The 1,153,433-nt window shown below is 33.2% G+C and overlaps 38 protein-coding genes, 8 long non-coding RNA genes and 6 other non-coding genes across 103 annotated transcripts; 24 read left to right on the top strand and 28 right to left on the bottom strand.

Moving 5' to 3' along the window:
• Positions 1 to 2,563: 2,563 nt before the first annotated feature.
• On the bottom strand, positions 2,564 to 3,671 carry LOC135120339 (dTTP/UTP pyrophosphatase). The gene is made up of 4 exons (XM_064044643.1): positions 3,383 to 3,671; positions 3,085 to 3,323; positions 2,881 to 3,033; positions 2,564 to 2,750 (listed from the first exon to the last, which is right to left on the bottom strand). Exons 1-4 carry the CDS (start codon positions 3,470 to 3,472, stop codon positions 2,612 to 2,614), a joined length of 621 nt encoding a protein of 206 aa, XP_063900713.1. The 5' UTR covers positions 3,473 to 3,671; the 3' UTR covers positions 2,564 to 2,611.
• Positions 3,672 to 7,682: 4,011 nt separating this feature from the next.
• Positions 7,683 to 9,782, bottom strand: LOC135122904 (uncharacterized). 2 transcript variants are annotated; one of them, XR_010279482.1, is made up of 5 exons: positions 9,314 to 9,782; positions 9,083 to 9,264; positions 8,683 to 9,033; positions 8,336 to 8,630; positions 7,683 to 8,283 (listed from the first exon to the last, which is right to left on the bottom strand). It is a non-coding gene; the product is annotated as an uncharacterized LOC135122904 (long non-coding RNA). The 2 variants fall into 2 exon arrangements; XR_010279481.1 differs by having other exon boundaries at positions 8,336 to 9,033.
• Positions 9,783 to 10,749: 967 nt separating this feature from the next.
• Axud1 (AXIN1 up-regulated 1) lies at positions 10,750 to 110,937 on the bottom strand. Of its 8 annotated transcripts, XM_064047419.1 has the most exons (6): positions 110,845 to 110,914; positions 44,822 to 45,049; positions 41,196 to 41,247; positions 36,213 to 36,343; positions 19,089 to 19,166; positions 10,750 to 13,262 (listed from the first exon to the last, which is right to left on the bottom strand). In XM_064047419.1, exons 5-6 carry the CDS (start codon positions 19,137 to 19,139, stop codon positions 10,902 to 10,904), a joined length of 2,412 nt encoding a protein of 803 aa, XP_063903489.1. In that variant the 5' UTR covers positions 19,140 to 19,166; positions 36,213 to 36,343; positions 41,196 to 41,247; positions 44,822 to 45,049; positions 110,845 to 110,914; the 3' UTR covers positions 10,750 to 10,901. The 8 variants fall into 8 exon arrangements, with proteins under 8 accessions (XP_063903489.1, XP_063903491.1, XP_063903490.1 ...); XM_064047421.1 differs by lacking the exons at positions 41,196 to 41,247; positions 44,822 to 45,049 and having other exon boundaries at positions 110,845 to 110,937; XM_064047420.1 differs by lacking the exons at positions 41,196 to 41,247; positions 44,822 to 45,049; positions 110,845 to 110,914 and having other exon boundaries at positions 36,213 to 36,830.
• On the top strand, positions 103,753 to 104,202 carry LOC135120329 (uncharacterized). Its single transcript, XR_010278576.1, has 2 exons — positions 103,753 to 103,903; positions 103,959 to 104,202. It is a non-coding gene; the product is annotated as an uncharacterized LOC135120329 (long non-coding RNA).
• Positions 110,534 to 111,974, top strand: LOC135122915 (uncharacterized). Its single transcript, XR_010279486.1, has 3 exons — positions 110,534 to 110,726; positions 110,791 to 111,634; positions 111,691 to 111,974. It is a non-coding gene; the product is annotated as an uncharacterized LOC135122915 (long non-coding RNA).
• Positions 111,975 to 123,750: 11,776 nt separating this feature from the next.
• On the bottom strand, positions 123,751 to 127,369 carry LOC135120319 (class E basic helix-loop-helix protein 22). Its single transcript, XM_064044632.1, has 3 exons — positions 126,793 to 127,369; positions 125,618 to 125,856; positions 123,751 to 125,473 (listed from the first exon to the last, which is right to left on the bottom strand). The coding sequence occupies exons 1-3, from the start codon at positions 126,922 to 126,924 to the stop codon at positions 125,032 to 125,034; spliced, it is 813 nt and encodes a 270-aa protein (XP_063900702.1). The 5' UTR covers positions 126,925 to 127,369; the 3' UTR covers positions 123,751 to 125,031.
• Positions 127,370 to 128,858: 1,489 nt separating this feature from the next.
• Positions 128,859 to 128,974, bottom strand: Trnal-caa (transfer RNA leucine (anticodon CAA)). The gene is made up of 2 exons: positions 128,937 to 128,974; positions 128,859 to 128,903 (listed from the first exon to the last, which is right to left on the bottom strand). It is a non-coding gene; the product is annotated as a tRNA-Leu (tRNA).
• A 1,024-nt stretch (positions 128,975 to 129,998) lies between these two features.
• On the top strand, positions 129,999 to 130,070 carry Trnae-uuc (transfer RNA glutamic acid (anticodon UUC)). The gene has a single exon. It is a non-coding gene; the product is annotated as a tRNA-Glu (tRNA).
• A 49,537-nt stretch (positions 130,071 to 179,607) lies between these two features.
• Positions 179,608 to 179,679, top strand: Trnae-uuc (transfer RNA glutamic acid (anticodon UUC)). Its single transcript has one exon. It is a non-coding gene; the product is annotated as a tRNA-Glu (tRNA).
• Positions 179,680 to 181,183: 1,504 nt separating this feature from the next.
• Positions 181,184 to 181,255, top strand: Trnae-cuc (transfer RNA glutamic acid (anticodon CUC)). Its single transcript has one exon. It is a non-coding gene; the product is annotated as a tRNA-Glu (tRNA).
• Positions 181,256 to 182,037: 782 nt separating this feature from the next.
• On the top strand, positions 182,038 to 182,109 carry Trnae-cuc (transfer RNA glutamic acid (anticodon CUC)). Its single transcript has one exon. It is a non-coding gene; the product is annotated as a tRNA-Glu (tRNA).
• Positions 182,110 to 270,039: 87,930 nt separating this feature from the next.
• Positions 270,040 to 313,564, bottom strand: LOC135122895 (dynein axonemal heavy chain 7). Its single transcript, XM_064047382.1, has 45 exons — positions 313,424 to 313,564; positions 312,580 to 312,825; positions 312,298 to 312,530; positions 311,952 to 312,253; positions 311,595 to 311,898; positions 311,356 to 311,541; positions 311,175 to 311,303; positions 310,883 to 311,124; positions 310,405 to 310,833; positions 310,058 to 310,352; positions 309,599 to 310,011; positions 309,395 to 309,548; positions 309,117 to 309,343; positions 308,797 to 309,070; positions 308,587 to 308,749; positions 308,282 to 308,539; positions 307,555 to 308,234; positions 307,258 to 307,506; positions 307,045 to 307,205; positions 306,644 to 306,998; positions 306,235 to 306,588; positions 305,987 to 306,184; positions 305,631 to 305,930; positions 305,428 to 305,579; positions 300,424 to 300,571; positions 300,161 to 300,373; positions 299,937 to 300,109; positions 294,304 to 294,859; positions 293,795 to 294,024; positions 293,340 to 293,748; positions 292,490 to 293,286; positions 292,151 to 292,438; positions 291,906 to 292,097; positions 291,627 to 291,853; positions 291,393 to 291,571; positions 291,152 to 291,342; positions 290,912 to 291,096; positions 290,446 to 290,744; positions 285,698 to 286,069; positions 278,333 to 278,489; positions 278,113 to 278,279; positions 271,261 to 271,647; positions 271,068 to 271,205; positions 270,874 to 271,017; positions 270,040 to 270,361 (listed from the first exon to the last, which is right to left on the bottom strand). The coding sequence occupies exons 2-45, from the start codon at positions 312,815 to 312,817 to the stop codon at positions 270,155 to 270,157; spliced, it is 11,955 nt and encodes a 3,984-aa protein (XP_063903452.1). The 5' UTR covers positions 312,818 to 312,825; positions 313,424 to 313,564; the 3' UTR covers positions 270,040 to 270,154.
• Positions 313,315 to 314,686, top strand: LOC135122901 (elongation factor Ts, mitochondrial). The gene is made up of 4 exons (XM_064047394.1): positions 313,315 to 313,408; positions 313,603 to 313,755; positions 313,805 to 314,056; positions 314,102 to 314,686. The coding sequence occupies exons 1-4, from the start codon at positions 313,406 to 313,408 to the stop codon at positions 314,615 to 314,617; spliced, it is 924 nt and encodes a 307-aa protein (XP_063903464.1). The 5' UTR covers positions 313,315 to 313,405; the 3' UTR covers positions 314,618 to 314,686.
• LOC135122902 (uncharacterized) lies at positions 314,118 to 315,430 on the bottom strand. The gene is made up of 2 exons (XR_010279480.1): positions 314,998 to 315,430; positions 314,118 to 314,947 (listed from the first exon to the last, which is right to left on the bottom strand). It is a non-coding gene; the product is annotated as an uncharacterized LOC135122902 (long non-coding RNA).
• Positions 315,431 to 318,258: 2,828 nt separating this feature from the next.
• Positions 318,259 to 413,440, bottom strand: LOC135122897 (nuclear factor of activated T-cells 5-like). 5 transcript variants are annotated; one of them, XM_064047388.1, is made up of 11 exons: positions 413,272 to 413,440; positions 387,836 to 387,883; positions 336,715 to 336,904; positions 331,275 to 331,445; positions 331,024 to 331,190; positions 330,817 to 330,971; positions 325,066 to 325,405; positions 324,824 to 325,014; positions 324,252 to 324,396; positions 319,183 to 321,279; positions 318,259 to 318,866 (listed from the first exon to the last, which is right to left on the bottom strand). In XM_064047388.1, the coding sequence occupies exons 1-11, from the start codon at positions 413,351 to 413,353 to the stop codon at positions 318,862 to 318,864; spliced, it is 3,591 nt and encodes a 1,196-aa protein (XP_063903458.1). In that variant the 5' UTR covers positions 413,354 to 413,440; the 3' UTR covers positions 318,259 to 318,861. The 5 variants fall into 5 exon arrangements, with proteins under 5 accessions (XP_063903458.1, XP_063903456.1, XP_063903457.1 ...); XM_064047386.1 differs by lacking the exon at positions 318,259 to 318,866 and adding an exon at positions 319,038 to 319,125; XM_064047387.1 differs by lacking the exon at positions 318,259 to 318,866 and adding an exon at positions 319,038 to 319,122.
• A 203-nt stretch (positions 413,441 to 413,643) lies between these two features.
• LOC135122894 (BTB/POZ domain-containing protein 1-like) lies at positions 413,644 to 422,724 on the bottom strand. Of its 3 annotated transcripts, none has more exons than XM_064047379.1 (8): positions 422,557 to 422,724; positions 422,196 to 422,484; positions 421,945 to 422,149; positions 421,699 to 421,894; positions 421,292 to 421,548; positions 414,290 to 414,493; positions 414,052 to 414,237; positions 413,644 to 413,999 (listed from the first exon to the last, which is right to left on the bottom strand). In XM_064047379.1, exons 2-8 carry the CDS (start codon positions 422,459 to 422,461, stop codon positions 413,757 to 413,759), a joined length of 1,557 nt encoding a protein of 518 aa, XP_063903449.1. In that variant the 5' UTR covers positions 422,462 to 422,484; positions 422,557 to 422,724; the 3' UTR covers positions 413,644 to 413,756. The 3 variants fall into 3 exon arrangements, with proteins under 3 accessions (XP_063903449.1, XP_063903450.1, XP_063903451.1); XM_064047380.1 differs by having other exon boundaries at positions 414,290 to 414,490; XM_064047381.1 differs by having other exon boundaries at positions 421,729 to 421,894.
• A 6,385-nt stretch (positions 422,725 to 429,109) lies between these two features.
• Positions 429,110 to 438,664, bottom strand: LOC135122893 (tetraspanin-7-like). The gene is made up of 5 exons (XM_064047376.1): positions 438,415 to 438,664; positions 437,985 to 438,173; positions 437,358 to 437,531; positions 430,160 to 430,285; positions 429,110 to 430,112 (listed from the first exon to the last, which is right to left on the bottom strand). Exons 1-5 carry the CDS (start codon positions 438,490 to 438,492, stop codon positions 429,957 to 429,959), a joined length of 723 nt encoding a protein of 240 aa, XP_063903446.1. The 5' UTR covers positions 438,493 to 438,664; the 3' UTR covers positions 429,110 to 429,956.
• An 8,477-nt stretch (positions 438,665 to 447,141) lies between these two features.
• LOC135122899 (advillin) lies at positions 447,142 to 463,399 on the top strand. 2 transcript variants are annotated; one of them, XM_064047392.1, is made up of 13 exons: positions 447,142 to 447,245; positions 459,551 to 459,649; positions 459,701 to 459,814; positions 459,862 to 460,061; positions 460,111 to 460,315; positions 460,459 to 460,734; positions 460,782 to 461,255; positions 461,330 to 461,510; positions 461,558 to 461,926; positions 461,977 to 462,132; positions 462,184 to 462,290; positions 462,342 to 462,533; positions 463,175 to 463,399. In XM_064047392.1, exons 1-13 carry the CDS (start codon positions 447,219 to 447,221, stop codon positions 463,286 to 463,288), a joined length of 2,514 nt encoding a protein of 837 aa, XP_063903462.1. In that variant the 5' UTR covers positions 447,142 to 447,218; the 3' UTR covers positions 463,289 to 463,399. The 2 variants fall into 2 exon arrangements, with proteins under 2 accessions (XP_063903462.1, XP_063903461.1); XM_064047391.1 differs by lacking the exon at positions 447,142 to 447,245 and adding an exon at positions 453,687 to 453,888.
• Trnal-caa (transfer RNA leucine (anticodon CAA)) lies at positions 463,035 to 463,152 on the top strand. Its single transcript has 2 exons — positions 463,035 to 463,072; positions 463,108 to 463,152. It is a non-coding gene; the product is annotated as a tRNA-Leu (tRNA).
• A 25-nt stretch (positions 463,400 to 463,424) lies between the features above and the next one.
• LOC135122896 (rho-associated protein kinase 2) lies at positions 463,425 to 477,354 on the bottom strand. Of its 3 annotated transcripts, none has more exons than XM_064047383.1 (8): positions 477,209 to 477,354; positions 476,715 to 476,979; positions 471,841 to 473,772; positions 465,783 to 466,837; positions 465,413 to 465,732; positions 465,068 to 465,363; positions 464,777 to 464,999; positions 463,425 to 464,235 (listed from the first exon to the last, which is right to left on the bottom strand). In XM_064047383.1, the coding sequence occupies exons 2-8, from the start codon at positions 476,893 to 476,895 to the stop codon at positions 464,106 to 464,108; spliced, it is 4,137 nt and encodes a 1,378-aa protein (XP_063903453.1). In that variant the 5' UTR covers positions 476,896 to 476,979; positions 477,209 to 477,354; the 3' UTR covers positions 463,425 to 464,105. The 3 variants fall into 3 exon arrangements, with proteins under 3 accessions (XP_063903453.1, XP_063903455.1, XP_063903454.1); XM_064047385.1 differs by having other exon boundaries at positions 463,425 to 464,196; XM_064047384.1 differs by having other exon boundaries at positions 476,715 to 476,942.
• Positions 477,355 to 477,414: 60 nt separating this feature from the next.
• LOC135122900 (ATP-dependent RNA helicase DHX33) lies at positions 477,415 to 480,442 on the top strand. Its single transcript, XM_064047393.1, has 6 exons — positions 477,415 to 478,307; positions 478,361 to 478,606; positions 478,654 to 478,838; positions 478,887 to 479,156; positions 479,212 to 480,004; positions 480,060 to 480,442. The coding sequence occupies exons 1-6, from the start codon at positions 477,879 to 477,881 to the stop codon at positions 480,258 to 480,260; spliced, it is 2,124 nt and encodes a 707-aa protein (XP_063903463.1). The 5' UTR covers positions 477,415 to 477,878; the 3' UTR covers positions 480,261 to 480,442.
• A 108-nt stretch (positions 480,443 to 480,550) lies between these two features.
• On the top strand, positions 480,551 to 488,522 carry LOC135122892 (growth hormone-inducible transmembrane protein-like). Of its 2 annotated transcripts, none has more exons than XM_064047374.1 (6): positions 480,551 to 480,625; positions 480,736 to 481,069; positions 481,120 to 481,231; positions 487,492 to 487,633; positions 487,686 to 488,167; positions 488,217 to 488,522. In XM_064047374.1, exons 2-6 carry the CDS (start codon positions 480,877 to 480,879, stop codon positions 488,302 to 488,304), a joined length of 1,017 nt encoding a protein of 338 aa, XP_063903444.1. In that variant the 5' UTR covers positions 480,551 to 480,625; positions 480,736 to 480,876; the 3' UTR covers positions 488,305 to 488,522. The 2 variants fall into 2 exon arrangements, with proteins under 2 accessions (XP_063903444.1, XP_063903445.1); XM_064047375.1 differs by having other exon boundaries at positions 480,598 to 480,678.
• On the bottom strand, positions 488,441 to 766,269 carry LOC135122889 (uncharacterized protein PF3D7_1120600). Its single transcript, XM_064047371.1, has 9 exons — positions 766,192 to 766,269; positions 678,903 to 678,970; positions 619,810 to 619,857; positions 538,776 to 539,193; positions 526,974 to 527,310; positions 525,879 to 526,867; positions 520,478 to 520,575; positions 494,829 to 495,532; positions 488,441 to 489,646 (listed from the first exon to the last, which is right to left on the bottom strand). Exons 3-9 carry the CDS (start codon positions 619,819 to 619,821, stop codon positions 489,490 to 489,492), a joined length of 2,715 nt encoding a protein of 904 aa, XP_063903441.1. The 5' UTR covers positions 619,822 to 619,857; positions 678,903 to 678,970; positions 766,192 to 766,269; the 3' UTR covers positions 488,441 to 489,489.
• Positions 589,304 to 590,178, top strand: LOC135120313 (uncharacterized). The gene is made up of 4 exons (XM_064044618.1): positions 589,304 to 589,425; positions 589,499 to 589,626; positions 589,687 to 589,991; positions 590,041 to 590,178. The coding sequence occupies exons 1-4, from the start codon at positions 589,423 to 589,425 to the stop codon at positions 590,106 to 590,108; spliced, it is 504 nt and encodes a 167-aa protein (XP_063900688.1). The 5' UTR covers positions 589,304 to 589,422; the 3' UTR covers positions 590,109 to 590,178.
• LOC135120297 (uncharacterized) lies at positions 764,733 to 765,289 on the top strand. Its single transcript, XR_010278562.1, has 2 exons — positions 764,733 to 765,011; positions 765,064 to 765,289. It is a non-coding gene; the product is annotated as an uncharacterized LOC135120297 (long non-coding RNA).
• LOC135120305 (uncharacterized) lies at positions 764,841 to 765,659 on the bottom strand. Its single transcript, XR_010278565.1, has 2 exons — positions 765,615 to 765,659; positions 764,841 to 765,562 (listed from the first exon to the last, which is right to left on the bottom strand). It is a non-coding gene; the product is annotated as an uncharacterized LOC135120305 (long non-coding RNA).
• A 139,384-nt stretch (positions 766,270 to 905,653) lies between the features above and the next one.
• Positions 905,654 to 942,106, top strand: LOC135122890 (neprilysin-2-like). Of its 2 annotated transcripts, none has more exons than XM_064047373.1 (11): positions 905,654 to 905,931; positions 928,024 to 928,130; positions 928,182 to 928,368; positions 928,423 to 928,744; positions 934,416 to 934,592; positions 934,641 to 934,858; positions 934,917 to 935,072; positions 935,132 to 935,372; positions 935,421 to 935,589; positions 941,055 to 941,305; positions 941,355 to 942,106. In XM_064047373.1, exons 1-11 carry the CDS (start codon positions 905,912 to 905,914, stop codon positions 941,691 to 941,693), a joined length of 2,187 nt encoding a protein of 728 aa, XP_063903443.1. In that variant the 5' UTR covers positions 905,654 to 905,911; the 3' UTR covers positions 941,694 to 942,106. The 2 variants fall into 2 exon arrangements, with proteins under 2 accessions (XP_063903443.1, XP_063903442.1); XM_064047372.1 differs by lacking the exon at positions 905,654 to 905,931 and adding an exon at positions 913,857 to 913,988.
• A 6,183-nt stretch (positions 942,107 to 948,289) lies between these two features.
• On the top strand, positions 948,290 to 956,234 carry LOC135120288 (neprilysin-2-like). The gene is made up of 11 exons (XM_064044595.1): positions 948,290 to 948,555; positions 948,605 to 948,729; positions 949,203 to 949,392; positions 949,444 to 949,765; positions 949,820 to 949,993; positions 950,041 to 950,258; positions 950,309 to 950,464; positions 954,963 to 955,203; positions 955,279 to 955,447; positions 955,504 to 955,754; positions 955,803 to 956,234. The coding sequence occupies exons 1-11, from the start codon at positions 948,518 to 948,520 to the stop codon at positions 956,139 to 956,141; spliced, it is 2,223 nt and encodes a 740-aa protein (XP_063900665.1). The 5' UTR covers positions 948,290 to 948,517; the 3' UTR covers positions 956,142 to 956,234.
• A 1,053-nt stretch (positions 956,235 to 957,287) lies between these two features.
• Positions 957,288 to 967,840, bottom strand: LOC135122888 (neprilysin-2-like). Of its 5 annotated transcripts, none has more exons than XM_064047370.1 (11): positions 967,823 to 967,840; positions 961,049 to 961,164; positions 960,820 to 960,938; positions 960,163 to 960,465; positions 959,883 to 960,091; positions 959,662 to 959,838; positions 959,233 to 959,609; positions 958,944 to 959,184; positions 958,722 to 958,890; positions 958,420 to 958,670; positions 957,288 to 958,371 (listed from the first exon to the last, which is right to left on the bottom strand). In XM_064047370.1, exons 2-11 carry the CDS (start codon positions 961,057 to 961,059, stop codon positions 958,033 to 958,035), a joined length of 2,196 nt encoding a protein of 731 aa, XP_063903440.1. In that variant the 5' UTR covers positions 961,060 to 961,164; positions 967,823 to 967,840; the 3' UTR covers positions 957,288 to 958,032. The 5 variants fall into 5 exon arrangements, with proteins under 5 accessions (XP_063903440.1, XP_063903438.1, XP_063903436.1 ...); XM_064047368.1 differs by lacking the exon at positions 967,823 to 967,840 and adding an exon at positions 963,134 to 963,286; XM_064047366.1 differs by lacking the exon at positions 967,823 to 967,840 and adding an exon at positions 963,139 to 963,286 and having other exon boundaries at positions 961,049 to 961,662.
• Positions 967,841 to 969,010: 1,170 nt separating this feature from the next.
• Positions 969,011 to 971,788, bottom strand: LOC135120280 (neprilysin-2-like). The gene is made up of 9 exons (XM_064044584.1): positions 971,706 to 971,788; positions 971,533 to 971,651; positions 971,309 to 971,480; positions 970,944 to 971,262; positions 970,504 to 970,892; positions 970,300 to 970,455; positions 970,012 to 970,252; positions 969,793 to 969,964; positions 969,011 to 969,746 (listed from the first exon to the last, which is right to left on the bottom strand). The coding sequence occupies exons 1-9, from the start codon at positions 971,732 to 971,734 to the stop codon at positions 969,157 to 969,159; spliced, it is 2,187 nt and encodes a 728-aa protein (XP_063900654.1). The 5' UTR covers positions 971,735 to 971,788; the 3' UTR covers positions 969,011 to 969,156.
• Positions 971,789 to 972,254: 466 nt separating this feature from the next.
• On the bottom strand, positions 972,255 to 975,130 carry LOC135122886 (neprilysin-2-like). Its single transcript, XM_064047365.1, has 9 exons — positions 974,972 to 975,130; positions 974,778 to 974,899; positions 974,542 to 974,728; positions 974,176 to 974,494; positions 973,737 to 974,125; positions 973,532 to 973,687; positions 973,245 to 973,485; positions 973,020 to 973,191; positions 972,255 to 972,932 (listed from the first exon to the last, which is right to left on the bottom strand). Exons 1-9 carry the CDS (start codon positions 974,995 to 974,997, stop codon positions 972,343 to 972,345), a joined length of 2,202 nt encoding a protein of 733 aa, XP_063903435.1. The 5' UTR covers positions 974,998 to 975,130; the 3' UTR covers positions 972,255 to 972,342.
• Positions 975,131 to 979,269: 4,139 nt separating this feature from the next.
• Positions 979,270 to 980,444, bottom strand: LOC135145971 (neprilysin-1-like). Its single transcript, XM_064078104.1, has 5 exons — positions 980,429 to 980,444; positions 980,194 to 980,380; positions 979,829 to 980,144; positions 979,408 to 979,778; positions 979,270 to 979,357 (listed from the first exon to the last, which is right to left on the bottom strand). Exons 1-5 carry the CDS (start codon positions 980,442 to 980,444, stop codon positions 979,270 to 979,272), a joined length of 978 nt encoding a protein of 325 aa, XP_063934174.1.
• A 285-nt stretch (positions 980,445 to 980,729) lies between these two features.
• LOC135122885 (uncharacterized) lies at positions 980,730 to 1,016,275 on the top strand. Its single transcript, XR_010279477.1, has 5 exons — positions 980,730 to 980,788; positions 980,840 to 980,951; positions 1,012,734 to 1,012,831; positions 1,015,953 to 1,016,028; positions 1,016,081 to 1,016,275. It is a non-coding gene; the product is annotated as an uncharacterized LOC135122885 (long non-coding RNA).
• On the bottom strand, positions 984,346 to 987,230 carry LOC135122883 (neprilysin-2-like). 2 transcript variants are annotated; one of them, XM_064047362.1, is made up of 9 exons: positions 987,159 to 987,230; positions 986,965 to 987,086; positions 986,729 to 986,915; positions 986,363 to 986,681; positions 985,924 to 986,312; positions 985,719 to 985,874; positions 985,430 to 985,670; positions 985,205 to 985,376; positions 984,346 to 985,130 (listed from the first exon to the last, which is right to left on the bottom strand). In XM_064047362.1, exons 1-9 carry the CDS (start codon positions 987,182 to 987,184, stop codon positions 984,541 to 984,543), a joined length of 2,202 nt encoding a protein of 733 aa, XP_063903432.1. In that variant the 5' UTR covers positions 987,185 to 987,230; the 3' UTR covers positions 984,346 to 984,540. The 2 variants fall into 2 exon arrangements, with proteins under 2 accessions (XP_063903432.1, XP_063903433.1); XM_064047363.1 differs by having other exon boundaries at positions 986,965 to 987,009; positions 987,159 to 987,195.
• LOC135120273 (uncharacterized) lies at positions 988,546 to 989,116 on the bottom strand. Its single transcript, XR_010278558.1, has 3 exons — positions 988,949 to 989,116; positions 988,736 to 988,892; positions 988,546 to 988,660 (listed from the first exon to the last, which is right to left on the bottom strand). It is a non-coding gene; the product is annotated as an uncharacterized LOC135120273 (long non-coding RNA).
• Positions 991,205 to 994,643, bottom strand: LOC135120251 (neprilysin-2-like). Of its 2 annotated transcripts, XM_064044567.1 has the most exons (10): positions 994,532 to 994,643; positions 994,110 to 994,150; positions 993,927 to 994,048; positions 993,691 to 993,877; positions 993,325 to 993,643; positions 992,886 to 993,274; positions 992,681 to 992,836; positions 992,394 to 992,634; positions 992,169 to 992,340; positions 991,205 to 992,092 (listed from the first exon to the last, which is right to left on the bottom strand). In XM_064044567.1, the coding sequence occupies exons 2-10, from the start codon at positions 994,133 to 994,135 to the stop codon at positions 991,503 to 991,505; spliced, it is 2,202 nt and encodes a 733-aa protein (XP_063900637.1). In that variant the 5' UTR covers positions 994,136 to 994,150; positions 994,532 to 994,643; the 3' UTR covers positions 991,205 to 991,502. The 2 variants fall into 2 exon arrangements, with proteins under 2 accessions (XP_063900637.1, XP_063900633.1); XM_064044563.1 differs by lacking the exon at positions 994,532 to 994,643 and having other exon boundaries at positions 994,110 to 994,284.
• Positions 1,002,591 to 1,006,724, bottom strand: LOC135122881 (neprilysin-2-like). Of its 2 annotated transcripts, XM_064047355.1 has the most exons (10): positions 1,006,496 to 1,006,724; positions 1,005,501 to 1,006,420; positions 1,005,307 to 1,005,428; positions 1,005,071 to 1,005,257; positions 1,004,539 to 1,004,857; positions 1,004,100 to 1,004,488; positions 1,003,895 to 1,004,050; positions 1,003,608 to 1,003,848; positions 1,003,383 to 1,003,554; positions 1,002,591 to 1,003,307 (listed from the first exon to the last, which is right to left on the bottom strand). In XM_064047355.1, the coding sequence occupies exons 2-10, from the start codon at positions 1,005,524 to 1,005,526 to the stop codon at positions 1,002,718 to 1,002,720; spliced, it is 2,202 nt and encodes a 733-aa protein (XP_063903425.1). In that variant the 5' UTR covers positions 1,005,527 to 1,006,420; positions 1,006,496 to 1,006,724; the 3' UTR covers positions 1,002,591 to 1,002,717. The 2 variants fall into 2 exon arrangements, with proteins under 2 accessions (XP_063903425.1, XP_063903426.1); XM_064047356.1 differs by lacking the exons at positions 1,005,307 to 1,005,428; positions 1,005,501 to 1,006,420; positions 1,006,496 to 1,006,724 and having other exon boundaries at positions 1,004,539 to 1,005,079; positions 1,005,138 to 1,005,227.
• On the bottom strand, positions 1,007,643 to 1,011,645 carry LOC135122882 (neprilysin-11-like). Of its 8 annotated transcripts, none has more exons than XM_064047361.1 (9): positions 1,011,400 to 1,011,645; positions 1,011,236 to 1,011,348; positions 1,011,001 to 1,011,187; positions 1,010,633 to 1,010,951; positions 1,010,034 to 1,010,580; positions 1,009,948 to 1,009,981; positions 1,009,741 to 1,009,898; positions 1,009,510 to 1,009,684; positions 1,007,643 to 1,009,436 (listed from the first exon to the last, which is right to left on the bottom strand). In XM_064047361.1, the coding sequence occupies exons 5-9, from the start codon at positions 1,010,061 to 1,010,063 to the stop codon at positions 1,009,384 to 1,009,386; spliced, it is 450 nt and encodes a 149-aa protein (XP_063903431.1). In that variant the 5' UTR covers positions 1,010,064 to 1,010,580; positions 1,010,633 to 1,010,951; positions 1,011,001 to 1,011,187; positions 1,011,236 to 1,011,348; positions 1,011,400 to 1,011,645; the 3' UTR covers positions 1,007,643 to 1,009,383. The 8 variants fall into 6 exon arrangements, 4 of the variants coding, with proteins under 4 accessions (XP_063903431.1, XP_063903427.1, XP_063903430.1 ...); XR_010279473.1 differs by having other exon boundaries at positions 1,007,643 to 1,007,756; positions 1,007,806 to 1,009,436; positions 1,009,741 to 1,009,981; XR_010279474.1 differs by having other exon boundaries at positions 1,007,643 to 1,007,932; positions 1,007,986 to 1,009,436; positions 1,009,741 to 1,009,981.
• On the bottom strand, positions 1,016,256 to 1,019,258 carry LOC135122884 (neprilysin-2-like). The gene is made up of 9 exons (XM_064047364.1): positions 1,018,957 to 1,019,258; positions 1,018,771 to 1,018,892; positions 1,018,536 to 1,018,722; positions 1,018,165 to 1,018,483; positions 1,017,728 to 1,018,110; positions 1,017,522 to 1,017,677; positions 1,017,231 to 1,017,471; positions 1,017,003 to 1,017,174; positions 1,016,256 to 1,016,928 (listed from the first exon to the last, which is right to left on the bottom strand). The coding sequence occupies exons 1-9, from the start codon at positions 1,018,980 to 1,018,982 to the stop codon at positions 1,016,339 to 1,016,341; spliced, it is 2,196 nt and encodes a 731-aa protein (XP_063903434.1). The 5' UTR covers positions 1,018,983 to 1,019,258; the 3' UTR covers positions 1,016,256 to 1,016,338.
• A 3,705-nt stretch (positions 1,019,259 to 1,022,963) lies between these two features.
• On the bottom strand, positions 1,022,964 to 1,023,879 carry LOC135122875 (5-demethoxyubiquinone hydroxylase, mitochondrial). 3 transcript variants are annotated; one of them, XM_064047349.1, is made up of 2 exons: positions 1,023,791 to 1,023,879; positions 1,022,964 to 1,023,597 (listed from the first exon to the last, which is right to left on the bottom strand). In XM_064047349.1, exons 1-2 carry the CDS (start codon positions 1,023,793 to 1,023,795, stop codon positions 1,023,021 to 1,023,023), a joined length of 582 nt encoding a protein of 193 aa, XP_063903419.1. In that variant the 5' UTR covers positions 1,023,796 to 1,023,879; the 3' UTR covers positions 1,022,964 to 1,023,020. The 3 variants fall into 3 exon arrangements, with proteins under 3 accessions (XP_063903419.1, XP_063903420.1, XP_063903421.1); XM_064047350.1 differs by having other exon boundaries at positions 1,022,964 to 1,023,600; positions 1,023,726 to 1,023,845; XM_064047351.1 differs by having other exon boundaries at positions 1,023,726 to 1,023,801.
• On the top strand, positions 1,023,594 to 1,025,476 carry LOC135122873 (bifunctional peptidase and (3S)-lysyl hydroxylase Jmjd7-like). The gene is made up of 5 exons (XM_064047346.1): positions 1,023,594 to 1,023,712; positions 1,023,841 to 1,024,012; positions 1,024,065 to 1,024,229; positions 1,024,782 to 1,024,948; positions 1,025,005 to 1,025,476. Exons 1-5 carry the CDS (start codon positions 1,023,658 to 1,023,660, stop codon positions 1,025,412 to 1,025,414), a joined length of 969 nt encoding a protein of 322 aa, XP_063903416.1. The 5' UTR covers positions 1,023,594 to 1,023,657; the 3' UTR covers positions 1,025,415 to 1,025,476.
• Positions 1,025,420 to 1,061,941, bottom strand: LOC135122863 (multiple epidermal growth factor-like domains protein 8). 3 transcript variants are annotated; one of them, XM_064047333.1, is made up of 17 exons: positions 1,059,367 to 1,061,941; positions 1,053,833 to 1,054,183; positions 1,048,663 to 1,049,296; positions 1,046,554 to 1,047,006; positions 1,046,187 to 1,046,506; positions 1,037,893 to 1,038,317; positions 1,031,237 to 1,032,002; positions 1,031,028 to 1,031,172; positions 1,030,687 to 1,030,977; positions 1,030,364 to 1,030,618; positions 1,029,942 to 1,030,312; positions 1,027,398 to 1,027,611; positions 1,027,148 to 1,027,305; positions 1,026,837 to 1,027,095; positions 1,026,504 to 1,026,785; positions 1,025,728 to 1,026,447; positions 1,025,420 to 1,025,679 (listed from the first exon to the last, which is right to left on the bottom strand). In XM_064047333.1, the coding sequence occupies exons 1-17, from the start codon at positions 1,061,746 to 1,061,748 to the stop codon at positions 1,025,510 to 1,025,512; spliced, it is 8,196 nt and encodes a 2,731-aa protein (XP_063903403.1). In that variant the 5' UTR covers positions 1,061,749 to 1,061,941; the 3' UTR covers positions 1,025,420 to 1,025,509. The 3 variants fall into 3 exon arrangements, with proteins under 3 accessions (XP_063903403.1, XP_063903404.1, XP_063903405.1); XM_064047334.1 differs by having other exon boundaries at positions 1,030,687 to 1,030,974; XM_064047335.1 differs by lacking the exons at positions 1,025,420 to 1,025,679; positions 1,025,728 to 1,026,447; positions 1,026,504 to 1,026,785; positions 1,027,148 to 1,027,305 and having other exon boundaries at positions 1,026,881 to 1,027,095.
• Positions 1,035,615 to 1,037,885, top strand: LOC135120554 (sperm-associated antigen 1-like; the record flags this gene model as incomplete). The annotated part of the gene is made up of 3 exons (XM_064044880.1): positions 1,035,615 to 1,037,336; positions 1,037,394 to 1,037,583; positions 1,037,632 to 1,037,885. Coding segments are annotated over exons 1-3 (1,956 nt in total), but the record flags the coding sequence as incomplete, so codon positions are not given.
• A 184-nt stretch (positions 1,061,942 to 1,062,125) lies between the features above and the next one.
• On the bottom strand, positions 1,062,126 to 1,064,926 carry Bor (belphegor). Its single transcript, XM_064047340.1, has 9 exons — positions 1,064,624 to 1,064,926; positions 1,064,253 to 1,064,520; positions 1,063,997 to 1,064,203; positions 1,063,787 to 1,063,944; positions 1,063,484 to 1,063,734; positions 1,063,310 to 1,063,433; positions 1,062,966 to 1,063,257; positions 1,062,716 to 1,062,914; positions 1,062,126 to 1,062,665 (listed from the first exon to the last, which is right to left on the bottom strand). Exons 1-9 carry the CDS (start codon positions 1,064,838 to 1,064,840, stop codon positions 1,062,528 to 1,062,530), a joined length of 1,854 nt encoding a protein of 617 aa, XP_063903410.1. The 5' UTR covers positions 1,064,841 to 1,064,926; the 3' UTR covers positions 1,062,126 to 1,062,527.
• A 263-nt stretch (positions 1,064,927 to 1,065,189) lies between these two features.
• On the top strand, positions 1,065,190 to 1,066,653 carry LOC135122872 (queuosine 5'-phosphate N-glycosylase/hydrolase). Its single transcript, XM_064047345.1, has 3 exons — positions 1,065,190 to 1,065,432; positions 1,065,484 to 1,065,699; positions 1,065,748 to 1,066,653. The coding sequence occupies exons 1-3, from the start codon at positions 1,065,337 to 1,065,339 to the stop codon at positions 1,066,426 to 1,066,428; spliced, it is 993 nt and encodes a 330-aa protein (XP_063903415.1). The 5' UTR covers positions 1,065,190 to 1,065,336; the 3' UTR covers positions 1,066,429 to 1,066,653.
• A 104-nt stretch (positions 1,066,654 to 1,066,757) lies between these two features.
• LOC135122871 (hsp90 co-chaperone Cdc37) lies at positions 1,066,758 to 1,068,290 on the top strand. Its single transcript, XM_064047344.1, has 4 exons — positions 1,066,758 to 1,066,923; positions 1,066,980 to 1,067,270; positions 1,067,317 to 1,067,595; positions 1,067,646 to 1,068,290. Exons 1-4 carry the CDS (start codon positions 1,066,891 to 1,066,893, stop codon positions 1,068,177 to 1,068,179), a joined length of 1,137 nt encoding a protein of 378 aa, XP_063903414.1. The 5' UTR covers positions 1,066,758 to 1,066,890; the 3' UTR covers positions 1,068,180 to 1,068,290.
• A 69-nt stretch (positions 1,068,291 to 1,068,359) lies between these two features.
• On the top strand, positions 1,068,360 to 1,069,393 carry LOC135120240 (signal peptidase complex subunit 2). The gene is made up of 5 exons (XM_064044558.1): positions 1,068,360 to 1,068,495; positions 1,068,600 to 1,068,665; positions 1,068,714 to 1,068,847; positions 1,068,899 to 1,069,057; positions 1,069,110 to 1,069,393. The coding sequence occupies exons 1-5, from the start codon at positions 1,068,460 to 1,068,462 to the stop codon at positions 1,069,294 to 1,069,296; spliced, it is 582 nt and encodes a 193-aa protein (XP_063900628.1). The 5' UTR covers positions 1,068,360 to 1,068,459; the 3' UTR covers positions 1,069,297 to 1,069,393.
• Positions 1,069,394 to 1,110,629: 41,236 nt separating this feature from the next.
• LOC135122861 (uncharacterized) lies at positions 1,110,630 to 1,131,743 on the top strand. 15 transcript variants are annotated; one of them, XM_064047329.1, is made up of 5 exons: positions 1,110,630 to 1,110,811; positions 1,110,868 to 1,110,991; positions 1,111,044 to 1,111,196; positions 1,116,870 to 1,117,161; positions 1,131,063 to 1,131,743. In XM_064047329.1, the coding sequence occupies exons 2-4, from the start codon at positions 1,110,876 to 1,110,878 to the stop codon at positions 1,116,880 to 1,116,882; spliced, it is 282 nt and encodes a 93-aa protein (XP_063903399.1). In that variant the 5' UTR covers positions 1,110,630 to 1,110,811; positions 1,110,868 to 1,110,875; the 3' UTR covers positions 1,116,883 to 1,117,161; positions 1,131,063 to 1,131,743. The 15 variants fall into 15 exon arrangements, 14 of the variants coding, with proteins under 14 accessions (XP_063903399.1, XP_063903398.1, XP_063903397.1 ...); XM_064047328.1 differs by lacking the exon at positions 1,131,063 to 1,131,743 and adding an exon at positions 1,122,827 to 1,123,333; XM_064047327.1 differs by lacking the exon at positions 1,131,063 to 1,131,743 and adding an exon at positions 1,122,808 to 1,123,333.
• A 1,083-nt stretch (positions 1,131,744 to 1,132,826) lies between these two features.
• Positions 1,132,827 to 1,134,286, top strand: LOC135122859 (transcription termination factor 3, mitochondrial). Its single transcript, XM_064047316.1, has 3 exons — positions 1,132,827 to 1,133,531; positions 1,133,584 to 1,133,798; positions 1,133,848 to 1,134,286. Exons 1-3 carry the CDS (start codon positions 1,132,966 to 1,132,968, stop codon positions 1,134,123 to 1,134,125), a joined length of 1,059 nt encoding a protein of 352 aa, XP_063903386.1. The 5' UTR covers positions 1,132,827 to 1,132,965; the 3' UTR covers positions 1,134,126 to 1,134,286.
• Positions 1,134,140 to 1,136,514, bottom strand: LOC135122858 (endoplasmic reticulum-Golgi intermediate compartment protein 3). Its single transcript, XM_064047315.1, has 6 exons — positions 1,136,220 to 1,136,514; positions 1,136,009 to 1,136,167; positions 1,135,812 to 1,135,960; positions 1,135,697 to 1,135,758; positions 1,135,286 to 1,135,644; positions 1,134,140 to 1,134,611 (listed from the first exon to the last, which is right to left on the bottom strand). The coding sequence occupies exons 1-6, from the start codon at positions 1,136,308 to 1,136,310 to the stop codon at positions 1,134,274 to 1,134,276; spliced, it is 1,158 nt and encodes a 385-aa protein (XP_063903385.1). The 5' UTR covers positions 1,136,311 to 1,136,514; the 3' UTR covers positions 1,134,140 to 1,134,273.
• LOC135122860 (reactive oxygen species modulator 1) lies at positions 1,134,678 to 1,135,275 on the top strand. Its single transcript, XM_064047317.1, has 3 exons — positions 1,134,678 to 1,134,816; positions 1,134,863 to 1,134,998; positions 1,135,051 to 1,135,275. Exons 2-3 carry the CDS (start codon positions 1,134,868 to 1,134,870, stop codon positions 1,135,157 to 1,135,159), a joined length of 240 nt encoding a protein of 79 aa, XP_063903387.1. The 5' UTR covers positions 1,134,678 to 1,134,816; positions 1,134,863 to 1,134,867; the 3' UTR covers positions 1,135,160 to 1,135,275.
• A 12,271-nt stretch (positions 1,136,515 to 1,148,785) lies between the features above and the next one.
• On the bottom strand, positions 1,148,786 to 1,150,680 carry LOC135122857 (ninjurin-A-like). The gene is made up of 2 exons (XM_064047314.1): positions 1,149,485 to 1,150,680; positions 1,148,786 to 1,149,200 (listed from the first exon to the last, which is right to left on the bottom strand). Exons 1-2 carry the CDS (start codon positions 1,150,154 to 1,150,156, stop codon positions 1,149,027 to 1,149,029), a joined length of 846 nt encoding a protein of 281 aa, XP_063903384.1. The 5' UTR covers positions 1,150,157 to 1,150,680; the 3' UTR covers positions 1,148,786 to 1,149,026.
• Positions 1,150,681 to 1,153,433: the final 2,753 nt, after the last annotated feature.

Genomic DNA, 1,153,433 nt, shown 5'->3' with positions numbered 1-1,153,433 from the left:
ATTCATTCTGGTTACCTCCGCATTTTTTTAAGCTCGTTTTTCTTATTAAAAACTGGTATGGTGTTCTGTATGTCGTTGTAGTTCTGTTTATTCTGTTCATCACTTCCTCTCAGAATCATCCTTTTGCCTCTTTTATTATTGTATTTCTATTCTATCCTATGTTTTAATTATCTTCTTTTCTTTGCAAATCTTATAAAATCATCCGCCTAATGTAATTCACTCATATCTACCGGTTTTAGTTTTCCGTATCGTGGGTGGGTCCTCTTCCTTTCTTTTATTTCCTGTGCTATGTTGTCCATTATCACCATAAATAAATGATAAAAAAAAATAATTGATTATTAAATTTCTCATTGTTTTCCCCTTTATACTTACTATATTGTTTGTTGTTTCGTATAGGGTACTTATTATTTTTATTAGTTTCCCATTTATGCCCTTGTTCCGTAGACCTCCCAAATTTTACTTCCTGATAATGTTCTCTAAATCAATCGTACTTCCTAGAAATAAGTTATAAAATTCTAAAAGTGCTTCAGGACATAGAGTGAATGCTAAGATGTCAGCCGCCAAAAAATATTTAGCTGCATAGATAAAACAATAAAAAAAATGTATGCAAAACAATAAATAGTGCAATTTGCAAATGGATTAGTTTTTGTGCTTAAAACGGGATATATTACCTTTAAAACGAACAAACATCCACATTTTCAGAAAATAATTTTATTAGAAAGGGAAATCATCAAAATATCTGTGCGGTAGTAACTTATGTCATCATAATTATGGAAATATGTGCGACCTAAGGGTAGAAATTTTAGAAAATCCGTTCACAGATTGTTTCCACGTATAGCTTAGATCACAATTATAATGGGATTCGCTTGAGTGTATAAATGGTTGCCTACACGTATTTATTTAGTAAAATCATTGTTTATACGGGGAGAGCAAGGTATTTAGAGGTATGTGTTTATTTTGGAATCTAGCAATAACTGATAGATGTATGTTGTGTTGCATTGAAAATTGGTCTGGGTCCCGTTATTATAATACTCACCCTGTATATATTTAAAGTTTAAACAATGGTAATTTTTAAAATTACTTGCTGAAACACATCACCATTCAAAGGTAGTCCCTTAAAAAATATTTACAAAAGTATAAGCAAATTCATACAACATTCATTGTAATTTTAGTTACAAATGAAATGCGGTAATAGACATGAATTAAAAAAAGTCATTTCATTGTCTAATATTAGAGAAGCTATAACTTCACATTCTAATTTTTTAATAAATAACAATAATATATTTGTACTTTTCGCTCTTAAAACACTCGCAGGAGTGGTATAGTCAATAAACAGAATTCCAGATCTTTCTATTTTATCTTTAATAAACGAATTAGACATTAAAAAATAGATTCATTTTATGAACATTTTTGCTTAATTTGAAATTACATGCAAGTATTAGATAAGTATGGTGAAATAATCATGAACAAGAAGCAAAAGAGAACTACTTGATTATTTCCTAATTCAACACGGAGTTGGTGCGCTTATTTTTAGTCACTTTGTTGGACAACATTCAGTGGTGGGTGTTAACGGGTAGCAATGGTCAATTTATAATTCGTGTTTACAAAGTCGTACATTCACACTGTATGTCGGGAACCGTTAGAGACACAAAGGACGCAAAATAGTACAAGAGACATGTTTAGATTGGTTTGGACAACAGTAGGAATGAACAAACTTTTGTTGGTGTTAATATGACATATTTTAAAGGTTTTGTTTTTGTTTTTGTTTTAGTCATACGTGAAACAAAAATGCTTGTCCAAATTTATTAGACTAGGACTGGGTTTACAGAAGCGCCATTAAATATTTGATTGCGACTAAATTTTTAACACGGCGTGAAAGTATCACGTGACGGGCTCTAGCCAATCAGACGTATCTAAACGCCTCGTTAAATGCGTGATTAACTTAATTTCAGTTAAAAAATTGTATAAACGGGTCCGACATCTTCTGAATGTTTCATCTCTTTCTCAGGTCCAACTTATCAATTATTGATATTTTCCTAGGTTTCATGGCTTTTGCCTTATGATTTCGCGTTACCCGCAGCAATCGATAATGCTGACCCTAATTACACAGTATCACAGGATAGTTGAATAAAATTACATACTTAATTTTCCACTTCATTAAAATGTGAAAACTTTTAAATAAGACAACGTAAAACCCAACATTTTTTTCGGCTAATTTAGATACTGAACCTGTCGATAACATTGAAGTTCAAAGAAATTTTGAATATATTTTCATTATTATCATTAAACTGTAATATTTCTGACAATTTTTTTTAACTGAATAAAACCAGCATCACTTGTATTTCTACGTGGTAGGTAACAGTTTATCCACAATCAATACCGGCTTTACTCTTAAATCATTTGGCCCCCGGTCGGTGTAAATAAATATTCAAACAGTTGTCTGTCATCAACAATGATTGATGAGCTTTTGTGAAATTAAATTTAAACAGCGACTATGCCCACGTAGGAGGGGAAGCTGAAACAGTTTTAACGTCCGCAGGAAATTTGAAATTCTAGCACGAGATTCCTCGGGTTGTAACACTTTATTCATAAATATCGCGAACACAGAAAATTATTTATTTAAAAGCATTTCTTTGAGCAGCCGAAATAATCGACACAAAGGCAATCCGATAACATTATTGCCATCGCCTTCGATCCTCTCCACGAAAGTGCCTGCGATGCCCTGAATGCCATACCCACCTGCTTTACCCCTGAAAATCAATACGTTATGTACCACACAATACATTCTCGTACGCTTGGGCGTATAAATATTTAACAGCGACAAGGAATGCCGTTAAATTTGCAAGAGATGTGATCAAATCTAAGTTTAATCGGGCTTACATTGGTTCTCCTGTTTCCACGTATGCCAACACGTCTTCGGGTGTGAGTTTTGACATGTAAACGGTGGTGACTTCGGTAAATTTGCGAATATCGTCGTGGTATCTGACCACCACTCCACTATATACTGCATTTGGTATGCCACTTTGGGTTAAGCTGTAACGCTACGTATAATTACTATATCACACTAAAGTCTAAATTAATTACTCTGTAATTGTTTTAATAGCTTGTTCTTTGGTTTTAGGTTTTCCGTACATTCTTCCATTGAAAGCTACCATTGTGTCAGTTCCAATAACAATATCAGGCTTAACAGGATCATTTTTCAACCTTTCCCATACATCATTGACTTTTCCTAAAGCAGTTTTTTCTACAAAATCCGAAAACGTGTGTTCTTTCGGATCTAAATTTTCCTCAAAGTTTGAAGGAACGATTTCAAATTTCATTTTCTGTAAAAGAAAGAGTCGCAATTTTTCACCGTTACAGTGCAACAAGCGCCATCTCTCACCGTACTCCTTAACAAAATAGCACGTTGTTCAGAACCACTGGCTAAAATAACCCGTAAATCGTTAAGCTTGCTAAATAACGGTTCCAGCATTTTTAGCAATTGTTGGCGATTGTTTCGAATACTTTTATACCGGTTTCACTACGGCAACGTCCACTGTATTGACTTCACTGTGAGTTTTTAGTAACGATTTTCTGAGATCTTGCGTCACTTTAGTTTAGATTTTGTAAGTTATGTTCATTGATGGCTGAATGGTAACGAAGTGTTCTACACAGGACTCAGGGTCAATACAGATAACTGTCTAGGTCACAATTTTTTTTCTCTGTCGTTTCTATTACGTTGTTTCATACTTTTGTTGATGTTTATCCTAACTCATTTTCAATGTACCAAACTACCAAAGCTAGAGGCTTTGAAAGGAGCACAATGTGTGAATTGAATTCAAATTCAAATTTTTGAAGGTTTATTATAAAGGAAAAGATATGTTTTTTTACATTTATAACAATTAGTTAATTGTCGTAGGATAAATATATTTCGTTTCGCAGATTTTAATACACCACACAAAATTCCCGCAAATTTAAAAGATAAATTAAGAATGCAATAAAACAAAAAGTACCACGTAAAATTGAGAATAAAATTTGAGAAAGTCACGCAGACGTGTCTACCTACACTTTCGTCTCGTAAAAATTATAATTTCGTATATATAGTAATTGAACATAATTTAATTAACCTTATTCTCTAGTGTCAAAATTTCTTGTTTTGTTTGCAGGTTGTAAGTAATTGGAGAAGTATATTTTGGAATGTAGTTGAAATTTTTTTCTTGACGTTGGCAAAGTCGTAAATTTCGAATTATTTGTGTGTTTTAAAAACGTACAAATTACGACATATTTTCACATTTCTTTTGCAATTACGTAAGCTGATGGCGTCATCATTTCGAAACAAGGCATGCAAAAGGTTTCAAATTATTTCCTGAACCACAACCTCTGTGAAAATCTGTTTAAATGTCAATTTTTGCCGCATATTTTATTTTTTGCCTTTGGTTCTGTTTGTGTGATGGATTTTAGTAATACAATGTCCTTTTTTATCCTCTTTTTAAAACAAATAGCAAAAATTAAGGTTACAACTAAGAAAATATATTATGGCGTCGTAAGTTTTATGGTGGCAATAAAAAATGTTTAAATTTATTCGATCACAATTAACTTTATGAAGGCAATCATCATAATTTTAAAATTAGGTTGCACTTTAAGAAAAATGACAGTTATCTCATAATTTATTACTATGTTATGTAGCTTCGTTCACGAAGATAGAATTTTTAAATTGAGAAATCCTGAATTTTTGTTTCAGAATCTTCCATTTTCTATTTTTTGCTAGTCTATTCAAACCTTACTCACAAGATGATGAACTCATGAAAATTATTTAATAATTTTTTGAAATTACATCATGACTTTTTAGTACGGATAAATATGTAATTTTGGAATGTATAGTGTAAAACAAAATATTATTTTGTTGTATAACTAAACATAAAGTTGGGGGGGGGGGGGTTATTAAACCACAATGTTTTAAGTTGACATTATCAATTTTTTGGAGGATATCCATTATTTATCTTCGTAATATATTAGACACTTAAGAGGATTCTGTTCCAATACAATTTTCTACAGTCATTTGACTTGTTTGAACTTATTTTATTGCTATTTACTCCATTTATTTTCGCTACAGTCTATATAAAAAATTTGTGAGGGTACTAGTTTCAAAGTGACAACTATGTTAACTATAGTTTGTGGAATGTTTTATCACTAAATTAAAAAAAAAATGGTTTAGACATTGCAAAACCAGTAGCGTATCGGAAATTTAGGCCAATGGTCCCTAATTTATTACTTACTATTTATATCTATCATTTTGATGAGTATATACATTTTTATTAATATAAAATGAAAAAAGGTCCCTAATGGTTGAGCTCTCGTCGAACAAATGATGTTTTTGTTGCTCCTTTGCCTTTCATTTTGTAAATTCTATACAAATTTCAAATGTTGAGAGTGAGACACTGATTTCGCTGCGGGTGATCATGATTGAAAGTTTTATTTAGAATTTAGTAAGCTATTATAAGTATATCACGAATTTATAAATGCTTTGTTGTAAACAGAACAGGACTCATTAGACAAAGGAAACTAGTGTAGTTAAAAAACTAGTTTATTATTGTGCTTAGGTTAATAAATCTTAAATCTTTATAATACAATGGTCTTATTAAAATGTATTTTGCAACAAACTGTTGCTTTAGGATATCATTTATGTTTTTCTACGGTTACGTGTCTGTAGTGCAATACTACTAAAAACTGCAGCAAATTAAATTAGAAAATAATTATAATCTTATGAACCCGTTATTATTATTTAATATTTAACAAATGCACTATTTTTAATAATCTGGCTATGTTAGTATCTAATCAACGTTACGTCAGTCACGATAAATAGTAAACATTTCGTAGGAAATATTATAATTAATCGTTGGTGTGATTGCTAGAACTCTTCACTCATAACAATATAGTTGGAATTATAGCAAAATTTAATAATGCATCACTCAATACACTTAACGACTATAATTATAAAATTAATTAACAATAAAAATCATTTTTGTTCAATTTCTCTGCCAGATTTAAAAATTGTGGATCGTGACGTAGTACCCACGCGAAGCGATAAACTTATTTTACGACACGGGCATACAAATTTTTTGCACAGCCAATCTTACATAAACCTTGCCTGTTGGCTATTTTAAATCTTTTAGTCGTCATTAAAAGCAAATGGGTTGCTAAATTTAATACTTCAATACTACATACTTAGAGGTTTACGTTATGAAATGTTGTACACACAAAAACACCTTAATATCGACGTAATTCGCATCTGCATTTGACGTTTCGAATAACAAAAATAGTGAAGAATGTTAAATTATTTTAGTGTCAAAGTAACACTGCACCGATTTTGAAACGCGACGTACGTTCAGCGATCTACAGCAAACTCTTAACGTGGACGCAAAGAGAAAAATCGTTACTGGAATCTCTACATTTTTCTTAAACTTGAAAGTGGAGTTTTTTTCATTCATACAACCTTTGAACATGTGTACGACGTCGAGTATAATACACTGACGTAATTAATTGTACCTATGCATGGCAAAACTTTTGCTGTGTCAGAGCAATAATAATTGCTTCAATAACTTGAACCGACGTTGTTTTGACGTCATATCAACGTTGTTTCGGGCAACTCGCTACGTACACTGAACAAACAGCTCCATTATGTATTACTTTTAGTTATCGATTGTAATACGATTATCGCAAGGATGACTGAAAATCATAGAGGCACTGTAATATCAAACTGAATAGGTAATGTAAATTCGAGAATAATCATTGGGCAGACTATAGTCAGGATCACGAAGCAATGCGTACACGTCACGGACTCTGTATGACGTCATGCGTCTACTACGTTTATCATACAAATGAATCGGTTTGAAAACTGTCAACAAACATGTCGGCTTGTTATTGTTTTGGTTTGTTCTATTTATGATTATAGCATGAGAAGACCGTTAGTGTGAAGCAACAGTTTAGAAATAAGCTACACTTGCAGTGTTTCAGCATACAAGGGCATGCTGCAGGCTGCATAGACGCTATGAATTACAAACTCAGGCACAGGAAAGATCACGACTGTAACCCCTTTCACGTGTTCCTAGTCACTGAAGCCTGCCACTCACGTTCCAACGCCGCGGTACAATTGTGTAGGATATGACAAAATTGAAGTGTTTTCGAACATCTGTGTATGCGATCAAGCAAATCGGTTGGATGTGGACGGTTGGTGAACAAGTCTGTCTGGAGCAGTACAATCGTGTTGTATTGGTTGGAAACTTAATCGTGTGGGGACAGTGTATGTTATACAAACCGTGAAAGCAGGTATAAAAGTCCATTTTCTTCGGACATGTTGCCACCACGATCGCAAATTTTTAACTGCAAGGTCGTAACGTGTGTGTACTGCTGCTTTTCAGCAGAATTGTACAGCAGTTGTATCCAATACAATCGTACCCCGGTGTTGGAACGTGAATGACTGGCTTTAAGAACGTTCATTTTTGCATTGACTGCTGGTAAAAACTGCTGACAATTGGGTGTTAAACACATACTTGGAGGGTGGTACAAGGCTTCATACTGTACTTAAAGCTACCAACGAGAATGTTAACATACGTCTCAAACAGACAGCATTGAACAGTTATGACAGGCTTCAAGTTAGAGAAATATGCTTACCGTCTTCAATGCCACAATAGGCACGTCACATCTACAGAATAAGTTACTTTATTGACATGGAATAGATACAAAAGTAAAGTATAAACAATAATAAGTATGCATGTTGCACAACGTCGTCGTCTGACCAGTGATTTGTATATTTGGCCAGTGAAGTGATAGTGTGATTATAAAAGACATCAGCAGAACATGCCGCTAGTACAATCAATTAGGATGGTAATGGAAAATAACCTACATGTTACAGTGGCTGAATGCCCTCTGCAGTATTAGAATCTTCACTGTCATAATCACTAAAACTATAATGTGAATCTTCGTTAATGTCGATTATAAACGGCGCAATCTCTTCACGGTCAAATACTAATTCCCGTTCCCACCACTCCCGTATTATTTTATTCATATGGTCAACAGTATTTTTCCACATTGTGGGCGTGACATGTGCTAACGCTTCTTTCCACATTTCCACGGAATTTTTTGACCATAACCATCACGCCCAATGTGTTTGGAATAAAAATTTGTAGTAATTCCCCAAATATTTTCTATAGGGTTAAACACACAATGATATGGCGGCAATCGCAATACTCTATGGCCATTCTGTTGGCCCAATTCACGGCAACATACGTTTTTGGAGGTTTATTTCTGAAAAACATGATATTTTAAATGAAACGATAGAGAATAGTATATGCATTACTGTGCAACCAAATGAAGAAGTTCCGTTTTTAACAGCTGTGAATCTGAACTTATGTCATGTTGTTAAAGCCATTCACGAATTTCTGCTTTTTTCCATGAACCACTGGGACATTTGTTTGCAAAGGTACTGTGGTAGCTTGCATTGTCTATAATAATCTGTGATGGTTCTTCAAGGTTCATGAGCAATTGAAACCACTTGAGAAAATTCTGTTGATTCATTTCGCCATGATAGTCTGGATTTTTGGTATTAGAAGAAAATACTAGCGCTGCTTCATCAATAAATCCATTGCTTGTACCTGCATGTAATACAATATACCTAAAATATAGTGAGAAGAATAAATAACCAACGTGAAACTGACACATTACTAAATTTTCCCTTCTATTTTGAACATCCTGATACTTATGACACTATCGTCTTGCAATGACCTAACTACCGAACCATTTTCAAATATCCATGTTTCATCAAGACATACACATGGCAAAGAATTTGGGTTCTGCTGATTGTGCATGTATTCACGTAAGAATTTGGTTCTTGCATGAACAACATGTTGTAATTCCATAAGACGCTTCCGTACACTGGTTGGCGAATAACGAAACCCAATTGAGAATGTAAAATTTTTCTTAACGAGCTCACAGAACCCTCAAATATATGTTTCTCCTTCAAGCAATCAATTAATGGCGATCGTGTAACATGTATTTCTGTAAAATAGTCGTTAGTATCTATAAGGCGTGCGCATCAAATTCATACTTTCTTCGACCATTCCATATAAGCATTCTCGAATAGCACACTGCTCCGAAGTGCTAATATCACACACTTGCTTTGTTCGGGGGTCTCTATTTCTTGGGAGAATGTACACCTTCTCCGGTTTTTATTTGTTGTACCACGGAGTTCACTGTTCGCACACATACACCCAGAGCAGCAGCAACCCTCTGTACAATGTGACTGCATTAGTAATTGTAATAAAATACACCTACTTACGTCTTGAACAGCTGTTAGTGGTAAAAGAGGTTCCCCGCTATCGCGTTCTTTAGCAAAATAGTCCACTAAATTATCGTCCATTTGCTTTACATCTTTGTGCAAGGGCTTCGGCATGGTGGAATGTTTACGTTCAAGCAAGCGACACGTACCACGGTACAGGACAGTTAACTTGGAGTTCTATAAAGAACTGTTATAGTTCTGAAAAGAACTGATACGATTACACGAGCAGAAAAGTAGAAAAACGCGAAAAATCAAACAATAACACAACATAACCAAAGTTGACACCAATGACACTTGTGAAATCGATAAAACTTTAGCATATGTTTCGCTATCAGTCGTACCAATATAATTTCCCCCAAATTGATCGATTTTGATCCGTATTGCCACGTATTGCGGCGCGTATTTTTGATTTAGTGTTGGTAACGGATCTACGTCATCCATGACGTGTACGCATTGCTTCGTGATCCTGAGTATATCTTTTTTTTTAAATTTGTGGATGGTAGGAAAATTATAAACACATGTATTACTAATTCAGTTTGAAGTGAATCGAGTATATCTATCTGGTCTGCTGTGCTGCATGTTATGGACAAATAATAGACTACGTCTTATTAAAAACGTTTGAACGGGGAGTTCAGTACAAGTTTATGAATATTTAATGTTTAGAATCGAGTAGTTACTTATTTTGTTGCACAGACCTTACGCTGGCAATAATTTCTTCTTCAATGCAAAAACTGCATCCTTAGACATCGAGGTAAACCTTTTACGTCAAATTTTAGTATGTTTACTTACCTTACTATACTCCACCTATTACCATTTACGAACAATTTTTGTCTTGTTCTTGACCTTTTTCATGTGTCGCAGAAAAAAAAAGAAAATTGCTGTTCGTTTCCACCTCAAACATCAAATTCATCCAGTTGTAATGAAAAAGCAATGTGTGCGTAATTAATATTTAAGTGAGAAGCTTTGTATTGTAATGTACTGAATTCTTCACCATTAATTATTGAGTGACCTAGTGACCATTCGGTGATAAAAACTGCAGCTCGTTGCAACTACGCTGCTTGTAAATCTGAAGAGAAAAATGATTTCACTTGAAAAATGTTTGTGTTAGTCACCATTCCATATTTCATAAATAACTATGAAGAGGTGTGTTTGTATGACTTTAATGATGACAAATGTATGATAGTTTAGTTGGAAAATGAAAAAGCAAAAGGGAATTTCTTTTATCTATTTGGGTGAAGGTAATATGGGCAACATTGTTGATTGACATTTTGGAAACCCGGCTTCTTAATCGAACGTCCTTGAGCTGGATAGGTAGCTACGTACTTTGATTTTTAAAAGAGAAAACAACCTGGATGCGAGGCTTATAAATTCTTAAAAATGTCACCGAACTAAAAATAAAACAAAGTAAGAAGTACCTATCGGATTTAATAAAATGATTTTCTTCACAACATTTATTAAAACACTTTTTTTCTCTAATATTCTTTCTACACTTTATATATAAATCTCATTTACATTTTATAATAATATAATAATAACAAATTAATAAATTGGAACGTAATAATCTGAATTATTTATGTTATTGATTAAGTTAAGCAGATGTCGTTTCTACCATCGACTTTTTAATAATCTCTCCGAAATTGTCGTCACAGTCCTCCGTATTGGTATTGGCATTGGCGTTCGCTTCGCACTTTTGGCCCCTCTCGGGATTACCGTTGGCGGGAACATCCGACGGATTCAAACTGTTGAAATTATTCGCGTCTTCGTACCCCGGATAATTGTAGCGACCGTTAAGTAAGTCGGAAAAAGATTCGATCTTGTTGTTGGCCCCGACAGGATTCAAGCTCGTGTATTGGTTCTCCTTGGCGTCGACGTTGGAGGAAAAATTGTCGTTAGCGAAGTGCTCGTAACCGTTCGCATTTTGCTGGAAATTTCCTTCCAGGGGCTTCGTTCCGAACTCCGGGCCGTAAATTCCCCCTCCGTACGGACCGAAGACGGGGGTGAAGTCGGCGAAGTTGGACTGGTACGGCTGCGTGTATTGATTGGGTGGCGGCGGGTAGGGGGCGGCACCGGCCGGGAAACCGACGTCGGAAAACCGAGGGTCGGGGAAGTGGAACCCCTGCGAGGAAGGCGGCTGGAAGGGCTGGTGGGGGTGCTGCTGCTTTCTTTCCGCCACGGGACCGTCCCGCGTCGCGTCGTCGCCGTACCAGTCCTCCCTGAAGGTGTACAGGTCCAGGGAGTCCTCCCGGGCCGGCAAATCCGCGAAGCCGGCGGGATTGTGCGGGGGCACCTGCCCCGGGCCCTCCCCGGGGGCTCCGTAGTGCAGGTTCGTGAAGCTGCCGTCGTGGACGCAGTTCTCCACGTCCCTGCCGTCCCTCAACAAGTTGCCGTTGCTGTACTTGCCCTTTCCGTCCGCCTGGGCGTCAGGCTTGTAGCCCGCGTTCAGCCTCTCGTTTTCCATCCAATTTGCGTTCTCCTTGTTCTTCTCCGCTTTCATCTCTTCTTCCTTCTCTTGCTTCTTCTCCAGCTCGAGGCGCATTAGGGTGTGGATAAAGTGTGTGCGGACCCTGACCGGATTGAACTCGATTCTGCCGCTAGAATTGCCACAGTTGTCTCTGGAACAGCCACACGGGAAGTTTAAACGGTCAACTTGGCACTTGATGCCAGCCTGACTGCACGAACAAGTGTCCGGATCACAGTACCCTTTACAGCCACAACCACAGAATTCTCGCGAAGTCCGTATATCGCGACACTCATCTTTCTCTAGAGAGTCTATTTTCCTAACACCGGACGCCCTCAGGAGCGCCCTCCTCTGCCTGATCGACACAGGCTGCAAAAAATAATAATTGTCCAAGTCCATTTCAGATTCAGAAGCGTCACTAGGTTCCTCCTCGCTATCACTCTCGTCACTAGAGGACCCAGCCCCGCTGCCCCCGGTCGAGTGTCTCTCGGACCTCAGCTGCTGCAATAGCTGTCGATGTATTCTACGTTGTTCGTTTGCGTGTTCCACTATAGAAAACTTCCTCACGTACGAATGTTGAGCGCCCATCCCCAGAGTCGACCCCCCTTGCGAAGGGATGCAGGTGAATCCCTGCGCCCTAGGAAAATAGAATACTGTAACGCTGTCGAACGAAATGCCGCGTTTTTTCTTGCATTTGGGCGGCCCGTCTTCTTCTTCTGGAAGTTTTCGCTTCAGACTACTTTTAAGGACCGCTTTCTTCGACTGGGCGTCGTCGAGGATGTTGCGGATCTCCTCGATGGTATTCGTGTTCTGCTTGGAGTCGTCCTCCTTCGCGGGGGTCTCCAGGCTGGTCGATGGCAGCGCGAAATCGTCCTGTTGCTCTTTCTGGCCATTAAACTCTTCGAAATTGGCGTCGGAGCTCTGCGTTCCGTTAATCCGGTCCAAGAACGAGGTCTCACTGTCGCTTTCGCCTAAATTGGCGGCCGTTGCCATAGCTTCGGGCCTCTCTTCGCTCAGTTCCGAACCTAGGCCAGAGTCTGATCCGTCGGATCGATCGTGGGGTTCTTCAACGGACTCCTCGGTCGGGGGCAGGCTCTCCGTGGCCGAATCCTCGCCATCGTTAACGTTCTCGTTAGCGGTGAGCAAATTCGGCGATTCGGTGTCTATTCGTTCGTCCAGTTCGCTACAGTCCTTACTATCTATTGCTTCGTTTGATTGTGGCTCCGTGAATACTACTTTAGAATCAACACGCTCACTGCTACGTTCGTTCAAGTCTTTGCTATTTGTACTTGAAGGCGATTCAACAAAAATTTTAACAGGTTCAACAATATTCGAATGCTCTTCGCTCAACAAATTAACTGGAGTAGTGTTCACTCCTTCTTCGTCACGTTTGGATAGGTTAGACCCCATTCTCTCCAAGTCTTCTTCGGCGGGCGCTTCAACGGTATCGGCTTCTTTCGGATCCGTTGCTTCCACAGCAGACATGGTTAACTGTAAACAATAAACAAGACATTACCGTCGGCTTCGACCAAATTTGATGGCAGTCACATACCGAGCATGGCGACCGCAACACTGACCTTAAACTTAACGAATTTATTGTTCTACGCGAGCAACGAAGGTAACAATTTTTTTAGGAATGACTTTTTGCAGAATTTGAGCGACTTGGCTGTTTACGTTTTACAAAATAGCAGTATTGTGCACTGATCGTGAAACGATTTACATTGTAATAGCGTTGATCCCGAACAAGGTCAAACTGTACTAATCGCGGAATGGGAATAATTGGGAAGTCGAGTGACATCAGGCGCTTTCTGCTAGAAACAAGACGCACAGTCTACGTTTCCTACTAAAAAAAGAACAGAATCCCACAAACAGGTTCCGGCTGCGAAAAATTTGACGCAAAAATTTGTTGCTGGTGGTATTCAAGGTTATAGAAAATACTGCGGTGGGTTAGAATTATGTCAGACGTTTACATCGACGGGTTGCTAGAATGCTACCTTTTCACAGTACCTGTTTTTATCGATAACACAACGTATCTGTTTATGTAAGTTTTATAAAAATAGAAACCTTTCACCGAATGAATGCATCAGAATTGGCTGGTAAATACAAAACCAAATAAGACTTTTTCTTTGACAAAAATTTGGCGTTTGCACATCAACTGACTTGGACACTGTCACATCGGGCTGACATTGGTTCTATTCAGTGGTGAGTAAAGTGAGTAATCACCATCCCAGATATAACACTGATCAACGTTCGTTTTAGAATGTTGCGTTACTCATCGGCGACAATTTACATATAATCAGGTTAATTCTACGTTGCGTTGAGAAAATTCTTAAAAATAGTCGTTGCATAGACGTCGTCTCATAACCTAATATTTCAAGTGAGTTATCGAGAACGAAGATAATTACTATTACATCAAGAAACGTTCAAGTACAGTTTTCCCTTCACCGCAAAGTCGCAGCTCCAGTTGAAAACTGCTCGTGCAAAAATCAAACTGACAAACTCGTTAGTTCGGAATACATACACAATCAAGGAAAACAACAATACTATTGTTGCTAGAATTGATAATAACGATTATGCAACGAACTGGTTGGTATGCAACACAACATACAAACGCCCGGTGATAGTCTACATGGGATCGTGTAGTTGGCATAAATATTGAAGAGAATCCTCCCGATCGAGTCGCAATAAAAAATTTAGGCATTTTGAGGTAGACCGGCGGAGTTATCACGTCCGAGAGAATCTGTGTCTGAAAATGAATGCCGTGACCTTGTTTGACAGACATTTTAGAAATTAATCTGTATCGCGCCTTCGTCTATTGTTTTTAAACACTGCGGCGAACTAAAAATAGCTTATTTTGCTGATTTGCCTTGTCGTTTTGATAACGCGCACTTCTTTTCGCGAAGATTTGCGAAAGTCCAAATGGTATTCGGCCGTCCGCATAAGATCACCTTGACTTCTTTTTGCACAGATTGTCTAAAATTGCGGCAACGCTGCAGTACCTCTCTATGTGGGTACAGTTATTAATCTATTTTGTAATAACCTGTGAGACAGTATAATTTCATGCATTGCTTGAGGAAGAAGGTCGCTAAACTCTTGTTGCTCTAGATGTATTTATCAGGAGCGAGAATAGAGAGAAAATGTTTACTCCAAATGACATGATGAATTGTTTGAAACGAGGTGTATTTCTCATTCCGACATGCCATCATCGTACGCAGGTGATGGGTTACGTTGGGGTAAGTCGTAGCCGGTTTTAATAAGGCGTTTTGTCGAGATGTTCTTGCTCGTTGTACCAAGCTTACCCACGCTGTCTTGCGCATAAACTTTATAAAATACTAATGGCTGCACCAGTCCCAATATGGCACAGGATGAAACGGAACAACCGAGAATTGGAAACGCCGTGTTTTCACCATAAAGGGCCGATTGTTACTGACTCCGAATTCGTAATTTCCACTCGCAATTATACACAAAGAAAAATTATCAGATCCCAACCGTTAATCAAATTTCCGTTATCACCTGGTTTAGATAAGATAATGGAATTTTATTGCTTGAGCAAACTGAAATAACCCGATACCCAGATTTAGGGCCAATATCGTCGGGGGAGAGGTGAACAAAGTGTCAAAGGGTCCTGTTAACACCAATTAAATTTTGCACGAGAAGATGTAAATCTGTAAGTTTAGATGGCGTTTATGCGCTGTTTACGAATAAATGGCCATTCTGTTTAACGCCATCAGATTAAAACGATCATGTTTGCCCAATACCTAGGGCAATTTTATGCAAATTTAGAGGTTTAAAGATCAATAATGCGTTAAAGGCACAATGCTGCGATAAAATGAACCGCAACAGTTCCCCCTCTTCCATTATTTTGGCAATGTGTCATTTTGGGGAATGGGGAAAACAGGCTCCAAGGACTCCCCTAAAATGTTTTCACAATAGCTCTTTAAATTTTAAACCAGAATTGTGCCAGGTATTTTGTTTTTTATCAAAATGTATTCTCGGACTGCCGCTGCTGCTCCACTTAACGTTTTCGAAGTGCAAAAAGCTGCCTTTAAAAATTCAACTTGTTTATGAGGTAATGACGAGGTGGAAAACTCGGCGTCGATTTTTCTCTCAGACTTCGAATCGATACTTTCAAACTATGCCGTGCTCATTGATTTTATATCAAAGTGTGATTTTGGCATCCGCGTTCAACCATTTCTATTTATAACATTTAGCGTTGATCGGAGCCATCACTGCAATGGGTCTATATTAAAACTAATAAATTACGGGAGCGGAAACCCGCAGAAACGCGGGCATTTTAAAATTCACTATTACTCCTCGCTGAACGTTCAATTTTAGAGAAAGTACGTTTAATCTGTAATTATTATTGAAACAGGGTACCTGCCCACTCTAGTTGTATTATACATGTAACAGACTTCCCACTGCACGGTATAACGCTTATAAATTCAATTCCGGAAGCGACTTGTTATTGATCCTCCTAATTTTTAATGATGACATCATTGTTTCCTCTAATATGATAAAACGCGCCTAAAATAATACAATGTTTTTGATTTTATCATTTATATACGCATCATTAAAACCAATTCTGTAATTTGTTATCTATTCAAATCCAATTATGCAACTGCAGCCCTCCGATTTTGCTTTTGCATTAACACGAAACACCACATTATCAGCTATAGATCGATAACGGAACTTAAGAAGCTCTCCAATAAACCTCAAGAACTCTTCAACACGGTGCTGCCGGAGTCTAATTAACATTGAATGCGATTTACGCTAAATCTTGAAATTCCATTACTCCGGGAATTTAAATGAGAGTACGTAGAAAAATTACTGTTTTACGCTCACTATCAGTGTAGTTATTTAATGTTTGTAGAGAGTCATTCATTAGCGGGTTCAAAAGGTTCACAAGTACACTGATTGGGCTATTATTGGGCTATCGATAAGTTAAGTTTATTTCGAACTGTCAGGTGTTCATTACTGCAAATAATTACCCGTTCGGTCATCTGAACAAGTGGAGCAAAACACACACCTGCAATTAAAAATTTTTATGTCGACGACGAATTGTTAAAAAAATGGGTGTATAAATGGTAAAGCTGAACCGTGAAAGTCCGGTATAAATTTAGAACGAAATTAGTGCAACAGTTCAGATAGGTGAAACATAAATTTCATTAAAAATATGACAATGTAATTAATAACGGTGCCTGCACAGGTGTTTATAAATTGTCTTGACAAAGTATTCCGGTAGTTTTTTACACCGATATGTTTTATTTTTTATTTGCTAACCAATTAGTTGAAAATGTTCAACTGCGAAGCTCCTATGCATTGTGCTTTTCCTCGTCACGAGATGCTTCCACGTCGGATTCAAATCGATTAATAAAAGAGACAAAAATAAATGGTTTGCTCCTAACTGTACCAGGTGTTTAGACTCGATTTAACACACAAAAGATCTGCTATTAGTTGAAATGTGCATACAGTCAAATTAAATTTAAAGTTGGATAGTGTGCGAAAATGAAGTGGGAAGTGACAGTCGTTGCCGCCCCCAAGCCGCCGCCTTTTAGTTTTAATCACAAATGGAAGCACTGGTGTTATTTTGAAGTATTGTATCATACACTTTTTTTTTCAAAATTGCAGTAAACAGTGCTAAATTTCTGCATTGTAATGTTACATATAAGAGTTAATGTATGTCACATGAGCACAGCATAACGGAATTAATGTTACATTTGAATATAACGTGGAGCTGCGACCAGTTCCTCATGGTTTAAAAAAACCTAAGAGTATGTAATACGGAACAATGATTGGGAAAACCTGAACACAAAGAATAGACTAGTTTTTATAAACTTGTATCAAGTCTATAACGTAATAACAACTGATTTTCATGTATTATTTTATTTATACAACAAAACTAGGTGTACAAAAATGAAAAAATGTCAAAGATGTTAAGATATACACTTCACTGACATTAAATAAGGTAATTTCAAATAAAGTTGATTTTCAGATGAGAAACCAGATAATGGTACCGTTTTCATAGCAAAAAGAGTCAACAGTGAAAGGCGCTGCATAAAATTAATTTTTATCAAACTGTGCATCTCTTCGTAATATTTTTTGTGAGTTCTTGAAACGAAAAATATTACTTAAATAAATTCGACAAGGCTACAAACATCGCCGCTAATTTTTTAAAGCAAAGGCGCCAAATGTTTTGAAAGACACACAGTCTGCGTCGGGTAGATGTAATAATGATTAAGACTAATTTGTATTAAAAAAAAAAAGAAAAACAAACATAAATCTGAGTTATAGTTACGGCGAATTGTTCTGGCATCATGGCCAATTGCGAGGGAGTTTCAATTTGAACACCTGTTAGATGTAGTATTATTAATTGAATTGGTCTTTTTGACGACTGAAAACTTTAATTTGAAGTGAAATAAGATAAAATTGTATAACAAAATAATGATTATTATTATTGCTACTAAATTTAGGATTTAAATAATAATTGGAATTTAAATTTCGATTTATCCTTTCACAAGGTGCTGTCACAATGGTGACTTTTATTAAATGTATGAAGGTAGTTATAAATTAAAACGATATACTTTTAACATTATACGATTACAGTCGCTACAACAACACTAAAATATATACATAAATTATAATTGTAAATGTGAAGTAAGTTGTTTTTACTGTAAACCGAATTTAAATATAACCAACAAAACTTTACAACTTTGAAAAGTTAAATACTTGTAACTTCACAGTGTGCATTTTTTGACAGTCCGAAAACGATTTGTGCTATTGTATAGTTCCGGTTTTGGAATAGTGAACAATTCAATGACCTTTGATCACTTGAGTTAATTGGTACACCATTTAAGTAAAAATTTTTTTGCAATGGCTAAATATTTAGATAAATTTTATAGATATTTACGCAAAGTGTATTTTCGTATTGACCTTCAGGTATTTTTGAATTTTAAAAACTTGTTTTTTTCTCAAATGAATCGGGAAAAAACGACTACTAGTCGGATTCAGTTTATTCTTAATACAATTGTAGAGTTTGTGTGTTGATTATTATTAGTGAAAAGTCACGTTATGAAAATAAACCAAGTGTAATAATCTGACGACACGGGCAACAATGTAAAGTTTAGTTGTGTGCACCTTGTAGCTCTGTGTACGAAATGTAATATCGCAATACCCACGTAAGGAAATGAAAAATGGGTCACATTTCAATAGCCAATTTAGAATGTTTTAATGCTTCTATTATATTATTTGCATTTTTAGTGCTGTGAGAAGATCCTTTTACGACTTTATGCATAACTGAAAAATATTGGTGATACTTACTTCGGATGGTGAACTCTCGGTACATTGGTTCACTTGACTTTTCTCATCCATAAAAGACAATAGAGTTGGCAGCAGTATCTGCAATAAACAAATAATGACTGTCATTTAGAAGTGCTATAAAAAGTTGTGAACTAAACCACTAGACGTATTATTATTACTCAATTAAATATGATAGCTCTAATGGCATTACTAGTTAGCTTAAAGTGGTTAAAATTTTCGTGTTTAATAAGCCCTTAAATTTATGTATGTGTGTAGTATGTGCTTCCAATAAATTTATGAGTTTATTTAAAGCTGAATTTACACGGACGCAAGTAGGTAGCGGTTGCAACGTTCCTTAACGATAGAACAATAATTACTGAAAAGTGAAAACAACAATAAAATGTAGTTAACCAATACTACTCCGTCATTATTTAACGATGTAAATATTTATTTGTAGAAAATAAAACAAACAGATTTTCAGGCGGCTTCAACTTCAAACCAGGTTAAACTATTTTTAAATTTGTAATGCAAATCCATGTCAAGTTTTTTTCTAAACAATTAAACGATCTACATATTATGTAATATTTTTAGTACCGCTGATATCGATCACAAACCAATTCAACTTAACAAATTCCTGGAACTACCTCTTCGATAAAGCGCTACTTTATTTGCCATTCAGATGTTTAGTTTACAAAGGCGTTATCTCGGAATCGGTGCAGTCACGTGATTTGTGAAATCCGTCCACTTAAAAGCCAAGTTTTTCCTATTCCGTTTTTCCCAGCTGCTGCAAACAAGACAAGTAAACAGCATTTAAATTAGAAAAACTTCACAAACCACGCGAACACTTACTTTGCGGTTGAACGTTTTTCACGGAGTTTATGTTTTTGAAATCGGCGGCCATTTTTATGACTTACTTAAAAATAGAACCAATCAGAGGCTCTGGTAATGCAAAATTTCGTACCGCCCAGGGGCCGAGGTGTAACTTTCATCCTTTACGACGAATGTTACACTGTTTACAGTCGATTTGTCGTCGGTAATGTCGCGGCTGACCGGCAGAAAATCGTCTGAAATGGTCATAAATTAGGTGGTGGGGGTAAAATTTGAAAGCGACTTTTATGACTGTGTAGGGTCAATGCGTCTTGACGGTTTATTACGGCACCTCATTATGATTTTCAATAGTTCTTGGAAACAAATTAGACCAGAATTGGCGTGAAACGTGGTTTGGTGGAAAAATGACTTCGAGATTATTATTAAATCGTTTATCGTGACGATAAGAGATTGGAGCGACTACAATGATTCTGTTTCCCGTTTGCATGTAATTATTTCGTACGGCAAAATTTTGGTAAATTAATGTTAATGATGCGGCCGAGCTTTCGATAATGCGAACCTGTAAAAAGCGTGTACGGCGAGAGAAGGGGACATCCTGACATGGAAAAAGCATTGGAGCGTGTTAAAGTTAATTAAAAAAGTTTTCTCATAAATAAAGCGAAAATAACTGTTATCGTAGACACGTGAATATTTCGATTACAATTACTCTGCAGCTCCTCCACTTGCGATTCATTACTTAAATTGTCGAAAATTACGAAGCTCGTGGAATATTAGCATAATTAAAATGATAAAAACAAAAAGTGCGATACTGGCGTTGTTTGTAATCGAGCGTAGTCTCTAACTCCCGCGACATAGGGGTCATATTCGTCGTTCGAGAGAATGGTGCACTACCTACTTTCAACTTGAACTAAAAAAATAAAAGAGAGTTGCTAAACTTAATGCAATGTAATAATAAACGTTGCACCATCATTAACAAAATGTTTTTCTTACACCTGCCCTTAAAAAAAAGGGGGGAAAAGTCACCTGCACTGGCTGAAACGGTTTTCGTCCGTAGAACCTCTTGTTGCATCCCACAAGGAACGCTAATCGTGTAACAAGTGGGAATAGTTTGAATATCACAAGCACATGTGTCACTAATTTTGCACAGTTTAAATTGTTTTTAACAACTTTATTACCCCGGCTTGGAAACTTCTTTTTTTAGCATGGCCACCCACGACACTTTTTTTTTTCGAGTGACCAGAATTTTCTCAGTCTCGTTCCCTCAAAATTTGAATTAAAATTTAGTTTTATCAAATAATTGACGGTTCATTGTACCGCGTTTTCTACAACTGCAAGCGGCAATATATGCTTGTAAACTAACAGCCAGTGTACATTGAAGGAACGTACACTCGAGCGCATGCGCTCGGGTTAAACTTGAGCATATGACGTATCGTATACTATGGGTCGACAAGGAATTTCGTCGGTAAAGATGTGTCTGTGGCAAAAATAAATAGATACGCTTCCGATGTCAATCGTTCGACAGCCTACGATTAACCGACTCTGTCCGAACTTGAGGATCATGAGCGGCTCGCCGGAAAAATCTAACACCAATCACATGAAATTTGCACGGGCTTCGGCGGAATTTTACGGGGACAAACACGATAATTGCATTACAGAGTACGCTCGAAAACAGTAAACAATTTCATTTCCTTTGGTTTTAAGCGGTCGCTATAAATACACCGCTAACGTAACGTTCACGCGCACATCTCTAAACCCACTAGCATCTCCCCTTCACAACAATCTTTAGCAACAGGAAAAAGCCTGCGTTTTACAAAACTCTTTCAAAAGTTGGACTTGTTTGAAAAATATGGAATTCTCGATCGAGAGTCTTCGCGATAATTTTTTGTTGCAGAGGAAGGAGGCACAAGTGGCAGAATGTCCGGTGACGTGTCGGCAGTGCCGCCGGAACTCAAGCCGGAGACGCTCAAGAGCAGCTGCTAGAAAGAAATTATATTTTTTCGTACGGTGGATGTGCTCGACATACGAATCTACGAAATTTAATGAAAACCTTGACATCCATTTTACCCTAAATGACCCAACTTTTCTACAAAATGTGAAAATTTCGCTAATTTATTCTAACTCGTCCGTCCACAAAAAAAAAACATTAAAATCGTTTTCTGTTGCGACACCAACGCGAAAATGAGTTTTGACGTTTCAATTATAATAATTATCGAAACGTATCTGCTGATATTGTGGTGCTTGATATGGCGGTTTTTCGTCGAATCCAATAGTAATAGTTGATTATCAAAGTTGGCACTACGTTAATTAAAAAAATAACTATTAAGAAATTAAAAACGACCTATTTAGTACAACGTACGGGAACTCTGAAAGCATCTGTAATTATAGCACATCGCACATGTTATAATTAATGCAAAGTGTCCATAGTCCGGTTCATGTTCGGTTGGTAGCGGTTAAAGTTAAAACAGTCCAGTTATACGAGGAATTCTGTGGTGAAGCGTTACAAGCTCGTTTGAAATAGTCCAAATTATATTATGTATAATACGCAATTCTTTTGTTGTGAAATTTCTCCAAAACAGCATTATTTTTATTGTTAACAAATTTAAACACCAATGAAGTACCATATCATCTCATTTAATTTTTCAAGAATTACAAAATTAATTATTTATATAACCCCATTTCTAACTTTGACAACGAATGTCAAATCAAAAATTGTCAAAATTAAACAAAAATCAATATTTACCAATTAATAATTAATGGATAAAATTTTATATTAAATTCCTGTGTTATGGCTTTAAATCACTTGAGAAATTAGTCACTCGCTTCTTCGTCGCTCGTGACTAAACTTTTTCTCGCGTGATTTATAAGCCACGTAACACACTAATACCGTATGATTTTTTAAATTTCTGATCTAGTTGGCCATGACGCGTACACCAGCAGTACAACTGAAACTGTTACGTAACCGTCATGGCCAACTAGAGCAGAAATTTAAAAAAATATCCGATATAACAAACAACTATAAATAATTTTCGATATATGATGCGAAGAATAATACAAAAATGTAACTTTAAAACACAAGAAAAAAAATAATAAAGGGTGGTTTAATATAATATATTACTTCGTATTCGAGAGATAATATTTATATTATTATGGATGAGATTACTTGGACGAATCAGGAACAAGGCATAAATTATAAAATAATTTTTTTCAGTTAAAAAAAAATCCAATAAATTCATATTCAGGGCGATTCTGGAAAAATGGTAATTAATGAGTTATCGAAGAAATCAGGCTGAAAGTAATTTCCGGTAGTCAAAATCTACAAGGGGGTCGAAAAATTACATAAAAAAAAAATTCGAAAAATTGTCATAGGCCTATTCCGGAGAAATGGTAGGCATTATGGAAGAAATGAGGCCGAAGGTAACTTCTGGAGGTCAAAATGTACCAGAAAATGTCCTTAGTTAAGTTTAAAAGGCGGTAAAAAAAAATCCGATATTTTCATGACGGGGGCGGTTATTGAAAAATGTTGGTTTTGAAAACATTGCCTAACAATCCACAAAAATTATGGGGTATAAATTGCGACGTGTAGATTCCAGAAATATACCGTGTTTATGATAGTCCCAGGGCAAGATTTTAGAGATATTCGGTTTGAAATTAATTGTTTTTTTTTAATCCAAAAACTGTTATATTTCAATAGACCATTTTGGAAAATCAAAGAAACGAGGCCAAAAGTAACTTCTGGAGATCGAAATTTACAAGAAAATGTATTTAGTTAAATTTCAAGGGTGGTCAAAAAATTCTGAAATTTTCGAAGTATGTATTGAAATATTTTGGTTTTGAAAAATCCACAAAAAAATTTGGGATATAAATTTCAACGTGCTTATTCCCAAAATATAGCGTAATTATGGTCCCAAGGTAAGATTTAAGAAATATTCGATCTGAAATTCCATTAAAGAAATCAAAAAATTTAAAAATTCGAAAAATCGAAAAATTGAGAAACCGAAATAGGCCAAAATCGAAAAAACGAAAAGTTAAAAGTTAAAAAATTGGAAAATCGAAAAATCTAAAAGCAGAAACATAAAAAAACGAAACAACGGAAAAAAAGAAAAAATCGAAAAGTTATAAATTGAAGAACTAATAAATTGAGAAACTGAACAATCAAAATATCGAAACCTTCAAATCTCGATAAATCGGAAAATCACAATATTAAAAAATCGAACAATTTAAAAACTTAAAAATCAAAAAATTGAAAATTTGAAAAAACGAAAAATTGAAAAAGAGCAAATCTAAAACCGGTAAGCCGTAAATCGAAAGATTAAGAAATCGAAACATTTGAAAAATTCGAAAAATTGAAAAATTGAAAAATCCACGAATTGAAATGAAAAATTGAGAAATCGAAAAATCTATATTATTAAAAATCGAAAAACTAAAAATCAACCTAGTAAAAAGATTGATACATCGAAAAATCCAGAAGTCAACAATCGAAAAGTCGAAGAATCGAAATATTGAAAAATCTCAAAACTGAAATATCGAAAAATATCGAAAAATCAAAGAACAACTGAAGAACGGAAAAACTGAAAATCCCAAAACTGAAATATCCAAAAGCGGAGAATCTAGAAAACTGAAAAATTGAGAAATCTAAAAATAAAAAAAGTGAAGTCGAAAAATCAAAACCTTAAAAAAAAATCGAAAAATTGTAAAATCAAAAATGTGGAAAATATAAAAATTGAAGAAATCGAAACAGTCGAAAGTTAACAAATGGGAAAATCCAAACATCGATTAATTGAAAAATCGAAAAATTGAGATTTAGAAAAGTTGAAAATTGAAAAATCGAAAAATCCAAATATGTAAAAATCGTAAAATCGAAGAGGAGAAAAACAAAAAACGTAAAATTGAAATATCGGAAAATTATTGAGAATCGAGAAATTAAAAAATTTAGAAAAAAACTGGAATTTCGAAAAATTGGAAAATGAAAGAAAAACGAAGAATGGAAAAACTGAAAAATCTCAAAACTGAAATATCCAAAAACTGAGAAATCAAAAAACTGAAAATTTGAAAAATCAAAATGTCAAAAAAATGAAGTCGAAAAATTAAAACAATAAATAATTGAAAAATCAAACACCAAAAAAATTGAAAAACTGAAGAAATGAAAAATCGAAAAACAGAGGGTTTATAAAAGTCAAATTTGAAAAATTAAAAAATCGAAATATATAAAAACCGTAAAATTGAAAGGAGAATAACTGTAAAACGTAAAATTTAAACATTGAAAAATTGAAAAATCGAAAAATTGAAGTACCCAAAAATTGAGAAATTAAAAAATTGAAAAATTGAGAAATCGAAAAATCAAAAAAGTGAAGTCAAAAAATCGAGACCTTAAAAAAAATCAAAAAATTGTAAAATCAAAAATCTGGAAAATATAAAAATTGAAGAATTGAAGAACTGGAAAATCGAAACAGTCGATAGTCAAGGAATGAGATTGATTCGATTAATTGAAAAATCGAAAAATTGAGATTTGAGAAATTGAAAACTTGAGAAATTGTAAAAAAACTGGAATTTCGAAAAATTGAAAAATGAAAGAAAAACGAAGAATGGAACAACTGAACAATCTCAAAACTGAAATATCCAAAAACTAAGCAATTAAAAAACTGAAAAATTGAAAAATCAAAATGTCAAAAAAGTGAAGTCGAAAAATTGACTGAAGAAAAGAAAAATCGAAAAACAGAGAGCTTTTAAAAGTCAAATTTGAAAAAACGAAAAATCGAAAACCTGAAAAATCGAAAAATTGAAGAATTGAAAAACTGAAAAATCGATTAATTGAAAATCGAAAAATTGAGAGTTTATGAAAGTCAAAAATATAGCGTGTTTATAATTTCGGGGCAAAATTTTAAAAGAAATATTCGGTTTGAAATTCAATTAAAAAAACTGCACATTTTAATGGACCATTCTACAAAAGTGATAAGAGTGATAGAAGAAACGGGACTGAAAGTAATTGGTAGAGGTTGAAATTTTTGTTTTGAGGGTGTTCAAAAATTCTGAAATTTTTAGAAATATTGAAAAATTTTGGTTTGAAAAAAGTTGTCTAAAAATACTCGAAAAATTCTGGAATTAGTTTTCGACGTGCTGATTTTCATCATTATCAAAATCTAAAGACAAAACAATGGGCTTGTGGTAACTAAAATGCTACATAATTACTTTGGATTGAAATCTGTCCAAATATTTAAAAAACTCGGTATATTTTCCTTATTTTATTGTACTTTCTTTGTTTAATTGAACTGTGTACCCTGCTGTTGTATAAATAACCAAATTTGCATGGATAAATTCAATGTTTTTATTCACACTTTGATTAGATGAAATGTAAATGGCAACTATTATGATTATTTATTATTAGAGAATTCGGCCAGAGACAAATAAGAGGAGTTATGAGTAGTTTTCTGCTCCAGGTGATTCGACAAATTTAAATTCAATGTTGTTTCTAAAAACACAATTGAAGAGTTTGATTTTGTTTTTAAGGACCTGTTAAGGCCTGATTTCTCGAATAGATGTTAATAAAACCTTATGATTGAGAAATGGGCAACGGCTACAGACAGACGGAAACGGGAGATCTATTTTTTCGTATTATAGGGGTCATGAAACGTCGAGAAAACATGAAGGGAGCCATTCAGCGGATGGATCAGTTACAATACTTTCTTAACGCTGGGGAAGTAAGATATGTTTTGGTAATGTTAATAACCTAGGTTCCTATACTTATAATGAGACAAGTTGTAGAAAAACACAACTAAATTTAAAAATGAGCTAACAAAAATTTAGGACATATCATTACAGATCTTACTAACCAATTTTTTAAAAATTTAAAAAAAAATGATAAAATGTATAAAACAAATTTTCATATTTATATGAACTCATTAAATGTGAACTGAAGATTATAAGAAATTTTTCCGTCAAATACTGTAGGTACAGGTATTTACAGTTATTTACCGCCATGCCGAAAACATGAGAGACTGTCAAACGGTGTTAAATATAACTTATGATTAATAATAAATTTCGCTGTAAAGATAAGCGATAAACTTCCAACTGTGGTTTGATGAACATTACAGATAAGTTATATTATGTAAGAGAAAATATCCAGGATGAAAATACCCCAACTGTTGTTTATCTGTTCAACAGTAACTTCTTGACACTGATCACCAAGTGCTTTGATGATTGTCAACCACGAAAGACAAATTAAGTCATTATGATAATGACAAAAAATGATAAAAATGAATATTAACAGTCGTGTACAAAAGTTGTCAAAAATGAACTACCGTAAGCCCTTGGTGGATTATAAGTTCCTGTCAATGAGAACTATGCATTAAAACTGGTGTTTTTAAGACTATTAATTTGTGTCAGAATCTTCCGAATATCAATGCATATTTGCCCATTTGTTCGCACATTTTGCATAACACCGTTCTTTCCATGTTATGTAAAATAATCCAGACGTTGGGATTCACAAATCTGCGGAATAATAATCTATATGCTTTTAATACCCCTAATCTTAGTTTTTAATTTATATGTTGTGATTAAATTGTCAAAACGAAAACAAAAAAGTACCAACTCATGTTTACTTTAGAGTTTTTGATAACAAAATGTATACACTTTATTGTAATTGATAATAAGTTACTTCACAACTATCTCTACAAAACAAAGTTTTTGCATCAAATTTACCTCGTCCATGTCAAGAGATATCTTTGTAGGAAGATTTATTTCTAATTTTTCGATTGGGAGGGATATTTTTTTGTGATCCTTTTGACGTCATTAAAGCCAATCATTCTGAAGAAAATTTTGTGTGATTTTTGACATAAATCGTAAAATTATATATTGTACCAGCATTACTTTTTTGAGTTTAGTTGTATATAAAGTAAAAAGTGCAGATGAATTGTCACTGCAGGTGTTTAAAGAACCATGTCACGTTGTACATTTCTAGTGAGATTTATTCAATAATGTTTTAACATGACATCACCAGATTTTCAAGAATGAATGACTAAATTTTAATTAATACATTTCCTAGAAATTACTGTGTAATCGCTAATATTTATAACACAATTGGTGGTCAAAACTTCATTTTTCATACATTTTCTTCAAGGAAGAAAATGCTTCTAAAACCTTACAGTACACAATTCGGTAGCTTCAAAGCTTCTTCTATCTCTCGTAAAACATCAAACATTGTAAGTTATTGTGGCAACACCATCCTATACCCCAGATAAGCACTTAAAATATGAGATGGAATTTTACACCTCGTCTTCCCACAACAACAAACCGTAATTCCAAACTGACACTACGTGAACTCGCACACCCTTTTTCCACATGAAAAACGTAATTACGCAGGGATTTAATACCGCAGTGTCGACACAGTCGACAGTCAAGGCCGAAAACGCAGGAGGAAGTCCTGTGAGCTTATCCCCATTCGTCCCAATTGCCGAATCTTGAGCGGAAGTCTTTAATCTTCCCCTTATTACTACCTCACAATATTCCACCAGGTGCGCCTCATTCGGATAACTTCGTTTCTGATGTTGGAAACTTCATAAAGGGTTATACTCGGAATCAAATTCCTATTTAGGTTATTGCCAAAAGTTAATCCTTCAAAGGAGTGGGTACAATGGAAATGCTTATTAAGGCATGTTTCCATTCTGTGGAAATTTGCCGACCTCTCCTTGAGCACTCGACGCTGAAAGATTCATTCCTCGAAAGTCGAGGAATATGTGGTGCTTTGGTGGGTCAAGCTGGACTCTAATAACGTTAATACCTAAGTTGTAACGGTGATTAATAAAAACACGCATACTGGTATTGCTCTAGATTTATTTTAGCCTACTTTAGTTTAATTGCGATGTCTGGTGTACACAATACTCTGTACATTATTAATTTCTACGTAGGTTATTTTTTGGGAAAATTTGTGCATGAATTAGAATACTTCCTGGTAATTATCTCAACAGAAATGAAATATGTATAACATTGATATATGTATGTATTTGGTATTAATAATGTACATTTCATTTAACCGAAAATATTCTACTTATTAGTGGAGAATTAAAGACAACGTAAAGGCCAGATTTAATGACGTTAATCTATTTTGCTTTGTAAAAATAATTAATAATTATTCTGGGTTTTTACTCGAACTAAAAGTACCTGCTATTACGTCACTGTTGTCGACACAACCCAAAACTAGAAATTTGCATGCAAAACTACCGAGAGAGCAAACATTTTTTTTGTTTCAAATTGACGTTAATCTGACAAATAATTCTGTCATGGACAAAATATTTTGAATGGCGTTTTTTATTGCTCTCTGGGTATATACAGGTCTCCCGTTGCCGTCTGTCTGTCTGTCGTCTGTGTCGATTTTTATAAGACCCGAAAGTACTGGACTGATTTTTGTATTTTTTTTTATTTTATATGTATTTTAGGAATATCGTGTAGATGATAAAACGATTTGCTGACGTCATGTCAAATCACTGGCAAATATTTAAACAAGATGACTTATTAATTTTTAATTATTATTAATCATGAAAAAAATGTAAATGATCGTTTGTATTAGAAGATACAAAAGCAATTATTATTTTTCACGTTTGATATTTAACGGATGAAAGCAAGTGTTTTTTTTTTAAATGTGAAAAAGTAATAGTCAATTTTGGCATAAGCCGGAGAGACGAGAGTTAATTTGTGTAGTCATTTTCTGATTGTAATAAACGGAGAACGGAAAATTACTTTCTCCCGGTTTAGCAAGTCTTTGATTTAAAATGGCAGTCTAATCATGTAACATTTTTCTTGCACAAGCTGCTAGCGAGTGTAGAAAATCATCCACCACTGAGGTGAATTTTGACAACGAATTTGTTGCATTCATGGTTTAGTGTGAATAACGGTGTATATAAATCGCATTATCTAGATAGAAACATACTTAAAATAAATGTATTAAATATTTAATGGAATTACAAAAAATGTTTACGATTATCGATAAATTGCGCAAAGTGAATAATAGCATTGTCGAGATCCCGTAATTTGAGTTCAGAAACTATTTTAACAAGTTAAGATTGTTGCGAAGTTATAAGCTGGGATTTATTCTCTTGCACACTCTAATCTCGTTCTGTATATATTCTATTAGAGTATTTTAGTCACGGGAACGAAGAAATTTCAAATTTGCATAAAAAATTGTATTAAAGTGGGGAAACAAATTTCGACGTCATACTGTGCGACTAAAAACACTGCATTTTTTGGAAATGCAAAAATGAAATTAAAATTTTCTAAGATTCTGGTTAAAGTCTTTCCTCTTAGGAATCTGCAACGATTTAGATGCACGTGAATCTATCTGGGAAATCTAGATTGCCTCAGAACTCTGTTACGAACTTAACTCGCACTGTCAAACTTATTACATAAGTCATTTAAAATTAGTGTCGAAGTGGAAGTTTGGGTATGGGGGATTTTGTACCTGGAGGCTAATTATTTTATCTTATTAATACAGATAGTTTTCGATATAGTTTTGGTACGAATTTTTGATTTTCAACAGTCTCTGGCTTACTACTGAAGGTACTAACATGTCGTAAAAATACATCAGTTGAATCATCAAAGGGTTTGTGACATACTTATAAATAACAAAATTGAAAATAGAATATAGGCAAGATAGTGTAAAACGTAAAACTATCTTTATATTTAAAAATACCATAACTCGTAAATGCATCTCGTATAATTGGTTATTTGATTATGCCATGTTTGTGTTACACAACGCAAACAAAGTTGCCGTAGGTTAGTAATTTACGAATGTATAATTTGCATGTATGTACGACTGTTTTCTTTTTTAAGTTTAATCGTAGTGGAGCATTATTACACAATCAGCAGGATATTACACAACATGAACACCAAATATTTTTTGTTTTATTTTAGCACCTGCCGGCTACCTGTGATATTTAAATTCGTTTTGGCAGACATGACTTTTAGTAAATATTGTGGTTGGGTATTGCAAGGTACAATTAATAGTGAATTGCTCACCACATCGGTTTGAGGTGCTTGCCAAGGGTAGCAGAATAATGTCGGAATTATTATTATCACTTTTGCAGTAATTAAATTATCTATGTTATTATATAGATAGTTTACAATTTATCGTTTATACCTTCTTAATTCCAAGTTTAACTTAAAATACGATTTTTCGAGCTGAAGCCAGAGAAGTGATAATCAACATTTCAAGCAAAAATTTAATTAAATTCCAAGAACATAGGTAAAAAAACGTAATTTCCCACTTTTGTCTTTCTTGAATTGGTGAATGTTGACTATTTGGAACTTTTAGTGCATTTCTACATTATCATAAATATGATAAAATGCTAATAAAAATTTAATGAACCTCTCTAAAAATTAATTACGTTATTTCAAGGTATTTTTGAGGAATTTTAGTTTACATATGTGTTGTCTAGCTAAAATATTACTTTCCTGCGTATCGATAATCCTTTCTTATTTTTGCTGTTATCTATAAAAAGTAAATTTTACAGTTTAGGTTAGTGGTCCACAATCTCTAACATTATATTCCACTTTAACTCCAATAATGAGCGGATTATTGCTTAGTCGTCCCCAGAAAAGTGACGTTTTTTCCATCGTAAATTACATGCAATACTTTTACCTATTCTAAAACCCAGGAACGGCTCACAAAATGTTCAGTCCTCATCGCACTAATCACTCATTAAATTAATAGAATATTTTTAAAACTAATTTCTACGTGACATTCTTTCGATGTATAAACATAAATCAACACTTGAGCTTTAGATTGTTATTACTTACAGCTGAAGGACAAGGGGAGTTATTTATGCCTCTGGTTTTTACTTTGCATCACAAAACGAAAATCATAAAATCAAATTTTATAATTTTTTTATAGAGCTGCATTTGTGGAATTACACTTATAGTCTTCGACCAATTTTTTATTGATCAAATTAAGAACCTTATTTTTTAGATTTGCTTATACAGCCAGAATTTTTTCGTAATTGCAATAATAAAAAGCCCCACATATCTTTCACTACGTTGTTTTACATATGTACACGTATATTAATAAAAGGATACATGCAAAAATTAAATAAATTACTGAAATATTAATCGAAATCACTAGCTGCGGTATCAAAATCGTCTTCAAAAAAGTCGCTGGTCTATCACCATTGGCATTAATAATAAATTCTTGACAATCTGATGATACATAAGAATTTTAAACTTCAATTACGTGTCGAATGCACTTCCTCCATAAGTGTTGCCCAATTTTGGACACTTTTTGCATGATCATTCTTTTACCTCTAGGAAGCACAATCAACAAATGAAAATATTTTTTTAAATATTGTTACGATGAATGGGTATTTAAAATCGGCGTGGATAAAACTTGACAATTTATTTTACAGTAACTCAAATTTACACCACCAATTTCACAGCGATTATGTACAAAATAAATCCGGCGCAACTTGACTGTACTCTTATGGACTGAACTGGCTGAATCCTCCTCGTTCCCGAAAGTGGGCTCTATTTAAAGCCATGCTTCCCTTCTAGAAGTTCCGCAGCCGAGGTCTTTCTGGATTGCCCATCGCGACTTCCGCTTCCAGGCTTTTCTTTGGCGAACGCCGCCCGGCCGCCGTCATTATCGCCGTACATGCTAGATCCCATAGGCGTCGTACCGGGGCGGCCTATGAGTTTATTTCGTAACAATATGTATTATATGTACAATGGAATAGAAAACCAATAAAAATGTTTTGATGTTTAAAATTTTTGTTGTCAAATCCAACGTAAATAATAAAAGTTTGACAGATTAATGGGGTGTCTAAATAAAAATCTAGTCAAGAACGTTATGTCGTCATTAGCTTTCGGTTTCCCTTGGTCATTCGTCCTTACAGGATAGTCCGACTTTAAAAAATGATAAAATTTGATTTTGCGATTTTTGTTTTGTAGTAATAAAGTAAAAATATAGATCTTCTTAATTTCTCAGCATATACTTAATGTTCATACTGCCAAAGAATTTGACTGATTTTGTCTTCCTAACGCAGAAGAGAGGATTGATTAATCAATTAACCACACTCAGTTTTTTCCCAAAAATACTCCTAACAACGAGGCGAAGCTTTACTGCAAAATAATTATTTCTTTACACGAAATTCAAAAAACATGTTCAAGGAATAGTACGTATATTAACAAGAAAATGACAAAATATAAACCCCGCCCACCCGCCCCATCTCAATTGTGATGATTTTTTTATTCTTAGAAACTTAACACGTAAATTTTTGTAGGTAAATATGGATCTTGAAATCAGGCCCCACCCCTCGATCTGACAACGAGTGAAAAATTCAGCACAATTGAGAATTGAGATCGGGGCGGGTATGGGTGGAACCAAATCTTTGGCTTTGTTTTTCTCTCATATACATAGTTTTCTTTGAACAACACGATTGGTAATTTCTTGTAGAAAAATAAGGGTTTTGCAATTAATCTCCGCCCCTCGGCTTACGATGAATAAAAAAAATCATCACAATTGAGCTAAGGCGGGTGGGCGGGGCTTACATGGTGCATTTTTTCTTAATACATTCAGTTGTGTTTGAATAACACGATTACTTAAGAACAGGTTTCACATGGTAATTTCTCGTAGAAAACTAAGGATTTTGCAACTAAGCTCCACCCCCTGGCTTACGACGAATAACAAAATTTCATCACAATTGAGACAGGGTGGGCGGGGTTTATTTTTGTCCTTTCACAAGAAAAAACTTAAAACATGATTAAAATGGTACATTTTTGCAAAGAAATATGGATCTTGCAATTATTGCAAAATCGATATTTTCTTATACAAATTTATTTTAATTCTGTGAGAAGAAATCTACACATACTAGAACAAAGAGGAAAATGTGAGCCCGCCCACCCGCTCTATCTCAATTGTGATGTTTTTTTTTTTATTCGTCATGAACTAAGGAGGCGGAGCTTAACGGCATGCAATGGAATTAAAAACATGTTTTTGAATATCTTGTTCAAGGAATACTATTATGTATATTAGAAGAAAATGGCAAAATTGTAAGATAACGGACAAATTTTGATTAACGATTTACCATGCTTCCAGTAACCTTAACATATTTGCAAGATTTCATAGCAATGAGATTTTGCAGTGTCAAAGTTAAACTGTAATGTAGTATTGTTATAATTGCAGAATTGTAAGATGACGTCATCATTCTTTATGGAGGCTATAAACGAATAAATTTTGATTAACGATTTCTTCTTATAACCTTCAAGATTTCAGAACATTCGGTTTTGCAGTTGCAAAGTTAAATTTTAAAATACAATTTTGAACTTTTTCCCAAAAACTTCTATGTCTAAAGTAAAAACTCAATAATGATTCTAAATCACACTCCAGGAGTATATAATTCTATAGAATTTAAGCAACATTTATTCAGCAAAACTGTGAAATGTCATCATTTCTTAGGAGGCATAAACAAAAACATTTTGATTAGCGGTTTACCGTGCTGATAATACCATTAAAACGCTTGCAAATTTTTAGAGCATTCGGTTATGAAGTTTCAAAATTAAATTGCAAAATGTTGTTATACAATTTAGATATTTTAAAAAAAATCTGGATGTCTAGGATAAAATTCAACACGGATTCGTAAACCACATATACCTCGTCCAGTATTTCGGAGATTATTTGTCTAATAACAATCTGGGCAGACGGCAGACAGACACACAAACAGACGGATACGTGAGAGCAATAACCAGGTGAAAAACGAACTTTAAAGTCGTCACTGTTTCGAAAGAAGGGCAAACGATTTTTTAAAATATTTTCAGATGCCTAAGGATAATTTTTTTGCAGACATGATGCGCTAATTTACGAACACCTGTATATTTTCATGTGCAGCTTTGGTTTTCAAAAGCAACAAAAATGGGAAAACGATTTCCTTAATTACCAACAAAAGTATAAATATCAAGAATGTGTTTATTCCAATGTACTAATGGCACGCTGATTTAGATTATTTAATATTTGGAATTCTGGGAACATTCCAAGTTTATTAAATACGCTAGATGACACTAGGTAATAAATACACAAGAATCACGAACGTTACTGATGCTGAAAATTACTACACTGAAAAATAGCGTACACTAGAGATTTGTCGTCATCTGAGAATACTTGAAATTTTACAGGAGTTATATAGCCACTCGTCCATCAGCTGCACAAGAACGTCGTTTTTTTCTGGGGATATCATAGTGAAAAATGTGTCAAAGAGGCTGTGGAGAAAAGCAACTTTATAAAATCGATGGCTTTTCTCAGACTCGAGGAACTTAATCACATACAGGGTATGTGGAAACACGTAAAAATAACAACACTAATAGTTCAAAAGCTAAAATGTCAAAATTAATAAAACTATTTACTTATTAATAGCCATTTCCATATTTATTAGATGGTGAAAAGCTAAACACTGTTAAGCCCGACCGGAAATCACATATCGAACTTTCAATATCATCAGAATTTATAAACGCATAATTATGGTAAATGTTCAGTTTCATGGGGATAAAATATTTAAACCTCCGGGGTAAAACTGCCCCAAGGGAAAATGTGACGTTTGAGCAACGAACGAGAAGTAAAAATGTCAGCAGTTCACGTAGATTAAAAATAATTTTGCATAAGTGTCTTCCCTTTTTAAAGTAAGCGCAGATTTAATGCCCCTATTTGATAGGTTTTCTCCCCAAAATACGTTAGTAATATAATTACATTAACATGCCTTGGATATAAATAAACTTCTAACATTGCCACTAGCAACTGTTTTTATCCAGGGTCGGACCAAAACATTTCTCTAATACAATAAGTCCATTACTTTCGTAGAAGAACAGAGATAATGTTTGCATATACCTAAATTAAACTCTGCTTGTCTAATGCAGGCACGTGTTAATTTTTTAAAGAAATGAGTAAAAAATAGTAGTTTACGTACAAACGCAGCTATCTTCAACGTTGTCACCGCTAAACGTAAACTGTTTATGGAAAGTTTCACATTACCTGAATAATAATAGGACTATGATAACAAAAGTTGTTGTAAAAACAGGTTTTGATATGAATGTTACGCATGGGTGTATCTTGTGTTTCTTTACTTAAACAGGACCACCAAATGGTAAAAGATGTTCATGGTTTCACTTATTTCACTAATTCTGACGTACTTGCTAATAGCATTCCAAAACGAATTATGACACAGCTATAAGTTAAACGTCGACGAATAATGTGCGTCACGTTGATAAATGACGACGACGATAACAGAGTAAATAATAATAATAATACCTCCGTGATACTAAATTCAAAAGTTCAATAAAAACGTAACTTACCTTGCGAAAATAACCAACGAGTCGGGCGACGAAGACGATCTTCGCTCACTCAAGACAGGGTAAAATCGACTTGCAAAACCATATTTCCGAGTGAAAAAGGACAGAGCAGCGGCCGGTTATTCGAAGAAAATCTGCCACAAAACAGAAATGAGAAATTAATAATTTATCAACAATAAAGCGCGTGTTCAGTTCGTTTGTTTACTGTCTCGTAAGTAACAGTGTATGTTCGGAGTACCAGGAGATCAGAAACATTCAACAGTTATCCAAGTGTCCTTCATTTTTCCCTGCAACGATACCGTTTTCAGCAATCGAGAAAAAAACACGTAACGGTTCTTGTAACGATGCTGAAATTTGCCGCTTTGTGCCTATTTCGATAAAACTAGCCCCGGAAAAGTCCGAGCAGCGTTACACTTAATTCGGTTTAGGCACCAGCGATGATAAGATTGGGGAAGTTTCCACGAATAAGATAACTAAGAAATAATTGTTTCCTCGTCTCATTCTAACCGGAAATTACGTCACACTATTTATTTGGTTTATTTTTTCAGCGCGTTTTTCATAAAAATAGTTACTTCTTTGTCGAATCAAGCGTGATCAGGGCCGGCATCAACGATTTTGGCTCATTCTCTTTGTTTATTTTTACATATCGTTGTAAACAGTGGCTGCGAAAATAAACCACTTAATAAATATCGTTGAAAAGCCGACTGGGTTTACGAAATTGGGAATCTACAACGGTGATTGAAAGTCGCAAAGTGGGGCGACGAGATTCTAATAATTTTAAGCTGGGCATGTTGCGGTATCAGGGAATGGCAGATATAAAGTGGTGCGAACTGTGGCAACACTATAAATCAAAAATCGTTGAAATGTTGATTTATAGCGCAAATTGTTTCAGCGTCATTGGCCGTGTTGAGGATCCTCAAAATTTATGTGCTAGTAATGAGGCTCGTTCTAGTGTTATCCTGGATCCTTGGATTATATGCAGCGTAATACGAGGACTGTTAGTTTGTCTATAAAAAATAAAACCTTCACTGGTGTCTAGGGTGCGTATAGTGTGTTGTGTTTGATTTATACAAAATATCGTACAATTTACAACTGTTTTTGAGTACTTTACAACGAAATCCTTTTATTTAGCGGAAAAAATACATATCTGAGACATTTTTGATATTTGCTTCGCCAAAGATAACCAGAATCTGTTATGCAACATTTCATTTCGTTGCAATTTCATTTATTGAATCATTTGTGCACTTATAACCTGATAATTTGATAAGAATCTAGTTAATGATTTATGTGGTGAAATTAAAACGTAGCTCCTTAAATAAATTAAAAAAAATATATTCAGTTGAGTAAAAACGATAATACTGATGACATTAACAAAAAATTGACTGTCATCGTTTAATTAAAAATGAATTTCTAAGTGTGTTATGTTCGCATATCATTATTTTGATATTAATTAATTTCGTATGCTCTCAGACTTCCTAGATTTTGGTGTGCGAGTATTCTGAAAGCTCCAGTCCAAGTAGGAATAGTTCGTAATCACGACGTTTCGTGTAAGAAATTAATAAATTATAATACAATTTGCAGTTGAGAATCCTTGAACGGGAAATAATATGTCTGTATAAATTCAGGAAATAATTATCAAGTGTCAATTTAAACTGGCGTTATGAATTGAGTGTATGCTGACTGTAGATTCATTTCTAAAGCTTGTGTCAATAATGTACGTGATAATGAGGATTCTACGACAGTTGGTCGCAAGCTCGCAAACAACTGATTGTAAACGACTTGTCGCATGAGACAAGCAAGCGCAACATAAGGTAAAATTCGTCAAAGAAGAACTTTTTTGGCCGATTTGAAGTTTAACAAATTAAATGAGGCCGAAAAATTTCTTTTTGGCAGAGGAATACACAACATTTTAACATTTTTTAGGCGACCATACATAATTGGTTTTTAATGGGTTTTGAGGTATAAGAAAAACTTTTTTCGTTATAGGACGAAAAGTCTTGCAGATTTGATGAAAATCAAGTAACGGCGCTTTTGGCTTTTTTATTTTAAAAAATGTTGGTCAAAAACACAAGGCCAAGGATGCAAAAGTAACTTTTCGACATCTGAGTACAAAAAAGTGACAAGTGAGTCTAGAAAATTAGTTTGACACTTCAGTAATGATTAGATTTGTAATGATCGCTTAAAAATATATTTTTTTTTGTATTCTGATTCTTAAATTACAATCAGTTATAAAAATGGGTACAAACATCGATTTAAAAAAAAATTGTCTTTGACCGGTATGTATTTCACATGTATCTCTGTACAAAAGGATTTAGATACAGGAAATTCCATCGACTTGACCTGACCTGACCTGACCTCTCTAGAATACATTTATGCAGGGTTTAGAAATGTCAGAACCCCAATGAAGCACATTTTGAAAATTTATATTGATGCGCATAGTTACTGTACTTTTTTTTATTAAATAAATATTTGTTTGGACCATTACCGTCGTTATTAATTTTGTAAGAATCTTCACACATTTTTAGAAAATGTTGATAATTTAGTGCTTCATTTTAGTTTCCTTATTAGTGAAAATTACTCATGTTTACAAGTGTATTTTTCATCTGCGATCGCTTGTTCTATGCGACAAATTGTATTGCAATGAAATGGTTTAAAATTGATTGATTAAAACACCTGGTGATTTTTTTAATTTCTGCTCTAGTTACTCATGACGCTTACGTCAGCAGTGACACGTGTTGGGTAACGTAAATTTGAAGGGTGTATTTTGGGTTGCCTAACGGATGGCGTCGTGGTCATAATCAACGTAAATATGACCTAACTTCTTCTTTGCCGTTTTGGTTGTATGAAGTATGAAGGTATGCGTCGTTTATGTCATCCGTTGACGTTGCCGTTGACGTTGGGTTTTCAACCAATCAAATTGCGGTCGTGTGCAGTGCTGTCAACTTGAAAATTCCCTGAAGTAGGGGGGGACATTTTTCTGGTTGATAGCACTAATTCCACGAAAATAAAATTTTGATAGAGATAATGAGGTCCACTAATACTAAGCCATTTAATCACCTGTTCACTGAAAGCCTCATATTTTACATAGCTGCCAGCATTTTCTACTCTGTAGTTTTCTGTCAGTACTTATGCATTGTTAAAGATAGTTCTCGACGTTTAAATCAACAAGATTTATTGCCTTATTCTTCTTTTCATAACAAGAACGGTAAAACATGTTTAAAATGGTAACTTTTTATAGGAAAGTATCGATTTTGCAATTAGGCTCCGCCTCTCGGTCTGAGAACGAATGAAAAATTCATCACGGTTGAGATTGAGACGGATGGGTGGGACTATTACTTAAGAACATATTTCACATGGTAATTTCTCGTAGAAAAATAAGGATTTTACAATTAAGCTCCGCCCCTCGGCTTACGACGAATACAAAAAATCACCAGAATTGAGATAGGGCGGGTGGGCGGGGCTTACATTTTGTGTTCTTTTGTTAATGTACATAGCCATATTTTCATAACAAGAAACTTAAAACATGACTAAAATGGTTTTTCCAAGGAAATATTGATTTTGCAATCATGGGACAGAGTCTAATTGCAAAATCGATATTTCCTTATACAAATTTTCCATTTTAAACATGTTTTAAGTTTGATTTTGTGAAAACAAAGCTACACATATTAAAGCAAAAAAGTAAAATGTAAGCCCGCCCACCCGCCCTATCTCAAATGTGATGATTTTTTTTATTCGTCGTGAACCAAGGGGACGGAGCTTAACTGCAAAATACTTATTTGTTTACAAGAAATTAAAAACATGTTTTTGAGTGTCGTGTTGTTCAAAGAATACTATGTATATTAAGGAAAAAAAAGACAAAATATACACGACAATAACAACGATTTTGCAATTAAACTCCGCTCCTTTGGCACTCGACGATTAAAAAAAATCGTTACAATTGAGACAGGGTGGGTGGGCGGGGCTTATATTTTCCTTTTTCCTTAATATACGTACTCGTCTTTTCAGAACAAGAAACTTAAAACATTTTTAAAATGGTAAATTCTTGTAGACAAATATGGATCTTGCAATTAAGCCCCGCCCCTCGATTTAACGACGAATGGAAAATTCATCACAATTGAGAATTGAGGTCGGGGCGGGTATTGGCGGGGCCTAATCTTTGGCTTTATTTCTTTTTAATTATACATACTATTCTTTGAGCAACACAATACTCAAAACATGTTTTTAATTTCTCGTAGAGAATTGAATTAAGGATTTTGCAGTTAAGCTCCACCCCCTTGGCTCACAACGAATAAAAAAATCATCACAACTGAGATAGGGCGGGTGGGCGGGGCTACATTTTGCCTTTTTTTTCTTAGTATGTGTAGATATTTCGACAACAAGAAACTTAAAACAAAATTATTAATTATTATTAAACATTAAATATGGCAAAAGTTGAACATCAAAGTTATTATCAACGGCAGCTTGGCAATGGAGTTTATAAATGACAATTTTCAGCTCTAAAAGCAACGTCAGCGGGGACTACAACGTTCATCAAAAAAGGTGTTCATGGAGTAGTTCCAAATCTGACAAAACTCTACAATGAATTTTGAAACGAAGAGTCAATTGGTTAACATTTACATTGTAAAGTAAGCGTGTTATTCATGACTTAAATTGTTATAAATGAAAGATGTTGTATGATTTTTAGAACATTTGAAATCTTGATGGCATCAACTTTATTTAAGTAATGAAACTTTTTGAAATGACGCAACCCAAAATACACCCTTCAAGTTCAAGTTCCGCAATTCATTTCACTGCTGACGTAAGCGTCAAGAGTAACTAGAGCAGAAATTTAAAAAATCATCCGGTATTTGGAACATATATACGTTTAAATAAACATGTACTCGTATTTACCATTTTTTTGCGAATACGTAATCCACTTTCTGGAAATAACAAAGCCAATGTTTATTAACTTTATCTCTATGTTATTTGTGTAGGTATGTTGTTTACCTTTTAGATATATTGTTAAAATTCGATGAATCAAACTTATTTTTAGGACAACCTAAAACAAAACATTAAAAAAAGGGATAATGTTATGCCATATATTAAAAATGAGATTTTCTTTACAATTTTTGAGACACGCATTGTTCACAGTACACCTAAAATATTTATACAATGGAGGTGGTTTAACAGTTTTGAAGATTATTTGTGGAATAAAACTGAGCTGTGGATTGTGTGAATTGACAAGAAAATGTGAAATTTGTCTAACCAACCCTCAACTGTAGCTCAAGACGCATGGAAACACAAATTTTAGAGTCTGCTTGAACGGTATGTGCACGATTTTCGTTTTATTAATTATTTTCAAAAATTTTACAGATAGCAGCTTCGTTTTGACTTTTATAACTTTATCACCTGAATATGAGAAACATGATTCTTCAAACTGCTCTAAACGTTTGATCCTTCGAACCGGATGAATATTTGGTCCTTCGAGCCGGTTGAACACGTGGTTTTGAACAATTTCTGTATTAGGTGAACAATCTTGAAACCACAGTTTTAAACAAAAAAAAAAAAAAAAATTTCACACGTCCTTACAATCGATTTACAAAGAATTACTTGACCCTTTTAAAATAGTAGAATGTCAGCTACCTATAACGCGAGACTGAAATTAGTGACGTTTGAAATATGCTCTAAAAAACCATATCTTGAATTAGTATTTAGAACCAGTATTTATATATTTAATTATATGTCTAGATATTCCTCATTTAATCAATTTTTCGACATGATCAATAAACCTGTACAAGTGCGTTATTTGAAAGAAACACAGAATGTTGGCTTAACTTGTAAACAGTCGAAGAAACAATTAGTTGTGCTGATTATGACGAATTATTTTGTAGGCAGAACATTCTGTACTTGTTAAGCGTTTATCCTCGATGAAAACACGATTGCTTAGACAACAAGAAGACAAATAATGGCTGTTCTGTAATCGATAGAAGCCGAGATCCTCAGGATGGTGGTATCTTTGAAGGAGTTTGTTTATTTGAGCCCAATTTTAGGATAATTGGGATTTTCAGACATTATTGACATATGTTGCCATAACACACGAGATGTAATTAAGAATGGACCAATAAATATCAAATGTGTGTGAATTTATTTTGCAATAACTTTCACGTATTAACTTGTTTATATTTGGTCAGGTGCGGAGTGCGCGGAAATCGGGTGAACGGTCAAACATTAACTCCAAAAGTATCAATGTGTTAAGAAACCGGTGTACCTATTCTAGTGAGTTTTCCTATGTAAAATGTAATACAACCGAGTTTCTTATTATTTCTTTTTAACAAACTAAGTTGTTTCTGACAAAAATGAAATATTTTGCGGTAATTCATGCTCATGAATCATATCGATGTTGCGTCAGTTACATTTTTCTTGTCGGTATGATAAGAGTAAGAGTAAACAAATTATAAATATTTAAAAAACAACAAAATATAAATAAATATTAAAATATTAATTAAACGTAATTACCATAACCCTAAACAATGAAAAGCAGTCCAGCACAATCTGTTAAAATATTATATGCTATGGACTACGTTAGACGTTTTCTTTAATTACGTGATACCGAAAATGCAGTAAAACAAATTCCGAAACCAAATGTCGCGAAAAAAGTGGACGGTATAATCACGAACAAAGAATATTTGGAAATTTCCTCATTGAAAACTCTGTGTTTAAAATTTGTTAGACTCAGTCGTAACATATTGAAGCATTATGTTGATGTTAATTGGTTGCCTTGTGATTTATGATTGATTGTATTTACTTTACGACACTTCATGTCGTTCTCCCATAAATCACATTTTTAAGATTCGGAAAATGTAAAGCGACACTGATTTAAACGCTACATTACTATAACAATAGGTGCATAACGTATCTGCATTATGTAAGAAACATGAATATTCAAAGTAAAAGGTAAATATAGTGTTAATGTTAAGTAATTTGTAGCATTAAACAAAATTTAATATTACTTTCTATTTGAAAACAGTTTTAATTTTAGTAGTTTGGTAGAAAAAAAGTGTAAACATAGTATTAGCAGATGACACTTAAAGCAGTTGTGTGTGCACATTAATCTTTTGTTTGAGTGTAGTGGCAAGGATTTTTATGCAAATAAGCCGTGAATTAAACTAAGACATTTAAACGCGTTGGAAAATTTACGAGATATGAGAAATTAAATAATATTAAAACTTAGTTTTGCGCTTCATTCGTGTAATCGCTTCAATCTAAACTTTAAAAAGTAGGTATAAAATGCAGCTGTTTAATTTTACTGGCGCACTTTATGAGATGAATCATTTATTAACATGCATATAATGAGGGGCCTCCACACAAATGAGTTCAACAGCAATCTCGACACAATTTCTTCCTCCTTTTTCTTATATCGCTAAACCTATAACCACATAATCTAAATTTAAAGCCTCAAGCGAACCTGCTGCATAAGTCATAAGCTGAGTGACTTTGATTGGGTATTTGTTTGTGATGTCGGCAGGATGAGCAGTAAAGGGTTGAATAATATACACCGGAACAAACTCCAGAAAGAGTTAGTCCAACAAAGTTTGCTTTGTGAACTTCATAGTTAATTTCACTTTTAAATTTTTAACCAACTTACAAAATCTTCGTCCAACTATCTGTCGAGCAATTGCGAAATAAATTTATTAAAAACATTCGGCCTTTAATATTCGCACAAGGAGTGTTCTTCTGCGCTGTTCCGCAATCATTTATTAATGTGATGAGAGACGCAAAAAGTAAGATTATTTCGCTTTGATGGAACTGGTCTGAAAGCAGAATCGATAAATAGCGGTGCAGCCATCTCTCGGTTAAAAATGAAAGAACCGGGTTTCCTGCTAAATTATTTCCAGCAGGTAGTTTACTGCAAAGAACACTACTTTTAATGAGTGCATCGCTGTGTTTTTTTGTTTTGGCATTTATTTGTCTGCCTTAGCGAGTTCAAGACACGCTTATAGGGTTTAAAAGAATTTTATGCTCTTGCAATTAATTGGAGTAGCATTAAATAGGTTTCTATCCCATTTAGATGTCAGTTTGTATTTGCTTTTTTAATTGTTGCCAGAGGCGTAGCAAGGCTGGAAATTGCGGGAGCTGGGGCAGTAACAGCTTCTCATGTGTGTTTATGGCTTTAATTGTAAATATGGTGCTTTTAAATGTTGGGTTAATAACACATGCACTTTTTTATTTGTGACTTGAGCTGGTTCAGAAATTTTATCGAATTAAGTTTTAGATATTCCGTTTGCTTAATATCATGCAGCCCATCATAGCGTGATCATCATGGAAAGAAACAAGTTTATTTTTAGGCATATGAATGAAAAAATGCACCGAAATAACGTTGAAACATTGATGTGTGTGTGCGTAGGTGTGTCCAATATAAAGTAAAACCCACAATTTCAAAACTGTTCATTCTTCCATTATATAAATATTCGGTTTTCAGAACTTTGGTTTTGTTTACGAAATTATTGTCATAACTACTCTGTGTTAACATTACATGGGCGTGTATACAATGCTAATTGAACTGACCAGTGCAACAGAAAAGCAAATGCAATTTTTTTAAATGCACAGCGCATCAAGAACATTTTGATTTTTACCTTAGACGCATTTTTGTTAACCACTAAAGTTTGACTGGTCACTAAATGTCACTGTCATAACGTAATTAAATGAGCCAACTTTGAGTCAAAATGTTTTTGAACGAACGATGCTTTACAATGAGATAAAGTTATATATAATTTTAGTAGAAAATCTCATTGTACGTCAGCTCACAAAATCTTGCAATTTTCTATAGTAGGTCTTCGGTCACAGAGTTTTAGTTTTTCTTCCTATGGACAAAGAAACAGGTTTTAAGTCATCGTCATAGTTGGTCTGAAAAATAAATACAAGAAACAACCGAATCCTGTCACATTTTGATGGTTTGTTTAATTGTTGAAATGTGTAATGCGAAAATTTCTTTGGATAGCGCTTAATAACCTACAAAGGAGTGATGTTATTGGGTATAGATCGTATATTTTTCAACAGAACCAGAGGTGTGAGATTGTAAGGAAATACTACAGGAAGGTCTTAAGAGTGGATGACTGATAGCGTCTCTGCAACTTAAAAAGCGAATGGATCAAGAATGAAGGAACTCAAGGAGCTTGATAGAAAGATTCAAATGAGGAAATGAAGTGATTTTTTTATAACATATGATAAAAAATAGGCGCCGACTGGTTTTGCAGCAAACGACTTAACTTTCGACGTTTTAGAAGTTATGTAAGATTCTGAACTCATAATTACATACAATATATACATACATCTCACGATGTATGAATATGTTTTCCAGTGTTTCTGTCTGTCTGTCACCTGTGTCAATTTTTATTATACAGATAATCCCCGAAACCACCGAAACGATTGTTGTTTCGCTTAGTAGATGCTATATAAATTTTATAAAATATCGTAGTCCTGTATTTGTGTTTATGAATTTGCCTTGATTAAGATTATGCATTATAATATTTCTCGTAGTAATACTTAGTCTTTAAATTAATAATACATTTTTCGAAAAAGCTACGTCGGACTGTATTTTTTTTGTATCAAGAAAATCTCCGCTTCTTGTTCTGAGTTTATGGTTTCTTGGAAAAATGCGTTTGTATCAGTGCAATCTAGTTCTAGCAGTTAACAATCCACTGTTTTCTTTAATATTTTGATGCGTATGTGTACCTTTCCTTTTTTAAGTAAAGTGGAAAAAACTGAATACGTTGGATTATACTTACTTCAAGGGCGAGGGAAGTTCAGTTGAAATAACCTTCCACCAGTATTTGATTTCTGTCTCTATACATTGATGAAATACATTAAATGCCTACATTTAATCAATGCTCTATACTAGTCGAAATCTCACCCTCATCCAGTGGGTTTTGGGGTGTGGTGCATACCTCGAGCCAGGTCCGTACTTGCCCTGCCGTGAAATTAATTAGGGCCGTCTGAACAAATATATTAAGATGTTTTTAAAATTATTCATGTGTGTTATAGGAGTATTTTCTTATTTATTCTAGGTGACTTAAGTAGTAACAATTTTAACACTAACAAAACTTTCGAACGAAATGGGACAACAGCGACCAAAGCTATTTGGCCTCTTAAAAAAAAATGTTGGTAAACTTTTCACGTTTTATTATTTAAATTCAAATAACTTGAAGACGGAATTTCAAATCAAATTTTATGTAAAAACTTGTGGAATCGATTGATTTGTTCATGAAAATTCCGTCAGATATTTACAGATCGTCTTCATGCTTAGAATGAATGCTTTTTTGTTGAAAGTAACCCTACTGTGAATATATTATGTAGCACCAAACTTCCCTTACCTCAATATAGATTTTTTTGAGACAACATCGTCAATGGAGTTAAAAATATTGATTTTGATAATATGTAGAATACAATTCATATGCAAATGTGTTTATGGAATTTTTGGGAAATTAGAAACGTTGTTTCTGGAATATCGATAAAATCAGTAGGTTCATGTATTGCGTTTATGACTAATTTTTGTGACGTCGTGAAATTTATGAAGGAGACAAATGGGTAAATTTGAGATCATGTTCAATGAAAAAGCAGCAGACAAAGTTCGTACGTCATAATAAGAGATGAACGACTGTAAAAAATAGTTTTAAACAAGAAAATCTAGAAATAAATGTTCTTCAAAGTAGTGCTAAGACAAAAAAAAAAAACAAAAATTTAATGTTTTATAAAAAGGACCAAGTTTGATATAAAAGCATTGTAAATTTATTTTAATTTGTTTTAAGACAAAACAAAAATTAATTGACTAACTTTTAATTTGTGATAACGAAGACGCAGTTAGTAGGTGGAACGAATACTTCGAAGATAATTTGAAAGAAAAGGAACCTATACAGAAAATACCGAAATTATATTAGCAATAAACGAAGAAGAAATAGCGCCAACAAGGAAAGAAAGAATAACACTAGTTCATAATTTAAAAAATTGGTCTCAATTTTTTTAAATAGAATTTCTTTCGCCCTTCAGGTGAACAAATACTGTTTCTTCGAAATATTATAAAATTAAATTTGCGAATTTTATTTTATTTTTTTATGATAATTTCTAGTTAAAAGTTAAGTTAAAATAAATATATGTATGCACTGGTAAAGTACAAGTAAAGAGCATGCTATGTGTAAGTTTCCTGTAACAAAATTTTGTGATGACGTCATCAACATTTTAGAGATGATTCATGTATAAATTGCAATAGATACAGAGCAATTCGCTAATAATAACATAGTCAAATTTTCGGACAAATGAGATGAGTGGTTTTTGATTTGATAAATAAAATAAATCTCTTCATTCACTAATTTTTTGAGTCATCCTGCATAAGTAATTCTAAAAAATATGGGTTCATTGGTGAAGTATAAGTATAAAATATGTTGCATATTTTGTATAGGATTTGTTAGGCAAAATTTTGAGATGACGTCATTAACTTTTTGGGAAGGATAAACGGATAAATTTTGATTAACGATTTACTATGCTTATGATAACCTTAAAACGTTTGAAAGAGTTCAGAGCTATCAGTGTTTCAGTTTCAAATTTAAATTGCAAAATGTTATTATAAAATTTTGTTTTTTTTTCCAAAAATCTGGGTGTTTAACAATACAAGAAGTAAATTTGAAGATAAATGAAAACATGTTTACTATGTGATAACGGGTTAAACGGGTGTACATCATGAAAGAGGAGAGAACGCAAAAGAATTAGAAATAGAATGGGGAGAAGGGAAAGAAACGAAATTTAGAAAGATAGACAGTATTATTTATGTTATTACGGAAAATGGAAAAGAATATAACGAAACAGATTTAAGTCTGCTAAATGGAAATAGGATAGGAGTTTCGAAAAACCTGAGGTCAAAATTAGTGTCGAGAAAAGCTAAATTGTGTTTGTATTAAACCTAGAATTTTATACGGAAGTGAGGTAGGGATGTAATTCAAACAAAAGAACAAGAACTAAAGATGCGGGGGAGGAAAATATTAAGAGGAATTCACGGAGGAAAAAAAGGAGGTAGATTTGTGGGTTAGAAGACCGCATCAAGAATTCACGATGCTGTTCGGGGAGGCGAATATTACACACGAGGGAAAAATAAGATGCTTGGGACACTTGGAGAGGATGGATCAAAGAATACCGGAGCAGATAATGAATACAGTACCCGGAAAATTGAGACCCAAGAAAAAATTGTGCGGTCAAATCCTAAAGGACCTTGCGGAAAAGGGTACCCAGATTTGGAAGGAAAAGGCAGGAAACCGCAAAAATCGAAAATTACTTCACTAAATTATTCCTCTATACAGTGAATAAAAAAAGTGAAACCTTACGAAAATCATATATTAAGGCAAAAGGGAGAGAAGGAAACCCTATAAAACTGATAACAGACTGGGCATCTCTGGATAAAAGTGCCCAGAACAAAATTATGATGGATGAAATAATTGGCAGAGAATTTAAGGCCAGTCACTACGTTTTCGGAGTGGAATTTTCGGTCTATTTTCAGAATGTAATATCTCTGTTATGAACAGACTTCTGGTTTTGAAATTTTAAATATATGTTGTCCATAATTTTCTTTACATAACGCAAGGGCAATTGTGTTAAAAACAGTTTGTGATCACACTTTGCTTTTAATTTTAGTGAAATTTTTGCATAACGTATTCTTACGTTAATCGGATGATTAAAATTGGCGTGGGTAAAACTCAACAATTTGACTCGACTTGCTGATTGGACTGGCTCAATTGACTGAATAATCATCGTTCCCGACGGCGGTCTCGATTTAAACGTACGCGTTTCTCTCGATGTATCGAGAACACCGCTTCGAGGGTTTTCTCGGCCCGTCGCGGCATCCGCTTCCAGGCTTCCCTTTAGCGAACGTCGCGTTGCCCAGCCGATGAGTCATACTACGTACTAGAAGAAACACATGCATACTAGAAGACCCATAGGCGTCGTATGGGTTTATTTCGTAACAGTATTTTTAAAAATCAATATCTCAATTATTATTAAAGGAAATTTCACGGTTTTCAACACTGTTTTCACCATACAGATTTTTTTTGGTTAGAAACGATACACAGTGAAAAAAGATTGTGTCGTTGCTAACTTTTATTTTTACTATATCTCAGTCCCAACAAATAAAGTCAAAAATAGACCTACTACGATTTTTAAGTTTTGTAAACCGAAAACAGTGGTGACAACCCCGTTCCAAAATTTCCATAAATAACTGAAACATTGATTTTTTAAAATATGTGATGCAAACATTTCAACAAAATTTTAAAAATATATGATAATAAATTGTTAAAAAAAAAATTGCAGTGTTGTAGCGAAAGTTGTGGACAAGTTACATTTACAATTTCATAACAATAAGTCTGTTAATAATGGAGATATTACCTTCTGAAAATATATTGAGAACACCATAAAAGCCAAACCTAGCGATTCCTCTTAAGCGAAATGAAGACACAAGGGATGGAAAAGAAACATATTAATATTAATAAAATCTGGTACCTAAAATTCACCTGAGTGATTAATTGTTTACTTTTCGGTCTACAATAAATTGTCCGAAATTCATTTAATTTTCTTATGTTTTCTAGCGTTTTCGGTACCCTACGGACCCGAAAATATTAAGGAAGGCATCAAATTTTACCTAGAAATCATATTTTTGTCGAATTGTATGAGTTCTGAAGTATATTTGATGATTCTGGTCGTCATGACGTATTTGCGATATGGACAATCGAATTATTTGCGGAAAGGAGACGATCGGGTATATTTTTTTCAATCCGGCGTTGGTAGTGTCAAAAAATTCGTTAAAAGACATCAGAAATTACACTTTTCAACCTTTTTTTGTGTTTTCTGGAATTTCCAGCACCATATGGACGCGAAATTACCCAACAAACCATCAAATTTTAGTCAAAAATCTTATTTTTGTCGAATTTTATGAGTTCTGAAGTATATTTCGACTTGTTTTGACGATTGTGATCTTATTTTGGGAAAAGGAGACGACTGGGTACATTTTCCACATTCTGGAGTTTGTAGATTCAAAAACTTCGAGTTACACATTTTGTAAATTTCGGGTAATTTTTTTGCGTATTTTTAGCATGTTAAATGAATGTCTAAAAACGAAAGTAAAGACTAGTGGGATTTTGCTCGCTGTTTCACAAATTTACATCTAATTTTCCTGCGTAGGTGGATATCTTGATTAGACTATGTAATTTCTAAATGAGGGAAGACCGTTATGTAACCTTGGAGGTAAATATAGGTAAAGTAAAAAGCAGTGTGGATATGTGTTAAAGGTAAATAAGATTTCAAGCGAGATATATTTGACCACATCTTGACATCTCATCTTGTGGGATGAAATTTCATATCATTAAGGTGGAAACTCGTTTTTTTGTATTCTGTAAGCTGCGAATTATCGCTTATTGAATAAATATACTGTTTTTCTGTATACCACGTTGAATAATAAATTAATATCAATTTCATCCCTTCGAGTCGTTAAATCAAATAAATTGAATATTTTTCCTGTTGGCTTCAAATTGTGGGTAAAATTGGCGATCGTACAACCCACAACAAGCCCCCGGCATACCATTCCCCGTAATTTTGGCCGAATAATCGATGCGTTTGTAAAACTGATATCACATCGTCCCCTGGTTGGTCGAATTTTGAATTTGATAAAAGCGGAACTTTCCCGTAAAGTGTAGACACAATATCGACATCCTTTCCAGCTGTGCCAGAAAATGAAAGAGTGGAAAAGCAAGGCGTTAGGAAAATTGCTGTCTCCAGTTCGATCCGCGCCTCGTTTGAACCCGCTTGATGAAATTTCAACAAAGGAATCCCGAAAAACTGCGCCAAACGCGAACCGAATTTCCTCCAAACATCTCCATTTTCCGACCGACCGAGCATTTCCAGCTAAACTGCGCATTTAATTAGTTTAATGTAAACTTGCCGACCCGCAATTAATTATTAAATACCTCCACGCCCCTTTACATCCGCGTACTCTTCCAGAAGGACCCGGAACTGCATCTGACAGAAATAATCCGGCACCGAATCCTCCGTAAAGAATTTCCAGCGGCGACTAAAAATAGAGCAACAAAAGCACGTGGGCGGCGATTCGGGCGATAGCCGGTGGCGGCGCTGCCGCCGCTCGGCGGCGTTCGGCCGGCGCCGCGACGCCGTTGGCGGAGCCGGCGTGACGTAACGCGTCGCCGTGGCAACGGCTGACTATTGGCGACCGGCGCCAGCTCACTGATTGTGTTTTGAACTGGCAGTTTTTTTGCTTATAATTTAGTTCTGGCACTTCTACAGAGCTTAATTATTCATGTGCCCTGTGTAATTGCAGCTTCGGTTGTCCTTGTTGGCTTTGGGGAGTTTGGGGATTTGCTTTTGGCAGCGCTGGTTCTTGCTTGTTTTGCGCTACACGAAAAAAGTTCGAGGCGAAATATACTTCAGAGTTAATGTGACAACAGGACATGTTATTCTTCAACATGTGACAAAAATGCTGCCACGAGACGCATAATGAAGCGATCCGTCTAGAAAGTACTTGGTTTTTGCGGTTTTGTTAGCGTTTTTTTGTACTGATATATCCACTTGTTATATGCCAAAATGGCTTGTTGATTCATCTTTTTATTTAACGAATATATTCAAGTGTTTTGTCGACTTTCTATTTTTATAGAATCAGATGGCCACTTTAGAATTCAAATTTCATATGCATATGCTTTTTTACTATAGAGCAACGAAATAAGTATTTTTTATAGAACTTTGTTGGCATCTTTTGATAAATGCGAATTTTGGCTGAACTTTGGATGATAAAGTTCAAGGGTCGAACCCGGTCGGACAAAATACTGAGGCAATAATATACACTGGTATTAAAGGAATCTATTTTAATAATGTTTTATTCAGTGAGCATATTTCGCATTTCGTAAAAATACTCCAAATACTTGATTATTGACACCTGCGAAATTAAATTAGTGAACGATTTATTAAACAGACAATTAGGTACTTTAAGATAGAAAAGAAGAGACGATAAGAGAAGGGTAGAACAAACTTACGCCCGTTTTTTTAAGAAAACAGGACAAATAAAATCGCTTTTTGACGAAAAAAGATTGATTATCCAACTTTTGAGAAACTTTTCTTAAAGTTGCATGCAAAACCGGTAATAATCAATGCAGATTTATAAACAAGAGTGATAAATCGTCTAGCACTAAACCTTCCGGAAGTAATCGAATGATGTTAAGAATAAAATCCATCGAAAGTGTTTTCCAGCATTTTTCTTCCCAAAATATCGAAAGCTCAACCCAATATGCCGAGACGTTTCAGTGCAAATAAGGTTGTGACCTGAAACTTTAGACTTTTGATCAATTCAGAACACAAACGCCTGAAGATTCTCTTTTGCATCGACCAGATAAAATATTTTTTCATGAAGGAGTCGACGATTTCGGGAATGTAGCCGACTAATTGCACTGTGGCTTTTTATTTTTGTTAGAATAAGAGAGTTGTACTTCAGATATTTTTAATATACTTCTGAATATGTTTCACATCTTTTGGTTGGAATCTTTCACTAATTTATTTATTTTATCTACAGTTTTAAAGCTATTTTTACTAAATGATGTTACGTTTGTAATATACAATTATTATGTGTGTGAGACGATTGTTTACGTTAATTTTACATTTTATTTTAATAAACAAATTTTAAAAATTTTGTTTAACATAAATTGGTAATGATGGGTTTCAAAATAACTGCGTGCTTTTTAAAGGATTGAAACAGAAAATCTTTGATTTTAAGAATCGGGTGATATGAATTCTGTTATACAGTGATTCTAGGGACGGCAATGAGGTGCTGTTTTATTATGTTAATAAAATATTACGATCACATTATGGACCATCCAACAGATTTTTTTTCTCGAAATGTACTATTACCACGATAATTTTATGTGCTTCTTACAAACATTTTTCCCAAGTTGACTTTATAGTTGTATTTTAATTATCCGTTTTTATTATTTAGTTGAAAGTCGTGCTTGAACAAAGAGATCTCTTATCAGTTCACAGGTGTCCCAAACTTTATTTAAGACAAGAGATTTTCAGTTATATTAACTGTATTATTTTTATTTTTATAGTCTAGGTTTTTGTTTTAAACTTGAAAGTTTAATTATGTTCTTAGTTTAACGACTTCCCTGAAATATTACCTACGTAACCTGTTGAATAAATGTGATGTAAATTGGTAAGTTGAAGTAAAAGACACAATTTAGCAAAAAAATTGCAGAAATTAATATTTGCAGAAGAGTTATTACAAGGTTTAGCAAAAAAATGTTTAAATAAATTGAAAAAATGGATGGAATTACGCGTAGAGTGGAAATACTTTGAGAAGAACGCGTTGAGTTACCATCAGTGACGTTCTGCAATAAGGGGATTAGATTTAGTTTTTTGCTTGATTATGAATGTTTATGTTCATTTCATACATCGAAAGAATTCAACTATCAAGCAATATTTTGTGTTAGTAGCTCATCGATAAAAAATTGGTCGAAGGTTATGAGTATAATACGACAAATCCAACTCCTTAAGGCTCTACCACACCTCAAGAAAATTTCTATTTTAAAAGATATGCAACTTGTAAAACATCCATGCTACCTCGTTATGACAGCTGCCACTCATCTCTAAGGGTTAAAATCGTTTACTTCGTTTACAATAAGTAACTAGTTTTATTACTGCTATTGTCAGCGGGGGAAGTGTATCCCAACTTGCAGGTAGAGCAGAGTAAGGAACTAAAATATTTATCCACTATGAAAGAAGATTATAAAATTTGATGTTACGATTTTCGTTTTGTGATAACCGCTGTAAAATAAAAACTAGAGGCATAAATAACATCCCTTGTCCTTCGGCACCAGGGAACAGCAATCTGAAGCTCAAGTGTTTATTTATCTTTATACATCGAAAGAATGTCATGTAGAAATTAGTTTAATTTGAGTGAGTTTGTCTTCTCAAAACTAAAATTTTTAATCAAACCACAATCGAACAAAAAGTTCTGAATTTTATAATTCTTATTTTATCATTATTATATAACAACGTGTGTATTGTTCACATTTTCGAGAAAATGGGGTGACGCGTTCTTAATTTGACCAATAAAAAATTTGTGATGACGTCATCAACATGGATAATTCTAGTCACAGTACAAAAGAAAAGTAGTCACAGCGTTATACTAATGCAAGAAAAAAAAAGGAAAGAGCCAAGTTCGGCATCGAACCCACAATCGCAGTACCGCAAGTTGCCGTTCCATCCGACACACCCAGTGGGCCACAGAGATGTATAAACCTTGTTGGGAATAAAACGTTATTATCCCTTGCAAATGTGTTTGCGAAAATTTGAAAGCGGATTCGTACACTACAAGTATATGAGTATATTTTTGTGTAACATTCAAATTATTCATTGAAATGACGTCATCAAATTGTTGGTGGGGGTAATTAGCCAAACTTTGGTTAGCATTTAAGCATCTACATGATATTTCTAATATACATACAAAATTTGACAACAATCGGTCCAGCAGTTTCGGGGATTACGCGCCTAATAAAAATAGATACAGACACCAGACAGACAGACAGACAAAGAGAGAGAGAGACGGAAACAGGTGATTGCTTTTTTCGTACTATAGGGTTCATGAAACGTCGAGAAAACATGAAAGTGGCCATTTGTTCCAATGAATCGATTACAATACTTCCTTCGCTTACGCTTGGACAGTAAAAAGGAACTGTAAATATAATAGCTGTTGAAAAACACATGAAATTTAAAGAAGTACCATCTCAAAACAAAGAAATAAAAAATTATAACAAAATCTAGAGAAAACTTATCAAAAGAAATTTAATTAAAAGAGAAATAGTAGAAATTATAATTGGTTATGGATAGAAGCACCGACTTTGATAACAAATTTCCATTAATTTCTACTTTTTGAAGAAATAAATCAGACATAAAAATCTTATGATAGATTAAGAATTGTCATTACAGGTAATCGAGTCCATCGGGTGACTGGCCACTTTCATGTTTTCTCGACGTTGCATGACCCCTAGAGTACGAAAAAAGTGTTCTCACGTTTCCGTCTGTCTGTCGTCTGTCTGTTCGTCTATCTGTCTGTGTCGCTTTGTATTAGAAAGGCAATCTCTGAATCTACCTGACTGATTGTTGTCAAATTTTGCATGTGTATTAGGACTATCATGTAGGTATTGTAGGTGGTAAAACGCTATTCAAAATTTGGACAATGGGATGACATCATCTCTAATATTTATAGTGGTAAATTCATTTTTAATGTTGTATAACAACATTTTGCAATTTTACTTTGAAACTATAAAGTTATCGTAATCATGGTAAATCGTTAATCAAAATTTATTCGTTTATTTCCTTGCAAACGGGATCATTCGCGTTATTTATCTGGCAGACTGTACGTTATCTTATCAATTATCTCTTTAGTTTTTCCGCTATAAAAATATAAATACCACAGGCGTGCTTTATGTAGTTCACTTATTTAGTTATAATACTTGTACCTAAGTCTACTGCAAGTAAGCTTTAATGCAAATTTTCAGTGCAGTAATCGTCAACGTAAATTCCCGGCCTTGATGTTTGCAACCCGCACGCTTATCGATTATTCCGCGGTATTCTTGTGACCAGATTGGAATCGTAATGTTCGGTATCCGCATAATAAATATTTCAGATTCTACGACGATTCGAATGAATCTATCAAATCAATTGAGTTTCAAGTAGGTCAGTTGTATTTAAATCTGAATTTCAAATACATCGTATCGTATTTTTAAAAAAAGAAAAACGTTAAATACGTTTGAATAAATGAGCAAATAAATTCAAAGATTGTATTAAAATTGCCTTTTTAGTTCGAACACTAATATTAATTTAACAAATGTGATTCCAATGTATTTAGTACCTGAATTATAGATTAATAAATATTTACTTGATTGTTAATTAAACGCAAATTTAATTTTATCATATTGAAACATTATGTAACGTGTCTGAATGCTTGCTTGTGCATACTGTTACGAAATACACCCTTACGCCGCCCCAGTACGACGCCTAGGGCGGTCGAGAGCCTTCTGGACGTACGCACGGCGCTGATGGGTGAATCATCGCTGTTGACGGCCGAGAGGCGGGCGCATAAAGACAGGTCTGGAGCGTCTCGAAGCGGCGTCCAGGGGAGTCTCGAAGCGGAGTCGCGATGGATGTTCGTGAAGGATCTCGATCAGAGACTATGGGTTTAAATAGAGGCGACCGTAGGTAATGGATTCATTCAGTCAGTGAAGACAGTCAAGAGCGCCGGATTAATTTCTGTACATATTCGTTGCAATAGATAGTGTTGTAATTCGAGCTAAAGAAATAAATATTTGAGTTTCTCCAACGCCCGATTTATTATACGCCCGTCAATCGTAACACTGGTGTCAGAGTGGGATTAATTGTGAAATAAATCGGGATTCGAATTTGTGTTGGTGCTACTAGGGGAGACCGGAACAAAGTGAACTTTCGAGAAAATTCTCTCGCGCGACGTCCGTCAAGACTCTAGAAGTTTCTAGAAGAAAATTTTATGCCGACTACCACAAGAGCGCAAACAGCCAACATGGAGGAACAACTGACCAAAATGATGAAAATGTTGAGCGAAAATCAAAGAATAATGGAAGAAAATAGAAAAGAAGATCGAAGAAGAATGGAAGAAAATCAAAGAATAATGGAAGAAAATAGAAAAGAAGATCGCAGAATAATGGAAGAAAATCAAAGAATAATGGAAGAAAGTAGAAAAGAAGATCGCAGAATAATGGAAGACAATCGAAGAATAATGGAAGAAAATCAAAGAATAATGGAAGAAAGTAGAAAAGAAGATCGAAGAATAATGGAAGAAAATCTAAAAGCTATGCAAACTACACTTTTGAACAGCCGAAGTGAAATCCTCCAAGTCATGCGAAATGAAGTGGACGAGGTGAGAAATGAAATGGAAAACAAGATCAAGGAGCTCGAAGAAAGGTTGCAAACATCACGACCTACAATTACGACCCCTGCAGAATTCAGTCCGGTGAGAGTTCAACCCCCTATTTTCGATGGGCAGACGTCGTGGACTACTTATAAGAAGCAATTTGAAGCTGCGGCCTTGTCGAATAGCTGGAATGACCAACAGAAAGCGACCGCTTTGGTAGTAGCACTACGAGGTGCGGCCCTGGAGATTCTACAGACATTATCAGAAGAGAACCAGAAGGACTATACCGCCTTGACGACCGCCCTTGAACTCAGATTTGGAGATGAACACCTCCGGCAAGTTTTCGTAGCGCAGCTTAAATCTAGGATTCAGAAGAGTAGTGAATCTCTTCAGGAGTTTGCGGCTGATGTTAAACGCTTGGTACACCTCGCCTATCCTGAAGCTCCGCAAGACTTCCAAGACAGACTGGCAGCAGAAACCTTCGTAAACGGCGTAAGAGATAGTGAGGTAAGAAGAGTCCTGCAAATCTCTGGGTTCAAGAAACCATCCGAGGCGCTGATTCGAGCGTTAGAAGTGGACGCCGCATACAACAGCTCACCTCGTTCCAACGTTAAGATACGAGGCATTGGGGTTGAGGGCGAAGTAAACCCTATTCAAGAGAGTCTCGACAAAATGAGCGAGAACTTTGAGAAACTCGCCCGCGAAATAATTGCCGAAATCAAGACGGGCAGTTCTAGACAACATGGAGGGCGCCTAGAATGTTACAGGTGTGGGCGTCAAGGGCATGTTAGGAGGGATTGCCGTGTTAGATCGCCAGCGCCGATGAGGAGATCGCAGCCGCGACCTCCTCTACATCACGAGCAGGAAAACTAAAGGCAGTCGGTACCTCGGGGCGCGTACTGGCTGCTAAAAGAGAAGCCCCAACTACTATAATGGTTAGAAGTATCGCGGGGAGCGTCGACAGTCCGACAATCAGCGGAAAAATCAATGGACGGGAATCAAAGATCATCATCGACACAGGAGCCGAAGTGTCCCTTGCACGCAGATCCAGGTTACAAAATTGTCAGATTAAATCAGTATGTACCGCCACGAATGTGAAGACGGTCACGGGAGAAACAACACCGGTTCTGGGTACAGCGGTGGTGAATGTAGAACTCGGTCGACTCCGAATAAGGCATGAAGTTCTGGTGGCGGAAATCGCTGACGATTTCATTCTGGGAATGGACCTAATCAGCCGGTATGGTTTAATGATCGATCCAGAACAGAAAATTCTGCGTTTTGGAGCCGAAGAATTTGTGCTGGGACGTCCGAATGCGGAAGCTGCAACGGTCAGACTAGTGGTCTGTCAGACAACGAAGGTAGATGGTAATGCAGAAGTCATCGTTCCCGCCAGAGTAGAGACAAACCCCGGATACAGTTTGGGGATGGTGCAGCCGGCAAGTGACTCGACCCACAAGCTCCTGATCGCGAGCACCCTAATCAAAACCGATCGTGACATACCCTTACGTGTGGCAAACGTGTTTCCCAATGCAGTCAATATTAGAAAAGGGGAGATTATCGGAATGTGTGAGCCAGTCGCCCGAGTATTGAACTGCGAGGAAGAAGACGTTGAGAATGAGTCTAAGGAAGGGGATACCAAAGGCTTGGAGGTCAACTGGGACCAGCTGTCTGCTCGTGAGAGAAAACTGGCCAAAGGACTCATTCGTAGGCACCGTAATGTCTTCGCCTCAGAGGAGGAACCATTCGGGAAGACCAACATCGTAGAACACCGAATAAACACTGGTGACACGCAACCGATCCGTCAGGCTCCTCGAAGACTACCCCTAGCCAAACAAGAAGAAGCTACAAGACTCGTGGACAACATGTTGAGAGATGGGGTAATTGAAGAATCCAACAGCGCGTGGTCATCTCCAGTAGTCTTGGTCACCAAAAAGGACGGGACTACCCGATTTTGCGTCGATTACAGGAAACTGAACGACGTGACGAAGAAAGACAGTTACCCCCTTCCTCGAATAGACGATACCTTGACGACCCTATCCGGCTCGGCGTGGTTTTCGACTTTGGACTTGAAGAGTGGCTACTGGCAAGTAGGCTTGCACCCGGACGACAAAGAAAAGACTGCGTTCTCCACCGGAAGTGGCCTCTATCACTTCACCGTTATGCCCTTCGGGTTATGTAATGCGCCAGCAACATTCGAGCGGCTGATGGAGATGGTGCTAAAAGGACTGACATGGAAGACCTGTCTGGTATACCTCGACGACGTCATGATTATGGGCAAAACGTTTGACGACCATCTGAAGAATCTCGAGGAGGTGCTAGAACGAATGGAAAAGGCTCGTTTGAAACTAAATCCCAAGAAATGCTCGCTCTTCCAGAAAAGAGTCGAATTCCTGGGCCATATCGTGTCGGAGAAAGGAATAGAAACCAACCCGACGAAAGTTCTTGCTATCCGGGATTGGCCCATACCAAGAGACAAGCATGAACTACGAAGCTTCTTGGGACTCTGCACATATTACCGACGATTTGTAGAAGGGTATGCCGACATCGCAGCACCGTTACACCAACTGACGGAGCAGAAGGCGACTTTCAAGTGGAGCAGTACATGTGAGATGGCCTTTAAGAGACTGAAGACGGCTTTGTGCACCAGCCCCATTTTGGCTTACCCCAGGGACAAAGGAATGTTCGTCCTCGATACCGATGCGAGTAACTCGGGAGTTGGGGCCGTATTGTCGCAGATACAAGATGGGGAGGAAAGGGTTATCGAATATTTTAGCAAATTACATTCCAAACCAGAGAGAAATTACTGTGCCACAAGGAAGGAACTGCTAGCCATTGTCAAAGCCGTCAACCACTTCCACAAGTATCTATACGGACAGGAGTTTCTGATCAGGACCGACCACGCTGCCCTCTCGTGGCTACTGCGGATAAAGAATCCCGAGGGCCAAGTAGCGCGTTGGCTGGAACGACTACAGCAGTACCACTTTAGGATCAAACACCGAGCGGGTCGACTTCACAACAACGCTGACGCTTTGTCAAGACGTCCGTGTGGAGAGTGCAAGCACTGCGACAGGATCGACGCGGAAGAAGGGAACCTGCCCGTTCGTCGGACGATTTTTGAGCAAGATGAAGAATGGACAACGGCGCGGTTAAAGCGTGAGCAAGAAGCAGACGACATAATCGGACCAATACTAAAGTGGAAGGAGGAAGGAGTCGAACGACCCGGCTGGGCAGAATTGTCCGACCAATCCCCCAGTTTGAAGGCGTTATGGGCCCAATGGGATTCCTTGGTCATGGAAAATGGGCTTTTGAAGCGAAAGTGGGAGAGTCCTGATGGGCGTACCTCTAAGACGATGCTGGTACTCCCCAAGGTAAAGGTTTCCAAGGTCTTAGAGGAAGTTCATGCCGGAACATCTGGGGCCCATTTCGGAGTGAATAAGACTTTGTTGAAAATCCGGGAGAGGTTTTATTGGGTAGGCTATCGTGACGACGTCGAAAGTTGGTGTCGCAAGTGTACGACGTGTGCGGCCAGCCAAGGTCCTCATACCAGGGCGAGGGGAAAAATGAAGAAATATAATGTTGGGGCACCTTTCGAAAGAATCGCCATTGATGTGGCCGGTCCGTTCCCTGTAACAAACGACGGCAACAAGTTTATCCTGGTGGCTAGCGACTACTTCAGCAAGTGGCCAGATGCCTATGCCATTCCAAATCAGGAAGCCGTCACGGTCGCGAAAGTACTGGTTGACAATTGGATCAGTAGGTTTGGCGTCCCCTTGGAACTTCACTCAGACCAGGGACGCAATTTCGAATCCAACGTCTTCCAAAGAGTGATGCAGCTACTGGGAATACGTAAGACAAGGACAACGCCACTACACCCACAGTCCGACGGCATGGTGGAAAGGTTCAATCGGACTATGGAGCAACACCTTTCGAAAGTGGTAGAAGAGCACCAAAGGGATTGGGACCAGCACCTTCCACTATTCCTGCTGGCCTACCGCGCAGCTATCCACGACACCACGGGCCAAACACCTGCTCACGTTGTATTTGGGAAGGAACTGCGGCTGCCCTGTGACCTAGTCTTTGGATTGGCATCCGAAGAACCAATGGAAGTACGTGACTACGTGGACGAACTGAAAGAGAAGTTGGTCAACGTGCATGAACTAGTGAGGGGCCGGATCAAGATTGCCAGTGACCGAATGAAGACCCGTTATGATGTGAAGGCCAACTGTGGCGGATTCCAGGAAGATGACTTAGTGTGGCTGTATAACCCCCGACGGAAGAAGGGACGTTGCCCAAAACTGGCTCCTGACTGGGAAGGTCCATACACTATCGTCACTAGAATAAATGACGTAGTTTATCGGATCCAACGTGGACCAAAGACGAAGATGAAGATCGTTCATCTCGATCGGCTAAAACGGTACGAAGGAAACAACGAAGACGCTTCCGATCGGGACGATCGGATTTGAAGAGGGGGGCAGTGTTACGAAATACACCCTTACGCCGCCCCAGTACGACGCCTAGGGCGGTCGAGAGCCTTCTGGACGTACGCACGGCGCTGATGGGTGAATCATCGCTGTTGACGGCCGAGAGGCGGGCGCATAAAGACAGGTCTGGAGCGTCTCGAAGCGGCGTCCAGGGGAGTCTCGAAGCGGAGTCGCGATGGATGTTCGTGAAGGATCTCGATCAGAGACTATGGGTTTAAATAGAGGCGACCGTAGGTAATGGATTCATTCAGTCAGTGAAGACAGTCAAGAGCGCCGGATTAATTTCTGTACATATTCGTTGCAATAGATAGTGTTGTAATTCGAGCTAAAGAAATAAATATTTGAGTTTCTCCAACGCCCGATTTATTATACGCCCGTCAATCGTAACAATACGATGTTAAAAATTACCCATATGTGTCAATGCAAAAAAGACAATAATATTTTAACATTGTAAAAAACACCGTAGCGATGAATTATTTATAAACAAAAACTGGTTTATTTTGTAACAAGGTTACTTATTTTTAACTCATTTTATAATAATAATTACATTCTTAAAAACAGGAGGAACCTCATAAAAAATAGAATATATTAGTACACCGAGTAACGAAAATATATTTGAAGTTTATTTTGTGTGATAGCATTAAAATTCCACGGTCGCCGTTTGTAAACACAGAAGAAAAATAAAATAAATTGAAAAAAAAGTTCAACAAAACCTAAGAAGCAAAACAATTAGATTACATTACCGTTTTCTCTGTTTCCTCAGTTTCCTAATTGGCTAATGGTTAAGTCTGTTTTACAAAGCACAAATTTGGAATTCGCAATTACTTGAAGTAAATGCAATTTAAGCCGAAACATTGCAGGAAATAGCTAACAATTAAATAAGGTAAGTCGAAATCGTCAGGTGATTTAAGTTAAATTAAAAAAAAAAAGTGTTAGCAAAGTCTTGTAGGATGGAGAAATTTACAGTCTCAAAATTATGTTACAAATCCGAAATAACATCAATATCTTAAAAGGTTTTCCAGCACTTAAACTGCAAGGAAATTGTTTGTTTCAGGAAAGTGTATGTGTTATGTTCATGACAATAATATCTACATTACAAAGTGCAGTAGGTAATATCGTATAACCTCAAAACACTTATGCTCACATTCTTTTCGCTATGAAGATGGAGACGTATGATACAGTGTTGTGTATTAATAGCTACGTGATCTAGATATACTTACTACAAGTTCGATAAATTTAAATTAATAATTGTCGTCAACAGATAACAGAACTGGTTCGAATGATTCCTTTCAAAGTTCTATTATCCTTGTTGGCTTTGGGGTCTTCGGGGATTACCTTTTGGCAGTCCACTTCCCCGCTTGTTTCACATTGGCGACTTTTCATTTTTTCCGTGAATCACGCAATCATAACCCTTCATTTATTCACCATTAGGGTTGTAAGGGATCAATTAGACACGGAAAGGTGGGAGGAAACAGGTGTTCCTAGCTTCAACTGGTATTTCAGAGGAAAGGTTTAATTAGCTTCTTGCTTCCGAACTGTGCTATTCAATTTAATGATCGGTTTTAATTTTGGTTGTTTTCGTGGCGTTTGAAAAATGAATGGGAGGAGAGACGAATTAATAAGAGTTGAAAAAGTTATTAAGGAGTGTTTTTTGATTACATTCCCGACTAACTTTGACAGAGAAATTTGAATATTTACCAAGGTCAGTTCGGGGTTTGTGGGTATTAAAGCAAACTCGCGAACAAATAAGGTCGGAGGAGCGTTCCAATTTTTATTAGAGACGGTGGAAAAGGGTGTTTCCAGGAGATAATGTTTGACGATGGCTTCATGAATACAGATAAAATCTAGGGAGATGATGTAAAATGTTCTTCCCTTTTTATTTTCGAGCGTCACTCTAGACTTTGGTAATATCGAGTACACTTCTAGAAGAAACGCTGGCCGATTTCAAGGAATGACAAAAGTGAGTGCAGCGCTCGTTAGAATTTGATTTCTGTCGCGCTGGCGGGGAATAAAAGGCTTTCGAGTTGAAACGATTTAGTTTCACGGCTTCAAATGCACTCATTGTTAAATGTTTTCAAAAAAAGATAGTTAGAACTGAGTTTTTTGGTTTTTCTTTCTTTCCGGATTGGTTTAGAAAAACTCGTTTTTTAACAAAATATAAACGTTAATATCATCGAAATGTGTGCTTAGAACGCGCGAATGACTACCAAAGAAGAATCAGATCGCCCTTAGGTGGCGATAATTGAAAAAGTTCTGCCAAAATTTCTAAATTTATAGATGTTTTTGCTGGCAGTACTGCTAAGAAACGCATAAATAAGGAATGAAAAAAGATAATGTTCTTTTTCACCTTCCACTTACCCAGTTTAACAGAAAGATCGACCTTTAGAATATTAAGTTGTGTATAATACGTCTATGTTAAAAATATCTAAGAAGTTAATAGAGACGTGGTTGTAATAAAGAAAGCTCCTAAACTAGCCAACCGATTACTTTAAAATTTTAAAGACCGCTAAATAAGTATGTCATTATTGTGGACATTCTTTTTCGTAAAAAAACGATCTGCCCGTTTACATAATAAAAACCCTTTCCTCGAAAACAATTTCCCGCTGAAAACAAAATAAAAGTGAGTTGTGGATTATCCATATTTAACATGTGGGATGACAGCGATAAAATTAAACACATAGCCTTTAGGCACTCCATTTTTCTTTCGAAATTTTCCATATATTTACATAACATAAATTTAAATATACTACGAGATAAAAGAAAAAGTTGCAGCGTCAAGAAATAAATTTAAATCGAGGGTTGAAACCCTTGTTTGAATGTATTAATGCCAGCAAGGCGCTAACGTAACCATGATAAGTACAGCATAATAGACGTGTGTGATAATATCGCATTAAAACCTTGCTTGCAGACTGATTTTTGCTAGAAAATAATTGGTATTTATGTTTTCGTAAAAATTGTTACTTCCGTACGTTGTATTTTTGTTCATAATTGGTAAATTTCTTCAAACAGAAAGCGCTTTCGCCGGTTTATTAATCTCCGAGATTTCATTTTTGCAGATTTAATCAGTAACGATTTAACAACTTGAGCTGGAATGGTGCCCCGAAGGCTCTACGGTTCAAGAGGCGCAAGATTCCGCGTTTATAGCATATAATTTTTATTTTTTATAGCGATTATTGTGGCATTTAATGAGCCATTAGTGTGTACATTGACCAGCGGCGTACTACGTCGATCTTCCACAATCGTTGATCTCTTTTAAATAGCCAAAACCGAACTGTGTGAGTAAATTTAGAAGCACTTAACCAGGTTAAACCTCAACTGAACCCTTTACGGGGAAATAATAATTAATATCGAGCGTTTTAGAGGGCAGTAAAAGGCAGTGAATTATGCAGCAACTATAAATAAGAAATAAATATATCGCACGCTACTGTGGTAAAGAGAATTACGGGAGATGTTCAATATTTGAACACCCGGTTCGAAGCTCTAAATCTAGACGCTTCGATGTATCCAGATATGGATCAAGGGTGAAGATAAACTCTTTCCTTCGGTCGGATCTCCTCTGAATTATTTATTAATGTTCATCCCCCGTCATAACAGAATTATTTGATAAAAAATCGGATTCAATCGGATCTCCTAATCCTTTTCTTTGTTTTTAGTACAGCCCTTTGCTCCTTGTTAAATTCATTTAACGCATTCCGGTCCATTCCGCTATAAAGCTCCTTTACTCAAATATTTGCTTCGAAATTTAATTTATAATTACCCGAATTGATAAAGAATGTGGATTATGCGCAGACATTTATACCCCCTTTTTCTTATCAAAGACTTTTTCACTATCTTGTACGAACCCTCGCACAAAAAATTCACCAAAATTTACGCACGTACTTGTTGAATCATTTCTAACAAAGCAAGGGTTGTAAGGGGTTCGTGATAATGTGTTTACATTTTGTTGCATCCCACTATTCCATTCATGAATAATCAGATTGTCAACCGTGACGACTGTTATTGTATTAGGGTTCACAGGTTCTAATTTAATTTCACAACCATCTAACGATTATTCTTCGCACTTTATTGATTTCGGTTTTGTCAAAAACGATTATTGTGATGTGAAAATACCGCTCTTTGTGCTACTTTTGGCTGCAAACGTGTCAAGGTTGTCTAAATAATCGGCGATGTTCTTTATTTCGCTCATAAAGATTTTGTTTCCCAGATTCGCAACTGAATGAAGTTCTTGTTCTTGAACTTCGATAACAGTAAACAGTGATTATTGCACAACTTCTGCATTTTGACAGAGGGAGAAAATGGGTCATGTAATGATTGACCTTCGCGTTAATAGTGTTTACAAAAACCTTAACCTAGACAAACCGATTCCTCTTGCTGTAGATTATAAATGACCTTAATAATATTGATCAGACACATTTATTAGTTGTATTTATAGTGTGACCACACTCTTTAAGCATAAAGGGGAAATGCGATGTGTTCTACTCCATTAGTCTTTCTGTTCCACGCATCCACTTGTAGCCTTCGTGCATTTCCTCAAAATTCCATTTTTCAGGAGTCGTTCTCGTGTCGTTGACTTCTACAGCATTCAAAAATAAAACTCTTCACAATGGTATCACGATGGTCTAACGCTGCGATTATTTATTGCCCTTATCTTTGATCAGTTGTTTACGTTTTGCTTTTATAGTGATGACGATAGCGTGAGTAGGGAACATTTATAATTTCTTTCCCTAAATCAAGCATCACCAGCAAATGGATCTTTAAACTTGCAAAGGGCTTGCATCAAGATATGTTCTTCAACGCTACACCTTGTGTGACAATATAATAGAGACATATTGATTTAATTCTTTCCACTGGATAGTGTAGGTTCAAATTTAGGTGGGTTTAAACCCACACGATTTACCCGCAGTTTCGTAACTAATAGTTTTATCGTCCTAATGTCGTGGGGATAGCAATTTAATTTAGCTTAACTCTCACTTTGATGAAAATGTTAGATTTGGGTTTGCATGACTTTTGAAAAAAGCGCGGATCATTGTGACAGTGCAGGTTTGCCGATTATAACGTCCAAATTAATTGAAATAATAGAGAGCGAATTATTTTGATAGTGTTATAATTTGATTAGTGTTGATCGGTTAATAAAAGATTCCGTTCAGATTAGACGTGGATCATAATTTTATGAATATGAGATTAGTCTATCTCCACGAACGATCTCGCTTTTATTAATTGATGCTTTGATGGTTACAGCGAAGTTTTAAATTCAAACACTACGTGTAAAATAAGCGGTATTTTTCTCGCTTCTCGTTTAACATAACAATGGTGGATGTTCTTTACGAGTTCGGAAATAGAATAAAGTGTTTCCAAACATTGGGCGGACTTAAACAAGTTTTTTGTTTTGTTCAACAGGTTGAATAGAAATAACAGTTTTCATTTTCGTTAAGGACAGAGAGAATGTTTTTATAGTTTAGTCGGGTTGGCGCACTTCATAATATCCAATTTTACTTTTTAGGAGGATACTATTTCACTTTGAGATTCTAAGAAACTCTAGTTTCACATGCGAAATGCTCAATTTAAATGTAAATTTAAGGTGTTCTATTTAACGCAGTTCCTCAAATGCAAACGCTCTACACAAAATAGATAAACTTCTAAATTGCAGGAAAGCGTTTCCTCGTAAACTCATCAAGTGCGAAAAATGATTATGTTAGTAGAATCGGATATCTTACTTGATCCACTTGTGCATACAATCATTATGTATTTCCATTAATTTCACTGGATTATTTTATTTTTCTTATTTTTTTTGTCTCAAATTTCGCATTACTAATTTCTAATAATTCAACATTTTAATCTACGACAAAAATTGAATTTGATGATAACGGGGGTTCAACTGAACAAGGCATCAAGTTGGTGTTGCTTTTTTTGATGAAGGAAAACGTAGCTGAAAACATATGTGTTTTATTAATCCATACTCTTGTGTATAATTGATTAAATTAAATTAGATTAAATTTTAGGTTAGTTGTAGACATACTTCACAATGTTTCTAAAACATCAAGGCCAACTTGATGACTTTTTTAGTTGAACATCTGATATATTGCCTAAACTTTATTTACTTATTGATCCATTTTTGTAGACAATTTAATTCCTAATTTAATATACTTACTTCAAGTGGAGAATTATTTAATTATGCCGAACAAAATTGATTTAACATGTTTTAAGATCATCAATTTTTTGGAGATGCAGAAAATTTCTGGAAGAATATACAGGGTGATTTTTAAAGTTTCTGCTCTAGTTAGCTGTGATGATGTAGTGTAATTGTATATAAAAGATTACCCGATGTATAGTGGTCTAACTTTATTTTTTGGTGGATAACGAGTTCACAAAGTTTTTTAGTGGAAACAGGTAGGCTGATTTTAATATTGCAATGTAATAACAATTTTGTTTAATGCTGTTTTCAAATGACGTAAGCAACTTTCTGGGGGATGGAAAAAAATGAGTGTTACCATCGTTTAATCAATGCCAGTCTTAATAAAACTTTAGTAAAGTGCATTATGTGGGTTCTAAGACAAATTGTAAAATTCGATTGAATAATTTTATTTTTTCTAGGGTAAGATTAAAAATGTGACTGCATTATTACGCAAAATCAAAATATAAAAGTATTTTATTTTTGAAATTCAAATAACATTTACTACACAAAATTTTGAGATGCTTCATCAAATTTTTGATGGGGAATACCGAGAAAACATGGAAGTAGCCATTCATCTAGACCCTTGTTTGTTGCTCGGGAAGTAAAAAGCTGTTGCTACAGAGAATCAGTTTCAATAAATTGAATTACCATTTTCTTGATACCCCGGGATCAAAAAAATTACTCATTTACATTAAAAAAAAACAAAACGGGGAACTGTGTTAATAATTTTGGAAATTTGCTTAGATCTATCCAATTTTTGTGATATTTTTTGACTTCACAAACATTTTATTAGATAGATCATCTCGGAATATCTTGTTCATGGTAAAACGCTAACCAACATTTGTCTGAACTGTTTTTTTCCACCAATAATTTGATCACTTAGTTTCAACATTGTGGATTGTTAAATTTACTAATGTTAATTTAAATTTCATAAAATAACATACTCCTATACTTGTGATTTATGAATCCACCTTAATTTTTTGTATCCCATATACCGGTGTCTGGAAAATGGCAGATTAACTCTTCTGTAAGTTATATACGGGGGTTTCGGGAGTCTCAAAAAGTAGATAAAAAAAAGTAATTTTATAAAAGTAAAATTGGCAACACTGCACGCACCGAATAACTAAGAAAATAAATTAACTATAAGCCTCTGGTCGTATTTTGCTAAATTGTTACCACATGACTTGATTATTTTTAGTCCATTGCCCTATAATATTGAAAACTAGCGAACCGACTTCTTTGAAATTTTAGGTAACTTGAATTGAAAAAAAAAATGGTCGAAAGTTATTCGCAAAAACAATATAGAAAGTACCGACTAGTCACAGTGTAAGAGAAAAAAAAGAAAGTTTCACCTTCTTAAAAAAAAACAGTTGAGGCCCTGAGACGGTTTCACATTCGTTAAAAAAAAAATTTGGGGTCCCCGGGAGGTTTTATATTCGTAAAAAACACGGTTGGACGCCTCGAGAAGGTTTCACTTTAACAAAAAAAGACAGTTGAGGTCCCCGAGAAGGTTTCATATTGTTTAAAAAAAGATTGGACACCTTTAAATTTCACAAATTTTTACAAGATTATAATAGGTGAAAATCAGTTTTATCTTAATAAATACTTGAAATTAACAAGAAAGGTAAAACATGTTTAAAATGGTAAATTTTGTAGGAAAGTATCGATTTTGCAATTGGGCTCCGCCCTTCGCGGTCTGACGAATGAAAAATTCATCACAATTGAGCTTGGGATGGAAATGGGTGGAGCTTCATTTGGGCCTTTTTTTTCTAAATATACGTAGTATTCTTGGAACAAGACGATACTCGAAAACGTAATTTTTATTTCTTGTAGAGAAATAAGGATTTTGCAAGGCTTCTGTTTTGGTTTTCTTTTTTAATTAATACATTTAGTTTTCTTTGCATAACACGATTACTTAAAAACAAATTTCATATGATAATTTCTCGTAGAAAAATAAGGATTTTAGAAATAAGCTCCGCCCCTCCGCTCACGACGAATAAAAAAATCATCAGAACTGAGAAAGGGTGGGTGGGCGGGGCTTATATTTTGCGTTTTTTCTTTTAATATACATAGCCATCTTTTCACAACAAGAGACTTAAAATATGGCTAAAATAGTACATATTTGCAAGGAAATATGGGGCGGAGCCTAATTGCAAAATCGATATTGTCTCATACAAATTTACCATTTTTAACATATTTTAAGTATTTGCTAAGATAAGACTGATTTTGGCAAATCACATATCCTTTGAAAAAATAGGGGCGGGTGGGCGGGGCTAGCACTTGCTCAGATAAGACTGATTTTGGCAGACATCATACCTTCTGAATAAATAGAGGGCGGGTGGGCGGGGCTAGTTCTTGCTAAGATAAAACTGATTTTGGCAAATTCCATACTATCTGAGAAAATAGATGGCGGGTGGGCGGGGCTAGTACTTGCAAAGGTAAAACTTATTTTGGTAAGTGACTACACGAATCCGGTTAGAGAATTAAGTTAAGAAGCTTCCTGGTTTTTTTTTTCATTTTTGATTTTACGATGTCTAAAGAGAAATGTCATCATCTCATCTGTCTGTCTGTCAGACTAGGACAACTAACTGATTCGGCTCCAAAACCAGTTACTGCAACTAAAAAATCTAAGAAATGTAATGGTACACACGAGAACTTTTTAAATAGTGAACCAGTAAACTCGAAAAATATTTTTTGAGATGCGGACTGAAACCCGATTTTGATCGAAATGGAATTAACATTCAACAATTTGGTTGAAATCACTTTATATCACAAAATTAGTGTAGAATTGAATTTCAGACTAATACCTGAGGTCATGGCAAAATTTTGCCAGGAAAAAATTCCCTTGAAACATATATATATACCATGCATATTTTGACAGTCTTATTTAAAGTTATACGGATTATGATAAAAATAATAAAATTTGTAAATTCAAGTTTTATAATTTTTCTAAGGATTTATCGCACTATACTTATTTCAGGGGTGAGGAAAGTAGTTAAATAAAGTTCCACCAATTGCACCAGTGTTCTGCTGTTTTTATTTTTTAAGTAGTTCTTTCAACTGCTGCTTTTCCTCAATAATTTTAACATTTGTACAAGTCTCAAAAATTAAAAGTTAGTTCATGGTTCACTTCTTTGTCTTGTATTTACTTAGCTATTGTTGTTATCAAACACTTTCCATAATTGTACATTTATACCGAGAAAGCAATAAAAAATCCTTCAATTTTTGAATATTTGTGTTTAGTCAAGTTAAAACTTTCAAATTGACGGTAATCTGACAAGATGAAAATTTGATCAAAGACACTCTTTCAAAACTCCAAGGCTTTCTTTGATCGTGTTTTTATTGCTTCCTCGGTACTCTTCTAAATCATCTTAGGTAATCTGATAATTTAAAGTTATCAGTTTTGAACTTTTGGAGATTATCTGTTTAATAAAATCGCCAACAGAAACACCGAAGACGACCCAAACGGAAAATCGATATTTGTGTATTCTGCGAGCTGTGAAATATCAAAATGACCCTATTAAGCTTCTTCTCTTTGCACACTTTTTCCTTTGATTATTGCTTATTCGGAAAAAATATTTGCTTTTAAAACTTTATCCCGCAATTTTAGTAGATACAAGTGAACCATGAATTAGTGTTTTTTTAGTGTTCCTAGAATATATTTCTACTATTTTATAGTGGTACTTGTTTGTTATACATTTTGTATTCGTAGATAATTTTAAGTGTTTTAATTTGAACGCATTATCACTGAAGTATTTCCAACACATTTAATTACAATTATCTCGTCCACGGGAGAATTTGTCCACAATTATTTTTAAAATAAAAGTCGAGGTGTCTTTTGTTTCGCCTTTTATAATTAAAGTTACGTTAAATGTGATTAAAATCGATAATTCCAACCAAAGGTTACCTTTATCACAATAGCTCTTTTGATAATTATTTGTGAAGTAATCATTAAAAAGGTTCGACTCTATTTTCTTGTGTCGGAGACTAGTATTTCAAACCTTTTATGGATCATTGCGCTGGAAGAATTTTTCTGGTACGAACTCCACGTTTTTAGTAATAAGACTGCTGAGAGCATTCTCATTTCTTAATCAGAGTGTAAAGTTTGTAATCGTGGAAATACCCCGAATTTTGTACTGCGAGTTCTCACTTTAAAAAGCATCAAGAAATAAATCACAGCAAAATATATGGTGTAGTGACCGAGGCGATAGTGTTACAATAAAGATTAAACGTCTGTTAAATAATATTTATTACTCAGAAGTTTTCCCTATAGGTTATATTTTTATTACATTTTAGCTTGATAAATACACTACTATACGCAATATTGTAGGTCGTTAACTGCATTTAAGGATTACAACTATGCAAAAGCATTATTACTTCACGCTTCATAGAACTGTACCTTATGGTCAATTAAAGGTGAGCATGCAGGCGGGTGCGGAACAAATGAACTGCATTATCTTTGCGGATTATTCAGTTGGTAATGAAACTGATTCATTGATCAGGATCATTATCCAGTTCTGTTATCTAACGTTTCTTGTGATAACAAGTGCTACAACGTTTTAAATCCAATAAAAATGATTCATAATTTCGAGAATTAGTGTATGACATAGTTTAGTAGTTATCAGGAACCCCCGGACAGTTCAAATTGAGCACAATGAACTAACGGTGTCTAAATTATTATCTAAATACGAACCACTATTTGTATCAAAATGAAAAAAGTTGAAAATGTGTATTATAATTGCGTTCTTTGATCAAAATTCAGAAAGGGCATAATAATGGTGCGGCTCCATTATTTAAATTTATAGAGGAAATATCCAGGGTAAACGGATTTGGCCAGCAGTTTAAGGGTCATTTGCACGCAGTTGGAACTGTTTCGGTTTTACTGACCTACACATAAGTCCACAGGTGGTTATTAAGTTCCCATAACCTCCACTAGGACGTCTTGACTTCTAACACGGTCGGATTATCAAACTGGTTTTTCCCAGCTGGAGCCAGATCCGATAAACTGGCGATTTATTGCTGCAGGATCGTGAAAAAAACAGGAAAATATATCAGAAAAGAACAGGAACGCTCCTTGGGCCCGGATCAATTTCGAATAATTCCCGCCAAGTCGTTGATTGGTCAATCGGCAATAATTCGTCCGGACGTTTCCGAGCTGTCCAATCGGATTCTTCCCGGAATTCGGCAGAAGCCCGGAATGTAATTCCGTTGAGTAAACATCCCTGTTTGGATCGGGCGCCCATTACGGTGGAAGGGAAGCCGCTAAGTTTATAGATATTAGTAAAGCACCCCCACCCCATGACATATTGTTGAATCTATTGACGCCAGCGTTCGGCAACCTCCGGCCGAAGCCGGTTGTTTCCGCCTCAGGAATTATTGATCTCAGTATATAATATTATCCCTAAAAACCCTTTTGAAATGGAGATTTCGGGGTGAGAGCTGGCGCTCCATGGTCGGGAAGGTGGGGGAAATAATCGAGTGTAGACAGAAACAAAACAAAATGAGAAAATATACGGTATACAAAGTGCGCTCAACGAAAAGAACTTTGATTACACACAACTTTCTCATTCGGATCGCGCCTTAAGACGGGAATTTGGACGTGGCTTAAGATCGATCTTAAGATTTCGCTCGTTATGACGGTCGCGATTGGGGCGATCGGAAGCGAGAGGAAGGAAACCAAACCGCAATCTGGTAGGCTCCAGAAACGCTCTCGCCTCTCTCTCTCCTGCTTAAATCCTGCGACAAAGTCAAGGAAATCGCGCTTGTTTCGCTCCAGAATTCGTGCGAGCTTAACTTGATCAATTTTGGATCAAGCCAGTTTTGCATTTGCTCAACAAGTGGATGTTGCGATGCTGAGAAAATATACAATAAACGCACCACAATAAAACATACACTTAGCTATCAACTGGTGGTTGTTTTAAAAACTGCTGTGGTTGAATTATCGTGTTTCCGCACGGAATGTGTTATAAAAATTTTATGCATTGGGTCGTGGATAATAAAAAGGAGTTACTGCGGAGTAGTAGCTTCCAAATTTATTTAAACTTTAAATTGTGTTAAACATTTATTGCTTGGAAATTTTTAATACGTTTTTGTTTTGACTTCGTAATTTTTTTTTATTTTTTACATATACAGAGCATTTCAATGAAAAGGAACAACCCTACATTACTCAATTGATGTTTTATTTTGCGAAAAATCCAAAAACAAATCTAAAATCTACTCGTAATAAACATATTCTTTTTTTTAATTACTCTACTGCATATATTAAATTATCTCAGAAAGTTCTCGTTTCGAATTCAGGACTTTCAAGTCAGGAAATTTAAGTCCTTATACACCTAAGTGTTTTTGGGTTTATGGAAACGCGCAAAGACGAGGCACAGAAGCCTAATACCTTTCGCTGCTGACTACCGACAATACTTTTGATTGATATAGTACATACAGTAGCAGAAACGGTATGTTTCTGTTTCTCTCTTCGTCCGACACAAGTACACAGGTATAAAGTAGCCCAAAAGCTATAAGGTTATATGACCATCATAAAAGTTGACCGCAAATAAATACAATCCTTGTGTGGTTCGCACTAAACTTACCGGTTGGCAAGTCTTCTAAACATTTCTTGCTTAGATATAGATATTTAGTGAAAGCGGCCCCTGAACGAAACGACAATGGTCGAACTGCAGTGAACACGTTATTTACGACCCTAAAACCTTTTCTATTGTAAACAGCTTAACTTCGACACAATGGGATAATTTTAAGATGGTCATATAACCTTATAGCTTTTGGTTTACTATATATAAAAGTGCACCTGCGTACAGTGTATCAGACGAAGACAGAAACAAATAGGACGTTCCTTCCAATTTCAATAACGAAAATGTTAAACAAAAGAATTTGTAGTCATAACTGTTGCACGACTAATAAAACTTTTTGTAATTGTCTAAATGAATATAAAGCTAATTTGTGGTTAAAAAATTTGACTCATTAGAGAAAAATTTTAGGATTATTCAGTATAAAAATGAGATATTAATGTCATCAAATGGAAAAAAATCCATATTTTTTGTTTTCTGTTAATTTTTAATAAACATAAATTAAACAGTCACTTCAAACTAGAATTTTGAAAAAGATTAAGAAAAAATTGGTAGAAAGTCACTTCGAAAGAACTTCCCTCGGTCTTGAAGTACAGTCCAGTATACATCGAAAGAATGTCACGTAGAAATTTGTTTGATGTGAATGAGTTTGTCTTCTCAACACTAAACCTCTGTGAAGTAAAAATCATAGGCATAAATAACATCCCATGACGTCACCAAATTGTTGGTGGGGATCATTAACCAAATTTTTGCTAGCATTTAACCATCTACATGATATTTCTAACATACAAAATTTGATAACAACACTTTCGGAGACTATTTGTTTAATAAAAATGGATACAGACCAACAGATAGGCACACAGAGAGACAGACAGACAGACAGATATACGGAAACGGGAGATTACTTTTTCGTACTGTAGGGGTCATGAAACGTCGAAAAAACAAAAATGGCAACCACTCACGCTCGGGGAGTAAAAAGTGTAAAATATAGTAGAAAATCTGAATTCCAAATTCATTTCCTGTTAATTTATAGAAATTATTTTAATAACAATTTCAACTTATCAACGATCACTTAAATTACCTCGGATTTACAGATAACTGACATTTTATACAGTTTCGTTTGTGATTTCCAAATTCTAATAAAGCATATACCTACCTTAATCACGAGAACTTAAAAAAATACTAGTTCATATTCACTTGATTTCTTTATTTTTTAGTAAACTTAAAATGCAGTTTTGTGCTGTTGTTTACCGTTGGAATATTTAATTAATTTATGATCACCCATCTTAAGAGGAGTCGCTACGTTTGGCTCTTAAGGTGTTGTCAATATATTTTCAGAATGTAATATCTCCATTATTAACACACCTTTGGTTATGAAATTTTAAATATAACTTTTTTTAAACAATTTATTATCATATATTTTTTTAAATTTTATTGAAATTTTGGCGTCATGTATTTTAAAAAATCAATATTTCAGTTATTTATGGAAATTTTGGAACGGGATTGCCACCACTGTTTTCAGCTTGCAAAAGTTTAGGAATCGTACTAGGTTTATTTTATAAGTATGTATGTATCTGGTACGATTTCCGGAGTTTTGTAAGCTGAAAATAGTGTTGAAAACCGTGTTCTGAAATTTCCTTTAATAACTGAGATATTGATTTTTAAAACTACGTTATGCAAAAATTTCACTAAAATTGAAAAAGAAAGATGATCACAAATTGTTTAAAAAAATTGTCCTTGCGTTATATAAAGAAAGTTATGGACAACACATATTTACAATTTCAAAACCATAGATCTGGTAATAACGGAGATATTACATTCTGAAAATAGACCGTAAATTCCACTCAGAAAACGTAGCGACTGGTCTTAATATTTCGCATGGATTATTGTCACTAAGCGGCCGCTCCTCCATATTTGATTTTATTTCTAGCTTTTGTTTTGGTATTAAAAAAAAATAAATAAAGACTATAGACTTGTATAGTTTTTAAATAGCATTCAAAAACTTATTTCCGTGGAGCACAAAATAGAGATTTTTTTAAGGAAAAACTCATTTGAAACATAGGCGCAGCATGCTTATTTACATTTACTTTAACATTAAATATACAACTTTATTTTAAGAGCTTCCACAAAAGATAAAATTCGCATAATGAAATTTTATAATTTTTCGAAAAAGCTGCATTTATTCTTCTTCTGGCTGTAGCTGAGAATTAATTTTTATTAATTAAGTATTGTAAAAGCGTCCATCCAGCGAACGGTTACTTTCGTGTTTCCTCGACATTACCCCTAGAATATAGAAAAATAGGTCTACCGTTTTCTTTTGTCTGTCGGTCTTCTGGCTGTCTGTCGGTCTGTGTGTCTGCCTGTCTGCCGTATGCTCGGATTTTATTAGACAGATAATCTCAGAAACTACTGCACTGAATGATGTGAAATTTTATTTTTATTTTTGTAAAGTAATGTATCCTCCTGTACGTGCGGTTTATGAATCTATCTTGATTTTTAAAATTATTAGCTTATAAGAAATTACCATGTGAAGCATGTTTTAAGTGCCGTGTTGTCGAAAGACAACTAGATATTATATATGAATAAAAAGAAATCAATGATTAAGCCCCACCCACCCCCCGATCTTATGCAAAATCCATATTTGTCTACAAAAATTTACCATTTTAAATATGTTTGAAGTATTTTGGTGTGAAAAAAAGTCTAGGTATATTAAGAAAAAAAGGCTTAAATATAAGCCCCGCCCACCCGCCCTTCTCAATTACGATTAATTCTTTTACAAAGTTCATATTTCTCTACAAGAAATTACCATGTGAAACATGATTTAAGGATCGTGTTGATGCAAGGAAACTGTATATACTAAGAAAAAGAAGCCAAAGATTATTATTATTATATTAATTTTTATTGTGATCACAGAAAGGGAATGAAAAACATAAGAAAATTAGAAAAGAAATCAAAATCACAGAACTTAATAATAATAATAATAATAATAATATATTTCGTGATAATCATTACAAAAAATGTTTCACATGTCCGTAAACTTATATTTAATAAACTCAGATGTAGAATAGAAAACGTTATTAATTAATAATTCTTTGACAACTTTACAAAATACATTCTCAGGTAACTCTTTTAATGACACTGGAAGTACATTAAATAGTGTAATACAATAATACCGTAGAGCTGTTCTTGTTCTCGTTAATCTTTGAAAATCTGTTTGTAGCCATTCTTTATATCTTGTTTGATGCTCATGGTCCAGGGATCTAAACTGATTTGGATTAGCTTTCACATATCTAAGACAAGCATAAATATAAACTGATGGTAGTGTCATAATACATAAATTTTTAAATGATACCCTACAGTCATCTCTATAATTTAACCCGGCTATAATGCGAATACATTTTCTTTGTATAGCAAATAATTTTAACAAATGATGAGAATGACCCCATACTAAAATTGCATATGATAAACAGTTATGAATATATCCAAAATAAGCTGCTCTTAATGTTTCAGACACAACTAGTCGTAGCCTGCGAAGTGTGTAGATTCTTTTTGATACTGATTTGCTTAACTTAACAATATGTTGTTCAAAAGTCATTTTTTTATCCAATATTATCCCTAGCATATTAATTGTTTCCTCAACAGTATCCAGCTCTCGTAAAGAAAAATATAGTCTTTGAGTCTTACTCTCATTCCTACACAATTTATTGGACAAGAACCAAGTATTGATTTCATTCTCTGCTTGAGTAATTTCGTTTATTAATTTCTTTACATCCTGATTACTACCCGCTAGTGTCGTGTCGTCTGCAAACAAAATAAAGTTCGTCATGAAAGAACTGCTTGGTAAATCATTGATGAATATTAGGAATAGGATGGGACCCAAGACAGAACCTTGAGGAACACCATATCTTATTAATTGTCGTGTTGAGTTTACGTTTTTATAATTTACATACTGGTACCGATTTGTCAAATATGATTTTAACAATAATAGACTTGAACTATCGAATCCATAAAGTTCCAGTTTTTTTAACAGTAAATCATGTGCGACACATTCGAATGCTTTAGTTAGATCAAGGCATATTGCATAGGCATGTTCTTTCTTACTAAATGCGTTGAACACAATTTCCGCTACTTTATTTACTGCCATTGTAGTTGAGTGGTTCTTCCTAAATCCATACTGATTATGACAGTATAACATGTTTTGTTCAAAGTAATTATTTATTTGATTTTTGAGAATTATTTCAAATATTTTACTAATTGTTGGAATTATGGATATTGGACGATAATTTTTTAGATTATCCGTACCTTTTTTGAAAACAGGAATTATTTTTCCGAGTTTTAAAACATCCGGATATATACATTCTCGTAAGCATAGATTTATAAGCTTTGTTAGTGGAATTATGATTACATTAGTTAAAACTTTTATCATTTTTCCATTTATATCATAGGCGTCTTTACTATTACTATTTTTTATTAAAGAAATAATTTGTCTGAGATCATTAAATGTTATTTCCTTGAACTTAAACTGAGAAGTATTAACAACTGACATATAATTACAGGGATCAAAATTTGATTGAGGCAAGTCTTTTACAATGTTTCCCGGAGCATTAGTAAAATAATCTATAAAATCATTGGATGTCAAATCATTTGTGGGTGGTAATTGTACTGACTGGGGTTTAATGATATCCCATGCTGCTTTATGTTTGTTGTCAGCTTTTAATATAAAATTATCATGCGCTGTTTTTTTTGCTTTAGCCAACTCAGAACGGTATTTATTTCTGTAACTATTGAATTCTTGTTTTGATATTAGGTTTAAATTATAAAGTTCTTTTAAAAAATGTAACTTCTCTCGCATATTTTTAAGATTATTGTTAAACCATTGTATTTTCGGTCTGTTTAAATTGTTATAAGGTAATGTTTTTATGGGAAAGGAATTCTGAACCGTCATAACTAAGATATTATGGAACTTACTAAATTTCTCATTACAGTTCAAAGATATATCATCAATGAAAGACCAATCAGCCCTTTCAATTGAGTTGTATAAATTATACATGCCAGCCTTTGTGACTGGTCTGCATGATACTTTGCCTTTTATCAAGTTTGCAGTTTCTTGTAAAGAAAATGTAACACATATACCGCTATGGTCAGAGATAACTGGATCAAACACTACTGTCTCGTAACAATTTTTATGCATATTTGTGAACATATTGTATAAAAATTGTTACGAGACAGTAGTGTTTGATCCAGTTATCTCTGACCATAGCGGTATATGTGTTACATTTTCTTTACAAGAAACTGCAAACTTGATAAAAGGCAAAGTTTGCAGTTTCTTACAACTTACGAGAACCCTTAAACGTGTGTTTAAAGTTTTGTATTATCTTAACTATAAAGACTTTTTTGCAAAAAAAGTGGTTATTTTAGCGCATTTGAAACGTTATGTATAACTTAGGGAAAACGTGTTATTTTCATCCAGCGCCTCGTTCTCGCTCGTTAAATAATAGTCAACAAAAACCGCAATTTCCACTTTTATGTTTATATCACGACACGAATGTGACATCTTCATGAAGTTTATAAAAATATGAGATAGCACAAGTACTCACTTACTCCTAGACTAATAATTTATACTTTATTGTGGTTACTTTATTAAAAATACTGTTTTATTTTAAGTTTGAAACGTGTTCGTGAACATCTATTAAGCTCAGAATGAATCTAAAGCACGACTTCTAATTATTCCATAAACGCCGAGACAGTTGAATTTCCTCACACGTATTCAGTTCTAATGCAGTCAGAACTGCAAATAGAAACGATCGGAAGCGCAGCGCTGATAAAGTTTCATCTGTAACGGATGCGTCATTGCGTCAGCGAGATGAGCCAATCAAAGGGAGGATGCGTATAAGGACGTCGTTCCGCTTAATTTTTCCGGCTACGTTTATGGTCCCGATTGTGTAAAATCGCCCTTAACTCACTCTAAATCAATTCATATTGCCCACAGTTACACAACTGTGTAATTTATCCACTCCGCTAAGTTATATTTTTATTTTCAGTTCGCGGAACTGCGGAACCGTTTCTTAATTTTTTCGGTGGAGTTATTCGCTTTGAAATATTTCGCCGCTTTGAGAGTAATAATTAATCTCAACAACATTTATATGAATTTGTTCGTTTTGATCTCGCTAATAAATCCGAAATTAAATTATGCTCATATTTTTGATGTGCGGGTCATTTCGAGTGTAAATAATGCCTACACCCACAATCGGTAAAATAATTGGACTGTGTTGAAAACAACTCAAGGCACTGAAGCTGTTTTCATATAGTAATTGGTTATATTATTGAGGTTGAGAGGTGTTTTAGAAATTTTGCTGCTGGATGGTAAGTTTAGTGAAGCCTGGTATTTTGCTTCGACAAGCTGTATTTGCATTTACAGTTGAAAAAAAGACTATAATGGAGCTCGAGATATTAAAATAACGGTGGGTGACTCTCCGTTCAAAGAAACGCAGATGGAATTTATCAAAGAGACTTCCGGTGTGGCGGCATGATTTTGCATAGTTTATTAATAAATCCTTGCAAGGAGCATTTAATCACATTAAGTTATCACAGGCTATAATTAAATGCTCTGTTAGAGCTATTTTAGTCCAACGTAAAAATGGATATTTAAATATCGATTCTATTGTCTAAAGAGCGGTATCTTTGTCAAATAAATAAGTTCATTAAATTTCGATGGTTATTATTTTTAAAAATTTTTACGTGGTGTGGTGGCTTCAGTTTAATTTGTTTTTCACAGCAATATTGTTTATAAGGCGTTTTATATTTTATGTTGCTCATTAAATTATTTTAACATACAATTATGTTGCCTTGAGATTATCAAGCCAAGTAATCATTTAAATTCTATTATATTTTTTACAAGTACAAGTAAACTGTTTTTACAAAATTCCCTTATAATTTAACAAAAAGTATGATAATGCCGTAGCTCCACAGAATAGTGCAAGGCTATACCATTCTCGGTAGTTAAACTATGACTAATATTCAATTAAACACACACTAGGTCGAATGAGATCATAAGCGCAATTCGAGGTATACTCCAACTTCAATTAGATGCAACAAATGTCTTATTGTACCCGAAAAACTAATTGTCGGCACGCCTTTACAGCACACAATTTGGAGTTTATGAACCAAACTATGAAAATAAATTTCAGTGGAGCGTGATCGATGGAAGAAACCTTTTATTCCGAGCATTTGACTACATAATAATCATAAAGTTTTTCAGGTAGGTTAGTACGTGTTTGATAATAAAAATACTTCAAGTTCCAAAGGACTCCACAACTCCTATTCACCCTATTCAGCGAATTTCAGAAAGAATTGCCTCGGCCGTCCGGACCGTGGTCTGGAACAAAGTTTATTTTCCTATTACCCGAACGCGTTCTTTTTTTGTATGAAGAAGATTGTTAATTTTTTCGATTTAGTGCAACATTGCGACACTTTTTTAGCAGACGTATGACCCTATTAGCGAAAATGACAACATCAGCAGTAAAATTCGTCGGTGGCAATTTGTAGCCCGATGAATTCGAATTTTTAGCGTTATTTACGATGCGGAGGTCGATAAAAAATTTTATGTGCCTACGCTCCCTTTGAAGGGGTTAATTGCGAGGCGTGTGTTATAAAGATTTGTGGCAGTGAATTGAACATTGAATTAGGGGTAAGTAGTGCAGATTTTACGTTTTATGACGCTACTTGAGGATTTGCTCAAATTAGACGGCCAGTATTCAATTAAACAAAGTGTCTATAAATGACTGCTGGGTTTAAGTTTGCCGCCTTGCTGAAATGGGGATTATAATCGAATTGTCACAGGAGCATTACACGCCGATTTATGGTATGTAGTAAATGTTACTGGAAACAATAAAGCAAAAAATTCGATAAGTTGCATTGGCAGACATTTCTCAGCACTTTGAACAGTAAAAAAGGTGTGTTAAAATTAATGAAAATAGGTATTACAGGTAATAAATATCTAGGGGAAGACCCGACAAGGTAAATTACCACCATAGTACACAATTTTGATAGCACCGTAGTTAGAATAAATATGGGAGCAAATGGGAGGTCATGTCAGTTATCAAAAATCTATCGATTTCTGAAAAATTTGATACCTGAATCGTACACAAATTTTCATAAAATTGTTGTCATTCTTGTTAAAATTAGTTTTTTGTGTATTTAAATTTCATAGTAATCGAATTATTTCTTGTTTTTTTAGAATTTTAAAATTGTTTTTTTGGTTATTTATAACGTCATATTTCAAAAATTATTAAAAATTTTTACTTGCTTTTTTAATCCAACACTATTGATTCCGACAATGCAGCGTTTACTGTACTAGCTTTTTTAAATTTCTATCAAAAAATCTTTCTTTGTTATTTGTACAAAAGGTGTATTGATTTTTTTTTGTAAGTCGTCTTTTCCAGAATTTTCATATTTCAAAATGTTCATTTTTCTGCTATCCATATTTTAGAATTTACTTCAAGTTTTGCGTCAGATTTTTAACGGTAATAGCAATACTGATTCTAAACTAAGACAAAATTTTGAATAGTTTTTGAAATGCGACGTGATAAAAAAACAAAAAAACGCAGTTTTAAAATTATGAAAATTCAAGAAATAATTCGATTTACAGTGAAATTTTAATATGAAAAAATCTAATTTTAGCACGACTAGAAGGAGAATGACAAAAACTTTATGATAATTTGTGTAAAATTAATGTATCAACTTCTTCAAAAATCGGTAAATTTTGATAACTGACAGACCGCCGCGAATTCTCCCATATAAAATGCATTGCTTATGGTTTTGTACGTTGCCAACAAAACGGAACGACCAATAGATAATTATCAAAATAGAATAAAAAAGTACAGCAGAAAAAACTTGGAAAATAAATGGAAACAAGGATTTTTTCTGAAAAAAACCGTCAATATACAAAATTTAATGCCAAAAATGTACGTCAACAAATTGATATTTATTATTTGTAATTATTGCACACTAACGATTTTACAAAAGCTTTAGTTCATTTTTTAAGGACGTGGAATTTTTTTTTTATAGTTATTCTTAGATGCTTTTATTTACAAACATAATATAATATCTCACATGTTTCACTCGATTTTGACATGTAACTATTTTTTTTTTGTTTAACTAAGAATTAATTCTTTAATTCTGTTTGATACTAACAAAACGCCCTAAATTAGCAATACTAGTGTGCAATACATTTTTTTCGGGAAAGTGCAGTTAGTTTTATGTTTTTGAAGCATTGTTCTATTTTGTACTAATTTTTATATAATTTTAGTCAGAACTTTGGTAGTTATTTATTTTCCAAACAAGGTGTGATATTAACAATGGAAAAACGACTGCTCAAAAAGATTTCAGTGATCCAAAAATCAAAAAATTGAAAAATGGAATTATCGAAGAATAAAAAATTTGAAAAATCGGGAAATCTAAAAATCGAAAAGTCGAAAAATTTAAAAATCGAAAAACCAAGATGGTAAAATTAAATAATCGAAAGATAAAAAAAAATTGAAAAACTGAAAAATCGCGAAATCGAAAAATCTAAAATTTGACACATTGAAAAGTTCGAGTATCGAAAACTTGTAAAATCGGGAAATCCAAACATGAAAAAAATCAAAAAAATAAAAATTGGAAAATCTGAAATTTGAAAATTGAGAAATTGAACAATCGGATAATTGAAAAATCGAACCATCGAAAAATTGGAAAATCGAAAAATTAAAAAGAAAACGGAAAATCTAAAATTTAAAAATTCCGAAAACTGAAAAGTTGAAATATCTGAAAACTCAAGAAATAGAAAAATCTATATAATTTTAAAAATTCAAAAGTTAAAATTTCGAAAAGTTGAAAAATTGAGAAATGAAGTATAAAACAGTCAATTGAAATCTATAGTTTAAAAAACGAAAAATTGAAAATCCAAAAAGTAAAAAGTCGAGAAATCAAAAAATCCAGAACTTTTCGAAAAGACGAAATCCTATTACACTAAAAAATCCTAAAACTGAAATATCAAAAAATTGAAAAATAAAAGAAAAAATGAAGAATCGAAAAACTGAAAAACAATAAAGTTGAAGGAAATATCCAAAAATTGGAAAATTAAAAAATGGAAAAATTGAGGAATCGAAAAGTCAAAAAAGCAAAGTCGAAAAATCGCAAACTTTAAAAATCGAAAAACTGATGAACTGAAGAATTGAAGAATCGAAACTGTCGGAAGTCGAGAAATGGGAAAATAAAAAAACAGATTAATTAATTGATAAATCGGAAAACCGAAAATTCAGAAACGTCAAAATTTGAAAAATTAAAAAATACTGAAGAACTGAAAAATCGAAAAATCGAAAAATCTAAAATTCAAAACATTGAAAAATTAAATTATCGTAAAATTGAAAAATGGAGAAATCCAAACATCAAAAGATCAAAAAAACAAAAATTTGAACTTCGGAAAATTGAAAAATTAAAATATAGAACAACTATATAACTATATAATTTTATAAATTGAAATATCGAAAAGTTGAAAAATTGAGAAGTTAAAAAATTGGAAAATTGAGAAATCGAAAAACCGAAAATGCAAAGTCGAAAAAACGAAAATTCGAAGAATTAAAAAACAGAAACCGAAACTTTGAGAAGTCGAGAAACGGGAAAATCAAAAATACATGAATTGAGAAATTGGAAAACAGACAATTTAGCAATGTCAAAATTTGAAAAATTGAAAAATGGAAGTACTGAAGAACTGAAAAACCAAAAAATCGAGAAATCGAAAAATCTAAAATTTTAAACATTGAACAATTAAAATATCGCAAAATTGAAAAATCGAGAAATCCAAACTTCAAAAAATGAAAATTCGAAAATTAAAAAAAGTCGAAGCTTCAGACAATAAAAAAAAATTGAAGAATTGAAAAATCCGTTAACTGAAAAATCTAAACATCGAAAAATTAGATAATCTAAAAATTGAGAAGCCCAAAAGCAAAAATCGAAAAACCGAGAATTCCAAAAATCGAAACATTGAAAAATTCTTAAACTGAGACATCGAAATCGAGGAGTGGAAAGCCGGGAAGAAAAGTTAAAAATTGAAAAATTAATAAATCGTATATTTAAAAATTCAAAAAATTGAAAGAAGAACTCAAGGAATCGAAAAACATAGAATTTTAAAAATTGAAAAATGAAAACATCGAAAAGTTGAAAAATTGAGAGATCGAAGTGTAAAATAGTCAAAAAATTGAATAATCCAAAGTTTAGAAAATCCAAAAAGCAAACAATCGAGGAATCAAAAAAAATTGAGGAGTCCATAAATCGCAAAGTCGAAAAATCGTAATATTGAAAAATTCCCAAACTGAAAGATATATCTACTAAATTGAGAAATTAAAAAATTGGAAAATTGAGAAATCGAACAACTAAAAAAGCAAAGTCGAAAATCGTAAGCTCAAAAAATCGAAGAATTGAAGAAGTGGAAAATCGGAACTTTGGGAAGTCGAGAAATTGGAAAATAAAAAAAGATTACTCTAGATATCATAAAACTGAAAATTTCAAAACATCAAAATTTGAAAAACTTTAAAGTCGAAATATTTAAAAATCGTAAAATTGAAATTTAGAAATCATATCATTGAAACATCTGAAACTTGAGAAATCGAAAAATTAAAAAAATCGAGAAATCGAAAATTTAAAGAATGGAAAAATTGAAAAAGCCCATAATTGAAATTTTGAAAAACTGAGATATCCAAAGTTGAAACATCGAGAAATCGAAACGCTCATAAATCTCACTAGCGTATTTATAAACCACAAGTTCAGGACTATGCTACTTTTTGACTAAGACGACATCATCAGCTCTTGATAACGATTTAACATGCTTCCAGTAACTATAAATTGGACAATGTTGTTGATTTTTTTTCCCCCAAAAATCTTGCGTCTAATGTAAAAACTCAACGCGAATTCATAAACCATAAACGGAGGATACAAAATTTAAATTACATCTACTATTGTAAAATTCAATAAAAAAATAAATGAAACAAATTAATTTGAAGATTACGTCATTTCATTGTTGGTGACAAATTTTGGTGAGCGTTTTACCATTTGACAATAAGTACAATTTGAAATATAAATTTTCTCATTCGGGAACATTATGCATTAAATCGTTAAGATATTCAAGAACTTTGTTCACTTATTCGTTGTAAAGTCTTCCCAGATGTGGATATGTATCAGATCAGCTCTAAAGAAAGTCGGCTTATAGATAAATCGCTTAGAGTCGATATTGGCCTTAGTGCGCTCTGGTCTGTAGATCAAACGAGTTCTCAGGCGACGATGTATGTTTTGCAAAAAAAAAAACGTCCAAAACGTTGTTTTCTTAAAATGTCACATATTAACACAAATTAATTTATTTTAACATGTACATAATCTTGGATTACACATTTTATTTATTATGTTGCATAATTTTTTCCACGCCCTTAAAAAATGAACAACAGTCTATTGTTAAAATATGAATGATTTTAAATAAATAATCATTACTTTATTTAGGTCGAAAATGTTAAAAATATCGTCGACGTAGTCAAGTCCTACTTGCAATTTTTTCTGGCAATATTTTTAAAAATGTAATTCATTTCGCTTACATTTGAAAGTATTACATCGCAATGTTTTTATAATTTGGCTTTTATATGATCAAAATTTTACGTCAGGCTTGCGATCTTGAGAGACAAAAATATCTCTGATTATATCAAATGAATTATAGACTGGAAGCAAGAACAGTTTGAATAAAAGAGAAAGTTAGTCATTCCGCGATTCAATGAACACTTGCCTCATTTCAGAATCGGCAGGTTTGAATTGTTGTTAGATTTTTGAGAATGATCATAGAATCAATAAAAACTTTAAATGAAACTTTAACTCTACATATTTTGCAAATTCTGGAAATATTTAGGAAACGGGATAGAATGTTCAATGCAGGTGTTGGTTCTAGACTCACTCTTCCCTCTTTGTTTTTTAGGGTAAGTTAAATAGAATATTTGGCGGTTAGATAATAATGTCGCAATATTTCTAAATTTTGATAGAAATCCAGAAACTACTGGATCGATTGTTGTAAAATTTTATATGTATGCTAGGAATATCACGTAGATAACCAAAATTTTTCTAATCATCCCCACCAACACTTTGATGACGTCACCTCAAAATGGTGCATAGCAATTATTATTGAAATTTTTGTACTTGTGGTTTATGAATCCGCCTTGACTTTTCCCCGAGGTATCCAAATTTTCGCAAGAAAATCCAAATGAGTAATACTTTCATACTCATGTAAGTGGATTGATTGGTTGTTCCCGGCGGCGTATCGGTTAGCGTGTCCTACTCGCAAGGTCGTGGGCTCGACTATCTTATGCGTTTGTCTTTTTTTTTTACACTGTGATTGGTATTATCTATAGTTTTACTTGTCAAGTAACCTTTGACTAATTTTTTTAATAGGTGGTTAATTTTCCATACATGGCTAACAACTGATCAATAATTGAATATTTATGTAAGCAACAAGTATACATTACGAGCTTAACTTTTAATTCGCGTGGATAACGTACCTATCACAACAACGTCATGAACTTTTTTAACTAATTTGAAGTCACAATAGTTTATTTTTAAACTAAATTTATTCGTAGAAAACGCAATTCTACAATATCTACTATGTCACTGGTAAATAAAAAAAATAGATGGTGCATACAGGCTTTAAATTTTTCCTCTGATTGACTCAACCATGCCTATTTTTACCCCACCGCTAAGTGCTCAAAAACCGCGTTGGCAGCGAATTCATTATCGAACTCCCAAACGGGCAGATAATTTATTAATTGAATTTTCCCGAGATGTATTATTTTCGGACACTGATACGGGGCGCTATCAATGTTTCAGACACATTCGGAATTTTTGGAGCGCATTGACAGAAGTTGGAAATTACTCCGTCGAAACTGTTTAGTTGCAGGATATGGAAAGTTTCTCGTGGAAAAAATCAATGGATGCCAAAACAATGTGGAGATGTCTCACCCCCTGGTCCCCATTTGAAGGGTGAAATAAGCGGATAGGAGATAGGGATCTATGTCGTTACCTAAATGACGTCGATCTCTGTCTGGTGTCTCGCTCATCCATCACAGTTTTGTTCTTTTACTCTTTTACACTTCCAGCGACAGATTTTTGTGAACTGCTGGCATAATAGAGATTCTTGGCACGTTGATAAATGACGGGATTTGACAGTACTTTTCAATTTTCGCTTCAGAAATATTTTAATCTAATCATTGGCTGGAGAGGAAATTACTTACATCCGTCAACGGTAATTACAGTGTGGACTTCAAAACAAAAATGGTTTTTACAGATATGTGGTGGACGCACTTTGTATATAATTTTTACACGATAGTTTCACTATAGTGTCACTATTTCATAAATACAGAATATGACGGATGTCGTGTTGGTAGCAGTTTAAGCTACGTAATAACTGTTCGAGCTTTAATGGCAACTAGAACTACTGTGGACAAATTATAGTTGCATTATGCACGTATGTGATATGCCTACATTATATATTATTAAGAGCTTTCAATGTTGACACAACAGGTGTTATTAATATTAAACTATGATTACGAGAATGATGATTTCTAGTATTTAAATTTATAATGTTTATCCATGTAACCAGTTACCAATGAAAATATTACATTTGCGGCCAACATTCAATGAAAATGGAAACTAGTAACTGCGCACATTTTTGTCGAACGCTGAAAAAATGTTGTATGTATCTAATGGCATTTTTGATAACCAGGTAAGTACCTGTTTATGTATTTCTCAAAGGAAAGATTAAGTAAATGGCTGCATTAAGCAAACAAAAGTAACCATCAACTGAATAATAGGCGACAAAATGAGTAGAATTTGCAAAACTCGAGAGAAAGTAGGTCGCTCTGAACCATCTACTGTTCATACAAGTCTACAAATTGTGTACACATATCGTAACACATTTTTTAAACTCCATTTTATAAGTTAAATAATGAACATGGACAGCTGCTTGACAAAAAAAACATAATTCTACTTGTTAGCAAACGTCGATTTTGCACTTCGAGCTTATCGTCCAAAATCTAATTGAATTATCCTTCTGATTGCTTTCGTCCAAACGGCCGTACAATCACATACTTGTTGCAGTTTTATTGCTCGGGAAAATGGGGTAACAAAGTAAGAGCTTCCACTGATTTGAGCTAGTATTATTTTTATGAATAACTGTTTTCAGGAGAAAATTGACATTTAGACGCAAAAGTACAAAATTTGGTTATTAAGTTACTTTACCGAACTGCCACAGATGGTACCGTTTATAGAGATAAATTTTTATTGATAACTTGAAACATTATACTTATATGAAATAATAATAAATATGACGTGTGTTTCTAGTCTCTCAGTTTCAACACGTATTTGTGATGATACCTGTATCTGAAAGTTTGTATTATCGCACTGCCAAAATTATGGTTATCAATTTTATCATTGATTGTTATCTAACCTTTGTTGCTCGTTGTTGCTTCATACACGATGTCTAGGATGTTTCAACTGTGCTTTAAACGGTAGCAATTCGATAGCGAAAAGTCCAAAGATAGTAAAGTTTTCGAAAAAAGTAACAGTAAAGTGAATGAGAAAATGCAATGATTAGTATTATTTTTTACCTTGGTTATTTCAAAAAGTTTAAAAAAATCGATACTTTGAACCATCAGTTAACACATAAGAATGTACAAAAAATGTAATATGTATAAGCATTACATGGTTTTTGGTTTTCCAGGAAATGACACCAACTTTTTCCTTTCAATTAACGTGCGATGCTTTAAATTTATAATCTAGGTTGGCTTTGGAATAAAAAGGTCATGTCGTTGCGAGAGCATATACGTATCGTCAAACTTTGACTTCCTTTTTGTAGGTTAGATATTATTGTTTTGAATATAATTTGACAATGACAGATTGTTCCTTGCATGTAAATGCGTTTCTAAAGCACAGCTTGCCTAGATTATAAATTTAGAAAATCAAGCATTAGAACAGACTATTTTTTAAAGGCGTTAAGTAGAATATTCTTATTTAATAGTTCTACTCTGAAATATATCAAATGTTTGAAATGGTACATAAAGGTTTAAAAATTGCAACGATTTTTTTCGAAGTTTTCAAAACCCTACGTTTAAAATGTTCGTAGTTAATTTTAAGTCCCCCGGTATTTTATTTTCGGATAAATTTAAAGGAATCTGGTGTTTTGTTGCAGGATGAACATGAAAAAATCTTTTGAGTTTTTTATTTTTTATGAATTTGAAAAAGTCTTGAGTGCCGCATTGTTTTTGGTTAATTCGGGAGACACTTGGGTACCCATGGTGTATTATTTTGGGAGCTTAAGGAAGATTTTTTTGTAAATTATTTAAAACAATTCTGGAGGACTTTGGTGTTTTATTTTTGGAAAATTCTGACCTGATTAGTTTTTGAGTTAATTTTGAAAAACTTAAAACAATCTTGAGGTTCTAGGTATTCCAGTTTGGAAAGAATTTGAAAGTGTTTCGGAGTCTTTAGTGTCTTTTCTTATAATAATTTAATTAAATTTCTTAGAGGATACGTCATTTGCTAAACTTAGTTTTATCTTAGTAGGTACTACCCCCAGCCACCCGTCTTCTATTTTCATAGAGGATATGTCATTTACCAAAATCAATTATTGTCTTAGTAGGTACTAGCCCCACCTACCCGACCTCTCTTTTCTTAGAGAGTATCTCATTTGCCAAAATCACTCTTATCTAAACAGGAACTAGCCCCGCCCACCCACCCTCTCTTTTCTTAGAGGGTATGACATCTGCCAGAATTGGTCTTATTATAGAAAGTAGTAGCCCCGCCCCGCCCGCCCGCCCTCTATTTTCTTAGCGGATGTCATTTGCCAAAATCGATCTTATTTTACTAGTACTAACCCCACCCTCTCTTTTCTTAGAAGGTGCCTCATTAGCCTAAATCAGTCTTATCTGAGCAGCTACTGCTTTTGAATAATTTTTTGGGTCTTCCGTAATCCCTGTACATGACGTACTGAAGAGTTAATCCGTCATTTTCCAGATACCCGTTATATCTGCTTGCTTCTATGCAAATTATATAACCTATCTTGTTCCAAATGAAATATGGTATATGTTTAACAGAACTGTTGCATTTTTTATCTATTTAACTTCTTTGTGATATAGGCTTTATTTGCTTAATTAATTAAAATACTTTTTATTATAAAAAAATTACATAATTTTTTAACATTTATTTTAGTTTTTTTTTATCGTGAAGTCATATATTTCTTTTGCTTCTTTTTTATTTTTACGTACTGAGCGTAAGCGAAGAAGTATTGTAATCGAGTCTATTGGGCGAATTGCCACTTTCATATTTTCTCGACGTTTCATGACCCCTAAAGTACGAAACAGTGGTCTCCAGTCTCCGTCTGTCTGTGGTCTGCCTATCGTCTGTCGTCTGTGTCAATTTTTAGTCCACAGATAATCCCCAAAACCACTGAACCGATTGTTGTAAAATTTTATATGTATATTAGGAATATCTTGTAGATTGTAGGTGGTAAAACGCTAACAAAAATTTGCCTAATCATCCCCACGGATAGTTTGATAACATCCGCTCATTAAATTGTGTATTTGACATTATCTACATTTTATGAAATTATATCTTCCTGTACTGCTGGTTTACGAATCTACCTTGATTTTATTTATTGTTTAATCCATCTTATTCTTTAGACACTTAGTATAACAGCTAGTGTGGCTCATTGGTAGCACACTAGTCACAGATCACCCCAATCAAGAACAGTTCACCCCATTGTATCGAAAAGGTAAGAATAAAATAATGTCGCGCCCACCTATATTTAACAATAATAAAATTATAATTATCATAATAACAGCTAGCCCAAAATTTTATTCGAGGTGTCATTTGTTGCACTGTACTTCAAGGGCGAAAATTATGTCCAGTTTCTCTGATTAAAAATCTTTGGCTTTCTATTACTTTAAACATTTTATTGTAAAAAGTAAGTACATAAGAAATTAACGTTGTTCACCATCACTTTCGAACCTCATAAATTTTTTAAAACATTTTAAAGTCCAGCGTTACATCTCCGAAAAAAGAAAAAATTGGTTTAAAGATTTTAGACAAGGCTTTCCTAGTCCCTGAAGTATATTCCAGCAAATATAACTACATTAACAAATAATTCCTTATGCATTCTTTATGTTTATACATCAAAAGAATGCGACGATTAAGCCTGACTAGAATGATCCTGTTTCCCTAAAACAGAGGAGGCCATTAAAATTATTAATTAAGCTAAAATGGAGCAAATCGTTTTGAATACTATTCCAGATGAGTAGCTATTACTGTGATAATTCTTACTTTATTATTAGTAAATATAGATAGGCGTAACATTACTGTATTCCCAAATTTTCGAGAAAATGGGATAAATCGTTCGGGATTTGATAAATAAAAAAAATGTTACCCATGAATTAATAGACCTAAAATGTAATGATCCAACTTGGATTTTATTTTGCGAAAATCTGGGCAAAAAATCAAGGTGGATTCATAAACTACAAATGTAATGAAACGGCGTTAACTAAACAAACGGAAACGGCACACTTATTTTTTTGTACTCTAGGGGTTATCACACGTCGAGAAAACATGTTAGATATTACAATGCTTCCCTAGTTTACGATCGGGAAGTAAAAAATACTGCTTGAAAAATACACAAAACATACCACGTCCTATTTGAAGAATGAAGTTAATGTCATTTTTGTAAAAATCAATACCAAAATTATACAAATTTTGTTGGTTTTGTGTTAATTTAGTACTCTAAATTTCAGATTTCCATTTCTTCATATATTCGTAAATGAGATATTACACTGGAAACGGTAGTTAGGACACCCGGTATAGTCACTAATTTTGTTAAAAAGTTATTTAAAATCCAGTTAGATATCGCGTTTTCCAGTATTGATGTTTTTAAACTCACCACACCTTCGGCAAAAATTTGTCTAAAATACACAAAGGGGTAGATTAGAAAAAATCGAGTTCAAAGGTGAAACACTAAATTCCAGATAATGTTTTGTTAACTCTATCTCTATACAAATATCCCGAAAATGTGTTATCATTGAAAAGGTATGGATTTAAAAATTCCGAAATTTATTTAAATACTAAATATATGCGACCTGTTAAACAGACAGTTAAACTAACAACAAAACATAAAATAAAACAAATAAAAACAAATAAAATGTTTTTTATTATAACAATAAACATTTATAAACAGGTGGATACAATAATTTTACTACATGGTTAAACTAATGCAGTGAACTCGTCAGAATGATTAAGCATTTTAAGGAAAACAACTATTTCAAACTAAACCTTTACACGCCGTTTTACAATTTATTGATAAAATTATCTCCAGGACAAAGTTTATTGTGTTCTGGGTCCAAGTTTGTTGTGAAATCCCAAGATTGAATTCATAATAACTCTCCGAGCCATTAGTGGGACTTCTCTCTCTTCCTGTGTGTCCTGAAGGCATCCTCTTAAGAAAAGTAGGAATAAATTCCAGAAAACATTGCCATTGGAGAAAATATATTCTCCACGTTAATTTTTTATCCATAGGTAATTGGGAATAATTTTTTTAACATTTCAAAAGAGTAACGGACATCGTTTTGTTGACTTCATTATCCAGCACGAATTATTTATTTAGTGTAAATAAATTACTTTGTCCGTAAAGAAGCAAAATAGCAGAGGGAGGATGTCGCTTTTACTTTTCCAGTAAAGAAGAGTTGAGAAGTTTGTAGAATGAAGTAGAAGTTATTGGTATTTTATTTCCACACATCTCGATTTGCGGTCCTTGATTTTTAACGATTTCTCTTGCTTTCTCACTCTTTAAAGGTGCGTGGGGTTTCTTTTCCAATGATAATAATAATAACACTGTTGATTAATTCTGTTTCAACCAAATTTGGCGATACTCAAGTGGAGGCAGTCCTTCAAGTACATCAAATTCGAGTCAACAACGGTATGATTCACCAATAATAGTTTGTTTTATTCACTATAATTAATTTTATTATTATTATTATTACAACGAGCACGCTTGCTTTTGACCCACGCTGAGGATACACGTTCCTAACAAGGTCAATATAAATAAATCCGCTTTAAAACCTTAAGGCCAACGGTAAAACCAAACCCTTTTTCCATTCTTGTTGTCGTAGATTTACCTTACTTCGTGTATTGTGTGTATAAAGTAGCAAAATTTGTGTTTAAATTTTTGAAAAGTTATGTCAAATTTGTCAATTCTGAAATATCCTAGTTGAGAACATAATCAATAAAAGTTCAGATTTAATAAGTCGTTTTAACAAATTAAACACAACCTATACATTCGAAATCAATTCTCCTCGCTCTATTAATATTAGATCAAAAGCGTTATCGAGATCATCTTCAGTTACTGTTCTACATTCCAAAAACCGCTCTTGGTCATCCGATTTCACCCACCAAAATGCCCCCGTTAGATCATTCCCCGTCAGAATGAAACTTTGTAATTTCATTTTAATTTTTTCGTGCCCCCCGAGGCTTATCAAAACCAAAATGTTAACTCAAAAACATCAAATAAAACCACATCCTTTGTACAGTCCATTCGGGCGTGCAACGGACATCAGAGCCCAGAAATCACCAGCTGGAAAATCCACAAAGAAAATCGTCACCATTTTTACCTTTGTTTTCCCATCATTAGCAACATTAACGGCATTTCCCGCGAACAAACCGCCAATAACACGATATTTCGGTACAAATACCAGCATGAAAGTAAATTAATGCAAAGCCGGTGAAATAGCTCACGGCGAAATGAAATTGTATAATAATCAGGTCATGGCAAAACAAAATGCGAAAAAGTTCGCGTTTTGCCGAAGAAAGCCGCGTTGGCTCGAACTTAGCCGACGTCACTTCGGTTAGTTATGGCGTCGTTGTGTGACGACGCTAGCGTCTGTGCAACGACGTCGTTGCCATGACAACGGCGCGTTGTCGTGGCAACCAACAGAACACATTGATTTCACGTATAGACGGAATATATTGCAGCCATATTCCGCGCGAACTCCAGGGTGGGGGGATGGTAATATTGTTAAGTGTCCCATATATTATGGAATCATTGTTGCGCCCCACATTTAAATTTCGGATTTCAGCAGGGTTGATCACCTAACTCGCTCGTGTGCAGGGGTGGTTGAAAAGTTCGCATTTGAAGTTGGACGTGAATTTTGTTGTAGAGCCTACTGTGAACCAACTTGTTTCTGGACATCGTTGCATTTTTCAGGGTTCTGCGTTTTGTGGCAGCGCGGCATCCGGGGGTTCACCCGGACGAATACGTAAAAACTTGGGGATTTATTGCCTCCTTTCTCGGATTTATCGCTTGTCGTTTTGTCTTTGGTTTATTCCTTAAGTGGTGGGAAAGAATAATGATAAACGGTACGTGCGGTAAATTGATGGTGTGAAAGGGGCTTTAAATTGATTATTAACAAACGAGCGCCGCTTCATCAAGCAACTTTTACTGGTAGTTTTACTATGTCATGAATAGCTACATTTATCTTCGTATTGTTATGGCCACGGATAGAAGTCGATAAAGGCGATTATCCTTTTTAAAATGTGATATTAACTTCCATAAATGCTGCTGAAATTAGGTTGCTTCTTGTGGTAGAATGACAGGTGCTCAGATAACACTGTGGAATCTTAGGTATTGGCAACTTGTTTTAATAGATCAAAGCAAAATGGCAAATATGGGTCATGTCCACATATTTTCTTCGGTTACTATGGTTGCCGCCGTATAAGGTTACATAGGTCGTTTTTTGTAACATCAAAAGAGACGTCTCGACGTCAAGTAGGAGCAAGCGCGATAGAAAATCTGTTTCCATAGTAATTTGTGTGATTTACCTGGTAATGCAGCAAAAAATAGAACTTCAGAAGGTTTTAGCTGACAGCTACAAGCGGAGATTTTAATTTCGTGCTTTAAGCTTTTAAGGGACGGTGCAGTCAGTAATAATTAGTTTTAGGCGTATTTTCTGAGCATTATGTATGTGTCTACATGCACATTTGGATAATGTTTATTGACCTAAATGAACTGAATGGCTGTAATTATAATTTTCTTTAATGGAAATTTAATTTTATGTTTTGTTGTACGTGTTTAAAATAGAGATCAAGTGTGATTGCCACTACCATAACCGTCGAAAGTGAAACTGTATTTATTAATTAAAATTAATAATCAGATACATTATTATAATCTAGGAGAATTTAAACAACAACAACCTGAGCTGCATAACTAAATATGGTACGTTATTTCAGCACTCGTTATTTTTGAATTTCTTCAATTTTATACATCTTAAAGAAGTGCTGAAAGATTTTTTATTTTTGTTTATTTTTCTTCATTCTAAACGTGGGTATGTTTTCAATCCATTGTGATACTTATCGTTTAGTAAACACTATATGAATTATTTTTTTTAAATGTATATCATTAATTACCTGGTTTTCTATTTTTTTTTATTTTAGAAGAAAAACTGCTCAAATTTGGCTTACCACTATTTTAACTAATGAAGAATATTATGGTGTTATCAAAGTCATCGTATGATAAAAGAACTACAAGGTTACTACCAATAAAAGATTGTACATCAAGTTGCCTTTGAAATGTTGTGTTTTCATAACTGTCATCGCCGCCTTTTTAGTGTTTGCTTTTTGATGGATAGGCAACCAATAATTCAGATCGAGTGATAAATTGCTACCTATGTCAAGGATTCAGAAAATTCTTATTAAACATGCTATGGCAGATTTTCCAAAATCAACTTGATGTAAGACATTTTATAATCACTCTGTATAACACGTCTCGTATTTTGTTAGTAAATTGTTGTTTACTAGTTAACTTGATTTACAAACAAAATATTTTAATGGGAAATGTTCTGGGTTCTTTGAATGCGTTAAAAAAGAGCCATAAAATATGTATGACCGTAAAAACCAGCGAGAGAAATTATTAGATTAGATTTTTTGATTTTTCCATTTTTCAATTTCTCAATTCTACGATTTTTAATATTTCGAATTTTTGATTTCGATCTTTAATTTTTTGATTTTCAGTTTTTCGATATTTTGATTTTTCAAATTTCCGAATTTTCAATTTCTAGATTCCTCGATTTCTGTGTCTATATACTTCTGTGTCCGTCTATATATTTCTATATCCGTCTATATGCCTCTATGTCGTATTGTCCGTCTATATCTTTTTTCGACCATCTATATCCTTCTATATTTGTCTACGTCTTATATTCATTTTCTCGATTTTTTTAATTTTTGCGATTTTTCAATTTTTCGGTTCAACTTTTTAATTTTTCGATTCCTCGATTTTTTGATTTTCTGAATTTTCGATTTCTTGTTTTTTCTATTTCTGTATCTGTCTATTGATATATTTCTACATTCGTCTATATCCGTTTCTGTCCTATATACGTTTATATCTTTCTTCGCCCATTTATATCCTTCTGTATCCGTGTATATGCACTTATATCTTTTTATACTCTTCTATATCCTTCAATATCCTTCTAAAGTAACCTCATTTGACATACACCTTGTAAAACTGTTATGACTTAAGCGGCTCAAGTCAATACCCTTATAAGTCAAACTGGCTATTGTAAGCTTTATGGACCCGAACAGCAATGATTATTATTTCTGTCCATTGTTGCCATAATTGAGCTGTGAACTTAGTTAAGTTATCCAATAGCCAGTTTGACTTATAAGGGTGCTTCGGCTTAAGCCGCTTAAGTCATAAAAGTTTTAAAAGGTGTATGTCAAATGAGGTTACTTTATATCCGTCTATATCTTTTTATATACGTTTCTTCGGTTTTTCGGATTTAAAAATTTTCGATTTTTCGATTTCTTTCTCTACATTCTTCTATTTTCTTCTACATATACCCCTCTAGACTCGTCCATATCGTTTTGTATCCGTCTATATTGTATACTCCTATAAATTTCCTTGCTTGATTGAACAGTTTTAATTTTTTTTTAAGTTGAACTGACTATTAATTTATATTTATTTAAACAGAATTTTTCTTTTTTTGTCTTTGAAGAACAACCACTGCATATCGTAGGTATTTATTTCTTAACTACGTAAGAATTTTTCGAAATTTATTTCGAGAACTTCCCTCACCTTTGGAGTACAGTCCAACGAAAAATTATAAAATTTAACTTTGCGATTACTATTTTGTGATAACCTCTATGAGACAAAAACAAGTGGCGTAAATAACAAATGAGGGTTCAAATTGCAAGAGGGTAGTCCGCACATGCGGACAATATAGAATACATTGAAAACAGATAACCAACGGGAAAAATGTATTCTCATTAACGTGCTTAACTTCGAGTGTTTATGTTTATACTTCGAAAGAATTCGACTATTAGCACGTTCATATAACAAACATCAGCATGAACATGCATTTGTGTTAAAAGAAAATCAAATTTGATTGATTTAGTCTCCTTAAAACAGAGGAGAGGACTGATTAATTAAGCTACAATGGAGCAAATGGTCCAAATATTGTTTTGGATGAGGAGCTGTTATTTTGATAATTATTATGTAATCATATTTTATTATTATTAAATATAGGATAGCGCGACCTTAATATATTTTTCAATTTTCGAGAAAATGCGGTAAACCTTGATTAAAAAATCTGATTTCAGTGATTTCAGCTTTAATTTTTTCTGGATCAACAGCAAGCATGAAATCAGAAAACTCGTTCCAAATTCCCCCTTAAAATTAGCATTTTTCTTTAAACGATCTTAAAAAATAATGTTAAGTTCCCCCACAAAGTTAATTAATTACGTAACTCCGTTGTAAATTTTTTTATAGACACAGTCTGATTAGTTCTGATTGTCGAACGCAATTCGTTGATCTTCCGTAGAATCCTATAGCTTGTTGTGCGGCTATATTTGACTCTGTCTGTTTTAAGGGTTTATTTCATTCGCACTCAAAGCAAATCTCTCTTTAATACTCTGAGTGGTGTCTATAAAATTTTTAATTACCCCAATGAACCGTAAATGAGAACGGTTTTCTTGTTGTTGAATTTTTTGTTGATGTCACGGTATATATACGCTACAATATAGTAAAATAACACTTATTTTATTATTGTTAAATATAGGCGGGCGCAACGTTACAGTATTTTCAAAAAAATAGTGTAAAGGAGACACTAATATAAAAGGTAATCATACAATTTGTTTGTTTTTGCGAAAATCTGGATGTCTATGTTACTGTATAACATTTAAATTATTTGAATACAGAATGTTTTGAGATGATGTCATCAAATTCTTGGTGGGGATGATTAGCCAAATTTTGGTTAGCGTTTTATCATATACATGATATTCCCAATATACAGGCAAAATTTGACAACAATCGGTCTAGTAGTTTCGGAGATTATATGTTTAATTAAAATTGACACAGACAATAGACAGTTAGACGTCTGCCTATACGTAAACAGGAGATCACTTTTTTCGTACTCTAGGAGTCATGAAACGTCGAGAAAACGTTAAAGTAGCAAATCGCCCGATGGACTCGATTGCAGTAAAATGTGTTACATTAAAATGGAATCTCATGTATCACTAACATTTGTTTAGCCCTCCCCACCAAAAACTTAATCATTTTGCATAGTAAAAGTTACCTAAATTTTAGAATATAATATACTCTTTTACTCATGGTTTATGAATCCACCTTAATTTTTATCGGTCAACTTTTTGTACAATATTTTCCACGTGTTTCATACAGTCGATATCTCGTATTATCTATATTTTTTGCTTGTAGGGGTGATAATAAGTATAAATAAAATTTTGCAAAGTCAAATTTTATAATTTTTTGAAAAAACTAGATTTGTTCGAAGGCATTTTTTAAGGGACGAAGGAAGTTCTGTCTAAAAATAAAAGTTTATGTTTATGCTTATAACACACCCTATTATTAGAATCTATTAAATAAAAGCATTGTAATTTACTTCACAAATTTTAGTCTATAGATGTCTTAAAAGTACTTGTGTAACATATGACATACTTATCTATATTATCTTAATATTAAACTGTAGATCTAAATATGAAAATTAGAACGTAAAGTAAGTTTTGCATTAAACATTCTATATCGAACAGAAATCACGTTAATGACTTTAAACAACCTTGAATGCAACTATTTCCTAAAAAAAATTAAGAACTTATTTTCTTTATAATAATTCATTTATATAGTTATTATGTGTGTATTTATATACCTACATACAAAATTCGTTTAGTTCAACCTGAAAGTGTTTTCCCTTGTATAAGCTGTATATTTTATCCACTGGAATATGAGTGTTAAATTAACCTCGATGGTTAGTTAGTTTAAATTGTTATTGACTGGGAGATGATTGGTTTTTAATGCAAAGGAAAATGTAAACGCGGCCTATTTGATTTATTATTTATCAAGTTAGGCTTGCAAAAATTGCGAACGTGTAATCGTGCCTTTAGGTAATAACATCCCGGTGCTGGAACAACAAGTCCTGCTTTTCAAGCTAGAATGTAAATCAACTGTGAGGGATACGTTTCCTATTTTGCTCGAGGCATATGCAGGTGTGTTACCACCGATTCAAAGATCCATATTTGGTGTTTGTTTACAATTCTCGAATCAAATTTTGTGTATTTTCAGCAGTATTCATTTTTACTTCCGCCAAGTTATGAACGGTCTCTATGAATACAAAAAGGAGTCCTAAAACAAGAAAAACTTTATTAAATGTTTCTACACCTTACGCACCTTTTAACATATTCAAGTGCCGCATTCAGCTAAAGCTACAGGTGCTATTTATCCCGCACCTCATTTTTAAGTAGTTATGTTGTTTTCTCACCAGTTATGTGAAAAGATCTCGCCATAAATAATGTAAGTACTTAGAAGTTTCTTGTAAGAGTCTCGCAAATATACAACACTTGAAAGTTGGAACGGCAAAAGCGTCGATTTTAAGTTCACGCCGGTCAACATATTTTCGCTATTTTAGGAAAGTTATTACGGCTTTGATAAACATTTCGCATTTGTCGGCGGCAGCAATCGAACAGCGTGGGAATTGGCGGCGTAAAACACGAATAAAAATTACCGCTTAATGCTACACTGTTAAAATTCAAGTGTCCATTTGACGTGTTTATGGTTAATAAGCTGCACACTCCTAACCGTAACAGTGAATTGATACGATACATAAATTCCCACTGTCGACGTTTCTTACAACCTACGAAAAGCTAGGTGCATACATAAGGAAAATTTGTATTCAACAAGCATAAAATCAAATCAAATTTGATGGGCTACAACACGATACGATACTTTCCGTAAAGGTTGGAAGAACTATAAATATGATATCGATTGTTATGGGCTGCCACGGCGTTTGATTTACACTCACATGGGATAAAATGTTATTTTCAGCCAGTACTTGACCGTAACATTGAAAATGGTTTTATGGGGCGCTACTGTGTTTTAGAAAATCGGACTGCTCTTTAAATACTTCTCTAGCGATTGCATTTTAAACGGTTCATCCTTCTCTTGGTTTTATCGGAAATGAAATTAAGTGCCATTAAACGGCATAAAGAGCCAATACTTTTGTTTTTTTTTAATCTTAAACTTGAATAAGCGCGTGGAATGGGACACTTGTTGAATGTTTTCGATGTTAAATTTAATCATGCGAGTGTTGTTAGTTTTAATATAGAGCTGAAATATCAATTATTTGCTATTATATTAATGAAAACAAATCCGGCAATTAAACTCACACACATAAACCGAATTTCTGCATTATTTATTACTCTGTGTTCAGAGAAAATTTCAAATTGTGCGCTCGTTAATCAGATGCTTCAGTCATCTATTTTGTTTATTCAATGAAAGATTTTTCTGCTGCAATCTTAAGACTATTATGGTATAACCGCCTTGGTTCACATTTGACATTATTAATAAAATCAAATTTAAATGGAAACTTTGGTCTAGGTATAAACGAAGTAAAAGTTTAGAGGATCTTTTGAATTTCAAATCTGTACGTTCCGAAATAAAACGTGATGTCAAAATTGCCTATCGTGATTACATCTGCGATTTGGAAAATAACATAAAAGCCAATCCTAATAAATTCTGGACACATATAAGCAGATTTAAAAAACAAGGGGGTATACCGTCCCAAATGAGTTATAATAACAAGGTACTCTGTAATCCTGCAGATATAGTAAATGCATTTGCAACCCATTTTAGTTCAGGTTACACTGACTGTAAAGCCACAAATTTGAATGAATTCGTATGTGAGTCTTACAATGATCTTATACAATTCAACACGATAAGTGAAGCAGATGTGTTTAAAGCGCTAAAAAAAATTAAGTGTAACTTAACGAGTGGTCACGATAATATTCCGGGTTTTTTATTATCTGATTGTGCTTCGGTGCTTTCTCATCCCTTATCAGTCATCTTTAATTTAATAATAAATTCTGCCATCTTTCCCGATATCTGGAAACATTCTATTATTTCTCCAATTTTTAAGAAAGGGAGTAGAAATACAATTGAGAATTACAGGCCCATTTCGCTAATTTGTAACTTTGTCAAAGTTTTTGAATTTGTTTTACATAAATTTTTGTTATTTAATGTTCGTAGTAAAATATCTGATTGTCAACATGGATTTGTAAGTAACCGTTCCACCATATCTAACCTCTCTGTATTCACACAGTTTGTTTCAGAAAGCTTTGATGCTATGCTTCAGGTTGACGTGGCCTATACTGATTTTTCCAAGGCCTTCGACAAACTTAATCATGATGTTTTGCTGGTTAAATTAAGTAATTTTGGGTTTTCTGCTTCATTACTTTCATTATTTAAGTCGTATTTATCCAATAGGACTCAGTGCGTTAAATATAATGGTCATGTGTCAGATAGTATTTCTGTCTTGTCTGGAGTGCCTCAGGGTTCGTTTCTTGGACCTCTTTTGTTCGTGATTTACATAAATGACATCGCAAAGAGTATTAGTTCAAACATTCTTATGTACGCGGATGATTTAAAAATTTTTAGAACTGTTTCGAGTATTAATGACTGCCGGATGTTACAAGATGATCTGCAGAAATTTCTATGTTGGAGCAATTGTAACCTTCTCCCGGTAAATTTTGACAAATGCTTTATTATGTCATTTACTAACAAAAATATCCAAACCTTGTATCCCTATGATCTCAATAACACCATTTTGACTAGAGTTGATTCTTTCTGTGATTTGGGAGTCACTTTTGATTCCAAACTCTCTTTTGTAAATCACATAAATAATATATGTGCCAATGCTCTCAAATCACTCGGTTTTATACTAAGATGTGGCAGTAGTTTTAGTGACTTTGTTTGAAAATTTTATATTTTGCTTATGTGCGATCCAAGCTTGAATATGCAAGTGCTGTTTGGTCTCCATTTTCTCGGATTCATATAGACACATTGGAGAAGATTCAACGACGTTTTTTGAAGTACTTAGCTTTTAGGGCGGATGGTGTTTATCCACCAAGGGGTTCGTCCCATATTACTCTTTTAAATAAGTTTGGGTTTAGAGATTTACATTGCAGACGGACTATTGCATCGTTGAATTTTCTAAAAAAGTTGGTTCATTTTCATATTGATTGTCCGGATCTTTTGAGTCGATTATATTTGCTTGTCCCCAGATTGTCATCTCGTTCTCATGATTGCTTCTATTTGCCTACTCCTCGCTTAAACGTTGTAAAACACTCACCTATATACGAGATGTGTACTTTATACAATTCGGAACAGAATGCATTTGATATATTTAAATAAATAGGTTTTTTCTTTGTATATGTAGCTACATTCAGTCTGTTTAACTTTGCCTTCGTGGGTTCAGCTGTTGGTCATATATTTTGCTAAGGTGGTCAGTAATTGGGCTATTGCCTGTTGACCATCACTGACATAATAATAGTATTAATAATAATAATAATAATCACAAAAATAAACACCAAATATAAATAATAAAATGCTATACTATATTCTCCCCTAGAGAAGAAAACAAAGACAAAAGAAGTTGTTTGTAAATAATTTGATCTCTTTTTACAATATGGGATAATTTCAACACCTTAAAAATATAAATTTTCCTCGAGGGAAACATACCATGAAACTTCTACGATCTCAACCTTGTAGTTCTGAAAAGTGGTAGTTATAAAAAGTTTATAAAAATAAAAAAGGTACCCATTTCTAGGGGTAACTACTTGTGGATTGAAACGACGGTTCCAAATAAATTAAAGCTAGTGGAAGTTTTAATCAAAATATACACGATACGCTACTTACCATATATAATATAAATCAAATTTCAGGAAGGTAATTATTTTAATGGGTCGATTTCAAAAATGCTACTGTGCGTGACACGTTAAAATTACTTTTATAAATATAGCCGGGTAAAATATTTATATCTAGGTTCAGAAATCAGAAAGCAAACAGTCAAACAATCAAACAATGGCGATTACCACCATAATAAATTGAAGATGATTTCAGAGTTGCTATAAATACGTTGGTAAATAAGCAAACAGGTGAACGAAGAAGACAATCGACGAGTGAACATAGAGAAACTGAAAACTATCAAACGTTTGAACCATTCTTCGAATTTATTTAAAGCTTTGACGCCACTTGCACAAAAACATTAATTATTCCCATGAATAACAGCGGTGACACTCTGCGGTTTACTTTGTTTAACGTGAGTCCGTCAAATGAGTTTACTTTGAGCAGAACAGAATTACCCTTTATTTTATCTTGCAGTTTTTCAAAATCTAATAAAAGATGAATTTTAAAAGCCCTCTAAAAGCTGGTCGAATTAGCTTATAAATGCATGGAGTTCACAACAGTTGGTACTCTACGTAAAATCCGTTTATGGCATCAGTGCGTCATTTAAAATAAAAGTTTGTGTGAGCAACTAAGTTTCTGGGAAATTTTATTTAAATTGGGCCTGCATGGTCGGCGTAACGGAATTTCGTCGTAATGTTTTTATATCCGTTTTTGTACTAAGCTCTGTTAAAAACTACGACCAGCATTATTTATTTTAATTAAAATAATTTCATTAAGGGAGCGTGTAGTGTGATGGTGTTGTTTGCGTGTTGTTAAATGCTATAAGTATGCACAAACATGTTTTTTGGTGTTGCTTAACAGCTGATAATAAGGTGGATGTTAATTATTTGCATAAGCGATCAAACTTGTGTCGGTTGGAAAATTGCAACCACGAATGTTTACTATAAGTTTAAATCAAAACAATTCTAGGAAAAGAAGTATTAAAACGTGCGCAGAAATTAAATGGTGTGTGTTGATAGTAAGCGATTGATGGTAAAAACCAGATTTCATGGAAAATGAAAAAATGGAAGTCTTCTATGAATGAGCAAATGTCGTTTAGAGATGCGGATCCGTCAGGATGTCGTCAGAGGAAATTTGAATAACCGTTAACAATTTCTCCTCAAAAGAGTGAAAAAAATGGATTGTTACTTTTAAAAAATCTCTAAGGACACTAAAGCTTTCAAATTTTCTTCAAGACTTAATCTGGGATTGAGCAAATGCTTCGGTAATGATCATTTAAACCACGTTTATATAAAATAGTCTATACTACACAGTTGAGCATTGGTAGTGATATTTTACTTGAAGTTTATAGCAATTCGTTACTTTGTTGGATGCATATTTTGATTTCGATTACAATTTTGAACTTGATAAAATTTGTATATGTTGTAATACTACTGAATGTATACACAGTATCTCAAATAAAGCTCTGAAAATGGAGAGCGATATTGAAATTTTGTAAGCCTCGTCGCTTTTAGCTTGAAAAGAGAAGCTTAATTTCGTACATTGCAAAAAAATTAAAGCTGGTCGAAATAAAGCAGTTCCACTTTATTTTAGAGACAACTAGAAAGATATGTTTCGAAAACAGTTATTTAAACACAATTATTTTTTTTAGCTTCTAAATCCTGCAATAGTCGCAAATATGCCAAATTTGTATGTATTACCACAAAAATAAATCTAAGGGAGTTAAATCTGGACTGTTAGCTGGTCACCGAGTATCGTTTCTATTGCCGAGCTAATTTACATCATAAATATTTTTCACAATAAAAAAATTAAATTAATTAAATTTTGGCAGGCAGTCACGTAATCCAAAATTTCTGAGAGTCTATGACTAGATGTATCCCTTCAAGCTAAAAATAATAGCGTTTACAAAATTTCGATATTTTTATTCGTTTTCAAGATATAAGGCCGCGGAGTTTTGTCACTCTGTATAATTAATAAACAGCTATTAAAACATTTAATACCAAATTCATATAATTTGTGTGATTTTTTGAACAATTGTTGTAAATAGAGACATACATAAACATATCCAAGAAGTTGTAAAAATTTTATTGGGGCACCAGCTTTTTGCGAACATCAACGTTTGTAGCTTTAAGAATGACATCTAATTTCCATATGTAGTGTATGCAACACGTCTTTAGCGTTGGCGTCACGACGGGAGCACACAATTTCAGACGCTTTATATTTATTTTATTTTTATATTGTTAAGAAATACACATTACCTACCTACAAAAATCTGGCGACCCTGAATTACGTGTAGAGTAGAAACACTATGAGAAGAACACGTTCAGTCGTAGTCTTTCACTTAGACTTTGACTAGTAATCATTTGAATTCAGAAGTAGGAGCATCAACTTAATTAGACTTGAAGACACTCCTTTGAGATTCAAATATAGATTTTATGAACGCCATTGTTTTCGACATAAAGAGGGAAGTCCATACAGAGTGAGTCACAAAAAGTGCTCTCCTTTATATCTCTTAGTTTTTAAAATGAAATGTCGTATATATTTTTACATATTTTGAATGACCTCTTCTTACGCTTTATAATTAGTTTATTTTTGAAATTCCGATGCGACGTTGCTACGATTTTCAATTTTTTTTTTAGCAATTTAGTAATGGGAAGGTTCACAATAAAATCATAATAGCGCTATTTTTAAAATTTGTATTATAAATTATAATATTTTGTGGGGAAATAAAAAGGCACCCCCCCCCCCCCCCCCCGTTAAGGTATAAATAAAATTGACCCTTAATATACAGGGTGTATGTAAAAAATATTACCATTTTCAGTAAAAGATATTTCATGTTTTCAAAAAAACATCGTGTATTTTATTATTGCATTTTATGCTGTTTTTTCTTAGTATCTAATTATCTATATTTAAAGTTGATGGCTATTTCAGTGTTTTACTTTTTTGAGAGAAACATTGACATATTGAAAAAAGCAGAACAAAACTAGAGTAAGATGAAGTAATAAAGTACAGGGTATCCTATTTGAAAAAAAATGAATTATCAATATTTGAAAATTATAACGTTTTCGATTTTTGATAAACACTCTGTATATTAAAATTTGATTTATTTGATATCACAATAAAGTTCATAGCTGTGTTTATCTCTGCATAAAATATTGCAATACAGAACTTAAAAATAACATTACTACGATTTTTTTGTTAAACCCTTGCATTGCTAAAAAATCAAGAAAACTGAGTGACATGGCAACGTGGCATTGGCATTTCAAAAATAAAGTATGGTGGTTATAAAGCCTAGGAAGAGGCTAATGAGTATGTGTGAAAATATGTAGAATGTTATTAAAAAAAAAACACCAAGTTGCTATGCCTCAAAAACAAAACACTCTATATACTCGCAAATAATTTTACTGGTACTCAAACAACATTAGTCTTAGACTTCTTTTTCTAGCTCTAATTACTAATGAAATGGTAATTTAGAGCCGCGCGCTTTGTGACTCACCCTCTATGGCACAACTTGATTAATACTTTTTAAGAACACCTACATCGGTAATGTATTTGTTTATATAACAAAATACTTTGTATATTCATTTTATAGATTTCAGGGAGATAACTCGACGAATTCCTTGCCCCAAATAATAAAATAAAAGTACAATATGCTGTACAATAGAAACTAGAAGTTAAAGCTCCTAGTTACAAAAAGCTTAAGTTGGCACTGATAAAAAAGTTGCGATCCAGTGCCAAAGTGCTGTGTACTACTACTACTATTTTTCTTTTAAACTAAGAACAACAGCGTTTACATAATTCTAATATTCCGTTCTCAGAAAATTGAAGAAATTTGTATGATACGTTGTGCTCTATTTAAAACGCAAATAAGGAAAAGAGCAAATAAAGAAACACAGTTTCGGAATGTATACTAATCGATTCTAGAAGTGATCTAATTGTAAAAAAAAAAAATGTGTGTACGCTATTGTGAATCGTCTGTGTATCAGAATACCATTTGGCGTACTGCTTACAGAAGAATTTTCTTTTTATAAATTCAATAACCATAAGAACGCTCTAGATCTAATCTGAGTCACATTTAATTATTAAACGAATTTTTTTCAGTAATAATAAATCTTATCACTTTAAGATCAAGGGATTAAAATTTTTATAATGGCATTCAGACAGTTAAAACAACAGCCAGATTACAAAAGAAATTATAATAAAATTTTAAATTACATTATGTGAAAACAAATGACTGATTTTAACATAACAGACCACTTATTATATTTCGTAAATTCTAAACATTTGACGTCCTATGTACATCCTCCATTCGCTGTAATATAGTCGACGTCATCAGTTTTTTGTCAAGAAAGTATATACAAATTGTAGTGCCGTTTTAGCACATTTGTAAAACTACATGTTCGTACTCAACGGGTTGTGAAACGCCAAGAAAATATCCTAATGAGTTCCTTCTATTAGCTGTAGGTCGGGAAGTACAAAACCGAAAATCTATTATCCTTAATACACCCACACTAAGTAAATGTGTACATAATTATGAAAAAGCTAGCGGCTTGATTTTTTCCTCACAAAGTTTGTAGTAAGCAGAAATCAACACCCACAATAAATTGATTCAAGCTCCAAGCTAGGGAAGACACAGGCGTGAAAGGGTCACAGGTCAAAGGTGGGAGCCAGAGGGAATTAATAGTCCGCGGAGCTGGCGATAGGATGCCTTCCGCATCTTTTTTACCACGCCAAGCTTTCCTATGTCACCATTAAACAGCCCCTCAGCTTTGTACAAATTTCCATCGATCTCACCACCGCGCTAACACGTATATAATCCAAGAAAGCTCCGACCACACCACACCAAATAAATATTGCATACTCAATCGTCAAACAACATGAAACTTGCAACACTTGTTTTATGTCAAATAAATAGAGCTTTTCCGCAGAAAGGTCAACGGATCTATTGCATATTTGATCGCAATCCCTTACCACCTCGGGACTTCACCTCGTGCCCGGCCGCTATTTTCCACAGAATATGCATTTGATTGAATCGATCATGGTGAAAATTCGGAGCTTTGTGGGAAGATTATTTAACTGTTAACAATTTGGGGACGTCATGCGAGAAATTAATTTGCATTTTTACGTGTTTGTTGAGACCATTTGTGAGTTACTGGCGGGAGCTTTGATCCCACGGCGAATTAAATTTTTCCACGAGCTTTGGGGAAAAAGCTCCTTTTGTGGGGTATAAAGAGGTTTAATTAGTGTATAAATAGTGAATGAAAAATAAATATTATGCGGGTAGGTGGCAAAAGTCAAAATGGAGTCTCGGCGCGAGTTAACACTCGGTCTGGGAACTTCCCCAAAGCGTCATAATTAAAATTTAATTAACGATGTATGATAATCATCTAAGAATTAAGAGATTTATATTTATATCTCTAAAATTTAGTATATAGATCTGACACGTCTGTATCTTGTGACACAAAATATAATTATGTCTCTACTGTAAAAATGAGTTTGCGACGCACCAAATTTGGTGCCAGAGACATCATGCGGAAACTACATGAACCTGTTCAAGTGAGTTTAAAAGGTGAAGATTAGTTGAAATTTCGATATCGAAATTTTTTTCTCATTGCAATAACCTCCCTCTCGGGAAGTCAAAACGCTCTGCGTCACTTTTTCGTGCGCAACGGATATTTCGGGAAGAGTGTGTAACAATAAATTTTAACTTCTACGAACTTAACATGGGTAATTTTAGAGTATTAATAGACGTTTTGTAAAAATAAACTTAAGCTAAATATGACTAAAGAAACAGGAAGATTATTATTTTTAGTACGAACACTCAGTCTTTTTCGTGGCATTACATGCCGCACGTCGATTAAAATTCCAAACAAACAGCAACAAAAAAATTTTCTCTTATAGGCACCGATTTTGATCTGATAGTGTGAACGTGGCTGTTATCACACTCGTCAAAACTCTGAGCGCAAGCTGTGATAAGACGCTCTGATAAAAATTCGGAGGAGCTTTTGACAGGACTCGATTGCCAATTTCCTAAGACGCTATCTCGTGTAAATATTAGTGGATTGTGTAAAAGCTTGTAAAAGCTCTGAGAATTGCTTTTTCTCTTTTCAGACTGAGCTTTCGCCGGCTTCCTGCTTCCATCATCAAGAAAAATTTTCCACCAACCTGTGTGCTGTGCCGGCTGTCACGTTGTAGACGTAGCGCTGATCGGGGGCGGCTGTCGACGTCGGAGGCGGCAAGACGACTGAAGTAAAGCCATCGGCGACATGGTACATATCTGATAGCGATTACCGATCCTGCAGAGGTTCGCGCATAAGCACTGGACACCTGCTTTCTAGTCGCTACACTTCGCCAGGACTTCGTCCTGAAACCCTCGAACCAAGGATAATTTTCCTCCAACACAAAGGAATCCGCCGACGCGCGATATGTCTTTTATTTTTTCAGTCTGCGCAAACTGGTCGATGTGTTTATGAAGCTGTCAACTGGGCTGCTTTCCGTTAATATGGGATGTGTGCGAGCGAAAAGCTCATCATGAGATTTATCGATTCGATTTAAAATTTGGCACAAATCCCTACAGGTATTGGTTTAAGTTTCAAGTTTTTGTGGAGGATGAGGAGCTTTTGACGGCATCGACGGAACAAAGCCGATTTTGGCGCCATGCCGGAGGTTACTGGTGTTGTTTTTTTTTATGGTGTTGTGGATGAAAAATTGGGAGTTATTTCCAGAGCTGCTGGCAGGGAAGTTGTGTTTTAGCATCTTGTTGCTTCTCGCTGGGCATATTTGCATTTATGTTATTGGATGTGGTCAATAATTAGCGAGAATGATTTATGTTTACTCGTTATGAAGGTGTTAATATTTTTATGGCTCTATTATCTCGCGTCTAATCAGTACAGGTTAAACAAAAGCAAATAGAAGCATATTTGCATACTGAGTCGAGGTGAATAAAATATGTAAGGTGGGTAAGAGTGGAAATTCTTGGCGTTGTTGTTTTAACAGAGTTCGATTTTTTAGACACAGACATGAATATGGAATGAAGAATTAAAGACTGCAGTGAGATTCTCGACAGAAAATGAAATTTTGTTGACCCTAAGAATTATATTAAGCAGTGGTAACTAATCACTTTAGAATTCGAGATTAATGTTCGAAAGCAGATTCCAGCCAAGTCAAAATAATCAGAACAGTAAGACTCTATAAGGTAACTTTTCAATTTAACATGTTTAAATACAATTAAAATGTAAAAAGATACAAAAATACAATACTATTCCATGTATTAATTGTTGTTCAATAAAAGTACTTTTCACCTTATGTATAAATTCTACTCACTCTTTTTAAAATAAATCCTTCTATTTGGGTAAAAATTTTTGTTGTATATTCATGCTAGAGATCATTCAGAGTATCAATATAGGCGAAACTGATGTCTAATTAGAATTTAATTTTAATTCAAGTAACGTAAAACCTCTTGTGGGCAATATGGATCTGGAAGTTTCCCGATTTTTCCCTTTATTTGTTCTTCTTCTCCTCCACTATCTTGTTGTACCCTTGAAAGGTGTCGGAGGACATATTTTTAACTCTTAATACATTTCTTCCACTCTTTGCAGTCCCGTGATAGATTTTTTTTCATCGTTTTTTCTCGCTTTTCTCCAATTTTTCGTATTTGCTAGTTTCAAGTCTTCGTCTGTCTCCCTTTTCTCCTCTTTGCGGTTCTTCTTATTTCATAGATATTCTTTATTGACTCTTCCCATAGTATTTCATCTCTGTCGACACGTTTTGACACCACTATTCTATTATCTTCTTGGCTTAAATAGTTTGGTCTATGAAAAAATCAGTGACACTTTGAGTAAAAGGCTAATAAAAATGCACAATGAAATTATGTGGACAAAGAGAATTTTTGCAGTCCATAGAATATTTGCATATATTAAATAACTATCATTCAGATCACAATAGGAGAAAGAATCTTTGGAGTGATCTTGAATTTAATCTTTTCTGTAGATATAAAGAGTGTTCAACATATTTAGTCGGTTCTATACTCTTGAAAGACTGTGTATCTCTTTGATTTATCATGATAAACAGTGAGAAAGCCAGTGAAGAGTAAATTTATGATAATCGTCGTGTAGATATATATTAGACACATAATCTCCGATACCACTGGACTGATTGTTGTCAAATATATAAAGTATTTTAAGGATATCGTGTGAATGGAAAAATGCTAACCAAAATTTGTCTGGTCATCCCCAACAATATTGTGATGATGTCACTGCAATACTTTGCATGGTAAAAGCTACTTAAATTTTATAGTTTTATAATTTTATTAAAATGTAACATATTCTGGTATGTTTGGTTTATGAATCCACCTTGATTTTTTGTCCCAGGCATCCAGACTTTTGTAAATATTTTAAGATTATCGTAAACCTTGCTGAATCAAAATACATATATCTTTTTATACCCATATTAAAACCTGATGACGTCATTTAAAATTTTGTTGAATTAACTCTCTCTAAAAGACTAAAACTCTATGAACCTATAATTGTGGTTTACCGATGCATTCATATTCAATGAATAAAACAGTTTATTAGTCTGTACCTACTTCAGGGGCGAGGAAAGTTCTCTCTCTCATGATTCTTAGAGTATGCCAAAGTAGATCTTCCGTTTCCTTCTGTGTGATTTTTATTAGCCAGATCTCCGAAAGCCGAAAGTGCTGGAGCGATTGTTGTCAAATTTTAAATTTGGAACGTGGAGTTTATTTCTTGTTCCTGATTTAATCAACAAAATTAACTCATTCATTAATTTTTTTGAGCCACGTGTTTAAGCAAATCTAAAAAATATAAATGCAAGTAAAACTCATCATATTTTACACATTCTGGGTAGAATTTATTCGGCAAAATTTTGAGATGACGTCATCAATTTTTTGGGAGGAATAAACAGATTTTGATTAACAATTTACCATGCTTACAATAACTTTAAAACGTCTGCGAGATTCCAGATTATTCAATTTTGCAATTCTTGAGTTATTCGATAAAATAAATTGACTGATTCATTAATTTTTTTGAGTGAGCCTGTATAAGCAAATCTAAAAAATGAGGTTCTTAATTTGAACAATAAAAAATTGGTCGAAAGCTATAAGTATAATCGGACAAATCCAGCTCTTTAAAAAATTATAAAATTTGATTCGAGGGACTATGGGGTATTACGCCACTGGATGCATGTTTTTTTACGTGTACTTTAACAGTCCAGAGATATCTTTATTTCAACCTATAGGGGTTATCATAAAGAAGATAAAATTTCCAAAATTAAGTTTTATCATTTTTCCATTCTTTATTTGTCTGACTGTACTTTACGAAGGCAAGGAAAGTTCTGTCTAAATAACCTTAAACCAATTTTTTATTAGGAAGGTGAAAATAACTGAAAATGAATCAATATTGGAATTTTATCCAAAGTACTTTTAATAAATAAATTCTGTATAAATATTTACATCATGTAGATTTTTTTTTACTTTTACGTATAAAATAACATTTATCTATTTTTTGGCCTCGACAACTGTAAAACTGACATTTACGTATCGTAGATAGCCATGGTATTTTGATTTTTACACATTGAACTGTCATTTACCAAATTAAGTGCGGTAATAAACACAGAAATTTTCAGAGTTTTAAAACCCTTAAAAAAATTGACATCTCATCATTAACAAAGCTTGTGTTCACCAAAATAAGATACCGCATAAATGTATCTATTAAATGTTTTAAAATAATAGCAATTGATTTTTTTATTGAGTTTGGAAAGCGCCATCTGGTGGCATAAGCAGCAGTCATATCGAACTATCTGTCACGATTTTAATTTTATCTGACGTTTGACGCAGGGAAAGCCTACTTACAAATTCCACACAATTTAAAAAAATGTAAAAATTGACGAAAACAAGCACCACTAAGTCATCGGCCAAAAAGTTGCATACATTATTCATGCGGTAGGTATTTTACAACGCTCAGATTTATTAAAACACTCGGCTTTGCCTCGTGTTTCAATATTAAATCTTCGCGTTGTAAAATGTAACCTACCGCATTTATAATGTAAATAACTATTCTGTTATCCTCCATCTACCATGCTACAAAAATTAGTTCTATCCGAGATAATTTTTATGCTTTAATTTTTTGTGTTTTTACGATTGTGTCTTGAAAATATTGTTACGAAATATACTATGTACGGCGATGATGGATCACTCATCATTGGTGACGGCAGCCAGGCGGTGTTCTTCTAAGGAAAAGTCTGGAAGCGGAACTCGCGATGGGTACTCCAGAAAAGCCTCGATCACGCATTATCTAGAAAGGAACGTATGAGTTTAAATACGCGCCACTTTCGGGAGCAGTTAATTTAATAGAATCTAGGAGTCGGTTACTGAGTACGAATTAAGTTGCGTCAAAATTTATTCGCTGTGTTTTACTGAAGAGTAAATGTGTAAGTTTTACAAACCACGTCGATTTTAGTTACAGATCTTCATAATAGTATGTTAACACAGAGATTCTTCTCTCCTGTTTGATCACTCGGTGTAAGACAACATGATACACAAACCGTATTCTATTTTTTTTTCTTCCTGTGAACTATAATTTCGAAAAATAGAAAATATACACACTAGTTTTTTGTGTTTGAATTTATAAAAATTGTTATCTATAATATCTGTCTGAAAACATTTACATTTGGCTATATTTTTAATGATGATGACTTTCTCAGAATGACTTCCCTCAACTTTAGACAATGAGGAGTCTACCGAAAAAAAAATTAAATTTATATTCAGAACAGTGATTGGGTCGTTTCAGATTTGTCAAATTTGCCATCCAAGTGTTGTATTCGACTAAACTGGTGGAAAGTGCTTAAGTTGATTAAAGTGGAGAAAAATTGTATATTTGAGGCATCTTTGGACCTAGAAATCTTTATAAATAAGGACAGAATATATAGGATTCATGATATCGTTACGAAATAAACCCATACGCCGGCGCCGCCCCGGTACGACGCCTATGGGCCGTCGACAGCTTTTGGTCATCGCCAATGACGTCACTCGGGCAGCGTTCGCTAAAGGAAGAAAGAAAGGTCTAGAAGCGGAAGTCGCGATGAATTTCAGAAAGACCTCGATTGGGAAACATCGAGAAGCGAATATGGGTTTAAATGGAGGTGACTTTCGGGAACGAGATCATTCAGTTACTTGAGTCAAGAGAAGTTGTGCCAGGATTACTTTATAATCGCTACAATAGTTAGTTGTGTAAATTCGAGTTATTAAGAAATAATTGTTGGGTTTAACCCACGCCGATTTCAATCACCCGTCCAACGTAACAATATTATTGAAATTTAATAGTCAAAATCTTTATAACTCTTTAAAAAATAGTCTTCAAAATGGGGAGAAATGTTAAAAAAACTGACAACTGGTAGAATTAGTAGAAATTTTTGTATTTATTTTTTCTAGAGATCTAGATAAGCAGGAGAAACTGGATATTATTTAAAAAAATTGGTCGGACGCTGTTTCGGCACAACTTCCCTCGGAGCTAAAGTGCAGTGAAACATATCCAGCATTTTTGAATTGAGTTTTTCCCTACCCACCCGCCCCCTACTTTCTCCGAGGATATGTCATTTGCCAAAATAAGACTTATGTTAGCAAGTATTGACACCGCCTACCCACCCTTTACTTTCTTCGAGGGTATGTCATTTGCCAAAATTAGTCTTATCTTACTAAGTACTAATCCCACCCACTCGCCTCCTACTTTCTCAGAGGATATGTCATCTGCCAAAATAAGTCTTATCTTAGCAAATATAAATAAAAAGGATATATCATTTGACAAACAAGACTTATGTTAGCAAGTACTAACCCCGCCCACCCACCTTTTACTTTGTTAAAGGGTATGTCATTTGCCAAAATCAGTGTTATCTTACCAAGTACTAACCCCACCCACCCGCCTCCTACTTTCTCAAAGGATATGTCATCTGACAAAATAAGTATTAACTTAGAAAGTACTATATTTTCTTTCTAAGAGTGGAAATGGGAAGCAATAGAATGTAGGCTGTTAAAAACGAGAAAAAGCACTAATCGCAATGTTTTTCTTATACTATTTGCTATAAAATTTATTTCTTATTTCAGAAGAAAAAAAATGAGAAAATGGGTGGGTGGACCGGGCTAAGTTTTACTTTTTGCTACAAAATCATTTATAAAAAAAATAGTAATACCCCGCCCACCCACCCTTTATTTAATATCTTAGAGTGCATGTTGTTTGCCATGGTCAGTCTCATTTTAACAAGAACTAGCCCCGCCCAACCACCCCCTATTTTCCTAGGGGACATGTCATCTACCAAAAACAATTCTATCCTGGCCAGTACTACCCCCGCCCACCCTCTCTGTTTTTATTCTAACGATTTTATTTCTGTTCATTATGAGATCCAACTTTAATTCAAACTAGATAAAATGAATCGGCGAAATGAAAGCGGGTGGGTGGGCGCGGTTAACTGTAACTTTTTGCTACAAAATCTTTTATAAAATAGTAATAGACCCGCCTACCCACCCTTTATTTTCGCAGAGGGTATGTTATTTGCCACAGTCAGTCTCATTTTAACAAGAACTACTCCCGCCCACCCATCCTTTATTTTCTTACAGGATATGTCATTTGCCAAAATTAGTCATATCTTAGCAAATACTAGGCCCGCCCACCCGCCCCCTATTTTTCTAGAGGCTATGCGATTTGCCAAAATCAGTCTTATCTTAGAAAGTACTAACAAAAAATGAAAAACTGAAATTTGTAAATGGATGAAATGAAAATCTGAAAAATTAAAAACTGAGAACTCGTGAAATTGCTGATCGAAAAATTGCAAAAATCTAAAACTTTTTAAACAATTTGTAATTGTAAAAAAATCATTTAACGGTTTTTGATTTTTCTTTTGCGAAATCCACATTATTTATTCTTTGTCAACCTTTTTTTTGTCTGCAGAAATTTCTGCCAGATGATGATTTTTAAAGTCATCGGCTTTGAGTCCGAGTTTCCTGGAATGAGCGTTTCGAGCCGAAGCCTGATGGATCTGACCTACAATTTTTTATGTCAAAATTGTTTGCAAAGTACGTTTTAGAAAGTTTTCCCTTCAAAAAAGTGTCGTTGAACTTTTCAAGATTGCAATTTTCACATACCCATGAAAATATCGGAAAGTTAAGTTATTCTTTGACTTGTGTCATAATTTTTTCTCGTGTTTGTTCTCCAAAGTAATACAAAGACTTTTTTAACTGTAGCTGGTACAAAGTAGCACAAAAGCTATGCCAATCTCTTGAGATAAGAGAAAGTAACTTTATTCACAAAAGCCGTCATTCGCTTATCTTATTATCTCTAATATTTCAGATAAAGTTTTGTTTTGATGGTTTTATCTGTAACATACAACTTTTTCAAGGTAACAGGTAGCGTCTGAAATTTCTGGCTGAATTTACATCGCAGCTTTTCTGAAAAATTTACATTTGTCAGTGAATCCAGTGACACAATTTTGTCAGAAAATAAAGTGATTTGTAAATTGTTCAAAAAATGCGATGTTCCTGTATTATGAAAAGGTGCCGCACGACTAACTAATGTTTGCACTATGAACGTAAATGTTTTGCCGCTTCTTGGTTTTAATGCTCGCAGTTATCCCTTACACTATGAAAATCAACCATTAATCCGTTTTAAAAATGTCAACATCTTTGTCTCATCAAGAATGGTCACTATATTGTCAACTAAGTAGTTGATAATCGAGATGTAAAACATTGACTGAAACAAACGTAACACAAAAATCCACCCTCTTTTATTGACTTTCACATTGGCTTTGATTTATATCATGGCTGTTTTTCTTTACTGTTTACAAATCACTCAATCAAATTGCAAAGTATTTTTTGCGTTGATTTATGTGGAATTTTCGACAATTTACAAAATTTTTAATTCATCGGTTTGGAACGAGTGGGGTGCATCACATTGGAAATTAATTAATTATCGGTGTGCCTACAATGTTATGTCGCAATAAAACGTCAGTAAATTTTATCTATAAATCCAACTTTAGCATTACTACCGCTTATATGGACCATAAAGTCACGACCTGTGACAATCGGAATCGCACTAACTACTCAGATACCTGTTTGCCATTAGAGAGAATTTTTGAAGAACGTAGCAATTTAAGTAGTGACAACGTTCCCACGGTAAAATTTTATGTAATTCAGAATCGTCAGTGTTTTCCTTGACAAGAGTAAGCGATGTAAAACAAGACTAATCGTGTTAAAGGATAACATTGTATAATCCTAGAAAATCATTCCTGCTGTACACTTGGAAAAAAATTAATAAAATTTGCATACTTGCACCGCACTCGTAAAAATAAACTTGCATGAAACACACAACTGGTTGTTTGATTAAGACAGTTCACACTTACGTGATTCCACAATGCATTTAAAAACATTACAGAAACATTAATTTCCTGTTGGCTAGACGGTTTTACAAATCGAAAACTTTTTAGATCGCTTTGAAACAATTTCCAATAGTGCCTTCCGCCGAAAGTCGATTTAAATATTTAGCAGTCCTGCAAACGCATATCCGCAAAAAATAAAAAGAGAATACATTTCGTTTGGTTTGAAAATTTACCTGCTCACTGGTGATTGATCGCGGATGAAAGCCCACTTAGAAGTTGCCTCAGCGTTTGTATGTAGGTGCGTTCATTGTGTATTTTACGGAGGATTTGTTAAGTTGGAGAGTGATCTCTTCTATTGACTCAGAAGAGGAATGATTTTCCCGAAGAATTATTGCTGTTGGAAAAAAAACTTTGATCGAGTTTCTCAGATCTCGTCAAAATAGGTCACGAGCGTACAAATCCGACAGATTCTCGGAGTCGGTTTTTACTAGGGGAGGTAAAAGAGTGAAGTTTTTTATGTTGAAAGAATAAATTGCTGTCGATATGCCATAACAAGCTTATTGTTGAGCCCATAATAAATATTTTTCCGGTTTTTTTGGAAAATATGGCTAGGGGCGGTCTATATTCTCCTCTGTTTTTGTAATAAATCACGATATGGTGTTAAGACGAATTTTGTCTTTGATTATTTTTAATCTTTCTACTTTTTATATTATAACAGAAACATTTCTACTCACGTATTTTAAACCTTGTTTAGCGAACCACGGCGCTAATCATAGTTCATAATCCGGGCTCATTAGACACGTCTTGAGTGCGTTCAACAGTTTTCGTGTTCTTTAAATACGGATTGGCCAAAAACAGTTTGACGTCGAACTAGTTTTGAATAGTGATATTCATTCTTGTCACGTTTATAATAAACTTCTTTAGACACTCGCTTTTTTAAACACTCGCTTCACTTCGTTCCGGTTTAATTAAATAAACTTTATAAAACTTATTATTATTTATTATACTTGTAAAACGGATTGAATATTTTGGCAAATTTAGGAAATTTCAACACCTTTTCACCAACAGCTCTCTGTATAAAATGATAATTATTTTTATTGTAAAAATTTTCGTTACTGTAACGTTTATTTCTTTGATTAAACCTTGCGTGTCAAAATTGAAATTTGTCAAATTAAATTTCGAATAATGCTTGTTTTCTGACTCATGAATAAAGGGTCGAAAACTGAGAACGACGATTCCATGACGGCAAAAAACTCATTTTAAATTCGCTGTTTCAACATTCATTTATTGGAATCGCGGCTTTCCATACTGATTTTGTTTCGATATTCATTGGTTTTAAAGTTTAAGCTTTACCGGTTTAATCACAGAAACGAAAAATATTTCCATAGCCTACTCTAATCTGAAAACTTTTTCATCACCCGTTGTTTGAGGCAAATATGTGTTATAAAATCTGGCATTCTAAACTGATCTAATGTTTCGTAAAATATTACATTTTTACAGCCATGTGGTGTCCCGTTTTGAAAAATTAAATTTCGTGCTGAGAAAAAAAATCCACTAACGTAGGCAGTCACATTTTAGTGCGTTTGAGTTTAAGTTGATAGTTTTGGGAAGTTTTGTAGGTCAGTAGAAATCCAAAAGGTTCGTTCCTTTTTTTTCACTTATAGCACTGAAAGCACACGTTAAAATTGGTACCTAATTTTTTGTTTGTAATTTCATAAGCGGGCAATTGTTTAAACAAAATGAAATCGCATTCGCCCTCATGGTCTCCCTTCAACCAGTATAATTAGTGTAAAATCAGTTTATTAAGGATTTTCTACTCTGAAATTTTGTGAAACTTTGCCGAATTCGTTAACGGGTTATTCACAGTTCATGTTATGATTACTAAGAATTTTTAAATGTTCATGGCTCTAATCAAATTTAACTATAATATGTAAGCGGTATATATGTAAATATCGATCTATTTTTGACCATTTTCGATACTTAACTAAATGCAGTATCTTGCGGATTTCGGGTTCCAGAAATCACTTCTGGACTCGTTTTTCCCAATACTCTTAACAGGTTTTCCAGAGTGCATAATTGAAATGTCGCAGTTTTTAGACTTTAAAAAACTTTTTAAAAAATTTTATTTTCAAACAGAATATTTCGAAAATATTGCTGTTTGACCATAAACGCGGTATATTTTTGGAATCAATATGTTAAGATTTCTGTTCTAGAATTTTTTGAGGATTTTTAGACAACTTTTAAAACAGCGAAATTTTCCAATATGCAAATTTCGACCAATTTTTGACCATTTTTGATACTTAACTAAATCCATTTTCTTGTAGATTTCGGGCTTGAGAAGTCACTTCTGGACTCGTTTCTCCTATTACTACAACCGGTTTTCCAGAATGCCGTGGTGAAATTTCGCAATTTTTAGATTTTTTTTAGAATTTTTAAAAAATTGTATTTTCAAACAGAATATTTCTGCTTGAGCATAAACGTGCCATATTTTTGGAATCAGAGATCTCTGTTCTAGAATTTTTTGAGGATTTTCAGACAACTTTTACAAAAGCGAAATTTTACAATATGCAAACTTCGATCAATTTTCTTGTAGATTTCGGGCTCCAGAAGTCACTTCTGGACTCGCTTTTCCCATTACTCGGGATTCCAGAATGCATCATTGAAATATCGCAATTTTTAGATTTTTAATTTTTTTTTAAATGTTCTTAAATTTTGTGAGCATTTTTAGACAAAAAAGCGAAATTTTCCAATATTTATCTAAAGTTCTAGATGTTTTCACTTAAATCAATACATTATCCACACTGTATAACTTCTTACACGAAATTTATAATAAATCATTAATGGCATTTAATCTAATCTTAAACATCGATCCATTTGGAGAGAAAGGACCTTGAAAATTATTTTCAGTTAAATTAATATCATCGTGGACTTAAAAACAAGGGGTTTTAATTTTTTCTTACAGCTTGAATTTGAACATTTATTCTCGAATTTTTATCTTAATTTTGACCGCATTTAATGTGGCTGTTGTGTTTATTTCATGTGTGGTTTCTTATTTGAAATTCCTGATAGATTGTTGCAAAATTAAATTTTGGAACCGTCAAAATTTAATGGATTTTAATTTTATAAACGCACGAGATTGCGTTGCAGAAGCAGAGTGACGGGTCTGCACTCAAATGTAGAGCATTTTTCTCATTGTTATTGTTCATGTGAAAATTTATCTGCAACACATGATTTTCGCCGTCAGTGAATCAGGTGGTCTAGTTGGCTCTCCTTTGCGGGGATGGAAGTAAGTCGCAGGAATGCGACGTTAATCCAACCAAAAACACACACACAATGTAGGGTTCCATTTTGTTGACGATCAAATTTTGAATTTTTCGCGGTTTTTATAATTGAGTGCATACGATTTGCAACATGTTGTGGTTATCACAACCTCTAAAAAAATAGATTTGTAACATGTGAACTGAACCATTTTAAAAGAACTATTATTTAATCAAGTGACCATGCAAATTCGTTTTTTTTTTCTGTTAGGTACTATATAAATCACAAACTTTGTTGAAAGCATTTTAAAACCGGGTAAAGTGATACTTCCATTTGTTAAAATGACAGTTAAAATGCTTTTGCCGATGTAGTTACCAGAAGTTATATTATAACGATAAAGTATCCATGATGTGCTGTAATATTGGCGATAAAATACCATCATTATATTTTACAGTAATAAAACTGTACGGTGGTGTTTTATCACTGCAAAAAATTCAGTTGATGGCACTGTAAATTAATGTTTGCGGTTTTTGCTTTTAAAATAACGTGACCTGCGAAATATTCTCTACAGATAAGTCTCGACCTGAAACGTTTAAATGATAAATCTCCTAAAACATTACATTTTGGTACGGGAGTTTTGTTCCTACAAGTTAAAACGTCCAGACGTGGAAAATTGCTACTTAAAACAGTTTTGCGAAAAATTTTCAAACGTTGATCGGTGATTAAAAATTAGCGTGGGTGAAACTCATCAATTCATTTCTTAGTAACTCGATTTTACACGACTAATTACACAGCGATTGTATACAGAATCATTCCGACTGGAATGGATTTGACTTCACTGACTCTCGAAGCTCGCTCTCACTGCTTCTAGGCTTGTTCTGGAACACCCATCGCGACTTCCACTTCCGTTCGGCCGCCGTCACCGACGATGAGTCATCCATCATCGCCACACATACCAGAAAACCCATAGGCGTTGTACCGGGGCGGCGTATGGGTTTTTTTCGTAACAATACTAATGATATCTACCTAATGAAAGAATCTTGAAAAAAATAACCCATGAGAAAACCTACAAAAAAGTCTATGATGGTAATTTCTTCTGATAAGAATGTGTTATAGTCCGAGTTTCCATGGTCTACTGCTATGTCTAGAAACCGGTTCTATTTTTTGACGACGAAGAAAATGAAGTCATTAGAGAGAAGAAATAAAGAAAGAACCTCTTTTGAACTTCTGAAAATGTTTACATTCTTCAGTATGTATTCAGTGAAATGAAGGTTTGTCAAAAATAATGGAACATACGTTCACAGAAAATGTATACACAGTAATTTGGAAATTATTATAAGATAAGAAATTATTGTAAGATGAATAATAGGCTATTTATAACTATAATAGTAAATAGTATGAGTAGTCTACAATATACAGAATTAAATGAGCGACTATTTTTGACATAGACTTTATTTTCCTATTGCTTTTACAAATGTAGCTAACTAATTCATTTCAGTATAATACATCACACGTTACTAATTTTACAATTGACTAGACTGTTACAAGTTTGGACATTTAGCAATGAATGCTGTAACAACAATTTGATTGTTAAAATATCTTATTATATAATAGTATATCATCGGTATTATTGCTGAAGTCAATTTATACTTATTTTAATATTGCTTTATTTCCATTATCTACAGCCTAAATTGTTTAAACTGATTGTGACTAGAAATTATCACACACTATTTATAAATACTAAAACTAGTTATAATCTTCTACCATATATTCTGTTTTCAGTTAATTTAACTTTTTCAGTATTTAGAAAAAATCTGCGTACCTTCTTCATCAGTAAAGTTATAAAAACCCACAGCAAAAATTTATAAAACACGAGAGCTTAAAGCTTTGTAGCAAATTTAGAAAAAGTGTGACCCAACTGATGTATTCATGTTAAATTAAAGAATACGGGCAAAGTTTATCAATTAGGCCTTCAAAACAACGTAAAAAATTATGGAATATTGTGCTTGTGGCATTTTCGAACCATATTTAAAAAAATTGAAGGAACTCACACAGCGAAAATAACAAATATAGTGAGTAGAGTATTATTATTGTTATTAAACACCACAAGAACTAAACAGAGTGACTTTAAGAATGTTCACTATAAAAGTTGTGATTTTCAGAAAGCAATAATGTTATATAATACTTGTTATTTTTTCTGTGTTTACATTGATTATTTCATTACTAATAACTTTGGTTTTCGAAATGGCAGGTTTCTGAGCATGTTCAACTTTTAAGACTTAAAAGAAATATAAATGAACTTATTGTTATCGTACATAGATGCAGTTTTGATCTTTTTTTGTATTTGTGCAGGAATGTGCTTTTCTACATAATGTTTCTTTTTCTACTTGGTGTCACAACATATTAAATACCAAATGAAATATACCGCTTCCAAAAAATCGTGCCGTGTTACTTTTTTTGAATGCAACATGATACGAATTTTCGACGTATTCTATCTACTCCAAATTCACAGAACAATTCTAACCTCTTCCATCTTCTGTAAATAATGTGATTTAACCTTCTATATTATATTTGTTACATAATTTGAATATAATTTAACAATTACTGCAGTCACAATCCACAATTTTAAAACACCAAACTCGTTATCGTCAAAAAATGAAGTCATAAAAGCAAAAATACCGCCATAACCTACAAACAGTAACTCTTGAGCAACCTTCACATTGTTGAACCCGAATTTCCATTGTTCCCCCCTTCACTGTTCCTCGCATTTTCGGCCTGCAAAGCTTGCTGCTGCTGCAAGAACTTGGCAGCTGCTGGAAACCCTTGAAGATCAAATCCTGGTGGAGCGACGATGGCAGCGCCCCCACCAGTCCCCTGTAGATACGCTATCAGCCTCTTCATCTCCTCCAGCGCGTTCGCTTGCATAAGAATGTAGTTTTTGGCAAGCAGCAAAGTAGCAATTTTGGACAACTTCCTAACTGATGGCGAGTGAGCGTAAGGAATCACAGCCCTTAGTTCATCCAAAGCGTCGTTCAAGTCGTGCATCCTTCTCCTTTCCCTGGCGTTGATGTTAAGTCGGACGGATTTTCCCTGCCTGTTCTTGCCTTTGGAGGGATTGGCGTTTTGGGAATTCTGCGAAGCTCGGGAATGCTGCGGTCTGAAAGGATTTTTAATAATTGATAGATGGTGTTGTCTGGTTTATTCAAAAGTTTGGGAGATTCATTGTGGGAGTGAGTCAAAATGTGCAGATATGCCTGCATCCGATTTAGAGCGAATTTGAGTGTCTTTGTTGTTTGGTTACCTGTTGGTCTGATTGTTGTCGGTGGGATCCGGATTGTTCTCGTCGGACGGAGGCCCATGGCTAGCAATGTTGGGTTGACAGCCTTGGAAGTAGAAACCACCTAATCCCACAGCACCCAAAGGGGTTCGCCTGCCGGGAATTTGACCCTCCTCTGTCGAGCTTGAGGTAAAGGGAGCGAAATTCGTTTGATCTAAGGCGCCAGACGAGGAACTTGGACCACCAGTTGTTGACGAGCCACACTGAATTCAATTAAGTGTTTAAACATGTGAGAGTTATTACAACAGTTAATTGGTTTATGGCTTGGATGGTGTGGATGAAATAAGACGTGACGGCTTGCTCGGTCGTAATACATCAAGAAGGTGGCTTAAGATGCCAATAAAAAGATGAAAAATTTGTTTGCAGAAAATTTTCTTCTGTTGGCATCACTGACACGAATGCAAATTTGTCAATATATAGAAAGCGTGTTGGAATTTTACAACAATAGATTAAATAGTATCTTAGGAAGTTTTTAGATAGTTGCACTTCAACCAAGTGAGAAAATAAATTAAGTGTTGTTATCAAATCGGTAGATAGTAAAAGATTATATATGGAAAAATAAAGTAACAATAAATAAGAAAGTGCTATAGTCACGTGACACGATAGTAGGTCGTGTTGTAAACAAATAAATAACAAAAACACATAATTGTTTTGTAGTGATACAATGATTTAACGATGTAATTAATTTTAAGTAAGTATATGTATGTACATATATAATAAAGTGTGTAATGATGAGTTCATATTGTTTTTTTTTTTTTTGATGTTGGAAAGCAAATCTTTTCAAGACCGTCACATCTATGTAATTGTGTAAACTAATTAATTTACAATGAAAAAATATAATCCTTTAAAAAACTTCATGTGCTGCAGAACCTTGTTATGTAAGCTCATGGAATTTTCTCATAATTACTTTGTTCAACCCCTATTTTTTTAGAAGACTGAGATTAGCAAAGGGGTAGTTTTTTTAGAAACAACGCTGAATTCGATCATCGATTGTATTTACTTATTATTCGCTGACTTTTTGATCAGAAAATTCAAAATTTAGTTTGTAGATTGCAAAAAGATCAATTTAATATGAACAAAGCGGCGTAAGAGTTTCAAAACTTTCTTTCCAAACATTGTCGGTCCTGTGTTATACCTACATTGGCTTGCCACCCCCAGCCGGGGACAGAATTCCCTCGCAGCCACTGCGGCGGCTGAGCTATTGTCCGTGAGATGGGGTGGATGGTAGGTTCATCGCCTTCAGAAGATGATTCGCATTCGAACGACTTCATTTTTTCTCAAATTTACAGTTTTCACTCGTGTCAACCCTCTTTCATTTTTACTTTTAGGGCATGAGGTTTGGATTCTACCGATTTAAGAGATGCTATTTTAGATATACATCGGTGCGAAATTTGGCTTTTTAAAGGCAGTACAGTCTTTCAACAATAAAATAATTTACCAACAATAATTAATCTTTGTTTATGCACTGCCTTTAAATGTCGTTATCGCATCACGACGGAATTATACATATTCACGCATATCTTTTTTGCACTATCAGCGGTAACCGGCTAATGTTTATGATTTTTATTGTTTTATGGTTTATAAACACGCGCACGAAATTTTATCACTTTTGTTTTGTTATATTTTTGATTTTACGTTTCGGTAATTGTCACTGTAAACTAAACCACTACAACACTAGAGGTTGAACTAGACGCGAAAAATTGACAGATGCGACCCCATTGAGAAAACGCTTAGGGTGAAAGCCAGTGGCGTATCTAGAGATGAGCCATGGTGTAAGAAAATAATATATAATTAATAAGAATTTAATAATCATCAGGAATTTAGAAATTTTTAATCACTAGTCGAACTAAAACAAAAGGATCACGGAACATCAGCGAGCCAGTTAGAAAATACACAATAATTGCCTTAAAATCGTCCAACCATAACTCATGCTATGAATATTAACTGATGATTAACCTTTATAACAGCAGTTTTTATTGTTTTATATTCACAGTTCTAAAATAATAAAATTTTGTAAACGCATATTCCTATAAAAATATGAAGCCTCTAAATATCCAGATCGAAACTAATAATAATGCCTTCAAAAACCACACCAATTTCGTAACTATTTAAATTAAAATCTTTTTTTAGCGTCCGTCTCAAGTGAACGACTAAACTACTTTTAAATTACTACCTGCATAGACAATAATTGAAGAAATACAAGATGGATTTCTTATTTAGTTATTACTTATGTATATTATACACCTGATTATTGTTAACGAGACTAAAAGCGATTTCTTTTATTAAATGGCGCCAGTCGACACTCTTTTTTATTTTTTCAGTGTAGATCATAAATAAATAAGGTCTGTTTGATGTGGAAATAATTGCAGTTACAAATATATAATCTGAGTGATTATTTTTTCATTAAATAATAATCAGTGTCTGAGGCAATATGGTTGAAAATGTGTAATAATATATATTTTATTCCCAATAACTGCAAAAATCACCAGGTATAGTTTTTTTTTTAAGTTTTCTTATCATGTTTTTTACGATTAGATGAATTTTGTGTGAATTTCAAGATACATAAAAATTAAAAAATGGATTAATTATATTATTATTAATCAGAGTTTATATATATTTCTTCGATATTTCAGAGTAAAAATAAAATAACTTTAAAAAGTAGGTTCCTCCAAGTGAAAGTTTTGGAAGAAAGTAGTATTCTTTTAATGCAATATTATTACTACGTCAATAAAGATTATCGGACGTAGCTCATTATCGTTTACTCTAGTTGTTTCACAAATAAATTAATAATTGTATCATAGAAAATCACAACAACTTTCACTAATTCATTACACGTCCCTTCTAAACAACTAGAAAAATAGTCATCATCTAACATTGTCCCTCTTTCTTTTAAATTTTAAATATTTGCTAATCCTAATCTTCCACCCTAGTTGCGCCACTGTTTATGCGACCGTTTTGTTCCAACCCTCCAACCGACAACAGCTAAAGAGAACAAAAGAGGAAGCTGTCTCCATGGCAACAGGGGGAGGAGTTTGCAGTTACAACAGTGCTGCCATACGACGAGGTGGTTGCCGAGTTGTTAAACCACACATTTTAAATATATGTTTCCCAAAGCATTATTTTAATTGGAGAGCGTCGTAAGGGTTAATTTTAGCGTAGTTCGAAGTAACCAAACTAATAAACAAAAAAATTTTCGAAAAAAAGTTGTCAGGAGTGGGATTCGAACCCACGCCCTCAGAGAGGACCAGAACGCTCATCAGACCTGCATTGCAGGCAAGGTAACCTTGAGTCTGGCGCCTTAGACCGCTCGGCCATCCTGACAGTTGTGTCAACGGTTCGTTTTTCATGAATATAAGCAAGAGGGGCGTATTTCGATAAATTTTTAGTTTTCGGGGTTAAAGGAGAATGAGGATCGTGTTATTTAGTAATTTAAATAGCAGATTTTAATGTGTGCGATCTTTGCGTATTTTTTGCTCTGAGTAATAAAATTTACGCTTGTCCTGCCATCTATCGGTTGCTCTATTAACGTCATACTTACGCCATTCTCCACTAGGTGACACTACCTATTTTAAAACAAGTATTGGTCCACTAATCAAAATAGAAACAACGACAATAAAATAAAAATAAATTAATTCTGACATATAACATTAATTTATTTTAAGTATTTTAAAAACAGAAAATCTATACTCCTAAACTAAGAAAATGGTCTCATTTAGGAATTCAGAAGCATAAAAAAATTAATTTTATGCCCCACATGATATCATTTAACGATTTTGGCACTTAATAAACTCCGACAATGTTTTAAATTCAATAAATCAACCGAAACTATCCTGGATTTAATCTTTTTCGTAATTCAAGCAGATAACCAACACAAATTCAGATTTCACGCTGACTTTTCCACCTTAACTCACCTCAACAGTCATTTACTCGTATTCAGTTGATATTGAACGCATTTGTCGCCTTCGTGAACTGTAATGAAAGTCGTTTAAAACATCTGGCGGACACTACCCGCTGTATGATATTACCCGAAGTTCCCCTAGATGTATTTTTCTGCTCTATGCAACGAGTTTTAAATACTTTAGATCGCGATGTTTGCTGAATTGTGTCATTCGACTTAGTTTGTAATTTTTTTTCCTAGAAGTGTGTTTTTTATTTGCATTTCTGTGGTGTTCATATTGTAAAAAAAATCAGCTATCTAATTTGTATACGTTTCGCATTTTGAAATATTTTTTAGTTTTGTTCATTCTAATACATAATATTAATTAAAATTAACTCATAAGAGAATATTATTTTTAAAAATCACAATATGAGAGTTTATTACCGGATTAAGACCCCAGTATTTCAATCCGGTATGGTCTAGTGGCTAGGATACCTGGCTTTCACCCAGGAGGCTCGGGTTCGATTCCCGGTACCGGAATCTTTTTTTTCAAATTTTGTATATTGATGTTATTAATTTTTTATAAATAAAATCTACAATTTTGTGCTACGACATAGTTTTTCTACTGTTTTTTACAATGATGAAATCATGGCTACTTTGAGAAGAAGAAGGGAACCGCTAGATTCCAATTTTATACTCCTAATTTATTTAAAAAACTGTAATTGTTTGATTGAGAGAGAGAAGTTCGATTTAAATAATTTCAGATCAATTTTTCTTCTTGTGAGGTTCCAGTATCTCACAGACTCGGACAGATTCATGCACCGCATCACCTGTTTGTCATTGTGATTGGTCTAAACAAGCAAATCGATATAAACGAAAGTACACAATTTAATTATGCATTGTTTCGCCGCTGCAGCAGTTTCAGCAAACTTTAATTCAATTCACGTATGGGTGGTAATACTGTTAATTTTACAAAAGTGTGCTTCATTGTGTATCCTTATCCTGCCAGGTACAATTACAGAGATCCCAATCCATTGTTCCGTGTATCTACCTGTCCGTTTGTTCTTTTTATGTTTGTACATTACAAAGCTCATCTACACATGTATGTATGTGCAAATAATACTCAACGAGAGCACCTGGCAGGCACAGCTACTGGTTGATGCTGTGTAGGTTTCCTAGCAACATAAGATCAATATAACAATCAAACGCGCAGCGAAACGACTACGCCCTGGTTCTTAAATACTCCCGATGCTGCGACCCAGAATAGACCGAAATAAATTTGTGGACCTTAAATTTGTTTCACGTCTCCCTTGTTATTAACAAAAATAAAAAGATGGGAAGATACTGCGAGGCCATAAACAGGGCTGTGTCGACGGGGAGGGCCGAGTGCCGGGAGGGGGTGGCACCACCCCTCTTCGAGAAAATAATAATTTTGCAAGAGGATTCGTCTGGAAGGAATTATGGGGAGCTACAAGTTATACAACAATTTTATAATCACGGTTGTTTTTTATTTATCTTCAGGCATTTTTAAAACAATTGCTTTATGGTAGATTTTATGCAAAATTTATAAGCGCTCTCCTAGTTTCGTTCGAATGAAAAGGAATCACCCTAAATAATTCTACTGTTGTTTTGTTTTGAGAAAAACAATAAAAAAACAAGCCAGTTTTCATTTACCTTTATTGGCACGACGCTTTAACTAACGAAGGCAGTCCACCTAGATCCCTGCGATAAAAAAATCAAAGGAGGCTCATAAACCGCAAGTACAGGAGTATTCATTTTATAAAATTTAAATAGCATTTACCATCCAAAATGCTTAGATTATTTGAGGACACACAAACTTTGTATTTATTTTTCACAAATTCGAAAATGTTTAAAATATCATACTTGTGGGGGGATGCCGGGTGAAGGAGGCAAACATGAAAAGATGGATCTGACAGTGAAATTATCCTCTTCTTGGATTTTTTTCAAAATACAGAAGATCAGTTCTTCGGGGTGTATACAAGTGAGTCACTAAGCGCCCGCTCCTCGATATCTAATTAATTATTAGAAATAAAAAAACTCAAAGATCAAAGGCTCTTTTAAGATCACAAACTAAAATTATTTTCAATAATACCGGGTGTCTGGAAAATGGTGGATTAACTCTTCAGTGCGTTATGTACGGGGGTTTAGGGAGTCCAAAAAAAATAAATAAATAATAAAAAAACAATGTTTATGATGTAGATTACGAAAAAAACGTAATTTTATAAAAGTAAAAATCAGTACTTGCTACGATAAAACTGTTTTTGTCAATTACATACCCTCTAAGAAAAGAAAGGGTGGGTGGGCGGGGCTAGTACCTGCCAAGACAAAACTGATTTTGGTAAATGAAATACCCTCGTAGAAAAGACAGGGTGGGTGGGGCTAGTATAGTTTCCCCAGTTCTAATTCGGTTTTATGATAGTACCACATTGTGTAAAAGTTAACTGCCGGAACAATAGATCACTACTGTCGGTAATGGGACAGTCATAAACAAGGATTTAACCATGCCGTTACCATTATACAGCATTGGTCTTTATTTATGACTGTCCCATCACCGGCAATAATAATCTATTATTAAGGAAGTTAACTTTTACACATCATAAAACCGAATTACAACTGGGGAAACTATACCTGTTAAGACTGATTTTAGCCAGTGACATATTCTCTAAGAAATTTAATTAAATTATTATTAGAAAAGACACTATAGAAGCTTCAAAGCGTTTTCAAATTTTTTCCAAATAGGAATACCTAGAACCCCAAAATTGTTTTAAATTCTTCACAAAAAAGGGGTCCCAAAGTTAAATCAATAACAGTTTAGGTCAGAATTTTCCAAAAATAGAACACGAAAGTCCCCCAAAATTGTTTTAAATAATTTACAAAAGAATCTCCATGGGCTCCTAAAATAATACACACGGGTACCCAAGACTTTTTCAAATTTATAAAAAGTAAAATATTAAAACCTCAAATGATTTTTTAGAGTTTATCCAGCAACAAAATACCGGACTGTACTAAATTTATACGAAAATAAAACACAGGGTACCTAAAATTAACTGCGGACATTTTAAACCTAGGATTTTGAAAACTGAAAACTTTTGATACGTCAAACATTTTTTACTGCTTACTCGATTTTTACTGATTTTGTGCGTTTTATTGTTAAACGTAGCAAAAGAACCCATTTTAAAATCATTATAACTCGACCAAAACGTGAGAAGGATCTTTTTACTATTTTTTCCTGACTTACCAGTTGATTGTTAAGAGCGTAGCGAAGAGTTAATCCGCCATTTTCCAGACACCCGGTATAGTGCTGTCTTTTTACGACGTAACATACAAAGTTTTTTCATATTCAGGTTGATCTCTTAGGCTCTATAAAAACAGATTATTTTTAAAATTCCAGTAGTATAATAGGATTATACTAAAATCTGTGTTACAATATTTGTTGAGAAATAAATAAAGACACGCGATTTGTTTTAGCATCAATAAAATTGATTCTTATTTGTGTAAACAGAGCGATTTGTTATAATTTTCAAATATCGATATTTCACTGTTTTTAAATAGAACAACCTGTATTTTATTGCTGCATCTTGTTCTGTTTTTTATTTTCTTTCTGATAGTTATTGCATTTTTCTAGCTTTTTAAAAGACACACCAACATTTTGAAAGAAACTTAATAAAAAATTGGTCGGAGGATATTTCGATGGAACTTTCCTCGCCTATAAAGAAAACTATGGATCCATATATTTTTCAAATTTTCCATAAGATTTTTTCATCAAAATTTTGAAGTGGCATCAACTTTTTTACGAGATGATGAATGGATAAATTTTGGTTACGGATCACCATGCTTAAGACAACCGTAATATGTTCGCAAGATTTCAGAGCATTCGGTTATTTGATGTTCTTCTGTTGAGTGGAAATGTAAACTAATTAAGTATAGAATCTAAGATGTGAAAAAGTAAAAAAAAAGCGCTAATTGTAACTTCTTTTGTTAAAATCAGTCTTATCTTAGCAAGTACTAGCCCCGCCTAACAGCCCTCAATTTTCTTGGAAAATATGTCATTTGCCAAAATCATTATTATCTTAGCGAGTACTAGCCCCGCCCACCCACCCTCTATTTTCTTGGAAGGTAAGTCATTTGCTAAAATTAGTCTTACCTTAGCAAGTATTAACCCCGCCCACCCACCCTCTTCTCATTCCGACTACTAATTTTGTTTCTGTGCAGTCATTCATCACTGAAAAGGAAACACGGAAACAGGGTGGGTGGGCGTGGCTAATTGTCTTCTTCTGTCAAATGGGAGTGGAAACTAATAATGGAGTACCTAATGGAACAAAAATTAATAATAATTTTCTTTTTTATCTACAAAATTTTTATAGAGAGCTATTTTGACGAAACTCTAAAAATTTCTGTATTTCAATTAGCGATTTTCGAAAAACGGTAGAAATTTCCGAAGAAACGAAGGCGAAAATGTCTTTTATTAACTAATTTTCGGATATAGTTGAAAAACGGCCGAAAATGTCAAAAATGCCAAAAGTCTTATCTTATGAAATACAAATATTAATAAAATTATTTCTTAAAATTAGAAAGACGTGGCGATGTTTTGCATGGTAATTTCTTGTAGCGAAATAAGGGTTTTGCAATCAAGCTCCGCCCTCTTGGCTCACGACGAATAAAAAAATCATAACAATTGAGACAGGGCGGGTGGGTGGGGCTTATATTTTGACTTTTTTTAGTTTTGTACTTGCTAAGATAAGAGTGATTTTGGTATTTGATATTGAAGGAATTGATATTAACATTAATATTTATCTGAATATCTTGACTTGAAAGGAATCTCGCGATCTTTGGTATTTTTTTAAGAATACATATAAAAGAATTTCGGGGGTTCTGAGTGTTTCAATTTTTGAAAGAATCGTGCAGTTACCGGTATTTTATAAAAGAAAACCGAAAGGTTCTTAGGGGTCCTTTTGGTTTAATTTTTGAAAAAAATTTAATTAATCCGGGGGCCTCCTGGTATTTTATTTTTAGAAAAATTTGAAAGACTGGAATAGGGGGGGTGTCCAATTTTTAAAAGAATTTGAAAGAGTCTCGGGGTTCCTTGGTGTTGTAATTTTTGAAGATTTTTGAAAGAATGTCGGAGTCTTTGACAATAATTTTGTTTTACGATTTTGAAAGAAGCTCCGGGATCCTTCATGTTTTAATTTTTTATTATTTTTTTTTAATCTCGGGGTTCTCTAGTACTTTAATTTTTGTCAGAATCCTGGCAGTTCTTGGTGTTTATTTTTTTTTTAATTCGAAAGAACTCGGGGGTTGTACTATAATTTTAAAAGAATTTTAAAGAATATCTAGGATTCTTGGCGTTTTATTTTTAAAAAAATTGAAAAGATCTCGGGTACTCTTTTGAAAGAATCTCGGGCGTCCTGGTGTTCGATTTTTCAAAGAACTTGAAAGATTCTCGAGTCTTGGTGGTCCTTGGTGTTTTATTTTTTGAAGACTTAATGAAAAATCTTGGGGTTTTATGTTTGGAAGAATTGGAAAGAGTCTCGGGGCCTCCTGTTTTAATTTGAAGGGAGTTTTTAAAGAATCTCGGAGCCTCTTTGTGTTTTATTGTCTAAGAAAGTTGAAAAAAATGAGGAAGGGGTCGTGTTTTATTAAAAAAAAATTCTGCACCGCACGGATTTACCTATAAACCACAAGTGCAGGAGTTTTTTTTCATATTTTATAAAATTTAAATAACATTTACTACTGCACATTATGGAGATAACGTCATTTTTGGTGGGGATGATTAGACAATTTTTAGTTAGCGTTGCTACCATACATAAATTTGATCCAGGAGTTTCGGAGATTATCTCACTAATAAAAATTGACACAGACGACACTGACGACAGACAGACATGCAGACGACAGACGGTTGAAAACGAGGATCTACTTTTTCTTACTTTAGGGTCATAAAACGTCGAGAAAACCTGAAAGCCGCAATTCGTCGGATGGATTCAAAGCCAATACTTCCTTAATTTGATGTCGATATTTTTGTGAATAGTGTGAGCAGTGCTAAAAAGATTCAAGAAAACTAGAATAACGTGGTTAACCTATGATCCGAATTTCAAAAACAAATTATGGTTAACCTAGGAAGAGGCTAATGAAAACATGGAAAAATATATAGGGTGTTTTATTAAAAAAAAACTGACTCAAAATGCCAGAAAAACAAAACGTATCTTATATGCTACTTAAAAGGTTATAAAAGTGCTACACTTATTTGTATTTGACTTTTTCTTGTCTAATGCTTGAAGAATTCTCATTTGGAAATGTTGTGATTAGGAAAAACTAAATAAAAAAAAATCAAATTTACCAGGTTAGGAACACGAAAAATTCTCTTCAGTTAAATTTGATATTTTTATCGTCGATCGAAACAAAGCTGAAGGTTGATAAGTTGATAATTAGGGAGCGCACTAGAGAGTTTTCATCCATTTGAAGATTAGAAAATTTGACTAGCGACGTGTATTTCAAATAAAATTTCTCAGAATAAAATCTTCATAAATATTCCATACGTCCAAAGTTAAAAAAATCAGGTTGACACCTTAATTTATATTAACAAGAATATAAAAGTATTAATTTTTTTTAATCATTTTTGTCTATTTTTTTAATTACACGATTCAAGAACAAGAAGGGGTTTCAAATAATCAACAGAAACAAAAACGAGCTTTTACAAAAGTAATGAACAAAAACAAATTTTGGAAGAATTTCACATGGGATGAGAAAGTTTGAAACGATCTCGATGTGGCAGTTATTCATAAAAATCTTTCATTTTTAAAGTGACATAGAAACATTTTTTCGGTGTGTGCCAAGTGGGTCATAATTAAACGACTAAACAAAAAAAAAAAACTGACAGAGGAATTATATTCTAAATGATGGTAAAATGTCCGACAGATGAAGAACATTGATATTTTAGACAGGAAATGTGTCTTTATAGATGAAGTTACGCTGGAAATAATGGTTTGTGAGGTACGGTGGGTGGAAGTGAAGCAAGATGAATAACAGTAACAACGACAAAAAAATCTAAAATGTTTTAAATATGACGGCCAGGGTTGGCAGCCGCCACAACTTGGTGATTTATAGTGGTCGCTCCAGTGAATTTTTAGAACAAACAGGTGGAAATCCATGGTTGCAATTTACGCACAGCAGGTAAAAGTGGATTGAAATAATAGCGGAAATTAAAGTAGGAAACAACATTTATCAAACGCGTTAGACATACAATCAACAATTATCCGAGTCGGTTCAAAGTGCATTTTTTTATTTGATAGGTTTGTGTTAAACTCAAGACTTGCAGGATCCAGGCTCCTTGTTACGATTAAAACTAAGAATATAGCAAAACCAAAAGGCTAACTTTTATTTAATTTTTCTATCAGCGCACAGGTTTCACATCTTCCAAATTGTACTGTTTTAATTTTTTTTTAATATTAAATTTAATCCCTCCTGCTATTAAAAAAAAAGTTGGCCTTGTATCCTCAAAATAAATGTTGATGGAAATTTCAACATTTTATAGGATAAAGTTTAAATACTTTAAACTGAAAAAACGAATGACTAGACTGACTGCACTAGTTCCAAGCAGATATTTTTCCCTGTGTTCTTAATAGTGATCTACATAAGGATGCCAAAATAAATTATTAGCAACATTTATTCCTAAAAAAATAGTGTGTTGGTCACCTGTGCGCAGCGGTCAGTTTACCCCTTGTGGTTAGTCTAACTCCCAAAAAGGTCACAGGACACTTACGCGCAAATAGGGGATTATTAGGATTATTTTCACCCAGAGGTACTTAGCTGAAAAGAAGAAATCGTTTCAGGCCTGTTACCCTCCTGGATTGATAATTCCATTAATTTCGCTGTAAATTGGGCAGCATAGGGACGAAAAAATTCTAAAACTATCAGAGTCTTCTAACATTATTATTATCGCAGGTTCGTATTGTAACAAAGTCAAAAATAAAGTCCGTACGGGTGGATCTTTAGGCTTGGGTATTGTACAGGTTCGGACTCTATAAATATTTTTATAAATATTTTCTTCCTATATTGAGTGACAATTGCGATGAGGACTGAATACTTCGTGAGCCATCCCTGGGTTTAATAATAATCGGTAGGAACACTCGATGTAGTTTACGATAGGAAAAACGTCAGTTTTCTCAACAGGAGCTGTTAAGTAATAACCCGAACATTATTGGAGTTAAAGTGCAATACAGTATCAGAGTTACAGTACAATTATGTGTAAATCTTTCTGACCGCAGCACAAAACTGACCTTTGCCCTTCAGGTAATATGCGCGCAACTGCTTTCTGGTATTAGAACCATTTGAAGATTTTTTTGACTGCGGTGCACAAGTGACCGATGCCAAAAAATGTACAGACTGTGGATTCTGCTCATTTAGGGACTTACTACTAAGAAAATGATGTATTTCTTTTGACTTGTTTGATGTTATAATAACTATGTGTAGCAAACAGTTCAGAAATATCGTATTTTGTGTAATTTATTGTATTTATAAGATCAGTTGAGTTAGTATCATATTTAAAAAATGTGGTGTCGTCAGCGTAGAGTACAATTTCGGCGTTACTGGTAGCATTTTCAATATTGTCGACACAGTAGAAAAATAGTGGAGGAATGTGAAACAATAAATACAGTATCACGAAAAGAGATAGATGAGAAAGCTGACATAAGAAGATAATTGTTGATCTCTTTAATATCACTGCTTTTAAAAAAGGGCGAAACTTTCAATTTTGTTAAAGCCTCTGCATAATAATCCATTTTAAAACCTCCGTTGTATAAGGTAGGCAGTAGATCTAGTAAGTTTAATATACATTTTACGATTTTTAAAGTAAGGCCGTAAACATCTTCTGTTGAAGAGTTTTTAGTTTGCAGAGGATATTACGTACTTCGTTGAAAGTTAATGCCTTAAATGTGAATTTCTGAGTTGATACACATAAAAGAAAAGTTTACTTCATTAGTACTAAATGAGAATGTAATAAATTTATACTAATTATTCGTATAATTTTCTTTTTGTAGGAAGAGTGCAGAAGCAAGAAATGTGATCTAATATTTTATAATTTAAAATATGACCCAAAATGCATTCGCTAACTACTTAAATGAAAGAAATTTTATTATTGAGAAGTGTTACAATAAATATCAAATAGGGCCTTCAGTTAAATTTTTAGTTTAATATCTAGGTCTATAAAGAGGTCACATAGTCAAATGTATTAAATTCTGCTGGTAGCAGTCAACTTAAAAATATTGTCTCTTTCTAGCAAACGCAGAAATACCGTTACGAAATAAACCCATACGCCGCCCCGGTACGACGCCTATGAGTCTTCCAGTATATACCTATGTGTTTCTTCTAGTATGCAGTATTACTCATCGGCCGGACGGCGCGGCGTTCTGTAAAGGAAAGCCTGGAAGCAAATGTCGCGACGGACCTAGAAAACCCTCGAAGCGGCGTTCTCGAACCCTCGAGAGGAACGAATAGTTTTAAATAGAAGCCACCGTCGGGAACGATGATTATTCAGTCGAACGAGTCCAGCAAATGTTAAGAAGAGTCAGCCAAGTTGTGCCGGAATTAGCAAGAAATAAGTTGTTGAGTTTAACCCACACCGATTTTATTCACCGAACAACGTAACAATACATATATATTTTATTGCAATTATTTGACCGTAAATATCAAATTTATTAACACGAACAAGAAACGTGTTTACGTTGTCATCATAATATAGCATAAATATTATTTAATATATATTTTTTTCGAATCTTCTACTTATTTTAAAATTGCGCCACTTTGATCTGCGACTTAAAATCAAATGCTGAAATACTTATACAATAAAATAACACAATCTTACGTAAGTAATCAATGAGATACCAATGTTTTCTGAAAATGGATTGTAAAGTATGACAAAACAATGTCTCACTATAGTTGTGTAACAGAAATATATATAACTTTTCTCTGTAATGTTACAAAAATAATTATTATGTAATATTTATTGAACTAATGTTATGTTGGTCTTTTTCCTACGTTCGCTTCGATTTCGACACCAGTTCTGATGGTTGATAAAAATAAAGAATTTTTACTAATGGATTCTGCTTTTCACTCTAGGGTACAGAGGCTTATTTTAAAACTTCTCACTCAACTTTCGAAAACGAAATAATATTTTCTATTAATTCTTCGAAGTTCAACTTTTCTTTGAATTTTGGACTTCACCATTCTAATTTTTATGTTAAATGAGCTTTCTATATTTGCATATAGTTTTGCATTGAAATGAAATAACCACTATAGTTCATCAAACTTCACTGATATTATTAATTTAACTTTGTCTGCTGCAACTGTCACGTCCGTTTAAGTTATTCCTAGTTCCTTCTCCCTGGAGGCCCCGTACATAAACATTTAGGACAGCCTGAAATTGTTCTGCTGTTTTCAATCTATCAACAAGATTGGGTTGCGACATAATAAATCCTGACACCCACATACGCAGCCACTGAGCTTTCAATTACGCCACGCAATATTGCAGAATTATTGCATAAAATAAATCAAGCTTTACCGGTTAACTGTGTTAAGGTAAATGTAATGTCGAAAGCCATTGGCCATGATTACGATATATAAATGAGCAGCGAGGTGGAGAATGAGAAATCAGGCTGGGTGTTATATTATTCAAGGAAAGCACACAAAATGAGCCTCAGCGCCGAAGGTGGTCTTTGATTCGGTTTATGGCTTATAAATTTAAGTACGGAGGGAATTAAGTACGTAGTGGATGCGTCGGTAGTCCCAAGGGACGATTATTTAAATAACAAAAGTTCTAAGGTTTATTTGTTTTACGGGTAGGGTGGCGAATTGTGATGATTAACATGAATATATTGAAAGCTTCAATGATTGTAACAATGTACAGTATTAACTGGCGGAAAACTGAAGCAATATTTATTTTTGTTTATGGTTTCTATAAAAATAGAAGAAAAGGTTCCATGTAAAAAAATGTAATGAATATATGTGTTGTTTCTATTTACTTACTTATCACAAGTGATTTTACGTTACTGTGCAAATATCAGCTTACGAAGAAGAATACAATAGTTGATTCAATCCAATGTCTTGTTTAAATATTGGTGTTTGACGGACGTCTACTTGTTAACGCTCTAGAGATTTCTCCTTGTAGGGACTTTGTGGAGTAATGAAACCTCCACAAATTAGATAGGAGAACTAAGGTACCATAATAGTTTCCACATTTGTGTTGTGAGTAGAATTTAAGAGAATGTATATACTAGCTAATTCTCTCTATATAATTAAAAATATAACATGAAGATGACACTGAAAAGAAATATATGGATAGTAAACCAAAGTTTAGCACTTTGTATAAAAATACAAACATATCTTTGAACAACAGTTGAAACCATAGATTTTTTAGGTTTTTATGGTTTTCGAAATAGAACAGTCAAGTTTGAAAGATCCATGGATGACGTCATAGGAATATTTGACCAATTCGAGATGTTAGACATTCTGATCCAACCAGCTTTGTGGTGACGGTTTGTAAATTGTCCAACTAAGAATTATTGCAACTATTGTTCATAAATAATTGAGTCTTTAAATTCTCATATTTGTTAAATCAGAAGTTTTTTTACTCTGATATTTTGAACTTTGTGTCTTGGATGATGATTTTCAAGAGCGCAGGAAGTTTTCGAAATTTGTTAAAAATACACTGAAAGAGAAAACAAATTTTCTAATACAGAGTCTTATTTTGTTACAAAATGTTGTTTTAATGTTTGCTATTTTAGATATTGTAGAATCCGAAGCTACCGTAACACGAAATCCAAGTGACAATATTTTGATTTTGTTGAAGTGCTTTGGATTACTGCATAAATTACGTTTTATTTTTCTGATGATGAAATCCTAATTTTTCCATTATTTCACTAATTTTACGTCTTTTTTGATTTTATAAGTATTATTCTTTGACATCTTTGCATTTAACCCAATTACAGACCGGGATACCAAGGAGACATGATTATCACAAGATAATAAAACAATAAACCAGATAGACCAGGTATATTGTTACGAAAGAAATCCAGATGCCACCCCAGTACGACGCCTATGGGTTCTAGTATGTACGACGATAATGGGTCACTTATTGTCGGGCGGCGTTCGCTAAAGAAAAGCGTGGAAGCGGAAGTCGCGATGGGTATTCCAGAAAGACCTCGATTGCGAAACATCTAGAAGGGAATATGGGTTTAAATAGAGACCACCTTCGGGAACGAGATTATTCAATCATCGAGTCGAGTCCAGCGAATCGCTGTGTAATTAGTCGTGTAAATTTGAGTTACTAAGAAATAAATTGTTGAGTTTCATCCACCCCGATTTTAATCACCTATTCAATCTATGATCTTTTCTTCCTTATTTATCCCTTTTTTTAACCTCCATTATTTTTGTCAGAAACTTGCTGTCAGATTCCATGTTTCTGCTCCATGTAATAGGATTGGGATAAATGCTGTTCTTTACATCTTCACTTTCGTCTTCCTAGACATTTCCTTCCTATTTATGAAAGACCTACCAAAAAAAATAGTATACTACTCAACCATCATTCCATCAATATCTAACTGGATTTCATGTATTTCCTTTCCAATGATCCGTTTTCTTTAAGTTTATTCCCATTCTATATTTTTCCAGTTCGAGATATTATCTTCTAGGTTTCTTCTACTTGGTGCACATGATATTAGATCGTCTGTCGAATATTAACTCCTCTAATGTTACAGGGTTCACTTTTCTGTAACCCAGTACCACTCCCGTTGTCTTTGTCTTAGCGTGTTTTGCTATTTCGTCTATCACTAATATAAATAAGAGAGAGCTTAGAATACTTCCCTGCCTTACCCCTTTTTCTGTTAAAAATTTCCTTGAGTTGTTTTTCTGAATTTACTTGTTTTCTTGGGTTTCATTCATTCACTTTACTTCTACACTTCGTTAGCCTCCATATTGTCCCCCGTATAGGGATATAAGGAAATTTAAGGAAAATAAATTGAAAGAATTAGAAAAGAAATTCCAAAGAAGAAATTAAGATCATTCTATCATTAAGAAGGTAAAAAAATTAGAAAAAGAGTATCAAAAGACGGACGAGGCGATTAAGTAGTGGAAAAAGAAAAATAATGGATAGGTGGAAGAGTTATTTAAAAGAATTATTAAACCTAGAAGGAGACGAGCAACAGGGTTTAAAGCTGGAAAAAGAAAGAAATGAACAAGAAGTGGAACTACCCTACAAGAGAAGAAATTGAAGACACAATCAGAAATTTGCAGAATAATAAAAGTCGGGGAGCAACCGGAATAACAGCGGGTAAACCGATTTCAACACGGTTTTTTGTTGTCACTAATTCACAGGACTACAAATATCTTGAAAACTGATCAACTTCACAGAAATGACGTTAGAGAAAACCAAGAATGAAGTAATGTCGAAAGAATAGAAATCAGCCGCATCTAAGATAGAATAAGGTCCAAAGGAAGGAGAATGTTGTTTAATCTGGTGCTGGAGGTAATAATTAGAAGAAGTAAAGTAAAAACGAAGCTAACAATATTAAAAAATGAGCATCAATGTTTAGCATTTGCTAACCACGTAGAGGTTATAGTAAAAAGAAAAACGAACTGAAAAGTATAATAAGAAAACTAGCGAACGAGGTGGGAAAACTTGAGTTAGGAATAAACGAACAAAAACAACATAATGTGACAATGGGAGATATGGAAAATGGAACGGATTTAGAACTAGTAGTACCAATACAGGAGAGATAGGAATACAACTTCGAAAGGACAAATGAATCTACATGTTTAGGGGACAAATTTGAAGACAACGGAAAACAAGACCAAGAACTAAAGTCACGAATATCAAAATAGAGTAGAAAGTGCGGATCAGTTATCAGATCTAAGTTTGTTTCAAGAAAAATTAAAGAAAGAAACGAGCTACAGTAACACACAGAAATAACGCGGAGGAAGATAGAAAAGAAATTTAAAGTACGTACAGTGAGCCTAAAATAACAGCATACATAAGAGTATAGAAAATTAGACAGTTAAGCCTTGTGGAGAGGTTAGAGAAGGATAGAATGATAAAAATCGTGGCAAGCAAAAAACCTACAGGATAGAAAAGAAAAGGAGAATCTTGGAGTGGATGGTTATAAAGTGCGTATAAATATTGATTTTGTACCAAATTTTTAAAAATTTATTTATTTATTTTTTTGAGATGATTACACCACCGTTTAGAAGGGACGACGAGATAATGTGCAACTAGTGTTCTGTTATGTCCTAAATCAATGTTGAAAGTCTACTACAATTTTTTCGGAGATAAAAGATACACATCATCTTTATTGTAATTTTAAAGCATATATATAATTTCAGTGTCAGTTCAATAGTTTCGACGAGTATTTGACTACTATAATAGCCAGCCGACGGTAAATGACAGAAATGACAGACAGGTGGAATGTTGCATACTCGTATTCTAGGAGCTGTGAAAAAACATGACATACATTCGTCAAAATAAGTTCATTTTAATATTCTCCCTAGTTTGTACTTGGAAAATAGCAAATCTGTCCAATTAACATTTGCTTGTCTTGTCGGTTTTAAAAATATTTAAAAGATTTGCTGATATGATGTAATTATGCACAGATTTTGTTCCAAATTGTAAAGAGAGTACGATTTTTCACTATTATTATCAGATATTGTTGTTTTCTTTTTCTAATTAAAAATATATTTTTTCTATTATTCATTTAAAGGCTTTGGGTAACGAAAATATGCGTGCCCTTTTTACTTATATTTTTTTACTTCCCGAGCGTAAGCAAAGGAAGTATTGTAATCGAGTCCGTCGGCCGACTCTCTACTTTTACGTTTTCTCGATCTTTCATGACCCCTAGAAGACGAAGAAATAGGTCTCCCATTTCCGTCTGTCTGTCCGTCTGTCCGTCTGTCCGTCTGTCCGTCCGTCTGTCCGTCCGTCTGTCTGTCCGTCTGCCGTCCCGGATTTTTATTAGACAGATAATCTCCGAAAGTACTCGACCGATTGTTGTGAAATTTTGTACTTATATTAAGAATATCATGTAGATGGTAAAACGCTAACCAAAATTTGTCTAATCATCCCCACCACTAATGCGATGACGTCACTTCAAAATTGTACATAGTAAATGGGTTTTCAATTGTATAAAATAACATAGTCCTACACATGTAGTTTACAACTCTGAATCGACTTTTCACCCGAAACGTCCAGATTTTTGGAAAAAAAATCAAAATTATAAAACAACATTTTGAAATTTAATTTTTAATCTGCTAACCAGAATGCTTTGAAATGTTGCAGATGTTTTAAGGCTATAAAGAGCATCATAAATCTTTAGTCAAAAAATATTTGCTTATCCCCTCCAAAAACTTGATGACGTCAGCTCAAAAGTTTGTGGAATAAATCATATCTAAAATGTACAAAATATGATGAGTCTGTACTTGTGATCTATCACTCCATTCATATTTTTTGGATTTGCATATACAGGGTGACTCAAAAAAATTAATGAATGCGTAAATATATTTTATTGATTTAATCAGGAACTACAAAACCGAATGCTCTGAAATCTTGCAGATGTTTTAAGGTCATAAAGAGCATAATAAATGTTTAGTCAAAATATATTTGCTTATCCCCTCCAAAAACTTGATGACGTCAGCTCGAAAGTTTGCCGAATAAATTATATCTAAAATGTACAAAATATGATGAGCCTGTACTTGTCATTTATCACTCCATTCATATTTTTTGGATTTGCATATACATAGTGCCTCAAAAAAATTAATGAATGCGTAAATATATTTTATTGATTTAATCAGGAACTACAAAACGGAATGCTCTGACATCTTGCACATGTTTTAAGGTTATAAAGAGCATAATAAATGTTTAGTCAAAATATATTTGCTTATCCCCTCCAAAAACTTGATAACGTCAGCTCGAAAATTTGCCGAATAAATCATATCTAAAATGTACAAAATATGATCAGTCTGTACTTGTGATCTATCACTTCATTCATATTTTCTGGATTTGCATATACAGGGTGATTCAAGAAAATAAATGAAAGCGTAAATTTATTTTACTGATTTACTCAGGAACTACAAAACCGAATGCTTCGAAATCTTGAAGATATTTTAAAATTATCATAAGCATGGTAAATTTTTGATCAAAATGTATTTAGTCGTCCCCCCTAAAAAATTTATGACGTCACCACAAAATTTTGCTGAATAAATCCTATCTAAAATGTACAAAATATGGTGAGTCTCTTCTTGTGATTTATCATTCCATTCAAATTTTTTCGATTTGCATATACAGGGTGACTCAAAAAAATTTATGAATGCATAAATTTATTTTATTGATTTAATCAGGAACTACAAAACCGAATGCTTTGAAATCTTGCAGATGTTTTAAGGTTATAAAGAGCATAATAAATTTTTAGTCAAAATATATTTGGTTATCTTCTACAAAAAACTGATGACGTCAGCTCAAAAGTTTGCCGAATAAATCGTATCTAAAATGTACAAAATATGATGAGTCTGTACTTGTGATTTATCATTCCATTCATATTTTGGGATTTGCATATGGAGGGTGACTCAAAAAAATTAATGAAGGCGTGAATTTATTTTATCGATTTAATCAGGAATTACAAAACCGAATGCTTTGAAATCTTGGGAATATTTTAAAGTTATTATAAGCATGGTAAACTTTTGTTCAAAATGTATTTGTTCATCCCTCCTAAAAAAATTGATGACGTCACCCTTAAATTTTGCTGAATAAATCCTATCTAAAATGCAAAAAATATGATGAGTTTGTACTTGTGATATATCATTCCATTCATATTTTTTAGATTTTCTTAAGAGGTGGTTCAAAAAAATTAATGAAGTCAATTTATTTTATTGATTAAATTAAAGGCAACACTTATTATTAGTATTACACCCCAACCAACCCAATTTGGTAGACACAAAATTTGTTAAAGGAAAAACTCGGTTGAAACATAAGGGTAGCACGCTTATTTACATCGACTTTAACATTACAGACCTGCATTTGTTTTATGCGCTCACTTGGTTCCGCGAATGTGGAATAGACATGTTTATAATCAACCAATTGTGAATTTCACCGTCAAGAATTAAAATAAAACCCAATGTTTTATATAATAAGCGGAAGTCGAAGCAATAAAACCGATGGTCGTTTTGTTTACAGTTTCTCTGTTTAACTCTCACGTACGCTGTTAAGCTTGTCATCTTAAATTAAGAATGTTTATACATAAACGATTTTCAGTTGCCTTTCATATTACCAGACAGCGGATTTTTGTCGGGCTACGTCACGTTTAATCGGTACTAATTCCATAAATATAATTAACGATTTATTAATCAAACGACTAAGTAAATGAGAACGGGAATTAACAGCAGAGTGCAACGAAACAGCGTTATTCTAATCTCAAATAAACGAAGTGCAGTCCGCAACCGCAATGAATTCGCATCCCGCACGAGCCGTACCGAGTTTGGCCTTGCCTAGCCCGACAGAAATCCGCTCTCTAGATATTACACACCGGCGCCGTATACCTGAGTAAATTGTTTCGTTATTTTATTGATTATAAGAAATCAATATTCAAAACGACCCAATTCATTTTCCCGAAAATTTGGGAATACAATAATTTTATTCTTAATATTACACTACATCTATCCCAACTGATATACGTATCCTTGAAAAAATGTTGATGACGTCATCACCATTTTTTTTTAAATTCCCACTACAAAAATGTAATGAGAAAAAAAAAACACAATAGGCATGCAGTCGTCAAGTTTCCGACAGCGAGGGAAGTACTGTCTAAACTCTTTAGACCAATTTTTTATTGTTATAAAATGTCGGCGTAACCTTTGAGAAAATTTTTAATTTGATTAATTATTGTGTTTAATGTCAGGCTTTCGAATCACAATAAAACAAACGAATCATTATCATCCCACATAGAACCCAATTATTATTTTTTTAATTTCCTCATGTTGGTTTTAGAAGGCGTACTCTGTTTCTTTATGTTTATGCAAATATCTTCATTTTTGGACGCAGAATTGTTTCGCACTGTAAATTAACAAACCTCATTACGAAATAATGCTACCATAATTTTTATACTCCAGTCCATAAAAATTTTAGCTTAAATTCATATAATTATGTTAAAAATATCAATGTACTTAGAAGACATCCATCTTTTTAGAAGCTATTAAGGCGAGAATGTGATCCCTCAGCAAAATAATACAGTCTGTTTCAGTAACACAGTACATTTTAATCAATATATAAAGTTACACAACTTGATTAGGGGTTTCTAATGATGATTGTTCTGACCTGGTTTCTATATTCTTTGTTTTTTTTCATAGGTTATTGGTTTTAGCGATCTTAGTTATCCTGTGGGTTTTTTGAAATTTTTATTTTTTGGATTACATAATTATATCAATCGCAGACCGGATAAACTACAAAAAATATTTATTTTGAGTAAGTAATCAAGTAAGAAGATTAAAATGACATAAAATCAAAATTGTTCGAAAATAATTATTGTTAGTGCCACTGTTGCAATATGTCTAATGATCGGTGCATTATCTGTGACATGACGAGATTAATGTGAATATTGGGATTCAAATAAATGATGACCTAACATTTTTGGTGTAATTAACAGCAAACACAGATGTGTTCACGCTGCGTGACAGTGTATAGCTGACTACAATAATAACTATAATAAATAATTATTGTAATCGTAACCTGCTTCTTTATTAAAAATGTGTTATATTCATTATTGGCTTTTAACAATAATAAAATCGTTGCCAATAATTTGACTCCAGTGAAGAAAAACGCCTCATTTATAATGTTCTTGCGGTGCTTTTCATCAAAACTTATGGAAATTACACAGATACCAAGACCAACATGCAAAGGTCATGTGTAACAAACACTTCATTAGAATGCGACATCGTAACTCGAGATTTTAAACCGAAAGCTTTTACACATCCTGAGTAAGCAAAAAGCCTCCATTCGGAATTACGAAATAAAATGCTAACGTTAATTCCCCGACTTTTGTCATGTCCATCATAAAATAATGTGCTCGCAGAATGGGAGGGTGTAACCCCTATTGATTTAAAGAGCCGACTGAGGGTGAAAGCTGCAATCAGTGGTGGACAGTAATATTGTAACGACGAATATGGAGTCGGGAAGATCTTGAAAACAAGATGCGATTTTCTCGACGGCATTATGTAAAAATTTTAATTGGGTTGATATTATTCTAGAAGCTTGAAGCGACGACACTAATTAAAAATAAATGTTCCACCACTGACTTGCCTTGAGGGACCCACTCCCCTCGTTCTACATAACCCCTTAGAATGCTAATCGCTCTAGTTATAAATGCAGACCATTGTTTACGCCGGGAAATTTTGATGTAGATTAGCTGTACGATCAGAGAGAGAGGGATAATTTAACAAAATAAAGTGCATCGAAACCGAATTAACGCAAATCGACAAGGGATGCTAAGAATGTTATTAATGGGGGCTGGAATGGGATGCTGCACTGTGATGCGGTCACAGATTTATGTAAATAAAAATCGTTACGAATAGTAGAATAGGAAATTAGAATGGAGATGAACAAATTAGGAAAAACCAAAGAGCAATTATTTAATTTTTTAATTTGGAAACTGAAACGTTGGACCAATAATTTTTTTGGATTTTTTTATTTTTTGATTGAGATTTCCCCGCCCACCCACCCTCTATTTTCTTGGAAGGTATGTTATTTGCCAAAGTAAGTCTTATCTTACCAAGTACTAGCCCCACCCACCCTCTTCTCATTATAACGAATAATTTTATTTCTGTTTCCTATAAGGTCATGCACTTCAGGGCAATTTAAAAAATAAGCATTAATACAAATTGTGTTATGTACAATAATGAAGAAATCTGGAACAAATTTTCCAACAGTTATCCCTTATATCCTTGTTTAAAATTCTTGTTTTATCATTAATTCCGTATCTTACCACCGAAGGAACTCAAGTCTGATTTAATAATTTAAACAAGGGGACAGATTTCTAGGGACTATAAGACTACAGGGTCGCTAAAAAGTATGGAAGCAGTTGAATATCTCTGGAACGGTTACTTAGTTGGATCTTGCTGAAATTTGGGCTCTACTTAAAAATACTCAAACTCTATTTTCTGTATTTTTTTTAAACTTTACATTTCATTCATTTTCAAAATGTAAGGCTAACTTAATTTTTTTTAATAGCACCACTAGTCAAACCGTCAATTTTTGTTCTGTTTTTCTGAATTCAGAACAGGAACACATGAGTGCTCTTTTTTTAACCAAAACGGCAAATAAAATGATAAATTATTTATTATCAATAAATTCAAAAATAGAAAATTGTATTTAGCTTTGAAAATAGTGTCAACGATTTGTCTCTGTGCACTAAAACTCATCCCAATCGAGAAAAAGTCTCGTGGTTGACGGTTTCAAAAACATTGCCCAGGTTTTGACGAAACTTTTAATATTAGAAATCATGTTAGATATAACTCAAAAATTCAAAAACTTCAGTGCAGCAATTAGTATTAAACTACAAAATGAGTTGAGACTCAGCTTAAAAAATACTCAAACGGAAAAAATATCATTCATACAAAATTCATTTACTACAAGAATTGAGTGAGAATGAATTTGACCCCAAAATCCAATTTTGCGAAAAAATGGTAGACAGACTAGAATAGGAGAAACCAATTATTATTTCCTGATGAGACTACTTTTTGTTTGATGGATATGTTAATCGCTATAACTGTAGATACTGGTCCAACACAAATCCATACTGGATGGAGGAGGTTCACACACAGTACCTCCAAAAAATTAATGTTTGGTGCGGCATTATTGGTCGCCACATTGTAGGCGGAAATTTAACGTCTGACAAATACCTCCCAATTTTGCAAAAAAGTATTATTCCTCGACTTAGACAAATATATTTCTCAACCGTGACAACCCAAATTTACCTGCAGAGCCCATCTGGTTCCAACAAGATGGAGCACCATCTCACTTCGAAAGTCATGTATAACATTACTTGAATGAAACTTTTCCTGGAAGGTGGATAAGACGAAAGGGAGCAGTTGAGTGGCCAGCTAGGTCACCCAATTTAACCCCACTTGACTTTTTTCTGTGGGATTATGTAAAAATGGTGTTTATGTTAATAGACCACAAAGCACCGAAGGACTTCAAGAAAAAATATTAAATGTTTGTGCAACGTATTTACTATTCCAGGAATTAAATGGAGAACATTTGTTGTAAAATTATTGTTTTTTAAATGTTAATTTGATTGTTTTTCAAAAATGTAATTTTTTACTTAAATAAAAAAAAACTTTCATAACAATGTGTAAATTGTGTAAATTATTTGGAAACAGCATTTAAATCCTTTAACCATTTTCACAATGATTGGGCATTAGTGTATATTTAGAATAAAGTGTCCTACGTCAGGACTATGATAGGTGATAGTATTCTCAATATCATTGACTATTTATTTTACCATGTTGGGAAAAACTAAAATAATGCATGCGTTACATTTCTGAATTTAGAAAAAACTCCACTATTTAAAAACGGAACATTTGAGTACTAGTGCTATTTAAAAAAAGTCAAGTTAGCTTTGCATCTTAAAAACAAATGAAGTAACTATAAAATTCAAAAAAATTGTGGAAAATAGAACTTGAGTATTCCTGGGGACAGCTGAAATTTCAGAAAGATTGAACAAATCGTTCTGGCGATATTCAACTTCATCATTCTTTTAAAAATTGATGTATAGTTATTTATAGAGAACTTCCCTCATCCTTAAATCACAATCAATCAGATTCCTTATTCTAGATAAGTTATACAATCTGATTTTTTTAAAGAAAAAAATATGAGTGGATTGTTAAACTTCAGGTAAAGGAGCATGCGATGATAGAAGTATATTGAATGTGGAAAGAGATTATGATACTCGGTATGAAACCCCGGAAGGTCAGATCACCATATATATATTTTTTTAATAAAATTTGTTAATGATATCATCGACTCTTTAGTGCGGAAATCACTTTGATTGGTTTATTGTACAAATATTGTTGTCATGGAAGCAAACATGGATTTTTTGTATTTAGTCCTGATAAAAAGTACAACTGTTAGCTATATGGCTAAAGTTTATTTTCCTCCAAGCTCTGATAATTTCCATTCTAATGCACTGTAGTTTTCAATAGGGCCTACATTTTTCATCTTAAGAGTTTCAATTAATTTTGATTTCACTTTCTTCTTGAGGTTTTCATTGTTACTAAATATGAAAGTATCGACTACATAAACTCTAATGCTTATATTTCGAGCAGAACATTTCGTAATTTCTTGTTCCATTATTTCCCACTTTGCTTCAACCCATACATAGCTTTTCTGGGTTTTAAAACGCTATCTTCTCCACTGATACATTTTTTTCAATATTCGATATATGTATGAGGGGCGTCAATATATTGTTGGCACTATTAAGGAAATCGGACAGAAATTTAAACAAAAATTTATTTTTCAATATAGTCTCCTAGAGACCGTAGATAATGCCAAAAGTGCCAAAAATAGTTTTATCTTATCAAATTTTAAGCCCCGCCCACCCACCCTCTATTTTCTTGGAAGGTATGTTATTTGCCAAAGTAAGTCTTATCTTACCAAGTACTAGCCCCACCCACCCTCTTCTCATTCTAACGAATAATTTTATTTCTGTTTCCTGTAAGATCATGCATTTCATTCAGATCGCATAAAATCAATCATTGAAACGGAGACTAGGTGGGTGGGCGGGGCTAATTATGTTCATCTGTCGAGTGATAGAAGCCAAAAATGATTTCTGGATATCGATCTACAAGAAAATATCTTCAATAATTTTCGGAAATGGTTGGAAAATGGTCAAAAATGTCAAAAGTGCCAAAAATAGTCTTATCTTATCAAATTTTAAGCCCCGCCCAGCCACCCTCTATTTTCTTGGAAGGTATGTTATTTGCCAAAGTAAGTCTTATCTTACCAAGTACTGTTCCCGCCCACCCACCATCTTCTCATTCTAACGAATAATTTTATTTCTGTTTAATATAAGGTCATTTATTTCATGCCGATCGGATAAAATCAATCACTGAAAAGGAGACAGGGTGGGTAATATAACGTAATGGACCAAGAACGGATCCCTGCGGCACGCCACTTAAGACTTCTACATAGTTACTTAACGCATCATCGACCTTCACTCTGAACGTCCGTTTTGATCAAAAAAGCGTAGGTCCACTGGTAAAAATTTCCTGGGATACTTAAATGTTGGAGTTTTAACAACAAATTATGACCTTTGGACACAGGATCAAACGCCCTAGAGAAATCCAAATATATGATATCAACCGATTTACTCTCTAACTCTCTTGTCCAGTTAGAAAAGGTACAAAGACGACTGGATATGATGAATTTTCCCGGAAGAAAACCATGCTCTCTTGGTATATGCTGATGGTTGCAAGAATTTTTTTTATGGAGTCATAAATTATTGATGATCTTGTCAACCAGTGGACAAGGGCGGTAATTATTTGAAATAGATTTGTCCTCTTCTCTTTTTTAAAAATAGGGCGAAAAAGACTGCATCATCAGAAAGCTTAGAATTTGGGAAAGGGAGCTGGCACAGTTTAAAAATACCGAGGTTTTAATTTGGTCTGAACTAGGAAACTTGGTACATTAAAATTTTTTCAGCTTCACACAAACAACGGTTTCTATGAACTCAACAGTGTCATGGTGGAGATTATGACTGTGAATTTAAAGATCTCAAAGAAATAATCGTTTCTCTCAAGACAGAATTTGAGATTTCTCTTTTGACTTTAACACGATAATCGATGCACTCGAAAATTGTTTGTACTGATGAAGTTACTCTAAAATAGTTATCTATTTAAACCCGTCTAAACCACGTTCCAGAATTATTAAAGTGGCTCTCAACACCGAAAGTTATGTACAGAATAATTCCGACTCGACTGGAATGGATTTGAATAGATGCAAATTCTCTTATTTACTGGACTCCACTCCCTTGCTCCCGAAAGTGGCTTCTAATTTGATGATTTGCGAACGCCGCTTCGAGGTTTTTCTGGAGCCCGCTGTCACCGATGATGAGTTACCCATCATCGCCATACATACCAGAAAGTCCTAGAGAAATATATAGATATATTTCGTTACAATACTATGGAGTAAAACAATATACCAACCACCGAATCAGCATGGATTTATGGAAAAATGTTCTACCACCACAAATCTAGCTTCTTTGACGCAATATATTTCAGAAGTAATAATCAACAATAGGCAAGTTGATGTTATCTATTTATACTTCTGCAAAGCATTTGATTAAATTGATTATTTTATCTTGCTTCGTAATTTACACCGGATCATACCTATTAAACAGAGAACAATATGTGAAATATCAAATTTTCATTTCAGACGTCATAAGACCAACATAAGGGGTGCTACAAGGGTCCTATTTGGAAACCTTATTATTCTTCCTCTTTATAAATAATGTTGTGGGTTTTGTTCCTACACAAAAACTGTTGTTTACCTCCGACTTTAAACTATACCAAGAAAAAAATTCTGCTGAAGATAACGTAAAACTTCAAGATAGATTTTCTGCCAACTGGTGTGTTACTAAGCGGTTTTTTCTTAAAACCTTTAAACGTTATATTGTTACGTATTTAAAAACAATCTCTACTTATTTATCCACATACCAGCAGCAAGTTCCCTGTAAAACGCGCAGACACAGGATTCAGGCATATTATTCGATTTAAAACTTACAGTTGTGGACCACAATAGCGATATTGCAAAAGTCTTCAGGATTTATGGTCCGATTTATAAAAACTATAGAAACGTCTCTGATGTTCAATCTTTATGCCTACTGTATTTCTCCCTCGTCCGGTCAAACTTGAAGTTCATACTCTAATATGGTTTCCGATTTATTAAGTACATTCAACGATCTAGAATCTATTCAAAGAATATTTCTAAGATTTTTTTGTTATCGGATATGTGGTGTTTATCCTCCACAAAGAACCGATTAGTCTTTGGTATTATCTAGATTTAGTTTTATATCAGTAGAAACTAGGCGTGTCCTCATTTCAATATAATTTTAATTTAGTTTATTACATTATAACATCGATTTCGACAACTTGATATGTTTATTCTAAAGCTAGCAAAAAATTTATAAATCTTTGAGACACCCTGTAAAAGCAATAAAAAGTATAAATGCCTTTATAAATCGCAAGTATAGACTCGTCATATTTTGTACATTTTAGATAGGATTTATCCAACAATATTTTGAGATGACCTCATCAACTTTTTGGAAGAGATAAGTAGATAAATTTTAATTAACGATGTACCATACTTACGATAACTCTATAAAATATTTGCAATAATTCAGAGTGTTCGGTTATGCAGTTTCTAAGTCAAATTGTAAAATGTGCATCTCTAAGTTAAAAACAAAAACGGATTAATGAAACACAAATACTTATGTCATTTTATAATATTAAAAATTTTGAAATGAGGTCATCAAATTGTTGATGGGGACAATCAGACAAATTTTAGTTAGCCCTTTAACATCTATATGAGATTTCTAAGCACGTCTAAAATTTCGTAACAATCAGTCCAGTAATTTCTATAAGACAGACAGACGACAGACAGACAGAAATAAGAAATCTATTAGGTGTAAACGAATAATACTGAAATACATGAGTTCTTTTTTCTTAATTTAACTGTGTTTCCAAAATTGCACAAAAAATAAATACATTTTCTAAAATAGTTATTAATATGTTATTTTCAACAAAATTTTTTTGGATGACGTCATTAACTTTTTGAGCAGCATGAAATTCTATCTGTTATGTAATTTTTGAAATAGACTTATAATTTTGAATTCAAATTCGAAATCACTTCCGAATACAAAGGTTTTTCGTTTTTTAAGGGCGTGAACATATTCACTCAACCCAAAATACACATTTCATAGTTAACCCGACAATTTTCATGTGTTAAACAATTTTGCAAAAAAAAATTAATAAATAAATAAACGTCAACATTGATATTTTGCTCAAATTAACTTAAAATTTTAACACGGAATATTAAGTTACGCTTACACATTTTATTATTCTGTGTATATTATTGTATTATATTATGTTGCATAAAAAAATGAACTATAATTTTGAAAATTAGCTGCCTGTTAAAAAAATCGTTGACAGTGGATAGACAGGCAGAGAGAAGACAGTAATCTGCATTTTCGAGCAACTTAAACTTATTAAGCGCTTTTATTTGTTTGAAATTGTAAAAAAAATTAGGGAAACAATTTATAAGCAATAATCGTTAAATTTGTATTAGGAAAAATTATTTATACATTTCTTAGATCTCAAGAGTCTTAAAAAATTGTATGAATGTATTATACTTTCCAAACCTTCTAATATTTATGTGCAAGAATTTTCTTGCCATATTTATGGGCTATATTTAAATTCTGAATGTGTTTCAACATATCGTCTAATACCTTTTACCAGAATTAGCAATAAATAAAAACAAAAGTTTAAAATCACATGATATACACATACCATCCAGAAAATGTGTAATCAAATCATTTTTGAACTTGAAGTTATTGGTTTCTAATAAATTCAGACGATATCGTCAAGTGAAATAATAACAAATAATTAAATCATAAACGTCTTTAAAATATTTTTGCGATTAAAATAATTGTTATTGAAACAATAACCAAAATACAACATAAATGTTATCGATCTGGAAAGTACGTAGTCAAAATAATAATTAACCTGGCGCTTACCATCTAGCTTGAGTACAGGCAAGGTTTCACGTCTAGACGTTGGAAACACGGTTTTAAATTTTCTCGATCTGACTGTGTAAATGTAAAATTCAGCTGAAGAAAGTAATAAAAAAGGAGTGAGCGTATGGCCCAAATTGGGTTAAAAACCTCTCGGCCTGCGAAACAAAAAAAGAAAAGTGGCAGCTAAATAAATAAGTGCCAACATGTGTCCGAGTGCCGCAAGTAGACGTAATCAAGTTAATTAAAAATTTAATATTCTCATCTATTTATAATAACGACAAGAGCCTGGTCGGAAATAAATTATAGATTGAAGAAAAGTAAGAGAGATAACGCTCATGATCCCTTGATGAACTCGAAGGAGACGGAATGCTGAAATAAATTACAGGAAAAAGAGAGGGATAGTAGGAAGGAACAAGATGGATTGCTGCATCCCTAGATGGTTTCCATAGTGACGCTCCAGGATTGTGACGTCAGCGTATGTATCCTGCCGACTGAAGGTGCGATTTGCGTTAAATATAGTAGTAAAACATAAAAATGGCTTATAGGTGGTTAAAGATTTCAAGTGACGCTCACATAAAGCTATCAAATTTCCGGCGACCTCGTTAATCCCATCCGAAGTCCTCCTTAAGCTAAATTATTCCGACAAGTTCAGTGTGTTATCGATTTTACTAAGCAGCGCCCCATCTAATATTGATAGTAATTCATAAAAACGCCAGCAAAAACCCATCCTCATTAAATTATTTCGTAAACTGAGAAGAGCAATCTCCTTACTCTCAAAGACCTTGTTTTTAGCGTGTAACGAAAATGCTTTGCGGGAATCAACATATTTAATTTAAAACGAATGGAATTTCGAATTTAAAGGGGTTGGCTGGGGCGTTGCCAGGGGCCACATGGGGATGCTATCGCTAATTGGCAAACTGGTCCGACAGAAAGCTGTATGCATGAGTAAACAAATTCGATGATTGAACATGAAGCAAAAAAGATTATTATCGTGATTCATGCTAAAAATTAACAAAATTTACAACTGTTGGAAAAAGGATGGCGTATTTTTTAATTAAAATTTGTTAATTTGATTTTTTTTTCGAGCTTTTGGGGTTTCAAGTCGTATGTCATCCACTATGTGTGATTTATAGTCGATCAAAATTTATACATTGTGTCTACTGGAAGTGTTATTTATAAAACTTCTGCTGGGATTTTATGCCTTTTTACGGAAATGGTTGTACTTTTGGCTGCTCTGTCTACTTGTAATAAATCAAGTAATAAACAGATGTCTGGCTTTCTATTGTACTGCATCTCACTATTTATTCTTTCGTGTAATTTATTGAAATCAGCTGCTTTTGCTTTACAGACAAATGACAATTTTATGCCGTTAAATGAAACGTAACAAATGTGGTAAACATTTTCTAGAAATTTAAAACGTAACTTTAACTTCTACAATTTATTTAACAAAGGCTTTTTCTTCTCATGAAATTGGTAATCATTTGCAAGTGCCAAACACATTCAGTTTGATCTCAGACTGTAAATTGCAAACGCTTTTCAGTTCTCAGTTAACTTGTAAATTGCAAATCGCAATGTTGCTGAATCGTTAACGAACTTTGGCAATTAAATTACATGAAAACTATAACTTGTAGAAACACACATATTTTCTAAAGACATTGGATCGAAATAGTTTGACAGTGAAACTTAAAAAAAATTGGTCGAAAATTGTTTCCACAGAACTTCCGTCGCCCCTGAATAATGAGCATTTTCCAAAATTATAAAATTTGATTTTGTGAATTTTATCTTTTTTAATGAAAAACTCTATAAGTTGAAATAAATGTATGTATATATGTAATAATAAAGTGAATGCAAAGTAGCGTGCTACGCGTATGTTTCAAATGAGCTTTTACTTTACAAATTTTTTTGATTACGTGCAAGGACACATATAATAACAACTTCGATTGGTGTAGCGTAATACTAATAATAACAGTACTATATTCCCAAATTTTCGCGAAAAGGGAGTGAGCCGTTCTTGATTTGAATAGTAAAATAAATTTTGATAAAAAATTTGCCATGTCTACAATAAGTTCAAAATGTCAGCAAAATTTCAAAGCATTCGGTTTTGCTGTTCCTGAATTAATCAATAAAATAAATTGAGTCAAAGATATAAATTCAATGATAAATCATAAGTATAGACTCATCATATTTTGCACATTTTAGATAGGATTTATTATTTATTATATTAAGTTTGGTTAGTGTTTTAGCATCTATATGATATTCGTAATACACAGTATAAATAGTATATACAGTATAAAATTTGACAAAAATCGGTCCGATAGTTTTGGAGATTAACTGTTAACAGCGGACAGACAGATGGACAGGCAGACGGAAACTGAAGACCCATTTTTCCGTACTCTAGGGGTCATACCCCCTCGAGGAATTATGAGCCAGTCGCCCGATGGACTCGATTACAATACTTCCTTAGTTTACGCTCGGGTAGTAAAAATATAGAACGAGCATCTAACAAAAGTCGATCTCAAGTTTATGCTGGATGATCAAGCTGTCTTGTGATATTTCTTTTAACTGAATTAATTTAGATCTACCATTGCTTTTCTTTGAATTTTTTTAGACAAATTTAATTGATCCAAATAAAATATAACTAGTACGTAAATTTCTAAACTGACCAAAGCAGAAAATTTTTGGTCAAAAGTTAAATTTCACAGAACTTATGAACTTTCATCCGAAATTGATAAAATCTAGAAATACATATCTCCAGTTTTTTTGGATTATAATATAGCTCGTTATTAAATTTTCTATTTATGACATCATTCAAAGCCAGTTGTGGAGTTTTCAACAATTTTTTCACACCGATTATACCAAAACAAATACAGAACTTTCAAAACAGTATCTAGAAAGTCTGATCTATCCAGATCAGTGGTCATAATGATCCGGAATATATGATCAACCATTATATAAAAGATTTAAATATAAATAGAAGAAAATTGTTCATTCGACTAAAATATAGCCTAAAATTATATGTTGAGCAAATCTTTCGTGACAAGAATTAAAAAATGAAAAAAATTGCCCACTCAGAAGAGCAGAAGAAAATAACTTAGATTTTTAATTTCAACTCTCATTCCACCTTAGAAAATTTAATTAATAGACTGAAACCAAAACGACTGCATGGATATTTTGCAAAAATTTGGGTGAAATTGGTTAAAGAAAAAAAAAAGATTTAGCTGATGAAATAGAATTTATGTAGTCACAGAATGTTTTTTGTTTATTCTTTAAAATGAAAAAGATAACACGAACATTTTGTTTTTAAATTTTTCGAACAGTCTGGACATGATAAGGATATCTTAGGTCCAATAAAAGCACTGCAGTTTTAATTAGTAATACTTAGGCGGTATTCACAGAAAGTTTGCAAGAGAACGGATGCCTTAGAAAACAATAACTTTTTACTTCCCGAGCGTAAGTTGTACTTCACGTTTTCACGACCTTTCATGACCCCTAGAGTACGAAGAAATAGGTCTCCCGTTTCCGTCTGTCTCTCTGTATGTCTGTCTGTCCTTCTGTCTGTCCGTCTGCCCGTCTGTCTGACCGTCTATCTGGCTGTCCATCTGTCTGCCGTCCCGATTTTTATTAGACAGATTATCTCCGAAAGTACTGGGCCGATTCTTGTCAAATTTTGTATTTATATTAGCAATATCATGTAATAATATGATGATGTCACTTCAAAATTGTGTGTTGAATTTTTACCCGAAACGTCCAGATTTTTGGAAAAAACAATCAAAGTTATAAAACAACATTTGGTAATTTAATTTTGAATCTGCTAAATCGAATGATTTGAAATCTTGCATATGTTTCAAAGTAATGATAAGCATAATACATTTTTAATCAAAATATATTTGCTTATTCGCTCCAAAAAATTGATGACGTCAGCTCAAAATTTTGCCTAATAAATTCTATCTAAAATGTCTAAAATATGATGACTCTATACTTGTGATTTATCATTCCATTCATACTTTTTCGAATTGCTTATACAGAGTGACTCAAAAAAATTAATGACTGCGTGAATTTATTTTATTGGTTAAATCAGGAACTCCATTTTCCCATAAAATTTTGGGAATGTCATACTGTTATTTTTAGTAAGTATTATTCTGCACCAATCTATCATTAGATGTCCTTACAAAAATGTTGATGACGAAGTTCTGCCGAAACAACTTTCGACCAATTTTTTCAATAGATTTTCATTTTTTGATCAATATGCACATCATTGTTTCTTATCCTCCCAAAATTTTTGCCTGAATGTCCATCATTTTCGGGTTCGTTGAGGAATATAAAATATAAACAACTACAACAGCGGGAGACTAAAAGACCTGTTGGCAAAATGTAAAATTATAAGGATAATGAGAGAGAAATCAAGAAAATTTTAATACCAAGAGTTGAAGCATTACTTGGACTAGTAGATAAGAAGGGATAAATACTGAAAGATTTTATTTCGGGTTTAACATCTTAGATATATTATATGTTTCAGATGTCAAGTATAGGTCATCCATGAAAACAGTGGTCTTATGATTTTGGCCTTTCCAAGCCTGTCCTGTTTAAGAGAAGAAGAACAAAGAACCGCTACCTAGTGGAGTAGTGTTATAAATTTGCATCGAATAAGGTGCATTATTCGTTGATAAGGGTGGCGAAGTAGTCAAAGTCGTAAAATCACCATTTTCGTGGATAGGCTAGACTAATAATTGACACAAGACTAATGTTTTTTTAGTTTTTTAACGTAATATTAGTTAATATAATACCTAATTAATTTTTACTCTTTCGTCTTGCACTTTCCTATACCCGGAATTTTTCAAAATCTGAATTGTTCTTATTTTGAGTTATTGATCCCTTGCATTATTATACTTGTATATCTTGCACAAAAAAAAAACTCGTTCATACAAATTATAAAATACATTGTCAATTCAAAACCAAATTCAATGGAATCTTTATGACAAACTGTCTGATGACATTATTTTTTTACAAACATTTTTACCCCAAAATTTTCTTTTACTTCATCTTTCTGTTACAGTATTAATTTCAATTCATCAAAGTTTTAGCCAAAAATAATTTAAGGAAAAGCAGCATTCCAAAAAATAGCTGAAATAGACCAAGTTAAATTACAAAAGACTACAGTTTGGCTTAGAAAACAATAATTGACAAATGAGTTGTTGCAGTTCTAGAATTTCAAGATTTTTCATTTTTTGATCAATATGTATCTTGGTTTTTTTTGCTCTAAAAACTTTTGTCTGAATGTCCATAATTTTCGAATTCCTTGGATTTGAAATAGTAACAACAGTGAAGACAACGACAACCACAACAACAACAACCACAACAACAACAACAACAACAACAACAGTAATAATAATAATCATCCTTTTCGCGGACACTTCTTTGATGTAGGACAGTAAAAGCAATACATGAAATAATGGTAATAATATTAATAACAACTATTTATTATCGAACCGGAAGACTGTAATAATAGGACCGTCTAATACAATAAAATTAAATAAATATTCAACCATAAAATTAATAAAAAAATTGGTCTAAAGAGTTTAGACAGTACTTCCCTCGCTGTCGGAAACGTGACGACTGCATGTCTATTGTGTTTTTTTTCGCAGTAGATTTCAAAGCATTCGGTTTTGTAGTTCTTGAGTAAACCAATAAAATAAATTTACGCATTCATTATTTTTTGAGTCACCCGGTATATGCAAATTCAAAAAATATGAATGGAATGATAAATTACAAGTACAGACTCATCATATTTTGTATATTCTAGATAGGATTTATTCGGGAAACTTTTGAGCTGACGTCATCAGTTTTTTGTAGAAGATAACCAAATATGTTTTGACTAAAAATTTATTATGCTCTTTATAACCTTAAAACATTTGCAAGGATTCAAAACATTCGGTTCTGGAGTTCCTGATTAAATCAATAAAATACATTTACCCATTCATTAATTTTTTTGGGTCACCCTGTATATGCAAATCCAAAAACTATGAATGGAATGATAAATCACAAGAAGAGACTCATCATATTTTGTACATTTTAGATAGGATTTATTTAGCAAAATTTTGTGGTGACTTCATAATATTTTGAGAGAAGCAACTTTCTAGTTTGAAAATCACAAACGGGCAAACGAAAAAGGGAAATCTGCATTACTGTATTCTACTAGATGTAGGACGTCAAGAAAACATGCAACTAGGCATTTCTTCTCTTAGTTCGAAAATAATAAGTCACTGATAAGAGATGTAACAGCAGTGAAATATATAATTATTAGACTGATACTACAAGCTAATCGACATAATTTGGCAGAATTAATAATTATATTTAGTAATTGCTATATTTTTATCTAATAGATAAAACAAATTTAGTACATATTAAAATAATTACCAGAAAATAAAATCTGATGTACTTTTTCTAAATGGTATCAGGTCATTAAAATTTTCCCTACAGCGACGCGTCGTAAAGTTTGTACAATTTGAAGCGCGATTTGTTACACAGCAAACAATAGTCTCTATATAGATAGTATTTTATTACTTTTCACCTAATTTGCTCGTTCAGTTAAAGTGCAATCCCCTGTATGCACATCAGGTTTATTACCACGGTATATTATAATTCAAGCGATTTATCTCTATGGGGTTGTTATTCTATTACACAAACGTGCCATGCTAGAATAGAACTCTTGCCATCATAAAGAATTCTTTCACGTTTAGCGCTTTTATTTCTAGTAAAAAATTTGATGCAAGCAATAAAAGTCAAAGCACTCAATCGCAACCAACACATGAGAAAAAATCTTAGCAATTCGTAATATAATAAATCGAAATTTTTATAATATTCGACATATGAAAATATATGGAGGGAGAAACACGATTTCAATTTTTGATGGATGTGAATATTATATTGCATTCTGACGTGATGAAAAAGTGGGACGAAATCCCAGTTTAAGGTGGGGGACTTCTGGCTTTCTACACAAAACAGACGAATTTTATAGATAAGTTGTTTAATTATTGTTAAATAGTGATGAATAAGACTTAATAGGTACATTTTCTAGAGAGCTTAAATTTATCAAAAGCACATTCCAACATTTAATTACTTACTCACGTTGTTGTTGTTTTTGTTCAGTTCAGATCTGATGAAATGTTGTATTTAGTTATTGTAGTAGTTAAATTACGAACTAATTAATACGTTAAAAAAAAAAAACAACAGGACGAACATGAAAAGCTTCCAAAGTTTTTTAAGCTCCACGTTCTATCTGTATTTAATATAAATGTATTCCATTAATTTGAAAATGCAATTTCCCTTCCTAAGCTTATTACAAGACCACAAAAAAATGCTTCTTTTATGCTTTAAAGACTACTAAAAAGAAACGTTTTATCTACACCAGCTGCACATTAAAAACCTGACGAACTACTTGAGCCTAAAATAAGAAATTAGCGCTTGCCGTTTCCTCGCTTCAAGTAAATCCACCTGAGTCCCTGAAGGCTTGTAAGCTCTTAATAAAGCGCGAATGAATAGTGAACCAATTTGCGCTTGAAAATTAGGCATAAGCAAATGAACGCCTTCCACGTCAAGGGACTATTTGTGCCACTTTCCGAAGTATATAAAACAGAAGTAGTAAATCTACAAAATAAAAGTCCAACTTTCAGTTCTATAAAAGCTAATAAGAAATTCCAGCATCTCAAGTGTCCGTCTAAGGCAGGAAATCTCGAAACATCACATCCGTTTATCTCTTTTCGTTGCACACAGTGTTGCACCGGCGCTGCCCCGGACGTACAGTGCATCCCGCTCGAGCAGGATATTGAATCCCGCTCGGTGCAATCCTGGAAACTGAGGCCATAAACATCAGTCGATCTGGTCGATACATTTCGGGAGCGTAGAGATGGGGCGGACCATAAAACTTTATACGAGCGAATAATTTCCATTTTTGCGACGGTTTAAGAGGGGCTAGTACACTAAAAAAGGTGATCCAAACTTTCAAAAACAGGATACGGTAGTTTTGGGGAAGTAATTAAAAGTATTCCGGGTTCAAAGATACAGGGTGTGTTCATGAATAAGAAATACATTTGTGGTCTCCAAAATAATAGAGAAGATAATTAGGCATAAACTTTCGATTATATAATAACAATGTGATTTTTTGCCTAAAGATTTCACAGTTGAAGGCCGCTGAAATTGTTTGGTGATTATTTTATATTTTTATTATACTCGTATATTGTATAAGGAATAGCAAAATAGCTACAGAAACGTAAAATGGTGAAGCAAATTATTTGCTTTACATATTCATCAAAAATGTTTTAATTATTTATTATCAGACAAAAAAATCCAAAATTGGTGAAATTTGATAAAACACTACCCAATCTTTATCATACCACTTGAATTTTGTTAATTTTTGTTTAATGTTAAGGTAATCGTAACTTCATTTTTCGAAGAAAGTGGATTTGTAGGACTGTAATTCGGAGTTGAGGAAAATTCTGTCTAAACAACCTTACAGCAAGTTTTATATGAATCTTAGAAAATACTTAAAATCCGTACACTTTTCGACATATCTTTTTCTTGTAAATCATTTTATATTTTATTTGAAGTATTGCTCGGTTATACCGAGTGTCTGGAAAATGGCGGATTAACTCTCTACTACATCAACTGGTGAGTCTGGGAAAAATAGTAAAAAAAATCCTTCTCACATTTTGGTGGAGTTATAATGATTATAAAATTAGTTTTTTGCTACGTTTAACAAGTAAACAACACATTCATTATCACAATAACTAGTAACAAAACTTTTAGTTAATATTTCTCTCGCCCATGACCACGTTTAATTACCATTTTAGTTAGAATGTACAAAAATATTTAGTGTTTTATTTTTTACGAATTTGGAAAAGTCTTCAATGCCGCAGTGTTTTTTTTTAATTCAGGAGACTTTTGGGTATCCCTGGTGTATTATTTTGGAACCCCATGGTATTTTTTTTTGTAAATTATTTAAAACAATTTTAGGAGACTTTGGTGTTCTATTTTTGGAAAATTCTGACCTGACCTCTTTCTTGAGTTAATTTTGAAAAATTTAAAACAATCTTGATATTCTAGGTATTCCTCTTTGGAAAGAATTTTAAAGTGCTTTGGAGCCCCGAGTGTTTTTTCTTATAATAATAAATAATTTAATTAAATTTCTTAGGGAATACGTCAAAATCACTCTTATCTTAGCAGGTACGATCTTATTTTACCAGGTACTAAGCCCGCCCACAAGTCAGCCTATTTTCTTAGAGTGATCTCATTTGCCAAAATCAGTCTTATCCTAGAAAGTACTAGCCCCGCCCACCCACCCTCTCTTTTGTTAGGAGGTATCTCATTAGCCAAAATCAGTTTTATCTTGGCAGGTACTAGGCCCACCCACCAACACTGAAAAGTTGCATACTATGGCGACATTTTTCCTTCCCGAATGGCTACTTTCAAGTTTTCTCTACGTTTCATGACCCCTAGAATACGTCTCTTATCTGTCTTTTGTGGGTGTCATATTTGATATGTTATTTAAGAATGTCATGCAGGTGGTAAAATGCTAACCAAAATGTGTGCATTCAATTTGTGCACTCCAATTGTGCTTAGTAAAGGTTATCCAAGTATTCCTATACTTGTGGGTTATGGACCCGCTTTGTTTTTTATTACTATTATTTTACTTTTATGCAATATTTTCCACGTCGTTGATAGGAGTTCAGTCAAATCACTGCTGGATTCTTTCGCCCTTTGTGGATTCGAATCCCATCCTTACCGGCTATACTTTTTTATACATTGTGGCTTGTATTATCTACATTTTCGTTGCTTACAGGGGTTATTAGAAAATAAACAAATATTGCAAAATCAAATTCTATAATAATTTTTCGAAAAAACTGGATTTGTTGGATTGTATTTAATAGGTTTTTAAGGGGCGAGAGACGTTCTCTGGTCAACTAATCTTTGTAAATTTTTTTAAAGGCTATATATTTTTACAGATTTATATTCCTAGATTATTTGTTAACAGTTTTAAAACATTTTGTTTTTTATGTAAAAACAATGGTTAAATTTATAAATTTATTTCAAAGCAATTGTCAATTTTCAAGCAAGTTCAAATTGGAACAGACTATATTTCATAAGAATTTCGAATTTATCTTTAGGGAAGGTTTCTTTTGATTTCAAAATTATTTAGGGTTATTCTAACAGCTTTTGAGTTATTGTTAGATTGGATCCTCACAAAAAAATTAAAAGCGAATCACCATATATAAATAACGTAAACCAATTTTTTTATACCTGATGAATAACAGATTTTGTGAATATTCTGAAGCTTCATTTTTAAAATAGTAAATAGGAACTGCTGTTTTTTGTAAAAATACAAATATGTTTAAAAATTATTGACCAAAAAACCGTCGTTTCATCTTTTCACAAAAAGTTCAAATTTGCACTTTGATCTATTCCAAGTAAAGAATTCTTTCAATAGTCTCAGATAAATGTGCGATTTCATACCAGTAGATCGCTTATTAAAGGATTATTGCTATTAAAAAATAAATTATAGTAGTATAAAATTGTTTAAACCGAACTTCCTTCACCCCTGAAGTGCAGTGTAACATCCAGTTTTTTCGAAAAAATATAAAATTTGATTTTGCGAATTTTATTTTTTCATAATAACCCCTTTAAGTTAAAATAAAAATACATATGGACTGTACAAAATGAGTACAGGTAAAGAAGCATGCTATGCGTATGTTTTAAGTGAGTTTTTCCATTACAAAATTTTGTGATGACGTTATCATTTTAGCAGAACACGTGCCCGTTTATTTGGATGTCAGTGTAAAACTAATAGTAACAGTACTGTATTCCCAAGTTTTCTGGAAAGGGAAAATCGTTTTTGGTTAGATCAATTAAAAAAATTACTTCTTACAATAATAAGACTCAAAATATTTTGAGATGACGTCATAATTTTTTTTGGTGTGATAAATGGATAATCTCTGCAAAATTTTAGACGTCAATACATATATATAAAATTTGACAACAGACAGAAAGGGAGACATATTTTTTCACTTTAGGGGTTGTGAAATGTCGAAAAAACATGGAAATGGGGACCCTATGACCAATATTTTCTAAGCTGACACTCGAGAAATAGAAATTATAGGAAATAATGCAAAGTGTCGCAGAATTGTCAAACAGCATTGTTAATCGAGTACAAATTGTTATTATTATTATTATTGTGCCCAAGGGCAAATTTTAAAAGCTAAAAATTTGATATTGAAAAGATGAAAGGAATCTTTCAAAATTGTGTAGGATACCAGAACCAGCTACCCCAAGAACGACAGAAGGAGAGCAAGATAACAAAGAACACACAGAATCTGAAATAAATATAGTGTTAATTTCAAGAGAAGGCGTTAAAAAAATAAAACTACTAAAAATTGAGCTAGCAAGAGGGACAGATAGTAACAATTTACCAGGAGAATTATTAAAGATGGACTTAAACCAGACCCATCAAATAAGATAGATAATAGATAATAGATAACAGACAATAGACAATAGACAATAGACAATAGACAATAGACAATAGATAATAGATAATAGATAATAGATAATAAATAATAAAAGATAATAGATAATATGAAATTTTAAAGGATAATAGGATATCTTATACTGTTGTCGAGATGCATTGGATTTGTCAAAGTTTCTAAAATGATTCCATGATTTGCAAACTACTGTCGAATTTACATGATAAAAGATAAAAAGACAAGAAAATGAAGAATTGATGGTCCTTCGTTGACACTGCTCCATTTTTGGTTGCGTGTTAAGAAGTCCAGATTCGACGAAAATTTCAAAGCAAAGTTCATAATAAGACGTATATCCAAACGTTTGTGGTCTATTATTTCTAAAACTATCAATCCCATGTGTACTTACCGGAGATTATTTTCTTTAAATTTTGAGTCGTCTTTATATTGTGGCCTAAAGATCAATTTATGACTAACAAAAATATTTTGATTAATATATGAAGACCGTATTAGCAAGAATGACTCAGAATTAGAAGTGTAGTACCCTTACATAAAAGAAAAACAAAATTTGTCTAAGTTGACTTAGTCGCAAAACTTATAAATAATATAAAAAATTAGAAAAAATATTTAAAGATTTTCAATTTTCATGCATGATAAATGGTACCTTAAAAATGCGCAATGGTCTCAAATGCTATAATCTCGGTTTATACATTCGTAATTTAACTAACAAAATTTCCGAGCAGTGTGTTGCCTGTACTTTGGCATGGTTCAAAGTGATAGTAATTCCAGTTTACCGCGAGAACTGGATTTGATTTGTTTAATTATTCGTAAGCAGATCTACGAGGTTTTAAATTGCTGAGTTACTATTACATGAGCGGATAAGTTGGAGTGGAAGCTCAGAGAACAGAATTGTATACCGCATTCGCTGTAATACCCTGGTCACTTTCATTGCCGTAAAACGGCAGTCTAATTAATACATTACGAGAGTGTGGAACTCTCTCATGTTTAATTCCCTCTCTATCTAATATGTATTTCAAAGATAAAAAATTACTCATTAATTATACTGCGATTTCGTCACCACCTTCCTTGTATATTTCGTATGTTAAGTTCCGTACTATTATAGAGCTTTTTCATAAGCGTGACGTTGTGGCCCAGGACGACAGGACCCTGGCAATATAAACGCCTAAATCGGGCTAGCTGTTGGCGTTATTAGAGCTTGTTTAGCCCTGATTACGTTCGCCCTGGAATCATTTCAGCAGCAGTTCAGTAGCGTTTCCGTTTTTTCAGGCGTGATCATCATCAAGACAAAAGCCTCTCTGATTCGACACTCATCAATTGTGTCGGTTAATGATTTACAGAAACCGCCTCTTTGTTACTGGAATGATCGAATTCTCTCCCATCTTTATAGCGGGAGATCGCGTGTGGGGAACAGGGATGGGTTGCTTGGCAACGCGAGCCGACTCCGTGTGCCCGGAGCAGCGATCAAGGTTACCGACACAGTCTGAGCTTACACTAAGTCCGGTTTCGTGCCTCCGGTGACCAATAAAAACTACCACGCGTAAATACTGCACATGTAAATACATCCATTTTGAGGTTTTCGAGATTAGGTCGACGGATATTTGCCGCAGTAAAAGCACGAACGGCTGCCAATTTTCTGATTAGGCGGAGGTGAAAGAAAGGGAGGATCGTCTGTAATAATTAAAAAATAATAAAGACGTAAAGCTATTGGATTTAATGGCGGTTTTATTTTGAAACTGATGAAAAATGAAGGGTGAGGGTTGGGCGTTTTCCAAGCTAGTTGCCACTGATGTGCAAATCCGAGATTTTTAAACGTAACATTAAATTATTTTTATCGTTACGCTTAATTTACTAATTAATTTACCTCATGTACAAAAAGTTAAAACAAAGGTCATAAGTAATTTATAATAACTTATTATAACTCCACCAAAACGTAAGAAGGATTTTTTTTTACTGTTTTTCCCGGACTCAGCAATTGACACCCGGTATATGTCCTTTACATTTATTTTAAACTACATGGCTTCCCATTAAAAAATAATAATAAAATTCGCAAAATCAAAGTTTTTAATTTTTAGAAAAAGTTGAATAAGTTAAAAATTTAGGACTATGGCAGATGAATAGGAAAAATGGTTGCTTTACCAACAATGGAACAAAAAAAAAACTGAGAATGGTATTATTTTTTTTTAGAATATCTAAAGTATTTATCAGCTTCGTTAAAGTCTACAGCAGTTATTTGTGAGTAAAAAAATAAACTTTAGGAGTGTATAAAACTCACTTGTATTATTGGAGCCGTGTTTGTTAAAACTTCCGAGGATTTTATGTTGTCTGGATTCTATTATCCCTTCAAGAGATTTGTTTACTGAAAACAGTTTAGCCAAGTCGTCATTATAATAGATAATACTCCTTAAAGTCGCTCCAGATCCAGAGCTTTGTTAAAGCTGGATATTTTTCCGAATGTCACTATTCTTGTAAAAATATATAAATAAATATCGGAAAAGAAGTAAAAAAAAAATCACGCAGTAAAGATTCAATAATGAGTTAAATTGAAAAAAAATTGTGAGTCATTACTAAATTAGAAATGGAATACTACAAGTCGCTGGGTGCTTGTACAACTAAATTAACTGCCGTCGACAGCTGCAACAAACGGGTGAATATTCTTCCTTTGCAATCAGGACGTTATTAAATAATGCAGACGCAATACTGCAATAAATGGAAGTCAATCTATCTCCCTGTTATTCTTTGATGTACACTTCCAATCACAAAAATTATTTGCTGTTCATGTTTTCAGATGTATTTTTTGCATTTCTATTACTGTGTACATACATGTTAAGTTCAACTGAAAATGGTTGAGTATTTTGAAAACTTCTGTCGATTGATTCATAATCATGGAACTCAAATTTAATATTTATATGTATTATATATGTGATTACTTTTTCATAGTCAGTTGCTATTACTTTTTTTGTTTCAAAAAATCCAGTGTAACTGTACAATTCTAAAAAATGGAACCGTTTAACAGAAACGAAAATTCGAAAAATTCGAAGAGAAATAACCTGAAAACTGATTTAAATAATGCATTGGAATTTATTGCATACATAAATGTATTTCCTGGATAATGCAATACGATATTTTTATTTGATTTAGATATTAAAATAAAAACAAAAATGCGTTGGAAATCATCCTGTCTGCTCTAACATTCGTGAAATAACCGGCTGCAAATCCAACTAACGACTTCCTGAAATATTTTTGTAAATTCCCTGTATTTCAGGACTAATCCCAGCATCCGTCCAAATAAACAAATACACGAATCCAGCATTTTTTGCCATTCGTGCGCTAACGCGTTTGCGGTTTTCGAATACATAATTTCCATTCCGTCCGTGGTAAATTTGAGCGTTGATCGATTGAAAACATAATTCGAGCTCCTCGCCGGTGCAGGTGCAACGGCAGGATTACGCCGACATCGTCCTGATCCTTTTTCGACTTCGAAAAGGCGTCCAATTTCGCGAACTGTTTACTTTTATTTTGAATTCCCGCTGCCAAAGGGAGCGCATGTGCCGTAAACCAATCGATGGACGCATATGCTGGGGGCAAATACAAACCCACCCCTGCCAAAAGCAAAACCACCACAGTTTCCCATCGGCCCAACAAAGGGCAGCTCTAATTGAGCCGGTGGTCCACCGAAATTATTAATTAGCGCTTTCGCTACTTAGCGGGTCCGGGTCCGGAGGGCGCGAAGACCCGGAGTGCGGAAGACGTCTTCGGCGACCTGGAACTGGGACAAACGTGGCGAAAATTGGCACGCAAAGCCCGGCTAAAAAGTCATTCGCATAATAAAAATCGCCAGTTGCCAAATTTCTCGCAAAACAAAATACACGCGTCCAATGGCGAATAGCCGGCTGGGGCGCGATTTCAGTGGGGATGGGAGAGGGGTGGAAAGGGGTGAAAAGCTTGCGCATGGGGAGGAGAACGACATGACGCCCGCCGCGACGGCACAGATAGTGAGTAGACTGACTGGCGTCTACAGGTCTAGCGTGTCTGACAGATTTTTGGTACTTGGTAAGTCATTATTATAACCTTATCTGTGGTAGTTGCAGGATGTAGTTAAGTGTTTGTACTTGTAAGGGTGCTTAGTGACGACACACCCCCTTTACTAAGCGAATTTTCCAACCCTCGCCGGCCACCACTTTCCACAAGCGGTTTTCACACATTACACATCAGGAAACACCAAGCCTCGGGAAATTTTCTACAAACTCTACCAAAACTGATCAACTATTTCATACTCAACTCGGTCGATGCACAACCGTCGGGTTCGATTTTCCAAATTTCCACAAGAACACAAACCGTTTTCCGAATTTTTCCAAAAACCGGTCTTGTATTTTACTGGTGTCTGTGGAAAACGCGCAGTCTAAATTTTCATTTTTCTCCAATTTCCACAGTTAATCATACGCGTATGAATGAGATAAGATAAGCCTCCCCATCCGACAATTAATGATAGTTTGATAATGCAATCAAAGCGGTGTAAAACATATCGTTATTTACTAAACAAATTTGTGATAGTGCTTTTAACAACAACACATAATCAAGTGGGCCCAGCAGCTGTCACCGTTACACTGATAATGTAGTAGGGTTGTTTTCGTTTTTTTCAGTGTATAGTATACGTTGTCGCGATATTCGGCAGCACGAGCAACCCCCAACAATTAGCATTGATTTTTATATTTATACACCCTGATTGAGGTCAGAATGTGCATTTGCTCAATTTATAATGTAGGGAAACTAAGGTTAGGTTATGCATCACGTGGTATCATGACTGTCAAGAAAGTCGGGTTTATCGATTACCGCATGCGGTTACGGCTAAGAAGAGTTTACTTTTATTAAATCGATTCTAATGTGATAGGTACGGAATCACTTTTATGCCATCTGCATTAACCTCAAAATTAATACGTTACGCTTTTTTCCGCTTCTGGTGATGGCTTAATGCCGGTGAAACCCTTTTTATAAGTGTTGTTTATTTTCACGTAAGGATTGGATTGATGGATTAGCAACTTCCTCGCGACAACTGCGTTTCTTTTCTATGGTTTCTGTGTAAACTTCGTCGATATACACTCGGTGACGTAATTTGGGGTGGCAATTAGTAACACGTATTGCTTGTCTTAGTCTGTCGATAAATTTTTGAAAGAAAAGTGGATGATGTAACAGACGTGTCAGAACCAGTCCTTACAGTATAGGTAGGTCAAAAAATCGCAGATTGGCCAGTAGTCGCAGGCGCATGCGCCGCTGTTTTTAAGTGTGTTTTAATAATTGAAATGACGGAAGTGAGGAGAAAAGGTGGAAAAATCCCTAGTCCCTTCCGTACCTCCGCCACTGTTTAATGTGCTGAAGTGCCACTTGCTTGCTATCACTTAGTCACTTGGGTGTTGCTAGCACTTGTAGGTATGTATGCACTGACTAGTGTTAAGGTTTTCTGTTTACTTGAAATGTATACCACTGCTGTAGAACCACCCTATTGAATTTGTTCGTAGAATTGCTAAATTTAAACTACTTTAGAATGTATAGAAATTTTCAAATAGTTAATTATTTAGTTATAGTTGTGTCGAAAATTTGTGCTCGCTATAATACCGGGGTCATTCATAATACAGTAATCAATGACGCGTCCTTTCGATAAATTATTAAGAGTATTGAGGCGAAAAAGCGGGTCAGTTTTAGGAACACTAATGGACTCGGTATAGACTGACAGTGTTTAAACACCATAAAATAATTTAGCTTGTTCCGAATGGTTGTTGACTTAACTATTGCTAACTATTTTCATTCTGTATTTTGTAATATACGAAAAAACAATATCGTCTAAAATTGGAACCCTATTATATATGTAACAATTTTTGTAGCCATGTAGTAATTTTTTATGTTATAAACATATTTTAAACGTTTTAGACGTTTCAAAATTGTTATTCTCGTTAAGTAAATATTAAAAACAAAAAGTCTATAAATGGCTGTCACATCAAAGTGGGCGTTGACTTTGCCGCCTTGCAAAAATAGAGATCCTAATCAAGTCGTCAAACTAGTAGTTCATGTCGGTTTAAAACATAGTGAGCGGCACATTTGGGCAGTTTGCAGTATCTAAGTGTTAGTAGTTTAATTTCACAGCAGTTAAAAAATACTCTACATTTTTTAGAGGTTATCTAAATAATGTTAAACTGTCAATATAATTTTTTACACTTTTTGAAAAAAATGTCAGTTTTTTAATTTATCACTTTTGCTTTAGCGTATACATAGTGTTACCCAAAAGGGACAGAGTAGAGTACTAGCTCTCATAAAATGACAAGGAGAAATATTTTTTATTAAAAAAAAAAAATTAAAATATATGAGTTTCCAAATTTTTGCCAAAATGTGATAAATTCGGGTTTAGCTAGTTTTATGGTGGTTGTACATTGACCCTTCTTAGTTTTCCATATCACTGATGATATTCTTATTCACTAGGAGGTAAAAAAAATTAAAAACTTATGAAAGTAGATTTTTGAAAATTTGCCTTTCTTTAAAGAAATTAACCGTCTGCAGCAACACAAGTCACAAATATTTAATACAGAAATGCTTACCACATTCTCTAATTACATGCTGATTAATTTCCAATAAATTAAGAGGTTATAGCGATAGCACCGTCCCAATCGATATTTTATTTATAAAAATACGATAAATCATGTGTTCGCATGCCACGTGTCACGTTAACTGACTGATTTATAAATAATAAGGAAAATATGCCTTAAACAGATGCTCATTTTCATTATAAAATAATAGCCAATTTAATTCAAAATCAATCGTGGCCACAACCCATTCAGCCCACGACCACCTAAACCTAAGAAAATACCCCGCCCGATCTAATTTTATTTAACTATAAAGCAACAGGATCGATCGTGAATTAATTATCAACGTGTCGTAATTCATGTAGGGTGCATAAATATTTGTTAAATTGGGGTTAAAAGTCGAGTATTTTAACCGAATTTTTGAATACAGGCCGAAATCTCTACAGTCTAATAATTCTTGTTCTATTTGAATGAAATTCGGGCTGTCCGGCGTGACGTAAAAATTTGGCACGTGTCGTCGACATGGGGGATGATAATGCACGCCAAGGGTGGAATATTGAATGGAACAGGAGGGTGGCGATCATCGCTCCCCATTTCAATTCAAGCTCATTATGCCTTACTCGTGTGCTAGTAGTATGAGCGTATGTCTGGCTACATTGATTTTGTCTAGGACCATACTTTATACAAGCTTGATTTATAAATGCTGCCATCTATAATTTCTTCTTTTTGTGGGGATAATAATAGGTTTCGTAGATTATTTCCTGGTTTATGGACAATCGTGCTGTTTTAATTACCGACTTCATTGGAGTTAGTGCGAATTATTATTAGACTTTGCTGCGTTGCCACGTTTCACTGCCTAACTTGTCAGTCACGTGAGCATGGAAATCGTGCGTAGTTTTTACTGTTTTTGATAAAATTTCGTTGATTACTCTAATAGGTTTTTTCATAATTTGTATTATTATTCTAATTCTAGAGAAGGATTTTTTGATATTTATTTAACAATTTTTAACATGACGTCATCAACTTTCCAGAGTGGGTGAATGTTCTGTATGTCTGAATCAATATTAATGACTTAACAAAATTTCTGAGAAGTCCCATATGTAATTCCTCCGGTGATTAATGATCATCCTTAGAACAACTTTATATGTAAACTTAAAATAGAAAAGGACTACTTATTAAATATATCTCATCAGATGTTGGAAAGAATGAATGGATAAGTTATGGTTTTTAATTTTATCATCTTCATTATAATTTTGTTGTATATTTAGAAATTCATGTAATCGGTTCGATAGTTCGGAGATTATTTCCAAACAAAGTGGCAATAGACACAGAAATAAAGAGGGCACGAAACGTTAAGGGAACGAAATTAGCCATTCATTTTTTTTTTTTAATACTTGATGGAGACATGATTTAGAACATAAGAACAATCGGAAACAATAAAAAGAAACGTCAAGGAAAACCAATAAAGGCCGTTTTCTTGCGAGATAAAAATTGGAATTTCTAGGTTTAATGTAATCATAATTCTGTAATAAAAAATATTTCTGATTTTAAAATTTTTGCAATTGTATATGAAAATTTATTGTAATAATCTGGATCTAAATTTCCAGATTGAACTCAATATTATTTAATATATATTTAACCACTGATTTTCTTAAAAACTTTTACTTACTTTGAAGGAAATTCTAGTAATTATTCGTCAGTTGAATCAGTTCAGCACTGTGTAGTAATGTTAATATAGGAACCAAATGAGCAGGATCAGTTAGGTCACTCATCCCTCAATAAAAATAATCCTAGTTTATATTAACTATTTTAAAACAAATTATGAAGTCGTAAATTAAATTTTGTATGTTAGATATCGGTTAATGTATGGTTTTCACATTTATGGCTAATAATAATAATAATAATATAAAATAAAATGTAAAATTTTCGAAATAAAAATTTGAATTTCTACTGGAGTTGACGTTGTACTTTAATTAAATTAGAACAATATGCTGGATTAATAATATTAATAATATAATTTATTGTCCAATAGGCCTACAACTCCAATTAGAGAACAATTATTATCAAAAGAAAACATTTTTTTTTAATAGTAAATATAATTTTACATATCTACGAAAAAACTTTACATTCCTTATAAAACCTCCCTCATTTCTGAAGCACGCCAGATGTCGTTCGTAGTTCAAGTAATTAAAAAAAAGGTGTTTTTTGAAACGAACAAATAAGATTTAATTTCAAAATTTCGAAAAAGTAAGTAATCAAAAGAGCATACAGTGTTGAGAGATTAATTTAATAATATTTTGAACAGACGGTACTTTTTTGTAGAGACTGTATATTTTCGTTAAAAATTGCCTTTGAAATACCAGATGTATGTATAATGTTGTATGCAATAGTTATGGCCAATATCTAATTTTTTTTTGGTCAAAAATTTTTTTATAATTTCGGTGAACATAACTTTTTACTTCCTGAGCATAAGCTGGATCGCAAGAATGGTACTTTCATGTTTTCACGACGTTTTATGAACCCTAGAATGTGAAAAAATAGGACTTTCGTTTCCGTCCATCTGCCGTCTGTGTCGATTTTTACTTGACGGATTATTGTTAGAATGTAGTTCTGTGCTTGTGGTTTATGAATCCACTTTGATTTTGTTTATTATTGTTATAATTTTTTTTGTTTAATTCTTTCTTTACTTTAGATGCATAATACCGAAACCGAGGTTTGAACTCAATCTTTGGGCATTTCGATTTTTTTTATTTATCAAATCAAGAACAGTTGACTCCATTTTCTTAAAAACATAAGAATACAGTAAAATCACGTCCGCCTATTTTATAATAATAATAAAACAATAGTTACTTAATTAGTTCTGAGGAGACAAAATCAGTCAAAATTAAGTTTCTTTTAACACATTTATGCATACTTTGATATGTCGCTGTATGTGCTTAATAGTCGAATTCTTTCGAATTACAAACATAAACAGACGACTTTAAGCATGTGCTCAGAATACATTTTTATATTTCATATTGTCGGTACTTGTGCGGATTGGAATTTACGCCTCCAGAAAGCAGGGGTTGCAGGAGTGTTATTTCCGCCATCGGATTCCATACTTCTTTACTTGTGCTTTAAAAGCCTAGAAATATTTTTATTTTAACTTATAGGGGTTATTTGATGTTATAATTTTTCGAAGAAGTTGTAATACCTTAGGGGCGAGGGAAATTCTGTCTAAATAACTTTAGATCATTTTTTTCTTTATATGTAGAATGTGTTAATCAGTAAAATTGTCATAAAACTTTATTTCTGTTTGTTTTCGGTAAAAGTTTATTACTGATTAAATACATTAAACAAATTACTTCTAATACAACGACGAGTTTGATGATTTGTTTCGACTTATAGTTCGTATAACTGAATTATTGATCAAAAATCGATCTGAGACATTAATAACATATATTTTTAATTATCTAGAAACAATCAAATTTATATGGTCTTTGATATTCGTAGAGAATTTTAATATAATACATATAAATTTATTTTTTACGTGGACGAAATTAAAAATATAACAAAGAACGACATTATTTTCAAATTTTGAGTTTGTTACGGCAACTTTGATCACATTTTTTTTTAATAATATAGAATTCAAAACCACTGATTTGACGCCGTTAATTTTTTTATGTTTTTGTTAAAAGAAATTGACATTTACGAATTAGCGCAGTTGATAAATACAAATTTCTGGTCTAGTTGGCCATGATGCTTACATTAGCCGTTTCAGTTTCACAGCGTTAGGGCCAACTAGAGCAGAAATAAAAAAAAATCACCCGGTATTTAAACAGTTTGGTATTACTTAGTATTTGAAAACAAGGTTTTGGTTATTTAATTTTGTGCAGTATAACCCTTAAAAATATTGCAAAATCGGTAAAATAGACACAAAATATATCCATTTTTGAGCATTTAAATGATAATGTTTAAACATCACTGTTTAAGATGATAAAATAGGACTATAATAGTGAAAAGATTTCTTAATATAGATTTCAGATAAACAATTCTATAAAGCAGTTATAACAATTAATTTATTTGTAAATTTTAGCATGTTTTCAGTTAAAACCTAATTATTTTTAAAATTAGTATTTTTTCAAATCTCGTTCTAATGACGCGAATACAAAACCTAAAAATAGCCCAGCCACTCTTCGACGTCTAATAAACTAAGTGGTCTTGTTTTATTATTGATTGAACAAGGAAGTGAAGATATTCTCACAGAAACCATTAAGAGATATATTGCAGTAGTTTACGGAGTGTTAACGATAAGGCAAACGCCGTGCGAATAAAGTAGGCCCTTATATAGATAGGAGATTCAAATTAAGCCCATTTATTTAGTCCCTACAGAAACGTTAGTACCGATTTTTGGGTGTTCTGACTCTCTTGAACGTAATTGATTAAACAGAGAATACACTAAAAGTTGTGTTTGAGCAACATCGTGGCTATCGACCACGCTAACACGTCGACTGGGGCCGTCGCGGCGCTGATGACGTCACGGTATGCACGCTATAGTCACGTGTTGTAACAGCTGATAAGTGATAATGAACCGTGTTATGCGTCTAGGTCGAGTGGATGTTGACCGTCGGGGTGCAGGGAAATAATGGGTTACGATTTGAGAAACTAAAGTACTTAAAGACTTAAAGAGTGGCCATTTTGTGACTGCGACTTTAACAATTAAGTAAAGTTTCATGTCGCACTACGAGGCAATTAACATGAAATATTATAATGAGTTAATTTATAACTTCAACTTTTGACAGTTATGCTATCTACGCACTAATTTTTAGTCCCGAGTCAAAATCGTAAAGTAGTCCAAAATTCTTGTCTGTACTTGGTTTACTTTGATTATCGAGAAATCTAGGTTAATCATTATGTAGAATCTAGGTTTAATTTAGTCAACAGGAAAATTTGGAAAAATGTTTTGTATTTAATTTAAAGTACGTAGAAAAATACAAGTAAGTTTTTGATTAGCCATCAGTCACGAATATTGGATGTAGATAGGAAATTTCTTGAACGTAAAAAATAATTGCGTACAGTTATCTAAAATTAAATTGCATGACGAATCTTGGTTAAAAATAACTTTACTACTGCGGGTAGAGAAAACCTAACACTGCGACCGCCACAATCCGATATGGTCTAGTGGCTAGGATACCTGGCTTTCACCCAGGAGGCTCGGGTTCGATTCCCGGTATCGGAATGTTTTTTTTATTTATTATTATTGGAAAAACTGATCAACTTTATTTCACGTCGTACAGAATTTGTATATAATTATTATAATTGGAATATTGTTATCTAAACCTTTTAATATAAATAATAATCAAATCAATACAATATTATTTTGTTGTTTATTAGTGCTGAATAGTGGGTCGTATCATGTGTATGACTGGTACGTTGATATTTCGCTTTTCACCTTTATGGAATTTTTCTTAGTCATTATGTACTATTGATGTTTGTCGTGAAGAATAGGTGTGTTGACCGCACCAGTATTACTAATTAATTTGAAATTTACCCACGCTGAATCAATGGGTGCTAGAGGAGGGTATAATACATCTTAGGTCAGACACTAAAAATACGCATGCAATAAAGTTAAATATTCTTTGTTTATTTTTCCCTTTGTTCTGAGTTATTGCAGGTCTCACGAATCTACTTTAAATATATGGTGTCTCTGTAAATGATTGTCACAAATAGTTTCCCCTTCGTACAAACTTGGGTCAAATGAATTCTTCGAAAAATGCATTGTACCAATTCTACTCTATGCTCATTAAGTCATTACTGTCATAGTTTTGTTTTTGAGTTATTGTGGTTTTTCTGGTTTCCTGACTTCATATTTTGGCTTCCGTAGGACTCAATTTTATGTAGGAGCCGTTTAGCACACCTGATTCAGTAAATTGATGAAGGTGAATTCTTGTTTTCTTCAAAGTAAAACACAAGAAAGTTAAAAATTCTAAACAAAGACAAATCATCAGTTATACAAAAGAATTTTTCAAGAATTCTAGAAACTTCCGTTTAATAAGGCTAAATTTAGTTGGGATTTTTTTTAAGATGAATTATTCAGATACTACAATTCGACTGGATTACGTTGTGTCGGAGAAGCAGCAAATACACATAAGTGTATTGTGGGTTATCTAACCAATTTAACGTTTTTCAAACAATTGATTTTTTATTTTGAAAAGAGGGCAAAGGCAAGAAGGTTTTAAATTGGCAATAAGTTACGAAATGACTCATTTTTAGACACTCTGCAAGATATAGGTACATTTAATGATTTATTACTGCATTAGAATTACTTCATTCACAATGTTCTGGACATTATTTATCTAGACTGGAAATCCTATATGACAACAGTCAGTGATCCTGTAACTGATTTCAAATGGTACCTCTAAATCTAGTTGATATGTATAAAGTAGTCTGTAGTTGAATTATTTTTGTGCTTTTAACTATTTTATGAATGTGAATTGCAAATTTTTGTGTTGGCGGTTCTGAATTATTGGCAGCAGTGTTAGCAAGTCAATTTTAAAATGAATACAGTAGCTAAATTTCAATTTTTCAGACAGGTATGTTATTATAAAATTTGAAAATTGTGGCAAATTTGAAAAAAAGATTACAAACATTAATAATAATAATAATAATAATAATCACTCGATATTTGTTTGTGGTTATTGGACCTAGCACTGTTGGAGCAATGTACGAAGAGCTGAACAACGTCCGATATGGTCTAGTGGCTAGGATACCTGGCTCTCACCCAGGAGGCTCGGGTTCGATTCCCGGTATCGGAAATACTTTTTTTTTAACAACATTGGAAATAATGAAGTTGTTCTATGTTTTTATTATTATTTTTGGAACTAATTGGAAAAATAAAATTAACAAATCTTTACAGTTAACAAGTTTTAGGTTTAAATATTCTAAATACACTTTTTTGTAAGTATTTGACCTTCAGAGCTTTCGATCACTTTTCGTTTGCTTTTATGTGCAAAAAACTTAACATCGTGAATTTATCTTGGCAAGGATCAGTCAGTAGTTTTCAATTTTTCGTGCGTTTTTTTGTGAGTAACCGGGTTTTATAGCAAAATTATCAGCACGTATGCTATACGTTATTATTTGTTCTCTAGTATATTTCACATAATTAAATAAATAATAGGTGTCAAGTCCCTCAAAAAAAGGAATAATATTTTGTAATAAAAGTATCCTCATGAAAAAATACCACATGATGGAAAAAAGTTCTCTAGGAAGCTATGGAATAATTTTTTTTAATTGTGTTGGCTAAGTCTGCGCTGTCGCATAATTCTTCTATGCATTACAAAAAATTGTATATTTTGTTTCAAGCATTTTTTTATTATTCTGACAATACAAATGTCAAATTGACAGGTAACTTAAATGGAAAATATCAGTACTTCCACTACTGAATATGTGAATGTCTTATTAGTTTTCTGTTAAGTCAATAGTCATTAATTAAGAATGACGGATTCAGATGCACTGTGTTTGTGACGTCATTGACAAGTGTGATAAAAATAATTTTACCACTGCTGGCAGAGAAAACTCAGCGCAGAAGCTTCCACGATCCGATATGGTCTAGTGGCTAGGATACCTGGCTCTCACCCAGGAGGCTCGGGTTCGATTCCCGGTATCGGAATACTTTTTTTTATTTACACTTTTAACAAACTAAGTACATGAATTTAAATTGCATAAATAGCTATTTTTTCGACGTTTAGTAATTTTAACTTTACAGGATTTGTTTCAGAGTAATTGTCGTAAGCAGTGCAACGTCAGCGTCACTGTCAATTAGAGCAGAATTTAAAAAATCACCCGATATAATTACTTTAAAACATTTCGGATCTAAACACTGATTTAGAAATACGAATCGGTCAGACACAGCAACATATTTTTTGAGTTTCATTTAAGCTTCGTTTATTTTCAAACTCTGTCACCTGGCAAGGGTTGAAAACTTTTCCGGTTGAATTAGGTAGATTAATTTCGTACTTTAAATAACCTGGAAGCTTCTGAAGCTGAAAAAATAACAAACACGTGTGGAGTTTTCAAATAACATGTTTACATGTTTATGTTTCATTACATGTTGTTCGTGTTTCACTAGTCTTAACAGCAAAGTTAACATAAAATGTAGACTGGAACTAGTCGTCGTTGTTAAATTCAGCTTTCAAACTGTGTCAGTAATGAGAGACTTGTTACAACACGATCGTACAAAAAGTGATATAAAGAGAGCTTGTTATCAGATCTCGGATATCTGACACCCACTAATGTGTCGGTCAATGCCAACAACAACGTTAGGATAAAAGTACTCCGGCGCTTTCATTGGCTGCTACTGAAGGAGATGTGACATATTGAGGCTTGTCGGAGAAAAATAGAACATTTTAACTTCCCTTTTGTGTCAATCTGGAACATGCATGATTAATAAATGATTAAATTTGATTAAAAAATGAAAACATGAAAGTGAAAACAGTAAGTGAATGAGGTATTAATACAAATTTTGTTCAAAATTATGAAAGGACTAACATTAAGTTTGTTTTGGAAAATTTGTCACCGTATTTTTAATAATTTGTCATTTCGTTGAGGTAAATCTATTATTTGAAATGAATTCTTGGTTGCCTGCTTATTAGGCGCAAATATACTCAAAACTGCTTCAAAAAGTTGTCATTCGTCACAGCAAGGCAAAATTCACACAATTGTTGTACAATCAATAATAATCATTTATAATTATCTTGTAAAATTTTGATTTCTTTTCTATGAAAGCTCCATGTCCAAGTTTAAAAATAATGCTGACGTGACGTTTGCTTTATTTATTACATTTTAAGATTTATTTGCTGTGGTCTACCTTCAAATTGTTGAAGTCAGATTTAAAACTTATTAATGAGGTTACAATTGTATCTCATTTTTGTTTTTCTGCAAATCTTCTTTTTTCAGTTTTATAGCATAATTATCTTTATTAAATTTTATAAAAGAGCAAGTTTCTATAGCTGTGGTTTATTAATCTGTTTTCATCTTCTACCTTAGGCCTATAGATTAAAAAAAGCCAAAATTATACAACAAAATTTGAAAATTTATCTTAGAAAATACAAATCCGGCAGGCTTGAAATCTTGCAAACGCTTTAGAGTTCCAGAAACTTGTGTAAAAATCCCCAGTCTAATTTTGATGACGTCACTTCAAAGATCTGCTAAGTAAATCCTATTTCAAATGTGTAAAATAAATAAAATTTGCATAATCAATTTTAATAACTTATTTAAGAAGCTGAATCTTCCTAGATAACTAGTTTATTAACCCATACTTAAAATACGAACATATTTTTTTGGAAATTATTTCATCTGATAATGGTCAGACACATGGGTAATTTAACATAATGTCGTTTTTAGATATGGTGTTACAATACATACATACCTAACACCTATGGTATTAAAAAAAATCAGACTGGTTAACCGTGAGCAATTTAAAAATATTAATAACACAAGCGTGTCTACACTAAATCGTAGGTAAAGCTATACTTTCATATTGATTCAGTTAAAAAACATGACATGAATACAGCTCTTGTTTGCATTATTGCTGTAACACGGTACGACATACATCGGCATTAAAGAGACACTGTATACCATAAACTGAACCCCTTATTTCCTGAAGTTTTCCACACCATTCGCAAACTAACTAATAAATTAACCTATTCTATTATCGTCACTTTCACCTAGTTGTGCCTGTGTTAGTTTAAGCAAATAAAGTAAACAGAAAAAATTCACCCAGAAAAATCTAATCGCAAAAAACCGTCGTTCCTTCATCAAACAATATTTTAAATATCCCCTAATAAAACACCGCTAATGTTAATTCTTGTGTATTGCATCTGACACTAACCATCGCGTGACATCGTTGAATAAATTCCGGTGAAACTCCAGGTTTCCCATCATCGTAAACACTCTCCCGCCTAGTAAACACAAAACCCAATACAAACAATGACCAATCCAAAAATTTTCGACGACCCCGCTAATCCTTCGGCTCGTGTCCAACGCAAATTTGGGATCTGTCGTTCTCCTAGTGTTCACTGTTGGCCTGTATGTTTTTTGATTCATAAGGCACGCGGTGAATGCCAAGAGCAGACTTTTTTCAACGGAGTCGTTGCGTTTTCGCTTTCCTCGAACAAAACGGGCGACCGTTATTAAAACTGAATGGAAGGACAACTCGTGTTCACGTACCACTCTAGGACACTCCAAATGAAATAGAGCTTACGTCGTGATAGTACGAGTTATGACAGGAATGTGCGTAAAATATCGGTGTCCCCAAATGCGCATTGTGCAAATTTGGAGGGTGCTTGTGCCGGGGGAATTCAATGGGGTGCATGTTTTATACAGCGCTCACCCTTGCGTTTGTTATGGGGTGTTTGATTAAGGATAGACGGCACTTGCATAAACCGGGAGTGCTTTATTTCTGTTGGCGAAGGAGATGTGCGGGAAAAGAGACACGCGGGGTGGAATCTGGGAGATTTATTTCGCGGGTTTAGCAGATTTGGTTTATTGGTATGCCGGGAATTTCTTTTGTAGGGAATCAATAAATATGGTGCTTGTTGTTGTAGATTTGATGTGTGATAAATGCCATATTTAATACCATTTTCAACAGTAATTATAATGACATCGAGTTATTACGTCATTAAGCGACTACAATTATTTATTTTTTAAGTGGAACGCCATTTATTGTCACACTTATTTTTTTGAAAGTATCAATTTACGTTACACTGAGAACTTTGTAATATTTATATGAAATAATAAAAGAATAATGTCTAAAAATAGAACTCAATGTGAAAAATAGTACAAATTTTAAAATTTAAAATACACGATTTTTTTAAAGATTTTTCTTAACTCAACATAAGAAACGAATTGTTACTAACTATGACATTTAAAAACTTAAAAAACATTTGGGCATGTCAAGCGATAACACTTGTCCTAGGAGTACTTTAAGGTAAAGTATGCAGCCACAGCCAAATGTTACTTATTGTCTGTATCGTTGCAAGCGACACACATATATGTATATGTATAATTTTTTAAACAAACAGAAATTGTGTGTTTTCTCATCATTAAAACACTATAAAATTCAAATTTAATCTTAAATAATATATAATTAGTAATAAGATATAATATTTTCATCGAAAGTATTATGGCACTAAGTGCAAACAATTTTTTTTTTCAGTATAATTAACTGTAGCGTGATATAGCTGGTTTTAAGAAGTTTTCAGATTATGGTAAGCTATGGAAATTTTCATTTCTTTGATTAAACCAGTAAACCTTACAAATGTAAAGCATTAAAAAATCGAAATCAAAATGGAAAGCGAAAGAATTTAAAATTAACTTTTTAACGCCATAGAATCGTCCTTCGTAATTTTCGCCCCTTTATTATAGCCAACCCAACATTTATGGGTCGGAAAATGGTCGGAAAACAAGCGTAAAGTTAGTTGAAATTTAATTCGACAAATTTGAATATTGACGCGTAAGGTTTAGTGAAAGAACTGAAAAATAATTTCATTGCCTACCCTAATCTGAAAATTTTTTGATTACTGGTTATATTTTTAAATTTAGTGTCGTTAGATTATTATTTAGGACAAAACAACAAAGTTTAAGCAGTATTTTCAACAGATTTTGCAACATTAAAAGTAGAATAATATAATTGGCATAACATCAGGCGAATGGCTACTTTCATATTTCTCGACCTTTATAAGGCCTAGAATACGAAAATATACGTCTTCCATTTCCTTCCGTTGTCTGTGTCGATTTTTATTAGAAAAATCTTCGGAACTACCGAACTTATTGTTGTCAAATTTTATAAGTATTTTAAGAACGTCGTGTGGATGGTAAAACCGTAACCAAAATTTTTATAAATATTCCCGTCATCAATTGGATGAAGTCCCTTAAAATTTTCTACATTAAACATTGTTTAAATTTCATAAAACAACATACTCCTACACTTGTCGTTTATGACTCCTCCTTGACTTTCCTTTTTTTCTTACACTGTTATTGCTGTTATCTATATATTTTTTGTGAATAGAGGTTATCATAAATAATACGTCACAAAATCAAATTTTATAATGTGTCCAAGAAGCGGGCTTCGACCAATTTTTTTTATGTATGAAACTATAGTGTTATTTTTTAAATTTCTGTTCTAGTTGGCCATGATGTGTGTGTAGCTGAAACGGCTGACGTTAGGTCCATGGCCAACTAGACCAGACATTTAAAAAAACACCCGATATAAATATGAATATCTGCAAAGCATGTTTTTTTTTAATGTAATACATGGGACTTCAGAAAATGGAGTGACAGGAGAAACCGCCATATTTGTTGTTTCGGCATATTAACGAACTTATCATTAAAAGCAGCATTTACCTCGTGCTAAAATTTTAACCAGTGATGTAACCAGTGACAGCTATTGCTTGAAAATAATTTAAGGGTTTCTGTTTATAATATTGAAATATTGTGCGTAGAAAAATTGACCAAAAATCAGGGGCGGCACGTGCCCTCTCAAAATTGCAAGGTCTATAAATAGCAAAATAATAATTTTCAATATTTAAAAAAATATCCAGAAGTTTGTGTCATAGTTATCAAAACTAATTTTTTTATCTCGCTTCATTCGTATCAAATGTATTAAAACTTACATCTAAAGATATTGTACAGTTGGTAAGGTCTCGATAAAAACGGAGACCCAATCATGACTCAGTCAGCCTTTTTGTTTGCACCGCTGCCATGGAAACCGCGCCTCTAGTCGCTGTATTTGGCTAGAATCGGGTCACATTTGAAACAGTGACAGTTAGCAGTAATTCAGGAATTCATTTTCATTTTGCGTGAATGAAATTGTTTGATTTTAACTGAAAATAATGAATTCAGTTGAATATTTAATAAAAAATCGTCCTCTGTCTTCCGACGATTAAATTGTAATGGAAAAGTTAGGGAGAGCGTCCTTCGATTTATTAATAAAAAAAGTGTTCATTGTAAAACTAGGCACTTTCATAAATATTTTAATAAACATAACACGTACGATAAATTTCCGTGGATGTGCGGTGTTGAAAAAAATATATTTTTTTTACTTTTATTGAATGTATTTTTGTATTTATTTCCGTTACACAATTTCATCTATTAATTGGAAATAACAACCTGCTTTATATCTTCACACTTAACTCATTAATCTAATTGTGTCTCCCATCTCAAAAGGTCACGAGGCGCCACTGCCAAAAATACCATAATACAAACTCTAAATACGAAAGAATACAGTAACGGTCATTTCTACGGAACCACTCGATAAAAAGTCAAGTTGGTAACCCTGTCATCTAGTACTTTACGCCGAACGCGGTTGGTAGCGGTAGTTGATATGGCAATCGAAACTAGCACAACACGAATGTTTCGGTTGCCCTCAGTTATGCCGCACTGTATCCCGTGCAGACTGTATGTTCTGTTAATCTATTTATTAAAATAAAATATCTACATTGACAATGGGGCCATCTAGCCTGTCAAATTTTTGACACATATGTTTTCCCCCAGAAACCCGTCAAGGTCACTTACACCAAACAAATTTTGAAAATTTACACTAGGGAGTGGTTCTATAGAAAAGATCGCGACTTTACATATTGACATATTGGAAACCATATAAAAATTGTTGTTATACTTATTAGGGTTTTACAAAAAAAGTTCTGCTTTATTTTTTATTAAAGTGGGAAATTAATGGCTTTGGGTACGCCATTTTTGAAATTGTGAAAAAGTTTTGTCTTTCACATGAACAGAAACTTAAACATAATCTAGTGGTTTGAAATTAAAAAGAAATTGAATTCCCAGTCAAAATTTTTGTATTTTCACAAAATTAGTCTGTAATAATAATTATTTTCGTTTAAAAATGTTATTGAAATATTTTAATAAGTTATACGTATATTTGAAACATACCGGGTGTTCAACTGAAAAAGTAATCACGTTGGCATTGTTTTTTTAAACTAAAGAATTGAAATTTGACAAAGTTGTTGAAAAGCGTTGATTTTATTAAACGAAAAGTGAGGTTAGGTTGTACCATCCCGCGTTGTCAGTTGTCATCGATAAAATTTTGGATGTATTGTGGACATACTTTACAATGTTTCCAAACAATCAAAGCCAACTTGATAACTTTTTCGAATGAGCACAGGATCTTTCTTAATTAAAAAGTTAAAGACTAATGGCTGATCCAACTGACAAAATTTAAAATTAAGTGGTACTTAGAGCTTTTCCGCATTTTGAAAGCTTTTCTAGTAGTTAAATTTAAGTGTGATTAAATCGTTATCTAAAATTAAAAAAGGTACTGATTCACATTTATATTTACTATTTACCCAACAGCAACGCTTACTGCCGTAATGCTGTCACGAAACTAAAAAAAATTGAATTAAACAGCACAATTTATCTAAAATTTATGTCTCCTAGTTTACGTCTTCACTATCTTTAGCACCATTTAGATAACACAGATGTGAACTTTCTAACTAATGATACAAATCTAAATCATCAGAGTTCCACAGAGACCAAACATAAGGTTATTAATTTTCAGAACATTTGCTAATGATTCAACAGTATTTGAAACTAAAAATGTATGTAATTTTTACGAGTATGTAAATTGTTGCACATCAGTATGTATTAGAAAAAAACATTTATTCTATAATAAGTGAATTTTGAGTTTAAGTGGTTTTGTTAGAACCGAGGTTCCTTCAGCTGCCATTACCACAGCTTATGAATATTCTCAGAGCTAAAACTGGAAGTTGTCGATACGAAGTTTAATTACTCAAATTATCCGAGCGCCTTTTTGATTCGTTGTCGTTTTCCTCCTTTCACAACTCAGAAAAAAATCTGAGAAGCGTTCTAATAATTTGGCTGCTCTTTTATGACTCTCCCACTCCACATCGATTTTTCTTTGTATTGCGTAAAGATTTTAACTGAATGAAAAACACAAAATTCAAATTATCATAAATTTGCCTGTGGGATGGAACAGCGGAATGAATTTCTTTTCAGGCCACTAAGAATATTAAATGAACAAGATTGAAAAGTTTCTTTTGAAACACTTTGTGTGATTTGATGAAGCCTACATCATCTAAAGTTTTGCAGATTGAAATGACAGTAAATTGCGTTATTCTACGGTTTAATGTGTTTCATAATCCAATCAAAACTTTTAAGTGAGAACTAATTGATGGATTATATAAGCAAACTTTCCCTGACGTTTTCATCCCTAAGCACTATCGTTCCTGATTTATCATATGCGTGTATTAGGGGTGTAATTAATTCTCAAGTAATTGATAATTTGTTGATTTCTCTTGTGACTTTGTGAGGGTATTTATATAGCAAGAGGTAATAAATATAGAGCAACATATGTTGAATATGTTTTACAAAAACTTAAATTAAGTCAACAAACTGTTAATAACACGTAACTATTCGGTGCATCATTAATCAGTCGCTCATAATTTATGCACTCCTGGTATTCTCAAATATGATACGTTGAGACATGCGACACCATTTATTTACAATCTTTGATCAGAAATTACAGAAATCGTCATAAAACTCGCCTTTCTCAATGAATTTTTAATCCATTCAAATACCGTATTTACTGATCCTTGTTCGATGCACACTCGCTGCACAAGTCACGCGACATTTTTTCCTGCAGTATCTACGTAAAACTGTCGGGAAAACAGTTCAAGTCAAATCCAGGCAATTAACGCCAGCTCCACTTCAGTTGGCGGAAAGCTTGCATCGATTTTCTAAAAATGTACAACTGAAATTATAAATTCAGAGTGAAGCAATTGTGTGATGTTTGATCCATTTCGCAAGCCGCCGCTGCGTTTGAGCACTCCATAACGAGAGCGATCTTTGCAGGACCGGGTCGAGGTATTTTGCCGACTTGGGGGAGAATGATAATGGAGCTTTTACGCAATTTTCGCTTAAGTGTTAGTGAGGATTTACGATAATTGTAATTAATATTTTCACCATAGCATTGTTTCAGGTTTTATGGTACTACTTGATAATGCTACGAAATTCGACTTTTAGAAGGTAACTGATCTGAACTTGCTTTAATGAAACTGTCGAATATTTGAAAGTAAAAGGTAATATTCTAGAACAAAGGAGGTAAACATGTTTATATTTCACTTGGGAATGAAAGTGGAAATTAAAAAAAAGCTGACTGAGAAAATGGCTCGAAAGTGAACTCTATTATGAAACGAATTGTTCTGGGAAATGTCGACACGGTAGAACAATAAAGAAGAAAAGAAGAAAACGAGTCAAAAAAATTTCGGCAAAATTTAAGAATATTGAATGAGGAGAATATTTCCATTTAAACTCAAAAACAGACAGTTGATTGTTATCTTTACACTTTAGAATACTTAGTTCCACTATCTATATTTGAGAAGGTAAACAAATTTTCGACGAACTTGTTCATCATCATTGTAGACTTTACGAAAAGAAAGATAGGGAAGTAAGTACCTGTTTCAAATTGGAAGCTACAGAGAGCCACAGATTTTTCGGCTATAACTCAAGAAAATAAAAAGAAATTTTGTTTACGAAAATGAAGTGGAATTTTTTCTGATGGAGAGTGCAGATCTGTGATGGTCTTAAACAGCAACGGAAATATTCACAGGACTACCAAAGATAAATAAATTAAAATCATCAAACGACGCAAAGATAAAAATAAAAACGCTGGAAAATGCAATGATAAATTAATGAAAATGATATTGATTTGTCAATGAAAACAGACAATGAAGAAAATGCCAAAAAATACGGACAGGAACACTTTGGTATGAAATATGGAAACTTTATTTATCAAAATGTGAATTTAGCTTTGATGAAGATGCGCAAGGAGAAGTTCAAGAAGTTAAAGCAGAACCTGAAACTAGTTTATGTACTGATTAAGATTATACTAAATCTATTTAAATCGCTTAGCTTGGTTCAAATTTTAGCAAGAGAAATTCTATACAGAAAAAGAGAAAAATATTTAATAAACTCCGGCATAGAAATTACTGAAGAAGAAATCTAAGCCCTTTTCAGACTTTATATTATATTCCTCACATTAAAACCACTCCTTCCTTCTTCTAGAAAAAAGAAAGTAGAACTTTTTTTTTAGTTTTTGTGTTCTCATACCACGAAAAAATGGAATAAAACTAATTGTAATTTAGTTTAAAAGTCGCTAAAAAATTGTTCATTATCAGTTACCCAACGTTGTCACTTTACCTTCAGTAGCTGCATTAAAATTTTGTCTGTGCTTTGTACTTATATTTTATGAATTTTTGTTATATTTTTCCGGTCACTGTTTTAGACGTTTACGAGTCATATCGTTTTAAAACACTAATAAGCTAGTAGAGTCAGTCTAAAACAGTAACTTATGCAATAAGAAGTTCTAAAGAACTAAAATTATATAATAACCTAACCTAAAGAAGTATTGTAGTAGGATCCTTCCGAGGAATGACCAGTTTCATGTTTTCTTGATGTGTCATGGTCCCTAAAGTACGATACAATAAGTCTTCCCTTTCCGTCTGTCTGTTTACCGTCTACCCTCTGTCATCTGTTCAGATTTTTGTTAACCAAATAATATCCGATTGTTGTAAAATTTTAGATGTATGTTATGCATATCGTGTGGGAACCAAAATTCGTTGAATCACTCCCACCAATAATTTGGTGACGTCATCTCAAAAATGTATTAATAGTATTTAAATGTCATCGACATCTTGACTAGCAACTATCGGTACTGACACTTACTGTTTTAAAAACGTCTAATACAAACAACAATATATTTCTTCACTTGTAGTTCATGAATTCGCCTTGAATTTTTCCTCTTGGCGTCTAAGTTTTCGCAAAAAATTCACAATATATTTTTTTGCAAGCAACACCCAGCATGGACATTTTTTTTACTCTATGATCAGTATAATCTGTGTTGTTTTTACTTTGTAGAGGTTACAACAATGAAAGTAAAATTCCACAAAATCAAATTTTAGAATATTTGAAAGAAGCACCATTTGTAAAGTACTTCAGGGACGAGGGAAGTTTAGTCGACATAATTTTAGATCTTTTTTTCTTAATGAATCGGGGTAAAAGTTACTATCTTTGTAAAACAAAAGTTGGAACCATATGTGTCTTCCCAAATTTTACGCTTAGTTGTTAATTTCGATGTTAAAAAATTTACTTCGTTTTAACCACTATGTATATGGACTCTGTAGTAATTTTTAGAAATGTATCAATGTACTGAGTATTCAAACTTATTTGGTTTATAGTCGGCGTTTTTAAAACGTTTTGGTGTTTGAAACATAAGATGAGTTTTGTAAATCTACTTATATTGACATTCATTTTCCCAGAGTATTTGATTTCAGCACTGGATAAATATAGCGCAGTATCGGATATAAATATATGCAAACAGTTTTTCGTGAAAATAAATCATAAATATTTTTCAGCTTTTAGCTTTTAGTGGTATTCGTAATCGCTTTTTCTATTTCACCAAGGATCAAACAAATTCACATTTTCCGCACCAATGACATATTTTTAAATAAACTTGCTTTGACGCGAACTGAAAATAAGGGGTTTAGTTACCACAATTTACTTGGAAAAAATATTTTAGTTTTCGTCAAGTTTGTGTACTCCTAAATAGCAATGGAATGCAAAAAGTAGGGTCTACTTTTCGACACCAAAGTGCCTCTGGTGCTTCGTGTAATTGTTGCTCGCTTAGTTTGGTTATAAACGTCACACGATTAAAAGAGTATAATTTTCTATAATTTTTTTTAATATTTCACTAAAATCTTATCGTCATCACACAGAGGACGACTTTTTGTTATATATTTAACCGAATTCGTTCATTTCTATTTAAAATCAAACAATTTCACTCACGCAGAATGCAAATTAAAACCTGCAATTGAGTTACTGCTGATGGGCAGTGTCGGAACAGGATTCAATTCCAGCCGAATACCGCGACTAGACGCACGGTTTCCATGGCAACGGTCTCCGTCTCTGCTTATATCAGCGCTTTATCAGCAATAAGATATCATATATCCAAGATACGACATGTTTAGGTGTAAGTTTTGATACATTTTATACAAGTGGAGCAAGATAAAAAATTAGTTATGATAATTACGAATGACACGAATTTCCGGATAATTTTTTAAATATCGAAAATTACTAGTTTGCTATGTCCAGTGTGTTTGTAGACGTTGTAATTTTGGGACGGCACGTGCCCTTGTGACCCCTGATATTTTTAAAGGTAGCAATTAAAAACGCCAAAAATGCTGTTAAAATGAACACCGAACATACTGAAATTGATAAAATAAATTATGACAATACAGCAGAAAACACGATTATAATTTTGTCACTTATGGGTGACCAAAGTTATAAGATTCGACATTTGTGTCGAGAGATTTGTTGAATTTATTTAAACCTTTGCGACGAAATCCGGAGGTCGGTTGTTCGAGTGCCAGCTCCTTTTCTATCTGAGGTACTCCAGCTGGACAAAATTAGTGATAAGTTTACGTCCTGTCACCACATACAATTTTAAATTCGGAAAAAACGAACTCCTTATCACCAGATTGCTTCGACCCTGGGGAGGCGGCGACTCTGAAAGGGGCACAGAACGCCGAAAGGAGGTGGAGCTCTCATTACTGTATGGCTAATCTATGGCGTGTTTTAACGGTACCGTTTCTAGATACTTCGGGGACGGCGAGTGGTACTCTTCTATGGGTCTGCTTCTACTTTTCTTTCTCTTCTCTCTCTCTTCACTTTCTTCTCTTTTTTCTTGTCTCTCAGATGACTATCACATTCAAGTGTCTAGACTGAATGCCGTTCTCGAGGTCTTGGCGCGACGCGGTTGTCACGAAATAACACCTGCTCCCGACATCTATCCTTATCGCGGCTTCTGGTCGCCAAAAATTTGCTTCATTACATCTTTACCAATGCTTAGAAGTTATCTACAAGACTAAATTTTCTCCTAATCTCTGAAAATTTCTTCGAATTTAGTAACAATGTCAAGAAGAAACTGACGACAAAAAAAGTCAAGTAAGTTTTAATTTTACCAAGACTACACTTATTCTATCTTAAAGTAAATATATACTTAATAATAATTTGTGTCACAAGGCCGAAAAATGCCGTTTTGAAAGAGCGAGTTCCGAGGACGAGCTCTGTCAAAAAAATTTCACACAACATTTTTTGGGGTGACTTGTCATTTCTTTCGTAAATGAAATAATAATTAGCATTTTGTCATGACGAATAATTAGGAAAATTTAGATGCTTCCATTGGGAGTGGTAGCAGTGTTACATTTTTGACGCTCATTTCGATTCAGTTCTTTTGGAATATGGAGAGTTGTTATATTTTTAATAAATAAAATAATAACAGGTTTTTGTTCATGTTTCTAATTACTAAATATTGGTGGCTTGACATAAGATAGTTCACAATCGACAGTCCGATCCGTTGCCACCCGCTGACATAAAAATATTTAGTTTCAATGTCTAGGACGGAAAATCGAAAGCATGAAAAACGGAGGGAGTCTTAAAAATATTTTGAGATAACATCATCATTTTTTAAGTTATATGACAACGAGAAAAATTTTAAAATTAGGTATTCATTAAAACAATCTTATTACTTTTTTCTCAACTATTGCTTAAAACTTCTCGTTTATTACTTAAATATCCAACACCAGTTTGCCTTCGTTTATCGCTTGGCTTTTTGTTTTGTAAGTTATTATATTTCAGTTTCTTAAAAGAAGATATTGTTATGAAATAAATCCATACGTCGCCCCGGTATGACGCCTATGTGTTCTAGTACGTACAGCGATGATGGGTGACTCATCGTCGGTGACGGCGGCCCGGCGGCGTTTGGTAAATAAAAGCCTGGAAGCGGAAGTCGCGATGGATATTCCAGAAAAACCTCGACGGCGGAACTTCTAGAAGGGAAGTACGGGTTTAAATAAAGACCACCTTCGGGAACGAGATTATTCAGTTAACGAGTCGAGTTCAGTCAAGTCATGTAAATTTGAGTTATTAAGAAATACATTGTTGAGTTTTACCCACACCGCTTGTCGTAACATATGGTTGTTAATTAATTTATTATTCTTGATTTTTAACGTGTGTAAATGTTTGATGTGTGTTAATACAAACATATTATTGTAGATCCTGAAATGGCCGGAATTCAGGCAAGACTATCAGTACCGGTGCTAAGACCATGTCTATGATATGGTATTGATGAGATTACTGTGAAAATGAAACGACTTTTGAGGTCTTAGGTACAGATTGATCTACTATTATTTTCTAATCTCATCCCACCCCCATCAACCTCGTCGCCATCTAAAAAGTGATCTATATGACCCTGATCTAATTGTGCTAAGCTAACCTACCTTGATCAACATGATCGGACTGTTCGAGGAATTATGTTCCTAACCGAACAGTTTTCTGAAAATTGACAACTATTAATTTGTCTAAACGTACAAGAATTAAATTTCTCAGCTAAACTACTCGATACTTCACCTACATTGGAAATAACTAAAGAAGAACTGAACTTTTCCAATAAATTAGCATTACATTGATTTCAATAATTACTGCAGGTTTTGATATGTATTTTGTGTCAAATTGCTTATGTGAAAACGACAGGGAGTTACTATTATTATCATTATTATTATTATTATTAAATTTTGTATGTATTCCGAATTTGTATATGGTCTAAACGGGTATAACAAAATTATCATAGAAGTGCTGGGAAAATATGTACTTTCTATAAAATTGTTAAGTTTGTAAAAATCGCTTTTTGGTAATACGTACAAGATGCTTATTCTCCCTTTAGTGTTAATAATGAAATTTTGAGAAAATATGAAAACTAACATTAGAAAAGTCATCCTGAAGGTGTGATTTGATTGACATGGTCGAAATGCTGAAATTTTCTACTTCCATTCCATTAAGGAATGATAACTTCAAAACGGTTTCAGAGTTCGCCTTGCGGTTTGCACTAGTGGATTATTTGAAGCTTTTTGGTCCTACCAGTTAATTCTCAGGCCGGATACTCAAGTCGTTTAGTATCACGAGATGGATATATCGGACGATATCATTTTCCTTAAGAGTTGACCGCTCAAAAATTAAGAAAAATTCAAGAGCCTGGATAGACATGTTCTGAGCCTTGATCTTGTTGAAGAGATGCGAATTAGTGGACAAACCCATTTTCAGAAAAATCTTCGCCGAAGTGAATCGAAATTCAAACGTTCCCGCCAAAAGGTACGTCAAAACTCGAGCCTGCGCACAAATTCAAATTTTCCCGCAAAAATGTGAACCATATAACTCCTTGTTCGAAATGTTGACATTTTCTATTTAATTAAGAAGTAGGTACCAAGGAATATAAATCTAGGATAAACTACTACATATTTAAGTATACTTTAAAAAAAGCCGGGAACTTCAGTGCTACCATTTGAATAAGCCCATATAATAATATTTGTATGCACTGTGTAGTTTTGGAGAAAATTCTCTTGAAGTGGGTAGAAAAACTACTTAAAATTTTTACACCGTTTCTGAATACTAGTTTCAATATATGCATAAAATAACAAGAACAAAATCACTCAATTTTAATAACTACTACTGTAAAGAGTTGTAGGAAGTCAGACAAATTTGAATATTTCCTGTTTCCCGACTATTTCATCCGCCAAAAAAAACTTGACCAAACGTCATGCACTAAAACGGATACCCCGATTGTCTCGGTGGTGGAGCCGTCCCTGGCGCTTTAAACGAACTCAGACGGAGCGTGACGTAGCTACAACCCCCTGCAGGGGAGAAAGTCTCACTTGAAGGGTCCTCAGCAGCCTTCAGCAGACAGACGCGCGGCCTTGATGCCGTCACCACCAGCATGACAAACCCTTCACCTATTCACAAGAGGCATTCACCCTCTTTCAGCAATACAAATAAGGCATATATTAGATTTGGTGCCTAATTTAATGGGGGCCTCCGCGATTTCGTGCTAAAACTAAAGATACAAAGCCGACTCTACAGAGCCTTTATGGAGGTATTGTTGAACTTTGCATCGGAAATGGGATCATTAAATCCCTTTGAGTTATCTTTCTTGTAATAGGTTTTAGCGAGAGGGAGATGGAAAAATAGAAACTGTAGCACCCCCGTCCCTCAGGGCGTTCGGTGATTCATCTTGCGATTTTAATTTGGATCGTAAACTAGGATCTGTGTTTACTGTTATTAAAATTTTTGGAATGGTGAAGCTTTCACATGTGGATTTAATAAGTATGTAAGAATAAAATGAATAAAACATCTTCCAGAGGTTATAAAACGAGTTTTTATGGCAAATTTAAAACCTACAAAGTTTTTTTATAAAAAATAAATAGACGCTGGTGAAGCAATAATAACCTAGTTATGTGAAGTCGTAAAAAAGTTTCGGTTTCCCTCTCTTTATTGCAGTACTTATGAGGCTAGCAGCACCCTTGGGTAAATAAAAATGGACACTGAATTTATTTTATTTATATTCTAATAAATTGTCTAGAATGGTTCTTATTGATTGTTACAAAATATGCATGCTATACAAGTCGAAGGAACAATTCCCACAGGACCAATTTTAAAAAGACTAAAGTTGTATATGTATGTTTTACAGAAAGAATACAATCAGACAAAAAGCAAAATGTTACAAAATTTTAATGGAACTTAAAAGTTAAATATTTTTCACGAGTTATGTTAAAGTTGGTATTTTTATTACTTTCCATGTTAGTGAGTAAAAAGATATAAATAATCTTTTATTTTCAAAAATAAAAAAGACGGGAAATGAGAGCTGCATTGGAAATTTAATGTGTTAAAGAAGTGCCTTTTTCGACTTTTTATAGTTGTTCGCACTTTGGAAGTCGCCAAAGCTTTAAAATAAATTATTCGCTAACCTAGAAACTGTCTCCCATGGCTCACACATCTTACATGAATACTATTTGCATCAAAATTCAGTTAAACAAATATTTTAAACCTGGAATACATTTTTCCTTGCTTAATGGCACATTTTTAAAACGACTACAAATTATTTTTTCTGCGTTAGTTATATTTTTCTTTCATTTCATTTTAATTAAATTAGTTATAGTTAAACCACCTATAACCTATTGTCAATATTTTCTTTCGGTTCTCTTAGCTGCATCAGTATTTTACTACATTGTCCCAAAGATACAAGAAGAACCTGACAAGATCGACATTGGTCTAAAATTTTGAAGATGATTGCTTTTACGGAAAATATTTTCTTTGCCTATTTTTTACGTAATACATCAATGTACTTATATAAACTAAGTCAAATTAATTCTGTGACACATTTGGCACGGACTGTCAATACTGATAACGTAAATACACCAACTATCACTTAAATTTATATTATTAATAATACATGAAATGTCAGTTTCAGATAACCAAATAATTTTCCCGACGAACTACAAAATTATGTGAATTATTTTCTGTTTAATTCTACGAGGAGATACGTTTTATAAATGTTTGTAACAATATTTAAAAAACACCCACTGAAATTATCCGCTGGAAAATTAGTTTGTGAGCCACTTTGTTTGTTTAGACTTAATCTAGAACGAATAAATTAAATTTTCAACATGCTTTTCACAATAGCTTTTTTTCGTTAACAAATGTAAATGTATATGGATCTATTAGCTTTCCTTAATTGAATTTAATGTTTCTAGACTCTAGAGTATTCTTTTTTTTACCAAGCTAAATTTCATTTACTACGTTTGCTCTAAATAAAATATTAAAAGCTAATTTGGCTTATTCTACTGAATATAAAAAAGTTAGTCGATTTATTAGCTTAAAATAAAGATTGTATATACTATTATAGCTTACATAAATCGACATCGTTTTCTTTTATGTATATTATTATATACTAACGGATCCATATTTGTAGACTTTGCCTTATGGGCTATTTTAAAATATGAAATTTGTACAATTTTTCTTAGGATTTACTTGACTGAATCCTCTAACAACTCAGTAAGTAGTTACTAAGACTTCATTAAAAAAATCATTCATTAAACATATGAATGGTTATCTTCAAGTTTTTTCGACCCCTAGAGTATGAAAAAATAGATCGCATGTTCTGTTTCTCTGTCTGTCGTCTGCCGCCTCTGTCGATATTTAATAATGAAATAATCTCGGAAACTACTGGACTGATGGTTGCTAAATTTATGGCCATTTTATGTTATCGTGTATATGGTAAAATGCTAAAGAAAATTTGTTTGATCATTCACACCAACAATCTGAGGACGTCACCTCAAAATTACTCCTGTCGGTGTTTGTGGTTTATGAATTTACCTTGATTTTTCCCTTAGGCATTTCATACTTGCGCTTAAGAGCCCTAGTGGTTTTAACCTCATGCGGGTTTGTTCCCCTAATGGACCTTTTTTTTTCTCTTACACTGTGACTGGTAATGTGAGTATTTTTTTTTTAAACTGGACGAGGGATACTTACCTACGATGGCAAAACATCGTACTATCTATTCTAAAAATTTTTCCAGTTTTCCAAATTATAAGCAAAATTCCAACATTGACTTAGTGATTAAAACATACCTACCAAATTTTATTTAATCAAAAATATGGGAAATCTGGCTCGGAAAGTAAAAATTCTTTTTATTTTGATTAGAGCAAGACCGAAATATAGAGGATGGAACAAAAATATGAAATATATAAAAAATTAGAAAAACATTATTTTCTTCAAATTCTAATAGTTTATGATTTATAAAAAGTGTGTCTTGATTATCAACTATTCTGTATAAGCGATTTGATTGATGTTGCTATGTGGATATTCTAGTTTTTACCATGGCATTTTAACCCATCTGCTGGGTAGATCACTTTTTTCCTTATGCTATAAGCTATTCTTACACTTTATTTTGCAATTGATTATTTTCATTACTGTCTTGTCGTTTTCAATTTCATCCCTGTCCAATGTCTCACAATATCCTCTTTTTGTAAAAACTCTTCAATTCCTTGATTTGTTTTTACTTTTTGTTCTCATTCCCTTGTTAAATTTGAGCCAAGCATACTTCTCATTACTTTTCTTTCTCATGTTCTTTAACTTTCCTGATCTTTTTTGCTTAGCGTCATTGTTTCCATTGCGCAGGTTACTGTTAATCTTTTATGTATTTTTAGTTTCGTCCCTGTAGCAATTTTTTAATCCATAAGCAATTTTCTATTTGATATCTTTTCTGTAGTCTCTCTTTTAGATGATCTTTCTATAATTTCCCTACCATTAGTCCAAGATAGTTAACCGTTGAGGTTCTAAAAATGCATTTCATCTCCTATTTTGGTTAGCGCCATGTATTTTGTTTTTTCTTCTTGTAACTCTAGCTTTTTTCTCCCGATTTTTTCAGCCTCTATTAAATATTTTTTGTTTGCTAATATTACTAGTTGTCCGTATGTACGTTATTTTGTGTTTCACTTATAATAAAGTTCCCCTTATTTAATTCTGTCCTTTTTAAGATTCCATCCGAGACTTGGTTGAAAAGGGTTGAGGAAATTTGATCTCCCTGTTTTACGCCGGTATTAATTCCAAACTTGTCCGTGATTATTCCTTGACATTTGACTTTTGCTGTTGTATTTTCCAGGCACATTTTAATAGTTTCCTTAATTTTATCAGAATTCGGAAGGTCTCCAGTTCTTTAGTGGTTTTTGTCCTGTATAATGCATCGAATGCTGTCCTGAAATCAATAAAAATGATATAAAATTTCTCTGTCATATTTTCGTTGCATTCAATTCAATATATGTAACTAAAAACACGTAATCATTACTAGAAAAAATTGGATCAAGTTTTTTTGGACAGAACTTCCCTTGCGCCTGCAGTATAAGTCATACAAATTCAGCTTTTTGAAAAATTATTAAATTAGATTTTCCGATGTTTGTTTTGTGATAACCTCTACAAAGTAAAAACCAGCGGTATAAATAACATCCCCGCAGGTTTGCGCGCAAATTCCCTTTTTTACTTCCCGAGCGTAAGCTAAGGAAGAATTGTAATCGAGTCGATCGGGCGAGTGGTTGCTTTCATATTTTCTCAATTGCTCATGACCCCTAGAGTACGAAAAATGGGTCTCTCGTAGCCGTTTGTTCGTCTCCGAAACCAGTGGACCGATTGTTGTCAAATGTTTATGTGTATTATGAAAATTATATAGAATTGTAGATGGTAAAACGGTAACCAAACTTTGTCTACTCATCCCCACCAGTAATGTGATGACCTCAAAATTGTACATAGTAAATAGGTTTTAAATTGTAAAAAATAACAGTCCTATACGTATATTGAGTCCAGATTTTTGGAAAAATCTTCAAAAGCAAAATTGTCTCAAAATTTTCCAATTTAATTTTGAATTTGCAGAACTGAATGCTTTGAAATCTTGCAAATATTTTAAAGTTATCATAGGCATAGTAATTTTTTTATCAAAACATATTTGCGTAGCTCCCCCAAAAAAATGATGACGTCACCTGAAAAATTTGCCGAATAAATCCTACCTAAAATGTGCAAAATGTGATAAGTCTATGCTTGTGATTTATCATTCTACTTATATTCTTTAGATTTGCTCATACAGGCTGACTCAAAAAAATTAATTAATGAGTCAATTTATTTTATTGAATAAATCAGTAACTGCAAAACCGAATGCTTTGAAATCATGCAGACGCTTTAAAGTTATTGTAAACATGGAAATGTTAATCAAAATTTATCTGTTTATTCCTCCTAAAAGATTGACGACATCATCACAAAATTTTGTAAAGTAAAAACTCATTTGAAACATACGAGTAGCACGCTTCTTTACAATTACTTTAACATTACATAGGTACATATGCAGTGTTTGGCAGTATCTAGATAAAATCGAATTTAAGCACAAAATATCTGTATCTAGATACAAAATTAATGGCGCAGATACAGATACATTCTTTTATTTCACTTTTTTTTCAGTTGTTATTAGTTGAGTTATACTAGTAGTAATTTTTGATACTTCATGTTGGTGATTTTGGTCACATAAACAAAAATAGAGGTAAGAGGTCCACTAATAGTGTTCTGTCACGGAAATTTTCATATTTTAAATACCATCATTTCCTACATTGTAGCCTTCAGTACTTATACATCTTTAAATATAATCCTGAGGGGTAATAAATCTAAGCCATCTAAGATGGTATTTTAAAAACCATAAACCACAATTCACTATTCACTGCGTTTTACGCTTATCGGGGCAATGCATTTTATCTGTGTACCTGAGCAATCCGGGTCCGCTAGGACCCCTGGTTGTATTTGTGTTATTAAATAAAAGTCATTTTAATAGTAAAAATATTTGTTTAAGGTATGTTATTATTTTTAGAAAATAATAATTGCGTGTTACATAATGATTCATTTTTTCAATTAGCACAAATTAGTTCTGTAATCGATTAATCGAATGTTCAACACATACATTTCGTGTTGCCACATGTGTCATTTCTTGCCCTAGAATGTGCCTATTATGTTTAAGTGTAAATCTTGGGCAATAAAATTAATATTTTTACAACCCTCGGTAGAATAATTTATCGTGATATATTCTCAGAAATTGTGAAACGAGATTAAAATAAAATGAATTTCAACAAAAATCTGAAAATTTAAAGTTGTACTCTGGTGATTCCGGCCTGTCAGGCAGCCTTTGATCCTATACCTTTCTAAGAAATTGTACCTATTTTGCCTTAAACGGAACCAGCAATTCTTCCTAAAATGTATATACCTGCCGCACCGGGATTGAAGAATAATAATTTATGACAGGTTGCCGACAACAGAGCTTCAGCACAGAATAATCATTTCCTGTATTCTGTTGAAATATTAATTTTAATGCTGGAGATAATTATTAGATATACTCAAACACAATTTGGACACTTTAGTATGGGAATAAAAACAAAAAAAAATATTCTTTTTAAGCGTACGTAATAAATATTGCACAATTTGCGACACATCAAACAGCGAAGCGATGGCCTATTTGCAGGAAAAAAGAAAAGATTTTTGAGTCTTGAATAACTACGCTAGAGTAAAATGTTTATTTTTTAAATTTAATACCACAATTCACCTGTGGAACGGGTGTTTAGTAGCGGAAACCAAATTCCGACCCCAAGACGAAATAATTTAGGTGTCAATACGTTCGAGATGTTGTTAATTTTAAAAAATTCATTAAATAATACATAAAAAATACATAAACATATTTTCAGTTATTTTATTCGCCAAACCTTCAAAAAGTATCTGTTTTCTTGTGTCTGTATCTAGATACATTTCGAAAAAATCGAAAACAGTCTGTATCTAGATACTTTTATCTTCCATATATCTATATCTGTATCTAGGTACTTTTAAAAGTATCTGTCCCCAACACTGTACATATGTATATTTCAACTTATAGCGGTTCTCACAAAAAAAAAATAAAATTTGCAACATCAAATTCTATAGTTTTTCGAAAATCCTGGATATATTTCATTGTATTTCAGATGCGAGGGAAGTTCTGTCGACTCAGTCTTCGATTAATTCTTTCCTATTATGAAAAGAATTAGGTTAGAAAATGTAATTTACATACTTTCAATTCTTTAATATTTATGTAGAAAAAAAAGCAGAAAAGAGAAAGCTGAGGTCTAAAAACTTGTAACTTTCCAACATTTTGTCAACTACTGTTCAATGTTCATGTTGAACTTAAGTTTCCTTTTTTAGTTTTCACTGAGAATTATTAGCGTTCAGACATATTACATAATTTAATACCGAATGAATAAGTTGTACTGTTAATTTTGAACAAAACCAAGACAATTATCTGAATACCGTAAGCTCTGTATGTAGGCTGCAAGTCATAAATTATTGGAACGACCAGAAGTGACCACTTTTTTATTTTGCTCAATCTCGAGATCATGTGTACCTATCAAGAAACGCTCAGAAGAAGACGAAATTGTATTTTTGTAAAAACCAATTTAGAAACAAATAAATTTTATTTGTGTTAACATTTAATCCAGAAGGGGCCCCTTACCTTCGGGGAACTGATGTTCTAGCATCACAAGCATCCGCACAAGTACGGACAATGTAAAATATATTTACGGCAGATAACCAATGAGAAAATGGACTCTCATCACATGCATAACTTGAATGTTTATGTTTACACATCGGTAGAATGTCACGTAGAAATTTGTTTGATTTTGATGAGTTTATCGCCTTGAAACAAAGGACTAAAATTATGAATAAGCCTTAATGGAATAAAATGTTCTGAATTGTATTAGTATTATTCTAATTTTATCATAATTTTATTACTATAAGGACGTGAGTATTCTCACATTTTTGAGAAAATGTACAAGATCGGTAAATTTTGGTTAGAGTTTTCCCATCTACATCATATTCCTAATATACATACAAATTTTGACAATAATGGGCCCACTAGTTTCGGAAACTATCTGTGTAATAATAATCCAGACAGACGGCAGACAGAAAGACAGACAGACGTAAACGAGAGATCTATTCTTCGTACTGTATTCTAGGGGTGAAGCATCGGGGCTGCTGGACTCGATTACAATACTTCCTTAGCTTACGCTTGGGAAGTAAAAAGAACAGTTTTAAGTTCAGGTTTGAGGGAAAACATGCATAGGGTAATGGTGACATTTTAGTGTCCCGTCTTTGCACTCTATTGAGTGTTATCTAGAACGATATTAACTTTCCGTGCCGTTACTGCACCCAACACCCACACTTATTAGAAAAATCTCCCAAACCGTCAGCAATCGTCGCGCCTGACCAGCTGTCCCCGCATTTCCACCCGAACAAAGACAATTTTCCATCAAGCATCCTCCATTGTCGGCGTTAACGAGTCGCCTTTATTTCGTCTCGATGTTTCGTCGTAAAAAAGGCGAAAAATCGCCATCTGCAAGGAAATGAATGAAACATTTGGCGGGAGCGCCCCGCCGGAAGAGGTCCTGCGACCGAAAATAGGTCCAGCCCAGCCCAACACGAGGCGAACGAAAGCTCTGGGAAACGGGCACACGTTCCCTGGGAAATGATGAAAGGCTCAGCAGCAGGACCGCTTATCGATCCCGTTGCCATGGCGACGGACCTCTCTCTCGCAGATTTCATCTAGCAGCGACGGCCGGCTGATGGACCCAACTCGCTCTTGCGAATAATGGATACTTTGGCTATATGTGTGTGTATTATTTAACTCTGATACGCGCGTGCATTGCAGACTAAAAGCCTCTGCATTGAAATGTGAAAGGAAATTGGATTTATTTGACGCTTTCGATGCGGCCGCTGCAATTTTTGCCGGGATGCAGTCGGCCGGGGGCTAATTTCAGGGGAAAAAACGCAGGAATCGCACGATTTGCCTGTAAAACAAGAGCTGGTGGTTCGAGGGTTGAGAACCGGAAGATTCATAGAGTCACAACAACATGAGATGAAGTTATTAGGAAGATCGATTTGTTATCTGGATTCCTATTATTTACTCAGGCGTTGTTGTAACTCCTCTACTATTCCAGACAGATATAGTACAGGTAGTCGATTGTTAAATTGGTTAAGTAGTTTCGAATTTTAGAACTAGATGTATAGAAGTGACGTCAAGGTTAACCCCGTTTACAAGTGTTCGTTGATCCAGTGGCTGCTTTCAAGACATCTGATACCGACTGTGAGTCTGTGAAATGCATTTCCAGTTCAATGTCTAGAGTGTGCATCTAACGAAAATAAACAGAAAAGGTTTGCTCTAACATATTATCTGGCTGATCAATTCTCTAGCTTTATTTTTTATAACCTCGTCCACAAGCAAAATGTGTGTCAAAAATTTTGAAAAAATCATCATCGTAAGACGATAAGGGTTAAGAATAATGCACAGTTTAGAGTAGTTCAATAACTCTGGTGAAAATATAAGATTATCGTTATTTTTAACAGCGACAATATCCTGGGCTTGAAAAGAAGTCCTTATTTGTGTTGTAATTTCGGAAAAAGGAATCTCCAAGGCCGTTATTAGAGAGTCTTGAGGTTCGTTTATCAGTCTTGAAGTCTATCAGCGTCAGTTCACTGATTTAATGAACACCATTCTGATGGTAATTTTAGTCCCATCTGGCAAGTTTCCATTTACGCCATGACCACCCGAAACTGGCAGAGGGACAAGACGTGAAAGTCCGAAAAATCTCCAAAACCCTCTCAACCGATGATTTTGATTTACATCATGTATAATGGTTCACAAAATAACCCAGCAGTTAAAGCGGAGTTACTAAGTCAGTAAAAAAATTGGTAGAAGATTATTTCTACAGAACTTCTCTCGCCCAGCTTTGTCGAAAAATTAAAAGATTTGTTTTTGTGAATTTTATTGTTTTTTATGGCAACCATTATAAGCTAAAATAAAAATATATATCTAATGTTTGAGTAAAGGTAAAGAAACGTGCTAACCGTTTGTTACAAGTGAGTTTTTTTATTACAAAAATTTGTGTTGGTGTCAACCACATTTTTGCAAGAACGCATATGCATATATCAGTTTAGATAGATGCATTATACTTAATAAAATAATAATAATAAAAGTATTGTATTATTGTTATTCTTGAATAGAGAGTTATAATCAATAAAATAACAAAACAATTTAATCACGTCTGCCGTATTTAAAATTCAATCAATCATTTATGGTACTTGTAATTTAAGACAAATAGTGATAACACTTATGAAACTGTAGACGTGACAGTAAAACAGAAACTAAACTAAAAGATGTTTTCTACGAATTGCAATAACCGAATCACTAGAGAGCGGATTTTATGAAATTTGCATATCCGTTATTTTTTGCATATAAGTCTTGATATTTAATATGTGAACGAATCATGCTAATTAAAAATGAACACAGCTATAAAAAAATTGCAGATTTGCATATATTTGCCTTCTGCTGCATATTTCACGTAACTGGTGCATATTTTGCATTTTTATCAATTTTTGTGCCAATTTGAAAAAAAAAAATTGTCATTTTATCGGCATTTATCTAGAAAGCCGAAATTTCATGAATCATATTGCAAATATTGTCCTGAGCTTCAAATAACTAGTAAAGGTTTGGGTTTTATGGTAGTTTAGAGGAACCACTGGGTGTTCTGTTAAGCCATTCTTCCAGCTAAATTCGGGTCCTAATTACTTTTGGAAATACCGTTCATTCCCATATTTTTGTTCGTTACTTAAGTATATATATTATGGCGGTCGAACGGACTTTATCCTATTATTTGTGATCGTGAGTTTGCATTGAAAGCATTTAAAGCGATACAGGTGTGTCAATATGTCGAAGGTAACTCAAATTAATTTATGGATTAAACCTTTTCCTGAACTTATTTTTCAAAACGGAACTCTGTTTTGTCACCCCTGCTTTAAACCGGTAAGGATTTTTACATCTGTGGACGTAGTACGCCGTTTTTCTAATACATACATATATATAATACATTAGAAATAAATTTTTACCAAAATAGTAATTAAATAGTCGATTACTACAATTTTTCTATTTGTTCTGTGTATATTGTTTAGTATAAGAATATTATTTTAAAAAATGTTATTTATGTATTTTTTGTAATAAAAGTTAAGCTCGGGAAACCTGTTTTTGTAATTTATAAATAAATTTAGTTCGGCTTTTTTTTTATTTTTGGAGCATATGCAACTGCATATCTCTGCATATATTAAGAATTTTACTGCATATTTGCATAAATTTGATGCATATCATATGATCATATTTCCCAAAATTTTGCTGAATATTTACTGCTCTCTACCGGAATCACAATGCCGACGGTCCAGACATTTTATTGCTCTGACTTCTGCTTATTGAATAAAACACTACATTTGATTTTGATTTTCGATGTAGGAATTCACATTTGGTTAATTATAACTTGTCTTTAGCCTCCCCCTAACTACTCGTCTAGGGGTCATGAAATATAGAGAAAATATGAAAGTACCAAATTGTCCGACGGTGTCCATTACTGTACGTCCTTAGGTTATCCTCGATAAGAAAAACAAATTGAAAGTGTTTATGTTTATACATGGGAAAAATGGCACGTATAAGTTAGTTTGAGACAGACAGAGGATCAAAAATATTAAGTAGTAAACTACAATCGACAAAATGTTCTGAATATCATTATTATAATTCTTATTAAATAAAGACGTTTGCATTTTCATATTTCCTTGAAAATGGGGTGACTCGTTGTTAATTTGATCAATAAAAAATCGGGACGGCAGATAGACGAATCGATAGACAGGCAGTGTTGCTAATATAAATATACAATTTGACAACAATCGGCCCAGTACGTTCGGAGATTATCTGTCTAATAGAAATCCAGGGAGGCCGACAGATGGACAGCCGGACAGACGGACAGACGGACAGACGAACAGACAGACAGACAGACAGACACGGGAGACATATTTCTTCGTACTGTATGGGTCATAACGCCATAGGCATAAATAACACCCCTTGTCCTTCAGCACTAGGTAATAACAATCTGAAGCTCAAGTGTTTATATGCTTATACATTGGAAGAAAACTAAATTATTTATTAAACCACAATAGAACAAAATGTTATGAACATTATATTTCTTATTTTATCATTATTATATAAAGCCGTGCGTATTCTCACATACTTGAGAAATTGGGGTAACTCACTCGTTTTTAATTTGTGATGACGCCATCAACTCAGCACAAAAGAAAAGTTGTTACAGCGCATCACCAGTGCAAATTTTTTGGCTAGAATTTAACCATCCACATGATATTTCTAACATACATACAAAATGTGACAACAATAGGTCCAGCAGTTTCGGAGATTACGTGTCTAATAAAAATGGATACAGACAGACAGACAGACTGAAATGGGAGACTATTTTTTTTTGTCCTGTAGGGGTCATGAAACGTCAAGAAAACATAAAAGTGGCAATTCGTCCGATGGACTCGATTCCTGTACTTCCTTATCTTACTCTCGGGAAGTAAAAAGATCTTGGGGGTATCTAAAATATAAACACTAGAGTCAAGAGTCAGGAAAAATTGACAAAGATGGAACTTTTACTATATGTATATATTAATACAAACATAATTGAATGTAGAATAATTTACTTACTAAAAGTACATAAGGTATATAAAGAGATTTCTGAATCTAAACATATCACCGTGTAGTCTTGATCCAGACAAATCAAAACCTTGGTTGATGGCTTTTTCGATAGAACTTCTGTCGCCTTGAATTTTGATTTTGCGATTTTTATTTTGTGATAACCTCAATAAAGTAAAAACTAAACTAGTGACGTGAGTAAGAACGGCGCATGTATTTAAGCAGAGAACTAACTGGAAAAAAGGTATTTCCAATTTTTTACTACATACTTTGCTCAACTTCGACTGTTTATATATATTCTGACAATTGGCATGTTCAGATAACAAGCATCAGCGGAAGCATTTGTATTAAAAGAAAATGAAATTTCATTGAATTTCTCTCCCCAACACTGAGGAGAGGAGTAATTAATTAATTAATTAATTAATTAATTAAGCACAACCGGTTTTTCCCAAACTGGATGTCTAGCTTAAGTACTTCTAAATTTGAAGAACATTAAGAAATTTATTCGACAAAATTGTAACATCAACATTTTTCAGTAACGATTTCCCATGCTTCCTATAATCTTCAAACATTTGCAAAATTTCAGAGCATTCGGTTTGGCAATTTACAAAATTAAATCGTAAAATATTGTTATACAATTTAGATTTTTTCTTATATCTGGTTATCTGGGGTAAAAGCTCAACACGGATTTACTACAAGCGAGGCACTATCTTATTTTATAAAATTTAAACAACATCTACTATTCTATTGTAAATATTGGAGATGACGTCATTCTGTCTTCCTAACATTCATATAAAATTTGACAACAATCGGTCTAATAGTTTTGGAGAATATCTGTCTAATAAAAATTGACACCCACACATGGACAGTTAGTTGATAGCTGACACACAGACGGAAACGTGAGACCTACTTTTTCGTACTCTTGGGATCGTGAAACGTCAGGAAAGTAAGAAATCAGTCAGTCAGCGGATGGACCCCATTACTTACTATTTCAATATTTCTTCTAAATCTAAAAATTTTTTTTAGGAAATAGGAGTATAAATAAAATTTCTATTCTGAATCTTTACTCTAAAACTCTTATAAGTTAACAAAGGGTAAAAAAATTAAGATGAGAATCCCTATGGCCATTTTTAAAAAAGATGCATTCACTCTATGTGTATTCGAAAGATAATCGTCGAAACTTTCTGATCGATTATTATAGTCAAATTTTATTTGTATGTTTGGAATATCGTGTAAACGGTAAAAGGCTAACAAAAATTTGTGAGATCATCTCACCAATAATTTTATAACAGTACCTACGTAAAAATTTCGCATGGTAAATGCTATTTCAGATTTACAAAATAGCATACTTCTGTAGTTGTAGTTCATGAATCCGCTAGATGTCCAAATTTTCGAAAAAAAATTCAAATTGTATAATCACATTTGATAACAGTGTAAGAACACAGAGTATGGCCGATGGACTGAGTTGGTGAAGCGTCCTGCTAATTCGCGAAATTTGCAGGTTCGATACCCTCATGTGCCATCTTTTTTTTTTCTTACACTGCGATTGCTATTTTCTATATTTTTTTAAATTATAGGAATTTTAAAATAATTACAATTTCGCAAAATCAAATTTTCTAATTTTTTCGAGGCAGTTGGATTTGTTGGACTGTACTAAATAATCTTGGATCAATTTTCTAAGACATTTTTAAAGTTCATTTAAAATTCTGGGCAGGAAATAAAAAAAATTGTTTTAAGTCATTTAAACAAAACTTCTAGGCTACTAATTTTCAGACCATAAAAGGATTTTCAAAATTTTTAAATTCATTGTTCTGTTTTTAGAACTTGGACCCAAAATTTACGTTTCCAGAAATAAGTCAGTTGAGTATGAAACTCGAAACAAAATGTATACAAAATATTCTTTGGGTTTTTTTTAAAGAAAAGTAGTTTGTTCTAAAATCAAGTTGACTTTGTTAAAAAGTTAAGAGCAATTTTCCTTAGAATAGCAAGACTTTCAAAAAAATAAACTAAAAAGATAATTTAGGGTTAATGATTGAAATATAGAGCCAGTCTTAAAATAAATAAGGAGAAATAAAGTTTAAATTTTTGAGAAAAGTATTTTTTCTTTGTAACCGTTAAAGGTAACTGTGATAAAGATAAAACCAAGGATTCATTAATGTCAAAGCAGATAAATTAGTTTCTGAATTTAAAAAGATTTTTCTTGTTTCACGACACAATTTCCATAATTTTATTTAATTTGAGTAATACCGTTGACTAATAACAAACTCCTTTTTAATATTAAATTATTATGCTGGTTTTACCAAGAAACAATTTTTCCAGATGGTTCTAACTTATTAGTTCAGATTATTTTATCATATTTGATAAAAAAATGATGTGAGACATTTATAACCACAAATATGAATGCAGATAAATTTATATTTATCAAAATAAATGTACAAACTTGTTGGTGCATTATTGAACGAGTTTTAAAAACGACCGTCAGTTAACATTTAACCAACTGAGAAAACCGTTGAAGGTGCAATAGGCCGCAGCAAAATCCTCGGCAAAAAATAAATAGCAAGTTTTTTTGGATAATGCCCGAATTGAATTTTAAAAAATCATGCCCTTCCATTTGTCGATGATATCGGGACATGTAAATATTTTACTTTAATCATGACGCAGAGTGACGTATTGCTGCGCTTTCTCACATTTTCCAGTCAAAAGGAACGGAAAATAAGCGGATGAACATGAATGATTAAAAGTTACATTTTTGGAAGCTGGAATACGGCTAGATTATGATGATCATTATATTTAAATTTAATGGACGGTATTGTTTTAATTTAGTTGTAAGAATTTTATTGTTCATAAATCGTCTGTGGTGAAGAAGTTATTATTACCTACGTACTGGTTTAAAATAAATAGAAGGTGACATGTATTTTTAATCCGGCTCTATGTAGGTCGAAGCTGTGTAAATAGCAAGAGTTTGGTTTATTGATGTTGATAATTAGAGGATTCTGAGCATAATTCCATGACAACTAAGTCTGATCCTCGGTATTGGATATGTTTTTCTGCGTGAGGTTTATACAGAAAAATTCGCTGTGGCGTTATCATTAATTACTAAACGAATTACAAGCTTTTGATATATGTTATAACTTTATGGATGTAAGCAACTTCAAACAACATTAATCTTTTGGTATAATTTGCAACGTGCTCTTGGCGTTTGATTGGAAACTTTAGGAACGTGGTCTCTGAGTTAATTTAGGACTATGAGTAGGTTGCTGCATAGTAAGAGGACATCGTGATATGAATGCAGTAATTGCAATATCCCAGTTTGACTTAATGCCTCCTTTTAGATGTCTTAGTTGTCGTTTTCAAGAGTCAGCAGTAGTTGGTGAAAAATTTTAACCAATTTTTCAGTTTTTGTTCATCCCCTGAAATGAAAATGTTTTGCATTCAAGGATCCTCCGCCTGTGACAGACAACGTGCAAACGTTGGTTGCTGGAATCGGAAATGAAGGAGCTGACAAGTGACACCAAACGGCACACTCACTCTCCATCACATTTCCACATTGAAGATGACGGATGATATTTGAATAAATTACCCTAATGTTGCCATAGGATCTGACAGATTTTAAAATTGTTTCACAAATAACACCGCCTTTGAGCCGTAAATTCGAGAGGGCTCATATTCGTCCTACTTTCTAAAATCTCGCCAAAGCAGAACCCCACACATCCTTTACGAAAACAAATTTTGTATCAAATGTAGGAAAAGCACGAAATCTGCAAAAAGCGTCCTTGAACTCGCTGACCCCGGAAATCCTATGTTTTTATGAAACCCTATCGCACTTTATTGTCAAGTCTACGCTGTTGTGCTAGAGCTTTTGCTTATCATCGCACACAACGAGGGTTGAATCGTTGCCTATTTCTATTCGGTTAACAGCGTCTATAAGCCGATTTGATTTTCTTCTGGTGTCGACCTTCATCAACGGTTCACAATCAACGAAAATGACAGTTTAAGAGGACATCACCACGCTTTAACGATAGGAAATTTCAGGACCACGCAGCTTCGTCGAGATCGTCACTTCATGTCACCACTAAAATAAGAGCTCTCATGTTCGGAAAAACAAGACTCGCGAAATTTAAAATTCCGAAGTGATCCGGAAAATTAAAACAAAGGCAACAAAAGGCTGCTTTCATCACGTAGTTTTCTGTTTGAGAAAAATTTAATAGACTTTCTGATGTGGGCGAAATTTCGCGGTAGATTACAAATAAAAGAATATTAAAAAAGTTTTTATAAAGTTTCATACTGTGTCTCTTCTCAAGGGACTTGCGAACGTGCAAGATACTGCTGCTGTGTATATAGAGAAAACCAGGATGAAATCGATAAAGTAACAAATGCATGTACTTTCGCCATAACACAATTTTACATAACTAAGGCAAGAAACTCGACATGGAACTTCTTAATCAAGAAAATTTCCTTTCATAAAATAACTTAAAAGATCTGTACAAAATTTTGCATTCATTAAAAACATTAGCGCTCGCTTTCTAAGAACGTCACCTTTGAAGGCATACATCAAAGGACGAATGAATAATAATTATCATGTAAAGATCTCTGCAATGTTTTCTCTGAGTGTTTTGCGCTTGTAAAATTACGTATTTAATTATTTTAATGTTGTTCTTTACTCGTCCTTTTACATTAAGCCTGCCGTTTTTGCCTTTTAATATTACTGAAATTCGAGATATAAATCAGTTTCATTTTATCAGAAATGTAAATATGTGTCTTACTTTGGTATACATTTTCTCTACATCTAATGAATCACATAATAAGAGTAAATTTATTCTAAGTTGTATTTTGTATTTAAGAATTAAAATTTTTTTAGGGCCAGTAGACAAGATATTAAAAAATATATATAAAATTCTTGTGTGAATTACTGTGTGACACGCATTAATGTAGAGATTTAGTGATAAACTAACATTTTTAACTTGTATAAGTACCAGAGAAAGAAATGTCGTTTCAAATGTTAACTGATTTAAATATTGATCCATGGGTTTACGTTCAAAACAAAATTCTATGCTCAATTATTTATTCTTGAACGGATTATTTGTTTATTGTGCTTTGTTTCCTATATCGAAAGTTTTAAAATAAAGAGAAAATGAGGTGTCACTGTAATAAGACGTGTCGTCTCGCATTTAATGCCCATTTATGTGTGGACGAGAAACCACAAGATCCTGTAACAGCGACTATTTTTAGACGCAATAATTAATACGAGGAGTTCTTCTCTTGTTACTGTTGTTTTTTGTAAGGTCATTTGGGTATTTGTACGTGTTATTACACAATTTATTTCTCGGATGTCAGCTAAAGGAAGTGTTACGTATGCCTGTTTTGACGAACGCCTAATTTTATTCGTTTTTGTGGTTTTACAATTAATGTATTTACTACTAAAATGCAAGTTTCTTGGACTCATCTATTTGCCATTCGTTTGTTGGAAATTTATTGAATGGAAAATTTTCAAAACAATTCGGTCAACTACAATAAATATTAACGTAGGTATCCTTAAAACACAAAAAATCTATTTATCCTCCTCAAAAATTGATGTCTTCGTCTCAAAGCCTGAAATGATCCGTTGTCTGTCACGATTTTTATTTTTAAGCATAGAATTTGTCCCTAAGCAAATAAAGATATTTAGGCAGAACAGAAGAAGTTGTTTCTCAGATTTATTTCTACGAATTTTCATTTTTGTTATGAAAATTTCTTTCAAAATCTTTTAAAAATAAAACACAAGGAACAATTAAGATTTTTTCAGGTTCTTAAGAAGAAAACACCTCTAAGCCTGTTCTTTCATATTTTTTAAAAAAAGACATCACGAGCCCGCAGGTTTATTTCACATTCTTAGATATAAGACAATTTCAAACTTTTTCAAAAACAACACACACCACCAACCTACAAAATCTTCTCTGATTGTTTAAAAGAAAGACAAGGGGCGTTTCGTAATTTGTTTCTTCTTAATATACATAGTGTTTTTTTCGCAACAAGAAACTGAAAACATGTTTAAAATGGTAAATTTTATTCCCCACATTTCTCTGCAGATTTACCCTTTTAAACATTTTTCAGTTTCTAATCGTGGAAAGAAAACTACGTACATATTTTTACATGAAGAAAAAAAGTCGAAATATACACCCCGCCCACCCACCCTCGTCTCAGTTGTGATAACGTTTTTGTTTGTTGTGAGCCAAAGGGGAGTTCAGTTTTCCGATTTGCAATTTTTCAAGTTTTAAAATTAAAATTTTTCAGTTTTTCAGTTTTCCATATTTGGAATTTTTCAATTTTTAGATTTTGCAATTTTTCAATTTGAGTTTCCCGAGTTTTATGTTGTTAGTTTTTCAATTTTTCGTTACGATTTTTTATTTTCCTCATATTTTGATTAGTCGATTTTTCAGTATTTCCATCCTATAATTTTTTGTTTTTCCTATTTTTATTTATTCGATTTTTTGTTTCTTCAATTTTTCGATCCATAAATTTTTTATTCCTCCAAATTTTTGGATTTGAAATTTTCCGTTTCGGTTTTTTATTTTCTTTATTTTGTCGATTTTCTAGCGTTCCAGTGTTCCGATTTTATACTTTTTTGTTTTTTAATTTCAATTATTCCAATTTTTCGGCTAATTTTTCAATTTTCATTTTTTTTTGTTTGATAATCTTCCGCCAATTACAAATCTGAAATCACCGTTACGATATCTGTTTCAATAAACACAAAAAGTGAGTTCAAAATTTTTAAAAATTTTCCAAAAAGTGGTTAAATTTGGTTTAATCGACCAAAAATTCGTGGCAAATTGTAGGTAATCTTCTCCCAATTACAAATCCGAGATCGCCTTCACGACATCTATTGAAGTAAAATTAAAATAGGATTCCAAAATTTTCCAAAATTAAAAAAAAATGGATAAAATTGGCTCAATCGACTGAAAATTCTTGTCAAATTCTTGACAAGTTACAAATCTGAAATCGCCGCCACGATATTTGTTCCAATAAACAGGAAAAGTGAATTCAAAATTTTTAAAAAATTTCTAAAAAAAAATGGTTAAAATGGGTTCAATCGACTGAGAATTAGTGGAGAATTTTTTTTCAATTCCAAAAATATGGTTAAATCACACATCTTAAAAAAAAAGCAACAGGAGGGGCCGCTTTCAACTTTTTCAAACGGTCTTTTCAATCTTCTCAATTTGTGTCAAAACAAAACCCAAACAAGATTCTTCCAAACTCTTTCAAATGTAAGACCTATTCAAATCGTTTAAAAAAAACACAAGAAACTTTCAAGATGTGTAAAAAGTGGCAGTAGGTAGAGTCTTTCAAACTCTTCCGAAGAGCTCCGAAGCTGTTTCGGATTCTTTAAAAAAAAACAACAAAGATTATATCATATTCTTGATAAAAGACACTAGGAGCTTCTAAGACCATTTCATACTATTATAAAAACCAAATATGAGAAGTTTCTGAGATCTTTTCAAACTGTTTAACAAAAAATTATATTAACTTCCAAGATTCGTACACATGTGTAAAAAATGAAAGTAGGGCCTCTGACACTTGTTTGGAATCTTTCAAAAACAACATACCAAGAGTCCCCAAATCTTTTCAACTTGTTTACATATCAAAATACAAAGAGCCCCCAATATTCTAATACTTTTGTTGCTAAAAGATTATTTCACATCCTTTGAAAAAATAGGAGTGAATAAGTATATTTCAGATTCTTTCAAAAACAAAACACAACAAGCCCCCGAGATCTTTTCAAATTGTTTCAAAACCAAGCACAAAGAATTTCGAAGATGTACCTTGACATTCTATAAAAAAGATACCACGGGCCCAAAATATTATTTGCTATTCACCAAGTACTTCCAATTCTTTTAGAATTGTTTGAAAAAATTGATAAAGAGCGCTCATCTTTCACATCAGAAAAAACATCAGGAACCTCCAATATGTTTTCAAATGGTATCAAATACAAAACAAGAAATCTTCCAAGATTTTTCAACATTTTTTTGAAAAACAACACCATGAATCTGCAAGATTATTTCACATGTTTGAAAAGGGGATCCTAAGACTATTTTGTACTTTTTTCAAAAACAATACACAAGGAGTTCCCAATATTCTTTCACATTTTTAATGAAACAGAGCATGGACTCCAAGCATATTTCAAAAAGAGACACTGAAAACTCCTGAGTACCTTTCAATCTCATTCAAAAACAAAATATAAGGAGTTTCAAAGATCCTTTCAATTTGTTTCAAAACCAAACATAAAAGGATTTACAAGGTATACCTTCACATTCTTTAAAAAAAGATATTAAGAATCCAAAAGGTTATCTTATATTTTTAAAAAAGATACTAAGGATCGTTAAAATTGCTTTAAACTCTTTCAAAAACAAAATACCAAGAGCCTTCAAATCTTTTCAACTTGTTTCAGAAGCAAAATACAAAAGGCCCCCAATATTCTAATATCTTCGTTGCTAAAAATTATTTCACATCCCTTGAAAAAAATTGAAATTACTAAGTATATTTCAAACTCTTTCAAAAACAGAACACAAAGAACCTCCAAGATCTTTTCAACTTGTTTCAAAACCAAACACAAAGGATTTCGAAAGTATACCTTCACATTCTATAAAAAAGATACCAAGGTCTCAAAATATTATTTTATATTCTTAAAAAAGACACTGGTGATCGTTAAGCTTGCTTTAAAGTCTTTCAAAAACAAAACACCAGGCACCTCCAATTCTTTTAGAATTGTTTGAAAAAATACACAAAGGGCGCTCATCTTTCACATTAGAAAAAACACCAGGAACCTCGAATATGTTTTCAAATGGTTTCAAATACAAAACACAAGGAACCTTCTAAGATTATTCTAAATTTTTTTCAAAAAAGACTCCAAGACTATTTCATACTTTTTTCAAAAACAATACACAAGGAATTCCCAATATCCTTTCACAATTTTTGATAAAGCACACAAAAGACCCCAAGATTATTTCAAAATGAGATACTGGGAGGTCCTGAGTACCTTTCAACCTCCTTCAAAAACGAAACACAAGGAGTTCCGAATATCCTTCCAACTTAATTCAAAACCATACACAAAAGGATTTCCGAGGTGTTCCTTTACATTCCTTAAAAAAAGACACCAGGAATCCAAAATATTGCAGACACCCGGAGTACCCAATTCTTTTAAAATAACATCAGGAGCCTCCAAAACTCTTTCAAATTGTTTCAAACGTAAAACGCAAGGGATTCTCAATATTCTTCCACATTCTTTAAAATTTTTAAATATACTAGGAGGTTCTAGGTACTTTTTCCAAAACATAACAAGTTCTAGATCTTTCAAACATGTTTCAAAATCATACACAAAATATCACATTAAAAAAACACTTGGAATCCTTAAGATTGCTTTAAACTCTTTCGATTTGTTAAAGAAAAACAAAGGTTTTAAAGATTTTAAAGATTAAAGAGTTTCCAAGATTCTTTCATATTCTTTAACAAAAAGATACCAAGGACTCCCAAGATTCGTTTAAATACTTTCAAAATAAAACTGCAGCAGCTTTCAGGATCTTTTCAAATTGTTTCTAAGATTCTTTCACATTATTTAAAAAAAGACAATAGAGGATATTAAGACTCTTTCAAGCCATTTTCAAAACAAAATATTAGGAGAACTCAGATCTTTTTAATTTGTTTTAAAAACAAAACGCAAGGAGTCCGAACATTCTTTTATATTAAAAAAAGATACACGGGGCTCCCAAGATTCAGTCACATTCTTTGATAAAATACACGGAAGGCCCGGAAGATCAATTATTTCCCCCAAAATCTTTTCAACTTGTTTCAAAACGAAGCACAAAAAATCGCCAAGATTCATTTGCGTTCTTTAAAAAAGTTATATAAGTATATTTATATTCTTAAAAAAGACATTAGAGATTATTTTATACTAAGTATTTCAAAAACAAAACAAAAGAGGCTGGTATTTTTTTGAACCGTTTAAAAAATTCACAAGGAGCTCTGAAGATTTTTTCACATTCAACAAAAAAACACCAAGAAATTTCAAAAATTATTATATTTATGAGAAGACACTTGGGGCCTTTAGGTTCTTTCAAACTCTTTCAAAAGTAAAACAGCAGCTTCTTCAAAGATCTTGCCAAATTGTTTAAAAATACCGAAGAAATCAGAAAGTTTCTTTCACATTCTTCAATAAAAGACCTTAGTAGGAGGAGTTCTTAAGTATATTTTAAACTCTTACCAAATAACACAACACGAGCCCCTAAAATCTTTTCAACTTGTTTCAGATCGCAATACAAAGAACGCAAGATTCCTTCGCATTCCTTAAAATGAACATCAGGGACCCAAAAAATTATTTTAAACTTTTTCAAAGCAAAACACTTTTTGAGCTGTTTAAAAAATATATAAGCGGACCTGAATAGTTTCATATTCAGCAAAAAACACTAAGAAATCTTAAAATTATTTTATACCTATATACGAAAGACACTAGGGGACGTTAAAATTCTTTCAAGCTCTTTCAAAAATAGAACACTAGAAGACAGAGATACACAATAAGCTCCCAAGATTATGTCATACTCTTTAATAAAAACCGTAGAGGTTACAATAATTTCAAATTGTTTTAAAAACAAAATACCCGGAGCACTCTAATCTTTTCAACTTATTTCAAAAACAAAGTACCTACTAGAAGTCTCCAAAATCTTTTCAAACTGTGTAAAAGGGGTCTCCAAAATTCTGTCATATTCTTTAAAAAAGACAGCAGTCACATTCTTATAAATTATCAAAAACAAAATAGCAGGAGCTGTCAAATTTTGCCAACTCGTTTCAAAAACAAAACTCGAAAAGTTCCCAAGAACTCGTCACACTCTTTAAAAAATGACATCAGCGACCCAAAATATTATTTTATACATAAAAAAGACTCTCAAATTTTTTTATAGAAAAATACAAGGAGCTTCCACATCTATTTAAACATGTTTAAAAAACAGAACACAAAAGGATTCCTCTCTTTTTTTCACCTTCTATAAAAGAAAAAAGTACCAAGGATGCTCAAGATATTTTATATTCTTAAAAAAAGACACTAGGGGTACTTAAGATTTTTTGATACTCTTTCAACAGCCTTCAGGATCTTTTCAGATTGTTCCACAAACAAAACATAGGGACCCCCCAGATTCTTTCACATTTTTTCAATTGGTTCAATTAGTTCAATTTTTTGAACAGAATATCGCCTCTGAAGCACAATCAAAGAAATCAGCACGTTATACGTATGTAGTGAGTCCTTTTTTTTTATTTTGTAATGACTTCATCAACTTTTTGTTAGTGACAAATATAACTTTGGGATAATAGATAATACTATAGTAATAACAACAAATTTGATTTAATTAATGAAATAAATTAGTTTTTTTCTAAATAATATTTTACACAATAAATTTCATATAGGGTGTAAATTATGATGTGACATTAGCATACAGCTATAATTAAAAAAATAATTAGAAATCTTATTGTAAAACTAACGGATACAGTATGGTCAAGATTTCAATACGACCTCAGTATGTTTCACCTAAAATGGGTCTTGTGTGCCATCAACTAAATTTGAACTGAAGTATTGTGTACAGGGTTTTAATTGGTTGTTTCTTTTTTTTCTAGAGTAATAATAAATATTTAAAGCAGTCAGTCGTGCAATTTTTTTGTAGTTTTATTTTCACAAAATTTACATCGTTTGAGTGGCAAAAAGACCTAAAATTATACCAAAGACTCAAAAAAAGTTTTACTTTCATAGTATTAATTAAGAAAAATACTGTTTCTGTTCGTTTATTTTTGTTTGTCTCAGACTATATTTCTTATACACATAACTGAAAAGTGGAAAGATTTTTAGAAATAAAACAACCTCTTCGTGCAACGTTCCTGGTGAAAGGAAAAATAAAGCTAAGTGTACTTCAAACAGTAAACGGTGTAGCGAATATTCCCAAAGAAAGCATAACACTCTTAATTACGTCCGTAATTAAAGAGAAAAATTAATGGCACAGAAAGTTACGTTATTCCTGCAAAGTGGACGTTTGTCGGTTTGCGAAGTTCGGAATGAAACGAGCTCGAGATATTTACCCTGGATCCATTTTCGCATAGAATATTCATGGTATCTGCAGCACCACATCAAGTATACAACATAACCCAGAAATTCGTAGCATTCATCCCCTACTCTACGTTTATGGTAGTAGCTTTATAACCCCGCCACGCATTGCACAAATTAAAATGTTGATCTTCCCAACAACTCGCAACAAAACCACTTCGAAACGAAGAAAAATCGAAACACATCGCGCCGAAAATGAACATTCCCGAAGTAGAAAATGCGAACAAAGAAAGTTTATGAGTGAAGATGAAAAGCTAAATTGAATCCAAACAGCGAAAGATCGCTCGACTGAGCAAAGTGAAACAATGCAAAAGATAAAATTTTGTTCCGAAAATAGCAAAAACGTCAAAATGTACAATACAGCCCCGATTGTTTTGTTTCCGGAATAAGCGTCTTCCGGTTTTAATCACAATTTTTTGCCCGGCACGCAAATTGCACGAGATAAATGCGCCAGAACTTGAATAAGAGCTCTTTTTTTATCACAACAATTAAAAGTGGGAATGCGACGGGGACGAATATGAAATTTGAGGTTTAAAGCAAGAATAATGAGTGTTTTTATTCTTACGTCTGCAACTCATTCGTCTCAGTTAGCTGCGGCATTTGTTACATGGAAATTTATATAAGACCGTCATATTTTCTTGAATTATATGTGTAGCTCAGTTAGAATGTGAAGAGCAATAAATTTCGCTATTTCAACTCGGAGAAATGTTTGTTTTTATGGAAAGAATAGAGTTGACGAAAGAATATCGAGCAAAACGGACAAAGAGGAAGTTTGGGGAATAGACTGGTAACCTGAATAAAATATTTTTTCTCGAAGGGTGGAAATGTAAATGACACAAAACCATTTTTATGCTGTGCAACGGGGCGTGCATAATTTGGCTAAAAGCGCTGGTTTTTCAGTGTCAAAATTGTGTTGATTCTTCAGAAACATTTTTAAAACATTAAATCAGGGTGTATTTCGCTTCCGTCAACTTTGTTTTTCTGGTTAGATAAACAGGAAAATAAGTAAGTGGATGCTTTACGTGTACAAGGAACCGCAGAATTTTTTACCATGAAAAATGACGGGAAAAATCAGCAGGTCTGGCATAGACTTTTGAGTCACAGACATTAATAAAAATATTTCTGTGGTAATGTAACAGTCCTTTAGTTAGCATTTCTTCGATTCTTAACCGAAATAATACATGGCTGTTAATAATTAAAAAGTCATTATTATTATCACGTGTCAGCTCTCAGGTAGAGGATATAACTAATCTACCGAGAGAGGAATAAAAAACACAGTCAAAGAGAACCACGGATTTTTCAAGATTGAACGATCAAAGAATTAAGATATTTGTTTAGAAATCTTGCGCTCATTTAAATTTTGCCATTTTTTTTAAACATAAATTTTGAAATGTCAAAATTTGTTCTTGAATTTTTTCGGATAAATTCTATATTTTGTTATACTCACAGAGTCCTTAACAGTTAAGATATATCTAAATGTTTTTAAGAAAAAGAGGCATAGATTTGTCGATATAAGGATCACATTATCCTGCATAAATAATAGGCATAAATCCACAAAATATTTATTTTCACTTCTTTAACAGACAATTTTTAATCCTTTCAAGTTTACATGTTCTAACTGACTTCTTCTAAGGCTTTATAAATACTTACAATTGGCACGTTATTGCAATTTTCTTAAAAATATTTGCAATTTGTGTTACAATATTTTTTACAGAGATAAATAAAGATGTGCCCTCGGGTGGCGGTTAAATAAAATTAAGCCTTATTTTTATTTCAGTTTTATTTTTAATAGAACATCTAAGGTTGATAGTTTCTGTAATCGTTCACCTTTTTAGGAAACAACTGACAATATCGATAGAAAGAGAACAAAAAATAGAATAAGGTGCAGAGTGTTCTATTAGAAAAAAATGAAAACATCATTCTTTGAAAACTGTATCGTTTTAAATTTTTTGTAGACGCTCTGTTTATTAAAATTTTATTTCATGGACGCTATAGTAAAGGGCCTATATACCTGTTAATTTTTCGATAAAATATTGGCAAGACAGGCTTGAAAAATAACTTTACTGGTATGCCCAACCATAGATTGCATTGGTAAAAAAAAACAAGAAAACTGGAATAATGTGGCAACGTCGCATCGGAATTAAAAAAATTAATTTTGGTTATAAAGCTAATGAAAATATGTAAAAATATACCTTCATGGAAAAAATAGGGAATATTTTGGAGTTTTCATAAAAGTTTTATATCAACTTGCACACGGATTTATCACTGGATAAATTTTTCCATCATACACTAATTTCAGCAATTCTCGATTATTACTGTCAAGTAATGTCAGGTGTACTGTGTATTTAAAAAAAAAATAAATAAATTAGGTGCTATGTGTCAAAAACAAAACTCTCTGTATGGTTGAAAATACTTGTATTGGATTGAACTTAGGGACTCATCCTATACACTGTAATATTGTACACTTAGGTATATGTAGATCAGATTATTAAAAGAATTTTTTATAAAATAATCTATGTGAATCATTTTAAAACACAAAAACATACTTATTACTGAACCAATAGCAAAGCCTGTGTATACAGAATGAGGCACTAAGAGCGCGCTTTTGGATATCTCAGTAATTATTAGAAACAGAAAAAAGTCTAACACTAACATTGTGCAGTTCTTTGGGGACTATACATATACCAAAATTATTCTCAACAGTACAGAGGGTTCTGTTTTTAAACCGTAACACACAAGTTAGTTTTTTCAAATATAATACTATATACCTATATTTTTATATATTCTGGTTGATTTCTTCTTAGGCTTTATAACCATATCAAAATTGTTTATGGATCAGGTTTCTCTAAGTAAGGGTTAAAAATTAATGTAAATAAGGTTTGAGGTCAGACTCCACATTTATGAATTTTGTGTTTTATTCATATTATTAAAAATATAATATTGACAAAAAATTTATAAATGTCGAGTTCAACCGCAAAGTTTGTTTGCATTAATTTATAACTATAGTTTATTTTAGAAATCCCAATACGATGCTGCCAAGCTATTCCAAGTTCATATTAATTCCTTGAATTTTTTTAGCACTATTTTTCAACTCTGGAATGCAATATTTTTACAAGATAAATAAAGCTACGTGTTTTAGTGTGTTATAAATAAAATTAGGTTTTAAAATACAAAGTGTTCATAATTATATATAGAATAATTATAACAATTTTCAAATATCTTCTTCTGTTTTTGTTCTATTTCGTTTTTGTTAAGTATTTTTTATATTTAAACAAAAAGTAGAGTAAAATGCAGTAATAAAATATAAGATGCTCTATCTGAAAAACCCGAAATATCGATATTTGAAAATTGTGAGCATTAATTTTTTATAAACACTCCGTATATTAAAACTTTATTTAATTGGTACCTTTATTTATGTCTTCGGAAAATATTGCATCAAAGATCTTAAAAATAATGTTATTGTATTTCTCTTGTGAAGCCTTCCATTGCTCAAAATATTCAAAAAAATTGGAATAATGTGGCAACGTTGCATCCGAATTTCAAAAATAAACTATGGTTACATTTAATGTTCAAGAAGATGTTAGTAAGAATATGTAACCATACATAAAGTATTCTAGTGTAAAAAACTAAGTTGTATGCGATGCTTCGAAAACAAAACATAATTTTAGTGTATGGTATCCAAATTTGGTCCCTAACTTTTTTTCCTATCTCTAATAATTAATGAGACATCAAAGACCGCGAGCTTAGTGACTCACCCTGTAGGTATATATATTTTTCTGAACTGACGTTATTCATTTTCTGCATATAATGAATAAATTTTTTTTTGGCAACAAAGTAAATTTCATGTATACTACACATTTAAGGTAAAATAAGTATACCTAACACTAATCAGGTTACACTTTAATATAAGTAAATTTCGCCCTCATCTAATAAATGATTATTTAATAAAATATAAAAAGTACAAAACTTATATATATTATTAAGCCAAATTAAACCGTATCGATACACATATTTATGTAAGATTTACTTAACAGGTAGTACTGTCAGAGCAATAAAAACATGATCAAATGCAGCCATGGATTTTTGAAAATTTGTCTTTGAATGTTGCATTTTCAATTCAAGGTTACAATATAACTCAGACGATAATCTGCCAAGTCGAAAATTCTATCAAAGACAAATATTCAAAAATCTATGTCTGCTTTTGATCGTGTTTTTTATTGCTCTTCGACAGACAGACAGAACTTCTCTGAAATTTTACTAAACAAATCCAGTTCCTTCGATAAATAACAAAATTTTAGTTTGTCGATATTTTGTTAATATAAGCTGAGGGATAAATTAAAATAAACATGGGTAGATTGGTAAAGAAATATACAATGCCTATGTTTCAAGTAGTTTTTTTTTTTTGGTAATAAAACTAGCAAGAACACATACATCAGTTTGGATAGGTACAATGTAGCACTAAAAACAACATTATTGTTTTTCCGAAATTTCAGGAAATCGACGTAAGCCGTTCCTGGTTTAATCATAAAATAAACTGCTTTCATTTTAAATTTTTTTGAGTCCTCCCGCTTAACAAATTCTAAATAATTTTAATTCATTCATAAACCACACTGTAGATCCATAATATTTTGCATATTTTAGACAACATTTATCCAGCAAGAGTTTGAGATGATATCATCAAGTTTTTGGAGGGGATGAATAGATAAATTTTCATTAAAGACTCACCATGTTTACTTCAGAGCATTCGGTGTTGCAGTTTGTAAGTAAAATTGTAAGATATTTTTATGAAACTTTTTTGCACTTTTAGAAAAATTTGGAAGTTTAAGACTAAAATAAAGGTGAACCCATAAACCAAACATGTAGAAGTAGGTATGTTATTTTATAAAATATAAGTAGGTTTTACTTTGTACAATTTTTAGATTACTTCATCAAATTTTTGGCGGGGACGACCATATAAACTTTGGTTAGAGCTCATATTTTGCCTCTATTTTTCTTAATATGGATAGCCATCTTTTCACAACAAGAAACTTAAAACATGGTTTAAATGGTACATTTTTGCAAAGAAATTTGGATTTTGCAATTATGAAGCGGAATTATGATTTAAGTTTTATGTTGTGAAAAGAAGTCTACACATATTAAAACAAAAACGCAAAATGTAAAAGAAATTAAAAACATCTTTTTGAGTATCGTGCTGTTCAAAGAATACTATGTATATAAAGAAAAAAAGGCAATATATTAACCCCGCCCACCCGCCCCATCGCAATTGTGATGATTTTTTTAATCTTAGAAACTCAAAACGCGTTTAAAATGGTAAATTTTTGTAGGGAAATATGAATTTTGCAATTAAACACGATACTCAAAAACATGTTTTTAATTTCTCGTAGAGAAGTAAGGATTTTGCAGTTAAAATCATCAGAACTGAGATAGGGTGGGTGGGCGGGGCTACATTTAGCCTTTTTCTTTCTTAATATATATAGACTTATTTCGACAACAAGAAACTTAGAACATGTCTAAACTGGTAAATTTTTGGACTAATCAACTTAAATCCGCCACTTTTCCATTACAACCCCTTTCAATAGGGCAAAAGTTGAACATCAAAGTTATTGTCAGCGGCAACTTGTCAACGGAGTTTATAAATGACAACTTTCAGCTCTAAAAGCAACGTCAGTGGAAACAGCAACTGCAACGGGAACTTAACGTCAACAGCAAGTTCATAAATCTCACGTAACTAAGAATTACGTATACAAGGTGACTCAAAAAAAAAAAGAATGAATAAGGCAGTTATTTTATCGATCGCCAACAGACTACAAACAGACAACAGACAGAAGGAAATGAGCGACCTATTTTTTCATACTATAGAGGTTATGAAACATCGAGAGAATATTAAATTAGCCGTTTGTCTGATAAAATCTATTGCAATACCTCCGTAAATTACGCTCGGGAATAAAAAATTCGGTAATCAAGTTTTTGAAAGAATTTGAAAGACTTTTGGGATTTTCATGTTTAATCTTTGAAAGATCTTGAAAGAATCTCATGGACCAGTTTATATTATTATCTTTAAAAATAAATTATTGCAGTTTGGTTGGGTTGTTGAAGAAACCTTGACGACTTCTGGGCGAGTGTCTACTTTCAGATGTTCTTGATGTTTCATGACTCCTCCAGTAGGGAAGTGTGGTCTTCCGTTTCCGTCTGTTTGTCTGTCTGGCGTCTGTCTGGACCTTTATGTTGACACATAATCTCCGAAACTACTGGATCGATTGTTGTCCAATTTTGAATACCTATCTACATATTAGGAATGTCATGTAATTCATATAGATAGTAAAAGGCTAAACAAAATTTGTCTAATCATCCCCACCAACAACGTGATGCCATAGCCTCAAAAATGTTTAACAATAAGCATTTTTTAAATTTTATAAAATAATATAGGTACTCGGCATTGAGTTTTAATTATAATTAGGTACTTACCAAAAATATTTCTGCAATATCCGCTGCGTGCTGTACATAACTGATATTTCATGTAAACCAACTGCATTGTGGTTGCGTATGTTACGACGCCAGGAGTTTCAGATTTCGAATAACGTCTGCATGAGTTCGAATCCCATCCTCGTTACATTTTTTTTTTAACAAATCAAAAACTGTTCACTCAATTTTCTCAAAAATTACAGTAATGTCACACCGCAAATAATTATTATTACATAATAGCTCCCCTCCCAAAATAATATTTGAACAATTTTGCTGCAAGCTTAATTAATCAGTTCATAAACACTCAAAGTTACGCATATAATTGCTAAGAGTACATTTTTTCCGTTGGTTATATGGTTTAAATATCTTGTTTTCAAAGCACCTCCTTGTAATTTACACCCCCGTGGCATAGAGACTACGGGAGACGTTATTTATACCCATGGTGTTTACTTTATAGGGGTTATCATAATACAAAAATCGCAAAATCAAATTTTGTAATTTTTCAAAAAAGCAGGATTTGTTGAATTGTAGTTCAGAGGCAAGGGAAGCTTTGTCGAAATAAGCTACGACCACTTTTTTAAATCTTGACCGTTGGTGTTTTAGTTTCGAATGGATCTAGAAAGATCTTAGGGGTTTCTGGTGTTTTCTTTTGAAAAAGTTTACAACAAACTTGGGGGCTCCAATTGGATTTTTTTAAAGGATGCGAATAACGTATAAGTGGGTTAACATTTAAATAGATAAGCGTCCTATGAAGATTTGGTTGTTTTACCACAAAGAGCAAACATTTTTAAGTTTTAAATTACTATTATGATGCGGCATATTCAGAAATGAATATGTTTTCTAGTGATCTAACTTTTTTTTAAACAATATATTTTTCAACCTTGCAGCATATTTACCAATACAGTGCATATTTATACATATTTTTCTAAAATTTTCAAATTGTACCTTTATTTAGCATATACCAAGACATTTCGGTAGAATCTTTACCTGGAAAAAACTTTCCGTTTGTTGGTATAGTGAATAGGCCGCACATCCGGTTTAAGATTATCTTAATTCTCCCTTATTTAACTTTTCAGGTATAGTTTCCCCAGTTCTAATTCGGTTTCATGATATATAGAAGTTAACTTCCTTAACAACAGATGCCGTTACCATTATACAGTATAATGGTTAAATCCTTATTTATGACTGTCCCATCAGTTTTACACAATGGGGTACTACCATAAAAACGAATTAGAACTGGGGAAACTATACCATCTCGATTGTTATTTACGCGTTTCATTCTTAATTTTGTCAGTTCTTATTTTGACAAGTGAACTTCGAGTCCAAAATGCCAAAAGTGTCTGCAAGTGTCCATGGATGGATAAAAAAGTATCCCGAACTAGTGTTAGATGAAAATTTTCAATCTGTTTTTTTGCAGTGTTGTGAAAAAGGTAAATAAGGTATTAAAATTTTTATCATTCCTATATTTTTACTTCCCGAGCGTAAGCAAAGGAAGTATTGTAATCGAGTCCATCGGCCGACTCTCTACTTTTACGTTTTCTCGATCTTTTATGACTGTCCGTCTGTCTGTCTGTCCGTCTGTCCGTCTGTCCGTCTGTCTGCCGTTCCGGATTTTTATTAGACAGATAATCTCCGAAAATACTGGACCGATTGTTGTCAAATTTTGTATTTATATTAGGTATATGATGTAGATGGTAAAACACTAACCAAAATTTGTCTAATCGTCCCCACCACTAATGCGATGACGTCACTTCAAAATTGTACATAGTAAATGGGTTTTAGATTGTATAAAATAACATAGTCCTACACATGTAGTTTACGACTCCGAATTGAGTTTTTACCCGAAACGTCCAGATTTTTGGAAAAAAATCAAAATTCTAAAACAACATTTTGCAATTTAATTTTGAATCTGCTAACCCGAATGCTTTGAAATCTTGAAGATGTTTTAAAATTATCATAAGCATAGTAAATTTTTAATCAAAATGTATTTGGTCGTCCCCCCTAAAAAATGTATGACGTCACCACAAAATTTTGCTGAATAAATCCTGTCTAAAATGTATAAAATATGGTGAGTCTCTTCTTGTGGTTTATCATTCCATTCAAATTTTTTCGATTTGCATATACAAGGTGACTCAAAAAAATTAATGAATGCGTGAATTTATTTTATTGAGTTACTCAGGAACTACAAAACCGAATGCTTTGAAATCTACTGCGAAAAAAAACATAATAGGCATGCAGTCGTCACGTTTCCGACAGCGAGGGAAGTACTGTCTAAACTCTTTAGACCAATTTTTTAATTTGTCACATTTATTTTTATTAGTTCCAATTCAAACAATTGCTTTAATTTATTAGTGTCGTATTGCTTTCAATTAAAGACGAGAAGTAAAGCATGCATGCACAATATGAATTAATTTTATCATTATTATTTATTTACAAAAGTATCGCTAAAGAATTCCACTAATGTGAAGTCACAGTCTGCTCACAGAATCTTTCTCCAACGCCTAGAAGATGACAGATCAACAAGAATATTGTTTCGAATTGTGTGAAGCATTCCACAGAGCCGATATCCCTTTATCAAAACTAAATAATCCCAAGCTATGATTATTTGTTAAAAAGCTGACCATGAAGTTAGTTGCCGATGAGAGTACCTACCTTAAGAAAAAACTACGTGGACAAAGTGTTTCAAAAACAAAGCAGGCTATTGGTCAAATTATAGGCGATAATCTAAGTTATTTTCATATCGATGGAACTACCGATTCATGTGGACGTTATGTGGCAAATTTGTTGATTGGAACTTTGAGCAGTGAAAAATGTGCCACTTCGTTTTTGATTAGCACAAAAGCTTTGGAAAAGACAAATAATAATACCATTACAAGGTTTATTCATGAAGGTTTAAGGGACTTTTGTCTTCCGGAACCAGTTCTAGTTGAAAAAATCAAATTAATGTCATCAGATGCTGCTACATACATGTGCAAAGCTTCTTCCAACCTAAACATAATTTTTCCTCGCTTAACCCACATTACATGCTTAATTCATGGTATAAATAGAGTGGCTGAGGAAATTAGAAATTTATTTCTAATAGTAAATTATTTAGTCAATAATGTTACAAAAAAATTTTGTTGAATCACTCCATATCCAGTCATTACCTCCATAACCTATTGTGACTAGGTGGGGAACATGATTAAATGTAGTTGTAGGTACTTTATACAAAAAACTACGATGCAATTAAGAATTTTGTTAATGATCTGTCAGATGATGCTACCTCTATTAAATATTTATTCTAAAATAATTTTTGCTAAAAGAAAATTCCTTCTCAATTGGCATTTATTTAAGCTACTTTTTCCATAGTTGCTGATACAATTTTAAAACTTCAGTGTAACAATTTAGCACTGGTAGATTTTATTCAGCTAGTAACAAATTGTTTTCAAAGACTATCAAATGGTCAAGGTAAAATAGGTGAAAAAGTTTTTCAGAAGTTTCAGTCTGTTTTAGAAGAAAATGTAGGTTTTAATACCTTGTCGCTGGTGAGTAAAATTTTGGGAGGAGAATTTGTAAAAGTGGATACCTATAAATTCAGATATAAATCGAGAATTTAAAATTTGCTCCATTCTCCAATAACCTCTGCCGATGTTGACAAATTGTATTGAAAAGTATTTGCACATGTATGCTTTATTTTTATTTTTTATTTTATATTTTAATGCATACGATCTGAGCCTTAGTAAATAAAATAAACTAAAAATTAGTTAATAGTTATCCAGTCATCTGACTTATTTACCAGAAATTTCATATAAGTAATTACTAGAAATGATGAAACGAGTATAATTTTGTTTACATGTTTGTCTAGAAGCTATTTTATTTCTTTGTGGCCTCCTACTGTAGGTATGTTACAAAACATTGATTTTTGTGAATACTAAATCTTTAAAGAGGTTAATATAAGTTGATGAATGACAGCTCGGTTAGCTGAAAGTGGTTAGTTGGTTTTGTATGGTTATTTTTCTTTGTGAATAGGCATAAAAAATTTGCTAGATCTGGGGTATTATTTTACCACTATTCTGTATACCACACAGCTGTAAAAAATGCTTTTGCTCGCATTCCGTCTTCAACGTATAATTATCCGGCTTTCCCTCGAACACATCTAAAGCCGCAGCAAATTCTGAAACTAAGACAATGGCAAACTACACGCTAAATAATTCATTACGTTCGGGCCCGGCATTAGCATAATGTTAACAATCCCATTCCGCGGCCCAGAAAAGGAAGAAAGTGTCGACGGCGAGGACGGCAATTATGCAAAAAACGACAGAAAAACATCAAAGAAAATGGGGGTAACGAGAAAAGAATAACATCGCTCCTCAAATTATATGTGTAAAGGAAGGCTAAACCCGCGGTTGATGCAATTTTTGGGCCGAGAACAGCAAGGGGGGATTCCCTGGCAGATCAATATCTGGCCGGGTGGCCGGGGCCGTAACCATGGCGACCAGCTGCTGCGAGACAGTGTGACGCCCACGCCCGGGACGGCCACGCCCTCTAGCGGGACTCTGCCACAATCTCTCCGCGCGTTTTCAGCCCGCTCCCCGCGGGTAATCGCTTTCCGAGTTGTCGTTCAGAAATTAATTACTACCACTAACGAAATTTGCGGCTACCTGCAAAGGAACGGACATTTTGGGCCACGATGAGCCGACGGCGCTGACTTGATTCCATTGTACGGGAGAAAAATGCGACGCCACTGGAGACTTCGATGCCGGCGCAGGTTCATCGCTTTGTTTCATTAGGGGCGAAAATTCGGAGAATTGTGCCACAAATTACGGTTTTATTGAAATTAAACTTGCCGAAGGAGTTGGGTAAGGGTTCTTTAATTTGTCTAAGTCCGACCTAAGAGTTGCAAATTTTCTTAAGACGAGTTTAATAAAGCACGGGCGGAACAAGCTGTAAGTTGAAAAAAAATTACACTTGCGAATGAATAAAGAACTTATCACAGCTTACATCCTTGTTTTGCGCGTAATTTATTACTGAAAAAAATGTGATCCCGGTAATTTTATTAAATAGACTCCCATTAAATCAAGTTAAATAATAAATATATAGGAGATATTAAATAAAAACAAAGTCATTATTTTCAGTCCAGTTCAGGTAGATATTTAACTAACTGCTACAGTTTGCCAATTTTGTGATGCAATTCAATCGTTTTAAGTAGGTACTATACTTATATGTACAACATAAAAATAATAACATTTTGAATGTACAATTTCCGATTTGTAGTGCAGAATATACTGAAATTTTAAATGTAATTTTATATTATTATAGCGGTCATAAACTTCTAGGTAACGGAAATTTACTTGTCTATTAAAAAATTTATGATAGCACGTGATTCTTTTAAAGCAAATCTCGCTAGAAATATCTAAAGCTCCCTAGAATATTAAAAAATAGCTCTCCAGAATCCGTCTGTATGTCGTCTATGGTCTGTTGGCGATGTTACATTAGACAAATAATACACGAAATTACTGGACTGATTGTTGTGAAATTTTACATGTATTTTAAGAATATCATATACATGGTAAAGCACCAATCTAAATTTGTCTAATTACCTTCACGAACAATTTGATGGCGTCATCTATAAATTTTGCATAGAAAGTGCTCCTTAAATTTGATAACATACTCCTGTACCTACTTGTACTTTGAGCATTTAGGTTTTTGAAAAAAAAATTATAACATCATTTTTAATTTAATTTAAAATCTGCACAAGCGAATATTTTGAAATCCTGCAGATGTTTTAAGATTGTTCTTATCATGGTAAATCCTTAATCAAAATTTATCTGTTTAACAGTCCAAAAATTTGATGATGTCATCTCAAAATTTTGGTAGACAAATGCTATACAAAAGGTGCAAAATATTACGGCTCTGTATTTGTGGTTTATCAGTGTGTTAATATTTTTCTGAGTTGCTTATATAAAGTGGCTGAAAAAATAATGAATGACGCGATTTAGTTTATTGATTAGATCAAAAACTTCATTTTTCAGAGAATTTGGGAATACAATACTGTTATTATTTATTAGTATTCCATTGTACCTATGCAAATATATATATATATATAGTATGTCCTTGCTAAAATTATTTTAACTTACAGAGATTTTCATCAAAATTGAAATTAGCAAAATTCAATTTTAAGATACTTCTAACAAATTGGATTTGTTATATTGTATTTTAGGGGCGAGAAAATTTCTGTCTAGATAAACCAGATAAATGTCAGTTTTTATACAATAAATTTCTACATTTTCTAGAAATTCTGAATTGTTGAAGACTCATGATGAACGTCTCGTTTCCGTCTGCCTGTCTGTCGTCTGCCGTCTCTGTGTCGAATGGTATTAGACAGGTAAAACCTAAACTACTGGGCCGATTGTTGTCAAATTTTGAAGATATATTAGGAACATTGCGTGGATGGTGTATGACGTCATCTTCAACTTTCACAATAATAAATGTTTGTTAAATTTTATAAAATAACATACTCCTCCAATTGTTGTTTATGAATCCGTGTTGACTTATTTGAAACGACACGCAGATTTTTGAAGAAAAATCAAAATTATATAACAACATTTTACAATCTAACTTTGAAATTGCATACGGAATGGGTTATCGTAAGCATAATAAATGGTGAATCAAAATTTATCCGTTGATCCCATCCCAAAAAAATGATGATGTGATCTCAAAATTTTAATGAATAAATCTAAAATGCACACAAAATTAAGAATCTATAGTTGTGATTTATGAATGCATGGCTATTTTTTAGAATTACTTATACAGGCTTACACTGCACCTATTCAAATCGATTGCTTCTTTACCTGCACTTTAGCAACATTAATTAATTTACATTAATTCTGGCTCTTAGGGATCATCATAAAAAATTCTCAAAGTAAAATTTTTCAATTTTTCTAAAATATGTTTGTTCGACTGTATTTTAGAGGCGAGGGAAGTTCTGTCGAAAAACTTCGACTAATTTTTATTACACGTTGAAGCGTATTATTTTTAAAATTTTTTGTATTAATTTTTCGTAAAGATAAACATTTTAATTTTAATAAGTATAATACAGGGATGCCAAAAAGTATTTCCAGAACTGTTCATCGTAATTCATTTAAATTTAGTATACAGGTAAAAGTATTTAAACTGTATTTTTTGAAATGTTATTGAAATCTCCATCAATATTTGTTTTGGAGACGCAAGGCCAACTTGATTTTTACTTCCTGAGCGTAAGCGAAGGAAGTATTGTAATCGAGTCCGTCGGACGACTCTCTACTTTTACGTTTTCTCGATCTTTCGTGAACCCTAGAGTACGAAGAATATATGATGCCTCGCCCACCAACCCTTTTTTTAAGGTGGCATAAATGATTGTCAAATTGAAATTTATGGTTTCAAGTCAGTAGATGCCATATTCTAATCACGTTTATTCCTTAATTGACCCTAAAATGACAATCATCTCTATTTTTTTAAGTTGGTACAGTGCTATTTTTATAAAAATATATGATGCTCCGCCCACCCACCTCTTTTTAAGGTGGCATACATGATTGTCAGATTGAAATTTACGGTTTCAAGTCAGTAGATGCCATCTTCTAATGACGTTTATTCCATATTTTTAAGTTGGTATAGTGCTATTTTTCAAAATATATCTATTCATTTCACACAAAAAATTGATGACGTTATCTCAAAATTTTGCCGAATAAATTCTATCCAAAATGTGCAAAATATGATGAGTTTTTACTTGTGATTTATCATTGCGTTCATATTTTTTAGATTCGCTTATACAGGTGTCTCAAAAAAAATGAATGAGTCAGTTTATTTTATTGATTAAATCAGGAACGGTTCACTCCATTTTCCCAGAAAATTTTTGGGAATACAATATTGTTATTTTTACTATTAGGTACACTGTACAAATCCAACTTGATATACGAGTCCTTGCAAAAATGTTAATGAAGTCATCACAAAATTGTGTAAAGAAAAAACTCGACTCGAAAATGCTGGATATTTTTCATTGTACTTTAGGAGTTCTATCGAAACAACTTTCGACCAATTTTTTTTTTAATGGCCCGAGAGGTCAAGTTTAACATTTTTGAAAAAAGCATTTTTTTTTTTTTCTAATAAAATTGTTAACAAGGAGACGACAAACGATGCGGACGGGAAACCGACACTTTCGTTTTCTACAAGCTGTAAAAACAAACTCAGGCTTTTGTCAAAATAACCTTATTATATTATTCCCTTGCCTTACATTCGACAAGTAAAAATGCTAAGTAATTTTTTTATTGCGTACTTTCCAAATCGATGCGATGTTATAGAAATTTTCAAATTCATATTCAGAAACAGCTCCTCTAATTTTCCTGAAATTTAAGGATCAAATTTAGTTTGCATTTTTTTACAATTGTATTGTTTAAAGCTTATTAAATACCTACGTTGTTCTTAGAAAATATGTGTTTGTTTTTATTGTTTCATGGCTTATTATCGTATTTTTTTTTATCATATGATGCTTAACACACAAAGAGTTTTGTTGTAACGAATGTCTAATTTATGTGTTCTTAACTTCTTGTGGAACCTAAAATAGGAAAATGTAAATTTTTCGTTCGTTTATCTACGTGCTAGTTATTTGTGATTTCCTTATCAAACTAATTTCTACGTGACATTCTTTCGATGTATAAACATAAAGAAACACTTGAGAGCAGATTGCTATTACCAAGTGTTGAAGGAGAACACTGAGAGATGAATTATTTTAAAGTCCAACATGGTGAATCATCAGGATCTGACAGCGGACCGTCAGTCAGTAGCGTAACATGCACCCTTCAGAAAGGGGTGGTTTTTAAATTATTTTTTTTAATCGCAAACAATAGCAGACGGAAATATAAACCTAAGTGAACTGGTCACTATTAGGCACTAATCTAAACAGGGACTGGTACCCATTCCAGGTAGAAAATGCTGAATATGTTTCATTGTACTTCAGGAGCGAGGGAACTTCTGTTGAAACAACTTTCGACCAATTTTTTTATTCTTAGAAACTTGATACACGTTTAAAATGGTAAATTTTTGCAAGGAATTATGGATTTTGCCATTAGGCTCCGCCGCTAGGTCTGTCAACTAATGAAAACCTCAATACTATTTAAATCAGGGGAGGTATGGGTGGGGCTTAAATTTTTTCTTAATATACTTAGTATTCATTGAATAACACGATACTTAAAAACATCTTGTTGAGAAATAATAAGGATTTTACAATTAAATTCCGTTCCTCTGGCGCTCGACGATTAAAAAAAATCATCAGAATTGAGATAGAGTGGGTGGGCGGGGCCTTTTTTTCTTAATATACATAGCCGTTTTTTCACAACAAGAAGCTTAAAACATATTTAAAATGGTAAATTCTTGTAGACAAATATAGATCTTGCAATTAACCCCGCCCCTTGATCTGACAACGAATGAAAAATGTATCACAATTGAGAACTGAGATCGGGGCGGGTATGGGTGAGGCCTAATCTTTGGTCTTATTTTTCTTAATATACATAGTATTCTTTGAAGAACACGATATTCAAAAACATGTTTTTAATTTCTCCACCTTCTTAGCTCACAACGAATAAAGAAAAAAATCATCAGAATTGAGATGGGGTGGGTGGGTGGGGCTTATATTTTGTCTTTTATTTTAATGTACATAACCATCTTCTTAGAACAAGAAACCTAGAACATGGTTAAAATGGTACATTTTTGCAAGGAAATATGGATTTTCCAATTATGGGGCGAAGGCTAATTGCAAAATCCATAGTTCCTTATACAAATTTTCCATTTTAAATATATTTTAAGTTTTAGGTTCTGAAAAGAAGTGTACACTCATATTAAAACCAAAAGGTAAAATGTAGGCCCGCCCACCCGCCCTATCTCAATTGTGATAATTTTTTTTGAGTCGCCGTGAAGCAAGGAGCGGAGCTTAACTGCAAAATACTTATTTCTTTACAAGACATTAAAAACATGTTTTTGAGTATGGTGTTGTTCAAAGAATACTATGTATCTTAAGAAAAAAGCAGAATATAACACATTCAGTAATAATTTTGAATTCCTACCTACTTATCTTAAATAGTTTTAAATAAGTTTTGCATCGAACTGAAGTGTGAGATGTTTGTTTTTTAAGATTTAATAATCCATTATTGTTTTTAAATTTTACTACGTGCATTGTTCTGAAAATATACAATTTATACCCTTATCTAAATTTTACATTTTTTCTCAAATATTATAATAATACAACTAACGGAATGTGATATTTAGAATCAGAAATTTTAATTTAGAAGTCAAACATTAACTAAAATTGATTTATTTAATAGATAATTATAATTTATTAATGCATATAAACATACAAGTTTTTTGCATAGGTCGGATGTACATATTATACACAATAATTTGATGTAAGACTTTTGGTTTTGTTCCTTACAAATTATTTTATTAATGGCTGATTCCTTTATCTGATATGATGATATACATATGTTTGTATATTTACTGTAGGTATATCAATTTATGCAAATACCGCGAGATCGAAAAAGAAAATAGTCAAAGTTGGCCATCCACGACACGCCGTTTGTCGTAATTTAAATTTTTTTATTAAATGTCAAATTGACAGTTTAAAATTAGAATTATGACATCTCTACTTTTAAAACACATAAAAATGAATCAAACTCACCGTTTTCCAATTTTGTCCCATTTCTGAAGTAAGATTCTAACAAAAAAGCCTTAATTTCGTTTGATACCATTGCAAATTACTTTTGTCAACTTGACGTTTAATAACAAATTATTTTAATCTAAGACAATCGGCTTTTCGTGCATGGCCAACTTTGACTAATTTCTTTTTCGATCTCTCTGTATAATGTTTAATTGAAAAAACATCAAGTTGGCCTTGATATTTTGTAAACATTATATGATTACCTACAATAAACGTAAAATCTAATCGATGACAAAATATAACGCGGAAATGTCAGTTATACACAACAGAGTGGATTAATAAAACACATGCGTTTTTCGATATGTTATCTTCCATCAAAGAGAAAACGCCAACTTGATGACTTTTTCAATTGAACACCCTTTATATTTGACCACTTGCAAAACCCTGAATTAAATTTTAACGCCTTAAATTTGACATAGACGCGACTTTTAGAAACAAAAATATCAATAAAATCAATGAAAATCTTAATTTTTATATTCTGAATAAAATTTGTTCTGAATCACAGCTTTTCAACTTGATTTTTTATCTTGTTCATAATACCGTTACAAATTGGTTTCGTTGGTTGAACGGTATAAAAAGTTACCTAAAAAGTTTATAAAAATTTGAATTTTAAAATACTTATACAATAAATATTGTGTCGGATTTGTTGCATACGTGACAGGTCTTCAAAAACTAGATTGATTTATCGCTTCGTATTTTTCATTCACTGCTGTCGATTTCAGTTAAATTTAACGAGTGAAACTTGTAAAAATTATCTGTTACTTTCATTTTATTTGTTTATTTTGTCCTGTATATTTTTTCAGCACATAGAGTTTGAATATTGGCAATAAAAGTCAAACCAAAGTACTGTTTTACAGCAATATAACAGTTAGTGGAATTTAATCCATCACATTTCATTTGTAATTGATTTGTAGGCTTGGATTCAAATTGTCTATACTTAAAGTTCAATGTCAAGTTAAATTTTCGATGCACTATCTTTCTTAATTGATTATAAATTTCCAATGTACTCAATAAATATAGCATGATCAATATTTGTAATGAATAGTCCAGTGATTGAACTTTCAAAATGATATAAATACTTAGCGTTGTAACTAAGCAAGAATGAGTTATTTTTAATACTTTGATGCGATATGCAATACGCAATTTTAATCTACTCAGCAGTGAACTTGTCTCTGTGCATTACTTTTCCCAAGTTCGACAAAACTTTTAAGTCCATTGCTTCTAAATCCTGTTCTCTTGACTTAAAACTGTTTTATGCAATTTAGCAACGAGTATTTTTAATCAAAGTTTTGAAATAATTTCCACTGAAAGACATTATTGTTACTGCATCCAAACAAGGCAGGCAAAAAGACCGCGTATGATTGTTATTATAGCCATAAGAACCAATTTACCGAAAGTTATGGATACGATCCAATTTACAGAAAATTGCTAGCTAAGCAAATAGCGTACCTTCGAAGCGACGGAAACTTAGATAACATAGTCGTATAACCTACAAAAGAGAAAATCTTGTGAGCGATAATCTGGAACTAACAAATATCAATGCGAATCTAAAAGAAACGCAAATGGTGTTTTTGTTATTCAAAAGCGGCAGAATTATGGGCTGTGCTCAAATAAATCAGCAACATTGGTGTTCAGTGAAGATGCTATGAACGGTGTAAGTAGGTTTCGTATTTTTTTTCAGTGTTTATTTAAAAATTAAATATTTATATTAGCAAATATTTAGATATTAAATGTCTATTCTCTTCGAAAAGGTGATGACGTCATTTAAAATTTTTATTTAGTAAATGGCACTTGAAATATGTATATATGTGAGTTATTTTTGTAAATCTACTACGAGTTCTGAAATAAAAAAAATGAGTAGACTATGTTTGAAACAAAATTGAAAAAAATACAGCAAATGATAGGTATTTATGGCTTCCAGTGCAGTAAAGTGGCTACATATAATTTAATTAATAATTTAATTACGCATGAAAATTAACCCAAAGAATTTAAATTAATCTAGAAAGAACACCGACGACGCGGTCAACATTGTCTCAGCGCAAGTAATTTACAGCAAGCTATCCTAAACCTTATACACAAGAAATTAAGGATCGTAAGCGGCGATAAATTCCGGGTAACTACATAAATTTCCGTGACAATGAACCGTAACGCGACCTTAATGACGTCCTGCCGATGCTTGTGTTGTCTCGGTTGATGGTTCCTGCCACCGGCAGCAGGAGCAGCAATGTTCTCGAGTGGCCCTTCAGGGTTTCCTTATTCTGTCGCTCGGGTTGCATCTAGCAGTTTTACGACATTTCTAGTTTTATGTGCCGCACTACTTACATCCATTATAGTGACTCACTTTATAATGTTGGCCCCGGGAAGTCATTTGCATACGGGTAATTGTTTTGCATGTGAGACCATTTTTTTAATTTTAGTAACAAAAATAGTGTTCATGTAAAATAATTTGATTCGAACGTCCCTTGCTCGATAACCACAACCAGCACATATATATTGTTTGAAGATTTTTTTTAGTTTTCTGCACATGTTTGTACAGGACACATGAACAGTATGTATTCGTACAAGTATATATTTTCATAAATTTTTAAATATATTTTTAGGAACACACCATATATAGAGATACTTCAAGTAATTCCCTGTTCTTGAAAATCCAGTTTTATTGTAACTCGAAAATTTCTTAATTTTAAATTGAATTAACTTATTAAATTAACGGCCGTAACAAGAACAAATTGTAAATTTTGGCATTATTCAAAAACTGTATAAACTGAGAGAGCAACAATAAAATATTTGTACATTTGCACTTGTTTTATTAAATTTCCTTGGAGTTTTGTGCATTTCTTTTCACCTGAAATTATAGTTTTGTTTTTGTGAGATTTATTTTCATATTTATAAATTACTTTACAGATCTTTTGCTGTTTTTACAATTATAGCCATGTCAAAAATTATTTCACTCAGGAAGAAAGGCTGTATTTGCCAGAATTCCATTTCTAATTTTTTCGTTGTTTTCCTTGACTTCCTTTATTGCTTCGTCCAATATTTTTGTGTATAGAACTGGACCCAGTACACAACCCTGTGTTACTCCCATCGTTGTTTTAAATTCTTTTGATTCTTTGTTGTTAAGTTCCGACAATGTTTGTATTTTCCTTGTACATTTCCTTTATCATTATCGCTCTACATAGCTATTCTTTTACTAATATTTTTATAAATATGTTTATAAATTTTTTGCTGTTTTGCCTGGTTACACCTATTAGGTCTTGTGTGCTTCTAAACCTACATTGAGTGTCTTCTATATAGATTTTAGTTTTTTCCCTTTTTCTTCTTTCCATTATTCTTGCCAAGATTTTACCGAGGATAGTTGATAATGTGATACTTCTATAATTAGTATTGCATTCTCTATTCTCTTTCTTTATATATCGATAGTTTTATCCTTGACTTCCATTTCTTTGGTATCTTTATTTTTTGTATTATCTCATTTATTATCTTCTTTAATTGTTCTCTTTCTTGTTGTCTTATATATTTTATCATTTCAGGTGCAATTTTGTCTTTCCCGGTTAATTTTCCTAATTTTGTCCTTCTTATGGTTTCTGATAATTCTTCTTGCTGTATTGTTTCTATTCCCTGTGGTTCTCATGTTTTTCGGCTTAATCTCTATGATCCTCCGTCAATTTTTGGAAACGTTGTTGCCATCTGTCCAGTGTCGGATTGTGACGCCCGGGCATCGGGAAATAGTCTACTCCTTTTTTTTATACAACACATGTTTTGCATATACAGGATCTTACAATTACAAATGCAATAAATATTCCTAAAAATATAACAGACGTATAAAAACTATATATATATCTAAATAGGAATATTAAATAAGAGCATCTTTTTGCTTTCAGAGCGTAACATCTTGCAATTTAACTTTGAAATTACAAAACCGAGTGCCCTGAAATGTTGTAAGCGTTTTAAGATTGCATGGTAAATTTTTAATAATTTTTTTTTCGTTTGTGATCTTCTAAAACAATAATGACATCATTTTACAATTTTATTGAATCAATATTTTTTAATTTATATTTGCAAATATAAATTTAAGTTATTTTTACTTCCCGAGCTTAAGCAAAGGAAGTATTGTAATCGAGCCCGTGGGCCGACTCTCTACTTTTACGTTTTCTCGGCCTTTCATGACCCCTAGAGGACGAAGAAATAGGTCTCCCGTTTCCGTCTGTCTGTCCGTCTGTCCGTCTGTCTGCCGTCCCGGATTTTTATTAGACAGATAATCTCCGAAAGTACTGGACCGATTGTTGCGAAATTTTGTATTTATATTAGGAATATGGTGTAGATAGTAAAACGTCATTCAAAATTGTACATGGTAAATGGGTTTTAAATTGTATCAAATAACATAGTCCTACACATGTAGTTTATGACTCCGAAATTACGAAACAATATTTTGCAATTTAATTTTAAATCTGCAAAACCGAATGCTTTGAAATCTTGCAGATGGTTTACAGTTATGACAAGCACGATACATTTTTTATTTACTTATCCCCTCCACAAAATTGATGACGTCAGCTCAAAAGTTTGCCAAATAAATTTATTTTACTAATTTACTCAGGAACTACAAAACCGAATGCTTTGAAATCTTGAAGATGTTTTAAAATTATCATAAGCATGGTAAATTTTTAATCAAAATGTATTATTTGGTCGTCCCCCTAACAAATTTATGACGTCACCACAAAGTTTTGCTGAATAAATCCTATCTTAAATGTGCAAAATATGATGAGGCTGTAGTTGTGATTTATTATTCCATTCATATTTTTGGATTTGCATATACAGGGTAACTCAAAAAAATTAATGAATGCGTGAATTTATTTTATTGATTTAATCAGGAACTACAAAACCGAATGCTTTAAAATCTTGTACATGTTTTAAAGTTGTCATAGGCATGATAAATTTATAGTCAAAATGTATTTGTTCATCCCCCTAAAAAATTGATGACGTCAGCTCAAAATTTTTGCTGAATAAATCCTATCTTAAATGTGCAAAATATGATGAGGCTGTAGTTGTGATTTATTATTCCATTCATATTTTTGGATTTGCATATACAGGGTAACTCAAAAAAATTAATGAATGCGTGAATTTATTTAATTGATTTAATCAGGGACTACAAAACCGAATGCTTCGAAATCTTGGACATGTTTTAAATTTATCATAAGCATGGTAAAATTTTGATCGAAATGTATTTGCTTATCCCCCCTAAAAATTTGATGACGCTTCCGTAAAATTTTGCTGAAAAAATGCTTAGATGTATAAAGAATGATGAGTCTATACTTGTGATTTATCACTGCATTAATATATTTTAGATTTGCTTATACAGTGTGTCTGAAAAAAATTAATGACTGAGTCAATTAATTTTATTGATTAAATAAAGAATTACAAAAATGTAGTACAAAAAATACATAATAGGCTTGCAGTCGTCACGTTCCCGACAGCGAGGGAAGTACTGTCTAAACTCTTTAGATCAATTTTTTTACCTGTGTTTTCATCTATTTCAAGGTACTGTATCATTTATTTAAACAAACAGATCAATTTTGACGTCGAAGATTTTTTTTGATTTTTTGTAAAATAAAAAATCAATTTTTGTAGTGGAGTTTTTTTTAAAAATATGTAGTCTTTTAACATTTCACCCCATTTTTAAGATTTTTTTTTAAATTATGGATTTCTAAAGATTTTGACCATGATTCCAACGGATTCATATAAATTTTTACAAAAAAATATAAAAAAACTTCAACCTCAAAATTCTTAAAAAAAATATAAAGCAACTTACAACAAATTAAAAAACAAAATGTGGGGTGAAACGTACCATTTTACTTACTACAAACTTGCCCCTTTTTTATCACGCTTTTATTAGCTTGGGTTGTATCTATGTATGTATGTAACGGAATCTTTGAGCTTAATTTTCATCGGTTTCTAAAAGTCTGATCATCTTGAAACTTTGCACACGTCTCAAGGATCGATGACAATGCAATAATTTGATAACAGTTTCCCATTATCCTTATTAGGACCGCCAGGATCCTCGATCCTACGGAGACCACTGAGTGGTTCTTTCTAGAAAAATCTAAATAAGTAATTAATTCCCCAATTTATGAATTTGTCGCAGACTAAAAAATGAAAAATAAATAATAGTTTAAAAAACTAAAAAAACACGCTTTTATTGCTAATCGAACTAAAAACTAGAAAATAATTTTTAATGACAGAGTTTAATATTACAGTAGTAGAAGATCAAACAATCAATCATAATAAATCACCTCAAATTAAAATTATAATAAAATTTAAGTTATTAACAGAATAATTCAATTCAGAGTAAAAAGCGTGGGGTGCATTTTACTGCGGTTCATAACTATCCTCTCATAGATAGTTGCCAATAGAATGATTGTAATATTTAAAATATCAAGCACCCCACGCTTTTTACTCTGAATTGAATTATTCTGTTAATAACTTAAATTTTATTATAATTTTAATTTGAGGTGATTTATTATGATTGATTGTTTGATCTTCTACTACTGTAATATTAAACTCTGTCATTAAAAATTATTTTCTAGTTTTTAGTTCGATTAGCAATAAAAGCGTGTTTTTTTAGTTTTTTAAACTATTATTTTTTGGTATTACATATATATGTACATAATTTAATTTTATAGAATTTCATAGTCTTGCATATGTGATTTATGAATATTTTTGGGGAAAAAATCAAAATTGTATATTGCAAACGTTTTAAGGTTAAAGCGTTAAACGTTAAAGATGATCAAAATTTGTTCATTTACCGCCTTCCCAAAAAATAATGACGTCATCTTAGAATTCTGTCGAACAAATGTTTTTTCAATTTTATCAAATAACATATATATCTGCATGTGTGATTTATGAATCCGTGTTGAGTTTTTACCCTTAAGATCCAAATTTTTGGAAAAAAAAATCAACATTGTATAACAATATTTTACAATTTAACTTTCAAATTACAAAACCGAATGCTGTGAAATCATGGAAATATTTTAAGATTATTTGAAACATGTTAATCGTTAATCAAAATTTATCCGTCACCTTACATTTTTGCCGAATTTCTTCAAATTTGAGTGTTTTTGAAAAAAAAACCAAATATGAATTAATCAGTTAGTCCTCTGCTCATTTTGTTTTAACAACTAATGTTTGTAATCTGAACGTGCTAATAGTTGAATTCGGTTGAAGTTAGTTATCTGCTATAAATATATTTAAATTTTCTTGGCAGTGTCAACAAAATTCCAAAAACGTAATTTTTAATATTAATAATAGTAATAATAATACCCAAACAACATCTGTGTACAATACCACAGGGTCCCACTTTGTAAATTTCCCGGTGGACCCCAATGTCCTCACTCCGACACTGCATCTCTCCATTATTTTTCTATTCATCTACGATTATGTTTCCATCCTTGTCATTTATGTTAGTCAATTTTATTCTTTCTTTTGTTTTAGCTGCTTATGTGTTTCGAAAAATTGTGGTTGTTTCACTTGTTTTGGATCATCTTCTCTCCAAATTTTAATCATAATTCTTGTTTTTCATTTTTTATGGTCTTCCTCACATTTTTGGGTTTTTCTTTGTATGTTTCATAAACTTCTGGTCTCTTTGTATGGAAACATTTTCTTCATTTATCTTTTTTTCTTTGATTGTTTGTTTTCCAAATACCATTCTGTTCCTTTTATCTTTTAATTTGTTAATTTTTGATTCCACAGCATACACCAGGCTATTTTTCCTATTTATCTTCTATTCCAAGTCTTTCTGGTTGTTTTATTATTGCATATAATATGTGATATTTTTTCGATATTTTGTTTCTATATACTTATAAGTTTATAATTATCTGTTTTGTGTTTCATTCTGTCTTCATTTTTCTATTTTTTCTTTCTTTATTTTTGTCATATCCATTTTTGTCTAATAGTCTCAGTTTGTATTCCGTTTTTCTTGTGGCGTTTACATTTTTTCCGTGTTCCATTTTCTTTTTGTGATCAGAAAATAATTTGAGTATTATTAATTTTTCATTTTTACTTGTTACTTCTGTAGTTACTACTGTATACTAAACTAAAAGTATAATAGTTATTAGTCAAATATGAAATATAGGTAATAGTTCAACGTTTGTCAAATTTTTTGCATTATGAAAAGAACGAAACAAATACAATGTACATAGAAGTGTCCTAGATAAAATTCTTATATCTTGAGAACGAATAGAGAATCAGATGTTGAAATTCTGTAAACACCATTGTTTTTAGCTTAAAGAAGAAAATAGATTAATTTGGTTAATGTGACGTACATATGGCGCCACTGGACATTATTTTAAATTGCAACGTATATTTTAATTTTGATTTTTGATTTTGATAGACTATTAAATTGCGATTATAAAGAAAGCTGTAAAAGACAACTTATATATTTGTTTAATTTTCAGTTGATAAAAAATAAAATTTCTAAATTTAAAAAAATGAAAATTTACTGAAATGATAAAATCTGTTTCAAAAGCAGTTATTTAGAATATATTGAGATTATTGTAAAATAACGGTTGTCCTTTATTTCACTCAACTATATTTTTTTGATACGGAAAATTTTATTATTTTTTTATCAATTGAAAATGAAATGCATATCTAATTATTTATATTATTTTAATAGCAGGGGTGTATTAAAAACCGTTAAAAAATAAGTTGCAATTTAAAAAATATAAGTCTGCTTTACTTAAGCTTTCTTTTAAGTTAGAAGCAATAGCTTTTACGGAATTCTGATATCTGTATCCGTTCTCAAGATAGAAAGAGTTTTGACTAGAAGACCCTGTACACAGTATTATAAAAGGTCAAGCTACACTTATGCATTTATTGTGAGTTTTATTTTTATTCAAGCTTAAATAACTCATTAAACTGTCTCTTTTTATAAAAAATATTAAATAAAGCAGTTGTCCAAATACTATCATAAACTTACCTTAGCTGTAATTACATAAATATGAGTGCATAAAAGAAATATGTTTTAAATTTTAATATATACGAACATTAAAACTTTAATTAAAAAATTGGCGGATGCGCCGGGTATAAATTTTCTAATATTTTTTTGAACTGAATAAAAATAATTGAAAGAAATTGATTGAAGCAAACGACAGTACTCAAACATTACTAAGATTTTAAAAAACTAACTCAAAATTATTGTTACTTTCATCGCTTGTTGTTAAGCATGGTCTAAATATAGTTTTCATTATGTTACATGATGTCCTCGATCGATCCACTAAATTATTTCAAAACTAGTACAAAACACTATTCAAGATTAAAAGATAAGAAGAGATCCACAGATATGGAATAATCACCAACGAAAATTTTAGTTATACGCAGAAAATTAAAGTAATTTGTGCAGTATTGACCTGAATTAAGTTCTGTTTTCTATTTCACAAGACCGAGGAAAATGTGGCTAATAATCGCATTAGCAATAAATACACAGGATGTGTCAATAACTCTAGAAGCGGAACAAAGAAAATGATCAAATTTATACGGGTATTCAAGCTAAATAACCAAAAGATTATTATTTTCAGCTACTTGTATAGTGTTCTGTTTTAGAGGTGCAACATACAACATATCGTTTTTTTTTTTAATACAATACCCTATAGATAGTCTACACAGGGTGATAAAAAATGGCGCACTAGCTCAACACATTAATATTATTAAGTCTAATAGGTGCGAGAAAAATCATCAATTTTTATTTTTGTTATATATCAATTTGACATTTACTTACAAAAACAAAACATCAATTGAACTTGGAAATCTGTCAATAGAACCAACTTACAAACAAAATGCATGGCCTACCAATATCAAATGCTAATGAAAGCTATGTCATTTGGTGGTAATCTGAAAATGTGCCAAGAATAAATGATGCTGAATTTTATGTATTGGCATACAATATTCCAGGTGTTGAGATAAAAAAAATACCTACAAATGATTATCAATTTAAATCAATTTTAAGTTGAACTTTACAGACAATTTTGTGTAATTGACCGATTTATTTTTTGTATTAGGTACGAATAAATCAACGCTGTAATTTCTAAATTAGAATAAAAAAAAATGTAATTTTGCATCGTAAGCACGAAAAAGATAATAACTGCAACTTCAAGTGTAATAAAACTCCCTAGAAATCTCTCGGGGAGTGACAATAAAATCTCATTACGGCATAGCTCAAGTAATTGTACAAAGTGTGTATGGTGCTTGTAAGATTCATTCCGGTGTGGAATTCTATCTCCCCGTCAAGGAAAATCGCGTTGTAGGCTTGTCACCGACACGTAGCGACCCAACTCAGCAGAGTTCTAAAGGTATAAACTTACATTAGATGCCATTCAACGGATAGAAAACGACCAGCCAGTCGACTTACTTTTTCCAACTTTTTCCAACTTGATTCATAAAAATGCTCATTACGTCTTAAAAGGATTCCCTCTGGAAGTTTCCGCCACAACGGTAAATTTTGCTTAGTGAGACTACTTTTGTTTAATAATGCCGGCTAATTCCGATGAAAGTTTTGGCAAAGTTCGTGTGACTGAAATTGGAGAAAAATATAAAAACTTCGGAAATAGATAGTAAATATTTTAAACTTTTGGCAAAAGTTTCTGGAAGAGGTTTTTGTATACCAGCAGTGCTTGGAATATTGATCAAAATCATATAAAAACAAAGTCCATGATGTCAACGTCGTCCCGAAACTTTTGTCGTTTGTGTGTTGTTGGAGAAGTGAAATATGTGTGGTCGACGCTGGCTTTAAATTACTAAGCCCTATTCCAAAAATTCAAGTCATATATAAGCAAAAAGTTGCGACAAATTTTTAATTACCATTTCCATGAAAGTTGGATTAAATTCAAACGTTTCGCTAAATAATAGCCAATTTCCAAAAAATATTTGCAGATTTTTTTCCTATTTTTTTTGCCATATGTTTCGTTAAACAATTTATCAAGGTCATGTTGATTTTTAAATTAATTTTGTTATATATATTATAACACTGCGTCCCCAGAAACTCAGCGTGTTTCAAATTGACCAACTTTCTAACTAGTAAATTTTAGTCCTTATCCACTTTGTTCTATATCCTTAGGTGTTTATAGGTTTATGGAAACCCGCAAAGAGGAGGCGGAGAAGCAGGGTATACTTAATACTGTTTCTACAGTATTGTAGAAACAGTATGTAAGTATGTAAATTAAATGACTAGAGTTACCGATATTTTCAGTAGTTCACCACTAGGGGACAGCGCCTCTCAGACCTTTAGAATGAATGATTTTTACTGTTTATTTGAACTTGTTTAATATATAATTAATTTTTTAGTCTAGTCATAGGTTGGCTTTACCAATTTATAGTTAAAATGAAAGTTAAATTGCTTTGTAGGATTATTTTTGTACAAACAACTGTATATTTTGTGGGTTTATTAGATATTCAGTACAATTTAATTTAGTTTTAATAAAATTAACAGCCTGGAAATTGTACCCGCTTGCTGAGGAAAACAGCAACCGAAACCGAGCTACGTGCTACAAAAAATAATATAATTGTGCAGAGAAAGCGTGTTATTAACAAGTTCAAGCCATAAAACCCTTTCACAAACACAAAAAATGTTTAGAAATGTATAAAAATTACTATGGACAGCGTAGCACTGATAATAATATTGTGTTTCAGAAAAATTAGAAAAGACGCTTAAAACCTAATCTTTATGTTTATTTATTAAAAATATTGATTTAATAATTTCTATCAATATTCTGTAAAAACTAAATTACACATTTGCCCTTGCCGATATATCAAAAAGTCTGTTATGTAATTTATAAGAGAAAAATTTGTGAACTCAGCAAAATTATATTTAGTGTCACATTGTACCTTCGTTAAATATATATTTACTGTCACCAAAAAATTGATCTACCCGAAAAATCATTAAATACATCTTCATTGGAAATTAGTTCCTGAAACGTGACGTTCTTTGAATTTCAGTTTTCATTTTCCAAGGCATCTCATAAGACTAATGTAAGACGAACCAATTTATTGTCTGATTTATCATACGACCCAACGGAACGACATTTATTAAGTCTTCCGATTAGAGCGTTCCAGAATTGTAAACAACTGAATGTGCTACGAGTTAATAAGTTTTTCAAAGCCACGAACTTATTGCGTGGGTGTAGGCAATATTTTCCCGACAGTCTGTATATTAAAGTGCCGCCTTCACTGCACTCTTAATTTAAAAAACAAACAATTGTCCAATTTTTCAAATAGACGTCTTCATGTAATATTTTGTGTCCCAGAAGTGGCAAATAAAAAGTAGGCACATTAATAACGCGCAAGGTATATTCTTTCTCTTTACCAAATTTAATATAGCAAAAACTTTACAAAAGATAACATAAATTTAAGAGCATTACTTTAGCAAAAGAAACGATGCAATATTTTACACTTAGCGGAATGTTCGAGGGGGTTAAAAAACTAGCAAGTACTCTCCCGCTTCTATTTATTTAGAACACATATCCGGTTTCATAGCACACATCGTTGATCAAGCACCTAGAGGGTTCCCAGGAGAAATTTCTCGGAATTTTGAATGATTCGCAGAAATAGGAAAATTTATGACATACATTATTAATGGAAACGAAGTTATCTATCCTTGTTATATGCAGATCTCTTCAAAATCTAAAACTAATGGGGCATTTTATCTTTCTAGTGTAGCGCACAGCCGAAGCTATAAAGAATCCTAATTAATGACTAACCATTAATTAAGCGTCTCTAGTAGTCCAGACGATAATATACACCCTCATTAGGTTGCACGCCGGAAAAAATCGCCTTCTATATTTTTCGCAAGACGTTCCTGAGATTAAACTGCTCGTGTTCAAGAATAAGAAATTCCGATCAAGGAGACGCCCTCTTGAAATTAATTACGTTCAACGCTTAAAACAGATGTAAAGAGGATTGGTTTTGAATGTTTGTTTTAATAAAATAAGTTAATATTGTCTTCCTCGGAGACGTTATTAATACCGGAAATAAGCACTGAGGATTGTGCTGATGCTTCACGTAGGCTATCTCGCAAATACACTTACCGAGCTATTTTAAATGTGCTTTAGAATAAATTTTATAGCCATTTTAATGTTTTCTAGATTATGTTCCTCGAGAAGACCTTCCACTGCATTCTGTTGCAAAACATAATTATTAATTTTTTATTTAACAAGAACATAAGTTTTAAAAATATTGCGAAACTAGACAAAATTGTGTTTATCTTGATTCTTAATAGCATAAGTAGAACGTAAATAGGGGTGACGTCAATACCACATGATTCTGAGGGCATGCGCAGAACGAAAGCGCGATGTAGTTGCCCATTTCGGCTACTAGATGTTGCTGTCTCGGAGCGCGGGAAATTTAAATGTTCCTACTAAAACACAAGAAATTAATCTCACTTCTTTGAACTTTTTAATTTTCCATCAATACGTTTTAAAGTATTAAAACGAAATTTGGAAAGCGATATAAATACTTATTTATCGATCCAAAGATTCTTCTAATTTAATCTAACTACTAAGCAATAATTATGCGTATTTTATTATATAGTTTTACTAACGCACCTACTTCTTATCTTCGGATATAGTACAGCGTTAAACCGGTGAAAAAATCATGTCTAGGAGAACAATTTAGGGCTAAAATGAATGTTAAAATAATTTAAACTTTTTCCATTATGGTTCCCTGGTGATTCGGTTTAAATTGTGTTTGCTTATATGGAGAATCGAGAATGTTTTAAAGTTGGTTAAGAAAAAAAATTACTCCCCTTTTTAATGCTGGGCCTTCCTTGTTGAAACAAGTTTTATCCTGTGATATTTGAAGCATATAATGTATACTGCAAAAAGTTTGTTTTTTCATGAATTATAAATAGACAAAATTGCCACGTTAAGTTTATCACTTAGGTAACAAATTTTCAAAGACTGGTAGTATTAATTGTTATCTAAATAAAAGTTCACAGAGATGGTTTACTTACGGTGAAAAATTGAGGTTCTTTCGAAATTCCTGGGAAGAATTAATAAATTAAATTAAATAAGTGGAGAGCAACTTAGATAGCGATGTAGAATAAAGAATGGCATCATGTGGTCAGCACAATGTGCAATCGATCCATCCCTAGAGACAAAATCATGTTTCTGTTTTATATACGATTTTGATTAGACAATACAAGCTTAAAGAAAAAGGTAAAAACAATAAAGTCGGATATAACTTGTACGATGAATCTCAGCAATATATAAAATAACAGAACTGTGGACGGTAAATTAATACAAGTAAAGGTTTTTAGTGAGTTTTTCATAACAAAATTTTGCTACATCATCAACATTTGGGTTTGCATTTTACTACCTACACGAGACTCCTAAAATACACAGAAAAGTTACCTATAATCAGTCTAGTAGTTTTGGAGACTATATAGGTAATAAAAATTGGCGACAGACGACAGACAGACGCAAAGGGAATGCCTATTTTTGCGTATTCTAGGAGTCATGAAACATTGAGAAACATTAAAGTAGCCAGTCGCCCGATAAACTCGATTACAAAAACATTTCCATCAAGAAATGCGAAATGGCAAAGTAAAACAATAAATCGAAGTCAACTTTGTACGACAAAAAATTTAAAGAATCAAAATTATATATTTTTCTGCAAACTGAAATTTTCAGGGATCAAACAAACAAGAAGGAAATAAGATAAAATATCAGATAAAAGAAACTTTTATTCAGTATTTCTGCTAGAGAGTTAGAGACCGATGAAATACTGTTTCCTAACATTTAAGATGACGTCAGGTCATTTTGCTTAATAAACACAATTTAAATTTTGTGGTTGATAAATCCGCTTTGATTTTTGATCACAATTACTTCACAAAAATTTGTGTAATATTTGTCACGTATCTCAAGTAACCGATATCTCGCACGCAATAGACTGAGCAACTTGAGATCCGTGCGCGTGAGTTCGAATCCCATCCTCGCCGACATTTAATTTTTTTAAGACGTTGAATTTGTTTGAATCTTTGAGTTCAGGTGCGAAGAAAGTTTTGTTTAAATTACTTTAGACCAATTTTTTTGTTAATGTATCGAGAAAAAATATTTTTTGTTCAGTAAAATACGATTCTATTAAACAATGGTTTTCTTCTAAAAATAAATTCCCGCAAATATCTCCATAATGGTACTGGTTTTTAAAATAATGCGTTGCTACTATTTTGAAAACCAAATTTCCTTACGGAACCTATGTCCATTCTCAAAAGTCTTGACAATGTTTTGAATCATTTTAAAGAAAATATTCTTTTGAACTCCACCACAACATATTTTCTCTACTTTTTAGTTCCCGAACGTAAGCTAAGGATGTATTACAATAGGGTCCTTCCGGTAAATGTTTACTTTCATGTTTTCTAGACATTCCATCACTCCTATGGTATCAAAAAATAGGTACCGCGTTTCCCTTTGTCTGTCTGCCGTCTGTCATCTCTCCATCATCTGTCGTCTTTTGTGTCGATTTTTATTAAACAGATTTGATAATCTCTCAAACTACTGAACCGATTGTTGTCAAATTTTATCCTTATCAGCAATGTGACAACGTCATTTCAAAATTTTTCATGGTAAATGCTACTTAAATTTTATAAAATAACATACTCCTACAGTTGTGGTTGATCGATCCGTTTTGATGTTTTACTCTAGATATCCAAATTTATGTAAAAAATTCAAAATTGTACAGGGTCATTATAAAATACTGTAGTCAACTCACCTATGAAAAACAATTGAAATTTTTCTCGTGCCGCTAATCACCAAAATGATTTCAACTCTTTTGAAATGTCACGAACGTCGAAACAAATCTATCAAATGTGTCAAAAATTGATATGCCAGGTTTGCGATTTAATTTCATTTTAAATAGACACGAAAAGACGCCAGGCCAGAGCATTAAGGGTTGCAGTGTTATCGAGCATTTGTGAACGCCACTGCAATACATTTCAGTTTCAAAAATTGTAAATTGTCAGAAAAACGTTTAAGGGCTTTGTACTGAATTACACCTTGGAAAGTCGATTGGAGTTGAACAGAATAAATCATCTGGTCTGTTTTGCAAAGAAGCAATAATTTTTCAAATAATGAAATCCAAAAAGTGAGGTTAAGTTTGTCGAAACCAATGAACACGGTAATTATTTAAAAAATTATATTTTTATAGGTACCCTGAAGGTAAAAATTGTGAAAAATCACGTAATGGACAATGGCAGAGCAAGTCTTATCACAGTTAACGAACACTATGAGTACCTAATGAGTTTTTGCAGTAAATAATTTTGCCAAAGTTGTGATCCCGCGAAAGTTCTGTTTGTAAATTGTAAGGAATCGTCAAAATATTGGTGCAGACATGGTTTGTGACCGGTGCTTTTCTCTTGAAAAAACACAACTGAAAGCCTTGATCTTCATCCCTACAATAGGTGAAAACTGCTATGTCCAAACATTACCTTCAGCTTTGCAGTTTCTAGATATCTGAAACATGCCAGATCTGCATAACAGGAATGTCAAAGAGGTTCTACCCAAAACACGCCCACATGGCCATCCTAATATCAAGATTTTTCAAAATTTCTATAACAAAAAAGATGAAAAAACCAATAAAATTTCAGGAGCATAGTGTTAAGAGTTCTGTAGATGATTATGAGATCTCTTGAAACAACAGAATGTTTAATAAAGATTTTTAACTTTCCTAATAGTAAAATTACAATTATTACTAAACAGCAAGTTGAAGTAAGTTTTAAATTAAGAGAATGCAACTAACACCGAAAGAAAAATGAAAGTTACTGAAAATAGAAAACTTTATTGCAGTACCTACATACACTTTCTACATCTAATTTTGTTTATTGATCACATTCATTTACTTGAAAAAGTATCAGGCCTATGAATCGTCGTCTGGAAACAGCTAACCACACACCAACCTTCATTGCGTGTGATGGTGTTTCTTCAAAAGCGTGAGTATTTTCTATACACCAAATTCTGAAGTTCTGTCAGTTGACATAATAGCCTAACAGATGAAACCAGGCTTCATCAGAAAAGAACGACAAATCGAGAATCCCGTTATCGTCCATATCAGCTGGTTGCAGCTCCTGAACCAACAAAATCTTGTATGGATGCATATGTAACTTCTCTTTTACGATTTTCTGACATGGGCTGTATGGTACTCCAGACAGTAAAGATTTTTGACAAAGCTTTATTCGGACTTTGTTCCATTCTCATCCTTAAATCTTCAACAACGTCTTCACTAACTTGAGGTCTCCCCGTCGGTTTTCACTTAGAAATGCTACCAGTGTCGTTAAATCTGGCCATAATTCGCCGTATAGCGTCTTCAAAGATTCTTCATCAATGACAACAGAACATTTCACTAGATACTCGTTTTTAGACGCCTCCACAGAGTACACTCCATCCCCATCCTCATTTAACACCCCATTACGGTAATAGGCATAATGATTGCGCCAAAGAACTAAAAAAATCATTTGTAACACTGACCATAGTTATTCCTCTCTGTTCATTACCTGAGATTATTCCACAATGATCTGTAGTTTTGATAAAAACTGTTTTTTGAGACACTTATTAAAGTTCTAACAAAGGGGAAGACAGCAAAAATGAAAACAAGACAAGTCAATTAACGCACAAAGTGAGGGAAAACGTACCAGTACAAACGAAAAAATTATTGACATCTGACAGAATTTGATGAAGCGTTGAAACAGTGCAGCCGCTAATGTCAACTAATGTGGCGTTAAAAATAAAAATTCCAATATTAGTGTAATCCTTTCCACAAAACTGAAAAAGGCGGCACAAAATGTCACCAAAATCATGGCCTTCTTCGACTACAATATTTTATAATGACCCTGTATAACACCTTAGCAGTATTTTACAATTTCACTATGAAACTGTAAAACCGAGTGGTTTGAAATCTTGCAAAGTTAGGTATTGTCAACATGATAAGATGTTACTTAAAATTTTGACAAATAAATCCTGCCCAAAATGTACAAAATATAATGAGTCTACTGTATTTTATGAATGCGTTCATATTTTTTAGAGGTGCTTACACACGGTGATTCACAAATAATAATGAATGAAAGAATTTATTTTATTGACCAAATCATGAAAAACTCACCTCATTTTTCAGAAAATTTGGGGCCACAGGACTGTTATTATTATTATTACAATTCGCCTATCCAGATTGATATATAGTCAAGGGCAGAAAATCTTTGACGTCAATATAATCCCAACGTCACAAACTACAAAAGACCTTTAAGTATTGTAACCTATTTTGTAGTTTTGACACTGGATGAAACTTCATCAATTTTTGAAACTTCAAACTGAAAGTGACATTAAAGCAAAAATTACAACAAAATTTTCAAAAGTGGCATAAAAATTACATCTAATTTTAACTTTCCACACATTTCTTTATTTTAATTCACAGGGTGGTTATCATAAAAAAATTGTCAAAAGTTATTTCAACCGAACTTCCTCGCACTTGAAATACAGTTCAATCAATTCCGCTTGTTTGAAAAATTATAAAATTTGATTTTGCGAAAGCAAACTCCAAGGAAGCGCGATCCGCACAAGTGCGGACAATATGAAATATATTTAACGCAGATAACCAACGGGAAAAATGTGTGCAGTCTGTCTAAATAAATAAATAGGTTTCTTTCTGTTCGCCCTTGATATCGTAGAAAAAGGATCAGTATACTTGTTGTAGATATTTCGTATTAAAATTTCTCTTGACTGACTGATTTGAATGATTTTGTCTCCAGAGGAAGCCATAAAAATTATGAATTAAGTTACAATAAAGCAAAATGTTGTGAATATTATTTTGGATAATTCTAATTTTTTTATTATTTAGTATAGGCACGTGCTACATTACTGCATTCTCAAATTTTCGAGAAACTGCAGTAAATTTTCCTGCAATCCATCAGTGAATCAAACCAGCGACTTTATTATACTACTACTGGTATAAAATGTAATGAGAAGTAATCTGGGTTTTTTTGCGAAAATCTCGGTGCCTACGGTAAAAAATCGAGGCATGTTTATAAACCACAAGTATAGGAGTATGTTATTTTATAACATTGAAATGACGTTTACTAAAAATAAAGTTGAAGGTACTTCATCAAATTGTTGATGGACATGATTAGCCAAATTTTGGTTAGCGTTTTACCATCTACATGAATTCGTGGTATACTCCTACATACAAAATTTGACAACAATCGGTCCATAGTCGTTTACTGATTTGGCAATAAAAATCACCACGACGGAAAAGGTAGACCTATTTTTTCGTACTCTGGAGGTCATGAAACTTCGAGAAAACCTGGAAGGAGCCAGGCGCCCAATGAAATATATTATAATAATTCCTCAGCTTAACCGCTCGAGGTGTATTAAAATTTGAAAATCATATTTTGTAATTTTTTGAGTATGTAGTTAAATAGCTTTCGACATTTTTGTTTCTTTTGTTAATTCTATTGTAGAAATTCAATATTAGTGTACTTGATATAAAAGATTTCGTATTAAAATTTCTCCTGACTAGACGATGAAGACGTTTTTTCTTTATTATATGTAATATGTATAAGTGCTACAGATTAATTTAAATGTATTGAAATATTTACTTGATAATTTCAAAGTTCAGATATCAACCAACTTTTTGTATACAGTGCATCTTTTTTAAAAGTGGCCATAGGGATTTCCATGTTAAATTTTAGATCCCATGTTAACTTTTGTTAGGGTGAAAACCCAGAAATGATTTTTGCGGAGAAAACCTTAGGGTTCTAATTTAATTTTCACTAGCACTTTTTACAGTAGTTTGCTAATTTGTGATTTAAAAAATAAAAATTATTTTGATTAAAAAAGTTTGGTACATCATAGCCGGTTTTGACTTATCATTTCAACTTGTTATTTTTGACAGCATAATTTTGATTTATCATTAAAAACCTCAATTTCAGTTTTTAGAAAAGAAACAGAAAGATGGAATTCAAACATAAATGAAGATAATAAACGATAATTATACTGAAAGTGCGTTTTTAATGTCCACGATCGAAAAAACCTGTGTTTATAAATCAGCCATAAAATTTTCAAAATGTATGGAACGATGTGGGAATGCTGCAGTAAAATTTTGCGCAGTTTCTCTGTTGTCAATAAGGCTTTAATGTATCCATCAGTGACCATTTCTACTTTTTCTATAATTGTGTACTGTGGTGACTAAAAACCAGTAATTGAACGAGTAATCAAAGTTTAGGAATGTCAGGTAAATGTCTGTTTTTACATGGCTGCCTACAATATTAGCGACAAAAATAAGCAAATATTTTAATTTTTTTAAAGAAATATCCTTAACTTAAAACATGATTTTTAATAAAATCGACAAAATAGAACCCAAGTTACATCCAGTAAAAATTTCAGCTCTGAATCTTTATTCAAACATAAGTTAACATGGGGTATAAAATTTAACGTGGGAGTCCCTATGGCCACTTTTAAAAAAGATGCACTGTATACACAACTTCAAAAAAGTTAGCTAAATGAAGAGATTTTGAAGTAGGAGTCGTCGAAAAACTGAAGTCAAGTATTAGCACCTGAAGTCTCAGATACACTTTTTTTTAAACCGTTAATTTTAGTAGTAAAAAAGTAAATAACCATAACTTTTTTTGGCTTTATTTATTTTTGTCAAGTTTTTCTGAAACCTTTTATTGTGGAGAACTGACAAAAATAGTTGGTGATATTAAAGAGAAATTTTTTGATGACACGAATTTCTAATCCAAGATAGAAAATCCAAACGTATTAGAATTGCTAATAAAGGATCATTTATAGGAAAACATTTGGCTCTAACCTCTAACATCATACTATCATCTCCATCATACAAACGATCAATGGTCGAAACAATCAATGTGTTTGTGTAGTTTAGGGTCAAATACCTTCATAGAATACACAGGCTACTGTTTATGACGCAGTTTTGCAACGTTGTTGTCCAAAATATTACTTTTAGTATTTATGTTTTATACTGATATAGTTTTTAAATGAGGGTTGTTAACCATTAGAAATTCTGTTTCAGAGTTGTAATTTAAATTAAACAGGGTAAAACCCCTGTTGAAGTCCATCTCTAATTAAATTTTGTTAAGAACTATTAGAATTATCATCTGCCAATATAAAAAACATACAAATGTATTTAATAGATGCTAAATATAACCGTAAATTATTAGATCTGAAATAGCTATTGAACGTTTGAAAGCGTCACCGTTTGTCAAAAGCTCGAGTTCGATATTTTCACTTTCTACACGCAAACCAGCCTGAATATTTCCCAGTCCTCCAACACGAGATTAACATCACAACACAAAAGAGCGGGGACTTTGCCCTCCAGCCCCCTTCGCCCCGCCCCCGCTCAAGATGAAGTTTTTAATTTAGATGGCTCGGATTTGGGTCTCTTTTTAATTTCCCGGGCCAGTGTTAGCACGCGTCGTGTGCAAACATCGTTAAGTCCGCGAAAATTCTTAAGAATTTCCCTGATCCCATTAAAGGCATAAGAAGTACCGGAAGTCGGCATTATGTAACTAACGTCTTAAGCTAATACCTCCATGCGGTTGCCAGGGTTACGGCCCGAGATCGATGTTTCACCCCTGCGCCCCCTGGGAGGGATGCTGCGTGGTGGGGGCGGCATGGGGCGGCTCGGCGCCCACGAGCGCCCTTCAGCCGACCGAACTCGCATAACCAGGTGAATATTTTTGAATAAACACCGACTATTGACAATCAGACACAATAGCCGCCGCCGCTGCACCACCACCGGCTGTACCGGAAATCAAATCTATCGGAAATTGTGGGGAAAATTGTTTTGCTTTTTTGCAAAGCGGGGCGAAATGGAAATAAATCATGAGAAGTTTGATTCAGTGCCCTGTCGTTCTTCTTTCAGCTGGATCGCCGCTTTTTGCTGCACTTTTTCTTATATAACTTAGTGCGTCTTTGTTCTATTCATCTTCCTAGGCCCTTTTATATTGGCAATTTATGTGCCGAAACCTGAACGGAATCAAAGTGTGCTTAATATACAGGGTAAACGGCGCAAAATAAAATGCGTTCTGTCGAAAAAATCACGCGGAATGGCAGATTTTATGCAGCGGTTGGTTGGCAGTCGAGTGTAAACTTTGTTTGAGTTTCATCTGCACGTAATCAATACGTTCGCATTCTCGTTCTTTCAGATTACGCAGATTAAAAATAAATGTGTTCAAATGATTCTATTCAATCTCGTCAACCGATAAAAATGCTCTATACATTTTTCACACTATGTATCAAATTTTTTATATAGGCTTAAAAATGATTTATTTTTAGCTGTAAAAACTGGGCAAGCAGAAGTTTTATTTGCTTTCAAGTGAAATTAAAGTACGGTTTTTGAAAGATTCAAATCGGGTAAATTCTCAGGTGGCAAAGTGAACTCCAACGTCGTTCGTTATAAAACAACTCTGTATTCGTTCGGAGTCGGGGATTCTGAGGACGGCACACTATTTCAAGAAAAAGAATTTGGAATTTTTATTGCAATATTCTTTTTGCTGGCAAGCTAATCCTCGACGTAGCCTTCGGAGACGCTGCTGAACTTTTCCCACCATTTCATAAATCTACGACACTAAGCTTCATAAAAAACGGTTGACTTGGGTGGTTTTAATCTGTCAATGACAATAAAATAGAATAAACACCCACATGCAACCTTTCAAAATAATTCTACTGCGTATATTCCAGCTAGACAAGGATTTTAAAAAATCTGGTCAAAGTTATTTAGACCGTACTTCCCTCCATCTGCAGCACGTGTAATAAAGCGTAAAATCCTATTTTATAGATATGTACTCGTAGACCGTAAAATTTCATTCTGCAAATTTAATTTTTTGTTATGACTATTTCTTCAAGTTATAGTAAAAACAAAACTAACAGCCCCCAACATTTTTTCAGATTCTGCCGTAAACAAAATACCAGGGGTCCTCGAATTTTTTTCAAATTCTTTCAAAATACTTTAGAAACCCTCACATTCATTTTGCACTCTTAAAAAACCACTAGCAGGACCTAAGACTCTTTCAAGCTCCTTCAAAAACGAAACGTGAAGAGCTCCAAAGTTCTTTTGAATTTGGTAAAAATAAAATAAAATAAAATACGAGGACCCTCAAAAATTCTAACACATTCTTAAAATAACGATACTAGATGCTCCTAAGACGTTTTTGAACTCTTTAAAAAACAAGGGACCCCAAGATTCTATTACATTCCTAAAAAGACACCAAAGGCTCCAAATTCAAAAAAGAAAAAACATAAAAACATCAGGGACCCTCAACAATATTTCAAATTCTTGAAAAAATACACCAAGAACTCCTAAGACTAGTTAATACTCTTTCAAAAAAGAAACACCAGGAGCTTCCAAGACATTTTCAACATGTTTAGAAAAAAATAAGAAAGGTGCCTGGAAGATTCTTTCAATTTGTTCTAAAAGCAAAATACGAGATGCCCCATATATTCTTTCATATTCTTAAGGTAACGATATTAGGGGCCCCAAAGAATCTTTTAAACACTTTAAAAATATACCAAGATCCTAAGCAATCTTTTCAAATTGTTTGAAATACAAGATGAAAGGAATTTCAAAATTCTTTAACATCCTTAAAAAATACAATATAGGCTTCTTTCATATGCTAAAGGCAGTAGGGGCCTCTTAGACACTTTCAAATTGTTTCAAAAGAACCTCCCTAGTCCCTGAAGCATAGTCAATAAAATCCAGTTTGTTAGATAAATTATGAAATTTAATTCTATTAACTTTACTTTATGATAGATAACCCCTAGAAGTTGAGATAAAAATAGATATAAATTATTAAACTACAGGTAAAGAAACGTGGGGTAGGATATTCCAAGTGAGTTTTTAAATCAAATTTTGTGATGACGTCATCGACTTTTTTATAGCTGGTTTCGGCTAGTGACTAGCCATCTTCAGGCCTTTATAATAACCAGAATTGTTACTAAATAAAGTCACATTTAAACATTAAGGTAAGAAATTAATTTTTTCCCCTCCTGACATGTAAACAAAACATTCACACACGTTTGACATGCGGCGTAACAGTGACTTTACGCACCAAATATCAATTTACCGTCGCTTTACCGCCTTTGGGTGCCAAAGTAACTCAATATGCATTAGCCTGTAGAAGCTCTAATAAAAAAAGTTCTATATAAATAATAAAAGAACACCTACTAGAACACTACTTTACATCATGTTTTGTTCAATCAAAACTTTTGAATTAGAAAAAATGAATTATTTAAAAAAAATTCACATGGCGCCATCTCGTTGCTATCGGTATTACAGATTCCTTCAGTAAACGTCAAGTCCCGAAACTGTCACTTCATTTCTTGCCATTTCGGAAAATATTTTTAAAATGAAATATTTTTTAAAATGAACTCAATGTCGGGGAAAAAATTGAATACAATTTTCGTGCGTTAGGCATTTTGCAGGTTTCGGTCCCATGCCACCCTCCGCTTCGCGTCGGGTGGCAAATTAGAACCTCAACCTGCAAAATGTTACCTACCGCACTCATAATGTAAATAACTATTATGAAATTGTTGAAAAAACTTCCTTTTGATTTCCCGAGCTAACAAAATGTTGTAAGAGGACTCATATGGTGAATGGTTTCATGATTCCTAGATCACTATAAAAATAAGTTTCCTGTTTCCGTCTGTCTGTCTGTCGGCCATATCTAATCTTAATAAAAATTTTGCATTATAAATTCTATTTAAATTTTAGAAAATAAGATGCTCTCGTACTTGTGGATTATAAATCCGCCTTGAGTTTTTAGTCAGACTATCCAGATTTTAAAAAAGTCAACGTTTTACACTATAAGTATAAGATAAATATAAGTGTGGCAGGTATTATCTATATTATTTTTCTAAAAAACTGGAAAACTGGATTTTTTTTTCCAAAAATTTAATAACAATAATTTGTTGCTTTATTTAAATTAATAAAATATCCTGAATGGACGATGGTCATTATTAATAACAAATATATCAATCTGGATACAGGATAATCTTGTAAATGAGATAAGCCGTGTTTGATTTAATCAATAAAATAAATAGCTGTATTTATTAATTTTTTTGAAACACTATGTATACGCAATTTTAAAAACTGTGAACGCTGTGACAAGCCACAAATGAAGATCATAATATTTTGAATATTTTAGGTGGAATTTGTATCTCAAAATTTTAAGAATTTTTGCTAATAAAATGGGAAACAAACCCGGCGCATCCACCAAAATTTTCAAAAAGAAATTGGAATTAAATATATATACAATAGGTTATGTATTTTCTTTTAGGTATAAACCTTGACTAAAAAGTATTCTTTTCTATGAGTTATCCTTAATAACTAGTTTCATGTCACAATTTAAGTCTAATTAATAAAACCACAAATTCGTAAATATTTTGTACATATTTAATCGAAAAATATTTAGGGTGAGTCCTGGCCGGTACTGGATGTATTGTTAATTACTAGAGAACTAAAAAAAAATAAAGACTGTATCGCTCTTTGAGCATATGTACACTAAATTATTTTTAACTATTCAGAGTATTCTGTTTTTGAGCGGTAACGTGCAGATAGTTTTCATTTAATAGAACACCCCATATATTTTTACTTACTCTGACTGACCTCGACGTGGGCTAGTTTATTTTTTAAATTCCGTACGACGTTAAGAGGGTTTTCCAACTTTTTAAATTTTTTGCAATTCGAATCCCACCCCTGAGTGTTTCTTACGTCACACAAAAAACAATAGCATTATTTTATAACCTGTATTGTATTATTTTATAGAGAGATAAATAAAGATATGCATTTTGTTGTAGTTTAAACCACATTTTTTTATTGTACGGAGTGTTTATAAAAACATTCTACTGTGGCAACGTCTCACTGGAATGTCAAAAATACACTACGATTTTAAAGCCTAGGAAAATGGTCTGTGGGAAGATGTAAAAAGAGTAAGATGTTTCATTAAAAAGAAACTAGTTATATGTTACGTCTCAAATACAGAACACTCTGTATATTTAAGAACAATTTTAACTTCTTTTTTTCAATAATTAATGGGATCTCGAAGAATGCGCTCTCAGTGACTCACTGTGTATATATACCGCAACATTCTCATTTTCATCTAAATTAAAAAAAAAAAACTGAGTATCATCTTGAATACTGCATGGAACGTAAAAAATAACTCACTCTCTCACCATAAAAGCGAACTGTCAACACACTAAAAAGACAGTGACTAAGTTATAAAATAACAATTGCTAAAATAAAAAAAGTCATGGATGGAAGGTCGCAGAAAATGTGTGCACTTATTTATACTGAACTTCCCGCTCCTTCGAAGCTCAACAACACAAAATTTTAAGTGACATTTTTTACATAAAATTTAGGCTCGTGCCTTATTACTATCACAATTTGAGGTACACAAATTTCGGATAACCGGTATGAAAAAAGTGGCCATATTTGTGGAAGAAGTGGAACGAAGGCCTGCAAAGTTCAATGTGTGCTCTTCTTCCTTTAGCTAAGACTGTCGCCTTTCTGTCCCCTTCTTACATAACTTAGAGTTTCTTTGCTCTTTTCACCTTCTTCTGCCCCTTTATAGTGGTAATTTATGTACCGAAACCTGAACAGAATTATAATATAATATAAAATAATCTTAATATACATAGCAAACGGTGCAAAATGAAATGCGTTCTGCCGGCAAAAATCATGGAAGGACAAATTTTATGCAGCGGTTCGCGGCCAGCAGAGTGTAAACTTTATTTGAGTTTCATCTGCACGTAATCAATACATTTGTATCCCCGTTCTTTTAGATTATGCAGATTAAAAATAAATGTGTACTCAGGAGATTATATTCAATATTTCCCCGGATAAAATCTCTCCGGTACTGTCTTTGATACATTTTCGGATATTTACGTTTTAGAGCAAGCAGAATTACTGCAATAAAGTGCAAAACAGTTTTAGACGATAGTAGAAAAACTATAAAACGACAGTAGGTACATTAAAATGTTTTAGGATTAAGAGGTAGGGAATTTCAATTTTCGAAAAACTATTAAAACTAAATTAGGAAACAGACCTTTTTTAATAGTCTCTTAAAGCGCTGGTTTGTGGGTTGGTATTCCTGACTTCGTACTGTAAGTAAGATTTTTTACCTATTTTCTCAGATAAAGTTAAACTTGTGGCAACTTCAAATTTTTTTTTTTTGTAATTTGGTTATTTGAAATTTCTATTGAGAGCATTTGTTACATATGGTCAATATGGCACCCATTCTTTCGCCGCAAGCGGTTCGTTTCACAAACTTGAACTCGTGTGATAATAATGGACCTTATAAAACGTGTTCTTTAATATACTATCATGTAACTAGTAATTTTAAAAGTGCATTTCGCTTTAAAATAATGTTGTAAATTTTGTTAGAATTGCGCAACAATAGTAAAATTAAAAATTAAATTTTTCGAGATGAATTTTACATATTTTTTGAATTGTCCTGAAAGCTACAGCTACATTTAACTTTAAACATTTAACTTGAGTGTTGTTCTAAAACTGAGCTGAATTAATAATAAATCTAGCGCTCGGGAAAGCTTTTAAAGCAAATACAACTACAAGTACGGCGTACTTTGTTACTACGTTATGTTGTTATTTCTTGAAGACTTTAAATTTGAATCCCTTGTGGACCAGAACATTTCGTGTTCCAAAAATAGAGTAATGTAAACCGGCGCATCCACCAATATTTTAGACTTTTAAAATTGGGTTTATAGTTTAAAGAAAAAAGTTCCTTTTTTTATGTAAAACTTGTTTTCTAGAAGTTGTACAATGTGAAAACTACTTTTTGAATAAATTCAGTAATCGGAAGACTAATAGTATTTGTCGAAAACGCTGAAACAAGTCAGTTTTTATTTCTAAGTACGCTCTTTTTAGTTTTCTTCATTTGTTTATATCGTCACACTCAATGTTTTTAATGAAATGCTAGATTTTTGTTTTAGTTTTGGATAATTTTGGATTCGTCGAATTTTAGTTTTATCAAGAAAATAATCAGCAACTTTTGTGGTGTTTCTAAATATTTTTTTTTCTGAAATTCGTCAGTATATCATTAATTATTAGAAATAAAAAAAAGTTGTATTTTACTTCAAGAACTACACCCTAGAATTATTTTTAACTATACAGAGTGTTTTGTTTTTAAGAGGTAACACAACTTTGTTTTTTTTTAATGAAACACCCAGAATTTTTCGATTAACCTCTTCTGAGGCTTTACAACCACAATATATTTTTTAAATTACGATGCGACGTTGCCATGTTATTCTAAGTTTCTTAACATTTTCTAGCGCAGGAAGAGTTCAAAAGATACGCACTTTGTTATGGTAAATATGAAATTAAATTATTGTATACAGAGTGTTTATAAAAAATGTTTTAATTATTACCATTTTCAAATAGTGATATTTCAGTTTTTACAAACAGAACTTAATAAAATTTTGTTACTGCATTTTATCCAATTTTTTTGTTCGGTTTTTTTGGTGAGTTTTTCTATGGTTAAAATTGATAGTTACTGCGATTTTTTACCTTTTTAAGAAACACGGAGACATATTATTAGAAGAATTAAGACAAAAAATAGAGTATGATAGAATAATAAAATACAATTACAAAAAGTTGTGCTTGGAAAAGCTGAAATATAGTTCGGTCAAAATAGACATTTCAAATAACAAAAACTCCGACAGAGCTGAATTTTGGTAGAAACCTTGGGTACACCAGTAGAATGTAACTCCTTCAACTTTTAGAACGGCGATATCTTAGGAATGGTGATGCTTATGAAAAAAAGCGTAAGGACCATTTTTGTAGATAATTTTATGCCCTATAATTTTTGTTTGAACTATATTTTTGATAAAACTTACTGTTTTCGAGAAAAATCCAAAAAACCAAAAATTTTTACCTTTAACCTTGAATAACTTTTTTAGCACACATGGGATCTATGGGGACTTTTGGCACTTTATTTATACTGGTGTACCTAAGGTCTCTACCAAAATTCAGCTCTGTCGGAGTTTTTGTTATTTGATCACTATTTTTATGTCTATTTTAACCGGATTAATACCGATATTTGAAAATTGCAAAGTTTTATTTTTTTATAAACACTCTGTATATTAAAATTTCATTTAGTTGATACCAGAACAAAGTGCGTATTTTTTTATTTTTACCCCTATTGCTAATTTTTGTAAACCCCTTAACTGCCAAAAAATGTCAAGAAAATTGGAATAATGTGGCATCGTCGCATCGCAATTTCGACAGTAAACTGTGATTGTAAAACTTAAGAAGAAGTCAATCAGACTATATAAAAATATATATAGGGTGTTTCATTTAAAAAACTAAGTTGTGCTACGCTTTTAAAACAGAACACTCTATATGTCACATTCATTTTCACAATAACTAGTAATAAAACTTTTAGTTAATATTTCTCTCGTACATAACCATGTTTAATTACCATTTCAGTTAGAAAGTACAGAGACATGGTTGTGTTCTTTTTGTAGATCCGCCCCCCGTCCTCTCTTTTCTTAGAAGGTATCTCATTTGCCAAAATTAATTTTTATCTTAGCCGGTAGTAGCTCCGCCCACTCACCCTCCCTTTTCTTAGAGGGTATGTCATTTGGCAAAATCACTCCTATTGTGGCAGATACTAGCCCCGCCCACCCACCCTCTCTTTTCTTAGAGGGTATGTCATTTACTAAAATCGGTCTTATTTAGCATGTTCTAGCCCCACCCACCCGTCCTCTCTTTTCTTAGAGGGTATGTTATTTCCCAAAATCGGTCTTATTTTAGCAGCTACTAGCCCCGTCCACCCACTCTCTCTTTTTTTAGAGGGTATCTCATTCGCCAAAATCAATTTTTATCTTAACAGGTACTAGCCCTGCCCACCCACCCTCTCTTTTCTTAGAGGGTATGTCATTTGCTAAAATCGGTCTTAATTGGCAGGTTCTAGCCCCACCCACCCGCCCTCTCTTTTCTTAGAGGTCGATCTTATTTTAGCCGATACTAGCCCCGCCCAGCCATTCTCTTTTTACTTAGAGGGTGTCTCATTTGCTAAAAGGAGTCTTATCTTAGCAGGTAACTAGACCCGCCCATCTGCTCTCTATTTTCTTGGCGGGTATGTCATTTGCCAAAATTAATCTTATTCTAGTAGGTGCCAGCCCCGCCCACCTACCCTCTCTTTTCCTAGAGGGTATTTCGCTAGCCAAAATCAATCTTATCTTAGTAGCTACTAGCCCCGCCCACCCACCCTTTATTTTCTTAGAGAATATGTTATTTGCCAAAATCAGTTTTATCTTAGCAAATACTGATGATTCATTTTTACAAAAAATGATCAAAATTTGGAAACATTACGAGCTTACTTATATTGTATATTCTGTTCTATTTAAAAAAAAAATGCAAGTGACGTCATAGCTGGAAAGGAGATGACGTGACAAATAGATAGATACTCTATATCACTTTTAAATGAAACACAGTAATTTATTAATTTTTATCCGCATGGGCTGTGTTTTGCAAGATCAATGAAAAAGGAAAACGTAAATATTTTTATTATTATAGTAAAAAATTTAAAAAAAATTATAAGTAAAATAAATGTGTTAATAAAATAGCAAGGGAACAAAAAATGATTTCCCTTGCCCCTGAAGTGCTATCAAATAAATCCAGTTTTTTAGACAACAAAAACTAGATAATGTATTAGTATAAAGTGGATGCCTAGGGTAAAATATCAAGGCGAATTCATAAACCATGAGTAGGTACAGGAGAATGTTACCTCAAAAAATTTAAATATTTACTATACAAAATTTTGAGATGAAGGGATCAATAAAATACAAAGAAATTTGACAACAATCGGTCCGGTAGTTTTGGACACTATCAAGAACAGACGGAAACCCGAGTCATATCGTTTTTCAACGCATGCATTCGCTGCAAAAATTGTACCAAATTCACTCTCGTTTAAAATTAAACACAAATTTAATTTACAAAACACGAAAAACACATTTACTCAAACCCATTTCGCTATTATTTTAACAATATCAATCAAATCAACTTACTAAATACATAGCATTGTTAATGCAATTCTCTGGGGTAACTGCATTTTTGTGTCGCCCTTTTTAAATTACTTATCAACACAATTCAACAGTTTACGGTTCTCTTTGTTTATTTCAGTGAAATGTCAAAATGCTCTAAAATACCCAACCACAAAATATTTTTTTAAATAAAATAGCCATCCATTTGCATAAAATATAACTTTATTTCCGCACAAACAGTGAAATGGTGCATACACACAACATAAATAAATATAAAAGTGCATGTCCGCATAAATAAAAAACATCGTAACAAAGTACTAAAAACGAACAATTAATCGCTCTCCTCCATTACTGCGACAGCTGACACAACATGGCCACACCTCGCATTATCCAATGATTTGAAGACTTTTTAGTTGGTAGTGTCATTGCAATAACGAAATTGGTGGAATGACCTGTTGTCGATAACACGCCTCGTCTTTCAGAAGTTTTGTACACCGGACATAAGTAAGTGTGTCTTTCTTTGATGTCTTCTCGTTTCATCGGTTTAAGCCAAATCTGAAACAATATTTGATTTTTATATCTATCAATAGTATTGTCATTTAAAAACTTGTTTATAAAATTAAAATAAAAAAAAAATCATAAGCAAATAATTAAAGCTCGTGTAGCGAACGAGACGTTGTGTAGAAAAGCTCGCGAAACGAGCGACACGAAACGCGACCTACTTTTTTCATATTCTAGGGTTCATGTAACGTCGAGAGAACTTCTAAATCTAAATCTATGATCTAAAAATAGTAATATATATTCTCTTTGTCTTCCTTCAGTAGAAATTTGGGACCTCCTGTATACATATAACGTAGGACAATTGTATTAAGGATGCATTCAATTCGTGTTACTTTGTTCTGCCCTCTTTGTTACAAATCGAACGGACTGCAGTGGTGTTTTCAAACCCGACCACTTCCACCACAGCCTGACCACAAATGTACGAGATCGAACGATTCTGACCAAAATAATTAAGGGTCGAATGCATTACTCAGAACCAATTACTACTACGTTTGTTTGTAACTCACATAAGGCACATTGTCGTACAGTACTTTCGGCAGCGCTTCATCCACAACCATCGTCGTCATGTCCCATCGCGCCCCATCCAAGAAAAGCCCATAAACAATAACTCCATCGTCTGGTCCTTCAGTAAAATGCGTTTCTTTCAACACCTAAAATCGATCTTCCTCAAGTTCGAATTAAAATGCGTAAACAAACCAACCTCGTAATCAAATGCCAGCAAGTCGATCGGTATTCTGTACTTCCTTGCGTAATTTTGTTGAGCCCCTGTCAAGAAAGCCTGCGTAAAGAAAAATCCCGAGATCCAATACGACGGTGGAGCGCCTTCCTCATACCATTTCTAGACAAGTTTCGTATAGCCAAAACTCGATATAAAATTCTGAATTGAATTATACCTGCAAGAAAGCCAGACGTGCCAAGAAATCATTAACGTAGCTTCCTAGTGGTTTCAAGGACGGGTACGACTTTTTCATCCATAAACTGGGAATTTTTCCGGTCAGCATGCTCATGGTGACCTCCTCTAAAGTAGGAGACATAACGATTAGGCCCTTTATTGCTTTGCCCACGTTTATTAAACTCGATCTGATTTCGGAGAGGAGGTTGTTGAATCGGTTCATTTCTTGGACGAGGACTGTGTTCATACTCTGAGCGTATAAAGTCGGATATTTTTCCATTACGGCATCTCGGTCGTAATTACGGGGTAATTTTGCTAAAATGTCAGCTGCGACTTCGAGGATGACTTCATCGGGAGATTTTTGACTACCACCTGATGCTGTCGCGTCCTAGAAAATCGAAATTAAGAATAACGTCGTCAAAAAAACCTGCACTAGGAATTTGTTCTTTTTTCCTAAAGAAATAAAAAAAAGTTTTAATTAATTACTCAAAGTAATAGGAGTAATTAAGCAAAATTTTGTGATGACGTCACGGATATAAATGTGAATAGACGCACTATAATACTAATAATAACAGTACTATTTCACCTAAAAATCCAGAAAAAAAATCTGGAATATATTTCGTTTGGCGATCAATTTTCGAAGATGAAGTCTACAAAAAAATTCTTTAAGTGATTTTCGAAGGTGGTCGAAAAAGGCTCGAAAATTTCAAAGAGGAAGGTATTGAAAAGTGAATTTGGAAAAGTTACCAAAAAAATCCACAAAAAATCTAACATATAGGTCTTTACAAGCTGATTCTCAAAATAGCTTATTGATGGTCCCCAACACAAGTTTTCGAAACATTCGGTTTCAAACTCAAATTTTTAGAAATTCTAAAAGTTGTTATATTTCATTTGCTGATTTTGGAGAATTGCTAGGAATTTTCGAAGAAATGAAGCGAAAAGTAAGTTTCAGAGGTCGAAATCTACAAAAAAATCTCTTTGGGTAATTTTCAAAAGTCGAAAAAGCGTCGCAAATTTCGTAAGAGGTGAGTATTTAAAAACGGATATTTTGGAAACGTTGACTAACAATACACAAAAATTCTAAGATCGACAAGCTTATTCTCAAAATATAGGTTAATGGTCCTGGATCCAGATAGATTTTTGAAATATTCAGGATCAAACTCAATTTTTTTACAAATTCTAAAAATTGCCATATTTCATTTGGCGATTTTAGAAAAATTCTAGGAATTTTCAAAAAAATTATACCGTAAGTAAATTTTGGAGGTCGAAATGTATAGAAAATATCTTTAGTTAATTTTCCAAGGTCGGAAAAATCATAAGTAGAATTATTGAAAGTTGCCTTAAAAATTCACAAAAAATTTTAGGACCCGATTTACACGAGCTGATTCGGAAAATATAGTCCCGGATCAAGATTTTCGAAACATTCTCTTTCAAACTCAATTTTTTTAAATTCTAAAAATTGCCATTTTCTTTTGGCGATTTTGGAAAAGTGCTAGGAATTTTCAAAAACTGAAGCCGAAGGTAAATTTTGGAGGCGCAAATGTACGAAAAATCCCTTTAAGTAATTTTGGAAAGTGGTCCATAAAGGGTCGAAAATTTCATAAAAGGGGAGTATTGAAAAATGGAGGTATTGAAAAAGTTGTCTAAAGTTCCATAAAAAATTCTAAGATATAGATTTCGACATGTTGATTCTGAGAATATAAGTTAATGGTCCTGGATGCAGATTTTCGAAATTATCAGTCTCAGACACAATTTTTTAGAAATTGTAAAAAATGGCCATATTTTATTTGGAGATTTTGGAAAATTATACGTATTTTCGAGATCAAAATTGACAAAAAATTCTCTTTAGGTAATTTTTGAAGGTGGTCGATAAAGGGTCGAAAATTTGAGAAGAGGAGAGTATTGAAAAATAATTCTGGAAAAGTTACCAAAAAATCCACAAAAAAATCTAAGACAGGTGGAGGTCGTGACATGCTGATTTTCAAAATATAGCTTATTGGTGGTTCCCAACACAAGTTTTCGAAATATTCGGTTTCTAATCAAAATTTTTAGAAACTGTAATATTTGTCATAGTTCATTTGATGATTTTGAGGAAACGCTAGGAATTTTCGAAGAAATGAAGCGATAAGTAAGTTCTAGAGGTTGAAATCTACAAAAAAATCTCTTTAGGTAATTTTCGATGGTGGTCGAAAAAAGGTCGGAAAATTGATAAGTAAAATTAAAAGTTGAGGGTTTGGAAAAGTTGCCTTAAGAATTCAGACGAGCTGAATTGGAAAATATAGCGTGTTTGCAGTCCCGGATCAAGATTTTCGAAACATTCTGTTTCAAACTCAATTTTTTTAAATGCTAAAAATTGCCATATTCATTTGGCGATTTTGGAAAAGTGCTAGAAATTTTCAAAAAATGAAGCCGAAAGTAAATTTTGAAGGCCGAAATGTACAAGAAAATCTCTTTAGGTAATTTTTTAAGGTGGTCCATAGGGAGTCGAAAATTTCATAAAACGGGAGTGTTGAAATATGGAGGATTAGAAAAGTTGTCTAAAGATCCACAAAAAACTCTAAGCTATAGATCTTAAGATATTGTTTCCGAGAATATAACTTATTAATAGTCACGGATGCAGATTTTCGAAATATTCAGCCTCAAACTCAAATTTATTAGAAATTCTAAAAAAATGGCCATATTTCGTTGGAGATATTGGAAAATTATACGTATTTCGAAATCTAAATTGCCAAAAAGTTCTCTTTAAGTAATTTTCCAAAGTGGCAAATACAGGGTCGAAAATTTCATAAGAGGCATTGAAAAAAGATTTTGGAAATGTTACCAAAAAATCCAGAAAAATTCTAACATATAGGTCTTAACATGCTGGTTCTCAAAATATAGCTTATTGAGGGTCCTCAACACAAGTTTTCGTAATATTCTGTTTCAAACTAAAATTTTTAGAAATTCTAAAACTTGTCATTTCAATTGCTGATTGTTGAGAAACGCTAGGAATTTTCGAAGAAATGAAGCGAAAGGTTAGTTTTAGAGGTCGAAATCTACAAAAAAATCTCTAGGTAATTTTCGAAAGTGGTCGAAAAAGGGTCGAAAATTTCGTAACCGAGGTTTTGGAAACGTTGACTAAAAATCCACAAAAATTCTAAGATCTAAGATCTCGACATAGTGATTCTCAAAATATAGGGTAATGGTCCGGGATGCAGATAGATTTTTGAAATATTCGGGATCAAACACAATTTTTTCACAAACTCTAAAAATTGTCATATTATTCAATATGCTAGAAATTTTCAGCAAGTTATGCCCTAAGTAAATTTTGGAGGTCGAAATATACAGAAAATCTCTTTAGTTAATTTTCGTAGGTGATCGAAAAAAGTCGGACAATTGATTAGTAGAATTGAAGGTAGAGGTTTTGGAAAAGTTGCTTTAAAAATTAACAAGAAATTTTAGGATGTAGATTTACACGAGCTGAATCGGAAAATATCGCGTATTTATAGTCCCGGACCAAGATTTTCGAAACATTCATACTCAATTATTTTTTAATTCTAAGAATTGTCATATTAATTTGGCGATTTTAGAAAAGTACTAGGAATTTTCAAAAAATGAAGCTGAAAGTGAATTTTGGAGGCCGAAATCTACAAAAAAATTTTTTAGGTAATTTCATAAAATAGCAATATTGAAAATTGAGGTATTGGAAAAGTTGTCGAAGATCCACAAAAAATTCTAAGATACAGATCTCGATATGTTAATCGTGAGAATATAACTTGTTAACGGTCGCGGATGCAGATTTTCGAAATATTCAATCTCATACTCAAATTTATTAGAGATTATAAAATAACAAAAAAAATCGTTTGGAGATTTTGGAAAATTATACGTATTTTCGAGATCGAAATTGACAAAAAATTCTCTTTAGCTAATTTTCGAAGATATAAAGAATCGAAAATTTCGTAATAGGGGAGAGTATTGAAAAATTGAGGTTTTTGAAAAGTTGCCAAAACTTTGAGATATGTGTCAAAAAGAGTCCAAAATTTCAAAAGAGGTCGTATTGACAAATTGAGATTTCGGAAAAGTTGCCTAAAAATCGACAAAAAATTCAAGGATACAAATCTCCACGAGCTAATTTGAAAAATATAGCGTGTTTATTGTCCCGGATCAAGATTTTCGAAATTTTAGAATTCCCAAATTTTAGAGAAAATGGAATAAGTCCTTCTAGAATTTTGATTTAATCAATAAAATGACAAAACAATTTAATAAAAGCATTTATAAGTACTCGTAATTTAAGACAAATAGCGATAACGCTTGTCGAAACTTTACACGTGAGAGTGAAACACTGAAACTAAACTAAAGGACATTTTTTGTAATTCACATTTGGTTAATTATAACTTGTGTAGGACTAGGGGAGCCAAAAATTCCTATAGGGGAGGTTCAGCCTCGCCTGGCCTTCCCCTAGATACGGCCCCCTCAAGAGGGTCATGAAACATCAAGAAAATATGAAAGTAGCAAGTCGCCTGATGGACTCGATTACTATACTTCCTTAGCTGATGTTCAATGAGTAAAAATAACCTCTCAGCAATAACTTGAAATCTTGATGTTTATACATCGGAAGAATGTCACGGATGTCAGAGGATTAAAATTATTAAATAAGCCATAATCGAACAAAATGTTCTGAAGATTATTATTATACATAATTCTAATTTAATCATTCTGGGGAAAATTAGAGAGAGGTTAATTTTGTTAAATTTATTTTATCTAATGAAAAAAATTGTGTAGGGTGGTTAGACATATATTTATTTAGATTCCAAATTAAATTGTAGAATGTTAAAATATAACTTTGTTTTTTTTTCCAAAAATCTGGACTGGGTAAAAGTCCAGTATACAATTTTGAGGTGACGTCATCACATTATTTATGGGGATGATTAGACAAAGTTTGGTTAGCGGTTGAGCATCTACATGATATTCATAATACACATAAAATTTTACATAAATCGGTCCAGTAGTTTCGGAGATTTTCCGTCCGAAAAAAAATCGTCACGGACGACGGACAGGCAGACAGACAAATAGATAGACAAACAGGCGGAAACGGCAGACCCACATGATATCAATCAGCCGCATGATGGACTCGGTTACAATATTTCCTTAGCTTACGCTCGAGAAGTAAAAAACAACAATTTACAGCGTTTTTATTAATTTAATCAGCGTCAACTAAATGGTATGTGCCTCAGGACGTTAACATCGTGTTTAAAATCCAGTGTTGAAATGAAAAAACAAAATTTTTTTTTCGTTTGGTATGTCACGGTTTTCTGGTTAATTAATAAAAATTATCGTATTTTTTGATCTGTTTATTCTAAACTTATTACATACATTTTAGTGAATATCTTGAGTGTATGTACAGACGCGACCATAGAAAACTGGACCGCAATATTTGATACAACACTTTCAAATTTTAAAAAATTTCAGCGTTTAATTAATGTTTTTTTTGACAGATCAAATAATTTTGACAAAATCACTGTCCTGTTTTTCAAATCAGAGGTGTACAATATTCAAATTGCTATTATGATATTAAAAAAAAGCAACTAAAACTTTGTTATGTCAAAGTTGTCCAGTTTTCTATGGTCTCCACTCTCCACTGTACATTTAATGTAGTTTCTTAGTAATTGCAGTCAACGACGTCATTACAAAATGTATTTTATTAGAAGTTATGTTTCATAACACATAAAATAATAACGATAAAATTTAAATTGCATTTAATATTGCTGTTAATTTAGGTAAAATAACTTCTAAAATAACGTGAACATCACAAACTAACAAATTGCTCAAAACACAATCCGAGGTATTTTAAGAGTTATCCAATATTCAACAGTTTACCAAGTAGTTGCCTCGAGTTTGCAATTAAACGAGAACATGTTCAAATTCGGTAAAAAAATAATTTACTGGTGCAGCTCTGTGAGTAAAAAGCGATTTTACACATTACAAGCCGCAATAAATTCTCAAGTGACTTTGGGGCTTACTCAGCAATAAATTAAAGCAAAGCCCAAAATTGTGTACATTTTGTACTTAATTATATTTCCGCTATCCCTGAAATTAGTTAACTTAAAATTTGGTTCACGTTTATAAATCACAGAAGATACTAGGTAATAAAATCGTTAGACGTATTGCATACCTCACCTAGACAAATCATCCAGTGTCACACACAACCCCTAATAAAATTCTTATCTAATGTGAGTCTACTAGCTACAGAAAACACAACCTTTCAGAAAACTACACTCACCCGTTCTTTGATCAGCTCCTTTCGTTAGCATAAAAATGAAACAGAAATATTTAATGTTTAAATTCAACAGTTTTTTATGGCTGCATTGGATGTTATAAGCCGGGAAATTTACAACTGAGATGAAACAAATTTAGAAGGCAATTTTTCTGGAAAGAGTAATAAAAAAATTCATTAACATACCTCCAGCTTCCACAAATCCTGATTTGCAATTTAAAAAAACATTGTCAAAAAAATTACACATTTATATAGCCAGCGTGTCTGGCGCTATACTTACGGTCCGGTCCTACACAGCAGCAGGAAAAGAAATAAATCTTCGTTTAGTGTTTAGCGTACCTTCATAGACGTTAAAATTTATTTCTTTCAATAAAATCGGTTCTGCTCGGCCCGAGAAATTTTTAATTAAAAAAATAAATATAAGATGCGTGATTTAAATTTGCCCTAAAACCCGGCCGATTCTCCTCCGCATGGAAAAGAATACTTTTTAATTAGGAAAAAACAATTATTCGTATCGCGGCAGCAAAGAGAATCTAATTAAAAATACCCCCAACTCAATTAAAAACATCCGAACTGAAAAAACATATTATTGTTCATTACCTGCGTGAGCAGAATACTGGTAAACATCAAATTCGTTTCCTGTTGATCTTTCATGATATCCGCGTTTTCGTTCATACCGAACACTTCTGGGTGGGTGATCAAAGGTAACGACTTGGTATACTCCATGAATTCTTCATAATCATCTTTGTTAGGGCAGTAATACTTTTCTGGCAACGGAAGTTTTATTCGCACGAAGAAACAATAATAAGGCACAACTCACTTGTGGGATCAAAAGGGTATTTTGGAGTTTCGACGAGCTCCTTGCAATAAAACTTTCGTAGTATCGTCGAGAGAGTCCTCCGGTCCCAGTCGTCCGTCACTCGGCCTCCGTAGTTGCATTCTCCGGTCAGGTACAACAGGGCATCGTATTGAACGTCCTTAAATTCGATTACGAAAGAGAAAAATTACCTACAGTAAAATACAATGTGTTCTAGTTTCGGAATTGCAAAAATAAACGACTTTCGAAATTTTATGGCCTAGACTGGAAAAAGTGGGGAATGGAAACACATGCAACACGAAATGTAAAGTCTCTTTTATCTAAGACTTGACATATCCTTGTAATGCTTTAAATATTTACACAGGAAAATTGTTTAGTTGATATTTTTGTCCCCTATGGTAAAATTATGAATGTCTTATTTTTATAAAAAATGGATAAAATACCATCTGGCAACAAGGTTTGCCTAAAGATATAGGCGTTGCCAATTTATTTTATAAAAATATGATTTTCTTGTAATCTATGTACATCCACAACATTATTCTTGGATAAAGTAACCTTAAGAGTGTTCGCGATGTTTCAGACAGTGTGTTTAATTTTTTTAAAGCGATATACCTCGTATTTGGACTAAAATCCCATGTATTTAAGATAGGACGCGACCAGACGCACCACTTAATCATACACTGGACATAGGCTGAGACGTTTTTCGGTAGGTCTGCAAGACCTGCTGTTACCACCACAGCGAAATACCGTAGTGGGTAAAAATTGTTCATCATAGCATAAAGTTATATCCAAAATTCTATTTCTAACAAGATTGCAACAGAAGTAATAGAACAATCGGTAATATAATCCTATGAAACATAAAATTCTTATTGCTGTCCCGAAAAATTTCAAAGCAAAAAGAAAACGTGAAAAAAAAAGTCAATGCCTACACTCTGTTACAACATTTCTAAATTTAATTAAAGGTACTACAATTTTTTTAGATGGTGCTGAAAATGTGTTATATTAAATATTTTGTTTTAAATTAAGTTCGTCCATTTCTTGTATTTCACATAATTTTATAGTTGTAAAATTAAGAATGTTCTCATTTTCATCACGCAGCTTTTTAAATTTAGAAATCAGTTGATAACGGTGAAACATGATGATGCAATCTTTCACAAACAATATACCCTGTTTAATCAGTGGAAAATATCACCATATTTAATCGGCAATGGCAATGAAAAACGTAAAATAAGGGCAATTTTTTCCTGAAAAAAAAAAACTAAATATTTCAGTATGTGTTTCGGTATCATAATTAAAAGAAATTGTAGGAAGAAAATCGTTTTCAACGTTTTTTATTTGTGGGAACGAGATTTTCTCTACCTAAATAGTTAACCAGAGTACAAAGAATTTGTTGCTCAATATGTGCAACTGTAAAAAATGGCCTAATCAGTTATATTCAAAATTAAAAAAAATCTTTGTTTTTAGAAGACAATTATCAAAAATCGCTTATTTTCAAATGTGCAAGGTGTTTCATTTAAAGATTACACACCAATACTGTATTTTAATGGAACAGCCTATATATTTTTACAGATTTATTAAATGCTTCAAAAGGTTATTTAGACAGAGCTTCCGTCGGCTCTGAAGTACAATTCAACAAATATAATTTCTCTGAAAAACTATAAAATTTGATTTTGCCAAATTTTATTTATTTTACGATAAGCTCTATGTGTTAAAAAATATAGATAAAATTAGTCACCTTATAAAAAAAAGTGGGCCATGAGGGAATTGAACCAGCTGCCTTCACATAATAGTACGATATTTCTCCACTTCGACTGGTATAAAATATGTTATTATACAATTTGGAGTTTTATAAAATTTAAATCACATTTACTATACAAAATTTTAAGGTGACGTCATCAAATTCTTGGTGGGGATGATCAGACAAATTTTCTGTTACCATCTGTCGCATAAAGAGGTAGATACAGTCGACGGACTGAGGAAAATAGGAGACTTATTGTTTCATACTCTAGGGGTCATAAAACGTCGAAAATATATGAAGATTGCCATTCGTCGGATGGGTCGTATTACAATACTTCGTTATAAGTTACGTTAAGTAAAAAAGAAAAAAAAATCATTTTTTTAACCAGAATGTATTTTCAATATTTTCGAAATTCTAAATCACCTTTTTTCAGAGATTAGAGATTTTTGTTGGGATTTATCTTAACAACAGTACTAAAAATCTATCCGGATAAATCTGAACAAAATCGGTAATTAAAAAGTTGTCTGGAAAATTTCAGATCTCCATCTTTAAAATGGCAGAATTGGAAATTTTTAAACATGAGCGTTTGTTTTACATAAAAATTGATCTAAATTTGTTTTTTTTAGGAACATAAAATAAGCCGATTTTGATTTAATCGGTCTTTAGTCATTAATTTTACTGGGTCACCCTGTGATTACACTGTAAACCACAGTTGTAAACTCATAATATTTTGGAAATTTTAAATAGGATTCATCCACCATAATTTTGAGGTGGAGTCATAGGTTTTGAAGAAGATAAATAGGTAAATTGTCATTGGTGATTTATGATAATCTTAAAATTTTCCAAAATTTCAGAGCATTGAATTTTGCAGTTTCTAAGTTAAATTAAATTGTAAAATGTTATTTTTTCCAAAAATATAGTTGTCTAAAGTAAAATGTCGGATTCATAACCCACAGGAATATAAAAATATGAAATTTTTACAAAATTAAATAGTATCTAATGGGCATGATTTTGAGGTGATATCATAAAATTACTTGGTTAGCGTTTCACCATTTTTTATACACAATATCCATAAAATATATATATAATTTCATAACAAACTGTCTAGTAGTTTCAGAGACAGTCTGTCTAATAAAATCGTCAACAGACTACAGAAGATGACAAAACACAGACAAAATATTGCTTTTGAAAATGTTTTCAAAAAATTCCCAAAAAATCAGTGATATTGATTTCAATGTGCTCATTGCCAGAATATTACCTATTTGTGGTCCTAGGGCAAGATTTTAGACATCGTCCGATTGAAAATCTTTTTTTAAATCCAAAAAATTGCAATATTCGAATCGGTGATTCCGGAAAAATGGTAGAAATTATCCAAGAAATGAGACCGAAACTACTTTCTGTAAATCAAAATCTATAAGAAAATATTTTTAGTTATGTTTTGAAAATGGCTGAAAATTCGCCGAAATTTTGAAATTTTTATTTTGGAAAAGTTTCCAAAATAATTCCAAAAAAAATCAGAGATATAAATTCCGACATGGTGATTGCAAAATTATAGCATATTTATGGTCTCAGGGCAAAATTTTACATTATTCGGCGTGAAAAACTTTTTTTTTTAACCAAAAAGTTGTAATATTCCAATGAGTGATTTTGGAAAAATGGTAGGAGTTATCGAAGAAATGAGACCGTAATTTAATTCCGTAGGTCGAAATCTATAAGAAAGTTATAAAAAAATCGGTTTGGAAACCAATTTTTTTTCCAAAAAATAATATTCCAATGATCGATTCTGGAAAAATGGTAGGAGTTATTGACGAAATGAGACTGCAACTAAATTCTCTAGGTTGAAATCTATAAGAAGATGTCTTTAGTTATGTTTCGAAAGTAGTCGAAAATTTGTTAAAATTTTTAAATTTTGAAAAAAAAATTGTCAAAGAATTCCAAAAAAAATGGGGAGTTCGACGTATTGACTCAAAAATATAGCGTGTTTATGGGGCCAGGGCCAGAAATATTTATTTTGAAAATCAATGTTTTTAAAAATCCAAAAAGCTGCAATATTTAATGAGCGTTTTTGGAAAAATCGAAAAAAATGAGGCCAAAACTAACTTTTGTACAATCGTTTCCAAAAAATTCGGGCAAGATAAGTAAATAAGGTTCTCAGAGATCAACGAAAAGCAATGGGAATATGATTTTCATATCAGTGTCATTTGCCCGATTTTTTTTGGAAACGACTGTAGGTTGAAATCTATAACAAAATGTCATTGGTAAAGTTTCTAAAATGGTCGAAAATTGGCCGCAGTTTTCATACGAGGGAGGTTATTGAAAAATTTGTCAAAAAATCGGCTTTAAGATAACTTTTTTTAAAATCGAAAAAGTTGCAATATTCAAATGGAATAACGATAAGAGTTATCGAAGAAATGAGCCCGAAACTAAACACTTAGGTCGAAATCTATTTTAGTTATCTTTCGAAAATGATCGAAAATTGGCGAAATTTTCGTGGTGGTATTAAAAAATTTTGGTCTTGAAACAGTTGTCAAATAATTCGGTTTGAAAACCGTTTTTTATCTAAAAAATTGTAATATTCCAATAAGCAATTTTCGAAAAATGGTAGGACGTAGGAGATACCGAAGAAATGAGATTGAAACTAAATTCTGTAAGTCGAAATCAGCAAGAAAATGTCTTTAGTTATGTTTCGAAAATGGTTGAAAATTGGCCGAAATTTTGCTTTTGAAAAAGTTGTCAAAAAAATTCAGGGATATCTATATTTGGAATTAATACGTCCTAATCTATTTGGACGTGCCAATTACAAAAATATAGCGTGCTTATGGTTCAAGGACAAGACTTTAGAAGTATTCCATTTAAAAATCTTTTTGAAATGTTTTTAAAAATCCAAAAATTGTAATATTCCAATGAGCGATTCTTGAGAAATGGTAGGAGTTTTCGAAGAAATCAGATCAAAATTATAACTTCTATAGGTAGTATACGCATATGAAACATGTTTTTAAGTACTGTCTTGTTAAAAAAACTATATATATTAAGAGAAAAATATATATTTTAAGTTTCTTGTGAAGAGAAAACTACGTATATTAAGAAAAAAAAAGGGGCAAAATATAAACTCCGCCCACCCGCCCTATCTCAATTCTGATGATTTTTTTTATTCGTCGTTGGTGGAGTTTAATGGCAAAATCCTTATTTTTTTCTATAGTAAACCTCATATACCCGCCTCGATCTCAATGTTATCAATTTTTCATCATCATCGTATTTTCCAGTAAAAATTTACCATTACTAGTTATTGTGATAATGAATGTATTATTTAGTTATTAAATAGGAAAATAATCAATTTTTTTACTATTTTTCCCAGACTCACCAGCTGATTGGTATAGTAGTTCAAAGTAACAATTTCCACTCTACTTAGATGGCACTGCTAATTTTTGAAAGTGGGTAATTTTAATTATTTTAATTTATTTCAATCATCTATTTCGTCGCTGAAAAAAATACAACAACAATCGACATCTGATAAAATTTAATACAGAAACACACCGTCAACCATAATAACAACACACCAATACATTAGTAGATCAATTAGAAAATGGTCATAATTTGCTGGAATTTTCATTTGCATTTGAAAATGTCAAAAAAAAAACACAACAATCAATCCAGTAGTTTCAGACAAAGTCCTGAAGCCTGATAAATAAAATCGCCAACAGACTACAGAAGATGACAAAAGACAGAAACATTTTTTTTTTGAAAATGTTTTCAAAAAAGTCTCAAAAATTCAGGGATATTGATTTCAACATGCTCATTTCCAGAATATTGCATGTTCATGGTCTCGAGACAAGATTTTTAGAAATATTCGGTTTGAAAATATATTTTAATTTTTATAATCCAAAAAATTGAATATTCCAATGGGCGATTCGGAAAAATAGTAAGAGAAGTTATCGCAGAAATAAAATCGAACTAAATTCTGTAGGTCAAAATCTATAAGAACATGTGTTTAGTTATGATTCAAAAAACGAAAACTGTGCCAAATTCTAAGTCTTAAATTTGAAAAAGTTGAAAAAAAATTTCAAAAGATTAGGGATATAAATTTCGATATACTGATTACAAAAAATATTGCATGTTTATGGTCTCATATTCGGTTTGAAAAACTTTTTTTTAAATCCAATCGATTTTGGAATAACGATAGGAGTTATCGAAGAAATGAGAACGAAACTAAATTCTATAGGTTTAAATCTATAAGAAAATTTCTTTAGTTATCTTTAGAAAGTGGTCAAAAATTGGTCGAAATTGTAAAATTTTGCTTTAGAAAAAGTTGTCAAAAAATTAAAAAAAAATCAGGGATGTAGTTTGGAAGTGCTAATTCCAAAAATATAGCGTGTTTATGGTCCCAGGACAAGATTCGATTTGAAAATTAAAGTTTTTAAAAATCTAAAAATTGTAATATTCAAATGAGTGATTCTGGAAAAATGGTAGAAGTTATTTAAGAAATCACGTCGAAATTAACTTCTGTAGGTTGAAATTTATAACAATATGTCATTATTTTTAAGCTCCGAAAATGGTCAGAAATTGGCTGACATTTTCATTTGGCGTTGAAAATGTTATCAAAAAATTCCCACCAATCAATTTTTTCACACAGTACGGGTCATGAAACGTCGAGAAAACAAAATTAACGGTGTCCCGAATGGATCCTACAATAGTCCTTTCCGACCATACGCATGGGAAGTAAAAATGCAAAAATCCATAATCTGATTAAATTTTTACCTTTTTTTTTTTTTTCTAATAAGAATTATAAATTTATCAAAATATATAGGATGTCACGTTTAATAAAATCAACTAAGTATGTTTACTTTCAAACGATGTAAATGGGTTTTAACAGACAGAGTCTGAGGACTTTTTTCACCATCTTGCAATAACACTAAATCGTTGATAAAATTTGTATATTAACGAAGTAGATTAGTTCATTTTTTCTAGGTAGCATGCTGCATCTTAGATAATGAAAATAAAACGATTGTAATCTTTTGGTGTATCACACCGTTTTGTCAAGTGATTTTTGAAAAATATTGTCAATTTACAATAAATCTTGGTGTATTTTTGCTGGTCCAAATTATTGATTAAAAAATATATATTGTAAGACTCGATATTATCGAACATAAAATAGCAATCTTGTAAATTAGTTAGAAAATGTAGAGTAATTGCTTCCAATGTTGCGGATATATGTACTTATAAGATACGTTGCAGGCGTAACAAAAGAAGCAAATGTCAAGCAACAAGGCATTCCAATTTCGAACACACTGCTGTCTTGCGCTTGTTGCCTTTCTCGTTTCAGCGACATCACTGACAAGCAATTGCATATACTCAAACATGTAACCACATTCAAATGCCGCCTCTCCTAACTCAAAAATTGCCGTCCTTTGATATATTCTAACCCACTCTGCGAAAACGCGGACGCCCGTCTGTCACATCCGCCACGACTTTGTCACCATAAATTGCGATCGCAACCAGCAATCCCCGCAATTGCACTTTTCCGCCATCGCTGCGCTCGCCCTTTTTTCAATTTGTACCTTTCAAAACCGTATTCTCGCACCTCTCGCTCGTTTAGAAGCGTGCGAGCCGCTGACCCCCCGCGCCCAGCTCACCTCGTACTCATTGAGAAACATGTGGAGCTGTATCACGCTGATCCTCAGATCAGTTTCGTTGAATTCGTAGGGGATGTTCCAGCCCAGGGGCCCGAATTTCCTCCGTTCTTGCACCGAAGCGTGGAAGAAGCACAAGCCGTACAACAGCCTCTTGAATGGGACGCTCTGCGTGCAGCTCTCGAACCATTCGGGATCCGATATCGGATCGCTCAAATACGATCTTGTTATGTTGGCTCTTAACCCCTTCGGCGGCTCGTTCGTCATCTTAACGCCGTTTTGTAAAACGAGCACGGGAAAGTGATCGGCGGGGTAAGAAGTCAGCCACAAGCGGAAGTCGGGGTGGGTGGAGTCGACGGTTAAGTTCTCGCAGATCTGTGAAATTAATGTTAGATCCCTTTGTTTAATAACTTGCCACACAGGGCTGGCTTCAGACTGGGGGCTGATCTGGAGATGAGATTGTTGGGGTTTATTTCGAGACAAGGCTTTCCCGAACTACGCAATCTTACTGAAGGCTTTGGTCGAGTTAATAATTGTTGTTTACTTCTGCCGAAATTAGAGATATATGGTGTCTGTATTAGTTTATTACTTTTACTAAAATCTGTAATAATGAGACGGAAATAATTTGTTGAATGCAGTGGTTTTAGATCATTTGAATTTGAGGTGAAGAGTGGTGTTGCACAGGGTTCCACACCTGGACGGTTATTATTCACTACATTTTTTAATGATGCTTCGAGATACATTGAGTATCAAACTTTGATTTTAAAATTTCGTGCCGAATTTTCAAGGAAACATACACCGAGTGTCCCAGTTTACCGATTCCTGACTACTGTCTCAGTGAATTTGAAAAAAAATTAAGTTTGACATTTAGAACATGCAACTAATATAAAGAACTTTATAACATGACTATACTGTTTTTAGTTTTTGTGGAAATGCCATCAACTTGCATGTTCATATAGAACGGAATATGTTTTTTAAATGCCTTAAATATATTTTTTATCTTCTCAGTTAACTAGATATATAACTCACTCGGTTTAATACTTTAAAAAAATTTTTAATGACATAAATAAAAAATCGGTCTAAAGATATTTAGACAGAACTTTCCTCGTCCCTAAAGTACACTACAACGAATTTAACTTTTTCTAAAAATTATAAGATTTAATTTTGCGAATTTTATTTTTTGACTCATTCATTAATTTTTTTGGGTCACCCTGTATAAGTAATTCTAAAAAATATGAATGCAAGTGTAGGTTTATCATATTTTGCGCATTTTAGATAGGATTCATTCGACAAAAGTTTGAAATGACGTCATCAATTTTTTGGAGGGGATAAACAGACAATTGTGGTTAAAAATTTACCATACTTACGATAAGTTTAAAACGTCTGCAAGATTTCAGAGCATTTGGTTTTACAGTTTCAAAATTACAAACTGTTGTTATACAATTTTGTTTTGAATGTTTAGGGTAAAAACTGAACGGATTCATAAACTACACGTGTAGGAGTATGTTATTTTATGAAATTTAAGATCCATTTACTACATACAGTTTTGAAGTCATCACATTGTTTTTGGGGGTGATTAGACAAAGTTTTACCATCTGCACGATATTCATAACGCACAAGTAAAATTTGACAACAATTAGTCCGGTAGTTTCGGAGATTATCTGTCTAAGATAAATCGACACAGAAGGCGGACAGACAGACAGACAGAAACGGGAGATCTCTTTTCGTACTCTAGGGGTCATGGCCCCTCGAAAATACATGAAAGCAATCAGGCGCTGGATGGACTCTATTACAATACTTCCTTAAACTACGCTCGGGAGGTAAAAAGGTAAAACTTTGAAATTTGAAAAGGAAAATTAACCCAAAAAAACATTTAAAACAAGTAGGAGTATATTTTTAAAGTTAAATCTTGTTAGGTTTTTCGGAAAAGACTTAATTTTTTTTTAAACAGTGCCGTTAAATTGTTTTTTTTTGTTTTTCAGTGATACAATGCTTGATACGGATTTTCATTTGTTCCATTGTAATATTTCAATAATTAAAAACAAATGGCTCCAGTATAAAAAATCAAAACTGATTCATAAACCACACCTGTAGAAGTATGTTGTTTTATAAAATTTAAGTAACATTTACTACGATAAATTTTGAGTTGACGTCATCACATCGTTAGTGGTGATGACTAGACAAATTTTGGCTGGCATTTCAGCATCTCCACGATATTCTTAAAATACGTGTAAAATTTGACAACAACCGGTACTGTAGTTTCGGAAAGACATACGGCGAACAGACAGACCGTTAGACAGACAGACGCAAACGGGTCATCTATTTTTTCGTTCAAGTCATGACTCCTCGAGAATACATGGAATTGGCCGATCGCTAGATGGACTCGATTACAATACTTCCTTAGACTACTCTCGGAAAGTAAAAATGTAAAAGTTTGAAATTTAGAAAAGAAAATTTACTCAAAAAACATTTAAAACGAGTATATTTTTAAAATTAAATCTTGTTAGGTTTTCCGGAAAAGACTTTTTTTTTTAACAGTGTCGTTAAATAGATTTTTTTTATTTTTCAATGATACAATACTTGATGCGGATTTTCATTTGTTCCACTGTCATATTTCTATAATTAATAATAAATGGCTTAAGGTTATTTAGACACAAATTTCTTTGCTCCTGCAGTACATTACAAGTTATCCAGGTTTTTCGAGAAATTATAAAATTTAATTTTGTCCATTATATTTTCTTTATGATAACCTTCATAAAGTAAAATATGCCAGGATAAAAAATCAAAACTCATTCATAAACCACACGTGTACGTTATTTTATAAAATTTAAATAACATTTACTATAACAAATTTTGAAGTGACGTCATCACATCGCTAGTGGGGACGATTAAACAAATTATGGCTGGCATTTCGACATATATAGGACATTCTTAAAATCCATGTAAAATTTAACAACCATCGATCCGGTAGTTTCGAAGATTATCTGTCTAACATAAATCAACATAAACGGCGAACCGATAGACAGACAGACGGAAACGGAAGACGTAGTTTTTCGTACTCTAAGGGTCATGACACCTCGAGAACGCATGCAAGTAGCCAATCGCCCGATGGACTCGATTACAATACTTCTTTAGTATACGCTGTGGAAGTAAAAAAGCAAAAGTTTGAAATTTGGAAAGGCAAATTAATCCAAAAAACCATTTAAAGCGAATATCTTTTCAAAGTTAAGTCTTGTGAGGTTTTCCGGAAAAGACTTTTTTTCAAACAGAATGCGGGTAGGTTTTTTTTTATTTTTCAATCATACATATTTGATACGGATTGTCATTGGTTACACTGTAATATTTCGATTATTAAAAAGAATGGTTTAAATTTAGACAAAACTTTCATGCTCCAGAAGTACAGTGATCTATTTTTTCGAACTCTAGGGGTCATGAAACGTCGAGAAACTTGAAAGTAGCCAATCTCCGGATGTTGTGAAAATTAAAACCAACAAAAAAACCCGAACGGAGTGTTAAAAAAATATTGCTATTTGAAAAGAAAATGGTGATGTCATTTCCGAGAAACCAAAGGCGACATAGTGCTATAATTTATTTCATAAAGAGGCGAAAATTTTGCAACTCATAACACTCAATTCTATGTTAACTAGTCCACTCTTGTAAAAAATATGCTATAACAATATATATATTTTGTGATGTACGTCTACAATAAACCTAAAATTTAAGTAACAACTGATATGTGGAACGCTACATACTTAACTTCACTTTTTCGTATAATAAAATGAACGCTATTGAACTTCAACTTGATGACTTTTTCAATTGAACACCCGTTATATATAGATTTATTTGTGTTAATTGACTTCTAAATTTCTGTTTTTCTAATAACTGAAATATTAATAGTGGGACGCGTAAATCAGAATATCCGGCATATATAAATGTTTTGATGTGGACAATGGATAATATTCGAACTACACATTATGTTCCTACAATTTCCGAACAATTAATGAAGCAATTTTTTAATCAAAAAAGAAATTGCCAGTTATTATTTTCTTCCTAATTTCCAAAAATTTAAAATAGATTGTTAAAACAAGAATCATATTTGATCTTCGAAATTATTTTAACTTAGTTATTAAATTTTGAAGATGATGTAAATTCCAAGCAAAATTTACTTAGAAAAATTCTGAGCTGACGTCCTTAAATTTTTAGTGGGGATTAACGCATACATTTTGGTTAAGATTATGCAGTCCATATGATATCTTAAAATATATCTAAAATTTCACTCTGGCCAGTACAAGGATTATTTGTTTAATAAAACCGTCTATAAAAACACCAAGAAATAGACGGACGACAAACATTTTCGTATTCTACAAGCTGTTAAAACGTTATAAAAATGAAATCAGACATTTGTCAAGAGAACCCCGTTGCAACTCTTCCACAGAAAGTAAAAATTATACAGGATGTTTCATTTTAATCGATCGACCGAAACACTTATTTTAATTGTCACCTGTTTTGTAGTGTACTTTTTATTTTCATTTTGTCAGATTTTTCATATCAAACTGTTAACAAAATTCAAGCGTCAGTCTTTTTGCTGAGGACCGCATTTGAACACTATTTTATTTTACTACAATTTTCAGTATTTTATTTAAATTATGCAGGGTGCTGTATAAACCCTAGCGTCTATAGGGGATCGCAATTTACCAGTTTTCCTCAGAGCGCATGTCAGTCTGACGCCGGCCCTGTCTCCACGCACTCACCCTCTCGAGCGTCGGCATGAAACTTTGCGCCAAGTGACAGTTCTGGAGGACCACCCAAGTTCCATTCCTGATCCCTTCGTCGATCAATTTCACGGCGATGGGCCCTTGGCCTTGCCCCAGCGATAACGCGAATAATCGAGCCGCTCCGAACCCTTGATCATCCGCGAATTTGAGTAGGAGTGTCATAGGATCAGCCCCGGGGGTCAAAACGAAAATCAGAGGGATGCAACAGTGGGAATCCGTAAACGACGAATACAGGTCGAAGGGAGGCGGCTCGATGAAGCTCTTGCCTAAGTTCTCTGCGAAAATATCGATTCGGTAAAACGGCATTATCTCACGAAGGAATTTTTTCAAACACAAATGATATATCATGGTTTGCTGTTTCTGGCACCTCGATCGATAAAGTCGAGATATGTTATTTAAATTCTAAATTGTTGATACGATTAAACTTAAATAAAACACCTACCGTGGACAAATGATTGGATGGCTGGGATTACTTTGTCGAACCTCATACATCGCAGAACTAAAATTCTTTGAAAAGAGGAAAGTTTGGTGTGCCAGGAATCTGGCAACGGAAAGTTCTGAGGTTCGCCGGAGTCGAACAGTTCCTTCCATTTGTCTAAATTGTTAATAAAACTGTCTTTTATACCCCTGTAAGCAATGATTGGAAGCCCTGAGACGATTATGAGTATTAATCACGTCTCACCTAAAGGCTGGGTACTCGTCGAGTCTGCACAGTTCATCCCAGGATTTAGTTACCAACCAGTTGGAGGGATTTACATTGGGATTATCTAACCCGACACCTCCCGTTAAGAGAAACATCCATTCTGGCAGATCGATCTTGTCCTGACTTTTTAGTAGATTGATGTTTAACAAAAGTGAAAATAAAAGTTTATCCTGAAAGTGACAGTAGTGTAAAAATGGAAAGCACACAATAAAGTCTTTACTTTCTCAAATAAACTGCGGCATATATTCACGTACAGAGAATACGTGAAAAATTTTTCTAAATCGGCTAGTCGTTCTGTTACGTCGTCAACTTTTTCTGTATTGTCGATGGCTGCTTTAAACAAGTTCATAAACCACACGAGTGAGTATTGATACATAGGATCAATATTTGCCAACTCAACTGGAAACGCCAAAGTCGAGAAAGAAAAGAGAAAATAATGAGCACGATTTGTTACCAATAGTAAAAAATAATATCGTGGAATGTGCAGCTATTGGCTTGTACTCCATTCTTGCTTTATCAATCTGCTGCTCGGTGACTTCTGCAACGGACTGTTTAGCAGCGATCTCATTCGACAAAGTTTTCGAAGAACTTAGAATTTGTACGGCAGTCTCATCCTCCAAGATATTGCCTTCCGATGTGCTTAAAACTTCCAAGATTTTATCTTCAATCTCCTTTAAGGCGCTGGAGACTAACGTTAATGACGTAAACAGTTAGTTAAGGAAAATGCAAATACCGCTTATTTTCAGCTCCTTGGATAATGAGGGAGTTTTTTTCTGCCTCTAAGTCAGGTCTCTCCTTCGCCACCGTAATACCCAGAAGTTGATCTTCAAGACCAACCGAAGTAATCATGAAATTGACTAAAGTCACTTTCACTGCTACTTCTGGAAGGTAATGTGGGTTTCTCAGTTTTGTCGTTATATATAATCTGAAAGAAATCAATCTTCGTCACAAGTGTAAAGTAATAGGTTAGGATTGTACTTGAAATCGGGATTATATTCCACAACTGAGTCCCCTAATTTGAGACAAAGCGCACCGCTTTGTTTGAATACCTGCTGCGCCAATACAGGCTCAAGAATCGGGTCTAATTCTTCCCCTATGTTCTCCAAAAGCACCGGTTGTCCAAACTGAATCGCGTTCTCAAGAATTCTGACATAATCCGGTTGATTTAATCGTATTATCGCCAGATTCTGCGATTTCTCCATGTTTTTCACCCATTTGTTCGCTTGGCCTTGCGGATCAATCATCAGAGCGTACCTTCGAGCATTTCTGTCAACAAAGCAGCATTAAAACTGCATTAAGGCGACATAAATGAATTACTTTATGATAATTCCGTTGTCGATACTAAAGCTGTCGGATGGTAAACCGAAAATGTTCCACTGTCGAATTTCCACAGGTTCTCCAAGTGTAGTCGTCAGAGAAAAGTCCGGCGAGCAAACTATATTAAATCCCTGTAAAGCTGCAATCCACTCACCAATTTGTTTCAGTCGAAACTGGTACGTAAATGGTCCCAAATATGCCACAACCCCGGCAGCAATTAAAATATCGCCGGTTAACATATAGTATTTCTCCCCTAGCATTTTGGCCGTGGCCATCCACCTAGTTTTCTCGCCACCCAAGCCTCCAATCAGTTCTTCGGCGCGATGGAGCTTCAGTTGACACAGATTCACTTCGTCAGTCAAACTCTGGAACTTTTTATTTTCGGCATCTAGCAAGGCTTCGAGCTTGGCAACTTTTTCCCGGGCTTCTCGTAGTTGTTGTCTTTTAACTTCTAGTTTGGTCATAGCAGTGTTGAATTCGTCTTCAGCCGCAGCTAAGGCTATTTTCTTAGGGGCCACTACTTTTGCCACTTTGTCGTACTTGGAGATGGCTATCACCCACTTGGACAGACCTTCAGCAGCGGTTGACGCCACCTTAATTTTTTCGGGGTCGAAGCTTTCGTCGTTTAGAATCTTGTCGCTTAGTTTTGCCATGACTTTCACCGGGATGTTGTCTTTGTCGAAGTTTATTAAACTGTCGAGGAATTTCATGTCGCCGAGAACTTTCAAGGAAGGTCCCCAGTAGTCTTCGTAGGTGCCTATACCACTTGGTAGGGGTAGTTTTTGAGGTTTGATGTCCTAAAATAATAAACATGGGAATACTTCCTAGGAACTTTCTTAAAAATCTTTACCTTCAATATACACACAGCTTCCATAACTAGTCGCACTCCTTTGGGAGGACTCTTCATGGTCTTCACAACCGCAATATCAGCAGTCGTGAGGGTGTTCAGAGCCGCTAAAGCGGCATTCAAAATAGGCATAGCTTCGGCTAGATTGGCGTCACATTCGTCTTTAATAGCTTGGGCTTTTTGAGCTTGTTCATTAGCCACGGCTTCATCCGCCATTACTACTTTTTCAACTTCGGCTGCTTCAGCCGATTCGGCTTCCACTTTCTTCATGGTTTCTGCAACTTTGGCTGCGGCTTCTACCAGAGCCGGTTGAAGAGTTTCCAACGCCTTTTGCATGATGGCTATTTGGGAACCGGCGTGATCCAGCTTTTCCAAACCTACCTCGTAGCGCTTTTTTCCAACCAGCACCTCCCTAGAACAACGCTCGTAAAAGAAAATTGATGGTTTTCGCTACTTACTGTCTCTTCTTGTTGAGAAAAGTTTTAAACGTGCTTATTAGCTCCAAATACGACGTCGGCGTGACGTAGTTATAGCGCTGCAGTCGTACGTGATACTCGACGGAAAGTTCTTGCGTTGTCGTATGGAACATTTGACACATGTCGATGCAGACCTCGCGCTCTCTGGTCTCCATTTCAATTTCTCCGAGGAAACGCGTCGCGACGGCTAAAAGAGCGTCCTCGGGCCACGTCTAAAACGACATTCATGATTAGCGAAACGTCTGAAAACTGATTTGCTACATAAACCAGATATTGCTCGAGCGATTTTCGCCTTTATTGTTCAGTGGTGATTTCGCGCACCAGCATAGTTTAGACAGGAAAATCAATACTACTACTAGGTAACACCCTTTTTAATATAGAGAAGGATTTATTGTCAAATTGTCGCGTTGTTTAATAATAAAGTCGAAAACCTCTCGTGCCTGGTTTATGCGGCAAACCAGTTCCCATTCGTCGCGTCTTAAACGATTTACTTGGAACCAGTCGATCGTGCAACAATTGACAATAGCGGGGAATTTTCTGATCCTCGTCCTGAAGCTGTCCCCAATCGGGCTCATCGCCAAGACGACGTGTAATTGTTCCTTAACTATTTGTATGAAGAAGTTGTACAAAGCTGGAGGACTCCCGTCCGTCTGTAAGGATTTATCCCTTTGCCTATCCAACTGTCGCATCTTCTCGCACAGTTCGACGCGCTCCTCTCCTGTAAATATATTTGGAACTTCGCCTGAATTCATCAAATTGCTGATGTCCTCCAGAAATCCCTCTTCTTTTATCTGGGAGTCGGTGAATAGGAAAACCCCGTGTTGATCCGAGGCGCTCGCTTTGCGTAATATCACTTTAACGTCCTCCCTCCACTCGATGGTCGTGTAAGACCTGGTGATCTCCACTTGGAACAATTCGTATTCGGAAATGTGGGCCGCAAGACGAGTGAGCGATTGCCTCCCGGAGCCCCCCACGCCGACGCAAAGGCCGTGACTCCGAGGCTGCTTCAATATCCGACATAACTTTGATAAATGTTCGATCGCAAATCTGGAATGACATTGCGAAGACTGATAGAACCTCAGCATTGGTGAAAGACGACGGAGAGAAGCTACAATGTAGCGAGGGTCGTTCATTATGGCGTCTTTAAGATGTCTTTCAGTGCTATGCAATGAATTATCAGTCATTCAGAACAGAGCACTGAAAGAGATATTCGGAAGATAAAATAAGATGGAAGGTCCTGTATTTGCATGTATTAGTGGAAGGTAACGTGATTTATGCTACAGATTTTATTCAGGTTACCTTTTTTGAAATCGGTATCACACGAAACAGCAACAGCGTATTCATTGTACCGTAGAATAAATTATATTTTACTTAGTAAACAGTAATATAAAACCTGTATTCTATGACAATTAATTAACGCGTACTCAGATCTAGCCTGTTTGGTGCTATTCTATACACACTGTTCGAGAAACTTATGAACAAAATGACATAAAAATCAAAATAAGAAACTATTATCTTTTGGAACTCAAAACTTAAAAGAAAAAAGGGAAATATATTTCAGAGAAGGAATAAACAGATTTATTGTCTAAGCACACGAAGATTTTATATTTATGAAGGTAAAATCAATATGACATTTAATATTTAGTTATTTTTCACAACCCATTTTCATTTTGACAGATAAACTTGATTATCGGGAAAGGGATCATTTGACGTTGTAAAGAATTAAACAACATAACTATTGACGATTTTGAGGACAAATGCGATGTTTTATTAATCAAAATTCTAAATTCGAAAACCCACATCGCAAAAACATTTACTATTACAGATTATGATCAATACAGAGCGGATTATATGCAATTTGTATATCCCGTATTTTTGGTATGATAAATAAATACTTTAGTATATGTCGGAATTATCATCTTTTAAATTGATTGACATAGATTAATTATTGCATTTTTTTGCATATTTCAACAATCCATGGCATGTTTTGTCGGTTTGAGCATATGTATGCAGATTATTATATGTTTTACTTTGTCATTTGACAAAAATCCAAATTAGCTCTTTCCCTAAAATACTCAAAAAATTCAAAGTTAGGTTTACTATTATTATAGCCAGGCTTTCTAGAAGGTCGCCCTAAATGGTTTATTAGGAGACTACAAAATTTATTTATGATTTTCATTTGGCGAAAGTCTAAGAGCATCTGAACATCTATTTGGGTTTTTCTAGTATTTTTCAAAATAGATGTACTTGAAAATGTGTTTGTTCCTGTTTGATTTGTAAGTAAGCGAAGAAAAATGTTGCTGCCCCGGTGAGAATCGAATCACACGTTTCCCGCTTGCCGGGCGGGTGCCCTGACCACTAGACTACAGACCCGCTTATCTTTCTTCGCTTATTACTACTTATTATTGTGTCGTCGCAGATTTATAAAGTTAATTTGTCTTAAGTCATTAAGGTTAACGAGGTAGATGTCGACTGAGCATACAGTATTTCACACCTAATATTGGAAAGTAAAGAGAGGGAAAATAATTTGAACAAATATTTCTAGTTCATTCATAACCTGACATTAAAGAAGGCCGGTGGTAGTAAATTTTATGAAAAATGCCCAAAGTGAAAACAACTTTAATAAAAAATGTAATGTAAGTAAACGGTAAGTTTTAATTATCACAGCATGTTTCAACGCGACTTCATATAAAGGAGTGTCAAAATCTCCACGAAACAAAACTAAAGAATCTACTGCCAGCTCATCAAAGAAAAGTGAATAGCAAGTATTTAATTCAGATTTATGTAAAGGGATACTTAGTGCCGATAGTCCACCTAAAAAGTTGTGCAAGACCCTTGTTTCAAAGCGTTTTTAGAAAAATATTGTAAAAATGTTATACGGGACCAAAATACGATAAAAAAAAATTATGTATCAAATATTTACAGTGAGGTATTAAAGAAATTGTAAAAAACAAATTTATATATTTTTTGTACATAGTAGAATGTTTGTGGGCATTATATTGCCAATCACTGGTAGGTTGTTTAAGTGATAAGGTACTTGCCAAGATAAGACTGATTTTGGCGGATGACAAATCCTCTAAGAAAATAGAGGGTGGGTGGGCGGGGCTAGTATTTGTTAAGATAAGACTGATCTTAGCAAATCATATATCCTCTAAGAAAATAGAGGGTGGCTGGAATCACTAGATACTAATGTAGAATTAGATCTGGACATTATTAATGCGTTAAAATACACACCACTACACACAAATTACATATGTTAACGCAAAAAGAAGTTTTTCTTCATATAAAATATTATTGACAGATAGAAGACAGAATTTTACATTGGAAAATTTGGAAAAACATCTGATATATGCATAAAACTGTATATTTACCAAACATTGTGTATATTTTGAAGAAATTTTGTGCATATAAATCCGTTCTTTATTGAACAAGAATTAAAATATATTAAAGGGAACTGTACAACTCAAGTCGAAGGTAAAAATATTAAGACACGAATACACAAAGAGTTTACAGAATGTGGAAGTTATGCGATCCTAAAGCATACACTGGGCACATGCTCAACAGGACCTCAACTGCGTTGGTAGTATAGTGGTGGAAATACCACAGGTAAAACTTTTCCTCTTTTGTCTTCTGCACTTTGTGTGATACAAAAAATTATCAAATTTTGAGTATGTCGTAGAAATTTGATGTCAAATTTTATAATTTGCCATCAGAATTATTTGTTAAGCAGAATCTTTGATTTATTTAACATTTTACTACTCTACTTAATTCTGAACGATGAAACGATTTAGTGATCAAACAAAACAAGTTATATTAAATGTGTATAAATATCTAGAAAGAAACCATGTTGTGCAGTTTAGGAAAAAAAACAGAACTGGCGGTCCAAATGTCAAAAATTCCTGAAAAATCTTTATATAATTTACAAAAAAATACAGGTTCAAGTGATACGGGGTACAAAGAGAATACATTGTTAGAAATATAAAAACTCAAGTAAATCCTGTAGATTTAATGTTAGTCAGGGAAATTAAGGTATGCATAAAATGGTTGCAGCTACCGAACACGAACACGTGACTTACTATTTATTCGCTTCATGCTAAAGTATTGAAGAGATACCGGACTTCAAAACTGTACCCAGGACACTAAACACATGGATTAGAAAAGTTGATTTTAAATTTTATAAACATAATAATCGATTGTTTCTAATGGCGAGAACATCCATTAAGCAAAGAATAACAAAATTTTTGCGTGAATATCAGCGCCACAAAAAAAAAACAATATTATACAAACCCCTTTGTCTGGATGAAACATGGATATTTTGTAAATGGAGTATATGTAAAAAATTGGTCGAAGATTATATCGACAGAACTTCCCACCCCCATAAAGTACAGCTTGTCAAATCCAGCTCTTTCAAAAAATTAAAAGATTTGATTTTGCGAATTTTATTGTTGTTTTTTTTTGATAACCATTATAAGCTAAAATAAAAATATGTATCTAATGTTCGGGTAAAGGTAAAGAAACGTGGTAACCGTTTGTTACAAGTGAGTTTTTCCATTACAAAAGTTTGTGTGTCATCCATATTTTTGCAAGGATGCATATATCAGTTTGGATAGATGCATTGTTATACTAATAATAAGTAATATTGTTATTCTTGAACAGTGATCTATAATCAATAAAATAACGAAACAATTTAATCACGTCTGACGTATGTAATAACAGAGGTGCGATTAAAGACTGAACTGAAAATCATTTATGGTACTTGTAATTTAAGACAAATAGCGATAACACTTATCAACCTGTAGACGTGAGAGTGAAACAGAAACTAAACTATTTAAAACATATTTTCTACGAACTGCAATAACCAGATCACAATGCCGACGGTCCAGACTTTTTTATTGCTCTGACTTCCGCTTAGTGAATACATTTTATTTTAATTGTCGATGTTATAATTCACAATGGTTAATTATAACTTGTCTAGATCTAGGGAAGGCTCAGCATCCCCTAGCCTCCCCGTAGTTACGACCTTGCCTAGGGGTTATAAAAAATCGAGAAAATATGAAAGTACCAAATCACCCGATAGACTCCATTACTGTACGTCCTTGGGTTATCCTCAATAACAAAAACAACTTAAAAGCATTTATGTTTGTACATCGGAAAAATGTCACTTAGAAATTAGTTTGATTTGAATGAGTTCGTCCCCTCAAAACAGAGGATCAAAACTATTAAGCAGTAAGCTACAACCGACAAAATGTTCTGAATATCATTATTATAATTCTTATGAAATAAAAACGTTTGTATTTTCACATTTTGGGGAAAATGGGGTGACTCGTTTTTAATTTGATCAATTGTTCAATTAATTTTGAACTTCTGCAATTTGGATTGATATGTTACCATTGTAACATTCAAAAAAGCACATACTTTTGGTCACTAAAAAAGTCACAGTTTAAGTGTTTTGAACAGGGATATTTCCACGGCTCTAGATGCGATTGTTTTTTTAGCTTGAAGAGTTAAAATGACTCGACAGTTGGTCGATTGTTATTTAATTTGACATGTTTGAATTTTGGCACGTCAGGTTTAATCAAAGAAATGAAAAAGATTCCCATAGCCTATCCTAATCTGAAAACTTTTTGTTCATTTGCTTCACATAGAGTTCCACTTGCTTAATGATTTTATTCCGTGACTCCTTCGTAGTTTTTTCTACACTATAAGCACACTACTTTAGCATATCAATAATTTTTTTAAGTCTGAATTAAAGACATTAATCCATAAAACCATAAGTTACAGACACACAGTGGAAGCTTGGAGGTCGTCAGACTCCGAACAGACGGTATTTACTCGACTCTGTAATGATAGTGAATTTACCAGAGGTGTTTGTCAAACAAAATAACATTTTTTTTTTGTTTGTATGGTGATATATACCTAGTTGACCTTAAAAATGATGTTATTTTACATCAGCATTTAATCTAGAGCAAGCATTTTCCTTTTGACGAGGATCTTTACCAGGGACGTTGTTCGAGCATTGTTTATTGGTACACAAAAGTAGTGCACCGAGATTACCGGATCGTAATCGCGTTTCAGTTCCCTGATTATCCCTCTCGCCCTCTATACTGTTAATCTTCGCCATTACCTGAAAAGCACCAGATTCATCGGCTTCTTAGTCATGTTATTGAATTCCGCCAAATAACCCTCGACTATCTCTTTCAATTGGTCCAGATCGAGCACTTCGATGTAATGCCGCTGATCCGCTTTGGGATTCGCAAAATCGCAATAAAGCAAATTCCGCAACTCGGTCTCCCCTATCTAAGAAACAACTAGCTGAGAGGAGAACAACGCGACAACTATCTAAATTACCGTAGTGGATTCCGGCGTGGCCAGCCTCTGGAACATGGTGTCGAACTCCTCCTCCAGCTGACGGGTGGTTATCTCCCGCAGAGCTTGGACTATCCAGGTCCTGTCGGCGTCGTCGACCAGACGGTCGTAGTACACCCTCAGCACCTCGTGGACCCAGAGGCGCTTCATCGCCACCAAGTCCTCCATGGCTTCGGGGACGGACAGCAAGACGCCCTAGAATGAGGGCGGTGAGCGACGGCAAAGCCGAACAAACAAAGGTTTACTTGAATGACTCTGGAGAAATCACGCAAGTTGAACAGGTAATGCGACTTGGCCGGAGTTGGGAGCAAATTGGCCCTTGCCATTTTGTACATGTCGAGAGTCGCCAAGACTATCTGTTGAATGCACGGGTCGAACTCCTTGGAAAATCCCCTGCGATGAGGTGTTGATTAAAACTTTGGAGCTTGATATATGTGGGATTTGCACGTGCGGGAGCGTCATTAGACAATGTACAATAAAGACAGTTCGCATTTAGAACTTGAAGCTACTAATTTATGCTCGTGTGAGGGGCTTTTAGTGCGTCCAAGAGCGCGGATTTCCACGGTGTAGTAACGAAAATTTAATACAGAATTTTCTACTCATGCAACTATAAATTTCAACAGTAATCATTTTTTCTGTGGGGTCGGCAAGGTGTAATAAATTTTTATTCTTACGTAGTTCATTTTAAGGAGAAATATAGACCAGTCTGTGGTGTCTGGAGGAAGAGATGCTTTCATACCTCTAGACGAGCTCTTACATTAAAATGATTTGAAGAGTGCGATTCATTCAGTACAGGGTCTTCGTTTATACAAGGTGTTTAATGTTTATCCTTCACACTAATATGATTTCAGAATATCTAAACGATACGAAGCTACGTTTTGATTAATAATAGTTCTTAAAGAAATTCTAAACCTACTAAATTTTAAGTTATAAAGGTCAAGTCAAGTCAGGTCAGGTCAGATCAGGTCAAGTCATCTCAGGTCAGGTCCAATTACAACAAAGCGGAGACAAACATCGGAGCAAAAATTATGTCAGAAAACCTGAAGGGAAAAACGCTACAGAACTTGGCAAACTAAAATGACACGCACTATAATGAAGAAAAAAATGAAGACGGAAAAAAGTTCAGGTCAGGTCCAGGTCAAGTCAGGTCGAGTCCGGTCAGGGTAGGTCAGGTCAAATCAGGTCAAGTTAGGTCGGGTCAGGTCAGGTAATTTTTATTTGGTTAAACGAAGAAAAAAGGACAAATTATTTGGTGTAAAACACAATGAAATATATTTTTTAAAATTGATAAGATTTTCAAATTTGTCAGCACTATGTTATCAATTCACTAAATATAAATAACATAAAAACAATAAACATCAAAAATAATCACAAAACTCTAGTTTCGGGCTTTGTAATACAAATAATCATTATGATTCGCTAATAATTAGTTTTCCCCGTAGGTACCGAATACATTGACGTTTACATTTTGTAAGCTAGTAGGTGTGGAATGTTTTGTGACAAAGTACTTACGAACATCCAATAATACCATTTTATTAAATTTAAAGACCTCGTATCTTTGACAATTTCCGGTGTCACATAGTGATACAATACATAAAAATATGATATATACAGCGTGTTTCACTTATTTGATACGACCCCTGTAACTTTTGTATTCTTAAAAATAAACGTGTAGTTCTTTGAGCAAATTTGTACCATTTTAAAAGATCTGTGTGATGGCAACCTCACATTATTATTATCACTTTCGGTAAACCCGGAAATGACATCAATTTTAATTTTTTTAGAAATGGAAAAATAGATTTTTTTTTAATTAAAAGCAACCAATATTCTAGAATCAATACTTAAACAGTTATTCAATAAAACAAACGAAAAATTCATATTTATTGAATCTAGTAGCTTGAAAAATTGGGACTCATTTATTCACGTAAGTGATCTTTTAAAATGATACATTGATACAGATTTGCTCAAAGAACTATATGTATATCTTTAAAAATAAAAAATATACAGGAGTTGTATCCAATAAAAGAAACACATGGTATACACAATTTCGGTCAGAAAATTTTGGGCAGTATTTTTCATTCATTTAAAAGAACACGATGTAGTCTATGCTTTATTGTCATAATGACTGACACTTTTAAAAAAATAAATGTTAACATACGTCATATAAATTTTCGCATACGTCTTCATCCACATTCCAGTCTACGTCAAGATGACAAACATTTAAATTTGAAGTTATAAGTACGTAAAGCCTGTTTTAGAGCTTATGTCACTGGAATGACGAAACTGTCCAAGATTTTGTGGCCGAAACTGTATGACGAAATTCTGATAAAAATTCAGAAATACAATCAACAGAATAAATTGCTTCATTATTTTTTTTTAACATCCTATTTAAGCAGTTATAAAAATTTGCTCTAAAGTTATTTCAACAGAAGTTTCTTCGTCCCTGAAGTACTCCCACGGCCAAAAAAATGAAAACATCTAACCGGCTCATGTCATCGATTTTATTAAATTTTTCTATTGTAAGTGCAATTTCTCTGTCATGTTGATGTTAAAAGACGGCAGAAAATCAGAGGCGTTCATTCTAAAGCAGACACAAAATAAATTTAACAAATACAATTGAAAAATGAAATAAAAATCGATGACATGGGCAGGTTAGGTGTATCCATTTTTTTGGCCGTGATAGTACAAGAGAACAAATACAGATTTTGCACAACTATATAAAGTTTTGCGAATTTAATTTTTGTATAATAACCTCTATGTGTGGATTGTTAAAGTGCAAGCACAGAAGCATGCTATAGTATATTTCAAGTGAGTTTTCCCACAACAAAATTTTGTGATAACGTCATTAATATTTTAGCAAGGACATATTTCAATCAGTTACAATAACCTTACAGCAAGGTGCAGTTTAATACTAATAATAACAATATTATATATTCAAATTTTTTATTAAACCGTTCTTAATTTTTAATTTCATTAATAAAATACATTGCCTCATTTACGAATTTTTTTGAGTCACCCTGTATAACTAATTCTATAAAATATGAATGCATTGATAAACCACAAGTACAAATTCAGGATATTTTGCATATTTTAGAATTATTTTGCAGAATTTTGAGACGACGTCATCGATTTTTTGGTAGGGGTTAAACAAATAAATTTTAATTAACGATTTACCATCCTTGTGATAAATAATCTTAAAACGTTTGCAAGATTTCAGAGCAATTTTTTTTCCAAAAATTTGGATGTCTAGGGTAAAAACTTAACACGGATTCATAAACCACCAGTACAGGAGTATCTTATTTTATAAAATTTAAATAATATTTACTATTTTTTAGTTGTTGCTGGGGATGATCAGACAAATTTTGTTTGGCGTTTTAACATCGACACGATATTTTTAACATATATCTAAAATTTGAAAACAATCAGTTCAGAGATTATATATATATATCTAAGAAAAATCGACACAGACATACAGAGAGACAAGCAACAGACAGACGGAGACAAGAGTATATACTCGGAATCATAAAACATCGACAAAACATGAAATTAGCCATTTTCTAAATGAACCCTAACTTAAACGCTGAAAGTAGAAAGTTTTTACTACCCGGACGTAAGCGAAGTAAGTATTTTAATAAAATCCATAGGTCGAACGACTAATTTATTGTTTGCTCGACGTTTCATGACTCTAGAGAATGAAACAGTAGGTCTCCCGTTTCCGCCTGTCGGTCGTCTGCTGTCTGTTTGTTGTCTGCCTTATGTGTCGATATTTATTCAACGATATTTTCCAATGTTGCCAATTTTTATGTATTTTAAGAATATCGTGCAGACGGTAAAACGCTAACCAAAATTTGGCTAAACCACCAATGGGATAACGTTATTAAGAAAATTTACAATAATATTTTTTTTAACAAAGTAAGTAGTGTTGTTCGTGAATAGACATCCGGAAAATATCATGTCAATGTTTAATCATGTCATTGGCCAAAATTATTCTTATCTTAGCAAGTACTACAACCACCCACCCTCCCTTTATTTTCTTAGAGGGTATGTTATTCTCTAAAATCAGTCTTATCTAGCAAGTACTAAGAAAAAAAAAATGAAAAACTAGAAAAAATAGCAAAATTTAAAAATTGAATATTGCAGTATTTATTATTTATTAATATAAAATCAAATTTCCGTTCTTCAGAAGCAATAAGAATGAATAATCAAAACGAAATAGGGGTGAGTGGGAGTGGCCATTTTTTACTTTGTTTTAAATCTTAGATTCTACTCCTTGTCAAAACAGAATTCAATTTCCATTTTACAGTAAATAAAATAAGTGAGTTTAGCTTTTTTCTGAAGAGCAAGCCCCGCCCACCCACCCCCTCTTCATTTCAGTGACTACTTTTAATATTGTTCACTCTTATCTCAGCAAGTATTAGCCCCTCCCATCCGCCCCCTATTTTTTTAGAAAGTATATCATTTCCAAAAATTAGTCATATCTTAGCATATACACCAACAATTTGAAGTCACCTCAAAATTTTACACATGACATGCCATTTAAATCTTATAAAATAACATATTTCTGTTTTCAGTCCTGGTGTATGAATCTACTTTGACATCCTATTATTATTATAATTTTTATTGTTTAATTTTTCTACATGTTAAAATGTTGAAAAAAAAATCATTTGCACTTAATTTTAATTTACAGACTTTTTTTCTTGAAAAAAAAAACAAGTTAAGAGCAGTAGTTTTTGTGCTATATATCGTACTTAGATATTTTTAAAACCGATCGTGGATTTTTTAATTTTAATTGTGAAAAAGTACAACAGATCGCGTCAAAATCTCATGAATTTCCCTTGTCAACTTCGTATGTACCCGAAAGACAAGCAATATTTGTACGATTATGATCAATATTTTATTAAGTAAATATATGTTAATTGTTCTTACCATAATATAATGTACTATGGACATAATAAATGTCTTAAAGCATGGATAACTTCATCTGCATAAGCCTGATGATCATGCTTTAAATTAAAAGTTTCAGATTTAATTGCAGTCCTTTATTTCAGATAAGTTTTAAAGATAATAGAACCGAGAGCTAGTGGAAATATTTTCTGCGTTACTAACAAATTATAATGAAATATATATACATCAATTGTACTATTTTTCATGTAAGTATTTAGTTGATTTTTCATTTAAAATCAAAAATCAGTTTTTTAAATTCTTATATCTACAACTGAAACTCAGTCATAAAGTGGCAATGTGATTACCTTGTATCCAAATGCCACAACATTATTTTACTGAAAATGTGAATCAGTACACTCTCTTGAAATTCGTCAATACACAAGTGATTGAAATGTCTCGAAAACCTGGGGGTAATCGTGTTGCCACCTCCTGTAGGTGGGCACATCGCGCACATAAACTATAAAAACAACCATAAAATTTTAAGACATTTTATGAAACGTTAGTTCACCTGAATATCAATAAGCTTGATGGGAACAACTTCTTTCCTATCGTACCACATCTCATGATCAAACCACTGTCTCAATAATTCAATAGGCGGCTGAGCTCCATAAACTTCTTTCAACGGCATGTTCACGTCATCGACAAAGACGACACATTTCTTAGTAACCGGGGGACCGAAAACTCCCTTCTTTCTTTTATCCAACTTGGCCATAATTATATCCTGAGTCTGATTGGCAGTAGTTTGCGCCGAAAAGCTAATAAAAACCGGTTTATAAGTATTCGTGTCGTTCTTTTTCAGCAGAAATTCCTAAAATTTGCAGCGTCGAGTGTTTTTTAAAGCAAGTAAGTTAAAGGGAAACGCACGGTGATGTAACTGGATTTTCCGGTTCCCGTCGGACCTATGATCATCATGGCCTTTTGGTGTTGCACCAGTAATTGCATTATTGTGATATTTCTGATGGTCTCCACTGTGGGGACGATTATTTGATTTACGGGAATGTCTCTGGGAATTGGAGGAGCTGATGCCAAATCGTCAGACCAAAGTTTCCACTTTCCTTTGCCCTTTTGAGACGAGAAAATTTAACTTGTGTTATGTAACTCGGTTTTCTTACCTCTTTAATGTATCGATAATCGAACACAGTTTCTCCACTCGGTATCGTAAAAATATAAGGTTTTTCGGGTTTGGCTATTTCAAAGTGAATGCCTAACTGTTCGCGGATCTTCTCCGGAAATTCTCTCTCCAGTAATGCTCTAAATAGCATATTGAACTTGGGTCTGCTGTTTGCGTCCAAAGTTCCCCCCATGGACCATATGCAGGCAAAAAAGAACGAACCCTCTATTTGTGCCCTAATATCCAAATCACTCACTTGCTCGCGATATTTTTCATCGAGAAAATCTCCCATGAAACAGTCAAACAAATTCATCGTAGCTTTTACCATATTAGTGTCTGAAGTTTTTGCGATCTCCTGAAATTTTAACATTTCATAATTCGGCCTAAAACCGTAGCATTAAATGTTTTACTTTTACGCCTCCTTTGTTTAATAACCACAACAAAGGATTACAAAATCGGATAAACAAGGTCTTAATCATCGTTTTATAAAAGTCGGTATTTATAACCGGGGGAAGAATATTAAGCCAAGAGATCAAAAGAGGCTCCCACCCCAATGACGCAGGCTCCATGTAAATCATTCCACATCTGGAAACAGTAGCAGGAGAAGCTACTTCCAAATCCATAGGCTCAAAAATCAAATTCGTTGTATTTGCCAACTGAATTATTTCGCCAGACATTAAACAAAGTTTTTTGTTGTCGTCTAACACGGTATTCATGTTTTCTATCCAGACGGCATCAACAGGACCGTCAAATATTAACCACTTCCTACAAAAAAAAAAATAGATTTTGTAATTCAACTAAAAATTCTTACCTATCATCCGTTGTGGACATCGCAAACTGACGAAAACTCACAGCTAACACACCATCCGACCATTCATGAGAAACCGGATCAAATTGTCCATATAACTGACCCAAAGTGATCGACTTTGGATTCATGATGGTATAAATGGCTTTATGTTCATCCATACCACCCTAAAATAAAAACAAACTGCTTTTTACCGTTTCCAAAACTAAACTGTCTTACTCTTTCTTCTATGAGACCTAAAGCCTCTGCTAGAATTCGATAAGATGTTGTCTTCCCTCCAAATGGGTACCCAACGATCATCAATCCATGCCTCACTACTATCATTTCATACAACTGCTGTACTTTTTCCAAAAAGAATGGTGTGTTTTGGATATTATTTTTTTTACACGTGTCATCTACCGCTTGGTTCATGATGACATAATCAGGTTCTGGTAATATAACGCCAGGGAACAAATCAGAAGTAATCCCCTGAAAAAAAAATCCTTCCCGTCACGTTTCACAAAATTATCAACTTACTTGAAACAAAGGGACGTCCTGATTGAGAAATTTAGCAAGATTTACATCTTTTATAGATCTTAGTACTAAAATATCCTCTTGTTCGTCCGGGTACCGAAGTTTCAACGCTCCTGCAGCTCTTAGTACTGACTTGACGGCCCTCATACCGTAGTCATAATGACACTGAGAAGACAACTGCTCTGAGCACAAACGGTAGGTCGCAACGATTTTAACTGACAGAGGTTTAGCAGTAAGAAAACCACTAGCATAGAGTTCTATTTCAGAAATTAGAGCATAATCGGGTACCATCATAGCCACCGATCTAAACAACGCTTTCAAATTGTCAGGTAACTCAGTACGTCCGGCATAACCAGGATTCATTGTGATAAAAACAGCACAAGTGGGATCCAGAATCAGTTGAGTACCTTCGAACAATAGTTTTTCAACACCAGCGTTAATACCTCTTTGGATTGTCAGAATTTGTTGCGCCACTACCGACAATACTTCTAAGTCGATTCTGTTGAATTCGTCAAAGCAAGACCAAGCTCCACAAGATGCCAAACCTTTGAAGAATTTTCCGAGGGCTATGTAATCAAGACCGTCTGAACAGTTAAAGACAACGCATTGTTTAGCGACTGCTTTGGCTAAATCTTTTGTGGTTTCGGTTTTGCCGGTACCAGCTGGACCTTCCGGGGCGCCACCTAAAGTAAAATGGTCAGTGGAGTGATTACTATAAACATAATAGTACCCAAATGTAAATGTAACGCTCCAAACAAAGTTCGGTAGCACCTATCCGTCAGAGGTGTCACTACCAATCTTGTTGTGTTACCTAAGTACTCGTAACCGTATTTCAACGAAGAATTGATCATTGACACTTTTAAGTTATTTTCTTCCCAGTAGTACCGTAAATGGCACAACCACTTAAAGTCAGTCACGGTTCTTACATTCAGGTGTATAATTTCAGCTAACACGTCTCTTGCATGAACATCTAGTACAACAAGCGCTCCTAAAAGACAAACAATATACAGAATGACACTCTAATTCGACAATTACCAAGAGTAATTCGGTTCTGGGTACTCAGCTTCCCTCTAACAAGATCAACAATTTTACCAATCTGTAAGTTACATTTCTCCAAGTACTCTTTCATAGCTTCTCTACTAATTGTTATTGCTTGCGTCACTTCTAACGTCCAATAAGCCATGGCGATGGATTGCACCTAAAATATATATTAAAAAAATGTCTAACAATAAATTAAGTACTTACGGTTTGTCCAGGCCACACTAACACCCAGTGTTCTCTGTTTTGCTTAACGTAATCTGTAAAAGATTCAAACACCATTTTGTGGACTGATTTCTTCATGTCAGTTTCCAGTTCAACCAACCACTTTTCAACTTGACCACGAGCAAGAGCCGTTTGAATAACGTCTACTAACGGTACGATTTCACCTTCGCTCGACTTCATTTCAGTTACATCCAAATCCTCCGTGAATGTTAATTTAGCAATACCTTCAAAGCATTTCTTGAGGTGAGGCTGAACTCTAAAAAAAAATGTCAAAATATATGTATATGAGTGAGTAGGACAACCTTGTCGGATCTTTCGTTTCTGACAAAATTTCGAGCAGTTCGTCGTTCGACAAGAAGAAGAACCTTGGGAAATACAAACGTTTCTTCTCCAAGTAGTCATTCAAACCTCTTTGGATCAGTTCCAAAAGACTGTTGCATTTCTTCAGTCGTTCCAACATCTTGTCAATTTCGACCACTGATAACACTTTATTATCACCATTTACAGTTTTCATGATGTCTCTCCATATCTTGAATTAAGTTTCATATTAAGGTGATCTCAAGTGGTGATTAAGAAGTACCTTATCGACGGCACTAAATCGTCGCCCTTCTTCTGGCATTTGTTGCTGAATATCCGGCGAGCTGAAAATTGGCTCCAGGTACATCCAAGTCGACTGAACTTTCAACCACTCATCCAGAATCTCTTGACACAGTTGTAGTGTGGCTTCCCAAGCACTAAAATCGCATTGTTAACTCTCTCAGAATGTGCTACTAAATCAACTGACTATATCTCCTTCTCGAACGGTTTAATATAAGGAGAATTTTTCATAGTCTGAGTTTTAACAATGTGGTCGTCGAGCAAAACTTGAATATCGTCAACCGCTGAAAGTATGTACGTCCCCGTATCTTTGTAGCTTAAAACGGTAAATTCCATGTCTTGCCACTCCGTTTTCATTTTGTTTAGGTTCTTCTCCAAGTTATTCTCTTTAGTGGCCGCTTCCGATATAGCTTCGAACTTCTCTATGTACTCATCCAATCCATAATCGATAATTTTCTCCAAAGTGAGCTCTTCGTCAACTTTAATAGGGAAACCAACAATTTCCGAAACTTTTTCCCAATGTCGAGGCTTCATTCCAGGATTTCCCAAGGTTTGAATAATCGGCATATGTTCTTTAAACTCTTCAATTTGAACTCGCACCTAAAAAAGTACAATAGAACAGTTTATCGTATGAATGGAGTCATACAGTGGTAGCCAGTTCGTGAGTGGCTGGTCGATCCGAAAAGACTTTCTCTAACTTGTAAACATTCCGGTAACACTGACCCACGTCTTGTTCAATCTCTTCAGGATCGTATGTACCAACTTGCGACTTCATCCAAAGTTCGTACTTTGTCAAAAACTCCATCGCGTTGTCATACAATTTTTTGTAAGGTGTTAGTTTGTCATGAGTTTGTTTACGAAGCGGGTACTGAGATAATTCAAACCCGAAGGAAGCTTCCTCTTCATTGAACTGATCAATCTTCTCCATTGCTTGGACCAATCTTAAAATAAAATTAAGTGTAAGAAATTATTTTTGTTTGAATGATGGACAACCTGTTGTCAAGTTGAGTCGCTTTCTTGTGGTACCGCGGCAATTCATCTACGTCTCCGTTGTATTGCAACTCATCCACCATCTTGGCATACAATTCTATATCGTCCACAAACTTCTGTATTCTTACAGATAACGCAGCTTGGAATTCTTCCATTTTAACGTCAACCAATTGCCTGTGTTCTTCTAGTACTTTAGGCATACGAAGGTACCACAAGAAAGTGACGTTGTTTTGTTTCATTTCAATGGCACTGAAGAGTGCATGGTCTGCTAGGAAAAGTATGTATTGCATGACGATACTTAGTCTATCTTCCATTTCCGGAAGAATGGTAGTTTCAACTTCATCGACATAGCGTATCAAATCCATCAATTCGGATGTTTTGGTGGGTGGTTTGAGAGCCTTGTCGGCTATTGTTTGATATTCTTCTCCCAATCTAAAAGTTACTTCTATTTTTTGTGTTGTGTATGTTTAATATAACCTACGTTTTGCACAAAGTTTGGTAATCTGAAGTACACCGTCCAATAAGAATATCTCTGAAGCCTTCAGCAGCAGCAACCAAAGATTTAATCATCTCAAATCGCTCCATGTCATACATTTCCATTGTAATGACATGTTCTTTTACTAGAGGAATTTCATCTATGATATGCTTGTAACGCAAAATTTCCGCGACGTAGTCGTTAAACGTATGTTCTGACGCAAGGAATTCATTAATTCTTTCTTCATCCTAGAACATAATGTAAGCACCATGAAAACGGTAAATGTGTAGTCATTAACTTCTCCATTTATCAGAGGCATATATTCATCAAAGTCTTGGACTCGTAATTCTGGACCAATTCGTTGATTTTCTAACAACGTTTTAATTTGGTCTTTGTAATCTTCTACAATTATTTCAGGAATTGTTGGCTGCAAATAAATCATCAGTTCATGCAGTTCTAACGGAGTATTTTATAATCACCTTTAAGAAAACGTCTTCACCCATGTCTAAATACAGACGACACTCAAGACGTGGTATAGTCATTACAGCCTCTATAATAAAGTCAATCACATCTAAGAGCGCCTCAGTAAAATGCTTAAATGGTGGCTCAAACACCAAGACGTTGATTTTCTGATGTAGATGAATAATAAAACCTTTATTCGAGTACTAAAAGCAAAAATATACCTAAGTACTATACACTGAGAAATGTTGCTTCAAACCTTAATATCTGTTATATAGTGTATGTAGTCATACAACGACTTTAGACACAGAGTTTGCAAGTTATATGTCATAATAGTGGCAACTGAATTGTAAAAAGACTTCATTTTCTTTGTTTTAGCCGGATTTGGAAGTAAGTTCTTTTTGTTGCCTTGCAAAAACACATCGGTTACTGCGGCATAGTAATCGTGCATTAGTGTGTCTTTGCAAGCATCTATATGTCTAGTGATTGTCCATTTAAACTCTTCAAGACTAAACGCACCCTCGTGCTGCTTCAGTTCGTGAACGTTCACTAGTCGAAGTTTCCTACGAAAAAATTCTGGTTAATACAATGACGTGTTACTTTTGTTACGACACACCTGAATCTACTGTACCATATGTCCAAAATGGCCGCCAAGCAAGGATTAATCACGTGGAGATCTCGTTCTAACTTTGTTTTAGCTGCACGGAATGCGGGCTTCACTATGAATACTAGTTCTTTCAACTCTTTCTTAAACGGAGATTCTTTTTCAGCAAGAGTTCTTACGAAAGAAGGATCTTGGAGCACGAAATCCACTATGGCTTTTTTCACCGCTATCATAAAGTCTGTTTTCATGTCTTCTATGGATTGGTTTAAAGTTTCCTGCCATTTTGTTAGTTTTTTAGGAATTAATGCTAAAACCTAACGAAGACATTAAGTTGCCAGGTAGAAAATAGTTGTATTACCCTGTTCAAAACTTTTGTGTCTAATGGAGCTACATGTATGGTGTCTACGCCATATTTGATGTAGTAGTAGTAACGCAAAACTTCTCGTTCGTCAGCTGATGGAATCACGTTTGGATCTACCTCTGCATCATCATCATCTTTATTTACTATCAAATCTACTAATCTCGTCCTAAATTCTTCTCGTTGCTTCCTCAGTTCGGTATATGATTTTAGTTTAGTTTTGAGTTCCTCGTCTTAAAACCAGTTTTAGTACATAGTAACTTGAATTAACTTCGTTCTCACCTTTTTTCCTCTGTTCCGAAACCCTTCTGCGGTATTTTGGGTAAGATGAAGCTATGACAGGCTTCAGAATTTCGGGAGGTAAGCTGAAGACATTACGATCTTCAATGTTAAAATCCGATGGAAGGGTTAATCTTGGAACTTTAATGTTTAGATCTCCCCTTGCTTCCAGACGTGCTCTTTTCTCAGCGATTTTTTTGAGCAACCGCTCTCGTTCGATATCTCTTCCTCTTGAACCCATTTCTGTAACTGATGTAACTTGTACAAATAAGAATAATCCAAGATAAGGACAATCTTCATAATTTTATGAGCATCTAAAATGCATGTCTCTCCCGTTTTGAATGATTTTCGACTGACAGTGTGGAAAAAAATTTGGAATGATCTGTAAGTGAAACATTTGCATTGTTTATTCGCATATGCTGGTGTTGGGGGTGTAGTTTTATCAGCTGCACTGGCACTTGACAACAGTCGGAAGTCAGTTACACAGTTGTGATGTACATTTTTATTGTTCTTCCAACAGATAATTTTTTCTCTTTCTCTTTTGAAAAAAATCGATATTGATATGGTATATTAATAGGTACATGGGAGATGGCAGGAACTTAACAGTTAATTGTTATGTTTAAACATATATTTATTAAGTTCTGATAAAATGGAGTAACTCAATCTCAATAAAAAGGTCCGCCAACTTTTGACGATCACTGAAATTTTGACACATGCAACCGTTTTACAGTCACTCATCGTTCTTATGTCATTTTCTCCAGGAAAATTATCCTCCAAATTTTAGGTTATAACGCGTTTTTGAGCGTTTTAAGCTCTAAAACTTAAAAAAATGGTAAGAAATACGCACCGATTTTTCTCAGTCAGAGTAGAGTAACATCATTTCTGCATAAATATTCCGTTTTCCGGCAAACGATTTGTCACACACAGAATTAGTCACTCTTTAAAGTATTTATTTACTTGTCATAGTAACAAGAAGCACAAGAATTCAGAAAGTACTACGAATTTGTGATCGATAATGTTTTGCAGATGTCCCTAAAGGTGTTGACGCGTTTCTTCCACAATCAAACACCATGTTTGGCAGCCGAGAAGTCCCTCTTGGCTACGTTACGAAAGAAGACTGGGTATACGTTTACTAACTGTAAGAAGGCACTTGAAATGCACAATAATGACTTAAAACAAGTAAGATACTATGTTGGGTGGTATAGCTTTGTTATATATGGTATTTCAGGCTGAGGAGTGGCTTAAACAACAAGCTCAGTCACTAGGTTGGGCCAAAGCAACTAAACTGGAAGGCAGACAAACTTCTCAAGGTTTAATAGCCCTCACAGTCGATAAACAAAATGCCGCACTAGTTGAGGTCAACTGTGAAACAGATTTTGTTGCAAGGAATAAAGAGTTTCACAAGATGGTACATGAGGCTGCTGTGAGTTGTTTAAATTTCACCCAGCAACAGCCAGAAAGTAATATTTCAGTGACCAGGGTATGTTTATTTTTCCAGGCTTTGTTGTTACTAATTTTGCTATAGTTTTTCATGAATGACACTCAATTAAAAACCCTCCCTACACAAGATGGTAAAAGCCTAGCAGACCACTTAGCATTGATGATTGGAACAGTTGGTGAAAATGCATCTTTAAGAAGAGCCCTAGGGGTCAAAGCTCATAAAGATGTTCACTTATCAGGATATGTGCACCCTTCAGGTAGTGGTAGTTCGGTTTCATTAGGAAAAATTGGAGCAATAGTAGCCCTAAAACAATTAGCTTCCAAAGAAATAGATTTAGACAAAGTTGGTAAAGAATTGTGTCAGCATATTGTAGGAATGAATCCTAAAAAGATTGGGACGTTGTCTGATAAGCCTGCAAAAGATAAAGAAGAAGAAACTTGTTTAATTCATCAAGAATTTTTATTAGATGATAATGTAACAGTGAAAGAAATATTAGATGAACATGAAATAGACATAGTTGATTTTAAAAGATTTGAGTGTGGTGAAAACACCAGTGAAGTTGCTGATCAACCTCTAGAATATGTAGAAACGTGTCAGTAAATGTTATTTTGTTATAAAAGTTAAAATTATATTTCATTAAAAAAGTTGAATAAAAAATGGGAAATTCTAGGCTGCTGATTTTCTCATTTCTGCTACTGAGCGATTCTTCTTAAAATCCACATTGTTCTTCCACATCCACATTCTGCAGTCTTTCTTCCAGGTCCAAGCAATGTCATTCGCTGTATATGATTTACCTTTCTGGACCAAAAACTCTTCATTTATGTAGTAAATTTCATCAGTGACAGCATCCTTCGTAGCTATAGCGTTCTTATCCGTTCTTTGTAAATCGTAATCTTTGCAAAATAACTCTAAAGAGTTTTCTTTCGTATTCTACAATTAATTTTTGGTTAGTTTTTGAAAAAAATGTCAAAACTCGTAACCTGATATCGCTGATTTGGAGTCGAATCGTAAAGTTTGGTGTCCACCATTGCTCCAGCGTAAGACTTGGCTTCACGTAAATTTAAGTTTGTTGAGTTAAGAAGTCCTAATTCGTTTGTGGATGCACATTTCTTCAAAACTAAATTTTTGTCTTTGGGATTCATAATGACAAGAAACGGGACGGAGACATTTTTTCCGTTTATAAGTAACAGCACACTTTGCATTGTGAATAAAAGCAATTACAACAAGCGAACCTGAAACTTTCAAAGCAACATTTGCTTGTAACTCCACTTTGCAAAACTCAGTCGACCGAATTCATTGACCAATTACAATTTTGCAAGAAAAACAGAATGAAACATAGTCATTGGCTATTTTGAAATACTATGACATGGTTGGTCGGATTCGGACCAACGAGGGAATTTATAGCCAATCAGATCAAGGGAATGTACATGTACGAAGTCGAATGTCAAAACGGCAGAACTTCCTTAGTAAAAAATGGTGTCCATCCGGATTTTAAAAGTTTGTTGCGCGTGTTTAAAGGTGTAACGTGGTTATGATAAAGAACTCATATTAACACTTGAAAAGTCAGGTTAAGTTGTGGAAAGAAATAGCCGGAGTTGTATTACACGAGACATCATTATAACGTAAGTTTTTCATTTATACACAATATATATATATTTTGTAAATATTTTGTCAATATTTTGTCACTATTATTAATGTTAATTGAAATATTATTTCATATTATTCCCTTAGCGCATGTCATGCTTATGTTATGCAACCAATATCACATAAAGTCACCTTTTTCCGTTTCACAGAAAAAAAGTACCGTGAATTTTTGTGTATGACGTCGTCAGTTCTTTGTAAATAAATATACGGGTTTTCATAAATGTTTCTGACATCCAGCGATTTGTGAAATTTAAAAATGTTGCAGATTTGCCACTTCTTAGTAATGGTAGACATGGGTGGACAATTTAAAGTTTTTATTAAAATAGATATGTCATCACCTGTCAGAATAATTAGAACTTTGAACCACTTTGAATTTTCGTTGTGATTAATTTTTTATTCGTCAAGAGACTGAGGGCGGAGCTTAAATGCAGAGTTCATATTTCTCTACAAGAAATTACCACATGAAATGTTTTAAGTACCGTGTTATTGAAAGAAAACTACACATACTAAGAAAAAAATAATAATAAGCCCCACCCACCCACCCGATCTCAATTGTGACGAATTTTTCATTGGTTACGAGATCGAGGGGCAGGGCTTAAATGCGAAGTCCATATGTTTGAGTCATTGTCGTATTGCAAAAAATACTATTTTTAGAAAAAGAAAACGGAGATCGAAAGAAAAAGGTAAAAATGCGAAGTCAACACAATATAAATAAATGCGGTGAAAGCAATTAAAAATTAATTAGTTGACAAAAATTTAATTATAAACATTGAAAAATCCAAAAACTGTAAAATCGTGATAATTTCAGTTTTAATAAGTTTGTTTTTTTTTAATTAAATTAAAAATTAGACTGGAAAAATGAAACATTAAAAAAGTAATAACTTGAAAAAAATTAAAAACCAAACTGAAATCTCGATTAATTGAAATAAGGAAAAATGAAAATATGTACAAATTGAAAATTGAGGAAATGCAAAATTGAAATATCGAAAAATTGCAAATCAAAAATCTGCGAGACCGAACAACAAATGAAAATTTCATCAGAATTGAAACAGGGCGGGTGGGTGGGGCTTAATCATTGACATCTTTTTCTGAATATGTATAGTTCTTTTTCAACAACACGATACTTAAAACATAATAATTATAATCTCAAATTTACCCTTTGATATTTTAAGTATTTTACTGTTTACAGAAGACTTGTATAATACGAAAAAAATTAAAGGATAAGCCCCACCCACCCGCCCTACTCAATTGTGATTAATTTTTTATTCGTCAAGAGACTGAGGGCGGAGCTTAAATGCAGAGTTCATATTTCTCTACAAGCAAATACCATGTGAACTGTTTTAAGTACCATGTTATTGAAAGTTGTGAATAATTTTTTATTGGTTATGAGGTCGAGGGGCAGAGCTTAAATGCAAAGTCCATATGTTTGGGTCATTGTCGTATTGCAAAAAATACTATTTTTAGAAAAACAAAACGGAGATCGAGAGAAAAAGAACTATAGTTATATACACACTTTGAAAGAGGCGGAACAATTCAGTGCCCACGTGATGTTCGAATTATTCATGACAGCCTGTATTAATTGTGATATAAATAATTATATCAATAGTAGGCGCTGTTTCTAAAACTGCGGCAAAATGTATTTTTAAAAAAGTAAAATAAGGTTGCAGTTGGGACAGATTTTTCATTAATTGTTTGTATAATTTGAAATGACGTTAAAAGCTGAAGTGTGAGGTTAAAAAAATCTAACCGACATGCATCCACGGACAGACAGACGGAAACTAAGAACCTGTTGCCATATTTCTGTCCTATTGTTTGGGAGTAAAAACGTAAAATCAATTTTTTTACATTTGTATATACTCATTTAAAATCCATTAATTCACTTTTATATTAAGAAAAATACTTTCTGAGTTTAAAATATTCACGTGTGTTGTATCACACAATAAAAAGTTTGTCTTAATAAAAGTAAAATTTATTTGCAGGATTTACTTGTCTGCGCTCACTGGTATGTATTGCGAATTTTACTTTCAAAGTTTAGAATAATTTTTGTCACGAATTTCACTACTGTAGGCCATACGCGCTCTATAGTTTAATTAGTTCTTTAAGGTGGTGGTACTGTAGTTGTTTTACCACAGTTCTACCATTCGTTAGTTCTTTAAATGGTGCATAAGTACATATCCATACAAAGTTTTTCGCTTAAGTTAAAGAAAAACTTCTTATCATGTTTCATACAACATCAAACTTTACTACAGCATTGTCAGTTTTTTTGGGCCTTACACTTCAGTAGTTTTAAATGGTTCCGTTGAAAAGAAACAAGAAAGTTTCAGTTCGTGGTAATCAAGTAAGGGTGAATGGAGGAAATAGGTGATGGTGCGAAGGGGGAAAATAAAACAATAATTATATTCAATATATATTTTTTCTGAAATATACACCTTGTAACAATCAACACTTGAATAGGTTTCATATAGCCATACAAGATTTATACATATATTATACAATAATAAATATTATTTATACTTGTTTTGTTTTTAACATAACAATAAAAAGATATAGCACTTTAATATTGAAGTCGTATTTAAATTAATGACACTTTTAACACTATAAAATAAATTATCGTACAAGTATAAATAATGCACAGTTTGTTTTCATAGAAAACACTGTGTTGAAATTTTATTTCATCTTAAAATCTATTTGCATTGACATTTTTAAAATAAAATTAAAATTTCACAGAATTCCAAGATGGAACATAAAGTAGAAACTAATCATTACGAAAGTGATAATTTTGCACAAGCAGATCAAATGAAAAGTTAAGTCTCTTTTTATGTTTTTGTTTTGTATAAATAGAGAAAGCATATTACTTAATTGAGCAAACTTAAAATAGCACATATAGATGCGGAAATCCTACATTAATTTGTCAAGTGTTTAAAAAATGGCATATATCTGAACAAACTGCGGATGAGCAATCGCAATAATACTCGATTACGACATGGTAATCTTACAACAAATATGTAAACATTACATATGAACAACGTAAAAAAATGTAACTAACGTCTTGTACTTAATTACAACTTGCATGTATAAAGTGCCTCATCATTGAATTAAAAAGCACATCGTAATCATAATAAGCTGAGCTTTTAAATGCAAACAATAACACCTTACACAGCAATGAGTACGGAACATGAATGACGCCTCCACCAATGAATTTATACTGAAAAAAATAAATGGATTAGGATAATAAAATGATGCAACTAGGAAAAGAAGCCATGCAATGATAGATGGGTTAACACGTTAAAACTAATAAAGTTAGTGTTACATACAGTTACAAAACACTATCATAAAATATAAATATTGTTTCTCTGTTACAACTAATTTTGAGATGTTTTCTTTCGTCCATCAATACATTTATATACACAGACCACTAGTGCTACAGTTCAATTCTCATGACTTTTTAGTATCTACTGGTGCTACTTAAGGAAAAAAAGAACACTTATTAACAGAAGCTTAATGAAAGTTGCTGTTATTACCTTGGTCAAAACAACTCGGATTTATGAAGTTGATCAGTTCGTTCTCGGTTAGGGACGTGAACGACTGGGGAATCATTCGATCCTCGGTCTTCTTATCAACTTGCGATATTCCGGTTATCTCTTTCACAGGCACTGGTATAACAAAATCAGACTTATTGTCCTGAGCTATCGTTTTGTTTAACAATGCCATTTCAGGTGGCGATACGGTGTTTAAAAGCGGCGGTTGTACAAAATTGTTCCCTTGTAATTGACTTAGTCTCGTCGTTGGCATCACCTCAGTCGCACCAGAAGATGCCATAGTCATTATATCTTCCATCATTCTGTTCATCATGGGTTCCTTAGTATCTATATTCTTCGACCTGCTGTCCAATTCCGATATCCTCTTCTGCGTCTCGAACAAATCCACAGCAGCTTTTATAAGCACAGCTTTCTCGGGTTCGGCAGCTAGGGTTAAAGGATTGGCAACAGCTATCGGGGAATGTAACGGGGAGCTGTGATTCGGGTTGGTCGTCAACAGAGTCGGAATCACGGAAGGCTGCAGACTCGACTCTACAGTGACCGGTGGTTGACACATGGCGTTAGGAAGAAGAGTATCTTGCGTGTTCCTACACATCAAACTCGGTGATATCTGGGAGTTTAATATCACTGCTGGGGATAGGTTAGGAGACGTGTGGGCGTGGCTGAGATCATGATTTAATATCGGGGACGATAAGGTCGTGTTGATCATAGGAGCCACCATCAAATTCGACCGGGAATTCAACATGACGTCGCGGATGACGTCCGATGACGCTTCTGGATTCGGGGACGTCATTGCCATCTTACTCGGTTGCTCAGATCTCGTGGGGCTTCCTATGTGAGACTCGACCGTCGAATTAACCAACTGATCTAACTTCTCCGTGTTGATAGGAACGCTGATGGAACTTTCGATTGTGCTCAATGTAGTAATGGACGAAGTGATAGCATTCGTCTGCGATATAGTTTGTTCGGCGATGGCGGCAGCTTCGCTTTTCGCGACCAGCATGCCTTCATTTTCGGTGGTCCCAGTTATAAACTGCCTCTCTCTCAAATAAACCGCTTCACTAGTGGAAGTCAAATTCGTAGTACAATTAGGCAGCAAATTCCCGCACGTCGGCGCGGGAACCACAGGCGAAGACGTCAAAATCTTCGGCGAACAGAACCCTCTCGATTCCGTGTTAATAATCTCGTTGATCTTCTCCGAAACGTCACTCTTCAACTGCAACTGACTCTGAATACTCTTGGTTTCGATATTCGTGAGAAAATTCTCGACGCTTTGTGCGCTCTGCGCCGGAAGCGGCACGTCCGACGCCTCGGTCACCCCGAAACTCTGCAAGGTGGCCATAGAGGGCGCACTGCTGTTGACTAAATCGGCAACAGTGGCCATGGGCATCTTCATCCTCAAGTCGATGACTTTGAGCTCTTCCGCGGTGGCGGCGCCGACCTCGTTCTGGGAGGCGGACGCCAGCATGTTTTGTTGCATCAGGAGCGGCTGGGACAGCACTAGGCGGTCTGTCACGACCGAGTTGCTGCAGTGCTGCATCACGTTACTGCACGACGTGTCTTCGTTCATGGTAGACATCTGCGAGTTGCTCAGATTGACATCCATGGAGCTTTCGCACACTGGTCTACTGACTGACCCTCTTCTCCTCACCATGATTTCTACGCTACCCTCGTTGCTCACGCTCAAATTGGAGTTCTCGTTGTGGTTCAACATGTTGTTGTGGTTGAGCATATCGATGGAGTTGTCATTGATCATCGACATGTTGGAATCGCCCGGATGCACGTCGAGGGAGCTCTCGGAGATGTGTCTGAAGCGCTCCGGGTGATCCATGGAGTCAATGACGGAACTTTGGCTGTTCTCGTCGATGTACTCTTGCTTGAGGGTGCGCAAGGGAGGAGAGAGGTTCTCGCTGGTCGATGGTAAGCTGATGGAAGGGCGACGGGGTGCCATAGGCACCAAGCTGGATTCTGGTGGGGGCATCATGCCCAAATCTTGCTCTCTTTTGCTAATGTTCGACGACCAAGGCATCTTGTTAAAAAACGGTGCTTGCGGTGTAGCAGGCGGAGGATCGACGTGAACTGTAAGATACGAAAACTGTATAAGAACGAGCAAGCGTACACTGGCATGTTATAACTAATAGCTGCCGTCAAAGCCACTGTAAAAAAAGGGGGGGCGTTGCCACTCAAGCCACGCACCAATACTGACTTGCCATTTGGCGTATGTGTGTGTATGAATAACAAAGGCAATGGCTTGATAGACATAACCCACAATGTTAACGCCCCATACGTTCACCGACTCAGAGCGACCTGTTACAGACCACTTTCATTCCACTTGTCCTTGTGTCATACTCAACTAATCCTACAGTAAAGGATTCAAGGATCATGACAAGTATAATATGATATTCAAATACTTCAGGCTAAGATTTTCGGACAAAATCGTAGAATAAGAAACCTCTCTACCCCCAGCGAAAATGATGCGTTTAAAAGTAGCCGCCGTTCATTCCACCACCAATTTTATGGGAAAACTAACTCTCAACATAGCCTGAAATAATTTTAGTTTAGGTCAGGTCGTGATTAGAAAAATAAATCGTGGGTGAGGCCGGGTGTTAATGTGTAACCCAATTAAAACTAACGTCTAACATAAAATTAAAACTAAGTCAGTAATGGGTGTGGTGTCAGTGTATGCACGAATCAAAAATTTACACTTAGTGAAGACGTGATGGGGGATGAAATCTGTGTCAATCACGAAACAATATTATGCGAAACGGTCAAGATCTCATCCCGCATACGAATGAGGTGGTGATTTTCCAGCAAAACTGCCTTTCCATCATTAAATCTACGAAATGAATCAAACCGCGGAGACTTTCAGTGAGATATTTATAAAGCACTGCAAGCTCCAAATTCGTCAAAACATGCTACCGCTTTCCACACGTGCCTTCGACTTACACAAGTTAGCCCCTCACAAAAAGTTTCCATAAATTTGACTTATTTCACCAACTTAACAACGCAAACGGCACTTTTGTTGTGAAAACCGTAACGTCCTTCGGAATATGAAGCATGATAATGATCTTAAGATTACCATTCACCAAAATCCCACATAAAATCGATTGTAGAGAGAATTCTTTAAGGAAATAAATGGAATTTGGCGATAATAGGATTAATAGTTTCCTAAAAACACATCCATAAACCTGTCATCTCATCTACGCCGTGCGTTAACATTACGGGTCGAAAACAGGGTCGTGTCTGAAGTCGGTATCCCTGTAAAAGAAAAAAACCTATCCTCTGCAGTGGCGTACCTAAATTATTATTTTAACGACATATCCGGGACTGACTGGCTGTTACTATCTCTTTTTTGGCATAACTTAAAATTACATTTATAACAGAAAATCTACATGTAAGAGCTTAACTGTAAAGATGAACTTAAAATAATGATGTTTAAAAATTTATAGTGTAAATTAAAATTAAGGGTAGGTATAGTGTAATGATAACAAGTACAACGCTTGTTTTAGTTGTGTTGTGTGAAATGTATCTTGTGTACGTATTCTTTTCGGAACAAATATTCGCGCAATCGCACTGTTCCAGTTCTCGAGTGAATGAGAATTTATTGCGTTAAAACTTGATCCAGTGTGAGCGGCTGATAGGAAAAGCAGAGGCGATGATCGAACTGTAAATAAAATTCACTTACCGACCGCAAAACACATGATAATGATTGAACTGAAACAGTAATATTGTTCCTGAAAAAGAAAATATGTGGTGTATGTGTGTGTACGTGTGTAGGTGTGTGGTGATGTATCGTGTGTTTTTTTAAGTACCCGTGAAACTAGAACCTGAATGACGCGTCATCGGCGTAGGTTAGGCCCCGCAGGCTGAGAGAAGACGATGGCAGGCGGCCCCTCTGCGTATACAGAGTCTGTATGCTGTATGAGACAAAGTGAAAGCAAACGCAATTGAAATTTGTTTATAACAACTTTGCATCTCATACAGAAAAATGGTCGAAAAATCGACACAAGCAATTGTAAAATTTTTTGACCCAACTCTCGGTGGCTGGAATCGCTGCTGGAAGGGCGGAGCTCGAGTCAAAAGATTTTACAGTACAACATGAAATAAATAAAACTGGCTTTGGCATTACATATTGCAAATACGTAATGTTTTTAAATAGGTACAGAGTGTCTTTAAAATAATTACATTTCAAAGAAATCAAAGTACAATAAATTTGTAATAAAATACATCTCAAAGGAATGCATACATGTCATTTTATATATATATTACACAATACATAAGGAAATATATAGTATTGTACTTTTACTTGTAAAATATGATGCAATCTGCGGAATTCTACCTAAATAAAACACAAAAAATACAAGATATGAAACATGTTCTGCTTCCAAAGCCACTGAAAATTTAGGGTTATGTTACAGTCTCTCAAACATTTTAACTTCAAACGAGAAACAACTCTATGTGAATGACTATCTGCAAAATAACCCTTATCTGAAATAGTTGGGGCAAATACACATTACAACATTCACACTGGTCATTTGTACTCGACAGACGCGCAACATTCGTTCTTCAACAACCATAAACCTCAGTCTTGCAACCAGTCATTCGCATTCAGTCTATAATGTAAATTTGCCTCCTCAGGATATATGTGACAATACTAACTAGAACACTGTTCTTATAAAACACCAACTTGAAAAAAAAAAAAAAAGTTACAACAACAAAACATTGTGTGAACAGTTTTCCAGTTTCATTCACACTTGAAAAAGTACTACAAATCCAAAACTTCCATTCTTAAAAATTCCAAAAATTAAAATAGTTTAGTCTGCAAACTAAATCTGTGCTCTTGTAATACTTTCCAAGCTTTCACATCCAATTAATTTCGTGCAGCGCATGCTAAAGCTCAGATTGACTCAATTTTTCGTCGTTGTTTTGATCGAGACACGCTCACTGTTTACTTTCTGACTCATCTACACTTGACAGGTGTCCACCAAAATCAACAGTATTAAATCAATCGCTTGTTAAACTGCCAAGAAATAGAATTATTGCTATCTTACCGCTCGGTATGGCCCCATTAACAGGGGTATATACAAACTGGTGTGGTTCGCTTGTTTTGCCGCTAGATACGACACACAACCTAACTGTAACTGGTTCATTTATGTCAGGTCTACGATATGGTGGTATTACGCACACGAAATGAGTCTGAAACAAAAATCCCAGTTAGTTCAGTGAATCCGGTGTTAACTGTGAATTTTGGATACGCAACGATTTTTTTTATTATGAAAGTACAAAGTTACTACGCTTCCTTAGCTTATGCGCAATAAGTAAAAATGACCTCTCAGCAATAACTTGAAATGTTTATGTTTATACATAGAAGACTGTCACCTAGAAATTAGTTTGATTTAAATGAATTCTTATTTAATCATTATTAAATAAAGACGTGCGTATTCGCACATTTTCAAGAAAATGGGGTGACTCTAATTTGATAACAAAAATTAGAGTGAATAATTTTATTAAATTTATTTTAAAACGTTTTGGGTAAAAACTCAACCCGGATGCATAAACTACGCGTATAGGACTGTTATTTAATACAAATATACAATATATATGTACAAAAAAATTGTCATACCTGCTGCAGGTACTCCTTATCGGGAACAACGGCTTGTTCCCACCTCACATGCCTCTCGTCGTCGAATTGTTGAAAGTAGACTTTAGTATCCTTGAGGAAATTTTTACCCAAAACGAAGAGCTCCAACCCTCCGCTCGCCGGACACGAAGTGAGCGACTTTTTGCAGATTTCGGGGATCCCTGGGGGCTGAGCTGAAACAAGCACCGTGAACACACCCCTCGGACATCCTCACTCGGACTTACTGCAAACGATAGGCTGCGAGCAAACTTGCAGCGTCTCCAGCGATCCATCATCGTGCGTTAACGTGGTGCGAAAAATCATTCGACATCTCGTCGACTTCTTTTTACTTCTGTTGCCCAACTGCTCCGGGAACCTGTGCTCCACGTCGACGTTCCGCTCCTTTAATATGCCAACGCAATCGCAGGTAGCACTCATGTCTTTCGATGGGTCCAATTGCAATTCGATCACGCACGTGCCGTCGATTTTTTTCTCAATGCAAGGTGTCGAGTTTTTGCCGCTGACCTTACACGCTTGGTAGAACATGTGCGGAGCTACCTTGCCCACGTCGGTTCCGATAAATACCTAACGAAATTTTAAATAAGCTTTGGCTAAAAACGGAAGCTCAAATGCCACAACCCACGGAGACTCCGCAGGGATGTATTATCAATGGTGGAAAGTGTATTTTGGGGTGGAAATGGCAGCCCACGACTAGTTACGTTTTAGGAGAATTTAGATTTGGTGGGGGAGTGAAGATGCGGCTCGGATTATTATTATCATCAAGGATTTAGGTTTTGGTTGAGGGCAGCCAAAAACTGCCACATCCGGTATACTTTTTCTGCTTCCATCGAAAGTTGATTTTCAATTGCGAATAACTGTTAAATTGCAATTTTCCTTGGTTTTCGGGAATGTTCGTTTTTTGATTTTAATTTAATCGAATTCGAAGCATGCTAAACATAACGCAGTTTTTCGAATGAACGTGAAGCTGATACCTGTTTTTCTAATAGTGCTAAGCTTTCTTTACTACTTGGCCAAAAACTGTTTTTGTTATTAAATTATTAACAACAAGAACTTATCGACACAAATAATAATTTAAATTCAAGTTACAAATTTGAAGAAATTCCAAGCAGCCTGGAGTAACAACAGTAAAAGAAAAGCGAAATGTTATGATAAAGTTGTAATACTTCGAAGACATGCTAGTTTTGTTTGCAGAGAAAGTTCGCTCTTTGGAAGCAGACCAAGTGTTGCTTTATAAAGAATGAATCTCTGCAGTTATTAAATGAAATGCAACGTTGTAAAGTGAAACTGTGTGTTGAAGAACTGCATGGGAAGAAGTTCGATTTAAAATAGTTTCTGGGGTATTCATCCTGAAGAAAGAACAAATCTTGAAGATGTAGAACACGAGAGCAAAATGTGAAAATTATTGTCTAATTTGTAGACTTATAATTCCAAACGAAAACTATAAATTATTCTTTTAAAGATTACGCATCAAAGTTGTTTTTGTTTTATGAAATGCTCTATACAGACTGTTCCATAAATGACGCATAAGCTCGAGGGTACGTTGATAAGAAGGTTCTTGAAGAAGTCGAAAAAAACGGTTTAAAAATTCCTGAACAAAATCTTTTAAAATATTAAACGTCAAAGTTGAAGAATCAACTTCGTACTTTTGATTTGTTTAATTTAATGAATTTCATGTCTAATAGACAGTTGAATTTGCTAGAATACGATCCACAATGTCAATTTTTACTGCTGACAAATGTCATTTTTGACAATTTTTATTGGAATTTTAAATTGTCAATTAAATTCACATTAAAATATATGAGAATTACGAAGTTAATTTTTCAATTCTGAAGTTTAATGGTTTCAAAAATTGAGTCCAAAGATTTTTTTTAACAATTTTTTTTTTTAATTCTTATGTGCCACTTTTGGAACAACCTGTATATTTTTGCATATTTAGACCCATAATGAAAAAAAAAGTTAAAAAGTGTATTAGGTGGGTCAATAGTCATAAGTAATTAAAAATCTATAACTTCCCCATTTTAAAAAATGGGAGTTCAAATTGTGCATCAATAGTCACTCTTCTTTAACAAACAAATCTAATAAGATCTATATTTATTTATTTACACAGGGTGATTCAATATCAAATTGTTGGTTTTCTTTTGTTTTTGGAACACGCTAAATTTTGAATCAGTTTTCGATTTTTTTTTTCGAAATAAATTTGAAAGTGTTTTAAAATAAGGTGTCTCATTTAAATAATAGGAGAAATTTAATAATTTTATTCGAGATTTATATGTATGTGGAGGCAACACGATTAAAAAATGTTTATGCAAGATTTCAAAGCTCCATTTTTAGAAATTAATCAATTGCTAGAATACGATCTACAATGCGATTGACAAATGTCATTTTTGACTACTTTCATCGGAATTTTAGATTGTCAATTAAATTTACATTAAAATATATGAGAATTACGAAGTTAGTTCTTCAATTTTTAAGTGTAATATGGAGTTTCAAACATTAAGTCCAAAGATTTTGTTAACCAGTTTTTTTTTAATTCTTCAGAGCCTTCTTAAAATCATACCATCCAGCTTATGTGTCACTTTTGGAACAGCCTGTATATTTTTGCATATTTAGAGCCATTATGAAAAAAGAAGTTAAAAATTGTATTAAACGTAAGAGTCAATAGTCATAATCCATGACTTCGCCATTTTTAAAAATGGAAGTGTAAAATTTGCATCAATATTTTTAGTCATTCTGCTTTGACAGACATACCTAATAAGATCTATATTTATTTATTCAGAGTGATTCAATTTCAAATTGTCAATTTTCTTTTGTTTTTGGAACACGCTAAATTTTGAACCAGTTTTCGATTTTTTTTTTAAATACATTTGAAAGTGTTTTAAAATACAGGTGTTCCATTTAAATAATAGGGGAAATTAAATCATTTTATTCAATTCCTATATTTTATATATAGGCAAGGCGATTAAAAATTTTTGTGCAAAATTCCAAAGCTTTTTAGAAATTAATTAGAGTTGAGAATTTTTAAAAAGGATTTTTTTCTTCTATAAAATTGCAAATATCTTTGAGAACCATTGCTCAAAAAACATTCAATTTTCTTGTTGTTTCATAATAAATCCAAATCTATTTTCATTCATCCCCTCTGAAAAGTTAACGACGTCATCTCGAATGTTATTACGTCAATCATTATTGAAAAATAATGATCCCTTACTAACATTTTTAATTTTTTAGAAAATTGCTTATTATATAGGATGTTCCATAAAAATTAAATCCCATTTTCAGAATGTAATATCTCATTTTTAAATATAAGTTGTACACAGTGTTTTTAAAAAACAGTTTACATCATCATTCTTCTTAAAGTTTTGGCGAAATTTTTCATCACGTATTTTTAAAATTCAATATCTCACATATTTATGGAAATTTCACAACCCAGTTTTAACCACTGTTTTCAGCTTACAAAAGCCTATAAATTACGTAGAAAACATCAATTTCTTGTGTTGAAAATGAAATACAGTAAAAGCAGCTTCTTCGACACAAACTTCTTTTATATGGATCTCAACAAAAAAGCGGCAATGTTTCCTGGATAATGTAAAGAGTACCTAAGCTGAAAACAGTCGTGAAAACTGTGTTACGAAATTTCCATAAATAATAGAGATATTGATGTTTTTAAAGACAAGTGATGAAAAATAATACGACACAGGTCTGTTAATAACGCAGAAATTACGTTCTGAAAATATATTGAAAATCCCATAAACCAAAAGTAACTAAAAAAAAAAAACTACATTTATCGATTATCTCAAATACAAATTTAATAATTTTCTTAAAATTTTAGAACCACATTTATATAATGTATGTTGGTGTGAATTATCGTCGCCTTGCTAAAATGCGTAAAAAAAAAGCTTAATTAAACCTCATTAAGTATTATTAAAAGGAAGTTCCCTCGCCCCTCCACCAGTTAAACAAACTCACTTTCTGGGAAAAATTATAAAACGTTATTCTGAAAATTTTATTTTTACGACGACACCTCCGTATACATTAAAATAAAAGATTGTACGGTGCTCCCAGCACTTTAGAAACATTAGAAATTTTTTTTATTTAACAATAAAATTAAATGAGTCGTATATAAATAATTGTAAAAGATAAAAACATAAACATTTACTTAAGATTTTTCCCGAGGACGTCATTAACTTTTAAGAGCGGTTGAATAAATAAATTTTAATCGTAGTTCTGTAATTATGAAATCCATATTAATAAACTATAAAAAAAAATCGCCAAAATTTCAAAAAATGTTAGTTTCGTAGATCGTAAGACAAACTGTGAAAAATGTTTTTTTGATTTTTTAAGGAAAATTTGCATGCTTACAACGAAAATATGCATACATTATTATGGTACTTTTTTCTTGTCCGGAATTTGGATTTTGATTTTGGGTAATGTTGGAAAAAGGTTTTTTGGCATGACGGACAATTAAAATGAGATCACACCCTCTTTTTATGCTACAGTTTCGTCATGTCAAAAAAAAAACCTAGACGAAACTGTCGCACAAAAAGAGGGTCTTATCTCATTTTAATTGTCCATCAGGCCAAAAAACCTAAAAACTGTAAAGTGTAAAATATTGTAAAATCTTGTTTCTACAGACAACAACAAAATTTTGACACGACGTTGGCGGGTGGAGATGATCAGACAAAACAATCGGTAGTAGTTTCAAAAATTTAGGGAAGACCTACTTTTTCACATTCTAGAAAAAAAATCCATTCCGTTAGATCCACCCCCTTACAACACTTTCGTAGCTTTGGAAATTCCAGGACTAGGAAATAAAACAACAGATACTTGTTGGCGTTGTTAGATTATTTTGCCACATGGCCAGAGGCTATTCCTTCACCAAACCAAGTATTAACGAATAAATAATATGTAGACTACAATACCGATGTAATTCCATTCTAATTACGGTCGTACGCAAGCCTTAATATGAAGTTTCTACAAGTTCGGGCGTGTCATAAAACCAACTACAAGATAGGAATGAAGTCTGAGAGACTATATGAATGTTGAAACGCTAGTTTACAAGTCGAGATACACCGGTAATAACATGAATGGGAAAGAAAATATTGCGCAACCAACAACAAGAAAAAACTGTAGAATTAAATGTCACAGAACTTCAGGAAATGACGAAAAAGAACCTTGACGAGATGAAGAATTACTACTACTTTATACCTCGAGATCCAACTTCGTGTTTTTTAACGTAAAAAGAAAAACATCTCCAAACTTATCTAGACCGACTCAGAGTTGTAAAATGTCTATCTCAACGACGTGTGTAGGATTCAAAACCAAAATACACGAAATCTTAGGTAGTGCACACAAATCGCTTAAACAAATACACAGACAACCCAACGAAGACGTCAATTGTTAGTAAAACAGAGGTAAAGTAAGCAATTTCGTTCGCCCGATTATTTTAAAGAAATTAACCGACTATTAAAATTACACTTTAGGTAGAGCTTTCCAATTTGACTTTACCACAAAGCTTTGGAACTAATTTCATTGAGGAGTTGTTACGCAAACATCGTAAATACACTTATCTGTTAAATTAATGTCCACTGCTTGTCAAAAAAAACTAAAGTATCAGCCAAAAAACCTTGGGCGGGGCCGGGTGTAAAACCATGCGACTCATTGCCGGGACGTTCAAAAATAAAACACTGAGATTGTGTTTACGTAACGGATCCCGTTCAAAGCACAACACAAAATGCAAATGTTGATTCGATTGTTTCGCACCTCCAACGCGATTTTCCAAAAAGAGAATTTTTACAGTATACGTTTTAAAAGTACAAAGTGTATTATCACAAGTCAACTTTTTTTGGAGGAATTTCAAACAATATCAGCGTATCTAAGACAATAAGGAGAGAGGGAGGACGCGGGCCAAGTCTATGTGGAACGGTACGGGTCTTTGAAGGTCTCGAGTTTTGAATTTCCTGTTTAATAGTTAAGCCTACCTGTAGAGTTGTAGGTTTGTAGTAGCCAATTAGTTGCACTATAGGAAATCCGTTGCCTTCCCTGTCTTTTACAGCGCCCCTGCTGCCTTCAGTCTGATACCTCGCTCTGTGCTGCTGCTCTGGTTGTTTAACTATCGTCAAGCTCACGTCTGAAACTAATACGAACAATGAGTGGTGTATTTCTTGATAGTCATCAATCCGACTTACCATATTTGGAAGAAGTACTTAATTGTGTAGTGAGAGGAACTGGTGAGGAGCTCGGTTGTCTGTTCGAGAGAGGTATACATCTAGGAACTGCCCTACCCGAGGAACTTGTCGGATTGTTATTCATACTTAACGAGGGTATCGAGCCAGCGGGGGCAGTACGAATCAGTCTAAAATCCCCCAAAAAATCAATCATTTATTAACGCACATATATTAAAATTAGAAAAATCAATCAACGGAGTGCGACAACTTACGATGTGCTTTCTTTGCAGTTCCTCACTGTGTCAGGAAAGCAATATCTATCATTCACCTCCTCATTCTCCAACTTTATGTCCATTTTGAGCCTTTTGGCTTCCGCGCGTTCGCCATTCCACGTAAGTCTATCCGACATGTTAAGATGGTGCGGATCTGCATGATGTTCGAAACTAAAAATAAACGATAAAAATAAAGTTAGTGTTTTTTCATAAAAGTTAATGGTGCAAATAGCAAAGCGAGGTGATTTCGCACTTTGCTTTATGAGTAGTGGCTAGTTTGTGATTCATCCGCCAAAAATTCATGCTAATAAATGTTTTATTGGCCGTCTTGGTTAGTTACAACGGATGCGACATACTTCCCCAAGCAGGCGACTTTCAAGAAACTTGGAAGACTGAGTGCGAAATGTGGGTATTTTATTTAAAACTTGGATCAACTTCAACGCATTCTTGCGTCGACAATAAATTTTGAAGAAAAGTGCATTTATGCATGGGATCAGGCGAAAAGGACGGCGAGATTTGCGTTATAAGTAATGCAATCCATTGGGAATCATAATCCGAAATTTGTATTTACGGTTACATTAAGCACAACAAAAATATAGTCTCTGTTTGCTGCGCGTTTTGACTCGAATAGGGGACACCGGGGCATAATAATGCTTGCAACGAAGTCATTTTTATAATAGCTCTTTTGTGTCAAACTCTTACATCTTACAACACCATCCATCAGGAAATGCAGTAACTAAAAGTTCACTTTATGGGTTTTATGTTTTAGTATATTTAAATATATGGCCAGGCCAGGAGCAACAGCTAAATTTCTTTTCTTTGTTTGGCAGATTTTTCGATCAAAATACAAATGAAAAAACCAAAATAAAAAACAAAGAGAAAACAGTTCAGGATCCTTGTTAAAAATATCTTATAGTCAGTTACGGTATACTATTCATTCTTGTTTTTTTTTTATCACCTTGTGGCGGGCATTTGAATTCCAATGTAAATGATAATTAATTAATGAAACATTTATTCCGTCAATGATATTTTTTTATTTACAACTCTTTTACAACAGAACTTTCTATTAGAAAAAAATCGGTAGCACTTTCATGTGCGCAATTATTATTTTTTTACTAGCTTTCTTTAATTCGACCTTTCATTGATAAATAAAGAAGTAAAATCGACTGACGTTAAAGATGTTAATAATTAACACAAACAAAAAAAGATCGGAAGGTTATTTTGACAGAACTTTCTCGCACCTGAAGTGTAAGCCAAGAAGTCCTGGTTCTTCGAAAAATTGTCAAAACTTTTTGCAATTTTTGTTTTCTGATAATCTCTATAAAAAAGAATTCAATTCTTCAATTTTGTATTTTTTTTTGTTTCTGCAGTTTTTCGATTTGTAATTTTTCGAGTTTTCAAATTTAAATTTGTGAGTTTTTCAATTTTCCAACTTTTGAATTTTTCAAGTTTTCGATTTTCCTTTCGGTATTTTATTTTCTTTATTTTTCCAATTATTCTGGCTTTCAATGTTTCAATTTTATAATTTTTGTTGCTTCAATTTTTCGATTTTTTGTTTCTTCACTTTTACAATATACAACTCAATATTAGATTTTGCGATTTTTGGATTTGCAATTGCCCGAGTTTTTAGTTTTTAATTTTTCTATTCACAATTTTTCGTTTCGGTTTTTTATTTTATTTATTTTTTCAATTTTTCGGCTTCTCAATGTTCAAATTTTAATATTCTATACATACATTTTCAATGTATACATATGTAATAATAATAATTTTTAAAATTTTTCGCTTTTTCATTTTACGATTTTGGAATTTCTCGATTTTTTTTCAATTCTTCAAATTTTAATTTTTTTGTTTCTGCAATCATTTCGATTTTTCAATTTTAAATTTTTCAGTTTTTCAATTTTCCAACTTTTGAATTTTTCAATTTTTCGATTTGCAATTTTTCCTTTCTGTATTTTATTTTTTTATTTTTCAATTACATATTCGATTTTTCAATGTGTCGATTTTATAATTTTCGCTTCTTCAATTTTTCGAATTGCAATTTTTCGAATTGCAATTTTTCCATTTTTTGTTTCTTTACTTTTACAATACACAATTCTTCAAGTTTTCATTTTTAAATTTTTCAGTTTTTTGATTTTCGAATTTTTGGATGTTTCAATTTTAGATTTTGCGATGTTTGGATTTCCAGTTACACGAGTTTTCAGTTTTTAATTATTTTTCAATGCTCTAATTTTATCATTTTTCTTTTTTTCAATGTGATTTTTTTTTAATTTTTCGTTCTTCCAATTTTTGATTTTTCCATTTTTCACTTTTTTGTTTCTTCAATTTTTGATTTACAATTTTATAGTTTTCATTTCAAATGTATACATATGTAACAATGATAATTTTTAAAAATTTTCGCTTTTTCATTTTACGATTTTAGAATTTTTCCATATTTTTTCAGTTTTTCAATTTTCCAACTTTTTGAACTTTTTAATTTTTCGATTTGCAATTTTTCCTTTCCGTACTTTTTTTCTTCATTTTTCCAATTATTCGATTTTTCATTTTCTTTATTTGTACAGTTTTTCGATTTTGAAATGTTTCGATTGTGTAATTCTTGTTTCTTTAATTTTTCATTTTCTTTATTTTTACAATTTTTCGATTTTTCAATGTTCCGATCTTACGATTTATTTTTTCAATTTTTCGTTTCAATTTTTCGATTTTTTGTTACTTCACTTTTACAATATGCAACTCTTCGAGTTTTCGTTTTTAAATTTTTCACTTTTTTGATTTACCACTTTTTGGATGTTTCAATTTTACATTTTGCGATTTTTGGATTTGCAGTTTCATGTGTTTTCAGGTTTTAATTTTTCAATTTTTCGATTCGCAATTTTTCGTTTCGGTTTTTTATTTTATTTATTTTTTCAATTTTTCGCGTTCTCAATGTTCTAATTTGACATTTTTTTTTTCAATGTGAAAATTCTCAAATTTTGGATTTTTCAGTTTTTCAACTTCTAAATTTTTCAATTTTTCCATTTTTCACTTTCTCGTTTTTTCAATTTTTGATTTGCAATTTTATAGTTTTCATTTTAAATGTATATATATGTAATACTAATAATAATTTTGAAAAAAAATTTTTCGCTTTTTCATTTTACAATTTTAGAATTGCTCCATATTTTTTCTTAATTCTTCAATTTTCCTTTTTTTCGTTTCTGTAGTTTTTCGATTTGTAATTTTTCGAGTTTTCAGTTTTTCAATTTTCCAACTTTTGAATTTTTCAATGATTTTATAATTGTTTTTTCAATGTTTCCTTTTCTTCTGTTTATTCAGTTTTTCGATTCATTAATTTTTTCGTTCTTTAATTTTTCATTTTCCTTATTTTTACAATTTTTTGATTTTCAATGTTCCGATTTTATGATTTCTTATTTTTTCAATTTCAACTTTTTCAATTTCAACTTTTTCAATTTTACGAACTGCAATTTTTCGATTTTCTGTCTCTTCACTTTTACAATATGCAACTCTTCGATTTTTCATTTTTAAATTTTTCAATTTTTTGATTTCCCAATTTTTGAATGTTTCAATTTTTGATTTTTCGGTTTTTCCATTTTCATTTTTTCATTTCTTCAATTTTTGATCTGCAATTTTATAGTTTTCATTTTAAATGTATAGATAATTATGTAATGACAATAATTTAAAAATTTTTTCGGTTTTTCATTTTACGATTTTAGAATTTCTCCATATTTCGAGTACTGGATTTTAAAACTTTTTCGAAAAATGAAATAAATAATTTTTCAATTTTTCGATTTTTAATTTCTCAATTATTCGGATCATTCAGTGTTCCAGTTTTTCAACTTTACAATTTTTTCGATTCTATAATTTTTGAGTCGTTATTTCTTTTTTCCAATTTTCCGATTCATTAATTTTTTTCGATTTTGAAGTTTCTTGATGTTTAGTTTTTTAATATTTCAATCTTTTTAGATTTTTTAGTTTTTCTATTTTTCAATTTTTGGATTTATTAACTTTTCGAAAAAAAAAAAGGAAAACTGCACAATTATGTAATTGAAAATCAAAAATGAAAACTTTGAAAAATCTAAAAATTTGAAAACTTGAAACGAAAGGAAGGAAAAATAGAAAAATCCGAAGATTAAATATTGGGACTTAAAAATCAAAAAAGTGTAAACTCGAAAAAACGAAATATTGTAAAATCGAAGTATTGAAAATTAAAGGAATCGGATAATGAAAAATCGAAAAATTGCAAAATTGAATAAACGAAAAATTGTGATATAAAATCAAGAAAATGAAAATTAAAAATCATGAACTTGGAAAATTGAAGAAACGAAAAATCTAAATATTAAAAATTGTGTAACTGAAAAATCGAAAAATGATTATCATGATTACGATAAACTTAAGATTTCGTAAGATTTCAGAGCATTCGGTTTTGCAGTTTCAAAGTTAAATTGCAAAATTTTGTTATACAATTTTGATTTTTTTCCCAAAATTTTGGATGTCTAGGGTGAAAACTCAGCACAGACGTATCTCATGTCATAAAATTTGAAACAAATTTACTATTGTAAATTTTGGAGACGATGTCATCAAACTCTTGGTGGGAATGATGAGTTAAATTTTGGTTAGGGTTAGAAACGGGAGACCTATTTCTTCGTAGTCTAGGGGTCATGAAAGGTCGAGAAAATATAAAATCGGTCGATGGAGTCGATTACAATTAGCTTACGCTCGGGAAGTAAAAAATTAATATAACTTTGTTTTAGTAGTGAGGTGGTCGATTTCTTCAATTTTTACCGTTTATTTTCTGGTCTTGTGTTTGTTGATTTTATACAATATATAAAGCACTGTTCGCAAGATGTCGCCTCATCCGAGTGCAGTTTTGTGACACAAAAAGGCGGCCGTCAATCTCAATCCACCGAAAAATACTTTTCGCTACAAAATAAATTTTACTGTAAATAAAGTGTGTAATGAAAATTTTCAATATACAGGCAATAAATTTACTTCCTGATTACTTTATTTATATCTTTAATATTATGTTTACATGACAAATAAGGGATTTATTAAAACTGTTCGTTTAATGCCCAGAAATGAATATATAAAATATAAATAAAAAAAATCAATCAAAATTTTGAAAATGTTATAAACATTTCTAACAACTTAAATTAGAAAAATAACACGGAGATTGTTGCCAAAAAAAACTAGCAGTTTTTAATACTCATAGCTCCGTCTCCCCTACATTGTGTATTCCCTGCCGAAGAAAATAATCCCTGTCGAAGTGTCACTTTCGGCAGATAAAAATTTACAGCACCCTTCTTAATTATCCATATCTCAACAACGTGCCGATATTTTGCAATAAAATGTTTATCACCTATAATGATATATAACTTAATTACATCCCTCTTAAAATATTTCGATAAATTTTTTACAGATCATAAAACCCATGGCACTAATAAATACTCACCCTAAACCGCTATCGTTGGAATTATCACATGGATCCAGACTGCGTCTGAAGGCCGATCGGACTTTGGCTGGCATATCTCTGACCATGGCAAGACGTTTCCCGCTCGGAGGCCTCCCTGGACGCCGCTCCCTCACCTGGGGCGGCCTGACGCCGACCGTCGGAATCGTGCATAGAGTCATTTTTGAATCGCCTGAAAGACAATACTGAGGTCGTACAAGTCGAGTTATTTTTTTAATTCGAGCAAACAGAGCGGATAAACAGACGTCTGATAACAGCTAAATTATAATTTTGTTTACCGAGAGATTAAAAAGTGGGTGACGTTTATCCAGTTTAACCCAAAACGCATCGTAAACACCTTTGTCGCGACCAAAACAATCGATTCTAATGGGAATCACTGTTTGAAGATTTTCATTGGAAGTGCGTGTTAGTACCTTGTTAGCACCTGTGCGGTAATTTCACTACTACGATGGTAATTGATTAAACCAATGGCTTGGAATGGCTACGGTGATGCGAAAATAAAGGACAATTAGCGGCAGACTCCTAACAAAGCAACTAGGCGCTTAAATATGCAACTTCGCAAAAAAAATGAAACAATATTCTTCCTTGTTGGGTGTCTAGAACGATTATTGAATCAAGGACGGCGATTTATTTATCAGTTACTGTTGAAAAATCTTCTAACAGTCTTAGCGTTAATCCGGGCGATAATCAGTGAGCATATAAACACATTTTACTGGTTCCAGGAAGCTTTGTTTAATTAATTAGATTTCAAGTGTAATTATGTAAAGACCGCTTGCTACCTACATTGGAATGAAAACTAATCGATTCATATGAAACATGGGGAAAATATACTGGTATGTGCAGACAGACACAACATTGCTGTAATTTGCCACCTAATAAAATTAATAGTATGATTATTACGGGTATGCCACGTCATATAAACAACCTTGCTCATGTGATGCGTTTCTGTTGAAAAGTTTTGACGCATATAGTAATGTAATGTGTATTCCGAACACACATGTTTGCAATTTCCTTAATTAATCAATCCTGCAACGAAAGAAAATCATTACAGTATTGATTCTTATTATTCGTAAGTATTTAACAACGTCAACAATATGTGTTAATCTAATGAATTTTGTGTGCATATAATCACAACAACAACCACATGCAAAGCAGTAATTAAAACCCAATAAAAAAAAACACTGTTATGATAATGGACATGCGGCACTTAAATCATCAATTTACATCAATTCCGCGACGTTTTTACGACCACTCATTTTCGGTCATTTTCATTTTTTGTGTTATGTTTACAGTATCTTTCTTATGCGGCGTTTTGCGCTTCATTGTGATCATGGGCTCGATTACATCCAATCAAATGTCAAAAATACGCCGAAACTTGCGCAAATTGTTTACAATCTCGAATTTCTTATTTGAAAGTTCAAAGGTGATTGTGAATTTGCACAAATATTCCTAACTGTTTTGCACACCGTCAATAAATGACTGATGCATCCCAACTGCGCCGACGAGACCCAACTGCGCCGCCAGTTTTGTGGCTTACAAACTGTGTCGCATCCCGCTGATTAATTAAGAAATGATTGGCAGATTTGCCGCCTTGTCGCAATTATAATCATTATCAAATTGAGTACAGAGTAAATGAGTGTACTGTGAAAATAAGCCGCCAATTTGGACATCTTTGAACTTTGAATTGTAAGTTAGATTTTCGTAAAAATACGAAATTTTACAATGACTACACGCAATATTACGCACAAATAAAAAAAAAAAATTGAAACTCTGGAATATATTTGAAAATATATTATCGTGAAATATTTTGATTATTTAATGTTCTATTTTACTCTGTTTTATCAAATTCGTCGAATACTTTACGAGTGCATTGTGTATGCACTTTAATAGTTAACATGTCGATGAATCTGCTTTTAATCGCATGGTATTTGTAGAAAATTATAAAACATTGTGTATTATTATATCAGTATATAAATTGATGGCTTGCAACCAGATCTTGTCTAGGCTAAAATTATCTCCCTTGGGAAGAACGTGTGTATACTACGTTTCACTTTGGAGGTAAATTTTGAAAATGACGGCTATTTCAAATGATCCGTTTTAAAGTTAATCTATTTTTTAGGAAAAAAATACATAATTTTCAGTTTTTGGTTTTACAATTTTATGCGTTTTCAATATTTAATTTTTCAATTTTTTGGTTTTTCAATGTTCTGATTTTATAGTTTTTCTTTTTTCAAGTGAAATTTTTCAATTTTTGGATTTTTCAATTTGTGGATTTTCCAATTTTTAGATTTTTTAATTTTTTGTTTTTTCAATTTTAGATTTTTCAGTTCCTCGATTTATAAATTATTCGTTTCTTCAATTTTTGATTTGCAATTTTTCAAATTTCCGTTTTAAATATGAATGTAATAATAATTATAATTTTCAAAATTTTTCACTTTTTCGACTTCACAATTTTTACGATTATATAATTTTTCGATTTGCTTTTTCTTTTTTCCAACTTTTCGTTTCTTCACTTCTTCAAATTGCAATCGTCCGATTTTGCAATTTTTTGTTTTTCTCAATTTTGATTTTTAATTTCTCGATTTACTAACTTTTCGAATCAAAAAAATGGAAAAAACGAAAACGCATAAAATAAAAACGTGAAAACGTAAAAATCGAAAAAACGAAATATGTATTGTAAAATCGGATAATCAGAAATCGACAAATTGCAAAATTGAAAAATGGGGGAATTGAAAAATAAAAATCAAGAACTTGAAACTTTGCGAAAACGAAAAATGAAAAATTGCAATATTAAAAAATCGCAAAATTGAAGAATTGAAAATCGAAAATTTGGAAAATTTGAAAGTCTAGAAATAGAAAAATTTTAAAAATTAACGTTGAAAAAACAAAAAAATATGAAACCGAAACGTTGAAAAATGGAATTAAATTAAATTAATTCTGATAACATGGTGATCGTTATAAAAATTTGTAATTTACGTGAATGTATTCAAGAAAAAAAACTAATTTATTTTGGGATAGCCCGCTTCACCTGGAGTAATTTCGACATATAATTTTAACATACATATCAACATTGATGTAGGAATCAGCCTAACCTCAAAAACAAACACATCAATTAGTGTATTAAAAAAAATACGTAGTGACAGAATACATGTTGTGTAATCTTAGTCTTTCAAATAATAATTAAAAATAAATTATATTGCTGTACATAATTTTTCAATTTTCGGTTTTACAATTTTACGAGTTTTCAATTTTTCGGTTTTTCGATGTTCTGATTTTATAATTTTTCTTTTTTTAATTTTTCGATTTTCAACTTTCTTGTTTTTTCAATTTTAGGTTTTTCAGTTTCTCAATTTTTCAATTTTTCGTTGTTTCAATTTTTCATTTGTAATTTTTCTAGTTTTCATTTTAAACATGTATCTAATAATAATTATAAAATTTTCAAAATTTTTCACTTTTTAAATTTCACGATTTTCCATTTTTCAATGATTGGATTTTCAAACTCATTTGTTCGATTGTTCATTTTTCAGTTTTTAATTTTGCAATTTACAGATATTTAATTTTGCAATTTTTCGATCTTTAAATGTTACAGTGTTTTGACTTTCTAATTTTTACGATTCTATAACTTTTCGATTTGTTTTTTCTTTTTTCAATTTTTCGATTTATTAACTTTTTAAATTAAAAAATGGAAAAATTGCTAGATTATACAATTGAAACATCAAAAATGATAAAAAGAAAACGCATAAAATGAAAACTTAAATCGAAATATTGAAAATTAAAGAAATCAGGAAATCGGACAATGAGAAATCGAAAAATTGCAAAATTGAAAAAATTCAAAATTGGAAAATCGGGGAATTGGAAAATAAAACTCAATAACTTGAAAAATTACGATAACGAAAATTTGAATTTGAATCGAAACATGTATTTAAATTGAGTAACTGAAACATCGAAAAATGAAAAATTGTAATATTAAAAAATCGGAAAATTGAAGAATTGCAAATCGAAAAATTGAAATAAATAACGTTGAAAAATGGAATTAAATTAAATTTATTCGGATAACATGACGATCGTTGTACAAATTTATAATTTAAGTGAATGTGGTCAAGAAAAAAAACTAATTTTTGACTATCCCGTTTCACCTGAAGTGACTTCGACATATAATTGTACACTGTATCAAAAAAAAATATATGTAGTGACAGGATACATGTTGCGTAGTTTTAATAATTAAGTCCTCCAAATAATTAAAAATAAATTATATTGTTGTACATAATTTTTCAAATTTTGGTTTTGCAATTTTACGAGTTTTTAATTTTCCAAATCTTCGGTTTTTCGATGTTCTGATTTTATCATTTTTCTTTTTTCATTTTTAGATTTTTCAGTTTCTCGATTTTTCAATTTTTCAATTTAATAACAATTATATTTTCAAAATTTTTACTTTTTAAATTTCACGATTTTCCATTTTTCAATTATTGGATTTTAAAACTTTTTCATTTGCTCGATTGTTCAATTTTCAATTTTTCGATCTGTCAATGTTACATGTTTCGACTTTACAATTTTTACGATTCTATAATTTTTCAGTTTGTTTTTTCTTCTTTCCAATTTTTCGATTCATTATGTTTTCGATTTTTAGTTTTTCAGTGTTTCAATTTTTCGTTTCTTCAGTGCTTTAAATTACAATTTTTCGATTTTGTAATTTTTTGTTTACTTGATTTTGATTTTTAATTTTCCGATTTTTCAATTTTTCGGCTTACTAACCTCTCAAATAAAAAAAAATGGAAAACCTGCGAAATTATACAACTGAAAAATCAAAAATGAATAAACTAAAACGCATAAAATGAAAACTTGAAAAATTGCGAAAAGGAAAAACTGAAAAATTGAAAAATTGAAAAAATTAAATTTATTTTGATAACATGGTAATCGTTATAAAAATTTGTTTTTAATTTTTGGATAGCCCGCTTCACCTAAAGTGACTGCGACATATAATTTTTACATACAATGTATAAAAAAAATGCGTAATGACATGTGAGTGTAGTCTTAAGTCCTTCAAATAATTAAAAATAAATTATATTGCTAAAAATAAACTGTTTATGTGATACTTAGTCAATAGCGACGCGGAAGTGCCACCTGTAACTGTTGCGTAAATCTGCTGCAGTAATTTGAAGATTTGCTTTTATTGGCGCCCAATTTAAGCGGGTTAAATCGGGTAATCGGCGCAGTTTAGTTTCGCCCGTCACATCGAACCTCAATTGAAATTTCAATCTCTCTTAATCTGCGTCAGTTTAACAATTTGGTTACGCCAAATTCATGAAGTATAATATATTAAATTAGTATAAAACATCGAACAAATTAACCTCAGAATCAACTAATTCTACGAACCACGTGTTAAAGAAATGACTCGATAATCGCTGTCTGGATCTTGATCTTAAAATATTTACAAACCGGACTTTCGCCGGTCTTCGTTGTAGGTATTTGTTTGTTCAATTATACCATCGGATCAAGTGACGACGCCTCTGATTTATCGCCATGTGGAAGCATGTGAACGAAGAGACGGAGGAAAATGAATTTTGAAATTTTAATCTACTAGGGTTAATTTATTCTTGAGAAGCTTTCACAGACCAAAGCCACTGTAAATTCGGGTTTATTCTCGGGCTAACAGATGGAACATGGATTAGAAGATAAGTTTCAATTTTCAGAATTGACGCACGAAAAATTGCCCAAAATGATTAGATCCAAAATCTACGATTTCTTGTCATTTATCTAATAAATATTTCACGGTTGTAACGTTGTTGTTAAATTATCTTAACGTATTGTCATTGAATTAAAGCAATTAAATAGATAGGTTAAACTACGATACGTGATATAGGTTAATATCTTTTACACAATTGATATAGTACGTTAAATCTTCTAACAAAAGATCTAAACAAATTATTTGATAAGTAATTAAGTCGACTAAAATCGGAGGATTAATTTCGGGTTTATATAAACATAAAATAAGAAATGAAAACGTGGTGAAAGCTGCCTTCACACTTTCAAACTATACATAAAAATACAATGGTATTCGTTGGTTATAAAAAAATGATTCAAAATCTGCAAACAGTGACTCCTTGAATTTAGTAAAACAAGGATTCAAGGTGAATTTTGTGACCAACAATGCATACAATTTTTGTTAATAAAATATGCTAACAATTTTAAATTTTATGCGAACACCTAGACACAACAAGCGTCATTAGTACCAACCCAAAAATCGCCCTTTTTGTTTTACACCAAATATATCGAAAATATTTCACTTTCACAATCCACTAAAACATAACAAACAGTAAAGAGTTGTGCTAATTGGAACACTCTATCTGACTAAAACCAGTATAAAGATAAAATTGTGTTGACATTTTTCAAGATATCGTTACAATTACATATATAAAAATGTGTTCAACATTAGCGTCGTGCTAGTTCTAGTAATCAAATCACGAGTCGAACAAACAACAAATAGACACCAATTGATTATACATGTTAAAAAATTTGTTTTCAATTATAGTACGCAGTCCTTGTTCTACATTTACGGCTTCAAAAAATTTAAATATTCTTCAAAGCTACATACCGTACAGCGTCCGAAAACGTACAACCGCACCGGAGCCAAATCAAAACACATATGCTCGCACATATTCCAAAAAACGTAACCACTTTAAGATAACGGTGTAGAGCATTATCATCAATCACGCGTTATCTGGATTTTTCGATAAAACTAAAGGTAAAAATCTCTATACGAAGACACATTTTAAAAATGTAGTGCACACATAATTTGGCAAATTTGTGAATAATCGAGTAGTCTGTCAAAGAAAAAAAAAACTTGATTTTAAAAAATTTCGAAACAACGGTATTATCACGTGTGAAACTGTTCTTCCAAAATTTTGACCTTATCTTTGCCATGATGGTAGTACATGAAAGTGTCGATAAAATCTGAATTATTACGTCTTCAAACGTATTAGTAGTGAAGTGGTATTGAACATCAATTAATACTCAAATGATTTGATTCCTTCGGTTAATAAATAAAGCGCATCGATTAGTCCAGTTTATTTGTGTACATTGTGTAAATGTTGTTTGTTAAACTTGTCTACAGTGCTTGAATAAACAAACACACATAATGATTTTTTAAAAGTTATGGCTGAGGTCTCCTTACTACTTGTGTGCACTACACAATACTCAAGGTCTCGAACAATCATTTAATAATATTGTCATTTGTTAACATTTATGCTTATGTGTGGGTAAGTGGAATATAATATCGCTAGTCATCAGGCTAAATGAGTGACAATATTTGGCTCAGCCACCACATTAAAACTAAATTTTGGAGATATTTTGTCGTGGGTAAAGTTTGTTCACCTCTTTTAATATTTGGTTTTAAATTAAATTGGAGTCGGTTTGATATGACGCGTTTACTGTAGATTATGAGTATTGGCATTTTTGTAAACAGTTTTATTTATAACGCACTAGTTGGTGTATAACATGTAGAAGAAGCCAAGATGTTATCTAAAAGGCTAATGAAGTACACAATGTTTCAGATAATGGGTTTTAAATTAACACAATAATAAAAATGGACAAATGTTAAGTGCACGTGAAACATGTAACCTTAACAACACGAGAAATAAATGTTTTAATTAATACGTTCCGACGTAAACTTGATCACCTTTAAAAAGTCCTTGTGACTAATTTTGAAAAATTTGAGTAAACATAAAAATTGTTCTTTAAGAAGCAAGACGATCTAAATTTATTTCTTTTGGCTCACAATCAAGCAAATATTTTAATAATAGGGTTATAAAAGAATCTCTCTGCAAATAAACAAAATATATGTATTTAATTCTAAAAGTCATAGCGAATAGTTAGTGCGATATTCGAAACGAGTTAACTACGAAAGAAACACAAACAAGAATAAAACGCAATATTCCTCAGCAGTTTCTCACCTTATATCACAGTTATTTTTACAAACAAAATAAAATAAAAATATCACAGTCAAAATACTACAGAGATCACAGTAGACTAGATTTAAAATGAAACTCACGTTAAGTTAATCAACGCAAAAATAAATAAACAATCACTTAACAACACTGAACTGCCGTCTTCAACTTTTCGAGAAGCATAGTTTATAAAAAAATATATTCTCTCGGACGCCGATGAACAACAAGTTGCACCAAGTCACTTAGCAGATTCTCGTGGACTGAATGAGTTTTGAAAGGACTCCGCTGAAATCAAGTGCAAATCTTGCGCTTGCGTACACGCAAACCAATACAAACTCCTTTCCCGCTCAAAATTTTAACATTATTTTTAATTTTCGAATCACAGCCGAAATTTCTATGCTTTATTCGAAAAGGAAGTGGGAATTTTATAACAGCCAATAGGACAAATCTACATTTGAACTCCCACCTACGTTAATAACCGCGTTTTTATTATACTCGCAATGAACAAATTAAGACGTCGTCATTCATCAGACGGACTTCAAACACTCTAAATAGAATTTTGACGTGTTTCTCGACGTCGCAACAGGCTTGGAACGGATTTCTAAAAGCTTAAAAAAATTTAAGGGCTTTCATCTCGATTTTCCTTCCAATTGGATTTCGTTTTCGTTTTTATAAGGTTAAAATGATGTTACGTCACAAATTTGTGACTATAACGACACGACGTTTATTATCATTTATGAATATTAACCAACGAAGGTCGAAATAGGTTACCCAATAAATATTTAATTACCGATCTTGACATTCCCTTAATGCGCTACGAGATTATGCCACGAAATAAGTTTCTCAAGAAAAATCGCTCAAGATAAATCGATATTCGCTTACGTTTAAAAATTAAATTATTGTTGCTTAAAAACAAAATTAAACTGCGGTTTCAATAACTTTCATGTAGTTAGTTAAATGGATTTATAATATCAAATCGATAGCCGGTTTTGAGTCAAAGTCTGGCACACAATCAACCACTTGTTGACGCCTCTACAAGGGGAATCTAAAGATTATTTTACTTTACACTTTAACAAATGATATTGTTTATATTACACATACTTATGTTAATTATTTCACTGATAATTCTATGTAAAAAAATAATTACTTATACGATACTTACAAACAAATAACCGACGATAATTTTGTTCACGAACCGAACGTCTAAAATTTTTAAGACCGAATTCTAAATTTTTACAAATCGATATTGTTATATACACCTCTCCTAGAGCCATTAAAGCAAACGCAACTTGATTTAATAAATTTTCCCATGACGTCATTACCTTTTTGGTTAATATAAATCTGATGTTTTATATGTTCCACGTAATAGTAACCGTGACGTTCGTGGTCCCCAAATTTCACTAGAATTAATTATTTAGTAAAGTGACGTCATCAAGGGTTTGAACGGGATAAACTTGGGTTCTTGTAAAATGTGTTCTCGGGAACAGATGAGCCCTTTCTGAGAAAATCGTAAAAATATTCGTTTATACATTTTTTTTAGATTTCCTGTGTAAACATCGTAAAAAATAAAAGCACAATTTTTTAATGAACACTTGTATGTATATTTTTTCAAGCTGAAGTTAGCAGCTTAGTTGGGACGAATCATCAAATTTTCGTTGATGTTTTGTAATCAGTAAAATCATATTTTTTCCTTAATAATGTTTAAAATGCAGACGCATTCCGGTTCGAAGATAAATAAGCTACAGAATCTAAAAAAGCTCAATCTCAAGCAAAAACTGCATTCAATTTTTTCTTAAGACGAGAACCATTTTTTAAATACTTATAAACACAGAAAATCATATAATAAGGAAAACGTATTAAATGCATAACAACACATGTTCACATTTGCACCACTGATTGCTGCGAATATCGCGTTCTGTAGCAAATTTAATGAGAATAAAGTATCCGAACAGCCTACAAAGTTAAATTTATTCGTTTTTATGTCATGTTTTAGCACATGGGAGGTTTATGCTTCCAGAAATTCAATCAACTCACTATTTTTTTTCTTACAAAAATAAAAAAAAATCATGGACTGTTTCTAGAAAAATTTAGGAGGTCGCGATTTAAAGCACACATTTAACAATCATTTAACAAAATTTTTAAAGACGTCATCAAATTTTTGAATGTGATGAATCCATAAAATTTTATCTTGGCGAACTTTATTTTCGGGATAACCTCTAAATTTCTTCAGTGAGGTCAAATGTATTAATTTTGATACCTAGAGTGCAACACGAGTAGTGCGTTACGTAACTTTTTAAGACAAATAGTAAAATTTTATTTTTTTTTTACGATAACCCACATGAGTAAGGTTAAAAAATATGGGTACATTATAAAACCACGTGTAAAGGAGCTTGACGTCATGTTACAAATCTTGCACATTATTACAAAAATATTCGTACGATTACACTTTCTGACAATTACACAAACGTTTATGAAAATCTTTCTTCACATCCTGCGTTCCTGAGTTTTCCTAAAAAAATTACATGATCGATTGGAATAATAAAACATTATTTCCGTAGATGAATTATGAAGTGTGATGGTTCAGTAATTAAAATAAACATCCTTGTTTACATCTACTCGTACTATTATTGACGTACACCTTCAACTGGAAATTGTAAGCTTCTCGTGATCTTTAAACGCAAAATTGCTCCGAATGACTTATTCATGGAGTACATTTATACATAATGTATCATGTATCATGAATTGTAAAATCGAACTGTACGAAGTACCACACATTTAAAATCTTCATCCAAAACCGAGTAGATTTTATGAAACTGTGTTGCTGCTAATATTATAATTATTTTAGCAGTAAAAGATAATACAACACACGTGTGCCCTTGAATGGTCATTGTCTTAACTATTTACGGCTTAACAAATGACAGCATAATAGAGATGTGATCAAAAAATGATAATTATATCGACCGTGTTAAAAACTTGTTAGCTCACATACTTAAATCTAAATTTCGCGCATTTTCTGCTCAAGGAAAAAATAGCTTTTGGTTAACAAAAATGTGTGCCAATAACTGTGTCAACGCACGTCACTTTTATCAAAATTTTATCAATATCGGTTTTTAAACAAATTAGTTCTGCAAAAAACTTACTATAATTATGTTTGAACGAAGAAAAGTGACGACTATAGTATAGATAAAAATAACTCTTGGAGGTTAACGAGTTTACTCTTGCCTTTAAAATAATACAGTGAATTTTCATCCGATAAGTCTTATTTAATATTTTTAATATACTTATCAGCAATAAAATTAAGTACAGCTCCATTAGAGAGATACCCTCTGCTCGCTCGTTATCACAAAAATCAACCTGATAAAACTATCTACCGCTTGCGTAATTAGATAAGAACACACAGGGTGTTATAATTTGCCTAACTACAAGAAACTGAACACTAGGAAAAAAACGAAATAAATATTTTGAAATTAGCAGACTTATTATTTGTCAGATATCGCCTAATAAAGACCCTGACAATTGACACCATAAAACCGACTAAACATAAACTCGCAAAGGTTAATTAAACACATATGGTGTTAATATAAAATTTTGGACAAATTAAAAAAAATGTTTATTATATTCAAATTCCTTAATTGAATTTGAATTTCTTGGTGCAAAGTCCACAGTTCAGGTTTTTGTTTAATTAGTTGTGGTTTGCAAAAAGTGCTCTTTTTTGGGTACACGTGTATAGGAAATAATATCTAAATCGTTCGAACTAGTGAAATATTTCACGGTATCATGACAACGAATAAATACCACCTTAGTCACATCCAAACAAAAATTTTGCCCTCAAGCAAAGAGAATCGGGCTAATTCAATGAAAATAAATTAAAATTTATCGCAGATATTTACATAACCTCGGAACTTGCAATTAATGTAACAACTCAAATTGAAGCGATGTTTCCTACGTGATTGGTTCTTGAAAGAGGTGATGCTAAACAAGTGTTTACACTTGTCGTTCATTGCCTTCGATAACAACACTATTTGCATTGTCTGGCTTCTTGATTAAATTTATAATTATAGCAACTATGTCTTTGTTCGTAGTTGTAACTTTCTGTAATTGAGATAACAGGACAATCGAACATGTTAATGTGACATCAAACCGGCTTTTTGCAGCTCAAGAATTGTATATGAAACGAAGAAACTATTTTGTTTGTGTTTACCGCATAAAAGCTCGGAAAAATACCGCCTATTTTATTAAAGAATTTTGCACATCTTTATTAGGGCAAAGCTCGGCGTATTGACGTAAATTTCAATGCATGTTTACGATTTCCAGGCTGAAAGTGGAGGTCGACCGCGATTTTGTTTTTTTTTTCCTGAAACAAAATGTTACGTCTCCACTGTTGATTAATTTGTTTTTGTTCAAAACGACTAATTGCACCTAAATAATTGATGTTGGTTTTTCCTGACTGGAGGTGATTTCATAAAATATATCTTAATTGTCTCAATTCTTGTCTCTTTCTTACAAAATAATGCATTATTAATTACTACCAGCACACAGAAATCAGTAAATCTTTTTCCATAAGGTACTGTAAAATGTGTTACCATTATGGATAATAACGCATCCCATTATATATTTCCAACATTTATTATGTGAAATTGCTTATTCAATTTGTGAGTCATGACATGTCGTGGAAAATTTAATGCATCAAAGGACTGCGAAGTTTTCATTCGCCAAAAATAATCCTCTCAAATGACTTCTTAAATGATTCGAAAAATGCTTTCAAATAAAATTCACAAAAACCATTTACAATGTTCATTCCAAGCCATCGCCAACAACACACAATTTAAAAGAAAAATTAAACTTTTGGTTCTTTCACCATTACAAGGTAGGTCAGTGCCTTTTTGCGATTTCATTGTTTTTATTTAATTGTCGACAAATACAAGCAGGAAATGCTAACTAAAGGTTTTTTTTTTTCGAAACCGCAAGACGATTATGGAGAATTATAGATAACCGCACTTTTTTAAAGTTAAGTTTAAGGCCGACAGTTATTTATTTTTACGCATGAATAAACAATTTATATAAGAGTGTTTACAGTCTTATTTTGCAACATAAACCTGTTAACTTTCAAACAGACAAAAAAAATCATAATCATAAAGAGTGTCACAGCAATAAATTGGTTAATCGTAAAGGTGTGATTCTACATTGTTCCACAAGCCAAAAGATGCATAATTTATGGCTTTATCAATAATAATAAAAAAAGTGTAGCTGTATTGGCGAATCGTACCCAATGTCACCTTTATTCACTTTTATTTGCGCACTAGAGCTGATAAATTAACAACAGTATGCTCATCTCATTTATGATGCATGATTTTTGACCACGAAGTTTATCTAAATTTAAATATTTAATTTTTCTAATATATCTAATTATACAAACGTGGGTTATTAAAAAATTTTAAATAGTGGCCTTTTACATTGCGGAGAGTAAATTCCAAGGAAACCATTTGTTGTGAACACATCCCAACCCAAAGTGCGAGTAACCACAAACCTTGTTTAAAAAGTCGAAAACACTTTCTTAAAACTACTCACGCATTTCAACATAAAAACTGAGGAATTAGTATCACCAATAACCACAAAATCAACCACAAACCCCTAATTCCATTATCTCAATTATTTTTAGGTCAGATTTGTACCAGGTATTCGCAAAAACAATAACAAATTCATTTAAATCAATTCAAACACAACCGGTTTTGTCCAGAATAAAATTTCATAGTGCAAATATTTTTTACGGGTGCAAGACAAACAATAAACAAGGACGGTGTGCTTCTATTCAAATGAGCGGAGGATTGTTTCAGAAGCAATTCATCGGGAAATAATAACACTATTAAAGAATTTCTTGACGTCAACCATTACAATTGTAAACGCTAAAAATCGTAAACATATACCTGACATCTGAACTTCGCCGATTAATTTTGTTGGAGGAAAAACGAAACCTTAAAAATATCAGAATCACAAGCCTTTCAATTTAAAATTGCTGAAGAAAAATGATACTCAACCTAATTATCGAGCTTTTCAAATTTTTCATTAAACGAAATTTACTTTCACATTTCACTCAGACGAAATGGGATCGAACGGGAAATTCTAGAAGCATACGCAGCAATTTAAAATTATTGCACTTTATTTCAATTGTTATCCGGTGAATAATTTATTTAAATAACAATAATTGACACCAATAAAGACGGCAATTTGTTAATTCACCATTACAACCATGTCTATTGAGTTACAACACAAAGATATAAAAAATCAATGGCTGTGGGTTTAGCACGTTGGCTACATTGGCAATTAAACACAATGTAACACACAGTAAAAACGCTATTAAATTCATATATCTGTGTCTCAAATTAATATCTAACTGAGCAACAGGCTGGAACAGAACTCAGACAATCTGGGGGAAAAAAGTGACGAATTAACTGTAATTTCGTGGGTGGCGTGCCACTTAATTAAATTACAAAATATATACATATATAATCTATGGACTTGTCAAATGAATGCTATTAATGTTAGGTTAGGAAAGATGGCACCACATCAGTAGCAGTTTAACAGTAATCAGCACATCATATATTTATAATCGATCACTTTCCGAATTAATTCCGGATGCTGTTTAATTATTTTATGGCCACATTAAGAGATTAATTTTGGTTAAACATGTCGTTAATTAAATTCGTTATATTCTTAAGACATTTTAATACACCTTTAACATAGAGATATCCACGACAGTCAGATTTGGGGATTAACCTAGTTTCAATTTATAACGACAGATAACTGCCTCATAACTCATCCTATTGATTTTGCAAAACAGTTATATCCAAATGCGACTGCCGTAAAAATAAATTATCTCTTAAATATATACATTTCATTCCGCATAATTGACGTCATTGTCTTCAAAACACATTTTCTTGTCTTAATAAAACATGAAAAAAAAAATCAGTTGGTTTCAAAAAAACAACAAATACGGTAATTTTGACGATTTTATGTAAAACTTTTATCATTTATTAATCACCTTTCTTATTAGAAAGAGATTGAAAGGTAAATTTGTCTAATTTGACGTTTATTCTCGTATTAGGTACAATAAAACAGTTAGTGATGTACAAATAACCATTTGTTGAGTTAAAATTGATTTCAACTTCGGATTCCACTTCATTTTAAAACGAATAAACATTTCTGTATGTGACTTCATTTTTTATTGGTCTTTAGCAAATACATACATGAAAACTAACAACGACTGTATGACCTGACTTTTGTCGTAGCTTCCGTAGAAAAACTTTTATTGACGAAGTGATGAGTAAAAAATTGCCTTAATATTATTTAAAAATTAATAGTTCAGGGATCACTTTTTATTCCCAGGCACAGAAGTACAGATATTTGTTTCTACCATCAAACCGGCATATCCGGTAATCGGCTTAACTTAAAACGCAACGAAAGAGAGGAACTAACTAGGTTTGTCAGATGCTGGGGAAATAAATACAGTTTATTTGAAACGATATTTTAAAAGAGGTAATTCCAGTTTAATCGCATTCGTTTGGTTCACAACCGATAAGTTTTTATCTATAAACGCATAACTATGCAGATTAAAACCACAGAATACTAGTGGATTATCGAGAAAAATTCATAAGATGCCACTTTTTTTTTGCTTTTTTACTACAAAAGTATTCATCCTACGAACGACTAGTTTTCATATTTTCTGGACGTATCGTGACCTCAAGAATACGAAACAATAGGTCTCCCGATTTTGTCTGTCTGCCGTTTGTTCAGATTGTTAATAGACAGAGAATCTTTGAAACTACTGGACCGATTGTTGTTAAATTTTAGATATATGTTATAGTTGGTAAAACGCGAATCAAAATTTGTATAATCACCTACACTAAAAATTTTATGATGCCATTAGGAAGGTGTGTATATTAATACATATTATTTAAACGTTATATACCGGTCGTCTGGAAAATGGCGCTACGCTCTTAACAATCAACTTTGGTGGAGTTAAATGGTTTTAAAACACACGCATTCATTATCACAATAAATAGTAATAAAACTTTTACTTAACATTTCTCTCGCCCATGACCATGTTTAATTACCATTTCAGTTAGAATGTACAAAGATTTGGTTGTGTTGTTTTTGTAATAATTTGATTTGACAACAATGTTTGCCTGATATAAAGCGAAGGTACAAACCAGCAAAATTCGAGTAAGCAGTTAAAAATGTATAAAAAATTGTCAAAATTTCCAAAATCCTACGTTTAAAATGTTCGCAGTTAATTTTAGGAGCTGGTTTTGTTGCTGGATAAACCTGAAAAAATTTGTTTTGCTCTTATAGTGTTTTATTTTTTACGAATTTGAAAAAGTCTTGAGTACCGTAGTGTTTGGGTGCATTATTTTGGGAGCCCATGGAGATTTCTTTTTTTGTAAATGATTTAAAACAATTTTGGGGGACTTTAATGTTTTATTTTTGGAAAATTCTGACCTGACCTGTTTTTGAGTTAATTTTGGGACCCCGTTGTTTCTTTTTTTTTGAAAAATTTATAACAACCTCTAGGTATTCTTGTTTGAAAAGGATTTGAAGGTGCTTTGAAGCCTCTTATGTCTCTATTTTCTTAGAGAATATGTCATTTGCCAAAATCAATCTTAAGCCCCGCCCGCCCACCATCCCTTTTCTTAGAGGCTATGTTATTTACCAAAATCGGTCTTATTTTATCAGCTACTAGCCCCGCCCACCCACCCTCTCTTTTCTTAGAGGATATGACATCTGCCAAAATTAGTCTTATCTTAGCAGCTACTAGCCCCGCCCACCCACCCTCTCTTTTCTTATAGGGTATGACATTTGCCAAAATCAGTTTTATTTTAGCAAGTACTTTTACAAAAAAAAATATCAAAATTTGGAAACATTACGAGCTTACTTATATGCACAAGGCAAGAATTTTGAACATTTCTAGTGTTTAGTTGGTTATGCTTTAATGGATTTTTCTTTTGTTGGTTTATTTACTAATGAAAAATAACAGCTTGTTTTATTAATAATAATAATGCACAACGATTAATGACTACTGGTTGTTATGGTTACTGTTCTAAAAAAAAATGTGGATTTCGGTCACCATCATTACTAAGAATTTTACTTTTATAAAATTACGTTTTTTGGGTAATCTACATCATAAAGATTTTTTTATTATTTTTTTGGGACTCCCGAAACCCCCGTACATAACGTACTGAAGAGTTAATCCACCATTTTCAACACACCAGGTACAATATACTCCTTAATTTGTGGTTTATGAATCCGTCTTAATTTTTTCTCCTAGACATCCAAATTTCGCCAATAAATTCACACCATTTACAAGCAAGGCCAAGCACGGAGATAAGGGCGCACCATGGGTCCTTATTTTTTCTTGTACTGTCTTAATTGTACTTACTTTATACGCATTATCACAAAAAAGTAAAATTTCGCAAAATTTAATTTTACAATTTTTCAAAGAATCGAGATTTGATCGAAAATACATTATGGTATATTCGGGATTGTAATTTATTTTCCATAACAATAATAATAAAATTATCGTTACTACCCAATTAGGGCATGAAATCACAAATATTTTAACCAAAACAAAAAAAAAAACTACGTGAGTAGTGGTGTATAGTTGGTCATTTTATGTCAGTATTTTTTTTATTAGACAGCAAAAATGATACTAAAAATTTGATCCAAGATTATTTAGATAGAACTTTCCTCACACCTGAAGTACAGTCCAAGAAATCCAAGTTCTTCGCAAAATTACACAATTTGACATTACAAAACGTTATTTATTTTATGATAAGTCCTATACGTTAAAACTATAAATAATATCGGTCATACTGTAAAAAAACAAAACTGGCCCATTTATGGATCAAACCAACGACCGTCGCGTTATTTCGACACTTGACTACTCTTATACTGGTATACAATATTATTATGCAATTTGGATTTTTTTGCGACAATCTGGATGCCTAGGGTAAAAAATCAAGTGAGATTCATAGACCACAAGTACAGGAGTATGTTATTTTATAAAATTTAAATAATATTTGTGTGTAAAATTTTGTCATAAAATCGTTTTGGTGGGCGTTTTACTATCTATACCATATTCCTAACATATAACTAACATTTGACAGACAGACCATTGAAAACGGGAGATCTATTCCAAAAAAAAAAACTGTTGTGTAACATAAAAATTTCATTCTTAAATGAATATTATTATTTAGTTGGAATTTATTTCTCTAAACTGATTAAGTGGTTTTTTTGTTAATTTTATTTACATTTACATAACATTTATAGGTTTTACAAAATGATTTCACTAATTAGAAGTAAATTATGAATTACTTTTTGTAGTGCCAAGAAAGCGTGAAATTAAATACGCGCCCAAATGACCTCATTCAAATACTTCCCTTAAATATTTTTCAATACTACACATCCGAAATTATCAATTACCCCGAATTCGAAATTCAGCCCAATAAAAAGTACTGCGTAGCTCAATAAAATCACATCTTTATTGAAAGTTGCATAAGTTATTATAACGAAAGAAAAAACTAGAACAAGTTCGACTTAAACAACTTATTAATTCATATGTTTACAAGTTCTATTAAACATTCTGTTTTACTTGTTATTATATGTAAATAAAACCCAACAGTTTCTCCTTCACTTTTTATGGAACTTCGACGGGATCCAAAAATGATCTATAGTTTCCAAACTAACAAAAAATGCGCGAAATAGTTGCACTTTTTTGGTATAATCAAACAAATAAACCTGCTTTGAACGCCAAAAATTAATTCAAGAATAATAATGACTATGCTCGGTTATTTTTATCGCCGTTATTAAATTTTTATGTAAGCGTCACATTCCGATAGAGTTTGTTTTTGTTATTACTCTAAAACGGTCGAAGGATACTTTTATTCATACTTTTAATTGTGAGATAGCTAGTGGTGCGTAGTTGACCACACGTTTGTGACAAAAATTTTATTTTTTCCCTTTTACGCGGCTTGCATATTTGGAAATGTCCTTGCTTCCTCGTTGTATTCCATAATTTTACGATTATCTCAATATGGTGGAACGGCCACTAACAAGAGCGTTTGTGCGAAACTGAATAACACAAAATTTTTCTTTCATTAAAATCTTTTCGTTCCACAAATAGGAACTGATTCTGACGCAGGTGTGAAATGAATAAGGCTAATGAAATATTATGAACCCGGTAAAATGGCAGCCCGCAATTAAACCCATCGCACACGATTATTAGTATTCACTTTCTCTCTTGTTATCTTCACGTGTGTTTGATGGTTGCACTTTCATCGTGGTACGAAATTTACAGGATTCATGTCATTAAAGATATGCCGTATAATTATATGTGCATGTTTATATTCCCATAATCATTAAGCCAATAAAAAATATACGACTTGTCGAGGGTGTTAAATCTCCCCACCAAATGTGACGCTTTGTGACGCTTTTCTGAAGGACAACGATGATCTAATAACCACTAATTGACAGTGCCTCATAAATCTGAGGAAGTCATTACAATTTACGAAACACAACGACGCAGGTGGGAAAACCTGGAGGATGCCGCGGGAATGCTGCACATGCCGATCCGAAAAAAATCTGTGTATTTCAGCGCGACGAAGGTCGAGAACAATCTAGAGTTTAATCAATTGAAACTGATTTTGCTGTCCTTCTGCTGAAAAGTAGATCCTTCTAATTCCGCACTATTGTTTACGGCACCCAAGACCTCAAATATGATAAGCATCAAGAATGAGGACGCATCACTTGTGTCTCATCTAATCCCATTTCGTAACAGCCGTTCCCATCCTAATAATAGGACATTAAATGTGGCCACCGCAATAGTAACAAAATGTCATGAGATGAGAGGTACACAACCAGCTAAACCATTTCAGATAATCCATAGGTTCAACAGACCGAAAATGAACTTTGAATTCAGTCGGCCCTTGTATGTCAGCGTGATAAAGTTCCAGACATGTTGTAAACAACATCCATGAAAACAACAATGAGTATCGACGCTTCCGTCTAAAAGCATCGAAGGTGCTAATCAAACACCGAAGGGTAGATTTCACCGCGGAAGAGCGATGGGTTGTTTTGTGCCGCCGTTGCGCAACGCTGATTGCTCTTGTTGTTTTGATCATTAAAATAATTAAATCAGAAATGCGAAAATACTGGTCTATTCTTCACCTGGTGAAAGTACTGCGACTTTTAAAATTGGCGATATTCGATCGCCTCTCATAAAATATTAAACTCCAAAAAGAAACAAAAAAGTCGTATATGTGAAAGGTGAAACTTGTTGTTTAGAAAATCTGGACGGCGATTTGCTAGTTTGTTGTTGTTTAAACATGCATTCAACTGAAATTTGGACCATTGTTTTGAGAACGAACCTTTTGGGTATAATGTTTCCTTGTTGATGTGGGCGGCAACTGAATTAACTCCGTTACACAGAAAATCTTATATCTGGATTTGAAAATTAAACAAAAATTAATTATTTATTTATTCAGACTAATCTAAGCCGGAACTGGCAGAATTATCGTATATAAAGCACAGTGGCAACTCGTCAGGTCTGGCTGATGCAAAAGGATTCTTCCAAGTTTTAATTTTGATATTGGGTGATTATTTTAATTTCTGCTCTAGTTGGCCATATCGCTTGCGTCAGTGGTTTTATAATAACTGCACTGTTGATGTACGCGTCATCCTCAACTCAAACAGAAATTTAAAAAATCACATGGTACAATATTTGGGGAAAGTCTTTGATAATTTTATATATTACCAAATTCTAATATTTTATTGCAAAAATGTGCCATTATTCGTTGAACATCTTGATTAAGTTAAATAAAAAGTTCATTAAAAATCCATTATCAAGATTCTTTTTACTTCCAGAGAATGGCTACTTTAATATTTTCACGATGTCACTGTCACTGATGTCACTGTCACTGATGTCACTGTCACTGATGTGACTATTGTTAAATTTTATATATATGTTTGTTGATAACCCCTCAAAAGTTTGTACATTAAGCATTATTTAAATTTTACATTAAGCATTATTTAAATTTTACAAAATAATATACTCCTACACTTGTGGTTTGAGTTTCCCCTAGGTATCCAAATTTTCGCAAAATTAAGTTTTACAATTTTTCAAAAAAGCGAGATTTGTTGTTGGACTGTACTTCCGGGGCGACGCAAGTTCTCTCGAAATAATCTTGGACCAATTTTTTTATTTACCCAAGTAGTTACAATAATAAAAGTTGTTAAAACACTAACAAAATACAGCGGAAATCCATAACATTTTACGTTATTAATAATTCTCGTTTCAAACTCTTTCTTAGACTATTATCATCAAAACTGTTAAATACCAAAATTTTTTACATTTACCCGCAGATAGCTTTCGCATTAAGGCGAAACTAATTGGATAAATAAAAATATGTAATTGCATAAACAATTCTAAAATATTAAGATTATATTACTAATGCGTGAAAATTGCACACTGCCATCTAAAAAATTGGTGAAGTGCAACATATCCAGTTTTTTTGAAAAATTATGAAATTTGATTTTGCGATTTTTGTTTTATGATTACCTCTAAAAAATAAAAACCAATGGTGTGAACGGGAAAAATGCATTCTCACTATATGCTTAACTTCGATTGTTTATGTTTATACATCCAAAGGATGCGATGATTAAGCACGTAGCAAGCTGCCGAATTTAAAAGATTTGTACGATAACCTCTATGAATTAAAATCTGTGTTATGTTAAAGTAAAGATAAAAAAACATGATATGCGATGTTTCAAGTGACTTTTTCCGCTGCAAAATTTTCTAATGACGTTATCAATATTTAGTAAGGACAGTTCGGATAGGCGGAGTGTAATATGTACAGTAGAACCTCGATAATTCGATTTAATTGGGGAAAAGGTGTGTTCGAATTAGCGATTTGTTCGGATCAAGGAACAAACCTCAGGAAATAAACCTTATTTTTTTTTAAACAGAAATAAAGTATTCTTAAGCAACAATGTATAATAAATACATTCGAAAAAAATATTATTCCGTGACCATAAACACGCTTTTTGGAATCAACACGTCGGGATCTATATCCCTGAATTTTTTCAGAATTTTTTGATGACTTTTTCAAGAATGAAATTCTCCATTTCGACCCATTCTCGACGATTTTCGAAATTTAACTTAATCAATTTTATTGCAAATTTTGGGCCGCAAAAGTTACTCTTGGCTTCATTTCTTCGTTAACTTAAAATATTGCAAATTTTAAAAATTTCGAAAAATTCGAATTTCACACCGAATTTACCGAAGATATTGCTCCGTTACTATCAACACGCTATATTCTATGAATCAGTATGTTGAGATATACATTCCTGAGTTTTTTTCACAATTTTTAGACAACTTTTTTAAAAGTGAAATTTTTTCAATGGTCCCACCTTTTTGAAATTTCGGCCAATTTTTGACATTTTCGAAACTTAAATAAATACATTTTCTTGTAGATTTCGAGCTATAAAACTCACTTCCGGCCTCGTTTCTTTGATAACTGCAACCGTTTTTCCGGAATCGACCGTTGAAATATCGAAATTTTTGAGAAATTTTCAAAAATTACCTTTCCATAGCGATTCTTTCGAAAATGTTTATCTGTTACCATCAACACACTATATTTTTGGAATCAGCATGTCGAGATCTACGTCCTTGCTTTTTTCGCAATTTTTAGACAACTTTTTTAAAAGTGAAATTTTTTCAATGGTCCTCCCTTCTTCAAATTTGGGCCAAATTTTGATATTTTCGAAACTTAACCAAATACATTTTCTTGTAGATTTCAAGCTCTAGAACTCACTCCCAGCATCGTTTCTTTGAAAAGTGGAACCGTTTTTCCAGAATCGAACGTTGAATTATCGAAATTTTCAAAAATTCGCATTTCACAACGATTGTTTCGAAAATGTTACTCCGTGACCATCAACGGGCTATATTTTTGGAATCAGCATGTAGAGATCTACGTCCCTGAATTTTTTCACAATTTTTAGACAACTTTTTTTAAAGTGAAATTTTTCATTTAATTCATTCAAATTTCGGCCAAATTTTGACACTTTCGAAACTTAACTAAATACATTTTCTTGTAGATTTCGAGCTCTAGAACTCACTTCTGGGTTCGTTTCTTTGATAAGTGTAACCTTTTTTCCAGAATCGAACCTTGAAATATCGAAATTTTCAAAAATTCGCATTTCGTACGGATTCTTTCGAAAATGTTGCTCCGTGACCATCAATATGCTATATTTTTGGAATCAGCAGGTCGATATTCACGTCCCTGAATTTTTTCGCAATGTTCAGACAACTTTTTTAAAAGTGAAATTTTTTCAATGGTCCCCCCTTCTTCAAATTTCGGCCAAATTTTGACATTTCCGAAACTTAACTAAATACATTTTCTTGTAGACTTCGAGCTCTAGAACTCACTTCCGGCATCGTTTCTTTGATAACTGCAACCGTTTTTCCAGAATAGTCTGTCGAAATATCGAAATCTTTGGAGATTTTCAAAAATCCGCATTTCACAACGATTCTTTCGAAAATGTTACTCCGTGACCATCAACAGGTTATATTTTTGGAATCAGCATGTCGAGATCTACGTCCCTGAATTTTTTCACAATTTTAAGACAACTTTTTTAAAAGTGAAATTTTCCACTATGTACCCCCTTATTTTTGACGATTTTTGAAATTTAACTATATACTTTTTCTTGTAGATTTGGGGCCGCAAAAGTCACTTCCGACCTCAGATGTTCAATAACTTCAACCTGTTTTCCAGAATTAGTTAATTAATTCAGTGTATTAAAATATCGCAATTTTTAAAAATTTGAGAAAATTCAATACAACACGTACGCCATTTTTGCAAGTAAGTGCATGTTTTTAAGTTCATTTCGGATGGCAGAGTTTTGTTCGGATTAAAGAGATATCGACTTCACTAGCCTCTGTTCGGATTACTGGATGTTCAGATAATCGTGGGTTCGGATTATAGAGGTTATAATAACAATTCTGTATTCCCAAAATTTCGGAAAAATAGGTGACTCGCAACAACAATACGCATCGAAATATCAAACACAACAGTAGGTTGTTATGAAGAGGTTCGAGGCCCTATTTTGCATTGATATAAATACATTATTCTAAAAAACCATAAACTCAGAACAACAGAAAGTGGAGACGGCGGACGGTCACAATTTACGATTGTTGCTACTTGTTTGATAACTTGCCGAATTCTTTGAATGCAAAATATATTTCTTATAGTTGATTTTTTAAGGGCGTGGACAAAATTATCCAACATAACAACACAAACTAAGCGTGACGTTGAGTATATTGTCAATTCTAATGAAATGTGTAATCCAAGGTTACATGTTAAAACAAATGAAACAAAAAATTTTAAGTTAACAATAAACCGTTTTGAGCAAAACGTCAACGTTGACGTTTATTTTAATATATTTTTTGCAACACACACTAATTCAAAATTGTTTAACACATGTGAATGTAAATATTTTGGGTTGAGTAAATATTTTCACGTCCTTAAAAAATTATAATAAATGATAAAAATGTATTTTAAAAACGAGATTTTCTTAATACAAAAAAAACGGGTCCAAAGTTTTTTTGGAAGGAACTTCCCTCGTCTCTTGTTAAATACAATCTAACAAATCCTGTTTTTTTGAAAAGTATAAAATTTCCTTTTACAAAATTTTTTTTATGACAACCCCTCCAAGAAAAAAATATAAAGCCACAGTGGAAAAAAACTTTATAAGGATAGGATTTGAACCTCACGAACACAGCACAAGTTCAAGAATCAATCCCACTCGATTATGAAGCATTTGATGCAGAGGGTTACGTGGAAAAACAAAAGTGATTGTGATAAAAATCAAGGCGGATTCATAAACTATAGGAGTATATTATTTAAAATTTAGAAATACGTAACTACGCAAAATGATTAGGGGACGACATGAAAGTGGCTATTCATTCGATGGACCCTATTGCAATGCTTCCTTCACTTACGCTCTGGAAATTTTTCTTTTTTGATTTCTAGCGTTTCCTCCACCCAAAAGGCTCGTAAACACCGAGAAAACCCTCAAATTTGGCTACACAGCTTAGCAAAATTTGCGGTGACGTCATCATAATTTGGTGGGTAGTGAGTTGTCAGACTGAAAATAACGTCAAAGATGTGCTAAATTTCAGAGTAACTGGGATAACAAGTTTCTAAAATAAATCGCAAAATTTAGTTGTATCATTTTGATTTTTTTTTAGAAAAATCTGCATGTCGAGGGTTAAAAATATAAGTTAATTGATAAAGTACGCTTAATAGTTGACAGATTTTTAGGTAACATTATTATTTAAGTTTTCGAAGGAGTAAATTTTAAAATTTTCTATTTTAATTTTTTTACAAAAAATCTAGATATCGAAAAATATGAGCTTCGATTCGAGGAGAAGTAAATAATATATCAATAAGTAAATTATACACTAATAAAATCTCCTATTAAGTACCTATATATCAACTGTCTACGTCTATAGATTTGTATGCAAACTAAGTTTTTTTTGCACTTGCGTAATGGGTTTATCCGTTTATAAATAAATAAGTAAATGTTGAATCAAAATCATTGACCAACCCAGATTAATAATGTGCGAGGCGCCAGTGGTTAAAACTATTACAACTTTCCGAATTTGTTCTCTAAAAGAATTCTACACATTCGGAAAGCTGTACTCAACGCACAATTAGTAAAACCATGTCGAATTTTCAACTTTACTGACAGTCATCATACAATAACAAGAAATTATTGGCATCATTACTAGAAATGAATCTATTAGAAAAGCTATATTCATTAATGAAATATAAACGTTAAAGGTATTTATTTTCTTCTTAAATATCCATAGGAAATTTATTAATGTGAACATTTACTGAATTTTTTATTTTCAACCGTCAAAACTGGGGTCATCTAAAATTACTGAATACTCCCACATCCATTGAAATACTTTTCAATCTTAGTGTCGATGACTAATCATTCACCAACAAAATGCTAATTTATGTAGCCTTAACTCAACTAAATTTCTAACTTTTTTATCAGAAAATTCGTACAATTGTTTTTTGATGACGGGAAGGTGAGCGACGAATTTTGATAGGTAGAATTTTAGACAAATAACAACTTTACTGTCTTATCTTAATTTTACAAAAATGTCTCTAATGCAATCAAAATATAACTCCATACTTTATTTGCTGTAAGCATACATATAATCTAAAAGCATGTTATTACGGTTTAATAAAAATTTAGTGAATAATGTTTCACCGCTTGTATTCAAAAAATAATCACTATTTCAAGACTATAATATCCTTAAAACTTAATAAACAATGTTCGAAATTAACAAAAAAGTTGAGCTTTCGGAATCATAAAATCATATAAAATGAATAAGATCATGACAATGTTATTAACATAATATTTTTCTTGGGAGCAAGCTTCAGACGCAGATGAAACCTGGAATTTCAAACGTTGCTTTAGAATAATTCCCACTAACCATAAGACAATTCTTTGAAGACTCAAATATTGGCACAAAAAATTCATTTTGCTTTCCACTTTTGCATGCCATTTAACCTTTAAGTCCCACGCAATTCGATTTATTTTGCATCTAAAATTCCTCAAAGTTGCAAGAGTAAAGTCAGTTGTCCAGTTTCGCATAATAAATTGACTCTGTCAGACTCCTGCGAAAGCATGAAGCATAAAAGCGACTGTCAACACAACTGCGCTCGTGTTCATTCGTCCTTGTTACCGTCACTTTGAGGGCAATTAAGTAAGGGTAGTCATGACGAAAATATTGGAACAATATACACATTTGTTATTTTTAAGAAGCTGTTCATCATATTGACATGTGTCAGCAATTAGATCATATTTGCAAACAAATTGGTTATTTGTTTGACCCTGGAATGTGTTAATTTTAAGAAATTAACAAATTGCCACCGCGCTACTGTGCAATTTGAGAGAAGGCAATAAAGCTTGAATGACGAGATATTTTTTCAGCGCTGATGACAAGCAAAAACTTACTTATTAATCTACTGGTAGCAAGAGTTGCGTAGGGATTTTTACCACATTACTGTAAATTACCCACAGAATATTAATTAATATAGGTTTTACCAACACAAAAGTATGTCAGGAAGAAAAATTTCAGGAAGTGCGGTTAATTAGAAAATGGAATGGAATAATTAGTGTGCGTGAATGGGATTATTCATGGTTATCGATTTAATTTTTCTAATAATAATTTTCCAGGTATGGCTTCGGATGAGCATCTTCTATTCATGCCAAGTGCGTACGTAAGAATAAAAACGCTATTGTTCTTTTTTTCTGACGCTTAATGAATGCAATGTAAACTTATTTTGAGTTTTCAGACGTCACAATCATGTCAATTTAAGTAATCACTGAAGTAGTCAGTAATGACAGGAGCTAAAAAACATTTTGATTTACCGTCAATTAACAACAATTACATTATGTAAATGAAATCGACTTGTTATTAAAACGCATTAATATAATAGGACAAGCGTTAAATATGATGTTAATTCCTTGCGAGCTCCTACTAAAGGACGATTATTTGCTAAATTGCGTGACAAAATATTAATGTAAAAGAGTTAATTACTATACTAATACTACACATGGACCTTTAATAACCGTGAAAACTAATTATTGGGCGCTAGAATTCCAAAAAGTACGCAACTGCTCTCCAACGAGAAAAACACTGTCATTACTTAGACACAAAATCCAGATTTAACCAGATAGAAAGCGTAGATAATAATAAACCGGTTAAACAGTAACAAAATAATAACTGCCAACAATTTATTTCGCGGATCGGACGGTGCTTTCTATCAGGTAAGTATTTTCGTATCAAATTGGTGCAACAAAAATCTACATTTGCATTAACTTTTCACTATGAAAGTTCGCTCGCACTCAATCAATTTATTTATAGATAGCAAGTGCTCGAGGGCGTAACTTTTCCAAATTATTGCAGCGACTAGACACCTCAGAATTCCAAACCTGTTCCAAAGATTAAAATATCAAAACAATGTGCCGACCTTCCAATATTCCAATGACGTTGATTGCAATTCAGATTAACTAAAAATTTGTGCCTTAATTGCGAACTACCTCAAGAAAAAACAGGATGAATCAAGCTGGATTGAGAAAAACACACGTGTCGTGTTGTTAGCTCTTTCTAAATGTTAATCGACGGCAGACGTTTGATGTTAATGTACGTTCTAAGAACGATTAAAATTCTAAGACGGATTCAATTTTTAATGTCTGATAATAACATTTGGATCCACCGGACCATAAACATGTTTATGATTTTTAATAATAGTAAATTAATAATAGTTGTCTAATCTGCTTCTACAAAATTATTTTTTAATTCGTTCCAAACCGTGTTGTCGAAAAAATCCGTCTATTCTAAACATTTTAACATGCAACACATTTTCTTGTTTTTCTAATTTTACGGTTCAGCAACTAACTTCTTTCTATTTTAATGCGTGCAATTTTTCTGACTCGCCAAATTCACGTCATAATATCGTAACCTTGACTTGCTTTTATAAAAACATTTGTAGACGGAAGTAAACAAAATTATATAACACGAAATCACTATACACATACCTTTAATTTTATTATAAGATAATTTCCAAAGTTAATTTTAATTTTGTTTTCTTATCGGCATGTCTTAAAATTTTCGGATACGCTCGATGCTGAAATAAAATCACGCTCCAGTTTTACTTGCCCCTGCCAAGCTGATAAAGCTATTTTAAAATTTTGGCTGGTATTTGTAATTTCACCTAAAGGCCAATTGTATGATCGGCATAATAAATTTAAACACATAAATTCATTTACTCTAGTCATCGTTGTTATCTAAACATTTTGCAATAAAATCGAGTCAAAGGAGATGCAAATTTACAAACATGAAGCAGGTAATGATATTTTTCTAAAGAAATTAATAAATTCGTAAATTGTTTTAATTTACAGAGTGATTATCCACAGCGCTAAAAAAATTTCTATATCATGCTAAATTACAAATATTTCATTCATTCCAAAAACGCCAAGGTCGTTTGTCTGCATTGAGTGACTAAGTTCAAACATTGAGCAATAAATTTCACAAAAACACACAAAAAACGACTGCTAATTACCTTTTAAGGGTACTTATAAATCATTTTTTAGTCTAAACATGAAAATGTAAATTTAGCGGGACATAAAACACGATTTCGGTTAAAACGAAGCATTGTAAAAACGAAATAAAAGTTATGAAAGAGTATAAAAATCAAGAAAACATAAACAACCGTATCGAATCGTTAGCACAATAAGTAATTTCACCAAAGTGGCACTTCCTGTTAATGGTGCAGAACTTCAACTAAAAACCGTTAGTCATAGCTATCTTAAAATTAAATCACAAGCTGTGATAATTACTTATCACGAACAAGAGAAAATTTTTAATTTCGGCTAAAATTGCCAAATAAAAATTAGATCGAAATTCTGGTTTACTTGAATCGAAATTTTGAACTGCAAAGTCAGTAAGCCAAGTTTATACCGTAGGAGAACTTAATAACATAATTAACATCACGCGAAGTTATTATGTCGAAATTTCTATTTAATTTGCTTAATAGCGTCAAAATTTCGATATAATAACGATATTTTGGGCCAACAGTAGTCGAAATCTCGAGATAATTAATGTAGCTATTGTAGACGAAGTGTACAGAAGGGACACCCATTTAGTAAACATTCCCACAATCGTGATTCATATATTTTCGGTTTTATGATAAATGTTTCCGTTAAAGGTATTTTCGAATAAAACGGAAAACACATAAAACTAGACGGTAATTCACCCCTACTTTTGGAAACCAAGCTAAAAAACATTCAAAATTTTTCTTCTATTTGGTTGTAAAATCGAGTTGAAAAGTGGCCTATTTTTAATTTGGATAAAAAGTACTTGTGGTTTATTAATCCGCTCTTGTCCTTTACGTTGGACGTCTAGATTTTTGGGATAAAAAATCAAAATTTTAGGTGAAAATACGAAACCAACTGCTATGAAATTCTGAACCTTTCAAGGTTCATCGCAAAACGATAATCAAAATGTGTCTGTTTATGAAATCCAAAAACTTGATTACATCACATCAAAATGTAAACAATATTATGAGTCTACACTTGTAGCCCAACAATGCACACATGTATTTTATAGACCTGTTCTCTAAAAAACTGCCAAAAGAAGCGATTTATTTTATTTATTAAATAAAAAATTTAAAATTTTATTAAGAAAAATGCGTATCAAATATGTATAACTTTCTTTAACTGTAATTTTATAAAGAATACACACCCACTTTTATAGGGGTTATTATTATCACCATAGAAATAAAATCCGCAGTCTAATTCGATTTGTTCGTGCTTCGGGGGCGAGCGAAGTTGTGTTTACCTGTCTACAATATAATTATCAAAATTCATTCATTAGTATATAATTAAAAAATTGGTCTCATATTATTGAACTACATTAATTTTTATTAATAGCATTACTAATACTAGACCAAAAAGTCAAGGCAGATACATAAAACACAAATACAGGATAATGTTATTTTATAAAACTTAAATAGTTTTATTAAAATTTTAAGGTGGTATCATAGAATAGTTGGTGGGGCCCAATCAGACCAATTTGGGTTATCGTTTTACGATATTCTCAAAATATAAAGAAAACTTAATAACAGTACAATAGTTACGAAGATTTATCTGTCTAACAAAATCGACTTAGACGAGTCACGATAGACAAACAGACGGAAACGGGAGATCAATGTTCTGGAAATCATAAAACGTCGAGAAACTAAAAGCTTACGTTCTGGAAGTAAAAAAAAATTAAAATGCGTTTTAATTTGTTCGTGTTCATTTTGCCTTTAAAAAGGACATACTATGAATGATATTTTCGTAATTTGAAAAGAAACTAAAAAAACGGGAATGATCTAAATCGGGCAAACTCTGACTTCTATACTTGTGGTTTATTAAATCTGCTCTTACATTTTACCCTGGACGTCTAGACTTTGGAAAAAAATCCAAAAGTTAAGTGAAAATTTATGCAAATACAAAACCAACTGCTCTAAAATTTTGAACTTTCAAAATTATCGTAAACATGGTAATCAAAATATATCTGTTTATCCCTTCCAAAAGCTTAATGACGTCATAGCAAAATTTAAAAAATATTCTGGGTCTACCCGCATGTTTTAGAATTGCTATCTAATTAATTAACAAAAAAACAATTTCTTTTATTATGTGAAAAATTGCTTTTCCTGAAATTTTGGAAATACATAACTAATGTTAATAGTATCACTAAATTTTATTACGAAAAATTCATATTAAATACATATATTTCTTCATATACAAAATTTATAGAGGTTATCACAACAGAAATAAAATTTCCAGAAGCAAATTTTATGGTTTATCTAAGAAATTCGATTTGTTTGATTATGATTCAGGGTGAGCGAAGTTCTGCCTAGTTCATTAATATAAAACAAAAAATGGTCTCATATTATTAGACCATCGCTCCTGAAGTACAGTCCAATAAATCCCTTTTTTTCGGAAAAAAAAACATCTCAGACGTCAAAGTGTAAGAAAAAAAGTGGCCCATGCAGGAAATGAACGGGCGACCTTCGTTCACTGTAACATATTGTTATAAAAAACTCGATGGGTAGGGAAAACCTCAAGGCCGATTCATAAACCACAATTACAATAGCATGTTATTTTATAAAATTCAAATATTTACCAAGCAAAATTCTGAGGTGACGCCATCAAATTGTTGGCTGGGATGATGGGACAAATTTTGATTAGCGTTTCACCACCTATTTGCTTAAAGTTTGACAACAATCGGACCGATAGTTTCGGAGATAATCGATTTAATTAAAATCGATACAGAAATAGATTGAGTCAAAACGTTGAGAAAACATCCGTTCACCGAATGGATCCTATTACAAAAATTCCTTAGCACTTATGCTTCGTAAGTAACACTCATTTTTTCTGCGAATAAAAATTAATCTATTTTTTTTGATGACCAAAATTAGAGACATTTTATATTTTTTCAGCAGATCGCCTGAAACCAAAAAATATAAGTAGCATCAATACCATTTTTCAGCGAAATGGGTGCCATCGCTCTGACGTCTTCCACATTCTGCAAAAAAAATTGTTTTCGAGTCTCGCCAGTGTTCGCATTCTAAGAATCAATTTCAGGAATACGTCTTTTTCAGAAAAAAATCTTACGAATTTAAAGGCGTGAAAATCACATGCGGGGAAGTCCATGCTACATTATGAATGACGAAGAGAAAATGATTCATTCGAACTTTGAACCGGAGCCACTATATGATGACTAATAAACATGTGAGTACCTTCCCGAAAAAAAAAAAATAAAAGAAAAGATACAATTTCAAAGCATCACCCAGTATATGCTCGAAATTATTTCTCATATAATTTGAACATTCCTCGTATATTAACCATCAAATAGCTGAAATAATCGTAGTTAGACCCGAAAAACCTACAGAACATTTTAAGAGTTTTTTATTACTATCCTCGCCCACGAGCAACAAATTCCTCTATATTAAAAAAAAGCTTCATTTCGACTAAACGGTAACGATTTCATGTGAACTTACATTAGTACCGCTGATCGATACAACAACACGTGTCTCTTCAACTTGGTCAATGGATATCCAAGCCAAATACATTGCTTAATTTGATAGAAAGTTGTAGTATACGATGTTCCACTATTTTTAGATCGAGCCCGACATAAAATAAAATTATACAAGATAATGTATACTTTTAGATCTGCTTTCTCCGCAATAGCTCACGTTTAAAGTAGCGCTGAAGATCGACCTTACCGCTGACTGAAAAAAAAAATCGTTGAAAGATTTGATCGAAGAAGAATAATGAGATTTTACGTTTGTGCATAAATTAAGACAGACAAAAAAATTTGATCTAAGCCAAAAGGAATGCAACGGCTATTAATACAGAGCTGCTATTTAAAAATATTATTTATGAAGTAACGACAGAAATCTTAAAGTGTTTTGATTTTCAAGCGGTTTATGAAAGTAATAAAAATTTGCAAAAAACAGCCTCTTTGTTTACGCGTAAGATACACAAAACTTGTGTAAACATAATAAAGTTTTAACAAATATATGAGTACATTTATTATAAAAATTAGTTTACCTACTTTCTGCGCCGCCGTTGCCTCGTACTTAATTACCCTCAAAATCGCTAGTTATCACACAATAGTTAAAAAAACCTGAATTAACATGACTTATTCAGAAAGTGCGACCTTGTTCACGCTTAAATAGTCTAGACCGAGACTCATAGCCCAATGTAGACTTATAGACCTAACCACAGGTCATCGATTTTAGCATAATTTTTCGTAAACAAGTTTTCATGTAAATTAAGAGGTAAAAAAATAATAAAAACCCGGAACTAAATTCAAAGTTTTATTATGTGCGCACAATCATATTTATTTGTGTTCGGGATGTGCAGGTCTTGTGCCCTTCATTCTGACGACATTCGAATTTTGATCACAAAGTGTGCCAATGAATTGGGCAATTATTTTAAATAACATGAAAGAATTTCAGGATTATGTAGCAATAATTTTCGATTTTTTGTCAGTGAAGTTTGTTTATGCTCCGTACAAGTTCAGCTAACGGTCAAACACCCGAAGTCTCGTGGACAGGTAAAGCTGTTCTTGAATTTGCTTCACCTATGATAGAAGGACACGCGGCAGTCACGATTTCAGTATGTGATCACTGGAACTACTTGTTTACGCCGCTATCAAATCCTACACGAGCTTCAAACTCGAATAATAACAACAGCAATTTGGACACGACTGACGACACATGAAGATGATTGATTTTTGATTGACCTATTATATTCTAGAACGAGGTATGGTCAAATTAACCTGGGTGTTTAATTGTCTCTATGGACTTAATTAACTTTAAATGGACTCCTCGGTGGCCCCCGACATTAATTCGGACTCCGAGGCGTTCAGACGAGAATAATTACGTATTTGTCAATCTTGTCGGTTTATACAGACGTAAAAACCAGGCATATTTCCTGTCACCGCTATTAGTCGGCCAAATTCTTAGAAAACTGACCGTGTTTTTAGGAATAGTTACTGACCTAACCACCGTTTCTCGCTGCCTTTCGAGATATCGAGATAATTTTGAATAAACTTTCCGGTTTTGTGACGGTGTTTCGATAATTAGTTATAAATTACAACAATTAAGATAATCTTGAGGGGGGGTATGTTTTTTTTTTTTAATTTTTTACTGTTAGTATTTTGCTTACGGGAAAATATTATTCATAAATTAAGAATTTTCTTGAGCCGAAAAATTTATGCTAATTTGAAAGTTGATTACGACGGACAGGATACTAATAAGCTCTATGCAGATCTGTGTTAGGAAGATAAAATATATCCCTAATAAAACAAAATTATTTTTTTTCTTTTGACAAATTTTCATCTTCGGCATACTACTAAAATATTACCAGAGCATTTTCCAAAATAAATCACGGTGTTGGTGGATCAAACCATATTTTGCGAATGTGGTGAAAGGTAGTAAAATTAAACCAAGATCAAGTTAATCAAGTCCAGTTAACATTTTTACACAACTTAAAATTTAAACGATTAAAATAACCTTTGTATTTACACTCCCAAAAAATATTCTTGTTTTCTGAAAATTTTGGCTTTATAAAGTTACATATCTTGCATTATATAAAATTTTCACAAACAATTAATTTTCTCTTTCTCACTCTTGAATTTACTTTAACTTTATTCTGAAAATGATAAAACGCTAACTAAGATTTTTTCATCCATTCCCTCGGCAGTTTAATTTATACCCAAAAGTTTAACTTTCGAGTACGAGTTATCTCTAAAAGAAGTAAAATTTCTAGACTGAAATTTTACATTTGGTTTTAAAATCAACACACTGATCTTTTTGATACTTTAGGAAGACACAAACCATATTTTTCCCTTATTTTCATATTTCCCCCACGGTTCATAGGTCCTAGAATACGAAAAAGTAGGTCTTCCATTTCTATTTGTTTGTCGTTTAGAGTCTGCTTGTGATTTTATTAGACAAGTAATCTCATAAACTGTTCGATCGATTGTTGTGAAATTTCACGGTTATTTTAAGAATATCATGCATATTAAAAAGCTCATCAAAATTGGTCTGTTCATTTTCACCAAAAAACTTATGACGTCATTTTTAAAATTTACAAATTAGTATAATATCTGTGGGTTTGTTAATCAATCAAAATCATTTTTTTAACTTTGTTCTTAACTTTAAGAATATTGTGAACATGCGTTCTAAAACTTGATGAAGTCATCACAAAATTTTGCAATTGAATCTCTTGATACGCTTCTAATTTTACTTTTTTTTACTTCCCAAGCGTAAGTAAAGTGAGATTTATAAAATTGCAAAGGCAAAATGTAGTACCGCCCACCCGCCCTATCTCAATTGTGATGATATTTTTATTCGTCGTGAACCAAAGGAGCGGATCTTAACTCCAAAATCCTTATTTCTCTACGAGAAATTAAAAACATGTTTTTGAGTATCGTGTTGTTCAAAGAGTAGTAAGTATATTTAGAAAAAAATTAAGCCAAAGACTAGGCCCCACCCATACTCGCCCCGATCTCAATCCTCTCAATCCTCAATTGTGACGAATTTTTCATTCGTTGTCAGATCGAGGGGCGGGGCCTAAATGCAAGATCCATATTTGTCTACAAGAATTTACCATTTTAGACAAGTTTTAAGTTTCTTGTTCTGAAAAGACAACTACGTGTATTAAGAAAAGAAGCAAAATATAAGATTCGTTGGCAGAACTAGGGGCGGAGTCTAATGGCAAAATCCGTATTTCCTTACAATAATTTACCATTCTAAACGTGTTTCAAGTTTCTAGGAATAAAAAAAATGAGTTGGAGTGGGTGGGCGATGTTTATATTTTGCCTTTTTTTCTTAATATACATAGTATTCTTTGAAGAATACGATACTCAAAAACATGTTTTTAATTTCTTGTAAAGAAATAAGTATTTTGCAGTTAAGATTCACCCCCTTGGTTCACGGCGAAAAAAAATCATTACAATTGAGATAGGGCGGGTGGGCGGGTTTACCTTTTGCCTGTTTGTTTTATTATGTGTAGACTTCTTTTCAGAACATGAAAATTAAAATTTGTTTAAAATGGAAAATTTGTATCAGGAAATATCGATTTTGCAATTAGACTCCACCCCATAATTGTAAAATCCATATTTCCTTGCAAAAATTACAATTGTAACTAACCATGTTGTAAGTTTCCTGTTGTGAAAATACGGCTATGCATATTAAGAAAAAAAAGGCAAAATATAAGCCCCGCCCACCCGCCCTATCTCGTTTTTGATGATCTTTTTATTCGTCGTGAGCCAAGAACCGGAGCTTTATTGTAAAATCCTTATTTTTCTACGAGAAATTATCATGTGAAATATGTTTTTAAGTAATCGTATTCTACAAAGAAAAGTAAATGTATTAATTAAAAAAGAAAACCAAAAGAGAAGCCCCTCCCATCCGCCTCGATCTCAGTCGTAATGAAGTTTTCATTCGTTGTCAGACCGATGGGCGGAGTCTAATTACAAAATCGATACTTTCCTACAAAAATTTATCATTTTAAACATGTTTTGCCTTTCGTGTTGTGAAAAGTAAACTACACATACATATTAGGAAAAAAGGACAAAATGTAAGCCCTTATAGTTATACCTAATCTGTTTTGAGACGAATAGCAATAAATCCTGTTGATTTAAAAGTCGAGAACCATCTTTGCATAAGTACCTACTGACAGATAGATAGCTACAGTGTAGAAAATGATGAGGGTTTCGGTGAACAGCTGATTAATAGACCTTAAAGGAACTACGGCGACAGAGTCCGTGCGACAAATGGCTACCTTCAAATTTTCTCGACGCTTCATGACCCCTAGAGTACGAAACAGTAGGTCTCTTTCGTCTGTCTCTGTCGATTTTTATTATACAGATAATCTTTGAACTACCAAACCAATTGTTGTCAAATTTTACACTTAAATCATTCTTCTTTTTTATTTTCTTTTCAAATTATAATGGTTATAATGCATATAATGCCTTTTTAAATGCAGCTTAAATCAAAATAAATTGAACACTGACTAGAATAAACTATTTTCAACAAAATGAAATGGTAATTTTCTTTTCAATTTTTTTCTTTCCCGAATGAGGTAAGCTTTTCTTGGCATTTCGTGACTACCAGGGTATGAAAAAATGGATCTCCCATTTCCGTCTGTCCCAAATTTACTTAATTTATGGGGGTTATCACAAAAAGATAAAATTCGCAAAATCAAATTTTATCATTTTTCGAAGAAGCTTGTCGGACTGTATTTGAGTAAACTTTGTTAACATAAATAATACTGTTACTATTTATAGTGGCGCAAATGAACATAAATTCTCTTTATGACACACGATTCAAACATTATAAGGCGTTGCATAGAGGTGTTAAAATACGTAAATAACCAACTACTCCTATGTAACTTTTGATTTCTCTTGCTATTATAATTTCAAATAATTGAAAAATGAAACAAAAAAATCGTTGATTTTTGTATTTTTTATCGTGTTTTTGCCAACCTTGGTTATGAATATCCTGTAGATGGTAAAACGCTAAACCAATGTCTGATCATCCCCCCAACAATTTGATGACCCCCCCCCCCCCCCCCCCCCAATTTTTATTTTAGTAAACCCTACAAATTTTATAAAATAACATATGTACTCTTGTATTTGTGGTTTATGAATCCGCCTTCGATTTTTTCCCTACGCATCCAAATTTTCGCATCATAATCATATGACGATATCTATACTAGTTTTTTAGAACTAGTATACAAGATGTCTCCAAATATTTAATACATCCAGCAATATACTTGAACAAAATCAAAATCGACATCGAGTTGTTCAAAACGAAAAAACACTTTAATTTAACAATTAAATTCAACAAGAACTTCTTTAAAACTTTGAAAGGACGAAAATTAAACGCATTAGTTAAAACTGGTGTATTCATCCCTTCCAGAACGCTAATAACGTCATCTTGAAAAGGTAATTAAAAACTTGCTTCAAAAAATACGTTCTGAGTCACAAATTTTTGACACTCAATTCTCACAAAAAATTCCTAAATGATTTAAGAGAAAGTTATACAACACCTTAGTAAAATCGTCTCTATCGCATTGCATATTACGGTGATACATAATTTGTTTTTAATGAGGAATTTGAAACTGGTAAATGTCAGTTTATCAAAATCAAATCAACGTAAGTCAGTAGTTATTACTTCAAAAATTTTCCATAGTTCAGTCATTAAATGGTCTTTCCTTTCCGCATACAGAAATAACCGGAACTTAACTTTGTATTTAGTTTGTTAAACACATTATTTACACAATTTGAAAACGGTTGTGTAAACTGTCAAAAAATGCCACTTCAACTTGAGTTTTTGCAAATATCGGGCGTTCAATTGAAAAAGTCATCAAGTTGGCCTTGATTATTTGTAAATATTAAATAAAATTAACACTTTTCGACAACTCTGTATTTTTAGAACCTACATGGAATAGTCAGAATCTGGATACGAGCAATGGGATTGACCTGAGCTGCGACGTTTCGAATCTTGTTGAAATATCTTCTTTAGAACGATTATTTCAGCTACAAGATGACGCTTTTTGTAGTAAACTTAGTAACAACACTGGTGGCGAAAACTGACTTATTTTTATCCAGACGGATCCGTGTAAGCGCAACTTTATTAAAATGGCATTATATCATAATTCCACTGCATTTTTTCCTTAGTCAAACACAATAGATCGTCATAAACCGCATCAACTTCCAGATGTTCACCTACAGTTTCCTTCCCACACTCCATGTACATGTCTGGACAGAAGACAAATCTGCGACAACTAGCATAAACTGAATGAAATCATCCATAAATTAGACACGATTACATAACAAAGCAAAGGTGAGCATTGATGTTTGAATCAGCTTACTGGCAAGTCTGGTACTCCTACGTCGTGCAAAATTTTAATTCATTAGATACAACCGAAAACTATAAACTTGAAATTTTATGAGGTCTTTTTTAACTTGGTCAAAGTACAAACTGTACACACTTTTGGCACAAAAAACTGTTATTACAGTCCATCAGTTTGAAAATGGCATTTCTATTTATAATTTTTGAGATTCTGTTACCTGATTATTTTTTTTATTACACAAAGCATTTCGTGTTTTCGATGTTGCGGTTGACATCAGCGATATTTTTGATGTATGTACATTTTAATTTGACGGTTGACGTTGTACATACGTGGAGCTAATAAACTGACAAACTTTCGTTTTCAATACTAGCGAGGTCAACGGAAAGTGTGAAAATACGTGCAATTAGAATGTCGGCATTCCAGTTTGTTACATATATTGGCAGTTATTGGTGGTATGAATTTTCATTCAACTGGGAACAATAAACTTACACGTGCTGTTTTACGTCATGCGTAAGCGTAGAAACTTTTTTTAATTCTCACCGAATTCAAGACATAAAACGCATTACAAAAATAACTTCAGTGTAAGCTTTGCTGAACCACTCGCCTCCAATATTAAGAAGTTCATGAATTTTTTCAGCTCCGATTTTTTTTTAAACTCTTGAAAGAAACGTAGTGTATCGGTTAAATGGGCATACATTGAATGCTAAATCTGTCGCTTCCCAATACCCACACCTCCCACATTCAATTTTGTGGATCCACGTTTTCAAACATGCAAACCTGAGAAAAAAATTCACCCGAAATAACTAAAATAATCATTGAGATTCCTATTATAAAAATCGCCCACCTGAATAATAATTCGTAAAAGAAAAATTCGCTTTTTAGCCACGCGAGTATTTTATTTGAAATCTCAGTAGTTAAAAAAAATGTCATCCCCATATCGGTTCCTTCGAAACTAGCGTGGGTTTCCTCAAAAATTCATAGAGAAAAATGAGCCAATTCTAAATAACTCATGGAGATATTTATAGACAGATGGGTGTAGAAACGTTAGCAAGTCACGACATTTACTTACTTTTACCAAAATTGACAAAAGTTTACTTGACCAAAACGAATCTAAAGTATTCCAAAAATTTAATTTAACATTAACTACGACTTCGAAGAATGTACAAAAGTGGTAGTCAGACGAGAGTTCTGGAGGTGATGGTCTTCAACAAAATGAAATTAGTGAAAGGAAGGATCGAACGCTAATAACATGGCGTGTTGGTTAATGATTCAAACGAATCCTACCCCTGTCATTTTGGGTCGAAACTGTGAATAAGGCAAATTTCGTTAGAAATTACTGCAAAACAAGTAGTTTCAGTGGAATGTCTTCACACGAAAAATAGTTTTGGAACATTCTAATTGTCAATTGCTTTCAAGAATTTGGATGTACATATCTGCAAAGAATGTACTTTCGTGGACCTACGAATGTACGAAATTTCTTATGAAACACGATAATATACGGGGCACGTTTTTAGACGTTTCTCGGCTGTATATATCAAAAAGCGTTAATTGTGTGTTAATTATTTCCTAAATTATTTAAAAATAATAATAAACCCAATCCCTAGCACAACCAATTTAACATTAATCTGGCATTTTGACACCACACCATTTTTCGTATGATAAGTCCAATCCAAAGAAACGTGTTTTCTGCAAACATGCTTTTTTCAGGGTCTCGATTATTTCACACGCCTGCTTTAAAAATCCAGTTGACTATATTTCATTGGAAATCCCGTAAACAAGTTTTAAAAACAGATCTGCATCGTTCGAAAGAATTATGTAGTGGATTTAAGCAAATAATTATTTTTTTGTCAATTTACTTGACAGGTCATTAACGAATTATAAATTGGCTATTTTACTTTCACAATTGATTCAAAACATTATCAATTCCGTTTTGTCTGAGAGCGAGTGTAAACACGAAAAAACACTAATTTGTTACAAAGAGCCACTAAAAGGTGCAGAACCGGTTAAAGAGATATTCGTACATGTTCATCAACTTAGACTACTTAAGATTTTTGAGTGAGCGAAATACTTTTCGCAGTCAAAAGTTGCAGAATGCCCTGTGTTATAAACTAGTAGGTCTTAGAAGTTTATTTTTATTTTCTAATATTTCAGTAAAAGGTGACAAAATTTTATATAATTTTGTAAAACATATCAAATTTAACATCTTTGGTATGCATTTTTTATTAAAAAAAACGAAAAAATCTTCACGATGTCAACCAATCAAAATAAAAATTTTATTTGACTATAAAAACAACTTATGCTCTGTATCACCGAAAACAGTTAACAATAAAACACTCGAAGAACGATTTTATTTTTCCATTTACTTCTTGTTAATAACCAGCAGTCAGTTCATTATTTTTTATGTCCAGATAAGGAAACGTTTTCAAGTGGCTGATTATCAACAATTTAAAAAGTTTTCTGTAGTTTTGAAGATTAGTCGAATGTTATGGAGAGAAGTTGCGTCGCTCCTATAAGTACAACCAAACACACCAAAAAAAGGTAGAATTTATAAAACTTTGTTTTAATAATTTAGTTAAATAATTGTAAAATGTCGTTACACAATTTCGATTTTTTTGCGAAAAAATGTACTCTCACTAACATGCTTAACTTCGAGTGTTTATGCTTATACTTCGACACAATTCGACTATTAGCACGTTCAGATAACTAGTATGAGCAGCCGCATGTATATGTGTTAAAAGAAAATGAAACCAATCAAACGTATCAATATGTATAAATTCAACCAATCAGCATAGAACTAGGTGATAATTGCAATTATCACTAGCCTTATTTACGCCACGTCGCTCTAGCATCGCACAGTAAACTACTTCGTAAATCATTTTTAAATTATTTTTAACATGTTTGTTCGTGCAGTAGTCTGTTGAATATATTGCGTGCATCACAATGCAATCGATAATTTTGAACAATAATAACCTCTCATGCTTGTTGCCTAAGACATTTGAATGCAGCAAGCTTTCGAGTTATTGTTGTCCAAAATTATCGATAACATTGTGATACACTTAATAAATCATAACTGATAATTATTATTTTAATATTATTACATATAGACAGGGTTGGGCACTATTTGAACTACTTGTAATTGAAATACAAATACAATTGTATTTTGTAATTTGTATTTCAAATACATGACATAAATGTATTTTGTATTTTGTATTTCAAATACATTTTAACTTGTATTTTTGTATTTTCAATACTTGAAATACATTTTATCAAACTACGGCGCGCTCATTACAACAGTTTTGCGATCGTGTTAATTCGTGTATGTTCGTGTACTTCTAGAAGTAACAGGATATTCTATGGTTGTAACAGAGAACATAGAGAAGCGCCATAGTTTAAATTAAATGACGGTTGAGGACTTCGCAATTTATGTTGGCAGCAGTGTTTGGTTCTAACTAGGAATAAAATTAACTAGAAGAAATGTCACAATATTTTTAACGACGTATTTTACTTTCGACAAATTGACACTAGATGGACATGGAATGTAACATACAGGGCCAACTTATAAAGATAGTGAAAGAATTCGGACAGTTAACTTTAAAATTTTTAGGAACGAGCTTCTATCAAAATTTTATTTTTGCCACTGTCCTGAACAAAATATATTTTGTATTTTTAGAAGTATTTGAAATACTATTTTGTATTTTGTATTTCAACTACAAGACATAAATGTATTTTGTAATTTGTATTTCAAATACATTAAATTGAAGTATTTTGTATTTTGTATTTCAATTACAGTAGAAAGTGTATTTTGCCCAATCCTGCATATAGACGGGTGCGACATTGCTCTCAAAAACAATATTTTTACATTTTCGCGTAAATAGGGTAAACCGTTCTTGATTTAATTAAAAAAAAATGAAACGCTTTGGACTATAGGTAGGTTTGTGTGGTAAAGTACCATGTAACTAAAGAAAAAGAAGGTTCAAAAAATAACAATATTATTTATCTTTCTTTTATAAAATTTTGAAGGGATGATTGGTTGTTGTGCGTGGGGATGATTAGATAAATTTTTGTGAGTGTTTTACTATCTACATCATATTCCTAATTACATACAAAATTTGGCAACAATCAGACAGACAGATGGAAACAGGAGATCTATTTTTTGTACTCTAGGGATTATGGAACGTCGAGAAAAAATGAAAGTAGCCAGTCGTCTGATGAACTCCAATACAATACTTCTTTAACTTGCACTCGGGATGTAAAAACAACATATGAATTTATACAAATTTACAGTGGAGTTGAAAAACACGAAAGAGCTAAATTTGGAGTATCCATTTTAATACATAAACGATTAACATAAACATAAAAAATTGGGAACCATAGATGAAAGACATTTAAAAGTGACCATTCAAATACGGGGAAGAACTGTATGTCTTCTGGTATAAATAACGATGTAGAGAAGGATAAGGATTTAATGACGCAGAAAATTTTAGATGATATAAGAAATTATTCTCGGGGGTGACTTTAATGCCAACATTGAGAAAATGACAAAGAATAAAATAATCGGAAAATTTACAGACGATAGAATACAGCGGAAAGAGAATAAACTGGCAACTCAGTATGAGCTCAAGATAATTAACACATTTTACCAGTATAAAAAGATCCACGTCTACACTTTTTACAGAAAAAACGGTTACTAATATTAATTATAGACTATCAAAAAAGACCAAAACATCACCGAGAAAGAAAAAGAAGAAAAATATAATCTAACGAGTTTACATGAAAGTACAGCTTTTCTTTACCAGGAAGATTAGATGCAGAAATTAAGAGAACTGAATGAACAACCGCAGACGATCTAATCATATAAAAACATGCAACTTGATTGTTCCTTGGTAAAATTTTCTAGTTTTCGACATAACACTACTTTCCTTCTATGAATATACCTTTTAGTATGAACTCCAGGACTTCTCTGTGTTATGGCTTGGTGAATCTTTGAAATATATTCACCTTCGGAATTCCATGAATAACCAGCCGCAAAACACCTCCTCTTCTTGTAAAATCTACTCTTTTTCCTCCTACAAACTTCGCCGGTACAGAATTATAATTTTCCGAATTCGTCACTTTTTTCAAAAGACACAATTATGGACCATCATTGTATAAACCACATTGTTCCAACTCCGGAATAATTTTTTTTTCATTAGCTTTAGAACCATTGCAGAAATATGTATCACATTTTTCGTGATTGCCGAAAACATGATGAATACTGTTCAGAATACCTTTTTTTTAAATGCATTTAAAATGCTCCTCTGGATATTTTTTTTTACCGTTTCTTCTATGTATATTTAATGGCGCAACAGATAGCCAATCTCAGATTTCGATGTTATTTTTACATATTTTCATCAATTGTTTCAATGTTTCTTTCGGTTTCTTTTTTTCGTTTAATCAGTCCTTCAAATTTTCGATCCTCGATTTTCCGGTTTTTAAGTGATTCAGTTTTGCAATTTTTGGAATTCTCAATTATTCGATTTTTTTCACCTGTTCGAATTTTAAGTTTCTCAATTTTTAATCTTTCGATTTTTCGTTTCCTCCATTTTTCTTCATTTCCAGATTTTGGATTTTTCAAAGTTTTGATTTTATACTTTTTCGCTTTTTGATTTTTGATTTTTTATTTTACAATTTTGCAGTTCTTCCATTTTTTATTCGAAAATTTGAAAATCCGAAAACCTAAAAATTGGAAAAAGCGCATCGAATCGAAAAATTGGAAAACCAAAAAATTTTAAAATTGAACAATGGTAATAATAAAATTGTAAATCCGAAAAACTGCAATACTGAAATATCGAAAAACTGAAAAATTAAATATAGAGAAAATAAATTTAAAATCGAAAAATTGAAAATTCCATAATACAAAACTCACTTGACATACACCTTGTAAAACTTTTATGACTAAAGCGGCTAAGTCAAAGCACCCTTATAAGTCAAACTGGTTATTGTACAACTTAACTCAGTTCACATATACCTAGTAAAACTTTACAGTTCCATTATGGCAACAATGGACAGTAATAATCCTTACGGACCGGGTTCATAAAGCTTACAATTGTCAATTTGACTTATGGGTGGTTTGGCTTAAGCCACTTATGTCATAAAAGTGTTACAAGGTGTATGTCAAGTGAGTTTTGTATAATTGAAAAAGTTTTAAATTTGAATAATTGAAAGACGGAACAATTCAAAAGTCGTGAAAAAAGTGAAATTTTATTTAAATTATAACTATTATTAGATGCATATTTAAAATGAAAACTACCAAAATTACAAATCAAAAATTGAAGAAATGAAAAATTGAAAAATCAAGAATCTGGAAAATCTAAAATTGAAAAAACGAAAAATTGCAAATCGAAAAATATAAAAATCCTAAAACTGAAAACCGAGAAATAGAAAAAAATACGAAAACAAAGAACCGAAACCAAAACTTACAAATCCAAAAATTGGAGAAATGAAAAATGGCAAAATCGAAAAAGCGGAAAATCGAAAAAATGCAAATTGAAGGATTGAAGAAACCAAAAATCAAAATACTGAAAATCTAAAAATTGAGAAACTTAAAAATTTAAAAAGAATAAATAAATATAATAGGTTATTAGAACAAAATGTTAACAAAGTATCCTACAATGTTTCTAATAGTTTTAAAGAGTTGCCTAATGCTATTGAATTTGTTGCCATGAATTTTTAAATTGCAGTTACGAGTATATTTTGTTGCTTTTATTTTAAATGAATAAGTACACACTTACAAATAGATATGAACTAATAAAATGCTGCTGTTCCATTAATATTACTACTGATTGTGCAGGTAAGTAAAGGCTTTCATTCAGGTTAACACAATCATTTTCATAATTCACATTATCAAAATGTAAAGGATAAGTAGAGTTGCCTAATGCTATTGAATTTGTTGCCATGAATTTTTAAATTGCAGTTACGAGTATATTTTGTTGCTTTTATTTTAAATGAATAAGTACACACTTACAAATAGATATGAACTAATAAAATGCTGCTGTTCCATTAATATTACTACTGATTGTGCAGGTAAGTAAAGGCTTTCATTCAGGTTAACACAATCATTTTCATAATTCACATTATCAAAATGTAAAGGATAATATCATGGTTTATATTGGTGAAATTATTTATTGCATACGGATTTATTAAAAAAAAAATGACACAAGAAAATCTAAACAGGCAATTATAAAACGCGTAATTTGAAGAATCATTTAGGGGTGCGACAAAGATCGTACTATGTATAGCTTCCCGGGTTCTAACTCAGTTTTATGATAGTACTCCATTGTGTAAAAGTTAACTTCCTTAAGAGATTACTCCTATTGGTGATGGGACAGATAAAAATAAGGATTTAACCTTGTCGGTACCATTATACCGTATAATGGTTAAATCGTTATTTATGACTGTCCCATCACATTCTAGGAAAGTTAACTTTTAAACATCATAAAACCGAATTAGAACTGGGGAAACTATACCGGTTGAAAGCTTCGAGCAATTTTTAAGTGTGCAGCGTTTGCTTTGTGCTAGCTTTGTATCAGTTGTGCAATATTTATTGAAAAACAGTTTTATCCAATTTGTTAAGAAAGGTCCACTGTATATCCCTGATTTGATAATTTTGTTCATAACAATGTGAATGTTGTAAGCGCAATGTTAATGTGGTCAATTTTTGCATGTTTCCATTTTTTCCACAAAAAATAGCCTTTTAAGTCAAATTTTAATAAAACAAGGAGAAAATATGTCTAGCAAGGATTCTTAAGAAAAAAAACTCAAAGCAAAATTTTCCTTGTTTTTAAGCTAGAACAAAATTGGGAAGAAAATTGTCCCAAACCAACCTGAGTCATACCGCCTTATCCAAGAATTAATAACTATACCACACAGACAGTAATTTTTTAATTGAGAAATTACATAAAATCCTCACCAAACTTTCCCAAAGATTGGGAGAAAACACCTAAGGAGTGGAAGACCTCTCTGATCATACCTGTTCATAAAAAAGGATAAAATTTTGATAGACTATACAGCAAAATTTTAAGAAACCGCATTGACAAAAGTAAGTACTTAATAGACAAATTATAGAAAAAAGGCTTAGACGAGACAGAGAGGTACATTATGCCGTTATAGACTTAGAGACGGCATACGATAACGTATCAATAAACAATCTTTGGACTACTATGACACACCTCGAATTATATCCTAAACTGATTCAAGCGACGATGGATCTATGTAAATAAAATACGCCAAGAATAAATAAAAAACGGAAGCATGATTTCAGAAGAATTCGTGGTTAATAAAAAGGACTTCTGCAAGGGTGTTGCCTATTGCCCACGCTTTTTAAGACATTTATTTGAAAAAAAAAAAATTAAAAACGTAAAAATCAATGTCAAAATATGAGAAAAACAATCGCTGACGATAAATTATATACATATATATAAAAACCTAAATATTTGGCAATAATTTTGACAAGACAAGAAACCAGTCGCACTGAAATTAAAGAACAAATAAATAACATAGCAAGAACCTTGAACTGAAATATTAAATAAGAATCAAAAACTAAAGATTAAAAGTTCAGAACCTCCAATAACAAAAAAGTCGCCTACAACTCCTATTAGAGTAATTTCTCTGACGGAGACGCCGGATTTGTACGATCTCCTTTTTACGCACAGCAACAGGTCCGCACCCCCATAGTAACAAACCGCCGTAAAAAGATAAGTCGCCTAATTCAAACACTAATTCCCTCGATACCGATATGATAATCGGAGACAAAGTATGACTCATGTCATTCACCTATGGCACGCATAGTTTTATTGTGCGAATCGACGATTAATTTTAATGGGCACTTCTCATCAAGTGTAAGCTAAAATACTATCTTAAATTAACGGATTTAAGATTCAACGAAGCGTGTGCATGACATTTGCAACTATACCTAAAATTTTTAAAGTCTAGTGTAAATTTTTTAATGGTGAGTAAACCGTTACTCGAGTGCTCGTATCAAAGGATGACTAGTTGCAACAAGCAGTATAATAGTATTTACTATCAACATCTTCAAAAATACTTTAGATTTTAGAGGCGTATAAAACTGAAAACGTTTTATTACAGATAGTCAAACTTTTTTGATGTTTTCCCAGTTTATAGCAAAATATTGGCACAAGGTGTCAATATTTTGAAACATGCATAAACAAGTTAAAAATATATATATTTACAACACAGCATTCGTTTGTGTGATAACAAGGACACTGTTAAGTTTTACTATAATAAAAAAATGACGAGGAAAACTATTACCTTCTGCGGTAAAATTTAAAAAATGCCTGTTACTCAGCGCATGTACACTATATTCTAAGAATATTCAACTAAAATCGTAGTTGTAAATAACGAACAATTACTACATTTTTCTACGCTTCGGTACGTTTTACGGTACAAGCACTAGTTTTAGTGTGTGGTTTTAATTACTAAAAATAATCGTTACTTAAATACTTTCAAACATTTTAATCGTGTGATAATAAAATTATACAAATAAAAAAGTGTAAACACCAAAATTGATTGAGATAAGCTCATTGCAGGCACGTGTAGGACAATAAAATTCTATACATTCCTCTGTTGTAACAGAAACAGCATCTAAAATTTGGAGCCTACTCCTATCGATGTGATGCAATTACATTAAACACTAGTTACATCAATAACTTATTGTTGACACAATAACATAAAAGAAGAAAAAAGATTCCCAAGTGATAAGTTGATGTGTACGGTCCTAAAGTGGTTCTTTTTATCCAACTACCATCATTCATAACATTTCAACGTTGCCACGTTATCAATTACTTGGTGCTAGGCTTATTTTTAAGCTCAATTGTATTTCTGTACTAAACACTACTAACCTTGTCTATAATATACCATAAAAATGTTGGGTCACACCTCATTAACTTTTACAAGAAGCATGTTGCAATCAAGTTGACAGAACATTTGAACCCAACTGATTAATTAAAGACAAGTAATTGCGTTATCTGTCTAATGTGTAGCTTTATTATTCATCGAACGTTTGCACTTGCTTTCTATATCTCCAAAAATACAAGTGGATGTAGGAATGACCGATAAAGCACACATTTATCTAACCCCAGACAAACAACGAAACTAGACAACCACAAAACGACATTACATAACTCATGGTCCCACCGGTCAACTTATCAGTATTATTTAATTTGGTCGCAAACTGTTACGCACCAAAGATAATAGAATGACATGGTCACAAAAATGAACGAAATAATGATGCAGAGAAAATGAAGAAGAGATTTATATATTGTTAGAGTACAATTTTTATAAATGTGTTATAATGTTACAAGTGTTACTGTTCTAGATCTCCGTTGAATAAAGCATTGTCTACGATAATGTAACCGTGTCCAATTATATGATATCTTCTCTAGTTGTTCTTATATAATGAAATATCTGACGAGGTTGGTATTTTTGAAACAATTAATAAAAATTACGTGAAAAGCGGTGGTGAAAGTCGTTTTTAATAACCACAGTCGGTATTTATTTATACCTGTATATTTTGAATGTCTGATGTAAAAGCTTCCAGTTTGTTTGTTTTCGTTTGCACAGTCTATATCCAAAAGCAACAAAATTACGCATATTATAAAATTGTGTCAACTGAAACGACAATAAATTTAGATAAAAATAATAAACGATAATTATACGGGGTTTTATTTATAAATTAGCAGTACGTTTCTGGGTCTGCTGTGTTATTTGTCCAGTTATATGACGCAGATGACCATGTGAAAATCACAGGATAGCTCGACCTTTGATAAGGGGGCTCCATGTATTTGTTTAATATTATTAAGAAAATGTTTACGTTTGACAACACTTATCTGCGGTCAAAGGTACACAAATATCCTTAAGTTATTTCTGTTTTTAACAAACTGGATCACACCAAATCTGTGCATCTTTGAAGACAATTTATGTAGAAAGTACAAATTAGATTAACGATGGTTCGGTCTGACGTTGTTTGGTGATCGCCCACATTCACCAAAGTAAAAAAAGCCCTAAAAAACTCCAGCACCTGTTGATATTGTTGAGAAAGAACTATCATCTAATTAATGTAAAAATAACTCTGGCTGCCCGTTAGAACCACATATCTCAATATATCTTGTGTCTGCGGAAAAGTAGAACGCACTACTTACACCAAAAGACGAACAAGATGCACCAAATTGATGACTGACCTCTCGAATATATTTTGTGTTGTCCGCTAAAAAATCGTCTCCTTTCTAAAATTCTCTCTATCGAATCAACAAGTTTATATAATACGTAATTATATGCGTACCTCAATATAAATAACTTCCCTTTGCCACCTTTAAGCAATTCCTTGAACTACTGGAGCACACCAACAAGCCGAGCTTCGTTGAACTTACATAAGATAATGAATGCCTCAGCAAGAAATGTAAATTTCAACACGAATACATTTTTTATACAGGCAAATAGCCTCCATTACAAAAATTCAGCTGGTGTTTCAAGCGGATTAAAGAAAATGATTTGAATTGAAACGTTACTTCAATTCCGCCGAGTGCTTCTGCGAAGTGTAAATATCTTAAATATGTTCATGCACCATAAAATTATTTTTATTCTTATAAACACCATAAAAAGCAGATGATAAAATTTTCAAAGAGATATATGAGCCGGAGGCATACAAGGACGCTCTAAATTTTCGTAACGTCTATTGCTTTTCTGATTTATTATTATATAATGAGGCAGTCTTGACAATAAGCCGACGTTGCGGCAAGTGGCACTCTGAACAAAGAAGCGATTATGCATTTTATTTGTACTAAAGTTTTATGAAACTTAAAACAACTCACGTTTCGCGTTTAAATGTACATCTTTACACCTTATGATTCACGGTTCGTCACTGTTTTAGCATAATAATTTATTGTATATTAACATAGTTGAAATTAGGACAGCCGGAGTGATGCTCACTTATTTCGCAGCAACATCAATTTAGACTTTATTATAGTTACTTAACCGTTGCTTGTAGACAGGGTTGTGACAAAACACCGGTGTCAATCATATTAGACCTAAAATCTACGTTAGTACGAACATACCTGACTTGGAAGCGTTGCTCTTCTCGGTCTTGGTTTTCTTTTGTGCTTCTGAAAAACGAATTTCACATTAACAAAGTACGAAGTTAATGGGCCAATTAATAATAAATTTACTTTAGAGTGTACTAATTTCAAACGAAACTCCGAAATGAGTCCAAGTTTGGCAATAAAATAGAAGCGGATCAAACTAACGCCATAAAAGAGTAATAAAACGACTTTTTTGCATCAAAGTAATTATAAGATAAATCGAAGACATAGTGACAACTTTTTCTTTATTCCGCCCACCGTAATTTTATGGTGGCAATATTTTTATTAACTTGACTAATAAAGTATATTCTCGAAAATAATAAAAAAAAGCTGATGTAACCAACATCCAAAAAATATTTGGTTTTTGCTTTACACTTTTACGACAGTTATTAAATTAAAAGTGGGGTTAGAACCATCAGATATTTAACGTTTTGCAAATGATTCATCTTCACATTTTTAACACGTGAATGAAAAGAGAAGGCCTGGGGGTAAAGTAGAGTCCGCCGAATAGTGATCCCTGACTTTCTGTTTCCAAAAACCCCAATAAATTCTGCGGATTGTAATGATTACAACGCTTGTCTGATTTTGATCGTTATAACCTAAAATGTTGCAATGCGCATGTTCACTATTTGATGGACTCTACTTTATACACTCTTCTACTTTGTTATCATAAGTACACCAAGCCTCTGATCACTTACACACATTGATACTCCATCAATCACAAAAGAATTGATAAAAAACTTCAACTATACGAAATATATCTCAAATTAGGTTCCTTCGGTGAAATCGCGTCCGGTACACTAAGCAAATGCTTCGAACTATTTGCATCAAAAAGCGCATAGTTTCATCAACTTGCAAAACATGTTTTTGTTTCGTTTTAGAAACGTCTGTTCCCAAAACCCATCTCCACTAAATTTCTACACCTGTGCTATTAATGTTAGCATTACATGCAAAATCACACATCATAAAATATATTACGCTTCAACCTACATCAAAGAAATGTAAAAGTCTACACGATAAATTATCTCAAAACCGCTTTCCTGTCCGAATTGGTGTATTTATTCAGAAGAGGTTGTTTTTGAAATAATAAGTGACCTTCAGGTCCCGGTAGCTGTATTGAAATAATTTTAAACATCGATAAGCCATTTATCAGGTCTTATTTGTACTTTTCCATAGTGCATTTGTTTATATATTCAATCTCGTTTTTAACGGAATACGAGATTGACCGGAGTTATTAGTCAGGTCTTTAACCCCTGCCAAAGCTTCCCTTCCAATACGCAAATCCCCTGGTATGATAATAATCAGGATCTAACGAACTCACCACGAGAAAGCACTAGCACATACCAACATTTAATCGAAAAGTATCTTGTAGTTGTAAATCCAGTTTAATGCCAGCGCAAAGAGAGATTTTTTTTATAACTTCTACTATATAATCGTAAATGGGTCACTATGAGTTTCAAATCTTGTGTGAAGTCAAAAGATTAACTATCATTATAACAATTCATGCTCACAAGGTCGGTCATATTTTAAATATTTTAACTTGACTAGATTCCGGTAAACTCTCCACTGTAACGTTTTAAACGCATAGTTGAAATTTTTTGAATTCTACATGACTGCGCATTAAAATTACGCTCATTTGAGTTACACAACAAGTGAAATAAGATATCAATTGATTCCAAAGTTCCAAAAAAAAAATTAATAAATAAATAAATAAAAATGTAAATGCAAACATACAACACAACTGATAAAAAATGAAACAAACACAAACAAATACGCTAAAAAAACAAAAACTGTTTCATCGACGTCTATTATTTTTATTGAATATTTCGTAACTTAACTCGTATTATACAACAATAAATTGATGTTCAAACTACCGCAAAAAAAAGTCTGGATGCGAGGAACAAACAAGTGATGGTAAAAAGGAAAAAGTCAGAAGGAACAGATTAGGTAATCGCGTTTAGCCACTTCAATTAAAAAATTAATCATTTCGAAAATAAAGGTTCGTTTAAATCACCTAATTACACGTTTATGCTCATTAAATAAATTTAGCAAATCGAAATGAGATAAAATTAAATTGACTCGAGTACTTCCTGCAAACCATTTGTCGAATGAATTCCTGTGCCTCGTCAATTGTTAATCACAACAACTTTCAAACATTTTTAGTTGTTCATTAATTTTAATTAGATTAAATTATTTTTGTTCGGTGTCTAAGAATAATTAAATTAATTCACTTTTTCGTCATCCCGTAATCACGATTGCTAAAATTAAATTCTCGTCATAAACAATTTTCATTTATTTTTACATAATTTCTGTTTAAAAAAAAATCAACGCACATAGTTTTTGTGTCTAATTGATAAAATTATCGATTTTTTTTTATTTTGTAAACACAACGACATAAAAAATTGAACGTGAACACGTGATGTAAATTTTAAATCTCTGTTAATAACTATATATATATTTAACCTTGAATAGGTTTAAAGTTCAGAATCGTAACATTTGATACAGTTACACGTCGAGGTAACGAAAATGAAATATTGGAATATTAAAGGTTAAAAATAAACTAAATCACCAGAAAAACACAAAACACATCTATAATAATAAAAATGTAAATTTAACGCCAACATAATCTTATCTTTTCAAAAAATAATTATCGTCACAGTTTGATAGTGTCAATTTACAATAAGAAAATTTTGTAAAAATTATTTACCTCTGACTTTCGGTTATTTGGTAATAACCGAATATGTAAAATGTAAAGATTTGATCATGATAAACATGTAAATATACGTTCAAGGCTACTACAAACACGTGCCGCGACTGTGAATAAAAAACTCTAATTTTATCATTTATCATTAAATTGATATTCAAAATGTGACAAACAAAACCCATTTATTCTAACTATATACTAAAACAGAATATTAAGAAAGCATTCAATGTCTGCGTAGCTGAATAACAAATTTTGTAAACAGTTACACACTATAATTATGGTAATAAGGTGAGTGAATTACTTAACTAAAAGCAACTCGCCAATTAGCTTCTGCATTTATTTTGCGCTTTGGATGTTTTTCTTTTTTGCATTTGATAAATAAATCATTACATACATTGCGTTTGTTTACAAATTGACTTAATTCATTCAGTAATGATTTCGCACTTCGGGCTTGAATTGAGTTAGTTTGCGAAGTGTTAACTGGTGTCAAACGTCAAAAAATAAAAATTAGCATAGCAATGACGTCATGGAAGTGCACAATACCCTTTTGATGCAAAAAAACATTCATTGTCTTTTTTGATTCGCGAAATACAACGGATTGGAAACAGGTTGCTGAAATTAACGATATTTTTTATAGCGTACCAAATGAAGGAAAAAACAACACGATAAACAACTCGGTTGGAAATTATAGGTAAACCTGTACTGTGTGGTATTTCGGGATATAATGTTATTTTTAAATAAAAGTGTTGAGTAATTTTAGAAACAAATTCAATTAAATTGAGTCGATTTGGTTTGTTGCGTAATTAGCTTTGTGGCAAAATAGCAGCGATAAATCTTCATTTATAAAATCTTGATCCCCAAAGAAATTAGCTTCAGATAATTCTCTTCACTCACACGATAGAGGACAAGCACGACTTTAAGTAATCTATAGGGAGGACTTATTTCCACATTTATTACAACAGTATTTTCTAATTTACCGTAACAAAAAGTTCAAACGTTTTGTAAACTTGAACACGAAAAAACCTCAATTGAGGTAAAAGTTGTCATTAGTGCCACCGAGGAAAAATACAATAACCATAAGTCGGTATGGTAAATAAAATTACGAATATGTAGTCCATACTTTTACGGTGTGTAAACATGTGAATAATAAATAACTAACCGCAATAATAGTTTGATTTTGAGTTTTCCTGCCATGCTAAAATCTATTTTTTATTATTTATGCCGGCAAACGCTTTCATTCCATTGGTTATATAGAAATAGCAACGAAGGTCGAACCAACTGGTTCGTGTCAATCCTATCAAATTAAAAAAATTAAACCATCCATTACTATTAAAGAAAAACCCCGTTCCTTTATTTATGAGAATTCCACAATCGAGTCAATAGACAATCAAAGACAGATTGAAGGTCAGCTCGAGGGATAAGGATAAGGTTTTCACGTCTGCTCCTTTCATACAAACACACATTTTCTTTTTCTATTAGGTGCTTTCAGAAAAAACATGTACAAAGCACCGTAATATAAGGATTCGAACTTTTTCCAATGAAAAGTTTGTGGTGCAAATTTAGCTTCTGCCATGGCAACCTACATGACACTCAATGACGTCAAACGGTCTCCAAACAAACATCAAGTCGATGTACCCTTATAATATCGCCTCTACTTAAAAAAAATGCTATAAAAGCCGGTGTTTTCGATGATTCGATTTTCAATATTCACGTGCCGCCGAGCTTTTCGAATGTTAAAAAATCCACCAATGCCTAATAATTTACGTCAGCGTTCAATCAATATTAAATAAAAAACTATATCTAGACCTAAATATTTATGTGAGTAGGAAATAACACGAAATACCAAAAATACTTTCAGGGTACCAAGTCCAAAAGTATTGTGTGGGCGCAAAGTTAGTACAGGGCGATTAAGATTTGTATCCCAAGTGACTCATTCGTTGTAATTAAAACAGACGAAAAGCAGCACAATAGCTCGAAATTGTAAACATAAAATACGCTTACAATATTTGCTTCTTTTTCTAAAACTGACGCTTTTAACCTGCGAAACGCCGAACCAACATGTTCTAGGATTCTGGTCACCTACGTCAAAGCTGCAACCGTTAGGAGGTGGAAGCTAACCCAAATCGTCTACTTTTCGGAATCTGAGACGACTTAAACACGTAAGCGTGTCTGGGGGACCCCGGATGCTATGAACTCGGAGTGCGCGGCCACGAAGGTCAGTTTCCAAAACGGAACAGAAAAAAAGTTAGTTCTGGCCCAAATTTCAGAGTTTTGTCGGACGTACCAGGAAATACTAACAGTTTTGAAGTTTTAGACACAAGAATGTCTAGATTTAGAATTCTCAAAACTCTAACCCAAATGGTCCCCTTTTTGGTATAGAAGATAAATATAGAGATGGACTGTTTTCGGCGACTCAAAGTCTCCGGGTCTACAAAAGCGCAGCTACTTAAAGTTAAGGAGAAAGTTCTACAACTACATGCTGTAGTGGCTGCGAATTAGTAAATATATTGCGTGGAATGTTTCTTCGTAGGTCAATAACTTTTAGCTGATCAAATGCCACGATCCAGAAACAATGTTCTGTAATATAAATTATAACTTTACGTATGACTTCACATTACGTTATTAAATGCCGTTTCGTTTAGAATAATGTGTCAGACATTTTTTTCGTGTTTATAATATTTACTGGATTAATTACGAAATGAAAGAAAAAATTGTTTATGCATTTTTCTTTCAATCTATTGTAGTCGGCTAGAAGGCTGTTGTTTTTCTTTTGCATAACAATTTGCTCGTTTATTATTATTTACGTTACGAACCTCAAAGTTATCTATGGAATGTTCACCAACCATGAGTTAAACAAGTAAAATATCGGACAAAAATAAAACTACATTTGTGGACACCAGGAGAAGAACATTGAGGATTATTGACTAAAAAAAATACTTAGATAGAGTGGATAGGGTATACATTTTGTATTGAATAAATAAAAATATAGGTATATCTTCAAATAAAGGGAAGTTTACAAAAACTACTGGCATTTACGTGATCTTTAAAATTTAATTAGCTTCCAGAAGTAAAATTCTGCTTTTTGTCATTTTTTCCAAACTGATATTTCCTAAACCCTTTTTATTGAATCAGTAGAAATATAAAAAAGGCAAAGACAAAAACTGCTTTTAAGGCGTAACATACAACTTTTTTTAACGGAAGACCATCAGTATGTTTACATAATCTAATTGACCTCTTTTGGGACTTGATTTTTTTAGCAACGAAAGGGTTAAAAAAACGGAATAGGGTTACTTTTAAAATCTGTGTTCAATATTTTGTGGCGAAAAAATAACAGTAGGCACTTTGTTGTGGTATAAATAAAATTGAGGGGCAACATACAGGGTGTGACGCATAACCTCGATGGTACGTTGTTAAGGAGGCTCTGAAGAACTCGAAAAAAATGGTAAAAAAAATCCCCGAGTAAAATTTTTGGAAATACTGTCTTAAATTCCAACAAAAAATTGCCAAAAATGACATGTGTCAACAGTACAAAATAAGCTTGTTAATCGCATTTTAGCAAATTATTAACTAATTATTTAACTGTTTATTATTAACATTCAGTTCATTAAAGCAAATCAGAATTACGAAGATAATTCTTCAACTTTGAAGTTTAATATTTCAATAAGTTATTGCAGAGATTTTTTAACGATTTTTTTCGCGTTCTTCAAAGGTTTCTTAACAACGTACCATCCAGTTTATCCGTCATTTTTTTGTCACCCTGTATATTAAGATTCAACTTTATTTATACCACAACAAAGTGCGTACCGTTACCGTGTTTATATAAAAAAATATAATTATTACTATTTTCACATATCACTATTTCAGTTCTTTCAAATAGAATACCTGTATCAAGTCAGATTTCTTCGATATATTACAAAAGTTGATTCTGCAAATTGTTTTTTTACTTCCCGAGCGTAAGCAAAAGGAAGTATTGTAATCGAGTCCGTCGGCCGACTCTCTATTTTTACGTTTTCTCGGCCTTTCATGAACCCTAGAGTACGAAGAAATAGGTCTCCCGTTTCCGTCTATCTGTCCGTCTGTCTGCCGTCCCGGATTTTTATTAGATTATTGCGAAATTTTGTACTTACATTAGGAATATCATCTAGATGGTAAAACGCTAACCAAAATTTGTCTAATCATCCCCACCACTAATGCAATGACGTCAGTTCAAAATTGTACATAGTAAATGGGTTTTAAATTGTATGAAGTAACATAGTCCTACACATGTAGTGTATGACTCCGAATTGACTTTTTACCTGAAACGTCCAGATTTTTGAAAAAAAAAAACAAAATTATGAAACATTTTGCAATTTAATTTTGAATCTGCAAAACCGAATGCTTTGAAATTTTGCAGATGGTTTATAGTTATGACAAGCATGATAAATTTTTAATCAAAATATATTTACTTATCCCCTCCAAAAAATTGATGGACGTCAGCTCAAAAGTTTGCCGAATAAATCCTATCTAAAATGTACAAAATAGGATGAGTCTGTACTTGTGATTTATCACTCCATTAATATTTTTTAGATTTGCATATACAGGTGACTCAAAAAAATTAATGAATGCGTGAATCTATTTTATTGATTTAATAAGGAACTACAAAACCGAATGCTTTGAAATCTTGGACATGTTTTAAATTTATCATAGCCATGGTAAATTTATAGTCAAAATGTATTTGCTCATCCCCCCCTAAAAAATTGATGACGCCACCGCAAAATTTTGCTGAAAAAATGCTTAAATGTGTAAAGAATGATGAGTGATGCTGATGAGTCTATATTTGTGATTTATCACTGCATTAATATTTTTTAGATTTGCTTATACAGGGTGTCTGAAATAAATTAATGACTGAGTCAATTAATTTTATTGATTAAATCAAGAATTAGAAAAATGTAATACGAAAAAAGATATAATAGGTTTGCAGTCGTCACGTTCCCGATAGCGAGGGAAGTACTGTCTGATTTGTAAGGTTGGTGATAACCTCAAAGCGAAGGCTAGATTTCAGACCAATTGGCTTGGTCGTTTTTCAAATAAATTATAAAAATTGTTGATGATATAATTTTTTTTTTGCAAAAATCTGCAGTTTTAAAGAATAGGTTCATTATTTTATAAACCACAATTTGAAATAATGTTTTATCAGGAAATAAATATACATTTTTTCACGATTTAGAAGCACGACGTAGTCTTGCAACATTTCAGATCAATCGGTTCTGTATTTGCTATATTTTAAAATTTTGTGTACAATTTCTACTTTCTTTTACAAAAACTAAGTATCTAAGGTCAAAAATACGGACAAATTACGAAATTGCAACTATTTACAGAAGCATGTTATTTTATACAATTGAAATAGGATTTATCTACCAAAATTTGGATATGACGTCATCAACTCTTGACGGGGATGAACAAACTAATTTTGGTTAGCAATTAGACATGTACACTCTAGTCTTAAACAACACCCAAAATTCCACAGTAAATCGTCCAATAATTTTGGAGATCCCCTGTCTAATAAAGTTGCGAACAGACACATAGCAGACAATCAAACGGAAACGACAAACCGTCATTTTGCTACTGTACAAGTTATTGAAACAGGGTCCATCGAACGAATAGTTACTTTCATGTTTTCTGTACGTTTCATGGCCCCCAGAGTACGAAAAAATCAGTGTCCAATTTCCGTCTGTCTGTCGTCTGTCTACTCGATCGATTGTTGTCAAATTTTATATGTATGTATTTTAGAAATAGCGTGTGTATGATAAAATTCTTAAGGAAAATTTGTCTAATCATGCCCACTAACACTTTTACGACGTCACCTCAAAACTGTGTTTGGTAAATGTTATCCAAATTTTATACAATAACATACTCCTGTACTTGTGGTTTATGAATCTGTCTTGTAGTTGCTCGCAACGCAAAGGTCGGGGGTTCGATTACTTCTGTAGTTTTTTTAAATTTTGTGACTAGTATCATCTACATATTTTTTTCCAGCTTATTAGGTTTATCACAAAAAAATTAAATTTCCTGAAATCACATTTTATAATTTTTCAAAGGAGCGAATTGTTTACAGAAATTTGTTATCATATTCGACTTGTTGTTCCTTGCTCGCCAGTTCTAAAGTAACGTTATTATTTATACTTATTACTAATTATTACAATTTTTGTAATCATGAAAAAAATCTATATCGTGGACTTAGCTCTTAAAAATAAAAGGCAATGACCCAAAACGGTTTTTTTTTTTTTTTTTTAATATAAAAAAATTCGAATATCTAAGAACAACAGCGCAATTTTCTGGTGTTTGTTATCAAGTTAGAACAGCTTGAAGTGGTACAAGGTCTGCGGGTGACATCATGACGTTATCCTACCTATTTGGGACATGAGACTTAAACCTCGATTAAAAAATTAGAAGATGTAAAGTTGTGATTTTAAAGTCGTTCCTGACTTGAAATCACGTGCTTCTATTATATTTTCAGACAAAGAAGAAAACCCTGTTGTACGGGGTTTAGTAACAACGTGTTTGTTTTTTCTTATCGAGTTTCTTTCATTCAAACTATTGCAATTTGAAAATTAAAAACCACAAGAAACTCCAGTTTTCATAGGTGTCAGATCTATTCCATCGCGTTTTTTTTTTTATATAATTCAAATAAACCACTTTGGATAGGTTAGTCGGTCTTAAGTTGATTAATAAAATATCAATTCCAAAAAATATAAATGGATTGTTAAGTGTAGACTCATAATATTTTGCACATTTTGGATACGATTTATTCCGTAAATATTTGATAAACAAATAACTTTTGATTAAGGATTTACCATGGTTACGATAAGCTTAAAACAGTTTTTAAGCTAAATTGTGAAATATTGTTAAACAATTTTGATTTTGTTCCCAAGAATCTCGAGTGTATACATAATACGGATTCATAAACTACAAGTATAGAAAAATTTCACACCAATCAGTTCAGTTCATATTCGAAAAGTTATGAAAGGTCGAAAAAACATTAAATTAGCCATTCCCCAGATGGACCCTACTCAATACAATTACATGGGCATCCTGTTTGTTATTTTTGCAGAAAAAAATCGAAGAAATTAAACCATGATACATAAGCTCTTCAAATATCGTTTTAACGACTTTGAGATGTATTTTTTTTTTAGAATTGCTTTTTGTATTTCTCTGAATAATATGACTGGGATTTGGTTTATATTCGTGGTACTCGGTTATTAGTTAAACTAAAGTCTATAAACATCACTTTAGGCTTCTGATGTTTTGTGAAAATGTTTGAAAAGATTTTGAGGGCTTCTGATAATTTTGAAAGGGTTTGAAATAATCTTGGGTTCCTCCAGTGGTTTATTAATGTAAAACAATCTTGTATCTTGGCAAGTACTAGCCCCGCCCACCAGCCCTCTATTTTTTTGGAAGGTATATCATTTGCCAAAATCAGTCTTATCTTAGCAAGTTCTAGCCCCGCCCACCCGCCCTCTATTTTCTTGAACGGTATATCATTTACCAAAATCTTTTCTTCCTAAGATTAGACTGATTTTGGCAAATAATATATCTTCTAAAAAAAAGAGGGCGGGTGGGCGGGGCTAGTACTTGTTAAGATAAGACTGATTTTGGCAAATCATATACCTTCCAAGAAAATAGAGGGTGGGTGGGCGGGGCTAATATTTGATAAGATAAGACTGATTTTGACACTTTTTCATATCCTTTTTCAGTGATTGATTTTATCCGATCTGAACTACTGAACACAATAAAATTAGTCGTTAGAATGAAAAGAAGGGGAAGGGTGGGCGGCGCTAGTATTTGATAAGATATAACTGATTTTGGCAGTTTTAACATTTTCGAAAATTTTTCAACTATTTTCGAAAATTAGTTGAAGACATTTTCTTGTAGATTCACAGAAATGTTTAAAGTTTGTTTATTTGAGACAATAGAGAAGCTAGAACAAGTCAGGTCACGTTAGGTCAAGTCAGGTCAGGTGCATAAAATAAGAAATAAATTTTATAGCAAATAGTCTTTCTTTTTTTCACATCCTTTTTCCACTCCCACTCAACAGAAGAACATAATTAGCCCCGCCCACCCACCCGGCCTCCATTTCGGTTTGGTTTTATCCGCTCTGAATCGATGTAATGATCTTATATTGAACAGAAATAAAATTAGTCGTTAGAATGAGAAGAGGGGGTGGGTGGGTGCGGCTAATATTTGCTAAGATAAGACAGATTTTGGCAAGTGACATATCCTACAAGAAAATAGACGATGGGTGGGCGGGGCTTGTATTTGCTAAGATAAGATTGATTTTAGCATTTTGATATATTCGACCAAAAAAGTTACAATTAGCGCTTTTTTTACTTTTTTCACATCCTAGATTCTATTAATTTCCACTCCCACTCAACAGAAGAATATAATTAGCCCCGCCCACCCACCCGGCCTCCATTTCGGTGAACGGTTTTATCCGCTCTGAATGGATGGAATGGTCTTATACTGAACAGAAATTCAATTAGTCGTTAGAATGAGAAGAGGGGGTGGGTGGGTGGGGCTAATATTTGCTAAGATAAGACTAATTTTGGCAAATCATATACCCCCCAAGAAAATAGAGGGTGGGTGGGGGGGGCTTGTATTTGCTAAGATAAGACTGATTTTGGCAAATCATATACTCTTTAAGAAAATACAGGGCGGGTGAGCGGGGCTAGTACTTACTAAAGTACAAATGATTTTGCCAAATGATATACTTACTATTTAAAATAATAAGAGGTACAACTTCGTTTTAGTAAAGAATATTTTGCAAAGTTCGCTAGCAACAAATAAAACTGCCAGAACATCAACATTTCTTCCAAATAATTAAGTGTTGTAGTTTTAATATGGTAAATGACACATATTTGACAAATACGTAACACGCAAACACAATGTGTGTCCAACGTTCCTGAACTCTTGTAATTCTTGTGATGAACACACAACACTATGCGTGTTGAATAATTTTTAGCCCTGAACTCCGGCGAATGCCATGACCGATTTGCATTCTGCACAAACTGGAAAAGTTGCCACATTTAAGCAACAAAAAATTGTTTTCTGCTTCTGTGTAGTCCACAAATATTTATAGATAGGTAGTCCTCAAGAATACGTTGTCAAGTATGTAAGTATTGAGATTTTGAAAGAATTTAGCTAAATGAGCAATTACAGCATACGTTGAACGACATCTCGTCCCCACTTGACGTCGTTTTTTATTGATCCGACGTTCGACGGTGATTCTGATTACGATTGGTGTCCAAAGTGACTCATTCTGCGTAATTAGAGGACGAAAAGTAACATAAACGTAATTGACCAGCACTACATTTTAACAAATACAATAAACCGATTCGTCGTTAGTCGATCTTAATACTCGGCGCCGCAAACATAGCCACAATACGATTATGCTTGTTTATTTATACCTACGATAATTATAATGAGCAATACTTTTTATTGACTCCATAGCGATATCGGTCAGTTTGTTGGCCATTTCTTCGAAGAGTAAAGGTTATCGGCGATCCGGTAGAATAGCCACAAGGGGAGAAAGCAGTCGGTCAGTCAACTAAATATTCAATCTCACCAAAATATTGACTTCCGCCAAATATGCAACTCCTCGGGTGTGACTAATTACATACGAGGTGTATGCTGATGCATAACAAGAAAATATCTCCGAATTACTGTAGCTTAAAAATTGTACCAAACTTGTGATAAGCGTTGAATTTTGAACCTGTATTATTTCCTTAATTGTGTTGCTTTTGTAAAGAGTCAACAAAATTAGATAAATACGCCACGAACACAATAAAAGCAATGCAAAGGAACGTTCAATCAATTACACAAACAAGTTATGAAGAGCGATAATGAAGGTTAACGAACTTAATGCAGTTCAAAACCTTCGATACATCGTTTAATTTTGATAGAACATCGACTTCCTTGTTTGAGTTAACAGAGAATTTAAAATAATCCACGATATACAACTTTCTAAATATTTACTCAGTGCTAGTAGCGAACAACATGTAAGGTGGTCGTAATTAATTGAAGATAAAAACTTTCAATATACTTATACCATCACGCTTTGTTACTTACATAATTATTGTAATTATTTTTAGACGCTGCGACCCTGCGAGCTATTTTTAGATTATTTAAAAAAATAACCTTAACACTAAGCATTAATTTAAACAATGGACGGTCGCACACATTTTTTTCACAAACATTAACACTGAAGTAAATATCATCAATATACATACAAGATATTTATTTCAGGACAATGAGTATTAGTCATTGCGGGTTTGTCAATTTCACGTATACAATACATAATGTTTAAATTCACAGTTTTAACTATTTATGTAGGAAATGACATTTAAAAATCAATCCGAAGGGTTCCGTTGCTTATCCCAAGATGTAATTAATGACACAACAAGGAAGAGTATGCTGTTGCAGATGTATACCTTGAGCTTTTACGGAATCTCAAGTAGAAGAGCCAAATTAGTCTTTGGTTTCGAGGTTACCGTTACAGAAAATTAATAGTTATTACGGAACGGCTAATGGCCATTATGCATTGATTCCCGAGAAGAGGGAATTTATTTTGAAAGTCATGTTCATATGTAAATTTAAATTACATGTAGCTGAATGGAGAAATTAAAAAAAAAGTCCGATAAATACTTCTACGAGTATAATTATGTTTTTGTAATTCTAATTATTACTTCCAGATGAATTGATAAATTATGTAAAGCGGAGTTATAATTACGATAACAACAAAGCAGCAGAAATGTGAACCAATCAGATCAGAATATTTTTGACGCACCGTTCGTTCACACATTGATTGTTTGGAAATCCTACCTCGTGACTTCTAAAAATTACATTCGTGTCTCTGATTTTAGTAATTACAACTGTTTTTCTGTGTCACCGCCGTTAGTTTAAAGCTTTTGGTGTCAAAATCAGCACGTAAGAGATTATACAAGTTTTTTTTTGTTTTGCCCGAATTTCTTTAGGTTCCGAAAGCTAAGAGAAGTATCGTAATAATTCCTGTCTGAAGAATGCCAGTTTCACGTTTCCCCAACGTTTCACTGTCTATTCAGTTTAAAATTTTGTGAAGTAAACTCCTTGTGATTGGTTCAATAGTCAATCCTTATTTTTTATTTTAACACACGGGGATTATACCAAAAAAAATAAAAACTGCAAAATTAATTTTTAAATTGCAGAACATTAACAAATTTTATTTATCCATCCCCTCCATCTAGCTGATGACGTGGTGTAAGAAATTATCAAATAACAGACATTCTTTCAAATGCGCTCTTCTTTGTTTTCAGGAATAACTTCAGCTTTTACACATCCCTTATGAAGAAGGTCTTTAAAAATTGGTTACTTAGACAGAACTTCCTTACCGCTGAAATAGAGGATGATCACCGATTCGAGATCCAATAGAAAACACATTAATTAAAAACATTGTAACAAAAAAATTATCTGAATTTTTATTGTACTATACAATTGAGAAAAAAAATACTCTGTTCAATATTTTATTGGCATTTGCAAAATAATATTTTCTTAAAGCATTTTTTGCGCTATGGTCACTAAACATGCTTGTACGTAATTTATAACAACACACCAACGACCATGAGACTGAGATAATTTAGCGAAAAATAATGAGGGCATATTTATTTTTGAGAGTGATTAAATTATTTCATTTATGTATTATGCTTTTCTGAATAACATAGTCTAACATTTTCCCAAATTTTACCTAGAATCGCACTAGCGAACAGCAATTTTTTTAAGGATAATCGAAATAATTTATTAATACAGCGATTTTTACAAAATCTAAAAAATAAAAAAATGAAAGGTATTTTTTGAATTTATTTTTTACGCGCATTTTTTTATTTAAAAGCTCAGTGAATTTACTTATACACGTGGGTTACAATTTTTTGAGGAGAAATAAGTAAAAATCCGCCCTTTTATAAGGTACAATTAATTCTTAATATAGTGTTTATAATTTTTTTTTATAACCACAACAACAATTTTCCAATATCATTATTTCAACTGTTTCAAACAGAACATCCTGTATTTATTACTGCATCTTATTCTGTTTTTTATTCTTTTCCTTTTTTGTAAAGTATTTTCGATATTTAAAAAGTGTTGTATTTAAAAAATTATAAAATCGATATTTGAAAATACATAGTAACGTTTCATAAACTGTGGTTATATATACAGGACGATTAAAAAATGGTCCACCAACTTACTTGTTCTTTGCTGTTTATTGAGAGAAAAGAAAAACTATTTTGTTAAATCCTTGAAACCTCGAAATGAAATAAGTATATAAAATTGATCTTCTATTTATCTTGTATCTATTTCAATTTTGGGACTTTTAAATACTTCGACTTTTGAATTTTTCGATTTTTCGACTTTTTAAGTCTTACATTTTTCGATTTTTCAATGTTTTGATTTTTCACTTTCTTGTTGTTTCGATTTCTCAATCTTTCGATTTTTCGCTCTCTCGTTTTTGGATTTTGTGGTTTTTCAATTATTCGGAATTTTTCAGTTTTTCGATTTTTTACTTTTTGGTTTATGGGTTTTTAAGTTAAAATTTTTCAATTTTGAATTTTCTCATTTTTCGATTTTCAGCTACCATTTCTCAAATTTTCGATAATTCATCTTTTCGATTTTCCAATTTTTCAACGTTTCGGTTTTGGGATTTATGTATTTCAATTATTCTATTTTTCAATTTCTAAATTTTTGGATTTTTGATTTCTCAATTTCTTGATTAATGAATTTTTTAATTATTCGTCTTTCCAATTTCTCGAATTCGCAATTTTTCGATTTTCAAATTTTCAACGTTTAAGTTTTGGAATTTTTCACTTTTAGAATTTTTCAATATGTACTTCTATTTTAAAATTCTTAGATTTTTCTTTCTGTTTTTTTGATCTAAAAAAAAATTTTGCGATTTTTTAAATCTTGGTTTTCGATTTTTCAATTTTTCGATTTTTCGATTCGTTGATGTTTTGATTTCTCGATTTTGTAAATGTTCAATTTTTCGAATTTTTAAATTTTAGATTTTTCACTTTTTTGTTGTTTCGATTTCTGTCTTCCGATTTTTTGCCTTCACATTTTTCGATTTTCAATTTTTCGGAATTAATTTTTGAATTTTTCGATATTTCGATTTTTCAATTTTTCGATTTATCGGGTTTTCTAAGTTTTTTCAATTTTTCCCATTTTTCGGTCTTTAGCTATTTCGATATCTTAATTTTTCGACTTTTCCACTTATCGATTTTTTGATGTTTCAATTTCGGGTTTTTTCGATTTCGATTTCTCGATTCCTGTTTTTCATTTATTCGAGTTTCCAATTTTTCGACGTTTCAGTTTTGGAATGTATGTATGTATTTAAATTTTTCGATTTTTCAATTCTTGGCGTTTCTAAATTTTTGAAGTTTTCGAGTTCTCAATTTCTCGATTAATTGATTTTTTAATTTTCCGATTTTTCGATTTCTCTGTTGAAGTTTTGAGATTTTTCAAGATTTAGATTTTAAAATTTTTAGATTTTTCGACTTTGTTTTTTTGATTTTTTACTTACTCGACTTTTCAAAATTTTTAAATCTTACATTTTTCAACATTTTTTTCTATTTGATATTTTAATTTTTGGATTTTTTGAATTTTTAGATTTTTAAAATTTTTCAATTTTGACAATTTTTTGATTTCTCCTTAAACACGAAACATCACATATTTAAAGGAAAGACGCTAGGAGCCCCTAAGATTCTGTAAAATTCTTTCCAAATAAAGAATTCCACGAATCCTCGAGATTTTTTAAAATTATTTTAAAAACAAACACAAGAGGCCTGGAAATTTTTTTTATATTAAAAAAAACACTAGGCGCCTGCAAGACTTTCTCTTTTGAACGCCATAAACTGGTCGAAAGCTATTTAGACAGATCTTCCCTCGCCTCTGAAGTAAAAATATATTACATATCAGTACATGCTTAACTTCAATTGTTTATGTTTATACATCGAAAGAAGGTGACAATTAAGCACGCAGTAATTGTCTCCTCAAAACAGAGAAAGCGATTAAAATTATTATTAGGCTACAATGCAGCAAATGTTCTGAATATTATTTCGGTTAAGTCGATGTTATTATGACAATTTTTATTTTATCATTATTAAATATAGGCGGGTGCAACATTACTGTATTCAAAAATTTTCGAGCCCCAGCGTCCTCCATAAACCAGTGCTCGTATATTGGTATAAAATATGATCTAAAAACGAGAAGGTGTAAAATTGAAATATCGAAAAACTGAAAAATTAATTCCGAAAAATTGAAAAATCGAAAAATCTAAAAACGAAAGGGCAAAAAATCAAAAGATTGAGAAGTTGAAACAATGAACAAGTGAAAAATCTAAAATATTTTGGAAGTCTTTATCCATAATTTTCTTCATTTTATACTATGTATTACAAAAAACTTAAAAATTGTTCACAATGAATCAGCAGTGGCCAATCTTTCACCGTTTTTCATTTTTCTACCTAAATCGATATATTGTTTTTATAAGTAAACGTCAAATTGACGTAAGGAAGTTTTTTATGATTTTTCTCGCACTTCGATTTGTGAACTTAATAATGTGGTATTGAGTTAGTGTGCTATTTTTGAATAACCCTGTATAGATATTCAATGTAAAAACAAGTTCTGCGCTATTCCTTAAAAGAAAAACACACTGTATTGTTAAACATAATTTTAATATATGCTACTCAAAGAACTACTACAACTTTGATCTGAGACTTTTTCTATCTCTAAGAAATAATAACAACTGCGGCCTTTGTGCCTCACCCTGTATAATTTGGATTTTTTTTGTAAAATCTGGATCCCTACTGTAAAAATACGAAGCGGCTTCATAAACCACAAATACAGGAGATGTTATTTTATAAAGTTTAAATAGCCTTTACCACCAAAATTTTGAGGTAATATCGTCAAATTGTCACTGGGGATGATTAGACAAATTAGACCTACATGATCTTCCTAACACAAATGAGATTTAATTCAAAACTTTATAAATGAGCTGTTTGGATAAACTTAAAAGTACACTACTGCAATTACTTACAGTGTGAACTTACGAATATTTTCCTTTGAGTAACAAATTTCTTCAGAATCTAAAAAACGTCGGGCATTAGTTCTAAATTTTTCAGTAGCGCCTAAACGTCATTATATCCAACTTTTTTTGAAGAATTTCAAAACTTGATCAAACTACAGCAACACTTTCTTCGTAAATTTGAACAAGAATTTTTCTACGTATTTTGTCTTTACAAAATAATTTTTCAAGTGTCACTTTACGCCGAATTTTTTGATTCCGCAACATTAAGTGATGATAAGTAACAAAGCACTCATACATTGCTTGTAATTTTTTTCCAAGAAGTGGGACCTACCTTTGAGTAATTGATAAATCACTTTTTATAATTAAAGATCATTGTACCGCCGATAACATTTTAATATCTCGTATGTGATAATTTCTGAAATTACTAAATCTAACTCGCCTCGCCTCTCTAACACATTTAATACCCCATGACTGCAGAAAGTACTTTTCAATACAATGTATGTAATAATGCAATACTTGTCATCACCTTTTTGGTAAGAGTAAGTTATCATGAGTACAATGTAACACTACAGGCTTGTCAAAATTTAACAAAAAGTAAGTGAAAAGTTCCTGAGATTACCCAATTTTTTTAAAATGAGATTTATGTACTTGGCAAAATTATAACTTGACGTCAATTTCTGAAGTAGATGAATGCACGAATCTTTAAGATAACTTTAAAACATAGGTACAAGTTCAAGGTCACCAATCGGGGTTTCACACATTTATATCTAATGAATTTCCAATTTCAAATACAAACTAAAACCCAAAGTCTGCATTTTCGTGTTCTAGGACCTGTCAAAACGCGAAATTATAAATTCATCAAAACAATCCAATCAACACTTTTTGTAAACAGACACGATAAATAACGTTTTTATCACGAGTGAATTTTTCTGCACTTAATGATGCAACGAGGCAGATTTATCGTTGTGCGGTTTGAATTAAAATTGATTAACCAATGTCAGCAAATAAATCTGTATTAACTTCAAATAAAAATTCAAGATTACTAGGTTGATATCAATAAATGGCGTAAGTAGGCCACGTCCTATTTCATAAAGTAAAAAGTGAAGTAATAAAAAATATATTAAATACAACTGTAATTCTAATCTCATCAAAAGCAGTATTTTTAATTAATACTTCAAAATACTTGAACTTTTATCTGTTTTGTAGGTAATTGTTCTACTTGACATATTTTTCAACCAGACAGTTGTTTATGACTGACGACCAACGAATCGATATAAATTACTCATTTCTACAATAAAATTATTTCAAATACGATTTCTACGACAAGTGTTCATAGTAACTTGAGATAAAACACAGAGTGATACTCTAGTACAAATCTGTTCCATTAGTTTCCAGAAAAATGTAGTAAGTTAATTCACAATCGGAGAGTAAGCAGAAAATTTAAACAACGAACATACGGATTGGCAGCCGCAATATATTCACTATTTTTGCATTTCCACAATAAACAATTGGTTATTTGTTTATTAAGTATTTCAGCTGCACTGTTAAAAATATTTACTGGAAGCTATATTTAGTACAAAAATAAAATTCCGAGTGAAAAAAAAATCTCGCCTCTCCTTTAAAACCGTTTTTCTTTTCTATACTAATTTACATGAATATATAAATTATAACAAATATTTACGAATGTGCCTTAATTATTTTTAAATTTTGCAATCATAAATCCTGGCACCCAGGAACTTTCTAAATTAAAAAACACATTACTCATAAAATCACCCGTGTGAAAATCTTCAGTAATCTAACGGTATTGGCATTTATATATTTCATATATAAAAGCACGTATTATATTACACGGAAGAGCTAACAGAACTATGATGCTCTAATAATGATGTTAACAAACACGCTTTGAAAACGAACGCTCCACATATGAACAACAAACAAAAACCATTAGGGACTAAATTTCACAATAATTATTTTTTAAATTATTAGGAACATTAATCTTTCAAGTGCGAATTCGGCCGGGTCCACATAAACACGAATTTACTAATTTTTATCGATAAGCCATAAAAGGGATTCTCTCATTTTGATAGGTTACTTAATTTCGAACACTTTCGTCATAGATTAAAGAACAATCTCAAATTCTAATACCACTTATCACCGTAGAAACAAAGGCTTTTTTAGATATTGTCAAGGGCTACTAGTTGATGATAGAATATCTTATCCCAGAAGTACCATTCTTGTCACCTTGGCCCCAAGAATGAAGACATCTTGCACCTCATTAAGCAATTACAATAAAAATATTACTCTATCTAACTAAGTTCATTGAAGCAACAAATACACTTGTCATAATTATATTCAGTTTTTTTTCGCGAATACGAATATCGTATTAGGATGTTTATGTGAAGGTCACTATTTTCAATGAAAAAAGAACAATTCAAAATGTATTCATTTACGTAGCTTCTAGTGACGTACGAATATCATTGTATTATCAGATTGTTGAACCAAGAACAATCAAAATTTTAATGAGCCGACTCAAACAAGGTAAATCTTTTATAAATAGACTGACCCTATAAATAATGATTATAATCACTCTAGTAAAAAACAATTATTGTGTATAAAGTTGCGGATTTAAAACCGTGTTTATGTACATCACAAGCATTGTAGATTTTTTCTGTAATTTGCAATTTTTACACGACATTGACGTCAACACTTAATAATAAAGCAGTCTTTTAACCTTCCTTCTCTCGACACAGCTCTTCAATAATAGAATCAATTGTCACAAGTTAATAATTTAATAACTTTTTTACGCACCTCATAGTACGTCACATTTACTACAGTACCATGTGTAATAATGTTTCCAAAAATAAAACATCATATTTCAGAAACATTAACTTCTAATATTAACATCGTCTAGATAATCCTTCACCTTAACATTTGGCACGAATTTCGTGCTCACTCACTTAGCTACTCTATTTGGCTAGGATTCGACTGTGTAAAACTAACCTAGATTAATGTTGTGCAAGTCTGAAAAAGAGTGCCAAATAACCATGAATGGAAAACGAGACGGAACAACACGGAAGCAAAAGTCACCTGAAACAGATTTCAATAAACCACAAACCTTACAAGGGATTGGATTCCCTTCAACCGGATAATTAATCCGAAAGACGAATTTGCCGAAGATACCTGCAAACCACTAGAAAGGAAACCGTTCATTATCCGGTAATTTGTATATGGGTATGTGAAAGTGCACCGCTACAGGCGAGATATTTCTAAAAAGTAGGTGGAGCAGTCTGCTCGATCGTTATCAATTTCATGCTATCAAAACAAAACAGTTAACTTCTTCATTTCAAATGAGTTCAGATATTTTTAGGCATGTTATGCCACCTTCTTAATTTTTATTAGTTCCTCATTTCACAGGTCTACGACCTCAGTTGCAAAAAAGGTATAAACATGGACCACGCTGCGACCGAACCGAACGGAGTGAAAAGCTAGATTTCTTGTTGACAACACTTTGATAGCTGGAAACGACAATTAAGCTCATATAAATTAATTTTCGGCTCAAATATCGCCCAAAAACTGCTTCGTCACACCGCCTTTATTGTTGTTGGTGAAAAAATAATTTAGTTTAATGTTCTTTTTCGAGAGGTAAATTTGGCGGTGTCATTTTGATCTTTCCATTTCAGAGATAACAATTTAGTGTGGTTTAATGAACCAGTGGTTCTGCTTTATGTGGACATATTTTTAGCGCTCTGTGATCTAAATAAGACACAAAGACACAAAGGACCTTTGATAAAAAGAGCCGTGAATAACATTCAAAGATTTCAATTGCGAAAGTCATCAAGTACACGTACCGAACGTGTGACTGTTTTGACCAAAAATCCAAAAATTAGATATGTTAAAGCTTAAACTGGTTTTTACCGCATCTGTTACATGTTATTACAACATCCAAAGCTGTTAATTAAACACATAAGCGCAGCATTCAGCTTTATATATTACATGTTTTTCGTAAAGTAAAAAATTAGCACGGTATGTCAAACTCATGTTCCAAGAACTTCAATCTCGTACCTCTGCGAGTAAGAAAGAAACAACTAGTCTTAACCTTGCGAAGAATCCGAGGACTTCCTAATGAACTAATCTGACCCTGATTCTAAACTAAATACATAATATGAATACGGCGGCGCTGGAAATTCCAGTTGAAAATTCTTTTAGGTCAGCTTAAGAAGTAAACAACTTTAATTTTTTGCAAAAGACAGAAGAAGACGAATTAATAGATGCCACATTATTTTTGTACTAATAAAAAATGTGCACTCCATTCTCCTATTTGCATAATTAAATTGCGAAGTGTCAAGTTAACACCTTCGATGTGTCTACTCGGAGTTAAAATATTTTCTAATAATTAGAACCTACGTCATTCTAGACATATTTTTACTGTTAGGGTTTCAGTCCTGAAAAAATACACCGACGTCCTTTTCTACAATGTCGTTCCTATTAAGTCTAAATAAATACAAATTACGAAAAAATTGTTGTCATAAATAAACCGAATTTATTTATTATGAGAAAGTGGATCATACTTCAAGCACTCATTCGTAAATAATGAATAAATAATAACACAGGTATAACTAACCAAAAAATCAACAAATTCTTTTTACGCATTAATATAACGGTTTCGAAAAGAAAACAAACAAAAATCGTAAGAAAAAATAACCTCACTAATTAACTAATTAAATATTAATGTCCAGATATAGATACAAATTAAGATAGATAAAGAATGTCCGTTAATTAAATTTTATCATTTGCTGCAGTATAGATTCAAAAATGTACTAATTAATTTAATCAAATTAGAGAAATAATTAAACTTAATTTGTGATTTGTAATTTCTGCAACTATTGCCCAATGTGGCCCATGTGAGAATTTCAACTGTTACATGACAGAATGAGTAGCTACCGCTCGTCGGTAATATGTTGCTAAGTAACATAAAATTTTTGAGTATCGAAATTAATTAATGTTGGTTGAAAAATATTTAGAAACTTTTGCGGCACCAACAAGTGCAAGATTTGTAGCTTGGATTCTGAATCAATTAACTATGAAGAATGAGATAATTTTGCAGGGTTTAAAACAGCGATGCATGAACTGTGTAGAACGTTGGAATTTTTTATTATTGGGAAAAATGAGTAAATAAACCCCAAGCACTTATAAATTATCTATAATTTTATGGTAACTTACTAAAGTACATTTCTTTTGGTGACACCCTTTCACGTACCATGTGTAAGGGTGTTTCTAAGCAACATGTTTTCAAAACTTCGACGGCAATTACGTAACTACCCAGACATTGCGTTATTAATACAAAATTTAAAAAAAAGTATTAGAAAAAACCTAATAAACACATGCATAAAATATAGACTAGAAAATCTAAAAAAGTATTTAAAACAATATTTATATGAATAATCTTGCTCACAACTTTTATTTAATAATGTCAATTATCCCATTTCCATTTTATTAATGTAAAATATTGCTTCTTGTACATAACATGACTTTTTTTTGTTTATAATATTTCGCGGCAAATACCGGGTGGCTATTAATCAAAACTGTAGCAGGATAAAACAGACAAAAGATTATAAACTAACACACGTCACGTCGAGCCCTATTCTGACGTCACAATCTCCCTTTCCCCTGTAAGAAATGGTATCCCGGTCTCCTATTATGCACAGACCTTATTACTAGGGACCTTGGTCAGTTTACAGTTGTCAATTTTGACATCAGCGCACCTAACCCACGTGTTGAAATAGCAGCTATAATATATACATATAATATACCAACTTGATGTCATAAAAATGTTAATGAAATATGCCAACATATACCAAACAAAATAAATGACAAACATTCAAAGTCACTTGATATTGATCATTTAATATTTTACTCCACCTATAATTTCCATATTTGTATATCCCTTCTTCACAGACCTAAAATTTCACAAAATGCTTCAGCTAAACTTAATAAAATATATATGATTTAATGATGAATAGTAGTATTGACATACAAATTTTTAAATAAATGTCAGTGTCATTGACACACATTGAGGTTAAACTAATTAAACTACGCCCTACGTCTGTCATATATTTTATTTCCTTACGGTATTAAACAGATGGCATGGGAAAAAAAATTCTTCCTCTTAGAAAAGCGGTAACAAAATTATTAGCATATTATTTAAGTCGGTTTTACACGGTTTTATACACCCAAACTGAAGTTGTCTACGTTGAACCGGGCCGGCTGCGAAACCTCAAAGTTCTACAGTTTTTAGTCCCACAGGACTCTTTTCGAAATATTTTTTTCCTAACTGCTAAATTAAAACTAAACACATTTTGATTGTTTGAAGTTCAAAATTTCGTTCGTTATTTATAAAATTGTAAAAGCACATGTAAAATAGCGGATGAAATTTTAATTAAATTAAATTAGACTGAAGTTTTCTCCATCAGTTACACAAAAATAAAAATATGTATTAACTTCCAACTATTGCTCCCAATTAACTAAGAAAACATCCAAAGTTCACATATTTTTATAGCTTATATTACAAAATTTGCTGGGTAATCATAAAACATATATTGTTTATGGAAATGTATTCAAATTGATTAGAGAGTAATAGACGATAAAAATTTGGCGCCATAAGTAATTAGTTACGATACTTAATCCCGCGCATGCGCGTTTGAGGTCAGTTAAGCAACTAAAATATATGATGTATGAATTTAAACGAAGGGTTTGAAGCAATGTTTCGAATTTTACATGGTAATGAGTCCACATCACTTTAAGCGAAAAATAAGGTCAGGAGTTGGCCAAGGAGGTAGAGGTACAAAGAAGGAAACTATAATAAATTCATGTTCCTGATTAACATATAAAATCACCAAATCCGACCAGTTGTCATTATTTTGATATGGGGTTGAATTTTCTCAAATATTTAGTCCTTTTTTAAGCCACATAAAATTTTTCTTTCGGTATTCATGCCTGTCTTTTTCTAATACAAGCAAAAGCATCCCACTGAAATGAATCCAACAATTTGATTTATAAAAGAAAATAGTATATTGAATTTTCGTAACATGTTAAACTTAATGAATAAAAATATGACAACTAAATTTAAATATTCTATGATGTTCCTTTCTAAACAAAACATTTCTCACAATGTTAATTTATTTTTAGTCATAGCGTATTAATGCAAAATGTAATTTATTTACGTCGTCTGACTATGTCAAAGCAAGTTGTCTCACCTTTGTGCCGATTCCTTGTCCTAACCTCAAAAAACCTCACGACGCATTTCAATACTTTCGAGTTATTTTTCATTACGCAATAAATTACCATTATAGCAACGACAAAATTACAATTCAGATAAAAACGCCATAAATATTGAGTAATTATAGGTAATGCTTCATCAAATAAACAAAGCCATTCGGGAATGTGATAGCCAAGTGCAGTCGACCATAATACAACAATGAAGTATTTAATAGTTGTGCGACAAAATCCTAATTTGGACGAAGTAATGACTCGTGATGAGGCAAACAAAGCAAACACAAACTTGAATGAAGGTCACAGTATTAAAAGATAAGAACGACAAGCATATTGATATAAATAATTAGTCCTCACCGGTACTCTTTTTCGCATCTTTGGAGTTCTTGGATTGCTTTTTGTCCGACTGGTGGGATTTCTGTGTCCTTTTGTTAGCCATTTTCGGTATTTTTCACTCGTATAACAACATTTAAACGTAAAAAATATATAATACACTATTTATCACTACACTAGGCCGCCATGTTTGTTTTCAATGCAGCTGATTATGATGCAATCGGATTGGTGGAACCAGTCCTGACGTAAGAAGCACGTGGTCAACGACCTATCCCGGCCAACGCTCAAACATTACTTTGTCAATAAAACAAAAGGAAATAAAATAATTTTAGAAAAAAAACTTGGCTGGAAGTCAAACTCGTGTCTGGCACGGGGTAACAAATCAGACGATATAAATTACAACAAACTTATTCACCATTTATTTTACAATTCAAAGGTTGAACAATTTTACAGCTAAAACCTATTACACAAAATAAATACAAGGTGCAGCTGTCATGTAATGGGAGTATTCATATGATGTTGGTCATTTTGTTGTGGTCGCCGGGTATACCGGATATGCCGGGGTTATTAATACTGTTGTGATTCGGGGGCGGTATCGAGAATATTATGGAACGCACGAGTCCGTCTCTAACTGAGTCTCCACTTTGTCCTTGGCTAAAAGTAAAAACGACTCCATTACAAGTGGATTGACTTGGATATGTGCCAATAGGATAACGCCCAATTTTATTCAAAACCACTCCAACTTTGTACACCTGAAACAACAGATCTTCATTATGCAATAAACTCAACGTTTTCATGACTGACCTTATTGCGTTGGATGTAAATTGGGCGATTGAAAGATATTTCAATGAGAGATCTATACACCACTCTACTTGTAAAATGTGTGTATGTCAGACGACTGCCATCAGCGTCTAACAAGTGTGCATATAATAGTTCTGGATACGAAAACGAAGGCTGTCTTTCATCGTCACCAGGTATTTGGGTTGGGACCTTATTACAAAGACAAATTAATACGCATTTAAGTTGGTGAATAATTGTTTACCTGAATCCCATACACACAAACATTTCTATCACAAGTGAAGTTGAGTGCGCAGTCCAATACGCTCGAATTCATACACTCTGTTATTCTCAACAATTGGCGGCAACAATAGAGTTTTTTTGGGGCTTCGCTGCCGCATTCGTTGGTTGATAAACTGAATTTAATCATCGACGTTCGAGATGTGTCCATGGATGACGGTCCTCCCTGCTTAAAAAATCGGAATTACAAAAATTTCCGTTTCGAAAACAACAAAAATCATCTCAGTCCCGAAGATTACAAAAAAATATGGTGTCCGAAAAATACGATCCAAAAACAAAATGAGTTAGAGTTGGCTGTGAGACCAATGGTTTAGGTGGTACCACTGCACAACTAACACAAATCATTTCTTCACTTGACAGATCTGTCACCTGTCAATCTCAAAAATTATTAGTTAAATTTTTTCCGCTCCCAGAAAAATTTACTTTTTATAGATGACTACATACAACTTCATTTTGACTAGGGCCGTATATAAAAAACAGCATAAAAATTATGTCATTCAAGCAGGCAGATTTAAAACCCATAAATCATCCCATTATTTGTGTTGAAATAAATTTGAAAGAGGTTGTTTTAAAAACTCCCTGTTATTATTACTCGCTGATAAGAACAGCATGATCCATTATAATGCACTCAACAGACAAAACTTTTGAAACCTCTGCATAAACTTGTTTTTAGCTGCTTTTAATTTTTATGTAAACAGATACACTCTATCGCAATTACTATAAATCAGAAGTCAATAACAAGGAAACCAAAAAACGTATTGTGATCCTACTTGTAAACAACAAAAATATCGTTATCTCGCTTAATAACGAGACATTGTCTTCTAAATATGTGCTATTAAATTTGCGCAAGGTTGCCGAAAAATAAAAAAGTTAATATAATAACAACAAATAAACCACTTAAAAAATTGTCTGACTTTTGCTTGAAATATTTTACGTGTCCTTGGTTTTTTCTACGAAATAGTGATTAATTTTTAGCGTCACATGCTTTCAGAGGTGGATTTTTTCGAGAACTGTTATTGATACTGAAGCAAATACCTAAAATGTTTAGGGTTTTTCTATGGAAAAAAGTATTCGTCTGAGGCTAATGATGACGTAAATTATAATTTGATGGTCGTAATTTACGTTATGGATAAAATAGCTCTCTTTTATTATTTCTACTTCCAGTCTTATTTAGTAATATGTATTGTAAAAACTGTTCACCCACGCTTGTAATCTCTGACGACAAACATGCGTCTGGTGTGAAACTATGACCTTTGGAGCTAACCACAATCAGGTAAATTAGACGATCAGTTAACGGTGACTCAATCCATTATCATTATCACGCAAATCTGAAGAAAAAAATGTCTTAAAATCGTTTGCAAAATTTATCGTGCATTATGTGTTGCATAACTCGGATTGAATTAATCCTTGTTATTCTCGGAATTACGAAACAAATTGTTGTTCAATCCAAACAACTACGTACGTAAACCCATCATTCCCCTAGGAACGTAAATAAACCACAACTGAACGTCAATGGTTTTCCCTATACCCCGAAATCGACAACTAATTTTTTCCACGAAAAAAAACCAAATCTGCGTAAGTAAACCTGTTTTATCTTTGGAAAGTTAAGTTTGCAATAAGAAGATAAACTGTTTTTTACGGTTTCATGGTAAACACTCTTTAACGGATCCTGGTTGCCTTTTTAATTATATTTAATTATAAAGTAACAATACATGTTAAGATTTCAACTATCACATTGGAAAAAAATATTAAATTTTAATTACATGGCCAACTTCATTCACAGCAAATCTACAGAATGATTTCAGTTTTAAATTATAGGCGCACCAAAAAATTTGTGTAACTGGTTCACGAAAATTCTTTGGCACTCTAGAATGATTTTTTAACTCCATTACGTCTCGACAAAAAAAAATATTTTGGTGTGCCAGTTGCCCATTTTGTACCAAGTTATAGACACGAAATGGTGATAATGATAACGTATTCGTGCTCCCACCCGAAGTAAGTCCAGCTTACTAACGGCAAAATTTATCATTTTTAAAATGGAATATAAATTATAAGGAATACGAATACACAGCTAATTGACAATACACATCATTTTATCAGATGATAGTTCTGTCATCGATTAGAGTCAAAAATTAAACACGTGCTGCTGAACAAATTGATACCTGTATCAAGAATGTCAAGTCAAAAGAAGATTTTTACGCAGGTACCGAAAATTTAAAATTTAAACGCGCCTCGCATACTAAATTGAATCTGTTAATTTCAATAGTACCTTATATGGAAATGCAAGCTCTAGTTACTTTCTTGACATTTCATATAACATTAAATTGTTTGACACATTACGACACACCTTGGTATTGCTATTTCGTTAAAAAAGTAAAAGTATTACAACTAAAATTAAATGGTGACTCTCTATTAATCAAAAGTTCCGTATAAATCTAGTTCATAGTTTGCTCCTTGTAAGATAATGAGGTCGTATTGAAGTGTGAACAGTAATAATGATAGAAGCAGACGCAGTTACCACAATATATGGTGCAGTTTTAAACATGAAGAACCTCACAAGTATTAAAATTTATTATAGTATAAAAAAAAATAAATTAGCAATCTTGGGTCTTAAATAAAATACAAATTGTTAAAAACGGATTCGTTATGACACAAAAAATACAAAAACTGCAGAGTTTTGAAGTTTAAAATAGACAAAACTGTACAGTTGTACCAATTTTACACAAACATTTCTTGTTCAAACTTAAACTTACACCAACGGCAGCTAAGAAATTTAATTTTATGTGGATGGTAGTGTGTACAGTAGTCGCAAAAATTTTTATCCTCGTAAGTAGGATATGTCATTTGCAAAAATCAGTCTCATACTTGCCAAGATAAGACCGATTTTGGCAGATGACCTATTATTTCTTAGAATAGTAGGTCATTGGCCAAAATGAGTCTTATTTTAGCCCGGCCCACGCGCATTTTATTTTCTTAGCGGATAGGTTATTTGGCAAGTACTAGCCCCACCCACCCACCCTTTGTTTTCTTAGAGAGTAGATCACTTGCCAATCGGTCTTATCGTAGCGAGTATAATACTATTGTCTTTGCCATTGCTATTGAAACACCACCTGTTGATTTTGCTTAAAATTTAGCATTTGATAACAGCTCTCGGTTGATTGAAAATTGTCTGAATATGAACGTTGCCAAATTTACGATTAACAAGTGGTGTTTCAATAGAAATGGCAAAGACTATACTAGATTTTTCAGTGTTTCGATTATTCAATTTTCGAATTTTTCAATTTCTCGCTTTTTAAATTTTCAATTTTTTTATCGGTTTTTCGATTTTTGATTTCTCTGGGCAACTAAAAAAAACTTTCGACTTTTTAATTTTACAATTTTGGCAGTTTTCCGATTTCTCAATGATTTGATTTTTTGTCACCGAGTTTTTAGAAGGGAGTAAAAAGTAATTTTTATCAGCGATTACCACGTTTATCGTAACTTTAAAATATCTGAATTTTTTTTTTCTAATTTTCAATTTGTGGATTTTTCGATTTTTCAAAATTTCGGTTCGAATAAATTTCTTTTAGTTAAAAAATCGAAAAATGACAAATCGTGAAAAGGAAAAGTTTTAACTTGAGAACTTGAAAAAATAAAAAAAAAATAAAAACATCCAAAATTCTAAAGTTAAAACTTGAAAAATCAAACGATTGGAATTAAAAACTGCAAAATTGTCAAACAAACTATCAAATGAAATATTCAAAGATTGAAAAATCTCAAAACTAAAAAAAAAATGAAAACTGGAGTTTCTAATTCGATTTTATAAGATTTCTTTTTTTTTAATTTTTCGATATTTCAGTTTTTGATTTTCCGATTAAACAGTTGTACAATTTTCCGATTTCTCATTTATCCGATTTTTCAATTTGTCATTTTTTGATTTTAAAGTTTTTTTTATTTTTAGCAAGTACTAGCCCCGCCCACCCACCCAGCCTTTATCTTCTTAGCAGAATAAGTCATCTGCCAAAATCAGTCTAATCTTGACAAGTACTAGTCCCGCCCACCCACCCTTATTTTCTTAGAGGATATGTCATTTACAACAATCAGTCTCATACTTGCCAAGATAAGATTGATTTTGGCAGATGACCTACTCTTCTAAGAAAATAAACGGTGGGTGGGCGGGGCTAGTACCTTGTCTTAGAAGAATAGGTCATTTGTCAAAATGAGTCTTATTTTGGCAAAAACTAGCCTGGCCCACCCGTCTTTTATTTGCTTAGAGGGTAGGTTATTTGGCAAGTACTACCATAGTGTAAAATTTCATTTTTGAAAAAGAAGTCTAAAAATTCAGAGATATATATTTATCCCGACGTGCTGATTCCAAATTATAGCATGTTTATGGTAACGGAGCAATATTTTGGGAAAATTCGGTGTGAAATTCGAATTTTTTGAAATTTTTGAAAATTGCGATATTTCAATGGACGATTCTGGAAAAATGGTTTAAGTTATCGAAGAAATGAAGCCAGAAGTGACTTCTGCGGCCCAAAATCTACATGGAAGTATTTAGTTAAATTTCGAAAATCGTCGAGAATGGGTCGAAATTTGCATAAGGGAGGTGATACGAATACATAATGAGAAATTTGATTTTTGAAAAAGTCATCTAAAAATTCTGATTAAATTCAGGGATATAGATTCCGACGTGTTGATTCCAAAAATATAGCGTGGTTATGGTCACAAAGTAATATTTTTTTCGAATCTATTATTATCCATTGTTGGTTAAGAATACTTTATTTCTGTTTAATAAAATTAAAGTTTATTTCTTGAAATTTGTTTTCAGCAGTGTATGAAGTTGTTATTCAATTCCCTTTCAGCTTTTTGGGAAATTCGCTGATTCGAACAAATCGCTAATCCGAACACACCTTTCCCCAATTAATTCGGATTATCGAGGTTACACTGTATAGTAGTATAGTAATATTGCAGTATACTTTGACCAGAACTCCTGTGCGGAGTCTGCCTCAGGCGTCTATTGACTTCCACTAATTTTTATGAGAGCTTGAGAACCCACCGTTGTAAACTTGTCTACTTATCCGACCTATTTTGAGTTATACAGACGGCAGTCAAATTTTCATTACGGTCCATCTCGACTATGGCAAGTTTACAAGGGTCTTTAGTCTTGCCCTCATAAAAATTAGTGGAAGTCAATAGACGCCTGAGGCAGACTCCGCACAGGAGTTTTGGTCAAAGTATACTTAAACGGTGACGTCTCTCACACTTGAGGTGAAATATTCATCGAAACATAAACGGACAAATTGGATTTGTATACAAATAAGCAATATAGTTGAAGCCGAATTGGCGCTGGTTGACAAAATACTGGGACAAATCCTTGATTTATGACAGTAGCTCGTGCCGGTGGCTAGCCACACAGAAGGGATTTTATTTCCCATTATTAGATTAGATGGAGCCATATAACCTTGGAGGATTTGGAAGTGTATACATTAGTTCGGTTGAAATACCCTCATTATTGGATCCTTTTCGACTCAGGCTTAAGCATGGAAATATTAATCTCATTAAGAATTAAGGAACGAATTTATTAAAATTATTGTAAGTTCAGCTTTAGGAGTCACATTTGTAGTTATTAATACAACATTTTCCTGAACACAACCCTGGAATTTAAAATCGATAAAAACACAGTTTAAAAACGGTTATGTTGTTTAAATTGTAGCAATTAACTTCCAAAATTTCGCAAGTTTTTAAACTAAAATTTCATTTATAATTCTATACCTCTATAAACAGCAAACTTTTAACAACATTGCTTTCAGATCAGTCAGTAGACTTTTCATTCAATTGACGGATCGCATAGTGTAAACGTACCTTTAGCAAACGACACTGTCCTTTAAAACGGCAAAATTTATAAATGTGTTTATCACCGCTCAAGCAAAGTGTCCGAATGTTGTAAGTTCACGGTTTTTGTTTATTTTTTCGTTTAATTTATTGTTTATTATTACGTACATTTCTGCACTTAACGGTTAAAACAAATCGACTTATTTTCAACACACATTTAATTTATTTCAAAACTTAAGGAACATACAACAAACAACTAAAGTGAATCTTCGCATCATTACTTTAAATTTCTCGTTTTGTAACTTGTAAAAATTAGAACCACACCACTGTGACAGTTCGGCGTAACTTCTTCCTCTGGAAGGTGTAAAAATAACCGTTTAAGACAGACCTTATTATTTTTGTAATATTTAATAATAAAAAAAGGTATAGTACTGGTTTATATAGGGCTTTCATTGTTGTTTGATATCTAGTAGGCCATGGACTTTTAAAACCGGTTGGCACTTCCTGTGTCAAATGTCAAAAAGAAAAGTGGCCAAACATATCAAAAACAGCGAGAAATAACAAAATTCGAATAAAATTGCAACAAATGTTGAAAATGCTGTCCACAGCAACCAAACACAGGTTTATTGATGGAATTATTGTAACTAACGTCAAATTTCAAATTGAATTTGACAATCTGTCAGTAGTACCAACTTATGAACAAAATGCATGACCTACTAGATATCAAACATAAATGAAAGCCCTGCATTATCTATTCAATTCACATTTCAAAGAACTCGCGATTGTTATTTTATTTAGTAACATTATAAATAGTACAGTCTGTGCAACAAACCCGTGTATCTTGTTCATTCAATTTTATGAAAAATTAAAATTCTTCACTGGCCAGTTAATTTTCAAGGTAAATTGTGGCATTGGTGGATCTTTAATATGTCAACAGAACAGATAATAGGTATACATACGTCCGCGTCAAGTTTTGAAAGATTCAGAAGCAAATGTTTGAATCAAAATAACAGCAGTTTCACAAAGTCAGCTTTCAGACTCAATACCTTTTTATATTCTATTTGATTTCATCCATTTTAATATAAGTACAGCAACGTAGAAGAACGAAGTGAACTCTATTCTTTAATATCAAACATAAACTGAGAATTATTACCATGAAAATTGATTCATTTCTGCATTGCTTCCTTCGCCTTGGAATTCTGGATGTTGAAAACCCTGCTGGCATGGGTGTAGATGAACTTGATGAACATATATTCATCAAAATCGCGAACTTCTCTGATTCCGTTAGAAGATTGCAATTTGCTGGAACTTCAGCAAATTGTTGTGGTGTTAATGTTAAGAATCTGATTTTCATGATTGCGTCCCGAACGGTGGGATGATTTGCACTGCCTGCTTCAGTCGAGGGATTGGCTATAGAGTTGAAAATGCATTTAAAAAATGAAACTATAACCCCAAAGCAAAACAAAATAAAAAAGCACTGTACATGCAAACACTAAGTGAAACAGTGTGAGCAAAAGTGGAGCAAATAATAAATCTAGTTAATAAATTAAGCACAATTACCTATACCATCTAGTCTAGGTACTTTCGCACCTGAACTTTGGTTGTGTCTGGCAGCATATCGAGATATGGCAGAGAAAAGCTCCAACTCGGAACTTATATTTAATTCGTCTTGATCAAACACCGTTAAAATCGTGCTCAACTCGACATCGTCAAAACTACTCTCTGAAAGAACTTCTTGAGTTTGATTGCAAATTATCTACAAAAGCAAAGTGAATTTTTCAGAAGTGATACATTTCCACAACTCACGAGCATACACTTTTCCATTAGAATTGGTTCTTCAAACAATTTAGCGAACTCGTAAGCTCTACAAGCGTTCTTGGGGTACAGATCTGACCATAAGTACTTTGTACATTCCTCCACTAAATGTGGCAGCATGTATTTTTTCGCTCCGTAGCACAGTTCACAGGCTTGATCGAACGAGGTGAGATTAATTTTATCAGTATAAATGTACCTGAAAGTCTGTGTCACATTTTTTCCATTACTTAAAAATAACTCACTCTAATAGCGCCTTAAATGCATCTGGTTGAACGTCAAGAATTGCAATGGGGTCTTTTTCTGCCATTCCCCCAAAAAACATAGCCTCAAAAACTGGGCTTGACATAGCCAAAAAAAGCTTGTGACCTTCCAAGACTTGTTGATTGGGTTCTGTTCCCACGATGAATCTACAGTCACTCCACATTCCGGTCTCCAGAAGGTATTGGCCCCTTTCTTTTACCAATTTTCGAGTGATTTGCCAATCACAAGGGGGAGGTGGTGCACTCATTTCTTTGTTTTGTGAACTTAGAACTGAAACGTTACAAAGATGAATAAAACGCACCAACGAGGAAATTCACGACTAAAAAATGTGCGTTTACTTACACCTTAAATTATTAGGTTTCTAAATACAAAATCTGTGATGTAACTTCCTTTGTTATTTACCAGTATGTTGAGGAATTAAACACCAGAAAAATAATTATAACACTGTTATTGTTTTTCTTTTGACCTTTCTTTCTGTGATATGAACGTCATTACGTCAGTGAAATGGACGATGGGTAGCGTAGTTGGAAAGTTAGATTTCTGTGTTAATACAAGATAAAATGGTGTGCGTCTTCGCTACGCCAACTTGTCATATTAATAGGTGATCTTGAAAAAATCGCAGGAGTTATAGTAGGCCGAAAATAACTTCTGGAGGTCAAATTCTAAAGAAAATAGTGTTTGGCTAAGTTTAGAAGCGGTAGAAAAATTGTCGAAATTTTTATGCGATTGAAAAATTTTGCTTTTGGAAAAAGTTGTCTTTAAATCCACAAAAAATCTGGCTCCTGGGAATGATAAAAAAAATATTCGGTTTGAAATTTAATCAAAAAATTCTAAAGGTTATAGTAATTCGATGGGCGAGTTTGAAAATCTAATAGAAGTTATTGAAAAAATGAAGTCGAAAATAAATTCTGGAAGTTCAAATCCGCAAGAAGACGTCTTTGGGTCAGTGTTGAGGGTGATCGAAAAATGGTCGAAATTTTCAAAACGTGGGGGACCTGCTAAAAAATTCTACTTTTAAAAAAGTTGTCTAAAAATCCCAAAAAATCTGAGATAGAGGTAACGACGGTCTATTCGAAAAATATAAGTAGGGTATTCATGGTTCCGGCAATGATTTAGAAATTTTGTGATTTTTCAGTTTTTCGAGTCTTCAATTTTTCTTCTATTTTTCAATTTTGCCCTTTTTTCTTAATATACATAGTATTCTTTGAACAACACGATACTCAAAAACATGTTTTTAATTTCTTGTAAAGAAATAAGTATTTTGCAGTTAAGCTTGGTTCACGGCGAATAAAAAAATCATCACAATTGAGACAGGGCGGGTGGGCGGGCTTACATTTTGCCTTTTTGTTTTAATATGTGTAGACTTCTTTTCATAACAAGAAACTTAAAACATGTTTAAAATGAAAAATTTATAGAAGGAAATATCGATTTTGCAATTAGGCTCCGCCCCATAATTGCAAAATCCCTATTTCGTTCAAAAATGTACCATTTTAACCATGTTCTAAGTTTCTTGTTGTGAAATGATGGCTATGTATGTTAAGAAAAAAAGGTAAAATGTAAGTCCGGCCCACCCACCCTGTCTCAATTGTAATGATTTTTTTTATTCGTCGTAAGTCGAGGGGCGGAGCTTAATTGTAAAATCCTTATTTTTCTGTCTATTTCCCTAGTCTTATTTGAGATTCTAGTTGGCCCCATTGTAACTTTTTCACCTTTTTATTGTTCTGTTTTTGGTAAAGTTTTTCTATCCATCAATACATTAGGACCACACTTTTCCCATTTTTTTTAATGATTTCATTAAACTGAAGACGAAACAAAGGACAAAGGAATAAGACAATCAATGAAGTTTTCACGTCTAACCGGAAGACATGTAGTCTTCAAAATTTTCACGTGTAAATTAAAAACAGTAATGCTACAGCCAACTATAAGTCAAAATGTTTTCCAACGCATGCATTTCGTCGATTGAGAACTTGTTTGATCCACAGACCGGAATGCGCTCAGGCTAATGTCGACTCTAAGCGCTGAGAATTAGTCGAATTAAATTTTACATGTTTTTAGTCACAATTTTGGTGGTTTTTTATTTTCCATACTTTCTCAATGTCTCGATTTTTCGACTCCTCGATTTTTCGATCTTTGGTTTTTCGATTTCTCCATGTCTTTGAATTGTTTAATGTTTCGATTTTTCGATTTGTCGGTTTTTCGATTTTTTTATTTTTCGGCAGATTTTTCCATGCTTCGATTTTTTAGTGATTCGATTTTTCAATTTTCCAATTTTTTTTATTTTCGAGTTTCGATTTCTAGATTTTTTTATTTTTTCGATTTTTTGATATTTGAAAATCTCCATTTTTCAATTTTACGATATTTTAAATTTTCGATTTTTCTTGATTTTTTTTTAATTTTTCAGTGTTTTAAATTTTACATTTTTCGATTTGTCGGTTTTTCGATTTTTTTATTTTTCGGTAGATTTTTCCATGCTTCGATTTTTGAGTGATCCGATTTTTCAATTTTCCAATTTTTTTAATTTTCGAGTTTCGATTTCTCGATTTTTTTAGTTTTTCGATTTTTTGATATTTGAAAATCTCCATTTTTCAATTTTACGATATTTTAAATTTTCGATTTTTCAATTTTCCTTGAATTTTTTTTTATTTTTCAATGTTTTAAATTTTGCATTTTTCGATTTTGTTCAGTTCTTTAATAATTTTAAATTTTTCAAATTTTGACGTTTTTGAATCTTCAGTTTTCCGATTTCTCCATTAATCAGTTTTTTTATTTTTCCATTTCTCGACTTCCCAGTTTCCATTTTTCAGTTCTTCAATTTTACGATTTTTCAGGTTTTTGATTTCTCAATTTTTCAATTTTTTAATTTCCCAATTTTTGGATATTTCGTTCAATTTTGTGATTTGTCAGTTTTTCGCGTCTTCAATTTTTCTTCTATTTTTCAATTTTTCGATATTTCAGTTTTCGGATTTTTTAGTATTTCGACTTTTGGATTTTTCGATTTCTCGACTTTTTACTTTTTGGATTTTGAATTTTTCGTTTTTAAAACTTGAATATTTTAACTTTTCAATTTTTTAATTTTCGATTTTCCATTTTATCTTTTAATTTTTCGGTTTTCCTTTTTAATTTTTCGATTTTCCAATTTTTCGATGTTTCGAAATATAAATAGGCCAAAATCGAAAAGTTAAAAATGGAAAAATTGATAAATCGAGAAATGAAACAATCAAAACATCGAAACATCCGAATCTCGATAAATCGAGATGACAAAAAATTGAAAAATAGAAAATTTAAACATTCGGAAAATTGAAAAATTGAGAAATTGAAACATAAAACAGTCGAAAAACTGAAAAATCTAAAATTTAAAAAACAAAAAGATGCAAATCCAAAAAATAAAAAATCGAAAAATCCAGAAGTCGAAAGATCGAAAAGTCGAAGAGTCGAAGAATCGAAATACTGAAAAATTCCAAAACTGAAAGGAATATCCAAAAACTGAGAAATTAAAAAATTGGAAAATTGATAAATCGAAAAACCAAAAAGGCAAAACTGAAAAATCGAAGAATTGAAGAACTGAAAAATCGAAGAATTGAAGAACTGAAAAATTGACATGAATTTAAAAAATTGAAAAATCGGATAACTAACAAATCGAAACATCGAAAAATTGGAAAATCGAAACATCGAAAAATTGGAAAATCGAAACATCGGAAAATTCAAAAAGTCGAAAAATCTAAATACTGAAAAATCCCAAAACTGAAAGAAATATCCAAAAATTTGAGAAATTAAGAAATTGGAAAACTGAGACATCGAAAAACCAAAGAAGCAAAGTCGAAAAATCGTAACCTTATTAAATCGAAAAATTGAAAAATCAAGAACCTGAAAAATCGAAAAACTGTGGGTAGGTAGGCCAAGCTAGTAGCTGCCAAGATAAGACTGACTTTGCCAACTGGAATACCCTGTAAGAAAATCTCAACGTGCTAATTAGAAAAATATAAAGGTTTATTGTTCCAGAGCAGGATTTTTTAAATATTCGGTTTGCAAAAAAAAGTAATAAGCCTAAAAATTACCATATTTCAATTGGCGATTCTGCAAAAGTGGTACAAATTTTCGAAGAAATAAAGCCTAAAATAACTTGTAGAGATTAATTTTACAAAAAAATGTACTTACTAATTTTCGAAGGTGGTCGAAAAATTATGAAAAATTTCACAAGATAGACATAAAAAAATGAAAATGTACGCTTTTGAAAAAATAGTCTAAAAATCCACAAAAAGTGCTGATTTAAAAATAATACCGTTTTTATGGTCCCCCACCAAAATTTTTGAGATATTCGGTTGAGACGTCAAATTAAAAAAAAAAAAATACTAAAATTTCCAACATTTCAATTAGCGATTCTGGAAAAGAAAATAAATGTTTTTAGCTAATTTTCGAAAGTGGTCGAAAAATGAAATGACTTCACCAAATTTTTGATAGTAACGGTCAGATAAATTATAGTTAGGGTTTTACCAACTACATAATATCGTTAAAACATATCTAACATTTCACAAGTGTTAAATCAGTGGTTTTAGAGCAATAAAAGCGTCAGTGGACGAAACGGGAGAACAACTTTTTCGTATTCTAAGATTTATGGAACGTCAAGAAAACAAAATTGCAATACATACTATACTATGCTCGTGAAGAAAAAAGAAATTTTAAACAAAAATACAAGTGAATATGCGCCACAACAAGTAGCAAGGTATATAAGAGAAGCGAGGGTGGGTGGGTGGTTGGGCGGAGCTAGTATCTGCCAAGATAAGACTGATTTTTGCAAATGACATACCTTCTAAGAAAAGAGAGGGTGGGTGGGCGGGGCTAGTACCTGCTAAGATAAGACTGATATTGGCAAATAACATACCCTCTAAGAAAATGAAGAGTAGAGAGTATATCATTTGGCAAAATCAGTTTTGTCTCAGCAAGTACTAGCCCCGCCCACCCGCTCTTTATTTTCTTATAGAGTAGGCCATTTGCCAAAATCAGTCTTATTTTGGCAAGTACAAATGTTGTCGTTTTGAAACAAACGTTTTTATTTAGTGATTTCAATATAAAATGCACAAAGAAATGACAAAACAGATAGCGATGACAGTAAGATAGCGAAATTTCTAGGTTAGGACATTTCACAAGGTTATTTGAATTGACAGATATTACACGTCCTTTCCAAAATAAGTTTAGCACATGCACAGTTTCAATGAAGCGGCAAAATTTGACCAGAATCCAAAGACCACTTGATCTAGACCATCATTTATGTACACCCAGTATAAGTTTCAAAGGTGGTAGGAAAATGGTCGAAATTTTCAAGGGTTAATGAAAACTTTTGGCTCTGAAAAATTGTCTAAAAATCCACAAAAAATTGTGGGAAATAAATACGGACGTACTGACTCGAAAAATATAGCGTGTTCGTAGTTCTGGGCCCTGATTTTTGAAATATTTGGCTTGAAATTCAATTTTTTTGACAATCGTAAAAATTGTTGTGTTTCAAATGGGCAATTCACAAAAAATTGCAAAAGTTATCGCAAAAATACGATCGAAACTTCTGCAGGTCGAAATCTCAAATCAGTCCAGAGAGGCGTCTGTCTATATTTTATCGGAAATTTTGTCAGGATCACGAATCTTTGCGTATTTTTGCTATAGCCCCACCAGCATCCACCTCTTTTTTTTTGGGAAGCCTTACCGAAAATTGTCTCAGAATCATGAATTTATGCTTATTTTTGTTGTTCGTCAAAAAATAACTGAAAAATATACGGATTTATTCTGGCGCATCCACGATTTCTTATAAAATTTTGAAACTACAGGAATCGACATTAAAAAATGCTCAAATCGGCCTGGAAAGGCGACTATTATTTTAGATATTTCCTCAGATTCACAAATCTGAGCTTCTGATGTACAGTGGGGTCATAAAAACTGGACCACTTGGTTTTGACACTTCAAAATTTTAAAATGCTTGACTGTAATTAATGTTTTGTTTGACAAATCAGATAACTTTAACCTTGACCAACTCAATATAGCTCCGTTGGACTAAAAAGTTGATGGTTGATGATGTCATCACAAAATTTTGTGATAAAAAAACTATGGAAACATATGCATAGCTTTACCTGTAATTTCGTCAACTCTGGATGTGACGTCATATGGTTAGAAAACGTGACGGGTTTCACTACAATCGAATAAATGATGAAATAAATGCCATTAAAGAAATAAATGTGTCTAAGAGATAAATACTTCGTTTACTATATTGTGATACATTGCAGTATTAGAAAAAGGAATAAACCACAAACGCAAAAATACTAGAAAACGTATTTTTACACAATGCATTTTTTCCACTGGATTCTATTCCAAAACATGCTTCAATTATTGCTTTTAATATTTTAGTATCAAAGAATTTGAATGAAAGTTCAAACGATTTTTTTTATGAAATAACAAATGTTTTGTAACACTATAATTTAATTAAAGATCGGAGGACCCGGGTCGTGGGTTCAATTCCCGCTCTGCCTCTGGGTGTTTGTGTACGTTCCATTTCCTAGAGTAATTGGGCCTCGATCTGTTGGAAACCAAATTTAATAAAATAAACTAAAATAAAATAAAAAAAAAATGGGGCAAGCCAAAAATATTCTGCCGGACTTTCCAAACCTGGTAAAGTAAAATTACGTACCGCAATTTTATTCCCAGAAAATTCTTATCTCCCAACTGGAGAATTCTAGTTACTGTTATTAATATAATACTAATTTAAATGATGAGAATACAACAAAGATAAGGAATAGGTACATAATAATTTCCATATTATTATTACAACGTATATTTATGCATTTGCTCAGCGAGAGGAGTATAATTTTCTAGAATTGAGTATGAGAAATAGTGCTTCAAAGAAAATCAACATGAATAATAATATTATCGTTCTTATAATTTATTTAATACGTTTCAAAAATACATTAATAATACTTGGACATTCACTTTAAATAGGTATAATTTACGTTATATGTATAATAATTATATATAATAAATATAATATGTGCAACAAATAGTGTCTGTTCCACCTACACTGTTATTGACATTCGAAATTATGACATAAGCTCTTAGTCTCTAATTTAAGGAGCGATATAATTATATTGACTCGAAAGATAACTTAATAGAGGCGAGTAATTAAATTACAAAAGCTGTGGTACAAGTTAGTATAAAGTCAAGTGTTTTTTTTTTTCTATTTAAACGCCGATATAATTACTTAATTGACAACAATAATTGTGAAGAGTCCAAGCCTCCAAATTTCTTCTCGTTTTTTCGATCCTCACTATCCAGTTATTTGTTACTCAAAATTCGTTTTTGTCAAACCGATTTCATCCTTAATGTTTCTCTCTTAAGTAAATTTAGCAATGCCAAAATTAGTAAGAGATTAGTCAGTTTTCGTGACGGAATTTTGAGCCTCACACACTAATTTACGTTAATAACGAGCCTTATAGCTGGAACCGACAATATCAGCACTACTAATAGTCTTCATTCTCAACAGACTCATAGAGAGAACATTCCAAATACTTTCCAATATTTAACACAGATATAAAATAGATAGTTTAACAATATAAGTTAACAAACACGGAGTGCTGTAATTGATTCTTAGTTACACGTAAAGTACAGAGCATCGAAGCTTAAATGCAACATTAGATGAGATTTGTAAAGAGAAAGAACACTGAAGTTAAGTAAGTCACAAAGCTTTCTTCGTTGAATAATATACTCTCTTAAGCCATCTGCTCGTACTTAGCTTTGTTAATAACGCTCGCCAGGCAGCAAGATAACACCACCCCCACTAGAGGAAAGAATGCTATTCCTACCGCCGCACCAGCAACAATTCCGATATTAGAATTAAGGAATTCCACGACTTTGGTGTAACAGCCCTGAAAATTTTTGTTTAGTTGTTTGTTCAGTGGGAGAAGGTAATTACCTCGGTGTAAATCTGCTCGGCGTCTTCAGTGTTGCAGTGTTCCTTAATGCAGCAGGATTCCGGGATTGGGGTAGATTGAGATAAGTTCAACCAGTCCATGGACCCGTGTTTTCCACAACAGTGGAGCTGACAGATAAGAAATCAGGTATAATGTTGTAATTTATTAATAAATCAAGTTTTTGTTCAAATTCATGTGAAACTGGCGTAATTATATTATATAATTTATGAGCTGGTGTAATCGTTTCGTAGTTCGTCTACTGTGGGTTCCATTTGAGTTGACGGCGTACAAATTTCTAGAGTTTTCGTTGATTTTAATTGAAATAAGTCGCGACAGTGTTAAAACCGTATCCATTTTCTAAGAAAGTTGGTAAAACTTCTTTGTTATTCAGCACCTATTCCTGCTAAAATCGTTTTTTAAAGTTTGTCCCAAATCGTCTTTTTGTTGAATTTTCGTATTACGTTTCCCTGTTTTCATCATATTTTAGATTTTATCCAAATTTTATGCTTTTTCAACAATAATAATCTCTTGATAAAAATCTTTCAGTGTCTCCACAAAATGTGTACGAATTTTTATTATTAAAGTTTTTAAAGTCAACCCAGCAAAGTTTTACCGAGGGAATCATAAAAAACACGATCACAGACAGCTATCGATTGTTGAACATTTGTCTTTGATAGAATTTTCGTTTTTCTAGATTACCATCAATTTGAAAGTTTGAGCTGAAAGTGCGACAATCAAAAAAAAATTTCAATGCAGGTCACAGAGAAATAAAAAACCAATTAAAGACATTAACAGAATAAAAATTAACGTTAAAATCAGTACTCTTTAATTATATTACCAATTTAAAACTGAGGTAATGCTTCAAATAGATTGTTATTTATGACGTGAGAAACTCAGATGGTAATATATAGATCCGAAACGACAAAGATAACTGTCTAATAAGATTCATGTACCTACTTAAAAAAAAATCGATTTCGTTACCGTAACACACAGTATTAATAATAATGATAATCATAGTAACGCTATATTGGTATTAAATACATCTACTTATATTTACGTACGTCATAAATCCCTTCTCTTTTTCTCTCCGGGCCCCCTCTCTCTCTCTCTCGGTCTCCGTGATTCTTTACCCTCTTAAAAAAACACAAGGGGTCTCTGAGATTTTTTCTCAAAAAAGACACCAGGAGATCCCATGATCCTTTGGCATTCTTAAAAAAAACACTAGGAGCCCGCCAGATCCCTGGGCATTCTCAAAAAAACACTAGCGACCTCTACGATTCTTTGGCATTCTTAAAAAAGGTATAAGGGCCCCTTGACATTCTTGGGCATTTTCAGAAAAGACGCTAGGAGTACCCGTGATTCTTTACATTCCTTAAAAAAAGACACCAAAAATTCCCGAGATTGTTGGGCATTCTCAAAAAAAGACACCAAAAGTTCCCATGATTCTTTATTGGCATCCTTAAAAAGATACATGCAGACCTTGCGTTTCTTGAGCATTCTCAAAGAGACACTAGTCCCCCCCCCCCCCTCCCAAACTCTTAAACATTCTTAAAAAAGGCAACAGGGGCGCCGGAGATTCTTGGGCATTCTCAAAATAATGGACCCTAGAGACTCCCATCACTCTTAGGCATTCTCAAAAAAGGGCCTAGGGATCCAAAAGATATTTTGCATTCTTAAAAAAGACACAAGGGGTCCGCGAGATTCTTGGACATTCTCAAAAAAGACACCAGGAGATCCCGTGATTCTTTGGTATTTTTTAAAAAGACACAAAGAATCCCCGAGATTCCTGACCAATCTTAAAGAAACACTAGCCACCTCCACGATTCTTTGACATTCTTAAAAAAGTTATAAGGGACCCTGAGATTCTTGGGCATTCTCAAAATAATGGACACTAGAGGCTCCCATGATTTTTGGGCATTCTCAAAAAAGGATCTAGGAATCCCCAAGATTTTTTGCAATCTTAAAAAAATACAAGGGGTCCTCTAGATTCTTGGGCATTCTCAAAAAAGACACAAGTAGCCCCCGAAATTCCTGGGCATTCTCAAAGAAGCACTGGGGACCTCCGCGATCCTTTGGCATTCTTAAAAACGGTACAAGGGGCCATGAGATTCTTGCGTATTCTTAGAAAAGACGCTAGGAGTCCCCATGATTCTCTGAGGTCCTTAAAAAAGGCACAAGGGCTCCCTGAGATTCTTGGGAATCTTCAAAGGAACACTAGCCGCCGGTGCCTCAGATTCTTAGGCATTCTCAAAGAAAGCCACTTGGGACCCTCGTGATTTTTTACATTCCTAAAAAAGAGACATCAAGGATCCCCGAGATTGTTGGGCATACTCCAAAAAGACATCAAAAGTTTCCGTGATTCTTTGACATCTTTAAAAAGATACAAAAAGGGGCATTCTCAAAGAAACATTAGCCCCTTCCCCAAAATCTTCGACATTCTTAAAAAGGCACAAGGGGCTGCCGAGATGCTTAGACATTCTAAAAAAGAAGACAGGGGCCCCGGAGCTTCTTGGGCATTCTCAAAGTAATGGACACTAGAGGCTCCCATGATTCTTGGGCATTCTCAAAAAAGGCTCTAGGAATCCCCAAGATTTTTTGCAATCTTAAAAAAATACAAGGAGTCCCCGAGATTCTTGGGCATTCTCAAAAAAGACACAAGTAGCCCCCGAGATTCCTGGGCATTCTCAGAAAAGACGCTAGGAGTCCTCGTGATTCTTTGAGGTCCTTAAAAAAGACACAAGGATTCCCTGAGATTCTTGGGAATTCTCAAAGGAACACTAGCCCCCGATCCCCCAGATTCTTAGGCATTCTCAAAGAAAGCCACTTGGGGCCCTCGTGATTTTTTACATTCCAAAGATCCCCGAGATTGTTGGGCATACTCCAAAAAGACACCAAAAATTTCCATGATTCTTTGACATCCTTAAAAAGATACAAGAAGGGGCATTCTCAAAGAAACACTAGCCCCTTCCCCAAAATCTTTGACATTCTTAAAAAGGCACAAACGGCACCCGAGATTCTTGGGCATTCTAAAAAAGAGACCGCGGCCCCGGAGATTCTTGGGCATTCTCAAAATAATGGACACTAAAGGCTCCCATGATTCCTGGGCATTCTCAAAAAAGACCCTCGGAATCCCCAAGATTTTTAGCATTTTTTAAAAAGACACCAGGAGATTCCCTGATTCTTTGGCACTCTTAAAAAAGACACAAGGAGCCCTCGAGATTCCTGGGCATTCTCAAAGAAACACTAGCGACCTCCGTGATTCTTTGGCATTTTTAAGAAAGGTGTAAGGGGCCCTGAGATTCTTAGGCATTCTCAGAAAAGACGTTAGGAGCCCCGTGATTAAAGAAACACGGGGACTCCTAGCGATCTCAAAGGAAATCCTTAAAAAAGACAAGGGTTACCTGAGATTTTTGGGAATTCTCAAAGGAACACTATCCCCCGCTCTCCCAGATTCTTAGGCATTCTCAAAGAAAGACACTTGAGGCCCTCGTGATTCTTTACATTTCTTAAACGGAGACACCAAGGATCCCCGAGATTGTTGGGCATTCTCAAAAAAAACACCAAAAGTTCCCGTGATTCTTTGCGTTTCTAAAAAAACATACAAGGAGGGGCATTCTCAAAGGAACACTAGCATCTTCTCCAAATTTTTTGAATTTCTTAAAAAGAGGCCGCCGAGATTCTTGGGCATTCTAAAAAAAGAAGACGGGGGCCCCGGAGATTCTTGGGCATTCTCAAAATAATGGAGACTAGAGGCTCCCATAATTCTTGAGCATTCTCAAAAAAGACCCTAGGAATCCTCAAGATTTTTTGCATTCTTAAAAAAGGCCCAAGAGGCACCCGAGATTCTTGGGCATTCTAAAAAAAAGACAGGGGCCCCGGAGATTCTTGGGCATTCTGAAAATAATGGACACTAGAAGCTCCCATGATTCTTGAGTATTCTCAAAAAAGGCCCTAGAGATCCCCAAGATTTTTTGCATTCTTAAAAAAACGCAAGGGTTCCCTGAGATTTTTAGACATTCTGAAAAAAGACACAAGGAGCCCTCGAGATTCCTGAGCATTCTCAATGAAACACTAGCGATCTCCGCGATTCTTTGGCAATCTTAAAAAAGGTATAAGGGGCCCTGAGATTCGTGGGCGTTGTCAGAAAAGACGCTAGGAGCCCCCGTGATTCTTTGAGATCCTTAAAAAAAACACAAGGGGCCCCTGAGATTCTTGAGCATTCTCAGAGGAATACTGGCCTCTTTTCCCCCACATTCTTAAGCATTCACAAAGAAAGGCACTTGAGCCCCCGTGATGTTTTACATTCCTTTCAAAAAGACACAAAAAGTTCTCGTGATTCTTTGGCATCCTTAAAAAGATACAAGGAGACCCTGAGTTTTTGGACATTTTTAAAGGAACACTACCCCCCCCCCCCTCCAATTATTTGACATTCTTAAAAAAGGTACAAGGCCCCCCCGAGATTCTTGAGCATTCTAAAACAAAGACACAGGGGCCCTGGAGAATTTTGGGCATTCTCAAAGTAATGGACACTAGGTGCTCCTATCACTCTTAGGCATTCTCAAAAAAGAATCTAGGGATCCCTAAGATTTTTTGCATTCTTAAAAAAGACACAAGAAGCCCGCGAGATTCCTGCGCATTCTCAAAGAAACACTAGCCACCTCCGCGATTCTTTGGCATTCTTAAAAAAGGTATAAAGGGGCCCCGAGATTCTTGGGCATTCTCAGAAAAGACGCTAGGAGTTCGCATGATTCTTTGAGATCCTTAAAAAAGATGCACAAGGGGTCCCTGAGATTCTTGGGCATTCTCAAAAGAACACTAGTCGCCGCACTTTGGGCCCCCGTGATTCTTTACATTCCTTAAAAAAAGACACCAATGGTCCCCGAGATTGTTGGGCATTCTCAAAAAAAGACACCAAAAGTTCCCATGATTTTTTGGTATCCTTAAAAAGATACAAAGACCCCTGAATTTCTTGGACATTCTCAAAGAAACACTGGCCCCCGCCCCCAGATTCTTTAGCATTCTTAAGAAACGCACAAATGGCCCTCGAGGTTCTGCGGCATTCGCAAAATAATAGACACTAGAGGCTCCCATAGTTTTTAGGCATTCTCAAAAAAGACACAAGGGTCTCCTTAGATTCTCTGGCATGCTTAAGGGAAACACGAGGGGTGCCCGAGATTCTTTGGCATCCTTTAAAAGGTCACAAGAGGCACCCGCGATTCTTGGGCATTCTCAAAAAAGGACACTAGGAGTCCCCTGGATTTTTTGGCATTCTTCGAAAGGTGCTGTAGGTGCTCTTATCAGTTTGGACCGGAGTTAAGGCGACGGATCAAGGGATTCTAGGTACCAGTGTAATGAGATATGGCTTTGGACCGGAGTTGGTCGCCCTAAAGAACGATGTCTTTTAAATCAAAATGTAAAATTCATGATGAATTTATGTAATACCAAAATTTTTAAAAATATTTGTAAGTGAGTTTTCTCATGAAATACATAGTCATCTCCTTTTTGCATTTTATAGTAATTAATAATTTTCTTCAAAATAAAATGTCTTCTCCTTTTCTATGTATAAGAGAAAAATTTACTTGAATTCGACATGTAGTGAAAAAATTCGACATACTGATAACAAAATTCGATATTTTGAGTTTAAAACTCTCGTTTCCGTCTGTCTGTCGTCTATCTGGGGTCTCAATATAATCTACAAATATCTTCGTAAAGAATATAAACTTATTTTTTTTCTTTGAGAGGGTTAACTTCTACTTCTTCTAATTTTAATCTTTGTAGGTTCATTTTCCGTATAAATCTGCATGATTCGTTTTTTTGAAAATTTTTCTATTAATACCTTTTTGAATTTCTTTTCACTTACTCTTGTTACATTTTTCTATGATAAGATGTAAGCTTGCAATGTACTTAGAAATTTATTTTATATGTATTGTATCTATTGCTTACAAAGAAGTTTTCAGGGCAACAATATTTTGTCCTTACAACAGTCGGCAAACACTGTATGATAGAAAACAAAACGAATAAGAGCTGATTGTGAGACTGGTTGTATAGGTGGTAACACTGACACATCACTTTGTCTAGTCCGGTGAAAATTCTGTCACCTGTCAATATTAACAATTCAGCACGTGCAGTATTCATATTATGTATGTGTAGGGTATATACGACGAACCCCAAGAAGAAGAAAAAAATATGTTTGAAACGTTGGGAAATAAATTGAAATGGAATGATGGTGTTTTTCTCAAGAAATTCTACGCAACTAGTATAAACCTAAACACCCAGAAATCTACATACATTTTAATTAGTTACGAGCTTGTTAACATTGATTTACTTGATTTACGTCAAATTGAGGGCAGTAGTACTAATCAAAGTTTGACAGGCAACGTCAACTCTAATTCGTTTTATTTTTCATAACACGGTATTTTACTTACGAATTATAAAAAAAATGCTGTTTATGTAAAGAAGTTAAATTGCATTGTTTTTAACGATAAATGCTGCTTATTTGAAATGGCTTAAAAAACTACGTACCTCTGGAACAAATTGTTTCGACCTTCCTTATAGTATCTAATTATTTATAATCACAGCCATTTTTTTCTAATTTTCAGGTCTAAAAAAATGTTGATACTTGTTATGCAGTTCTCTATGACAATAAGTCAAATTAATGAATAATTATAATCTGATTATGCATCTGCATAAAAAGTGGATTATGCAAAAGAGAACCGACCTAGATAAAACCGGCGACAACACTTCCCGTTTGAACGTAATTGAAAAGATTTTTGTTAGAGATAAATCAAATGAAAAAGTGAATTTAATATTTGTACTAAAAGAAATCCTAGTAAATATTTATTGGAAAATATATAATAAAACCGATAAACGGTGGAAAATAAAGAGTTTCCAGCAGCCCACAAAAACGTCTTCAAGTTAGCGTTGGACGAACAAACCATCTTGATCATTCAACGCCAACTTGAAAAGATTTTTTTCGACCATAAATTATTATCGGTGAAGCTCACACAAGCTTACACATAATACACAGTTCTTCGCCTTTATTGTCAGCCATAAAGTATTAATTAACTCTATTGAACATACCATCAATTACCCGCCTTTCCCTGACATAAAACTCTCGATTGTTTACATAATTATGATTAATTCATAAGCTTAAGTTGAATGACCTTAAGGGCATTGTATATGAGTCAAGTTTATACTCACCGTTTGTTGTATGAGATCAAAATCGTTAGCAAGATCTTTGCTGTTGTTCCGGTAGTCGATCATGCTCTGAGTGAGACCTTTATCAAAGCCTTCAGTAAGCTTTGTGCGATATGCGAAAATTGATATGCCAGCACCCAGTTCCAAGACGAAGACAATCGCCAAAAAGGCACCATACTGGAAAGTGAGTAGAAAGTTTACCCAAGTGCACCCAATTCTTTAAACGAGTCCAACAAGTCTCTCACGTACAATATTAAAATAAGTAAAACGTTGGTCAGTAGGTTGTTCAACCAAGACAAAACAGCTTATTAAAACGCTATTACAATGTTCAACGATTTAACGAGAAATAGTACTTGCGGAAATGCCCAATTTGTAGGTAAAGTGAAGCAAACAAGAATAGCCGGTTTAATTGTTTATAGTTATTTTTATTATTATTTTCAAGCTGCCAGTTGGAAAGAATTGCACGGATGAGGTGACAAAAGAAGGCAAAATTATGCAAATATTTTCGTTCCGTTATAACAGATTCGAGCTCGAGTAATCTTCGCGCAGTGAGTGCGCAATAAACGTTTTTAGTTCTTTTGCCTTTCAGTACTGACCAGATGCCGCGGTAATTTGGAGAAATTTACTTACTACGTATAGGAGGACAGGTTGACCCTTTACGGTACAACAGCAGGCCAAAGAACCAATCAGAATTATTAACGATCCTGTACCAATCAGAACGTACGGAGCAGTACCCGAAAATTCGGTACTCATCTCCATGTACTTGTAAAGCTCCACCTCCATCCATATTCCGATTGCCAAAATTGCGATACCAGATATCTGAAAAGCACATTCATGTAATGACGTGGCGCCTCCACCATTATGCAAAAATCAGTCCCATTTTAATGTTTAAGATCAAGGTCTTCGACTAGCTACTTTTTATCTACAAGCACCAATTACTGTCTTGAAGAAGCTAACATATGGTTTTGCATCAGCAACATAAAGGTGTATCCAGACACAATTAAACGACAAAGTGATGTAACAATTTTATCTAAAACCCCATCTACCGTATGGTACTTACCCAAAAGACGAAATTGAAGATCATCAACAAGCTCTTCATGCAAGCCATTGCAGCAACAGTCTGTAAATGTTTACTCATTCTAAAATGTTTTGTTATCAAAACTGGGGCGACCTATGCTACTTTAATAAGTAATGGACTGTAGATATGTATTAAAATTACAACGAATCAGTTCTTATCAACGTGTAAAACCGCGTAGAACACCAGCACTTTGTGATATTGTTCACCACCAGGAGCAAATTCTGATACGTTTACAAGGCGCTGTTAAACGCTTCACTGAAAAAAGAAATTTTATACAAAGACGTGGATATTGTTGTACTAACAATGGAAAAATGCGAATAATAGAATCATCTTCAGCCAAAACTTTCACTCTTTTATGGAATTTTGTGTTAAATAAAGCACTAAATTTTATTGTTGGACGCCGTTTATCGTTTCAGAGGTGGCGTGTAATTTTGGTAAATTAGAGACGGATCGATGCCGACGCTAGGCGTCTACGCTACAGGTTGCTATATGCGTCATCACAGTGTAATTTTATTTAACATATTTGCAAAATAGAAAGTAGTAAATAAAATGTATTTTATTTTTACGTTGTAGAATTACTGTTCTTGTCACACCGGAATTGGATATCATGATTCTGCGAAAACTTAAATTATTTCGGTTTTTTGCTTAAGTAAACATAACTTCTTATTAGTCCTGTCACGAGACATGATCTTGAGACGTCAACACAGACTGTAATTTATTTTTGCAAGTAAGCCACAAATATTTATTCTTGGGACAAAAACGAATAAGTACAGGACAGTAATTTATTTTTAACTGCGAGTATGATTTGTAGGTTGTGGTAGTGAGGTCGAATGCCACAAGATAAATAAAATTCGTAATATTAATGTGGCCACGAAGTATAAAATTGTTATAAACTTTTAAATAATTAAGAAAAAGGGCACTAAAGTGATGAAATTGAATGTAATTCCGATTGTGTAATTTTTTACATCTTCTGGTGATTCCTGTCGCTATATTGAGTTCACAACACTAATATAAACTCATAATGGCAAATTGCCAGCGGTATCATTTGTCATCATAATAAATCGGAAAATTGCAATCGTTTATATGTATTGCGATAATACTTATTAGGTAAATTCAACATCCGACAACAAATTAAACTTGATTCACGTTATTTCTCTTTTCTTGCCTCGTCTGGAGAATTTTAAATTACCTCATTTTGTCGTAAAATTTCTACGTTTTACGTTGATACTGTTATCCTTAATAATATTTGTACAAGTGTTCAATCCTTTTAAACATCCTTTTTCCATTAATAAGATCTATGCATTATACTTCAAAGCAATTACAAGCGCTTTAGTAAGTATTGTTCATTGTTATGTAAACGTGTAAATATCGGAAACACTGCTGTTATTAAAGGTAAAAGTTAAGTGTGGTTTAAGAGAAAACGATAATGTCACTTACAAACAATCACAGTTATGAGAATTATTCTCTCGAGCAATAAGATAAATATTGCAATAAATCGTTTTCACAAATGTTAACTTGATATTTTCTTAGGTCTTGCAGCTAGTAGAACACAAAAATACGGGTTTTCTAGTTTATTTGTCTGTCTTCGTATGTATATTGCACGGATTTGTACCAATTGTTATCTAATTAAAGCAGATTCTGATTTTTGTAGCATTGTTTAAGTAAAAATTATGCTCATATTGTTAAACTAACGTTGTTTGTAATTAATTAACAATAGTCAATGTCAATGTCAATGTCAATCATTTAGACACTGTAAAAACCAAAGTAATGAAAAGCCAAGATTTGGATTTGGATTTGAAAAACTATTTTTTGAATAGTCTGCACCATAACTGCAAATTTGAAAATTATTGATCGACACTCTCTAACTTATTAACGAATTTTTTCTCAATAGGATCCCTTATATCTTAACAATAATTTTAAAAGAATGATTAAGACGAAGAAATATGTATAACAGACTGAATTCTCTCGTCCCGGAAGTACAATTAAATTCATCCAGATAATATTAATCGTAGTTTTTCTGAATTCATTAATGTAGCACCGATATTCCGCCACTGCCTTTGATTCGAAGGCATGTTATGAAAACATATTCTGTTGACTTGTTTATATTTGGTCTGGCGCGGAATGTTCTTTCGCACTTCTCCACCGATGATAGGAAATGGAGACTCGATCAACAACTGCTCCAAAAATATGACCGATTGCAACATGTTCCGATCAATATTTCAGCAAGGGTACGTATGTTAATTCAAACACATGCAGTGTAATATTAATATTGAAAAGAATTCGCCTCTCCATAGGTCTGAGTTAGGCGTACGTGGTCACGTATTTGTGAGTTAAGAAGAAAAAACAACAACAATTATATAATAATCTCGTGTTTTGTTGCTGGATGAACTTGAAAAAATTTTTTGAGTTTGTAGTGTAATATTTTTTAGGAATTTGAAAAAGTCTTGAGTGCTGCAGTGTTGGTTTTTTAGTTCTGGAGACTCTTGAGTACCCATGGTGTATTATTTTGGGAGCCTGTTTTTGAGTTAATTTTGGGACCCCGTTTTTTTTTTTGTTGAAAATTTTAAAACAATTTCGAGGTTCTAGGGATTCCTGTTTGGAAAGAATTTGAAACTGCTTTGGAACCTTTAGTGTCTTTTCTTATAATAATTTAACTAAATTTCTTAAAGGATACGTCATTTGCTAAAATCAGTGTTATCTTAGCAGGTACTCTGTCCCCCCTCCCCAACCTCTATTTTCTTAGAGGATATGTCATTTGCCAAAATCAGTCTTAAGAAGTACTAGCCCCACCCACCCGCCCTCTCTTTTCTTAGAGGGTATCTCATTTGCCAAAATCACTCTTATCTTATCAGGTATTAGCCCCGCCCACCCACCCTTTCTTTTTTTGGAAGGTATGTCGTCTGCCAAAATCAGTCTTATTTTAGTAGATATGTTAGCCCCGACCACCCGTCCTCTATTTTATTAGCTGGTATGTCATTTGCCAAAATCATCCTTATCTTAGCAGGTACTAGAACCGCCCACCCACTCTCTCTTTTCATAGGGGGTATGTCATTTGCCAAAATTAGCTTTATCTTAGCAAGTACTGATGATTAACTGTTACAAAAAATGATCAAAATTTGCAAACATTACGAGCTTACTTATATGCACAAGGCAGGAATTTTGAAGATCTTCTCTAGTGTTTAGTTGGTTATGGTTTGATGGATTTTTCATCTGTTGGTTTTGTTTTTGTTTATAATTTATAAATGTCTTATTAAATGTTTTTTTTTTCTGATTTATTTATTAATGAAAAATAAGAGCTTGTTTTTTAATAATAATGCTCAACGACTAAGAACTATTGGTTGCTACGGTTATTGTCCTAAAAAAAAAATAAAAGGTGGATTTCAGTCACCATCGTTACTAATAAATCAGAAAATAAGCCGGAGATATTCATGCATTAGGTGCGTGCTGTGTTGCCAGTTTTACTTTTATAAAAAATTACGTTTTTTCGTAATCTACATCGTAAAGAATTTTTTTATAATTTTTTGGGGTCCCCGAAAGGCCCGTACATAACATATTGGAGGGTTAATTCGACATTTTCCGGACACCCGGTATAGATCATGTAACGTTGAGAAAACATGAAAGTAGCTATTCGTTAGATGAACCCTATTACAATACTTCCTTAGCTTTCGCTCGACGAATCAAAATGAATTACATATAATAGATGCTGAACTGTTTATTATGAAATGGAGTTACGTTCAATTCACTGCAGATGGCAACATTTAAATCCCGTAATCAATACTTTTTAGATGGAATAATTAATGTCGTGTTGCCAAATCATGAAAAACATCCAAAATTGCTGAAGAAGTTAGTACATGAGAAAAGATATCTTATTTCGGAATCTCTATGAATGAGTATCTTAATTTTTTTAGTTCTTTAACGAATTATGACTTCTCTATTCCTCAATAGTAATTTTTGCACTCATGACCTTTTTTGATAGCTTTCGCGCATTCACCAGAGTACGGGAGGTCGAACTTCCCGCACACGTGCATTTAACTTCCCGTTGCCAAGGAAACCTTAAAATACTCGGGTAGTGTCAACATTGTGACGTGTTGACGGCGCTGTCAATGGCGTTGTTTATAAATAACTCACAGTTAATCTCTTCAGTTTAAAGGTTTATTCGTCGCAAAAAATATTGTACACAACACGTTCGTGAGCCTGCTTCCCGCATTCACGCAAATGCGGCACTCCCTTCGGTCGTGCCTCAAACAAGCGTTCATGCGGGAAGCAGGCTATCCCGAACTAGTTGCGTAAATTACTATTACACAACTAGTTCGGGATAGCCTGCTTCCCGCATGAATGCTTGTTTGCGGCACGACCGAAGGGAGTGCCGCATTTGCGTGAATGCGGGAAGCAGGCTCACGAACGTGTTGTGTACAATATTTTTTGCAACGGTTTATTAAACTGAAGAAATTAACTGTGAGATATTTATAAACAATGGCGCCGTCAACACATCACAATGTTGACACTACGCGAGTATTTTAAGGTTACCATGGCAACGGGAAGTTAAAATGCACGTGTGCGGGAAGTTCGAACTCCCGCACTCTGGTGAATGCACGAAAGCCATCAAAAAAGATCATGAGTGCAAAAACAATTTTACATATGATTCAAAAATTTTTATCTCAAAAATTGAGACGATGTAGTATTTATGCGATGTCTTTTCTATTCGTCAAACAATTTTACATACGATTTAAGAATTCTTATCTCAAAAATTGAGACGATGTAGTATTTATGCGATGTTATTTATTAGCTGACACACACGCAAAAACTGAAATGAAAATTCTCAAAAAGGGAAAAGTTCTAGCTTGCTGAAAATTTCGACATCTTTATCCAAAGTTTATCAAAGTATTATTTTTACACAAACTAAAGAAAAACAAAATTAAATTATTAAATTAGATATTAATTACTTAGACTGCGAAATAAACTCATCCGCCGCCCCGGTACGACGCAACGACGGCTATGAATTTTCTCGAGGGATTTCTAGTATGCACGACGAGGGCAGCGGAAGTCACGATGTGTACTCTAGAAAAACCTCGATCGCGGAACATCTAGAAAGGAAGTATGGGTTGAATAGATAGGTTTCGGGAACGATTATTATTCAACGAGTCGATTCCAGTAACTGTCGAGAGAATCGAGTCAAGTTACGCAAGAATTATTCTGTACATAATCGCTGTGTACTTAGTTGTGTAAATTTGAGTTACTAAGGAATAATTTGTTGAGTTTTACCCACGCCGATTTTAATCATCGATCACCGTAACAATATTTTAACATATAAAAATTGTAGTTCATAACCAAAATTTAGTGAAGGAAGAGCTCATTTTAACAACACAAATGTTAGACGACGGACGACGGACAACAGACGACTGACAAACAGACAGACAGACAGACAGACTGACAGATAGATTGAACGGGAGACCTATTTTTTAATACTCTAGGGCTCAGGAACGTCGAGAGAACATGAAATTAGCCATTTGCCCCATGGATTCACATTACAATATTTCCTTAGCTTACGCTCGGGAAATAAAAATTACATAAAGTTTGTTAAAAATCATAGGAATGTTAAAAAAACTAGCTTCTCATAAAGTTTAAGTTTTAAAAACAAATCTATAAGAACTTGAAAGAAAGTAACCATCAACACATTTTTCAGAAGTTAGGGTTACTAAAGTACGAAAGGGAAATATTGTAATGAAGGCATTTTAATTGCTATTCTTAGCATCCCAAAATTCGGAGAAAAAAGTGAATTTCCGGTTTTGGCCTGTTTATTTCCTATTTGACAGTCTGATTACACAAATTCGAAATTCTTCTTCCATAGGACTAGTATGAAGAAGATAAAGTACCAACCGATGTGTTATTCGACTCCGCCAAACAATCTGTGACGTCATTTTTTAAGTAAATGTCACATAATCGAAACTAATAATAATATTAATTTTATTAAACTATCCATAATTCCATTAGTATGATATCTAACTAATTCAAATTTTGTATTATTATTTATTTTAGTATCTAATGTTACAGTAATTATATGATACTCTAATACTATTATTATACCGAATAATTTAGTTGATAACGTCAAATTTTTACATTTAAACAAATCGGCAGTTGTCAAAATTCAAAGAAAGTATAGTTTTCGTAAATAACTCAAAGAGTCTGATCATGTTAATGGGAGAGCAATCCGTATGGTAGAATTCTAAGATCTCGAACGTCGTTTAATTTTGTCAAAAACCTCATCAATAAGTAGCATTATTTAGCTTTAGTTCCGAATTTCTTCAAATAAATTTTTATTACTATTTGTCATTTACGTTTTGGTTTCCCCAATCTTGAAAAATATTATTTATCTATTTATTTTTGTAGATTACATTATGAATGATAAATAAATGAAAAATTCTTAAATCAATCCATGCAGAAATCACAAAATAGAATAACAGTTTAAAGTTATTTAGAAGGAACTTCCCTCGCCCTTGAAGTACAGTCCAACAAATCCAGTTTCTTTGAAAAATTATAAAATTTGATTTTGCATATTTTTTTTGTGATAACCACTATAAATTAAAAAAAAATGTCGACGAGAATGAGATTTGAACTCACGTGAACATACGTATAAAATTTGATAACAATCGGCCTAGCAGTTTCTGAGATTATATGTCCAGTAAAAATCGACACAGATGACAGACAGACAGGCAGACGGAAACGGGAGACCTATTGATTCCTACTTTAGAGGACCTTCATCACAATATTTCCTTAGCTTAGCTGTTTTCGATTTTAGATATTTCAATGCAATAAAAGCAGAAGCGAATACCGTTCGAAATTTTTAAATTACGTCCTACAACAGCTTCTCAAAACACTGCCATTTTACATATGTTTAAAAAAATATTTTTTATGAAGAGAAAAACAAACCTAAACCCTGTTGATGCGGCACCTAACAATATTCTAGATCTAGATTGTGAGGAAGTTATCGTGAGAAGCATTCACCTCCGATTACGCTGGATATAAATATTATACAATCGAAAAAAGAAACTGGATTTGCTTGTGATTTAAACTGCATACCACTGCACTGGTAATTCATTTGACACAAATTTCATCACTTATATTATATAATATAAAGATATATATTTCATTTACTTATTTGCTTTTATTATAATGTTTATAGAAACTGTTGTTATAATAGAGTTGCTAAATGATTCAGTGAACACAAGAAGCGCAATTGTTTATATTGATATCATTACATAATCTATACATAATAAATGTGTTTGTTCTGACTGACTAACTGATTCATCAACGCAGAGCCAAATTTCATGTTTCTACGGAAAGTAGAAATTTGTATTGTAAGACCTAAGTAGTGAGAAGCTCCTATTAAAAATTCGATACTCAATATTTATGTGGAATAATCTGAAGAAAGTGTCTGTTTGGCACGAATTTAGAATCGGACAGTTTAATGTAGAACGTTTGATACCTCCTGTAGTGACTAACTCAGCTCGTAATTTTACCCCGTTTTGGTCAATTAGCAACTACCACTAAAAATTTAGAAACTTCCTTTCAAAACATTAAAAAACAAGCTGTGAGATTTTTGTTTGTAATCTTATTTTGACAATGAATTTGTTACAGATTTCTTCAGATGGGGTATTTCGCGGGCACTATCAATTATTTCATTTTCTTAACTCAGCTTTCACAAACCTTTTATATTGTTAATTCTGAATAAGAATAAGAACAAAAACTAATGAAATCTTTGTCAGTTAAAAAGTTAGCACTCTGACTTACAAAGTGCCGTCCAACAATAGGAACAAGGTGTAACAGGTGTTTAGTTTCCACACTTTACAGTCCATAAAATGCCATTGTAATGATTTATATTTTATTTATTGCCCCATAAAGGTAAACCACATCCTCACCTATTCATATTTAACACCGGAAGAAATTGTCTTTACACCACCATGGGTTTCTCCCTGAACTAAAAGTTCTATTTACGTGTTTTTAATTTAAATCGTAATTATAATTTTTTCGAGCTCAAGTCAGTTCACGGTCTATGCCTGTGAATAAACTTTGAACTTAAGAACATAATGGGCCCCTCTAAATGACCATCGAAACAACAACATATGTGCGATGTACAAAGCACGACGCTCACGCTATAATCCGCTCCTTTAAAAACGAAACTTCGATTCAACTTGTCATGTAATAATTCAGCAGAAAATAATATTCTGTGGCATAACTGTATAACGGTTTGTCGGTTTCTTGACTGAACATGCGGCAAAGGTAATACAAAACGATAAAATTAATAAATTTACTGGTTCTAACTGAATCAACTTTTTCTATCAATATTAATTAAACGTAACTGCGCTAATGAATCCTTTCAACGTCCTACAAGGAAGCACTCAGCGCAGTCAACAGATTGACAAAACCTCCATTGTGCAAAGGAAATTTTGTTGACTAAGGTTTCGTTGACTCTATCTAACGTGGAGCACTGAAATGTAAAATCATCACAATGCATCATCCTATTGCCAAACAATCGTAAGCAGCAATGCGTATTTCCGTTCTTTAAAAGCTCGGAAATTAACTTTAGTTATTTCCGAAAACAATTTACAAACAAACCCATCGTGGAAAAATTCCAAAACTCACTTCCAGAACCCATATTGGCATATGCAAGGGCATATTTTCATTCAAGCTGCCACCATCACGCATTCTCATTATTGCGTCTCACCACGACTTGCTGTTAGTGTTAATTAGTGAACTGCTTGGAAACTCGCTGTGTGTCGCAGGCAATTATGAAGGAATCACGGAAGATGACTTCCGTAAGTTATTAAAAGCTTATCCAACCTTAAAAAGCTGTGTACTATTAACTGTAATAACTCCATTCTGCATGTAAGGTCGTAATTAGTAAGACAGGTAGCATAAGAAAAGTGAGAAATTGCCATCAACATCACACATGGAGATCTTGTGGCTTGTTTCTTAGCACCAAATAAAAAAGCAATCAAGACCGTGAAGAACAACAATTTTTGTATCTGAGTTTATTTAATTAGTTTTTGATGGGAGTACCGCTATGGTTATAAGGCTCAAAAATTGGAAAAAGTTGATTACTGGTACTGCTACGGCTGATTACGGTGTTCTGAATTAATAATAAACGAAACGTCGTATTTAGTTTAATTGGCACGAAAATGATTTGTGCGGTGTTGGTACACCAAATTACGGTAGTTAGTGATACGAAACGTCAACTATAGTCTAATAATATATAGAAAACACAACCATTAATCAATCAACTGTTAAAAAAGGCCAAGGTTCTATTTATCCACATGAGCTGGTACTTTGTTTAACAAATTAGGTGTTAACGGTAGCAGGGGAGACCGGCACTAGTTGCAACAGATGTCGGTTGTAAAGTCATTAAATAGCACCTTGGTTTTAACACGATTTTTGGATAACTTTGACCAACAATACATGTACAAAGAAAAATTAATTAAATGTTTTATAATACTTGATAAACATTAAAAATAACCTTAAAATTTCTAATTTGGCGATTTTTTTAATGTAGTTTAAGCATAATTTAAAAATTTTACAGTTTGCAGTCAAATGAGTCTATATGCCCTTTTTTCAGAGTTGATTTTCGAACTTAAATCTACAATGAAAATCACGTTGCCAAAATTTGTTAATTTAACCCTTTTAAAAAATCGATGACGTCATGCTCACAATTTTGTACAGTGGGAATTGTATCGGTCATTTTGGGGAGAGTTCGTTCCCATTTTCAAAATTTGGCTTTACTAATTTTGACTAATTTGTCGCAAAAGTATCGTATACTCAGTTTCATCGACGTATTTTTTTTTCAGAAAATCTGCTGTAAAACTTAATAAATGATCTAAAGTTAGTATTATAAATTATAAAAGTTGATTCTGCATCTTTTGTGATCTCTTATAATTAATATTTTCAAAAATGGTGGTTCCAGAATTTTGAGAATATTAAATAAACCAAATTTACTTGATTGAGACATTCATTTACCAAGTTCTTGCGAAGATGTCATATACGTCATAATAGGAATGAAGAAATGATAAAAGTCAAAGTTGGTATTTAGTCAAAATTGCAAAAAAATCGTTTCGTAGATTCTACGACAACGTGCAAAATTTGGTTTAAAAAGTATTTTTTTTTTGCAAAATCTACTTGACGCTATTTGGAAATGACGTCATAAAATCTTTGGAAATGACTAACAAAGAATTAGTGATTTATCATATTTAGGATAACCTTTTTTCGTAGTGTCTAAGTTAAATTAAAAATTTTGTTCTACAATTTTGGTACAGTTTATTTTTGAAATTATGATACGATGTTGCCAGGTTATTTCAAGCTTCTTGAAATTTTTTGGCAATGGGAGGGTTCGTAAAAAAAATCACAGTAGGCTTATTACATTTTGTGGAAAGATGAAGAAAGGTACACACTTTGTTCTGGTATAATTGAGATTCAATTTTTGTATACAGAGTGTTTATAAAAATGTTTTATTTAATACAGTTTTCAAAAATCGATATTTCAATTTTTTCAAATAAAACACCCCATGTTTTATAATTGTATCTTAATCTGTTTTTTATTCTCTTTACTTTTTGTTGAGTATTTTCTATGTTTAAAGTTGCTAGGTACTGCAATTTTTTACTTTTTTAAGAAAGACAAATTAGAAAAACGAGGACAAAAAATAGAGTAATAAAATATGGGATGTTCCATTTGACAAAACTGAAATATCGAAATTTGAAAATTGTAAAGTTTTATATTTTTTATAAACACTCTGTATATTAAAATTTGTAAGACAAACTTTAATAAAAAATAAGCTTTTGCGATGTTTTTGCCTCTTCCATTGCCAACAAATTTCAAGAAAATTGGAATATCATGGCAACGTCGCATCGGAATTTCAAAAGTAAAGGTAGTAAAAACCTAAAATGAAGTCAATCAAAATATGTAAAAATATATAGGGTATTTCATTTAAAAAAAGTAAGTTGTGTGTTACTCCATAAAAACAGTACACTCTGATGTGGGGATGATTTGACAAATCTTACATTACATTATAATATTTGACAACAAGAGTTCAGGAGGTATGGAAATCATCATTACATATACATTTTTATTTTAACTTATAAGCGTTATCATAAAAAATAAAATTCGTAAAATCAAATCTTATAATTTTTCAAAAAATCTGGATTTATCTTTGACCAATTTTTCGTTTTTACAACTTTAAGATCCGGTTTGTGGAAAGCGAATTAAGTTAATCGCCATTAATTTTAATTGAGGTCCGTTGCTATGCAACGTGCATGTTTTAACCAATCACGATCTCATATACCACATTTTAATCCTAATAAATCGAGGACTCAATATTTCATTCAATTTCCATAAACCGACCCTATTTTTTTCAATTTTTCAATTTCACGCCTGCAGATTTTTCAGTTCATCGTTTCTAGAAATTTTTCAATTTTGCAATTTTTCGATGTTCTAATTTTTCATTCTTCGCGTCTTCAGTTTCTCAATTTTTAATTTTTCCATTTTTCAAGTTTTTGTTTCCTCAATTTTGGAATTCCTTATTTTTATTTTTCATTTTCCCGATTTTTTTAATTTGCATTTTCTAGATTTCATTCACATTTTTTCGGTTCACTTCCTTTATTTTTTCAATGTTTCTTCCGATGGTACAATTTTTCGTTCCTTTATTTCATTCTTCAAATTTTTCATTTTTTAATTCCTCGATTTCCCAATTTTCAAAATTTTCAATTTTGCAATTTTTGGATTTCTCAATTATCCGAGTAATCTTTGTTTTTCTTAATATATAGAGCTTTTTTTTCAACAGGATAGTTAACATGTTTTCAATTTCTTGTTGAAAAAAAAAAACTTCGTAAATTAAGAAAAAATGGTCAAAGTATAGGCCCCGCCCACCCACCCCTTCTCAATTGTGATGAATTTTGTATTCATCGTGGGCTGAAGGGTGGAGCTTTATTGCAAAATCCTCATTTCTCTGCAAGAAATTTCCATATGAAATATGTTTTTAAAAGGGTAGAATTTTCTAGAGAATTTTGAAGTTACAATTAAACTCCGCCCCTCGGTCTGATTAAGAATGAAAAACGCATCACAATTGAGAATTAATCTTTTTTTTTTCTTTATGTACATAGTTCTCTTTCAACAATTTTTTCGCACATAGAACAAGAGATATAACAAAAACATAGTGTCAATATATTATTCAATAGTTTTGGACTGTACTGTAAAATCTAAGTATTGAAACGTTCTAAAGTTGGAAAATCGAAAAACTGGAAAATTTAAAAATGAAAATATTAAAAAAACAAAAAATTATAAAATCGGTACATTGAAAAATTGAAAAATTGTAAAAATAAAGAAAATAAAAAACTGTAACGAAAAATTGCAAATGAAAAAATGAAAAATTGAAAACTCGAGAAACTCAATTGGAAAAATTGCAAAATCTATAAATTGAAAAATTCAAAAGTTGAAACCTCGAAAAATTTGAAATCGAAAAAATGAAGAAACAAAAAATGAAAGACTGGAGAACTGAAAAATTCAACTCAAAAAAGCTGTGGTACGCCACCGTATTTTACTTTATAGAGGTCATCAGAAAACAAAATTTGCAAAAAAAATAAGTAGAATTTTTCGAAAAAGTGGCTACCCTTCAGAGGCGAGGGAAATTCTGTTAAAATAACCTTCGACCAATTTTTAAGATTTGTGTTGAAATATTTTATGGAGAAATAAACAAAACTAATAAGCATTCACGTTCGGTAGAAGTAACTGACAGAAACTTTTCTGTGGTTAAGTTGCAATCTTAAGATCACTAGAAATTTAAGATTGGCATCAACTGTCTAATTTTCTAATTCAAATGTCAAATCTGAATTGTGTGGAAAAAAAACGAAGTTTTTCTAATTTCAACACGCTTCGTTTCAAGAAAATCCTTAAATACAGCATGGAAACAATTTACATAAAAGTAATCACGAGAAAGCTCATTTTAAAGGAAAAGAAACAAGAAATATTTCGTGGTTTTCAAAAAATTGGGTAAAACGGAAACAGTTAAACTGGTGGCAGAAATATTCTCCGTAAAGTTCGCTAGTGTTGTCGAGTGTTTTCCGAATTTTAAAATAATACAGATACAGCGGCGCTTGTGCCGTTAATATTATAATCAGAATCAGAAAGACTGCTTTGTTGGTTCCTTTCTACAATTGGTTTTTAAATTTTATATAATCGTTATTGTTTTGTAAGAGGTAAAACACTCGGCTTTGAAAATAATTGTACGTAATACACGTATAAATTTAGGTTTCCGAAGGCGAAGTTTTTCACATTTTAAACACGTTATAGCTGCCAGAATCAAATTTCTAAGGCGGTACCTATCTCCAATTGCGTGATTGTGGTGAAGATTTACTTTTCATTTTCTTGGATGAGACATGGATATACCAGAACGGATCCATGGTGAAATTGTGGATCCATGATGATGACATCAAAGCTTGTCCTCCTAAAAAAACTAGTGAAGGGAAAAGATTCAAAATTTTACATGCGGGTCGCTCTTTGGGCTTTTAGAGGGATGCGATTTTCTCCTTCGTTCAAAAATAGATTCACCAGATTACCACAAAACCATCACATTTTCGATATTTGACCTTTACTTACTTACATGTCACATTTTTGATACCTACTTTCTGACATTCCAGTAATACATTATACACTAGAACAATTATGTCCGATGTTACACAGCTTAAAAAAAAAAGTTACCAAATCTAGTTACATCTACCGAACGTGAATTCCTTATACGCGCTTTGTTGTGGTATCAATTAAATTTATACAAGCATTTATTATACAGAGTGTTTATAAAAAATCCTAAAACGTTACACTTTTCAAATATCGATATTTCAGTTATTTCAAACAGCATGTATTTTATTACTGCGTCTTACTGTATTTTTTTGTTCTCCTTCTTTCAATATATCGGGTGTCTCAAAAAAACTGGATTGCGATTTTTTGTGAACCCTTCCATTGCTAAATTTGAAGAAAATTGGAATAATGTGGCAACGTGGCATCATAATTTCAAAAATGATCTTGATTTATGATTATAAAGTCTTAGACGAGGTCAATCAGAATATGTAACAATATATAGCATATTCCATTTGAAAAAACTAAGCTGTGAGTTACGCCTTATTAAAAATAGAACACTCTGTGTAGTTGACAATAATTTTAGTGTAGGGTCTTCAAAGAACCGTACAACTTTAGTCTTATTATTATATTTTTTTAATGTTGAATGAGATATCGAGAAGCACGCGATATACATAATGTGGTACTGATTGTGTTTTAGCATTCTAACCAATCAGCGTTTCTTCTGAGATTATTTAGAATTATTTACACCTGATGTAAAAGATAATAATGTATAAAGCAATAAATTTTATTAGTTTCCCAAAAAATTTTGGCTTCAGTCAGGTTATGACTGGTGTTACATTGTTAATAGCGTGGTTTCAAAATTATTGAATAAATTTCGAGATCCACACGACTGGCATGCTTCGGAAATAAAATAAATTAGTTGGATATAATTGTGTGTTTATTTTATTATTGTTGTTTAATCAAACGACCTTTACCTGGTTGTCTCATCGTCCTCAAACATGCACAAACACGTTCTCATTTTACACAATGACAAAGTAAAAACCGCCTAAATTTGGCAAATTGTTGATGTGTTACCGTTATCTTTGGCCATCGCCACAATTTTATTGTTAAAGATTTTTTTGTGTTCCGTTTCATGCTATCCATAATTTACACACAAGACAATTAAACACAAAAAAATGGTATACATGTCCTCGGTTTCCCCTATTACTAATTCAGAGCAATATACATACGCATTTAACTGTTAGGTACGCACTAGCTACAGTTTTTTCATTTTTCTAATTACAGTATAGTAATTACACTATTACCAGTTACCACCCAAGAAACAGAATTATTTTCAAGGACCAAAGCACCCAATGATTGCTTGAACGAACTTTCTTCCTTTTGCTCTGCTGATTAATATCTACGCACGTCCAGCTTTCAGGATAACTGTACTAACTCTTGCATAACAAATTTTTTCCGATAACGAACCACTTGAAAGTGCTAATGAAATTGGTCATGGCAATTATTCCGGGTAGAATTATCGATTCTAGAACAAAATTTGATCGTCGTTAACGAAATGTGACTACTAGACCGTTTTGTAAAAGTCATGTCTGGCACGGAAGAAAGGAGGGGGTCACTCACTTCAAAGATCTTGAAGAAACTTGCGATTTGCCGGTTGTTGTCCGCATTCTATGTCAAGACGTGAAGGAAAATTATAACCGCAACTAACGATATCTTGTAAAATTTACTACGAAGAGATCATGCAAGGAGCGTGGTAGTGAGTGCTTAAACTGAACTGTGAAGTGGTTTTGTGAATGAACTATCAGCAAAATGCAGATTTTGGAGCTGCAGCAAACCGACTATGTAGGTCTTTAATTTTTTTTTTTTTATTTTTGTATTTTTGGTATTTACAAAATTTTTATGGGTAATTTATTAAAAACTTACCTAGATGAAGATTAATTTTTCAGACACACTAAACACTTTTTAAGCTTGAATATACACTAAATTCTAGACATTAGACCGTTCGTTACATTTTTAAAGGTTTTCCAAAATTATGTCAAAATTAATGACATTTAGTTATTTGATTGTTCTAAACAAATTTGATGTGTATTTTTGAAGTTACACTAAAAACCGTGCTAAACAAAATTAAGTACCCCCCTATGATTTTTATGCGAATCATGCGTTATTTTTTTTATGCGTTGATAGTGTTATCAAGTTATCATATTTCCAAATCATTGGTTTTATAGTCAACATCATCGACCATGCAGTTGTTAAAAGTGAAAATACAGAAACCAGGAAAAAATTATGGTAAATAAAAAAATTATACGTGTTTTAAGTTTTCGTTTAATGGTAAATTATAACAAATAATTTAAAAACTCATTTCCAATCAGTACAGCTGATTGTCAAACTCTGTTATGAATACAGAGTTTAGATAGTTGTTGCTGTCGAATTTTGATTTTTTTCCAAAAATTTACAGATTTAGGGTTACAAAAATGAATGTACTGATAAACCACAAGTACACACGCATAATATATTGTCCATTTTAGATACAATTTATCATCCAAAATTTTGAGATGACGTTATAACTTTTTGGGCCGGATAAACAGATACACTTTGATTAGCGACTTACTGTGTGACATTAATCTTACAGTCTTTGCCAGATTTCAGAGCAGCCGATTTTACATATTTTAAAATAATTTTTTTAAATTTCCTTGAACAACTTAAAATTTTTCGATTTTTCTCCAAAATCTAGATATCGAAGGTTAGAAAACAATAAATTACAAGCATATTTTTTTATGTAGCAAAATTTTGAGATGACGTCATTAAATTTTGACTAGGATGAGCAAACAAATTTCTATATAGGTTATTTGATGATTTCAAGATATATTTTTAATATAAATTTCTAGGGATAAATACATAAAGAAATAGATTTTCAACTGTGCAATATACTATCGGGTGAGCAACGTAAGTCGTGATCGCAGGAGGTTCCGGAAACAAACTTTTGAATCTATACTTGATCGCTACGATTGTGTAAAAAGTCATTGAGTTGACACAGTTATTATGCTTATATTCAAATTTTTAACATCTAAAGAGAAATAGGCTATGAGTCTAAAAACTACCGACATACGTTTTATGAAACTCAGCCAACTGCGACCATGAATTACGTTACTCATGCTATATGTGTACCTAAAAGCATACTAATTGTAGGACTTATGCAGTGCCACATCTTAGGAAATATTCTTCAACAAATTACAACTATCATTTGTCATTTTTTCGAAACGTTATTGATTTTCTGGAGAATATAAATAAATAAAATTTAGTTAATATTCTCTAAATTAAAAAAAAAAAAAACCCTTACGTAGTTTTTGACAAATTGTAATTTTAATTAACATTTTATTTTGTTCTTAATATGTTATAGTTACTTTTAATGTCAACTGATATCATGAGAATAACAATTTCGATATTTGGGAAAATTTCGAAGGTTTTAATTGACCGCTGTAATTGATATTTTATTCATTGAATTTTATTTTGACAAGCGGTAGAATTTAAGATTTAAAACAAAGCCAAAATTGGCCCCGCCCACCCACTCTTATTCCATTTTAATTACTCAGTATTTTTTTATAATTATAGCTTAATAATTTCTGAATATTTTGTTTAACAATTTATCTATTTTTTTACCAATGGTTTAACGAATTTGCCTAAGATTGTAGTAAAAGAATAATGTTGTTATTAATTAACAGCAGAGTAGTCACCATAATGAAGAAAGGGTGGATGGGCGGGGCTACTACTTGCTTACGTAGGACAAAGTTAAACTTAGCCCCGCCCACCCACCCGTCCCCATTTTTTCGCTTTTGAAATAAAAAATAAATTTCATAGTAATTAGTGTAACAAAAAAAATATGATTCGTGCTCTTTTTTGTTTCCTGTTAGAGGCTAGGTTCTATTAGTTCCTAGTCCCCCTCTACAGAAGAACATATAATTAAACTAAACAGGAATAAAATTGTCAGAATGAGAACAGCGCGGGTGGGCGGGGCTAATACATGCCAAGATAAGACTAATTTTGGCAAATGGCATATCTTCTAAGAAAATAGAGGGCGGGTGGGCGGGACTAATACTTGTTAAAATAAGACTGATTTTGGCAAATCACTTACTTTATAAGTGATGGGTGGGCGGGGTTTAGTTTCCGCTAAGATAAGATTGATTTTGGCAAATGCTATAGCCTCTAAGAAAATAATGAGATTCTTTTGCTATACTGTTTCTAACAACAAAACATCAGTTTTTCTCTTTTCGTTATTTGTGGTGACGTGAAAATTTTGTTCTGGTATTTTAAACATTTTCAATATTTTGGCATTTGAATAATATTTGAAAAAATAGTCACGTTTTTGGCATTCTTAATTTTTTAGTTTTTCATATTATGTATTACTACTATTTTTTACAAGTTTGTTGTCTTATTAATATTTTTGACAACCTTGAATTTTACATTTTCCTTTTTTCATTACCTACATAACTTCTATTTTTCACAGTTGCACGATATTTTTGATATTTTCAAAATTTTGACATTTGTGTACTATTAAAAAAATGTGTCATTCTTGTGACATAGTTTACGTTTCTTGTTTTTCACATTATTATTATTTTTGGCATGTTTAACGAGCTGAAATATTAAATATTTAATAATAATTTCAGTAAATGAAGATACAGGGTGAGTCACAAAGCGCGCGGTCCTCAATATCTCATTAATTAATAATAATAATTATTATTATAGAGATAGAAAAAAAGACACAGACTAAAATTGTATGATTCTTTCAGTAGCATACACCAAAATTATTTTAGACTATACAGAGTGTTTTGTTTTCGAGGCATAGCACACAACTTAGTTTTCTGAAATGGGATGCCCTATATATATTATTAAAATTTTATTGTACAGCCTGTCAGGGGAAAGCCGATATTTACTGCACCCAAATTCGCCCCGCGCCGGGCAGTCTGGCAGGCAGGTATAGTTTGGGAAATTTCTTTCTACCCTATAAAATTTTATTGGCAATAACGAGACGGACAGTAGTACAATAGCAAGAGATGTCTACAACTTGAAGTTGTCGCGTGCCAGTAATTCCCAGATGTTAGAAAGCAGAATAATCCAGGTCCGGACAGGGACCATCGTTACTCACGAACGAAAATGACGATAATTTTATGAGTACAACTACCTGCTAATTGTTCTCCGACAAATTCGGATGCACTGGTCTGAGCCATAAATATTTTTTACCATTGTACCACTGTCCGTCTCGCTATTGTCAATAAAATTTTATGGGGTAGAATGAAATTTCCCAAACTATACAAATTTCTTGGAAAAGCAGCGGTTCGAAAACCACAGAGCTGTAAAACGAATTAACTCTGGGAGTCCATAAAATTCTTATAATTCTAGACAAACTTTACTTATTCTTCTTAGCCTCGTCCTAGGCTTTATAACCATAGTTTATTTTTTAAATTTCGATGCAACGTTGCCACGCTATTTCCAAGATCTGCGTCGTTTATGGAGAGATAAACAGAGGCAGACGCTTTGTTATGGTATCAATTAAATACAATTTTAATACATTCTTAGGGTGTTCATAAAAAAATAAAGTTTACAAATTTCAACTACCGATATTTCAGTTTTTCAAATAGAACAGCCTGCATTTTATTACTGCAACTTAATTTAGTTTTTGTTTTCTTTCTTTCAATATGTCGATGAAAAAGAAAACAAAAAACAGAATAAGAATGCAGTATTAAAATATAGGTGTTCTATTGGAAAAAACTGGAATATCGATATTTAAAAATTGGCATCATTTATTTTTAGAAACACTCTATGTATTAAACCCAATCTTATTTATACCACAATAAAGCGTGTAGCTGTATTTACCTCTCCACAAAATATTGCATTTTTTTGTGAATCCTTTCATTTCTTAAACATTTAAAAAAAATTGGAATAACTTGGCACCGTCGCATCAGAATTTCGAAAATAAACTGTTATAAAGCATAAGAAAACATTTGAAAACACTAAAAATTGTGTGTTACGTCTCAAAAACAGAACACTCTGTATAGTTGAAAATAACTTTTGGTATATGGTCATTAAAGAACTGTACAACTTTAGATTTTTTTCTACTTTTAATAATAGTAATTAATGAGATATCGAGGAGCGCACACTTAGTGACGCATCCGTATATTTATATACAGGATGTTCAAAATATGGCTCAATGAACATTATTAAATTCACAGTTCGACAAAAATCATTAAAAAATTCTATACGTCAATTTGACTTTCACTTACAAAAACAAAATATCGATTTAGATTGCACACTGTTGTCATATTTATCCTAAACAATTTTTGAGCTTATTGTAATATTATAAAATGAATAATACGATGGATATAGACAAGAACCCTTCAAAATTATTTTGAATAATGAAGGTCTGATCGATTTCAGGTACCCAACACAAAATAGTGAATATACAGTATGTCCTTGGATTGAGTTCATAAGAGGAAAGAATTAACTGAAAGAATTACGGGTTAGAATTGAATTATGTGCTGAAAAGGGTGGTGGGTTAATCGAATAGTAGAAATTGCTATGAATGTAGGACATTTTTTTTGTAAAATTAAAAATAAAAAAGTCTTTCCTTACTTTTGGTTTTTCGATTTTAAGGACACAGCGTGATAATATTAAATTTTAATTGTAAATTTATTTATTTTGAATTAAGCAAAAAATATTATTCCTTTGTCATTTATTTTGTTACATATACAGAAAACAAAGTTTTTTTCCTTTTCTGAACTCAATTCGGAGACATACTATATATATAAAAGTATGGTGAAATTTCGAAGGGAAAAATTAAACTTTGAATGGTTATATCTTCTCCATTTGTACAAAATTTGTAATTTTTTTTTGCTCCATAAACGCTCCCGAACAACGTTGTGGTCTTTAGACCTTTTTGACATTCTGAGGGTTTTTTCATATTTTAAATATTTTGATGCTTACGACATTTTTGGATTTGGGATTTTAAGTTCCTCCAGCTCAAGTGAAAAAAAAAAGATTTTCTTAACGTTTTTATCCTTTATTATCGCTCATTTTTTATAGAATGTAACACCGATTGCATGCTGTAGGCCTTTAGACATGATACCTATATGTTGTACAGTTTCAATATCGTTTTTATTGTTAGAAGAAAAATATGCAATTCATAGTATATACATAAAACTGGATATCTGTATGTGCTTTTTACTTCCAGAGCGAGAAAAGGACTTCATTAATTAAGACATTTCTTATAATTTTTCAAATAAGTTTTTACTTTATATTCAGGTTTTATAATTCTTTTCATTAAGATTTAATTATCCATTTTTCTTACTAAATAAAAAAGATCATATACCGTTCATTATTAAGAGAAAATAGAGCAAGCTGTACTAAAATTTTCTGATCCTTGGAAATTTTAAAATTATAACTATTTATTTCTTACGAAAAGTATTTTTTTTTTATACTCAATTATACTTATTTTCTGTTTTGTACTTCCCAGGATGACAGCTATTCCAACGGGACAATTAACAACTCCGTGGACATAGCTTTCCGCAAAATCAACAAAAGCTCAATAGCTTTCCTAATATGGCGCATTGAAGTAAGTTAATCCCTAAATTAACTAAATAACTAAAAAATCATCAAATTGTAGAATATGAGCGTAGTTGCTATACCCCGGGAACAATACGGCACATTTTACGACACCGACTCTTATGTCATTTTCGCTGCTTCGCTTTATGGACAACCCGTTGGTGTCGACTCAGTAGTAAGTAAAACCCTCCCCGAAATTTCTCGTTTGACAAACCATTCCAGGCTCGAGAAGTCCGAGGCGCTCCTCTCGAATACCACGTCCACTTTTGGCTGGGCTCCTCTACAACCCCGGACAAATCCGGCGTTGCGGCTTACAAAACCGTAGAGTTGGACAATTTCCTGACCGGAACAGCAACACAACACCGAGAAACACAAGGAAATGAAAGCCCAAGGTTTAAGAGTTACTTCAAGAGCGGACTAAAGTAATTTGCTTCATAAAAATTGCAAAACACTAGTGTCCTAATTTTGTAGAGTCTTAACGTCGGAATTTTCTTTATTGAGTTTGCCAAAACTGTATAAAGTTAAGGGAAAATGTGCCCCCATTCTCATTCAAATGGACAACGTCTCCTGGGACAAGTTTAATAGTGCTGATATTTTTCTCCTACACACGTCCAACGTTTTATTTGTTTGGATCGGAAGAGCTTCCGACGCCGGTGAAAAACTCAACGCGGCAAAAGTAAGTTCTCATGGTAACAATAGATGTACGATAATGCGTTTTAAAGTAGACACCTGAGGAAAGTACTGTTAGCGAGTCGACTTTAACGATCGGTTTGCTGTGAAATTGTATAACACAATGAACGTTTTTATACAATTTTTTAGCTCGCGACGGAAATGAAAGAACTGTACAACATTCCCAATATTTCTTTCGTTGACGATGGTTACGAGAAGACGCTCCAAGACGACGAGAAGAAAGAATGGAACAAATATCTCCCATTAGACAAAAGACACGTTTTGCCGGAAAACGAATCGCAATCGCACAATTCTTGCCAAAGATCTAACAATATACGTCTTTACAAGTGCTCAGAGAACAATGGAAAGTATAGAGTGGCGGAAATAAAAAGTGGACCTTTGTCGCAAAGCGATTTGGAACCAGATGTAAGAACAACGCTGCAGAAAAACCTTGTCTAATACAAAAATTCCAGGAAGTGTTTATAATCGATCAAGAAACCAACGGAATCTGGGTGTGGGTAGGAAAAAGGGCGAACGAAAAAGAACGCGGTGAAGCCTTACGCAACGCTCGTGGATTCGTCAAAAAAAAGAAGTACCCTAACAACACCAAAGTTACTAGAATTGTCGACGGACATGAACCAGTCGAATTCAAAACGCTGTTCGCCTTCTGGAAAGACGAAAACAAAGCCCCTGGACGAGGTGTTAAACCCACCGTTTTGGTGTCGAAATTCGACGCCGTCACTATGGAGGAGCGTCCGAGTTTGGCCGCAGAAACCCAGCTTGTTGATGATGGTTCAGGAAGTGTGACCCTATGGAGAATAAAACAACACAACATAGTCGAGGTTCCTAAAGACCGTCACGGTTTCTTTTTCAATGGAGATTGTTACATTGTTTTATACAACTATCAAACATCAGCGGAAGAAAAACATTTACTTTATTACTGGTTGGTGAGTTGAATTCTTAAAGTGTCGTGTACTCGAGCGTGAAAATCGCTGTATTTCCTAAACCACTTCCTATGTAGGGTTCCCATGCCACACAAGAAGAAATTACTTTTGCCAATGCGAAAGTTATGGAGATTGATGAAGAGCTTGGAGGTTTGGGGTTCCTAGCTCGGGTGATACAAGGGCGCGAACCGTCACACTTTTTACAACTATTCAAAGGAAAGTTGATCGTTTTTAAAGGAAAAGGAACCGACTTTGATGGTACTTTTGTAACGAAAACAAGAACGAAATTATTGTTTGTGTTGTAGAGTCAGGACGGAACCTTAAACATCCCTTGCAATATTTTCTCCACGTTTTTGGGTCGACTTTAGCTAGTAGCAAAGCGGTCCAAATACACCCAAAGTCGTCCCATCTCAATTCGAATTACTGCTACGTTCTTAAACGAGGTAAACATGCCCATATTTGGTGTGGGCACTATTCCACTGGGGATCAAAGAGAAATGGCGAAGTTGTTTGCTGGAAAAGACTTCGAGTTGGTTCTTGAGGGCAAAGAAAAGTCCGAATTCTTCGATTTAATAGGGGGGAAAGTACCGTACAGTACTCAGTTGATGAGGAACGATGGAGATGTAAAATCCCCGAAACTGTTCCACTGTACGAAAATGAATGGCATGCTTAGAGGTGCAGAAAAAATATTCTTGTTATTTCATTTAATTTCGCGCTTGTTTTAGCCGAAGAAATATTGTTTTTCACTCAGAACGACTTGCTTCCGGAGAACGTGATGCTTCTAGATTTTTTCACTGTTATTTATTTGTGGACTGGTAATTTAAGCTCGAAAGAAGACCAAAGACAGAGTTTGCCCATGGCTCTGGAATATTTACAAACTGGTAAAATACATAATGAGTAGCTATGTAAATCGTTATGGGTTGGGTTTTTAGATCCTTGTGGTAGAGATATAAATATTCCCATAATTCATATAAATCAAGGGTGTGAACCACCCTCATTTATCGGGTTCTTTCCAAGCTGGAATAAAAAGCTTTGGAAGGTTTGTAAACTTTTGCACTGTTTTAAAATCTTACTTATCTTTGAATTTTAGGGATACAAATCGTTTGGTAAAAGGAGGCAGGATATCGAAATGAAAAATTCCAAAAGCAATGGGAAGGAAATAAATGGTTATCAAAAGTCGTCGGGACACAGTGATTTTGACCAGTATGATAAATATCCTATTAACATCCTCAAAGAACCGAACGAAAAGCTGCCGGCACGTGTAGACCCCTTAAATAAAGAGGTAAATTAAGAACTAACTTCGAATTTATAAATATTAGTAAAATTAAAACAACACTGACGCAGAAAATCGATAAACGATTACAATTTGCAAAATCAGTATAAACTGTTTGACTTGTGTTGGCAACAAACATTTACACGACTTTATCAATGTGCGTTAATCTCCCCCTGACTTCATAAAAAGTGTGCTATTTTCAACGAATGTATAAAAATAAATCCTTTATGAGGATATAAAAAAGGCACAAAATTTGTACGGTTTTAGATCTTTTAATTAAATATTAGTAGTGGTGCGATCAATAATTATGAATTAGCTTTTTGTTTCATTATTATTAAATAGAAGTTTTATTTTTTAAAACAATTTATTTGGTAAAATTTTAATAAAATATGGAAGAAGCGTGAAAATAGTCTCCTTTTTTGCAAATATTACGTCATTTAGAATTAAAAATTACGTTATATTGCGACATACACGTTCTTTATAACGCACGAAATCCGACTTCATTACCAAGTCAGGATGGCCGAGCGGTCTAAGGCGCCAGACTCAAGGTATACCTTGCCTGCTTGCGCAGGTCAAATGAGCGTTCTGGTCCTCTCTGAGGGCGTGGGTTCGAATCCCACTTCTGACAGCTTTTTTTTATTTTTTTTCAGCTGCATTTAACTCACGACGATTTTGTTTCTGTACTGAAAATGACTTACGTGGAATTTGAGAAGCTGCCACGTTGGAAACAGCAAGAACTGAAGAAACGTGCCGGATTATTTTAGCGGGATCTACTAGAGAATTCATATTTATGTTTTTATATATTTTATATACGCCACTTGTAAGATTAGTATGATTATCTATTCAGTATTGTTTAATAAAAGTGATTTATTTAGTGTGCAGTTTGAATGAAACTCGTACTCAGTAATAAGAACAATTTATTCAGAATTGTCCATTTTGGTTTACATTTTATATAATACATAAGGCAAAAATGTACTCTACTATTTAAATTGCCAAAATCATATTAAAAAACTTGGTGTTGCGGCTAGTACAATAGTAGTAACCACAAATGAATGTTTAAGGCACAATTTCATAATAGAAAAAATAGAAATAAGGTAGATTAATAAATACATAATTATACATAAATCAGAATTCGCATTAAAATAATTTGTACAATCTAAAAAAAAAAAAAAACACAACAAGTAATATACAACTAAAATAAAAAAAGTTTATTACTGTACTCAAAGGGAATGTCATGTCAAAAAAACCTCAAGCACTGATTAGAAAAAATCCACATAAAAAATTTACAAAATAAATCTGAATTAGCACCTTTACAAAATTAGTACAGCGTCACAGTTAAAGAGTTAGCATTATTAGCAACCAACTTTGAGACATTTTAGATGTTGAAACTATGTTCTTAAACGTTTATAATTATTGTTAAACATCTTAAGATTTAGTGCCACAAAATAGACTATCAAAGATTTGAAAACGATGCGCTTGATACAGTGATGTGGTAAGAGGGTAACAAGTACTGAAACTGTATCAGAATTTTAGTGATGAAACTGGAAGCATGAACAGTTAACTTAATTTAAAACTCAAACGTCATTTGCCGCTCATTGAAGAATTAGCAGGCAGAGTTGCAGATCGTTGCTGGATATTCAGGTATGGCTTCAAACTAGAACGAGTTGACTCCCTGTTAAGGTAGAAGGAACACTTAGTAGAAGCACTTGAGCTAGATGAACAAGTAACACGCATTATCCTTAACCTTGTGAAAAAATAAAAACAGACCCACAAGCAAGTGAAAAAGCAGCAACCGCAATGCACGTGTGTAATAGAATAAAAACAAAATCGGTTTTCATAAAATTTATTCATAACATTACTTTCATAATAAAAAAATACAGTCATTCATATAATGTATAGGAGAAAATTAGTATCAAGCCAAGCATGCAAATAGCACTGAGGAGCTTCACTCTTATTTACTTCTAACAAACTAAAAAAGTCACAGTGTGTATTAAAAGCTATGATAGATCTAAGATTTGAAGTAAATAAAACTGAGTATTCAACGTCTCACATGTCGATAAAAAAAATACATGTTCTTAAAGAACTACATACCAAAATGGAATAGCAGAATACACCAATCGTGTATCAAGTAAAATGTTATTATAAAAATAATAAAACTGGAATATGCAATATAAGCGTAGGTATACATACTGTAAATACCCGACAGCTTAGCGTACCAGCTACGTGTGCATGCCCAATACTACACAACTCACCTAGGCGATATCTTAGCAGAATCTATGGCATTGGAATTGTTGGCTTTAAACCCACATTTCTGTATTTTTCGGCTTAATCTATACACCCACTGCTTCTGTTCGTCTGTTGAAGGAGCAAGCAGGAGTAGTTCTTTGGCATATGAAGGGTCATAATGTAATTTACAAGGAGGAACGGCGTCTTCCTTCTTCTCCAAGTGATCCTTGTGTATTTTTATCCTACACCCTACAACACAAACAATTATTCCACCACATAAAATCCCCCAACAACACAAAACACTCATCGACACTCACTTCTGCATTCTAATGCAGGCGGAGGTCTAAACATATTCCACATGGGTTTAGGACAAACTTCACAAGTTGTGGGCATGTGGTAGGAAATACCTAGGAACTCGTGACCCTTATGTATCGTAGTACGAGGATTATCTTCAAGACTCCTTATCGTACTAGAGTCAAAAGAATTGCTTTGCTCGTCGGCTTTCCTAGCCTCGCCCTCCCCAGCGTACAACAACTGAAATATCCTAGGGATATCTTTGGAATCCGCCCTAATAACGTCACCTTGCGTCACCGAACGCACATGAAACACTTTGCTAAAAAATCAAAATCACACAAAATCGTTTCAAACCTCCCCGATTTTACCAGAGATCAAGAACAATCACAGGATCGGTATTTTGCTTGTCATTTTCCGAATTGTAAAAAATTATTTTTCGGCTCGAAACAACGACGTATTGTTTCTTCCAGCCGTGCCTCTTTATGTTTTGTTTAAACGGAATCGACAGCCACCCTTCGAACATCGAGTCGGAGTTTATTTCGTCACCCTCGTTGTCGGCGGAGCTCAAAGACGCAGTCTCGCTATTCAAAGCCGCCAACTTCAACTGAAGCTGTTCGATTTCCGAGTCTTTGCTGTCTAACTCCATCTGTAGCCTCTGCTTGGAAGCAATTTCGTCACTACATTGCACCTAGAACAAGCAATTAAATATACGATTTTTAGTAAAAATACAATTAATACCATAAGTTCTTGTATGCGCAATTGATAACTACTAATCGTCTGGTTGAACTTTTCCTTTTCTTGGGTCAACTCTTGTTGCAACTTCTTCAGATCTTTCTCCTTCCTCCTCAAATCGGCGTTCGAAATCTTGCTCTTGCCCTTGATCTCCTTCAAATCTTTCCTGTTCAAGATCTCGTGAAGTTTATTCACGGCTTGTTGTTTCAGTAAAGATTCGGTCTGCAACTTGCTCTTCAGTTTCTCGATCTCTTCATTGTTTCCAGATTTCTTGTTAAACTCTTCCTGCAACTGTTTGAGTTGCCTGTTGATCTCTTCCTTGTCTTTAGACATATGTTCGTTTGTTCTTTTGAGTTCAACTTCTCTATCTTTCAACGTATTAACAGCAACTTCTTTAGAATTAAGTTCGCTTCTGTGTTTCGCCAACAAGTCCTTCAGTTCAAGCTCTTTCATAGTTTTTTCTTTCTCTAAATCTGCAACGGTTTCTTCGGCTATCGATCTCGCTAAAGCCTCAGAGTCCGCTCTTGCGATTGCTATTTGACACTGGTGCTTCAAAGAAGCACACTCTTCTTCAAACTCTTTATTTGTCTTGGTTTTCTCTTCTAGCTCCTCCCGCAATTCGTTGGTTTGCGTTTTGTACAAAGTGGAGAAGTACTGTTCGGCTTCTAAAGAGTCCTGCAGTTCTTTCATTTGAAGCTGTTCCATTTGCCAGTCTCTCTTCAACTTAAACAAATCGTCCTCCAGCTTCTTTTTAGCCTCTTGTAGATTACTTATGTCGATGGCAAGTTGAGATTCTCTGGCTTTAAGTTTAGCAACTTCGGAAATGTATTGACCCACTTCTGACTGCAGGATGGTTTTCTGCTGTTGCTCTTGTTCGATTTGACTCTGAAGGGCTTTCACTTTTTCCACTTCTTGCCTATGCTCGCCTTCTAATTTTTGGAGACGTTGTTGGATTTGCCGGTAGTCTACCGACAGCATCGAAATTTGTCGCTCTTTTTCTTGAGAATTGAGATCGGCCTTTTGCCGCGCGCTTTTTTCTTCGTTTAATTTTGTCTGGAGGGCTAAAAGCAATTTGTTCTTAAGTTTTCTGCCGTAGGTTTTGGATGTTAAGTTAATTAAGCAATTGGTCTGACTTTGTTTAATGATATGTGTAACAAATTTCGTCTAAATAGTGTTTGTTTCCAATGTATGATTAGAAAGTTATAATGGGTGGTTATGGAACAAAAGCGTGTCGTACATCATACTGATACCAAATTCGTTGTCAACGAATTTCGGTACCACAGTTCCAGGTTATCGCACAAAATCTACATTCACAATGTTATTTTTGTATCCACTTGAATTTCATTACGTAATTATGAGAAGCTGAACGGCACTATTGTGACTATTGCTGTTACAAATCGTTGAAAATATAGGGGTTGCAACTGACACTACACATAGATATACAGGGTGGATGGCAAAAAGCGCCCCGGCTTGTAGCGCACAACAATGTATCATGTCTCAAACTTAATGGGCATATGAATACTACATTTTGGACTGAAACTTTTTTTTGCTATTTTGGAAGAGTTTTTTTTTCTGAATCCCATGATCTATGGTACAGCATAATTGCAAACTCTTCCAAAATAACGAAAAAATGGGAATGTGCCCATTTAAAATAAAAAAGTTGAATGTCGTTACCATAATCAAGAAGGGTACAATTATTTTTTTCAGTCCAAAACGCTTTTTGCCATCCACTCTGTATATCGGATGTAGTAGTTTATTTGTTCCACTTTATTATCTCACTTATTTGAAAAAGAAAAAAAGAAATTTAGAATGGTTAATTAAACCTATGAAATCAATACCGCCACTGATTTTTTCGGAAAAAACAACGTTTTTTTTTCGAATATAATGTGTGGTTTTTAAGCGCGTTAAATAAGATTTTTTATTTTTTCATTGTAGTAATATAATAAATCATAATAATGGCATCTTTGTTCACTTGTTCCACTCTCACAACACCTCAGATACTTTCAAATCTGGAACAATTAATAATTATGCTGCTTTTTTTCTCTCTAAATTTTTTATTTCAAATGGAACATTGTATGTTTTTAAGAGTTTTCCATATTTTTTATTAGTGTATGAACACATACGAAATGTTATATCACTCAAAAGAGAATAAATACACTGTTTAAAACATACAAAATATACTTTATTCCATTGGTAAAAAAATGTCATATTCTTAAATTTCGGTATATATATTTCTGTAGTACACCCGCTTTATACAGTTTATGACGTCAATTGACGGCACATAGGGTTCAAAATTTTATTTGTTCAAACATTTGAAATTTTACAGTGAAACAAACTGCAATTAATATTATGAACACTGCCAGACAAAAAAAACTCACACACTTCAATTTTTTGTGTTTACCTGCAACTGATCAAATTTTTGTAAAAAATATTCCAAAAAGCAAATCAAAATGCATTCATTAATAGAAAACATACATTATTATAAACATTTGCATAAATTTACAAATATTCAAGTGTCCGTTTTTTTTTGTCGGGCAGTGTACATTTATTCTGAAAAAAAAAAAAGAATTTTAAATTTCTATAAAAAAGGTGTCATTTCCTGCAAAACTAAAGGTAATGTGACCCTGAACTGTACTGATTTTAGATCGTTTTTTTGTGCCAATTTACATTTCAGACTGTTACTTCTTAAATAATACAGATATCCGAGTGGAATAGGTAAACTGAGGAACGGACAAAATATTTTTTTTAAAGCAGTAAAATTTAAAAAGTTACACGTCAAGTACTGCGTCACCGAAGAACTAAAAAAGTTATTTCGACAGAACTTCCCTCGCACCTGAAATGCAGCCGAACAAACTCCGCTTTTTTGAAAAATTATAAAATTTGTTTTTTTTATATACAGGGTGTTATTGAAAGGTACGTACAACAAAATGGACAATTCTTCGCGAAGTCTAAGAAGTCGGAAAAACTTATTTTGTCTTATCAAAATTTTAAGGGGAAAATTAACCCTTATCCAATCTTTTTAGACGCTACTGAAGGATAAATAGGTAAAATTAATTAATTTTAGTAAATCCTAGCAACTGTAACAATAAAACTTTTGTCAAGAATAAATGTTGCTATAGAAACGAAAGATGATCTTTTTATCAGAGGCGTACAACGAATTTGGACATAAATTTTAACAATTTTTATCTCTAAAGGGAGAACACTTTTACCTAAACTTTTTTTAACTTTTAGCACCCATACTTCGAGACCAATTGCCGATTTTATTTTGTACGTACCTTTCAATAACAGGCTGTATACACCTTGTAAAACGTTTACGACTCAAGCGGCTTAAGCCAAACCACCCTTATAAGTCAAACTGGCTGTTGTATAACTTAACTTAGTTGACATATACGTAGTAAAACTTTGCAACTCCATTATGTCCAACAATGGACACTAATAATCCTTGCGGTTCGGGTCCACAAAGCTTACAATAGCCAATTTGACTTCTAAGGGTGGTTTGCTTAATAAAGCCGCTTAAGCCATCAAAGTTTTACAAGGTGTATGACAAGTGAGTTTAGTATAAATGTTGCTATACAATTTTGATTTTTTTGTTCAAAAAATCTGGACGTCTAGGCTAAAACTGAATACGGATTCATAAAGTCCTAGTGCAGGGGTATGTTATTTTATAAAATTTGATAATGTCTCAATTGGGGCGTGGAGGGAGGGATAAACGGATTAATTTTCATTAACTTCCGTTAACTTTATAACGTTAGCATGATTTCAAAGCATTCGGTTTTCCAATTTAAAAGTTAAATTGTAATACACACTGTTATATAAATTTGATTTTTTCCAAAGATCTAGATACTCAAGGTTAAAACTTAATTTTATGATGACGTCATTAATTGATTGGGAGGGATAAGCCGATCATTTTTGATTAACGTTTTACCATGCTTAAAACGTTTTCAAGAATTCATCAGAGCACTCAGTGTTAATGTTAATTTGCAAAACGTTGTTATACATTTCCAAAAATCTTAATGTTTATAAAACTCAACCTGGACAACCACAAGTGCAAGGCATACTATTTTATAAAATTTAAATAACAGTTATATTGTAAATTTTGAAGATGACGTCATCCCATCGTTGGTGGGGGTGATGAGACAAATTTTGCTTAGCGTTTTATTATCTACACGGTATTCATAACATACATATAAAATTTAACATTAATCGGTTCAGAAGTTTCGAAAATTATCTCTAACAAAAATCTGGACAGACAAACAGGCAGACAGAGGTAAGAAAATATGAAACTAGCCAGGGACTCTACTATGTATAATCCTTCCTTACCTTAAGTAAAAATACTGTATATAACGCACTTACAATAGTTATTTGTGAATCAAGACCTTAAAGAACAACTTTTGCGGCCGATAAAGTTTGAGGTCGAAACATAGTCGAGACCTATAAATCAGATGAGGCTGAAAGAGTTTTCTTTGGCCGAGGTACACACGTTTTTTAGACGACAATACACAAAAATGATTGTTTCTTATTGGAGGAAAAATCTTGCAAAGTTGATAAAAACCAAATGCTACTTTGCTCCCCTACTAAGAAAAAAATCCGGAACGGCAGGCAGAGAGACAGACAAACACTCTAGGGGTCATGAAAGGTCGAGAAAACGTAAAAGTAGAGAGTCGGCCGACGGACTCGATTACAATATTTCCTTCACTTACGCTCGGGAAGTAAAAATCGGTAGTCATGTTTCATAACCATATTCAATAAAAAAAAAGTTGCTCAAAAAGAACAAGGACGCAAAATAAGTTTTTGACATCTAACGACAAAAAATGATTGGGGACAAAATCACTAGATAGACTAAAAAACATACATATTCTCTTCTACTTGAAACCAAAAATTTGATATAATTTCCGGAAGAACCAAAAGACACATAACACCTCTTCCACAGTAATTTTATAGATTCCTTTCTATTAATCTCTTCTAAATTTCAAATTACTATTTTTCCATGTAACTAAGATATTACAGTGGAACAGATAAACTGGAACATTACCATTAACATGGAAATTAACAATAAAATTTTCAAAGTACGGTCCTGGCAGGAGATTTTACCTGCCACCGGTGCAGTGTTGTTTAGGGTTTGTTGCGCAATTATTGCCATCTTCAACTTCACAGGGTAATGAAATTTCAGTAGATTAAAAAATAACGTTCTAGGAATACTTAAAATATTTTTTCTATTGGCATCTTGAAACGATGTGTTTACCGTACAGTTTTATGGCTTATGGAAATGAGGTTACGTTAAAAAAACAAAAGCCTTGGAGCTGTTTACTTTTGATAATAATTTTTTAGTGCTTTATTTCTGATCAACTTAAAAGTTGTAAGTTTTCGCTGTATTTTCAATTTCTCCAGGAAAATAATTCAATCAAAAGTTATACGATAATTTGAACGCGGATGGATTTTGTTTCACCGCCTTACTCAATTTTTTTCAATCTTAAATTGCAAAGAAATTATTTATTTACTATATGTAAAAAAATATACATTCTTTGTTTTTTATAGCTTTCGTCAATACTCGACATATGTCTATAGTGAAATATATGTTAACACAAAAATTATGTGAGAGAAAAACTGTAAAAATAACACATATGTATTTTTTCGTTTCAATAGTGTTTTATTTGTGTTGTACATGTAGCTCCCTTTTCCCCCATTTTCCATTTTTTTTTTAATTTGTACTATGAATGACGAATACAGCGTATTATCATCAGTAGGTATGAATCAATAGATACCTACTGAGTCATATCAAACGGTTTAACGTGTACGGCTATATTTAAAGTTAAAAAAGCCAATCTATTCTTAAAAGTGTTTCACACCAAAGGAACTGTTTATTAAAATAATAACAGTCACAAATCAAACGCTGCCTACGATAATTCGAAATGAAATGAATTAAAAAAGAAAATCATCTAAACTACTCCAAAATTACCCTTAATAATTCGTTCCATTAGTTCTGCATGTAAAGAACAACTACCATCAAATTTATCATCACCAGCTAAAAAACCACTACACAATACATTGCCAAAAATATACATACCCTTAACAACTTCTAAGTTCGCTTCTTCTTTATTTAGCATCCTGCTCCTTTCCGTCTCCTCATGCGCTTTCACTTCCTGCTGGTACCTATTCTGAGCTGCCTTCAATTCAAGACACAATCCCGCATTTTCCTTCTCCAAAGTGGACACCTTTTCAGTCAACTGGGTGTTATCCGCAACGATTTTCCTCTCTCGCTGCCTGCTGCTCTCCAATTCAACGTTGACATGTTGGTACCTATTCTTCAAAACCAGACACTCCTCAGAAGCTTGCGTCCTCGCTGCGACCTCTTGCGTCAACTGCTCCTGCAAGTTGGTAACTTCCGCTTGCAAATTGTCCCTCTGCGACTGCAAATTCTGCAGTATCGCTTGATACTCGGCAGCCTTTTGTTCGTAAGCCGACTTCGCCATCGTCAATTCGGTCGTCTGCTTCCGCAACCTCTGACAATTCTCGGTCTCGCCTTTCAGCTTTTCCTGCATTTCGGCGACTTGCTTCTCCAGGATGTTGATTTTGTCGTTGTGTTGTTGGTTGTTGTTCATTTCGCGGGTGCGCTTGTTCTGTTCTTCTTCCAGCGTTTTCTTGAGATCTGCAAAATATTTTTCCGTTTTCTTGCGCGATTCGCTCTCATTGTCGGCCCGGCGCTGCACTTCTTTGAAGTTGTGCTTTAGAATCGTCAACTCTTTCTCATACTTGGACGCTTCTTCGCGTATTTCGGATTCGCGTTGAGCTAAGTTACTAATTTGAGCAATTAATATTCGTTGTTTGCTTTCTAGTTCTTCTACTGTGTTTTTTTCTTGGTCTAAGAGTTGCTGTAATTTATTTACTTGAGCATTTGCGTCTTTGTCGTTGAGATGATTTGTTTTGCCACTATCTACAATATCACTTCTTCTATCAGACAAGAGTTGATAGTCTGAATTATAAGTAAAGCCTATGAACGGTAAATGGTTTCCTATGAAGCTATTTGGCACTGGAAACACTTCCTCCGACGTTTCTTCCTTCTCGTAGTCGTCGAAATTTTTGGTGTCGTCATCTCCCGTCAACTCAGGTACTACAGGTGGAGCCGAGTTTCTTAAGTTTTCAAACGTCCACTGGTCGTTGATAAAAAACGGATGGTTCTTTATTTCGTCGACGTTGTTCCTCCCTAAACGTTTAGTTCTATCACATAATAAACCCTGTATTAAAGATATAGCCTCTTTAGATATTTCCACTTCATCAGGGAAAGTAAGATTATTTTCATGATACATGATCTTGTTGTAAGTACCGAGTAAACTGTCCGCGTAAAACGGCGTCTCCCCTACCAACATCTCATACAGAAAAATCCCCACCGACCACCAATCACACTCGCGCCCGTAAATCCCCTTCCCGTGACTCTGGAGCACTTCAGGAGATATATAATCAGGAGTACCGACCACGTTATTCGACCTGACGAGCCCATCTTCGTCCATACGCATGCAAGTACCAAAATCGGCCAACTTTAAGTGACCGTACTTATCTAAAAGCATATTATCTGGCTTAACGTCTCTATGTACAAAACCCATCGAATGGATCACATCTAAGGCAAGAACCACTTCCATGGTATAGAATTTTGCCCACTTTTCAGGAATATCGTAATTCGACATCAAGTTGACGATGTCCCCGCCGGGCATATAATCCATGACCATGTATAAGTGTTTGGCATCTTGAAAGGCAAAGTGTAACTGGACTATCCACTCGGACTGAGCGTGTGCCATGATATGTCGCTCCTCCCAGAAGAATGCCGAATCTGATCGCTTGATCAGGTCTGCTTTACTCAGTCGTTTCATGGCATAAACTTGCCGGGTGTATTTATGCCTCACCAGCTGCACCTTTCCGAAAGCTCCGCGTCCTATTACTTTGATATGCTCGAAATCATCGGTTTTCATACGGAGATTGACGACCTCGTTCGCAAAGTCACCATCTAAGAAAAAAATAACAATCAGTGGTACAAACATTATAATTAACAATCACAAAGTTCCTTTATAATAAGCCATGAATGTAGTTATGATAATGCATTTCTAATCAACCAGTTGTCCCTAGTTGCTTTTATCAAAAATACGGCTGACTTTTGAACTCTAATTAGTGGTTATAATGTGATTTGCGCTCGGTAGAACTTGTATTAATCCGACGGCCACCATGTGGAATTCCTGGAGGCACTGGACACCTATGCTATATACAGAAATAAGTTACACCGACTTCGTTTAAAGACGATATAAAGATTACTTTACAAAAAAGGTTTATTTAGGAATACGATATTAAAACTGATCGCAACACCTCAGTTTTTACAGGAAATTAAGACATTCACACAAAACTTACGTAACATTTTTTTTAAATAATATGGTGCGAAGATTGTATATTAACAATATTTCTACCTATTACACCACATACGCTATTATTGATGCTTAAATTTTTGCTCCCAAGTGATCATTTCAATCAAAATACAAAAATTTTGAAAATTGTAATTCAAAAACCGAGCGCTCAGCTGTAATTTATATATTATATATACAAATGAAGTGAGGACTTGATGACAGGTTTTCAATATGCAAGCGATATGTGATAAAAATTGGTGTCATGCAATATATTATTATAAATAAATAGACCTCGACCAGCGATAAAATATACCCTACTTTTGCATTTTCCCTTAAGTTGAAGTTCCACAGTTTTCTGGTATTTCGGATGTAAATTGCGGTGTTCGTTGATCTTTCGTGTGAACAGATAAACAAAATTATTTCAAATAAGATTTATATTTAAAAGATGGCAATCACCCAAATTCCACCTTAGCTAATAATTTATGTGTACCGAACGCAAGGAAAAAATAACTCTTTTAGAGCCGTTGCTAAAAAACGTACCATGATGTCATTTTAGAATCATGTGAAGTGTTCGATGGGTAAAAAAAGTTCACTGTGTGACAGACAAATGCAGCTGATTTTAAATGGTATTTGGAACATCTAATAAAAACCAAGAAATAACTGTTTATTGACAGAAATCTTACTATACAGTCTTTCATCTAAAAATGTTACCATAATTTTTTTAAATATAATTCCATCATACTGCATTTAATGTTTTCAAACTGATTTTAGATCAAGCTATCTATTATTGAAAATTAGATTTTTTTTTAAATTTCTAGATTCTGATTCTGACTATTCAACACATCTTTAAACTTGGCTTTTACCAAATTTTCTATTAAAACCCGTGTTTGTGATGATTCTCGATACAGCAACAACTAAAAACCGAAGTTTATAATTTCGTTCCCACTTTATTTCGAGCGAGTGAAACTATGACTCACTCGAATTTTACACCGAAGATCAAATGTATATTACTTCCTAGTGTAAATACTAAATAGTGCAGGATTTCGTCTTTAAATACGAATGAGTAGGTCTAAACACATTAAATATGGGTGACCGTGCCACGGATCTGTGTTACTCCACATAAAAATTTTAATTGTTGATATTAATTGTTTTTAAATAAATTAGAATCACCTCCCAACAATATTCCTCTTATCGGAGTGAGTAGGCAACAAATAACAATTTTACCGTAATGATTGTTATTATTAAAGAAACCACAAACAAAACATAACGAACCGGATACCCCGGTACTTTAATTCTACTCACACCATTTGTTATTGCGCTTAGACGATAATTTCGTAACATCGTTGAATCGTGTCTAAACAAAAAGGAAACTATTTATTTTGCCGGAATTTTTAGTGACTTTTCTGTTTGTTTGGATTAGGGTTCGGCTTAATCAGTTTCTTAATTTTTCAATCAACCTACACACGTCTAAATATATTCCCGAAACGAAACGTTTAGTAATTAGTTTAATAACAAATCTTCACATTGAGGAAAACCGATAGCAAATGTTGGGTTTGGATAAATTTAAGTTCAGCTGATCACAGTAGAATTGATTTAAGTATAGAGCGTCTATTTTAATTAAAGAAAAATACAAAATCCGAGTCGACAAAAGATTGCATTAAAAAACAATTTTACTTAGAGAATGTTCTTTGTCACTAATATAACTCAACATAATGGTGGATTTTTTTAATTAGACTTGTGGGTTCGACAATAACTGCTGTTGGATGTGATAAATTACATTATCGACGTCTAATGTTCTAATTTATTTTTTATTGATCAATCAACTGGAATAGTGCGGATAATTCCAAATATGGATTTATCCATAAATCAATTTTCATTGCTGAAATTTTGCTTCCGTCCTAATAATGCTCTTGTATGACATTCTTCAGCTGCAAATTTACGATTTGTTAATATTAACAATTTATTTTTACAAAAATAAAGTTACTTCCTGCAGCTTTTCCACCACAGACTTATTTACAGGAAAACCTGTGTCATACCCACGCAAAATTATTTACTGTTGATCTCATAACAGTGACACAATTGTTTTCATTAATACAATAAAGACACCAAAAACATTTGCAATAAATGCCCCTTATTAGTCATCTGATTGCACTTTTCTTTCTACTTAGTGAGAGTTGGCATCAATAAAAAATCCTTTGTCAGGAATTCAACTGATTAATAATTACACCGTGGGCGTTTAAAATTTTTTAGGACACTTTTCAATTTGTACCGAATGGATTTATGACGGCACACTTATTTAAATTGCAGCATACATGCATTAATGAAATAAATATAGCTCAGGTGACCAAAATTAGCTACTTCATTGATGTAACTTATAACCACAGCTTCAATGACATTTTTATGCTACCATCTACAACAACAACACGTTTATACCAACGTCCATGGCTTATTTCGATAATTATAGAATTGTAGGTGTCTGCATCTGCTTTAAATCGCAAATTATGATCTTGGAGCGGTAACAGAATTTTTTTATGACCTAGTCGCTATTACTTACATCTATTTAAATACATTTCGATGTTTTTAATTTTCCTCATGGCGGGATAATCGCAGTCTGTATGTAGGGCTTGCACAGTATCCAAGAGGGAATCGATGTTGGCAATTCCTCTCGGATCCTGAATCTTTTCCTGGAGGAGGCAGAGCCTCCTCCGCCGATCGTCATCTTGAATCAACTCCATAGTGAAGGCTATGGTAACGAACTTTTCGATATTGATGTGACCATTCACTAGGAAGTAAGTAAATGGTGGTGTAGTTTCTTATACCTGTGACAAATAAATGACAGTCAACTAACATAAGAAAGCACTGCGAATTGTTCGAACGGATTCGTTAATGGTGAATGTGAGAACCAACGATTTGAATGCAACATTACGTTCAATTGTATTGTTATTATCTTAGCCGAAATTTCTGCCGACTTCTGGCTGTCAAAACGTTATTCATTTGAACTGGCTTTTGGTACTTTCTTTGTATGGTGAAAGTAAAGACTCGACTTACCTGAGCATTAGAGATACACGGAAGACTTCCCTGATATTCTTCGAAATCATAAGAAGCACTAAGAACCACCACACACTTAAAAATATTAACCAAACCACCGTAAAAAAATCATATTTACTCCCAAAAGGTCAAGCAGCCATTTTCAATTAATCATCATTGGGAGCGCTACTTTTGAAGTGGTGACATCTAGCCAGCTTTGCACCTTGCGATTGGTGGATTTTGACAGAACTCTACCACAAAATGGAAGTTGGGAGCGCGCTGGATGTGGATGTGGATCAGGAAACACAGCTTTCAAAAAATCGAGAAATAAAAAAAAAACAACAGGAGTAATAAAACTTTTAAGAAATAAACCTAGCTAAATTAAGAAACTATCAACCGTGTTGTATTTTTCATTATTCAAAGTGTTTAGTGTGAAAATTGAAAAACATGGAGCCGCTTCACCAACAGTGTAACCTTAATCACAAACAAGTAATGATTTTCTGAAAAATGTAGGTTATGTTTTGTTTTTCTGCTAGAAAAATAATGTCTCAGTTAGTGCGTATACGATGTAACAATAAATGCAAGTGCAGAGCGCGATTTATTTATTAGTTTGAACAGTTCACGGTAACTTTTATGATTTCTCTTGTTTGGACAGAAAAGTTTTCACACGTGTATAACCTAAAATTTGAAAATGGACTCCAAGTACAATTTAATAGGAAACAACAAATTAAACATTACAAAATTCAAGATTAAACCGAAACCCACACCAGTGTTGTTCAGTAAAAAAAATGGACCGCCTTCTCCCAAGAAAATTAAGTTGAATGAGAACGAATCAAACAAATCAAGTTACATGAACGGGAACAACAAATTTAAAATAAGTATACAAGAACAGAGGACGAAGCTACCTGTGTATGATAAAAAGAATAAGTTGTTGGATCTGATTAGGAGGAATAATACTTTAATCATAATGGGTGAAACTGGAAGTGGGAAAACTACTCAAATACCTCAATATATCAATGCGGCTAAATTACAAAACGAGGGGCGCATTGGTATTACGCAGCCCAGAAGGGTGGCTGCTGTCAGTATTGCAATGAGAGTAGCGCAGGAATATGGAAATGGGGTAAGTCTAAGAAAGCAAATATTTTATTTCTTAATTCATATTTTAACTTGCAGCAACAAGTGGGAGACACTGTCGGTTACACAGTTAGATTTGAAGATGTCACATCAAAGAGGACCAAAATTAAATACTTGACTGATGGAATGTTGCTGAGGGAAGCAATGTTTGATAGTTTATTAATGGAATATACAGTTATTATTTTGGATGAAGCTCATGAAAGAACAATTCATACAGATGTATTGTTTGGAATTGTAAAAACGGCTCAGAAAGTTAGGGAGGCTAAGAATTTTGCTCCATTGAAAGTAATTTGTGTAAACTTTACAAACTTTTTTGTAATTAATAGTTTCAGATACTTATTATGTCGGCGACTATGGATGTGGACCATTTTTCGAAATATTTTAATGATTGCCAAGCTGTTTATCTCGAAGGAAGGACCTACCCTGTTAATATATTTCACACAGTTAGGCCCCATGATGACTATCAAACAGCATGTGTGGCAACGTTTTTTAAAATTCATAGAGAAGCGCCTGCTAAGTACATATTTAGCAACGTAAAAAATAGTTATTTATTTTGTAATTTTAGCCAAGATGTTTTAATTTTTCTCACTGGCCAGGAAGAAATTGAAGCTGTAGCTCACCAAATTCGTTTACTTGGTAAAGATCCAGAAGTGGAAGGACCCCCAATTAGAGTGTGTACATTATATGCAGCACAACCTTCCACTCAACAAATGAGTGTTTTTAATCCTTCACCAGAAAACATGAGAAAGGTTATTGTCAGTACAAATATTGCAGAAACTAGTGTTACAATTACTGGAATTAAATATATAATTGATTGTGGAATGGTAAAGGCAAGGTATTTTTTTTAATAATCCAGTTATTATTAAACATTTATTACCCAAAATTTTTAGAACTTACCATCCAGCCACTGGTTTAGAGTTGCTAAAAGTCCAACGGATTTCCCAAGAACAGGCCTGGCAAAGAACGGGTCGAGCAGGCCGAGAATCCGAAGGGACTTGCTACAGACTCTACACCCGCTCTCAATTTGAAATGATGCAAAAATCCACAATTCCAGAGATTCAACGTGCCAATTTAACCTCTGTCGCCTTACAACTTCTAGCGTTGGACATCCACGCGTTATTTTTTGATTTCATGGACAAGCCTCCAGAGGATGCCATTACGGCAGCGTTTGAACAACTAAAATTATTAGGTGCCATAGATTCAGTTGAATCAACAGCTTTAACCCCTTTGGGTGAACAGATGGTTAAATTTCCTCTTGACCCCAGATTTAGTAAGATCTTGCTTTCTGCTCACAACTTCGGGTGTTTAGAGGAGGTCTTAACTGTGGTTTCACTGTTAAGTGTGGAAAGTATACTTTTAAGTCCGCCAAATAAAAAAGAACAGGCCAATAGTGTGCGGCAGAAGTTCTTTTCGGCGTTTGGTGATCATGTTACGCTTTTGAATATATACAGAGAGTTTAGTAATGTAGGGCAGAATATGAGAGGTTGGTGTCATGAACATTATATAAATATGAGGAATATTTTACAAGCTAGGGAGGTGAGATGTCAGTTGGAGGATATATGTAGGAAAAGTGGAATGACAATTTCGTCGTGTGGTAGTCAGATGGATCAAGTTAGGAAGTGTCTTTTAACTGGACTTTTCATGAATGTTGCTGAATTACATAGGGATAGACAATATATTACAGTAAGAATATTTTTTTCAATTGATCACTATAAATTAATTGGGATTTTTATTTTAGTTGGACAAAAGACAAGTGGTTTCTATTCATCCAAGTTCCGTTCTGCATGGCCAACAACCTCATTTTATTTTATTTACTGAAGTTGTACAAACAACAAAATGTTATTTAAGATTACTGTCAACTGTAGACAGTGATTGGTTATATGAAATAGCCCCAGACTATATGAGAACACACAGTATAAAGTGTACAAAAGACAGTTGATTGTATGTGTAATAATATGACATGTTTTCATATTCCAATGATATTCTATGTAAGTTCTTCAAATTTGCATTTTGGACTGTGTTGTGTTCACTTCTGTCATTACTATTATACTAGGATATTTATTGTGTTAACAATCATTTTTATATCTGTTACAAGTTATTACATCTATTTTTATGATCAAATGTGGAGTTTTTTTACCACCTGGCTTTTTATCAGTATCGTTAAAATTCGCGTCGGATACCGTCGGTCTATACGTGTAAATACACCTTTAGGTTGCCATATCCGGTTACCGTTTATGGAAATGCAGCTTTAGCTTAACAAATGACAGTTGTCAGCTGTCAAAATCGAGAAAAACAGCCGAAAAGGTAAAATCCAACTTCAATTTTTAAAATTTTTCAAAATTGTCAAGTGCCATGCTGCAAGTTAAAACAAGACTTGCCCCCAACTAGTTTCGCTTACATCGGTTTTGTTTTAGTTGCTGAAATATTGCATCACGTTGTAACCTCAAACTGTTCTGGAACTTTCCAACTGCAGTTGTTTGTTTTGCCGGAACCCAGACCTTGATCAATTTTCCTAACACCTTTGTAGTTCTTTCGGCACTTTCTTCGCGGTAGAGATGGCTTCGTTGTTGGCAGCCAGATTAGTTTGTCGGGCTCCAATTGTACAAAGTGCAGTTTTACGACAGCTGCCAAAGTTTCCAAAACAGTCTTTGGTGCGTTATTATGCAAGCGAAAGCCGCGATGCAGCAGCGAGGGCTGCGAGAAGACAAACGATCAAGGAGAAGATGATGGCCCCAGCTGGAGAAACAGGTAAAATTTGAAGATATTTTTTGTAAGTGGGTGCTAATGTTTGTTTGTAGCGTTTAATATTGGCCAGGGGGCTGTGGCTGGAGGCGCATTGCTAGGTCTGGGAGCTTTGTGCTACTATGGTCTTGGAATGTCGAAAGATGTAGGGTTAATGGAACAATCTGTGTAAGTCACAACTTTAATTGTTATTTACATTTAAATATGTTGATTATATAGATCATATTTGGTCATGATGATAATGCACTTATCAAAATTTGTTGTGAATCATTTGGTGATTTATTTTTTTATTACATTGAAAACATGGCGTCAAATTATTACCTGAAGTCATTTTGAAGGACATAATGTTTGTTGATCAACAAAGGAGCAAATAAGAGTTTGTTAGGTGCAAGACCTGATATAAGCACACTTTTCAGCACAAAATGCAATTTTTGTCTTCCACTTCAGTGACTACTTTTGATTTTTTTTATTTGATTATCCATCTTTCAAAAATTCACTGTTGTTAACTGACACTATACTTCAAATATGTACTGTTGTCCATCAGTTTTGTCTTTCAGCAAAATTGACACAAAAAGCCAGCATGTTTCGTTAACCAAATTAACATAAATTAACATAATCGGGACCTAGAGACTAATCGTTATAAGACCAGCTACAATAATAATAGCAAGATTTTTGAAATATCCTGTTTCCAAAAAAAGTCAGTCTTATCTTAGCAAGTCCTATCCCCGCCCACCCACCCATTATTTTCTTGTATGTCATTTAACAAAATTAATATTATCTTAGCAAGTATTAGCCCCGCCTATCCGCCCTTTATTGGTGATGTTGCTAAATGAGATACTGTCTAAGAAAATAAAGGGCGGGTGGGGCTAGTACTTGCTACGATAAAACTGATTTTGGCGAATGACATACCTTCTAAGAAACTAAAGGGCGGGTGGGCGGGGCTAGTACTTGTTAGAGTAAGTTTCATCACGAAAGGGTTCAGCTGGTGGGAGTGCTCAGAACATTGTTTTCGTTTGGTCTTAGAAATATTGTAAAAGCAGTGGCAGCGGCGATGCAAATTTAAAAAAAAAGCTGGGTGTAATCCGAGGGGTATTCAAACAATTTCTACTTTGAAATATTAAAATATTATTGGTGATAATAAAAATATCAATTTTCTATTTCTAATGAAATGCGTTGACATTATAGAAAACTAATTTAAAGATTTGTTAATTCTGTATTATGATTGTATAGTAATTGTTAAGGTAAGACTGATTTTGGCAGATGACCTATTCTCCTAAGAAAATAAAGGCTGGGTGGGGCTAGTACTTGCTAAAATTAAAAAAAAAGAAAAATCAAAAAATGATAAATTGAAAAATCGGATAAATGAGAAATCGGAAAATTCTACAACTGTATAATCGGAAAATCAAAAACTGAAATACCGAAAAATTGAAAAAAAAACCAAATCTTATAAAAACGAATTCGAAATTCCAGTTTTCATTTTTTTTTAGTTTTTAGATTTTTCAACTTTTAAACATTTCATTTCATAATTTGTTTGATAATAATTTTTGCAGTTTTTAATTCCAATCTTTTGATTTTTCAAGTTTTAACTTTACAATTTTGGAATTTTTCGATTTTTAATTTTTCAAGTTCTTTTCAAGACTGATTTTGGCAGATGACTTATTCTTCTAAGAAAATAAAGGCTGGGTGGGTGGGGCCAGTACTTGCTAAAAATAAAAAAACTAAAAAATCAAAAAATGACAAATTGAAAAATCGGATAAATGAGAAATCGGAAAATTGTACAACTATTTACTAGGAAAATCAAAAACAGAAATATCGAAAAATTGAAAAAAAATCTTATAAAATCGAATTCGAGATTCCAATTTTCATTTTTTTTAGTTTTTAGATTTTTCAACTTTTGAATATTTCATTTGATAATTTGTTTGACAATTTTGCATTTTTAATTCCAATCTTTTGATTTTTCAAGTTTTAACTTTACAATTTTGGATTTTTTTATTTTTTCAAGCTCTCAAGTTAAAATTTTTCCTTTTTACGATTTGTCATTTATTGATTTTTTAACTACAAGAACAAATTTATTCGAACTGAAATTTTGAAAAATCGAAAAATCCACAAATTGAAAATTAGAAACAAAATTATCAGATGTTTTAAAGTTACGGTAAAAATGGCAATCGCTGATCAAAATTACTTTTTACTCCCTTCCAAAAACTCGGTGACAAAAAATCAATAATCGAAAATTTCAAAAAATAAACATCTATTTTCTCGATATTTTTAAAAATCAAATAATTGAGAAATTGGAAAACTGTCAAAATTGTAACATTAAAAATTCGAAAGTTTTTTTCAGTTGCCCAGAGAAATCAAAAATCGAAAAACAGATCAAAAAATTGAAGATTTAAAAAGCGAGAAATTGAAAAATTCGAAAATTGAATAATCGAAAAACTGAAAAATTTAGTAGACTCGCTACGATAAGACCGATTTTGGCAAATGATTTACTCTCTAAGAAAACAAAGGGCGGGTGGGTAGGGCTAGTACTTGCCAAATAACCTACCGTCTAAGAAAATAAAAGGCGGGTGGGCCGGGCTAGTATTTGCCAAAATAAGACTCATTTTGACAAATGACCTACTCTTCTAAGACAAGGTACTAGCCCCACCCATCCACCCTTTATTTTCTTAGAAGAGTAGGTTATCTGCCAAAATCAATCTTATCTTGGCAAGTATGAGACTGATTGTAGCAAATGACATATCTTATAAGAAAATAAGGGTGGGTGGGCGGGGCTAGTACTTGTCAAGATAAGACTCATTTTGGCAGATGACCCACTCTTCTAAGAAAATAAAGGGTGGGTGGGCGGGGCTAGTACTGGTCAAGATGGGACTGATTTTGGCAGATGACTTACTTATTCTGCTAAGATTTGTCTTCTATCTTCTGGGTGGGTGGGGCTAGTACTTGCTAAAAATAAAAAAAACTTAAAAATCAAAAAATGACAAATTGAAAAATCGGATAAATGAGAAATCGGAAAATTGTTCAACTGTTTAATGGGAAAATCAAAAATTGAAATATCGAAAAATTGCAAAAAAGAAATCTTATAAAATCGAATTCGAAACTCCAGTTTTCATTTTTTATTTTAGTTTTTAGATTTTTCAACCTTTGAATATTTTATTTGATGGTTTCTTTGACAATTTTGCAGTTTTTAAGTCCAATCTTTTTGATTTTTCAAGTTTTAACTTTACAATTTTGAATTTTTTTATTTTTTTTTTTATTTTTCAAGTTCTCAAGTTGAAACTTTTCCTTTTCATGATGTGTCATTTGTCGATTTTTTAACCAAAAGAACAAATTTTGAAAAACCGAAAAATCCAAAATTGAAAATTAGAAACAAAATTTTCAGATGTTTTAAAGTTACGGTAAACATGGCATATTGCTGATCAAAATTACTTTTTACTCCCTTCCAAAAACCCGCTGACAAAAAATCAAAGATCGAAAATTTAAAAAGATAAACCTCTATTTTCTGGATATTTTTAAAAATCAAATAATTGAGTATTAGGAAAACTGCCAAAATTGTAAAATTAAATAATCGAAAGGTTTTTTCAGTTGCCCAGAGAAATAAAAAATCGAAAGATAGATAAAAAAATTGAAAATTTAAAAAGCGAGGAATAGAAAAATTCGAAAGTTGAAAAATCGAAAACTGATCTAGTGGTACTCGCTACGATAAGACTGATTTTGGTAAATGATCTACTCTCTAAGAAAACAAAGGGCGGGTGGGTGGGGCTAGCACTTGCCAAATAACCTACCCCCTAAGAAAATAAAAGGCGGGTGGGTCGGGCTAGTATTTGCCAAAATGAGACTCATTTTGGCCAATGACCTACTCTTCTAAGAAAATAAAGAATAGGTCATCTGCCAAAATCAGTCTTATCTTGGCAAGTATGAGACTGATTTTTGCAAATGACATATCCTCTAAAAAAATAAGGGTGGGTGGGCGGGACTAGTACCTTTTCTTAGAAGAGTAGGTCGTATGGGTTGAATAAAATTGTTGTTTAAAACAGAAAATACCAACTAACGTCAAAATCACGTAATTACAGTCGTAATTCAATGAAAAAGCGTACAGCGTGCTCTATAAACGACAATTATGCTAAAATATGAATTGTGATTATTACCGATTATTATTATTACTTCGGTGTTAAAGACAGAAAACGTTAAGCCTTATTATAATCCGGCTTTACGGTGTTAACAAATTGTGGCAGAAAATTAAAAACCATATAATTATAGGCATGGGTTGCTAATTCTCAGACTTTTATCTAAAGATTTAACTGTTGATTAAATACCAAATTTTTTGTGATATATTAAAATAATTTATTGTTACGTAAGTCTATTTTCTCTCCATTCTTTTGTAGAAATTGCTCTTTTTTAATTGTTTTGGAAAGAATTCTCAATACATGGATGTTACGCCACTGCTAGTCTCACTACAAGTCGCGCAACTTAAGCCCCGCCCCTGTCACCTTTCGTGGTGAAATTAGTTCTAGATAAGACTGATTTTGGCAAATGACACAGCCTCTAAGAAAATAGAAGGCGGGTGGACGAGGCTAGTACTTGCTAAAATAAAACTGATTTTGGCAAATGATATACTCTCTAAGAAAAGAGAGGGTGGGTGGGCGGGGCTAGTAGGTGCTAAGACTGATTTCCACCTGTATTTCAGTGATCCATTTTATCTGCTCCGAATGAAAGATGGATCTTATACTGGACAAAAATAAAATCGTTAGAATGAGAAGAGCGTGGGCGCGTGGGTCTAGTACTTGCTAAGATAAGACTGATTTTGTTAAATGACAGACCCTCTAAGAAAATAAACGGCGGGTGGGCGGGGCTAGTAGATAGCTGGATAGTAATACACAAGTCATTACGATGATGTGGCAGCAAATTTAAATTCCTCAATAATTTTACACTGCAGACAGGTGTAACACATCCTATTTCTGTGCCAAAAAACCTGCCGCATATTACATCTCTACCCCGTCTTCGCAAAACATCCAGCTATTCCCAAAATGCACATTTACGCGGACGCGGGTCTCCTGATGAAGTTTACAATAATTAAAAACCCATTAGGGCAAATGACAAAAACCACAAACTTGAACTAAAAACCCGCTTACGCCAGTGATCTTGTGCTTTTATTTGAATTAAAATTCAAATCTTAGGTTTCTCGAAATTATAACGAGAACTGAATGAATATTAGAGTTACAAGAAATAGACTCAGCATTTTTTTTTCAAGTAGACCAGAAAACAAAAAATTTACATAATGTTAAATTATGCATTAATTCAAATTACACATCAGACATCACTTTATGTAAATATCTCAGCAATAAAATCTCCAAATTCAGCTTGTCGAACGGTAACATACAAATTAATAAATAAACAAAAAAAAACAAGTACAAATTTAATCCCACACCCTCCAGTCTAGGGTGTTTGCCCTTTTATGAAATTACAAACTAATTTTACCTACTCTTACCTTTAATACGTGTTTACACTAGCACTGTTACACAAAAAGTGTCAGGCGATCCTCAAATTTTTACCTGGTCCTCTGCAATCCAAACCCCCTATTGACTTTTTTTTGTCTACTTCCCGATACGCTGATTGCCTATAATACTTTGATGTTTCTTATTTTAAAATTTTTCAAATGCGCTTTCGCGGCGGTTTTTTTTCTCTCAGCGCGAAATTTAAATTTCAAATCTAGGATACGCATGTATGAACATCATCTTGGGCTCCCGGGGCATTAATTCTACGCGATATGGCAAAAAATGAAGTGAAATGATGAAAACTTGAAATAAAATTAATTTCGTTTGTTAATGTGTTTATAATAAATTTATAACAAAAGACGAAAATAGCCGTCATCGCTTCTAAACATTTCTTAAGCATAAGCAACCGAACGAAACACGGAAATCCAAACAACAGATGTTACAGTGTCAATGTAACAATGAATCTGCGCATTGTGGTGGTTCTCTAGATAGGACCTGCGTTTCCGAAAAAAAGACGAGGGTTTTTATCACTCACTATAAACCATTTTCATACCGAATTCTTTAAACAATTTTCTTAACTTTTTGAAGGGGCAAATAGGGTTTTGTCCAACTATCTTATATTTTAAAGTAGAAAATTGAGAGACGTTATTTATGTAACTGCACCTTTAATGATATTGAACTCCTTTGCCGACCTGCTGCTGACACTGAAGATATGACGTGGTGTGCTGACCTATTTTTTAAATACTTACTTCGAATTCAATATTATAATTTTTTTTATTACAGCTATGCATTTAAAAACTTTGTTCTCGTTCAAAACGTTCAAAATAATGTATTTAGTCCAAATGTTTCTTATTCGGCTAGTAGTTTTCAAGTACTTTTGAAAAAAACTAGAGTCATTTAAGTTGTTCTAAATACAAAACATGTGCGCATCTCTTACAGTATCTGGCCCCAGTACGTCCGAGACCGCATAAAAACCACATACATGTACTTTGGAAGCTCGATTGCAATAACAGCTGCTAGCGCCATGGCAGCTTTTCGCAGTCCCGCCATCATGAACCTGGTCACAAAGAACGGCTGGATGGTACAAAATCCCATTTTTGTTTCCACTTAGTTTTAACATAATTTCGCTTCAGGGTATCATGATAACCCTAGGAGCTATGATGGGCACCGGCATGCTCTGCCAGGGCATCGAATACCAGGAGGGCGTCGGACCAAAACAGCTCGCTTGGCTCGTCCATGCTGGTACCATGGGTGCCGTGCTGGCCCCATTGTGTTTCTTGGGAGGCCCATTGTTGATGAGAGCTGCGTGGCTAACCGCCGGAGTGGTGGGCGGTTTGAGCACGGTAGCCGTGTGTGCGCCCAGCGAGAAATTCTTGAACATGGGAGCCCCTTTGGCGATGGGATTTGGGGTAGTTTTTGCAGCGTCTATTGGTAGCGCTTTCCTTCCACCAACTACGGCTCTGGGCGCTGGTTTATATTCCATGTCGATTTACGGAGGCTTGCTTTTGTTCTCTGCTTTCTTGTTGTATGACACGCAGAGGATTATAAAGCAAGCTGAAAATTATCCTGCGAGTCCAAAATTGTATGGAGTGAGGAACTACGACCCCATTAATGCGTAAGTTGAGGGTGAATCGGGGATATTAATGTTTGACGGGGTGTTTTAGGGCGATTTCCATTTATTTGGACACGCTGAATATTTTCATCAGGATTGCGACCATCTTGGCTAGTGGTGGGGGCGGCCAAAGGCGATAAGCGACATTGTGATACAAATTATCAATTATATTTCTTTTTATATTATAAAATAAATTAATTTCATCTAGTGTTAAGGTGTACATTAAAATTTCTAATTTAAGGGACTGTATATAGAGTGGTGTAAAAAAATGACGTGTGTTTATGAGTAGTTTATTTAAGCTTTTTGTATTCACAATGATTGAGTTTTTAGTATTACAATAAATAACATTCGATAATCATTTCTTCTTTCTCAAGAAACAATTTACATTAGATTAAGTTGTCTTTGGATACAAGTGCAGTCTTTAAAGGAAATGAAATATGTGCTGTGCAAACGTAAGGTTGTTATGGCACATTGACATATACTCGCATAGAAAATTATCAAGAATAATTTAAATTATTAAATTAAATATACATTGGTGAAGCTATTTGGAATCATTTCTATAATATCTACACATGGCAAGTATTCTACCTCTTCAAATAGTTGAAAATATTCTCAAATTTAACTGTAACACCAAATTGTTTAAGCTGTTTGTATATTTAAAGAGATAGGTACGTAAGTCTACATTAATTTCATATGTACAGAGAAAGCTTCAGTCAATTCATAATATATTACAGTTGGTGTCTAAGAGAAGGTATGACTGATTATATTACGTTGATAAACTGGACCACAAGTTTTCAAGTACAAATACGAGAAAACTAATAAGTACTACCAATACAACTTGAGATTCAGTTGACTTACTTAAAGTCAGTTCATGCAAAATTGATATTGTCTCTAGTCTCATTCAATTGAATTAGCTTGTAACACTATGTTTCTGAAACTTTGAGGAACACAACCATATTATACAGTTATAAGCTCAACATCTACATAAAATTATGTAGTTAAGTATTTACATTAATAACGTGACGATATGAGAAAATTTTTAAATAAACTACCTTGATATGTCAAAAGTATAAAAATAATCAACTACGAAATTATTACAAAAATAACACCGGCAACGAGTAAAACGTCACCTTTACACACCGTTAAAACGCTAATTATGTAAATTTCAAATCTTACGTATCAAGTTGAACTCACTTTTTTCCAACTAAAGAATTTTGCTTTAAATTAATTCTCTAGATCTACCTGTTGAAGCCTATTAGCCAGAACACAAACAACTACGAAAACTATTTACAGTACAAATTGTAGTGGAGTACTAAATGATTATGTTATTTCTTAACGAGACTTGCTATCCTATGAAGATGGGGTTTCATGCTACTATTCAAAGCAGCTAGTGGCGAAGAGGGGGCTGGCGAAGGAGGAGGTATGTTGTTGTTTTGGGATGGAGCCAACGTTTGCTCTTTGAAAACTTGCTCCTTGGCACCCCTGCAACAAAAAATACGCATTACAATCGTAAGTTTTCAAGGAGTAAAAGTAAAAGTCAGTTTCTATTTTGACGCTACATTGTACTTTCCAACTACGAAATATTCGGTCTGTGCATTACCGTATTAAGCATTTACTAACCACTATAATCTGGTGCTAATGACGTTTAAAGACCTACCCTAACTCATCAATTAATTAGCGGAATATGATACTTAAGTCGACAATGTAGCAATTACTAGTGCAAAGAATTTTATGCAACACTCATCGTTAAAATTGTGTTAAAACTTGGAAGTAATATTAAATCATAAATTCAATAAATCGTATAAAGAAACACATGGAAACTATGGAAGTACAATTTTCCAGTTTCCATTTACGCACAAACAGCAGCATCATTAATTAATGGTTGAAGATCGGGATTTGCTTATTTGCAATTAGCAGAGAGTATCTATTGATGATTAATTAATATTCAACCTGTTTACACATGTCCAATTGCAGAACTATCCGTGAGAGGTTACACTACGACGTGCCTGAATATAATTAACGCACTGTTAATTATGCAATATAAATATTTTAAAGTGTGTAATCAAAAGTTGAAAGTTCATTTCCACAATTATAGAACTCAAAACTAAATTATTATTAGTTGGTCGTACTAAAATATATTAGAAAGTCATGTAGCATTGGTTTTAGCGAGCACAGCGAGCCGCTATACATTCCATCTATTCCAAAACATATAATTAACATTAATTTAAGGAAAATGGGACACTGGAGTACTTTTTGTTACCCTGTCTAAAATGAAAAAGCGCAAAATTGTAGACATTTTTAGACGCGTTGACATTAAATGAAATGAATTGTAAATTTTAGAAAAAGTTGCAGTTTAAAATATACTGTAAAATTTGGTGTTCAAACTGCCCAACCAAAATTTGTGTAATCATCTCCACGAACACTGAATGTCGTCACTTTAAAATTTTCCAGTGTCAACACTATTTAAATTTTGTTTTATTGTACTTTAGCACATTTACATTCCATTTTTTTATTTAATCAAATCAAGAATCAATCTGACAATACAGAACTGAATTGATATACGTGTCCTTGTCGAAATGTTGCTCGGAGCATTTTATACGTGCTTAATTGTCGAAGTCTTTCAATGTATAAACATAAACAGTTGAAGTTAAGTGCTTTAACAGTCTACACATATCCTTATTTGAAGTCTAGAGGTTGTAATCAAGAATAAAATTTGCAAAGTATTTTTTTAATAATTTTTTTGAAGAAGCTGTATTTGTTCGACTGTACTTCAGGAGCGAATTTTTACGTCCTGAGCGTAAGCTAAGGAGTATAGTAATCGATGTCATCGGACAACTTGCCACTTACATGTTTTCTTGACGCTTCATGACCCATACAATACGAAAAAAGTGGTCGCCCGATCCCGTCTGTTTGCGTGTCTGTCGTCTTTGTCAAGTTTTATTAGACAGATAACTACCAGATCAGTTGTTATCAAATTTTACAAGTACATTAAGAACATCGTGTAGACGGCAAAACGCTAACCAAAGGTTGGCTATCATCCCCACCACCAATTTACAATAATAATTTTTGTTTTAATTTTATAAAATAAGGTACTCCTGCACGTGTGTTGTATGAATCCATGTTGCGTTTTCACCCTAGATATCTAAATCTTAGCAAAAAAAAATCAAAATTGTATAACCATATTTAGCAATTTAACTTTGAAACTGCAAAACCGAATGCTATGAAATCTTCCAAACGTTTTAAGGTTATCGTAATCACAGTAAAATCGTTAATCAAAATTTATTCGTTTATCCCCTCACAAAAAATTGATGACGCCACCTCAACATTTTGCCGAATAAATTCTCTATGAATATGCAAAATGTGATATTCTATACTTGTGGTTTTATCAATGCACTAATCGTTTTTACAAATACTTAAACAAGATGATTAAAAAAAAAATTGAGGCAATTTACTGGGTTGATTAAATTAAGAACGACTCACTCCATCTTCCCGAAAATTTGGAAATACGGTACTGTATATAGATACCGATATACGTGTCTTTGCAAAAAATGATGACGTTATCACAAAATTTTGTAATGGAAAAATCCGCTTCTTTACCTTTAGTTTAACATTACATACGTAAAAGTGTGAAAAGTTGGCTATGGATATTAAGAAAAAAGGCAAAATATAAGCCCCACCCACCCGCCTTATCTCAATTCTGATGATTTTTTTTATTGTCGTGAGCCAATAAAGCGGAGCTTAACTGCAAAATCCTTATTTTTCTGCGAGAACTTAACAACGTGTTTTTGAGTATCGTGTTGTAAAGAAATAAGTATTTTGCAGTAAAGCTCCGCCCCTCTTAGTACACGGCGAATAAAAAAATCATCACAATTGAGATAGGGCGGGTGGGCGGGTTTACATTTTGCCTTTTTGTTTTATTATGTGTAGACTTCTTTTCACAACATGAAACTTAAAACATGTTTAAAGTGGAAAATGTATATAAGGAAATATCGATTTTGCAATTAGACTCCGCCCCGTAATTGCAAAATCCATATTTCTTTGCAAAAATGTACCATTTTGACTATGTTCTAAGTTTAAAAAGTTGGCTATGTATATTAAGAAAAAAGGCAAAATATAAGTCATAAAAAATAAAATTCGCAAACTCAAATTTTACAATTTTCGGAAAAGCCGGAGTTATACTGGGGCGAGGGAAATTCTGTCGAAATAACCTTGGACATTTTTTTTTAATTGTTCGACTTATTTGTGTTATAGGCGTGTTTGTACTATCTTGAAATGACAATTAAAATTTAAATATAGATATATTACAAGTGCAATTTCCCCCATAACTTTATCAAACATGTAAAAACTGATAAAGAGCACCAACTTGCTATATTTAAAAAAACGGCAGAAAATTTCAATACAGTATATATAAAAAAATTGGTTTGAATTCTAACAAATACCGCTTCTTCGGAAAATGCTAAATTTTGATTCAGCGAAATCTTATTTTTATAATCCTTGTAAGGTTAAAAAGTTATTTCGACAGAATCTCCCTTTGCACTTCAAACCGAATATTTCTAAAATCTAACCCCGGGGCCATAAAAACGCTATATTTTTGAAATCAGCACTTCGAAATTTATATCCCAGAATTTTTGGAGGATTTTTAGTCAACTCTTTAAAACCAAAAATTTTTCAAATTTTTCCTTTGATTTCAATATCCAGAAATTCCTTTCGGCCTCAAACTCCTACCATTTTTTCAGAATCGCTCATTGAAATTTGATAGTTTTTTGAATAAAAAAAAAAGTACTTCAAACTAACAAATTAAAAAAAATATTGCATAAACATTCCTGTCAAGTTTTGTGGTTAATAATCAAAGCGAATCCATAAGCCACAAGTGTAGGAGTATTTTATTTTATAAAATGTAAACAATGTTGACTACACAAAATTTTGAGGTGACGTTATCAAAGTGTTGGTGGATTTGACAACAATCCGTCCAGGAGTTTCGGAGATTATTTGTCTAATAAAAATCGACACAGCGACGGCAGATAGGCGGAAATAGGAGCCCTATTTTTTCATTCTCTAGGAGTCACGAAACGTTCTTCGCTTACGCTCGGGAAGTAAAAAATTGTTCGATTACTTAATAAAACCTCCCTCGCACAATCAAACAACAACGGTATAGTTTTCCAGGAATTTCAGGAAAATGAGGCAATCTATTTTTGATTAAATCAATAAAATAAACTGATTCATTCATGAATTTTTTGAGACATTCTACATACGGTGTTCTCAAAAATATGGGTGCACTGACGCGTACATATGCATACAATTTTGCACAAATTTGACAGGATGTATTTAGCAAAATTTTCATCAAGTTATAAAAGAGGATACATTTTGATTAGAATTTAGGATGACTACAAAATCCTTGAAATATTTTTGACGTGATAGTAGATTTTAATTTTTTTTTTCGAAAAGTCTAGATGTCTGCGACAAAAAATTTGGCCGGATTAATAAACCACTAATACAAAACATGTTTGTTTATGAAATTTTAATAGGATTTACCTAGCAAGATTTTGGAATGACGTCATTAAATCGTTGGTGGAAATATTAAAACATACACATCACTGTTTTGGTAAAAATGTTCTTCAATATAATAAGACAGAATTTTATATTAGGTTACATATGAAAAATTGGGAATTAATTGGACTGCAAATATATTCACTTGTAATCACTTTATGTGGCAACATAACTGTACTGTTTGAAAATTTGTCAGATTTCATGTCATTACACCCAGACAACAAAACACTAAAAAACAATAACAAATATATCAACTAGCGTTATAATAAATTTAAATAATGCACGATAACGAGCACTTGACACGGAATCACTTAATGCTGTCCACTCGAAAAACAATTTTTTGCTGTAATTGTTCGTAATTTCAGAAGAATGTGTGGAATCCAATACTGATAACACAAACACACATTAACGAAGTTTATCATGTAAATGTACAACTTCTATCAATCAGACTGATTAGTGTTTATTTTTTATAAATTGGGCCACTACTTTACAAATAATATTCATAAAATGATTCATTATTCAAACCATACAAAGCTGTTAACTAAAGTATGTTACTGCGACAAACAAATGAAGCTATTTAGATTTTCTGATAACAGTAATTTGCATGTTAGAATTTTTCATTTCATTTAAATAATGACTTCATTATTTCGTGTATTGTATCTGTAAACCACAATAATTTTCCGTTTGCAGTCCGGTAATCAAGATATTGATACCACAACAATCAACGTCATGGAGATGAAAACAACACCATTTCAGAGTAATATATTTTTAATGCCACACAATGAACTGTAGTGTGTATTAGTTTACCGGATTTTTAAAACGTAGTAAAGTTGAAAAATAACAAGATTGAAAATCAATACAAATGTCATGGAATATTCACGTTAGCGTATTCATACTTGGAATTTAAATTATCTCAAAACAGCAAGTTGGGCACAGTTATACATTATTTACAACGCACGATAAGGTTTCAAAAACAATTTTAAATTACAATATTTTAGAGCAGTTTATGTGTAAGGCAAATTGCGGTGTTGATGAAATTTTAACTAAGAAAATAATTAGTTGTTTAAAAAATTTACTGTAGTTTTTGGAGATAAAATATAATACTAAACACACTTACAAATATCTGGTGAGATCCTCAATATCCACAAGCATGGAATCCTGCTCCATATGCAGATCATCCCTATCCATCAAGAACTTCACCAGACTTTCATTAAGACTCTCTATCTGAGTATGCAAATCATTCACAATAACCTGGAGTTGAGCCACATTCATCTCAGTCAAAATCTGTCTCGACAGCCTCCTCTTCTCCTCTGGAAACGGGATTCCCACCTTCTCCAGACTGTTGCGCACCATCTCAGTTATAGGACTCTTCTTCTGTCTCTGTCTCTCAATCTCCATCTGCATCCTGGCCATTTCTTTGGCTTGAGCCAGTGCCATCCTGGCCTCAGTCTGTAGTCGTGCTTGTCTTGCAAAGAAATCAGTCTCAGTCATGGGTTGGGTTACGGGCTGTAACAACGGCTGACCAATGGACAAAGTCGCCGGTCTTGTGGGGGGTATAACCACCTTTTCTTGGTACGGAGAGTGAGTATTAAGGATCTTTGGAGAAGTCTTTGGTTGTTTAGGGTTCGTCATGGGGCACTCCGTGTCCGAATTGGGGCTCTCATTGTCAGAAACAGTCTCATTCATGAAACAAATTTGGAGATTCATGCCGCTTTGGAGTCTAGCTTGCAGGCTGGGTTTCCTGCCTGGTCTGTCAGTGTAGTAGTCGTCTTCGGAACCCATGGCCAGTCTGCGGCGAATCTCCTCTCTGTCAGTCCGTCTCTGAAAAAATAACGAAAGTTAGACTGAGTTTCAAGCAGTGTGGGGGCTTACATCTAGGATGTCGTCATTGACTGTGATGACTTTAATGAACCGATCAACGATGTTGTGCTCGTCGTACGAAGGGGGCACGTACGGAAACCACTCCATGTTTTCGTTCACCGAGTTATAGTCTATGCTGAACGTGGTCATCGAATAGGCTCGAGGTGACAGATAGTCGTTATCGAAATAGTCGTTGTCTTCGCGGGGTGCAACTGTATAATACGTAGTTTTCCTTTTTCCGGCGTATCTCAACGCATTGATATTCGAAACGAATTTTCTCGATTTTTCTTTCATTAAATCACCGATGCTATTTGTGTGGTTTTTGAGTGTGCCCAACCAATTATCGAACATTATTTCCACGTGACTGAGCACAAACACCCAGTAATTGTCGATTTAAAGTTGGAAAATTGTTGTTTTAAACGAATTAAACTGAACTTAAACGGTTTTCCGTTGTTCTTTGAGAAACTCAACAGTTGCACATGTTCACATTATAAAATCAAACCATCCGGTGTTTTTGTTTGGACTCGACGATAGAGACGACGGTATCGGGAATGCGTTTGTTGAAAGGAGAGGGAAGGACGTTGCCATAGCACCTGTCAGTTTTTGCCTCAAGGTTAAGAAACAAAAGGTGCGCCCGATGTTGCGTCACTGTCTTGCGCGCGGAATATTTGAATGGGACGCTGGATAATTAAAATTAAATTAATTGAGGTAATCAGTGCTCATTTATTATTTGTAGTGGACAAACTTAATTCAAGTCAATTTATACTTGGTGTATAAATACTTGGAGCAATAGTAAGTTATTCGTATCGATTTTATGGATTGAATTTCATTGATTAGGTTATTAGTTTTCATAGGGGAGACGTCTTAAATTTGGATTGGGTTGACTTCCACGAAAATGAACAATATAATTATTTCCAGATTTCGTGACACGTGAAAGTAGAGTATATTTGCTTACTGGTTAATGAAGAACACGGCATACAGAATGTCTCACATAAAAATCCACGAGATTAATTAATATAGGTACTGAAATTCTGTAAATAAACACCACTGATTTTAGCTTAAAGAGCAAATTCTACACAACGCGTACCACATAATTTGCTGTCGGCTTTTGTATATACTAACATCTATTTTGTAAATGGTATCATATAATTTATGAGGTTTTTGTAGGAACATTCTATTGGTATGGAGGCATTAAAAAAATTCCATCATGACGATGACGTACTAAATACCGAGTTAAACTTATTTTCCAGTACTGTGGTTTCTTTTATAATAAAGATAAAGTAATTTGAAAGTAACAGTGCTTCGGTTAGTTGGAATATTGGCTGCGGTATTGAATGAATTTACAGCCGGTCGTAATCTAAAAACTATCTGAACTAATGATATCGTAGAATTTATTACTTTAAAAAATAATAAAAGTATTTTAAATTATAAAGTGAGCAGCCATGTTTCAGCTAAACTCATCTATTAGCAAAACGGTCCTGGGGATGATTGTTTTGTAATAGCCACATAAATGTAATTAAAACACAATGCATTATTCATTGTTGATGAAAAACAGCGAATTGAAACACTGCAGGCTTGTGGAATTATGTAGGTCCTACACTCATTTTGTAGAGATGTTATAAATGTTGCAATAAATTTTAAATGTCCCCGGGACTCCAATATTTTCATATTTTAGTAAAGCAATGGGCAATTCAGTTTTTACAATATCATAAAGTCAGACATTACTGTCTTTTCGCTGAGATAAAAAAACCTACATTATGGGAAAGGTAAATGATGCCTTGACGCATACGCAACTAATAAGTTAGGGTGGCAATTTTAAGACCGGCTCTTCGTAATGACGACAAAAGCTTTCATCCTAATACGCTTGTTATTATCGTTTTTTTCCGTGCTTTGGTGAGGTATTAAGTTGGCAAGCGATTTAAGAAATTCGTCACAATATTGTCCTATTGAAAACCATGGTTACAGAATATTTGGTCACACTATACTTGAAATACAGTTTAAAAATATCTAACGCTTTATTAAATATGCACATAATATCTATTAGACTAACTTTATCTTAGATTTTAATCTAAGATATCACTATTAAGAGGTGAATGTTTCGGTAAACTGCCTTAAAATAATTACCGTTTTATTTATTAAATTCCTATTTATTTTGATAAAATATTTTTAAAAGTACAATCTCAACGTACATATTTGCTAGAATACGAAACAACATACCACATCGTCTGAATTTATGATGACTTGATGACACAATTTACATATTCAGTACTGTTTAATATTTCACTTTAAGGGGGTGTTATACGAAAATTATTCAAATTTGTTGATATTCACCTACTTGTTGTAGGTAATAATAATTAATAAAACAGACTGCTGAATCTGGCTGCTTTTCCACTGTGTGAAACTTTGGGCTTGCTTTAATTCAACTTGAATGTTTTGAAAAATTGTCACAGTAAAATAAAAAAAAATTCATTCTTGTTTCTATGCTTAATTGAAAAATATATAATTTGTTTACGAACATTTTCTGTCTAAGTAAATAACTTTAGTGTAACTTTAGACCATTATGGAGGTAGAATAACATTTATTCAATGAAGTTATGTTTCCGGTTTTGAAAAATTTAACTTTTAGATTTTTATTGAGAAATGAAGTTGGAAAATTTTTAAGTCGCCATAGTTCTGTTAATAGGAAGGTGATATTATCAATTGTGCTTATGGTTGGCGGCAATAATGGCTGTGGTTTCGACAGAAATTATGATAAAATTATGTAAGTATGAATAGTTAATTAGATATTTCTGATTGCGATTAAAAAAGAAAGACAAAATAAAATCATGTAGGTCTAGTCTAACGAAAAAAACTTGAAAATTTCAAACTATATAAGAAAATAATGTTTATTTTTTCATTGGCCACTAGTAATGGAACAGCCTGTACAATAAATGGACAAAATGATCACAGCGCTATAGTTGAGGTGCCAAATTTAAGATATCGCATCGACTTGAGATTATTTTTCCTGATAGAACGATGTTTCCTGCGTAACTAATATTTTTTTTTATAATTTTTGCTGCCTTATTTTTTCCGGAACCGCGCTAAATACGTTCTTAATCTTGGACCGGGACCATTAACATGCCTTTTTTTGGATTCACCTCGACGAAATCTATCTCCCAGAATTTTTCGGTAATTTCTTGAAAAACTCAATTTTTCAATAGAAATTTTGACATTTCCTTGAATATCTTTGTTAAGTTTAACAAACGAGATTTTATTTGTTGATTTAGATCCCATAAACAGGATTTTTTAAATCATTTTTGGTGACCCACCTCGATTCAGCTCGTCGAAATCTATCTCCTAGCAGGTTTTGTGGATTTTCTGGTAACTTCGTGAAAAGCTGGATTTTTCAGCTTCCATTTGAAATTTTTGACCTTTCCTCGAGCACCATCGATGTTTGACAAAACAGATATTTTGATGATTTCGACCTCATGAATTTCTTTAAGGCTTCTACGAAAATTCGTACCATTTTTCCAAATTTATGAAAATGAAATATGACAATTTTTGACATATTTAAAAAAATTATTTAAATCGAATATTTCGAAAACTAGTCGGTATATCGAATTGGGATTATTCTCCCTGATAGATCCATCATTTCTTCGTAAGCAGGATTTTTTTTCTAATTTTTAACCACAACAAAAGTGTCACTATTGATCCGAAATTTTCGATGTTAGCCCCCAAGGACTAAGACCTTCAATTTTCGATTCAGGTCGAAATCTATTTCACACAATGTTTTGTGTCTTATTAGATAATTTAATAAATTTTTGACCTTTCCTCGAGCATTTCCGAAATTTATCAAACGAGATTTTTTCTGTTGATTTCGACCCCATGAAATTTTTAAGGTTTCAATTCTTCGAAAATTCCTATTTTTCCAAAATCGTCAAAATGAAATACGAATTTTTTTGGATATGTATTAAAAAAATTCGAGCTTGAATGGAATATTTCGAAAACTAGTCGTTATATCGGTTTGGAATTATTTTCCCTGATAGATCCATCATTCCTTCGTAAACAGAATTATTTTGATAATTTTTGGCGACCCAGTTTTCCGAAATAACGCTAAATACGTTCTTAATAAAAATTGATCTGAAATTTTCGATGTTAGCCTTCAATCTGGGGCTGGAATATTTTTAGATTCAGTTGGCCGAAATCTCCCAGAATGTTTTGTGGATTTTTAAGCACCTTCGCGAAAAATTTAATTTTTCAATACATTCTTTTTTTGAACTTTTAAGTCGCCATAATTCTGTTAACATTAAGATCATTATTATCAGTTGTGGTTGGCGGCAACAATGGGTGTGGTTTCGACAGAAATTATGATAAAATTAAATATATAATTATGAATAGTTAATTAGATATTTCTGACTGCGGTTAAAGAAAAACAAAATAAAATCATCTAGGTGTAGTCTAATGAAAAAAACTCTTGAAAATTTCAAATTAAGTAAGAAAATAATGGTTATTTTTTTATTGGCCACTAGTAATGGAACAATAAATCGACAAAATGATTACAAGGTAACAAATTTGCGATATCTCCAAAATTTAAATTTGAACCTGTATATTTCGCAGATCAGTCGTCGCATCGACTTGAGATTATTTTCTGCGCTAAACACGTTCTTAACAAAAACTGATCTGAAATTCGATGTTAGCCTTCAACTTTGGGCTGGAACCTTCAAGGCGCCATATTTTTAGATTCAGCTCGATTAAATTTATCTCCCAGAATTTTTTGTGAATTTTTCGGTAACTCAATTTTTCAATTGAAATTTTCATATTTATTTCAGTACCTTCGAAATTTAGCAAACGAGGTTTTTTTGTTGATTTAGATCCCATGAAATTTTCAGTTCTTCGAAACTTCCCACCATTTTTCCAAAATCGTCAAAGGGAAATATGACAATTTTTAAGATATTTAAAAAATTCGATGTTGAAATCGAATGTTTCGAAAACTAGGATGATTCTCTTTGACAGAGCCATTATTCCTTCATAAACAGGATTTTTTTACTAATTTCTGGCGACTCAGTTTTTCCGAAATAGCGCTAAATAAGTCCTTAACAAAAATGCCACGATTGCTTCCAAACTTTAGATGTTAGCTTTCAATTTTTGTCTGGAACCTTCAAGGCGCCATATTTTACGATTCAGCTCGTCGGAATCTATCTCCCAGGATGTCTTCCGGATTTTAAGTTTACTTCGCGAAAATCTCGATTTTTCAACCTCCTTTTGAAATTTTTTACCTATGCGACAAAACAGATTTTTTTGTTGATTTCGATCTCATGATTTTCTTCAAGATTTCAGTTCTTCGAAAATTCCTACCAATTTTCCAAAATCATCAAAATGAAATACGACAATTTTTAACATAAATATTTAAAAAAATCCAGTTTGAAATCGAATATTTGGAAAACCAGTCGTTATATCGATTTGGGAATATTCTCCCTGATAGACCCATAATTTCTTCGTAAACAGGATTTTTTTCGTAATTTTTGGCGACCGAGTTTTTCCGAAATAGCGATAAATAGGTCTTCAATAAAAGTGTCACTATTGATTTGAAATGTTTGATATTAGTCTTCAAGGACTAAGACCTTTATTTTTCGATTCAGATCGAAATTATCTCACACAATGTTTTGTGGCTTCTTAGACAATTTCACGAAAAGCTCGATTTTTCAATACTCCTCCCTCTAAAATTTTTGACCTTTCCTCGAGCATCTCCGAAATATAGCAAAGGAAATTTTTTTGTCGATTTCGACTTCATGTAATTTTTAAGATTTCTGTTCTTCGAGAATTCCTATTTTTCCAAAATCGTCAAAATGAAATATGATTTTTTTGAGATATACTTAAATATTGTTACGTTACACGACTAACTGCACAACGATTATGTACAAAATAATTCCGGCGCAACTTGACTGGACTCTCTGTCTTGACTGAACCGGCTGAATAATAATCGTTCTCGAAGGTGGCCTCTATTTAAACTCATACTCTCCTTCTAGAGGTTTCGTGATCGAGGTCTTTCTGGAATCCCCATCGCGACTTCCAGGCTTTTCTTTAGCGAATGCCGTCACCGACGATGAGTCACCCATCATCGACGCACATACTAGAAAACCCATAGGCGTCGTAACGTATTTCGTAACAATATACCTATTTAAAAAATTTGAGTTAGAATCGAATATTTCTAAAACCGGTCGTTATATCGGTTTGGCATTATTCTGTCGTAAACAGATTTCTTTTCATAATTTTTGGCGACCCAGTTTTCCCGAAATAACGCTAAACACCATTCCAAGGCATTTTTTTTTTTTTAATTTTTGACCTTCCGTCGAGCACTTTCGAAATTTCATAAAGGAGATTTTTTTTTATTTCGATCGAATTCTGGAGGAATTCATCCAATATCCCCAAAAAATGTGTCTTCAGCAGCAGTTCATTTAGACTTTTACATTTATAGTAGTAATCTAAACTAATTAGACGTTTGAACGTTTGTTGTGGTGTAGAAAGTTGTTAATTTAATTAGCAGTTTTATGACACTGGTCACCGTAAAAACGGACAATGTCACTTTCAATTTTTGATTCACAGTTATAAGATTTTCCAAACTGTCGACATATAATAACTATCAAAACTAATTTTTTTATCTCGTTCCATTTTGTATCAAATGTATCAAAACTTCATCTAAAGGTAAGGTCTCGATAAAAGCGAAGACCAAATCAAGACTCATTCAGAATTTTTGTTTACACCGTTGCCATAGAAATCGCGCCTCTAGTCGCTGTATTTGGCTGGAATTGGGACACATTTGAAATAGTGACCACCAGCAGTAATTCAACTAAAGTTCATTTTCATTCTGCGACAATAAATTCTTTGATTTTAAATAAAAAATAATGAACTCTATTGAATATTTGATAATGCCTCACCATAATTATTTAAAAATTTAGGTTTTCCACACTGTTAATCAAAAAACATTGTTAGCTGTTTTGAAAATTTAGTAAATTTTTTATCACTAAATTAAAATTTTTAATATCAGAATAAATACGCAGGGTGTAAACAGTCAAAAATTAAGCTCGTATTTTTTGTAAAAGTTTGACTTTTACTATCATTTTGCATGCAAATTTGACTTAAAATATACAGGTGTCCCAGATAAAAATCGGCGGCTTTATATCTTGAGAACGGATAAAAATTTTGAAATTTTATAAGCGCCACTGCTTTTAGCTTAAAGGTAGACCCTTAATTTATATTTGCTTTAACGGATTTTGATAGATCATTAAATTACATTACAATGACATAAAACACTTAGGTATTCATTTCATTTTCAGTTCATAAAAACACAATTTCTAAATATCAAAAAGTTAACTATTTTATGAACAACTAGTAAGATCTTTTTCAAAAAGAGGTCATTTAGGTATTTATTGCAACTGTCGTCCTTCATATTGCACCCAAAATTTAATTTACAATTTATCGCCGTTACGAAGGTACAAAAAATTCCTAATTCAATTCCTACTTTTATAGAAAATTAAAATAACAAAAACAATCTTAATCCTTCGTCAATCTTAAAAATCAAAAGTTACACCTTTTTACCATCTTCAGTCTGAAAAATCAAAGAGTGTAATATGAAGAATATTTTTTTATTAAAATGAGACACAGTGTTATTTTAGTTTTCATCCAATTATTATTAACGCCACATAAAAGACATTAAAATAAAAACTTATCAAAAACAATCGTTAAAAAATTACAGCAATATTTTTGGCACTAAGGGACTAAAATTTTTAGTCACGTTTGCTAATAGAATGAATAAAAAATGGCTGACTCAAAAATAATGACATTTCCCGCTAACTTCAACTAGAAAAATATTGTTATTTATTTAAATTTAAATGTTGTTGATTCTTTACACTTCGTAGAGTATTCTTAAATATTTAGAAATTAAAAATATAACTATGTTTAAAAAATATAATGTGAATTACAATGGGAAAGTATGTAGTGGTGACAATATAAGGAACTAACATTTCATGCAAGGACGATTTATAAAAAAAAATCAATATAATGTACAATATTTGTTGTTATGAATGTTATGATCGTAGACTGGTTTTTGTGTGTTTATTATTATCATTAGGAATTATTCAATACACTTGATAGTTATCTAAATTGCACATGACCACATGAACTTATCCGAATTTTATAGATTCACCGGTATCGACACTGTAAATACCTATGGCAAAAAATATATAGATACCGATTCTGAAGTGGCAGTGTATCTATTGTTTAAATAATTGTTCGCAGGAAAATGAACGCTAAATCTGTTTCATAACACGAAAGTTGCTTATCGCATCAACAAACACTACTTTTGAACATCCGTCAACAGACAACCGTAAAAGGGACACAATTTGACAAAAATAAAAACTATTATACTCACAGTTAAGTCCAAACTTTCCAAAGTTTCGTTTTCGTCAAACGTTAGCGTGTACAGATCTAACAAATACGTTGTATCCTTCTTGTAGTGTCTCTTACGCTTCAATGAAGTCATTTTCATAAAAAATAAAGATAACAATCCCACGAAACGTCACTCTAATAATAATAAATGACTATATGATAAGTCGACGATGCACTCTGTTATCGCGTCCGGTCAAAAACCGACAGCTAAATTTGATAAATAAACATTCATTTTCTTCTGCAACAATTCTGCTGTTGTTTTGCTTCCGTGCGTTTCACTGACAGCGGATTCACTAACTGTGGAGGAAACTGCGGTTTCTATTGTAAATTTTGCTGGATGCGGACTTGTATGCGCTAGTTAAAAATTATTTTACTTGGTAATTTTGTTAATTTAAATAATTGGGCGGAAAGGCTCAGCTACTAATTATAATTCGCCAGATTAATATTCCATCTCCGGGAAGTTTGTATGCGATAATTAAGTATACCGTGTGATCAAGAAAATCCACAATTGAGTCGTCCTTGAATCAAAATCCTGTTCCTTAATAAATTTAGTGATATTTTTTAAGTTCCAAAATTTATCTCTGTTAGATGATAAATAATTATGAAAAATTACTTTAGTGCCACAAAAGCAAATGTCCAAAGAGCCGAGGCATAAATGTAAAATGCAAAAACAAACTAAAATATTCCCTTGGATGTCTGAATTATGGAAGATACTTTTACGAGCGAAAACAAAAGTTGCATAAAAATCCGAGCTCAACGTTATACTACACTATTGTTGTTTTATATGAATAAATACGTATAAATTTTAACAGATTTCCCTTTGGTGCTATAAAGCTACATATTTTATTAACAGTCTGACGTATCTACAGTTATCTCAGACATTTGCACACCTGTGAATTTTACACTTTTATACAATTTGAGAGTCGAAGGAGCAACTTTCGTTGTTTCCTCTCCGATTTTAAGTCGGGTTGTTTACTGACCGTAAAAAGGAAGACAAAGAATGTTATAATCAATAACAGACATGCAACTGTTACATTTTTTCCGCACCTGTAAATAGAGTCGTTAATACGGAAAATAACACGTTACGTCGAAATTTCTCTTCCACTCGTTTTGTTAAAAGAGAGGTTCAAATAAACAATGTGACAGAGGATGTCCGCAAGATTAGTGAAGGTGAAGGCGGTAATTAATTGTTATCTCGCCAGTCATCACACTTTTATGCTGTTTATAAGAATTTAAATTTTCAGAGTCTTTTTATTTGTTATTCAAATGTGGCGTGTTGAACTTTGGGTTAGAGAAAGACACGAAGAGCTCGGGAGGGAATTAAATTATTGACGCAGGCGTAATGTAATAAATTAGAGTGCTTAATCAAAAAATGTACAGTGAAAAGCCGTACTGACAAAAACATACGAATATTTTTGTGATCTATGGTCTATTCGCATATTGTGAGTGAAATCCTCGTTTCAGTTTGATGATAAATGATGAGCTGACGTTTGAAAAACAACTATCAAATGTCGCCTGCAACAGAAATTTTTATAGTTTTTATTGATTGGGTGTTTTATTGCGATCATTTGGGCACATATTTTAATAGGGGTGGCATTTACATGGTAAATTTCTTGCTCCATGGATATAAATCAGCGTTATCTCCCTTAAATGGCAACACATTTTCTTATCTGTTTGTAAAGGAGCCTAAATTTCTTGACAAAAATCGGCTTAGGAGGAAAAGGCTCGTGTAATGGGGAAGGGATGTCGTATATAACGAAATAAATGTTTCAAAGGAACAATATTCCCGATATTTGCTGAATTTTATGGCGATTGAATGAACCAACAGCAGGCTGAAATTAACCGAAGAATGTTTTTGATCGCATTTTCTTACTATACATTGACACTACCCGAAAATTATATACTGGAAGGTTTCCAGAGACTGTTACTAAGGGTTTGATGGCAGATCGAGTCAGAATATTATCGCAACATTAAAACTTTGATGTACTCCTATCAATTAGCGATGATATGCCGTACATTTATGATGACATTGAAAGTAGCTATAAAGTTCGGGAAAAAATTAAACGTCGGTAGTTACGGCTGCTTTAATGACGATCTCAAACAGTTTAGATAATAATATTTAAGTATCTGAGAAAAACTCGATGTCTTGCTTATCATCGTACAAAATTCTGAAACGTTGAATGGTTTAATGACAAAATTTCGACTCCACATTGTTCATTGTTTAATGTTGTGTAAAGTGGAAACACTAAAAAACGTTTATGGCTTTTTTGTTATAATTACTGACTTATAAAGTCATGCCCTGGAATGCTATTAAGAGTTAATTTGCATCCATGAAATTAAACGATGTGATGTAAAATGTAGGGCGAAAGTTTGAAAACTGATTTTTAAATAATTAGATTAGCGGTAAATACGCATGCATTATTCACATAATTTGAGGTTAAGGTTTTTATTCAACTACATTTTGGGTATATTCAATGCATACTAAATTAATTTGTAGGTTTTACAGATCAATAAATGTTGAAGGGTAATTATCTTTAATTTAACCTATTTTTAAGGTACCGGTCGAGTAGTTCATAAATTATTATTTATTGTTTCATTAAAAACCAATTTTACAGTCTATAGTTTGGTTCATCATTAGTTGACAACTGGTGAATAAGTTTATTGTATAAGGAGAATTTATTTTCTCTGTTGCTTGTTGCAAATCTTAGGAATTTTATTTTTTAAGCTTTGTAAGAGAAAAAATCTACATACATAAAGCTGACAATAATTTTGCACTTTCTAAAATTAAGAAATACATTTTATGTTTTAATTATGACCCCGATTTTTTTTACGAATTTTTATACTGCAAGAGTGACTAAAGTTATAGCATTAAATAAGTATGAGTTTTATGCTGTTAGTTAGTTCTTAGATCGTACTTTCAAACTTACGTACTCGGTAATAACAACATTTAAAAAAATTAGTAATCAATTTAAATCATTAAAAAGTGAATTATTTAAATTAAAAAATTAAATATCAGTTTAACAGAACGCCACTTTCATGTTTACTCTCTTGAAGTGAAAAAACTTTATCTTTTATCGTGCACTTCGATAGAAATCTTATAGTCCTGTAGTTCGAGTGGAAAACGTCTAGATTATATTTAAATATTCCATAATGCCTACATAGTTTAAAAGCGTGAATAACACACATAAAATTGTTCTCTTTTAATAAACTTGCGCAACATTTTTTAAATTTACATCTATTTCAACTTACGAAAGCATAACTATTGTTGTAATATGTTTGGATTGCTTGAGTTTATTAAAATACATAACTAAAATCCAGGCACGTAACCAAGGGGGGGCCTGGGGGGGCACAGGCCACCCCAACAAAACCCTGTGCCACCCCTGGTGCCCCCTTAAATTAATTTTAAATTTTAAAAGTAAGCAAATTCGAAATTTCAGATCAACAGTAAATTTTAGCTATGAATAATCTTATGTTCTTATCTTGTAATATAACTCTCTGAGTAAAGCGATACTGCTGTGAACAGTTTTGGTTTTGTCGATAACTTTTTTAAGCAATTAGCCGATACAGCAGATATGCCTTTTACACACTATGCAGATTGGCACGCAGGCTTTTGATATTTTGTGGTGTTAGTCGTTAGTTTTCCGGAGTCTTTTGTCCCGTGTCGTTCAACTGCGTCTGTTAAAAATGTCAGAAAAAAAACGAACGCTTTCAGATTATTTCACCGCATTTAAAAAACTGAAACCTGGTGAACAGACTGCTAGTGATAGTGCAGAAACTATTAGTGAAACTGCAAGTAGTGATCCAGGACCTAGTAAAATAGACGAAACTTTAGAAGAAAGTGATGAGAGTTTTGAAAATCTGCAGTCAACGGATAGTGAATCACTTTCAGAAGCTGATTCTGAAACGGAAGATTGCGAAGCAAAATTTGAGAGCTGGATAAAATCTCGACAAAATCCGGAATTAAAACTCTCGAGTAGATCACATGTGCCAGGGCCTTTAGATTTGTCGCAGACGAAAGTGGATGAACCAAAACAACCTGTTTTACAGTTCTACCAAAAACAAAATTTTTAAATAAGTTTCGTCAGTTCAATAAAGCCTGGTACAATACCTTTCCGTGGGTAGAATATAGTGTCAGTGCCGATAGTGTATATTGTTTTGCGTGCAGACATTTCTCACCTCATGCATCAAATCAAAATTCAAATGTGGCATTTATCAGTGTAGGTTTTAAAAACTGGAAAAAAGCAATGGACCAAACAAGTGGGTTGAAACTGCATAATTCAAGTTCTGACCACAAAAGCTGCATGATCAAGTGGAGTTCTTTTAAACAAATTAAAGCATCTGGAGAAGGATCAGTTGCGGGACAGTTAAGTGAAGCTCATTTGAATTTAGTGAAAGAGAACAGACTGTATGTAAGTATCGTTGTGGATGTTATACTTTATACAGCAATGCAATGTATTGCCCAAAGAGGATCCAAAGAAAATTCAGCGAGTAGTAACCGAGGAAATTTTCTGGAACTGTTATCATTGTTTGCAAAGTATAATGATGTCGTAAAAAATAAGTTGAATGAAGAGGGTCACAAAAATTCAAAATATACTAGCCCGAAAATCCAGAACGAAATTTTATTTATTATTTCACGAATGACGTTGGAAAAAATTTCCACGGAAATTAACAAAGCGTCATGTTTTGCCGTAATATGTGACGAAACAAAGGATATTAGCAAAACCGAGCAGGTGTCGGTTGTACTTCGATATTATTTGGATGGTACCGTTTAGGAAAGATTTATTGGATTCCACGCGGCCCAAGACTTGAATGCAAATTCCTTATTTTCTTATATTAAAAATTTGTTGCAACGGTGTTCTGTAGACATCAAGAGGTGTGTTGCCCAAACCTATGATGGTGCCAACGTAATGAGTGGTCGTGTGGGTGGTGTGCAAAAATTATTTACTGATGAGGTCGAACAAGCCATCTACGTGCACTGCTACAGTCATAGATTAAATCTGGTAGTAGTTGATATCTGTCGCAATTTGACTACGGCAAATTTGTTTTTTGGTTTGATAGAAAATTTGTATGTATTTGTGTCTGGTTCTGCAATACATGCACAATTTATTAATATACAGAAAGAACTTCGTCCAAATAAAAAACCGATTGAACTCAAAAAAATATGTTACACAAGGTGGACGGCTCAAGTTTTCGCTTGCTTATCTTTAAAAAAGGTGTTTTCTGAACTGTTGATTTTGTTAAATAAATTAAGTGTCAGTAAAAGTGCTCGGTCAGCAGAAGCTCTTGGACTTCTACATCAGCTGGACTATACTTTCATATTTAATTTATGCATGTATAGTCAATTGTTGTCTATTTTCAAAAATGCCAGCGATTATCTACAAAACGTCACATCAAATCTTTCAGAAGCAAACATTTTAATAACTTCTATTTACGACACAATAATGAAGATGAGAACTGATGACAAAAATGAAACCTTTATGGAAATATTTTCTGAAACAGAGAAAATATGTGCTGACAACAACATACCAATAGAAGCAACAGCAAGAAGAAGAAAAATGCCAAAGAAATATATGTCATACTTGGTCACTGAAGAACCAAATAGTTTGGAACGCAGTGAAATATTTAATAGAGAAGACTATTTACACAAAATATTTTATCCCGTTCTGGACTTAATTACAAATGAATTACAGAATCGTTTCGAAAAGAATTCACCAATTGTCAACGCATGCGACGCCTTACATCCCGAGAATCCCTCATTTTTAAACTACGACAAATTATTACCCATGGCACAACATTACCACAGTGAACTCGAAATTTTACAAGCGGAACTTAAAATAATTCCAAATACAATTAAACAATATCAAATAAAAACAAAAGTGAATATTAAAAATATTATGGATTTTATAGACATGCTACAAAAGTACGATCTTGTGTTTCCCGAGCTATTAAAATTAGGTGTCATTGGTGTAACAATTCCAGTTTCTAGTGCAGCATGTGAAAGGACTTTTTCGTGTTTGCGGCGTCTTAAAACTTATTTGCGAAATAAAATGTCGGATGAAAGACTCGTTCACCTGGCAATTATCAACATTGAACGAGAAACAGCTAAATCGTTGGACACCTCAAAAATTGTCGATGAATTTGATGCAGCTCATAAAAACCGTCGCATAATTCTACATTAACAACCCATCTCATTCCTGGTAAGATTTTATTAATTTTATCTTGACTACTAGCGCAGTTTTTTTTTAACTACATACTTTCTGAATTGTTGGCATATCATAATGAATACTATATGTATTTCTAGTACATATACATACCTATATACAAAAAGCAAACATATCCATACAGTAAAGTCACTAACGCATTAACGTGAAAATCTTGATTATTCTAACTCTCAATATTAAAAGTAAATACCTGTCAATTTCAACTATTTGCACCCCATTAAATTTATATACTGGTTGTGATCCAAGTAAAATGTTGATTTATACTAATGAAGACTTTTTTTAAAGGCCCCCTTATTTGAAATTTGTGCCCGGGCTGGGCCCCTCCAAAATAAAAGGCTGGTTACGTGCCTGCTAAAATCATAAATGAAATTTACCGGATAAAATCCTCTTGAGTGCAGTGTTAAGCAAAAATCTAGGCAAACAGAAATTTACATTTTGAAAGCTTTCATGGACTGAACTAAAGCCCTGAAAGCGTAAACATTTTCTATTTCTTTAGAAGTTGAAGTTGTTTTATTTTAATTCTTTACTTCCCGAGGAACTATTGTAACAGGCTCCATAGGGCTGCTAGCTACTTTCATGTTTGTGTTTACCGTCTGTTCGCCGTTGTGTAGGTTGCAAAATCAAAATATTAATAAAATTTATGTAAGCATTTCCACCAACAACTTGATGACGTCTTTTCAGAACTTGACACAGTAAACCCTTTTAAAATTTTATAAAATAACATACGCCTGTATTTGTGATTTATGAATCCGCCTTGATTTTTTTTATAATTGCTTTACACAAATTTTATTCATTATTACAGAGAAAAATCAGAAATTACAAAGTCATATTTTTTGGCAGCAGTAAACTGGGTTGAGATATAGTAATTTAATTAAGTGAAAAATATTCTCTTTACAAATATTTGTTAGAACATTTTAGAGATTAAGTAACGGTACTTAAGACACCTGAGGAAATTGAACTGCTGCGTTTTTATTCACATTTTAAAAGAAAACAACATTTGTTGGAGGTAAAAGTTCTTTTTATACAATGATTGGACATAAATTTATAATAAAATTAAGTGGATTTTTTCATTAACTTACTAACCACGTACATAGTTGTGATTAATTTATTATCTATTTATGCCATTACAACAGTTGAAAGAAGAAAAACAATAGGTCTAACTTTATTTAGTTTAGTTATTTTGTTTTTTTTTATTTTGACAATTTTATTCTTTCGTGAGTTTCAAGTGAATTTCTTTATTGCAAAATTTTGTGATTACGTCTTAAACATTTTCCAAGGGAACGTAAATCAGTTTGGATACATGCAGTTTAATACTAATAATAACAGTACCATTGTTTAAGTATATACTTAAACAATGACAGTACTGTATTCCCAAATTTTCGAGAAAATAGGGTGAACCGTTCTTGATTTGATCTTTAAAATAAATTGCCTCAATCATATTTTTTTTCGGTCACCTTGTACAAGTAATTTTGAAAAATATGAATATAGATTCATAATATTTTTCATATTTTAGATAGGCTTTATTAGGTAAAATTTTGAGATGACGTCATAAAATTTTAGGGAATGATAAACACATAAATTTTGATTAACGATTTACCATGTTTACGATAACCTTTCAAAGTTAAATTTTTTCGAAAAATTTAGGTGCCTACGGTCAAAAGTCAAGACGTATTCATAAATCACAAGTATAAGAGTATGTTATTTTATAAAATTATTGTGGTTAGCATTTTAGCATTTATTTGATGAAATTAGTTTATCTGTCTAAAAAAAATCGAGACCGACAGAGCGATTAAAGATGACAGACAATGAAACGGGAGACCAATTGTTTCGTAATCTAGAGGTCATGAAACGTCGAGAAAATATTAAAGTAGCTATTTATCGGATGGATCCTATTACAATTATTCTTCTTTAGTTTGTTGCACACTTTTTAACACACATTTATTTCATAGTGACGTCATTAAATTTCTGGGAGAGATAAATAAATAAATTATTAATGGGCATTGCAACGTGAGAGAATAAAAAAAAAACGTTTTGTAGAATGTAAGACAATCTGGAAACTTTCCTTTTATAAAATATACAATATCTATTTTTTTATCATTTGAAAACAGGAATTTTATGAGGTTTCCTAGCAAAATTTTGACATACCTCACCAAGTTTGAAGCTGGATGAGCAAACGAATTTTGAAGTGATAAAAATAAAATTGTGAAATTTTATTTACGAAGTGTTCTATGCAGTTTTAAGGTGTAACTTATTTTTTTTTTTAAAGGAAACACGTATATATTTTTACATTGATTATTATTGATGTATATTTCGGCTTTCATATCACAGTTTATTTTTGAAATTCCGATGGAATGTTGTCAGCTTATTTTAATTTTGTTGACATTAGGGGTTATTTTTAAAATATGTGTTACAATATTTTGTTATGGTATAAATAAAATGAACCTTCATATATATACAGTGTGTTTATAAAAAAATTAAATATACATATATTACAATTTTCAAATATTGATATTTCAGTGTTTGCAAACAGAACACCCTGTATTTTATTACTGTCTCTTATTCTATTTTTTGTTCCTTTTCTTTTTTGTTAAGTATTTTCTACATTTAATGTTGATAGTTACTGCGATTTTGAAGAGACACATCGACATATTGAAGAATGTGGACAATAATAAAATACAGGGTGTTCTATTTGACAAAGATGAAATATCGATATTTGAAAATTGTAAAGTTTTTGATTTATAAAAAATTTGTTTAATAAAATTTTATTTAATTGGTACTACAACAAAGCGCACACCTCTGTACATCTTTCCACAATATGCAGATACAGATTTTAAAAATAACCCTATTGTGTTTTTTTGTGAACCCTTCCATTGAAAAAAAAAATGAAGAAAAGTGGAATAACATCGCATCAGAATTTCAAAAATAAGCTGTGTTAAAGCCTTGGAACAACAGGCGAATGAGAATGTGTAAAAATGTATAGGGTGTTTTATAAAAAAAACAAGTTGCGTGCTATGCTTCAAAAACAAAACACTGTTCTTAATAATTTTATTGTATGCTACTCAAAGAACTATGTAACTTTAGTTTGCAACTTTTTGTTCTATACCTAATATTCTAATAATAAAATTAATGAGACATTGACGACCGCACACTTAGTGACTCATACATTATTATGAAAATTTTTTAAAACCGATTTATCAAAATGACGACAAACGTTAAAAAATATGAAAATTGCCATCTGCCAGAAGGAATGGATCCTGTTATAATACTTCCCTAAGTTATGTAAGGACAATCTTGAGTAACGTTCATCGTAAGGCTTTATTATCATATAAAGGAAGAAGTCACATAATTTTGTATTATTCATATATTTAAACAAGCATATAGGTATAGTGAATGCTCAACCAACTAATTTTAAAATTTACTTAAAATATCGCTATTCGTGACATAATATAATAGACATTTGCGAAAAATATAATTTTATACAGTGTCGGATTGAGGACATGGGGGTCCACCGGGAAATTTACAAAGTGGGGCCCTGTGGTATTGTATACAGATGTTGTTTGGGTATTATTATTACTATATTAAGAAAAACCAAGCTACTAAAAAAATTGTGGAAGGTTATTTTGACAGAACTCCCCTTCTTAGATTCTGTGATTTTCGTTTTGTGATAACTATTAACCTCCATAAAGTGGCGTAATTAACATCCCCGTAACCCCTGCGTCTTTAAATATGAGATATATTTAAATCAGATCACTAACGGGAAAAAATGTAGACATTCTCAATTTCTCAGCATATGCTTAACTTCGACTGTTTATGTTTATACTTGGACCGAATTCGACTATTAGCACATTCAGATTACAAGTATCAGGGGTTAAAAGAAAGTGAAATTTGGTTGAGTTTGTGTTCTCAACGCAGAGGAAAGGATTGATTGATTTCATAGTCAGTTTTTTTCTCATAGCACTCAAAATTTGAAGAAATTCGGCAAAATGTAAGATGACGGATAAATTTTGATTAACGATTTACCATGTTTCAAATAACCTTAAACTATGTGCATGATTTCACAGTATTTGGTTTTTGCAATTTCAAAGTCAAATTGTAAAATATTGTTATATAATGTAGATTTTTTTTCCAAAAATCTGGAAGCCTAGGATAAAAACTCAACACCGATTCATAAGTCGCACATATTTTATAAAATTTGACGTCATAATTTTTTGGAGAGGCCTTAAACAAACAAAGTTTGATTAACGATTTATAGTCCTTCCTACAACCTTAAACGTTTGCAATATTTTCCTACATTTGTTTTTGCATTTTTAAAGTTAAATTGTAAAATACAATTTTGATTTTTTTCCAAAAAATCTCGATATCTAGGGTAAAAATTTAATACGGAGTAAGTTTTCAGAGCATTCGGTTTTACAGTTTCAAAGTTAAATTGTAAAGTGTTACACAATTTTGATTTTTTCCCCAAATCACACATGCAGGAGTATGCAGTCCTATAAAATTAAATATATATAATACCAAAAAATTGGTCTAAAGAGTTTAGACAGTACTTCCCTCGCTGTCGGAAACTTGACGACTGCATGCCTATTGTGTTTTTTTTCTCATTACATTTTTGTAGTGGGAATTTAAAAAAAAATTGCGATGACGTCATCAACATTTTTGCAAGGACACGTATATCAGTTGGGATAGATGTAGTGTAATACTAAGAATAAAATTATTATATTCTCAAATTTTCGGGAAAATGAATTGGGTCGTTTGAATATTGATTTGTAATAATCAATAAAATAACGAAACAATTTACTCACGTATACCTACGTATCAGAGGCAACTAAAAATCGTGTATGTATAAAGATTGTTAATTTAAGATGACAGGCGTAACAGCATACGTGAGAGCCAAACACAGAAACTGTAAACAAAACGACCGTCGGTTTTATTGCTTCGACTTCCGCTTATTATATAAAACATTGGGTTTTATTTTAATTCTTGACGGTGAAATTCACAATTGGTTGATTATAAACATGTCTATTTCGCATTCGCGGAACCAAGTGACCGCATAAAACAAATGCAGATCTGTAACGTTAAAGTCGATGTAAATAAGCGTGCTACCCTTATGTTTCAACCGAGTTTTTCCTTTAACAAATTTTGTGTCTACTAAATTGGGTTGGTTGGGGTGTAATACTAATAATAAGTGTTGCCTTTAATTTAATCAATAAAATAAATTGACTTCATTAATTTTTTTGAACCACCTCTTAAGAAAATCTAAAAAATATGAATGGAATGATAAATCACAAGTACAAACTCATCATATTTTTTGCATTTTAGATAGGATTTATTCAGCAAAATTTAAGGGTGACGTCATCAATTTTTTTAGGAGGGATGAACAAATACATTTTGAACAAAAGTTTACCATGCTTATAATAACTTTAAAATATTCCCAAGATTTCAAAGCATTCGGTTTTGTAATTCCTGATTAAATCGATAAAATAAATTCACGCCTTCATTAATTTTTTTCAGTCACCCTGCATATGCAAATCCAAAAATATGAATGGAATGATAAATCACAAGTACAGACTCATCATATTTTGTACATTTTAGATGCGATTTATTCGGAAAACTTTTGAGCTGACGTCATCAGTTTTTTGTAGAAGATAACCAAATATATTTTGACTAAAAATTTATTATGCTCTTTATAACCTTAAAACATCTGCAAGATTTCAAAGCATTCGGTTTTGTAGTTCCTGATTAAATCAATAAAATAAATTAATAAATTTACGCATTCATTAATTTTTTTGAGTCACTCTGTATATGCAAATCCAAAAAATATGAATTGAGTGATAAATGACAAGTACAGGCTCATCATATTTTGTACATTTTAGATATGATTTATTCGGCAAACTTTCGAGCTGACGTCATCAAGTTTTTGGAGGGGATAAGCAAATATATTTTGACTAAACATTTATTATGCTCTTTATGACCTTAAAACATCTGCAAGATTTCAGAGCATTCGGTTTTGTAGTTTTTGATTAAATCAATAAAATATATTTACGCATTCATTAATTTTTTTGAGTCACCCTGTATATGCAAATCCAAAAAATATTAATGGAGTGATAGTTCACAAGTACAGACTCATCATATTTTGTACATTTTAGATATGATTTATTCCACAAACTTTTGAGCTGACGTCATCAAGTTTTTGGAGGGGATAAGCAAATATTTTTTGACTAAAGATTTATGATGCTCTTTATAGCCTTAAAACATCTGCAACATTTCAAAGCATTCTGGTTAGCAGATTAAAAATTAAATTTCAAAATGTTGTTTTATAATTTTGATTTTTTTTCCAAAAATCTGGACGTTTCAGAGTTGTAAACTACATGTGTAGGACTATGTTATTTTATACAATTAAAAACCCATTTACTATGTACAATTTTGAAGTGACGTCATCGCTTTAGTGGTGGGGATGATTCGACAAATTTTGGTTAGCGTTTTACCATCTACATGATATTCTTAATATAAGTACAAAATTTCACAACAATCGGTCGAGTACTTTCGGAGATTATCTGTCTAATAAAAATCCGTGACAACAGACGGACAGACGGACAGACGGACAGACGGACAGACGGACAGACGGACAGACGGACAGACGGACAGACGGACAGACAGACGGAAATGGGAGACCTATTTCTTCGTCTTCTAGGGGTCATGAAAGATCGAGAAAACGTAAAAGTAGAGAGTCGGCCGACGGACTCGATTACAATACTTCCTTTGCTTACGCTCGGGAAGTAAAAAAGGGAGGGAAATTAGTGGTAAGTAAAATAGCACGTTTCACCCCACATTTTGTTTTTTAATTAATAATAATAAGGTGGTTTATTATTATTTTTTTTAACGCAGGCCAATTTTGATGTTGAAGTGTTTTTGTTTTTTTTTTATAAAAATTTCAAAGTCGCCGGTTTCTATATGGATCCACTGGAATCATGGTAAAAATTTTAAGAAAAATGGATTAAAAAAACTTTACGACAAAAATTGACTTTTTTCATTTTATAAAAAAGCAATAAAAACCGTCAAAATTGCAATCGTTGCTTAAAAAAAATTATACAGTATCTTAAAATTGATCAAAAAACAGATAAAAGAGCTTAAATAAATAAATAAATAAAAAAAATGTGGGGTTAAACGTACCGTTTGATAATCCAATCCATAAACCCGAGTCATTCAGGTCAGAATTCTATTTGAAATAACAAACAATGCTTTTGGAATCACCAAAATTTGTATTTGGTAAATATAAATTAAAGAACATTATTCGGAAAAATTGTAAAATGATGCCATTGTTGTTTTAGAAGGGCATAAACGAAGCAAAATTTCAGGATATTCGGTTTTCCAGTTTCAAAGTTAAATTGCAAGATGTTGCGATTTTGATTTTTTTGCCCCTAAAATATGGATGTCTAGGATAAAAATTCAACAGGGGTTGATAAACCGCATGTGCAGGAGTATTTTATTTTATATAATTTAAATAATATTTACTACTTTAAATTTTGGAGATGACGTCAACAAATTGTTGGTAAGGATGACTAGCCAAATTTTGATTAGCGTTTTATCATCTACACTAATTTCGTAATACACATGTAAAATTTGACAATTGGTTCAATATTTTCGAAAATTATCTGTCTAATGAAAATCGGGACAAACGGCAGATAGACAGACAAGCAGACAGACGGAAGCAGACGATCTATGTTTCGTACTGAGTTGACGCTCTGAAAGTAAAAAGATGCTCTTATACCGTTTTTTATGCATCTGTTATATTTTTAGGAATATTTATTGCATTTGTAATTGTAACATCCTGTATATGTGAAAAATGTAAATAATTATGTAAAAAAAAAGAAGTAGACTGCTTCGGGTCCACCGGGAAATTTTCCGGTGTCCCCGCGGCACAATTCTACACTGATTTTATATTTAAGAACTCAATAGTGGAACGGAACTGTAATAAGATGGCAACATTTTGAAGTCACTACGGTGCCAAACTTCCATATTAACAATGTCCGCAAACATGTTGTCATGTAAGTCGAGTATATTTGGACAAAAAAAATATGTTTTAAGTTTGTGCTTTGGTAGTGATAATTTTTTCCGTTAATGTTAATTTTGTCGAATTGTGTGTCAACAAAATCTCACACTTTTCTCTATTTTAAAAACTGTAATAAAAATGACTGGGTAACAACTCTTTGTGGAGCGAGGGAAGTGAACGACTTACAGATGGTGTACACAAAGCAGCATATGTTAAATCAGGCGACCTGTCAAATGCTCGCATATTAATAAGCACGGCTCGTGTAGTGAGCGAAATGTACATGAAAAGGCGTAAAGCTCGCGGATTGAATTATCAGTTACGTACATCAACATCTTCAACGTTTTGGCATTTTAAAAAGAAATGAATGTGATGAAGGTTGATATAAATTGTAGGTCTCCAAGCTGACATATAGTTTGTAAAAACGGTAATAACACACTATTATCGGACTATTAAAAACACTATTCCAAGAATTTAAAAAATGTTGCTGACAGTTTAATTGCTTAAATTGTGTAAATCTCGTAATTTACATGAAGTAAGTACTCATTATGACTTCTACAAGGCCGACGGTGCGTGTTTATCTTTTTGTTAGCAACTTTTGGAAAACACACATTTGTGAATGAACGTGGTTAAACTTACATCAGTCACACTGGTCGTTACGTAAGTCGTGAAGAAGATCCACAATTGTGTCTCGTCAACTGACACAATTGTGGATCTTGTGGAAACCGATAATTGACAACTGTCAATTATCGGTTTTAATCTATGATATGTACTAAGGTATTTATGATACACACAAGTGTATAGAAACACTGCGTTTTATTTCTAGACACGAAAAGTAACTAACTACAAACCCCGTTGCGAATTAAATATTAATGAAATTGAAACGCCACAACCTATTTACATAATTACCTTTAACAAAATGTCGTGTGCCATAGGTGCCACCGCCAAATGTACATACAATGGATCTTTTCTTTCAATAACATATTCATCCATCATGTTTGAACCGAATTATTAAACCACACGCGCCCCAAAATTGTAACAGTTGGAAGAAGGAAATTACTGCCACCATGAACGATTTAGAAAATATGGCAAAGTATCACAACATTAACATTAAAAGCGGACAAATTTACGATATAACGTGCTGCAGATTACGAAATTTGTGTATTTAGCACCTGTTATCGAACGATAAGCTAATAACAGCGAGTGTTTATTTACGATTTAGGAATCATAAGTTTTGACAGGGTGAAAATGTGGAGCGAAATGTGAAATGTAGCAAATCGATTAATTGTTAAAATAACAGAGCTCGAATATTTCAGCCTTACCCTGCTCCTGTAGGGCCTCGGGAACTCCATCACGAAACACAAACAGGGAATTCACAATACATCGATTGGTTGCGAAAAATTCCAACTACGAGATATTTCAATTTTAATTTAGTGACATCAGTTCGCAAAATAAATTAGACTAAACGAATACGCGTGAACCAATTTCGGCTGTATGTATCCTGCCCATTAGGCTCATGCAGTCACGGGTACATTAGACGGTTTATTGGTGTAGGAGATGTGAATCAACACATGTGCGTTCCTGCTTATGGCAGCATGTTCTCTGAACAGATCATTAGATGGTGTTTCTGACACATATCTGCATCAGGGTCGGCTTTGAACTTCTTCGCTCTTGTGGTTAAACACTTACTGTCAAAATCAGATTTTTTATATTCGAAAAAATCCAAGTTTATTTCATTCTGATTTCCTGATTACGGAAATCCTTACATAAAATTCTGTTAACACCTTTGATTTTAGCCTAAATGAGGCACTAGTTTAATACATAATAGGACGTTTGTAAAATTTCAATATGTAAAAACCCTGAGCTGTTAGTTAAAAAAAATCTCAACTTTAACTGCATCATCTAGATTAACTTTCGATTTGATTGAGGAATAAATAAATACGGAAAAAAGGTTGGGTTTTCCACAATATATGACTGTTTCTAAAAATATAGCTGTATCGTAATAATTATTTGTATTATTTTTTAATAAAATTTAGTACCTAGTAATTCAGTAAACGTATTATTTTTGTTACCGTCTCCTCAAAAAACTGCACGATTTTTTTTCTGATTGAAGCCGGTCCTGAGTATGTACATACATGCAGGATGAATATTGGGGACAGTTGGACATTGATAACATCGCTTAAATATTTAGGAGTTTTTACAGTTTAGACAAACTCACCCTTCTTTCCTCTTCCCTAGCGGCGCGGAGATGGGATTCGATGGCTTCTAAGTCGATTTTTGGCATTGCTGTTTCGATGTTGTATACGTCGAAACTACCTGGAATGGAAATGTGCGAAATCTGGATTTAGTGGGGGAACAAAATGAATAAAAGTATGATTAAGTGGTTGAGAAACATGATATGATAAGCATGATTCAGGTTTGTTTTAGTGTAATTTGTAATTCGTAGCAAGAAAGTAAAATTTATTGTTGTCATTTTCGGAGTAACTACCACCACCTGTCGGAGATTTTATTTAACGAGAGTGTCGCTTACTGGTAGCGGTATAGTCATATGGTAAACGCCAGATTTAATGATACGTTGAATTCTTTATAACCACGATGTTCAAAGTGTAATGAATAAGATGAATATCACATAACTATCACAGTTTTATATTTTGGCACAGAATTAAATAAAAGCATGCAATTTTTTAATGATAGTGTAATATTCGCGTCATAGAACTGTATTGTATAAAACTTTTATTGGTAACCATTATTTTGAAATGGGTAATATTATATGGCGATAATAACCCAATGCAAGTAATGTTCAAATTATATTCAACTTTTAGTTCGTGATAAAATCAGATCTTATTGAAAAAAGTCGCAAAAAATTCTAGCTTTCTGCCTTAAATTTATTATAATCTTAGCTGGACATTGCGTAACTATTTTAAAACATATATTTTTAAATTTTGTTACGAAGATTTGCTCAAAAAAGATGTGATGCCTAATCCAGAGAGACGCCAAGAGAGGGTTAGGAGTGTTAGAGTCGAGAAAGTTCCAAAGGCTGTCGGTTTTCATGTTCTTAAAAAAAAGACACCTCCAGATGCCTAAAAAACATTCGTGTCCCAAGATTGTTAAATTCCTTCAAAAACAGAAAATGTCAAAGGTTTTAAAGAGTTTTCATATTAAAAAAACAAAAACACTAGAGGCTCCCAAAACTGTTTCAAACAAAGTGTTTGAATGATTCATAGAAAATGCTAAAAAATTTCTTCTACATCGATCTCGACGCTACTTCCAAAAACATAACGTGCGGTTCATTCAGTGAATTAAGATTTTCGAAAAATTCGCTTTGTAAACGAATTTTTCAAATACGTACTCAAAATCTTAAAAAAGTTAAAAAAATTCATACCGAGAGGTAGGTACTGAAAATTGTGCTTTTTGAAACCTTGCCTTAAAATCCTTAAAAAATCTCCATGAGGGGATTTGAAAAACAAAGTGTCAATGATCCTGGTTCAAGATTTTCGAAAAATTCTGTTTAAAAGTGAATTTTTGTAATCATCTCCAAAGCTCGAAAAGCGATAAAAAAATTCATACTATTTAAAAATGGAAATTTTTGAAAAGTTCCCTCAAAAGGTCATAAAATTCGTACCGGGAATTATTAGAAAATTGGAATTTTTTAAAAGTTGCCTGAAAGCCTTAAAACATTCGACACGGTGATTCTAAAAACATAAATTGTTAATGATCACCGAACAAAAATTTGATACAATGAAATTGTTGAAAAGTTGCGTAAAAATTCTCAAAACATTTTTTGAGATGGATCTCAAAGAGCTGATTGAAAAATGTGTCAATGGTCTCCGAATAAGATTTTCGAAAAATTCACTTTGAAACTGAACTTTTTAAATACTCGAAACACGGTAAAAAAAATTCATACTGGGGTTATTGGAAAATTGGAATTTTTGGTAAGTAGCCTAAAAATCCTTAAAAAATTTGGGGATCTCAACGAAGTGATTCGAAAAACATAGTGTCAATCATCTCGGTCCAAGATCTTTGAAAATTTCAATTTGAAAATGGCGTTCTTAAATATTTCGAAATTTCGAGAAGTGGTAAAAAATTTATTCGGAGGAGAGGATATGAAAAATTGGGACTTTTGAAAAGTTTTCTAAAAATCGTTAAAAATTTCTAGGATATACATTTCAGTTGTTAATGGCCCTGAGCAAGATTTTCGAAAAATTCAGTTTACTAGTGAAATTTTTAATTATCTCCAAAGCCGAAAAAGATAAAAAAATTCATACCACTTATTTAAAAATGGAGATTTTGAAAATTTGCCTCAAAATGGTAAAAAATTTTGCTGTATCGACCTCGACGAGCTGATTCGAAAAACATATTAGTGTGATCCCTGATCAAGGTATTGAAAAAAGTTAAAAAAAAAAACATACTGGGGGTGCCGAAAAAATGGGGTTTTTGAAAATTTGTCGAAAAATCCTCAAAAAAATTGAGGATAGAGATCTGAACGAGCTAATGCGAAAAACATAAAGTATTATTGGTCCAAGCAAGATTTTCGAAAACTTCGATTTGAAAATTAAATTTGTTAAATATATCGAAATCTCGAAAAAAGTAAAAAAATTCGTCCCGGCGGTTATTAGAAAATTGGAATTTTTTTAAAAGCTGCCTGAAAATCCTTAAAACATTCGACAGGCTGATTCGAAAAACATAAATTTTTAATGGTCCCCAAACAAAAATTTTGATAACTTGTGTATAAAAACTATTTTTTATATATATATTTCGAAATTTCGAGAAATAGTAAAAAAATTCATAAAGAGAGTAGGTTATTGGCGAATTGGAATTGTTAGAAAGTTGCCTAAAAATCAGCAAAACATTGTTTGAGATAGACCTCGAAGAGCTGATTTGGCAAATAATATAAAGTCTATTAACAAGATTTCCGAAAAATACGGCTTGAAAATGAATTTTTTAAAAGCTCGAAAAAAAGCTCGAAAAAAAGGTAAAAAATTTGTAGCGGGGCTTGTTGGAAAATTGGAATTTTTGGAAAGTTCACTAAAAATCCTTAAAACAAATTGTTAATAGTCCCTGAACAAAAAATTCGAAAATGTCGATTTGAAAATTATTATTTTTTAATATTTTCAAATTTCGGGAAACGGTATAAAAATTCATACGGAGGGGAGGTTACTGAAAAGTTGAAATTGTTAAAAAGTCGGTTGAAAATCCTCAAAGAGCTGATTCGGTTTGAAAATGGATTTTTGAAATATCTCAAAAGCTCAAAAGTGTCAAAAAACCTATCGGACCTATTGAAAAACTTGAATTTTTGAAAAGTTGCTTAAAAATTCCTAAAACCGAGGATATAAAACTCGACACGCTGATTTGAAAAACATAAATTGTTAATGATCTCCGAACAAAAATTTCGGAAACTTCGACATAAAAATTATTGTTTTTTAATATCTGGAAATTTCGGAAAATGGTCAAAAGATTCATGCAGGGGAAGTTATTGGCGAACTGAAATTGTTGAAAAGTTGCCTAAAAATTCTCAAAACATTCTTTGAGATAGATCTCGAGGAGCTGATTTGACAAAAAATATAAAGTGTTAAAGGTCTATAAACAAGATTTTCGAAAAATTTCGTCTGAGAATGAATTTTTTAAAATTCTTGAAAGCTCGAAAATAGAGTCAAAAAATTCGTACCGAGGGTTATTGGAAAATTAGAATTTTTGGAAAGTTGCCTAAATAACTAACCTTAAAACATTTGCGGATATAAAAATTGACACGCTGATTCGAAAAACATAAATTGTTAAAGGTTGAAAACTTCGAATTGAAAATATTTTTTTTTATTATTTTGAAATTTCGGGAAACGGTTTCAAAAAAATCATACGGGGCGGAAGTTATTGAAAAATTGAAATCTCTTATTCGTGGACTATTAACACTTAAAAGTCCTCAAAACTTTCTTTGAGATGAATCTCAAAGAGCTAATTTGAAAATTTTTAAGTATTAATAGACTGCGAATAAGACAATACCAAAAACAAATGGTTAATGGTCTCCCCCAACAAAAATTTTGGAAATTTCGATTTGGTAATTAAATTTTTTAAATATTTCGAAATTTTGACAAACGACCAAAAACTTCATGCAGAGGAGAGGGTATTGAAAAAGTGAGGTTTTTGAAAAGTTGCCTAAAAATCTTCAAAAAAACCTTTGAAATAGTTCTCGACGAGCTGATTCGAAAAATAAAATTGTGGGTAGTCTCCAAAAAAAGTTTTTCGAAAAATTCAGTTTGAAACGGAAATTTAGATACATCGAAAGTTGAAAAAAGGTCAAAACATAACTCATTTGTAAACCTGTATTTAAACACAACATATGTATAAACGAAAACCAAGTGAGGATGGTGAAAATTATACACAAGGAAGAACACTAAATGTACAGAGAAACTGAAAATTGTCCTAAACGCATCTAAAATAATTTAGTGTGGATTTTAACACAAGAAATTGTCGAATGGCAATAAAAAAGCGACGAATGAAACCTCAACCTAACAAAGTGTTTTAATTATTAAAAGTCGGGATGAAAAAATTTAGGACGATAGTCAGATTGGAGAAGAAGAAATAGTATGAGCAGCATATGACGTATTAAAGGCGCCAAAGAAGGAGAAGAACAGCCGCCCTAAAATGTTGGAAGTTTGACAATGTAGTGGTTTAAGGACAAAGTAAAGGATGCCTCCAAAGCACATCATGGTGGCATTCCACGGGATCATTCCCCTTGAACAAATATATGCACATATGCATGACGACAAGATTAAGACCTGTTAATCTGAAAGCAGAGTAGAGTTTCTGGACCAAATCAATAATATTTGATGATAATTTTCCATTAAAAGTTGGTCATATTACGTGGTACCTACGACAACGTTATTTCCACTAGAGCCAGAGAGAAACCAAGCGAGATTTTATTATTTACATCACATCACATCACGAAAATCCACACAAAAGGAGATTCTATGTTTTTTTGAAAACAAAATTACCTCCAGGAAAAATTTGTAAATCATAACAAACAAGAAAACAACAAGGATGTCTAACTGAAAGCACGTGCCGTGGTTTTCAATGAGATTTAAAAATATTTTATGCGGTGTTTAATATACATCACATTTTAATAGAAATTAATAAACTTATATGCGTTAGCAGCGTGTTTTACTGGTTGCATAACAAACTTATTTTTTAACACCAACATATTTATTTTCAAGTAGAGATAGAAGTGTTCAGTTGGAGTGTTGGATAGTTTACTTTTATTTGTTTACTTGTGTGTATTTTGTTGAACTAGCGCGCCGAAATGCGGTCGATGGCTAAAATAACGAAAAACCTCCAGAATAAACAGAAATTTCCAGCAAATAAATTCTCCTTACAACTAAACCAGCATGAAGTTTATTGTCGGAGCATTTTCCCAACCAGTAATTTAACATGTGGGTTGCAACATTACACGGCAACATTCGCAGCATGCAACAGGGGTAGATTAGAACTTATTAATGAAGAACGTGACCACTGTGACACATTACAACATATTATCCCACTCCACTGAGACAAACCTTAACCACGCAGTCATCACGCTAACATTATTTTCACGCCGTTAATTCGTGCATATCATCATAATTAACCCTTACCTAAAACTTCCGGCGATGTCCTTTTTTTCTCCCTCGCCATCGGAACCGATCGCCTATTCAGGGCGTCCCGACTCCTGCCACCGAACTCACGTCGAGGGAACGTTATCAAACTACCAAACTGTTGATTATAGTCTTTTCTTTTTTTCACGTAATAATCGATTTTTTCCTTTTTCCGCGGCACGGCACTGTCTTCGTCCTTCTCCTTGTAGTCCTTGGTGATGGCTTCCTTGTTGTACTTCTCCACATCCTCGATCCGAATTTGGCATTTAGAGGCAGATTTTAGCTTCTTGATCTGGCACTCTATCTCCTCCAGCTCTCGGTTGGAGTCTTTCCGCTCGAGCTTCTGGAGCTTACTGTGCTTGAAGTCGCAGTCGAACATGTTTTCCTTAACGACCGGAATTAACTCCTGAGCGCCCGACAAGAACGCGTCCGAGACTTTGCTCTTCATGATGACGGGGCTCTTGCTCTCGAGATTCTCCAGTAAAGGCATAGTCGGAGTTTTCACGGTTGCCGTGTCGTCAAGAATTACCGGTTGCGGCTCTAATTTCGACGAAGACAGTTGATTTAGATGTTCCTCCACGTTCGGTTTGATGTTGTATTTGACAGGAGATTGCGCACTGATCGATTCGTTTAGCTTCTCGATGGTGTCCTCCAGCACTTGTACAACAGCTTTTTCCAGATTAGGCAGTTCGAACACGTTTTCCGGTTTAAGGTTGCATTGGTTTTCCAACGAGATCCTTCCGAATTCCTGTTCGACTTCCTTCTCGAAATCGCCGATGATGTTCTCTCTCTGCGTTTCGATGTTTTTCACCGCTTCTTCCTCAGCTTTGATATTGAGTTCTACTGTCCTTACCACGCTGATTTCCGTGTCTTCGTCGCTCGTCTGATTCGAGTTTCCGCTGGTGTCCGAGTCGCTTTTGCATTCTTCGTGGATGTTGAACACGGGCTTGTCGTAGAAGACCTTCTGGATGTTCTCGACGCTATCTAACCTGGAAAATATAAGAATTGGAATGTTTAATCGTGACAACTTGCTAGAGACAAGGTTCTGATTAACATTCTATTCACCGACTAAGTCTCATTTCTCCTTCAGCTAACCTGTTAACGCTGTCAATGTGGTCGATTTGATAATCCGTGTCCTCCACATTGTTGTTGTTGATGTTATTCACGTCGGTTTTGGCGGTGTTTAATGATTCGCATTCGAAGTCGTCGTCTGTGAAATCGGTATCCGACGAGGCTTTAATGCTGTAATCGAGTGTGTGGGCGAGGTGCTGGAAGCCGGGGTAGTTCGGGTTCACGATGCCCCTGCGCTGGAGGGTGGCGGTGCCGCGGTTGCTCAAGTTGCTTTCTTCTGAAGAGTCGGAATCGGAAATATCGAAACCGCGATCCTCATCCTGGGGAGATGTGTCGGCTGATGAGACGTTCTGATGGACGTCTGAAATGAAATTTTAGTTTAGAGAGGGCTGGAATGCCAGCGATCTGACGTGCAACAGATAATTAATCTCGGATATTTCAAGAGCGCGACGAGTTGAAGTTGATTTGTCTTCCGGCAGCTAACAGCTCGTCGTTGTCATGTTTTACAAGTGGGAGGGAAATTAAGTGCGCGAAATGCGAAAAATACGTAAAATATGTAAACCGGGGGTTTAGCTGGCTCGTTGTGGAGAAAAAAACCTGTTTGCATTTTGGGTCAGGTAATTTGAATAAATGAAGTTGATGCCCAATTTCGGTGTGTAGAAACCTAAAATGAGACTTTTTTTTGAATGAACACACTGCTTTCATAGGATATAAATAGATAAGGGGAGCGATTTTTTCTGTTCTAAAAACTAAACCGACACACAAAATAAATTGGTCGCTTTTTGAATTCTATGTAAGCAATAAACTTGCTTAAATCTTTTTTGAGAGATTCTTAAAGATTATTAATGTACAAGATCTTTTGTTACATGAAACGCCCACTAATTTCTCAACAAAACGACAAATTCTTCTGTAAAATAAAAATTATGTATATAATATTTTGTAGATTTTAAAGAAAATTTACTCAGCAAAAATTTGAGAAGACGTCATCAAAATTTTTGTGGAGATAAATAGAGACAAATTTTGGTGAACGTTTTACTATTTGTTGTATTTATATTCTTAAACAAATCTGAAATTTCACAACAATTTGTCTAGCAGTTTATCTAATAAAATCATCAACAGATGATAGATGGCAGACAGATTGAAACGGGGACCTACTTTTTCACATTCAAGGAGCTTCAAAGCGTCGAGGAAATAGAAATCAGCAATTCGTCAACTACATCTCACAATAATACTTTTGATGATTAGTAATGGTTCTGATTCGTGATAAAAGTTACAATTAATGACATGCAAAATGGTGCAATATATATTTTTTTAAAGTATGTAAAAGATAACTCCAGAATTTTATGATTTATCTCAGTGATTACACAATGGATGTCTTGGAAATGTTCCAAGAGCATTAACAAATGGAATTACAAAACATTTACTGAAATTCGTTTATTCATCCTTTCCGGACAGTTGATGACGTCATCCTAAAAGATTATTAAAATTTATTTTCAGGATTATTGTTGTTATGTTATTATGTTTGTCCTTGCGGTAATGGGACTTATTACAGAATCTAAAGGCTCATAGAATAAATTTATCTTGTATTAATGTCTGAAACAAAAACTTTAATATTTTTGTACACTTCTGAGTTTTTTCCAAAACCTAAATGCGGAGAGTTAAAAACAGTGGTGGATAAAAAATTATAAGCATTTTGGGCATTTTTTAATTTTCATTTTAAAAATTATATAATTTTTGGAAGACCATCAAATTTCTAAAATGGGCGATGAGACAAATTCTAGTTAGCGTTTTATCACCAATTGAAGTTATTAAAATAATTTATAATTTCACCATAGCTTCAAAGGTTATCTCAACAATTTCAACAGCTGACAGACAGACGGAAACGTGAGATGGTATTATACAACAAGGGTCAAGTTGAAGTTAGTCATTCGCATCATAAAAAGAAACAGAGTAAAGCAAGTATATCACGTTCATTAAAAGTAAAAGCAATTTTTATAGAAAAATCATGTACAATTAGGGTCAACAGTTAAACTCAAATAAATATATACTGACCGGCAAAAAAATCGACCACTTTGAAATATGTACTCTTAATAAAACTATTGTTATTTTATTAAATAACTCTTCGCTGTTGACATAGCATGCACAAATTGGCTAAAAAAGAGTCAAATAAACACATAATTAATTTTAATTTAAGAAAGTGACAGGAGTGAAATATTTCAGTGGCCATTTTTTTGAGGTTTAGTGTATTTACAGGTGTGTGGGATCTCACGGAAAGAATATCTCTTTTATTTATACATAAATAAGTAAATAGCCGTAATATAAATATTATGTGCATTTTTTTTTTATTAGATTTATATTTTTCTGTATTTATGTTTCCATTATATGGCATTTATGATACAGTAAAAATTTATGAAAGATTTTTAATAAATGCTGCTGCTACTGTGTTTTAATTTTTGAAAATAGCATTTGTGCCTATAAACAACAAGCCAATACCATGATGCTGACGTCAGAGTAACATCGCAACCACATTGAAGAAGAGTCATTAGTTCAAAATGACTTGAATTGACCAACCAGGGCCAAGTTTTCTATAAATGTTAGATGTCCGCTTTACGTTTATGGGCGTTTTTACGTTTTCATGCATTTTGTGTTTTATAATTGAACATTTGAATTTGTTTGAAGCTAATAATGGATATTGTAACTATGTATATTAAAAAATATATCGTTTAAATTTCTACTTTACAACCCACAAATTTTCTCTATGAAAGATTACACAACAAATTTGCTTCTGTGTTGAAAAAATGACTCATTAGACGTGTAGCGATTTTATAAAAAAAAAACAGAACCAAAGTTATTTTTTATGATAACTCCTACAGCTGAAAATAAAGACATCACCGGATGTTAAAATTTAAAGTACAGGTAAAAAAACATGCTATCCAGCGGCGTAAATAACACCCAAGCAGCCTCTCTGGTGCGGGGGAAGGAAGCAAATTCCAAAGGACCGCAGTCCGCACAAGTGCGGACAATATGAATTACTTCCAAATTAGTAAAGCAGAAGATAAGCAACGAAAAATATGTATTTTCAGTACACGCCTAACTCGACTTTTTATGTTTATAATTCGAAAGAATTCGACTATTAAGCACGAAGAGATAACCAGCATCAGCAGCGGCAGATCAAAGAATGCATTTGTGTGAAAACAAAATGAAATTTGAAAGTTTTTGTTACTTCAAAAGAAAGAAGAGGACTAATTAATTAATTAAACTATAATGGAACAAAACGGTCCGAATATTATATATGTTGGGTGAGCTGCTGTTATTATGATCATTATTACTACTTTATTATCAGTAAATATAGGCGGGCGTGATATTACTATATTGTTATATTTTCGAGAAAATCGAGTGAACTGCTCTTGATTTAATCAATATAAAAAAAGAATTGGAAATGCTTGGAAATCGACTTCGAACCTGGGCCTTTCATTTGCAAAGTATTATGTACATACTTACATACCTAAAGTACAGGAAAAATTAAACAATAGCAATTATAATAATAATTAACAAAATCAAGGTAGACTCATGAACCACAAGTACACGAATACATTATTTTATAAAATTTAAACATCTTGTATTGCGCAAAATGTTGAGCTGACTACATAAAATTGTTGGTGGGGATGATCATGAATTTTGGTTAGCTTTTACCATCGACATGATAACAGAAATTATCTGTATAATAAAAATCAATACAGACAAATAGACATACAGACAGAAACGAAAGTACTTTTCAAACTCTCAGGTCCAAAAAATATAAAAGTAGCCAGTGACCTGATGGACGATCCTATTACACTACTTCCCAGGTGGTTATGGCATCACAGTAATTGGAACAATAAGCGGAGGTCCTAGGTTCGAATCCTACATGAACTTTTTAATTTTTGAACTAAGAATCTTTGTTTTTTCGTTTTTTTGAAGATTCATTCTACTCTCTACTCTACTTTTACGTTTTCTCGGCCTTTAATGAACCCTAGATACGAAGAAATAGGTCTCCCGTTTCCGTCTGTCTGTCTGTTTGTCTGTTTGTTTGTTTGTCTGTCTGTCCGCCTGTCTGTTCGTTTGTTTATCCGTCTGTCTGTCTGTCTGTCTGCTGTGCGTGATTTTTATTAGTTAAATTTTGTATTTATATTAGGAATATCATGTAGATGATAAAACGCTAATCAAAATTTGTCTAATCATCCCCACCAAGAATGTGATGACGTCACTTCAAAATTGTTGATCGGAAATGGGTTTGAAGTTATTGTAAGCATGGTAACTTTTTAATCAAAATGTATCTGTTTATCAGCCCCAAAAAATTGATTACGTCATCTTAAAATTTTGCCGAATAAATCCTACCTAAAATGTGTAAAATATGATCATTTCAGTCTACACTTGTAATGTATCACTGCATTCATATGTTTTAGGTTTGCTTATATACAGGATTTCTCGAAAATGTGAAAATACGCTCGTCTTTATAACAATAAAATAATGATAAGGTAAGAATGATAACAATAGCATTTAGAATATTTTGTTCAATTGAGGTTTATTAAGAATTTTAGACACTATGCATATTGTTCAGATACCACTATTCCCGTTGGTGAATATATTTTACGATGTCCGAACTTGTGCAAAGACGGTTTATACGATTTCGTTTTCGACAAACCGTTTGTTCACACATATTATCTCGAGATTGTGCAAAATGGTAAATTAGCCACTTCCGGGCGTCTCAATAATTTATGACTTGCAGCCAGGCAGCCACCTGCACAAAGAGCTGCCGCCTGAGTTTTGTTTGTAGTAACGTTTTTCATTCTTATTTTGCTTATCTTATCAATAAAGTGTACCGCATACTTTTGAAATTACTGCATTTGCATTACATTTTTTCGATTTACTTATACGGGGTAATGCAAAAAAAAATTAATGACTCAATTTATTTTACTGATTAAGTCAAGAAATCCAAAAAAATTATAATTTTTCGAAGATGGAAAATGTTACGTCAAGGAAAATAATAATTGTAACTTTTTTTCTTATACGTATTTGCTATAAAATTTGTAGTGCAAAAATCAGTCTTATCTTATCAAATACTAGCCCCGCCCACCCACCCTTTATTTTCTCAGAGAGTATATCATTTGCCAAAGACAGTCTTATCATAGCAAATACTTGCCCCGCCCACAAGCCATCTGTTTTTTAGGGGGCATGTCATTTGCCAAAATCAGTCTGATTGTCTTCGTTATGAACTAGGTAGTTTGCATACAAACTACAACTAGTACTGTTACATTTTTCTTCTTTGCACATGTGATTCTATTACCTTAACATAACAGTACACAGAACCGGTTTTATCAAGAATTGGTAATGTGACCCCACGTTGACTTTATTTCGAGCTCCAAACATTTTCAAATTGGGTTCATTTAACTCAACAAGGAATTTAGAGAATTTTTGAAAAAATATAAACACACGTTGTGTGACATCTAATTATTTGAAATGTATGGTACCTACTCTTTAGAAATAAAACTCACTGAAAGGGCTTATATGTATGTATGACATATTAATCGCTCTTTGTGACTACGTTGATGTATTTATGGGTTTGTGTACATTAATCTGGTGCTTAAGAATAATACACGTGTTTTCTGTTCCCATTGTGTTGTCACGGGGTGAAACTGTGCAGACTATCAAAGCATATAATTAGCTTCATTTGTAATCAAACCATTTTTGAAAATCGTGTGTCTGTTGTATATTTGGTATAACTGAGAAGTTAAAAACAAGTACCTTAGCTTAGGTAGGTTTCATATACAAGAATAATACAGCAATAAAAAAAGAACTGAAAGGAAAGCCTAATGCGTTACGCCGGGAAAGAAGAACCAAAATAACCAAATTTACATGTAAAAACAAAAACAGTTTCACTTTTGCGTCCAAAGATAGACTATGGATAGACACATATAAGCGAAAATTCTAAATTTAAAATAAATATCCATACAGGAAATTCTTAAAATATTCACCAGCATGCGTCGACATAAAACAGCTCCCAAAATATGTAACATTTTTTCTTGTTGCCACTATTTTATTTTTTTATATATTCAAGAAAAGAAGTTTTGGATATTTAAGCATATGTATTCATTTCTACAAGTAATTTAATTGACAACATAACTACATTCCTGCAGCAATGCTGGCTGGATAAATTATTCGTAATTAACTCAACAGGAGAGTTATTTTAGATAATGTTCTCCAATTCCAAAATTAATGCTCCTAGTTATCTTATAAAAACGACATTACGAGAAATCTGATATTTTCCCCCCAAAAAAAGAAGAACTATTTCTCCGATGTTGCAAATGTGCGTTCTCACCACCAAACTTCCGAACTATCATAAGACTTCGCAAAAACTTTAATAACGTTCCGTTAAACTTCCAAACTCGAATCGATTCGTTTAATTTAGTTATGATTTATATGTTCAAATCCGTTTATTTGATTGCAACACGCCCACATTTGAACTGCGGTGATTAACTACATTATATTTTTTAATCAAAAAATCTGTGCTAAATCTGACAGCGCGCTTATTGAAAAATTAAATTTATGTTGGTTGACATTCATATGAAAATGATTGGAAAATGTGGAGACGCAAGGAGAAACTGCCAAGTTTTGATTTATGTTATAACGACAGGGCGTATAATACACGAGAAGTTGGTGTATGGGGTGCTGTAGAAATTTAAGTTATGGGGAACACGACTACAATATTGCATTTGATCGCAGTTGTCACAGAGGCATGTTGAAGAGAATTATACCAGCAGAATTCAAATGCAATAAACAGCAATTTCATTGTGTAGACTTTGGACTATGATAAACTACTTGTTGTTACTTGCGGATGTTTATTTCGCACTCAGCCCTAACGCACTAAACTAACTTAATAAATTATTATTATTGTTATTATCAAGAAACTAATTTGATTTGCGTACCCTATATGAGATTATACGATGAAATTTATTTAAAATTGTATAAAAACTAGAACTAGTTGGTGCAACATAAATATTTCGTTTTTACACCACATTTTTCCTCAGATCTTGCCCTCATCACAGCAGAAACTAAACAAACAAAATTATTTTCGCAATTGAGGTCAACGATTCCTTTAAAATCCGCAATTTAACGATTAGTTTAGATTGGAACAATTATTTTTAGAACAATCGCACACAGTTCCCTCTTTTCGCTGAAATTTTGGGTAATACGGTCTCGGTGTGAGTATTCTGCGGCGCTGAATCCGGAGAATAAATTTTTGCTTCCGAACTCCCTCCTTAATACATTATTCAAAATTCTTTTCCTGCTTGAGGCTGAATCTCAATTTCCAATTAATTTACGAACGATCAACATTGAAATTACAGACGCGAACATTCATAATCGTTTCCCTGAATTCGTAAAATTAAAAGCAGGAATTTGCTCGCTGCCGGTTTTAGATGTATTATTTGAAATTACTTCAGAAAATTAATTTCACCAAGTTTAATTAAAACTATTCGATTCAAATTCTATAAGGCTTTTTCGGTGCGCAGATCCGCGGAAATTCCAAATTCCTTTATATTTACGTTTAAACTTCGAGCAAATCGAAACTCGGGGAAATGAACAGTTTTTTACATTACTGTAGCGGTTGGGATTTTCGTTTTCGGTTCTTTAAAGCATACAGATTTGATTTATCATATTTTTAAAATGAAATTTTTGGATTTTTGACTGGTTAAAATTTATTTTACCAGCAGTTTTTGCACAGTGACTTCATCAACGATTTTTTTTAAAGGCAATCCCAACCTCTTTTTTCGGATTCTAACAGATCTTTTTATTGGTTACATGGTCGTAGAAAAAGAGTTGGTACTTTACATCAGAATTTTTTGGGTAAAATCTTTATAAAAAAGTACAGTTCAACGAATCCAGCTTCTTCGGTGTAAAGTTTCAAAAAGTTGTAGGTAACTGTCAAGAAATTTAACCATCACTTTTTATTGCACAGGATATTAGACAAATGTTTGATTATTAATTTTTTCATAAGTTTATTGTTGCTAGTTGTGCCGCTACATATTAATTTGTATTTTTGCTTTAAATTTCTTTTTATTGCAGTATTAGGTAGTATGTATTGTACTTTCATGTTTTCTCGACGTTCCGTAAATCTTAGAATATGAAAAAGTAGTTCTCCCGCTCCGTCTGACTGTTCACTGTGCTGCACTGACGTTTTTATTACTCAGAAATTACTAATTTAACAGTTGTGAAATTTTTGATATGTTTTAACAATATTATGTAGATGGTAAAACCTTAACTATAATTTTTCTGACCTTTATATTATCACCAAAAATTTGATGACGTCATCTCATTTTTCGACCATCTTGAAAATTAGCCAAAGTCATTTATTGTTTGTAGATCTCGATCCCCAGAAGTTATTTTCGGTTTCATTTCGTCTTCACCACTTTTCAAGAGTACTTTTGAAATGTTGGAAATTATAGGATTTTTTTTAAAATACGAAGTGCCGGCCGAATATTTCAAATATTTTGGTTCGGAATCATAAAAAACCCAAATTTTTCAAATCAGGAACTTTTTGTGGATTTTTAGACCATTTTTGCAAAAGCTTAATTTTTCAATACGTGTGTTAAGAAATTTTGGACCATTTTTTGAGCATCACCTTCGAAATTCACATTTCACATTCTCATTTCTGCAGAGTCGCCCATTGAAATGTGGGAATTTTTAGGATTATTTTTTTTTAAATTCGAGTATTTCAAAAATCTTGACGTTTTTTTTTGGCAACGTTTCCGAAAACTCAATGTTTCAATACTCCTCCCATGAAATTTTTGATGATCAAGAGGGTATGTCATTGGAAAAATTAGCCTTATCTTAGCAAGTTCTATCCCCGCCCACCCACCCTTTATTTTCTTAGAGCGTATGCCATTTGGCAAAATCACTCTTGTCTTGTCTTGGAAAATACTAGCCCCGCCCACCCGCCCTTTATTTTCTTAGAGGATATGCCATTTGGAAAAATTAGTTATCTTGGCAAGTACTAACCCCGCCCACCCACCCTTTATTTTCTTAGAGGGTATGTCATTTGCCAAAATCAGTCTTATCTTGGCAATCTCTCAGATTTTTTTGTAAATTTTTTGGCAAATTTTCCAAAAACTCAATTGTTCAGTTCCTACTCGCCCTATGAAATTTTTGATAATTTTTCAACTACCCTCAAAAATTAGATAAAGATATTTATTGTAGATTGTATTATTTGTAGACTTTAACCCCCAGACGTTATTTTTGGCTCCATTTTATTGAAAATCACTAACACTTTTCCAAAATTGTCAACTGAAATATGGCAATTTGTATGATTAAAAAAAAAATATATTTTCAATTCGACTATATTTTATTTTGCATTTTTTTTGTGATAACCTCGATAATGTAAAAAATAATGCCTTGATAAATCACAACCGGAGAAAATTTTACGTTGGCGTCATCAATTTGAGGGAAAAGAGGATTATTTACTTATTCTTACTACAATAATAGTAATAGTAGCGGCCAAGAAAACACTGATTTTGGCAAATGAGATACCCTGTAAGAAAAGAGAGGGTGGGTGGGTGGGCTTAGTACCTGCTATGAAAAGACTGATCTAATGAGATACCCTCTAAAAAAATAGAGGGTGGGTGGGTGGGGCTAGTACCTGTTAAGATAAAACTGATTTTGACAAATGACATACCTTCTAAGAAAAGAGAGGGCGGATGGGCGGGGCTAGTACCTGCTAAAATGAGACGAAGTCTAGGATAAACTTAACACGGATTCGTAAACTGCAAGTGTAATAGTATGTCATTTTGTCAAATTTAAATATCATTTATTTGGCAAAATTTTGTGATAACGTTATTAATTTTTGATAAGGGATAAATGGAAAAATTCTTATTAACAATTACCATACTTCCCATAGCCTTAAAACGTTTACAAGATTTCAAGATTTTCCGGTTTTGCAGTCTCAATATTAAATTGCAGAATGTTCTTATGGAAGTAAAAACTCAACACGGATTCATAAACCACAATGTTTTAATAAAATTTTATGTTATATTTACTACTGTAAATTTTGGAGATGACGTCATTCCATCATAGGGGTGAGTGGCCAATCGGTCCAGCAGTTTCGCAGATTTTCAGCCTAGTAAAAATCCGGACAGACGGCAGGCAGACAGACGGACGGAAACGCTCGTTATAAATAAGTTAAGATTTGAAATCTACCGAGAGAGCAATAAAAACATGATCAAAGGCAGCCACGGATTTTGCATTTTCAACTCAAATTTTGAAATCCACCGTAATCTGACAAAACAAAAATTCTACCAAAGAAAAATCTTTAAAAATCCCTAGCTGTCTTTGATCGGGTTTTTTATTGCTTTCTATTTTTCCATTTAAAGGTTACGCAGCAAACTTAATTTTTTCTAGATAAATAGCCTACATACATATTTTTACAAATTTCATTCTTTGTGGAAAAATAAAAAAAGAACTAACATAACAGGTGTTTTCAAAATATTTGCATTTTTATTAAAAACAATTGACATTTGGAACTTTACAAAAATTCTTTTGATCTTCTAACCATTCCAAAGAATATGTAGTGTGTTACATTTCAATTTCAAATAAATTATGTGTAAAATTTTAACGCTAAATAAGTTTTATTAGGCACCGTCAAACACTTTTCCCATAATTTACGGGAATATATTAATAATGATTTATTAAAAAAAAAAAAAACAGGGTGTTTTATTAAAAAAAAACTTAAATATTAACATTGGAAAGTTATATTTTAGATCTTATGAGATATCAAGAAGCGTACGCGCTATATAGAATGATTCAGAAACTCTATGGCATGTTGTTAAGGATTGTTTATAGAGCAAAGAAAAAATAATTTAAAGAATCATTGGGCCTAAATATGAAAGACGTAGGCTTTCAAAGTTTAATTTTTCATTTAATATTTGACCATATTTTAATTAATGAAACTTGTATATATACAGGATGAGTCACTATCTCATTAGTCATTAATAATTAGAAATGTAAAAAAAATCTAGAACTAAGCTTATACAGGTCTTTATGGACCATTTGCTAAAATTACTCTCAACTGTAGGTACAGAGTGTTCTATTTTTAAGGCGTAACACCTAACTTAGTTTTTGCAAATAAAAACCCTGTATAATTTTATACATTCTGATTAAGTTCTTTTTAGGCTTTATAACCAGTTTATTTTTGGAAATTTCAATGCCATGTTGCCCAGTTATTCCAATTTTCTCGAAATATGTTAGCAATGTAAGGGTTTACAAAAATGGCAATAGAGTTATTTTGAAAATCTGTGTCGTAATATTTTGGAGAGATAAATAAAGACACGTGCTTTAATGTGGTATAAATAAAACTGGGTTTTAATATACAGTGCTGGATTCTTATTCTGGATTCTTAATTTATGGGGGCTGACCGTAGCCAGTGCTAAAAAAATATATATGTATATAACAATTTTCAAATATTGGTATCTGTTGTACTTGAAATGAAATCAAGAAGATATAATACAGCAAATTATTTAGTTCTGTTTAAAAGAAACTTTGATGACGTCATTTCGTCGTCATAGCAACGAATATACGCAGTTTGATCAACAGAAAAAGCAATTTCTGGGATGTATCGCCGAAATTTAATTAACAAAGATTTTGATTTTTTAATTTTTGACAGAAATCAATACGAGGAAGTGAATTTAGCATCTGCTGGTAGAAACCGACCCCAATTTCTTTAACAATGAATGGTATTCAGGATAATTTTCCGGGAACAAAGGGCGGCGAACTGTTCGTAATAAGAGAAAACAATACCTTCGAAGTCTAGCAGACTATCATCTGGCGACGACTCTGAGTAGATGGAGGAGGCGGTACCGTGCCTCGTGGTCCTTAAGGAAGCAGCCAGTGTGTTGTTGATATTGAGCAACTGGTTTCTGTTGTTGGCGTTGTTGGTTAGCTCCCGCTTCTTCGTCCTTTGAGAAGGGTTGCACCATTGCACTTTTTCTTGGCTGCTATTGATGTTATTCAGTGTCTCATCGGTCCGACCAGTGAACTCGTTGATGTCATCGTATTCTGTGACGTGCTCAGTTGTGGCGGTGAGGTTGGAAGTGAAGTTCGTAACGTTGCTATTCTGTATGGTATTAATCCGCTTAGGGGAATTTAATATGTCGTTGCTGTTGCCATTATGAATGGACAGTGGTCCGTCCATGGACTTCAGACGCATAGTTCCTTCCTGAAATGCGGAAACGGAATTAGAAAATGTTCTCGAAGTGGAGGATCGAGTTAAACTCGCATTTAAGAGCGCTTCAAATTAAATCTGAAGTCGTAACACTGTTACAAGTGTCTAATTTCATAACTTGTGACCCTATACTTTACGGACCACTTCTGGCCCAACCTAAATAAACAGTAGCTTGTTGCTAAGATTTAGATATGGAAGCTCCGTTCCTCTCAATATTCTTTTCAGTCAAGAATGCGCTTCGCCGAGTAAATATTTAACATTTGCCCTGGTTTCACGGTTCTAATGTTTATTTTATACGCGACTTGCCGGCTATTAATTTTTTATAAGGGAATTCTTTAAATTAAATTGGCTCGTCAGCCTTTAGTAGTATTGCGATGCAATTTTAATTCAGACATACCTGCCACTCTTATTATTTTATAAGCAAATTTCAGACTCCCGCTTTTTAATTTTCTCGGGTAATTTTAAAACTTTTCACCTCTACAGCGAAAATTTATGGATCGCACTTTTGATCGTAAAAACTTGCTCTATGTTCTACACTGCGGCTTCAATAAATTCTTATCATGCGTTAAGAAGTTTGCATATTTTCTAAAAACTTACCACCGTATTATACTTCTCAAGAAGCGTAAAGTCATTATTGAAAAATATGATGAGCCTGCACATCAATCTTCGTTTTTGAAAGAGTGATGTATTCCAGCACAGCGCCGTGCGTGAATCGGGATTTTGGAGTGTGGCGAAACGTTTGTATGAATATCCATTAAATAATAACGCATGATTTTCATTTTATACAGACACTGTATACCGAAGTTTGAGATATGGTATCAAAAGGTTTCATATTATAGTGTTTAATTCAATTTTAATCCTTAATTTTCAATCAAATTTAACTTAGAAAGCTGGCTAACTGAGAAATTTTCTTGAAAACTGAGGTTAAAATGATGACCTTAATAATTTTTAACTAAGAATAGCCTAATTAACTACTAATTTAGGCAATTATGACGTCTATCCATCCTTATAACACATTCATTTAAACAATAAAAAATTTAAATGATGTTCGCTGTTCTTTATCTGACACGATTTTACACTGGGATGTTGCTGTTAGCATGTTAATTTTTAACTGGGATGTTGCTGTTAATTTTTAACTGACCATACTCTGAAAATCTGTGTATCAGCAGTTTCGCACATAACTATTTAATTCAATAATGTAGTCAAGCAACAAAATAAAAAAGTCAGTATTTTTTTCTAACACATTTTTCTTTTCGAAGCTTCTTTCTTGAACTAAAACTTTCCAAATGAGTAAAGTAACTGGGAAGAATTTTTGTATCACACTTTTGAAAAATAATTAAACAAACTGTGGTCGATGTGTGAATCAAAGCTGAAAATTTTTTATGAAATCGTCAAAATTTTGCAGTAAATATTATTATTGCTAATACAGTAAATACGGTAAAATGGTAAAAGTACCATCTGATATCTAATCCTGACCTGATATTTTGTCATTATTTTTAAAAGAATGCGTAAGTAAGAATAAAAAAATCAAAGAACTTATTAAAAATACTGTTTGCGGAGAACAAAAGAGGCAACGAACTTTTAATTTGTAATTTATTCGTCGCTTGAGATTAAAAAAAATCTAAACTTATTTAGGCAAAACTTCCCTCTCCCCGAAGGAAATAATTATATCAACCAAGTCCAAGTTTGCAGTAAAAGTTCAAAATGTAGTCTTTGTTAAAAAAATTTTTCAATAGGAATAAATACTCAGTGTTGCTATGAATAGTGTGACACACATGACAGCAGAACCCTGTATTCAACATTTTTAATAAAATTCCTTCATTTACTATTGTTTGTGACGTCCTGTATGAACAATTCTAAAAAATATAGAGACAGTATTGAATGAGAAATAAACGAGTACATGTCGTCCTATAAATTTCAACAGTGATATTCCTATGAAAATTCTGAGTTGACGTCATCAAGTATTTGGAAGGAATGAATAGAATAATTTTGATTTGCGATCTACCATATTCGTGGTAACTTGGAATCGAATTTGTAATAATTACAAATAGTTTTAAATTAAATGGTGTAAAATTTTTGTCGTACAGTTTTAATTTTTACTTCCCGAGCATAAAGTAAAGAACTATTTTAATGGGGTCCATCCGACAAATGGCTACTTTCAGGTTTTCGCGAAGTTTCATGACTCCTAGAGCACGAAAAAGTAGGTTTTGTGTTTCTGTTTGTCTGTCGTCTGCCTATATGTCTGTCGTCATTGTCAATTTTTATTAGAGAGGTAATTTCCGAAACTACTGGACCCATTGTTGTCAACCTATGTTAAAAATATCGTCACCACCAGTGGTATGACGCCATTCCCAAAATTTACAATACAAAAATGTTACTCTATTTAAATTTTATAATATAACAAACTCCTGAACTTGTGGTTTATGAATATGTGTTGAGTTTATTCTGGACATCCAGATTCTTGAAAAAAAATTTGTCGAAGACTTTTTCGACAGAACTTCCCTCGCTCTTGAAGTATAATCCCACAAATCCAATAAAATTTGCGCCGTACGGACAATGTAAAATATATTTAAAGCACATATCTAACAGGATAAAATGTCCTTCAGCACTAGGTAATAACAATTTGAAACTCAAGTGTTTATTTATGTTTATACATCGGAAGAATGTCCCGTAGAAATTAGGTTGATTTGAATGAGTTTGCCTTCTCAAAACAGAAGACTAAAATTATTTTTAATTAAACCACAATAGAACAAAATGTTTAGAATATTATAATTCTTAGTTTAACATTATTATGTAAACATGTTCGCATTCTCACATTTTTGAGAAAATGGGGTGAGTCGTTCTTAATTTGACCAATAAAAAATTTGTTATGACGTCATAAACATAGATAATACACAATACGAGAGAAAAAAAGAAAAAAAAAGGAAAAAAGGAAAGACCAAGTTTGGCAACGAACCCGGGACCTCCGGTCAGAATTCCGCACTCTTATCCGCTAGACTACGATCGGGATGTCTTACGCTAACCGTAAACTGGTATTATACCGTGCATTATGTTTTTGCGAAAATCTGGAGGATTAGGGAAAAAAGTCGAAGAGGATTCATACACCACACATATAGGAGTATATTGTTGCATAAGAGTTAAATCAAATAGACATACATTTTTTTAAAATGACGTCATCAAAATGTTGGTGGGGATGATTAGTAAAATTTTGGTTAGCATTTAACCATCTACATGACATTTCTAATATACATACAAAATTTGACAACAGTAGGCAGACAGACAGACAGACAGAGACGGGAGACTACTTTTTTCGTATTGTAGGGATCATGAAACGTCGAGAAAATATAAAACTGGCCATTCGTCCGATGGACCCGATTACTATACTTCTTTAGCTTACGCTCGGGAAGTAAAAATCAAAACTGTATAACATTTTGCAATTTAACTTTTAAACTGCAAAACGGAATGTGTTGAGATCTTGCAAACGTTTTAAGGTCGACGTAGATATTGTAAATCATTAATAAAAATTAATCCGTTTATCCTTCCAAAAAAATTGATTACGTATTCACAAAATTTTCCAATGGAAAAACTCACTTGAAACACACGCATAATGTGCTTCTATATTTGTATTTTAACAATCCATACCTATGTCTTTTTAGCTATCTTGTTTTTAGCTTATAGGGGTCACCATAAATAAAATAAAATCCTCAAAATTAAATTTTATAATTTTTTGAAAAATCTATATTTGTTCACCTACATTTCAGGCGCGAAAGAAGTTCTGTCTAAATAACTTTGAACATTTTTTTTTCCAAATATTTACGAGCATAAGGGAAAAAAGTGAATCAATAATAACACTAGTTTACAAATTTAAACTTTTTTTCGTATCCAAAAATAAAAAAAATATTTTCTACTTCTAAATTACTTACTGATAACAAATCCAAAAACGGATAATCCCTATCACGTCAGGTTTTTTTATAAATCCAAAATAATGAACTTTGCTTTTACCTTCTTGTTAGTGTTAAACTGATTCATGTTAATGCACCATGTCGCATAAAAAATGTCTTCGAGATTGTGCAAAGTAAGTGGAAATCAGTTTTCTTACGTTTGTGGTAAAATTATAGTACCTAAAGCTGGAAGACCTGTTCAAATATGCTTAAAAAGAAGGTATCAAGGTTTTTGGGATGAAAATGTGTTACTGTTGGTCTATTATAAGGGAAACTGACAGTACTGCCAATAAAAGAAAGTGTTAATCATTTTTAATTTTCAGTCATAATGTTTATAATATATACTGGGTGTTGCTTTTATTTGATACAACCCCTGTAACTTCTTTATTCTTAAAGATAAACCTATACTTCTTTGAGCAAATTTGTATCATTTTAAAAGATCTTTGTGAGGCCAATCTCACATTTTTATTATCACTTCCCATAGAAAAATCAAAAGCAACCAATTATTCTAAAATCAATACTTGAAAAATTTTAAATAAAAGATTGATGACAATCTAGCTTGAAAAATTGACTCATGTTATTTATTTACGTAAATGATCTTTTAAAATGATACAAATTTGCTCAAAGAACTATATGTTCATATATATTTAAAAATAAAAAAATTACAAGAGTTGTCTAAAAGAAAAGAAATACGGGGTATGTTTATATAAATATCTCAAAAACCTGACGTGATGGATTTTTTCTGCTTTCAGATTTGAATTTCCCGAACCCAAATCCTTTAGATTCAACTATTTTTGTTTTTGGATATAAAACCTTGTAAACTAGTGTAATCAGCACCTGATGAGGTAGACGGAAAAGGGGGACCTAATCTTTCATATTCTAGGACCTATAAAACGTCGAGAAATCATGAAATTAGTCAACTAGATCGTATTGCAATACTTTTCTTGTGTCTAGGAAAAGCCGATAATTCCAATTTACCTTTCATATGATATAATTAAATATCATGTTAATATTAATCCAAGTTTTGTGTATTAATTAGGTTTCAATTTGTTTAAGCCAATTTTTTTTCTTCGGAAATTCAGTTTAGATGCCAATTCTACGTAGGTCACAAAAATGTTATTTTCCTTATACAACAACGCATTTCCAGAGATATTAAGAATAACTGAATCAAGTTAGAATAAAATTATTTATGCATAGGAGTGTAATCATGAAACAGTAGAAGAAAGTGAGACAAGATACAAAACTTAAGATTGAACGAGAAAAAAAAGATCAATAAAGTTAAATAATCTTTACATTATGTAATTTCACTTTTAAAATTTAGAATAAATTTTGCCAGAAAAAAAAATTACAAAAATCTAATGTGTCGCATTTTTTTTCTAAAAATGGAATAAAATGATCTAGATTAAGTTAAGTTTCCGGTAATTCGACCATTTCCTTTGTCAATTTTTACTTTTCTTTCGAAACGATTTGGGAGCGAACATTTTTTTAAGTTTTACAAAAAGCTTTTTATAATCATTTTCGAAAATGTTGTTTTTAGGTTTTTGTAAATGATTTTTTATTATTTTAATAAAGAACTAAATAAATAAATAAAATTTACTTCCGTTAAATGTGTGAAGAAAATCAGTAATCGGGTCTCCGTTTTCTACTATCGCCATCAGTGGAGAAGTGTGAACTGACTGTCCGCGCCAGACCAATTATAAATTAATCGGTACCCTCACAAAATAACCGCCAACAACAAGCGCCCGACGAAATAGCTTCCAACAAAATAGCTCCGTCGAAACAGTCTAAAAATCTCCACAAGTGAGCAAAAATATGACGCTGAAAAAATATCTACATGCACTCTTCAATGGAAATTTTAGTTTGTTAATCCTTTTACAACATGAAAGTCCGATGCTATATTCTATTAATTGATTATGAATTTTTATCGAAAAACTAGTCAAGTGACTATGAAAATGTATAAAATCCTCACCACACCTCACCTCACCTCACTAGACCTGTTCTGAACTGACCTGAACTGACCTGACCTGTTCTGACCTGTTCTGACCTGTCCTGACCTGACCTGACCTGACCTGTCTTGACCTGACCAGACTTGTCCTGACCTGACCTGACCTGTCTTGAACTGATCTGACCCGTCCTGTCCTGTCTTGTCCTGTCCTGAGCTCTCTATTATCTCCAATAATTTTTTTTTAACATTTCTGTAAATTTTGAAGAGGCCGTTTTGTCCGGAGCTATTTTATCGCCGAACAAAGTGTGTTTTCGTAGTGTGGCGGCACAATAATACGTAGTAGTAAGCGAAGAAAGATAAGCACTTCTGTAGTCTAGTGGTAAGGGCACCCGCCCGGCAAGCGGTAAACGTGCGGTTCGATTCCCACCGGAGCAGCAACATTTTTCTTCGCTTACCTACAGTAGCATAACACATTCGAATCAAAGACAGTTGCGGAGTATGGGAGATTAAAGTATGATACATTAATGGATTCAGAAAAACAAGCTTTACGAGAATCTCTAAAAAAATTACAGAAAGAAAAAACCATGATACATATCGATTCACAGTTCTGAGAGCGAGGGCTATACTGTTTAAACTCTTTAGACCAATTTTTTACTAGTATTTGATATTATTTAAAAAAAATCCACTCTGGGGGGCTACATTTGGCGGTGTATTCCTTCCACAAAAAATCAAACGCAATAGTACAGTCGTCCACCAATAAACCATATTTTATCCGATGAACAGCTTTCGGGATAATACCTCTTGGCCAATGGCTTCTTAACGACCATTCACCAATGAATTTTTGATCAGTTTCCGAACTTGGAAACCCCAATCCGGCTTTGATTTCTTTATCTCCATTCCGCCTCACTAAATACGAACCGGCCTCTCCTCCTCGAATCAATTTACCGCTGACCCAATTCTCTTATTCGAACCCCTTAATTAATGCAAACATTAAAAACAATGTTTAATTATCGAGCACCGAAGACGGCCGCCCTTGGCACATTATATTTCATTTTCGTGCACAAGTAAACAAATGCGTAGGTAATTGCCTTAATTCCGACTTGAACAAGATTAAGCTGCTTAAGTTTCTTTTACAAGCAATTTCAGGTTGGGCTAATTTATTGGGATAAATAAATTGTGGATGGCGAGTAAAGCATGGATATAAGAAGAGGGAGTGTTGTAGTGGCGACAGCGGCGCCACAGGCAAGCTGATAAATCCCTAAAAGCATTACTCTAATTAATAACGCCGCTTCCACCAGCTTCTCTAAACATATCATCCGGTTGTTGACTCCTTTATTGCTTTATGAGTGACAGGGTGTTTTTATATTTGTGGATTTGGGCGGGTAAATGGGAAGGTTTATATCTCATCTAGGGCCGTGTTAATAATAAATGAACTTATAAAACGAATGTAATTTAATGGGTGGAAGTTTTCTCTTTTCTTCGTGACGGTAGTTACGAGAGGATTTAATATTCACAAGACTGGCGTACATGACGCGTAATGAGGAATAGTAATTAAACATCATAAGACGTAATTAAGAGTGTGAGATGTAGGGAAAACCGAGCACGCAAGAGCATACAATTCAGCAGTTTATGTGGAAGTACCTATCTTGATTTATAATAATCATCAAAAATGAAACATTAAATTTGGGATTGCCGAGATAATATATAGCTTTAATTTTTTGTACAGTGAGTAACAGAATCGTAACGAATTTTTTTTTGCATTTTTAAAAAGAGAATTTAATCACGTTGAGTTACGTTTATTGAGAACTTTTTGGAAGGTTTCTTAAGTTTCCTTGTGTTTTTATTGTTCCTTACTTTGACACTCTTCAAACATCAAGGGAGGCAACAGCTTGCCGCTGAAGATTCGATTACAACTCAGTGTGTAGTACATTTAAAGTTAAATCGAAAAGAATTAGAGGAATAGAAAGTTCAGCATTTTAAAAATTGACTTTAAATGAACTTCGGCAGATAACCATTTTGCCATTTATTTGATGTTTCCGTACGCTAACCTGTTTCCGATAAAAATGTAACTGGTAAATCCATTTGGCAAAAAGACATTTTCAGACCCTGCTTTTGCGTTAAAATTCATGAAGTTGGTATGTCCGATGTTACTAAAATAATACGATATTTATTAGATGACTTCGAAGAAACATATGGATTAAAACATTATGAACAAAAAAACTGATCCAAAGTTATTTCGTTCAAAAGTTTGTTTTTTTTTCTATCGGCTACCACTTTCTCTCAAATTTATTATTACGAAATAGTTGTGCCGCATATTTACTTCTATTTATTGTTTTAAATTTCTTTTTACTTCATGAGCATAAGGTAGTATGTATTGTAATTTTGTTTTCTTGATGTTCCGTAAACATCAAGAAAATAAGAAAAACAATATTCTAAGAATATGAAAAAGTAGTTCTTCCATTATTACTCCTCTAAAACTATTGATTCAACAGTTGTGAAATGTTAGATATGTTTTAACGATATTATGTAGATGATAAAACCCTAACTATAATTTATCTGACCCTTACTATTAAAAATTTGGTGACATTTTCTCATTTTTCGACCACTTTCGAAAATTAGTTAAAAACATTTATTTTCTTCTAGATTTTGATCCCCAGAACTTATTTTCGGGTTCATTTCATCGAAAAATCCTACCATTTTTCCAGAATGGCTAATTGAAATGTTGGATATTTTAGGTTTTTTTTTAATTTGACGTCTCAACCGAATATTTACAAAATTTTGGTGGGCGACCATAAAAACGCTATTATTTTTAAATCAGCACGTTGAGATCCATATCCCAGCACTTTTTGTGGATTTTTAGACCATTTTTCCAAAAGCGTAATTTTTCAGTAAGTACTTATCTTGTGAAATTTTTCATAATTTTTTGGCGACCTTCGAAAATTAGCTAGAGATTTTTTTTGTAAAACTAATCTCTAGAAGTTATTTCAGACTTTATTTCTTCGAAAATCAGAATCGCCAACTGAAATATGGCAATTTTTGGGTTATTAATTTTTTCTTTCAAACCGAATAGTTCAAAAATCCTGATCTGGAACAATAAAACCTTCATACTTTTCGAATTAGCATGTTGAGATTTTCTTACAGGGTATTCCAATTGGCAAAATCTGTCTTATGTTAATGATAATTTTTCAACCACCCTTGAAAATTACATAAATATTTACTGTAGATTGTATTTTTTGTAGATTTCAACCCCCACAAGTTATTTTCGCTCCATTTTTTCTAAAATATTACCACTTTGCCAGAATCTTCATTTTAAATATGGTAATTTGTATTACATATTTAAAAAAAAAATGACTTTCAAACCAGTTATAAGATTTAATTTTGAGTTTTTTTTTGTGATGACCTCTATAACGTAAAAAAATGAATGCCTTGAAAAACTATAACAAGTGACTCAAAATAGTTTGCATATTGTAGATGGGATATATAGGAAAAAAATTGGTGATGACGTCATCAATTTTTAAGAAGGTAGGAGATAAAGTTTCATTACAATTTGCCATGCTTTCGATAACCTTAAAACGTTTACAAGATTTCAAAGCATTCGGTTTTGTAATTTCAATGTTAAATTGTAAAATTTTAATAACATGGGTTTTTAATAAATTTATTTAGCAAAATTTTGTGATGTCATTAATTTTTTGGCAGGGGATAAACGGAAAAAATGTTATTAACAATTTACGATGCTTCCGATAACCTTAAAACGTCTACAAGATTTCAGAGCATTCGGCTTTGCAGTATCAATGTTAAATTGAAAAATGTTACACAATTTCGATTTTTTTTTTTAATTTTGCTGTTTAGGGTAAAAACTTAAAACGTATTCATAAACTACAAGTGCAGGGTTATGTTATTTTGTAAAATTTAAATTACATTTACTATTTTAAATTTTGGAGATGACGTCATTCCCTCATTGGTGGGGGTGAATAGTCAAATTTTGGTTAGTGCTTTACCAACTACACGAAATTCACAACATGAATATAAAATTTGACAACGGCAGACAGACAGATAGACAGACAGACGGAAACGGAATATCTATTTTTTTTTGTATTCTAGGGGCTACAAAACGTTGGGATAACGATTCCTTGGGAAATTATTATCCATTTGCTATAAAATCATCAAGGGAGAAAACGCTACGGTTATTAGACAGAATTTTTGTAGATAGAAAAAACAATATAGGTAATGCTAATTGTAGTTTAACAGAAAAAACAGTGGCCCCTGAGGGGATCGAACTCACGACTTTCACGTTAGTAGCCAATTAAGCTGTGAACAGTTGGGGAACGTATGGTTCTGATATTTGTATAAAACATTAGTGTTGCAAAAACTCAAAGCGGATTCATAAACCACAAGCTCGGAACTACATTATTTTATAAAATGGGTTTTTTTACTTTATTTTCATTACGTGCATGAAGTTATATGGTTGCAAATGTTGTTTTAGAAAATTATCAACAATACCGCGCATACCTAACAAGTCAGCTAAAAATTGGAAATCTAAAATTTAAAATCATTTAAATAATGAAATGGGTTTATTAATTGATGTTGCAAAACAAAGCTATGAATAAATTACGGTGATACAGTTAGTTTTTTTGTACATCTAGATATCGCTGCCCCAATATGAGCTTTAGAGATAGAAAGCGAGATTATGCTGAACTCTGTAATTGGTTTTACCAAGCTCTGTGCATAAAAGCTGGTTTCGCTGAAAAGACATCATTACGCATGCATTTGTGTCTGTTTGAAAATTATCCGAGGATGTATGAGAATCTACAATAAAGAATTTAAGAGCTTTCGGAAATGACATACTTGAAATTTTCGTTGAACAGCCACAAAAGCAGATGTTTAAAGCAAGTTCGACAAAAATGCTGAAGACGTTTTATTTCGAACGTAGTGTCGAATGTTTTCATTTGTTTATTTATTTTTATTGGTAGTTTTGTTGATATTTTTACCGAGTAATGTTGGGTCTATGATCTACAAATATATTTTACTTGGTAAAATATGCGGTCTTAAAATAATGTGTGAAATAGCAATGGCTGCTGAATCACCATCTTTCGTTCCACTGTGAGGCAGTTTGAACGTCATGATGTTAATTTTAGTGTGTCATATCTCATGTAAATTATGATGTTTTACAATGTGTGCTATTATTATATATGACAGTCTTTTATCGATATAGACAGACAACAACTTTTGCATATCACTCTGGTGAAGTTATAATAGTATGAATTATGATTATGAATTTATGAGAATAAGAAACACATTTTATGAATTTAGATTGCACTTTCTCAGTTCTATTCAGATGCTCGTTAAAAAATGTATCCCAGATAATACTAACATAGTCCAAAATAGAACCAATAAATGTTGTAAATAAGCAACCTCATATTTGAGTTCCATCATACTTTTAGGCACTAACTAAGCAAAGAATTAACTGTATTCTGGAACAAAATAATATCACTTGGTTAGTTAACAAACCACTTACATATTTTAAGATCTTTTGCAAAATGATAGGTAAAAACTTGTAAGTGAAATCAATCACAACTGAGATCATTGATAAATATAGTTGACATAAAACGAACCTAGCACAAACCTTGAGGAAAGACCATACACAGCTACTGACTTAGAATTATTACTAAGGTAGTTTGCAGTTAAAACTTTGCGACTTTTATTTTTTATGTTAACCCCTAGAATAAGTTAAAATAAAACTATACGTGGACTGTTAAACTACAGGTAAAGAAACATGTTATGCATATGTTTCAAGTGAGTTTTCATTAACAACATTTTTTACGACGTCATCAACGTTTTAGTAAGAAGACTTATGTTAATTTGAATAGGTGTAGTGTAATACTAACAATAACAGTGCGGTAATTTTATTCAATATTTCTGGACAATCAATTATGTTATTTAACAGTCTATGCATATATGAGACCATAGTTATAGTGAATGTATAAAAACTATAAAACTAATAATAATTTTTATCTATAAAATTTTTATAGGGAGCTATTTTGACGAAACTGTGCAAATTGCAATATGTCAGTTAGCGATTTTGAAAACGGTACGAATTTCCGAAGAAACCAAGCCGAAAATGACTTCTGAATATCAAAATCTACTAGAAAATGTCGTCAACTAAATTTCTGAAATATTTGAAAATGGTCGAAAATGTCAAAAATGCCAAAATCGGTCCTATTTTTTCAAATACTAGCCCCGCCCTCTCACCTTCTTTTTTCTTAGAGGGTATCTCATTTGCCAAAATCAGTCTTATCTTATACTATCTTCTCATTCTAACGACTAATTTTATTTCTGTTCAGTATAAGATCAGTCATTTCATTGAGATCGGATAAAATCAATCACTAAAAAGGAGACAGGGTGGGTGGGCGGGGCTAATTTTGTTCTTCTGCCGGGTGGGTGTGGAAACTAATTATAGAATCTAGGAGGTGAAATAAGGAAAAAAAGCGCCAATCTTTAAAAATAGCTGTATTTCAATTAACGATTTTGGAAAAACGGTAGGAATATCCGAAGAAACGAAGCCGAAAATGGCTTCTGGATATTGAAATCTACGCAACTAATTTTCGGAAATAAGGTAAAAAATCGTCGAAAATGTCAAAAGTGTCAAAATCAGTACTATCTTATCAAATACTAGCCCCGCCCACCCGCCCGCTGTTTTCTTATAGGTAATGTCATTTGCCGAAATCAGTCTTATTTTAGCTTGTACTATATATATCTCCTGATTTCTATACGGAATCGAAAGTTCTTCCAATAAATGATTCGTGAAATATTTTTTTAAAATGATAATAAATAACCAAAACACCTGTAAAATGCAAATCTCGCAAATCTTCCTTGCAAATGGAAATACAAAATAAGACGGATTAAGCAATTAAAAATTTAATAATAAACGAAGACAAGGTAGATTCATAAACCACAAATATTTATAGGAGTATGCTATTTTATGAAATTTCTAAAAAAAATTTTGCAGGGACGTCATCAAATTGTTGGTGGCGATGATTAAATAAATTTGGTTTACGCTTTACCATTTACATACATATATTTTAAAATACATAAAATTTGACGACAATCGGTTCAGTAGTTTCTGAGACTACCTATGTAATAAAAATCGACAGATAGGCAGCAAACAGTAGGAAACGGCAGATCTATTTTTCTATCCTCTAAGGGTCATAAAACGTCGAGAAAACATGAAAGTAGTCAGCCGGCCAATGAACTCGATTACAATACCTTGAAATGCAGCAGTTCGACTACTATTGTTGTACTTAAAATGATATATATCTTCTAAAGATGATCATTCATATAAACTAAATTATGAACCGATTTATTTTAAAGATTACTGTCAAGTTTTACGTACAGAATCCACATGTTAGTTGTTACCAAAAATTAATACCAAGTTATCAGAAGATTACTGGAAAATTAAGAGAAATTGAGATTATCTCTCCCTGCATGAATTTTTGACCGTTTTCTGAAATTTCTAGATATCTCAAAAATTCCATTTTTAAATCGAATTTTTCGAAATTCTTGGTCCGGGACCACTAACACTATGATTTTAAATGAGCTTGTCAATATCTCATACATCCATATATATACCCAGAATTTTTTGAGGATTTTTAGACTTTTCAAAAATTTTAAACCGAATTTTTCGAAAATCTTAGTTTGGAGCCACTAATACTTTATGTTTTTGGAACCAGCTTTTCGAGATTTATATTTCATAATTTTCTGAAAATTTTTAGGCGACTTTTCAAATACTTATCTCAATTTTTCAATCCACGTATGAATTTTTCGACAGTTTTCCAAGAATTCAAGATAATAAAAAAATATTTTTATACAGAATTTTTCGAAATTCTTTGTTCGGTTTAATACCCTTCTCTATTTAACATTTTTTCAAGTACTTTTCGAAAATTAACCAAAGATTTTTTGTAGATTTTGACTTGAAGAAGTTATTTTCGACTTCATTTCTTCGAAAATTCTAACAATTTTTCGAAAATAGATAAAATGAAAAATGAAAATTTTCGGGGAAATTAAAAAAATTAATTTTCAAATCGAATATTTCGAAATTCTTGGTCCTGTACCATCAACACCTTATGTTTTTCGAGTTAGCTCTCAAATTAATATATTTCCCAAGATTTTTTGAGGATTTTTAGGCAATTTTGAAAAATACTCATTTTTTTATGATAGTAATCGTTTTAGGAATTTTTTTGACCTTTTTTCGAGTACCTTCCGAAATTTAACTAAAGACATTTTTTTATAGATTTCGACTTGTAGAAGTTACAAAGACCATTCTTCCAGAATAGATAAAAAGAAAAATGACAATTTTCAAGAAATTTTTAAAAATTATTAACACATTAGGTATGTTTTTCGAATCAGCTCCTCGAGATATATTTCCCATAATTTTTTGAGGATTTTCAAACAATTTTACAAACATCTCATTTTATGTTTTTAAAATTAGCTCGTCAAAATCTACATTCCAGAGTTTTTTGAGGATTGTTACGTAAATTTTAATTATCTCAATTTTTTATTATCTCCTACGTATGATTTTCCCACTGTTTTTCCAGAATTCGAGACGATTAAAATTTCCCGTTTTAAACAGAATTTTTCGAAATTCCTGGCCTGAGACTACTGGAAACTAGGGGAAAAATTCATACAAGTTCAAGAGTATGTTATTTTATAAAATTTAAATGGTATTTATTATGAAAACTTTTAGTGTTGCTGGGGATGATAACACAAGTTTTGGTTAGCGTCTTACCACCTACACGATATTCCTACGTACACACACATTCGGTCCACAGTCGATCCAGTAGTTTCGGATTATATAAAAAAAATTACATAAACAGGGGACAGACACACACAAACGGGGAGCCATTCTTTCGTACTCTACCTATCATTAAACGTCGAGAAAACATGAAAGTAGCCATTCGTTAATTGAACGCTTTCTGAAGAGTTTGGCTAAGACAATCGACTTAAATTCGTTCGTGGGATCATTATTTTGTAATATACCATTTAATTTGTCATTAAACTTAGTTTTGACTGATGGCTTATCTATGTATTAAAATAACTATCGATTGTTGAATTTAGATCTTTATCAGTTTTTTAATGTCACATATACGGTATTAAACGTACTAATCGATTAAAGGTCATCGGTAATTATTCAATAATTTCCTATGTTGTAAGTACCATCCAAGTTTACATTATTATGATTTCCTCTGATTTTCTATGATATCTGAATTATAGTAATATTGTCATAATACATAGTCATAATCAAAATCAATCACACTTGTCCTTTTACATTAAATAAAGCCCACGGTCACATTTAACGAGTTCTTACGGATTTCCACTAAAAAAGTGCTGCATAAACACCAAATAATTTAAAAGTGTTGCAACTCTTTTTTATGTATTGCATTTAAATCTGTTAATTAGGATATTTGATTTGACAGAATAAGTAACACCAATACTGCAAATCTAAGTAACTACAACACTGAAATATGACTGATGCCACACCCCCGATTGTGCTTATTAAGCTTGTTACCATTTGCAAATCCTTTGACACTCGTGACATAAATAAACTTTATTTATTAGTAGTAAATAATGTTTATGACTTTATTAGTCAGCGGTGCCAATTTAAGGACTCTTTAAATGGCCTTCAATAATTTACTTGTATTGACCTAAGTTTTGCGATATTCCCTAATCTTGTAAACACTTGGAAGTTTGTAATATATAATTATGAAGAGATGCTTGGTTTAATATTCAATATCAACAATAACTTGGGTGTAGTCTAAAGGGGAATATAAGTAATATAACCCCTAATACTCAATTTAATTATATTACGTCTTTAATAAATTACATGGTTACATATATCGATTTAGCTCTTGTTTGACAAAGAAAGGAATTAATACGTGCTTGTTTATGATCAGTCAAAATTTTCTTCCTATTGTTACTTGTTACAAAAGTCTTCTACTGCAATTTATTGTTGCCTGAAAATGAATGTTAACTTTGTGTATAGTCTTTATATAAAGCCGTTATTTATTTTCTTCATAAACAATAGCTAAACTTCTTTTCATCAGGATTCATCCCACGTTGGAGGGCACCTCAAAGCTATTTTAAGCGTATCTGCTACAGGTAACGATATTTCCGATGATGCACACAGCCGCCAATTTAACAAAATTGTTGTGGAGGAAATAAAATGTGGGTCCAAATGGAACAAAGAAAATTTAGATTTGGTATCTACAAAGAACTGCGGCGCTACAAATTTGTCCATCGGGTAGGTCTCGGCAAATATTTCTATTATTTCCTCGAGGAATTTCCTGCATCAGTTTTATTTCGGTGGGCGATCAATTTTATTTTTAGACAATAATAAAAGTGTAGGCAGAAACACAAAGCACGGGGGTGTCAAGACGTGCCCTACGCTTTGTTGTGACGTTCGCTGTCAGTTGATTAAATATTCATTCACAAGAAGCTATTTAACATGAAATGTAATAGTAATTATTCAGCAATAAAACGACTTTACGAGGGCCTTAATTCACGGGACGGTTATTACGGATCAATCGCGTTAATGGCCTGTTCCGGTTAAATAATTAATTTTGCCTAATGCCGAAAGTTGTAGATTTCGTAATTTTACAGCAAATTAATTAAGCGAACACGCGTCGTAGGTATCCCGCCGAGTAACACTTCAAATGGAATTTATGATGTCGTAAATTCTCCTGTCAACCGGCTAATAGTTAATAGTATTAGAAACCACGAATTCCATTTGATTTTTAAAAATTCAGGGGCTTCGCAGACGTGGCGAAACAGAATGGATGAACGGAGTGAAATATTTAAGAGGAACATAAATTCGCCATTGAAAATAAAAATTGACCGGTGAACTCCGCCCTTATTGAGATTGTGAAGCTGACATGCCAGAATGGACATTATAGAAAGACCGTTGACCTTTCAAACTACGGTCAATTAGAAAAAAGGACGTATTTGCACGCGTGAGGCCATCCAGGGACGGGGAAGCTCAGAGCATTCCACTTCGAAATCATTCGCCGAGGCTTCTTTTCCAAAATTTCTCGTCGTACATTGTCCGTTCAACTCCATGTGAAATTCTAACATCGTCAGATCAATCGTTGTTGTAAAAGTTTACAATTCAGTAATCAGTTACATAAAGACGATACACAAATTGGATATATTTAGCTTCACTGTTTCAAGGAAATGGAAACAATCTCCACATTTTTTGTTACACGCGTAGGCTTAAATTCTGTCTGTTGTGTGTAGTGTGTATACACAGAAATACTAATTTTATTATTTAATTAACTTTGTTTGATTTTTGTCATACTTTCAGTTCAGAAATGAAATAAGATACTCCCGGACTTGTAGTTTATGAGTCCGCTTTGATTTAAAAAAATCAAAAATAATATACCTATTCTCATTTTTGATTTATATTAGCATTAAGGGTATGTGAAATGAGTCGATTACAGTTGACCTTTCATCTATTTTTTGCTTTTCATTGCAAGCTAAACCTATTTCAGGAATAATAATATTAGCGTTTTGTTGTTGAGTATGTGATTAGAAAAATGTCGATACAACCATTTAGAACATTTTGTTGATAAAAAATCTCGTTCAATGGAACTATTGACAAAGAAAACAAATGTTCTAAAATTAGTTTTATATTATATATAAATCAATAGTGTTTCAAGCCTATTGTCGTTTATCTATAGACACACTGCTGAGGTTTGAATAGTTTCAATACCTTTCAGAGGGTGTTTTTCAGTTGACCCTCTGGTCGTCTGCCATTTGTTATACAATTCAATAGCGACATCTCAAGTAATTGAAGTTGTGTTCTTGTGGTTTCGGTCAATTTCAATTTATTAAAGAGCAAATCTGGTGAAACAGTTTCTTGCTCATTGACAGCTCTTAGTAGGTGCACAAGCGATTAAAATTATAAGGCTCCTTATTATAAATATACGGACGAAATTTTACGAGGTATACCTAATTAAGTCGTGGGAGACGTTTAATGGTCTAAAATTATACACTGAATATATACAAGTATAGTCTACTTAATCAGTATAAAACCAAAGGAAACATTAATGTTACTGAAGAGTTGCTTAAATTTACTGCAAACTTTACCTTGAACAATTTATGTTTTAAGGAAATCATAAATCCATCTACACCGGTTATAGTTTTGTAAACTCTATTGATAAAGTTAACTTGGTGACTAATTTTTCGAAACTTGCAATAAGATTTAGTTGTTGTCACGTCAGGTAGAAAGGAGTCAGTAACGAATTGATTGCCTTCGCAAAGGCATTGTACTATTTATTAAGATATTATCAGTTGAAATTGAGGATGACGAAATTTGGAATCTAATGCTTTAATTTGGCAATTGCACTTTTCTGAGTCATCTATAACTATATTAAACTACATCGAGGGTGAGTCATTAAGCACTTGGTCCTAGATTATTATTAGAAATCGAAAAAAAGTCAAAAACTCTAAAAATGATTTTTAACCAGTTCACCAGTGTTCTGATTTTTGTTCTGATTTTATGGTATAATACCCAACTTAGTTTTTTTTAATGAAACACCATATATTTTATATATTTACACATTCTCATTGGTCCCTTCCTAGGCTTGATAATAATTGTTTATTATTTCATGTTTTCTCGACGTTCCGTAAATTTTAGAACACGAAAAACAGTTTTCCCGTTTCGGTCTGACTGTACTCTGTGGACGATTGATGCTTTTATTACTCTACAACTACTAATTTAACAGTTGCGAAATTTTAGATATGTTTTAAGGATGTAGATTGTAAAACTCTAATCATGATTTGTCTGTCTGTTACCACCAAGAAGTTGATCACGTCATCTCATTTCGAAAATTAGCTAGACATTTATTTTCTTGTAAATCTCGATCCTCAGAAGTTATTTTCGGCTTCATTTCGTGGAAAAGTCCTATCACTTTTTCAGAATTGCCAATTAAAATGTTGGAAATTTTAGGCTTAAAAAAAAGACATTGCAGATGAATATTTCAAAAATTTTGGTTCGGGATTACAAAAAACTATATTTTTCAAATCAGCACGTTGAGATCCATAGGTCAAAATTTTTGTGGATTTTTAGGCCATTTTTCGAAAAGCTCAATTTTTGAATACCCATGTTATGATTTTTTTTATCATTTTTTCACCATCTTCGAAAATTTGCTAAAGATATTTTTTTTGTAAAATCAACCTCTAGAAGTTATTTTAGGCTCTATTTGTTCGAAAAGTAGTACCTTTGTTGCAAAATTGCCAACGGGAACATGGCAATTTTTAGAATTATCAATTTTTTTTCAAACCGAATATTTCAAAAATCTTGCTCTGGGACAATAAAATTTTTATATTTTTCGCATTGGCACGTTGAGATTTTCTTAGAGGGTATATCATTTGCCAAAATCAGTCTTATTTTGGCAAGTACTAGTCCAGCCCACCCGCCCTTTATTTTCTTAGAGGGCATGTCATTTGGTAAAATCAGTCTTATCTTGGCAAGTATTAGCCACCCTACCCGCTCTTCATTTTTTTAGAGAGTACATCATTTGCCAAAATTACTTATCTTAGCATTCTCTCAGAATTTTTTGTGGATTTTTTGTCAAATTTTCCTAAAACTCAATTTTTCAGTATGAAGTTACTAAATAACTAAAGATATTTATTGTAGATTGTATTCTTACTAGATTTCAACCCCCATAAGTTATTTTCGGATCCAACAAGTTCTTTTCGGCTCCATTTCTTCTAAAATGACCAGTTTTCAGTTTTCCAGAATCACTATTTTAAATATGTTAATTTGTATTATGTTTTTTTTTTAATTTTGTTTAATTTTTTTTCATAGAATATTACTTTTTCTCAAATTTATGGTTGTTAGTTGTGCCGCCACATATTCTCTTGTATTTTTGTTTTAAATTTCTTTTCACTTCACGAGTAAAATTATTATGTATTGTAATTTCATGTTTTTCGACGTTTCGTAAATCTTAGAATATGAAAAAGTAGTTCACCCATTTCGTCTGACTGTTTACTGTGGTCGATTAATGCATTTATTACTCTGAAACTACTGATTTAACAGTTGCGAAATTTTAGATATGTTTTAACGATATTATGTAGATTGTAAAACCCTAATTTATAATTTGTCTGACCGTTACCACCAAAAAGTTTATCATGTCATCTCATTTTTTGACCACCTTCGAAAATTACATTTTTTTTTTTGTAAATCTCGATCCCCAGAAGTTATTTCCGGCCTCATTTCGTCGAAAAGTCCTACCACTTTTCCAGAATTGTCAATTAAAATGTAGGAAATTTTAGGATTTTTTTTTAAATTAACGTTGCAGCCGAATATTTCAAAAATTTTGGTCCGGGACTACAAAAATCTATATTTTTCATATCAGCACCTTGAGATCACAGAACCCTTTGCGGATTTTTAGGCCATTTTTCGAAAAGCTCAATTTTTCAATAATAAAGATATTTTAGGCTTTATTTCTTCGAACATTTGTATCATTTTTGCAGAATCGCCAATTGAAATATGCTTGTTCTGGGACAATAAAACCTTTATATTTTTCGAATTGGTACGTTGAGATTTTCTTAGAGAATATGTTATTTGGCAAAATCAGTTTTATATAGACAAGTACTAGTCCCGCCCACCCGCCTTTTATTTTCTTACAGGGTTTGTCATTTAGCAAAATCAGTCTTATATTAGCAAGTACTAGCCCCGCCCATCCATCCTTTATCTTCTTGGAGGGTATGTTACTTAGCAAATAAAGGGCGCGTGGGCGGGGCTAGTACTTGCCAACATAAAACTGGTTTCGCCAAATGGCATACCCTCTAGGAAAATAAAGGGCGGGTGGGCGTGGCTAGTACTTGCTAAGATACGATTGATTTTGCCAAACGACATACCGTCTAAGAAAATAAAGGGCTCAACACTTCCCCTACGAAATTTTTGATAATTTTTCAACCACCCTTGAAAATTAACTAAAGATACTTATTGTAGATCGTATTATTTGTAGAATTCAACCCCCACAATTTATTTTTTGCTGTAACAAGTTATTTTCAGCTCCATTTCTTGATGACTACCACTTTTCCAGAATTATTTTAAATATGGTAATTTGTATTACATTTTTCAAATTTTTTTTTGAAATTTTTTATAGAATATCACTTTTTCTCAAATTTATAGGTTGTTAGTTGTGCCGCCACCATTTCACTTGTGTTTTTGTTATAAATTTCTTTTTACTTCACGAGCATAAGGCATTATGTATTGTAATTTTATGTTTTCTCGAAGTTTGCTAAATCTTAGAATATGAAAAAGTAGTTCTCCTGTTTTGTCTGACTATTTTCTGTGGTCGATTGATGCTTTTATTACTCTGAAACTACTGCGAAATTTTAGATATATTTTAACGATATTATGCAGACTGTAAAACACTAACCATGATTTCTCTGACCTTATCACCAAAAATTTGATGACGTCATCTCATTTTTTGACTAACCTCGAAAATTAGCTATTTCTTGTAGATTTTAATCCGCAGAAGTTATTTTCGGTTTCATTTCGTCGAAAAATCCTATCACTTTTTCATAACTGCCAATTGAAATGTAGGAAATTTTACGGTTTTTTTTTAAATATAACGTTCCAGCTGAATATTTCAAAAATTTTGGTCCGGGACCATAACTACCCATATTTTTCAAATCAACATGTTCAGAGAACATTTTAGACCATTTGTATTTTTTGGCAACTTTTTCAAAAATGCAATTTTTTAATATCTGTTATGAAATTTTTGATCATTTTTCGGCCACCTTTGAATATTAGATAAAGATATTGTTTTGTAAAATTCAACCCCTAGAAGTTATTTTGGGTTTCATTTCTTGGAAAATTCGTACCATTTTTGCAGAATCGCCAACTTAAATATGGTAGTTTTTATTTCAAACCGAATATTTAAAAAATCTTGCTCTGGAATAATAAAACCTTTATATGCACGTTGAAATATATATCTCAGAATTTTTCGGTTCTTTGGTAATTTTTCAAAAAATTCAATTTTTCAATACTCCCCCCATATGAAATTTTTAATCATTTTTCAACCATCCTTGAAAATTACTTAAAGATTTTTATTGTAGATTGTAAATATTTTTTGTAGATTTTAACAATCAGAAGTTATTTTCATCCCCATTTCTTCGCAAGTTCTTATCATTTTTCCAGAATTGTGAGTTGAAATATAGCAGTTTGTATGATTTTCAAAAAATTTGGCTCGCGAACCGGTGCCAAAATTTAATTTTGCGATCTCTTCCATAACATACAAAAATAATGCCTTGAACCATAGCAACCCACTCAAAATATTTTGGACATTTTAGATGAGATGTATCAGAAGAAATTTGGCGATGACATCATCAATTTGGGGCAAGGGACGAGATACAGTTTCATTACTATTTACCATACTTTCGATAACCTTAAAACGTCTGTAAGATTTTAAAGCATTCGGCTTTGCAACTTAAAAAAATAAATTGTAAAATATTATTATATAATTACATAAACCTGGACGTCTAAGGTAAAAATTTAACCCAGATTCATAAATCACAAGTGCAGGATTATGTTATTTTATTAAATTTAAATTACATTTACTAATTTAAATTCTGAATTCATCATTCATTCATTTCAAAATTTTGGTTACTGTGTTACCATCTACAGGAAATTCATACCGTAAGTATAAAATTTGACAACACGTCGTGACAACATTAAAGTATCTATTCTATTTTTTCGTACTCTAGGGGCCATGAAACTTCGATAAAATATTAAAGTATTCAGTCGCCCGATGGACTCGATTACAATACTACAGTATACATTCGGGAAGTAAAAATTTTCACAAAATATTTTACAGAAATCGGATTTGACTGAAACGGTAAAATTTTCCATATTTTTGATAACCACGAGACGTAATTTCAGTTAAACCTTGACGCAGAAATACCAAAAACGTAATATAATTTGCTAAAATAACACAAGTCGACTTGTAATTAAGCATTGTGTTTTTGTTAGCTTGACCTTCATTTAACACGCCCTATATCATATTAAAGCTATTTCTAATGTTTCATTATACGTCAGAAGCGATGCTGTTTTATTTTAATAATTTACAGTTCTCTTTATATCCCCAGAACTGAATTAAGGTCAACCTGTGACCCATGTCTAGCGCAAGGATGGCTTTAATAATAAAATATATCTTCTACTAAAAATTTTAACGAGGAAGAAAGTATTAAAATACATTCCAAAAAACAATTTGATAATGACTCTACAATAAATTGTTTAGAGTTGGCGTACCAATTTGTACAGAAAATCAATCCTTTGAACGAATCGGACAACCTCGTTCCGAAATTTACTGTGCGAAATGTCAAGTTTATGGGATGGGATGCGGAAACTGCCTACAAATTAGCAAAATTAGTACAACATTCAAACTTCAGTATCCACAATGCTACAATAACTTATTTTGATCAGTCTACAACTGTAAGTTGAAATATATAGTATTTCTGCTTCTAAAATTACGTGATCTTGGGATTGTACGTTTATTTTTAAAACAACAGAAATCAATACTCGAGAAAGTTTAAAATCAAGAAGTTCTTCTACTATTCAATATGTAGTTTTGGACTTCCAGCACGTGCTTATTTAATTCATAGGTTATTCCAGGATTTAGTAATTTTATATTATCATAAATATTTCTGAATGATAATAAAAATAAATTAATATTTGCGTTGTTTATTCAGGAGAACTGAAATATAGATACATTTATATTAAACATAGGGTTTTAGATAACACTGGCAGTCAGATATCATCGCGATAAAAACGCAAAATAAATTCGCTCTACTTTCCAATCAATACCTATAGTTTTCATGTAAAGGAGGAACAATAATATTCAGATTTCAATTATGGAGGCGACTTGTTGGCGGCATAATAATCAATGGCCTGCCAGCAAGCATTCGTTACTTCCAGAACACCGCACCAAAATTCAGTGTTTTTAATCGATCGAACTATTTTATACAAAACTAACTAAAAAAACAACACCAAATTAACCTCAGTCTGGACGATAGTTTCCTTTGATAATGGACTTTTAAAAGCTTCATAAATAAATAAAAATCCATCGCTGTTGGTCGGTGTAACCTTTGACCAATACACCGAAGTGCATATTGTCGGCTAATGTGATTTTAATTAATAATGTCATGAGTACATTGGGTTTAAGAGGCTAAATGCATTTGCAATTACCGTGCTTAATATCAATCGAGTGGGATACAACATACCATTTTCGCCATCCGTCCATCCAGGAGTGCAATTTCGATGCATTTTAGAGATGCTATACCACACAGTTGTATTAATACACCTCGTACGAAGGGAGTTTAGATGCAAACACCCCGTGCTAGTGTTAGTTTATACAAAATTGATGGAACACAAAGATACGTTCAATTTTATGGATGAATGAACCGTCTAGCGAGCTTGTTGAACTAAAACTGACGAGATCGCGTGTGACGCACTATACGAAACCCGAGTGTCGTAATAGAGCTTACGGTGTTGGAAGCTCAGGACTTTATTTAATGCCTTAATTGCGAACGCAAGTGGGTAACTACTCGTACGTGAACGTATGCCGCGCTATACAAAAAGGTGCTGCTGATGGGAATCTTCCTTTTTCATGGTGCGGTGTTTGACACATCACTTTTCAACTATTTTTAAGCCGAGGCGTAAAGCGTAATCGATACTGTTACATGATCTTTACACGTGTACGTGGGCTGCAAATTAGTGGCTAGTTTTTTAGAGAATGCTGTTTAATTTAACTGTAATTTAAGTGTTGTTGCGAGAAACTGTTTTAAAGGGTTGGGGAGTTTTGTTTTATTTTTATGGCCGAGCGTTAGCTGGGGAAGGATTGTAATAGGGTCCATTTGACGAATGGCTAATTTCGTGTTTTCTTGACGTTTCATAGCCCCTGGAATATGAAAAATAGGTCTGTGTTCTCGACTGTCTGGCGTCTGTTCTCTGTCGTCTGTTGGCGATTTTATTAGTCTGTGGAACTACTGGAGCGATTGTTGGGAAAGGGGTTATTGGGGCTAGACACTTAGATTGAAATATTTTATTGTTTTGTTCATTTTTTTCTCATTCCTTTTTTGTGGAAATGAAACTCACACCTTTAGTTTCTCTTTAAGCAATAACTTTATTCATTGCAAAACCACCTAACTCTAATATTTTTCAATAATAAAATTGTACCTTTTTGTAGATATTAAAACATATAGTTATCAAACTTTTAAAATATTCAATAATTAAATGATTAATTTTTAGTTGCGATCAACATATTTTATTTTCTTCTTTTCTTACGAATATTTGGTCAAATTTTCATATATTTATACAATATACACGGTGAGAAATTAAACACTCGTTTGTCGAATTCTAATTAATTATTGAAAAAAAGCCAGAGAGTTAGTTGTACAATTCTTTGAATAACATACAATTTGTTTTTTTTTCTTTTTTAATAGAACACGCTTTTTGTTGTGGTGTAAATTAAATTTAGTTTTAAAATAATGTTTTGAATGTCCATATTTCAATTTCAAATAGAGCACTATATTTTATTACTGCATTTTACCCCGTTTTTTATACTCGTTCTTTTTTGTTAACTATTTTCTATATTTATTGTTGATAGTTTCTGCAATTTTCAGTTTTCTGAAAGAAAGAGAACAAAAAATGGAGTAAGGTGCAGATAATTAAATAAAAAAGATTTTTTTTAAAAACACTCTCGATAATATATTGTAACACAAACTATAAAAATAATCCTATTGTGACTTTTTTTTGTGAACCTTCGAATTTCTGATAAAATTCAAGGAAATTGGAAAACCGAGGCAACGTCGTAACAAAATTTCAAAATTAAACAATGGCTTTAAAGTTAACAACGAGGCAATCGGGGTACGTAAAAATATTATGAATACGGTGTTTCATGTATAAAACAAATAGTAGTATCTATGACAAAACACTCTGTATAGTTGAAAATAATTTTAGGGTATGCTTTCTTTTAACTACTTCTACCTTTTACTATTTCAAATTATTTTTATAATTCTGTGTAGATCATCTGATACATAGTTTGATCTCAATGCGGTTTAATAATGAAAAAAAATTTTTTTTAAATATTTTGAATCCTATTTTGGTATTTTTATTATTGCTTCTTATTATATCCAAAACAATCCATACCATTTTAGTTTTTCATTCGCCACCCTGTATTGTATTGCGTGCATTCAGTATTTTATTTTATTTTATTTTTTTGGTATGAATATACAGGGTGATTCAGAGCACTACCGCATAATTTTAATGATGGATTATATGGTAAAAAATTAGTTAATAAATTAAATGAGAACTTCGTCAATTCTTTAAAATATGGCTATCACAGGATCTTAAAATTTCATGAATGTGATCTTCATATTCACTGTGACCACGGAGAAATAATTACTTTCATCTTTCATGTACTATTGTGTCTTTTGATACTATATATAGTGCGTCAGAATGTACATTTCCACTAAAAAACTGGTTGTCTTATTAGGATAACAGTAGAGGTTATGATGATATTAATAAGAATAGATACAATTTAAAAAAATAGTTTATTGAAAAAGAGATGATGTTTCCTGTTTGATGTTTTTAAAGTTGAACTTTAAAAGTTCATTCTGAGTTAAAAATAGGATTCTATAACTTATATACTTTGTTCACTATTTATCAGACTTCAGTCAGTTCTTCCTTATCAAATTCTATTTGCATTTTAATGATCCACCACCTGTTGATTTACGTTCGTAATGCAATAAAATAAATATCCCCACTGACTGACAGGTTAAATATCATGATTTGTTGCATGCGCATCAAAAAGAAGATCAAATTTTATATCAAATTGATGAAATAATAAAACCTGCTCTCTCCTACATGTAAGTTTTCTGTACTCTGGACTGAGTACAGCATAACTCTTTAATTTCAGGTAGCAGGTGCTTGACAGAAAAACTGAATCTGAAAATTCCACAGCTTTACTGCATGTGATTAACAAGTTGGTGCATCTTTAAATTTGAAAAAAAAAAAAAAAAAATTCAGAATGGCATTTTTAACAGTTCTTTTAACATGAATTGTAATGCTCTTTTTACTTCCTGAGAGGGCGACTGGTTACTTGTATGTTTTCTCGACGTTTCATGACCCCTAGAGTACGAAAAAGTAGATCTCTCGATTCCGTCTGTTTGTGTCCATTTTTATTAAACAGATAATGTCCATAATACCAGACCAATTGTTCTCAAATTTTAGATGCACGTTAGGAATATCTTGTAGATGGTAAAACGGTAACCAAATTTCCCTTCAACAACGGGATGACGTCATCTCCAAAATTTAGAATAGTATCTTATTTAAATTTTATACGATAAGATTCTCCCGCACTTGTTGTTTATGAATCCAGATTTGTGGAAAAAACTTTTGAAAACGTTTTAACGTTTTCCAAAAATTTAATAACGTTGTCTCGAAATGTTGCCGAACAAATCCTATGTTTTTAATGTATTGCACTGCATCTTTTCAAATTGATACATGTGTCCTTGCTAAGATGTTTTAACTTACAGGGATTATCACAAAAAATAAAATTCGCAAAATTTAATTTTATAATTTTTCGAAAATTAGTATTTACTTGCCTGTACTTCATGGGCAGCGGTTTATAAAATTTTAGAAATTCTGAAGATCCTAAAATCTTAGAAATTTTAAAATATATGTAGACTTTATAAATTTAAGAACTTTTGGAAGTGTTGAAAATTTTAAAGAATAAACCTTTTGGGGCGCTGTTGAAGTATAGAAATGTAGAAGTTTAAAAGACGTTACACTTTGAAAATTTCGAAGATTGCAAAGATCCTAAAGATTTTGGAAAACAGGAAATTCTACAATTCTGAAGAGTTTAAAGATTTTGGAGGTTTTTAAAGATTTTCTAGGTTCTAGAACCCCTACTAATTACAAGCATTTAAAAATGTTTCATATTTTGAAGATTCTGGATGTTCTGGAGCTCTTGGAATGTTTAAAGACTTAGAATATTCAGGAAAATTTATAGATTTTCACCGTTCTAGAAATATTGGAGCTTTTACAAATTTCAAAAATTTCGGTTCTCAAACTTTAGATATTTTAGTGATTTTAGAACCTACAAAGATTTTCAAAATTACGAAATTTCAAGAACGTAGAATACGCTGCAAATTTTTATGACTGGAGGCTTTAGAATTTAGACAATCTAAAATTTACGGAGATTCTAGAACTTCTAGATTTTTCCAGATCTTAGATGGTCTAGAATAATTTTCGGCGTAATTCTTTTAAATATTTTTGTTCTGGTATGTTATATTGCTGCTAATCCACAGATTTTTGCAGATTCTAGACGTTTCAAAAAAGATTTTAGATAATAATTAAAGCATTTAGAAACTTAATAAATTTATTTGTTTAGATTAGAGAAAATTATGACGTCTAAGAATTTTGGAGATACTGCAGAAACAGAATTTGGAAATTATAAAGATTATAAAACTTTGAAGATTGACAAACTTCATCATTGTGCACATTCTGCAGATTCTAGTAGTTTAAAGTTCACAAAAATTTAGAAGATTATAGAATTTTCATAATTTACAAACTGAATAATTTGAAGTTTGATAGTTCTGACAATGTACGTCAAAAGATTCTAGAACTATAGAATTTCGAGAGATACTAAAAATTTTAGAACTTTGTCGATTATAGAGGATTAGAATTTTTAAAGATTTATACATTCTCTAGATAGGAAATGTAAATAACTTTAGACTAATTTTCATCTGCATGTATTAGTTCAGGAAAAAACCTACATACATACATTTATTTTGTGGTTTCCGAGCGTAAGCTAAGGAAGTATTAATAGGGTCCATCCGGAGAATAGCTATTTTCATGTTTTCTCGGCGTTTGATGACCCTAGAGTACGAAAAAATATTTCTCCCGCTTCCTCGATTTGCCTATCGTCTGCGTTAATTTTTATTACACAGATCTCTGAAACTCTCCGTCAAATTGTATATATGTATATAATTATGTATATTAGGAATGTTGTGTAGATGGTAAAACGTTAACTAAAATTTGTCTGTTGATTCTCATCGACAATTTGATGACGCCACCTCAAAATTTTGTATGATAAATGCTATTTAAATTTTATAAAATAATACCCTGTACTTGTAGTTTATAAATCCGCTTTTACTGTGTACTTTAGTCATCCAAATTTTTGAAAAAAAAACGTCGTTAACGCAACGCCATAGGGTACTTTTTTTACTATAAAATAAATACAATTTGGTAAAATCATGTTATATAATTTTTCGAAAAAGCCAGATAGAAAAAGATATATTGTACTGTATTTCAGAGACTAGGGAAGTTCTGCCCAAATAACTGGTATAATAAATAATAGACCAATTTTTTTAATTGTAGTTCATTATGTATAGTAGTTAACAAAATATGGGAAAAAATTAGTAGACTTGCAGAAGTGGACAATTAATATCTGGTATATTAGTTGCCAGTTTTTATAAAAATAATCACAGAAAACTAAATACAAGATACAGGATGATGAGTTTAGAAAACACGTTTTCCCTAATTCTTTACAGAGATACAAAAATGTCTAATATTAAGTATAGACAAACTGACTAATATAATGTCAACAAAATTTGCATGATATAAAGCTGCAACGACCAAACAAACCATTCCGTTAGAAAACAAATTCATATTGGTGGGCATAGTTACATTTATTTTGACGTATACAATGTGATTCTAAATATAGTCCTACTTTATTCCAAAATTTTAGGAAAATTTGACCAGTTCCTTGGTTCTGCCATAACACGTTAAATTATTCGTGTCAGGTCTTATTTGGCAGTAACGTTATAACGTCAAATTTTGAGAAGGGGAAATGAGAATAATAAAGATTTTAATTTAGAAGTATAAATACATAAATTTCAACTCTACATTATCGATATTTGCATTTGTTCTTTTTGAGAATCCAGATATTATTTTGCAGAAACGTCATTACACACACAAAATATTCGAGTTTGAGGTGCCATTTTTCAAAGACGACTATTTGGGTTTGTTTTCTTCGAGAAGTCAGTTACAGCTGTGAGATATCAGAACATGCTGTGAGGATTTATCGACCAGCTTGATCCTGAAGAATTGCAGAATGGATATTTTCAGCACGATGGCGCAATAGCTCATATAACTCAAACAAGTTTGAACTTTCTAAGGGAAATTTACGATGACCGTTTAATTAGCTCCCACACAGACCATATCTATTCACCTCAATCACCTGATTTGACACCTTTAGATTATTTCTAGTTATGTATCGAAGGTGAGGGCTAACACTTCGAGCAGTTGTTACTTATCATAAATAAATCATTTTAAATGTAATGAGGGTTTAATTCTTGCTGACATGACATAACTTAGCATTCTAAGTACCTACAGGAAGTACATTTTTCGCAAGCATCTTTTTCGCGAATATCCGCAATGGAGTACTTCCTTTTTGTTTCACATGCGACATACGATATTTGGTGTAATATCGTTAAAGTGCAATTATTATGAATCATTGTTAGAGTACAAGCTTTGGAGCACGTAGTCATTAATACATTCTTGCGACGCCTGAAGCCATACTGAAACATTAGCGCAGTGCAGTGGTTTGTTCATGAGATTATAAATGCTACAGTGGTAGCACCCCAATGGATTTCCGCCACATGTGGTTCTGAGTGTAATGTGGTTATCAGTTCCTATCAAATCATAAAGTTTTTATTGGACAAACAAAATATTCGTCAATAAGTTCTTCGTTCACACTTCATTTTTATTGAGCTTTAAACTTGTCAGAAGTAAGAGAAGCTCCAGATCGAGCTTTATATCACTAGTTTTTATATTTTTGAGGTACAAATGACATTAATGACTGTGTTAAAAAATGTTTCATGTTTCTACACGAGAATTGTTAGTGGCGACAGCTTTCACAATAATCACACCCATTTTAAGCAACATTGTAGCAGAGCATGTTGAAGGGAAAATTGTATTGTGTGTAAAGTCAAAATTATGGCACGAATGTGGTCACGGAATCAAAGTTTATGTTGGCACTCCTCAACTATTCTACAACTTCACAATAGTTTTTTAAAATTTCTACGAATGAGTAATTTTTAAAACCAGATTATTTCGTTGCTTAAGTCTGAAGTAACTTGAGTGTTATTATTATTGTTTATACTTAATCAATTTTTGTTTGGTAATAAATAAGTCCCATCAATCAGCGCTTGACAAAGTTATCTGCAATAAAAAGTTCGTGGGCCATAAATCAAAATTCGATACTCTTCATGATAAGGCGAATAATGGGGCTTTTAAAAGCTTTTCCGCTTTGTACTTGCAGTCAAATGAAAATCGGAAATAAAGTAAAGTTGATGAATAATATACAAGCGATTATTCGAAAATGTTTTTGACATGGATTGCAGCAGGTTTCACGGTATACATATGAGAATAAACGACAATAGAAAACAAATAAAACGCTGTGTAATAACCTTCGTTTTGATGTTCATTCTAGCCCTAAAAGCTTTTTAATTGCTTGTCATTAGTTGTTTACAACAAATAGTTTGTTCTGACACCGACAGAAGTTGTAATTCAATGTATATATGTGTACGAATTTTCAAGTTAAAAAATAATGGAGTCCTAATGCATATTTTTTGTCAGATAGTCAATCATTGTAGAATTATTTTAGGTAATTTTTTTGCGATATAGCTTTAATAAGCGGAGTTTGTTTCTAAAATCAATTAGTGGTTGGATGCAGTTAAATTAATATCATGTGAATTTATTTATAGCTATGTTTTTGTACTTTAATATAATAATGGCTTTCATTAATATTGTGACATTTCGACGAAACAATGTGATTCCAGTAATATTGAACTGAACTGTTTGTTATGTTATTTAGTTAGAATATATCGCATATAGCTCTTGAGTATAAAGTTAATTAACTATGTATTTTTTGTGAACTATTTAATTTAAAAATGCGTAATTTCATGTCAAATAGATTGATTTATCTAATCGTTAGTTGTAATTTCGGGGAATAGATAGTTTATGTTTTGACTTCCAGTTCCAGGTATAATTAATCACACTAGAAAGATTTCACTGTCACTGTCTATTAGTAAAAGCAGAAACGTAGATGTTGTTTAATAAAAATTAAATAGCCCTTGCCATGCAAAATTTTGAGATAACGTCATAGAATTATTGGTGGGGATGATTAGACATATTTTGAGTGTGTTAAGCATAAATATAACTTACTAGCTTACACTGCAGCCACAGAAATATTAGTAAACTTCTCCTTATTAACCAAGATTCACAAATTTGGCGAAATATGCGTCCTCCAGCACTCCACCTTAGATGATGTGTAAACTTTACAACCCTTCTAAAACCCCAACATATTTATAAAATATTTAAGCCGTTGCTGCTGGCATCCGCGTCTTTAATGTAAACATTCCATTTCGACGGCGTCGTCCTGCCAACACCTACTCGGCGCGCTTCAAGTCGTCTTCATTTCAAATTACCGAATTATCCTTTTGTCACCTCGCAAAGTCCCGCCATCGTTATGTTTGGGCGTCGCCATAACGTCCCACATATCATTCCCGATAGTCGCGAACTCATTTGTCCTGGAAAAGCCTGGCTCGGCAACGGCTATAACCGTTAGAGGCGCCGCGATGCCGAGCGTCTGGAACCAGACACATGCAATGTTCTGTGCTTCTGTTCTCCAACGAAATACGTGCGGCGCTTCAGAAATGCGCTTTTTTCACGACACTCATAACGCAAAAACGGCCGAATTTATAACAATTTTTTTATGAAAACGCTTTTCGGCTTAATGGGCCGTGGTATCTTTTTTATAAAATAGGCATATGCGCGTCACAGATTGCACATCAATTAAGGTACGAACGGGATTTTGATGGTTAGTTATCTTTGTCAAAGCTTGGTTCTTCTTGTCACAACTTAGTCTTACATTTTCCAAAAATACAGTAATCAACTGATTCGCTTTTGGCGTAATTACCCCAACCCATTATTATTTAAGCAGTGATTCATGTGAATATAAAGACTCGCCTACGCTATTTCGTGTCGACTTCCCCGAAGCGAAACTTCCTGGTAAGCCATATCTTCATAGCTCTATTAATCTATAACATGCATATAGACATTTCCGCTTTCAGAAAAAATTAGACACTCTTATAAAAACGGAATTCTACGAAGTTGCCCACTTTAACCTTTCCTCTGAACAACATTTTTGTAAACCCCTCACGTACTAGGGACTTTTTATCAGTGCTGTTTTTATACATAAACAGAAGTAAGATCCGCTTTAGCTTCTTTTACTACTTTCGTTGATGGCACTGGTCCTTTGTGAAAGTTCAAGCTCAGTCTAGACGGTTCATTGTTGTGTTGTTGAAATCTATTTAAATACAGCTGGTTTATACAACGACGACTTTGTGTCAGTTTCAAACTGCTTACTAATTGTTGCCACAGTGTTTCTGGATCTAAGGTTGTTTGTTAGTTCGCTATTGTTAATGAAAGTTAATTAACTGAATCAGATTCAGCTAAATTAAAATGGGTTTGTCATCGCTGTGGTTGTACTAAGTATTTCAGTTTTGTTTCACAGGGAATGGCTCTTTGATTAAATGAGGTATGCGGTCTGTGGTAAAAACGAACTTTGATGACAATGGACACCTTTTCGCTCCATTACTGGGGATAGCACACTTATTTTATGCTCCTCTACAACCTCTCTTTCTGAATTCCTTTTCTCCTCCCAGTGCCTTATTCCTTTTTAGTTTCTTAGTGTTCATCCCTTTAGACCATTAGTTTTTATATGTATAGTATTACTATTATACTGTGTTCTTTTTTCTGTAAAAACAATTTTTCTAACTTTTTTCAGCGCTTTGTGTTGTTAAAATTTCACAGTTTTTGTCCAGCCATTGTGTTATTTCTCTTTCTTCATATATTCTCTTCGGAGCCATATTTTCCACGTTTTTCTTCACGTGTGTTGTGTATTGCAATATGCAATAATTTATTATTGTTGTCTTGTCCGTCTTTCTGACGTCTGTTTGATATTGAAATTTTATAAAATAACATACTCCTTCTTGCAATTGTGGTTTATGAATCCACCTTCATTGTTTACCGCAAGCAAACAAAATTAAAAATACATGATCGTTTTCCGCGTTGGAACCGTGTTAATTGAGTTTTTGGGCTCAACGTTCCGCACACTTTCGTAAGTGCTCTTTTGCCTTATTCTTAACCCTGCTCCTGAAGATGTCACTTAGGAAAGTGTGCGAAACGTTGAGCCCAAAAACTCAATTAACACGGTTCCAACCAAGAAAACGATCATGTAGTGATTCCGACCATGCAAGCCTGCGAAATAATTTTCAAAATTAAAAATGTATAACAATATTTTTTAACAGTACAAGAGGAACGGGTGTAATCGCTGAATAGCTAAGTTGCTGAAACGTCTTGCTGATAATGCTAAGATCGCGGGTTCGATCCCCTTTGGCGCCACTTGTTTTTTTTATGAGAGATATAATGAAATAAATAAAATTTCGCATTTTATAATTTTTGGAAGATGCTACTTTTATGTTTTCGTGACGTTGCAAAACCCTTCGAATACGGAAAAATAGGATTCCCGTTTCCGGTCGCTTGTCTGTCGGTTGTCTGTGTTGATTTTTGTTAGATAGATAATTTTCGAAACTACCGAACCGATTGTTGTCATAGTTCATATGTATCGTGTAGCTGGTATACCCCTAATCCTCCTGTACTTGTGATTTATTAATCCACCTTATTTTTGTTTCCTATTTTATTATTCTTATATATTTTTTTAACTTTATTCGTCTTTAGTTACATAATAGGTAAATCTGGCCCAGACCTGTGGAGGGGCGATCTGTTTTGTCCAGCCCATTTTTTTTTATTGTTACTATTACATTGCACGTGTCGGAATTGATATGCGTGTCCTTGCTGAAAGTTAATCCGAACATTTTCCAATGCAAAAATTCACTAGAAACATACACATAGCCTTGCGCTTTATAAATGCATTAATAGCTTTCTAGCGATTTGTTGACTCTTCGTCCAGTTCTTCCGAAATGATATTAGTATTATCTCTACTGAAGAAATTTATTGAGGGTCACTGTATTGCCTCGACACATTCGACACTATTATTATGTTAGTCCTATACTGTATCCATTGCAATTAAAACAAAAGTTTGCAATTGTGAGTGTAGAGTAATCTATATTTTGGAATTTTGCAATGGCGACTCGTGGCCTCTTGAAATGGGAGAACACAATTTGATTGATGAGTTAATTATGAAGATAAAAAACAGGTTGTTATTATCAATTAATAGACGAAATTGTGTGACGGAAATAAATACAAAAATACATTCAATAAAAGTAAAAAAGGATTTCTCTAAATACCCTATGATTTTTTGCGTCCGGTTAAGATTTTAAGTTCATGGCATCTAAAAGTTTTGGCAGATGACATATTTTCTGAGAAAATAAGGGGCGGGTGGGCGGGGCTAGTCGTTGCTAAGATAAGACTTATTTTGGCAGATGACATATCCTCTGATAGGGGGTGGGTGGGTGGGGCTAGTACTTGCTAAGATAAGAGTTATTTTGGCAGATGACATTCTCTGAGAAAATAGGGGGGTGGGGTGGGCGGGGCTAGTCCTTGCTAAGATAAGACTTATTTTGGCAGATGACATATCCTCTGAGAAAATAGAGGGTGGGTGTGTGGGGCTAGTACTTGCTAAGATAAGAGTTATTTTGGCAGATGAGATACCTCTAAGAAAATAGAGGGCGGGTGGGTGGGGCTAGTACTTGCAACGATAAGACTGATTTTTGCAGGTGACATACCTCTAAGAAAATAGAGGGTGGGTGGGTGGGGCTAGTACTTGCAGCGATAAGACTGAACAATATTAACAGTAGTAACTGGAATGAAATGGGCGGGGCTATTGCTTGCCCATAAAAGACTCTTTTGGTAAAACTTAAACTTTGAATAGTTTTAGGCGTTTCTTTAAAAACCGTTGCTTTCAAATGATTTGATAAAGCAGAGTCCAATTCAGCCGTAAAATCAATCAGACCTCGAAATATACTTGAATTTTGTGATTCCCTACTTTCGTCATGTCCACGTAAAGCAAGTTCAAACACTCCACAAAATCTTATGCACATTATCAATCAGTGTAATATATGGCGATTTTTGTCGATCCTTGCGTTATGTGTCCGAATATTATTAATATAGGCGGTGTGTAGTTGTTTCCGGATGTCTGTATTACCGAGAAGATTATCCAACAATATTTATCATACGTGTTCGCACAGAATGAAAATTAAAACCCGCGATAGATTATCCTGCCGGGCACGGTCGGAACGGGACTGCAGTCCAGTTGTATCAGGCGGCTAGAACGTGTGGCTTCTATGGCAACGGTGTAAACAAAACATCTAAATCAGTTATGATTCGGTCTCTGTGCCCGGCTTTTATCAGCAATAGCATATCATACATCCAAGACAGATCTTTAGATTTCCGGATAATTTTTAAATATTGAAAATTACTATTTTACCATGTTCAGTGTGTTTGTGGACGATGTAATTTTGGGGGGGCACGTGCCCCTGTGCCTTCCGGCACCAGCCGTCCCTGGAATTTTGATGCCGTTTCTAGGACAGTTTGATCTCATTGGATATGTCTCAGAACCGGCATCATTTTCTGTTGACCATTTTGTTTTAGGACCCCTATGATTTTTTGTCGGCGAATTTGATCTGTATCAGGACCCCCTCATTACTTTTGTCGAACAATTTGGCTTGCCTTGGACCCCCATCGCTTTTTCCAGATCAATTTGACCTATCTTAGGGCACCCACCGTTTTTTGTCGACCAGTTTGAGGTATCTTAGGATCCCCATAATTTTTTTGTCGATCAATTTGAAAATCAAAACGGTTGACAATAAAATAATGGCGTTTCTAAGACAGGCTAAATTGGTCGACAAAAAATGATGGGGGTCCTAAGACGGGTCCAAATGGTCGACAGAAAATGATGCCGGATCTAAAAAAAGTTAAATTAGTTGGCAGACAATGATGTCGGTTCTACGACAGGTCAATGATCAGTTGATAGAAAAAACAGGTTAAGTGAGGTCAAACTGTCCTAAAAACGGCATCATATAAGTACCTGGGTAACATTTTGTAAATGCGTATGTAATCAAGTGTGCGTCTCCTATCAGTGGTGGAGAAGTGTGAACTGACACTCTGGGCAAGTCAAATTTAAACAAGTTAACGTAGTGTGTTTTCCTAACATAATGCGTTCGAATCAAAGGCAGTGGCGGAGTATGGGTGATCAAAATTGACACATTTATGATTTCAGAAAAACAAGCCTGCAACAATCTCTAAAAAAATAGAAAAAATCATATTTTTACTTCATGAGCGTAAGCTATTTTATTAAAATATATCGTCACAAAAATAAATTTGAACATTTTTTCTGTATTGTTATCGCATTTAGTTTATTTCTATTCCACTTCCTTTCCCTCATGTATGTGTTTTTTGTAGCTTCATTTCCAATTTTGTGTATCCTACATGACATGGTTTTTTGATTAAGTTTCTTTAACCACTGTCGGATCTTTATTTTTCTTTGTTACAAATTAGCATTTGGTTCTTCTATTTTAAGTGATTTTTTTCCTTATGTTTCTTTCTCTTTTTTGTTGTTTTGCAAATTTTTGTCTCAACTTGGTTTTCTTATCTGGCATTTTTTCCATTTTTGTGAAGTTTCCGATTTCTATGACGCACATTTTTTTGTTCTTTTATACGTATTCTGGAATTCCCATGCAATAAATTGTAGATAGTATTTGATACATTGTTTCTATTAGTACAGAAGTACAGGTCACCATACATTTTCAGTAAACAATTACTTTTAAATGTTGGTTTAAGGTTATTTAGAGAGAAAATCCTTCGCCCCTGAAGAACAATCAAACAAATCCAGTTTTTTGAAAAATTATAAAATTTGGTTTTGCAAAATTGATAAGGATGAGCCAATTATTATCAATCAATAGGCTACGAAGCATTTGATGCACAATCTAGATATTGGCCACGTGGAAAAAGTTGCATACATATTTGTTTTTGTAAAGTAATTATGATAAAAATTTCACAACAATCGGTAGTTTTAAAGATTATTTGTCTAATAAAAATGAACACAGACGACGGACAGACAGATAGACAACAGACCGATGGAAACACAAAACTTTTTCGTACTCTAGGGGTTATGAGACGTCTAGAAAACATGAAAGTCCGCTCGATGGATAGCGTAAACCAAAATATCACTGTAAACACTGTTTAGTATTACTAAATCTTGTTCGGTAGTTCCAGAAAAATGAGATGACGTCATTATTGTGTTGAAGGAGATGAAGTGAAAAATTTTAGTTAGAGTTTTATCGTCTGATCGATAATATGAAGGTATCGTATATGTTTGAACTCTATGTGTTATGAAATATCAACAAAATATAAAGTTAGCCAGAAAATAATAGCTTTCAGCGAGTTAAACGAAGCAAATTTACGAACAAAATACTGCAAAAAGTTTTGTAATTTTACTCGTTTTTGTAACACAAATTGTAAATTGTATATGACTGATTATCGATTTGACTCAGACACATTATACCGATAGATATTTTAGACATCACGTAGGACATATCCTGATACTCTAACACAGTTTAAATAAAATATACGGAAGTAAATGTATCGATAACCCGTAAAATTTTATTGTCCCGGTTGGCAAATAAAGAAAAATGCACAGAGTAAGTGACTTTATAGATGAAACAAACTGTAATTGCACTTTCGCACGTTCTGCCACGCTATGTGACATAGGAAAATGTCCTGGGAAACACGTGTCGACTAAAGATTACGTCGGATTAAGGAACAAGTACACGTAATGTAATTGTTTAAACTTCGCACTAGCATTTATTAAATTTTGTTATTTGAGAAACTTGGAACTATCTGCACCACTTTCTGCGTGGAAAGTTTGCGTCTGGGTGATAACGAGCGACTGCAATTCTGACTGCAAGTTTTATGCGATGCAATAAATTTCCGTGAAAGTTGAAAGAATGTTCCTTGCTTTTTTTGATCGAGTTGAAATTTTTCCTCGACGTCTAGCATTAAATTGCTTTCTTGTGCAAATATTTTCAACACGTTATTAACAAACTTTAATATTTTATTTCTTGGTTTCTTAGCGTCGCCTCCAAGAGCACAAACCTCACTAATTGTACACAATTACGTCCTTTTTCTTTGTAGTTTACTCATTCAACAGTGGAAGAAATCACAATTTTCGCTGAAACGACTATAAATTGCTTCTATTTTTCAAGAATATCAAGTGGCGCCAGCTAATTAAGCAATTTTAATTAGTAATTTCTCTTTTTAATGCCTTTTCTTTATCTGCGCAGCTTTGTTTAGTGTTTTATTTAAATTCAAATCACATCCGGGCGAGATTTCTGAAGTTCGCAAGAGCCTTTTAAGGGTACGAGCGGGTTTACTTTGTTTTAGGGATGTTCAAGGGAAAAGGGCCACAAAGTTCGAACCAGTAACGGTAATGTGATTACTTCACTACGGTTAGGCGGATAACTTTTGATGCCTCGAAGTTATTATGATTTAAGTCAACGACAGCGCGGATGCTCTTTTATAAGCGCGTCTTCGCCCCAGAAAAGTCCGCAAAAAGAGTGTGTCCGAATTTTTTCATAGAATTGACAAATAAATGTCGGGAGAGTACGTTTCTAATAATTTTATCGGTATAGTTGGGGTCGTACAAGTATACTTCTTTCTCCTCCTTAGTTTCGTTTACGTATAAAACCGGGACCGGCTTAATAACCCAGTAATGGTTTTCTGTAGTATTTTGAGTTGAGTTAGTTGACTGAAATAGCCCTGAAGATATTGTGGCATTTTTCATGGGCTAGTTTCATCTTTTTAAATCGTTTTCATATAACAAAGTCGTTTTGTTTAGTTCACGATTTAGTAGTTGGCACCAGTATTTGGTATAAATTCTATATGCAATTTATTTCATGCCAGACAATTTGGAGCCGTGTTCCGAGCCAGGTCAAAGCACAGAATTCCCAAAGAAATCGATACACTAGTCGTGGACGATTTAGTATGTAATTTATAAAACGCCATTTCATTGTTCCTAGATTATGAAAAAGTAGTCCGTCCGTTTTCATACCAGACTAACTGGCATTAAATTTTACATAAATGGGTACCATCTGCACATATAATAATAATATAATATTTATTGAGACATGAAAAAAAAGTATACATGTTCAAATGGTACAGATACAGATATAGTTAACTGATTTAAAATCTGACCGTAAAGAAGAAAAAATAAGTATAATATAAACTATGAACTTCAAATAAGTTTAAAACTACAAGTAAATTATTATTATTTAGGAGTAATTTCGTAGTTTCGCGTTTTGGCGAATTTTCAAGAAAAAGTAACTTATAGGGTATTAAGATATTGTTTATAGTGGAAGCAGAAATACAAGTTATGAGAAAAGGCAGATTTGAAACAGGAAAGCTTATGTAAAAGAATATTAACGAGTACCTAGTTTGTTTTTCATATTTCTGTTATGTACAACCGATATAAAGATTATTTTATTGTACAAGGTTTTTATAAATTATTATAGGCTCGAAGTAGGTCATGGAAGCGTGCCGCCTCTCACTCACAACAAATATCAAACGCATCTGTATGACTGGTTGCTTAAACGCTTCATATCTTATTAAAAATAAAATTAATTCATTACAATAAAAAGAAACAAGTCTATTGTGACTAAAAATCACAATAAGTGTTGAAAATATTCACCATTTTGTTTGAGGCACGTGTTCATTCGCTTTTTAAATTCAAAAATGTTCTGTAACACACTTGAAAAACGTTAGAGCAATAAAAACGATGACTTTAAATGACAGGTTACAAATGACATTAACGACAAGTGAGAACTGTCATAATGAGGCATAATTTCAGCGGAGTTACATGTGCAAATCGCAGTATGTTTATAACAAATCTTATGCAGCCGTTATTCTGAGCTTCGAACAGACAAGGTCAGAAAACCATGCCAGCTTAGTTTAGATGCGATAGTACTAGAGTCACAAAGCACTTTTTTTATGACCATCAAGGAAATGCTTGTAAGGTGTATCTTGCATCATGCAGTAGTATGTCAATTGTGTATATAGAAAATAAAACTGGACCCAAGACGGAACCTTGAGGAACACCAGAGAGGAGATGTAGAGGCACCGGTTAGACATAATAATTAAGTTCAGTGAGAGCTAATTCGATGTTTAAACTATCAAGTGAAGGATATCATTAATGCAAGAAAACATAAGAGTGGTAGAACTAAAGCTTTTACGAAATCCTGATTGTGTGGATAGTAGAATGCTACAGTAATTTAAGTAATCCTTAAACTGTTCAGCAAATGGCATTTCAGTAATTTTTGAGGTGTTGGGGACTAAACTAATCGGTTTTAGATCACTAAGATATTGTGGACTTTTTACCTTGGAAATAGGTGATAATATCATTTAAGGATATACAGGATGTTACAATTGGAAATGCAATAAATTTCCCTAAAAATTTAACACGCATAAATAAAAGTATCTTTTTTACTAGCCTTGTTTTTCGTGGTAGGGTCGTCAAAAGTTCCAAAAACAACATCACTTTTACTTCCCGAGCGTAAGTTTAGGAAGTGCAGTAATCGAGTCAATCGAGCAATTGGACCAATTTCATGTTTTCTCACGTTTTATGGCCCCTAGGTACGAAAAAAGTGGTCCCCCGTTACCGTCTGGCTGTCTGTGTCGATTTTAATTAGACAGACAGTCCCCGAAACTTCTGGACAGATTGTTGTCAAATTTTGTATGAATACTAAGAATATCATCACCAATATGATGACGTCATCTCAAAGAATACTAAAATAAAATGATTCAATCTTATATATATGTACCTCTATATTTGTGGTGTACGAATCCACTTCAAGTATTTTTCTCTAAACCGCCAAATTTTCTCAGAAAATTATAACATACTGTAATAACATTTTTCCACTAACACAAGATGCAAATCTCAGTGGCTTCTATATCGGCAAGCGGACCTGCGGGTCGCTTTGAGTCAAATTTGGCCGTATCTTTTTTTTGTTGCGCTGTGACCAGTATGTTGTAATTTTTGTTATGGAAAAACTCACTTAAAACATAGGCGTAGCATGCTCTTCTTTCGTCCCATTTTGCTCCATTGTAGGTTAATTAATGAAATTTGTCCTCTTCTCTCTTTTGAAGAGACAAAAACAATCTAATTTCAGTTACTGTTAACGTAGATACTTGTCATTGAAACGCACCAACAGTGAATTCTTTCGAAGTCTAAACATAAATACTCGAAATTATGTTATTTGTTTGAAACGTATTACATTTTGTCTTGACTTATGCGCACTGCGCCCCGTTGTAATTTATTTAGAATTCCTTATATAGCCATTGATTACAGGTAATTCAAAAAAATTAATGAATGAGTCAGTTTGTTCCACTTATTAAATCAGGAACGGCTCACTCCAATTTCCCGAAAATTTGGAAATACTACACTGTTATTATCAGTAATATATTGCACCTACCCAAAGTAATATACATGTCCTTCCAAAATGTTGATGACGTCATCACAAAATTTTGTTAAGGAAAAACTCATTTGAAACAAATGCGTAGCACACTGCTTCACATTTACTGTTCACATTGTATACATATCTTATTTTACTTAATAGGGATTCTCATTAAAAATAATTAATTTTCGCAAAATCAAATTTTGTAATTTTTTGAAAAAGCTGGATATGATTTATTGTACTTCAGGGGCGAGAGAAGTTCTGTTGAATAATCTTCCACCAATTTGTTTCAAGACGCCAATGTCGCTGGCAAAACTCAAAATAATAGTAATAATAATAATATCTGAACATATACAGTATACAATACCACAGGGCACCACTTTGTAAATTTTCCGGTGGATCCCCAGGTCCTCAATTTGACACTGAGTGTGTCTGCTGAGTTAGATTTTAATTTAAAACTAATTTAGAAATTATTTAATTCAGTAGTAACAGGCCAATAATGGAATTTATTTTTAGAAAAAGACTTGGAAGTAAAACCTAAGACATATTGGCTATTGTTAGCGTTAATTGTTTCTAGATCACATGATTCACTAAATGAAGATTTGTTATCAGCAGGGTTAGGCATAGCCGAAGTGATGGGGAATATCAATCAGACAAATATTAACATCGACGGCGCAATGTCAGGCGATAAATTTAGCTGACCGACTGTGCAGTCTCAAGCTCAGTGGCGTTTGATGCAATTCAGGGTTTATCTGATCAAGATCATCACGAAAATTGTGATGTTGAATAGTCATTTTTAATTTTTAAAGCATTTTAACATCTAGGAGAACTCGTATAACTGAAAAAAACCTAGAAAAAGTAGTAATTGTTATTAAGAATTCCCGAAGTTGTAGGCCGCGACTGCAATAGCGCTGGCGATGGGACGGCAATGAGCATCACTTCAGCGATGCCGAAGACTTGTTATCAGATGTTGCATAAACAACTAGGGTTTTTAATTTCTGCTAGCTAATTTGTTGGTTTCGTTCACAAGAAATATTATATTGAAGTAATTGAAGAATTTCATTAAAAATTGAGTACGATCAGCAGCTTGCATGAGGAGATTTATAAAAAAACACCAAATAACTATATAAGAAGCATCATTAATTTTCAAGAAAATAATTCAATATACAAGACCGGAAGAACTATTTTCAGGAATATTCATAATTTGATATTTTAGATCAGAAGAGACCTTAAAATTGATCCTTTGATCCAGTTTCTTCAAAACTGTTAGAACATCTTCTATGATCTGGTTAGGACCGTACCATTGGTACTTTTTTTTTTGCTTTTGTACCAGTTGGAGTTTCATTATTTTTCGAAATGAATTTAGATTTTTTAGTATAACCAGATTTGAAGCTGTTACTTTTAGAATTTCCTAAAGATATGATAGCAGGATCAACAGGAGACAATACTGGTTTACCCATATTTTCAGAAGATGTAATTTCGGTGCATATGTTGAAGTTTGGAATATTTATTTTTTCGTTTTCTCGAATATTACGGATTTGTGTAAATGTGTTAATTTGATGATTTCCAGAAATATCCGAATCTACGGACTCAAAAGACATTTTCTTGATTAGGGTGTTGAGTTCGCTGTTAGTGTTAGCTAATTTTTTGAGAGATCATTATATCTGCAGTTAGATGAGGAGGGAGTTTTTCAGTGGACGTACTTCTGATCCCGATCCTTGGAATTGTAACAGCATCGCTTTTTTATTATCTGAATTAATCTGAAAATCCTTTATCCCGTTATATTTCCCAACTATGAAAACCCAAATTTACCTGCAGAGTTCATCTGGTTCCAACAAGATGAAGCACCACTTCACTTCGGACGTCAAGTACGACATTACTTGAATGAAACTTTTATTGAAAGGTGGATAGGACGAAGGGGAGCAGTTGAGTGGCCAACTAGGTCACCCGATTTAACTCCACTTGACTTTTTTCTTGGGGTTATGTGAAAAATCGAGTTTATGTTAATAGACGACGAAGCATCGAAGAACTCCAAGAAGAATATTAAATGTGATTGCGGATATTTCTCTATTTCTATATATTTGGGTTAGAAAACAGATTCATTTGAAAACTTTGTGCAACGTATTTACTATTGCCAGAAAGTAAATGGAAACCATTTTGAACATTTGTTGTCAAATTATTATTTTTTAAATGTTAATTTGATCTTTTTTCAATAATGTAATTTTTTATTTAAGTTTTTCAAAAAGCTTTCACAACAATGTATTCATTATTTACAATCCCTAAGTCGGAGTACTGTTAATTCTAGAATATTTTGTAAATTATTTGGAAACAGCATTTAAATCAATTTCTTACGCCGGCACCCTTATTCAGTTTATGTACCCATGTACCCTCAGTTCTATTATTTTTACAATGATTATACTAGTATAATTTTTGAATAAACTGTTAGTTATCCCTGTATCTCAAAAACAAATGAAGTATAAAATTTGAAAAAGAATGCAGAAATAGAACTTGGGTATTCCTAGGGATAGCCCAAATTGCAAAATTTCATACTTTTTCGCGACCCTGCATAAATCCGACGACCACTGACAACAGGTGTTGAATAAATAGTTAAATTAACAATTGTTGTGGTTCACAGTTAGGCAATGCAAAAGTTGCTACATTTTTCAAACAGGTCACTTTTAGCTTAGCTGTCGTTTTTAATATGGAGTAAATAATTTACAGTTTATAGATCGTGGAGTTGATTAAATAAAGTTTGATTCAGAGGAGGTAATCACAGTGCCTATAGGGTTATATTTTAGACACTCAGTTCATTGGCTTTTATGGTGAGGGCGGCTTTAGGGCTCCGCTGTCACGGCCACATGTTGAGGGAGTAAGGGCTGCCACTCTTTAATTGTGCGGGGTTTTATTAATTTTTATAGGCAACCTGGTTCGTGTGAGAGGTGATTGGTGTGTAATAAAGTTAGCGGCAAAGATCGTCTGTATCCACGGCAACCACTTAATGCCATCAATCTTCGCAGCCCACTGATTTTATATGAAGTCGATTACAGGGTTATAGTGGTACTTTAGTGGGCTATCGCTCCAAAGAGACCAGATTAAACAAATCTTTTCTTTATGATTGGAGTCGAGTGTTAGGTTTGGCCATTTAGTCTTATCGCCGTTTTTACGGCCCTTTACTGAAACTGTTAACAATATGTGGCAAAGGGCCGATCTTGCGGTGAATTAAATAAAATTGCGTGCCGGCCAGGCAATAATTGGGTTTAAGCAAAGATTCTCGGTAAATAAAAACGTGATCATATTTTGGGTTAATCAGGGATCTCCCAGCACGAACACCTTTCATTCTTAGCTCTGTGTTTCGTGTAAACAATGCGATTGATTGTGTGTGTCTTATCGCCATTATCTCCGAGTGTTCAAAGTAGTTCCGTTTCCTCGACTTTATCAAATTTCAGCGGTATATCGATGGGACAGACCGGAGAGTGAATGTCTACAAGGGCATGCAATTAGTTACATTAACCCACATAGTACAACGAATACAGTCACTCTAATGTATCTTCTTCCGGGCTTCCGCTACTTACTCCTGCTGTAATGCTTTTGCAGCGTTCGGAGTTGCAAAGCTGAGTTATGCACATAGGTAGCGTGGAAATGGGGAGAGTGGCAATTAATTTTACTTAAAATGTATTTGTGGGCCAAACTGTAGTAATTTTCATGCACCCTTATTAGAGTTAGGCTCTTTGGAAGTTAAAGTTGTTAACTTGGATGAAGATTTACCCTAAATATGACAGCGTGGTGACCTAATAAACTATATTAAATGCTCGACAGTTTTTAGCAATTTCTAGTGAACTGCGGACGAGGAGGGTTACACGCAATAATAGATAGGTCATTGTAACGGCTTATTGATTTTTGATAAACCTTTGTGTGTAGGTCGTGCGGAGCAAAAACCAGAAAACAATCAAGGAACTCACGTAAAAAATTATCGCCTTAATCTAGTGACCTAATTATATAGTGCTATAAAACTGTAATTAATTAAATATCTCGAGACTATGAAATATTCAAGAATTAAATCACACCATCTACAAACTAAATCACAACAACTCACTAGTTCACACGTACTCATATAAATCCAGTTTATTATCGAAATAAAACTTCAGATTGTATAAATCATTGTTACTTTAACTGCATAAAAATAGAAAAATTTCAGTCCAGATTTGCAATATTAGGTCATGAATAATATTATTTTGCACTACATATATTATACTTTTGGGTTCTTACTCCCATAAAAGCAAACAACACAGAGTCGTATGTTTTCCTTGTAGTTGAAGCCAAACTGCGAAAAGTGGAATTTACTGCTTTCTAAAATTTATCATGAATTCAGAGGTTTAAATTTTACAAATAAATCATCAAAATTGGAAAGTTATGTTCCAAACTAATGAGAAAACACGAAAATCCGAATTTTTCGATTTCTAAATAACATTTTTTGAGTTTGGAGGCTCATAGCTCTGGAAGTGAAAGACACGTGTTTCGAGATTTCAGTTTTTCAGTTACTTTGGTTAATTTTCAGATTGGATTTTGAATTCTTTTCAGCTTGAGAGGCAAATATATGTTGTAGCTAAGGTGGTACCGGTGAATCCATTTATGTTATCAGTTACGCGTCTTTCCGTAAATTTGATCCGAAATTGCTGATTTTCCGAATCGAAAAAATTGTTTTTTAAATTGAAGGACTCAGCGCATTTGGAACTTTATCCCAATCCATTCTTTGGAATTTTTCAGTTGCATTGGTTAATTTTCATAGCGAATTCTGAAGTCGTTTAAGTTCGAGAGACGGAAATGGTGTAATTTTCCGAAGGATAGTCCACAAAAATTCGAAAAATTCAGAAGACTCCGGAGATATTTCCTGTGTATGAATGCTTGAGGTCGGCCTGAAATTCTGATTTTTATCTAATTTGACACCGTTGAATCATTTATGTTATCAATTGTTTGCCTTTCTTTTAATTTGAGCAGGAATCGCGGATTTTTCGGATACGAAAAATTTTTTTTGAGTTGAATGTCTCATAGCTCCGGAATAGAAGTGTTCCAATCGATTTTTTGGATTTTTTCAGTTGCATTGATTAATTTTCAGAGGAAATTATAAATTCGTTTAAGTACGAGAAACGAATCTGTTGGACAGTGTCATTTTCCCGAAGAGTAGATTGTGCAAAATTTCAAAAAATTCAGGAGATTATTCCTGTGTAAGGATTCTTCAAATCGATCTGAAATTCTGGTTTCTAGCTAATCTTCGAATCCACTGTTGTTATCAGTTTCTCGTCTTTCCTTCAATTTGGCCCGGAATCCGTAAAATAGTCTTTTGAGTTGACGGACTCATAGCTCCGGAAAGGAAAGCCTTACCGTGTCAAGCTTTACTCCAATCGGTTCTTTGAAATTTTTCAGTGGTATTGGTTAATTTTCAGAGCTACTCCTGATACGTTGAATAGTGACATTTTCCGGAAAGGTAAACACACAAAAATTAAAAAATCCAGGAGATTTCGAAAATATTTCTTGTATATGGATTTTTGAGATCAGCAGGAAGTTCTGGTTTCCAGCTAATTGGTCACCGTTGAATCCACTTACGGTATCAGTTGCTCGCCTTTTCTTCAATTTGACCCGGAATCATGAATTTTCGAAATCTGAAAAAAATGTTTTTTGATTCCGAATGGAAAGACGTACTGTTTCGAATTTTGACCTAATCCATTCTTTGGAATTTTCAGTTGCACTGGTTAATTTTCAGAGCCAGTTCTCAATTCGTTTAAGCTACACAGATGGATATGATAGAGAGTGTCATTTTCTGCGTATGAATTCTTCAGGTCGACCTGAAATTGTGGTGTCCAGCTAATTTGGCACCACTAAATCCATTCATGTTATCAGTTGCTCGCCTTTTCTTCAGTCTTGACCCGGAATCGCGGATTTTCCAAATCCGAAAAATATTTTTTGAGTCCGGAATGGAAAAATATACCGTTTCGAATTTTGCCCTAATCCGTGCTCTGGATTTTTTAGTTACATTGGTTAATTTTCAGAGCCAATTCTGAATTCGTTTACGCTTGAGAGATGGATATGTTGGACAGCACCATTTTCCGGAAGTGTAGATCACACAAAATTAAAAAAATTCAGGAGACTCCGGAATTCTTTCCTGCATACGATTGACCTAAAATTCCGGTTTCTAGATAAGTTAGCACTGCTGAATCCACTTATGTTATGAGTTGCTGGCCTTTTCTTCTTCTTTTTTGAGTTGGAGGTTTCATAGATCCTGAATGGTCAGGTGTACCGGTTCGGGTTTTATTCCAATCGGTTCTTTGGAATTTTTGAGTTGTCTCGGTTAATTTTCAGAGCAACTTCTGAACTAGTTTAGGTTAGAGAAACGGAAATGTTGGACAACGCCATTTTCTGGAAGACTACATGAAATAAAAATTTAAAAAGTTCGAGAGACTCCGGAGATCTTTCCTGCGTATGCATTCTTCATATCGGCCTAAAATTATGGTTTCTAGCTAATTTGATACTACTGAATCCATTTTTGGTACCAGTTGTTCGAAATTCCTTCCAGTTCACCCAGAATCGCGGATTTTCCGGATCCGAAAAAATGTTTGTTGAGGTCAAAGACTCTAGAGTGGAAAGTCAAAGTTTTGATCTTTGTTGTAATCGGTTATTTGGAATTTTTCAGTCGCAATAGTTAATTTTCAGGGCGCAAATTCCAAAGATCTTTTTTGCCTTTTTTGTGGATTCTGGCTAATATAGCACTGCTGAATCCACCTCTGTTATCAATTGCACACGATTCCTTCAACATCACCCAGAATCTTGGATTTTCCGGATCTGAAAAAATGTTCTTTCAGTTGCGAGACTCATAACTCCATAATGCGACGTTGTACTGTTTGGAGCTTTATCTCAATCGGTTCCTTGGAATTTTTCAGCCGCAATAATTAGTTTCAGAGCCTACTTTGAAGGCTTTCAGGCTCAGAAACCGATATATTGTATGGTCAACCACATAAAAACTCAAATGAATCTTGAGATCTTTGCTATTGTTGTTTCGACTTGAAGTTCTGGTTTTTAAATCCATTTCTGGTTCACTTGCTGGCTATTCCTTTAAGTTCATGCGGAATCACGGATTTTCCGAATACAAAAAAATGTTTTTTTTGAGTCGAGACACTCATATTTCCGGAATGAAAAGAGCTTTGCCTCACTCGTTTCTGTGGGATTTTTCAGAGACAGTGGTTTATTTTGAGAGCGGATTCTGAATTCATTTAACTTCAAAAGCTAGATACATCGGACGGTGTCATTTTCCGGAAGGATAAATTATTCCAAAATTAAAAAAAAAAATAGAAGACTGCGGAGACCTGTTCTGGGTGCGAATTCCCGTTCTGGAGATTTATATTAGTAAATGGACAATTCTATTCGGTACAAGAGTTATAATAAAAGATGTTTTCAAAGCCTCTTGATTTTTTTTTTATTTTTTGCGAGTTTTTGGCCTTACAACTTCGAAGAATAGGCAGTCCACTGAATCATTCAAATTCATGTAAGAAAGGTGAAAACATTCAAATAAATGTTCTTCCCGTCTTTATCCGTTGCTTCGTGACTGGTATTGTCAAAATGACACAAGTCTGATGTTTTTGACAAATTTCTAGCGTCTTATTTCATTTCTTGTTTGTCCATTTGTACAGTTTGTAGTCTGTATGTGACTGTGTGTATTCTTCCTGTGACTAGAGTCGTCAAAAAATGGTAAGAATCTGTTCCAAAACATTCAGACAGTCATAAATCTTAGAAATACAGTATCTTCCTTATTACGTTCTAGTATTCCAGAACAAGACAATTCCTAGAGGAAAGGAGGTTCCAGTTAATTTGGTTCATAAGAGAAGTACGTCCTCAGGAGTTCCTCCAGAATAGGGGCCTCACCAAAGCTCTGACTCGGGAATTTGCTAAGTAAGTTACATATTTAATTTCATTATCAATTTCATATTAAACTACAACAGAACATTTTAGGCGATGCTTGAGAAGAACTTTGTCTAACGAACAACTAGATTCTATTCGGTTGTATTCGAGGAACCACTTCCAAATGCTAGCACCCCTTATCACAGACCAGTCACAGACTTTTCAACTTCCACCCTCACCCCCGACTGAGGACGCTGTCGGTGATGCTGTTTCAACTCCGTTAGATTTCCGAGCAGAAGCTGAGGCTGATGTTTCAATTTCAGCCCCATTGGCACCCTCATTCCAGTCCCCATCATCCACAACCTCCCAACCTAAGAAGCGCCGAGTCCGTCGCCGTCAGATTGATCTCCTAAAGGGTACGCATAGCGTGATATTACAAAATTGATATTCAACACTTTCTTGTAGAGCAAGCCGATGGATTTATGGATCCTTATAAAAGACCCAAGATCGAAAATTGCCGCAAAATTGGTTGATATGTTTTAAAATAACCTAGTAAGATCGAAATTTTGCATATTTTTATCTGGCAAAATTTGCAAATATGTCGTCCACACTTATAATAAACTGTCTTGCTATTTCTGCTTTATCTTATAACTAAAATATTCTTTTCTTCATTCATTTATTCTTCTTCGCTTTCTTAACCTTAGATTTTTAAGCCTTTGTAGCAATTCAACATGGATTTATAGGAGAAACAATAGAAAGTTTATAAAAAATCATGATAAAAAAATCAACATTTTATTTTAATAATTAATAGAAACCTGAGATTATAACATTCAATATTTTCTAAGTTAAATTATGAAGCGAGAATTAATTTAAGTGGAAAAGCTGAATCATAATAACCATAAAGGGAAATTACATAGAAGATTTTAAGCAAAATAGCAGAGTTAACATTTTATGGTAAATTTAAATTAGGTGCGGGTCTGTTGGACCCAACATATGCATCCAACAGTTAAACAAAAGGTAGATGTAATTTGGCCAGAATTAGCAGTTAATTCTGAAACCTAAATTGGTTACTTTGTGTTTGGTGGTATTGACAATTTTCTTACAAAAGGAAGAATAGCGTTGGTAGTTCATAAAAATAAATAATGTGTATTTGAAGGACATTTCGAAGAATAGAAACCTCCCGAAAGTTAGATATTTATTACTCATCTGATAACAGTTCTGCAGTTACAAAATATTTTAGAATCTACATTCAAAGAACTGCCACGCTGCTGCTGCACAAGCGATTCCATAGTAGGTACACCTTCGGGTACTTCGGAATCTGTTATACGTTGATAAAATGAGTTTCTTTCCTTTTTTCACTCCTCATTCCAGTCTGAAAAGTCTTGTATACTATGAAATTTTATTTTAAATTTTATCGAAAATGTTAGTGTCAACAGTATATCAAATGATTATCAAAAGTTACTATTCATCCATTATTTTGTTGTAGAAATCTGAGCCGTCATTGTCATCATTTTTTAATTTTTAGTCTGAATCAAATTCCTCGAATGAAATAATAAATGGATGGTTGTTTTTTCGAAAAATTTTGATCACATTCAATACTGTCGTCACCTAGACATTTTGTGCAGTTGCACCAATGGTGTGGTGCATTGTGCATGACCACCACACAAAATATATAGAAGAATACAGAAGTTTCGTGTTGGGCATGGGCATTGCGGTTACTAATCTTTCTGGTTTTTTACTAAGATTTATTTCCTTTAAAGTTAATGATGGATATTATAACTAAAAATACACACTTTCTGGTCCAAATCTTCAGGTAGACGACATGCAAGTTTGAATTGGGCGTTTTTTGTTGCTGAGATGAGTAACATAGAATATTAGGCTTTATTAACAAAAAAATAAATAGATATCTGGCGGCACAATAGTAGGTTGGTAAGCGAAGACAGATAAGCCGCTTTGTAGTCTAGTGGTCAGGGCACTCGCCCGGCAAGCGGGAAACGTGTGATTCGATTCTCACCGGGGCAGCAACATTTTTGTTCGCTTACCTACAGACATTTAATCTTTTTCTTTTGTTATAATGTGTAGTCCCAACTGCAGATTATTATTTTTTTTAAAGATACCCATCCGTTCGTAAGTAAACATGCCTTCTATAAGGAATTCACGTTCGGTAGAAAAAAAAACAAACTAGATTTGGTAACTTTTTTTTTTTAAGCTGTGTAACTGCGGACATAATTGTTCTAGTGTATAATGTATAATTGGAATGTCAGAAAGTAGTTATCAAAAATGTGACATGTAAGTAAGTAAATATCAAATATCGAAAATGTGATGGTTTTGTGGTGATCCGCTGAATCTATTTTTGAATCCAGGAGAAAATTGTATCCCTCTAAAAGCCCAAAGAGCAACCCGCATGTAAAATTGTGAATCTTTTCCCGTCACTAGTTATTTTACTAGGACAAGCTTTGATGTCATCATCATGGATCCACAATTTTACCATGGATTCGTTTTGGTATATCCATGTCTCATCCAAGAAAATGAAAAGTAAATCTTCACCACAATCACGCAATTGGAGATAGGTACCGCCTTAGAAATTTGATTCTGGCAGCTATAACGTGTTTAAAATGTGAAAAACTTCGCCTTCGGAAACCTAAATTTATACGTGTATTACGTACAATTATTTTCAAAGCCGAGTGTTTTACCTCTTACAAAACAATAACGATTATATAAAACTTAATAACCAATTGTAGAACGGAACCAACAAAGCATGTAGGTATATAAATCTGCGCAGTCGTCTTTCTGATCCTGATTATAATATTAACGGCACAAGCGCCGCTGTATCTGTATTATTTTAAAATTCGAAAAACACTCGACAACACTAGCGAACTTTACGGGAATATTTCTGCCACCAGTTTAACTGTTTCCGTTTTACCCAATTTTTTGAAAACCACGAAATATTTCTTGTTTCTTTTCCTTTAAAATGAGCTTTCTCGTGACCACTTTTGTGGAAATTGTTTCCACGCTGTATTTAAGGATTTTCTTCAAACGAAGCGTGTTGAAATTAGAAAAACTTCGTTTTTTTTCCAGACAATTCAGATTTGACATTTGAATTACAAAATTAGACAGTTGATACCAATCTTTAATTTCTAGTGATCTTAAGATTGCAACTTAACCACAGAAAACTTTCTGTTAGCTACTTCTACCGAACGTGAATGCTTATTATAAATATATTTTTATAGTTTTTAGAATTTTTTATTGTTCTTTTTTATATCTACGCAACTTGTTAGAACATTCACTAATAAATTATTTACTAAAGAAAGATCGATAAAGAAATTGTCGAAAGTTACTATCCCACGTAAAAGTAGTGTCCGTACCCACTACGACGGGTATTAAACTGCTCCGCTGCCTCACTGCTTAGATTAAAATGGGCAAAGATCAAAATTTCCTGATTTGGTTACAGATAATCTTCAATTCGAAACGAGAACTTTTTGAGATAATATTTTACACCAAAGAGTAGAGTGATTTTTTAATAATAATGAATCTTTATTTAATAAATTTATTACGGATAGATTTTACATGGAAAGTAGTATTTTTTATAACAGATCAACTTGATCCAGTAAGCAATCGAAAAAACTGAGGAATATTGATAATTTGAAAACAACACAGGACGAAACTTTGGAATAAAATGTATAAAAATTAACATAAAGTTTATGTCTGTTCAAATACTGAAACATGTTCTTGGTTATGTCATTGTTTTTTTATGCTGTTTTTTAATGTTCATGTTTTTATTCATTGACTTCATATTAATAATTTATTACATAACTTCGAGTCATACGCGATCCAAATCGAGGTACCAAAAAAGACAATTTTCCAAGTAAAATATAGATATCGATTACACCGTCGACAAGCTTATGAAGAAAACGTAATGAAAACCTTAGCCTTCGAGATTCTAAGCTTTGTATGGAGAAAATTTTCAAAAAGATCATTTGAGGGAAAACCTCTTTTCGGATAAAAGCCTTCAAGTATAGAAATTTCAAAAATCTTCTTTGAACTTTCTCTAGTTGCAGGAGAGTTTCTTATCAAATATAATTCCCAAGTCTTTCACGAAAGAGAGGCGGTTCAGACTGGTGTCGCCAATTTTATAATCAGACAAGTTGTTACAGAGCTTCAATGAAAATGTCACGGCATTACATTTCGAAATGTTCAAGTACAGTCTATTTTGGATACACCTTGTCTCAATTCTGGCTAAACCTCATATGTTAATATTTTTCTAAAAATTTTTAAATCGTGAACATATAAAAGACATTCTGAATTCAGGTCCTTACCTATGTCATTAACAAACATAATGAAAAAGAAAGGCCCAAGAATGGATCCCTGTGATACTCCAGAAGTGACTTGAATTTCAAAAGATTGAAAAACGCTTAAAGATACTTATAATTACATTCTCATGCAAAAGTAAACAAAAAGACGACAGTAGCTCAAAGAACAATTCCATATCTGCTGCAGTGACTTTTGGGGCCGTAGGAATATATACCATAATGAAATTAGTAGTCGTTGAACCCACAAAAACTCTAACAACTAAAATATCAATTAATGGTAAAGCATTAAATTTGAAATTATCAAGATTATATCGGCATGAGATCAAATTTGAATTAACTGCGAGTAACACACCACCTCCACCTTGACTTTCTACCAAACACAGCTTACTATCATTTCTCTAGATAATGTACCTTTCATTAGAAATTTCAGAATTCGAAACAGAATAATTTAGGAATGTCTCAGAGAATTCTACAACGTCATAAGCGCAGCTGGATAGCGAATTGTAAGTTCAAGTAACTTTGTGTTGATACCTCTAACATTTTGATAGTACAGAAGAGGACGATGGAAGTATTTTTTGGAATTAATACCATTATTACTAGGAAAAAAGTGGTAAAGCAAATTGATATGCAGCTTGCAGTAGAAAGAGAACTGTCTGAGGTGTAATTATTTAATTGCCAAGTCCAATTTTTTTCAATAACTCTACTAAGGACTGTATCACTAATTTTCTGCAAATACTCGTAGTCCTGATGAAACATTCGACGTATTTTGAACTAATAAAAGGTATACATATTTCCATTTTAATAAAGACATCATTATTTAAATAAATTGTACACTATCAAATATTTACTACGACAAGGGCCCTTAAAATGCGTTACTTTTGTCCGTATGAGAATTTTTAAGCGATTCTTTCATGTTTAACAAAAAAAAAAAGAGGAAAAACCAGAAAGCAATGGGACTCTTTTACGATATTTCTCTGCTACATTTTTTTGGTTGGTTGAACTGTTCTCAGGGCCTTAGATTTTTACATAATACATATAAATTAATATCAGTTTATGATAGAAAAAAGAAAAAATTGTTATACCCCCACTAGCGAGTCCTCTTATCGAAAAATTAGATAGAAATGGACTGAAAGAGACTTTCTATACCCGAGTTAATCGAGTATTCGTTAATGAAATGTCTCATTCTTGAAAAATTCATTTGAAAATGTGTTAGCACCGTCTATTATTGATGGTTCTTCCTGTTTGTTTTGAGCAATTCAAATTACTTTACACCATCCTTATTAAAAGAGCCGCTATTTTGTTTCGAGATTTCCCTCAACAGAGAGTCTCTTCCTATTAAACTCAGGGCTGTTTATTCACTGCTGACAACCGAGTGTATTTTATACAAGACATTTGATTTGTTTGCCATCGTCGTAAAACGTAGAAAGCTATTTGTTTAAGATTATGTAAAAATAAATGGAGTTTATGTAAAGCACGTGCTAAAGCGGTTATAAATAATTTATACGACGTGAAATAAAATCTGCGCTTCTAGCTCGATAGCATCAACATTTGACCAACTAATGATGAAAAGTGTGTAATATTCCCTTAATATGGCCCATCAGGGCCCACTACATTTCAATACCTATACGAGACTATCACGCTTGATTTCCCTAGCGGCAAAATTGAGACACCTTAAAACTTCTCTAAGAACTTCGAATACAGAACTTGCGCAAGGCCGAAGTTTGCAACATTATAAAGCCATTTATCGCCACAGGTTAGAATTAAAGCGTTCCACACATTCATCCCGGGCCGGCTTTACTCATTTACTTAAGTAACGTAACGTGTAGTTATGTAAATGCCTGATAATTCAGTCGTTTTTCTCGCAAAGCCCTGCTGACCTATATATACCAAAAAGCATCCCATTATTTCGCGAGCCCTTTATTCGTGTAATACCCCGTAATAACACAGTAGGCTAGGCTTTGGCAGTCCATACAAAAGCTACGCCGAACGTTATTCGCTGTATAAACGAAAAAGCTCCAAGCCATACAGCTTTCTTTATGCCCCATCCACCTCGTTTATACATACTTTGAGAGGAATAAAATTAATTGAGTGTGGAAATGCCGCAAAAACGCGGGTATTGTTTTTTAATTGTACGATTTTGGGTTAATGGTGAAGAATGTTGGGTTTTATTGTGCGCTGCACAGTTTTTGTGGTTTTTGTTTCCGAACTTGCGACGAACGTAAAAACGAGAAATTTTGTTACAAGAGAGGCTTTTTAAGTGCGGGTCGTTGAGTAATTTCTTACAATAATTGCACAAAAAAGACACAAAAAATGTTTTATTGTTGGAGAGACTTTCTTTTTACAATTTTTTCTTCCCGAGCGTAAGCTAAGGAAGTATTGTAATCGAATTCCCTACTCTTGTGATTTCTCGACCGTCCATGACCCATACGTACGAAGAAATAGGTCTCCCGTTTTGCGTCTGTCTGTCTGTTTGCCGTCTGCCTGGATTTTTATTAGACATATAATGTTTGAAACTACTGGACTGATTGTTGTTAAATTTTATGTGTATATGAAGACTACCATGTAGATGATAAAACGACAACCAACAATTGGCTGATCATCCGTACCAACAACTTGATGACGTCATGTCCAAAATTTACAGTAGTAAATTTGTTTCTATTTTTATAAATTAAGATACTCCTGCACTTGTGTATGAATGCTTGTTGAGTTTTCACTATAAACGTCCAGATTTTTGGAAAACTCGATAAATGTATAATTTTGCAATTTTACTTTGAAACCGACAGTAAATCGTTAATCAAAATTGATTCGTTTATTCCCTCCCAAAAAATTGATGACATCATCTCAAAATTTTGCCGAATAAATCCTTTTTGAAATATGCAAAATATTACGACTCTAAACTTGGTGGTTGCACTCATAGTTTTTAGAATGACGTATACAGGGTGACTCCAAAAAATTAATGAATAAGGCAGTTCAAAACAAGAACGATCTATTCGATTTCAAATTGCAAAAATGTTGATAATGTCATCACAAAATTTTGTAATGGAAAATCATAAAAAAATAAAATCCGCAAATCTGGAATTATTTATCTTCGACCAATTTTCTGATATCATAATTTTTGGTTTTCCGTTTTTGTTCGAATTTACAATATCACAAAGCTCTTTTCGTGTAATAAGTAAAAGTATTAAATCTTTAATATATTAATAGTAGGTTAGTGTTGACATAGAGAATTTTCAAATACTTTATCATTCTTAGAAACACACGCAACTACAATACTTAAAATTTTCAATCCTTCGATTTTTCATTTCTTTTGTTTCTTCAGTTTTTCGATTGCAATTTTAAAACTTTTAGAATTTACAATTTTTCAATTTGAGTTTCTCGAGTTTTCAACTTCTAATTTTCAAATTTTCGATTTCCAATCTTTCGCTTCGGCTTTTTATTTTCTCTGTATTTCCACTTATTCCATTTTTCAGTGATTCGATTTTATTATATTTTGTTTTTCCAGTTTTAAATTTTGTTTATCTTTTCGTTTCTTCAATTTTTCGATTCTTTGGTTTTTATTTACTTTATTTTTTTAATTTTCCGATTTTATCAGGTTTTGTTTCTTCAAATTTAATTTTTTCAATTTTTCAATTTCCCGACTTCCAGATTTTACAATTTTTCGTTTCTTCAGTTATTCGATTTGAAATTTTTCAATTTTGCAATTTTCTGATATTATAACTTTGCATTTTTCGCTTCTCCAGTTTTTCAATTCTTCATTTTTTAATTTTTCAATTCCTTGTTTTCTCAATTTTTGGAGTTCTTGGTTTTTATTTTTCATTTTCCCGTTTTTTTGAATTTCTTTTCTAAATTTTATCTTACAGTTTTTCGTTTTTCCATTTATTTTATTTTTTCAATGTTTGTTTCATTTTTAAATTTTTCGTTTATTCAGTTCTCCAAATTTTCAGTTTTTGATTTTTCAATACCTATTTTCCAATTTTTTAATTTTTCAATATTGCAATTTTTGAATTTTTTAATGATGCGATGCTTCAATCTGGTTAATTTTCAATATATCGATCCCACAATATTTCGTTTTTCCGACTTTGCACTTTTTCGATTTTTAATCTTTCGATTTTTTAATTTTTAGTTTCTTCAAGGTTTCAAGTTCTTGATTTCCAAAGTTTAGATTTTTCGGAGTTTTTTTTTAATACTTTTTGGTTTTTGATTTTTCAATTTTACATTTTTGCAATTTTTCCATTTTTTTGATTCGAAAAGTTAAAAAATTGAAAAAGTGAAAACCAAACAACTAAAAAAAATTTTAATCGAGACAGTGAAAAAATGAAAAATCGAAACAATAAACATCGAAAAATTTAAGAATTGAAAAAAAAAATTATGAATCGAAAAATTGGTAAGAAGAAAAATCGAATCGAATCGAAAAATTGAAAAACCCAAAAATTGGAAAATCGGAAAATTATGGAATTGTGAAAATTGTAAAGTCAACAAACCGTAACATTAAATCATTGAAAAACTGAATCATTAAAAGTCGAAAAATTGAACAATTATTGTATAGATGAAAAAATTTTAAAATCAAATGACTGAAAAATAGAAAAATAACTAATATTACATATTTAAAATGAAAACTAGAAAAATTGCAAATTGAAAATTAAAAAAAAAAAAATTGAGAAAACGAAAAATTGCAAATCAAAAAATTGAAAAATCCAAAAATTGAAAAATTTCGCATTGGAATTTATCTCAGTTTTTCGTTTGTTCAGATCTTTTATTTTTTTCAACGTTTCTTTCGTTTGTATATTTTTACGTTTATTCAGCTCTTCAAATTTTCAATCTTTGATTTGTTAATTCCCCGATTTTCCAATTTTTAAATTTTTCAATATTGCAATTTTTGGATTTCTCAATGATCCGATTTTCCGACATCTTTAATTTTCAAATTATCGATTCCACAATGTTTCGTGTTTTCGATTTTGCACTTTCTCGATTTTTAAGTTTCTCAATTTTTCAATTTTTCGTTCATCAATGTATTAAAGTTCTTCATTTCCAGTTTTTAGATTTTTCAAAGTTTTATTTTATACTTTTTCCTTTTTCGATTTTTGTTTTTGCAACGTTACAATTTTGCAATTTTTCCATTTTTTTGATTTGAAAAGTTAAAAAATCGAAAATGTGTAAAATCGAAAAACTAAAAAATAAAAAAATGAAAACTCGAGACACAGAAAAAAAATCGAGAAACTTAAAAATTGAAAAGAAATTAATGTACCTATCGAAAAATTGAAAATAGAAAAAACGAATCTAATCGAAAAATTGGAAAACCTAAAAGTCGGAAAATAAAAGAATTATAAAACTTTCAAAATGTAAAGTCGTAAACCTATAACATTAAAATATTGAAAAACAGAATATGTAATTAAAAATCGAAAACTTTAACTATCGTATAGACGAAAAAGTTTTAAAATCCAATATAATTGAAAAACAGAAAAATTACAAAATCGTAAAATTGAAAAATATTGAAAGTTATCATTATTATTAGTTATTACATATTTAAAATGAAAATTAGAAAAATTTCAAATCGAATATTAAAAAAAAAACAAAATCGAGACACTGAAAAATTTTAAACTGAAAAATTGAAAAATTGAAAACCGAAAATATGCAAATAGAAAAATTGAAAAAATCACATTGAAAACCGAAAAACTGAAAACATGAGGAAAAGAAAAAACGAAAATTTTAAAATGTAAACTAGAAGAGTTGCACGTCGTAGGTTTGACGACACAAAAAATAATGAAAAATTGAAAAATTGCAAATCTAAAAATTGAAGAAATGAAAAACTAAAAAAATTGAAATTGGAAAAATAAAAAATTATAAAATCGGAACAATGAAAAATTAAAAAATTATGAAAATAGAGAAAACAAAAAGCAAACGAAAAATTGCAAATCGAAAATTTGAACAATTGAAAAACTGGAGAATTGAAAAAAAAAATCCATAAATTGAAAAGTCGAATAAATGAAAAAGTTTTAAAATCCAATAACTGAAACATGAAAAAATTCTAAAATAAGTGAAAAATTTTAAAAATTATTATTATGTACGTATTTAAAATGAAAATTAGAAAAACTGGAAATCAAAAGTTGAAAACTCAAAAAATTGAAAAATTAAAAATTGAAAAATTTCACATTGAAAAAGGAAAAATTATAATAAAAACGAAAAATTGAAATAATAAAGAAAATAAAAAACCCAGGCGAAAAATTGCAAATCGAAAAATTAAGACATGAAACACCGAAAAATTGAAAAATTAAAAATGGGAAACTCTTGAAACTGCGAAAAATTGCAAAATCTAAAAATTGAAACATCAAAAGTTGGAAAATCAAAAAACTGAAAACATTGAAAATGAAAACTCGAAGTGTTGCATCTCATAAAATTGAAGAAACAAAAAAATTAAAAATGAGAAATTTTAAATCAATAAATTGGTAACACAAAAAATTGATAAAATTTAAATTGAGAAAACAACATATTATACAATCGAAACATTGAAAAATCGAATAAGTGAAAACCTACAAAACAGAAAAATTAAAAACTAAAAATTGAAAACTCGAGAAACTCAATTTGAAAAATTGCAAATCAAAAAATTGAAGGAACAAAAAAAAAGAAAAATTGATGAATTAAAAAATTTAAGTCATTGTGTTTTTACTTTATAAAAGTTATCAGAAAACAAAAATCGCAAAAATGTCGATAATTTTCAAAGAAGCGGGATTTATTGGAAATATTATTATATTTCAGGGTCGAGGAAAGTTCTGTCGAAATAATAATCGATCAATTTTTTTTCTAATATATGTAGTTAATTGCGTTTCTAGAAATGATAAAACATTTCAAAATTCTAAATATCAAGACTAACCTACAATTAGTATAAAAAGATTTAATACTTTTATTTACTATAGGAAAAGAGCTTTTAACTGTCATTTAAATATCCAAAGTTCGAGAACATCAAAACCAGATATTGAAAAGTACCACTCCGTCTGTTGCTTTGTAACACACGTTCTACTCTACCGCACAGAAACTTATTTCAGAAATACGTCCCCTTTGATACACCGCTCGTCTGAAAAAACGCGAAAAACCCCTTGGAATCAATAAGACCAATATAACTGTATGAAAACAGTAAATGTGTATTTTTAACTTAATGGTACGCTCCGTTTTTGGCCATTTTTAGGTTTCCCTTCCGGCTCGGATATAGGCTCAAAAGTAAACTTGAAATAAATGTGCCGGTTGATATTGCTTTCAGAGCAAACAATAATATGCGCTGTTTCCATCAGCCGGGAAATCCTTCGCGTTTTCAGCTGTAGCGGAATAAAAATACGTTCTGTCTGTGCATTTGTATGTTTACGAGTTTACTCCATACCCTACCGTACAGGTTAAATTTAATACCTCCTGTGACAAGGGACGCTTTTTTCATTAACTATTCCGCATCGGCCGAAATTTTTTCGCATTTGCACGGAACGGTGGAGTTTTATGGACGGAAGACTGCACACTGCACACTAATCCGCGACAGTCTTCATCAGCATAAATTTAATATTACACACACAATATCGTGCAAGTTATGGAGTTTATGTAATAATATTATCCAACTCGATTAATCCTGTTTTTATCGTTCGTTAATTTTTAATGGCCTGTCTGTGTGTCAAACCGTGCTCAACATTTAATATTTAATTAAATCATCTGATGTATAAGTGCTTGTTTATCACAAATCCGCAATCAATAGTGTGGGCACTGAATGTTGTGGCCGTCCTTTGTTCTGCAACGCTTGAATTTTTTATTTTTTACGCATCCGCCGGAGCGATCACGTTTTATGGCTGAAAGAATGCAAACTGCAGTGTAATTTGCGGCAATCTTCATCAGTTAAAGTTGGTTAACTCGGTAAATCTTGTTTGGAGACGGAATTCGGACCCGCTCCCGACGCTGTATCAAATTAAACGCACCTCATATCTGGGGCAAAGAATTAACCGAGGCCTCATCCAATTTATTCCTTTTCGGTAAACTTAATCTAAACAATTTTAAAGTGTAGTAGGTCGAGTAAAAATTCCATTTCAAGTAAAACTATAAAACAAGGAAGGGTACATATACTTTCTTGTCCGTTACCATGGCTACGCTGAAATAAGAAAGAGGTTCTCCGGAACTCGGTAGATATCAAATTAAATATAGAAATGAATTTCGAGTTCGGGTCCCAAAGAGACTCGAGCTACACTTCTGGAAAAATACTTAAAATAAAATTATTGCCTTAAGGGTTATCGAGTTTATTCAAGATTGATCATCGCGCTGCAAAATTCATGGGTTAATTACGGCGTGTGTGGGGAGGATATATCGAAAAAGTAGAGAAGGAATTGTACTTGCTTTATTTATGCAACGAACAATTTTTTGATTAAATGTGTGCTGTGAGATTTATTTTCTCGGCTGAAGTCGAGCCGTTTGATTAGTTGGTCTGGTAACACTGATATTTGTCCAAAATTTAGTTTAGCTACAATACGAAATTGTCGATAAAAAATTTGTCAAATCCAGCTCTTTCGAAAATTAAAGGATTTGATTTTGCGAATTTTTTTGTTTTTTATGGCAACCATTATAAGCTAAAATAAAAATATGTATCTAGTATTTGAGTAAAGGTAAAGAGTGGGTTTTTCTATTACAAAAATTTGTGTTGATGTCATCCACAATTTTGCAAGGACGCATATATCAGTTTGGATAGATGCATTGTAATACTAATAATAGTAATAATAAAAGTATTGTATTATTGTTATTTTTAAATAATGATTTATAATCAATAAAATAATGAAACAATTTAATCACGTCTGCCGTATGTAATAACAAAGGTGCGACTGTAGCTGTGATAGTGAAACAGAAACTAAACTAAAAGATGTTTTCTACGAATTGCGATAACCAGATCACAATGTCGACGGTCCAGACTTTTTTATTGCACTTACTTCCGTTTATTGAATAAAACACATTTTATTTTGATTTTCGATGTTGTAAATCTCACATTTGGTTAATTATAACTTGTCTAGATCCAGGGGAGGCTCAGCATCCCTTAGTCTCCCCCTAACTACGGACTTGTCTAGGGATTATGAAATATCGAGAAAATATGAAAGCACCAAATTCCCCGATGGACTCCATTACTGTACGTCCTTAGGTTATCCTCGATAAGAAAAGCAACTTGAAAGTCTTTATGTTTATACATCGGAAGAATGTCACGTAGAAATCAGTTTGATTTCAATGAGTTCGTCCCCTCAAAACAGTGGATCAAAACTATTAAGTAGTAAGCTACAATCGACAAAATAATCTGAATATCAATATTATAATTCTTCTTAAATAAAGATGTAATGATGATTCACAAGTAAAAACTCATCATATTTTGCACAGTCTGGGTAGAATTTATTCGGCAAAATTTTAAGATAACGTCATCATTTTATAAGATAAGAGATTTTGAAACATTTGACATTTTCGACCATTTTTCAACGAGAAGTCATTTTCGGCTTCGTTTTTGGATAATTCCTACCGTTTTTCGAAAATCGCCAATTGAAATACAGCTATCTTTAAAGTTTCGTCAAAATCACTCGGTATAAAATTTTTGTATGACATATCCTCTAAGAAAATAGAGGGTGGGTGGGGGGGGGCAGTATTTGATAAGATAAGACTGAGTTTGGTACTTTTGACATTTTCGAACATTTTTCAACTATTTTCGAAAATTAGTTGAAGACATTGTCTTGTAGACTTCGATATCCCCAAGTCATTTTCGGCTTCGTTTCTTCGGAAATTATTGCCGTTTTTCCAAAATCCTGTAATTTTTATATAAGTATTTACAGAAATGTTGAAAATTTGCTTATTTGGGACAATAGAGAAGTCAGGACAGGACAGGTCACGTTAGGTCAAGTCAGGTCAGGTGCATGAATTAAGAAGTAAATTTTATAGCAAATACCTATTTTAACAAAAAAGTTACGATTAGCGTTTTTTTGTACTTTTTTCACATCCTAGTAATAATAATTAGTTTCCATTCCAGTCCCATTCAACAGAAGAACATAATTAGCCCCGCCCACCCACCCTGTCACTGTCTCGGTGATTGATTTTATCCTATCTGAATGAATTGAATGATCTTATACTGAGTAGAAATATAATTATTCGATAGAATGAGAAGAGGGGGGAGGGGTGGGCGGCTCTAGTACTTAACAAATAAGACTAATTTTGGCAGTTGTCATACCCTCTCAGAAAATAGAGGGCAGGTGGGTGGGGCTACTAATTGTTAAGATAAGACTGATTTTGGCAAATGATATATCCTCTAGGAAAATAGACGATGGATGGGCGGGTCTAGTATTTGATAAGATAAGACTGATTTGGCACTTTTGACGTTTTGGACCATTTTTCAACTATTTCCGAAAATTAGTTGAAAACATTTTCTTGTAGATTTCGATATCCAGACGTCGTTTTCAGCTTCGTTTCTTCGGAAATTCCTACTGTTTTTACAAAATCGCTAATTGAAATATGGCAGTTTTTATAGTTTAGCCCAAATAACTCGGAATAAAAATTTTTAGTGTACGAATATAACAATGGAAATTAATATTGATTTTTGTTTCACAAAATACAATTATTTTAAAAATGTACTTTGTGGTTTTTATACAGTCAGAGAAATTTTAAATATTTGTTATGTAAGTCAATAGAGTAGTCAGGACAGGTCAGGTGCATGAAATAAGAAATAAATTTTCTAGCAAATACCTATTTTAACATAAAAATTACGATTAGCCCGTTTTTTTTTGCTTTTTTTCACATCCTAGATTCTATTATTAATTTCCACTCCCACTCGAGAGAAGAACATAATTAGCCCCGCCCACCCACCCTGTCTCCTTTTCAGTGATTCATTTTATCCTACCTGAATGAAATGAATGATTTTATACTGAGAAGAAATAAAATTATTCGATAGAATGAGAAGAGGGGGGGTGGGGGGCCTAGTACTTGCTAAGATAAAACTAATTTTGGCAAGTGACATATCCTGCAAGAAAATAGAGGGCGGGTGGGCGGGGCTAGTACTTGGTAATATAAGACTGATTTTGATAAATGATATACCCTCTAAGACAATAGACGGTGGATGGGTGGGGCTAGTATTTGATAAGATAAGACTGATTTTGGCACTTTGTATATTTTAGACCATTTTTCAACCCTTTCCGAAAATTTATTCAAGACAGTTTCTTGTAGATTTCTATATCCAGAAGTCATTTTCGTTCCGATTTTCGAAAATCCTTAATGGAAATATAGCAATTTTTAGAGTTTCGTCAAAATGGCTAACTATAAAAATTTTGTAGATAAAAAAGCAAATTATTATTAATTTTTGTGCCACAAAATATAATTTACAGAAATGTTTAAAATTTGTTTAATTGGGACAATAATGAAGTCAGGACAGGTCAAGTCACGGTAGGTCAAGTCAGGTCAGGTCCATGAAATAACAAATAAATTTTATAGCAAATAGCTACTATAACAAAAAAAATTACGATTAGCGCGTTTTTTTACTTTTTTCACATCCTAGATTCTGAACAAAAATAATTAGTGGTTACAATAAGAAGAGGGGGTGGGAGCTCCTAGTACATGCTAAGATAAGACTAATTTTGGCAAATGACATAACCTCCAAGAAAATAGAGGGTGGGTGGGCGGGGCTAGTACTTGCTAAGATAAGACTGATTTTGGCAAATGATATACCCTCTAAGAACATAGACGGTGGATGGACGCGGCTAGCATTTGATGAGATAAGACTGATTTTGGCACTTTTGACGTTTTTGACAATTTTTCAACTTATTTCGAAATTTAGTTGAAAACATTTTCTTGTAGATTTCGATATCCAGAAGTTATTTATGGCAATTTTTACAGTTTCGTCAAAATAGCTGGCTATAAAGATTGTGTAGATAAAAAAGGAAATTACATATTACTCCTAATAATTTTTGTTTCACGAAATACAGTTGATTCAAGAATGTACTTTGTAATTTTTAGATATTTACAGATACTGAACAGAAATAAAATTAGTCGTTAGAGTAAAAAGAAAGGGGGTTGGAGCTCCTAGTACTTGCTAAGATAAGACTAATTTTGGCAAATGACATAACCGCCAAGAAAATAGAGGGCGGGTGGGCGGGGCTAGTATATAACAAAAAAAGATTAGTGCTTCTTTTGTTTACTTTTTTAAATTCTAGATTCTATTATTAGTTTCCAGTCCCATTCGACAGAAGAACATGATTAGCATTGTTGCACAATTAGGGCAAATTTGCAATTTTGCGCTGTGGTAAGATAAGTAAGCCTTACCGGATTGTTCATTGCCTCCAGAACCTGTTTTGACAAGATGGGGTTCATGGATTGAAGCGACAAAAATATTATTACAATCATTTTGACGATATAAAAAAGTTTCGTTTATTGCTGTTGATAATTTTGTTGTGGAGTTCTATATTAGTTTTAGGTTATTACGGAATTTGACTCTACACTCTCGAAACGCATCGCCGATGTTCAATATTATTTCCAACAAAAGTGTCTCAAACATAATTTGGCTTATATAAAAACCCAATTTACTATGTTAAAAACAAGTATTACTAGATGAGAGACTATTGGGCTGACCTTAAATCAATCTGTGTATATGTATAGTAGAGCAATTGTATTTTACTTTACAAAAAAATACCAAGAGCTTAAATTTGTCAGCAAAGAATTACAAGGCGAAAATGTAGAAAAAGATTTAAAATTTCCAATTTTAAATATTCTCGTCGTGTGATGTTGTGAGATCCTTCCCTAAGCAAAAAAATGTCCTAACAGACAAAAGGAAAAAAATTTCGACCAAAAATTTAGGAAAATATCTAATTTGTTATGCGAATTCTAACAAAGATTAGGATTGCTGATTGTGGAAAATAATAAAATAAATGTAGATCTCAAAGAAAAGCAGACGTTGCGTAAAATTTAGTTTTTCGCTCTTTTTTTAGCCTAAAATCCGCTCTTTAACTTATGTACATTAACTGTTTTAAAAATTAGTATCTTAAATGATTCGTCAGCTTTCTCAACTTGTTTTCGTGTTTATCCTGTTCAAAATATACACTGTTCTGCTTTAAATGTAAATTAAATCTGGTTTCAAAAGTCGCTCTTAAATGTTTGTTTATCTTACAATAATTTCTAGACGGTTGCTTTCTTCTGAGCTTTGCTAACTCTCCTAATGTTGTACATACCTGAAACAAAAAAAAGGTGATTTTAGTTCTTTGTTCCTAGCAGAAATAATTTTAGACAACAAGCGCAAAACTGGGTTATGATGATGCGCGAAATGTAAACAGTATACACTGAGACGGAACTCGAGGCGTAAACTTTCTGGTAAGTAGTTAAAATAGTGCGGGTTCTGGAAAATTAATTGCACAGGTGACTGTCTTTTTGTGTAAGTGGTAGCATTTTTCTTTAGAGGCGAGTTTCACATTAGAACCAGAAAACTCACAGTTAAAACGCTATCCTGGTACTAATCGTTGCCTATTAGAACAACTAAAATATGTCAGATGTCCGTTAATATATCGTGTTACAATTAATTTAATGGCGTAACCTACTGGTTAATTAATATTTGAGTTAATTTTTAAAAATTTTTTAAATGGTAAGTGAGAGTCGTTTGATATGAACCTGCACGAAAAACAGAATTGTTATTCGTGTGCGTTGGAAATGATCGTAAAAAATTTAAAATGGCTTTATGTTTGTTAATTAAAACTCTGAATTACCTTTTGTTTTTTGGATACAATTTTTTTAAAGAACATTTGTAATAATTGGGTTGCAATTTTTTGCGTACGTGGCACCATGTACTCGGAAAAATAGAATAAGATAAACAAATAAAATTACACTCTTTTATAAATATCATGCAAATTTTACAAGACAATTTGATTTCATTGAAAAAGTGTATGTGGATTTTCCACTTTTTCATTATTCATTCTCCTGCAAGCACGCAATCAATTCTCCATTTTAAAATTCTGATCATAGCGTCATGCTCTTGTGTATGTAGCCAGCACGATACTGTTCAAAGGAATCTATTTTACTTTTAGTTTTGCAACATTTAATTCAAATACTTCCGTAGATTCTGGATTTTTATTTTGGCAATTCTGCATTATTGGCAGGAATGCTAGTATGTCAGTGCACCGTTGTCCAATCCGGTATGTCATCATAAAATTTTAAATATGTTGCCAACCTGACAAAAAAATTGTTCGTGATTTTTGTTTAGTGATAACTTCTGTAAAGTAAAAACCAGTGGTGTATTTATGTGCGGACAATATTAATTATCGCAAAACTCTAGCGTATACATTCAAAAATTTTAAGACCATTTATTCTAGTATCTTATTTACATTACAGAAGAAAAAACGAATTTATTACATAAGAATTTGAAATTATTTCAAACGGAGGCGTTAACCCAGTTGTGCTACCAACAGCATAGTGTGATAATAATGTGTTAACTGACGTGTGACCTACAAGATTTTATCTGCAGTTCTCAACTTGTTTCAAACTGATTTAAAAAGTGGAAAGTGTTTTATTTTTGTTAAAAAATGCGGTCATTCAACATTGCCGTGAACGAACAAAAAAGTTAACCACATGTTGAACTATAGTTAGACAAAGTTTAACATAACAAAACGATAATTAAATTTTATTTTGACGGCATTTTAATAACACACATTGTTTCAGCAGGTTTATCTGTGACTTATTTACGTCCGTCATTTTATTTCCCCCTTATTTATAAATTTTTCAAGCTGGAAACAAGCAAAATCACTTTTGCCTCGAAGAGGTTTAAGAATTTTCAGCGAGCCGCCAAATTATTTGGATTGACCCCAATAACAAGACATTTCAGACATTCCAAACATTGTGGCTTTATCCGAAACAGGCTGGGAGTAATAAAAACTTAGGTAAACTGGAAATTTTCGGACAAGAAGCAGGCAATTTTTCTTTTATAACCAAATCTTCAGCAGAGAGCTTCTCGGTTCCTTTTTTGATTTTAAATGAATAATAATTCTCAGTAATTGTATAGCAGAATGAAAAAGAACACGCAAACATTTTAAATTATGTATGATTCTAGAAATAGTAATGTGTCAATCAAGAATTAAAAAATGTTCAAGATTACGTATCTTTCGGATCATCTTGTTTGCATTATTTATAACACAAGTCATCATTAAGACATTTATTTATTTGATATTGATTTTTCTTTGGTGACTAGTACGAGTTAATTATTTTTCTCCAACATAAAATTCATATAATGACTTATTTATTTATTTATTGACAAGGTAATGAATATTTTTATATAATGACATTACGGAAAGTGAAGGTAGTGGAGACAGGCAATATTTATTCTGACAGCATATTTAACAAATGCGCCAGTTAAAAGGCGGTTGATTAATGGTAAACTATCGTTACATAAAGGGTTTGGGGAGTTAAGCCTGTCCTCAGTTAAGCTATAATCAACCATCAATACTAAAATCAAACTTTATTGTAAGATTTTGTGTTGATATATACTTAGACATATTAAATTGTGAAATTTTTTGGGACTTTGACAGTTTTTTTTTTAATCATGCAAAACTGTTCTCCAGAAACTCACTGCAGCTTGATTACACCGTTTGCACTTGCACACATTTCACTTTTTCGCTCGAAACGTAATCACCGACCTCTGCAATACGATTTTCCCTTCGGATTATTATTTAGATTAAACCCATTAATCTGCGATAAAACGCATTACAACCGCGTTTTTTCCGCATTCCAACAAAGCCTCTTGATAACATTATATTCATAAAAGCGGAGCAGCTTGAGCTTTCTGCATAGCAGCTGCATTCTGCAGCTCCGTTTTATCCTAGACCGATTTATCATCCTGCCATGTGCAGTGTTATTGTGGGCGGAATTTCCTCGCCGACACTTGAATTCTGCAGCGAATCCAATATAAGACCTCCGTGATGAATAATATTATTATCCCCCACGTATTGTCTTGAGGACGTGTGATTTAAGGAAACGAAGGAAATAATTATCAGGAAATGCGCGCCGACGAGAAATTTCTCCATCAACGAGTGGCCAAATTAAATTTTTGTTTTCCGCTGGAATAAATTGCCAATTCGCTGGCATAAATGTGAGTCTTATCAAAATTCTCAGCGTGCCTCTGTTAAAAGCTTTCCTATGGTGTTTATACATAGCTGGGGTAATTCGTTGCAATTAAAAGGGTGATAAAAAGAAAAGCCTGAAATTTTCGGCGTTTGCAGACACCTGTAATTTAGTAATGCGCTGCTTGAACGAAGTCTTTTAATTGTTGGATATCATGACCAAGATACATTTGAACTGAAGAGGCTGAAAATATTTTTAATTACAATCTACATCGTTTTTCAGAACTTTAATTTCATATCTCTTTTGACTGAAATAAAGATTTCTTAAGCGAAGAAATTATTGCTTAACAAAATCCATTTTTTAAACCACTCACTTTTTATTTACATCATGTTTTCCTAAATTTGATGTTTTACCACATGTATTTTAATGACGCAATAAATTTATATTTTTGATGAATCGCCAATTCGCTGGCATAAATTTAGGCCTTATCAGAATTCTCAGCATGCTTTTGTTAAAAGCTTTCCTATGGTGTTTATACGTGGCTTTTGGGATAATTCATGGCAATTAATTTTAGTTTAATGTTCGCACATATTTCATTTTAATGAATATGGCGATTTGCCACGCTAAATTTTGACAGCGCGTTATTTGTCTTTTTGTTGCTATTAAGGCAGTTACAATTTGTAGAATGTTCGATGTTAATGCCAAAGTTTCATGTGTGGAATGCTTATCTAATGGAAGCAGATGGTGCATGCAAGAAAAGTAATAAATTATACCGTGCATTTCCATTTTTCGAAAAGGAGTCTAATAAATAATGTATAAATTTCGATGAGTGATTATGAGACTTTGAGCTCAAAACAAAAATTCGTGATCAATTCCACGATTAGATTGTTTACAGACAAATAAATGTTTTATTACAAGAAATAAAGGAAATGACTCGGAAACTTTATTTATTGTCGGGGGTAAATACAAGGCAGTGTTCATTAAAGCTTATTGTTTATATAGATTTATGTTCATGAGGTAGTTCTCTAAATAAAGTTATCGCAAGTCCTTCCAGATAAGAAATATGACGTTCTTAATATAAGTAATTTATGTTGGTTAAATACCATAGAATTGGATATTTTTTCCCTTATTGGTAAGCATCAATCGCTATTATAATTAAAAATAGCACTTATACTTCGTTTAATAATTTGATTATTACAGTAATAACCGTATAATTAGATAAATAGCGAACCTGTTTACATCCTTTATGACCCCTGTTGTGACTAATTACAGTATTTGCTTATTCGTGCAGTGATAAAAACGCCGCATTGTTCTCGAAAATGCTATTACAATTTGCCCTTGGGGGTTACAATCGAAACAAATGTAACTTCAGTGACGCAACCAGCCATAAAAACATTCCGCCCCTGAAACGAAGTCTATTAATTGTTCGGTTGCTTTATTATCCGCTTTTACATCGCTTTTATGACCGATGGAAGAAATCAATTAATGTAGAATCAAACACGCCATGTAAGAAAAACCATCGTAATTGTTCACTCTTTTACACCAAATTCCGGTGGTAGCCATTTCAATGTTGTTTTCTCGCTAATGGAAAATCAATACGTCAAGTCACCTCTGACTTTTTATGGTCGGCTGGTTGTTATCCACCTTCAATAAAGCAGATCGTAAGTAAGGAGTAAATAAACAAGAAGCCATTCAATACCGCGAAATAAGCTTCTTACAAATTCTGTAGAGTACAATTTAAACTGCTATAATGAAAATTTTATGGCTGATGTTATCGACGCGAGGTGTACGAACAATGTTGTGGGTATCAAAGTAGGGCAGAAGTTTGGTATTCTTACCCCAATATCGGCTTCAGATAAACAATAATATTATTCTTGTTGCTGGAAATTTGTAATTTAACTTTTAGTTACAAATGGTGGATGCGCCGGGTTATTTTTTCCAAGAGGAAAATTGTAAGTAATTTTCACGGGCGTTAAGATGTTCTAACTTCGCCAAAAGTTGCTAAAAATATTTTTAGTTTTTGAAATGGGTTTAGAGGGTCGTTTCATTTACATAGAAAAATCATAACCTGTCTAATACCAAACAAAGTTGAGAAAAAAAATTAAAGTACACTATAAATGCAACAGTTAAAAGTAGCAACTTTTAATTGTGCCATAGTTAGCAGCATAATCAGTTATAAAAGCACGATATTATTTGCAGGGTCGTAACATTTTGGAATGAACAGAGCGAGTTTTGCAAATTACGCGGGTCAAACAATATTGACTTTTCGCACCACAATATGTACACAATTTTTTCTGATTATGTTCTGAATATTTTTGCGCTCTCGTACAGTTTAAATAATTGTTACATAATTGACCGTGCAATGTTTTACGTCAAACATCAATTATTGGTGTTCTAAAAGTGAATAAATAATTTGAAAGCTTAGTACAACAAACAAACGAAAATGATGGCTTTCACAAAATAAATAAATCCACTGGATTGATGTCAAACAAATTACTAATTTCGGTGTGTGTAGTTTATGTTTCGAAAAGTTAAAAAAAGGCTATGAAGTTTTCAGCACGAAGTTCAACTGTGTCTCAAAAAGTAAATTAATATTAAAAACAGTGGAAAAAGCAAGTTAAGAATGGCTGAAGTAAAAAGGAGATCAGCATAAAGACTATAAACTTAATACGATTTTGGAAGGCTTAGCAGACAAAATAATCGTTTAACGGTTTTTTCATATTTTTTTCGACGTTTTATGACCTTTAGATTATGAAAAAAAGAGATATTCCATTTCTGTCCGTCTGTCTATCTCTCGCTCATCTGTCTGTGTCGATTTTTATTAAAGAAATAATTTCTGAAACTACTGGACCGATTGTTGTGTATGTTAGGAATATAGTGTAGATAGCTAAACGCTAACCAAAATTTAAAATTTCTAATCATACACACTAACAATTTGAATACGTCAACCCAAATTATTTCACAGTAAATTTAATTCAAATTTAATAAAATAACGTACTGTTGGTTTATGAATCGGCCTTGATAATTTTTTTTTCTTTAGCCTAGGCATTCAGATTTTCGCAAAATTCCCGATTGTATAGCAACCTTCTATACTATAACTTATCGTGCTTCAAATGTTGTCCTACTAATACGAAAGCCGCGGGTTCGATTCCTTCATGAGTCATGAGTAATTTTTTTCTTACACTGTGACAGGTATCACCTAAATTTTCAAAGCTTATCATTAGAGGTTATGATAAATAAAATCGAAAAATCAAAATTTCGGTTTCGAAGAAGCCGAACTGTATTTCAGGGGTGCGGAGAGTTTCATATAAATAAAATAACCTTAGACTATTTTTTTTATATACCGGGTGTCTCTTAACAATCAACTGGTGAGTCTGGGAAAAATAATAAAAAAATCCTTCTCACATTTTTGTGGAGTTATAATGATTTTAAAACTGGTTCTTTTGCTACGTTTAACAATTAAACAAATTCATTATTGCAATAACTAGTAATAAAATATTTAGTTAATATTTCTCTTGCCCATGACCATGACCATGTTTAATTACCATTTCAGCTACATTGTACAAAGATATAGTTGTGTTGTTTTTGTAAAAATTTGATAAAATTCCATTTGACAACAATGTTTTGTTGCTGGATGAACTTGAAAACATTTTTTGAGCTTTTAGTGTTTTATTTTTTACGAATTTGAAAAAGTCTTAAGTTTCTGTATCCATTTTTATTAGACAAGTAATCTCCGAAACTACCGGACCGATTGTTGTCACATTAATTTTGTATGTACCGAAAGATCGAAAAAGAAATTAGTCAAAGTTGGCCATGCACGAAAAGCCGTTTGTCTCAGTTTAAAATAGTTTTTTATTAAACGTCACATTGACAAAAGTAATTTGCAATGTTATCAAACGAAATTAATGCTTTTTCGTTAGAATCTTACTTCAGAAATGGGACAAAATTGGAAAACGGTGAAAGGCAATATTTGTATATGGCGTGTTTTCAAGAATTTGTGGAAAATTTTCCAATAGAAGCAGCCAATCATACATTCTAATTTTAAACTGTCAATTTAACATTTAATAAAAAAAATAAATTAGGACAAACGGCTTGTGGTGCATGGCCAACTTTGACTAATTTCTTTTTCGATCTCTCTGTACATTAGGAATATCACGTGGATGGTTAAACGGTAACTAAAATTTGGATAATCATCCCAGTTACCAATGGAATGTCGTCATTTCCAAAATTTATAATAAAAGGTTTTTTGATGGAAATAAACATTTTTTTTTTCAATTTATTATATTTATAATGATAAATTAAAAATGTTTTATTCTAGGAACCTTCATTCACATTCACACTTCAAAATACTTTTTTTTTAGAAATCATTTATGACATCCAATTTTTACAATTGTGTCATGGCCTCTAGAGTACGAAAAAAGTGGTCTTCCGTTTTTCTCTGTCTGTCTGTCCGTATTTTTATTAGACAAGTAATCTCCGAAACTGTTGAAGCGATTGTTGTCAAATTTTGTAAGTACATATATTAAGCTCCAACATTTATAATAAAAAGTTTTTTTTTTTCATAAAATAAGATACTCCTGCACTTGTGGTGTGTAAATCCGTGTCGAATCTTTACCCTAGACATCTAGAATTTTTGGAAAAAATTAAAAACTGAATAACAATATTTTTTGCAATATAACTTTGAAAGTGTAAAACCGATTGCTCTAAGATCTTGTAAATATTTTAAGGTTATCGTAATCATGGTAAATCGTTAAGCAAAAACTTATTCGTTTATCCCCTCCCAAAAAGTTTTCAAAATTTCGCCGAATAAATTCTATTCAAAATGTGCAAAATATGATGAATCTATTATTTTAGTTTAGCAGGTACTAGTCCCGCCCACCTGCCCTCTCTTTTCTTAGAGGGTATCTCATTTTCCAAAATGAGTTTTATCTCAGCAGGTCGTAGCCCCGCCCACCCGCCCTCTCTTTTCTTAGAAGGTATCTCATTTGCCGAAATCGCTCTGATCTTAGCCCGGTCCACCCACTCTCTCTTTTCTTAGAGGGTGTCATTTGCCAAAATCAGCCTTATCTTAGCAGCTATTAGCCCCGCTCACCCACCTTCTCTTTTCTTGGAGAGTGTCTCATTTGCCAAAATCCGTCTTATCTTAGCAGGTACTTGCCCCGCCCACCCGCCCTCTGTTTTCTTAGCGGGTATTTCATTTGCTAAGATCTCTCTTATCTTAGCAGGTACTAGCCCCGCCCACCCACCCTCTCTTTTCTTAGAGGGTATGTCATTTGCCAAATCGGTCTTATTTTAGCAGCCACTAACGCCGTCCACCCACCCTACTTTTCTTAGTCATTTGCCAAAGTTAGTTTTATCTTAGCAGGTACTAGCCCCGCCCATCCGCCCTCCCTTTCCTTAGAGGGTATGTCATTGCCAAAATCAGTTTTATCTTAGCGATTACTGATGACTAATTTTTACAAAAAATTTGGAAACATGCTTTAATGGATTTTTCTTTTGTTGGTTTTGTTTTTGTTTATAATTTATAAATGACTTATTAAATGTTTATTATTTGTTTTTTTCGTAATCAATATCATAAAGAACTTTTTTATTATTTTTTTGGGACTCCTGAAACGCGTGTACATAACATACTGAAGAGCTAATCCCCCATTTTCCGGACCAGTCGCTGCGTTCAGGTGTTCTCGACGTTTTATGACCTGTACAATACGAAAAAGTAGGTTTCCCATTTCCGTTTGTCGTCTGTGTCAATTTTTTTTATACAGATAACCTCCGAAACTAGTACAACGATTTTTGTCAAATTTTATACGTTTGTGTGTTAAGTAAAACGCTAACCAAAAATTCTCTAATCTCCACCAACCATGAGATGACGTCGTCTCTAAAATTTACAATAATAAATATTATTTAAATTTTATAAAATAAGATACTCCTGCACTTGTGGTTTATGAATCCGCCAAGTATAAGGCAGCCACAGCCGCACAGGTATTGATGACATTAAATATATTTAAAGCAGAGATCAACGCGAAAAATACTAAATATTATCAGTACATGTTTAACTTCGACTTCTTATGTTCATACATCGAAAGAATTCTAGTATTAAGCACGTACAGATAGATGCTGGTTGGATTTGTGTTAAGAAAAAATGAAATTTGATTAATTATGTCTTCTGAAAATAGAGGAGAAAACTAATATCAATTAAGTGCAAAATGTTCTATTATTATGATAATTTTTATTTTTTTATTATTAATAAATATGAGGGAAGGGGACGCAACTTTAAATTAAGTTTGTAGGAGGGCGTGAATATTTTTAGTTAGTGGTCCACACATACTTTTATTTTAACTTATATCTTTTTTATTATCATTAAAAAATAAAATTTGCAAAATTAAATTTTATAATTTTTCGAAGAACCCGTTTATTTTTGACTACTTTAAAGGCCAGTTCTGAAATCATGCCAAAATATTAGCAATGATTACAAATCAACTATTAGAATTTCTTTTTTATGCATTCTCCTTAGCAAGTAGAGACATCATATCAAAAAATTATTACATATTTTTTAAAAAATACGCTTTGCGACGCAACGTTGTTTGGGTTTTGGTAATATATATTTTTTTAATGGATGAATATTAAATGTTATATTTTTAACTCTTGCTATTTTTGTAAGGGACAAGTTTTTTAATGAACCTTGTTCCATATTTAGTTCAAATTTTTTGTCATAATAGTTGCTATAAATATTAAATTCAGCAATATTAAAAATAAATTCCAATCACTTATTTTTACTAGTATTCTTGCAATGGTAAATCTGTTCGTGATAATATTTTTTGTGTGCAGTAAAAAATTATTATTAGATAACATTTCCATAAAAACACATATTTCTGGAACGAATTTCATTAACTGATTTTGTTTGAAGATATATCAAATTGTGGCTTTAAATTACTAAACATTTGCGCTTCTTTGTAAATTACTGGAACAAAGAGCGTGATGTACAATCCTGTGGGAATAATGTATTCCCTCAGGTTGCACATGCCCCAACAAATTGCCCACCGTGTTAGGGTTAGTGCACTCTAATAAATACACCAGTCATTGTTTCAGAAAAAGTTCGGTTCCTCCTTGCAAAGCTCGGGTGAATTAAAAAAAAAAAAGCAGTTGAATGGCAGCTTGGTAGAAAAATATGATTTCAAAATAAATATATAGGTTATACTTTTTGATACTTAACAACCAGTCGAATTCTAAATTATTAAAAATTCTTGATTCTGTTATAAGGGTGGTGACCTAGTTTTGTTCCAAACTGATTTTCACTTTAAATATTAAATTCAAATTATAATTTCTGCGTTTCCACCTAATTAAACATGTCTTCCCAAAATTCCCTCCGCCTTTTCCACTTTCCCTCATACACATACACGTGTACGTTCGTGTGTTCACTTTCCGCAATAATGAATATTTCGAACACACCTAAGTTATCTCACACAATTTCCGTAATTTTTTCGTGAATTATGTTGAACTGGCCCTTCGCGTGCCCGCTCCAATTAAAACGCCCGAGTCCCCGACAAGCTTCCGAATTAAAATCCCTTATTTTCGCCAGTACTTACATCGTTCCGAACAAATTCGAGCTTTTCCCCGTCCGTATAAAAATTGTACCCTTGATTAGAGCTTTTCGAGGTTGCATAAATTTTACGCCCGTTTCGTTTCCCGCCGCTCCTGCTTCAACTCGAAATACTTTATCAGCGCTTTCGTGACGCAAAGTTATAAAAATTTCCTACGCCACAAATTGTTGACCCTCGTGAGCCTGTAAACATATCCATCTTAGTTTTGATTTTGCTCATAATTTATGATGCGTCAACGTCCCATGGGGCTTCATACGGTGCATGTTTTCCGCTATTCGCCCATCATTGAACAAATTTTTATTTATCCTGCGTGATTAATGACGCGAGCTTTGTTCGATGTCTATTTGTGGGTTTGGCGCCCTTCCAGTTCTTCGCTTGGCGATACTTTTCCTGAAACTGAGCTTTCGCCGAGCTTATCATGAGCCCGAGCCAATATTGCTAAAATCAACACGCCTGAAATATAAATCACGCCTTGTGGTCTAATTTTGCGGTATAATCTAAACGTACAACACCTTACGGCCGTCATAATCAATAAGTGAAGTGTGTCGTAAAATCCTGAAACGTAATACACGTTAAAGCTTTGAACTGACAGGGGAGAATGCCGATAGAATTTGAATTTTCGCCTGAAATATGTCTTTATTGTGTTATGTTTAACAAAATACTACATCGCGCTGGTTAGAAGCACAACTATGTTAAATTGACGTACACGGAAACACAATAATAATAAATTTACCTTTATTAATAACGTCATAAATATTAAAATATCAATTTGCTAATATCTATTTTATACATTACCGCACTATTTTTTAGCATTTAACAGGTTAACGTTTTTCGTTTATTTAATGAGAGATTGTGGAACGGGGAAAATTCTGTAGCTTTAAAAAATCGATTTCGTTCCGGTTTGTAACACTGAACCGATTAACTCATTTCGGCTCAATGATATCCTTTGAAATATTGGCCGAATAAAAGTTGAAATGGATTTGAATAAAACAATTTTCTGATTTTCAGGCACGTGGATTCGCTGCTTCGAATTCAATTTAAGCTCCGGTGGGATTTTTTAACTTTTTACACGTTCTGTATATGTGGAGATACATATTTATGTTTATCAAATCTGTCAATACAGCACACGCCCATCAATATTCATTTCAGTCAAGCCGATCACCGTTATTATGATCGATTTGGTTTCAGGGGTTTGGTCGAGCTTTTAATGTAAAAATTGAAGTTTACCATAAATATAATAGCGCTGGAAGTAATCAATAAATGAAAGTTTTCTTGAACCGGAGAAAATAGGTGGCACGACACAAAGCTTTTAGTTGTTATTAAAAATAAAAACAAAGACTCGCTGAAGTGGCTTAAAGCTCTATATTGGATCCGAGTGTTTCGATACATTTTCTAATCCAGCGTGTTTCGGTGACTGTGAAGAAAGTGTAGTAAATTCTCCTTTTAATCTAAAGGAACGAAGTGGTAATTTCTGGAAAAAGCGCCACGCAAAATAAAAACACACGGTGGGTTTGTTGATTTATGCGTAAAGTTAAATTTTTAGGAAATCTTTGGGTTTTATAAAATTATGTACGCGAGAATGGCGAAATTTACACTGTTGTTTATGGAGTTGTAAGCCGTTGTAGCTTTATCAGCATTTATTAGATAACTGGGAATGTGGCTTCTGCGGAAATCAAAATTAGTTTAATATAGTTTCGATGGTAATTAACTCTGGTTTCTAGATCGTGATTATTAGGAATATCACGTTAGTTGTACATGCTTTCCAATATTAATTATTGTCGGTATCATTTACTAATTCTCGATATTAGTTACAACGTGTTTACTTAACATTTTCTGTGTTTTTCAAGAAGGATAAATATTTGAGGCAAAATATTTGGCATAAATCTCGTGTTTTTGTTTGTTTTAAGGTCGGGCTTGTCGGATCAGTAAAGAGCTTTTGTAACAAATGGTGTCTACACGGTAAAATTTCGAATAAAGTGAAATTGCACTGTACTTAGAAACTACACAGTGCAGTTTTAGAACGACCAAATGGAGTCCTCGCGAGGTTAAGTAGATCTCGTTTCGCTTTATTATCGTAATCATTGAAAATTGCCTCATAAGTACGCAACAAGATTAATTTTATGTTCATTGAAAACCTGCAGACAAAATTTCGTCTTCATGAAACATGATAACTATGATGCCAAAATATGGCTGTTTAAAGGCGTCACTAAAAACTTGGCGGGGATGATTTAACTAAATTACTACTTTTTAAAGCTTACCAAAAGATTCATAGAGACTCTGCCAATTTTGTGAAGGTACTTCTTGCGCTAGAATACGAAAGAGTGTTAAGATTATCCGGTGATCATTCGGATATTTGTTGTTTTATTGCACAGAAATTTTGTGATTTTTGTTTCGGATAAATGACAGCGTCACAAAATGAAATAAGCCACAAGTAGCACGAGAAAATCCTTCAAACGCTTTCGTCTTGATAAATTGAAAACAACAAACACCGGAGATTGCTTCATGTAAGCAAATAAACGTGTAAGAAACGCCACAGTTTCCAACAGAACGTTTCCGCAAGACACGCAGTTTTATTTGTCTTGGCAAAGGTTCAGGACTGACCACCTCAGAGACTAAAGCTATTTAACAGTGGGTTAGAATTACACTTCGGACGTGGTCTTTTGTGATTGTCTTAAGAGTGAAGTTAAGTTTAGCCCTTAATATGCACAATGGGCCAGACCCTAGTCCCTAAAGTGCTGTACGTCCCTGAACCATTATCTTTATCCTTTTAAAATAGGTCGTTTTTAAATTGGCTGTTAAATCTCTGATTTACACGAGATACTTGAAAAGCCATCTATATCACCTGTAAGAGAAATTCAAGTAGATAACCCGAAATATATGGGGCTTTATCTTTGTGGTCAAATCGTCGTTGTAATTTCTATCAATGGAAATAATTTGTCATTAACTTCACAAAATTTATTAACAATTATTTTCTTGAAATATGCTTTATAATAGTTTTATTTTATTTAAACGTATGTGTATTATTCGACAAATTGTTGTCAGAATTAAAATTTACAATTATGTAATGGACTATTTTAAATTTTTTAAGACTGGTTTAGTAATTCACAGTGTTAACAAAATTTTAGTTATGCATGTTCTTCATGCAAAAAATGACGTAGTCTCATTTATATTAGTTAAAACTCAGTTGAAATGGCATGGTTTTTAGGTGATATTAACTAAGTCATCATTTTTGTAAAAAAAATTCAAAACCGTAAAATAATTAATTAATCTAGATAATATCTAGGATTGACAATCAAGGCGGCTTCACGAACAATAAATACGTTGAATAGCCTTTACCATGCAAAATTTTGAGGTGACGTCATTAAATTATTGGTAGGGACTATTAGATAAATTTTAGTTAGCTTTATCAACGCGTTATTCTTAAATTACATATAAAATTTGAAAATGAGTAGTTTTGGAAATTATCTGCCTAATAAATATCGCCGACGCAATCTGCAGACAGACGGAAATGGGAAGCTTAATTCTTCATACTGCAGGGATCATAAAACGTCGAGAAAACATTAAAGTTTCCATTTTCCGAATGGACCATATTACAATACTTCCTTAGCTTAATATGAATAAAATCGTGAAATAATAGCTACATTTAATGGTGTATAAAAATGAAAAAAAGAATATTTAGACAAAACTTCTCTCGCCTCTGAAGGACACTCATACAGCTCTAGTTTCTTCGAAAAACTGTAAAATTTGATTTTGCGAAATTTTATTTATTTCATGATACAATAAATAAAGGTAATAAACTTGAATTCAAAATTTTCCAAATTATTTGGCGTTGAGTGAAAATCACCGTTTTGAGGAAATTTCAGCATTTTGTGAGATAAAGTTAAATTGAAAAATAAATTCTTCAGTCAAAATTTCAATACTCAAATTTTTAGTTTCTTTTTCAAAAATCTAAAATTTCGTTTAAAATGTAAAGTACTCTAAGAGCTATAAGGTTATATGACCCTCATAAAAGTAGTTGACCGCAAATAAATACCCCCTTTGTGTGGTTCGCACTAAGCTTACCGGTTGGCAATATCGTCTTCTACACATTTCTTGCTTAGATTTATATATTTAGTAAAAGCCGCCCCTGAACGAAACGACAACAGCCAGTCGAGCTGCAGTGGACACGTTATTTACGACCCTAAAACCTTTTCTATTGTAAACAACTTAACTTCGACACAATGGGATAATTTTAAGATGACCTTATAGCTTTTGGCCTACTATACTAGTCAAGATGTTTTGAAAAACATTTTAAAACCTTTTTCAGCTATTTTACATATATAAAATTTAAAATCTGTGTTTTGAGAAAATTCCACAGTTTTGAAGAAATTGAAGAAAATTTTCAGAGAATAAGACAATAAATTTTTATTTTGAACTATTAATTAAATTTGATTTATTTTTCACTTATTAGTATTTTGAGAGAAAATGAATTAAAACATTCTTCTGGTAAAATCACAATATATATTTTAGAGATTAAGTAAAAATATCCAAAACTTTGCATATACAGGGTGAGTCATTAAGCGGGCGTTCCTCGATATCTCATTAATTATTACAAATAAAAAAAAAACCAAAGACTAAAATTGTATGGTTCCTTGAGGAGTATTATATTCTAAAATTATTTTTAAATATATACAGAGTATTGCTTTTAAGGCGTAATATACAACTTAGTTGTTTTAAATGAAACACCCTATATATCTTTACATACTTTGATTGACATTTTCTTAGGATTTACAACCATAGTTTATTTTTGAAATTACGATGCGACGTTGCCACGTTATTCCAATTTTCTTAAAATTTTTTAGCAATGCAAGTGTCCACAAAAAATCACAATAATGTTATTTTTAAAATCTATGTTACAATATTTTGTGGAGAGATAAAGCAAGGTACGCCCTTTGTTATGAAATAAATGAGATTACATGTTCATATACAGAGTGGTTATAAAAGTGTTTTAATTATTACAGTTTTCAAATATTGCTATTTCAGTTTTTTCAAATAGAACACCCGATGTTTTATTCCTGCATCGTATGCTATTTTTTTGTTCTCTTTCTTTTTTGCTCAGTATTTTCTCTATTTAAAGTTGATAGTTACTGCGATGTTTTACGAGATACAGCATATTAGAATAATTAAAACTGTGAAGTTTGAGATTTGTTTATAAACAATTCATTTATTCTTCCATAAAATATTGTAAGAGAGACTTTAAAAATAACCCTATTGCGATTTTTTTGTGAACCCTTCCACTGCCAAGAAGCTTCAAGAAAATTGGAAAAACGTAAAAAAAAATAATACCAGTCACAGTGTACACAAAAGTGGCCCATGAGACGATCGAATCTGTGACCTTGGTGTTATTAGCACGACGTTTCAACAGTAAATGTTACTACAAATTTTGGATTTTTGTCCGAGAATTTTGATGCCTGTAGGATAAACAATCAAGGCGGATTCATAAACCACAACTACAGTACCTACAATTTAAATAACATTTACTAGGCTTTATGGTGGGTATGATTAGCCAAATTTTAGTCAGCTTTTTACCATCTAAATATATACAAAATTTCGCAATAATCAGTCCAGTAGTTTCGGAGATTATCCCGTCTAATTAAAGTCAACGTAGATAGATGGCAGACAGCGCCAGGCGACGTATGTTTTCCATACTGTGGAGGGCCAAGAAATGAGGAGAAAACCTTAAAGTAGCTAGTCGCGTATTACAATACTTCCTTAACATTACATTAAATAAGTCCAATCAGACGATGAAAGAAACAAACAGAACGAGTGTAGTGGCAAAAAAGTGAGAGAAAAAGTCAGAAAAAAAGAAATTGAGAATGAACAAATGAAACTTTTAAATAAAAACAACCATGAAACGGAATGAATTAAGACAGAACTTCCCTCGTACATTCAAACAGCTCCAGCTTTCTCTAAAATTATAAAATTGCATTTTGAGAAATTTTATTTATTTTATGATAAATACAGTGTGTAAGACAAAAAGTTAAGTATGTGAGCTTAATAAAATTTGGACTTTTTTTGTGAAAATCTGGTTATGTAGGGTAAAAAAAATCAAGGTGGATTCATAAAGCGTAAGTGAAGGAGTATGCTATTTTATAAAATTTACATACTATGCACAATTTTGAGGTGAGGTCATCAAATTGTTCGTGGGAATGATTAGACAAATTTTGTCTGGGGTTTTATATCTACACGATATTCGACTACAATCGGTCAAGTAGTTTCTGAGATTATCTCACAGTGACGACAGACCTATTTTTCGTAGTCAAAGGGTCTTTCCATATATATATTTGGCAATTCAGGAATTATAAAAAATTATGAAATTTACGTAAAGAAAACTCGAAAAATTTGGAAAAACAAACGAAAAGACAGTAACTGCACAAAAAAAAAATACAATAGAGTCACGAAAGAATTAACTGTATTTATTTTTTTTATTTTTGTTCTATTTTGGCTTATATATGTTATATTTAAAGTGTATTCTACCATTTTTACTTCCGGAGCGTAAACGAAGAAAGCATTGTAATCGAGTACCTCGGCCGACTCTCTACTTTTACGTAACCCCTAGGGTACGAAGAAATAGGTCTCCCGTTTCTGTTTGTCTGTCTGTGTGTCTGTCCGTCTGTCTGCCGTCCCGATTTTTATCAGACAGATAATCTCCGAAAGTACTGGGCCAATTGTTGTCAAATTTTGTATATATATATGTATTTCGAATATCATGTAGATGGTAAAAAGCTAACCAAAATTTGCCTAATCATCCCTACCAATAATGTGATGTAAATGGGTTTTAAATTGTATAAAATAACACATGTAATTTATGACTCCCTGTTGAGTTTTTACCCGAAACGTCCAGATTTTTGAAAAAAGTCAAAATTATAAACAACATTTTACAATTTAATTTTTAATAGGCAAAACCGAATGCTTTTAAATCTTGTACATGTTTTAAAGTTATGATAAGTATAACAAATTTTTAATCAAAATATATTTGCTTATCCCCTCCAAAAAATTGATGACGTCAGCTCAAAGGTTTGCTGAATAAATCTAAATCTAAAAATCTAAAATGTCCAAAATATGATGAGTCTATACTTGTGGTTTATCATTCCATTTATATATTTTTTTTTTTTTTGCTTATACAGGTTGACTAAAATAAAACATGAATCAGTCAATTTATTGTATTGAATAGATCAAAAATTGCAAAACTGAAAACTTTGAAAAATATATCTGTTTATTCCCCCCAAAAAATAGATGACGTTATCCTAAAATTTTGCCGAATAAATTGTACCCAAAATGTGCAAAATATGATAAGTTATCATTGCATTCACATTTTTTAGATTTGTTTAAACAGGTGGCTCAAAAAAATGAATGAATGATTCAATTTATTTTATTAATTAAATCAGGAACGGCTCACTCCATTTTCCCAGAAAATTTTGGGAATACAATACTGTTATTTTTCAATTTCCATTTTACACTAAATAAAATAAGTCAGGGAAATAAAGAAATGGAGTGGGGGGGGGGGCTAAATTTAGCTTTTTTATAGTTTTATGAGCACCCCCCCTTTATTTTCTTAGAGGATATGTCATTTACTAAAATCAATATTATCTTACCAAGTACTAGCCCCGCCCACCCGCCTTCTATTTTCTTAGAGGGTATGTTGTTTGCCACAATCAGTCTTATCTTAGTAAGTACTATAGTATGTCATTCACAATCTTATCTTATAAGACACTAGCTATTCTCATTCTAACGATTTAATCTCTCTTCCATTGAGATCCACCATTCATTCAGACTAGACAAAATGAATCAGTGAAATGGAGGCGAGGTAGGTGGGTGGGGTGAATTATATGTTCTTTTGTAAAGTGAGAATGGGCACTAATAGAACGTAGGCCGGAAAAAAAAGCGTTAATCGTAATTTTTTTGTTATACCTACTACTTATTTGCTATATTTATTTTTTATTTCTGAAGAAAAAAAATAAGAGAATAGGTGGGTGGGCGGGGCTAAGTTTAACTTTTTCCATAGAATCTTTTACCAAGTACTACACAAAATTGTGTAAAATAAAAACTCAACTCGAAAATGCTGGACAGGTTTCACTGTACTTTCGGTGCGAGGGAACTTTCAAACGATTTTTTGTTCTGCTGGAGTAATTACATTTCCCTAAATGAAATGTCACATTTAGACTACCGAAATGAGGTTACATAATTTTACTTACTTCTTGTCGCTTTCTAGACGTTATTGGCAAAAGTGAGGGTTTTACAAGTTCACCGACTTTGACGTAAGATTGAAATATTAGGAGAAAATTTAACGGAAAATTATCTTGTCTGTATTAACTGTAACGTGTTGACTCACGATCAATTTTCTATTCTTCGGAAAATTCCTTGCAACTGAACCATGGGTACCAAATCCTTACTTGCAGTAGGTAAATGCAATTTTTACCTTTGGGTATTCTCTAATAAAGGTAGTCGGTTCACTTTGTGCCAATAATGTCAAAGCTGTCGATTTGGGTATTCTCTAGTTGTCTAGTTATTTATTAGGTATGTTAAAAAAACATAAAGTGAGTAATAATAAGTAACTACATACTTCGAATACCATTTAATGTTTTGTTGTTATTGCAATTAAATTTATTCTCTATTCGTTAAAAAGTTCATTTGAAGAAGTGTAGAAGATGTTGAGTTGCGTCAATAAAAGCTACAACATGCAAAAATGTGTCTTTGTAGCTTGTTTAGCTTTAAGCTTTAATCCATATCGTCGAGACATTGTAGTCGCTATTGGAGCTTCTATAGCTCATATGGTATCTCCTTACCGAGCGCCTTTATTAAGTGCATCTTGTAACAAAAACTCCCTCCCAGCGGTTAATTTGATCGCGCGCAGAATAAATTTGCAAGTAATGGAAGTTCGGTGCACTTGTGCGCATAAATAATGGCACAAATTAGCACCGATTCCGGCATGGAAATGTAACGAGCCATCACGTGGGAGGTGAAAGCAATAATTCTCGAGCTAATTTCGTGCTAAAGTGGCTGCGTAACGCCGATAGGGTCCAATTCAGAAATTAAAAAACCAAACCAATAATCGTTTGCGAAACAAATTACAATAAAACCGGTACGTTGCTGAATTCTTCGTTTAAATTAGAACCATTAGAGCTCTCCAGCAGTAGCGGCGCAATGTTTCGCCAAAAATTAAGCTCCGTAATTGCATAATCCAAACACTGGAAGCATTTTAAACAAGTCTTATTTAGTGAGGACAACGACACATTCATTTTTATTGGATCGGTCGACACGCCAAATTGAAATTTTTATCGAAGAAGCTGAAAATCGCACAACTTTTATTTCTTTTGAGGACTGTGGGAGTGAAGTCGTTCCGAAGACAACCGATTAGAGGTGGAACGGCTGATAATTTTCTCTGTTGTTTCTGACAGGGTTTAACACTTCTAAAACACTTGAGGGGGCGAAAAAAGGGCATTCGTTTAAGAAGTTAAGAATATAATCAAGGAAATAATGCGGATATTACGAACAGCTACCACTGGAAACGACAGCAACTTAAACATTAGTCTAGTGTTATTATGGTGCATTGCATGTTTTAAAAATACACCACTGTTCTCGTGTTCATTGTGAATTGAATGAATCTATTGTGTTGTCTGTAATAAGAGAATATGAAAATTTATTATTGCAACTGACATCGCTGTAGATGAACACAGAGGATTTTATAAAAATATTACGAGATTTTTAATCCTAGGTTGCAAATTAAAATTCCTTTGTTTTTCGATTCATTGTTATAGAATAATAATAATTTCGCTTTATTATTTATTAACAAAGGGGTGTTGTTTAAGGCAATATTTTAATCAACGTAAAATTTTTAGATTTACCGAAAAGAAATAACTTTAAGATAATTAGCCCCAATTTTAGGTGCAAAATATTCATCGTGTACAAATTTATGATCACGGAAAGGATTAACCAGGGCTGTATTTGCATTCACTTTAAATTTTTATTTTGCATTTTTTAAACTGTATTCACTTTCAATATGTGGAACGAGGTCGCTTAATTTTGCTAATGTTTCGGATGTTATCTGAAATTTATTTCTTAATTTAGATTTTTATTTATAATTTGGGTCTCCAATGTTTTCAGTAAATCAAAAAAGACACTGGCGTTTCGCAATAATAATAGTAATAATAACAACAAAAGTAATTGGTCGTAGGTTATTTAGTCAGAACTTTCGTCGCACTTGAAATCAAACATCAAACAAATTCAACATCTTTGAAAAAAAAAAAAAAAATGTGGACGAAAATTGGATTCGACCTCAGGCGAGTAGAGCTCAAGTTGCTCAGACTCAACGCACTAAAACCACCTGACCACGACCTAATTCTCATGCGTGCACGACATGTCGGTTGTATGAAACAAATCAAGGTTAATTCATAAACCACGACTATAGGAGTGTTGGTTTATAAAATTTAAATAGTATTTACAAAGTAAAATGTTGAGGTGACGTCATCCAATTGTTGGTGGGAATGAGTAGACGAATTTTCGTTGGCATTTTATCTATACGATATTCCTAAAATATTTATAAAATTTGACAACAATCTGTTTGGTAGTTTCGGAATTGTCTAATAAAAATCGACACAGACGGCGGACAGACGGCAGACGGACACACGAAAACGCATGCATGGTAAACTTTTGTTCAAAATGTATTTGTTCATCCCTCCTAAAAAAATTGATGACGTCACCCTTAAATTTTGCCGAATAAATCCTATCTAAAATGCAAAAAATATGATGAGTTTGTACTTGTGATTTATCATTCCATTCATATTTTTTAGATTTTCTTAAGAGGTGGTTCAAAAAAATTAATGAAGTCAATTTATTTTATTGATTAAATTAAAGGCAACACTTATTATTAGTATTACACCCCAACCAACCCAATTTGGTAGACACAAAATTTGTTAAAGGAAAAACTCGGTTGAAACATAAGGGTAGCACGCTTATTTACATCGACTTTAACATTACAGACCTGCATTTGTTTTATTCGTTCACTTGGTTCCGCGAATGTGAAATAGACATGTTTATAATCAACCAATTGTGAATTTCACCGTCAAGAATTAAAATAAAACCCAATGTTTTATATAATAAGCGGAAGTCGAAGCAATAAAACCGATGGTCGTTTTGTTTACAGTTTCTCTGTTTGACTCTCACGTATGCTGTTACGCTTGTCATCTTAAATTAAGAATGTTTATACATAAACGATTTTCAGTTGCCGTATACGTGAGTAAATTGTTTCGTTATTTTATTGATTATAAAAAATCAATATTCAAAACGACCCAATTCATTTTCCCGAAAATTTGGGAATACAATAATTTTATTCTTAGTATTACACTACATCTATCCCAACTGATATACGTGTCCTTGCAAAAATGTTGATGACGTCATCGCAATTTTTTTTAAATTCCCACTACAAAAATGTAATGAGAAAAAAACACAATAGGCATGCAGTCGTCAAGTTTCCGACAGCGAGGGAAGTACTGTCTAAACTCTTTAGACCAATTTTTTTTCAATTATTTTAGGTCGTTTTGACGAGTACCTAATTTTACATTTCCTGGAATTTTACAACTCATAGAATACGAAAATACAAGTGTTCCCTTTTCGTTTAAATCTTCTGTTGTGCGATCGAAATTTTTTAAATTTAGTTTACAAAATTTGAGGCAAAAATTGTGTTTGGGAGATTAATGACAATTTAATTTCGTAAATCTGTGTAAAAAAACTTGGTTGACTGTTATTTCGACGGAACTTCCCTCGCCCCTGAAGTACAATAAAATATATCTGGCTTTTTCGAAGAATTATGAAATTTGATTTTGTGAATTTTATTTTTTATTTGAGAATTCCTGAAAGTAAAATAAAAATATGTATGTAATATTAAAGTAAATGAAAAAAGCATGGTAGACGTGTGTTTGAAATGAGTTTTTCCTTTACAAAATTTTTCAAGGACACTTATATCAATTTGGGTAGGTGCAGTGTAATAGATACTAATAGTAACAGTATTGCATTCCCAACTTTTTGAGAAACTGCAGTAAGCCGTTTCTGATTTAATCAATACAATAGATAAATAATTAATGAATAAATAATTATTTTCGGTTACCCCGTATAAGCAATTCTAAAAAATATGAATGGAATGATAAATCAAGTATAGACTCATCATATTTTGTATATTTTTGATAGGATTTTTTCGGCAAAATTTTAAGATGATTTCATCGATTTCTGGAGAAGATAAACAGACATATTTTGCAGTTTCTGATTTGATCGATAAAATTTGTCTCATGCCTTGATTCTTTTGGGCCACCCTATATAGGCAATTCTAAAAAGTATGAATGGAATGATAAATCACAAATATAGACTCATAAAATTTGCTCATTTTAGGTCGGATTTATTTGGCAAAATTTTAAAATGACGTCATAAGATTTTTGAGGGTCGTAAACGGGTAAATTTTGATTCACGATTTACCGCGTTTCCGATAACTTTCAAACGGTTGCAAGGCTCCAGAGGTTGCAATTTTAAAAGTTAGACTGTAAAATGCTGTTAAAAATTTTGATTTTTTTACAAAAATCTGGATGCCTAGAGAAAAAATTCAACACGGATTCATAAACTACAATTGGAAGAATATGTTATTGTACAAGATTTAAGTAAAATTTACTATTGTAAAAGTTGGAAATGACGTCTATCATCGTTGATGGGAATGATCAGTTATCTGATCATATTTCAATTTATATTTTGGTTAGCATTTTATGATCTACACGATATTCTTAATGTACATACAAAATTTGATAACATTTTAGTAGACAGACAGACAGACGGAAACGATAGACCTATGTTTGAGGGGTCATGAAACGTCAAGAAAACATAAATGGACACGATTACAAAAATTTCTTAGACACGCTTGAGAAGTAAAAATGTCAAAAGATATTTCAAACGAAATAAATTATGGACTCATTTATTTTAACGATTAATGACATATATTGTATATATCAGAATCCATGTTACTTAACACATTTTAACTGAAAAAATCAATCCAAACATATAGGGTCTTGGTTGTGATTTGAAGATGTGGGACGTTCTGGTCTAAATTACTGTAACCAGTTGTTTTGGAATTGAAGTAATAGTTTGCTTAAAACTGAATTCTTTAATGAATACTAGAACTATTTTTATCACAAATTTGCGTTATAGGCAAAATGTATGCCGCAGACATTAAATTGGTTAGAAAATTTGCTAAAAGTTGTGCTCTCAGAATTGATCTCTATAGCACATCACAATTTTCTTAATATTTGAATTTTTCAATTTCTCTGGAAAATATTGAGCAAGACATCTGGAACCGATTGAGCAATGAACTGGTTTATTGTATATTTTGAAAAAAAAAAAAAATGGAATTATTTAAGAAAATTATTAAATACACCTTGATTGAAAAATTCACCTCGACATATATGTGGCATGGAAAATCATTTTACCTGATGCTACCGAAAAAGTCGTCAAATACTAAAGGTCCGCTTATACATCTATACTTTCCACAAGTCACTAATAAATGATAGATTACATCAACTGATTTAAGACATCTTATAATTTAGTTATTCACAAGGATTGCAAACGTTAATAACAGAACCAAATAATATTTTTTTTTTGTAAGTTACGTTTACTAATGCTTGTAGATTGGGTAGTGTGTAAATCCGCTTAATTTAACCCTCAAGTATGAAACTTTTTAATGAAATTTATCAGGTGGTGTGTAGCATGTTTTTGATCATTCGAACGACATCGCTCACTAATATCGGACATCACCAGCACATGTATACACGAATTCAGGTATTTGTGGATCCAGTATTGGCGAAGGGAACGCTGTTAACCCTCGGTACAGCGTTTGATGTTCCTCAAAGTGACATACGACCTCAATTACAGCAATATAAAGCTGAACGTAATTGTACCGCAGTAACAATTCAAGTGATCGCGTAAGGTGTCGGCTACGTACCCAATTAGAAAGCGCCTTATATATCACCCCGAAAACTTACGGGTTAACGTTACTGGGCGCATAATTAAAACTAATTGCTCTGTTGAGATCATAGTAAAGAACGTGGATGCGATAATGGGAATTTCAAGGTTCGCTTGGATTAGATTTCGGGGTAATGGCAGAAAATTGGGATTTTCTTCAGCTTTGTTTTAAAGCTCGAGATAACGGCCCAGAATCTACTTTTCTTTCAATTATTTTTTCGCACCTTACATTCATAACTACGAATGGATTTTTGCACGAAAATGTGACGTAATTTAATGGAAAAACTGTATCCAACAGGATAATAATATAAAACGTAGGTTGCTAATCTAAACAGCGAAAAGCACGCGAACGTTCTATTGCGGTTTCAGGACATTCTTTTAATCTGTTATAATAAAGTAAAAGAACAGGTGGAATAAGTCACGATGATTTACTAGTTCCCTGTTTGGTGGTAACTAAAATCAAAAGTTTATGGATTTAATTCTGGTTTATTATTGACGTTATCATCTAACAATTTTTCAGACTTGAATTCTTATCAAAAACTTTTCCTTTCGGGGGTATTTTTGTTCTTATTAATATTTAATTTTATGCAGCAACGCCACGAATTCCATTAATATTAATCTAACAAGAATTGTACAACGGAATAAACAGTGATAATTCCTAAAATATGTTGCCACACGATCACACATTTATCAAGAAATATGTATGCTTCGAATTATTTTTTTATTTATGACAGTAGAAGTTTTTACAGAAGTTTTACACCCACCAGACAGATTAAGTCGACAAAAAAGCTAATAGGGTTGCATTTAGTTAATAAGATTGGCTTAGTAGGGTAATTTTATTAACACTAAGAATAATTTTCTTAATATTAAATTAGTCTGTTCTTAAAAGATTATCTTTTTTTTTAATATAATTATATTAAAATCACAATTAAAATAATTAAAGCTAATTTGTTTCGTTTTAGAACGTTAGACTTTCTGAATAATTTTCAGTTTTGTTTATTGGGAATAGGTGAATCTGAGAAGATTTTTGTTGAAAAATTTACCCTATGACTCAATTTTTTTCAGGCTTTTATAAGAATTTTACTTAATATTAATTGAATAAATATATTTATTTGTCCATTTTAGTGATGGTACATATAACACTATTTTGATCGTGACACATAGAAGGGAAATCTACAATACTTAATGTGGAACGCCCACATGGAATTAAACGCTTTAGTTAAATAAACGTACAGATGAATTATTAATTCTTGGACTTTACGAAGCTCGCTTTAGCAACAGTTGGCAATGCAGTTAAAACCTTTTAGTAAGCACTGAAGGGTCTAACAATAATTTACTAGTTAAATATAAATTCTATGATAAGTAGTAGAATTTTTTACACTTTCGAAAACTTCTCGTCGCAAAAATTTTGTAATTTTATTGAAAGTAAGTAATTCAGGTAATAAAATACGGATTAAAACAAAATTTAAATAATAGGTGAGGAATATAATTGATGATTGCAGATATTGAGTTTGTTGTCAAAATTTTTGACAGCCAGAGAGAACTAGGTTAGGAGTTTAAAAAGTATCGACGTCAGTTTTCTGAACCACAGCCAACTGCGATCACGAATTATGTTGCTCACCCGCTTACTATGGGTTCCGAAAATATTGCCACCTTTTATTTCGCCGCTGTGTGACGTTTTTTGTTGACATTTCATTTCTTCTAGAGTTGGAAAAATAGGTCTCTCGTTTCCGTCTGTAAGTCATCTGTCTGTCGTTTGTCTGCCTGTCGTCTGTCCTCTGTCTGTGTCGATTAAACCGATAATATTCAAAATCACCGGACTGATTGTTGTCAAATGTTATGCTTATGTTAGGAATATCGTGTAAATGGTAAAACGTGGTGAAGGCTTGTTAAATGCTTACACACGAAAAATCTGAAATCGTATAAAGAAATAAGGAAACAGCTGGTGGGTTCAACAAATTCTTATAAATTTTAACCAATAATTTTTGCACAATATTTCCTTATTTTTCATTTTTCATTTCACTTAATTTGCGAAAGTTTTATAAAAATCAACTTAGTTTATGTTATCTTCAGAGTATTCGAGCTAAAATTTTAGTAATTATTTTTATTTCGTAAAAGACAGCTTACAGAAGGCATTGTTAAGTGTGTCATTTTTCATCGTAGCTTGTAGAATACGAAAATGTCAGTTTCCTTATTTTATCTAGTACTAGGGTTGGCAAGGAACAAAAAAAGTTTCTCATCGAATTTATAATTATTAATACTTAGAATTAAATTTCCACCTCTTCCAAAAAAACACTGACTTTAATGTGGCAGTGATCGTGCATGAATACTATGCTCTCATATTTCAGAAAAGCTCAATCGCTAGTAACATCATTAAAATTTGTTTAAATAATTTACTCTTGTATTTGTAGTTTATGAATCTGCCTTGAGTTTTTACCTTAGATATCCAAATTTGTATATTAACCGTTTATACTAGTATAAGCGGCATGGTAATCATTATCTAAATGGCATAACAAATCAAATAAGGCGAAGGTCGCGCGTCCGAACTGCTTGTGGGACGTTTTATTTTCACACAAGCATGTTTTATGAAAATGGCCACAGAGTCTCCAAAAAATTAATTTATTATACCCTCACCAACAGTAAATTTCTCTGAAACTTTGGCAAAATAACATGAAACACTGTTTTACTGTAAGTATTTAAGTTTATTAAAAAAGTACATTTTTGAAACTTGATGTCTTTATAAAATAATACTGAAGCCAGAACTTCCGAATGATAGGTACAGGGTGTCCCAGTTAAATCTCCGCGGCCTTAAATCTTGAGAACGAATAAAAATATTGAAATTTTGTTAACGACATTAGCTTGAAGGGGAAACTTAATTTAGTACATTGTACAATATTTTTTTATATTCAACACTTAGATATATATTTACTTAATTTTCAGTTCATACAAAAAATAAAATTTCTTAACATAAAATAATAATAATTGGGTGAAATAAAGCACTCACACTTTATTTCATAAATTCATAATTAATGAGATCTATTTCAAAAGCTGTAGTGGTTTCAAGTTCTTTGTTTCACTCCAATTTCATTATTTTATATCTTTCCAAATTAAATTTTTTAATCGAGTCAATCGGATGATTGGTTACTTTTATGTTTTCTCGACGTTTCATGACCCATAGAAAAAATAGATCTCCCGTTTCCGCCTATCTGTCTGTCTGTCTGCCGTCTGTCCGAATTGTTCTCAAATTTTATATGTGTATTAAAAATATCGTCTAGATGATAAAACTAAACCAAAATTTGGATAATCATCCCCATCAACAATAAGATGACGTCATCTCCAAAATTTACATGAGTAAATATTATTTAAATTTTATAAAATATGATACTCCTACACATGCGGTATATGAACGTGTTAAGTTTTTACCCTACACATGGATTTTTGGAAAATCTTACAATTTAACTTTGAAACTGCAAAACCGAATGCTCCGAAATTTTCCAAACACTTTAAGACTATCGTAAACGTGGTAAATCGTTAATTAAAATTTATTCGTTTATGGTATGCCCAAAAATCATGACGTCATCTTAAATTTCTGCCGAATAAATTTTATAAAATAACATGTTCCTATATGTGTGATTTGTGAATCTGTGTTGAGTTTTTACCCTTGGCATCCAAATTTTTTAGGGAAAACAAAAATTGTATAACAATATTTTGCAAATTTACTTTGAAATTGTAAAAACTAAATGATGTGAAATCTTGAAAATAGTTTAAGGTTAAGGGAAAATTGTAAATCGTCAATCAAAATTTGCTCGTCATCTTATAATTTTTCCGAATAAATGTTCTTCAAACTTGTTAGTGTTTTTAGGAATAAAACTGAGTGTAATTATAATCAGTCTTGTCCTCTGCGTTGAAGAGACTAAATCAATAAAATTTCATTTTCTTTTAACTGCTAATCTGAACGTGGTAATACTCGAATTCTTTCGACGTATAAACATAAACAGTCGAAGTTGAGCATGTATTGAAAAATTGAGAATATTTACATTTTTCCTGTTGGTTATCTGCTTCAAGTATGTGACATATTATTCACACAATTTGCGTTTTTACTTTACAGAGTTTATCACAAAACTAAATTCACAAAATAAAATTGTATAATTTTTTAAAGAAGGGGGGTTTATCGGACTATACTTCGAGGGCGAAATAACCTTCGAGCATTTTCTCTATCAAAGGAAAATTAAATACATATCTAAGTGTTGTATATCATTTTAATAGCAATTAAGTAAATGATTCATCTCGACGTCGACGACATATGAAGCTTTCGCCTCCAAGCTAGAAACACTGGCGCTTACAGAATTTCAATATCTCCATCCGTTCTGAGGATATAAGGCGGTGCAATTTCAACTGGGACATCTGTATAGTTCTAAAATTCAAACTTCAAAGTTTGAATTGAGATATTGGAGTAGAACAGGTAAACTGGGACACCTGGTGAAATTCCTTATCAAAATAATGAGTAATTTCAAAAAACTACTTTGCTTAAACCTTCTTTCAAATGTAGATGTAACTATTAAATGCCTTCTTAGTTGTGATTTCTTCAATATTTTGTCGTCTTAAAATTATAATCTGGAAATCCTTGAGTCATAGCGTTCTCTTAAGAAATAATGAACGTCAGTTTATTTATATTTATTCCTTCGAAAAGTTTCCGACGAAACTATAAAACATTAAACGGATTCATTTGAAGCCTACCTGTGCCGAACTGGTGTAGCTTTCTTCCTTCGTGGAATCATTATTAAGGTGTTTTCTTTGGTGTTGGGTTTTAAAAATAACAGAAAAGTCGTAAAAGTAAGCTGAGTTAAGCAAGACTTTATAAAGAAGCTTGGTTACGTTAAAATAAGAATGTTCCCATGATTTTTCCTAGTATAAGAAATTAGATATAAAGCATGAAGCAAAAGAATTGTGACATTAGTTGCATATATAATCTTGTGTATAATGACGTTTTTTGTTTGTGTAATCGAGAAAATTTACAATCGATACTTAGTGTGTTTATACTTTTGTTCTTTATTTTTTAATTTTTGATTTATACAGTTTTTCACTTGGGGTGTAAAAAATTCAGAGCTACGGACCTGCGTTGATGGTATTTATTTATTTGATAATACCTGCCGCCAAACTCAATAAATTCGATTTCCTTCGATGAACGCAGCTAACCCAAATAAAACTAAATTATTTACAACGGCAACGTCATGAAACGGAATCCAACCCGCAACTCTGTATAGCTTTCATTATGCAAATGTTAATATTTTATTTATTTTGTTTATTTTAGCAAAAAACCGTGCGTTTCCCTTATCCAGGTCGAACCATCGGCCCTCGAAACGAACGCATCGAATAAAATATGCGAAATATTCGAACCTAACCTAAGTCGTGACCTGTTGGAGCAGCGCAATTCGGTCCGAATGACAACCTCTGAAAATGAATGTCCACATGTCGTGACACAAGAAAACACGCCACCGAACTGGCGAACTAATTAAACCCAACAATAAAACATCCATAAATAAATGTGTGGACTCACCAGCGGCCGTGTCGAAATCCATGTTGCCGGCGCTTCCGCTCAAATTCGAATCGGAATATGCCACTCTTATATAACACTAATCTGCCCGCAACCGGTACGTGTGTTGTCCTGCAGTGAGTGTCCACCTGTTCAGGTGAAGGATATGCGGTGTGGCGACGCCCTGAGTCGAAACTCCACGTTTGACAGGCCGCCGCCGCCGCGGCGCCGGCATGCGCACCCTAACCCTAAACCACTCGTACTCAGGGCCCGAGCATATTTGTTATGGGTTTGAAGCGTGTGTATTACCTTCAATGAAGACATTAGCCACTCAAAGGCTACGTTTGCAGGTCTGCTTTGCCTAATAGGGTGCATGAAGTATTTAGCGTTTTGGCAAGTCGGGATATTACACACCTCCCGGGGCGCGTATGAGGGGTTGAGGTTTTTAATTAGGTAAATTGGTGGCGTGAAATATTCACGTTTTTCGGTTGCATTATTTCGCCGGTTAAGCTCTTTCCTAGCTTTGTTTTCTTTACTCTGCGGTGGGATCATAAAACTGCTTTTTTATGTGTTAATCGTGGTCAGCTTTTTGCTTTCCACTTGTTGTTGGTTTATACGTACGAGGCGGATTCGGAGAAGACCGAAGCTGTTTCCACCAAGACCCTGTGCAGATGAGCTGCAAAACTGTCACAATCTGAGATCGTTTTCTTGGCAAGATTTCGCCACCGGAGATCGCGTTCTTCTTTATTCTTTGGTTCTGGTAGTGAGCCAAAGTGTTGTCTGAAGTTTTTGCGCTTTAATTTCGTTTTGAAAGTGCTGCATTTTAAACTTGTTTTTGGTTTTGGGCGAAAGGTAAAGTTTTACGACGCGTCGGTAATACAGATGTACCCAAGTTAATTCCTTCATTGGATTAAAACCGTGTTCCAATATTTGCAGCACATGAAGACTCAGTGTTCTGAGTTTTGCATTTGCATTTTTAAGTGGTAATTCGTAGAACATGTATGGGAATGGAGTGTTTGCGTTAAATTTATTTGAGCTTAACACTTTACCTTGAAGGTAGACAAGTAGAACGCGCAAACCGTTTGCGTTATCTATTGTATTTTTAAAGGAATTAGGATCTTCAATCAAATTAGTTTCAACACGACTATTCCATCTACTGCGTCGGAGAAAAGATTCCACAAGGCAACAGATTTTTAACTTTTTATTTTCGCCGACACCTATCAAAGGTACAAAGAGATAGACTTATTATCTACGAAATTCATATAGGGTGGTTTACGAGAATTGGGAACGCAAGATCGAATACATTTTCAAACGATTCATATAGTTATTAATAAGGCTCGGAATGTAGGTATGCATCAAAATGTCGAAGAAATATGCGCATAATATGCACACATTTTTGGTCAGAATATGCACCACTTTATTAAAAAATATGCAGTCAAATTTTCCATTAGAAATGATTCCCGCTTGTCACACAACACATGTTTTAGCAGTGAAAAAGATAACAAAAATCATCACAATTGAGACAGGGCGGGCGGATGGAGTTTATATTTTACTTTTTTTTTTCTTAACTTACGTTTCCTTCTTTTCACAACAAGAAACTTAAAACATGTTCAAAATAGTATATTTTTGTAGGGAAATATGTGTTTTGCAATTATGCTCCACCCCAGGGTCTAACAACGAATAAAGAATTCATCACAACTAAAATCAGACTGGGTGTAGCTGTGATTTAATCTTTCTTTTTTATTTAATACATAGTACTTAAAAACATGTATCATATACGTAAATTAAAAAAAAGTAAAATATAAGCCCCACCCTATCTCAATTGTGATGATTTTTTTATTCGTCGTGAGCCGGAGAGCGGAGCTTAATTGCAAAATTCTCATTTCTGTGCAAGTGAAACATGTTTTAAGTATCGTGTTGTAAAAAAAAAAACTATATATATTAAGAAAAACAATCCAAACAAGCCAACCCGAGCGGTCTCAATTATGATGAATTTTTCATTTGTTTTCAGATCGAGAAGTGGAGTGTAATTGCAAAATCCATATTCCGTCTAAAAGTGTATCGTTTTGAACTTGTTTGCAGTTTCTTGTTGTGAAAAGATGAAAACATGTATTAAGAAAAAAAGCAAAATTTAAGCCCCGCCCATCCACCCATCTCAATTGTGATGATTTTTTGCATTCGTCATGAACCAGAGGGTGGAGCTTAATTGCAAAATTCTTATTTATCGGCAAGTGAAACATGTTTTAAATATCCTGTTGTAAAATATATATAATAAGAAAAGAAATCCAAAAATTAAGCCCGGCATATTTACATCCAATAGTGTATCATTTTAAACATGTTACAGTTTCTTGTTATGAAAAGGAGAATACATATATTAAAAAAAAATCTGCTCCCAAAATTTTGCTCACAAGCTACACGGTATTAAAACCTACATTTTTTTCTGAAGCAGACTTAAATTTCTGAAATTTTGTTTCACTTATTTTACAATTTGTTACTACCTGAATAGAATCTACCAGTGCCAAATTGTTACACTCAAGTTTTAAAATTGTATCAGCAACTATGGAAAAATTATTTGAAAAAAATGACAACTGAGATGGCAGTTGTGTTTTAGTAAAAATTATTTTAGATTCTTTAATAGAGGTAGCATCATCTTATTAACAGAATTCTCTGCTTTGTTTTTTGAAACACTTGGTCCACATAGTTTTTTCTTAAGGTACTCTCATCGGGAACTGACTTCATGGTACGCTTTTTAAGAAATTATGGTATCTTGGGGTTATTCAACTTTGATAAGAGAAATTCGGCACTGAGAATGGTTCACATAATTCAAAACAATATTCTTGTTGAGCGTGATCTTCTGGGTGTTGGAGAAATATTCTACGAGCAAACTTTGTAACTTCACATTAGTAGAGTTTGGATAAGGATGTCTAAATTACTAGTTTTTCCAGATAAAGATTTTAGCGAAATATCTTGGTATTTGCTGAATACGATTTGAAAATTTTACAAAAATATGCAGGAAAATTTAAAATATGCAAAATATGCGTTTTTAAGCCAATTGTTTGAAAAAAGAAGTTCTGAGTCCACTGAATATCTTTTTTTCTGAATACACCGCATTTTAAGGAATATGCATTTTACTATAATCCGAGCCTTCTATATTATTTATTAAAAACATTAAACATAGTAAAGTTGGATTTTAGTATAATTTTCAAATTAACATTTTCCAGCAGTAATGGTAAATTTGTTTCAATAAAATTTAAAAAGAATTTTCAAATTGTCTCTAAAAACTAGATACAAATAAAATTTGGTTTCCGAAAATCCCTCACCAAACCGTCGGAAAATATTCTTCTCTCTAATCCACAGTTGTTGTCTTGGCGGTAATAATGACCGTTATGTTCGTTAACTCCTCCATTATGCAAAAATTTCATCCGAAAAACAACCAAATTGTAAATGTAGTGTAAGAATAATTCTGATACCACTTAACCTTGGCGTCTCGATAAGGGTCGAGAGTACGCAGAGGGCGCAGAGACGCGCATTACGGAAGATGATGACGCACGATACAGGGCACTTATGTAGAGTTCTTGACGTACCTACGTCGTACTTGTAACGCAGTCACCCTTTAATTAAATAAAATATTTAAAAGAAGGTTTTATTCTTTTACAATCAGAAGTGGGATAACAAAACCCGACGTGCGTATTTCTACGATGTGTTGTTGTGTTGTTATTATGTGAAAATTACGGCCATCCAATGTCACGCAAAAACTACGGAAATGTGAACACCCTTGTGGACGAAGCTCAGTCAAACTGTAGGAAAATCTGACGACGATGGTATCGACAATGTTCAGTTTTACGTTATTGTCGAATTTAATATGAAAAACGAACAACTAGTTAACGAAATTCCGAGAATGTGGCCATATAAGCAATCTCATCAGGGGCGCGAGAAGATGCCTTGCTTGCAATTTATTGGGAGGTTGATTTCTTGCCAGCTGACTACGAGTAAACGGATGCTTGACTGGTGACAATTCATAAGTATTTGTAATTATTGCAACAAACCTTTGTAACTCTTCTTATGGTAATAATTTTCCACGTAATGGATGTAAGTATTACGCTAAAATGTAAGTACGTTTAATTGTTTACAGTTTGAGTAGTTCTATTTTACTAGACGTTCAGTAATAATGTTACGTAATTGAGAGGATCACAAGTGTTAGGTACATTTGTAAACGATATGTTGTTCATAGTCGTACATACGTAAATAACGTTGCATCTAGTTGGATTTGAAGAGATACGTTAACAATTTAATAAAATACGATTATTTTTGAAGAAATACGTTTACGATCTTAATCTATTGATGGATTATTTGTAAATAGACACGTTCACGATCTTAAAGAAACGGCATTATTTGTAAATGGTGCTCCGAATTGAATTAACGACCAAAATTAATAATTCTTGTGCTATTGTTGAGTTTGTGGTTCTCAAAAATTTGTATTTTACGTTTGAAGTCTGTACGTACAAGTAGTTGTCTCAAAGTAATTTGTGTCAACTCTGGTAAGAAATCATGTTACGAATGATGATTTTAATGAAATACCTGCTTTTACGGTGTCACAAAGGACACTATGCTTTCTTCTGTTGTTATAACGTTGTTTTAAGTTTTCCTGACAGCAGAGAAAATCACCTTATTGCGAGTGGGACGTTTCGATTCCTCTTAAGTTAATTTATCAACAAAACGAAATGACAGGAAAGTACCTGCCTTTTTGAGTGAAAACCTAGCGCAGAAAATTTATTTTGAAGGAGTACTTGATCGAAGGTTCTAACATTAAGTATGTACTGTGTACTTACTGTAAGAATATTGTTAGTCTTGAATGTCCTTCCACGTTTCTCTGTATTTTCAACCAAACATATTATAAAATTAAGGGAAAAGTGATAACTTAATCTTTAGAACTCCTAAAATTAAAGATATTTAGCTGCGATAACAGACCAAGCCTTATCGTTAGCACTGCATGGTGGTGAGTGATGAAATAGCTAGGAATTCTTCGGGCTCGATAAGATGAAGTGTCACTGGATTTACGAATGCAATGCTTCAGTACAAGTAGACTTGAGTCGATCAGCGTGTCACATATTATCACCATTTTATTTAGGTATTTGATAGTTATGTAATCATTTTAAACTGCAATCATAAGAGATAGAGACAGAAGAAAATGGTCTTGTAGTTGATTTATTTTTGAATTTAATTCATTAGTTGATGAATTGCAGAAGTTTGTTATACTAGCATTTCTGTGCTTTGTTTGGATTGTTGTCATTCGTTTTATGTTAGCCGAATTCGTTATGATCTTTACTCAATTGGATTCAATATATTATATTATAGCTTAAATGAAACGACACTGATTTTAACTCCAGTTTATCTAAAGTACGGAGCCATGAGTCGACTTTTGTTTTACGATGCCTTTTCGTTAGTTCTCAAAACAAGGTCTTGAAATTCAGAAATAAGGAATAATATGGTTTAACTCGATTTCTGTAATTTTCAAATATTTCCACTTCAACGTGAATATTCATTATAGGCAATACCATTTAAATGAGACAAGCTTTTATTAATAAATGTACTATTGTCACATTTTAAAATATCAATTCGTAAAGTTTAAACACCAATATTGTTTAAATTTGAAATCAAACAAAAGCAACGTAATATTAATACGCAGAAATCAAACAAAAGAAACGTAATATTGCTACGGAGGAAGTTTCATAAATACAATTTGTCTTAAATTACGTAATGCCTAACATGTTAGTACGTTCATGTGATGGTTTCTCTAACATAAGAAGGTAACGTTTTCGCAGAAACCAGCATGATGATTTAAGATATGATAGTAAGTTCATCATTACGAGATTGACGATGTTTTGTTGTCACACTGGTAACATTCATAAGTACCTTCTAACACGAAGTAGTGGTCCCTTACGTACGCCCATTTTGGTGATTTATTTCTAACGTTGATATTTTTAAGGTTACTACGAAAGCTTTCTTTCGGCAAAGACATGACGAGTAGATGGAAGTAGTCAACGGACTAGCTACCACTGCTGAAGTGACGTTACGAACAGACGGAAGCAATCGCAGGCCAGCAACTGATACCTTACCTTATACCAGGCCAGAGGATCTGCTTCACGAATTTTTAAGACCAACGGGTCTACTTTACGAGGCGCTTAGGCCAACGGGTCTATGTTACGATGCGCTAAGACCAACGGGTCTACCTTACCAAGCGCTTAGGCCAACGGGTCTATGTTACGATGCGCTAAGACCAACGGGTCTACCTTACCAAGCGCTTAGGCCAACGGGTCTATGTTACGATGCGCTAAGACCAACGGGTCTACCTTACGAAGCGTTTGGACCAACGGGTCTACTTTATAAAACGCTAGGACCAACGGGTCTACTTTACGAAGCGTTTGGACCAACGGGTCTGTTTTATAAAACGCTAAGACCAACGGGTCTATTGTATGCGACGCTTTAACTATTTCAATCAAACCAGTTCAAAAATAAATAGAACCAGACTTAAGCCATCATTCAATAAAAATAAAACAATAAATTAAAAAAAAGTAAATTAGAACTTTAGTAGCTTTAACATTTATTATTACAAAAATAAAACAAACTATTGCGGGGCTTATTTCAAAATACAATAAAAACATTCGTAGATCTACTATTACACAAATACAATAAAACTAGCGCTAGATTTATAAAAAAAAGACCACTCAATAGGTCTACCACAAAGGTAAATGACGAGACGAGTAAACTTAGGTTTACTTTAACAATTACGACGAGACCACTCAATAGGTCTACCACAAAGTAAGATGACGAGACGAGTAAACTTAGGTTTACTTTAACAAATAAGACGAGACCACTCAATAGGTCTACTTCCAAGTTACGCCACGAGTAGACTTAGGTTTACTTTAAAAATTAAGACGAGACCAACGGGTCTATTTTACGAAATAATAAGACCAACGGGTCTTTTCTTTAACCATTTTAGGAAATCCATCTTAACTATTTTAGGGAATTTACGCGTAGTGATATAAATTTTGATATTCTCTAAGAGTTGCAAAATTCTAATCTTTTAGGATGTGAGTTTCAATTTTTGGACTAATGTTAAATGAAAATGGTTTCCTTTCAGTATTCTTTTATTATTTTATTATCTGTTCTTTTTCTTCCATTTTAAGCACTGGTTAAGTGTCCCTCGAACAAGCCCTTTTATCTGGATAACGTTCTGCATAAATCTCAGCACCCAAAAAGCGCTTTGACTGGATTCGCCACAAATTAAAATTATAGGTATTAGTTTTTTCATCATTTGAATATATTTTAGTCTACGAGAGTCAACTAGATTTACAAATTCATAGAGGCCAAAACTTAGATGAGTATCTGACATTTCTAATAAAATGAAAAATAAATTTAACAAACCTCTGAAAATGTATTTTGGGTTGCATCTTCGGCCTGGTTAGGCTTATTATTACCATTGTTTAATAAGCCTAACCAATAATACTTAAACAATGTTATTACTCATGATCATACTGTGCATACAGTTTACTTTTGTTGTCCAGTTATAATTACGTTTTAAAATTTAAAATTCGACTAAAATATGATTTCTTTGGTATTTTCTGGCCCACTAGGGTATCTGATAGGCTTGAAATCACAAGAAAACGCTTGAAAAGTAACGTTTCTGAAGTTTTTAACGAATTTTTTATGTCTACAAACACCAGAATGTGAAAAATTAACCCAATCGTCTCCTTTTGGCAAATTAAGTCGATTCTGCATACCGTAAGTACGTCGTGTCGTTCAAAATCGTCAAAAACAAGTCAAAATATACTTAAGAACTGATAAAATTTGATGGTTTTCTTGGTATTTTCGGGGCCGTTGGATGTCTGATAGGCTTGAAATCACAAAAAAACGCTTGAAAAGTAACGTTAATACTAGTCACAATGAAATTAAAAAAATGTCACATAGGGTAATCGAACCTACGAAAAACTGGATGTTTAGGGCAAAAACTCAAGGCGGATTCATAAACCAGTAATACAGGAGTACGTGCTTTTATAAAATTTACGTAACATTTATTATGTACAATCTTCAGGTGAGCTCATTACATTGTGGGTGAGGATTATTAGACAAATTTGGTCAATGTTTTAACATATCTGCATGACTTTCCAAAAATACATATAATTTTTGACAATAATCGGTTCAGACGACAGACAAACACACAGATGTAAATGGGAGACCTATTTGTTCGTAGTTTGCGGCCATAAAAAGTCGAGAGAACATTAAAGTAATCATTCGCCGGATGGAGCTTATTACAACACTTCCTTGGCTTACGCTCGGGAAGTACTACTATTAATTTATTATTTGCCATACAGGCTTAATAAGATTCCCAGTAGGGGTACAAATTAACTTTTTTACAAAACTTTTTCAAATATTGGCCAATGCTAGAAGTAATTTATTAATTTTCACATTAATCTTGTCTTTCCTTTTCGTCTAAATATCGTCAATTATTTTGTTACAATGTCTAAGAAACATACATCTTTCAGTCATAAGTAATATTGTTATTTTTTCCAAATTTCTTAATCCTGACTTTGTTCAACCATAAATCATTTAATAGCATTTTTTCTTGTGTTCATCTTTCAAATTTCAAAGAAATTTTCTAAAATTTTGCTCGTAGTACCTTCCTTTGAGCCCTGCAATTGTGATATTAGTTGTAACTGCTTTTTAGTTATTTATTTAATGTGGTTCTTCTTAACATATTTTTTTGCAGTCTAAATAGTGTAATTTTTAATTTTATTTCTTCCATACTATTGTTTTCTCTAGTTCTAGCTCTAGTTCTTTTAACAATCTGGAAAGAAAAAAACCGTTAGGCTCAAGAAAAATTTTGCTGAGCGCCTTTGTTCAGAATTTTTTTGTTCTTATATTAATTTTTTTTATCTCAGTAGTAAAATTTGTCTTTATCGGTCGTATCCCATAATTTGTCCATCTGGTTTTTGAATCTTTATCAAATAACTTAATATTTATTTTTCACAATCCAGTTACAGTTGTGGTATAAGATTCTTTTCTTTTACTACATTTTTGTTTTTCCAGTATTTTTTATGTATTGGTTTTATTATCCTTATTTACCATTCTCCTAGAATCTCTGCACCTCTCTCTTCAGTATACCTAATTTGTATCATTTTTTGTTCCGTTTGAGCTTGTTGTTTCATTCTTTTGTTTCTTTAAAGTGTTTACAACATATTTTAACGACTTTTAACATTCATAGAACTCTGTAAGTTTCTTATTGTTATGTATTGCGAATTTTGACATTTCTTTCTTTAAATATAATAATATAATATAATTGCGGAATTCTTATTTCTGTAGATGTTGTAACTGTTCACAACAACGTTTTTGTCTTTTTCACATATTTCGACTATTAGTACGTTCCGATAACAACAATCTGCGTTAAAAGAAACTGAAATTTGATTGATTTTTTCTCCTTAAATCCGAAGTGAGGACTAATTCAATTGATTAAGCTACATTGGAGCAAAACGGATCGAATATAATTTTGGGCGAGCTGTTATTATGATAATTATTATTTTATTATTATTAAATATAGGCGGCGCGACGTTGTTCTATTCTTACATTTTCGAAACAATAGAGTGAACAGTTCTGGATTTGAGCCAAAAAAGCTGCGACCCCCGGACTTCTCATCTGTAAAGTTAACGTGCTACCACTAGACCAAAGCTGATGTTCGTATAATCTGTCTAAAGAACAAGACGGACATAAGAATAATAAACAGAGCCAAGGTAAATTCATAAACTACAAGTATAGGAGTATATTATTTTATAAAATTTAGATAATCTTAATTATGCAGTATGATGAGCGGACGTCATCAAATTGTTCGTAGGGTAAATTAGCCGAATTTTGGTTACATAAAAAATTTGACAAGAATCGGTCCATTAGTTTCGAAGATTATCTGTCTAATAAAAATCGACATAAATGACAGACAGACAAACAGACAGAGTGATGACTCATGAAACGTTCGCTTACGCTCGGGAAGCAAGAAATAACAGTAATTTGATTAGATAATGATGTGTAAATCATAAATTACCCTTGGTAATAATATAACAACAAACTTGATAGAAAATGTTGATGCGTTTCGCTAATAAACAAGCATCATCAGGACATTGAGACATTTCTTTCGTACTTTATCGACCCAAGCTGTAGGGTTTAGTTGCTCACAACGACCAAGCTTTGAATGTAACGTGTCATGTTATAAATAACGAGGTTTATTTTGTTTGATTAAAATAAATTAGTTTTAGCAAAAGTTAATTTCTAAAGTCGTTTGTTTCAGTAGCAAAACATTGCTTAAACTTATTTATCAAAAAGATCGATTCAGTTACACTTGAAAAAATAACTAATCCTTTTGTTTTTGCATCAACGATGCGTTAAGTTTTTTCAAAACCCAGGAAATAACACTGTTAAATAATAAAACCATCCGATGAATGCATTATCAAGTATTAAAACTTTTCAACAAATGGTAATTTCCTTGTTTCTATTACAAACGCTTGCAGCACATGTCGAAATAAAGTAGTTGGATTCTAAGTTTCTCATGCATAAACAAGCACCAACTCTACTTTACATAAAATTTGAAAGCTTCCATAAATAAATAAGCGGGTTAAACAGATAAACAACGGCGCTTTTGTAAGGCATCAAAACTCTGCAATGCGATCTAAAATGATTTGAAATATTATTTCCAAATTTCCTTGCGGGCTTTTCGTTAAAATATAATCATAACAAAATTACAGAATTTCATTAAAATTATAATTAAAGCATGCCTCAACCCTTTTCAGGAGCGAACCGAGTTACTTAAATGTCCTAATTTAATTTTTATGATATTAATTAAGTTCCATTAGCACACATTACGTAACAGCGAATTTTTTTACCACACTCGAAGAATGCAAAAAGATTAAATTACCATGGCATTAACCTAACAAGCTTGAAAGTGTATGCTATTCAAAGATAAGTGCTAATGTCTGCTTTTAATGCACTCTGTCTTACTACTGTTATAATAAATTATATTTGCTCAGAATCAACAACACAGATACTGAAGTAACAACGTAATTTAAGTGGAAATTATTTATCCTTATCTTTTTAGCAGAAAATGATACTCTAGTTTGAATGCGGAGAGATTTTATTGATTTGGAAATCCTTGTTTTTATTCTTAGCTCATCGCAAGATTTAATCTTTTACTTGTTCTCACATTTAAAGCCTTTGTTTGCGCTTCTGACATTATCAAAGTAATCTATCTTACCGAGTCCAAATTAACGTCTTTATTACTTCAGAAGCCTTCTCAACGAAACTGTTTATTTAAACTGAGAGAAATACTGTAACTTACATTGTTAGTAGTTACTATTTATATATTTACTACATTTAAGCTAATCCAAGTTCGGGTTTATTCAATTTAGCCACCTCAACGCAGGTTTTATTTAATAAATAAACAAAGCGGCTATAAATTATACAGAAACAAGATATGAATATGGTGTTTGATTTGATCTAACAAAATAACAAAAAATCGCACACGACATTTAATATTTTCGTGATTTTAGTAGCTAACAAAACGGAATGATCGATTACCACCAGAATTTCCGCAACAAAAATAATGAAAGTTTGTGCTCCTTTTCGTTGAATGAACAAGTTTAATTCAAATTTTTCTTTACTTTACAAATTTCCTTCGTTGTATAAATAACTGAAATGAAAATTTCGTGCGTATTGTCTATCGATTTCGGTTCAAGAACCGTATTAATAATTTATTAATGTCGCTGTGTACAGTGACTTACGACATTCTTACCAGTGATATAAATTATTTACTTTGAGTGTATTTGTTGTAAACTTATCCAATTAAGTTCCAAACATTTCTATACTTCAGGGGCAATGTGTTTATATTGTCGGAATTAAGCTTGTAGTTTCACTCCGACAAGTTTAACAAAGTCTTCGCGTTATTTAACCTACGGGTACATCTGACAACTGCAACTTTCGTGCAATCACACGTACGGAAACTCAAGAGTTTTTTAAATGTAGTTGCTAGAAAAACTCAACTCTTGGAGAGAAATAAAATCAACTGTGCACAAGATATTTGTTTAGGAAAGTTTGTTACGATGGATCTATAAACGAGGCAGTATTTAATTACTTATTTACAATTTAATAACGATCCAGTGGGTATACAGTGTACAGGTTATGCGCAACCTGTTTCGAAATGGGAGCAACCTAAACAACATGAATTTTAGTTGTTATTAGTGCTGCATAAAATCTATAATGAATAGAGCAATGTGACGTTAAATTTGAAGAAAATTAAGCGTGCAGCTGGGACCACACAATTAAATGCTATGTCATGAACTAGAAATAGTAAACCAAGAAACTATGGAGCAACTCAACTAAAAAAAAAATATTTTGTTTTTTTTTATCGATTTCAAAGAAAAATGTAGGTATACGTAAACACGTTGGGATTAGATGTTTCCTTTGCACATTTGCAGCATGTTTCACTTGCCTTGGGTAAATTCGCGTGAGTAGCGTTATGTACGTTGCATTTCCTATTTGCAAGCGGGTAATTCGATATCTAATCAAAATCGCATGAAGATGAGAAACGCGCCGTTCCAGTACGCCAGGCGGTTGCATAATGACAAATAAAATCAAAATGTATCAAGGAATAGTATTCAACATGTCATATCCAGCACTTGTGCTCATCCGTTTATAACCAACAATAAATCCAAACCGATAGATTTATATATCCGACGTATTTTGAAGTGATATTGCGGTCTGGAACCATAATGCATTTGCGTTTAAAATATACCGTGGCGTTTCTGATTGAAAACATGGCCAGGGACATTGAGAAATGTCGAAAGACGAACGCAGATGTTTCACAATTTTTTGAAATAATTATTAATAACTCGCTTAGGCTAAAGTGTTTGCATAACATTCGTTAAAATAAAAAAGCTGTTCCTCGATTTCGGTTAAAATTAAACTGCAATTAGTGTTATCGCAGACTTCTAAATGAGGGTCTAACTTCATGTTGTAGAATGGAAAAATCCAAGCTTTTTATCTGTGTTTACCATGTTAAAAATTTTGGATTTTGGGTTACATTCAAAATCAAAATGCTATTTTTTGAGCAAAATGTCTCCTACAAGAACTAACAGAATCTCATGAAAGTAAAGACAGTTTTCGATTTAAAGATTATACAATGTTTGTACTTTTTTAAATAATTGAAAACATGGATTACAAAATTATCGTATTCCTGTAGATTTATTTTCATTAATATTTTTTTTATTATTCCAAATACTAACTTGGTGGATCGCTTGGTTTATGTTATTAAAAATTAAGTTAAATTATTTAAAATAAGAGATGGTTATTTAATAACTTGCTGGCGCCCTTGCAACATAAATGATACGCTATGATGACGAAGCAATAAGATGAGAAGTTGGTGTGTCTTTTACGAAAGTGAAAAACAAATATTATATAAAAAGTCAAAAAATAGTCTTAAATGTCATTATTATTGTTCTACAATTTTTTAACTAAATTGTTGGGACACTTTTTAGTAGATTCCAAAAATACTGCGTACAAAAAAAATAACAACAAATCGTTTAGATCTCATGAAAATATTTATAAAATTTGGAAATTATTTTTCAGATAATACCTTAAAATATGCACAGCAATAAAAACTAGTACAATGAATGCATGGATGCATGTTTTCGGTAATAATAATGTAGTTATATATAAATAATTTTGCAAATAAATGACGTGAAATTTGGAAATTATAATCATCAAAATAAGTTTGACTTACAAAAATGTTTTCGAGAATTGTAGCTGTTAAGATAAGACTAATTTTGGCAAATGAGATACCCTCTAAGAAAAGAGAGGGTGGGTGGGCGGGGCTAGTATCTGCTAAAATAAGACCAATTTTGACAAATGACACATCCTCTAAGAAAAGAGAGGGTGGGTGGGCGGGGGCTATACCCACTAAGATAAGACCTATTTTGGCAAATGAGAGTAAAAATTAATTTCAGAGTTGGTTTTTTAGTAACATTTTGGAAGTGAAAGTGTATTTCAACACTTATTTATAAACTTTCGTTAAAATCCAAAAAAGTAACTTAAGTTAAAGTTAAGTCAATTTTTTAAGTGTCATCCCTGATGGATCTAGAACCTAAATGTTGTCAGGTTGATTTTTATTAGTACTTTCATGTTTTCTAGACATGATCCCTAGAGAATAAAAAAATCGGTTGTCAATTGTTTTCAGATAGATAATCTGCGAAACGCTAACCAAAATTTGTTTAATCATCCCCGCGAAGAATTTGACGTCACCTCGAAATTTTGCGTAGTAAATGCTATTTAAATGTTATAAAATAATATATTTCCGTACTTGTGTTTTATGAATCGGCTTTGATTTTTTACCCTAGGTATATAGATTTTCCGAAAAAAAATCAAATTGTATAGCAATCTTTTATATTAATGTAAAAAGAATGCAACGGTCGTACTAACCCCGCTGGTTAGAGCGTTGGGCTAATAACACGAAGGCTCTCAGTTACATAATTTTTATATCTTCTTGCTAAAACACTGAATTTGTTTGGGTGTACGTAGGGGCGAAGGAAGTTCTATGTAATAACATAAGACCTGTTTTTTAAACATTTTACATAAATATGTATATTTTAGAAAAAGAAGCTATTTCAGAAACACATTTTGACATTCGGTGTGCTTAAATAACATCAATTAATAATTAACTAATGATAAATGTTCTAGATTTCAAGACTTATTATATTTTTTATAGCTAAATTTTTCGATAACCTATCTATCCTATTGTTACGAAATAAACCCATACGCCGCCCCGACGCCTATGAGTTTACTAGTATGTGCGGCGATGATGACTGATTCATCGTCGATGACGGAAGCGAAAATAGCGAGGGGTGCTCCAGAACAAGCCTAGAAGCGGTGACGGCGATCTTTCGAGAAGGACTGTCTGCTGTTTATTTAAATGGAAATCACCGTCGGGAGCAGTCAGTGAAGTCCGGACAATGGGAGAAATAGAGTCTAGTGAAATCCAGTCCACTTGAGTCGGAGTTATTCTGTACATACTCGCTGTATAAGTTAGTCGTGTAGTTTCGTATTAATGCGAAATAAATTTTTGAGTTTTACCCACGTCGATTTTAAATACCCGTCCAACGTAACGCTATTAAGTGATTGTGAATTATTGTCAAAATTAAAAATATAAAAATAAATTGACTTTATGTTTTTTATTATAATATCTCTTGTTATTTATGCCAAAAAAATATAAAAAGAAAGCTACATATGTTAGAAAAAAGACTCAAAGATTAACCCCACCCACCCGCCCCAATTGTGTTGTGATGAATTTTTCATTTGCAGTCAGACTGAGGGGTGGACAATCGCAAATTTTTCATATGTTGTGGGAGCAAAAGGAGTAACTGCAAAATCCCTATTTCCCTACAAAATTTACGATTCTGAACATGTTTTAAGTTTCTCGCTCTAAAAGGAAAATTCTACGTGTTTTAAAAAAATTGGACATTATATGAATATATCATTCTTATTCATAAACAAAAGTACTAGGAAACAGTAGACACCCTGTACATTATTATCACCATTCTGTTGACTACTTGTATCAGGTTTTCCCTTTTCAAAATTATTTTTGACATTTTTGAAAGAGGAGGAAAATACGAAGTGTCAAATGCTTAAAATTAGCAACCTAAATGTGACGTAAAGGGTGTTCCAAGTGTTTGATGGTGAAAGATTACTCATTTTTTGGGGGCTGGTGAAAAAATATTTCGTTACAGTATGATAAATGTTCGTTAGATTTAGAAATTAAATTATATATCAGGCGTTCCAAAAGGGACGGAAAAGCTCGTTGGCCGTTGCTAAAAAATCTCTCAAGAATTCGAAAGGGTTAAAAAAATTAGGCACCAAACTTTTGAAAAAATTAAACCTCAAGTTGAAGAACTAACTTAATTAGAAATAACATAACTAATTAACGTAATTCTGATTTGTTTCAATGAACTGCATTTCTAATAGAAATGATATGAAGTTATTAATGATTTAATAATAACTTGCTAGAACCCAATCCACAATGTCATTTTTTACTGTTGTCAAATGTTATCTTTTGACAATTCTTCTCGGAATCTTAAGCTGTCAATTAAATTCACATTAAAATATGCTAAAATTATGAACTTAATTCTTCAATCTTGAAGTTTAATATTTAAAACAAGAAATTGGTTCAGAGATTTTATTAATCATTTTTTTCGGGTTTTACAGAGCTGTCTTAACGACATTTTACGTAAATATATTTTAAAAGAAAAACCTATTTCAGAAACACATTTTTACATTCGGTGTTAATTAATATTAATTAATAATTAACTAGTGTAAGACCCGATTTATAGAAAGCGAAGTTAAAGTTAATTCGCGATTAACTTTTAACTGAGGTCCGTTGCGAGGCAACGCGCATATTTCAACCATTCACGGGCTCATATTCCACATTTTAATTCTCTGTTAAACTAATCGAGGATTAAATATTTAACTCGCTGTTCTGTAAACCGGCCCTAAGTGTTCTAGATTTCAATACATATTTATTATATTTTTTTATATCTAAATTTTTTAATAAGCTATCTATCCTATTAACGGATTGTGAATTATTGTCAAAAATAAAAATATGTATAATAATTAGTTGACTTTATGTTCTCTATTATAACATCTCTTGTTATTTGTGCCAAAATATTTTTAAAAGAAAGCTATATACATATATTTGAAGAAAGAGTCAAAAATTGAGTCCCACCTGCCCACCCCAATTCAATTGTGACGAATTTTTCATTCGCAGTCAGATCGAGGGGCGGAGCTTAATTACAAATTTCATATTTCTGCATAAAAATTTACCATTTTAAACATGTTTCCAGTTTCTTGTTCTAAAAAGAAGACTACGTAAATTAAGAAAAAAAAGAGGCAAAACATAAGCTCCGCCCACTCGGCCCATTTCTATTGTGATGATCTTTTTATTTGTCGTTAGCTTGGGGGCGGAGCTTAATTGCAAAATCCTCATTTCTCTACAAGAATTTACCATGTGAAACATGTTCCTAAATAATCGTATTCAAAGAAAACTATACATATTAAGTAAAAAGGAAAGCTAAAGATTAAACACCACTTATTTTTAAATTTTTCATTCGTTGTGAAACCAAGGGGAGGAGCGTAACTGCAAAATCCCCATTTCCCTACAAAATTTATGATTTTGAATACGTTTTAAGTCTCTCGTTGTACAAAGAATATACATACTTACTAAGATACTTATTCATAAATAAAAATACTAGCAGACACCCTGTACATTATTATCACTATTTTGTTGATTACTTGTATCAGGTTTTCCGTTTTCAAAGTTATTTTTAACATTTTTAAAGAGGACTGCCAAATGCTTAAAATTAGCAACCTGAATGTGATGTACAGGATGTTCCAAGTCTTTGATGGTGAGAGATTGCTCATTTTTTGTGGGTGAAAAAACATTTCGTTACAGTGATAATGTGAGATTCGTACAATTTTAAGAAACTGCGTGTTCAATATTTTTCAAAATTGGTTCAGGGATTTTTTTAACCATTTTTTTCGAGTTCTTCCGAGCTTGGTTAATAACGACCATCCAGCTTTTCCGTCATTTTTTGAACACTCTGTATATAATATTTTTAACAAATAAAAATCGTTATTATTAAAAAAGTTGTTAAAAACTTTTTACTTGGCTTAGCTTGACAGGCAGATAAAAATTCATTAATTAATAACAACACTTGATTTATACAGGGTACTGGAAATTTGCCACTCGATATCTCATTGTTTTGAGCGAAAACTTCATTTTATTTATATTTTATAATTACATGATTTTATCTATAAATAGTCCTTCAATTCCAACTTGTAAGATGTTTGACTTTATAACGAAACATATATTTGAAAAAAAAATTATTTGTATTCCTAAACGAGCTCTATCAGCCCTGTAGGCTTTAATTTCACATAAAAATAAGATATCAGATTGCAAAGATCGTTATTAGTAACATTATTATTATTAGTAGTAGTAATTAGTAGTAATTAAGCAAATTCAACTCGCTAAATCCATTAATTCAAAGTGGAGGCATATTTTTTCACGTTATGATAAATGTTGATTACGAAACAAACAACCTAAAACGATATACAGTGTGAATCACTAAGCGTGAATTCTGCAATACCTCATCAATGACTGAAAATAAAAAAGTCTGAGAATAAAGTTGTACAATTCTTTTAAATTATTTCCAACTATGTATATAGGGTGTTCGTCTTTTGAGACTTAACACACAACTTAGTTTTTTAATAGAACAACCCATATATTTTAACATGTTCTCATTGATCTTTTCCTAGTCTATTTTTGAAATTCTGATGCAATGTTGCCACGTTATTCCAATTTTCTTCATTGTTTTTTTATGAATGCAAAGGTTCGCAAAAAAAAGTGGGTTGTTTTAAAATTTGTTATATAAATGCAATTAAATGGAGTCTTAAAACAGAGAGTATTGATAACAAAAAATCTAAAATATTACTATATTCAAATGTCGATATTTCAGTTTTTCTGTGTCTTCATTTTTTCACTTTTTTAAGAGACGTACCAACATATTCAAGGAAGAAGAACAGAAAACAGTGAAACACAGTATTAAAGTACAGTAAATTACTAATTGAAAAAAACCGAAATGTAGATATTTGAAAATTCAAAGGTTGTAGAATTGGTGGACCAATCAGATTATGTAAAAATATATAGGATCTCTTATTAAAAAAACTAATAATCTGTATAGTCAAAAATAATTGCCTAGAGTGACTCAACATAGAAAATGGGTAATTTTCCACTATCAGACTCTACATTAAATTTCTCTAAAGAGTTTCATCAAAAAATAATGGAATTTTATTCTACTTTTAGTAGTATTTTCATCGATACATTTCCCTATCAGATGTGAATTAATAAAGTGACAGTAAAGACCAATATGGTCGTTGAAGATATCCTTAAATTGCAAAACAAGCACCCGACATAGATGATCCCGGAGATTGAAACCGATCCTTCCGATAGAGCGAATTAATGAAATTTTAACAGCGAATGGTTGGTCGATCGGCAATCGGCCATCGTTAAATTTAATACGGAAATCGCAAATTCTCATCAACTTTAACTTTTTAATAGTTATTGGGTTATTAAACGAGAGTGAAAGAGCTGTAAAAAGCGTATAAAGTTGAAGTTGTTGTCGATACAGCGCCAGCGGATTGACTGGTCGGATAATTAACTCGACTTTTCTGACGTCCGTTCAGATAAAATCGCATCGGTGATAAATGGCACGTAGATATCGGCATTTGATGGAGGTGAATTTGCTTCAATGACTCTCCTTTGCCGCTCATACGAAAATGAGAAATACGAAGGTAGAAGATCTTTTATGTTCTGTAAGCCGCATATTGCAGAAAAGTCAGATCGTTGAAGAAAATTTATAAGACGAGTTGGTATGCAAAGCAGATACGGTCGGGATGTATTAGCGAACTTCATCTTGAATAACGACTGCTGTTTACTATACAGTGCGATTACATTAGGGAATGTGTTACAAAAGAGTGAGCACTGAGTGGAGGGACTTTTACAAATTCAACGGCACGAACGCACAACAAACGCGAGTGATAAGATCGCCAAATAACGATCATTATGTAATTAAAGAGTGTTTGTACGAGGCGATGGAGTTTATATCATCATTAATATTAAAAGCTCGAGTAGACTAACATTAATTCGCACTTTATTATACGTAATGGAGAAACTTGCGGTAAACTTTTCCACATAACGATAAAAGGGCTGTTATTTAAAAATTACAACAACAGTTTTATTGAAGATGTGTGTTTTAGATAAAGGACATTTTTGGTGGATGCGCCGGGTTATCCGATTTTATTTTATACATTATTTTCTAATGAAAGTACCTTAACCATGATTCTTTTATCAAACTAACAAAATGGAATGTTCATTAAATGAAACACTTTAAAATAAATGTCTTTGAAATAAGTATCCTACAACAGATTAAAAAAAATCAGACTCAAAATTCAAATCTAAACATTCGTTGTTACTTGAAATTAGCACTTCATTTCATTTTCTGGGATATGATATTGCTATTCCGGCAATTAAAGATTTTTTTGATATATTCTTGAATCAAGGGTCAGAATATTGTGTATAATTTATTACATGGAAAGATTAAAGACCACTAGATGGTCAGCGTCCAATTTAAAGTGCTAATAGCTATTATTTTTTGGTTATCATCTTCGATACACAAGAATGCTGTGCCCTTTATGTGAATGGAATAGTAGAGACAAGAATTGAGTGAATGAGGAAGTTTTTCTACATTGGTATAAAAATTAACAGAAAATAGCCTTTTGTAAATTTCAAACACATTTCCTGCAACTTTATATTAACATTAAATTTGCAATAAGGAAATAAAATTTTTTAGGCTTAAATAAATGCTGCAACCTACAGGATTTAAGTCAGCATTGATTTTGCTTATTGCTCGTCCAAAATCACTCCTAATCAGCTTGAAAATATCACACAAAATTTTCTAGACCAAATAAGAACTTCATTTATAGAATTATCATAAATTACTTAGAAATTTTTCTTGGAACACCTGTTGCTTGGATTGTTAATTTTTTATTTAGTGGCTAACATTTCAATTAAGTATGGAAAAATCTCATCGGAATCCACATGAAGAAAGCTTAACACAAAATAAAGAATATGTTGAGAAAGAAGACTACTAACGATACTTTGAATGAACAAAAGAAAATCCAAAAAATAAATGAAAATAACACAAACGGCGTTTTCTGGATTTTTACTTGACAATTTTGGAAACAGTTTTGACGTTTTTACGATTGTCATAAGGAATATTTTCGGTAATTTGGACATAACAAAAACCAAAATTTGCGGGAGAAAAGAATTATCTTGAACGTAAATTTCCTCCAGCATCTTAGATTTCTGAAGAAGACCCTTACGTAAATGGGTGAAATGTCTTTCTAAAATTAACATTGTTCAAGCAGGAAAAATCGAGTCCGTCTTTAATAAAAGTAGTCAAATTCGATATTAGGATGTTTAAGGCTAATGAAATCTATTGACCAAAAGTCTCAAAAATTGTTGCGACATTAATTTTATTATCTTAGAATCAAAAAAGGAAAGTAAAATGATTTTTTTCCCAAGATCGGGTTTGGTAACCTGAAGGGGGAACACTGGCTAGCTCTGGAGCATCTGCATCACTTCACTGGTAAAGCTTCTCAAACCAACCTAAACACCCGTGAACTGCCACGCTGTTTATGAGATCCTTCTTCATGGGTTTTGAAGAAACGGGGTAGGTTTTGAAAGCTCTGGGTGCGTACTCGGGGGACGCTGGTGACTCGATGGGGAGCTACGCTGGTATGAAATTTACCACGCAAGACAAGGATCAGGAAGGGGCCAATAATAACTGTGCGTTTGACGAATGAATAATGGTAAGACCTCGAAGAACCCAAAAAGTGTAGCTTTCAAATAAAGTTTTTGTTCGAAAAATATTTTTTAATACTTATATTGTCCAAGGATGGTACGTAAGGGGTGGATGAATCGAAATTTTACTTCATGTAAACGTATAGGAAATTTTAGATGCAATTTTATTCCATCTGCAGGCATTAAGAAACTAATATTTAAAACGGTTGCAATATCGTTGACAAAAAGACTGAATAACAAAAGACTCACAACAGAACCCTAGAATACTTCCGATCCGACATAATACTCTTTGGAATTCTATCGAATTAAAAAATTTTGATAAAGGTGTTGATAAGAGATATAGGCTTTCAGTCCAAGTACGTTCGTTGTGTTTAAAAATGGGTACAAATTTTTATTTCTTCGAGATGTTTCCATTGAAAGAATCTCAAGGACTATTTGGGTTTTTGAAAGAGTTTGAAAAAGTCTTGTTTTTAAAGTAATTTGAAAGAATCTCGGGAACTGCTGTGGAAGCTAGACAAAAAAGATAAAACTAACTCCACCCACCCCGTTGTTGGATTGGGTGCGAGATGAAAATTGAATTATATTTTGTCAAGTAGTAGAACCTACGATTAAAAAAAATTCAAAGTGGCCCCGCCCACCCGCCCGGTTTTGTTTTTGATCACTCATTTTATTGAACGAAAAGTGGACTTTATACCCATCTTCACTGTTGCCCACTGTTGATTTTCGTTGGCTTATTGTATTTACTGTGAGATGAAAATTGAGTTTTATTTTGTTAAGTGTAAATCTATGATTAAAAAAAAACTTCAAATCTTGGCCAAAGAAAAAGATAAAACTAAAATTAATATTCTGGTCGACATATACGAGTACTTAATAGTTATGTAGTATCGGTTCTCGCTCATTCTATCGGGAAATTAAAACGGTAAATCGTAAAATTGTAAAATTTTTTTAGAGCATTTTGGGGTGAGTTTTGTGGCTTTTTTACGCAGGTGCCGACCGTTTTTCTCTTTAGGGTGAATTTTTGGGCTCACCTAGGTTATTTCTGGAGCATCAAAATGTTTTAGGGGTGTATTTTATCGGCTTACTTTACGCAGATGACTGCTTTTTCGACTTTTTGTTTGTAAACATGATCGCATTTTTCTCTAGGGGTGACTTTTCAAAGTGATTTTCCTGGTTTACTGTAGCCACTGTCGGTCCGTTAGAATTTTTTAGGGGTGAGATTTTCAGGGTACTTCGGACATGAATGGTCCATCAAAACGTTTTAGGTGTGAATTTACTAGCTTTTTGTGTATGTTTCCGCTTTTTTCCACTGTTTGTCTGCAAGCAACTGCTTTTTTGGTTGCTTTTTACTTCTCACTGTCATGTTATTCGACGTTTCATGACTCCGAGAGTACGAAACAATTGGTTTTCCGTTTCCATTTGTCTGTCGTCTGTTGTTCAATTTCAAATTTCCTTTTCTTTTAACGCAGATGCTTGTTATCGGAACGTGCTAATAGTCGAATCCATGAAATATATACATAAACAGTCGAAGTTAAGCATGCGCCGAGAAAGTAAAAAAAAAAGTTTTTCCGTTGGTCATTTGTTTCTATGGAGATGTCATTTATGCCATCATTGTTTTTATTTTATAAAGGTGATAACAAATCAAAAATTGCAAAATTAAATGTTATAATTCTTCAAAGAAGCGGGATTTGTTGAACTGTACTTCAAGGGAGAGGGAAGTTGTGTTGAAATAAACCGTCGACCAATTTTTTGTGACCATTTTTTCGGCAGGTTTGTACATGTGTAGCTTTATTCTATTACTTTTCTCCAAGTGACTTACTGAATTTTTGAAAGTCGTATGTAATAAAAAAATATATTGTCTGTTGAAGATTTGTTAGGTTATTAATCTCCAAAACTACCGAACCGTTTGCTTTAAAATTTTATTAGGAGAGCCCTATAGAATGCTTTTAAATGCTAAGTGTTTTTATTTCATCCCCCAGCCCAAGTAGTGAGTAAATTTAACTTTAAATATGCGCCGTATATGGTTTTCTATTTCCATGTTTATATGCAACTTTCCATATATACAGCTTGTCATAAAAAGATGAAATTCGTATCCTAAAATTATATAATTTATTGCACAGATTACGCAATGTATTACGTTCGAATTTTATTTAGAGTCTAACGTTATACATCTAGAGATTGGAAAATACTGACGAATGTTTATTTATTTAGTAGCTCCAAAAACTTGATTTAATTTAATTTGGTTTTAAAGTAATGATTATTGGAATGAAGAACATAATTTCTATTTTCAAAATTAAGAAGATATTTAATGGTAAATATGAAGAAATGAAGGGAACTGTATATTGTTTATACTGATTTAATTCCAAAAAATTCGTCCAGGTTTATTTAAAAATTATAAAATGTGGTTGGCTGTCTAGGTCAAGGTGGATTCATAAACCACAACTACAGGAGTATGTTATTCTATAAAATTCAATCAAATTTTTGGTGGCGGTGATTAGACAAATTTTGTTTAGTGTTAGTATTTGCGCGATATTCTTAACATACATATCAAATTTGACGACAATCAGTCAAGTAGTTCCTGAACTTATCTGTCTAATAAAAATCGAGAGACGTCAGGGAAACAAGCAACTAGACAAAAGCAGGAAACCTATTTTTTCACACTCTAGAGGTCACGAAGCGTCGAGAATACATGAAAGTAGCCATTCGCCGAATTACAATATTTCCTTAGCTTACGCCCGTGAAGTAAAAAATCTTATGCGAACCTCTGTTTTGTTTGACAAATTATCTCGAAGACGAATTTTGTTAGTTAATTAATATATTTATACTCAAGCTGATCACGTCAACTTAATTTCAAAAAGTTGTTCAGCAAACTTTATTTCAAGTGTACATTTTTAAATGCCAGTTTAGTTTTGTATCTTTCCTTCTGACGCCGCTTTCGACTCACGTTTAAAAAAATCAATATTATTATGTATATGCATTGTTGTCAACTATTTATATATTTAATTTTAACTACGAATTTAATTCTTCAACTTTGAAATTTAATATTTTAAAAAATTTGCTTCAGGAATTTTTTTCAATTTTTTCGAGTTCTTCTGAGCCTTCTTAACAACCATAGAACTTTTTCATCATTTTTGGAAACACCCTGTATAAAGGCGATTTTTAAGTAACTACTTTTATTATGTCGTTTTCAAGGTATAATATAAAAAAGGCTATAGAAATTTTATCACTATTCTAGCGTACCTCCTGAAACTGCAGCTATAAACTCAACTATTTTTGCTGAAAAGCTCTTCAGCAATATGTGAAAAAATATTAAAAGCCATTGGTTAAAATACAAGTCAGCAAACCGAAAATCCGTAGTCATATAACTTCCAATAATTTTTTTAAAGCTGGTTTTCATAATGCTTTTCTAGTTTTCCTTCAAAAAATCATAAATTATTTAAGTTATAGCAAGTCGGCATTCGAGTTTAAAATCTTCGTCGTATTTTACCTCACCGCGGTGTTTTGAGCTAGCAAGAGTCACTACTGTGAGAGCAAGTTCACGTCTAAGAAAATAAAAACTGTCGTGATTTTATCTAAGCTCCCGACCAGCATTAGGGAAAATGCGTGGCCAAATGTCAGGGTAATTCTTAAATTGGAACTTACTGCCTGCGGCTTACCTTGCTACATCGTTTCATTTTAACCTCAACCTCGAAGGGGTGAGTGGAACTTTTATTAGACAACCATTTCTTGTTCAACAGTCAAATAAAAATTCCAATTACTTTTATTGATTTCCTATCTGTTTCCCGACACCAGTCTTAATAGAATATGGAATGGTTCTAGGAAATGGAAATAAATATTTGGAGTGCGTAAAAATTCCACGGTTCTTTCCATTCAGAAGGACAGAAAGAATCAAATAAAGTTTGAAATGTTGTTGTTGTCTGAACCAAACTGCGTTGAGAGGCTGGCAACATGTGTTGCAATATAAGATACAGATATGAGCACATGGGTGACAGCCGCAGGGCCGGACTTAGGCATTCATCATACGTCATCGACGCGGCTTCAAAATTTAAACTCAAGTGTCTCCCTCAAGGCGAAAATCGCGCTCCTTTAATAATTCAAGCGGAATTTGAGCGCTGAAAGCTTCTTTTGCTTCATATTTTCAGACCTACTTAGCTCCAGCCGGCTCCGCCCCATGAATTATTTTTTAGTTTCATTACAATCGGCAAATTTATAATGCACCGCTACATGTTTTCTATCAAACTTTAAACGAACCCACTCCAGCGGAAGGGAGGTTTTCGAGCAACACCTGTTGTTATAAAGCGCAAAGATTACTTTTTTTGTTAAAAAATAACATGTGCTGCGGCGCTATTGGTTTAAAAAACGTCCCAAATGACTCTCTGTGCAGTGACGTCATTCATCGATCTGGCCTATGCTGGTGGAGGTAACCGGGTCACTACGATCCCCACCCGCATCCCTTCCTTCTTTATTTCATCCCTTCAGGATAACCCTAGCCTACCCAACAATAACTTGTGTAAGAGGTTATCTTGATGACATCTTATTTTTCTCACGGATTTCTGAATAGTAATTGTTTTTATTTTTATTATGGGGTTTTTATTAAGAGCGTGGATGAAATCTATAGCTGGAAATCTGTTACCGTCTATATGAAAAGAATACGTCACTGAAATATGCAAAATAGTTGTGGTTTTGTTGGATTAATGGAGAAATCAATTTTATCTACAAAAATTGTCGCGTGTTGTAGCTATTTTACGACCAAGTTTACAGCACAGAATTATCTTTTATCATTTTGGAGAAAGGAGAGACGCTTGAATTGAATGAATCATGCTGTATATCATTAGAAGTTTTTACCTTTAATAAAAAAGGAATTAGCGTAGACTACTAGGAAAATGTGGTTTTGAAAACCGATCTGATATAAACATAACTAATAGTTATGTATGACGTGGAACAAAATTTAAAATCCGACGAAGGTATAGTTTGATATTGATAAAGCAGAAACACCAAATGGACTATAATTACGCAAATTGTTTTTTTATAGTTGGAAAATAATCAAGCATGCAAAATTTTTTCCTTACGTGAAAAGAGAGAAAAACAACACACGCCTTTTTTAGGATCAATACTCTGTCATTTTAAATAGTTGTATCCTAAAGGATAAAGCTTTTATTCTGTCTAACACAATGCTTGTGGCATTAAAATTCTAACAAAAGAGTAACATGATAGAAATTTTACTTTGAGTATATTAAGATTGATAATTATATTCACCAAATATTACGCTATGAGATCTAGTGATACCAGGTTTTTGGTCATTTTCATGTTTTTTTGACGTTTCGTGCTTCTATAGTTTGAAAAACAGGTATTCCGTTTTCGTTTGTCTGTTTGCCGCTTGTCTGTGACGATTTTGTCTAATCATCCGCATCAAAAATTTTGTATGGTAAATGCTATTTAAATTTTATAAAGTAACACCCACTCTTGTACTTATGGTTTATGAGTCCGTCTTGAATTTTTACCCTAAGCGTTCAGAGTTTCGCATAAAAAATCAAAACTGTATAACAACAATACAATCCTTAGTACAACTAGTTTGAGGGAAGGTCACTGGTTCGATGTCTTCATGGGCTACATTTTTTTTCTTACATTGTGGTTGGTATTATCTATTTATTTTTTTTAACTGGATTTGTTTGATTGTACTGTATTTAATTATTTATACTAGTTCTGATTCCAAACCATAAAATGTATGTAGCATAGTAAGCTAAATTCACTTAATTAAACTCTTCAGTTTACATCTAAAAACATTCCATAAGCTGGTTATGACTTGTGATAACTAATAAGTAGGAAAGAAAGACTAAATTGCAGAATTTTGTTTCAAAATTTTTATACTCCGTCGTCAAGAACACGACATTTTTAGACATTAGTGCGTTGTAGATGTTAGTTAATAAAAAAAGTAAATATTACGGCGTTCCGAATTTTGTTACACAGCTTATAAGACATGATTCTGCATTAACTAAAGTCAAAAAAATATGCTAAGATGTCAGATGGAAATGATTTTAATCTAATGACATTTTATTGAACCGAGATTCGACGTTACAAAACACGTAAAAATATGTAAATAAAAAAAATATTTAATGGTATGTCCTACGAATCCTACGATTTTTTCAAAAATAGAATCAACTATTTCCTTATTTTATCTTTTAAAATACAAATAAAGAACCACGTTACACTATTTTAGACAAGAATTACTTACTTAATTTTGAGATGACGTCATCAAGTTTTTGGAAGGGGTGAACAAATGAATACCAAGTTGATGATAATCTGGAATCCTCTACAAATGGTCAAAACAATCAGTTTTATAGTTTCTAAATTGTTCTGTAAACAAATTTTGAACTTTTTTCGAAAAATCTATATACCTACTATATGGTTTAAAATTGTGATTATTAGAAAGTCACAACTATATTATTTTGCATAATTTAAGTAGGACCTTTTAGATTTTATGATATCATGACAATATCATGATGATATCAAATTTTTGGTGAGGACTAGTAGACAAGTTTTATTACGAGAATAGTCAATCTAGTAGTTTCAAAGATTATCACTGCCTAATAAAATTGACAATAGACGACGGACGATTGACAAAAACGGAGGATCTAATTTTCCATATTGTACAAGTTAAGAAACGTCGAGGAAACATGAAATTCGCCAAATGGGTACATTTTGCAATGCTTCAACACAACTTCCTTCGCCCCTAAAGTGCAGCCAAATAAATCCCACTTCGCTGAAACACAATCCTTTTTTTTTGTTTTCTGATAACCTCTATAAAGTAAAAACCAGTAGCGTAAATAACGCTCCCGTAGCTTATTTGGCTTGAATTTTTTCTTCAATTTTTCTTTTTTTTGTTCTTCCATTTTTTCGAGTTTTAGAGTTTAAATTTTTAAATTTTTCAACTTTTCCATTCAATTTATAGATTTTGCAATTTTTCGATTTGAGTTTCTCGAGTTTTAATTTTTTTATTTGCAATTTTTCGTTTAAATTTTTTAATTTTTTTATTTTTACAATCTTTCAATGTTCCGATTTTATAATTGTTTTTCAATTTCACTTTTTTTCAATTTTCCGTTTCAACAGTTTTTCAATTTGCAATCTTTCAATTTTTCGTGTTTTTTTTTTCTGAAATTTTACGATATCTCTTAAAGTTTTCATTTTTAAATTTTCCAGTTTTTGATTTCACAACTTTTGAACGTTTAAATTTTTAGATTTTGCAGTTTTTCGATTTGCAATTTCCCGAGTTTTCAATTTTTAGATTTTTCAGTTTTTCATTTCTTCAATTTTTCGAGAAACACGAGAAAGCACAAGTTATTCTACGTGATTTACATTAGGAGTACAGTCCAAAATAATTGAATAATCAATTGAAGTTATGTTTTTTATTATAATATCTCTTGTTCTTTGTCCCAAAAAATTTTTGAAAGAAAACTACGTAGGTACATAAAGAAAAAAAAAATAAGCCCCATCCACCCTCCCCAAACTCAATTGTGATGCGTTTCATATGTTAATTTCTTGTAGAGAAATGAGGATTTTGCAAATAAACTCCGCCCTTCAGCTCACAATGAATAAAACATTCATCACAATTGAGAAGGGGTGGGTGGGCGGGGCACATATTTCGCCCATTTTTTCTTAATATACGAAGCCTTCTTTTCCCAACAAGAAACTGAAAACATGTTTAACTATCTTGTTGCTGAAAGAAAACTCTGTATATTAAAAAAAAACAAAGATTAAACCCCACCCACCCACCGCGATCTCAATTGTGATGAATTTTTCATTATATGAGTATATTTTTGTGTAACATTCAACACATTTTAAAATGCGGTTCATGGGATGACGTCATCAAATTGTTGGTGGGGATGATTAGCCAAATTTTGCCTAGCTTTTAACCACTTACATGATATTTCTAACATACCTTCAAAATTTAACAACAATCGGTACAGCAGTTTCCGAGATTACGTGTCTAATAAAAATGGATACAGACAGACAGACAGACAGACAGACAGACAGACAGACAGACAGACGGAAACGGGAGACTACTTTTTTCGTACTGTAGGTGGACTCGATTACTATACTTCGTTATCTTACGCTCGGGAAGCAAAAATATTAAATGTACTTTTAATTACGATTGAGTCTCTAATTTTTGTACAATTAATCAATTTTTAACGCAAATCACTTAATTTGTTTTTTGTAAAATAATACTCCTAATAAATTGTAATTTTCAAAAATCTGAAGTTTGAAAATTATCTGAATTAATTAATTTTTGGCGCATTTTATTGATTTCAGCATTTTCACTTATCTTAATACACTACGTAGTTTAAAGTTGCTCTACCAACGACTTGCTGCCTCCTCCACACATATTTGTGAGATACCGGTTAGTTTAAACACCTGAAAATATTGTACACAAATTTTTGTAAAGTCATTGCAATTAATGATAGGATAATCAAGGCGAATTCATAAACCACAAGTACGGAAGTATGTTATTTTGTAGAATTTAAATAATATTTGCTAAGCAAAATGTTGATGTGACGTCATCAAATTGTTGGTGGGGAGATTAAACAAATTTATTTAGCGTTTTACCATCCATACGATATTCCTAACAGATTCAAAATTTGACAACAACTGTTTCGGTGGTTTCGGAGATTAGATGTTGAACTAAAATCGATACAGACAGACGATAGACAGAAGGAAACGGGCGACCTATTGTTTCGTACCAGAGTACGAATGAAACATCCCGAAAACATGAAAGTAGTCATTTATCGGATAGTGCCCATTACAATATTGTCATAAATGATTTCTAAAAAAATATTTTGAACTGTGTATGTGAACAAAGGTTTCTAGAACAAAGACATTTTTTATTTATCATTATATAATTGTAATGAAATGTTTATTTCCAAATTTAACTTCACCGTTATTTTGGAAAATTTTTGAAAAAACTACAAGGTATAAAATTCTACCCGCTTTTGCTATTTTTTAGAAAGAGAAAAATATCTTTTTGTTGGTTGTTTTTTATATAAAATGAATATTTGGGCCAAATTTTGAGCACTACTGTTTTTTTTGAAAATATTTTAAAATACCAATAGAGCAATAAAAAATTTGAGCAAAGACAGTAATAGATTTTTGAAAATTGGCTTTGATAGAATTTTCGTCTTGTCATCTGACGATAATCTTACCGTCAGTTTGAACTTTTGACTTGAAAATGCAACGATCAAAGTCAAACTTCCAAAAATCCATAACTGTTTTTGACAGTGTTTTCTATTTGCTCCCTCGGTACTAAAAATTTTTAATTATAAATGTTCGTGTGCAACAAGCTTTGTATTTTGTTTAGTCCTGACATATGAATCAATTTTAGATGACATGGAAAGATTAGACCTTTTTGCATTTCAACAAGAATTTTATAATTAAAAGAATTAATTTTACAGCTAAAGTGGGGCTTTCGGCTTGGCTTTATCACGAAAACTTAGACGCAATTTCGTTATTTAATTTAGTAAAATCTTAATTACATATTTGTTAAATTAGTATTTATTATCCAGGAAAAGTGAAGGTATAAATAACAACCATGTGTCAAGTGGGACAAAATGTTTGAACAAAAAAAAGATTTGTGTTTACTTTTCGACAGTTATAAAATAGGTAAATTTTGGAAAACTGTCAAACGTCATCTGTCAAGTTGTCACTTAAACGTCAAGATGTTCAAACTGTAAACGTTGATAATGATATTTCTTGGAGTCATACATAAATATTTTAATGAATTTTCCAATAAATAAACTTTTTTAACACCCTTAAAATTTTTTCAAGAATGCCTACACGTTTTTTTGCATGCACTAGTTTTGTATCCTATTAACTGAGTCTATGTCAATTTAGTTCAAACAGAAAAAAAGAAGAACTAAAAAAGTACAATCAATTTTATGATATCCCCGAAAAACTACTTTTTTGTAGATTCTCAGTAGTATAATTCGATTTCACATATACGGGAAGGGAATTTAAAATGAAACAGCCTGTATATGTAGTTACAGACCTTGATAAAAAATGAGGTCATAGCCTTGGGAGATGTAATCAATATTTTTGTACACTGGGTAATCAATTAAAAAACATATTTTTACAAACATTATTTTGAGTGTCGTTATCACAAAATGAGATTGTAAAAAAAATTGCAACTTTATTTGGAAATACAGATATATAGTTTGTCCCACAAATCTGCAACACAGGTCAGATTTCTAAGATTTTAACAAGAAGTATATCCAATTTTATCGAACAGACCTTACAATGTACTTGGAAAAATCTCAGGTGCCTCTATTGTTTTATTTTTGTAGGAATTTGAAAGAACCTCGGACGTATTTGGAGTTTTAATTTTTAACGAATTTCAATTAATCTCAGGGACCCCTGGTGTCATTGTTAAAAAAAGTTGAAAGAATCTCTGGTGTTTTATTTTGAAAATATGTTAAAGTTACGTGGGAGCTGCTGCTATTTTGTCTTTTGGAAAAATTTGAAAGAATCTTGGAGCTCCCGGGTGTATTATTTGTGAGAGCATTTTAAAGAGGCCTTCGATATTTTGTTTATTGGAAGAACTGGAAAAAATCTTGTGTTTCTCGCTGTTTAATTTTGCAATAGTCTGAAAGTCTCTCGGGTGTCTTGATGTTTTATTCTTGAAAGAATTTGAAAGAATCTCAGACATTCCTATATTTTTGTTTTTCAAGGAATTTGAAAGTATCTCGGTGCTCCTAGTGTTTAATTTTTTGAAGAATTTGCAATAACCTTGAAGACCTTTGGTGTTGTTCTTCAAGAATTTGAAAGAAAGTCAGGTGCCTCTTATATTATAATTTTGAAAGAATTTTGAAGAATCACGGGGCTCCCTGTGTTTTTTAGGTACATATTTAAAAGAAACTGGTATTTTATGTTTTAAAGAATTTGAAAGAATCTTGGGCCTCCGATGTTTTGTCATGAAAAATTTTAAAGTAATTGGGGATTTAAAAGATTTAAGATAATCTTTTTATTACACTTTAACTTTGATTGTATGATGGATATTATTGTTATAAACAAATAACCTCACAATTTGACAGAAATAATGTAGTATTAAATATCTAATATTGTATCATTTAATAATGAAATTATTTATAACCTATGTACATGCGTCTTTTTTGTAAAATTTTAAACACTCCTCTGTAAACCATTAGAGAATCACTTTCTAATTTACGAATGTATAAAAAGTAATCAATTTTAAATGTTTCAGTCCATGCTGTGAGATGTCGCTACCAAGCGCAAGCTTGTATCCTCTTCAAAGTTTCCTGTCCTGCGAACACACTTTCTTTCATCGTTGTACTTTTTGCTTCTCACCACACGGTGGCGCCGCTTGAGAGAAATTTCCCGAAAGCTCTGCGAAAGTTTCAAACTTAAACTAGCACTTAAAGTTTATGCATAGCATAATAAATATTTTATTATTCTTATATTAATAAAGAAGCTGCATAAACCTTATTTATATCTGACTTAAAGCTGCCGTAAACTAAGCTTTGAGGATTTATGACGTATATGATGCAAAATAAATAAAGCTACGGAAGAAACAAGGCTTTTACTACACCGAAGCATGTTTCATAAATAAATTCCCTGATAATATTATCACGGTAAGCTCAAAGCTTTGCGCTATCGTATATTTCGCTGCAGCTAATGGATTAAATCGCTGAAACGTGGAGCTTTCGCACTCCGAGATAATTTAATGGCGTTTATTTAATTTATTCTTTTGGCGTTCTCGTAATGACGGAATCAAAGTACACGAGGATTGGATCTGAAAGGAACATAATTGTTGCGTAATTAAGAACTTTTGCAAATTTACGAAATAAGATTGTGGTCCTCGTTCCGAAAGTAAACAAAGGGAGGTGAGAAGAGTTACAAAAAGTTTTTTCTTTGTTCGCGTAATAAACCGAATAAGACTAATTTACATAAATGACTGTAGCTTTCCTGTTATAAAAATTATTCCAGGGCTTTGTTGAAGATTTTCCCGGACAGTGGAGAAGGATAAATATCATGATAAGTGCGATTTTTCATATGAATAAGTAAAAAGTTTCGCTTGCTATCTATCAAAGGGCCCACCATAAAGAATCTTATAGGCTATTTCTATCAAACGTTTTTGATAAAATATGCTTTTATAAGATCTACATTTTTTCCATTGGGGTGAAGTTAGGGTTGGAGCCGGAATCAATCAAATAAGAGAATCCATCTCGGGAGAAAATATTGCCCGAAAGGAGGTCGAAATATTACTAATGAACTTAATCTTTTCAGGCAAATATTGTTTCAGCGAAAGGTGTTCGAAAAAAAGGAAAATGGAGATTTTCCGATTTTCCTTATTTCTCGTTGTAATTTTATTACTGTCATTGTAATCAAGCGAATTTGATAAAAGTGTACTTAACGGAGGCTGCTTGGAGAGGGGCTGGATGTTTTATTAATCGAATTCCGGCTATTCAATCTCTGAACTCATAATCATTTTAGTAGGTTGCAAAGTTGGTTTAGTCTAGAGTAGAATATTTAATCAAAGAGGAGTGAAGCGGTAATAACTAAAAAAGTTTTTGAGGTGTAAATGGATTAATTTTCATTAAACAACTAATCTGTAATAAAATTTAATTAAAGTCAAGAGTTAAATATGCTTCTACCGGAAAATTGGGCAACTTGGCGCGATATTGCAAAAGGTGAAGAATTTGCAATAAAATTATTACAAAGATTTATGTATAATTTCAAAAATTAATTCTGAGTTAAAAACCGTTACGGGCGAGTTAATATTAACGCATTGGGTACTCAACCAAGAGAAAATTGCTCACTCTAGCATTTTATTCTTTTATTAGACTTATGATACAAATAAACACATTGTTATTTGTGGATTATTTGTTACAAACAAATTTACAAGATATAAGGATATCACGACAAAGTGTAGGTTATATTCACGACTAAATAAATCAAACATTGGACAAATCGTGTTACTCGGAATCAATTTCGAATCATATTTCCAAAATTACGTAAATTTACCGGAAAAGACGGCTTTGACGCTTCCGGGAATCGTAAATTTTATTATTTTGGCGTGAATGTGATATAATTTGACGTGTAGAATATTTGTTTTCATTTTTTGCAAAATTGCGATTTTTTTATTGCCCTGTAATACGATATTCGTATCTGTAAAGTGTAAAAGTAACTGTATACGGAGATTTCTTAGAGAAGGTATTTAAAACAAAAGTCTTAACCGTCTCGTTTATAAGTACAAAGAAGCCTGGGGAGAAACGTAAACCTTGAATCCCGTGCAGTACAGATTAACTGAGATTAGTTTATTAGGGTGCATAAAGTAGAAACGCTATGCCTTGCCCTTGACCTCGTTTGTGCTAAGGTATTATTCGTACTTAGCGATTTCATGATAATTTCACTCATATCATACATACATGAAACAATTAGTTTCCCTTTTAATGTCCGAGTTTTATTTGTTGCTTACAAATTTTTCAAGTTACTTTGTATGCTGGTGTCGTATGTGTTGTGCTCGTTAACAGCCCTTTGATAAATATTTATAGTGCATTTTTTTTATTCATGATATTACTGTGGCGGCACAATAACACACTGGATAGTTTAGTGGCTAGAATACCCGCCCTTTTTCTCAGTTTTCAAAAGTGATTTTTACGAAAAATTGGAGTTTTCAGTGAGTATTACTCATACAAGTCAGTGGCGTAACTAGAAATAAAGAGAAAAAGGGGGTTAAAAATAAGCTCTTATTAAAAAAGCTTGTTCCCAACTTTGCTCTGGAATAGCTAACTCTCTTTCTCATTGACCAAGGACGATTTTTCTGGATCGTACATTACCTAAACACGTTGTAACTTTATTATAATTAATATTTCACATAAGGAGAGTTCATAAAACTGGCTACTAAAGCTTATAAAAAATATAATTTTATATTAAACCATCAAAATAAATTTTTGTTATTTCGACAACCTTAGTCTGAAAGTCAAATTCTCGTTTTTCCTACCTTGTTCAGGGTGTTTTGAACAGATGAGCAGGTTTTCATATTAAATCAAGTTTGAGACGAAATGAAAGTTTATGTTACAGATTTGGTCATTAAAAGGCACTTAGAAATAACATGAAAATCGTTTCACAGTGACAAATGTCAGTTATCTGTCAAATTTAAATTATGCCACAATATTATGAAGTTAGGTATACCAACCCACAAAACGATGTTTTAGGAGAATTTATGAAAGCTTTGTTTTCACCTCAAAACGGTGCTTTAATTTGACTCGAAAAACACCGAATTAGCAAAAATTAGTACAGACACAAATATTGTTGAATTTAGCAATGTCAAACTTCATATAATAAATAATCTAATAAATTTACACGCGAACTGCTTCCTGAAAACTTTTACCTGAAATTAATGTATGATTTAAATTCCGCTTTGGTTACTAACGGCATTTTTACTGCTTATGTAGACCTTAAAAAATTAGTACACGAGGTGTTCAAAAGGTCAAAAAAGGATAGACGGAATCCGCAGTCATAATTTAGCAAAGCGTTGATTAAGATGCTATAACATCTTCAAAATTTTTAAGTGGTGCTAAATTTCACCGAATTGACTATTTCCTAAAACATTTGCTGTTCGTCAGGGTTTCAGCTTTTGGTTTTCTATGTACTTTTTATTTATCAGTGACATAATTGAAGTAATTGTAATGAAAAACTACGTGTGTTGAAGATTCTGAAGTGTGTATATTGATTTAGTTCCACATTAGGTTGCGAAAAATTTCAAACAGATCTGTGGAAAATGTTGCCAATCTGTGAATGTTACGGTGTAGAATAGAGATTTGGTTTAATGTCTTTAAGGAAATATTTCTTGAGATCGATTATTAATTTAGTAAGCAAATTGTCAGTGTTTTGGAATCCTTATTTTCCGACAATGAAAATCCCGCATTTTTAGTCAATTTTTCACCATTTGATTACTCCGAACCAACATGCCAAAATTTTCGTTGAGATTTTTTCTATTTAGTTCTGTTTTTGACTAATTATTTCTGATTTTCTTTTAGGTTTGGTTAAATTGAAAAGATACTGAAAACTGAATACCTGGCTGTCATTTCATTAATAGAAATTGATTTTTACCTCTCGGGCGTAAGCTAACGAAGTAGGATTGATCGAACGAATAGCTAATTTCATGTTTTCTCGACATTTCCTGACCCCTAAAATAAGGAAACATCTCGTTTCCATCAGTTTCTCGTCTGTCAGATGTCTGTGTCCCAAACTACCAAACCGATTGTCTAATCATTCCCACAACAACGTGATGACGTCACTTTAAAATAGTATATATTATATAGATTTTCAGAAAAAAAGTTATAATTGTACAACAACACTGTACAATTAATTCTGAAAGTGTCAAATCGAATTCTTGCAAACGTTTTAAGGTTATAGTCATCATGTTGAAGTGATTTCAACATTTTGCTAAATAAATCGTATAGAAATTGTACAGAATATTACAGAAAATGACACAAAAGATTAATGAAAAAGTCATTTTATTTTATCGACAAGAACGATTCCTTCCATTTTTTCGAAAATTTGGTAATAAATTTTGTTATTATTGGTTCTAAACTGCACCTATCAAAATTGATATTACGTTTGACTACAAAATGTTTTTGACGTCATCACAAAATTTTGCAAGGAAACACTGAATTGAAATGGACAGATAACATGCTTCCATACCTTTACTTTAACATTACACATATATTTTTATTTTAACTATCGTAAAAAAAATAAAATTGGCATAAGCAATTCTATTAAATAGTTTATAAATAAAATTGGATACACAGTGTTTATCAAAAATTAAAAAATATGAAAGATATTTCCGTTGTTTTCAAGTAGAACACCCTGTATTTTATTGCGTTTTCTTGTTTTTTATTTTCTTTTTTTTGTGAAGTATGTTCTATGTCTAAAAATTAAAATTGTTTTGTTACTTTTTACTTTTTTTAAGAGACAAGCCCACATATCGAAACAAAAAATTAAGTAAGGTGCAGCAATGAAATATAGGGTGTCAGTTCTATTTGAAATAACTGATATATCCATTTTAGAAATTGTAATGTTTTAATTGATACAGACAAAGTACCTTTGCTTATCTCTCCATAAAATATACATTATAAAATTCAAAGACGAAAAATTAAAAAAAAAAAATTGGAAAAACGTGGCAATATCACATCAAAATTCCAAAAACAAACCACGATTATAAAGCCTACGACGAGACGAATCACAGAATATTAAGATATATAGCGTATTCAATTTAAAAAAATGGCCGAAGGTCATTTCAACAGAATTTCTCTCGCCGTTGAAGTATAATCCGACATATTCCGCTTCTTTAAAAAATTATAAAATTTGATTTTGCGATTTTCGTTTTTCTATAGAGTAAAAACCAGCGCCAGATAAATAACGGGATAAAATGTCTTCTCACCACTAATAACAAGCTTACTTTAAGTGTTTATGTTTATACATTGAAATAATGTCGCGTAGAAATTAGTTTGATTTGAATGAGTTTGTCTCTCAAAACACAGGACTAATTAAAATTATTAATTAAACCACAATAGAACAATATGTCATTTTGATCAATATTATAATTCTTGTTTTATCATTAATAAATACACCAGTGGGCGTATTTTCTATTTTCAAGAAAATAGGGTGACTCGTTCTTAATTTGATCAATAAACAATTGTGTGATGACGTGATTAACATAGATTACATAGATAGTACTAGTAGTCATGGTTCATTACTCACGCAAGATAAAAACAAGAGAGAAAAAAAAGAAACTTCCAAGTTTGGCATCGAACTTGTGACCGCAGGTCGATGTTCTCTACGATAACAGGTCTACTACGGCTTATATCCCGTATTGGTACTAAAATGTTAGTATGATTTGCAAATGTTTTAGCGAAAATTTGGACTTTTATGGAAAAAAGGCAAAAAAGTTGTATAATATTTAAATTATTTTACAAAAGAATTCTTTGTGATGATGTCATCAAATTGTCGGTCCAGTAGTCTCGGAGATTACGTGTATAATAAAAATCGACACAGACGCCAGATAGACAGACAGACGCAAATGGGAAATCACTTTTTCCGTTCTATAGTAAGTGGTCATGAAACGTCCAGAAAACATGATACTGGCAAGTCGCCCGTGGACTCGATTACTATACTTCCTTAGCTTAAGCTCGGGAGGTAAAAAAGTAAATAGTGTGTTAACTATCCAAAACAAAACATTTTGGACAGTTGAGAATATTTTTAGATTATGGAACTCAAGAAACCATACGACTCTTCTTTTCTATCTCTAACAATTAATGAGATATCAAGGGCCGCGCGCTTAGTGACTCACGCTATATGTTGTAATCGAATCCGTCGATCAACTCTCTACTTTTACGTTTTCTAGACCTTTCATGACCCCTACAGTACGAAGAAATAAGTCTCCCGCTTCGGTCTGTCTGTCTGTCCGGATTTTTATTAGACAGATAATCTTCGAAATTACTGGACCGATTGTTGTCAAACCACATGAATATCATGTGAATGGTAAAACGCTAACCAAACTTTATCTAATCATCCCCACCAATAATGTGAAGACGTCACTTCAAAATTGTACACAGTAAATGGATTTTAAATTATATAAAATAACATAGTCCAGAGTTCTACACATGTTGTTTATGGCTTTGTGTTTTTACCCGAAATGTCCAGATTTTTGAAAAAAAAAAAATCAAAACTATAAAACAACATTTTGGAATTTAATTTTGAATCTGCAAAACTGAGTATTTTGAAATGTTGCAAATATTTTAAAATTATGATGAGCATAATAAATTTTTATTCAAAATATATATATTTGCTTATCCCCTCCAAAAAATTGATGACGTCAGTTCAAAATTTTGCTCAATAAATCCTAAGATAAGATAAGATCAGATAGGATTTTTGTTCCTGCTAAAATACTTATAAAAAATATTTACACAAGTCATTTCATGTGTCAAGACAGATACACAACTTAACATAACAAAATAAAAAAATACATGGTTACAAAGGTAATACGTAACTTGAGAAATAGACAACTATCTCATTTAAAACTTATAGTTTTTAAATATTCATCTACATTATAAAAGGCATTTTCAATTCGATGTGTTTTAATACTTTTTAAAAACAACTTAGGGCTAAGATTCCTGATATATTGTTTGGTATTACATTGTAAAATTTAATGCAGCAGTAATTAAAGCCCAGTCTAGATTTGGTAAGTCTAATAAGACCACGTAGATAAATGTTATTTCCTCTTGTAGAGTAATTGTGATAGGAATTTAATGTTCTAAATTTCTTACGGGTTTTTACAAAATACTCTAAGCATTTGTATGTATATGAACAAACAGGGTATAATCAGGAGATTCATGATTTAAAATGTTCTTTACGGTCGTCACGATATCTCAGGTTTGACATAATTTTAATTGCCCTTCGCTGGAGTCTGAATACACGCTCTGATAGTCCTGTATGTCTCCCAAGGATTATCGAATATTCCACACGTGCTTGGAAGGTCGCGAAATACGCAATTTTTATGACGTCTATGGATAGACAGAGCGTTAGATCACGTAGCAAATAGATGTTTTTACATAATTTCTTGCATAGATCACCAATTTGGTGTCTTTGTCTTTATTGAGATGCAGTTTATTTGCCTCCATCCATTCCTCAATTCTTTTGTATGACGAGCAGATCAGTTCTTGTAGTTTATTTAGATCTGAGTTAGCCTGCCTCACTGTGGTGTCGTCTGCATATAAAGTTTGTTCATTGTAAGAGTTCTATATGGAAGGTCATTTATTTACAGCAAAAATAACAACGGATCTAGAATGGATCCTTGCGGGACCCCATGTCGAACTGTTAATGATTGGGAAAGAATGCCATTTAGGTTGACCCTTTGTGTGCGATCATGTGATAAGAGTTTATCAGCGTAATAGTATTGAAATCATTATCAGAAAGACTATCAGTAATGATGGTTATAAAGTCTAAAAAGTTCTCATCTACATGTGTGTTTGAGTCAAAATCCTAGGAAATATTTTCCATTAGATTATAAAAGACAATTTTATCATAATTAGTTATAGGCCTAACAATTCTACTAGTACATAATTTATTTTTTACTATACATGGTTGACTTGACTTGACCTGACCTAACCTGACCTGACCTGACCTGACTTGACCGTTCTTTACTTTCATACAACCTTTAGTACACCCCTTTCATTTTTCGTGAATGGTCTCTAGTTAGTGGAGTATTGATAGATTTTGACTCTGGTGCGTGGTGAAATTTCAGCATTTTATCTTCGTAAATAAGAAAGTTAAAGGAGAGATATTTTTCAAGAGAAATACCCTGCAGTTAATGTACATTTTTTAAAGAGTTGTGGAAAAAAGCACAATCTTTATCAAAGTTCAGATACAGAAGCTGTGAAAGACAATAGAAGATTTTGACTGCTAGTTTTGTCTGTGATGGTTAATCTTCACAGAACTCATTGTTAGAAATATTTGTCACAAATGAGTACTGCGTCATTCTGCTGATATAATAATATTTTAAGAAAAATGTAAATTTCCACATGAGCCGTCTGGCTCCTTTACAATTCTCGCTAATTACGACCCAGCCGAACAATAACATAAATCTTGTATGAGACGCGACAGCCACTAGTGCAAACAATAAAGTCAGTTTTCCTCTTTCCATGTAATTAGGCCTTAGATGCGACAAACGCGAGCGAACCAAAAAGGCGTCTTCAGCCGTGCGAAAGGAAATGAATAATTCTAGGTGCGCCAGTTAGCGTTCCTGATTTGATTTTTACGAGCGACGCAGGTGCTGTTACTTTGTTTCCATCGTAAAGTTTTGCATTTTGTGATACATAGGGCTACGTACACTGCATGAACCCCGTATCGATACATTTGATTTATAGTTTTACGAGTTCACTTTACATTTTTCAGCCGGAGCGTATACCTATTTCAAGAAATAACAGTAATAGCGACCTGGCGGAAGGCGACCGCTCCACTCGGGACGGACATATTTTTTACGCAACTCCCGAATGTTCGATGATTACGTTTTATGTGCCGGTACTATTATTGGGGGTCCAAAATTTGCTATTCTACGGTTTTACGACGGCTACCATTAATATTCCGGAAGGGCGCTCGTCTAACAAAACAGTCCATGCAAAGTAAGGTCTGAGTAAAAATTAAATTAGGCTCAGCATAGTGCTGCAAACGGATAATGTTATAAAGATAATTTCAAAGGTGGAATGCTTGCTTACCTTACACCCTTGCGATGAGCTTAATCCCGGTGAAGGCCAGCACTCTTCTCTTTGGCGACTTTGATATCCTGTAAACAAAACTTCAGCTATAATACTGATAATCAGGGCGGGCTTCAGACGTTTTTTATTTTTTACTTCCGGATCGTAGCTAATTACATGTTCTTGACATATCATAACTATTAGAATATGAAAAAGTAGATCCCCTTTTAGTATATCTATGATCTGTCTGTTGTTTGCTGACAATCTTTTTTTTCTTACATTGTCACTGGTATAATTTATATCTACTATTTTTCTAAAAAATTGAACGGCTTAATTTTTCTTGTAAACTTCTCTCGATTTTGAAATTAATTTAAAAAAAATCGAAAATGTTTTGTTTTCTGATAATGTCTTTAATATAAAATAATATTCTGTTTTTTCGTACTCTAGGGGTCACGAAACGTCGAGGAAACATAAAAGTAGCCAATCGTCCAATGGACTGGAAGTAAAAACAATTAAAACAATTCTTAGTCATAAAAATTCTCTTAGACTATATGCTGTTAAAATAACGAATGAAATATACCCCTGGGTTCCCAGCTGCGGCTCTGGAGCGTTCGTGTTTACCGCCTAAAGCCGGTCCTGCTGATAATTAAATTAATAATGATCACCCTGAATAAGTGTTTTCCGCCAGAGCAGGGATAGAGCGCATCCCTCGTTACAAAACACAAATTTAATTAATGGATTGTAAAATATTTCATTGCGTCGTTGAAAGAAAACGCTTCATTTGTTCCGTACAACGATACGAACGAAATTTTTATTATCTGGTTGGCAGCAGTGCGAAACCTTACAGCAGTTCGAATTGTTATTGCAGGCGAGTTTGCGTGGATGCAGTACTAATAAAGTACTTATTTAAACAACAAGGGGTTGTGAGTAGAAGTTAAACTGTGCCTAAACCCTAGGTTGGTGGTGTCCCTGTAATTAACAATTAGGCTTGTTCTACTCTACTAACTGTCTCAACTCCATACTGTAGCTTAAATAAATTACTTAATTTGCTTGATAATACCAGCCTATGTTTCAGAGCGTTAATGGGAAATTTTATGTTCTAATCCGTAAATTTTTAGCAAAGTTTTTCTCGACGAATGCACAGATTATTTATTTCTCGCTAAACCTTTTTTTATTTATCAAATATTAGAAAAAAAAGCAAAAAAAAAAAAGAAAAATGTTTCAATCGCATTGCAGGCACATGAATACAAACAGCGGTATTTATTTGTTGGTTTGGTCTAGATAATGCCGACATGGTTGGCGAAATGCGTCGGCAAATATTTTGTTTTCGGTGTTGTGGGGATAAACGTTATATTACCGTTACACTATAATAATTAAAACGTTGCAGTGTCAATTAAAATTGTAATTAACATGAAAAATAACAATAGAATGTACATAGGAATGTAAACTTAACAAAATAAAACAGCGACATGCAAAACTGGAAATTAATGTTTTGTTTCCATTAAGGCAATAGTGCATAAACAGAATGTTTTATTTTGAAATTAAATGTCCATAACGGTTTGTACAACGACAATTTAAACCGTGGGTAATATATTTTTGTAAATAGGATATCGATTTTTAAACTGCAAGTGGGTCAGACGTAATTTCGTATTTACACATATAGGTATATTTTTAATAATAATAATAATAATAGTTATGAACAACTATCCTATGTCATATTATTTTAGTATGTTGTTTATCTTCTTGTAATTGAGAAGTTTTATAAAAAATTAGAGAAATATTGCTAAGTTTTTTGCTTTTCGTGGATTTCCAAAAGCCATGTAAATTACTTCTAAATTCAAAAAGTTTTATTACCGTCTATAATTAGTTCTATAAAACACGTTATTTTCAAATGGATTTTTTTACACTTTTTAAACAAAAATGTGAACTTTTCTTGTGTTTATGTTAGCATAACGGAAGTAATTGTGTGACAGATATGTTAATCGTGACATGCAAGGTTATGTTTTGGATACAATCTGCAAATTGAAAACGTCAACAATCTGTCAATCTTGACAGTTGACAACCGGAAATGATAGAAAATATCGTGATACCAATTTCAACTAAAAATCCAGGATTGCCAACAGACTCATCGCATTTCTGATCACGCGGTCTTCCCTCACCCATGAAAAACGATAAAACAAATTCATTTTCTTTGACGATTTTTAAAAATTATTTTGGGAATTTTATTTTTCATGATTCCCCGTACAAGTTAAAGTAAAGAAGCATGTTATGCATTATTTCACGTGAGTTTTTCTTAACAAGACCCTATTTTTTCATCATATAGGGGTCATTAAACATAGAGAAACCACGAAAGTAGCATGGATCCTAGCTTACCCTAGAGAAGTAAAATCTGGAATAAAGAAATGTTCCATATTTATATCAAACATTTTTTAAAAAGTTCGGAAATTGTCGAAATTGTTCTGATATTTTACTTCCCGAACGTAAAGTAGGGAAGAATTGTGATAAGGTCCATCCCGCGAGTGGCTACTTTTGTGGTCTCCCGTTTTCGTCTGTCTGTCGCCTGTGTACATAGATACTCTCCGAAACTACGGGACCGATTGTTGTCAAATTTTATATGTACTTTAGGAATATCATGTAGACGATAGAACGCTAACCAACAGTGGTCTGAACATTTCCACCAACAATTTGATGACTACTTGTAAACTTGTGATTTATGAATCCGTCTTGATTTTTTTATCCTATACATCCACATTTTTGTAAAAAAATATCAAAATTGGATAATAACATTTTACAATTCGAATTAAAGGCTGCAAAATCAAATGCTCTAAAATCTGCGTATATTTCAAAGTTATTGTAAGCATAGTAAATCGCTAATTAAAATTTATCTGTTTACCCTTCACAAAAACTTGATGTTGTCATTTTAAAATTTTCTAATAAAATGTCCAAAATAGTATGAATTTGTATTTCTGCATTTATTTTTTTTAATTTAGAAACGAAGAACCGTTTACCTCGTTTTCCCGAAAATTTGGGAATACAGTACTGTTAATATTAATGTTATACTTCACTTATTTAAATTGATGCTAAAGTAATGATGCCGTCATTACAAAATTTTGCTGAATAAATCCTCTCTGAAATATATAAAATATTATTACTTGTGGTTTATCAGTGCACTCATACTTTTTAGAATTATTTATACAGGATGACTCAAATAAATTAATGAATGAGGTTGTTTATTGTTGTGGTGACCGAATTTGAATTAAAATTTCGCGCTGAAAAAAATTTACAGCCGTGCGAAATCGCATTTGAATAATTTGAATTTGAAAAAAAAATCAGTTAAGAAAAAATCGTTAAACATAGGCAACCATGTGCACGTTTAGTTCTTTTCTGGTAGTTGGTAGCTCTCCTGGGAAATTTCTGTTGAGAGGATTGGTAGAAGTTGATTTAGTGGCTAGAGGGTTGAGAGACTTCATTTTCGGTTTGTTTGTTGTGAGTGCAACCACGTGGGTGAGTTAGCTAGGTTAAGTTTAGTTGGTTTGGTAGTTGATAAAAATAGGAAGCCTTTGTTTAACGAAATTTAATCGTAACGACGACGAAGCAGCAGTTTCCCCAACGCGCTTGGCTAATTTTCAACCGACACTAACACGTGTAAATTTAATTCATTGTTTGTAAATTCACAGTTCATGTTAAGATTTTAATCGTTAACTAGTTCTAACACCATTTAACGGTCCTGATGTTTGTTTAGATAAACTACTTGCTAGGACATTTCCTGAGATTCACTTAGTCAGGACTCATCGTTTGTTTACAAAATCGTGAATAAGCTTCTGGATGCTTACACTTAAGTGTTCTTCACACAAGATTTGCTTAGCTCTGCAATTTTTCACCTCATACAATTTTTTCTATCTCATAATTTTAGCCTCAGTAATTTTCTTTGTTGTATAATTTAAATTGAACGTAAATTTTCATGCGCTGCAGTTTCTAACCTCACGTAACTGTTTGTTTGCACAAGTTATATTTCACACCAGGGGTGAGATTTTTTTCTATAACGATAAAATATCGGGACCGATAAAATGTGGTCGTCTTTTTCTTTCGCATTTGAAATTTATATTTTCGTCTTTGTCATTTATCGCTTCGTTATCGCTTCGTATCGGTAGAAACAAAATCTGATGTCCCATCAATCTCAGATAAGAATTCCTTGCTGTTTAAAAATTTCACGAGAGTGTATGGCGAATTCAAATGTTGTTTATTGCTCTTTTTGAAACGCTAACACTTGTTCAGTTGTAGTATAATATCAGCGTTATATAAATTGAACATTTAAAATGGAACTGAGGTAAATAACACAATAACACTTGGCGGAAGCGGAGTGCGCGGTTCCTTGTCGAGTTGTCACAATTAGAATAGAAGTCAGGGGAACGGTTGGGATGACGTGACGCTGTCAGTTTATTTATAGCCGTGATTTCCAACCACAAGTTCGCGACCGTAAAGTTTGGAAAGTTTTTTTTTTTGTAGCTGAGCACTAAGAAGGTCTTCAACCTGCCCAACTTACCCGCAGCTTTTTTTGCCAGTGGAAGAATAATTAATTTTGTGTCCTCCATATATTAGTATTTTTCCAACCTTGGGGTACACCATTTGCATCTGAACGCATCCGACCCTACAATGTAGGATTCCATTTTGTTAGACGATCACAACCAAGGCCAAATTTTGACTTTTTCGCGGGCTTTCAATTTTTATTTTACATGTCAATTTAAGACGCGATGTTTGGGTTATCACATTGCAATGATTAGATCATAAACGACTCACTCCATTTTCCCGAAAATTTGAAAATACACCGTTATTTTATTATAATTATTAGTTATAATATTAGTATTACACTGCATTTATCAAAATCGAATCACATTTTGTAATGAAAAAACTCACTTGAAACAAACGCGTGGCACGCTTTTAGATTTACTTTATCATTATAGTTTACGAAATATCGTTGTACCCTATAAAATTTTATGGATAATAAAACCATATACATAGGGTACAACGATATTTCGTAAACTATACATACAAATCATCTTTATTTTAACTTAAAAGGGTTACCATAAAAAAATAAATTAGATTCGCAAAATCAAATCTTATCCTTTTTCGAACAATTTTGTGATATCACAGTTTTTCGTTTTTTCATTTTTTACTCACTTGAGATATACGCGTGTCATGCTCCTTTACGCGTGTTTCAGCAGTCCTCACATTATTTTAACTTATAGGAGGTATAATAATAAAAAAAATTGCAAAATGAAATTTTATTATTTTTCCAAGGATTTGTTGTACCATATTAGTTCTATACATAACGTTAGATTATTTTTTAAATTGTTTTTTAATTTTAATTCGTTTTTTGTAAATTCACAGTTCATGTTGAGATTTTAATCGTTCACTAGTTCTAACACCATTTAACGATCCTGATAATGTGAAAAAATGAAAGTATTTTTTGGAACGCTTATTAAACGGCCATTAAAAAATTAAGTTGGCGTTTAAGAAACGTTGTTTCAGTGACAATTGTTCATATTGTAAACGTTAAGATGTATCTCGTAACTGAGGGTTTTTCAAATTTTATTTCTAACATTTCGCCTTTCAATTTATATTTGTGAATGCTAGAACATACAAAATTTTGTTAGTTGATGAGAGTGTTCAAACAACAACCAGAGTTTTAATTTTACTAGTTCGACACCGGTATTTTAATTTGTGTTAAATTTGGCACTCTGCAGACTGTACAATAAGGCTGCTGTGAGTTGAATGAGACATATATGGCAGAAGCTAGTCATTACACACTGTCTAGTCACATTTCAGCTGCAAAATGAAATAATCCAAGATAGTTCATATCAGTATTTTATGTCAAGAAGTGTAAGATGTAATAATGCCGTCGTATACAGGAGCGAAAACTTTCCAGCTTAAAAAAAAGATAAATCTTCTGCAGCCATGGTAAGAGGTTATTTTTTCAGTTTCAGATTTATCTGCGTTTTTCATGATAGTTATGAACAGAAATAAATTACAGTCCGTCTCTGCAACATTTTAAATTGTATGTCTGTAGGTATAGAGTAAGTGATGAAAAATAAAAAAAATATATAAAATAATAAATAAGGTTTGATAATAAATAGTCACTACAAGGTTGTATACTGTAGACAAGTTGTAAACAAACTGAACGTGTATAATATTGGATTAAAAGTTTGTTTCCGGCCGAGCACCAAGCCGAAAAAATGTTTAAAAAGTTTTTTAAAATAAAATTCTCAAACATTTTACAACAAAAGGTGCGTAAACTTTTATATTTTGTTTAGTTGGTACTTTTACCAAATTGCCTTGCTGTGATAGTTACGAAAGTAATTTTTTTCCGTTTAAACTTTTTCTGCCAGAGTTTGGTTCTTGAATATCAAATATCATGGCATTATTAAATGGAACCCTACCTACCTACACTTTCTACACGGTATGCGTAAGCTCACAAGTTATGATAAAATAATAAACAAGCAAATTTCGATAAAGGCTTGTTTAACAATTCCTTGTAAACACAAACGTAGAAGTTATTTTTAGTTTCCAGGTTAGGTAAACAAAGTTAGTTGATGAAGTATTTATTACCATGAATTAAATGAGCAATTTAAACAAAAAACCATAAAGAAGCGCTTTGAGAAACGCTTTCCCGTGAGATAACTTACAGGCAAATTTAGGTGTGGCTGTGGAAACAAATTTGAAGTTAGGACGTCGTTCGGGGAAAGAAACGCGTAAAGGGCAAAAAAGGCCGAATAGAGAAATGCAATTACAGTGGGATAAATACAGACGAAACAATCAAGGAAATCTGGGGATCGTTGTCTTAGAAATTAAAGTTGCTGGATTATATTCAGTAGAAAACTATGACCCGATTTATAGAAAGCGAAGTTAAAGTTAATTCTCGACTAACTTTTAACTGAGGTCCGTTGCGAGGCAACGCGCATATTTTAACCAATCACGGGCTCATATTCCACATTTTAATTCTCTGTTAAACTAATCGAGGATTAAATATTTAACTCGCTGTTCTATAAACCGGCCCTTAAACTCGCAAATAATCGATTATGATCAGCCGATATTTTCTTGAGGCAAAGGAAAATGTAGAGGTATTTTTTTCTTGTTTTCAGACATTTGACGACATCCTGCAGGAGCAGAACAACACCAAAGACACGGAAGTTAGCAAAGCTACAACAATTAAACCTAAGCATTGTGGTTATATTGTTACGTTGTTCGGTGATTAAAAATCGGCGTAGGTAAAACGCAACAATTTATTTCTCAATAACTCAAATTTACACGACTGATTACACAGCGATTATGTACAAAATAATTCCGGCACAACTTGGCTGGACTGGCTGAATAATAATCGGTCCCGAAGGCGTCTATTTATAGCCATACTTCCCTTCTAGAAGTTCCACAGTCGAGGTCTTTCTGGATTGTCCATCGCGACTTCCAATTCCAGGCTTTTCTTTAGCGGACACCGTCCGACCGCAGTTACCGACGATGAGTCATCACCGCCATACATACTAGAACCCATAGGCGTCGTACTGAGGCGGCGTATGGGTTTCTTTCGTAACAATTTCATATCATATCATGATATCAATTAAATTAGTGGGTTTTTGCATGAACAGATATATTTTAATAGCGTAAGTGAAAGTAGTGAAATATTTTCATATTTAATGTTATGTTATTTTTTATCGTGGTTAAACGTAGCGAATATATTTTAGTTAATGAAGTGAAACATACCGCTCCGTTATGAGTAAATGCTGTTTCAGAATAAAGTGTCCTATAAATTATTCACTGCAAGCAGAAGTGTTGTGGTTTTTCTTTTAAGTCCGTCTAAGTATATAAAATTGCCTTTATTCTGCTTTTTAACTAGCTTATAATATACGGACGATCCAGCGCCATAACTCAGCGATTTTTTTTATTCTAAACTGGCTTTTGTATTAAGAGTGCCATAGATAATTTATGAGCAGTGCTGAGCTAAATACCCTATTAGGAAATGACTTAGTAAGTTATTTATGGAGAATTCTGCTGTCACTGCCTTGTAATTAACTAATTATACAGAAACGCGAGAGCTCGGGTAATTCGGGTATGCAGCAACCACATTTTCATTACGGCACAAAACCACCTCTTTGGAAATTATTAACATTCCTGCTCCTCATTGAAAAAGTAAACTTCGATCACTCAATGAAATTGGTTTCCACGTTGCAGAACACAATCCCTGCGATTCGTTATACCTATTATGAAAATTTCTACGAAACGCAGCAGTTTTTTCATATTTGGAAAATTTAATCCTAAATGTAAATCCTCACTCGAGGATAATAAGACGGGAACGCGATTATCCACGGTCTAAAGATTTCCATTATCGAAATACCGTGCATCTGCACTATGGGCGATTCTTGTCTTAGATAAATAACTGAAATTGGGCTTGCAAAATCCATTAGCGGGTCAAATGAACTACAAGCTTTGCCAGACAATTATAGCGCCACCACGGCAATAATAATAAATAGGCTATTATCTTTCAGGGATAAGCCATGCGCATAATAGCCTTTGCACTTCAACTTGCGCATTAAAACGGAGTTATCAGCGGGCCTGGCTCTACCTTAATATATGCATTGCACACACTTTTTGTTTCAGTGGCGAAGTTTGTGCTTGAAATATGACAACAAGTAACCGTCTCGTTTATACAGGGGCGTAATAAGCACATGCAACTTGTTTTGTTGAAAGGAGCTAATTAAGAATATAAAGCATTGTGTGGCCAACAGTCACAGGAAAAATCGCTTCTATGAATGCATACTTTGTTCTGCTCAAAGTAAAAAGCAAAACTGTGTGCGGTTGTTTGATAAAAGTTTTAATTCGACTCCGGCGCAAAATAAAAAAAATACAGTCTAATTTGCACTGAAAATGTTTCGTTGCACTGCATTTCAGGGTGGATTTAGTTAAAGAAAGTTTAATAATTGAAATATATAATTATTTCAGGAAAAACATATGGGTTAATATTATGTTAAAATTATAAATGAAAAAATGAATGTCTCAGATTATTTTATACCTAACAATAAAATACTTGAAGGTGAATATTTGTTAGGAATTTTTAAAAATTATTTTGGATGGTTGAATACACTTTAAAGCTTTTAACTAAAAGTTTTACGATACTTTGTACGCTCTGCAAATTTATTTAGTTTTGTATCATTTTTGCATAAATTGGTATACAAAAATTACAGGAAGTTTGTTATGTAATTTATAAAATTTAATAATAATAATTTATTATAACGAAACAAAAATATTAAAACATATCTATTCATCGTAAAGTTGCTTATATTGCAAAAAGGTTCTACTTCACTCAATGACTATTAATTTGTAGATTTAGTAGAATGTTTTTTAAATGCATGATGACTTCTTAACATGTAATAATTGAGAACAATCAATAAATCCATGCCACAATTTAGATAGTTTAAGCATAACTATTAAGAAGTATTTTATGATTAAACCTTTGACGTATAAAGCAATCTATTTAGAATCTAGAATCTTGGGGGCAGTGTTGGTTTGATTTTGAAAGAATTTAAAAGATTCTTGGGATGCCTGATGTAGTTTTAGAGACAATTTGAGAGAAACGTGGGTTACTTGGTATTTTATTTTTAACAGAATTTAAAAGAATCTCGGGGGCTTGTTTTTAAAAAATTTTGAAAGAAACTTGAGGGTCTCGATGTTCTATTTGAGAGTGAAATCTGTAAGAATCTTGAGGGCTCTCGGCGTATTCTGATTTTTAATTTGGAAGAATTTGAAAGAATCTGGAAGAATCCCGAAGAGTCTGGAAGAATCTGAAACGATCTGAAACCATCTGAAACGATCTGAAAGGATCTGTCAGAAATTGGTAAATATGAAAGAATCTGAAAGAATTTGAAAGTATTTTGGACGCCCCTCTTGTTTTGAGTGAACCCAACTTTAAAAGAATTTGAAAAAAGGAACTTGGGGCCTTGTTGGTTTGAATTTTGAAAAAATTTAAAAGAACTATAGCGAATTTGAAGGAATCATGGATTCCTTGGTATTTCATTTTTAAAAGAATTTAAAATGCTCTCGGCGGTCCCTGGTGCTCTGTTTTTAAAAGATTTTGAAAGAATCTCAAAGGTCTTTATATTCTATTTTAGAGCGAATTTGCAAGAAGGTTGAGGGCTCCTAGTGTGTTCTGATTTTGAAAGAATTTAAAAGAATCTGGAAAATCCTGAAAGAAACTGAAAGAATCTGAAAGGATTTGAAATTAAAGGATCTGAAAGTATCTCTAAGAATCTGGAAGAATCTGAAAGAGATTTGAAAAGATCTGAAAGGGTCTAAGGATATTTGAAAGGACTTGAAAGAATCTGAAACGACCTGAAAGGATCTGAAAGTTATGAAATGATTTCAGAAGTTCTGAAAGAAAATGTAAGAATCTGGAAGAATGTGGAATAATCTGAAAGATCTACAGATATTTGAAAGGATTAGAAAGAATCTGAAACGATTTGAAACATCTTGATGATCTGAAAGAATCCGTAAGAATCTGAAAGGATCTGGAAGGATCTGAAAGAATCTGAACGAGATTTGAAAGGATCTGAAAGAATTTGAAAGATATTTAAAACGATTTGAAGGGTTCTGAAAGGATTTGAAACGATCTGATAGATAGTTGAAAGGACTTGAAATGATCTGAAACCATCCGTAAAAATTTGAAAGAATCTGGAGGAATCTGAAATGATTTGAAAGGATCTGAGAGGACCTGAAAGGTTCTGAAAGAATCAAAAAGAATCTGAAAGAATATGAAAGAACCTAGGAGAACCTGAAGGAACCTGAAAGAATCTGAAAGAACCTGAAAGAATCTGAAAGAATCTGAAAGAATCTGAAAGAATCTGAAAGAATCTGAAAGAATCTGAAAGAATCTGAAAGAATCTGAAGGAATCTGAAAGAATCTGGAAGAATCTGTGGAATCTGAGAGAATTTGAAAGAATCTGAAAGAGTATTAAAGAATTTGAAAGAAGCTGAAAAGATCTGAAAGAATCTGAATGGATCTGAAAGGTAAAGGGGTCTGAAAGATATGTGAAATGATCTGAAATGATTTAGAAGGATCCTGAATAAGCTGAAAGGATCTGAAATGAAATGATCCGAAAGATTCTGAAAAAATCTGGAAGGACCTGAAAAGATCTGAAAGGAATTGAAAGGCTATGAAAGAGATTTGAAAGGATCTCAAAGGATCTGAAAGAATCTGAAAGAATTTGAAAGGATCTGAAAGGATATGAAGAATCCTGAAAAGATCTGAAAGGATTTGAAGGGTTCTGAAATAATTTAAAGGAATCTGAAAGATGTCTGAAAGAATCTAAAGGAATCAAAAATGTTTTCGAAGGATCTGAAGGGCCCTGAAGTGATCTAAAAGGATCTAAAAGACATTTGAAAGAATCTAAAAGGATCTAGAAGATATTTGAAAGGATCTGAAAAATACTTGAAAGGATCTGAAAGAATCTGAAAGATTCTGAAAGAGTTTGGAAGGACCTGAAAGATATTTCTGTGGCAAAAAGTCAAAAGGGGATAACTCGATTTTTGGCCAAAATGAGTTATTTATACCAATCGACAGCATTTTTAAAGCTCAGTAAACTGACAAAAGGGTATAACTCAGTTATTAAAACTAACAAAGTTTTTTTCTGCAAAAGGGAATATCTCAATAATTTATTTTAGACATAACGTTATAAGTAAAGATATTACAATTTTTGCTGACTAACACAACCGACAAAATGGTATATGTTCAGTTAAAAAAAATATTTATTTATATTGGGGTGGCAAAAGGAAATGTCTTCATATATACCGTCGTCTTTTGTAGGCTTCGATCCAACAAAAGGGACTATCTCGTGTTAAACCCTTATGTAAGTTTGACATTTACGTTTACTGAACTATAATAAGTTCAGATATGTCCTTTTGTCGGTTTTTATTTCTAGTTTTTCTTATTATTCGTAATTTTCCGGCACCTTCGAATAGTGCCGACAAAAAATGTTTATAAACAGAAGCACCCCATTCCGCTGCGGCATTCTTTTATGCGGTTTTGTCGGCGTCAATTCCTTAATTATAAAAACTGCAAAATGTTTACTAGCTATTTTGTTAGCGATCGGACGAAATTACTTATGCAGAAGTGTAATTTAGACGGTGGTAGGTAACAATAATTTTATTAGTGAAATTTTTGTAACCTAGATTTTAATAGGAGCAGTACCGCATAATAAACCTGAAAATAACAATAATTCTTGTCAGAAGAAACAAGAGTGGTCAACTAAGTTAGCTGGGTATAAAAACGATTTTTGGCCTGAATTTTTTCAACCTCTGGTCACAAATGAAACAGGCACTTCCTAGAATTATGTGCACGAATACAATCTCGCCACATTTGATAGTGAAAAAGAATTTGTTCATTTACAATGTGCTGATTATAACAATATTTCTAATACTACCACAATAACTGATAGTCAACTGAAACAATGCGACGATACCGATGGATTAATTACAATAGAATCAGAATTTGAAAAAGAAGAAAACAAGGCTTTAATGCAATTTATTGAAGATTCGGATGATAGTATCAAAGATCCTGATTATAAAGTGTCTGAAGAATCAGATGAAGAACTGGACAATAGAAATAAAGAAAATGAGGGAGAAATTCATAATAATGAAGGTGTTGCGAACAATATTAATCAAAATGACCAAGTAGAAGCCAGCAATAGTAGATCATGTAATGCAGCGTCCAGTGTGAGAAGAAAAGAGAGGTGTAGGACCATGAAACTAAAGCAAGAATGAAAAATTTGCAAGAATTCTGGAAAATCGTATCTAACATCTAAACAGAAACTCATTAAAGAACGAGAAATGAAACCACTAAAATCGAATTGTCGTAGAAAATGTCGAGAAAAACTAGATGATAATACTAGACTCAGTTTGTTTCACGACTATTGGAATATGGGGCATTATGATAGAAGAGTAGCTTACATTGCAAGCTTAATACAGCTACAAGAAAAAAAAGTCGTCACTCTAAAGTTAGCTAATAAAACCAAAAATAGAGAAAAAACATGTCTATACTTTTTAGAGATAAAAAATGAGAGAGTTCAAATCTGTAAAGAGTGTTTTTGTGCCACTTTTAACGAAACAAATAAATTCATTTCCACTGTAATTAAAAAAAAAGTTCTTTCAAAAAGTGGTATAATACAAAGTGATCAAAGAGGAAAACATGCGCCTAGCCACAAAATATCCGAGGAAAGATTACAGCTTGTAACTACTCATATAAATAAATTTCCAGTATACGAGAGCCACTACTCTAGAAGACATTCTGAAAAAAAATATTTGGCGTCTGATCTCACCAAAGCCAAAATGTACAACTTATATAGTGATGAGATGAAACAAATAGGCCAGAAGCCGGTGTCAATAACAGTGTACTCTGACGCAATTAACATGTTAAATTTGAAATTCAAGAAACCAAGCAACGATACCTGCAAAACATGTGACATGTTACAAATGAAGATTCAGTCGTGTTCAAATGAACAAGAGAAAAGGAGCCTTAAAGAAAACTTAGAAAGTCACCATATGGAGGCTGATGGTGCTTATAATGTAAAAAAAGAAGACAAAATATTGGCTCAAGATTCATCGGAACTAAAGGTATTAGTTTTTGATTTGCAACAAATTTTGCCAACACCGTACTTAACGACTGGTACTGTCTTTTACAAGCGGCAACTACACACTTACAATTTAACAGTTCATGACTGTACTAGTGGAAGATCGACGCATTTTATGTGGCATGAGGCTATTGCTGGTCGAGGTGCTAACGAAATAGCCTCATGTCTTTTTAAATATATTAAAAGTTTAGAAAATGTTGCTCATATTATTTGCTACAGCGATAAAGGTGGCGGACAAAATAAAAACTCTTATGTGACTGCTATGTTTAGCTATTTGATGTCAATTAATAATGATTTAAAAGTTCTGGATCATAAATTTTTAGTCCCTGGACACACACATATGGAGTGTGACTCTGATCATGCTACAATAGAAAAAGCAAAAAAAAGGAGTCCTTTTCACATCCATATACCAAGAGATTGGTATAATTTGGTGCGATTTGCTGGAAGTAAGCAGAATAAAAATGGAATACCACGATTTACTGTTGTAGAAATGCAAAAGGAAGACTTCTTCGATTTCTCACTACTTCTAAAGGGTCCACTAGTAAATAGAAAGCAGACAGAATCGAAAGAAAAACTTTCTTGGAGAGACATAAAATGGTTTAGGTACGAAAAAGATATTGGAATAGTGAAATTTAAAACTACTCTAGAAGATAAACAAAATTTAGAAGTACTGAACTTAAGAAGAAAATCTACAAAACCTATTAATAGCAAAGATATTTTGCTTAAAAATTTATATAATGGGGAGAGACCAATAGATAAAAAAAAGAAAGAAAATTTACTGGAGCTATTGGAACTTATTGACGAAAGTGCAAAACCTTTTTACAAAAATTTGAAGGTCTCAGAAGAACATAACAGAGACGTAGATCCAGATATTGACGCTTATTTTAGCGATGAAGAATTTTAATTTAAATTATTTTAACTTTAAATTCTCGTTTTCTACTACTTTCATTATTAATAATATTGTTGTTTGTTTATTTGTTTAATTTATTACGTTACAATTTTTTTTGTTATTTTTTAGTAGTATTAAAAAAATCTGTTTACTTACCCAAAAATATTTTGAAAATAAAATGAATATTGTACTAAAAATTTTACCATGCATTCTTTTTCCATTTCACTTAAATATAGGCTATTCTTTTTTAATCCATTTTTTAGTGTAAATTTGATTTTGTTAAGCATACTGTTATGGGTTGTCAACTCAGATTTACACTTCAAAATGGATTTAAAAAACAGATTGTACATGATATTGTTATTAGTAATAATTTTATTATTAACGTATTAAGAGGGGTGACATATTAAACAAAATTATTATTTTAATAAAAAAAAACGCTGCACTGTTTATTAATTAATGCATATGTCGAGTTATGAAGTTTATACAATAATAATGAGACGAACTTCAATTTAACAAAAAGGAATAAATAAACTTATTACTTATTTGTCATTACATTCTGTGGGATCATCTAGAGATATACCCTTTTGTCAGTATCATATCCGGTTAATGTTTAGTTATAAGTAATTATTTTAACAAAAAACTAATACTAATTCAATAACTTCTGTAAGACAGTAAAATTATTCTATGTAATATACAAAAATGAAAAAATTGAGTTCTAATAACTATTTAAAATTATAATACTCGAAAATTTCAAAGGCGTTAGTTTTTAAGCTCTCCTGTAAAATGCAGTTTTCAGAGTTATCCCCTTTTGACTTTTTGCCACAGATTTGAAAGGATTTAAATGGATCTAAAATGATCTCAAAGAATCCGTAAGAACCTCAAAGAATCTGAAAGAATCGGAAGAGATCTGCACGGATGTGGAATGTTCTGAAAGAATCTGGGAGGATCTGAAAAGATTTGAAAAAATCTGAAAAGATCAGAGAGGAACTGGAAGATATTTGGAAAGATCTCAAATATATCTGAAGGGATTTGAAAGAATTTGGAAGGATCTGAAAGTATCTGAAATGATCTGAAACGATTTGAAGGGATTTGAAAGAATTTCAAAGAATTTCAAAGAATTTCAATGAATCTGAAAGAATCTGAAAAAATCTGAAAGGATCTGAACGGATCTGAAAGTATCTGAAAGGATCTGAAAGAATCTTAAAGGACCTGAAAGGTTTTGAAAGGATCTGAAAGATCTTTCAAACGATTTCAAACAATCGGAAAGATATTTGAGGGGATCTGAATGAATTTGAAAGGATTTCAAAGGATCTGAAAGAATCTGAAAGGATTTGAAAGAATCTGAATGGATCTGAAGGGTTTTGAAAGAATATGAAACGATCTGAAAAGATCTGAAATGTCCTGAAAGGATCTGAAGGGATCAAACAGACATTTGAAAGAATCTGGAAGAATCTGATACAATCTGAAAGAATGTGAAAAGTTCTGAAAAGATCTGAAAAGTTCTGAAAGAATTTGAAGAGATCTGAAAGATATTTGAAGCAATCTGAAAGAATAAAAGTGGTTTGAAAGGATCTGAAAAAATCAAAGATCTTTCGGAAACATCTGAAGGGCCTTGAAAAGATCTGAAAGGATCAAACAGACATTTGAAAGAATCTGGAAGAATCTGATACAATCTGAAAGGATGTGAAAAGTTCTGAAAAGATCTGAAAAGTTCTGAAAGAATTTGAAGAGATCTGAAAGATATTTGAAGCAATCTGAAAGAATAAAAGTGGTTTGAAAAGATCTGAAGGGTTCTGAAAAGATACGAAAGATATTTGAAAGAATTTGAAAGAATCTGAAAGAATCTAAAAGAATCTGAAGGGATTTGAAATGACCTGAAAAATATTTGAAAGAATTTGGAAGAATTTGAAAGAATCTGAAAGAATTTGAAAGGATTTGAAAGGACCTGAAAAATATGTGAAAGGATCCAAAAATATCTGAAATAATCTCAAATAATCCGTAAGAACCTGAAAGAATCTGAAAGGATCTGAACGGATCTGAAAGGATCTGCAAAGAGCTGAAAGAAAATGAAAGGAGCTGAAAGAAAATGAAAGGGTCTGAACGAATTTGAAAGGATCTGAGAGAAACTGAAAGAATCTGAACGAATCTGAACGAATCTGAAAAAATCTGAAAGATTTTGAAAGAATCGGAAAGAATCCAAAAGAATCCGAAAGAATCCGAAAGGATCCAAAAGAATCCGAAAAAATCCGAAAGAATGCGTAAGAATCCGCAAGAATCCGAAAGAATCTGAAAAAATCTGCAAGAATCCGAAAGGATCTGCAAGAATCTGAAAGAATCTGCAAGAATCTGAAAGATATTTGAAAGGATCTGAAGGATATTTGAAAGGATTTGAAAGAATCTGAAAGTTATTTGACGAAATTTGAAAGGATCTGAAACGATCTGAAGAGTTTTAAAAGAATCTGAAGGATTTTGGAGGATTTGAATAGATCTGAAAGATCTTTGAAAGATTCTGGGAGGATTTGAATGGATCTGAAATATCTTTGAAAGATTCTGAAAGGATCAAAAATAATTTGAAGGGATCTGAAGGGTTCTGAAAGGATCGAAAAAGATTTAAAAGGATTTGAAAGGATATGAAAGAGATTAGAAAGGATCTGAAAGAATTCAAAAGGATTTAAAAGGATGTGAAAGGATCTAAAAGCTGCTGAAAGGACCTGAAAGGATCTGCAAAGATCTGGAAGGATCTGAAAAGATCTGAAAGGAACTGAAAGTTATTTGAAGGGAATTGATAGAATCTGGAAGGATCTGAAAGGATCTTACATGATCTGAAACAATCTGAAAGAATCTAAAAAAATCTGAAAGGATCGGAAAGGATCTGAAAGAATCTAAAAGTATCTGAAATGATCTGAAACATATTTGAAAGGATCTATAATATATTTGAAAAAGTCTGAAAGATTTTTGAAAGGATTTGAAGGGATCTGAAAGATATTTCAAAGGATCTAAAATCATTATTTTTAAATTAATTTGAAATATAGAAATACAGTTTTTTCAAATATTCTTTGAATCCTCGCAAGCAAACTTTTAGATGACTGTAAATTGGAGGCGCAACAATTAGAGCATATTCCAGAACATTTTCGAAATAGATAACATATGAGATGTATACAATTTTAAAAACGTTTGAATTATGAAAAAAAATTGCTACAAATTCTGAACAAGAGTGCCAACATTCCTGTAGTGAATAGTAACGGGCCTAATGTTGTCCCCTGAGATATTCCGGAAGTTATGGAATTAGAATTAGAGATAAAACCGTTTACTTTTACTTTAAGCCTGCCTTCTAGATAAATATGAAGAAATGAAATTTAATGAGAGGGTGCTGGGGGCATCTAATTTTTTCAATAATTAATGATGTTGGACATAGCCAAAACTTTGACAAAATCAAAATCGACTACGTCAACTTTCCTGTGATTAACTGATTATCAATAACCTCAGATATAAACTGGTATAAGTGGATTATTAAACGATCAAAGAGCATTCACTCTGCACATTTCAAGTGAGATTTACTTATAAATATTTTAAGATAAGATAATATATTTTTTATAAAACATGAGCAGATACATTTTACTCACCGAGCGTAAACTAAGGAAGTATTAAAATAGGCTACTTTCATGTTTTCTTGACGCTTCATGATCTATGAAACAATATACTAATGTATTTGTGCTTTATGAATTTGCCTTGATTGTTTATCTAACCATTAGGGAAACACATATCAGTGGCGGATTCACTCGTTGCTAATAACGCGAAAAATTGGTGTCTTGAATAATCACGAGTTTGAGAAACACAACCCCATGAACCTCGACGATCAGTTGATTAGTTAATATTTTGTCTATTTAAATTCATCTAAATACTTATTATGTTCATGACCTTAAGTGTCTAAAAATGTTTATGTCTGTACAAATTAGAAAAAAAAATTAAAATAATGATTTTAAATTTTAACATTGTGAATGAACGAATAACAAAATTAACACTGTAATATTGACACTAAAACAACGAACAAACGTTTACACTGGATTTAATTTTCGACATAATCGTTAAACTCACAAAAACAAATTAATACCCTGAAGGAAATTTCATCAAAAAACAAAAGTCGAAACCTTTCACCATTCCGAATTATCCAAAATAAAGTTAACATCTTTAAGCCCCGAATATCTGAGACATTCACCTTTCCCTCTTCACCCACTAAACAATTCTCCTCTTCTTTTTTCAATTAATTCGTTCTCGCGATGAACAGAAACCACGGCTCTTGGATATTTGTTTTCGCAAGATTGAATTGGATTGTGTTGCGTTGTATTCCAAGTCCGTGGGGGCGTAATCATCCTAATTATTTTAAAAATTCGCGAGACAATGGGTGTCTTGAATAATCACCAATTTGAGAACAAAGCCCCACAACTCGTCTGTCAGTTGATTAGTTAATGTTGTGTTTGTGACAAAAACCAACATTAGGAGTCCCGAAAAGACAATGCTTTAAAAAATTTATTGGAATTGACAAATTATGCGCTCGACGCTCTGATGTCACAATCCAATTAAACTGTTATCTGCATAATAATAAAAGCGGTATTGTCGTTTTTCTCCTACGTGCTTTAATTTATTATTCGCCCTTCTGTTCCTGTTAAGCGTCGTTTCTGTAGTTGACGCGGTGTGTTGGAGAAAATATGCATTGTGCTCGATTCGAATGGTAGGTGTTTTCGGAACGTATGCAACCTAGTTTTTTGTGATAATGAAATAATTATGGATGGTTTACTTTTATAATTGAAAATGGGCTATGATTGACGCAAAATGTTCAATTTCAGGAGCGCGGAATGAAATACAAATATATGAAATAGATCGCTCATATGTGGCAGGTAATTTTAACCGACAAGGTTTTGAGCAAACAGCAGTTTTTCATCTAGAGTTATATTATAACAATAATAATATTTATATCATCGATAAAATTGGACTCGAAGGGTACGTCTTTATGTGACACTTGTAATGAAGATTTAGATAACTCTGTGTATATGATACACGTTTGAAAAAATTTTCAAATGCACTTCCTCTGTTCAGTAAATATTTTAGAGCAGCCGATCCTAAATTCAAATTGGAAACGACATAAAACATTCTGTTTTCTCGCAAACACAGCGCGTTTTCCTCCTTTCATCCTGCGTTCGTGTTAGACGAGAAAATATGCGTTATCAATTTCACCCTAACCACGACAGAATTGAAGTGGATGAGAATCCCGAAAATTTCTAAAAAATTAGCTCTTGTTCCTCTTTCAGAATGATTGCAGGCCGGGTCTTGGGTGAGGTTTTTAAAATGCAATATACTCCCTTTATCCTCCTTTTCGGGGATTCGATTTTGAGGAAAATGATGGAACATCCCGGCTATTTCTAACTTTGTTGAAGACACACTTGATGCGGTGTTGTTCAAAAAGTTTCCAATTACTTCCAACAATAAGTTATTTGGGGAGTGTAGCTTATTTGACAAAGAAAGATAAAGCAAGGCGTTCAATTGAAACGATTTCAGAAATGAAGTTAATGATCCTGCTAACACTTTGAGACGTTTCTCTTGTCACTCACACTCTGCACCCTCGTCCACCACTCCCATCAAATAAATGATACCGACAGCTACTAAAATGCGGGTTTTCACATCGGGACATTTGGGAACTAGCCGAAGTTCGGTTGGTTTGTTTTCAGAAGTACACTACGAACACCTTGTTTGTTTTGTGAAATAATTTGGGATGATAATTGAACTAAGAAAAAAAGTATAAAAAATTCGTTTTGTAAGGTTATTTTCACATTCACACTCGTTCTTTGTAAAAATTAGCCGCAAGCGACTCGTTTTATGAACTGGAACTCATGTTATCAGAATGGACCTTGTAAAATATGTTTTTCAATATATTACTATTTCGAAATTGACCTGCAGTTAATTGTCACTTTAATTAAGTTGTACTTTACGCGTTAAAGACTCGTCAACAACGCAATTTACTCTTCTTCTTTCAGTGATTGTGTTAAATTCACCTTGTTTGTAATGTATTTGCGTCAACTGAGTTTACTGAATAGATATATTACTTACATTACGAACACGAAGCAACAGGTTATGAATTTTTAAAGTAATATAAACCGAATTATACTCACTGAAATAAAGCTAGCGGAAGCACTGAGTTTAACTTTTTTTTTTTTAGTTTTTGTCGTAGTTGTATGTTAAATTTTATGAAATTATTATTAGAAGCTGTTACAGTGAAACAGTTGCTAGCCTAATACAAAATTTCCATAGAAATATCAACATTTCACGGATTAAGTTTATTTGGTGTCGATGTTATTGAACAATCTACCATTAACGGAATCACGCTACAACAGGAATGAACAGATTATGCTGATGTTAGAGAGTAAGACGCCTTGTTGAAATGAATTTTGCTAGTTAATGCAGTCAAAGCTGTACAACGTAATAAACGTTGTGCAGTCTTAGAGAATGTAATTGTATTTAAATACAAGGTAAACTAATTTTCAGCGGAACGTTAAAGTGTGTTAATCATATAAAGATCCACCAACACCCATGAATTTTTTCGTAAACAAAAGTGAGGTTTGCCCCGAGTGATAAAAATTAGAGTGTCAATCATGAAAGATACTAAACTATAAGGATATTTATTGCATTACTTATACCATTCGACATGTGGTATCTTATGTTTAAAATATGTATTAACAAAACAAACAATAAAACAGCAGTTTTCTTGCGATTGAAAATCAATTTATGAGAGTTTTATAGAAAACATGTTTTAACTGGTAATAGTTAAATTAAGGAAGTGCTACGATACCACCACGAATTTTTTGATGTCATCTGAAAAGATTCTATTTTAAAATGGTTTAAATATTTATTATACAGTAATATTGAGTTTTTCACCTTGACATCCAAATTTTCGCAAAAAAAACACATTGAATTATTAGATTTTCCACTAGTATAAACGGCACGAAGCACCGACCAGGTGGCTTTTTTATCTTAAACTGCGACCCTTATTATTTATATTTTTACGTCCCGAGCGTAAGCAAAGGAAGTATTGTAATCGAGTCCATCGGCCGACTCTCTACTTTTACGTTTTCTCGATCTTTCATGACCCCTAGAAGACGAAGAAATAGGTCTGCCATTTCCGTTTGTCTGTCCGTCTGTCCGTCTGTCCGTCTGTCTGTCTGTCTGCCGTCCCGGATTTTTATTAGACAGATAATCTCCGAAAGTACTGGACCGATTGTTGTGAAATTTTGTACTTATATTTGGAATATCATGTAGATGGTAAAACGCTAAACAAAATTTGTCTAATCATCCCCACCACTAATGAGATGACGTCACTTCAAAATTGTACATAGTAAATGGGTTTTAAATTGTACTCCTATAGAATAACATAGTCCTACACTCCGAATTGAGTTTTTACCCGAAACCTCTAGATTTTTGGAAAAAAAATCAAAATTGTAAAACAACATGTTGCAATTTAATTTTGAATCTGTTAAGCCGAATGCTTTAAAATGTTGCAGATATTTTAAGGTTATAAAGGGCATAATAAATGTTTAGTCAAAATATATTTGCTTATCCCCTCCAAAAAATTGATGACGTCAGCTCCAAAGCTTGCCGAATAAATCCTATCTAAACTGTACAAAATACGATGAGCCTATACTTGTGATTTATCACTCCATTCATATTTTTTGGATTTGCATATACACGGTTACTCAAAAAATTAATGAATGCGTGAATTTATTTTATTGAGTTAATCAGGAACTACAGAACCGAATGTTTTGAAATCTTGCAGATGTTTTAAGGTTATAAAGAGCATGATAAATTTTTAGTCAAAATATATTTGGTTAACTTCTCCAAAAAACTGATGACGTCAGCTCAAAAGTTTGCCGAATAAATCCTATCTATAATGTACAAAATATGATGAGTCTGTACTTGTAATTTATCATTCCATTCATATTTTTTTGAATTTGCATAGGTATACCGGGTGACTCAAAAAAAATAATGAATGCCTAAATTTATTTTATTGATTTACTCAGGAATTACAAAACCGAATGTTTTGAAATCTACTGCGAAAAAAAAACATAATAGGCATGCAGTCGTCACGTTTCCGCCAGCGAGGGAAGTACTGTTTAAACTCTTTAGACCAATTTTTTTATTGATTAAATCAAGAATAATTCACCCTATTTTTTTTAACTTATCCAATCTGAAGAACGGCACACCTCAGTGTTTTATTATTCTTAAAATTACACTGCATGTGTCGGAATTTTTTTCATTTTAAAATATAACAAGAAGCTTAAAAATTGTGTTGGGTCATAAAATGGGTGACCTAACGGAGATTGTGACGATCCGGCTCGAAGGACCAAATGTTAGGTTATAAGTGGGTGACCTGACGGAAATTGTGACGATCCGGCTCGAGGGACCAGCGGTCATAAATGGGTGATCACAAATGTTAGTCAGAATGGATGACCAAAAAATGAAGGGGTCACAATGGATGACCAAAAATGATGATGAAACTATATGTATAGCTTCTGTGAGACACGAACTTTTCTGCTTGACGGTTTATTCGAATCTACTAAAAACTATTTACATTTATTTACAAGTGGAGGTGGTAGGTGAGAGGGTGGAGTCTGCTGCACCCCTTCTCCTTCGGTCTACCTGCCTGGACCGAACAAATTGTTTGGGATTAATTTTACAGCAGTGATTAATTTTTCACGTTTTTTGATATATCTAGTGAAAGTCAAATTGATGTAAGGATTTGGTAAAGTTGGACTTCGTAGACAAACACAAAAAATGTAGTATATTTATAGGATAACATTTAGTTTTTTACACTGCTACTTGTATTACCTATCTATATTTGTTTTAATATACGGAGGTTATTTATCATAAATAACTGTATTCAGTAATTTTTCAAAGAAGTGGGATTTGTTGGACTGTACTTAAGGAGCGAGGGAAGTCTTGTCCAAATATCCTTCGACCAATTTTTACTACCTGAGCGTAAGCTAAGGATGTATTGTAATCGAGTACATTGGACTCTACTTTTATCTTTTCTCTACGCTTCATGGCCTCTTGAATACGAAAAATAGATCTCCCGTTTCCCTCCGCCTGTCTGTCTGTCTGTCTGTCTGTCTGTCTGGCGTCTGTCCGAAATTTTATTAGACTGATAATCTCCGAAATCACTACATCGATTGTTGTCAAATTTTGTATGTGTATGAGAAACATCTTGTACATAGTAAAACAGTAACCAAAACTTAGATCATCATCGCCCCAACAATAGGATGGCGTCATTTCTAAAATTTCTACTAGTAAATATTATTTAAATTTTATAAAATAAGATACTCCGGCATAGGTGGTTTATAAATCCGTGTTGAGTTTTTACCATAGACATCAAAATTGTATAACAATATTTTACAATTTAACTTCGAAACCTCAAAACCCGACGCATTTTTGCTGTGAAATATTTTATTATTGGAAGCATCGTAAATCGTTAAATTTGTCCGTCGTCTTATAATTCTGCCGAATAAATTTATGAGTGTTTTCGGGAAAAACGGAGTGTGGTTAGTTAATTAATTAGTCCTCTCCTCTGCGTTGAGGAGACAAAATCCAACAAATTTCATTTTCTTTTAACCGCTGATACTCGTAATCGGAACGTGCTAATAGTCGAATTCTTTCGAAGTATAATCACAATCATAAACAGTCGAAGTTGAGCATGTACCGAGAAATTGAGAATATTTACATTTTTCCTGTTGCTTATCTAGTTAAGCCGGAGTCGCTTGTAATTTAACGAACTAAAACGCGCTTTATATTCTAAATGTCGGTATAATAGACTTTGTTGGCAGTACAACATGTGCGACAGTTGTTTAAATTCGTTATTATTGAGAACATGGATGCATGGAAATAAGTATAATTTACTCAGCTTTACATGCTACATGTAAAAATTTGTTGACAAATGTTGGCGTGGTTAACTTTTGTTTATATGTGGCAAAAATTCTGTAGAGTAACGTGGTTCTGTGTAAAGGACCGTGGGACCATAAGGTACCAAACTTTAAAACATTTTTTTTTAGTTACAAGCACGAAGCACTCACTTTAAATCAGCTGATGGATGAATTGGAGGATCGTGATAGAATTCCACTTTCTCCATCAGGCATTAGTATAAACATATTTCCTCCCGAAGACGAAATTTTGACTGACGAAGATTCTGGGAAAGAAGATAATGTGGAAATGCAAAAGCTTCCTGCAGCAAAATTGCGTGCTGAAGCGGAATTTTACATTTCCTCAAACGAAGAAGGTGACGGTTATGAGTCGGAAGATAATTTACCATTATCAAATTTTATAAATAAGAATAAGATCAAATCCCAAGACAATTTTTTTTCTGCATGGTCAGATGACGATGAGGCAAATAATAATGCCAATGACACAACAAATCTTACAAAGGTGTTTGATAAGTTGATTGATGATGACTTGATTGATCTCCTTGTTGCTGCAACAAATAGGTAATTACGCAAATGGAAAAAACTTGAAAGGGGATGTTAGCCACGATGAAATAAAACTTTTATTGGCGTTCTATTAATCAGTGGGTATGTGTCTTCCACGGCGAAAGCTTTATTGACAGATTGCTGCAGACACAAATAACACATTGGTGACAGCTTGTAACGATGCGCTCCAGTCCGGCCGCCGAAGAGCGAGTGATCTCCTCCAACCGGCGCACCAGTTCGGTCGCCCGTCTTCTTACAGCCGGCCACGACTGACGTCGTGTGACGTGACGATAAGGCCGGTTATAAATTCTCTCGGTTTTCCGCAGAAAAGGTAGAGTGTCCGGTGACATTAACCGGGGTGCTCCTTCCCTCTACCTTTCCACCCCCCAGGCATTAACCGGAGGACTTCCCGACATTCCCCAGGCATCAAACGGGGGATATTCCATTCACCTCCAGGCATCAACCGGAGAATTACCGTCCCGACCGAGCATCCCCCAGGCATCAACCGGAGGATATACCTTTCCGCCCTCTAGGAATTAACCAGAGGACTTCCCGACATCCCCCAGGCATCAACCAGGGGATACTCTGTTCCTCCTCCAGGCATCAACCAGAGGACTCCCGTTCCAAGGGACCATCCCCCAAGCATCAACTGGGGGTTATCGACCTAACCTAGCGCCGCTCGGCATTAACCACGGCGTTCCACCTCACAATCGTCGCCCATCGTTTACATGTCGACCATATGCTTGAGTTGCTAATTGTTGTATAATTATGCTGTGTATTAAAAAAAAGTTACCGTCTTCGACCGACTACCCCAGCACCGAAAAGGGAAAAGACCCCTTACAAGCTGCAATATTGTCACGTCCTAAACTCAATTTCCCAGAAACCCCAAATTCTAAACTCCCAAATAAAATTTTAACTAAATTTATTATTTAAAATTGTAGTTACATGGTTTCGGGGTCTAGTTGTTGCGATGATGGTCACCCACTAACTCCCCGTTTCGGGTTCTCATTGGAGCCAGGAAACCATCTCCTGCTAGAACAGCAATTATTCCCACTTGTTTTAGTTGAATCACATTTCCGTTCTAGCAGGAGAATGTCCTCCCGTCTCCAAATACCACCATCGCATGATTCGAGAGGAAGCGAGGCGTCATAATTTCGCAACTAAGGATTGTAAAATATTTGTCTTCATGACAATATCCAGAGATAGATTTACTTTTATTATGAGCAATAATCATTGTACAGATAATAATAATAACCTTGATACAAATGACAACTTAGCAAAAGTACGGCTTTTATTTGATATGCTGAATACCAATTTCCAGAAATATACCCCGTTAGACCAATACCATAGCATCGATGGTACCCTATTTTGGACGCCATGGATGCAAACAATTCATTCGAGGCAAATCAATATGCTGGACTTATAAATTCTGGATGGGAACAACCCGACTAGGATACATAGTTTGGTTTGAACCCTACCAAGGAAAAAGTATAAGTTTCAGATCTGGGCTTCGGTGCTAGCGTAGTGTGACGTTATGCAAATATTTTATTGGGAATTGCGAGAAAGGTGGTACCTTTTCATTTGTTTTTTGACAATTATTTTAAACACAAATTTAAGCAAAAAAAACATACAAAAATACAAAAAAAGTTTTAGGACTATTAAAATATATTTCATCTTGTTCACGCTTCTGCGCACCACGCCCCCTTGGAATTTGCGCCCCCGCGGCGCAGGGGCTGCGGAGCTGTTAATTAAGCCACTGGTTTTTGCTTTATAGAGATCACCACTAAATGAAAATCGCAAATCAAATTTTATCATTTTTTAAAGAAGCGGTTTTTGTCGACTATACTGTTACGAAATAAACCCATACGCCACCCGGTACGACGCCTATGGGTTTTCTAGTATGTGCGGCGATGATGGGTGACTCATCGTCGATCAGAATGGCCGAGCGGCGTTCGCTAAAGAAAGTCTGGAAGCGGAAGTCGCGATGGGTATTCCAGAAAGACCTCGATTACGAACATCTAGAAGGACATGTGGGCTTAAATAAACGCCACCTTCAGGAACGAAATTATCAGTCGAGTCGAGTCCGGTGAATGTTAAGAAAGGCCAGTCTTCCATGCATTCTTGTGGGCAAGAATAGACGATACGACTTCTTGTGAATCCATACCATGAGTTGAGTCAACTCGCTGTAGTTTTCTTAACCAACTTAATGAAGTAAATAAAAATCTTGTTCTGAAGAATTTCTATGATCGTTTATACCAAATATTGGATTCGAATGTTTACCTTGCGCCTGCCAACTCGACGTCAAAATTTTCACCTTTGTTTTCGCTACAAATAAAGTACTAAGTACATATAATTGAAAAAGTTCTGCAGAAGGAAAGAATTCAAAAGATTAAGGGCTCTGACTAAATGTTATCTGAGGCTGATAGTAAAGATTTGGGTGTTGAAAATAATCTACAAACAAATCCAACTGACTTTTGGAGTTTCGTGCATCGTAAACGACATATTTCAATAATCAATTGAAATCAATTAAGGGATAGTAACCAGACTGAACATGCCGATCCGCAAGGAGTAGTTAATGCTTTTGCAAAGAAATTTGAGAGTGCTTTTTCTACAAATAACTTCTACAACCCCGAGCTCGACAATCTCCTTTACAATCAAGTTTGTTTTAGAGAATGATCTTGTGATAGTTAGGTCGAATATTTCCTCTAAATTAGCAATCAGTGAGGATGCAATACCAACTTTTTTGGTGCGAGATTGTAGATCTGTCCTTGCCAAGCTCCTTGCCATGATCGTCAATCTGTTTCTGCACTCAGGAATTTTTCAAGATGGAAAAGAGCTCGGGTTACACGGGTTATACTCACTAGAGGGGATCCACACCATACCTTGCTTTACACCAGCATGGTCTAGGTCTACCACAATCAACTTGTCAAGGTTCAAGTAGGCGTGATATATATCGATTTTTCAAAAGCCTTTAACTCAATTTCTCTCAACATTTTTTACTCCATAAACTTAGGAATTTTGGTTGCCTGGGTCCTGCAATGTTATCTTTGAATCAATAGAAATTACGAATTTTACAATTGTTTCAGTACCGATGAATATATGTATTTCCCTTTCCCCTAAGGATCAAATCTAGGACATATTTTATTCATCATGTAAACGTGCCGTCTGTTCGATTTGAACCCTACTAAATGCCCAAAGGCGCATGACAACGATCAGACGCATCTGTATAATTGGTTGCCTAAATGCTTTATATCTTTTTAAAAAATAAAACTAATTCATTACAATAAAAAGAAACAAACTTATTACGGTTAAACATCACAGTAAATGTTGAAAATGTTCAACATTTTGTTCAAGCCCTATTGTTCAATTTCATGTTGCAACAGACTCCTGACTGCAGTGGAAATTTTGTCAAAGATATTTGCGTATTCTGCTCAAGTTGTCTCAAATCATCAACAACTTCCTCAGATACTCAGCGTCTTCCCCGAGATGTCTCTTTGTTGACACTGCTAGTTCGAACAAATTTGTTGATTACATCTTTAATGTGAGCCTTTAACGATGTTTCTTGAAGTATTATAAATCACGGTATTTGGCTAGATATTCTTACTAACAAGCGGTTACAGAATACACCCTTTGTGTTTACGAAGTCCCATTGCGTTAACAAGGCATAACAATGAAAATGTCTTGTTCAACAGAATAAACCATTTTCACGGTGTTCGCTTCCTAGCACCAAAACAAAATTTTTGTACGCAACCACCAAGAGTTTTGAAAAGGACTGTTTTGTTGTTTTGAGCTTCGATCAAGGATAATTACTGTAATTTACAGTTGAAAAACGTTAAAACAATAAAAATGACGACTTTATATGACAGGTTACAAATGCATTAATGACAAGTGAGAACTATCATAGTTAGGCATAATTTCAGCGAAGCGGAATTTTCGAAATCCATGGCCAACTGCGCCCTTAGAATCATTTATAAAAGCCCTGTAGTCATGATTTACTTCAGTGCTTGACTTGTTCACGACTAGGATTCATAGATAATCTTAAGATGTATTTCCTCTATGGCAGATGCTCAAATGCTACAAGTCAATCTAAACATCATATTTGATTGGAGAATCGCTAGTAAATATTTTCTTTCAGATTTTGCTTTTAAATTTTGTGTTTCATCATTCATTAATTAAATGTGTAGTTTCCTTTTATCTTATTCAAATTTAGGAATTTCTCATATTTTTATCTACTTCTATTTGTTAGTGATTTTGTTAGACACGTGAAGAACCAAACCAAACTAACCAAAATTTGTTTATTCGTCCCCAACAAAAATTTGATGACGTGATCTCAAAGTTTTCATAGGTAAATTGTATACATTCTGTAAAATAGTGTGCTGCCTTTATTTTTTTACCTTCGACAACTAGAACATCAACTGCTCTTAAATCTTGTAAACACTTTAAGGTCATCCTGAACATAAATAAATTGAGCTCTTTGAATCCTACCTCAACATGTATATTATTAAACCTACACCGCTGCAAATTGTTGTTTATCCATCCCCACTAATCTTTTATTGACGTCATTTCAAAAGTTTGCTAAGTAAATTACATTTAAAATGTCTAACATAATACCATCTATTTTTCCCTCTTTTATTAAATTCTAATTTGTTAGCCGTTCTTAGGGCATTCGACCTTACTGGTCAAATCTGAGTGGCCATGATGTATGGATGCCAGACTTTCTGATATAGCCCGAATACCGACCCATGTAAATTGACGTAATCGCTGGATACATGCCAGCACTCCATCACTGTGATGCATGATCGGTCACCTGATTAAGAATTACGACATCTCCCGTACATTTTGTACAGGCATAAAAGACATCAAATACAGTTAACTGGTGAAATCAAGCCATTTAACTCGAAATTATCACAAAAACCCCTCATTCGATAAAAATATAAAAACTTGATTTATTGTCAGTACCTCTCGAAACTTTAAACAACCAACGTCAAATTCTGTACGAGTTAACGATGATAAACGGCCATTTCTGCTGTACTAATATAATATGCATTTATGCAACAGCACAAAAAGATGAATGATTTAGCTTTTAATAAATGTCAGTAGTTCATGTACACTCTGGGCGGATGAATCTGGGTTGCGTATTTTATTGTCGCGCAATAAAACGTGTTTATTTATTTGATTTGTTATAAAAACGGCGTCGAGTGAAATTGATGTGCGAAAAATCAGTGTCAATAATTTAGGAGTGTTTTTGTCGAGTCGGTAGCGTATAATAGGGGGCATGATTGAGTCGAAATTAAAGCGTTCAACGTTTCGCCGTATCTGACAGGCTTTATTAAATTTATTTTGTACACGTGTTTAACCAAGTTGGTTGAAAACGGGAAATCATTCGTAACGGCAAATTTTCGTGTCCGAAATCAGTTCAGAGAACAACTTGAAATTAAAGTGTCAGCTTCCATCGGGTTTAAAGTATTGATAGAGTGGAATGATTTCAGCAACATTTTGTAGGGTCCTAAGCGCAGGGAAATGGACCAGTGCTAAAGTTTTAATAATGTCTCGGCAACATTTTGTAAATTGAAATTCGTAACGTTATTTGGCCCACAAACAGGATTTTTTTGTAATGTGAGATTCAAACATGGATTTATTTAAATAATGTGTAACCCGGCGCATCCACCATTTGTATTCTAGAGATCTAATACCTCGCAAAGAGCGGGTTCTTTATGAGAAAACCCTTTTATTTGAGTCCTTCTCGTTTTTGTCTATTTGTCTATTTTTTATTCTGAGTACCTTTTTGCATTTTTTCGACATATTGTACTGTTTTTCTGCCTATATTGTCCTAAGATCTAAATTTTCTAAAGCCCTAAGTACATATTATTATAAACAAACATAATTCAATCCGAGTTATGGGTAAAAGAGTTGGGGGAATTCTGTTAGCAAAATCTTTTTTGTGATAAATACACCAAGCCCTCCTACAATTTTCTTTTCGAGTTCTCTTCTTGTATCAATTAGTTCGTGTTGGGTTTTCGTAAAGTGAAGTTCAAAAGTGTAAAAGTGTTTGTATTAAGTGCGTATAACATACTCTGCAAGAAAAAGTTAAACTTATAAGACTGTAGAAAAAAGCTAAACTTAGCACCGCCCATCTACCTTTTCTATTTCATTGAATTATTTTATTCAATGTAAAATGGGAATTGAATTCTGTTTTGACAAACGATAGAATCCAAGATTTAAAACAAAATAAAAAGTGGCCCCTTCTACCCACCCCTACTCAGTTTTAATCACCAATTTTATTGGTTCTGAGATAAATTGAACCTAAGATTGCAATTTTTGTCTTAATGAAATATATTTTTTTTTTACTAAATTTTAAGAGTATTTTTTAACGACTTTGTCGTGACTGTTACACTTAAGAATAATAAAAAATCATGTACGCGTAATGAGGTGTAATTGCAAGTATCGCTTTGCTTTGCTTACAAATGATCCATTTTCCCACCAACGCTTTAACGGATTTGCCTAAGATTCTTATAAAATAATAATGTTGTCATTAATTAACAGTATTAAGAGTAGTCATCAGAATGAAGAGGGGGTGGGTGGGCGGGGCTATTGCTTGCTTATAAAAGACTCAGTAGGGAATAGTTAAACTTAGCCCCGCCCACCCACCCGTCTGTTCTCTTTTTTTCTCTTCTGAAATAAGAAATAATTTTTGTATACAAGAAATTACTTTATTTTATAGATAAAAGGTACGTTTAGCGCTTTATTTACATTTTCCACATCCTGGATTCTATTAGTTTCCATGCCCATTCGACAGAAAAATATAATTAGCCCTGCCCAACCACCCCGTCTCCGTTTCAGTGATTTATTTTACCTGGTCGGAATGAAAAGTGGATCTTATACTCAACAGAGATAAAATCGTTAGAATGAAAACTGCACAAGTGAGCAAAACAAAACTGATTTTAGCAAATTGTAGAACTTCTAAAAAAATAAAGGGTGGGTGGGCGGGGCTAGTATTTTACTGATTTTGGCACTTTTGACATTTTCGACCATTTTTCGACTATTCTTGAAAATTAGTTGAAGACATGCTCTTCTAGATTTCGACATCCAGAAGTCATTTATAGCAATTTTTACAGTTTCGTCTAAATAGCGCGCTATAAAAATTTTGCAGATAAAAAAGGAAATTACATATTACTCCTATTAATTTTTGTTCCGAAAAATACAATTTTATCAAGAATGTACTTTGTAATTTTTATATATTTACAGAAATGTTTAAAATTTGTTCATTTGGGAAAATAGAGAAGTCAGGACAGGTGCATGAAATAAGAAATAAATTTTATAACAAATACCTACTATAAAAAAAAGTTACGATTAGCGCGTTTTTTCCTTTCTTCACATCCTAGATTCTACATATTATTAGTTTTCACCCCCACTCGACAGAAGAACATAATTAGCCCCGCCCACCCACACTGTCTCCTTTTCAGTGATTAATTTTGTCTGATCTGAATGATCTTATACTGAACAGAAATAAAATTAGTCGTTAGAATGAGAAGAGGGGGCGTGGTTGGGCCTAGTACTTGCTAAGATAAAACTAAATTTGGCAAATCACATACCCTCCAAGAAAATAGAGGGTGGGTGGGCGGGGCTAGTGCTTGCTAAGATAAGACTGATTTTGGCAGATGATGTAGCCTCCAAGAAAATAGAGGGTGGGTGGGTGGGGCTACTACTTGATAAGATTAGACTAATTTTGGCACTTTTGACATTTTCGACGATTTTCAACTATTTTCGAAATTTAGTTGAAGACATGTTCTTGTAGATTTCGATATCCAGAAGTCATTTATAGCAAGTTTTACAGTTTCGTCAAAATAGCTCGCGATAAAGATTTTGCAGATAAGAAAGGAAATTACATATTACTTCTATTAATTTTTTTTCAGAAAACACGATTGTTTCAAGAATGTACTTTGTAATTTTTTTAAGACTCAGTAAGCAAAAGTCCTCTTTTTTTTCGAATCAAGAAATAGGGGAGTAATATGTTTATACAAGAAATTACTTTTTTTTATAAATAAAAGTCACGTTTGCGCCTTTTTTTACATTTTCTGGATTCTATTAGTTTTTACTCCCATTCGACAGAAAAATATAATTAGCCCCGCCCAACCACACCGTCTCCGTTTCAGTGATTTATTTTATCAGGTCGGAATGAAAGTTGGATCCTATACTGAACAGAAACAAAATCGTTAAAATGAAAACAGTGCAGCAAAACAAAACTGATTTTGGCAAATGATAGAATCTCTAAAAAAATAAAGGGTGGGTGGGCGGGGCCACTACCTATCAAGATAAAACTGATTTTGGCAAATGAACACTCTCTAAGAAAATAACGGACGGGTGGGCGGGGTTGGTACTTACTAAGGTAAGACTGCTTTTGCCTCCAGAACCTGTTCTGTCAAGATGGGAATCATGGATTGAAGCGGCAATATAGTATTGCGATAATTTTCACTATATAAAAACGGTTCGTTTATTGCCATTTATAATTTTGTTGTGTAATTCTAAATTATATGAAACACATTAGGTTATTATGGAATTTGACTCCACAGTGTCGAAATACATTGCCGATCCTCAATACTATTTTCAACAAAATTATCTCAAGTATAATTTGGCTTATAAAAAACCCATTTTACCATCTGAAAAACAAGTAGACAACTAGATTAGAGACCATTGGGCTGACTCTAAGTCAGCCTGTGGATATACTGTGCGCTCATACAAAAATTTTTGTTATGTTTCGTCAACAGTAACAGCACGCATTCTTTTAAATTTCTCATTTCAAGTACAAATTTCTGTGACTGTCGGTCAAGTCAAAAAAGAAGTGTGTTCATTATTTTTTTAAAGAAATTGTATTTAGTTTGAGATATATCCTCTATGGCTAATAAATACCATGAGTTCATTAATTATTATTTAGATCAGACGTATTGCCTCCTGCAGATAGTTTCTTGCACATCTTAATGATGATAACATACTGGATTTAACATTTTTTTCTGATGAAGCTTGATTTCATCTCTCCGATGCTGACTTCTGTCAATTTGAATTACAATTATGAGATTTTGTTTTCGCCTTTTAAGTAAGCTTACACACAAATCTGCAGAAGTTATTTTCTTTCACTACTTTTTCTAGTTTTCAACAAGGAAGAGCTAACCTTCGTTTGTAAATTGATTTATGTCAGTATATAACCAACATTACACATGTGTTTGTTTGCATAATCTGAAAAGTATCCGAAACTGAGAAGACATACGTTCAAAATCGCACAGCATTCTTTGATCTAAATAATTAATAAATACAGAGTAGTAGAGCAATTGTGTAAAGGATTGGAAGATACCCCGGGGAAAGTAGGTGAAATGGCATTTGAAAAGCTGTAAGATATTTTACAAAAAAAAAATACCAGTTACAAAGAGTTTAAACTTGTCAGCAAATTATTACAAGAAAAAAACATAGAAAAAGATTTTAAAATGAAACCCACTGAAATTTTTGCTTTTAAATAGGATTCTCCTTTACCATCGTGTTAAGTTGACTTTTTTTTTCTGTCAAAAATTTAGAAAAATATCTAATTTGTTATCTAAAATTAAACGAAGGTTAAGATAGCTGATTATAAAATGATAACAGGGCCCATTTTGGCTTTTTTTAGCCTAAAATCCACACTTTACGTAATAAGTTCTAATCTAAACAAATTAACATAACCATGTTTTTTCTGTACGTATAGTTGAAGAACTATGTTTTCAACATTGACGAATTTACCAGATAGTTTACAACTAGTCCACCCAACTCAACTCAACTATCGTACGAAGACTTGCAACGTCACTCCTTTTGCATTGTTGTGTAAGCAGCTTAATGATGCAGTTTGCTTCGAACTAATTTTAAACTTACGAAAACTTATAATTAAACAGGTAAACGCATTAAAAACTTTCCGCACAAAACAAAACCTTTCAAAGAAACGAACAGTGTTATTTTTCCCGGCAGCACAAATGAATCCATTGCAGCAGAACCAGTCTTAATTACCATAAGAGAAAGCAAAAAATTCAGTTCTATTGTTCGCAAAATAAGAGATTTAAACTTTAATCACGTTAAAAAGCGGGACATGCACAACGAAACCGGAATAAACGTCAGCAACTCGGGCAATATTTTAAAAGGGCATTAGGAGGGCTGAAATTGTGAAAACTAAGATTAGATTTATGTAAAACGTGAAGAGCCTGCAACACACGAGATGCACTTTACGCTGAGATGTCCCTACTAGATAGAGACATGGAAAGTGCAAGCTTAGAGGAAGCGTTTCAAAGGCACTTCATCCATAATACTTTTGTTACGTTAAAATGTTTACAGAAGAGGTTTCACTCGAGTTCGAGAACTGGCCGATAAATTCTCGACCGGAGCGACTATTCGATAAAGTGCATTCTCATAGCGCTGGAGGATCAAGAAGTTCTAGTAAATTGCCATCCGCATCGATTAGGAAGTGCACATAAATCGTCACTCGACGACGGAAAAACTACTTATTCAAAAGTGTTTTGCGACGAAAATTAATGTCAGCATGTTTTTTCCCACTCTCCTCTACTAACTAAAAATTTTGGAACGCCAACCAGAGTTTTCTGCTCTCCCCTGTTCAAAGCGAGCTAAAACCCGCCTTTTGAATGTATAAACCAATCCACGACTGCATCACCATTATTCAAATATCACGTGACTGCGATCGTCATCTATCAAATCTATAGAATTTCCAGTGGCGTGCGTGAACTTGGGCGCCATTAAGATGACGTAAGTGATAATCCGAACATTACCGGTTAGTTAACGGATCGTAAACAGCATCGGCCGTTATAACCGCACGTGAGCTCGCATTCTGAGGTTACAAACGGCACAAATGCAGTACGGTAGGGCTAAACCTAGAGTACAGGTTATGGCTTCTCCGTTATTACGTTCATATCTGATCATGCTTGAACGTTTAATATTCAGACCAAGAAAGCTAGTTTAAAGGGAAATGAAATCGAAATTTACAACCTGTGCCAATTTCCATACTAATTCAGACACTCGGCTGCGGCTCCCATCAGATTCTACTTTACCTACTTTCTTCGGTGGTTAAATCGTTTAATAACCAATAAACTACTCAAACAGGGGCGTCATTATTTAGTATTTAGCGGAGTGGGAGTTAACCGTCTCAAATAGTTTTAGTCAATGTTCTACATAAGTATTTAGATACTGAAAACATTTAAATTTTTCAAAAAACAAATAATAGACTAAAAATTATTTAAAAATTTGACGTCGCTTTTAGAACAGTTTTTAAAATTTTTAACATTCTTGACAAAGAAATGTTATATAATTAATTTGTTTCATTTCATACCATTTCAAGACAATAAATTGAAAAAATAAGCAGAAGGACTGAGTAAAGTTCATAAGTGCTTCGCACGTTCACATTTCCACCCTCCGCAGAACGAAATCACATGGAAACAAACCTCGGCTGCTGCTGTATTATCTTAATGTGCTCAACTTATTCCGGTAATTAAAGTACAACGATTTAGAGAAACTTTTCTCTACAATTTGTTCTTTATTTCACGGACATGCTTTAGTGAAACACTTATAAATTCATTATTTTAGTTTTTATTGCAATGTGTCTAAAGCAATTTCAAATAAATAGCAGGTACACATTCATCATTGTTGTTGCATAGGAACTAACAAGTCTGCGATTTTGTGTGAAAGCAGTCTAGGTAGGAACAGTACAAATTTCCTGCACTGAATCTTGAAAGGAGCGTGAACTAATTTCAAACTGTTCTTCGGTGCCATTGTAGCGTTAAAATGGTGACATTTACCTGGTAAGTGGGTTTAAAATACTCTTAAAACTTAAAGTTTGTAGTCTTTGTACTTCGGGCCACCCAATCAGAAAGTTAATGCAATGTAACTATTAATTTCGCTCCCAAGAATTAAATTTTCCTGAAAATAATTAAATGGGTAGAAAAAGCGGTAGTGAAGTTACGATAAAAGCATATTGTTTTAAATTAAGTTTCGATTTTACTAAGAATATTTCGTTTCATTGTCGCTTTTCTATTATGTAACCATACTTAGAATAAAAGAGGTGTGATTATTTTTAAACTGTATCGATTTTGATAAAAGGACCCACGAAGACGTTAATTACATTTAGTAGAAAAGCTTAAATATTTCAACAAACTGAACTACTTCAGAATTGGGTTGAACATTTTTAAAATAACTTAATAATACTGGGTAACTATAAAACCAGAAAAGGTGTCACTATATTTTTTAATCATTTAAACTGCAAATATGACAGAGAAAATGTTTTAGGAAAAATAACTTTGGTTGAAAAGAATTAGATTTGTAAACAGAAAAATGAAAGAAACGATTTACTAATAACGAAATGAGAGGGTTTACCTCTATGTTAAAAATTAAACTATTATGAAAGTTTTATTAAGTATATTTAAGTAAATTTTTAATATTACCTACCCAGAATGAGAGAAATGATTTTACTTAAAAAGACCATATGATTTTTTAAATTTTTCCTCTAGTTACCCATGACAGTTACGTCAGTAGGGAAATTAAAACTGTTGACGTAGGCGTTATGGGTAACTAGAGCAGAAATTTAAAAAATCACCTGATAGTTTTATTACATGAACAATCAGTACATTGTCCTCGATACCTTAATAATTATTAATAAAGATATAACAAAAAGTTAAAGAAAAAATGTCTACAGCTTTTTGATCAACATAAAAAAATATTTTCAGTTCTAAAGTGTTCAATATGTCAAATTCTTTGAATTTCTCATAATCATCATGAGAGTTCATAAAGAATTAATAAACAAATTCCCAGTAGGTTTACTTTTAGCATTTGTTTTGCAAATAATAATAATAATATTAAGTATCAACAATACTTAGCAGAAAAGAAAGCCAAACTGTGCTGTAATAAAATGTAGGGTGTTTCACTTGAAAAAACTGAAATATGACTATACCTGGTGTCTGAAAAATGGCAGATTAACTCTTCATTACCGGGGATTTGGGAGTCCCAAAAAAATAATAATGGCAAGATAAGACTGATTTTGGCAAATGCGATACACTTTAAGAGAAGAGTGGGTGGGTGGGGGGGGCTAGTACCTGCTAAGATAAAATTGATTTTGGCAAATGACATACCCTCTAAGAAAAGAGAAGGTGGGTGGGCGGGGCTAGTAGATACCAAAATAAGACTGATTTTGGCAAATGAAATACCCTTTAAGAGAAGAGAGGGCGGGTGAGCGTTGTTAATTCCTGTATAATTGTATAACATTGATTTTGGCAAATGGCATACCCTCTAAGAAAAAAGAGGGTGGGTGGGCGGGACTAATATTATACTATGATTAGACTGATTTTGGCTAATGAGATACGCTCTAAGAAGTTCAATTAAATTATTATAAGAAAAAACACTAGAGGCTCCAAAGCGCTTTCAAATTCTTTCCAAACAAAAATACCCAGAACCTCAAGATTGTTTCAAATTTTTCAAAAAAAAACGGGATCCCAAAATTAATTCAAAAACAGGTTAGGTCAAAATTTTCGAAAAGTAGAACACCAAAGTCCCCCAAAATTGTTTCAAATAATTTACGAAAAAAATCTCCATGAGCTCCCAAACACTGCGGCACTCAAGACTTTTTCAAATTCGTAAAAATTAAAACACTAAAAGCTCAAAAGATTTTTCAAGTTCATCCAGCAACAAAACAGCAGATTCGTTTAAATTTATCCGAAAATAAAACACCAGGGGACATAAAATTCTTACCAGTTGATTGTTAAGAGCCTTGCGGAGAGTTAATCCGCCATATTTAAAGACACCCGGTATAATTATTTTGTTGTCTGCCTGTCTGTCGTCTGTCCGTCTTTTGTCGATTGTACTCAAATTTTATATATTGATTTTGCAATTGGGGTGGAGCCTAATTGCAAAATCGATAATTCCTTACACAAATTTTCCATTTTGAACATATTTAAAGTTTCATGTTGTGAAAAGAAGTCTATACATACTCAAACAATAAGGGATAATGTAAGCCCGCCCACCCGCCCTATCTCAATTGTGATGATTTTTTTTATTCGCCGTGAACCAAGAGGGCGGAGCTTAACTGCAAAATACTTATTTCTTTACAAGAAATTAAAACATGCTTTGAGTATCGTGTTGTTCAAAGAATTTTATGTATATTAAGAAAAAAGGCAAAATATAAACCCCGCCCACCCACCCCATCGCAATTGTGATGATTTTTTTTATTCTTAGAAACTTAAAACACGTTTAAAATGGTAAATTTTTGTAAGGAAATATGGATTTTGCAATTAGGCTCCGCCCCTATGTCTGCCAACGAATAAAAGCTTCATTACTATTCAGATCAAGGCAGGTACGGATGGCGCTTAATCTTTGGTCTTAATTTTTCCTTAATATTTGTACATAACAATTTTTGAATAACACGATACTCAAAGAGATGTGTTATATGATAATTTTTTGTAGAGATAGGGCGGGTGGGCAGGGCTTATATTTTGCTTTTTTTCTTAATATACGTAGTCGTCTTTTCAGAACAAGAAACTTAAAACATGTTTAGAATGGTAAATTCTTGTAGACAAATATTGATCGTGCAAATAAGCTCCGCCCCTCGATCTGACAACGAATGAAAAATTCATCACAATTGAGAATTGAGATCGGGGCGGGTATGGGTGGGGCCTATCTTTCTTTATTTATTTTTTTAATACACACAATATTCTTTGAATAACATACTCACTCATAAACATGTTTTTAATTTCTCGTAGAGAAATAAGGATTTTTTGCAGTTAAGCTCCGCGTTCTTGGCTCACGATGAATAAAAAAAATCACCACAATTGAGATAGGGCGGGTGGGCGGGGCTACATTTTGTCTTTGATTCTTAATATATGTAGACTTATTTCCACAACAAGAAACTTAAAATATCGTTCTTGGTGTTCGGTTTTCAATGTCGGTTAGTATATATTCTGGGAAAATCGTATACCTCTGTATGTGTCCGTATACTATGTTTGTACATGTCATTGTTGTATTAATTTGTATTGTATGTATTTGACTTATTCTACACAATTGTATATAATTGTCCATAAGAATTAATAAAGATTATGATTATTATGATTATGATTATAGACAAAAACGTTAATCAAAATGTGTCTAATCATACCCATCAACAATGTGATGACGTCTCCTCAAAATTTTTTATAGTATGTAAATAGGATCTGAATTTTATAAAATAACATACCTACTCCTGGATTTGTGGTTTATGAATCCGCTTCCAAAGCATAATAAGGGGTTAGTCAGGGCAAAAAAAAAAAGAAAAAAAGATGTTCTGTTAAACAGTATAAGCTCAAGGTTTTTATTCAATGACAGAACACTTTGTAGAATATTAAATAATTTGATATAATAATAACGTGAGATGAGACAACAGGAGGCGCACGCTCAGTTTCTGTATTGTTATGAAGGATCTCTTAACACAGTTGTAAATCATGTGAACAATGTCCATATCAATGAAAATGTATGACCAATTAAGTATTGTAATACTTACATGTTTTCTCAACGTTTCATGACTCCTAGATAACGAAAAAAATAGGTACCCCGTTTCGGTCTGTCTGTCTGCACCTCGCTTGTCGACTGTGTCGATATTTATATCTCAGAAACTACCGGACTGATTGTTTTTAAATTTTTGCATATTAAGATTATCGTGTAGATGGTAAAACGTTAACCAAAATTTGGCTGATTATTCCCATTAATAATTTGATGACGTAAATGCTATTTAAATTTAATAACATAACATATTACTGTACATGTGGTTTATGGATCGGGTTTGATTATTCATCCTAGGTGTCCAGAAATTGGAAAAATCGGAGTTGTGTAATGACGTTTTACAGCAGTGTAAGTGGAACGCAGAGCAATAGCTGATTAGCTCATGGACGGGCCACTTTTTTTTTCTTACATTGTGACTAGTATCATCTAGTTTTTCTAATTTTTAGGGTTTATCATAAAATAAATAAAATGTAACAAAACCAAATGTTATATTTTTTTGAAAAAGTGTTGGAGTGTAACTTAGGGGCCAGAGAAGTTCTGTCTAAATAACCTTAGACCATTGTTTTATATTGATGTTATTACCACTACACATTAATTAATAAACCAACCTGCCTAAATGTTAAATTTATAACATAAAATGTTATTTATTTTTAACATTAAATACACTGTTTTGATTTTAGTAGTGACGTAACTTTACCTGTGGTTTAATAATAATAATATTTCATCGTGTATTTTAAAATCGCTCGAGTAAAAAATGTTTGTATATGAACCAATTTATTATTATTATTATGTGGCAGGAACTTTATAATTTCATTGTATATATTATTTAAATGAATATTAAAATTTACCAATACATATGTTGTTAATTAATTATGATTTCATAAATTATATCAGTTCAGTTTTTTGATGTGAAATTTAAATTTAAATACTGGTTGAATAATACGCTCTGATGCATGCAGCACAGGTTACGCTTAATGAAAAACATACTGCATTAATAATTTTCCACATTTTTTTATTTTTGTAATGGTTGTAATAAGGTTCAGAAAAACGTTAAAATAATAAACAACAAATTTTAAAACTTCAGAAATGGAGAATCGTTTCTTTACTTATATACTAGAATTATGTAACAGGAAATTCATGTTGAATACAACGAATTTAAAATGAATATATTCATAAATTGCAAGAATTGTCAATTTTGAACTCTTCGACGTCTTTTATTTTTAATAAAACTAAACCTTAATCCGTTTCTATGATTAATTAAAACTAACAATCTTTGATATACTTTTTAATGACATGTTCGTAACACGTTTACAGTTGCACAAAAAATCACAAAAGTGTGGTTATGTGCTCATCGTAAACTACCTACTTCTTCAAACTGCCCCCATTATGGCAAGAGTTGTTCAACTAGTAAATTTTCATCATACTGAACCGACGTTTTAACGGTTGATGTGAAGTTTAGAGAAGAGTCGATGAGAGTTTCAACGATGGTTAGGAACATTTAGCCCATTAATGGTAATACAATGTTCGTTTTAGTGGAGTTAGGCAGCGATGGCAGGTACATTGGCAAGACAGCTCCAGGTCGGGAAGTATCATTACTAGTTACTTCAAACAATTGCATCACCGTCCGGCAAGTTTGCGACCGGAACTGCTGCACCGCTCCCAGCGGTTGGTGCACTAATAACACTAAAGTTATGCCTCTGTCCAAACTTCAACCTACTAACTATCCAAAGGCGACACAAACTTGCTGCTTATCATTTCAGCAAGAATAATTGCACGTTAAATAATGGATTTTCAACTACCGAGAAACTTCCTTAACAGCTCTGTAATTAATTGCACTGGACGTCAAGAAGTGAGGAGTTAGACAGTAAGTGAATTATTGAAGGTGTTTCTAGCTACATTACCGATTGACGAAAAGTGCGAGTACCTTAAGTGAGGGCAATTTAAAGTTTTTCACTTTTCTTTCTCATTTCATTCAGATGACAAAATGGGAATATACGACCAAGCATGTGGCAGCACAAGGTCGAAACAATATTTTGATAGAAAGGATAAATTAGATTATGGACGCTAGGAGGCGCTCGTATAAAATTGTCGTGTTTAATCCTCAAAGGACACGAGGAGTCGCATTAAGTAGGTGAATACGGAGACCTTCCATAAATGTTGATGTTATTATTATAGAGGCGTTTCCTTACGACAATTTTCCTGGGTCGGTTCTGCTTTCCGGGGTGCATTAGCCATTAAAGCTTTAACATAAGCTAATTTCCTTAGATTGTGTGTTGATAACTAGAAAGAACAACTAGGAGCAGGTGAAGGGAGCTGTTAAATAAGATTTTTATGTTGCCTTAATCTGGAAGTTAACACAACACCGTGAAATTAAATTAGCAAGAACTCTGTTTTACTTGGACTTTAGTAATAATAATAACGTATTGTTACCATCAATTTAAATAGAACTTGGAATTGGGTAAATAAACGTAACTACGATAGACGAGTTTAGTGGTGATAAAACTTTTGGTCCGTTATAGCAGAAAACGACTTTATTTTGCTTTTAGCTATATTAGAAATAAAAGTAAACGAGGACGCTTAAGAGACCAAAAGGGGTTTAGCAAAGTTCGCGTTGAATTAGAGCTTCGATACTTTAAAACTTTTAGTAACAATGGCCTTTTTACAATGACATAGCAGTACGTGAAATTGAATTAGATTCTCCAATTTTGGAACTAGTCCTTTGTCAAGAAACTAATCTATTTCCGCAAAGTTATAAACTACATAATTGCAATCAAACTGGCAACCCTATTTGAATGCACATTTGCCCCAAAATTAAGTTATATGTCACAACCCCCCTCAACAAATTGAACTATGCAAACACCACCACCTATTAGTGATTTATGCACATAATATTGCAGATACATGCATGCATTGTTCATCCCTTATCTCGACTATTTCCGTCATAGCACAGTACAATTAATATTCAAGTGCTGACCTTCCTCCCCATTTAACTAATTTTGCATAAACCTGTGCAAATTTCCCACGAGCCTTTCACATTACAAAAAACATATCTTGTTTGCTTTTTGCAACATTAGACAAGTTATACATCGTATTAAATTCAAAAACTAGGACACAACATCCGTTAAAAGTTTATCCTGTCGGGTTTGCGAAACAAAGTTTTTCAGATTCAAATACTTGAGAGGCATAGCAGTAGTTCGGTAATAAATCGTTTAAACGTGGCCGAGATTAAAGGAGCTGAACTTTGTTTATCAATACAAACATAAAAAAGGATTCGATACTGAGTAGATATTTCGCCGATGTAACAATATTTATGTTGCGGAAGTTTCCAGTTTCAGTGTTATTCTTAATGTGTTGTTTGTCTAATTCACTTTGCGTTTTGTTTACTAGTTACAAGTATGTTTTTATTCGTTTTTCCACCGCATAAAGTGTATGAATGATGTAGTCAATTTTTGGCCTATTGTTAACTGAATTTAATTAAAATTAATGACTATTAATTACATTTTGAAATAATTAGAATTTAATTTAACTGCTATTATTTGTACTTAATGACTGCTGTTTAATTTTTAACTAATTAATTACATTTATGCAATTATATGTAGAGATAAAATTAGATTTCAAAAATAAGTAATTAATTTATTGTTAAGTGCAGTTTTTAGTCTTAATTACGATTAGTTTATGTTAAGCGCATGGAATTGTTAATTTTTGAGTAATAATTTTAGTTAATTACATTTCCCTACGATTAATCAATTTTCTGAGCAAATATTGATTGTGATTAACCAGTCACACTCAATGTAATAAAGGACGAATCGAACGATCGTGTCATAGAAATGAATGAATCAATTATTCATTCGGTTTAAACAGTTGCAAAATAATTTAACTGCTTCATTATTAATAAAATTAATTTTTGGGGCACGTGTCAACGTCAAATAAAATTTATTTGTTCGTACCTGTAACGGCCGTCATTTCAAAATTTTTCGACAAATCTCGCTTGAAATTTATATTGCACATCGATTTATAATTTTATTCCAATTAAAAACAAAAATGAAATTCAATGTCCGAGCAAAAGTTCTGCTAAAACACTTCTGTAAAAAAGAAACTTCAGAAATGTCAAGTTTGATGCCAGTTATAACCTAACTTTCTTAAGTTTTTTAAGTGTTGCTGCCTGTTCGGTAGACAACCAATAATTTCAGTGGCATGATAGATTATTGCATGCCCCATGGAAGCGGCAAATTCTTACTAAAAGTGTAGTGTGTAACGAAGGAAATTTTCGGCGGACTCCATGCCGCGACCGGAGTACCGATAACTGGGCGTTCTCGTGAAAACCGCGCCGGGCCATCGTAAAAAAGGGAAACTTTAAGAACTCCATCTGGAAGCCATACTGGAAATGTTAGGAATGTGCTGTGTTCTTTTTAAGCCGTTTTTGAGTGTCTTCCCTAGTTATGTAGCGTATTGTAAATACCGAGTAGGACACTGCATCGAGTGATTTAAACGAATATACTTAGAACTAGCACTTGTTAAGATAAGACTGATTTTGGCAAATCACATACCCTCTAACAATGAGAGGGTGGGTGGGCGGGACTAGTATTTGATAAAATGAAACTGATTCTGGCAACTTTGGCATTTTCGACAATTTTTTAACCATTTCCGAAAACATTTTTTTGTAGATTTCGACATCCAAAAGACATTTTCGGCGTCGTTTTCAAAAATCGCCAATTGAAATATAGCAACTTTTACAGTTCCGTCAAAATCGTTCGGTATAAAATTTTTGTAGATAAAAAGGGAAATTATTAATAATTTTTGTTTTACAAAATACAGTAGTTGTAAGAGTGTACTTTGTGATTTTCATATATTCACAGAAATGTTTAAAATTTGTTTATTTGGGACAATAAAGAAGTCATAACAGGTCAGATCACGTTAGGTCAAGTCAGGTCGAGTGCATGAATAAGTGATAAATTTTATAACAAATAGTATAACAAAAATTACCCCCGCCCACCCACCCTGTCTCGTTTTCAATTGTTGATTTTATGCAATTTAAATGAAAGTAGTGATCTTATAAACAGAAATGAAATTAGTCATTAGAACGTGAAGAGGGGGTGGGCGGGGCTAATATTTGCTAAGGTAAGACTGATTTTGGCAGTTTTGACATATTCGACCAAAAAAAGTTAGGATTAGTTCTTTTTTTACTTTTTTCACATCCTAGGTTCTATTAGTTTCCACTCCCTCTCGACAAACGAACATAATTAGCCCCGCCCACCCACCCGGCCTCTATTTCGGTAATTGGTTTTATGCGCTCTCAATGGATGGAATAATCTTACACTGAACAGAAATAAAATTAGTTGTTAAATGATAAGTGGGGGTGGGTGGGTGGGGCTAATATTTGGCAAGATAAGACAGATTCTGGCAGATGACAATCCTACAAGAAAATAGAGGGTGGGTGGGCGGGGCTAGTATTTGACAAGATAAGACAGATTTTTGGATTTTTGACATAATCGTTCACAAAAAAAATGTCACGGTTAGCGCCTTTTTTACTGTTTTTACATCCTAGATTCTATTAGTTGCCCCTCCTACTTGACAGAAGAACAAAATTAGCCCCGCCCACCCACCCTGTCTCCATCTCGGTGATTGGTTTTATCCGCCCTGAATGGATGGAATGATATTATACTGAACAGAAATAAAATTAGTCGTTAAATGAGATGTGGGGGTGGGTGGGTGGGGCTAATATTTGGCAAGATAAGACAAATTTTTTCAGATGACAATCCTACAAGAAAATAGAGGGTGGATGGGCGGGGCTAGTATTTGACAAGATAAGACTGATTTTGGGATGTTTGACATATTCGACTAAAAAAAGTCACGATTAGCGTTTTTTTTACTGTTTTTACATCCTAGATTCTATTATTTGCCCCTCCTACTTGACAGAAGAACAAAATTAGCCCCGCCCACCCACCCTGTCTCCATTTCGGTGATTGCTTTTATCTGCCCTGAATAGATGGAATTATACTGAACAGAAATAAAATTAGTCGTTAGAACTGGTGCCCGAGCAACAGCTCCTGTAGAAGGCGTCAACCCCCGTGGTGTATATTTTTCATAGTTTTGTCTAAGTCGACTAAATGTACGAGATTTTATGAACAGCCCATATAAAAGTAACTGCTATAGATATGTATTTTCATCGCCAACTACAAAAGTGGAAGTAATAAATGACATGATTATTTGGTTAACCAATATAGCCTATTTTTCCTAATTTGTTTTTTTGAAGACAATTTTATGTTCTTAAAAATATGCTTTTATGAGAAACTAGTTACTATAAAAGAGTAACTCAATATTTCAAATTAGAACGACAATTTGGTAGCATATATATATTTTTTTAATTTATCATGGGTAAAGAGTTACAAAGCACATAATTGGCTGATAAATGAAGTTAAAATTATTTTAAACATCGTACATTAATACATTTGTAGCAAAATTAGATTACCCTTGACAGTAGTATTAAAAAAAATATATTGGGGTGTTCTGAATTTAAAATTAAAATTAAAATGCCGCGGAACCATGTTTGAAAAATTAAAAGTAGTAAAAATCATTGAATAACGCAGGTAATAACCTATGCTTGCGTTGAGCGTTAGGGAATTTGGTAGAAGACTATCTTTTTGTTTAAATTTCAACAAAAAAAATCGCATTCTACGCCACGGTCCCCCTACAACGAGCGTAATTAGCGTAAGGCCAGTTAATGAACGATTTTCTAATATGAGATGTGAAACTTTAGCGAATTTGTCAACACCTTTTATTTTTATTTTGTTGTCTGTAAGTTCACAGTTCATCTTAAGATTTTTAACTGTTCATGGTTTTAATACAATGTAACAACAATAGATATAAATGCTCATAGAAAACACGTGGCAGAAATTGGCTTACTCATGCTTAACTCATTTGTTCATTATATATTTAAAATTTTTACTTCCTGAGCGTATTGTAATCGCGGTCCACCGGCCGACTCCCTACTTTTATGTTTTCCCGACTTTTCGTGCTCCTTAGAGTTCGAAGAAATAGGTCTACGGTTTCCGTCTGTCTGTATGTCTGTCTGCCTATCTGTCTGTCTGTCTGTTTGGTTGTTTGTCTGCCGTCTGTTCGGATTTTTATTACACAGATAATCTCCGAAACTACCAGACCGATTATTGTCAAATTTTGTATATATGTACATTAGGAATATCATGTGGGATGACGAGATCTTCAAAATTTACTATATTATACTTTTTTAATTTTATAAAATAAGATACCATTGCACTTGTAATGTATGAATTCATGTTGAGATTTCACCCTAAACAATTTTTGGAAAAGAATCAAATTGGTTTAACACTTTGCAATTTAACTTTGAAAGTGCAAAATCGAATGCTCTGAAATTTTGCAAACGTTTTAAGATTATCGTAATGATGGTAAATCGTTCATCAAAATTTATTCCTTTATTCCCTTCCCAAAAATTGATGACATTTTAAAATTTTGTCAAATAAATCCCACCTAAAATGTGCAAAATATGGTGAGTCTGCACTTGTGATTTATCGTTCCATTAACATATTTTAGAATTGCTTATACAAGGTGTCTCAAAAAATTAATGAATGAGTCAATTTATTTTGTCGATTAATTCAGAAATTGTAAAATCGAGTGCTTTTAAATCTTGCAGACATTTTAAAGTTACGGTAAACATGGTAAATTTGTAATCAAAATGTAGTTGTCTATCCCCTCCAAGAAACTGACGACGTCATTTCCCCGAATAAATCCTCTCGAAAATGTGTAAAATATGATAAGTCTATACTTGTAATTTATCATTCGTTTCTTATTTTTTAGAATTACTTATACAGGTGAATCAAAAAAATTAATCAATGTCTCAATTTATTTTATTTATTAAATCAGGAACTGCAAAACCGAATGCGAATACAGTGAAATCTTGTAGACGTTTTAAAATTATCGTAAGCATGATAAATTTGTAATCAAAGTGTATCTGTTTATCCCTTCCAAAAATTTGATGACGTCTACTTAAAATTTTACCGAATAAATCCTATCGAAAATGTGACAAAATATGAAAAGTTTATACTCGTAAGTTCTCATTTTTGAAAATTATTTATCTGAGATGATTCAAAAAAATCAATTAATGAGTCAATTTATTTTATTGATTAAACAACCAGGAACAGGTCATCCGATTTTCCCGAATGTGGGAATACAATACTGTCATTGTTAGTATTACACTGTACGTATCAAAATTGATATCCATGAAATTCACGAAATCAAATTTTATAATTTTTCGAAAGAGCTGGATACCTTTTTTTGTATTTTAGGGACGAGAGAAGTTCTGTCGAGATAACCTTCGACCAGTTTTTTTAAATTAAGTTATGGCATTTAAACTAACCTTAAATGTTGGTCCATTTTGAGAGAAACGACCTTGAAAATTTTCAAAGTTAAATTAATAACCTCTGTGGACCGGGAGGAAGGAGGGTTTAAATTGTGTTTGTCTTGAAGGTAAGTAAGCGAAGAAAAATATTGCTGCCCCGGTGAGAATCGAACCACACGTTTCCCGCTTGCCGGGCGGGTGCCCTGACCACTACACGACAGAGCGGCTTATCTTTCCGCTCTTACCAACCTATTATTGTGCCACCATAGTCTTTTTATGTTGTTATTTACGTATCACCGTTCAACAATCTAAATTTGGAGATTTTATTGTTGAAACATTCTTGCAACGTATAATGATTTTGATTTTAACCGTATTATTTGCCTGTTACTTTTCGTCCACGATGAAGTAATTTGTTAATCAACTATCGTATTTGATTTAATCATTAACTTGACTCAATTCATCATTTAATCCCACGTAAATTGTTATTTTTCGAGATTATTCGAAAGTGTGGCGTAATTAAATGTTGCTTGCTTAGTTTTTTGTAATTCTAATCCTCATTCAGTCATTATAAGTGCGAGATTTTTCTTTTTATATTTTAATCGAAAAAGGCACAACATTGCGTGGAACAAGCGGAATACACGGTTTTCCTATTTAATTTGGCGATATGGATTTTTAATTGTTGTTTAATTGGTCAGTTTGGCCCAATAGCGAAGACGGGGTATAGATTATAATATGTGGCAAATTTTTTAGTCATAGAGATGACAAACTACAATGAGGAGCTTAAATTCCGTTCTCGTAGTTTGCTCATTTTTCGATGGCCATAGTTCAAAATTTGCCGCCACAAAATCTCGAATAGATAAACAGAATTTACGGAATAGTTAACTGCAAACGAAATGATTCGGACAATGAAGAGTTTATGGATTTTAAAATATAGCATATATAATACATAATATAACATTATTCGCACCTGAAATCAAACATTGAAACAAATGTCATATCTTGAAAAATATTCGGCGAGGATGGAATTCGAACTCTCGCGGACAGAGCTAAAGTTGAACGCTTTATCCAAACGGCCACCAGGCGCTTCTTTTGTTTGTAAGCCAGATATCGGCTACGTGAAACACGTGGCAAATATTGCACACACAATTTTTGTAAAGCAATTGTAATAAAAATCCAAGACGGATTCATAAACCACAAAATTAAAAATCTTGAGGTGACGTCAAGGTTACGCCCGGGAAGTAAAAGTTATGTTTTGCCTTTTCCCGATTTCTCAATTTTATTATTAATTATTAAGTCTAGTTGAAGTTTGGTTTCATAATACACTGCGTAATTCTAACGAAATTCAAATATTAATGAACTATCGAAACAAATAATCATTAGGCCGTTATAGCGAATGTCCCTATTTCTACAGCTAATTTAAAATCTCACAAACGGCTCTTAGTGATGGCTGATAAAAACCTTTGTAAACTTAACGATACTTGTTTGCAAAACTTTGTCGATTTTTGTTGCCCCGACAATACTTGAACTTATGGTAAACTTGAAACTATAACACACCTTAACAGGATTAGATATCGATTTGTTATTTCTGACAGGAGAATGAACCAAACTTAGTTCGCTATATAATCAGTCTGTGTGCACGTCTGGAACAACATTCTTCCTATATATCGAACTCCCTAATACAAACACGTGTATTCACCGTCAATATATTCAGAAACTTTGAGCTAAATACACACACCTTGCCGATCGGTTAATGATGATCGCACTCTTCTTTTTATTCCACCAAACACAAGCTTCTCCTCATTAAGTATTTACCATATTCGCCAAGTTCTTGATCCCCGTTAACTTAACGGCATTATTAAAACATTTTTGTAAATAATACAAGAAGTGGGAAAGTAAATGCGTAAAGTTCCAACTTTAACATAACGAAGGTTTCAACGTAACGAGCCGCAAAGGATTTTAAAGCAAACCGCTCTAATATGGTGGGTCCTCGGGAGCCCAACTCTCGATTGTTCTCATTGAAGAATAAGACTAATAACATAGAGACGCGTGTGCTCCTAATCAGACTAACTATACAGAGTGACGACGGCCACTCCTTTGCCAGAGATAGCAGGAAGCTCGTTAGTTCTTATCGCCTCGCTGGGGCAGTTGTCACAGATAAGACTCGTTCACAATGCCTATGCTTGATAGCACTACGTTATAAAGCTGGCACTGTCTCCGAAAGCACCTTTACTTATTGTTAACTTACTGGCAAAAAGCCCGCCTGATGGGACCCATTTTAGTACCTAATGAGGGACTATACTCTTAATTTTACGACTCAATTTTCAATTGAGCTCGTAAAAAGTTCGCGTATTTTAAAAAATTAGATTATGTGCGGACAGGGGAGAAGATGCAGTGGGGTGGAAGACGGCGTTTTTTAAATATGAAAGACATAAATATTTCAAAAGGCATAATTTGAAAGAGAAAAATTGACAAAAGAAAAGACGGAATTTCAATGTAACATTGATGGCATATTCCTTAATGCGAACTGGAATATATTGTCAGATGAGAAAGTAAGCAGTATTTTAATTCATTTCACTGTGAGTTTTAAAAATTGACCTAAATTGATCGATTCCACCGTATGTCTTTGCGACCTTTCCGCCTCTGCTCCCGAGCTGACCATCCCAGGAATTTACTAAGTACCACTCCCCAGCAAAAAGTACAAAATGTGCTAAAATCAGCAGTTACCATAATTCCGTGATTAAAATTCAGGACGCAAGTGGCCATCCGCATTACATTACTTGTCCGCGTCCCTAAAAACGTCATAACCTTTCGGTCCAAGAAACCGTCCTAAATCCTTGTATTGGCCATATCCTGATGACCTCCGATCTTGCTAGTCGTATCCTTGCAACCTTCACGTACGATTTACTATTGTTAACACAGCTATAGCACACCCAGGCGTGAACCCTTTCTCATCCCCTAACAGTGGCCGGCTTGCCTGAAAATGTTTACGTTTTCTGATAAAATCCACTTCGCAACAACACTCTTGGCTACCTACTTTTTCGAGGATTCGGGGAAGATAGTCGGTTTTAAAGGTGGTTTTCAAGATCGGTGGAATTTAAAGTGGGCGTTTTATAGTAGTTGCAATAAAGAGTTTATGATAGTTTTAAAATGAGTGTAGGGGAACGAGGGGCTTGTTGTAACAATTTTTAGGAAAACGGATATAATTTGGTATCTATTAGCTGTTTGATCATTATAAAAGTATATATCGGTAGTCTAACTATTCCCCTATTGGACTGAACAGGCAAAAGGTCAAAATTGTTCATCTTCACTTCACACCAGGCATTTTCTTAAAAAAAGTGCACTGTTACAACTTGCCCCGTGGTTGGGGCTAGTTGTAACAGCCATGAGACAGGTAGTAACAGTAAAAATAAAGCTGATGTTGATACATATTTAGACTTTATTTTTCAAAAATCAACACAACACTTCATTATATACAATTTTTTTTCAGTAAAACTGAAATAAACTTTTAGAAAAAGAGTCAACATTAAAGATTTGAGTTTTGTCTTCCTTTTTCTTAATATATCTGGAAAGCGATATACGGCATAGGTCAAAATTTTGGCTCGCTGTTCGTATGCTAGGTACGAGATTTGTAGAAGTGAATTTGGGATAAGTTGTAACATGTTACAACTTGCCCCAAAGCCATTGTTACAACATGCCCCGTAGCACAATTTTCTACATTTAATTACATTTCGACAAAATTATGTGGCTTAGCGTCAAAATGTGTAAGGAATATCAAAGCTAAGTAATTTTTGAGCTACATGCAAAACTAAAAGTTTTAAATTAATTAATAACTGACACGAAAAACCAAATTTTAATAAAGCAATATTTTACATTACTTGGCCAAAACCAAACACGTGCACACATCCACTCACTGTGCTGGCTCAAGGAACAGTGGTTGTGATGACATGATGTCTTATGGTGCAAGAATTAAATTCAGTAAAAAACCTGACGTTAAAAAGTTTAAATTGCGGGTAAAAATTTAGTGTTACAACTTACCCCTGTTACAACAAGCCCCTAGTTCCCCTACGTGAATGTACACCTATTGAAAAAATTAAGAGAGCTATTTACCTTATAAATAACAGTCTGGAATGCTACAGAGTTGCAAATTATTAATGATGATTAATGAATAAAACTGAACACACTTTGTAATATGATCTCTTAAGGATTGAATGAAAATATTAGCACAAATAGGTATTTCAAGCTTTAATCCAAGTTGATGTTAATGCGTATAATGATATCAGTGATCTGAACAACTTTAATGCAATGACTGTAATGTTTCTGAATTAAAATGTGCTCTTTGTTGTGGCTTAAATGATCCAAACATTGACATCAGTCATGCAGCTTGAAAGCTGTCTAATTGTACAGCTTATAAAAATACTCATGATAAATCCAAATATTTACTTCTAGGGGCTAAATAGCAACTAAGCAATACAACCACTTTGCTGCAAATATCTACTTCCAGTCATAAAAACAGTTATCTTTGTTATTACCAGAACGACCGGGCCGTAACACAAAACAAATATTCTATACAGGGTTTCTATAAATGAAAGAATGGTAGAAGTGGGTCATGAACACTTGCCGCCTTTCAGTTTTGGACCTTATTAAATGTCCAAGGACGCACCACAAATACCACACGCATCTGTATAACTGGTTGCCTAAATGCTTCGTGTCTTTTTAAAGAATAAAACTGATTCATTACAATAAAAAGAGACAAATCTATTGAGGTTAAACATCACAGTAAATGTCGAAAATGTTCACCATTTTGTTCAAAGCACATGTTTACGCATAATTTCAGCGTTCAGACCGAAAGGATTATTTGTTGAATAAGCAGAGAGGTGGTGACCTACTTCTAGTAATTGACAGATCTGTAAAAACTTTGTAAGTTTGAAGGTGTTAATATACTGGACAACACATATTTGAATGCCTCTATAGGGTTATTCAGCTAAGATGCCCGGTTTATGCTTTTAAAATAGGCAACCCAAAATACCGATTCCACCTGAACCTCGATTACAAAAAATGTTTCAAAATTAAATTGTACCAAAGTTTGCTAAATGTATAGAAACTTCAGTGTCAGAAAAACGCCTATGCATTCAGTAACGAGGAAACCGACATGATCCTTAGTTATGAACACGTTATGGAGAATGACACAAAAAGGCTAGAAAATACCCTGACCGTGTGACCCCAACACCCAAAATTTTCAAGAGGCTAGAAAATTCGTTGTGTAGGAAAGTGGCCTGCTAACAAGAGGAAACGGAACCAGACTGCGATTAGCTTGGAAAATGAAGTATAACTTCTTGCACAAGTTAATGAGAATCCTCATATGGGAGTTATGGGACAAATTGCTTGCTAGACAGATAAATAAATTTCATCCTAACCGCTCTAACCATCTGCACCTGGAGCATGCACTTCGTCCCACGAACCAACCACAAAGATTGGTCGGTTTTCTCGTTATTATCGTAAGAATGCATAGGCATTTTTCTGACACTGACGTTTCCATACACTTATAAGCAAACTTTCATACAATTCAATTTTGAAACATTTTTTGTAATCCAGGTTCAGGTGGAATCGGTATTTTGGGTTGCCTATTTTAAAAACATAAATGGTCATCTTAGCTGAATAACCCTGTATAATAATAAAATTTTGGGAGATTTCAACGTATCTAATCTGTCTAGTGTAAATATGTTACATACTCTCTTAAATTTACTCAAATTATAACAAACCAATAAATAACTAACTAATATTGATAGAAGAACTCTAGACCTTATTCTTCATAATTTCACACACGTGCTACTGATCCTATTTTACTTGAAGATAGTTAACATTCCGCACTGCTAGTCAACGTAGACAGTAAAGATCGTGCTCACTATAGTAACTTTATAAGTTCACATGGTGAATTATTATTGAAGATTGATTGGATTTTCATTGAAGAATTTTCTGATTTTTGTTTCGCTTTAAATGCATTATATCATCGTCTTAACAGCATCTTTAAAAAACATATTCCTAAAGCAAAATCCACCGTCAGATTGAATCCGTCATGGTTGTCTTTTGCCATCATTAAAAATATCAAGTTGAAGCAGAAAGCATGGAAAAAATACAAATTAACCGGAAATGCGATTTTTTATGAAACAATTAGATGCCATTGAAAGATAAATTCTTCTTTCATGATATAGAAGGAAGTAGGGCTACAAATCCTGATAAATTTTGGCGTTATAGAGGTTTCTATAAATTATTATAGGGTCGAAATAAGTCATGAAAGCGTGCCATCTATCACTTTATGCAGATTTTACTAAATAACCAATGACTTACGACCGCAAATGACAGGTTACAAATGAGATTAATGACAAGTGAGATATGTCATAATGAGGCATAATTTCAGCGAAGAGGGATTTTTGAAATCTATGACCAACTACGCCTTTAGAATCATTTATAAAAAGCCTGTATTAACTCCATAAGAGAATCAACGATCATGTCTCATTATTTCAACCATAATAACACTAAACGTACTAACCCTCAGACTATTACAGACTGTTTTGCTTCCTATTTTGCTAGTAACTCTAAAACTTCAAGCGTTCCTAATGATCAAAAACGACGTATTTAAATGGACTAAATGTTTGAAATCACCAATGACAACAGGTCCGAGCTTCATACCAGCATTTCTAATAAAGGATTATATAAACGTGTTTATAAAGCCCCCCTATTATTCCTCTACAATCTAATTTTATCTACAATCATGTTCTTATCCAGACATATTTAAACTAACGTATTTGCCCAGTCGCCAGAAAGAGTGATAAAAATGTTAGAATTAAAGACCCATTTTCATAACGTACAATTTTGTCAAGACCTTTGAATTCATTGTTTCTGACATAATTTCCGAATATCAGCATGGATTTATAAATAACGATCTACAGTTACTAATCTTTTATGTAAAACCCAGTTGGTATCAGAATATTTGAACAGAGGTGGGCAGATTGAATTGTGTAAATATTTGGACCATATTTGGACATTTCTAGAGAATTTCATAGTTTAAACTATTTGATTTTTGTTAAGAAATTTAAACACTATGGCTTCTCCAGTACACTAATTCATCTTTTCAGTTCCTATTTAGACAAAATATCGTCATTTGTTGAATATCATGGTTTCATGTCAAATACGTATAATTAGCTATTTGGGGTTCCGCAGGGATCGATTTTGGGCCCTATTCTTTTTGTCTGTATTTCAATTTTCCAATGTACTCTCCACGAAGTTTCTTAAGAAATTTACATGATGAACTGAAACAGATTGTAAATTGCTGGAAGAGGATTTAAATAGTTCTTCGATTTGGAACCGGTTGAACATTTTTTTTATACAACATATCGAGAAAGTTGTAAATAATGCAAGGATTTCAGTAAAGTATTTACAATAAATGTCATTGACTTTCCATTTGTTTGTAGCAAGCTGGAATACGAATCATATGGTCGTCCTTTTATAACACCCACAATTCTAGTCTGGAAAGAATTCAGAGAAGATTTCTGCTTGAACTTTGTTGCTTTTATTTTAGAGGCCTGCTATCGCCCACGTAATTTTCCAGATTTGACATTCAAAACATCGCATAAAAGGATCTTTGCACTTTATGATGGTTTTATACAAACTTATTTATAATTTGGTTGAGTGCAGGTATATACTAGAAGAGGTACACTTTCGAATACCCCAGTTAATAGTCGCAATACCACTGTTTTTTATTTACCTAGAGCTAAATGTAGTAACAATAAGTTTACTGATCACCCTAGTTGCAGTTGCTTCAAAACTTCTGACATTAAACATTCGGTTAAATAAGTATATCATAAAATTTCAATTTTTTCCTAAAATTTGGACCTCTAGGGGAAAAACTCAAAACGGATTCGAATACTACAAGTGTAGAAGTATATAATTGTATCATATTTAAATCATTTCACTATAGAATCTTTTGAGATGACGTTATCTGACGTTATCAAGTTTTTGGTGGGGATGATTAGCCAAATTTTGGTTAGCGTTTTAGAATCTCTAATAAAAACCGACAAAGACCGCAGATAGACAGAAACGTACTCTAGGAGTTTTGAAACATCTAGAAAATATGAAAGTAGCAATCTGCCCGATGAACTCGATGACATAAAGCGTATATTATCAATTCACAAGTAGAAATATACAAGTATTGTTTAGTGCATTTTGAGTAAAATTTATTTAGCAAAGTTTTGAGATTTTTGGTGGGGATGAATAATTTTGATCAGTATTTTAGCATTTTTGAGACATTCTTTAAATACAACAATTTCGGAGATCGTCTCTCTAATAATAATCGCTAACAAACGACAGACCAACGGAAACGGGAGAGTCAATTTTCCATACGAGTTATGAAACGTCGAGCAAGCGTAAACTCGGAAAATAAAAATGCGGTACATGAGATAGAAGCTATAATTGGATCTTACTGATTGACCTATGTTGTAGTAACTCGTGTTAATAAACCTCTTTGTGCCTTTGTGATTGAATTTATCAAAGTGTATTTAAATCGATTAGTTTATGCTGTATGTCGCTGTAACTAGCAATCAGATTGTAATCGATAATTAAACTTTCAATTACATACAACATCAGCAGAACTCTCTACCCTGGTTCGTCAAAACTTTTTAGTGGTTCAAATTCTATATGGTGTCACGTTCGTCGCTGAATACGAAAATTTAAATTTTGAAAACACATTAAAGTTGTGATTACTTTTCAACTAATTAGTATGTTGATCAGACCGTAGAATCAATGATGTCATCTCAAAAATGTTACCCAAATTTCCACTGAAAGGGTAAAAATATCGTGTAAAGTAGTGAAAACATGAAAGAAATCCTCCACACTCAAATTCGGACAGAAAGTGACGGGGGTTCTAGCCCAGGTCAAGTGAGGTCAAAATGGGCTGGAACCCCCTTCATATACGGTGAGTATATTTCAAAGAGAGTTTCATCATCGAAGAACATTATTGAAAACAATTAATTTCTCGAAATGGTAACAGCACTGAATCCTCAACAGTCAGCACATAATCAACAACTGGAATTAATCTTGCCGTTTGTTAACGTACTAAAACGCTTTTTTAATATCTCTGATTTACTCTAAAAAGTGTTGAAATACACTTTGGGTTTCAAAATTTATTTGTAGGGCACTGCTACACGCGTTATGATAGACCTGATGAAGGTATGTGCACCGAAACATGTGTTGCAGGGACCAAAAAATGTATCGTTGAACAGATAATAATGAGATTCTTTTAATCACACAACAACAAATTCTGTGAAATTTTTACCTAAATAAAAATTCGTAAACGATATAACAACGTAGGAATATTTTTTATACACACATCACTATATTTACTCTGTTAATCTTAGATTCGTGAGTTTTAAATTTACAGAACAAAAATTTAATCAGTTTCATAAAAACCATAATCTTGTATTTTAATTAAGGATTAAGTAAAATAAAGCAGCAAATCAAAATTCTGTGCTTTATTAGTTATCATATTCTGAATTTGTGGGTTACGGAAATAAACGGAACTCGCCTTTTAATAGCGCTTGTTGTAGATAAAAAAATAAAAGATATTAGACCAATGCGAAAAATGTTCAGAAGCTTGCTAAATTCCTAAAATAATTTTACTTTGATGTAGCAAATTATTTAGGAAATATTTTCCAGCAAATTTCAGGTACTGCCTTGACTCTTCACCTAATATGAAACTTCTTTACAGTGATTGATTTCCCCTGGGCGTTTGCAAATTCTGCGTTACATTACAGGGTCACACACCTGCAGATAATAAATTGTAAAATGTGTCTTTAACAGTATTTTTATTGTATAGCATCACAACTAAATTTTCCAAGCACAATCATTTTGTTTGCTTCCTCAACTAATTTCAGATTATTGCCTGCTGTGTTAAGTATTCTAAAATCTAGTTGCATTGATTACCTTTTTTCCAATTTTAATGTTTTTGATGACTAGAGTGTGACGTTTCGATGTTTTTCAAGAAGTTATCAGTGTTGTTTGTATTGTTTTCATGACGCTAAGTACGTTTGAAGTTTAATTCGAATTTTGCCGGAACTTGGGTTCCAGTCGATTCTGAAAAGGAATATCATTAGACTGTTTGAATTTAATTTGTACCCTTACTCTTACCGGAACTTTGAGATGTTATCCCTAGAGGATGCAAGGAATAAAAAAATGGCTTTATCAGCTTGCAGACTACAGTTCTACACAAACAAAGAGAAGGAAAGCGTGTTGTTAAATGCATTAATTATCATTAGCCGGTTAAGGCTGGTAATTATGTTTTAACGTGAACGAGTGTTTCGTGTGCTTATTCCAAGCGAACGTATTCAGATTTCTCACGACATATTCCTCCCTCAGAATTAAGATATCTTCCGGTCCAAAAGCTTCCACGTAGCCGCGAATTCCGTACACAATTTTACATGAAATATGATTCAGTGGCATCCTTGGCCAACGCTGAAGCTATTTTTCACTTACGTAAAACTACGTGATTTTAGAAAAGGTCACGTAAAAGTGTGCTAGCGTGCCAGCAACACATGTCAAATAAGAAGTACTAAAAATTGCGCCGTGTTATTGTGCGGTTGTCATGTATTGAAAATAAATTTAAATTTTAGCATTTTCCATCTGAACAGGCAGCGCCACTTTTTCATTTTTCACCCCCAATTTACTCCCTATATTGCAGCTTTTGATGGCACCTCTCCTAATTTCGTTGACGTTTTTCATAAAGAGTGTAAATGTCGCAAGTTTACCCGGGCCTCAACAATTCGTGTTTATCTTTTGCCGAGATTGAATGACTGTGACACAGAGAGCATACTAAATAAAACAAGTGATCTCGGCGGCCCATAGCAGCAGAACAAAAGAGGAGTCAGCAGAAAGAAACTGTTGAGGCAAAGAAGTCGAAAGTCAAAGCAAATTGGGGCCGCATCAATGGGGCTGAAACGCCTTTTTTGTCTCCATGAAGAGGTCGCAACCAGATCACTTTAAACTCGAAACTTAATTATATCGCTGGAAGTTGCGAGGGCCCTCGATTCCGAAATATTTCGCGATATTCAATTAAAGTTTTCGCTCGCGAGGAAAAATCAAACGGACGCAATTAGTTGGTTCGAGTTTCGTCAAAGTGCAGCTGGGATGCGCCCGGATTTGCTCCTCGACGTTAAAAATTAAATCCGATCCGAGACAAGTTGATTAACTTCGATAAGCTCGGAAAATCAGGTCGATGCCACTTGGAAAACTCCAAAACAAACCCAATAATTTACAAGCTTTTTCGACTTTAACAACCGATATTTTTTTCACGTTAACAGTTCCGGGAAAGCGCGGCTTTGAAATTCGTACACGTAACATTTGGACGTGACAAGGTTAATTTTATGAACCCGTTGTTGTACATTTCCAGTTCGCGAATCGATTCCTTACACAATTTTCTTTTATTATTATGCTCTTCTTAATTAGGTTTTGTAACAGGCTCGAAAAAGACTAACAAAGGAGTGCGCTTGTCAGCGCACTAATAATTCTTAACAAACAAGACCCTTCGTGATGTTACTTATTTTTATATTTAAGACGAGTTATTAATCTCAAAAAAAAGCAAAAGAAAAAAATTTTGTTAAGTCTTGAATGTTGCTTTTCGTCAGTATTCTTTTAAGTTTCTCATTTCAAGTAGAAGTTTCTGTAAGTGACGTAACATACATATTTAAATTGTCTTTATAAAGAAACTAACTAGATTTGTCAGTAGAGTTATTCAAAATTAAAGATTAAGTTAAAAAATTACGAAAAACTCATGAATCTATACTTTTCAATAGGAAAGTAAGGAAAATAAAGAAATAAGGAACGTTACTTAGACATGACTGTTTTCTAAACATCCAAATATATATAAATTAATACCGGGTGACTATCAATGATTGAAGCAAGTTTTTTAGATTGGCAATTCTGAATTATAGGTAGTAGTGTTAGTATGTCACTTCACAGTTGTCAATTTTGACATGCGCGCCTAAAATGAAATGAGAAGATGATAGCTACTGAATTAATGCCCAAGATGTGAATTTAACAGGTATTACCATCATAGTTCATAAAATTTTAAACGTGTTGCCAACCTGGCAAAAATGGCAAACATATTAGTCACTTGGTATTTTAGTGTACAGAGGCATATTATTTTGCGTAATTAAAATAGTATCACTTCGCAAATTTTGATTGACGTCATTAAGATTTTCATCAAAAAGGCTAGTTGCGTCTTCAATATATTAGGCGCGGAGCTTCTTGTAAATAACCCTGTAGTATATATAGATGTGTTATTATTTTCTATAAAAGTTAGTTTAAACTCGCACTGTTTTTTGGACTTTATTTTTATGAGTAGTCAACAGGTTTCGACTCGTTTGTATTACAAATTACTATTTATTAATACACTTAACTATTTTTGTAGTTAAATACCTACTATACTAGTTGAGCACTAGGGTGAGTAACTACTTATCGACTTCTAGTTAGTAATTACAAAAATTCAACTACTAACTACAACTTGAAATGTAGTTGCTCATCCTTAACAATCAACCAACAGTCAGTAATTGAAAATGTAGTTAATGAGTTGGAACAACGAACGTAAGAGTAGTCGGAGCGACGCCAGCAACTCATCTCATTCACTCCTTCGCACAATATGTGAGAGCGCTTAATAGTATATCTACCTGGCAAGTGGGTTCGAATTCTACTCAGGCCCTAACATCTTTCCTCATTTTCACAATGAAATGAATTTTTTTTTTTTATTGTAGGAGATTTACTAGCACAGATTTCTTCGTGATGTAAAAATTGTTAATTGATTTTTCTCAAAACTTGATTATTTGATAATTTCTAAAAATTATACAAATAAGAACGAAAAAGGACAAAAAAGGACGAAAAAGGAGGACGAAAAGGACTAAAAAGGACGAATAAGAACGAAAAAGTACGAAGAAGGACGAAAAAGAGAGAAAAGGACGAAAAATTGCGAAAAAGACGAAAAAGAACGAAAACGACGAAAAGGGACGAAAAGAACGAGACATTGCGAAAAGGACGAAAAAGGACGAAACAGGACGAAAAGGACGAAAGAGGCCGAAAAGGGCGAAATAGGACGAAGAAGGACGAAAAGGACGAAAAAGGACGAAAAGGACGAAAAAGGGCGAAAAGGATAAAAAAGTACGAAAAGGACGAAAGAGGACGAAAAGGACGAAAAAGCGCGATAAAGGACGAAAAATTACAAAAAAAAACTTATTTCAGTATTTAGAAAACCTTTTGGAAAATCACTCTTAACCATCTAATACAAAAACCACATTTCTTACTAATTGGCTAATAAATCTGTCTTCACTTCCTTGGCGTAAGCTATTGTAATCGAGTCCATCGGGCGACTAACTACTTTTATCTTTTCTCGACGTTTCATGACACCTACATCTCACAGTACGAAAAAATAGGTCTCCCGTTTCCGTCTGTCTGTTATGTGGCTGTCGTCTGTCTGTGTCAGTCGTCGATTTTTATTTAGATAGTCTCCCAAAACTACCAGACCGATTGTTGGCAAATTTTACATGTTAGATACTACTGCACTTATGTTTACGAATCCATGTCAAGTTTTTACCCTAGACGTCCAAATTTTTGAGAAAAAAATTCAAAATTGTATAATAACATTTTGTAATTTAACTTTCAAAAGATGAACAAAAAGTTGATGACGTCGTGTCAAAATTTTGCTGAATAGATCCTATACCGGGTGTCTGGAAAATGGCGGATTAACTCTTCAGTATGTTATGTACGGGGGGGATTCGGGAGTCCTAAAAAAAATATTAAAAAAATTCTTTATAATGTAGATTACAAAAAAACGTAAGAGTGGGGGGCGGGGCTAGTACCTGCTAAGATAAAACTGATTTTGGCAAATGCGATACCTTCTAGGAAAAGAGAGGGCGGGGAGTAATTTTATAAAAGTAAAATTGGCAACACTGCACGCACCTGATGCGTGAATACCTCCGGCTTACTTTCTGATTTCTTAGTAACAATAGTGACTAAAATCCACCTTTTATTTTTCTTAGTACAATAACCATAACAACCAATAGTTATTAATCCTTGTGCATTATTGTTATTATTAATAAAACAAGCTGTTATTTTTCATTAATAAATAAACCAAAAAAACATTTAATAAGACATTTATAAATCATAAACAAAAACAAAACAACAAAAAAATCCATGAAAACATAACCAACTAAACACTAGAGAAGATGTACAAAATTCCTGCCTTGTGCGTATAAGTAATAATAATAATAGCTCAAATTTTGATCATTTTTTATAAAAGTTACTCCCCAGTACTTGCTAAGATAAAACTGATTTTAGCAAATGACAAACCCTCTAAGAAAAGAGAGGTTGGATGGGCGGAGCTAGTAGCTGCTAAAATAAAACCACTTTTGGCAAATGACATACCTTCTAAGAAAAGAGAGAGAGGGTGGGTGGGCGGGGCTAATACCTGCTAAGATAAGACTGACTTTGACAAATGAGGTACCCTCTAACAAAAGAGAGGCTGGTGGGGCTAGTATCAGTAATATCTTAGCAGGGAATAACCCCAGCCGCCCACTTTCTATTTTCTTAGAGAATATGTCATTCGTCAAAATCAGTTTTAATAGGTACTAGCCCCGCCCGCCCGCCCTCTCTTTTCTTAGAGGGTATCTTATTTGCCAAAATCAGTTTTTCAGTTTTATTTTATCAGGTAGTAGCCCCGCCCACCCACCCTCTATTTTCTGAAAGAGTATCATATTTGCCAAAATCACACTTGTCTTAGAAGTTACTAGCCCCACCCACCCCCCCTCAATGTTCTTAAAGGAATCTCATTTGCAAAAATTAATTTTATTTACCAGGTACTATCCCTCTAAGAAAATAAAAGTCAGGTGGGAGGGACTAGTTCTTGTCAAAATAAGGGTGGTATTGCCAAATAACATACCCTCTAACAAAATAAAGGAGGGTTGGTGGAACTAGTACTTGCCAAAATATTGATTTTGGCAAATGACCTACTGTCTAAGGGGGAGATTCTGGAAACTCCGATAATTTGCAAATCGCTATCGAAACTGCAAATACAATGCAACAACAATACATGTTGCTATGGTTTTGGATTTGCAGATCATTGCAAGGCCTTATCGAGTTTCGAGAATCTCCCCCTAAGAAAATAAAGACCGGGTGGGCGGTGCTAAGAAATTTAATTAAAATATTACAAGACAAGACACTAGAGACTCCAAAGTACTTTCAAATTTTTTCCTAACAGGAATACCTAGAACCTCAACATTATTTTAAATTTTTCAAAAAAAAAAAACGGGTTCCTAAAATTAAATGAAAAACAGGTCACGCCAGAATTTTCCACAAACAGAGCATCAAAGTCCCCCAAAATTGTTTTAAATAGTTTACAAAATAAAAATCTTCATGGGCTCCTAAAATAATGCACCATGGGTACCTAAGGGTCTCCCAATTAAAAAAAAAAAACATTGCGGAGCTCAAGACTTTTTGAAATTCGTAAAAAATAAAACACTAAGATCTCAAAAGATTTTTTCTAAGTTCATCCAGCAACAAAACACCAGATTGCTTTAAATTTATCCGAAAATAAAACACCAAGGGACCTAAAATTACCTGTGAACATTTTAAACTTAGGGTCTTGAAAACTTTGACAATTTTTGATATGTCAAACATTTTCAACTGCTTACTCAATTTTTGCTGATTTGTACCTTCGCTTTATATCAGGCAAACAGTGTTGTTAAATGGAATTTTATCAAATTATTACAAAAACAACACAACCATATCTTTGTACATTCTAACTGATTCTTATTTTTTAGAATTACTCATACAGGGTGACTCAAAAAATTAATTATTAATTAATGACCAAATCAATTTTATTTATCAAATGATTCTTTCCCGAAAATTTGAGTATACAATACTATTGTTATTAATATTGCACTGCATCTATTTAAACTGTTGTGTTCTTGATAAAATGTTGACGACGTCATCACAAAATTTTGTTATGGGAAAATTCACTTGAAATATACGCAAAACATGTTCCTTTAATTGTTCTCATATATCTTTACTTTAACTTATAGATAATTATCATAAAAAAATAAAATTCCCAAAAATTTAATTTTATAATTTTTCGAAGAATCTGTATTTCTTCGCATGTACCTCAGGGGCGAATGAAGTTCTGTCTAAATAACTTTAGAGCTTTTTTTTCCCTTAAATAATAATTATAGTTTAAACATTTCAGAGTATCTTGAATGTTACCTAATTTTTAATGCAAATAAAGAAAAGTTATTATTAAATCCATTACAATCACTAAAATTGCTTAAAAGTGTCGTATCCCTGAAAAACACTAAACACTACGTATATGCGTGATACAGTGTATTTAGAAAAGTTATGCATCCGCCTTCCACGGGGAAATTAAATGAGTAGATTCTGCAATAAACGACAAAGTAAATTAGCATATAAATTTATATGAGATACTTCAAGTAAGTATTTAGTTCTAAAAAATAAAAATATTGCTGACCCATCTTAGAAGTAAATTGTTAACAAAGATTTATTTAGTAGTGTCTCAAGATCACGTCAAAATTTTGGTTAACGAACAATATATTAATTTTGAAAAGATACAGATATAATGTAAACAACAAGCAATAGGACACTTGAATTTAGTTTTGAAGAAAATTCCTTGTTAGCAATAACTAATTTGACAATTTATATTTTATATTCCAGTTTCCATCATCACTTTGGCGATATTGGACCTTGGTAATTACTAATTATAATAATTATATTATCATTCTACCTTTTATCCCGTTTTAACACTAATAACTGGCTAGACCAAACGGTTATCAATAAAATCCTTCAACAACAGCAAATTTTTCCGCTCACCACCGACATTAGATTTTTTAATTAGTGGGGTAATTAAAAGTTCGTTATTCATTTTGATGAAACAAGCTGCATTCAATCTACGCTTTTGTAGTTGTAATGTAAACAGTGCAATAAAAACGAGATCACGTGTCTCGTTACAAATTCAGATTCATTATCAATGAGGGTAATGATTCTGTCCTAGTTTGGTGACATGGCAAGTACTAATTAGTTAACATCCATTACGAAGCAAGCCTTTGTGTCAATGCTTTTATCTAAATAAGTAAAATGATGATAACAGATGAATTTGATCGTTCGTACAATGAATGCTAGTAAAATACCTAGTTACTGCTATCTGACTATTAAATTATGAAACCTAAATCTAATTAAAACAGTTGCGTTAAAAATATCGCTTCTTAGTTAAGAACATAACGAATATTTACAGAATCGCAAATTACTAGAAAGATTAAAACCCGAAGCACTCATTCGGACACTGAACTAGTCATAAAACTGGAACTAACTAACTAAAGTAACAACATAAGTACATAACTATGCTGGTATAATGCTAACTGCAGCTGTTACAAGTACACAAAGGAAGAATTCACATTCTCCTAATACCCTCTATATACAATAATACCTGCAATAACAGAATTAATTGGGCTTATTGTGCACATTACGTTGCTCATTATAACAAAATGGATGAAAACGGTAGGTACCTATACAACGGAATAAAAACGAGCAACTGCGCTTAACATTTATCCGCAACCTTTTCAATATCGGCTTAAACTATGATCAATTTTATTCATCCGCTTCCCTCTCACAATGGCCAAATAATTATTTATTAGGTCTCCTCTTTGCCGTTCAGCACACCCACCATATTTTTTATTTTATTTGGATTTCTCCACGTGTGTGCAGGGAAAGAAAATGCGTACGTCAGATCATGTTTCGGATATAAGTTAGAATAAGCACCCTCCCTAGGCACATTGCGGATATCAGACACGCAGGTCCTGCAGGATTCCTGTAAATTCCTGCGTGTTTCTCTTCTATTTCAGCTGGAAAATGTAACTGAGCGAAAAATTGTGCTGTACATTGTTTATCTCCAGAAACTGGAAACATGCATGCATGTTGGTTGTACGCTGGACGTTTGGCCACCCTAATTAATAGCTGCATGGGAGCAAACACAAATACGATATTTCATGGGAAATGGAAACGCGAATAGAATACATAAAACCCAGTTCTACATAACGTAAAAATATAATATATAACATAATTTTTTGATTTCGATAAGCTTATGGATCGTGTTTTAATACTATCGACAGTGTTGTTGCACTTCGTTTGATAATTTATAATATCAGATGAGGTTTTGCGATTTTTGACTTCATAAAACTAATGTTTGAGAAATGTAGCTTCTCTCTTCTATACCGTTTATCCCTAAAATGTTAGTTATGTTAGTTATCTTTAAGTGAAAAGAAGTAGTAATATTAATTCCACTTTCTACCAGAAATAAATTTAATTTGTCTTTTCCTTTTGATGCTTTTTCGGATTACCGTGTTCGTTGCAACTTCTAGCGACAGTGTTGAGACGTTGTCTTATACATCATTTATTAGGACAAATCTAATCACTAAATTGTGTTCTCTCCCCACCGTTCTAATCAATTTTACAAATATTTATGAACGATAGTTTGCAATGTGTACGTTTTCTGTACAACACACTGTTATTTCCATGATTTACAAAAAATGTTTCAACAGTGGAGAACTATAAAAATATATGACTTTGTGATTTTAATAGGGATGAGTCAATGACTATGAAAGTAATTCAGAATAATATTTGAGATCCGACTTTTGTTACATGGTTTTGGCAACTTCTTGAGAAAATGTTTTAAATTATCTTGTTGTTCACTTCTATATCTTTAAGACATAAATTTAAACATATTTTTTCCGTTGACAAGGTTTGGTTTAATTAAATTTAGTCTTTCAATGACCAGGAAGATACAGCACTGCTTAAAAAAGATTGACAACAATCGGTCCAATAGTTTCAGATATTATTTGTCAATAAAAATCGACGGGCAGATACACAGAAACGGGAAACCACTTCTTTCGTATTCTAGGGGTCATGAAGCGTCCAGAAAACAGGAAACTTGAAAAATACAAAGTATAAAAGAAAAAGAAAGACATATGACAATAATATATACGTAAGGGTCATTCTAGTCAGGTGTAGAATAAAAAGGGGCGAAAGAACGTGTGGAATTAATAATAAATACCGGATAAGCTAAAGGAGATAATTGAAGAAGGAGTGAAGATATTTGTATATGTGGACCATGGATATAGGTTATGGAGAAAACAAAAAACAACACAAGAAAATAAAATCTTCCCCATGGAGAATTGCAAAAACAATAGATAAAGGAGAAGAAAATATGATCATTATGGGAAAGAAGCTTAAACGGCAGAGTAACAAACGATAATACAGACAGAAGAATTTTTAGAAAGAGGAGGAGAAGAAACGAAGGACAACAACGGAGACAGAATTATTGAAATTCGTATGGAAAATGATTTAGTATTTAGTGGTAAGCAACATTAAATTCCGACACAAAGTAATATACAAGTGTTCGAGAGAAATAACTAGTAAAAATGAAAATTCTAGAATAGATTATTTACTAATCAGAAAAAGAAAGTGAAAAAATGTAAAAGTTATGAAAGAAGCAGAAACAGCGAAGAAATAAGACCGATTTTGGCAAATGATATACTCTCTGAAAAAATAAAAGGTAGAGGATATATCATTTGCCAAAATCAGGCTTATCTTAACAAGTATTGGCCCTGCCCACCCACCTTTTATTTTCTTCGAGGGTATGCCATTTGGCAATAGCAGTTTTATCTTAGAAAGAATTGGCCCCACCCACCCGCTTTTTATTTTCTCAGAGAGTAGGTCATTTGCCAAAATCAGCCTTATTTTGACAAGTACTAGCCCCACCTACCCGCCCTTTATTTTCTTAGCTGGTCTGTTATTTGGCAATATCAGCCTTATCTTGGCAAGACTTGCCTGGCCCACCCGACCTTTATTTTCTTAGAGGGCTAGTACCTGCTAAATAAGACTAATTAGGGCAAATGAGATCAAAGAGAGGGTGGGTGGGCGGGGCTAGTACCTACTAAAATAAGCTGCATCTAGTAAGCTATTTTTTAATTAATTTTGCATTTAGTGTCTCTTGATACTTTTCTAGATATTTTATTTCTTTAAGTTTATAAATGTTTATCCTGTGTTCCATTCTACGTCTTCTTTTCCTACTTTTTCTTTTCTATCTTCTCTTTTATCAAGTGCAATTTTACCAAATTGTGGTTATTCGCTTCTCTTTTCTTAGAGGGTTTGTTACTTGCCAAAATCGGTCTTACTTTAGCAGTTATTAGTCCCACTCTCCTGATCTCTATTTTTTTTTCAAGGATATCATTTGCCAAAATTAGTCGTATTTAGATACTAGTCCTCTAAGAAAATAAAGGTCGGGTCAGCGGAGCTAGTGCTTGCCAAGATAAAGCTAATATTGTCAAACAACATACCCTCAAAGAAAATAAAGGGCGGGTGGGTGGGGCTAGTACTTGCTAAGATAAAAGTGATATCGCCAAATGGCATACCCTCGAAGAAAATAAAGAGTGGGTGGGCGGGGCCAATACTTGCCAAGATAAGACTTATTTTGCCAAATGATATACCCTCTACCCTTTATTTTCTTAGAGAGTATGTCATTTGCTAAAATCACTCTTATATTAGCAGGTACTAGTCCCGCCCACCCGGCCTCTCTTCTCTTAAAGGGTATCTCGTTTGCCAAATTCAGTCTTATCTTGGCAGCTACTAGCCCCGCCCACCCACCCTCTCTTTTCTTAGAGGATACGCCATCGCTAAAATCAGTTTTATCTGATGACTACCTTTTACAAAAAATTGTCTAAAAATTTGGACAAAAATAATAAAACAATTCTTTATGATGTAGATTATGAAGAAAAACGTAATTTTTGTAAAAGTAAAATTGGCAACACTGCACGCACCTAATGCGTGAATACCTCCGGCTTACTTTCTGATTCCTTAGTAAGGATGGTAATCTTTGTGCATTATTATTAATAAAACAAACATTAATAAATAAACCAAAAAACATTTAATAAGACATTTATAAATTATAAACAAAAACTAAACCAACAAAAGAAAAATCCATTAAAGCATAAACAACTAAATAAACAGCTAAACACTAGAAAAGATGTTCAAAATTCCTGCCTTACGTATATAAGTAAGCTCGTAATGTTGGACTTCCGAAACCTTCGTACCTAACGTATTGCAGAGTTAATCCGCCATTTTCCAGACACCCGGTATAGAAGCAAAATTTGAACAAATAAACAAATGAAGAGAAATAAATGGTTAAAAAAATATATAAATACAAAAATACTAGAGGACTATAAATTTGTTCGGGTTTCGGTTTTACCTACCAACCGCAACCCTTGTCAACAAGCGTCCCCAACTTTCTCTTTTACCTGCAATGTATCGCTTCCGATTTTAACAACTTTGTACATAGACTCCGAACTGTCAACAACAAGTAAATACAGTGTTACACAGCACATGTTTGTGTATCATTTATATCAATCTTTTTCGGTACGTATGTATGAATAACAATCATACATCCAACATTGGTCCTTCGAGCCGGATCTTTCCACATGTGTGATCCAGTGCTGTGAATTCAACAATAAAACGCGGTGGTGCCATTTTTCGACGCCTGTATCGGGAGACGTGATCTACCGGCCATCGAAGTTCCCTACCGGACAGGAGAGCAGCGAATCCAGCCCATCCAGTCGTTTCATCCAAGGTCCTAAGTGACCTTATCACGTTTTTGGTAATTTTCGACGCCTGTATCGGGAGACGTGACCTACCGGCCATCGGAGTTCCCTACCGAGCAGGAGAGCAGCGAATTCAGCCCATCCAGTCAATTCACCCAGGCTCCAGGTGATCTTATTACGGTTTTGGCAATTTTCGACGCCTGCATCGGAAGACGGGATCCAGCCATTGGAAATTCCCAACCGGACAGGAGAGCAGCGAATCAGTCTAGCCGTCCCAGGTGCCAGAGGGCCTTATTGCGGTGAGTGGGTTCCAACTATTCCTTTTCTTTATCTATTTCCGGTCAAGCACGCATTCGACGTAATTGTACGTCATTTTATTTAAATTTCATTGGCAAGTACCATTTACCTTGCCCGAACTGTACCAGTTTTACGTATTTCAACTAAGCGGTTTTTCAAATGGTTATGACGCGTTCGCAAACTTTCGATACTCCACACATGGCAGGCGCGGAAGGTGACGACAATGCCGAAACATTTTCGGACTCAAATCCTACACCAGAGGATGCAGGAAATTTACAAATTTTATTCTTAAAAAGAGATCGCATTCACGACGAAATATCGCGTTTCAAGTTGTGGTTTGAAACAAACAATCTAAGTACATCCGCTTCTCGACTAAGAGTAAGATTGCGCGATTTTGTACGTATTAAGGCTCAGTTTGACAAAATCCATTCTCAGATTGAAGCTCTTGATGACGCCACCCCCGATTTAGAACAAGCTACCACAAGACTTTATTTTGAAAACGCGTATTACGATTTATGTGCAGATGTCGAAGATGCTATTGAACAAAAACGCGTTAACACATCTTCACCTGCACCGCAAGGTAACGCACCTACGAGCACACCGTCACCATCGGTGCAGTTGCTCCCGATTGTTATTAAACCGTTTAGCGGAATTTATACTGAATGGCTACCTTTTTATAATACATTTAAAACGTTGGTTCATGACGACACACGTCTGACCAAAATTCAGAAATTTCATCATTTAAAAAATTCTTTGTGTGGCGACGCAGTAAACGCTATAAACCCGTTAACAATTTCTGAGGCAAATTATGATGTAGCGTGGAAATTGCTCAAGGACAGATTTGAAAACAAACGATTAATCGTCCAGCACCACGTGACCAATTTGTTTAATCTACCTCAAGTAATTAAAGATTCTGCTAGTTCAATGCGACAGTTATTAGATACTTTTAACACAAATCTTGAAGCGTTGAAATCTTTTGATGTCGAAATAAATCCATCAGACGTCTTACTTATTTATTTATTAACATCCAAATTAGACTTTATCAGCCGCAGGGGTTGGGAAGAATCGTTGACTACGAACGAATTACCAACTAAAAAACAATTAATTGATTACTTGACACAACGGTGTCATTTGATGGAATCGATGGAGTTAAATAAATCGCAATTTAAAACTAATAATACGTATAATAATCAAAAAACAGAACCGAAATCATTTTCAAAGCCCCCACAAAAGGTGTCTACATTTACAGCGGCAGTAAATCGCAATAGTACACAATCCACTTGTTATTTTTGTAAAAAATCTCATTTAATTTACAACTGTGTTACCTTTTCAAAACTCAGTGTTTCGGAAAGAAGGTCTCAGGTAGATAGGTTGAAATTATGTCAAAATTGTCTCAAACCATCGCATACGTCCGATAGCTGTAAATCTATGTCATGTAAATTATGCCAATTGAAACATAATACACTTTTACATAGTGACCAACCCTCCCATTCAAACGAAAACCAGCCTAGTACCAGTGGAGTTTATTGCTCATCCACCCTTTTTCCACAAGCCGTTTTGTCTACAGCAATAATTCTAATAAAGGATTGTAAAAACAAATTTCAAAAATTCCGGGCTTTGTTAGACGTGGGTTCAGAATCGCATTTTATTACTGAAGCCGCCACTAACAAATTGGGTTTAAGTACAGAAAATGCAAATGTGGTCGTAGCAGGTATTCAATGTTCAAATACGACCGCTAGACAAAAGGTTCAGGTACAGATCGAGTCGTTGCATTACTCATTTACAACAGCTTTAAATTGTCTGGTAATCCCAAAAATTTCGAAGAACATACCTGTCCGTACCTTTTCTAAAGATGAGCTGGACATACCTGAAGCGGTAAAACTTGCCGATCCTAATTTCAATTTGTCACAGCCAATCGATCTGTTAATCGGAGCTGGATTATTTTGGCAACTGTTATGTGTAGGTCAAATTCAAACGATAGGACATGGCTTAATATTACAAAAAACTTTATTAGGTTGGATTGTAGGAGGGCCATTGCATGGATGCCCCACCAGTAACACGCGTCAAAATCTACATTGCGGGGTCGATAATGTCAATTTAGAAAACCAAGTTGAAAAGTTCTGGAAACTTGAAAGTTATTCAAACGATGATAAGCCGCTCACAGCTCTTGAAACACAACATGAGAACTATTTTATTAACAATGCCACTCAATTATCCAACGGACGATTTCAAGTCAGATTAACATTTAGCAAGTGTTTCCCAATCTTGAGGGATTCGAAAGAAATCGCGCTTCAACGATTGTACTCATCGGAACTTAAGTTCGCAAAAAATATTATGTTAGAAATCAACTATCATAATTTTATAAAAGAAGACATTAATTTAGATCATATGCTTTTACTAGGTTCATTTACAGAGCAAAAAATCGAAAGTAAACCCCATCATTTTTTGCCTCATCATGCGGTTTCCAAAACTGACGGGGTCACTGAAAAGATTTGCGTAGTGTTTGATGGGTCAGTCAAACCATCAGTCGGAAAAAGCATAAATGCTTGTCTGAGTACAGGGCCAAAAATACAAAACGACATTTCCGATGCAATAATTCGATCTAGGACGCATGAGGTTGCTTTTACAGCGGACATTTGTAATATGTATCATCAAATTTTATTTCAACCCGAAGACAGACGATACGAAAAAACTTTGTGGTGGGATGATCCCGTGCTTTACCAAGCACGTGTCACTTTAGCCAAACGGGCTTCGAATACAAATTTACTGAATGATTTGACAACTAATCACATCAATTTTCATTTCATTCCGCCTTCCGCACCACATATGGGGACTATCGGGGAAGCAATGGTCAAATCTGCGAAAAGTCAGTTGAAGCGCGTTACTGGTATATGTTTATTTAATTTGCAAGAAATGCAGACGTTGCAAATACAAGTCGAAACGTGTTTAAATTCGTACCCGTTAACCGCCATGTCCAAAGATCCAAATGACCTGACTCCTTTAATTCCCGGTCACTTCCCCGTTGGAACCCCTCTAACTGTTATTCCAGAGGATAACGTCACCACGGTCTCAACGAACCGGCTCTCCAGGTGGCAACAATTCAGTCGCACTCAGCAGCAATTTTGGAAACGGTGGACAGCAGAACATATGGGTCAACTTCATCATCGCCCAAAATGGACCAAGGCCAGCCGCAACAGCATAAGGTGGACGATTTGGTGGTCGTTAAGGAAGACTACACACCCCCGCTTATATGGACCACTGGGACGCGTTATGACTGTTCATCCCGGTCTACATGGCCCCATTCGCGTAGTGACAGTGAGAACCGCGCATGATGTGATTAACCTGCAAGTGACTAAGCTGTGTGTGCTTCCGACATAAACAAATGTGCAGTGTCTAAATTTACCCCTTTTTTCTATGTGTTCTGTACTCTATTTCATTGTCAATGTATGCACCTGTCATGTAGACACATATTATGTATTTCATATTTGCAATTGTTATACTTTGTCATGTTGAAAGTTAGTTCTTTCAAGGCGCCGGACCATGTTCGGGTTTCGGTTTTACCTACCAACCGCAACCCTTGTCAACAAGCGTCCCCAACTTTCTCTTCTACCTGCAATGTATCGCTTCCGATTTTAACAACTCTGTACATAGACTCCGAACCGTTAACAACAAGTAAATACAGTGTTACACAGCACATGTTTGTGTATCATTTATATCAATCTTTTTCGGTACGTATGTATGAATAACAATCATACATCCAACAAAATTATACAAAGAAAAAGTGAGAAAGTCACAGACAGAAAAACAAGAATTATGGATAAAATTCGGACAGAAAATGACTCAAACCTGCAGAGAAAACCAAACACTTTTTTTCGGAAAACTCAAGCAGCCAAAACAAAAGAAGGAATATAATATGATTCACAAGAAAAACAAAAAGGATGGAAATATAATCATAAATAAACAGGAAATAATGGATAGATGGCAACAAAATTTCCAAGAATTGACGGAGGATGATAGAAATGAAGAGGAAGAAACATGAGGAACGGAGGAAAATCGCCTGTAAAAGATAATATAACACGTATGGCAGAAAAAAGAAGAGAAACAAAGATACCAAAAAAGTGGAAGTATCACATTATCAAGTCTCCGTGGAAAATATTGGCAAGAATAATGGAAAGAAGAATAACAGGGAGAATTAAAACTAGTACCTATAAAAGGCACTCAATTTGTGCTCATAAAAATTTATAAATAAGAAGAACGAGATACATGTTTATTTTCTAGACTTGAAAAAGCATTTGACGGAATAAGAAAAGAAGATATATGGGAAAAAAACAAATTGATAAAGGAACAATAAAAACTATAAGGAAAACACAAACATAGTCAGAACTAAAAAAAAGGAACAAAAAAATGTTCGTGCATGCACCCATTGAGGTTGGTGTATGGATTGTAATATCACAGAGGCGATTAATTGGTACTATTTAATTATCAATCATTAATAATAACTCCACAGGAAGATATAAAAATATTACTAACACAAGGATACTTCCAATACACACAACATTGAATTATTTATACCGACTTAACATCACTAGAAAAACGTTATTACATAGATTTATGGAATATGTGTAACGTGTGTTATGAATTTATGATATTGCGTCTAATATACAGTAGGTATGTCCCCGGATTCAGTTCACAAAAGGAAAAAAACTGTATTTTCTATTTTACAAAAAAATGACATACGAATCACATATTGTGCTTAATTCAAAACGAATAAATCTGCAATTAAAACTTCAATATTCCTGGTCTGTACTCTTAAAAATAATTTTTCTATTTCTAAGTTCTTTGTTACTTTTAGTTTTTTTCGATTTTAAGGACACAGCCTGATAATATTAAAATTTTAATTGCAGAGTTATTCGTTTTGAATTAAGCAAAAAATGTTATTCCTATGTCATTTTTTTTGAAAAATAGAAAATACAGTTTTTTTTCCTCTTGTAAACTCAATCCGGGGACATACTGTAGAGTTATAGCCTTCTTGCGCTAAATTTCAGTTTCTAATAGTCTTCAATACAATAAATAAAATGGTTCTCAATTATTATTCACTTATTAATTCTAAATAATCCATTCGAAAGTAGTTCATCTAGACTTAATGATTACGATGTAGCTGGCATGACGGTATAACAAGACTGCTAGTATTTTACTTCAAATATGTTTCCATTTTTAATACAATTAATTTTAAATCCTCATGCGTGTGGTCAGGTCGCTGATTATCTATAGCCGAATATCACAGATGCTGTTTTTAATTAACGAACGAATTAATATGTGCTGGCTTTCCATCATTATTTTCAGTTCGTTAACTAACGAGCAAGTGCGTGCTTCAAATCATGTCGAGTATTATCTTTGATAACTGTAAATACGATAGTCTGTGTTGTCTGCACCCCAATAGCATGTCATAAAAACTACTGGCCTTCCGTCAACGAACTATTATCACGTTTTACAATCACACTATATCATAGATTTTTTAGCATCTATATTTACCTCGCCCAGACAGAAAAGCATTTTCATTCAATAATGACAATAAAACTTATAACTATTATTTATACGTGCTCATTCCACCTGGATATTTAACGTAAAAATTTTCACATCGGGGAAAGATTGGGTCAAACAAGAAATGTTTGTTCAGGATTGGGGTTGCAAACACCTTTTCAATTTAGAATCTGTATTTCCTTACACAAGTAATCTGCCTTTGATGTCACACTAGAACTGGTAACACATTCAGGATTTAGCTGCAATAGAGTGAGTATAGTTTTACAAATAAATTGTGCTAAAATATTCAATGCCAACCTGAAAAACTAAATGGAATTGGTAAGTAAAGTATGTTTATCGTTAGTAACACTGGTCTCACACGGGGGTATAGGATACAATTATTTAGTTTCAGGGGTGATACACTTTGCTATTAGACTTAATTTATACAACTAAGGACGTTTTAACCACGAATTGCTACTTTTTTATTTATAGTGTCCTCACACCGGTCTACTGCATACTTCAGTAAGAAGCTTGAATCGTGTTTCGCCAAGAAGGTAATAGTCTAGGAACCAGCTAAGTCTGGTTGTTACAACACAGTAATTTTTGCAACATCCGACATAATAAAAAGAGTGGTAGATGACAGTGAACTCATAAATAAATTAAATTTAGTTGTTATAACATAGGAGGATGTTGATGAAAGGACAAAAATATAGAGTTTACTGTTTTGTAATTCTTAATTAATGTTATTGTCTTAGAAAAATTCCTAAACGATGATTGACGATTCGTTGAGCTTAATTTTACTTAAGAAAATCCATACACTATTAAATAAAAAAACCGATGGACTATTAAACACAAGCAGTATCCTCAAAGAGGGATTTGTATTGTCGGGGCTTTCTATCTTGATAGGGCTTCGCACTTAAGCGTTAGTTGGCCTCTGTCTACTTTGTCTGCTTATATTCGAACTGGTATTGGCGGACGGTTTACTTTGACCGAAAACACCTTTTTCCATAACACGAATGCTTCCTCCTTCTTTCATATAATTTGCTTGAGTTCCCCCGGGGTTAGAACACCAAAACTTTTATCCAGTTGGGTCAAAATTTATCACATTAATGAGCGTCAAGGTGAAGTTTACGTGACACGATTCCAATATTTGTCAGAAAGTTATGTTTTTGTAACAGGGTAATTACATTTCGATGAATTATTTAATTTAATAGTTTTTTTTTAATCAGTCTCGACACCGTTTCAAACAAATTGTACATATTTTACTAGAAATCATTGATGACAAGTACATAATCTAAATCTACATATAAAGATCAGTTTGGTTGTTAGAAATAATGTCACTGTTTTCTTTTGACACTTTATAAAATGTTAAATAAGCATTTTATTGCAGGTTATTTCAGGCCAGTGTCAACAGGAATATGGTGAACAGACGGAAACGGTAAACTTTCCTTCTTGAATTCCGTGTGCTAGGAGACGGTGAGAAAACATCAAAAAAATGATACCACCTCACTCGCTATCGCTCAGGAAGTAAAAAAACAACTACGGAAAAGTTTTCACAGTTCGCGGTGCATTTTTACCCCACTTCTAACTTCCACAAACAAGTCGAGACAATCGAGCACTTAACAAAACTTGCAAACTTCTAACTATCCAGATTCAAATTTCTTTGCTTTTAATGCCGTCACGAAACGTTTCCTTATCACTTCGCAGCAAACTACTTGGGTAATCTTAGGTCTTCTCAACGTACACCGGTGCAATAGGAAAGTAGGTATATCTAGAAAACTCGTCCTTTTAGTTTGCTACAACAAGCGGAGCATGACGTGAATAGATAATCCGGCAATTTTAATCAAGTTACAATGCGGTACATGTGTGTTAAAATAATCCCAGCACTGTGTACAGTTTGTTTCAATTAAAATGACTCCCATAATTGGTTACAGCATTTTCGAAATTGTGTTTTATGGGGTAAATGTGCGAAACGTTTTTCACTTTGCAGGCGGAAACTATTGTACTGAGCGCGTTGCGGGTGAAGCTCAGACGACGTAATCCTTTTTCAGTCTTCAGAATTTACAGTTTAGCAGGAGAAGGATGAGGCGGTTAAACAAATGACCACACCATGAATCAACAGTTCTATTCCCAGCTCGGTTTCATCTACAATAAAAGCCACCGGCGCTCACTAGAGACACTGCCGATAGAATAATGCATAGACAGAGAACAAACGGTGTTACATTACGTTTGCACTGAAAACAGTTTGGCGCGAGGTGTTAAACTTCGTGACGATTTGTTCTTTAACAAGGGTTTTAAAGCTGTCAAGAACTCTTTTCAGATATTTTCTGATCCAGGAACAAACATCCGGTTAACTCATAAAACGTCAAATATAAAAAAACGTAAAATTTATTGAATCTGTTAAATTTTTGTTGTTCTAATTACAAATGTACGATAAAAGGCCATTAAGAACCAAAAAAGCTCCTCCAGCAGTTGTTAGTGCTAGAAGAACACGTTCGCCTGAGGCATGATAAAACGTTCTAATCGTTGTCTTTTGAAGGAGAGGGTTTCTGATTTCCAAAAATTTTCAAGTTGTCATAAAAACTAATCGTGTCGTCAAATTCATGTATTTAGAATACTTGTCATTTTTTGAATTTAATTACTTAGAAATAGGGACCTATTTTTTCGTACTTTACGGGTCATGAAACGTCCAGAAAATATGAAAGCAACCATTTCCCGGTTGGATCCTCTTACAATACTACTCCTATTTACTTTAGTTTACGTTCGAAAAGTAAAAAAACAGACAAAAATTGTGTCTTAAAATTTTAAACCTTAGAAATTTCGACAAATATTTTGGACCCTCTGATTACATAGGTATTTTGAAAATACCAGATTCGTGATAATGTTTGAAAATCAAAGTCGCCACGATATCGTTTACGGACGAAAGTCTTTTCGACTCACTTCAGGGCCTCACGAAAGAATATATTTTACTGTTTTAATCGATTCATAGAAATAATTGCACGTAAATTAAATGATATATTTCTTAATTCAATTTTTCTTTAATCTCAGAGGAAATTAAACAAAAATCTAAAACTCTTAGCGAAATTTTCTCGCTTTTTCTATTTTCACTCCCCGGGCGTCAGTTAAGGACGTCTTAATTGTAATCGAATCCATCGGACGACTGACTACTTTTATGTTTTCTCGACGTTTCATGACTCCTAGACTATGGAAACATACGTATTCGTTTTCGTCTGCCTATCTGCCGTCTGCTGTCTCCGGTCTGTGTCGATTTTTATAAGACAGATACTCCTCTAAATTACCAGACCGATTTTTGACAAATTTTGTACGTGTATTAGGAATATTGTGTAGATGGTAACATGCTAACCAAAATTTATTTCATCATCCCCACCAACAATGATATGATGTCGTCTCTAACTGTTACAATAGGAAATGTTACTTAAATTTTATAAAATAACATACTCCTCCACTTGTTGTTTATGAATCCTTCTTGAATTTTTACCCTTGGCATTCAGATTAAAAAAAAAATCAAAATTGTATAACAACATTTTACAATTTAAGATTATCGGAAACATGGTAAATCGTTAAACAAAATTTATCCGTTTACGACCCCATTAAAAACTAATGACGTCATCTCAAAATTTTGCCTAATAAATCTGATCTAAACTGTGCAAAATATAATGAGTATACACTTGTGATTTACCATTCCGTTCATATTTTTTAGAATTGCTTATACAGGATGACTCAAAAAAATTATTGAATGAACCAATTTATTTTATCGGTAAACGTTTTAAAGTTATTGTAAGCATGGTAAATTTGTAATCCAAATATATCTGTTTATGTTTTCCAAAAATTTGATGACGTCATCTCAAAATTTTGCCGACTAAATCCTTTCGAAAATGTGCAAAATATGTTATCTGACTTGTGATTTATCATTGCATTCATATTAATATTAGACTGCACCTATCCAAATTGATATACATGTCCTTGCAAAAAATGTTGATGACGTCATGTCAAAATTTTTCGAAAAAGCTGAATATTATATTTTATTGTACTTCAGGGGCTAGCGAAATTCTGTCGAAATAATCTTCGAACATTTTTTTTCACAGCAAGGGGAATACTGTTTGAGTTGTTTTACTCTGAAAAAGAAGGTGTTTGCTGACAATCAGTTTGACGATAAAACACTAAATTACTAGAAAGGAAATTTCTATGAAATTGAAGTAACTAAATAAAAGACAAAAAGAAATACATAAGAATACATAATCCCACAGTTTTATCAGCACTCAGAAAATCTTGGCTAAACCGCTTTGCTTGGGAAATTACGAAATCAGTTGTAAAGAAACAAATATTCGGCGGAAAGCAAACCTCGACACGGGTCGGAATGAACAGGGGAGTTCGCGACAACCGCGCCGCGCCGACACTGCAGACTGTCATTCAGCTTCGGACTTTTGTGTGTTCCTATTACGCCGATCACTGCAGTCTCTTTCAGCGTACGGTGCCCGTACCCGTACCGCCCCCTTTTAGCGTCACCGCCTCCCCAGGAGCCGAAGCAGCACCGTCCTTATTTTTTTTATTTTCTGAAAGTTTTTTCTATTTAGTTTTTAATTTTAGTTCTGTAGCTGGTGACTACGCAATAAAAGCCAAATATTTTTAATTTCAACTGGAGTATTATTTCTTCCTCGCGCGGCAGACGCTCACGAGACCTACTGGAGATCCGTTTTGTCGCTTAGAGTATGCCAGGTGTTTTCTCCCTGGAGAGGGAACTGGCGCCCGAACAACCGCTCCCGTAAAAGGCGCCAACACCTATGCGTTTTTTATATTTCCTTCTCACCAATAAAATATTCCATTCTTATTTATTATTAGTGACATTCTCAAATGTATTTCTTTAATATTTCTTAAAGTGTTGGCTAAATTTGTTCAAACATATGAACTGAAAAACCAAAGTTAGTGCAACAACCAGCTAGACTATCAGAATGCTAACCATAAGCTAGAGAAGTATTGTAAGAGGGAATGAAAAAATAGGTCTCCCGTTTCTGTTTGTATGTCGTTTGTCTGCCGTCTGCGTCAATATGTCTATAAATAATCTTCGAAACTACTGGACTGATTGTTGTCAAATTGTATAAGTATTGTACGAATATCGTGGAGATAGTAAACCGCTGACCAAAATTTGTTTCATCATCTACACCAACAATTTGAAGGCGTCAGTTCAGAATTTTGCATGGTAAATGTTATTTAAATAACTTATAAAAATAAGATACTTCTGTACATCTGGTTTATGAATCGGCCTTGACTGTTGATTGTTGACTGTATGACACTTCATAATAGTGTAAGAGGAACGCCAAGCATCGTGACAATAACGCTCAGGTCCCAGTTTGATATCCTCATGGACAACTTTTTTTTTTCTTACACTGTGACGAGGCATGATCTATATTACTTTCCGAGCGTAAGCAAAGGAAGTATTGTAATCGAGTCCGTCGGCCGACTCTCTACTTTTACATTTTCTCGATCTTTCATGATCCCTAGAAGACGAATAAATAGGTCTCCCGTTTCCGTCTGTCTGTCCGTCTGTCCGTCTGTCTGTCTGTCCGTCTGTCCGTCTGTCCGTGGAGATTATTATCATGAGGAAATAAAATTCGCAAAACAAAAATTTTGTAATTTTTTAAAAAAGCTGTATTTATTCACCTGTGCTTCTTTCTAAATAAGACAGAATTTTCCTCGCGCCTAGGTTATTTACCTTCGCACAATTTTTTATTCTACTTGAAACTTTTATTATTTATGAGCACATTTCACTCTTATTGATAGATTAAAATATTTCTGATATCACTACAAATGTTATTAAAAATGATCAAAACACCCTACAAGGATTCAAAACTGGTACAAACGTATTATTTTCCCCGGAACACCAAAAAAATTTAACACAATTTTGACGCATGTCAACATCATTGCTATAATCTCCTCGGAATAAATTAAAATCAACTCTCGAGACTATTTTAATTTTTCCAAAAAGAAATAAACTAGTGGTTATCGAGACTCTTTGATATTTTTTAAAAGACACCCGAGGCTGCCAACATTCTTTTAAATTCTTCCAAAAAAAGACACTACAGGTCCTAGAGATTCCTTCACATTTAAAAAAGAAAAGATAAGGCTCGGGAACCCCAATTTTTTATTTTTTTTTCAAAACCAAAACAATAGGTGGGCTCAAGATTCTTTTGAATTCTACCAAAAAGGACACTAGGGACCCCCGAGATTCTTTTGAAATCTTCCAAAAAAGTCAAAAAGTACCCCCGTGATTCTTTCGAATTTTTACAAAAAAAAAGAGACAATAGGAACTCCCGAGTTTATTTTTGTTTTTCCAAAAAGAAAAAACTAGTAGTCCTCGAGACTCTTCCATATTTTTCAAAAAGATACTCAAGATTGCAAAGATTCTTTTAAATTCTACGAAAAAAACACACTACAGGTCCTTGAGATTCTTTCGCATTAAAAGAGAGATAAGACTCAAGAGCCAAAGATTCTTTTTTTTGTTCAAAACAAAACAATAGGTGGGGTCAAGATTCTTTTGAATTCGACAAAAAAAGACACAAAGTACTCCCGCAATTTTTAGAATTTTTCCAAAAAAAAAAAGAGACTGGGAACTCCCGAGATTATTTTAATTTTTCCAATAAAGAAAGAAGCTGGTGGTCCTCGAGAGTCGTTCATATTTTTAAATGCCGAGTTTCTTTTAAACTTTTCCAAAAAAGATACAAAGTACCCCCGTGATTTTTTTGAATTTTTCAACAATAAAAAAGATGCTATCAGAAAAAGATACTCGGGGCCCCCAAGATTCTTTTGAATTTTTCCAAATAGAGGATACACTAGGAACTCCCGGGATTATTTTATTAACTTTTCAAATGAGAGAGAAATTAGTGGTCCTTGAAACTCTTTCATATTTTTAAAAAACGCACGAGGGGCATCTTTCGCATTAAAAAAATGACAAGACTAGGGAGCCCCAATAAGGTGAAAAATAGGGGCGGATTCATAAATCACAAGTATATAAGTATATATTCTCTTATGAAATTTAAGTAACATTAACTTTGCAAAATTTTGAGATGACGTCATTAAGTTATTAATGGGGGTGACTAGACTATTCTGGTTAGCGTTTTAAAATGTAAAACAGACGAAACGAGAAGCTATTTTTTCATATTCTAGAGGGCATAAAACATCGAGAAAACATACAAGTAACCGTACCTATGACAAAATAATATCATCACGAAACTTTATTTATGAACTTTAACGGAGGCTACTGTTAAATAATAAAAAAATTACTTTATTTTATTTTAATCAATAAGGTTCTCAGAAAAAATTAGTGCGCCGAATGAAAATTTAAAATTTATCTAAAAAACTGCATAATTTTAATGATTTAGTGATTATAGTACATACATTAACAAAACTGTATTTACTCATCGTCTACATAAAAATAGTACGCAATTTCAAAATTTTGTTGAGCAAATTGGTCTCAATTAAATGTAAAATAAAATTTATTCTACAAAATACGCAACAAACTCCTTTAAAACACTGGTAATGTAGAGTCCGCCAACTAGTGAACGTTGACTTTTTGTTTCCAAAATTGCTTATTGGAAGCACTCAATAAACTGATTAGGATAATAATGATGATAACAATACGTTTAATGGTAATAAAAATAATAATACGTGATAATAATGATGATTACTGCATTAAAACCTGAAATGTGTTCATCATATTTGATTTACAGAGCTTTTGGCTCATTCAAGCAAGCAGTCAGAGAGTAGTTAGGGCTATAAATTATTATCATTACTATCACCGAGATTTTATCTAATTTTTCGCTATGGCGGGAATAATGTATTGTCAGTGTCAGAGCATTTTTTTTTATTTCAGTTAAATTGAATTAAAAAAGAAGTTCTTCGTTTATCGCGATAATAATCTGGAAGAAAATTTACATTCAGTTTTTACAGATCACTAAAACGTAAATGACTCTTGGCTGCTAAAAATTGTGTGTACTTTTTACGCATTCTTGTCTACCTAAAGATTTTACTTCGCACAATAAGGGTTGTATATGAAAATATTTCTTCGTCATACTCTACCCTGTTTATAATAAAAAAATAAAGTAAAAATTTTCTTGCAGGTGAATACAAAAATCTATACATCAGGATGATCATAACCTCAAATTTTGCGTTGAACTTGTGTGTAATTGCTTTAGTACAGTTTTTGTTTTTGTTTATTCAAAATATATACTTCTAAGGTAAACAAGTGAAGATGAAAAAGTATAAAAATGGTTAAGGATAAAAGAACCGATTGTCGTCAAACACATCCAATTAAACCAGCTTTCCAATAGTTTCAAAAATAGCGTGTCTAATCAAATTGCCACCGTTTATCGAATATAATCTATTATACAGGGTCATTATAAAATATTGTAGTCAACTCACCTATGAAAAACAAATGAAATTTTTCTCGTGCCGCTAATCACCAAAATGATTTGAACTGTTTTGAAATGTCACGAACGTCCAAACAAATCTGTCAGATGTGTCAAAAATTGAAATGCCCGGTTCGCGGTTTAATTTCATTTTAAATAGACACGAAAAGACGCCAGGCCAGAGCATTAAGGGTTGCAGTGTTATCGAGCATTTGTGAACGCCACTGCAATACATTTCAGTTTCAAAAATTGTAAATTGTCAGAAAAACGTTTAAGGGCTTTGTCATGAATTACACCTTGGAAAGTCGATTGGAGTTGAACAGAATAAATCATCTGGTCTGTTTTGCAAAGAAGCAATAATTTTTCAAATAATGAAATCCAAAAAGTGAGGTTAAGTTTGTCGAAACCAATGAACACGGTAATTATTTAAAAAATTACATTTTTATAGGTACCCTGAAGGTAAAAATTGTGAAAAATCACGTAATGGACAATGGCAGAGCAAGTCTTATCACAGTTAACGAACACTATGAGTACCTAATGAGTTTTTGCAGTAAATAATTTTGCCAAAGTTGTGATCCCGCGAAAGTTCTGTTTGTAAATTGTAAGGAATCGTCAAAATATTGGTGCAGACATGGTTTGTGACCGGTGCTTTTCTCTTGAAAAAACACAACTGAAAGCCTTGATCTTCATCCCTACAATAGGTGAAAACTGCTATGTCCAAACATTACCTTCAGCTTTGCAGTTTCTAGATATCTGAAACATGCCAGATCTGCATAACAGGAATGTCAAAGAGGTTCTACCCAAAACACGCCCACATGGCCATCCTAATATCAAGATTTTTCAAAATTTCTATAACAAAAAAGATGAAAAAACCAATAAAATTTCAGGAGCATAGTGTTAAGAGTTCTGTAGATGATTATGAGATCCCTTGAAACAACAGAATGTTTAATAAAGATTTTTAACTTTCCTAATAGTAAAATTACAATTATTACTAAACAGTAAGTTGAAGTAAGTTTTAAATTAAGAGAATGCAACTAACACCGAAAGAAAAATGAAAGTTACTGAAAATAAAAAACTTTATTGCAGTACCTACATACACTTTCTACATCTAATTTTGTTTATTGATCACATTCATTTACTTGAAAAAGTATCAGGCCTATGAATCGTCGTCTGGAAACAGCTAACCACACACCAACCTTCATTGCGTGTGATGGTGTTTCTTCAAAAGCGTGAGTATTTTCTATACACCAAATTCTGAAGTTCTGTCAGTTGACATAATAGCCTAACAGATGAAACCAGGCTTCATCAGAAAAGAACGACAAATCGAGAATCCCGTTATCGTCCATATCAGCTTGAAACCAACTACAATACCCAACGCGGCAAGGAAAATCAGCTGGTTGCAGCTCCTGAACCAACAAAATCTTGTATGGATGCATATGTAACTTCTCTTTTACGATTTTCTGACATGGGCTGTATGGTACTCCGGACAGTAAAGATTTTTGACAAAGCTTTATTCGGACTTTGTTCCATTCTCATCCTTAAATCTTCAACAACGTCTTCACTAACTTGAGGTCTCCCCGTCGGTTTTCACTTAGAAATGCTACCAGTGTCGTTAAATCTGGCCATAATTCGCCGTATAGCGTCTTCAAAGATTCTTCATCAATGACAACAGAACATTTCACTAGATACTCGTTTTTAGACGCCTCCACAGAGTACACTCCATCCCCATCCTCATTTAACACCCCATTACGGTAATAGGCATGATGATTGCGCCAAAGAACTAAAAAAATAATTTGTAACACTGACCATAGTTATTCCTCTGTGTTCATTACCTGAGATTATTCCACAATGATCTGTAGTTTTGATAAAAACTGTTTTTGGAGACACTTATTAAAGTTCTAACAAAGGGGAAGACAGCAAAAATGAAAACAAGACAAGTCAATTAACGCACAAAGTGAGGGAAAACGTACCAGTACAAACGAAAAAATTATTGACATCTGACAGAATTTGATGAAGCGTTGAAACAGTGCAGCCGCTAATGTCAACTAATGTGGCGTAAAAAATAAAAATTCCAATATTAGTGTAATTCTTTCCACAAAACTGAAAAAGACGGCACAAAATGTCACCAAAATCATGGCCTTCTTCGACTACAATATTTTATAATGACCCTGTATTAGAATCCCAAACATTCCCAGCTAATGACTTTTTCCCTATGCTAACTACCATTTCACAGGTCAATTGTTTTAATCGTTCATAGATTATTTTTCTAAAATTACGTTAATACTTACTCAGTGTTGCGCAGAAAGTTTACTACGTCGTTCAAAACCTGCAAAAAGCAACAATTTTAGTTATCACTGTTTAACTCACATGAGATAAGTCGCTTGAAGAACAACTTCAACTTATACAAACCTCTAAACTGAAAACCAGAATAAAACTCGTCTAAATATAGGTATATAAACTCATCGCTCCCATCAGATATTTTTATACCGTGCATCAATTTTTCTTAACCCAATCCACAAGACGCTCCGTCACTTATCAATTAGAGCTTTTTATCCCCGAAAGCAAGCATGTCTATCATCGCGAACCCGAAAGCTTCACGACACACTTACTGATCTGTAACCGCTAGAAAAACCGTCAGCATTATCCGTCCTCGAGATGCGAATAAACAAAAAAGGCAGATGGTCCCTCGTAAATTTAGAAGACAATAAGCTGATACTGGAGTGCTGTCAGAGAAGCGGACCTTAACAACTCTAGACGTCTCAATAGAGCGGATCATGGGAGCTTTATGTGCCTGTAAGGTGGCAGTCCTGGCAGCTAATATCTCTGTGCCGTGTGTGAGGGTAAGTGGAGTTGATTGTGGACTGTCCCCCTCTCAACTTTTTGCTCTTTGGGGCGGAAAAACTCAGACGAAACGTCTTAAGCTGTTATCTTACAAATGGCGTATACTAAAGCCACTCATTTTCCCATGATTGATCCCGAACTCAGCAAGATGATTGCCGGCAATCCGGGTAAGACGTACTGACCGCTGAAATGGCGGTTTACAGCCGACGTGTGTGATTTTACACAGTTTTTATTATCACTTCGGAAGCACTCCAGTTAATACAAGATCATTTGCTGCTGGATGTAACGGATCCGAGTTAATCCGTCGCGTGGTGTTTGTTTTAAACTGTAAGTTTTATGGAAGGTTTGCGAACGAGGATTTAGAGTAGTCATACAAACAATAATAACTTTTGTAAAAAGAAGAAAACTTTATATAGTAGCTTTATGGAGTAAATGTTACCGATATAAAACTAGCGAGTTAGCAAACTTAAATATGAGTTTCGATATAAAAAGCGTGTAATTTTCAGGTAATGCAAAGTGCACATTAAAAATATGGAGCTTTTCCGTTCAGAAAGAGAACAATTTAACTTTGAAAAATCATTAATGCAATATTTCTGGCTAAAAATTCAGAAAATAATTTAACGGCTGAGTTTTACTGCATCCATGGACGGTGATCTTTTTATATTAAAAGTTTAGCAGTATAGATTAAATAAACACTTTGTTCGGTTTGGAATTTTTTCATCTTTTCGATTTTTAAAAACAGAAAATTTTTAAAACTTTTCTAGCGATTGTTAAAAGTGAGAAACGCAATCCGTAGATATAGTTATAACCTGTTCCATAATTGTGGTTTACTCTCAAGTACATATTCAAATGCTTAATTTTTAACTTATAACTGCAAATATATAATAAAAATATAACATACAAATATTTACCTTTTATTCCAAGCACACTGTGAACTTTGTATAGTCTACGGTTTATTCTAATATTTTTTTTTTAGAATTTTTGTTGGTAAGTATATATACTATACTACGCAGAATTAAAAAAAACAGTATAACTTGTTCGATTTTTAAATAACATACACTAAAATTATTTTTAACTATACAAACTGTTCTACGTAATTGACAACTTAGCTTTTTTTAAAAAAGCAAAAGATTGTTTTTAAATACAAGAATGTATAGAATAAATCAGATTAGTGATTTTCGGAAAGAAATCTAAAATGTTATAATTTTTAATCGACAAATCGGTTTCTTAAAATAGAACACCCTCTAATTTAATGCTACATCATATTTTGTTTTCTTATTCTGTTTTTTTTTTTCGTTAATAATTTTCTATATTTGAAACTGGAAGCTTTCGAGATTCTTTACGTTTTTAAAAGATACACTAACAAATCGAAAGGAAGAAAATAAACTTCCCGCTCCCCTGAAGCACATACAGTTCAACAAAGTCCGTTCTGTAACATTATAAAATTTTATTTTAAAAAATTTTAACCTCTACATTTAAAAATACGATTGTTTGCATACGAGTTTAAGAAATTTTTGTAGAGCTTTTTTTGAAATATATTAATGAATCACAGTTTAATCACCCATACATCGCCACTGCCTTTGATTTGGGGGCACATGCGGTAAATGTGCAATACTAATAATTTAAAAAATTAAAAATTGTCGGGAATGGAACCGCAGATTTTCCCCTCCAAGGCAAAGCGCCACAATACAGGTCCATGAGCTACGTATTATATGAATAAGAAGATGTTTAAACAATAAGAGTAACAATAATAAACAAAATAATATTTTGTGTATATTACCTACGGCATTATTTTGGAGAAATTTTGAAAATTGTGAACTTCCTTTTCACGTTTATTTAATCGGGAGTCTTGACGGCGATTTCGGATTCGTAAATGGCGAAATATTATCTAAAGTTTGATGTAAATTCTCACTCGAATGAACCCATTTCAACTTTTTTTTTTATTGAAAAATTTTAAAAATTGTAAACTCACTTTTCGTGTTTGTTTGAAAATTGTGATGCCATTTCTTACCTTGATTTGTACAGATGTCGTGATGCCGATTTCGGATTTGTAACTGGAGGAAGGTTATCTACAATTTGGCATACATTTTCAGACTATTGAACTCATTAACATTTGTTATGGAGAAATTTTGAAAACTGTAAACTCACTTTTCACGTTTACTAGAACAGATCTCTTTACAGCGATTTCGGATTCGTAAATGCTGAAAGATTATCTACAATTTGACATAAATTATCAGTAGATTGAACTCATTTTAACATTTTCTTTGTAAAAATTTAGAAAATTTTGAACACATTTTTCGGGTTTGGATTTTGGTTTGTAATGAGTGGAAGATTATCTACAGTTTCACCAATTTAACCATTTTTAAAGAAAAATTTTGAAAATTGTAAACTCACTTATCACGTTTATTTGAATAGTTGCCATGACGATGACTTCAGACTCGTAATTTGCGGAAGATTATTTAAAATTTTAACCGATTTTCAGTTCGTTAATCTCGTTATAACACTTTTTTTTTAATCTTGAAAATTGTAAACTCATTTTTTAGGTTTATTGGAACAGATATCGTGATGGCGATTTCGGATTAGCAATTGGCGAAAGATTGTCTACAATTTGGCACAAATGCTAAGTCGATTAAACCCATTTTAAGCATTTAACCATAAAAATAATAATAATGAACATAATAAAACAATGTTTAAATATTTTGTGTATATAACGCAATTTTTTTGAGAAAAAAGAAAATTATAAATTCATTTTCCACGCTTATTTGAATGGATGTCGTGACAGTTGGCGAAAAATTATTTACAATTTGACACCAATTTTCAGTCGATTGAACTCATTTTAATCATGTTATAGGAAAAATTTTGAAAACTGTAAATCCTTTTTCACGTTTATTTGACCAAAAGTCTTGAGGGCGACTTCGCATTTGCAAATGGAGAAATATTATCTAGAATTTGACGTAAATTCTCACTCGAATGAACCCATTTCAACTTTTTTTTTATGTAAAAATTTTGAAAATTGTAAACTCACTTTTCGTGTTTGTTCTAATAAATGTCGTGATCGCGATTTCGGATTCGTAATTGGCCGCAGATTATCTAGAATGTGACACCAATTCTCTTTCGATTGAACCCGCTTTAATAATTTTTTTGAAAAAATTTTGAAAATTGTGAACCTATTTTTCATGTTTATGTGAATAGATATCTTGACGCGGATTTCTGATTCGTAAGTGACGGAAGAGTATCTACAATATGACACTAATTATCGGTCGATAAAACCCATTTTAACTTATTTTTGAAAAAGTTTTGAAAATTGTAAACTCACTTTTCGTAATTATTTGAAAATTGTAAACCCATTTCTTACGTTTATTTGTACAGATGTAGTGATGACGATTTCGGATTTGTAACTGCAGGAAAGTTATCTACAATTTGGCATACATTTTCAGGCGATTGAACCCATTTTAACATTTTCTTTGTAAAAATTTTGAAAATTTTAAACTCACTTTTCGGGTTTGTTTGAAAAGATGTTGTGACGGCGATTTCGGATTTGTAATGAGTGGAAGATTATCTACAATTTGATACGAATTCTTAGTTGATTGACCCCAGCTTAACCATTTTTAAGAAAAATTTTGAAAATTGTAAACTCACTTATCACGTTTATTTGAATAGTTGCCATGTAGATGATTTCAGATTCGTAATTTGCGGAAGATTATTTACAACTTGAACCAATTCTCAGTTCATTAACCTTGTTTTAACACTTTTTTTGTAAAAATTTTGAAAATTCTAAACTTATTTTTTAAGTTTATTGGGACAGATGTCGCGATGGCGATTTCGTATTAGCAATTGGCGAAAGATTGTCTACAATTTGGTCGAATAAACCCATTTTAACCATTTAATAATAAAAATAATAATAATGAACAAAATAAAAAAATAATTAAATATTTTGTGTATATTACGACACTTTTTTTCGAGAAAGAAGAAAATTGTAAATTCATTTTTCACGCTTGGTTGAATGGATGTCGAGACAGCGATTTCGGATTCGTAATTGGCGGAAAATTATTTTACAACTTGACACCAATTTTGAATCGATTGCTCTCATTTTAACCATTTTTTTTTGAAAATTTTTAAAAAGTTTAGACTCCCTTTTTGTAAAAATTTTGAAAATTGTAAACTTACTTTTCGTGTTTGTTTGAATAAACGTCGTGATTGCGATTTCGGATTCATAATTGGAGGAAGATTATGTACAATTTGAGTTCAATTCTCTCTCAACCGAACCCGTCTTAACAATTTTTTTGGACGTGGAATTGGGATTCGTAACAGATGGAAAATTATCCCTAGTATGACACTAATTATTATTATCAGTCGATGGAACCCATTTTAACTTTTTTTTTTAAGTTTCGAAAATTATGAACCCATTTTTTGCGTTGATGATAGATGTCGTGATGGCGACTTCGTATTTGTAATTGAAGGAAAGTTGTGTACAATTTGGCATAAATTCTCAGTCGATTGAACCCATTTTAACAATTTTTTTTGTATAAATTTTGAGTAAATCAATTTTCTCTCGATTGAACCCGTTTTAACTATCTTTTTTTAAATTTTGAAAATTTTGAACTTATCTTGACGCGGACTTCGGATTCGTAACTGACGAAAGATTATCTCTAACTTAATTATCTCACTAATTATTATCAGTCGATTGAACCCATTTTAACCATTGCTTTGGATTTTGATGTCGGATTTGTAGTGAGCATAAGATTATCTATAATTTGACACCAATTCCCAATGGATGGAACCTATTTTAACAATTTTTTTTGGACAAGTTTGAAAATTGTAAACTCACTTTTCACGTTTATTTGTCTCTTGACAGCGATCTCGGATTCGTAATTGGCAAAAAATTATCTACAACTTGACACAAATTATCAGTCGATTGTACTCATTTTAACATTTTCTTTGTAAAAATTTTGAAAATTTTATTTTTCGTGTTTGATTGAATAGATGTCGTAACGGCGATTTCGGATTCGTAATAACTGGAAGATTATCTACAATCTGATACCAATTCCTAGTCAATTGAACTCAGTTTAACCATTTTTTTTTTGAAAAATTTTAAAGATTACAAACTCATTTTTTAGGTTTATTGGAGTAGATTTCGGCTTGGTAAGTGGCAAAAGATTATCTAAAATTAAAGCCATTTTAACCATTTTCTTCAAAAATTTTGAAATTTTTAACATAACTGACACCATAAATGCTGTATCGCTGAAAATTTAAAGAAAATCGAAATAACGTGGCAACGTAGCATGGGAAATATAAAATTAAATTACGGTTATAAAACCTAAGGACAGACACTAGAGTTCAAATGAGTAGTACTTTCATCACTCTGAACCAAAACATTAATATCAGGTTATTTAGACAATTTTTTATGCTAACACCTATAAATTAAAATAAAGATATCTCTGGACTGTAAAATTACAGGTATATGGGCATGCTACCCAGTGGTGTAAATAATACCGTGCCACCAATATGAAATATATTTAAAACAGACGTGAAAAATGCATTCTCAATACATGCTTAACTTCCACTGTTTATGTTTATACTAAGCACGTGCAGATAACCAGCATCAGCGGCAGCAGATGAAACAATGTATTTGTCTTAAATAAAGAAAATAACATTGATTTCATTTCACTTCAAAATTAAGAGGACAATTAATTAAATTACAACGGAGCAAACGATCAGAATATTATTTGGAGTGAGTAGCTACTATTATGATAATTAACATCTTATTATTATTAGATATAGACGGACGCAACATTACTGTATTCTTATATTTACGAGAAAGTGGGGTGAACCGTTCTTGATTTGATCAATACAAAAAAAAAAAAAAAAATGAAATCCCGGGAATCTAGTTCAAACCCAGGCCGAGATCAGCTTGTTGTTCAAACAAAAAATTATAATAACATTAAAAAAAATCAAGGTGGAATCAGAATCCACAAGTACATTATTATTGTATAGAATTTAAATATTTTTTACTAAATAATACTTTACTATTTTTACTAATATATTACACACCAAATTTGACAATAACCAATTCAGTAGTTTTGGAGATTATCTCCCTAATAAAAATCACAAAACCTAAAGACTTGTTGACTTGTAATAATTTATGACACTCTAAAGAGGCAAAGATTTTTAACATTAACTCTGTAAGAATACTGGTTTCGTTTTTTCTGATGTTAATTGGAATCTATATCGTGTTATAGTGATTATAGACCACTTTGACGTTAATGGACTAGTAATCCCGTATCTAACTCGCGAGTGTTGAGTCGGAAGCGCACAACTTAATAGCGAATAATTTGGTGCTGGATATTACGGACTAGAGTTCGTTTGAAATTATACGTTTTATAGAGGGTTCGAACGCAGGGATTTGGAATAATATTGATATAATTTGGACATTATAAAGCGAATTAAGCTAGGTTATTTTGTGTGTAAACCGTCAACGCGACGAAAGCTTCTAAATAACAGTTTCATGGCCTCTAAACCAGTGTTTATAGATTTACCGAGCTTTTATTGCTTTGAGACGTAGTAGCGCCATTAGTAAATAAAATTACGAGCTAGGCTTAATCAGGGCAACATAAACTTGCAAATCTTACTGTTTTATGCTGAGATAATCCACTTTATTTTGATGAAAGTTTAATATAAGTTGCCTTAAACTTGACTATTTATGCAGTATTTGATAATTAAGACTTAGAGCGAAGTTACACTTATCTATACCCATTGTTTTAGAGCTTCGTTGATTAACTAGCTTCGAAATGCGCTAGGACAGACTGGTTAAAATTGTAAATCAATACGAAACAAACTCTTTAAATAGCACCGGTGCTATGCAAAAAAGTAAATAAAATTAAGTTACGTCCGCCCCGGACTAGATACCAAGTTGAAAGATTATAAAAAAGAATCATTAGCTTCTTCTTTATCAACTCGGGCTCAGTGCGAATAAAGCTCTAGATTGCTTTTTCATAATACCAAGTCCCCTTTCATTAGAGTAAGCAGAGTAGGTTGAAAGCATCTTGATTTCCCTGCTTTCAATTTGATCCTGTACTGATATAGAAGAATTACTATTTATACCAATCCCCTATCCAATTTAAAACTACAAATAAATTCGTTAAATCTGACATGAATTTTCAATTAATTGTGAAATGTATCGCTTTCATTTTTAACAAAATATAAATACTGCACTATTTGCATAGATTATTAAGGTTGTTTCATAGAGTTGGATAAATTAAAATAACATATATAAATGCTAAATCATGAATTTTGATTTATTAATTCATAGTTCCTGTGCATATACCAAATAATGTGAGGTGAAAAATTTAGCTATACGCTATTATTAATGAATGCTATGGATGGAAATCTTACTTTTACATTGTCCGTCAAAAACAAACTTCGCACTGATTATGTTTTCGTGATTTTGTGTAAACAAATATTTAAAACGAAAAGAATAACAAATTGTCTTCTTTTGCAATCTCTTTAACCCCGCAGTCAGTTTTAAATGAATTTTAGGGAAGGTCTACAGTTATGCACAAAGTCTTTAAGCTCCAGGATTAGTCTCGAAGCTTTTACTTTTGCTGTTGAAGCTATGGTTCTTAATCCTAAAAAATTGTTTAGCGAAAATTTAGATTTTTGTGAGCACTGATTTGCATCCTCAGCTACTTAATTAGGATAATTTAAAAACCGATGAAGTGAACTTCAATTAAGGAATAATTTTGGTAACAAAGCGTGCTCAAAATACATGGTTACGTATATGTTTTACCGTGCACTTGAAATTCTAAACAAAGCGTTGAAAGTCTGAAGTTGGTGTTCCATTAATTCCGAGTTTGTAAAACTTCTTTAAAACAGTCGAGTAAATTACTCGTGTTTTACAATTTTCCGCTTTAATGCATTACATTGCAAAATAGCCCCCAGTATGGACTCCATAACAATATGAAAGTGACACGATTCTTCTAGATTCTAGAGCTCTTAACCTCCCAGCAATAAACTCCAGATTTAACCGTAACAGGTTCTCCCAACAAGACTCCTCGAACATATGAGACTCCTAGACAAAAATTATAGTAGTTGTAAGAAGTCCGGGTTTTATTAAACTTCCGGAACCCGTCCAATTATTTCGTGAAATTATTATAGAAACTAGAGCAGTAAGATTACCCTGAAATTGCTTCTCGAATAAATGGCAACCTTGTTTGTGCAATCTCGTATCTGTTTTATATGATAAATGACCGCATTATGAGCCGAATCGACGCTTAAACATGCAATTCTAATAAATGATGATATATTGCCACCTTTTGTATATCTCCGAACCCATAAATATAACGTTATTTCCGAAGTAAACGGTTTTCGCGGCGCTGGAAGTCATTACAACAAACAAATTTTCTTATAGGGAGATTCTCCCCAGGACGAGAACCCTGAAACATTATCCTTTTTGTAACAACGCAGGATATGCGTTCGCCTTGTGCAACACGTTAGCTTACCCAGTAATCAATACCTCTATTCTGAATAATGCAGTGGTAATTTTAAAAGCAAGTTTCCTGCGGTGCAGCGAGACCATATCGGGCGTAAGACAAAAGAAAAGGATTTCTTAGTCAATTCTAAATTTGAAATTAATGAAAGAAAACTTGAAGCCTGTTGTTAAAGGCGCTCATTGATTATTCCGGCACATGAGGACTTTATACTTTCTCGTTTAAAAAAAAACTGTAAAATTAGTTACCTCTAACACCTCTTCGCTTTAAAGCACAATCGATACTTACTATAATTGTTATAATAATCTTAAGTTTAGCAATATTCCAACGTAATACACTCGTTCATAAATTACACCTATTTAATATTTTTGAATAAAATTATGTCACCCATTTTTTGGTGAAAGTAATTTATGCAAACATATCATTTTAAGTAAATATTTATTTATCGCTTTTTACTTCTCGACTTTTTACTTTTCTCGACGTTTCATGACCCCTACAGTTTCTGTCTGTCTGTCTGTCTGTCTGTCTGTCTGTGTCTATCTGGTATCTGTATCCATTCTTATTAGACACACATTTGTATGTATGTTAAAAATATGTAGATGGCTAAATGTTAACCAAAATTTGGCTAATCATTCACACCAACAATATGATGACGTCATATCAATTAACCGTATTTTAAAATAAGTTGAATGTTATACAAAAATGTACTCCTATACTTGTACTCTACGAATCCGCTTCCAGTTTTTTCGCTAAACCTTCAAATTTTTAGCAAAAACAATTGCACGGTATAATAACGTTATATTACCACCACGAGATATATGAGCTCGTGGCTCAGTGGCTCAGCGGCATTCTCGGCGAACTGGCGACATTCGGTCCTGGGTTCGATACCGAACTTGGCCCTTTCCTTTTTTTTTCTTGCACTAATAATGTGCTGAGGCTACTTTTCTTTTGTGCTGTGACTAGTATTATCCATGTTGATGACGTCATCACAAATTTTTTATTGGTCAAATTAAAAACGAGTCAGTCACTTAATTTTCTCGAAAACGTGAGAAAACGCACGCCTTTTTATAATAATGATAAAATAAGAATTCAAATCAAACTAAATTCTACGTGACATTCTTTCAATGCATAAACATAAATATATACTTGAGCTTCAGTTTGTTATTACCTAGTGCTGGAGGGTATTTCATCCCGTTAGTTATGTGTTTTAAATATATTTTAGATTGTCCGTACGGCGCAGGGACCACGGGGGTGTTATGTATACCGCTGGTTTTTACTTTGCAGCTGTTATCACAAAATCGTAAAATCAAATTTTATATTTTTTTAATGAGGTGGATTTGTCGGATTATACTTGCAACCTTCGACCAATTTTTTATTGATATTGATCAAATAAGAACCTCATTCTCTAAAAAATTTGAGAATGCCCACGTCTTTATTTAATTATGATCAAATAAGAATAGTAATGATCATGTTCAAAACATCTTATTCTATTGTAGATTAATTAATAATTTTAGTCTTCTGTTTTGAGGTGACAACTCATTTAAATTAAACAAATTTCTACGTGACATTCTTTCGATGTATAGACATAAACAGTCGGAGTTAAGCATGTACACTGATAATAATATATTCTTTTTCGTTGGTTGGTACTTCAAGGGCGATGGAAGTTCTATTGAAGTAACCTTGGACTAATTGTTTTATTCTTTTTCCAACTCTGTATTTGATCTGAATAAATACTTTTTACATTTCTGATGTAGATATCAAAATAGTATTAATTTTCTATCAAAATTTCAAAAATATGATGATGTCATGCATGTCACATACCTACACTGCATTGTTTTTAGAACAAATTTTATGTAAATGTTAAAGCCAGAATTAAGACTATTAAATTACAAGGGCGGTAAAGAAGTATACATATTTCAACTAACATAATGTCATCAAATTTGAGAAGGAAAAAATATATACCTTCGGTGTGTATAGTGTACGAGAGTTTTAATTAACATTTCAGAAACATTCTATAATTGCCTTCGTTCATTATTATTTTAGATCATACTAAGCTAGGTATTCTAGTAAACAAAAGCGTATTTTTGAAGTAGAAATAATATTTATAACAATTTCATAGTTTTTGTAAAAACGTCATTACCTGTATTTATTTACCTTGCTTTTGAAATATCTTAAAGACATATTAGTTTGTACAAGAAAAAGTTATGTAATTCCTTGTGTCGCATAAATTAAAAATATTTGTAATATACAGAGTGTTCTGTTTTTGAAACGTTACATACAACTTCTTTAGTTTTTTAAATTGCGATGCGACGTTGTCATGTTTTTATTTTAGCAACGCAAGTGTTTAATAATAATCTGTGTTACAATCTCTTATACATAATAAACAAAGACATGCGTTATGTTGTGGTGTCAATTACATTAAATTTTATTAAGAACTGTTTATAAAACTATTCTAAGTTACTACAATTTTCAAATAACGATATTTCAGTTTTTCCAATTAGAACACCCTGTATTTTATTACTGCATCTTACTCTATTTTTTATTCTCTTTCTTTCTATATGTTGGGGTGTGTTAATAAAGTGAAAAAATGCAGAAACCAGCTATTTTAGATAAAAAAATACTTAACAATAAGAAAAACAATGAAAAATAGTAAGATGCACCTATAAAATATTCTATTTGAAATTGTAATGTTTTAGACACTTTGTACACTAAGACTCAATTTAATTTATACCACGACAAACGCGTACTTTTATTTACCTCTTGACAAAATATTGTAAAAAGAACTCTAATGCAATGCTTTTAACGAAGTTTTGCATTGTTAAAAGATTTTGAGGAAATTAGAATTAGAATGTAAAAAAGAGCTAAATTTTTTTTTTAATTTCAAAAAATTCGAATTTCACACCGAATTTTTCGAAATTATTGCTCCGTGACCCTAAATATGCTATATATTTTTAATCAGCATGTCAAGATCTATAGCCCTGAATTTTTTCACAATTTTTAGACGACTTTTTCAAAAATGAAAATTTTCGATTATGTAAACCCTCTTATGCAAATTTCAGCTCATTTTCCACGATTTTTGAAATTTAACTAAACACATGCTCTTGTAGATTTCAGAACGCAGAAGTCACTTGCAGCCTCATTCTTCGATAACTCCAACCGTTTTTGCAGAATTAACCACCGAAAAATCCTAATTTTTAAAAATTTCAAAAATTCGAATTTCACCCGAATATTTCGAAAATATTGCTCCGTGGCCCTAAACACGCTATATTTTTGGAATCAACATGTCAAGATCTATGACTCTGAATGTTTTCAGAATTTTCAGACGACTTTTTAAAAAATTAAATTTTCGACTATGTATTTATGCAAATTTCTGCCCATTTTCGACGATTTTCGAAATTTCACCAAAGCCATTTCCTTGTAGATTTCAGAATGCAGAAGTCACTTGCAGCCTCATTCTTCGATAACTCCAACCTTTTTTCCAAAATCGCCCATTGAAATTTCATTATTTTTAAAAATTTCAAAAAATTCGAATTTCACTCCGAAAATATCGAAAATCTTGCTCCGTGACCTTAAACTCGCTATATATTTAAGCTTTTTGAAGCTTAGAAAGGAGCCAGTGACAATCTGTAAATGTCTATACGATGTTCTATTTGAAAAAAATATGTTTATTATATTTCGAAAACCAATAGTTGAAACTCGTTTGCATTTTCAAAAGTTAATGAGATATCAAGGAAAAAACTGAAACATCAATATTTGAAAATTGTAATATTTACAAAAACAAAGTAGAAACACTCTGTATATTACATTTCAGTTCAATTTACACCACAACAAGTGCCTACCTTTCTTTTTCTCCACAAAGTACTGTAACATAGATTTTAAAACTAATCCTATTGCTATTTTTTGAAAACCTTTGCTTTGTTAAAAAATTTTAAGAGAATTTTAATAACCTGGCAACGTCGCATCAGAATTTTAAAAAAGATACTACGGTTTTAAAGTCTAGGAAGATATCAATGACAATGGATGCTGTATTAAAAAACGTTATTCTGTTTCAAAAACAGAACACTCTGTATAGTGGAAACCTCTTTGCAAGTTAATTTTGTTTTTAAAATATTTTCAGTTGCAACAAATTATTAAAAATATAATAATAAGAAGGATGTGAGTTATTTACTTCAACACGGATTAGATTGATAAAAGTTGGTCGAAAATTCTTTCGACAGTACTTCCTTCGCCCCTGAAATACAGTCCAACAAATCCGGCTTCTCTAAAAAATATTAAAAATTTTACTTATGCGAATTTCTATACATTAAAAATAGTAATAGCTTATGTTCGGGAAATAAGAATATGATTGTTTGAATTTTTTAGATTCTTGTAGAGCTTTATTTTCTGAATTAATTGATGTATAATACTATAATTAGCCATACTTCGCCACTAGCTTTGATTTGAACGCATTATGTCACGTTAACGTTCAAACAATTGCTCCAAATGAATGTATTGATAAAAGGCCAAATCTATGCCTTTTTCTAGTGAGTTTTCTCAATAGAAAATATTTCAATCAACATTTTGCAAGGACACGTATGTCAATTTTAATACGTGCCGTGTGATGCTAGTAATAAAAATAATTAGAAACACCGCTGAGAATTAAACTTCTAATTTTTTTGTCTGCAAAAGAAGACAAAAAAAGAAGAAGATTTAAGCAATAAAAATTGTAGTAATAATTAACAAAATGAAGGCGAATTCATAAACCACACGTGCATGACTATAATATTTTATTAAATTTACTAAGTAAAATGTTAAGCTGACGTCTTTATAGCGTTGATGGGGATGACTAGACAGTTTTTGGTTAGCCTTTTACCATCGACATGATATTTCTAATATGCATACAAAATAACAACAATCGATACAATAGTTTCAGGGAATATCTGTCTAATAAAAATCGGCATAGACGGTAGACAGACAGACAAACAGACAGAAATAACAGGAGGATCCATTTTTTTTTTTTCATACTCTCGGGGTCATAACGACGAGAACAACGGAAGTAGCTCAAGAAGTAAAAAGTCATTCCCATACAGCTCCGGTCCCTACAATTTGTTATCCTACTGCAATAGCAAACTATAGAATAAGTGACACTGTAAGTGACTAAATCAGAGGAAACTTAATTAAAAAATAAAACCAATCTTTTTTCCCTTTCTGAAAAAAAAAAACTCATTTTATTGTCTTTGGAAACTAATCATGAAGTTTAGTAGAGATCTCTGACCAACTATCATACGCCATATTGAAATAGCACATATATACAGGGTGATTTATAGTACAACTGCATAATTTTAATAACGTGTGATGTGTCAAAAAATAAGTAAATAATACTAATGAGAGCATGGTCAGTTCTTTAATATATATTAAAGCTACCTAAAAATGATCAAAATTACTTTCCAGCGTGCTTAATTAAGTATTCGAAAACGATTCTTATTGTAACACCTCGGCTCATTCACGTTATTTTACCAAATAAATACTCACTTCCAAAGGGACTCAGTTGCAACAGTTAAGAAAATCATCTTATATTTTTTGAAGAATTCAAATATTTTTTTTTATAACAAAAACAGCAATGGTGGAAAATAGTTTTGATAACATAGCAGATTCAATAATTATTTATTATTTGGCATATAATGCACCATTAAAATTATGCAGTGAATTTGAATCATCCTGTATATTCGGCCATAAGTTGAATTAGCGTCATCAATTTTTTAACGTCAACGAACAGATAAATTATCTAACATTTAAATTTTAGTTTGAAGACTACTCCACTTTCACAGATCATCTTTTCCAAATACCTTATTACCAAATCACACGGGTGACAGATAAACGATAATAGGAAGTGTGCATATTCGTATTCTACGAGATGTAAAACTCAAATGTGAAATTCAACATTCATCGAAAGCATCCAAAAAAAAAACAGTATATTCACGCGATGAATTCTTAAACCACTATTTCCTTGAACGATGGTAAAATACGTTGTTTCATGAAACAATAGATTACAGTAACCTTCCATCCGTTTTATTTTGTTCCTTGAAGTCGATATGATAACTCCACGTCCGCCAAAAATATGTACATTTTTATTACACAACTTTCATACAAAGTTCATTCTGAATACAAAACACCAGTACCCACTAAGCAGACAGTACATACTGACGCGCAGATATATATCTCCACATTCAAGCCGCAATAAACCTTGTTACTATTACAATAATTTCAGGATAGACGTCAGGAAGAATTTACCTAGCTCACGCTATTCACTTCCCCGTCACATAGACGAACTTTTCTGTTTTCTGCAGGGCGGAATATGAGTCTTGTCGAGACTAGCAGGAATTTTACATGACGTGCCTGCAGGACAATTTAAAGCAGGCAGGATCTGTCCAAATAGGAATGCGCGCGGAATTTCAAAGGAATGCTAGGAGGGTTCGTTTTAATTCTTACCCTGGTTTATGAAAGGTGTTGACTTTTTAACAGTACCTTAATTTTCAAACGCGCAGAACGCTCCAACGACCGTTAATTTTGTTCTGCATATGCAGCGTTAGGTTCGTTAACACTTATTGGGTTGTTGCCAATCGGGCCTTTGAAGTTGCATTGTATTTGGAAATGTGAATGCATTTGTAGCTATAATGTAAATGAATTCGATGCTGTGTTTGACATTTTCTTTGAGTTTGTTCTAATAAACGGGAATTGAACAAATTGCTTCATTTGAAGCTGTTTCAAAAGACTGTTGAAGCTGGCTTTATTAAAAGATTGCAATAATCATGGACTCGATTACAGTACGTCCTTAGCTTACGCTAATAGAAATTATATTTAGATTTGTAAACAAAAAATATATAGTGTGTTATAATTGTGAAACCGTTACAGACATAAAATAACTACTCCTGGAGTCATAGCAACGGCTTTTACCCTCAATCAGAAAGCTAATTTAACGTGTATGTACATAAAACTGAAACTGAAGCATAACAGCTTTCATTTTTTTTAACATGCAGCTGCACGGATGTTATATTAGCAATTTCCACGCAAAACTTAGTTTAGAAACTCAAAGATTTATTACGAAACCGCTATACCACGGGCTATAATTTTCCCCTTTTATGGACGGCTAGACCAGGATTATCAGAACTTATATTATAATCTTTTATTATGGGGAACTCGAAATTTTATTTCTTCCAGAACGTGTAATAGTAGTCAAGAGGAGGAAATATAATGCCCGAAGGCTCAGACAGCGTGCTCGTTTCTAAAATATGTGGAATAAATTGCCCATCTTCTTTCGTTTAAACCAGATAGTTCGGAGCATTCGTCGAAAAGCATTAGCCAAAGAAAAAACAACACGTGCGCATTTTTCAGCACAAACAAGGCTCAACTCGCCATTTATTCTCGGTCGTGCGCTAATATGCATGTTAAAGAGTGCATTTGCATTATTTAGAGGAAGTCTTAAGGTCCTATATAAGCTTCAAGATTTATTATTGCTTGGTAAAGTTTCCTGAAGGAGGAAAAGCTCCGAGCATGCCAAAGGCTTATAGGCCCTATGACCGATAGACTTGATGATTTATCGGCCCATTACCTACGCGTCACTGAATATTGGCCCGACTTACGGCTCTTTTAATTTAAACTTACTACACCACCAACCACTTTCCCGTTTACGCCTTTAACTTCCCTTTTTATTGGCCCTTTGCATTTAAGGTGCTTCACTTTCAAACTTTTCATCTATTATCGCTTCACTGGATTCGGGTCAATAAAACCGGGATTAAATACAGCGCGGCAATAAAGTTAAAATTATGGAAATAATAACGGGTACCCGAACAGAGGCAATTATGATGATTGCAGCTCTCGGAGTATTGAATAAATAAATATTTCATTTTTATCGGAGAAAGGAGTTATAAAGTACGTTCGAGATAAAATGTCTTAATAGATGCGCTGATGAAAAATTATACTTTCACCATTGCCAGCGAATTTGAGAAGATGTTGTCGACGCAATATTATTGGAAGCTTTCCAGGGACATTTTAAATTGAGACCTTACATTTTACCTGTCACTCTGTTTGTACGTTTTCGTAATGTATTGATTTATTACTTAAGTCTGAGAGATAAATTCGAAATTTCATAAAATAACAAACTTTTGTACTTGCGGTTTATGAGTCTACCTTTAATTTTTATCCTAGACATCCAGATTGTTGCTTTGAAGAACCAGTCCCAAATTAATTATATTTATAAAGTGGGCACAATTTTTTTCCAAAGACCCTACTTCGGTAATAAGTTGCAAATTAGATTTTGTGTGTATAGCCAGCATGGCAAAAATCGCGAACGAATCGCAAAATAAAATCCGGCATTAGTGTTCGATTTTAATAACATAATTCCGCCGCAAAGAGCGGTGTCAATGTTGATTTCAGAATAAGTAATTTCGGCAGATATCCTTTTCCATTTTTTACTAATGTAACACGTGCGTTTTTTACGAGTCTGAAAATACGAAAAGTAGGTTAAAATTCCTCGCAAGGAAAAGACGCCCTTTCTGTATTTGGTAATTTTACAGACTGTGGCCACGATTACCTAGACATTTTTCATCAAAGAGGGGAACGTTCGGCATCTGAAGTTTTATAGTTATGCTCTTATATTATCCTTATGTAAAATAAAATCATAAATCTTCCATTTCCTTTTCCTCCAAAGTTAATTTCCCAACTGAGCAATTTTTTTTAAATGTTCCCATTGTTTACACCGTACTTAAAAAAATATTATTTCGTACATATTTCACGATTATTCTCAAAATTGAAACAGCTTTTAGTGCTCATTTGTAGTAATAGACTCTATGTACTGCACCGTTTCCAATTTTGAAAATCGGCCACTGCGTACGGCACTCAGTTGTTTCGGCGGCGGGTCGCAGGTTCTCTCGAAATTTAACCTCTTTGCAGTCGATTTTATTGAAAGGATGTAAGGGGGAGACTGATTAGTGGGCGCCAGGTAGTTAGTAAATAAAATGTTTTATGAAACTAGCAACTACCAATTTAGTTTCAAACTATTGAAAAAAAAAAAATACATAAGTAAGGGACAACCGATTTATCAAATTAGGAAGAAAGAAAAAAAGAAAAAAAAAAAGATTAAAATATTCACACTACTTATTTCGACACAATTAAAGGCCGCGCTTACGTAAGCTTGGTTTACAACGAATTAATTATAACTAAGAATAATTCTTTAGACTAGTGCCTGAAGGGCGATGGTACTATATTTGACGTGTAGGGTGCAAATTCATAGATTGGAAAAATCTGACCTTGGGCGTTTCCAGAGATAGGGATGTTCCGATTAGCGGTAAATTATTTCTGGCGTACCGGCGAAAATGTTCCAGGCCGTCCTCAAATTCGAGAGCTTCCAAAAAGTCAAACGAGAAGCCGTGCCGCCTTCAAGATGGCGTCGTCAAAAAATCTTGGCTTGGTTCGACGTCGCACACGGTACCAGACAAGAAAAGGAAAAACCCTGAAATTTCCAAGCGGTTCACTTAGACGGAAAAGACAGTTTTAATAATTACCTCAAGTGGCTGCTGAGGGTTTTCAAGCAACGAAAAATTTGGTGCGCAAAAATGACACAAGTCTTCACCACCGTGAACACTCTCGGAAAAATGTCGCCGGAAAAATCTTAAAAACCAAGAATCGTCTCAAAGGTAGGGGTAGATATTAAAGTGACCAATGCGCTGTCGGAGGTGACCACTGCCCAGCGGCGTACACGTAAACCAGAAGGGACTGAGACATGGATTCGTTATTAGCAATTAGAATTCGCCAAGACAAAGCATAGCACCTGGTGGAAAAATGACCAAGAGACGGCAAGAAAATTTTCAGAGTGGTGAACCGGGACTTACTGATTATTCCAGGAGTGACGGGAGACGACGCTGACCGGAAGTCGCCTTAAAAATGGGGGACCTCGTCACTCTGACGTAGCGAAGGTGTCGTCGATAATTAAAAACGAAATTGATAAAGAACCGATAACGATACTTGATAGAAACGTACTTACTCAAAAGAGGGAGCTACGATGATGAAAATAATATTTTTGGTTATTAAAACTAAACGCACTACGGCAAAAAGATAAATGCTGGAAAGGGTTGAAACGACAAAAAAAAATGCAAAATTTTCCGGTGAAGCCTGAGGAAGCCAGCACTACCTGGTTGATTATAGCATCAACTACGCTAAAACAACCTGAAGGGTTGAACTACAAGTGGTTGATTATAGCATCAACAACGCTGAAATTTTACCATCGGTAAAAGAAAAACTAAGATATGAAGAAAGGGGAAAGGACAGAAGAAACAGGTCCATTAGAGGACTTTTACCTCAAGCAGGACTAGGCTGATGGACTATTCTTTTCCCGGCCCAACACAGGAAGACGTAACGCATGTTACAGTACGTAGCTTCCGTTATAGGAGAGTTCATGCGGTTCAATAGATAATAATAGAGAATTCTAGACCCAGTCTGGAGTTAACGGGTCGCAAATAGATAAGCAGCTCGGACGAGACGTGTTTGTGGTCACTAACCCACAATAAATGTCATATCCTGCAATTTTCTCGTTTGCGGATTTATGTTTCGCCAGCGAAGTATAGAATCCTGCGTTGGATCGTTTTGTTGGTTATTGTTGGATTTAATTGATCGTAAAAACTTGAAAATATGTTTTCTGACGTGATGCACTTGAGTTATAAATGTCTGCTGATAAGTCTGCTTTGGCCTTATTCGTTTCATGGCTAGTTGATAAGGGTTGATTTATACGCACTAAAGTCGCTTCCATTTCAAAGTCTTCAACATGTGGAGGCATATTTTGCGTTTAAACTAGTCAAGAGTATTCTACTATTTACCAATGAAATTAATTAATTAATTAATTTATAACGGAATTACGGAATCGTTGCTTTTCGATTGGTAAGAACGATGGTGGAGGCGCCGGGCCATTTTGTGAAAGTTCAACAATTTGTCAGTGTTAATAGTTTAATAGGAGCCGTACATTTAAGCTAGTCAACCGAAATAGTTGTAGTACGAGTTTAATTAAGACAGTGTAAGGTCTGCACATGCAGGATATTCACCGCAAGATTGTCATTCAATAGAGGAGATTTTGTGGAAACTGAGAAGGTTGAGGAAAGTAGGGGTCATTGTCTCATACGTTGCACTAGAACAATAATCACAGGTTTTTCCGTAAGGAAAAGGAGAACGTCAGTTTCATATACTTGCATGTACGCTATTAATCATACTACAAACTGCTGCTATTATGTTTGGCTTAAATTTATATTTCACGTTTTGCTGTTGAAATATGTCTGTGATAAAGTTTATTTTTCACCATCTTTGTAGCACTATAATAAAACTATAAATGGAATCGTAAAACTGGGGCACCAATTTAATTAAAATGATGGATGACTGAGCTAACAACGTCAAAATAAAGCCAGTTGCATGAGCGTTTAACAAAAATAAATATTGTCATAATATGTGTTTCATACCATAAAAAAATAATAGTCTATGTTGATCAAGCCAACTTGTGGTGAACGATATACACAAGTTGATGTCCTAGATTATGTTAATTTTTTCTGTGCTACTTTTTACTTTAAAACTGTAAACTTTTTGGCTTAATAAAGGAATACATTACGATACAATCTTACACAAGTAGTAGTAAAACCGTATGCTATTTCCTTGCGTTTTAATTGACTGCCTTTTAAAGTGGGAGTAAATTGTGCAATTTTTACTTTAGAAAAGTTTTGTGATAGTCACTAGACGAAGATCTGTGGATTATTCCAACTTAAATTGGCTGATTACTAAATCCATTAGCAATGCATTTTATACGAGAGAATTCGCTGCCATGTTGCCAATTGGTTAAAATGCATCGATTTCCTGAGTAAGTCGGTTCATGAACCTTATACAGTCTACCACAAAGTCGTTACTCAGATATTGCAATTAAAAATGTTTTGTTAAAATGTAGTTGTAATTCGTTTTTCCTTCAGTTTCATGTTATTTATTATAACATCATATTTCAGAAATTCTTAAAACTTTGTCTTAGTTTTTCTTGTTAGTCAGAATTTTGGAATTGATCTAAGCAAAGTTATAGTTAAAGTTCTGAAATAATTTTTGAAACCCAGCGGTGCTTCAATTAACTTTATAATTCGTTACAGTTTGAAAATTTTTACTTCGCAGGCGACACTTTTTTTACAAAAATTATTTTTTTCACTAATAGAAAAAACATTACACTGTTAAATCATTAGTGTCCGCTTACGGTCCTGTTAAAAAATTAAGGCCAGAAAATTTTAACGGAAAAATTCAATTTTAATCATTTTGAAAATTCAAAACAACGAAATTTTGGTAAATATAAATCCAACATTAACAGATATAGATTCAAAATGATAGACTTTCTACAAATTGTACAGATTTACGTACAGACTTTCTTCTTTAGATTGCATTATCTTCAGTTGTCTACAGTCTGTTTAGTGGAAAATTTGGAATGAGTAATTTTTGAATAAAGCGATAAAATTGACCATAACTTGACCATGCATAAAGAAATGTTAACGTTGTAACTTCTTTTTATTGAGTGTAGGTCACTTGAAAGGTACACCCTATATTTTTAGGTTATCAACATTAGCGTTAAAATAGTAATTTACGCAACTAGTTCGGGATAGCCTGCTTCCCGCATGAACGCTTGTTTGAGGCACGACCGAAGGGAGTGCCGCATTTGCGTGAATGCGGGAAGCAGGCTCACGAACGTGTTGTGTACAATATTTTTTGCGACGAATAAACCTTTAAACTGAAGAGATTAACTGTGAGTTATTTATAAACAACGCCATTGACAGCGCCGTCAACACGTCACAATGTTGACACTACCCGAGTATTTTAAGGTTACCATGGCAACGGGAAGTTAAATGCACGTGTGCGGGAAGTTCGACCTCCCGCACTCTGGTGAATGCGCGAAAGCTATCAAAAAAGGTCATGAGTGCAAAATGTACTTTCTCATCCATTGTGAAACCTTAATAAAATCATTTTAACAAATTGTTAACTTAATAATTATATTCAAAAACATGATGCGGAAATTTCATTTGCTGCAACAATTTGTTGTAGAATTTAAAATGTTTAATCAAAGCCGTATATACAGGGTGTAGAAAGTTCTTTGAGGACTATACTCGAAAATTATTTCCATCTATGCAGAGTCTTATGTTTTTAAGGCGTACACAACGTAGTTTTTTTTAATGAAACATCCTATAGATTTTCCTGAATTTTTTTAGCAATGGACGGGTTTACAAACAAAATACTTTGTCGCGAAATAAATAAAGGTACGCAATTTGTTGTGGCATAAATTACATTTTTAATATACAATGTATTTATAAAAAAAATAATTATTACTTATTCCAAATATCGATATTTCAGTTTTTTCAAATATAAAACCCTATATTTTATACTGTTTCTTGTTCTATTTCTTGTTTTTACTTCCCGAGCGTAAGCTAAAGTAGAAGAAAAACGTAGTTTCCCGTTTCCGTCTGTCTCTCTGTCTATCTGTCTGTCCATTTATATTAGATACGTAATCTCCGAAACTGCTGATTGTTGTCAAATTTTGTATGTATATTAGAAATATTAAGCAGATGGTTAAATGTTACCCAAAATTTGGATAATCATCCCCACCAACAATTTGTTGATGTCATTTCAATGAATTGTATTTTAAGATTATTGTAGTACACAAATCCGCTTTCAGCTTTTTCATTAAATGTTCAAATTTTCGCAAAAACATTTGCAAGGTATAATAACGTTACATCATCAACACCGGACAGAACTCCCCGTGACGCAGTGGCTAAGTCGGGAACAAGTAGACTTGACCGTTTACTTTTTTTTCTTGCATTGGTAATACGTTGAGACTACTTTTCTTTTGTGCTGTGATTCGTACTATCCATTTTGATGACGTCATTACAAATTTTTTATTGGCCAAATTAAGAACGAGTCACACCATTTTCTCGAAGATGTGACAACACGTCTTTATAATAATAATGATAAAATAAGAATTATAATATTCTGAATATTTTGTTCGATTGTGCTTTAATTAATAATTTCAGTCATGTGTTTTGAGAAGACAAACTCATTCAAATCAAACTAATTTCTACGTGACATTCTTTCGATGTATAAACATAAATTAACACTTGAGCTTCAGATTGCTATTACTTAGTGCTGAAGAACATTTTATCACGTTAGTTATATACATACTTTAAATATATTCTGCATTGTCCGTACGGCGCAAACGCTGCGGGGTTGTTAGTTATGCCGCTAGGTTTTTACTTTACAGCCACGTCTTTATTTAATTTTGATCAAATAATTCAAAGGAGCGGAATTTGTTCGACTGTACTTCAGCGAGAGAAGTTCTGTCGTTGTAAACTTTGACCAATTTTTTGTAAAGTATGTATTTGCTATGTAAAACACATAAGAAGAGTGAGAATAAAAAATAGAGTAACAGATAATAATAAAATACAGGTGTTCTATTTTAAAAAACTGAAATATCGAAATTTGAAAATTTTGAAGTTTTAGATTTTTGTATGAACATGATAAATTAAGATTTCATTTAATTGATACCACAACAAAATGCGTACTTTTATTTATTCGTACACAAAAATAACCTCACTGCGATTTTTGTGAGCCGTTCCATTGCTATTAAATACCAAGGAAATCTGAATAATGTGGCAACATAGCATCCGAATTTCAAAAATTTAATTTGTAATTATAACACCTGAGAAGAGGTTAATAAGAATATGTAAAAATATATAGGGTGTTTCATTTAAAAAAAACTGAGTTGTGTGTTATGCTCGCTTTTAACACAACTTTGGCCTTTGACCTTTGTTTCTTGTTCTAATAATTAATAAGATGTCAAAGACCGCGTGCTTAGTGACTCATCCTGTACGAGTATATTGTACCAATCTTTGATGCAAGATTCGTTCTACTGTATCTGTACAGAATTTTGGGATCTTAAAACAGTGGTGTAAACCGCTTTTCCAAATTTCCATAAATAATTGAGATATTTAAGTTTAAAGATACACGTGAAAAATGTCATCCAAAACTGTTCTTGCGTAATATAGAGAAAGTTCTGGCCAGGTTATATTCAAAATTTCATAACAATAAATGCTTTAATAACGAAGATATTACATTTTGAAAATGTACTGAAGATCTCATGCGCCTTAAACGAATAGTTGAATAGTTAATGCATTTGAAACGACGTTATCAATTTTTTGGAGCAGTATAAAGGGACACATTTTTTAACCATTCATTTACCATGCATACAATTTCATAGTTAAAAATTGTAGAAAGTTGTACAATTGTGATTTCTTTTCAAAAATATAGATGGATGTCTTAGGTAAAAAATTAAGATGGATTCATAAACCACAAATGTATGTACGAGTATGAGTATGTTATTTTATAAAATTTAAATAGTATTTACTATTGTAAATTTTGAGTTCATATTTTTGATGGACAAGACCAGTCAAATTTTGCTTGGCGTTCATAATCGTACAGTCGTTGGTTTAGTAGTTTCGACGATTATTACAAGACATACTGGAAAAGGGAGATCGACAGTTTCGTATTCCATAAGCTGTGGAATGTCGAAACAACATGAGATCAGACCTATATGATATAGAGTTTATAATAATAAAGGAATAGGAAATAAAATAAATCTGTTCAGTTTTATTTTTGTAAATATTTTTAGAACGTAATTTAATTTAAATTAAAAAAAGTGGAACTGCATAAACCGCGCTATAATAACTTATAATTTTGTCATAACCTTCTCAAAAACAAATTTTCAATAATACCCCTCCACGTGTTCGCATCGGGTTTTTACAAAGGAACAGGTTTTCAAGAACTGTTTACTTACTTCGTTACCGTTAAAAAAAAAGTATAAAACATAAATTTCACTGAAAGTATGTGCCCTATAATAATAATAATAATAATAATAATGATAAAAACTCTAAATTATCTCGGAAACGAAAATTATCACCTTGCGTTCAAACCTCTAACCGCTCCGTGTCTTTTTTTTTTGCAAAAAGTTAGCTTTATCGCATTATTGTCGTCGTCCTGTAACCTAATCGATTTTTGCCTTGCCTTGGCTTTGAGGTGATGAAATTTAGACAGACGTTTCCTTCGCAGCTCATTTCCGCTTTTATGCGGTGGCTATGCCATTAACTAGTTTTATCAATAGGACTAAGTAATTGCTTATGCGTATCACATAGCTATACATCAACTCTAATATACTCCATTTCTAGTTCCAAATGTCTTCGTCTACGTAAGGGATTAGCCGAGGATCCCATAAATGCGGTACACAACCTTGTTATATATTCATTATATAAATGTGCCTCGGTGTATTGAGCTTTACCCGGAAATTTAGGACAAAATTTGCCACAATTTATATATAATTTGATTAGTCTCGCCACCATTATTATAATCAAGACGTAATGGAAGTGTTGTGTGGATTTAAATTATTTTCATCACTTAAACATGCTTTTCACCTTCTCTTCTCCCGGCTTCTCAATGATTTATGTCTTGTCTCTGTCTAGTAGAGTAATGGGCTTACGAAGTGTCTCACTGTTCTATTAATTTTCCCAGAAAAACGCAGTTAATCTTTCTGATGGAAAAGCATCCCTATAATTTTCTCTTAATTCTTACAGAGAACGACCAAGGATGATCTGTAATACATTTATCCTAATATTTGCTATCCAACAACTTCTTAGGAACAAGAATCACTTCAACTCGGTGCACTTTAATATTTAATTTAGATTTGTTGAGGAAGAGATTTCCAGACAACTTTTAAATTGTCAACTTCCACGAAGTTATTGTTTCTATTGCACTTCACTCGTCTTTTCTGATGCACGTGCAATAAATTGCATTTTAACTTTCAGAAAATGTAGCTTTTATTGGCTAAGAAAACGTGGAAGTACCTGCATATAAGAATTTTATTATCTTTACCTTATACAAGGAACAACGCTTTATTCAAACACAATTTCCTTAAGTTCATTCAAGTAACATATTATAATTTAGGACTATGACAACTACGTCAACGAGCGCAGCGAGCTGTGTTAATGGAACAAACAACAAAAAAAAACCTACAAAAATTCTAGCGCACTGAAAATTCCGGACGGAACCAGGTTATGCACAATTCTACTATCGATTTCCCGGTATAAAAATATATACAATTACGTCATCTAAACCGTGCTACTTTTTTGGTTAGAGTGATTCAAGCAAATAATCCCGGGAAGTGGCACGCAGAGAAATGCAAAAAATAAAGCGAAAAACTTCGGCAGCTTCCGCCAACAAATACAATAAAAAATTGGATTAAGCTGAGCAATCTAGAAGCAAGCAAATGATTCTTTTTATACGCTATAACATATCCAAAAATGTGCGAACAATTTGAGAGAGTTTTTTATTGAATGTTAAAATTTATCTCTGCCTCGGAAACCGGTCCAAGATAATAGCTTATTGCGAAGATCACAGTGCCCTCATAATATATCAGAGAGAGAGACTCGTAGGGATGTATAAATATATATCGCCACTAACTTCGGGGAGAGAATAGGTTCTAAATAATTGATTGCCGTGTAACACATTTCTGGATCCGACATTTTGTATTTTGCTCCGATGCTTCTGTTGTTTTTGTGCTTAAGATTTATGGTTGTGTTGCAGTCTTTTTATAACCTGTGTAAAAAGAAAATAAGTGTTGGCCAAGTAATAGGGTGGATTCGCTTATTCTGGTGGCGTGATCATCGATACTATATAAAAGAAATATATCTTTGGATTGTGTCAATGGAAAATCTATCCAGACATCTATGATAAAAATGGCTGCAGTCGTGGATCATTTCACAAGCAATAAATAAAATAAATTGCGTTGTATCTACTAACGGAAATTTACATTTACTTATGAAGCGCTTTTGATTTATTTATTCCGTCATAGATGCAAAAATCTCGGACGCAATATAGAATATAAAGTGTAAACTGCAACTGACCTCATTTCATACTCAGCCCTCGAACCTTGTTAAGGAATTGTAAACTACAACCTAGTTAAGTATCGTAAAAATTCCCGTTAAAATTTATGCCGCCCCTATATGAAATATTAAATTTATCCAAACACATAATATACATCAATACTGACGTTATGAAGGAAAATGGATACGAAATGATGGCACGAAGGAGATTTTGCTTAATAAGTAGTCTTCGATAGACGCAGAATGTGTTACATTAATTTTAACTGATGTATAATAATAATTTATAACAACTTTGTAATTCTAAGCTACGTATTCGTATTAAATATAAATCTAGTATACTCCATTTTCACGTTTCAGTAAATTGAATATGATAGACGAACTTTGATGACAACCCAAAGTGATTTACACTGTAATCTTCGTAATGAATATTTAGTCTACAGAAACAGAAAACTTGGTAGGAAGGAATATGTAACAAGCTTTAATGACTTTGTAGATTGCGTAATTGGGAATCCGAGAAAGAGAGATAGAGAGAGAAAGAGACAATGAAAAAGAGAGAAAGAGGGAAACACAAAAATAGAGAAACAAAAAAACCGAATATGTGGTGGCTTTCTTGTTCTATCGTGGTCTCGGTTGTCATTTTTTCCAGTTTTTAGACAGAAAAATTAAACTTTGAAAAATTCGATCTTTACCAGGATAATTTTTTTATGACGTTACCTCAAAATTTAGCAGGATAGATACCTTTTTATATTTTATAAAATAACTCCTACACTTGTAGTTTATAAATCTGCCTTCAGTTTTTATCCTAGACATCCAAATCTTCCCACAAAAAAATCAAAATTAAATATATATGTATATAAAGAATAACATTTTGTACCAGTCTACGTCATCGGTTCGTTCTTCTCGTGGACTAATTCTTTTTTTACATTCTGACTGATATTTTTTATATTTTTTGCTTCCCGAGCGTAATTTAAGGAAGTATTGTAATCGTATCCATCGAGCAACTGGTTGCTTTCATATTTTAACTTATAGGGGTTATAATAAAATTTGTATTTTAGGGGCGAGGGAAGTTCTGTCTAAATAACCTTCGACCATTTTTTTTAATGCTGGTGTATTTTTACTTCCCGAGCGTAAGCAAAGGAAGTATGTATTGTAACATAGTCCATCCATCGGCCGAAGTGCCACTTTCATATTTTCTCGACGTGTCATGACTTCAAGAGTACGAATAAAGTCGCCTTCCGTTTCCGTCCGTCTGTCTGTTTGTGTGTATCTATTTTTATTAGACAAATAATCTTCGAAACTACTGGAGCGATTGTTGTCAAATTTTGTATGTGTATTAGAAATATCATATGGGTGGTTACATACTAACTAAAAATTTGGCTAATCGCCCCCTCCAAAATTTATATATATTTTTTAATTGTATAAAACAAGGTGCTCCTGCATTTGTGATGTGTGAATCCGTGTCGAATTTTCACCCTAGATGTTCAGAATTTTTGGAAAAAAGTAAAAACTGGATAACAATATTTTGCAATGTAACTTTGAAACTGCAAAACCGAATGCTCTGAAATCTTGCAAATATTTGAGGGTTATCGTAATCATGATAATTCGTTAAGCAAAATTTATTCGTTTATTCCCTCCCAAAAAATGAATCTCAAAATTTTGCCGAATAAATTCTCTCCAAAATATGCAAAATATGATGAGTCTATACTTGAGATTTATCATTGCATTAAAAGTTTTTAAATTTCTTATACAGGATGACTCATAGAAATCAATGAAATAGTTAATTCATTTTATTGATTAAATCGGGAACGGCTTACTCCGTTTTCCCGAAAATTTGAGAATACAATACTGTTATCATTAATATTACACTTGACCTATCCAAAGAGCTATAAGTTTATTTACGAAAATGTTGATGACGTCATCACAAAATTTTGTTAAGGGAAACTCATTTGGAACGTAGGCCCAGCACGCTGCTTTACATTTACTATAAGATTAAGTACAAATGTTTATTTCAACTTATAAAGCGTTCTCATAAAAAAATAAAATTCGCATAATAAATTTTATAATTTTTGGAAAAAGCTGGATTTGTTTCATTGTATTTCAGAGGCGAGGAAAGTTCTGTGGAAATAACCCTAGACTAATTTTTGAAGACTCTGAAAGATATAATTTGAAAAGATTTTGGAGGTTTCTAGTGTTTTGTTTTTGAAAAAATTTGAAAAAGCCTTAGAAACATCTAGTGTTTTTTTTTTAAGAATGTGACAGAATTTTCGGGTTTCCTTGTGTCTTTGTATAAATTCAAATAAAGTTCTAGACGGTCCTTTGATTAAAATTTTTCTGAATCACCCGGTACGAATACAGTAAAAAAGGACACATAATTTAGTAACAAAATTAGGACTATAATATCAAGAGGGCCGGTTCGGGAGCCTCCAAAATTAAAATAACACTTGGTTAAATTACATATACATCGATTCTCTATGTCATCACAATTTTTTTCCGAAATTTCTCTTTTCAGTACCATTTCGTCAAAAATTTAAACGGATTGAGTGACCTCTCATTTGAAAGTTATTTTAATCGTCAATACAACCCTAGATTTTTAATATTCGTAGGTGAATCTCGAAAAATTAACTTTAAAATGGGGGACAAAAAAAAGTCTGTGTGGCGTCTGTCCGGATTTTTGTTGGACAAAAAATATCCGAAACTACTAGACCGATTGTTGTCAAATTTTGTACGTCGCTATCCAAAATTTGTCTAATAATACCCAACAACAACGTGATGACATCCCCCCAAAATTTTGTACAATAAATGTAACTAAAACTTTATGAAATAGTATAGTCCTACAGTCCTAAACACTCGAAGTTAAGCATGTCATTATTACTGAGAGGACATTTTGCCCGTTGATTTTCTGGTTTAAACATATTTTTTATTGTCCGCACTTAAACAAAAATTTCAAACACAAATTTTATCATTTTTCGTAAAAGCCGAATTTGTTGGAGTGTACTTCAAACGCAAGGGAAAAATATGAATCTTGGAGACAACTGGTAATTTATATTTTATATTTAAAAAAAAATGTGTCTTCGAGAACCGTAATATTCTCTTTTTAGAATGTGAAATAATTTTTACGTCCCGAGTGTAAGTTAACGAAATTGTAATATTTTCTAGACGTATCAACCTAAATTATGAAAAAACCCTAAATTATGAAAAAAGAGGCATCCCGTTTCCGTTTGTTTATCTACCGGGTTAGGGACATCGCGTATATGGTAAAAAACTAACCAAATTTTCTCCAATTACCTTTTCCACTAATTTAATGACAGCAGCTCAAAATTTTTCATAGTAAACGCTATGTAATTATAAAATACTTGGGTGCTTCTGGATTTTGAATCCTCCTTAATTTTTATATTACCTCACAGAAATTGTCATAACAAAAGAAATAAAATTTTCAGAATGGAATTTTATAATATATTTATTATTTTATTTTTATATTATTATTGCCTGTGCGACAAGGCACGGAAGGTGCTGTCCAAAAAAGTTAAGTTCAATGTTCGTACTTATAAAGTAATGTAAAATTAAAAACATACAGTCAATTAATTAACAACAGGCAAAGAATCCATGGAATATACACATTTCAGCTAAAATTTAGTTAACTCTACACGGTGATTCAAAAATGGTATATCAACTCAAGAGTCATATCCTTAAAGCCACAAGTCTAAAATCGAGAAAAATTTCTAAAAAATTCTTACATCAATTTGATGCTGTTTACAAAAACAAAATATGGGTTTAGTAGGAACATAAAAAATAGGTGAAAAATTAGCCAATGTTTAATTATTCTGAACATTTTTAAAAATGTTTATAATATCAAAAAATGTTTATAATATCATAAAATGAAGAAAACTATAGATAAACCTACGATTTTCCCCAAAATTAGTTTGAATAATGGGTGTCTCATCGATTTCATGTATACAACTCTAAGTAGTAAAATAAAATGCGGTGAAATATCTAATTGAAGAATTATACTTAAGAAGGTCTACATATGTCTTTTACATTTTGGGCTCAAAGATTTTCTTAATTGTTTTTTCTTTACTAAATAAACAGTCCTTAACAACGTGTCATACAGTTAGTGCGCCATTTTTGAATCACCCTGTATATTATGTTTCGCGAACAAATTTTAACGAAATATGTTGGTAATCTTGGTTTCTTGTTTTCAGAATTTCGTTATAATTTTAAAGCAAACTCCAAATTTCGAAGCTAGGTATTCTGAACAGTATTAATTTAACAAAAACCAAACTGAAAACAAAACCCATTTATTTATTGCTCACTAAATAAAAATCATTTGTTATAAGTCGAAATTCTCCAGAATCCTTGCCAAATTTTAAGAATGAATAATATTCAAACTATACGGCTGGCCTAGTTAAAACTCCGGGGTCATATATAATGAGAATGAATAAAGATACTGAAATTTTGCAAACGCAGTTGTTTTTAGCTTGAAGAGGAACACGTAATTTAGTACACTGCACATGTATGATTCATATATCGCGTCGGCGTTGCAACACAAACCTATATTTTTTAAACGAATTTTGATAGGCTGTTAAATTTTCAGTTGATAGGGAAAATAAAATTTTTTGACATAAAAAATTAAAGTTGAACGAAATGAATAGTACAACAGTTCGAATATATGCTATTTTTATTTCAGTTTTTATTTCAGTCGACTGTTATTTTTTAAGTTTAATTGAAAATGAAATAAAGTGTTGTTTTATATAATTATTGCAAACGCAATTTAATGGTCTATCAAAATCTGTTAAAATATATACGTTGTAATAATTGCAAAATACCTACTAAAATAAGCTAAAATCAGTGGCGTTTACAGCACTTCAATATCTCTATTCATTCATTTATACAGTGGAGAGCGGAATTTTAATTGGGACTCGTTTCTTAAAGCAATATACATAGAGCAATAAAGAAATCAACAATATATTTTTTTAACAATCATACTCGTATTTTACTAGCTTATTTATATAAAAAAATTTAATAACTGATAATGATAATAGTGAACAATCAAATGCATTAAATCTTTTAAATTACATTATGTTTGGTAAAAATTTATAGTTGGTTATGAACAAATATTTATTTTTTTCTATTATTAAAACTCAAAAATCTTATGTTGATCACTTTCAAATTTGGCAATTCAATTTTTAGTTGTAAATTTACATCACCGCATTTAAATAGACAAATTCCGCCGGTAATGTCTTCCTAAATCCCAGATTCCCAAAATAAATGTATTGAAAACCGAAACATCAATCCGGATTGAGGCAGTGAGGCATGAAGTACAGAGTACATAATCGACTCAGTCGAATATATCGTTCAGATTTGTGGGCGACATTAAACGGGTACGTGAAACGGCAACCACAACACAAAATGACGGGTAAGACCATTCCCAACATTCAGAACTTTCCACTTCCCGACTTTATTGCGTTCCGATCTCTCAATGGATATACATAAGAACGCACTAATTCACTCCCCCGTCTTATTTTACACAACTTCGCCGCCCCTTCCCCATGTCCTTTAAAAATTAATTTACAGCCCAGTCGAACAAAGAAGGGGAAAAATTAAATTCGCGCCAAACCATCGGAAAGCAATAATCTCAAGTTCGAAAGTCAATTTGAATGGAAAACCGCAAGAGAGGGCCAGGTTTGTTTAAGCCCCCTATCTATGTGTTTCCCATAGCAGGCTAAACATTTAATTTAACGCGATAATCCAAACCACACGTAATTTCCTCTCGGTGCGTTCCCCTGATGTCCTTTCAGGCAATACGCAAAAGTCAAACCCAATCCGTTCGAAGGACGAACCGCGAAAACGACCGCAGGCAAATTGGCTCAACTGCTGAAGTTAAATTCCCAAATGCCAAAGATGCTCCCCATCCGCTTCGTTTACCTTACCCGACGTCTGAATCAAAGACGTCAAGCGGCTGCGTCATGTATAAATATATTACGAAATTTGAATAAGGAGGAGATGAGCCGGCGAAAGAGAGGAAAAGTTCGAATTTGAAGCTGATAAATAAGACACATTGCGTTAATTTTTTATCTCTAGGACAAAATTTATTTTAAAGTTTTTAATGAATTTACAGAGTAATACAGAATAATAGTTTACGTTGCCTATTAATAGACACCGGGTGACTATTAATGTGATTTTTTGTCAGATTGGAAACCTATGTAAAATTTTATGATGGCACAACTGATTGTCAAAGTGACTTTTATGACAGTTGCCATTGTCTTAACCAATCACACATGTTTGTTAGGCGTGTTCATGTCAAGAATCACAACTCTGAATTGACATATGAGCATGGATGCTAATAATTCAGAATTGCCAACACAAAAATTTGCTGCAATCATTAATAGTCACTCGGTATTTGACTCCTTTTATTTATTTATGTATTTATTTATTTATTTATTCATTTATTCATTTATTTACTTCTTTATTTATTTATTCATTCATTTACATTATATTCACTAATACACAGATCAAAGGAAAAGTTAACCTTTTTGGACTCTTAAAAGTTTTTCTACAATGCTCGTTATGGTGATGTCACCCTAGAATTCTCGCTATTCTTCTCAGAATAAAATTCTGTAAGAAAGTAAAGATTCTGACACTTCCAGTGCCAAGTTTTACAGGATAAATACGTTTTTATTTGGGATTAAGGAGACGTAAACTTGATGATTCCACTTTAAAAAACTCCCAAAAATTTACAAGGGGTACGGTATTTGAAATGTCCGTTTTCCGGGTTGGAACCGTGTTAACTGAGTTTTTGGGCTCAACATTTCGCACACTTTCGTAACTGGCATCTTCAGGAGCAGGGTTATTCTTAACGCAATTTTGAGCCCAATTAACACTGTCCAACCCAGAAAACGATCATGTATTGATTTCGACCGTGGAAGAATCCAAAATTATTTGAAATGTCTTTGGACTGGGTTTTACATCTTTAGAAGTTACCTGCTTGCGTAAACAATTGGTTCACCTTTAATTTTGTATCATTTATTAGTTTACTCAATTTATTTAAATCTGAATTTTGATTGATTAAGAAGCAAGTAGTGTCGTCAGCGTTATAAATCAGAACTGGAATGTCGTTTATACAAGATGATTAAAAAATGGAACATCATTAACTCTATGACATATTGTTAGGTATAATCACCGTTTATTGAGCACAGAAAAAATAATTTCAGAAATTGGTCTTCAAAAATTTAGTGTTTTTTAATAATTTTTAAGTATATTTTTATCCATAATTTTCTTCATTTTGTAATATTGTAAAGAAACTAAAAATTGTTCAAAATGAATCCGGCAACAACCAATTTTTCACCGTTTTTAAAATATCGATCTAAATCAATATTTTGTTTTTATAAGTAAACGTCAAATTGACATAAGGATTTTTTTTACAATGTTGAATTTCCCGGTGGGCTCCGAAAGAGTCTGCTTCTTTTTTTATATAATTATTTACTTTTTCACATTTGTGGGATGTTACAATTACAAATGCACATACATACAGACACATAAAAAACGAAATATGTAAATGTTAAATAAGAGCATATTTTTTTTTAGTACGAAACAATAGCTCGCCCATTTCCGTCTGTCTGCCTGTCTGTCTGTCTGTCTGTCTGTCCGGATTTTTATTAAACAGATAATCTCCGACATTACTGAACCAGTTGTTAAACTTTATATGTATATTACAAATATCGTGAAGATAATCAAAATTTGGTTAATCATTCCTACCAACAATTTGTTGACATCATCTCCAAAATTTAAATATTATTTAAATTTTATAAAATAAGATACTCCTGCCTGCACATGTCGTTTATGAACCCCTGTTGAATTTTTATTCTAGACATCCAGATTTTTGTAAAAAAATCAAAATTACAGCATCTTGTAATTTAACTTTGAAATTGGTCTGAAATTTTGGAAACGTTTTCGGTTATTAATCGTAGGCATGGTAAATCGTTAATCAAATTTTTTTCGTTTATACCCCTCTAAAACAATAATGACATGATTTTCCAATTTCGCCGATTGTGCAAGACGAGAAGCTTTGACGCTAAAAACGTTTGCATAAGGTGTAACTCGCAACCGAGACTGTTATTTCGGATGCGAATTTGTTCAAAGACGCAAATCACTTTACGAGGACTACAGGTAAAGTGGAAGGGCGCCTGCAAGTTTTAGCGCTCCGGTATGACGCATTCGGTCATACTTCGCAAAAGTTTATTTATGTTGATTAAATGATGACTTCTGGAACATAAATTCTCTTGTCGAAATTTCTTTTAAATTTTTGTTATCCCGGCGCATCCACAATTTTTATACAACATCTAAATCAGTTAAAAACGGTCCAAAAAGTCGTTCTGAACACACATTCTCAGAAAAATATGAATTCGTAGTTATTCTTATAACTACTAGATAAACTAATTTAAAATTTTTGTTATTCCCGCGCCTCCACCATTTTATACAAAAATTTAATTAAAATCGGCTTGAAAAGAGGTCGTTTTTAACAGAAATTCTGCGAAAAACAGAAATTTCTAGTAATTTTCATCAAATCCCGTTACATAAGAGGGAAAAGAGCGCCTTTATGCAAAAAAGTATCGTTCGTCAAATTAATTCAAAAATAATTTATTTATATTGATTCATATTTGTTGTGTTATTTTCTTAAGAAATCAAACTATTTAAAAAATATGACTATTTCTGGAATATTAAATTTCTTGACGAAACTTCTTAAGAAATTTTGAAATAAACTTATTTTAAATTTTTGTTGTCCCGGCGCCTCCACCATTTTTACACGAAAATTAAATCCATTAAAATCGATCTGACAAGTCGTCGTTTTTGACGGAAATTCTCCCAAAATCATAAATCCGTAGTTATTTTCAATAAATTTCATCAAATAAGAGAGAAAAACGTCTTTATTGAAAAAATTACAGATCTCCAAATTGATCCAAAAACAATTAAATAAATTTTGATTCAAACATATCGATCGAAATTTCTTAAGAAATTTTGAAATAAATTAATTCTAAATTTTTGTCATCCCGGCGCATCCACCATTTTTATGCAAAAACTGAATCAATTAAAAACGACCTAAAAAGAGGTCATTTTGAGCAAAAATTCTCTGAGAAACACGAATTCGTTGTTGTTTTCAATAAATTCCGTCAAATAATAGAGAAAAAAGTCTTTAAGGAAAAAATTATAGATCAATAAACTGACCAAAACACAATTTATTTATGAAAAGTGGATCTTATACTTAACTGAAATAAAATCCTTAAAATGAGAACAGCGCGGGTGGGCGGAGCTAGTACTTGCTAAGATAAGACTGATATTGGGAAATCACATATCTTCTAAGAAAATAAAGGGCGGGTGGGCGAAGCAAATATCTGTTAAGACTAATTGTGAAAAATTACATACCCTCTAAGAAAATAGCAGGTGGATGGGGGGGCTAGCATTTGTAAAAATAAGACTGATTTTGGTAAATGCCTGAACAATATTAAGAGAAATCACTGGAGTGAAGAGGGGGTGAGTGGGCGGGGCAATAACTTGCTTAAAAAGGTTCTAATGGAAAAAGTTAAACTTGGCCCCGCCTACCCATCCGTTCTCTCATTTGTTTTGTTCTGCTATAAAAAATAAATTAAGAGTAATCTCTGTAATGAAGAGGGGGTGAGTGGGCGGGGCTATTGCTTGCTTATAAAAGACTCTGAAGGAAAAAGTTAAACTTAGCCCCGCCCACCCACCTGCTTTCTCATTTTTTTCTTCTGAAATAAGAAATCTCTAGAGAGAGCACATATAATTAACCCTAACCGAAATTTCATAAGAAATTTTGAAATAAATTAATTTTTAAATGTTTTTTATCCCGGCGCCTCCACCATTTTCATAGAGAAATTAAATCAATTAAAATCGACTTGAAAGGAGTTCGTTCTTAACAAAAAATCTCCGAAAAACACGAATCCCTATTTATTTTTATCAAATTCCATCAAATAAGAGAAAAAAAGGCTCTCAATGGAAAAAATTATCGTTCGCCAAGTGGATTTAAAAACAATTTATTTAGGTTGATTCAAACTTGTGTTTGTGGTCTTATTTTGTTAAGAAATGAAATTATTTAAAAAATATGTGACTCCTGAAACATAAAATCTCTTGTCGAAATTTCTTAAGAAATTTTGAAATAAATTAGTTCCAAATTCTTGTTATCTTGAGAACAGGTCGTTTTGAGCAGAAATTTTCTAAGAAAAACACAAATTCGTCGTTATTTTTAATAAATCCCATCAAATAAGAGAGAAAACAGTGCTTACAAAATTATAGATCGCTAAATTGGTCCACAAACAATTGTTTTGATTCAAATTTGGATTTATTGTGTTATTTTGTTAAGAAATCAAATTATTTAAAAAATATGACACTCTGGAATATAAAATCTCTTCTCGAAATTTCTTACCTGAAATTCTCTGAAAAACAGGAATTCCTAATAACTTTCATCAAACCAAACAATATTAAGGGTAATGACAGGGATGAAGAGGGGGTGAATGGGCGGAGCTATTGCTTGCTTATAAAATCCTGCAGGAAAAAGTTAAAGTTATATATTTACCAAATATAATTTTTGGTGATTCCGAAAGCATTGTTTATTCTTTCAAATCCAATTTTCATTTGAATGACTGGGGTTTAACTGGGGTTTATGGACTGGATTATCGGACGTTTTAGATAAAAATTCTAAATTGAAATCAGTGAAACTAAAATGGTACATTTCACCCCGCTTTTTTTATTAAGCTTTTACCTGTTTTATATCTATTTTTAGGTACTTTATCATGTTTTTAAGCAAAAAAGGCAATTTTTACTTTGAAGTTTTCTTATTGCTTTTTTATAAAATAAAAAAAGTCAAATTTTGTCGTGAAGTTTTTTTAACATATCACCCCATTTTTAGGGTTATTTTTTAAAAACTTGTATATTTCTAGAAATTTTGACTATAATTCCAGCGAATCCTGCTGACTTTGAGATTTAAAAAAAAAATTAAAAAAACACTTCAACGTGAAAATTGGCTTGTTAAAATGATAAAACACCTTATAACAAATTAAAAAACAAGATGTGTTTTATATATAATTTTTATAAGATTGCATACACCTGCATGTGTGATTCATGGATCCGTGTCAAGTTTTCACCCTAGACATCTAGATTTTTGGGGAAAAAATCAAAATTGTGTAACATTTTACAACTTAACTTTGAAATTATAAAACCGAATGCTTTAAAAACGTACAAGTTTTTTAAGATTATCGTAAGCATGGTAAATCGTTAATCAAAATTTTTTCGGTTATGGCCTCCTAAAAAATGAGGATGTCATTTTATAATTTTGTAGAACAAATGTCTCTTAAATTTCATAGAACTACAAACTCCATGTATGTGTAATTTAGAATCCGTGTTGAGTGTTTACCCTAGACATCGTGATTTTTGGGAAAAAATTCAAAATTGTATTTTACAAGTAACTTGAAACTTGCAAAAGCGAATATACTGAAATATTGTAAACGTTTTAAGGTTATATGTAGGAAAGATGATTGCTGTACAAATGATCTTTAAATTTTATAAAACAACATATTCCTGTATGTGTGAGTTATGAACCCGTGTTAAGTTTTTACCTTGGCATCCAGATTTTTGGAAAAAAAATCAACATTGTTTAACAATATTTTACAACTTAACTTTGATATTGCAAAAACCGAATGCTATGAAATCGTGCAAATATTTTAATATTATTTGAATCATGGTAAATCGTTAGTCAAAATTTGTCCATCACTTTACATTTTTGCCAAATTTCTTCAAATTTATGAGTGTTTTTGGAAGAAAACTGAGTATAAAGTAATTCCTCTGTGTTTGTGCTAGTAGACGAATTCAGTCGAAGTATAAACATAAACAGTCGAAGTTAAGCATATACTGAGAAACTGAAATTGTCTACATTTTAACAATTATCACAAAACGAAAATCGCAGAATCAAATTTCATATTTTTTAAAAAAGCGGAATTTATCGGACCATACTTCAAAAGCGAGGGAAGTTCTGTCAAAATAATCTTCCACAATTTTTTTAATGGCTTTGTTTTTGTTGGTAACGTCGTCAAAATTCCAAAAACAACATAATTTTTCCAAAACGCCAATGTCGTCAGTAAAACTGAAAATAATAATAGTAATAATAACAATATCCACTTTGTAAATTTCCCGGTGGACCCCCATGTCCTCAATCCGACATTGTAGGTTGACTATGTGAATTGGAAAACTATACTTAGATCATTTTTGGGAAATATTTCGTTACACATGAATCAAGTTCTTCCTGTAGCCAAACTGACTGTGAGCGTATTTTTGTCGAAAAAGCAACAATCTGATTAAATAAGATTTGTTCGAATTCTCTTGACACTAACTAAATTGACAGAGGAAAAAACTGAAATATGAATATTTGATACTGAGACTCAGTAACCACAAAGCAACAAACTTTTTCAACTTCATTTAACAACTCATAAAATTTTACATGACAATTTATTAAAATATTCCTATTGCGATTTTTGTGTGAACGTCTACATTGTTAAAAAATTGGTTGAATAACTATTTTTTGTGTTTGTCAATGACATCAAAATTTGTCTTTGATGACACTCTATACCTATATATTTTTTTGATACTTGTAGAGCTTGTTTTTCTGAATTCATTAATATTATGTTATACGGCTGTTTAAAAATCGGCGTGGGTTAAACTCAACAATTTATTTCTTAGTAACTAATTACACAGCGATTATGTATAAAATAATTCCGGCGCAACTTGATTGGATTCTCCGACACTCGCTGGAGTAGACTCGTTGACTGAATCCCGACCGTGGCCTCTATTTAAATCCATACATTTCTCTCGATTGATCGCGAACACCGCTTCTAGGTTTTTCTGGACCCCGGTCGCGTCACCTGCGATGAGTCACCTATCATCGCCAACACATACTAGAAAACCGATAGGCGTCGTATCGGGGCGGCGTGTGGGTTTATTTCATAACAATATCATCTTATTTTAGTCACTCATACTCTGCCGCTTTCTATGATTCAAACGCATTATGTTATTTATACAGGGTGCCGCATCCAAGTCTGGATATAGGGAATTAACATGGCAATTGGTTTTTATTTTATAATATCTCCCCAGATCACTTTGAAGCTATTATTGAGTGATGCCTTTGTGGGGGTCGAAGAGGGCTATCGGCCAGTATTTTTTTTCAAATCGTTGCATCGCGCTCATACACTGTAAAAAGGTTTTAAAAATCGTATTTTGAAATTCGCGCCCGATCCGAATTGTCGCGAAGTGTTCCGTCGTACTGTCGAAGTTCGGCGATCGCGTCTTTCCAATAACCATGCAAAATCCAAATGTCAAAACGAAATTAGAAATTATTCTCATCAGAAATCAACGAACAAGTCAAACTGAATTATTTTATCCAGTGTGATGATTTATTGCAGGTCAATTTAAACGGAATAAATGCACAAACTGCACAAAATATTTTATTAGGTTATGCTATGTTCTACTGCGATTAGATGAAAAAGCGGGGGCCGGCATGTTCTTCAACGGTTAATTTAATTAGTCGGTAATTTGGATAAATTTCACCCTTTTTTTTTTGGAATCACTAAAGATTGGAAGTCAATTGATTTTACATTCGCTAAGCAGGGATGGATTTTTTGCCTCCAGGAAGCATCTTCATTACAGGAAATTTTTGAGAGAAATGTAGAACATTGACTCATCAACATTTTAAAGTATTTTTCTCTATTACGAATGTGTTTTGGGATTCAGAAACTTTTGTATTACTGTTTTATTTGTTTATTGTGTTAACAACAACAAAAATAAAAATAATATTTCGCAAAATAAAGTTACATTTATTTTCAAAGGTGATAAAAATTACATAAAATCAGGTGGGCACGACGTTTTCTAGGGATCTTAAACAGATGAAATAGAAGAATTTCAAAAAGCATCATGACAAAAAATTGAAGCCTGAGGACTACTTCTCACATATAGAGTTTTACGAAGGAACGCTTGAGAGAATCTAGGCTGATGGAGAGTTTTTGAGGAACATTTGTTTTACTGACGTTCATTTGGTCTTAAGGGAAGTTATAATCGTCAGAACGATCAAATTTGAGCATTAACACAACCCTCACGTGGTCCATGACCTTCGTTATCAATGGCGTGCAATTGTCAGTGTATGACTGGGGTTTCTAGGACATCATGTCATTGCACCTTTTTTCATCGAATCCGGATTGAATGCTCAGAAGTAGGATAATATGCTAGCTCAGCAAATACTTCCTGGGACTCGAAGGGTGCGGCATCTGCAGCAGGTCTTTTACATCCAGGACCAAATCTCCAGCCATACAGCTCGCATAAATGTTGTTTATTTGAACCAGTATTTTTCCGTAATGTTGGAATGGAAAGTTTGCACCGCCCCATTGGCCTGTGCAATCGCCAGATCTAAACCCCTGAGAAATTTTTCCTTTGGAGATTTCTTCACGACCATCTGCATTCAGACAAGCTATACAAACAGAGAAGCGCTGAAACAAGCAATCCAGCAATATTGTCTTCAGATTTCAACTAAAATGCTGATCAACACGCGTAGGAGTTCTGAAGATCCGCTTACTTACTGTACAGCTGTTGAGAGCAGTGTTTTTGAGCAATTCTTGAAAATAGTGCAATACTTCTCCAGATTCGTACAATATTTCATTACTTAATTCATCAACAATTGTTAAGTTTTGTTATTTGTAGTTATCTAAATCGTTCATTAAAAGGTCCTCTTCAAAAGCGCCAGCTGTTATGATGGTAAATCTTATCATCACACAATTAGAAAAGCGGGCCCTCGATTTTTCATCTAATCGCAGTAGAACATGGCATTTTAATGAGATTTTAGTAATAAAGACTCGACCAGCACCAGCAACATAACCTAATAAAATATTTTGTGCGGTTTGTACATTTATTCCGTTTAAATTGACCTACAATAATCGTCATATTGGATAAAATAATTCAATTTGAGTCGTTCAGTGATTACTGAGTGAGGCAGCGCGAGTACATTCCTAGCTTGATGGCTCCCACAAAATGTCACAATACTGCCGATGGGCTTTGATGGGGTTTTGAGGAAGACCAGCTGCTCGAGGTCTTCATCTCGGGCTTTTTGGATACGGTCTGAGTGTAGTTCGAAATGGCTCGTTTGACGGGGTCGCGCACTATGACGAATGAATGGATCAATTTGTGCATTTATTCCGTTTAATTTGTCCTACAATAATCATCACACTGGATAAAATAATTCAGTTTGAGTTGTTCGTTGATTGATGAGAATAATTTCTAATTTCGCTTTGACATTTGGATTTTGCATGGTTATTGGAAAGACGCGATCGCCGAACTTCGACAGTACGACGGAACATTTCGCGACAAATCGGATCGGGCGCGAATTTCAAAATACGATTTTTAAAACCTTTTTACAGTGTATGAGCGCGATGCAACGATTTGAAAAAAATACTGGCCGATAGCCCTCTTCGACCCCCACAAAGGCATCACTCAATAATAGCTTCAAAGTGATCTGGGGAGATATTATAAAATAAAAACCAATTCCCATGTTAATTCCCTATATCCAGACTTGGATGCGGCACCCTGTATTTGGTCTGGAATCCACTTCTCCCCCATCCATAATAGGAAACGAATTACCAATTGCTCCAAAAATATGAACCCAGTGATAAATGGTAAGACAATGCCTGTAATTCTAGTGAGTTTTCCCATTTGAAAAAAAATTTTCTATCAACATTTTTCAGCGGAGACACATATATCAATTCCGACATGTGCAGTGTAATACCAATAACAAAACACAGAGATGTACCGTTCTTGAAATTTGTGCAATAAAAAGTATAGATAGTAGCAGTAACAGTGTAGAAACAAAAAACCCCTATGCGATTTCGGGTTACAAGTCCAAAGACGAATATTTTACGCTAACATAACCTTTACCTACGAACTTCGTTTATTATATTAGTATAAAATGTTGCCATAAAATTTCGATTTTTTGGCAAAAATTTGGATGCCTTGACGAAAACGTCAAGGCGGATTCATAAACAACAAGTATAGGAGTATGATATTTTATAAAATTTAAATCCTCATCATTATTAGGCAAATTTTGATTGATTAGCATTTCATCATCTATACGATATTCCTAACGTACATATAAAATTTTACAACAATCGGTCCGATAGTTTCGGAGACTTTCTGTCTAATAAAAACAATAGAACAAACAGAGACAGACAGACAGACAGACAGACAGACAGGCGGAGATGGGAGATCTATTTTGTCATACTGTTGGGGTCATGAAACGTCGAGAAAATATCAAAGTACCCAGTCGCTAGACGAACTCGATTACAATATTTACTTGCTTAGCTTACGCTTGAGAAATAGAAATTGGTCCAAAGTTATTTAAACAGGACTTCCCTCGCACCTTACCAACAAATTCAGTATGTTCGAAAAAAAATCGACGAGGATAAAATTTGAGCCAATGCGAGCAAAGCTCAACTTTGCTAAGATGCAAAAAAATGCACACGTTCATAGGGGAGTTCGTTATTCGATACTCGTTGCCTAAAAATTTTTGTAAAGCAATTGTGATAAAAATCAAGGCGAGTTCGTAAACCACAAGTACAGGAGTAAATTATTTTATAAAATGTAAAATGAAATAGGAGTTTGTATAAAAAAAATTGAGTCTACGTCATTTAATTGTTGGTGACGGTGTTCAGACAAATTTGTTTAGCTCGTTTTATCGTCTACACGACATTCCTACAAAATTTGACAACAATCAGCCCAGTAGTTTCGGAGATAATCTGTCGAATAAAAATCGAGAGTTAATCAGCATAATCTAAACCATTTTCAACTATACAAAACAAAGTAAAGTAAAGTACTTCGAATAGTTGAAAATAATTCGTTCAACTTTAATGTTAAACTTTTTTTTCTATATCTAAAAATGTACGTAATGAGGAACTCGCACTTATTAACTCGCACTGTATACTCACTGCTTTCGCATTTTTTTTTTTTGCAAAAATATAGAAGTACGTACCTGGCACAGGATTCTACCTGCTGCTACATACATCAGAGCCATATAGTTTACAGAATTATTACCATCTTTAACTTCACAAGGCAATGAAATTTTAGTGAATACAAAAATAACTTCCTGAGATACAGTGTAGCACTTTTCATATTAAACAGATCTGTTTTAAAATTTCGAGAGAACTTCCCTCTCCGCTGAAGTACAACCAAGCAAATCCAGTCTGTTATAGATATATGTATATAAATTATAAAATTTTATTTTGCGGACTATTGGTTTTCTATAACACTTATAAGTTATAATAAAAATAAATGTGAACGACTAGTGGGGATGATTAGACAAATTTTAGTTAGTGTTTTACCGTTTTATCGATTGATGGAAATGGGACTCCTACTTTTTCTTACTCTAGTCTAGACGAAATTAACCCTTCGTCAGACGGACCCATTAGAAGATTTTCCAGTTTACGAAAAATCAGATGCATTATTGTTAAAACTGAATTATGAAAAGCCATATGTATTAATATAAAGTACTTGTACGTTTTGATTTCTAGGTATCGTCACCAATTTTTTAGAGAGGATGGAGGAAAAAAATTGGTTGGCGTTTTGCTTTTACACAATAATTTTAAAGTAACCGAAGTTTTCAAAGTAATCATTGGGGTAATTTTAAATCACAGACAAAGAAATGGTAACCGGAGATCCACAACTCCGTATTTTAAAAACTATGCAACGTCGCGAATGCATACAATTAGACATTCGTAAAAACGACGTTATTACAACAATATTTCCCCGGCTTACCCCCGGCAAATAAAAATTGCGTTTATTAAGACTGTAAATTTATAGTTTAACTTTAAAGTTTCAACACGTCGTCGCGTTCTCTTCTCACTCTTTTAATATATTTGTAGTCGGAAGAATCTGTTCCACGCTCACTTGTTTTTCAGTCAACTGCGGAAAAACTGACACAAAACTTAAAGAAATCTGTTTGTTATTTCAAACAAACACGACTTTTCGAAGACATTTCACCCCGAATATGCGATTCGGCAAAAACTTCGATCATAATAAACTCGTGCCACTTAAATCTCCTCGCTTGAAAAATCCTTCCTGAAATGATACAAAATACTAAAATAAATCAACCATTTTGTAAAGCTAGACATTCCAGCTGGAAAATATTTTGGTGAAAAACGGCGAAAGATATGTATCTACTTGTCAACCTCTCTAATCTTACAGATATCGTTCATTCCCCGCAGCGGAACTGCACACATGAGCTTGCTTTATCCGAAAAGCGTAATTACATGGGCGGCGGTAGAAATTTTGCTTAGGGGGAGGTGCCGATAAATCTAAGCTCGGGTTTTTATGACCAACAACGAGATTCGACAAAAGATATATGCGAACGGTCTTTTCTTTATGCTAATTTCCGATTTCAAGCAATCACGATGGATCAACAGAGCAATAAACACTGCTCAAGAAGTTTTATGAAACAAAGACCGAGTTGATCGTAACTCGTGTTACTGAAAAATTTTCAAACAGGCAATTAAAAAGTTTGTTCGACGGTTTAAGGGCGGAATGTATCGATTTGCCGTTTAGGTAACAGTGATGGCTGAAAACAAGCCTGAAATAAAAATGATATATACCCTGCGACTTCGGCTAACTGAACGGAAAATGTTAAACATCGCCCCTACTGTCAAATACTTAAGACTGATTTAGTTCTGTGTCAGCAATTAATATATATAATCCTGAAATATTTTAATTTAAACGCATGCCAGTGTATGATGGAAATGAAAATAAATTTCTGTCACTTTTGTCCTAAACTGTTCTACTAATTAGTAAAGAGCGGATTTATAAGCACAAACACAGGGTGATCGTGTAGCTATTCATAATTTATTTATAAAGTTGTCTATTTAACTATTAAAGTGTATATGTTAAAAAGTATATCCTGAATCCAGTATCACAGGCGTGTTGACAACACCGTTTTTTGTGAGGATTAATTATCGGAAGGCTATCATTATTTTGGACCGTATATTTTGCCTGTTGTTTCAGCTGAAAAAACTTGGAATAAATTGGTTACGTTCTAAAAGCGCCTGAAGCCATATCCGAATTGGAGCATCTTCAGTGAGTTGTAAAAAATTTATTTAGCTATTGAAAAACATGGAGTTATCGACGTTGTAATTAAAGTCGAATGAAATTTATTCAGTACCCTGATTTCGGTCGGTAATATATCAGCAGTGATCTTTAAAGGCAATAAAAGTCGTGCGTAAATGGCAATAAATTAATTTATTTGAACGGAACAAATAGCATTCTAGTGTAAATTTTATTCGGAAGATTGTCCTCTTCTGCGCCTCAAAAAACTTTTTCGATGTTAATTAGAGAGCCTACATAATTAACACGACGAACTTAAGTACACTTTATTCTTCTCGTATTTATCTTAATTACTCCCAAAGCTCCGGATTTTGTGTTATTTTACGATTTCGGATTAGCTCTTCCCCTCCGCAAAAATAATTCCGTTTTAAAAATTTTGAACGCATTTTGTGTAATTTACAAACGGAAATTAAAGCGTGGCTCTGGAGATAATTTAACGGGAAAATTTTAATTAGATATATTTCACGCTGAATTTGGAACAATCACGTCGAATTGAGCTTTTCCAAAAAATAAAGCGACGGCTGAAATGGGTCGTTATTCCTTATTGATATTAATGGTCCCTCAGGTTCTACACATTTCAATTCCTCCAGCTAACCACTGCATGCACCTGGAATTTTATAAAATATCCAAGTGAGTACACTCAAACTGAAATATTGCGGACGTCTTTTACTCCATACATCCCTGAGGTGACGCCAAGAATATAAAACGTAATGGATTGTACTTTTTTTACTTTTTTCCTTATCGCGTTTACACTAGACGTTCTGCAGTTTATCCAACAAATACACATTGTCTTGTCTGCAGAGCCGGGTGATCTATTGTTCCCTCAAACGACCCACTCGAAAACTATCCCAAATAAATAACCAATAAAAATAACGTTAGAATGCGGCAATACGACGTCATTTCAGTTTCGAATACTTGAAGCAAACGAGTAGAATATGTAAAAATAAGTAAATATATAGCAATCTAAAACAAAGGCGAGTCATAATGACACCATAAAGCGAGTTTTTATGAAAATGTTTCCGACAGAGAACGAAAGAGAGGTGGTCCAAACAACGTGGAATTTCGAATTAAATTTCCTTCTAGTCCGTAAAGCGATTATCTTTATGTGCTTCCATTTTTCAAACTCAGGTTTAAAAGACATTTCCCAGACAAGCTCGCAATATGAAGATAATTATTCTCGACGGTTTGTCATACCTCTCGTCTTGCCTCACTAATCCCGTAATTAATGAAATTCCAAATTATTCACTGCAAAAATGCAGGGATTACGAGGAAACAGAGTCAGATTAACCTCGATTATTACGTTTTATTTTTCTCGGAGCGGATGAACGAATGATTTTTACACAGACTTTTTCTCCTTATCGAAGGTTTTAACCTGTTTTAAAATTTCTTAGTCTGTCAAGAGGTTTAGAAAACTTTAAGTAGATAAGAGCTGTTCTCGTCGCTTATATTGGATTTTAGACTTATTCCAGACCGTCGTCTGCGTCGAAGTGACAGCATCCGTTAACTCTAATCAATCTATTAAATCTATCTAGAGGTCGAAATAGCTACAATCAAATTTTTGGTGCTCTCATTTCAAAGCGAATAAAGATTTTCTTGCCATTGCTGAGAAATCGTCAGTGTAATAGGGTCACTCTTACGATTGTGTAATATTATGCTTTCTTGGCACCCTATTTACGATTGTATTAGAGAAATATTCCGAACTCACCACCTGTTGTTTTAAAATTGCGCTTTAAGACTATTCTACACCAAATTTTGTGTCTACTCGTCTTCTCAGTGCAAACATATGCTTTCATATCCGGAAGTAGCTTGGTTAACACAGAAATTATTTAAACTTCCCTCGTCCCTTAAGTACAGTTTTATTTTGAATTTTTTTTTTTTTATTTATAAGTAAAAAAATATACAGGGTAATTTTTTTAACCTGAAACTTTCAAATATTTCGAAAAATAAGCACTCTACAAAAAAATATTCAGATTCAAAATTTAAATTAAATACTTTAGTCCAAAAAATTATTCCCCCTCATTGTAGGTGGGGCGAGTGTAACTTTGAAATCTTAAATAGGAACCCCGAATTTCTATTACAAATTCGGATTCTACGTCTAAAAATCCGTAGGGTTTGTCTAATTTTTTTTTATATTTATGACAGATGACGCTATAATAAACGAAATTCATTTTTTTTCGATTTCTCCTAAATGACTGAGCCAATTAGAAATGCTCGCGCCATGAATAAATTTTGGTTCTGGACACTTTTTTCACACAGTGCTTATTTTTCGAGATATTTGAAAGTTTCATGTTAAAAAAAAATTCCCTGTATATACAATTCACAGTGAAAAAAAAACACTCGGTAAGAATGGAATTCGAACCCGCAAAGCGCAGCCCACGAGTCCAAAATCAGCCGTCAGTCATAAAATTTAAATAATTTTAGTTAAGCAATATAATGAGGGAACATGATTAGCGTCTACATACATACAACTAAAACTCATAAAATTTTACGGCAATCAGTCCAATAGTTTCGGAGACAGACAACGAACGGGCAGAAACGGCAGGCCACTTTTTTCCACGAAACGTCGAGAAAATATAAAATTAGCCAGTCTTCTGATCGATTCTATTACAATACTTCCCGAACGTAAGCGAAAAATTTGAAAGAATTCTCTGTGCAGAATAAATATGAACTTAATTTTCGATTACATTACATTAGAAAAGTCTGACCCCATTTCTTTGTATCATATGTTCCAAAAAAATTGTCGTCTAGTTGACCACGAAATTTATTTTTAAATAATTTCTTGTTCTCTCTGCCAGTTACAGTCAAATCAAAGTCCCTAAATTAGTGCTCATGTAGGGATTTTGCGTTCAAATAACTACAAAATCGATCATTGTTTTGAAAAAATATATAATATATATTTCATGGCCTACTAGAGAACTTTCTGTTCGATTATTCTGAGAACAGAGTGATGCTGTGATGGTACTAAAAAGCCCAAAGCTCGGTAATTTTAATATAAATCCTTTATTTATTATGTGTTACAAGCCTACAAGCAAAAGACATAATTAGCTACTGGACCTAAACCAAATTAAAAAAAATACTCTAAAGTTGTTTAAACAGAACTTTCCCCGTCTCTGCAGCATAAGCAATACTAAAAAGTTTAATTTCTTAGATTAATTATAAAATTTCATTATATGAGTTTTATTTTTTTGTTATGACAATTTCCATAACTTTATGCAAAAAAATGGTCTACGGTTCAGGCAGAACTTTCCTCGCCCCTGAAATACAGTCCAACAAATTCCGATACTTTCAAAATTAGAAGATTTTTTTTGCGATAACTTTTATAAAATAAAAATGTACATACCATGAGTCAGAATTTAAGACAAAAAAAAACTTTTCGTGAGTGCTTTGAACGCGCGACTTTCGTGGACATGATTCGTAAAGTTACTATACAATTTAGATTTTTTTACGAACATTTGGATGCTAAGAGTAATAAAAACTCAAGGCGGATTCATAAATCACATATACAACAAAAAGTGTATCATGTTATAAAATTTAAATTTCGTTTACTAAAAAAAATTTAGTGCGACGTTATCAAATTGTTGGTGGGAATTTTGGTTAATGTCTTACAATCTACACGATATTTCTAACAAATATATTAGATTTTACGGTAATCGGTCCAGTAGTTGCGAAGATTATCTATTTAATAAAAATAGATAATAAGAGATAGATATCAGACAGACAAACAGACATACAGATATCAGAGAGAGAGAGACAGATAGATAGACAGATAGACAGACAGAAACGGTAGGCCACATTTTTCGAACTCTAGGTGTCACGAAACGTCGAGAAAACTTAAAAGTAGCCTGTAGTCTGTTACAATATTTCCCCATCGTGAGAGAAAACTAAAAAGAGAATTAAAAAAAGATACTCTAAAGTTGTTTAGACAGAACTTCCCTGATCTCTGCAGTATAAGCAATAGAAAAAAATTCAATAAATTAGATTAATTATAAAATTTCATGATATGAGTTTTATTTTTTGTTAACGACAATTTCTATAACTTCATGCAGAAAATTGGTTTAAAGTTGTTTAGGCAGAACTTTCCTCATCCCTCAAATATAGTCCAACAAATCCCGTTATTTTAAAAATAAAAAAAAAAAATTGTGACAACCTCTATAAATTAAAAAAATTTATAATCAAAGATAGAATTTAAGAAAAAAATCTATTCCATGAGTACTTTGAATGGGCGACCTTTGAGTTACAAGTCGGGGATGCTTATAAAGTGGTGTAGATTTTTTTACGAAAATTTGGATGCTAAGACTAAAGACTCAAAACGGATTCATACATCACAAGTACAACAAGGAGTGTGTCATTTTATAATATTTAAATGGCGTTAATTAAAAAAAATTTAAGAAGACATTATCAAATTGTTGGTACGAGGATCAGACAAATTTTGGATGTTTTACCATCTGCACGATATTTCTAACAAAAATATCAAATTTGACAACAATCGGTCCGATAGTTTCGAAGATTATCTACATAATTAAATCAACACACACAGACGACAGACAGATAGACGACAGACAGATAGACAAACAGACAGACAGACAGATAGACAGACAGATAGGTGATTCACAAACAGACAAGAAACGACAGACAAACGAAAAAGGTAAACCTATTTTTTCGTACTCTAGGAGTCCTTAAATGTCGTGAAAATTTGAAAGCGGGAAGTAAAAAGAGTATAAGGGTCCCCAAATTTCTTTCAAACTCTTTGAAAAGAAAATACCATGGTCCCCAGGATTTTTCCAAATTCTTAAAAAATAAAATGATCGACAAGATTCTTTTACATTTAAAAAAATTAGTGTAAAGTTATTTCCACAGAACTTCCCTCACCCGTAAATTGCAATGAAACCCAGTTTCTTAGATACATTATAAAATTTGATTCTGGGAATTTTTGTTTTTATTTTTTTTAAGTTAAAATAAATATAGTTGTGGTCTTTTAAACCGTAGATAGAAAACCATGTTATGTAGCAGATTTTCCTAATAAAATTTTATGATAATGACAACTACGAGCCCTAACAACTAAATATTGCTAAGACAAAAGTGATTTTGGCAAATCACATACCTTCTAAAAATAGAGAGGGTGGGTGGGCGGGGCTAGTACCTGTTAAGGTAAGACTGATTTCGGCATTGTTTTGTAAATTCTTTAAACGTATTTTGGGGCTATGTCATTTGCCAATATCAGTCTTATCTTAGTAGGTACTAACCCCGCCCACCCACCCTCTCTTTTCTTCAAGGGTATGTCATCTGCCAAAATCCCTTGTATCTTAGCAATTACTGGCCCCACCCACCCACCATCTCTTTTCTTAGAGAGTGTGTCATTTGCCAAAATCAGTTTTATCTTAGGAAGTACTAATGGGTAACTTTTACAAAAAAATGAACAAAATTTGGAAACATTACGAGCTTACTTATACGCACAAGGCAGGAATTTTGAATATCTTCTCGTATAGAACCATGTTAATAATAAAATTAAAATAGGATTTGTCCTGAATGATGTTCCTCAAATACTCTTAAAATTTAACAAAAACCAATCTAGTAGCATCGGATATCATCTCTCTAAAAAAATCACCAAAAGGCGACAGACAAACTAAAAAACGGGAGACTTACTGTTCATACTCTAGAAGTTATGAAACGTCGAAACATGAAATTAGCGCTTCGATGTAAAAATCTCTTATTACTTGTTTACTACCCGAGTTAAGGTAATAGGGTCCATCCGACGAATGGCTACTTTCATGTTTTATCGATAGGTCTCCCGTTTCGTCCGTTGATTTTTATTTATTATTAGACTCCGAAACTACCAAACCTATTGTTGTCAAATTTTAACTAAATACTATTTAAAATTTATAAAATAACTTACTCCTGTACTCGTGATTTATGAATCCACCTTGATTTTTAATCACAATTTCTACACAAAAATGTTTGTACAAAATTTACCACGTGTTTCACGTAACTGACATCTCGCGCACTTACTAGGCAAGTAGGTCGTGGCTGGGCGATTTAAGACGTTGAATATGAACAACTTGAGCTCTGCGCGTGAATTCGAATCTCATCCTTATGGTGAATATTTTTTCTAATACATAGTGTGGATTTAATTGTTTTGAATTTGAATGTTCGCTTCAGTTGCGAGGAAAGTTCTGTCTCAATAACTTTCGACCTATTCAACAAAATGAAACAGTAATTCATTATTATACAACTATGGGATATATTTAGCAAATGGACTTGTAGAGTTAAATGAGGCAAGAAGGATACCATTAAGATAACAAAATCGCCTATAACACTAAATCGACAATCTAGCTTCCAATTCGAGGAAATGGCAACTCTACTTCTTTTTTCTTCTATAATGATTTAGCAGCCAAATATAATTATCTTTTGTATAGTAGGAATCTGAAAAGCTTGGAATAATCACAATAATGACGAAGCAAATAAGTTTTTAGAAATACAAAAATATAATCGGGTCAAAATATATAATTAAAAAAAATATATACAAAATTTATAAACTGGTGCCCCATATGTTTTTTGTAATGACTAAAGAACTTTTAGAATCCGCATTATTATGCTATATTTATATAAGTTGGTTAATAAATAATTGTGAAATTTAAGTAAATCCCGAACCCAGTTTATTTCAACTTACAAAAATTCCAGCATACAAAGAAAGCGAGAACAATATCCACGATTTAAATCCTCGCCAATTTATCATCCTATAAAATGCCTCCCTCTTTTTAATTAAGGCACTTTATTAAAAAATCAAATCGACCACGGCACTGTATCACCGCACATTTTTATATGCAGCACCGTATCAACAGCAATCGCGCATTTAGTTTTAATTCAATCTTCCCCATGGAAATTCAAATAAACAGAGCTCAACTCAAATGAATCCCTTTATTGTTTAATTTCTTTTTTCGCTCTGGTGCAGGTCCTAAATGAATGCTAATCTCGCATTGTGCAACTTTGTGGTCGACAATAGAAACGTGGCGGGTGGGATTAGTGGTGTACATCCTCCCCTTGTTTTCCAACTGACCTCGCACAAACGTAATCCCGAATATTCCCCCATGTCAAAGACAAAATTCCTAATGTGTACGTTTACTTGGCGAAAGACTGAAGCCGGGATTTGTGCTTCATCAATGCTTTTAAGGATTATATTTGTCTCGGAATTAATGCTGGATCAAAATTAACAAACTGCTAAGTATATAACTGGTTTATGTTATTATTTAAAATAAAAAGTGAATTTGCAAACGTGATGTGAATTGATTAATAGCGTATGATATTTTTATCTGAATTCTGCATTTGTAATAAATCATTCTTTGTTACAAGACGCGTCAGTGTTTGGATAAAATGTCCAGACTAGAGGTGATATATATTTTTTATTTATTCATGAAGTGGGGAGAGCTGTGAGTTTCGACGTCTTGTGAGAACTTTACATCCTCGACCAGGAGGGTGCGTTCAAAAGAGGGTAGCTAGTTAAATACGAGTATCAAGAGAGTAAAATAATGTTTTGTTGAGCTAAAGAGAAAAAATTTCTATTAGAAAAATATCAGTTTTTCGCCCACGTTAAAAAATATATATTTTAATATTTTTAATCCACGACAGTAAAATAAATTTCACTTATCTCTGGAGCTTAAAGTAGTAAATGAGTTACATTTCCTCACACAAATGACTGAGACGCGTTAAATTATCGTAGTTATTTTTTAACACAATTAAAAATGTCTAATTTATTTAAAGTGATTTACACCAACTGTGAAGTCTAGACAAAATTCGTACATTAAAAGTTATTCAAGCTTTGTTACTATGCAGTTTGGCGAGCTTTTTGCTGAGCAAACTTTACACTAACATGATAATAAAACTTTTATCTCGCTCGCAGTCTAAGTAACTAATAAATTATTAAATGGGAAATTTCCGCAAAATAATTTTAACACCAGGTATTTTGTATCTTTTATTATACAAGATTTGTATTTGTAATTTAAATTTAAAAAGTTAAAAATTTTGTAATAACTCGTGTTTTTCTAAAAAGTTTCCCCTAAGAAAATTTTGAGGTAAACTCGAATAATTTTTTCCCACAGTGGAATCTGCTGAAATATCGAATCAATGTTATTCAGTTTATGTGGTAACATTGTTGCGAGCACGGAAATTTTGTTGTGCGATTAATTTATGTTATTGTATTCTGAAAAATACAGCAAGGAATCTTATTTCCGGGGACATGTAAATATCAATTTTCTTAACGACTTTTGTACAGAAGTTATAATTTTGAAAGAATTTTAGTTTTAAATATATATTAAAAATAAGTTAAGTTATATACATATGTACCCAAAATGTTGCTTGTTTCTGAAACAAAACTAATATCTGGTCAATAGTAAAGCTTACTTTTCCATAAAATTTGCTTTCAATTAAATCAGTTTTGAAACAAAAAACAAATTTCTTTTTGGGTCAGGGGTTAAAATTACTCACAAAAATGTCTGTTTAAATAGACGGTCTGAATTGCCATATTCTTGGTCCTTAACAATATTAACTTTCTCGTTTTAATAAATTATTTACACACATACAATAATTTGAGACCCAATTTATTAAAAAAAAAATATTTGCTGATTTTCACTTTGAAGCCGTTTTTGCTACAGTGGTTCAAATAATCGAAGAAAATATTTTCCAAAAACTGTCCAAAGAAAATTCTAAAACAGATTTTACTCCAATAGAAAAAAATATTAAGGTAGTTTATCGTGAATTTTTCGGAAATGATAAACTTGAGGACAATTTACTATAATTCTACAAATAACCGAGAAAAACAGAAACATAATTTTGAAAATGTTTCCAAAAATATGTAACGAACTATAGTCCAATATATAAATCTTTTCTGTATAAAAAAATATTTGCAGATTACCACCTTGAAGCCATTCATGCCACAACTGTGCAAATAACGGAGCAAAATTGGAAAGTATTTTTAAAAATTCCCCCAAAAAAATTGTTACAGCGGACTTTATTCGAAAATAAAGAACATTAGTTTATCTTGAATTGTTTGGACCGAAGGATTTGAGCACAATAATTGAAAAAAATACAAAAATTTTATTCCAGTAAAAAATCATTATTTCATAAAGAATTATATGCAAGTTATCACCGTAAAGGCATTTTTGCTACAGCTTTTTACATAATGGCGAAAAATTGGAAAAATATTTTCCAAAAATTGGCCAAAAATGTCCTGAAACAAATTTTACTCGAATAGAAAAATGCGTTAGTTCATCGTGACTTTTTTCGAAGATTTGATTGAACACAATTTAATTTCCACTTTGTACATTGAATTATTTATTTTTTTGAGTTGAAGTTCATAATTTTTATCTTAACATTCTTTTTAACATACATTGTTAAAAAGAATTAGTATAGCTCTTCTAATAACTGAGAAAAATAGAAAAATAATTTATAAAAATTTTCTAAAAAAAAATTAATCAGAAATGATCAAATTTGCTTGAAATTAAAAAAAAAATCTATCCAAGTGAAAATGAAAACGAAAAAATATATTTGATTAAAATCCCAAAAAAGACATCATAAAAAATATATGCATACAGGGTGCGGCACTAAGCACGGAATTCCCAATATTTCATAAATATAAAAAAAATATTTTGGACTATACAGAGTGTTTTGTTTTTGAGGTATAGCACACAACTTGGTTTTTGAAATGGAATTTCCTGTATATTTTTACATGTTCTGATTGACCTCTTCTTAGACTTTATAACCAATATATTGCAACTTTTCTCTAAATTTCTTAGCAATGAAAGAATTATTTTCAAAACATGTGTAAAATCTGTATTTTTTGGGAAAATAAATAAAGATACGCGTTTTGTTGTGGTATAAAAAAATAGAACAGCGCATAAATTTTTACACATTATCATGAGCTTGTTTCTAAGCTTTAGAACCATAGTTAATTTTTCCAATTCCGATGCAAAGTTACCACGTTATTCCAATTGGATGTTTTAGTAGTATAACTAATTGAGAATAATTTTAGTCTATGGTCTTCAAAGAATCTGAAAATTTTAGTCTTTCAACTTTTATCTATTTATAATTACTATTAATGAGATATCGAGAACCACGTGTAGTGATTCATCCTGTATATATCGGCTGTCCCATATAAAATTCCGCTGCCTTATATCTTGAAAACGGATATAGATATTGAAATTCTGTGAACCACATTGTTTTTAGGCTGGAAATATGACGCATATATGGTGTCGATCTATTTTTGTTTAAAGGTAACGTATACATTTTTTGACCATTTTTGATAGATCATTAAATTACGATATAATGATATCAAACATTTATGTGTTGTATTAGCTTTAACTGTAAAAAATATAAATTACTGCATGATAATTTAGTCTTCTCTCAAAAATATTTAAAAATATATAAAATAACACTTTGCAATATAAAAAAACATACCATATATACGTCACATTTACGGTGTACTAAATTAAGCTTTCCCTTTCAAGCTAAAAGCAATGGAATTTACAGAATTTCTATATTTCAAAATATTGGACTGCCGAATTTTATCTGTCTATATACATAAATCCTTAGAAAATTGCTTATAAAAAAATTCTAATTCGATATTTTTCGTATTTGTATTTCGTAAATGATTGTTTTGTAAAAGTGACCTGAATATTAAACTTCACAGTTGAAGAATTAACTCGTAATTAATTTAACTGGAAATCTAAAATTCCGATAAAAATGGTCAAAAATGGCATCTATCAACAGTAAAAAATTACATTGCGGATCGTAGTGTAGCAAAATATTATGAAATTATTAAGAACTAAGTATTTAACTGTCTATTAGAGATGCAGTTCATTAAAAGAAATCAGAATTACGAAGTTAATTTTTCAACTTAGAAGTTTAATATTTTCAAAAATATGGTAGAGGGATTTTTTAACCATTTTTTTTTTCGAGTTCTTTAGAGTCTTATTAACAACGTCATTTTTGATCACCCTGTATGAACGAAAGTTTTACATATATTTAAAATGTTATTTTATAATGCTGTATATAACAGACATTACTATACCATAAAAATTGCAAGATTTTTCAAACGACCTGTACTCGTACCTACTGATTTATGTATTCAAAATTTTAGTAAGTATTTAAGGTATTTGCAGCAGTTCTTCTTTGATTTTATCGATGTTATTTAAAATTCCAACTAGTTTTATTAGATTTAACAGATAAATAAACCAGTTAAAATAAAACGTGTAGGTTCAACAACGATATAAGACTAAATATGGGACTTTAATGCTTCCCTTAACAGGATTTCTATGAAAAAATATTGTGCTGTAGAGAACCTAAACATTCCATTCAGAAAATTTCAATAACGGTTCTTCAGTAAAATATACTAGAGATCCTTCAATTACACTAGCCAAGAATTAGAGGTTCGAAACGTGAAAATCAAGCCCGCGTTTCTTTATTTCTTCTACTACCCAAAGATCTAATTATAAGAAAGCGCAATCATTTCGGACGTGTCAAATTAAATTAAAAACATTAATTTGATTCATTAGCGCCGTTTGTCCCCTTCACAAGACACTTACTTCAATTGGAACCTTGTCGTCCGATGAATATTGATGTTAATAGAATTTTCCCGTGACAGCAATCGTTGCGCGGAAACTGCCTTAAGGATCACAAACCCCGTTTTTCCAGTTGACCTCTTTCGTCCACCCGCATCCCCCATTTTTCCATGACCTGCCCTCTTGACCCCTCTTACAACGTCGCGACGCGTGTTAAGACCGTGATGTATGAGCGTCGTCTATTTGCATGCCGATGGTCTACGCCCATTTTTCTTTCCTTTTTACAAGTTTACTGCCTCCACCGTTTATACACATAAAAATATTTCACCCCCACCATCGTAAAAAACTTCCAGGTATAAAAATAACTACCAGAATGTTGTGTTGATCTAAATCTGAATTGCACAGTTAATATTTTAGAGTGGAAGAACAAGTCGAGAATGGAGCGGCCAGTGACGGAGGAATTTCTTACGAACAAAGGGGTGAAATCGTGATGAGGGTTCGATGGCGAAATGCGATTTCTTTGATTGTATGCTCAAATAAACCGAGAAGCCAGACAGGCTGCAGGGGTCAGAGGCATATTCGAATGCATGGACAGGATTGCTGAAATATGCGCATACGAATTTATCGGTCGACACTTTTTGATCTAGATTTTTATTTGTGTTGTGGCCACATTTTTTTTTAGATAAAAAGTGTGCTCAAATCGAGTGAAATAATGCCAGCAATAAATTTATTAAAAACATATTCATTATTGTTAAAAAAATAACTCTACTGCTTGGTTTAAAATATTATCTCAGTGTTTATTCTATCTAAGTGTTTAAAGATTATGGAAACCCACAGTGAAGAGGCGGAGCACTCTAATATTCCTCGCTGCTGGATACCGTCAAAATATTTGTGTTAAATATAGAGTAACTATACATGCAGAATATAATTAATATAATTAATATAATTATAGATTTATATTAACCTAAATTCAATTCTACTATTTCAAAAGAATACGGAAGATGATTATTCTGAATTTCTGGTTGCATTCAGGACAACAAATGGCGCCTAATTCAAATTTGCTTGTCGTCTAGCGTTACCTTAAATATGAAAAATGGTGCTAAGGAAATAGTCTATTTTTCCAGATTGCATTTACTGTTATTCCCGAAGGTCTACAAACAACAAAAACGAATGCAATCGTCGAGAATCCGCCCAGGATGCAGCTTTGATTAAACTATTAATCTCCTTTCACAGCAAAACAAAACAAAACCCCAAGTCTTGAATTAAGATGCAAATAGAACATTCCTCAAGATTTTTGAATAACTCAGGTTATACAAATATAAATCCGTCGTTTTCTCGGATTATTCAAATCGGAATTAAAACGACGGCAGTCACAGATTAACATGCAAAATTGTACTCGAAGTAACAGTTTAATTATACGCTAAAAGAGTGATTGCCTTCAGAAAATAAAAAGCGTTTTACGGGTCGCAGGCTCCTTAAATCCCTTGATAAACATCCGCCTAATTAATCCCTGGAAACGAGATTTCACATGCAAACATTCTTATTTATTTCTTAATCAATTCAAAATAAGCTCGGCTCTGGTTTGAATTCTTGAACAAACTTTACACGAACCTTAAAAGCCGAAATTTAAATTTCAATATGCTTTACTTTAGCGGACTCGAGAAAATGGCAAGAAGTCGAAACTCTGGCGCGGTTCTTACAACTTTACTATTACCAAACAATGTAGTTGCAATTTTATTTGGAAATTTTTATACGAGCTTGCATACGAAATCTGTGGCTATTGAAATTGTGTTCTTATTCAGAGGCGGGCGTATTTCGCAGATTCAATATAGTTTTTATGCAGAATGCAATCGAAAAGAGAAATGGGACCACGACATTCCCGTTACATCAAAATAAGTTTCAAAAAATATAATCTATAAAGCAGATTTTTTAATTTCGTATTAAACTAAAACATATATTAACTGACACTAAAACAATCAAATTAATAACTTGAATTTTTTAGAAATGTTCGCAGTTGTGTTGCATATAAATTGAGTACACTTGAAGGGAAAACCGAGCAATATTGTCACAAATTCAATACGTTCTACTTTAGAAAACAACAAGAAATGAGATTTGGTTACTCGTTTAGATCTATACAGTGACAGCCAATGTAGTTGCCATTTTATTTACAGATGCGAAATCTGAGAAACTGAATTTGTTTTCTTATTCAGTGTCAAGTCTGGTTACTGTAGTCGATTCAATACAATTTTTGTCTAGTATGCAGTCGCAAAAGGAAACAGAATGAACATCACTCCCACTATATCAATATAAGCTTTGAAAAATATAAGCTATAAAGTAGCTTAACGTCAAGAAGAGGCTATAACAATATTGCTATCGTTACACTGAGATCGCCGATTCGTACACGAGCGCCAACGTAGCGGCGCACTAGTTGAATACAAAGTGTAAATTCATTCAAATTTCCTACATTTATTAGATGATTTTTTTAAGATATACAAAAATTGTTAATACAAGCGAACGAAAACGCTCCCACAGCGCTCAAAAATAATGTTATTCAAACGGAAAGATTCGCAGAATTGGAAAACTTTGAACACCTAAATTAGTTTTTAATTAAAATTTGGTAATTTCCATTAATTCATTTTCTTGGCGACCTCTGGCGCATGTTCTTTTGCACGCCCTCGCCCTGTCTGTCAACGAATCTTCTGGAAAATGATCTCGACGAAACTTGCGAAACTCCTATAAATTTACAATAAAGTTTTACACAGAATAAAACACCCACATAAAGACATCTGAACAAAGCTATCTGGGGTTCCTCTGAATTTCGATAGAGTGCTGAATCATACATAGTCATGTTCTGTTTTACCCTTAATTTTATTGACCTCGATTTTACCACACGGAAAAATCAATGAACAGAAAGTTTACAAGTAGTTTCAAGTTATTTCGGATAAACAGGCACTAATAAAATATTTCACTGTGATTTTTATATGTATGTATGAATTGTTTCCCGTGCAGATAGTAGTTTTGAACTAATGTAAAAGTAAAACACTCTTCCCATTGTTCTTATACTTCAACAATTTCACTGTTATGATAGAACTCAAGTTTACCTTGCTCGTTTGAACAAACAAACGCTCTAAAACCGCTTTTTATTCCCATCGCCATGCAAAAATTCATGTCTGAATAGTTTTATTGATTCTACAGGAACTGCTTTTCCAAATATTTTTCTGATACTTGGTCTGCGCTACATTTCACTTCACATTACCGACTAACATTTCCTGCAGAACGGAATCAACAATTTCTTCAATTTTTATTAGATTCAGCCTGTAGATGGAACTTCTGCAAACTTGTACACACCGTTATGTTAGATGAATGCAAATCAGTAAAGTTTCTTTCTCATTGAATCTCGAGCAATAAAATAAATAGAAATCGGCGACGTATTTGCCGTTCACTCTTTCAATCTTATTTAACTTTTTCGCGCGAACGTTTCCGATTTTTACTGGTTTAGATAGGAGGAATTATTGAAATAACGCGGAAAGTAATTATTGTTTGAGAAAGTAAAAGTGTACACGAACGGGCTGGGAAAGGAAATTTACTACAACAGAGAGGACAATTTGCTATTCTGTTTTCATCTCGTGGGACCAGCATGTGGTTCAGTAACACCAAACTCCTTGATATTTGCACAGAATGCATAGACCCCTTTCAGAGAGAACACATAAAGGGACCGAGGGCAACATTATTCGCTTTTTCGGATCTCCATTACTACTGGAAATAGGAAAAAGTGGGAATAAGGTGCGAAGGGGTTACCTTAAACGTGTTCGAACAAAACTACAAGACTGTAAACAGAGTAAATTAAATATTAACGGTGACGATATAACTATTAGCCGAAACCGCAAGATTATACACAAAACGTAGGTATATCATTATATGTGTTTGATTCTTGAACACTTTTAGAAACAGTTCCAGAACAAGGAATTTTATTTACACACTTCACATTTCTTACTAAATCAAATTAACATAATGTGATATCTTTTTTACATTTTTATTTCCAACAGTGCGAGCGTTAAGATGGGTATGGTAATAAGGTCTTTTTGTCTATCGTTAAATTTTATATGTTATTTGCGTTTCAAAGATCGTGGGAAACGAAAGCTTTTCCTGTGTCTGTTTGTTTGTTTACCTGTCTGATGGAAATTTGCTGAACAAATAATCTCCTATACTACGAGTGCATTAATTTGAAATTTAAAGTGTACTTTAAGATTATCGTGACTATGGTAAAACATTAATCAAAATCTAAAAATTAGAGAAACTTTATATTAGAGTTGTTCTAAAAATTGAGTTTTACATTTACAAGAAGCTTCCCCGAAACTTCAAGGAGTAGTAATACAAAATTTACCCTTTTTTTGTAAATATGGAAGTAGCAACTCCTAGCATTTGTAGTTTCCTGATTAAAATATTTAGAGATGTAATATTTCACCGATTCGGGATGTCAGACACAAACGTCGATAAAATATGACGCACGATGTTTTCAATTAAAAACTCTCACCCTAATTAAATTGAATGATGGTCTGCCATAACAAAAAAAAAACGTATAAAAATTTAAATTATTATCAAACCTCATTTAGGACAACAATTTACAATTACTTTTGAATATATAAGTTAGTGTTCCATCTAAAGGTTTTATTTTTGCTTAAATGGGACATCCTTTATATTTGGAAGGATTTTTTGATATATTTTTCAAGATATTTGTCCTTATGGAATATACAGAGTGACTCACTAAGCACGCGCTCGCGCTCCTTGATATTTCAGTTTTTTCAAATAGAACACCTAAATACATATTATTATATTTGGTGTTATCTTTTTTTATTAAGCATTGTCTATCTTTAAAGGCGAATAGTTATTTTTTTACTTTTTTGAGAGTCACACAGACATAATCAGAAGAAAGAAAATAAAAATTGACTTATATGCAGTAATAAAATACCAGGGTGTTCTATTAAAAAAAAAATGTAATACCGATAATTGACGTTTAAATATTTTAGAATTTTTTATAGATATTCAATTGATATCTCAACCCAGTCCGTTTATCTGTTTATCTCTCCATATTGTAACATAGATTATAAAAAATTAGTCGAAGATTACTTAGACAGAACTTCCCTCGTCCATAAAGTACAGCTTATCAAATCCAGCTCTGTTGAAAAATTAAAAGATTTGATTTTGCGAATTTTATTGTTTTTTATGGCAACCATTATAAGATAATATAAAAATATGCATCTAATGTTTGAGTAGAGGTAAAGAAAGTGCTTATCGTTTTAACAATTTACCATGCTTACAATGACTTTAAATCGTCTGCAAGATTTCAAAATATTCAGTTTTGCAAATCTTTATTTGAACAATAAAATAAATTGACTCAGTCATTATTTTTTTAAGACACCCTGTATAAGCAAATCTAAAAAATATAAATGCAGAGATAAATCCCAAGTATTTATTACTTTGCACATTTAAGACAGGATTCGTTCAGCAAAATTTTGAGGTGACGTCATCAATTTTTTATCGGGGATGTGGAAATATATTTTGATCAAAAATTGACCATGCTTATTGATAATTTTAAAACATCTCCAACATTTCATTTTCCATTTAAAGGTTTTATTTTTATTTGAATGGGACAGCCTTTATACTTTCACGGATTTAGACTCTATATAAAAAGAAGATAACATGATGTCAGATATGAAGGTTTTTTATATATTTTTCAAGATATTTGTTCTTTTATCGAATATACAGAGTGATCCACACGCGTGGGCGCGCGCTCATCGATATTTCAGTTTTTTCTAATAAAACACCTGCATATTATTATATTTTTTGTTTTATTTTTTGTTGTTGACTATTTTCTATCTGTAGAGGCGGATAGTTATTGTGATTTTTTTTATTTTTTTGAGAGCCAGACAGGCATATTATAAGAAAGAAAATAAAAAAATGACTTATGTACTAATAAAATACCAGGGTGTTCTATTAAAAAAAAAACCTGTAATACCGATATTTAGATTTTAATATTTTAGGATTTTTTTTAATAAACACTACCTATAATAAAATTTGAAGTAATTGATACCTCAACACAGCGCGTTTCTCTGTTTATCTCTCCATAAAATATTGTAATATTGATTATAAAAAAGACCATATTGTGATTTGTTGTATGAGTCCTTGAATTCAAGAAAAGCGGAATAACGTGGCAACGTCGCAACGTCGCATTGAAATTTCACGTATATACATAGTTATAGACCTTACAAGAGGGCCAATTATTTATAAAAACTCTTGTTTTATGCCTCAAAAACGAAACACTGTATAATCGAAAATAATTTCAGTGTATAAATAAAAATTCATAGTTTCATTTTTAAGTCAGACGCTTACACTGTGAGCAAAACTTTTTAGACAGATTATCTTAACATACGTATTGTTACGTTAATCGGTGAATAAAATCGGCGTGGGTAAAATTTTAAGAATTTATTTTTTACTAACTTGAATTTACACGACTAATCATACAGCGATTATGTACAAAATAATTCCGGCGCAACGTTCACTGGGTTTTCTCGACACCCGTTGGACTCAACTTGATAAGTGAATTTAGTCCTCGTTGTCTGGACTACTCTAACTCCTCCCGACGGTGCTGCCAATTTAAACAGCGAAGTTCTCGGTCAACGCTTCTAGGCGTATTCTCGAACGCCTGTCGCGACATACGCTTCCAGACTTTTCTCCGGCCGCCGTCACCGACAATGACTTATCAAAGCCGTACGTTGAGAACCCATAGGCGTCGTACTGGGGCAACGTATGGGTGTATTTAGTAACAGTATGAAAAGGACAAAAATTAGAAACTTATTTATACAGGGTGAATAAATCTTCAAGTTTTCTGTTTTCTCATGTTTTTCGAATAAGACATTTGTATTTTACAACATTTTCGAATTTGTTTCAAAGTAAGCATTTTTCTAGTTTATTGAGATTTATTTTAATGTTATAAAAAAAATACTCTGTTCCGTTTGAATAAAATCAGAAAAATGCTAACTTTAAATTTAATGATCTTGTATAATTAACTTCAAACACTCTTCAATTGTTTGTGATTTGTAAGATAAAGTAACTGAAAAGTTTTGTAAAAAATTCCCTGCCTGCATCTTTAAATATATACAGCGTCGAGACTTTTAAATATGACTTTTTTTAAAGCAAGTGTTTTCCAGAATGATCAAAAAGCCATTAAATATGATATCACTGCTCTTCTTTTTTAATAAGATATATAGGATGTTCCGTTTAAAGACCTGTAATTCTAGTGCATAACTTTCATCCAGTAAACACCCAGTATATTTGAAAATATTTCTAAACTGTGGTGCTAAATGAGTATTTTTCAGGCTGCGTCAAAGTATACTTTTTGGCTTTTAATTAAATTGACATTTTACTAGATATACTTATATTCACTAATAATAATAAAAAGCGAAGAACTGAACAAGATTTATCCAGTCGGCTTAAAACCTCGAAGGATCTTTATGAATAATTTTAAAATATTTTTAAATAAACATACCAATAAGTGTAATTAATGTTGAAAACCTTACAAAAATAAGATACGTAATTCAGCGGTAATTCGAAGATATAGATGTTTTACGACCAACAGTTACTACTTTAGATTTGAAACCATGGTAAAGCTCTGTTTGTCTTCAGTGGAGGAATGGCCACAATTCATAAAGTTTCCATATTTTCAAAAATCAAACATAGAACTAGTTGAATAGTAAAGGGGCGAAAAATTTTAGCACTCTATAACTCGGACAATCATTTTAGTGATAATATTTCAACTCAGATGTTATAAAAGCAAAGTGAAGTTTGATGCGACAGTGAAAAAATTTTGAATTGTTGATATTTCGATATTTTACAAATTTTATCAGAGCACAAATATTGCATATTAGAGTCCACTAGATGCACGAAGCCATTTTTTAAATATTGTTAATTTAATAATTCGGGGGAAACGCGTGATTTCCGCCACCAGAGCGTTAGGATACTTGTATATTGTTAAGATCATGGATGTTAAAATCGGTGTGGGTAAAACTCAACCATTTATTTCTCAGTAATACAAATTTCTACGATTAACTACACAGCGAAGGTATAACAGTGAATAATTCTGACTCGACTTAACTCATACTGATTAATCGACTCCTGGATTAGATTAGACTCATATTCTCTCATTGGCTGGACACTACTACTAGTTCCCTATTTAAACCGCGATGCGTTCTTCTAGAGAATTCGCGAACGCCGCCGTCGAGGTTGTTCTGGGGTCCGCTATTGAGACTTACGGCTTTTCTCTATTCCAACGCCGCCGTCACCAATGATGAGTCACCACTGCTTATCGCCGTACATACCAGAAAACCCATAGACGTCGTACCGGAGCGGATATGGGTTTATTTCATAACAATATTAAGAAAAAATTAAAATATGCACGACAAAGTATAAAAAAAATTGGGTGAGACATCAAATTTTACAAGTGACTACAGAAAGAAAAGTTTTCTGATACACAAAAGTTCTGTATCAAATCATACATTCAAGAAAATAAATATCCAATCTATATTCATAGAAAAAAATTCTAGTAGAAATTGGAACAATTTAGTTTTGTCTAGACAATGCCAACGTGTTGGGAAATTCGGGGATGAACGTTATAGTATTAAAGCGCACTAAGTGATCAAAAAGATTTTTAGACCTAAAATTAAAAACGAAAATTTTTAACATCAAAAAAGGGTATGAAATTTCAACCCAGGTGTTCTGTGTTCCTTCTGACTATTTGCTTATTATAATTTTTCTTACACATATTAAGGTACAAATATTATCTGCAGTACAACAACTGATAGACGAGAGTATTGTTGAAAAAAATGTCTCCGTGACGTCAAGCATATTTCTCAGATACTCAAATATAAAAGCTTCAAATACTAAAGAACAACGATTTCCACTGTTGTTTTTAGATAGTTTTTACCTACTTTTTCATAAAAAATTAAAATCCTATTTACCTCTCTTTTAAGACGTTATTAAAACTGTTTAAGAGATTACAGAAAATTAATCAACACCTAAATAATCACCACCTTCTTAAAACTGATATTATCAAGTCATAAAATTTTTAAATACATCTTTATTGAAAAATACGCCTTGGAATGAGGTACTCGTAATGTTTGTATTTTTATATTGTTAAGTACGGAAAGTATTGTGATATGGATTTTTTTCCTTGCCGTATACTGTTGGGTTTTATAGAATACAAAAATGCAACCTTTCTGTTTCCCGCTACCTGCTCAATTTTTTTAATAAGTGATTTTCGAAAAACTGTAAAAGATTACTCTTGGAACATGTTATTTAAAATTACCCTAGAAAATTTTAAATATTTAGGACCATGTCATCTGAAATGTACAAGATAACACAATTCTTTAGATATAGTTTAAAATGTTGGTTTGAATTTTTTGAAATTTAAATACACAACTTTTTCTTAACAGAAGAATTTAAGTATCTCAGATATTACATTACGGAAGTCCAGACATTTTACTAAGACACTAAACATTAGCGTAAGGACAGTAGAATATAAATTAGGATATATTATTTATTTTTTCCGAGAGCTAACAAAAAATAGAATTTTGGTATACTTTATCAAACAACATGTTCGAAAAATAACACAACGTTACAAAAACACAAACAAATCTAATTAAAAACAATTCTTGGCGGTTATCCGTATGGAATTATATCCCGCTTCAAATTACACTTTTTTTCAAAATACAGTATTATGCTTGTACTTTCATACCAAAATCTAACAATCCGCATAGTTTAAGGAGTATCTTTTTTAATCGATATGCAGTTTTTTCATCAATTTTATTTATGTGGTACTAAGAGAAGAATAAAAAGTACGATTAAAGACAGCCATGGATTTTTGAAAGTTTGTCATTTTCAACTCAAACTTACAAATTGACGATATTCTGACAAGATGAAAATTTTATCAAAGACAAATCTTAAAAAATCTGTGGCTGCCTTTGATCATTTTTTTTTTGTTGTCTCGGTAGTTTAGTTTAATGAACAATCCAATGTGCTTACTCGTATTGTCCATCATATGATGATAGATGCAGATAATTAAGGGTAACAAAAAATAGACTTCAGAGTAATTATCACATTTTCTACTGTAAAAATTGCACATTTCAATAAACACCTAGAAACCAATCTTGGTGTAGTTTTTTCTATAAATTTCTCACTCATTACTTAATTACTGTTAGATCATCAAACCGTGAGAGTGACATTTAAAAAAAACATTAATTAATCTTAAAGCTGTCACAGACTTCACGTTACTTAACAAGTTATAACATCTGAGCCCGAACTAGTCGTAAAGTTCAGTTGGTTCTGGTTACCCACCTGACTAAAAATAAAACGAACTAATTGAACTTTCTTTAACAGAAGAAAATGAAGTAAACTGTTTAAAAATATCGAAGTATGCACACCTTAGGCTCTTGCCGTACTTAGCTTAATCGGAAGAAACCAAGTCATAATAATATATCTCTTTACAAATTTTAAAATTACGCCTCTCCTAAAATGAGTTTGCATTCTTCCTTAAGTAACAAAGCATTTCATGTTCCATTATCCTTTTATTTATTTCCCCAAGTAAAATCCCGAAAGATTAACCTAAGCGGCACTTTGCAAAATTAAGTACATGCTTGTGCTGTCAGTTTGATGCTGTTCACGTCTCCCTGACGCTTTCGACACAACAAAAATGTTGCGTCGTTAAAATTACATAAAAAATGAAATAATAAATGCTATTCCCAACCGAACGATCGCGTACTTTATGCCCGCGCATTTTATCTCCGCGGCAGGGGCATTAAATAAGTAACAAACAAAGATATTAAACAAGTTTCCGATACCAAAAAATATTGAAAAATTCAATTTTATGACGGAGAGATCCCGGAAAGTTTGCACGTGTTAGGCAGTTAACTTCTTCTTCCAAGTTACGTGTTGGAAACTCGATTTAATAAAAATTTCATCATTTTCAACTCGTCCAACGAAATATTTATCCGGGAGCTTACAGTTGCGATGATCGCGGGGTTGTAACCAAAAAAAAACAAAAACATTTGACAGCAAATTAGATTTCCATTAAAAGTTGATACGAGCCGCGGGAGAAGAGGATTTGATTATCACGTATATCTAGAAATTATCCAAACGCGAATTACTCTCATATCCATATAAATGTAGCTCTTAATTTAACACCATTCGAAGCTCCGAAACATACAAACAGGTCTGAACGTGACCAGGATTAATGAAGATCCCAATCATTGGAGCACTCATTTATTTATTGGGCATCGCTTCAGACATATAAAACACGGCATTCATCGTATACTTTGAATTTCTGACAGTCCTCGTCGGCCGGAAAAGCGACCGTAATCAATTCGCCTCTTCGTTTTCACAGCGAATCTAATCGATTCTTTCAGAAAAGAAAAGCTAAACAAGGAAGAACTTCCGACTCGATTTTATGCCTGCTCGTAAAGTACTTTACAGGGTCCAACTCACCAGCGTCGCTGAAGAGATTTCTCTGATGATGGATTACGCCGAATGGGATTTCTGCAACAAAAAGTACACTGTTTAGTACTCGGTGGTATAATGAGGTGCGAATATCCATGAATTATGGGACTCATGCATATAAATTAGGTTGTTCAACGTTTTAGCGTGCGTTATCGCATCTGATATGGAAAGTGTAATAAAATGCAATTATTTACTTTAAAAACAAACTATGTTGACTATACAGTTAGAATAGTTTTATTTATAACGTTTTTTTCTGTTTTTGTTTATGTATTTTCAAATTATGACTGACTAGTTGTTATAAATAAAGACCGGATTTATATGCACGAACCTTTGATAAAGTGTGCGGATATCTATGCACATAAAAAACCTAAAATATGCATGTAATTCTGAAAAAAATCTATTATACAGAGTTGTTCTAATGCGTGTTTTGCGGTAAAATAAATAAAATAATTTTTCGGAAACAAAAAACAAGTATGGTATTTTTGGTTTATGTAAGACGAACGTTTATTTTTTGTTACATTATACTATTCAGTTGTAATTTTCAACGTTTTAGTAATGTCGAAGTTTCAGTTATTTTTTGAACCATGCTTCGATTAATGTCATCTGACAAGTTTTATTGGTAATACTGTCAGTCGAAAGTCATTATCACAGTGTAACACTGGTATCAATGACGTTTTAGAAGACAAATATAAGGGCCTGTTTTTAATTCTGCACATAAGGAATGTAAATATTATTTCCTGTTTTTATAACTTAGTTTTCCTTTTACTCCATCACAATTTAATGTAATAGATCTAGGATTTTCCTACGACTTTGTCATTTCTGAGACATAATATTTGACGGGAAAAATAGTATGTTATGCCCAAAATTGAAAATAATAGTAGCTATTTTGCTGCACATTTAGAGATACTACCAGATTGCATTAAAAAATTTTGTTTAATATTTTTGCTAAGACGATACTATAAATTTCCTGAAAGAAAAGCAAAATTCCCAAGAAGCCTGTTTTAAGTATTGTAATAGGGTCCATCCAGCGAATGACTATTTTCATGTTTTCTCGACGTTTCATGGCCCTTAGAGTAAGAAACAATAGACTTCCCGTTTCCATCTGTCGTCTGCCACTGTTATATTTAGGTTGTCCATTCGATGACGTCACCTCAAAATTTTGTCTAGAAAATACTACTTAAATTTTATAAAATAACATACTCTTATACTTGTGGTTTATGAATCCATCTTAATTTTTATCAATTATCGCAGTTGCTTTACAAAAATGTTCATGCAATATTTTCCACGTAATTCTCGAGTGGCCAAGGCAATGAACTTGAACTTTGCCCACCTTGGTTCGAATTCCATTTTCATCACCATCTTTTTTTCTAAGACATAAAATTTGTTTGAATTGGTTCAAATGCGACGAAGAAGAAAATTGACATTTGCTATGTTTTTTTATACTCCTGATTTTTAAAACGCACCTTCTAGAAAATAAAAATTCCCGATACATTATTGAGTTGTCTCTTAAAAAAATTTAAAAGTGCCACAATCAACTATAGAAATCGAAAATACTTAAGAAGAAAAACAGAATCAACAACAGAATAGAGTTCAGTTGGAGAATACAGACTGTTCTGCTTGGAAAAACCTAGATATGTACATCAAATTTATAATATGTATTTATTTTTTTAAAAACACTCTGTATTCTCATTATTTATACATCCATAAAAATTGTAACAGGCCTTTAAAAAATAAAACATTGCAAATTTTTGTGGAGCTTTGAATTGTCAACAAATTTTAAGAACTGAAAAAACTTGATAACGCTTAAAAATACATGTGAATCATCAAAAAAAAAACAACCCTGTATAATTAAAAATAATTTTTGAATCTGTTATTTAAAGGGGGGTATAATTTTTATATTTTTAATAATTCACAAGTTGTAGAGGAGCGGGTTCTTAGTAATTCAGCCTATATATGCAATGTAATATATACTGAGTGAGTCACCAAGTATGTGTTAAATTATGGGAAATAGAAAAAAATTTAAAACCAAAGTTGTACAGTTACTTGAGACCCATACAATAAAATAATTTTCAACTATACAGAGTGTTCTATTCTTACGGCTTAACACGTAATTTATTTTTGAAACTCCGTCCACACAAAAACTCGCAACAGTAGGGTTAGTTTTAAAATCCGCATTCCAATATATTATACTCTTTGTTGTGGTATAAATAAAAATAAGTCTTAATATACAGAGTATTCATAAACAAATATTTATTAGAATTTTCAAATAACGATATTTCAATTTTTTTCCACTAGAACACTCTGTATTTGAAGAGTGCATCTTAGTTTCTCTCTTTTTGTTATTTATTTTCTATTTTTAAAGTTGCTAATAGTCATTTCGTTTGTTTTTTTTTTCGGATGACACACTGACATATTCAAATAAAGCAGAAAACCAAAATCAAATAAGATGCAGTGATAAAATACATAGTGTTTTTAATTAGAAAAAAACTGAAATATCAACGGTTGAAAATCGTAACGTTTAAGAAATTTTTATACACTCTGTACACTGTAATGTACATTAAAATTGTATTTACTTAATATCACAATAATTACCACGTAGGTCTGTTTATCTCTCCATAAAATATTGTAACTCAGTTCTTAAAAATAACATAATCGCGATTTTTTATAAAAAAAAAGTTATTTGACCGAACAAATTCTGCTTCTTTGAAAAATTAAAAAAAGTCTTTTGTGAACTTTCATTTGTGGTAACCTCTATACACTAAAACAAATATAGATAATATCAGTAACAGTGTAAGAAATAAAAAAAACCATGCCAGGTTTCGGAGGAATTTTTTTTGCGAAAATTTGGATGCTTCAAGGAAAATCTCAAGACGACTTCATAAACAACGAGTACAGAGTACGTTATTTTATAAAATTTAAATCCTAGTTACTATGGAAAATTTTGCAGGATGTCATCATTTGTTGGCATGGATGATTAGGCAAAGTTTGGTTAGCGTTTTACCATCTACACGATATTCCTAAAATACTTATAAAACTTGACAATAGTCGGTCCGGCAAACAGACAGACGGAAACGGAAGACCTATTTTTCGTAGTTTAGGAGCCACGAAACGTCGAGAACAGACGCTCAATGGACTCTATTACAATACATCCTTAGCTTACGCTCGGGAAGTACAAATTCAAGAAATTTACAATAATAACATGACAACGTCGCATCGAAATTTCAAAAATAAACTATGGCCTAAGAAGTGGCCAATGTGATTACGTAAAAATATTCAGGTTATTCAGCTTTAAACAATAAAATAGTGTACTATACCTCAAAATAAGTGTAAAGTATGCGACTCAAAGAACCATACAACTTTAGTCGCTCACTCTTTTTTTTATCTTTAATAATATGTATAATTAATGGGATATCGTGAACCGCGCTTTTAGTGACTCACCTTGTATATCATTAAATATTGCTAAGACAATTTATTACTGTAATAGGCACAGAGAACAATTTTATGAGAAGCAAAGATTGAAAAGTTTTATCCAGAAATCCATTTTTTGAAAAAAAAAATGTGTAAAGGTTAATTTATCGACTGCAACAAAAATTAACCCTCTGACATACAGACATGACAAAAATTTAATTGTTTTCAGATCCTGTAATTATTGTTATGTGAAAATCACGACTAGTAAAACTGTCAAGGTGTTTAGTATCCTATAAAACAGTTTCAGTAACCAGACTCCACATTTCGTACAATATATACTTTTGGCTGTTGTAAACCAGGCTCGATTCTGCATAACCTAAAATTGTTTTCTGCACTTACTTGGAATGAACTCCTGGTTGTTTTTGTTATTTTGTCATTTCAAATTGGTTGACTTGATAAATAATAAATAAAGCAAAATGAATTTGAAATTCTGTTATTCCATGCTAACGAACTGTAAACAACTGTTTGTAAACAACACGTCCACAGAGGAATAATCATAATAAAATTTTATTTTGACTGTTGTTTTATGTTGGTAGATTAATCAATTTATTGCCTTCAACAAATTATTTTTTGTCATCCTGGTAATTACCTACTGCTTAGTAAACAGACACTGCCAACTATACAAAATGAAAAAAGAATTTCCATCCAACCGTACATTACTATGCTACTTCGCACCAATAAATGCAAATCATGTTGTGGCTTATTGCAAAAATCAACATTTCAGGTAAAACGTGAAGACGACGAAAAGAAAATTATTTTTGTAATTAACTAGACAGTCGTTTTTTCATGAAAATATCAAGTGGGAGAAAAAGTCCTTTCTACAATAATAAAGCACTTTTTTGAGAATTGCAAGTTGGCTACAGCAAAAAATTACTGGAAAATCAACATTAAAGAATGTCTATCCAACAAACGACTGCTTGAAATGACGCCATCAACTTTTAGGTGGGGATGAAAAGACAATTATGATGCTTGTAACATAGCACTGAACTTTGCTTTTCAAAATTTCAAGGAAATTAGCTAACTGAATAAAATTCGACCAAAAAATATCCGAATAAGTATTGTAAAATAAAACACGAAAAGTTATATCGCTTGTTTGGAAATTGTTACGGCAAGAAAAAAATATTCGATTGTTATTGAGACATGTATGCGAAACCAAACATCATTATTTATAACAGAAAAATTATTTAGATGACATGTTTTCATAGCATATTACATTGGAATAATATTCCTGGTATAAGGTAAATTGAGGCAATTCGGCATTCCAAGCCTGAGCAGAAGTGAACGTATTATTCTTTAAATTATGGTGCATACGAGGCTCCATAGAATGACTTACTACGATATTTCGAAAGGAATAAAAATGTGTAATGGAAGTTTAAAAGTACAATATGTTATTTGAGATATTTCTTTTCATTTTAAAATACTGGTTTTAGGTATTCTTAAGTCATTAAAACTGAAAAGTAGAAAGGTAAATATGCAAATTGAAATGTCCGTACAACTACCGTACTACTAAGTTATATTTTACCACAAAAGGACAATAAAAAGAAAGTGTGGAGTTCAGGAATAACCTAAATACATTCCGAGCTCTTGTGCTTTGTAAATTGTTGGTGTGTCAGAACTGAAATTCGTTCAACGCCGTAAACACTTTTTAGCCCGAGCAGTGGGGAATAATTTTAAAATTTGCACGTCTATTTTTGCTCTCATTTTTTCATGTCTTATAAAAGATAAAAGCACAGATTTCTGATGACCTGTTATTTATTCTCCTCACAAACGTGCTCCCTGCAGCTCCCGTTTGTTAGCGTAATACCACAGTGTAAAGTGGTTTTTTAATACAGGAAAAATAAAAATTATCAGCCCTGAAACAAACAGATTATACTCGAACGCCGATAGAGAAAACCGCTTTGCGTATATTTTTAATTAAATGATAAAATTCTTATATTCCCCTCTTCTTTCGATCTTTGACGAGAAAGTCTCGAATCTCTTGGGCTGTGCACCCGATAAATCCTTCAGTCGTCTTGAGCCTTTCTTCCCAGATCTCTTTAAAAAATAAATCAGAGGATGTAAGTCAAAAGTATGTTAAATAGGTATAGTTGAAGAATTTAGAAGTGTATCAGGGCGCACGATAATCCTTCGCCTTGACATCTTACTCGGCATAGTTTTTACATACATTATCCTCCAAATTCTGCCGTTTCTCTCGGCCATTATGCGTCTGCCTCTCAGTGCTTTAAATCGTTGTCTTGGGAGGAATAGAACCTACTACCCTGATTAATTTTACGACACCGAGAAATGTTTTACTTTGTACACAACGTTCTGGCTTTAAGAAGCCACTTTTCCTATGGCATTTCGCATGTGAAGAGCATGCAGAAAGATAACCTTTTTAAATTTAACATTTGCATAATTCGCAACCGTAAACATGCTGATATGTGCAAGAACTCGCAAAAGGAAGAGTAATCCAAAGATTAAATAAAGTTTCGTTGCTACTTTGAGGTCTTTTGAACTTTGACCCCAAGTACGAATCCTTATCGACGTTTGATCGCAAAGTTGAGCAGGTTTTTGTCAAGGCTCATTTCGTTCTCTTTGATTTTCATGGAACAGAACATGGCATGGCTGAAGAAATCTCCAGCAAAGGAATTAAATTCATTTATTTATCGAAAATCATTAAATTATTCAATTTGTTGTTGGACGTTTCTTCGACGTGTATGATTGGTTGCATAACGGTTTAAGTTGTTTGACAAAAACTTATTTGGTGTTATCCTGGCTGAAGAACTAATTAGAAGTCAATCTCTACACTAATTAACTAGGACAACAATGGAGTTGGTGAAGTCATCCACTAATCGAATTTAAATGGAACGACTGCGTCAGCAAAACTTAGTAACAAGCTCTTATCGTCGTCGGCGACTGCGGAGCAAACTTGCCACTAACTCGTCTAGTCTGACTATAATGCCGAATTCTATTGAAATACCATGAATAATAGTTATGACAGCAAACCTTGTTCTATTTCCAACGAGAGACGATTTAGCGATAACGTTAAAATGATGTCGCGACGCCACGAGCGAAGACATTTTAAATTCGCATGTCGCCGAAGCTGAAATCTGACTAGCAGAGATGTTGCGATAGGGGAAAAGCTGCAAGTTTGCATAATCAGAGCAGGAGTGCAATGGTCTTCTTTAAAAGAAATTAATGACTCAATATGTGTATTGAAAACTAACATAAATAAATATCGGTAGGAAAGGAATGCAAAAAATGAAGAAATTGTCTAAAATAAAAATATAAATTAAAACCTTTGACTATAAATCAATAATAAGTCAGTGACGCACTAAGTAAGTAATGAAGTTATTTAATGGCAGAATTTATAGCTGTAATCGCACAGGAAACTTTGTACTTAAAATTTGGTATCGGTGGTTTCTTTTAAGGAAGTGAGTTTAAATGCTTGGCAAATATTTATTGGCGTTCTTTAAATTCTAAATTTACTTCAAAACTTCAAAAAATACCAACACGGTTTTCGATAAGTTGTACCTGTAGGAGTTAGCATGTTAAAAAATTAGTCAAGGATCGATCAATTCTTTTTACTTCCCGAGGTATGAAAAAATTGGTCCGTATTCATCTGCCTCTGTTGATTCTTATTAAACTTATTCTATAAATATCGTGTAGATGGTAAAAAGTTAACCAAAATTTGTATAATCATCCCCACCAAAAAATTTGATGCGGTCATCTTAAAATGTTGCATGTTGAACGCTATTTGAATTATATTAAATAACACAGTCTTGTATTTGTGGTTTATGAATTCGCCTTGTGGCATCTGGGCATCCAGATTTCGCAAAAGAAAGTCAAATTTGTATAAAAACGTTTTATATTAATATGGTATAACAGCAACGTTCAGCAACGACTTTTAGCTTATATGGTTATGGTGAAATTTTATATGTATATGATGAATATTATGTTGATGGTAAAACGCTAACTTTGTCTAATCATCCCCACCAACTATGTGATCACGTCACCTCAAAATTGTACATAGTAAATGGGTTTTAAATTATATAAAATAACTTACTCCTACACCAGTAGTTTACGACCCTCTGTTGAGTTTTTACCAGACATTTTGTTGAGAAAAAAAAATCAAAATTGTATAACATTTGCAATTTAAATTTGAATTTGCAAAACCGAATGTTTTGAAATTTTGCAGATGTTTTAAGGTTATTGTGAGCATAGTAAATTTTTAATCAAAATATATTTTATTTAGCCCTTCAAAAAATTGATGACGTCATATTAAAACTTTGCCTGATAAATTCTGTCGAAAATGTGCAAAATATGATTGTAGTGATATTTCTTAGAAATGTTTATACAGGGTGAATCAATTTATTTTATTGATTAATTCATGAACGTATTTCCATTTTCACGAAAATTGTAAATACAATAGTAAGTATTTTAGTATTTCTTACATACTTAATGGGTGTTCAATTAAAAAAGTCATGAAGTTGGCTTTGATATTTTGTAAACATTGTGAGGTATGTGTACTATTAACTTCAAATTTAATCGATGGCAGCTGACAACGCGGAAATGTCAATTATATAGAGCAGTATGAAATAAGAAAACATGTGTTTTCTACGTTTTCTTCTATCAAAAAGGCAACGCCAACTTAATGAATTTTTTAACACCCGATATCTTTATATTAACTTGTAGGGATTCTCATAAAAAAATAAAATTGACAAAATCAAATTTTATAATTTTTCGAAAAAGCTGGATATGTTGTATTGTAGTTCAGGGTCGAGGGAAGTTCTCTCGAAATAACCTTCGACCAATTGTTTTTATGATAACAAGTTATTTAACAACGAGTTTAAGGAAATTTTAGAAGTATTTTGTTTAGCAACAAGAAATATTGTGAGGATTCCGAATTCAGCGTGAAATTAATGAGAAGAAAAAGTTTGTTAATGTAAATTCAGGAAGCATTTAAAGATTTTTTCAGAAACCGAAATCAATAAGTGTGGAACTGGAGTTCAAGAAAAAAAAATTGGTCTAAAGAGTTTAGACAGTACTTCCCTCGCTGTCGGAAACTTGACGACTGCATGCCTATTGTGTTTTTTTTTCTCATTACATTTTTGTAGTGGGAATTTAAAAAAAAATTGTGATGACGTCATCAACATTTTTGCAAGGACACGTATATCAGTTGGTGGTTAGTGTAATACTAAGAATAAAATTATTGTATTCCCAAATTTTCGGGAAAATGAATTGGGTCGTTTTGAATATTGATTTATTATAATCAATAAAATAACGAAACAATTTACTCAGGTATACGGCGCCGGTGTGTAATATCTAGAGAGCGGATTTCTGTCGGGCTAGGCAAGGCCAAACTCGGTACGGCTCGTACGGGATGCGAATTTATTGCGATTGCGGACTGCACTTCGTTTATTTGAGATTAGAATAAAGCTGTTTCGTTGCACTCTGCTGTTAATTCCCGTTCTCATTCACTTAGCCGTTTGATTAATAAATCGTTAATTATATTTATGGAATTAGCACCGATTAAACGTGACGTAGCCCGACAAAAATCCGCTGTCTGGTAATATGAAAGGCAACTGAAAATCGTTTATGTATAAACATTCTTAATTTAAGATGACAAGCGTAACAGCATACGTGAGAGTCAAACAGAGAAACTGTAAACAAAACGACCATCGGTTTTATTGCTTCGACTTCCGCTTATTATATAAAACATTGGGTTTTATTTTAATTCTTGACGGTGAAATTCACAATTGGTTGATTATAAACATGTCTATTTCACATTCGCGGAACCAAGTGAACGCATAAAACAAATGCAGGGCTGTAATGTTAAAGTCGATGTAAATAAGCGTGATACCCTTATGTTTCAACCGAGTTTTCCCTTTAACAAATTTTGTGTCTACCAAATTGGGTTGGTTGGGTTGTAATACTAATAATAAGTGTTGCCTTTAATTTAATCAATAAAATAAATTGACTTCATTAATTTTTTTGAACCATCTCTTAACAAAATCTAAAAAATATGAATGGAATGATAAATCACAAGTACAAACTCATCATATTTTTTGCATTTTAGATAGGATTTATTCAGCAAAATTTAAGGGTGACGTCGTCAATCTTTTTAGGAGGGACGAACAAATACATTTTGAACAAAAGTTTACCATGCTTATAATAACTTTAAAATATTCCCAAGATTTCAAAGCATTCGGTTTTGTAATTCCTGATTAAATCGATAAAATAAATTCACGCCTTCATTAATTTTTTTGAGTCACCCTGCATATGCAAATCCAAAAATATGAATGGAATGATAAATCACAAGTACAGACTCATCATATTTTGTACATTTTAGATACGATTTATTCGGCAAACTTTTGAGCTGACGTCATCAGTTTTTTGGAGGGGATAAGCAAATATATTTTGACTAAACATTTATTATGCTCTTTATGACCTTAAAACATCTGCAAGATTTCAGAGCATTCGGTTTTGTAGTTCCTGATTAAATCAATAAAATATATTTACGCATTCATTAATTTTTTTGAGTCACTCTGTATATGCAAATCCAAAAAATATGAATGGAGTGATAGATCACAAGTACAGGCTCATCATATTTTGTACATTTTAGATATGATTTATTCCACAAACTTTTGAGCTGACGTCATCAAGTTTTTGGAGGGGATAAGCAAATATATTTTGACTAAACATTTATTATGCTCTTTATGACCTTAAAACATCTGCAAGATTTCAGAGCATTCGGTTTTGTAGTTCCTGATTAAATCAATAAAATATATTTACGCATTCATTAATTTTTTTGAGTCACCCTGTATATGCAAATCCAAAAAATATGAATGGAGTGATAGATCACAAGTACAGACTCATCATATTTTGTACATTTTAGATATGATTTATTCCACAAACTTTTGAGCTGACGTCATCAAGTTTTTGGAGGGGATAAGCAAAATATTTTTTGACTAAAGATTTATGATGCTCTTTATAGCCTTAAAATATCTGCAACATTTCAAAGCATTCTGGTTAGCAGATTAAAAATTAAATTTCAAAATGTTGTTTTATAATTTTGATTTTTTTTCCAAAAATCTGGACGTTTCGGGTGAAAAGTCGATTCAGAGTTGTAAACTACATGTGTAGGACTATGTTATTTTATACAATTGAAAACCCATTTACTATGTACAATTTTGAAGTGACGTCATCGCATTAGTGGTGGGGTTGATTAGACAAATTTTGGTTAGCGTTTTACCATCTACATGATATTCTTAATATAAGTACAAAATTTCACAACAATCGGTCGAGTACTTTCGGAGATTATCTGTCTAATAAAATCCGGGACAACAGACGGACAGACGGACGGACAGACGGACGGACAGACGGACAGACGGACAGACAGACGGAAATGGGAGACCTATTTCTTCGTCTTCTAGGGGTCATGAAAGATCGAGAAAACGTAAAAGTAGAGAGTCGGCCGACGGACTCGATTACAATACTTCCTTTGCTTACGCTCGGGAAGTAAAAACACGGAATTTGGTAAACGTTTCCTAAATATTCCACTAGAAAGGTGGGAGGTTACTCTGCTCAATTAAGGTAGGCTAAAAAGGTCAGCTTCCTTCTGTTATCTCTATTGTTTGTTATTTTTTGCTATATCTGCTTTCATTGCTCTCCCTATTTTTCTCTCTTCCCTATTCTCTGTGTGTTCCTTCTTGTCTCTCTGATCTGGAAAATTACATTCAAAAAGCACTTTATTTTGAAAAAAATGCGGTGATCTAGAACCGTCTCTTTGTTTTCTGTGTTCTACCTCTTCTCTTTGTTCTGTATTCCTTCTGATGCCTCTGTATTCTACCTCTTCTCTCTATTCTCTCTGTTCCTTTTGTTGCTTATGTTCTCTCTGCACTCGGTGATATCTTTGCTAGCTTCGCTATTCTCTGCGCTCTCCCTGTTCTCCCTCCTCCCTCGGTTTCCTTCTTCTCTCAAAAAGGACATTATTTTGAAAAAAGATCGATAATCTAGAACGTTCTTTCTGGTTTTTTTTTGCTCTAATTTTTCTTTCTGTTCTCTGTGTTTCTTCTGATGTATCTCTATTCCCCCTCTTCTCTCTATTCCCCCTTTTCTCTTAATTCTCTACGGCCTATCTACTCTCTCTTCTCTTTGTGCTCTCTCTGTTGCTTCTGTCTTCTCTGATCTAGAAAACTACTTTCAAAAAAAACTTTATTTTTAAAAAATCGACACTCTAGAACATTCTCTCCGTTTTCTGCGTTTTTTCTGTTCTACCTTTTCTCTCGGTTCTCTGTGTTTCTTCTAGTGCTTCTCTATTCCCTCTCTTCTGTCTATTTCTTCCGTTTCTACTATTCTTATTGTTCCTTCTGTTCTCTCTGTTCTTTCTGCTATATTTATTATCTATGTCCTTCCTGTTCTATCCGCCATCTCTGCTCTCTCTTCTCTCTGTTTGTTCTCTGTTCGTTATGTCCTCTTTGATCTAGAAAACTATATTTGAAGAGAACTTCATGTTGAAAAAATTCGATAATCTGGAACATCCTTTTTGTTCTATATTTTTTATGTTCTTGTGTTTCTTCTGTCCTTGTTCTCTCTATTCCCTCTATTCTTTCTATTCCCTCTGTTCCTTCTATTCTTTCTGTTCCTTCTGTTCTCTCTGTTCTCTCTGTTCTCTCTGTTCTCTCTGCTATATTTACCATTCATGTTCTTCCTGTTCTATACGCTATTTCTGCTCTCTCTTCTCTTTGTTTTCTCCCTGTTCGTTCTGTCCCATTTGATCTAAAAAATTACATTCAAGAGAACTTCATGTTGAAAAAATTCGGTAATCTGCAACATCCTTTTTGTTCTATATTTTTTTCTGTTCTCTGTGTTTCTTCTGGCCTTGTTCTCTCTATTCCTTTTGACTTTCTGTCCCCTCTAATGTCTCTATTCCTAATAAACACTGTTCTGAATTTAATCAATAAAATGTTATACGGCAAAACTTTCTCGCCCATGAAGTATAATCAAAAAAATCCCGTTAAAAAAAAAACTAATAACACCAGTCAGTTACAGTGTAAGAAAAAAGATTGGTACAACAGGGAATCTTGTTTTTTCGTGGTCTAGTAAATCTCCAGAAAACATGGAAGTAACCGTTGGGCAGATGGACCCTAATAAGTATAATACTTTCTTAGTTTACGCTCGGGAAGTAATTTCTGCGAGATGATAGTCGGTGGGTACACGGCCGAAACCCGTAGAGTCTTACTGTAAAATATTTAGGAAGTGAAAAAACAAACTATATTCATTTATTAAAAAAATATAATAATAATAATTTTTAAATTTTTAATTTTTGCAAAATTTGAAATAGCATTGTTAAATTTTTGAAAAATCATTACAAAAATTTTTATTATTGTTAATAGTTTTACCATCTAGACGATATTCTTATCTACAATTTCACAACAATCAGTAAAATACAGTGTGATTTTTTAAATTTCTGCTCTAGTTGCTCTAGATAGTTCCGAAAATTATCTGTCAACTGACGACAGACGATGTGCAACGGGGACATCCGTTCTCATATTCTAGGAGATAGGTAACATCGAAAAAACATGAAATTAGTCATTCCTTAATTACTTACGGTCGGGAAGTAGAAATTCAATATATTTTTTTAACATATTCTAGTTTAGGCTAAATTATATTTTTCAGTCGGGAGACTAGCATGTAATTATTTAGACACCTGACATACAGTTTCTGAAAGTTTTCCAAAATACACCCCTTTTTCGAAACATTCTGTATTCTAATGTGAAATTTTAGAAGAATTTCAAGATGGGATGGATAAAAAGATTTTAGTTAATCTTTTGTGTCGTTAAATGTATGTATAAAGTAAAGACGACAAAAATTAATTCACATGAAGTAAATAGCACTTATTACCATGGGAGTACAGCCGGTAATAATAATGGTCGTACAAAAACCTATACTAGAGCTCTAATAGCCGCCCCGCCATAAAAATTATTTGAGTTGATACACTATCTACTCCCTAGTTCCCCAACATTTCTAAATTCATAAAAAGAAAATTCATATTTTACGAGAATCTAGTGAGTAAAGATCTCCTGATTGTCGCCGGCGGAAACGAAATTTTCCTTCTTCAAAACACGGATAAGGCAAGAAGGAAGAATCTTGACACCTGTAGAAATACAGCCCCGTCATCCATCAAACCGCTTATCAGATTTACTTTAAAACTGAAAGGAAATAGTTGGGAAACTTTTCGTTTTATAGCTTTTCAAGGCACTCAACTCCGAGATAATTTGATTACTTATCGTGGTTTGGCGCAATTTTTTCGCACTAAATGAATCGCTTGCGGTGATAAAATCAATTTGTGGCCATTGTTGTCAATTTGTAGAGCTTGCATTTCAGCTGGTCATCCGTTGCAGGCGTATCAGCATTTATGTGACGAAGTGATGCGTTTATTGATTCAATGGACCGAGCCGGGGCCATTACTGCACGATTTCCGTTCTTCAAGTCAGCGTTCTGCGAGTTTCGCGACGACATATCCATTCCATTTGAGAGTATCCTAATTCTGGAATGCATGCGCTATGAGAATCTAATCCTGAAGGAACTACTTGCTGAACGTGATTCGGTTTGGGGTGATTCGCATGGGCGCCGGCGTCGGCGGGGCTGCGAGCTTAAAATTCCGATAAATCACGCGCTTTTTATAGAGTCGGGGCGGTAATACGAATTTATATAAAATAACTACAAATCGAAATAATTTATAGGAGACGGGGTGTCATTAAAACTGGGGAAGAATTTCATTGCTTTGTAATAAATCTTGGAGAATTGTGGAAAAATAATGTTTGATACCTGACAGACGTTACAAATTCGACAGCACTAATACAATGTAGTTCTGTTGCCCTAAATTACACTTCTTTTATTTGTACGTATTTCATTATCATAGCGTTAAAATCAAGCTAGTTTTTACTATAATTTATTTTCCATTTTCGGTCGTTTTAATTTATTTTCTTTGAAACATTTATGTTGTAAAATATTGTTCGGAAACTCGATAAAATATCTCTATCAGATAACGAAATCTATCAACGAATCTATGAAACATGGGGACTTGTAAAAGTATCTAGATACAGAATGTTTTCGATTTTTTCGAAATGTAGCTAGATACAGATACAAGAAAACAGATACCTACTTTTTGAAGCTTTGGCAAATAAAATAACTGAAAACATGTTTATGAATTTTTTTATGTATTGTTTAATGAATTTTTTAAAATTTACAACATTTCGAACGTATTGTCACCTAATCACGTAATCGGTTTTATTTTTATCTCCCCACTCCCCGTATTAATATTGTAAAACATTCGCCTATTTATGAAATGTGCTCCCTATATAATCAAAACTTATATGATCTGGAATTATTTCGTTAAGACAAACCCCTCCTATCTGGGTAATAAGACTAATAAGTCTTATAGCTACTGACATGAATTTAATTACTTTCATTGCACCTCCATCGTTACTAGTTGGTCTGTCATTGGGTTTGTTTTCAACCTGTTGACCAACTCACACATAATAATAATAATAATAATAATAATAATAAATTATTTCTTCTTGGTGTCAGAATTTGGTTTCCGCTACTAAACACCCGTGCCACAGGTGCAGAAGAAGGGATTGTGGTATTAAATTTAAAAAATAAACATTTTACCGTAGCATAGTTATTCAAGACTGAAAAATCTTTTCTTTTTTCCTGCAAATAGGCCATCGCTTCGCTGTTTGATGTGTCGCAAATTGTGCAATATTTATTACGTACCCTTAAAAAGAATATTTTTTTTTGTTTTTATTCCCATACTACAGTGTCCAAATTGTGTTTGAGCATATCTAATAATTATCTCCAGCATTAAAATTAATATTTCAAAAGAAGACAGGAAATGATTATTCTGTGCTGAAGGTCTGTTGTCGGCAACCTGTCATAAATTATTGTTCAATATCGGCTTACGATGTTTTTATGACCATGTCCGATAATAATCGTCTATCCCGGTGCGGCAGGTATATACATTTGAGGAAGAATTGCTGGTTCCGTTTAAGGCAAAATAAGTACAATTTCTTAGAAAGGTATTTAAACCCCTTATAGGATCAAAGATTGCCTTATTTTATTTTAATCTCGTTTCCCGATTTCTGAGAATATATCACGATAAATTATTCTACCGAGGGTTGTAAAAATATTAATTTTAGTGCCCCAGATTTACACTTAAACATCATCGGCACATTCTAGGGCAAAACGGACCTGCCAAGCCCGCCTCGCGTTAGGTCCAACAATGAAAAAGTGAAGAAATGACACATATGGCAACAGGAAAAGATGCTACATTTGTCTGAAAAATAAAGGTATAAAACAGTAACAAATATGCGATTTATGCGAGAGAAATGTATGTATTGAACATTCGATTAGTCGATTACAGAACTAATTTGTGCTAATTGAAAAAATTAATCATTATGTAACACGCAATTATTATTTTCTAAAAATAATAACATACTTTAAAGAAATATTTTTACTATTAAAATTACTCTTATTTAATAATACAAATACAACCAGCGGGCCTACCGGACCCGGGTTGCTTAGGTACACAGCTAAAATGCATTGCCCCGATAAGGCTAAAACGCAGTGAATAGTGAATTGTGGTTTATGGTTTTTAAAATACCATCTTACCATGGCTTAGATTTACTACCCCTTAGGATTATATTTAAAAATGTATAAGTACTGGAGGCTACAATGTAGGAATTTATGGTATTTAAAATATGAAAATTTCCGTGACAGAACACTATTAGTGAAGTAAAACACCAACATGAAGTATCTAAAATTACTACTAGTATAACTCAACTAATAACTTACTACTGAAAAAAAAGTGAAATAAAAAAACGTATCTGTATCTGCGCCATTAATTTTGTATCTAGATACAGATATTTTGTGCTTAAATTCGATTTTATCTTGATACAGATACTAGATACCCAAAAATGTATCTAGATACTTTATTTAGATACAAGTATCTAGATACTGTCCAACACTGACGACTGGTAACACAAATTGGAAACAACACCTCCATTTGAAGGGTACTCGCTTATAAATGGACAAAAAAAAACAGATTCCAGAATCCCCTAACCACTGTGTCATACTGGTGTGTTAATTTTTAAGCTATGTGTTGGTTATTACGAGTAATTCGTCTTTCAATTGGTTTAATATGAGAATTTTTATTTTCCGAATAGCTTATGTTATAACACTTAGACGAAGTAAGATGATTCCTCGTGTCCGTTAGTCTAGGGATTTTATTAAACATATAATATCCGAAACTACTCGACAGATTGGTGTGAAGTGTTAGCTGTATTTTAAGAATATAATGTGGATTTTGCTTTTTTTTTAAGATCCTGAAATATGAAAGAAATCGGTTTTCCGTTTCCATCTGTCTTCCGTTTTCGTGTATCTGTTGTCTCTCGTCTATCTTTCGTCTGTGTCCACATTTATTAATTTATTCTCCGAAACTACTGAACGGATTGTCAAATTTTATAGGTATTTTAGCAATACCATGGAGATGGTAAAACGCTAACCACAATTTTTTTGATCATACCCACCAACAATGTGATGACGTCATTCTAAAATTTGGCAGACTAAATCGTACCTAAATTTTATAAAATAAGTTAAATAACATAGTCCATTCACTCCATTATGAGGTTTACGAATCCACTTTTACTTTTTACCTTACATTTTCAGGTTTTTGTAAAAAAAATCAAAATTGTATAACAACGTTGCATAATTTAATTTAGAAACTGCAAAACCGAATGCTCTAAAATCTTACTAGCGTTTTAAGGTTATCTTAAGCATGATAATTCGTTAAAAATTGAAACAGTAGGGGTTATCGTAAAAAATAAAATTATCAAAATCATATTTTATAGTTTATCGAAACTAGGTGTATTTGATTGTACTTCAGGAGCGAGGGAAGTTCCGCCTAAATAGTTTTTGCATATTCTGCATTTTTACAGTTTAGTTTTGAAAATCCGAAGCGACGTAGTCACGTTATTTCAGTTTTGTTGAAATTATTTTGCGAGGGAAGAGTTTACAAAAAAAATGTCAATATGGTTATTAAAATCTGTGTTTTCAATATAAGCTGTCCATAACTTTCTTTATATAACGTAAGGGCAGTTTTGTTAAAAACAGCTTGTGAACATCCTTTTTTAATTTTAGTGATTTTTTTTGCATAACGTATTTTTAAAAATCAATACCTCAATTATTATTTAAGGAAATTTCGGAACACGGTTTTCAACACTGTTTTCAGCTTATAGAACTCCAGAAATCGTATTAGAAATATCGTAAACATTTTTGTTAGAAATGCAACAGAGTAAAAAACGCTTGTGTCGTAGAAGTTGCTAAACGTTTATTTTAACTATATCTCAATTGCAACAAATAAAGTCGAAAATCCGAAAATATATCTGGTACGATTTTCAAAGTTTTGTAAGTTGAAAACAGTGGTGAAAATGGCGTTCCAAAATTTCCATAAATAATTGAATTATTGATTTTTTAAAATATGTGATGCAAAAATTTCAATAAAATTTAGAAAGTAGGTATTTAATAATAAATTGTTTACAAAAAGTTGCCCTCTCATATTATCTATTGAAAGTTGTAGACAAATTACATTTAAAATGTTCATAATGGAGATATTAGATTCTGAAAATATATTGACAACATAAAAACCAAACGTGGCGACTAATATACGGAGTGTTTTTTTTTAAATAGAACGCCCTGCATTTTGTTACTGTGTCTACTTGTTCTTCCCATTCTTCTAATATGTCGATGTGTCTTTTCAAAAAGCAAACAATCCCACTAAATATCAATTTTAAATGTAGAAAATACTACTAAAAAGAAAGAGAACGAAAAAATAGAATAAGATACAGGGATAAAATATGGGGTGTTCTATTTGAAAAAAAAAAAAAAAACTGAAACAAAGCGCTAAACTGTTTTTATGAATATGCTATGCATAAAATAACGTATCACAAAATATGTTAAAAATACTGTGATTGTTTTTGTGAAACCTAGCATTGCTAAAAACTTCAAGAAAATTGGTATAACGTGGCAACGTAGCATCAGAATTACATATAAAACTGTAGTTGTAAAGCCTTAGAAGAGGTGAATCAAAATATGTAAAAATATATACGGTGTTTGAAAAAAAAAAAACTAAGTTGTGTGTTACATCTTAAAAACAGAAACTCTGTATACCTAAAAATAATTTTAGAGCATAATCCTGAGTGAACCACACACAACTTTGGTCTGTATAATAATTAGTGAGATGCGTGTGAGTTGAGGATTAAAAGGAAGATAAAGTTGTACATCATCTGCATAGGTATATAAACATCAATTTTTAATAACTTCACTAAGTTGGTAGAATATAAAAAAGAGAAGATCCTTGGGGAACCCCGGAACTTAAGGCCAAGGTAGCTCCATAGTACTTAAGTTTGGTAACCAACAGAGATATATTGAGGCTATCAGATGCCTTGGACATGTCAAGCAGAATTAGCGAAGTGACTTTGCTATTGGAGAAACCATTAAAAATGTCATCAATCAAGGAAATGAGAAACGTATAGATGTACTGAAGTTTTCTCGAAATCCGCACTTCTCTGGCGGAAGAATGTTTTTCTTCATTAGAAACGTTTTAAATTGAGCACATAGTGCAAACTCAGCCACTTTTAGCGTATCCGTCTTATCGGCTTATCGAAAGAAACAGATGTTTTTTTCTTAGGAATCGGTTTTACCATGAAGCAGTTGCACAATTTAGGGACTCGTCCTTGTTTCACTACATAGTTTTAATATTTGTAACGTAAAAAGATTCTTCTATCGCTAGCTCCACATACGTCTCATCTTATGCACCCCCTAGATATTTCTTTTGATTAAATAATTCAACTTTCACAGAAATCTGTGTCACAAGATAAATAAAAAAATGACAGACGAAAACAAAAATCCGTGATATTAAGCGCTATTAGGGGCAGGGGTTATTTTGTGACAACCGCGCCGCGCCGAAAGCGATCGAGTCTTCAACCGTGCAAAAACACTTATTTAATACATTTGTGGAAATCGGATATTAAATATACATCTTCCTGGTTAGTACCAGTCAAGTGTGTGCCAATTTTTATTTTATTTGACACATTTGTACAGAATTGTCGTACCTTATTAAAAATCTATTCATAAGCAACAAAAGTTGAGAGGTTTTATATCCGCTCGTGTTCTGTTAGTTTACTAGGTTAGATTTGTAAATCAATGATACACACAACTATTATAGGAATTTCGTAATTCATTATTAGTCAAGTGCGAATTGAGAATTTGTTCATAGAGCAATAGTTGTTCACCTTTTAGGTCAGAATAATTTCTCCAGCGCCTATGACAGAAGCATTTAACTCTCGTGTTTGTTCACAGAATAGTTTCAAATAATTTTAAACGATGTCATTAATCAATATTTTAGATTCATGTAATTATAAATTAATGTTACAAAGCTTTGACGAAAAAAAAATTCAGATTTAAGTAAAGTTTAAGCACATACGTTTGGGTTTGCTATTAACATAAATGTTGTATTTATAATTTAATGACGAGAATAGTCACACGGTTGTACGTTAAACCATATTTATTTTAATCACTGCATAACACAATAAAATGTGTTATGAGCACCCTTTTAGGGAAAATTATTAGATCATTAAAACCCAAATTAAATCAAATTAGATAATAATTTTATTACTGGAACCAACATAATGTTTATGGTAAGTGCTCAGAATTGGTAATGTTCACAGTTTTCTTGGTCATTGTTCCAGCAAAAAAGGAAAATACTATTCCTGTACGTAAATCAATACATTTATTAGTATTATTATTCACAGCAAATCACTTATCTTTCGAGTGTCTGATAATGAAATATTAAATTATTTAAGAAACGAATATTAGATTTGACTTTGACTTGGGTTTACGCCCTTCTTCCTCTCTGGTAACTTATTTACGAAAAACCTTGCAAAATCTAAGTATTTAATAAAAGATTTAACTTTCTATATTTCACATTTCTTGTTTTCTCGCTTAAATATTTAATGTATTTAAATACTTAAGTAAAGAGATTAAATTTGGCCAAGTTTCCATCCAGTTTAATTCCTAAAACAATAATTTGTTTCGTAATGGATTTGCCAAATTTTCATCGTTTCCACTTTTCACTAAATCTGGAGAGACATTAAATATAAAAAAATTCTAGATGTAAAGCGGCTTCACGCTAAAACATAACGCTTTTCCGTACCCTGCAGACTGTATTTTCTCCACTGTTAGAAACATTAGTTATTCAAACTATAGTCCAGTCGGGTTAAAGTGTTTGCATTATACATGATAATACTCGTCACTACTCGGCATATTTGGTAAAGGAATATCTACAAATGATGGAGCTACATCCATTTGGGTTAGACCCACACGATTCCCCGACCTAAACCCCATTAAATATGTATGGGATCCACGCAAGGAACGCTGTTTAGCAGAACGCACAATTTGAAAAAAATCAATTCTGTTTAATTGTGTTAAGTATTCAGTAGGAGGAACTTGATACATTTATTTTAAACTCTTCACGTAGGTGTCAAACGAGCAATAATTTATGACGGAAAAGTGGTGGCTGAAACACAGAAATAAATGATCCACAATTGAATACATCATTCACATTTTATAATTTTAATCACCAAAAATTTTCATGAATACAAAACAACCTCTCGTTAATAAGCAATTAAAAAATAACGTCCCACTTTCGAAATTTTCCTTTGTGTCTGCAGATATTCATTTAGTGCAGTTTCATCAGCTTTGTACTTGTGATATTTGAATTTGAAATTATAATTGACTTTGCCTTTTATTTTCAAGAAATTTGCATTCGGGTACCAATTACTAATTACACGTTAATTCTTGCTTTAATATCGTTTTTTACATTTTTTTATCAAACCAGCTACACAATCAGCTCTCGAAACTTATCTGAATAACTCTCTACCCCTAAACATTAATTACTCCGATCGTGGTTGAACTGCGTAAAATATTAAAGCAATAAATCACATTTTGCATGTTGAACAATCCAGTAAATATCGTCCTGTTTACACGAAGTGAAATAATTTTAAGAGAAGCAAAGGTGTTATAATTTACTACGTCAATAAATAACGGCTAGATGTGCGTCCCTACGGCTCCCTCGAACGCAACGTCAAGAAACTATTTTAACAAAATAAGTTGAGAAAGTATAGAAGAGATTACAGAAATAATAGATGTACGTTGGGAAGAGCAACTTGTCTCAACTTCACAAAGTTGCGACCGAGCAAGTTAACAAGTATTTACACGCACAAATTAGAAATTAGCATATTAGCAAAGTTGGAGCAATAGCGGCAGCCAAACCACTTGAATTAAGAACAAATCGAATTAGGTGAAGACAACAAGCCGATTGCGCTGGAAAATCCACAAAATTATGGCACAAGTTTTAAGAGGTGAGGCTGTAATAAGATCGCAGGTATGGGCCAAAATCAATAGCAGCTAAGCAACAAAGAGAACAATTTGGGATCTAACATACGGTTAAACTTCGGCACGGTTTGTGTGTTTTGTTCTTATACAACTAAATTCTAGGTTAACTGCATTAATTTCGTGCCATAAATCCGAGTTTAAAAGTTAAGTTAAAAGTTAAAGAATGCATTAATAAAATTTAAGCTCTTAATATACCTTCATAATAGACTGTAATGTATCTCCTGCATTTGTAACTAAAACAACTACATTGTACAACACGTACATAAACTAAAGACTGACCTTGAACTGACCAATCAGAGTAGAGGTTTTTAGGAATGTTAGTGCAGTGAGAATTGCGTCATCAAATCTTAACCACTGAAATTAAACAAAGGGGACCGCCTACGATTAACTAAAAACAATACCGGTAAGACTGGCTTAACGCTCTGAAGCATTTTATTTCAACAAAAGCTTGTTTAGTGATCTCCGTTTTAGCAAAAAACAATGGACGAATGTACTCGGAAAAGAGTGTATAATTTTATTACGCGATTTTAATCTATGCCGTAGTAAAGCGCGCTATAAAGCCAACAGAATTTTTATGAAAAACTCTTACCTATCGTAAAATGTATACAGATGAATCTTGTTTGGAATTTTAAATTATAAATAATGAAAAACCTTTGCGTTTTAGATTACCATCAAATAGTGATGAGTTTATTTTAATTTATTTTGAAATGTTTATTTGCCACATTTTTCTTTGAAGTCTATATCTGTTTTACGAACTAAGCTCAACCAAATAAATTCAACCTAAAGCGCATTCCTAAATCAAATTTTTATGAATTTTACGAGATTTCGTTGACACATATTTTATGAACAAACAACCGCATAACAGTAATTAAGGAGAAATGTGGATTACATGGTCCTACAGAAAAACACATGTTTGTAAAAATACAGGTACATACCCAAATGGATTAAATAAGTTAATGATCTATTGAGCAGTCGTTTTTGTAATTATGTGTAATTAAATATATATGTCGTTATTTCATTGACCTAGAGAACTAAAGACTACAAATTTTGGTGGAAGTATATTAACATTCAGTACATTTCACTAAGAGAAAAACGAAAAAACGGAAAACACTTTAGTAGACACTTAAATCAAAAATAAACCTAAGTTTGAAGATTATAATATTCTAAAAAACCAATAATTTCTAGTGGTCTATTTTAATGCTTCCGTTAGTAAAAAAATCAATAAAATTTGAAGTAGGTATCTCTTTTGAATAACGATGGATATTTTTACTTCCCGAGCGTAAACTAAGGAAGCATAGTAATCTAGAGTACGATAAAAGTTTCCGTCTGTTTGTCTGTCTGTCTGTCTGTCTGTCTGTCTGTCTGTCTGTCGGTCTGTCTGTCTGTCTGTCTGTCTGTTTGTCTGTATCCATTCTGTATACATTTTTAAGTAATCTATGAAGCTACTGGACCGATTGTTGTCAAATTTTATAATTATATCTATTAGGAATAATTATGTAGGTGGTTAAATACTATCTAAAATTTGGGTAATCATCCCAACCACCAATCTGATGACGTCATCATCAAAATTTATAATAAAAAGTTTTTTAAATTTTGACCCTAAACATTCAGAATTTTTGGAAAAAATTCAAAACTGAAAGATAATATTTTGCAATATAACTTTGAAACTGCAAAACCGATTGCTCTGAAATCTTGTAAATATTTTAAGGTTATCGTAATCAGGGTAAACCGTTAAGCAAAATTTATTCATTTAGCCCTTTCCAACAAATGAATGACGTCATCACAAAATTTTGTCGAATAAATCCTATCCAAAATGTGCAAAGTATGGTATGTACAGGGTGACCCATAAAAATTAATAAATGAGTGAATTTATTTTATTAATAGAGTACGAAAACATAGGTCTCTTGTTCCCGTCGTTTGTGTCAGTTGTGTCACCCCGGAAAATTAAAAATTCTAAAGGGATTTTAGGGACTTCAAAAATTCAGAAGATTTCGCAGACTCCAAATATTTAAAATTCTAGAGATACTGAAGTATCTAAAAATAATGAAAATCTGAAAGCTCTTAAGATGATAGAAATTCTAATGATTCTAGAGATTTTAAAGATTTCAAAGTTTCGAAAGGTCCGAAAAGTATAAAAGCTTTCACGGATTACATACACAAGAAATTGCGAATTGCAAAGACGCTAAATAAACTAAAGTTCTAATGTTCTAAATATGAAAAAACTCCAACAAAATCTTAAAAATTTTAAGGAACCTGGAGATATTAATGATCCTAGAAATTCCAGAAATTTTAGGCTTTATAAAACTCCTAGTAATTCCCAAAGATTTCTATAGATTAGAATAGCCCTAAAGGGTCTAAAGACTCTAAGGACTCTAAGGGGTCGAAAACTAAGATTCTGTGTCGGATACTTGAAAGATTCTAAAGGTTCTAGAGAAATTCCAAAAAGCCAAAGGTTCTAAAACTTGTAAAAGATTTTAAAAATTCCAAAGACTTTAAACAAAAATCTCAAAGACCTAAAAATCGTGAAGATTGGAAAAATGTTTTCTTTAATTCTTATTTAAGTCCTAAAAGCACTGAAGGCCTTGAATACCCTAATTAATCTTATAAATCTTGGAGACTGTAAAGATTCCAGAGATTCCAAAAATTCCAAAGATTTTGAGTTCTATAAATTTTAGAAAATCTGAGTGAGAAAAATTTGGTAGACCTAGAAATCTTGAAAATATTGGAAAAGGTTAAATTTCAAAATTCTGGAGCCTGATAATTTTAGAAATTTTGGATAATGTGGAAATTCTGGTCATTTTATGTACTTCGGAATATCTGAAAACTTGAAGTAATTCTGAACATTCTGGAAATTTTGAAAATTTTGCAAATTACGAAAATCCTCAAAAATTAAAACAAAATAAAAAAATATTAAATCTCAAAATTTCAAAAGTTTACATAATATTAAGATTGTAGAATTCTAAAAATTTCAAAGTTTCCAAGTTCTTAAAATTTTCAAACTAGAATTTGCGAATTGTAACAACATCAAAGATGCTCAATAAACTAAAGTTCTAGGTTATAAATAGAAGAAACATCCAACAAATTTTTGAAAATTGTAAAGATCTGGGAAGTATTAATGTTCCTAGAGATTATAAAAATTCTAAACTTTTTAAAATTATGTACTAGTAATTCTGAAGTATTCAAAATTTCCAAAGATTGTTAAGACTATAAGAACTCTAAAAATTCTAAATACTCAAACGTTAAAAAGTTTTTTAAAATTATGTACCAAATATTTCAATTCTATAATTTGTCAAAAACGCACGAACTCTTAACATGACAAAAATTTTAAAGATTATTATTATCATTATTATTATTATTATTGGTTTTGCGTTCGGGCAGAGGCCTAGCTTGTTATGCCCGCGCTACCTAGCTACCTAACTAACAAACGAATCCAATTAATGTTATCCATTATAATTATCAAATTTAATTTTGAAATTTGTCACTGTATCAGCTTCAACAATACTGGCTGGTAAGGCGTTCCACGTCTCGAAAATTCTGTTGGAAATAAAATGAACAAATTCCAAAGACAAAACAAAAATCCTAAAAATCTGAAGAATGCTTCATTTAATTTTTATAAATCCTACAAGTATTAGGGGTCTTGAACACCCTAATTATCTATACTTATATAATAAAGCTGAAGCTTTTGTTTATTTGAACACGCTTATCTCAGAAACTACTGGTTCAAATTCAAAAAGTCTTTTTGTGTTGGATAGTCCATGTATCATATCTACATATAGGCTATATAACATCACGCTACGATAATTAGGAGCGAAGTAGCAATGAAAAATTCGGAAAAACGGGAAAATTATTCCTCCTTTGACAGCTTCCGTTGCTTACGCTGCTTAAACGGTTAAAGTTACGTGAAAATCATGTATGACGAAATTGTTCCCCTCTAAAAGATCTAAAGAAAAGTCCGCGACAGCATATGTCTATCTTTTAAGATCGAGTCAGTATAACCTTTTTTATGGTAATGAAATTTGTTCTATAATAATAATGCATTATGTATAAAATTCTCGCGTCACAGTGTTTGTAACCGAACTTCTCCGAAATGGGTTGACCGATTTGTATGAAATTTTTTATGCATATTCGGTAGGTCTGACAATAAGTTGTAAACTATTTTTTAAACCTTTAAGTGATAAGGGTGGCCCACCCTAAAAAATGTTTGTCTATTTTTTGGACAAAATTTTTTATTTTTATTTTTTTAAGATTTGGCATCAAAAAATACACATAACCCTAAATTTTTACCTTTCTACCACCAACCCCCATTTTTTAATCGTCTATAAAATAAAAATCAATTACTGTTCCTGTTAGTCTCGCTAAGACTCAAAAACGGCTTGACCGATTTGAACATTTTTTTATATTACGGGGATGGTTTATAAATAAAAAAAATAAGGATAACTTAAAAGAACAGTTAAAAAATTAAAAAAATCTAAAAATTTTGTATGGGAATCGCCACTTCAAATTAATTTCAATAGTTGGCGTTTCTAACGGACCTGTCGTCTAACTGACGTGTCATACAAAACTAATTCTTCCGTGCGATTGTGAAAAGTATATTGCATTTCAAATCGTTCTTTGTTTTTTCGTAAAAAAAAACGTCGTTTATTTTACATTGCGAAAGTTTCTTATTCATTGTGATCTGCCATTCTTTTTACCTATATTCACTTTGTTGGTTTCGACAAAACCTCAAACTTTACCGTTATTCGAGGATTTAATTTGAAGTTTTCAATATTTTAAAATTCTCAAGACAAAATTTACAGATTTGATTGACTGTGAAAATAATTCTGTGTCGTTTTTTGAAGTTCATTAAAATGCCGAGAAGACAACAAGCTCACATAGGTCCACGAAGTCAATCAAATGTGCGACGAACTACCTCAGGTGCAAACCGCAATGATTTATTTCATGGGTAAATCGGATACGGAAGCTGATCAGTGTTGTGCTCATAATCAACATAATCAAACATTGAAGCGAGACATTGGGTGGTATGAATAAAAGTGAGTAGATACTCATATTCGAAGTACGAAGTACCTAGAAAGAGTAATAATCTTATATACCTGAGCGTCTACTCTATGTACTGAGTACCTACTTGGAAACATTGTATCTCTCCGGACACAAACTTAACATCTACGCGTTTTGTGAGCATTTAATCTAGAAATGAGCATCGGCGTCGCAAATAACTAAGCTGTCTGTAAAGCAGCTTAGAAAACCTGTAGGATCGTTGTAAGAGTGAATTTTAAGTAAACATGGTGACTTTCATGAACGTGGAACGTCGTCAAAAGGTGCATTCAGTTTGAAAAACACATTAGGAGCAGGAATATCGAAAACTTTTCATGTAATTAACTTTTATTTATGCATAAATTGTGCAGTGCGTTTTTTCTAACACTGGCCATAGAGATTCCCATCTCAAGGTGTCTACCCCATGCTAACTTATATTTTGGTAACTCGATTTTTGGCTTGATGGTTGAACACTGTCACTGTTGTCCTTTTTTGTTGTATCGAGATGCTACTTGAGCATCAACTGTTACTTACTGAAGTATTAGTATCATCTAGAAAAACTAGAAATATTTTGATTTGATATTCGAGTAGATACTTCGTATTTCGAGTATGAGCATCTGCTGAGTTTTATTTATATCAACCATTGTCAAAAAATTGATCGAACGTTGTTTCGACAGAACTTCCTTCGCACCAAAAGTATAATAAAACCTATTCAGCATTTTCGAGTTGAGTCTGTTCTTCACACAATTTTCTGATGACCTAATCAACATTTACTATCAACACGTATACCACCTTGGATTGGTGCAGTGTAATACTAAAAATAACTGTATTGTATTCCCAAAATTATCTGCGAAAATCGAGTGAGCCATTCCATCAATTTTTTGGGGGGAATAAATAAATATTCTTAACAATTTACCATGCTTACAATAAGTTTAAAACGTCTGCAAGATCTCAAAGTATTCATTTTTGCAACTCTTGAGTTATTCACTAAAATAAATTGACTGATCCATATATTTTTTTGAGTCATTGTAAAAGCAAATCTAAAAAATATGAATGCAATGATAAATTACGAAAATATACTGATGATGTTTTCCACATTTTAGATAGGATTTATTCGGCAAAATCTTGAGATGACGTCTTCAAGTTTTTGGGCTTGATAAACAGATATATTTTGATTGAAAACCTACCATGTCAAACAGTAACTTCAGAATGTCTAAAAAATTTCAAAATTCAGTTTTGCAGTTCTTGATTCAATCAATAAAATAAATTGACTCAGTGATTAATTTTTTTGAGACACCCCGTATAAGCAAAATTAAAAAATTTGAATGGAATGATAAATCACAAGTATAGTTTCATCCTATTTTGGACATTTTAGACAGGATTCATTTGGCAAAATTTTGGGCTGACGTCATCAATTTTTTGGAGGGGATAAGTAAATATATTTTGAATAAAAATGTATTATGCTTATCATATGTTTAAAACATCTACAAGATTTCAAAGCATTCGATTTTGCAGATTCAAAATTAAATTGTAGGTAAAACGAAGTTCACGGGGTCAGCTAGTCATCATATACATCTCAGAGATTGGAATAGTTATCCAGAGATTAGAAAAATTTCAAAGATTTAAAGACTTTTGGGGTCTATTAATTTTAGAAAATCTGGAAATATCTAGAAAATGTAAAAAATCTGGAAGACCTAGAAATCTCGAAAACTTGAGGAAAATGTTGAATTCTGGCATATCCAAAGACTGAAATTTACTCAATTCTAGAAAATCTAAGCATTTTACTGAATTTGTGAAAATATTCCAAATACAATGTAAGTGCAAAGTCATCTCTAGATCTTAAAGATTTCGAGGATTCCAAGGGTGCCAAAACTCTAAGGACTCTATTAATAATGTTAATGACGTTATAAATATATATGTACATATATGGTAAGACTGACTATGAAGATGAAAACAAGAATTCTCAAAGTTAAAGTTGATAATATTTTTTCGAAGTTGTATTTGTTCGACTGTACCTTAGGGGTTAGGGAAGTTCTGTCGAAATAACTTTCAACTAATTATTTTTTGTTTTCTCGTGGGAGACACAAAATGGACAAAATCGAAGAAATGCTCTATTTAAATAAAAAGGCAAAGACTATGGAGAAAGGGATTTCCATAATTTTATTTAGGAGTCACTTTTGCTCTAGATTTTCAACTAACCGAAAAAAATGAGAAAATAATTTCCAAAAATCTTCCACACAGAATTTAGAGACGGACTCTATTTGAATGGAACAAAGTGCCGACTTATTTAGAACATTCTTTCCAGATTACAAACTCGAAGTTTTTCTCTACCTTCTCAAATAACAAAAAAAAATACTTTAGTTTCAAAAAAATAAAACAATGTTCAAGGGTTCTGTTCAAATGAAGACAAGCAGAATGTTATAGAGAATTCTGCACAAGACTTTCCCATAGCTCGTAAAGCAAACGAAGAATATTTTAAAAAAATTTCAAAAACAAGGTGAAAAAGGCGCAAATATAAATAAGACAATTTTCAAAAACTTTCCAAAGAAATGTTATAACGGGCTCTACCTGTATAAATGGAGACAAAGACTAGGATATCACGAATTTTTCGCAGTTTTATTTGGAAATCACTTTTGCTGCAGATTTTCACGTAACCCAGAAAAATGGCAAAATAATTTACAAAAATCTTCCGAGAGAATTTTAGGACGGTCTGTCTTTGAATGGAAAAACGTTCTAACACAGAAAATTTTTTTGCAGATTACGGATCTGAACCAGTTTTGGTCTATCTTCTCAAATAACAAAAAAGGAACATAATTTTCAAAAATATTACCTATAAAAAAAATTTCATAAAAAAGTTTCTGTTTAAATAAAGACAAAAACAAGGTTTTAGGGAATTCTGGATAAGATTTTTGCCATAGCTCTTAAAGCAATCGAAAAATATTTTCTTAAAAAACCCAAAAAAAGTTGAAAAGAGCTTTATTCAAATATAGATAAGACAATTGTGTAATTTTCAAAAATGTTTCCAATAAATGATGGAAATAGCGTGAAAGACTAATAAGGAATTGTTCGTAGTTTTATTTGGAAGTCAATTTTGAAGCAGATTTTCAAGAAACCGATAAAAATAAAAAAATAATTTCCAAAAATCTTCCGAAAGAATTTTAAGATGATCTCTGTTTTAGTGGAAAAAACTGACACCTCATTGAAAATGTTTTGCAGATTACAACGAACTTAATTTTCAAAAAAAATGTTCATAATAGTTCTGTTCAAATGAAAACAAGAGCAAGATTATAGAAAATTATGGACACGATTTTTATTATAGCTCTTGATGCAACCGAAGAATACATATTTCCAAAAAAAAATTCAAAAAAAAGTTGAAAAGAGCTTTATCAAATATAAATAAGACCGTCGTGTAATTTTCAACAAATTTTTCGAACAAATGTTTAAATAGCGAGAAAGACTAGTAGGTATATAAAAAAAATTTTCGTACTTTTATTTGGAAGTCAATTTTGCTGCAGATTTTCAAGTAACCGAGAAAAATGGGAAACTAATTTACAAAAATTTTCCAAAATAATTTACAAAAATTTTCCGAAAGAATTCTAAGATGATCTCTGTTTGAGTGGAGAAAAGTGCTAACTCATAGAAAATTTTTTGCAGGTTACAAAACCGAATTCATTTTTGCTCTCCCTCCTAAAATAACAAAAAAACGAACTTAATTTTCAAAAATATTACAAAAAAAAATGTTCATAAAAGTTCTATTCTGGACAAGATTTTTATTATAGCGGTTAAAGCAACCGAAGAATATTTTCCAAAAAATTTCCAAAATATATATTGAAAAGGGATTTATTTAAATAAGTATAAATAACACAATCGTGTAATTTTCAAAAATTTTTCGAACTAATGGTCAAATGTCAATCTGGAATACCTTTGCAGATGAATTACTTAAATCGATTAATTGATAATCCAAAAGATATCCTTAATGCTTTTGTTGACCACTTTAGTTCAGGGTTCACTAGCGCTGCCAATGTCAATTCGAATAAGTTTGTTGATGGGTCCGTGAATACTACCATTCATCTAGCCTTTGTAAATGAGTCAGATACTTATGCGGCGTTGAAAAAAATTAAGCCTAACTTAACTTCTGGTTATGATAATATTCCTGGTTTTTTACTTAATGATTGTGCGGCCGTTTTTGCTTATCCGTTATCTATTATATTTAACTTAATAATTAAAACTTTATCATTTCCTGATATGTGGAAATATTCTATTATTACTCCTGTTTTTAAAAAGGGTAAACGTGATGAAATTGTTAACTATCGTCCCATCTCACTCATATCTAATTTTTCAAAAGTTTTTGAAATTTTTCTTCATAACTTCTTATTCTTTCATGTACGCAACTGCTTAAGTAATTCACAACATGGGTTTATCAAAGGAAGGTCGTCTATTACCAACTTAGTTTGTTTCACCCAATATGTATCTGAGTCGTTTGAATTTAAGCAGCAACTGGATGTGGTGTATACTGACTTTTCAAAGGCGTTTGACAGGATTGATCATTCTATCTTATTAATTAAGCTACGCAATTTTGGATTTTCTGATAGCTTAGTGAAGCTGATTAAATCGTATTTAACGGGAAGAATGCAATGTGTTAAGTACCTTGGTCATGTTTCTGACAAAGTTCCTGTCTTATCTGGCGTTCCACAAGGTTCTGTTTTAGGACCATTGTTTTTTGCCATCTTCATTAATGATGTAGTAAAAAGAATCGGTTCCGAAGTATTATTGCTTGCTGATGATCTAAAAATGTTTAGGCGCGTATCTTCCAACTATGACTGCTATTTACTTCAAAAAGATATCAATGAATTCTATAACTGGAGTGCTTGTAATAACCTTCCCATTAATTTGGATAAATGCCATGTAATGACCTTCTCAAACAAAAACTTTGTTATAACCAATAACTATACCATCAGCAGTACAGTCTTAAAACGCGTTCATTACTTCAAAGATTTGGGCATTATGTTTGATCCCAAACTTAGATTTTCGTTGCATTATGATGCCGTTGTTAATGAATCTCTCAAGAACTTAGGATTCATCATTAGATCCTGCAAAGATTTTAAAGACATAAGTACATTTATATCTCTATTTTTTGCTTTTGTAAGATCAAAGCTAGAGTATGGTAGTGTTGTATGGGCTCCGTCGGCGAATATTCACATTGATATCTTTGAAAAAATTCAGAGGCGTTTTTTGAAATTCCTGGTTTTCAGACTGGATGGAGTTTATCCTCCTAGGGGTTACCCTCAAAACTTACTGCTTGAGAGGTTTGGGTTTCAGGATTTGCAATCTAGGCGCATCAAAGCCTCGCTAAATTTTTTGAAAAAACTTATTAATTCAAATATTGATTGCCCTCCTTTACTCGGTCAGATTAATTTCCACTCACCGCTATTAACATTACGTCATCCAAACTTGTTTTACCTACCCACTCCTCGTCTTAATGTACTGAAATACTCTCCCATTAGCGAAATGTGCAACAACTACCACCAGTTTTGTGATACCTTTGAACTGTTTTAACAGTTTTAATAGTCACCTGCTAGCTGACTAATATACCTTTAGGGCACCACAGTATGATAGCTGTGCTATATTAGCTGCCGGTAATATCAGTTTCATTAATAATTGGACTGTAATTGGGTCATGTACCTGTTGTCCAATTTCAAATAATAATAATAATAATAATAATAATAAATGTTGAAAGACACTAGCGTATAGCGAATTTTTCAAAGTTTTATTTCGAAGTCACTTTTGCCGTAGATTTTCAAGTAACGGAAAAAAATAGTAAAATAATTGCAAAAATCTTCCAATAGAATTTTAAGAGGGACCTATTTGAATAGAAAAGAAGTGCTGACTTATAGAAATTTTTTTGCAGATAATAAACCTAACGTCAGGTTTACTCTACCTTCTCAAATAACAAAAAAGAAGAATCTGAATTTCCAAAAAAATACTAATTATATACTAATGGAAAAAAGACACGTTCTGACTGAAAAGTCTCCCGAAGTTTAGATATTCACTTTTTTGACCAGTGCAGAACATTAACTACTCAAGCATCAAACTCGACGTCTTCTAAAGGTAGTTGTGACAAAATAATTCAAGTTCTTTATAAAAATGGCATAAACATGATAAGAATATCCAACGAAAAACAAAGCGATGATAATGGCGGCGAAAGAGAAATGCCGCAAAATAGAACTAAATGGACAAAGAATCGAATAAGTCAAAAGCTGTAACTATCCGTGGACAGAATAGAATAAAGTGGGAAAATCGACAGAGAAATAACAAAGAGAGTAAGTAAAAGTAGAAAGAATATAGAACAGCCTCAAGAACCCATTCTTTAGGAAAACTGAAACAACAAAAGAAATAAAAAAAAAATTACCAGTCGGTGGTAGTTTACGGACACGAGAAAAAAAAGTAAAGTAAAGGTAATAGAAATGAGATTTTTGAGAAAAATCCAAGGAGTCACCGAAAGAGATCAAATAAGAAACACACTCATATACAAAGGGTTGAAGAGAAAATCGATAGAAAAAGTGATAGAAGGAAGCTAAAAAACATTTGATTGTTAATAAATCACATTTTCCCTCGTCTTGTCGAAACAAGAGTAAAACACCTAAAAGACACTTTCTATAGAGTGATTTAAATTTCTGCTCTAGTTGGACATGATGCTTATGTCAGCCGTTTCAACTTCACTGTTGACGTACGCGTCATGGCTAACTAGAGCAGAAATTTAAAAAATCATTGGGTATAATTAATACGAAAATCAAATAGCTGTTACCAATTCATCATGTGTGATTCTGTTTATCTAAAAGGTCATCCGCAAATCGTATGTAAATTTGTTGACAACCACTCTGTCGTGAATAAACATATTCATGGCAATTGATTAAAATCAAGGTATTGTAATATGTGCAAAACAAATTGAGCACTTTAAACCCATCTAAAAATTATTGTTATGTTAAAACTTAATAAAGATTTAACAATCTAGATTACAATTAGTTAGAACAAAGAAAACATGTGATTTATTGCAGTAAAAATACCTGGCTTTACAATATACTTATCTCCACATCAACACCAATAACAAGAACTAGAGCAAGCGTTAAATTAAATTTTTCTGATATTCGAGAGCTGATTACTTTGAGGGGCAGAATGAGCGCAGCGCCCGCCAAGAATTGAATAAAACTCTTGAAACAAAGTAGAAATTTTTAAAAATCGAATAAAATAAACACGATAGGAAGGTCTCCGAAGAGGTCGTCGGAATTATGTATGCCGACTGTCGTAATTTAATGTCAACATCTGCATTCCTGAAGCATCTTTGCAACGCGAGTCACATGTCGGCTTCTAAATAAAACAGTAATACCGAATGTCAGAGGGAAGCGGCAAAAACGTTATATTCAGACGCCACACTGGGCCCATTATTAGATCTGATATCAAATAACACCCAACTTTAAACAAACTCGAGCTCCATAATATCCTAGCATACATATAATATCTGCCACAATGCATGCGTATTTGCTTAAGTTTAATAAAAGGAATTTTTCAAATTGTCTTCGCGGAGCTTTTACATTTTAATAAAGACAGAGTCGAATCGGCCAGACTGTTCGTCTCAAATTGAATTTTTTAGCCCAGGAGGTTATTTATCTGTAAGGAAGGCGTATCTCTCCTGCCGGATAATCGATGGTAACAATAGTATAGTACTTCGTACTTCTACGGAGGTATTACACGTCACTAAATCTGAATGATTAGGTGGAGTCATAAACCACAAGTACAGGATATGTTATTTCATAAAATTTAAAGTTTTTACGCCGGTGCTATTTATTTTTAAAATATGTGGTTAATCTCTTCCGTCTGTAAGCCGTAAAGCTATGCTCAAGTGCACCAATAAAAGTGCACTTCGATATATTTGTTCGGTCGTGAACGTGGCCATGAATCAATCGATTTGGGAACCCTCTTAGGGACAAAATACCAATCTACCTCCGCTAAAATATCATCAAAATATTATTAATAAAAGAAAGTGAGGAATTTCCCCTAAACCTCGCGACCCTCCATTATGAAATACCTATAAAATTCAAAAGCAATAAAATCGACTTTCCTCCCAATTTGGCAGCCGTCTCCAAAACAAATGATTGTGTTCTTATTGTTTATCGGCGTTCTTTGATCTCGACGTTGCATACCTGCATGGCTGTGCGAAGAAGGCATTATCGTAGTTTGCATTTCATAAAGCTCTTCAGCCTGTTATCCTTCAACGAAGCTTTGTGTAGTAGTTTCATATGTGATTAGGGAAAAATATGTGAAGCGAAACTTCGGAAGAGTTTCAGAATTCTGCAGCAGAATTATGAGACTGGTGCAACCCTAACGCTACCTGATTTGTAATTTTAGTGAGGCCATAAAATTCGGCTCGACAAGTCGAGTATTTGCAAGAAAGACCAGTTAGCAAAGACGCATTTCAATACATTTACATTTTTTACGAACCGAGTCGAGCAGCGAAATTCTCGCTTTCTCTTCCGTAAAAACAAGCCGAGTGGCAACATAAAACACACAATAAAGCGAACCACCCCATAACTAATTTAGTTTAGAGACAGTGGGGTCGCCAGCCCATTCGAAATGTGCATCAGACATGCAATTTGATTTCGTTCCCTAGCAACCCCTAGACGATAGCCATTAGGTGTAAGAAATTTATATTGAAATTGCAAATTGGTCAGATTATTATCGATTATCCCGGCGAAGAGAAATGGTGGATAACTACCCTCGAGATAAATGGCCTCTTGGCCTAAAAATTCAATTTCAGGCGCATGGTCTGGACGATTTTCGTCGCGTCTTCATTTAAATGCAAAAAATCCAAAGAAAACCAAATAAAGAAGAAAAAAGGAAGTCAAACCTGTTAAATTCTGATAAAGCAAACCGAAATAACAGTTTAATTGCACAATTGTTGATGTATGGAAGCGGGATTTGAACGGTTCAACCACAGCCGATTTATTCTTCCATAACACTGTTAGCCATTATCTACAAATTCTCCGGTGTTAGTACATGCAGGTGGATTTGGCTTCTGACAGAATTGTAATTTATTTTAAAACAAGACTAAAATATGTATTTACATTTTTCGTTACATTTTTTTTTACATTCGTGATAATATTCTTTTCAGTTTTTTCTTTAATCTTGTGTTTACAAAAATTAATTAGAGAAAATGAAAATAAACTTCACCGTGATCTGAAAGCTAGGAAACATAGTTTTTTCTAATTAAATTAATAATTAGAAAACTTAAGCTTCTCCCTTCAAGCCAAAGACAATGTCGTTTACAGATTTTCAATACCTCTATTCGTTCTCAAGTTATTATGTTCCCCTAGTTTTTAATTATTGAATCATTTACGTGCGTTCAGATTATTAAAAATGTGTCACTTGTAATCCCACCGCCCAGCAGAACGTTAACTTAACAATTACTGAGTGCATTCTGGTTTTAATTTGCGAAACAGATTTGCTCCAAGAGCCCCGGGAATATTGTAATGAGAGCGGAGACGTGACGTCACAAGAACTAAGCTTTCATTTAGTATGCCTTTGACACGTTTTGCTCAAGTGCTCACAGCTAGTACTCGCCCTCTCCTTGTTATAATAATAACTGCGGATTCGTCCTCTCTAGACGGTTGCCGAGGGAATGCCTTTCAGGGAGTAATTTAACTGATTATGATTGCTATAGTTTCCATTTGTGGAGGACGCAAACGATTTTCTTACGGAAAATTGGAATGACATTCCGACATGTAACGATTATACCGCCAAAGTATTGAATAACTTCCGGAGGAAGGACAGGAAAATTCAATATTAACTCCAAGATGGAAGTCGCACTTTTCGTCTTTCTCTAAGCGTTTTTTCCTGTTATCCAAAACGGCGTGCATCTGAAATGGACAACAGGAGAATTCGACGTCAGTTGAAACTATTTTCATGCTTTGGAAGATTGCAACAAGCTGTCATAAATGTTCTACAGATCTACATCTATTTTAGATTTTCTCATAGTGGAGACACGAATGGTTTTACGTAATCTTGTTGGATTTTTGCAGAATGGCAATATTCGCATTATGCGGTTTTGATCAGTTGAAATGTTGGATCTAGGATAATATTCCTGAACTATGAAACTATTGAATCAGTATTAAACTGTCTTTCGTCTCCCTCGTCATTCACAATTCTTTTCCTTTCAAGTTTTTTTTCTCACACGAATATTTTCCGAGTTTAACGTGCAGTAGCTCTAAATTTCTAAATTATCTTAGTCTATTTTAAATTATTAAAATGTCTTATCTTTCTCAGCTACGTCTGTCAAGTTTTAGATCATCAGACTGAAACAGTGGCAAAAATGCATAAAAGCACGATCTTGATTTTGATAAATGTTTGAAATATTTTTACGAGATAAAATCGTAAAAGTCTCCTTAGAGCATTATATTTCAAACATTTATTAAAATAAAGGTGCCGCATTTTGTATAGATTTTTCTATTATATTTTTGCCATTGTCACCCAAATATATACCATCCAGGATGTTCTTAGAGATTTAGACAATGGTATTTAATCTCGTAATTTGATTGACAACTAATTTCGTACTTCACCTTTTTAAAAAAAGACAGTTGGGAGTCCCGAGAAGATTTAATATTCTTAAAAAAAAGACAGTTAGGACCCCGAGAAGGTTTCGCCTTCTTAAAAAAAGACATTTGGCGCCCACGAGAATGTTTTACATTTTTAAAACAGACAATTAGGACCCCCGAGAAGGTTTCATATAAAAAAAGACAGTTGGGAACCCCGAGAAGGTTTCACATTAAAAAAAAATCCATTTGGCACCCCCGAGAAGGTTTTACATTTTTAAAAAAGACAGTTGGGACTCCCGAAAAGGTTTCACATTTTGAAAAAATACATTTTGGGCCCCCAGAAGGTTTTACATTTTTAAAAAAGACACTTCAGACCCCCGAGAAGGTTTCTCATTCTTAAAAATATACATTTGGGGTCCCCGACAAGTTTCACATTAAAAAAAGCCAGTTTGGGCTCCCGAGAATATTTTACATTTTTAAAAAAGACACTTGAGAACCCCAAAGGTTTTACATTCTAAAAAAAAAACATTTGGCGTCCGTGAGAAGTTTTACATTTTTAAAAAAGCAATTGGGATCTCTGAGAAGGTTTCACACACTTAAAAATATACATTTGGGGTACCCCGAGAAGTTTTACATTAAAAAAAAAGAGAATTGACGCCACCAAGAAGGTTCCTGATACCTAAAAAATTATATTTGGCGCCCCGAGAAGGTTTTACATTTTTGAAAAAAACAAATGGAACGCCGAGAAGGTTTTACATTTTAAGAAAAGACAGTTGGGATCCCCGAGAAGATTTTAATTTCTTAAAATGTACATTTGGGCTCCCGACAAGGTTTTTCATTTTTAAAAAAGACAGTTTGGGCCCCCGAGAAGGTTGTATATTAAAAAAGGATATTTAGGGCTCCAAAGAAGGTTTTACAGTTTACATTTTTAAAAAAGACAATTGGAACCCCAGAGAAGGTTTCACATTCCTAAAAAATTACATTTAGGGCCACCAAGAAGATTTTACATTTTTAAAAGACAGTTGGGACCTCCAAGAAAGTTTCACATTCTCAAAGAAATACATTTGGCTTCCCCGAGAAGGTTTTACATTTTTAAATAAGACATTTGGCGCCCCGAGAAGGTTTTACATTTTTAAAAAAGACACTTGAGAACCCTGAAGGTTTTACATTCTAAAAATAAAACATTTGGCGTCCGTGAAAAATTTTACATTTTTAAAAAAGACAGTTGGGATCTCTGAGAAGGTTTCACATACTTAAAAATATACATTTGAGGTACCCCGAGAAGTTTTACATTAAAAAAAAGAGCATTGACGTCTCCAAGAAGGTTCCTGATTCCTAAAAAATTATATTTGGCGCCCCGAGAAGGTTTTACATTTTTTAGAAAGACAGATGGGACGCCGGGAAGGTTTTACATTTTAAGAAAAGACAGTTGGGATCCCCGAGAAGATTTTAATTTCTTAAAATGTACATTTGGGCTCCCGACAAGGTTTTCAATTTTTAAAAAAGACTGTTTGGGCCGCCGAGAAGGGTGTACATTAAAAAAAGACATTTGGGGCCCCAAAGAAGGTTTTACATTTTTCATCTTTAAAAGAGACAATTGGAACCCCAGAGAAGGTTTCACATTCCTAAAAAATTACATTTAGGGCCACCAAGAAGATTTTACAGTTTTAAAAGACAGTTGGGACCTCCAAGAAAGTTTCACATTCTCAAAAAAATATATTTGGCTTCCCCGAGAAGGTTTTACACTTTTAAATAAGACATTTGCGACCCCCGAGAAGGTTCAACATTCTAAAAAACCATTTGACGTCCTCGAGAACGTTTTACATTTTTAAAAAACACAACTGGGAATCCCGAGAATGAGTTACATTTTTAAAAAATACTTGAGACCACTGAGAAGGTCTCAAATCAAAATGAAAGACATTTGGCGCCCCCAAGAAGATTTTACATTTTTAAAAAATAATTGGGAACCCAGAGAAGGTTTCACATTCTTGAAAAATACGTTTGGGGCCCCCGAGAAAGTTTTACATTTTTAAAAGAGATAGTTGGGACCCCTGGGAAAGTTTCACATTAAAAAAATGCTATTTGGGGCCCCCGAGAAGATTTTACATTTTTAAAAAAGACAGTTGGGAACCCCGAAAAGATTTCACATTAAAAAAAAAGACATTTGGGGCTCAAAAGAAGGTGTCACATTTTACAAAAACATTTGACGCCTTCGAGAAGATTTTATATTTTTTAAAAAGATAATTGAGAACCCCGAGAAGGTTTCACATTCTTAAAAAAATAAATGTGAGGCCCCCGAGAAGGTTTTATTTTTAAACAAGACAGTTGGGACCACCAAGAAGGTTTCACATTAAAAAAAAAATGGCGCTCCCGAGAAGGTTTTACATTTTTAAAAGAGACAGTTCGGACCCCAAAGAAGGTTTCACATTCTTAAAAAAAATGGTCGAAGATTACTTAGAAAACCGGATCACAGTGCCGACGGTCTAGACCTTTTTGTTACTCTGACTTCCGCTTATTGAATAAAACACTACATTTTATTTTGATTTTCGATGTAGTAATTCACATTTGGTGGCCCTAACTACGGCCTTGTCTAGAGGTTATGAAATATGGAGAAAATATTAAAGTATTTTGAGTAGAATTTATATGGCAAAATTTTGAGATAACGTCATTAATTTTTTGGGGAGAATAAACAGATTTATTTTAATTAACAATTTACCTTGCTTACAATGACTTTAAAACGTCTGCAAGATTTCAAAGCATTCAAATTTGCAATTCGTGATTTATTCATTAAAATAGATTGACTGATTTATTTTTTTTTGAGTCACCCTGTATAAGTAAATCTAAGAAAATGGACACAATGGTAAATTACAAGTATAGATTGCTCATATTTTGCACATTTCAACTAGGATTTGTTCAGCAAAATTTTGAGGTGACGTCATCAATTTTTTAGGGGGAATGAGCAAATACATTTGGATAAAAAATTTACCATGCCTATGACAACTTTAAAACATCTCCCAGATTTCAAAGCATTCGGTGTTGTAGTTCCTGATTAAATCAATAAAATAAATTCAAGCATTCATTAATTTTTTTGAGCCACCCTCTATACGAAAATTCAAAAAATCTGAATGGAATGATAAATCACAAGTACAGATGATACATATTTTGTTCATTTTAGATATGGAGCTGACGTCATAAATTTTTTGGAGGTAAGAAGTAAATATGTTTTGATTAAAAATTTATCATGCTTATCCTAACTTTAAAACATCTGCAAGATTTCAAAGCATTCGTGCATAATTTTGATTTTTTTTCCAAAAATCTGGACCTGTCTGGTAAAAACTCAACACGGATTCATAAACTACAAGTGTAGGACAATGTTATTTTCTACAATTTAAAGCACATTTACTATGTACAATTTTGAAGTGACGTCATCACATTATTGGTTGGGATGACTAGACAAATTTTGGTTGATGTTTTACCGTCTACATTCTATATTCCTACTATAAATACAAAATTTGACAATAATTGGCTCAGTACTTTCGGAGATTATCTGTCTAATAGAAATCCGGAACGGCAGACAGACAGACGGACAGACAGACGGAAACGGGAAACCTATTACTTCGTACCGTAGGGATCATGAAAGATCGAGAAAACGTAAAAGTAGAGAGTCGGCCCACGGACCCGATTACAATATTTCCTTCGCATCGATAACATAGACAATGCGAGGGAAAGGGAAAAAAAATCTGATGTTTCGCATTCTTTCGTAAGTGGCATCTTCAGGAACAGGGTTAAAAATAAGGCGGTTCCAACCCAGAAAACGATCATATATTGATTCCGACCGTGCAAGCCTCCGAAATTATTTCGTGCATTATATTTTTGCAAACATTTTGACAGTTAGGGAAGACCTCAAAGCGAATTCGTACAGCACACTAATAGGACTATATTGTATTATTTATAACAGTTAAATCAAATAAACATAGAGTTCTTTGAAATAACGTCATCTAGTTATAGTTGGGGACGATTGGCAAAATTTTGATTAGCATTTAACCATCCACATAATATTTCTAATATGCATACAAAATTTGACAATAATTGGTCCAGCAGTTTTCGGAAAATGGATACAGACACCAGATAGACAGATAGACAGACAGACAGACAGACAGACAGACAGACAGACAGACAGACGGACGGAAACGTGAGACTACTTTTTTCGTGCTGTAGGGGTCATGAAACGTCGAAAAAATATAAAAGTGGCCATTCGTTCGATGGACTCAATTACTATACCTTAGCTTACGCTCGGGAAGTAGTGAAATTTAGTCACTATTAGGTTAAGTTGAAGCTGGAAGTGTAGCTGAATTACTCAGAAATATAAATTTTAGAGCTCCATATGCAATGATTATACTTATTATAATCCTGGAAAAATACAGAGCGACTAACCAAAGTTAAACAATAAGTACCTTTTGTCTATGGTCGAAGTGTCGCCATTGTATTAAAGAATCAATTTTTGTCGCAATACCTCCGACACAGATTGATGATGGCGTTGCGACCCTTCTCTGTGCAAGAGCGGCTCGCTTTGCAGAAAGATCCACCCTAGCATTTAACATTTATGATGATCTGATGACGTCATAACCGGTAGAAGGCAGGGGAAACACATGGATTAAAGTAGATTGTAGGGTCATAAATCCCGCGTATAAAATATTGTGTGGAAATTTCTTGAGAAACTAAACTCCACTAGCATGGCACAAGTTGAATTTTATGAGGATTCTTATCGATCCGGAGGTCCAATCTTGTACGTTGCCAGATCACTCACGAAATTATTAAACAGAAATTTATTGTTTTATTATTCATTGTAGACTGTAGTTGCAGGAACACGCGAGCTTTTGTTGGAGGTTTCGGAGATGCGTTGGGGTGGACGAACTCGCCGTAATATATTGGAGGAAAACATACATCGACGTTGTTCATTGTGGAAAAATTCAGAACGGTTTCGGATTTTATTGCTCACAAGGAGCGTTGACGTCGTGCGTAATTGTCGACCCTGTGTTTTTATGTTTCATCAGTTTTAGTTATGGCGAAAATTGAGCGCCGGGAAAATTAATAAATTTCTACGTGGAAAAATTGGGTGATCTTGTCACATGCAAGGGAGTTTGAGGTCGCTAGAAGAGAATTAGTTATTACAGTGTCAATGGTAGATCGAGTAGTGTTCGACAATTCTTTAAATTTGCATTTTACACGCACTGTAGGTTATCATTGATAGTGTGTCAAACTATCATTTATGAAAACATGTCATAAGAAGAACTGAGTTCTAAGAGAATGAAAAAACTTGGTTTGTAGAATTCAGATCGAAATAAAAATAACGTGACTCGAAACGTTCGAACAAATAGTTTGTATTGATTAATAGTAATAACAGATGTTTTTAGCATTTTTCTAGTTTAGTTAAAGTGGCAGACCAAACTTTTAAAGAGGCGATAGGAACATATCTGGTTTTCCTTTTATAGAAAGCATCATTCGAAAAATTAAGCCGTCAGAATTTTCTGATAACACACCGTTTGCATTAAAACAAACAAATATGCAAAAGATTAACAGAGTTTTTCCCACCAACACACAACAGATTTAAAAACCTACCTCAGGTTTTATTCCCATGCAATGCTCAACAATATTTTACAAACACTCCACACGAGGGCACATTACTTTTATTTTCGCAAACCAACACATTTGTTGTAACGTACGGCTCTTATAAAAAAAATATAATAATCCTTTTAACGATGCTAGACCGTTGATAAACGAACTAAATCGGGCGACACTCAAAACGGTGAATACTTGCTATAACAAACCACCATCGTCCTATAATCGCCTATCGAAAGGTTGGATTACCGGCGTTCCACTTTTTTGTTTGCCGATAAGAATATTTTTTCGTTTATATATGTTATTCAACTCTGCCTTTTCACTTTTTCATTTGTGGGCTGTTTGCGCAGCGTGTTAGTGGGTATGTATTAATCTGAACAGCTAAAACTCGAAATATGTATTTCTAAATTAAAATATAATGTGCCCATCATACGTAATTTTTGAGATTTTTTAGATCTCTATTTTATTGTTATTATTTTAATTTTGAAAATTATACTTTTTCAAAAATAGATTGTAGTCATTCCACTATATAAAAAAAAAATACTCGAGACTTTATTTGTGAAGAGCCGGTAATCATCATATGGAGAACGCGACTTGTTTTTCTATAAAAATTTGAAGAAAAATTTTATACATAAATTATATGAAAAACGTATTCCTAAAACAATTGTAGATCATGAAGCCAAATTAGAGCTTGTTTTTACATTTTTTGGAAAATGTTTTTCCATATTTTTCTTGGCTACTTGATAAGTCGCAGTGAAAATAGAAATTGGTAACTTACAAAAAATCCACTACAACTCTGCTTTGTCTTTCAAAGATGCAGAGCCACTTTTAAATTTTTTTTGAAAAATTTTTGAGAACTGTTATCCCATTTCCTCGGTTATTTATATTCTATAAAAAATTCTCTGTAAACTTGTTTGATCTACAGACCAGAGCGCACTCAGGCCAATATCGACTCTAAGCGATTTATCTATAAGCCTACTTTCGTCAGAGCTGATCTTATCCACTCGACCATCTGGTCGGACTTCACAACGAATAAGTGAACAAAGTTCTTGAACATCTTAATGATTTAATGCATAATGTTACCGAATAATAAAATTAAATTCACATTTCAAATTGTATTATCAATTGGTAAAACGCGCAAAAAAATTTGTCACCTACAATGAAATGACGTAATCTCCAAATTTTGCTGTAGTAGATGTAATTTCAATTTTATATCCTCCGCTTACGGTTTATCAATCCATGTTGAGTTTTTACCTTAGACGTCGAGATTCTTGGAACAAAAATCAACGGTATTTTCCAAATTATAATATTAGAAGCATGTTAAATCGTTAGTCAAAATTTATTCGTTCACACTCCCCAGGAATTGATGATGTCATATTACAATTTTGTCGAATAAATGTTATTTAAATGTTAAAAAGTAGCATAGTGCTGAAGTTGTGGTTTATAAATATGCTTTTGAGATTTTTCGGATTTTCGATTTCTCGATTTTTCAACTGTAGATGTCTCAATTTTTCAATATTTAAATTTTGGGCTTTTTCAATTTTTTCATTCTTCAAATTTTCGATTTCTAGATTTTTTTATTTTTCGATTTCTCAATTTTCCGATGTTTCAATGATACGATTTCTCAATTTTTGTTGTCTTCAATTTTACTATGTTTAAATACTTCCATTTTTCAATTTTTCAAATTTTGACGTTTCTAAATTTTCAGTTTTCCTTTATTTTCCCATGTCTCGACTTCCCAAAGTTTCGATTTCTCACTTCTTTAATTCTTCAATTTTTCGATTTTTGAGGTTTTTGATTTTTCAATTTCTCGATATTTTAAGCTTACGATTTTTAGACTTTGCTGTTTTAGTTTTTCGAATTAACAATTTTCCAATTTTTTATTTCTCAATTTTTTGGATATTTCTTTCAGTTTTGGAATTTTTTAATATTTCGATTTATCGACTTTTCGTTTTTTGGACTCCTGGATTTTTTGAATTCTCGATTTTTTACTTTTTGGCTTTCCAATTTTTCATTAAACCTTAGATTTTTCAATTTTTCGGCTGCTTTGTTAGTTCGATTTCACAATTTTTCAATTTTTAAAATTGTAGGTTTTTCGATTTCTCGAGTTTTCACTTCTTCTATATTCCAATTTTAAAATTTTTCTTTTTTGAAATTTTTCAATTTTACAATTTCTCGATTTTCCGGTGTTTCAATGATAAGATTTCTCAATTTTTGTTGTTTTAAATTTTTGCTATTTTTAAATATTTCAATTTTTCAATTTTTCAGATTTTGACGTTTCTAAATTTTCATTTTTCCTTTATTTTCCCATGTCTCGACTTCCCAAAGTTTCGATTTTTCACTTCTTTGATTCTTCAATTTTTCGATTTTTCAGGTTTCTGATTTTTCAATTTCTCGACATTTTAAGCTTACGATTTTTCGACTTTGCTGTTTTAGTTTTTCGAATTATCAATTTTCCAATTTTTTATTTCTCAATTTTTTTGATATTTCTTTCAGTTTTGGGATTTTTCAATATTTCGATTTATCGACTTTTCGTTTTTTGGACTCCTGGATTTTTTGAATTCTCGATATTTTACTTTTTGGCTTTTCATTTTTTCGTTAAACCTTAGATTTTTCAATTTTTCGACTGTTTTGTTAGTTCGATTTCTCAATTTTTCAATTTTTAAAATTGTATGTTTTTCGATTTCTCGAATTTTCACTTCTTCTATATTCCAATTTTTCAATTATTCTTTTTTGAAATTTTTCAATTTTACAATTTTTTGATTTCTCGATTTATCGAATTCAGATGTTCCGCTGTTTCGATTGTTCAATTTCTCGATTTATCAATTTTTTAATTACTAACTTTTCTTCTCGGCTCTCGATTTCTCAATTTTTGAATTTTTCGATTTTTGGATTTCTCGGTTTTCGATTTTTGACTTCTGGGCTTTTCAATGTTTCGATTTTCCAATTTTTCGATGTTTCAATTTTTCAATTATCCGATTTTTCAATTTTTAATTTTTTTTTAATTCTGGGGTTTTGAGTTCTCGATTTGTTGGTTTCGATTTTTAAATTTTAGATTTTTGAATTATTATTTTTTGATTTTTTGATGTTTGGATTTCTGGATTTTTTAATTTTGCGATATTTTAATTGTTTAATGTTTTAAATTTTAGATTTCTAGATTTCTTTTTATATTTTGACTTCTCAAATTTTCAACTTTATTTTAATTTTTCAATTATTAAGATTCTAGATTTTTCGATTTTCCGGATAATTAAATTTTCGATTTTTCAATTTTTGAGATCCCGATTTATCAAGATTCGGATGTTTCGATGTTTTCAATATTCAATCTGTCGATTTATGAATTTTTCCATTTTTAACTTTTCGATTTTTCAATTTTTGCCTATTTATATTTCGAAACACCCAAAAATTGGAAAATCGAAAAATTAAAAAATAAATTGGAAAATCAGAAATTTAAACATTCCGAAAATTGAAACATTGTAATATAAAAGAACTGAAAACTCAAGAAATCGAAAAATATAAAATTTTGAATATTGAAAAGTTAAAATACGAAAACTTGAAAATTGAGAAATTGAAGTATAAAACAGTTGAAAAATTGAAAGTTTAAAAAACGGAAAATTGAAAAGTCGATAAATGGAAAAATCCAAAACTCAAAAAATCGAAAAGTCGAAATACTAAAAAATCTCAAAACTGAAATATCGAAAAATTGAAAAATAGAAAAATTGAAGAATCGAAAAACTGAAAAATCGGAAAATTGAACGAAATATCCAAAAATAGGGAAATTAAAAAATGTTAAAAATTGAGAAATCGAAAAGTCAAAAAATTGAAGAACTGAAGAACTGAAAAATAGAAACTTTGGGAAGTCGAGAAATAGGAAAATAAAAAAATTGTTTAATTGAAAAATCGAAAAACTGAAAATATGGAAAGGTCAAAATTTGAAAAATTAAAAAATTTTGAAGAACTGAAAAATATAAAAATTTAAAATTTAAAACATTGAAAAATTAAAATATAAAATTGAAAAATGGGGAGTCCAATCATCAAAAAATCAAAAAAATAGAAATTCGAAAATCTAAAGTTTAAAAATCAAAAAACTGAAGAATCAACAAATCGACAAATGGAAACTCGAAAATTTAAAAAATTGAAAAATTCAAAAATCGGATAATTCAAAAATCGAAAAAAAGAAAAGTCGAAAAGTAAAAAATCGAAAAACCGACAAACAAAAAACTAGTTGCATGTGAAAATCTAGTTAAACATGTGAGTTGTGATATCATGTTTGTAAATAAAAGCACCAAAATAATAACTATTTCCCGCAAAAATTCTGAACGCTTACAGTCGACATTGGCCTGAACGCGCGTCGGTCTGTGGATCAAACAAGTTTTCAGACGACGATCTGTAGTTGCACGTTTTCAATTTTTACGAATTTTGAGTATGTATTTGATTGTTTTTTACATTAATTTTGAAAATTATACTTTCTTAAAAATAGATTGTAGTCATTTAATTACATAAACAAAAATTTTGTTATATTCTGAATCTAAAAAATTAAATACAACACATCTTCATGAAGTTTAAAATAATTGTATTTCATGAACCCAGTTTTTTTCATAGTTCAAAATAAAAAAAAACATCATTAAATAAATACATTATTAAAACCATCTGCTACAGTTCAATAAATTGTCTATAAATATTTGCAGAATACTTTCACGTAACCTAAAACAACAAACTCCATTTTTTATCTGTATTCGTATTATATTTATTTATATTTAATTTTTGGACGAAAAAATCCTCAAAATACCGGAGAAAAATGATTTTCAGTTAATATCTTTGTAATAACAAGCTCAATTTCGATTTTTTTTTTTAAACAAACTAATATCTTTTATCGTATTGATAAATGCACGCCAGAACTGAAAGGATCTCCTAATAAATTTATGTGTTAAGCATAGTTTCAGAGATAGTTATAGTTACAGTTGTTTAAATCACATAATACAATTAAACTTAGTTGAACAATAATGTTATTTATTACTTTACATGAAACAGGCATTAATCACCGCTTTGTTTGTTTAGAATTATTGTTATGCAAGGTTTCAGTGCGACTAATGAAATAAATAATGATTCCAGCAACACAATAATTGTTTAAAATTTAAACTAAACACGTCAACATGATAATTTTTAGCATGCGCTGTCCTTTCGAAATGGTTAATTTAATTCCTTTCAGTCGCATTGTATAATATTAGTAACAATAATGATAACAACTGACTGACACTACAATAGTTCTCTAACACTGATTTTTTTTATTTGTAGCACAGTGTCAATAACTGTTGTTCCCATTCTCTTCGTACTACAATATTTCTACGTATACTTTACTGGAATGTAGACCAACAACGTATTACGAAACGTAAAATCTTACGTTGAGACCGCTCGTAAACAAAATCGAAACTGACTGAATTATGCACGGTCTAAGGCAAAAAACGGATTTATCGAAGGTTCCATAAAAGAAACGTACTTTACGTTTTTTATACGATTTAGAGATACACAGCAATACTTTATTATCCTCGCCCACCTCTTTCACACTTCGATACACATCTCTTAGATTTTAGCTCTGTTCGTTAGCTGTTTTGTGGTTTTTTATTGCTAAAGCCCAACAAAAACGAGTTGATTTCAACCAGAACTCGTTTATTTCTCAACAGTATTCGCCGAACAAACTAGAATTCTTCTCTATCGACGTCGGTCGACGAGTTTTCGTATTGAAAGTATTGCAATTGGGTCGCTTTGACGAATAGTGTCAGTTTCATGTTTTCTTGTTGTTTCACAGGTCACGGAAAACGAAAATTCGAGTGTCCTATTTCCATTTATGAGCCTTGAGCTATTTGTTTAGTGATGAATTTATTAATCTATGAACTAGTGAACCGATAGCTTTTTTTAGTAAAATTCTTGACGTTGGTGGCACTTTAAGCTGCTAGAGCTTGAAAACTATATCTCAGAAAAATTTGATAATAAAATTATCATTATCCGCGATTTCATGCTCTTGCAGTGATCGAGCTGCATATTCTCCTGACTCAATTTCTCTGCCCAAGGCTACCAACCCTTGGATTCACGGCTCCGGTGTGGGAATTTTCCGGCGCCTCCGCCAAAAATACAATCGATGATCTTCCATTACGCCCGTAATTGTTCTTTGTTGTTCATTAAAATAGTTATTACGGAGTAATTGCGCGCACTTCTCGGGGTTTTAATTATAAAAGCGGAGTTTCGACTTAATTTTCTTTAGAAAAACTGTTTGTTTGCTTTACTCATTAAAGTTTGCAGTGTAGTTCTTTCACTTTATACTGCTCTTAAACAAGATGTAATTAGGAGTCTTCGTCTAATCTTATTACCTTCCGACCTTTTCTCCTCATCGGTTAATAGCTGGATTTACCATTATTGTAATTGCATTGCCGTGATGTTACAAGGTTGTTTATTCTTGTCGGTGTCGATGCTTTGTTTGTTGCATGTTGTTCGAATGGATGATAACAGCTTCAAACAGTGAAAACCCGATAGCTGTGTACACGTTCAAGACAATCAACACCTCCCTTTACAGCCTATCTACTACGAGTTGGTGTGGTTTATTTGCAGAAAATGGTGGGTTGCTTCATTTTGATTTTACGCCTACAAACGGATTTTACTTTACTCATTTTATAATTTTTTGTGTATTATTAAAATATTCTTCATCACTTAATTTAGCAATAATGAAATAATTTATTCCGTACACAAAAATCCCATTCTTTTGTAATTCTGACAGAGGATTAACTTAATTCAAACTTTTAAAACGGACGCAAATTATTTTTCTCTGAGAGTATTTATCTTACTTAAATAGTTGTAAATTTGTGTATGAGACGGTAACCAAATTATGTAATCAAATGAGTGATAATAATGCTATAACCCACACGTAACGCACAAAATTTTATCAAACGGCTTCAGAAATCCAGCTTAACAAATGAAAAACATTTTTATTTTTTAACAGAATGATAAATGAATTGCTGGTCAAGAAAAAAAAATCATTAGTGAAATTCCATTAACACCAACCACAAGCTTTGTTGTTATATTCGTTTCGTTTTACAGCTCCATGTATTTTCAGAGAGAGAAATTACTGGATTATTTAAATTACAAAGTTTGTTTGGAAATATTAACCACTTGTTATATTTTGTATGGAAAGAAGACAAAAACAGTTTAGCAAGGACTGAGATTGTTGTTAACGATGAAACTTGAGACCTTTTAACAAAAAATGTTCTGTGTTTAAGCAAAATTTGATTCGAATAAAATTAACTCGTCCTGAGTAAAAAAATTGCTGTTTCGTTGTCTGGCTTCTATTACAAATAATTAACTTCATGGGCGGACGAGAGAAAAAAATTAATGAATTATTTACGGCTCTTGATTTTTCTTTTTATCATAAAAAGTGAGGTTCTTTAAAATTTAAAAATCTTTAGATCATAAATGTGTGCACAATTAAAAAGTTCGAAAACTGCTTGAAAAGTACTTCAACAAATATGAATTTATATTTTTAATTTAAAATTGTATTCATTATTATCTCTGAAAATATTCAGCTAATGTGATTACATACGCAGGATCCACACACTAATACAACTTCTAAATTTTAAGCTCAGTGGCATGTTAAATTCAACAAGCTAATTGTTCCAAAAATAAACTAATATTTCTTTATAAATAAACTGTTTTATTTCTATTTAAGAATCCGTGATGAATATTCCTAAGGAAATTTTATACATTATGGAAAATCGATAAGTTATTAAAAGATTTTATGAGATCATAATAATTTCGTAATCTGGCAGTTAAATTAAGCAGTAACTTTATAAAGGAAATAATCAGTAAATTTTTAATGAGCTTTTAATACCGAAACAAGTGCACCAGTAAGACCACAAATGGAAAAGAGCTTTTATTTAAGAGTTATGCTAAAGTTTAGTCTAGTTTGTTTCAATAATAATCGTAATATATGTCCTATTAGATTAGTTCTACTTGAAAGTGAGAGCCACAATAAAAAAAAATGGTTCAAGGTTATTTAGACAGAACTTTTCCAAAAATTTATAAAACTAAATTTTGCGAATTTATTTTTTATGATAACCTCTATAAGAAAAAATAAAGATATGTATGTAGGTAAAGAAGTATGTTATCGGCATGTTTCAAGAGAATTTTTCTTTATAAATCAATAAATTTAATTCACCTATTAATCATTTTTTCCTCCATTCTACATAAGAAATTCTTAATAAGGTGTCACCCACAACTACATTGAAACATCAAAGAAAACAGTGGACTGTTAAGGGTTCCTCTGAGTCAATTTTCCAGTGACACAAACACATTATTCTAAGAAACCATAACTCAGAACAAGAAGCATAGACCTACGACGGTCACAATTTACGATGGTTTCTTCATGTTTGTTAACTTGGCTATTTTTGTGAATCCAAAAAATTTTCTTAGCATTTAGTAATTCAAGAAAAACAAAAAAAATGGTCCAACGTTAATTATACCCCTTCTTCAGTTTATTAATTCAGCTTCTTTGAAAAATTATTAAATAAAAATAGCGCTCATAATTTATTTTTATTTATAAATTGAGTCAAGTATGGGCTGCTAAAAATTGTAGATAAACCAGTCACATTGTAAGGAAAAAAAAAGGGTCGAAGGTTATTTCCACAGAACTTTCCTGGCCTCTGAAGTAACTACAATAAAACATTTCCGGATTTTTTCTAGAAATTATAACATCTGATTTTGCGAATTTTATTTTTTTAAAAGAAGTCCCAATATTAAATCACAAGTATATCAATATTTTGGGAGGACAAACACATATTGTTTTAAAAAAATTTGAAATTTGAATACCTTCGGTTTTGTAGTTTTTGATTTAATTGATAAAATAAATTGACTCATTCATGAGTTTTGTTGACTCACCCTGTATAAGCAATTCTAAAAAATATGAATGCAATGTTAAATCGAGTATAGACTCTTCATATTTTGGACATTTTAGATAGGATTCATTCGGCTACATTTTTAAATAACTTTGACAATTTGGGGGGGGGGGATAAACAATTATGTTTTGTTTAAAAATTTACTATATTTACAATAACTTAAAACGTCTGCGATATTTCAAAGCAATTAGTTATCCAGATTCAAAATTAAATTGCAAAATTTTGTTATAAAATCTTATTTTTTTTCCAAAAATCTGGATGTTTTGGGTAAAAACTCAACAAGGAACCCATTTACTATACATATACAATTTTTTTCTGACGTCGTTATGTTATTGGTGGGGATGATCAGACAAAATTTGGTTAGTGTTTTACTATCTACATGATGTTCGTAATACACGTATAAAATTTTACGACAATAAGTCCTGTAGTTACTAGTACTTACCAAGATAAGACTGACTTGACTAATTAAGACAATAAGAGATTTATTATTTCAATAAAGCCTAGGCAACTGGGCTGAGGTAAAATTGGAAAGATCTTAACGTCCTCGCTGCGCTCCTATTCTAAGGGTGTATTTTTCAAAAATATAGACATTTATTATTTACTACAATTGAACCCAAACAACTTCGCTACGACACTTTTTAAATATTGATGAAGCTAAACTTAAAAAAAAAACAACGTTTATAATGCGAGCGCAGCGAGCATGTTCAGGTTTCATTATAAAAATAGAAAGTCTAAGAACATCTGAACATCTGTTTGGACTTTTCTGGTATTTTTCAAAATAAATATAACTGAAAATTTATGACAGTTTACAATCGCCAGGTTGATTTAAAAGGGTGCTTTGTCAAAAAAATTTAATAAACAGGTACATGTCGACTGAGCAGACAGTCTAGCTGATATTGGCAAGTACAGACGGGAAGAATTATTTGATAAAATATTTCTAATTCATTCATAACAAGACATTTAAGAAGAAAAAATGCCCAAAGTGAAAACAACTTTAATACAATCAATGAACTTATTTCAGCTGACGAAAATGTTTTCTGTGAAGCATGTGAGAAATCGCGGTAAGTGCTTTGTTTAAATTTATATTGAAGACTGTTATAACTTGTTTTTGTCTAGTAATAAAAAAAATGTATTTTATTTTTTAGATAACATGTGCCAATATTTCCTTTAAAATGTTGTTTCGGAACGCTTTTAGAAAAATATTGCAAAAATGTATCCTGGACGAAAGTATACTGAGAAAAAATAATATACCAGATATTTACGATGAGACTATTTCTAGAATTATAACTATATAGTCTGTAAAAAAATTGCTTTTTTATGAAACATTATATACTTGAAAGAACGTCACCAATTTTCTACCGTACTTTTCAGAATTAAATCTTGAACACCATGTATACCTAAAACAAGCACTATTTGTTAAAACTATTTTACAACGTTTTAGAGACAATTGCGGAGGCTACAATACTGTTTAAAGACTTATATTAAGATATACCGCGTGCTGCAATAATAATACAATAAACAAAATTAATTCTGGTTATGTAGTAACAATACAGGACTTTTTGAAGTGACACTTTCAGTTTTGCCAAAATTCCACTTAATTTTTTCAAATTCAAAATAAAAGTTGTAACAAAAATATAAATTTTTGCGAATAAAAAATGTTTTGTTTTAAGTTGACTTTGCTTCTAAAGTGTTATAATTCAAAAAAATATGATATACGTCTTCGTAGACTGTAAATTATTATTTATGCAAAGAAATTGACAATGATTTTGTTATTTTGTAGTAGCATTTTTCACTTACAATTTTTTAATAGAAATCTTGTTTAGGCGTCTTTTATTTAATTTACAATCAGGATTTTCACCACAATCCTCAATAAATAAACTGAATATTGAAAAAATGATCGCTTATCCAAATAAAATTGACATGTGATTTTTTTAATTTTGTTAATCATTTCGAAGTTACGATTCTGGAATAGAAATCTTTTAAAGCATTTTTATTTAAATTAGATTCAGCCTTGCATCAAAATCCTTGATGAATAAAAAAATAATTTTGGAAAAAATATGTATATTTATTTAAACAGCGTTCAGTTTTTTCACCACAGTTCTTGAAAACTGGAAATGGATTTTGAAAAAAGAAATCGTTTTTCCAAAGAAAATTAACTGACTTTTTTATTTGGTGGTATTATTTTTGATTTTGGAATGGAAATCTTCTTTAATTCCCTTTTCTTTAAATTACAATCAGGATTTTCACCATAAACCACGATATGTAAAACTGTATTTTGGAAAAATTAACGCTTATCTCAAAAAAATTGACATGTGATTTTTTTAATTTTGTAGTCTAAATTTGTAGTTATTATTTTGGAATAGAAATCTTTTAAACCATTTTTATTTAAATTAGATTCAGCTTTCCATCAAAATCCTTGATGAGTAAAAATGAATTTTGTAAAAAATTATGTTTTTTTTTCAAAAATTGGCATGTGATTATTTTTTTAAATTTTGGTAGTATTATTTTTGACCGACGATTTTTGAAGAGAATTCTTATTTATTCAAACAGAGAGAGTTCAGTTTTTTCACCACAGTTCTTGAGAAGTGGAAATAGATTTTGGAAAAAAAAATGTTTTTCCAACGAAAATTAAGTGACTTCGATTGGAGTAGTTTCTTAGCTTACGCTCAGGAAGTAAAACTGGTCAAAGTTAACAAACAAGCAGAAATCATCTTAAATTGTAGCCACTGACCGGCTCCGCTTCACGTTTTGAATTTATGGTTTCTTAGAATAATACTTTTATATAATTTTCCCAAGAAACCATAAGCTTCAAAAACGGTTCTTAGTATTTTGTACATAAAGCAAAATGAGATTCTCTCAAAAAAAATTGGTCCAACGTTATGAAATCTATCAAATTCTAACAGCTTCTTCGAAAAATTATAAAACTTAAGTAATTCTCATAATTTATTTTCAGCTATAAATTAAAATGCACATGGGCTGTTAGATAAACCAGTCACGGTGTAAGGAAAAAAATGTCGAAGGTTATTTCCAACAGAACTTCGCCCTTTTTTGTTTTGTGTAAAAGCCAGTAGCGTAAATGACACCCCACACCTCCTACTGCAATATGAAATATATTTTAAGAAGATAACCAACAGGAAAAGTGTATTATTAGTTCGGTCAAATTAGACCAAAAAATTGGGGTGAAATTACATAAATTCCCAACAAGCTGAATTTTGGTACAATTGTTCAAAGTACAATTATAAACAAAACCTGAAAGTTCCCCATCATTCCCGTGTATGGAAAAATTTTTATTCAACGTCAAATGTCAAAAAAATGAGTTTTTCGCGATTTTCAGCAAAACGGTAAGTTTTATCATAAAAATACCTCATACTAAAATTATAGATCATAAAATTATCTATAAAAAATGTATTTATACTTTTTTTCCTACGAGCCACCGTCTCCGAGATATAGCGGTGCAAAAAGTTATAACAGTTGTAATCGTCATAACATGCATGAGTACGCCACGTATATTCATCTCTAGAGTTGTAGTATTATATAGTATAGGGTAAATCACTATATACACTACTTCAGCTTGCTTTAGCAATTACAATATTAAAAGACGTTGAAATTGATGACATCTTGAATGCAGATCTAATCATAAATATCGAGCGTATATTAGGAAACACTTTTTCATACAATGATATAGAAAATGATGATGAAGTTTCTGGAGCTTTACTTAACAGATTAAATCAAAAACTAATAGAATATGAGGAACGGGGACCAACTGCAAAACTTTGGATTCAATATTTTTATTTGATTTCCATTGCTAAAGAGTCCCTAAGAGCTGAGCGTATGGGAGATTGGGAAGCTCATTTGAACTGCGTCAAAGAAATGCTTCCTTATTTTCACGCGTCTGGACATTTTCCTTATGCTAAGTCTGCACACCTTTAATTGCAGGATATGCAACAATTACAAAATTTGATTGATCCTGAAGTTTACGCAAAACCTACATCTGTCTTCATAGCTTTCATCATAGACTGTTCGATTACCATATCTGTTGAAGTTCTACAACTTAATTTGTCTGAATGTCTAACTGTGAAAAATCCTTCCGAAAAATTTGCTTAAACTTCAGGATCAATCAAATTTTGTAATTGTTGCATATCCTGCAAGTAAAGGTGTGCAGACTTAGCATAAGGAAAATGTCCAGACGCGTGAAAATAAGGAAGCATTTATTTGACGCAGTTCAAATGAGCTTCCCAATCTCCCATACGCTCAGCTCTTAGGGACTCTTTAGCAATGGAAACCATATAAAAATATTGAATCCAAAGTTTTGCAGTTGGTCCTCGTTCCTCATATTCTTTTAGTTTTTGATTTAATCTGTTAAGTAAAGCTCCAGAAACTTCATCATCATTTTCTACATCATTGTATGGAAAAGTGTTTTCTAATATACGCTCGATATTTATGATTAGATCTGCATTCAAGATGTCATCAATTTCAACGTCTTTTAATATTGTAATTGTTAAAGCAAGCTAAAGTAGTGTATGTAGTATTTTACCCTATACAATATAAATATTACAACTCTAGAGATGAATATACGTGGCATACTCATGCATGTTATGACGATTACAACCGTTACAACTTTGTGCACCGCTATCTCTCGGAGACGGTGGCTCGTAGGAAAAAAAGTATAAATACATTTTTTATAGATAATTTTATGATCTATAATTTTAGTCTGAGGTATTTTTATGATAAAACTTACCGTTTTGCTGAGAATCGCGAAAAACTCATTTTTTTGACATTTGACCTTGAATAAAAATTTTTCCATACACGGGAATGATGGGGAACTTTCAGGTTTTGTTTATAATTGTATTCTGAACAATTGTACCAAAATTCAGCTTGTTGCGAATTTATGTAGCACCGAATGTCTAATTTGACCGGACTATATTATCAGTGTACATGCTTAACTTGGATTGTTTATGTGTTTGTATATACATGGGAAGAATGCTACGATTAAACCCGTATCAATTTGTTTGATTTGTGAATAAGTTTGTGTCGTAAAAGCAGATAGAATAGAGCAAAGTGTTCTCAATGTTATTATTATTCTTACTCTATTAATATTAAATATAAACGGACGCAACGTTACTGTATTCTCACAGTTTCGAGAAAATAGGATGGCTCATTCTTAATTTGATTAATAAAAAATCAAAGAGTGATTATTTTTATTAAATCTATTTCATATAATAAGAACAAAAGCTATTGCCCACCGACTTCAAATCCTGCCAAACAGACATAAACAAATATAATAATAAACAAAAGACAAATTCGTAAATCACAATTAACAGGAATAATATTATTTCCTTGATAATGCTAATTACGCAATGTAATGAGCGGACGTCATCAAATTGTTGGTAGGGATGATTCGTCACATTTTGGTTATCGTTTTACCATCTAAATGCTATTCCTAAGATACATACAAAATTTGACAACAATCAAACTAGTAGTTTTGGAGATTAAACCCCGGACGCTCCACTTCGGAAGCTAACGTTTGGTTGGCATTACATATTTAAAGCTTCGCTTTACTACGAGAAATATTAATATTGATTAATAAAAATTAACCATTATAATAACAAACGAGGTCAAGGCAAATTCATAAACTACATGTACAGGAGTACATTATTTTATAAAATTTATTTGGCCTGTAGTAAGCAAAATTTTTAGGTAGCGTCACACTATATATTTTATTTTCGTCTTATCTTTGAATCTTTATTTTTGTTTAAAATCGCTTTTCATCCCTTTTTGGCTAAAAAATGCTGTGTATAAAACCACATTTAAATTTTGTGTTATAAAAGTTAATTAAAAAATAATATTATTTTCAAAAAAGTATTAAAAGAGGATTTTGTATTTAAAAGAGTTGTTTTTATTAAAGTCAAAACCGGAAATAGTATGAGTAGGTTAAAAAATAATCTGATCGATTAGTTGAGGTGAAACACCACCAGGTGTTAACTAATCCATATTTCAAACATAAATATTTTACGAAGTAAATAATTCGTAAAAACTAGAAATGTCTTTAGACTTATAGGTACTAGTGGGGTTTTTTAAACAAAGAAATGTCCCAAGTATTTTTAGGAACGTGAGTCAAATACTGATTAGGGTTACTCACGCTCACGTTTAGTACAGTGACAATCACATCCATGCACTCAAGACAGCTCCATAAGTTATTACAACAACCACATAACTTATCTCATTCTCACGTCTACAGCCACGAATATATAAGAACAAAATTGCTAATTAATCTGAGCTTTTGTAATATTCTTCTAGAGTTAGATTAGACATTGCGTGATAATTTAATAAGTATTGATAAAATCATTAATGAAATAATTTTTTATTTCTTTGATGTACTAACTAATAACACTCTAATTGCCAATTATGTGAGTCCTGTACCACACTTTTCAACGTTTAACGTTTTTTAAAGAGAAAAACTAAAGTTTTAGGAATCGTAAGTTATAATTAGGGAATAAATATGATTGTAAAACTAATTTACCCCTCACATGAATCAGGCGAAAGTCAGGTCGAAATAATTTCAGCTTTAATAAAAATGTTTCTAACATGACATCGAAATTTCGTTGGTTATGCGAACAAATTAAAATTCTGAAACGTGAATTTGTACCTAAATTGCTAATTAAAGCCATCAATACGCACAAAACAAATTAGTTTTAATTTAAACATACTCGAGTGTAAAAATAAATCTCCATTCTAGAGAATGGAGCTTTTGAACTGGATATTTTCAGTAAACACCAAAGTGTAATTTTGTGCTGTAATTGTATTTGCTTATAAAGCATCCTGTCTCACATAATGTCAATTTACGTTAAGATTTTTTTTAAAATAGTGCTTTCTGGTTAGGTCGTTGGCCAAAACAATGCTTAATAAGGGTAAGTTCGCGCTATAGTAGTTTACCTCACGAGACTAATAAAGTTTTTTTTATGCCACGTTAAAAATTATTCCAAGGAAATATTTCCAAACGAGCTACATGCAATTTTTTATGCAATTCTACCTTAGCACTATAATAATTTGGAGAACTGATTTACAAAAAAACAAACCAGATTTTTTTAATAAAGTTTAAGATTAATGTAAATCGCCCGCGAAAATATATTCCCATTTAAAAATTGCTTGAGAAAAAAAAATATAAAAGTTGAAAATTCAGTTATAAGCTTTAAAATCTAAGTTTTATTTTTTGTACTCACGAATAAATTGAGTGCAATCGGCACTATTTTTGTAGGTTTAACTAAAAATCCATCGCGTCGATTTCGATTTGAAGTTTTTAATTAAAAGACGTCAATATGGGAGATTGTGAAGTCTGCCCACGTAATTAAAGAATCGATCAAGCGAACAGAGCAGAATTCATTAGTTTCAGGAAGAATATTGCTAGTTGGGTTAAACCGCTGTCCTTTTCTTCAGCAGCGCACAAAACAAAGTCAACAAAGACAAAAGATTTGATTAAAATAGTTGAAAACCTACTAACGAACGGAGCTTTCAATGCCGCCAGCCTCACTAATTACACTACTGTATACTAATTTGTCATACTAATCTAGTCGCATAATTGAAAGTTTCTTGCAACTTTCTTAATTTATCCTCAGACAAGTTTAATGATTGTCATGATCCCTCGAATTAACTTTGAATGAGCGAAAATTCCCCGAGTCATAAAATCATTCTCGGATTTATTAGCTTCCCATTACCAAGTTGAAGAAGTCATTTTCTCTTGTCATGTGTCAAATTTAACACGGATCACGTGCGAGCGGCGATTTCGCATGCAAATCTGCCTTTGTAAATTTTTTTGTCGATCATGCAATCTAAACAGCACAACAATTTACATTGTGGAGGAAGAACGTACAACGTGGTGCTCGCAGGTCGCTTTCGTCGGGACACGTACTGGAGGAAACACCTGAAAACAATGCGATTCGGTAAGTTTATATTCGCGTCGCGACGCGATTACAACTGAGACAGCGTCGTAAGCGCCCTTACATTTATATACGCGCCGTATTCATACTTGCGAATAACAATGCGCACGCTCTTGCTTCGACCCATTCAACAAGAAATAGTTCTTAATAAAGAAAGAACTATTGTTGGGACTTTTGTGTAAATCGTACTGACCGAAAGAAACCGGAGAAAGGGGAGAAAAAGAGATATGGCTTGCTGGCAAAAATATACTGTCAATTTTGCCACGTGTAAGGGTGGTGAATTATTTAAGACGACTTGGCTGTGTTATGCGTTAAGGGTTGAATATATTGTATATGCAATAAGGTATTAAGGTGTTTATTAAAATGTCCTAGCCACATTTATGCTAAAAATATGTCGGTACAGTTATTTACGCAAAAGTTATCACCTTTGTTTTTTTTTTCAAGACAGGGTTGTTTATTGATTAATTTATATTGGTGAAGATAACTACAATTACTACTACAACACTTTTTAGGATACAAATTGCAATAGGATTATTATTATTCGGAAACTATTATGAACAGAGATTTTTTGCAAATTTTTAATTTTAACAACTATTGTCTTAAGTATCTTTTAAAGCAGTGGTTCGCAAACTTTTATTATTGATGGCACCCTAAAATATTAAACAAAATTTGGCGGCACCCCTCCAAGAACAGTTTTAATTGTAACTAATTTATTATCAAAATCACTTTATCACATGACTGTATAATATGTAATTGATGTTAACATTGTTTTATAAATATTTGTTTTCCATAATTTAAGCTAAAATTTTTTCACTGGAGGTTAAAATATTTTCATTTCTACCTTGCATACTTAAATTTACATATTTTATTTAAGTGTTCAAAAATATTAGTTAAATATGCTAGTTTTGCACACCAAACGTGGTGTTAAAGGAGGTCAAAAAATTGTTCAATATTTTTTGATTCAAAAAACGTTTATATCTGTTTTCTTAAAAAAGAACACGCCCTTTATATAGCCATCTTACTTCAGTATGAAGAAAATTAACATGTTCAGAACACATTTTCCATTACTGAACAGTTGTACCATATTAATAAAATCAGATCATCAATTATTATTTTTTAAAGTTGGTTTTGTGCTTATATTTATTAAAATCATTATAAAATTTTCACGGCACCCTCTTGGGGGTTCCGCGACACCCCAGTGTGCCGCGGCACACAGTTTGCGAACCACTGATCTAAAGTAATAATTTGATTAAGGCGAATTATTTTAGCGACCATTAATTACTGGAATCTTTAATAGAAAAACCTATCTGAAGCTTATTAGTCACCCTTTTATTTCAAGGTTATGATAATAATTTATGACTCATGACCCGTAGAATACGCAAAAATAGATCTCTCTTTTCCGTCTATCTGTCTGTCTGGCTGTCATCTGTGTCGATTTTATTAGATATGTAGTCCCCGAAACTACCGAAGCGATTATTATCAAATTTTAAGTGTATGTTCCAACCAACAATCTGATGACGTCCCCTCAGAATTGTTCATAGTATATGTTACCCAAATTTTATAAAATAATATATTTCTAAATTTTCAATTTATAAATCCGCAAAAGTATACAAATTTTTTTTCTTACGCTGTGACTGGTATGATATATATTTTTAAAAACATATAAACATCCCACAATCAAATTTTATATTTGGTGAACTGCATTTCAGGGGTGCGGGAAATTCTCTCCAAATAAAGCTAAACCAACTATTTTGTTTTAATTTTGTTAGAAAAAAATCTTTGTGTTAGTGTAATAAAAAAAGTACTTGAGGCTGGACCTAAATATTTGTTATCCAAAAGATATTACCGAATTGGAATAAAACAAGAAAACGTTCACTAATGCGAACAGCTGTGATAGGGTTTTTTTTTAATTAAGCTCACAGTCGTCTAGACATTTTTTTCAATCAGATGGTGAAACTAAGTGCGCATTCCTCGATATCTCATAAATTACTTACTAGGAAAAGAAAAAAATCGAAAACTAAAGTTGTACAGTTCTTTGAGGACCACATACTAATGTTATTTTTAAACTGTACTAATATAATAGGTATATTACGCCCTATTATTTATTTCTTAACATATTTTATCAATGGAAATGTTCACAAAAAATCGCAATAAGTTTATTTTTGACATATGGGTAACAATATTTTGTGGAAAGATAACTAAAGATACACGTTTTATTGTGGTATAAACAAAATTTGATTTTAATGTGTAGAGTGTTTATAAGTAAATTTAAATTATAACAATTTTCAGATATTAATATTTCAGTTTTTTCAAATAAAACTCCCTGTCAGTTTTTTATTCTCTCTGTTTGTTAAGTGTTTTCTATATTTAAAGTTGATAGTTATTGAGATGTTTCTTTTTGAAGAGGCACTCCGAGATAGTGAAATAAAGAGAACAAAAATAGACTAAGATGCAGTAATAAAATACAAACTCTTCTCTCTTCTGTTTGAAAAATCTGAAACATTTAAGTTTCTTTTTTAATACTTAGTACACACATTAGAGTTTTAATTATTTATTTAATTGTTACCATAATAAAGCGTGTACCTCTGTTTATCTCTCTATAAAATATTGTTGTATGGATCTTAAAAGTAACGTTATTAGAATTTTTTTATAAATCCTTGCATTGCTAAAAAAATAAAAAAAAATTGGAACACGGTAGCAACGTCGCATCACAATTTCAAAATTAAATTCTGGTTGTAAAGCCTAAAGGGTAACAAGAATATGTAAAAATATTCTGTAGGGTATTCTGTTAAAAACAAACTTGTGGCCTATGCCTGGAAAACATAACACTCTGTATATTAAAAAATAATTTTAGGGCATACTATAATCCCTGCAACTTTGATTACTAGGTATATTATAAAATACTTATAATAACACAGGCCTGGGATAGTTAAATTATCTGGAATCTATCTAGTGATTTTAATAGAGTTTTTGGAGTTTGAACTCCTTTCTTGTCGTAGTATAGAACACGTATACGCCGCGCACCGGAATAAGAATGGCGAGTTTGAGCTACGAGCTCGGTGTCGGTGTCGGGTCGAGGTCATCGAGACCGCTCTGAACATTGGCATGTAACGCCGCGCTATATAGGGGAGTGGGAGCGCGAGAGTAGCGTAGGCGTGATCGATAAATCGAACTATTTAATAAAATGTGTTCGTTTGACTGTTCCAACGACCAAATTAGGTACAAAAATTGATGCCGTTTTCAGACGTTTTATTTCTCATTTAAGAACTGATATTTATATCACTCATTTTAGTCACCATAAGCCACTAATAACTGTATTAAATGATAGGGACAAAGATACAGAAGGCGATAACGCTATGATTGAACAGTAATTTGTATTTTAAATCGAATAAGTTATAAATACTGCTCTAGCATTTGTAAATATTTACTTGTTACTTTAGTTGGTAATTACACATTGTACTTTAATTTTTTCCATATAATATTATTATAATAATTAATTATGATATTTCTATATGATAAATAAATAAAAAAGTATATTTTATAATAAACAACAATTGACAATACATGAATATTTACTTTAATTACACAATCATCGTCATTAATCATCATTTTGTCAAAAAATACAAATGCAACATATTTTTAATTTTTATTATTTTTTAAGAGAAAATTAATGACTTTGCCGCATTAATTTATATAAATTGACAACGCAGAATTCAAACTCCAACCGTGCGTCCCTGGGTTGACGCACTCTTTTTTTTGATGTTGAAAATGGGAAATATATTTAAAAGATTCCATCACGTAAGGTTTTTTCACAACTGTATTTTTTGCTCCCCCGAAATTAAGGGACCCCTTCTTTGTTTTTACTTTGGTTATTAGTTATTACAAAAGTACGATTTCGTTTTTGACTGACGGTTTGTCGACACATACCATTTCGAGATTGTTCAAAATGCAAAATTGGCCACTTACGGGCGTTCCACTAATTTATCACTTGCAGCTAGGCAGCCGCCTGAGTTTTGTTTGCAGTATCGTTTCTCATTCTTATTTTGTTTTTTTTATCGTTTCATAAATTATACCGTCCACTTTTGAAATTATTGCATTTGCATACGTATTTTTTCTATTGACTTATACAGGGTAAATAAAAAAAATTAATGACTCAATTTATTTTATTGATTTAATTAAAAACTGCTCTCTTTTTATCCCCCCAAAAAATTGATGATGCAAATTGATGCAAAATATGATGAGTCTATACTTGTGATTTTCCTGAATAGATTAATTTATTTTATTGATTAAATCAAGAACGGTTCACTCAATTTTTCCAAAAATTTTGGTATTACTGTACCAACCGTTCTTGCAAAAATGATGATTGATCACAAAATTTTGTAAAATAAAAACTTATTTGAAACATTTATTTTAGCATTACATCTTTGCATATGTTTATTTCAACTTATAGGGGTTCTCAAAAAATATAGGATCCGCAAAATCAAATTTTATAATTTTTCGAAAATGCTGGATATGTTTCAATGTACTTCAAGAGCTAGAGTAGGTAGTTCTGTCGAAAGAACTTTCGACCATTTTTTTTTAACTGTTGTTTAATCTACAACCATCGTTTTTCGTACTTACGATGATGTAAGAAGTCTGTTCTAAACAAACCATTTAGTTCAGTATACCTTTTTTGTGCCTATGCAATTAATTTCACACAACTTCATTCGTTTAATTTACTCCTTTTGCTATAATTAGTATTTTACTGTATATTTTCATTAGATTTAAGCATATTTTAGAATCATTTAATTTTTCAAATATCTATAAGTAATGTATTTATTGATTGAAAAAAAAAATTAATTCTTTTTGTGAAAAATGCTTACATAATGGAACAAAATGCAATTCATATTTGGATTCAACACTCAAAGATACATAAGAATCAGCTATCAATTTTAAAACACTGTCAAAGGTAAAAAAATGCAGGCCTGTGCAATTAATGAGACATCGAGGAGCGCACGCTTAATGATAGTGAGTCACTCTGTATATTAGAGTCTTACGAAAATTTCAGCTAAAGAAAACTATATTCTTTTGGCTACTTTACACGTAAAATTAGAACAGCAATATAAGATTTACTTAATTAGAGTAGTTTGGTTTGACGTCAAGTGATCTTAAAATTCCTGTAAAATTTCAAAGTAATTTTTCCGTGGATTCCCAGAATCTCGGTCTATTAAAATTATCAAGAGCCCACAGGAAGTCAGACGGAAAAGTAGTGCTTCTCTTGGTTGCCGCTTGACAAGTGAAATATACAGGGTGGTAAAAAAATGTCACACTAAATCAACGGTACATTATTAGGTCTAATTTCGAGAAAAAATATTTAAAGTTCCTTACCTCAATTTCACGTTCACTTGCGAAAACAAGATATCGATTTAAATAGCCAGATTTAAAAGGGTGAAAAATTAGTCACTGTTATCAGATCCATTTTGAACAATTTTTAAGTTTTTTTATAGTATTATCAAATGAAGAAAACTATGAATAAAGACAGTCTTGATACTTCCAAAATTCTTTTCAATCATGAAGTCTGATCAATTTCATGTACTCAACACCACGTAATGAATTAAAATGTAGTCAAATGTCTAAAAGAAAAATTAATTTTGGAGCCATATGTCTTCAATATTTTTAGCCAAAAATTTTTTCAATAATTATTTCAACAGTCCTCAATAATGTGTCATACATTTACTGCGCCACTTTTCAATCATCCTGTATTTCAAATTCATTTTCAGAAAACTTCTCTTAACTCCGAATCGCGACAAATAGCCAAAAGAATGTGCTTAACGAAAAGGAGTTAAGATATCAATAAATATGAATACAGAAATACCGATTTAATGCTTTCCGAAGTTATTTATTTAGACAGAACTTCCCTTGCTTCTAAACTACAATTAAACAAATCCATCTCAAACACATTATATAACTTGATTTTGCGAATATTAATAATAGCAATAAAGTAAGCCGTTTTTTGTTTAACTAATAAAATAAATTGCTTCATTCATTTTTGAAACGTCCTGTATAAGGTATTTTTAAAAATAAAGTGTAGTCTTTATACATTTTAGGTTGGATTTATTACGCAAAATTTTAAGATGACGTCATCAAGTTGTTGTTAAAGATGATGGCTCAAATTTTGGCTACTGCTTACTTTATCTGTATGATATTCCAAAAACATATCTAAAATTGTATAACGATCATTATAAGACTCCCAACAGACGACTGAAAATGGAAACGGGGTCTTATTTTTTCTTATTCTAAGGTCACGGAACGTCAGAGAAAACATAAAAGTAACTACTCGTCCAATGAACTCGATTACAATACTTCCTTACCTTACGTTCTGGAGGTAAAAATAAAGAAAACCGTGATAGCCCTATTTAAAAACCAAGACTCGTGGAGATAATTTAAAATTTACGATGATGAGCTTTAAATAGCGCATTACTTATTTTATAACTTCCGTCCCACACAGACAATACTTTTTTTTAATCATTTGATCAATTAGTGAAGACGAAATAATACACAATGTAAGTATACAAATATGAATACTTCTTTAGAGCTTTCGTTGTCGAAATTTTTTGAAACCTCAAGGAGCCAATTTACGTTTCAGAAAAATGTTGCTAAGTACAATTACAATCACATACAGGGGAAAAGCTTTCAACTTCTCTTTTGAGGTTATTTTCCTTTTTTTATCAACTAATGAAACTTTTAAATTGTTACCACTATGTAAAAAATCTTTCTCAAAATCACTCACAAAATTTGGTTAACGTTTTACTATGTACATGATATCCTAATACGCATATAAAATTTGACAACACTCGGCCCAATAATTTCGGAGATTATCTGACGGTAAACAGACAGAAACGGGGAACCTATTTTTTCGTACTCTAAGGGTCATGAAACGTGGAAAAAACATAAAAGTAACCAGTCATCCAATTTAAAAATCAAGACTCGTCGACATGTGCTAAAATTTACTATGCTCATTGTTAAATAATGCATTATTAATTTTACAACTTCCTTCCTACGCAGGGAATATTGTTTCGTAGTAATTTGATCGGTTAGTGTAGATGAAATAAAAAATGATGTAAGTACATATACAAATATAAACACTTCTTTATAGAGCTTTCATTATCAAAAGTTTATCGAAATTGCGATTCTGAATAAATTTGCTAAATACAATTACAACCGCTTATAGGGAAAAAAGCTTCCAATTTCGCTTCTTGTGTCTAATACAAGTTTTAAATTTTTATCACTATGTAAAAACAATTTTATCCTTGCAGTTAAAATACATATCGATAAATTTCCTAATATCGACTCTTAAAAAGGAAATACTATGTTGGAACTTTTGTGTAGATCATAGTGACCGAAAGAAACCAGAGAAAGGGGCGAAGAAATATTACACGCTTGCAAAAATATACTTCAATTTTGCCACGCACTGGCACGGTGAATTATTTAAAGTGCCTCGGTTGTATTATCCCTCGGTAGTGTGGATTCTCGTTTGAATAAACTGCATGTGCAATAGACTATCAAGTACTTTATGAAAATCTGAACCATTACATTGTAGCTAAAGTGTAAGAACGATGAACAAAACTGTTATGTTTGTGTTTAGAACTCTGTTAATTATTGCTTTCAATTCTAGTTAGAATCAACCTATTCAATTCATACCACAAAAACAAAACCTTTTCAGACACAACGTTCGGAATACATTCATAAACATCCACTGAAAATTGATTAAACGAGTTAGAAGAGTCCTTTCTAAAAATTAATTAAACTGTAACCCTGAGCGTCGCTAACTCATCATCAATTTTTAAATCGGTCTACCTTTAGAGATTTATTTACTCTCTTACGCACATTTTGCTAGAGAAAACCTACTAGCGATTCCAACTTTTCGCTTTGATATTTTCCGATAAAACATCTACATTATTTTTATAAAGATCTCTAATTTTCACAACTACAAACACTTAAATTCTTTATCAGAAACACAAATAATTGTTAGTAAAGTTTATTCGGCAGTAGGTGTTAATTTTACGTCTCCGGTTAAGATTATTTTCAACTGACCTGCTAATTAAATCAAAATTAAAATTACGTCGTAGTAATTCTTGGTCAATTTATACAACTCCAGACTTTTTGATAAATTTCTTCATAGTTTTATTTTTAAATCTCTTTTCATTCCACCATTCAAATTCAAAACTCTTTATACTTACATTGTAAAGTCTAAACCAACAACAATTGTCACGTTTAATACGAGTACTATTATTTGTCATATTTATTCCATAAATAAACAATCACGGTTTCATAGGTGCATATCTTTACTAAGCTCGACAGAAACACTACAATATGAAGGAAGTCTCCGGTTGTGGCTATTGTTGATTTCGCCTACAATCATATTTCAAAACGTTTCCGTCTGTTATTGCACCCCTTTACGTTTTAAGGAAACTAAACCCGTTGCAGACGTCGACGTGATTTATGGCCCATAATTCAAAAGTTACAAGATTAGAACTATAAGTTTTAAAACTACTCATTTCCACTTGAAATTTTTAGCGTAATGTATAAATGGGACTCCGCTTTTGCACGTGGCGTCATTGAATAAATTTCAAGCGTGGCATGTTAATATCTAAGATCTCGCAAAAAGAATTCCTCTAATATTGTGCATACTTTTTAATAAATTTTAATCGCTACATCGCCGCCAGGAAATGACCACCTGCTTGCTAATTTAACTTTATTCAAGTAAGCCGAACACGAAATAATTTTCATCTTTTAAAATATTTCTCCCAACAAAAATTAAAATACAGTCTGTCTCTGAAATTCACCCCCAATATCTCAGAATTTTTTTCCAATGATATTAAGTTGTATTATCTTAAGTAAAAATTTTTAGTCTAAATATTTATTAAAATCTAAAAACTAATTTGACGGCATTGACATTATCATAAAATATGACTGAGATAATTCGTAATCGAGCTATATTTGGACGTGAAATCTTGTGTCATAGGTTAATAATCCAGATGACTATGACTCCTGATTAATAGAACATAACATACGAAGAATTCTGAGATTAGAAACTTCCTGATCAAAAATTATAGAGTATTTTAGACATTTATGCACATTTTTTTTAAGAAAAATACATGCAAAGAAAGCGCTTGATATTAAGTTTCCAGCTGTGATTTATTGTAGGGTAACAAAACACAGATATTGATCTCATAAATAAATGCGAAAACACTTTTTAATTGTAATCGTTAAGTTACCACAAAGAAATAAATTGCTTGTTACTTTGACTTTATCACACCAAAGTGTTTCTTTTGAAAATTATTACATTTCTACATAAAGAGAAATTTGCATAAAACGCTTTATCCATTTATGTTGGAAAATATAAAATGTTGTTTATGATTACTGGGCACTGAAGCTTTTGTACACTAACAGCTGGACAAAAAGCTCCTTGTTCAGAGTTGGCTGTATATCTTGACGAGTAGAGTTAAATTAAAATCTTAAATTAATAAATTTTTACAACAGTCAAAATAATTAGTTAAATCCACTGTCCTACCACAACGGAAAGTGCTTTTTAAAGGTTGAAACTCGAACTAACTGTCAACTAAACTGCAGTTGTTACACAAATAACGTTGTCAACTTTTGTAGCGAAAGCACGATTTTAAGATTAAATATGAAGCTAACAAGGTAACCCTTCAGTTTGAAGCGATAAAAATATGTTTGCACAGCTGGCATTTTATAAGCACTAGGGACACTTTATGAATTAGTAAATACAAACAAAAATTGTTCACTTTGTCGAGATTCGCCTGTCTTGTTCTTTCAAGTAAACATACATAACTTGACGAAATTGCGAACATTAAATTAGACGAGAGATATTAATTAACTTAACAAAATATGCGTATAATTAATTACTTGTCACATTTTTATATCGGAGTAGTAAAATTCTCGTAAAGATTCTTTAATGACTAGGATTATTTATAAAGACATAATTTTTTGAAGGATTTCCTCTAAATTACCCACCATTTAATTATGGACGTAAACATGGTTTACTATTAAACAATCTTGACATTCTAACGTAAGCAGTGTGTAAGAATAACCGTGTTTTGTGGACAATAAAACCCGAACAAAATTTAATAACTAGTGTATTATTAGCACCGTCAAAAACAATAACACGTGTATTTTTATTTCTGGTTAGTGTTATTAGTGCAAGTAAATCGTGATTTGATTAAATTAGGCAGCGGACTGTCCGAAAGACTTATTTCAAAGGAGATAATTGTTTGTAAACGTTTGAACAGTACGTCACAAGACAACTATTAGCACTTTTCGTAACAACTCTGAAATCATTTGGTTCCACTTACGTACATAAAAACAAAAACCACGACCGCGAAACAATAATAAATAATTTTATCATTCACGGTTCCTGGTGGCAGTCTTTTGTGTGTGGTTGGCAAGCTAAGATCAAGAGAATTTATTTACTTCGAACAAGGAAATAATGTGCGAGATTAAAAATTTGTGAGTATGAGAAATTATTATTTGTGTATGCCCGAGAATAATGTTATTCTGAAGAGGCGCTAGCCGAGTTACAATATTATTCGAGGGTGCTAAAGACGTTTCGTGAACGAGTTCACGTATTTTTTGTGTTACTTTTTTTTCCATGTTCAAAATTTCGACATGTATCCTTATGTTTGTTTAAACCGTAACTTGGTCATCAATATTTTAAAATACGCGCTTATTTTGAAAATTATATAAACAATTACAAACGAAAGTACAACTACGGTAAATTTAATTATTTAGTTTCCAAGAGTCCTCCATTTCAAAGCTAGTTTTTCAAAATGTGAACTTTTTATACAATTTTCAACATTTTTGTAAACTAATTGGTAGAGAGCGGATTTTATGAAATTTGCATATCCGTTATTTTTTGCATATAAGACTTGATATTTAATATGTGAACGAATCATGCTAATTAAAAATGAATACAGCTATAAAAAAATTGCATATTTGCATATATTTGCCTTCTGCTGCATATTTCACGGAACAGGTGCATATTTTGCATTTTTATCAATTTTTGTGCTAATTTGAAAAAAAAAATGTCATTCTATCGGCATTTATTTAGAAAGACGAAATTTGATGAATCATATTGCAAATATTGTTCTAAGCTTCAAATAGCTAGGAAAGGTTTGGGTTTTATGGTAGTTTGGAGACGCCATCTTTCCAGGTAAATTCGCTCCCTAATTACTTTGGGAAATACCGTTCACTCCCAATATTTTTGTTCGTTAGTTAAGTGTATTAATGGTACGTTTAGTGGTGGTCGAAGGGACGTTATACTATTATTTTTCATCGTGAGTTTGTATTGAAGCATTTAAAGGGATACAGTTGTATCAATATGTCGAAAACTCGAAAATAACTCAAATTAATGTATGGGTTAAACCTCTTCCTGAACTTATTCTTCAAGAACGAACTGTGTTTTGTCGCGCCTGCACTAAATCGGTAAGTATTTTTATATCTGTGGACGTAGTACGCAGTTTTTCTATTTACAAATACATATACTTTATAATCAGCGGAAAAACTTTTTGTTAGAATATTTCGAAAAATATTTATAAATAAATTGTTACGAAAAGAGTAGTTACATAATGGATTACTACTATTTTTTAATTTGTTCTGTTTTTATTTATTTTTTGCTATAAGAATATTATCTTTAAAAACGTGATTTATGTGTTAGTGAAATGTAATTAAACACTTTGCAATGTGATTTATGTATTTTTTTTAATTAAAACGTAAGCTCGGGAAACCTGTTTTTTGTATTTTATAAATAAATTTAGTTCGCTTATTAAGCTTTTTCTTTATTTTTGGAGCATATGCAACTGCATATCTCTGCATATATTAAGAAAGTTACTGCATATTTGCATAAATTTGGTGCATATCATATGATCATATTTCTCAAAATTTTGCTGCATATTTTCCGCTCTCTACTAATTGGCATTAAAAATAAAAACGGATTCATAAATCACAAGTATAGGAATGTATTATTTTATACAATTTAAATAATGCTTCACATCATCAGACTGTTGGTGTGGGTGATTAGACAAATTTTGGTTAGGGTTTAATCATCTACATTCACAAATATTCGGATTTTATTCAGATTTCTAACATGTTTCGACACAAACTAGTATATGATCGTCAGGGTTCTATGTTAAAAAAAAAGGAAATTAAAAGTTTTGAAATTTTTCTTTCATCATTCAGCTCAGAAGCTCATAGGGGACCAGAGATCGCTAATTATCTGTAATAGAATGGGAGTGTTGAAGGGAAGGAAAATCTACTTTAATTTTCAAGGATATGTTACAGTCTAACTTTTTGAAAATTTTGAAAATATAAAGACGGGTTGCCAAGAAAAGATAATGAAGGAAGATTAAAAGGTACTGTGGAACGTAGATAGGGTATGAAATTGTATGTAAATTCATACTTGTAGAGGGCTTTGCTAAAAGTTTTCATGATTAGACACAGAGGGAAATTACATGTTACGAGCAACAGGCAGATGACATCACCTCAAAAGTTTTTACATTAAACATTAATTAAATTTGATAAAATGATATATTCCTACACTTGTGGTTTATGAACCCAAATTGATTTTAATAACAATGACTTTATAAAAATGTTGTCTTGCGTACGACAGACGAATGAGGCACTAAATTTATGCAACTGATACTCCTTGTGCACATTTTTTTAAGTACATTGAATTTGTTTGAAAGTTCTGTCTAAATAACGTTAGTAAACATTTTTCAGTATATAGCTCGGACGATGATACTAATTTATATCGAAACATGTTAGCAATCTAAATAAAATTCGAAGATTTGTGGCGTCGACTTATTTCTTCTACGTTTTAACTATACTTCCTTAGCTTAGGCTCGAGAAATGAAAAAAAAAATGGTAAAAGTTCGACAGAATTTCCCTCGCTCCTGCAGTACAATAAAGGATCCAGTTTTTTTTGAAAAACTAAAAAATTTGATTTTGCGAATTTTACTTTTTTACGAGTGTTTTTATTTTTTCTGGAAACCCCCATGTGTAAGGTTAAAAAATATGGATACACTTAATAAATCATAGATAAAGAAGCATGTCACAATACAATGTTCAAGCAAGATTTACTTAGCAAAACTGTGAGATGACGTCATCAAATATCAGTCAGCATGAAAACAGTTATTAGTTAGATAAATAATTAGCTGAAGTTAATTCATAAATCTGTTATATTCTCTACATTATCTGATGGATAAATACATCACTCAAATATGCGAATATTTGAATGTTTAAAACTAGTTTTAGATTAATCTATTTTCGTAAAATCTTGTAACTGCGCATTAAAGATGATATTCTTTGTTGTAAGGACAAAAATGCACGGCTAAAACATTGGTTGTGATGACGTCATCAACATTTTTTCAAGAACACGTATATCAATTAGCATAAGTGCGGTGTATTGTATTTCCAAATTTTCTGGAAAATTTTAAAACCTCGCCACAGGTTTATGAACTACGACTATATTATTTTAGACAACTTAGACTAATTATAATTTAAATTAATAATAATTTAAATCCATTTTAAATACAATTATCTAAATGTATAATTTTAAGGTGACGTCATAACGGGAGACCATTAGACAAAATTTGACAACTATCCGTCCAGTAGTTTCGGAGAATATCAGTTTAACAAAAATCGACACAGACAGATGGACACACAGATAGACGGACCAACAAACAGTGGACAGATAAACGAAAACGGAGAACCACTTTTTTCGTAATCTAGCCATGAAACGTTGAGAAAACATGAAACTGGCAAGTCGCCCGATAGACTTGATTACTATACTTATTATTTAGCTTACGCTCAGGAAGTAATAAATTCATTTCATTTCTTCAGTTTTTCGATTTTTCTGAATTTGTGATTTGTGAATCCATGGTGAATTTTTATCCTGGACACGGAGGTTTTTTGAAAAAAAAAAAAAAAAGAAAATCAAAATTATATTGGCAATTATTTCAAGATCAGAAGTACTTTCTCGTAAATTCAATTCTTCTTGAAAAGTTGAAACAGTCTCCTCTAAAATTTTAAAATAGCCGAGTTTAAAAATAAACGATTTGAATTTTTTTAGAACATTTCATTTTCTACACATACTAAAGAAAGCTCCTATCCCAAAGTTTTCAATTTACTATTACTCTGTTTACTGAAATCGTAAACAATTTCAGAAACTGAAATGAAAGTTTTAATGTCTAAACTCATACAAGAAAATGGAAGTATGAATGGAATTCAAGGTTACTTCGACAGAACTTCCCTCTCTCCTGAAACAGTCGAAAGAATTCCGTTTCTCTGAAAAATTATAAAAAAAAGTTTTTTCCTGATAAACTTTATGTAGTAAAAACCAGTGGTGTAAATGACCAATTCCAAGGAGGTGCCGTCCGCAGACACGGACAATATGAAAAATATTCATAGCAAATAACCAAAGAAAAAGAGTATATTATTATCAATATACATGCTTAACTTCGATTGTTTATGTTTACACATCCAAAGAACGTCCCGTAGAAATTTGTTTAACTTGAATGAGTTGCTCCTCGAAACAGAAGACTAAAATTATTAATTAAGCCACAATGGAACAAAATGTTTTGAATATGGTTATTATTATCCTTATTTGATGATAATTAAATAAAGACGTAGGAATTTTTTTCTAGAAAACGAGGTTCTTAATTTGGCCAGTAAAGTATTGGTCGAAGCTTTTTACAAATTATAAAATTTGATTTTACGATTTTCGTTTTGCAATAACCGCTGTAAAGTAAAAAAAAGAGGCATAAATAACACCCCTTGTCTTTCAGCAATAGATGATAGCAATCTGCAGCTGAAGTGCTTATTTATGTTTATGCATCGAAAGAATGTCACGTAGAAATTAGTTTGATTTGAATGAGTTTGTCTTCTCAAAACAGGACTAAAATTAATTAAACCACAGTCGAACAAAATGTTATGAATAATATAACACTTATTTTGTCATTATTATATAAAGACCTCCGCATTGTTCACATGTTCGAGAAAATGGGACGAGTCGTTCTTAATTTGACGAATACAAGATTTGTGATCAACATGGATAATACTAGTCACACCAAGCAGACAGACAGACGGACGGAAACAGGAGAGTACTTTTTTCGTCCTGTAAGGGTTACGAAACGTCGATAAAATATAAAAGTGGCCATTCGTCCGATGGACTATTTAAAATTTCAAAATAATAATAATAGAAATGACAATAATACAGATTTTTCTTGTTAACATTACATATTACTTCTTTATTATGTTCATTATTATAAGTTCCTAGTTAATATAATAAGCCAAAAATGCGTTAAAAAATTAAAAAAAAAAACAACAATATACTACTTTATTTTCGGCACGCATTCATGTAATACTTACTTTCAATTTTTGTCAAACCGACCGGACCTGACCTGACCTAACTTGAGTGAACCCAGTCTTGACAAAACATTTTAATACTATTTATAACCAAATCATTTGCTTAATAACATGTTAAAGCCGCAAACCAAAAAACTGCAAAATTCTATCAAAATTTGACCTTGACATTTTTATTTCAAAAATTTATGCAAAAAATCCGTAGCTTTCAAAAAAATTCCAGACTTCGTAATAGCAATAAGTGTGTGTAAATAATTTCGGCAAATTTTGTGACATATTTATTTTTCTAGAACAACCCCTAAAGGTAAAACAAAAAATTGGTCTAAAGAGTTTAGGCAGTACTTCCCTCGCTGCTGGAAACGTGACGACTGCATGCCTATTATGATTTTTTCGCATTACATTTTTGTCGCGGGGCATTTTTAAATACATTGAGTATTAATTTTCTCAATTTTGTCATTATTTCGCATTGACATCTTTGTCATTTTTTTTCTGTGATTGCTTATTAAAAAAAAATAATTCAACGAAGTCGTATCTGGGGTGTATAATATGTTGCCTATGCAAAAATTGTCAGGCGTGAACGAAAAATGAACACCCTGTGTATTTTGCACATTTTAGGTAAAATTTATTCGGCAAAATTTTGAGATAACGTCATCAATTTTTTGGGGGAAATAAACAGATTTATTTTGATTAACAATTTACCATGCTTATGATAACTTTAAAATATCTCAAAGATTTCACAGAATTTGATTTTGTAGTTTCTTAAAATACTTTGACGCATTCATTAATTTTTTTGAATCACCCTGTATATGCAAATCCAAAAAATATGAATGGAAAGGTAAATCACAGGTACAGGACTCATCATATTTTGTACATTTTAGATAGGATTTATTCGGCAAACTTTTGAGCTGACGTCATCAATTTTTTGGAAGGGATAAGTAAATATATTGTGATTAAAATTTTATCATGTTTATCATTTACTGTAAACTATCTGCAAGATTTCAAATCATTCGGTTTTGTAGATTCCAAATTAAATGTCAAAATGTTGTTTCCTACTTTTGATTTTTTTTCCAAAAATCTGGACGTTTCGGGTAAAATCTCAATTCGGAGTCATAAACTACATGGGTAAGACTATGTTATTTGATACCATTTAAAAACCAGTTACTATGAAGAATTTTGAAGTGACGTCATCACATTAGTGGTGGGGATGATTAGACAAATTTTGGTTACCGTTTTACCATCTACATGATATACCTAATATAAATACAAAATTTGATAACAATCGGCCTAGTACTTTCGGAGATTATCTGTCTAATAAAAACGGACAGACAGAGAGACAGACGGACAGCCAGACGGAAACAGGAGACCTATTTCTTCGTCCTCTGGGGGTCATGAGAGGTTGAGAAAATGCAAAAGTAGAGAGTCGACCGACGGACTCGATTACAATACTTCCTTTGTTTACGCTCGGGAAGTAATAATTTGTTAGTTCACAACAAAGGTGGCACTTAAACTATTATTTTTTCCTGACGTCATCATTTTTGCGGGGATAAACAGACAAATTTTGAACGTGTTATTGTTCAAAACATAGTAACGTGCAGTTAATATAATCGTGTACAGATAGACGGATTCATAATTCGTTATTTTCCAAACACCTGTAACCCACCAGGTTAATCTAAATTTTATTACAAAAGTTTTACAACTAACGACATCCCATGTCAAATTAGATGCTCTAAATAGCTTGAAGTTAATTTCCTGATAGTGTTCTGTTGTATCTCTGCAACAAGTAATCGCTCGATCTCATAATAGAGAAAATTTCCGTAATTTTGTAACAGCCAGGAACTAATCAAAATGCAAACTACCATTTACAATACAATATTAAAACAAGATACCACATAAAAAGATCGTAAAAAGTAAGCAGCACAATTTTACGCGAAATATAATACCTTCAAAATTTTGTGACATTGAAATAACTCGCTGATTATCATAAAAACGCAAATCGATTTTAATCGTAAGTTGCTGTTTATGCACACAAGCCGACGAATTGAAATAGCTAAAATTACATTGTCATTAGATAATTCCGCGAGCATCGGAGGAACGTAGGAGGATCATTTTTTCTTTCCGTCAATTTTGTAATTGGTTCCCCGACAAAACCTTATTTTGTTTAGTATCACTCATTTTAGCAGGGAAAAGAAAAACAGTCGTAAGAGTGTTTGCACGAAGTGAAATAAAGCAGAAGCTCCTGTAATATTTCAGTGTTTTTCATATGTACAGCTTATTTCGTCTGGCAGAAGATCGGTATGATGAACGACCATCACTCAAGCCACTCTCCTAAATTTATTTTGAAAACATTTAATTATTATTAAAATCGGCTTCAACTAAAAAAGGTTTGTTTTGGTGGCGATGCTCCGCTTAACATGAAAAATTATTTCCACGCGATCTTTTGTAACCTTTGAATGGGATCATAATTAATAAAGTTCATTTTTCAGCAGAGCGTTGAATTTTGGGTTTAATTGAGCCGACTAACAAAGCGCTGTACTAAATTTGGAGCAAAACTGTTAGGTGAGTTAATTAAACACACAATAAATTTACGCCATTGAAAACCAGCAAAGATTATCCTTGATGCTGTCGCGGTCGGAATTAAAAATGTACTCTTTCTATGCCATCGGCGTGCTGCTAGTGTAACATTTTCAAATGGCAGATGGTTTTTATCCTGTTTATAATGTTCACGTAGCATGTACCTGACGTATAATTGTACAGTCCTAAATACATATTATGCAAATTTTATTCCGAGTTCCTTCGGCATTACTTTATAGCGGTATCAATTAAATTCACGCGCATATAATTAGCTGCATTTTTTTTTCGGAATATTCATAAATCATACGCGTTTTAAATGATTACGCTCGGTGTTGATTGAAGTTTATGGAGATTTTTATTCTTGTCCTGCTACTAGATATACAGTAGTGATCCATCAACACGCTTTGATGTTCCTTAGGAGTGGGGTGAAAAGTTAAACTCATTTGCTGCTGGTATTTACAACTCGAATGTGTGCCAACCAGTGAACATCTTATTTTACAAATGTTGTAAAACTTTACAGTGTAGTGGTGATTTATTACAGAAAAAATGATAAATGAACAAAGCTCCAAAGCAAAGTAAGTATTCATTTTGCCGAATATTCACACTGTTAGTACAAAAAAAAGTCTAAACGAAAACTTTCTTATCTAAAGTCTGTAAACAGATAATATACAATGAAACATACTGTACAAGAGCATGAAATAAACATCACGAAATTTTTTATACAAACTGGTATCCATAAACTAAACTTTTGCAAATCTCATGTTCATAATACGTAACATTTTTTTTATTTTATTTCTTTCTTATTATAGTGTCTATTCTTTTATAAAAACCACTAAATATATGAGATTAGAAAAAACTGATATAAAATTGTTTAGAAAGAACTTCCCTCGCCCTGAGGTAAATTCGGTTATCAAGTCCAGTTCTTTAAATAAACCATACGATTTAATTCTACGATTTTTTTATGCTGATAGCTCCTATAAATTAATAAACTAAAAACATGTTTCAAGTGGTTTCTCATCTTATAAAAATTTGTAATGACGTCATTGTTTTGTTCGTTGGGATGAATATGTCTGTAGTGTAGTACTATTAACAATATTTGTAAATGGTTTTTGATTTTTGATAAAATAAACGACTTCATCCACTAACTTTTTTGATCCACCCTGTATAAACAATAGTAAAAATAGAGTTAAAGTATATTATTCTGTACATTTTGGGTGGGATTTATTTTGCAAAATTTTGAAATGATGTCACCACATTTTTCGTGGAATGTACATATAAATTTAGTTACATATACTACTCACAACAATCTGTTTAGCAGTTTCATAGATTACAGAAACAGACAGACAGACAGACAGACAGACAGACAGACAAACAGACGATAGACAAATGGAACGGGCGATCTACTTTTTCACAATGTACAAGCCATGAAAATTCGAAAATACACGAAACTAACTATTCGCCAAATAATTATTATTATTATTACAGCTTCCCTAGCTTCCGTTTTGGAAACAAAAAATATCATTTCATCCACTGAATCTTCAAATCCTAGAATTCCTAGACAAATTACACATAACCCTGTAAATAAACTGAAAAAATTGGTCGTCAAAACTTATTTTACAATAAAAATATAAATATACGGGTGTCCAAGTTAAAACTCTGTTGCCTTATATCTTGAGAACGGATAGAGAATTTTAATTATGTAAACGCCATTGTCTTTAGCTTGAAACGGAAAGTTGAATTTAGTACTTAAAATTAATAATAATAGTGCTTTATTTCGCTCAATTTTCATGTTCATAAAATTTCTTTTTTTTATGAGATGTAATCGCAATTTAATGGTCTATCAAAATTCGTTAAAAAAATATACGTTGTAGTTTAAAAAAATATATGTGCGTTTGACTTGCTGTCCACTAAATTAAGTTTCCCTCTTCAAGTTAACAACAATGGCGTTTACAGAATTTCAGTATCTGTATCCATTGTGAAGATATAAGACCGTGGAGTTTTAACTGGAGCACCTCTGTATATAATACGTTGAAGTTTTAAATGACGTTATCATTTTTTTTTGCAGTGCTAAATAGTTACATCATGAGTTTTTCGTCGTAATTCTATACATTAACTTTTAAAAGACACTTAAAGTTTCGAAGTAATCGGTCCAGTAGTTTCTGAAATTATCTGTCTAATTGTGATCTCCATCACACGTCACGCAAACATATGATAACTTAACCATTTCGGTATTTTGCGAGGAAAATAAATTAAATAGAAATTAGATATTTGCAACAACAAGCTTTATAATATTTCCTTTAGCAATCCCTCGAGAAGTAAATAGTAGCCCCGCCCACCCCCCCTTCTTCATTCCAGTGACTACTTTTAATATTGTTCAGTCTAATCGTTGCAAATTTTAGCCCCGCCCACCCACCCTCTATTTTCTTGGAGGTATGTGACGTGCCAAAATCAGTCGTATCTTAACAAATACTAGCCCCGCCCCCTCCCTCTTCTCATTTTAGCGACTATTTTATTTCTGTATAAGATCCAACTTTCATTCAGAGCAGATAAAATTATCACCGAAATGGAGGCGGGTGGGTGGGTGGGGTTAGTTATATGTTCTCCTGTAGAGTGGGAGTGGTAAGTAACTGATAGAAAGTAGGTTGTAAAAAAGCGCTAATCGTGACTTTTTGTTATATTTATTTCTTATTTCAGAAGAAAAAAAAATTAGAGAACGGGTGGGTGGGCGGGGCTAAATTTATCTTTTTTCAAGAGAGTCTTTAATAGGCAAGCCCCACCCACCCTCGCGGATTTCGTTGCAGTTACTACTCTTAATAATGTTCAGTCTTGTCGTTGCAAGTACTAGCCCCACCCACCCACCCTCTATTTTCTTAGAGGTATGTGACTTGCCAAAATCGGTTTTATCATAACAAGTACTAAAATAAAAAGAAAGTAAGTTCGCATTTTCTGGAAAATGTTATAGAAAGCGTAATATTAAGATAAAGTAGAACTGTAAGAATCCGTGCAGCCGACAAATATTGAGGAAACATTAGACGTCTACTGTATTAAATTGGTATCTTTGTCTCTACTCACTTTATTTTTCTGTTACTCTTTTTAACTTACGTAATTTTAAAAATTATGTTGAAAGATTTTAGTTAATTTAAGTAAAAATCTTATATAAGTATTTTTAAACCATTTCAACTTTATAAAATAATGAAGAACGAAAATTATTTATTCTATTCACAAGCAACAATTTTTTTTTTAGAAAATTTTGACCATTTTTCGACCACCCTCAAAACTTGCCCAAAAACAACTTCTTGTAACCACCTTGGCAATTTACCTAAAGACATTTTCTTGTAGATTTTGATTTTTAAAAGTTACATTAGGCCTCATTTCTTCAATAACTTCTATGATTTTCAAAACCGCCCATTTTTTGGAATTAGTACGTCAATATTTACATCCGAAAATTTTTCTGAATTTTTACGCTTTTTCAAAAGCTAGATCAGTATACCCTTATGAAAATTTCGGCCATTTTTCGACCACCTTCAATATTTGCCCAAAAACTATTTCTTATAAATTTGGGCCTCCAAAAGTTAACTTCGTCTTCATTTCTTCGATAACTCCTATTTTTTTAGAATCACCCATTGAAATATAACAATTTTTAGACCAGAAAATTTTTAAAGTGCCGAATAGATTTTATGCAAGAAAAATAACTGACAAACCCATTGTTAAAAAAACTGGGTAACAAAATTAAAAAAAATAAAAAATATTTTTCAAGTTCCATTTTTTTTCGATAAATTAATTTGTTACAAATACACTGCGTTTCAAATAAAATGCACCACCTAGAAGGAGTAGGCGTAGAATGTTGAAATTTGGTGGAGAAGACTATTGCATATAGACAAACATTTGATTAAAATTTCAAAGAAAAAATAAAATGTCTAACACAAGAAATGTTAATAATGTGTTAAAATTACATGTGCGCGAATACAAGACTGTATTCTTCTAGGCATGCTTAAAATGAGATGATCTATTGCCTGTCGGGGTATCTCATTCCAGGCATTTTGAATTTGTTGTAGCAATTCTTCCAAAGTCTTTGGAGGATGTGATAAATTGCGCAGCCTTCTATGCATTAGATCCTAAACATGTTCGATTGTTGATAAATCTGGTAATCGGGCAGGCCAGGGTAAGAAGTTGACGTTATTTTCTTCAAACACTCTTTAGGTTAATATGGCCACATGAGGCCACGCATTATCTTGTTGAAAAGATGTTCTTCGACGGTTCTAGAGGTAAGGAAAAAGAATTTGATTTAACACGTTATCGATGTAACGCCGGGCATTTAGCGTACCTGGAATGAACACTAAGGGGGTACTTCAACAGATGTGTATACCACCCCATATCATTACTCAGGTGTTAGAGCGGTATGACGTCTCTGTACAAATTCCAGATTTTACTTTTGGTCTCGAGGCCTTCGAACACGTATGCGTCCATCGGAGTGCCACAAACAAAACCTAGACTCGTTTCTAAACATTATGACATTCCACTATTACAGCCATTGCTGCCTATCTTAGTACCAGTAAAGCCTGGTAGTTTTGTGTTCTTGTGGTAAGGGAAATTTACAGTTTGGACCATAAGATCTCAAACCAAAGGAACGAATTTGCCGGTAGATGGTACTCCTCGGATTCTGTGCCCAATTGGTGTCATCCAGTCCAGCCAGATTGATCGTTATGGTTACCAAGGGCATTGAATAACACTTCTTCTTAGCAAATGATCTTCGCGTTCTTGGGTGACTCTGAAACGGTCGGTACCCCTGCGATCCATTTGTAGCTCTTCGTTGTTCCATTCTCGACTTGTTCTTAATATCGTAGAATGCGTTGGGCCTAGTATTCTGGTGATTTCCCGAAATGGTAAACCAGCCTCATGCAACCCAATAATTCGCCCTCTTTCAATAGGTGTTATCTGTTGAAAATTACCTCGTGTGCGAACTCGTAGCATTTTTGCAAGCACAATCATGACAAATGTCAAGTCAAATTGCAAAAGAATCTAACTCAAGTGTCTTTAAAACATAATCAAAAAATTAATAAAAATCGAATAACACCCGGTATATTATCTAAACAAGTTGTAGTTTTTAGTTCAAATTTTAATCAAATGTTTGTCTATATGCAGTAGTCTTCTCCACCAAATTTCAACATTCTACACCTACTCCTTCTAGGTGGTGCATTTTATTTGAAACGCAGTGTAGTTTAAAACAAGGGACCATTTATAAAACTAAACACAGAAAAGCCCTTAATATGGATTATATTTTGCTTTTCTTATTTTTTTATTTCTATTAAAATAGAAGAACTTGTTTTCTATTTTTACTTCCCGAGTGTAAGCTAAGGAATTCTTATACAGGGTCCCGAACTTTGTTATTTGAAAAGTTTTTTTTTCTGAAATTTGCTTTAAATATACATACACTTAAACATGGCGTCTTGATTACAATATTTTTCCTTTTTTATTGCTCTCGATTTAACAAGAGGTCTCAATGAATTATGTATGATTTTACAATATTAAGTGTTTTTTTTTTTAATTTTTTGTGTTTTTTGTATCAGTAGAAATAAACATAATACACGTAACATAATTTCTAAAAGTAGTTTTTTATTCTTCATCAGAAAATGTCAAAAAACCTGGGTGTTCCATTAAAAAAAAAGTAGGCAGTCCTGTCTGTCAAACCGAAAGCGATAAAAAATGGAAAAATATTGTAATCAAGTCATTTGTTTAACTATATATCTACACAAAATTTCTAAAAAAAAGCTTTTCAAATAACAAAGTTATTCAATCGTTCCTGCATAAGGTCCATCCGACACTACTTTCATGTTGTCTCAACGTTTAGTGACCTCTAGTATGAAAAAGTAGGTTTCGAGTTTCCGTCTATCTGTCGTTTGTCTGTGTCGCTTTTTATTGGACAGATATTCTCAGAAACTATTAGAGCGATTGTTGTCAAATTTTATATGTATTTTAGGTATATCGTGTATTGTGAAAACGTCACCGTCACCTGAAATTTTGCATAGTAAATTTTATTTAAATTTCATAAAATAACACATTGTTTACTTGTGGTTTATGAATGGGCCTTTATTTTTCGTCCTAGTCATCCAGATTTTGAAACTAGCAGTATAAACGAACTTAAACGTTCGACGCCGTACTTTATAAATTTTGAACGCCGTACTTGATAAGCGATTAAATTCAAAATTTTAGTTTTATCACAGCAATTTATTTTATTGATCAAATTAAGAACCGTTTTCGCGAAAATGTGAGAATATAGTAGTGTTGTTATTGTTATTAGTATAACACTGCACCTATTCAAATTGATATAGGTGTCCTTGCTAAAAGGTTGATGACATCATCACAACGAATACTAACACTTTAACACTACACAAAATCAAATTTTATAATTTTTCAAAGAAGCTGAATTCGATGAACTGTACTTCAAGGGTGAAGAAAGTTTTATTTAATACCCTAGACTAATTTTTTAATCCACCAACAGCATCTAATCCAGTGAAAATAGATGCGACAACGCTGAACAAAAACGTTTATTATCGATAGTTTCCTGTAAAATGATAACGATATTGCAACTGAAGCTTGTACACAAAAGATTAATTTTCATTGTCTATGTGCAGTTATATTATTAACCTTAACATTAACATTCTTAATAGACTTGCGTCCTTTTAGAATCATCATGTCGTTTCATTTATGTCATCTTTATGCTTAGATAATTTTAAATTACCAGGAAACTACCAAAGTCACCTAGTAATTAATTATATTATTATTATTACTAACATAATAATATTACTAAGCTGCCACTGGTATCCTCTGAAATATTTAGACAAATAAGAATTAAATACTCGTTACTTACAAGCATTATTGATGGAATTTACAATAGTGTATGATAATTGATAAACGAGATGCATACAATGAACCGAGAAGAATTAATTTTCCCACAATTGTTCACTGTATGTGTGAGAATGCATGGCCACGATGAAACCACAACAGTCGTAGTAAAAGTGTAGTGCAGAACTCGCACAAAGTACACATTTTTTTTAGGAATATGAAAATTCTTATGCTTGCTTGTTACATAATATACTTTTTCTCACGACCGTTTAGAAAAGTCTTCATTATATTCAATTAAAAGAATTTTTGCTATTTTAGCAGCGGCTATAATTATCACACTCTAATTAATTGTATTTCATTAGTTAATGTTGTCACGTTATTTTCAATGTGCTATACTTTTTATAATAGAAGATTAATGCAAATATTTGCCATTCTAAAAAAAGTAAATTGTAGAAAATTCAACCATTATAAACGTATATATTTTTCAAATGTCGTGCAAACTCCTAAACAAGTACTCATTACGAAAACTCTTTCATAAACAATTATTGCATGTCAGTGACTGGTTGCAATTATTATTTAACTTTTTATCTTCTATAATTATCGAAATACGAGTATTTCAGTTATGGTGAACTGTCAGTTGCTGTTTTCAATTTATTTTAAATTTTGCAATAGTTTTATTATGAATGTAATTAACTATCAAGTGCTGCGTACTACACAACAAAAGACGTACGTTCTTATGTAATGTTTTTTTTGGTCGGCGTAGTTTTTAATTAATGATGTCTAGTGTTACTACTAAAGGCCATATGGTAGGCAAGATTTGAGTTTTATTATGTCATCTGACTATTTGAAATAATTTATTACCGTCATGTATCGTGCTGCCAAAATATCTGTCTATTATTAGCGTTTAAATTAAGACGTTCGAAATTCAGGTAAACGTAAAGAACCAAAATTCAGGAGTGAAACCGTTTTTTTTTCAAAATATTTTTGACAAAAAAGAAGAACAATGATTATTAACTCTATAATTGAATGAATTTAATTCCTGGAGTCAGCTATTGATGTATTCTGAATTGTCCTTGGGACGATTATAATTATTAATTATTATTTTTATTTACTTATAGAATTTACAAACACATAAGAAAAATATCTTGCATAAAAAGTATAAAACTTACCTAATATTGCATTTTAAAACTGATATTTCTCTGTTTAAAGGGCTGTTTAAACACAAAAATGCAAGCCATAAAAATGGTTACGAAAATTACAATATAAATACGTACTTGACATAAAAACTTACATTTTTGGCCAACCTAAAATCAGCAAGTATTTGGGTTAAGGTATTCTTTTCATGGCAATCGACTTCTTCGAGAAAATATGTGGACCTTTTAATTAAACGTGTCTCAGTTTTTAGTAATGATTAATAAGAACTAATATCTTAGCTATGAAAAGTAAATTAACTCTCTTTCGTCTCAGCTAATACGGTACAAGGGAGATTTGTATCCTCGTATTTTAGTTACAAGATATGCAAAACCTGAACACGTATAAAACATAATTATTCGCTGAAAAACTCTTATTGCTACAATACTTCGAACAGTTATCGCTAGAAAAATCAAACAAAGATTTCGACACAAGCTTATTTTAAAAGGAAACGAATTTTCATTTTCTTGGAACTAATTTGTAGTTTCAATTACGCTTCCTCGGAAACCGTAATTACCAATCTAAGTTTGCCAGCACTATTTATTGCGGAGTGAAGAACTTGTATTTTCATAAAACTTCGAAAACTGTGCTCTGCGGAAGCTACGTCCTCATGAAGATTAATCTATATAAACAATAAGACAACGTAATTGATTTAATTCTCTTACTGTATTGTTCGGTTAAAGATTCAAACTTCCACTCGCTATTCCATTATAAATGTGCGGTTCTGCAGTTAACATCAGCTGCAGTTTAGTCAAACTTTGAAACACAAAATTTAAAGGAGATGTAAATTAAATCAATATTTTTGGCGAAAGTAAGCACCACTGTAAAAGCATAACGCGTTTTGCACTAAAATCTTTAAATTAAAAAGAAAAATACAATTTTCCTTGACCCCGTTTTTATCTTGTTAATCCCTGGTGTCTTCGCACCAATTTCATAACTTCCCTTACTTAAAAATACTCATCTCTTTCAACGTTAAAAATTTCTCTCTTTACTTCGTCAGGATATCTCGTGACATTTTTCATTACTCCATTGCAGCAATGATGTCAGAAATAATAACTGATTAATCAATTTCTAATTAGCTTGCACATACTTAATTAAACAATGCACAAGGTGAGGTTTGGCGTAAACAATTTCCGCAACAATCAGTAAGAAATGAAATCAATAACATTTTGTGAAAGCCTTTATCCACACACAACCATAAATTGCCTTCTGGACATAAACCAGCGAATGTTATTGTTCAAATAAGGTAAAATTTATGGCCGTTTTGTTATTACTATGTTGTGGAATAAATGGCTTGATAACTATTCTCCCTCGCAAACGCTTTACAATTTAATAGTTTTATCAAAGTGTACATCTAACTTACTTACATAAGCGATGTTCTGCATTAAGCCGACACGTTTCCAAGATGAATCAAGCGATTGATTTTAATTTGTATTTTTAGAGCAAATAGTTGCAATTTAGATCAACGTTATAAATTAAACATCTTGTGTAGTTATGGACTCATTTAAAAGAAATAATTTATTTCGATCGTTTGTGTAAGCAAAAGATACAGATTGGTTGTTATTCGGAATGAGTGACGCATGCAAAAGCAATAAAAATGCTTCGTTTAAAAAAATCTTTAAACGCCAGAATCAGACGATATAAACATGCTTAGAGGCATCAATCTCAATTTAAATAATCTGAACTTCCTACATACTCATTAAAGAAGGATTTGCAATGATTTGTGTAATTTAGACATTCGTCACGGCGACCAAGATGGTGCGGGATTGTAAAATAATAGTTAAAGAGTTATACTTAATCGATTATCGTTAACTTATTATTTGCTGGGGATTTTAATTGACGTTTTATTACGCAACGAGCAAGTAACTATATATTTTACTGTGGTTATTTTTATTTAAATAAGTTGCAGGATAAACAAGTTAGAATAAAATAGGTAAATAAAGAGAATGCAAGTTCTGTATTAGGTTTAGGTTTTTGCTTTAATTTGCTTTCTCTAGACGCTATTCGAAATCTGAAAAAATATGGTGGCATTTGTTTAGTCTAAACACTTAAAAAATAAGCACTGGTGCAATTTTGTTGAATTGAAATATTTTAGTAATCTCCCGTTTTAGAACACAAACAAATATCGTTAACCCACATGATTATTATTTTAAATAATTTATTACCATCATGTGTCAAAATCTAACGAAGCAAAATTGGTGTGATTAAAATTGCTGTTTTGTTATTATGGTTAAAAATCTTTAACACAATACAATGGGAGATTTAATTTGTAATTAGTAATTACTAATTTGTTGTTACTAATCAAAATGATGATACCGTTTAGAATGTAATGATCAAACTTACCACCACTGGAAGTATGCAAACTTCGGTATCACTGCCGTCCGATAGCCAGCGCTATGTGGTGTGTGTGGCCTACAACTACAACAACGCTCTGAAGTTGTTTCTTGTCAAATTGACAGTTCGTTTTAATAAATTCTGGGCTGATAGAAATAATACTTTAATAAAAGCGTTATATTCGCTCAAAATTTTTCAGCTTCTTTCAGATCCTTTCAAAATTTCCTAGAACACTTTAAACCCTTTCAGATCCCTGCAGACTCTTCCAGATTTTTCTAGATTCTTGTCGATTCTCTCAGAATTTCTCAGATTCTTCCAGTTTTTTCTAGATGCCTCTAGATTCTTCGAAATTGTCTCAGATTCTCTCAGATCCTTCCGATTATTTCAGTTTCCTTCCGATTCCTTCTGACTTTTTCCGATTCTTCTCGTCAGATGCTCCCAACTTCCTCAGATTTCCTCAAATTCCCTTAGATTCCTCCAGATTCTTTTAGATCTTGTCAGGTTCTCTAATTTTCTTTCCGATTCTTCTTTTCAAAGTCTTTCGGATTGTTTCGGATTCTTTCAAAGACATCGTCAGGAATCCTCAAAATTCTTTCAAACGTTTCAGCTCCTCGTTTTACCATCTAACTCTAACACGTATACAATGTTTTTCAATAGTCGGTCCGGTAGTTTCGGAAATTAACGGTCTAATACAAATTGACTTAGAGCCCTTTTAGTACCACAATTATTCCAAAAATTACTACAAAATTTATGTTATAAATCCTATAATAAAAATCACGCTACGCTCTGGAGGTCAAATTCCAACAAGGTTTATACCTTTTTATACAGGGTGATTAAACGTGTAAACTCTCAATTTTCTCGTGTTTTTCGAATGCGATAATTGTATTTTTTGACGGTTTTCAACTTGTCTCCAAGTAAGCCTTTTTATAGTACTAAATTTAATTAATCTTCTCGTAACAGTTTATTTTTGTGATTATGAAATAAAAAACAATGAGGAAAATGACAATTTACTTCAATCACCATGTATAATTAAATTACAACACCTTCCAATTTTACTTCCCCATCGCAAGTTGTAATAGGGACGAATGTTTCATGTTTTCTCGACGTTTCATGACCTCTAGAGTATGAAAAAGTAGATTTCGCGTTTCCGTCTGTATTGATTTTAAGAGACACATAATCTCCGAAACTACTAGACAGATTGTTGTCAAATTTTGTATGTGTGGTAGGAAGATCGTGTAGATGGTAAATTTGTCTAATCGTCCCCCCACGAATACAATCTGATAACATTCTCCCGTAGTTGTATTTTATGATTTTGCCTTGAATTTGTTTGTTATTATTATTATAATTTTTATTATTCAATATTTTTCGTATGTAAAATTGTGAATACGGAAGACTGTGACTGGCTATCTCTACGTCAAATTATAAGTGTCATCTTAATTGTATAATTTTTCGAACAAGCTGAATTTGTTGGACTATGCTTCAGGGGTATAAATAACCTTGGACTAATTTTTTGATAGTAAAAAATCTCGGTTTTTCGTTGATTACAAAATGAAATATTTTTTCATTCAAAAAAATGGTCGAAGGCTATTTCGATAGAAATACCCTCGCCCTTGCGTTAAAAAATTATAAAAATTTTACAATTTTCGTTTTGAAATCACCTGTGTAAAGTAGAAACCAGCCGTACGCACAATGTAAAATATATATAGTTAACTAACAGAATAAAATGTCCTTCAGCATTAGGTAATAGCAATCTGATGCTTAAGTGTTTATTTATGTTTGTACATCGAAAGAATGTGACGTAGAATTTAGTTTAATTTGAATGAGTTTAGCTTCACAAAACAGAAGACTAAAATTTTTAATTCAGCCACAATCGAACAAAATTACTTAGCTTACGCTCGGAAAGTAAAAATTAAGCAAGTTATCAAACCAGTAGAAACAATCGTAGATTGTTACCGTCAGCCATCTCCGTTCCTGTTCTGAGTTTCTAGTTTCTTAGAATAATGCATTTCTATAATAGCCAAATCGAGTTCTCGATAGCAGGAGAGCAGGGGCCCTTGTTATTTTGTTTTAATAATAATAAATAGTGAAAAAAAAGCAAACAACTACCCCGCCCTCTTCATTTCAGTGACTACCCCTAATATTGTCCAGTTTTATCTTAGCAAATGCTAGCCCCGTCCACCCGCCCTATATTTTCTTACAGAATGTGTGATTTGCCAAAATTAGTATTATCTTAGCGAGTACTTAGCCCGCCCACCCGCCCTCTCTTTTCTTGTAGGCTATGTCATTCTATAAATCACTCTTATCTTAGCAATTACTAATAAAAAAAAAAAATGACAAACTGAAAAATTGCAAAACGAAAAATTGAAAAACTGAAAAATAAAAAAATTAAACATTGAAAACTCGTAAAATTGCTGATCAAAAAAGCGCAAAATCTAAAAATTGAAATAATTTCGTAAAAATTAAATTTTATTAAAAGAAATGTAATCCTAGAGTCTATTATTTATTCACATAAAATTCATCTTCCGTTCTTCAGAGCCAATAAGAATGAATGATCAGAATGGAATAGTGGTGGGTGGGCGGGACCACTTTTTGATTTGTTTTAAATTTTAGATTCTACAACTTGTGAAAATAGAATTCAATTCCCATTTTACAGTAAATAAAATAAGTCGGTGAAATGGAAAAAAGAGATGGGCGGGGCTGAGTTTAGATTTTTTTTCTAAAGAATAACAAAAATAAAAACAATAGCCCCGTCCACCCACCCACCCTCGATTTTCATAGAAAGTAAGTCATTTGACAAAATTAGTCTTATCGTAGTAATCAACTGCTGATATTTCGATATGTATATGGTTATTGTGAGTGACACCTTATTTAGAATGATTAAAAAAATTAATGAATGAAGCAATTTATTTTAATGACTAAATCAAGAATACTGATTCCAGAAAATCTGTAAATATAGAACTGTTATTATTACTTTTTTGGAATGACTTGTCGCTTTTTTGTACTCATATGTCGAAATTTACTTTTGCATCATTGGCCTTGTGTTTGAGACCAACATTCTTTTTATAAAAAATCCAAAAGCGTCGTTATTTGAACTCCACCTTTACTGAATAGAATCGTTATAATATTTTGTAACGGTACCATTTTTTTCTTAGTAGAGAAGCAAAGCAGTACTTTGGTTTTTATCAAATCTACAGAAATTTTCCTCCAACAACAAATTTTTATAATTTTGTAACTTCAAATACAATTACGTAATCAATTATTTTTCTGTATCGTCACTTAAAAAACGTTGTATGTATTTCGGCCAAAAAGAACTTTTTCGACGTCATCTGATTTGTAGGCCTCGGCTAAGCCTCGACCTCAAACTTCAGATCGGCCGAAATTATTTTTTTATTGCCTTTATACACAAATAAATATTATATTTGGAAATAATAAATAATTTTAACCCGTAGCTCAAAAAATCAGACTCTCAAAGAATGTTCTCAATGATTCGCAGTACTTGAAAAAAATATGCTAACGCAAAAACGCTGGAACTTCTGCCTAAATAAAATTACGCATATTTTTAAAATAATTTAATTCGAATATTTAGATACTGTTTATCACCTTTTAAAATTAATCACAGGAAAAATTAAAATTGTCATTAGAAAAAAATGTCGATGACTCAAGTGTCATAATGAGATATTACGCGACATGACGCATTTACGAGCTGCATATTAATTTCCTGAACTACTAATATATGATATGCAAATGGTGCATAAATGTCATGTCGACGATTTGCAAAAATTAATCAGAAATATGTTGAAACCGTTTAAAACAATTTTATTAGATATTAATGTATCAACTAGCATCAAGGGTAATATAAAGAATGAGTTCCCAACTATTAGTAGCGTCGTATGCAGTAGTACTGTTAACGATTGTACAAATTCTAACGTAACGTTAATTTTAACTACTACTTTAGGAAAGTGCCTATTTTAACGTTGTTTTCGTTTTATTCTAAATGCTGAACAGTCTGGTAATTAAAAGCATATTTTCTACAAAAAATGCATTTCCGGGCCTTGTACACAATCCTCTTACTCGTCTTTCGTGGAAACACAATGGAAAACTAAACATTTATTTGTTTACCCACAATTTAAGCAGAAACTAAAAAAAATTAATCTTGAGAGACAACGCTCTTAATTTAAATAATCCATGCCGCCTCGTACATATTCATTAGACCAGAATTTGCAATGATTTGTTCATTTCCAGGCATTCATCATGGTGGAAACGACGGACCCGAATGGAAAAATGGCTCCTGTTGGTCGTCGCTATCCTTGTAGTCATCGTGGTAATCGTCCTAGCGGTATCTTTATCAGGTGAGGAGAAAATCGAACTGTCGAACGAACGTACATAAACCATATTTATAGCAAGAAAAATTGATTCGCAAGTGTGTCTCAGCCCCAGTTGTATACAAACCGCAGCCCAAGTGCTCCAAAAAGTAGATTTAAATATCGACCCCTGCGAGGACTTCTACAAGTTCGCCTGCGGGAATTTCATAAAGGATACAGTCCTGCCCCAATACAAAACCAGTATATCATCTTTTTCCATTGTGAGGTGCGTTTTTAGAGAAGTTTTTCCGAATAATTTACGGTTTAATACGTGTTTCAGTGACATGGTGGATGAGCAGCTGCGGACATTGCTAGAGAAACCCATCAAAGACACAGATGCTAGAGCTTTTGTTCTTGTCAAATCTATTTATCAAGCTTGCATGAACACCACGGAAATAGAGGCGCATTCGTTGGAGGATCTTAAAAAGACCATTAAAGGAATCGGAGGATGGCCGGTGGTTGAAGGGCCGGAATGGAACGAGAGATTATTTGATTGGACGTCTACGATGTACGAGTTTATGAAATTGGGATTTAACTCTGACATATTTTTCGAGTTTAGTGTCACACCTGACATGACAAATTCCTCCAGGAACTCTCTGACGGTTAGTTAAATCTGCTAAAAAATAAAAGGGGGACGATTTGATATACTGGATGACAGCTTAGCTTGTTGCCAGTTTAAAGTTTCAAAGAGGAGAATAAGCTATAAATAAATAATAAAAGTGGTGAACAAAACGTAGAGACATGTGTAAAGTCTAACGACAGATCTGTTAGGGAAAATTCCAGTACGATTTGAATGCCGAGATATTTTGTTTACATAATAATAATAATAATCAATAATCGTTCATACAATTATTTCATCGGAAAATACATCTTTTTGTTCTATTTTATTAAACACACTAAATATTTTTTACTAAGAATTTTTTTTCGACGGAAAAACGTAACTCAGACCTATACTTACATACATGTTAAAAAAGATATTGTCAACAATTGAAGTTTATAATATACAGGGTGAGTCCCTGAAATCGCGTTCCTCGATAATTATTATTGAAGTAGAAAAAAGTCAGAAAAAAATTATATCACGGATTGAGTAGCATACACAAAAATTATTTTCAAATATATAGAGTGTTCTGTTTTTGAGTCCAAAATAATTCAAGGAATCGTGCAACTTTAGTATCTGAATTTTTTCCTATTTCTAATAATAATAATTAACAAAATATCGAGGTTCACGCGCTTGGTGAGTCATCCTGCATACTGAGAAAAAATTAAGGGTCATTAAAAACCAGAGTCCAAAATAAAAAAATCACAGCCATCTGTACACATATAAATATGAACACAAAATTAGGAATGAAAACAATAGGTTATCAAATTACGATCTAAGTGTTGCTTTGATTTTTAATAGTATATTTCTTACTCATGCTAACGTAAAAAAAGATAGTTGAAATTCAGTAGTTGATAGATGAAAATATTGTTAAGGTTCTAACACTGTGTCGAAAATACATCTCCATGACGTCACGCATCTTATTAAGATACTCGAACGTGAGCGTTGTTGTTGATTTCCATTGATGTTTTTAGACAGTATTCTTTTACTCTTTTATAAAAGCTCAAATTTCATTTATTGCTTCTTTAAAACATTAAAATTGTTTAAGGAAAATTACTAAATATCTAAATTACCCCTTCCTACACACCGATGTCATCAACCCATAAAATTATCAACTAAACTACAAGATTTTACAAGGGTTTCACCTAATCAACTTTTTTGTAAATCTCCCCCCAGTGTGTCTTCTTTTTTCACTTTTCATATACAGTTGGATTTCATAGAATACGAAAATGCAACTCCATATTCAGTTTTCCTCTATCTGCCCAAATTTTTGTAATAATTGATCCATGATGATTATCGATATAGAATTGCATCCCACTTCAAATTAAAATATGTTTCGAATATTATTTACCAAAATACAGTATTATATATATTGTAGTTGTATTTTCACACTAAAATCTAACAATCCACGTGGTTTAAGCAAAGGCTTTTTTAAATCGATGTACTGTATTTTGGTCAATATTATCATACATCTAGTACCGAGAGAGCAATGAAAACATGGTCAAAGACAAAAATTGATTTTTGAATGTTTGTTTTGATCGCTTCATTTTCAATTCAAACTCTCAAATTGACGTTAACCTGGCAACGAACAAAATTCTATCAACACCAAATATTTCTTCAGGCATAAATAATGTACAGAGTGTTTATAAAAAAATCTAAAATGCTACAATTTTCATTTTTTTTTTCAAATGTCGATATATCGAAATACCTATAAACTGCAGAAGTCAAATACAAATTTTTATAAACACTCTGTACATCATCTCCTCTTTTGTGATATTTTTTTGTGAACCTATGCATAGCAAAAAAATGTCATGAAAATTTAAATAACATGACAACGTCGCATCGGAATTTCAAAAATGAACTACGCTTATGCAGCCCAAAAAAGGGCAATCAAAGTACGTAAAAATACTTATATAGGATATTGAATTTAAAGAAACTGGGTTATATATTACTTCTCGAAAACGAAAAACTCTGTATAATTGAAAATAATTATATTTTGTGCAACCCAAGGAACAGTACAACTTTTATCTTCTTTTTTCTTCTACTTCCAATAGTTACAGAGGTTTCAAAGAACTCACCCTGTATATATTAAATCATCTACGAAATACGACAATGAATGCTTATCTTGCATCATTGCTACTGTTTTCAAAATTCTTAGGGCAGTGTGACAACAAAAAAGATGTGTTATGCTTCATAGGTTGGTTCAAAACTACCTCAAGATTGCTGATGTGTTGGCCAAACATTTGATCAAAAATATTCAAAATAAATTTATTTAGGGTCGTCTTCTGATTTGTTATTTTCACGACAGAGTAACATAAAACTAAGGATATAACAACTTGCAGAAAAAAAAATACAAATAATTTCAAAATGAAAAACGATTAAAAAAAGGCCCACATTTTTCCATTGCTTCCGTTTTTAAAATTTTCAAAATGAATCATGAAGTCACATACAATATGAGTTATTAATCAACAGACTTTTGTACTGATATTGGTTCCATATAAATTCCCTCCTAAACTATTTTATCTTTGTTATCAGAAATTCCTCCGTCTTTGAAGCACCATCAGTTAAAAAAATCTAGTTTCTAAGATAAGTTGCAACTGTAGTTTTGCTTAAGCTTGGAAATAAAAAATGTCCCCCACTTGGATACAAAGTTAACTTCCTGATGAATTAGTTTTATACGTTCTTAAAATCATTTTCATTTTGTTTACGCTGTATTATTTTTTAAATTTCTGCTCTAGTTGTCCATGACGATTCATTGCACTGCTGACGTACGAGTGATGGCCGACTAGAGCAGAAATTTAAAAAATTACACGTACAATTTATTTGTGTATATGTAGATATCAGTTTCAAAATAATTTTAACACTAGACAACATCTCACATATAAACGTAATAATTAAAATATATAAATAAAAAAAAAGCAAAATAGGGAAAATTATCATATAAAATATGACATTATAAAATACAATTTTATTATCAAACGATGGTATAGTTTTCTTTTCTTCTTTTACGTTTTCTCGACCTTTCGTGACCTCTAGAATACGAAGAAATAGGTCTCCCTTTTCCGTTTGTCTGTCTGTCGCCACGGATTTTTATTAGACAGATAATCTCCGAAAGTACGGGGCCGATTGTTGTCAAATTTTGTATTTATTTTAGGAATGTCATGTAAATCGTAAAACGCTAACCAAAATTTATCTAATCATCCTCACCAATAATGTGATGACGTTACTTCAAAATTGTACATAATAAATGGGTTTTAAATTGTATAAAATAACATAGTCCTACATATGTAGTTTATGACTCCGTGTTGAGTGTTCACCCGAAACGTCCCGATTTTTGGAAAAAAATCAAAATTATAATACAACATTTTGCAATTTAATTTTGAATCTGCAAAATCGAATGCTTTGAAATCTTGCAGGTGTTTTACAGTTATGATAAGCATAATCAATCAAAATATATTTCCTTATCCCCTACAAAAAATTGATGACTTCAACTCAAAATTTTGCCCAAAATATGCAAAATATGATGAGTTTTTACTTCTTTTTACAGATTTCAAAAATTATAAGTCGCCAGAAACTTATAGGTAATGAAATTCTACTCGTGAAAATTGTAAAATTCGTTATCGTTCTTCATTGTTACGATAAAAATATACCGTAATTTTAAAATATAAAACTGCTAGTTCCTAAAATTATGAATTTTCCAGTAATTAGATTTTTTCGTCACTGCCCTCACAAAATCGCAAAGCATTTCAATATACAGGGTGAATTATTAAGCGTGGGCTATTCGATATCTTATAATTTTTTTTATAATTGAATGAATTGAATATAAACTTATATACTTTTAAATATTCTTATTGACTTCTTCTTGAGCTTTATAACCACAATTTATTTTTTAAATTCCGATGCAACATTGCCACATTATTCCAGTTTTCTTGAAATTTTTTAGTACTGAAAGGGTTCAGAAAGAAAATGGCATTAGAGTTATTTTTAAAATCGGTCTTACAATATTTCATAGAGACTTAAATAAAAGTTCACGCTTTATTGTGGTATAAATAAAATTAAGTCTTAACACACCATATTTATAAAAAAAATCACAATTTTGAAATAACGGTATTTGAGTTTTTTTAAATACACCACCATGTGTTTTATTAATGCATATTATTCTTTCTTTTTCTATTTTTTTTTTTTATTAGGTATTTTGTACATTTAAAGCTGATACTCATTGCTTGCAATGCAAAAAATCAAGAATATGGGAATAGCGTGGCATCAGTTGCATTCGAATTTCAAAAATAAGTCATTGCTATAACGGCATTGAAGAGACTAATGAAAAAATATGAAAATATGTAAGTGTTCTATTTAGAAAAAACTAAGTTGTGCGCCATTTTTCGAAACACCCTGTATAGTTGAAATGATTTTAAAATATGCTACTCAAAAAACCCTGCAACTTTAGTCCGACTTTTTTTTTATTTCTAATAACATTTAATAAGATACACTTAGTGACTCACCCTGTATAAATATAAACATATGTATATTAAAAACCAGTCCATCCTCATTATTTTCAAACATCTAAAACTTTACTTGGCTAATTGTTAATCGATAACTAAAGAACAAAATCCGTCATCACTTCCTTAGTGTTTTTGCGTAAGATTTTTTGTTAAATTTTTTATTGTTATCTAAATGCTGTCAACGCTCGTATTTCATGTATCGTTTCTGTAATAAATGGAAGTTTTTGAGTTGCAATTATATCTCAAATGTCCGTTAGTTTAATTTATCATACAAGGAAAATTTATACCGGACATTTTTTTTATTCTGAACAAGTATGGGCTTAATCCACGAATGTAATTTAAAAAAAAACACGGAACCAATTGACGCTAAAGCTCCTGCACTTAGAAAAAAACTAAATGTCAATTTGTTTGAATTATTGTCGTAAAATATTTAAAAATGTAAACAATACTTAATACATGGACTATAAACACCACTAAAAATTATGTTTTGACAAAAAAAGATGTATCTTATAATATGCAGACTTTCTTAAAAATAATGCATCTACCGTTGATATGATTTGCTGTTGATAGTGTAAATATTCCTTATAAACTCTAATAGTAATAAGTAGTAATAATTGCTACATTGCTGCTTTTTAAATTTATATTATTATGCATAACACAACTTCAAAAATACATACTTCCACTAAAAACTACCTTTGATTTTATACAACTCACCCCTTCAATTCCAGTATTCCGATTCCTTTCATCATATTATGAACAAGATCACGAAACACTTCACATAATTTTACACAATAATAAGGTCTCATTATTTTCACACATGCATCGCGTTTAACTGTTAATCGATAAATGAAGAGTTCGTACAAAGAACGCTATCGTGTCTTGGGTATTTTTACGTAAAATTTTTTGTTGCGTTTTTTATTTCTATTTGAATGTAGTTGACTCTCCCGCTGCATGAACGTTTTTTTTACAACAATAATAAACAGCACATTGTAGAAATTTATTTAAACAAATATGGCATACTAGAGTAAAGAAAAATTTGTGTCTCGAGATTCATAACATTGCCAGTGTAGCATTTAAAGTCACAAAAGAATGAATTATTTATTTTCTATTCTCATTCTATTATTACTATCTTAAAATACATTACTGTGGGTTAAAACGTCACTTTTTACTCAGTTAGATCAACCCTACATCGTCTCATTCGACAAGATAATGCGACGAGGCTACAATGAAACTATTGTTCAAGCTTACCACAACTACATGGTTAAAATTGCTATTGCATTCGGAGCGGAAAGCGAGAGGGCTCATAAACATATGAGAGACGTTATCGAATTGGACATTGCCTTAACCAGAGTAAGTCATAAAGTTTGTGGCTTAACAACCTCAAAACAATTTATTAAGATTACAGTGCCTTCAGAGAAAAGACGAAATTCATCGTTGGAAGACAATCCCTTCACCATTAAAGACTTAGAAAAGGAGTTTCCTTACGTTCCTTGGTTGGAATATATCAATACGATGTTGTATCCAGTTAAAACTATGACCTACGATGATCGCATTACTGTCACTCTTCCACAATATTTTTATGAGTTGGAAAAAATTATTAGAAGCACACCAAAACAGTAAGTTATTGATTATTATTACATGATTGCGAAGTTGATAATAAAATAAAACCTTTAGAACTATGGCTAATTATATGTACTGGAAGGTTATCAAGGGTTTGATACAATACCTCAATAATGACATACGAATGCTGCAATTAGAGTTTAGTAAATCTGTATCAGGAAGATCACAGCTTGAAGTTAGGTGGAGAGAGTGTGTCCAGAAAGCTCAAAGGTAAATTATTGTCTTAAACTTAAACATTTAGTCGTTTCTTAAATCCACTTCCATTTCAGACTTTACATAGCAAGTGGAGCAATCTACGTTAGACACTTTTTCAAACAAGACGCGAAAAAAACGATCGTTGAATTGGTAGACGACATAAAAGAAACGTTCATCGAGGTACTAAAAACGGTGGACTGGATGGACGAAGTTACAAGACAACACGCTCTAGAAAAAGCCAGGCTGATGCGAGCACATATAGCCTACCCAGATGAGCTATTCCAGGATGCAAAAATCGAAGAATACTACAAAAATGTCAGTCTTTAACAATGCTTTATTTTATTTAACAATATTGATTTTTAGTTAACCGTGAACCCTCTGAAATATTTAGAATCTATGCAAAACGTGTCGCTTTTTGGTCAACATGTTTCGTTTGCGAAGCTCGACAAACCTGTGACCAAGCAAGACTGGGAAAGTCATGCTAATGCAGTGGTCGCTAACGCGTTTTATGACCAAAACGAGAACAGCATAGGTAATGTATTAAAGAAAAAACAAATTTTGTGCCGCGTGCGGTGAAACACGCATGCATATTTTTTTAATCGAACAATTTAAGGAATGTGTTTGCTCCTGGAAATTTAGATGATTTTTGAAAAAGTTCGTTTAAATAAGAAATTATATTTTTGAATTTTAATTTTAAACATATACATGATTGATCAAAGTTAAGTTAAAATTGGTTAATATTATTAATAGCTATTACTGTTTCTCTGATCATTCAACCTACGAGGAACATAAACAATGAACGTCATTCCATTGTTAAAAAAGTCTATTATTTTCTATGTCGACCTTCACCAACGTTATAGTGCAAGTAATTTATGCTTAATTTACGAGACTAACCGTTCATGTATTTTTTATTTATAAACGGGAAGTTCAGGATATAGCATAACACAAAAACCACACCAGTGTAGCATAACAACCAAAGTCAGCTGCAATGTTTCGGATCTTTCATGCATAAAAGTGACCTTATTTTTTATATTTAGTAACTGATTAAAATAAAATTCGACTTAGATAAACAAAATTTTCTAAATTTAAGATTTCTTGAAGAATCCATGTTTCCGGAATTTTAACAAAACATTTTTTTATGCTGGTTTTTATCATTTATGGATACCTACTTTTTTCTTTTATTTCGTCTATCGTTTTTGCATAATAGACCCCATAGACACAAATAAAGCTATGTTTAAAAATACCACTTTAAATATGGCATATTCCACTTCAGCTGGCCTTTTAAAAATATTTCAAAACTACTACACGCATTACAAATAAATTCGACGATTGAAAGTCTACAGAAAAAGTCTACTTATAACTTATACAATGAGTTGCAGCACATTCGATTCTATTGAAAAACAACAAAACAATTTCTATTTTTTTTGCTAAAATTTGGATGCCCCAAGGCTAATTCATAAACCACAAATACAGGAGTATGTTATTCTATAATAATTAAAAGATACGTATTATGAAAAATTTTGTGGGCACGTCATCATATTGTTCCTGGGGAGGATTAGGCAAATTTTAGTTAGGGTTTTACTATCTACACGATATTGTTATAAAGTTTGACAACAATCGGTCAGGTAGTTTCGAAGATTATCCATCTAATTAACTTGACACAGACGACAGACAGATAAGCAGATAGAAACGGAACACTTTTTTTGCACTCTATGGGTCATGAAACGTCAAGAAAACAAAAAAGTAGCGAGTCGCCTTTATTACAATACTTTCTTGGCTTACGCTTGGGAAGTGAAAAGAGGAGTGAATATAGTTCTTGGAAAACTGAACAAACTTTTGCCGGGTTTCAAACATGATATCCTGTCATAAAAAACGACAACAGTGTTTTTCCACTTTTTTATATTTTGACTCAGATCGTTCGTTTTTTTTAACTTATTTTTATTAACATTTGAAGTTTCACAAGACTCCTACATTTTATCAGTGACAACTAGATGGAGTATCTAAATTTAATTCATTAGAGTCATGGAATGATATGCGTTTTTCAAATACTCACTCCTTTGTTGGACTTTGTCAACTTTCTCGTTTGAGAGCCTTCCATTCATTATCATAGTAAAAACGTCTTCTTGAGAAATGGGTATTCCAACACTACTTATTCACTTGAAGTTTTTGCCCTTACTTTTCTCTCATCCTTCCATAAAGAGGCAAATGTCTTGCCTTCAAATTACTACCAAATTCCCCATTTGCTTCTTTTCGTATCATTAATGTACATCCATATTTCTTTCTTAGGTGTCTTTAAAATTTCTCCCAAAAGATATAGGAGTAATATTTTTGAAAGTCTTCTTTCCACTAACTGGATTCGTTCCGGTTTATTATTTTTTCCTTCAAACATTTGAGTGCGAATTTTGCTCCCGACAGGCACTTCTCATCTGTCTCCACAAAATTATCATCAGTAAATTTCTTTTGAATACGAGCAAATCTAGAAATCGATGATCCTGCCATTTTTTATTCTATAACACTTCTAAAAATCTAGGAATGATTTTTTCTTAATTCCCCGGCTTTATTTGAAATAATTTTGCTTACCCTGTTCGGACAATGTTCAAATAAAGTATTTCAGAACGTTTTCGATTCTTCTCCCTTCGATATAAATTCCCACTGTAAACTTCAACTTTTTTATTTATTCTATAGTCCTCAAAAAGAATTTTATTGAAAATTTCTGCCTGTCCTCTTAATAAGGGACTTGTTCTGTATTATGGAAATTTGAAATTTTCTAAACTAATCATTTCATGTTTCTGGGTGCACTGTCAGTAAACTCTTTTTCAAATTCGAATCTTGAAACTAAAATCTGACTATTTCTATTCCTGCGTTCTCAAACGAAATTCTTCTAGAATGTCAATTTCAACTTCCAAGTGTTCTAGAATTTTATAAAATAACTTCTGGTTAAATCTTGCATTTTCTCCCAATACGTTATATTATAATAACAGAACTTCTAGAAACTACAGCAGTTATTTTTGGAGTTGTTTTCGACCTTCTCGTTTCCAAATAGAATTTTCTTGAAATGTTATCACTTATAAGTTACATTCTTGGACACGCTGAAGTTAAAATTCTTGGTGTCATTTTTGTTCAATTTTAAAACATTTAATGCAATGTATAAACAAATTCCACATGATCTCAAAAACGAGCAGCTTTGAGAGTGCAGATTTTGGCAACATATTTTTTTAATAATTCCATGGCTGAATAGACGACATTTTTTCGATCATAAAAGTTTTACAGTGGAACTTGCAAATAATATGAGAAGCCCGTTTTACAAAAAGTTGTATCACAAAACAATAAAAACGTGTTCTATTTAACCCATTAAAAACACATACAATATTCTATTTGAAAAAGAAATGGATGGCATTTCTGGAAAAACCAAACGTGAAATTGTGGTAAGTCAGACACCTCGTCACAAAATTTTAAAAATGTAAATTCATAAAAACATTTGAACATCGCAAATTTAAACATACAAAGAAAAAATAAATCATCACTAAAGTATACACGGGTTATTACGATGACGTGGCAGCAAATTTAACTATAAACAGTCGAGCAAAAATGCAAAATTGAGTGCAAAACTACGTAGCATGGTGATACATAACGACAGCAGCGCGAAGGGCGTCTCCTTGCATTTCAACGGCTTACTTCCACCCTCTCAAATAAGAAGTTAGATTCACAACGGAGAAAATCCGGTATTGCAGATAAACTTTCACCTGAACAGTGACAATGTAAGAAAAAAACTCTACATTTGGGTGCGGACCCGTCACTGTGCTTTATCGAAAATTTTAAACAAAGAATTTCATGATGTCCAATCATGCATTCATTCAAGTTAATATTAAATCAAAATTCACAAAAATCACACCAAATGAATTCCCAATTCACATAAAACAAAAATATTGTTACGAAAGAAAACCATACGCCCCCCCCCGGTACGACGCCTATATCTTCCAGTATGTACGGCGATGATGGGTGACTCATCATCGGTGACGGCGCCCGGGCGGCGTTCTCTAAAGAAAAAACTGGAAGCGGAAGTCGCGATGGGTATTCGGGAAAGACCTCGATCATGAAACATCTAGAAGAGAAGTTTGGGTTTAAATCCAGGCCTCCTTCGGGAACGGTTATTATTCAGTCGATTCGAGTCCACTGAATGTTGAGACAAGTCAGTCAAGTTGCGCCGGAATTATTTTGTGCATACTCGTGTAAATTCAAGTTACTAAGAAATAAATTGTTGAGTTTTACCCACCCCCTATTTTAAATTACCGATCATCGTAACAATATTATAACAGGACCTATAGAAACTACTGCAGTTTTATTTTTGGAGTTGCTTTCAACCTTCTCGTTTCCAAGTAGAATCCTTTCAGAATTTTCCTGAAATGTCAGTTACATTCTTGGATACACTGAATTTGAAATTTTGCGATGTCGTCTTCTTTTACAATATAATTATTCTTGAAGTTATTCTAGAATCTTCTCAGACTCATGAAAATACCCTTCTTCAACCTCATTATTCTTTAACCGAATTCTTTCTGCTAGTAAAGTTCTTAAAAAAAACCTTCTTATCTTGATTATTCTACAACTCTGTTAACACGATGATATTATTATTAACTAAGTTTTTGAAGTAAGTTCTTTCCAAAATTTTATAAAATAAGCTATTAGTCTACTTAGGGTCTATGGACCTGCCTTGAGTTTTTACCATATGCGTACAGATTTTCACAAAAATCTAAATTTTATAACAAGATTTTATAGTAATACATGTAAGGGGAACGTTGATCAACCATCAGTCATTACGCCAACTGGTTAGAACCTAAAGCAACTGCTAATAACGTGAATATCGCGGGTTGCTTTTTTTACACTCTTAACTGGTATCATTGTTTGAGTACATAAGCAATGCTGATATTATCTACATTTTATTTCTAAAAAACTGGATTTGTTTGATTGTAATAATAATAATTTTTTTTTTCTACTTTACGTCAATAATATTTTCATTATGAAACGCATATATGTTTCACAATAATGACATTTAACTTCATTATAGCACGCAAAACGGTAACTTTTCCCTTGATTATTGTTACGATGATCGGTGTTTAAAATCGACGTGTGTAGAACTCCCGCGAGTTTCGCTTACAGGCTTTTTTTATCAAACGCCGGCCGGCCGCCGTCACCGATGATGAGTCATCATCGCCGTACATACTAGAACCCATAGGCGTCATACCGGGGCTGCGTATGGGTTTATTTCGTAACATTATGGTGGCAATGTTATTATGCGGGCAGTTGAAAGGTGGTCGAAAGTTGAACCCAAAAGTCAGTGAACATTATTAATAATAACTAGCCAAATTGAATATTTCCATCTATTTGCTCCCTTTGGTGTTAAATGATCACGAGAATGTTGATTTTATTGCGAACTGACTGTCTAAAATCCCTAATCGAAAATAATTTGTTCAGAACATATTTTTAGAATTTATTTACAATGCAAAGTAGAAAAAAATAGTATATTACACTCTTCGTGGTTTAAACTCATTCGTGCCACAATAATCACCTTATGAATACGTGTAATAATGTATTATTATCTAATACATCGAATAATAGTTGCGTTTGAACGACTCTCGTTGTATTATATATAATGTACAAAAATTCTAGACGTTTAAAATGATTAAAAGAAATAGTGGAACCCTATTTAAACTCACAGACGCTTATATGTACATCCTGAATAGACAAAATATTGTAGCTGCTTAATTACATAATTTTCAATAAATTTGAATGTTTTAAGTGTCTCGAAAGTAAGTACAGCACGCGTTTATTACAATATGCAAATCAGAATCAGTTTCTAAACGGCAGCGCCATTTAGTTCGACGGCCTAAAAACCCCGTCTTCTTAACATATTAAGACATTATCCACCACATATGCATATAATTCACCTAGTTTTCGTTTCTCGCCTATTTACCCATGCAAATCTTGTGTTAATCCAAGCAGAATTCCCCGCCAGCATCCTCCAAGGCGTCTTCTTTGACAAGCAGCGACCACATTACATGAACTACGGAGCAATCGGCTACATAATCGGCCACGAAATAACTCATGGCTTCGACGACGAAGGTCGACAATACGATAAAGATGGCAATTTAGTAGACTGGTGGCAGGCCAAGACGAAATCAGCTTTCGACGAGAAGGCACAGTGCATCATTGACCAATACAGCAACATCACCGTGCCGGGGATAAATTTAAACGTTAGTAGGCAGGCAAGGGGTTGGAGCTTGTTTAATTTTCTCTTTGCAGTTGAACGGCATAAACACTCAAGGCGAGAATATTGCTGATAATGGCGGCGTTAAACAAGCATATTTAGCCTACAAGAAATGGGTTAATAAACATCAACGGGAGCAGGCGCTGCCAGGGTTGCCATACACTCCGGAGCAAATGTTTTGGATTTCTGCAGGGAACACTTGGTGTGACGTTGAGAGGATTGAAGAACTTAGAATTAGTGTTATGGACCGGCTTCATTCGCCGCATTATTATAGAGTTAACGTGCCGTTGATGAATTCGAAGTATTTTGCGCAGGATTTTAATTGTCCTGCGGGCTCGCCGATGAATCCGGTGCATAAATGTCCAATTTGGTAGGTTATTATGAAGTGTTTCCGTTCTGGCACCGTTGCAAAACCAATTGGTTTGGAAATATTGCAATTTTTTGAAAAAGATTGTTTTATTTATTTGTTTGAAATAACTGTATGCGTTTTGTTTTAAAACACAGGAATTAGTACATATAGGTAGTACTAATATATTATAGTATTCTAGTCATTCAACAATTTCAATCAATAATATCATAAACAGACAAAGTCTGTCCCCAGAAAACTTTATGTATTATCGCAAATAATGATTTACTGTTGTTGTTCTTATTTTAATATAAGTGTTGTGTGGAAAATCGTAAAAAAATTAATTGTGTTCATGACTCGTTTTATTGTATTTTGTTCTACCAGCATTTTGTGTTTGTTCTTTTATTCATACAGTAAGTGCATAGTTTACAATTTTTGTATTTATAGAATTTTCTTGTATTTTATTTCTTAATTAAAAAAATAAAAAAGAGTTTGTTGGTTTTATTATAAAAATACATGGTTAAGTTCCTATTAAAATCCTTTTAATAACATTTCGCTGATTCATAAAAATATTTTTTTTAAATTTATCAATCATTTTAATATAGGTTTTCAAAATTCTTAATTGAAATACAATGTTAATTCAGGAGATAGTCAGCAATGGTTTTATATGATGCCGTTAAAAATGACTAGCTTGCCGCCATAAAAACAAAAAAGTTATTTGACCGTTAATGATCTTTATCACTAATCGTTCCAGGGGTGGGATTTTGTTTCTACCGATACGATACGAAGCGATAAATGACAAGGACGAAAATATAAATTTCAGATGCGAAAGAAAAAGACGACCACATTTTATCGGTACCGATATTCTATCGTTATAGAAACAAAATCCCACCCCAGGACGCAGCGCTAACGTAAGCTACAAACGCCCAGAATGAATAACTTCAGTCATTGAACTGAAAACCTTTAAAAACCCAAACGTGGGTCAAATAAACTTGTAAACTATTTCGACATACAACTATATAGCGTAAATACGTTAGTACCGGGGTCCTCCACTAGTACCCTTTCGACGGCGCTGAGAGTACGCGGTCAGGCAAACCCAGAGTACCTAACATGCGCATTGGCTGTCATCCCCACCATGGCTCCGAGTAAAAGGGACAACTACTATTTAAGGCCTGTTCTTCATCAGGGAAGACCAATTGCTTCTCCAACGAGCGAATTGCACAACGTACCGCAATTCTACTCCACCCGAGACGAGAGAATTAAGAGGATTAATAATAAGAGGGCTTACGAACTGCACTTACGGTGACCCAATTTCCGCCCCGGGTACCAAGCACCAAGCGGTGACAAATGGGCGGGGCTTATATTTAGACTTTTTTTTTAATATACATAGACGCCATCTTTTCACAACAAGAAACTTAAAATCTGGTTAAAATTGTACATTTTTGCAGGAAATATGGATTTTGTAATTATGAGGCGGAGCCGAATTGCAAAATCGTTATTTCCTTATGCAAATTTTCCATTTTAAACATGTTTTAAGTTTCTTCTTGTGAAAAGAAGTCTACACGTATTAAAACACAAAGGCAAAATCTAAGCAAAAACATGTTTTTGAGTATCGTGTTGATCAAAGAATACAATGTATATTAAGAAAAAATTGGTCTAAAGAGTTTAGACAGTACTTCCCTCGCTGTCGGAAACTTGACGACTGCATGGCTATTGTGTTTTTTTCTCATTACATTTTTGTAGTGGGAATTTAAAAAAAATTGCGATGACGTCATCAATATTTTTGCAAGAACACGTATATCAGTTGGGATAGATGTAGTGTAATACTAAGAATAAAATTATTGTATTCCCAAATTTTCGGGAAAATGAATTGGGTCGTTTTGAATATTGATTTTTTATAATCAATAAAATAACGAAACAATTTACTCGCGTATACGGCAACTGAAAATCGTTTATGTATAAACATTATTAATTTAAGATGACAAGCGTAACAGCATACGTGAAAGTCAAACAGAGAAACTGTAAACAAAACGACCATCGGTTTTATTGCTTCGACTTCCGCTTATTATATAAAACATTGGGTTTTATTTTAATTCTTGACGGTGAAATTCACAATTGGTTGATTATAAACATGTCTATTTCACATTCGCGGAACCAAGTGATCGCATAAAACAAATGCAGGTCTGTAATGTTAAAGTCGATGTAAATAAGCGATGCTACCCTTATGTTTCAACCGAGTTTTTCCTTTAACAAATTTTGTGTCTACCAAATTGGGTTGGTTGGGGTGTAATACTAATAATAAGTGTTGCCTTTAATTTAATCAATAAAATAAATTGACTTCATTAATTTTTTTGAACCACCTCTTAAGAAAATCTAAAAAATATGAATGGAATGATAAATCACAAGTACAAACTCATCATATTTTTTGCATTTTAGATAGGATTTATTCAGCAAAATTTAAGGGTAACGTCATCAATTTTTTTAGGAGGGATGAACAAATACATTTTGAACAAAAGTTTACCATGCTTATAATAACATTAAAATATTCCCAAGATTTCAAAGCATTCGGTTTTGTAGTTCCTGATTAAATCAATAAAATTAATTTACGCATTCATTAATTTTTTTGAGTCACCCTGTATATGCAAATCGAAAAAATTTGAATGGAATGATAAATCACAAGAAGAGACTCACCATATTTTGTACATTTTAGATAGGATTTATTCAGCAAAATTTTGTGGTGACGTCATAAATTTTTTAGGGGGGACGACCAAATACATTTTGATCAAAAATTTACCATGCTTATGATAATTTTAAAATATCTTCAAGATTTCGAAGCATTCGGTTTTGTAGTTCCTGAGTAAATCAGTAAAATAAATTTACGCTTTCATTTATTTTCTTGAATCACCCTGTATATGCAAATCCAAAAAATATGAATGGAGTGATAGATCACAAGTACAGACTGATCATATTTTGTACATTTTAGATATGATTTATTCGGCAAATTTTCGAGCTGACGTCATCAAGTTTTTGGAGGGGATAAGCAAATATATTTTGACTAAACATTTATTATGCTCTTTATAACCTTCAAACATCTGCAAGATGTCAGAGCATTCCGTTTTGTAGTTCCTGATTAAATCAATAAAATATATTTACGCATTCATTAATTTTTTTGAGTCACCCTGTATATGCAAATCCAAAAAATATGAATGGAGTGATAGATCACAAGTACAGACTCATCATATTTTGTACATTTTAGATATGATTTATTCCACAAACTTTTGAGCTGACGTCATCAAGTTTTTGGAGGGGGTAAGCAAATATTTTTTGACTAAAGATTTATGATGCTCTTTATAGCCTTAAAACATCTGCAACATTTCAAAGCATTCTGGTTAGCAGATTAAAAATTAAATTTCAAAATGTTGTTTTATAATTTTGATTTTTTTTCCAAAAATCTGGACGTTTCGGGTGAAAAGTCGATTCGGAGTTGTAAACTACATGTGTAGGACTATGTTATTTTATACAATTGAAAACCCATTTACTATGTACAATTTTGAAGTGACGTCATCGCATTAGTGGTGGGGATGATTAGACAAATTTTGGTTAGCGTTTTACCATCTACATGATATTCTTAATATAAGTACAAAATTTCACAACAATCGGTCGAGTACTTTCGGAGATTATCTGTCTAATAAAAATCCGGGGGCAGACGGACAGACGGACAGACGGACGGACAGACGGACGGACGGACAGACGGACGGACAGACGGACAGACGCACAGACAGACGGAAATGGGAGACCTATTTCTTCGTCTTCTAGGGGTCATGAAAGATCGAGAAAACGTAAAAGTAGAGAGTCGGCCGACGGACTCGATTACAATACTTCCTTTGCTTACGCTCGGGAAGTAAAAAAGGCAAAATACAAACACCGCCCACCCACCCCATCTCAATTGTGATCATTTTTTTAATTCTTAGAAACTTAAAACACGTTTAAAATAATAAATTTTTGTGAGGAAATATAGATTTTGCAATTAGGCTCCGCTCCTAGGTCTGCCAATGAATGAAAACTTCATTATTATTTAGATCAGGGCAGGTATGGGTGGGGCTTAATCATTGGCTTTAATTTTTTCTTAATATACAACGATAACGTTAACACGATGTTCAAAAAATGTCTTCCATGGTAATTTCTTGTAGAGAAATAATAAAAATTTTGCATTTAAATTCCGCTCGATTAAAAAAAATCATCACAATTGAGACAGGGCGGGTGGGCGGGGTTTATATTTTGCCTTTTTTCTTAATAGATCTACGTAGACGTCTTTTCAGAACAAGAAACTTAAAACATGTTTAAAATGGTAAATTCTTCTAGCCAAATATGAATCTTGCAATTAAGCCCCGCCTCTCGATCCGACAACGTATACAAAATTGATCACAATTGAGAATTGACATCGGGGCGGCTATGGGTGGGGCCTAATATTTGGTTTTATTTTTTTCCTAATATACATAGTATTCTTTGAACAACACGATACTCGAAAACATGTTTTTAATTTCTCGTAGAGAAATAAGGATTTTGCAGTCAGGCTCCGTCTCCTTGGCTCACGACCAATAAAAAAAAATCATCACAATTGAGATAGGGCAGGTGGGCGGGGCTACATTTTGACTTTTTTTCTTAGTATGTGCAGACTTATTTCGACAACAAGAAACTTAAAACATGTCTAAAATGGTAAATTTTTGTAGTAATCAACGTTCATCAATCCCTACTTTTGACTTGTACATATACAGGTGAGTCAATGACCACACGTTCCTGGATATCTCATTAATTATTAGAATTAAAAAAAGTCAAAGAACGAAGTTGGACGGTTCTTTCAGGATTATACTCTAAAATTATTGGCAGCTATACAGAGTAGTCGGTTTTTAAGGTGTAACATATAACTTAGTTTTTTTTTTTTTTTTCATGAAACAACCTATATATTTTCACATATTTTAATTCACCGCTTGTTAGATTTTACAACTACAGTTTATTTTTGAAATTACGATGCGACGTTGCCACGTTATTCCAGTTTTATTGAGATTTTTTAGCAATGGAAGGATTCACAGAAAAAATCGCTGTAGGGTTATTTTTAAAATCTGCGTTAGAATATTTTGTGGAGAGGTAACTAATGATACGCACTTTATTTTGGTATCAATGAGATTAAATTTTCATATACAGAGTGTTTCTAAAAAATGTTTTAATTGATACAATCTTCAAATACAGACGTTTCAGTTTTTTCAAATAGAGTAAAGCTTAAAGTGGATGGTTACTGCGATTTTGACTTTTTTAAGAGACATATTGACATTAGAAAAATGACGACTAAAATAGAGTACGTCAATAAAATATAGTGTGTTCCACTTGAAAAAACTGAAAAAGATTGTAGAATAGATTTTAATAACAACCATATGGCGATTTTTTTGTGAATCCTTTCATTGCAAAAATTTCAAGAAAACTGTAATAACTGTGGCTGTAAAGCCTAAAAAGTGGTCAGTCAAAATATGTAAAAATTTCTTCATTAAAAGAAACTAAGTTGTGTGTTACTCCTTAAAAACAGGACACTTTCTATAATACTTGAAAATATTTTTTTAAAGTATTGTCCCCCAAGAACCGTACAACTTTGGTTTTTTACTTTTTTCCTATCTGCATCAATAATCAATGAGATATCGAGGCCCGCAAGCTTAGTGATTCACCTTGTATACAACAATAAATTGCTTGTAACACCCCTAAAATTATTAATTTTTTTTTGCTTAACTGAAATTTTGCATTTTTTATATAATTGGTAGAATTATTGAAACTTGTTTATTTGTATGAATCAATACATAAAAAAAATGAAGCAGTACCAAATTTTTTTCAAAATAAAGTGTGTGAACTGAATGTTGCCCTTTAAGGTGAATTCAAAAATTTTCTAAAATACTACCACGAACATATTTTGGGGTTGAATTTATAATAAAAACAGTAGAAATTTTATAAAATCTCTATGAAAAACTAGCAAAGAAACTACTTTTTTATCCTATTTCGATCAAGAAAATCGGCCTGCACTTTCTAACTTGAGAATAAATTTCCCATTTAAACATTACGAAAAGTTTATTTCTAAACCAGAAATGAAAATATTTTCTGTTCCATTTTCTCTACTCTATTCCAACATTTTTCTATAAGTTGCACTTATCAGTTTATCATTAACTTCTTAAGTTCAATATTTATGAACCGACTTCCGTTTTGAATAATTTATAAATATACGTGCGAATATGCAAATGTAAGATAAAAATCTGGTGCGTAAGACATCCGGAATGTACTAGCAACTTAACCACGAACTATTAATTAACACATTGTAAATTTTTGTATTAATTTCCATTATATTTTATTGAATATAACAAATATGTGGATATTATTGCTAAATTTAGTAATGTTTTTAATTGCTCATCTATTATTATTATTTTATTACATAACAGGTATCATGAAGAGGAATAATTGGTCACGATTTAAAGACGCATTCGAACCGTACGATTTACATAATACTTGAAACTTCTTGTCAAACAGGTTTTTAAAACCCGCGTCAGATGTTTCGATTTAAAATCAAGCCACAATCAAAAACCTACCAGCGCAGATGTGCAGGCATGTGTATCCAAAAACTTAAAAAACCATTTAATCTCCCATGCCATCTACAAGCGTTTAAGATTTCCCTATATTCTTGAAGCGCAAAAGCAAGGTAACAACGTATTACATCGTTAGATCATCTCGCGTGAGAGTGAATTAAAAGTTGAATTTAGTTGTAAACAAGTTATAAACAAGGGATGTGCAGAGCTGTCGGCCTCCGTATTACCTAGAACGATGCCTGAATCAAGCCGTGAAAGCACTCTGAAAATTCAGTGAGTATGAAAGACGTCAAAACGCAAACACTGATTAACAAAATTTAAGAAATCCGTCATGGTGGAGAAGGCGTCCTCGCACGGAAAAAGTTCTTCTAGCGATCGTCACGACACTCATCTTCCTAATAATAATAATGCTGTCAGTGAATCTATCACGTGGGAGCTCTCTGCAAGGTAAAGGAGGTTTTTACGAGAAATTTTAAACCCAACGTGGCACCAGAACCGGATTTAATATTTATGCGTTCGGACGCAAAACATCAATCCGGGCTCCCCTACAAAGGCTGTAATAAAAAGCTTATCATAAAAAATTTTATTGTAATTAAAGGGACAATTTATATTAGATGCAAACGTGAAATAAGCAACCATTTTTTGTTACCTAGTAAAAAAAGTTTTAATCATTGTAAAATTTTGTGTCACTCTAATAAGTAGATGACAATTACTGAAAATCAAAATTTGAAGCTATTTCACTCAAGTAAAAAAAAACGTTTTAGCATAATTAAATTTTCCTAGTCCACTCTACAAATCCAAATGCTATTACGTTCTGTGATGAATTCTGCACTTCTCTGTGTGTCCTAAATCCGTCCCTGCGTAACATACTTACCTATTTAATAGAAACGTTTTTTACGGGCGTCCCTCTTAAATTTTAGGCTGCAAGTATGGCTCGCATGACATATGTTTCACCCCCGACTGTGTAAAAACTGCTACTCAAGTTTTAGAAAAGGTCGATTTAAACGTCAACCCTTGCGAGGACTTCTACAAGTTCGCCTGTGGGAATTTCATAAAAAACACCGTTATTCCTGAAGACAAGACGTCGATAACATCCTTCACTATCGTAGAGTAAGATTTTTAGGGCCACTTTGCAATTTTAATACGTAAATAAACCCCCAGAGACGAAGTGGAAGAGCTGATGCACAACTTACTTAAAAAACCCATCGTGTCGACAGACATCAAACCCTTTGTTCTTGCTAAAACGCTTTATCGGGCTTGCATGAACACGACGGAAATCGAGGCGAACTCGTTGCAGAAATTCAAACGACTTATTAAAAGTACGGGAGGTTGGCCTGTTGTTGAAGGGGATGGATGGGACGAAAATAGCTTCGACTGGGTATCAACGAGTTATCAGTTGATGAAAGTGGGCTTGACTCCGTACATGTTGCTCAATTTTAAAGTGTTGCCGGATTCTTCCAACTCGTCCAGAAAAGCTCTTGTTGTTAGTTGGATAAATATCTATTGAAACGAAATTCTACTACTCAACGTGTTGTAGCTAGATCAAGTTAAAATCGAATTAGATAAGATCAAGAGGAACGGATTCAACGAAACTATCTTCCAAGCCTATTACGAGTATATGAAGAAAGTAGTTGTTGTTTTAGGCGCTGAAGAGACAAAAGCGTCTGAAGAAATGAGAGCAGTTGCTGAATTGGTGGTGACTTTAGCTAGAGTAAGTACTACCTCTAAAATAATATCTCCTGAGTAACACTTTTGAAGATAACGTTGCCAGAAGAAGAACTTCGCGATGCAACTTTGAAGCACAATCCAATGTCTGTCTCTAAACTGGAAACGACGTTTGGTTATGTACCATGGTTGAATTATATTAACACTATGATGCATCCATACAAAAAATTTAACAACGATGATATCGTTATCGTTAAAGTTCCATCCTATTACGAAAAACTGGAAACCGTCTTGAAAAACACCTCGAAAAGGTACTTTAAAGATGGTACTTGTTGTAATACACTTTAGTGTTAAATTTTAGAACCTTGGCTAATTATATGTATTGGTCATTAGCTGAGGATCACATCACTTACCTCAATGATGAGTTAAGAAATTTGGAATTGGAATTTAACAAACCAATCAGTGGTATAGACAAAAGACCGTTGAGGTGGAAAGAATGTACACAAGCGTGTATAAGGTAAGAAAAGATTTAATTTTTATTCAGACAAATATGTTGTTTGTAAAACATAATTTCAACTAATATTACAACAATTTTACACTCCTTGAAATTATAAAAGTCAAACGTCTCGCCAAATAAAATGAGCATAAAATTGAAATTACTGAAAAATCAAATGAGGTAATAGTACTTACTAGAGCGTCCGACCAAAGAATGACATATTGAGTCATCACAAGCTGCCCACAAGAGCAGGTGGGGAAAACCGTCAGTGGCGTAGTCATATTTTGTTGTCTAAGGATCTTGGTGTACGTGATTATTTTTAAGCTCTGAAAAGAACTGATTTATAAAACTTGTAAAACAAATACTCAAATAAAAAACTTCACAGAGCGCTAGTGAAACACAGGTGAAACACATGAAATATAGCGGACGCCACTGAGGAACTGCCTCCCCTTATTTTTGAAAATTGCCTCGTCCTGTCTCAATTTCGTTCTTTGCGCACTTTTATTGGTGTGCTATACTTACAGCGGCCAGATTCTAATAGGGTCCATCGGAGGAATGACCACTTTTATATTTTCTCGACGTTTTATGACCCCTACAGTACGAAAAAAGTAGTCTCCAGTTTCCGTCTGTCTGTCTGTCTATCTGTCTGGTGTCTGTATCCATTTTTATTAAACACATAATCTCCTAAACTGCTGTGCAATGTACTAATGTAAGAGGACGATGAACCCAGTCAATGAACCAACAAGTGCTTATAATTTGACTTATTTATTTCCTAATTATGCGCTACTTTTATTACTTTTGACCTGACCGATTGTTGTCAAATTTTGTATGTATATTAGAAATGTCATTTAGATGGTTAATGCTAATCATCCACACCAACAATTTGACGACGTCATTTCAAAGAATTCTAGTTTTTTTTTATGAAACTTAGCCTTTCGTTTTTTTCCCTCTTTTTCTCTCGCATTGTATATTATTAATTATAATATTCATGACATTTTGTTCGATTGTGGTTTAATTCATAATTTTAAACCTCTGTTTTGAAGAGTCAAACTCACTCAAATCAAACTAATTTCTACGTGACATTCTTTCGATGTATAAATATAAATCAACACTTGAGCTTCAGATTGCTATTACCTAGTGCTGAAGGACATTTTATCCCGCTAATTACGTGCTTTAAATATATTTTACATTGTGCGTACGGCGCCGGGGCTGCGGGGGTGTTACTTATTTACTTTACAGAGGTTATTTAAAAATTTTTGTAAAAAGCTGGATTTGTCGGATTATACTGCAAGGGTGAGGAAAGGACCTAGCTTTCGACAATTTTTTTTGCTCTCAGCGAGAAATTTAATTTCAAATCTGAGATCCCTCAATGTACCGTAAAATACAATTTTATGATTTTTACTTGATAATCCCTATAAATTAAAATTAAAACATAAATAGATTCATAAACTGCATATAAATAAGCATGAGGTTTATATTTTTAAGTGAGATTTTCTTAGTAAAATTTTGTGAAGGTATCGTTAACAGTTTAATAGCAACAGTATCTTATGTCCTCCGAATTTCAAGAAAACGAGATAAGCTGCTGTTTGATTAGTTAAAACTTGTATTTGCTAAGAGAAGACAGATTTTGGCAAATTATATACTCTCTAAGAAAATAAAGGGCGGGTGGGTGAGGCTAGTATTTTTAAAGATAAGACTGATTTTGGCAAATGACATACCTTCTAAGAAAATAAAGGGCGGGTGGGTGGCGCTAGTATTTGTAAAGATAAAATTGAATTTGGCAAATGAAGGGAATATAAGATACGACTGATTTTGGCAAATAACATACCTTCTAAGAAAATAGGTGAGTGGGGCTAGTATTTTTAAAGATAAGACTGATTTTGGCGAATGATATACCCTCATTGAAAATGGAAGGTGGGTGGGCAGGGCTAAGATACGACTGATTTTGGCAAATGATATACCCTCTAAGAAAAAAAGGACGGGTGGGTGGGGTCTACTATTCGTAAAGATAAGACTGATTTTGGCAAATGATATAACATACGACTGATTTTGGCAAATGATGTACCTTCTAAGAAAATAAAGGGCGGGTGGGCGGGGCTTATATTTGCTGAGATAAGACTGATTTTGGCAAATGATATATTCTCTAAGACAATAGAGGAGGAGGGTGGACAGGGCTAATACACTTAATGTTTATATAAACTTGATTCAAGGAAACTGAACTCTTTCGACAATTCCAGAAATATCAATCGGTTTTCGTTTTCGAGACATCTATTGCTTAAATTTAGTTAAATTTTAATTATAGTACTCAAGACATTGTTAAAAAAATGTTTCGTTAATTTTGTTGCTGGCTTTCACTCTTATTAGGTTATTTTCATTTTTCTTTGTACTGTATTATGTTAATGGATTATTTTTTTAGTAGTTGTTATGTTGAGGAATGAATGAATGAATTATTTTTCGTATTGCAAGTAACTTCAGTGTTCTCAAGGCCTTGAAGACCTTCATAATAAAAAGAATGTTGACGATGTTATCAAGTATCGGTCTATTTTTTGTCGTAGTTTTGACTATACCACATTTCTAGAATCGTCAAAATTGCCACGAGTTTCTCAAAATTAGTTAGAAATCTTTTTTTATCCAGGAGTCCTTTGAGTACCTTATTTCTAAAAAAATTGCAAATTTTTGTTTCACACAGACGAATTGTTCTAGCATTTCCAAGGCCATGAAGTTTTTCAGAATTCGCCGAACTAGTTGTCGAAAATCGACCCCTTCTTAATCTTCAAGGCCTCGGCAACACTAAATTAATTTCAAAAATGCAAACGTCCAAAAATTTCAAAAGTTACCACGAAACAAATGACGTCAAAACGCACTTTTAGTACTTTTGTAGCCTTGAAAATTGGGTTTTCTAAATATTCGAAATTTTGGGCTATTTGAAGCCTTAACAACAACATAAGCGTATTTATCCGGAATAAGTGTATAATTTCAGTGTTGTCAAGGCTTTATTACTTAATGTTGACAACGTTGTTGTCAAATATCGGTCTATTTTTGTTCTTCAGAGCGTTGACTACACCATGATATTTCTAGTGTCCACATAATTTCTACGAGATTTTCAAAATTAATTCGAGATATTCCTTTTCTGGCAAATTTCAAAGATTCAAGGCCCACAAAAATTGAAAGAAGTTTCAGAAATCCTTTGAGTATTTTCAAAGCCTTGAACTTGTATTTCAAAAAATGCTAACTTCTGATTCACTTTGAAAATTGGAAAATACCAAAGGGGCGTTTAACTAATAGAAATCGTACAATCTATACAAAAAAAAGGTAAAACTGACTCCAAACTCCTCCGTTCATTAATTGCATTAACATATTTTATTTCCCCTGGGATGAAAATTGATTTCCATTTTAGCAAGTGGTCAAACCAAATTTAAAAAAAAAAAAACTTGAAAGTGACACTCATTTAATTGGATTAAAAGTGGATTTTACGTCTATAAACAGCAGAATTTAGACTAAATAAAAACGTAAAACTAACCCCACCCACCTGCACATTTGAATTTCATTGGTTTATTTTTTTATTTATCGTTAAATGAAAATTGAATTTTATTTTGGCAATCGTCAAATTTAATTAAACAAAAATTAAAATGGCCCCGCCCACCCACCCCGTTTTCTCTTGATCACTCGTTTTATTGGACGAAAACTGAATTTTACACTTATAAAGAGTTGTAAATAAACAAAAAAAAGCAAAAATAATCCCACCCACTTTCGCTTTTGAATTACATTGGCTTATTTCATTTATCATGAGATAAAAATTGAATTTCATAGTAGTAATTTTCTTTCTGTTCAATCATTTTATTGGACGAAAAGCGGATTTTATATTGATAAATAGTCGAATGTAAACAAAAACGTTCCCATCCACCTCTAATTTTGTACTGCAAGTAAATATATTGCTTCATATTTTAATTTTTTTTTGACATCCTAAAAAATCAATTAGAAAAAATAGAGAGTATAGAGAAACTGTTGAAGCTATCAAGCTTCAGAATCAAAACGTATATTAACGACATAACAAACGACGGAGCACCATGGCGCGATGGTACTGGCGTCAGTACCATTGTGTCTACTTGACAAAATTTGTGTCCCTGTGGAGCGTCGTGGCTCTCCACGTAATGCTTCAGAAACTTCGATAACATATGGTATTCCAACACTTCCCCTCGAGTCAAAGGGCGCGATTGTCCATTAAATGAATGACCTGTCTCTTCGTCCTTCATCCTCGGCCCCATAACCTGTTACCATAATCAAAGAAAACAAACTAATAATATCTTGTAATGTATGACCGAAAATAGATGTATGGAAGCATGCTATTTACCTTATTTGAAATGACACTTCAAAAAATTTTAGACAAACAACAAACCGATTAATATAAAAGATATTTAAGCTTTTAACCCTCTAGTTATGTACTTTTACTTATGATAGTGTATTTTTGTTTGTTTATTGTTCTTTGCTTCAGAACATGTATACATCATCTTATTTTCAGACTTTACGTAGCAAGTGGAGCTTTGTTCGTACGAAATTTCTTTAAAAAAGAAGCAAAAGCCGCCGTTGTTGAAATGACCGAGTACATAAAAGATGCATTCATACAAACTCTAAAATCTGTCGATTGGATGGACGCTGATACCAAAAAACAAGCACTTGATAAAGCCAAAGCGATCCATCTTCACACGGCCTACCCTGACGAACTTCTCGATGACCAAAAACTGGAACTCTACTACAAAAATGTACGCTCAATACACAAACCTAAAGAATCGCGCTCTTGATTCCACTCGAATCAAATACTTATGTCTAGTTTTCAGCTGACTTTCGACGCTTCTGACTACCTAGGCTCAATGCTAAATTTATCCCTATTTAAAAGCGACGTCGAGTATCCTCAACTTGACGAAAAACTTGACAAAAAAGACTGGCGCAATCACGGGTACGTCGCTTTAGTGCAAGCATTTTACGACTCGAGTGAAAACAGTATCGGTAAATCCAACTCTTATCTGCCATGTACTCACATCCAAACTTGAATTTCTTTATAGAATTCTTGGCTGGCATTCTACGAAACGTGTTCTTCGATGACCGTAAACCCAAATACATGAATTATGGAGCTATCGGTCATATTATAGGCCACGAAATCACTCACGGCTTCGATGATGAAGGCAGGCAGTTTGATAAAGACGGTAATTTAGTTAACTGGTGGCAACAAAAAACGAAAGAAGCTTTCGACGCAAAAGCTCAATGCATTATCGATCAGTATGGGAACATAACTGTGCCTGAAGTCAACTTGAACGTAAGTAATGCCTCTTTAAAGCATATTTTTTATTGTGCGATTTTCTAGTTAAATGGTATTAACACGCAAGGTGAGAATATTGCTGATAACGCAGGTATCAAATTAGCATATCTTGCCTATAAAGCGTGGTCGAAAAAGCACGGCCCCGAACAAGTCCTACCCGGATTACCATACACACCTGAACAAATGTTCTGGATTGCTGTGGCAAATATTTGGTGCAAAGTGGAGGCGACTCAGTGGTTAAAGCTGGTGGTGGTTTATGATAAACATGCTCCGCATCAACATAGAGTTAATGTTCCCTTAATGAATTCGGAGTATTTCATTAAAGACTTTAAATGTAACGAAAATTCTAAAATGAACCCGAAACACAAGTGCCATGTCTGGTAAAATTAAAGTATACGCAAACAGCTCTCTTAACACTTTTAAATATTTGTTAAAATTACATGAACTGACAACAATTGTACAACATAAATCATAATAAACACCGTTTTATTTAAATGATGTTTATTGTTACTATAATATACAGCATTTATAAATAACCCGTATGTAATTAATACTTAACTTAATATGTACACATTACTTATCTTTATTATTATTTTTTTCCTTACATTTTGTAAATTATAATTAATAACAAATATTTATTTTCACTTTACTCAAACTTGTCACTATTTTTCAATGCTACTAGTATAGACAACATTTAGTTAAAAATGTGTCATCATGCTCTGGAGGATGTAACTTTAGATGTTTCCCTTTTATATTCTCCCCCGAAATACAAATGTCGTTGTCTGTTATACGTTAAGGATTAAAAAGAAAGGAAAAAGGGTTTGCTCCCAGAGGATATCAGGAAAAAACCTACACTACAAGCTACCACCAAAAAGTCGATGATGTCATCCGTTTTATATTGAAGGGCTGAGATTACGCTTCAGTCAACTGTTAAGCGTTCTAATCTACTAAAAGGACTAAACTGATTACTGCATTCTGGTTTAAATTTAATGCCGTGTTAAGCAGATCATCAGAATAAAAAAAAAAATGTAAGTATAATTTAAAAATTAGTTTCTACAAAATACAAACAATGAAAACATTTTTAAATTATAACTTTAGATGAAAGTCCAACAACACAATGGAAGAACATTCAAATTTAATTTTAATGTTAGACACAATTCATACCTATTTCCATATTTTAAAAATTCATCTTAACACTTAAGACTTAAATTAATGTTGTTTTACTAATTTTTAGTCCAGGGTTTTTTAACAAAGATCCTTGACCTCAGAAGTTCATTAACACTTAAATTGCAAATCATCCAGACAGTTCTTTAAAATGTTGCTATTGAATAAAAATGCTTCATCATTTAATCAAAATTTTATTTAGAGGACAATCTTTTTTGCGTCCAAACTTTTAATCTAAACCTTATATGAAATAACATACAACGCAAGTCATTTAAATGAATTTTACCGTTTTTAACACAAGCAGTACTAATAGAAAAATCGTGTTAAATGTTTGTTGTTTATGTTACGCAATACCGACGTTTGTAACTATAAATTAACTAAGTTGTCACTTTTTCTTAGACGCTACAACTTTTTGGCTGAAGGAATTCATCAAATAGGATATGATAGTGCAGATTTAAAAATTAATTTTATTCATTGATTATTGGATAGACTAAACAATAAATCTTCCTGTTAAAAATGTTTACTTCAAAAACGAGTTGTTTTTGTGGGAAAAACACTGTTAACTTATTATATCGTTTATTCCACCATAAGGTTTCAAATAACAAAATACAGGGTGGCAGTTTACGTAAAAATCTACTTATAAAACTAGTACATAGATCTCTAAAAAAATGTGTTTTTAAGTTGTAAACACAAACGTTATTAGTAAGATTTTATTAAAAAATTACTTATTTGACATCTCTTAAAACAATTCATACTTCACAACCTTCAAAGGATAAATAAACTAATATTTTAACCTTTTACTTTCATAAAAATAAATAATAAAAGAAAGAACATCAGTGAAAATATCAAGTTTCTACCCGTAGCCTTCAAGGTAGAGCAATAATTTGCGCTAGATCCGTGAGTGACGTCATAGTGGCAACCGATCACTTCAGGATGGAAAACTTGGACTAACTTTTTTAAATTTGATAACGATTTACTTCCAATATGCAACCTGATTGCTTTTCTGTTCTACTTTTTTATAAATGGTTAAAATTTCAGTTCAAGCCCCTTTAATTTCAAGATTAAAATTTAAAAAATAAAAATAAAAATTTCAAATGTAACAAATAATTTATTACCACACTGAGCATTTGTGCTCAGGATTCATTTTACTGCCCACAGGGCAGTTAAAATCTTTGGCAAAAAATTCCGAGTTACTAAATGGTCCCAACACCCTAAACTCAGCAGGAGAGTGCGCGTCTACAGTAACCTGTAAAGCTATAGCTTCTGGTCTGTGTTTGGAACACCAGATTTGAGCGGCTGATACCCAGAATAGTTGTCTCGGGTCGTACTTTAAACCAGGTAGTTTGGGTTCCGGGGCGTTACTACGTTGCCATTTCTTATACGCTAAATATGCTTGCTTAACACCACCATTATCCGCTATATTTTCACCTTGCGTCCTAACACCATTCAACTGCAACATTGGCGTTATTTCACTAATACAGTTTTTATAAAAGTGTACCTTTAATTTTACTTCCGGAATTGAATAATTATTGTATTGTTTTATTATACACTGCGCTTTCTCCAAAAACTTGATTTTCGTTTCTTCCTTCCACCAATTCACTAAGTCGCCGTTTTTATCAAACTGGCGTCCTGTATCGTCAAAACCGTGAGTTATTTCGTGACCAATGACTGAACCCACGGCCCCAAAATTCATATATCTTGGTCTGTCTTTGTGAAAGAAAACACCCTGGAGGATACCAGCAGGAAACGCTAAAGACAAATTATAAATTTTAATTCGTATACACTATAAAGACGAAATACTGATGCTGTTTTCCAACGGATGGTAAAAGGCATTAACTTGGGCCGGAAAGCCATGTTCTTTCCAGTCCGTTTTATTCACAGCTTCCCGAAGCCTACTCAAAGTGTAGTCCATCGTAAATTTGCTGATATTCAAAGCTGAATAAAGAAACTGATTTTCATCGACTTCTAACTAAAGTCAAAATAAAAACCTGTAAAACACATCGTGATAGTATAAAACCTCACCTTATCGTATAGTTGTCCGATTTTTTGATCGTCTAGTAACTCGTCTGGATACGCTATGTGATCTACAATCGTGTTCGCTTTATCCAAGGCACTCTTACGCGTCTCGCTATCCATCCAATCTATGGACCGAAGAATATCTTTAAATTGTTCTTTTATATACTTCACCATTTCAAGAGCGTTCTGTTTGGCCTCCACGTGAAAATATTTACGAACATACATGGCGCCTATTACTATTGGTGCTCTAAAATTTGTTTTTTAACTAAGGTTACGTGCTTTTTGGGGAACTTACAAACTTGTGGTTTCATCAATACATTCCTTCCATCTGGGGGGGCTTTCTTGGATTCCGTTGATTGCGTGCTTAAAAATTAACTCCCTGTCTTTAACCTCTTGATTCAAATAGGAAATTAGGTCTTTAACTACTCTCCACATTACGTAATTGGCTTGAACCCGTTTTGGTGTTGAGTTTATCAATTTTTCGAACGATTGTAGATAGTATGGAACTCCTACTAGTACTGGTTGGCTTCGATTTACTTGTACGTTTTTGGGCATTATAGTATTGATAAGATCTAGCCACGGGATTTGAGAATATTTGGCCTCCAGCTGCTGTATCGTTAAAAGATTATATAAATTACTGATGTTCCTTCGATCTTCTTGAGAAAGGGAAAACTAAAATTGTCACCAGTCTGGTTTAAGTATTTCATGAATGTGATATTTTTACGTTTGCTAAATTTATTTCAAACTGTAGTGATTCGAGAAGTTCTTCGCTTGCCTTAGGTCTGTCACAACCGAACATCTCAGCTATATCTACCATATACTCGTAGTAAGCCTTAACTATTTTATCGCTGATACCCTTAACTAAATATTCTCTACTCAGTCCTAACCCGGGTTGGTCGATCTATAAACAACCTTTGGAAAAAATTCGCTCCGTTTAAAAAATACCTGAATAAGTCTCTTTGTGGAATGCTTAAAATCAAGTCCAACTGATATATCTATCAAACTGTTAACAGATAAACCGGTTTTACGTAGTGCTCCTATACTGTCGATCCAGTTGTAGGTGAAGTCATCAAAATACTCTTCCAACACAGGCCAACCTCCCAAATCCTTAAGCAACTTCCGTGCAATATCCAACCCATATCGCTCGGTCAACGCTAAAGTTCAAAGGTAATAAAACTATGAGACGTTTCATCACTGAAAATGTAACACTTCAGTACCTACTTACTTTTGTTTTTACACGCCCTGTAGTACTTCTTCACGGTGACGAAAGGTTTAGGTTCCTTAGCGCTAGGTGCTTCCTCCAACGAAATTTTGATTTGTTCTTGAAGAATATCATTAATTACCGTAAACGTGTTAGCAAAAGTCTTATCGTTAGATATCAGAGAATGTTTGATATAGTTTCCACAAGCAAATCTGTAAAAATCTTGACACGGATCCACGCTTTCGTCCATGTTACGAAAAACCTCCCCTGCCGTCTCAACGCATTCTCTGGTGAGGCAGATATCATCCGATCCAAGAAATGTCGAATCTGCAAATTTTTCCAAGGTAATAAACATGAACAATGCATTTAGAAAAAACAAAACAAAATTCATTTAATGCCGGAATGCATCAAAAAAACTGTTAGAACCAGCGATAAATTGATAGTTCTGTCAAAGTGATTGATGATTTTGATACGATGAAGTTGACAGTACTGAAAGGAAAATTGTGGAGTATTGTTCAAGATCGAGTCACATGGGTATGTTTTTCAATGAGTGATGTAACGGAGCACTTCATTAGAATTTAATGGTGTCTGCCAACAATGGGGTACAAGGTAAACCGACAACAAGGAATTATATAAAAACACATTTGAGTAAATAAATAATTTATGTAATCGAGTACTTACGGATTCTCTGGCAAAAAAGTAGCGATATTAGGAGAAATCCCGCCAAACATAGCGATACTAAAGCTACAACTATCAATTTTCGTTCTAATTTGGTCTTGCGCTTCCACCAAGAGTCCTGTCTGAAATGAAGACATTACAATTTTTAATTACCGAAGGAGACTGGCATCTCGTTTCGCTTAAAACGGTGCCACTTTCATCATTCAAGAATTTTTAAAACTGGAACACTTACCTCAGTGGCATGTTGATAAAGCAGTAGCGTACGCAGCACAGATTTGGAAGAGACTACACACGCAAAAAGTCACTTTTTATCATAGTTCATCCGACGGTTCTACGCTTGCACTCTACCTACTCGTTAAATGATAAATAGCATCGGAAACAGAAATATGGGAAAGACACACTCGTCTGAATTGAAATCGACAATTTTTTATGATAACGATTTGACCTGTTTGGAATCTATTTATAGTTGTTGCAAAACCGCCAGCAAGTTTTTTAGTGCAATTTGTAGCAAAAAAAAATAATTAATGGTTACAATGTATTTGTACTTTTGATAATAATTATGCTAATAAGGTGCCGTTACGCCAGGACGAGCGTCAATTAATCTTCCGTTGCTAAATTCAGCAACTTAACGCATCGCAAGATCGTGGATCGTGCGTTTTTAACTAACCTGACAAGAAAATGTAAATCGAACAATGGAAAAATAATGAAAAGTGGGTTTGTGCAGTGGACGATCGAGATCACAATAAAACGCTGATATGATTCAAATTCGAACATTATACCAAGGTGACCGAAAATTTTGCGGTGACAATAGCGACTCACCGGAAGAGAACGTCCAAGACCAAATGACTGATCCCATAAATAATTAAAACAAAGGTTACGGCTTGTTTAAAAAGCATTGTCAATATTTTGCGTACGCCGTACAATACAATTGTCTAAATTAATAGTCTTTTTATCATTAATCGCATACGCAAATACGATAACGGTAACATTAGGAGCTGCACCCACTGCATCCACACAATATTGAAAACTGAACTACATCCAGCCCTGTTTGCGTGGAAACGTCACAATCAGTGAATCAAAGTTTAATGAAAACTAATAAAGTTGATGTAACAGGTATTACGTACTTTTTAATTAATATTTCTTAGTTTAGTATTTTGACGCACGAACTATTACGTCAAAAAGAAAGCTTTGTTTTCAAATTTATTACTCACGTTAAAAAATCTACAATGCAGCAAACGGTTTTATTCGGTGGAACTTACATTAGTTTATGTGGTTGTTACTCAAATGTTTGTATACACCAAGTAATATAATCAAATAACAATAAATTATTTTAAGATGATAAGTACTAATAAAAGTCTTGCTTCATTCTCTGCCTACTTTAACTAGTTGTAAAGTGTGGGTGTAATAATTTAATTCCCAGGAGAAATCTAAACATGTTTTTACATACATAGATATACATATCTCATGCCAAGTTTCAACACCAAAATAAGGTCATATTTCCTGTCAAGAATTGTAATTTGCATGAAATGACAATAAAAATACGAAACCAAAGCATTTGAATTGTTCAACACTAAACAATTTTTATATTCGTGTTATAAATAAAAATCATTAATAAAATTATTATTCCATTTAAATAATAGGAGTACTATAAAACTGCAATCATTGAATAAAAAAAAAAGAAACATCTGTCATAAGATAACTAATTATTCTAATTCTTGATATTGTCACCAAAATCAATTATTATTTAATATTTAAAAAACGTAAAAAACGCACTACTTTTTGTTGATATTTATATTTATTATTGTTAAAAGACTGAAAGTACATAGGTCCAAAATTATAAAACTAAAATATCAACAGTTCTAGCTATGGAAACTTCAAAGATTTTGACCGGTTTTTGGGCATATTAAAAAAGTCAAAATTTTCAGGAAAAATTACAAAGAGTTTAACCTCTTTTTAAAGTGCTATACCCATGAGGGACGAAATTACCAGCGTGACGAATAGAAATAAATTTTCTAAAAACAAATTTTTGGATGTGGAAGAAAAGTCTGTTTTAAAAACGACTTTAGCAATTTAATTTATGAATCTATTTTAATAGATGCTTTCAAACTATCTAAAATGTAGGCATTTCTGATAAAGTGTGAAATTATTTTACTGCTGGTAAAGAAATTTTGCACTAATTAGTGTTAATTCAAACTTTAAAACAGAGCAATTTTAAAAACTGCAAGTGACAGAGGTTTTAATTATGAAAAGAATAGAAGATACTATTAAAAGAATTAGGGAAAATAATAGACTAAAATAATGTGCTAACGTAAAATACCATACAAATCCTGATGCAGTGAGGATCACTAATCACATTTTAATAGCCATTAATTGACGTAGGTGCACCAAAAATAAACATTAAAATCGCAAAAGTGTGTATTTCTGTGTTGTACCGTATTAGATTACACTGTATCTTTTTAACCTTGATCGCATACCTACAGTTTATTTCGTAACACATCGACGAATGAAAAACGTATTTAAAACAATAAAACAGATGTTATAAACATTTTAAAATTTGTTAAAATTAAAAAAATGTATATTTAAAATATGTGGACGTAATACCTGGAATTAAAAATATTTTTAAGAATTTAGGAATACATCGATTTCAGCATGTGTTTCTTTGAATGACGTAAGGAGTAATAAAATTTGGCACACAGTTGAACTGGAAATGTATGCATAGATTTTCACCAAAACAATATTCTCGTTGAAAAAAATGTAGAACGCATTATTTTTTTAATAATAAAGAAACTGAGAATGAAAAAAGTGACTCCAAAATTTTTTAAAGTAAATATTTTTTGAAGTTTATTTTATGCTTTTGTTCATTGTTGAGGACTTTTTTATACTTCACATACTTCTCTTAGTATATTTTGCGAAACAAACGTCACCAGTTTTTCAGTGGGGATAAACATATCAGTTTTGATATACCGGGTGTCTGAAGATAGCCGATACGCTCTTAAAAATTAACTGGTGAGTCTAGGAAAAGTACTAAAAAAATTCCTTCTCACATTTAAGTGGAGTTATAATAATTTTAAAACTGGTTCTTTTGCTAGCAGCGAGTTATATAAAGTGCCACAATGGCCTTATGAACGAGTTATTTATACTATTTTTTCTACCGCGCACATTAATTGAAATTTGCGTTTTTTAAATCTGGGGAATTTTGTCGTGGTTGGTGATGAGTTGGTCTGACACTAACCACGAAATATTTGAAGTTCGAATTTTCATAACAACAACTGTAATTCGAATCAATTCGAGTTTTTGTAAGTTAAAATTGGTTAAAGTGTCTTGTAAAGAAGTTAGTGAAGTCCTTACGCCTCCCGAAATACGGGAAATTTTAATTTGACATTTGTCACTGACATTCACCTGACATTTCTCGTCGTCGCTACCAATCTTACCGATCTAAATTACACCAAATCTGTTTCAGAACCCCTTCCCGCTATTAACGAACCGCTTTGACGTCATTTGGGTGGTTTAATAGCTCTATTAGAAAATCAAAAAACGTGCGCGGTAGAAAAAATTCGATTTGACAACAATGTTTGCCTGATAAAAAGCGACGGTACAAATCAGCAAAAATCGAGTAAGCAGTTAAAAATATTTGACATACAAAAATTGTCAAAATTTTCAAAACCCTACGTTTGAAATATTTACAGTTAATTTTAGATCCCCTGGTGTTTTATTTCCGGATAAATTTAAAGGAATCTGGTGTTTATTTGCTGGATCAACTTGAAAAAATCTTCTGAGCTTTTAGTGTTTTATTTTTTATGAAATTGAAAAAGTCTTGAGTGCCGCAGTGTTTTTTTTTTCTAATTCTGGGGACTCTTGGGTACCCATGGTGTATTATTTTGGGAGCCCATGGAGATTTTTTTTGTAAATTATTTAAAACAATTTTGGGGGGCTTTGGTGTTCTGTTTTTGGAAAATTCTGACCTGACTTGTTTTTTAGTTCATTTTGAGACCCCGCTCTTTTTTGAAAAATTTAAAACAATCTTGAGGTTCTAGGTATTCCTGTTTGGAAAGAATTTGAAAGTGCTTTGGAGCCTAATAATAATTTAATTGCATTTCTAAAAGGATATATCATTTGCCAAAATTGGTCTTATTTTAAGAAAATAAAGGGTGGGTGGGCGGGGCCAATACTTGGTAAGATAAAACTGATTTTGCCAAATGATATACCCTCTGCCCTTCATTTTCTTAAAAGGTATATCATTTGGCAACATCACTCTTATCTTAGTAAGTACCAGTCCCGTCCACTCGCCATTCATTTTCGTAGAGAGTAGGTCATTTGCCAATATCAGTCTTATCTTAGCAGGTACTAGCCCCGCCCACCCACCCTCTCCTTTCTTAGAAGATGTCTCATTTGCAAAAATCAGTTTTATCTTAGCAGGTACTAGCCCCGCCCAACCGCCCTCTTTTTTCTTAGAGGGTATATCATTGCCAAAATCAGTTTTATCTTAGCAAGTACTGAAAACTAACTTTTACAAAAAATGATCAAAATTTGGAAACATTACGAGCTTACTTACATGCACAAGGCAGGAATTTTGAACATCTTCTCTAGTATTTAGTTTTTGCTTATGCTTTAATTGATTTTTCTTTCGTTGGTTTTGTTTTTATTTATAATTTATAAATGTTTATAATTTTTTTTGTTTATAATTTATAAATGTTTATAATTTTTTTTGGTTGATTTATTAATGAAAAATAACAGCTTGTTTTAGTTTTATTGTTGGTATTAGTTGTTATGGTTATTGTTCTAAAAAAAAAGCGGATTTCAGCCACCATCGTTACTAAGAAACCAGAAAGAAAGCCTGAGATGTTCACGCATTATGTGCGGTGTTGCCAATTTTACTTTTATGTAATAATTAGGTTTTTTCGTAATCTACATCATAAGAAATGTTTGTATTATTTTTTTGGGATTCCCGAAACCCCCGTACATAACATATTGAAGAGTTAATCCGCCATTTTCCAGACACCCGGTATATTCTAGTGAAACTTTTATATTACTTATTATAAAATATTGTTATACAATTTTAATTTTTTTTTCGAAAATCCCGATGCCTAAGGTAAAAAATCAAGGCAGATTCATACACCGCAAGGGTGGGAGTAAATTATTATCTCTAAAATTTTACAAAATTAGTCCAGCAATTTCGGAGATTATCTGTTTAATAAATATCGGGACGGATGACATGTTCTTATATACAGAATGAATTATGAAACATCGAGGAAATTTACGCTCGGGATTTAAAAACCTATATAAATCAAATTTAAATCTCGCCCTTTAAAAAATATTGTATGGGAAAACGTAAACATTTCAGAAAAATTTTTCTTTCTACTGCTTTTTTGTACAAGTGGCCACATTTTTCTAGAGGTGAGTTTTCTGGCCCAATTCATGGTAAGACAATCAGAAAGTTTTAGGCCTGAATTTTCGTGCTCAGACAGCAAAATCGAGTAGATATTTGGGGTTTAAATTTTTCTCAAAACGCATGTCCCATGCATTATTTGAAAGAAGATGTGCGCCAGAATTTTTGTGACCAGTGTATAAAGACAAAAAAATCTGGTAAGGTGCCGTTGGATAGTCTCCTATACATTAGGAGATCCAAAACATCAGTATAAAGGAGGATAATAATATGATATTTAGTGAGAAGATTTGATGCAGCTAAACCTAAAGTTGCAAATAAAATGAAACTGGGAATACGTCTACAAAAGACTCTACATGAGGGAGAGATATTTTTGCCAAAAATTCATTTAATTATGATAAATTTCAATAATTACCAAATCATCGAAGCTTCATGAACCGAAGGCGAATTTTCGATTTTAGACCTAAAAATGATTAATAAATACGTCAGCCAACAGGTTTTCACCCAAAGTCTACCATAACATGCAGCTAGTATATTACTGCATATCCTAAAAAGGAGAGTTGGAGCAAAACAAATAAATATATAAATAAATAGTCATAGTGGTTAAATTTACTCCAATAAAGGAATGTTTTAATATCTTCCTGGAGTTCCAGACAATCACTTACAAACGAAATACACCGGAAAATCTTTAAATCGTCTGCATACATCAGAACTTCAGGATTAATATTTCTGATAACACCGTTAATAAAAATAACGAAGGGAGAGGGTTGAGAATGGATCCTTGGGGAACGCCTGAAGTTACAAAGATCTTTACGGACTTGGACAATTTTGGGTTCATCAGTATTGTCAAAGTTAATAGACGAAATAATAATGTCAGATTTAGTCTGTTATTGCTTGAGTGGTATTTTTCGGTTTGACAACGACTGAAAGTGCACTTTTGAGAATTGCATCATAAATCAAACTAACTTCATTGAAAACATTATTTAAAGTATGACGGTTAACTTTCGAATTCTGCTGCATTAATCTTCTGATTTCTTCACGAAGTAAAGTATTTTCACGTTTTAAATTGGAGATTTTTTATTCAAACTCTCTCCCATTAGGGTATTTTCATACGTTAAATCTGTAATTTGTTGACTAATAATTAAGGCACAATTGTCGCAGCAAAAACCAGCAGGGGCTATGAGTAAAAAGTTATAGCAACGATATCGTGCAAGATCATGATAAAAAGTACTTTCCAAAATCGACCCTAAGCACACCTGCCAAAAGAACAAGTACAGTATAACTCTACCCCAGCATCCCAGTTCAACTAACTTACCAGTGAAGATGCAGGCGACACTGACAAGTCAACTTGTTTCCTCAAAGCAAATTTGTTTCTTGAGATTACGACAAGTTTTACAGTTTCGTTATCAATGACTGCATGCGCACTTTTCTCAAGATTTGATCTCCCACAAAGTAACAGTTAATGACTTTTTTTGCTTGAGAAAATTTTAGAAACTTTAAAATAGGTCAAATGTGTAAGTCATTCGATGGTAGAATGACGCGTAAAAAAATTGTTTCCATTTTACATAATATTGTGTATATACTGAATAGAAGTATGTGCAGGGTAAGATTAAACTTACTCACAAAAATATTTTTAAATATGTTTATCACTGTCACATAATTAAAATATTTTTTTTATGAAACTTCAACAAATTTTAAAGTGTTTATAGCATCTGTTTTATTTGTTTAAATACGTTTTTCATTCGTCGATGTGACACGAAATAATCTGTATGCGAACAAGGTTAAATAGTTACAATGTAATCTAATACGGTACAACACAGAAACACGCACTTTTTGCGATATTAATGTTTATTTTTGATGCACCTACGTCAATTAATGGCTATTAAAATGTGATTAGTTTCACTCACTGCATCAGGATATGTGTGGTATTTTATGTTAGCAACATACCATGCCATGTTAAGCAATAATTAATCCATTATTTTCTGCAATTTTTTTAATAGGTCTTTTTAAGCGCATTCTTTATAACCGGTTGACTGCACTAAAGGTAGAAAGTCCCTGGCTGTTTTTTTTCCATTTTCACAATTAAAACCTCTTTAATTTGCAGTTTTTAAAATTGTCTTGTTTCAAAGTTTGAATTATTTCTAAGTGCTCGTTTCCTACGTTGAATGCACATAATTTAATTAACTTTAATTAGTACAAAATTTCCATATCAACCACCCCATCCCGTCCATCTAAATTTAGATTGTTCCAACAGTAAAATAATTTCACGCTTAATAAGAACTGCCTACATTTTAGATAGTTTAGAGGCATCCATTAAAATACACCTCCTCATAAATTAAATTACTTAATTCGTTGTTGTTGAACAGAAACACGAGAAACTTACGTTTTAGGAAAGGCTGAATATTATTCATACAGGGAAATGTTTACAAAGTTTTCCCGAATATAGAAGTATTATTATTTATTTTGTTCATTCGGCAGCTGATGAAACATGTAACGAGTATGTGGTATTCTCAAAGGCGTTTATTGCGTTTTTATCACCCTGGTAATTTTCTCCCTCATCGGCGATAAGTTTAAATAAATTTTTAACACCTTTAAATTCTGGGTTCAGCTGCAAAAACGCGCCAAAGCTCCGATTTGTTTCGGTTTGCTATTAATCACGTTCTCGTCTTTATCATACCGTCTTTCAGGATCATCAAAATCGTAAGTTATTTTATGGCCGATTTCTTGTCGTATTGCTTCATAATTCAAACATGGAAAGTCTTCGAGAACTGCAAAATTAGCAGTGAAGTTTTTAAAAGGGAATCTAAAAGAAAGACTCTGCAAATTTAGAACCTTCGGCGTTTAATTTAATTAATTTGGCGAGGTAATTAGTTTCACGTCTACGTTTTTTTAATCCACCTCAGATTTTACTAAATAAATCTTATAGTATTTTATAACATACTTAATAATAAAGTGTTTCACCACACTTTGCATTTATTTTTCGGGTTCATCGGTGAACCCAAAGGACAATTAAAATCCCTTCCGAAATAATCCGAATTCATAAAAGGCACCACAACTCGAAAATACTTAGGAGAATGATAACCAAAAGTCACAAATTTCTTAAGAAATTCTTTCTTGGATTTAGTGCACCAAATATTAGCTGCCGAAATCCAAAACAGCTGACGCGGTGTATACGGAAGTCCCGGAAGAGAAGGTTCTATTTTATTGCGCCCAACCCATTTGAGATATCCTTTATAAGCAATTTTTATACCACCGTTATCTGCAATATTTTCACTTAAGGTTCTAACGCCGTCTAAATTCATCTCTATTTCAGGAATTGTGTAATTCTCGTACTGGTCCACAAGACATTGGGTTTTGGTGTTGAAGGTTCGTGTAGTTTCGGGTTCCCACCAATCAATCACATTGCCGTCCTTATCATATTGTTTACCATCATTATCAAACCCGTGAGTGATTTCATGACCAATTATTTGTCCTATTGCGCCGTAATTTAAGTACTGAGGCCTGTCTGGGTCGAAAAAGTAATCTTGTAGGACCGCGGCTGGTAGTTCTAAAATAATAAAATCAAATATAAATTTGAAATGTTCAACTCATACCAATGGTATTTTCGGCTGGTACATAGAAAGCACCCACGTCATAAGTACGAGCTTGTTCTACCCAGTAAGGTTTTTTCACAAGTTTACGCAATTTTTGAATTTTCTTTTTATGGGAGAACTTGGATAAATTCAAGTGAATTTTTATATAATGCTCGTTTGGATTCAACTGCAGCTGAAACCATTGTTTATTAGAGCATATGTTGCTATTTTATGGGTTACATCTCGGTAATATTCTTCCACATTTTTGTCTTCTAAAAATTCGTCAGGGTATCCCACATAAGACTTCATATTTTTAGCTTTAAGGATAGCACGTTTTTTGGTTTTCGGGTCCATCCATTTCACTTGCCTCAAAGTGTTCAAAAATGACTCCTTTATGTCTGTTGTTAACTCAGTCACTTTTTGTTTTATACTTTTATCAAACAAATATTTGATATGTATATGTGAAACAGCAAAATGTAATCTGAACACGTTTTGTCGATTTCAGTGAGATTTTTAGATGATACTTACCTCGCAGCTTCCCACATACAACTCTTCCATCTTGGCATCACATCGTTTTTTCCGAAAACAATTTTGATATATTTTAGTGACTGTTTTGTGAACTCTTCTGGTAAGTAAGCAAGGAGATCCCTCAAAATTCTTAGAAATATAAAATTTGCCAATGTTCTAAATACACACAACACTATTACAATTAAAATTTGAAAAAGATCATACCGCTTTTTGACTTTAGGCAAAAATGTATCCAGTTTTTTGAAAAATTCAGGTTGCATTACATTGATAGTGTCACCTAAATCCAGGAAATCTACGGGAAACAAATAACTGTTGAGTAACTTCAACCACGGAATGCTCGAATAATTCCTCTGTAACTCGCGAATTGTACTAGGGTTATAGTCCTGAAATATATTATTATGTTCCTCATTCGAAACTAGCAAATCTGCCAACTCAATTTCAAAATCAATCAGATCTTTGATATCTGTAACTGCAGTTGCTCTATCAGCACCAAAAAGAACAGCTACTTCAACCAAAAAATTATACGTAGCTTTAACTAGTGTATCGTTGTAGTCTCTATTCAGTACTACGTAACCCATAGAAGGTTGACTAATCTAGAAATAAAACACTATAACTGTTTGAAAAGACCGCAAACTAATACTTGCTGTCAAAATATGCTTTGACGAATTTTTGGAATCGGTATCCACCGCCACTCTAAACAAGAAAGTACGTCTAAATCCAGTCGTTTTAAGACGATATACAAGATTTTCCCAGTCGAATTTTCTTTCGTTCCAGTTGTCTTCCAAAACAGGCCAACCACCCAAATTCTTAAATTCGTTTTTCACAAAGTCTAGAACTTCTTTCCGAAATTTCGTCGTATTCATGCAGGAATTGTAAATTATTTTAATTAGGTTTAAAGAATGTGGGTCATTATCGTGATAAGGCTCCTCGAAAAGATTCATCAATTGAAGAATTATCTTGTCACTAAAAAAAAATATTTAATTAGTTTTATGAGTCAAAAATTGCTTACCGTGTGTTCGAAACCGAAGAAACTGTTGCTTTATCACCAGGAATTATGGTATTTTTAATAAAACTACCGCAAGCAAATTTATAAAAATCATCACATGGATCAATAGTTTTGTCAATGTTTTCTAATATGTGTGCTGCCGATCGAATACATTTTTCCGTCATACAGACATGTCCTACGAAATATTTAATGCGACATCTTTTTTATAGTATTTGCGAATAACTCACCAGTTATAGCAAGCAAATTTGAACCCAAATAAATTATTAAAATAACAAAAAAACCGACAGTAGTGAGCAAACACTTCTCAGGTTTAGTCAGCTTTTTGTAATCGGAGCACGAATATTTTCTGAAAATGTACCTATTAAGTAGAAGTTATTATTTTCACCATCTAAGTACGTACTCACTTTTCAGCGGAAATCTGTCATCCATTTCAAATCAAAAGATAGAAAATGTTTTTACGTAACTGAAATAGCATTAGTCGCCTGAAATGTGGGCAACAAATAGAGCAGTTTATTAGTGGAAGTGTAAAGGACATAACTTTTTAAATTAAACGCAATCAGAATCGTTTAACTTGTTATCTTCAGTTGATTTTATCGGCAACTTAAAAGAAAGGGTATTTTTTTTTGTGAACTCAGTAATTAAGTTTTCGGTCGATTCCATATTAGTATAACCTTGATCACCATCTTTTATAGTCACAATAATGGAAAAGTTGGAGTTTTGGGACAAGTGAATGTTCTCCAGTGATTTATCATTTGAGTTTATGATATAATACTGGATATTTATCCTCATCAGAACGATTTTGATTACTTAATTAATTTACTTTATGGTGGAAGGTTGTTCAGTATTTAACTGGACTTACTTTCATGTCTCCCTGTAGTTGTAATGGTGCTCTTTAGTGTGCTGTAGGTGACCAGATGATCAAGCAGGTAAACTTTTAATGAACGTCAAATCACAATTTTAGTATTTTAATGAAACATATCTCTTACAAAAGTTTGTTATATTCCTAACGTAGTTATACATCTACCAAATAATGAAATTCACCACACACGACACTTATATTTAGGATTCATCGGCGACCCCAGAGGGCAGTTAAAATCCCTTCCAAAATAATCCGAATTCATAAAAGGAACCAGAATTCGAAAATAATTGGGAGAATGAACACTCCTACTAACAAACTGCTTTAAATATTCTTTCTTCACTTTGACACACCAATTAGTGGCCGTAGAAATCCAGAAAAGCTGACGCGGTGTATACCGAAGTCCCGGAAGAGACAGCTCGGGTTTATTCCTTTCCAGCCATTTCAGATACCCTCTATATGCAATTTTAATTCCGCCGTTATCGGCGATATTTTCAGCCAAGGTTTTAACGCCGTCTAAATTAATTTCTAACTCAGGAATTGTGTAATTGCTGTATTGGTCCACAAGACATTGGCTTTTCCGCCCAAAGGTTCGGTTAGTTTCCGGCTCCCACCAATCAATCACATTGCCGTCTTTGTCAAACTGCCTGCCATTATTATCAAACCCGTGAGTGATTTCATGGCCAATTATTTCCCCTAGTGCTCCGTAATTCAAGTATTGAGGTCGATCAGGATCGAAGAAGTTATCTTGAAGCACAGCAGCAGGCAATTCTAAAAAAAAAATATGCTTAAAATTTAGTAGATTTTCTTCGTAGTAAGAAATTGAGCAATATTTAAAGCATGATCTATAATGTATACCAATGGTGTTGTCGGTTTGTATATAAAAAGCATTGACATAAAAAGTATATGCTTGGTCTTCCCAATTTTCCTTTTTCACGGGTTTACGCAACTCCTGAACGTGCTTCATATGAGAAAATTGTGACAAATTAAAATGGACCTTCAAAGAATACTCGTTACCATCCAGCTCCAACTGAAATCATTTATTAAAACCGATGATTTAAAATTGCGATAGTCCGATTTTACCCCTTGATAATAATCTTCCACGTTGTTGTCATCTAAAAGTTCCTCGGGGTAACCTATAAAAGAGCTCATTTTCTCTGCTTTAATAATAGCGTGTTTTTTTGTCTTTCGATCCATCCAACCCACTCTTTTCAAAGTATCCAAAAATGAGTTCTTAATATCCACTACTAATTCAGTTACTTTATGTTTAATACGTTTATCAAACATATGCTTGATATGTATAGATGACATAGCAATGTGCAGCCTAAATTTTTTTCTAAATATTAACGAACCTTTTTGATAAAACTCACCTGGATGCTTGCCATACGCAAGTTTTCCATCTCGGAGTTGCCTCGTTTTTGCCATAAACAATTCTCAGATATTCCAGTTCTTTTCTTTTAAATTGTTCTGGCAAATGGTTAACCAAACTGTCAAGAATAGTTGAAAACATATAATTTGCTAGGGTCCTGAAAAAGAAACCATTAGTTTACTTAAAAGTAGAGAACAAAATTATACCTCTTTTTAATTTTAGGTAGAAACGTTTCTAAGCTATCCATATATTTTGGAATCGCTACATTAATAATATCATCCGAAGTCAACATATCTATCGGAGACAAATAATTGTTGATCAACTTTAACCAAGGAAGACTCGGGTAATTTTTCTGTAATTCTCGAATTGTAATAGGATTATAGTTCAAAGATTTATTTTTTTGTTCTTCATATGGAATTATCAGCTTTGCCAATTCAATTCGAAAATCAATAACATCTTTCATATCAGAAATTGCAGTTGCTCTATCAGCACCAAAAAGAACCGCAAATTCCACCATGTGGTTATACATAGCTTTAACTGTAGTGTCGTTAAAACCTTTCCTTAGTGCTTCATAATACATACAAGGTTGGGTAATCTGTAAATAGCAACTAATACCACTCAATACACAAGAAAATAAATACTCACTGTAAATATGTGTTTGGACGAATTTTTGTAATCAGTACCCACATACATGCTAAAGAAGAAAGTCCGTCTCCATCCACCTTTCTGAAGACGATATAAAAGGCTTTTCCAATCGAATATTTTGTCGTTCCAGTAAGGTTCTACAACAGGCCAACCACCAAGATCCTTAAAACCATTTTTCACAAAAGTCAATCCTTCTTTTTCAATTTGTTTTGTGTTCATGCACGATTTATAAACTTTCTTAAGAAGTTTTAGATGAGATGTTTCATGATCGCGATCAGGCTCTTCCAAAAGGTTCATCAGTTGTAGAATTAATTTATCACTGAATAAATTCGCTTTAATTAAATTTAAACCCAGACTTTTTCTCACCTAGTGTCGCTAGCGGGAGAAACCACCACTTTATCGTCAGGAATTATGGCATTTTTAACAAAGTTACCACAAGCAAATTTATAAAAATCGTCACACGGATCAACGGTTTCGTCCATTTTCTCTAAAATGTGTGCTGCTGAACGAATACATTTTTCCGTTAAACACACGTCTTGTTGAAGACTCTCTCCTACGAAATTTTATTAGCAATTTATTTTTAATGTTAAAGAATAACTCACTGGTTGGAGGAAACGTCATCAGTAAATTTGACGCCAAGTAGATGATTACAACAACAGAAAACCCGGTAAGAACAAGCAAACATTTTTCAATTCTAGTCCGTCGTTCCCACCACGAAAATTTTCTAAAAATACGCGGTTTTAAGTAAATTACGCCGAAATTACGCCATTATCCTTATCTCTTAATATATACTCACTTTTCCCTGGGCAATTTATCATCCATTTGGAATCGGCGAATCTAAAATTTGCTTAAAGTCACTTATATTTTATTGGTCTGGAATGTGCATAAGCAGCGTAGTTGGCTTTATAAACTCGTAAAAGGTTCGGCCCCCACTAATTTAACAAGAAGTAGTGAAACACGTCTGTTAGATAATTTCGTATTCTGTACAAAGAACTGCAGCTAGAAATAATTTTTTAAATTAGACGAAATCGTGTCGCCAAAACCGTTTAAGTTGTTGTTTTCAGTTCAATTCTGAAGTCACTAATTTAAAGAGCTTGGGGTATTCTAACAAACAATGATATGTTGTTTCCTGGCAGTAATTTTCCAAACAAAAGCAAACTTTTTTATTCATTTTTGTGAAAACAGTCTTAAAACAATTTGGATTTAAGTGTTCTTTTTCTAGGAGTGACAGTAGCTACCGATTCCAAAAATTTTTCACAGCGTACCTTCGCAGTAAGTATTATTTTTGGGTCTTTTCAAATACATAGTTATACTTAGTCCACCTTCTATGGATTACATAGTATCGAAAAAGACTACAATGATACATTGGTCTTTAGCTATCTATAGTTTTCTGGTTGAAGTATCAATTCTCGATATGAAAAATTCATTAATTTTGAAACTTACAGATTTGTTAATTTCGAATAAGGAACGTAAATATTTCAGGAATATAATATATATTATTATCATATTAAAATCATATTAAAAATAAAAAACGACAATGGTAAAAAGTAAGTATTTTTCACCTAACAGTAGAAATAGGGGCATTTGTAGATAATATTGCTACACTACTACTTTATTAACCACTGATGGATCTTTAAAGTTAATACAAAATACTTTGGTTGTTACTAAGTGTGATATAATTTTTGGAAGTTCTCAATAATTCTTAATGTAAGTTTTGTGTTTTCTGCTTTGAAATCTTGGAGATGTTTTAAAATTATCATAAGCATGGTAAATTTTTGATCAAAATATATTTGCTCATCCCTCCCGAAAGAATTGATGACGTCAGCTCAAAATTTTGCCGAATAAGTCCTATCTAAAATGTCCAAAACATGATTAGTCTATACCTGTGATTTATCATTCCATTCATATTTTTTGGATTTGCTTATACAAGGTGACTCAAAAAAATTAATGAATATGTAAATTTATTGTATTGATTTAATCAGGCACTAAAAAAACCGAATGCTTTCAAATGTTGAAGATGTTTTAAAGTTATCATAAGCATGGTAAATTTTTGGTTAAAATGTATTTGCTCATCTCCCCTAAAAAATTGATAACGTCACCTCAAAATACTGCTGAGTAAATCCTATCTTAAATGTGCAAAATATGATGAGTCTACGCTTGTGGTTTATCACTAAATTAACATCTTTTAGATTTGCTTAAACAGGGGGCTCCAAAAATTAATGAATGAGTAATTTTTTTATTGATTAAATCAGGAACGGCTCATCCCATTTTGCCAAAATATTTTGGCAAAATTGTTTTACAATTTCCTTTTTACACTAAATAAAATAAATAACTGAAATGGAGAAATAAGGTGGGCGGGGCTAAATTTAGTTTTCTCTAGTTTTATGAGCAAGCAGTAACCCCGCCCACCCACCCATTCTTCGTTCCAGTGACTACTCTTAATATTGTTCCGTCCTAGCTTAGCAAGCTTTAGCCCCGCCCACCCGCCCTCTATTTTCTTAGAGGGTATGTCGTTTCTCACAATCAGTCTTATTTTAGCAAGTAGTAGCCTCTTCCACCCACCTTTTATTTTCTTAACAGGTATGTCGTTTACCAAAATCAATCTTATGTAAGCAGATACTACTACACACACACTGTTCTCATTACAACGATTTTATCTCTCTTCAATTGAGATCCACCTTTCATTCGGACTAGACAAAATGAATTACTGAAATGGAGGCAGGGTGGGTGGACGGGATGAATTATATCTTTTTTTGTAAAGTGAGAATGGCAACCAGTAGAACGTAAGCTGTTAAAAAAAGTGTTAATCGTAATTTATTTGTTATACCACTTATTTGCTATAATATTTATTTCTTATTTTTGAAAAAAAAAAAGTGGGAGGACGGCTTTACTAAGTTTTACTTTTTCATACAGAATCTTTTATAAGCAAGAAATAGCCCCGCCCACCCACCCCCTCTTCATTCCAGTGATTACTCTTTATATTGTTCAGTCATTTAGTTACCAAAATCAATCTTATTTTAACAAATACGAGCTATGTCCACCCGCCCTCTATTTGCTTAGGGGGTACGTAATTTAATAATTTTTCTTTCATTTTTTTCTTCAGAACTAAGAAATAAATGTTATTGCAAAGGTGTTGATGAGGTTATCATAAAATTGTGTAAAGTTAAAACTCAACCCGAAATAGCTGGATGTGTTTCATTGCACATTCAGTGCGAGGGAAGTTCTGTCGAAGTAACTTTCGACCAAATTTTTAACATTACAAAAGAAATTTGCAATTCTTTTTTTGCCTTCGTCAGTTGATTGTTTTTGTTGATTTAGGTGTTGCTCTTCACACTCAATCAACTTTTGGTGCAATTCTGATATTGTTTGTTTTATATTAGGAATTTCACTGCATTTGTTCAATTCCTCACGATATGAAGCTATTTGTTACCTTAGTTCATATTTTTCAGTTTTCAGAAATTCTGAAAGTTGAAGAAAGTTCATAATAGGTAGGTACTTAATAAAAAAATATATTCATAACACTTTGTATCTACATTAACATTTATTTAACTTTGACTAAAATGACACCAGATGAAACCAATTTTTACAGGCGTACTCCATGGACATTCAGATTCCTTCATCAAGCATACAGAAACGTGACAGCAAATTGAATTGTGTTCAATTTATAGCTGATTGTTGTTATTAGAGTCATTTATTTTATTGAAATACTCTACCCTTGGAAAACATCGTGTGGTTACATCAGTGACAAATTAACTAATTACGTGTGTACCTCATCCCCATTTTAAAACACCCTGGATTTTAACGCCAAATCACAATTTTAATATTTTAATGAAACCTAGTTCTTTATTATATTCCAAACATTTTTTATTTTTGTATACCAAACACAGAAATTCATCACACACGACACTTTTCTTCAGGATTCATCGGTGAACCCACAGAACAGTTAAAATCCTTTCCAAAATAATCCGAATTCATGAAAGGAGCCAGGAATTGAAAATAAAAAGGATCACGAAAAGTAATATTAAACTGCTTTGAAAAGTCTGTCTCCTTTTTAACGCACCAATTAGTCGCTGAAGAAATCCAGAAAAGCTGACGCGGTGTGTACCGAAGTCCCGGAAGCGAAGGTTTTGCTTTATTCCTTTTCAACCATTTGAGATATGCTCTATAAGCAATGTTGATTCCACCGTAATCGGCGATACTTTCGCCGATATATTTAACATGTCTGAAATCCATTTTTTGGATCATTGTATTTGGTGAATTGCTTCACAATACACTGTATTTTCTTCTGAAAATTTCGGTTAATTTCCGGTTCCCACCAAACAAGCGCGTTGCCGTCTTCATCATCTTTCCTGCCAATATCATCAAACCCATGAATGAATTCATGGCCAATTATTTTTCCTATTGTCCCATAATTCAAGTATTGAGGTCTATCAGGATAGAAGAGCTTATCCCGAAGCACACCAGCAGGCATTTCTAAAAAGAAATTTGGAATTAGATTCTCTTAAACAAACACAAATTTTTATACATATAATATTTGTAATAAATACCAATAGTGTTTTCTTTTCCCTTATAATGCGCTGTTAATCCCCCAGTACTTGCGTGCTCTTCAAAATAATCATCCACCTTTTCATCTAACTTCATCCGAAAAAATTTTGACATATTAACATTGACTTTCCAAAAATATTCGTTGTCATCCAGGTGCAACTGAAGTCATGATTTGTTAAAACAAATTACCGATTCATGCACTATTTTCGCATTAATAAAGATTCACATAGGTGTCATTTAGAAGTTCTTCGGGATAACCTATACAAAAAGTCATTTTCTTCGCTTTAATGGCAGCATACATTTTAGTGCTCTCATCCATCCAATCCACTGTTTTCAAAGCATTCAAAAATGAATTTTTTATGTTTAGAGTCAATTCAGTCACTTTATGTTTAATGCGTTTGTCGAACAAATATTGGATGTGTACAGAAGACCGAGCAACGTGCAACCTAAAATTTTGTGGTAAGTGTTATAATGATGGTTTTGATAATGCTCACTCTGATGCTTTCGAAATGCATCTTGGAATGGCTTTGAATTTCCCATCAACAATTTTCAAATATTCCACTTGTTTTCAAATTCTTCTGGCAAATATTGAACCAAGCTTGCAAGAACTGTTGAAAACATATAGTTCGCTAGAGTTCTAAAAAGAACACTGTTGTTTTAATTAAAAATACGAGGTAAAAATTATACCTCTTTTTAATTTCAGGTAGAAAGTGTACTAACTGTCGGAAAAAGCTCGATTTATACACATAAATACTATCATCCGGAACCAACATCTTCATGGGAAACAAAAAATTGTTGATTAACTTTAACCACGGGAACCTCGGACCAAATTTCTGTAATTCCTCAATTCTATACGAAGCTATACTCCCTCCACCTGGACTCAACAGCCTTGCAAATTCAGTTTGAAATTCAATCACATCTTCCATATTAGAAGTTGCAGTTGCTTTGTCAGCACCGAAAAAAACCGCAAATTCGACCATGTACTTATACAAAGCTTTAACTGCATAATTGTGAGGTCCAATCTGTAATGTTTTATAATCCATATCAGGTGGGTTAATCTGTAAATGACGAATAATACAACTCGATAATTGAGAATCGAAATACTCACACGTACGCGTGGGCCCGATTTTTTGTAACCAAGATCGTTAATGGTGATAAAGAACAAACTCCGTGTCCATTCGCCTTCCAGAAGACGAAACGCAAGAGTGGTCCATTCGAATTTTGTTTCATTCCAGTAGGGTTCTACGACAGGCCAACCACCAAGGTCCTTAAACGCCTTTTTCACATAAGTCAGTCCCTCTTTTTCGATTTGTTTTGTGTTCATACAAGACTTATAAACTGTTTTGAGTAGTTTTAATGAATATGATTCGTTATGATGATCAGGCCCTTCCAAAAGCTTGTAGAATTGTAGCCTTACTTTATCACTGAATAAATTCACTTTATCATTAAATTCAAACTGAGAATTTTTCTGACCTGTTGTCGGTAAAGGAAGAAACCGATTTTTCACCAATAGGGATTAAGGCGTTTTTAAGAAATTTACCACAGGCAAATTTATAAAAGTCATGGCACGGATCAACAATTTCATCAATTTTCCCTAAAATGTCTACTGCCGAACGAATATATTTTTCCATCAAACACACGTCTTGTTGAAGAACCTCTCCTACGAAATTTTATTTCCAATTGGTTTTCATGTTAGATAAAAACTTACTGGTTGTAGGAGACATCATTAGTATATGTGACATTAAGTAGATGATTACAACAACGATAAAAACAAGCAAATATTTTTCAATTTTGGTCTGTCGTTCACACCACAAAAATATTCTAAAAATACACAGTTTCAACTACATTACACCAAAACTACGACATACTCACTTTTCCCTGGTTATTATGGTTATTTTCTTAAAATGACTTATATTTTATTGGTCTGGATTGTAAGCATGGAGCTGAACTCATTATATCGTCCCCTTCTAACATAACAATAAGTAATGAACTTAAATTGACGAAATCGTGTCGGCATAACTGTTAAGGTTGTTGTCTTCACTTCAGTTTTAATATCAAACATTATCAAGTCCGTGAGTGATTTCGTGACCAATTATTTGTTCTATTGAGCCCTGTCTAGGTCGAAGAAATAATCATGTAGCACCGCAGTAGGTGGTTCTAAAATAAAAATTTCAAATATAAATTTGAAATTTTCAACTCATACCAGTGGTATTTTCGGCCATAAGTACGAGGTAAGGTTTCTTCACAAGTTTACGCAACTTTTGAATTTTCTTTTTATGGGAGAACTTGGATAAAATCAAGTGAATTTTTATGTAATGGTCGTTTGGATTCAACTTCAGCTAAAACATATGACTATATCTTGCCGACACTGTTATATAGGTTACATCTCGATAATATTCTTCCACTTTTTGTGTTCTAAAAATTCGTCAGGGTATCCTAAATAACACTTCATCCTTTTAGCTTTAAGGATAGCACGTTTTTGGTTTTCGGGTCCATCTAACTCGCTTGCCTCAAAATGTTCAAAAATGACTCCTTTATGTTTGTTGTGGACTCAGTCACTTTTTATTTTATACTTTCATCAAACAAATATTTAATATGTATGTGTGGAACAGCACACTTCGTTTTTTCCGAAAACAATTTTGATCCCATACCGCGTTTTGACCTTAGACAAAATGTATCCAGTTTTTTTTATTTTTTTTTTATTTTATTTTATTGATTAACGTTACCCAACAGGCCGGAGGCCCAATTACAGGGTACCGGGGGACATACACAACACCCAGAGCAGGGCGGGAATCGAACCCACGACCCAAGGTGTGGCAAGCAAGCGCGATGCTACCTAACCCACCCGGGTCCTTTTGAAAAATTCAGGTTGTATCACATTGATAGTGTCACCGTAATTCAGGAAATCTACGGGAAATAAATAACTATTGAATAACTTCAACTAGTGTCTATTCGAATAATTCCTCCGTAATTCGCGAATTGTACTAGGGTTATAGTCCTGAAATATAGTATTATGCTCCTCTTTCGAAAAATCAATCACATTTTTAATATAGTAGCCTGCATAGATATTGTAGCCGTCCATAGAGTCGAAATTTGCGAATAAAAATAAAATAAAACCGGCTCAAACGGAGCCGAGGACGGCTTGCAAGTTCTGTCACTACGGCACGCGTCGTATCACACAGGGGCGTATTTAAGACCGATTGCACAAAATCTTAGGGTCACTGTAATCTTACTATTTTCTATCTACGACAAACGATTTGTCACACAGCTACAAAACCCACGATCTAGAGAAAGATGGAAGTGTGAAAATGTATTTCAACAAGTGTAATAACCGTTTGGTGCAACGCAATTGGTTCAAGCAAACTAAAATATGACAGGAAACAAACAGTCCACGTGGACTAGTTTATACCCGCGTTTGCTGCTAAGATGACCAGGTTTTTCGCTCCACCTACCTCCGCAACGATGAATATACCATACCACAACTTGTTTACAGTGAACAGAGCTTCGTTTTTATTGACGAGATTGAGCTAAGAAATGAAGCAGATTATATCATAACGGAAAAGATGACATTTAATATTAAATACGTCTCTGTGCAACGTGTGCCAGAGTGATGTCAGAATTTGCAAGCCACCGTCGGCTCCGTTTGAACCGGTTTTATTTTATTTTTATTCGCAAATTTCGACTCTATGGACGGCTACAATATCTATGCAGGCTACTATACCTGTAACTGCAGTTGCTCTATCAGTACCAAAAAGAACAGACAGGGCCGGCGCTACCGACGGTGCAACACGTGCAATTGCACGGGGCGGCGAATTTTTGAAGGGCGGCGAAATTCGATAATAAAAACTTATTTTTAAAATAACTGCAATCAAACTCAAACAAGAAAAACAATTACAATGCTCATGTGGGAAAAATTTCAACTGTATCATTCCTCCACTAAAATAGACTCATATTTCAGTCGCCAGAGCGATACTTAAAAGAATTAAGCGTGACGCTCTCCTAAACAACCGATATTGTATATGGTTAATAAACTTGTTTCAAAGTACTTAAATTTATTTATTTTTGTAAGATGATTCGATTCTTGAAGAAAAGTTTCAATTAAAGCTCAGTTTTGTATCGACTTTAGGACGTGTTGTGCCTTTGTTCCGTATTTTTCGATATCGCTTGAAACGGTATCGTCTTTCGGATGCTGTGTACCGTAAAAGAAAACTTGCTTGAGAAACTGAATTAAAAAAACAAAGTGGTTCTCTTGAAGAATGTCTCAATTTCAATTGAACATGAACTAGCCCAAAATTTGGACTATAAAGAACTTGTGCAAGTCTTCTAAGCAATCAAGGTGAGAAAAGAGTTAAATTTTAAGTGTTTGTGTAATGTTTTAAATAAACAAGTTTTCCCCGTGTAAATAGATGTACATATCTATCTAATGATCAATTAACTGTATATACATACCTACCATCTACCACAAATTTATTTTTTGTTGAATTTACACGAGGATATTTAACCAAAAGCCAAGAAACACATATCATTGGATGAAACAAAAGTTAGGTGATTTAATAAATTTTAGTTGAAGGTAGCAAAATTAATTATGTAGTAGGTAGTTTATATTTTTAACTTTATTGAGGGGGCGGCAAAAAAAAATTGCACGGGGCGGCAAAATCTCTAGCGCCGGCCCTGAGAACAGACACAGACAACCAAAAAATTATATGTAGCTTTGCCTGGTGTATCGTTGTAGTCTTTATTCAGTATTACATAACCCATGGGAGGTTGACTACTAACTTCCAACAAAGGCCCACCACCCAAATTCTTAAATTCTTTTTTCAATCAAATCAAATTTAACTAGGTTTAAAGAATGTGAGTCACCATCGTAACAAGGCTCTTCAAAAAGATGCATCAAATGAAGAATTATCTTGTCAGTAAAAAAATATTTAATCAGTTTTAGGTGTCAAAAATTGCTTACCGTGTGTCTGAAACCGAAGAAACTGTTGCTTTATCACCAGGAATTGTGGTATTTTTAATAAAACTGCCACAAATAAATTTATAAAAATCATCACATGGATCAATATTTTTATCAATGTTTTGTAATATGCGTGCTGTCGAACGAACATATTTTTCCGTCATACACACATGTCCTACGAGAAATATTTACCAACATCATTTTTATGCTTATTATGGATAACTCACCAGTTGTAGTAAGCAAATTTGATCCCAAATAAATTATAAAAATAACAAAAAATCGTATAATCGTGAGCAAACACTTTTCAACTTTAGTCAGCTTTTTGTAATCGGAGCACGAATATTTTCTGAAAATGTACCTATTAAGTAAAAGTTATTATTTTCATCATCTAAGTACGTACTCGCTTTTCAGCGGAAATCTATCATCCATTTCAAATCAAAAGATGGAAAATGTTTTTACGTAACTGAAATAACATTGGTGGCCTGAAATGTGGGCAACAAATAGAGCAGTTTATTATTGGAAGGGTAAAGGACATAACTTTTTAAATTAACCGCAATCAGAATCGTTTAAGTTGTTAACTTCAGTTGATTTAATCACTAACTTAACAGAAAAGAAACATTTTTTTTTGTAAAATCATTAATAAAGTTTTCAATCGATTCCGTATTGCTATAACCTTGATAATCATCTTTGATAATCACAACAACGGAAAAGTTGTAGTTTTGGGCCAAGTGAATGTTCTTCTTTTGGATAAATAAATTTTTCTAAAATTTTGAAGTTTTCTTTTTATCTTTTTCGGAGTGTGGGGTTTTATTTGAAGATTTTTTTGGACACGTGACAATAGTCATTCATCTACCGATTAATGAAATTCACCACACACTACACTTATGTTTAGGATTCATCGGCGACCCCACAGGGCAGTTAAAATCCCTTCCAAAATAGTCCGAATTCATAAAAGAAACCAGAATTCGAAAATAAATGGGAGAATGAGCACTCCAACTAACAGATTGCTTTAAATATTCTTTCTTCACTTTGGCACACCAACTAGTGGCCGCAGAAATCCAGAAAAGCTGACGCGGTGTATACCGAAGTGCCGGAAGAGGCAGCTCCGGTTTATTCCTTTCCAGCCATTTCAAATACCCTCTGTATGCAATTTTAATTCCACCGTTATCGGCGATATCTTCAGCCAAAGTTTTAAGGCCGTTTAAATTAATTTCTGACTCAGGAATTGTGTAATTGCTGTATTGGTCCACAAGACATTGGCTTTTCTGCCCAAAGGTTCGGTTAGTTTCCGGCTCCCACCAATCAATCACATTGCCGTTTTTATCATACTGCCTGCCATTATTATCAAATCCGTGAGTGATTTCATGGCCAATTATGTCCCCTAGTGCTCCGTAGTTCAAGTATTGAGGTCTATCGGGATCGAAGAAGTTATCCTGGAGCATAGCAGCAGGCAGTTCTAAAAAAAATTATGAATAAAATTTTGAAAGTAAGACATTGAGCAATATTTAAAACATGATCTATAATGTATACCAATGGTGTTTTCGACTTCTATATAAAAGGCATTGACATTAAAAGTATATGCTTGGTTTTTCCAGCCTTCGTTATTCACGGGTTTACGCAACTCCTCAAAGTGCTTCATATGAAAAAATCGTGACAAATTAAAATCGACCTTCAAAGAATACTCGTCACCATCCAGCTCCAACTGAAATCATTTGTGAAAACCGATGATTGTAACTTGCGATAATCCGACTTTACCCCTTGATAATAATCTTCCACATTGTTGTCATCTAGAAGTTCCTCAGGGTAACCTATTAAACAGCTCATTTTCTTTGCTTTAATAACAGCGTGTTTTTTCGTCTTCTGATCCATCCAACCCACTTTTTTCAAAGTATCCAAAAATGAGCTCTTAATGTCTGCTACTAATTCAGTCACTTTATGTTTAATAGGTTTATCAAACATATGCTTGATATGTATAGATGACATAGCAATGTCCAACCTAATTTCTTTTTTTTTAATTTTAAGGAACCTTTTTAATAAAACTCACCTCGATGCTTGCCACACGCAAGTTTTCCATCTCGGAGTTGCCTCATTTTTCCCATAAACAATTCTCTGATATTCCAGTTCTTTTCTTCTAAATTGTTCTGGCAAATGGGTAACCAAACTCTCAAGAATAGTTGAAAACATATAGTTTGCTAAGGTCCTAAAAAGAAAACCATTATTTTACTTAAAAATGGAGAACAAAATTATGCCTCTTTTTGATGTTAGGTAGAAATGTTTGTAAGCTTTCCATATATTTTGGAATCGCTACATTAATAATATCATCCGAAGTAAACATATCTATCGGAGACAAATAATTGTTGATCAACTTTAACCAAGAAAGACTCGGGTAATTTTTCTGTAATTCTCGAATTGTAACAGGATTATAGTTCAAAGATTTATTTTTTTGTTCCTCATCTGGAATTATCAGCTTTGCCAATTCTATTCGAAAAACAATAACATCTTTCATATCAGAAATTGCAGTTGCTCTATCCGCACCAAAAAGAACCGCAAATTCGACCATGTGGTTATACATAGCTTTAACTGTAGGGTCGTTAAAACCTTTCTTTAGTATTTCATAATACATAAAAGGTTGGGTAATCTGTAAATAGCGACTAATACCACTCGATACACAAGAAAATAAATACTCACTGTAAATATGACTTTGGACGAATCTTTGTAATCAGTACCCACGTACATGCTAAAGAAGAAACTTTCTCTCCATTCGCTTTTCTGAATACGATACAAAAGGCTTTTCCAATCGAAAATTTTGTCGTTCCAGTAAGGTTCTACAACAGGCCAACCACCAAGATCCTTAAACCCATTTTTCACAAAAGTCAACCCTTCTGTTTCAATTTGTTTTGTGTTCATGCACGATTTATAAACTTTCTTGAGAAGTTTTAGATGAGATGGTTCATGATTTCGATCAGGCTCTTCCAAAAGGTTCATCAGTTGTAGATTTACTTTATCTCTGAATAAATTCGCTTGAATTAAATTTAAACCCAGACTTTTTCTCACCTAATGCCGCTGAAGGAAGAAACCACTACTTTGTCGTCAGGAATTATGGTATTTTTAACAAAGTTACCACAAGCAAATTTATAAAAATCGTCACACGGATCAACGGTTTCGTCAATTTTCTCTAATATGTGTGCTGCTGAACGTATACATTTTTCCGTTAAACACACGTCTTGTGGAAGACTCTCTCCTACGAAATTTTATTAGCAATTTATTTTTAATGTTAAAGAAAAACTCACTGGTTGGAGGAAACGTCGTTAGGAAATTTGACACCAAGTAGATGACTACAACAACAGAAAACCCGGTAAGAACAAGCAAACATTTTTCAATTCTAGTCCGTCGTTCCCACCACGAAAATTTTCTAAAAATACGCGGTTTTAAATAAATTACGCCGAAATTACGCCATTATCCTTATCTCTTAATCTATACTCACTTTTCCCCGGGTACTTTATCATCCATTTGGAATCAGCGAATCTAAAATTTGCTTAAAGTCACATATACCTATTTTATTGGTCTGGAATGTGCATAAGCAGCGTATTTGACTTTATAAACTCGTAAAAGGTTCGGCCCCCACTAATTTAACAAGAAGTAGTGAAGCACGTCTGTTAGATAATTTCGTATTCTGTACAAAGAACTGCAGATAGAAATAATTTATTAAATTAGACGAAATCGTGTCGCCAAAACCGTTTAAGTTGTTGTTTTCAGTTCAATTCTGAAGTCGCTAATTTAAAGAATTTGGGGTATTCTAACGAACAGTGATATGTTGTTTCCTGGCAGTAATTTAAATAAAGTGAATTTAAGAATATGGGTAGTTGTAGAACATGAATGAAACGAAAAGAAAATGAATTGAAAGATATACCGTCTGAAAACAATTTGGATTTAGGGGCTCTATTTTTGGAGTACCAGTACTGATTCCAAAAATTCATGTACAGTAAGTATTATTTCACTTTCCATTGGCTACATAGCACTGAAAAAAGACCACAACACAATTTCATCAGTCAAGTCCCTATAATTTTCTGACTGAAGTATCAATTGATGATATGAAAAATGTCATGAATTTTGAAACTGGCAGATTTGTTAATTTCGAGTGAGGAACGTAACAAAATATTTCAGGAATGCAATATATATTATTATTATTATTACTATTATCTACGAAGAAAAATTAAAACAAAGAAAAAAGATGGACGTGAATCCAGATTAAATGTAAAGCATCCTTCTAGCACAAGGTAAATTAATTAAGAAAACAAGATCCCTTTTTTTTGACCGTGAATATTTTTTATCTTAGTTGAATGTGATATTTTGCAAAAGATAGTATGCCACAAAATAAAATGGTGAACAACTGAAGATTATTTTGAATGGCTGGTAAGTTTCCAGTTAAGGATTCTCACGACCCAAAACTTTTACTTGCCAGATAATTAACATTTATGAGTGTGTTCCAATAGGTGTGGCACCATCCCGTCCATTTCTTTTTTAACAGTAAATTGAAATTTGCAGTTCTTTCTTTGTCTTCATCAGTTGGTTATTTTTCGTGAATTAGTTTTTGCTCTTCACAGTTTTATTCAATTCATCTTGATATGAAGCTCCTGAGGTTCTGAAAATTGAAAAAGTTCAACATTTGCTTTCAGAGAAAAGATCTGTCTTTCAAGCTCTTCTAAATATATATTTCTAAATTTTTTTTTTCTGCAGCATATTTAATTCAGTTTCACGCTTACAGGCATTACTTTGATGGTCCATTTCTAATTTCAACTTAGCATTTTCTTTATAAACATTTAAGCATGGAATAACTACTCCGTCTTCATCATACATATTTCCTGCCAATATCATCAAACCCATGAATGAATTCATGGACAATTATTTTTCCTATTGTCCCATAATTCAAGTATTGAGGTCTATCACGATCGAAGAGCTTATCCCGAAGCACACCAGCAGGCATTTCTAAAAAAAAAATTTGGAATTAGATTCTCTTAAACAAACACAAATTTTTATACATATAATATTTGTAATAAATACCAATAGTGTTTTCTTTTCCCTTATAATGCGCTTTTAATCCCCTAGTATTTGCGTGCTCTTCAAAATAATCATCCACCCTTTCATCTAACTTCATCCGAAAAAATTTTGACATATTAACATTGACCTTCCAAAAATATTCGTTATCATCCAGGTGCAACTGAAGTCATGATTTGTTAAAACTAATTACCGATTCATGCACTATTTTCGCATTACCCATTGATAATAAAGATTCACATAGGTGTCATTTAGAAGTTCTTCGGGGTAACCTACACAAAAAGTCATTTTCTTCGCTTTAATGGCAGCATACATTTTAGCGCTCTCATCCATCCAATCCACTGTTTTCAAAGCATTCAAAAATGAATTCTTAATGTTTACAGTTAATTCAGTCACTTTATGTTTAATGCATTTGTCGAACAAATACTGGATGTGTATAGAAGACCGAGTAACGTGCAACCTAAAATTTTGTGGTAAATGTTATAATGATGTTTTTAATAAAGCTCGCTCTGATGCTTTCGAAATGCATCTGTTCCATCTTGGAATGGCTTTGAATTCCCCATCAACAATTTTCAAATATTCCACTTGTTTTATTTCAAATTCTTCTGGCAAATATTGAACCAAGCTTGCAAGAACATTTGAAAACATATAGTTCGCTAGAATTCTAAAAAGAACACTGTTGTTTTAATTAAAAATACGAGGCCAAAATTATACCTCTTTTTTATTTCAAGTACAAAGTTTACTACCTTTCTGAAAAAGTTCGGTTGCTTCTCATAAATACTATAATCCGGAACCAACATCTTCTTGGGAAACAAAAAAATGTTTATTAAATTTAACCACGGGAAACACGGATAAATTTTCTGTAATTCCTGTTTATTATAAATTTAACTGAATAATGAAGTATCAAGTCCCTTTAATGCAATAAATTTGTTGTCATGGAAAATACAAACAAATAACGCAACATTTTGCCCTTTTTCAACGTTTGAAGTGTTTTGGGTGTTTCTTGAGGTAAAAATGTTGGAAGATGATGTTGCATAGTATCTTTTGTTGTTGAAGAGTCAGCCACACTGGCACGCAATTCACTATTGCCCGAGAAATCAAAGAAAAATTATAAAAAGGCATACAAAGAGTTTGAGAACTAGTGTTTGATATTGTTTTGTTTTATTTTTCCGCTCTAGTTAGGAAAAATTTCACTTTTCCAAACCCAAATGAATGTGGAAAACTAGAACAATTAACAACCGAATTTTACAATAGCTATTTGTGCAATAAGATAGGAAATGTGACATTTTCCCACATTCTAGACATGAGATTTTTGATCGAGACGAAGTCGAGATCAAAAATATGTCGTGAATGTGGAAAGACACTTTTCCAATCAAATTGCACACAAGATTTTGTAAAATTAGGTAAAAAAATTCTTCATTATAAATTTAATTGAATGATAGAGTATCAAGTCCCTTTTAATGCAATAAATTTGTTGTCATGGAAAATACAAACAAACAACGCAACATTTTGCAATTTTTCAACGTTTGAAGTGTTTTGACTGTTTCTTGAGGTAAAAATGTTGGAAGATGATGTTGCATCAGTATCTTTTGATGTTGAAGAGTCAGCCACATTGGCACGCAATTCACTATTGCCCGAAAAATCAAAGAAAAAATATAAAAAGGCGTACAAGGAATTTGAGAACTGGTGTTTGATATTGTTTTGTTTTATTTTTCCGCTCTAGTTAGGAAAAATTTCACTTTTCCAAACCCAAATGAATGTGGAAAACTAGAACAATTAACAACCGAATTTTACAAATGTTTTTACGTAACTGAAATAACATTTAGTGGCCTGAAATATGGGCAACAGAAAGAGCAGTCTATTAGTGGAAGTGTAACGGATATAACTTTTTAAATTAAACGCAATCAGAATCGTTTAAGTTGTTAACTTCAGTTGATTTTAATCACTAACTTAACAGAAAAGAAGCATTTATTTTGTAAAATCAGTAATAAAGTTTTCGGTCGATTCCGTGTTGCTATAACCTTGATAATAATCATCTTTTATAATCATAACAAAGGAAAAGTTGTAATTTTGGGGCAAATGAATGTTCTTCAGTGGTTTATCGTTTCAGTTAATGACATTAATTGCTGGATATCACACTCAACTAACATAACACAGAATATTTATCATCATCAAAACGATTTTACTTTCTTAATTAATTTACTTTATGCTGGGAGGATGCTTAGTATTTAACTGGGTTTATTTTCATGGCCCCCTGTTGTTCTAATGGTGCTCTTAAGTGTGCTATAAGTGACTGGATGATCAAGCAGTGTCCTAATGAAGGTAAACTTTTAATGAACGTCAAATCACAATTTTAATATTTTAATGAAACATATATATTTCTTACAAAAGTTTGTTATATTCCTTCCATAGTGTCACATTAGACTTTTTGAGTTTTTAAAATTTCCACATTCCTCTCTTCGGGAAATCGCCCAACCACGAGTTACGGCGGAAGATCGGGGAGACCATAATGCTGAGCTTACCATAGATTGCCGAACTGTGATTTTGCAAGTTCAGCACGAGAGAGTCTTACTAGGCTCATGCCGGAACTTCGGAAGAGAGAGTGTGTGTGGTTGCCCACGGTGACATAAATATAAACTAGGTAAATAGTTTTAAGAGTTATATTTTTATTTGGCAAAACGTTTTTGGTTATTTTGGATAAATAAATTTTTGTCTTAAGTTTTTCTAAAATTTCTAAAAGTTTCCTATTTATCTTTTTCGGAGTGGGGGCTTTTCACCACACACTACACTTATATTTAGGATTCATCGGCGACCCCAGAGGGCAGTTAAAATCCCTTCCAAAATAGTCCGAATTCATAAAAGGAACCAGAATTCGAAAATAATCGGGAGAATGAGCACTCCAACGAATAGACTGCTTTAAATATTCTTTCTTCACTTTGACACACGAATTAGTGGCCACAGAAATCCAGAAAAGCTGACGCGGTGTATACCGAAGTGCCGGAAGAGGCAACTCCGCTTTATTCCTTTCCAGCCATTTCAAATACCCTCTGTATGCAATTTTAATTCCACCGTTATCGGCGATATTTTCAGCCAAAGTTTTAACGCCGTTTAAATTAATTTCTGACTCAGGAATTGTGTAATTGCTATATTGGTCCACAAGACATTGGCTTTTCTGTCCAAAGGTTCGGTTAGTTTCCGGCTCCCACCAATCAATCACATTGCCGTTTTTATCATACTGCCTGCCATTATTATCAAATCCGTGAATGATTTCATGGCCAATTATGTCCCCTAGTGTTCCGTAATTCAAGTATTGAGGTCTATCGGGATCGAAGAAGTTATCCTGAAGCACAGCGGCAGGCAATTCTAAAAAAAAGTTATGATTAAAATTTTTAAAAATAAGACATTGAACAATATTTAAAACATGATCTATAATGTGTACCAATGGTGTTTTCGATTTCTGTATAAAAAGCATTGACTTTAAAAGTATATGCTTGGTTTTTCCAGCCTTCGTTATTCACGGGTTTACTCAGCTCCTGAAAGTGCTTCATATGACGAAATCGTGACACATTAAAATGGACTTTCAAAGAATACTCGTCACCATCCAGCTCCAACTGAAATAATTTGTTAAAACCGATGATTGAAACTTGCGATACTCCGACTTTACCCCTTGATAATAATCTTCCACATTGTTGTCATCTAGAAGCTCCTCAGGGTAACCTATAAAATAGCTCATTTGCTCTGCTTTAATAACAGCGTGTTTTTTCGTCTTCTGATCCATCCAACCCACTTTTTTCAAAGTATCCAAAAATGAGCTCTTAATGTCTACTACTAATTCAGTCACTTTATGTTTAATAGGTTTATCCAACATATGCTTGATATGTATAGATGACATAGCGATGTGCAACCTAATTTTTTATTTTAATTTTAAGGATCCTTTTTGATAAAACTCACCTCGATGCTTGCGACACGCAAGTTTTCCATCTCGGAGTTGCCTCATTTTTCGCATACGCAATTCTCTCATATTCCGCTTCTTTTCTTCTAAATTGTTCTGGCAAATGGGTAACCAAACTCTCAAGAATAGTTGAAAACATATAGTTTGCTAAGGTCCTAAAAAGAAAACCACTATTTTATTTAAAAATGGAGAACAAAATTATACCTCTTTTTAATTTTAGGTAGAAATGTTTCTAAGCTATCCATATATTTTGGAATCGCTACATTAATAATGTCATCGGAAGTCAACATATCTATCGGAGACAAATAATTGTTGAACAACTTTAACCAAGAAAAACTCGGGTAATTTTTCTGTAATTCTCGAATTGTAACAGGATTATAGTTCAAAGATTTATTTTTTTGTTCTTCAGATGGAATTATCAGCTTTGCCAATTCAATTCGAAAATCAATAACGTCTTTCATATCAGAAATTGCAGTTGCTCTATCCGCACCAAAAAGAACCGCAAATTCGACCATGTAATTAAACATAGCTTTAACTGTAGTGTCATTAAAACCTTTCTTTAGTGCTTCATAATACATAAAAGGTTGGGTAATCTGTAAATAGCGACTAATACCACTCGATACACAAGAAAATAAATACTCACTGTAAATATGACTTTGGACGAATCTTTGTAATCAGTACCCACATACATGCTAAAAAAGAAATTTTCTCTCCATTCACCTTTCTGAATACGATACAAAAGGCTTTTCCAATCGAAAATCTTGTCGTTCCAGTAAGGTTCTACAACAGGCCAACCACCAAGATCCTTAAACCCATTTTTCACAAAAGTCAGCCCTTCTGTTTCAATTTGTTTTGTGTTCATGCACGATTTATAAACTTTCTTGAGAAGTTTTAGATGAGATGGTTCATGATCTCGATCAGGCTCTTCCAAAAGGTTCATCAGTTGTAGAAATACTTTATCTCTGAATAAATTCGCTTTAATTAAATTTAAACCCAGACTTTTTCTCACCTAGTGTCGCTGAACGAAGAAACCATTACTTTATCGTCAGGAATTATGGTATTTTTAACAAAGTTACCACAAGCAAATTTATAAAAATCGTCACACGGATCAACAGTTTCGTCAATTTTCTCTAAAATGTGTGCTGCTGAACGAATACATTTTTCCGTTAAACACACATCTTGTGGAAGACCCTCTCCTACGAAATTTTATTAGCAATTTATTTTTAATGTTAAAGAAAAACTCACTGGTTGGAGGAAACGTCATTAGGAAATTTGACATCAAGTAGGTAATTACAACAACAGAAAACCCGGTAAGAACAAGCAAACATTTTTCAATTCTAGTCCGTCGTTCCCACCACGAAAATTTTCTAAAAATACGCGATTTTAAATAAATTACGCCACTATCCTTATCTGTTAATATATACTCACTTTTCCCTGGGTAATTTTTCAACCATTTGGAATCGGCCAATCTAAAATTTGCTCAAAGTCAGTTATATGTTATTGGTCTGGAATGTGCATAAGCAGCGTATTTGACTTTATAAACTCGTAAAAGGTTCGGCCCCCACTAATTTAACAAGAAATAGTGAAACACGTCTGTTAGAGAATTTCGTATTCTGTACAAAGATCTCCAGCTAGGCATAATTTTTTAAATTAGACGAAATCGGTCGCCAAAACTGTGTAAGTTGTTGTTTTCAGTTCAATTCTGAAGTCGTTAATTTAAAGAATTTGGGGTATTCTAACGAACTGTGATATGTTGTTTCCTGGCAGTAATTTAAATAAAGCGAATTTAAGAATATGGGTAGTTGTAGAACATGACTGAAACGAAAAAAAAAATGAATGAAAAGATTTACCGTCTGAAAAAAAATTGCATTTAGGGGCTCTATTTTTGGAGTACCAGTACTGATTCCAAAAATTCATGTACAGTAAGTATTATTTCACTTTCCATTGGTTACATAGCATTGAAAAAAGACCACGACGTTTCATCAGTCAAGTTCCTATAGTTTTCCGGTTGAAGTATCAATTGCTGATATCAAAAATCTCATGAATTTTGAAACTGGTGAGTGTGATATTTTGCAAATGATAGTATGCCACAAAATAAAATGATGAACAACTGAAGATTATTTTGAATGGCTGGCAAGTTTTCAGTTAAGGATTCTCACGACCCAAAACTTTTACTTGCCAGATAATTAACATTTATCAATGTGTTCCAATAGGTGTGGCACCATCCCGTCCATTTCTTTTTTAACAATAAATTAAAATTTGCAGTTCTTTCTTTGTCTTCATCAGTCCGTTATTTTTCTTCAATTAGTTTTTGCTCTTCACAGTTTTATTCAATTCATCTTGATATGAAGCTCCTGAGGTTCTGAAATTTGAAAAAGTTCAACATTTTGCTTTCAGAGAAAAATCTGTTTTTCAAGCTCTTCTAAGTATGTATTTCTGTATTTTTTTCCTGCAGCATTAAATTTGTAATTCAGTTTCGAGCTATTGATCACGCTTACAGGCATTACCTTGATGGTCCATTTCCAATTTCAACTTAGCATTTTCTTTCTAAACATTTAAGCATGGAATAACCACTCCAAAAGACAGTGGCGGCTCGTAACCTTTTGAAATGGGGGGACACAATTTGATTTATGAGTTAAATATGAAGATATTAAACAGGTTGTTATTACCAATTAATAGACGAAATTGTGTGCCGGAAATAAGTACAGAAATGTATTCAATAAAAATAAAAAAGGATTTCTCCACATTTCTTTTTGCCTTCGGTCAAAATTTTACGTCCATGGCATCTAAAAGTTCATTTTGGACAGTTTTAGACGTTCCTTTAAAAACCGTTACTTCTTTAAAATGATCTGATTAAGTCAAATTCAGCCATAAAATCAATCAGACCTCGAAATATACCTAGATTTTATGATTCCCTACTTTCGTCATGTCCACGTAAAGCAAATTCAAACACTCGACAAAATTTTATGCAGATTATTATCAATGGACGTAATATATGGCGATTTTTTCGACGAGTTGTTTGCGAATGTCTGTATTACCGAGAAGATTATCCAAGAATATTTGTCATACGTGTTCGCGCAGAATGAAAATTAAAACCAGCGATAGTAACTCAATCCTCCCGAGCACGGTCGGAACGGGCCCACAGTCCAGTTGTATCAGGCGCATATCAAGCGGCTACGAGCTGTAGTAAACAAAACACCTAAATCAGCCATGATTCGATCTCTGTGCCGGGCTTTTATCAACATTTCATCAGAAATAACATATCGTACATCCAAGACACATCTTTAGATGCAAGTGGAAGTAAGTTTTGATACATTTTATACAAGTGGAGCGAGATAAAAAAATTAGTTTTGATAATTAGGACATAAATTTCCGGATAATTATTTAAATATTGAAAACTACTATTTTGCAATGTCCAGTGTGTATTCAGATGTTGTAATTTTGGGGGGGGGGTACGTGCCCTTGTGCAAAATAAGTCAAAAGGATATCTTCATTAAATCCATTAAACTTCTTAGACTTATACAAACCTTCCAAAGCTTGATAAAACCCACTCTCTCCCACCTCATTCTTAATTTTTTTAGGAGAAGATACCCTAGTTAAAAAAATATATTCATAAAACTTTGTATTCTATACTTATTAGGAGTAATATTTATTTAACTTTGACTATGATCACACCAGCTGAGAAAAATTTTTGCAGGCGTACTCCATCTGGACATCTAGATTCCTTCCTCAAGCATTCAGAAATCTGACAGCTAATTCTGTTATGTTACATTTATAGCTGATTATTATTGTTAACATAGTCAATTATTTTATTGAAATACTCTACCCTTGGAAAACATCGTGTGGTTACATCAGTGACAAATTAACTAATTACGTGTGTGGCTCATCCCCTATTTTAAAACACCTTGGATTTTAACGCCAAATCACAATTTTAATATTTTAATGAAACCTAGTTCTTTCAAAACTTTATTAAATTCCTAACGTTTTTGTATACCAAACTCAGAATTTCATCACACGCGACACTTATCTTTAGGATTCATCGGTGAACCCACAGGACAGTTAAAATCCCTTCCAAAATAATCCGAATTCATGAAAGGAGCCAGGAATTGAAAATAAAAAGGATCACGAAAAGTAATATCAAACTGCTTTGAAAAGTCTGTCTCCTTTTTAACGCACCAATTAGTCGCTGAAGAAATCCAGAAAAGTTGACGCGGTGTGTACCGAAGTCCCGGAAGCGAAGGTTCTGCTTTATTCCCTTTCAACCATTTGAGATATGCTCTATAAGCAATGTTGATTCCACCGTAATCGGCGATACTTTCGCCGACATATTTAACATGTCTGAAATCCATTTTTGTATCATTGTATTTGGTGTATTGCTTAACAATACACTGTATTTTCTTCTGAAAATTTCGGTTAATTTTCGGTTCCCACCAAACAAGCGCGTTGCCGGCTTCATCGTATTTCCTGGCACCATTATCAAACCCATGAATGACTTCATTGCCAATTATTATTTTTCCTATTGTCCCGTAATTCAAGTATTGAGGTCTATCAGGATCGAAGAGCTTATCCCGAAGCACACCAGCAGGCATTTCTAAAAAAAAAAAATTTGGAATTAGATTCTCTTAAACAAATACAAATTTTTATACATATAATATTTGCAATAAATACCAATGGTGTTTTCTTTTCCCTTATAATACGTTTTTAATCCACCAGTACTTGCGTGCTCTTCAAAATAATCATCCAACTTTTCAACTAACTTCATCCGAAAAAATTTTGACATATTAATATTGACCTTCCAAAAATATTCGTTATCATTAGAGAGCGGATTTTATGAAATTTGCATATCCGTTATTTTTTGCATATAAGACTTGATATTTAATATGTGAATGAATCATGCTAATTAAAAATGAATACAGCTATAAAAAAATTGCATATTTGCATATATTTGCCTTCTGCTGCATATTTCACGGAACAGGTGCATATTTTGCATTTTTATCAATTTTTGTGCTAATTTGAAAAAAAAAAATTGTCATTCTATCGGCATTTATTTAGAAAGACGAAATTTGATGAATCATATTACAAATATTATTCTAAGCTTCAAATAGCTAGGAAAGGTTTGGGTTTTATGGTAGTTTGGAGACCTCATCCTTCCAGGTAAATTCGCTCCCTAATTACTTTGGGAAATACCGTTCACTCCCAATATTTTTGTTCGTTAGTTAAGTGTATTAATGGTACGTTTAGTGGTGGTCGAAGGGACGTTATACTATCATTTTTCATCGTGAGTTTGTATTGAAGCATTTAAAGGGATACAGTTGTATCAATATGTCGAAGATAACTCAAATTAATTTATGGGTTAAACCTTTTCCTGAAGTTATTCTTCAAGAACGAACTGTGTTTTGTCGCGCCTGCACTAAACCGGTAAGTATTTTTATATCTGTGGACGTAGTACGCAGTTTTTCTATTTACAAATACATATACTTTAGAATCAGGAGAAAAACTTTTTGTTAGAATATTTCGAAAAATATTTATAAATAAATTGTTACGAAAAGAGTAGTTACATAATGGATTACTACTATTTTTTAATTTGTTCTGTTTTTATTTATTTTTTGCTATAAGAATATTAACTTTAAAAAGGTGATTTATGTGTTAGTGAAATGTAATTAAACACTTTGCAATGTGATTTATGTATTTTTTTTAATTAAAACGTAAGCTCGGGAAACCTGTTTTTTGTATTTTATAAATAAATTTAGTTCGCTTATTAAGCTTTTTCTTTATTTTTGGAGCATATGCAACTGCATATCTCTGCATATATTAAGAAAGTTACTGCATATTTGCATAAATTTGGTGCATATCATATGATCATATTTCTCAAAATTTTGCTGCATATTTTCCGCTCTCTAGTTATCATCCAGGTGCAACTGAAGTCATGATTTGTTAAAACTAATTACCGATTCATGCACTATTTTCGCATTACCCATTGATAATAAAGATTCACATAGGTGTCATTTAGAAGTTATTCGGGGTAACCTACACAAAAAGTCATTTTCTTCGCTTTAATGGCAGCATATATTTTAGCGCTCTCATCCATCCAATCCACTGTTTTCAAAGCATTCAAAAATGAATTCTTAATGTTTACAGGTAATTCAGTCACTTTATGTTTAATGCGTTTGTCGAACAAATACTGGATGTGTACAGAAGACCAAGCAACGTGCAACCTAAAATTTTGTGGTAAATGTTATAATGATGTTTTTGATAATGCTCACTCTGATGCTTTCGAAATGCATCTGTTCCATCTTGGAGTGGCTTTGAATTTCCCATCAACAATTTTCAAAGATTCCACTTGTTTTATTTCAAATTCTTCTGGCAAATATTGAACCAAGCTTGCAAGAACTGTTGAAAACATATAGTTCGCTAGAGTTCTAAAAAGAACACTGTTGTTTTAATGAAAAATACGAGGCAAAAATTATACCTCTTTTTTATTTCAAGTACAGAGTTTACTACCTTTCTGAAAAAGTTCGGTTGCTTCTCATAAATACCGGAACCAACATCTTCTTGGGAAACAAAAAAATGTTTATTAACTTTAACCACGGGAAACTCGGATAAATTTTCTGTAATTCCTCTTCATTATAAATTTAACTGAATAATAAAGTATCAAGTCCCTTTAATGCAATAAATTTGTTGTCATGGAAAATACAAACAAACAACGCAACATTTTGCAATTTTTCAACGTTTGAAGTGTTTTGGGTGTTACTTGAGGTAAAAATGTCAGAAGATGATGTTGCATAGTATCTTTTGATGTTGAAGAGTCAGCCACACTGGCACACAATTCACTATTGCCCGAGAAATCAAAGAAAAATTATAATAAGGCGTACAGAGTTTGAGAACTGGTGTTTGATATTGTTTTGTTTTATTTTTCCTCTAGTTAGGAAAAGTTTCACTTTTCCAAACCCAAATGAATGTGGAAAACTAGAACAATTAACAACCGAATTTTACAAATGCTTTTACGTAACTGAAATAACATTTAGTGGCTGAAATGTGGGCAACAGAAAGAGCAGTTTATTAGTGGAAGTGTAAAGGATATAACTTTTTAAATTAAACGCAATCAGAATCGTTTAAGTTGTTAACTTCAGTTGATTTTAATCAATAACAGAAAAGAAGCATTTTTTTTGTAAAATCAGTAATAAAGTTTTCGGTCGATTCCGTATTGCTATAACCTTGATAATCATCTTTTATAATTACAACAACGGAAAAGTTGTAATTTGGGGCCAAGTGAATGTTCTTCAGTGGTTTATCGTTTCAGTTTATGACATTGATTGCTGGATATCGCACTCAACTGACATAACACAGAATATTTATCCTCATCAAAACGATTTTACTTTCTTAGTTAATTTACTTTATGCTGGGAGGATGCTTAGTATTTAACTGGGTTTATTTTCATGGCTCCCTGTTGATCTAATGGTGCTCTTAAGTGTGCTATAGGTGACTGAATGATCAAGCAATGTCCTAAAGAAGGTAAACTTTTAATGAACGTCAAATCACAATTTTAATATTTTTATTTTATCCTATATTGTAACCATACCGATAACACGTTGACAACGAGTTACGTTAAGGCATACTTTACATTACTAGTACTGTTATGAATTTTCATAACAACACTAGTGTTGTTATGAAATCATAATCTTCACTGACATTTTCCCTTCAGAGCTGTTGACATAAAAATTTTAAAAACTTACTAATTCCGAAGCGTCTGCTAATAGTAATTAATCTATCTATCGTGTATTTTTTTCTCCAGGTCTTAAAGTTTACTACCTCTTTGAGATACCTGCCAGCTGTTTTTTTGCCTTTCAGCAACGGCCTTTTATTTTGGAAGTCATTCTCGCATTTACAAAATCAGAAACAATAGTTTTTTCAGTGTAAACAACTAATACCGTGGCTACCAGCGCAGGCATAGCTGACTGATTTTTCGTGCGCTTTGAACTTTGTCGTTAAAAATATTTTTGTTATAGTTTTAAATTGTGATTATAGGATAAAATAAAACGTGTTACGATGCACGTAACGTTATCTGGTTTTACATTACTCGGAAATTTTAAAGAACTCGGGGCTACCGCCCCTCGTTCTTCAAACATATTCCTCGTAATGTAAAAACCCTAATAACGTTACTTGTATCGTAAACTACTATAATGAAACATATATATTTCTTACAAAAGTTTGTTATATTCCTTTCATAGTGTCACATTAGACTTTTTGAGTTTTTAAAATTTCGACATTCCTCTCTTCGGGAAATCGCCCAACCACGAGTTACGGCGGGGAGACCATAATGCTGAGCTTATCATAGATTGACGAACTGTGATTTTGCAAGTTCAGCACGAGAGAGTCTTCCTGGGCTCGTTTAGTTTAGTTTAGTTTAGTTTATTACGGAAAACTCCATTTACATTAATATAGAATTGATAAAAATTACATAAAACCACCATTTACAATCTAAATTAATTGAAAATAAATTCAAATTAAACATCAACTCCTAAGTTAACAATTTTTAAATAAAATATAAACAATTTTTCTTCTAAATATGTATAAAGGGTTTGAGAAAATATCTACTGATCTATATCCCGCTAATATATTACCTAATTGCATCATTCGCCTAACTGCGTTGTTCAAACTCAGATTTGTTTGTGCAACCGAAACTCGAAAAATTTTAGCACCTCTGGTTGTACATATATTCGAAACCGGTGCATAAAATGATAATTTTGATAAAATATCAGGCGAACGTAAATGAAAATTAATAATTGCATGTAAGATGCAAGAATCCGACATTGTTCTCCTTATATGCAAAGGAGGAAGTTTAAACAATTCCATGACCACATCATATTCTCCTGGACGATGTGCAATCCCCATTTTAAATTCCATACATCGTAGAAACTTTTTTTGAATTCTTTCCAAAAGTTCAATGTCTGTTTTATAAAATGGATTCCAAACTGATGAGCAATATTCAACCTGAGATCGTACAAGTGAGCAATAAAGTACTCTCAATAAGTCGTTGATAGCATATGACAATGACGCCACAAAAAACCCCACATATTTAATGCTTTTTTAAATATCATACTATAATGACTCTTGAAAGCTAACTTAGAATCGAAAACGACCCCTAGATCCTTAATTTCATCCACGATCTTGAGTGAGACATCATCAATCGCATAAGAGCGAATAAAAACATTCCGTAGATTACGATTACAAAAAGAAATGGCATAACATTTATTGACATTCAGAAATAACTGATTCTTTAGGCACCATCCATGCAAACTGTTTAAATCGAATTGTAATTTGATTGTGTCCTCAAAGCAGCTGATTTTCTTGAAGATTTTTAAATCATCCGCATAAAGCAGAAAATTAGAAAATTCAAAATTAAATTGCAAGTCATTAATAAAAATAAGAAACAAAACTCGACCGCAATGTGTACCCTGTGGTACACCTGAAGGGACTTCGAAACTATTAGATTTAAAATTTCCAATTCTAACTTGCTGCTGTCTCCCCGATAAAAATGATAACAACCAATTCACTGTGTCATGATGAAAGCCAAAGTAATTTAATTTAGAGATTAAAATATTGTGATCTACTCTGTCGAATGCCTTGGCAAAATCGGTGTAAACAGAATGAACCTGAATCCTGGCTTCGAACGCCTCATTAATAAATATAGAATACGAAAGCAAATTTGACAGAGGCGATTTACCCTTCATGAAGCCGTGTTGATTACTTGTCAAAACTGAAGAAGACAACCAGTGGAGTTGTTTCGACACAATACTATCCAAAATTTTGGGAATAACAGATTGTTTGCATACACCCCTATAATTTAATAAGTTCGTGCCGGAACTTCGGAAGAGAGAGTGTGTGTGACATAAATATAAACTAGGTAAATAGTTTTAAGAGTTTTATTTTTATTTGGTAAAATGTTTTTGGTTATTTTGGATAAATAAATTATTGTCTTAAGTTTTTCTAAAATTTCTAAAAGTTTCCTATTTATCTTTTTCAGAGTGGGGGCTTTTCACCACACACTACACTTATATTTAGGATTCATCGGCGACCCCAGAGGGCAGTTAAAATCCCTTCCAAAATAGTCCGAATTCATAAAAGAAACCAGAATTCGAAAATAATCGGGAGAATGAGCACTCCAACGAATAGACTGCTTTAAATATTCTTTCTTCACTTTGGCACACGAATTAGTGGCCGCAGAAATCCAGAAAAGCTGACGCGGTGTATACCGAAGTGCCGGAAGAGGCAGCTCCGGTTTATTCCTTTCCAGCCATTTCAAATACCCTCTGTATGCAATTTTAATTCCACCGTTATCGGCGATATCTTCAGCCAAAGTTTTAAGGCCGTTTAAATTAATTTCTGACTCAGGAATTGTGTAATTGCTGTATTGGTCCACAAGACATTGGCTTTTCTGCCCAAAGGTTCGGTTAGTTTCCGGCTCCCACCAATCAATCACATTGCCGTTTTTATCATACTGCCTGCCATTACTATCAAATCCGTGAGTGATTTCATGGCCAATTATGTCCCCTAGCGCTCCGTAATTCAAGTATTGAGGTCTATCGGGATCAAAGAAGTTATCCTGAAGCACAGCAGCAGGCAATTCTAAAAAAAAATTATGATTACAATTTTTAAAGTAAGACATTGAACAATATTTAAAACATGATCTATAATGTATACCAATGGTGTTTTCGACTTGTATATAAAAGGCATTGACTTTAAAAGTATATGCTTGGGTTTTCCAGCCTTCGTTATTCACGGGTATACGCAGCTCCTGAAAATGCTTCATATGAAGAAATCGTGACAAATTAAAATGGACTTTCAAAGAATACTCGTCACCATTCAGCTCCAACTGAAATAATTTGTTAAAACCGATGATTGAAACTTGCGATTCTCCGACTTTACTCCTTGATAATAATCTTCCACATTGTTGTCATCTAGAAGTTCCTCAGGGTAACCTATAAAATAGCTCATTTTCTCTGCTTTAATAACAGCGTGTTTTTTCGTCTTCTGATCCATCCAACCCACTTTTTTCAAAGTATCCAAAAATGAGCTCTTAATGTCTGCTACTAATTCAGTCACTTTATGTTTAATAAGTTTATCCAACATATGCTTGATATGTATAGATGACATAGCGATGTGCAACCTAATTTTTTATTTTAATTTTAAGGATCCTTTTTGATAAAACTCACCTCGATGCTTGCCACACGCAAGTTTTCCATCTCGGAGTTGCCTCATTTTTCGTATACGCAATTCTCTCATATTCCGCTTCTTTTCTTCTAAATTGTTCTGGCAAATGGGTAACCAAACGCTCAAGAATGGTTGAAAACATATAGTTTGCTAAGGTCCTAAAAAGAAAACCATTATTTTACTTAAAAATGGAGAACAAAATTATGCCTCTTTTTGATGTTAGGTAGAAATGTTTCTAAGCTATCCATATATTTTGGAATCGCTACATTAATAATATCATCCGAAGTAAACGTATCTATCGGAGACAAATAATTGTTGATCAACTTTAACCAAGAAAGACTCGGGTAATTTTTCTGTAATTCTCGAATTGTTACAGGATTATAGTTCAAAGATTTATTTTTTTCTTCCTCATCTGGAATTATCAGCTTTGCCAATTCAATTCGAAAATCAATAACGTCTTTCATATCAGAAATGGCAGTTGCTCTATCCGCACCAAAAAGAACCGCAAATTCGACCATGTGGTTATACATAGCTTTAACTGTAGTGTCGTTAAAACCTTTCTTTAGTGTTTCATAATACATAGAAGGTTGGGTAATCTGTAAATAGCTACTAATACCACTCGATACACAAGAAAATAAATACTCACTGTAAATATGACTTTGGTGGAATCTTTGTAATCAGTACCCACATGCATGCTAAAGAAGAAACTTTCTCTCCATTCGCTTTTCTGAATACGATACAAAAGGCTTTTCCAATCGAAAATTTTGTCGTTCCAATAAGGTTCTACAACAGGCCACCCACCAAGATCCTTAAACCCATTTTTCACAAAAGTCAGCCCTTCTGTTTCAATTTGTTTTGTGTTCATGCACGATTTATAAACTTTCTTGAGAAGTTTTAGATGAGATGGTTCATGATCTCGATCAGGCTCTTCCAAAAGGTTCATCAGTTGTAGATTTACTTTATCTCTGAATAAATTCGCTTTAATTAAATTTAAACCCAGACTTTTTTTTTTATTATTTTTTTTATTTGACTTCGTTCCCCTACAGGCCGGTGGCCCAATTACAGGGGAACGGGGCACATACACAACACCCAGAGCCGGGCGGGAATCGAACCCACGACCCAAGGTGTAGCGGGCAAGCAGGAAGCTACCTAACCCACCCGGGTCCCCTTTTTCTCACCTAGTGTCGCTGAAGGAAGAAACCATTACTTTGTCGTCAGGAATTATGGTATTTTTAACAAAGTTACCACAAGCAAATTTATAAAAATCGTCACACGGATCAACGGTTTCGTCAATTTTCTCTAATATGTGTGCTGCTGAACGAATACATTTTTCCGTTAAACACACGTCTTGTGGAAGACCCTCTCCTACGAAATTTTATTAGCAATTTATTTTTAATGTTAAAGAAAAACTCACTGGTTGGAGGAAACGTCATTAGGAAATTTGACATCAAGTAGGTGATTACAACAACAGAAAACCCGGTAAGAACAAGCAAACATTTTTCAATTCTAGTCTGTCGTTCCCACCACGAAAATTTTCTAAAAATACGCGGTTTTAAGTAAATTACGCCGAAATTACGCCATTATCCTTATCTCTTAATATATACTCACTTTTCCTTGGGTAATTTTTCAACCATTTGGAATCGGCGAATCTAAAATTTGCTTAAAGCCAGTTATATGTTATTGGTCTGGAATGTGCATAAGCAGCGTATTTGACTTTATACACTCGTAAAAGGTTCGGCCCCCACTAATTTAACAAGAAGTAGTGAAACACGTCTGTTAGATAATTTTGTATACTGTACAAAGAACTACAGATAGAAATAATTTATTAAATTAAACGAAATCGTGTCGCCAAAACCGTTTAAGTTGTTCAATTCTGAAGTCGTTAATTTAATTTAGGGTATTCTAACGAACTGTGATATGTTGTTTCCTGGCACTAATTTAAATAAAGCGAAGTTAAGAATATGGGTAGTTGTAGAACATGACTGAAACGAAAAAAAAAATGAATGGAAAGATTTACCGTCTGAAAACAATTTGCATTTAGGGGCTCTATTTTTGGAGTACCAGTACTGATTCCAAAAATTCATGTACATAAGTATTATTTCACTTTCCATTGGTTACATAGCATTGAAAAAAGAGCACGACGTTTCATCAGTCAAGTTCCTATAGTTTTCCGGTTGAAGTATCAATTGCTGATATCAAAAATCTCATGAATTTTGAAACTGGTTAGTATGAGATTTTGCAAATGATAGTATGCCAGAAAATAAAATGGTGAGCAACTGAAGATTATTTTGAATGGCTGGTAAGTTTTCAGTTAAGGATTCCCACAACCCAAAACTTTTACTTGCCAGATAATTAACATTTATGAGGGTATTCCAATAGGTGTGGGACCATCCCGTCCATTTCTTTTTTAACAGTAAATTGAAATTTGCAGTTCTTTCTTTGTCTTCATCGGTTGGTTATTTTTCTTGAATTAGTTTTTGCTCTTCACAGTTTTATTCAATTCCTCTTGATATGAAGCTCCTGAGGTTCTAAAATTTGAAAAAGTTCAACTTTTTTTTTTCGCAGCATTTTTAATTCAGTTTCAAGCTATTAATCACGCTTACAGGCATTACCTTGATGGTCGATTTCCAATTTCAACTTAGCATTTTCTTTCTAAACATTTAAGCATGGAATAACTACTCCAAAAGACAGTGGCTGCTCGTGATCTTTTGAAATGGGGGGACACAATTTGATTGATTAGTTAAATATGAAGATATAAAACAGGTTGTTATTACCAATTAATAGACGAAATTGTGTGACGGAAACAAATACAAAAATGTTTTCAATTAAAATAAAAAATTGGTCTAAAGAGTTTAGACAGTACTTCCCTCGCTGTCGGAAACGTGACGACTGCATGCCTATTATGTTTTTTTTTCGCAGTGGATTTTAAAGAATTCGGTTTTGTAGTTCCTGAGTAAATCAATAAAATAAATTTACGCATTCATTAATTTTTTTGAGTCACCCTGTATATGCAAATCCAAAAAATATGAATGGAGTGATAAATCACAAGTACAGACTCATCATATTTTGTACATTTTAGATATGATTTATTCCACAAACTTTTGAGCTGACGTCATCAAGTTTTTGGAGGGGATAAGCAAATATTTTTTGACTAAAGATTTATGATGCTCTTTATAGCCTTAAAACATCTGCAACATTTCAAAGCATTCTGGTTAGCAGATTGAAAATTAAATTTCAGAATGTTGTTTTATAATTTTGATTTTTTTTCCAAAAATCTGGACGTTTCGGGTGAAAAGTCGATTCGGAGTTGTAAACTACATGTGTAGGACTATGTTATTTTATACAATTGAAAACCCATTTACTATGTACAATTTTGAAGTGACGTCATCGCATTAGTGGTGGGGATGATTAGACAAATTTTGGTTAGCGTTTTACCATCTACATCATATTCTTAATATAAGTACAAAATTTCACAACAATCGGTCCAGTACTTTCGGAGATTATCTGTCTAATAAAAATCCGGGACGGCAGACGGACAGACGGACGGACAGACGGACGGACAGACGGACGGACAGACGGACGGACAGACGGACGGACAGACGGACGGACAGACGGACAGACAGACGGAAATGGGAGACCTATTTCTTCGTCTTCTAGGGGTCATGAAAGATCGAGAAAACGTAAAAGTAGAGATTCGGCCGACGGACTCGATTACAATACTTCCTTTGCTTACGCTCGGGAAGTAAAAAGGATTTCTCCACATATCTTTTTGCCTTCGGTCAAAATTTTACGTTCATGGCATCTAAAAGTTCATTTTGGACAGTTTTAGACGTTCCTTTAAAAACCGTTACTTTTTCAAATGATCTGATCAAGTCCAATTCAGCCATAAAATCAATCAGACCTCGAAATATACCTAGATTTTGTGATTCCCTACATTCCTTATGTCCACGTAAATCAAATTCAAACACTCGACAAAATTGTATGCACATTATTAATCGGCGTAATATATGGCGATTTTTGTCGACCCTTGCGTTATGTGCCTGAATATTATTAATATAAGCGGTGTGTAGTTGTTTGCGAATGTCTGTATTACCGAGAAGATTATCCAAGAATATTTATTATACGTGTTAGCGCAGAATGAAAATTAAAACCCTCGATAGTAACTCAATCCTCCCGAGCACGGTCGGAATGGGCCCACAGTCCAGTTGTATCAGGCGCATATCAGGCGGCTCCGAAATGTAGTAAACAAAACACCTAAATCAGTCATGATTCGATCTCTGTGCCAGGCTTTTATCAACATTTCATCAGAAATAACATATCGTATATCCAAGACACACCTTTAGATGCAAGTGGAAGTAAGTTTTGATACATTTTATACAAGTGGAGCGAGATGATAAAATTAGTAGTAGTAATTATGACATAAATTTCCGGATAACTTTTTAAATATTGAAAATTACTATTTTGCTATGTCCAGTGTATTTGTAGACATTGTAATTTTGGGGGGGTACGTGCCCTTGTGCAAAATAAGTCAAAAGGATATTTTCATTAATTCCATTAAACTCCTTAGAATTATACCAACTTTCCAAAGCTTGATAAAACCCACTCTCTCCCACCTCATTCTTGATTTTTTTTAGGAGAAGTTACCCTAGAAAAAAAATATATTCATAAAACTTAGTATTCTATACATGTTAGGAGTAATATTTATTTAACTTTGACTATGATCACACCAGCTGAGAAAAATTTTTGCAGGCGTACTCCATTTACATCTAGATTCCCTCATCAAGCATTCAGAAGTCTGACAGCTAATTGTGTTATGTTAAATTTATACCTGATTATTGTTAATATAGTCAATTATTTTATTGAAATACTCTACCCTTGGAAAACATCGTGTGGTTACATCAGTGACAAATTAACTAATTACGTGTGTGCCTCATCCCCTATTTTAAAACACCTTGGATTTTTACGCCAAATCACAATTTTAGCATTTTAATGAAACTTAGTTCTTACAAAACTTTATTATATTCCTAACATTTTTGTATACCAAACAAAGAATTTCATCACAAACCACACTTATCTTTTATCGGTGAACCCACAGGACAGTTAAAATCCCTTTCAAAATAATCCGAATACTTGAAAGGAAGTAGGAATTGTAAATAAAAAGGATCACGAAAATTTATATCAAACTGCTTTGAAAATTCTGGCTTCTTTTTAACGCACAAATGAGTCGCTGAAGAAATCCAGAAAAGCTGACGCGGTGTGTACCGAAGTCCCGGAAGCGAAAGTTCTGGTTTATTCTTTTTCAACCATTTGAGATACGCTCTGTAAGCAATGTAACGCCATTTAAATTCATGTCAAAATAATTGAATTTCCTGTTTTGGTACTGAATACACTGTCTTCCCTTCTTAAAATTCAGCTTCCACCACACAATAATATCAAACCCATGAATGACTTCATTGCCAATTATTTTTCCTATTGTCCCGTAATTCAAATATTAAGGTCTATCAGGATCGAAGAGCTTATCCTGGAGCACACCAGCAGGCATTTCTAGAAAAAAAATTTTTGGAAGTAGATTCTCTTAAACAAATACACATTTTTATATAATATTTATAATATATACCAATAGACTTTTCGTTTCTAATATAATACGCTTTTAATCCATCAGTACTTGCATGGTCTTCAAAATAATCTTTAATGAAGGGTGGTGCATCCAGCTTTTCAACGAAATTCATCCGAAAAAATTTTGATATTTTAACGTTGAGCTTCCAAAAATATTCGTTACCATCCAGGTGCAACTGAAGTCATGATTTGTTAATACTAATTACCGATACATGCACTATTTCCGCATTACCCATTGATAATAAACTTTCACATAGTTGTCCTTTAGAAGTTCTTCGGGGTAACCTACACAAAAAGTCATTTTCTTCACTTTAATAGTAGCGCATCTTTGAGTGCTTTGATAAATCCAATCCACTGTTTTCAGAGCATCCAACAATGAATTCTTAATGTCTACAGTTAATTCAGTCAATTTATGTTTAAGGCGTTTGTCGAAAAAAACCTGGATGAACACAGAAGACTGAGCAACGTGCAACCTAAAATTTTTTGGTAAGCGTTATAATGACGTTTTGCTTCGATAATGCTCACTTTGATACCTCCCACATGCATATGTTCCATCTTGGAAGGGCTTTGAAATTCTCATCAACAATTTTCAAATATTCCACTTGTTTTATTTCAAAGTCTTCTGGTAAATATCGAACCAAGCTTGCAAGAAGTGTTGAAAACATATAGTTTGCTAGAGTTCTAAAAAGAACATTGTTGTTTTAGGTAGAAAGTTTTCTAATCTTTCGAAAAACTTCGGTTGCTCCACATGAATAATATCATCCGGAACCAACCTCATCATGGGAAACAAAAAATTGTTGATTAAATTTAACCACGGGAAACTCGGATACATTTCCTGTAATCCTCGAATTGTAGAAGTATGTGAAGAGATATTGTTCCGTTCCTCAAGTGGTATTAACACCTTTGCAAATTCAATTTGAAAATCAATCACATCTTTCATATCAGAACTTGCAGTTGCTTTGTCAGCACCGAAAAGAACCGCAAATTTGACCATATACTCATACAAAGCTTTAACTACAGTATCGTTACGTCCTTCCTTTAAATTTACATAATCCATATAAGGTTGGCTAATCTGTAAATGCGAATAATAATACAACCCGATAATTGAGAAACGAAATACTCACTGTATATACGCGTGGGCCCCATTTTTTGTAACCACTATCGTTAATGTTGATAAAGAACAAACTCCGTGTCCATTCACCTTCCAGAAGGCGAAACGCAAGGGTGGTTCATTCGAATTTTGTTTCATTCCAGTAAGGTTCTACGACAGGCCAACCACCAAAGTCCTTAAACGCCTTTTTCATATAAGTCAATCCCTCTTTTTCGATTTGTGTTGTGTTCATACAAGACTTATAAACTGCTTTGAGTAGTTTTAATGAATATGATTCGTTATGATGATCAGGCCCTTCCAAAAGCTTGTAGAATTGTAGCCTTACTTTATCACTGAATAAATTCACTTTATCATTAAATTCAAACTGAGAATTTTTCTGACCTGTTGTCGGTAAAGGGAGAAATCGATTTTTTGCCAGCAGGGATTATGGCGTTTTTAACAAATTTACCACAGGCAAATTTATAAAAGTCATCGCACGGATCAACAGTTTCGTCAATTTTTTCTAATATGTCTGCTGTCGAACGAAGACATTTTTCCGTCAAACACACGTCTTGCTGAAGAGTATCTCCTAGGAAATTTTATTGCCAATTGGTTTTCATGTTGGATAAAAACTTACTGGTTGAAGGAGACGTCATTAGTACATGTAACATCAAGTAGATGATTACAACAACGGTAAAAACAAGCAAATATTTTTCAATTTTGGTCTGTCGTTCACACCACAAAAATATTCTAAAAATACACAGTTTCAACTATATTACACCAAAACTAAGACATACTCACTTTTCCTTGGGTAATTTATTATCCATTTCAAACCGGCGAATCTAAAATAATTTTCTTAAAATGACTGGATTGTAAGCATGGAGCCGAGCTCATAATATCGTCCCGTTCTAACGTAACAATAAGTAATGAACTTAAATTGACGAAATCGTGTCGCCATAACTGTTAAGGTTGTTGTCTTCCCTTCAGTTTTAATATCAAACATTATCAAGCCCGTGAGTGATTTCGTGACCAATTATTTGTCCTATTGCGCCGTAGTTTAAGTACTGAACCCTGTCTGGGTCGAAGAAATATAAATTTGAAATTTTCAACTCATACCAATGGTATTTTCGGCTGGTATGTAAGTACCCACGTCATAAGTACGAGCTTGTTCTACTCGGTAAGGTTTCTTCACAAGTTTACGCAACTTTTGAATTTTCTTTTTATGGCTAAGGATAAATTAATTTGCCTCTATCTTGAAAATTTATAATCTTCAGCAGCGGTCCTGAAGTAGTTGTTGGCAACAGTGGTTCAACACAAGAACTGCACATCAGTTTTTGCTGGATTTTTCTGATTACATACCCAGCGACAAATGCTACAGAAGCAGAATATATTTTGCTTTCTGGGATGTACCTAGTTATTTTGCGAATCTTCTAATCGAACGCTGGTGGTGGCAGGTATCAACATTTCTGTTGTATGGTTATTTGTAGCTCTATAAGAGTCATTCTACTCTTTGAGAATTGGTGAGAAGAACTGACAAAGCTAAATCGTTCTGCGACATTTGATGATTCTGAAGCTTTTACAATACCACATCTTAAAATATCTGACGCAATGCATACACTGCAGCTCTAGCATCTGTGGCATCATTGGATCCAGCTCTTAACCGTATATGCGCAAATGTTACTTCCACTGCATCTGAGCTAAATGACTTACTCAGTACAAAATAGAAGCCTGCCTCTAGTAATAAAAATTGTTCAGGTTCTAATAAACAGTTATGTTGTTTCCTGGCTATAATTTTCTAACCAAAAACAGCAATTTTTTAAATGATTTTTCAATAATTTATACATGCTTTACGAAATATTTAGTACCAATATAATTTTTATAGTTATGTATTTAGAATAACTCACTGGAAGTAAGAAGTCCCATCAGTTGACAATACAGTTGATACCCTAAGTAAAATTCTTGAAAACTCAATACCTGTATTAGCACTTAATCATTAATATATTTTGTTGTTCTAGGGTATTAACTCGATTTTAAATGGAATGTGTTAATAACAAGAATTTTATTTATAACGCTTTGTTCTTTGATAAATATCCAACTCTAATTATAATGACATCAGCTGAGAGAATTTTTTCCAGATGTAATCGATCCAGATGCCTTCGTCAAGCATTCGTCTAAACATCGATTCGCAAGATAGAGGCTGAAAACTAAAAGCAAGTTGTATTGGATGAAGCCCGTAAGTTTATAGGAAATCCTCTTGGAAAACATTTGGTAGTCACACCAGTTTGCTGTTTGTATCTACGCCCATATCCTAAACACCTTGGATTTTAATGAACACATTTCCTACATTTGGGTGATCTGCCAAAATCAGTCTTATTTCAACAAGTACTAGCCCCGCCCACCCACCTTTATTTTCTTAGAGGATATGTCATTTGCAAAAATCAGTCTCCTACTTGCCAAGATAAGACTGATTTTCTGAATCTTTCGTAGGTTGAATATTCCATAATTTCTGAAGTCTGAAGAAACTCACGATTGTAAATATTCCAAAGCTTCCAGAAATTCCACAAATTCCAAAAATCCCAGATATTCTGGGACTAGAGATTCCAGAAACCGCAAAGTTTCTGAAAATTCTGAATACTGAATATACTTACTCTAGAAATTTTACAGATTTTAGCGAATGTAGATTCTAAATAATCTAAAGATTTTGGAGATTCTTGAGATTCTAAACAATCTACAGGTTCTAGAGCGACTTGAGTTTCTAGCGATTCTAGAGATTTTAGAGATTCTATACATAGATTCCGAATTTTCTAAAAAATTCGAAAACTGAAGATTCCAAGAATTCTGGAGATTATAAAGATTTCGAAATTTCCAAAGTTTCAAAGATTCCAGAAATTGCAGAAATTTCAAAGATTTCAGATATTCCAGAGATGTTAAAGATTCTGAATATTTAGAAGACTGAAGATTCCAAAAATCTGAAGATTATAAAGATTCTAAAGGTTTCAGAAATTCCAAAGATTTCGAATATCTCAAAAGTCTTGAACACTTTGAGGATTGTGAAGATTCTGAAATTTCCAAAGACTGCAAATATTCTACATGCTGGGACTATAAATTCCAGAAATTCTGAAAGTTTTGAAGATTCTAAATGTTTCAAAAGCTGAAGATCCCAAACATGCTGAAGACTTTGAGGACTCTCTGAATTTTAAATATTCCAAAGATACCAAATATACCACAGTTTCCAGAAATTCCACAAATTGCAAAAATCCCGGACATTTCGAGACTAGAGATACAAACCGTAAAGTTTCTAAGGATTCTGAAAAATGTACATATTCTAGATATTTTAGACGTTCTAACAAATTTAGATTCTAAATAGTGTAAACATTCTAGAATTTATAAAGGTTCTAAGTAATCTACAAATTCCAGAGACTTTAGAGATTCCAGAGACTTTTTTAAAAGTTTCGAACACCGCAAATTCCAAGAATTCTGAAGATTTAGGAGCTTTCAAACTTTCTAAAGATTCAATAGATTCCAGAAATTTCAAATATTTCAGACATTCTAAGATTCTAGAGAATCCAGAGATTTTAAAGATTCTGAATATTTCGAAAACTGAAGATTGCAAAAATACAGAAGATTATAAAGGTTCCAAAAGTTTCAGAAATTCCAAAGATTTCGGATATTCCGAACCTAGAGATTCTAGAGATTCTGAAGCATATGAAAATTCTGAATATTTCGAAGCTGAATATCTCAAAAATTCTAAAGACTTTAAAGATTCCCAGGATTCTAAATAATCTAAAGATTTCAAAGTTTCCAGAGTTTCCAGTTTCCAAAAATTTTGAAAATTCCGAAATTCTAGAAATTTCAGGAACCCCAAATATTCTGAATAGTCAGAAGATCTATATAATCTACAGATATAGAGACTGTACAGCGTCTTGAGATTCTCACGGTTTTAGAGATTTTAAAGATTCTAGAGATTCTATAGATTCTGAGGTTTCTGATGATCCAAAAAATTCTGAAGACTGAAGATTTCCAGGATTATAAAAATTCTTTCAGAAACTCCAAAAATCCCACAGATTCTGGATATAAATAAATAAATTTGTTCTTTCAGTTAAAAAATCGAAAAATGACAAATCGTGAAACGGAAAAATTTGAACTTGAGAACTTGAAAAATTAAAAGTCAAAAAATTCTATAAAGCTAAAACTTGAAAAATCAAAAGATTGGAATTAAAAACTCCAAAATTGTCAAACAAATTATCAAATGAAATATTCAAAAGTTGAAAAATCTAAAAACTAAAAAAAAAATGAAAACTGGAATATCGAATTCGATTTTAAAAGATTTGGTTTTTGTTTTTCAATGTTTCGATATTTCAGTTTTTGATTTTCCGATTATACATTTGTACTATTTTTACTTCTCATTTATCTGATCTTTCAATCTGTCATTTTTTGATTTTTAAATTTTTAATTTTTAGCAAGTACTAGCCCCACCCACCCAGCCCTTATTTTCTTAGAAGAATAAGTCATCTGCCAAAATCAATTTTATCTTGGCAAGTACTAGCCCTCCGATCACCCTCCCTTATTTTCTTAGAGGATATGTCATTTGCCAAAATCAGTCACATCTTGACAAGTACTAGCAACGCCCACCCACCCTTATTTTCTTAGAGGACATGTCATTTGCAAAAATCAGTCTCATTCTTGTCAAGATAAAACTGATTTTGGCAGATGACCTACTCTTCTAAGAAAATAAAGGGTGGGTGGGCGGGGCTAGTACCTTTTCTTAGAAGAGTAGATCATTTTCCAAAATGAGTCTTATTTTTGCAAATACTATCCTGGCCCACCCGCCTTTTATTTTCTTATAGGGTAGGTTATTTGGCAAATACTACCATAGTCTAAAATTTCATTTTTGAAAAAGTTGTCTAAAAATTCTGAAAAAAATTCAGAGATATACACTCGTATATCCCAACGTGCTGATTCCAAAAATATAGCATGTTTATGGTAACGGAGCAATTTTTTCGGAAAATTCAGTGTGAAATTCGAATTTTTTGAAACTTTTAAAAATCGCGATATTTCAATGGACGATTCTGGAAAAAAGGTTTAAGTTATCGATGAATTGAATCCAGAAGTGACTTCTGCGGCCCAAAGTCTACATGAGAGTGTTTAGTTAAATTTCGAAAATAGTCGAGAATGGGTCGAAATTTGCATAAGAGAGATAATACGAATACCTACATAATGGGAAATTTAATTTTTGAAAGTCATCTAAAAATTCTGATTAAATTCAGGGATGTAGATCCCGACGTGTTGATTCCAAAAATATAGCCTGGTTATGGTCACGAAGTACACTTTATTATCATATTTTTTTGTTCTAGGGTTATTAACTCAATTTTAAATGGAATGTGTTAAAACCCACCCTTCAGTAACAAAAATTTTATTTATAACACCTTGGTCAGTATCTAACTCTAACTATGATAACACCAGCTGAGAGAATTTTTTCCAGGTATAATCGATAGATATCCAGAAGCCTTCGTCAAGCATTCGTCTAAACATAGATTCGCAAGGTAGAGGCAGAAAACTAAAAGCAAGTTGTAGTGGATTAAACCTATAGGTTTATGGGAAATCCTCCACTCTTGGAAAACATTCTGTAATTCAACAGTGACAAACTAACGAATGAATAAAACACCTTGGATTTTAATGAACACATTTCTTACAAAAGTTTGATACATTCCTAACATAGTTTTTTACCAAATAAAGAACTTCACCACATACGACACTTATATTTAGGATTCATCGGCGAACCCAGCGGACAGTTGAAATCCCTTCCAAAATGTTCCGAATTCATGGAAGGCACCATTACTCGAAAGTATCTAGGAGAATGAGTATTCCCAGTAACGAAATTCTTTAAAGCTTCTTTCTTCCGTTTAACGCACCAATTGGTAGCTGAAGAAATCCAGAAAAGCTGACGTGGTGTGTACCGAAGCCCCGGAAGAGAGGGTTCAACTCTATTCCTTTCCAACCATTTCAGATATCCTCTGTATGCAATTTCAATTCCACCGTTGTCGGCGATATTTTCAGCTAAAGTGTTAACGCCATTTAAATTAATTCCTAAGTCAGGAACTGTGCAATTGCTGTATTGGTCTAGAAAACACTGGCTTTTCCTCGCAAAGGCTTGTTTAGTTTCCGACTTCCACCAGTCACTCAAATTACCGTCTTTATCAAAGTGCCTACCACCATTATCAAACCCGTGAGTGATTTCATGGCCAATTATTTTCCCTATTGCTCCGTAGTTCAAGTATTGGGGTCTATCAGGATCGAAGAGATAATCCTGAAGCACAGCAGCAGGCACTTCTAAAAAGAAACGTTAAAGTAGATTATCTTCATAACTTAAACTAGCAAAAATTTGATTTGTTATATATATATACCAAGTGTGTTTTCGGTTTGTTTATAATACGCTTTAAATCCAAAAGTATAAGCGTTCTCTCCCCAAAAATCTTTTCTTACGGGTTTACGCAGCTTTTGAACGTACTTCATATTAGCAAATTTTGTCAAATTAACATGGACCTTCCAAAAATATTCGTCACCATCTAACTCCAACTAAAACCATGGTTTGTTAAAACTAATGGCCGAAACTTGCACTAGTTCTGCATTACCCCTCGATAATAGTTTTTCACGTTATTGTCATCCAGAAGTTCTTCGGGATAACCTATAAAAGTATGCATTTGCTCCGCTTTAATTATAGCGCGATTTTTCGTCTCGCGATCCATCCAGTCCACACTTTTCAAAGTCTCGAAAAATGAATTCTTAACGTCTGCTATTAACTCAGTCACTTTATGTTTAATACGTTTATCGAATAAATGCTTGATATGCACGTAAGACATAGCAACGTGCAACCTAAAATTTTTTGATAAGTAGGTATCAATACGTTTTTGATAATTACTCACCTCGTTGATTCCCACACGCAATAACTCCACCTCGGACGTGAGTTGTATCGTCCATAAATGTCTTTCAGATATTTCAAGTCTTTTCTTTCAAATTCTTCTGGTAAATAGTTAACGAATTGTCCAAGAACAGTTGAAAACATATAGTTTGCTAGAGTTCTAAAAACAACACTGTTATTTTAGTTAAAAATATGGGACAAAAATTATACCTCTTTTTAATTTTAGGTAGAAAGTTTTCTAATCTTTCGAAAAACTCCGGTTGCTGCACATGGATTACATCATCCGATGTCAACGTAGCTATCGGAGACAAGTAATTGTTGATTAACTTCAACCACGGGAAACTCGGGTACATTTTCTGTAATTCTCGAATTGTAGGATTATAGTTCAAAGATTTATTTTTTGGCGCCACATGTGGACCTATCAGCTTTGCAAATTCTATTTGAAAATCAATAACATTTTTCATGTCAGAAATTGCAGTTGCTCTGTCAGCTCCGAAAAGAACAGCAAATTCCACCATGCGGTGGTACATAGCTCTGACTGCAGTATCATTAAACCCTTTCTTTAGTGCTTCAGACAAATAAGGTTGACCAATCTGTAAACAACGAGTAATACCTACAACTCGATAGTTAAGAAAGAAAATGCTCACACTATATATGAGTCTGGACGAATTTTTGTGATCAATACGCTCATTCGCGTAAAAGAAAAAAGAGCTGATCCATTCACCTTCCCTAAGACGAGACAAAAGACTTGTCCAATCAAAATTTTTTTCATTCCAGTAGGGTTCTACAACAGGCCAACCACCAAGGTTCTTAAACTCATTTTTCAAATAAGTCAGTCCCTCTTCTTCAATTTGTTTCTTGTTCATACAAGAATTATACACTGCTTTGAGTATTTTTAAAGAATATGGTTCGTCATCTCGTTTAGGCTGTTGCAAAATGTTGTAGAATTGTAGAGTTACTTTATCACTGTATAAATTTATTTTATTAAGTATTCAATTTAACTGAGAACTTTTCTCACCTGAGGTCGGTAATGGAAGAAACGCTATTTTCACCAACAGGGATTATGGCGTTTTTAACAAAGTTACCACACACAAAGTTATAAAAATCATCGCACGGATCAACAGTTTCGTCAAGATTCTTTATTATGTCTGCTGCCGAAAGAATACATTTTTCCGTCAAGCACACGTCTTGCTGAAGATTCTCTCCTACGAAATTTTATTACCTATTTGTTATCTTGTTAAAGAATAACTCACTGGTTTGAGGAAACGTCATTAGTAAGTTTGACGCCAAGTAGATGATTACAACAACACCAAGCCCGGTAAGAACAAACAAACATTTTTCAATTTTAGTTCGTCGTTGCATCCACGAAAGCTTTCTAAAAATACACGATTTTATTAAATTATGCCTATTATTATCCTTATTTCTTAATATGTACTCACTTTTCTCTGAGTAATTTATCATCCATTTCAAATCGGCGAATCTAAAATTTACTTAAAATCACTTATGTTAGTCTGGAATGTGCATAAGCAGTGGAGTTCGCCTTATATCTCATTAAAGATTCGTCCCCCATTAACTTAAGTAGTGAAACAAGTCTGTCAAATAACTTTGTATTCTAGACACAGAAGTGTACCAATAAATAACTTTTTAAATTAGACGAAATCGCGTCGCCATAAACGTTTAAGTTGTTGTCTTCAGTTTAGTCAAACGTCATTAATTTACAAGAATTTGGAGCACTCTAACAAACCGTGATATCTTGTTTCTTAGGAGTAATTTGCCAAACAAAGGCAAAAAATCTATTGGGAATATCTTGTATCCTTTTTTAGAGTGACTTAATTATGATGTGAATGCTTTCTATATGCTACCTGAAAATTCTACTCTTGTGTGTTGTAAATTTCTGGTCTTGAACGTTTCAAATTTAAATGAAAAAAAATAAAATGTTAGTTGTGGTCAACATTGAAGTTATTCTATTATTCTTTTTTTAGAACTACCTACTGCAGATTACTTCTTCGAACCAGACGGATCCCATTACTTAAACTATGGCGCCATAGGACAAAAGGTCATGAAATGACTCACGAGTTTGATAATGAAGATAAACAATATGACAAGGACGTCAATATGATTGGTGCACTACATGCAAGAAAGAATTCTTAAGAAATTGGTTACTTGTGGATGTCATTCTCCTAAGAGTCCTAAGTATTTTCGACAGAATAACTAAATTAAACTAAATTGTATCGCCAGAACTGTTCAATAATAAGTTGTCATCAGTTCAAATCTAACGTCACGTTTATTACAAAAACTTGTACCATTCTAACAAACAGTTATAAATTGTTTCTTAGCAGTAATTTTCCAAACAAAAATGAAAAAATACGTAGGTACTTTTTTATTTGCATGATTAACCAAATCGATATGAGTTTTTCATAAGAATTAATTAATGAAAACAAAACAAAAACATAAACAGTGTCATACAATTAATTACCATGAAGCATTCCTCGTCCATCAAAAACAGTAATTTTTTCATGACTGGTACCAAGCCTACACATGATTTTACGGTTTAATTATAAAAAAATGCATTTGCACATGAAAACATTTTCCTTGAAAGGACTTTGGTTAATAACTATTTGAAAAGGTTTACAGATACTATACATACGTATTTTAATGAAGTATCTGCAAGCTATCCCATCTCCTGTTTCGATTTATCACATTTCTTATTTTATTCCCACCTTTTTCATTCCTTCAATGATCAATTGACTGTCTAAAGTACATTTTTATCGATACAATCGACATGGTTTCGTGAAATATTTTATCTCGAACTCATTTTTTCTTACATCACCCTTACCTATCGACCGGTCAAGGCCAAAAGCCAATGGACAATGGGATGATTGAGGCCCAAAAGAGCGAATTCTTCGATATTTCAACAATATTCTGCGCTTCACTACATCGAACCAATAATCATTTGCAATCGCCAGCGTCTTGTGGAAAATCTGTCCCTCAGGAACGAATGTCTTTTTTCGAACGGAAACGCTGCAAACTCGATACAAAAAATCGACGATTTTAGCTGCTTCCAGAAATTGCGTTCATTTCGGGGACAATGAAGTCGCACCACTACGAAGTATGAGAAAAATGTATGTTACTGTTATAATAATAACACAGGAAAATTACTAAAAATCAAGTGAATGACTATTCAAAAACAACAAATAACCCAAAGTTAGATTTTTCATTTTTGAAGGAAAGTAATTAGGAAAATGAAAAAGTTGTTGAAAAATTGACAAAAAATTTTGTGCCTTTTAGTACTTTTGAAATTAGGATCCATTCCATGAACACTGTTCTATTATTAGATAAAATAAATAGTCCAAAATGGCTTTTAGGTACACAACGAAATCAAAGAAAAACTGGTCTATATCTACACCAGATCGCAGTTACGGGATCGATGGCTCTGATCAAGGCGATCAAGCTCTCCCCAGTTTTCTACGTTAGGTTGTGTTGTGAGATTCACGAGCTACAACACCTACTCATCCTCACGGTTTAAGGGCTGTTACATAATTGACCGCATCATCCACTTCCTCGCGGACTACCAGGACAAAGAGCAACCGCATGCTACTTTGAAGAATTCAGTCGTTTTTAAAACTTGATGAGTTTTGCGTCAACAGACGACATACACTTTCATCTAAATTCTTGTTGCAGCAACGTTTATTATTTCGCTGCTGTGGAAAGTATTACACGAAAAAGTTAATGAAAGGACAAAAATTTAATAGAAATATTAGTAAGAGACATTCATGAAACTGGTAATATTCTTGCAAATTAATTGCAGTGCACAATATTATAATAAATAATAATAAGTTGCATCGTAGTTGAAATGAAAACAAAATTTCAAGAAATTGATGTGAACTTATTTAGACATATTATATGCATAAACAATTTTGAAAAATATGAAAGCATTGATGATTATCCTGCAAAATTTTGAAACGACGTCATCGAGTTTTTGGAGGAGATGCACAGATAAATTTTGGTTAACGATTTACTGTGCTTACGAAAACCTTAAAATAAAATCTACTCTGTAAAATGTTGTTAAACCATTTTGTATTTTTAAGGTAAAAAAATATGGGCGGGTTAATAAAGTACACTTTGACATCAAATTGTTGATATCAAAACAGAAAATATGACAATCGAGCACACGAAAAAAGTAATACAAATCCAACCAAAAGAATGCCAAAAACTTATAAAGTCTTATTAAAATATCTAATTTATCAGAGATTTTAATAAAAGGGATAATTTAAGAAATAAATCAACAAAAATTCAATTTTATTTACCACGTTGTAATTTAAAATTTAATATCCCACAGCACAAGTTCATATAAATTGATCTGCCGTACTGACATCTGTGACCGTTATATGTAAGTTTCTTAATCAGTTTGAGAAGTTTAATTATAAATTTCACTTAGACACCAAGTAACCCGATCTACTTCTGTCATTAACGTTTCCTACGTTAATCGACGGTATGGAAAGTCCGTCTAATCAAATAACACAAGCCGACCGATTACACTTGATCCCAAATGAAATCGACAATAATATTCTGAAACCAACAGAAAACGTATCTATTTACAATTATTTTTTAAGCATCTAGTATAAGCTCTTCTTTATTTTCTCTGATACGCCTGCCTTAAATTTATCCACCTGTCTAAGGCTTAGAACATACAATAAATTATTATATGTATGATCTAAGGTTGTGGTGTCCGCATTTAAACCATAGATCTTATTTAAACAATTAAAAATAAAATAAGAAAGTCAGTCAGTAACATAGGCAACCATATATTTTCAGGGGAATGTTGCACTGGGTTTCAAATGCGGAAGCACAGATAGATTTTTTGGAATGTCAGGCCTCAGGCGCTTCTTTTTTTTTTGGACCCGCTGACATCACTTCTTGTATAACAGTGTTGGTGCCAGCACGTTGAAAAAAGGGTAGGTTAAATTTAGCTTGTAATTTCATAAAATCGCTAAATTCACACAACCCGTTATTCATGTATCCGTGTTCTTACGCACAGGATGCGTAAGAAAAGCGGATCGTACAGTTTGGGATATTTCGATTTTTTTCAAGTTATATTAATAGTGAAATTGACAAGACTGACAGGCAAATTTATGTAGAATTGATTACAAGAAACTGCTTTTAAGGCTAAAAAAACAAAATATAACATACTGTTTCGAATTTTTAAGACATTTGAACTACATGCCAAGTAACGTTATCGAAATGTTTTTTGCTTCTAAATGCGGTTCCATGGCTTAATTTTCAGCGCCAAATTTAATTTTCAAATCGGGACACCGCATTCTTCAGAAAATTTGCAAAACCTATATGTAACAGATCAATTTTTTACAAATTTAAATAACCATTTTAAACATTAAATTGTGATCAGCAGGTACAAACATTCCATTATCAGTAGTAAAAAAAACAAGTGTCAAAATGCAACAATTATAATTAACCGTGCTTACAAGGGAGAAAATTAACCTACAAATTAAATTACTTTGGAAATAGCAATGGCCCCCTTACACCCCAACTTAATCGCTTCAGTCAACGCTTTATAAAAAGGCGCCTGCTCAGCACCATGATCGATTCCACAATCATGATGCTCCTGTTCTTCATCTCGAAACTTCTTAATAGTTTGCATCAACTCCTTATTAGCCTCAGGATCTTCCATCAGCGTCCTCAGTTGATCATTATAGTGCTCTACAATAACAGTTTCAACAGCAACAGTACACGCCATCGCCGCCTTGTCTCCCAGCAAGGCTGTCCCAGCCCCCAGCATAAACCCAGCCACATTCCAAATGGGAGTCATCACGGTTGGTCTCACCCGATGCTCATTGATGAGTTCCTCAAACTTCGCCCTGTGCCCCTTTTCCTGGTCCCACATGTGTTTAATAACCGGACCTTTCGAAGTGCTACCCAAGACAGCCATTTGTCCAGCATATATCACATCAGCCCCCAATTCTCCGGCGTGGTCCACTCTAATGATTTCATGCAGTTTACATCTGGACGTCACGGGTCTTGTCAAAAATTTGAAAGAAGTGCGGTATGGACGAAAAATCAACATTCTGCTAAATGTAAATAAGAAACATAACCTCACTTTTTTGGAAGACACGAAGTGCTAAATTATGAGTAGTCAAGTTATTAAAGATGCTTTTAATGTGTTAAAGGAAGAAACTAAAGGTGAGTTGCTTACTTGGTGATAATTACTGGATGAACATGTTTTTACTTTGAATCAAATGTCAAATGTTTGAACATAACCTCATTTTCTGTATTATCGTATTTTAAATTTTTCCTCGATGTGTTCGCAGCGCTTTTACACGTCCACCCAGAGGTTCCAGTCATATCGGAAAAAGATGCGTCGAGCCCAAATTGGCCATTTCGATTTTATAGAGATTATGTTAGCAAAAATTGCCCGGTCTTAATAGAAGGGGGTTGTGACCATTTTCCAGCTTTGTCAAAATGGACACCCCAGTATTTCATGTATGTCATAAACATACTTTCAAGAAATTGTTAAATTGAGTTGGAATTTTAGGGACACTTTTCCTGATAAAGAAGTCACAGTTGCTGTAACACCCAATGGCTATGCTGACGGACTAGCGCCCAAAATAACTGAAAAAGGAAAGGTACAATATTTTGTCTTGCCTGAAGAAGTGCAAATGACTATGAAGGAATTTTTAACGAAACTAGATGACCAAAAGTAAGTTTAAATGCACTATTATTAAAAAATAATCAAAAAATGTATTCCCAAAAGTTTCCCAGTATTCCATAATGCAAACAATTCTGCAGTGTAAGGCTAAGCTATAATATCCTTTAATAAGTACATAATATACTGGGAAAAATCTAATTTAATTGACTATATACAAGGTGATTATAAAAACTACAGTTGTATATAATTTCATACTTTTTGCCGCCTTCTTATGATGATAAATCAAACTACTCAGAACTGTCGTAAATGTCAATGACGATCATAACCTAGCTTTCTTAAGGGTGAGAATGCTTCCAGGAAAATGAGGATCACTTTTAAAGAAATTGGAATTCGTAATTTGATGATCGTATACATAAAAACGCGGACTTTTATCTGGGACACTGTATATTACATACTTACATTCTTTAGTTTAAATAACACAATAGCAAGTATAACGGAAACCCAGCAGAATTGTTTATATTAAATTCTAAATTAAAATTGATAAATATAATGGATATCCATTGTCTGAGTTCAGTTTAAGATCTAAAAATGTTTCTATTTTAGTCGGCAACACATTTGCTACATCCAAAAACAAAACTCAAATTTAACGGAAGACTTTGGGGAACTGATGGAAGACGTGGACAGTGAAATACCATGGGCCTCGGAGGCATTTAATAAAAAACCTGATGCCATAAACTTTTGGATGGGAGATGCACGGGCAATTACAAGTAGTGCGTTTTTCTCTCTGCCTTAAACCCGAATAAGGAATAATCTTTTTCGTTTTCAGTGCACAAAGACCCTTATGAAAACATTTACTGCGTATTAGATGGGTTCAAAGACTTTATCTTAATACCGCCAACTGATTTACCATATGTACCACACAGGACGTACCCCGTAGGGACATACAAAGATGTTATAAGTAAGACCTCGAATATTGAAGATAAACAAACAGAAAAAATTGAATGGGTTGCCGTCGATCCATTAAAGAAGCAGCATTATGAAAAATACCCCCAATTTAACAACGCTACGCAATATAAAATCAGAGTGAACAGTGGAGACGCTCTTTATATACCAAGCCTCTGGTTCCACCACGTCAGACAGAGCCATAAATGCATAGCCGTCAACTATTGGTACGACATGGAGTACGACATCAAGTACTGCTACTACCGAATGCTGAAACGCTTAACTCAACCATGAGCATAAACATTTAAAAAATATTTATTTTTATAAATAAACATTCATCTATGCAACATATAAAACATATAGGTACATATATTCAAGAGAGTCAATACTTAAGTAGGTGGCGCTGCATGTGCAGATCGCCTCCTCAGGAAAGTTCTTCCTCCTGTAGGAAACTGTCGGACGAGAAGGATCAGTGATGACGCTAAAGCAAGTTTAACGCAAGGACTCTGACCTCCTGGTAAACTCACAAAGACTGTTGCAACGGCCGCTAACCCATCATCTGCAGACAAAAATGAATACACAATGACTATAAACAAGCAACACGTACCTGTAGGTTCGACCGCAACAGGCCTTAAATCACAATGCGCAGACTTCTTAGGTTTAGATCTGGTACTTAAATTTAAGGTAACACTCGCAAAAGGTCTCTTCGCCATGTGCAACATTTCAACAACGTGCCTTCGACGAGCTCTCCTCACATCGGCGGCTTGCTTGGCCTTCCACGCCACGACGCAAGCCGCAAGGAACAAAAAGAAACAAGAGAAGAACACGGAGAAAAACACGAACAAGTCAATGTGTAGTTGATCTTGTCGTGAGAACACGATTCCGAACGCGCTCTTTTTCGCCGAGTCTCCCGGATCTAAGGCTTGAAGTACAAGGAAAAACCTTGTGGACTCCAAGCTGTGATACTCCTCAGGTAACGTAATGACTAATCTATCTCTGAGATTTTTTACTGAAAGAATTGTATTGGGTTGCGTTATTGTGATGTAAGTACGCAGTCCCAAAGCTTCGCGTTCTAAAAATGAGTCTTTGGTCTTCTGGGTACCGTTGTCCCAACGACCGTATTGAGCATCGAGATCAATAGTATTTACGCCGGTAGTGGCGTTAGGGTACGCTACGTATGTGTCGTCGTGAGTACTCATATATACATTCAAGTTGCCTTGAGTTACGTCGATCATTATGCGTATGTCTACGTTCATGAATCGGGGCTGGATTACGAAAAATACTATCTCGCCGGGGAGAAGCGCCTTAGGGGTTACTTTGCACTCGTCTGAAAAACACAAGGATTAGAAATAAGCACTTCCTTATGTCTAAAAGTGTGTTTACCAATGCCTTTAGCATCAAAGCACATCTTCGCATCCACAGGCATTTGTTTGTAACACTGATGACCCGACGTCGGTGTCCCCAAATATCCTTCTTTACATTTTGAGCATTGCACCATCCAGCAAGGATGAGCTGAATTTTTTCCAGAGCCGCCACAAGCGTCGCTTTCTGTATTGTTTTTACAGTTACACTTATCACCAGTAACTGGATCACAAGTGTCACCATGACCGTGACAATCGCACGGTCTGCAAGGATCGTGATGGTCTTCTGTACCTCTGAAATTACCTAACCCAAATTTCTGTAAAATCGTCGACTTCGTCGAGCCCTCATACGTACCTACTATACAGTCTTCACACCTGTTGCCGGCCGTCTGATTAGTACACTTCAGACACCGCGCATGCGTCTTCGGACCTTCCTTCAAACTCTTCACAAACCGTTCGGACTCAAAGTCCATAAACTCCTCGAAATCAAAATCAGTACTATTATCCACACAAATCGAAGTGTGACCATGGCAATACTCCAAACATGGCACACACTGCCCCCCATTGGAGGGATCTCCAACGAACAACGGTTTGCATTTCTCGCATTGCGTTCCCTGAAAATTCCGTTTCACTCGTACATCTTTTCCAAGAGGTGAGAGAACTCACCATTGTGTTATTATGGCAAGTTAAGCACTTATCCAATTTATCGGGACCTTCACAGTTAGCGTGGCCATTGCACTGACACTGGATGCTGCAGTTAGCGCCAACATAGCCAAAATCGCACTGACATTTGTTAGGTTGTACACATTGACCACGAACGCAGCCTAGCAAAGCAAAGCAACATCAAGCGAATTGTCACAATTTGAAGAGATTGATGAAACTTGAAGAGAATAAACATGGATAATCGGGAACGTACCCAAGGGACACACGGGCTCACAAACTGTGGACGCTGCAGAGACCTTCGTCGAATTCGTGGGTTTGTAACCTGGACCACACTCGCACTCGAAGCCGTCGGCGCGGTCCACGCAGCGTTGGGACTCTGCGGCGCAGTTGTGGTGCCCGTTGGTGCATTCGTCTTCAGGGGGACACCGTTTCCAGTTCCACGTGTATGTTTCGTTCAGGTCGTATTCCTAAAAGGACAGTCGAACACATTGACAGTAACAACATTGAACATTATCTGGAATAGCAAACTTTGAAACAAGGTTAGCACCATCAGGGTAGCGAATTTAGGCGACTTTTGGCATATAGTTGATTACAGTGAAACATTTCAGGTGAAATAATTAACGAATATAATTTCGCTTAGTCTAAATAAGTAGCCTAAGTAAGAATAAAGGAGTACCCAAGAACGAAGGAAATACCTACATTTGTTTTATGTTTTATTAATTTATGATATATATTATTGAAATATAAATATATAATTTATGTATGTAATACTGAGGGTTTTTTTGCATTAAGCGTACATTTAACGTCCCTAGCGTGTAGTAGGGAAATCAGTCTAGTTAATTTAGGGATTTTCGTTTACAAGGGCAAGTAAATGACAATTAACAATACAAAATTTTTAGATGACATTTGATGGAGTCAATAAGTATGATTTTTTTATTAAATATATCGGTTACAAACAGATGTCGAATTTCATGGTTGAAATTGATTCTGCTAACCTCAAAAATTCCTTGTATACCTAGCGTCATCTCTCCATGCATTTTGAATAATTATGAATGACTGCAGAAAAAAGTTTGGTTTTCAAACGTGTCAAAGCTAGCAAAATGTATCACTCCTAAGACAAAATGCGGTTTTGTGTTATTATTTGTGTTCTATGAATTAATTTTTGAATGATCACTTTCGGACATGCCTCTCACAGCGACGTGTGTACCGAACAACTTTATTGTCTGCAGAAAAAAGTTTGGTTTTCAAACGTGTCAAAGCTAGCAAAATGTATCACTCCTAAGACAAAATGCGGTTTTGTGTTATCATTTGTGTTCTATGAATTAATTTTTGAATGATCACTTTCGGACATGCCTCTCACAGCGACGTGTGTACCGCAACTTTATTGTCTGCAGAAAAAAGTTTGGTTTTCAAACGTGTCAAAGCTAGCAAAATGTATCACTCCTAAGACAAAATGCGGTTTTGTGTTATCATTTGTGTTCTATGAATGAATTTTTGAATGATCAGTTTCGGACATGCCTCTCACAGCGACGTGTGTACCGAACAACTTTATTGTGATTTCGATCGTATTTAACAGGTACTTTTTTATTTATCTAATGAGGAATTCGATTCACGATGTAGCCTTAATGGATTCATTCTGATTTATTGAATTTGACACTTTGTAGATGTTTTGATGTAATTGAATTTTTGATATAAGTATGGCTTCATTAAAGCGTGTGGCTTTGTTGTCATTTTGATACTTATTTAGTTATCTATGAAAATTACCGGAGCCGTATGGCAAAAACGAAATGCGCGAATCCGAGTCTAAATTACCAATTCGCCTATTGGATTTAGTCTCCGTTAAGTGGGCATTTTCTGCTTGTTGCCTGGCGGTGATTGAGTTTGACCCTAGTATAAACGATACTTTCTAACCATAGAGACTATTGCGGTGGTTTGTATGGAGCTGTGGTTAAAGAGAAAAACAGAAGGTCGAGGGTCGTTGCTCGTTCCCCAATTTCCAAATTTATTTCTTTTAATTTTTGTTTTGTTCGCTCAACTGCCAATATTCCAAATTTGTCTACACGCCACTGTAATAACCAGGCTTTGGCATCGCGGAAGTGATGCTTATTACCGTCCGATCGCCAGCGCTATTGCAGTGGTGGCCTACAACTTCGGGAATTCCTTCGTTAAAGAAAATTACGGCAGATAGCTCTAATTACCCAGCGAACTTTTGAGGTTAGCATAATCAATCACATACCACGGACCCCCGGTTGTTACGACCATAGGAAGCGCAAAGGGTGCCAAATCGTAGTTGGCCATTGGTTCCCTTGGACCACGGTGGTATCCTTGGACCTCGAAAACCAGAGGCTATGCGATTGACAATTATCGTCGCGGACCAGGAATACACGGAATACCTATTTATTCTACTACCGTAATCCTGATATTTACCCTAACAAGATTGCGAAATCGATCGATTTTTAAAAATGAGGTTAGGTTTATGATTCTAAATACCTCATCTACATTTAACTACAATGAATAATTAATTAATCATTGTCCTTCAATACGGGTGGCAATGATTACCCCGGCTATCCCTTTTCATGGTACTGAAAAAGTCGCCCGTTGAATTGAAAAATACAAGAACGTAGGCACATTATATTGTTTATCCCAAAAACAGAATAAGTAAAAGCTCACAATATGTGAATTTCTAGCCAACATACAATATTTTCATCTCCCAATTTTAATAATCCCGAAAATCGGTGACCATTGTATCAAAGTTTGGTGTTCGGAACAGTACCCTTGTAATAAATGTCGTACTTACCGATATGTTAGGGTTCACTTTCAAATAAACATCGTTACAAGTTCCATGCATCGGCCTATCATTTGACCCTTCCGTACAGATACCTTCGCCGTTCCCAGGGCCGGCACACCACCCACAATGTGCATGCACCAGACAATCCGAACACTGCGTAAACGAGCTGCAGGGTGCAGGACAGTACTGTTTATCATCTGCTTGCAACACCAAACCACACACTCCTCCAGCACAATAAGCGGGCTGATAAGCGGCAGATATACACTCATCTAGTTGCGTTGACCATCTACAGTGGGCCGTTTCTAAGCAAGATCCGCAAGTATTATAATGCATGCACGGTGCTGGACAAACTTTAGGACTGGCTTCTTGACCTTTGAGCACTTGAAATAGAGCTTTCAGTACGGTTATAACTTACTATTGGTGGTTCTTACGTGGTACGCAGTCCCTTTTGGAACAATTCCAATCGCAACCAGGTGTCTGACGGCACTGATCGGGCTCTTTTTTAGAACAATTATTCGGAGAGCAATCACTTAGTAGCGATATTGAGCAGGTTGCGTTTGGGGTACACACATTATTGCAAAAATAACACCCGAGTTGCACGCATGAAGCGCAGTCGGTTACAGATGAGCAATTTCGGTTGACTACAGGGTCGGTGCAGCTGGTGCCCGAGTTAGATATTTTTGAAGCTAAAAAGTACAAATATAGTAGTATTCTAAGTTGATAACAGTTGAAATCTAGACGCAGTACTACCAACCGTTAACTGGAGATTCTTGTAAGGGACACTCATAAGTGTTCGTATGGCACACTTCTGATAATATGTCGCTGCCAACTTTGTATGCGCAATAGCCACATCCAGCCATCCTAATGCAACTATCGCGACTTGGCCACAACGAACATAAGTCTTCGGGTAGTTCCAGACGGAGTACCGAACATTGAGAATCAGTTCCCCAGCCACCTACGATGTAGGCAGCGTCGCCGTCAGGCTCTATCGTCATGGCTTGCGCATAAGTTTGTGTCGGTAAGGGTCCAACTTTTTCCAGTGCTACTGATAGGTATCTAATAATTAAACGAGATCTACGTGTATGGGGGTTTTACCTTCAGACATTAGGTTAATCCACCGGTTACAGTTATATGAGTAAGCGTACAATGTGTCACTTATATTCCATGGAAATATACGTCCTCCCATTACAAACATGAAGTCGTCAGTTGTTACAGCAGAGTGGAAAAAACGTGGGCGAGGCTGCAAAACATTTGCAAATTGGTTGTCTGCCTTGATATATTAAATTATAAAATTATACACTTACCAGATACAAAGACGTCCCTAACTCATTAAGTTCCGTCCACACTTTCGTGGTATAATTCAAACTGAACAACTTATTCGAAAGTCGGGCTTGCTGCTGCTCGTAAATGTACCCTCCAAAAACATACAGACTCTTAGTAGGCGCATGAAATACTGTACTATGTCCAAAAATCCCGTTCGGTCCTTGCCCCCTCGTACTCCACGCTTGCCACTGCTCCGTATCCACCCTAAACTCCCAAACCAGCTTATGAAAATCACTTCCTGGCGATATCCCTCCAATCAAGATCAAACTTTCAAGCGTCGATCCTCGGTACGACGTTAAAGTATGACTCGAGAGAGACGGCGGCCACTCGCCGTCCTTTTCCACCTCGCTCCAGCGCTGGTTTTGTATGTCGAACTGCCAGAAGTCGTCCAATGTTCTATTGTTCGATGATTTCGTTGGTTTTGTGAGACCTCCATACACGTATATAGCTTGTTTGGAATGTATGATGTCAGCTCCATGGAAATATCGGCCTTGGGGCATTTTTGCATCTGGTGTTGTGGAATCGACCGTAACTTGCATCCATGTGCTGTTGCGGGTGTCGAACAAACGAATGTCGTTCAGTGGACCGTGCGAAAGAGAATAGCCACCGAACATCCATAGGGAATTGCGGCGGTCGGAGGCGAGAGAGTGGCCAAAACGAGGCAGGGTTTTTCTTAGGTGTTCTAGGTTGTCGGCTAGGCGGATCGTGTTAAAGAGCTCCGTGAAGAGGATTCGAGTTTTTTTGGCCCTGGAAGTGTTCCGGTTTATTTTAATATATCAGTTATTTGAAAAGACAAAGGTTTGAAAATTTAGGATCATACCATGTTTGGTTTTCTCGAAAATAGCATCAATGTTTTCTTTTTGAAATAAAAATATTTGAATTTGGAGCAAATGTTGTTTTAAATAGTACATCAACTGATGAAAAATCGAAAAAACCCAGAATATTCCTTTGAAAGAGAATATCCTTGTAAACACGTCATTAAGGGAACTCGCTAGAGGAGGTATAACAATACATAATGTATCAAACTGCAGTTTTTTTCATGTTCCAAACCCCTGAAAACAGTTCAATGAACCAAAAAAATTCGTCGACAGTTACTTCGACAGAACTTCTCTCACTTCTGAAGTACAGTCCAACAAATACTGCTTCTCTGAAAAATTATAAAATTTGATTTTGCGGGATTTTACTTTTTCGTGATAACCCCTATGGAGTAAAAACAATATAGAAGGTACTAGTCACAGTGTAATAGAAAAAAGAAGGTTTCACCTTCTTCACAGTTGGGAGCCCCAAGATTTCATTTTCTTTAAAAAAAGACACTTGGCGCCCCCGAGAAGGTATCGCCTTCTTTAAAAATGAACTGTTGGTACCCCCGAGAAGGTTTCGCATTCTTAAAAAAGAACAGTTGATACCCCCGAGAAGGTTTCACATTCTAAAAAAAAATACATTTGGGACCCCCAAGAAGGTTTCACATTCTTAAAAAAAGACATTTGGCGCCCCTGACAAGGTTTTACATTTGTTAAAAATACAGTTGGGACCCCCCGAGAAGGTTTCGCATTCTTAAAAAAGAACAGTTGGTACCTCCGAGAAGGTTTCACATTCTAAAAAAAAATACATTTGGGACCCCCGAGAAGGTTTCACTCACATTCTTAAAAAATACATTTGCCCCCCCCCCCACCCTAAGGGTTGACATTTTAAAAAAAGACAGTTGGGACCCCCGAGAAGATTCCAGATTAAAAAAAATACATTTGGCGCCCTCGAGACGGTTTTACATTTTTAAATAAAGAGGGGCGTAGTCTCATCTTTTTCGAGAAAGAAAATTTTTATGTCATAAACATAGATAATACACAATACGAAAGAAAAAGAGAAAAGAAAAACAAAGACCAAGTTATCGAACGGTCCAGATTTCTGAGTCGTATAGGGCTATATTGTTGTATAACAGTTAAATCAAATAAACATAGAATTCTTGGAAATGACCTTATCAAATTGTTGGTGGGATGTGAAGGAAAATTTTGGTTAGCATTTAACCATCCAAAATTTGATAACTATAGGTCCAGCAATTTCGGAGATTACATGTGTAATAAAAATGGATACAGACACTAGATGAACAGGCAGGCGGAAACGAGAGACTATTTTTTCGTACTGTAGGGGTCATGAAATGTCGAGAAAACATGAAAATGGCCATTCGTCCGATGGACTTGATTACTATACTTCTTTAGCTTCCGCTCGGGAAGTAAAAATGTGACAGGAAATATCGTAAAAAATTTTCTTCTATTTTTTCCTCTTTTTTATGTGTTAAACATCATAGAATCGTTTGAAAATCCTTACACTGACAAAGTAACATGTTATAAAGGCCCCTCTCATATTAAATATTTCTTAGTATGTAGTACAATTTATTTAAATAATAAAATCTTTATTAAAATCAAAATATAGCATACATTAATTCACAATACTTCGAATGATTTTAATAGGAGGATTAGTGGAAAATTAGTGATACAGACTTTGACAGTGTTTTCAACAAAAACGAACAATTACTGAAAAAAATGGGTTTGACTTCAACACAGTTTGAGTGGTTAGTTCGGGGTCTTGCCACTAGGAGCCAGGCAAAAACCTTTCTGAGAAGGCCGACAACCAACCCTAAAGTAATCATTCGCGTTGTCGACTGATTTTTTCTTATTTATCACAATGAATTCGATTTTACACAAGTTGTCCAGAAGAATGAACGCTATTGTGTCGATTATTATATTAGAAACTGGTAGATTTGAAGTTATATAATGGTTAACATTTCTAGTCCATTGTAGATTAAGAATGTACGTACTGTTTTACTATTCCTACAAATTCATTTAATATTTTTAATGTACGTTTTGCGTTGTTAGTAATAATTTTACTACATAATCATTGTTTAACATGCATTGGCAGCTAAGATTACTACTGATCCCAGAAAGGATGTGTTTAATAAAAGTCATATGTCCAGTAAATTCAAGTTTCGAATCGGGATTATCTGAAATTTTTAAACCATAATTACAGTCTGGACAAACATATGTACATTTTTAGCGATATATATATTTTTTTGTTTCATAGAGAAATAGAATTTTTTGTTATTAAACAATTTATCGTGTTTTTGATTACCTTAAAACGTTTGTAAGATTCTACAGCATTCGGTGTTACAATTTCAAAGTTAAACCGTAAAATGTTGCTATACAGATTTGACTTTTTTTATCTAAAAATCTTAATGTCAAACGCAAAAACTGAAAACCACAACTGCAGGAGTATAAATATTGTTGTACAATTTTACATGTTTTTTTCAAAAATCTGGATGTCTAAGGTAAGAACTCAAACCACAAGTGCATGTAGGTATACGCTATTCTATAAAATTTAAATACATTTTTTAGTAGGGGATAAACGGATAAATTTTGATTAGCCTTTTACCATCCTTGCGATAACTTTAAAACGTTTTCAAGAATTCAGAGTATTCGGTTTTGCAGTTAGATTACATATGTGGAAAAAACTAATATGTAATAAATTATTAATATAAAGTCAAAAAAAAAACATGAAAATTAAAAAAAAAGCATTAAAAAAACAATAAAAGGACCGGGAACATGTTTCATCATTTGAACACATCATACAAACGTTATGTTAATTTTTATACATTTCATTCCGAAGTTTCGTCCTGTGTCACTTTCAAATTATCAATATTTGTCAATTTTTTCGATTATTTACTGGATCAGGTTGATCTGTTAATAAAAAATACCACTTCCCATGTAAAATCTACCAGTAATATTTTTTTTAAAAAAAGATTCATTACTGTCAAAAAGTTCTGGGTTCGAATTTAATATTTTCCATAACCAAACCGGGAATTTTTGATCCTTGTTCATTTTATTCTAGGTGGATTATGAAAAGCCACAATGAGGAGTCTACAGCCTTCGCTGCTGGGTACCGACAATACTTTAGTAAATAGTTTATTGGTGAATGTTCTAATAATTTACGCAAATATATAGAAGAAAAATAAAAGAATTTCGCCAATAAAAAGTACCAACGGAAGACCATTGAATTGTATTCATATTCTTAAAAAAACAAATTGCAGTTAGAACTTTGACATATTTATTTTTTCTTAATAAAAACCTAATAGTAATAATAATATTTACCTACTCCATTTTAGTAACGAGTTTGATCGCGTGATCTATAATAGTGAACCATTTTTAGAGAGAAATTTCCGTCATTGATATGTCCTTTTTTACATAATTCAGTACACAGAACATTAAGCTCTTTCGAACAGTGTAGTGAACACGTGTCCTTTCGGCCCCCCGTCTTGAAATTTTAACTGAATATAATCCACTGCCATGTGTTAACTATCGTATAATTAAATGTGGTGCGACGACACGTGTGTGCAAAGATAAAAAATCTAACTAATATTCTAAAACAGCGCTTGTGTTATTGATCGTGTACCAGCGGGTGTTTGGTCAATAACTTGCGCTATTATCTTAGCAACTATTTGTTAGTTCAAAAAATAAATCTCGACAAAATCAAATGTATAGTTTGACAGTTGCGTTCACGAACTAAATAAACCTTAATAAAATGGTTCTTCACAGTGACGCGAGGAAATTAATAGAGCACGACGAAACCTACTCAAAGGTAAAATCTCAACCTTTGATTGATAAATACAAGATCCCCATCCAACACTTCGAGTATTCGTACATCGAAACGTGTAAAGACGGAAGAGAATTAGAAAGAATAGTGCAAATACTACGATCAGGCGAAGAGGGATATTTTCCGGACCTGGTTCGCTGTGCCGAGAACCGACTCGCTGTGGTTAAACCAAAAAGCAAAGTTCTAAGGAAAGCATGCCCTGTCATATCCAAAGAACGCTTAACCAGAGAAGAAAAAAACGAGCTGACAAACGATTTAACGCAATGGATTTCCACGGTTTCGAAAGACGACGACGAATTAGTGTATTTCAAGAATAGGAAACCTGGCGGTTCGCTTCCAGAAGTGCGAAAAACCAAACACAAAACTTGCGAGGAAAAAAAGGACACGCCGAAGCGGATAGCATCGACGGACTACTCAAAGTGGGACAAGTACGACCCCGACACCGAAATTCTAAAAATGGACCTCGAAGAAGAGAAACTGAAGAAAATCGGCCGCGAAAGTGACAAGAAAAAGTCTCCAGTGAAGAAAACGGTGCAGTTCAAAGAATTTACGACCGAAGTTGAAGCACTACGTGAGGCGAACTACGAAAAAGATGCAGGTAACGAGTTTTACAAAGCTGGCGATTTTAAAGAAGCGCTGAAGCACTACACGAATAGCATTAATATCAAACATACTGTGGCGGGTTTTAACAATCGGGCGCTGGTTAATATCAAGTTGAAGAGATTTAAAAATGCCGTTGACGATTGTCACTCGGCTTTGGCTATCGAACCTGATAATTTTAAAGCGTTTTTGAGAAAAGCCCAGGCCTTGGATAGTCTAGGTCGGCACGTCCAGGCTTTAGAAGCTATTGAGCAAGCTATAGAGGTTGATCCTAATAATAGTCTAGCGCAAGAATTGGCGCAGAAGTTTCAAAAATTGTGTGGTATTGTTCCAAAAGCTGCCACTAGGTTTGTGGTACAAGAAATTGAAAAAGTAAAAAATAAAAAGAATGCAGGGAAATGCAAAAATGTTGCTAAGAATAAAGAAGTGATTATTCCTATTCCGGGCACCAGTAGCATGTCGCCTCCACACTACATCACGTGCTCGGATGGTAATTTACAAAAAATTAGGGAACATACTATGAGAGCTAACACGCGGTCACAAATCGTTCATTTAATTTCTATTGACAGTTCGGATGTTGAAGACGACGACTGCTGCACAGTTAACCACTTGAAAAAATTATGCAGTAACGAAAATTTAAATAATGTGAAAAATACCAACAAACACAATGAGATTCCACCTAAAATAAATAACACAAACATCAAAATGATTGTCGAAATGTCAAACAATGAAGGCCATAACTCAAATGTTATTAATACAGCGAACACCGACCAAAATACCGACGTCAAGAAGACCAAAAAACGGCTTGTACAAGAAGAGACGAAGAAAATTTCTGTGCAGGTATGCAACTCTTGATTTTCTAGTACACCAATCAGGACACACTGATTTCTTTTGTAGCAAATACTTAAGAAAGATAAAAATGCAGGCGGAGAACCTTACGTAAAAGAAAACGAATGTTTTGATATCCCACAAGACATCCACTCACCATACAGCTTTTTAAAGGCGTGGAATTCGGCCAATATCGATAGAACACTCGAACAACATGCTCTAATACTGAAAAACATCGACATGCATCGAATCATTGAAGGTCTGTAGAAGCCAAATTTAACTTCAATTACAATACACTTGTTTTTAGTCATAGGCTGCAAACTCGACAACACCATGTTCAGCACAATGATCAAATGCTTGTGTGTCCACTTCGCCGTCCCTGGAGAGGTCGACAGACTTCACCACATCCTCGAGAACATCGTCAACTTACCCCGATTCGACATCATTTCAATGTTAATGTCGTCAGAAGACACAAATTACGTTAATATCCTTATAAACTTTTTGAATCAACATGGCAAACCTCTGTCTCAGGAGGGACTTAATAAACTTTTTAACAGTTATTGCATACCTTATATCGCACGAGGGTCCAACCCAGCCTGACGCACAGACGCATCTTCCGTAAGCTTTATCACATACGCCCTGTTGGCGAGCGAAACTGCAGTTCCTGGGGCAAATCACTTCTTCGCAGTTGAAGCCCACTAGTCCGTCTTCACAAACACACTGTCCGCGTACACACTCGCGGGGAGATTCGCAAGTCTCATCACAGTTTAACACTTTGTACATTGCACTGAAACCTTCACCCAGCAAACCTTGCTTGTAGTGGACTGTTAGTTGTCCGGTTCGTGATTCTACCAGCGACACTGGAAGGGCTTCTTCTGAACAAAAGACGGCAGAAAGGGCACTCTGGCTACCCATGTCGACTAGCTCGGGAAGGCCGTCGTATACGTATACGGCGTTTTCGCCGCAGGTTACGTTTAACTGACTAGAATTGATCTAGAAAAGAAATTAAGACTTAGGGTGAACATCCATGACATTACTATTATTAATTTAGAGGATTTAGAGTATTTGATAGTGAAAAGAAATTTAATAAATTCATGGATAAAAGATTATCCTGAACTTATTTCTACTGACGAAAATGTTTTGTGCAAAGCATATATTAAGAAAACGGTCAGTGTTTTTTTTTGTTTATATTGCACATTTTCTAATACGACTTTTAACCTGTTTTTGTCTTGAAAAAATTTTATTTTTTAGACAATGTGTGAGGGCAAGTTCCAAATACCACAATTCGTTTCAACACAACTTCTTATAAGAAAGTGTCAAAATATCCACGAATCAAAATGAGGCCAAAAGTAACTTCTGGAGGTAGAAATTTACGAAAAAATCTCTTTTGGTAATTTTTGAAATTGGTCAAAAATCGAAAAAATATCAAAATTTTCATAAGAGGGAGTACTGCAAAAATTAAGCTTTCGAAAAGTGGTCCAAATTTTCACAAAAAATATTAAGATATAGATCTCTTTAAACAATATTCAAAGGTGGTTGTTAGAGCCTCTGGCGGGGACCTGTTTCACCCCTCCCCACCCGTAAGGGTGGGAGCCAGAGCCACCCCCACCTTGGAACACAGGGTAGCATTCATTCTTAATTCGTAACTCATTCCTACACATTCAATTCTCAATTCTCAATTCGTAACTAACATTCAACTATCTCGACCGCACGGTCACAATACTATTCCATTCTTATTATTCTTATTTATCTAACACTTGTCACTAGCAATATATTTATCTTACTGTTCGCTGGTCTTTATTCATTTAAACAAACTTCGACATGGTCCTTCGAGCCGGATTAGCGACAGAATAACAGTGGTAGTGATAAGTGTAATTCTCAACACATCATTCATCGGCTGGAATTCAGCAATGTAGTTATCAAAACATCACCCAGAAATCATCCGCGCAGTGTTCAACTATCGGTGACGACCGCGAGTGCTGTGCAAAATCCTCGAGTATCACTCAGCGTCAACCAAGATCCAGGATTCCAGGTAAGCTTTAATTCTGTTTGGTTGGTGTAATACATTTATTCTCGTACTCAAGATGGTGGTAATCCAAGACAATACTTTTGTTAAATTTTCAATTCTTCTCAGCGAAATAGATTCACATTCTAATTTTATATCAAATGTTGCAAATCATCAAAAAAGAGGCCACTTAAAGCGTCGATATGAAGACGTACAGCGAATTTATTCAGAATTACAAATGCTTGTAGTTCAGCAAAAATCCGAAACAATGGTAGTCCCAAATGACACGAGTAACACGGAAACGATCAAACCTATAATTTATAATATCAGAGACGTGCTAAATTATATTCAAAAAATATCCGAATTATATAAGGCTCTCATTGAGAAAACTAATCCTTTGTGTACTTTCTCGAATTCATGTAAGATAAACAATAACGTACCAACCACGGATCTGGAAAAAACTTGTCAAAATTTAAAGCCTTTAAAGGTACACAAATTAAGAAATGGAGAACCCATCAAAATTCACAAAACCCATTTCAATGCTCTACGTAAATTGCGGTTCACTATTGGTAAAAAATCTCCTCCGGATTCCATTGATTCAAAAACTCCTATTATAATATCGAATTGTCCCAAATTCCCAAATTCAATACCCAATGAAAATAAAAATCATCTTTTTAATGATTGTTACAACTCCGAAGGCGTATCTCAAATTAATTTAGATAAAACTTCTAATGCAGAGTCATTTACCGCACTAGACAAAATAAAAAATCCTACAGTTAATTCGAAAAACTGTGACTCATTGTTAGTCTGTAACCCATTTGAATGTAGATCTCAATATTTATGTAAATCCGTAGACTCAAATATTAAAGACAATACGTTAAACGTAGCAATACTCGACAACAAAAAACATTCCGAAAATACTAAACCCAAAATAAAAAATCATTTCAGTAAAAACCCACCGGTGCTTCAAAATACCGCGCTGGGGTTGATTCTTAGCGGCAGTTTTGCATATTTAAAAAATAATACTTCCCATCCTCACAAAATTAGTTCAGCCCAAATTATTTCTCGGTTCTTGGAGGCTGAAACCGTCAAAACCGGAAGCAGGTCATTAAGCAAAGGGTTTAAAAGCGATCTCTGTGCAACCCCTTTTCAGTATACTACCACAGGCCATTCACCCGATGGCTATTTCATGGTCAAACACCCCTTTTCGGAAAATCAGCCGCGGTTAGAGAATTTTGCACAAATGCACCCAAAGTGGCTATTATCAGTCGACAGGAAGTTGGGGCGTTCCACAGTCCCTTATTTCGAAAATCTACGTAAATTACGAAATTCCCCAGAACTCGCTCTCCAACTATTATTGTTAGCAGAGGGACGTGATCATAAACGTAACGAGGGTTTTATTGTCTCTCAAAGGAAGTACCTAGACCTTGTGCACCTGAAGGTACTTAACGAAAATTCCGCAAATAATTCCGTTTACCTGTCACACAATTTTATTTTAAATCCCCACGTTTCTTCCAATAAGCTTTGCGAGGTTGTTGACCGTTTAAATCTTAGTTCAAAGAGTTTAAATATGAATAGCCGGAAGTATAACGAAATTACTGATAAAAACCATCTTGAGGGCGAGGGCGTGTATGCGCTCATTGTCAGAGTTAAAGCCGTCCTGAATTCGCGCCTTTCGAAGCCTCTGTCCAGCGACCGCAATAATTTGGTCGCATTTATACCTGGCCAGTGCCTCTTTCGGCCAGCCATCAACTGGTCCCTCAGGAAAAGACCACGCCGTCGTTCCCGTCAACAGGCCATCCCTTGGCACCTCATCCACGCTTACCATCAACACTTCTGGAAGTCGTGGTACCTCGAATATTTGACCACACTGAAAGGCAGGTTAGGGTGGCAAAGGCCATCTTCCAACGTTCCAGGAATGGCAAGATGGGTCCTCGTGAAGGAGGAGAAATATCCGCGTCTACAGTGGCGGTTAGGACGCGGCCCTCCAACATCATTTTGGAAAGGAAGTGGTGGTGTGTGTAGTGTCGGTGAAGTGCAAAAGATAATTTCGCAATCGCATGCATTATCATTCTATTTAACCATATTGCATACATCTTGTCAATTTGTTATATGCATCTCCTTGTTGGTTTATTGTATTATGTACATTAATTCATATTTGTCTTATTGTTATATTCATTCGCCATATTATTCGCTCATCGTATTATTCATTGATTTGGTACATTATAATTGTTGTAAATTTACTTTTAGGTCTATTGTAAATATTGTGTATTCACTGATATTGTACACATGCAATTTGTTTTAGATATCTTTTTTAGTTAATGCGTTTCTTCATGTTCATTGCTTCTGTAACAATGTCCATCCAATTCATGTATTTTCATCTGTATTATTTATCATTACTACATCATATTATCATTCTAATATTCCATATAGTTTATTTGGTCTTAAAACAATGTAATTGTTTCAAGGCGGGGGGTTATGTTAGAGCCTCTGGCGGGGACCTGTTTCACCCCTCCCCACCCGTAAGGGTGGGAGCCAGAGCCACCCCCACCTTGGAACACAGGGTAGCATTCATTCTTAATTCGTAACTCATTCCTACACATTCAATTCTCAATTCTCAATTCGTAACTAACATTCAACTATCTCGACCGCACGGTCACAATACTATTCCATTCTTATTATTCTTATTTATCTAACACTTGTCACTAGCAATATATTTATCTTACTGTTCGCTGGTCTTTATTCATTTAAACAAACTTCGACAGTGGTCTAAAAAAGATCGAAGTGCGGAGTGTTGAAAAACTGAACTTTTGAAAAAATGGTTAAAATTCACAAAAAATTCCGGGATGTAGGTATAGACATATTCAATCCAAAAATAGATCTTGTTGATGACCCCGGAGTAGGATGTCGAAATATTCGATTTGAAAATCTAATTCGAAAACATAGCATCTTTATGATCTCGGAGCAAAGAGACATATTTGGTTTGGATTTTTTTTTTAATTTCAAAAATAACATTACTTCATTGGACGATTCTGAAAAATTCCAAGATATAGATGTGGATATCCTATTATATATGATCCCGGAGCAAGCTTTAAAATCTTCAATTTTAAAAACTTTTTTTTTATCCTAAAAATTTCCATATTTTATGGGGTGATTCTGGAAAAGTAGGACTTTCAATGAAACGAGATCGAAAGTAACTTCTGAAGGTCGAAATCTACAAAAAAATCTCTTTAAACAATTTGCGAAGGTGGTCGAAAAAAGTTCGAAATTTTCATATTGAAAAATTGAGCAACTGAAAAATTTAAAAAAATTGAAAACAAATTCTGAGATATTTATGTCTACGTACTAATTCGAAAAACATAGCGTCTATATGATCCCGGAGCAAGGTCCGAAACATATTTGGTTTGGATTTTTTTTTATCTCAAAAATAACCTTACTTCACTGGACGATTCTAGAAAAACGGTAGTAGAAGTGGAGCCTAAAGGAATTTTTAGATGCTGAAATTTACAAAAAAAAAAACTTCTTTAAATAATATTCAAATGTGGTCTAAAAAAGATCGAAATTTTCTTAATTGTGAGGTGTTGAAAAACTTGAGCTTTTGAAAAAGTGGTCTAAAAATTCACAAAAAATTACAGGATATACAGGGTTTCTTTTATTTGATACAACCTCTGTAACTTTTTTATTCTTAAAGATAACCCAGTAGTTCGTTGAGAAAATTTGTAACATTAAAAATCTATGTGATGGCAACCTCACATTTTTATTCTCACTTCCGGTAGAACCAGAAAATGACGTGAACTTAATTTTTTTTAATGGAATACTCAATCATTTATAAATTTTTATATACCTAGTATTCCATTTAAAAAAATTAAGTTCACGTCATTTCTGGTTCTACCGGAAAATGTGTAGTTACCATCACATAGATCTCTTAAAATGATACAACTTTGTTCCAAGAACTACAGGTTTATGTTTAAAAATTAAAAAGTTACAGGGATTGGCCAAATAAAAGAAACACATGGTATAGATGTGGACGTACTCAATACAAAAATACACTCTGTTTATTATCCCGGCGCAAGATTTTAGAAATGTTCAATTTTTTTTAAACATAAAAATGGCCATATTTCATTGGGTGGTACGAATTTTCAAAGAAATGGGACTGAAAGAAACTTCTGGAGGTCTAAATCTACTAACAAATCTTTTCTGACAATTTGTGAAGGTGGTCGAAAAAGCTCGAAATTTCGATATTGAAAAATTGAGCTATTGAAGAATTTGTCAAAAAGTTCAAAACAAACTCTAGGATATAGATGTCTACTCGTCCGTACCGATTCGAAAAACATCGCGTCTTTATGATCCCGGACCAATGTCCCAGACATATTTGGTTTGGAATTAATTTATTTTTAATCTCAAAAATAACCTTACTTTATTGGACAATTTTGGAAAAACGGTACTAGCTTTCGAAAAAATGAAGCCTAAAGGAACTTCTAGAGTTGGGAATTTACAAAAAAATCTCTTTAAATAATATTTAAAGGTGATCTAAAAAACATCAAAATTTTCATACGCGTGGAGTGTTGAAACTGAGCTTTTGAAAAAGTGCTCTAAAAATTCACAAAAAAAAATCCGGGATATAGATGTAGACGTACTAAATACAAAAATATATCTTGTTTATGGTCCCGGAGCAAGATGTTAGAAATATTCGATTTGAAAATATTTTTTTTATCCTAAAAATTGCCATATTTCATTCGGCGATTCTGGAAAAGTGGTACGAGTTTTCATAGAAATGAGACAGAAAGTAAGTTCTGGAGGTCAAAATCTACAAAAAAAATCTCTTTCGACAATTTGCGCAGGAAATTTTCATATTGAAAAATTGAGCTATTCAAGAATTTGTGAAAAAATTCAAAACAAATTCTGGGATATCGATTATGTACTGATCTGAAAAACATAGCGTGCTTTGGGCCTGAAGCAAGATTTTGGAAATATTCGGTTTAGAAATTATTATTTTTAATCTTAAAGTTATATTTATACTCATTGGTTGATTCTGGAAAAATGGCAAAAGTTTTCGATAAAATGAGGGAGAAAGCAATTTCTAGAGGTCGAAATTTACAAAAAAATCTCTTTAGATAATATTCAAAGGCGGTCGAAAAATGATGGAAATTTTCTTAAAGAAGTGCTAAAAAAGCGATGCTTAGTGCCAATATTCCCCTTCCTTGCTAAGCGATTTTAGAAAATTGTAATAAATGTTATACGGGCAATTCCACCGTTACTTAGGCTAAAATCGTACGGGACTCTGCAAAGTTTTTTTATTTTAAACTGTCCTCATAAGTGCTTTTACACTTTCATTTTTTAACCTAATCGTAGAGATTTGTTTTCTCTTTTTTCTTAATAATTTGATATTACTAAAGTAAATCTTATTTAATTACATGCAAACAATTAGAAAAAAACAACCACTTGACTGTATTAAGATTTATTGATGAATCTTTCGTGAATTTCTTTCTTGTTGATGTTATTCCGACAAAAAAGATTCTAGTTAGCTGTCGGATATATGGTTAAGGCCGTTTAAGAACTTAAACTTTTACATCTGAATTTGAGTTACAATACATGATTGGCGCACGGTTAAATAGAGTTGATGAGAAAGTTAGGCAAGAATTTTCAACTGTAAATTTCTTAATAATGTTAAAAAGAAAAGTTGCCAAATACCCCACTGCCACCTGAACCCGTACTTGGTTAAACGCCGCAATTTTTTACGCGGAACATTTCGAACAATTAAAAAATTAGAATTTTCAAATGATGACTACAGTGCCATCACAGTATGTGATCAAATTTTCAAAAAAACATTATTTTCTGAACGAAATAGCATTTATTAAAGCGTATTATCAATTTGTTTCGGCGACGACTACAAAACTACAAATAGAGTGCATGTCTTTAATTGAATCTGTGCAGTTAATAAAAATTTTCAAACCAATATTTTGAAAATTTGGGCGAAAATAGGCGATTTTGTAAGCAAAAAAGTAAAAGGTAATTAAATTAAGTGGCGAATCGCTAGATATTAATGTAGAATTAAGTCAGGACATTAAAAGTAGGTTAAAGTACACACCAATTACATCTGTTGATGCAGACAAATTTTTTTTTTTCAAACAAAATGTTAGTGACAGATAGAAGACAGAATTTTACAATGGAAAAAAGAAAGTATAGGTTATATCGTATTATTTATGATTTCTATGAAAATATGTTATATGTAATAAATGTAAATATAGTTTATTATTTTCTAAGTCGCCGGAGGCAAATTGTATATGTACATAAAATTGTGCATATTTAACAAAAATTGTGCATACATCCAAGAAATTTTGTGCATATATATGCGCCCATTTTAACAAATATTTGTGCATATAAATCCGCTCTTTAATTATTATCTGTATGTTATAAAATTTAAAAAAGATTAAAATCCATAATATGTTCAAAATCGCCTAGTCGGTTGATATTAAAATAGGTAACGGAAATTGTTTCAAGTGTTTACTTTTATACTTCAAAAACACAACATTTTTGCGTATTTATAAACTTCAAAATTGTAGATTAGAAATGATCGCGTGTGGAGATTTTTTATTACTTTTTGTGGGCGTTTTAACAAATTCTTACAAGAAAATAGATCTAACTATCGATGAAGGGAACTCGAGTAGTAATATACGACAAGCGGGTGCCGAACTGTTAACAGATATTACGAATCTCATAAATTACGCCCCAACCTTGCTGGGTGTCGGCCAGCTTACCACGCCCTTTTTAGTCTTTATTTTTCTGCACGTAAACTTCTCGTAACAACAAGATCACTGTAATACCCTCTTAATACATAAATGAATTTAAAATAATACCTGTAGTTGAATAATTGGAGATCCATAATCCACCAAGGGTTTTATAATCCATAAACATTCCCTTGTGGGCGAACCTCCCCACGGAGCCGCGTACGCTTGCATCGAACTGATCCCTTGCCCATGAGATTCATCCAGAACACCTCTGGCTTCACACTGATAATAACACTGTTTCCCATTCCTCGGATCCCCATAATAGTTGAGCTTACACCTTTCACAGTGTTCACCTTCTGTATTATCTTGGCAATAACAAGTACCAGTAACGTTATCGCATTCGCCCAACTCTTTGATACCATGGCCGTTGCACTCGCACTGGTGGCACCCTAAATTCAAATTTTACTAAATTCGTCATAAATTTATTGGTGTTCACCTTCTTCCGTTGTCGCATTTCCATAGCTCCCGGGTTTGCACTCTTCGCAGAACTCCCCGGTCGTCCATTCCATACACTCCTCGCAGATGCCTTCACCCTCCGGACACGCTGAGTGGTTGTTGCACCCGCAATTTTTGGAGCAGTCATCCCCGTACCACCCCAAGTTGCACTTGCAGGCGTAGTCTGGCTCGCCTTGGCATTTTCCGTGGACGCACACGTTGTAGCAAGTACGGACGCAGGAGGTGCGTCCATTTCCGATGTAGCCTTTTTTGCAGTGGCAGCTGAAGGAGCCGTCTGTGTTGGTGCAGTCGGCTTGGGGGTGGCAGTCGTGGATGCCTAGCCCGCACTCGTCTACGTCAGGGCATTGGGCGTAGGCCCATTCTGCGTCGAGTAAGCCCAGAGCTTCCGAGCAGTTGACGTGTGGGTTGTTGAAGTCGCCTTGGACGCACATTCCTTTAATAAAGAAAGTAAAAGCACTGCCTACGTTTGATTATAAAAGATCGCGAAAATATTAGATACTTCTTCACTAAAAGTAATTGTTTGATGCCAGCCAACTTACTTAAATATAGATACTAAGACTAGACGGAGAGTTTCCAGTTTGGCTGGAAATGACTTTAACTTTACCTTGATTTTTTTTCATTTTGGAATGCAGAAAAAACTACAATGAGAAAGGGATATCAGGGTTAATGACTGTCGTTATTACAGTCACGACAATACGCACTGGGTTATAAAGAAATTTTTCAAACAGTTTACTCCACAAACGTTTGGTTTGGGATTTTCAGGAACCAAATTATTGATTCCCATTTTTTTTTGAGACAATTTAAAATAAATTTGGAAATACAACAAGATTCATAGCTTCAGTGCTCTTGAGCATTATTATAGAAGAGTGCGGGATTACGTCGATGTAGCCTTCGCTAGGTGGATCGGGAAGTTCAGATATTACACCTATATATTTTTTCTAGGGGGCACAGTTAAAGAAATAATTTACTTAACGCCAATTAACAGTGTGGAATATTTGGAGAATAAAATAGGAGAATCCATAGAATTTACCTCACCAGATGTTTTAATGCGGGTGCCCATATTTTGAAGTTTTAACTCCTTTCTTTTCGTATTATAGAACACGTATACGACGCGCACCGGAATAGGATGTCGAGTTCGAGCTACGAGCTAAAGTTTTTCCGTACCGACACCGACATCAGTTTAAACTGAGTCTGAACATAGGCATGTAACGCCGCGCTATGAAAAGAGAGAGAGAGATGAACTAGTATGCCGGGCAGATGCCTTGACCACTAGGCTACCGAGCCGCTCATCTTTACTTCACTTACCCAGCTATTATTGTGCCACCACAAATGTAATCATGACGCGCTGGATCGCTGGGACTCAGTAGCGGGTGATAATCACTGAATTTAATCGTCACGGATTCCATAAATACAATTAATAAATAAAAAAGGTATATTTTATAATGAACAACAATTGACAATATATGGATATTTACTTTGATTAACCCAATCATCATCATTAATCGTCAGCTTGTCAAAAAATACAAATGCGACATATTTTTGGTTTTTATTATTTTTTAAGAGAAAACTAATGACGTCGCCGCGTATACGTGTTTAATTTATATAAACTGACAAGGTAGAGTTAAAACTCCATCCGTGTGTCCCTGGGTCGACGCACTCTTTTTTTGCACATTTTCAAAAGAGTATATTCTTTCTTTCAGATGTATTGGTATATCGATAAATAAATGTCATTGATTAAAAAGATTTCTGTTGTAAATTTCGCAAATATTTAACGTTTTTGAAAAACAAATAAATTCATCTACGAATCCTTTGGAAATGTATTCCGGGTTGCGTTGTCAATTCTATCGGGCTCATTAATACCCGTCATTGTTGTTTTTGTTGTAAACACTACATTACGGATTATCACTGAATTAGGTACTTCCCATCAAGTCAACCGTAACATCTAAAATCATTCATTTCAAACAATTCCATTCATAATTACACCGCAGAAATTGCTATTACTACTACAAAAATCCCCGAATTCAACACACAGAGACACGTTCATGAACCATCATACAGTTATAACATTAACCTTAACATCACGCCTTACCCGTCATAGGATTGGAGACATTGTAACACCACCCACAACTCAATGAACTCAAGCAGTGCGAACAATTAGTATGCAACGAACACGACTTGCACTGTTCTTCAGCTCGGGGCGCCGGTAATATACTATTCTCCTGCGCCGTGACCAGCGGAAACGCTTGATCGAGCCACTCTCTACACAGGCCAAACTGGTACTCGCTTGTGTATACCGAAAAACTGAAGCACTGCTGGGTCGCCTCGCACCACACGCATCTTCCTTTTTGGTCCAAACACGACGCGCAATCGGGTCGTCTGTAGCACGGCGTGGGGCACTGATCCACCGTGGTTGCCGCCTCGGCTTTCTGCACCACTCGCGAGCATTTGGCGTCCTCTATAGACCAGTGGCACAAGCCAGAAGTCACGCAGCTTTCGCAGGAAATGTAGTTAGAGCAGTTGGAACAGGCGCTTGGTTGGAGGGTCAAGTAGCGCCAGTAGCCGTCTTCTGCGGTACAAGTGATGCTTTCGTCTTCCAGGCGAGAGACACATTCGTTGTTGGCCTCGCACCAGCCGCACTGGGAGTCGGTGAGGCAGTGGAGGCAGTTCTTGTATTGGGTGCAGGTGCCGTTGGCGTAGGGTTTGAGGTATTCGAAAGTGAACACCTTAAAGAAAAGTCAGTCAGTTCAATATTGTTGAAACTAAAAATGGAATATAAAGGAGGTTGAGGTCATAAAATAATTGAAGGAAAAGTGACGCTGTATTAAATTTATGAAATATCAAATTGAATTAATGCCTACATATTATAATTCAATTGTACGCTTCCATGGTGTGTCTGAACTCCGTAAAACATCTAGAAAGTGTGCCGTATGTGTGTGGTTGCCACACCGTGGGTATCGCACCTAAGATTGGATTAAAAATTTTACCACTGCTGGGACAAAAACTGACTACAATATAAAAAATCGGTCATGAAAAAAATTTAAAAGCCTACAATATAATTGAATTTACTTTTCAGTGCCTATTTTTGGAGCTAAGCTCAACTACATTAAATCACTTGAAGCTGTAACACATTTATAAATGGTTGTTGTGTACGTAAAGGTATTCCGTTGCTACTATTTTAGAAACCAACTAAAAGTGTGTGATGTCATTTGCCAAAAAAAATCTGCAGTTATTTTGCACCTATTTATTTCTGCAACGCAACCAAACCAAAATACATACGAAGGCTTATTTTTGAGGAAGGTTTATTTAATAATTTTCGATCTAACGTCATCAGCTTTCTGTGGGGGATGAATATCAACTTTTATTTTTTAATTAAAACATTAAGAAAACAAAAATTTTGATGAATACCGTAATGATCTCATTACAATACTTATCTTAACTATGTAACGGGAAGTAAAAATCGTTTTTACATTTTCAACCTAAATACTCAGGTTTAACACGTAAACAATCGACTATTCGTTTCAGTACATTAATAAATACAAACATTTATTAAAGCACTTTTGTTGAATGATCTATAAAATTTACGACACCACAATCAAAAGCAGATACTTGAAATTCCTGGGATACTTTTCTCGGACAACCATTGTGTATTTGATTAGTTATTCTACTGCTGAAGATCAATTTATGAAAAAAAAAATATCTGAAACTTAGTTGTTAATGGTAATGTAAAAAAAAATCTCTTCTTCAAAACAAGATTTTGTTAAAATATCCCCATATCAACACTCAAATGGTCAAAACCTACGTGACAAATTGATTATGAGGACTCAAGATACTCTTTTCGTAGTATTTCCACTCCAAAATGCCACGTTTCACGCACCTGTATATGATAAACTATCAATAAAACATTGTTATATTGGGATCCACACTGTGATAATATCGCCAAAATGAGACAAGAATATAACATTTTAAAACCCGCGAACATTCAAAATTTGGTCTTGAAATACAAAGTGGTGAACCCCAAAGTTGGAAAATGTCAAACTGTTTATTTCTCCATTCTGCTTGAGAAAAAATCTGGAAACCAAAAATCTTCCTCAGCTTTCAAAAATGAAATCAAATGTTACAAATCGATACAAATATTTGAATAGCACTGGATAAAACACACAAAAGAAGAAAAACGTCATCAAAGTAACTGGATAGTAATACACAAGTTATTACGAAAAACAAATTACGCAGCATGGGAACAGCATAATGATAGCGGTGCGAAGGGCGTCTCCTCGTGAAAGTATATTTGTGGCTGCACTGCAATATACTCTATCAACAATTTCAAATAACAGAATTTACATGAGGTTAACTTAAGTACATGAGATAAACAGAACAAGCACAGGTTAAGTACAGTCAAAATCAAAGTAATAATTCGAGAATAAATGTTCAAATTCAAGCTGTGAGAAAATACTTTGGATATCAGAAAATAACAAATTAATATAAATTCATTTCGAGTCCACCATGATATTAATTTAACTGATGATAATTCTCAAGGTCTTTTCTTTCAAAATCAATCAACATTTAAGTTAAAATTAGTTTAAATACCATAAATGAACTATTTATTATCATTTTCGGCTGAGGAGTTATGAATTGTGAATAATATAATAACCTAGGTAAAAATATCCAGAACTTTTAGATATACCATTAATTTAAAATAAGTTAACCTGAATAAATGAATTTGCGCCACGTGTTTTACGAGAACATTTTCCATCATTTTTATTAAATTGTACATATTAGAAATATGTAGTTAAAAATCTTAACATGAACGAAAATGTTGATGGGATAGTCAAAGTTACACATTTCAAATTAGAAAATCGTTAATTAACTGGTTCTACACTAATTATATTAGTTAGAGGGGGACCGTGGCATCGAATGCGATTTCATTTTGTTTAGACAATTGTCCTTTTGTGAAATTTCAGACAAAATTAAACAACAAATTTTGACATAACGTGTTCAATGCCATGTCTGCATTCAAATTCCAAACCGAGGACTTCATTTCTCTACGCATGGTTGTCCAAGTTATTGCGTGATTTTCCTTATTTTTAATTGTTCAAATGCGGTTTCGAGATGTTTTTTGTTTTCTCGCAGCACGAAATTTAAATTTCAAATTCAGGACAACACAACCACAACATGCATAGGTAAATTTACTGGAGATTAGTATTCTGACCAACTTTCTGAAATTGAAGCTATTGTCTTTGCCATTTCTATTGAAACACCACCTGTTGACGGCTTTTAGTTAGAAAATTGTCTGAATATGAACGTTGCCAAATTTACGATTAACAAGTGGTGTTTCAATAGAAATGGCAAAGACTTTACGTACAGCTAGAAATGGTGAATTTATAAAATTAGGTACTAAAACCTTACCCGTGCCAAAATACCGAGTGACTATTAATATTTGTGATTTTTTTGTTGAGTTAGCAACATATTTAAAATTTAATAATGGCATACCTGATCTCAAATTCAAATTTTGGACATCAATTCAGTGACACTGCCATCTTCTCATTGGTTTTTAGGCGTGCGCACGTCAAAATTGACAACTATGAACTGACATACTAGCATTGCTGCCAATAATTCAGAATCACCAACACAAAAGTTTGCTGCAATCATTAATAGTCACCTGGTAATTCGGTTCAGGTCAATATCTGTGGTGTTTTTATGCCTTAATAAGCTTCATTAATTCAGTATCCGGAAGCGATATTTATTTATGACCAAACCACATTATTGAAGGAAAAAGAGCCATAAATCTCAATCCTAAAAAACACTTATCTAAAATGAACAAGAATTTCCAACTATTTCTCCTCCCATACTCATAAAACGCATCATTTACTTTCCATTCCGTATCAAACAATTGAATTAAGATAATTATTTCCTTGTATTGTAAAAACTCACTAGAGGAAACAACATGATTACAATACTAACAAGCTCTTTTTTAGTATGAACATAAAAATTATAGCAACACCTGACTCATCAACAGTTTAAATGTGTCAACACCAAGCCACTCCTGAGTTTCCAAAACAAGAAAACAATGCATTATTTTACCCAAAAAAGTCTTCATTTTGTAACCATGTATAAGAATGACTTGTTTTAATGATAAACTTACTTTTTTCAGAGACGCAAAATTGGATGCAGTTTTGCCAATTTTTTAATGCTTGAATAAGCTTAAGCTTAATGACGCCATAATTGTCAAAATACCTAGAAACTTAATGTAGCACAGTCACTAACCATATTCTAGTGGGGCTTTTTTGCTACAATTTTCTGAATTTTGTATGGCATTTATGCACACACAAGATCCAAGGAAATAAAAGGTTCTTATGGTCAACCCATTTTCATAGAACATAAGCCGTGACGCTAATACAAGGCCTTTGCGAAAGGTTACAAGTAAAATAATACATATAAATGCAAACACATTGAGATAACAAAAACCTGACTTATTAGTTAAGACGATAACAACAAGGTGACAAGTTTTAAACAATAAAATTACGACACCTCCATCAACCAAAAAAATCTAGAAAATTTCCTTGCACTCAGAAAGTGATTATTGAAAAAATTGTGCGTTGAAGATTATGAAATAAATATAAACCAAAAAAATTAATTTGAATAAACACATCTCATCATCAAACAAACAACCAAGAGGAATTTGCGAAAATTCCATGTAGTCTTGTGTGTAACACTCATATTTGACCTCACATGTAGACTGATACTTTAACGTTCAGGTAGTTATTATAACTAACTCAAGGATATCCAGTAATTAAATCTGCATTGTTTATAATAAAATCTATAGACCAGTAAGGGCAATTTCTCAAGTATAGTGATCTACAACCTGGATAAGGTTACAACTACTACTTGCGTAATAACGAGATTTTTAATGGCACTTGACAAAATATTTTAACAATAAATACTCAGAAACGTCATTACCAATCCAAGAATACCAACGCAAACAATTATTATAGTTATCATAGCCGCATTATTTATGCAAGCAATTTGCATGACTTGCGTCAGCTCAGGTAAATTAAAAAAAAACACGAAATAATTGCCACTGATATTCTTCCAAGACAGTTTTCACGAGCACGGCAGCAAACAAATACGATTCCCCATACTAATGAAATTAATTGATAGCTTCCTTCACATTCAGTCCTCCAAGTCATACAAATCACCGTTTCTAACCGCATAAACAGATTAATTACCGACTTCACGGTCGTCATTATTCCACAGCAACTCACCTTTGGCGTGTCGTCAGAATCTTTATGGTGTTGCAATTCCATTTTGCTCTGATGATGACTATTATACGCCCCCAAATTGACAACCTTATGAGACTCAAAATCCACAGAAACGTTATTCGACGTTTCGTTAATCGGCCACTTTCTTGACGTGCATTCCTTGGTTTCGGCCGAAACGTTGGCTACTAGATTATCGGAAATTTTCAGACTGGCGCTGCAGTGGCTAATGCAGATATTGAGCATTTCCTGCCAGTCGGAGGGCAAACACAAGAACCCTAATAGCCTGGCCACCATTTCGCCCCCTGCAGTTGCGTCAACCCTCAGCATGGGGCTAGTGGGACTGTTGAAATCCACCTACATGCAAAAACAGCAACATTTTAAAAACCACCTTCACCAATTGGCCAATCGAGCTACTTAGGAGCGGGTCGACGCGATTTTAATTGCCTGGCGCAGTGTGCCAAGAAATTTGTGTTGTTTAACCATGCAAACAATATAAGTTGGTTACAAAAACTTTCTTATAGAAAAGCCGGCAAGTAACCTTCAATACAGTTCAAATTATCGACGTTTTCTAGGCAATAGCGTGTAATTAGTAAATGCGCAGCCGTTCGTACTTGAAACTTTTCAAAAGGTCACAATTCTGTTTCGTTGTATTTGGGTTCAAAGGCTGATCATTTTTTTCGGTTGAATAAAAGTTGAATTCTTTTAAACTTGAAGTCGATGGAATGGTTACGTCGGTCACAACCAGTTGTTAAATATAACGTGGAGCGGGTTGAACTAGGATTTGCCCAAGGCTCTGCAAATACCACATCGGTGTGAAACCGATTTCAAAATCGTTATTTAGTTTGTTTCGAAAAAAAAAAATAAAAACTCCAAATTTTCCAACGAAACCACAAATAAACTTGACGCCAAATCTAGTTTTTTACTGTTTTCGAACAGCATGCAAATCTGTTCATTCACCAGGTCACCGCAAGTACCAGGTGTGAACGACGACTATATAATACGTAAGCAACGTAATTTTGCAGGTTTTTGCTGCGTAAAATGAAACAGCTATCAGGAATTAATAATACATTTCCTTGTTGTAACACTCGACTGAAGCGCACGTTAAAAATAATAATAACAAAATTAATCACAATTTAAAAATTAAATCGTGTTGTTTTTGTTTTCACTTTTTAAGTTCTCAATCAATTTTTCGAATTTCACATCTTAAAAAATAAAACATTGACGAACTTTAACCTCGACATTCAGACTCCAATTTCGCTTGACAACGCTATCAATATCGGGTGCTAAAAGTCAAATCAGTGCAGCAATAAAGAAATATTTATTAATTAATAAGTAATAAAGTGTTAATGTAAAATTTTTGTTATTTAATTGCAAAATTTCTGCAACGTTTAAACACATTTATCGACAAACAAACTGTTGTATCAAAGCTCAAGAGTCTTCTTTCATAGTCCACAGTTTTGCATTTTGTGTTGGGTTTTACTTCGCGTGTTTCTTGTCAGAAATGAACAAATTTTCCCAATTAATCTTCCTTAAGGTCAAAATAAATTAAATAATTGCTAGCTAAATTCACTTGTAAAAACAGGAGTAAAAAATGGTGCTAATCGAAGGTGAAAATTAAACCACGTTATATCACATGCCTGGGAGTATTTCAACATGATAACAAGAAAGCCAATAATTATATTCGTGTAAAAATAATAACTGGCATTAAGCAGTACACTCAAAAGAAAATAAACGGTTATAACGCCTTGTAGATCGCACTTTTTGCAAACTTATTGATTTCAGATGTTCTTAAATAGAGTTATAAATTTAAAATTAAAATTAGGACTAATACGTTATGACCAAAGAATACTACCAAATTATTATTATATTATTCAAAACAACAACTTTTAAAAAGGTGTACAAATTTATACAACAACATTCTTATTTATAAAGTGTTGAAATTCCAAGCTTCTAAATATAAGTAATCAGTGTTTAAAGGACGAACATTGTAGTTAATATACACACGTTAAAACAAGCTATTTTTAATTTCTTTTCCCTACAAACTTTTTAACCCAACTGTTTACTTGCATGTTTGGAGTGGCGCCAAACAAACAACAGTTGCATTTCATCACCTACATGCATGTGTCTAAAAATTGTACATTTTGGATGTTACAGGAACCAAAATTACCATAATTTTCTACACAAAAATATATAAAATAGGTACACAAATTTCGAGAAATAAGTACCGCTACCAAAATTTGACTCCAAATCTAGTCACTTTTGAATGTACGTTGCCTTTTTGTAGATTAGTACAGTGCTACTTTGTCCAAAAATTAGTTGTATTTAAAACTCGTACGTGAAAACAGTCACGGATGCTCTCACCTGTAGTGAAATACCTTACTTTACGCAAGAAGTCATTTAACTCAATCAGATACAAAGATCTTACGCTAGTCATACTGTTAACGCCTACCACCGGTGAACGGAGAATATACCATATGATTAAAAAAATTCAGATAATAATATACGTAGACGTATTCTATTTCTTTTGAAAACACATTACCTCCCTTACTTGGATTTTTTTCAATCTTTATAAATTGTCTTCTCCTCACCTGAAATTCTTGACTTTTTGGTAGTAGATTGAAAAAGACACTTACACTACTAAAATTCTTTTAAATTCGTGAAATAAAGCAAAATCAATTTTTACTTTTTTCATATTTTTAAACAGTTGTTTGCAATTTACCTCGTCAATTTTTTGTGTGTCGAATTTATAAACCCTGGTACAAAATATCTAAAAATGTGTGCATCCAGTAAAATGCGGCAAGTAAACGCTCGAATAACTTTCTAATTGTACGTCGTATGAAATTGACTTCACTAATTAGGTAGATAAGTCTACCTGACAAGCTATATATTTACTAATGTAGTTACGACTTACGTTTAGAAATACGGTCGAACATCTCGCAACGCCATGAAGTCTTTTGGTGTTAATCGCACGTAATTTTATAACATGCAATCGAAACAAAGTAGATCTGAGTAGTCTGCGATTTTAAAACTCAGTTGGTATTATTATTTACAACAAAAATCACTAGTGGATCTGTTAAACGGAGAATTTTTAGGCAAAAGTCATGGATGTCAGTCACTTCCGCCTTCATTATATGGGGCTAAATAATAAAAACACAATTTACAATTTTAGCAAAATCTTATACAAGGACTTTGTGATCAAACTCTTTCATTCACCTTGTCAATTAATAATTAAAATATGACCCTTTTCATCGCAATTTCACCTTCCACTTCGATTAATGAGCAGCCATCGGGCACTTTGAAGGTAAAATCGAAGTTATTTTTATTGCTTACTGCCACTATTAGGAATTGTCTTAAAAAATTTTAAACTCGTCGAGCCCGATTTAAACACCTTTCGCAGACAAACACAGGTCCTCGCAAAAAACTCCACTGATCGACCTTTGAAGACTGAGCGCAAAATGAAAGTAAGATTTAAAAATGACCATAGTAACAGCTAAAACGCATTTAAAGTTTAAAAATTACCGGTTCAAAAAAATCGGCCGGTTTTTTTTAAATGATGTGTTACTCTTAAACTTTTCAGGTAAACCGACATTTAATAGTCTTACGTTTAAAGTTCTTTGAAAATTCACACTTTATAACATAGTTTAACTATATAAATCAGTGTACCAACTTAAATACTGTTTACAAGGCCACACGTGAGCAATTAAAAGTTTTAAAACCTGGACTTAAAAATGTTCTTTATGTGCAGCACAATTGTGACCACAATTTAATTATTTCTCAGTTTAACCAACCAAGGACATAACGTATTGATAAAACAAAACAAAATTAGTTTACGTTTCATGGATATCACAGATACAAAAAATTAAATTTATTTTGCACAAAAATCACCTAATCCGAATCGAATTAACAATGAAATCTGCTTAGTTATGTACATATTGAAACCAATCACCCACAACAAACACAACCCGGAAAGAGAGTTAACCCGAATGTTAATACATCGTACACCCATTTATGCATTCATTTAACCTCTATACCCTACACATGATAATAATGCAATTAATACAAACTTAGAAATTTTCAAATGAGAAACACTAAATTAGCCAATTCTATTTCATTTCAGGCCATATGTTTCGTCATGCAAGGAATTCCTATTCATCATGGCATTGTAAAACTCTCCGTTGTGTGTAAATCAAAGCAAAGATTTCGTTTCCCGGTAAAATTCGGTATTACGGTTAATGGTTCAGTATTTTATTACTTGTGCAATGTGATAGTATAAAAAGAGTCCCTGAGAGGAATAATTCACGATTTAAAATATTCATCTCATAACTAAAATATTCAGTGTCAGAGTGAATCAATAACCAACACAGAATTTAAATCAATATTTCTTGTTCTTTATTAATTGTTACACTATCTCAATTATCAACAGTTCAATGCGTGTTTTTGTCTGTTTGGTAGTGTTATTTATACTACACTTTTAACGATTTCACCCTTAAACTTTAATATTATATGATTTACAACAGGATTCAACTATTGCATTATAAATTTTGTATTCCATGCTATTTTAAGGTCAAGAGCAACGGCATTGAAAAAAGAGATACAAATAGGAAATCCATAAATTCGCGTCTCGAATATCTAGATCTTCGTGGAGGTTTTACTCGTTGTATTACCTCTCGTGGAACTTTCCTATAGACTTCGTACTAATTCAAGAAATTAATTGGCATAATTACACCTACATGCACGTAACTGCATGCACTGAACATTAGTTGCAAGTCTTTTATGCGAAACGTAAATATATGCTACAGCCACAAAAACATTTTATCGGTGTTTTATTATCGCAATTCCATTAGTTGTAGTGTTTGCTCACTATTTCTCTGCAATGTCAAAATGCGTTGACTTAAATTAGAAAAAATACTGCTTGTATCATTTATCTCCGAAATCTCGTGCCTGGAGCCAAGCGTTAGTAAACTAAATTGATTGGACTTGATAATTATAGTTGTGAAGACACTTCTTGATGAATTTTGTAACGAAAACACCTGCAGCAATAATTTGGAAATGAATGAAACTCCGAAGCGCCTGGTCGATATTCACAAAAACACGATCCTTGGTTTATCAATTCGAAGGAAAACATTCCCTTCGTTTTTACTACGAGTTACTTTTTCATTGAAGTAAATGACCGTGTAATTATCCGGTGAATCATAAATTGTGCCTATTATTTTACAAGATGACTCCGCAGTCTACAACATTCGGCCGATTCCCATTATCAGTACGAACAGTCATGCATATCTAATCTCCCAACATGCAAAATTCTTGACATTCTGAAATAAACGTTACGAAAGCGCAAATTTTCGAGTAAACACAATCTTGGCACAAATAGCCTTTTCGCATGTTCGCAATGTCAAATCTTAACGCAAGAAATAAAACCAAATTCGTTCTTTTACTTTATTGACTCAAGCCATGACTGACCAAAGGTTACTCTTGCCGGTTTCAAGGATTCCCGAGCGTACATCCGCAGTGCAATAAATCTCCTCTAATTTGCTTACCGTGGTAGCATTAATTATAGCAACGTGATCCGGCTGCGTAAAATTCACTGGGTGGTAGTACTTCACAAAGGTCAATCCCGGCCTCATGTCCAGTTCCCTGCATTGCTTCGGCTCGATGACTTCCGTTCCCTTGGGACCCCACCAGCCGGGGATCTGACTGGGGCTGTCCTCCCTCAGCCCGCAAACCCCGTAATTGTCGTCCTTATGGTGGCAGCGCGCGTTCTGCACACACCACGTGCACTCGCCCAGGCCCAGTTTATGGGACGCGGAGACCAGCGGCTGCACCTCTGGGCGGACGTGGCCGTGGATGAGGCAAGAGTGACAGTCGCCCAACGCGGGGCACACCCCCGGGCACCGGGTGGTTTGCAGGTTGGTGGTGCAATTCGCCCCGATGGTACGACCGTAGCAGGATTCGTCCGCCGAACACCAGCCACATTCAGGGTCGGCCGAACATTCGCCGTAGTTTTTATGGCGGGTGCAGACGGATTCCGGGTCGTAGACCTCGCCTTTTCGAGCGGCTATCATAGGAGGGACTGTATAGGCGAGGAGATCGCCGTTTACGTTGCCGTGGTAACCCCCTACTAGGAGGAGAGTGTTGCCATGGCGGACGCTGGCGGCGTGAGCGAACACGCCTTGGTGCTTAGGGTAACCAGAGCCGTTGGTCTTTCCCAAGATCTCTGGGTTCACCCAAGTGTGGCAACCCAAATGGTAAAGGTACATTTGGTTGTCGTAGCAGATTTCTTCTTTGTTGTGACGGTGAGAGTAGCCGCCGAAGACGATGAGGTAGTTCCCAAAGATGTTAGCCGTGTGGAAGGCTCGTTCCCGCGGGACAAATTTTTCCCGGAGGTGTTCCCGGGTATAGTGGATTTCGGTCCAGTGGCGATTGTCGAGTTGAAAGGCGAACATTCGGTCCGATAGTTTAGAGAAACGAGCGACTCCTGCGACTATGCCGCCGTAAACCAGAAGAGAGTTAGTAGGGGGGTGATATACAGTAGTGTGAGCGACTACTCTAACGTCTAGTTCTTTGCCTCCTCTGGATTTGATTTCTTTCCAAATTTCGCTACCGTCGGGAGATAGTCTTATCTTAAATAGTCTAGAGGAGAATTCTCCGTCTTCGGTACTTCCCCCGAATAAGTATATATCGTCTCCTGCTGCCGTCAATGTGTGTCTTGTCAAACGAGGCGGTTGCACCTCTGATAATAAAGCCCTCTGGTGCCACCTCCTCGTGTGAACGTCGTAGAACCACAAGTCGTTCGATAGACTCCCGTTTTCTAATTTCCCGCCAAAAACCACAAACCCGTCACTCAGGCCACAAGCGGCGTGTCCATACCTCGCCTTGGGTTTGTGCCCATCAGGTATCCGCGAGTGTCTCTGTCTTCTCCTCGTGAAAATCGTCGCGCTGTCATTAACAACAGCATAAAGAGAATTCCTGAAGAACGACTTGGGCGAATTCAAGCCCCACTTCTGCTCCCAGTCCGGTCCTGCGTGCTGTATTAATCTCGCCACAGCACTAGGATTCACCGCACTAAGCAACCCCTTATCCGGCAAAATCTGGCCGTTTTCGTCCCGCCAGGTGCTATTCCTAAAGCTATAAATCTCCAGCGCGCTGAGTATATGATTGAGATTGTACCCCCCGAAAACGTAGAGAGAGTCCGTGGCTTCTATATACACGGCCGTGTGCGCCGCCCTCGGCTGCAGCCCCCCTTCCGAATGCGACAACCAATGCCACTTGTTCCCCTCGTTGTCCCTATCGTAGAGACTGCAGCTCTGGCCCGAATAGCCCGGCTTACACACGCACAGCCCCTCCTCGCAGTGGCCGTTCCGGGGGTGGCCCCGACTGCCGCAGTTTCTGGGGCACAGCTTCTTGGAGCAGTCGTAGCCGCCCCACTCGCTCTCGCACACGCAGATGTGTTCGTAGCACAAACCGTGGTTGGAGCAGTTGTTGGGGCACTCCGTGATGGAGAATTCGGCGCGAAAGCCGTCCAGCACGTAATTCGTGTCGCTGTAAAGGAGCACGAGCATGTAGCCGGACGACGCGACCACTTTCTGCGGCTCCGTTTTGCCGCTGAAGCTGCCGAGAAGGGGCGACCTGAAGGAGTCGCCGTCGTAGACGAACACGTAGTCGTACGAACACTCCGTGCCCATGCTGCGGAAGCTGAGGGTGATGAATTTCCGGCTGTCGTTGGCTTTGATCAGCCACTCGCAGTGGCTGTCTTGGGTGTAGTTGGAGCCGACGGGGCCGTCGGTGATGACGCCCCACGAGTTGGTGAAAACGCGACGGGTTTTGTCGCATGGCACGAGATCGACGGCCGCATACCCGACCAAAACAAATAAACACACCACTATTCCTGTTAGAGAGAAATTGATTATCTGTGGCCGCATATTGTCGCGATGAGCAAATTTTTATTGCATAATTAAGGAGTTGAGCATTTTAATGGCCATTATTGCTTGTGATGATTACGAACGGTCACGTACGTACACTACATGTTACGGATACACTACACACACATTTTAAACCTTATCGTTTAATGCACGCATAATGTAAATAATGTCAAGCGACATTGACATTACGCTGACAACTGACAACCAGTCTATAAAACCTAAGCCGCATAAGCCAATTTCCCCCAGAGGGAGTCGTCCCCACCACTCGACTGATTCAAGGTTGGCTAGATCGAAGCACGAAATTCGAAACATTGACTAACTTAAAATTTCTGTAAACCGGTACGAATGTTGCCGATGGGGTAATTAAACTATAAAAAGTCGTAAAAAATGCTATATTTTGACCAGGTCCATTTATCTACAATATTCCATATTTCGATAATCTAAACGAGAAAATCTACAACATGAATGCAGAGAACTTTAATATAAATTTCCCTGAGGTGCACTCATTCAACAATATCACAATTCAACAAAACCAAAAGATGGAACTTTTAAAAAATTGCATATAAATATAAAAAACCAACGCATTTAAATGCAAATTTTTGTGGAAATTTACACTATATTTTAGGTGTATAATTATAATATAAAGAGGAGTAAACTTAAGCCACATAATTTAGTTTACTTCAGAAGCAAACACAGAATTGATGAATGGCAGTGACTTAGTCAGTTCTGTGTGTGCTAAATTGTCATTATTAATCTACAACTTTGCACTAATTAACTACCTATCTACTTTTATTTGTAGTTCTATCTTCATCATCAGTACTGCTTTTCCTTGGGACTACAGGTGAGTAAGATTCTTCTTTTTCTGAATGATAGATGGTTTTAGCTTCTTTCTTTTCCTCCTCTGACTGCCACTCAACCTACAATCACACCCAATTAATCATTCAGTTCCAGCATTACCAAGTCATACCTTTTGCCTATGCTGTTTTATAGCATCTCTACACCTATCCAGAACCATCTTCTCAGTAAGTACCCCATCTTCAGAAGCATAAGCTGCTGCTTGCCAAGCAACTCCCATTTTAGCAATTTCTCTACCAGACATACCTTTTGTCATTCTAGCCATTTGACTACACAATGCACTATAATCAAAATTATCTACTTTCAACCTCCTAAAAACAAAAACTTTAAAATAAAGAAAATTTCAACTGTATCAATTTAACCGTTTGCCTTCTGTAGCCGGTTCTAAAACAAATTTGTCAAAGTATAACCGAATTAGCCGCTCTCTTTCCTCTAGTCCAGGCAACATAAATTGTACCATTTCATCCAGACGGTCATTCACCGCCCAGTCAAACTGTTCAGGGGTATTTGAAGCCAGTACCAACATAAATTTATGACTTTGTTCACCAGTTCTATACAAAAAGGCATTAAGTGTGGCACGTAAGTCTTCAGATATGTGTTCTGATGAACGTTTCCTCAAAAAGGCGTCAGCCTCATCCACAAACAATAGTAAACCTGATTGTAAACAATAAATAATGATAAAATACAGTCACAACGTATTATGCACCTTTTCTAGTTCCATCTGCCCAATCAAACACCTTATGAATTGCTGTAACACCTTCTCTACCCATGGGTGCCACATCACCACCTGTTAGAATTGCATAATCCATTCCAGAATGTTTGGCTAATCTCTACAGCCAAATATTTCAAAAACCACAAACAACTAAAAAGTTTATAATACCTTTGCAAACATAGTTTTTCCAGTACCTGGTGGTCCATGCATTAGAATATTTCTATACATCCCTTTGTTACATTTAGTGTTCTTTGTAGCAATGGCTATGTCTCTGAGTCGCTCTTCTAGCTGTGGTGCCAACACTACTCCAGACAGTGCATCCTGGTGTTTATTTCTCAACGCCTTCATAGCTTCTATTGGGTGTTTAAGGGTATCCATAAATGAGAATCTTGAAGTTTCTCTCACAAGCGACGGTTTTCCTATTTACATTAACAATGATAATAATTGTACACATAAATTGGCAATTTTCACCTAATCTTGCTTCTACATATCGTGCTGTCACACCAGTTGCACCTTTTGCAGAGTAAATACCTAACGCTAACAGAGACAAACCACCAGCGGCTGTCAACACTTTGTCCCAATCTGTTAACATGGCTTGAATGCCAGTCCCCAAAACTGAGCCAGCAGTTCTACAAACACCAGTTACATTCCACTGTAATAAAAAATACCCAAAAATCGTACTTAATACTTTCTAAGACTGTGACGCGATTTTCAGACGCTTTTAATCTAATTTGTTCAAGAGTCAGGTCGCGGTTTTCCCTATCCACTTTAGCTTTTGCTTTCAATTCAGCTTCCACTCTCTTCATTTCATTTTTATGTCTTAAATCCATCTCATGTTCGATGGTTGCTTTGCGCATTGCCTCTTGTTTAGCAACTGACTCCTCCTGCCTGCAACAAGCTGCTATCACAATGAAAAAACACCCTCACACCGACTGACCTTTTCAAATTTTCATCATTCATCCTTTGTTGTTGAGCAAGTTGATCATCATATCTCTTCCGCGCCAACTGATCCTGATACTGCGCCCTCGCCTGGTGCTGCTTGGTCTCCTCAACCAACAACTTCCTTTTTTCTTCAGCTTCCGCCCTCTTCGCCTCAATCTGCATCTGTGCGATGTGCGCTTCATACTCCTTAATTTTCGCCTGCTGTTCCACCTGTCTTGTGGTCTCTTGCAACTTTGACAACTCGAGCGCCTCCTTCGCGTGTGCTGCAAGCCACCATAATCAACCTTTACACCCAAACGTTATGCAACCAAAGGTTACAAAGCACCTAACCTTCAAATTCGAACCCCCTTTTTCCTCGTTACTTACACGATCTTTCCAGGTCCTTTGCAGCCTGAGCTGCCCGTTCTAGCGCGGAAGAGTCGAATCTGTACGCCTCCATCGCCTTTTTCTCCGCTGTTGTCAATTTTGAGTCGCGGGGAACGTCGCCCCCGGCGTTGCCTCCGCCCGAGGCTGGAGGTGCCCCGAACTGAGACAAGTCGGGGGGCTGCTGGTCTCTTTTCCCGTAGCCGAAAATCCACGACATTTCACACAATTATTACTAGACAAACTTTAAGTTGAAAGAAAACGTGACACAATTCTTAGGTTAGCGGCTAGTGTCAAAGTTGTAGACGTGCGCAAGAGCTCTATGCTAGCAATGGTTGCCAATCTAAAACCATAATAGTAGAGAAAAGCACTAAAACGTTGTACGTCAGAGTGACGTTTTGGAAGCCCGTTTTTCAAATTTCGCATTTTGGATTTGGGGTTTCGGGACTTTTTGGAGCACGTATGAATTTGAAATAGGTTTTTATTGTAGCAAAACTGCCGCCGGATTACATTAGGAAGAGTTTTTAATTCACTAGAGGAGGAATGACAGCTAACATTGCGTAATTACTGAAATTTTACCGAACCGGCGTACAAGTTGAAACCGTGTAAAATATCGATATCGAGGAACGCGTTTTTCTAACGGTCAAAACCTACAACGCTTTGGAATTGTTCCAGAAGCTGTTCTAACAAAGTTATTAGATCGTGAATTAGCGAAAATGGTTTTGTCACCTCGCGAATCCGGAAAACTAGTTGCTTCTCTCAGCAAAAATGTTAAAATCAAAGAAGAAGGTATCCAAAAACTGGGAGATGTGGTAAGCGGGTTTATTCTCTCGTGTGAAAAATTTTATTTACATTTATCGTAGCTTGTGGCGGAAGTTGAAAGCGGAAAATTATGCTCCGAAAACTTCACTCAAAGCAAGTTTCACCCAAAACCTGAGGACCCTTGGGCTCTTGATTGGTTGTTTGTTGTGGATACGCTGAACTTCTGCTTCTGGTCTTTGGAAAATGAGCCTGGTTGGACTGTTGAAGGATACACTGGGTACTTTGCTCTTTGTGCCGCTATTAATAGAGCGCAAAAGGTATAATATTTTGAAATGTGTCATCGCTCTTAAATCGTTTTATTTCAGGAAAAAGTTGACATTTTGAACCCAAAATTCTACTCAGAAGTTACTGAAAAAGATCTCGCCAAAATCTTCCGGAGCGACAATGACGTCCCAATTCCTCTCTTCTCAGAACGCGTCAAATGCCTCCACGAAGTCGGTAATGTTCTCCTGGAGAACTTTGATGGATCTGTTGAGAATCTCGTTAAAAAAGCTGATAACAGCGCAGTCACTCTTCTGGATCTCATTGTAAATAATTTTAAATGCTTTAAAGATGAGGCCAAATACCAAGACAAAGAAGTGGCTATTTACAAGAGGGCACAGATTTTAATTGGGGATATTTGGGCGTGCTTCAAGAATCAAGACATTGGGCATTTTAAAGATATTGATGAAATTACAATGTTTGCAGACTATAGAATCCCTCAAACCCTGTTGTATTATGGGGTGTTTGAGTACACCAATGAGCTTTTGAAAAAGTTGGAAGATAATGAGACTCTTGAAAATGGGGAAGAAGATGAGGTGGAAATACGAGCTTGTTCCATACATGCTGTTGAACTTTTGAAAGAGTATGCAGCCAAAAAATTGAAAGATAAAGAAATCAATGCAATTTTGATTGATCATTTCTTGTGGGACTTCAGGCGAGAGCATGCCAAAGAAATCTTGGAGAAGAAATTACCATTCCATAAGACATTTTCAGTTTTTTATTGAGCGTCAATTAAATAATTGAGCTCATGCTTTTTTAGCACCATAAGTTTAAAACAGAGTTTCTGAAAATGTACTAATGACTTATTTTTGTCAATTTTAAATTAGTCTCAAAGATTTAAGTTCACCATAGGTTGTAGAAGTAGATGTTTAATTTAATAACGAGTGACAAAGAAACAAACTAGTTGTGTAGTAAAGTTCCTAGAACAATAAATAAATGTAGTTCCGTCATTTTGTGTTTATTTCCATTTTGAGAAATGTTCTAGAACATTCTACAACTTTAGGCGCGAGAACAAGATGAGAACATCTCGAAACATGTGGCGTCTACCCATAATCCCCCAGTTCCAGTTTGACTTTTCGCGAAGAAAAGAGAGGGTGGAGAAAGTGACATTTGTCGATTTAAAAACTGAATTATAAGTTGTGTTTGTGCATTTGTTCAAAAAATACTAAATTTTCGCAGTTTTCGCGATGGTAGACTATAGCAAGTGGAAAAATATCGAGGTACCGTACGCCAGCAATCGTCCCAAGATTGAGGTTAGAATGTAATTTGTTTTCAGATTTCTGATGATGAAGATGAAACGCATCCAAACATCGACACACCGTCGCTCTTCAGATGGAGGCACCAAGCCAGAGTCGAACGGATGGAAGAAATGAAACGAGAAGCTGAAGCACTGAAACGAAAAAAGGAAGAAAGCGAGCGTAAACTGAACGAAGCGAAAGCAAAGTTAGTGAACGCTGAGAAGGCTGGAGACAGTAATTTGCAAACGATTAAAGATTCTGTGTCGACTTTAGAGAAGGAAATGACTGATTTAAAGATGAAACAGGACGAACATGAAAAAAAAGAGAAGGTAGTTTTTATTTAGCAGTCACAAAATTTTATTTATTGGTTTATAGTTAGCTCCATGGAACGTCGACACAATCAGTCAGCCCGGATTTGCGAAGACTGTGATCAACAAAAAAGCACCAAGACCCAAGGATGAACAGTTGACTGACGAAGAAAGGGAGGAAAAAATGAAAAAATTCGTCAAGGATAACGAAAAAAATTTAAAGCATTTTGGAATGTTGAGACGTTATGATGACTCAAGAAAGTTTCTCAGAGAACATACTGAGCTCGTGTCTGAGGACACAGCCAATTATTTAGTTATATGGTGCATCAGATTAGAAATGGAAGAAGTATATTTTGTATTATTTGTCACGTAAAAATGCTGCAATTTTTATTTCAGAAACACGACCTTATGAAACATGTGGCTCATCAGACTATCTGCATGCAGTACATCCTAGAACTAGCCAAGCAGCTGGATTATGATCCTCGTGGATGCGTTGACCCGTTCTTTTCAAAAATACAAATAGCTGATCCGTTGTACAAAAAATCGTTTGATGATGAACTGGAACAATTTAAAGAGCGCATAAGGAGACGGGCGGCCGAGAAAATCGAAGAAGCCGTAAAAGAAGCTGAAGAAGAAGAAAGAAAAGCGAGAATTGGACCTGGCGGTTTAGATCAGCTGGAAGTTTTAGAGAGTTTGCCTGAGAATTTAAGAAAGTGTTTTGAAACGCAGGATATCCAAATGCTGCAAGACACGATTAAAGAAATGAATGAAGATGAAGCCAATTATCACATGAAGAGGTGTGTTGCTGCCGGACTTTGGATACCTGATGCAAAGAAGCAGAAGGAAGGAGACGGCGAACACAGCGAGGAGACTGAAGCTGAGGCTGAGAGCAGTACTGAAGCTGGGCCTTCTGCACAAGCAAAACCTTAATTAGGCTTGGATTGCGATTTTTCTTGTTTAGCCTTTACTTTATAAGGATGCAAATTTATTGTAATAATATCCTAGATTTGCTAGAATCTGAATAAATTTCCTTACAAAATTTTTTCGTGTTTGGCGCACCTCAAAAGTTGGGGATTTTTAACGTTGTTGGGTTTGACGTGTGCAAACGACGTTGCGTCCGCAGGTTATCAACTGCCCGACCTGACGTGTACCAACAACAAGACACGACAACATTAAAAATTAAGCCGCATATTTTAAAGAATTTGAAAGAATGGCCCCAAAAGAAAGTAAAGATAAAGATGATAAGGTATAATTATTTATTTTGCTACTTATTTTTTATTTCCAATTGGTTTTTAAAATTTTCTTGGAATAAAACAAGCCTTATGTTTTACTTAACCTTATTTCTTGCAGCCTGTGAAAATTAATAAATGGGATGGTTCGGCCGTAAAAAACGCCATCGATGACGCAGTGAAAGAAGTAAGAACCGTTTTTGTTTTTCATTTTTTTGGAAAAAGAATTTTGTAGGTACTTACTAAAAAATTCAATTATGTAGAAAATTTTGCCTTAATGGATGGTCGACTCATCATTTGTAGCATTGCAGTGGGATTCGCTATGTTTGCTCTACTGTGGGATTATTTATATCCATTTCCGCTATCTAAGTGAGCAACAATTGTTTCTATAATAATGTATTGTTCACCAATTTGTTGCAGGAATGTGCTTATATGCTGTGTTATGGTATATTTTCTGATGATGACCATTTTAACATTGTACACCACATATAGAGAAAAAGGCATTTTTGCAGTATGCATCCAAAAAAAGGATGGCCAGAAAAAAGATAGTAGATGGGAAGCTAGTTCTTATTTGAAAAAGTTAGTTATTTTCTATTTAGTTTTTAAATTCATCTAATAATTTTTTTTACAGATTTGATGATAAGTACAAGTTGGTCATTACTCTCAAAGATGGTAAAACTGGTTCATCGAGAGATGCAAGTTTAGAGAAGAGTGTCGCTAACTTTGTGGATGTTAATGGAAGTGTAGTGCATGAAATTGTAGAAAATGAGGTTACAAAACTGCATAATTCTTTGTTGAGTGATCGTAAGGAGAAATAGCTCTTGTAATTTTTTAAGCAACACACTTATTGCTTTAATCTACTTGATTTGTATATTTCTCTAATACAGGTTTTTTAATATAATGTTTTGTTCGGTGGCTCTTGTTTTTGAAAAGTGTCAAACCTGTCCACGCTTCCTGTCAAGTTTAAAATTAGCGCCAGCCATCAATTCTAGTAGTTGCATTTTTCATGCACAGATGGCGCGCCAAGCTTTAGTGTTTAATTTGATTTATGAGAAGTTGTAATGATGATGGTTATGTTAATAATAATAATTTGAATATAATAACAGTAATACATGGTACAAATTTTCAGTGCCGCAAAGTTGCGTTGCACAAATGGCCAACTTTAAATAGGCCCCTTAGCAACGTTGAAAAACAGCGTTGCTATGCTATTATTGCAATCACCATAGCAACGCCGTCTTGCAATGTCGCTCAATCAACTTGAAATTAGCCCCATAGTTATCTATTTTGTGTAACAACATTGACGTAGAGTTAGATATTGTCATGTTAAAACTGACATCGGTGTATAGAGAACATTATCCGTACAGCAGGATCTCTTGTTTTGTTTTATCAAAACCAGACTATGTTGTTCAGAGTTAAGTTTTGTGCCAACAACCCCTTGAAACGGAAGGTTTATCTCTAATATTCTCTCAGTAATTACCACGTATTAGACAGTTCACTTTCGTATCATATCTCTTTTTTTTGCCAAACAGGAGGTTCATGGATAATTTCAGCAATCAGTGATCACCTAGATAATAACAAACACATTATTATGTTTTACTTAAAAAAAAAAAATAGTGATGGTAAATATCACAGACTGCTATTTACGTAATTGTATTATTGGTTGCGTTTTGAATTTTTTGGGCGAGGAACTTCTCATAAATAACTCTATATATTTATTTACAATTATGAATCATTGAAGGATTTAAATGATCCAATGTTTGTTATTCCATCAATCAATTAAGTACTTACGTGTAATTTCAAAATACAAATTGGAATTTTATTCCATAATTAACAAATAAAATACGACTTTTTACTGCATATCAGCCTATCACGTCCTACGAATCGATTTTAAACCAAACGGCACCACCTCTTATCCTCTATTATTGATCAACCGATTCCGATGCAATACGGAAAGGCTCATAAATTGCTCTTCCGAGGAACTCCTTTACTGGCAAATCTTTAACATTGGTAGAATGAAGCACGTCATCAAAGTATTATTTTAATTACCTATATACATGTTAGTGCCTCTGGCGGGGAACTTGTCCCCCCCCCCCCCCGCCCCAACCATAAGGGTTGGGGTTATTCGCAACAATTCAACATGGTCCTTCGAGCCGGATCAGCGACAGTAGTTCAATATATTCATCATCGGTTGGAATTTAACATTCCTCATAAATCATCCAATATTCAGTCATCGGTAATGGCCGCGAGTGCAGTGCAAATCATCGAGGGTCATACATCAAGAAAACTCAAGGCTTTAGTTTTGTCCATTTGGGGTAGTACATTATTTTCGTACTGACGATGTCGATAACGAATCCCTCTTTAAACTAAGCTAATGCATTGTGTCATCTTTGTTTCTCTTCTACTTTCCTGAATTCATTTAAGATAAATAGCAACTTACCCACTACTGATCTCGAAAAACGTTGTCAATTGTTTCAAAAACGCGTAAGATAATACGGAATTCTCACAAATTTTCAAATTCTTTCCAAACAAGAATACCTAGAACCTCAAAATTATTTTAATTTTTTTCAAGAAAAAGCAGGATCCAAAATTAACTCAAAAACAAGACAGCAAGAGTTCCCTGAATGTTCGCGATTTTTTCCAAAAATAAAACCGCAAAATTCTTTTAAATACTTTCCAAAAAAAAGGTCCAAGGGCTCCCTAAATAATACACCATGGCAGTGGCGTAACTACCGGTGTTCCATGTGTTCGCCGGAACACGGGCCCGCTTCTTCAAGGGGCCCGGTCTGGTCACACGAACATTTTTTTAATTAGATTTTTTTTATATTATTGCCCAAATTACATCCCGAAATAAAAAATTCGAAAATGTGCGGTAATCCCAGGATCGATGGTTCATTGCTATTTAAGAATTTTTTGCTGCAAAGGGCTGGATTTTTGGCGGCATCTCAATATCATAGACTCAATAAACTCGGGTTTTAGCGACCGGCATCGGCGGTAGAAAATGCAGCAGCATCTATTTCTAATAAACCTGTCGCAGTGTCGCAATCCCATTGTGGCAAATCTAACACCCAATGTAGTACATTACCAATGTTTATCCGACAAAAGAATGACTAATTTATGGTGCGGGACAACAAAATACTTAAATTTTGTCCTCAGATCTACAGCGAAACTTCATGCTGTAATAAGACATGAAAAAAAAATCAGTTTCAGTTGTTTTATGAAAATTTTTGTATTTTCAAAACTATTTTAATTTTGTACTTGTGGTGCTTTTTTGGAATAATAAAATATATCTGATGTATGTTACAACTAGTAGAAAAAAGCTGGACTGCGAAATTATTACAGAATGAGTACCTAGTACCTGCACTAGTTTCACTGCAATTATCACAGCATGTTTCACTTCTTTTACAATACCTCTTTCGGTGGCTTCAGTGGAAAGATCTTTTTCGAAATTAAAAATGACTAAAAATTTTTTAAGAAACACAATGGGCCAATGTAGATTATCTTCACTGAATCTCTCAATTGGAAATCAAATTGCCAAAACCTTAGATGTGTCAAATTTTGTATCAACTTGTGCCCATTGCAAAGCAAGAAGAAAACAATTTTGAGATTAAAAAAAAATTGGCATTTTTATCTATACTTCTATACTTCTACACTTACTCATATTATAAAGCTGAAGAGTTTGTTTGGTTGAATGCGCTAATCTCAGAAACTACTGGTTCGAATTCAAAAAATTTTTTTGTGTTGGATAGTCCATTTATTGAGGAAGGTTATAGGCTATATAACATTACGCTACGATCAATAGGAGCGGAGCAGCAATGAAAAATATCGGAAAAACGGGAAAATTATCCCTCCTTTGACAGCTTCCGTTGCTTACGTTGTTTAAACGGTTAAAGTTACGTAAAAATCATGTATGATGGAATTGTTCCCTTCTACAAGTTCTAAAAAAAGTCTGCGACAGCATATGTCTATCTTTTAAGGTCGACTCAGTATAACCTTTTTTATGGTAATGAAATTTGGTATAAAATAATCTAATAGTATTAAAATTCTGGTGTCACAGTGTTTGTAACCAAACTTCTCCGAAACGGCTTGATCGATTTTTATGAAATTTTTTGTGTATGTTCGGTAGGTCTGAGAAGAGGTCGTAAACTATGTTTTATACCCCTAAGTGATAACGGTGGCCCACCAAAATTCTTTCGACAAAATTTGTATTTTTATTTTTTTAAGATTTGGCATCAAAAATACATATAACTCTAAATATTCACCCTTCTATCACCAACCCCCATTTTTTAATAACGATATGAGTATCTTTGCTTTCATCCACAGATGCGCAAGATGGCTATTGAATATAATCATTGTCGTAGGATAAATTTTTATGTATAATTTATAGAGATGTACCGACTGTAGGTCTGGCCGACTAACCGACTAGCCGATTGTTCGGCCAGTAAAAACCGACTAGTCGGCCGACTGTTCGGCTTTGCTAAAATCGCTTTATAAATGCGACAGACAGTGTGTTTTTTTTTCTATTTCTCTGACTACCTTAAAAATTTGTTTATTTTAATAAAAGGAATAACTAAAGTTTCTTTGTTTTCCAAAAAATGTGTTAAATTTGTTTGGATAATTTTAACATTTAATTTTTTTTAGTAACTCAGTACAAAAATAAAAAATAACACACTTTAGGACCAGTTTATACAATATTTTAACTGAGATTAAGTTAATCGCGCATTTAATAAGGCCATTAGCGATGTCTGATTGGCGTAGAGTCGGTCACATGGTAGTTTAACGCGGGGTTAAAAATTAAATCGCAATTAAATATTTAATTGAGGTTCTGTAAACCGGGTTTAATTGTTTTACATACTATTTTAATTTTAATAAAAAAAGCCGACCGATCGGCTGTTTAGCCGACCAGTCGCCGACTGCAGCCGACGATGAAAAACGGCCGAATAGTCGGCTTATCCGACCGGTCGGCCACTAGTCGGTACATCCCTAATAATTTATAATTTAATTTAATTATATTTACATGTATTTATTTTTATTTAATTTTTTATTTAACTACCAAAATATTCACTAGAAATGCCAAAACAACGTTTGCCTGGTCGGCTAGTTTCTAATATGTATAATTGTATATGTTTTAATTCAGTGTTTCGGGTAGAATGATTTTAATAAAACGTAAGCCCTAATTGCAATCTACTCATACTTTCGTTACTCATTATACTCGTAGTTTTAAATATTTTTATTTCGCTGTTCATTAGGGGCCCCACAGAGTTGTAGAACACAGGCCCGTAGTTTGATTGTTACGCCACTGCACCATGGTGACGTACCTAAGAGTCTGCCGAATTAAAAAAAACAGTTTACAATTTAGTTTTGAAATTGCAAAATTCAATGCGCTGGAATCTCACAAACGTTTTAAGGTAATCGGAAACATGGTAATTATTTGTTCATCAAAATTATAATAATAATAAAAAATCCTGTTCGTCTACAAAATAAACTTGTTTAGACAGAGTATTCGTAAAAAATACAGGGTTTCTATAAATGATTATAGGGTCAAAGTAGGTCATGAACATGTGCCGCCTCTCAGTTTGGACCTTACTAAATGTCCAAGGGCGTACGACAAATACCATACGCATCCGTATAACTGGTCTAAATGCTTCATACCTTTTTAAAAAATAAAACTATTTCATTACAATCAAAAGAAATAAATTTATTGCTGTTAAATATCATAGTAAATGTTAAAAATGTTCACTATTTTGTTCAAGGCACATGTTCACTCTCGTTTTAACTTCAAAAAGTTCTATAATATCCTTTCGTCAATGTTTTGGACCCATTGTTCAATTTCATGTTGCAACAGGATTGTTGAGGAAATTTTGTCCAAGATGATTGCAGATTCTGCTCAACTCGTCTCAAATTTTCAACAACTTCCTCAGATACTGAAGGTCTTCCACGAGATTTCCTTCTGTTGACACTGACAGTTCGGACAAATCTTATTAATGGCTATGCAGTTTCATTACTAACAACGCAAAATATATATGTATTAAAAATAATAAATAATACGATTAATTTGTAGTAATAGTAAAATAGTATGGACATTCTTCGTTGTCAGAAATTAGAAAAATTAGTCGAGAACGAGGGGCTTAAAACCAGTGAAGCTGATCTAAGTTAAATACCACGTCCAATACAGAATCCTGCAGATAATTCGAAAAACTGTTGCTCATTGTTGGATATCGGTAACCAATCTGAATTTAAAACGGAATATTTGTGTAAATTCATAGAATCAAATATAAACAAGGACAACACGTCGAGCGAAATAAAAAGTCAGTTTGGTAAAAATCCACCGGTGCTTCAAAATACCGGGCTGGGATTATTTCTTGGCGGCAATTTTGAGTATTTAAGAAATAATACTTCCCTTTATCACAATATTATTCGTTTAGACGAAATTATTTCTCGCTTCTAGGAAGCTGAAACCGTTGAAGCCACAAAATGCGCTTTGTGAAACCCATTTTAAAGACACCACAGCCGTTCTCCCCTTTTCGAAGAATCCGCGGCTATTGTCAGTGAAGAGAAAGTTGGGCCGTGACCCTAAACTTAATGAGGGGTATACTTCCTTCATGAAGGAGTACCTAAAACTTGACACATGGAGGTTGTCGACGATGATTCATTCAGTAAATCCTTTTGCCTGCCTCACAAATGTGTTATAAATCCAAATAGTTGTTCTACTAAACTTTTAAGCCCAAATAACCACTTATTAACAGGCCCCGTTTACAACCCGAACTTTTCCCTATTCTAGTTCAATTTCGCATGCCCCAATTTGTCATCATTTGTGATATATCGAAGATGTGCCGGTGCATCTGGGTTCACCCTGACGACGACAATTACCAAAATATCAAGTGGCTATTCATTCCATTGATGGTTTGTGTAAATCCGTAAAAACAGGGGACAACCATCTAACGCACAAGGTGAGTGTCGCAAAAATCAGGGACTTCCCACCCTCTGCGTTACTCAAGTACATTCCAGCAGTTGGGTGGCTTGAGCAGTAGAGGAGCGGGAAAATAACTTTGTGCGCTCGTGGTCAGAGTTGAAGCCGTCCTGAATTGCCCCTTTTGACGTCTCTGTCCAGCGATCTTAATAATTTGGTCGCATATGTACCTGTCCAATTTATCTTTGGCCGGTCATTAACTGCTCCCTCAGGAAAATACCACGCCGTCGTTCCCACCAACAGGCTATTCCATTGGCAGCTCATCGAGACTTGCCATAAACATTTTTGGAAGCGGTGGTATGTACCTCGAATATCTGACCACTGTGCAAGGAAGGTTAAGGTGGCATTTATTAACCATTCTTCATTCATTATTCAAACATTATTCATTCATTCTTCAAGCGCTCAACATCACTCACCCTATATTCATTTTGTGGACCCAACGGTCATATTCTATCCTAGAACTTACACTTGTTATTTGTTAAATAAAGATCGTAAACGACTGTTCACATTCGCAACAATTCAACAATACCTATAAAATAAAAGTGTTTGTCCTGACTGACTGATTCATCAGTGCAGAGCCTAAACTACTGAAGTTAGAAACACGAAATTTAAGCAGTAGTTTTTGTAAAATAAGCACCTTCTAAAAAAGGATTTTTAGAAAATTCACCCCAAAGGGGGTAAAATAGGAGATGGAAAGAAAAATTGGGCGTAGGGAAGCGAACATTTATATTAGCCATATTAAAGGCTGAAATATAATGTATTCTAATTGCGAAAACCACGCAACCGGAGCTGTTATTATGGTGTCCCAGTCTGAATTCAAATTTGGCGCTGAGAGGAAAGAAAACAAGAAAATCATTAAACATAAACAACCATGTGCAACTTTAGTATCCGTGGATCTTCCTTGGATGTAGGCATGTTGGTTTGGATATAGAGGTTGCTTGCTCAAAGCGGTCTCCCGAATCTCTTTTTCGCTTAGTCTTTCTAGCGTTTTCAGCGAGAATGATGTTAAGCTAATTGGTCTATAGGATTTAGCCAAGGTGTAATCTTGTCCTGGCTTAGGTATAAAGATAACTTTTACTTTTCGTCATGCATTAGGTATGTAGCTGTAAGGCATACCCGCCCGAAGTATTGGCAAGAAGATATGGTGTAGTGTGCTCATTCCCCTACTCCCGGAGATTTATACGGGGAAAAACTGTCAACTGCCCACTCCAGTCTTGCCTCCGTGATTGCCTTTGCCGCCAGTGCCCAGTCCTTCGGGGAAGGTTGAGTACCGGCTACATCCCTTTTGGAATGGGAGGTGGTCGTTGTGCTGCCTGGAAACATAGTCTGCAGCAAAAGTTCTGCAGACTCTTCTAAGGTGGCTGTAAACGTGCCATCTTCTTTCTTTAGGAAACCTGGTTGATGTGTGTAGTCCTTCGAGAGAAGTTTCTTCAGCCTTGCGGTCGAAGCAGTCGACGTTATGTCGCTGCAGAAGGATCTCCACGTTTCCCGTTTCCTCTTTCTTAATTCTTTCTTAAATTCTTTTCGGTGCTCTTTATAGGCTTCCCAATCTTCAGTTTTCTTAGTGTTTTTTGCTCTATTGAAAAGTTTTCACAATGGTGTACCTTTGCCTAGGCCTTCCTTTTTTAGGAGGCACCTTTTCTCATAAGCTGACATTAGAGAGTCGTTGATAATAATACTCAAAGTTTTCTCTATGTTGTCTGTCGATTTATGTTCTGTTGATATCGACTGTACGGAGGTCCCAGTCTGTTTCCAGTTCTTCGTTGTATAAAGCCCAGTTCGTCAACCTAAGGTTCTTGTACATCTTTGTCTCTATGTCTATACATTTTAATGTATACATAATCCATCTATGGTCTGACACTGACGCCTCTTTAAAGACGTGCCTTTATACATATTGTTACGAAATACACCCTTACGCCGCCCCAGTACGACGCCTATGGCCGTCGAGAGCTTTCTGGACGTACGCACGGCGCTGATGGGTGAATCGTCACTGCTGACGGTGTCGACGGCCGAGCGGCGGGCGCATAAAGACAGGTCTGGAGCCGTCTCGAAGCAGCGTCCAGGGAAGTCTCGAAGCGGAGTCGCGATGGATGTTCGTGAAAGATCTCGATCAGAGAATATGGGTTTAAATAGAGGCGACTGTAGGTAACGGATTCATTCCGTTCAGCCAGTGAAGACAGTCAAGAACGCCGGCATAATTTCTGTGCATATTCGTTGCAATAGATAGTGTTGTGATTCGAGCTAAAGAAATAAATCTTTGAGTTTTACCAACGCCCGATTTATTATTCGCCCGTCAAACGTAACACTGATGTCAGGAGTGGGATCAATTGTGACATAAATCGGGATTCGAATTTGGTTGGTGCTACTAGGGGAGACCGGAACAAAGTGAACTTTCGAGAAAATTCTCTCCCGCGGTAAGAGTGGAATAACCGAATTAGACTTTCATCACCTGACATTGGCTTCGAGAATAGACATCCGTCAAGACTCTAGAAATTTCTAGAAGAAAATTTTATGCCGACTACCACAAGAGCGCAAACAGCCAACATGGAGGACAAAAATGATGAAAATGTTGAGCGAAAATCAAAGAATAATGGAAGAAAATAGAAAAGAAGATCGCAGAATAATGGAAGAAAATCAAAGAATAATGGAAGAAAGTAGAAAAGAAGAGCGAAGAATAATGAAAGAAAATTTAAAAGCTATGCAAACTACACTTTTGAACAGCCGAAGCGAAATCCTCCAAGTCGTGCAAAATGAAGTGGACGAAGTGAGAAATGAAATGGAAAACAAGATCAAGGAACTCGAAGAAATGTTGCAAACACCACGACCTACAATTAAGACCCCTGCAGAATTCAGTCAGGTGAGAGTTCAACCCCCTATTTTTGATGGGCAGACGTCGTGGACTACTTATAAGAAGCAATTTGAAGCTGCGGCCTTGTCCAATAGCTGGAATGACCAACAGAAAGCGACCGCTTTGGTAGTAGCACTATGAGGTGCGGCCCTGGAGATTCTACAGACATTATCAGAAGAGAACCAGAGGGACTATACCGCCTTGACGACCGCCCTCGAACACAGATTTGGAGATGAACACCTCCGGCAAGTTTTCGTAGCGCAGCTTAAATCTAGGATTCAGAAGAGTAGTGAATCTCTTCAGGAAAACTCCCGAAGAGATTCACTACTCTTCTGAATCCTAGATTTAAGCTGCGGCTGATGTTAAACGTTTGGTACACCTCGCCTATCCTGAAGCTCCGCAAGACTTCCAAGACAGACTGGCAGCAGAAACCTTCGTAAACGGGGTAAGAGATAGTGAGGTAAGAAGAGTCCTGCAGATCTGCGGGTTCAAGAAACCATCCGAGGCGCTGATTCGAGCGTTAGAAGTGAACGCCGCATACAACAGCTCACCTCGTTCCAACGTTAAGATACGAGGTATCGGGGTTGAGGCCGAAGTAAACCCTATTCAAGAGAGTCTCGACAAAATGAATGAGAACTTTAAGAAATTCGCCCGCGAATTAATTGCCGAAATCAAGACGGGCAGTTCTAGACAACATGGAGGGCGCCTAGAATGTTACAGGTGTGGGCGTCAATTGCATATTAAGAGGGATTGCCGTGTTAGATCGCCAGCGCCGATGAGGAGATAGCAGCCGCGACCTCCTCTATACATCAGGAGCAGGGAAACTAAAGGCAGTCGGTACCTCGGGGCGTGTACTGGCTGCTAAAAGAGAAGCCCCAACGACTATAATGGTTAGAAGTATCGCGGGGAGCGTCGACAGTCCGACAATCAGCGGAAAAATCAATGGACGGGAATCGAAGATCATCATCGACACAGGAGCCGAAGTGTCCCTTGCACGCAGATCCAGGTTACAAAATTGCCAGAATAAATCAGTATGTACCGCCACGAATGTAAAGACGGTCACGGGAGAAACAACACCGGTTCTGGGTACAGCGGTGGTGAATGTAGAGCTCGGTCGACTCTGAATAAGGCATGAAGTTCTGGTGGCGGAAATCGCTGACGATTTCATTCTGGGTATGGACCTAATCAGCCAGTATGGTTTAATGATCGACCCAGAACAGAAAATTCTGCGTTTCGGAGCCGAAGAATTTGTGTTGGGACGTCTGAATGTGGAAGCTGCAACGGTCAGACTAGTGGTCTGTCAGACAACGAAGGTAGATGGTAATGCAGAAGTCATCGTTCCCGCCAGAGTAGAGACGAACCCCGGATACAGTTTGGGGATGGTGCAGCCGGCAAGTGACTTGACCCACAAGCTCCTGATCGCGAGCACCCTAGTCAAAACCGACCGTGACATACCCTTACGTGTGGCAAACGTGTTTCCCGATGCAGTCAATATTAGAAAAGGGGAGATTATTGGAATGTGTGAGCCAGTCGCCCGAGTGTTGAACTGCGAGGAAGAAGACGTTGAGAATGAGTCTAAGGAAGGGGATACCAAAGGCTTGGAGGTCAACTGGGACCAGCTGTCTGCTCGTGAGAGAAAACTGGCCAAAGGACTCATTCGTAGGCACCGTAATGTCTTCGCCTCAGATGAGGAACCATTCGGGAAGACCAACATGGTAGAACACCGACTAAACACTGGTGACACGCAACCGATCCGTCAGGCTCCTCGAAAACTACCCCTAGCCAAACAAGAAGAAGCTACAAGACTCGTGGACAACATATATGTTGAGAGATGGGGTAATTGAAGAATCCAACAGCGCGTGGTCATCTCCAGTAGTCTTGGTTACCAAGAAGGACGGGACTACCCGATTTTGCGTCGATTACAGGAAACTGAACGACGTCACGAAGAAAGACAGTTACCCCCTTCTTCGAATAGACGATACCTTGACGACCTTATCCGGCTCGGCGTGGTTTTCGACCTTGGACTTGAAGAGTGGCTACTGGCAAGTAGGCTTGCACCCGGACGACAAAGAAAAGACTGCGTTCTCCACCGGAAGTGGCCTCTATCACTTCACCGTTATGCCCTTCGGATTATGTAATGCGCCAGCAACATTCGAGCGGCTGATGGAGATGGTGCTGAAAGGATTGACTTGGAAGACCTGTCTGGTATACCTCGACGACGTCATGATTATGGGCAAAACGTTTGACGACCATCTGAAGAATCTCGAAGAGGTGCTAGAACGAATGGAAAACGCTTGTTTGAAACTAAATCCCAAGAAATGCTCGCTCTTCCAAAAACAAGTCGAGTTCCTGGGCCATATCGTGTCGGAGAAAGGAATAGAAACCAACCCGACGAAAGTTCTTGCTATCCGGAATTGGCCCATACCAAGAGACAAGCATGAACTACGAAGCTTCTTGGGACTCTGCACATATTACCGACGATTTGTAGAAGGGTATGGCGACATCGCAGCACCGTTACACCAACTGACGGAGCAGAAGGCGACTTTCAAGTGGAGCACTACATGTGGGATGGCCTTTACGAGATTGAAGATGGCTTTGTGCACCAGCCCCATTTTGGCTTACCCCAGGGACAAAGGAATGTTCGTCCTCGATACCGATGCGAGTAACTCGGGAGTTGGGGCCGTATTGTCGCAGATACAAGATGGAGAGGAAAGGGTTATCGAATATTTTAGCAAATTACATTCCAAACCAGAGAGAAATTACTGTGCCACAAGGAAGGAACTGCTAGCCATTGTCAAAGCCGTCAACCACTTCCACAAGTATCTATACGGACAGGAGTTTCTGATCAGGACCGACCACGCTGCCCTCTCGTGGCTACTGCGGATAAAGAATCCCGAGGGCCAAGTAGCGCGTTGGCTGGAAAAACTACAGCAGTACCACTTTAGGATCAAACACCGAGCGGGTCGATTTCACAACAACGCTGACGCTTTGTCAAGACGTCCGTGCGGAGAGTGCAAGCACTGCGACAGGATCGACGCCGAAGAAGGGAATCTGCCTGTTCGTCGAACGATTTTTGAGCAAGACGAAGAATGGACAACCGCGCGGTTAAAACGTGAGCAAGAAGTAGACGACATAATCGGACCAATATTATAGTGGAAGGAGGAAGGAGTCGAACGACCCGGCTGGGCAGAATTGTCCGACCAATCCCCCAGTTTGAAGGCGTTATGGGCCCAATGGGATTCCTTGGTCATGGAAAATGGGCTCTTGTAGCGAAAGTGGGAGAGTCCTGATGGGCGTACCTCTAAGACGATGCTGGTACTCCCCAAGGTAAAGGTTTCCAAGGTCTTAGAGGAAGTTCATGCCGGAACATCTGGATCCCACTTCGGAGTGAACAAGACTTTGTCGAAAATCCGGGAGAGGTTTTATTGGGTAGGCTGTCGTGACGACGTCGAAAGTTAGTGTCGCAAGTGTACGACGTGTGCGGCCAGCCAGGGTCCTCATACCAGGGCGAGGGGAAAAATGAAGAAATATAATGTTGGGGCACCGTTCGAAAGAATCGCCATCGATGTGGCCGGTCCGTTCCCTGTAACAAACGACGGCAACAAGTTTATCCTGGTGGCTAGCGACTACTTCAGCAAGTGGCCAGATGCCTATACCATTCCAAATCAGGAAGCCGTCACGGTCGCGAAAGTACTGGTTGACAATTGGATTAGTAGATTTGGCGTCCCTTTGGAACTTCACAGACCAGGGACGCAATTTTGAATCCAATGTCTTCCAAAGAGTGATGCAGCTACTGGGAATACACAAGACAAGGACAATGCCACTACACCCACAGTCCGACGGCATGGTGGAAAGGTTCAATCGGACTATGGAGCAACACCTTTCGAAAGTGGTAGAAGAGCACCAAAGGGATTGGGACCAGCACCTTCCACTATTCCTGCTGGCCTACCGCGCAGCTATCCACGACACCACGGGTCAAACACCTGCTCACGTTGTATTTGGGAAGGAATTGCGGCTGCCCTGTGACCTAGTCTTTGGATTGCCATCCGAAGAACCAATGGAAGTACGTGACTACGTGGACGAGCTGAAAAATAGGTTGGTCGACGTGCATGAACTAGTGAAGGGCCGGATCAAGATTGCCAGTGACCGAATGAAGACCCGTTACGATGTGAAGGCCAACTGTGGCGGATTCCAGGAAGATGACTTAGTGGGGCTCTATAACCCCCAACGGAAGAAGGGACGTTACCCAAAACTGGCTCCTGACTGGGAAGGTCCATACACTATCGTCACTAGAATAAATGACGTTGTTTATCGGATCCAACGTGGACCGAAGACGAAGATAAAGATCGTTCATCTCGATCGACTAAAACGGTACGAAGGAAACAACGAAGACGATTCCGATCGGGACGATCGGATTTGAAGAGGGGGGCAGTGTTACGAAATACACCCTTACGCCGCCCCAGTACGACGCCTATGGCCGTCGAGAGCTTTCTGGACGTACGCACGGCGCTGATGGGTGAATCATCACTGCTGACGGTGTCGACGGCCGAGCGGCGGGCGCATAAAGACAGGTCTGGAGCCGTCTCGAAGCAGCGTCCAGGGAAGTCTCGAAGCGGAGTCGCGATGGATGTTCGTGAAAGATCTCGATCAGAGAATATGGGTTTAAATAGAGGCGACCGTAGGTAATGGATTCATTCAGCCAGTGAAGACAGTCAAGAGCGCCGGCATAATTTCTGTACATATTCGTTGCAATAGATAGTGTTGTGATTCGCCCGTCAAACGTAACAATATATTGTGAGATGTCCCATAATATAGCCAGTGTAATATCTATTACTGACTGACTACGCGATGTTTCGAAAGTTGGTCCGCAGCCGCGGTTGAGAATCCCTAGATTTGTTGCCAAAAGATATTCAGTTAGTGTTCTTCCTCTATCATTAGTATCTTTGCTCCTCCAAAGCAAACAGTGGGCATTTGCATCGGTACCGATGATGAGGTTTATATTTCCGATGTCATAGTGGTTCACCAAGTTCGTCATGTCGCATGTTGGACATGGTTCATGTGCTCCCTGTGGCAAGTACACTGATGCTATTACCAGTTGCTCTTCGCCTCTTCCTATGTTACACTTAACATTTACCACAGTCACTTCCATAGAGCTGACCTGAGCTAGGAGGACGGCTTTAATATTCCTGGGATTGTAAATACATGTCCTGGAAGATTATGTTGTGGTAACTGAAACAACAGTGCCATTTAAATTGCTAAACCGATCCTGGATTTTACTATCCATGGTTCTTGGATTTTGGACATAAAACAGTCGTCGCCATGTGACAATGCTGCAGGTTAATCTGGACGAAATTTATCTGCTGCTGCGCCATCTCTGCAACCAAAAATCTCAAACCTATCTTAAAGACACGAGGCTTATGTCTCAGGCGGGCCCACTCCCACTGGTAGAGGCTTCATCCCATGGGGTTTCTACCTCTTCCATAGGGGTCTGCCCTTCCTGAGTCGACGCCTCGTTCTCCTTAAGTTTCAGGTTGAAAGAGGACAGCATATAGTTGATCCTGCCCTCTCTCTCCCTGATTGTTTTGGCCTCAACCATCCCAAGACCAAACACAAATAGGTTGTCTGAAGAGGCAGCCTCGGGTTTAGCCTCGTGATGGAAAAGAAGCCACTTTTTAACGCGAGCCCATTGGTTCTGACCCTCCAAGCGGTGAAGTACGACCTCTGCATCCATCGATGGTCCCGGTATCTTTAAGGTCGCCCTCACCAGCCTTGGTAGCTCAGCCAAGGGGACTACGTTAAGCTGTGCACCTTCCCACAAGGGTATTAGAAAGTGTACTGTTTGTTTTACCCATTCCAGGACATCTCGTCTTCACAGGTTATCTTCAGAACTTCCCCTGAAAGTGGCTGCTTGTCTTCCCGATGCCAGACACTATTCAAGGTGTCTGTCGAGTGCTCCCATCAGGCCATTTTGTACCATCTCCACCTGGTCAGCAGTCAGCTTACCAAGTGGATACTGTACATCAATCACAGCTACACGGAGATGACTTGCAGCTACCTCGCTGTAGCTATGTTCTTTAGAGGTGGTCTCCTGCCTCCTCATCCTCTTTTGCTTTTGCGCTACCGAAGGTGTGGAAGTTGTAGATCGCACTCTCTTTTTTGACCCTGAGATCTTTTTCCCCCTATGTTAGGAAATCCACTCGTTCAGGCTTCGTTCTTTTTTTATCAAGTTGTAACTAAAGTTTCTGATTGTTTTACTTAAGTAGATTTTACATTATAGCACACTTCTTTTCGCACTCGAGATTAATAATTCATTTATGACATTTAAACTAATCTGAACATTGGTCCATTTGAGAGAAAGGACCTTGAAAAGTTGCAGTTAAAGTCATACCGTCGTGGAATCGAAAGATGGGAGGGATTTAATAGTTTGTTTCAAGTCTAATTATTCTCTTGCTCTAAAGCATGGCGTTTCCTGGACCAGCTGATTTTAATTTTGATCGTAGTGAATATGTGTTAATTTTTTTTGTTTGTATGTAATATGGAGTTTTCGGTTCACGAGGTAAAGAGTGAATGCGATTTGATATAATTAATAACTTGAAATGATACATATTTTAACCTCAATGTATATTCTTTGTTGTTTGAATTATTAGCAAAGTGTGACACAATTTAACTTCATGTAACTTAATTCTTGTTTAAAGATCTTGATAAAGTGTACCATTACAAAAATTTGTTAGAACTTGGGGAGTACACATTTCAGTTTTCTGATTGGTTCTCAACTTAGCACTTTCAATCAAAAATCAGCAAAAGGGACGAGATGAGGTTCTTCGGTCAGTCGCAGTAATTATATAACAGTCTTGCACCGTGAGGGTGAGTATGAGTAGCCAGAAAATCTCACAATACAACGTAAGTTGAAAATTAAGGAGTTCTACCACCTGGTAAGGAGTCATGGATCCCGTAACCATGATCTATGAATTAGACTCCCAATGTAGACTTTGGTTTTGTTCATATTTAAATTTGTTGCCACACATTCGTAACAACTTGTGTTTTTGCTTCTAGTTACTTTAATGCAGATTTCTTTTTTTTTTTGTTTTACTTTTAAATTTGTGATATTCAAATATTTGTATTGATACGCAAAAGCCTAGTTTATGACCTTGTGATACAGACAATTATTATAATTGGTGTAAGTTAGGCACTTTAAATTATTTCAATAATATATCAATGATGCGTGTTAAGAAAAATATTCGTATTTAAAACAGTAAGAAATATCTTGTTAAAACAGGTAACAAATAGTTAGACCTTTATAGATGTGAAAATTGAGGACTCGCAAATACTCAACCAAAAAGTGATATTTGTCTGTTGTCAAGTGCAGCTAATGCGTATTTAAAAATAAACTAGTTTACATATCAGTTTTATTTCCATTGTTAAAAAACGAAAACAAATTGAATGCAAAAAAGTACCGACGACAAAAGTAGTTGTCACAACACCAAAATAAAATTCTTGTAAAACCTAGTCATAAAATAATACAATATAACGAAACTCACGACAACAAATGTTGAAAGTGTTCCGCACTTCCTTTAATTTGAGTTGACCACTTTTGAGTCATGACTAAAGTATGCAATTTTTTCTGTAAAGTATAAATATAATATTTATCCTAACGTTAACCGAAAAAAGAGAACATAAATATAAAAAATAAAGTTCATAATATAGAAACTTCACTTACCTTAACCAGTCCAAGTACTCAGAATATTTTTCTCATAAAAAAAACACACGTTTTCTGAAATTATGTTATCAAAAATTTTATTCTGCTACACGACTTAAGTTTCTTGTAGGTAGTTATTTTGTAATATTATTATTAATAATTTTACTTCAAATTATTAATTATCCATGCTTGTCCTCCATTAGAAGTCAGGACACGTCGCCTATAAACAACACTTGCTACATCGCTCGAAACCGCTCGTGTACCATAATTATTTATTTCTTAAGAGATTTACCTCATAATATAAATTTATTGTAAATCGAAACTGCAAATGCTTCTAAAAGTAGGATGTACGATGGTGCGTAAATCCTCTAATTAGCTGAGGTAAAACTGCAAGCATCTGAAACCAACGAAATTTTAAATTTGTGTCGAATTTTTGAAAGTGTTTAATTTTAAAGATTAAATGGCTTATTTAGTTCGCCGACCAAGGAAATGAACCTTTCGCATCCTGTCTCCCTTTTTTCTTAATTAAAGTGGAAAAACGGATAAACGGTGTACGGGGAATTACCAAACAATTGGATGAACCGACATGTACAAGCCGGGAAGTAAGCTTTTTATGTCTTTCCCTTCGGCGCACTGAAACGAAACAATGAGTTGTCAAGAAATATAGTTATTTATTTAAGTTTAAATATTTTACAAGCACGAAAATAAAATTGTCAGTTTTTAATATAATTTTTAAAACTTTGAACAAGATATCATAAAAATAATAATAAATTAAATAGTTATACGATAGTTTTTGTTAGTTTAGCGGCCCGTAATTTATACCATTAGCCGAATAAAAACTCCTCTCAGAACAAACTAAGATAATTAATGAAATGGTTACAGTCGAGCAAGATTTTTTTTATTTTAGCAGGTACCTGCGAGCAAATTACCTAGTTTTAACATGTGTCTTAACCTGTTGGCGTTTTTTGCAAGAATAATTTACACTCAAAGTCAATATAATACGAACAGACTATAAACGAGAGTTTTGTTAGTCTTAAGAATTTTATTTCCACGCTGTTTGTTTTCTTTTTTCGTCATTTCTCCTTTTTGAAAAGACGCAAGATACCGTAATAATCGTATTATCTACAATGTAGCGCAACAAATAGTTCATAAAGAGAAAAGTTTGGACTGGAGAAAGATATTACTGCAGTGATTGCTACACAACTATGAAAAAATGTTTGTTTTAAACAATGGTCACCAATTAATAATTTTAGATGTGACGTCATCAACTTTTTGATGGGGGCAAACATGTATACATTATAATGAACCAGTTGCAGCTAACCGTTGGATCCTTTTTTTTTAAGAAAATGTGGGCATAACAAACAAAGTTTAAATTCTTCACGGCTTGACTGCTAAGAGTGTGGGAAAATTGAAGTAGGCACCTAAATATAATAAAAAGCAATTAATTTAATCGATCAAGTTATTTCAATCAACTCTTCACCAGTGATTTATTGAATAAAAAAGAAAAAAACACCTGCTTGATGAGTTTGCCAGATTGTTTTGTTGTGGAACTGTGGAACTTAGGACGCTCTATCGGTGGTGCGTGTATCAAAGATAGGATCTAAACTCAAGACATTGCTCCTTACGGGTCAACAGAGCGTATCTCCCCTGACTACCTCATTACACGTGACAATTGCACCAAGTGTAATTTCCTAGATCACAGACTTTTAATTCTGCAAAACCATAAAGCACTCATTGACAGATTATAAGAACATTATCATTTATGTGCAATGTGCATGTATTTATCAAGTCGAAGTAAACCAGGGACGATCGGTGTTCAATACCGTTGTTAAAACACCTAAAAAGGAACATTATTTTGCACTTTGTCGCGACGATGCGTTTAAATTGACTTCTTTACGAGCCTTTTAAAAAACGGTCTTGAGGCAGATGCTTCACTTCAGAAATTCAATTGACCTGAGCACCCCTTTCTAATAAGGAAAAGGGGAGTTGCGCTTGGTAAGCCAAGGATGACAATTATATCGTAATGCACCTGCTTATTGTATTAAATAAGTTGAAAGTTTAGGAAAATAATGGAAGATTGCCACTGTTGATAAAGAATTAAAGAAAAGCAGGTAATTAGTACCGTAAAATCATTTCCTTGCGTATGGTTAGGTGGTTAACCTGTTCACTGTGGTGTAGCACTAATCTGTAATGATACAGGTGCGTATATGGTCGGATGGACGTTATGGTGATACTGCCACAAGCAAAGACGGATGGGATTAAGAATTACAATAAAATCGTTAAGAAATTCTTGTTTGGGTGCTTTTTGGGGCTGACTACTGTTTATGTTTTTTTTTTATTTATTTAAAGATCTGTTATTTCTGTTGTCAGATGTTTTGCATCAGGTATTAATAATTGTTTTTTTTTTCAGAAATAATTACAATTATAACTAGGAAGAATCACAGACAGACGTTTAGAAAAATTGTTCTTTTTTTGATATTTTGGATTTGGTTGCTGTGACGTCCTATTAATAAAACACACTTGTAAAGATATCTAAAATCAGTGCAAGATAAATACGCAGCAATTTGAGCTAACTAAGTTACACAATTATTGCTGGAGTAGTGTTCTTACATTTTTTACATAGGTATACTTTGGAGATTTCATAATCTACAATCAGTCAAATGGAAAGAGTAGAATCCTTATATGAACGAATACATTCAGCAGCCATTTTGTGGCACATCAAGGCCAGATATGATTGCTAAAATTGTCCAATTATCTTAATTCTGTTATCGTTGTTAATTTGTTAATTTGACAGTCGCAAATATATATATTAAACAACTTTCAAAATTTCCTCATTCTGGACCACACGAACAATAATATGAAAAATAATAATTTTACATTACATATTATGAGAGGAAGGAATGTCTCTATTTTTATGTCAAAATTATTAACTACTAACACTTTCAGTAATCAGATTTAACGAAGCTTTTATAATCTATGACTTGTGTCCTACTAGTACACTTGAAAGAAGTTTCATAACAAAAAGAAATTGTTAAGAACCCGCATTACCCACGTTTTTGAGGGCCTTCTCTTTTTGTGAGTTCCATTTTTTTCTAATAATCCCAGTGGAGTTTTTAAGAAAAATTTGTTTTATTATTTATAATCTTAACAGGCCTCTCGACGCTGCTGAGTTCACAATGAGTTAGCCTTGTGGCCAAGAAATCTTAGTCATCGTATCGGGTGTTGCTCAGTAATGACGTTAAACTAAGCAGCGAGATTTGACCGACTAATGTGACCTGTTCAGGACCTCCATCATTTTTTATCAACCAGTTTGACCTGCCTTAGGACCTCCATCATTTCTTGTTGGCCAATTTGACCTGTCTTAGGGCCCCATCATTTTTTGACGACCATTAGGATCAGAAGATATTTGGAGATATTATTTCTAGCTCAGATCAAATTGGTCGACAAAAAGTGATGTCTATTCTGGCTCAGGTCAAATGAGGTCAGAAACAACATCATATAACTACCAGCGTCATGTAAGATTGTTAGCTGTTACCTGTGAGGGACCGTTTTTCGACTACACGTTCGATTACAGACCAATGGTTTGCAGAAGAAGGAAGAATGGTAACAACAACTAGGATAGAGGCAAATCAAGTCTTTCAGACATAGTTTGTGTTACCACTCGGATCAGATTTGGTGTTGCTTAGCGATACCATAAATCCACTATCCATATCGTGCATAATGTAGAGGTCCATCTTCTTCCATATCTTCACTTCCCGCAAAACCCTGTTTTTCAACAAGACAATGGCTAACCACGTATTGCTAGGGTTACTCTAGACCGTTTTGAAGAAGTTGGAGTCAGTCTTCTCTCTTGTCCTCCAAAATCTTCTGACCGATCCCCATTCCCGTCCTCCACCGATTTTGAAAGGATGTGGGTACCAAGTATAGGTGGCACGAGATGAAATATCCCAAAAAGACATTGATGATATCATTATGCCAATGCCACGATGTGTTAAGGAATATACTTGTACTCCTTCAGGATACAAGAACTTTCTTAAAACTACTGGACCGGTAACATTGTATATAAAATTTTATTACAAAATCATGATTCCTTCTTGATTTTCTTTACTTTTGTCATTCAATGTACATATAAAATTTGACAACACTTATTGATCCGGTAGGTTCAGACTTCAGATACGACCTGTCTAATAAAAATCGACACGGACAATAGACGACAAACGGCGGACAGGCGACAGATAGACAATAAACAACACACGACAATCGAATCAATCTGGCGACTTGCCAGTTTCCTGTTTTCTCAACATTTCATGACGTTCAGATTACGAAAAATTGGTCTCTCATTTCCGTCTGTCTGTCCTCTATTTGTCCGTCTGTCCATCTGTCTGTCTGTCCGTCTTTGTTGATTTTTATTAGACTATTGGACCGATTGCTGTCAAATTTATTAGAAATATCATGTAGATGAGGATGACATTCCCTCAAAATGTTTCCTACTAAGTAGGATTTAAATTTTTTTGAAATAACATACTCAACCTGTACTTGTTGTTTATAATTTGTCTTCAGACTTTCCCCGAAACATCCAAATTTTCGCAAAGAAATCAAAACTGTACGGCAGCCTTTTGTACTAGTAGTTCGGTTTCAAACATGTAAACGGGAAAAAAGTATTGAATGTCACAGGGGGTTTTCTGTTTTCTATTCTATTATACATACTACGATATTATGCTACTGTATTTTTTATTTAACAAATCTCAAAAACGGCACACCTCAGTATTTTATTATTTTATTAGTATTATATTGTACGTGTAGGAATTGACAGACGTGTCCTTGCTGAAATAATGTTGATCGAAACATTCACAGATGTGAACATTCACTAACAGGCATAGCCCCCATATTTTTGGATCAATTGTTAATCCATTTACTATCATGGTCACTGCAGACCGCTCCAGACCAAATATAGGTAAACGTGTGTTTTCGTAACATACGTAATGCGCTCGAATCAGACAGTGGCGGGGTATGGCTGATTAAAATATAATACATACATTAATAAATTCATAAAAACAAGCTCTACAAGAATCTAAAAAAAGAAAAAATATATGGATGCCGTAGACAAACAAAAAGAATTATAGGATGTCAAAACACATTTATAGCATGTTATTTAGATTTCTCCATTGTTCCTGGTATTACTTATCTATTACATTCGTTTTAATGTATTGTTACGATGGTCAATAATTTAAAATCGGCGTGGATAAAAGTCAACAATTTATTTCTCAGTAGCTCAAATTTACACGACTAATTACACAGCGATTATGCTGAATTCTCTCGTTTTCTGAATGAATCGTTCTCGAAGGTGGCCTCGATTTAAACTCATACTGTTCTGGATATTCCGCGATCGAGGTTTTTCTGGAATACCCGTCGCGACTTTCGCTTCCAGGCTTTTCTTTACCGAACGACGCCCGGCCGCCGTCCCCGACGATGAGTCACCCATCGTTGCTGTACATACTAGAAATCCCTCTAGAAAATCCATAGGCGTCGTATCGAAGCGGCGTAAGGGTTAATTTCGTAACAGTATAGAAGTTTTCATAAATACAATTTTGCAAAATCAAAACTTCTTAATTTTTCGAAGAAACGGGATTTGTTACTACTATCCCCATTCGAAAATATTTGGGTTGCGAGAAAATGGAGACTACTCAATTTACACCGGCCCCGTCCTCCATAGACCTTGAAAGGACCTGGGCACCAAGTACAGGTAGCATGAGATGAAATATCCCAGAAAGACATTGATGATATCATTAGGTCAACACCACGACATGTCAGGGAATATACTTGTATTTTTTCAGGGTAGATACAAGAAATTTTTTTACTTTAAAACTACTGGACCAATAACAATAAATTTTTATTTCGACAATCCTTCGCCTGTATATAAAATTTATTACAAAATCATGATTCCTTCTTGACGTTCTTTTATTTTTGTCACTCAATGTACATATAAAATTTGACAACATTCCATCCGGTACTTTCGGAGATAATCTGTCCAATAAAAATCGACACAGACGATAGACAGACGACAGACGGCAGACAGACAGACGACAGATACACGATAAACAACAGACGGACAGACAACATTTTTACTTCCCGAGTGTAAGCTAAGTAAGTATAGTAATCGAGTCCATAGGGCAACTTGTCAGTTTCCATTTTCTCGACGTCTCATGATCCTTAGATTACGAACAAGTGATCTCCCGTTTCCATATGTCTGTGGTCTGTCTGTCCGTCTGTCCGGCTGCCTGTCTGTCCGTCTGTGTCGATTTTTATTAAAAACTACTAGACCGTTTGTAGTCAAAATTTATATGCTTATTAGAAAGATCATGTAAATGGTAAAACGCTAACTAAAATTTGCCTAACCTCCGTATCACCAATGTGATGACATTTCCTCAACATTTTTCATAGTAAGTAAGACTTGAATTTTATGAAATAACATACTTCATACTTGTGTATTTGTTGTTTATGAACTCGTCTTCAGATTGTCCCCGAAACATCAAAAATTTCGCAAAAAAATCGAGATTGTACGACACCAAGTATATTATTAGTATAAGCGAAGTTCCCGCAAGGTTTTTGCGTTGCTGATCACGTGGAGTGTTCACTTTCAAACGTGCAAAATGGGAAATTCGCATACAATGTCGCATGGGTTTTTTTGTTTTTTTATACTATTATCGCTATTATTTATTATATGTTTTATTGAACAAATCTCAATAACGGAACACTTCGTGTTTTATTACTAGTGTTATACTACACGTGTAGGAATTCACAGACTTGCCGAAATAATGTTGTTTGAAACATTCTCAAATGGGACACACTAATGCAGACATAGCGCCCATATTTTTGGATCAGTTGTTAATCCATTTCCTGTCATGGTCACTCCAAACTGCTCCAGATCAAAAATAAACAAGTGTGTTTTCGTAACATAATGCGCACGCTCGAATTAGAGAGTAAAAGCAAGCTCTACAAGAATCTGAAAAAACAAAAAAATATATATAGAGTGTCATTAAAAAAAAGTAGGATGTCGTAGACAAACAAAAAAAATTGTAGGATGACAAACACATTTACAGGATGTTATTCAGCTTTTTGCACTGTTACTGGTATTACTTATCCATTATAATCGTTTTAATGTATAGAGGTTATCATAAATAAAAGTTCGCAAAATCAATTTTTTTTAATTTTTCAAAGAAACCAGATTTGTTGGTACTTCGGGGGCGAGGGAAGTCCTATCGAAATAATCTTCGACCAGTTTTTTTTTTTAATACTAACACTATTCTTTTTGAATATAGAAGTTATGAAAAACGAATGTTAAAAAATTACCAAAAACACAGAAAAGATTTATATGAAAAGTGTTACCCTGGAATCTGATAAAATTGCTCAAATATTTTAAGTAGCTTTCCATGAACTTCTACTTCTTATTATTCATTATTCAATATTATTTCTAATACGAGAAAATGTCAAACACAGGACAACTTTCTGTTAATACCTACATTTCAATTTTTTTCCCAAAATGTAGAGCAAGCGAAAAAATTTTATGGCACCTCTCTAGGCATATTATATTTATCCAAATTCGTTTAAAGTTTACGAATATACATTTTTTTTTGTTTTTTAGGCAAAATTTCTCAAATTTTGAGGATTTTCTTTAATTTTACGAGTATATAAAAACAATACAAATCTCTTGATCTGGACTAAATCTTTAGTATTCTTAGTTGAAGTATAACAGTGCTACACATTTAAAAATCACAAAAGTAATATTACTTATAAAAGTAAATGTATTGTAATATTATCTATTCACAACAAGAAACTTAAAAGATGGTTAAAATGGTACATTTTTACAAGGAAATATGGATTTCGATACTTCCTTATACAAATTTTCCGTTTTAAATATGTTTTAAGTTTCTTGTTGTGAAAAGAAGTCTACACATATTAAAACAAAAAGACAAAATATAAAAACCGCCCACCCACCCCCATCTCAATTGTTATGATTTTTTTATTCTTAAAAACCTAAAACCCGTTTAAAATGGTAAATTTTTGTCAGGAAATAAGGATGCTGAAATAAAATTCCACTCTTTTGGCTCTCGACGATTAAAAAAAAATCATCACAATTGAAATAGAGCGGGTGGGCGGGGCTTATATTTTGCATTTTTTCTGAACATACGGAGTAGTCTTTTAAAAACAAGAACCTTAAAACATGTTTAAAATGGTAAATTCTTGTAGGCAAATCTGGAGCTTGCAATTAAGGCTCGCCCCTCGATCTGACAACGAATGAAAAATTCATCACAATTGAGAATTGAGGTCGGGGCGGGTATGAGTAGGACCTAATCTTTGGCTTTATTTTTTTCTTAATATACATTGTATTCTTTGAACAACACGATATACAAAAACATTTTTTTAATTTCTCGTAGAGAAATACGGATTTTGCAGTTAAGCTCCGCCCCCTTGGCTCACCACGAATAAAAAAAATCATCACAATTGAGATAGGGTGGGTGGGCGGGGCTTCATTTGGCCTTATTTTCTTAACATACCTCTTCATATTCTGGTGTCCTTAACTTTAAAAAAAAACTTAATGTCAGTATATTAATGACATAACTATGATAATTCACTATTATTAAAGATTTTTTACTAAAACTGTTGAAATAGTTTTCATAGTTATTTTTTAAATTAAAATGAAGTAAAAAAAAGTCTATATTAAAAAAATGTTCATTATGAGTCTAAGTTACCGCGATCAAATCTGCGTAGTTTGGTATTGCCAATATCCCTAAAAACGTTTCTTCAATCTAAAAACTTTATGAAAAAAACAACTTTTCTATATTCTAGTCCATAACAGGACATACACAGATAGTAACAGCAAACTCATTCTAAATTTTTCGTTCATACTTCATTAGAACTCCAAAACAGAAGCGACACGGCTTTCCTTTTGAAGCCATTCCTTCTGTCACTTTACAGTAATTAGATACCACTTTTTCTGAAACCAGTTGCTGCACAACCAGAGGCTCATTACACCTCTTTACCATTCATTTGGCTCGGATCTTGTTGTCAATAATAAGCTTAAGTACGGATTTCATCTCTGAAGTGGCTCTCAGCTACCTGCCTCCTTGAAAAGGTATTGTTCAAAAGCCAAAAGCTGACTCTGGATGAGACTTATCTGCTTTGTTAGTGAACAACACGGTTTCTTCCAGGAAATAAACCAGTTGCAAAAATAAACAGGTCATTCGTGGTATTGCATGGAAACCGGATTCATCCGCTGTTATACGTCAACGATTATTACTAAATGATACAGGATGAATGATATCACGGTTTTACATTAAGTACCTTGTTTCAGCCGGAGAAAAAACGTACCATTCATGAAACTGGCACTAAAATAACTTGGACTATTGGAAGTTCAGAGAGATCTAGTAAGCAAAAAATCGTCTAAAAGTTTTCTAAAGAACAGTACTGTGAGAGTATAAACTTTCATAGTTCAAATCGCTTTTTTTTACCATGGATGTCTACGCGTATTTACCCATGCAAAGTAAAAACACAGCAGTACGTTATAACAATGTCTAATTACTATGAATTACCTACAGCTTGGAACTAGAGTTAATTAAACAACCTCGTCGGAGTTGTGCTTCATGGTCAAGATCATGACATAACATCAAATAATGACTGCACGTAACTCGTTTGAAAGGTTCTTCATTCTGTGAGACTGTCTACAAAATTCACTTTATGAACATTTTCTCCCAGACTCGTTCTCACACTGTAAGTACATAAATTTTGCTGTTATAAATGCGAAAACTTGCAAGAAAATTAATGTTTTGTGTTGTCGTTACTTTGTTTTATTTTTAATATCCAGAGCAGAGTTCAATGTAGCAAACCGAAACCGCGGAAGCAATCCTTCATTTAAATAAATTGAATATTTGCCATTTCCTCTATTATCTGCCGACGATACCTATCAATCTCGTCACGTAGACTGTTCAATTTTAACAAACGTTAATTAGTAGAGGCTATTTTAAGTACAAATATTTCAGTTACTTTCTGTACAATGTAAATATTTTTACACTAGCTAAGGTATTTTACTTGAAAGAGACATTTTTGCGCAGCGATCATCATTATTACGAATCTATCTTATGCAAGACTCCTTTAAGGTTCTGAGAAAGTTTCAATATGCTTATTCTTTTATTTGAAAACGTGCAGCTCTAATGAGATTTTATGGTGAATACGGTCCTGGTAAAATAGCCTAGCGGAACTAAAACCACATTTTAATGTTTTTATAAAAGTTCATTACCCCAAGAGCATCAGTCACAAAGTCAGTTTTTAAGCATTACTAAGCAATTACTAGTTTAACAAAACTAGAAAAATCACAGACGTTTGTAATCGTTAATATAATAATACAGGAGGAGCACTCATTAGTTTTAATTTTGCATTGTTTAAAAAATAAGCGGAATTGTTTGCTACTTGCTTAATAATGAAGTAACATGGGATTAACTGAATAAACAATGAATCAGGGAAAATTATAAACACGTTACATTTTCCGAGTGAAAAAACACAGCTTCCACATCCACAATTTCGTATTACCTTAAGAAATGTAGCTATACCTATCTACAATGTAGATATTTGCCAATGCTGTCGTCATAGAATCTTTTTATACTTTACTGACTCTCTGGTATTGGCGTAATACCTTTCTCTTTTGTAATTAGCTCAGAGCAGTAATTGTTATTTAGTACGTTTTTTATGTACGTTTTGGCAATTAACTCCGAGATGCCTCTCCCCAAATTCTTCTTTTTTCTCTCAAATCAGTTCAGAAGCAAATCTTCCAATAGATTCATTAAATGAATAACGCTGCTCACATCCTAGAAGATTAAAAAATTTCCATGTTTAACAAGTGGGAAAGGAAGCATAAGACAATAGTCTTTCCGCACTGTTTTACGTATGTTTACTGTTATAGTAAATCACAAGATGGCCTTTTTTACATGAGAATAATTATTCTTTCGTTTTACCGTTTTACAACAAAATAATGTACCGTTAAATCACGAAATTTTGCGCTTTCTTCACAATGACGCTCGTTCTTTTAAGCAAATTGATTCTCTTGATGGTAGAGAATTTTATGTGCATCTGTCGGAGAAAATGTTGATGATGACAAAATGGCAAAAGTAGTTTATGTGCCTACCCTACAACTACGTTCCGAGAGCATCTCTAGACAACAAATTGCCGATTTTATTTATGACGTCTCTGGGCTTGTTTTATAATCTCGCTAGAAGTGGAATAATTAAGCGAGCTAGGAGCAAAATTTTATTTATAGGTATGAATGATATGTAGTACTATTTCAGTGAGATTGCAACGATTGTGCTAGGCTCATTTCCATAAACAGATATTTATAGGAGAATGTAATCTTTATAGGGGCGACAGATTAAATTTTATGACATTCAGGATTAAGTACGATTAGTTCTGTAAACTTTGTAACACAGCTGTTTGTAGGAAGTTGCGGTTTGTTTATTAATCATCGTTTAAAATAAGGAGAAATTTAATTCTTTTGTAAAAACCTAGCAGTATATTACAATCTATTGGTACAACTGTGCAACTAAACATCAATTACTTTTTAAGTGACTTTTTAGTAAACAATACATAAAAATATATTCTAAGTTGTTTTGACCGTATCGCATGCGGTCTAATGGATTTTTCAAAAGGCTAAGGATTTTTTGAAATGAGGTCGACAACTTTATTCTAAATCCTATGAATGAACTAAAATAAAACTAAGTAAATAGTAGATAGACTATTAAACCACAGCCAAAACAACATTTTAAGTGACGTTTATTTCATAAAGTTTTACGACGAAGTAATTAATTTTTTAGAGTGAAGGAAATGACGAACTTTGCCAGTTTAACGCTAACCTTGGGATATTTTTAAAATTCTTATGATACGTTTAGAATTTCAGACTGATTGATTGTAGTTCCAGAGAATATTTTTTGAAAAAAGCAGATACGAATGGGAAAAAGAAAATTAAATATTCGTGAGATAAAAAAATAATTGGATCATTTGCCTGTAAACAACTTTTGTCAACTCTATCAGTAGCAGCTTTTATATTCCATGAAGTAAAATTATATTCTGAAAATTTAGTAAACAGAAACATTAAAAATTGATACAATTTTTTATTTTGCTAACGTGGATAAACATTTTTTGTTACAATAGCAAGATTGAAATAAATTGCAGACTGTTCAGAATACACCAATTTCGTTATTTATACCTCGACTCAATAAAAATCCGTTCCGCTGACTTTGTAATAACCTCTGATTTTTAGAATGATCTTTTTCCATTTCATTGCTTTCGTGTCAGATATCTCCGACTTTATTTTTAATAGGCAATATTTCACTTAGGTATTACTGAAAATATGTACTGACAAGCGGTAAAAGTGCAATTTAATTTTTTATTTTATCTTTCAGTTCTTGTCGGATGTTATACGTTATATTTTCAAATCAGGGGAACGTCACATATCATGCCATTTTAACTTAGTGCAGTGAAGTTGTGACAAGAGAATTTTTAAATCGTGTGTGATATATTACATCATTATCAATTATAAGTAGTTAGAAATTCAACAGTTAAAAAAAACGCCTTTTTTTTATTTTTACTTCCCGAACATGATGTAATATTCTTTATGCATTGTTTATTACTATTCATCTCAAAAAAAAAGATTGGGTATTATAACTACAAGGGCTTACATTTTGCCCTTTTTCTTAATATGTGTAGTGTAGTCTTCGTTTCACAACAAGAAAGGTAAAACATGTTTAAAACGGTGAATTTTTGTACGAAAGTATCGATTTTGCAATTAGGCTCCGCCCCTCGGTCTGACAACGAATAAAAAAATCATCACAATTGAGATAGGGCGGGTGGGCGGGGCTTATATTTTGCCTTAATATCTTAATATGTAGTCATCTTTTCATAAGAAGAAACTTAAAACATGTTTAAAATGGTAAATTTGTAGAGGGAAACATCGATTTTGCAATTACGCTTCGCCTCTCGGTCTGACAACGAATGAAAAATTCATCACGATTGAGATCGAGACGGATGGGTGGGGTTTTTCTTTTGATTCTCTTTTTTAATTATGTAATACATTTAGTTTTCTTTGTAAACACAATTACTTAAGAACATATTTCACATGGTAATTTCTCGTAGAAAAATAAGGATTTTACAATTAAGGTTCGCCCCCTGCTCACAACGAATAAAAAAATTATCAGAATTGAGACAGGGCGGGTGGGCGGGGCTTATATTTTATCTTTTTTTTTAATACACATAACCATTTTTTCACAACAAGAACCTTACAACATGGTTAAAATGGTACATTTTTGCAAGGAAATATAGATTTTGCAATTATGGGACGGAGCCTAATGGCAAAATCGATATTTCCTTATACAAATTTTAAATTTTAAACATGTTTTAAGTTTCATGTTCTGAAAAGAAGTCGACACATATTAAAACACAAAGGCAAAATGTAAGCCCGCCCACCCGCCCTATCTCAATTCTGATGATTTTTTTTATTCGCCGAGAACCAATGGGACCAAGCTTAACTGCAAAATACTCATTTCTTTACAAGAAATTAAAAACATGTTTTTGAGTATCGTGTTGTTCAAAGAATACTATGTATATTAAGAAAAAAAAAGCAAAACATAGACCCCGCCCACCCACCCCATCTCAATTGTTATGACTTTTTTTTATTCTTAGAAACTTAAAACACGTTTAAAATTGGTAAATTTTTGTAAGGAAATATGGATTTTGCATTTAGGCACCGCCCCTAGTTCTGCCAACGAATAAAAACTTCATTATTATTTAGATCAGGACAGGTATGGGTGGGGCTTATCTTTGGCTTTAATTTTTTTTAACATACGTAGTTGTCTTTTCAGAACAAGAACCTTAAAACATGTTTAAAATGGAAAATTCTTGAAGACAAATATAGATCTTGCAATTAAGCCCCGCCCCTCGTTCTGACAACGAATGAAAAATTCATCACAATTGAGAACTGAGATCGGGACGGGTATGAACGGGGCCTAATCTTTGGCTTTATTTTTTTCTTAATATATATACATTGATTCTTTGAACAACACGATACTCAAAAACATTTTTTTAATTTCTCGTAGAGAAATACGGATTTTGCAGTTAAGCTCCGCCCCCTTGGCTCACCACGAATAAAAAAAATCATCACAACTGAGATAGGGCGGGTGGGCGGGGCTACATTTTGCCTTTTTTTTCTTAATATACATAGCCATCTTTTCACAACAAGAAACTTAGAACATGCCTAAAATGGTAAATTTTGGAAAACAAATTAGCTTGGTAGAACAAAATTTGTCTTAGAAATTACAAAATCGATTGTTTTGAAATTTTCGATACACCATTGTCGATATGGTAAACAAATAATCAGAATTTAGCTGTGTATTCCTTCCAAACACTTGATGACGTCATCTCAAAATTTTGTTAAGTCATTCTCATTTGAAATGTTCGAAATATGAATGTGCTTCTATACACGTAGTTTTTTCATACACTCTTACTTTTTTTTACAATTATTTATACAGGATGGCTAAAAAATGCGATAAAAAATATCAAATTTCAACCATCAATATATTATAATTTCATGTTTTCTCGACATTTCATGACCCCTAGAATACGACAAAAGTGGTCTTCCGTTCCAATCTATGTCGTCTGTTGTCTCTGTCGATTTTTATTAAACAGATAATCTCTGAAACTAATGGACTCATTGTTGTCAAATTTCAGATTCGAATTGCGGTGCGTTTCTAATCCGCGACCGAACTGCGGTGCAAAATTTTGTAATCCCTGGCAGAACTACGGTAAAATTCGTGGTCCCCTTTAATCACGGACTTTAGTCATGGATGCAGTTATTTAATACTCAAAATTCTGAACCAAGAACTTAATTAAAAAAATGTACAAAATAACGTGAACATCTTATAACTGTTTTCAAATTTAGTGAAAAACACATGATCGAATGTACATTTCTGAATTTCAATAAATGCACTATAAATCTTTGAGACAACAGAATATGTATATTATATTACATATGAGATATATACAGTGTTTTGTAAACTAAAATTATATATCTTAAAATTATATCCAGAAATTTAAATATTTTTAAAGTGAACAATTATTACATTTTATAAACATCTGTCTATGAACGACATTTTTCTCGATGTGTCGTTTTTCGTTCCCCAAGATTTAAATTTATAACATTGGATGATGTTTCTATTTCGAGAACTGCAATTCCATCAGACGTTTCCAAGTATCTAACTACCTGATATTTGAGCAAAATTTGCACCGCAGTTCGGATACAACCGTCAAATTTTGTATGTATTAGAAATATGAGGTAGATGGTAAAACGCTAACTAAAATTTGTCTAATCATCCCCTTAATGTAGTTAAGGTTATCTAAATTTTATGAAATAATCTACTCCTTTCTACGTTGTTTATTATTATTATATTTTTTATTGTCTATAGGATTCATCCAGAGAATGGGTACTTTCATGTTTTCTCGATGTTTTATGACCCCTAGTCTGTCGTCTGTCTGTGTCGATTTTTTAGACAGACGATCTCCGAAACTACTGGACAGATTGTTGTTAAATTTCATATGCATTTTAAGAATGTCGTCGAAATGGTAAAACAAAATGAGTTTAAGCATCCCCCACCAACAATATGGCAGTGGAAAGCAGCAGTAGTGCACAGCGCTAATTGCCAACGATTCTGCGGTGCCAGTTGTTTTTAAACCTGGCTTTCACAACGTAACGGCACATACCCCAATAATAAGAGACTTTTACTCTTCAATAAAAATATTTATATGCTATATACTTAATAAAACTTTTGGATACACATTCATTTTATTATATTCGAACACGTGTTATTACCACTATAAAAATATAACTTATTAGATTTTTATTTTCAGAACGATATTAAGGAAGTAATTTGACAGATGGAAAATCTGTCTCGTTGTTAGCATTTTATTACACATCATTACACAATCGACAAGCTCATTTCTTTGCAATTTTATGTGAACTTTACGGTTATCGTAAAGATGGTAAACCACTATGTAAGATTTTTATATTAAGTTGATCAAAAAATGCATGACGTCATTTCAAAAAATTGTTTTAATTGTGCGGTGTAACTTGTTTTATTATCTGCGGTTTGTGGGTGGTTAGACGATTTCTTGCTATTTTTAACGTTTAAATTAATATTTTTAATAACAATTTAAATAATGTAACAATAAACGCGAAAGTGTTCTAAAATGCGATGTCATTTTTGAGCTTTAAATAAGATCTTATTTATTAGGTATTTTTCTCGTAGTATAGACTCAGACGTATAATTTTTCTTATAAAAATTTATAATTGAATTTGATTAATATTATGTTTTCTTATATTCATTCTGCCGTCCATAGGAACACAAATTTAACACAATACGAACAATGTGTTCAAGTTACTCGGGATAAATTAGTGCCACGCAGGCCAGATCAGAGTAGTATAGGTCACTCGCTGGAGCTCTAGGGCGGCTGGGACGAATTTCATCAATATAGTTGATCTTTTAGATGTTTTGGTTGAATATCGTCCATTTTGATGCTGGGTTTTCAGATCACAGTAAAACGTTTGAAACATTAAATTGTTGCATTCTAAATCCACATGTAAATGATGCCGGTTAATATTGCTTGAAGTAAAATATACAGAACAGAGTTTAGAAATTAGAATTTAGAGAAATGAATTTAATAAATATTAATGAAATGCTGTGAAGTGTGCATATAATTGAAAATGTAGTACCTACTTGTTAGCGTCATCGCAATTTCCTGTATTAACCCCATGATTTGCATTCCATTTACAAATTTATTTAAAACAAGCTATATACTGGCATAAATTATGATTGCAAAAATAAAACCGACAATTTATATAGCAGCATTGTGATATTCCCATAACTGAGTTGCATCGAAGATGCTACCACAGAAAGGAAGCATTCTCATTCCCAAGAGAATAATGGCCTTTCATCTGCACATAATATAATAATATTACAATAAAAAAACTAGTTTCTGTTCGATGGTGCCGCAACATTCAAAAGTACACTTGTCGGTAAGGAGCCCGACGTCTTGTAGACATTTATCCGTAATTTAATTGCGTTTATTTGCACTAGTTACAAAACTGCAAATTGATACGTAATCACTTAATTGGGCAATAAGCTAATTAGTTCCGCCATGGGAAAACTGCTTCCTAAAATGGCCGGTGTCTGAGTAGCCGAAGAACTGTAATGAGCTTAATTAAGCGCTTTTGGGGCAGACCTAGTTTAGAAATCAAGTTGCCTTCCTCCGAAGTCACCATCCCTCTTAGGCAGAGATTAAAAAAGCATTAAGACGATCTACAAGTTCCATGAATAGTTAAACACACTTGACCTCTGGGTAATTTCGGGCTAAAATTACAACTGACGTCAAATTTATTCATTGTTCCATAGACTGAATGAAACTACATTTCAGTTTGCACACAATGATGTAAAAAGTTTCCGCAATCATTCCATAAAAAATAATTCGGAACAGTTAGGTTTTATTTCAGGTTGGCTAAGTCCTGCTAACAAACCATCTGATTTTGTCGAACTGTTTTAAAATTACACGCTCCGGTGAACGGTCGGTTTAATTCACTTGTATTTACTGGAACAACAATACTCAGTTCACGCTGGAGGACTCTCGAAGAGGATACGCAACTCGCGCCTTTATCTTAAAGCAAATATTAATCATAAGTATGTTAATTGTTTAATCTTATTATAATTCCGAATTAATTAGTGGAATTCTTTACGGCGAAATGACCATCAATCACATTTTTCGCTATAACTGAATTAATCCTACTTAATTATCAGACATTACTGTCACGCCTCGTGTATTCTAAAAGCACCAACCATACGCTCATCATCTGTCATCCAGAACTCCATTACTTGCCTCTGTTTGCATCACTCCGATTCAGCTTACACAGCGTGGCGTTCTTTGCACAAAAGCTCAACAAACACGCAACAGTTGTGGTACCAAAGAAGGCAACACAAAGATTCAATAACACCACATCTATTAGACGGTCTAGTCCACGGCAGAAGTTTCATTCAGGACCTTACAAGGTTCATGGATGGTTAAATTCAAATTTTCAAAGGGAGGAGGTGTGCAAAATAGTGAACTTATTTTTCCATGAAGCTGGATTATAGGATATTTACTTTTGAGACAGAAAAAGTGTACAATACGCTCTGCAAGTCTTCATAAAATTGAATTTTAACAACACGTAGGAACGAGGACTATATATATAGTGCTGCAAATGCTGGTTCGTTTTTATGGCTGCATCCTATTGTGAAGGAGTTAAGTGTTCCACAATAGGCCACAATATTTACAAAATATTTTAGAAACCACAACACTCCGATTTAATGATTTATTAATAGTGAATATATTGTTATGAAAACTTTAAAAAAAAATTACATTATTGAAAAAAGATCAAATTAACGTTTAAAAAACAATAATTTTAGAACAAATGTTCGAAATGTTCTCCATTTACTTCCTGGTAATAGTAAATACGTTGGACAGAGTTTTCAAATGAACCTGTTAGAACTAAGAGAAATATTAACATACAAAAATTGATTAATTGAATAGTGGTGCTATTTAAAAAATCTTGTTAGCACTGCATCTTGAAAACAAATGAAGTTTAAAATAAAAAAAAAATACAGAATATAGAGCTTGAGTATTTTTAAGCATAGCCCAAATTTCAAGAAAATCCAACTAACCGTTCCCGAGATATTCAACTGCTTCCATACTTTAGCAACCCTGTATAGATCTAACGTTATATAACAAAATTTTCTAATAAAATAACGCTGGAACTAACTCTTTAGCATTGTAATGCAACAACGGAGTGGAACACGACTTAAGTCAATACAATACAGTAATTGTAAACATAAAAAAATAAATAAAAATTGTAAAGAAAACTGTCACAGTTGAATCTTCACCGTCAAGGATAAATTAAAATAAAGCGAATTCACTTTAACATGGTAAACATATTATAACAACGAAATAAAAAATATGTTTTTTTTTCGGGATTTTTCTCTTCTAATAATAATCACGTCTTAGAAGTCTTAGGACCAAATTCCAAAATTACATCAATTTTAACTAAAAGATAAAATAAATTAGTTCACATATTAACCATGTTTTTAAACAACTTGTGAAGACATTAAAAAAACTGGTTAATTTGACTGAACTTCCCTCGTCCTTGAAGTACAGTCCGGTAAATCCCGCTTCTGCAAAAAATCATAAAATTTTATGTTGCGATATATGGACAATATGAAATATAAATATTTAAAGTAAATACCCAACGAGGGAAAATGTAGACATTCTCAGTTTATCAGTACATGCTTAGTCTCATGTTCGAATGTTAGCACGTGCAGATTAACAAGCATCGGCGGTTAAAAGAAAATGAAATTTGATTGAATGCAGAGGAGAAGATTGATTCATTAATTAACCAAAGTTAGTTTTTGCCCAGAAACACTCATAAATTTGAAGAAAATAAAAAGGGAAAATATAAACCCCGCCCACCCGCCCTATTTCAATTGTGATGATTTTTTTTATACGTCTTGAGCCGATAGGCGGAGCGTAATTGCCAAATCCTTATTTCTTTACAAGAAATTACCATGTGAAACAACTTCCTAAGTAATTGAGCTATTCAGAGAAAACTATAGGTATAAGGTAAAAAAAAAAAAATAAAGATTAGCTGCACTTATAACCGCCCCGATCTCAATTGTCGCGAAATGATATAATCATAATAATCATGAAAAGTTAATTTAGAATCCAAAGAAATTCCTATATATTTTTAACAACAATAACAGTAGGGATAGATAAATCATTTAAATTATAACTCAAATTGAAACCAATGACTTTTCTACTGAATTTGATAGGGACGCATTTATCAACATTTGCCACCATTCTGTTTAGGGTACACCAATTAAAAAAAAATTTAAGTCCATTCGAAGATCATCAATGTCTTTTTCACTGCGGATTGCTCTATCAATCTTCATATCATCGGCAAATAAAACAAAGTTACTGCGTAGACTAGAGCCAGTATCGGTAATAAATAATGAAACAAGTATCGGACCTAGAATAGAGCCCTGAGGGACTCTTCTGTAACTACGAAACCACGATAAGATTGCGCCTGAAAAACCATAGGCCCATGATTTCTGTAGCAAAATTGAATGATTTACTTTATCGAACCTTTACTAAAACCAGTGTAAACAGAGTGAGCTTCAAGCCCTCATACTAGTATTTGTTAAGATAAGACTGATTTTGGCAAATGATACCCTTTAAGAGAATAGAGGGCGGGTGGGCGGGGCTAGTATTTGCTAATAAAAGACTGAACAATATCAAGAGTAGTGCTGGAATAAAAAAGCGGGCGTAGAAAAAAAACTAAACCCAGCCCCCCCCCCATCCCTTTTCTCCATTTCACTTATTTATTTTATTTACTGTAAAATGGAAATTGAATTCTATTTTGAAAAACGGTAGAATCTAAGATTTTCAAGAGTCAGAAGCGGCCCCGCCCACCCACCCCTTTTCCCTTTGGATTACTCATTTTATTGGCTCTCAGGCGAAAGTTGTAAAGTTGTAAAGCTATTGCTTAACAGTCGAGTTTTGCATAAAATGGTTTGGGCGAATTGCATTAGCAAAATGCCGACAATTCAACAACTCAAATCAAAAAACAAAATTTATTGAAGAGAAGTACGCAGGTAGGTTTTAAAATAATTAAAAGACCCATTTACAGATTCCAACATAAGTTGTCTCTTGCTTTTCTTTTTTTGGCAAAATTGTAACATAACGGACAAATTTTGGTAACGATTTACTAAGGTACCTAACATACTTCCTTAAAATATCTGTAGGAGCAGTCGTTTTTTGCCAGTTTCAAAGTTAAATTGTAAATTATGATTTTGAATTTTTTATCAAAAATCTGGATGCCTAGAATAACCACTCTTAAATCACACATGCATGTAAATTTTGAGGCAAAATTGTAAACAAGCGCTTGCAAGTTTTCAGAGTAAGTATTCGGTTTTGCAATTTCAAAGATAAGTTGTAAAATGTTGTTATACTCAACACGGATTCATAAACTTTATTTGCAGGAGGATCTTGTTTTATAAAATTTAAATAACATTTACTATTTTTGTTAGCGTTTTACCATCTGCATGATAATCTTAATACACATACAAAATTTCACAACCATCGGTCCAGTAGTTTCGCAGACTGTCTAATAAAAATCCGGACGGACAGCAGACAGACGGACGGACGGACGGACAGCAACGGAAGACCTATTTTTTTGTACTCTCGGGGGTTGGAAAAACGTAAAAGTAGTTAGTAATCCAGTTGACTTGATTACAAATACTTCCTCAGCTTACTCTCAGAAGTAAAAATAAAAAAAAAATAACATGCCCTTTATAACACAACACTATGCCGCACACATCTTGGACTTTATTTTGGTTTACAATTTTTCATGTAAATCTTTTTTTTTTAATACAACAAAATTAACTAATTTAAAAAAAATTCAGTGACGGTTTATTCGTTTTTTTTTTATTTTAATATGTATATTTATAAACCGCAGCTGAAAGAAACATGTCACACTTTACATTTCAAGTAAGAATTATTCAGCAAAATTTTGAAATGACATCATGACTTCGAAAAGAACGCAATATTTTGATACCCATGGTAAAAAATGAAGACGGATTCATAAACCACTACTACAAGAATATATTATTTTATAAAATTTAAATGGCGTTTATTAAAAAAATTGAAGGGATTTCATCAAATTGTTGATGGAGATGTAATAGAGTCCATCGAGCGATTGGCTACTTTAATGTTTCCTCCATGTTTCATGACCCCTAGACACGAAAAAATGTTGTTTGTCACCAAGGTTTTGAATTGTCAGATTGTCACCACGTAGGCCCCACTGATGAAAAATTAATAAGATTTAAAAAATCTACAATGGCAGCAATATAATGATTAAGAACCCTTGACGGGCGGCAAAATTTAGTGTCAAAATAATGGTCGGATTACAGTAAACTGTTAGAAAGAAATTGAAAAACTTGTTGTTGCAAGTATTTTTGTAGTAAGAATTTTTCATGATTTTTTTTTACAATTTTACATTGGTGATGCACATTCCAGGTACATTAGGTGTTGTTGTTTGCAGAGATGACGACAGCTGTGAGTTTAATAAATTGAAGAAGAACTAGGCTAGAAGAAGGTTGACGAAATCAGAAATTTAAAATCACTCCCATCCCATCACTTTTTACATGCTCACGGAATTGTTGAATCGCTTATGGTAGTTCCGGTTCTTGTTCTTTAATAAAAATTTCTTTGATGCTTAACATTCACATTACACTGGGTTGTAAAGGTAGTTTCTGTACAAATTTAGAAAAAGTCAACAAATTTGAATGACGAATACGATAAAATTAACCTCAAAAGTTTTATCAAAATTACTAGATTTAGTGTATCGTACGGCAAAAATGATCTGAAAACTAGTGCAGTCAAATAAATTATAAAAAATTTGACACTAACAATTCACACCCTTAGTGAACAAACTCTAGGTGTCCTGTTTCCTGTCGATCTGTTTATTGGACAGATAATCTCTGAAACTACTGGACTGATTGTTGTCAAATTTTGTATGCATGTTAGTATTATTAAGTAAATGGTAAAACGCTAACTAACAATTGAATGACGTCTCCTCAAAATTGTGGTATAGATTCCCCAGTTGTAATTTGATTTTATGATTTCTAAAAGTTTACTTTCTTAACAATAGATTACTACTGCCGGTGATGGGACAGTTATAAATAAGGATTTAACCCTTATACGGAATAATGGTAATGGCATGGTTAAATCCTTATTTATGACTGTCCCATCACCGGTATCATTATAAGGCATAATGATAATGGCATGGTTAAATCCTTATTTATGACTGTCCCATCCCCGACAGTATAGTAATCTGTTGTTAAGGAAGTTAACTTTGCCTTTATCACAATGGGGTACTATCATATAACCGAATTAGAAATGGGTAAACTATAGTAAGCGTCATTTAAATTTTATAAAGAAGAATCAGGAACAGCAATTTTTATTTCCCAAACATATAGCTTATGCTGTTATTTTGACAAGTGCCTAATTGCTCATAAACTACAAAAAGTAAATTTTCCATTTTCGTATACATATATTTAAGACATTTTCAAAATGTAATATCTTCATTATTAACAGACTTATTGTTGTGCAAAGGTAATTTTTTTAACTGTTTATCATCGCCATTTGTTTTATTTTGGTAAAATTTTTCAACACATATTTCTAAAAACCAATATCTCAACTATTAATAGACATTTCAGAGCGCGGTTTTCACCACCGTTTTCAGCTTACAAAACTTTAGAAATATTGTCGACTTTTTGTCGAAAATAAAATACAGTGAAAGCAGCTAGTGTTGAAGAAATTTTCTTCCTTTACTTATTTTTTTCTTTTACTTTACATATTGATTTTATAACGAATTTATTGAATTTTTTTAGTGAGCCCTTTCATAGAATTGATAATGCAGCTTAAAAGCTAACAGGTTTTTAAATTAATTAAAAAGGATAAATTAATGTTTTCACCTCCATCAGTTGAACATGTATTGTACAACACTATGAACTACTGCAAATACTGCAGAAAAGTGTGTTTCCATACGGAACTTTTTCATTTTTCTATATAACTTCCAATAATGGAACTTTTGCAATGAAATGTTGCATTGAAATTGTGTATTGATAGTGAACAATAAGTTAAAGAGAAAAATATAAGCGAAGGAGATATAATTTCAATGGAACGTGAAGAAACCAATGAGAGTTGATGCAATAAGCAATAAAGAAATAAAAACGACCTGGAAATTCAACCGTTACTAGAAGTAGTAAAAGAAACAGCTTGAATACTTTGAGCATTCGAAAAGGTGAGTTAGTTGAAAGACGACAGATAAAAAAAAATATAAAAAATGCGTAAATCGAAAGGAAGTACCAAACGCAGACTGAAATAAATCGTGCGATATAGTCAGGAAATTCGCTAAAAATAACCACAAAGGGGAGAGTTCGTAGCAGAATCATCAAAACGAGAAAAACTGCGTACGCTTTATGATGGAAGCAGCGTAATTATTTCTCCACAATTAAAAATCACTTATTTATGTCTATGTCAAGCTGGAGACGTTTTTCGTGCGAGACGTTCATTCAGGTCATTTCATTGTTGAGCGAATCCTGTGAAGAAACCATCACTAGAAAGAACCCAACTTTTGCTTCTCACAGGTTCAAAGTGGCTAACTGTCGTGGTCATTGTTACTTAATTTCGTAATCGTGAACCCGATCCAGCATTATGAAAACGTCTCCAGCTTGTTGGCAATTTAAGGCTTCACTTCTTCCATTGACGTTAAAGTGTGACCATTTCAAATATTACCATGATCTTTGCTGGTTTTCGGTTGAATTGAAGGCTTCGCTTCATCTTGTGGCTCTGTAGCGCGAGCAGTTTTTCCGGGTCAGTCCTGCCGTCTCCATCGAGGTGTGGATTGGAATGGGTTTGATGGTTCTGGTGGTGTTTTTTGCCGCAGAGCGATGATTGGAAGCAGTTCGCGTTGATGGTACTGTTCCGTGCGACTTGTCGCAAGCTACCAGCAACGAATGGATGACTAATAACCCATCAGCACACAGTGTCACGGTACCAACCAGAGGAGCTACAGGTGCAATGTCCTCCCAGGTGAGGGGCAGGGGCAACCTACCTGTCGCTCGCACACTGGCCACAACATTCAGTGTGAGTCAGTCCGCGATTGTGTAGACACGTTTACCTGTTGAGTGTTCCCAGCATAGGCCTGCGAATGGCACTGGAAGAATTCACGGGGTTCTTCGCACACCCGTGGACTTTGAGTGCCATCCTCAGAGCCCTTGTCCGCTACGACGGCGCGCCAAAGGACGACCAAGCACCCAAACACCTGTGCGGTAATGCAAATCATTATCTGACGTCAGAATATGCTGTTGCCGTTTAGTTCTAGGAAATGTGGTGAGTGTACGTGGTGTGGCCATCTGCAGAAGTACTATCGCCAAGGTGCTGGAACTGCTGGAATCTCTTCGGCGTCAGTTGGACGGTGCTGGCATTCGTGCCCTCGCCAACATGCTATTAAACTAACGGGACCAAACAGGTACTATTGCCAACAATTACACTTTTGCCATCTTCTACGACGCGATAGTACCGACGACAGCTGCACTCTTTGTCCAAAAGGGAATCAATCGATCGAACGCTATTACCTCCAACGGTATTGGAACAAATTTAAAGAGCACCCCAGTTTAATGACTTTTGTTCGCTCGGACAGCTACACGTCGTTAAAGGTTATAACGGCTTGTCGGTGCATACCTATGCCTTTATTATAGCAGGGAGAAAGTAAGGGACTCGGCGGCTAACTTTGTAACTTATAATTACCGATAAAAACACGTTTCACGTTCTAAGCTGTCGCAATAAAAAAGCCGATTTTGCCACTCGAAAATTTTTCGTTAGTAATGTTATATTAATAGCACCGGTGATTAAACATTTTTATACAATTTTGTTTCGTCAAAAAGAAACAATCATATTTCCTTTCATTAGACCGGAATTACATAACTCTGAGATTATATATCATTATCTCATAACGACATAATATATTCGTCTTTTTCTTCTCCGACAACTGTAAATATATTCTATCTGAAACAATAGGAAGAGGTGGTACCTATGTGAATTTTCACTCCGCATATCCAAATGTATTATTCATTTTCGCATGGGAAACCAAAGATAAGTTAATTAAATACTTAATCCACAAAAATATTTGCACAACATTGTCTAAAATTAACACAAATAATAACAAAAATGTTCACCATTTTGACCTTGGACATGATATACAATAATTGCCCCCCACAACAAATGCCAAACCTATTATTACCATTATACTCAAATCAGAGAAAATCGATTTATATCAGCGTAAACCAGGCCATTTTCACTGGAAAACCTACAACCAGTACGGATTTTTTCAGACCGCACCATTAAATAATAATAAACTATTCATAATTCTCATAATTTCACAAACCACTGATCCCGAAGTACTGCCTCATTCTTAACGACCGACTTCAGTTTTAATGAGCCGGCTCTCAATTAAAGCAAAAATTCCTTCGTATAATTTTATATGAATAAAATTAAAATCAAAAAACAAAGTCCTGAAATTACGTATAATAACCAATTTAATTATTCCTTTACATAAATAAACACTTTTATACTTTCAGCCTACAGGTGGTACCGTAATGATGCTCCTAAAATCGTCCACATCTTTTCGAAAATAAATGCGTGCTTGAACAACGTGTTCGCCTCTGAGTAATGATTCAGTCCACAGAATATGTAATGAGTACCACCGAAAGGAAAATTATGTTGTGACAAGCCTAATAGGGATACAGTAGCGGTGTGTTTGTCATATTGAAATTGACCACTGACCGTTTATCGGCCAATGCTGACGTAAGTTTATGGTACCTTGCTTATCTGCTCTTATTTATTGGTCATTATGTGAACCACTAAACAAAAGTTAAATTATTGCGATACGCGATACAGTTTATGTATTTACCGAATCGGAGGTAGTCAAATTACAGAACAAAAACACGTTTATCTGTCTTTTGCTGTTTATATTACACCCGCATGCTACTTTGCTAAAAGGAATCGCAGATGATCGCTATATTTATCAATTGATTAAGGACGCTAGTGCGGGTAACACATGCCCTGCTCACCTGGAATTGTGTTTGTACTTTAGGTTGATATGACAGGTACCAAGAATAATATCATTTTCGAGTTTTAATTGCCTCTTAAACGGGAAAATTTTCAAAACACCGTCAAAATTCTTCTTGGCACAAAAAAATCTTTGAGAAAAATAAAAACTGTATTGGTATCTAGAAAGGTAAGCCCATGGACAAGTTTCTTAAATTTTGGTTGCACATTTTTAAAACTAAAAAGTAATAACATAATTCAACGCAGATTTTATTAATCATAAATGCACCAGTACTATATACACATAATCCAGGTAAAGTTATTAATTACATACACTAATTTAAGTCTGTTGAATGCACTTTATTGTAAAAATAATTTCAGATTAAACGCCTGTCAATATTTTAATTAGAAAATTTTATCGCTAATGAATTCACATAGATGATTGTGTTTCAACGTTCATTTAACGCCAACAGATGTAAATGGTGCGTCTTTTAAAATACGGTTATATCAAACAGTTTAAAGCGATAAATTTTTTCCAGTTGGTTGTTCAGTTTCCCAGAAAATTTCAAAATGCTGTAGTTAAATTTATCTGTCAAATTTATGAATTGTGGCATGGGAATTAATTAATTTTGGATTCGGTATAATGTTTACTTGTTATAGTGACAAACATTTATTTTTTTTTTAAGATATAATTGAACTATTAGTGGAAACTAAAAAAGATATGTATATATTACATACAAAATATCATATATACAATATTAGTAATAATAATATGCAGAAAGCCGTGCAAAATATACTGTATTTCTTAACTTTTCATGATCTGTGAAAACGCTGTGGTTTACCACAAGTCTAGTCGACCTATAAATTTTTATACAACAGCAAATAAATCACTAAATTCCACGGGATTCAGTCGTCTTAAAGTTTGAACGTTGTTTAGCAATTTTTCCATTACAGTAAGCGTTTTGTAATAAAGTTTCATTTGCGTACCATTACTTTGAACGAACGATTTTGTACCTTAATTATTTTGCCTTTCACAACAGATGGGATTATGAATAAAATTTACTAACAATTGCATTATCACAGAATTTATTTGGATTACACAAGTATCATTATGTACGAGGTTTATACTCGGTCTTTTTGGATTTCAAGTGATTTAATAACGAAAAAATCTTAATCGAAAATTATTGAAATTAAAAATGGCTTTATGCTCTTGTAAAACTTAGATGCTTCAGTTTTTGATTATTAGCCATAAAAACTTTAAATTGGTAATATAATACTTCTACCTACGTTGCCACTCATTCGTTTCGTTTAATTTTATGCAAAAAAAAATAAATTTAGAATTGTGAATGCAGAATGATTTAGGTTCAGCTTGATTATGTACATATTTGCACTTTCTGTGGGTTTAATAATGTTACAGTAATTATTAACAATAGATCAAATTAAATTTTAAACCATTTAATTTAAGTTACATAATTCAAAATACTGTACTTCTTTTTCGCTGTTAAAACAAAAACGAAATTTTGGGTTAAATATTTTAAACAAAACCGAGTTAAGCCACAAACGCAAAGGTAAATATATTTTATTTTGTAGAAGAATCGAAAAAAAAATTATAAACATATTTTTGATTTAGCCTCCAAATCATAATTTTGACAAAAATTACCATCCACAAAAATTTTACCTTTGAGGATTCTTAATCATTTTTTTCGTGTATCTGTCGTTTGTCTGTACGTCTGCGTACACCGGATAATCTCCGAAGCTACTGGACTGATTGTTGTCACCGTTTGTGTGTATATTAGGAATACCATCTAGACAAAATTTGGTTAATCATCCCCGCCAACAATTTGTTGACATCATTTCAAACTTGTACATAGTAAATGGGTTTTTAATTGTATAAAACAACACAGTCATACAAGCGTAGTTTATAAATCCGTGTTGGTTTTTCCCTTGACATCTGAATTTGTGAAAAAAAAACAACATTCTGTAGCAATATTTCGAATTTAATTTTGAATCCACAAAATTAAATACTTTGAGATCTTGCAGACCTTTTAAAGTTAAACTAAGCATGATAATTTTTAATCAAAATATATTTGTATACACCTGCCAAAAAATTGATGACGTCATCACAAAATTTTACAGAATAAATCCTACCGAAATTGTGCTGGTCGTCATAAAAAAAATAAAATTCGCAAAATTAAATTTTGTAATTTTTCGAAAAAGCTGATTATGACTTTTTTAATGCCATCAATTTTTATAGGGGTTTGGTGTGTACAATGTAACACTAACTAGAGCGTAACTGTGTTTCTAGAATTTCAGGAAAATTAAATGCACTTTTCTGAGCTAATCGAGAAAGTACGTGTACAGAAAATATTAAATTTAACAGTCAACAAAATGATTATTAGAATTCGTCGCATATACGCTAAGCTAACCCAACCCATCGCTGCGTTTCATAAAATAACTTAGGTTTATCACCTTTTCATGGTGCAGTATTTTGTATTTGAAAGTGTTCGTTAGGAAGTCGATAAAACCGGTGTTGTCTTGATACTCCTACGCGAACAAAATGATATAAAACTATAATTGCATAAAAATAACGGACTGTTTCCTTAGTCAACGCGACTCTCGATGGAACAAAAAACATCATACACAGAGCATTTCCTCAATTTTTTATTCCTAATTATCATATCACTTTCAACGATTTAAATTTTTAATTTAAAGTAAATTTAAATTTAATAATTTTTAAAACTATCTAGAATTTCTAATTTCCTACGATAACGGATATTTTATAAGCTAGAAAGCTTTTGCACAGTTTCGATACGAATTCTGACGATAAATTTTGATTAACGATTTACTCTTTTAACGTGTTGTAATACAATTTTGATTTTTTTAAATCTTGGTATCTAGGGTAAAAAATCAAAACGGATTCATAAACTGCAAGAGCAAAAAAAAAATGTGAACAATCGCTCCAGTAGTTCCAGTGACATACGTATTCTAGGGGTTGAGAAAATATAAAAGTGACCAGTATTCTCATGCTTCCTATTACCACACTTGCTCGGGACGCAAAAAGTGTACTTTTCATTAATTATTTTATCTTTTTAATAAAATTTGCACATTTGTGATAACAAAAATTCAACTGGGAATTTAACATCATAAAAATTGTCATGGCTCAAAATTATTTTTTTAATCGACTTTAATCCCACACATCAGTATGTATGTGCTAAATCGTTAATATTTAATGAGTAATTTAAATTAATGCATAGTAATGAATTTTTTGCTGTATGGTATTTTTGTAGATCTTATATTTCATATGTAATTATGTATAAACCATCAATAAAGGTCAATATTTTGATAAAATGGTTCACCTTCAAGTACAATTAATAAAAAATAGAGCTTTTTACATAACATTTGATCAGTACTACTCTGAAAATCCATAACCATTCCTGAAGCTATAAGTTTTTCATGATAAAATATACAAATGAACAAATGTGTTGTAAACACGCGCTGTTACATTCTCAAGGTTCTTTTATATCGCAAATTAACAAGTAGGTACTTTTCAAAAATGAAGCCTTTCTGATCGGACGATCTTCATTCGTTAGCTCTTCCTTTATAGCCTGAAGAGTCAATTAGCATAAGCCGTAAATTAAAACCTCGTGGGTGTCGTTTAACAGTTTAAAGGCAGTTCAGCTTACTTTGTAAAGTACTGCGAGAACTTCTGATAAGCTTAAAAATAGCCTCTACTTTGAACCAACGTACACCCAGTGGCGTAGCAATTTAACTGTATTTAATAACGTAGTCGATGCAGTCACTCCTTCCGAATCTATCTACTTTCGATCTATGCAAAACCGATTTCGAATTATGGCAACAGAGCCTTACGTTCCCACCTAAAAACCGTTATTCCGTGGTAAATATCTGTCCGATTTCGTCATTAGCGAACCATTCTCTATCCAAAGGAAGAAGAAACGAGTAAATCGAGCCCGCTCCGGTGTCGCCAGTGCTCTCTCTCCCATCAACAGGAAGCGATTTTGGGCAGCTGAGGGCAAAAACCTTGCCTCAATGTCGGCATTTCGTCATGATTTCAACAATGTATCTTTGTTCCAGATAGTGATGAACTTTAATCGCGCGATCACGAGATGATCCGGTTGGGAAAGGAGCTCGAGGGCCACGCATAGCATATGCTGTTCTTGGTTCGTCTGCCACAATGGCTGTTGGTACCACAATGGTACTCTTGGTCTTGGCAATGGCCGTGTAAGATGCAGCCGTTCCGCTTCAGTCGACGAGCGTCCGGGAAACGCGCTCGGAGTTGTCAGTCCGTAACACGCCGCCCCCCGATGCCCCCGCGCTGTTCCGCTCCGGTGCCCGTCCGGGCCCGCATGACCGACTCATTATCCCACCAGGTACGAAAAGGTACGCCACTGCGACCGGAAAACATGGAACAACACTGATCATCGCCATGTTTCGTGATTGCTATCGCGGCGGAGGTTCTTTCGACTGGTACACGGGGTGATGTCTCCATTTTATGGCGATGTTTCCTTCGAGAGAACATAAGCGTCAAATTTTCGAAATCTTGTGGGGGATCATTTAATTTTCATTTAAGCAAAATTAAACGTCGCACTTACAGAATTTAGCAATAATGTAATGTTTCGTTTTTAAACAAAGTAGGACATAAAATGTTAGTTCTGGACCAGGACATTTGGCGTCTTAAAAAACAGGATAGAATCCTACAAATTTAGCTGTTTTCCCAAAAGTTAACAACCGAGAAAGCCCTAAAACCCTTCAAAAAGCATTCATTTTTACCCCAATATCTGTAGACCACCAAAAATTGGGCACATGAAAAAACCGTCAAAAATCACCCAAAATCATGCAAAATTATCTCAAGAGCACTCTAAAAAACTTACAAAATTCATTGTTTTTAGACATCCCAAAATTCTTGAAAAATCACTAATTTTTATGCACCCCAAAAGTATCCAATATCTATAGACCGACAGCTTAAAGCATTTATAGATATAAGTTGTCTATCGAGGAGAATAATCGGTACGATCAGGTCATATTAGTATATTATTATTTATACTATACTCTTGAATTCGTCTTCGACTGATGAGCCTTTGGCGAATTAACGGGATTGATTATTATTTATACCGGGACATTTTTTTTTAACTCTGAACATACACTATGAAGCCCCTATGTTCAATCTGAACAAAAAACACATCAATGTATTAGAAGTCTGCAACCAATATTACATCAAATCTACGCGATTTCGAAGTCAGGTCGTCGATGCCAAAAGCTCCATTTTTCAATAAGCTTCTTCCCCACGAAATTTTTGACCCTTGTCCGAGCACTTACGAAAATTACAATTTGCTTAAAGAGATTTTTTTGTTGATGTTGACTTGTAGAAGTTATTTTGGGCTTTATCTTTCGAAAATTGTTAAGATAACATATGACAATATTTTAAAAATTTGAATTTGAAACTGAAATTTTCAAAAATCTTGATGTGGATCCATAAACAAACTATGTTTTTCGAATTAGCTGGTCGCGAATTATATCCCACAATATTCGAGTTTTTTTGACAACTTTGGCAAAAGTTCAAACTTTCGATACCCCGTTTAGGAATTTTTTTATCTTTTTCCGAGTACTTTCGAAAATAACCCAAAGACATTTTCTTGTTGATTTCGACATACAGCAGTCATTTTCGCCAACCTTTATTCGAAAATTCCAACCAGTTTTCCAAAACCACCAAAATGAAATACATATGACCGTTTTTGCGACATTTTAAAAATTTGATTTTGAAACCGAAAATTTCGAAAAGTTTAGTCTGGAAACATTAACTGGGTGTGCTTTTTGGGAGTCAACTCGTCGATATCTATTTCGTAGAATTTTTTTTGGATATGTAGACAACTTTGCCAAAAGCTCAATTTTTCAAAAAGCCCATAAAACTTTTGACCCTTTTCCGATGACTTTTGAAAATTAAAAGTAACATAAAGAGATTTTCATGTTGATTTAGACTCGTAGAAGTTATTTTCAGCTCCATTTATCGAGAATTACCAAGATGAAATGTGGCAATTTTTGAGATATTTTAAAAATTCTATTTTGAACCGAAAATTTCGAAAATCTTAAAAAAAAAAAGTTGTCAAAATTTAACATTTTCGATACGAAAAATTCCTTACGAAATTGTTGATCTTCTTTCGAGCACTTGACAAAATTAACGAAAGAAAAAAAAATCCAACGACTTTTTCAAAATCACCAAAATAAAATATGGCCATTTTTTGGATATTTTAAAAAAATTATTTTGAAACGGGAAATTTCGAATTTATTGTGTTTATTGAATCAGCTCCTCAATATCTACATCCAGAATTTCTTGTGGATTTTTAGGCAGCTTTGCCAACAGCTCTATTTTTCCCGTACGAAATTTTTAACCTTTTTCCGAGTACTTTCGAAAATAACCCAATTACCCAAAGACCTTTTCTTGTTGATTTCGACATACAGCAGTCATTTTCGGCAACATTTATTCGAAAATTCGAACCAGTTTTCCAGAACCACCAAAATGAAATATGACCGTTTTTGCGATATTTTAAAAATTTGATTTTGAAACCGAAAATTTCGAAAAGTTTAGGCTGGAAACATTAACTGGGTGTGCTTTTTGGAGTCAACTCGTTGATAACTATTTCCCAGAATTTTTGTTTTTTTATCTATAGCCAACTTTGCCAAAAGCTCAATTTTTCAATAAGCCTCCCTCCCCATGAATTTTGTTATCTTGCTCCGAGCACTTCCGAAAATTATAAATTACTTAAAGAGATTTTTTTTTTGATTTAGAATTTTAGAAGTTATTTTCGGCTTTATTTTTCGAGAATTGCTAAGATGAATTATGGCAATTTTTGGAATATTTTAAAAATTTTGAATTTGAAACTGAAAATTTCAAAAATCTTGATAAACAAACTATGTTTTTCGAATTAGCTGGTCGCGATTAAATCCCAAAATATTTGAGTTTTTTTGAGATATTTGCTAAAAGTTCAAATTTTCAATACCCCCTTTTGGATTTTTTTTTTCCGAGTACTTTCGAAAATAACTCTTTTCTTGTTGATTTCGACATACAGCAGTCATTTTCGGCAACATTTATTCGAAAATTCCAACCAGTTTTCCAGAACTAGTAAAATGAATGTTTTTGCGATGTTTTAAAAATTTGATTTTAAAACCGAAAATTTCGAAAAGTTTAGTCTGGAAACATTAACTGGGTGTGCTTTTTGGAGTCAACTCGTTGATAACTATTTCCCAGAATTTTTGTTTTTTTATCTATAGCCAACTTTGCCAAAAGCTCAATTTTTCAATAAGCCTCCCTCCCCATGAATTTTGTTATCTTGCTCCGAGCACTTCCGAAAATTATAAATTACTTAAAGAGATTTTTTTTTTGATTTAGAATTTTAGAAGTTATTTTCGGCTTTATTTTTCGAGAATTGCTAAGATGAATTATGGCAATTTTTGGAATATTTTAAAAATTTTGAATTTGAAACTGAAAATTTCAAAAATCTTGATAAACAAACTATGTTTTTCGAATTAGCTGGTCGCGATTAAATCCCAAAATATTTGAGTTTTTTTGAGATATTTGCTAAAAGTTCAAATTTTCAATACCCCCTTTTGGATTTTTTTTTTCCGAGTACTTTCGAAAATAACTCTTTTCTTGTTGATTTCGACATACAGCAGTCATTTTCGGCAACATTTATTCGAAAATTCCAACCAGTTTTCCAGAACTAGTAAAATGAATGTTTTTGCGATGTTTTAAAAATTTGATTTTAAAACCGAAAATTTCGAAAAGTTTAGTCTGGAAACATTAACTGGGTGTGCTTTTTGGAGTCAACTCGCTGATAACTATTTCCCAGAATTTTTGCTTTTTAGCTATAGCCAACTTTGCCAAAAGCTCAATTTTTCAATAAGCCTCCCTCCCCATGAATTTTGTTATCTTACTCCGAGCACTTCCGAAAATTATAAATTACTTAAAGAGATTTTTTTGTTGATTTAGAATTTTAGAAGTTATTTTCGGCTTTATTTTTCGAGAATTGCTAAGATGAATTAAGGCAATTTTTGGAATAATATGTATTTTACAAATTTGAATTTGAAACTGAAAATCTCAAAAATCTTGATGTGGATCCATCAGCAAACTATGTTTTTCGAATTAGCTGGTCGCGATTTATATCCCAAAATATTTGAGTTTTTTTGAGATATTTGCTAAAAGTTCAAATTTTCAATACCCTCTTTTGGAATTTTTTTCTTTTTCCGAGTACTTTCGAAAATAACTCTTTTCTTGTTGGTTTCGACATACAGCAGTCATTTTCGGCAACATTTATTGGAAAATTCCAACCAGTTTTCCAGAACTAGTAAAATTAATGTTTTTGCGATATTTTAAAAATTTGATTTTGAAACCGAAAATTTCGAAAAGTTTAGTCTGGAAAGATTAATTGAGTGTGCTTTTTGGAGTCAACTCGTTGATAACTATTTCCCAAAATTTTTATTTTTTTTATCTATAGTCAACTTTGCCAAAAGCTCAAGTTTTCAATAAGCCCCTCCCCATGAAATTTTTTACCTTGCTCCAAGCACTTTCGAAAATTATAAATTACTTAAAGATATTTTTTTGTTGATTTAGAATTTTAGGAGTTATTTTCGTCTTTATTTTTCGAGAATTGCTAAGATGAATTACGGCAATTTTTGGAATATTTTAAAAATTTTGAATTTGAAACTGAAAATTTCAAAAATCTTGATAAACAAACTATGTTTTTCGAATTAGCTGGTCGCGAATTATATCCTAGAATATTTGAGTTTTTTTGACAAATTTGCCAAAAGTTCAAATTTTCGATAACCCCTTTAGGAAATATTTGACTTTTTTCCTAGTACTTTTGAAAATAACTCTTTTCTTGTTGATTTCAATATACAGCAATAATTTTCGGCTACATTTATTTGAACATTCCAACCACTTTTCCAGAACTAGCAAAATTAATGTTTTTGCGATATTTTAAAAATTTGATTTTGAATCCGAAAATTTCGAAAAGGTTAGTCTGGGAAGATTAACAGGCTGTGCTTTTTGAAGTCAACTCATCGATATCTATTTCCTAGATTTTTTTTTTTTTTGGATATGTAGACAACTTTTCCAAATGCTCAATTTTTCAAAAAGCCCATGAAACTTTTGACCCTTTTCCGATGACTTTCGAAAATTAAAAGTCACCTAAAGAGATTTTCTTATTGATTTAGACTCGCAGAAGTTATTTTCAGCTTCATTATTTTAAAAATTCTATTTTGAACCGAAAATTTCGAAAATCTTAAAAAAAAATTGTCAAAACTTCAATTTTCGAAATTCTTACGAAATTTTTGATTTTCTTTCGAGCACTTGACAAAATTAACGAAAGAAAAAAAATTCCGACGACTTTTTCAAAATCCCCAAAATAAAAAATGGCCGTTTTTGGGATATTTTAAAAATTTTATTTTCAAATGGGAAAAATCGAAAGTCTGGGTCTGCAACCATCAACATTCTGTGTTTATTGAATCAGCTCGTCAATATCTACATCCAGAATTTCTTGTGGATTTTTAGTCAACTTTGCCAAAAGCCCTATTTTTCCCGTACGAAACTTTTAACCTTTTTCCGAGCACTTTCGAAAATTCCCCAGACATTTTTGTTCAGTGCCTTACAGAAGGCATTTTCGGCAATATTGTTTCGAAAATTGCAACCACTTTTCTAGAATTACTAAAATGAAATATAACCATTTCTTTGAATATTTTAAAAATTTGTTTTGTTTTTTATATATAATTGAGTAGTTTTAATTGTCAGGTTTATCTCAAAGTTTGGATTTAAATTTGAAAATTTTCACAAATTTTGGCCTGCGACGACTCCCTTAAAAATTTGATATCCAGTATGTATTTCGGGTAGGTTCATAAATTTTAACTTTTGTTAAGCAGCTTTAAAAAATATTAAAAATTGCAGCTTGTTAATAAACCAAAATACTAAAACATAATCATTACTAAATTAACATAATTTTTACGGTTTGCCCCCAAGAAATTACCAGTGAGAAAAAATCTTGTCAGGAGCTCGAGCCCAAGACCACCCGACGCCTATGCCACAGACCATAACAAAGCTCGCAGTAATTCGTTCACGTGCTGATGATGACGCTTTCACAGTGAAGGATCGACGGAATTCTTCGACGGGATTGGAGAAAAATGCATACCAGAAGGTACCAATAGCAAAAGAGGAAAGACAGAGAAGACAAGATGTTGCTTTTGTTTCGTAGACTTTTACACTTGATTGCAGGGCCGGCGCAAGTGTTCGAGCAAACGAGGCAGCAAATTTACTTGATAAGGACTCTATGCAACGCACATTTTTCAAGTGGATTATCGGTAATAGTCGCATTATTAAAAAAAAAAACATTAACTCGGGGATATTGGCAGAGGTAAAATTTTCTGCGATTGGAATTACAAGAAGACGTAGAAGAAATCAAGAATAGATGAATAGATAATGTTGAAGTCGGTTTTTCAGTGAAATACGTATGTTATTATAAAATAAGATAATAAATAAAAGGTGAAAAAACAAATCCATTTTTGGAATTTAATATACAACCCTCGTACATTTATACCATCCATGATGTTATAGTTAACATTGTGGTTTGAAACTGTATGTTTTAGTCTAGAGCTTTTACATCAAAATTAAAATCAATCTAAAAATATACATAGGCATTCTGTTGTTGGAATGTATCCTGACGCAAAGTGTTGATCAAACTACAGTTTAATTGCGTAACTGCCTTATTAAACAGCATCAAATATTTAATGGCACCAAGTAACAGTTTTAATTTATTGCACGTACTTATTATAATCTAGAATAAATTACCTATTACTTTTATAGATGTGGTTATCAATAATATTTTAATGGTGAACTTAATTGAATACTGTAAACACTAGTAACAATGGAAAAACTTATTATTACAATCCGATTATAAATTGTTGGAAGGAATAGGTACTCACGTTAGTAAGAATGTATACTTTCTTACTGCAAATTTTAGTACCTTAGAGGCAACAATAAGGTATCACTGAAGAAAACCGTTTAACTAGTAACTAGTAGCCTTTGTAAATTTCCTAAATAATACTAAGTGGCAATTTAAAAATCTAAGTACTTCTAATAGTTCCTCACTGCTGTAACTATTAATTAGTACTACATAAAACGGGAAGTTTAGTGGCAAGGTACTTCATCGTGGTTTACGTAATTACAGAAAATAAACATCAAATCGATCTGTTCACACTGCAGTTCACAACAACTTTGTCGTAAATGGTAATAAAATTAGTTAGAACCTTTGTCTCCACTTGTATATACGTACTTTAGACTTTTGTTCCGTAAGAAAAGATAAATTTTGGCTTATTTTTTCTCAAAAATTTGGTGACAAAGTTTCGATACTTTATTACGACTTATTGTTACCTGTTTGTACTTACAACATAATTTCAACGCTTTCTCATTCAAAGTTATCTTTTTCTTTTGTTTGATTTTGCCTGCAGCACTTGGCGAGAAATATTTGTGAGCACAATAAGGGAAGGTCATAAACAAGTTGAGCAATAGTTTGACATCCAACTGTGGACAATCTGGCCCGGGTTGTGTAAGAACACTTTGTTAAAGTACAAAATACGCTTGAAGATTTGCTTTTGTGTGGTTAATTTAATATTCCACGCATCTGCACTTGTTTATTTTTTAGATGCCTACATATACGTAGTCAGTACTAACCCGTATGACAGGAATACAATCAATCAGAAACAAATTTATTCCACTTTATTTATTACAGCCAATATAAATCGATATAAATAATCAGTTGACAATTTAAAGCTTGGGCGGTACCATATATAAAATATGCAGTTAGTGGAGTCATAAATCATGCAATGAGAAAAAAATAAAATAAGTGAATAGAGGTCACACCCAACAAATGCTTTCTACAAATTTCTTAGAGAAAAATCGGTCTAAGTTTATTTAGATGGAACTACCCTCGCCCCTAAACTACAGTACAGTACAACATATCTAGTTTTTTCGAAAATTTGATTTAAAATAAAGATGTGTGTGTTATGTTAACGCAAAAGTAAAAAAGCAAGCTATTCAATTACGAAATTTTGTAATGACATCATCAAGTTGTTAGCAAGGACACGTATATCAATTTGGGTAAGTATAATGCAGCATATATTTATTACTCTTTTATTGTACATTCTTAAAAAAAAAATCTCTTGAAAATGGTGCTTACGATCAAAGAGAGACGAAAGATACTGTTTACTGTCTCCCTCACTACTTTGTCTTTGCGCATGTACCTAAAATAACCGCCACAGAAGAGTAAAACGAACTCACAAGCACTCGAAAATGACGAAAAATGACTTCCAATGAGTAATGTAGACAACGAATAAGAAATCTCAATCCATACCCGCGTAATTTAAATCAACCAATAGCACAACAATTAGAAATCTAGGAGTATTAGTGCATGCGCAGTACAGTCTTATCACAAGAGAGGTCCGATTTATTACTTCGCGGTTATAAAAATATGAATACATTGATATAACCATAAAATATACTGGTTTTTCTAAAATAGATATATAAAATTTGAAAACAATCGCTGGTATGCTACTCTGCTGCCACGTGACGTCACATTTCCTTGAAAATCTGTTAATAAACAATTTATAATATACCAACTGAATATAAAGTTTCTATTAATAGGTAAGTTCAACAGGTGTATTTTTAATTAAAGTAGCTTTTACCCAAGTTACAAAACACACACTACAACATTTCAGTTTTCAGTGATTCTATCAAAATGTGGAATTTTTGCCGTTTACTTCCCGAGCGTAATCTAATGAAATATTGCAAGAGAATTCATCCAGTGAATGGCTACTTTCATGTTTTTTTCAAGAGTTAGAAAAAGTAGGTCCCCGGTTCCGTTTGTGTGCCCTCTGTTGTCTTTGTCGATTTTTGTTAGACAGCTCGTCTGCAAAACTACCGAACAGAGTTTTTTCAATGTATGTTAGAAATATCGTGTAGACGGTAAAAGGCCAATTAAAATTTGTCTAATAATAATAATAATAATAATAAAAAAAAAAAAAGAGTGACCTTTGGTTGTTCGTAAATTTCTTAACAAGGCGGAATCTTTGGATAAAACTCGATTCAATACCTTTATTTGACTCAAAAGGACTCATAATAGTGCAAGGTACTGTATTTACTATTAAAACCACCCATTTAACTCGATATTTGCACTTAATTTCCTTTTTTCATAATCAACTGTCAACGCTGACATTTCCAACTAAAAAATGAGTCTAAACCAAATTGTTTCGCCTACAACGGAGAATGTTCAACTCGAAATCCGACGAACACCTATTACTGCAGTCTCCGAAGAGGTCGATGGAGCAAGTGGCATCACCTCGGGAAATACTACCACAAGGACAATTAACAACGTATTAGTCTCTAATGTTTCTCAGACAAATCAGCCTCAGACCATTAGAAGACGAGAAGAACCGAAAAAGCGTAAAAAATGGTCTCTAGACATGAATTTACATATTATGCGCTTATATTATAAAATTACAAACAATGAAACTGATGTAAGTAATTATCGTACAGCTCTACACGAAGCCTTCAGCCGTGAGTACCCAAATTTTCCAGTTACCATTCAAAATTTAGCAGATCAACGTAGAGCAATAGTTAAAAATAACTACATACCTCAACTTACTCTAGAACAATTAAAAAATGAACTTTCTAAAACCATTAATCCACTTCCTGAAGATATCAACAACACAGTACCAAATACATTACTGACTGACACATCTGTCACCAATTTGTCAAAAACAACATCTCAAAATAAGATCCCAATTATACCACAAAATAGTAACAGTAGTATATCAAATACACCAGAGACACGAACTGACAGATTTACTAAACATTTATTAAACAAAACACCTCAAAATAAGATCACAACCATAACACAAATTACCAACACATTAACTGACAAATCACTTAACAATTTATCAAGAACAATCCAAAACCAAATTAACATCACAGATAATCTACAAAACACGTACTACAACACAGAAGACACATTAATCAAAACTGTAAACAAAAATTTTAAATTTCACATTAATTTCCAAAATGAAATTGAAGACCAATTTAAATTAACTTTCGAAACATGTTCTAAATTAAAACCAAATGATAGACAATCACTTCCCCGCCAGTGTTATTCTAAAAAGTTTCTGGCAATTGTAGAAATAATGAACTCCTTCATTTTACCAAAATATCTCACAAACTCGATCTCTTTTGAAAAACTTCATACAATTATCTACTGTGCAGCTTTAACTTGTATTCAAATTAACACATGTAAAGATAACATAATAAATACAAACAACAATCGTATACCCTCCACCCCTCATTGGGAAACACGGTTAAATTATAAAATTAATAACATTAGAAAACAACTGGGTCAAATAACACAGTACCTTAGAGGAGTTAAAACACCACACATCATGACATGTATGCATTCGATACTGACCAACAATAATTTTCATCAAACTGATTACAATGAGTACAACACAACACTATCCGAAATTAAAGATACACTATTACAAAAGCTTTCCTTATATAGCAAAAGACTTAAAAGATACAAACAATCACATCTCAGAAAAATTCATAACACAAAATTTTTAAACAACGAAAAACTATTCTATCAACATTTAACTAATTCAAGCAAAACTCAATTATCCGGTGAACTACCAAGTTCACAAGATGTAACAACATTTTGGTCAAAACTTTGGTCTCAAGAATTTGAATTTAACCAATCTGCCAAATGGATTCCTCATATACATAATAAACTATCCACAATTACACCAATGAATGATCATCAGATAACACTTGCCGAATTAATAAATACTATCAATAAGACACACAACTGGAAATCACCAGGACCAGACAAAATTCATAATTTTTGGATAAAAAAATTAAATTGTGTACATATTCATTTACTACATCACTTAAATCAGTTCCTTCTTGACCCATCCTCCTTTCCAACATTCTTATGTCATGGTGTAACACACCTAAAACCTAAAGATAACGACACAAAAAATCCATCAAAATACAGACCTATCACATGTTTACCGACAATCTATAAAATATTAACCTCATGCATTACACAAAAAATTTATCAACACTGTTTTAACTCTGACATCATTAATGAAGAACAGAAAGGATGTATTAAAGGATCCTTTGGCTGCAAAGAGCAATTAATCATAGATTCCATCATCTGTGAACAAGCTAGAAAAGAAAACCGAAACATATATACTGCTTTTATTGATTATAAGAAAGCTTACGATTCTGTCCCTCATTCCTGGCTATGCAAAATTCTGGAATTATACAAGATTGATACTAAAATCTGCACTTTTCTCAAATGTTCCATGGAATTTTGGAAGACCACACTCCAAATAACCTTAAATGAACAAACAATTCAGTCAGACCCAATAATGATCCGAAGAGGAATTTTTCAAGGCGATTCTCTTAGCCCGTTATGGTTCTGCTTAGCAATAAATCCCCTCTCCGATATCCTGAACAGCTGCAATTATGGGTTCAATATAAGAATTAACAAACAAAGAGAAAACAGAATAAGTCACTTGCTGTATATGGATGACATAAAAATATATGCAAGTACACAAAATCAGTTAACAAACCTATTAAATCTGACTGAACAATTTTCCGGTGATATTGGTATGTCCTTTGGTATTGAGAAATGTAAGACCCAAGCAATCAGAAAAGGCGTGTTTCACCAAGTACCACATATAACACAGAATAAGGAAATAATTGAAGCCCAAGAACGAAACGATACATACAAATATCTGGGTTTCTGTCAATCCTCCCACATCAATCATACCAAAACGAAAACACAGTTGAAAGATCAATACGTAGCAAGATTAAAATTAATATTGAAGACACAGTTAAATGGAAAAAATTTAATGAAAGCAGTAAATACATTCTGCGTTCCACTGCTAACATATTCTTTTGGAGTCATTAAATGGTCCAAAACTGATCTTGAAAATTTAAACATCGCAACAAGGAAAATCTTCACACAGTATAGAAGGCATCACCCAAAATCGTCGATTGAAAGATTCTCATTACCAAGACAGAATGGAGGAAGGGGTTTCCAGAACTTAGAAAACTTATATCAGATACAAATTTCAGATTTGAAGAAGTATTTCTTGAAACGAGCGGAAAGAAATGAAATGTTTCGCACCATCACAAGAGCAGATTTGAACCACACACCCTTAAATCTGTCGAACACCGAAGAAATCCACACCCCCCACACAATAGATAAAATAATAAGTGGGCTAAAACAAAAACAACTACATGGAAAATTCTACAAAGACTTAGAAGAAAATCATGTCAATAAGAAGATGTCATTGATTTGGTTAAAAAAATCAAGTTTGTATGCCGAAACAGAAGGATTTGTGTTTGCTATTCAAGACCAAGTAATCAATACCAAGAATTATAGAAAATACATCATCAAAGATCCGAACATAAAAAACGACTGCTGTCGCCTATGCAAAGCAAAACCTGAAACGATCCAGCACATAATCTCTTCTTGCAGCATCCTAGCACAAACTGATTACAAAGCTAGACACGACAACGCAGCCAAAATCATTCACAAAGAATTAGCAACACTTATGAACTTAATCGAAGATACGACACCCTATTACACTTATATTCCGTCTCCATTCCTTGAAAATAACAAATACAAATTATACTGGGATCGCACAATACTTACAGACTTAAACATTACAGCTAACAGACCAGACATCATACTTATCAAAAAACACACGAACGAAGCCATTCTTATTGACATTGCTATTCCTAACACAAACAATATTATTCAAACATACGACACCAAGATTTCAAAATATCTACAATTATCGATAGAAATGAAATCCATGTTGAATCTTAAAAAAATTTCAATTCTACCCCTAGTTATCTCTAATGTAGGTGTAGTTCCAAATAGCTTAGTTGAGAATTTAAAGTCTTTGCATTTGAATGATTCAATAATTGTCAAAATTCAAAAAGCTGTTTTGTTAGGAACATGTCATATTGTTCGTAAGTTTCTTGAACAGTCTGATCATGTCAGTCAGATTAGATTAGCACCAGTAGGTCAGAGTAGTGTAGGTCACTTTTCATGTGATGCGCGGATAAATGGTCGGTAGTTACGCTGGACTTTTGGGGATGGGGTGAGATTAGAGAATAATAGCAGACTAATTTGTATGCTGTAATTCTAGAATCTCGAAAGTTGTTCTGTTAATCTAATCAATTCATATCATTACTTGGTCTTAGTACCCGTAATGATAGAAGTCTTGCCTGAATGCCGGTCATTTCCGGGTCAGTGGTGGGTCTTAATAATATTGTTCGTAAGTTTCTTGAACAGTCTGATCATGTCAGTCAGATTAGATTAGCACCAGTAGGTCAGAGTAGTGTAGGTCACTTTTCATGTGATGCGCGGATAAATGGTCGGTAGTTACGCTGGACTTTTGGGGATGGGGTGAGATTAGAGAATAATAGCAGACTAATTTGTATGCTGTAATTCTAGAATCTCGAAAGTTGTTCTGTTAATCTAATCAATGCATATCATTACTTGGTCTTAGTACCCGTAATGATAGAAGTCTTGCCTGAATGCCGGTCATTTCCGGGTCAGTGGTGGGTCTTAATAATAATTTATTGATCCCAACAGGTAAAGAACCCTATCAACCTCACCACCAATTTAATGATATGGCCTCAACATTTTGGGTAGTAATTATTATCATTTAAATTTTAGAAACTAACATATTGTTACGTTGTACGGGCGAATAAAATTGGCGTAGGTAAAACTCAACAATTTATTCCTTAATAACTCGAATTTACACGACTAACTATTGCAGCGATTATGTACAAAAATTATTCCGGCGAATTTCACTAGACGCTCTTGACTCCACTAGCTCAATAATCCCTTCTCCAAAGGTGGACTCTATTTAAACAGCACGCGGTCCTTCTCGAAACCCTACGTCACCGCTTCTAGGCTCCTCCGGAACCCTCAAATCAAATTTTATATTTTTCGAAAAAGTTTAAATTGTTCGACTGTACTTCAGGGGCGAAGGATGTTCTATCTAAGTTACTTTAGACTAATTTTTAATTTCATATAATACCACTTTAAAGAAAAAGCACAGATATTACCTTAAAGTTTCATAATGACAAAATTTTGAATATTGTTATCATCATTATTATTAATATTATTATATGATTTTTTTTTGTATTTTGCAGAACTTGGATTGAGATGAGACTATACCCTATGTCAGGTCAGGACAGGTCAAGTACTTACATAACATATACAGTCGCGGCCAGAAAATCTTGGAGATCAATGTCATTCCAGTGTCACAAAGTATGAAACACCTTTTTAAGTATTGTAACTTTATATATACATATTTTTAGTTTTGTCATTTTTGACACTGCGAGCATGCTAATACTGCATGCACGTGACAAATACTTTAAACTTCAAACGTCAAAGTGACAATAAAGTCTAGACTACATTCAAATTTTTTAAATGACAGAAAAATTATGTCCTAAATGATTTGTTCGCCACTGGATATCTATATAAAGTCGCGATCTTTTCTATAGAACCACTCCCTAGTGTAAATTTTCAAAATTTGTTTGGTGTAAGTGACCTTGACGGGTTTCTGGGGGAAAACATATGTGTCAAAAATTTGACAGGTTAGATGGCCCCATTGTTAATGTAGATATTTTATTTTAATAAATAGATGAACAGAACATACAGTCTGCACGGGATACAGTGCGGCATATTTGAGGGCAACCGAAACATTCGTGTTGTGCTAGTTTCGATTGCCATATCAACTACCGCTACCAACCGCGTTCGGCGTAAAGTACTAGATGACAGGGCTATCAACTTGACTTTTTATCGAGTGGTTCCGTAGAAATGACCGCTACTGTATATCTTTTTTTTTTTGTATAACCAATCTTCTAAATATATGTATATACACGTGAACAGTTATTCCGTGTGTAGTTATTAATTACGATCAGTCTTAAAATACCTATATAGTCAAACCTATATACCGGATGACTGTTAATGATTGAAGCAAATTTTTGAGTTGGCAATTCTGTATTATTGGTGGCAATGTTAGCATGTCAGTTCGCAGTTATCAATTTTAATATGAACGTGCCTAGAACACTCATAGTAGAACACTAGTGCTGCTGGCAGCTTCTGATTTGGTAGTCAATTCAATTTGACATCATGTATGCCATCATAATATTTTAAATTTCATTCCAACCTGACAAAAAAAAATCACAAACATTAGTAGTCATTCGGTATTCAGTACAGTCCTATACCATGTCCAGAGGTATTCCATTTTTATGGGTCTGACATTCGTAGTGGAAGCCATAACTATACAACAGGATTTTGTAACCAACCCTCAACATACATAATCTGCATATTTAATAGCGCAAGAATATTAAACAGTTTGCCAAAATGGACCGTAATGAAAATTTCTAGGATCCATCCATTGATTAAGTACATACATATGTGCCATCCAAATATAAAGTGAAATAAGGAAGACGGTCCTATACTGTTGACGCTAGGTAAAGAGATTTTAAACAACGGGTGGGACAAGTTAAATACCCAATGAAGCAATAAACACGGAATATGTATAGCTGTTCCCACTACAGTACATACAGATATACGATTAAAAACAAAAAAAAAAAAGATCTTACATATATAACTAGAAATAATTTTTGGTTGTAATTTGACTGCACTTATCACTTATTTTATTTATTTCTTTTTTAAATAATGTTCGTTTTTTTTTAATTGTGATAAGTTGAGGCAGCAATGAATTAAAATACTAAAATATTGAGGTATAATGTTGAATATATTTAACAACCGTTGACAATATTTTATCAATGCTCATGTCATGCCACACCCCACCATCTCACTTGTAGAGCCGCCACTGAATTACACGTTATTGTCACAACGTAATTAATATTGCAACATTACATACGTACGTTACGTTGCGTTGTTGATTTTGACAGTTTGACAGTACACAATTAGGTTATGTCGTAGAGGTTATGGTGATGTTATGTTGCGGAATGTTTGCGCGCAGTTTATATATTTAATAATAAATGCGTTTGATCTTTTTTAAGTCGTGTTTTATTAAAAATGTTACGAAGACTAATAAAAACATGCACGGTACGAACTCTGGGACCCTTTCGACCACTTTCAAGTGTTCAAAAAATTGAAAATAAAATATCTACTGTGGAAAACAGTTCTGAAATAATCGACCCCCGACTAGTTTCAAATAGTGATAATTTAAATGAAAATCCGCCAGAATCGTCGGTGCTTCAGCCATGCAAAGAAGACATTTCATATGTTGCTCCTTACTTAAGACCGAGCTTTAATTTTGCAGCTTATGTAAACAAATCACACACTTTGCAACAACTTTTAAAGCTAGGTGTGAGGCTGTATAAGTGGGAAAAGAACCAAGAAGTTCCTCCATATATTTTGCAATTAGATTTTGATAAAGACATCAAGAGTTATATTATATTTTTGACTGATTTAGGATTACAGACAGAAGATTTAGGGAAGTTGATTGAAAAAAATCCGTTTATTTTTAAGGAAGATTTGGAAAATTTACAAGTGAGGATTAATTACCTAAAATACAAGAAATTTACTGATGAAATGATTTTAAGAATTGTTCAAGATAACCCCATGTGGTTGAGTTTTAGGTACCTCAATAGTGGGCACAGCGTATATTTTTTTTAATAAAAATTGTTGCAGCACTCAAGACATTGACAAAAAACTAGGATTTTTTCAAAAAAGCTTCTCCCTAACTGGTAATGAAGTTCGAAGTTTAACTGCCAGGAAACCTAGACTTATAACTTATGATATTGAACACATAAAATTGAATATGTTTGTTATAAAAGAAGAAATGGGTTTCACACCTGAAGAAATGAAACAAATTGTGTTGCAGACACCTAAATTATTTATGAACAGTATGTTTGTTTGTTGTGCAAATTTATATTATATATGACTTTTTTCTAGATCAGCATAGAATACTAAAAACGTTTGAATATATTCATAAAGAAATGAATATACCGCTAGAAACGATAGTTAAAATGCCCCAAGTTCTAACATGTAGGGAATTTAGGATAAAACAAAGACACCAATTTTTACAAAAATTAGGGAAACTACAATTTGACACGAAGAAACCTAACTATATCTCTTTAATTACTCTAGTCTCAGGATCTGACGCTCATTTTGCCACTGAAGTTGCAGGCTCTTCAATTCACGCCTTTAACGCTTTTTTAAAGACCATGTAAATAAGACAAAACACTTTTGTACTGTTATTTATTTTAAAATCAATGTACACTGTATTCCAAACTGTTAACCAATTTTTCGTGTATATAAATGATAATATGTTCTCACTGGAGGAATGTATAACAGAACAACTTTACCAATAACAATAAATTAATTTAATTTACCCAGTTCTATTTTCTTTTGTATAAGCTTCACTGAATGGTATAATAACGTATCAATTAGTCCAGCTACAGTATACACCCCACCAATAATTGCACAAACATTAGTCGCAAAGTGACCAAACGACCTACTCTGCTCTGTGTACTTCACCATCAAGGGTGAAAGTTCATACTGGAAAAATATTCCTGGCATACCGGACTCCCCACTCATTATCGAAACTACTTTCCTATGTTTAGTAACGGAAAACTGATTCGCGTTTATCACCTGTCCATCCCTCTTTACGTATGCTGTTGGTACAATTTTTATATGGTATTGGAACATGGTCGCCCCTGGAATAAAACACATTTTAAATCACGCGCTCTTCGTGGAAAATTCCACCGTAACCGTAACCACTTCCATAACCTTTTTGTGAGTGACAGTTCAACAGTCACGCAAAATTTGGTCGACGTGAAAGACAAAAAATTGAATGTTAAAGGCAGACACAAAATTCATTAGTATCGTTCAACACTTAAACGCGCCAATAAGATAAGACAGGTAGGTTTTATCAGCTTTTGAATGCATAATACGTTCTTCTGCGTAGGTAAAATGCCGGCCGTTCCGGGAGGGGTTTATCAACAAGGACCGACTTGTTTTGATAAAATGAAGATGGGATTCTTTCTCGGATTCTGTGTGGGAATGGCCAGTGGGGCGTTATTTGGTGGATTCTCAGCGTTACGGTAATTAAAACTAAACATTTCAAGGTGCAAATCGCATGTTTTTCCACTGCAGGGGCGGCTTAAGAGGCAAAGAGTTAGTAAACACAGTCGGTAAAGTGATGCTGCAAGGCGGGGGCTCGTTTGGGACATTCCTGGCAATTGGATCTGGCTTGAGATGTTAGCATTAGTGAAGCAGCAATGATATTTCAAGAGATGTTACTTAAATTCTTGAAAGCTGATAGTTATGTATATTTATTAAGCTAGTTGTTTTACAATAAATCCTTGAAGGAAATTAAAATTGTTCTTACCTTCCTCTGCAAGTCCTACAGTATCCTTGAGGGGATTGTGGGAATCACTGTCTATGCTTGCACCGAAAGATAAATGCCTTATTTTATGAGTGGTATTAAATTCTGTAGATGAAAATGGTTGAACATCATGCACATGCACATGATTTATGCTAAAACTTTTTCCTGGAGCAACATGGAAGCTACCACTGACCCTATTAACAATAAGAGAGCCATAAATCTGGCATCCTTGTGAAAACGCTGTTTTCAGTTTCTCACTAAACTTTTCTTCTTTACATTGTGTGATGTTTTCTGGATTATCTGGAAACGCCCACCTTCTTTCTCTATAAGCTTCTCTCACATCTTCACATGTGTTACAGCACCTACAATCACGTTATTTCAAGCTTTGCTACTACAATCTACATTTTATTTTACCTATGTGGATCAAAAGAAGCACCATAACAACTTCCACACTCAGTTTTATTAGTTGTTTCAACCTGTAAGTAATTATTGCTTAACAAAAGCGTTTGCGTCACTTAAACAAACTTACTTCTGTGTTGTTTTTACTTTTGATTGTTATATCTTCCTTCTTTGGTTCGGCTATTGGTTGTCCATGCACATCTAGCCTCCTCTTATAAATGTTGTAGTCAATTTGCAAATGCTGTTCACCCGACGAGTCCATAGCGTCTAAAGCTAAAACTAAAAAAAACGTGTTCCCCATAATTGCGACCAAAAAAATATATTTACAGTCACAAGATATTGTAGGTACAACAAGATCTAAATTTATTTGTATTGAAGGACTCCTGGAAGTGTCGACAAATAGCTCTTCTGACACGTTTGGTGTTAAATAGTCCACTAATTCAGTCCAAAATAGCAAGGTCATTATTGTGAGGCTTATCACTGTAACTAGAAATACCGCTCACATTTTGTACAAAATTTACAAAAAATAAATTCTTACCAACAGCGCCTCCGTAAGTTTTAATCCGGACATCTTCTAGGGTTTTGGGATATGCATCAAAACGCCTAAGTTTCTCAAATATGTTTAACATTTTACTACACACGATTTGAATGAAGATGTTTACTATTTCACGTCGACGTAAACATTATTGAGTTGACGAGTTGTCAAATTTGAAATCCATTTGGCAATGCTGTACATTATTTTCCGGCTGGACGCGGGAGGGCGCGGTTGAAGTTGTCAGTCGTTTGGCGGTAGATTTAAAACTAGGGATAGTTCAACGAAATCCTAAAGTGTGTAATAATTAGAAAAACAATTAGGAGTACTACATTTCGAGTTAGTGAGTGTAAATTCCAGACAACTTCCCATGCTGACTAATTATCCAACCGATTTCTTAAAATGTTTGACTGTGGTTAGCATTCGCCACATTTTCGGTTATTTGATGATAAATTTTGATTTACAGCTTTTGATTTGGAATTTTTTCCGGTGAATTCGTAAATTTTGAATTCATCCTAGTTACCAAAGCATTTCTCATAAAATAAATATGTTTTTCAAAGCCTTCAATCTGTGAAAAGCAATACAAGTGTGACATATATTTAACAATTATTTATGGCAGATTTAAAGTTCTTTTGTTGTGAAGTGCAGTCAACGGACTTAATATAAATAGTTAGATTTATAATTTTGCCAAAAAATTCTAAAAATTCAAGCTAATATATTATTCATGTGTATTACGTTATTATACTTCCGCTAAATATTAGTGTACGCATCCACTACTGTTTTAGTGAATAAGATTTTACCAGAAAAATATAATCCACTTGTGCAATCTGGCTACTTAAGAATTGTATACTCAAATATTAGCGGTTGATGACTTTCATTAATTATTCCTGATAATTTTTTAACCGCTTCCCGTGTGGATAAGTCCAAGATCCATTGTGGTATGGGAAAGATAGACGCGCTAGTTAAATTTAGAAGAAATTTTGATAAGAAAAACCCATTTCATAACTTCCATATATTTTTGGATTAGTTCGCTTTTGCACAATTTTTGAAAACAAATTTTTAGTTGATCTTGATATGGAACCTTTTTTTGTTTGTTTAAGGTTTTTATGACGTCAGTACGACTCTTATGACTTTGCAACTTGTATACCTGCTGTCTGCTGCATACCTACACATTTCCTAATTTATATTTGTGTTCCTGGAAACATGAAATAAGAAATTTTATTCTACAGAAAGGTTACCGACCTGATCTAAGGCCAAGGTTATTGTTGCAAGTTTTGTAAATATGTGTTTAAAGTTTCCATCAACTGACAATTTTAACAAGCATGCTAATTAAATTAAAAAATCTGCAAGCACTTATCGCACTTCTCAAGCAGTACAAATCTGATTTGTACGTAGGTATATTATTTTAGTTAAAGTTTATAGGTATAAAAAAGGACGTATCAGCTTTTTGCTGAAGATAAGTAGATAAGTTGATGAGTGTAATATATAACACTAATGATATCGTCCTGTTTGTGGAATTTCAGGATAATTAAATATTTTTTTATTTGTAGTTGGTTGTGTTAAAAATAAACATAATTAAAAATATTTATATTAATTAAAGTGATATTCTCAATTCACGTTCACTGCTGCAAAATTGACACTACGTCGTGATTGGAAATTTTTTAAAGGTGATTACTCGAAAATGATTTATCGTTGACATGACTTTTTGCTCGTAAATTTACTTTAGTGGCTGTTGTTTTAATGTTAATAATTTCTACGATAAATCAAGAAATGGCACATGTTTTTGGATAATAATCAGTGCTCAAAATAATAATGGGTATAATTGTGTTTTGTCATCTTTACGTCAAAATTAATATACGATTAAGTGATCTAACTATATATTTTTCCAACGCTTGTAGCCAAAAATTTAATGTAAAAAAAATCATGATAAAAATTTGTTAATCTAAATCCAGAAATATTTTTTTTGTGGGAGATTTCAACGCTTCGTTCGGACTTGAAAAGTATTTATTGAAACACTGTATGATTAATAATTAGCATTTGTAACCCCCTAATAGAGTGAAATTACAAGAATATAATAGCTTTTCGGAAACAAATTCCCCAAAATTCTATTACCTTTGAACACTATAGCCTTAATTTGTTGAAAATTCCAATCGATTTGGAATTAACAATTGTGTTACTAATAAATAAGTACTGGTAATTTGTACGGCATGCAGCTGTAGCCTTGACATTCTTCCTTTCTCATAACTATGGACGCAGTTTTTAGTATCTGATATAATCTCTTGATTCTCCTTTTTAAGTAGATATGTATATTACTTATTAATGACTCGTTTTTTATAAGTATAGCTATAAGAAATTTACACCTAAATTTAAATAAACGACATTATTTTAAATTGAAGTCATTCTTAATTTAATTACACAAAATTATTTTAGGCTTGTTATTACTAACTACATAACCAAATGATTCAGTTAATTTTATTAGAATCAGATAAAACTAGGAAGATTTATCAAAAATACCAAAAATAAACATTAAATCAGGTGTTCGAACTGATCTCCGAACAAAACCCATCTACCATCGAAATTTCTCCTTGTTTGGGCTAATTTTTGGTACGTTAACTGATTTGATCTTTGAATTATAGCAGCTTTCAACTTTTTTAAATCTCTGTAGGTTCTATCCGGGCACAGCAGGTCATGCAAATATATATTCTTAACAAAAGAAATAATTTGGAGCCAAATCTGGTGACCTTGCAGGCTAACGAATTATCTTACCACGACCTATCGACTGATTTGGAAGCACAGTGTGTAAATATTCTAAAACGCGCAGGACAGTCATTATCACATTGGTACCAGTTTTTTCATCGGAGGTTTCCTTCACTACTGATCCAATCATTTCTTCCAATAAATTTAGATTAAAAAAATGTTAGCTATCGGTAATCCAGAACGGATACCTAATTTTGTCTGCTGACTTAATACTATTACGTTCATTTGCAAATAAAATATGAGCAATAAAAATTGTGTCATTATTTGCACACTCCATCATGATTTTAAAAAGTTGAAAGCTCGTTTCTTTATTCTCCTCAAATGTTTGCTGATGTTTTTCATATGTATGAGAACTGTTTTTGGTGGCTATTTTGTCAAAATTCCCAAATTTCGTCCAATTTGTGCCAGAGAATTTTATACTCTGCGCAATATGTAACACTACGGTTTCAGTAGTTGGTTTTTCCATTTGTGATTTATTCTTTTACCGTTTTTTAACTAAAGATTTTTTTTAGTTTTTGCAACCCTCAAGTAACATGAAATATGTGAAATGACATTAATTAATATGAACATTCCTAATATAATTTCTATGGATTTTATGATAAGACCTTCAAGAGGAAAGTTTAAAGTCTTTCTAGTACCCATTGTGATTTATGGTTACACATTATTGTTCCAAATATTGACATTTCCAAATGTGTGGAAGTCATAAAAAAACTCGGTTGGTTTTACAAACAATATTATTCCTTCTGAAATCAACAGAAAATCGAAGGCACACACTTTTCAAGTTCGTACAAATATTGTGATTATAAAATAGATTACGTAGCTATATTTTGTTTACGAATAACTTTTGATACATTCCGAATTTATTTTTACAAAAAAAGAAGAAATCACTTGTGGTGACCAGGTTTGAATTAAAATTTCGCGCTGAAAAAAAAAACAGCGGCGCGAAATTGCATTTGAATAATTTGGATCTGAAAACAAAATACAATCAAGAAAATCGTTAAACATAGGCAACCATGTGCACGTTTAGTTCTTGTTGAGTAGTCGGTAGCTCTCCTAGGGAATTTTCTGTTGAGAGGGTTGGTAGAAGTAGATTTGATGACAGGAGGGGCGAGAGACGTCACTTTTGGTTTAGTAGTTAATAAAAACGGCAGAGCCTTTGTTTAACGAAAATTATTCGTAACGACGACGACGCCACAGTTTCTCCAACACGCGTAGCTAATTCTTGCGGTTTTTCGAAGCGGAAATATGGGAATTTTCGACCGACGCTAACACGTGGTGTAAATTTGTTTTATTGTTTGTAAATTTACAGTTCATGTTAGGATTTTAATCGTTAACTGGTTCTAACACAATTTACTAGTCGTGAGATTGTTCAGATTACTAGGAGATTTTTTGAGATTCACTTAATCAGGGCTCATCCTTTGTTCACCAAATTATGAATAAGGTTTCTGGATGGTTATACTAAAGTGTTACATTATAACATTTCTTAATTTCTCACACAAGATTGCTAATAGTTCATTTAAAGCAGTTAAATCAATATTACGTTGTCCCATTCTGGGAAAAGACCGAGAAAGTACGGTAGAAAATATCGTGAACTGAGGTACGGGGGGATTAAAAAATTCACATCATCTAGAAATTCTTCTCGCAACGTCGAAAACTATATCACCGAGACATATTTTCTAGCAACGTGGAAAATTACATCACCGAGAAGCTTTTCTCGCAACCCCGGATGCATTTTATGTTTATTTATCATGTGTTTGTTTGGGATAAGCTGGAGACAGTACACGATATAAACGCTCAAAGCTAATGGTTTTAAGTAACCAGTCGCTTCAAGGCATTATTTAACATAAATTGTGTGTTTGAATCGTTGATAAAGTGTGGCATAATTTAACATAATGTAAATTCTTTGTTTGAATCGTTGAGAAAGTGTGGCATAATTTAACATTAGGTAATTCTTTGTTCTGGCAGCGACCATATTGAAAGAGTATTTTCAAACCTAGCACCTATATGTTTCAACTGTAAAATCTTATTGAACAAATTAGCGATATTGTGGGTCATGTGGGACGTCCATTTTATTCCTTTGATTTAGACCATTATTTGCACAGCGCCACAGGATTGATCGCACTTTACTTTTAAAAATTAACCAATAACTCGAATGGACATAAAATATTAAACTCATGTAATTTTGTTAGCTTTGCAGTTTTTCATCACATCCAATTTTTTTCTATCTCACAATTTTAGCCTCAGTAATTGTTAGTGCCTCTGGCGGGGACCTGTTTCACCCCTCTCCACCCGTAAGGGTGGGAGCCAGGGCCACCACCACCTTCCAATACAGGGAACATTCATTCACTATTCATCATTGAGTCTTCAAGCACTCTTCAAGCGGTTAACATAGTCTTTATATTCAATCTCTGGACCTAACGGTCATAATATCATACTCGCTCTAGAACCCACTTGTTATTTGTTTAATAAAACTACAAAACGATTGTCCGCTGCTCTTATTCATAATCCATCAAAATTAACATGGTCCTTCGAGCCGGATCAGCGACAGAAAATCGGTAACAGTGATAAGTGATAAGTGTAGTTCGAAAAATCATCATCGCTTGGAATTCAACATTCCACCTAAATCATCAAGTATTCAAAAATCGGTAACGGCCGCGAGTGCAGTGCAAATCATCGAGGGTCATTCATCAAGAAACTCAGGTAGGCTTTAGTTTTGTCCATTTTGCGTAGTGCATTATTCTCGTACTGACGATGGCGAATAACAAATCTCTCTGGAAATTTACCGTTCTTGTTAATGATATACATTCACATGCGGAGTTCATCTCGGAAGTTACAAACCACCAAAAAATAGGCGAGTTAAGATGCAGGTTGGAAGATTTGAAACGGGTACAATCTAACGTACAAAATCTTATAGTTGAACATAAATCGGAAATCGTGGTATTTTTAGATGACACGAGTAGCGAAGAATCTAACAAACCCGCAGTTTATAATCTTGGACCCGTGCAAACCTATATCCATGAAATATCGGAATTATATACTGCTCTAATCAAAAAAGCCGATTTGTTGTTCCTTTCCCGAATTCGTTTAATGTAAATACTAACAATGCTCATCTCGAAAAACGTTGTGAAAATCTAAAACCCATAAAAGTGGACAACATGCTAAATGGAGAACCCATTAAACTTCATAAGACTACCAATGCTCCGGTTAAGGTGCGGTTTACCCCTGCACTATTCATTAAGTATAAAACTATCGATAACAAAAAAGTCATTATTTCAGAAACGCATAAGTTAATACCGAATTCTCACAAATTATTATCAAATTCAATATCCAACAAACCGAAAAATAATCCTGATAATAATTCTTGCAACTCTGTGGGCATGTCTCAAACTAAGATAGATAGCACATCCAATCCAAAATCAGACACCGCGTTAGTTCCAATAAAAAGTTCTACAGATAATTTGAAAGATTGTAGCTCATTATTGGATACCGGTAAACAATGTGAATCCCAAACCAAATATTTGGGTAAATCATTAAAATTAAACACAAATAAGGTACAAGTAAGCAATAATCAATCAATCCCGTGTTTTATATGTTCCCAAATGCACAACATATTCAATTGTACAAATTTTTTAAGTTTAACGCCCAACGAAGAGTGGAACAAATAAAGAAAATGAATCGTTGCTTCAATTAGCCAATAACACGTGACGTCACGCTGTGGCGGGAACTCAGCGTTTGACAAGCGCCGTGAAACTCAATAAGTGACAATGTTAACATTTTCGCATTTTATTTAAAAGTGTGGGTATTTATCTAGAAAATAAACACGTGAATAGCTTCTTTCATATCTTTTCTGTGTATCAGGGTGCTTTTTTTTGGCGATTTGAGTTTAAAAATACATAATAAAAATAAAAATACAGAACGCTGTTTTGGTCTGAATTCCTCGTCACCCAAAATACATTCGTGTGTTTTAAGCGGTAAATCGGAAATTAATATTTTCGTTTGAAGTTAATGTGACGGGTTTAAGTGAAGGTGTGTAATTTGTTTTTAAAGTATGGATAATTTAAGTGATTATGCACGATGTCTTTCCGTCAAAGAGAAAAACAGATATGTACAAAAGTTAAACAATTTAAACGGCGTAGATCCTTATACAATGAGTGCAAGTGATTTTAATTTGTGTTTAGACGATGTCCCTACCATAACAATGAATACCATTCTAAACTTTTTTATTTTTGGAATAAGTAAAATAACCCACAATGAAATTTATGCATTCAAAAGTCTAGAGGCATTTATTCAGTTTTCTCTATTTTTGTCTTTCAACATTACAAGTATTATGAGTGGATTTATTTTGATATCCTAAATTTTGTGATGGAACATAATCAAGATGGTCCACTTCCGACAAATCTGCAGGTTTACCTAAAAGAGCACCAATGTAGTAATTTATTAAAAACTGTAAATCTAATATAGTCTTTGCCATTTCTATTGAAACACCACTTGTTGATCATAAATTTGGCAACGTTCATATTCACACAATTTTCTAACAAAAAGCCGTTGTCAATCAACCGAAAACTGTTAGCAATTGCTAAATTTTAGGCAAAATCAACAGGTGGTGTTTCAATAGATATGGCAAAGACTATAGGTAGTTACTGTTCCAAAATAAAATGATCCGAACAAACATAGGAATACTTTACTTTGGCTTCGTTAAATCCACTCGTTTCAAGGCTTTTAACCAAAGCTTCCGCCTTTTTCCCCCATCCTGTATATATTTACCTTCATTGTTGCTAATTGCTGGGAAAGGAAAATAAAATTTGTCCGCATTTCTGGTGCTTCGATTCGCGCAACCTACAACAGCACAAAATTTAGGCATTTTCTACTAAAATACAAAATATTATAATATTAAGATGCTAGTGTATTTAAAAAACATTGATGTACATTAAGAAAGAATTCATTTGCAAAACAAATAATATAAGAAGCAGCGAAGTTAACCTGTACATCACATTGGAAAACATTATTTTTTAAGCATATTCAAACGTTATGGTGCGTTTTACAGATATCTACACAGTCTAGAAACTGTAACAAACTTACCAAACTATAAAAACACAGTTGACACGCTCTCAAATTTAAATGAATTCCGAAAATATTAGCATTGACTCTTATGAGAAAACAGGCTAGTTGTCAAACGCTGCCATCTTGATGACCTCGGATGACGTCAGTGTATTTGGCTAATTGTTTAAGAAGGAATCCTGCCGCCAACATTTTTGGAAGCGCTGGTCCGTGGAATATCATACGACGCTGCAGGGGAGATCCAGGTGGCAAACCCTCTCAAGAAACGTTCCCGGCACTGGAGCGCTGGTACTACCCATCAAAGAAGACAACCGGCAACCGTTGCGGTGGCTATTACAACGGATAGTGCAAGTGCATCGCGGCAAAGACGATCTTGTTCGCGTAGTGTTTGTGCAGTGTCGAAATTGCATCATAAAGTGCGCCAATTCGGAAACGGCTTTTCCATATACTAATTCGGGTTCTGGTTATCTACACACTATTGTAAATAAAGTTTGTCCACTCTTATTGTACCTGATAAAGAGTTGTAAATCTCTCTTTCAGGTGTATTCCATGTATAAGTAGTATTCATTCTTATTGTATGTGGGCAAGTGTTGTAAATCGCTATTCTTAGTTTATTGCCCATATTGTATAATCACTGTGAATCCTTTCTATACAATGTTAATTGTAGTAAATCTTACTCATGTATTCTCATTCGAATTGATCATTACGATATCATGTTATCACTCTAACATTATATTATTTGGTATTAAAACAATGTAATTGTTTCAAGGCGGGGGGTATGTTAGTGCCTCTGGCGGGGACCTGTTTCACCCCTCTCCACCCGTAAGGGTGGGAGCCAGGGCCACCACCACCTTCCAATACAGGGAACATTCATTCACTATTCATCATTGACTCTTCAAGCACTCTTCAAGCGGTTAACATAGTCTTTATATTCAATCTCTGGACCTAACGGTCATAATATCATACTCGCTCTAGAACACACTTGTTATTTGTTTAATAAAACTACAAAACGATTGTCCGCTGCTCTTATTCATAATCCATCAAAATTAACAGTAATTTTCTTTCGTGTATAATTTAAATTGAAAGTAAATTTTCATGCTGTGCAGTCCCTTACCTCACGTAATGTTTTTGTTGGCACAAATTTTACTTCACACTAGATGTTTTTTTTTTGTTTCTACAAATCTGTAAAATGTCCAATCTAAACCTCCCGATAAGAACTCTTGGCTATTTCAAATTTCACGAAAGTGTATGGCGAATTTAAATGTTGTTTATTGCTCTTTTGAAACTTAACACTTGTTCAGTTTTGATTTAATATCAGAGTTATAGAAATTGAACATTTAAATGGAATTGAGGTTATAACACAGAAATACGTGGCGGAAGCGGAGTTCGCGGTTTCTTGTCGAGTTAGCGGAAAAGACGCAGACTTAGAACACCAGTCAGGGGCGGTCGTGATGACGAGATGGCCTACTCGTACGGCATGTTCGTAATGGAGAGGTGTTGTGCAGCAGTGCTTGCGATAGATAGAATCACCGTGGTAGGTAGGAGAACAATCACAACCAGGAGCCCCCTACGGGTAATTTTGTTGTGCTCTAGAATGAAGTTGAGATAGTTCGGTTGCCACACTCTTATAGCGCTCTGATGCCGCTGCCTAATTTTGTTAAAATTTTGTTCTGTTGTCATAATTTAAATTTGCCGCCACACGTCCGTAATAAATTGTGTATTTGTATCCAATTATTTTAATTCAGATTTTTTTTGTTTTTATTAAATATGTGATATTCAAATATTTGCATTGATTCAGAACGTTTAATTTGATTTCATTCGAAGTTAGGGAAGCTTTTTTTTTATCAGTGGAGGAATAAATAATTTTGTGCCCTCCATATATTTGGTGTTTTATTTAGCGGTACTTTTCCAACCTTGAAGTCTACCACTTGCATCTGAACGCATTCCGCTACAAAAGAAAAAAAACACAACGTAGGTTCCATTTTGTCAGACGATCACAGCCAAGGCCAACATTTTTTTCAGATGTCATTTTAAAGCGGGACTCAGGAAACTGGGGTTAATTTTAAAAAAGATTGAAAGCAGATATAAGCACCAAACACATTTGCTATTTATTAAAAAATTCTGTACCATCATCGTTAATTTAACATTTTCTATTTGACTTTGTTTGTATCGCCTTTTATAATCATATCAGATTTTGGACATATTTTCTAAAGTTGTTTAGACAGAACTTCCCTCATCCCTGAAGCACATTCGAACAAATACAAAAATAATTTTGTAAATTTGATTTATTTTTATGAGAACCATTATAAGTTAAAATAAAAATACATGTAGACTATCAAAGTACAGGTAAAGAATCATGGTATGCAATAGCGTAAATGAGGCCCCCTCAATACACAAACTAAGTGTGAACAAAATCATTAAAAACAATTCCTTACGTCTGAACAATTCTTAGGTTTTTCGCTATATTCTAAAAAAAAACTATGGGGAAAGACATGAAACTTCCAAAATTATTTTGAATATTATGTTATTACGATAATTCTTATTTTATTATTACCAAATATAGGAGGACGCAACGTTACTGTATTCTCAAATTTCCGAGAAAATGGGATGAATCGTTTCTGATTTGATCAATAAAAAATGTGATCCACCGAGTTCATAATGATAATATGATTATGCAGTTTAGGATTTTTCGCCAAAAGTAGATTCGAATAGAAGTATCTTATTTTATAAAATTTGAATAGCGTTTGAAAAAAAAAAATGGGGGAACGTCATCAAATTATTGGTGGGAATGATTAGCCAAATTTTCGTTAACGTTCTACCATCTACACGATATTTCTAAAATACATATAAAATTAACAACAATACGGTGGTAGTTTCAGAGATTATACGTCTAATAAAAATCAGTGGCCGAATAGTATTATAAAAAAACTATTCTTTATGGTGCAAAATATACTAGGTGTGAAATAATGGAATAACTGTAATTACAGAATTATCATGTCTTCATGCTATGGAAAGGTTTCTGTAAACATTTATATAATAAAATTAATATCGATTATTTTCTTTAATGTATGAGTAGTTCATGCTTAATTTGCCGAGAATATAGGCATACAAATAAAAATTAAAAAAAGGCGTGATAAATCTTAAAACAATAGTAACTTATTATATGAGTTCGAGCCGTAGGCGAGTGAAGCAAATTGGCTGAATGAATATAATTACTTTAAATTGGAAAACTATAAACAAAAGACAAAATCATAATAAAACCATAATAAATAAGCAAATGCAATCGCAAAACCATCTCTAGATTGTTAGATTAGAATAAGAACGAACGATATGAAATAATGAGCCGTTGTTATCTTTAATAACTACCAAGGTGTTTTCTTATTAGTTCAACGTACCCGTGAAATACGGAATTCTCTCCCTGTGATTGACAGAACGCTGATCTGGAAATATGGTTATAATATTGGTAATCGAAAAATTGTAATAAAACGAATATTTATCTTAATTTATTCTTTCATTTTTATTAAAATGCATTGTTCTCTGGAGAGTTTAAATTTGATTCAAGCAATTAATAACAAACATAAAATTCAAAAAACACTTAACCACTTCATATACAAATCTGAGATTTTTTCTTGTTATTTAGGCCACATCAGTGATATTTTTTATTGCTAGTCATATACAGGGTGAATATTTTGTCTTAACGTTTTTTCTAAACACCTAAAGAATTGGTCGGATGGATGTCGCCTATCGGGATATCTTCTTTCGTAGAGATTTGCTGCTGCATCGGCATTTTTTCCGCATTTTCCAAAAATCAAGATCATATCAACCTTTTCATCGTTCGTGTATTTAAGCCTCATCTTATCGCGAAGACTAAAAACTTATCGGAGCTCAAAATTGACAAATAGAATTATTGCGAAAGTCAAAATTAACTACTAGGTAACTACGTTTGTACATTTTAGAAAAATAAAATATAAAAAGAGTTACATATGAGGTATGTATTTTGTGTTGTGTTGAAATTTGGTCAGGGTCCCGATATTATAACACTCAGCCTGTATATTTGCGCATTTTTTGCATATTCTTCCAATAATTCAAAATGACATTCTAGAATTTTCAAATTTATTACAAAAAAGGAACATAACTATTACATTAAAACATGTTTCACCAACAAACAGTCTTAAATGGTCTTAAACATAAGAGATGTATAACGTTATTAATAACCCACTTACACGTTACATACGTTACACACTTCAAGCCAGGTTTACATGAAAAAAAAAAGTGATGTCATACATTTTTTATCAGTACGTTACGTATTAACTTGCTATTTCGGATTCTACGAGAAGACATAAAATGACCTCATTATAAAACTCCAATCCAAATTTGTTGCCAAAATGTGAAAACTTTTCCGATGCACTATCAATTTATAAAACGTTCTCTCTAGTGTTTAGTTCATTTTTGTAGTTAAATGTTTAAATAAACTTACAGAAAATAGGATTTGAATTATTAAAAATGGGTACATCCAGGTATAATTACCTAAAAATATGTATAAATTAGATATCTATGTATCATGCTATCCACTGTTCACTTGTTCGGTGATACCTATTTCCTGTATTTTATTTGAAAATATGTTACACACTAATAATTTATTTTCTGTGGCAATTATGAATAATAAAACATGTTAAAATTTGATGATAAATAATAATTGTCAAATAATGTGGTTACGGATGTAAAGAAACCGCAGCTTTTAGTAAAACAAACATATGTTTAACGTATTGTCATTTATTTTCGTACTATATCACTATAACAATGTCAATGTTTGAAATCTTTTATGGCTTATAACAGTAGAAACTTTACGTGTGTATTGTATATACAAAACGTCCAAAAAATAAATAATAACCTACTTATGTACAAACGTCATACAAAACAACTTCCTTCTCTATATCTAAATATCACAATATGCTTCAGTACATTTGAACAAAACCAAGAAAACATAAAACCTAAACTTTAAGCAACTGGCGCCGCGTTGGCAACACCAAATGCAGATATAAAAACATTTATAACTGTTACAAGAAATATTCCAATAACAGTAAAATTGTTTATCTTATTCGCTATGCATATCTCCTTCTCGTTCTTCACGTTGTATGTGGCATTCCATACGAGTCCTATGCCTACAGCAACCTAGAACAAAACACACTGTGTTAAAAAAAGTGATAATTTTCCTTAATATCTAAACAATGTATTTACTTCAAGTAGCAGATAACACAACTGACAACTAAACCGCAACAAACTTCCTCTACAACACTTGAAATGACCTTTTGAAATAAACACGCGACGTTAAAAATGACCATCATAGCTAATAAAACACTATGATAACAACATGCAGATGTTTCGTTATCTAACAATCACGAAAAAAAATTGCAACAACTGAGTATCAAACAGTGTATTTTTATTTTTATACTTACTTGACAAAGCAGGCTAAATGAGATCAGAACCAAACTGGGATAATAATAAGGATGTCGATTAAAGCTTTCCAGGACGTATCGCAGCTGATTTGCATTGGCAGAAAAAAGAGCCAAATCCATCATTCCCTGCGCTAGGGTTTTCTTGTGTTGATAAATGTTCACGTCTGGGATGGATTCTAAATCCGGAATTACACTTCCGGTCTCAATATCAACTCCTCCAAAGCCAGGAGCGTATGGAAACCTTCCGGGATAACCAGGATGTAACCCTTTCGGCATTCCATCAACTTCGTCCGGTTTTTCACTATCACCGTCTCCTCCAGCTCTCGACGTTATTATTATCGGTATATCTCCATCATATTTCGGAAAATCTTCACTATCCGGATTGTCTCCATCTTCACTCTTTTTGTCTCCATCTTCACTCTTTTTATCACCATTTTCATTGAAAAACCCGTCATCTACACCGGGGTATGGGGCGGAAACAACTTCTCTGTCATCATTCGAGTCATCATCTGTTTCGGCTGTAGCCAAAGGGGGTTTTTCGTTGTCAATGACCTCAACTAAAGGCACTTTTTCTGCCATGTTGGGTGTTACGTTTTCTCTTCGGATGCGACTGGGAGGACTGGGTGAATTCGATTCTATCAAACTTGAATAGTTGTTGTGGTGTGATGCCATCAGTTACTATGAGAGAATATCTTAACAGCACTGGTATATATAGATGTGTCTCGTCACAAGCAAGCCGTGAACTGAACTGAAGCCGCTGGGTACACGCTCGAATGTTAAAAAGGCTGGCCAAGTTTACGTAGCAATGGTGGATTTACCACAGGTTTATTTGTGATTCACGTATAGTAGTGAACTCGCGGTGTTTCTAACTACTGTGTTATACAAAATTAGGATTCAAGGTTTCGCACTGTTGACAAAAGACGGAGTTAAGGCGGCTTATGTCTGTATTTGGAGTGGGGAATTCTACGGTTTTTTTGCTTGCGCGTGTTGAGCAGACTTTCCCCAGGTTGGTCGGAAGGAGTTATAGTGTAAAAGTGGGAAATTCGGATGAAAGTATTAGCTGATTTATGCGCCGTTAAAGGGTCGGGGGGGCTAATTAGGTTTACGCAGAATTCTGTGAGTAATGGGAAATTCGCAACAGAATCAACAGGTAGACTGAGGCCGGTCCTGCATTTTGCGCAAGCAACCGGTTTATTGATTATAGAAACCAAAAAAATGCACGGGTATTTAATAATTGTTCAGAGAAATATCTAGAAGCGATAATAACAAACAATGTACAGATTTGTATATTTTCAAGGCTTCACTGACTGATGTAAATATTTTTACTATACAGCCAATCTCTTTCATAACATTGAGGTGTGCGACCGATAGGGTATAGTGTTTCATAAAAAAAATTTTTTTTAATTGTTAAATTTTTTTTGTGAATTTCAAGAAAAGTAGATGAGCTTTTTTTGATACATTTTTTTTTTTAGATAACATATGCACTAAACCCTAAGTAACAAAAGGTTATCGCTGCAGCACAAAGTGATTTAAGTGTTTTTTTTTTTTAATAAAGATTAGTTAGTGTTTTTTAAGATGAGGTTATCGATTTGTGTTAGCATTGTACGATAATTTAGACTCCTAGACAGGCAAAGGGACATTTGATGATTATGTAACACCGAAAATAACTTATTCTATTTTTAGAATTTTAGAAAAATTAGATAAAAATTCTAAAAATAAAACTAAATTTTTTCAGTACAAGCAATACTGATTTCGGAGCGTATTTTTCATAAAATATGATATATGATGATATTTCATTTTAAATTCATTTTAGGATAATTCGTTAACAGTAGATAATGAAACACGCTTAGAATGAGATTTCTTTGAAGCGCACGAGTGGACAAATTTTGGTAAGCTTTTTACCATCAACGGATATCATAAAACACACCTATAATTTCAAAGTAATTAGTTTTTTGTTTAGTATTACATGCGCTATCCGGCTTAATTTAATAACAGTAAACAGTAAACAAAAAAGATTTAACTTCTAGATTTCATGCGGTGTTTAGATAATTATGTAGATAGCGGTTATTTGTCAACAAATTTTTATACCTTCCGTTCCATTACATCAGGGTTTGACAATTATATTTCTTTACTTTCGTGTTAAAATGTTTGCACTATGCATTTAAAAAGTGCGATCATTACTTTATTAAAATAAATGAAATAAAGGTTGAGTATTTATAATTTTTTACTTCAATCAAATTTTAAAATAAGAATTCATCCCAGGAGTCTTTATCATTATCGACATTTATCTCTCTTTAAATATCTGTATCCATAAATAACACTGGATTTAAACTTTCTCAAGCAACTCTCACTAGTACGTCGAGTGAATATTTATCTTTAATTTATTATCTCCTGAAAGACAAAGCAAAGGTCATCAGTAAATAAATATTTATGCCTTACAGTAAAAAACAACCAAGTTTGACCATGCACTTTGGGAATTTTTCAAATGTTATTATAAGCGTCACACAAAAGAATTTAAAGCTACTATTTCAAGTTGAGATGAATGTTAGAAAAAGAATAAGCAACATTAATTTCCACAGATTTATACACAAATTGTACAAGAATCCTGCGAATGCTTGTAAGTTGTAAGGATAAAGAAAATTAACGTAAATCCGTTAAATATAGTTAAAAAGTGGGTGTACCGTTAACTCCAAGACCTCAATAAGTATATATTATTCGGTAATTGTGTTCTTTATTTGCTAATTTGCAAATGATTACGCAACATGTTTTATTTCCTTGCAAGCACACATACGAAAAATTTCCTGGTCTGTTTTATTTAAAGATTTCAAACTACTTGTCTAATAAAAAAATATAGCTTCATAATAAATTTATAATCGTGTTCAGTTCGAGCGTGTCTGTTTTTAAAATTTTGTCGAAAAACGATTCATGGAAAACGTTTTACTCGCAGTGTTTGTATTTTTAGCCTTCATAGTAAACAGTTCAGAACGGCTTGCCAAATGCCAGTTACACAAATAGAGACTTGAATTAGATAACAAACGTACAGTAAAATAAATTAAGTTAATCAGATACTTAACATGTAATTATTACTATTATTTAATGTTCAGTAGTTATAGAAATTTGTTAAAAAAAAATGAAGTTAGTAAAATATGGTTTATTAAAGCAGAACATTACAAAAAATATATAAATAGGAATTAAGGACTAGATTCGACTCCTTTTGATTACTGTGGGTTTGCGGTACCAAAAGCAGATATAAAAACGTTTATCACTGTTATAATAAATGTGGCAAAAACTGTACAGCTACACATGTGATTTGCTTGTTTTAGTTGCTCCTGTTTTTTTATGTCATACTTAATATGCCATAGAAGCATTAATCCCAACACCACCTAAACAAATTTTACTTATTTCTTCAAAACTGAATCAATAATTGACGTAGTTACTCACCTGGCCAAGTATACTCAGCGAAATCAAAATCAGACAAAGATAAAAATATGGATACGTATGGGAATTATCTATAATGTATCTTAGTTGATTAGCATTGGCAGAAAACAAAGCTAAATCCATCAGCCCATTTGATAATGTTTTTTTCTGTTGATATGTGGTTATATTGTTCATTAGTTCAACATGTTTACTGTCGGAAGTAGGTATTTTTCCGGCTTCTTCATTTGCTACAGAACAATCACTATTTTCCACGCCTAGTGACACTTTGGTTCCCATTTTACATGGTTTACTTTTGAACATTACTAACAATAACACACGAAGAGTCTCTCAGAATTTGTGCGTCACCGACGAACAACTTTAAAACGCAAAAACGCCAACAAAACTGCAAAACCGAATGCTTTTAAATCTTGCAGATGTTTTAAACATATGATAAGCATAATAAATTTGTATTCAAAATATATTTACTTCTCCCCTCCAAAAAATTGATGACGTCAGCCAAAAATTTTGCCAA

This window comes from Zophobas morio, unplaced genomic scaffold, assembly GCF_036711695.1.
Source record: "Zophobas morio isolate AGI-343-1 ecotype UQ-CSIRO unplaced genomic scaffold, CSIRO_AGI_Zmor_V1 ptg000005l, whole genome shotgun sequence".
NCBI lineage: Eukaryota > Metazoa > Arthropoda > Insecta > Coleoptera > Tenebrionidae > Zophobas > Zophobas morio.
This window is presented reverse-complemented; position numbering and strand designations above follow the sequence as displayed.

Excerpts from the sequence above, each read along its gene's own strand:
- LOC135120339 (XM_064044643.1), bottom strand. The coding sequence starts at position 3,472 with ATGCTGGAACCGTTATTTAGCAAGCTTAACGATTTACGGGTTATTTTA. Across the intron at positions 3,034-3,084 it reads GCTATTAAAACAATTACAGA|CTTAACCCAAAGTGGCATAC; the intron begins GTAATTAATTTA and ends GTAGCGTTACAG. Across the intron at positions 2,751-2,880 it reads GTGGAAACAGGAGAACCAAT|GGGTAAAGCAGGTGGGTATG; the intron begins GTAAGCCCGATT and ends ATTGATTTTCAG.
- Axud1 (XM_064047421.1), bottom strand. The coding sequence starts at position 19,139 with ATGGATGAGAAAAGTCAAGTGAACCAATGTACCGAGAGTTCACCATCC. Across the intron at positions 13,263-19,088 it reads CCGAGAGTTCACCATCCGAA|TTAACCATGTCTGCTGTGGA; the intron begins GTAAGTATCACC and ends TATTGTTTACAG.
- LOC135120319 (XM_064044632.1), bottom strand. The coding sequence starts at position 126,924 with ATGAAGTCGTTCGAATGCGAATCATCTTCTGAAGGCGATGAACCTACC. Across the intron at positions 125,857-126,792 it reads GCTGGGGGTGGCAAGCCAAT|TGTGGCTCGTCAACAACTGG; the intron begins GTAGGTATAACA and ends AATTGAATTCAG. Across the intron at positions 125,474-125,617 it reads GACAACAATCAGACCAACAG|ACCGCAGCATTCCCGAGCTT; the intron begins GTAACCAAACAA and ends AAATCCTTTCAG.
- LOC135122895 (XM_064047382.1), bottom strand. The coding sequence starts at position 312,817 with ATGGGTTCAAGAGGAAGAGATATCGAACGAGAGCGGTTGCTCAAAAAA. Across the intron at positions 305,931-305,986 it reads GAAAATCCAGTTACATCACC|GAATTTCTGCTGAAAAAGAA; the intron begins GTGCGTTTCCCT and ends TGCAAATTTTAG. Across the intron at positions 300,374-300,423 it reads ATTTCTCCAGAGTCATTCAA|GGCGTCTTGCTGTCCGTCCC; the intron begins GTAAACCTTTGT and ends CCCTCATTCTAG.
- LOC135122901 (XM_064047394.1), top strand. Across the intron at positions 313,756-313,804 it reads ACAATAATGACTTAAAACAA|GCTGAGGAGTGGCTTAAACA; the intron begins GTAAGATACTAT and ends ATGGTATTTCAG. Across the intron at positions 314,057-314,101 it reads GTAATATTTCAGTGACCAGG|TTTTTCATGAATGACACTCA; the intron begins GTATGTTTATTT and ends ATTTTGCTATAG.
- LOC135122897 (XM_064047386.1), bottom strand. The coding sequence starts at position 413,353 with ATGGCTAACAAAAGGACACAGAAATCCCACCAGTCGGACAAAAAGCAA. Across the intron at positions 336,905-387,835 it reads GAGCAACGCTTCCAAGTCAG|GCGATTCAAAAATGACTCTA; the intron begins GTATGTTCGTAC and ends ATTGTCTTTCAG. Across the intron at positions 324,397-324,823 it reads ATAAGGAGTACCTGCAGCAG|ACTCATTTCGTGTGCGTAAT; the intron begins GTATGACAATTT and ends TTTTTGTTTCAG.
- LOC135122894 (XM_064047379.1), bottom strand. The coding sequence starts at position 422,461 with ATGAGTGCACCACCTCCCCCTTGTGATTGGCAAATCACTCGAAAATTG. Across the intron at positions 422,150-422,195 it reads GCATTTAAGGCGCTATTAGA|GTACATTTATACTGATAAAA; the intron begins GTGAGTTATTTT and ends ACAGACTTTCAG. Across the intron at positions 414,000-414,051 it reads TTTACATCCAACGCAATAAG|GTGTACAAAGTTGGAGTGGT; the intron begins GTCAGTCATGAA and ends CTGTTGTTTCAG.
- LOC135122893 (XM_064047376.1), bottom strand. The coding sequence starts at position 438,492 with ATGAGTAAACATTTACAGACTGTTGCTGCAATGGCTTGCATGAAGAGC. Across the intron at positions 438,174-438,414 it reads TCTTCAATTTCGTCTTTTGG|ATATCTGGTATCGCAATTTT; the intron begins GTAAGTACCATA and ends TGTGCTTTTCAG. Across the intron at positions 430,113-430,159 it reads CCGAGCAGATTTACACCGAG|GGCTGTTACACCAAAGTCGT; the intron begins GTAATTACCTTC and ends AAAAATTTTCAG.
- LOC135122899 (XM_064047391.1), top strand. The coding sequence starts at position 453,856 with ATGCAGATTTTGGAGCTGCAGCAAACCGACTAT. Across the intron at positions 453,889-459,550 it reads AGCTGCAGCAAACCGACTAT|GATGACAGCTATTCCAACGG; the intron begins GTAGGTCTTTAA and ends TGTACTTCCCAG. Across the intron at positions 462,133-462,183 it reads TCTGGAATATTTACAAACTG|ATCCTTGTGGTAGAGATATA; the intron begins GTAAAATACATA and ends TTGGGTTTTTAG.
- LOC135122896 (XM_064047383.1), bottom strand. The coding sequence starts at position 476,895 with ATGGAGTTGATTCAAGATGACGATCGGCGGAGGAGGCTCTGCCTCCTC. Across the intron at positions 465,733-465,782 it reads TGCGCATACAAGAACTTATG|GTGCAATGTAGTGACGAAAT; the intron begins GTATTAATTGTA and ends TGCTTGTTCTAG. Across the intron at positions 464,236-464,776 it reads TCTGCTAAGATATCGCCTAG|CTCAAGTGCTTCTACTAAGT; the intron begins GTGAGTTGTGTA and ends TTGTTCATCTAG.
- LOC135122900 (XM_064047393.1), top strand. The coding sequence starts at position 477,879 with ATGGACTCCAAGTACAATTTAATAGGAAACAACAAATTAAACATTACA. Across the intron at positions 479,157-479,211 it reads TGTGGAATGGTAAAGGCAAG|AACTTACCATCCAGCCACTG; the intron begins GTATTTTTTTTA and ends CAAAATTTTTAG. Across the intron at positions 480,005-480,059 it reads GGGATAGACAATATATTACA|TTGGACAAAAGACAAGTGGT; the intron begins GTAAGAATATTT and ends TTTTTATTTTAG.
- LOC135122892 (XM_064047374.1), top strand. The coding sequence starts at position 480,877 with ATGGCTTCGTTGTTGGCAGCCAGATTAGTTTGTCGGGCTCCAATTGTA. Across the intron at positions 481,070-481,119 it reads GGCCCCAGCTGGAGAAACAG|CGTTTAATATTGGCCAGGGG; the intron begins GTAAAATTTGAA and ends GTTTGTTTGTAG. Across the intron at positions 481,232-487,491 it reads GGGTTAATGGAACAATCTGT|TATCTGGCCCCAGTACGTCC; the intron begins GTAAGTCACAAC and ends CATCTCTTACAG.
- LOC135120313 (XM_064044618.1), top strand. Across the intron at positions 589,627-589,686 it reads CTGACTCGGGAATTTGCTAA|GCGATGCTTGAGAAGAACTT; the intron begins GTAAGTTACATA and ends AGAACATTTTAG. Across the intron at positions 589,992-590,040 it reads TCAGATTGATCTCCTAAAGG|AGCAAGCCGATGGATTTATG; the intron begins GTACGCATAGCG and ends ACTTTCTTGTAG.
- LOC135122889 (XM_064047371.1), bottom strand. Across the intron at positions 527,311-538,775 it reads TAGTCTGCTAGACTTCGAAG|ACGTCCATCAGAACGTCTCA; the intron begins GTATTGTTTTCT and ends ATTTCATTTCAG. Across the intron at positions 520,576-525,878 it reads GACATCGCCGGAAGTTTTAG|GTAGTTTCGACGTATACAAC; the intron begins GTAAGGGTTAAT and ends TTTCCATTCCAG.
- LOC135122890 (XM_064047372.1), top strand. The coding sequence starts at position 913,960 with ATGATAAATGAACAAAGCTCCAAAGCAAA. Across the intron at positions 913,989-928,023 it reads GAACAAAGCTCCAAAGCAAA|GCATTCATCATGGTGGAAAC; the intron begins GTAAGTATTCAT and ends GTTCATTTCCAG. Across the intron at positions 935,073-935,131 it reads TGTGTCCAGAAAGCTCAAAG|ACTTTACATAGCAAGTGGAG; the intron begins GTAAATTATTGT and ends CTTCCATTTCAG.
- LOC135120288 (XM_064044595.1), top strand. The coding sequence starts at position 948,518 with ATGCCTGAATCAAGCCGTGAAAGCACTCTGAAAATTCA. Across the intron at positions 950,465-954,962 it reads TGTACACAAGCGTGTATAAG|ACTTTACGTAGCAAGTGGAG; the intron begins GTAAGAAAAGAT and ends TCTTATTTTCAG. Across the intron at positions 955,448-955,503 it reads CTCGAGTGAAAACAGTATCG|AATTCTTGGCTGGCATTCTA; the intron begins GTAAATCCAACT and ends ATTTCTTTATAG.
- LOC135122888 (XM_064047370.1), bottom strand. Across the intron at positions 959,610-959,661 it reads TTGAAATAAATTTAGCAAAC|TTTTCCCTTTCTCAAGAAGA; the intron begins GTAAAAATATCA and ends TGACAATTTTAG. Across the intron at positions 958,372-958,419 it reads TTCCGGAAGTAAAATTAAAG|TTGAATGGTGTTAGGACGCA; the intron begins GTACACTTTTAT and ends CCAATGTTGCAG.
- LOC135120280 (XM_064044584.1), bottom strand. The coding sequence starts at position 971,734 with ATGGATGACAGATTTCCGCTGAAAAGTGA. Across the intron at positions 971,652-971,705 it reads AGATTTCCGCTGAAAAGTGA|AAAATATTCGTGCTCCGATT; the intron begins GTACGTACTTAG and ends GTACATTTTCAG. Across the intron at positions 970,893-970,943 it reads CGTCAAAGCATATTTTGACA|ATTAGTCAACCTTCTATGGG; the intron begins GCAAGTATTAGT and ends TTTTATTTCTAG.
- LOC135122886 (XM_064047365.1), bottom strand. The coding sequence starts at position 974,997 with ATGGATGATAAATTGCCCAGGGAAAA. Across the intron at positions 973,486-973,531 it reads TGCGTATGGCAAGCATCCAG|GCTGCACATTGCTATGTCAT; the intron begins GTGAGTTTTATC and ends AAAAAAATTTAG. Across the intron at positions 973,192-973,244 it reads TGGAAGATTATTATCAAGGG|TTGGAGCTGGATGGTAACGA; the intron begins GTAAAATCGGAC and ends AAATGATTTCAG.
- LOC135145971 (XM_064078104.1), bottom strand. Across the intron at positions 979,779-979,828 it reads AATCGGGCCCACGCGTACGT|ATTAACCCACCTGATATGGA; the intron begins GTGAGTATTTCG and ends CGTCATTTACAG. Across the intron at positions 979,358-979,407 it reads CTACCTGAAATTAAAAAGAG|AACTCTAGCGAACTATATGT; the intron begins GTATAATTTTTA and ends TGTTCTTTTTAG.
- LOC135122883 (XM_064047362.1), bottom strand. The coding sequence starts at position 987,184 with ATGGATGATAAAGTACCCGGGGAAAA. Across the intron at positions 985,875-985,923 it reads CTACCTAACATCAAAAAGAG|GACCTTAGCAAACTATATGT; the intron begins GCATAATTTTGT and ends TTTTCTTTTTAG. Across the intron at positions 985,671-985,718 it reads TGCGTGTGGCAAGCATCGAG|GTTGGACATTGCTATGTCAT; the intron begins GTGAGTTTTATT and ends AAAAGAAATTAG.
- LOC135120251 (XM_064044567.1), bottom strand. The coding sequence starts at position 994,135 with ATGGTTGAAAAATTACCCAGGGAAAA. Across the intron at positions 993,878-993,926 it reads AATGACGTTTCCTCCAACCA|GAGAGGGTCTTCCACAAGAT; the intron begins GTGAGTTTTTCT and ends AAAATTTCGTAG. Across the intron at positions 993,275-993,324 it reads CGTCCAAAGTCATATTTACA|ATTACCCAACCTTTTATGTA; the intron begins GTGAGTATTTAT and ends CGCTATTTACAG.
- LOC135122881 (XM_064047355.1), bottom strand. The coding sequence starts at position 1,005,526 with ATGGTTGAAAAATTACCCAAGGAAAA. Across the intron at positions 1,004,489-1,004,538 it reads CCACCAAAGTCATATTTACA|ATTACCCAACCTTCTATGTA; the intron begins GTGAGTATTTAT and ends AGCTATTTACAG. Across the intron at positions 1,004,051-1,004,099 it reads CTACCTAACATCAAAAAGAG|GACCTTAGCAAACTATATGT; the intron begins GCATAATTTTGT and ends TTTTCTTTTTAG.
- LOC135122882 (XM_064047357.1), bottom strand. The coding sequence starts at position 1,010,173 with ATGTTTTCAACACTTCTTGCAAGCTTGGTTCGATATTTACCAGAAGAC. Across the intron at positions 1,009,982-1,010,033 it reads TGCATGTGGGAGGTATCAAA|GTTGCACGTTGCTCAGTCTT; the intron begins GTGAGCATTATC and ends AAAAAATTTTAG. Across the intron at positions 1,009,437-1,009,509 it reads TAGAAACGAAAAGTCTATTG|AAATGCCTGCTGGTGTGCTC; the intron begins GTATATATTATA and ends TTTTTTTTCTAG.
- LOC135122884 (XM_064047364.1), bottom strand. The coding sequence starts at position 1,018,982 with ATGGATGATAAATTACTCAGAGAAAA. Across the intron at positions 1,018,893-1,018,956 it reads GATAAATTACTCAGAGAAAA|AAAGCTTTCGTGGATGCAAC; the intron begins GTGAGTACATAT and ends GTGTATTTTTAG. Across the intron at positions 1,017,472-1,017,521 it reads TGCGTGTGGGAATCAACGAG|GTTGCACGTTGCTATGTCTT; the intron begins GTGAGTAATTAT and ends AAAAAATTTTAG.
- LOC135122873 (XM_064047346.1), top strand. The coding sequence starts at position 1,023,658 with ATGAGTAGTCAAGTTATTAAAGATGCTTTTAATGTGTTAAAGGAAGAA. Across the intron at positions 1,023,713-1,023,840 it reads GTTAAAGGAAGAAACTAAAG|CGCTTTTACACGTCCACCCA; the intron begins GTGAGTTGCTTA and ends ATGTGTTCGCAG. Across the intron at positions 1,024,949-1,025,004 it reads TGCACGGGCAATTACAAGTA|TGCACAAAGACCCTTATGAA; the intron begins GTGCGTTTTTCT and ends TTTCGTTTTCAG.
- LOC135122863 (XM_064047333.1), bottom strand. The coding sequence starts at position 1,061,748 with ATGCGGCCACAGATAATCAATTTCTCTCTAACAGGAATAGTGGTGTGT. Across the intron at positions 1,054,184-1,059,366 it reads CTATAATTAATGCTACCACG|GTGGATTTCAACAGTCCCAC; the intron begins GTAAGCAAATTA and ends TTTTGCATGTAG. Across the intron at positions 1,030,313-1,030,363 it reads CAAAAGGGACTGCGTACCAC|TGCTCAAAGGTCAAGAAGCC; the intron begins GTAAGAACCACC and ends CTCTATTTCAAG.
- Bor (XM_064047340.1), bottom strand. The coding sequence starts at position 1,064,840 with ATGTCGTGGATTTTCGGCTACGGGAAAAGAGACCAGCAGCCCCCCGAC. Across the intron at positions 1,063,945-1,063,996 it reads ACAGTCTTAGAAAGTATTAA|AACTGCTGGCTCAGTTTTGG; the intron begins GTACGATTTTTG and ends TGGTGTTTGTAG. Across the intron at positions 1,062,666-1,062,715 it reads TAAAACAGCATAGGCAAAAG|GTTGAGTGGCAGTCAGAGGA; the intron begins GTATGACTTGGT and ends GTGTGATTGTAG.
- LOC135122872 (XM_064047345.1), top strand. The coding sequence starts at position 1,065,337 with ATGGTTTTGTCACCTCGCGAATCCGGAAAACTAGTTGCTTCTCTCAGC. Across the intron at positions 1,065,433-1,065,483 it reads TCCAAAAACTGGGAGATGTG|CTTGTGGCGGAAGTTGAAAG; the intron begins GTAAGCGGGTTT and ends CATTTATCGTAG. Across the intron at positions 1,065,700-1,065,747 it reads CTATTAATAGAGCGCAAAAG|GAAAAAGTTGACATTTTGAA; the intron begins GTATAATATTTT and ends GTTTTATTTCAG.
- LOC135122871 (XM_064047344.1), top strand. The coding sequence starts at position 1,066,891 with ATGGTAGACTATAGCAAGTGGAAAAATATCGAG. Across the intron at positions 1,066,924-1,066,979 it reads GCAAGTGGAAAAATATCGAG|ATTTCTGATGATGAAGATGA; the intron begins GTACCGTACGCC and ends ATTTGTTTTCAG. Across the intron at positions 1,067,596-1,067,645 it reads TCAGATTAGAAATGGAAGAA|AAACACGACCTTATGAAACA; the intron begins GTATATTTTGTA and ends TTTTTATTTCAG.
- LOC135120240 (XM_064044558.1), top strand. The coding sequence starts at position 1,068,460 with ATGGCCCCAAAAGAAAGTAAAGATAAAGATGATAAG. Across the intron at positions 1,068,666-1,068,713 it reads TCGATGACGCAGTGAAAGAA|GTACTTACTAAAAAATTCAA; the intron begins GTAAGAACCGTT and ends AGAATTTTGTAG. Across the intron at positions 1,068,848-1,068,898 it reads TATCCATTTCCGCTATCTAA|GAATGTGCTTATATGCTGTG; the intron begins GTGAGCAACAAT and ends AATTTGTTGCAG.
- LOC135122861 (XM_064047321.1), top strand. The coding sequence starts at position 1,116,940 with ATGCTGTTCTTGGTTCGTCTGCCACAATGGCTGTTGGTACCACAATGG. Across the intron at positions 1,117,172-1,122,826 it reads ATCCCACCAGGTACGAAAAG|GAGCTCGAGCCCAAGACCAC; the intron begins GTACGCCACTGC and ends AAATCTTGTCAG.
- LOC135122859 (XM_064047316.1), top strand. The coding sequence starts at position 1,132,966 with ATGTTACGAAGACTAATAAAAACATGCACGGTACGAACTCTGGGACCC. Across the intron at positions 1,133,532-1,133,583 it reads CCCATGTGGTTGAGTTTTAG|CACTCAAGACATTGACAAAA; the intron begins GTACCTCAATAG and ends AAATTGTTGCAG. Across the intron at positions 1,133,799-1,133,847 it reads ACCTAAATTATTTATGAACA|ATCAGCATAGAATACTAAAA; the intron begins GTATGTTTGTTT and ends ACTTTTTTCTAG.
- LOC135122860 (XM_064047317.1), top strand. The coding sequence starts at position 1,134,868 with ATGCCGGCCGTTCCGGGAGGGGTTTATCAACAAGGACCGACTTGTTTT. Across the intron at positions 1,134,999-1,135,050 it reads GGTGGATTCTCAGCGTTACG|GGGCGGCTTAAGAGGCAAAG; the intron begins GTAATTAAAACT and ends TTTCCACTGCAG.
- LOC135122858 (XM_064047315.1), bottom strand. The coding sequence starts at position 1,136,310 with ATGTTAAACATATTTGAGAAACTTAGGCGTTTTGATGCATATCCCAAA. Across the intron at positions 1,136,168-1,136,219 it reads AACTTACGGAGGCGCTGTTG|TTACAGTGATAAGCCTCACA; the intron begins GTAAGAATTTAT and ends CGGTATTTCTAG. Across the intron at positions 1,135,961-1,136,008 it reads ACCTACAATATCTTGTGACT|TTTTAGCTTTAGACGCTATG; the intron begins GTAAATATATTT and ends CGTTTTTTTTAG.
- LOC135122857 (XM_064047314.1), bottom strand. The coding sequence starts at position 1,150,156 with ATGGCATCACACCACAACAACTATTCAAGTTTGATAGAATCGAATTCA. Across the intron at positions 1,149,201-1,149,484 it reads CATTTAGCCTGCTTTGTCAA|GTTGCTGTAGGCATAGGACT; the intron begins GTAAGTATAAAA and ends GTTTTGTTCTAG.